The sequence below is a fragment of the Typopeltis vanoorti genome, chromosome 3 (assembly GCF_054136105.1).
Source record: "Typopeltis vanoorti isolate ZY-2024b chromosome 3, IOZ_Tvanoo_1.0, whole genome shotgun sequence".
Classification (NCBI taxonomy): Eukaryota; Metazoa; Arthropoda; class Arachnida; order Uropygi; family Thelyphonidae; genus Typopeltis; species Typopeltis vanoorti.
In genome coordinates, this window is record NC_143551.1 from 68,778,212 (window position 1) to 69,931,644 (window position 1,153,433).

General features: G+C 36.1%; 4 protein-coding genes and 1 pseudogene across 8 annotated transcripts in view; 3 read left to right on the forward strand and 2 right to left on the reverse strand.

Annotated features, from left to right (window-relative positions):
* Positions 1-51,711: 51,711 nt before the first annotated feature.
* On the forward strand, positions 51,712-111,259 carry LOC150108243 (tubulin alpha-3 chain-like; annotated as a pseudogene). Its single transcript, XR_016550651.1, has 3 exons — positions 51,712-52,282; positions 68,150-68,677; positions 110,782-111,259. The product of XR_016550651.1 is annotated as a tubulin alpha-3 chain-like (transcript).
* Positions 111,260-147,523: 36,264 nt separating this feature from the next.
* On the forward strand, positions 147,524-255,312 carry LOC150108244 (centrosomal AT-AC splicing factor-like). The gene is made up of 9 exons (XM_090415697.1): positions 147,524-147,776; positions 167,723-167,886; positions 172,093-172,191; positions 185,059-185,131; positions 198,539-198,601; positions 214,085-214,186; positions 235,329-235,488; positions 243,353-243,485; positions 255,216-255,312. The coding sequence occupies exons 1-9, from the start codon at positions 147,651-147,653 to the stop codon at positions 255,277-255,279; spliced, it is 984 nt and encodes a 327-aa protein (XP_090271823.1). The 5' UTR covers positions 147,524-147,650; the 3' UTR covers positions 255,280-255,312.
* Positions 255,313-270,199: 14,887 nt separating this feature from the next.
* On the reverse strand, positions 270,200-638,253 carry LOC150108245 (clotting factor C-like). The gene is made up of 18 exons (XM_090415698.1): positions 637,972-638,253; positions 618,765-618,897; positions 589,516-589,676; positions 576,196-576,291; positions 562,818-562,982; positions 549,618-549,794; positions 534,852-535,058; positions 495,127-495,202; positions 486,223-486,420; positions 445,683-445,747; positions 417,498-417,665; positions 355,340-355,573; positions 347,787-347,975; positions 331,400-331,502; positions 318,437-318,669; positions 301,310-301,599; positions 297,342-297,509; positions 270,200-271,018 (listed from the first exon to the last, which is right to left on the reverse strand). The coding sequence occupies exons 1-18, from the start codon at positions 637,991-637,993 to the stop codon at positions 270,668-270,670; spliced, it is 3,036 nt and encodes a 1,011-aa protein (XP_090271824.1). The 5' UTR covers positions 637,994-638,253; the 3' UTR covers positions 270,200-270,667.
* Positions 638,254-706,568: 68,315 nt separating this feature from the next.
* Positions 706,569-764,368, forward strand: loj (p24 family member logjam). Its single transcript, XM_090415699.1, has 4 exons — positions 706,569-706,797; positions 722,888-723,008; positions 742,308-742,453; positions 763,767-764,368. Exons 1-4 carry the CDS (start codon positions 706,600-706,602, stop codon positions 763,998-764,000), a joined length of 699 nt encoding a protein of 232 aa, XP_090271825.1. The 5' UTR covers positions 706,569-706,599; the 3' UTR covers positions 764,001-764,368.
* Positions 764,369-811,570: 47,202 nt separating this feature from the next.
* The window catches only part of Mi-2 (chromodomain-helicase-DNA-binding protein Mi-2 homolog), a 692,327-nt gene continuing 350,464 nt past the window's right edge, over positions 811,571-1,153,433 (reverse strand). For all 4 annotated transcript variants that reach the window (XM_090390662.1, XM_090390660.1, XM_090390659.1 and 1 more), the window contains 22 exons: positions 1,120,263-1,120,380; positions 1,102,377-1,102,432; positions 1,085,287-1,085,428; positions 1,066,021-1,066,152; positions 1,065,805-1,065,922; positions 1,053,123-1,053,247; positions 1,031,623-1,031,715; positions 1,026,366-1,026,507; positions 1,002,216-1,002,358; positions 996,259-996,490; positions 990,657-990,698; positions 990,338-990,432; positions 972,002-972,093; positions 963,769-963,955; positions 940,193-940,390; positions 939,336-939,453; positions 910,708-910,770; positions 888,147-888,399; positions 862,995-863,127; positions 851,894-851,994; positions 835,260-835,354; positions 811,571-812,138 (listed from right to left, as the gene is read on the reverse strand). In XM_090390662.1, the coding sequence (XP_090246788.1) occupies positions 811,873-812,138; positions 835,260-835,354; positions 851,894-851,994; positions 862,995-863,127; positions 888,147-888,399; positions 910,708-910,770; positions 939,336-939,453; positions 940,193-940,390; positions 963,769-963,955; positions 972,002-972,093; positions 990,338-990,432; positions 990,657-990,698; positions 996,259-996,490; positions 1,002,216-1,002,358; positions 1,026,366-1,026,507; positions 1,031,623-1,031,715; positions 1,053,123-1,053,247; positions 1,065,805-1,065,922; positions 1,066,021-1,066,152; positions 1,085,287-1,085,428; positions 1,102,377-1,102,432; positions 1,120,263-1,120,380 (2,944 nt within the window). In that variant the 3' untranslated portion in view covers positions 811,571-811,872. The remainder of the gene's footprint in view (positions 812,139-835,259; positions 835,355-851,893; positions 851,995-862,994; positions 863,128-888,146; positions 888,400-910,707; positions 910,771-939,335; positions 939,454-940,192; positions 940,391-963,768; positions 963,956-972,001; positions 972,094-990,337; positions 990,433-990,656; positions 990,699-996,258; positions 996,491-1,002,215; positions 1,002,359-1,026,365; positions 1,026,508-1,031,622; positions 1,031,716-1,053,122; positions 1,053,248-1,065,804; positions 1,065,923-1,066,020; positions 1,066,153-1,085,286; positions 1,085,429-1,102,376; positions 1,102,433-1,120,262; positions 1,120,381-1,153,433) is intronic.

Genomic DNA, 1,153,433 nt, shown 5'->3' on the forward strand with positions numbered 1-1,153,433 from the left:
CTAAACTGGCTGCCTACCATCTCTTTGTTTTCCGCTAATCATATACGAACACGAATAACTGCTGGTCAACATCGAACATTAGATCATTCACATTTAACTCTTATTTCTTTCATCTATCTTAGACAATGCTTTTGATTTTACTTGTATATTAACTGTTTTGATGATTTTAAAGCGATAGCATCTCACATAAAGATGTGAGATTTAATTTATTCTTCTCCTTATACTTATGACTTTCATAATCCAAAAAATGTCTATGTTATAACGTAATCCAATTTTATGCGACTTTGTCTCTCATAAAAGTCTTATAAAAACCATTGTAATGTTGTTTGTTATGTAGTAACGTAGCTTTAACTTTCTTTATACATTATTTTATTATTCTCAAATATTCATCAAGAATTCTATACCTTCTAATAATGTCTGGTTATTAGTAATGTCAAAAGTTTTGGAAAAATCGATAAAAGTTAGATAAGAAGTTTAAATTCAACACTTTGTTCAATGATGTTCTTTAGAGTAAAAAAAAAAAAAAAATGCGGTATTGTACTTCAGTCTATTCTATACTCAATTTCTCGTGCCTTAATATCTTTTCTATTTCTCTTTTAATCCTATTTATCAAAATTTTACCACAAAAAAAAAAAAAAAAAACCTGCGGTACTGACCAAAACTAATTTCCCTCAATTTTTACATGTTGTGGGATCGCTTTTCTTTGGGATTAAGGTTACTATTATTTCTTCCCATTGTCTGGGTACCTTTTCCCTCTCTAGCACATCCATGTCCACAACCACGCCGTTACAGCACCAACAGCGCCTTATGACATGGTGCTTTGTATTGCTGAAATAGACAATGGTCAATTCAGTAGGATGTAGGAAAAACAAACGCCACGAAGTAGGAAGCATTGCTTTGCGTTGTCCACAATGTTCACAGATACCGCTGGGCGTTCAATGTTCGTGGAACCACAAACAGAGGTCCGAGGCCAAACCAGGAAAAACAGGACCATATCATCGCACTGCCACTCCCAAATTTCATAGTTGGGGTTACGCACACTGGTTAGAGACGTTCACTGGGCATTCTCCTCACCCACACCCGTCCATCTTCTCAGTAGAGGGTGTACCATGATTGATCTCTCCACAACATAGCTTTCCAAGCTTCTACGTCCCACTGTACACGCTCTTTACACCACTGAAGACGACGCTGCATGTTGGTTCGGGTACTCTGTGAGCTTGCATATTGTGGTCCTACTATGGAAACCTATGTTGTGAGTGTCGGTTTTGAATGTCTTTGTGCAGATTCGAGTCCCAGTCGATGCAGGGAACTCCGCATTCAAAGTGACGGCCGATGAATGGCGGTTTTACATATTATCCTTTCTTAGCACCTTACAGTTAAGTTCGGTGAGTGTGTTGCGTCGTCCACTGCGAGTAGCACTTGCAGTTGACTCCCTGCGCTTCCATCTCAGTATGGTGTTACTGATTGTTGACCTGGAATGAACTAATTTGTCAATAATTTGCCGAATAGATAGGCCGGCAACATGCCATCCTATCACCACGCCTCTTTCAAACTCTACCCAAGTTCCCTTCTCGCAGACATTTCAGCCAGACACAGTTCCACTGACTTGGGAGCATCATCTTCCTCCAAAATATACCGGCTACAAACACGTGACTCGTTACATGGTGTGATGCATCTTGTCCATGGGGATATCCGTTGACTTCGTTCCAAGCAGTATACTTTTCCACTCTTCTTCTTCACAGTTACGATCGTCATTTCTTTGTTAGATATTGTTTCTAGTGTAATATTTAAATTCATAGTTATTGGCGGTTCTTCTATCCTGCGCTACTGAGGCGCAGGTTCTTTTTTCTTTCTCTTTTGTTTTACGTTTACTCACAGCTCCACATCGCATCATGCAGGCTTTCGAAACCGTATCCGACTGAATTGGGTGGTTAATCCTTATTCCCCTAATCTCTTATGTCTATATTGCGTATACTCCCTACCAGAAACGCGTGTTTTTCACCTCGCCAAACAGACATAACACATTCTAGTGATAGAGCCTTAGTTGCTTCTTCAGAAAAAAAAAAAAAAAAAAAAATTCCGAATGGAGTAAATTTGTATATTAATTTTTTTATTAGCTAAACGTCCCGCTTTGGGAAGATAGTTTAGTTTTTTTGACAATTTATATCATTGTCCTCAGTTTGTAAAACGTGTGTCCTACTTTTTACTCTTATTAGCAGCAGAGGTGGTAAAAGCAGCTCACGTTTTTCCCCCCTCTAATTTTTTTTTCTTTATGCATACTTTTATGTTTAATTTGGCTAAAAAACAAACTCAATCTGAAAAGAAAAAAAAAACAATCGATTTAGTTTGGATGAGGTAGCATGTTTCAACATGTGATGAGAAAATGTTTGGAGACCGAGCCCATCAGAAAGAGGAAATTCTAGGTTTGGCATTCTCTAACAAGAAATATTATATCTGACGAATGCACATGTACTACTCTTAACTGAAGGAATCATGTTAAATATAGTTTCGATAGTTGAAGTAACATTTCTATTTACGTCACTTTAGGAAAAAAAAATTCGGTTGGTTGTCAACAGGAAAAATTTAAATAATAACAAAAATAAAAATAAAGGAATTTATATTCTTGTGGCTTGTAGTATTCATAATTATGATCTGGAAAAACAATACGTAAAAATTGTTTTTAATGTTTTACATGTTTTGTTTTTTTTTGCCAATATCATCATCATGCATATCAAGGATTTAGGCCTAGCGTGGCCTGCTCCGGCCTTAGAAGTCATCGTTGAATCTTTTAAGAGAACGTCCTGGTTTTCTTTTTCCTAATGGCTTGTACTTTAAGGCTTGTTTTGGTATCTTTCAATTTTCATTCTTTGAACGTGTTCCATTCAGTTATGTTTATATTTTTTAATTTTTTCTATTACTGGTTCTTCGTTTAGTTCTTTCAAAATTTCTTCGTTTCTTTTGTGATCAAATAAGGTATACTTTGCAGTTTTTCTCATAAACTACATTTCTGCTGTTATTAATCTTCGTTTGTCTTTTTGTTTTAATGTCCAGATTTCACTTCAATACAATAAGACTGGTAGGGCTAATGTATTGTATACTTTTAGTCTGGTTTATTTTTGAACTAGGTTTGGTTTAAATATAGAGTTAATTACACCTGTTATTTTTAAATATTTTGCAATTTTTACGTTTATATCTTTTTCATTTTCATATGCGATCATACATCCTGGGTAGTTAAATGAATTCACCTGTTCTAAGATCTTGTTATCTATTACTATTTTAGTTCTTGCTGGATCTTGTCCTTTAAATGCCATAGGTTTTGATTTTTCCGTTGATATTATCATACCATGATCTTTGGCTATCTCCTTTAAATTTAAAATATCTTTCTGTAAGTTATCTTCAGAATTTGTAATTATTATTTGGTCGTCGGCAAAAAAGGAGAGTGCTTAAGTTCACAGTAGGAGAAAGTTTAATTCCTTGATGTAAATTTTTATTCCATTTTATTATTATTTCGTTTAAGTAGATATTAAAAAGAGTTTCGGAGAGGGGACATCTCTGTCGGACCTCTTGGTTTATCTCTCTCGTATATGATTGCTCGTGATTTAATCTTATTTGTATTTGATTATTTTCATATAAACTTATGATAGCTTTTAGGATATTATTTGGTATTTGTCTTTCTTTTAATATGTTAAATAATATGTTTCTTTTAACTTTGTCAAATGCTTTTTCAAAATCAATAAATGCAATATGTGTTTCTAAATTGTATTCTCTTCTTTTCTCTATTATTAGTTTTAGGCAAAGGCCCGGTCTATACATGATCGACCTTTTCTAAATCCATTCTGTACTTCTAAAATAAAGTTTTCGGAATATTTCATTAGTTTGTTATTTAAGATTCTGCTATATATTTTGTAACAGGAATTTAGTATACTGATACCTCTATAGTTTTTAGGGTAATCTCTATTACCTTTTTTTAAAGATAGGAATCACAATTGCTTTTTTCCATTCTATTGAGGGGGAATTACCAGTTGTATAGATTTTATTTAAAAATAATAGGAGTCTTTCTTTGAATCTTGTTCCCTGCATATTTATATAGTTCTGAACAGTGGCGCACTCAGGATTTAATCTTGGAGGGGGGGAGGGATTGAGTAGACGATTTGAGAATACGCATTGCATACAAGCTATGACTGAGCATCTGCAGTGATCGCCAATACATGATACCCGTGATCTCCTCTGGCACGGCTCGGGCAAACGAAGTAGCGCCCAAGCATAATTTGTTCTCCTTGCGTTCACAGTGGCCGTGATTCCCGAGAGCTATAAGGCATTCCCACCTTATGTGACCGCTAATTCATAAGTAGAAATAAAAGACACAACACAACATAAATTTTTAAAAAAATGAATTTTAATTAGAAAAATATTTTTGGAAATTTTTCTAGTGTTTTTTTTCCTTTTTCTTTTTTTTTTTTTTTCAACATCATACGTCGATCCAGAAATTGATAATAAACGATATGCTGCATTTTTTAAATGGCTGTACTTTATGGTAGGTGCAAATTTCCAAAATTCATTGACTGAATTTACAAATTTATGTAACATTTTAAGACCTTCGTCTTCTTGCATTTCTATTAACTCCATTTCTCCTAATGCCGGTCCAGGAAGTAAGCTTTTTTTTTAAAAGCGGGAAACCATTGTTAATTACATAAATTTCAAATGGATTTAATAGAAAGGCGATAGATGGTTTTAATTCTTGTAAGTCTACAAATCGTTCTTCAAAATCGTCCAACAGGTTGTTTAATATAGTTACTGATAGCTGTAGGAAGAATATTATATCCTGAAGTCGCTTTTTTCAAACGTGGAAAGTGATTGAATGTCTTTTCACTTATATTTTTTTGAAAAAGTTGTATTTTTTTTTTAAAACTAAAAATGCTCTGACTCAATTCTGAAATATTCTTGTCCTTGCCTTGCAGCGACACATTGAAATTTTGTAGATGTTCCATTATATCGGTAAAAAACATTAAGTCCTGGATCCATTCATTGTTTTTTAATTGCGGATATGATTGCTTTTTTATATCTAGGAATTCGATAATAGGTTCCAATAAAGCTACAAATTTGTTCAATACATCGTATACGTAGATAACCATCTCACTATGCAGTACAACGATAAATCATTTATTTGTTCATTCAAATCAAGTTCATCAATACAATTTCGAAACTGACGGTGGTTTTTTGCATTGGTCTGAATGAAATTTACGATTTTTATGAGTGGTGTAAACACATGTTCAAAATTAAAGTGTTTTGCAACAAGATGTTCTCGATACAAAATACAACCAATTTCTGGAATGAAATCGGGAATGCTTTCATCTATTTTTAAAGGTCCAATTAATCCACCATTGCTGCTGCTCCATCAGTAGCCACACTTATTAATTTACTTTTTTGGAACATTTTTAAGGGCAACATCAAAAGCTTCCTTAATATCAACGCCACAAGTACTATCTTTTAATGCTATTAAATCGAATAATTCTTCTCGTGTCACTCCGTACTCAAGAACGAAACGAATAAAAATTGCTAATTGTGGTTTTTCTGTAATGTCAGTTGATTCGTCAAGCGTCAAACTATCTTTTATACACAATCTTTTATACCGTTTTCTAATTTTGATAATAAATCCACGTTTATTTCTGAAATTCGACGTTCAATTGTACGTCGTGGGATAGGAATGTCGGTAATTAACTTTCAAAGTTTTGAATTATTAGGATCCAGTGACTCATTTGTATCAAGAATGTTTTGCTTAATAAATTCCCCTTCGGTATAAGGAAGTTTTCACTTGCGATGTTCCATGATTTTTAAAACTAGCCTCTATTACTAGTTTTAGATTCTTCAGTAAATTTTGTCATGAAGTTAATTTGGTAATTAACTGAAGATTTCAACGATTTAATCTTTTTAATTCGTATTTCAGATGATTTTTCTGGATATTGAGACGAAAACTGACGATGCAATTTTTCATAATGACGTTTCAAATTCCTTACTTTGAAATTGCTCACTGTTGAACTAAAGATGAGGCAAAAAGCTTTACCATTTTTCTCAATAAAGGCATAGTCTTCTTCCCATTCTTCCTTAAAAATTCTATGTTCGTCGATATACTTCCGCTTCTGTTCATTTTCAAGAGTCATGCTGCAAAATATTCTATAATAAAATTTTAAAAATAAAATATTAATATTTAAATGATTTGGAATTTAAATTATTACCTTCTTATTAATATAAGAAGTACGAAATTCAGTAATGTATCTTTTTAAATTTTCTGACAAGGTGATATAGATATAACTACATTGCCGAACAGCATATGAACAGCAAATTTCATCAAGCCACTCAAAAACATTGACCAATCGAGCAGCAAAATACAGCTTAGTAGGGATGGCAAACAAACATCGATGATTTTTAGAGGCAAATATCGATTTTTTTTTCCTTTTTTTTTGACTTTGCCTCGAGTTTTTTTCATTTATTATCATCATTCAGAAAAACTTAAATAGGTGATTGCCCCATGTCTGCTAGAAAATTAAGAAATATTATAAATATTTTTTATTTGTTAGTTGAGCCAATATAACTTAACAAGAGCCACATGCGGCTCGCGAGTCGCAGTTTGGCGACTGTGGGCATATTATTATTATTATTATTATTGAAAATGAAGAGGGCGCTTTAGCAGCAAGCGGTCGCAAGCACGCTGTTTCAATGCTCCCATATTTTAAGTTGCAAAGTAGATCTTTTCTTGTGAATTAAAATTTAAAGTACATCAGTGAACTCCGCTCTTCAAGACGAACATATAGATGTAAAAACTGTAAGTATCTGTTAAGTAATAAGTAAAATATAAATATTCAAAGTTCGAAGTATACGTTGGTCAACTACGCGAGAAGAGAACAAAGGAAGACGCCATATTAGAAAATAAACCAAATCGTCAAACAAGAAATATGAAGTGCTACAAATGCCAAGAAGACCTAACGGGGGAAGAAACCACGTAACATGTAGGAACTGCCAAAGAAACATGCATGTTCTATGTTCAGGATTGTCTGAGGCTACTTGGCAGCGAAAATCAAACAAGAATCGTGACGAGTGGAAGTGTCCCCATTGCAGAGACAACAAAGGAATGTCGCCTTCGACCGCAGGCGGGAAACAGCCAATGCAGAAAACAACCGCAGGCAGTAAACAGCTATCAACAACAGAGGGAATTAAAAACAAAGAAAACAACAATGGAAACCCAGGTGAGCCAACTTTAAATGCATTACTTGACAATAGATTACAAAACCTAAAAAACTGTTTAATCGATTTTGTTGGAGAACTATTTCAAAAACATACCGCACAAATTACAGAAAAATTCAACCAATATGAGGAATTTATTAAATTTAATAATAACTCGGTAGAAGGTATGTTACAGACCGTTAGAGAAATTAAAAACTGCGTCAAAGAGCTAACTGAAAGACAGCATAATTTAATTAAAGAGACAATGGACCTACGGCAAGAACTAAACTCTTTAAAGCAACAGTACGAGCTCTCAAACCAACAGCACAAAAATAACCTCCTCATAAATGGTCTCCCAGAAATAGCTACGGAACATCTAAGAGACACTGTAATACAACTAAACCAAAAAATCGGCTCTCCCATTGAATCAAGAGACATCCAATCAGTGCATCGGTTACCACAAAAAAGGAAAAGAGAAAATAATACCCGTCCTTCTCCCGTCGTAGTGCGACTCACCAACAGCCTAACAAAAACTACACTCATAAAAGCTAGCAGGATTAAAAATCCAGTAGTCAAGGATCTGAAAGGAGACCACGACAACACCCCAATATACTTGTCCGAATACCTTACGCCATATTATCAGAAAATATTCTACCAAGCAAGGAAAGTAAAAACAGAAAACAATTACCAGTTTATATGGATAAACTGGTAATTGTTTATCAAAGACGCAAAACCAATCGAAATAAAATCCGTAGATGACCTCAACAGGCTGTCACATTGAAAGGAACATTGACAACTCGTAAAGAAGGAACAGCACACCAACCAACATGAATGCAGACCATCAAGCAGACGTAATCACCCCGGAACATGATAATTGCCACATTCTGAAATCAATAACAGAATGGAAACAACTGACAATCCCCAAAAAAGGACTATCTATTCTCCACATTAACATCAGAAGCATTCAAAAATACTGGCTGATCCTGCAAGCTTATCTGAAGGAAGATATAGCGAAATAGACATTTTAATGTCTATTTCGCTATATCTTATGAAGAGGCATCTCTTCATAAGAAGAGGCATCTTCCTACCAAATGCCACACTTCCAACAACACAAACACTGCAGACAAACAAAACGAGGCGGTGGTATAATAATATTTACCAAACATAAACTAGAAGTAACAGAAATAAACTATAAATTAGAATACGCAGAAAACATATGCATCGAAATTAAAAACATCAAACAAGAAAACTCCCTGATATTAAACGCAATATACAGACCACCCAACTTAAGCACCACAAAATTCCTAGAAGAACTAAACAGATGGCTTTCAGCCACGAAAGTAGGCAACTCAAAATACTTGATAATAATAGGAGACATTAATATAAACATTAGGAACATAAATAACAACACAGAACAATACCTAGACCTATTATCGGCATATAACATAACCCCATCCATACAGTCGTATACACGAGAAGAGATAGTCGGAAACACAACCTCAACCTGCATTGATCATATAAATATAAGGGCCCCTCCAAACAGCCACACAGCAGCCGTCATAACATGCAAACTGGCAGACCATTATTTCACAGCATTGCAGTTACACACTGAACTAGAACCCATAAAAATCACTGAGACTACAAAACAGTACCATAGCATTGTAAACGAAGCAATAGTGAACGATAAAATCAGAAAAACAGACTGGATGCAAATAGCATCTTTAGACTCTGCTGAAGCTGTATATAATAATATTAAACTTGCATTTAACAAAATATATAACAAAGCATTAACAAAAATAAAAATACGCCCCCAAACGAAACAAATTCCATGGATAACAGACAACATACTAACAGACATACAAAGAAAAGATGCCCTATGGAAACAACCTTAAGAAGTCGCCGAACAATATCGCTTTAAAAGCTGAATACAAAATAGAACGGAATCTCCTGACAACCCAGATTAGAACGGCAAAAAGAAACTATTACAGCAACAAATTAACAACAGCTCAGAATGACATAAAGGAAACCTGGCACCTGATTAATGAAATGCTGGACAATATACACAGAACCACTGCCTCAGAAACAATAAAACAGAGCTTTGCCTGCGATCCCAAATCCCTCAAACAGTTGGCAAACAACTTTAATCAGCACTTCGTGAACTCTGTCCAAAAGCTACAAGAAACAACCTTTCCTCACACAAACGAACATTCTCCACTAGGTCCACGAGCAACTCAGTCGATGTGGTTCCCCACAGTAACAAAAGAAGACATATCACTGGCAATTCAACAAATTAATCCTAACAAAGGACCGGGGATAGACGGAATCAGACCAAAAGACATCAAGAAACACTCAACCGACCTACTTCTAGTTATACAAAAACTGTTAAATAAAATCTTCGAAACGGGACACATACCTGAAACACTGAAGACTGCATTAATCACACCCATACACAAACAGAGAAAAAGAAACATAATAAGTAATTACAGACCTGTCGCCACGCTGTCTGTAATCAACCAAATCATGGAGCGCATTGTACATCAGAAACTCTCCACATACGTTGAAAAATTTCAAATCATTCCCAAAACACAATATGGCTTTCAAAAAAATAAAGGAATAGCAACACTCCTGGAAGATTTCACAGATCTAATAAACGCTGCATTGGATAAAAACAGAATAACATTAGTGGTATTCATTGACCTAACGAAAGCATTTGACACACTAACACATAAAACCTTGTTAACGAAACTTACCCATATCGGAATTGGAGGTCGTCTACTCCAGTGGTTTAAAGCATACATGAAAAACAGAAAGCACATCACACGTATAGGATCAGCATACAGCAAAGAGGTACATGTAACCTGTGGAGTACCGCAAGGAACTGTCCTATCTCCCATTCTATTTAACATACACACACACACGATATAAGCCAACTCCCCCTAAAAAGTAAAATCTTCCAGTATGCAGACGACACGGCCATAGTATTCATTCACAACAATGCAAATATCGCTTACAAAAATATGCAACACGACATCAATCAAATCACTAACTGGTTAACCGAAAACAGCATATATATAAATCCTGGAAAAACAAAGCTAATGATATTCAAAAACTCCCAAACCCTGCCCATAGAAACTAAATATCTCACTATCAAACATTCATCCTCCTATACACAAAGTGCAGAACCTAAAATCACAACTATCACACAGGTGAAAACAACACGCTACCTTGGACTTCACTTCGATGCTGATCAAAGTTGGAATAGCCATACAAACTACCTACATACCAAGCTTAGGATAATAGCAAGCAAACTATACAGATTAAAAGACATTGCCCCAACCCACATAAAAATACTAATCTATAAAGCATTATGTGAAAACATTTTAAGATATGCAATCACATGATATGCATTCTGCGCAGACTACAGACTTAACAGGCTAAAATGGTTGCAAGATAAAATGATAAAACTGATATTCTGGGAACAACCCACTCTTCTGCAGGAAGCACAGACAAAACACAAAATATTTAAGGTGAAACACTTATGCCACTACACAGTCATGTTAAAACACTATTACAGCCCAACATATGGAGTAACCAGAACAATATATCAAATAACAAGACCACAGTCAACAAACTACATAACATATAAGTACAACAATCACCACGGCAAAGCCACCCGAAACGTCTACGTACCTGACATGATAAACAAACTGCCGTTCGACAACAGAAACCTAGGAACATACAGAGAGCTGAAACAGGCACTATATAAATATTATAGCGAGAATGAAAATTGAGCAATTCCTGTTTCTCTCTCCCCCACCATACATTCACACACACAAACCTATTACAACCCCCCCCCCTTCTCAAAAACTATCACTACAAGAACACAAAGAAACAAACACACCATGTCTAAATCCAACCCTATTTGCACAAAAAAAAAGAAAAAAAGTTAAACTGTAATAGCAGTTGAAGTCTTCCAAGCATGTACCAACAAACAGTAAAATCAACACCTGGCTTGTGACCAGTATAGGAACATAACCATGAAACCACAACCACCCTCTATCATCTATTATCTTCCTCAGATAAGCTCTGCTAAGCTTCGAGGAAGAAAATTATTAACTTGCAAGTATCTATTATACACAATTGTAATGCGTTATAAATATTATATATATATATAATTACTACAGCAACTATGTATGCAATTCATCTGAGACATAAAAAAAAATAATAATAAATAAATAAATAAAATAAATAAATTATTATTATTATTATTATTATTATTATTATTATTATTATTATTATTATGTATATTCTAAATTCAAAAATTCTGTATAATCCTTATTGTAAATATTATTATTGTATGTAAATTATACTGAGACATAATAAAATGTTTAAAAAAAAGTATTATTATTATTATTATTACGGGCAGCTCCAGGGAGTCCTTAGATTCATTGACGGAGGCCTTAACACCATGTCAAGGACAACTATTCAACATTCATACAGTATCCATCATACTTCGCCTTGAACTCATTCACAGTCATGGCACCCACAACAGACTCTGGCAGCTTATTCCACTCATTCACCTCTCTCCAAGTAAAAAACCTAACTCTAACAGCCTTGCTAACCACACTCTTGCCTAGTTTCCATGGATGGCCCCAGTTCTGTTCTCAAAAATATCTTCTGAATTAATCCTATAGAAACCCTTCAGTAATTAGAATGTCTCAATTATATCACCCCCTCTTCCACCTATCAACCAATTTCTGCAACCTACAAATCTTCAACCTGTTCTCATAAGGTTCATTCCATAGACCTGCTATCATCTTGGTCACTCGTCTCTGGATCTTCTCCACTTCCTCTCCATCAAGAAGAAACCCTGGCACCCAAATTTGGGCACAGTAGTCTAGATGGGGTCTTATCAAGGCTCGATACAGAGGAATAATAACTTGCTTATCTCTGCTCGTCAAAGTATTCTTCAGTAACCAAGTGATTTGATGAGCTGATTTAGCCACTTTTGCAATGTGCCCCATAAACTTCAACTTCCTACCCACCAACACTCCCAAATCCCTGGCCTCGTTAATCTCCTGGAGTACAGTTCCACAATGTAGTATACTGCTGCTAATCTTTTCACCCCAAAATACATAATCATACATTTTGCCACATTAAATTGACATCCATTTTATCCAAATCATCCTACAAAATTTTGACATCCTGTGCATTCACTATTTCTCTACCCAACATTGCACCATCAGCAAACAAATAAACAGTTCCTCTCAGATCCTTTCCTATATCGTTAATAAACAAATTAAACAGTAGTGGTCCAAGAACAGAACCCTGCAGCACACCACTAGTCACAGGCCGTCATTTGAACTCTACTCCATAATAAACTACTCTCTGATATCTCTCCATCAACCACTCTCTTATCCATCTCACCAACCCTATGTCCATCCCCATATGCTGCAGTTTACTGATTAGAATTCCGTGTGGTATCCTGTAAAAGGTCTTAGCAAGGTCCAGTAGAATCCGTGTAAACCCATTACCCTTATCCAGTTCAGCCGCAACTGCGTTATAAAACGTGAGCAAGTTACTGAGGCATGATCTACCCCTCAGAAAACCATGCTGTACCCCATACAGTATCCCATTTTCATCTATCCATTCCTGTATTATTCTCTTGACTACTGTCTCCAAGACCTTGACAACGATTCCTGATCGGTCGGTAGTTTTCAACAGAAGTCTTGGAACCTCCTTTATGCAGTGGAACTATTTTCCCCTCTTTCCACCCCTTCGGGACTAACCCAGACCCGAGACTCAAATTAAACAAAATGGTCAAGGGCACTGACAATTCTTTAGCCGCTTCACGTAAGATCCGAGCTGGTATACTATCCCATCCCACAGATGTATTCACATTGAGGTTTTGTGATAGACTATTCACCTCCACTTCATTCACCACAATTTCCGTATAAGCTGTTGGTTCCTTCATTCCTGCAATATCACCACCTGGATGATATACTCTTGCAAAGTGCTCACTCAGTAATTCCACTATATCAACTGATTCGGTTACCTCCCTACCATCGGCATTCTTTAAAATCATTCTGCTGTATACATTTTTTCTTTCACTTGCAACATATCGAAAAAACTGTTTGGGATTCTCTTTAGCCTGCGCGGCTAATTTTCTTTCATAATCCGCTTTTGCTTTTCTTATCACACTCGTTACTCTTCTGGCCTGCGCTTTATACTGTTCATGTGCCTGCTGGTCACCTTTCTCCTTAAATTCCATCCACAGTTGTTTCTTTTTTTTTTTTTTTTGCAGCTCATGCTTAATGGTGTTATTCATCCATTTCATCCCTACTTGATTTACTATCCGGACTCTAGGTATACAGTCAGCCATTGCCTCCTGCAAACACTCCTTAACCACCTCCCATGCACTATCAACGTCCAGCCTTTGCAGTTTTACATGCCATGGTACAACATTATTTACACTATTTACATATATGATACAACATTACTTACTACATACATATATATATATATAATGTAGAAATTTTTTTACGTAAGGAAAGTGACCAGAACTTACTCCACCTTTGCAACGAGTTGCCTAGTGTTGCACTACGTGTAGCCGCAAACTTGACTTACTTGTCTGTTTGCTTATTTGGGAAAAAGGATTAAAAACCTAGCTTATAAAATTGCTTGGTATCTTTAACATATATATATATAATATATATATATATTTACTTTTTTACTTTTTTTTTTGTTTATCTTGGATGTGATGTAATTTCTCAGCTTTCATCCTTGAAGCTTATTTGTAAGCTTATCTGACAATAATAATAATAATAATAATAATAATAATAATAATAATAATAATAATAATAATCCCCCCCCCCCTAAGGAACACGGCCTTGTCGTGGCGGTGGGGCTTGCGTGCTTCAGTGATGTTCAGAGCTATTCAGGTGGTAGCATAGCTGCCAGCAGGATCACCCTTGTGAGACAGGTCTCAACTGAGGATCCAGACTAACAGTGTTCCATCCCCATCTTAATGGTGAAAAGTAAGAGGAGATCCATACCGGATCAGTCGACGCCCGGGTTATCAAGGACTGCTTGAGATGTTGGGGATCCTGGACATCAGGCGACAAGCGGGCTACAAGATCCAACTCTCCTTACTGGGCAATCGGGTCAGAAAGCTGAAAAGCGACTGGAAGAAATCAAACGTAAAAAAAAAAAAATGGACTGTAGAAGAAAACCGAGAAGTGACGAAATGTTTTTATAGATCAACACCAGAAAAACAAGGTTTCAGAAAGCGTATGCATTTAATTTGGATACAAAAATTCCCAGAATCTGCAATAACCGAACAAAGACTTATGGACCAAAATAATTTCATTTTCCGTAACAAAATATTTATTGAACTTGCCCTGCAAGAGTTACATAATAAACCAACAACTCCAGTAACAGCAAATCATCAGGAGGTAGCTAAATCAAACTTTGGAATTCAACTCAGTAAACATCAAGCTCAGGGCATACCTCAGAATGTTTTGACAGAAGTGAGTGTAAAGTGAAGTCAGGAATAGTGGAACATATGAACTCCATAAATGACCGTGTAAGACTACCACCATTAAAAGCTTTACATAAATCCAAGCTAAAACAGCTCCGCTTAGACGCAAATGCTGTGATTAAAACCATCACAACCAACAACATAAAGGAAACAAATCACCTCCTATACAGCACAGCTTATATCATTTCAGTGAAGCTTGGTTGCAAGCAAGAGCAAAAGTCGAGAATGAAACAATCTGCACCATGGAAAATCCGGTTGGAAAAAGGTCAACAAACTTCGAGCTAATCTGAGCAACTTAAAGAGTTTTAAAGAAGGACGGCTGAAAAATAATAACATCAAAAACAAACTGATTAACACATATAATTTGGCCAATAAAACAATTGTGGAAGTTACTGAAGAGCTAAAACAAAGAATTATTGCGACTGCACAGAAAATTAAAAGATATGAAACAAGAATAAACCAACATGTACAAAATATTCAATTTCGATAGAACCAACGTCAGTTCTTTCGGCCTCTCCAGAGAAATACAAATGCAAACAATCATTCAAATAATCATTTTGGAAGTCAATCTGGGATAATCCTATTGAACACAATAAAGATGCCTCATGGATTAAGGAAATAGAATCAGAAATGAAACAAAATCAAATGCAAAATGTCATTATCACCAAAGAAATGGTCAGTGCACAAGCTAGAAAATTAAAAAACTGGAGTGGCAAAGACGAACTACATGAATTTTGGTTAAAGCATCTAATCAGTCTACATGAATTTTCTCTTCATGAAAGATAAGGGTGCAGACCCAAGTAACTATCGTCCAATAGCATGCCTACCTACTATGCTTAAGCTGTTCACTGCAATCATAGCAAATTCCATATACCACTACTTATCAGATAATCAGATTTATCATTTATCCTATTGAACAAAAAGGCAATTTTCAAAAATCTGGAACAGCAAAAGACCAGATCCTTATTAATAAAATGATTCTCAGAAATTCAAAAAGACGAAAAACTAACTTAAACATGGCATGAATAGACTACAAGAAAGCATTCGATTCCCTCCCACACTCCTGGATCCTAAAATCACATTAAATATTTGGAATTAGCAAAAACATATGTTCGTTTCTGGCTGCTGCTATGAAATCATGGAAAACAACTTTAATAGTGAATAATGAACGATTCGGAGATATTAGCATTTTCCATGTGATTCCTTGTCACCATTGCTCTTCAACATTTCTTTGATACCTTTGTCTATGATTCTGCAGAAAATGAAACTTGGATATGAAATTGTTGAATGTAATATTAAAATTTCCTGTCTGTTGTATATGGATGACTTGAAGTTATGTGGAAAATCTACCCAGCAAATAGACTCTTTATTGACCGCAGTTCGTATTTTCAATCAGGACATCAAAATGGAATTTGGTTTAGATAAATGAGCAATTTTATCTATTAATTTTAATTTTTTAAAATTAATTTTTCGAGGAAAAATTAATGACGCTAGCAATTTTAATTTTAATCCAGAGAAATATGTATAAGCAATTTCAGCTAACGAACAGTATAAATACCTAAGAATATTAGAAGCTAATGATATTCTCCACTTGAAAGTTAAACAGCAGGCAGCATCAGAATACATCAAAAGAGTTAGAAATGTTCTGAAAACAAAACTAAATGGATTAAAGACAATTAGAGCAATTAATTCTTGGGCTATACCAGTGATCCGATACACAGCTGGCATAATAGATTGGACAAAAGAAGACCTGGACAAACTGAACCGCAAAACGAGAAAATTAATGACTATGCATCATGCATTACATCCACGAAGTGATGTTGACCGGTTGTACCTACCAAGGAGAATAGGTGGACGGGATCTGCTGCAAGTGAGACAGATTGTCAGTGGCGGATTAAGGATAGTTGGGGCCCTTATGTAAATTATATTTGGGAGCCTCCCAAAAATAACAATAATGAAAAAGAATAAAAAAAAATAAAAGTTAGGTGGCAAATATTATAAATTAAATTTTGTACTTTTGAATTTTTTGAACTTCTGGATTTTGCTGCCTGTTAAAGGGTTAAAGGACAATAAATAATAAAACTTTTTAATTTTTTAAAAAAATTGTATCAGTTTTTTTACAATTTTACAAAGTTTTTTTTTTACTTGGACTACACTCAAATAATGAAAACACGAAAAGTCACACTAAAAAGTTATTTTTGAAATAAACACCTCACTCTTACACGATTCAATAACAAATGAAGTTAAGGAGCAACCAGGCGAAACTCCTATCTTGGCAATGCAATCAATTTTCGTGACCTCGAAGATGTCAACAGCGCCGTGCGCCGACATTGGTAATGCGGTTTAATATAAAGCGTAGATAGCGCGCGCTGTTCAAAATACAAAATACGAAGCTTGTCAACTAGCGCCGATATTGGAATTGCGGCATTATTTAAACCGTAGATAGTGTGCGCTGTTCAAAATACGTATTAAAACGTAATAATTGTTTTGAAAAAATTTTCGCTTAAATTAATCAAGATTTTTATGATATTTACTGAATACGTTAATCTATTTTAAAACACTATAGGAAAATGTCTTGGCTTGGGAGCACCCTAAATCTTGAGGCCTCCTAGGCACGTGCCTTATTGCCTTAATGGGTAATCCGCCACTGCAGATGGTGGAAGAAGAAGAAGAAATTTGCTTAAGAAGTTACATCGACAATAGCTCTGAGCCAATGCCTCAAGCAATTACATAAGATGGCCTTCTAAAAGCAACAAAAAACAAATCCGATTACAAAAAAAGGAACAAAAAAAATATAACCGATATGTGCTCTGTAAAAATAAACCCTTGCATGGCCAATTTCTTCGAGATACTGAGGACAAAATTGACGTGAACAAGACGTGGCAATCGCTACAATATGGATACATTAAAAAAGAAACAGAAGGATTTATTCTGGCAGCTCAAGAACAGGAATTACAAACTAATGCAATGAAAGCAAAAATTTTGAACATCAATAATAACAGCAAATGCAGATTATTTGATCAGAAAGATGATACTGTAGAACATCTAATCAGTGCCTGCAGCAAAATAGCTCAAACTGACTATAAATACTGCAATGATCAAGTGGCCAAAATAATTCATTGGCATGTATGCAAAAAATATGGCTTTCCTGCTTCTGATAACTGATAGTAGCATAACATAGAAATAGTATTGGAAAACGAAACAGCAAAAATTCTTTGGGACTTTTGAATTCAAAGTGATCGACATTTGGAACACAATAGATCTGACATCACAATTATCGAACATCGACAGGCTTGAATTATCGATATCCAGTTCCTTGAGATCTGGCAATTGAAATTGGCCGGCTGTGGCTTAAACACACCAAAGTCATCCGAATAGTTATCGGTGCACTTGGTGCAACTTCAAAGAAGCTATCCAACCATTTACAGCAATTAAACATCAACGAAGTAACCCCATATGACCTACAAAAATAACATTACTTGGAACAGTCCATATTTTACGACGCTACCTGACGGACTATTCTTAGATTCTTGGGACTACCTGACGGACTATTCTTAGAATCGGAATTGTTCTGTATCACCAGTCAAATTTTGTTTATATGATATCTTATATAAACAAAATATGTTTTGACTGTGCATCAATTATGTGAATAATAATAATAATAATAATAATAATAATAACGGAGCCTTCGTAGCTCACTTATATATATAATAACTATGTCATCTACAAAGCCATTTACACTTTGCAGATGACATAGTCATCTTAACTTCAACTGCAGTATGAATTGCAGACTCGTATCCACGAACTCCAAATTGCTAGCAGAACAGCAGGCCTAAAGATAATCCTAAACAAGACCCAAGTTATGTTCAATAGCTATGTCCAACCAGAAATAATAGAAATCAATAATGAGGAAATTAAACAAGTAGATCATTACATATACTTAGGACAACAGATATCGATGGAACAAAATATCATGGATGAAATTAAAAGGCGCACGATGCTTGGGTGGAAAGCATTTGGAAAATTACATTCGATATTCAAAAGCGAACTACTATTATGCCTGAAGAGAAACGTTTTTAACCAGTGTATTCTTCCTATACTGACATATGGCTGTGAAACATGAACACTGAATGCAAAGGAAATTCAAAAATTAAGAATAACACAATTTAGTATGAAAAGAAGTATGCTTGGTAACACAAAATTGGATCACAAAAGGAATACATGGATAACAAATCAAAACAAAGTCTCTGACATTATAGGAAGAGTGAAACATCTGAAGTGGCAATGGGCTGGGCACATTGCTCGAAGACAAGATCAGGATGGATAAAAGAAGTAATGGATTGGATTCCACTAGAGGAAAATCGACCACGACGGCGACCTAAATCGCGGTGGATTGATGATATCATCAGATTTGCAGGAGTGACATGGAAAAGGAGAGCCATGGACAGAGAGTTTTCGAGTAATCTTGGAAAGGCCTTCATCCAGCAGTGGATCGACAATGGCTGATGATGATGATGATGATGATATCAGTGGCGTAGCTAGAGCTGTTGCAGCACGGAGCAGTTCCTGAGTTTGCCGTTCCTCTCAATACAGACCAAAAATACTACAAAAAGTCAAAGCGACGTATAGGGAAATAATTAAAACACTGTGTTTATTTTGAAGTAAAACTTTAATTTCAGCATTCTGAAATGTTAGTTTTCTTGCTTTTCTGTTAGCAAAATCGTCGATGACATTGGCGAAGTCTGGTCTGTTTCCTAGTAATGTAGGTAATATTTAATCAAATTTTATTTAGAAAAACTCCTTTCACAACTAGCAACACTTACAGCAATTGTGCAGAAAATTCGCAGTAGTATTACAGTATTTGGAATTGAGTTCTCGAGACTGTATTTTAGAATTAACTGCAAAAGTTCAAAAAGGTTGAAAGTGCCGCCCGGGGCGGACCTCCCTCTCCGCACCCCCCCCCTAGCTACGCCACTGATAAATAAATAAATATATATATATATATATCAGAAAAAAAAATCAGCTAACGCCTTTTTATTCCCGTATATACGGGAGTAGGCGAGGCCATTTAGCCCTATCTAACTTTTGGAGACTGAGTGGGCAATTCAATCTCCACTGGTACCCAATCAGAGACAGATGGCCCAAGGCTATCACTAATTAAGCGGTACGCAGTGAAGAGAGACGGCTCAAATGTGCCGCCATCTCGTGGTCTCTAACCCTAACACAATATATTTAATGTCTGAAATAATGTGGGTTCTACGGTCGATTTTCTTGAGTTTACAGGACGAAAAACCCGAGTTTCCGGGAGGAAAAACCTGCTTGCCCGTGCCAGAGATCGACTAACTCGGGAACCGGTCGAAAAAAGGCTTAGAAAAATTTCCTCTAGTCGCCGACTAGACTCGAAACCAAGACTTCCTTCGTGCGGCTTAGCGCGGTGGTGTGCAAACGCCACATCCACTGAGCTACACAGGCTCCGGGAAAGAAAGATTTTCCTTTCGGATATACAACAGAAAATGCAATAAATGAATCAACATTACAGTTCAGTTTCACTCTTAGTAATCTTTCAGATGAAGTGTATTGTCATCGGCAATCCAGAACACGGTACCAGTTGGATTCCACTCCTCTATGAATTTCGGACGGAGACTATACATGAGGGTTTGTGCCGATTCGGTGATGGATTGGAGCTGGTTATTTCTTGTGTGTTTTAGGTAGAAGCTGTAGATGACGGCCTTAGCACAGATGAAGAGGAAATTGCATATTCTGTATCTGTTTTTTTCTGTATGGACTAAATTCCAGTAGTCTTCTTGGCTGTGTGCATAGTTGCAGGTACTAGAGGCAGTATTGAGGACATAGGTGGTCATCGCTTTGTTTGCGGGACAGGTTAGATATGTGTTCCAAGGTATCTGAGACTTCGCAGAATAGACACAGATCCGTTTCTATGAGATGAAATTTGTACAGCTTAGGAGTTGGCAAGATGTTATGCCATAGTTATTTCTATATGTCGGAATCTGGAAGATCCCACTGAAAACTGAGTGGCATGTGCAGACTTACAGATGAGAGGGTTAAGGATGAATATATACGAAGGCCAAAGTTGGAGGCACTGACATGAGGAAGTGGTATATTTTCTTGTAGTTGGAGGAAAGAATTGGAAGTGAGGCTTCAGATTGTACAAGATGAAATATCGGCTCTGAGCAGTTTCTAGAAGGAATACGGATTCCCTGAGGTGTAGCGATATCTAGATAAGCTTTTATAATAGTAGCTTGCATCTGTTGTTACTTTTCAGTTTATGGGCTCTTCATTGGTAGGCTTGTGAATGTTTTTCACTTTAAGGTCTGGGTCAGGAGGTCCCCTATGATTCTTATTCCTGCCCAGTTCCATGTAGGGAAAAGAAAAGGCTGGCTAGTTGTGAGACTTGTTATGTTTCTGTTCGAAAATAGTGGTTCTGTAAGTACAACTGACTCTGTTGATCCTGTCAGTGTGTGATGAAGTTCTGTGTTTTTCCACTGCTGTACAACATCTCTGTAAAAAATGAGGTAGTTTAAGATGAGATGGTGCAGAACTGGCCATTCGGAGGATTATGGAAAGTGTAAGTCCTCTGATGGATGATTTCGTGATGTAATCGAAGGTGGTTACATAAGTATGATTGCACTGAATTGTCTTTAGGAGGAAGATTATCCTGAAGGATCTAATCTTGTTTTCAAGGGAAATGAGGCCTTGACCTCCCTTACTGAGTGGCTTGCAGAGTTCAAGGTATGTTGTCCAGTTAGTATTGTTCCAGAGGAAACGTTTGATTGCCTTTTGAATGTGGTGGAGAAATTATTCAGGGGTTGTGAGTACTTTGAGTGTATGCCGTAACACACTGGTATGCTATGGACTGCAAAGCAAACCAATAAATCAGTGAAAGATAGAATAAAGCCAGATTGCTCCCTGGAAACCATGATCATCAAGAAAAAATTGTCATACTCCGGACATATTATGCGAGCAAATGACAGTCTGGAGAAGATGATGATGCTTGCTAAAGTTGATGGAAGCAGAAGAACAGGAAGACCAAGAATTAGATGGGTGCATGGAGTTAAAGCAACTGGAGTGCGCTTGGAGGTTCTGAAAGACATGGTCAGGGACAGATCGGAATGGAGAGTGTATGTTTCTGGAGTCGCCAGGAGTCGGAAACGACTCGAGGGAACATAACACACATAGCACAGTCGCAGCCATCTGTTTAACTATTAGTACTCTGCCTTTAAGTGAAGTTCAGTGTGTTATATATTTTGGTGTCCCCAACGTGCACACTTAAGTATATTTGTCCTTCACTTGACCAGGTACATTCGATCAGAGAATCATTTCTAGCCTTCCATCTGCTTGACCACAAACCAGTGGTTTTTGCAGAATTTAATTTGGCCCCTGAGGCTTGTGCATACAGTCTGTGTGCTTTCTGGGTTACTGCCATTTTTTTCTTCATTTCGGACTATTACCGTGACGTCATCGGCATATGCTGATAAGGTTATTTTTTGATGCGGCTCTATTATGCTGGTTCGTTTGGAGATGATGGTGTCGTGTACTCTTTTTAAGAATGGTTCTATGGCCAGTGTGTATAATTGTCCATAGAACATCCTTGCTTGATCCCTCCAGAGTGGGACAAAGTGCGAGTGAGCCTGTTGTTGATTTTTAAACAGAAGTGCGCATCTCTGTATAGCAATTGCACTGTTTCAATGATGAGAGGACCATAGCCAAATGCCTTTAGGACCTCATAAAAGTACTCATGCTCCACCCTTTCGAAAGCCTGATGAAGGCTGACGAGTGCTAGGTTTTCTTGTTGGCTGTTTGCGATGTGGATGAGATCTGTTATTAAATGGAGGTTATCATGCATTGATCTTCCTGGGAAAGAGTACGTTTGATGTTGGCCAATAACTTCAGGCAGTGTTGGCTTTATTCGGTTTGCTATAACTTTGGAAATGATTTTGCAATCGGTATTAATTAGGGAGATTGGACGCCAATTTCGGATATCCGTGTGGTCTCCTTTCTTTGGTATCAACCGTGCTACTGAGGTCGTGACGGATTGTGGGAGCCCATTGAGGTAGGATTCTTGCACTGTTTCGAGGAGAAGTGGTCCGAGTTGATTCCAGAAGCCTTGGAAAAACTCTGACGTGAGACCATCATCCTTGCCAAAGAAGTTTGTTTTTTTGGCAAGGATGTGCATATAGTTTTCAGTTCATCTAGCGTGATTTTGTTTTATAAGTGGTTCCGATCTGTTGCAGAGATTTTTTTTTTGTTTCTTTCAGTATTTCGTGAATGGTATGATGGGATGTTCTTGTAGAGCTGTATGCATTCTTGTAGTATTGTAGGATTTCAGAAGTGATTTTACTTGATCTCTCTGATGCTACCATCTTGAAGTCTGATAGCAGAGATGGAGTTTGCTGTCTGGCATTTTTTACCAAAGAGAAAAAATATTTTGTGGGGGCATCTGAAAGATTTATTTGTGTATGCCGCGATCTAAGTAGGGCACCTTTTTCCGATAATTCTGTGTGTCTTTGCATGGCTTGGAAGGCTGAATGATATTCAGGGCTTTCTTCTGGGAGATACTTGAGCTGTTTTTTAAGTTGTCGGATTCTAATGTTCATGTGTTGATTTTTCTGGTGACCGTAGATCTGCGTAAAGGATTTTATTTGTGATTTTAAGTGGGGCCACCATGTTTTTATTGGTTCTGTATCCACTTTTAAGTGATTGAGGTTGGTTATTAAAGCCTGAGTGTTCATTATGTAATCTGGATCTTTCAGGAGAGTATTATTGAAGATCCAATAGTCACTTCTTGATTTGGATGCTTCCAAAGATAATGAAAGTTGCAGCTTGACGAAGCAATGATCTCAGATGTAGGAAGGAATGTGTGAAATGTTTCTAACTAGAAGAAAGGTGTGTTTTGAAATGTAGTATCTGTCCAGTCGTGCTTGGTAGAGTGGCTATTAGTCGTTGTGATTGCTGACCTCCATGTGTAGGACTTCTTATTTCGATGTTGATGCCGAAAGATATCGATGAGTTCATTATCATTTACCAGTGTTTGAAGTTTGTTTATTAATTGGCTACGATTGAAGTCTGTCTTTTTCTTGGTCAAGAGTGCAATTAAAGTCTCCAGCTATTATGATATGTTCTTGGTCAATACTAGAAAGATGGTTTTGGACGAAATCCAGGATTTGTGATGCCAGAGCATCCTGCTGTGGTATGTAGATGTTGAATACATGCAGGGTATTTTGGTTGGGTGCTTTTATGTGAGCATACTAGGCATATCCTGGTATATCAGCAATCACTTTCGATGATTGATGATGTACACCTAAGCTAACTCCTACTCCATGATATTGTTAGGTTGCAGAGTACTGTAGGTCATAAGGCCACTCTGCCCATCTTCTGGATAAATTGGATGAGGAGTTGATGTTTGTTTCTTGCAGAAGTATTAGGTCTATATGATATTTTTGTACCTGGTCAAGGACTATTCTGTTGCGTAAAGTAGAGGCGCATCCTCTTGCATTGAGAGAGAAAAGGCTTATAGACATTATGTTTATAAAAGTTAAATTGTAGCTTTATTCTAATATTGGTCCTGGTATTGTGCTTGTAGCCTATTAATTAGGTAATAGATTTGCTTACTCCTGTTAACTTCTACTCTGCTCTTTTTACATTTCAGTTTTGAGTGTAGGTCCTGAAGTTGAGCAGTAGTGTATTTATAGTTAATTTGTGAGGAGAGCCTTGCACTCTGTATGAAGGATGAAGCTGCTTCATGGTTAGAGGACTCCCAGTGTGGGGAAGTTCTTCCCCCTCAGCTTCCTCCTCTTCTAAGTCGTCATGTGGAAGTACAGTTTCCTCATTGTCTGGGAACTCTGTTTCTCCTTGGCTGGCTGCAGGTGATGAAGTTTCTTCTATCAGACAAGGTTTTGAATTTGTGGGAGGCTGGGTTGGTTATTCTGGTTATTGTGTCCGGGGATTGCTTTTAATTAGTTCATCCTGGTCATCTCTGTTGGGGTATCCGTGTTTTCGTGCTGTGAGACTTCGTTATCAAAGCCTTGGATCTCATTACTCGGCAGGCGTTCAAGAACAACTTAAACTTTGTCTTTTCCACTTCGGGATTTTCTTTGCTCTGAAATTCGTGACAGGGAGAGGATTTTTGGTTATTTTTCCTATGCTTTGATTTTCTTCATGTACGATGTTGTTCTGTTCAACCGGTTTGATATTCTGAGCTGGGATGTTTGTTGATGAATTGTTGGTAATATAGGGACATTGTTTCCTAATGTGACCTTCTTCATGAAAAAAGAAGCACTGTGATGAGAAAGATAAGTAGAAAGTGTAGGTGATTCCATTTATGTTCGTGTTGATTAATTTTGGAAGGTTATGTTGTGTATTGTTGTTTGGAAAATACATTGATGCCTATCTTCGGCAGCTTTTGACATGGGCAAATTCAGGCTTCTTCGTGGCTGCTGACAATGTTTGTATTTTTCCTGTGACAGAACCGTAGCTTGATAACATGGATCTGATAAGTTGATGAGGAATTTCATAGGGTACGTTTGATACCCTTACTTTTGTTGGGGCCAGTGCTATTAGGGCTGCTTCGAAGTGATAATCGCCGATATCGACGACTTTCTGCAGTACCGTTTGTGCCCAGGAGATGTCGCTGAAATACACCTGCATAGTACAAGCTACACGGGAAGTGTCAGTAATATTTTTTGCAGGTACAATTTTGGCGATCGCCGTCAGATATTCTTCTAATGGGATGTTTTCTTTGGTGGCGAAAATAACAATTCCATTTTTTCGAGAAATGACGTTATTAACAGTGGTAGTTATTCTTGCGTTAATCGGTTTACTGCTCGCTGATGTGGCATTAGTGTGTGAGATCATTGTTTTGGGAGATGATAGGATATTTCCGTTTGATACGACATTAGTATAAGATTTGAAATTTACTGACCTGTTTTCCATGTCCACAGCTCCAGTGAACTTTGCTCTTCCTTCCGGGTGCGAAGTCGTAGGGGGTCTTTGCTTTGCTGAGTCCGTGGTAGTACAGGAATGTGCGGTTTCCATGGTAGGTAATCCTTCGCCGGCTATAGCCGCAGGTGAGGAGTGCAGGTGGCGAAGAAGGAATTATAGCGTCGAAATTGAAGATATATTGGAACTCATACACCAGGAGAAAAAACTGCCATAAATCACTTATCACTACACTTACACGTACACGACTAGTATGAGTAGATAGCTCTCAGATCGGAGAAATAGTCCTTCCTTGCAGATAAACGTATAAAAGGTGGAAGAAGGCAGGAGCGGTATGAACACGTGCAATAGATAGATAGATAGATATACCGTAGTTCCCTCTTATCCGCGGTCAATCCCAGTGTGAAAATATTAAATGGAAAATTCCAGAAATAAACAATTTATAAATACGTCAACAAAGTGGATATTAGATCCAACATTATTTGAAAGCCGAATGTTTGTAGAAACTACGAAAATTTCATAAGATGAGTTGACCTGACAGGACAGCTTACGAGAATACGATCCTCGGCATCCCATTCCCGAGTTGCATTAGTTACTTGAGTCAAGTAGTCAAGCTAAGACAACTCGGGGATGCCGAGGATTCTATTCTCGTAAACTTTCGCGTCAACTTCCATAATTTCTATAAACATTCGCTTTGAAATATTGTTGGATCTAATATCCACTTTGCCCGATATAATTTTACATTGCCGAAATGAAGCCGTATGGCTCTTTCTTTTAGTAAAAGGCAATTCATAAGTTTTAAATTGCGCGCTGTTCTGAGTAGTTCTCGGTTATCAGATCGACTGCGCGGTATAGCGGTGCTTGTGTGCATGTAACCCTTATTGTACTTAATAATGGCCCCAAAGCGCAAGAGTAGTGATGCTGGCAATTCGGATATGCCAAAGAGGGACTAAAGTGTTTCCTTTTAAGTGAAAAAGGTGAAAGTACTCGACTTCATAAAATAATAAATAAATAAATTAATAAATAAATAAATTAATAATAATAATAATAATAATAATAATAATAATAATAATAATAATAATAATTCTACTTTCAAAGTACCACTTACAAATGTGACTAATGATACACCTATGCACAATATATCAAAATAAAGTAATTTGTTGAAGTTATTACAAAATGTTTCTTTGATTGTTTGGGATGAATGTACAATGTCCCATAAAACATCTCTTGAAGGCGGTTGACAGAACGCTGAGAGATAGCAGATCAGATGATCGAAGAATGGGTGGAATAACTGCTTTATTTGCCGTCGATTTTCGAGTCGTATTTCGCGGAACCATTGAGGACGAAGTCAATGCCTGCCTCAAGAAATCATCTACTATGGCATGATGGAGAGACGTTTTCTCTCCGAACCAATATACGTGTTCATCTACATGGAGACTCTAATGTACATTCCTTCTTCTCAAAAATGCTAAAAATTGGCAATGGTGAAAAACAGCAAAGTGAGAAAGGGGAAAAATTATATTAATACACTTAAATATTGGGAAAATTGTCCGAACTGTTGTCTGCCCATCTATTGAGAACATAACAGAAAATTCACTTTCTTTGTTCAGGGAGAGAACTATCCTTCCACCTCGAAATGACGCCGTGTCCATAATGAACGAATTGGTTCTCAATAGGGCTAATGAATCTGTTAGTGTTTACAAATCAGTAGATAAGGCAAAGTATGATAGATAGTGTGTGAATGTCGAATAGTTGTGATGAGTCTAAGGACTCCTTGGAGTCGCCCGTAATAATAATAATAATAATAATAATAATAATAATAATAATCCCTGTAGATGTAGATGATGCAGTTCATTTTCCCATGGAGTTTCTAAATTCGTTTAGTCCACCTGGATTGCCAGGTCATGAAATTAAATTGAAAAGAGGTGTTCCTATTATGCTGTTCTGAAATCTGCCTCCCCCCACCAACAAATCTTTGTAATGGAACTAGGCTTCAATAAAGCCCAAGGATAGATCCTTCCCATTTAAGAACGTCCTATCATTAGATTTTAAACAAATCAAGTGACTTGGCCGTGACAGGAGCCTAACATATAAATAAAAGTAACAGGCTTTCTATTTATCTGTGTCACATTTTAATGAAAGAAACAAACACAAGCAACCTATTTTCATATTGTGCTAGAAGTGGTCCTTACCAGAACTCCTCACACTCTTAGGCTTTCTAAGAAGTTCAGACTGCTTCGATAAGTATCGCCTTATACAAAAAGTGTCATCTCTCTCTTCCTCACACACACACACACACACACACACACACACACACACACACACACACACACACACACACACACACACACACACACACACACACACACACACACACACACACACACACACACACACACACACACACACACACACACACACACACACACACACACACACACACACACACACACACACACACTTTAGCATACCGCGCCTTACATATATTCACCGTCACTCTCGCATACGCCACACTCTCGGGCAATGCATTCCAATCACTCATCACTCTTCATGGAAAAAAATCTTTCTCCTCACCCCCAGCTCACCCCTCCTCCTCCAGATTAATCTGGTAATAACCGTCTAATAACGTATATATTTCAATCATATCCCCCCCCCTATCCATCAGTTTCTGCAAAATACATTTTGTCAATCTGTCTTCATATTCAACATTCCAGAGACCAGAAATATCTTAGTCATCCGTCCCTGTATCCTTTCTAATAAATCTTTTGAAAACTAGGTGTCCAAATCTGTACACAGTAGTCCATATTTGGCCTGATCAAAGTCTAATACAATCGAACTATAACATCCTTACTTCTACAAGTCAATACCATTCGCTGTGCTGTCCTCACGATTTTAGCAATATGTCCACAAAATTGAGGTCCGTGTCTGCAATCATTTCCAGATATTTCACCTCCCCCTACCTTCACTAAGATATTTCCACCAATTGTGTACTCTACACTTTCATCTTTGTTTCCCAAATTTCAATACCTTACATTTTGCAACATTGAACTGACAACTGCACTTGCCCATTCAGCCAATGTATTCGCGTCTTCTTGCAAAGACACGGCATCCGCTCTACTCCTGATAGTTCACCCAACTTTACATCATTTGTATACAACTGCATATCATCATTCATGCCTTTCCTAATGTCATTAACATACCAGTTGAATAGCAACGGTCGAAAAACAGACCCTTGGGGTATACCATTGGTGACTTTCTCTTCTGGGATATCGCTCCTCCATAGACAACTCGCTGATACCTATCAGACAGCCAATCTCCAGTCTAGTATACTAATCTTCTATCTAGTTCCATCCGTTCCAATTTAATTACCACCTTGTCCTATGGCAATTTATCAAAGGTCTTTGCATAATCTAAATATACTAACATATACTAAATATAATATACATTTGCATCACCCTCATTCAATGCATTTGTCACCCTGTTATAATAAGTAAGTAGAATGCTAAAACACGATCTTCCTTTAACAAATCCATGCCGTCCTTCAAAGAGTATTATGCTATATATATTTTGTCAAAGTGCATTTGCTGAATATTTTGCTGTTGTCTTCTTGCAAAGACACGGCATCCGCTCTACTCTTGATAGTTCACCCAACTTTACATCATTTGTATACAACTGCATATCATCATTCATGCCTTTCCTAATGTCATTAACATACCAGTTGAATAGCAACGGTCGAAAAACAGACCCTTGGGGTATACCATTGGTGACTTTCTCTTCTGGGATATCGCTCCTCCATAGACAACTCGCTGATACCTATCAGACAGCCAATCTCCAGTCTAGTATACTAATCTTCTATCTAGTTCCATCCGTTCCAATTTAATTACCACCTTGTCCTATGGCAATTTATCAAAGGTCTTTGCATAATCTAAATATACTAACATATACTAAATATAATATACATTTGCATCACCCTCATTCAATGCATTTGTCACCCTGTTATAATAAGTAAGTAGAATGCTAAAACACGATCTTCCTTTAACAAATCCATGCCGTCCTTCAAAGAGTATTATGCTATATATATTTTGTCAAAGTGCATTTGCTGAATATTTTGCTGTTGTCTTCTTGCAAAGACACGGCATCCGCTCTACTCTTGATAGTTCACCCAACTTTACATCATTTGTATACAACTGCATATCATCATTCATGCCTTTCCTAATGTCATTAACATACCAGTTGAATAGCAACGGTCGAAAAACAGACCCTTGGGGTATACCATTGGTGACTTTCTCTTCTGGGATATCGCTCCTCCATAGACAACTCGCTGATACCTATCAGACAGCCAATCTCCAGTCTAGTATACTAATCTTCTATCTAGTTCCATCCGTTCCAATTTAATTACCACCTTGTCCTATGGCAATTTATCAAAGGTCTTTGCATAATCTAAATATACTAACATATACTAAATATAATATACATTTGCATCACCCTCATTCAATGCATTTGTCACCCTGTTATAATAAGTAAGTAGAATGCTAAAACACGATCTTCCTTTAACAAATCCATGCCGTCCTTCAAAGAGTATTATGCTATATATATTTTGTCAAAGTGCATTTGCTGAATATTTTGCTGTTGTCTTCTTGCAAAGACACGGCATCCGCTCTACTCTTGATAGTTCACCCAACTTTACATCATTTGTATACAACTGCATATCATCATTCATGCCTTTCCTAATGTCATTAACATACCAGTTGAATAGCAACGGTCGAAAAACAGACCCTTGGGGTATACCATTGGTGACTTTCTCTTCTGGGATATCGCTCCTCCATAGACAACTCGCTGATACCTATCAGACAGCCAATCTTCAGTCTAGTATACTAATCTTCTATCTAGTTCCATCCGTTCCAATTTAATTACCACCTTGTCCTATGGCAATTTATCAAAGGTCTTTGCATAATCTAAATATACTAACATATACTAAATATAATATACATTTGCATCACCCTCATTCAATGCATTTGTCACCCTGTTATAATAAGTAAGTAGAACGCTAAAACACGATCTTCCTTTAACAAATCCATGCCGTCCTTCAAAGAGTATTATGCTATATATATTTTGTCAAAGTGCATTTGCTGAATATTTTGCTGTTGTCAACTCAATTCTGAATCCTGTTCTTAACTAACATCTCTAGCGCATTAACCACAACTCCAGACACACAGACGCCTGTGATCCTCCCTTATTCCTTTGGAATTTGACCCAGTGCAACTCATGTTAAAATGATATGTCAAAGCTGTTGTTAACTTCCAGGAACATTTCATCGAATCATGTTGAAATATCAAGTCATATAACCTTATTAATAACATTTATTCAATTCCTCATTCTCGTATACCTCCTGATCACTTGCTAACAGCTTCTCCTCCTTTTCTTCTGCATTCAAGTTCTGCATGATGTCATCCTCATAAGAATGACAAGAATGAAATACCTTTATGAATTGCTCATTAAAATACCTCAACTATATCAACTGCAGCGATTATTATTCTGCCAATTTAAACAATCAGTATCATCCTTCCATAATCACTCTTTCTTCTACTGGCGACACATCAAAAAAAAAAAAAACCTCCTTAAGACTTTTTTAGCCTCATTGGCTAACTGCTGCTCGTACTGCACTTTTGCTACCCTTATCAAGCGAGTCACATCCCTCACATGTTCTTTGCACTTCTCGTGCACCTAAGTTGTTACCACTCATCTTGTGCTTCTTACATAATACCATCTTCTTCCATATTGCATGCTTCACCTATTGATTCATCAATTTCATACCTGCTTACCTGCTCTATTTTACCTGTTGACCTTTGGAATATAGTCTGATATTGCCTCCACAGATAATTCTTGCATGCAATTGCTGCAAGCTCTCTCCTAAGCCTCTCATAATTACCAGCCTTATAGTTCCACATAATCCCTTCCTAACAGAAGTCCTCGTATAGTTGGCCATCCTCCAAATGATCACCTCATGGTCACTCTCAAAAACTGGTGGAAGATTTGAGAACCCATTTATTAATACCATAATACCATATGATGAGATGATAAAATCCAATAACCTTGATGTTCGTTACCTTCTGTTATGTACTGCCTAAGATAATTATCTCTTATAAACTCCAGAAATTCATTGCCTTTTACCCAGATGCAGTCCCATTTCAGTCTATATTACCATAATTAAAATCACCCATAATGATCACTCGTTTCTTACTAACCAGGCAAATTTGTCTATACATTTCCTTCTCGCTACGTTTCACATCACCAGGTCAATAGCAACATCCAAATAGATATTTCACCCCTTTCTCCTTTTCTTTTTATATTTTCTCATATCAAGGATATTTTTTTATTTAAGAGATATCGACATTTCGTTTAGGAACTATTGGATTCGCTGTTTGTATTACTTTTCAAAAAAGCTTGTAGAAGACTGGTGACTGCGTAGAACCACTTTCACTGAACGAAAAAAACGTTTTATGGATTTAAATAAAAATAAACAAATAAAGTCGATTTAAATAATGAAACCGATGTAAAGTTTTATACTTGAAGTAAATTTGCTGCCCTTACTTTAATTTAAAATGGATTTGATTTTAATTTTCCGAAATTGAGACCAATATACTGTATATCGTGTCTTGATAAAAAATGAATAAAAACCCTTGACGTAAACTGATAACTGCGCCAACATGATTTTTTTTTTTATTTTGCAAGAATTCTTAAATGTGATATTATTTTATAATTTGCTATATATATATATATATATATATATGACGTTTCATTGACTCGGTTAATATATATATATATATATATATATATATATATATATATATATATATATATATATATATATATATATATATATATATATATATATATATATATATATATATATATATATATATATATATATATATATATATATATAATTATATATATATAATTTTCATAATATATATATATTCCTGCTATCTTCTGTTTGAATTGTGTCATGCATGCTTTTAGCATAGTATTTAGTTATCACACCTATTGTAAGTTGTTTTTTATGATGTACTGGGAGCCAGGCTAATGGAAATTTCGAGTAATAATCATGTGAAGTATTATTGTCCAATTAAATTCATCTTTCAACAACGGTAATTGAAGAATTTGTGTTTGATGTAGTATCTTCATTAACTGATCTTTAGTTTATTGTTATTTCATTTATTGTGCCGCTTTTTTCGATTTGGGTGAGAGAAATTGATTTTATATTGGTGTTATTATTATTATTATTATATGCTTTATTTCTGTCATAGATTGTATGCAATTAACTGTTTCTGAACACAAATCCCGGAAAGATCTTACGCTAAGTAAACTTTCAGCGTATGCAATGCGTAATGATTGTGCATGCTAAAAGTTTATCGTAATCATATTACGCTGTACCAAATTTCACACTAACATTTGCAAAAGTTGTAAAGTGAAGATTACGATTAATCTTAACTGAAGATTAAAAAAAAAAAAAAAGACATGTTTTGGAGCAAAACAGAATAAGGAATGATGGGCGGTAGATGGCGTTGATGATAGTAGTGTGGTAGTAGGAAAATTAAATAGTAGTGGGGAGGGTGAGATATATTTAGTGAAGTAGAGTGTCCTCCCGTGATGACTCTTTGGACTCCATGGAGGTGTTACGTAATAATAATAAGGAATTTCGAGATTTTATAAATAATAATTATTGAATGTGGTTATTTCTAAAGCGTAGTATGTGCTTTTTTTAAATGTACTTTTATGACTAATTACAAAAGCAATAAATGTATTGTTAATAGACAATAACTAAGCATGTAGTTTTAAACCGGAGTAGTATGCATACTTATATATTGACCTCTGGCTGCTATGAAGGATGAAAGCACCAGAGATAATCCAGTATTGGATCCAGTTCTTATACTTGATAAAATACTTATACTTTTGTGTTCATCTACATTTTACCGTAGCGTAAGTAGTTAAGTTTTATCTCTTCTCAAATAATGACATTCCATTTCGTTATTGGCATAGTATATTTATTCACTTTTCATAATAATAATAATAATAATAATAATAATAATAATAATAATAATAATAATAATTATTATTATTATTATGGGCTACTTCAAGAGTCCTTACAGTCATCGAGGGAGGCCCTATCAAAAGAACTGTCCAACTTTTGCGCAGTATCTATCATCCTTTACTTCGAACTCATTCATAGTCATGGCACCCACAACAGACTCTGTCAACCTATTCTACTAATTCAGTACTTTCCAAGAAAAAAAACCTGGTTCTAGCACCCTTGCTAACTACACTTACTCACTTTTCATGGATGGTCCCTAGTTCTCCCATCACCAGATCTGTTCTGAAAAATTTCATTTGAATTAATTTTGTAAAAATCCCTCAGTAATTTGTATTTCTCAACCACATCACCCCTTTTCCTCCTATCAACCAGTTTCTGTAACCCACAAATCTTCAACTTGTTCTTGTAAGGTTCATTCTATAGACCTGCTACCATCTTGGTAACTTGCCTGTGGAAGCTCTCCACCTCCTCCTCCTCATCAGCGAGAAACGAAGAAACTCAGATCTGTGCGCAGTAGTCAAGATGGGGGTCTTATCAAGGGTCGATGAAAAGGAACAATAACCTGCTTGTTTCTGCGCGTCAAAGTATTCTTCAGTGATCAAGTAATATGATGAGATGCTTTAACCACTTTTTGCTATGTGTTCCTTAAAGTTTAACTCCCTATCCACTAATACTCCCAAGGCTCTGGCTACGTCAATTTCCTGGAGTCAGTTCCACCAATGTGGTATACAGCTGGTAATCTTTTCACCCCAAAATACATAATCTCACACTTTGCCACATTAAACTGACATCCATTCTCCTTTTCCCAGTCTGCCAATCAACCCAAATCATCCTGCAAAATTTTGACAGCATCTTTATTAATTATTGCTCTATCCAACTTTGTCATCGGCAAATAACTGAACAGTTCCTCTCAGATCCTTAACAATATCGTCAATATACAAATTAAACAGTAGACCGATATATTTCGCTGTTTAAAAGAAACCGGTAGCAGAGGTATGCTAATAATTACTAATTTAAAATGTCTTATAACAAGAAGCTAATTCTGTCTGCATTGCTCTACTAATAGGTAGAAATTTGGTAACTCGAGGTATTTTATATAAAAGCTAATTACAGGAAAGTGTGGACGAGAAGAGAAGAGAAGTTTGAAGCATAACTATCCGCTACACATACCTCTGCTGCCAGCGTCTTTTAAACAGCGCAAGGCGGACGGTTAGCGATATTCTCCTTCCACAGTGACCCCACCCCCCCGCGCAAGGATGGACTAGCTAAACCATGCCAACCAAGAAAAATACAAACACGCATGCAAACTGGATCCCCTTCTCCAATTAATATTTGAAAGTACGAGTATTGATCTGTAAAAAATGTCGTGGCTCAGTTTCCCCACTCCAGTCAGTATTTTTAAAGCTTTTTACTATAGTTATAGATACTAAACAAATTCTTTTCCAGTTTTCTGACCCATATTAAACTCTACAGTATTTGCTCATTGTTGATTAATAAAGATTGGGAAATATATATATATATATATATATATATACTCTAAAATATGTGCTTCAAGTGTGTACTTTTTTGTCCAGCTTTTGGTAAGTTTCCACAGGATATTTTGGAAATAAATTTGGTAATTACAGACTGACCATATTCTCTCAGTTTGGGTTTTGAAAGCCTCTGTATAAAAGTAGCCTAGTCGTGAAAATACTCATTTGTAAATTTTCTAAATGCTAAGGCTCAGGCAAGAAAGGTGATCAGCGTGGCAAGGAAGGTAAAATCAGATTATGAGAAGAATCTAGCCAATATTAAATTGATGACCTGGTTGGCCGAGTGGTTAGCGTATCTGCTCTCCAGCTAAAAGGCTTCGAGTTCGAATCCTACCATGGACACGGATGTTTGTGACTGTCTGCGAAAATACTAGTCATAGAGATGGGCAGTGGATGCTGCTGGTGTAGATTACGCAGTTCGCTGTAGTTGGTGAATTGAGTGGTGGAGACGGAGAGTTGTAGAGTAGGTGTCCTCCCTCGATGAGTCTTTGGACCTATCACGTAATAATAATAATAATAATAATAGTAATATTTGTACTACTAACATCCTTACCTGCAGGGTAAGGATGTAAATAAAGTTATGTACTTTTGTGTGATGAACTTACCGATGGCATATGATATAGCAAGATTATGCTACAGATAATGATGAGCCTAGGGTTCTTGGAGTTATGGTGGATAGGAATTTAAAGTTCAGAGGCCATATAGCAAAAATTACAAATACAACTAAGAGGATAATTGTAATATTGAAATGAACATTGTCATATAAGATAGGAAGTCGTTTTGCCTCTTTACGGGACCTTGATACAACCTTACTTGAACTATGGTGCTCCGAATTGGTATCCTGGATTCGGAGATGATAAAGAAGTTGTTAAAGGATGTAAAGAAGAGTTACAAAGATTATATTGGTATTATGGAATGTATATTATGAGGAGAGATTGAGAATATGTGAACAGCAGACACTGGTAAACAGTAAAAAGAGGGATGGCATGATAGTGGGCTATAAACTTCTGAATGGGTGTTATTAGATGAAATTTTTCATTATATGGAAGGTGGTTAAAGAACATAGGGCAATCATGAAAGGGGTGAAGGCTAGATTTTTCTCTCTCAGAAGTGGGTGAGCGGAACAGTTTGCCTATTGAAGTGATTTGCTAATCTAGTGTGAATGATAGCTGTGTGAGTGAAAACAGCGATAATGTTGTTGCGATAAGAACAGAGGTGAGTTAGATTTATGTGGTCAATTTTTAAAATGGGGAGATGGACAATGAAACTTATTTGTGCCTATGGTTCCACACTACGTTCTCCTGAAGAAGAGGAGAAATTTCTGAAATCATTACAGCAGGCAGCTGCTAAAGAAAATGGAGTAAGTGGTCCTTCTTGGAGATCTAAACAACAGAGTAGGAAATGAATCAATCCAGCAATAATTACTACACTAATTATTGCTGGATTTCTGCTGAGGATATGGACTAGTTATTTCTTACACCATGTTCCAACATAAAAAGATGTGCACAAATTCACTTGGAAGGAAGACACAAGAAATAAGAAAATTCGCATTTACTAATATCATTGTTGATATCATGATATCTTCATGCTTGTTCAGGATACAATAGTGTACAGAGATTTGAAATCAGAAGTTATATCACTTAGTTTTAAATAGAATAAATATGAATATCACATTGAAAAGAGTAGATGCAAAAAAGACTCAATTACACAAATATTATTCAAAAAAAAAAAAAAAAAAGAAAAGAAAAAGGAAACAAATTGAAAACAAGAACCAAACGTTGCAGTCTCATTGGCAAGCTCTGGGGAAAAAAAAAACATTGATTTAATCAACTAGGCAGTCACATGGTGAAGTTACCTGCAATGCTAGAAAAATAGAACATTATGGTGGACACAAGAAATTAAAGAGGTAGTCCTGGAAAAGAAGCAAGTATACTGAAAGTTCCTAGCAAATAAGCTGGCAGTTGCCCTAAAACAGTGGTTCCCAACCTTTTTCTACTTGTGTACCCCTTTTAAACCCATTTCTATAAATTGTACCCCTCGTTTTTAAAATAGCTGTTTTTAAATACTGACACTTTTGTTCAGTGCCTATCTTAATGTAAAATAGGGGAAATGAGGTGATGAGTTGGGAAAGGAAAATTACTACACTAAAAGTGCAAACCACAGATTTAATTTTGCAATATTCGTAAAATTCGTAAAAGCGGTGATTCAAACTTAACATTTATTGTTCCATAACTAACGTTTTGCATTTTGTTTACTTTACTTGTTTCCAGAGCCTATGTAGCTCAGTGGATGTGGCGTTTGCACACCACGGCGCTTGGCCGCACGAAGGAAGACTCGGTTTCGAGTCTAGTTGGCGACTAGAGGAAATTTTTCTAAGCCTTTTTTCGACCGGTTCCCGAGTTAGTCGATCTCTGGCACGGGCAAGCGGGTTTTTCCTCCCAGAAACTCGGGTTTTTCGTCCCGTAAACGCAAGAAAATCGACCGTAGAACCCACATTATTTTTCAGACATTAAATATATTGTGTTAGGGTTAGGGACCACGAGATGGCGGCACATTTGAGCTATCTCTCTTCACTGTGTACCGCTTAATTAGTGATAGCCTTGGGCCATCTATCTCTGATTGGTACCAGTGGAGATTGAACTGCCCACGCAGTCTCCAAAAGTTAGATAGGGCTAAATGGCCTCGCCTACTCCCCGTATACGGGAATAAAAAGGCGTTAGCTGATTTTTTTTTACTTGTTTTTCCGCAATTTCTGATTATTTTTCGTGTACCTCTGAACGGCCCAGCACGTATCCACAGGGGTACGCGTACCGCCGGTTGGGAACCGATGCCCTAAAAGAATACAGAGAAAAACGAACTACAATAAGCTGTGCTGAAAAAGAAAATGCTATGGAGGAGGTACAAGATTGGTAATCAGATCCATGAAGAGTATAAAGTGCAGGCTAGAAAGGTGACGAGCAGGGTAAAAAAGAAAAGGTGCAGTATGAGAGGAGATTGGTTGGTGAGGAAGGTTAACTCAAGGGATTTATTATTACGTGACACCTCCAAGGCGTCCAAAGACTCCTAGAGGGAGGGCACCTACTCTACAACTCTGTCTCCACCAACTACAGTGAACCACATCATCTACACCAACGCCATCTACTGCCCACCACTAGTATTTTCACAAGCATCCTTAACCATGGCGGGATTCGAACCCGCAGCCTTTTGGCTGGAGAGCGGATATGCTAACCACTCTGTCAACTAGGCCGGCAAAAATTCCCATGCCCAGAATCAAACCTGGGCCTCCTGGGTGAAAGCCAGGTATCCTAGCCACTAGACTACATGTGATAACTGGAATTTTTCCTCTGTATGGCAAGCAAGAGGAAAAAATAATTGTGGCAGGTTGACACTGGTGTATAATCATGGCAGTAGAATAACAGCTGCAAAGAATATAATGGAATTATTGAAAGAGCACTTCATCAGCGTATATCATACTGGTGTAAATGATGTGGTACAATATATAGAAAGGAGGCAAGTATTAGGAGATTTGGAAGTGAAAGAATCAGAGGTGTATCAGGAGTTAGTTGATATCACTATGTCATGCACCACAGTTGGCTGTGCCCTTGATCTGGTTATTTAATGAAAATCTTGCAGTGGTTAGGTTCCTAAGGAATGGAAAGAAGGCAAAATAGTACCACTCCACAAGCATGGTTCTAAGACAAAAGTCTCCAACTATAGGCCAGTCTGTATAACTGCGGTTGTGGTCAGGGTGTTGGAGAAATTGGTAAGGAATAGAATGCAGGTTTGGGTTGATGGACATAGCATTCTTTATGGTCAGCATGGATTTGTAAAGGGTAGGTCCTGTTTTAGTAATTTACTTGCATTTTATGATAAGGTGACAAGTGTGTTAGATAAGGAAGAATCATATACAGTGATATTCTTAGACTTTGAATAGACATAGTCATAGATTACCATATACAGTAATAAGTTGGTGTACAAGCTGCAGAGGATGGGAATATATAGGATATTAGTTGGATGGATCGAAGATTGGCTCTCTGAATGATAATTTATCAATGTCTCTATTATCTTGATGCGTTAGAATACTTTCTAAATTTTTACATTTGTTTAAAAACCCATTTGTCACCCTCAGATTTCAATACAGGGATATTATATAAAAATGTGAACTGTGGTATTCCAAATGTCCACATCTTTTGTGAATAGAACTCATTACTACATCAATAATAAGAAACAAAAACTCAATTTTTCAATTGAGTTTTAGTTTTGGGATCAGAAATAGGCTCATATGCTTCTTCATAATAATGTTTTTTTCTGCCGACATTTTTATTATTATTATTTTGACACCTCCAGGGAGTCCAAAGACTCATCGAGGGAGAGTGTGCCGACAGCATCGAACGATTGGTTCCCCTTCCAACTACTAACCGCGCTCAAACTTACTTAACTGAGCCATTAGTAGCAGAGGCTCTACCAATCGACCAACCTTCGCCGGCTAATGCGTTGGAATAATTTACTAGCAACATTAATTTCATCTGAGCTTAAGGACAGCAGTTTCAGCTTCGTGCCTCACTATTTTGTCAACTGACTCGTCATTAGCAATTTCTATCACAGCATCATAAAATTCGTCAATGTAATATCTTAAAGGACGAACACCTTCGATTCTAGATTCCCAGCGGGTGGTACTTTGTGGCTTGGGAGTTAGAGTTGTAATATGTTTTTAAGGATTCCCCAATGCAATGTTGATGGCGAGAAAACACATACAATTTCTGAACGGTTTTAACACTTTCATTGCCAAGCTGAAAATTGGAATTTCGTGTGGTGGCCAATTTTTTTTTATTTTATTATTTTTTTTATTTAGTTAGCGACGTCAACGCGATAATGCGTGATCGGCCGTTTGGTGAGAACTCATATCGCGCGATATCACGTGTTTGGCAATGAACGTGTTAATATAATTTTTAATGAAGATGGCGGTGCCACCGCCTCTGTAGAGTAATCTATCATTTCTGTATAGGCGATAACCCTTTATTTTAGGATTGTCTGAAGGTCTTAAATGAGTTTCACTGATTAATAAAACATCTGGTTGATACCTATATGTGAAATCTCGGAGTTCCAGAATTTTTGTTTTTGAGGACATTTGCATTCCAAGCAACGATCTGAAGAGATGCTGGAATGAGTTTGTTATTATTCATTTATGAGATCTGTGAGGATGACTTGCGTTTCACGAAGAAATCTTTTAGTGGAGGTTTCAGTAGGGTTTGATAGGCTAAATTTTGTAGCATGTGTGCTAGTGAGGCCGTAATAACAGCTGTTAGATTTTTAGATGCTGTTGGTTGATTTTGTTCTGGTATTGGTCTATTTGCGTGGGTCACATCGGAATAACTTCTTGTTTGCTTTTGGGTGTCTCTATTTTTGGAGGTCTCTGATTGCGGCCGCTGAGTCTCTGGATTTGATGCCTGGGCCTCTGGTGTTCTTATACTGTAGGAGGAAGGCTGATTGACTGCCTCCATCCGTCTGTTCTTTGGGTGCTGAGTACATCCTTTGTGGTTTGCAGGATGAGGGCCACTGCAGTTGGCACATTTGTCCGAGGTGGTCCTTGGCTTAGTGCAGGTATTGGTTGGGTGGCTGTCCCCACATTTCAAACATCTATATTCAGCTCTACATAGATTCTGGGCATGGCCAAACTTCTGGCACCTGTTGCACTGCTCAGAAGATGATCTTTTCCAGAGTGGTTCTGGTGTGACGATGAGACCACAGACCGTTTTTAAGTTGTAGATATCCTTGTAAATTTTGTGAATCTCTACTAGGACTAATGGCATGGGAGTCTTGTCTGCTTTGTACATTCTGCTGACCTTGACTGGAGGCAGATCCTGAGAGTTCAAGTCAGCAGCTATTTCTGCTGTGTCAATGTCTTCACAGACACCACGAAGGACCAATTTTAAGTTTTTTTCGGAGCTGAGCGCAAAGGTATGATACTGGATGCCTCTGTCGTCCAGTTCTTTGGTCAACCTTCTATAGTCTGTCACTGTTGCTGGCTGGATCTTTATGCCTTCATCCATGTTTTTGGCCTTAATGAAGCCAATGTGCAGATTGGACATTGTGGATCTTAAAGCTGCCCACTTCTGGTTTTCTCTAAGGATGATCGGAGGCACCTTTTCTCTGGGAGAAATAGAGGCTTCCGAACCCTGAGAATCCTGTTCCATTTCATTATTGTCATTGTGCAGGTTCTGCTGTTGTTCTTCGCTTTTTGCATGCGCGCACTTCTACAAAGTCTGAAGGAGTAGAAGGCACCGATTCTAATTGATCTTCTGCGACAACGTCTGTGACACTTTCCGGGGGAAACGTGTCGTAAAGTTTCACTTTTCCCGGCCAATTCTTGTTAAGTAGTTCACCTAGTCTTATAAATTCTTTATATACCTCCTAGAATATTGTTTCATTTAGCTGTTTTTCCATGATTATCAATGTGAAGTATCTTAAAAAAAAAGATAAAAAAAAAAAACGATTAAAAAAAAACGCTTACCGTACAGATGTAGTCTTACCGGCAATGCCACAAGACTCTGTACTGTTCTGGCAAGAGCACTGAATCAAAAATTGCATCTTCAAGACGCATAATATAATAAACGCACCACAATTCCAAAACTGACTGAGAACATCCTATCATCACCAATTCTCAAAAGTCTTTTCATAATCTCCTATTATTAATAATTACTGCACAACTGTATTTATGTATTTTGATTCTATTTGTTTAATTGGTTTACTCTTAACCAATTATCTCATTATGATCGTTTAGTCTCATTGGTTAAATTAGATTTTCCTCAGGTCAAGGTCAACTCACGGCCAACAATGGAATCGGAAATAAATGCAAGATAGAAGGTGTTCTGCTATTGTCATATCGTCTGATGTTAGCACTGACAGTGCAATATTAAACACAACATAATGCTACATTATTTTAAATGATTATGATTTTTAAAAAATATACAGAACAATGCAGTTTTATTATGTAAAAATTTAGCTAATGCATCCTGAAGTCTGGTTTCAAAAGAGAAGGAATAAATGACTTTTTTTATTATTTACTTTTCGTATAGTTTATGCCAATTTTGCTACCCCCCCATGTAAAAGCACGTGTTGCACCGTTGGTAGAGCCTCCCTGCGGCCAATTGCCAATCCTTACTAGCTGATGATCTAATTTAGAGCAGTTTAAATATTAACTTGTTCCATGCAACAGCCTGTGAAGTGTTTTTGCAAAATCCAGACATATCATAGATTCATTCCCTTCATCAGCTACCTTTTGCTTCTGTATAATACAGTGTGACCATTAATTATTGCACTTATCTGATTCAATACAGTAATAGAGAAAGAATAGAGAATGTTGGTGCTGGTAGAATGGCCTCAAAGACACAGGCATTGTTATGTTTATACACAAATGTAAGGAGTATTTGAAACAAGAGAGCTGAGTTTGTTGAATTGATTGAGACAGTATACCCAAAGATAATTGGAATAAGAGAAACTTGATTGTCTGAGGAGGATGTGATGTCAGGAATAGAATTAGAGGGATATATATAATTTCCCAAAAGGATAGAAACGTGAAAAGAGGAGAGGGGGAGTGCTGTTGATGATTGAAGAGGAATTGTGTTCACAAAGTGTGTAAGTTGATAATAATAAATTTAATTTTATCCTTTATCCAAGTGTGAGCAAACAAAGTTTGCACCTGAAAGTATCTTCAGGACTGGGGTAAGGTAGTACAACACCAGGTAACTCGTTGCAAAGGTGGAGCAAGCTAACATCACTCCTATCTCAGTATCTCCCATAATGCAAAACACATCTCCTTGTGGATATGTATAATGTTATGCATTAAGGGAAGGGCCACTACCCAGACTAGTTTCGACCTTTATTGAGGTCTCTTCAGTGGGAGCTAGGCCCAAGTGGAGATACCAGGCAGAAGCATTAGCAAGGTCATCTCCACCTATAGGAGTTGCCAAACGGTGTGCCACCTTTTTATTAAATTACTCTGGATTTAGAGAAAGATGTTGAAAGTTTATTTTGTCTAACTTGGTTAGACTATAATAAAATTCAATAAAGGTTGAAACTGGTCTGGTTAGTGGCCCTTCCCTTAATGCATTAGCATTACACATGTCTGCAAGGAGATGTGTTTTGCATTATGGGAGATACTGAGTCAAGGAGTGATGAGAACTTGGTCCACCTTTACCACGAGTTGCCTCAGTCCTGAACATACTTCAGTCGCAAACTTTGCTTGCTTACACTTGGATAAAGGATTAAACTAAATTTATTATAGTCTAACCAAGTGAAAATAAACTTTCAACATCTTTCTCTAAATGCAGAGTAACTTAATAAAAAGGTGGCATACCGTTTGGCAACTCCTATAGGTGGAGATGACCTTGCTAATGCTTCTGCCTGATATCTCCACTTGGGCCTGGCTCCCAATGAAGAGACCTCAATAAATTTCGAAACTAGTCTGGGTAGTGGCCCTTCCCTTAATGCATAACATTATACATATCCGCAAGGAGATGTGTTTTGCATTATGGAAGATACTGAGATAGGAGTGATGTTAGCTTGCTCCACCTTTGCAATGAGTTGTCCGGTGTTGTACTATCTTACCTCAGTCCTGAAGATACTTTCAGGCACGAACGTTGTTTGCTCACACTTGGATAAAGGATTAAACTAAATTTATTATAGTCTAACCAAGTGAAAAATAAATTTTCAACATCTTTCTCTAAATCCTGTGTAAGTTGATAGTACATGCACAGATTTTGAATCTGTGTGGTGTGAAGTTCTAATAAACAGGTCAGTATATCTGATAGGATGCTGTTATATCCAGGGAATGCAGAGAATTCTGATTGTGAAATGTTTAGGCAAATTAGTTGGGCATGTAAAAAGAAGGTGATCCTGGTGGAGACTTTAATTACAGGAATGTAGAGTGAAAAGAAGAGATGGTGTGTAGGAATAGGGAGAGCAAGTTTGTGGAGTTTCTGAGAGATAAGTATCTTAATCAACATGTTATTGAAGCAACTACAGGCTTTAATGTTTGGATTTGGTGATAACTTCACAAGATGTAATTGTTAATGAAGTGTTAACACTGCCGCCAGTTGGTGAGAGTGATCATGAGGTACTTTTTTGTGAAGCGATGAAACAAGAAAAGGTTACTGCCGAAAATGGATACATGTGGAAGTATAAAGCAGGTGACCACAGGAAGCTCTGTAGTCAATTAGGATCAGTACATTTGGCGGATGAGCTGAGCAGGAAATATGTTGATAATGCATGGAAACTAACAAGGCAGTATGTATCTGATAAAAGCAATGTATGACTGCATACCAAGGGTTAAGAGAGTAAATAGAGTAGAGGTGAAAGAGATGAACAGTGAATTCAAGGAAGCTGTCCTGGAAAGGAAAAGAAAATGTTTTTCACCACCAACTCTTATCAGATCCATGAAGAGCTATGAAGGTGATGAGCATGGTAAAGAAAGAAAAGATGCAGCGTGAGAGGAGATTGGCTGGTCAGTCCAAGGGAATTTTTCCACTACATGGCAAGCAAGGAAGAATAATTATGGCAGATTAACATTGGTGGGCAGTCCTGGTAACAGACTAACAGCTGCAAAGAATATAGTAGAATTATTGAACGAACACTTTATTATCGTATATCATACTGCTGTAAATGATGCAGTGCAATACATAGAAAGGAGGCATGTATTAGGAAAATTGGAAGTGAAAGAATAGAAATGTATCAGGAGTTGGTTGGGTTAGATGTTAATAAGGTGGTGAGAATGGATAACATATCACCATGTCATGCACCATAGTTGGCTATACCCTTGACCTGGTTATTTAATGAAAGTGTTGCAGTGGGTAGAGTTCCTAAACAGTGGAAAGAAGGCAAAATAGTACCACTCCACAAGAATGGGTCTAAGATAGAAAGTCTCCAACTATAGGCCAGTCTGTATAACTGCAGTTGTGGTCAGGGTGTTGAAAAAATTGGTAAGGAATAGAATACAGGATTGGATTGATGGACATAGCATTCTTTATGGTCAGCATGGTTTGTACAGGGTAGGTCCTGTTTTAGTAATTTACTTGCATTTTATAATAAGGTGATAAGTATGTTAGATAAGGGAGAATCATATACCAGTGATATTCTTAGACTTTGCAAAAGTCTAAGACAAAGTTTGATAGATTACCACATGATAAGTTGGTGTACAAGCTGCAGAGGATGGGAAGATAGTATATGTTAGATGGATCAGAGATTGGCTCTCTGAACAATACCAGCATGTTGTATGATGGAGCAGTGTCTCAAAAAAGGAGGGTAACCAGTGGTATGCCTCATGATTCTGTTCTTGGGCCCCTGCTGTTTAACTTGTTTGTAAATGATATATCATGTGGACTGACTGGGACTTTTCACTTGTTTGCTGATGATGCAAAGTTAGGAAGAATTATAAGTAGCACTGCTGATGTTAATTCTCTTCAGGAAGATTTGAAAAGACTTTTTACTTTAACAAAAGAGTGGGGTTGTTGTTTAATATCAATAAGTACAAGGTGTTGCATTTTGAGTGCAGAAATATATGACTGTGTACTATATTGATGGTGCTGTACTCCAAGAAATAGATGAAATTAGAGATTTGGAGTTATGGTTGACAGTAGACTGAAGTTCAGAGGGCATATTGCTAGTATTGCAAAGGCTGCACATCATAGTGCTGCTTTCATAAGAAGTACTGTAACAAGTAGGGATAAGGAGGTGGTTAAGGCACTGGTCAGGCTGCACTTGAACTATTGTGTTCAGATCTGGTCATCCGATTTTAAATGAGATGTGATATGGAGATACTGGAGAGGGTCCAGAGGTGAGTGAGTATGACAATGTCAGGACTTTGGAATGGATTTCAGAGTTTGGTGCATAGGAGGAAGAGAGGTGATATGATAGAGACATTTAAGTTAGTGAGAGGATTTTATCAGATTAATCCAGAGGGGATTATAAAAAGAGTAGAAGGGGAGAGGGGGAAAAAACCAGAGGTCATCCCTGGAAGTTATGTAAAAGTTTGGTGAAGAGGGGGGAGTGTGAGGAGAAGATTTCTCACATGGAGAATTGTGTGAATGGAACACATTACCAGAATGTGTTCTTAATGCAAGGAGTGTTAAGGATTTTAAGATTCTATATGATAAATATGTTGTCAGTTGAATGAACCTGCCACGAGGAGTCTGCCAACTCCATGGAGGGTGTAATAATAATAATAATAATAATAATAATAATATAAAATGAAAAATAAAAATTTAAAGAAACCTACCTTGTACTCCTCTAAAGACATTTTGTGTACCCCCTGGGGTTACGCATACCACACTTTCAGTAGCACTGCTCTAGGTAATTCATACCACAATCTTCATACTTCAATGTTTCATTTCCTTTGGATTATCTTTTCAGTCTTCTGATCCCAACAACTGCACTAAAGGTATTTCTTACTGGTATGAAAATGCTCATTTTCAATTTTCCTTTAAATTCCCATCCTTTATTTAAGCCTTTATTCTCTGGTGGTGTGGTGGTGGGGGGGGGAACTATACAAGTGAAGAATATCACAAACGACTTTCATTAAAATATCCATATAACTTTTCCGTTTATGATGTAACCATCAAAACAACCAAAAGTGATTTTGAAAAAGTCAAAAACAAGACACCTATGTTCCCAAATGGCAATTATGTTTTCTGTCTGTCCTCTTACTAAAGCTATAAACCATAACTTTTGCCCAACTTTGTTTCCACCTCTTAGTACTCTAATGGCTCTATTGCTATAATTAATTTTTCAATAACTAAAAAATCTAAAGGAAGTTTTATACAAAATATGTCTCTTGGGAGGTTTTGACTGACCTCCCTTAGCGCAGTTTCTAGTTGACTGTTGCATTCCAACAATATGGTTTGAACTGTTCACATTAGAAGTTGAAATTCAAATAGTTCGAACTACGCAATCAGAACTTGCTAATTTTCATTTCTCTCGTTTTCATTTTCATTTCAACAATAAATATTTTTATTGTTGAAAATTGAAATGTCAAAACTGCAGAAGCAGCTAGAGTTAAGCAGGGCTGAAAAAAGGAAGAAGCAGGTGATCCGAAAGAATAATAAAGACTGACTGAACAAAAACAAGAAAAACAAGTAAAGGAGAAAATTATGTATTGAGGCTCAGTAATCAGGGGAGTACTCAATGAAAGTATGACAAAATCGTGTTTCCCAGGTGCAGAAATTCACAATATTAGCCACACCATCTGGATGCAGAAAAGGTAAGTTGAACGAAATAATTGTCTTGGTTTGTACCAATGATTTGAGAATTGAGGAGTATTAGATCTATGAGGGAGGATGTAAAGGAGTTGTCAGAAGAGGCAAAACTGAAGATCAAGAAGGAGAAGATTGTAAGTCTTCTATCATGCTAGGATAGAGGAACTGAGGAGAAGGACATTGAAATTCAATGCATCTATACTTAGATTGTGCAAAACAAATGGGGTAGAATTTGTGGATCTGTGGTCTCTGTTTGATGGAAATAAGGACTGTAATCCTTCTTTCCATCTGTTTGATAGAAAAAAGGATTATAGTCCATCTGCATTGTGCATATGAATTGAATTCTTTTGTTATATAGGTGGTATATGTTTGGAGAGAGCTTTGTTCACCAAGCATGTTGATGTGAAAATTGAGGGGAAACTTAAGCAATTAGAGTGGAAGCAAGTGAGTTTGATGAAGGCAACCATGAAGCGAGACAGTGTGAGAATGACCAAGTGAGGAATCTAGTCTCAAGCAAAAATATTGAATAGGGTGGTCAATTCAAAAAATAAAGGTGGGTAGGGGAATAAAGGGATGTTGCCATTTTTATATACTAATGCCAGAAGTATCAGGAACAAGAGGGACGAGCTTTTGTCATTGATTAGTGCAACCTCGCCAAACGTTATAAGCATTAGTGAAACTTGGGTAACAGCAGATGGGTTTAGTATTTTCAGGGAAGATAGAGAAGATAGGATGTGGGGGGGGAGTACTGTTGTGATTATATTATTATTACCCAAGACCCCATGGAGTCAAAGATAGCAGATGAATTGCAACCAAAAAGAATAGGAGAGAGGCAGGAGGGTGGCTGTTCATTTGAAGAAATCTGTTATAAGATTAAGGCCAGTAAGATCAAATATACAGATGGTTGTTGCTATAGACCAGGGAGTTCCACAGATAATCTGGAAGACATGCATTGGCAAATTAGTACGAGTACAGGTTGAGTGATTATTATGGGGGACTTCAACTATGGAGATATAGACTGGCAGAGAGGAAATAGAATTTATACACCTGCTGAAAGATAATTACTTCAGGCAGCATGTGAAGAAGGGGGATTAGGGGTGTGAGAGTATTGGACCTGGTCACAGGATCAGAAGATCTATCCATAACTAAGTTGATAACATTGCCTCCAATTGATGAAAGTGACCATGTGGTCTTGACTTGGGAAATTATAAAACATGAAGAATATTCTATCAAGAAGGGATATTGGAACTACAAGGCAGGTGATTATGACATGCATAGGAAGAAGCTTAAATTTGTACCATGGCATAAAACACTGCATGGTAAGGATTTTAGTAGTGCATGGGATATAGTTAAAGGTCATCTAGAGGAAGCAGTATTAAATTGTATAATTGTATACCTCGAGTAAGAAAGGTTAATTGGGTAGGAGTTAAATAGATGAATAATATCATTAAGCACAAGCTGCAGAAGAAGAAAATGCTGTGGAAGGTATATAAAGAGAAGGTATATAAATGACCAGCAAACTCATGAACAGTACAAGGCTAAGGCAAGAAAGGCAAAATCAGATTATGAGAAAAATTTAGTCGAGAAGGCCAAAGAAAATCCCAAAGAGTTCTTTCATTATGTGGCAACTAAGAGGAAGAATGACTATGGATGATTAACCTTAATGAGTGATGATGGTCACAAGGAGACAGAAGCAGATAAAATAGTTGAGTTACTGAGTGACTATTTTGCAAACATATATCTTCCTAGTGAGATTACTGCTTTAACCTATGTGACAGACACTAATGTGTCTGTTTATCACATTGATGGCACTGTACTCCAGGAAATAGATGAAGCTAGAGATTTAGGGGTAGTGTTAGACAGAGAGTTAACATTTAGAGGACATATTGCTTAGATTGCTAAGGTAGCACATAAGATTACTTGGCTAGTGAAGAACACATTAACAAGCAGAGAGAAGGAAGTTGTAATTCCTCTTTATAAGGCCTTGATATGCCCACATCTGGATTACTGTGCAAAAGTTTGGTGCCATGGATTTTTTGGGGGATGTGGAAGCAGTGGAGAGGATTCAGAGGTGACTAAGATGGTGAGTGGCCTGTGGAATGTGCTCTATGAGGATAGATTGAAAGTGTGTGTGGATTGCAGAATTTGGTTGATAAGAGAAAAGAAAAGGGGATATGATAGTAACATTTAAGTTGCTTAAAGGATTTTATAAGATAGATGCAGAGGAAATGTTTCAGCCTTTGGCTAGAGGGACCAGAACAAGGGGTCATCCCTGGAAGTTAAATAAAGGTGTTGTCAGTAGGGGTTTGAGGACTATATTTTTGCTTGGAGAGAGAGAGTGGTGAATGAGTGGAATGGGTTGCCAGAGTCAGTTGTGGGTGCTTTTTCTGTTAATGGGTTCAAGGAGAGATATGATAGGTTGTGTGGACAGATTGGGTCTCCTGCGATAAGTCTTCAGACTCTATGAAAGTGCCTGTATAATAATAATAATAATAATAATAATAATTTTTGTTTCTGCTGTATGTATACTAGATTTGTATAACTAAAATATATTTAATAATTATATGAAATTGCTTCACAGCTTTGTAATTTGTTGTAATGCAAATGTTATAAAATAAATACCTATATAATTATTCTCATTTGAATGAAATATTATAATTTCCTCCAAATTACCTTTTTCTCAGATGGGATTCTCTGGTATTGCTAAAATTTTAAAAGGAGCACAAGTACTGAAAGTTTGGGAAATAGTCACCTAAAGGATAAACAATGCCCACTGTATACTTAGACAGATCACTAGTGAGGATGAGATCAAGGGTGGCTAGAATTATCTGGTATTCTGGTAGGGATGTAAACAGTTTTGTAAAATCGATAGTGATAGAAGATGCCAAATGTCACAGTCTTTAGCTGCTATTATGTGCTATATCATTACAGTTGTACAAGGAAGCCAGTTGGAGCTGTAAATTTTAAAATCTCTAAGGAAGATGACTTCACTATTAGGAAAATTGGATTGAGAAAAACATCTGAAGAAAGGACATTAAAAAGTCTGGAGTGATTGGTTGAATATACTGTGTATTAGAAAAGCAATAGTGACTGCAAAAAATTTCATGCAAGTGGGCCTAGAAATTTTAGACAAAGAAGATCAAAAAAAGAGGATTGTAAGTTAAAAACTCGGACATAGTACATAAAATTAAAGAGCTATTTAAAGAAGGTAAGATTTGAGTTTCTACTAGGAAAAGTAGAACTGGTTTTATAGATTGTAGACAAAAATGTACATCACTGAGGTAGGACCTAAGGCCACTTAACCACCTTCGTCAAATGAGTCAATGAAGTTTGCCTTTTTCCACATGTAATCTGTTTCATTGTTACTGTTTGAATCTAGTAGAAATTGGGTAAGAGATAAAATATACATAGTTGATTCAACTGGAGAATATATCCAACTCATCTGCAAATGAAGGCATCAGCAGTGCCCCTACATACCACTGTAGAGATCCCTCCAGGCACGCTGACAGAATAGGGGCAGCAAGATTCTCAGGCTGACTCGAAGCCTCCTATCGTGTTGCCATTAGGTTCAGTCCAGTCAAGAATAACTGTTTTAAAACTGTACTCTTGAAATGATGTTAGAGCACTTTGTGATGGCTGATGTAACTGAAAACCTCACTCATATGGAAGAAATAAGGGGAAATAAACTGAGTCTTTGCTCAGTGTTTGAAACATGGTTTTTGGTTTATTATTACAAATATGGAAAGAAGTATTATTACATTGTGGATTCCACACCTTGATTCTTGCCTATGTTAATTGACTTCTAGGCAGTTCCACCAGTTTAATGCTAGACTGGTGGGGCTTTGAGACTTGATTTCAAACAGAAATTCTTCTGATGTGTGTATAGGATAGTCATGAGTAATTTTTTTCAAAATAAATTAAAACTCATGTCCATTTATAAAGTTTTTTATTATTTTTATTCCATATAAAAATAATAAAAGACAAAAAAAACAATTATACAGATATTTGAATAAATATTCATTTTGGTCCATGTTGATTATTCCATATGGTATCTACATGTGTAATATATATTTTCTTTTTTTAATTTTAAGGATATATGGTAAGAAAATGGTAGATCTGGCTCTGGACTGTACAAGAAAGTTGGTTAAATTGTAAAGCTTTAATATTTAATATGCATGAATGTATAAGTATCCATGTTGGTCAAGCTGGAGTTCAAATTGGTAATGCTTGCTGGGAGTTATATTGTTTAGAGCATGGTATCCAGCCTGATGGGCAGATGCCCAGTGATAAAATGTTCGGTGATGATTCCTTTAATACATTCTTTAGTGAAACTAGTGGTGGAAAACATGTTCCTCGAGCTATATACGTTGATCTAGAGCCAACTGTTGTAGATGAGGTGCGTACAGGAATCTACCGACAACTCTTCCATCCTGAACAGTTGATTACAGGCAAAGAAGATGCTGCCAACAATTATGCTCGTGGTTTTTATACTATCGGTAAGCAAATAATAGATCTGGTTCTGGACCGTACAAGAAAGTTGGCTGATATGTGCACTGGTCGCCAGGAATTCTTGATTTTTCATAGTTCTGGTGGAGGTACAGGATCTGGATTTGCTTCCCTGCTTATGGAAAAACTATCTGCAGAATATGGAAAGAAATGGAAATTAGACTTTGCCATATACCCATCTCCACAGGCAAGTATTATTTATTTACTTTAGTATTTTAATGGATAGTGATTAATTTTATGTTGAATTGAATCTAGTATGAAAGGTTAAGTGCAATAGTAATTTTTTTTTTTATTACTTGATACCTCAAGGGAGTCCAAAGACTCATCAAGGGAGGGCACATACACTATAACTTTCTATCTCCACCACCCCCAATCCACCAACTACACCAACACAATCTGCCGCCCAACACTACCACTAGTATTTTCACAGACAATCACAAACATCCAAGCCCACGGCGGGATTCGAACCCACAGCCTTTTGGCTGGAGCGTGGATACGCTAACCACTTGGCCAACCAGACCCGCAATAATAATAATAAGTGTTGTTTGGTGGCCTAGTTAGCCAATTGGTTAATGTACTTGTTCTAAAACTAATCGGCTGTAAGTTTGACTCCCACAATGGGCATGGATATTTGTGAGAGGCCATGTTTCTAATATAACACTCCAACATAAACATTATTATTATTATTATTATTCAGGCCTCCATGGAGTCAAAAGACTCATCGTGGGAGGTCCTTCCTAAGAAACACAAAGTCTATCAAGACTCATTGAGGGGAGGCCCCCCCCCCCTGAGAAGCACAAAGTCTATCATACCACTCCTTAAACTCATTGACCGTTCTCGCTCTCACCACTCCATCAGGTGTGGTGAGAGCGAGAATAATGGAATGCATCAGGCAATACATTCCATGGTTCAACCACCCTCCATGCAAAGAAACCACTCCTCACCCTCTTGCTCATAGATTCCTTTCGTAACTTCCAGGGATGGCCTCTTGTCATTACTCCTTCCCGCTGTTCAACCAAGTGAAACAACTCCCCAGTGTCAACCCTGTAACCACCTCAACAGTTAAAAGTCTCAATCATATCATCTCTCCTTCTTCTATCCACCAAACTCTGCAGTCTACATTCCCTCAGCCGATCCTCATAACTATCATTATACAGTCCTGAAACCATCTTTGTTATCTGCCTTTGTACCCTTTCCACAGTTAAATTATCCCCTTTAAATCCTGGGGACCAAATCTGAGAACAATAATCTAAGTGTGGTCTGATCAGGGTCTTATACAATGGAATGATAACTGTTTTATCTCTACAGGTCAGCGTCCTTCTCATTATTGCAGCAATCCTCTGTGTTACCTTCCCTGCCTTTGCAATATGTCCCCCTAAATTTCAGATTTCTATCAATCATCAACCCCAGATCTCTTGTCTCCCCTACTTCCTCCAATATAACTCCTCCCATAGAGTATGCAGTGTCCCATCAATGTTTCCAAAACCTCAAGACCTTACATTTTGCTGCATTAAACTGAAACCCCCATTCATTTGCCCATCTATCTAGCTTATTCAAATCCTCTTGTAGAGCTGCCGTATCTGCACTATTACTAATAATCCTTCCCAGCTTTGTATCATCCACAAAAAACTGAATATCCCCCTTACAATCCACTGACAATGTCATTGATATAAAGGTTAAACAATATAGGTCCCAGTACTGAGCCCTGTGGGACCTCCACTTGTAACTCTCTGCTTCCTTGAAATTGCCCCACCATACACAACTCTCTGATACCTATCGGACAGCCAATCCTGAATAGTTGACCAAACTGACATCCAGACCCATGTGCTGCAACTTGAATATCAGCTTATCATGTGGCAGCCTGTCAAATGCCTTCGCTAAGTCTAAGAGCATGCATACAGTATTGTTATAGAAAAGTTTTTTTGCCTTGTCAGAAAGTAAATTATACTAGACAAGAGATTATTATTATTATTACCCAATCAGAGTAGAGACCCAGGAGAGAGAGAGAGAGAGAGAGATGGCAGTGGCTGTGAGTGTATGGTATGAAGTGAAGGTGGGCAACACAATATTTTAGTAGCATGTCCTAAGATGTTTAGACAAATTACAAGTTCAAAGCAGACAAAGAGAAATTGACATATTCTAATAAACTGACATATTCTTTGTTTGTACAGCCTCAGCATATGTTGAAAGTTTATTTTTCACTTGGTTAGACTATAATAAATTTAATTTAATCCTTTATCCAAGTGTGAGCAAACAAAGTTTGCGCCTGAAAATATCTTCAGGACTGGGGTAAGGTGATACAACACCGAGCAACTTGTTGCAAAGGTGGAGCAAGCTAACATCACTCCTATCTCAGTATCTCCCATAATGCAAAACACATCTCCTTGTGGATATATATAATGTTATGCATTGAGAGAAGGGCCACTACCCAGACTAGTTTCGACCTTTATTGAGGTCTCTTCAGTGGGAGCCAGGCCCAAGTGGAGATACCAGGCAGAAGCATTAGCAAGGTCATCTCTATGTATGGGAGTTGCCAAACGGTGTGCCACCTTTTTATTAAATTACTCTGGATTTAGAGAAAGATGTTGAAAGTTTATTTTTCACTTGGTTAAACTATAATAAAATTCAATAAAGGTTGAAACTGGTCTGGTTAGTGCTCACACTTGGATAAAGGATTAAACTAAATTTATTTCAGCATATGTTGCCGGCCTGGTTGGTCGAGTGGGTTGCGTATCTGCTCTTCAGCCAAAAGGCTGTGGGGTTTGAATCCCGCCGTGGGCATGGATGTTTGTGATTGTCTGTGGCAATACTAGGGGTGATCGGCGGTAGATGGCAATAGCATAGTTACGGTCCGTTGATGATTGAGTGTTGGAGACGGAACTGTAGAGCTGGTGCCTTCCCCGGATGAGTTTTTTGACTTTCTGGAGGTGTTAAATAATAATAATAATAATAATATAATTTTAAAGCATACAACTTTTATTCCATTTTAACTGCAATTTTGAGGATTTTTAGAAAATTTCAAAGGTTTTAGTTGCAGAATTATTGCAGTAAATTTGAATAGTTTTGCAACTAAAACTTTATAAATTTTCACCTATAAAGGTATTTCAAGCAGCCTCCATAGTCTGAGCTATTTAATGCATATTATTATTATTATTAGTAACACCTGATCTCCATGGAGTCAGAGACTTATTGTGGAAGGTACACACTATTGCATACAAAGCTCATCCAACTGTGACTGTGCCTTAAACTGATTCAATGTGTCTACAGTTGCAACACGCTCAGGCAATGCATTCCACTTACCAACTACTCTCCATGTAAAAAAACCTTCTTCTCACTCCTCTGTCTATATTCTCCTTATACAGTTTCCCAGTGATGTCCTCTTGTACTACTTCCTCTCCCATTATATGAAGAATCTCTTCTGTCAACCTGATACCTGATAATAATCCTGATAACAACTATCTCGATCATATCACCCCCCCTTCCGCCTCCTCCTCTTATTCACAAGGATTTGCAGCAGTGGCGGCGGCCTGTGAAGTTTTAAGTGGGGATACTGCCTATACAAAATAATTTTTAAAAAATTATTTTTTTCCTAATTAGTAACAAAATTATTTTGTATATACAAAATAATTTTAAAAAAATTATTTTTTTCCTAATTAGTAACAAAATTATTTTGTATAGGCAGCACCCCCCCCACTTAAAACATCACAGGCCATCACTACTTTGCAGTTTACATTTTCTCTCAACCTGTCCTCGTATTCCACATTCCAAAGACTACTGACCACCTTTGTGAATGTTCTCTGGACCCTTTCTAACATATCCTCATCACCACGAAAACCCAGTGACCAAATCTCTGCACAATAATCACATGAGGCATGATCAAGGCCTTATACAATGGCATCATAACCTCTTTATTTCTGCATGTCAGAATCCTCTGCATCATTGTGACGTCTTCACAACTTGTGCAATGTGGCCCCTGAATTTCAGTTCCTTGTCCACCACCACCACCACTCCCAGATCTCTCATTTCTCTACCTCCTTTACCTCCTTGAAAGTTTTCCCAACAAGTGTATGCTTTGCATTGCATCATTGCTTACCAAATTTCAAAATCTTAAACTTTGCAACATCGAACTGATTGCTCCACTTGCCTGCCCATTCATGCAATCTATCCAAAACCATAACATCTGCTTGACTCTGCCAGTGATACATATCACAAGTTAAACCCATCCCAATGACATTAATATACAGATTTAACAATGGTTTCAAAACTGACCCCTGCCACACACCACCATTGACCTTTCTCTTTTGGGATGCTGCACCCACCCACATGCAGTTTTCTGATACCTATCTGACAGCCAGTCTCTGATCTAACTCACAAGACTTTTATCCATTCCCATCTGTTTCAATTTATTTAACAGCTTGTCATGTGGTAACAAGCTTTTGCAAACACTAAGTGTACCACTGTATATGCATCTTACTTGTCCAAGACATTTGTCACCTTGTTATAGTACATAAGTAAGTTAGTAAAACATGATCTCCCTTTAACAAACCCATGCTGATAATCACTGCTGTTATCAGCCCATTTCTGTATCCTACTTCTCACCAATCTCTCTCTCTAGTACCTTCACCTCAACTTCAGATATACAGATTGAATGTATCGACATCTTTATGCATTGGAACAATTTTAACTTCTTTCCACTCTCCTGGAACCTGTGCTGTTGTAAGACTCTTATTAAACAGGCATGCCAATGCTATTGCCAATTTCTTGGAACATTCCCATAAGACATGTGGTGATATGTCATCCAATCCTATCGCCTTATTTACATGAAGGTTATTTATTTCCTCAAATATTTCCTGCTCACACAAAATTAAGCCATCCTCTCCTACGTCTTCTACACTTCAGTTTCTCACCTTGATAAGGATGAAACACCCTTAATTGATCACTGAATATTTCTACAATGTCTTCTGCAGCAGTTAGCATTCGACCATTTTTATCCATTAACATCTTATCACAATCATTCTTCCTTCTACTTATCACATATCAGAAAACTCTCTAGGCTTTTCTTTGGCCTGATTTGCTAATTTCTGCTCATACTGTACTTTTGTTGTCTTTACGGAGTCACTCTCTTGACTTGTTCTTTATATTTTTCATGTAACTAATTTTACCATAATTATCTTGTACTGCCTCCAAAGTGCCTTCTTTTTCCAGATTTCATGCTTAAGCTCCATATACATCCATTTTACACCTACCTTATTTAGCCTTTTGGCCTTCGGAATACATTCACACATTGATGAAGTTATGTATTTCTTTGTCAGTTCCCAAGCAGCATTTATTTCCTTAGTGCTCAACTCATTCCATTCTATAGCTTCAAGCTGTTGCCAAAGCTTGTCATAACCATTAGCCTTGTACTTCCACATATATCCTTCCCTGACTTCTGTCAGGGAAGGATATATGTGGAAGGATATATATGAAGGATGTATCATAAAGTTCTCCAGATGAGAACTTTATGATCACTCACCAGATCTAACACTCTCAATCCTCGCATGCCTTCCTTTACATGCTGCCTCAGATAGTTCTCTCTCAACAACTCAAGAAATTCATTTTTCTTATTCCCAAATGCTATATGTGGGGTGCTTAAGGGTCAAAGCTGTATAACTGAGAGGAGACCTCCACATAGCCTTTAAAGAAATGCAGAGAACCGACCAGGGCTTCTGACCTAATGTCCAATCCTCACCTTCTTGTGGTGCACCATGTTGGGTATCTACCTGGATACTGAACGAATGAGGATGGGCTGGCAATTTGGGATTTAGCCAACCAAATTGTATTCCTATTGGTTAAACCAAAATACAAAATGATGGCACAACATGACAAAATTTCATGTCGGCTGGGGCGTCACCCGGTTAAACAAGGCCCCGTTGTTTTCGCCAGGGAACCAGGGTGAACAGCGAAAAGTCAGCTACTGGAACAAATCTGAAAACACATTCCAGTTCAACATCACCAGAGTTAAAGATCGGTACTATCAACATAAGAAGCCTGAATGGCAAAGAAATGGAGCTAGCGGGGGAATTAGATAAGTACCAGATCGACATAATAGGGGTGACTGAAACAAAAAAGACAAAAACTGGTGAGATCTTTCTGAGCAATAAATACAAAATGTTATATTCAGGCAATGACAATCAAGGAAAAGAACAAAATACGAGGCTCATCTTCTTGAATGGCAGGCAGTGTCAAGTAGAGTGATTTGGGCAAATATCAGAATGGGGAACTGGACAATGAGACTTATTTGTGCCTATGGTCCCACAGAAGGTTCTATTAAGGTAGAAGTGGAGGAATTTTTTGAGGCTCTAGAGCAGGGGTCGCCAAAGTTATTTGCCCGTTGACCCCTTCAAGCGTTTCTTGACTTTTTATCGACACCCTATATTTTACTATTACGTAATTATAATAGGACAAACAAAAAAAGACGATTATGTGAGTTTTTAGATTGTTTATTTTATAGTTACAGTGCTTATTGTATGTATAATATAGTATATATTATTATATTACTATTACTACCACTATTACTATCACTAGTAATATCATTGGTATTACTAGTGATATTAATAAACTACTGGTATTAATATCACTGGTATTACTACCGGCGCTGCTCAACTCTTCAACATAGAGAAGTTTAGTTCGTGAATGAATAACGATTGAATTCTAATATGAATGTTGATGAATTTTAGAACATTAACGCTTGTTTGTATGTCAATGCGCAAAAATGAGACTGGGATCGAATACTTGTAAGCATCAGTAAATAAGAACCACGCACATGTTGCAATCTCGCTCCCACTGCGCCGGCTTTCAGGAACCACCAACATCCGTTTATTGGTAAATACGTCATTTTGGGCTACTTGATTGGCCTCAGTAACTTTTTTTCATGACCTTACTCCATCTTAGAGGTCCTATTCATGGACCTGTAAGATGGAGGTACTGATCCCACGATTCACTCCTAATTGCATTGTCATTACCTCCATGTCTTTTGTCATGGAGGTAATCCAAGTTAACCGAATTAAATATTACCCATACAATGATGTCTTATATTTTTCTGTCGACCCCTGAGCCCGAATCGACACCCCTAACAATGTTATATCGACTCCAGGAGGTCGATATCGACCCCTTTGGCGAACCACTGCTCTAGAGAAAGCTACTGACACAATGAAAAAGGAAAAGTTGGTCCTTGTTGGGGATCTAAATAGCAGAGTAGGAAGTGATTGTCAGACATACAAAAATGTTTTGGGAAAATTTGGAGAAATGAGCAAAGCTAATAATAATGGCAAATACCTGTTGGATTTCTGCTCAGGACATGGACTGGTTATTACTAACACCATGTTCCAACATCAAAATGTGCACAAATTCACATGGAGAGAAGAGGCAAGGAATAAGAAAAGTCTCATTGACTATGTTATTGTTGATAGTTATGTTTTCTCCCTGGTGCATCACACCAGAGTGTACAGAGGATTTGAAATTGGAAGTGATCACTATTTAGCCTTGAGCAGGATAAAATTAAATTTCATATTGAAAAGGATGACATGTAAGAAAGTTTTAAAGCGAATAAAAGTTGAGCAACTCTCAGATGTGAACTGTAGACTAAAATACACAAAGATTATTGAAGAAAAAATGAAAGAGTCTGAGAACAGGAACCAAACCTTGGAGATTCAGTGGCAAGCCTTGAAGAAACATTGATTGATTCAGCCAGAGAGGCATGTGGTTAGTTTATCTGCAAGGATAGAAAAATCAGAACTCCATGGTGGACACAGGAAGTTAAAGAGGCAGTGAAGGAAAAGAAGAAAGCATATCAAAAGTTCCTGGCAAATAAGTCAGCTTGTGCTCTTAGAGAATACAGAGACAAATGTAAGAAAGCTAAACACTGTGTAAAACTAGCTAAACAAAAGTCATGGGAGGACTTTGGCAAGAACATAGAAAATAAATATCAAGAAGGTGGCAAAATATTCTGGAGGTTATTGAAGAAGCTTAGGAATGGAGGAAAGAGTCCTGTAAAAGGAGTTAGAGATGATAAAAGTGAAATGAAAATGGGAGAAAAAGATATCCTTGAAGTATGGAGTAATTACTTTGAAATTTTGCTAAATGAAACAAGTAGTGATGACAGCACAGTGATAAAAAACACTGACCAGGCATGCAGTCACGAATACATATCGATACTTGAAGTAGAAAAAGCTATCAAGGGCTTGAAATATGGAAAGGCAGCAGGAGTAGATGATATTTGACCAGAAATGCTGAAGTATGGTGGTATAAAAGTCTTACAGTGGCTGCACTGCATTGTTCAGAATGCCTGGAAAGAGGGACGAATTCCCAATGATTGCAGTAGAGCTCTCATAGTACCTATATATAAAAAGGGAAATAAAACTGAATGTGAGAATTACAGAGGTATATCCTATTGAGTGTTCCTGGTAAGATATATGCAAGTATACTTGAGAAACGGTTGAGAAGAATTGTGGAAGAAAAACTTGGTGAAGAACAAGCTTGATTCAGGTCAAATAGAGGCTGTCAGGATCAGATCTTCACTTTACAACAAATAATGGAGAAATCATGGGAATATAACAAAGATCTGTATTTAAGTTTTGTCGATTTGGAAAAGGCATATGACGAGGTGCCAAGAGAGAAGCTATTCAATACGATACAGTTATATGGTGTCGATGGGGCATTATATCAAGCAATACTTAGTTTTTATTTGAGTTGTAAGTCAGCAGTTAGAATTGAAGGACGTAGAGGAAGATGGTTTAATGTTAAATCTGGTGTGAGAAAAGGATGTACATTATCCTCTCTGTCATTCATTATCTATATGGATCACATTATAAAGGAAAGTGGTATTAAATATGATATCAAAATTGGACATGTTAATGTCAGCTCTTTGCCTTATGCAGACAATGTTATACTTCTAAATAAATCCGCTACAAGTCTGCAAGATTCTTTGACTAACTGGAATAACTGTTGTAATAGATATGGTATGAAGGTCAGCAATAAAAAGACAAAGACAATGAAAATAGGCAGAAACATTGAAAATATCAACTGTGTTGTGAATGAAGAACCTGTGGAACAAGTAAAACATTTCAGCTACTTAGGCACGATTTTTAAGATGGTAAATTAAATATGGAAATAGGCATCAGAATCAACAAAGCTGGTATGGTAGGAAGTCAACTGAATAAATTCATATGGAATAAGAGAGAAATTAGTCAGAACACTAAATTAGCTGTATACAAGACAGTGTTCAAACCAGTTTTAACTTATGGATCTGAGAGCTGGGTCAGAAGTAAAACACTTGACCAAAGACTAGAGACCACAGATATGAGAGTCCTGAGAAAAATTATACGCGTGAACAGATGGCATCAATGGCAATATCATATTAAAAATGAGGATATGAGGAAAGAACTTGACATTGTCAGCATCCAGGAATGCGTTAGCAGAGCTAATCTCAGGTAGTATGGTCACTTAAACAGAATAGGCGAGGAAAGTTTAGCAAAACAAGTGTTCTCTGCCATGTTGGCAGGAAAACGACCCAGAGGAAGACCAAGATATAGGCAGATTAATACGGTACAAAGTGCCTTAGACGATAGAAATATAAGATCTAGTAATGTTGGAGTGTTGACAAGTAACAGACTGATTTGGAGGAAAATTGTAGATAGGAAGTTAGTAATGATGTAAATCTTTCATGTAGTACTATTATATCCTGTACACCCCCTTGAGGGTACATGACAGGACTTTGATGAGGAAATGCCATATGTTCTTTAATCTATACTGCCATAATTTAAATCCTCCATAATAATTACACTTTCTTTGTTTATTAACTAAGAGGGCTGTGTAGCTCAGTGGAAGTGGTGCTTGCATCCTCTGCGCTTGGTCCCTTGAAGTTTGATTTAAGTTCAAGTCTGGTCACCGACTGGAGGAACTTTTTCTAAGCCTTTCTTCGACCGGTTCCCGAGTTAGTCAATGTCTGGCACAGGCAAGCAGGTTTTTCCTCTCGGAAACTCGGGTTTTTCACCCGGTAAACTCAAGAAAATCGATCGTAGTATCCACAGTATTTCAGACAGTGACATATCTTGTTAGGGTTAGGTACCAAGAGATTGCAGCACTTGTTTCCAGCCTCTTCATCGGTGGCTGCTATGATTAGTGATAGACATGTTCCAGCTATCTCTGATTGGCTACTGGAGGAGATTGAACCGCCACTCAGTCTCCAGAAGCTAGGTAGTGTATAAAGGCCTCGCTTACTACCTCCCTATAAGGGAATAAAAGGCGTTAGTTAGCGGATTTATTTTTATTTATTTTATTTTTTGTTTATTAACCCAAGTTGGTTTATACAGTTCTTCATCACCACCCTCCACATTCCCTGGCCTATAGCAACATCCAACTAAATATGTCTTCTTGTTAACCTCCTCCTCACACCACACCACGCTGTCTCCCAAACATTGACATTATTTCCTTTTTTCATGTCTACCTTATGTGGACATAATTTCCCTACTGTTATCAGCATTACTCCCCCCCCTCCCTTCTTGTTCTTTCTATCCTCTTTAAAAATACCGTATCCTTCCATTTCTATTTCTGTTAGGATATCATATTAATTCAACCATGCTTCACTTATTCCAATGATTTCAGGGCAAATAAACTCATTCAGTGTAACTATTTCATTTCCCTTATTAAAGGAAGAGTAATTATTATGGGAACATAGACTTCAACTATGACAGCGTTTCCTAAAGTGTCGTATGCATACCCCTATCGGGAACTTTTGCTTGTGTATGCAAAAGGTCTTGAGAGAGCATGTAACATTTTAAAAATTTTCATTACTTTTTTTTTTTTACTTTTATATTTTTGTTGCAGATGAGATTTTTAATGGAAGATGGAGGCCTCTCTGGCAAGGATTATTTCATTTCTTCAGTCAGAATGGTATTTGGATCAGAAGGGAAAAACAATAATCATCTAAAGTATGGATTAGAAATCACAGAGATTTATTCCTATTTGGGCACTGTTATAGTGCCAAAACATATGACGATGAAGTACATTCTGTGGATAATGTGACTTAAGTGAGATGGTGGTCTGAGTTACCACGAGATATACATGCAGGGCCGGTCCAAGAGTATCTGATGCCCTAAGGCAAAGAAAATTTTGGTGCCCCTATACATTGTCTCTCTATATATATATTTTGTCATACTCACACAATTGTATCTGAAATTGTTTACTTATAAAGTTTATTTCAAAAAGTATATTATACCACATCACTAAGGACGCGATAAATTTGAACTTCTTTAAAGTTTTAAGAAGACTACTTGCTTCTAATTTCATGGTATTTCCACTTAATCCACATAAACTATCTGGCACCACAAAAAAAAAATAATCTGGTGCCCCTAGGCCATAGATGGCGAACATATGGCACGCATGCCAGAGGTGGCACGTCCGAGAAATTTACTGGCACGTCAAGGATTTACAGGTGATATCCTTTTATACGCTTATAAATTACTCAACCTTTTTATTTCATTGTTACAAATACGTACAAGTTAAATTTTATTTTACACGAAAGAAACTAACCAACAAACACCAAGCCTACTGTAGGAACAAGGCCCAACAGCTGAAAATTACAGCTGATGTAAAGAACCTCTAGCCATTGGCTGATAGAAAAGAACTGCGTTTAGTTGCCAAAACGTTTCATTATTTAAAAGCTTATTAATTAACTGAAGTTTATTATCTTTAATATTTTTAGCATATGAGAAGTCACCAGTTGCAAGTTTGTCAAAACACGTGTCTTCTAAACATATGATATTAATTTAAGAGTAACATGGCGGTCGTATCTGTCGGGCATCTTCCTACAGTGGGCTGTGAAGAAATACAATTTTTCTTTGCCTCAGTCGACTCATTGTAGATCCAGGTTTCTCAATCGCCGAGCCGCGAGCGGTTCTTCTGAAATTTGTCATTTTTCATGAATAAATATTTTATAGTGGAAATATACTGAGGAGAATGTAATAAAAAGCTCAGACCCAGAACACCTAAATAACATCTATGTAGGAAATGTCAGTGACGAAGCAGCGTATTTTTAAACATGGAAGTATTCATGAATGATCGGGAATTTTCAGACGTCGAAATCTTTCAACATTCGGAAGTTCGTTGGTTGTCCTGCGGTGAAGTTCACGAGAGGTTATTTGAACTCCGAAAGGATGCTGAGCTATTTCTAATTAATAAGAAAAAGTGAGACCTGTCCCATTATTTCCAGGATAAGAAATGGGTAGCCAGGCTGGCATATCTCAGCGAAATATATTCTTACATAAACGAGTTGAATTTAAAGCTTCAAGGTCCAGATAAACAATATTTAATGCTTGGAATAAGGCGAATCATTCAAAAAGAAACTCAAACTCTGGCTTAATATGATTGCAGAAAGAAATAATGAGATGTTTCAGTCGTACTCAGATTATATCATGGAAGCAGATGATTTCTATGCACACAATTCAGTATCAGATGTTGTTGCAGCCCACTTGAAGATGTTGTCGTGTGAAAAGTTTTATCCTGAGCATGAGGATCCCAGGAGGCAAAATACGTGGATTGTGAACCCTTTTGTTGAACACCCTTTCCCATGAAGAAACTTTTCAAGTTATCGAATTATCATCGGACAAAGGACTGGAAAGTACTTTTAATTCTATGAGTAATTCGAAATTCTGATAAGAATGAAAAATGAATATCCAAATTTATATGAAATATCAATGCGATTTCTTCTTTGTTTTTCCACCACATATATTTGTGAAACTGCATTTTCTGTCATGACTGTGCTTATAACGAAAGAGACGAATCGCTTGTAACTTTCTGTCTCCGTTTGGCTATCACTTCAATTCATCTCAGAATTAATAAGCTAACGGACAGAAAACAGCAACAAAATTCTCACTACCATAACTAAAACTTTCAAAAACTCAGTTGTAGTAAAAGAAACAAAGTTTAACTTTTTCAGTAAATTTTAATTGCTGCGTTAAACTGATGTGTTTTTAAATCCAAAATATTAATTATTGTTGGAACTAGTGTTTAAAATGAGAGATTCATACATTTTTATTTATTAAATTACACACTCTGCATATAAAAATATTGGGCGTATGTATGTGATAATGTCGTATTTATTCGAATATAATTCTCACTTTTTTTCCCCATAATTCAAGCTAAACATTTGTAGCGCGAAATATATGTGGAGATTTTCAAAAACCCAAACAGTGAAATCTTCCTTCCCAGCAAAAATTAACATTAATTTTCAAGACTTCAGATACATAAAGAACAATCCTTAACGAATGACTAATGAGAAGTGAAAGCATACCGCGAAACAGAGAGCAATGGTAGGCCATTATAGATAGAGCAGCTATGAAGACGTGCATATGATTGGTGCAGTATTAACAAAAGATTGCGCGACTCAAAGATGAAAGCAAACCGACGATTTTTGAATTGAAATGCTAATTCTCTTCAAAGGAATCCCATAATATCTGCAACTGTCATAACAACACACACTATATATTTCTTAGTTTTAACACATTCACGACTGGATGTCGTTTATCGTTCCGACGGAACTTCTCATTACCGTGTGGGGGCTCAACTCACACAAAGTTTCAACCCTTGGTTGATTTTTATTGGCTGCTTGTTTGCCTTTGAGCTAACAAGGGAACTCACACAATCATTATATGGCATGTTTCAATTCGTGGTAGAATTTTATTTTAACTTAGCCTTTATGATCTGTCATGATATCGAGAATTTCAAATGCAATCAAACAAACACTTATTTCATATAAGTGGAAAATTAGACAATAGTTTTTAGTTACTGTGTTTCCAGTGCAACATATGGTTTTGTTGGAGTTTATACAGCATAGTTTCTATGAGAGGGGACATGTGATTCATTAGTTAGCGCTGTTATTATTCCAGCTGTCTCTAATTGCACTATTTGTTGAGAAATATATTACAGAGACTGCATAAGCATCTGTACCTTATTCTGGGACACAATAAAACTACTTGTTTTTCTTGCATCTGCAGTATAATGGCTGTTGGGGAGGGCGTATTGTTACTGTGGGGAGCAAGTTACTATCGCCTCGATGTGAACATGTTTAAACATTTTTCGTGTGCGAATTATATGCAAAACTTTTTAATGTCCTTTTTCGTAAAGTAAAATCAGGGGTGCCAGTTATATGTGAGGGCAAGTTATATTCCAGTAAATACGGTAAGCGTTTTGCAGACAAATTTACATCCTTCTGCTGTTTCCCCTGTTCAGCTGACGTCTATGGCGAGTTAAAATGCATAAATATATTTTTGTCACTACCGTTTTTTTTTCAAACCAATATCAATAAAATCAATTTAATTATACAATAATCAATTTTACACTGAATAATACTATAAATAAAATAAAATATTATTTATAAAATTATAAACAATTAAATTATTTATAAAATATTATATATATATATATATATATATATATATATATATATATTAAAGATACCAAGTAATTTTATAAGCTAGGTGTTAATCCTTTTTTCCAAGTAAGCAAACAGACAAGTAAGTCAAGTTTGCGCCTGCATGTAGTGCAAGTCTGAAGCAACTCGTGGTAAAGGTGGAGTAAGATCCGATCACTTTCCTTAGTATTTTCTCCTAATGCAAAGCACATCTCTTTGCAGAGATGTATGATTCTATGCATTAAAGGCAAGGGCCACTACCCAGACCGGTTTCGACCTTTATTGAGGTCTCGTCAGTGGGAGCCAGACCTAAAAATGCCAAGGTTGAAGTAATGCAGAGCTCATAAATTTTACCTAAACAAGTTACCACAAGGTGCTTTGATCTTATTAAATAAAAATCATAGGATGAGAGTAAGATGTAGAAATCTTTTTACCTTGAGTATATATTATGTTAAAGATACCAAGCAATTTTATAAGCTAGGTTTTAATCCTTTTTCCCAAATAAGCAAACAGACAAGTAAGTCAAGTTTGCGCCTGCATGTAGTGCAAGTCTGAAGCAACTCGTGGTAAAGGTGGAGTAAGATCCGATCACTTTCCTTAGTATTTTCTCCTAATGCAAAGCACATCCCCTTGCAGAGATGTTTGATGCTATACATTAAAGGCAAGGGCCACTACCCAGTGATCGGAACTTACTCCACCTTTACCACGAGTTGCATCAGACCTGCACTACGTGCAGGCGCAAACTTGACTGACTTGTCTGTTTGCTTACTTGGGAAAAAGGATTAAAACCTAGCTTATAAAATTGGTTGGTATCTTTAATATACTATATACCCAAGGTAAAAAACTTTCTCTCTCTATATATATATATATTCTAAATTAATAAATTAATTAATTTTATATTAATTTTTCCTCTACTAAAAACTGCCCGGCATGTCAGCAACTTGATTTGCAAATTTTTGGCATGCGCACATAAAAAGGTTCGCCATCAATGCCCTAAGCGATTGTCTAGGTTTACCTAATGGTAAAACTGACCCTGTATATATGTCATTGATTAAGAAAAGATTGAGAATGTTAGATAAGTGGAGAGGATTAATTGATATTACAGCAGCTAGATGGAAAATTTGTGTAAGATGTTTGTTGGTAGTGTCAATAACCTTGAAATCTGTTCTAACTTTATCAATGGAATTATATAATGGAAGCTAGTTTGATTATAATGACAAGGAAGATGACTTCACTGTTTTAGTATTTTAGATAAAAAAAGATCCGATTAGTTAACAGAATTGCAGATGAATGGGGAAAGGAAATTGAGTCAGAGCAGCTTGTAATGGGGGGTATTCAAAGTTTGTCATTCTTGAATATGGAATGTAATATCGTACATATCCCACCTTTTGTAAATTTCTAACAGAACCTCAACTAATAGCTAGAGCAACCATTATCCTCCTCAACTTCCAAACCCCTTCCCACAATATATATATATATATATATATATATATATATGGAATGTAGTGTATACATACACACCACAAATAAACTGTGATATCCTTAATCTTCCTCACTTCCTTCATTACCTAGAAGATGTAAGACTTTTTTTATCATATATTCTAGCTATCAACTGCAGTGGTGGAGCCCTACAATTCCATTTTGACAACGAATACAACTATAGGTCATCCAGATTGTACATTCATTTTTGATAATGAAGCAATTTTTGATATTTGCGGAAGAAACCTGAATATTGAGCGACCAATGTATACAAATTTGAATCGCTTAATTGGACAAGTAGTGTCATCCATTACTGCTTCTTTGCGTTTTGGTGGAGCTTTGAATGTAGATCTCGCAGATTTTCAGACCAACTTGGTTCCATATCAAAGAATTCATTTCCCATTGGTTACGTATGCTCCTGTCATTTCTGCTGAAAAGGCTTATCATGAAGAGCTATCTGTAGCTGAAATAACTAATGCATGTTTTGAACCAGCAAATCAGATGGTGAAATGTGATCCTCGTCATGGAAAATATATGGCTTGTTGTTTATTGTATCGTGGAGATGTAGTGCCGAAAGACGTCAATGCAGCTATTGCATCTATAAAAACGAAAAGAACTATTCAGTTTGTTGACTGGTGTCCTACTGGATTCAAAGTAAGAATCAGTATTAAGTTTTTTACTATTATATGTTTTTTAAATGTTAACTATTTTTCAAATGTTAATTATTTTTCAAATATGTGATTTTATGTTTAGTCTGCTGATTTTTTCGTATTGTTGATGCTAATATAAATGTACATAAATCAATAGAAACCTGTATTGATTTATGTACATTGAATTTGCATTCAGAATTTAACATACAATATCATCGTGTATTTCATTTTTTTTTTTAATTTTGAGTTTTATTGAGTATCAGTAAAATTGTTTACCTTTAACATGTCCTAGATCTACTCATCTGAAATTGATTAATGCCTCTGTAATTAGGAGTGAAGCAAGATGCTTTCCATATTCCTTCCCATATTCCTTCTGCTATCTGTTACGACTACAGTGAGGGTAATTTTATGAACAGTTTGCTCACCCTGAATGGGCATGGAAATTATGCATTGCTCAGGAAATTAAATTGGCATTTGGTCTCTTATGTTTGAATATATCCGTTGCCTCGTAGGCCACAGCTTGCTGAACTAGATCATTAGGGTGTCTAGACGTTTGTAGGAAAAACTTTGTTGCTAAAGATTGCAGGAAAGAGAAGAGATAAGGAATATTTGTATCTCGATGAAGTTGATTGTTTCTGATGAACCATGGGGCATTTAGAATCATTCGCAGGCACTTGTTTTGTACACATTGCAGTTTGAGAATATTAGTATTGGAGGTATGGCTCTAGGCTGGAGAAGCATAAGTGACTATGGGACGAATCGTCAGCTGGTATAAAAGCAATTTGATTCTGATGTTTAGCTTGCTGTTCTTGTTAATTAGGGGGGGGGGTAGTTCTGGGTGATCGCTTATAGATGCCTTTGCACACGTAGTCTTGATGTGTTGGTTAAAAGTTAATTTTTTTTTGTCGAGCATGACACCAAGGTATTTTGTTTCTGTCTGTCAGGGAATTTTAGTATTGAATGGTAAGATGTCTCCTCTGGGCTGACGCCGCATTATATAGTGCCCTGAGGCAAACAATTAAATATCGCCCCTACTGGATTATAAGACAAAATATAAGAATATCCCCAATTGCTATTTTGTTTTTATTACAAAAGAAATATTAATGCAAAACGATTACATGATAATCAGCTGACGCCTTTTTTGTTCCCGTATATGTAGGGAGTAGGCGAAGCCATTTTTATCCCTATCTAACTTTTTGGAGACTGAGTGGGCAGTTCAATCTCCACTGGTACCCAATCAGAACAATCAGACCACACGAAGTCTTCCTTCGTGTGGCCAAGTGCTGTGGTGTACAAACGCCACACCACTGAGCTACACAGGCTCTTTTACATGATAATATATTAATTAAATGTTTGCTCTACAGGAATACCGCACAATAAAATGTTTATAAGGTCTTCTAAATTTAAATTATAAACTATGTCCACCTCTATCGATATTGTTGCTCAATGCGGTAACGAGGGCGTAGTGAAAGAGGCACCCGCCACGGGCGCCACTAGATTTGGGCCGCAAAACCAAAAAAAAAAAATAAATAATAATAAATAAATAGATATAAACGTCCGCTATTTTATATTGTATTTTTAAATTTCGGCAGTACGCCGCTTTAGACACGCAAATTCTGTAACACACTGCAACTCATTTCGATGGGGTTAATAGTATTTAACATATTGCATTTAGTAAAATTTAACTTGTTACATTTAAATTTTTCAAAATTTCTGTAATTTTTGTGTTAAGGGGGGCACAAGTTAGATACTTGCCACAGGCACTTCATACCCTCGTTACTGTACTGTTGTTGCTATACCAACCAATGTTTCTTTGGTCATTGCTATTCGCAAATAATATTTAATCAGTTTAAGCTTGGAAAAACGTCTTTCTGCACTTCCTACGCTAAGAGGAATTGTTAGAGTAGCGACGGCATCTAACACAACATGGCTGAACGAGCGCCCTTATTAAGCTGCGCCATGAGGCAAACTGCCTCTATGCTACACCCTGTCGACGGTACTGCATCTCCAGCAGAAGATATCGATCTTTTCGTGAAGAGAATTGCTGAGCATTTTTGGGGGATTCACTCGTAGTCTCCATTTGGAGAACCATTTCTTTAACTTTAGAAGGTTTTCTTGAAGCTTTCTAGTAATGAGGTGTGGCCATAGAGATCTTATTAATAATACTGTATCATCCGCATATAGGGCCATGATGGATGACATTGGATTGGCGGAATGTCTGACATATATATAGAAAATAGCAATGGAGCCAACAGGGATCCCTTTGCTGCTCCTGCCAAGATATGGGATGAGGTAGTACCATTGATCATGACATGCATGCTTCTGTTCTGTAGATAATAATCTAACTAGATTACCATTTTCAGTGAGATACCGGCTGAGATAAGTTTATGTAGCACTCTAAAGTGCCATATTTTTTCAAATGCTTTGGACAGATCAAGAAAAATAGCTACTGTGTATTGATGCCAGTTGTAACTGATGGTAATATATTCAACTATTCCGAGGATTTGCTGGATCATACTATGGTGTCGGAAAACCGAATTGCTCTTTAGGAAGGATGTTTATTTCATTTACTGAAGCTTGAAGTCGTGAACCTTCTCTGCAGTCTTACCCAAGTTGGAGATGAGGTTGATGGGCCGATAATTGCAGTACAGTAACGAGGGTATGAAGTGCCTGTGGCAAGTTTCTAACTTGTACCCACCTAACCCAAAAATGACAAAAAGTTTGAAAAATTTAAATGTAGCAAGTTAAAATTTACTAAATGCAATATGTTAAATACGTACTATTAATCCCATCAAAATGAATTGCAGTGTATTGCAGAATTGTGTGTCTAAAGCAGCGTATTGCCTAAATTTAAAAATACAATATTAAATTGCGGACTTTTATATCTATTTATTTATATTTATTTTTACATTTTTTACACTTTGCGCCCCAAACCTAGTTGCATCCGTGGCGAGCGATTCTTTCGCCACGCCCTCGTTACGGCACTGGATAATTGAGAGGGCGGTGTGGGTTCTTGCTTGGCCTATGAATTCGGATTACATCAGCCTGATTCCAGGTGGGAGAAAAATAGTGAAATCTTAAGATTGCATTTATTATTATGGTTAGGTGCACTATAGCTTTTCGGGGAAGTAGCCGATAACTATGTCTAGTACGTCAGGACTTCCTGATGGGCTGTAGTGGGTGGGCTCAGTACGTCCAACTACTATTGATGAGTTGAGTGACATGTAGTTGAATAAGGTACGGCCTTTGGAGTTGATTGACGAACTGAACCAAGCTGTATGTTTGGAGTTCAGGTCTCCTGCTATAATTATGGAATCCGTGGAGCCAAGGATGTAGTCTAAGTCTGCTGTCAGTAGTGGAATGCGGGAGGATTGTACGCTGCGTACATTTTGAGTTTGCCTTCTTATTTTTGTGCACCTCTACACCTGTCACTTTAAGGTTTAAACTTTGGGGGGTTGGTTAATGCATTGTGGCTTAAATAATTTTTAATAAAAATAGCTGTGCCGCCACAACTACAGTTAAGTCTGTCTGTCCTATATAGAATATAACCTCTTAGTTTTGGGTTGTTTGATGATCTGAGGTGGGATTCGCTGATCAAGATTATGTCTGGATTGTATCTCTACGAATTCTTGCAGCTGAAGAATTTTATTTGTCAAGCCATTGGCATTCCATGCTGTTATCAAGAGGGAATTCGGTTTGAATTTTTTAAACATTATAGAAAGCTGTTAATATGGACTGGGTTTCTAAATAAAATCTCTTTCTGGAAGATGGTGAGGTACTTACTTTGCTGAATTCGGGCAGCATTGTTGCAAGTGAAGAGGCTAGAGCTGATGTGAGTTTGGAGCTTGTTTGCTCTTGTAATGAAGGAGTCTGATGCGGAGGCAGAACGATTTGGACATGGATGAAGGTCGAGCGCCTTCCTGTGCTGCTGAATGTGGGGTATTATGATCAGGAGGACGACCTGCTTGGTTGTTTATGGTGTCATTGCTTGGAGGAGCATGATTCGTTCTTGTTGATCCACGGTTTTTTGGATGGAAAAGGCATCCCTTGTAATTTGCGGGATGTGGTCCTCTACAGTTGGCACAGCGGGCAGGTGTGGATCTGGGCTTGGTGCAGAAGTTGGTTTGGTGACCCTCACTACATTTCAGACATCTGTAGGCAGCTCTGCACAGCTTTTGGGCGTGCCCGAAGCTTTGGCATCTGTGACACTGCCTTGCTGATGCCTTCTTCCTTAGACGTTCGGTTGTAATTTTGTGCTTACAAATGCCAGTTACTCCATAAATTCTTTTTTGTGTATTGCTGATTTCGACCAACACCAGCGGCACTGGTATTTTATCTGATTTCAGCATCCTGCTGACTATGATTGGGGTCAGCTGTGAACTCATCAGTTGTTATTCCCTCAGCAACCCTCTCTGAAAACCACTTTTAGATTTTTCTCGCTTGCTAGCGCGAAGGTGTGGAAGGGCAATTTGGAATTGTCCAGTATTTTCGTCATCTTGCGATAATCTGTAACAGTGGTTGAATCTCCACCCTCGTCAGTATTTCGTGCCCAGGAGAAATTGATATTTTGTTCCCCTAGTGACCTTGAGACTGAGGTCCATTTTTCTTTATCTTGAAGGATAACTGGAGGGACATTTTTTTTTCTATCTTGGGTGACTTGAGTATCGTGTGTTGTTACATTCTCTTCCATATCATCTTCAGATGTTTTATGTCTTTTATTAGATTGTTCTTCCTGAATCAATCGAACTTTCGGGGAGTCTTTGTAGGTGGAACAGGTGTAAAGTCCCCTTCAGTGTCCACATAATCTTCTTCCGTGTCATTAACTTGAGTGAAGAGATTCAGACAACCAGGATATTCCGTTTCAAATTTCTTTAAGATGAATTTAAGAATGTCAAGTGACATATCTTTGTTTAAATTTTGAATGGCTTCCTTAATGTCTTTCACGTTCTCCATCCTTGCACACCGTTCATAATCCAGGAATATTCCAATGTTTTTAAATGTTCCTGTCGACATTGGAGGGTCTACTGATAAATCCCGTAGATTCACGCAAGAGTCTTCCAGCTAAACAATATATATCGCAAATATAGTTACAAAACGAAGAAAGCTTACCTCTAAATATCATTCAGAAATCCCAAAATATCACACTTAATCAAAACGCAAGACTAATAATAAATACATGTAAACGCTAAAACCATCTTATTCCATCATTCTATACCATATCCAGAATTCTTTTTTATTCAATTCGTCCATCTTCTCCCGATTCGAAAAATGCCTAGTACTAAGGAATTTGTTGACAAATGATATTAATGACTTTAGGGGGTTAAGCGAAAAGCTTTTCATATTCCCCACTATCTGTTATGGCTACAGTGAGGGTAAAATTTTGTGAGCTGTTTGCTCGCCCTGAATGGGCATGGAGATTATGCATCAGTACAGGAAGTTAAAATGGCTTTAGGTCTTTTATGTTTGAATATATCCGTTGGCTCGTAGGCCACAGCTTGTTGAACCAGATCATTGGGATGATGAATTGACGCCTTTAGGAAGAACTTTGCTGCTAAAGACTGCAGGAAAGAGAAGATATAAGGAATATTTGTATCACGATGAAGTTGCTTGGTTCTGACGAACCATGGGGCGTTCAGGATCATTCGCATTTGTTTTGCACACATTGCAGCTTGATAATATTTGCGTTGGAGGTGTGGCTCCAGGCTTGAGAAGCATAAGTGACTGTAGGACGAATCATCAGTTGGTATAAAAGCAATTTGATTCTGATGTTTAGCTTGCTGTTTCTGTTGATTAGGGGTTAGATCTGGGCGATGGCTTTAGATGCTTTTGTACACGAAGCCTTGATATGTTGGTTAAAAGTTAATTTTTTGTCGAGGACGACACCTAAGTATTTTGTTTCCGTCTGCCAGGAAATTTTGGTATTGAATAGTAAGATGTCTCCTGCAGGAGATATCGACCTTTGCGTGAAGAGAATGGCTGAATATTTTTGCGGATTTACTTGCAGTCGCCATTTGGAGAACCATCTCCCTAACTTTAGAAGGTTTTCTTGAAGCTTTCTGGTAACGAAGTGTGGTCGGAGAGATCGGGATAATAATGCTGTGTCATCTGCATACAGGGCTGTGATGGATGACATTGGGTGTGCGGGATATCTGACATGTATGTAGAGAACAGCAATGGAGCCAGTAGGAATCCCTGCGGCACTGAGATGAGGTGGTACCATTTATCTTGACTTGCATGCTTCTGTTCTGGAGGTATGATCTGACCAGGTGTACCATTTTCGGTGAGATTCCAGCTAAGATAAGTTTATGTAGCAATCCGAAGTGCCATATTTTGTCGAATGCTTTGATAGGTCAAAGAAAACAGTTCCTGTGTATTGACGCCAGTTGTAGCTGGTGGTAATGTATTCCACAATTCTGTGGATTTGATGGGTGGTACTATGATGTTTTTCCGAAAAACGAACTGCTCTTTAAGAAGAATGTCTAGTTCATTTACTGCCGCTTGAAGTGGTGAGAGGATGACCTTCTCTGCAATCTTACCCAGATTGGAGATGAGACTGATTGGACGATAATTTTGAGGCAGGCGAGGGTCCTTGTCTAGCTTATGTATAGGAATTACATCAGCCAGTTTCCAGTTGGAAGGAAAATAGTGAAGTGTTAAGATTGCATTTATTATTATGGTCAGGTGCACTACAGCTTTTTGGGGCAGCAGTTTGATCACCCTATTTGTAATGCCGTCTGGCCCAGAAGCTTTTTTGTTCTTTAATTTTTTAATTATGTCATATATTTGAGCAGGTGATGTAGGTGCCAGATGGTCAGTACTGGTATCAGGAAGTTCGAGTGAGTGTCTGACCTGTCTGTGAATTTTGTATAAGTGATCAAAGTCTATTCATATGAATGTTTGCATTGCTCATCTAAATTGTTTGCTATGACTTCTGCCTTGTCTACGTCTGTGTGAGCAAGGCCCTGATCAGAGAATATTGGGGGAAGTGATCTGTCATTGCTTCTGATGTTTCTCAATAGTCCCCAGATAGAGTGATCAGTAGGTAGGTGAGATAGAGGATAACTCTTCTTCCCATACTTGGTCTCTATGAGCTTTGAGTGCATCTCTCACTTCCCCATTTAGTCTATTAAGAGCTGTTTTATCTTGGGGTGCACAAGTGTTACGAAATCTTTCCCCAGCTCTGTTTTTTCCCTGATCAAGTTCATAATGTCTTCGGGCAAACGACCTGGCTTGCGAACAGATTTGTAGGAGGTGGCTACCTTGATAGAGGAATTAATTTGTTGGGTGAGGTTTTTAACTGCAGATTCTACTTCTTTATGTAGAATCATATGTGAGGATCAAGTCCAATATAATCCTTGAGTGCTGTTGACAGTCTTTCCCATGCTATATAGGAATGAGAAGGGGGAGACAGATATTCTTGTTTTCCCAGCTGTAGTAGAATTGGGTTGTGATCAGATGACAATTCATTTATTGATTTTAGACTGTATTGAAGTTTAATATCTTGCAGGATAGCTATATCCAGGATATCAGCAGTGCCAAACGTACTAAGATGAGTTGGTTCGGTGGGGCCTGCCACAACAGCATTGTTTGATCCTAAGTAGTTGGAAAGGATGGAAACATTCTTGTTGGTGGTTCTACAATTCCACGCAGGGTACTTGGAGTTCAGATCCCCGGCTATGATGGTGGGTTCTCTGACGCATAAGATGGCATTTAGGTCAGAGTGTAGTAGCGTTTATAGGGGTGGGTTTTAAGCTGAGTAGATTTTCAGCCTGCCAGCCGAGCTGGTGAATACTTCCTGCCTGTGATCTCAAGGTTAGTAGTTGAAGTGTCATTCACAGAATGGTACTCTATGTAATTCTTAATGAAGATGGCGGTGCCGCCGCCTCTGTAGGTCAATCTGTCGTTTCTGTATATGCGATAACCCCTTATTTTAGGATTATCTGAGGGTCTTAGGTATGTCTTACTAATGAATATAACATCTGGTTGGTATCTATAGTTGAAGTCGCGGAGTTCCAGAATTTTGTTCTTGAGACCATTTGCATTTCATGCAACGATCTGAAGGGAAGCTGGAATAAGTCTGTTTCTATTAATTTATGAGTGCTGTGAGGATGATCTGTGTTTCACGTAGAAATCTTTTTGTGGAAGTTGCTGAAGGGTTTGGCAGCCTGAAGTCTTGTAGCATGTTCGCTATACAGGCTGTAATAACAGCTGTCAGGTTTGTAGGCGCTGTTGCCTGATTCTGTTCTGGTGTTGATTTATTTGAACGGGCCACATCAGCATAACTTCTTGTTTGCATTTAGCTCCTTTTATCTTTGAAGGTCTCCGACTGTGGCCGCTGAGCCACCGGTTGTGGTGCACGGGCCTCTGGTGCTCTTGTACTCTAGGAGGAGGGCTGTTTATCTGTCTCCATCCGTCTGTTCTTTGGGTGCTGAATGCATCCCTTATAGTTCGCGGGATGAGGGCCACCGTCGCAGTTGGCACATTTGGCCGGGGTAGTTTTTGGTTTTGTGCAGATGTTGGTTGGGTGGCTATCCCCGCATTTTAGACATTTAAATTCAGCTCTACATAGTTTCTGGGCATGGCCAAACTTTTGGTATCTGTGGCATTGCCCAGAAGATGCCCTTTTCCGGAGTGGTTCTGGTGTGACGATGAGCCCACCGACTGTTTTTAAGTTGTAGATATTTTTGTAGATGTTATGAATCTCTCTACCAGGACTAACGGCATAGGCGTCTTGTCGGATCTAAACATTCTGCTGACCTTGACTGGAGACAGATCCTGTAAATTAAGATCAGCAGCTATTTCTGCGTGTTAATGTCTTCACAGACGCCACGGACGACTACTTTCAAATTTTATTCGAAGCTGAGCATGAAGATGTGATACTAGACTCCTCTGTCATCCATTTCTTTAGTCAACCTTCTATAGTCTGTCTGTCAGTGTTGCTGGTCGTATCTTTATGCGTTCATCCATGTTTTGGCCTTTATAAAGCCAATGGCATATTGACCATTGTAGATCTTAGAGCTGTCCATCTATGTTTTTCTCTTAGGATAATCGGAGGCACCTTTTCTTTAAGAGAAACAGTGGCGTCCGAATCTTGACCATCTTGATCCATTTCATTGTCTTTGGGTGGTTCTCTTCTTCGCATTTTGCGTGCGCGCACCTGTACATAGTCTGAAGGAGTGGAAGTCACCGATTCTAACTGATCTTCTATTTTCTCGGCGACAGCGTCTGTGACACTTGCGGGGGAAAACGTATTATAAAGTTTCACTTTTCCCGGCCAATTATTGTTGAGTAGCTCGCCTAATCAAATGAATTCTCGATATACTTCTTCAAATATCGTCTCGTTCAAACGCTTTTCCATATCTGTCAAGGTGAAATGATTGAAGGAAAAAAAAAAAAAAAAAAAACGCTTACCGTGCAGTTGTAGCCTGGCCGGCACTTCTGCAAAACTTGAAATCTTTTGGGGAAGAGCACTGATATAAAATGGCAAGATCTTCAGAACACATTATAGCTTAAAATAACACGTCCCGGCAATCACAATCTCATGATCAAAGCTCCAGAATTCATCAAAACTCGACTCGTACTAAGGAACTATCAATTTTACTGACATAAGGGGTGAAGCAAAAGCTTTTCGTATTCCCGGCTATCTTGAGAGAAACTGTGAGTAGAGAAAGTTTATGAGCTAATTGCTCGCCCTGAGTAGGCTAGGAGATTAGTCCTCAGTGTTGAAGTTTAGGATGGCTGTAGGTCTTTTATGTTTGAAATAATCCATTGCGTCATAATCTGCAGCCAGTTGGATCAGTTTGTTAGGGTGCACAGATGCTTTTGAGAAGGATTTGATTGCTATAGTCTGCATGAAAGTGTAAACATAGGAGACATTTATGTCCCAATGTAGATGGACAGTTCGGATGAACCATGGGGCGCCCAGGATCATTCTGAGACATTTATTCTGGATACGTTGTAATTTGAGAATATTAGAATTTGAAGCATGACTCCAGGCCAGTGAAGCATAGGTGAGTATTGGACGAACCATCAGTTTGTATATGAGAAGTTTGATTCTGGTGCTGTGCTCAGCTTACTGTTTCTGTTAATTAGCGGATAGAGCTGGGCTATGGATTTTGATATGTTTGCACAGAGAGTCTTGATATGGGACCTGAAAGTCAGTTTTCTGTCCAGTATTACACCAAGATATTTGATCTCATTTTTCCACGGAATTTTAGTGTTGAAAAGGAGAATATCTTCTTTAGGAAGCAACGATCTTCTGGAGAATAGGACGGCTACGCTCTTCAGGGGATTCACTTGGAGTCGCCATTTGAAAAAATATTGTTCGATTAGCAGTAGGTTTTCTTGCAGTTTCTTGATGGCTAGGTGAGGCTTTAAAGATCGCTAATATCGCTGTATCATTAGTGTATAGGGCTTTAATTGAAGATAATGAGTCGTGTGGTATATCATACAAGTATAAGGAGAATAGGATTAGTGCTAGTAAAGATCCTTGCGGAACTTCAGCCAAGATGCCTTTTTGTGTCGAGACTAGCCCACACATCCTGACTTGCATGCGCCTATTGTAAAGGTATGCCTTTATAAGATGAATGATTCCGATTGGTACACCAGATGATATCAATTTGTATAGCAAACCATAATGCCAAACCTTGTCAAATGCACTGGCTATGTCAAGGAAAACAGCCCTAGTGCATTGACACCAGTTAAAACCCGTGATGATGTGTTCCACCAATCTGTGTATTTGCTGCGTGGTGCCATGCGACTGTCGGAAGCCAAACTGCTCCTTAGGCAGGATATTTAATCGGAGTACCGAATCTTGAAGTCTGGTAAGAATTACCTTCTCGGCAATTTTGCCGAGTTTAGAGATGAGGCTGATTGGTCTGTAATTTTGAAGCAATCTGGGATCTTTTCCAGGTTTATGGATCGGTATTATGTCCGCCAGTTTCCAGTAGGAAGGGAAATGTTTGTAGTGAAGGATGGAGTTAATTATATTTGTTAGATGAACAATAGCTTTAAGTGGTAGATGCTTTATTACTTTGTTAGAGATACCATCGGGTCCAGGAGCCTTTTTGTTCTTGAACTTCTTAATAATAGCATATATTTCAGCAGGTGAGGTGGGTGCAATTTGAGTGGAATATGTGAGAGCAGAATTGAGTGAATATCTGACGTTACGGTGGATCTTGTATTTATGGTTAAAATCGAGGTGATCGTATGCAGGTTTACATTGTTTTTCAAGATGATTTGCTATTGCTTCAGCTTTATCAGCATCCGTGTGGATGAGACCTGAATCTGTTTGGAGGGGAGGAAGAGGTTTATTTCAGTTTTTAATCTTTCGGATGAGATTCCATATGGAGTGGTTATCAGTAGAGATGGAGGTTAGTTTTTCTTCCCAGAGTTGAGTTCTATGGGCTGCAAGGGCATCTCTCACTGCAGAGTTAAACCTGTTCAAGATCCGTTTGTCTTGCAGCGCCCTGGTGTTGTGATATCTTTTTCTTGCCTTATTTTTTTCTCTAATCAGATTCGTAATATCTTCTGGCGAGTGGTTGGACTTGCGGGTAGTTGCAGGGGCAGTAACTGCTGCACAGGCTGCTTTAATCTGTTCTGTTAAATTTTTAACAGCTGTTTCAATTTCCTCTTTTGATTTAACGATGGGAACAGGACCAATATATTTTGGAAGTACCTTGGAGAGCCTTTCCCAAGGAATGAATGAGTGGGGGGGGGGATAATTTTTCAAGGTTTCCCAATTTTAATCGTATTGGGTTATGGTCTGATAACAGATCGTTAATCGTCATTAAATTGTATTGGAGTCTGATGTGCTGCAATATGGCTATGTCCAACACATCAGCCCGACCATAAGTGTTGTGATGGGTGGGATCAGCAGGACCTATTACAAGAAGGTTGTTGAAACCAGCATAGTTTTGTAGTATCTGACTATTTTTGTTGGTGGAACGGCTATTCCAGGTTGAATACTTGGCATTTAAATCACCTGCCACAATGATAGGCTCTCCGGTATCGAATAAGGCGTTCAAATCCGAGAACAGTAATGTCTTTTTGTGGAGGATGATATGCTGCGAAGATTTTTAATTTGTCTACAGAACTCGTGAGAATCTCAATGCCGGTGACCTCGAGGTTGGTAGTAGGAAGGATGTTTATGGAGTGATGAGAGATGAAATTTTTAATGAAAATTGCCGTGCCTCCGCCTCTGTGGGATAGTCTATCAGCTCTGTACAGTTGGTATCCACAAATTTTGGGGTTGTCTGGAGGTCTTAGGTGTGTCTCATTTAGTAAAAGGACATCTGGCTGATGTCTTTGGACGAAATTTTGAATTTCTAAAATCTTACTCCTCAGGCCGTTCGCGTTCCACGCAATGATCTCTAGAGATTCTGGTTTTACTTTGTTACTGTTCATTAGTGAGCGCTGAAATAATGGCTTGTGTGTGTCCTTTAGAAATCTGTTAGTAGAACTTTCTGAAGGGTTAGATCTACTAAAATCCAACAGCATATTTGCAAGAGAAGAGGTAATGATAGCTGCCAGATTTGTATGTGGTGTTGTCTGTTCACGGGATGACTGTTTAGGACGAGTTACATCTGCATATGTCCTAGATTGTTGTTGCGAAATTACTCTTTTGGGAACCTCTGACTTCTTCTGAAGGGCCTCTGACCTTTTATATTGAACTTCAGGAAACTGTGAAGTAGTCTCTGTCATAGGTGTGCTGAGTGAGGAAGAAAATGTTTCTGCTTCTGATTTTTTATTTCTTGGATTGTGAGTGCATCCTTTTTAATTGGCAGTGTGAGGACCGCCACAATTGGCACATTTAGCTGGGGTAGATTTTGGTTTAGTGCATGTATTTGTTGTGTGGGCGATCCCACATTTTAGACATCTGAATTCAGCCCTGCACATCTTCTGGGTATGGCCAAATGTTCGACATCTGTGGCACTGCCCTGTTGAAGCTCTTTTTCTTAGTGGTTCTATAGTAATTTTAGACCACAGATGGATGTCAGATCATATATGTGCTTATAAGCTTGACTGATCTCAATTAGAACCAGTGGCATTGGAGTCTTGTCTTTTTTGGTCATTCGAATGACCTTAACCGGTGGTTGGTCTTTGTGGTGGAGATCCGCAACCACTTCTTCTATGGATATGTCTTCCGAGACACCTCTGATTACTACCTTGAGGTTTCTTTCTGATCCTAGTGAAAAGGTGTGATACTGTACACCTTTAGCATCCAATTCATCAGTCAACTTTCGATAATCCATCACTGAACAGGGCTTTATTTTAATGCCTTCTGAGACATTCTTTGCTTGACTGTATGAAATCTTTAAATTGGACATCATAGTCCTTAGGGACATCCATTTTTTCTTTTCTCGCAGAATAATCTGAGGTATCTTTTCTCTTGAGGAGGTAGGAGAGTTCGGGTCAGGACCGTCTTCTTCCATTCGATCCGCTTTGGGTGGTTCAGAGGCTGCAGTTTTGCGTTTATTGCGAGCACGAACCTCTTGATAATCGCTGTGATCTGCAATGGAATTGTCATCAGCAGTTGTTTCTATTACGCTAGTGCTATCTTGATGGATACTGGGAATAAATTCAGAGAGTTGAGGGTCATCTGAATCAACCTCTTCTATTTGATGAATTACGACTTTACCTGGCCATTTAGTGTGCAGTAGATTGCCTACATGCTTGAAGATAGCCAGGGGTTTTTTGAAATTTAGTTCTTCATATGGTGTCTCCATGATAGCCCCCAAAGTCTGTTCTGTGGGGCAGGACATGCCTTTCCCTTGTCAGTATAGCAAATAGACAGTTGCTTATGATTACAAGATATGAAACAATGGCGATACTACGGCAGTAGGCCTAGCGTATCGTCCTTGTAATTTTAATTGACTTTCATGGATAAATCACCATGGAAAAATAAAGTGTTTGTTTATGGCAGCAAGCAATTAACTACTCTTACTAATGAATAAGCATAAAACGCCAAAAAACATATCAATCAAATTCACAATTCACCATCAATAATACACGAACCACTAACACGCGAGCCGCCATCTTCTCCGAAAACCAAAAAATCCTCTCTTACTAAAGAAAATTGACATTTACAGTATGTCTTTAGGGGTGAAGCAAAATGCTTTTCATATTCCCCGCTATCTGTTGTGGTTACAGTGAGTGTAAAATTTACGAGCAGTTTGCTCGCCCTGAATGGGCGTGGAGATTATGCATCGTTATAGGAGGCTAATATGACTTTTGGTCTTCTATATTTGAATATGTCCGTTGCCTCGTATGCTGCAGCTTGTTGAACCAAATAGTTGGGATGTGTGGACGTCTTTAGGAAAAACTTGGATGCTAAGGATTGTAGAAAAGAGAAAATATAGGAAATATTTGTGTCTCTATGGAGTTGATTGTTTCTAACATACCACGGGATGTTCAGAATCATTCTCAAGCACTTGTTCTGCACTCGCTGTATTTTGATAATGTTAGCACTAGAGGTGTGGCTCCAGGCCGGAGAGGCATAGGTGATTATAGGACGAATCGTCATCTGGTATAGTTGCAATTTGTTTCTGTTGCTGAGCTTGCTATTTCTATTGATTAGCGGATAGATCTGAGCTATGGCTTTAGATGCTTTTGCGCACGCAGACTTGATGTGTTGGTTGAAAGACATTTTTTTGTGGAGAATCACACCCAGGTAATTTGTTTCCGTCTGCCAGGGAATTTTAGTATTGAATAGTAATACATCTCCTGCAGGAGACATTGGCCTTTTTGAGAAAAGAACGGCTGAAAGCTTTTCAGGGAGTTGACTTCCAATCTCCACTTGGAGAACCAACCCTCCAGCTTTAGAAGGTTTTCTTGAAGCTTTCTGCTAATGAAATGGGGTCTGAGAGATCTGGTTAGTATTGCCGTATCGTCCGCATACAGGGCCAAAATGGAAGTCATCGGATTGTGTGGGATGTCTGACATGTATAAAGAAAACAGCAATAAAGCCAGTAGAGATCCCTGCGGCACTCCAGCAAAGATATGGCGCTGGGACGATGTAGAACCGTTGATTTTAACTCGCATTGATCTATTCTGACGATATGAATGGATTAGATGAACCATTTTTAGTGAGGTACCGGCTGAGATAAGTTTGTGCAGGAGTCCAAAATGCCAGATTTTGTCAAATGCTTTCGCTAGGTCTAGGTAAACTGTGCACTGGCGCCAGTTGTAACTGGTGGTGATATATTCGACAATTCTGTGGATTTGCTGGGTAGTACTATGATGTTGCCGAAAACCAAACTGTTCTTTAGGGAGGATGTTTAGGTCATTTACTGAGGTTTGGAGTCGTGAGAGGATGACCTTCTCTGCAACCTTACCAAGATTGGAGATAAGACTGATTGGACGATAATTCTGCGGTAAGTGTGGGTCCTTGCCTGGCTTATGTATAGGAATGACATCAGCCAGTTTCCAGGTGGAAGGAAAATAGTGAAGTGTTAAGATTGCATTTATTATACTGGTCAGGTGCACTACAGCTTTTCGAGGCAGCAGCTTGATCACCCTGTTGAGATGCTGTCTGGTCCAGGAGCTTTACTGTTCTTAAGTTTTTTAATAATATCATATAATTCAACAGGTGATGCAGGTGCAATATGGTCAGCACTGGTATCTGGAATATTTAATGCATGCCTGACCTGTCTGTGGATTTTGTACAAATGATTAAAATCTAAGTTGTTATAAGAAGGTTTGCACTGATCTTCAAGATTTTTTAGTACGGCTTCTGCCTTATCTGCATCTGTGTGGACTATGCCCTAGTTTGAGATTATGTGGGGGGGATCTGATTTTATTTTTGATGTTTCTCAGTATCCCCAAGATAGAGTGATCAATAGGTGAGATAAAGGCTAACTTTTTATCCCAAACTTGGTTTCTATGAGTTTTAAGTGCATCTCTTACTGCTCCAGTCAATCTATTAAGCACTGTCTTGTCTTGAGGAACGCGATTGTTACGAAATCTCTTCCTAGCTCTGCTCTTCTCTCTGATCAGGTCCATAATATCCTCAGGCAAACGATCAGGCTTGGAAACAGGTTTCTGGAAGGTTGCAACCGTTATAGCGGACTTAATCTGTTGGGTGAGGCTAGTCACTGCAGATTCCACATCTTCTGGTGTGCATATCTGAGGGACGGGTCCAATTTGATCCCTAAGTGCTTTAGACAATCTCTCCAATGATATGCCTGAATGAGAGGGAGGAGATCGTATTAAGGATGTTGAAACATCGGAAGGTGTATTTATCGTAAGCGAACTCTCGATCGGTGCGTAAAAGTATTTACTAAAATAAAGGCCAAAGAGCTTCACTTCGCCATGCAAAATTTATAAAAATCAAGTGGATATTAAATCCAGCATTATTTCAAAGCCGAATACAGAAACTTTAAAAGTTTCATACGAAATTTGACCAGAAGTTGTTTCAAGTTCTGGTCAAATTTCATATGCTCCAAGTTCCTTAGTACTAAGATTTTTTGCTCTATTGGTTGGTTAGTTTTTGTCAGAGACCAGGCAGAAACAAAAACCAACCAACCAATTTGAAACAACTGTCAGGCCAGTGAAACCTTATCAAAATGGACCAATAGGAGGCGAATATGTGAACGATGTCATAGCGGGCATGTCTCCTATAAGGTTAGGTTAGGGCATCTCGTAAATACCGGCGAGTGTATTCCTGTAAGCTCTTTGGTTAAATTTCATTCGAAACTTTTATAGTTTCTGTATTCATCTTTGAAATATGCTGGATTTAATATCCACTTGATTTTTTTTAAATGGTTATTTTTTCATCAGCTGATTTTTATTTTACGCGTAATTTTACATGTAAAGTTTTCAGCAACTATCCATTTTATTTTGGAATATTTCTTCACATTTATCCTATTTCCCATCAAATGACAGAGGCAGAAAAAATTAATTGTTTTTGAGTGAATTAATTGAGAATTTTGTCGGAACTGATACTTTTTGCAGATGAGTTTTGAAGATCTCGCCATTTTATGCTAGTACTTTTATCCAAAAAATTCAGAGTGTTGCAAACGTGCTGGCTAGGCTACAACTTCCCCGTAAGCGTTTATTTTTTTTCCAGGTTCTGATGCATCACATTGATAGACATGGAAAAATAAATAGATGAGACGATATTTGAGGAAGTATATCGTGAATTCATCAGACTGGGCGAGCTGCTTATTAACAACTAGCCAGGAAAGGTGAAACTTTATGATAAGTTTCCCCCCGCAAGCGTCACAGGCGATGACGCCGCTACCATGGAGGAACAGTTGGAATCGGTGATCTCTCCCTCAGACTTTGAAGAGGTCCGCGCACGCAAAGATAAAGATAAAGAAATGGAACAAGACGGTCCAGTTTCGGACTTCACTGCTTCTTCCAAAGAAAAGGTGCCTCCGATCATGCGAAAAGAATAACACAGATGGTCAGCTCCAAGATCTACAATGTCCAGTTTACAAATTGATTACACAAAGGCCAAAAATGTAGATGAGGGTCTCAAGATACAACCTGCCACGATGACGGATTATAGAAAATTAACAAAGGAAATGGACGTCAGAGATATTCAGTACCATACCTTCTCACTCAGTTCAGAAAAAAATGTAAAAGTAGTCCTCCGTGGCGTTGTGAAGACATTGATCCAGAAGAGATAGCAGATGAACTTAACTTACAGGATCTGCCTCCTATTAAGATCAGCAGAATGTATAGATCTGACAAGACTCCCATGCCGTTAGTCCTTGTAGTGATCAATAACATTTACAAAAATATTTATAACTTAAAAAATCAATCTGCAGGCTCATCATCATCACACCAGAGCCACTCCAGAAAAGGGCATCTTCTGGGCAATGCCACAGGTGCCAAAAGTTTGACCATTCCCAGAAACCGTGTAAAGATGAGTTTAAATCTCTGAAATGTATAGCCACCCAACCAATATCTGTACAAAGACGAAAATCTCCTCGGCAAATATGCAAACTGCGGTGCCCCTAATCCTTCCAACTATAAGAGATATATTCAGCACCCGAAGAACAGACGGTTGGAGACAGCTAAACAGTCCTCCTCTTCTAGTAGAAGAATACTAGAGGCCCCTGCACCACACCCGAAGTTCGGCGGCATTCAAAGATACAGTGTCCCAAAGGCAAACAAGAAGTTATGCAGGTGTGGCCCGTACTACAAACAAGTCAACACCAGAAAAGAATCAGCCAACAGCACTTACAAACCTAATAGCTATTATTACGGCCTCTCTAGCAAACATATTACAAGTCTTCAGCCTGTGAAACCCTTCACCAACCCCCACTAAAAGATTCCTTCTCGAAACGCAGGCCATCCTCACAGCACTTATAGACGAATAGAAACAAACTAATTCCTGGCCTCTCTTCGGTTCGTTGCACGGAATGCAAATGGCTTCAGAAACAAAATTTTGGAGCTACAAGTTTTACCCATAGATATCAACCAGATGTTATTCTAATAAGCGAGACACATCTAAGACCCTCGGACAACCCTAAAATAAAGGGTTATTTCCTATACAGAACCGACAGGTTAAACTATAGAGGCGGTGGCACTGCCATCTTCATAAAAAATTACATAGAGTACCATTCTGTGAACAACCCTCCAACCAATAACCTTGAGGTCACAGGCATGGAGGTATTCACTAGCTCATCTGGAAGACTGAAAATTTACTGAGTTTACAACCCACCCTTAAAAATTCTACTGCACTCTGATCTAAATGCCATCTTAGGCTTCAGTGCGTCCATTATTATTAAACTTCAAGTACCATGCCTGGAATTGTCGAACCACCAACAAGAATAGCTGCATTCTTTCCAACTACATAGGATCAAACTATGCTGTTGTGGCAGGACCCACCGAACCAACTCATCTTAGTACGTTTGGCACTGCTGACACCCTGGATATAGCTATCCTGGGAGATATTAAACTTCAGTACAGCCTAAAATCATTGAACGAGTTGTCATCTGATCATAAACCAATTCTACTATATCTGGGAAAACAAGAATACCTGTCTCCTCCCCCTCACTCATTTATATCGCGGGAAAGATTGTCAAAAGTACTCCGGGATTACATTGGACCTGATCCTCATATAAGTGCAAAAGAAGATGTCGAAACCGCAGTCACAAGCCTCACCCAACAAATTAACTCCGCTATAATGGCAGCCACCTCCTACAAATCTGTCCTCAAGCATGGTCGTCTGCGCGAAGACATGAACTTGATCAGAGAAAAAACAGAGCAAGGGAAAGATTTCACAACACTCATGCACCACAAGGCAAAAACAGTGCTTAATAGACTAAATGGGGCAGGGAGAGATGCACTCAAAGCTCACAGATACCAATTATGGGAGGATAAGTTAGCCGCTATCTCACCTACTGATCACTCAATCTGGGGACTACTGAGAAATGTCAGAAACAAAGACAGATTCCTTTCCCCCTATATTTACTGGCGAGGGCTTTGTTCACACAGATGTAGAAAAGGCAGAAGCATAGAAAAAATTTAGAAGAACTGTGAAAACCTTTATATGAAAACTTAGACTTCGATCACTTGTATAAAATTCGCAGACAGATCAGACACTCATTAAAACTTCCTGATACCGGTACTGACCATATTGCACCCATCACCTGCTGAAATATATGATATTATAAAATATTTAAAGAACAAAAAAAGCTCCTGGTCCGGATGGCATAACGAATAGGGTGATCAAGCTACTGTCCCGAAAAGCTGTAGTGTACCTGACCATAATAATAAATGCAATCTTAAGGTTTCACTATTTCCACCCATCTGGAAACAGGCTGATGTAATCCCAATTCATAAGCCTGACAAGCAGTGGCGCACCCAGGGTGGGGGCCAAGGGGCTCTGGCCCCCTCCAAAAGAAAAAGGAAAAAAACACTAGAAAAATTTCCAAAAATCTTTTCCTAATTAAAATTAATTTTTTTTAATTTATGTTGTGCCGTGAATTCTATTTCTATACTACTTATGAATTAGCGATCATTGCAGATGCTCAGTCATAGGTCTTATGCGATGCGTACTGTGTATTCTCAAATCGTCTACTCAACTCAGCGCCCCCCCACCCCAAAGATTAAATCTTGAGTGCTCGGCCCCCTCCAAGATTAAATCCTGAGTGCGCCACTGCTGGCAAGAACCCTCACCTGCCTCTCAGTTATCGTCCTATCAGCGTCATCTCCAACTTGCGTAAGATTGCAGAGAAAGTCATCCTCTCAGGACTTCAGGCTTCAGTAAATGAACTAAACATCCTTCCTAAAGAGCAATTCGGTTTTCGGCAACACCATAGTACTACCCAGCAAATCTTCAGCATAGTTAAATATATTACCACCAACTACAATTGGCATCAATACACTGGAGCTATTTTTCTTGATCTAAATATGGCACTTCGGATTGCTACATAAACTTATTCCAGCTGGTATCTAACTGAAAATGGTACATCTAGTTTGATCATGTCTACAGAACAGAAGTATGTAAGTCAAGATCAATGGGGCTACCTCATCCCACTGCCGTAGCTTGAAAGGAGTACTGCAGGGATCCTGCTGGCTCCATTGCTATTCTCTATAATACATGTCCAACATTCCTCAAAACCCAAGGTTACAGCATTATTAGCCAGATCTCTACGGCTACACCTCATTTACTAAGAAGCTGTAAGAAAACCTTCTAAAGTTAGAAAAATGGTTCTCCAAATGGAGCCTACAAGTGAATCCCCAAAAAAGCTCAGCGATTTTCTTCACGAAAAGATCGATATCTCCTGCAGGAGACGTCTTGCCATTTAATACTAAAATTCCCTGGCAGATAGAAACCTTGGTGTTGTGCACGACAAAATATTAAATTTTAACCAACCATGGAAACTACATGTGCAAAGGCATCTAATGCCATCGCCCAGATCTTCCACCCGAATTAACAGGAACAGCAAGATAAACATCAGAATCAAAGTGCTTTTATATACCAGTTGACGATTCGTCCCATAGTCACTTATGCTTCTACAGCCTGGAGCTATACCTCCAATACTAACATTTTCAAACTGCAGCGTGTACAAAACAAGTGTGCGAATGATTCTCAACGCCCCATGGTTCATCAGAAACAATCAACTTCATCGAGATACAAATATTCCTTATCTCTTCTCTTTCCTGCAATCTTTAGCAACAAAGTTTTTCCTAAAAACGTCCATACATCCCAACGATCTAGTTCAACATAGGTCTAGTTCAAAGTAGCCTACAAGGCAACGGATATATTCAAACATAAAAGACCAAAAGCCATTTTAACTTCATTTAGCGATGCATAATCTCCATGCCCATTCAGTGCAAGCTGACTGATCATAAAATTTTACCCTCACTGTAGCCATAACAGATAGCAGAGAACATGAAAAGCATCTTGCTTCACCCCTAAAGCCATTAATGTCAATTGTCAGTTACTTCCTTAGTACTGAGAGTTTTTGTTCTCTTAGGTTTCTTCCGACATTTCGCTTCCACTTAGTGCGGGGAGGGTTGGATTTCGGGGGAGTTTTGACTTGAAAGAGCATTTTGAATCTCCGCCGGAAGTGTCTTCTGGTGTGGTCCGTGTGGTGGGGCCGTGCCGGTGCGTGCTTTTCTCTGGAATATGAGTGGTTCTGCTCAGCAGTGGAGTGAGCCTGTCACTGGGTGAAACTAATGCTGAGTTGGACGATCCTTTAATCACTCGCAGGTCTTGGGGATCGCCGTAATTTTTAGAGAGGGGCTTTACTTAAACATTCGCTCCCACTGATGGGGTTTTGATTTTGGGTGGGTTTGCCTGAGAGAGCATTTTGAGTCTCTGGGGATGGTGCTTTCTGGTGTGGTCCACGTAGAGCAGCGTTGTTTGGTGCATTTCCCTGGAATATAAGCGGTTATGCCCAGTGGTGGGATGAATCTGTCACTGAGTGGAGCCAAGTGAGTTGGAGGATCTTTCGGTCACTCTCGTTTTGAGTGGTCTGGGGGATTGCCTAATTTTTAGAGAGACCTTTACTTATATAGGATCTAGTACCCGGTGATGGGATCTGAGATTTCGGGGGATTTGTCCTGAGAGAGCATTTTTAAGTCTCCAGAGAGAGTGTTATAGCGTGGCCCGTGAGAGGCTTTGTCGTTTCCTTGGAAAACGAGCGGTTCTGCTCAGTGGCGAGTTGAGCCTGTCACTGAGTGGAACCAACGCTGAGTTGGACGATCTTTCGGTCACTCGTAGGGAGTAGTCTGGGGGGGGGGGGAACACCCTAATTTTTAGAGAGGGGCTTTAGTTAAAATTTCTCTTCCAGTGAGGGGTGGGTGTCTTATATTTCAGGGAGTTTTGCTTTAAGAGAGTAATTTGAGTCTCTGGGGAAAGTGTTTTCCGGCATTTCCCACGAGGGACCTTGTTGATGGATGGCTTTCCTTCGAATATGAGCGGTTCTGCTCCGTGGTAAGATGAGCCTCTCACTGAGCAGACTCACTGTTGAGTTAAATGATCCTTGAGTTCACTCACTGTTGAGCGATCTGAGAGACTGCACGAGTTTTTGGAGAGGTAGCCCCAAACTTAAACAGGGAGTCTGGCTCCAGGTGAGGAGGACTTAGATTTCAAGGGGTTTACCTTGAGAGAGTATTTTGAGTCTCCAGGGAAAATGTGTGAGGTGATGGGTCGGGGGAGGGTTGTTAGTATATGCTTTTCCTCGGAATATGAGCGTTCTGCTTAGTGGCAGGGTGAGCCTGTCACTGGAACTAACTCTGAGTTGCATGATCTTTCTGCTACTCATAGGGAGTGAACTGAGGGGCCTAATTTTTAGAGAGGCCTTTACTTAAACACTGGTCTCACGAAAACCAACCAGTTTGAATTAATTAAAATTATAATAAAGGAATTTGCTCACGTCAAATATTATTTATTAGTAGAATTTTCGCCTGAGTATCACATGCATCTTAAGTAAATGTATAAAGCTAATTAAACGATAACTGACAATTCCAAAAGGCGCCACCTAACTAGCTAATGTAAGATAACTAAAAAAGATCAATAAATTTCCTAAGTTATTTAAAAAATAATAATAAATAAATTATATATATAAATATATATATATATATATATATATATATATATATATATATTTTTTTTTTTTTTTTTTAACATAGATTTAATGACTTAAAAAACCGAGATAACTTATAAAGATTTTAATGAAAATAATACTAGTTTCGTCTTATAACAGCCTTCCTCAGATATTCATAAAGGAAAAGAATAGTAATAAACATTGAAGTATCTAAAACAACTGGAAATTACAGGTAAAAATTGCCACACATAATTGATACATAAAAAACGTTGCATTTTTTCAAGTTGTTCTAACAGGCGTGCCATTGTTTATTGTAAGTGTGCGTGCAGGCTCACGTGAACGCCAATATTGAATAACTGCAGCATGGCTATCTGGGATGTTTTAACTCAAATCGTTGTTTAAGTGGACAGGGTTCAGCAGGATTTCCCTTGATTCTACAATTTTTCTCTCAAACTCATCATCACAGCGAAAAATATTTTCTGATCTATCCCAGCAAACGGAGTGGCTTTGTTGATCAACATTAGGATTATTTGAAAAAAGAACATGACTGGATAACGCAGTTGCATGAGATCTTTTGTAAGAGATGTCTCTCTTATGCTCTTCTATACGTTGTTCAATAGATTTGTTAGTTTGTCCAAAATAAGGGATATTGCAATCGCACCATAATTTATATATACCTGGATTAAAATTTAGGTAGTGATGAGTAGGCTTTGGATGGCTGATTAGAGAACGGATTTTAGGAAGTGTGGTGAAGAACGTCCTGATATTATATTTTTAAGGACGTTAGCTAATTTTTTAGAGACTGTGCTAATGTATGGAATGGAGATGCTACCTTTAAAATTAATCGTTTCTGTTGTGCACTTCTTAGGAGGATCCAGAAGAAATTTCGTAATCGTTTTTTAAGCGTATCCATTTTGTTTAAAGATAAGAGTCAGGTGATTTATTTCTTTTTGTAGTTCATCTGGTTCATTCAAGAGAGAGAGCGTGCTCTGTGTCCTAAGGTAGATATAGTTTCAAGTTTTTGTGGTGGAAAATGATGAGAAAGATTATGCAGATATTTATTGGTATGAGTAGGTTTCCTGTATATAGAGATTTTTAATCTTTCAGAGCATCGTGTAAGCATGACATCCAGGAAAGGTAAGGAGTTATTATTTTCTAGATCAGCAGTAAATTTTATATTAAGATGTTGGATGTTTAGATGATGAAGAAAATCTATGAGAGATGTGTGCCGGTGATTCCAAATAATAAAAATATCATCAACATATCGTTTCCAAATGTTTTGTTTTATCTAAAACGCAGTATTTGAGAGCAATAGGACATTTCAGGGAGGAGAAAAGACCGATTGTGTATCTAGATGAAACTTGGAAAAAAAAAAAAAAATCAGCTAACGCATATTTGTTCTCATATAGGGAGTAGGCGAGGCATTGATAGTAATTTAACTTATGGAAAATGTTGGCAGTCTAAAGAAGAATGTGGAGTGCTACAAACCGGAAATGCCTCGCGGCGCATAATAATTTTGTGTGCGGGTGGAGAAATGGGTTTTTTACCGAATTCAAACTTACTATACAAAGTCAATTCAACTACTGGAGATTACCATGGGCAAATGAATTCTACGATCTTCGAAAAGTGGGCAGAAGAAAAACTGATTCCAAACCTTCCTAAATATGCTGTTGTTATAATTGATAACACTTCATATCACTCTATTCGATTAAACAAAGTTACAAATTGGTCTAATAAGAAGCAGGTTCTTATGAATTGGCTCTCTGCAAATAACATTTCTCATTCCCCAGATATGCGAAAAATTGAATTGCTTAATTTGGTCAAAAGAAACTCGCCCACAACTAAACTATTTAAATTCGACACGATGCTCAAAGAGCATGGATTTCTAGCTTTGAGGCTACCACCATATCATTGCGATATTAATGCTATTGAGTATGTTTGGGCAGAAGTGAAAAGTTTCATTCGCCATCGCAACGTAACTGGAGATATTGACATGTCGAAACTTTTTAAGCTTTCAGAACAGGCGATTGGAAGTATTACAGTTCAAAACTGGGGAAAATATTGCTCTCATGTCACCTCATTGGAAAATATGTATTAGGACAGAGACAGAATTATCGAAGAATTATGCGAATCTTTGATGATCAGTTTAAGTGAAAGTGATGGCGATTCGGACACAGATTCAGATGACTCTGAGGATTAAAAGAATTTGATAATGGTATTTTTTTTCAACATTTTTTTTTTGCTTGGGTTTGTTAAAAGAGTCACAACAAGTCATAAATAATTAATCAGTTTAGGATAATTAAAGTGTCTCAGTTTTCTCAACTGTAAGTTTAGGATATCTAAGTTCATTTGAAAAAAATTCTGTTTTTCTGTATAATCATTTTTATTTTATAAAAAACTTTCTTAAAAATAAACTTACTTAAATTTTTGTTTTATACTATACCTTTTTTAATTTTGTTAATACTCTAAAAAATTTTACTAATTTTTTATACAGCTCGCAATATCCAGAGATACAATTCTTCAGCTCACGTGGGAATTTAAAGGCTTGTTCAGAATTTGTGTCATTAACAAGAAAATGATTTTCCAATTATTGCACAGTTCAAGACCTCGAATTATATTTGCAGTGAGGGGGACAGGTATTTCTTCCACTTCACTATCGTTTTCTGAAACTTCGACGATATCTAAAGTTAAGCGATATCCAATAATATCATCGTCACTTAAGGCATTATCCACAAGTAATTCGTCTACATCGTTCTGGCTAAATGTATCAAAACCTTCCCCAACAATTTCATGTACCAAAGTAATGATTTCAGCTGATAATGTAGATAGATGGTTGCACTGTTTGCAACACATCCAGGCCAAGCTGCTTTCCAGCAGGCATTTAAAGTTTGTGGTCTTATTTCAGCGATAGTAGATGCAACATGATTTAAGCAGTCCAAAATAGAAATTTTTTTTCCAAACGCCTGTTACTGTTAATGATTCATTTTCTGGTTTATCCAATATAAATTGAAAAGTGTAATATTTTTTAAAAGTAGCAATTATGCCTTGATCTAATCGCTGAATAATGCTTGTTGTATTGGGTGGAGAAAAAAAAAAACACTATCTGCACATTTGGATGTTCTAAATGCGTATGACTTGGTGCATTGTCAACATTTAATAAAACTTTAAGATCGAGAGCGTTTTGCTTCATATATGTTTCCACTTCTGGTACAAAGCAATTATTGAACCATTTAGTAAATACAGCAGTTGTTACCCAGGTCTGTGTATTAGCCATTCAAAGTACCGGCAGCTGTTTTAGATCTTTGCCTTTTAGAGCACGTGGTCTTAGAAATTGATTTACTAGGAGGGGGGTTTCAACATTCGATCTCCTAATGCATTGCTACAAAGTTACAACGTTACTCGATCTTTGCTTGCTTTAAAACCACTTACTTTTTTTCTCAGACTTTGCGATGTAAGTTCGACTAGGCATTTTCTTCCAAAACAATCCTATTTCGTCAGCGTTAAACTCTTGATCGGGACAATATCCACCATCTTCAATAATTTTGGCTAACTTCTCTTGAAAATGTTTGGCTGCTTCTTCATCTGCTGCTGGAACCTTGCCTGTAATCTTCGCGTAATGAAGTGCATTCGTTTTTAAAAGGTTTACCATCCTTTGCTAGCCGAAAATTCTTTATCAGCCTGGGAAGCGGAAGTAGGCGGCTCCAATTGCTTCATCTGTTCATAAAACTGAAGAGCTTTTTGTTTAATTGAATAACTACTTATAGGAATTCTTCTTTGAGTTAATTCTTCAATCCAAATTACGAGCGCTCGTTCCGTGTTTTCTAAGAAAGCATCTCTTCAGTACGATGATAATTGGACACTTAGTTTTGTGTCAGAAATGACAGATTTTCTTATTCTGACTTCATTCTTTTTAATTGCTCTTATAGTAGATTCGTCTAAATTTTTATCAATCTCCGTAGATCCCTCTCCTTTTGCTAAGCGATCTAAAATTGCAATTTTCGTTTCCAATGAAATTGCTTTTCTTTGGTGCTTTTTTTTTCTCCATTGGGCAAATTTAATTAATTATTAATGAATAATTAATGATCAATTATTAATTAATAATAAAAATCAGCGAAATTAACAATTGATTATTGATTAATCCATTACAAAATAACCAAGATGTTCCATGAAAATTTCAGGATTTGTGAAGTGTTCCGTCGTAGGAAAAGTTTGGGAAACGCTGGATTACCCTATTATTGGAATGGATTCTCCTTCTGTTGACATGCGCAGAAGTGTCGAAAGGTCACGTATCTGTGGGCGTACTACACATAAATTTTGAAGTTATGCACCGCATAACTTCAAATCCGCATAAAAAGAGACCGGAGTGTATATATATATATATATTATTTAACTTGATAAAATATACATTAGAATATAAATAACAAAAGAACTATTTACATATTATAAGTATATAAATATATATATTACAGATAAAGAAAAATTTTCCTTTCGGATATACAATGGAAAATGCAGTAAATGAATCAACATTACAGTTCAGTTTCACTCTTGGTTATCTTTCAGATGAAGTGTATTGTCGTCCGCAATCCAGAACAGGTGCCAGTTGGATTCCACCCCGCTATGAATTTCGCGACAGTTCTTGTTTCTTTGTAGTAATCAAGTTCCAGTGAAAGCCTGCTTTGTAATTTCCGACGGAGGTTGTACATGAGGGTTTGTGCCGATTCGATGATGGATGGGTGCTGGTTATTTCTTGTGTGTTTTAGGTAGAAGCTGTAGATGATGGCCTTAGCGCAGATGAAGAGGAAATTGCATATTCATGTCTGTCTTCTTCTGTATGGACTAAATTCTCTTGGCTGTGTGCGTAGTTACAGGTGGTAGAGGCAGTATTCACGACATAGGTGATCATCGCTTTGTTTGTGGGACAGGTTAGATATGTGTGTGTGTTCCAAGGTACCAGAAACTTCTCAGAATAGACGCAGATCCGTTTCTCTGAGCTGAAATTTGTAGAGCTTAGCAGGAGTTGGCAACATATGCCATAGTCTCCACTGTATGTCGTAATCTGGTTTGGCACACTTCGATTTATATGGAAGATCCCACTAAAACAGAATGGCATGTACAGTCTTGTCGCTGAGAGGGTTAAGGATGAACACAAGAAGCGCGAAGTTGGAGGCACTGACGTGAGGAAGTGGTATATTTTCTTGTAGTTGAAGGGAAGAATTGAAAGTGAGGCGTCAGATTGTCCAAGATGAAATATCGGCTCCGAGTAGTTTCTAGAAGGAATACGGATTCCCTGAGGTGTAGCGATATCTGAATAGGCTTTTATAATAACAGCTTGCATCTGTTGATATTACTTTTCAGTTTTTGGATTCTTCATTGGTAGGCTTATGAATGTTTTTCACTTTAGGGTGTGGGTCAGGAGGTCCCATATGATTCTTATTCCTGCCCAGTTCCATGTGGGGAAAAGAAAGGGCTGGCCAGTTATGAGACTTGTTATGTTTCTGTTCGAAAATGGTGGTTCTGTAACTACAGCTGACTCTGTTGATCCTGTCAGTGTGTGATGAAGTTCTCTGTTTTTCCACCGCTGTAGAGCATCTCTTTAAAAATGAGGTTGTTTAGGAAGAGATGGTGCAGAATTGGCCATTCGGATGATTAATTGGGGAAAATGTAAGTGGTGGATGATTTCGTGATGTAATTGGAGGTGGTTACATATGTATGATTGCACTGAAGTGTCTTTAGGAGGAAGATTATTCTGAAGGATCTAATCTTGTTTTTCAAGGGAAATCAGGCCTTGAGCTCTCTTACTGAGTGGCTAGCAGAGTTCAGTGTATGTTGTCCATTTAGTATTGTTCCAGAGGAAATGTTTGATTGCCTTTTGAATGTGGTGGAGAAATTCCTCATGGGATGTGAGTACTTTGAGGGTATGCCATAACATAGTCGCAGCCATCTGGTGAACTATTAGTACCCTTCCTCTAAGTGAAGTCATGGAACTCCATTTAACCTAGCCCCTGTTTAAAACGGTTGTGCAGCTGTGTCCAGTTCAGTGTGTTATATATTTTGGTGTCCCCAACGTGCACACCTAAGTATCTTTGTCCTTCACTTGACCAGGTACATTTGATCATGGAATCATTTCTATCCTTCCATCTGCCTGACCACAAACCAGTAGTTTTTGCAGAATTTAATTTGGCCCCTGAGGCTTGTGCATATAGTTTGTGTGCTTCTTCTGTTACTGTCATTTCTTCTTCATTTCGAACTATTACTGTGACGTCATCGGCATATGCTGATAAGGTTATTTTTTGATGCGGCTCTATTATGCTGGTTCGTTTGGAGATGATGGTGTCGTGTATTGTTTTTAAGAAAGTTTCTATGGCCAGCATGTATAATTGTCCAGTGAGAGAGGACATCCTTGCTTGATTCCTCGAGAGTATGACAAAGTGCGAGTGAGCCTGTTGTTGATTTTTAAACAGAAGTGTGCATCGCTGTATAGCAATTGCACTGTTTCAATGATGAGAGGACAATAGCTAAATGCCTTTAGAACTTCATAAAGATACTCGTGCTCTACCCTGTCGATAGCCTTCTCCTAATCAAGACTGACGAGTGCTAAGTTTTCATGTTGGCTGTTTGCGATGTGGATGAGATCTCTTATTAAATGGAGGTTTTCATCTATTGATCTTCCTGGGACAGAGTATTTGATGTTGACCAATAATTTCAGACCAGATAGATAATAATTTCAATAATCACGTATCGTATAAGAATTGAACTCTAAGTCTATCGCTGGCAAACCTATTGATGACGTTTTCAATAAATTTCTTCCTTACCGCTTACTCTTCTAGTTTCTTCCTATGTACACTAATCATACATAAACCTGATAAGTACGTTTCTGAGATTGTTAACTGTAACCATGTGTTCACATGTCTCAAGATACTGAAACTTCTTTCAATGGTAGGTCGTAACAGCTAATGCCATACCAATAGTTGAATTAATAGAAGTCGCAATTTTTCAAAACTTCTGGTAAAGTTTGGGGAATATCAGTAAGGAAAATTTGTCCTTTTTTTCCTCCCATGTTGTTGCTTCTATTTCTAAATATTGAAAATTATATTTTTAGCTACTCTTTGGACGTTGTTTTGGAACTTTATTTTATTTATTTTTATAATATTCTTGGGATGAAACTGAAATACTAAAATGCCTATTTCGTTATCCAAGGAAAATCTTGATTTTAAGGATGAAATTAAAGAATCTAAGTATGGGATAAATATTGATTGCCTATAATAGTCGTCAGGTGTGATTTCAGGATAATTGCATCTATATTTCTCTATGGAACATCGTCTAGGTATTTCTATTTTTATTGTTAACTTTTCATCCATATCAAGTGAACGTTTCTAAATCTCTTCAAAATTTCCCCTATGAAAGGCAAATACGTATTTTAAGTAAGTCCTCAATATGTTCGTGAGTGGCTAGTAAATCTACATCTTTGGCTTGTAATGTTTGTGTTATTGGTTCGAGATAGCACAATATTTTGATATTATATTTAAGCAAATAATAAATATTGAAGTACTACATGATGTAACTAAGCGATGCGCTTCTTAATGTGTTTATCCTGTCCAGTTCATAGACATTTATTCTAATTTATTAAAAATGAGTTGCAAACCCCGCGCGGTTAGCCTAGTGGCTTTGCGCTTCGCAACCATATGCTTGGGGAAGGAGTGTCCCAGGTTCGATTCCCGTTGTAGACGTGAGGAATTTGAGGATCTTCCTCAGGCATAGCCATAGCCGGTCTTGGGCGCGGTCAATAGGGTTTTTCATCCCGCAAACAGGCAAACCGGCCCGTGAACATACGCCTCTACAGTCAAAAATATATCCCCCCAGCAGCAGACCAGGCGACGGGTCGGTTGGGAGTAGTACTAACAAAGAAGTCGCATCTAAAGTAACACGCGGACCCTGCATGGGAAGCAGGAATAACGCGTAGAAGAAGAAGAAGATTAAAAATGAGTTGCAAATTCTTTGAAAAAAGCAATATACTTTGATATTTTGAAGTCCATCTGGTTTCTGAAAGTAAAGGAATTGTTAACATGGTGGCTCTTCGTTTTGGACTTTCTCTAAAAAATTTTACTATAGATTTTATAATTCCTATTGTCTGGCGAACCTCTGGTACAATGTTTAAGTCATTCACAACTAAGTTTAATCTATGAGAAGCACAATGTACGTAAGTGGCTTTTGGATATATATTTTTTATCTGGGCTTGAACACCAGCTTCATTTCCTGCCATACTTGCACAGCCATCGTATCCTTGTCCAATTAATTTGTTCACGTCCAAACTATATTCACTACATTTATTTAAAATAGCAGAACTAATACTTTTTGCATCCATATCATAGAGTTTTGTAAATCCTAAAAATTCTTCCCTTTTATTTTTATTTTCGTCAACAAACCTAATGTCAAGTGAAAGGCTCCTCTATTCCAGCAATGTCTGCGGTTTCGTCAGCTAGGATCGAAAATCCAATAGATTTATTTGCAGCGGATACAATGCTTTCTCGTATTTCCATTTCACAAAATTCTATTAGTTGATGTTAATTTCTTAAAGAAGTGTACCGGTCATTTGCAGGAGCTTTCATCAAATGATCTTTTAAAATTAAGTCTCTCTTCGATCCGAAATTGAAATAAATCATGTAAATTTCCAGAATCACTCCTTTTCTCCCGTAACGGTAAATCATAAAAAAAAAAAAAATCAGCTAACGCCTTTTTATTCCCGTATATACGGGAGTAGGCGAGGCCATTTAGCCCTATCTAACTTTTGGAGACTGAGTGGGCAGTTCAATCTCCACTGGTACCCAATCAGAGACAGATGGCCCAAGGCTCTCACTAATTAAACGGTACACAGTGAAGAGAGACGGCTCAAATGTGCCGCCATCTCGTGGTCTCTAATCCTAACACAATATATTCAATGTCTGAAATAATGTGGGTTCTACGGTCGATTTTCTTGAATTTACAGGACGAAAAACCCGAGTTTCCGGGAGGAAAAACCTGCTTGCCCGTGCCAGAGATCGACTAACTCGGGAACCGGTCGAAAAAAGGCTCAGAAAAATTTCCTCTAGTCACCGACTAGACTCGAAACCAAGACTTCCTTCGTGCGGCCTAGCGCGGTGGTGTGCAAACGCCACATCCACTGAGCTACACAGGCTCCTCATGTGTGGTAAATCATGTGTGGCACAAAATACAAAACGAAATATACATACACACTGTAAGTACAGTGTATATGCGTTTGGATAAATTATCAAAATTATGGTAAAAATTAAAAAAAAAAAATTAAACATGAAAAAACATTGATGAAAAGCCAAACAGCTATTTTTTTTTTTTTTTATCCGGCTATTTGTATCCCCTTAACTAAATGAAAAAAACATTGTATATTATCGATAAAATTATATAGTTTGGTATAATTCAAAATTACTTTAAAATAAAATATATTCTTCTTGTTTTGTTTTATGAAAAAATATCGTTTATTATCGATAAAATTATACAATTTAGTATAATTCAAAATTACTATAACAAATGTTATGTCTTTAATTGTAATGTCCAAATGTTTAAAGAGACGGAGGAAACACGATAAGCACTACGAACACTCTACTACTGGCGCAAACTGCAGATAAACAACAGTGGAACTACGCGACGTACAGTGCCGCATTACGCTAATAGTTCGCCATCTCACTATGACGTGCATATATGATTTCAGTGCCGTAACGAGGGCGTGGCGAAAGAGGCGCTAAGCACGGGCGAATATTAGGTTTGGGACACAAAACGTAAAAAATAAAAATAAATAAATAGATATAAAAGTCCGCTATTTTATATTGTATTTTTAAATTTCGGCAATACGCCGCTTTAGACACAAATTCTGCAACACACACACTGCAACTCATTTTGATGGGGTTAGTATTTAACATATTGCATTTAGTAAAATTTAACTAGTTACATTTAAATTTTTCAAAATTTTTGTCATTTTTGGATTGGGGGGGGATGCAAGTTAGACACTTGCAACAGGCGCTTCATACCCTCGTTACTTAGGGATACCAGGTACATTGGAAAAAAATACTCCACTTTATCTGTCTCGCCCAATTTAGTAGATTTTTTTTTTAAAAAACGGAAATTGAGTTTTTGAAGCGTCTGTATAATCACACTTCCTTTTCGGCATTTTCAACGTTCAACAGGGAACTTATCATTGCTGCAGTGTTGCCATCACTCGTCTTGAGAAAATAACAACTCGTCTACAGTTCCCCGTAATGACGGAAAGCGATGTTTTTAATAGAACAGAAATTCACTGTAATATATTGATTTTGTTATTCAGTCTTGAACTCTAAAATACAGGACAAAAACCTGTCCCGAAGAGTTTTCTCGGGATAACGGAACGCATTAGCCAAAAATGGGACGATTCCGTATTTTACAGGACTTCTGGGATCCTTATCATTACTGTACTGTATGCTTGCGCGCGTAGCAATATGACACTGTAGAAAACACAGTGCCGCGTCCTTCGCCCTCATAAGTGCTACAAGATGGATTTTTATTGTTTTACAAAATAAGAGAAATGTATAGGATTGTTGATGATAAAATTAAGTATTACAAGCAAATATAAATAAATTAATAAATATATTTATATATCGCGAAAAATTAAGGGTGCTGCAGTTCCACAGTGCCTGTGCACGAGCTTCCCCCCTGGGAGCGAGTTACTATCGTCCTGATGTGAATGTGTTTAAAATTTTTTTCGCGTACAAGGTATTATTATTATTATTCAGGCCTCCATGGAATCAAAAGACTCATCGCGGGAAGTTCTTCCTAAGAAACACAAAGTCTATCAAGACTCATAGTGAGAGGTTCCTCCTAGGAAACATAAAGTCTATCATACCACTCCTTAAACTTAAACTTCAGTAGTTTAAAAGTCTCAATCATATCACCTCTCCTTCTTCTATTCACCAAACTCTGCAATCCACATTCCCTCAGGTATATGCGAAACTTTTTAATTTCTTTTTTTCGTAAAGTAAAATCAGGGGTGCCAGTTATTATACGCGAGGGCTAGTTATATTTGAGTAAATATGGTATAATTTATGGAATTTTTTACTCACTCTCAGGGGAGGAAAAGTGCCCCTGTTTGCTCTCCCCATAAGTTTTAATTTGTACGCCATTCACAGTGCTTGTGTTCAAGCAACCCTTATTTTACTTAATAATGGCCCCAAAGCGCAAGAGTAGTGATGCTGGCAATTTGGATATGCCAAAAAAAAAAAAGAAACCTTAAAATGCTTCCTTTAAGGGAAAATGGTGAGAGTTTTCAACTTCATAAAATAATAAATAAATAATATATATATATATATGTTTATATATATATATATATATATATAAACATGTATATTTATCATACTGAATATATATACATATTCAGTATGTGTGTGTGTATATATATATATATATATATATATGTGTGTGTTAAGAATACCAAGCAATTTTTTAAACCTGGTTTTACTCCATTTCCCAAGTAAGCAAACAGACAAATAAGTCAAGTTTGCGCCTGCAAGTGATGCAAGTCTAGCTGATCCTGCAGGTAGTGCAGGACCAAGGCAACTCGTGGTAAAGGTGGCATGAGCTCCGATCACTAATCTTTATATTTACCCTTAATGCCAAAACAATATATATTTTCTACACACACACATATATATATATATATATATATATATATATATATATATTCAGTTTGATAAATATAAACATATTTATCATACTGAAGCTTATTCACAAAACAGGCAAAATTCATTGCACTTACTCACCACTCTTTGTGTAAAAAATGTATCTTTCGCTGTGAGGTATATTTTTTACATGAAGTGGTGAATAATTCACTACTCCCTTGTGCAATTTCCAAGGATAATCTCTAGTTCTTGCTCCTTCCTTATTTTCCACTCTCTGAAATCTCTCTCCTATCCATTCAGTAAATACCTCTTAGGAGCTTAAACATCTTGATCATATTACCCCTTCACCTTCCATCAGCTAAACTCTGCATACGTTCATTGAGTTCACTGCTACCTCTTCACTGTATGAAGAAACTCACGTGTATGAAGGGGAGGTATTAGGGCTGTTGCAAAAAAATGAATAAGATATAATAAATTTAGTTTAATCCTTTATCCCAGTGTAAGCAAACAAAGTTTGCACCTGAAGTATCTTCAGGACTGAGGCAACTCATGGTAAAGGTGGACAAAGCTCACATCACTACTTGTCTTAGTATCTCCATAATGCAAAGCATCTCCTTGCATACATGTATAATGCTATGCATTAAGCAAAGGATCACTACCCAGACCGGTTTCTACTTTTATTGAATATTCAAGTACAGGTCAAACTCCAAAATCTCAGCATTGTTCCCCTCAGTAACAGGCTCACCCTGCCACTGAGAAGAACTCTCAGCGTTGGATCTACCCCGTGGCAGGTTCACCCCACCACCGAGCAGAACCGCTCATTTGCTCATATGTCATCTGAGGGGTAACAGCAACAGCCGTGCCTCAGTTAAAACTTTATGGGTTACAACATTACCATTCATAACCTAAGCTTCCAACCAGTTTTGATCTTTATCGCCAGCCTGACTGACTGAGTGGTTAGTGTGTCCACTCTCCAGTCAAGAGGCTGCCGTGGACATGGATGTTTGTGATTGTCTGTGGAAATACTAGTGTTGGAAATACTAGTAGTAGTGGTGGTTGGCGATAGATGGCGTTGGTATAGTTGCAGTCAGTTGGTGGATTGTGAGTGATGGAAGCAGAGTTGTAGAGTAGATGCCCTCCCTCGATGAGTCTGGACTCTCTGGAGCTGACAAATAATAATAATCGAATGCCCAAGTACAGGTCAAACTCCAAAAACTCAGTGTTGTTCCCCTCAGTAACAGGCTCACCCTGCCACTGAGAAGAACTCTCAGCATTGGCCCTACCCCATGGCAAACTCACGCCCACCCGAGCAGAGCCACTCATTTGATGATTTGCTCATATGTCATCTGAGGGGTAACAGCAACTGCCGTGTCTCGGTTAACTTCATGGGCTACAGCATTGTCATTCATTACCCCCCCCCTCCCCCAATATGACTTCTCCATTGCTTTGCTTCCACCTTAGTATCACCTCCTCTGGGTCTGCTCCCACTACTGATGAGACCTCAATGAAGGTCTAAACCTGTCTGGGTAGTGACCTTTCCCTTAATTCATAGCATTATACATGTCTGCAAGGAGATGTGCTTTACCTTATGGGAGATACTAAGGCAAGTAGTGATGAGTGCTTTGTTCTTTATCACGAGTTGCCTCAGTCCTGAAGATACTTAAGGGCCAAGTTTGCCTACACTTAGATAAAGGATTAAACTAAATTTATTATAGTCTAACCAAGTGGGGGAAAAAGCTTCCATTATCTTTCTCTAAATCCAGAATAATTTAATAATAAGGTGAGACACGTTTTGTCATCTCGTATAGGTAAATATGACTTCCATTGCTTCCACCATAGTATCACAACCTCTGAGTCTGGGCCGCCACTGACGAGACCTCAATAAAGGTCGAAACTGTTGGAAACTTGGGTGATGAATGGCAATGCTGTAGCCTGTGGATGCATGGCTGTTACCCCTCAGATGACATATGAGCAAATGAGTGGCTCTGTTCGGTGGTGGGGTGAGCCTGCCATAGGGTAGAGACAATGCTGAGAGTTCTCAGTGGTAGGGTGAGCGTGTTACTGAGATGAACAACGCTGAGTTTTTGGAGTTTGACCTGTACTTGAACATTCAATAAAGGTCAAAACCGGTCTTGGTAGTGATCTTTTCTTTAATGCATAGCATTATACATGTCTGCAAGGGGATGTGCTTTGCATTATGGGAGATACTATGACAAGTAGTGATGAGAGCTTTGTCCACCTTTACTATGAGTTGCCTCAGTCCTGAAGATACTTCAGGTGCAAACTTTGTTTACTTACACTTGGATAAAGGATTAAACTTAAATTTATTATAGTCTCACCAAGTGGGAAAAAAAACTTCCAAAAACTGAATAAGAATTCAGCAATAGTGGCTGATGGGATATCAGCACAGGTGCTAAAAGAGTGTTCAGCTGAATTGATTGTTCCTTTGATCAGGCTATATAATTTGAATCTCAGAACTGGGAAGATTCTGCATCAGTGGAAAGAATGTATGGTAATCATTGCACAAGGGTAATGATTACCATAGTAATGATAATGATAATCATTACCAAGGGTAATGATTATCATTAACATAGGATTGTTAATGATGAAATTAAAATGATTTAATTTTATAAAATATATAAAATATTACAAGTAAATATAAATAAATTAATAAATATATTTATATATCAAGAAAAATTGGGGGTGCTGCAGTTCCGCAGTGCCTATGCATGAGCTGCCCCTGCTCAGTTGGTAAAGACAGCAAAAATGCAGTATGAGAAGAAATTAGCCAATCAAGCCTAAGAAAAATCTTTGTGAGCTCTTTTGATATGTGGCAAATGACTATGGGAGGATGATGTTAGTTGATGACACTGGCAAGATTGGTAACCAATGCAGAGGATATAGTTGAAGAATTGATCATTGAATTATATACATACAGTGAATGGAGTGTCTAATCTTCTTGTGAAGTTTGCATCATGAGAACCTAGAGTGTAAGAAGATATGGTAGAAGAGGGACCGATGGTGAATGAACAGGAAGTATATGAAGAATTAAGTAAACTTGATGTTAATAAGGCAATAGTACTTGGCAAATATATCACCATGTGTCTTGAGGAAATACGCTTTTAAATGAATGGTACCTTTGGCTATTTAACATGAGTCGTGCAACAGGATGAGTCCCAAAGGAATGGAAGGTGGGAAGAAATTTTTCTGCTTCACAAAACGGGGGAATAAGACTGAGGCTACAAGTTATAGGCCAATCTTTCTACCCGGGATTGTTGTGGTGTTAGAAAAAGTTGATCACGACTAGGATTCAGAAGTAGGTCGATAATAGCCAGTATTCTTTATATGATAGTTTGTTGGGGGGGAGTCGTGTTAAAGCAGTCTGTTATGTATTACAAGGTGACAGATTCACTGGATAAAGGAGATGCATATACAGTGGTGCACAAGGATTTTTCAAGGGCCTTTGATAGACTGGCACATGACGAGCTAGTTGCTAAACTGAAACAGATGGGATTAGATAGTTGATTGGCTGTTCAAACAGGTATCAGCAAGTTGTGTATGGAATAGGTATCCCAAAAGAGGAAGATCACTAGTAGACACAGGGATCTGTGTCTACTACTGACCATTGTTTTGGAACCATTATTGTTTAACTTGTATGTTAATGACATTTGGACTGGGTTACTAGAGATGTACAGCTGTTTACTGGTCATGCAAATTTGGGAAGAGCTATGAGAAGTAGAGCAAATGTTGTGACCTTGCAGAAGGATCTGAATAGACTATGTGAGTGGGAAAATGAGTTGAGCTATCACTTTAATGTTGCAAAGTGCATGACACAGCTTTGAAAGTTGGTAAGCAAGGTTGGGATGCAGAGTACACAGTTAATAGAGAAATTTTGAAGGAGATGGAAGAGATGAGCGATTTGGGAGTGATGGAGGACATACTTGAAGTTTATGGGTCACATTGCTAAAATTGTAAGAACATCCTAACAGATTATGGCAATAATGAAGAGTACATTGACATGCAGAAGCAGAGACGTTATGGTTCCCATGTTTAAGGCTTTTATCAGGCGACATATGAACTACTGTGCACAGATTTGATCACTGGGTTTTTTGGGGGGGATGGGGAGATGAGAATGTATTGGAGAGGGTACAGAACCTAGATGAGTCTTTGACTTCATGGGGGGTCTTGGGGTAATAATAGTAATGGGGTAATGCTAGAAGTGTAAGAAACAAGGCAGATGAAATGGTTACACTAATTCAGTCTGTTCACTCAAAAATTGTTGGAATAAGTGAGACATGGTTAGATGAGGACGACATCCTGACAGGAATAGAAATGGAAGGGTATGACGTGTTTCGTGATGATAGAAGAGGGTAAAAAGGGAGGGGAGTGCTATTGATGATAGAGAAAGAGTATGTCCATACAAAGTAGAGGTGCAAGAGGGAAATAGTGCCAGTGGTTTTGAGGCAGTATGGTGTGAGATAGAGGTGAATGGAATCAAATACTTAGTTGGATGTTGTTATAGACCAGGAAATGTGGATGGTAGTGACTATGAAATGTATAATCATATTAGTCAAGCAAATAAGAAAAGAGTGATCGTTATGTGATTTTAATTATGGCAATATAGACTGGAATGATGAGATAGCAACTGGAAGTAAAGAAAATGAGTTTCTTCAGTTTTTGAGGGATAACTACCTCAGACAGTATGTAACAGAGGGCACACGAGGATTGAGGATCTTGGATTTGGTCATCTCATCCAAGGATCTAATTATAAATGAAGTATCAAATCACCCACTGATTGGTGAGAGTGACCACGAGGTGATTACCTGGGTGGTTGCCAGCAGTGTGAGGACCTCTGTGGGAAAAGGGTATATGTGGAACTACAGGGGGGGGGGGGATTTGTGAGGAGCTTAGGAGACAGCTTGCGGATGTAGCATGGAATGAGGAGTTAGCTGGAAAAGAGATCAATGCAGCTTGGGGGATTTTCAAAAACTATCTAGTAGATGCAATGTCTAAATGTATTTGAAGGCTGAGAAGGTTAAATAAGGTAGGTGTGAAATGGATAATTAAAGAGATTAAGCATGTGATACAGAGGAAAAGCATTATGGAGAAAGTGTAAGAGAAGTGGAAATAACCGATTCCATGAGGACTATAAAGACCAGGCAAAGTGACTTGGTTGGTGAGGGTAGCTAAAGAGAGGTATGAACAGCAGTTAGCTAATGAAGCCAAAAAGAATCCTAAGGAGTTCTTTTGATATGTAACCAAGCAAGGAAAGAATGATTATGAAGGATGACATTGATTGGAGAAAATGGTATAAAGACAGCTGTTGCAAAAGGTGTGGTGAAGATATTTAATGAGATTTTCATTCATAAAGATCTTTCAATCTTGTGAATGTGACTTCGTGGAGAAATTGAGAGCAGTTGATGATGGGGAAGAGAGACTGACTGTAAGTGAGCAAGAGGTGTATGGGGAGTTGAGCAAACTAGATGTAAATAAGGCTGTGGGACTTGATGATATATCATCACGTATTCTGAAGGAATGTGCCAGGGAGTCGACGCTGGCCTTGACATATATTTTTAATACGAGTCTTGCACTGGATCAAGTTCCTAAGGAGTGGAAGGAGGGCAAGATTGTGCCACTTCATAAAGGAGGTGATCGAACTCAAGCATCAAATTATAGGCCTATCTGTGTGTCAGGTGTTGTAGTTAAGTTGTTGGAGAAGCTTGGGAGAATTAGGATCCAAAATTGGGTTTATAACAATGGTATTATCTTTCATGGACAGCATGGATTTACTAAAAGAGGTCATGTTTTAGTAATCTACTTACTTATTAAGGTGACTGCTTCTATGGACAGAGGAGAAGGATACACAGTAATATACTTAGATTATGTAAAGGCTTTTGATAGATTACTATCTGATAAGTTGATAGTCAAACTAGAGTGGATGGGGTTGGATATTAGATTGGTGCATTGGATTGGAGACTGGCTATTTGATAGGTATGAACAAGTTTTGTATGGGGGAGCGATATCCAGGAAAAGGAAAGTTATTAGTAGTGTGCCTCAGGTGGTCTGTTTTAGGGCCATTGCTGTTTAACTTGTATATTAATGATATTGGTGAAGATTTGGATGGAGATATTCAGTTGGTTGTTTGCAGATGATGCAAAGTTGGGATGAGCCATGAAGAGTAGTGAAGATGTTGTGGCCTTACAAGGAAACTTGAATAAATTGAGTGATTGGGCATGGGAATGGGGATGCGAATTCAATGTTGCAAAAATGTAAGGTTTTAAATTTTCGAAAACAAAAATGGGATGCAGAATTTATGCTTGGTGAGGATATATTATTGGAAGTGGAAGAAATAAGAGATCTGGGGGTGATAGTTGATAAGGATCTGAAATTTATGGGACACAGCCAAAATTGTGAAGACAATACAAAGGCTTCTGGGAATGATGCAGATGACACTGACTTGTAGAAGTAGGGAGATTCTTGTTCCATTGTATAAGGCTTTGATTAGGTCACACATGGACTATTGTGTCTAGATTTGGTCATCTGGTTTTGAGAAGGATGAAGAGATGTTGGAGAGGGTCCAAAGGCCACTGACTAAGGTAATTTCTGACCTCTGGAATGTCGAGGAAAGATTGAGAAGATGCAACTTGCAGAGTCTGGTGGACAGGAGGAAGATGGGAGATATAATAGATACCTTCAAGTTATTAAGGGGTTGTTATAGGATCAATGCTTTAGAGGTTCTACAGAAAATAGTGGGAGATCAGGGGAGAACCAGAGGTCATCCCTGGAAACTGTATAAAGAGAGTGTGAGTAGTGTAGTGAGAAGCAAGTTATTTTCATGCAGCGTTGTGACTGATTGAAATTCCTTGCCTGAGAGTGTGGTGTCTGTAGAGAATTTGAGCATGTTTAAAGCATGGTACAATGAGCTGTGTGTATGATAAACTCCACAGGGTCTTGGGTAATAATAATAATAAAACAATAGGTGCCAGTATGCAGCATTCTTTGCTAGCAGGAAAAATTGAATGAAGCGATGCCACATCCATATGTCATGTGTCACTGTTAGTGCCAGTATGCTATACCATTGAATATTATTATTATTATTATTACATGACACCTCCGGAGAGTCCAAAGACTCATTGAGGGAGGGCACCTACAACTCTGTCTGCGCCACCCAATCCATCAACTACAATGAACTGCCATCACATCTACGCTAATGCCATCTATCGCCCACCACGCTACCACTAGCATTTTCATTGACAATCGCAAATATCCATGCCTGCGGTGTGATTCGAACCTGCAGTCTTTTGGCAGGAGAGCAGATATGCTGTTATGCTGAAAAACAGTGGCAATATTCTTTCTTTAGTTTTTCTTTATTTTTTTTTTTATAAATATAGACATTCAAAATGTCATTCTAATTCGTGCATTTTTTATTTTATTATAAGATTGGAATAAACTACCAACCTCCGACTGTAGTTCCTGGAGGTGACTTAGCTAAAGTTCAACGGGCTGTTTGTATGCTGTCAAACACAACTGCAATTGCTGAGGTATGGGCACGTCTTGACCACAAATTTGATCTGATGTATGCCAAAAGAGCTTTTGTGCACTGGTATATTAGAGAAGGTATGGAAGAAGAAGAATTTTCAGATGCACGTGAAAATTTATGTGTTTTAGAAAAAGATTATGAGGAAGTTGGTTCATGAAGTAGAAGCTGAAGGTGAAGAAGAAATTTAGTGGTTTAAAAATTGGTAAACACTGTAAAAGCCATGTTGCTGTGAGCTGTGTTGTTATGTATTTTTGCATTTCTTTCCATTTGTGTAACTTCTTTTTGTCTTAAAATTGCACATGATCATGTTTCTTGATTGCTTTTATATAAATCTTTTCTGCTGTATGCTATATAAGTTGATTAAAATAACTGCCATGGTGTTATCACTTTTTCATTTAATGATAATATAGCTTTTTTATGTACATTAAAAAACTGTTTTTTTTTAAATAAAAGCATTTTTATTTAAAAATGAAATAAAAACTTAAATAAAACTGGTAACAAATTCTCTTCTTTAGAATTTTCATGGTCTATTGGTAATGCTTCCTTTACTGCTATTTGAATATCTGCACCACTGCCATTGGTTTGTGTCTCTGCCAGTGGCTCTATTATTGGTAATGCTTTTTTGTTTATGCTTTTTGTGCATCTTAAAGTGGAGATTCACTGACAGGGCTTGGCTCTAATTCAAATACAGTTGAACTCTCACTTTGCTATAACAAATATCCTAACCGAAACTTCACAGGTATAATGCTATGCTAAAATAAATTCACTATAACAAACTATTCCTGGAGTCTGTGCCATCTTGAGAGTAGACTGTAAAGCACATTAGACCTATGTATTAAGTTGATTATTTGGATCTGAAGTCAAACCAAAAAAGGAGCAAATTAATAATGATAAACATATTATTATTATTATCATCCTTTTTTGATTCAACATTCATTGAGGGAAGTCCTCTCTGATACATGAAGCTCATCAAACTCTGCTATAAAATTCATTCACTGTTTTCTCATTCACCTCTCCAAGTAAAAAACCTTCTTCTTACTTCACTGCTCACATTCCTCTTACTCAGCTTTCAGGCAGGGAAGGCTTCTTCCCCCATTTATGAAACTCCTCTACATTAATCTGGTTGTAGTTTGTAACCAACCAACTACTACCATGCTATACTCTCTACCAAGCAGATGGATGGGTGCAGGTATGGAAGATGCCCGTGAATATCTCTTACCACAGTGCATAATCCCAACTATGAAATTTGGAGGTGGCAGAGTGATGGTATAGTCCTGTTTTTCCTGGTTTGTCCTCCAACTTCTGTGGTATCTCGACATTATGGACAATACAATACATTCCTACTTTGTGGTGTTTCTACGGAACTGACCATTATCTCTTTCCATAAAACAATGGACTGTGTCGTAAGGCTGCTGTTGTAGCTGCGTAGTTTGTGGAAATGAATATCACCTTCACAAAACCCTGATGTCAACCGTATTGAACATCTGTAGGATAAACTGGAGCATTCGATTATGTTAAGGGACATCCATGCAACAACAGTGCAAGACCTCATTACATGCCTACAGGAAGAATGGTCAAAAATTCCCACTGATTGCTATCATATGCTTGTGGAAAGTGTGCCCATAGGATTGGTGCTGTCATTGCAGAGAAAAGAGGTTCATTCCTCACAATATGGTGTCCCTTGACTTCTTTCCGAGCACAGTATATATATATATATATATATATATATATACACACACACACACACAGATTTTTTTTTTTGATAGTTGAAACTATGTATATACTGTATATGTTAAAGATAGCAAGAAATTTTATACTTGTTTTAATACTTTTTCAAGTAAAACAGTGTTTTGCATGTGAATATATTTCATGCACAAAACAATGTTTTGCTAACTTGGAAAAAAGATTGAAACCAAGTATAAAATTTTCTTTGTATCTTTAATGTTGTGTGTGTGTGTGTGTGTGTGTGTGTGTGTGTGTGTGCAACAACAGTGCAAGACCTCATTACATGCCTACAGGAAGAATGGTCAAAAATTCCTACTGATTGCTATCATATGCTTGCGGAAAGTATGCCCATAGGATTGGTGCTGTCATTGCAGAGAAAAGAGGTTCATTCCTCACAATATAGTGTCCCTTGACTTCTTTCCGAGCACAGTATATATATATATATATATATACACACACACACAGATTTTTTTTTTGATAGTTGAAACTATGTATATACTGTATATGTTAAAGATAGCAAGAAATTTTATACACACACACACAGATTTTTTTTTTGATAGTTGAAACTATGTATATACTGTATATGTTAAAGATAGCAAGAAATTTTATACTTGTTTTAATACTTTTTCAAGTAAAACAGTGTTTTGCATGTGAATATATTTCATGCACAAAACAATGTTTTGCTAACTTGGAAAAAAGATTGAAACCAAGTATAAAATTTTCTTCGTATCTTTAATGTTGTGTGTGCGTGTGCATGTGCATGCGTGTGTGTTGGGGGGCACAGTTTTGATGAGCTTTGTGCATGATAGTATGTACCTTTCACTTTGAATCTGACTCCATGGAGGGTCTGATATTAATACTAATAATAACCTAAATCATTAATTTTTTTAATGTATTAAAAAAAAGTCCAAATAATGAGCCTTGCTTAAAGTAGGTTTGGGTACTCTTATCAACTAGTTTCCTACCTATATATATGTTTAAGTAATCATTAGTGCTTATTTATTGCATCTTAATCAAAGGTTCACTGGTAAAATACTATCAAAGGATTAGAATACAACATACAAATACAAATATATTTGTATTTTGAAATACAAATGAACCACATTATTTTAGAGGTGTGCTGGAAGAATGCATGATTGATACCCTACATTCTAGAAAAAATTTCTTCTACATTAAACTTGTAACATTCCAGGTAATATATATCTAATTTATAACACTCCTCCCATCCATCAGGTTCTGCAAATACATTCCCTCAGTCTATCAGTACTATATATCTGGAGAACTGAAACTAGTTTTGTTGCTCTGCTGTGGACCTTTTCATTGAATCTGTATCATCTGGAAAACCATCTCTACACATAGTAATCCATATGTGGCCTGATCATAGAATTATACAATATAATTGTAATATCTTGATATTCTCACATTCATTCTCTGCCACTATTCTAAAAATATATTAATTATAACACCTCTCAAATGGAAGCTCCATTTACAGCATATCACACACTGAAGCAAAATAATACAAAGCTGAGAAATACATATAAGAGAACATCTTAAACCTTTCCTTTAGTGTTACACGGTAATCAACATTCATTTGTCACAAATTATTACATGACCCCTCCAGGGAGTCCAAAGACTCATTGAGGGAGGACACCTACTCTACATCTCTCTCTCTCTCTCTGTATGCACCACTCAAATTACCACTACAACTAATCGCAACTACATCAACACTGTCTACCACTTGCCACCAGTAGTATTTCCACAGACTCACAAGCATCCATGCCTACTGCAGGATTCAAACCCACAGCGTTTTGGCTGGAGAGCTGACACGCTAACTGCTCGGCCAACCAGGCCAGCAAAATTATGGACTCTACAGCCTGGGGTGCTTAAGGGTAAAAGCTGTATAACTGAGAGGAGTCCTCCACATAGCCTTTAAAGGAATGCGGAGAACCGACCAGGACTTCTGACCTAATGTCCAATCCTCACCTTCTTGTGGTGCACCCTGTTGGGTATCTACCTGGATACTGAATGAACGAGGATGGGCTGGCAATTTGGGATTTAGCCGACCAAATTGTATTCTAATTGGCTTAAACCAATATACAAAATGATGGTACAACATGACAAAATTTCATGCCGGCTAGGGGCTTCGCCTGATTAAACAAGGCCCCCGTTGTTTTCTCCAGGGAACCAGGGCGAACAACGAAAAGTCAGCTACTGGAACAAATCTGAAAACACACCCCAACTCAACATCACCAGAGTTAAAGATCGGTACTATCAACATAAGAAGCCTGAATGGCAAAGAAATGGAGCTAGCTGAGGAATTAGATAAGTACCAGATCAACACGATAGGGGTGACTGAAACAAAAAAGACAAAAACTGGTGAGATTTTTCTGAGCAATAAATACAAAATGTTATGTTAAGGAAATGACAATCAAGGAAAAGAAGGAGTAGCCATAGTAGTCAACACAAAATACGAGGCTAATCTTCTTGAATGGCAGGCAGTCTCAAGTAAAGTGATGTGGGCTAATATCAGAATCGGGAACTGGACAATGAGATTTATTTGTGCCTATAGTCCCACAGAAGGTTCTACTAATGTAGAAATGGAGGAATTTTTTGATGCTTTAGAAAAAGCAACGGACACAATCAAAAAGGAAAAGTTGTTCCTTGTTGGCGATCTAAATAGTAGAGTAGGAAATGACTGTCAGACATACAAAAATATTTTGGAAAAATTTGGAGAAATGAGCAAAGCTAATAATAATGGCAAATACCTGTTGGATTTCTGCTCAGGACATGGACTGGTTATTATTAACACCATGTTCCAACATAAAAATGTGCACAAATTCACATGGAGAGAAGAGGCAAGGAATAAGAAAAGTCTCAATGTTATTGTTGATAGTGATGTTTTCTCCCTGGTGCAGGACACCAGAGTGTACAGAGGATTTGAAATTGGAAGTGATCACTATTTAGTTATGAGTAGGATAAAATTGAATGTCATATTGAAAGAATAACATGTAAGAAAGTTTTAAAGCAAATAAAAGTTGAGCAGCTCTCAGATGTGAACTGTAGACTAAAATACACAAAGATTATTGAAGAAAAAATGAAAGAGTTTGAGAACAGGAACCAAACCTTTAGATTCAGTGGCAAGCCTTGAAGAAAACCCTGATTGATTCATCCAGAGAGGCATTTGGTGAGGTAATCTGCAATGATAGAAAAATCAGAACTCCATGGTGGACACAGGAAGTTAAAGAAATAGTTAAGGAAAAGAAGAAAGCATATCAAAAGTTCATGCCAAATAAGTCAGCTTTTGATCTTAGAGAATACAGAGACAAATGTAAGAAAGCTAAACACTGTGTAAAACTAGCTAAACAAAAGTCATGGGAGGACTTTGGCAAGAACATAGAAAATAAATATCAAGAAGGTGGTAAGATATTCTGGAGGTTGTTGAAGAAGCTTACAAATGGACGAAAGAGTGTTGTAAAAGGAGTTAGAGATGATAAAGGTGACATCAAAATAGGAGAAAAAAATATCCTTGAAGTATGGAGTAATTACTTCGAAAAATTGCTAGATGAAACAAGCAGTGTTAGCACAGTGGTAAAAAACACTGACCAGGCATACAGTGAGAAATACATATCCATACTTGAAGTAGAAAAAGCCATCAAAGGCTTGAAATGTGGAAAGGCAGTAGGAGTAGATGATATTTGACCAGAAATGCTGAAGTATGGTGGTATAAAAGTCTTACAGTGGCTGCACTGCATAGTTCAGAAAGCCTGGAGGGACGAATTACCGATGATTGGAATAGAGGTCTAATAGTACTTATATATAAAAAGGGAAATAAAACTGAATGTGAGAATTACAGAGGTATTTCCCTACTGAGTGTTCCTGGCAAGACCTATGCAAGTATACTTGAGAAACGATTGAGAAGAATTGTGGAAGAAAAGCTTGGTGAAGAACAAGCTGGATTCAGGCCAAATAGCGGCTGTCAGAATCAGACTTCACTTTACGACAAATAGTCGAGAAAGCATGGGAATATAACAAAGATCTGTATTTAAGTTTTGTCAATCTGGAAAAGGCATATGACAAGGTGCCAAGAGAGAAGCTATTCAATACGCTACAGTTATATGGTGTCAATGGGGCATTTTGTTAAGCAATACTTAGTCTTTATTTATGTTGTTAGTCAGCAGGGTTGAATTTCCCTCTGTTATTCGTTATTTATATGGATCAAATTATGAAGGAAAGTGGTATTAAACATGATATCAGAATTGGAGATGTTAATGTCAGCTCTTTACTTTATGCGGACGATGTTAGACTTCTAAATAAATCCGCTACAAGTTTGCAAGATTCCCTGACTAAATTGAATAACTGTTGTAATAGATATGGTATGAAGGTCAGTATTAAAATACAAAGATAATGAAAAAAGGTAGAATTTTTGAAAATGTCAACTGTGTTGTGAACGGGGAACCTGTGGAACAAGTAAAATATTTGAACTACTTAGGCACGATTTTTACTGAAGATGGTAAATTAAATATAGAAATAGACAACAGAATCAGCAATGCTGGTATGGTGGTAAGTCAATTGAATAAATTCATATGGAATGAGAGAAATTAGTTGGAACAGTAAATTAGCTGTATACAAGATAGTGTTCAAACCAGTTTTAACTTATGGATCTGGGAGCTTGGTCAGAACTAAAACACTTGACCAAAGACTAGAGACCACAGATATGAGAATCTTGAGAAAGATTATAGATGTGAAACAGATGGCATCAATGGCAATATCATATTAAAAACGAGGATATTAAGAAAGAACTTGACATTGTCAGCATCCAGGAATGCATTAGCAGAGCTAATCTCATGTGGTGTGGTCACTTAAACAGAATGGTCAGAGAAAGATTAGCAAAACAAGTGTTCTCTGCCAGGTTGGCAGCAAAACGACCCAGAAGAAGACCAAGATATAGGTGGATTGATATGGTACAAGTGCCTTAGACGATTGAAATATAAGATCTGATAATGTTGGAGTCTTGACAAGTAACAGACTGATTTAGAGGAAAATTGTAGATAGGAAGTTAGTAATGATGGAAATTTTTCATGTTGTACTATCATATCCTGTACACTCCTTGAGGGTACATAGGAAGTTAGTAACGATGTAAATTTTTCATGTGGTACTATCCTTAATGCATAACGTTATACATATCCGCAAGGAGATGTGTTTTGCATTATGAGAGATACTGAGATAGGAGTGATGTTAGCTTGCTCCACCTTTGCTACGAGTCACCCGGTATTGTACTATCTTACTCCAGTCCTGAAGATATTTTCAGGTGCAAACTTTGTTTGCTCATACTTGGATAAAGGATTAAACTAAATTTATTATAGTCTAACCAAGTGAAAAATAAACTTTCACCATCATTCTCTAAATCCAGAGTAATTTAATAAAAAGGTGGCACATTGTTTGGCAACTCCTATAGGTAAAGTTGACCTGGCCATTGCTTCTGCCTGGTAAATCCACTTCTGGGCCTGGCTCCCAATGAAGAGACTTCAATAAAGCTTCAAAACTGGTCTGCGTAGTGGCCCTTCTCTTAATGCATAACGTTATACATATCTGCAAGGAGATGTGTTTTGCATTATGGGAGAGACTGAGATAGGAATGATGTTAGCTTGCTCCACCTTTGGAATGAGTCACCCGGTGTTGTACTACCTTTCCCCAGTCCTGAAGATATTTTCAGGTGCAAACTTTGTTTGCTCACACTTGGATAAAGGATTAAACTAAATTTATTGTAGTACTATCATATCTTGTACACCCCTTGAGGGTACATGTCAGGAATTTGATGATGATGATGATGATGATGACAGCCCTGTTATAAAAACTTATTTTAATTATCCAACATTTTGGCCTTCATATCAAGGTCATCATCTGGAATATACATACATACATATGTATGTATATATATATATATATATATATATATATATATATATATATATATATATATATACACAAAGACAAGCTAAATTACATTTCACATAGTCTGCTGAAGAGACAATGATTTGATAAATGCTTATTCTATTGGCCTGACCTCTAGTGAAAATAAAAAATTACAATAAATAAATGAAATAAAATAAATTAACTACATCAAAGCTATATTCTATTTAAGACAACATCAGAGAAACATTCTTTCATATAGATAGTTTTCTTAAGTAAAATGATGTGCTTATTTAACATGACAATTGTTGTATTAGATTTAGGATCCTGATTACCTATGGTCCTATTTATGATTAACTCTTAGGAAGAAAGGTTTTTTAAGGTCTTGTTTATTTTTGTTTTTATGTGTCCTGTTCAGAATTTTGTTAATAGTATTTTGGCTGTAACTATTTTTTTTAGGAAGGTATTGTATTGCTGATCACTTTTAATTCATCTTTAAGTGCTTATTCAAACGACAAAAATTAGTATAATATGTGCCTTCCATATGCTTGGGATTTTTAGATCATCATTATTGTTAAGATTAGGGTGATTGATAAGAATCTCACAGGCTTCCTTAAATTTACGTTCATACCATGTTTAGGTGTGATGTAAACAACAGGTGCTTTTCCAGTCAATTCCACATAAGGTATTCAGGGAATGATCGGAAAGACCAGCTTGACCAAAGTTATTATATTTAATGTGTCATTTATATTCCTTTTTTCTGATAGGAATTGTGCTTCCTGTTTTCACTATATAGAGCAAATTATAGGTGCAATGAATACAGTGTATTCCAGGGTGGGCCAGTGGAGGAAAGTGGATTCTTGGATGAATTGTGTAAGTTCTTTAATTTTGCCAGAGGTTTAAAAGTGGCTTTAAAGTTGTATTTTTGTAGTATTCTGTTTGGTCTTGTTGTGGTGTTGTTTATTTTTGTTTTTAAGTGTCCTGTTCAGAATTTTGTTAATAGTATTTTGGCTGTAACCATTTTTTAGGAAGGTTTTGCTGATCACTTTTAATTCATCTTTAAGTGCTTGTTCATTGGAGCAAATTTTCAAAGCCCTGGTTTTTAGTGTGTTAATGATTCTTAGTTTTTGTGTTGGGTGGTGGTAGAAGTTTTTGTGTGTATATATATATTAGCCAGTATGTGTCAGTTTCCAGTAAACAGTGAAGGAAAGACTGCCAGAAGCAGAAGAAAGATATGTGACAGGTGTGTCACACATGACCAGTGGGACCTGTACATAAGTTCCACGATGAGTCTTTGACTCCATGGAGGTTTTTATAATAATTTATAATAATAACAATAAGCACTGCAACACTGTAGCACTCCCCTCCCCCCACAAGGAAAAATTTTAAAAAATTTATTTTGTTTGTGTTTATAAATAATAACAATGCCTACAACATTACATAAATGCAATACAACATGTTAAAGCTGTAACCAATGTTTAATGCTCTGGAGCATTCAGCATTGATGGAAGCTTATCTTGTGAAACATCAACTTCACCATGCATACATGACTAGCATTTACTTCAAGTCCATAAATTTCATACCACAGAATATATGAAATATTATAATGCATATAATATAAAAAATTGATTACATTCAGTATAATAAAAATTATACTAAGTTGTATAATTAAATAGAAAAGGTTAGAAACAGCTCCAGGTACAACTGAAAAAAAAAATGTTTATAGACAATTGAAACTAATCAGCTTTATATATATATATAAAGTATGTATGAATGAAAAAATATATATGTATGAAGCAACAATAAAGAGAGTGTGTCAACAGCATATATATATATGATGCTGTTGGCACACTCTTCATATAGAGTTTTGACATGTGCCTAGTTGAATTTTATATAACGTTTTTCAGGAATCTTGCATTGCACTGGAGCTAACACAGTTTGAAACCTTTTGTCCCCCCCCCCGCATGAAACATGCACAAAATCTGATGGCCATGTAGGCCACACCCGCTAAGAGGACCAATGGTGGATGAATGGTATTTTAGGGAGGTAGGTTTCTGCACTGTGTCCAAGTAAGTTCCCGAAACTCCTTTTCCCTGTTTTAGGGCAACTACCTATAATAAATTATTATTATTTATTTTTTTTTTTTGTTGGTAGACACCTATGTGTGTCTACGGGATTTGCCAGTGGACCCCTCAAAAGTCCACAGGACTACCTGCAATCTGCTCGGGACACCTGAGCAATCTCTATTTCTCTCTGTAATCACAAACTAGGCCAAATCATGAACACTCTGTATGATGAGCTTGACTTTAAGCAACTGTTGGCAGTTTTGAAACATGTAGGAAACCTACTGCATATGAAATGGCCAGGAAGGGTAGAAATCCACCAGATATCAGAGGTCGAATCTGAGGCCTACCAATCCCCCTGAATTAGTGAGACCTGGCTATCAGGTCTCACTAATTCCTACGATATGAGGTCGCAACACATTGACTAAGGCAACAAACTCTACCCTTTGTTTCTGATACTCCTAGCATTCGTGTACATACATAATAACCTACCTGCCTATAATGAGTGTGCATTTTTCTTGATCACAGAACTAATAAATGAAACTATTTGGTTACATTGATCAAGTGAAAAAAACGGATAAGTATTTAATACCAAATAGTTTCACCAAATGTAAGCTGTTGGCATCGTCATGGTACAAGTACTGAGGTTAAAAAACATATCTCAAATGGATCTTAACTGTAAATTCTAAAAATTATGGTTACAAACTAAAATAGCATTGAACGTGAATAATACACGTATCACGTGTGTACATGATTTTCTAGTTGTTGCTATGGAACGTTCTATAATTAGCATTAAAGTTCATTTCTTGTGTGTTCAGAGATCTAATTAGGGTTTTCTATATCTCTGGAAGTATTAAACCTTGGTTCCTGTTAAGGTTATCTGTAGAGCGTGCGACTGTAGCTGCTTCTTTAAGCATTTGAGAATGGTAGTCTTTTTCTACGTAAGGGGTACAACTTTTGTCCCACTCAATGATGTTGTTTGTTGTGGAGAAATGCGATGACAGTTGATATGTCTTGTCTGTTGTTTTTAACATAACCAATGTGATCTTTTTGTCTAATCTCGAGGCTTCTCGAAGTCTGGCCGATGTAACTTGAACCACACGAGCATGGGATATTGTAGACTTCAGCATACTTATAGAAAGGATAGTTATCTTTTGGAAATCATAGTAGTTTATAAATGGTTTCTATAGGTTTGAATGCCACTCTTATTTTGTGTGGTTTGAGGAATTTACTCTAGAACTTGAAAAAGACAAACAACTACCATTCTTAGACAACTTAATTAAAAAGCAAGTTAATGGCATTTTAAACCTATCTGTCTACAGGAAACCTACAAATACAGGACGTTATCTAAATTTCAGCTCCTCACACCACATTTCTCACAAACTCAGCATAGTACACATACTAAAGAAAAGAGCTGTCTGCATTACAACAGATGAAAAGGACCTGCAAGTTGAATTAACATTGATATCTAATAACCTTGCCATGAATGGCTACCCACGAAGACTCGTCAACAAAATCCTTTTCTCTGAACCACCACAAAGAGAATGAGAAGACACTCAATATATTACAACAATCGTCATTCCATATGTTAGCAGTATCTCCAACAAGCTCGCCAATCTCCTCAAACCACACAAAATAAGAGTGACATTCAAACCTATACAAACAATTCGTAAACTACTACGATCTCCAAAAGATAATCATCCTTTCTATAAGTATGCTTGAGTCTACAATATCCCATGCTCATGTGGTTCAAGTTACATCGGCCAGACTTCGAGAAGCCTCGAGATTAGACAGAAAGAACACATTCGTTATGTTAAAAACAACAGACAAGATATAACAGGCCTGTCATCACATTTCTCCACAACAAACCACATCATTAAGTGGGACAAAAGTTGTACCCCTTACATAGAAGAAGACTACCATTCTCGAATGTTTAAAGAAGCAGCTACAGTCACAAGCTTTACATATAACCTTAACAGGAACTAAGGTTTAATACTTCCAGTGATATGAAAAACCCTAATTAGATCTCTGAACACACAAGAAATGAACTTTAATGCTAATTATAGACCCTTAGCAACAACTAGAAAATCATGTACACGCGATACATCTATTATTCACATTCAATGCTGTTTTAGTTTGCAACTATAATTTTTAGAATTTACAGTTAAGATCCATTGGTGATATGTTTTTTAACCTCAGTGCTTGTACCCTGACGATGCCAACAGCTTACATTTGGTGAAACTATTTGGTATTAAATACTTATCCTTTTTTCACTTGATCAATGTAACCAAATAGTTTCATTTATTATTCTACCTGCCTGTTTTTTTGTATACTCTTGTTTGCAGTCTGCTTGACCAGGGTGACCACTCAACACTGATAACTGATAACTTCTGTGGCTTGATGGATATCAGTCCTGTGGACTTCGATCCCTTCATCGGTTTGAATAATTTCCAGTTATTGGAAGATATTTTTGAGCGCTTGGCTCACCCTAATTAGGGCTGTGTTGAGAGATTTCAATTTGCGATCAGGGCTGCCTTTGGGCGTTTATGCTTCCATCTGTCTTTTTCATCATAATCTGATGACTCACGAATGAGTAGGTTGGGATGGAGTGATGCCTGAGCAAAGTATTTGGGTGCTATCTGGAGGAAAATGTAGGTATGTCTTGCAGGTTTCCGTCTTGGTGAAGAATAGTGTTTCTTACAAACCACGGGGCATCAAAGATCATTCGGAGGCACTTGGTTTGGATTAATTGTAGTCGTTTGATGTTGCTTGGAGAGGTGTGGCTCCACACTGGCGAACCATAAGTCAGAATAGGTCTGATGATTGCTTTGTATATTCTTAATTTGTTTTCTGGACTGACTTTGCTTCTACGGTTGAGTAGAGGGTAGAGAGCTGAGCTATTGCAGAGTTTGCTTTGTTGCAAGCATGAGCGATGTGGGAGTTGAAGCTGAGATGATTATCTAGTTTGATTTCCAGGTATTTTACTTCTTTTTGCCATGGAATGACAGTATTGAACATCGTGATTGCTCAATGATGGTCTGCTTTCTTCCTTGTAAATAGAATGGCCGTACTTTTATCTGCATTAACATCAATCCTCCATAACCGAAACCATTTTTCAAGATTCTTTGTTGCATTTTGTAATCTTTGTGTGGCCAGGTATGGTCTGAGTGATCTGGTCAGTATCGCCATGTCGTCCGCATAAAATGCCATGGTGGTTGATGTCGTGTTTGGGACATCAGAGATAAATATGTTAAAGAGCAACGGCGATAATAGGGAGCCTTGTGGGACACCTGCTGCGATGCTTCTTGTGGTTGATCTGAGCCCACGAAGTTTCACTTGAAATTTTCGGTCTTTTAGGTAAGAATCTATGATTTGGATGAGGTTTAGCGAGTATTTTGCAGTAATTAGTTTGTGGATGAGGCCTTTGTGCCACACTTTATCGAAGGCCTTTGCCACATCTAAGAAAATTGCACCTATATGTTGTCTCCAGTTAAATCCAATAGTTATGTACTCTATAAGTCTGTGGATTTGTTGAGTTGTGCAGTGTCCAGTTCGAAAACCAAATTGTTCTTTTGGGATTAGACCTAGATTGTCCGTTTCACTTTGTAGGCGTTTTAGAATTACTTTTTCTGCTATTTTCCCCAGGCCTGACAAGAGGCTGATAGGTCTGTAATTCTGGGGGAACTGAGGCGCCTTTCCCGGCTTGTGGATAAGGATTACATCTGCCTGCTTCCAGCAAGTGGGGAAGTAGTTAAGTCTTAGCATCGCGTTAATGATAGCCACTAGATGCATTATTGTTTTGTGAGGGAGTGCTTTTATAATTTTGTTTGAAATCTGGTCGGGACCTGGTGCTTTCCTGTTATTGAGGTTCTTGATGATTTGGTATATTTCATTTGGTGTGATATAGTTTGTGTTATCATGGGTGGTGAGACGATGATGTGTATAGCGTACTTGCTTGTGGATTTTTTCAATGAAGCTCAAGTCCGCATGAGTGTAGTTTGGTTGAAATTGCAGCTCCAGAGGTCTGCAAAAGCTTCTGCTTTTTCATCATCTCGGTAGACTATACCTTTTTCTCCATGTATTGGTTTTATGTTGGGGTGATCGCTGCGGAGGGTTTTAGTCATTTTCCATAGTGAGTTATCTTCGGCTTTTAAGGAGCTTAGTTTTCTCTCCCATTGCTGATTCTTATGGTCTTTTATTGTATATCGGACTAGGTTTATTGCTCTGTTAAGCTCTTGCTTATCCTGAGGTGATAGTGTTGTATGGTACCAACGCCGAATTCTGTTTTTGCTGTGGATAAGCTTTAGAATCTCTTCTGGGAGCAGATTAGTTTGGGCTGGAACAGTAACTGTGGAGGCTGTTGCAAGGCCAATTTGGATTGTGCTTTCCAGTTTGTTGATCGCTCTGTCTACTTCTTTGGGTGAGGAGATTGATGGGATGGGGCCTGTGATGTTCTTGAGAGATGAATTGAGCTTCTTCAGATTTGTGTAGGATTGCTCATGGATGGTTTCTGCTTCTCCACCTAGGCTAAGCAGAACTGGATTGTAGTCGGAGCTAAGATCATTAATAACCTGCAACTGGAATTGATGTGAGGTGTTCCAGAAAATGGCGATATCCAGCATGTCAGGTTTGCCTAGTGGTCCGTAGTGCGTTGGTTCAACAGGACCTGCTATGGTGATGTTTCTTGTCATAGCGAATTTGTGTAGGCTCTTCCCATTATTATTGGTGTTTCTACTGTTCCATGCAGGATGTTTTGCATTTAGGTCTCCCGCCATTATTGTTGCTTCGTTTGTGTCAAGGAGCAGGGAGAGGTCAGAGGCCAGAAGTGGTTTGCCTGGAGGGTTGTAGACTGAATATAGTTTTAGACTGCCTGTGTTTTTTTGCATGTATTTCAATTCCAGTTTCTTCCAGGTTTGTGGTTGCTAATTTCTTGATCTCGTTGTATCTAATGCTTTTTTTGACAAATATAGCAGTTCCGCCCCCTCTGGCATTGAGTCTATCTGATCTTAGCAACGTGTAGTGCCTTATTTTGGGGTTGTCGCAAGGCCGAAGATGCGTCCCGTTGATTAAAAGAATATCTATCTTATAACTTTCAGCAAATTCTTTTACTTCCAGGAGATTGTTGTTTAGCCCGTTGGCATTCCAATAAGCAATCTGTAATGAGTTAAGTTGATTGTATTATCCATTAATCATAGAGAAGATGACTTGTGTATTTTTGAGGAATTTGTTGGTGTCAGCCTGATTGGGATTTGTTTTGCTAAAGGCTGTTAACATCTCTCCTAAAGAAGTTTGCTGCTGTGGTTTGGTTGCAAGATGCTAGTTTGCTATAGAGACCACAGATGCATATGACTTTTCAGGAGTAACGACCCGTGTTTTGGTTTCAGGTGTAATTCGCTTCTGATTGGGCAGGGGATGTTCCTCTCTAGCCTTCTGCAGGTTGAGTGGGTGGAGTGGGCATCCCATGTAATTTTCCGGGTGAGGGCCGCCACAGTTCGCACACTTAGCAGGAGTGGTTCGTGGTTTGGTGCAGGTGTGTGAGGGATGGTTGTTACCGCATTTCACATATTTGTATTCTGCTTTGCATAGCTTTTGCGCATGCCCATACTTTTGACAGCAATGGCATTGACCAACTGAAGCCTTTCTTCTGAGAGGCTCAGTCTTGATGACCAAACTGCATACTATTTTAAGTTCGTAAATTTCTCTATGCTCTTTACTTATCTCGACCAAGACCAGAGGCATAGGACGCTTGTCAGCACGATACATTCGTGAAATTTTGATCGGCTCTAGGCCCTGTGATTTGAGGTCAGTAGCTATTTCTTCTACTGGAATGGTCTCAGCCAGCCCTCTAATCACGACTTTTAAGTTTTTTTCGCTTTTGAGCTGAAAGTATGATATGGGACTTTTAGTTCATCCATAAGTCTGGTGAGCTGGCGGTAGTCCGAAATTCCTTCAGGTTGGATTCGGATTCCTTCATCTGTGCTTTTGGCTGATGTAAATTTGATGTTTGAGCTCCTCATCGTTGTTGTGATAGCAAACCATTTATCCTTTGTTCTTAAGATTACAGGTGGAATCCTCTCTTTGGGTTGTGCCTTGGAGACAGTCTTTGTCCTCTCATCAGGTTGTGCTGTTAATTCCATTGGAGTTGTTTTTTCCAAGGGTTGACATACTATTTCAAGCTCTGCTGCTGGTGAACTCTTCTTACGCTTTTTTCTGCTGACAATCTGATAATCTGTAGAGTCATTTGAGTCTACCAGGGGCTGGTCGTTAACCGGTGACATAATCTCTCTGGTGTTATCTTGAGAAGTGCTGGGGAGAGGGTCAGGGGATTGACAGTCCTCTGTATCCACCTCTTCTACTTGGTGGATTGCCACCTTACCTGACCATTTCCTTTGTAGAAGGCCTCCAATATGCTTAAAGACAGCCGAAAGCTGTTTGAAATCAAGCTCGTCGTATGGAGAGTCCATAGTTTGGCTTGAGAGAAACTAACAGTTTCCCAGATAATCCTGTAGACTGAGAGTCTACTAGCAAATCCCGTAGACAGCTTAGAATAAGCGTCTACCAGCATAAAGTTAGTCTGTTATAGGAGATTATCCTAAAAAAACGAGGGAAAAGGAGTTTCAGGAGCTTACTTGGACACAGTGCAGCGATCTACCGCCCTAAAAAAATCATTCAACCACCACTGGCCTTCATTGCGGGTGGGGCCTGCCGGCCATTAGACCTCTGCATATTTCATACAGAGGGGGAGATAGTAGATCACGAACTGTGTTAGTTCCAGTGCAATGCGAGCTTCCCGAAAAACCCTATATAAAAATCAACTAGGCAGAGTCTAAAGGAATACGTCCGATCACAGCGACAGCAAAAACCCGACTCCCAGAATTAATTGACCACTCAACAAAAATATTTAGTACTAACTTATGCAAGAAAAAGGTACTAAATCTGATAAAAAAAGATTTTTATTTGCTTTCGTTTCACTCTATTTTGGGCATTTTACGATATTACTACTTAGTATCATAGATGAACTCAATGTAAAACCTCTAAATTAACACATGTACAACAAAAACGAAAAGAAAAAAGTCAAAACTCATCTCACTGTACTCATCTATGAGTCCAACAGCTATAGTTGTCATTCATCATAACAGAAGTCCCAGTTGTATCTCTAGCACTTAATATGTGCATTAATTTAATATATAACTTTTAGTGTTTAAAATAATGTAACGCATATTTCTTAGTGTTTAAAATAATATAACATTGAATTTTCAGTTATTTAATATGCTATATATATATTTATACATATACAGGGGTGACCATTCACAAGAAAAACACTCTGGAAGTATTTATTCATCATTTTTAGCAGATTTTGCTAAATTAATTAACTCTTCAGAAATAGTAAAATCTGTAGCTGAAGAATATTTCAGTTTTCTTTTGTCAAAAGAAGTCCATTCATCATGGGAGTTTGTAGTTGATTTCTTATTTTATTCTTATGTATTGTCACTGCTGAAAATATTCTTTCAGTTGCTGCTGATGAATGAGAGAGGCACAGTACAGCTTTAACTATAATCAATTCAGTTTAATCCTTTATCCAAGTGTGAGCAAACAAAGTTTGCGCCTGAAAGTATCTTCAGGACTGGGGTAAGGTGGTACAACACCGGGGCAACTCGTTGCAAAGGTGGAGCAGGCTAACATCACTCCTATCTCAGTATCTCCCATAATGCAAAACACATCTCCTTGCAGATATGTATAATGTTATGCATTAAGGGAAAGACCACTACCCAGAGTAGTTTTGACCTTATGAATAAGTAAAGCCGTCTCTAAAAAATTCGGACGATCCCTAGGCCACTCACTAGCGGGCGAAAGACCATCCATCTCAGCGTTGGCTCCACTCAGTGATGGCCTTCCACCCATCACCACCACCGAGCAGAACCACTCATATTCGAGAGAAAAGCATTCACCGACAAAGCTCCTCACCGGGCCATACCGGAAAACACTGCCCCCGGAGACTCGAAATGCTCCCTCGAGGCAAAAACCTTAAGAGAGCGAACTCATATTGGCAATAGCCGAGCCTCAGTTAAACTTCATTGGCTACAGCACTATCCAGACTAGTTTCGACCTTTATTGAGGTCTCTTCAGTGGGATCCAGGCCCAAGTGTAAATATCAGGCAGAAGTATTAGCAAGGTCATCTCTACCTATAGGAGTTGCCAAACGGTGTGCCACCTTTTTATTAAATTACTCAGGATTTAGAGAAAGATGTTGAAAGTGTATTTTTCACTTGGTTAGACTATAATAAATTTAGTTTAATCCTTTATCCAAGTGTGAGAAAACAAAGTTTGCTCCTGAAAGTATCTTCAGGACTGGGATAAGGTGGTACAACACCAGAGCAACTCATTGCAAAGGTGGGGGAAGATAACATCACTTCTATCTCAGTATCTCCCATAATGCAAAACACATCTCCTTGCAGATATGTATAATGTTATGCATTAAGGGAAGGGACACTACCCAGACTAGTTTCGACCTGTATTGAGGTCTCTTCAGTGGATTTGCTCCACCTTTGCAACAAGTTGCCCCAGTGTTATACCACCTTACCCCAGTCCTGAAGATACTTTCAGGTGCAAACTTTGTTTGCTCACACTTGGATAAAGGATTAAACTAAATTTATTATAGTCTAACCAAGTGAAAAATAAACTTTCAACAGCTTTAACTAATGTTATTAAATTAGGAAACATTTGTTCTCCTACAGCATTTTTCATTTCAAAAACTTTATTCCAAAAAAACCCTGAATTCTTGACCTTTTTTCAAATGCTTCTACAGTCTTCAATAGTTGCCATTCTCTACCAAGCTCTTTAACGCCCCTAGATATACATTTTCAATATCTAAAACCTGACCATTGTCGGCTGGATTTATCTTTTCAATGGGGTCCAATTTACGCTGTGCATAAATAAAAGTTGGTTACTTATTAAAATATTTAATTTTTCCGCTTGTTTTCATTGCTGTAGTGATCTGATAACGCGCGAGAGATGTTTGAATAGCGAAGATGGAGGCCTGAATAATAATAATAATAATAATAATAATAATAATAATAATAATAATAATAATAATTAGTTAATATCAGTCGGAATGCGTGAGTATGGGTTCGGGTGAGGGGGGAAGAGAAGGTTGTGAATGTGACATATGGGGAAGTGGGAGAAGAGAAAAATATTAAACTCATATGTCTAACTCTCATGTTATTATTATTATTCGGAAGAAAGAAAGTACTAGATATGTTGGTACTAGAACATTAAAAATTTATAAAAAGTACTAGATGTAGTCACCCTGTGCTTGACACAGTTGGACAACTTTTATATAAACAGGTATATACCAGGTGATTATAAAATAACGTCAAGTGTTCAGAGCCCTCTAGCGAGTAATGTATTGGACGAAACACACCAATATTCGGTATACGCACACGGGATTCACACGGTAGACGCACACGGGAACATGGGGATTCGATTTAACGGAAAAAAAGAAAGAAAAAGTACCAAATGTCGCCAACAGGGGAAATTTTGGCGCTGTTTACCGAGTAAAATGCATTAATTTGCATTATCATGTTTCTTGTGAGCGATCATGCAATAAAAGGAAAGCCTGTGAGATTTCTTATCATTCGTAGGCGAACTGCTTTTCGATGCCTCTTACCTTACGTGAGCGTGCTTTGTTAGTCAAACTCTATTATCAGTGGAACAATAATGCCAGTGCTTGTCTTCGTGATTTTCGGCGTATGAAAAATTTACGAAAAGGACCGATTAGCGTAACAAACTTACGAAAACTGATTCGGCGATTTGAAACTACTGGAACTCTAGCAGTGCAGGTAGGCAAGGGACGCAAACTAATCAATCACCAACAAGTTGAACAAGTTGCAACTGCTATTGTGGAACAGGAGATGGCGAATGTGCAGGGTACCAGCAGTGCACGAGCAATATCCCAGCAAACGGATATCGCATACACAACGGTGTGGAAAATCCTACATCAGATGTTGAAGTTTTACCCCTATAAAATCAGTCATGTTCAAGAATTGCTCCCTGGTGATGCGACCACACGAATCGACTATCTTTGAGATTCTTAGTGCGCATGGAAGTGGATGACGCATGACCATGGCAGATTTTATGGAGTGACGAAGCGCACTTTTATTGGAACGGCGATATTAACACACGCAACTGTCGCATTTGGGCTGCAACTAATCCGCATCGTGTGTCTGCAGATGCCTTTCCACTCGCCCAAAGTCACAGTGTGGTGCGGATTTATGGCATCTTTTATCATCAGTCCATATTTTTTACGAGGAAAATGGCCAAAATGGACCAGTGACCTGTTCCATTAATGCTAACAGGTATGCCAATATGCTACAGAACTTTGTGGTTCCGCAACTGCAGCAAAGAGGATGTCTCGATTCTACCATCTTCATGCAAGACGGTGCACCACCCGACATCGGACTTCAGGTATAACGTGTTTTACGACAACATTTCTCTGACAGAAGAATCATTAGTCGTGCATTTCCCATGCCATGGCCATCGAGATCGCCTGATTTCAATCCTTGTGACTTTTGGCTGTGGGGATTTCTTAAAAGTATTGTGTATCAAGGACATGTGCCCAATATTCCACCTTTGAAAGATCGAATAACGTTACATGAGACAAATCAATTCCGATATGTTGCGAGCCACTGTGGAAAATGTCGTGCACCGTATGCAGTTAATGGAACATCAGAATGGTGGTCATATTGAGGATCATTTGTAATTAACAATAAACGTCATGAAATTGATGTGTGCTGGCTCTCATTTGCCATTTAGCCATTCATTAGTAACACCTACTAAAATTAATTTGGAAGCGCCAAAATTCTCCCTGTTAGCGTCTTTTGGTACTATGTTTTTGTTAAATCGAATCCCCATGTTCCACTGTGTACGTCTACCGAATATTGGTGTGTTTCGTCCAATACATTACTTGTTAGAGGGCTCTGAACACTCACTTGACCTTATTTTGTAATCACCCGGTATATAAAGTTACAGGATGTTTAGAAAAAATGTATTTTTTTTTGCAGGTAAACGAGTTATTTTTATTTAAGGAAACTAATAAAAGTAAAACTATATAAGCAATAGAAGCAAATAAAATGAAAGATGATCAGTAATTGGTTCAGTTTTGAAGCTGAACTGTTTATGGATGTTGATGGCGCCCAGCAGCTTTCTTTTAAGAAGAGAATTTGTCGATTGGAAAAGCCTGCTACTAAAGACTCACGCAAAAAGTTAAGCAAGTTTGAGCGCGGTTAGTAGTTGGAAGGGGTCAAACGTTCGATGCTGTTAGCGCACTCTCCCTCGATGAGTCTTTGGACTCCCTGGAGGTGTCACATAATAATAGTAATAAAAATCTTCATAGTTCGGTGGAGTAGTGCCCATCTATATCTATAGAAATGGTATAATTCAGAAATGGCAACTTTGAGAACAAGACCAGAAGGAATCTCTGAGAAAAGCTATTCAAGAGAGATCAATCTACTGCAAGAATGCAATAACTGTATTCTGCTATTATTACTATCTCACGGCATGTCAATCGAGTCCGGAAACTCATCGCTTGAGACCAAATCAACCATCATAAATTTAGATTAATCCTTTATCCAAGTGTAAGCAATCAAAGTTTGCGCCTGAAGTATCTTCAGGATTGAGGAAACTCGTGGTAAAGGTAGACCAAACTTTCATCACTACTTATCTTAGTATCTCCCATAATGCAAAGCACATCTCCTTGCGAACATGTATAATGCTATGCATTAAGGGAATGTTCACTACCCATACCGGTTTCGACCTTTATTGAGGTCTTCTCAGTGGGAGCTAGACCCAGAGGTGGATATACTAAGGAATAACGAATAACATTTCTTGCTAGATGGGTGAAGTAAAATTGCATTTCGTATTCCCCTTTGTCTGAAATAAAAAAACTTTGAATGGAATGTTTATGAGCCATATGTTCGCCCAGTGAGGGCAGTGAAATTAGCTGTGTTCAGCTGTACTAAGATATATTTTGGCCTTTTATATTTATAGCTTTCTGCTTCATTATATTCTGAAGCTTCCTTGATCAACGGGTTTGGGTGGTTGCTAGTCTTGGTAAAGAACTTCACTGCTAGATCTAGAAGGGAAGAGATGTAAGGAATGTTGACTTCTCTATGGATCTGGGTGTTTCTGATAAACCAAGGGGCATCCAAAATCATTCTCAGGCACTTATTCTGCAAACTCTGTAGTTTCAGAATATTTGTATTTGTGGTGTGGCTCCATGCGGGGGACGCGTAAGTGATGACCGGCCGAATTACCATCTTGTAAATTGTTAATTTTGTTTGTGTATCGAATTTGCTTTGTCTGTTGATCACACGGTAGAGCTGGGCTATGACCTTGGATGTCTTTGAGGTAATGTGTTTTATATGATTACTGAATAGAAGTTTTCCATCCAGGATAACTCCGAGATATTTGACTTCGCTCTGCCATGGAATCTTAACTCCCAAAAGATGAATGCCCTCCATATTGTGGATTTTCTTCCTTGTAAACAGTATGGCTGAACTCTTCTGTGGGTTAACTTGGATCCTCCAGTCTGCCAGCCATCTCTCTAATATATGTATACTCGATTGCATTCTTCTAGTTGCCAGTTTTGGGCTCAGAGATCTTGCCATTAATTCAGTACCATCTGCATATAATGCAGCGGGTGTTGTTCTCGGGTTCAGAGGGATATCTGTTATGTAGATTGAGAACAGGAGCGGGGTCAGAAGAGAGCCCTGGGGTATGCCTGCGAAGACCCTGCATCTGGACGAAATCGATTCTCCGACCCTGACCTACATATATCTGTCTTTCAGGTATGAGCGGGGTCTTTTTATTAACTTGATTGGAAAGTTGAATTTTATGAGTTTGTAGAGAAGGCCTTGATGCCACAGTTTGTCAAACGCCTTCTCTGCATCGATGAAGATAGCAGCAGTACTGATTTTCCAATTGAAACCTTTCGTAATGATTTCTACTAGCCTATATATTTGTTGAACTGTACTATGTGTCTTGCGGAAACCAAACTGTTCAGTTTCTCTGTTACCTTTCTGAGGCTGGACAACGGGCTGATTGATCTATAGCTCTCTGGAAGGTGAGGGTTTTTTTCTTGGCTTCTTCAGTGGCACGAAGATGGCCGTTTTCCATGCTGTGGGAAAATGCTGGAATCTGAATATTGCACTAGTAATGTTAACGAGATGAACTATGGCCTTTCTTGGAAGTAGTTTTACTGTTCAGTTAGTTATGCCATCAGGTCCTGGAGCCTTTTTATTATTTAGGTGTGTGAACGATATTTATTATTTCTGCCGGAGTAGTCGGAGTGATATGTTCAGAATTGACAGTGTGCTGTCGTAAAGTTGATCTAACATGCCGGTGAATTTTGTTCATAAGGTTAATATTAAGATTTACATAAGATGGATTGCACTGAGATTCAAGGTTATCTATTAGGGCTTCTTCTTTCTCTTCATCTTTGTGAACTGTCCCTTTCTTGGTTTGTATAGGGGGTATGAGTTGCTTTTTGGTGCGGATGGCTCTTAGGAATTTCCAGACTAGGTGATCTTCAATCTTTATGTTAGCCAATTTGGATTCCCATTGGTGGTTTCTGTGATTTTGAAGAGCTTCACGTAGTTGTCTATTTAGGTTATTCAGTATTATTTTCTTGTGGGACCCGGGTGTTGTGGTATCTCTTTCTGGCTCTATTTTTTGCTCTGATTAGATCCATGATTTCCTCTGGGATACGGTTGGGTGGGTGGGTGGATGATAGTGGATTGTTTGGCTGATTCTATTGCTTAACGAATTTGTATGGTTAAGTTATTTACTGCTGTGTCAATCTCTTCCTTTTTACTGATATTGGATACTGGACCAATATAATCTGGAAGAACCTTGGCTAACCTATACCAAATTATGAATGTGTGTGGAGGAGAGAATTGATCTGATGAACCTAGATTAAGTACTATGGGACTGTAGTCAGAAGATAATTCGTTAACTGTTTCCAATTTATATTAGTATCTTATATTTTTGAAAATAACGATGTCTAGCACATCCGAGCTACCTGATGGACTGAAGTGAGTGGGCTCGGTGGGACCTGCCACCACTGCAGAGTTCAGTATTGCGTAGTTGAATAGTGTGTAGCCTTCAGAGTTATTTGAAGAGCTGTGCCAAGCTGTGTTTTGAATTGAGGTCTCCTGCTATTATTATGGAATCATTTTGTCCAAGTATGGAGTGCAGATCAGTTGTTAGCAGAGGAATGCTTGGGGGTATATAAGCAGCATAAATCTTGAGAATGCCAGCATTGCTGGTATGCACCTCCATGCCGGACACTCCAGGTTTACGATTTGAGGGTTGGCTATTGTCTTCTCTCTCCCCCTCTCGCACCAGTTCTGTCATTTCTGTACATAGTGTATCCATGGTTTTTTAGGTTTATTGGCTGATCTTAGGTGTGTTTCACCAATCAGGATGATATCAGCGCTGAGACGAATCGCAAATTCTTGAAGCTTTAAGACTTTGTTCATCAATCCATTAGCATTCCATGCGACTATCATAAGCGACTTGGGTTTAAATTTTTTACTCATGACACATGGATGTTATAATGTTTGAGTGCCTTGGAGGAATCTCTTTCTGGAAGATGGTGAAGGGCTTACCACCATGCTGAATTCCTATAGCATGGTGGCAAGCGAGGCAGTTAAGTTGGAACTTTCTAGTTCGAGAGATTATTATTATTATTATTTCGGGCAACTCCAAGGAGTCGACAGACTCATCGAGGGAGGCCCTAACATTATGTCAAGAACAACTATTCGACATTCACACAGTATCTATCATACCTTGCCTTGAACTCATTCACGGTCATAGCACCCACAACATACTCTGTAACTTATTCCACTCATTCACCACTCTCCAAGTAAAAAACCTAGCTCTAACACCCCCTGCTAACCACATTCTTGCCCAGCTTCCATGAATGGCTGTAGTCCTCCCACCACCAGTCCTATTCTCAAAAATATCTTCTGGATTAATCTTATACAAACCCTTCAGTAATTTGAATGTCTCAATCATATCACCCCTTTTGCGCCTATCAACCAATTTTTGCAACCCCAAAATCTTCAACCGGTTCTCATAAGGTTCATTCCACAGACCTGCTATCATCTTGGTCATTCATCTCTGGATCCTCTCCACCTCCTTCCCATCAAGAAGAAACCCTGGCACTCATATCTGGGCACAGTAGTCTAGATGGGGTCTTATCAAGGCTTGATTTAAAAAAAAAAAAAAAAAATCAGCTAACGCCTTTTTATTCCCGTATATACGGGAGTAGGCGAGGCCATTTAGCCCTATCTAACTTTTGGAGACTGAGTGGGCAGTTCAATCTCCACTGGTACCCAATCAGAGACAGATGGCCCAAGGCTATCACTAATTAAGCGGTACGCAGTGAAGAGAGACGGCTCAAATGTGCCGCCATCTCGTGGTCTCTAACCCTAACACAATATATTTAATGTCTGAAATAATGTGGGTTCTACGGTCGATTTTCTTGAGTTTACAGGACGAAAAACCTGCTTGCCCGTGCCAGAGATCGACTAACTCGGGAACCGGTCGAAAAAAGGCTTAGAAAAATTTCCTCTAGTCGCCGACTAGACTCGAAACCAAGACTTCCTTCGTGCGGCCTAGCGCGGTGGTGTGCAAACGCCACATCCACTGAGCTACACAGGCTTGATATAGAGGAACAATAACTTGTTTGTTTCTGCTTGTTAAAGTATTTTTCAGCAACCAAGTGATTTGATGAGCTGATTTAGCCACTTTTGCAATGTGCCCCCTAAACTTCAACTCCCTATCCACCAACACTCCCAAATCTCTGGCCTCATCAATCTCCTGGAGTACAGTTCCACTAATGTGATATACTGCTGCTAATCTTTTCACTCCAAAATGCATAACCTTAAACTTTGCCACATTAAATTGACACCCATTTTCCCTAGCAGAGTCCTCCAAACTATCCAAATCATCCTGCAAAATTTTGACATCCTGTGCACACACAATTCCTCTACCCAACTATGCATCATCAGCAAACAAGTGAATACTTCTTCTCAGATCCTTTCCTATATCGTTAATGAACAAATTCAAAAGTAGTGGTCCAAGAACAGAACCCCGAGACACACCAATAGTCACAAGCCGTCTTTTGGACTCCACTCCTGAATAAACCACTCTCTGGTATCTTTCTATCAACCACACTCCTATCCATCTCACCAACCCTATATCCATCCCCATCTGCTCCAGTTTACTGATTAGAGTTCCATGTGGTATCCTGTCAAAGGCCTTGGCAAGGTCCAGTAGGATCACTGTAAACCCATTACCCTTATCCAGTTCAGCCGTCACTGTGTTATAAAACGTGAGCAAGTTACTGAGGCATGATCTACCCATAACAAAACCATGTTGTCCCTCATACGGTATCCTATTTTCATCTATCCAATCCTGTATTCTTCTCTTGACTAATGTCTCCAAGACCTTGACAACGATTCCTGATATGCTAATCGGTCGGTAATTTACAACAACAATCTTGGAACCTGCTTTATGCAGTGGAACTATTTTCCCGTCTTTCCACCCCCTCGGGACTAACCTAGATCCGAGACTTATATTAAACAAAATGGTCAAGGGCACTGACAGTTCTTTAGCCGCTTCACTTACGACACGAGCTGGTATACCTTCGAATTCCACAGATGTATTGACATTTAGGTTTTGGAATAGACTACTCACCTCCACTTTATTCACCATAATTACCATATAATCTATTGGTTCATTCATTTCTGCAATGTCACCAACTGGAAGATATATTCTTGCAAAGTGCTCGCTCAGCAATTCCACTATATCCACTGATTCGGTTACCTCCCTACCATCGGCATTCTTTAAAATCATTCTGCCATATACATTTTTTCTTTTACTTGCAACATATCGAAAAAACTGTTTAGGATTCTCTTTAGCCTGCATGGCCAATGTTCTTTCATAATCCTTTTTTGCGTTTCTTACCACAGTCGTTACCCTTCTGGCCTGCGCTTTATACCGTTCATGTGCGTGCAGGTCACCTTTCTCCTTAAATTCCTTCCACAGTTGTTTCTTTTTTTTTTTGCAGCTCAAGCTTAATGGTATTATTCATCCATTTAACTCCTACTTGATTTGTTATTCGGACTCTAGGTATACAGAACACTTAACATCAAACTATAACTGAACGCTGCCATAAGAATACCTGTCTACTTACCTCCTGCTCACCTAACCACAATGTTGATATGCATCTCTCTCTAACATCACCAACTGTAAAATCAATACCTGGATGATACACCTTTGCAAAATGATCATTCATTCTGATCCCAATTATTTATTTGGATTCAGTCAGCTGCCTACCATGAGAATTGTTTAAAGGCATTCTACATAGCCATTTTCCCTCTTACTTGCCACATAATGAAAAATTTGAGTTTACTTTCTTTGGCCAATTCTCTCCCATAATCTGATTTGGCCTTCCTTACTATACTATGGAAGGTCACCCCCTTCTTGCTTGCACTTTGTACTGCTTATGAGATATGCTGATAACTTTTTTCTTTATATTTCCTCCACAATGTTTTTTTGTAGCTCTTCTTTTATATAACTACTCATCAACCTAATTCCAACTTCGTTTATCATCCTAACCTTGGGCATGTAGTATGATACTAATACTCTGAAGCGATCTCTGACCACTTGCTAGGTACTACTGACATGCTTTCCTTGTAGCGCCTCAAGCCATGGCACTGTTTCAAGATGATCCCTGAGTCTTTCATAATCACCAGCATTATATATCCCCTCTTAACATTTTCTCCACGTGTTTGGCAACTTTCCAGAAAAAGTCTGGATGGTTACTCTCCCCCAATTGGAGGCAGAGTGTATACGTTGATTATGGATATATATTCTGATTCTATTATCAGATTCACACCCCCCTCAAATCTCTTGTTCCCTTAATAGCATGTTATTTCATGTAATTATCCCTTGACAACTTTATAAATCCTGCTTCCATCTTGTCATGCTTCTTCCAGTTGATATCCCCCATAGTTAAAGTCTCCCATAATAATTGTTCGTCATACACTCGTGTTGATTTATCCATACGTGGCATGTAAATCTTTCTGTAGACTGCCTGGTCTCTATCAGCACCCAACAACTTTTTTTGTCTTATTTCCCTCTATTTCACACCAGACAGCCTCAAATCAACCATCTAATTAACTAAAACAACTTTAACATCTCTTTAACTAATTTTGTTGGTTGTAATTATGCTTCTACCATCAGCAATTCCCCACCTCTTGTCCTGTTCCTTCTATTCTCCCTGAAAATATAGTATCATTTACATTCCATTCTTGTAACTATATCATTATCAGTAAACCAAGTTTCACTCATTCCTATAATTTTTGGCCAAGCCGAGTTTACAAATTCCAAAAAAACTCCACACCCTTATTCCAGATACTTGCATTTGTGTAAATGCATTTCAACATCCCTTTGTATCCATAGTTACCCTTGTGTGATGTCATTACCAGCCTATTCAAATTGGAAACCTGAAATCCCATGTGGTATTGCGTAATCATTACAGTACACATGCTCATTTATCACAGGGGCGGCCAGACACATGCTTGACTTCATCCTCCCTAATATCTCCAGTTTCCCTGGTCTTGTCTTGCACTACCATACTCTCCCTAAACAACACTTTTCTCCAAAACATCTAACTCTCAAATTATTTAAATATAGTCCGCTGGCATATATAAGTCGTTTGCATCAAATTCGCTCCAAACAATAAATTGAACACCATTCTTCCTGCACAATCATCTCATTGATAATCAATGCCCTTCTTAGTTCTGTCCTGTCATACCGAGCCAGCAGACTAACAATTTTTACCTTCACTTTCCATGTTTGTTTCCACTAACAACTCTCTTATTGGATATTTCTCACTTTTCTAATCGTTTCTGTCTGTCAGCCAAAACAATTAACTCGTGCGCTTTGTTCTTTTTCATACTTACAGCGTCACTAACATCATTTATCTTCGCACCTGGAAAACAGGCTTTCATTATTTTCTCATTAAGTATAACTCTTCCCCATACAGCACTATCTCTTTTTTTTCCTAGTGTCTCGCACTTTATGTTTTCAATTTACTTTCTTTCATTCTCTGTTCATCTGTGCCATACGCCAATTGTTTCCCCAGTCGCTCGAGTCACATTTCGTCCTGTGAAGCAGTCTGCGTAAGAGTGCAATTTCTTTCCGTATTAGCATCTCATCATCCGCATTATTACTATCAACTACTTCCTTCAAACTGTCATTCGTATTTTGTGCACTATCATTCACTGTTTCTGCTACATTGTCCACAACACTCATAATCCTGCCTTATATCATTATCACTCACTTCATTCTTTCGTGACTCGCATTTCTTATACTCGCTTAGGAAACATTTCCGACAAATATTTTCTCCATTCTCGCTCTCATACCACAAACTATTCACTGTCGGCAACGAATACATTAAACACACGTTACTTTGCACAAATCCGGCACGTTGATATCAGTAAATATCGATATCTTGTTCGCTATTTTTCTTGTACACATCGGTGCCATAACGAAAAACAATTTTAAAATGTATATGTATATGAATATTATTAGCAGCATTCTATAATAGTCATAGCTTTCATTCTCTGACTTAGCTTTCCGTACAACAGCTATAATAGTCATAGCTGTTGTACAGAAAGCTAAGTCAGAGAATGAAAAGAAACTGGTTTAGCAAGCTAAAGACAATTCATAAGAATTGTATCCATATTCTGTAAGTAAAAGAAATAATGAATATGAAAGAATAACTCTTCTGAATGCTCTGATGGTGTGAGGGTGACAAATGCAGAAGAGGTTGTGCAACCATTTTGCTAAAAGTTATCAACCTGGTATATGCAACATTGAGTTAACTGCTACTTCTTCACCGAATGAAGAAACTCAGGTGTATGAAGAGGAGTTATTAGAGCTGCTGCACAAAGTGAATAAGAATTCAGCCATAGAAACTGATGGAAGATCAGTACGAGTGCTAAACGAGTGTTCAGCTGAACTGGCTATTCCTTTGACTAGGCTATATAACTGGAGTCGCAGAATAGGGAAGATTCCACGTGAATAGAAAGAATGTATGGTAATCCCATTGCACAAGGGTGGTGCAAAGACGGATGTGTCCAACTACCAACTAATCAGTATCTCAGGAGTGCTGGTGTTAAAGATATTAGAAAAATTAGTTAGGGCTCACATTCAGAAATTGGTTGATAGTAATCTCTACTTTGTAATACTTTTGGATTTTGCTAAGGCTTTTGACAGAGTACAGCATGGAAGACTGTTGCATAAGTTGGATTGAATAGAGGTTTGGGTTATGGAATATTAGCATGGATAAGAGGACGTCTGACTGACAGACATCAAAAAGTGGTATACAGCAGATGTAAGTGTTCAAGATTCCATATAGGCTACTCTCTATATAGGTGCTTCTTTCTTTAATGCTATGACTTTTGCACACGATCTTATTCTCTTATCCTCTACTAAGGTAGGTTTGCAGGAACTCCTTGACCGGGCAGTTGACTTTTTCTCTATTCGAGACCTTTCTATTAATGTACAGAAGTCCTTCTCTTTAGCTCTTGTCCCCTCTGATCGTGACAAGAAGTTTAATCGAGACTAGAGTTTTTCATGCACAGGAGGCCATTGCATTCTTTGACCATCCTGGAAAAGTGGATATTCCACTCCTGGAAGAGTGGGGTAAACATGATACCGAGGTATCATGTTTATCCCAAAGGGAAGATCTTCTGTCCTAGAAGCTGGGATCGCTTCTTTGAGGAAAGCTCTTCTCAAGCCCCAGCAAAGACTGTTTATCCTTTCCCACTATCTCCCACCTTGCTTTTACCACAAGTTGGTGTTTGATAGGACATATATATCGGTACTGTCCCGAATGGACAGGGCTATCCATTCAGCTGTGAGATCATGGCTCCAACCGAAGGCAGGCTCCGAGCCTGCCGTCGGTCGGATTAGCCTTAGATGGCTAATCCCGCAGCTGTCCAGACTCGCGAAGTTAAAACTATCTTCTTCCCCTATCTGCAGAGAGGCTTTCTATAGCCCATTAATGCAAGAAGACTTTGGGCAGTCTAAAGGCTGGTCCCATTATCAAGGTACCTTAATTGAGTCAGCACCTGCAGAATGCAAGAGATGGGCATCTCTGCTGCACTGTTCTGTAGATGGCGCTTCTTTAGTAGAGTCATATCTGGTGCCTCCTCAGTATGATTGGGCAAGGGATGACACCAGACTACATGGGTTCAGTATATTGACCTTATCAGGATGAGGATCAATGCCCTGCCCACTCGAGCCCGCACAGCTCGATGGGGGTAGTGACAACTCAAAACTGTAGGGCTGGCTGCTACTACAGTGAGACATTGTCTCATATAGCACAGTGTTGCTTCCGCACCCATGGGGGGGGTCATGCGGAGGTATGACGCCGTGGTCTCCATTCTGAACAACAGCTTTAAGAACAAATGTTGGGAGACCGCAGTGGAACCACATTATAGGACCTCCCTGGGTTTGAGCAAGCCAGCCTTAGTGATTAAAAGAGATGGTAACATTTGGGTAGTTCAAGCCCAGGTGGCGGGAACAGCATGCCAGTAGTATACCAGCCACTAGTGACCAGCTCAAGATCAAAATAAGTTAAGAAATCGTGACGTGATTGGTTGTTCATTTGATGACGTCATTGTGTGTGACGTCAAGAGTTTGTAATGTTTGGAATTTCCCTGGGGGTATATGCATCACTGACGTCAGTTCTTGTGTTTTGGTTCGCGTATGGAATTATGGGTGATGTTAGAGAGAAAAAAATACTGTCTTTTTCACTTTATTTAATTTCTGTATGTTAGATTCAGTAAATAAATTTGTTAATAATATTACAGTCAAATAAAAGGTAACATAGAAATTAACAAAGTATATATTACAGAGCTAATATTAATTTGAAATAATAAGAAATAACTATTTATTTGTTGTGCTGGCAAAAGAAGTTTCTAAACGAAAACGCTGCGGAGAGTTCAAAACCATGTTTGTCTCTTATCCGTTACTTAAAATTACTAATGCTAAAGAAAAAAATAAATAAAAACAAAATTCCAGTTACAGAAATAGGTTATGAGTACAAGGAATTAAAGGTAAAATCAATAGTCATATTGGTTTAAAAAAATAAATGTAAGCATTAATTTACTACAGCAATAATTGCCCACGGGAACCAATTCCAACCTAAACATACGATTTAAAAAAAAAAAAACGTGTTTTTTCCCCCCTCCAAAGTTATCAGTATCAGTTGGAGGTGACATCACTAAAAGATATCTGCAAATGATGAGCTCGCTCATCTCACTAGCCTGAGCAGACATCTTCTGGAGGAGAGGGGGAGAAGAGGGTGGGGTGAGGGGAGCATTGTAGGGAAGACCCCTGTCAACCTCTTGACTACCCTTTCACTTCCACCACCTAATGCTATTTTTTGCCCCTCCAGAGTTATCAGTATCAGTTGGAGGTGACATCACTAAAAGATATCCGCAAATGATGAGCTCGCTCATCTCCACTAGCCTGAGCAGACATCTTCTGGAGGAGAGGGGGAGAATAGGGGATGATGAGGTTAGGGGTGGGGGGAGAGCATTGAAGGAAGTTTTACAGAGAGACAGCATTTAATTAACCCAAAAACGTGACTTAAACTCTTAAAGTTTGGTATAGAAAAAATATTTGTACTCTCCAGATAACACATATACAAATTTTACCTTTCCCCACACAAAGCAAGATTAAAAACACACCAACAGCATGCGAAAACATGTCGTTGAGTCATCTGCAGAAAAGGTTCATTTTTGAAGGAATGGTCAGCGTAGGGCATAGTAAGAGTAAACAGTACTATAAGAAAAACCATAGAGTCGAGTGACTTTGCACTTAAGGTGATCGTTCATCCACTGCAGCTGCTGTTTTGTATTGTGGTGTTTTGTGTTTGGTAATGTAAAAATAATGAGTGAGCCACAAAATTCTTTGAAATTTTAATTGAAAGGGAGATGGTAAATCCCGTTTTTTTTTATAGCCGGGTCTGAAACTCGGATTGAAATCCATCGAGTTTCATGCCGAAAAGACTATCGGCAGGCCCAAGTGTAAATGATCACTTGGGTAGTAGAACACCAGAGCAACTCCATGCAAAGGTGGAGCAAGATCCGTCACTAGCTTTAATATTTTCTCATAATGTAAAACCCAGCTCCTAAGATATATATATATATATATATATATATTGTTCTACATTATGAGAAGAGGTCACTACTCAGACCGGTTTCAACCTTTTTTTTTATGAGGTTTCATCAGTGAGTAGGTAGACCTGGAATATCAAGGTTTTTAAGTGAACGCGAACATACATACCTCTACTATCGAATTGCCGAAATGGTGCACTCCTATATTGTTAATTACTAAGATAATAAGCCAAAATGCTATTTTACCGGCGAATTTGATAATTGAAAGGGAGATGGTAAATTCCGTTTTATTTTATAGCCGGGTCCGAAACTCGGATTGAAATCCATCGAAATCCATAGAGTTTTATGCCGAAAAAAACTATCGGCATGAAATTGATGGATTTTGATCCGAGTTTCAGACCCGGCTATAAAATAAAACGGGATTTACCATCTCCCTTTCAATTAACAAATTCGCCGGTAAAATAGCCTTTTGGCTTATTATCTTAGTAATTAACAATAATTAACAATATAGAAGTGCACCACTTCAGCAATTCGATAGTAGAGGTATGCAAGTTCGTGTTCACTTAAACACTTAAAAACCTTGATATTCCAGGTCTACCTACTCACTGATGAGACCTCAAAAAAGGTTGAAACCGGTCTGGGTAGTGACCTCTTCTCATAATATAAAACAATGTATATATATATATATATATATATATATATATATATATATATATATATATATATATATATATATATATATATATATATATATATATATATATATATATATATATATATATCGGACCCGGCTATAAAATAAAACGGAATTTACCATCTCCCTTTCAATTATCAAATTCGCCGGTAAAATAGCATTTTGGCTTATTATCTTAGTAATTAACAATATAGGAGTGCACCATTTCGGCAATTCGATAGTAGAGGTATGTATGTTCGTGTTCACTTAAAAACCTTGATATTCCAGGTCTACCTATATATATATATATATATATATATATATATATACAGTATATATATTTGATAATTGAAAGGGAGATGGTAAATTCGTGACAGAGCTTGCTCCACCTTTGTATGGAGTTGCCCTGGTGTTGTACTACCCAAGTGATCATTTATACTTGGGCCTCGCCTGTTATTCTTGTATAACGCCTGTTATACAAGAATAACAGGCGTTAGCTGATTTTTTAAACTATAGTTATATATTTAATATATTGGAAAAGTTGTTGGAAGGTAAAATGCAACAGTGGATGGATAGGGATGCAATACTCTATGGTGGACAGCATGGCTTTGTAAAGAGTTAAAGAGTTGGTCCTGTGCTAGTAACATTTTCAAATTTTATAACAAAGTGACCTTAGAAGTGATAATGCTCGACTTTGCCCAGGCATCTGACAGAATACTACAATGGAAAACTTGCAAAAACGAAAAAATGAGAATGGATATGAGGCCAGTAGCATAGATTGGTGGGTGACTGATGGACAGATAGAGATGGTGGAATGGAGTCTAGGAGGATGATGGTGAAAATTGGAGTACATCGGGGTTCGGTTCTAGGGCCACTACTCTTTGATTTGTATATCAGTGACAGAGAAAGGTTTACGAGTGGTTATTCAGTTGTTTGCAGATTATGCAAAACTGAGGGAGAGCAATAGTCACTAAAGGTGATGTAGATATCCTGCAGGAAGATTTAAATAAATTGGCATCGTAGGTAAAGGATAATGATTATCAATTTAATGTTGCCAAATGTAAGGCTAATGCACTTCAGGTTGAAAATGTGACATGTGTTGCACATATTGATTGTATTGGTTTGAAGGAAATTAATGAGTTTAGCGACTGGGGAATAATGGTGGACAAAGAGTTGAAGTTCAGATGTCATATTGCAAAAGTTGGTAAAATAGCTGAAAGAATTACTTTGATATTGAAAAACACGCTAAAAAGTAAAGATGAGGTATCATCTCTCTCTCTCTTTATAAGGCTATGATTCGGCCACATCTTGACTACTGCACACAGATTTGGTCACATGAGTTTCTTCGGGAGGGGGGAGAAGGAGGTGATCGATAAGTTCAAAGACTAGTAGCCAAGATATTGACAGGTCTGTGGAATACTTCCGACGAGGACAGGTTGATGGATCCAGGTTACAAAATTTAGTTGAGAGGCGGAAAAGAGGGGGAGATAATAGAAACTTTTAAGATATTAAATGGGTTTTATAAAATTGATGCAAATGAAACTTTTCAATACATCACCAATAGTCAGAGAACTAGGGACCATCCGTGGACGATATATAAGAGTGTAGTTAATAAGAGTGTGCAGACCAGATTTTTTTGCTTGAAGAGTGGTGAGTAAATGGAATGGATTTCCAGACTTGGTTGTGAGTTCCTTGACGGTGATTGGATTCAAGGAGCTGTATGATAAGATTTTTTTGTGTGGTGGTTGATTTGGGTCTTCCATGATGAGTCTCCTTACTCTGTGGAGATGCTGTAAAATAATAATAATAATAATTATTATTATTAATTATTACAGTGACACAAAACTCACTTAATTTGAGTAATTAATCCGTCAATTAATGCGCGCTAAGCGAAATTACGTTAAGCGAATGCAGTGAACAACAGGAATAACTATAATTCATCCATCAGTTAGCTTATGTTTGGAAAAAAATTACAGTATATTATTATTATTATTCCTGACATCTCCAAGGAGTTTGAAGACTCATCGCGGGAGGACACCTACAACTGATACAACTGCCTCAACCACTACACCGAACCCCTACTACGAATCATCTCCATCAACGCCATCTACCGCCACTACCACTACAATTGGTGTTCTATGTCTGTAAATTGTGCGTGTTCCGAAGGGCTGATTTGTCTGTATGAGGGATGAAAAACCCGAGTTTCCGGGAGAAAAAACCCAACTACCTCCGCATGAGATCGGCTAACTCACCTTCGATTAAAAATCGTCCAGATAAAGATTCCTCCCGTCGCGACGAGAATCGAACTTGAGCCTATTCCAATCGAAGAGAGCAATGTATCGTCGTTCTTCCAATTGCGCTACGGAGGCGCTTAAGCGGGGAAAGTTCTGCTGAAGATTCTGATTGATGAATCTGTTGAAGAATTCAGTTTAAAGAAATTACCACAAGGATTGAACTTGGCAAGAAAGTTATTTAATCGGTAATGATCTCTCAATGGAGCGCTCCGGAAAATTCACAAGACAATTGGATATTTGTTTAGCTCCGTATTATGAACTTATAAAGAACATCTATGAAATGTTAGTTTTGAAGAGAGTGATGACGATTAAAATATACACTTTATTTTATTTTGCCTAAAACATTTATGTATTATGTGCAATGAAGTTTATGTGCAATTTATAATTTTATACTATGTATTTGTTTCATAGTTTATATGTTTTCTTAACTTACATGAATTACCTGAATTAAATAAAATTTTTTTTTTTTTGTTGGATATGTCATTGTTTATCTTTAAAAAAAAAACGATTGCGGAACCTAACCCTACCTTTTCTATGTGATCTGATTTTATACGGACGCGTCATTTCTATGGAACCTAATATCCGCGTTATACGATGGTTACCATATAGAATTGGCGTTAAGTGAGGTTTCATATACCTATATTTTTTTCTTTCGAGTCAGTAGAGGTCGCCTATGATGGATTATTAGTTTTCTTGTGCGTCATGTGCGGTTGTGTTTGCTGGATTGTGATAGGACGTTGTGTTGCTGTATTATAAATCAGGGAAAAAAATAAATACGAAATGTATTATGTGTAACTCTGTATTGATAAGTTTGTGTTACTGGCTCTATTAAGAAAAGTATGTCCTTCAATCAGTATGTTTTGTGCGATGTTTGCAAGTTTAATTATATTTCAAACAAAAAGCATGTATATAGCAAACGCCACCAAGAAAAGTTAAAAGATATTCTTACGAAATTCGGAAAAAAGGTGAGCTTGTGTCTTTTTATTATTATTATTCAGGCCTCCATGGAGTCAAAAGACTCATCGTGGTAGGTCCTTTCTAAGAAACACAAGTCTATCAAGACTCATCGTAGGAGGACCCTCCTAGGAAGGAAACAAAGTCTATCATACCACTCCTTAAATGCATTGATCATTCTCGCTCTCACCGCTCTATCAGGCAATGCATTCCATGGTTCAACCACCCTCCATGCAAAGAAACCACTCCTCACCCTCTTTCTCACAGTTTCCTTTCGTAACTTCCAGGGATAGCCCCTTGTCATGACTCCTTCCTGCTGTCCACCCAAGCGAAAGAGCTCCCCAGTGTCAACCCTGTAACCACCTCTCAACAGTTTAAAAGTCTCAGTCATATCATCCCTCCTTCTATCCACCAAACTGCAGACCACACTTCCTCAGCTAATCCTCATAACTAACATTGTACAGTCCCGACACCATTTTTGTTATCCGCCTTTGTACCCTTTCCACAGTTAATTTATCCCCTTCAAATCCTGGGGACCAGATCTGAAAACAGTAGTCTAAGTGTAGTCTTGAGCATTTACTCTTGTAATTATGTACCAATGCAATTTATGATGTACTTAAGATAATGCAGGTAAGGCGCTTATTGTTATAATAAGATACACTTAGATATTTTAAATTAGGTATCTATGCAGCATTATGGGATATTGAAACATTTGATGTAACCTTCTCTATTTCAGTAATGGAATAATGTGTGTTGGTGTAATCGAAATACCATATTCTAAAATGCCAAAATGCTGACACTCCATCACTTGACCAACTCTTTTCGGACACAAACATCTAACACAAAAATAAATACATATGTTTGAAATCTTTACCTTTGTAAGCTTTTCATTAATTAGATGTGATGAGTATGCTTATTAGAACAGACAAAAATATGAGATTTAAGTGTCATCATAAGTCTTATGAAACAAGAGTAGGCCTACATGAAAAAGAATTAGACTTATCACACTACATACATTACTTTGCAGCTCGTGCATATTTTTCACTAGACCTAATTTTCTTTAGCAGTTCTTTGTTTTGACACAAACAGTCGAACATATTTTTGCATGTAAAATGTCTGTAATTAAATTTAACTGTAGCAAGTCCTTTCACAGATTCTATGGTAAGTCTATTTCTTTCTCCTTGGTCCACTGAGCTTGTATTAATGAAAAGAGCCTTTCAACACTGGCATTGTGACCTGAAATTGCAAACAGAAACTGAGCCATCTTTACAATTTCATTGTACTGTTCTTCACTCTTGCAGAATTCAATGTAGTCGCACCATTTTTTTCTGACTTGACACTTCTTTTCCATCATATGAAGCAACAAATCTCTTCAAGTTGGAAAATTGGTAAAAACATTTGCTGTCATCAACTTTCACACCTGGTTCCATCAAGAAGTGTATACATTCTTCTACACTTTCCCAGGAGAATTTTTTTAAGACTTAGCCACTTAAAACAGGAAAATTCATTAAACTGTTGCATCCACATGTTCAAATAGTCTAAACATCCTACATAGAGTGTTTCCACATTACACCAAAACTTTTTTACCCCAGATTTGAAGCCATCGCTTTCCATTTTCTTCAAAATGTCCTTTGCTTTCAATGGTACGAAATGTTCATTTTTCCTTCCCTGAAGAAGATCGTGTAATGAAGATAGTATTTCCATTACATTAATAAGGGAATTGTCTTCTTTCTCTAGCCTGTAGGTGATTGTCAAGCAGGTCTGTACCATGTTGGATGCAATTATTAAGGATGTGTGCAGGGCATCCCACTCCGACCATTGATTGGTTAACCATCCTTTTCAAGTTGGCAAATATATTATTGCCTTGACCTCCAAACATGGTATTGCAAATATCACCCCCAAAAGTAACACACATTTATTTTGAAGTCCCAAATTGTTTAGTGTTTCATTGACATAAGTTGAAATAGTTTCTGCAGTTTCATTTGGTTTGCTCTCAACATTCACTACTTTAATCTGTAAACCTCCATTCTTGTAGTCAAAATATTGAATAAGGATAGGAAATACTTTCACATTACCATAGTTACTAGCATCTATTGAAACACCTGTAAAGGGAATATCTGCCATGGATTTGATTATAGTTTCTATTGAATGGGGAGCAAGAACAGAATTCACAATGGTTTGTGTTTTTGTGTGACCACTCGACACTTTGGCTGCAATATTTGAATCACTGAAAATTTGTTTCAACAATCCAGGAGCACAGTCCATGGAATTGTTGTGATGAACAACAGTATGATATGCAAGGGCTCCTTCAGCAGCACTTACATGGTCTTCCAATTCTGAATTTGGCTTGATAAAATAATCACTTAATTTTCCTGTTGAACTCTGTGTCCTAACACACTTTAAATGCTTTTCTTTTTGCTTGTAGTTCGAAGACTCTTATCCCATGCTGTGCAACAGAAACGTATGTATCAGGACTGCATACAATACATTCAGCCTCCCATGGCTCACATCCAGGGTGAAAACATGGAAATTTTTCTCTGAGTATCATTGAAGGAGCACTTTCTTTTAGCTTTAGACATCCTCCACATAATCTGAAATAAATATAAGTAAAATGATATATAATTATATCGTAATGTTTAGGTAGGCCTACATAACAGTTATGTCATAACCTAAAACGTGGTATATATTTTAATTCTAATATAATTTGATAATTTAATATCTTACTTACTTGGTAAGGTCATTAATTTAATTAAGAACAAACAAAACTAAGGATGCGTCTTGATTTCCACTTCAAACACCACCACTACCATAGCACTAAGCATGCAGTAACGGCATTAACGTGAGGCCAGCGAGAAAGAGCAAAACGTTGAAAAAAAAAAAAAATGAGTGCCGTTATCTAAAAGTGCAATTTGATTCAATTATTGATTCATTTGTTCTATAATATAACTAACCTCCTGCATTCTTGTTTCAGCAATGTTACCAACACGGGAGAAACACCTGGGGAAAAAATCCAAAATGCTCCTACAGAAATGCGGACATAACAGGGGTTTTTCAAAAATATATGTGGACAGATATTTTCATTATCAAAATGTGGACATGTCTGCATAAATGCTGACGTATGGTAACCCTAGAAATATATATATTTTGAAGGTTGAAGGTGTCACGTAACATTGTTGTCGCATGAGGCTTATAACTGTTATTCACAGTATACTACCTTTGCAGTATACCTCTACAATGTGTCAAAAGGCTTGCGCAGGAGGACTCAAACTGCCATTATTCACAATTCTGGGCATACCTCTTTCTAAACTGATCCACTAACCCGAACACTACCTTAGATAAACCCCATTCCTCTCGTTCACCACCCTTCTAGCAAAAAACCTAAACCTTATATCCCCATCTACTATACATTTACTCAACTACCAGTGATGTTTTCATTTCACTCCTGCTATATATTGAGAAATTACTCCTACATCCATTCCACAAAATGTTTTTAGCAGTTTATATATTCATCATATCTATTCTATCATTTAGTTTCCCCTCCCCCCACAATCTGCGAATCTTGTTTTTTATCATACAAAGTATTCTATAGACCTGAATAGTATAATAAATTTAGTTTAATCCTTTATCCAAGTGTAAGCAAACAAAGTTTGCACTTTAAAATATCTTCAGGATTGAGGTAAGGTAGTGCAACACTAGGCAACCTTGAGCAAAGGTGGACCGAGCTCACATCACTCCTTGTCGCAGCATCTCCTATAATGCAAAGCACATCTCCTTGCAGACATGTATACTGCTATGCATTAAGGGAAGGGCCACTACCCAGATTGGTTTCAACCTTTATTGAGGTCTCGTCACTGGGAGGCAGACCCAACCGTGGAGATACTGACCTATATTATCTATAATAATAGATAATATAGGTCATATTTACCTATAGGAGTTGCCAACAGGTGTACCACCTTATTATTGAATTACTCTGGATTTAGAGAAAGATGTTGGAAGTTTATTTTTATTTTATTTTATTTTTTTATTTTTCACTTGGTTAGACTATAATAAATTTAGTTTAATCCTTTATCCAAGTGGATCAAGGATTAAACTAAATTTATTATAGTCTAACCAAGTGAAAAATAAACTTCCAAAGACCTGAATTGTGTTGGTCACCTGCCTCCGAATCCTTTGAACCGTTTCCATATCTCAGACAAGTAAAGCTAATCACAGTATTCCAGATGCAGATATATGAAAGCCTTATAAAGAAGGATAATCAGAATTCTACTTGTCATTATTATCTTCGTAGGCATCTGACTAATCCTTTATGCTATTTTGCCAATTTTTGGAATGTTCTCTGAACTTCACTTCCCTGTCAATCATGACCTTGAATCCTTGACCTCATCAGTTTCCAGAAGTGAAACCTCCTGAGTGTAATATCATCATGGTTTATTTATAACTTACAATTTGTAAATAGGGAAACAAAGTAAATAAATAGGAATAAGAAAAAGTTAGTTAATATAAGGAAAGCTTCTCAAATCAGAGAAGCTTTCCAGGCTTCTCTGATTTGAGCCAGTTGAATTATTTCTCATGAAGAGAGAGAGTATCTGTGCTGATAATATACTGTGGTTAATATACTGCTAGAATTGCTTAGGTGGTCTTCCTCTCTGTCTTTGTCTATTTGAGGGGCATATAAAAGTAAGATGTCAAAGTATGGAGGAGAGTGTCTCAGTTGGTGTTCAAGCCAACAAGTTGACGTCTGTGTTGAGTTTCATTCAAGGATTTTTGATTTGCCTCTTCTAAAATAGTGGAATTATGAATATGATCCTTCCAAGAGTAACAGTCTTATTCTTAGCCAAGTAACAGTATTAAGCAGGTTGTATTAAAGCTATTAATGGTTTTTATTGCTTTTTGGATGGAAATGTTCCGTGTTTCTCCACTATATAAAAAGATAGCCTAAGAGGTTGCTTTGTAATTTTTTTCCAAGTTAGTGAGGGGGGGGGATTTCCATATATTTCCTAGATTCATGTGTTGATTGACAGCTTTATATTTTCTAAATATTATGTCATTTACAGTATTATTTATATTTGAGCCTAAGTATTGGAAGTCGTCTACTTTTTCTGAAGGTTGGTTGTGTTCTGTAATGATGGAACTATGTGATATATTTGTGAATATTTTAGTTTTCAGTTAACTGTCAATCCAAATATTTTTGCAACTTGGCATAGTTTATCAAAGTGTTATTGCACCTTGCATAAAGATAAATCTATTAAAAATAAAAAATAAATCTGCTAATGCCTTTTATTCCCTTATAGGGAGTAGGCAAGGCCTTTATACCCGATCTAGCTTTTGGAGACTGAATGGGCAGTTCAGTCTCCACTGGTAGCCAATCAGAGATAGCTGGCACATGTCTGCTGTCACAAATTATAGCAGCCACCAATGAAGAGGCTGGCAAACAAGTGCTGCCATCTCTTGGTACCTAACCCTAATAAGATATGTTACTGTCTGAAATAATGTGGATACTACGGTTGATTTTTTTTTGAGTTTACAGGATGAAAAACCAGAGTTTCCAGGAGGAAAAACCCGCTTGCCCGTGCCAGAGATCGCCTGATGCAGGAACCGGTCGAAGAAAAATTTAGAAAAAGTTCCTCCAGTCAGCGACTAGATTTGAACTTAAGTCTAACTTCGAGTGACCAAATGCAGAGGATGCAAGCTCCACTTCCACTGAACTACTATTAATACTATATCATCTGCATAGCTGAGGTCACTGAGACAGAGTTATATATCGTTGGTTGTTAGCGCTGCACCGAATTTGTCCTCAACCCTCCTGAAAATGTAGTCTAGGGTTATTATAAAGAGTAAAGAAGCGAAGATGTCTCCTTGTAGAACTCCTGTTATAGGAAATTTTTCTGTCAATTCCCATTTACACGAACTCGGGCATGAAAATCTTGATAAGATGCTGCAATTACTATTATTATTATTATTATTCAGGCCACCACGTAGTCAAGAGACTCATCATGGGAGGTCCTTCCTAGGAAACACAGTCTATCATACCACTCCTTGAACTCATTGACTGTTCTTGCTCTCACCACTCAGACAGTGCATTCCACGACTCAAACACTCTCCACGCAAAGAAACCACTCCACACCCTCTTGCTCACAGCCTCCTTTCGTAACTTCTAGGGATGGTCCCTTGTCACTGCTTCCTGCTGTTCCACCCAGTGAAAGAACTCCACAGTGTCCACTCTGTAACTCAACAGTTTAAAAGTCTCAATCATATCACCTCACCTTCTTCTATCAACCAAACTCTGCAGTCCACAGTCCTGAAACCATCTTTGTTATCTCTCCCCCCCCCCCCCCCCCCCGTACCCTTTCCTCGGTTAATTTATCCCCTTCAAATCCTGGGGACCAAATTTGAGGACAATTGTCTAAGTGTGGTCTGATCAGGGTCTTATACAATGGAATGATAACCCTTTTATCTCTGCAGGTCAGCATCCTCAGTATTGTTGCAGCAATCCTCTGGGTTACCTTCACTTTTGCAATATGCTCACTGAATTTCAGTTTTCTTTCAGTCATCACCCTCAGATCTCTTGTCTCCCCTACTTCCTCCAGTACAGCTCCTCCAATTTACTTGCAATTTTGTTGGGAATACCATAATGATAAAGAATGCTAAATATGTTAATTCTATTAATGGAATCAAATGCCTTTATGAAGTCTATGGGAGTGGGATAAAAAGAATATTCTCATCTTTAGAACCTTCCAATTATCTTCTTACACTGTAAATGTAATGTAATGTAAATGTAATATGTTATGACTCCAAAGTGGATAATTACATTTTTTCCAAATTGAAAGAAAAGCCATTATACTTTGTCCACAATATCAGCTTATTAATGTCATCCCAAAGAATTTCTTATTTGTTGTTGCTCTTATTAATTTAGCTTGATCAGCACCCAACTGGTTGGCCAAGTGGATTGTATATCCACTCTTGAATCCGTCCAGGGACATGAATGTTATGTGATTGTACTAACTCTTTGTGGAAAGGGCATCTGCGATCCTACTACTGCTTGCAGAAGACTTCACTCCCAAAACCCAGTAATATACGAGGTGACTATATGGTGTCAAAATGATGTCACGTGTGAATATCTAATACACAACTGAATATCACTCATTGAATTACCTCTAATGCCATTAATAGCAATGGTCCAACAACAGAACTTTTCAGCATACAAACACGCCCCCCCACACACACCACTGGTCACCTGTTTAATCTTTGATTGCATCCACCATATACTATTCTTATGTCCATCTGACAAAAACTCTCCTATCCATCTCGCCAACTCCATATCTATTCCAAATTTGTCCCAGTTTACTTAACAGATTATCTTGTGATTAGGTATCCTGTCAAATGCTTTTGTACAGTTCGGCAACATTACCGTGTAAACATTGTGTTTATCCAACTTTGCCATTACAGAGGACTTTGTTTCTATGATAGAAAGACATCCTTATGGTGTAGAAACAGAGTAAATTGCTAAGGCAATACTTTCCCTAAAAACTATGCTTCTCATTATAAAGTATCATATTCTTATCCACCAATTCTTGAATTCTAGCTTTAAACAACTTTTCGAAAACCTTAATGACCACTCATGAGATAAGGCCTTTTCCCTTTCACATTCATGCACCATACATGTGTACACATATGCAAACATCTTAAGTAATCCCATGGCTGAATTCACATCAAGATTTTGCAATATTCCAAGCACTTCCATTTGTCCTCCGTAAAGCTCACCTCAGTGCCTGTCACATTAGCCAGTGATTTATGCACCACGATAAACCTTTGCAAAATATACACTCATCATCATCATCAAATTCTTGCCATATATCCTCAAAGGGTGTACAGGATATGATAGTACTACATGAAAAATTTACATCATTATTAACTTCCTATCTACAATTTTCCTCCAAATCAGTCTGTTGCTTGTCAAGACTCCAACATTATCAGATCTTATATTTCTATTTTCTAAGGCACTTTGTACTGTATCAATCCGCCTATATCTTGGTCTTCCTCTGGGTCGTTTTCCTGGCAGAGAACACTTGCTTTGCTTAGGGGTGCTTAAGGGTCAAAGCTGTATAACTGATGCCTGTCCTGAGCATACACTGCTGCTTTGTGTCATTGTATGCCAATTATATTAAGGTCTTGTTTTAGCTTGTTAACAACTGAATGTCCTGTATTCTTACAATATGGTTGAACCATTATGGCCTTTATTTACACAGGATAATGCTAAGTAGCCGACCACTCCTCTGACATATCATTATTCACAAAGTCAAAAGTATCTTATTCCCAAAATGCTCCTTAAACACTGATCAAAGCATTCAAGTGTCCTATTATCAATGTTACACAATATCCACATTTAGCTCCATAACACAAAATAGAGAACCAGTTTTGTTTTGCTTTTTATTGAAGTTCTTACTTTCGAAAATTTCCATAAGCTTTTGAATATTCTTGAAGTCATTCTTCACCTTACCTCACCAATATCAGTTATGTAGCTACTAAGAGGATTGAAGTGAGATGTTCTATAGCACATCCTTTAAGAAAGACACTTTATTACCTGTTTTCGTTATCTTTGTTTTCTCAATATTGATAATCAAACCTAGTTGGCTCCCAGTATCATCAATTAGCAATAAAGGAATTAATTTTTCCCACATGATTTGTGAATAAAGCCAAATCTCAGCATAATCCAGATCAGATACTTTAAGATTCTTAGACCACTTTAATCCCCAGTTCTTCTCCTGAAAGAGATTTGTTCATCACAAAATCATTTACATGACTAATTAGAAAAAGTTAAAGCACACATTCCTGTCTTACTCCAGTTGTTATTTTAAACCATCAGGTTTAACCCAAATTAAAATAATTACTAATTTAAAAAAAAAAAAGATATGAATAATTAATAGCGATCACATCACTTCCAAAACTTAGGGATTAGCATGCACTCTGAGCAGTCGAGGTTCAGACAATTTTGTTGTGTTTCACACGTTTCAAGGAAGAGATGATCAGTTTTGAACTTGTCGGAATGAAGTTTTGTCTGGTTTGAAAGAACTCTGTGCCTAGTATCAATAGCATGAGAAGCAAGGCCAGACTTGTCAGATTCTGAAAATGTAATATAGTCTTGATGTTCTTCTGTTCTGATCAAGGCATAACAGCCACTCTGTCCAAAATACCTTGGACAGAGTATCAGGTACCTTGACATGAGCGAGGTACCTGATAGACACCTGCTAAGGAAAGAGGTGGTAATGTATTCTTTGTAGATGGTAAGAAGGAAGACAGTTTCTGAGCTGGTTTAAAGGAAGTGTATGGATTGAATTTGTGAAGAATCCATGCTATTTGTTTGGAGGTTCCTTTAAGGTAGGGTGTTGAAATTCTTTTCATATCAGATTATAATCTGGTAGAATTATTATTGTACAGGTACCTCCAGGGAAACCAAAGACTGATTGCTGGAGACCCAAACTATTCACACAATCTGTTATACCTCTCCTTGAACCCATTAACAGACACAGTGCCAACAGCTGACTCTAGCAACCCATTCCATTCATTCACAATTCTTCCAAGTGAAATATCTAGCCCTCATGTGCCTACTAACCACATTTTTTACTCAACTTCCACGGATGACTTCCTGTTCTGCCCCCTCTAGCCAAGTGCTAAAACATTTCCCCTGCATTAATCTTATAAAACTATTTAAGTAACTTAAATGCTGCTATCATATCACCTCTTTTTTACCTATCAGTTAACTTCTGCAGCTCACACACCCTCAGTCTATCCTCATATGGAATGTTCCACAGACCACTCACCATCTTGGCCACTTGCTTCTATATCCTCTCTGCTACTTCCTCATCCCCAAGAAATTCAGGAGACCAGGCCTGAGCACAGTAATCCAGATGTTGGCTAATCTATTCTTCAATAGCCAAGTAATCTTATGAATTACCTAAGCAATATGTCCTCTGAACTTCACCTGTCTGTCTGCTACCAACTTTAAACTCTGGCTTCATCTATTTCCTGGTGTACAGTTACATCATTGTGGTACAAATCTTATAATCTGTTTATCCCAAAATGTATAACTTTATCTTTCACCACATGTAAACTGACACCCATTATCTTTTGCCCATACTGACAGTCTATTTAAATCGTCCTGCAAGCTCTCAACGTTGTGAGTGCTATGATGGTGAATGAAGTCAAGGCAAATTATGATAGATTTTGTGTAAATGTCAAATTGTGATGGACACGATGTTTAGGGCCTCCCTCGATGAGTCTAAGGACTCCTTGGAGTCACCTGTAAAATAATAATTGCCTTGATTTACTGTTACTCTACCTAATTTTGCAGAAAACAACTGAATATTTCCTTTCAGTTAATTGTATTAATACAATTAATACAATTGTATTAATTGTAGTTAATTGTATTAAGTATTCTAAGTATTGATTCACCAGAGTGGGCAACTCAAATAGAGGGACATAGTAGTTCCCTCTTTCGCAGAAGTCAATCAGTACAATAGTGTTTATTCTATTTCCAAATTCACTCACTCACTCTCTCTCTCTCTCACACACACACACACACACACACACACACACACACACACACACATGCTATTATTATTATTAAGAGAGACTTCCAGGAAGTCAGGGACTCATCAAGGGAGGCCACATACTGCACATGTCATGGTTGTCCTTGAATTCATTTACATTACTTGCACACACACAACATCCAGTGGCAATCCATTCCAGTCATGCACAATCTATGAGAAAAATATCTAGATCTCATCCCTTTCTTGGCAGCATTCATTCTTAGTTTAAGAGGGTGCCCTATCATCCTTTCCCCACTCTTCATCCCTTTCTTCTATTTGCTAGTGCCTGCAGTCTACAAATTCTCAATCTGTCTTCATAATCAGTATTTCACAATCCTGATATCATTTTAACACATCTTCCTTTGCACTCACCCTCTCTACCCCCACCCCTGCCCTCACTATATCAGAATCATCATGGAAATAAGGAGACCAGACCTGTGCACAATAGTCCATGTGAGGTCTGATTAAGGCCTTGTAAAGAGGCAAAATTAGTTCCTTATCTCTATATGACTTTATCATATAAAGTGTTGAAGTATTTCCCCTGCATCCCTCCTATGAAATCTTTTAAGTAACTGGAACATCTATATATCATATCCTCCCCTTTTTTTTCACCTGTCAACCAACATTTTAAATCCGCAACCCCTCAACCTATCCTCATTGGAAGCATTCCACAGACCACTCACTCTCAAAGTTTGTTTCAGCATTGCAATTATCCTCTGAGTTTTATTTGCAATCTTTACTATATGGTCTTTTAACTTTGCTTCCTATATGCTAAAACTCCAAGAACTCAGCCTGATCAGTTTCTTCTAGCACAATCCTGCTGATATTATATGACATTGGCTATTTAATCACACCGAAGTGTATAACTTTACATTTACCAACATTGAACTGATAACCATTTTCCCATGCCCATGATTATGAATCCCCAAGGTTTGGTTCCTGTTCACAAACTCTTTCATTTTGACTTGAATAATGTTTGTGTATTTTAGTCTACAGTTCACATCTGAGAGCTGCTCAACTTTTATTCACTTTAAAACTTTCTTACATGTTCTTCTTTTCAATATATGAAATTCAGTTTTATCCTGCTCAAGACTAAATGGTGATCACTTCCAATTTCAAATCCTCTGGACACTAGTGTCCTGCACCAGAGAGAAAACATCACTATCAACATAGTCTCATTGACTTTTCTTATTCCTTGCCTCTTTTCTCCATGTGAATTTGTGCAAATTGTTATGTTGGAAAATGGTGTTAGTAATAACCAGTCCATGATTCAACGATGACTTCTAAGGCCGGAACAGGCCATGCTAGGCCTAAATCCTTGATATGCATGATGATGATGTTCTGAGTAGAAACCCAACAGGTATTCGCCATTGTTATTAGCTTTGCTGTTTTCTCCGAATTTTCTCAAAACATTTTTATATGTCTGACAATCATTCCCTACTCTGCTATTTAGATCCCCAACAAGGACCAACTTTTCCTTTTTCATTGTGTCAGTTGCTTTCTCTGAAGTCTCAAAAAATTCCTCCAGTTCTACCTTAGCAGAGCCAGTTCTACCTTAGCAGAGCCTTCTGTGGGACCAGAGGCACAGATAAGTCTCATTGTCCAATTCCCCATTCTGATATTTGTCCACATCATTCTATTTGAAATTGCCTGCCATTCAAGATTATCCTTGTATTTAGTGTTGAATACTATGGCTACTTCTTGTTTTCCTTGATTGTCTTTGCCTGAATATAACATTTTGTATTTATTGTTCAGAAAGATCTCACCACTTTTTGTCTTTTTTTGTTTCAGTCACCCCTATTATGTTGATCTGGTACTTAACTAATTCCTCAGCTAGCTCCATTTCTTTGCCATTCAGGCTTCCTATGTTGATAGTACTGATCTTGAACTATGGTGACATTGAATTGGGATGTGTTTTAGGATTTGTTCCAGTAGCTGACTTTTTGCTGCATGCCCCGGTTCTCTGGTGAAAACAACAGGAGGCCCTTGTTTAACTGGGTGATGTCCCAGCCTTCATAAAATTCTGTCGTGTTGTACCATCATTTTTTTATGGTTTAAGCCAATAAGAATACAATTTGGCTGGCTAAATCCCATATTGCCAGCCCATCCTCGTTCGTTCAGTATCCAGGTAGATACCTAACAGGGTGCACCATGAGAAGATGAGGATTGGACATCAGATCAAAAGTGCTGTTCGGTTCTTCGCCTTCCTTTTAAAGGTTATGTGGAGGTTTCCTCTCAGTTATACAGCTTTGACCCTTAAGCACCCCCCCCCCCCCACCACCATTATTCATGTAATACCTATTATACCTCTCCTTAAACTCATTCACTGTCAAAGCACTCAGAGCTACCTCTGGCAATCCATCCTAGTCATTCACCACTTTCCAAGGAAAAAATCTAACATCTTTTACTAATTGCACTCTTATTCAACTAATAGGGAAAATTCCTAGTTCTATTTTTCACTTGTCAAGTTATTGCAAAATTTCTCTTGTATCAGTCTTATAGAGTTCCTTTATTAACTTGTAAGTTTCTATCATGCCACTCTTTTCTGCTTTTTCAATGGAACTTCACTTTGTTCTTATAGGAGACATTTTTCAGACTTGTTATAATCTTAGCCACTTTTCTCTGGATCCTCTCCACCCTGCTAAATCCCCAAGAAACCCTGTATCTTGGGGATTGAGCAGGGTTGAGAGGTGGCCATTACATAGCCTTATAAGGAGGGATAATAACCTTCTGTCTCTTAGATGTTATTCAGTATTTAAGTATTATTATTATTATTATTATTATTATTATTATTGCACAACCATCTCCATGGAGTCCTAAGACTCATCACGCAAGAACCAAACTTGAAACCATTAACAGACAAAGCACTTACATCGAGTCCTCACAGCTTGCCCAACTTCCATTGTGACCTCTTGTTTTGCTCTCTCTAATCAAGTGTTGAAGTATTTCCCCTGCATCCCTCCTATGAAATCTTTTAAGTAACTGGAACATCTATATATCATATCCTCCCCTTTTTTTTCACCTGTCAACCAACATTTTAAATCCGCAACCCCTCAACCTATCCTCATTGGAAGCATTCCACAGACCACTCTCTCTCTCTCTCTCTCTCTACATCACCCCTTGATTAGCTTTACCATACCCAACTTTGCATTACCAAGATGAATATCTCCCTTCAAATTATTTTCTATCATTTATGTACAAATTAAACAGCAGTGGTCCAAGCACAGAGCCCTCTGTTACACCACTAGTCATCTGCGTTCTACTGGATTCTGATCCTCCATATAATACTTTTTGGTATAAATTATGTGGATATTAAATCCAACATCATTTCAAAGCCGAATACAGAAACTATAAAAGTTTCGTGCGAAAATTGACCAGAGTCGATTAATGTCTAAGCTATTCATAATCCTTCTGATTTCTTTCTGATGAAAAATTAATGGAGGCACGAAGTGAGCTTTTCTTGGTATTGCTGTTATCATTTATACACCATAGATAACCATAGAAAATCACCTCATACATTACCAAGAAGGATTCCTGTCATTCTTTTCCTACATTTGGCCCTTATTGACATTTTTGCTGTGTTGTGGTCTCAAACCACTTGTAATATTTTTTTTTTTCTTGGACTGCCAAGAAATTAATTCTAAAAGCACAAAAATATTGCTAATCTGATCAAGTCTTGATTTTATTGAAGCTTATGTGTTGATTCTTTGTTATATAGGTTAAAACTTGCAGAAATGACTATTAAGAAATTGAATTGCATTACTTCTACCTTTATGTTGACTTCATAGGCAGCACCATTAGGGAATATAATCACAAAGTTGATAACAAAGCATTAAGCAAAGTGATAAAATAGGTTAAATGCATGTTGTTGATTTATGCTCACATGTAGACCCACACTTTGCCGTGCAGGCATTCGAAACCAAGAATCCTACAGAATAGATTGGTTACTCCATATTCCAGATGTGTCTTATGTCTGTAGATGCATGTGTTTATGGGGCTAGTTTGCCTGTTCTAGGGGATGAAAAACATGAGTTTCTGGGTGGAAAAAAAACAACAACAAAAACCTATCTCCATATCAGACCAGCTAACTTGCCTTTAGTGAAAAGAGACCAGATAAAGTTTCCTCACATTGTGGATGGGAATCGAACCCAGGTCTTTCCGAACAAGGGGCTTCGTCTACACTGACTGAGCTTCAGAGGCTCAGGTTAACAGTTTACATATTTTATATCTGCACATTGGTCTTAGAAATGGATATTATTTCTGGGAAAACTCCCATGTTATTCCTCATAAGAAACTATTATATTTACAGCTATTTTGCCTGCTTCTGTGTAGGAGTGCCCCTGTTTAAATGTCATTGGCTTTTTACTCACGGATTCTTAGGGCATTATAGATGTATATTTACCAATAAATATATGTAGCCTAAAGGAAGAGAAATTTACACATACCTTTTTTTTCTGGGTGTTGTGGCTTTTCTTCTTTCTGCGATGTGCAAACTACTGTGTGTGTGTGTGTGTGTTGGGGGGGGGGTTGCCAATGTGGCAGAATTAAAATAGAAATGGAAAAAACCCGGGTTTTTTGAATAATATATATACACATATATATTATATTATTAGGGATGGGCGGAGCATTTTTTATATTTATATAGGGTGGGAAAGGGTGAAAGGAGTTGAAAACAGCAACTGATTTTAAGGTGGGGATTGTGGGAAAGGGGGTTGACGGGATGCAATCCATTTCGACTATGCTTGGTCGTCGCCTGAACACATGGAGGAAGTGGATGCTATGTCAGGTCGGTTAGGTGCTTCTGCTTTTGAAGTGTTTATGTTATTGCCTATTGGTCAGGGTTGTGACCTCAATTTTATATTGTGGAACTTCCAAACCTCGGAGATTATGTAGAGTCTGTGGACATTGATAGAGTTCGCGTCACATTTTATGGCTATTGTTTCATTGTCTTGTCTTGTCTGTTTACTATGATTGCCTTGTCGATCTGCAGGGTATGTTTTTGGTCAAGGGCGTGAACAGCTATTTCCGTTTTTCCTGTGCTTTGTATTTGATTTTTCTTTTTGATGTTGCGTTTTTTATTGTTTAAATGTTCTGGAACAGGGATGTTACAATTGCAGAAGTGTTCTTGTAGTCTTGCCCATAAAGACCTGATGGTGGAACCTGTGTAGGTGATATCACAGTCTTTTTGGCAGGGAAATTTATAGACTACGTTGTGGTGTTCAAATATTTCTTTTTGTGTGTGAGATTTAGTGGGTTTTAGGAGATTTGCCAATTTTTGGTTTGTGGTGAATACCAGTTTGTAGTCAGTATGTTTGAAATGCATTTATAGGCTTTGTGTGTGTTTTGGGTGTATGTCTCTTTTGTAAAGTTTATGCACTCACTGAATGTGTGATGTGCAACAATGACATATGCTTGTGTTGGTATGTGTGTTAAGTGAATGCTATTTTTAAGGTGTTTTTGTGATCGAGGGGGGTGGTGGTAGGGAGGTTATGAGTAGAGAGCCAATGATATGGGTTTTGTATAAGATACAAGTAAATTATGGATATTATTTCTGGGAAAACTCCAATGTTACTCCTCTTAACAAACTATTCTATTTATGGCTATTTTGCCTGCTTCTGTTTAGGAGTGCCCCTGTTTAAACGTCATTCACTTTTTACTCGCAGATTAACGCACACCTGTATATTCGGACAAATAAAAACACACAAAGACGGGTACCCCAACGAGGCCAATAGTCTCCTACAAAAACACCACCACAGCACCTTTATCAAAATTCATAGCAAAACTTCTCAAACCATTAATTACAATGCCTAACTTCATGATAAAAAACATGGACAACGTTTTCAAAAAAATAAAAAACCTAACCCTATCCCAGGAAGATATCCTCACTTCATTGGATGCGGCCTCTTTATACACCAACGTGGACGTCCCCAGAACTTTAGACATCGTACACACACACACACTACTCACAGAAGACCACACCCTGCACTCTCATACTAAACTAACGCCCAATAACATTATTAACTTAATAAAACTAATAATCTCGGCAAACTTCCTCAAGTTCAACAACAACGTGTATATTCAAATCTTTGGACTCCCCATAGGCCAAAACATCAGCGGACAACTAGAATTATTCCTAGCACACATAGAATCACTCCTACTCCATCTGGCATCACCTTTTATGGCAGATACGTGGACACTATTCTGTGCATTGGAAATCCTACACACATCACCACCTTAAAAGCATCCCTAAACAGTTACAGCAACAGACTAAAATTCACCATAGAAACCGAACAGAACAAATCCATCAATTTCTTAAACTTGACATTAATCAATTGCCATGAAAGTATACCACAAACCCTCGCATATCGGAAACTACCGCCATTTCCACTCATACCATCCATATTCCGTTAAAAAATCGGTCATCTTATCACAATTCATAAATGCTTACAAATTTTCAACCAATCATAGTTATCTAAATGAAGAAAGGAAAAAACTAACACAGATCTTCAAAAATCTCAACTATCTTACACAACTAATAAATTATGTAAACAGAACGCTGCCAAAACAACCCAAGTACCAAAACAAACTTCCCAGCAAAAAAAAATTATCAAACTACCATACATCTAAAACACATACAAAGCCTATAAATACATTATCATTATTATTGTTCCGGGCAACTCCAAGGAGTTGACAGACTCATCGAGGGAGGCCCTAACATCATGTCAAGAACGACTATTCGACATTGACACAGTATCTATCATACCTTGCCTTGAACTCATTCACGGTCGTAGCGCCCACAACAGACTCTGGAAGCTTATTCCACTCATTCACCACTCTCCAAGTAAAAAACCTAGCTCTAACACCCTTGTCAACCATGCTCTTGCCAAGCTTCCATGCATGGCCTCTAGTCCTCCCACCACCAGTCATATTTTCAAAAATATCTTCTGGATCAATCTTATAGAAACCCTTCAGTAATTTGAATGTCTCAATCATATCACCCCTCCTCCTATCGTCCAATCTCTGCAACCCACAAATCTTCAACCTATTCTCATAAGGTTCATTCCACAGACCTTCTATCATCTTGGTCACTTGTCTCTGGATCCTCTCCACTTCCTCCCCATACATGTTGTTTATTTTTTAACGGTATATATTAGAACACAGAAAAATAAGTAAATAATTAATTTACTAACTTATTCAGATAGAGGGTGCCAAAATCAGGACTCTAGTCTTTGTGGTGCTGCTACAATTTTGTTTAATTAGTCCTTGATTACACCATGTTGTTACAGTCTTGCGTATTGTGACAAACTGTTTTTTGTGCTCTGAAGATGCTGGTTATAACACCAGCGAAATATCAGTAATAAGTTAAATTAATTATTTACTTTTCTGTGTTCTAATATATACTGTTAAAAAATAAACAACATGTACTACGAACACATAAGTCTGTCCACACGCCTATAAATACATCTTCAAAACATACTGGTATTCACGCCCTTGAACAAAAACATATCCCGCAGATCGACAAGGCCATCATAGTAGACAGACAAGACAATGAAACAATGCCTAGAATATTACTATTATTACTATTATTACGGGCAACTCCAGGGAGTCATTAGACTCATCGAGGGAGGCCCCAAATCACATTCATCACAACTATCCGACATTCATACAGTATCTATCATATCTCGCCTTAAACTCATTCACTGTTACAGCATCCACACAGACTCGGGGAGCGCATTCCACTCATTCACTACTCTAAAAGTAAAGAACCCAGCTCTGACACGTTTACTAACCACACTTTTGCCCAGTTTCCATGGATGTCCCCTAGTCCTCCCACAACCAGCCCTGTTCTCAAAAATATCCTCTGAATTAATTTTATAGAAACCCTTCAGTAATTTGAATGTCTCAATCATATCTCCCCTCCTCCGCCTATCAACCAATTTTTGCAACCCATAAATCCTCAACCTGTTCTCATAAGGTTCATTCCACAGACCTGCTATCATTTTGGTCACTCACCTCTGGATCCTCTCCACCTCCTCCCAATCAAGAAGAAACCTAGGTGACCAAATCTGAGCACAGTAGTCGAGATTGGGTCTTATCAAGTCTCGATACAGAGGAACAATAACCTGCTTGTCTCTGCATGTCAACGTATTCTTCAGCAACCAAGTGATTTGATGAGCTGATTTGGCCACTTTTGCAATGTGTCCCCAAAATTTCAATTCCTTATCCACTAACACTCCTAAATCTCGTGCCTTATCAATTTCCTGGAGCTCGGTTCCACCAATGCAGTAAACTGCAGCCAATCTTTTCACCCCAAAATGCATAACCTTACATTTTGCCACATTAAATTGACATCCATTCTCCTTAGCCCAGACCTCCAATCTATCCAAATCATCCTGCAAAATTTTGACGTCATCTGCATTCACTATTTATGGAAATCACGGAAACAATAGTTGGAAACAAAAGTAATATCGGAAACAATAGCCATAAAATGTGACGCGAACTCTATCAATGTCCACAGGTCCTATATAATCTCCAAGGTTTGGAAGCTCCACAACATAAAATTGAGGTCACAACCCCGACCAATAGGCGATAACACAAACACTTCAAAAGCAGAAGCACCTAACTGACCTGACATAGCATCCACTTCCTCCATGTGTTGAGATGACGACCAAGCATAGTCGAAACGGACTGCACCCTGTCAACCCCCCCTTTCCCACAACCTCCCCTTTTAAAAATCAGTTGCTGTTTTCAACCCCTTTCACCCTTTCCCACCCTATATAAATATAAAAAACACTCCGCCATCCCGAATAATATAATATACATGTATATATATGTTATTCAAAAAACCTGTTTTTTTTTCCATTTCTATTTTAATTCTCCCACATTGGCACCCCCCCCCCCACACACACACACAGTAGTTTGCACATCGCAGAAAGAAGAAAAGCCACAACACCCAGAAAAAGGTATGTGTAAATTTCTCTTCCTTTATGCTACATATATTTATTGGTAAATATACATCTACAATGCCCTAAGAATCTGTGAGTAAAAAGCCACTCCTAAACAGAAGCAGGTCTTAGAAATGCTTATCTGGACCTTTTAGCAGTTCAGATGAGCTGTCATATCACATGGAATTTGAAACATGACTGGAGAAGGAAAGAGAATAAGTAATAGTATGCCACACACAAAAGATAGGATTTGCTTAAAATTTACATCTCTTATAGTTATCACTTGATATAGGTATAGAGTAAATAAAATAACATATGGATTTTTATTATTGAAATATATCAGAAAATTTTAATTGTTTTTGTGGGTATTTGTTGAAAGGATTTTATGAGTGCTATCATTTTCTAGAAATAAAACTTATTTTGCAGGTCAAAGATGGACGTAAATATATTGCTGATCCAGAAATACATCACTTGAATTGGGAAAAAGGTGTTAACTTCTGGTGTTATTTTTGTTGTTGTGAAGTAGACAAACATATGATAGATGAAACTATGACAATTTGTTGCCAAGGATTGATTGAGCATTTAAGTTGGTATGCAATTTTTATGATTTAAAAATTTGCTTTTATTGTTTGTTATTTGTTTAATAAATTAAGTATCTTTCACACATTAGATAAAATAATTTATTATATGCAGCAAAATACAATCATTTTGATCAAAAATGTTTTCTCTCCTCCCTTTTCCCATTTCAAATGCATTATCTGTAATGTACTTAGGAATGTACTCTAAATGCATAATCTGTGGAAAAAAAAAAAAAAATTGCAAGGTATGTATTATATGGAATTGAGTCATGAAAAAGCAATTTCTTTTTCTTTTTTTTTTTTGCAATGACCCCACTTCATATGAATTTACAAAATAATGTTTTAAATTTCATAGATAACACTTAATATTTCAGCTTTATTGAAACAAGAAAACTATTTCAAGATGTTTGTCAAAACTTTTTTTTTTATATGCATAAAAGAAAGGGTTTTATTGCTTTCTATGAAGTTAATTGTTAATTATGGCTGACCTGTTGGGGGATTCAAATCCCACTGTTGATTTATTGGATATTTGTGATTGTATTTAGGTGGAAGTTGAATATCATTGCATGGTTTGAGACCACCATCCTGCTTATTGGAGGACTCAAGTGGTTTAAAAAAGTTCCATGTTTAATCTGTAGAGTAAGGTTTCTGGACCAGGTAAATAATGGATTAAAAAAAATAAATAAAATGAAATTAAAAAATAGAAAAAAAAGCCTTAAACCACTCACAGCACTAATGTACTTTAGATTTACATAAAAACATTTTTGTGGAATTGAGCATGGGAAAATGGATGTCATTTCAATGTCAGTAAATGTAAAGTCATTCACTTCGGCATGATTAGATATCCAGTGTCGTATTATATTGGTGGGATTATGTTAGAAGAAACTGATGAGGCCAGGGATCTTGGAGTGTTAGTTGATAGGAAGTTGAAGTTCAGGGGCCAGGTAGCAAAGATTGCAAATACAACTCAAAAGATAATTGCAATGATGAAATGAACTTCACATGTAAAGATAGGGATGTTATTTTGCCTCTTTTCAAGGCATTGATAAGACCTCACTTGGATTATTGTGTGCAGGTCTGGTCTCCTGATTTCCATTGTGATTCTGATATACTGGAGAGAGCGCAAAGGAGAGTGTTAAAAATGGTATCAGGATTGTAGAATACTGATTATGACAGATTGAGAATTTGTAGACTGCAGACTAGCAAACAGGAGAAAGAGGGGTGATATGATTCAGACTTACAAACTTCTGAAAGAGTTATACAGGATTTCAATTAATGGAATTTTTCAATTTATGGAGGGTGGGGAAAGGACAAGAGGGCATCCTTGGAAGCTAGGAATGAATGCCGCCAATCAGGGGATGATGTGTGATTGGAATGGATTGCCATTGGATGTTGTGAATGAATGCAAGAATAAGCATGATAACTGGTGCGTGTAGTATGTGGCCTCTCTTAATAATAATAATAATAATAATAATAATAAATTTAGTTTAATCCTTTATCCAAGTATAAGCAAACAAAGTTTGCACCTGAAGTATCTTCAGGACTGAGGCAACTCTTGGCAAAGGTGGACCAAGCTCTCATCACTCCTTGTCTCCCATAATGCAAAGCACATCTTCTTGCAGGCATGTATAATGCTATGCATTAAAGGAAGGGCCACTACCCAGACCGGTTTTGACCTTTATTGAGGTCTTGTCAGTGGGAGCCAGACCCAGAAGTGGTGATACTAAGGCAGAAACAATGGAGAAGTCATATTTACCTCTACGAGTTGCCAAAAGGTGTACCACCTTATTATTAAATTACTCTGGATTTAGTGAAAGATGTTGGAAGTTTTTTCCCACTTGTTAGACTAAAATAAATTTAGTTTAAATCTTTATCCAAGTGTAAGCAAACAAAGTTTTCACCACGAGTTGCCTCAGTACTGAAGATACATAAGGTGCAAAGTTTGTTTGTATACACTTGAATAAAGGATTAAACTAAATATATTATAGTCTAACCAAGAGGGAAAAAACTTCCAATATCTTTCTTTAAATCCAGAGTAATTTAATAATAAGTTGAGACATCTTTTTGCAACTCGTATAGGTAAATATGAATTCTCCATTGTTTCTACCTTAGTATCACCACTTCTGTGTCTGGCCCCCACTGAGGAGACCTCAATAAAGGTCGAAACCGGTCTGGGTAGTGGCTCTTCCCTTAATGCATAGTATTATACATGTCCACAAGGAGATGTGCTTTGCATTATGAGAGATACTGAGACAAGGAGTGATGAGAGCTTGGTTCACCTTTACCATGAGTTGCCTCAGCCCTGAAGATACTTCAGGTGCAAACGTTGTTTGCTTACACTTGGATAAAGGATTAAACTAAATTTATTATAGTCTAACCAAGAGGGGAAAAAACTTCCAATATCTTTCTCTAAATTCAGAGTAATTTAATAATAAGGTGGTACAGCTTTTTATTTGGCAATTCGTATAGGTAAATATGACTTCTGCATTGCTTCTGCCCTAGTATCACCACTCCTGGATCTGGCTCCCACTGACAAGACCTCAGTGAAGGTGGAAACCGGTTGGAAGCTTGGGTGATGAATGGTAATGCTGTAGCCCATGAAGTTTTAACTGAGTCGGCTGTTGCTGTCACCCAGGTCCTGAGTGGTGGTGGTGGTGGTGGAGGGTAATGAATGGCAGTGCTGTAGCCCATGAAGTTAACTTAGGCACGGCTGTTGCTGTTACCCCTCAGATGAGATATGACCAGATGAGCAGCTCTGCTCGGTTGTGGGATGAGCCTGCCACAGTGTAGAACCAACCGGTTCTGAGAGTTCTCAGTGGCAGGATGAGCCTGTTACTGAGGGGAACAGTGCTGAGTTTTTGGAATTTGACCTGTACTTGAACATTCAATAAAGGTTGAAATTGGTCTGGTTAGTGGCCCTTCCCTTAATACATTAGCATTACACATGTCTGCAAGGAGATGTGCTTTGCATTATGAGAGATACTGAGTCAAGGAGAGCTTGGTCCACCTTTACCTCGAGTTGCCTCAGTCCTGAAGATACTTCACTCGCAAACTTTGCTTACTTACACTTGGATAAAGGATTAAACTAAATTTATTATAGTCTAACCAAGTGAAAAAAATCTTCCAACATATTTCTCTAAATCCAGAGTAATTTAATAATAAGGTGGTACACCTTTTGGCAACTCCTATAGGTGGAAATGACTTCTCATTGCTTCTGCCATCGTATCACCACTTTTGGGTCTGGCGCCCAGTGACGAGACCTAAATAAAGGTCAAAACCGGTCTGGGTAGTGGCCCTTCCCTTAATGCATAGCATTATACATGTCCGCAAGGAGATGTGCTTTGCATTATGGGAGATACTGAGACAAGGAGTGATGAGAGCTTGGTCCACCTTTACCACGAGTTGCCTCAGTCCTGAAGATACTTCAGGTGCAAACTTTGCTTGCTTACACTTGGATAAAGGAGTAAACTAAATTTATTATAGTCTAACCAAGTGGGAAAAAACTTCCAATAATAGTAATAATAATATCATGAATTTCCTGATTTCTACCCCAAAGGAGTGTTCAGCTTACTATGGCAGCACTATATGGTTAAGTTTACATTATTAATCTCCTATCAACAATTTTCTTTCAAATCAATCCGTTACTTGTGAGTAATCCAATATTGTCATATCTAACATTTTGTGCTTCTAAGGCACTAATTGCGTTGTAAAGTATAATGGTAGAAAATGAATCTTTTTTTTTGTAAAGTTGCTATTCCTTATATAAATAAGAGACTATCAGAAAAATATTTTCCTACTCTAGATCACTGGTCATCAGTCTTTAGGTCACATGTAGCCTTCACCCTGGAATGTTTTGCTTACACATTAACTGCTAGCCATCTGAAGCTAGTGACTTTGTATCAAAATTAATTTATCTGTTAGTTTAACTACTCATCTGGCCTTGACATGTATACATATCAAGTTTGTATAGATGCAGAATGCCCATTAAAATTATAATACCTTTCACATATTTAATGTATTGACATTTGTGCAGTTAATTGCAAAATAAAATTGTAGAACAGCAATTATTTCCAATATTAAGATTTAAGAAACTTAAAAAGAGCCGAATAAATATATAATTCTTTGAAATACTGATTTAAGCTTTATACTTTTATTAATTTGATTTTATTAATATTGTTGTGTGCCTGTTTACTTATTGCATTTTTTGTTTGTTCATAGTGAGAGTCATCATACTGCTACTAAAGCATTTTGGTGGAATAATCATCTGAACAAAACTCTTCTTGCTGATTATGTAATAACTGAAGCTGAGTTGCAATGGTTTGTATTTTAAAAATCTTTAATAGAAATATTTTTTATATCATATGTATGCATAATAGATACTAACCTTAATAAACCCCTAAGGGACAAGAGAAATAATTTTGTTATAGCTCAGCGTTCACTATATTGAATTTAAAAAAAAAAAAAAAAAAAAAAAAAAGAAGCAACCCCAGTCCAAAGAAACAAGGGTGGCAGGATGATATTCATCATCGATTTCCTAATTTATATCCCAAAAGGATGTTATGTCAGCACTAAATGATTTGTTTACATTATTATTAATCTCCTATCAACAATTTTTCTCCAAATCAGTCTATTACTTGTGAGCACTCCAATATTGTCATATCTAACATTTTATGCTTCTAATCCACTTCTGACTGAATCAATCCATCTAGACCTTGGTCTTCCTCTGATTCTCTTTCTTACCATCTTGGCATCAAGCACCTGTTTTGCTAACCTTTCTTCACCCATTCTATTTAAGTGGCCATACCACCTTAGATTAGCTATGCTGACACATTCTTGAATGCTAATAATATCAAGTTCTTTTCTAATACCTTCATTTTGAATATGATTCTGCCATTGATGCCATTGGTTCACTCTCCTTTTCTAAGAATCCTCGTATGTAGTCTTTGATCAAGTTCTTTATTTCTAACCCAACTCTCAGATCCATAACTTAAAACTGGTTTAAATGCCATCTTGTATACTGCTAGTTTAGTGTTTGGCTAAACTAGCAGTATATATATATATATATATATACAGGGTGTTCGGGATAAATTTGACAGTTTCGTAAGGAAAAAGAAAATCTTCTTTGTATCTATTAAATTTAATGAATTGACAAAAAAACATTACAGGCAGAGTTAATTACAATACTATCAACAAGATTTACTCAAAATAACCACCATTAGCATCGATCACAGCTTCAATTCTGCTTCGGAACCTCGAACAAGCTGATGCTACAGTCTCCCTGGGAAGGGCCGCAAAAACTGTTTTAATTTTATCCATTAACTGGGCTTTTGTATTACTGGAAGTGCGATTGGTGTCTTTTTCAACTGCGCCCCATACAAAATAATCCATGGGGTTAAGGTCTGGGGAGTTTGGAGGCCAAACATTTGGACTGGTGAAGTCGTAGAAATTTTCAGACAACCATTTTTGACTTTTCCCAGAGGTGTGGCAAGGGGCCGAATCCTGCTGCCATACATACGGCCTACCATTGGCTACCCTTGTTATCCAGGGCTTGACTACAGTTAGCAACTCCACGAACAAAGCCCGAATTCCAATGCCAGGGTTCTTCAACACCTGTTCCTGCAGATTTGCGAGGAATTCTGCTGTACGAACGCAATCAGATCGTCTGCTAGGGATCTTTCTTCTTGCTACATCCTCGTAGTCACCATTGCAAGTCTCTAGTTCATGCCTGATTGTTTTTACTGTATTCAGGGAGCATTGGGCAGCAGTCGTAATATCCTTATTTTGATGGCGGGCACGAATCATCATGATACAAGTTATTCTCTTCCATGATTCAGGTGGGTTCCAGCTATCCATCCTTTCTGACATCTTGTATATGAATGAAGAAGGGTCCAAACTTTTAAATGAAGAGAAGTGTGTGTTAATACATGTAACTTACGGAAAAATATAATTAATTATAAATATGTCAAATTTATCCCGAACACCCTGTATATATATATTATGTATAAATCTAACATTTCAATTAAATGTTAGAACCATACATAAAACATACAAAATGACAACTGCAAAAGGTACATGTGCCAGTTATAATAATTATTATTATTATTACAGGCAACTCCAATGAGTCCTTAGACACCGAAGGGGGCCCTAAACGTCATGCCGAGAAACCTATTCAGGATTTGTGCAGTATCTATCATATTTTACTTTGAACTCATTCACACTCATGGCACCCACAACAGACTGGCAGCTTATTACACTCATTCACCGCTCTCCAAGTAAAAAAATCTAGTTCTAACACCTTGCTAACTACACTCTTGCTCAGTTTCCATGGATGATCTCTATTTCTCCCACCACCACACCTGTTCTGAAAAATTTCCTCTGCACTAATCTTGTAAAAACTCCTCAGTAATTTGAATGTCTCGATCATGTTGGAAGTCTCAATCATATCACCCCTTTTTCCGTCTATCAACCAGTTTCTGTAACCCACAAATCTTCAACCTATTCTCGTAAGGTTCATTCCGTAGACCAGCTACCATCTTGGTTACTCTCCTCTGGAACCTCTCTACCTCCTCATCACCAAGAAACCATAGCGCCCAGATCTACGTGCTGTAGTCAAGATGACGTCTTATCAAGGCTCGATAAAGAGGAAAATAACCTAAAATGCATTACTAAATGCAAACACATACAGTACATACTTTATATATATATATATATATATAGATAGATAGATAGATTACTTTATCACATAACAAAAACATATTCCTCATTAAATAAAATTTTCACTAAACATGTTGTATGTGCCATCCAGTCATTTTTGACTCTTGGTGATCCTGTGAACAAAGGCTCTCCATCCCACTCGGCCTCTTGACCTTTCTTTCAGTAATTGTAAGTTCAAGTTGGTAAGTTCTTTTATGTTGTCCATTCAACTCTTCTGTGGTCTTCATCTTCTTCTCATTCCCCAACATTGCCTTTTCCAGTGATTCATCAGCTCACATAACAGCACAAGTGCCAAAGCATTCAACAAAATATGGCACAATAGACTTCTTTTTAAATTCATGCAAGCCAAGTTCCCATTAAGATAGTCAGATAGTACTCAACAATCGCAAACTCCAGATGAAGCTACAGGGTACGCTCTCCAAGTAAAAAAATCTAGTTCTAACACCTTGCTAACTACACTCTTGCTCAGTTTCCATGGATGATCTCTATTTCTCCCACCACCACACCTGTTCTGAAAAATTTCCTCTGCACTAATCTTGTAAAAACTCCTCAGTAATTTGAATGTCTCGATCATGTTGGAAGTCTCAATCATATCACCCCTTTTTCCGTCTATCAACCAGTTTCTGTAACCCACAAATCTTCAACCTATTCTCGTAAGGTTCATTCCGTAGACCAGCTACCATCTTGGTCACTCTCCTCTGGAACCTCTCTACCTCCTCATCACCAAGAAACCATAGCGCCCAGATCTACGTGCTGTAGTCAAGATGACGTCTTATCAAGGCTCGATAAAGAGGAAAATAACCTAAAATGCATTACTAAATGCAAACACATACAGTACATACTTTATATATATATATATATATAGATAGATAGATAGATTACTTTATCACATAACAAAAACATATTCCTCATTAAATAAAATTTTCACTAAACATGTTGTATGTGCCATCCAGTCATTTTTGACTCTTGGTGATCCTGTGAACAAAGGCTCTCCATCCCACTCGGCCTCTTGACCTTTCTTTCAGTAATTGTAAGTTCAAGTTGGTAAGTTCTTTTATGTTGTCCATTCAACTCTTCTGTGGTCTTCATCTTCTTCTCATTCCCCAACATTGCCTTTTCCAGTGATTCATCAGCTCACATAACAGCACAAGTGCCAAAGCATTCAACAAAATATGGCACAATAGACTTCTTTTTAAATTCATGCAAGCCAAGTTCCCATTAAGATAGTCAGATAGTACTCAACAATCGCAAACTCCAGATGAAGCTACAGGGAATTAGATTGCTGGAATATAACATCATGGCAAGCATCCTCCAGGGCTCCATACTATCACTTCTGCTCTCTGGTATCTATGTGACTGACATCTCATATACAGTTGTCACTACAATAACCCTATATGTAGATGATACTGCAATAATGGTCTGTTCCTTGTAACCTAGACTGGCAACCAAAAAACTGCAAACTGTAGTCTCAGTATTAGAACAATGGTTCAAAAAATGGTGAATTGAAGTTAATGAAGACAAGTGTCCCTGGAGGGTGAATGTCAACTTCTGTTTAGCAATCACCACCTCCAAGGAGCATTCTGTCTTTATATTCTCTAAAATTTTCTTATTGGTCACTCTTGCAGTTCATTAAATTCTTGATAGTCTTCTCCACACCCATAATTCAAATGAATCAATTCACTTTCTGTCTTTCTTCTTAATAATCCAGCTAATTTTTGTCAGGTTTAACATCGCTTTTTTTTTTATCCATAACTATTCTTCCTTTTAATTCCATCTTCACATTTACCATCATTTCTGATTCTGGATCCCAGTAAATCATAACTTTCAGCAATTTCTATTTTTATCTCTCTCTAAAATAAATTCATTTAAATGCCAGAAGCCATCACTTTTGTTTTGCTGATGTTTAAGCCCAGCTTTGTTACGTTCCATCTTAACCAATAGAATCAATTGCCCCAGTTCTTCCTTAGTATCTGCTATGAGGGTTGTCTCATCTGCATATCCTAAATTATTTTATTTTTCTGCTACCAATCCTAATTCCAACTGGATCTTTGTCTAAATCGGCTATTATCATAATATATTCACTATAAATATTACAAAGGTCGGGTAAGAGTATACAACCCTGCCGCTCCCTTTTTCCAGTCGGGCACTGTATGTTTCTCCAAAGTCTGTTTTTTACTTGATACGAGAGCTGTATGACAGCTCTCGTATCAAGAGAATTAGATGTTCATGTATTCCCATTGATTTCATTACAATCCACAGTGTTGTGATTCATGCAATCAAAAACTTTCTTATAATCAATAAAACAAATGAATACTCATCATCATCATCATCAGATTCCTGCCATGTACCCTCAAGGGGTGTACAGGATATGACAGTACTACATGAAAAAATTACATCATTACTAACTTCCTATCTACAATTTTCCTCCAAATCAGTCTGTTACTTGTCAAGACTCCAACATTATCAGATCTTATATTTCTATCGTCTAAGGCACTTTGTACCGTATCAATCCACCTATATCTTGGTCTTCCTCTGGGTCGTTTTCCTGCCAACCTGGCAGAGAACACTTGTTTTGCTAATCTTTCCTCTCCCATTCTATTTAAGTGACCATACCATCTGAGATGAGCTCTGCTAACGCATTCCTGGATGCTGACAATGTCGAGTTCTTTCCTAATATCCTCATTTTTAATATGATATTGCCATTGATGCCATCTGTTCATGGCTCTAATCTTTCTCAGGACTCTCATATCTGCGGTCTCTAGTCTTTGGTCAAGTGTTTTACTTCTGACCCAGCTCTCAGATCCATAAGTTAAAATTGGTTTGAACACAGTCTTGTATACAGCTAATTTAGTGTTCCGACTAATTTCTTTCTTATTCCATATGAATTTATTCAATTGACTTCCCACCATACCAGCTTTGCTGATTCTGTTGTCTATTTCTATATTTAGTTTACCATCTTCAGTAAAAATTGTGCCTAAGTAGCTGAAATGTTTTACTTGTTCCACAGGTTCTCCATTCACAACACAGTTGACATTTTCAATGATTCTGCCTATTTTCATTGTCTTTGTCTTTTTATTGCTGACCCTCATACCATATCTATTACAACAGCTATTCAATTTAGTCAGAGAATCTTGCAGACTTGTAGCGGATTTATTTAGAAGTATAACATCATCCGCATAAAGCAAAGAGCTGACATTAACATCTCCAATTTTGATATCAGGTTTAATACCACATTCCTTCATAATGTGATCCATATAGATAATGAAAAACAGAGGGGATAATGTACATCCTTGTCTCACACCAGATTTAACATTAAACCATCTTCCTGTACTTCCTTCAATTCTAACTGCTGACTCACAACTCAAATAAAGACTAAGTATTGCTTGATATAATGCCCCATTGACACCATATAACTGCAGCGTATTGAATAGATTCTCTCTTGGCACCTTGTCATATGCCTTTTCCAAATCGACAAAACTTAAATACAGATCTTTGTTATATTCCCATGCTTTCTCGACTATTTGTCGTCAAGTGAAGATCTGATCCTGACAGCCTCTATTTGGCCTGAATCCAGCTTGTTCTTCACCAAGCTTTTCTTCCACAATTCTTCTCAACCGTTTCTCAAGTATACTTGCATAGATCTTGCCAGGAACACTCAGTAGGGAAATACCTCTGTAATTCTCACATTCAGTTTTATTTCCCTTTTTATATATGGGTACTATGAGAGCTCTACTCCAATCATCGGGAATTCGTCCCTCTGTCCAGGCTTTCTGAACTATGCAGTGCAACCACTGTAAGACTTATACCACCATACTTCAGCATTTCTGGTCGAATATCATCTACTCCTGCTGCCTTTCCACATTTCAAGCCTTTGATGGCTTTTTCTACTTCAAGTATAGATATGTATTCCTGACTGCATGCCTGGTCAGTGTTTTTTATCACTGTGCTGTCATCACTGCTTGTTTCATTTAGCAGTTTTTCAAAGTAATTACTCCATACTTCAAGGATATCTTTTTCTCCTGTTTTTATTTCACCTTTATCATCTCTAATTCCTTTTACAGCACTCTTTCCTCCATTCCTAAGCTTCTTCAACAACCTCCAGAATATTTTGCCACCTTCTTGATATTTATTTTCTATATTCTTGCCAAAGTCCTCCCATGACTTTTGTTTAGCTAGTTTTACACACTGTTTAGCTTTCTTACATTTGTCTCTGTATTCTGTAAGAGTAAAAGCTGACTTATTTGCCAGGAACTTTTGATATGCTTTCTTCTTTTCCTTCACTGCCTCTTTAACTTCCTGTGTCCACCAGGGAGTTCTGATTTTTTTATCTTTGCACACAACCTCACCACATGCCTCTCTGGCAGAATCAATCAATGTTTCCTTCAGAGTTTGCCACTGAATCTCCAAGGTTTGATTTCTGTTCTCAAACTCTTTCATTTTCTTTTCAATAATATTTCTGTATTTTAGTCTACAGTTTACATCTGAGAGCTGCTCAATTTTTATTCGCTTTAAAACTTTCTTACATGTTATTCTTTTCAATATGAAATTCAATTTTATCCTGCTCAAGACTAAATAGTGATCACTTCCAATTTCAAATCCTCTGTACACTCTGGTGTCCTGCACCAGGGAGAAAACATCACTATCAACAATAACATAGTCAATGAGACTTTTCTTATTCCTAGCCTCTTCTCTCCATGTGAATTTGTGCACATTTTTATGTTGGAACATGGTGTTAGTAATAACCAGTCCATGTCCTGAGCAGAAATCCAACAGATATTTGCCATTATTATTAGCTTTGCTCTTTTCTCCAAATTTTCCCAAAATATTTTTGTATGTCTCACAATCATTTCCTACTCTACTATTTAGATCCCCAACAAGGACCAACTTTTCCTTTTTCATTGTGTCAGTTGCTTTTTATAAAGCCTCAAAAAATTCCTCCACTTCTACCTTAGTAGAACCTTCTGTGGGACCATAGGCACAAATAAGTCTCATTGTCCAGTTCCCCATTCTCATATTTGCCCACATTACTCTACTTGAGACTGACTGCCATTCAAGAAGATTAGCCTCGTATTTTGTGTTGAATACTATGGCTACTCCTTCTTTTCCTTGATTGTTATTGCCTGAATATAACATTTTGTATTTATTGCTCAGAAAGATCTCACCAGTTTTGGTCTTTTTTGTTTCAGTCACCCCTATTATGTCGATCTGGTACTTATCTAATTCCTCAGCTAGCTCCATTTCTTTGCCATTCAGGCTTCTTACGTTGATAGTACCGATCTTTAACTCTGGTGATGTTGAGTTGGGGTTTGTTTTCAGATTTGTTCCAGTAGCTGACTTTTCGCTGTTCGCCCTGGTTCCCTGGCGAAAACAACGGGGGCCTTGTTTAACCGGGCAACGCCCCAGCCGGCATGAAATTTTGTCATGTTGTACCATCATTTTTTATTTTGGTTTAACCAATAAGAATACGATTTGGTCGGCTAAATCCCAAATTGCCAGCCCATCCTCGTTCGTTCAGTATCAAAGTAGATACCCAACAGGGTGCACCACGAGAAGGTGAGGATTGGACATTAGGTCAGAAGCCCTGGTCGGTTCTCCGCATTCCTTTAAAGGCTATGTGGAGGTCTCCTCTCCGTTATACAGCTTTGACCCTTAAGCACCCCACAAATGAATACTTCCTTCTGAAATTCTCTTATTCTATCCATAACCCATCTCATGTTTGCTATTTAGTCTCTGGTTCCTTTGCCTCTCCTAGCACCTGCCTGTTCTTGTGACATTTCTTTATTCACTACTCCAACCTTTGTTGGATCACTTTCAGCATAACTTTCCTTGCAGGATGAGAAAAATATTGTAAAAGAAAATAGGCATGCGCATCAAATATAGTTGTGATCTACTATTCTCGGAACTCTTGAGGACTATGATATCAGTCTCGAGTGATACCAATTCCCATTCCTAGTAATTAATACTTATAAATAGTAAAATTGCGACATAACGCACGTTATATAAATAGTAAAATTGTGACATAATGCACATTATGTGCTCAGGTATTACTGTCAGTGCACAATTCAGCGATTTGTTCTGATTAATTTAATAACAGTGATATTTTGTATTTATTAAATTACCCCATAATTAGTAAAAAGTCAAGTCAGAAAACCCCCACTTAAGTTATTTTAAGAAAGATGAAACCAATAAGCATAGTAGTGAAGACACCAAACAACAGAATCGTCGATTTCTGCAGAGTCTATTATGTAAAACGTGCGTCTAAACACTGCTTATCGAGTATTAACAATGATTGGTTTAAAAAATTCCATTGGGTTGTGGTGAAAGATAATGGAATGATGTGTTCCACATGTATGAAATATGGAAAGAGACGACACACAAACAAGGAAGTGACTTGGGTAACTATGCCATGCACAAGACTTCGAAAAGAAAGCTTGGTTGACTGAACAAAGCAAGTTACATACTGATTCTTGTTCAGATATAATTGAAAAACGTATACTAGAAGAAATTGGAATAGGGCAAATTGAAAAATCAATTTCAATTTTGAATGACTTGTGGAGAGATGCTTTTCTGGGAGCATTAAGATCTATGTTAGCGAAAAATGCGTTACCACATATTACATTATTTGAAAAATTGCTTGAGCATTGCAAGGCTATGGGCTGTTCCTACTTAGAACATCTTAATGTTGGTAAAAATGCACATTTTACCTCAGAAAGAATAATGCAAAAGTTGATTGATATTTTAGCATCAGAAATTAGATCTGAAATACTGAAAATTATACATTCTGCAGATTATTTCAATGTTTTATGTGATGAAACTACAGGCATCTCAGTTTTAAAACAACTGATTGTGTACATTAAATATGTTTGTCAACTTAGAAAAGAGGTCAGGGTTAGTTTTGTATCAACTTGCAATATCAAATACATCAACTTCATTGATGGCAAAGCTAGCTTTGCCATCAACTACTAACTAACACCAATTACTAACTAACAAAGTAATTGAAACCCTTGACATTCTAGGCTTAAAAACTTGTAATCTGGTGGACATAGGATCTGATGGAGCAGCTGTCGTGATTGAAAAGCAAAAGGGAGTTGAAAACTGCTCAATGATAAAACAGATGGACTCATGGTCAACTGTCATTGTGTAAACCAATGACTGGCTCTTGCTAGTGCCCAAGCAACTGCTGAAGTGCCTTATTTAGTCATGTTTAATGATATCTTAATGCAATTGTTTTTCTTCTTTCAAAATTCCTCAGTCAGGATGGCTGGTTTAACCCAGATCCAAAATATACTGAACAGTCCTCAGATTAAACTTAAAATGGCTAGTGACACTAGATGGCTGTCTCATGATTCTGCAATACAGTCTCTAAGAGAATGCATGGTGAGTGTTATAGCTGCATTGGAAAGAGAGGCCACCGAATGAAATGATATCGCAGCTGAAGGTTTAAGTAAATATATCAGAACATACAATTTAGTAGCTTCACTAATGATGCTTTCAGATGTGTTACCACATTTATCTAACTTGTCTAGATCATGGCAAAGGCAAGATATTGACTTAACTGAAATAGTGCCAGTGTTAGAAGCCCAGAAAACTATTCATCATGCAATTGAAAGACACTCTTGGCAGTCATTTTCAAAATCTTCATCAGCATCTTTCAGGTGAATAGTCAGACCTTCACATTGATTATTCAGATTCTAATGTTATTACTTTTAAGACTACAGTATATGATAAATATATAGACCCAGTTATTAAACACCTAGAAGCAAGATTTCCAGATATGCCAATCATTTCCTGCTTTTCAAGACTTTTCAGTGCAGAAAGTCATGATCAGCATGAGGCTTCCGAGATTCTTTTTGATTATTATTCTAGAAATGGAAGTCCTGCAGTTTTAAACTATGAAAGTACTAAACTAGAATGGTCAGTTGCATCAAAAATGATTAATGGACAGTCATACAAAAATCTAGATCCAAGACAAATACTGCTGAAATTAGTAACAACATCTGAGCTCAAAGAGTCTTTCAAATTTAGCAAAACTAGCTGCTGTAGGACTGGCTATACCTGTGAGCACAGCTGAATGTAAAAGAGGGTTTCTCTGCATTAAAAAGGATAAAAACCTGTATGAGGAATCGTATCAGTCAGAACACTCTAAATAATCTGATGCTGATTTCACTGGAGGGACTAGATCCAACAGATTTTAATTACAAAAAAGCTGCTGACAATTAGGTTTCTAAGAAGAAGAGAAGAATTAATGTATAGAATTTTAAGCTGTGAACATTACAAGGTTTTTCATTACTTAATGAGAAAATAAGAAAAATCCTAGTCTTGTTTGTTATAATTACTATATAAAATATTATCCTTGTTTGAAGTAATTTCTAATAAAATTACTATTTTAATTTCTTATGAAAAAGGATCTTTCTTAACTCATTCAAAATTTTTGTATGCCCAGCTAATGCTTCATTCCACCCAGCTGGTAAAAATTTCTGGGGAGAACACTGAATGTTATTATTTTTCTTTACATATACTCTACATACGCTTTCCATCTTTTTTCATTGCTTCGTCTTCCATCAGACATTTTTCTGAATTACTTTTTACAACTCCTAATCTAGGGATAAGCTCCCCTGTAACATCAGTTATTTCTCTAAAACAATCAGGGAAAAGGATTTAATATTCAACACGAAATACTGATGTTTTCTGGTTGGCCAAGTGGTTAGCATATCTGCTCACCAGCCAAGAGGTTGCGGGTTCGAATCTCATCATGGACATGGATGTTTGTGATTGTCTGTGAAAATACTAGTGGTGGTGGTGGGTGGTAGATAGCGTTAGTGTAGTTGCGGTTCATTGTGGTTGGTGGAGTGAGTGGTGGAGACAGAGAGTTGTAGAGTAGGTGCCCTTCCTCGATGAGTCTTTGGACTCCTTGGAGGTATCATGTAATAATAATAATAAATACGAGGTTAATGGCAGGCAATATCAAGTAGAGTGATATGGGCAAATAATAGAATGGGGAAACTGGTGAACAGATGGTATCAATGGCAATATCATATTGAAAATGAGGATATTAGGAAAGAATTTGACATTGTTAGCATCCAGGAATGTGTTAGTAGAGCTAATTTCAGGTAGTATGGTCACTTAAACAGAATGGGAGAGGAAAGATTAGCAAAACAAGTGTTCTCTGCCAGGTTGTCAGGAAAAAGACCCAAGGGAGACCAAGATATATTTGGATTGATGTGGTAAAAAATGCCTTAGAAGACAGAAATATAAAACCTGATAATGTTGGAGTCTTGACAGGTTACAAATTGATTTGGAGGAAAATTGTTGATAGTAAGGATGTATGTTCTTCATGTAGTATCATAATATCCTATGCACCTCTTGAGAGTACGTGTCAGGAATTTGATGATGGTGATAATGATCGTTGTTCTACCCCATAATATTACTTTCTTCAATTTCTTGGCAGCTTTTGTTTAGATGTTTTTCCTTCTTTCCTAGCCTGTCATTGGAAATCTGCACTCACTTGTCTAATCCTTTCTTTGTTTCTCTGATGTTTCATTTTTCTTCTTTCTTCTGCTATTTGAATAGCTTCTTCTGACAACCATTTCTTTCTTCACCAGTTCCAATTTTCCTTGATAAATGCATCTTATATTCCATGTTCCTGTTTTATGTAAATCAGTAAAGTGGAGGCATCCATCTTCTTCTAAGATTAACTCTATGAGAAGTTGAACTTCCAGAAGGCTTTGTTCCAGCTTCATCATTCTTGTTAATTTCATTGGAAGTTCCTTTCTGGAGAAGAACCCAGTAGGCCATTTTAATACCTTTTTAACTTGGATGTACCATCTTCCTGCACTATATTACAATAACTTAAGCATCTGTTCATAAGATTTTCTTGGCAGAATATATACAGAAGTGGTTTGCCATTGCTTTCTTCTGTGTTTGTTTAGCCTACTAGTAAGGCTAAACAAACTGCAAGAGATGAAGAAAAATAAAATAGGAAACATTTGGGTGGGGGGCAGGAGCAAGAAGGAAAGAAGAGTAGCGACCCGAGTACAGATAATATGTATATATTTTACATGAAATAAGGCATGGGGTTCGCCACTCCTGTACTCACTAAAGTGAGGGATGTTAGTTTCATTGAATATGAATCCCAAGGATTTTGATGCTGTAGGGATTATCATTGGTATTTTTAAAATAATTCACACATCCAGAATATCCTTCTCCTCAGTTTTTATCATCTTTATCACTGCTTTTGTACTTTTGTGAGACTCTTTTCTCTGGTGGGTATTAAATATTCAAGTAAATTTGACAGAACTCTCATGGAACTAAGCATATATGAAACTGTAAAATGCAAACATGCAAGTGACATATTTATTTAAGATTTTTACAGGCATTATTTTCATTATAAACTTCTCCATCTAGAATTATAGAAAACATTTAACTTCTTTATCTTTGCTGTTACCTGCTTTTTTTTTTTTTTTCTTCTAGTTTCAAGAAAAATATACAACATTCTAAAGAAGAGTATTTAAAGAAAATTATTGCAGATATTCCCAAAAAGCAAGTAAGTTTTTATATTAAATATAGTTCTTTTAAGATATAATGAATCGTCCAAGATGATAATTTGCTGTATGATTGTAAATCTAAGTAGATAATATTTGCACTCCGATCAATAGACTGTTAATTTAGATTTGATGTTTGTGAATGTTTGAGTGATAGAATTCACTGCACACTGAAATCACCTTCCTGTATATTGGATGCCTGAAAAAGTATTGTGTCTTTGATCTCTAGAGCAGGATTCTCAGATTAGCCCTTGGACATAAAAGAATTATAAATAAAACATGTAAAGTAAAATCAGTAATTATAAGGTTAAAAAAAAAAATTGTATGCTGTGCAGTTTCTCTTTAATTTGGATTAAAAATCATGTTTAATATATGGAGATCATTCTCATAAACTATTTTTAGAAAGAGGATTAATATATTTAAGAGATGGATATTTTTATGTATACAAAAGTTTTTAAGATATTACTGAAGTGCTCATTCAGATGTACTTCATTATTAACATAACCTAGCATGCCCTTCTCACTCATGATGTTCTTTTCACCTATTCAGCTGCTAACTTGGTACTACCCACCCCTAGAATACTGCTCTCATATTTGGAATAGTGCACTAAAAACTTCTCAAAAAAATCTTGATGCCATTCAAAAAAGGAGTAGTTCAGCTGATCAGTGATCTCTCTGACTCACTAGCCACTGTCTCACAGACAGTGTGTTGCTGTACTATGACTTTCCTACACATACCTTCATGACACTTTCACAGAACTGTCATCTGTCATTCTCCTAATTTCTGTTAACAACAATAACACAAGCAGCAACTGGCTAATATCCGTTTACAGTTCAACTGCTAATCCACAGGACCTTCCACTCTCACTCATCTTTCATTTCATTCATCTCTGAGATCTGGAACAGCCCTCCCCATGAATTATTTTCCTAAGACTGCAACCTCCAGCTCTACAAAAAAACATTAACAAAGTTCTTCTCTCTTAACCCCTGTCCTCACACAGCATCAGTTTGTTGTGGGTTCTGTTGTTGTTTGTTGTCGTGTGGGGGTTCTCCCTAATTTTCTTCATCCGTCTCTTAGGATTGGTTGAGGTTGTGCCCTCCAATGAGAGACTTCTAAGTGTGTATTTTTTGACTGTAGATCCGTGTGTGTTCACAGACCAGTTTGCCTGTTCTAAAGGACAAAAACTCCCAGTTTCTAGAAGAAAAAACTCTATACCTCTGTATGAGACCAGCTAACTCGCCTTTAGTCAAAAGAGACCAGATAAAGGTTCCTCACATCATAGACGGGATTCGAACCTAGGTCTTTCCGATCAAAGGATTAGTCTATACTGACTGAGCTATGGAGGCTCTTGTTGGTTCTGAGACCCTTGTATAGGAGCAATATAAAATATGCATATATGCCCCCACACACAGTCATTTCAAGAATAAAAATGATTCAATATTGGCACTAGAAAACAACATTTGAAACAAACAAAAACAAAAAAAAAATATTTTGATGTGACAGTTTTATATGTTAAGTTTTTGTATGGAAAGCTGTATAACTGAGAGGAGACATCCACATAGCCTTTAAAGGAATGCAGAGAACTTCTGACTTAACGTCCAATTCTCACCTTCTCGTGGTGCACCCTGTTGGATATCTACTTGGATACTGAACGAGCGAGGATGGACTGGCAATTTGGGTTTTAGCCGACCAAATTGTATTCTTATTGGTTAAACCAAAATATAAAATGATGGTACAACATGACAAAATGTCAAGCCGGCTGGGGCGTCGCCTGGTTAAACAAGGCCCCGTTGTTTTCGCCAGGGAACCAGGGCGAACAGCGAAAAGTCAGCTACTAGGACAAATCTGAAAACACATCCCAACTCAACATCACCAGAGTTAAAGATCGGTACTATCAACATAAGAAGCCTGAATGGCAAAGAAATGGAGCTAGCTGAGGAATTAGATAAGTACCAGATCGACATAATAGGGGTGACTGAAACAAAAAAGACAAAAACTGGTGAGATCTTTCTGAGCAATAAAAACAAAATGTTATATTCAGGCAATGACAATCAAGGAAAAGAAGAAGTAGCCATGGTATTCAACACAAAATACGAGGCTTATCTTCTTCAATGGCAGTCAGTCTCAAGTAGAGTAATATGGGCAAATATGAGAATGGGGAACTGGACAATGAGACTTATTTGTGCCTATGGTCCCACAGAAGTTTCTACTAAGGTAGAAGTGAAGGAATTTTTTGAGGCTTTTAGAAAAAGCAACTGACACAATGAAAAAGGAAAAGTTGGTCCTTGTTGGAGATCTAAATAGCAGAGTAGGAAATTATTGTGAGACATACAAAAATATTTTGGGAAAATTTGGAGAAAAGAGCAAAGCTAATAATAATGGCAAATATCTGTTGGATTTCTGCTCAGGACATGGACTGGTTATTACTAACACCAGGTTCCAACATAAAAATGTGCACAAATTCACATGGAGAGAAAAGGCAAGGAATAAGAAAAGTCTCATTGACTATGTTATTGTTGATAGTAATGTTTTCTCCCTGGTACAGGACACCAGAGTGTACAGAGGATTTGAAATTGGAAGTGATCACTATTTAGTCTTGAGCAGGATAAAATTGAATTTCACATTGAAAAGAATAACATGTAAGAAAGTTTTAAAGCGAATAAAAGTTGAGCAGCTCTCAGATGTGAACAGTAGACTAAAATACACAAAGATTATTGAAGAAAAAATGAAAGAGTTTGAGAACAGGAACCAAAGCGAATAAAAGTTGAGCAGCTCTCAGATGTGAACAGTAGACTAAAATACACAAAGATTATTGAAGAAAAAATGAGAAAGTTTGAGAACAGGAACCAAACCTTGGAGATTCAATGGCAAGCCTTGAAGAAAGGCTTGCCACTGAATAGAAACAAGAATCAAAAAATTAGAACTCCATGGTAGACACAGGAAGTTAAAGAGGCAGTGAAGGAAAAGAAGAAAGCACATCAAAAGTTCCTAGCAAATAAGTCAGCTTGTGCTCTTAGAGAATACAGAGACAAATGCAAGAATGCTAAACACTGTGTAAAACTAGCTAAACAAAAGTCATGGGAAGACTTTGGCAAGAATATAGAAAATAAATATCAAGAAGGTGGCAAAATGTTCTGGAGATTGTTGAAGAAGCTTAGGAATGGAGGAAAGAGTGCTGTAAAAGGAGTTAGAGATGATAAAGGTGACATGAAAAATGCGAGAAAAAGATATCCTTGAAGTATGGAGTAATTATTTTGAAAAACTGCTAAATGAAACAAGCAGTGATGACAGCACAGTGGTAAAAAACACTGACCAGGCATGCAGTCAGGAATACATATCCATACTTGAAGTAGAAAAAGCCATCAAAGGCTTGAAATGTGGAAAGGCAGCAGGAGTAGATGATATTCGACCAGAAATGCTGAAGTATGGTGGTATAAGAGTCTTACAGTGGCTGCACTGCATAGTTCAGAAAGCCTAGATGGAGGGACAAATTCCCGATGATTGGAGTAGAGCTCTCATAGTTCCCATATATAGAAATAAAACTGAATGTGAAAATTACAGAGGTATTTCCACTACTGAGTGTTCCTGGCAAGATCTATGCAAGTATACTTGAGAAACGGTTGAGAAGAATTGTGGAAGAAAAGCTTGGTGAAGAACAAGCTGGATTCAGGCCAAATAGAGGATGTCAGGATCAGATATTCACTTTACGACAAATAGTCGCGAAAGAATGGGAATATAACAAAGATCTGTATTTAAGTTTTGTTAATTTGGAAAAAGCATATGACAAGGTGCTAAGAGAGAAGCTATTCAATACGCTACATTTATATGGTATCAATGGGGCATTATATCAAGCAATACTTAGTCTTTATTTGAGTTGTAAGTCAACAGTTAGAATTGAAGGAAGTACAGGAAGATGGTTTAATGTTAAATCTGGTTTGAGACAAGGATGTACATTATCCCTTCTGTTATTCATTATCTATATGGATCACTTTTTGATGGAAAGTGGTACGATTTTTAGTGAAGATGGTAAATTAAATATAGAAATAGACAACAGAATCAGCATAGCTGGTATGGTGGGAAGTCAATTGAATAAATTCATATGGAATAAGAGAGAAGTTAGTCGGAACACTAAATTAGATAGAAGACAGTGTTCAAACCAGTTTTAACTTATGGATCTGGGAGCTGGGTCAGAAGTAAAACACTTGACCAAAGACTAGAGACCATGGATATGGGAGTCCTGAGAAAGATTTGAGGCATGACCAGATGGCATCAATGGCAATATCATATTTAAAACAAGGATATTAGGAAAGAACTTGATATTGTCAGCATCAAGGAATGCATCAGCAGAGCTAATCTCAGGTAGTATGGTCACTTAAACAGAATGGGCGAGGAAAGATTAGCAAAACAAGTGTTTTCTGCCAGGTTGGCAGGAAAATGGCCCAGAGGAAGACCAAGATATAACGGATTGATATGGTACCAAGTGCCTTAGACGATAGAAATATAAAATCTGATAATGTTGGAGTCTTGATAAGTAACAGACTGATTTGGAGGAAAATTGTAGATAGGAAGTTAGTGATGATGTAATTTTTTTTTTCATGTAGTACTATCATATCCTGTACACCCCTTGAGGGTACATGGCAGGAATTTGATGATGATGATGATGAGTTTTGTATGTAACAGTGGTTACAAAATTGTAACTTTGTAAAAAAAATTGTTACATACAAAGTTGACTGAATCAATTTATAAACAGACATAACATCATTGTCAGTTTTTAAAAAGATCAATTGAAATCGTGTTTATTATTAATTAGTATGGTTTTTAATTATGGAGAAATAAATTGTGTTTCGTATTGTGTATGGTTTTAAAATTATGGACAAATAAATTGCATTTAATATTAAGTGTATTGTAGTTTATACAAGCATATTTATACAAATGATATCTAGGTATGTAATTATATTAATTTTCCCTCTAGTACTTTTGTTTTTTTTTGAATCTATTTTTTATCCAATTATTTAGAATGAATAAAAAATAGGAGGTAGATTTAAGTCATCATGGATATAGTGAGTAATGGTTATAACAAGCAAATTTTGTCAGGCCTCTGGTGTTTGTTATATAACGTTCAACTGTATATGTAAAAGTAACTTTTAGCAAAGCTCAGAATATAGAAGATAAATATAAAGTGGCAAAATGACTTAGTAACAGGAAAGAGTGCCACAAAAGTACAAAACAGTGATGAAGATGATATAAAAATGTTTCTAGCAGTAGAACATTGTCAGAAAATGTCCAGGAGGCATGCAATCATGACTCGTTTTGTCATTGGAAGAAAAAAAAGTTTATTAGTAGTCTGAAATTTGGAAAAGCATTTGAGATAGTAACATTCAGCCAGAAAATTGAGCATTTAGGAGATTTGATAATTAAGAAAGGCTAGTCATTAAGTTGAATTCTAGATAATTGCTTTAGATCCCTCATAGTACTTGTCTGTAAAAAAGCAGAATAAAATTAATGAGAGAATTGCAGAAGAAATTTCCATACTGAGTGTTCTCTATGCAAGCGTACTATATAAGAAGCTAACTGGGGAAGAAAAACTTGAGATAAAACACGTGTCAGAGACCAGTAGTCACAATAGGCTTATAATAGGAATCTATAGATAAACATTTTAGAGAGGAAACTAAAACAAAAAGACAGACAAAGAATAATAACATCTGAAATGAAGTTTATGAGAAAAAACTGCAAAGTATACTCTATTCGATCACAAAAGAAATTAAAAAATTATGAAAGAATTAAACCAGGAATCAGTAATAGAAAAAAATTAAAAAAATATAAACATAAATGGATGGAACATGTTGAAAGAATGAAAACAGAAAATTACCAAAACAAGACAAGCCTTAACCCCCCAACCGGCCTGATGTCTTTAGACGTCGAGATAAATCTGGATACGAAGCTCTAAAACCCATTGAATAACATGGATAAGAAGTGCAATTTGGTGTCACTATTTCATCCACATTGGCCAGTAGAGAGGTTAAATTACCAACCATTAGGAAAAAGAAAACCAAGACATCCTCTTAAGAGATTCAATGATGACTTCTAAGGCCGGAACAGGCCACTCTAGGCCTAAATCCTTGACACACATGATGAGGACGATGAGAAGAAACAAAAAAAAAAGTTGGAGAGATGTAAATTTTTTTGTAAAAAACAAATTAATGAAATTGTATATGCCTGTTTCATGAGTTTTTGTATTACTTTTAAGCCTAATTTAACAGGAGGTAAAGTGGTCTTGATTGTCTACTTTGAAAAATTTGTCTGATTTGCTTTAAATTAAATCCAGGAAGAACTCATACTGATAAAACTTAACTGTGAAGAAAATTAAGGATACAAATTGAAAGCCTTCTGCAATAGTCCTGATTGGTGATTTGTTTAGAAAAAAATTCTAGATACACTTTGTTCTCAGGTTTTGCTTGCTGACTACTTTAAAAGATTATTTATTTGAGAAATTTGCACTGAATGACGTTAGATTTGTACTAAACATTGTGATAATAAACCATTTTCTTTAAAAAAAGAATGCTAGCTTGCTTGTGAATAGCTAGTATTCTTCTTTCCAACTAACAGACTCCAGATTCAAAAACCGCCACAAGCATGGATGTTTGTGATTGTCTTTAGTTGGGAGATGGATTTCATTGCCTGGTGTGATGCCACCACCTCACTTATGAGAGGCCTGACTTGGCTTGAAAAAGTTTCATGTATGGTCTTCAGAGCAGAGCTTCTGAAATATAAACTACACTTGTAAAAAAAAAAGTCAATGGACACTCCTGTGGGCAAGGTGCATTGTGCCATGTAACGAGTCACACGTTTGTAGCTGGTATAAATTGGAGGAAAGTGATGCTTCCAAGTCAGTGCAACTGTGTCTGGGTGAAATGGCTGTGAAAAGGGAACTGGCAGAGTTCGAAAGAGGCATTGTGATAGGATGCCACATTGCAGGCCTATCTGTTTGGCAAACTGTTGACAACTTGGGCTATCCTAGGTCAACAATCAGTGATGTCATACTGAGATGGAAGCACTAGTCAACTGCAAGTGCTATTCACAGTGGACGACCCATCACACTCACTGAATGTGAGTGTAGGGTGCTACAAAGCATATGTAAAACTGCCATTCATTGGCTGACAATATTCAGAACAGAGGCTCACAACCTAGGTTTCCATGGTAGGACTGCATTATGCAAACACCACATTATCTGAATCAACATGCAGCATTGTCTTCGGTGGTGCAAAGAGCATGTACAGTGGGACATGGAAAGATTTTAAAAGAGGTATATCGTGAGTAGACATATCGATACAAAATTAATAACGGAAAAAATTCACGTTTTCCGTTATTAATTTTGTATGGAAAGATTGCAATGCTCTGTTATAGAGCATTGAATCGCATTACACTCGCTACTGAGCAGATGGACAGGTGTGGTGATGCCTGGTGAACATCTCTTACCGGAGTGCGTAAATCTAAGTATGAAATTCAGGGGGTGTTGGTGTGATGGTATGTTCCTGTTTTACCTGGTTTGGCCTTGGACCTCTGTGTTTCCACAAATATTGAACTACGAGAGGTATCCGAACAGTGTCATAAGGTTGCTGCTGTAATTGTGTAGTTTGTGATCATGAACGTCATCACACTTGACTGGCTTCCACAGAGCCCTGATCTCAACCCTATTGAACATCTGTGGAATGAATTGGAGCACTGGGTGAGGTCAAGGGGCATCCACTCCACAATAGTCCAGGACCTCATTACATGCCTACAGGAAGAATAGTCCAAAATTCCTATCGATTGCTATCATACACTCATGGAAAGTATGCCCCTGTAGGATTGCTTCGGTCATCACAGTGAAAGGAGTTCCTACATCTTGTTAAGATGGGCACTGTGGCTGTTTGTTCTTCACACTATGGTGTCTGTTGACTTCTTTCCAAGCAGTGTATATTTTATGCATTAAGGGAACAGTTGCTACTCAGACAACTTTCATTGTTTATTAAGGGCTTATTACTTGTATATTGAAAACTATTTATGCATCAGTTTAGTTCTCATCTCCATTAGCATAGCCCCTGCTGATGAGACTTCAGTAGTGTTGATACCAGTCTGCTTAGTTACTGGTTTTGACTACATAATACATGGTAATATGTGTATATGTTTAAATTAAATGATAGAATACTAGGGTAATTTGATGTAAGTTCAGCAACCTCTATAGATATACAGCTAGCCTAGTTGTGATACTTTATTGCAAACTTTTGTGTGCTCATGCTTGGTAATGGACTGCAACAAGAATATGATCTTCTGTCAAGTATAATTTATTATACAGTATTTATTACACTGTATAGTTCAGAAGGTGTGGACAGAGGGATGAATTCCAGATGATTGGAGTAGAGCTCTCATAGTACCCATATATTAAAAAAGGGAAATAAAACAATGTGAGAATTACAGAGGTATTTCTCTACTGAGTGTTCCTGATATATGCAAGTATACTTGAGAAACGGTTGAAAAGAATTGTGGAAGAAAAGTTGGTGAAGAACAAGCTGGATTCAGGCCAAATAGAGACTGTCAGGATCAGATCTTCACTTTACGACAAATAGTTGAGAAAGCATGGGAATATAACAAAGATCTGTATTTAAGTTTTGTCAATCTGGAAAAGGCATATGACAAGGTGCCAAGAGAGAAGCTATTCAATATGCTACAGTTATATGGTGTCAATAGGCCATTATATCAAGCAATACTCAGCCTTTATTTGAGTAGTTGTAAGCCAGCAGTTAGAATTTAAGGAAGTACAGGAAGATGATTTAATGTTCAATCTGGTGTCAGACACGGATGCACGTTATTCACTCTGTTATTCATTATCTATATGGATGTCACATTATGAAGGAAAGTGGTATTAAGCCTGATATCAAAATTGGGGATGTTAATCTCAGCTGTTTGCTTTATATGGATGATGTTATACTTCTAAATAAATCTGCAAGATTCCCTGACTAAATTGAATAACTGTTGTAATAGATTTGGTATGAGGTCAGCAATAACAAGACAATGAAAATGGGTAGAAGCATTGAAAATATCAACTGCATTATGAATGACTAAAATTAACACATGTGAACCACAGTAGTAGGTTTTTTTTTATTAATACGTGAATATTTCGTCCTAGGTATCTCAGGACATCATCAGTACAGTAGAACAATACTAGGAATGACACAAAGGATGGGGTGCATACATACAATGGAATCCAAATTGTGTGCAGTGGCGTGTTGCTGCCTGAACTTAAATTAGATTAAATTGAATTAAATTAAATTAAAATTAAATTACAGGTAAGTTATTTTTACACAATTTTGTATGACAATTTCCCACACTTTAGGGATGGCAAGAACATCATTGCAGTTTAGATTTGGTCTTTGAAGTAGGGCTTCAGCACGTTCTTTATATAAGTGTTCATATTTATATGAAGATCTGTGTAGGTGTTTTGTCTTTTCGCAGTGGATCTTGTGGTTTGGGTTTTCAACTCTGTGTTAAGCGAGGCCTGATTTTTGCATTTTGATGAGGCAGATATGGTCTTGATGTTTCAGAATGCATTTAAAAACTGATCTGCCTGTCTGTCCATAATAAGAGAGTTTATGGGAGCATGGAACCTCGTATACACCAGGTAGTAGCATAGGTGAAAGTTTGTCTTTGGGCGAAGGTAACAGATTGTGGATCTTGTTGATGGGTTTGTAGGTGGCAGTAAGATTGTATTTCTTCATAATTTTCGAGAGCCGTTCGGAGATGCCTTTGATATAAGGTATGGGGAATCCTATGTGCTTGTTCTTGTCTAGATTGATGTGTAGAGAAGTTGCTGATGATTTTTTGAGTTGGTTTGGGATTGTATCCATTTAGAGTGTTTATTATTTTTTGGCTGTGTTTTTGATTATTTCCAATTCTTGTTTTAGAGAATCCTCGGAGGAGCAAAATCTGTGCGCTCTGGTTATCAATGATTTAATGATGCCAGATTTTTGAGAGGGATGGTGAGCAGAAGTATGGTGAATGTAGCGACTTGAAAATGTCGGCTTGCAATAGACAGAGGTGGAGATGGAACCGTTTTCTTTTCTTTGGATGTGTAAATACAGAAAGGAAATGCCCTGTGGGGATTCTTTTTCTAATGTAAATTTGATGTGTGGATGAAGAAGGTTGATTTTTTCTAAAAACTGAAGTAGCTCTTGTTTGGAATGACTCCAGACTGTGAATATATCATTGACATATCAAAGCCAGAGTTTTGGTTTGGGTTTAAATGCAAGAATTTTTTCTTCAAGTTGTTCTATAAACAGGTCTACCAGGTTGTGTAACAAGGGGGACCCCATTGCTGTTCCCTCCTCTTGCTTGTAGATTTTTCCTTTCCAAGTGAAGTAACCGGAAGTGATAACAAATTTGAAAAGTTCAACAATATCCGATGGAAATTTTTGATTTAACAGGTCTAGTTTCTTTATGGGGGATATTGGTGAAGAGAGAGAGAGACGATATCGAAGCTAATTAGCATGTCAGTTTTCAGCAGTTGAAAGTCTTTTATTTTGGCATGAAATTCTGTGGAATTTTTTATTGAAGAGGTTGAATGGCCTATGTGAGGACGGAGAAGGTTGGATAAGAATTTTGATAACTTGTAAGTCGTGCTGCTAATTGAATCGACGATAAGTCTGAGTGGGACGTTGTTCTTGTGAAGCTTGGGTAAACCGTATATTCTCAGAGGTCTAGCATGATATGTCTCGAGTTTTTTTTTTGAAGTTTCTTCATCTAAAGACTTTTATTTCATCAAGTAACTTGTTCAGTTTGTTCAGCTGTCTTTTTTTTGTGGGATCATAGTCAAGTTTTTGCATAAGTATTTTGGTCTCAGAGTAATAGATTCATTTTTTGGTCATATGAAACAGTATCAAGAACCACTGTGGTATTTCTTTTGTCGGCTCTGGCGATGCTTATGTTTTTTATTATTTTTTAAGGAAGTAAGAGCCTTCAATTCTGAAGGTGGAATGTTTAAGACTGAAGGTTTGACATTGAAAATTATTTTTGCTCTTTCGAAATGAAGTTTGTTGGCTTCAATACTGGGAAGGTGGCTGATGTTTCTTTCAATATTGTGTATGAAATCTAGATATGAGAGACGTTTAGGGGGAATGGCAAACTTATGGCAAAATGGGTGGGTAACTTATCTAACCGCCCGCTAGAACATTTAATTCATCTTGTGTTAGTGGGCGGTTAGATAAGTTACCCACCCATTTTTCGGTCGGTAATTTATTGATATTTTTCTTAGATCGATTTAACAGGTTAAGGTATTTTTTCTGTAGGTTAATATTGCTTTTATCGAAAGCTTTGATCCCGAGTTTTTTGAGACACTAATAATCAATTGTAGCAACTCTTGATTTAGCATGTTTGACAAATCTGCTTCTAGTTCTATAATTTTTTAATTATTTGTTGCCAATTTATGTTTGGAATCTCGTAGCTGATTCAGCAGTAGTGAATGGCTTGCTTTTTGATAGATTTTATGGGCACTTGGTGATTTAATCACTTCCTTTAGCTTGGCGAACATTGGAATAAGTTTATTGCATCTGCACTTTTTTTAAAAAGAGATACGGGCACATAGTTTACCCCCTGTTTCAGTTGTAGTTTACCTAGTAAGTCCGTCTTCTGTGCTGTCATTTCCCCATCAACCAGATCCACAACCTGTTACCTTCGCCCAAAGATAAACTTTCACCTATGCTACGACCTGGTGTATACGAGGTTCCATGCTCCTGTAAACTCTCTTATTATGGACAAACAGGCAGATCAGTTTTTAAACGCATTCAGATTATCAAGACCATATCCGGCTTATCAAACCGCAAAAATCAGGCCTCGCTCAACACAGATTTGAAAATCCAAACCACAAGATCCACTGGGAAAAGACAAAACTCCTACACAGATCTTTATATAAATATGAACGCTTATATAAAGAAAGTGCTGAAGCCCTAAAGTATGGGAAATTGTCATACAAAATTGTGTAAAAATAAGTTAACTGTAATTTAATTAATTTAATTCAATTTAATCTAATTTAAGTTCAAGCCGCAACATGCCACTGCATGCAATTTGGATTCCATTGTACTGTTGATGTCCTAAGATACCTAGGACGAAATATTTACGTATTAATAAAAAAAATAAAAAAAAGCCTACTACTGTGGTTCTTCACCTGTGTTAATTTTAGTCATGAATTCTCCACAGGTTTCTCTATATAATCGTGCATTATGAATGGAGAACCTATAGAACAAGTAAAACATTTCAGCTACTTAGGCACAATTTGTAGTGAAGATGATAAATTAATATGGAAATAGACAACAGAATCAACAGAGCTGGTATAGTAGGAAGTGAACTGAATAAATTTATATGTAATAAGAGAGAAATTAGTCAAAACATTAAATTAGCTGTATACAAGACAGTGTTCAAACCAATTTTAACCTATAGATCTGAGAGCTGGGTTAGAAGTAAAACACTTGACCAAAGACTAGAGACCGCAGATATAAGAGAGTCCTGAGAAAGATTAAGGGCATATACAGATAGCATCAATGGCAATATCATATTAAAAATGAGGATATTAGGAAAGAACTTGAAATTGTCAGCATCCAGGAATGTTAGCAGAGCTAATCTCAGGTGGTATGGTCGCATAAACAGAATGGGAGAGGAAAGATTAGCAAAAGAAGTGTTCTCTGCCAGGTTTGCAGGAAAATGACCCAGAGGAAGACCAAGATGGATTATTACAGTAAAACGTGCCTTTGAAGATAGAAATAGAAGATCTGATGATGTTGGAGTCTTGATAGGTAACAGATTGATTTGGAGGAAAATTGTAGATAGGAAATTAGCAATGATGTAAATTTTTCATGTAGTACTATCATATCCTTTACACCCCTTGAGGGTACATGCCAGGAATTTGATGATGATGGTGATAATTTATTATCATTTACAAGTCCCGTTGCCTATGTTTCAATTCCTGCATAACAACACCACTTTAAATGTGATTTATAAGGAAGCTCTCTCTGATGAGTCAGTTACAAGAGTCTTCTTTCCCTTGTCAGCTGTAATTAAGTTTTTCCTTCTCTCGAGAGATCCATGTTATTGAAACAGATGCTATTTTGACATTCAAAATTTACTACTTTGGGAACAGAATGGTATAGTTTCTAAAGCACATATTAAACATAGATTAAATGTTTCAAATGCATATTTTTGTAGACATTTCTTTAATGATTCTTGTGTTTTTGAAGCTTTTACGGTTTCAAATAGTTAGTATTTTTAATTTTCACAGTCTCTGTTAAAACATTAGATCAAAATATCATTGCATTTAAAAGTATACAAGATGTAACATACGGTAAAATTTTTTTTTTCAAACCACCTTATTTTTACTTTTCTAGGAGGTGCCTTTTTCATGCGAAGAAAATAAACTATCAGAAGTTGTTCAAATCATGAAAATTGAGGTCTGTGAATGGTGGAAAATTGGCTGTTCAGCAGTCAGTTATGCAGTGTATCCATTTTATTAATGATATCAAAATTTTGAATTGCTATTTATCACTAGTAGAATTTACTGTATTTGAATTTCTTTAGTTTATTATATAAAATTGCTTTGACTTTTTAAATTATGTTTGCACACCATTAATTTTTAGTATTGGCTTTGTAAATGTACTGAGATTTCATTAATGCAGTATTAATTTACATATTATTGTAAGTATTGATATTAAAATATTAAATGATGACTTCTAAGGCTGGAACAGGCCAATCTAGGCCTAAATCCGTTATATGCATGATGATGATGATGATTCATATTACTCATAATTTATCTTGATTAAGAAATTATCCATATGCTATAGTCAAGTAACAAGTAACAAATGTTTGTACTAGGAAACTTCAGAGGGAATTCTAAAAGTGATTTGGCATAGCACTCTTTCCAGCCAACTATTACACTTACCAATGTTGTGTCCAGAAGGGGTGATATTATATGTTGCGGCACTATCAAGGCCATATTATGATCAGGAGACTGGATTCTCTCTCACTCACGTCTTCAAGCCTTTCAGCCCTTAATTGATGCCCCCCTATTTTGCAGTTCTACTCCTCCAGTGGAATGAAAGGCAGTATAAAAATTATAACAGACTGCAGATTGAAGAAAAGGCTCCAACACAAAAATCATAAACAAAAAAAATCTGTACAAAACACATGCTTCCATATTTACTTCATCAATATTTGCCTTTAATACAAACATAAATTATATGCACCACTATATACAGACTGAACTTGACCCATGGTCTTTAATAGAACTTTACTTTGTAGCTACAACAATTGTCTTCCACCTATGCAAACTATATGCTACATGACCCTTCACATGATTAATATACTGGTGCATTTGTTGTGATCAAAAGGAGAGGATTTCAAATCTGGGATCCCATCTTTTTGATAATCTGTAGCTCAAAATTTCCTCATCCGATTTGCTGAATTTTGTTTTCTGTGGTCATTATTTTCTGGTACGTAGCCTCAATGGGAATGTAATACTACACAATGAAGTTTGCATTATTACTATCTTATCAGTGGTGTGTTTTTTTAGATTAATCTATTTGTCAGATCTTGAATACTTATAAGACTTGCATTTTAGTCTTCTGACTACTTACAGCATTAATCCATGTATATCTGATCTTCCTCAGGGTCTTTTATGCTGTCATCTTGGCATCATGCACATAATTTGCTAACCTTTCCTCTCCCATTAGGTTTAAGTGACTATGCCATTTTAGATTACCTCTGTTCATATGAAAGAAAATGTTCTTGAATACTAATAATCTCAAATTCTAATATCTTAATTTTTTTCATATAATTGATGCCATTCATTCACTCTCCTAATTTTTCTTAGAATCTCTCACATCTGTGGTCTGATCATCTGTTTTCTTTCTAATCCAGCATACAAATCTCTAATAAGAGAAATCACAGGAACATATAGGAACAAAAATAGTAATTAAGATTACTATTTTTTTTTGGAATGATCATTAATATGAATGACTGTTTATCTAACTTCCATTGTGTGTGTGTGTATGTGTGTGTGTTGATTTTCTGTAAATAGGAAGATAATGAACCATTTGAAAGATTGGCTAATGTTTTTAGACAGGGAAGGACAATTGATTCTTTATTTTTTTTTTCTATTAGTGTGTTTTAAGAGTTAGCTGTTAGGAAACACATCATTTGCATAACATAACCATATCATTTGCATGATAATGCATCCAAGTTTGAAAATAATATAAGTGCGTGTGCTGTCTTTACCCTTCTCCCTTCCGGTAGCCACTTAAAAAATAGTATAAAAGATTTCATTCTTATTATATTTTGATAGTTAAAAAATGCTTTTCTTATGTAAGATAAATTAACACAGTTGATTGTGTGCAAATATTTCATGTTTAGATCATGAAATATTTGTCTAAAAATTATAACCTTTAGAGGTTGATTGTCCTCTCATACTTTTTGATTGGAATTTGTACACAAGCTGTGTTAATAAAAGTTTTAATGTGAAATATGTTTTTTAATTCGTAAGTCACCACTGGTTATGATCCTTAGTCAGTTCTCTTGTAGGCTATGGAGGTAGGCCTCCCAGTTATCTAGTTTCATTTCTTAAGCAATTCTGTTTGCAGTTCACACACACACATGCTCAGACATACTTTCTTTAATGCTTTATATATCTGTACATAAGTTGTCTTTATGTTAATATAAGCAGTCCAACTGTAATCCAAGTTCTGATATCTTTTAAGAATGTTATGAAAATTTATAAGTAAATCATAAAAACATTTACATATTTTATGGTCTAATTATTATGAAATTTGTATATGTATTCAAAGGGATTTTAAACACTTGCTTATTCCATATGCAAGTGTCAATTTTGTATGTAGCTGAGTTCAGGATTTCTAAATGGTTACTAATTAAGGGTCAAAGCTGTATAACTGAGAGGAGACCTCCACATAGCCTTTAAAGGAATGCGGAGAACCGACCAGGGCTTCTGACCTAATGTCCAATCCTCACCTTCTCGTGGTGCACCCTGTTGGGTATCTACTTTGATACTGAACGAACGAGGATGGGCTGGCAATTTGGGATTTAGCCGACCAAATTGTATTCTTATTGGTTAAACCAAAATAAAAAATGATGGTACAACATGACAAAATTTCATGCCGGCTGGGGCGTCGCCCGGTTAAACAAGGCCCCCGTTGTTTTCGCCAGGGAACCAGGGCGAACAGCGAAAAGTCAGCTACTGGAACAAATCTGAAAACAAACCCCAACTCAACATCACCAGAGTTAAAGATCGGTACTATCAACGTAAGAAGCCTGAATGGCAAAGAAATGGAGCTAGCTGAGGAATTAGATAAGTACCAGATCGACATAATAGGGGTGACTGAAACAAAAAAGACCAAAACTGGTGAGATCTTTCTGAGCAATAAATACAAAATGTTATATTCAGGCAATAACAATCAAGGAAAAGAAGGAGTAGCCATAGTATTCAACACAAAATACGAGGCTAATCTTCTTGAATGGCAGTCAGTCTCAAGTAGAGTAATGTGGGCAAATATGAGAATGGGGAACTGGACAATGAGACTTATTTGTGCCTATGGTCCCACAGAAGGTTCTACTAAGGTAGAAGTGGAGGAATTTTTTGAGGCTTTATAAAAAGCAACTGACACAATGAAAAAGGAAAAGTTGGTCCTTGTTGGGGATCTAAATAGTAGAGTAGGAAATGATTGTGAGACATACAAAAATATTTTGGGAAAATTTGGAGAAAAGAGCAAAGCTAATAATAATGGCAAATATCTGTTGGATTTCTGCTCAGGACATGGACTGGTTATTACTAACACCATGTTCCAACATAAAAATGTGCACAAATTCACATGGAGAGAAGAGGCTAGGAATAAGAAAAGTCTCATTGACTATGTTATTGTTGATAGTGATGTTTTCTCCCTGGTGCAGGACACCAGAGTGTACAGAGGATTTGAAATTGGAAGTGATCACTATTTAGTCTTGAGCAGGATAAAATTGAATTTCATATTGGAAAGAAGAACATGTAAGAAAGTTTAAAAGCGAATAAAAGTTGAGCAGCTCTCAGATGTAAACTGTAGACTAAAATACAGAAATATTATTGAAAAGAAAATGAAAGAGTTTGAGAACAGGAATCAAACCTTGGAGATTCAGTGGCAAACTCTGAAGGAAACATTGATTGATTCTGCCAGAGAGGCATGTGGTGAGGTTGTGTGCAAAGATAAAAAAATCAGAACTCCCTGGTGGACACAGGAAGTTAAAGAGGCAGTGAAGGAAAAGAAGAAAGCATATCAAAAGTTCCTGGCAAATAAGTCAGCTTTTACTCTTACAGAATACAGAGACAAATGTAAGAAAGCTAAACAGTGTGTAAAACTAGCTAAACAAAAGTCATGGGAGGACTTTGGCAAGAATATAGAAAATAAATATCAAGAAGGTGGCAAAATATTCTGGAGGTTGTTGAAGAAGCTTAGGAATGGAGGAAAGAGTGCTGTAAAAGGAATTAGAGATGATAAAGGTGAAATGAAAACAGGAGAAAAAGATATCCTTGAAGTATGGAGTAATTACTTTGAAAAACTGCTAAATGAAACGAGCAGTGATGACAGCACAGTGATAAAAAACACTGACCAGGCATGCAGTCAGGAATACATATCCATACTTGAAGTAGAAAAAGCCATCAAAGGCTTGAAATGTGGAAAGGCAGCAGGAGTAGATGATATTCGACCGGAAATGCTGAAGTATGGTGGTATAAGAGTCTTACAGTGGCTGCACTGCATAGTTCAGAAAGCCTGGACAGAGGGACGAATTCCCGATGATTGGAGTAGAGCTCTCATAGTACCCATATATAAAAAGGGAAATAAAACTGAATGTGAGAATTACAGAGGTATTTCCCTACTGAGTGTTCCTGGCAAGATCTATGCAAGTATACTTGAGAAACGGTTGAGAAGAATTGTGGAAGAAAAGTTTGGTGAAGAACAAGCTGGATTCAGGCCAAATAGAAGCTGTCAGGATCAGATCTTCACTTTACGACAAATAGTCGAGAAAGCATGGGAATATAACAAAGATCTGTATTTAAGTTTTGTCGATTTGGAAAAGGCATATGACAAGGTGCCAAGAGAGAAGCTATTCAATACGCTGCAGTTATATGGTGTCAATGGGGCATTATATCAAGCAATACTTAGTCTTTATTTGAGTTGTGAGTCAGCAGTTAGAATTGAAGGAAGTACAGGAAGATGGTTTAATGTTAAATCTGGTGTGAGACAAGGATGTACATTATCCCCTCTGTTATTCGTTATCTATATGGATCACATTATGAAGGAATGTGGTATTAAACCTGATATCAAAATTGGAGATGTTAATGTCAGCTCTTTGCTTTATGCGGATGATGTTATACTTCTAAATAAATCCGCTACAAGTCTGCAAGATTCTCTGACTAAATTGAATAGCTGTTGTAATAGATATGGTATGAAGGTCAGCAATAAAAAGACAAAGACAATGAAAATAGGCAGAATCATTGAAAATGTCAACTGTGTTGTGAATGGAGAACCTGTGGAACAAGTAAAACATTTCAGCTACTTAGGCACAATTTTTACTGAAGATGGTAAACTAAATATAGAAATAGACAACAGAATCAGCAAAGCTGGTATCGTGGGAAGTCAATTGAATAAATTCATATGGAATAAGAAAGAAATTAGTCGGAACACTAAATTAGCTGTATACAAGACTGTGTTCAAACCAATTTTAACTTATGGATCTGAGAGCTGGTTCAGAAGTAAAACACTTGACCAAAGACTAGAGACCGCAGATATGAGAGTCCTGAGAAAGATTAGAGGCGTGAACAGATGGCATCAATGGCAATATCATATTAAAAATGAGGATATTAGGAAAGAACTTGACATTGTCAGCATCCAGGAATGTGTTAGCAGAGCTAATCTCAGATGGTGTGGTCACTTAAATAGAATGGGAGAGGAAAGATTAGCAAAACAAGTGTTCTCTGCCAGGTTGGCAGGAAAACGACCCAGAGGAAGACCAAGATATAGGTGGATTGATACGGTACAAAGTGCCTTAGACGATAGAAATATAAGATCTGAAAGAAAGTCGCTTGGAGAAGTCAAAAGTATAGACAATGCTGATTTGTTTCCACAATTCCAAGGGCATTATCCACAAAGAATTCGTTCCACCTGGCCAAACAGTCAATGGCGAGTTTTGTCTTGAAGCGATTGATAGCGAGAATTCGTCACGTATGGCATGAATATCGTGATGCAGGTAGCTGGTCCCTTTTGCACAATAATGCACCATCTCATCATACAAACATTGTGAGACAGTTTTTGAGCAAAAATCAAGTTTGTGTGTTGGATCACTCGCTGTACTGATTTAGCATCCTGTGACTTCTTTCTGTTCCCCCGACTTCATTTGCTGATGAAAGGAAAGCGATACGACACCATTGAAAACGTTCAAGTGACAATAACCATGACCTTATTAAATTACTTAAGGAATTGAACAATGTAGATACGAATATAAATTAAATTACACTTTAATAAATATTTCCAATATTTCGGCAACGTCACGTTGCCATTTTCAAAAGGAACTTACAAAAAAAGGCACGTGCAAGTAGGCACTACAACACAGTAACTGAGAATGAAGAGATGAAGCTATTATTCTCCTAAAAGTCCTGATGGTGCCCCCTAGCAGGCTAAGTAGGTGTTCTTGGTCGTTGGGCTGAAGGTCTGCTGATGTAAGCCTCCCAAATTTGGGGCAGACTCATACAACCAAATTTGTTGAGGTTTGGAGAGTTTCTTAGGGCTGAGTCTGATTCCATAAATAGTCTTTCGAATTTGTATTTGCTGATTTGTTCCACCGTATTCTGTGGCATGTATCCAGAGCATGATCTGCAAGACCAGAATAGCTGTACTTGTGAAAACGGATGTAGTCCTTGTGTTCAGAAATTCTGATATTCGCTGTCCTGCCTGTTTGGCCAAAGTAAGACAGTTTACAACTGCAAGGGCTAGGGGAAGTGGTTAGTCTTTGGTGGAGCAGATAAGGGATGCCAATTTTCTGTAAGGCCTGTAACAGGAGGTCAGGTCATGTTTTTTTAAAATTTTTGTAATTTTTTCTGAGGTGCCTCGGATGTAGGGAATGGTGATGGATTTAGAGTAGTCCTTGTTGTGGAGGGGGAGGGGGGGTTTGTAGGTTTAATATTTTTTGGATTTTTTTTGGGGGGGGGGTAGCCATTGGCTGAAAAAGTGTTGAGGATGTGATTTAGTTCAGTGTTTAGGGCCATGTTGTTAGAACAGATTAGTTTAGCCCTGTTGTATAGTGTTTTCACCACTCCATATTGTTGTGAGGAGGGTGGGATTGTTGGTGAATGTATCTGCCTGTATGGGTGGGTTTTCTATAAACACTGAGAAAACCAAGGTTCCATCAGGTTGGTGGGTGACTAGTGTGTCTAGGAAAGGGAGGCTGTTGTTCTCCTCTTTTTCCAGGGTGAACTTGATTCTGGGGTGTTGGTTGTTTAAGTGTGTTAAGAAGGAGAGGAGTGTTTCAGAGCCATGTGGCCAAATAGTGAACACATCATGAACATAGCGAAGCCATATGATTGGTTTTTGTGGGGCAGAGGCTAAGGCTTTTTCTTCAAAGGTCTCCATAATGAAATTGGCCAAGGGTGTGGAGAGTGGTGAACCTCTGTTTGTTTGTAGAATTTTCCCTGCCAAACGAAATAACCTGAGTTCATTGTGAACTGAAATAGGACTGAGATATTGCGAGAATATTTAGCTTGGATTAGCTCAAAAGTTTCCTCGAGTGGGACATTTGTGAATAAGGAGGAAACATCAAAGCTGACCATTATGACAGTATTTTGAAGTGTAAGGTTTTCTATGCTGGCTTTGAAGTGGGCTGAGTTTTTTATGTGTGATGGTGTGTTGCCAGTATAGTGTGTGAGCTCTTTAGCCAAATGTTTAACTAAATTGTATGTGGCGGAATCAATGCCATCCACTATGGGACATAATGGCACATTTTCTTTATGTATTTTTGGGAGTCCGTAAATGCGGGGGGATATAGAGTTAAATGGCTTTTAACTTCTAATTTTTAAAGTCTGGTAACTTCTACAGGCCAAGAAGTGACTTTCTTAAGGAGCCTGTGAAGTTTTCTAATTTGTGAGTTGGTGGAATTGTATTCGATAGGGAGGTAAGTAGCCCGATCTAATAGAAGAGCATTAAGCTTACTTGTGTAGTCCTTTTGGTTAAGTACTACAGTGGCATTTCTCTTATCCGCTTTGGTCATAACTAATTCTTTATTATTCCTCATTTCCTGTAAAGCTTTATATTCCTTGTTGGATATGTTGGTTTTTGGTGGTCTTGCTTTGGAGAGGACACAAGCAACATCCAGTCTTACACTGTTGGCACGTAATAACCATAACCCTTAACTGTATCCCAAAAAACTGATATAAAAAACTCATTTAATGAATTAATTGACCGTGCCAAACTCTATATCGAAGCTGAGGGAGAGCATGTTGATTGAAATAAATTATTTGAATAATTATAATTGGCCTGTGTTTTATTTTCTATCAAAAGTTCGGTTTCTTTTTGGACAGAGGGTGTAAGTTTTGTAGACTTGCAAAAGGCATATGACAAGGTGCCAAGAGAAAAGCTATTCAAAATGTTATAGTTATATGGTGTCAATACAGCATTATATCAAGCAATACTTGGTCTTATTTGAGTTGTAATTCAAAATTGTAAGTTAGAATTGAAGGAAGTACAGGAAGATGGTTTAATGTTAAATCTGGTGTAAGACAAGAATGTACATTTCCCCTCTGTTATTCATTATCTATATGGATCATATTATGAAGGAAAGTGATATTAAACCTGATATCAAAATTGGAGATGTTAATGTCAGCTCTTTGCTTTATGCAGATGATGTTATACTTCTAAATAAATCCACTACAAGTCTGGAAGATTCCCTGACTAAATTGAATAATCGAATTAAATTCAGTTCCGTACAATTCAGTACAATTGAATTAAATTGTAATATATGGTATGAAGATCAGCAATAACAAGACAAAGACGATGAAAATAAGTAGAAGCATTGAAAATATCAACTGCATTGTGAATGGAGAACCTATAGAAGAAGTAAAACATTTCAGCTACTTAGGCATGATTTATAGTGAAGATGGTAAATTAAATATGGAAATAGACAACAGAATCAACAAAGCTGGTAGGAAGAAAGGAAAATCAACAAAATATGGTATTAAGTCAACTGAATAAATTTATATGGAATAAGAGAGAAATTAGTGAAAACATTAAATTAGCTGTATACAAGACAGTGTTCAAACCAATTTTAACCTATGGCATAAATGGTAATATCATATTAAAAATGATATTAGAAAAGAACTTGACATTGTCAGCATCCAGGAATGCATTAGCAGAGCTAATCTGAGATGGTATGGTCACTTAAACAGAATGGGAGAGGAAAGATTAACAAAATAAGTGTTCCCTGCCCAGTTGGCAGGAAAAAGACCCCAGAGGAAGACCAAGATATAGGTGGATTGATATAATAAAAAGTGCCTTAGAAGACAGAAATATAAGATCTGGTAATGTTGGAGTTTTGACAGGTAACAGGATTGATTTGGAGGAAAATTGTAGATGAGAAGTTATTAATGATGTAAATTTTTCATGCAATACTATCATATCCTGTACACCCCTTGAGGGTATATGTCAGGAATTTGATGGTGATGATGATGGAAAACATTTTATACTAATGTATCAAAGAATTTGGTCTCTGTTGGTGATGTTGGCTCTGCAAATCCCGATTGCTCTGGTTCATGGAACTTAATCACCAGGTGGTCTAAAGGCAGATCTTTATCTTTAGCTGAGCCTAGAAAGTTGATATCTTGATTGATAGGAATGGAGGGACAGTTGTAGGCTTACAGATCTAAGTAATTTGGCTATATATTGAGATACCTTATCGCATCAAGTGAGTCATATATTGACAAGATAATAATTGTAGTTTCATTGTCATCTGCCTTTCATCGAAATAGTGATACAGAGGTCTTCCATTGTGTCTCCAGTCCCTATGTTAAAGGTGTCTCAGAATATATAGCCAAATTACTTAGATCCATTGGCCTACAAGTATCCTTCCATCCTATCAACAAGATATCCACTTTTCTAGGCTCAGCCAAAGATAAACATCTGCCTTTAGACCACCCTGGAGTGTATCAAATTCCTTGCCAGTGTGGTTTTATCGTATTTTTGCCAGACAGGTATATCTACAGAAATGTATTGTGATGAACATTTAGATTACATTAAGTTCCAGTAGCCAGAGCAGTCGGGACTGGAAGAGCATGCTCCCACCACCAGACACTGAGTTCTTTAGAAGAAAATTAAGGTTCTCCATAAAATAATCTCTTGGAATGTTTATACAAAGAGAATTGTTGAGACCTTGCTGCATCATCCGAATCTGAGTAGAAACAATGGACTTAAATTTATTTAATCTATCTATCTATCTATGCACATATATATTTATTATTTCATTTTTAATCTTGTTAAAGTTATTTTTACTAGAACTTTAATATAATTAGACTAAGATGCTCTACATCATGTACGTGCAGATTGTGCATGTTGTTGTTTAATATACTGATTTCTGTTCTTGTTGTTTAATTTGAAAATCATACTGAAGATGCCCTTGATACTAGGTCAAAAATTTTATACAAATAAAAATATATACATAAGGTAAATCTGTTTTATGTTATTTATTAATTATCATGTCTTACATCCCTTTGTCACATTATTCCATGATTAGAGAGTGTGCTTGATGTGTGTGTGTATTTGAAGAAATTGTGTATTTCTTTAGAATGTAAAGAAGTAAAGTGAAAGAGTTAATTTTAACTGGAACAAAAGAATTAAAATGTGAAAGTATAAAAAATTCAAAGCAATATGAGAATTACTGGAAGAACCATGAGAGAGAACATGAATGTAATTTTTACTAAATAGCTTAAGGAAATTACAATGTATACTAGGATATACATTAAACATTTATACATTTACATATAAACTACATACAAATTATATGTAATATATTATTATATGTTATTTACATATTTACATATATATATTATTACATATATTATATGTAATATACATATAAACTACTTAAAAACTAAATACAAATACATATACATTTGACGTTGCTGAAATATTGGAAGTGTATTAAAATTTATTTTAATGTATATCCTAGTATATGTTGTAATTTCCTTAAGCTATTTAGTAAAAATGCATAACCAACGTCTAAGCCTTTCCATGAGAAACATGAATGTAAATGAGCCAGTGTGCAGGTGATGAACAAGAATTGTGTACAGTTTTTAGATGTTTAGAGTAAATCTGATGAATAAAAGGACTTGTATATGACTGTTGGATTGCACTTTGATTTGGAGTTAATTGTCTGGAAAAAAATTTTTTTTTTTTATTGAGAGAATGAAATTATACAGAATCAAGGATACTAAGGCTTCGGGAGGGAGAGGGTATAAGCACTCTAGTTCTGAGACCTGAGAAACTGCATTCAACATTCTTTGATCTTTCTCATTCTTTCACTCATCTCCCTTGTATCTCTTAATGAGTGCCTCACGAATAGATGCAAGGGTACTTGTTAACCCCAAGATATATCGCAGTGGGTAAGTACTAATGCCAGAAACATCAGAAGGGCAAAAAGCTTGTAGTATCATTTGGCTTGAACTTGGTCAAATTATAGACGATAAGACATGTTTGATGGAGGAAGATTTATTACAGAGAGAGAGAGGATGTGAGGGATACTATATTTTCAGGAAAGATAGAGAAGATAGGAATGGGACGGGGGTGATATTGCTAGTAATAGAACTTCATCAGGAAATAGGGTTGAGGAGGGTAGTGCATATGAAGTGCTGCCTTCCTGAACAATTTCTCCTGTGACAGAACTATCAGTATAAAATACAGGCAGTCCCCAGGTTATGGACAAGATACGTTCCTGAGAATGTGTTTAGGTTGGATTTGTATGCAACTCTGATCCCTGATGAACAGTGCATATATGGTAGTAATAATAATAATACTATAATAGCTCATAAGTGGCAATAATAATACAGTGTAATACTGTAATAATAAGTTACAGAAACTATTGTGCTCTTTCTTTTAATTCAAACAAATTCATACAAAAAGTTTAGATAGGAGATAAGAGAAATTTCAGAAATGAATATTAAAGGTTAACACTCACCTAATGTTGCATCAGTGTCTTGCTTACTGGAAGGGGGTATTTTTGAGGCAAGAAGGTAGGCTAACATTAATTGGAAGATGATGGTGGAGAGAATGAAGTGGATTCTGGAGAATCAGGATCAGATTCTGGTGCTAGAGAGGATGGACCTTGATGGTGGAGAGAATGAAGTGGATTCTGGAGAATCAGGATCAGATTCTGGTGCTAGAGAGGATGGACCTTGATGCTGGAGAATCAGGATTTGATCCTGGAGGAGAGGGAGTTTACCACTAAAGTCAGTTTCTTGAAAAAGGTATCTAGGGTTGTTTGCACAGCATTTTTCTTTTTTTCATCATAAATGGTCTTGTAGCAGCTGATGTTCTCACTAACTGCATAGTAAACAAACAACACAAAGACTAAAGTTCTAATTAGGCACCATCTACATTTAAAAAAAAATACAGAGCGAAAGCAGGTACTAGTTATGTCTTAGGATAACTGTCTCCCAAATCTTAGGCAAATTTATACAGCCATATTTGTTGAGATTCGGAGTATGTTTCAAGGCTTCTGTTGCTTCTAAGAACAATCTCTCCGACTTGTAAAAGCTTCTGTAAAAGTTTTCTTCCATTTGATCCTGTTTGCAGGGGTATCTGAAGCATGGTGTGCTAGGCCTGACTTGCCATAGCGATAGTGCCGGATATATTTTTTATGTTCACTGATGCAGATGTCCACAGGTCTTCCTGTTTGACCGTAGTAAGTTTGATCACACGAGCAGGGTACTTTGAGCATGTGTGTAGACTTCTGGATGAGATAAAGGAGTGATGCCGTCCTTGGGTGAACAGATGAGAGTTTCTAATTTGACACACGGTCTGAATAAGTTGATGTTTATTGAGAATGCTTGATATCTTTTCCAATGTGATTTTAATGTATGGGATGGTGACTTTTGTTGTAATTCTCCATGGTGAATAGTGGGATGGGTTTCTTGAGATCATTTAGTATTTTGTCTGTCTTATGGGGATTATAGCCATTGGCTAAGAAGGTGTGGCATAAGTGACCCTGTCAGTAGCAAGAGCATTGTCATTGGAACAGATTGCTCTCTCTCTGTGGTTAGCATTTTTATGATACCATACTGTTGAGAAGGGTGATGGTGTGATTGTTTGTGTAAATATCTCCCTGTATTTGTGGGTTTTCTAAAAACTGAGAATGATAAGGAACCATCAACTATGCACTGTATTCAGACCATGTGTCAAATTAGCAACTCTCGTCTGTTCACCCAAGGACAGCATCTCTCCTATATCTCATCCAGGAGCTGCGAAGTACCCTGCTCGTGTGATCAAGTTTACTATGGTCAAACAGGAAAGTGTCCACAGGAAAAACTGTGGACATTTGCATCAGTGAACATAAAAAAATACATTCGGCACTATTGAAACATATTCCGAATCTTAACAAATATGGCTGTATAAATTTGCCTAAGATTTGGAAGACAGTCATCCTAAGACATAGCTAGTACCTGCTTTCTCTGTATTTTTTTTTTTTTTTAAACATAGAGGGCACCTAATTAGGACTTTGTTCTTTGTGTTGTTGCTACAATTGTTCAAACTAGTCCCATTGTTACACCATATTGTTGTTTTAGTCTCGCATACTGTGACAAACTGTGTTTTGTGCTCTGAAGATGCTGGTTACAACACCAGCGAAATATCAGCAATAAGTCAATAAATAATTATTTACTTATCATTCTGTGTTCTAATTTTGACGGTATATATATATATATATATGTATATATATATATATACCGCCAAAATTAATCAACACATATGACGAACACATAAGCCTTTCTACACGTCCAGGAGCATTGTCCAACACAAGCAGAATTTTAAAGGGAATTTTCTTTTCTGAACACTAATTCCATAGCAGGAATAAAACAGTTCAAGAACTAATCTTTAAACATGGTTCCTGAACCATGGACTTGAAGCAAACTTTCACTCTGGAGGCATGGTCATAAAGGTAATCACAGATTCTCAAAATCAAATAAAAAAGTTAGACAAAAGTGATGCTGTGCATAAGCGACTGTATAAACAATGAGACTAGCCGTTAATATAAAGATACTGTGCCAATGAACTGCTTACGGCATGTGAATTTGTTTACATGCATGGAAGAAACTAGTTCTAAAATTTAATTATTAATTATCTTTATGGAGAGCTTTGAGAGCTCATTCGTAAGTACAGAACAGCATAAGTCGGGTCGATAATCCATAACCCAAGGACCACCTGTATAGTTGGATTTTTGCTGTAGATTAGTTGATTGCAATAGGAGATGTGAATGACATGCATTGGTAAATTAACTCAATGAACTCAAGAGTATTATTTTAATGGGAATTTGCTTCAAATAATCAGTGAAGCCAGAGCCCTAGGAGTGAAGGCCTTATCAAAACCTTGTAAAGTACTTTACAGGACTTTGCTGATGCCGCATCTGGACTGAGGTCAGATTATAATTTACATTGGTACCATTGAGATAGAGAGACAGTTGAAAAGAAAGGTTCATTGGGGGTAACCAAGATCTTATCTGGCCTATGTAGTTGTGAAGATAAAGACAGATTGAAGAAATATGGTCTTCAAAGTTTGAGAAATAGATGGTTGATAGAAGATATCATAGGGATATACGAGCTGGTAAGGGGATCTTATAACACTGATATATAGATAAAGTAAGATTTTGCAGTTCATCTCAAGTGGGAGAGAGAATGTGTGGGCATCGCCAGAAGCTAAGTGTGTGGTTAGGAAGCATGTGAGGTCTAGGTTCTTCTCACAGCATGTGTGTGGAATGGGCCACTATTTTATGTTGCGAGTGCATCTTCAGTGAATTGTTCAAGGAAAAATATGATGAGTATGTAAGCATTGGCGAATAGAAGAGGCCTTCCCTTGAATCCTTATCCTCCCTATATATTTATGTGGAAGATCCCACATAATAATACTAAAATAAGATAATAAGAGATAATTGGAGATAATAATAAAAATGGGCAAACTAGCTCAAAGGATTGGCTGGATGTTAAACACTGCATTCAGGGATAAAGAGGTTATTATTTCTCTTTGTAAGACTTTCATATAACCACATTTATTACTGCTGTGTGCAAATTTAGTCACTTGGTTTTCTTGGGGATTTGGAATTGGTAGTAATGACATCAGAGGTGAGTCATCAGAATAGTAGCTGGTGTTTGGAGTTTTCCATATAAGGATAAAATGAAGCTTTGAGTGTAAGCTGATATCTGCAAAAGAGGAGATATGATAGAAGCATAAATTAATAAAAAGGATTTTATTAGAGTAGATACCATTGAATTTTTCAATATATTTTGAACAGGAGAGAAAACTTAAATTCATATTGGAGATTGTGTTAGGATAAGATTAGCATGGATGTGAGGACTAGATATTTTGCATGGAGAATAGTGAATGAGTGGAATGTGTTCCCATATGGGTGATCATTGAGTGCTTCATCATTGAACTTTTTAAGGAAAGGTATGATAAACATTGTCATTAATGAAAGGCCTCTTGTGATGTCTTTGAACTCCATAGAGGTGTCCAAGTGATGATTATTATTGTGATTATTAAGAGTTAGCATGTTTTTATTTAACACTATCCAGTGATTGATTGTGTGTTGTGCTAAAAAGTAAAAAAAAAAAAAGCATAAATTTACAATTTTCCTGAATGTTATTTTAGTCAGCAGTAAACCAGTCTTCTGAAATGTTTAATACAAACTGTACTCAAGGAAGCAATCAAGAAATTAGTTATCTGGCAAAAGCACAGGATAGTGGTAAGCAGGTAGGTAGTATAGTATACAATATTGATTTATGTAAATGAATATTTCTTCAAAATGTGAAACTCACATTATTTTGTTTTTATGAATATCTTTAATAGTTATTTTACATATTTTTAAAGAAATGAATATGTTTGTTCTATCCCATTCAAGCATTGACTTTATACAAACCTAATTTATGCTGCAATGGTTAATCCTGTCTGCTTAGTTTGCTATGTCTGTCCATTGCGTGTCTTCTCTGGTTGTTTTGCTTGTTTTAAGGGATGAAAAATGTGAGTTTCCAATAGGAAAAGCCCTGTCACCTGAATATGAGATGAGCTAACTAACTTTTGGTTGAAAAGCCTCACAGAAGTTCTTTGTGTCCATGACACAGTAAATTCGAACCTAGATTTTTCCAAGCAGAGGATATTGTTATTACACATTCAGCTATGGTGGCTCTTAATAAATGGTGTAGTGTATATTTGTTCAGTTACACTTCTCTAGTGAGCGATATATTCATTTTATATGCATATATTTAATATGCAAATTTATAAATACAATTTATTAATTTTATAAATACAATTTACAAATTTATAAATAACAATTTATAAATACACAAGTAGAATTGTGTATTTATAAATTGTATTTACTTGTGTATTTATAAATTGTATTTAGTTTACAAGAATGGGATAAAAAAAAGTAATTATGAAATTGTAAACGGCTTTGAACATGACAACATAAATATCAAAGATGGTACTGTAGAAAACTTCTTGTGAATCCAAACCAGCCTTTCTTCCGTGCCTGTTCTTTTGAAACATTTTGCTTCCCTTCAGTGAAACAGTTCCTGAAAATGCATTGAAAGCATAGACCAGTGCCTTAGATGAAACTTGCTCTTTCAATTGAAACCAAGCTTGGACAATCCACAATCAGTGCCTTGATGAAATATCACATGCCATTGATACCAGCCAGCTCTGTAGCCTCATCGTGTCGACTGCACACAACTCAGTTGAGGCTGAAAACAAAAAATACAATATCAATATCTTAAACTTCACACCAAAAGTGAAGAAATGCTGAAAGATGACATCAAACTAACCAAAAAAAATCTGGTTTTGATCCCAAGAAAATTATTCATCAGATACTAATGCTCTGGACCCATGAAAAAAGAAGGAATGGGATGCATTTCTTGTGACTGGTGAAAGTAACTTGTGATAAAGTGGTGAGCACATCTAAATTAATGGAGGCTATGAACAGAGAGACTTCTATTCAATCGCATATATGAGTTCAGACTCAGCTTACCTTCAGCAATCATGAAGATTTTGTCAACAACAACAAGAAAAACAACAGATTTACATTTATTAGTGTGGAAATCGAGCACTACTAATAGCCATTTTTAAAACAAAAGTTCTGCATAGGGAATGTGCATGAACCACTTGGTCTACAACAAATGTCACAGAGAAGACTTCCAGATTCCTTCACCAATATATGTGGTCTTGGTGAAGTGTCTACCTCCATCTGCTGTCTGCAGATGTCACTTGTTTTTCCTCACAGAGACCCAAATTTCAGCTTCTCCAAGTACTACCTGTCTCAACTTTCCTCACTCTGTTAAATTCATATGCTGTCTCTATCACTCTCCTAATGCCACCCAACCACTGTGAACTTTTCGACTTCCTCTCTTTATATGTTGTGAATCCCTTCAGTCCAACTTTCCTAACAGTGAGATTATTCTTTCTCAGAATTTTAACATTCACACTACCAACTGACTTTCCTTTTCAATTACACAGACCAATCAGGTAGAGATTCTGAAGCATTTGCCATCACAAATGACTTTATGCAGATTGTGTTTGCATAATCACCAGAGAGTACCAAAATAACCTGAACCACTTTCCAATCACTTTGGGCCTCTTCCTCACTAGTGATCCCTCCAAGTATACTGTGAAGCTTGATCTTGCTTAGGTAATCAAGACCACAACATTGTACTTATCTCTTCTCTTAGTAAGCAACACCCATATAGCTATTCCCAACCAAAAGTCACTTGATATTATAAGAATGCCAAGCAGAATGACCTCCAAGACTTTTATGCATCATTCATTCCCTTGGTTGGATTACTGCTTTTGGCCTTACAACTTTTTCATGCACTGAAGTAATCCTCTCTGGTATATATAAGCATATATTCTCCATTACACACTAAATTCCCATCCTGTTAAGTAAACTTTGGTTCTTAACTTGGAGGGATCACAATGAAGAAACAAGCATACCATAACTGGCTATCATCAAGAAGAACTTTCCTTTCCCTCACTGCTTACACACCAAAGCATAAAACATCTGCAAGAAACTGATTTCCAAAGAGTCAAAGCAAGAAACTTGCATTTTGCCCAAATTGCACTCATGGCTTTAGATCTCTTGCCAAACCAGTTGGCCATAACTTTTGCCCAACACTGCTTCCTTTGCTACTGCACCCATATGGGTCTGTTGTGTTGTCACCCACAGAAAAAACAATCTCTTAGCATCATACTTTAACACTTTTTCATTTCATTTTCATTCTTTCTTCTATGCAGCAAAGCTTGAGAAAGGATGTTTACTATGTCAAGCCTGACATCATTCGCAATGATAGGAGGCAAGTTGCAAATACCATTTGATATGTAGCATAAAGTCTAAAAATGGAACTTGATATGGCTCCACTGCAAAGATGTAGCCAAGGCTAAGAATGCTAATGGCTGTTTTGTTGAGCCTTTTAGATGAAAGGTTTGACAACTTGAAACATCTGACTCTGTGGCTAAGAAAAAAGAAATATGCAGATTGTTATATTCCTTAATGTGTTTCTCCTTTATTTTTTAGAAATTCTTTATGGGCTGATTTATCTGATATATTAGAGAATAGTCTAAGGTCCAGGATTAAGAATTGACAGTCTAAACAATCAATTATATTTGAATTTTTGAATATGTGAAACCATCAGTAGGCTGAACTGTAAAACTCCATCTGACATCTACCAGTTAGCTCAAGATAGAGAGACTTGGAAGACCATAATTTGCAATATTTAATTTTTAATATAAATCTCTTTTCCCTTTTCACATTGTATCATATTGTGAATAAACTGATGATTTTAATTTTATCCAGCACTCTGAATGGAAAGTGCAATTAAGGGAAGGTATTGCTGCATCGGACCTTACCTTTGTTCGCGCTCTTATTATTCTTAGACTATATTAATTTTTCTAGACTAGCACAGTCTTTAATAAAAAAATAAATTTGTCTGGAAGAAGGGTCTGAGAGAATAAGTACACTGCAATCGTTTAGAACAGAGAAAGAAAGGAAGGTTAAGGATTAAAGAGAATAGGTGCAACTTTGTGAGTAGTATAAATTTTACACGAGACACAGCCCGACAAGGTTTGAAATTAAAGTATATAATAAACTTAGTAAAACTATATATTTTCACACCATTATGCATGTTATGTGGAGTCTCTACATTATTGTGTAAACTCTGTATGTGATTGCTAGCATTTTTTCTTCTCTTTTGTTTTCAACATCGCTTACATGTTCTTTTTTACAAATTTACAAAATTCTCCCAGGTTGACCTATGTACATCTTTCCATAAGAATATGAAATATTGTATACTCAGGATGATTATATAATGGAACTTTGTCTTTAGGGGAATGTAGGAAACTTTGTAAAGTGTTAAGTGGTTTGACGGCTATTCTGATGTCGACTGATTTTAATATTTGGGCTATTTTTCTTGTTGCAATGTCAACATATGGTGTAGTGCCTTTGTAATTAATTTAAGGATTATCACAGGATGGTTCAGAAGAAAAAAGTTTCTTCAGTACCTTTTTTTTTTGAGTAGCTTTTTGTAAGAACTGATTAAATAGCCTTAAGTTTTTTCTTTTAATTTCATCATTTTGAGTACATTTAAAGCTCTATTTTTTAAGGTTTTGATTATACTCAATTTTTGTTGAGGGCGAAGGAATGAGCTTGCCTGTAGGTACCTGTTTATGCAGATTTCTTTCCTGTAGACTTCTAATGATAATCCTCCAGTGATATTTTTGTTGATAAGAATGTCTAGGAAGGAATGGTAATTTTCCATCCTTTTCTACTTATAATGTTAATTTGATATTCAGATGGTGATTATTCAGGAAATATACAAAATCTTCAAGGTATCTGTCAGTAAGTTTCCAAATGATAAGGATGCCAATGACATATCGCCATCATGCACGTGGTTTTAATGTCACCTAAGCTATTGCTACTTCCTCAAATTTTTCCATGTATATGTTGGCAACAGAGCCAATAAAGGTGAACACATAGCCAGACATATATCTGGTAGCAAAATTTTTCTTTCCAAGTAAAGAATGAAGATCCGAGGCAATAATTGGAAGAAACGTGATATCAGGAGATTTTTTCTAATGTCAATACTTTTTCACTTTCTGTTTTTGCCAATCCTAATCATAATTTTTAATTAAATTGAAATGCAACTTATGCAATATAGAAAATGCAGATTATCTAATCCTTGACCCACCATATTAAAATTAAAGAGGTTTACAACTTTTTGTTGGTGGAATGCATTATAAACAAATGAAATGTTTTTGAACCTTACTGCATGTTCATGAAAAGGAAACAACTGACATGTTGAAACAAAAAATAACACAAACAAGATTCAAATTTACTTTCTTACAATGTGTCTCTCCTAAAGGTAACACATTTCCACCACAAATGGAAAATTTTTCAAAATTTTTTCAGTTAGATTTGCATTCTGCAATCTAACTAAAAAGTAAATGCTATTAGTACAGTACTCTCTGTATTCACTAATCTCCATATGCCTTTTTTCTTTCCAAGGTCCAAAAAGTTTTGAAAGGCATCAGATTTGATGAATTTGAGGCTATTATAATATTTGTTAAAAAAATTTTGAAAAATTTTTCAGTTGTGGTGGAAATGTATTACCTTTTTTTAATCTTTTAAGTCTCTTTAATCTTTTTAAGTCTGTTTAATCAGTTCTTACAAAATGGCTACTCAAAAAGAAAGGTACTAAAGAAACTTGTTTCTTCTGAACCATCCTGTGATAATCCATAAATTAATTTCAAAGGCACTGCACCATATGTTGACATTGCAACAAGAAAAATAGCCCAAATATTAAAATCAGTCGACATCAGAATAGCCGCCAAACCACTTAACACTTTACAAAGTTTCCTACATTTCCCCTAAAGACAAAGTTCCATTTTATAATCATCCTGGAGTATACAATATTTCATATTCTTATGGAAAGATGTACATAGGTCAAACTGGGAGAATTTTGTAAATCCGTAAAAAAGAACATGTAAGCGATGTTGAAAACAAAAGAGAAGAAAAAAGTGGATTCAGCCCACATCCTCAAAGATTATCCCACGGTAAATTGGCAAGTATCCTCTATGTCCTTCTTAGAAGAGAATTACTTCTACAGATTGTCAGTCTTCCTAGATCATTTGCTCAAAAGGCACACTAAATAGAAACCAAGGAATGATCTTGCATGACATTTGAAAATCATTAATTAATGTGTAGCATTCAAGACCTTTCATATGCTAGCAATCACATACAGAGTTTACACAATAATGTAGAGACTCCACATAACATGCATAATGGTGTGAAAATATATAGTTTTACTAAGTTTATTATATACTTTAATTTCAATCCTTGTCGTGCTGCGCCTCGTGTAAAATTTATACCACTCACAAAGTTGCGCCTATTCTCATTAATCCTTAACCTTCCTTTCTTTCTTTCTCTGTTCTAAACGATTGCAGTGTATTTATTCTCTCAGACCCTTCTTCCAGACAAATTAATTTTTTTATTAAAGACTGTGCTAGTCTAGAAAAATTAATATAGTCTAAGAATAATAAGAGTGTGAACAAAGGTAAGGTCCGAGTTAAAATCCTCTTAACTATAAAGCAAGTCATGGGCTATTCTAAATCAACATTACACAGGTACAAATTTTATTTGAGATAGTGCATTGGCAAATGATCAGATCCATTGTTGCTAAAACAAAACATTTTATTTTAACTAGACAGTTGAGAATACAATTTAGAGGGGAATAACTAACTTTCCCATCATATCTAACTTCAGCAAAACTACTAAATCATTGAAATATATACATTATACATACACCTAACATTTACTCTTTACTTAGCATGATAAGACACATGCCCTTCTGCAAGTATAGAGTAACTTTTCTTCATATATAACAACCATCAAGAATTCTCCCTGCACCATTATAATGCATATATACAATTGCTCTACCCATTACTCTACAACACTTGACAAAATTTTACCATCGACCCTCCTTTTGTAACACTTACATACAATTCTTACTTAACTAAGTTACAAGGAAAATAATAACGATATCACTTGTCTACTCGCTGTTCTTTTAGTAAGTGCACAGTCCTCTTTCATGAAACCTTTGTTGGGACATGTTCTTGTCTCGGACACTTCAGTACTTTACTTCTCTTGTTCCATTGGTGGCTTATTCATTGACCAGACATCAAACCTTTCATGGGAGTCATTGTCAGCTATGCATGGGACAACTGTTGTCAGACATTCCTTGGAATTTCCTGAAAAATTCTAGAGGAATCGTTGGCGATTTCCTCTAGAATTCTCAGACAAAAGGAATCTTACATTATTTAGGTCTAAAACCTCTGTAAAATCAAGTTCGATAAATTAATTATTTTAATTTATCACACGAAATTTTACAATGGTACGCATGATTAAACTATCATTCCCATCTTTTCAGTTTATAGAAATAGCAGCTGCTGGGAAACATTTTGTTTTTTGCTGGTTTTTTAGTAATGTTAAATTATCAAGACACTCCTGAAGATGTTGTCTGCCATATAGACAGCAAAACATGTCTAGGAAATATCTAGTGTTAATAAAACATCTATGAGTTAAAACTTGGTTATTTATTAATAATTAAAGACTTATTTTGTAAGTTAGCCAAGTAAATAATAGTTTTACTTGGCTAGCTTACAAAATAAGTCTTTAATTATTAATACTGGTGGTCAAGTAAAAGGTCATCATTGGTTATTTGTTATTCGATTTTAGTCCTTTTTTAATAATTATTTAAAGCAATAATGCACAATATATAAGTAACACATTTTTATCACAAATTTGTTTAAAATCATTTGTTTGTTACACACATGCATGTGCTCTTGCTAGTGATTGAGTGACCAATTGATAGATAAACTGGAAGTTTTTATTTTTATTATTTTTTTTTTACCCTCCCAGAAACTTTATTTTCTTTTCATGCAAAATAGGCAAATTGGCTGAAGAACATATAATTAACAGGCATAATACATGGACTGGTCTCATAGCCTTAGTTATTTCTACCATAATTTCAAATTAACCAAACCAATCTGACATTAAAATATTTACCCACTTCCTGTGTGGTTAAGAAGTTGAAATGAAGCTAGCTTTCAGTGCAACCCAAGAGGAAAATTTCAAAATCCTGAAATACCTCTTTACACTATTTCCATTATCTTTTGTAGTTTTTGAGAAAATTTAATTTCCAAAGAAACATTTGATGTGCTGTTTTTTTGAAAATTTTATGGAATCTTCTGATAGTACTTTCACCTTTCTGTTATTATGCTAGGCTAAATGGCCAGGTAACTTGACTTCATGTCAACCTAACAAAGTTGTTTGACTTGGATTGTTTTCAGAACTGTCTGTGATGTATATTGTTTTTTATGTGATATTAATTTTTATCTTACTCAAAATAGTTGGTGGTCACTTTCTATTTCAAATCTTCCACTAAACTCATATCCTTGATGAATCTAAATATATCACTATCAACAATAATGCAACCATTAAGACTTTCTTGTCTGTTGTGCTCTCTGTGAATTTATGCACATTTTTATGTTGGAACTCATTCATAATGATTAGCTAATGTATAAGTAGAAATCTAGTAAATGCTTACAATTGTTATTATTCCTCTCATTTTCTTCAAATTTTCCCAAACTATTTCTATAATTTCCAACTCTACTGTAAGATATATAGCAAATAGCAGTTTTTCCTTTATCTTTATTTCAGTTTGCTCTTCCTAATGACTTGAAATCTTCTTCTCTGCTGGTAACTTCAGTGGAATAATAGGTGTAAATGAGATTCATTGTCCAATTTGACATTTGTTCACGTCATTCTGCTCTTCTTGAAACTGCATCCATTTCAAGAAGTTTGCATTAATGTTTAATAATATTAATTCCAAATATTACAACTACTTTATCCTATCTCTGTTGCCTGAATAAATCATCTTACTATTTTGAGGAATCTCACCTAGTAGTCTTCTTTTAATCTTCGACAGCAATTGCTGGCCTGGTTGACTGAGGTTTTAGTATAATCAGCTCTCCAGCCAACAGGCTGTGGGTGTGAATTCTGCCATGGGAATGGATGTTTTTGATTGCCTTTAGGCAGGAGATGAATTTCTCACTTTGTTTGAGATCACTATCTTACTTGTTGGAGGCCTGAAATGACTTGAAAAAGTTCCATATTTGGAAATTGAAAATACTATGTCAACAAGAATATTTTGACCTGATATTTCAGAAAAAATAGTTTCAATCATTGCTGAATAAAATTTGAGCTGGCTAAGCCTCAGACTGCAAGCCCTTTCTCATTTATTCAGCATTCGTTTAAGTGGATACCTACTAAAGGGTTAAGGGAATATTGGGTTAGAAATCCCAGTCAGTTTTCCACATTCGTTATTTTATTTGGAGGTCCCCTCCCAGTTATCTTTGACTCTGAAGTGACAGCAGAAGGAATTATGGTTAAAAGGAATTAAAACGGTTGTTTAAGCATTTTGTTTTCACATGTTTGTGTTGTTACAGTAGTATATGTAAGAGTTTCATCAAAAGGAGGTTCACATCTAGGAGTCTGATATTTCAAAGAAAGGGAAGGGGATGATGTTTTTAAGGAACTGTGCTTTTATTTCCTGGCATGCTGTCAGTGGGTAAAAAATTAAAATTTGCCACAAACATGTTAGGGCTTTGCAACTTTCTTTGAAAAGATATTATATTTAAAACTTCTATGGAGAAGACGAGCTTCATCCCACTGGAAACAGTGTTTAGTGTCAATACTATGCTGTGCCAGACCAGACTTTTGAGGTTTCATGTATTCAATATAATATTGATATTCATTAATTCTTTTTTCCCACAGAATGGCCTGCTTGCCCAGAGTATATCAAATTACATTCTCAAGATATCTGGTAAACACCAGCTAATGATAGAGGTAACAGTTTGTCTTTTATAGATGGTAACAGATGAGAAATTGTGTTGGTATGAAAATATGTGGAAATAAGGCGATACTCATTCATAATTTTACCAATAGGTTCAGGGTTACCAAAGGGAAAGCATTGCTTTTCTTTGCAAAACTGACTGGAGATGAAAGTTGGATCTATCATTATGACCCCAAAATAAATTCAATCTGTGGATTTTTACCATTCTATCTCACCGAGAGTCAACAAGTTCAAAATCCAGCCTTTGGCTGGAAAGTAGTTTTTTTGGAACAGCCAAGGTGTCATTTATCAGGACTATTGTGAAGGGGATAAATGTGAGTTTGCAAATTATGTGAAAACCACAAGAAAGTTGAAACAACAATTTTATATTGTTCTTTCTAAAGAACAGTTGTTGCTTTTGCATGTTACATTGTGAAACATAAACAAGTACATTCAGAACACAGAAATGCTCCGTTTAGAGTTTATTCTTTGCCATCATTCCTTCATTCCTATCCTAATATGATACGAACTTTCCTCACTAATAAAGACACGGAAATCCTGCGTATATACTTTATTCGTTCTAGTCGTTCCTTTATTCCTATCCGAATGTGACTTGAACTTTCCACAGACATCAGGACATGGAAATGCTGCAAATGTACGGAATTTTCTGCAGTCATTCCCTTATTCTTATCATAATTCGACATGAACCTTCCACACTCATCAGGACACGGAAATGCTGCAAATGTATGGTATTTTTTCCATTCGTTCCTTTATTCCTATCCTAATGCTACGTTAACTTCCCACATTCATCAGGAGATGGAATTCACTTCAATAGCTACCAACTAGGGAGATTATATTTGAAGAATGTCCTCCCTACAGTTTAGACTTCAGGTTATTTCCTAAATCGAAATCGCATCTCAAGGGTCATTATTATCATTAACCATTGTCAGTCCACTGCTGGATGAAGGCTGTTCCAAGATGCTTTCCTTTCCCATGCCATGCCTGCAAATCTGATATCATCAATCCACTGTGATTTGGTTCTGCATGATGATCATTTTTCCTCTTGTAGAATTCAGTGCTTCTTTTGTCTGCTTTAATATGCCCAGCCCATTGCCATTTCAGATATTTCACTCTTCTTATGATATCAGACTTTGGTTTGATTCTTTTTGTGATCCAGTCATGTGATACCAAGCTGACTTCTTTCCATACTAAATTGTGTTGTTCTTAATTTTTGAATTTCCTCAGCATTTAGTGTCCATGTTTAACAGCCGTATGTCAATATAGGAAAAATACATTGATTAAAACTTTCCTTTTCAGGCATAATGGTAGTTGGCTTTTGAATATTAACTGCAATTTTCCAAATGCTTTCCACCCAAGCATTGTGTGTGTGTCTTAATGTCATTCATGGTATTTTGTTCCACTGCAAAACTGACATTGTCCTAATTATTTCATCATTATTGATTTTTTTAAATTTTTTATTACTTCTGGCTGGACATGGCTATTGAACATAATTTGGGGATCTTCTTTAGGTTTATCTTTGTTTTGCTAGCAATTTGGAGTTCATGGATATGAGTCTAATTCATCCAGTTGTAAAGATAACTATGTCATCTGCAAAGTGTAAATGGCTTAAATATTTTCTATTTATCTTCAGACCTTTTTCTTCTCGATCAAGAAGGTTGAATATTTCTTCTAGGGATGCTGTGAATAGTTTTGGATATTGTGTTACCTTGTCTTGTACCCTCTGTATTTCTGCAGTAGAGATGTTTCCATTGAAATGAATTGTTGCTGTTGCATTGGAGTGTGCTGATTTGATGGTCCTGGCATATGGCTCCTCCACATCACAAGGGTATCCATTTTTAAAATGCCAAGGAATCAGAGTAAGAGTAAGGAAATGGTTCCAAAAATAACATGAATTTTATTCTATGACAGCTTTGAAAAACTTTGTTATATGGTTGAGAAAATTGTATTGAAAGGGAGGGAAAAAATTATGTTGAGAAATAGTGTGTAAAAATAAAGTAGAAACATCAGACTTTTATTTCGCTGACGTAGCTTTTGGGTGGAGAGCTATCACAATGGAACCATCATCATCATCATCATCAAATTCTGGCCATGTACCCTCAAGGGGTGTACAGGATATGATAGTACTACATGAAAAAAATTACATCATTATTAATTTCCTATCTACAATTTTCCTCCAAATCAGTCTGTTACTTGTCAAGACTCCAACCTTATCAGATCTTATATTTCTATCGTCTAAGGCACTTTGTACCGTATCAATCCACCTATATCTTGGTCTTCCTCTGGGTCGTTTTGCTGCCAACTTGGCAGAGAACACTTGTTTTGCTAATCTTTCCTCGCCCATTCTGTTTAAATGACCATACCACCTAAGATTAGCTCTGCTAATGCATTCCTGGATGCTGACAATGTCAAGTTCTTTCCTAATATCCTCGTTTTTAATATGATATTGCCATTGATGCCATCTGTTCACGCCTATAATCTTTCTCAGGACTCTCATATCTGTGGTCTCTAGTCTTTGGTCAAGTGTTTTACTTCTGACCCAGCTCTCAGATCCATAAGTTAAAACTGGTTTGAACACTGTCTTGTATACAGCTAATTTAGTGTTCCGACTAATTTCTCTTATTCCATATGAATTTATGCAATTGACTTCCCACCATACCAGCTCTGCTGATTCTGTTCTCTATTTCTATATTTAATTTACCATCATCAGCAAAAATTGTGCCTAAATAGCTGAAATGTTTTACTTGTTCCACAGGTTCTCCATTCACAACACAGTTGACATTTTCAATGATTCTGCCTATTTTCATTGTCTTCGTCTTTTTATTGCTGAACTTCATATCATATCTATTACAACAGCTATTCAATTTAGTCAGAGAATCTTGCAGACTTGTAGCGGATTTATTTAGAAGTATAACATCATCTGCATAAAGCAAAGAGCTGACATTAACATCTCCAATTTTGATATCATGTTTAATACCACTTTCCTTCATAATGTGATCCATATAGATAATGAATAACAGAGAGGATAATGTACATCCTTGTCTCACACCAGATTTAACATTAAACCATCTTCCTGTACTTCCTTCAATTCTAACTGCTGACTTACAACTCAAATAAAGACTAAGTATTGCTTGATATAATGTCCCATTGACACCATATAACTGCAGCATATTGAATAGCTTCTCTCTTGGCACCTTGTCATATGCGTTTTCCAGATCGACAAAACTTAAATACAGATCTTTGTTATATTCCCATGCTTTCTCGACTATTTGTCGTAAAGTGAAGATCTGATCCTGACAGCCTCTATTTGGGCTGAATCCAGCTTGTTCTTCACCAAACTTTTCTTCCACAATTCTTCTCAACCGTTTCTCAAGTATACTTGCATAGATCTTGCCAGGAACACTCAGTAGGGAAATACCTCTGTAATTCTCACATTCAGTTTTATTTCCCTTTTTATATATGGGTACTATGAGAGCTCTACTCCAATCATCGGGAATTCGTCCCTCTGTCCAGGCTTTCTGAACTATGCAGTGCAGCCACTGTAAGACTCTTATACCACCATACTTCAGCATTTCTGGTCGAATATCATCTACTCCTGCTGCCTTTCCACATTTCAAGCATTTGATGGCTTTTTCTACTTCAAGTATGGATATGTATTCCTGACTGCATGCCTGGTCAGTGTTTTTTACCACTGTGCTGTCATCACTGCTTGTTTCATTTAGCAGTTTTTCAAAGTAATTACTCCATACTTCAAGGATATCTTTTTCTCCCGTTTTCATGTCACCTATATCATCTCTAATTCCTTTTACAGCACTCTTTCCTCCATTCTTAAGCTTCTTCAACAACCTCCAGAATATTTTGCCACCTTCTTGATATTTATTTTCTATATTCTTGCCAAAGTCCTCCCATGACTTTTGTTTAGCTAGTTTTACACAGTGTTTAGCATTCTTGCATTTGTCTCTATATTCTCTAAGAGCACAAGCTGACTTATTTGACAGGAACTTTTGGTATGCTTTCTTCTTTTCCTTCACTGCCTCTTTAACCTCCTGTGTCCACCAGGGAGTTCTGATTTTTTTATCCTTACAGACAACCTCACCACATGCCTCTCTGGTAGAATCAATCAATGTTTTCTTCAGAGTTTGCCACTGAATGTCCAAGGTTTGATTCCTGTTCTCAAACTCTTTCATTTTTTCTTCAATAATCTTTGTGTATTTTAGTCTACAGTCCACATCTGAGAGCTGCTCAACTTTTATTTGCTTTAAAACTTTCTTACATGTTATTCTTTTCAATGTGAAATTCAATTTTATCCTGCTCAAGACTAAATAGTGATCACTTCCAATTTCAAATCCTCTGTACACTCTGGTGTCCTGCACCAGGGAGAAAACATCACTATCAACAATAACATAGTGAATGAGACTTTTCTTATTCCTAGCCTCTTCTCTCCATGTGAATTTGTGCACATATTTGATGTTGGAACATGGTGTTAGTAATAACCAGTCCATGTCCTGAGCAGAAATCCAACAGATATTTGCCATTATCATTAGCTTTGCTCTTTTCTCCAAATTCTCACAATCATTTCCTACTCTGCTATTTAGATCCCCAACAAGGACCAACTTTTCATTTTTTTTTTTGTGTCAGTTGCTTTTTCTAAAGCATTAAAAAATTCCTCCACTTCTACTTTAGTAGAACCTTCTGTGGGACCATAGGCACAAATAAGTCTCATTGTCCAGTTCCCTATTCTCATATTTGCCCACATTACTCTACTGGAGACTGCCTGCCATTCAAGAAGATTAGCCTCGAATTTTGTGTTGAATACTATGGCTACTCCTTCTTTTCCTTGATTGTCATTGCCTGAATATAACATTTTGTATTTATTGCTCAGAACGATCTCACCAGTTTTGGTCTTTTTTGTTTCAGTCACCCCTATTATGTCGATCTGGTACTTATCTAATTCCTCAGCTAGCTCCATTTCTTTGCCATTCAGGCTTCTTACGTTGATAGTACCGATCTTTAACTCTGGTGATGTTGAGTTGGGGTTTATTTTCAGATTTGTTCCAGTAGCTGACTTTTCGCTGTTCGCCCTGGTTCCCTGGCGAAAACAACGGGGGGCCTTGTTTAACCGGGCAACGCCCCAGCCGGCATGAAATTTTGTCATGTTGTACCATCATTCTATATTTTGGTTTAACCAATAAGAATATAATTTGGTCGGCTAAATCCCAAATTGCCAGCCCATCCTCATCCGTTCAGTATCCAACTAGATACCCAACAGGGTGCACCACGAGAAGGTGAGGATTGGACATTAGGTCAGAAGCCCTGGTCGGTTCTCCGCATTCCTTTAAAGGCCATGTGGAGGTCTCCTCTCAGTTATACAGCTTTGACCCTTAAGCACCCCACACACATGGAACCATTACTTACAAAATGCTCCTTTTATTTAAAATAATTTTGTATTTTATGCAACATTTTAAAGCTTCTCCCCAGGAGGAGTGGGGGAAGACAGTGATACAGAAAACTGACAATTGGAAGTAATGAGATGTCAAAGGATGGTAACTGAAAAACATTTTGTTCCCTTTCAGCTGAAGAAAATATTATATAAATGTAAAGGGGGGGGGGGTAGAGCAAGTAGTTGATGGAAAGAAATTGGATTAGCCAGTTTTATGGAAAAGCTGCAAATTAACCTGAACATGAGATATTTGTGTTTTAAAAAATGGTTTAATATATGGTCTGTTACTAGAAGAAAAAATAAAATAAAAAGAATTCTGCTACTTGTAGCAAAGTATCCTCAAAGAGAAAGAAATCTGAAAGAAATCTACAGCTACATTTAAATTAGTGGTTTTGGTCATGTTTATGTAAATATAAGTTTTGGCCACCTTACATGATATGAATGTAGTTATATTGATGTCCTTGTAACAAAGCATTAAATAATCTTTACAATTCTTCATAATTTAGAAATGTGTCTAATCCACATGTTCCATTAAAACTGCAAATAGTAAAGAAGGAGCTATACAGATTGGATAGCAGATCATTGACTTTTTATGAGAGAGTAGTAGCATTGGCAGTTTCTCTTGCATAATACCACACATTTATAGGACGAGTGAAAATGCACAACCTAAGCATGCCAGTCCAGTCTGGTGCAAGACCACCATCACCATCTTGCTTATTTGAGATGTGAAAAAGTACCACTTGGTCTTTAAAACAGGATTTCCAGATTATCTAACAGCTTAACATACCTGCTATGCTCATATGTTATAGATTTACAGCTTTTTTTGGGGGGGGGGATGAGGGATACCTTCTTTGCTATCTTGCTCTGAAAAAGAAGTAAGATGGCATAGAAGATGCAACGGAATAAAGGGGGGGTGGGAAGACTTATCTTTCACAAATTATGATCAATGGAAGATGTCTCCTTTAAGTTTGGCTAGATTGCATATGAAGATTCCAGAACCTTTGGGTTTACATGAACAAAAAGTAAACAATAAAAGTACAAAACCAAGCTTAAAAAAAAAAGCCACAGTATAATGGTAGTGGCTATTAGAAATCCACTATATTGTTTAGCTTTTTTTTTTTTTCTGATTGCATAAAGTATCATTGAGGAACTTAATCACTTTACTAAAGGAATTTATTGTTCACATTCATCTTAATGGATCAGATAGATGAAACTATAAAACTGCAGCTGGAGAAGATAGTCAGATCATCATGTAGCCTATAAAAATCAGCTTCATTTGTATGGAATCAGTTCCAATTTCCAGGAACTAAAACTACCTAAAAAGGGTCATAGAAGTTAAATAACTTGGCTTTCTGTGATTCCTGATGGTTTGCCTTGACAACTACAAATCCCTTGGGCATATCTAGTAAATAGGCTGTTTACAGAATGCACAAGTACTCTCAGCATAACACTTACAGAAAGGAGTTAACGATCCATGTTTGGCATGGGTTAAAATATAGGCAAAAGTTTTGTGGCACACAATAAAAAAAAACATATACATAATTATTTATGAAGAAGTCAGGTGTGTGTAGTATTGATGACTCCTTAGATGAAAGCAACGATAAAAATCAATTTGCACTAACAAATCCATCAGCAATGACAGTTCACTTAATAGTTGAAAGTTGATCGAATGGGATGCTGCTCCTGATATGGTAGGTTTTTTGCATATTTTTTTTTTAGGAGAAAATGCTTTATGCTATAGTTGTGATTCATGTAGTCCTATTTTGTAAAATAATGGATCCTTATTAGTTGTAATAATAAATAAATTTTCTTTATATTCATAAAGATTAAAGGGAGGTGCTATGTGTTCACAGTGTTAGAAAAAACAAAATTGGCTGCTAATGTGAGAAATCAAAAGATCATAGTGAGTGTTACTTTCTCAATAGATGGTACCACTATCCACTAAATAGTAAATAATTATGCACAGTACTGTATCTGTGCCATATATGGTACATGTAAATTTTGGTTCTAGATTTCATTTAATTTTATGTGCATAAAATAAGTAAAATTAAATGAAATCTAAAACCAAAATATGAATAAATTCAAATTCATTATGAATAAATAAAATAAACTGTTACATCAGGGATTATTTATGTATTATGGAATGCATAACCCCATATTTTAATGTACTTCTGTGGGAATAATTTGCACAAATTCTTCTTTGTGTACATTCCAGGAACAGAACTCCAACTTATGTAAGTTTTGACTACCTTATATACTTAAAAGTAAAAAATGAATATTAGTATTTATTTCTAATACTGCGAATTACTGTGTACTAGTATTAACCAAATATTTTTTTGCCTTTCTTTGTATGCTTTACTGATGTTGATTGTCAACTCTCACTACAGCTAAATCATAGGGACCAAAGGCATTTTATCCCTATGATTTAAAAAAAAAAATTAGGTGTTGTGAATTTCCATTAGAAAAACTTTGATGGTATGAAATTTTAGTAGTTTGTTTATATAGGGGTGCTTAAGGGTCAAAGCTGTATAACTGAGAGGAGACCTCCACATAGCCTTTAAAGGAATGCGGAGAACCGACCAGGGCTTCTGACCTAATGTCCAATCCTCACCTTCTCGTGGTGCACCCTGTTGGGTATCTACCTGGATACTGAATGAACGAGGATGGGCTGGCAATTTGGGATTTAGCCAACCAAATTGTATTCTTATTGGTTAAACCAAAATATAGAATGATGGTACAACATGACAAAATTTCATGCCGGCTGGGGCGTCGCCCGGTTAAACAAGGCCCCCCCGTTGTTTTTGCCAGGGAACCAGGGCGAACAGCAAAAAGTCAGCTACTGGAACAAACCTGAAAATAAACCCCAACTCAACATCACCAGAGTTAAAGATCGGTACTATCAACGTAAGAAGCCTGAATGACAAAGAAATGGAGCTAGCTGAGGAATTAGATAAGTACCAGATCGACATAATAGGGGTGACTGAAACAAAAAAGACCAAAACTGGTGAGATCTTTCTGAGCAATAAATACAAAATGTTATATTCAGGCAATGACAATCAAGGAAAAGAAGGAGTAGCCATAGTATTCAACACAAAACTCGAGGCTAATCTTCTTGAATGGCAGTCAGTCTCCAGTAGAGTAATGTGGGCAAATATGAGAATGGGGAACTGGACAATGAGACTTATTTGTGCCTATGGTCCCACAGAAGGTTCTACTAAGGTAGAAGTGGAGGAATTTTTTAATGCTTTAGAAAAAGCAACTGACACAAAAAAAAAATGAAAAGTTGGTCCTTGTTGGGGATCTAAATAGCAGAGTAGGAAATGATTGTGAGAATTTGGAGAAAAGAGCAAAGCTAATGATAATGGCAAATATCTGTTGGATTTCTGCTCAGGACATGGACTGGTTATTACTAACACCGTGTTCCAACATTAAATATGTGCACAAATTCACATGGAGAGAAGAGGCTAGGAATAAGAAAAGTCTCATTGACTATGTTATTGTTGATAGCGATGTTTTCTCCCTGGTGCAGAACACCAGAGTGTACAGAGGATTTCAAATTGGAAGTGATCGCTATTTAGTCTTGAGCAGGATAAAATTGAATTTCATATTGAAAAGAATAACATGTAAGAAAGCTTTAAAGCGAATAAAAGTTGAGCAGCTCTCAGATGTGAGCTGTAGACTAAAATACACAAAGATTATTGAAGGAAAAATGAAAGAGTTTGAGAACAGGAATCAAACCTTGGAGATTCTTTGGCAAACTCTGAAGAAAACATTGATTGATTCTGCCAGAGAGGCATGTGGTGAGGTTGTTTGTAAGGATAAAAAAATCAGAACTCCCTGGTGGACACAGGAGGTAGGTTAAAGAGGCAGTGAAGGAAAAGAAGAAAGCATACCAAAAGTTCCTGTCAAATAAGTCAGCTTGTGCTCTTAGAGAATATAGAGACAAATGCAAGAATGCTAAACACTGTAAAACTAGCTAAACAAAAGTCATGGGAGGACTTTGGCAAGAATATAGAAAATAAATATCAAGAAGGTGGCAAAATATTCTTGAGGTTGTTGAAGAAGCTTAAGAATGGAGGAAAGAGTGCTATAAAAGGAATTAGAGATGATAAAGGTGACATGAAAACGGGAGAAAAAGATATCTTTGAAGTATGGAGTAATTACTTTGAAAAACTGCTAAATGAAACAAGCATTGATGACAGCACAGTGGTAAAAAACACTGACCAGGCATGCAGTCAGAAATACATATCCATACTAGAAGTAGAACAAGCCATCAAAGGCTTGAAATGTGGAAAGGCAGCAGGAGTAGATGATATTCGACCAGAAATGCTGAAGTATGGTGGTATAAGAGTCTTACAGTGGCTGCACTGCATAGTTCAGAAAGCCTGGACAGAGGGACGAATTCCCGATGATTGGAGTAGAGCTCTCATAGTACCCATATATAAAAAGGGAAATAAAACTGAATGTGAGAATTACAGAGGTATTTCCCTACTGAGTGTTCCTGGCAAGATCTATGCAAGTATACTTGAGAAACGGTTGAGAAGAATTGTGGAAGAAAAGTTTGGTGAAGAACAAGCTGGATTCAGCCCAAATAGAGGCTGTCAGGATCAGATCTTCACTTTACGACAAATAGTCGAGAAAGCATGGGAATATAACAAAGATCTGTATTTAAGTTTTGTCTATCTGGAAAAGGCATATGACAAGGCGCCAAGAGAGAAGCTATTCAAAACGCTGCAGTTATATGGTGTCAATGGGACATTATATCAAGCAATACTTAGTCTTTATTTGAGTTGTAAGTCAGCAGTTAGAATTGAAGGAAGTACTGGAAGATGGTTTAATGTTAAATCTGGTGTGAGACAAGGATGTACATTATCCCCTCTGTTATTCATTATCTATATGGATCGCATTATGAAGGAAAGTGGTATTAAACATGATATCGAAATTGGAGATGTTAATGTCAGCTCTTTGCTTTATGCGGATGATGTTATACTTCTAAATAAATCCGCTACAAGTCTGCAAGATTCTCTGACTAAATTGAATAGCTCTTGTAATAGATATGGTATGAAGGTCAGCAATAAAAAGACAAAGACAATGAAAATAGGCAGAATCATTGAAAATGTCAACTGTGTTGTGAATGGAGAACCTGTGGAACAAGTAAAACATTTCAGCTATTTAGGCACGATTTTTACTGAAGATGGTAAATTAAATATAGAAATATACAACAGAATCAGCAAAGCTGGTATGGTGGGAAGTCAATTGAATAAATTCATATGGAATAAGAGAGAAATTAGTCGCAACACTAAATTAGCTGTATACAAGACAGTGTTCAAACCAGTTTTAACTTATGGATCTGAGAGCTGGGTCAGAAGTAAAACATTTGACCAAAGACTAGAGACTTCAGATATGAGAGTCCTGAGAAAGATTATAGGCGTGAACAGGTGGCATCAATGGCAGTATCATATTAAAAACGAGGATATTAGGAAAGAACTTGACATTGTCAGCATCCAGGAATGCGTTAGCAGAGCTAATCTCAGGTGGCGTGGGCACTTAAACAGAATGGGCGAGGAAAGATTAGCAAAACAAGTGTTTTCTCTGCCAGGTTGGCAGGAAAACGACCGAGAGGAAGACCAAGATATAGGTGGATTGATACGGTACAATGTGCTTTAGACGATAGAAATATAAGAGCTGATAATATTGGAGTGTTGACAAGTAACAGACTGATTTGGAGGAAAATTGTAGATAGGAAATTAATAATGATGTAATTTTTTTCATGTAGTACTATCATATCCTGTACACCCCTTGAGGGTACATGGCAGGAATTTGATGATGATGATGATGGTTTATATAGGGAGTGAATTTTCACAGCAAGTGTATTTGTTATAGTGAAAGTTGATTGTATTTTCATTGTAATAAGTATTAAATCTATATATTTAACAAAAGATTCCTTTATAAAGTCCCTCCCTGCAGAAATCATATTCTTGTGTAGAGGCTTAAGTGCTGTGAGGACATTATGTTGGAGGTTTAATGGGTTTTTATAACACTCAAAAAGAATTAAATTAGAATTTAATACTTCCTGTATTTCGTCCTAGTCACTAGGACATCTATGTGGATTACAATAACAATTAATGTAACATGCACACAAAAACTTACAATACTAAGCCCAACCACGTGGGTGACACTGAAGTCCTATCTAGATGGAGCACCCTCCACCTAGATAGGACTTTAGTGTCACCCACGTGGTTGGGCTTAGTATTGTAAGTTTTTGTGTGCATGTTACATTAATTGTTTTTGTAATCCCCGTAGATGTCCTAGTGACTAGGACGAAATATAGGAAGTATTAAATTCTAATTTAATTCTTTTTGAGCGTTGTAAAAATCCATTAAACCTCCAACATAATGCAGAAATCATAGTTGTCTTATATACACACACACACACACACACACACACACACACATATATATATAAAGATGGTGGTATAATGATACTTTAATTTTATTTATAGACAAAGCAGACTCAAGGAAATGTACATACTGATGCACTTCCTCCTTGGTTACAAGATGATGCTGATACTAATGGATTTTCACTCACAGCTTCTAGTTCTGGAATTGGTTATACATCTGTATCTGTTGTTGGTCCAACAGAAGTTGAATTTACAAAACATAGTAAATATTAATTTCTTTTTTCATTATTAACTAATTATTTTTAGATATCCTTTACTAACAGCTTATAGTAACAGATTCCTTGTGGACATGCTGTAGTTGTTCTATTTTGTATCATGTGACATTTACTGTTTGTGAACGTCACATGATACAAAAGATTGATGAAAGTGATGAAAGTTATAAGGGTTCCTAGCTAAAATCTCTCAAATCCAGTTTTGTTTCAGATTGAACCAGGTTGATCCATCATTTTACGTATGCTTCATTATGAAATGACTTATTTAATAGTGTTCTCTGTGAGCTTTTTTTTTTTTATTTGCTGACATAATGCCAAGATTGAAATCTTTTAGGACCAGAGCATGTTCCATATGAATTAATAACCACTCATATGCTTTAAAATACTCATTTTCTGTATTCAATTTAAGATTTATATGGTACATCATTCATATGTTGTGGACACCATAACCCAACATTTAAATGATATGTAGGAAGTTTTTTCACATGGTTATAAAGTATATTATATTGGACAAGGAATATATTCTTGTTTTAATCCTTACTCAGTTGTAAACAAAGTTTGCATGTGAAGTAACTTCTTGACTAGTCTGTTGTGTATATAGAGGCTGTTAACTTCTCATCAATTAGCTTAGTATCCCATAGTGTCAAGTATATTGTGTATATACTTGATGTACATATTGTTTCAGATGTGTATATTGTGCAATGCATTATGGGAGAATCACTACCCAGACTGATTTCAACCTTTATTTGAGGTTTCATCAATCTGGCCACCAGCCAGATCCTGGAAGATATCAAGGTTGAATCAATGTTGAAGTCATATTTCCATACACAAGTGGTAAAATGGTGTATTGCCATGTTATTGAAATACTCCAGATCAGAGATTCATACTTGGGTATGAATTAAAACAACAAAGTATGAATGATATGTACCTTTTAGTTAGTAACACTTTGTTTCTAATCTCAGACACATTTTAAAAATTAAAATATTAAAATTAGAATATTTTAATTTTTTTTTAATATTTATCCTACACATGAGAGGTACAAGAACCTTCAGTACATCAATGTCATGTGAGAGGGTTGAGAAATAAGAAACAAACCTATTGACATAATTCTTAACAAGCTGTAGGTTGAAATTGTTGGGAAACATGAGGAATTCTTGTAGATAGATTAACTTGTACGTCGTTGGTTATACATGGCTTTAAATTTTTCAGGAAATGACAATGTATACTAAAATATTAATGAAAAAACTTTAATTGATACCTTCCTATATCTCGGCAATGTTACACTGCCATCTTCTGGGATCACAAAACTAGGATATGTTCATGCAGGTGCTAACAACGAGCAAATGAGGCTGAAGAAGGTAACCGAAGTTGGTCCTAGAGTCCCAAAGGTGCTCCCTAGTAGGCTAAATTAGGTTGTCTTGGCTGTTGGGCTGATGTTCTTAGGATGCAAGCTTCCCAAATTTGGGGCAGTCTCATGCACCCAATTTTGTTGAGGTTTGGGAATTTTTTTTAGAGCTGAGGCTGATTCCAGGAATAATCTTTCATGCATATATTTGCTGCAGTGTAGTAACATGGCTTTCTTCTAGCATATGTGGTGGGTATCTAGTGTATGGTCAGCAAGTCTTGAGTGGTTGTATTTTTTTTGGGGGGGGGGTATCAGAATAGGAAACTGGACAATGAGACTTATTTGTGCCTATGGTCCCACAGAAGGTTCTACTAAGGTAGAAGTGGAGGAATTTTTTGAGACTTTAGAAAAACCAGCTGACACAATGAAAAAGGAAAAGTTGGTCCTTGTTGGGGATCTAAATAGCAGAGTAGGAAATGATTGTGAGACATACAAAAATATTTTGGGAAAATTTGGAGAAAAGAGCAAAGCTAATAATAATGGCAAATATTTGTTGGATTTCTGCTCAGGACATGGACTGGTTATTACTAACACCATGTTCCAACATAAAAATGTGCACAAATTCACATGGAGAGAAGAGGCAAGGAATAAGAAAAGTCTCATTGACTATGTTTTCTCCCTGGTGCAGGACACCAGAGTGTACAGAGGATTTGAAATTGGAAGTGATCACTATTTAGTCTTGAGCAGGATAAAATTGAATTTCATATTGAAAAGAATAACATGTACAAAAAGTTTTAAAGTGAATAAAAGTTGAGAAGCTCTCAGATGTGAACTGTAGACTAAAATACACAAAGATTATTGAAGAAAAAATGAAAGAGTTTGAGAACAGGAACCAAACCTTGGAGATTCAGTGCCAAGCCTTGAAGAAAGCCCTGATTGATCAGTTAGAGAAGCATGTGGTGAAGTCTGCAAGGATAGAAAAATTAGAACTCCGTGGTGGACACAGGAAGTTAAAGAGGCAGTGAAGGAAAAGAAGAAAGCATATCAAAAGTTCCTGGCAAATAAGTCAGCTTGTGCTCTTAGAGAATACAGAGACAAATGCAAGAATACTAAACACTGTGTAAAACTAGCTAAACAAAAGTTATGTTATTTTCTATATTCTTGCCAAAAGACTTTGGCAAGAATATAGAAAATAAATATCAAGAAGGTGGCAAACTATTCTGGAGGTTGATGAAGAAGCTTAGGAATGGAGGAAAGAGTGCTGTAAAAGAAATTAGAGATGATAAAGGTGACATAAAAACGAGAGAAATAGATATCCTTGAAGTAATTACTTTGAAAAACTGCTAAATGAAACAAGTAGTGATGACAGCACAGTGGTGAAAAACACTCACCAGGCATACAGTCAGGAATACATATCCATACTTGAAGTTAGAAAAGCCATCAAATGCTTGAAATGTGGAAAGGCAGCAGGAGTAGATGATATTTGACCAGAAATGCTGAAGTATGGTGGTATAAAAGTCTTACAGTGGCTGCACTGCATAGTTCAGAAAGCCTGGACAGAGGGACAAATTTCCGATGATTGGAGTAGAGCTCTCATAGTACCCATATATAAAAAGGGAAATAAAACTGAATGTGAGAATTACAGAGGTATTTCCCCTACTGAGTGTTCCTGGTAAGATCTATGCAAGTATACTTGAGAAACGGTTGAGAAGAATTGTGGAAGAAAAGTTTGTTGAAGAACAAGCTGGATTCAGGCCAAATAGAGGCTGTCAGGATCAGATCTTCACTTTACGACAAATAGTCGAGGAAGCATTGGAATATAACAGAGATTTGTATTTAATTTTTGTCGATTTGGAAAAGGCATATGACAAGGTACCAAGAGAGGAGCTATTCAATATGCTACAGTTATATGGCATCAATGGGGCATATCAAGCAATACTTAGTCTGTATTTGAGTTGTAAGTCAGCAGTTAGAATTGAAGGAAGTACAGAAAGATGGTTTAATGTTAAATTTGGAGTGAGACAAGGATGTACATTATCTTCTCTGTTATTCATTATCTATATGGATCACATTATGAAGGAAAGTGGTATTAAACATGATATCAAAATTGGAGATGTTAATGTCAGCTCTTTGCTTTATGCGGATGATGTTATACTTCTAAATAAATCCACTACAAGTCTGCAAGATTCTCTGACTAAATTGAATAACTGTTGTAATAGATATGATATGAAGGTCAGCAATAAAAAGACAAAGACAATGAAATTGGCAGAATCATTGAAAATGTCAACTTGGTTGTGAACAGAGAACCTGTGGAACAAGTAAAACATTTCAGCTACTTAGGCACGATTTTTACTGAAGATGGTAAATTAAATATAGAAATAGACAACAGAATCAGCAATGCTGGTATGGTGGGAAGTCAATTGAATAAATTCATATGGAATGAGAGAAATTAGTTGGAACAGTAAATTAGCTGTATACAAGATAGTGTTCAAACCAGTTTTAACTTATGGATCTGGGAGCTTGGTCAGAACTAAAACACTTGACCAAAGACTAGAGACCACAGATATGAGAGTCTTGAGAAAGATTATAGATGTGAAACAGATGGCATCAATGGCAATATCATATTAAAAACGAGGATATTAAGAAAGAACTTGACATTGTCAGCATCCAGGAATGCATTAGCAGAGCTAATCTCATGTGGTGTGGTCACTTAAACAGAATGGTCAGAGAAAGATTAGCAAAACAAGTGTTCTCTGCCAGGTTGGCAGCAAAACGACCCAGAAGAAGACCAAGATATAGGTGGATTGATATGGTACAAGTGCCTTAGACGATTGAAATATAAGATCTGATAATGTTGGAGTCTTGACAAGTAACAGACTGATTTAGGGAAAAATTGTTGATAGGAAGTTAGTAATGATGTAATTTTTTCCATGTAGTACTATCATATCCTGTACACCCCTTGAGGGTACATGGCAGGAATTTGATGATGACAATAGAATGTGACCTATTATAACTGTAGTGAAATTCCACTATGGTAAGATGTGTGTGTGATTCTTGTCTGATGTGAGGAACATATTTGTATAAAATTGTACAAATCCCCAATCTTTGGGGATTTGTACAATTACTTCTTATCTTGTCTAGTGATCTGGATTTTTTCATTGTCTTATCGGTGGTAAAAGGGAAATAATTCAAATCCTAATGTGGACTTTCTTTTTGTAAACTCTCCAGGTTTGAAAATTTATATAGATGACTTTAAAACAAACAAATAAACAAACAAAAAAGTAACGATTTTCATGGCCTGCAGTGACTTTCATGCCATTGCTTTAAAATCATGTTTCTTACAGCAGTATTTTAGCTTATCTAACCCCTGAAATTAGTTTGCCCAGCAGTTCTTTCTAGTACAGGTTTTCAGTAACCTTTTATGAATGACAGTGACATAACAAATGCCACTCTTGTGATACCTTCAATGCTGAACATATAGTCTCGTGTGAAATCCTTCTCTCCAAGGTAATGAACTATGAAAATTAATTTTGACTTACTGTATATGTCGGCGTATAAGACGACTCTCAAATACTACAGAAAAACCCTCGAAATCGTGGGTCGTCTTATACGATGAGTATAAAAAGGGAAACTTAATTTCTTGGATGAACATTTAGGTAGTTACAATACATTGTTATATAAGAAAATAGGCAGTGTTTATAAACAAATCAGATTAATTTTTTGTTACATAAATTTATTTAAAATATTATAATAGATGTAGGTCTTAAAAAACATAATAATTATTAACCTTGATTTTCATGTTAATTTTCATCAAAATTGGAGATGTTAATGTCAGCTCTTTGCTTTATGCAGACGATGTTATACTTCTAAATAAATCCGCAAGAAGTCTGCATGATTCCGTGACAAAGATAATGAAAATAAGCAGAAGCATTAAAAATGTCAACTGTGTTGTGAATGGAGAACCTGTGGAACAAGTAAAACATTCAGCTACTTAGGCACAATTTTTAGTTTTAGATGGTAAATTAAATATGGAAATAGAATCAACAAAGCTGGTATGGTAGAAAGTCAATTGAATAAATTCATATGGAATGAGAGAAATTAGTTGGAACACTAAATTAGCTGTATACAAGATAGTGTTCAAACCAGTTTTAACTTATGGATCTGAGAGCTGGGTCAGAAGTAAAACACTTGACCAAAGACTAGAGACCGCAGATATGAGAGTCCTGAGAAAGATTATAGGTGTGAACAGATGGCATCAGTGGCAATATCATATTAAAAATGAGGATATTAGGAAAGAACTTGACATTGTCAGCATCCAGGAATGCATTAGCAGAGCTAATCTCAGTTGGTTTGGTCACTTAAACAGAATGAGTGAGGAAAGATTAGCAAAACAAGTGGTCTCTGCCAGGTTGGCAGGAAAATGACCAAGATATAGGTGGATTGATATGGTAAAAAGGGCCTTAGATGATACAAATATAAGATCTGATAATGTTGGAGTCTTGACTAGTAACAGACTGATTTTTTAGGAAGTTAGTAATGTAAATTTTTCATGTAGTACTATCATATCCTGTATACCCCTTGAGGGTACATGCAGGAATTTGATGATGATAATTTTCTTCATCTGTTGAAAATAGTTCCTCAAATTCATTGTTTAAATGATAGTCATATGGATCCCAGTTCGAATCCAGTGAATTGATTTTGGTTTCATTGTCATCAGTGCCCCACAACAGTTCATCTTTTGTACCATCCATAAGATTAGAGATACCACACTTTTTGAATGATTTTTGTACAGTCTCTACTTTATTCCATGGTTTGATCACAAAATTGCACAACATATCAAGTGATGCAGCACACATAGATCCACCGTTTGTAAATGATTTTTCACCAGTCAATTATTCCAATCTTCTCGCATGTGATCTTTAAATGGTTTGTTCAAGCAGACATCTAGTGGTTGCAGTATAGAAGTTAAGCCACCTGGTATAACAGCAATTTTTGTGTTATTTTTTACTAGAAGACTTAATATTCTCATTCAAATGACTACAAAACATATCCCATATTAATAAACTGCATTTCTTCATTATACTTCCTGGTCGTGTGTTCCACACATTATTTATCCATAATTTCACACCATTTTTGTCCATCCATCCTTTTTCGTGAAAATGTACAAAAACACCTGAAGGAAATTTTATCTTAGGTTTTGTTTTATGTTTGAAGATGATCATTGGTCTTAACTTGGTTCCATCAGCCAAACATGACAACACAACCGTAAACCTTGTTTTTTCATTACCTCTACTTTGAACTAGCATACTCTTACTACCTTAAGGCTCCACTGTTTTATTGCTTATTGTATCAAAGCTCATTGGAGTTTCATCCATATTTCCAATATTTGACAATAGAAATTTATGTTCTTGTCTCAACTGAATAATAAATTTATGGAAACTGGTAAGTTTGTGATCAAGATCTGCTGGTAGTTTTTGAGCAATTTTCATTTTTTGTCGTATCACCAGATTTTGTCTGTTCATAAAATGATTACACCATCCTGAAGTAGCTTGAAATTCTATACTTTCATCTGGATTCAATCTTGACCTTTATTGCATATTCTCTAATCATATTTCTTGTAACAAGATAACCATTCTACCTTTGTTCGAATACCATTCTGCAACGTGATTTTCCAGTTGCGGCCATCTGGTGATCCCTGTTCTCATCGCACATTTTTTCTTTGACAATTTTTTTTTAAAATATCTTCTTTCTTTCTCCATTCTCTTACCATCTTCTCGGTTATGTCAAACTTTCTTGCAGCAGCAGAGTTATTAGTTTGCTTTGCCATTTCAATTACCCTTATTTTAAATCAAGTTTCATACTTTCTTCGTTTTGTTGCTGGTTCCATGATTTTAAATGATAATTGTTTTTTAATTTTTTTAAAAAAAATTAAATTTAAAAAAATGCAAAATTAATAATTCAAATTGGGACTAATCACTTTTAATTAGGGTAATTCGCATAAATACTAAGTCTATGCTATGCAAAAAAATAACGGATATAACAACAATACCTAACATTGCATTAATACAAGAAAGAAGAAATTGGGGAGGTCGTCTTATACAACTGACATAAGCTTAAAACCTAAAATTTAGGCCTCGTCTTATACGCCGATATACGGTAATTTTCATTTACAATAATCACACGTGAATGATTGATGACATATAGCATGTTAGTTCTGTTGGTGGACCAGAGATTAGATAAAGAGGGAACCCTGCTCTGGAAACAAACATGATCTTCTCTTGCCGCTTGAGGCCTCCATGAGATAAGACAGCTTTTGTCATTTCTGATTTCTCACTATTTTTCTGTTTTGAGAAAAAGGAAGAAACAAATAGTTCTTATTTCTGGAACAGTCTAGCTAAGGAAACCTTAGGTTTCAGAAAGAATGATTTAAATTGCAAATAAACATTTACAGAAGTTAATTCCCATTTTATTATGCAATATGGCTCAGTTTTTTATTTATTTATTTTTAGAGGAAATGCAGAAGCTTAAAAAACTGAATCCTAAACGAGTTGGTGCTAACTATGACTATAAAGTCTCTCCTTCTGATGACTGGCTGCCTTCATTTGGACGTGTCTGGAATTTCAAGAGGAGAAAGAATTCCAAGTATTTTTTTTATTTTTCCTATTAAAAATAATGAATTAATTATTCACTTAACTAATATAGTTGTTTTGGTCCATTTGAGTGATGTATTTATTTAGTCTAGTTTTTAACTTTTTTTTTTTTCGAGTCCTGAATTTTAAATCTTGAGATTTAAAATCTTGTATGAAATAAGAATTTGTTGATTATATATAGTAATTTAATGATAGTAAATAAAAATGAGATTTTTCCATCATCATTTATAAATGTAACATTAGGTGTTGATAATTATTCATAATAGTAGTTTACAGCATAAATGACACTAGAAGAACAAAATAATTTATTTGGTTGTTACAACTTTAATAAGATATACACCTCAATTAGATTGTTGCAGAAACAATTGAAATTGTAACTGAAAGGAACAAATGTCCTGCCGAACATCCTATAGGAGACTGAAAAGAATGACATTAATTCAAAAAAGTCAGGCCAGATATGGTCTTAGAAATGACTGTTTCCACATCTTAGGAAGATAAGGCAGCCATATATATATATATATATATATATATATATTGTGTAATTGATGTGTCTAAGAACAGAAATCAGTTGTTTGTCTATTTTCTGTAGTGAAAAGTATTTTTTGGCTGTTTAAATATGCTAAAAATGTATCTGATGTGTCTAGGCCATGAAACCCATAAGCAACACATTTATATAACATAGCCAGCTTGTCATACATGCTGGGTGTGCTATACAAATCTTAAACACTTGGTTTTTCAGAAATTCCATATAGAAAATAGTTGGGGCTGATAATAGTTACTTTGAAAGAATAAAAACAAAACAACGAGTGACTGAACGGTAGTACAAAAATATAAAAATGCAAATAGGAGCATATCAATAATTGAGGTAGAAAAAGTTATCAAAAGCCTGAAATGCAAGGTAGCTGGATTAGGTGATTTGATCAGAAATGCTCAGTTATGGAGATATAAAATTATGTAGTAGCTAAAATTCCAAAAGCCTGGCCAGAGGTTTGAATTCCAGATGATTGGATTAGAGCTTTCATAGTTATTATCTGTATACAGATGAATGAAGCTGAATGCAAGAATTACAGAGTAATGTCTCTAAGTGTTCCAGGTAAGTTTATGCAAGCATACTTGAAAAGAGGTTAAGAAAAATCATGGAAGAGAAACTTGAGAGCAAGCTGGATTCTGGTCAAATACACATTATCGAGATAAGATTTTCACTTTGTGACAAATAGTTGAGAAATCATGGGATTATAATAAGGATGTGTACTATCTGATCTATAGTATTATCTGGAAAAGGCATACCACAGGGTTCCCCAGAGAACAGGTTTTCAGAATGCTATGGTTATATGGGATAAAGAGAACATTATACAGAACAATTAGAACTGAAGGAAATATGGCAAGATAGTTTGATGTAAAATCAGATGTCTGAGAAGGATGCACACTATCTCTACTCTTTTCCATCATCTGTAAAAATTGCATTACGAAAGAAGATGGTATTATAAAACCTGATATTAGAATCAGAGATTTGTATGCGATTCAATATGAGTAGATTTTCTTCAATAATAGATAACCAGGTTTTAATTCGTATGTTTTTTATTTATACTAGATGTATTTCCTCAATATGTTTTGCTGTCTATATGGCTAACAACATCTTCAAGAGGTTGCTTAACATAAGTAAAAAAATAAATATTTTCCAGTGGCTGTTAATATCTATAAATTGAAAAGACCGGAATGATAGTTCAATCACGAGTATAATTATTATTATTACTACTACTACTTGACACCTCTTATTATTACGTGATACCTCCAGGGAGTCCAAAGACTCATCAAGAGAGGGCACCTACCCTACAACTCTCTGTCTCCACCACTCAATCCACCAACTGCAACTACACCAATGCCATCTACCACCATCACTAGTATTTCACAGACAATCACAAACATCCATGCCCATGGCGGGATTTGAACCCGTAGCCTTTTGACTCTAGATAGGATACGCTAACCACTCGGCCAACCAGGCCAGCATGCAGACTCTATATTGTGTAAACTCTGTATGTGGTTGCCGGCATAGAACAGGTCTTTAGCATTAAGCATAGTAATTAATGACTTCTAAATGTCATGAAGAATCATTCCTTGGCTTCTATTTAGTGAGCTTTTTTGAGTGAATCACCTTGGAGGACTCCTTGAACAACCTGTTGAAGTAATTCTCTTCTAAGCAGGACATACAGGATGCTTGAAAATTTACTGTGATGTTCTTTGAGGATGTGTGCTATGAGTCCACTTTTTTCTTCCTTTTGTTTTCAACGTCGCCTATATGTTCTTTCTGATGGATTTCGAAACTTCTCCCAGTTTGACCTACGTACGTTTTTCCACAAGCTGTTGACCAGTTTGACGGCTTTTCTGATTTTGACTGCTTTAAATATTTTGGCTATTTTTCTTGATGCATTGCCAATGTATGATACAGATACTGTGCCTTTGTAATTAATCTTTGAGTTATCATGAGAAAATAAAGGTTTCTCTAGTATCTTTAACTGCATTGTGAATGGAGAACCTGTTGAACAAGTAAAACATTTCAGCTACTTAGGCATGATATTTAGTGAAGATGGTAAATTAAATATGGAAATAGACAACAGAATCAACAAAGCTGGCATGTTAGGAAGTCAATCGAATACATTCATATGGAATAAGAGAGAAATTTGTTGGTACACTAAATTAGCTGTATACAAGACAGTGTTCAAACCATTCAAATTAAGTGGATATTGAATCCAACATTATTTCAAAGCCAAATAGAGAAACTACAAGAGTTTCATGCCGAATATAGAAACTATAAAAGTTTCGGTGGATCCAAGCATAAGCAAACCTTTCATGACATGGGCAACTCGTAGTAAAGGTGGAGTAAGAACTGATCACTATCCTTAGTATTTCCCATAATGTAAAACACATCTCCTAGTGGACATGTATGATGTTGTACATTATGGGGGGAGGGGGGGGAGTCACTACCCAGACTGGTTTCGACCTTTGTTGAAGTCTCATCAGTGAGAGCCAGACTCAGATGTAAATACTCAGGTTGAAGTGATGCAGAACTTCAACCTGAAAAAGTTGGTACATCTGTCATAAGCATCCATGTGAAATTGCAAGTCATTCTGTCAAGTAGTTTGTTTTATACAGCTGTCTGAAGCAAAAGTATTGCCTGTATCCCTTGAAATGGATAAAATTGAGTATTGTGCTGTTATAAAATTCTTTTTAAAGGAAGGTTTAACACCAAAAGAAATTCATTCAAAGTTCTTAAAAGTTTATGGGCACTCTTCTCCTTCATTTTCAACAATTAAAAAATTGGCTGCCGAGTTTAAACGTGGCTGTACCAGCCTTGAAGATGATCCATGTGAAGGACATCCAAAAAGTGTAACAAGACCAGAAATCATTGATCAAGATATGGTATTGGATGACTGGCGAGTCAAAGTGTGTGAAATTGCTTAGACTGTAGGCATTTCAAAAGAAAGTGTAGGATATATTTTGCATGAAGAATTGCAAATGAAAAAGCTTTGTGCAAGATGGGTGCCGTGCTTGCTCACAGCAGATCAAAAACGCACTCACATGAAAATCTCTGAACAGTGCTTGGAGTGTTTTTAACAAGAATGAAACTGATTTTGTGAGTCGATTTATTACTATGGGTGAAACTTGGATTCATCATAACATACCAGAATCCAAACAGCAGTAAAAAAACAGTGGACAGAAGCTGGTTGTTCAGTGCCAAAGAAGACAAATTCAGTTCCATCATCAAGAAAGGTCATGGCATTGGTGTTTTTGGATGCTAAAAGCATTTTGTTTATTAATTATCTTGAAAACGATAAAACAATCGGGGAATATTATTCCGATCTTTTAACCAGACTAGATGAAAAAAACGTGAGAAAATACCCAGTTTGCAGAAGAAAAAAAATCATCTTTCATCAGGACAATGCACCTGCCCACAAAAGTGTTTTGGCAATGGGAAAATTAAGGGATCTGCACTATGAATTGTTGGAACATTCACCCTGTTCCCCAGATTTGGCTCCCTCTGACTTCTGTCTCTTCCCAAAACTAAAACTCTTCCTCACTGGTCAGCATTTTTCTTCGAATCAAGAGGTGATTACAGCTGTAGAGGGGTATTTTGCAGATCTTACTGAGAACCACTACAGGGACGGGATAATGGCGATGTAACATCGCTGGAATAAATGTATTAGTCTTAAGGGAGATTATGTTGAAAAATCAAAATAATTTTGAAATTATAAATTCATTTTTTCATTGTTAGGCTGAGAACTTTTCAGACCACCGTCATATGTGTAACAATGATGACCTGTCCTATGCCATCAACCACATAGTTTACACAACAGTGCAGAGACTGCATGTAACGTGCCTAATAATACTCGTGATTGAACTGTCATTCCAGTCTTTTCAATTTATAGATATTAGCATCTATTGGAAAACAATTATTTTATTTTATTTTTTTTTTTTCACTTATGTTAAGCAACCTTCTGAAGATGTTGTTGACCATATAGACAGCGAAATATATGCAAATTAAAACCTGGTATCGATTATTGAAGAAAATTTACTCTTATTGAATCGCGTACAAATCTCCGCTTCTGATATCAGGTTTTATAATACCATCCTCTTTCATAATGCAATTTTCACAGATCTTGTCATATTTCCTTCAGTTCTAATTGTTCTGTATAATGTTCTCTTTATCCCATATAACCATAGCATTCTGAAAACCTGTTCTCTGGGAATCCTGTGGTATGCCTTTTCCAGATAATACTATAGATCAGATAGTACACATCCTTGTTATATTCCCATGATTTCTCAACTATTTGTCAGAGGAAATACATCTATTAAAAAGAAAAAAAAACATTCACAAATTAAAACCTGTTTATCTATGATTAGAATCAGAGATATCAAACTTAGCACTTTGCTTTATGCAAATTATTTACTCCTAAACAAATCCAGTGCAAGTCTCTAGGGATCTCTTACTAAATTGAATAACAGCCATGACAAATTTGGAATGAAAATCAGTGATAAAAGATCAAAACTATGAAAATAGGGGAGAATAGAAAACTTCAGTGGCATTCTCAATAGAGAACTTATAGAACAAGTAAAATATTTCAGTTACTTAGGCACAACTTTTAGCAAAGATGGCAAATTAAATATGGAAACACCAGAGTAAGCTTAGCTAATATGGTGGGAAGTCAGTTGAATACATTTAGATGGAATAAGACAGAGAGGTTAGCCAAAACACTATGGCAGTATATAAGGCAGTGTTCAAACCAGTTTTAAATTATGAATCTGAGAATTGGGTTAGAAATAAATTTAATCAAAGACTGGATATTGTATATGGGAGTTCTGAGAAACATTAGGAGAATAAATGAATGGAATCAATGACAGAATCATATTAAAAATGAGAACATTAGGAAAGAAGTTGTTGTTAGCATTCAGGAATATGTAAGCAGATCTAATCTCAGGTGGTATGTTCACTTAACAGAATGAGAGAAGAAAGGTTAGCAAAAACAAGTGTTTTTTGCAAGAATGATAGTAAAAAGACTGAGAGGAAGATCAAGATTTAGTTGGATTGACAAGGCAAGAAATGCTTTAGAAGACAGAAGTATCATCATCACATTCCTCACATGTACCCTCAAAGAGTGTACAGGATATTATGATAGTACTACATGAGGAACTGACATCATTGCCAACATCCTATCAAGGGTGTTAGCAATGATGTCAATTTTCCTCCAAGTCAATCTGTTATCTGTCAAGACTCCAACATTATCAGATCTTATATTTGTCTTCTAATACACTTTTTTACTCTATTGATCCATCTATATCATGGTCTAATTCTGGATCTTTTTCATGCCAATCTGGTAGAGAACACTAGTTGTTATTTTTCCTCTCCCATTCTGTTTAAGTGACCATACCACCTGAGATTAGCTCTGTTAATGCATTCCTGGATGGATACTGACAATGTCAAGTTCTTTCCTAATATCCTCATTTTATTTTTCTGGATATTTCCTAATATCCAGAATGCCATCTGTTCGTGCCCCTAATCTTTCTGAGGACTCTCATATCTGCAGTCTCTAGTCTTTGGTCAAGCGTTTTACTTCTGACCCAGCTCTCAGATCCATAAGTTAAAACTGGTTTGAACACTGTCTTGTATACAGCTAATTTAGTGTTTTGATTTCACTCTTATTCCATATTAATTTATTCAGTTGACTTCCTACCATACCAGCTTTGTTGATTCTGTTGTCTATTTCCATATTTAATTTACCATCTTAACTAAAAATTATGCCTAAGTGTATGCTGAAATGTTTCATTTGTTCTATAGGTTCTCCATTCACAATGCAGTTGATATTTTCAATGCTTCTGCCTATTTTCATTATCTTTGTCTGTTATTGCTGACCTTCATACCATATCTATTACAACAGTTATTCAATTCAGTCAGGGAATCTTGCAAACTTCTTGGGATTTATTTTGAAGTATAAATCATCCACATAAAGCAAAGAGCCAAGATTAACATATCCAATTTTGATATCAGACTTAATACCACTTTCCTTCATAATGTGACATCCATATAGATGATGAATAACAGAGAGGATAATGTGCATCCTTGTCTGACACCAGATTGAACATTAAACCATCTTCCTGTACTTCTGTTGGATCGTCCATCCTGTCTTTTGATCCGCCATCTTGTTTTAGCATTGTTCTTATTAAGGTTAATTAATTGTATGTTGATTACTAATCCAAATATAGGAGAATTTCTATTATACTGCGCCACCCTATATTCAGATTAGTCTATGCAAAATAGTGGAATCAAATATTAATTAACTTTAGCAGTCTAATTTTTATATATAGGCCGAATTTGACATCATTATTTAAGGTTCCCACTAGGTCCGATAATTTTATGAATGGTGCAGTGGAAAAGAATCAGGCTAACAACAAATTGAAATCAATAAAACAAAACATTTAATGCAGGGTTATATAATATATACCTAAGTTTCCTTTGGATACAAGATAATGCAAAATTAACTCTGTTCAACTACACATAACATTCACTTAACTTTTGGTATTAAACACTGAGCTTTTAAATCTAATTTCTCAATAATAAACAAAGATAGTTCTAAAGTTCAATATCACTGAAATTCACAGCAAATATTTTAACAGTTGTATTCTCTATCTATCCCTTAGTCAGAAATCACATGGTTCAATCAAGAGGTAGTTATCACTTTAAGGGGGAGAAGACTATTAATCTTCTAGCTTCGGCTAATTTCAGCATAAACACCACAGTTAATGTTAGGATTTAACAGGAGTTAATTCTTATAACTTCACTCTAAAATGCTATAAAGTACAACTGTTCTTACCGGAATAAATCCTTGCACATATTATTCACTGTGGCACACTTAAAACTTTAGTTAACTATCACACTGGAGCTACACATTTCAAAAGTAATCTTTTTTAAATTAACTTAATCTTTAATCTCAGCACATCACAAATGCAGACACACTTGCACTAGAAAATTCACTTATTCCTCATATACTGCTTTGCAATAGAATCAGCTTTCCACTAATCTTCCTTGAAAGCTCTGGAATTCAACATTAACTTCAGAATTCCATATCAGTATTCTGAGTTGTCAATTTACATCTCGATCCTTCGTAATCTGATTACAGCACTTAATTCTTTGTACTACAGATTATTTAATGTAAATCTCTTGTTATAAACTATTATTCATATAATTACCTTTGAGTTTTTTTTTTTTTTATTTAATCTAGGATATGTATTAATAATGAAAGGACTCTATAAAAATAACGTTCAGATTATTTTATTTATTCCTATATTAATAGTAGAAGAATTTGTGTTCATCATATTTAATTGTATATTATTTGAATTGAAAAATATCCTTTTATTTTATTTCTGTATGTAAAGGTATAATGTTATGTAATGCTTATGCTTATGTACTGCTCTAATTGTTGTCATGGAGATGGAGTTAAAAGTAGAAAGTGTGAGCGTGGTAGCGCGTGAGTTATGGACATGAGATGGAATTGATATGAGCTAGACGGTGAGAACAAGTTTTGGCGGGAAAAAGGAGTGAAGGTATATAAACAGAAAGCAAGAGTAAACAGGAGAGTGAGCACTAGAACTGGGGAACTAGGGACTGAGTACAGTTGGAGCACTCAGCACCTAGTTCCTCAGAAAAACTTGTTCTCACCGTCTAGCTCATATCAATTCCATCTCACGTCCATAACTCACGCGCTACCACGCGCTCACACTTTCTACTTTTAACTCCGTCTCCATGACAACAATTAGAGCAGTACATAAGCATTACCAGATTACATTATTGGTGGTTAAATAATTTAGCAATTCATTCTAATATTCTAACAGATTACATAAAACACTTATGAAAAATTGTTAATTTAACTACAAGTATTTTGCATTGACTTTCTTTCTCAAGTAAAATCGGTATATAAGAATTTTATACAAAATTCTTTCCATACAAGATTTTACACTTTTCTTATTCCTTGCCTCTTCTCTTCCATGTGAATTTATGCACATTTTTATGTTGGAACATTGTGTTAGTAATAACCAGTCCATGTCCTGAACAGAAATCCAACAGGTATTTGCCATTATTATTAGCTTTGCTCTTTTCTCCAGATTTTCCCAAAACATTTCTATATGTTTGATAATCATTTCCTACTCTGCTATTTAGATCCCCAACAAGGACCAGTTTTCATTTTCCATTGTGTCATTTGCTTTCTCTAAAGCCTCAAAAAAATTCCTCCACAGAAGGTTCTACCTTAGTAGAACCTTTTGTGGGGTCATAGGGACAGATAAGTCTCATTGTCCAGTTTCCCATTCTGATATTTGCCCACATCACTCTACTCGATATTGGTTGCCATTCAAGAAGATTAGCCTCGTATTTAGTGTTGAATACTATAGCTACTCCTTCTTTTCCTTGATTGTTATTGCCTGAATACAATATTTTATATTTATTGCTTAGAAAGATCTCACCAGTTTTTGCCTTTTTTGTTTCAGTCACCTGTATTATTGCTGATCTAGTACTTATTGAATTCCTTAGCTAGCTCCATTTCTTTGCCATTCAGGCTTGTTTTGTTGATAGTACCGATCTTGAACTCTGGCGATATTGAGTTGGGGTGTGTTTTAGGATTTGTTCCACTAGCTGACTTTTTGCTGTATGCCCTGGTTCCCTGGCAAAAACAATGGGGGCCTTGTATAACCCAGCGACCCCTCCCCAGCTGGCATGAAATTCTGTCATGTTGTACCATCATTTTATATTATAGTTTTAGCAAATAAGAGTAGAATTTTGTTGACTAAATCCCAGATTGTCAGCCCATCCTCATTTGTGTATCCAGGTAGATACCTAACAAGGTGCAACATGAGAAGGTGAGAATTAGTTCAGATGTCCTGGTCAGTTCTCTGCATTCCTTTAAAGGCTATGTGGAGGTCTCTTCTCAGTTATACAGCTTTGACCCTTAAGCTCCCCCAAGACAGAAATAAGGACTGATAATATAAATTATCAGCTTTAGAGGATATATTGCAAAGATGGCCAAAACAGCACATCAAATTACATGGTTGTTGAAAAACACATTTAAAGCAGGATTAGGGAAGTTACTTTAATAGGTATTAATAAATCTACATCTGGATTATTTCACACAAATCTGGTCACCTGGATTCCTTGGTGATGAAGAAGTGGTGGAGAGGATCCAGAGGTGAGTGACAAAAATTGTTGCTGGTCTGTGGAATGTTTCCTGTGAGGATAGATTGAAAGTCTGTGGGCTCCAAAAACTTGCAGATAGGCATAAGAGAAGAGATATACGATAGAAGCATATAAGTTATTACAAGGATTTTATGAGATTGATACTGATGATTTTTATCTGTACAGTGCAGAAAGGGAGAGAATGATGGATCATCCCTTGAAATTGTGTTGTTATTAGGACTAGATGTTTTGCTTGGAGGGTGGTGAATGTGTGGAATGCATTGCCAGAGGTGGTTGCAAGTGCTTTGTCCATGATTGATTTGAAGGAAAAGTATGATAGGTATTGTGTGAATAATGGTTAGTGTTATTGTAGGGTCTCCTGCAGTGAGTCTTCTAACTCCATGGAGACACTATTATAATAATAATGTTGAAGTGCTGACAAGTAATGGACCAATTTGGAGGAAAATTGTTGATAGGAGATTATTAGTAATGTAAACTTAGTTATGTAGTACTGTCATAGTAACCTGTACACTCATTGAGGGTACATATCAGGAAGTTGATGATGACAATCACTATTCTAGTTATTTCTCTTTAAAATGTTTTATAGATTTGTGTGTATATGAATTTAATAGATTCTTCATCCTTTCTGCATAGAGGCAGAAAGGATGGAAAGTTTTACCTTGTATATATTGCCATAATCTGTATGATAGCACAATATAATCTTAGTTGTCCTTGCACTAATGAATCCCAAACCTAGCCTACTTACCCATCACTGCACATATCAAATCTGCTCTGGTTAGATGAACCTTAATGAATTTCAAGATTTGTGATCTTGAGAAAAATTTATCTCAATTTTGATTTAAATGGGTATATATTACACACAGACTGATAAGTAAATAATTATTTATTGACATTTTGCTGGTATTATAACCAGCATCTTCAGAGCACAAAAAATAGTTGTCACAGTGCCTAAGACTACAACTTTCATTTGCAAATTTAGTCTAGGTTTGATTTAATATCACTTATGAAAGATTGTATACCAGTAGTAATGAAAAAAGTAAATGTTAAGTATTGTGGTCAGAACCTTTTCATGTATCCAATAAGAATGATAGTAGTAGTCTCTCATTGTGTACTAAACATACTATACCATTTAAATGCTTAATAACAATTGACATCAGTCTATTGGAATACTGTGCATTGTTTGTCGATTGAAGTGAATCAATTTAATCAGATTGATCAACAGTAATATGATTATTATAACAATTTTAGCATATATAATATGGTGATGGTGTTAGCTTCATTGTTTCCTGTGCAATATCTGAGGTCTTTTAACAAGATGTGGTGATATGAACCATTTGTATAAGCACTGTTTCAATAAAATACAACTGCATGTCTTAGTATTAATATATAAGAATGCTGATTTAGTCAGTTTGGGTTGTTTAAAATTACTTCAAGGGTAGCTAAGACAAAATTGCATGCAGCTTCTTAGACTCAAGTATTTATTTTTTAATAAAATTCGCTTGATCATTTTTTGAGCAATTATTTCAGTTTTTATTGGCCACCATTCATATTGTTTTGTTTTTATTTATGTGTATACTTATATGAACATGTTGCTCTCTAGCCTAATTTATTTTTGTAACCAAATAAATAATAATAGAACTCCAAGTGTTGATGTACGTTTTTTTATCATCAGAGTCCAGGCCAGTAGTTTTAACAGTTGACCAAATCAGTGTAGCATGCCATGTAGATTGTAGTGCAGCTCATTTCTTTGTATATATGTGTATACTCCATATGATGGCCTTAATGTGAAGGTCAGAATGTCAATTGATTATTTTGGTTTGATTATTTGATCAACTGATTATTTTGGTTTGTATTAAACTGAAGTTTTATTCTAATATGGTAGTTGCTTCCATAATTTTTATAATTAAATCTCATTAGTTATTTTAACCTTAATATGTTATAAATACGCTATGGCTTTTTTTTAACATATATTATGTTCATTTTCAGACACCAGTTCAGAAGGGAGCTGTGGAGATCAAAGAAAAAGAAATATGATAAATCTAACGTGTAAATAAATTAAACATGTAAATAAATATTGTAAGTGTATGAATAAATTATATTTATTATCTATCATATTGGTGTGATTCTTTTCCATAATGGAATCAGGATGTTTTTTAACATTGAAAGATGTAATTCATTTTGAACTTTTATTTATTTATTTTTTTAAAAAAGTCTCAACATTTATCTTATTCATGATTGTAGCATGCTAAAATAATTGTTCAGATTTATATGCATCATTAATAATAGAGTATATAGTAATAATAACAAATTCGCAAAATTTGTTCTTGACATGAGCATTTTCAGAAGCTTGGAACTGAAAAGTGATCGCTTCCTATTTTGATTTCTTTTGCAAATTTTCATTTGTGAATAATGAAAGCATTAAAAAAAAAAAGGATCATTTCAAAGTGAGTCTCAAACTTGTAGAAAGGCTTATGTGTTCATCATACATGTTGATTAATTTTTATAGTATATATTAGAACATAGACTGATAAGTAAATAATTATTTATTGACTTATCCATACAGTACCACAGGAAATACCATTGCTTTCACAATTCTGATTTTTGTTGCGAGGCTAATATCTTTATCTTTAAAGATCTTGCTTAAATTTGTCAATGCTTTCTTTCCGAGTAATAATCTTCTTCTAACTTCTTCAATACAATAACCATCTTGATCAATTCGGGATCCTAGGAGCACAAAATTGTTAACTGCTTCCATTTTCTCCCCATCATTAAGTTCACATGTTGCCATAGCTTTTGTCTTTTTGAGGCTAAGTTTAAGGCCATATTTAGCACTTTCTTCTTTAACTTTCATAATAAGTTCCTCCAAATCTTCTTTCCATTCTGCTAGCAAGGTGGCATCATCTGCATACCTCAAATTATTAATATTTCTTCCACTAATTTTAATTCCAACTGAAGACTCCTCCAGCCCTGCCATTCTTAAAATATATTCGCTGTACTAGTTAAACAGGCACGAAGATAAAATATGTCTTTGTCGCACCCCTTTATCTATTGTGAAATACTCAGTTTCTCCAAGATCTGTTCGGACAGTAGCTTCTTGTTCACAATAAAGATTCGTTAGAAGGATAATGAAATGCTCTGGTACTCCCATTGTTCTAAACACATTCCACAGTTTCACATGATCTACAAGTCAAAAGCCTTACCATAGTCAAGGAAACAAAGGTAGACATTTTTTTGATATTCTGTGCTCTTTTTATTATCCATCTCGCATTGGCGATCTGATCTCTTGTTCCTCTGCCTTTTTGAAATCCTGCCTGTTCATTTGGCATTTCTCTCTTCATGAATGGTTCCAGTCTTTTCTGAATGATCTTAAGTAAGACTTTAATTGCATGAGAAATCAGTGCTATAGTTCTGTAAATTTCGCACACTCTCTCTCTCTCTTGCATCGCCTTTCTTCAATAAAGTTATATAAACTGATTTTTTTCCATTCTATAGGCCATGTAGTTGTGATCCAAATTTGGTGACATAGAGCTGTTGAAATTTTAACTGCCTCTTCTTCCAGGGCTTTGAGCAGCTCAATAGGTGTTCCATCTCCTCTTGGTGCTTTCTTACTGGATAGCTGTTGCAGTGCCCACCTCACTTCACTCTCCAGTGGTACTGGCTCCTGTGTATAATCCTGCTCTTCAAATTCCTCAGTCATTTTGAAGTCCTTTCTGTAAAGGGCTTCTGTATACTCTTTCCATCTTTCTTTGATGTACCTTTACCCATATAAAAAGCTAATCTCCTAGCTTCATACTTTTTCTCCAATTATTGTATATTACAATCTTGGTAAATGTCCTATTATTCCAAAAACCCAGCATTTAATGCTTCTATTGATTTTTTTTACCAAAAAAAAAATTGTCTTGTCCCAGCTGAATACCAAAAATAGTTTCATTCCTGATTACATTTTTTCCCCCAATTGTACTATTTTTCTTTTTCTCCAAGTGTGTGCTCCAGAATTGACTCTTGTTCTTTCTTTTTTATTCCAGTGATATTTATCCTGCAGCCTTGAAATTAGTCCACATTCAATCCATTCCTAAGATGGATGAACAAATATTTGCCATCTAATTACTGTCTAGTTTCACTCGCATCAGTTCTTTCTAAAGTAATGAAAACATTAAACTATCTGTTGGTTGGAAAATGTGTATGCTATCCACTCAGATAACCAGGCCTCTTAATACATATGTATTATAATAATGCAACATAACAAGATATCGTGGCACCTGTTGTATTATCCTGTTATATACTTCCCTCCCTCCCACACACACACACACACACACACTTTTCTTTAGGGCAAGCAGTCAATTATTTTCCAATAACCATTTGCCTGTTTATTGGAAAAATCTTGAATGGGAGCCAATTTAAGTAGAATGATCTGCTTAATCTAATTTCCCATTTCAAAATTTGAAATGGGAAATTAGATGAGGCCTAGTTGCATCTATGATGCAATAGATTTGCAGACACAGTCTGTTGGTTAGAGCATATATGCTAATCATATGGATAACTAAGTTTTTCAATAATGATACTATTGAAATTATTTATTTCAATATATTTCCCAGCCTGGTTGGCTGAGTGGTTAGCATATCTGCTCTCCAGCCAAAAGGCAGGGGGTTAGAATCCCGCCATGGGCATGGATGTTTGCTTGTCTGTGAAAATCTAGTGGTGATGGGTGGTAGATGGTGTTGGTGTAGATGATGATGGCAGTTCCGGTTGGTGGAGACAGAGTTGTAGAGTAGGTGCCCTCCCTTGATGAGTCTTTGGACTCCCTGGAGGTGTCATATAATAATAATATAATAGTACAGCATAATGAGCTATCATAGTAATTGTTACATTTGCCAGCTTAGTTGGCTGATTGGCTAGTGTATTTACTTTATACCAAAGTTGCAGGTTAGAATCCTGCCATAGGCATGGATGCTTGCGATTGTTTTTAGGTGGGAGATGAACATCATTGCCTAGTTTGATACTGCCACCTTGCTTATTGGAGGCTGAAGTGGCATGAAAAAAGGTCCATGTTTGGTTTCTGGACTGGGTATAAAAATAAATTAAAGTAATAAAAATGGAAAAAAAAATTGCCTACCTATGGTACAAATGTACTGTACGTTTGAAAAAAGGTTTTGTGGATGGGTGCCACATTAAAGGGTGGAAAAAATGACCCTATCCACTTATAAAAAGTCATTCCTGCTTCTCACCCACACATTTTTTTCAGGAAACGTAACTATCATGAGACCTCAACAAGTCTCCAACAAGAATTTACCACTAGTTTAGTCCTTTTCTTGAAAGCTAATGGGAAGTACCTGCTTTAATTTTGCTCAGGAGAGTCTAGTCAGTTCCCAACACCATTTTTCACATAAAAAATGTTCATAAATTCACATAGAAAAATGCAAAATAAGAAAAGTCTTACTGTGATTATATTGTTGATATTGAGGTTTTCAGATTGCTCCAAGATTTCACCGAGTATTTGAAAGGAAAATTGTAGATGGGAAGTTAGTAATGATGTAAATTTTTCATGTACTACTATCATATCCTGTACACTCCTTGAGGGTACATGGCAGGAATTTGATGATGATGAAGTAATCACCAGCTTATGTTAAATGAGAATGAGTATTCTATTGAAAACAAAAATGAGTTTTGAAAAGGATGTTTTATTTAAGTGTAAACTGAAGACAAATTATTCGGAAGAAAGTGAAGGAATTTTACAACAGACCTTAGATACCACCAAAATCTTAACCCACTCACCCAGGAAAACTGAGTTGTCTGCAATTATGGAAAGATGTCATCTTCCATGATGTACACAAGAAGTGAACAAAGTTTCACACACACAAAAAAAACCCGTCTATTAAGTTGGCATGCACTCCAAGGTAATACAAAGAAAAATGTAGAAAAACTACACATACCAGACACAGAATTAGAAACACTTATTTAATACCATGTTGAATTGTATCTACCTCTACAACATAACAGGTGTTCATCAGACCATCCTTTAACTGGCTCAGATTCACTGGAAGAGGATTTGCTCCTGGATGTGTTTTTCTGATATGTCTCATCTTTCCTGGCCACCACAAAGCCTGGAAAATATCAGATGATTTAAAAAAAAAAGTTAACATTTTGGGATGGACTTAAGCAGCAGTGTTCAGATATTCTTTGGAGGATACCTGACCATCCAGGAATATCAGGGGACCTGTTCCATACCAACAGAACATGAAACCGTCTCCAAAACCTTGTGTTTACAAGGCAAGCTGTCTGGGTTCATTGCTTCATGATACTCCCACCAAACTCTGTTTACTGCCGGTACAGAACAAGGTGTACCATGACTTGTCAGACCACATGACTTTTTTCCCCCAATGTCTAGTCATGGTGTTCCTAATACCACTGTAGACAAATTTTCCAGTTCTTGCAGAAATCAGTGGTTTCCATATAGATATGTGGCTGTCAATACTGATCCTCTTCAATTCCCTGCATATAGTTCAGTTGAGATATGGGTCAAGAACAGCCTTCATTAAATGCTTTGGTCAATTGCTGCACAGAGAAAATTTTGTTTGTCTGCACAAGCCTTCTCAGAAGATGGCACTCACATTCTTGACAGACTGGCATAGCAAGCACCACAGTTATGCCTCTTAGAGAAGTTTGGGTTATTTTTCCACTGATTAAACACCCAGGATATGATCATTTGAGAAATCAGTCAGCTATGCTTTTTCAAAATCATTGCTCCAGTCAGATGGGCACCCACAATAAGCCCTTTAATCAAACTCCAAAAAATTATTTTTCTCCCCATTGTGGTCAACACTATTAATGATTACTGACCAGAAGCATTCTTAACTAATTGCCTAGAACACGTGATGCATGCGACAAAGTATTTTGCATATATGCTGCATAAGTATATTTGCATACATCTATATAAAGGTTTCTAATTCAGTAGCTGGTATGTGTAAGTTACAGTAGCTAAACAAGCTAAACTAGAAGCCAATGACTGCCTGCCCTTCCTGGACACACTGATCACACGTCTTCCAGAAGGTTCCTTATAATTTTCGGTTTATAGAAAACTCACACATACAGGGAGATATTTACACAAACAATCACCCTTCTCAACAATATAGTATCTTAAAAACACTAACCCATAGAGCTAGAGCAATCTGTTCCAATGACATTGCTCTCACTGCTGAACTTTCTCACCTACATCACACCTTCTTAACCAATGGTTATAATCCTCATAAGATAGATAACATACTAAATGTTACCCAGAAATCCCCTCTATCTACCACAGAAGACTACAACAAACTATCACCATCCTATACATTAAAGGCACACCTGAAAAGATATCTAGGGTGCTTAACAAACACCAACTGTGCACCGTATTTAAACCTTATGTGAAATTAGCAACTCTCATCCGTTCACCTAAGGACCAATGCACTCCTTTATCACATACAGGAGTCTATGAAAGTGCCCTGTTCTTACCATCAAGCCTACTATGGACAGACAGGAAGAACTGTGGACATCCGCCTCAGTGAACACAAAAAATATATCTGACACTTTCGTTATGGCAAGTCAGGTCTGGCAGACCATGCTTTGGATACCCCAGCACACAGGATCAATTGGAAAAAAACAAAAGTAATGCACAGAAGCTTCTACAAGTCAGAGAGGTTGTTCCTGGAATCAACAGAAGCCTTAAAACATACTCCAAGCCTTAACAAGTATGGCTGTATAAATCTACCAAAGATTTGGGAGACAGTCATCCTAAGACCAAATTAATATTTATTACTTTTATTTTATTTTTTTCAAACTTTCTAAGACTATTATTTGGACTACTATTTCAAAACTATGAATTTTTTTTTTCTTTTTTTTTTTTTTACCTAGATGGCACCCTATTAGGACTTTAGTCTTGTGTTGCACGCTGCAATTACTTATATACTAGCCCCACTGTTACACCGGATTGTGGTTGTCTTGCATTGTAACAAACTTTGTGTTGTGTGCTCTGAAGATGCTAGATATAATACCAGTGAAATATTAGCTTCTAAGTTAATAAATAGTTATTTTCTTATCCATCTGTGTTCATATCAATACCATCAAATCTATTACAACATAGCTAAACAAGAGTTTATGGGAATATTCTGGTAGAATAATGAAGGTTAGAAAATGTTTTGAAAGCTTAGAATTGAGTAAATTGGAACACTAAAGGAATCAGATTATCAAGTTGATATTAAAACTGAAAATGAAGATATTCTAGATGTCTAATGTACTTTGAAATATTATGAATTAAGTAACAAATTATAGAACAGGTATAAAATATCAAGAGAATGTAATCAAGAATACATATCAATATTTGATGCAGACAGAAAATGTGAAGGCAGATGGAGTAGACGATAATCAATATTAAATGCATAGGTGGGTGGCATGAGAAGAGTTTGCCAAACGGGCTAGAGAATATGTGAAACTTACAGACAATACGTTTTAAGTAATAGCAATATATTGGTTTAATAAGATACTGCCAGACCAGTCTGTATTGGTCTTGTCTGTCTGTGTTCACTGGGCATCTACAGATGCTGTATGGTCACTCCAATGCTCGATGATGTTCCACACTAGGCCTCGCCATGTAGTCCTGTTGTTTGCCCTTCTGGCAGCCTCAATTCTCTGAAGATCAGTCACTCCACACACGCCATCCATCCATCTCATTGATGGTCTACCCCTGCCTCTTTTTTTTCCAGGAACTTTACCTTCTATTACTGTTCTGAGAAGTCATCCTTTCTATGTGTCCAAATTATTTTAACTTTCTTCTGTCAATATCCTTAAGGAGCCTTAAAGTTCTTCTAATCTTTTCTAACACCCAATCATTTGTATGCCTTTCAGTGTATGATATCCTCAACAGCCTTCTGTAACACCACATCTCAAAAGCAGATATCCGTTTCTTATCTGACTTCTTTAGGTTCCAAGTCTCACATCCATAAGTTGCTGTCGGAAAAACAACTGCATCCAAAATCCTCAACTTTGAAATATTATTGGTCTCAATGGCTGTTAAATTAACATATACTAATTAATTATTAATGCTTATTAATGTTACTACATCTGTATAATCCAGAAAGCTTTATCATTTCAGTTAGAGAATCTTCATTGTAGTTTTTTTTAAAAAAACGTGTGTGTGTGGGGGGGGGGGGGTGAGAATTATAGAATTTCTTTATCAGGTTTCCAAACATGAATTATGCATACATATTTGAGAAAAAGCTAAAAGAAATTGTTGAAGGAGAAATAGATGAAAAAACAAGCTGATTCTAAATAGTTTACCAATACAGTTTACCAGTTTACTTTACAAATAATAACAAAATTATGGGCATATAATGACTGTGTAAACTTGTTCTCAAAGAAGCATATAATACGGGTTCGCACACAGACATACAAAAAAAAATTCAGGTATGTAATTGTATGCTATTTTCCACTTATAGGTTATGTGGTGCTCATTATTATGAATCTCATCTAGGACATGAAGAAACTTCATGAGGTTTTTTTGACTGAAGGTGAGTTAGCCTATCTCATACAAAGGTAGCAGGGTTCCTCCTTCAGGAAACTGGGGTTTTTCATCCTGCAAAAAACAAACAAGCTGGCCAGAAGAAAACATGCAATTTACAGACATCATACGTTGGCCTCATAGTTGCTTTGGCTATAAATCTAAAACAACCAGCCTTATTATTAAGAGAAGTGTCATTATACCTGATATTCACATAGGAGATTTTAAACTTAATTGTTTACTTAGTTCTTTGTTGACTAGTATTAACCCAATAGTCATGAAATATCTTTTCATTCAGATTAGTGGGTCAATAATGGACATGCAGAGCACAACATATAGCCCCTGCCACTTCTGAGAGAGGAGCTGGAGAAGCTATATATTGTGAGAGAAGGCCTACTTTCTCTCAGTATCTGTTTCCAGAAGAGAAAAAAAATTCTCACTACGAAAGAACGTATTCTTAATCAGAGGAAATGTCAACCAGACCCACTAGGTAATAGATGGTGATGATCATTTCCTGGTGAAACACTACCATCTTGCTTATTGGAGGCTTGATGCCAAATTTAATCCTAGAGGGGATTCTGATTTGTATTATTACATTCTTTTTTTATGCATTTATCTAGCAGCTGGCTTGCAAATAAGAAGAGGTTCTGGATCTGTACAGTACGTTCACAGGACTGAAGCTGATAGAAATGCACCAGCAGGTACTTCCTGGTCTGCTGATGATCACCTACCTGTGATCATCAGCAGATTATTTGGGAGTAGAGTCCACTAGAACAGTGCTTCCCAAATTTATGGATGTAAAGGCTCCTTTGGAAAAATTAAAATATTTCACAGCCCCATCGGAAAAAAAATTGTAATACAGACATATTATTATAATATTTATTGTATTTATATTCAATACAAAACATACACATTTGATATGGCACACAGTCTTGGAACATTATAAATTAGTTTTCATTAATTCACAGCCCCCCAAGGGGGCTGTGGCCCACAGTTGGGAAGCACTGCACTAGAAGACCTGTGACTAGTGGCATGCCACAGGGTTGCTACTGTTTAATTTGTATGTTAATGATATAGGAAAGAATCTGAGAGGAATTGTTCAGTTGTTTGCCAATGATGCAAAATTGGGTGGAGCATTAGTTAATACGGATGATAAAATTTTGAAGGATGATTTGGATGGACTGGCAGTCTGGAAAAAAGGAGAATGGATGTCATCTAATGTGGCAAAGTGTAAGGTTATACATTTTGGGGTGAAAATATTGCCAACTGTATACCACATTGATGGAACTGTACTCCAGGAAATTGATGAAGCCAGAGATTTGGGAACAATGGTGGATAGAGAGTTGAAGTTTAGGGCACATAGCGAAAGTGGCTAAAGCAGCTCATCAGATTACTTGGTTACTGAAGAATTCTTTGATGAGCAGAGAAAAGCAGGTTGTTATTCCTCTTTATTGAGTGTGATAAGACTTCATCTTGACTACTGCATGCAGATCTGTCACCTGGGTGGTTTGCTCGCAATGGGAGAAGAGGATCCAGAGGCAAATGACCAAGATTGATGCAGGTCTATGGAATGAACTTTACAAGAACAGGTTAAATATTTGTGGGTTACAGAATTGGTTGATAGGCAGAAAAGGGGTGATATGATTGAGACAGACATTACTGAAGAGTTTTTATAAAATTAATACAGAGGAAATTTTTCAGGCAGGTCTTGTGTTGGGAGAACTAGGGGCCATCCTTGGAAACTGATCAAGGGGTGTAGTTAGCCAGGATGTTAGAACCAGATTTTTTGCTTAGAGTCTGTTGTGGGTATCATAACTGTGAATGAGTTCAAAGCAAAGTATGATATATACTGCTCAAATGTTGGATAATGCTTGGCATGATGATTAGGGCCTCTCTCGATGGATGAGTCTTAAGGACTCCATGGAGTAGCCCATAATAATAATAATTACTGATTTATTTATCTTTTTTTTATTCTTGAAAGCCATTATTTTTGTTTTTGCTTTAGATATTCTCATATTATTCTGTTTTGAGATTTCAGCTAATGATTTTACTGATCTTTGTAAGTCATCATCTGTTGTAGCTAATACAATTTGATCATTCACAAGTAGTAATGTGCTTATCTTTGTGTGCATGTGGGTTTATATATATATATATATATATATATTAAAAAATAGGGCTGATAAGGCAAGTCTATGCTGTCCATATCTTTCTATTCTGATATACTGTATGTTCTAATTTGACTGCTATTGTTTTTTTTTTTTTCTTCCTGTGTATATTTGTTGAATAGACTGTAAGAGTTGGTTTGGTATATTAAATCAGCTAGTATTTTAAACAATTTTTGTCTGTTAATTTTATACATTTTTCAGATCAGTGAATAATAATAATGGCCACATGTATTTCTTTTTGAAATTCTCTTCTCTTTTCAACAATTAATTTTAAAGTAACAATTTGAGTCTATGCAAGACTGGAAGATTGACCTTTTCAGAATTCATTTTGTTCTAGTATGTTATCCTTTACAATATTGTTTAGCTCTTTTAATATCCCCACATATCTTATAACCTATTGGAAAAAAACTATTGGGGAATTACTCTACTTGCATTTAGTAGAGTAATTCCCCAATAGTTTTGGTAGTCATTTTTATTTCCTTCTTAATAACCAGTGTTTCTTTTCCGAGAGTTTGGACTTTTTCCAGAAATCCAACCCTTATTAAAGAATTTCAGGAGTTTCTTTAAAGTTTTCACCCTTTAGTAAATCCATACTGTTTCTTGCAGGTATAGCTTGTCTTTCTACCTATTTCTGTATGCGAGTTCTTACTAATTTCTCTAAAATCTTTGCCACCACACCAGAGATACTAATAGGTCTGTAGATGATACACACATCAGTTTTTGCATCATCCTTGTACATTGGAACTAGCATACATTATTTCTATTCCTGTGGTACCTTGCCTGAGCTGAGGCTCAAATTATGCAAACATGTCAAAGACCTAGCCAGTTCAGCTGAACATGCCTTTAGTATATGTGTCCTGCTATTCTATCTGCTCCTCTTGCCGAAATGCCTCTCACACTTATTATCATGATATTCCTTCCACATGATCTTCTTATGGATCTCTTGTTTAATAACTTCAAGTTTTAACTTACAGTTATTGAGCTGTTGCACAAATTGAATAAGAATTCAGCAATAAGGACTGATGGATTCTAAAAAAGTGTTCAACCAAAGTGACTATTCCTTTGACCAGGCTATATAATAATTTGAGTCTCAGAACAAGGAAAATTTCACAGGAGTGGAAAGAATGTATTGTAATCCCATTGCACAAGGGTGGTGCAAAGACTGAAGTATCCATCTATCGACTTATTAGTGTCTTGGGAGTGGCGGAGTTGGTTAGAGTTCACATTTAGAAATAGGTTGGCAGAAAATTTCTACTTTTCAATGAACAGCATGGGATTAATAAGGGAAGGTCATGTTTTAGCAACTTAGTTCTTGAATTATATGTCATTACTTGATGACTTACAAATGTTTCCAAAGCAGCGATAACTACAACTTCAATTTGGTGACCAATCAAAGGGGAAGCTGAGCAGGAGAGGAAGAGAGAGATTAATCAGCTGTTTTGATTGTCATGTTGTTGATTTTTTTTAATTTTATTTTTATGAGGAGCAGGTGAATTTATCAATATAGATAAATTTAAGTCATTTTTCATGAGGAATTTGTGAAATAGTTTCCTCAAGGAGTTATCCCACTTGGAAAGCCTATTCATATTTAATTTTCCTTTTGAAGAAAACTGGAGACTAGTTTGACTAATGAAAGTTGACTGAAGGCTAAATCAGTCTTATTACTTCTTACAAAAGGTTTGCATTCAAAATGCTTCCTCTGGTTTACTGTGATGTTATTTATCTGATATTTCAAAGACTTATATAGCTAGCTAAGTTTTAATTGCAAGAAATCAATTCTGTGCAAGCAGGAATACCTTTAGTTTATTGTTTGAAGTTTTAAAAGGTGAGATATCACTGATTGAAAGTGTTTTACATGTTTTAATCTAGTAATTCTGAATGTATGTAGCCCATGCATTTATATTAAATTCATGCATGCTTATAGCAAGGAGTTGTAAGACTTTTCTCTCCTTGAACTGTCTTTAGCCTAAAGGTACAATGTGTTTCAATTAGAAGGACGGTTTGTAACTGGTTTCTCCTTCGCTTTTTAAAGAAGCTTACCTAGTAAGAGATTTTGAATGCATTATTTTTCCTAGTAAGTGCACTGGGATCACTAAAAAGATTCCTTGCTTGTGCATTATTTTAGTACAATTGCAATGTATGAAACTAATGAAGCTAGGATTTTGAGCTTGTTGATGTTTGCTGCTGATGGAAAACTAAAGAGAGCACTAGTTAATAAAGATGATATAGAGATCAAGTAGGGTGATTTAAATATTATTGTTACAGGTATCTCCCTGGAATGACGGCTCTCATCGTGGAAGACCCACAAAAGCCATTATTCACACGATACCCATCATATATCTCCTTAAACTTATTCACTGTTGGGGTACTCACAATCACCTCTGGCAATCCTTTCCACCACTTTCCATGCAAATAATCTAAATCAACACATCCTGACTAACCACACTCTTACACAACTTCCATGAGTGACCTTTAGTTCTCTCTGTATTTGCTATGCATTTAAAACTTTTTCCTTTGTATCGATCGTATAGAATCCCCTTTCATAACTTATAAGTTTCTATCATGTCCCCTCTTTTCCACCATCAACCAAACTTTGAATCTGCACACTTTCAATCTATCCTCATAAGCAACATTCCAAAGCCCCATCATCAGCTCAGTCACTCATTGCTGAATTCTCTCCACCATTCATGATTCCCCCCCCCCCCCCAAGAAACCGAAGTGACCAAAATCTGAGCACAGTAGTCAAGATTGAATTATAAGCTTATAAAGAGGGATAATAACCTCTTCATCTTTACTTGTTAGCAAGATTTTTAACATCCAACTAATCCTTTGAGCTATTTTATCAGCTGTTGCAGTATGCCCTCTGAACTTCAACTCTCTGTTCACTATTACTCCCTAAGTCTACTTATCAACTTCCTGCAATCTAGTACTGTCCATGTGATACACAGCATGTAACTTTTTCAACCCAAAATGCATAACCTTACATTTTGCAACATTAAATTGACAATCATTATCCTTCACCCACAATACCTATTTATTTAAATCATCCTGTAGGATATTTACATTGCCTTTATCAACTATTTGCCTCCCCAGTTTTGCATCATCAGCAGGCAACAGAATATCCTCCACTCCCTTAAATCTTTTTCCCCTATATCATTAATATACAAATTCAATATTTGCCCTAGTACAGAACCCTGAGGCACTCCACTAGTCACCCCTCATTCTCCTAGATTCCACTCCACTATATACTGCTCTCTCTGGAGTCTGCCTGTCAGTCAAACCTCCCACCATTCATGCTATCAGCTTCATACGCATTTCCATTTGCTCCAACTTTTGTAGTAGTTTTCCATGCAGTATCTCAAATGCCTTTGCAAAGTCCAGCAGTATCATGGCATGGCTATTTCTCTTACTTATTCTGCTGTTACTCTATGATAAAATGTGAGTAAATTATTACTAAGGCAGAACCTAGTTTTACAAAGCCATGTTGCTCACCATAGAGTATCATATTCCTGTCCACCCACTGTGAGATTTTACCTTTAATCAACTTTTCCATTATTTTAATCACCACTCCTGAGACATTAATTGGTCTGTAATTTGCTACTTCTTTCTTGAAGTTACTTTTATGTAATGGAACTATCTGTACCCTCTTTCCACTCCCTTGGAACCATGCCAGAGCTGAGATTTAGATTGAACAACTTCATCAGAGGGTTATGCTAATTCTCTTGCTTCACGCAGTACACAGGCTGACATGCTGTCTGGTTCCCCTGCTGTATTCACATTGATATTTTTCAATACGCTATCTCCTGTTCATCTACCTCAATTTCGACATGAGTCTGTTTAATTAGGCAATTGTAAAATCTTTACCTGGATGCTACACTTTGGCTCAGTAACTCAATTATTTCTTTTGTCAAGTTATCCTTCCAGTCATTTTTCCTCTTACTTGCTGCATAACAAAAAAAATATTTTGGATTTACTTTTGCCTGCTTAGCTACTTTTCTCTCATAATATCTGATTTGACTTTCCTTACCATACTAGACACCTTTCTTGCTTGCACTTTGTACTCTTATCAGTATGCTGATCATTTTCCCTTTATATTTCCTCTACAATGTTTTTGTGTGGTTCTTGCTTGATATCTCTACTCATCCACTTACCCACCACTTGGTTTATCCTCAAGATCAGGAGCATGCGGTCTTATGGTACTGCTTCTATCAAACAGTCCTTGATCACTTTCCATGCACTACTGACATTCTTACCTTGTAGCTTTTTAAACCATGGCAGTGCTTCAAGATGATGCTTAAGTCCATCATAATTACTAACTTTATAGTTCAACTAAACTCTCTCTTGACAGAGAATTCCACGTGTTTAGCAACTTCCCAGAACAAGATTGCATGCTTACTCTCCCCACTTGGAGGCATAGTATCTACTAATGCTATGACTAAATAGAAATTTAGGAAAAGGAGTTTGCACTTTAATATGGCTGCACTTTGAGATGAAAAGATTATAAGTTGTTGCTACTTTTGATGAAACTGGACTGTAGGAAATAGATGGCACTAGGATTTTAGGCTATGGTAGACAGGGATTTGAAAAGTACACTAACAAGTATAGATAGGGTTATTATCCCTCTTTATTAGGTTTTTCTAGATTTCTTGGGCACGAGGGAATTGGTAGAGAGGATACATCTTAGTCACTAAGATAGTTAACTGTCTATGGAATGAGTACAGATGCTTAAATGTACAGGAGTACAGATATCCTCCTATATAGGACAGATTGAAATTTGTGTTACAAATTTTGGATATGAAAGAAACATCTGAGTTACTAAAGAAGCTTTATAGGATTGATATAGAAGAAATTTTAATATCCAATGAAAAGGGAGAGAACAAGTATTGCACCTGGAAGCTGCATAAGAGTGGCTAGTAGGATATGAGGACTAAATTTTTGCTTGAAGAGTGGTGATTGAGTGGAATGGGCTTCCTGTGTGCTTTGCCAGTAAATAAATTTAAGGATGCATGATAGATTGGGAGTAGTTGTGAGTTTATGCCTCCTATGATAAGTTTTTGGAATCATGGGAATGTGTATATACTATAAATAAGAAGAATTTCACCCAAATCATCACATTTTAAGACCAAGTAAACTATCTTTTCTGTGTCATTCATTATTGCATAGTACAAAACTGAAAATTACATTATATCCCATGCAACCTGTTGTTTTATCTTTGTTTAGCATTTTTAAGGCTTTGCAAACAGTGAATACATGATAAAAAGAAAAGGACAACAATGTAGTATATAAGATTGTTTTTTATCTTAATGGAAGAAATAACTAGCAGCACATCATACCCTCCAGTGGTATGCAGGATATCATGATGATATTACATAATTAAGTTTACATTATTATTATTTTCTTATTAACAATTTTCTTCAAAATTAATATGTTAGTTCTATCAATTGAAAAATTCAGCATTTGTATGAGATTTTTCTTCATGCTGTATACACCATCATACTTCAAGTACATGTTTCTCTTAAGTTTACCATTGTATATATGTAGCTTTCAGTCAAGTACTAGACAGAAATTTAACTTTATTTTAAATTACTGTTCAGCACAAACAAGATGTAAGTACTGAACAAAGGTACAGTATATTATATATTTATTAAAAAATGTATATACATCAGTAGAGAAATAATTGACCTTAATTTTCATCCTGTACATGAATAGGAAAGAAGTTTCTTCTAGATTGATATAAAAATATGCTAAATGAACATATTAATCCAGTCCAGATATGAATGCACTCTTGTGAATCCACCATACTGATTTTGATTTCCACATCCTGCAGGACTTCCCCAGCTTACAATTCCTTCAAGTATCCACCGTCTCTCTTTGACAGACTCATCAAGAAACACAATCGGTCCACCACTGTCACCACTACATGCATCTGCTCTACCTTCTTGAAAACCTGCACAAAACATATTATCTGTGACTGTGAGAGGAAGGTCTTCTTTTTCATAACCCTCTTCACATACTTTACGGGGAACAACAGGTAAAACAGCTTGTTGAATCGTCTCAGAATAGGAGTTGTTCTCATTCATACCCCAGCCAGTAACCTAAATATAAGAATATACTGCATTATACTCCTGCGATGAGTCTCTAACTCCATGGAGATCAGATGTTAATAATACAAGTAATACAGAAGTTTAATATAAATGCAAATATACTAATTTTATTACTATGTTTCATATCAACTCAAAATTTTTCCATATGGTACAGTTTTTCTATGAAAATATAGTTTTTTCAGTAACTAATCTTTTAAACTGGCTTTTCTAATATTAACTATTAAAAAAATGCAATACCATTAAGAAAATCACAAAAATTATAATGAATAGTAATTCACTTTAGTGGACTGATCTTCTTCTGGCAGTAAAGTATACATCCTTAAAGAGACAGGTGGCAAATTTCACCCCTACACACACACACATTCAAAACTTTTTCTGTATGTCATTGCTACATACTAATGATATCAATTAGTATTGATATCATTAGTATGTAGGGGTGTTAAATGTTTATTCCTGTATTCTGGGAAGTTTTTGAAATATCTCAACATTACTCTATGCAAGATCTAATCCTTTTTTAAGACAGCTATATTCTGTTGTGTAACCTACATTTTTTTAAATACATGAACATTAAAAATGGCTTCAGTTTGAATTGCTTATATTTTTCAATAATATGCAGGAATAATTTTTATGTTAATTAGTACAGCAGATTTGGGAGCAAAAAAAATCTATCAGTGTTTCTGTTTATTATGTCATGAATAAGTATTCAGCACTACTTGCAGTGGTGTAAACTTGGCAGCTGTGTTATCTAGTATATCAGAAATGATTCTGATAGCAATAGATTATCTTTTTATCAACTGCATGTGAATTGTTTCCATACACATTATCTTCTGGATACTGCCTTAGAAAATAAATTCAGTTGCAATACCTCAACAGCAAAAAACATCCAAGGAAGCAATTTGAGGAAACAACTATCAAAATGTGTATGAAGGATATTGAACTGTATATGTGCTGAATGTAGTTCAACTCCACAATCCTGTTGGAAGAATTCAATTCTTAAGGGATGAAAGTGTATCACACAGTGCATTGTTGAAGATGTAATCATCATGTGTCATCTCCATCCAGGAGGTTGACTACTATGATGTGACTCATAGTTGACTATGAGAATAAGGATAATGTGATGAGGATCCTATCTCTTCGACATTGTAAGTATTCATGGTTGTAGATCTGTGTTCATGGGGCCACTTTGCCTGTTCTGAGGGACAAAAAAAATCCCAGTTTCTGGGTGAAAAGCCCTCTACCTCTGTATGAGACTGGATAACTCACCTTTAGTAGAACAAGACCAGATAAAAGTTCCTCGCGTCATGGATGGGAATTGAACCCAGGGCTTTGTCTATACTGACTGAGCTACAGAGGCTCAAAGCAGATGTAATGCACCTCCAGTAATATGTTGGAGTTTTGGCAGCCAATGTTCATTTATTCTGCTTGTTAACATAGCCATAGAGTATAAATGCATCTGCATCTCATCAGTAATCAGGTTTTAAAGAACTGCAGGATTTATTTGCAAAAATTACAGAAATGGACCAGGAAAAAATTTTTTTTTTTTATGCATTTAGGATTATGTTAAATATTGGCAATTCTAGTTAATTGTTGTAAAACAGATTTTACAGATTTAAAAGGATACTTAACCTCATTGAAAAGCCTATTCATTGCTAATAGTTAAGACCATCCATACAATTGAATATTCATTAATATCTTGTTCTAGCACGTAATGCCATCTTGTCAAACAATAAGAGAAGTTACCACTGGTGTCAATAACTTCAATTGTGTGTTAATTCACCAGTTTCACCTATACAAGTTGCAGGTGCATTGAATTCAGTATACTCCAGGGTAGGCTGATGAAGGAAGGGGATTCTTTTAAGTGTTGAATAAGTTCCTTAATTTTCCAGGAGGTTTAAAGGTTGCATTAATATTGTATTTAGGTAGTATTCTTTATTTTATCTGATATCCCTTTAATGTAGTTTTATTATAATCTAGTTTAATTTAATTATTAGATACAGTCTTGTGAAAAATTTTGACAGTATTTTTATATACCAATTTAAATAATAATAATATACAGTCAAAAGGCTCAGCTGGAGACCCACACAATCCCATTCATATATCTCCTTAAACGTATTCATTGTTGGGGCCCCTCACAACAACAACAACAACCTGGTAATCCATTCCACTCATTTCTATGTCGATCTTATAGTTTCTATTATATCCCATCTATTCTGCCTGTCAGCTAAACTCTGAAATTCACACACCAATCTATCCTCATAGGGAACATTCCACCTATCACCAACTTGGTCCCTTATCTCTGAAGCCACCTCCAATACTTGCTGATCCCCAAGAAATGCAGCCAACCAAATCTGCACAGTAGTCAACATGTGGTTGAATCATAGCCTTATAAAGAAGGATAATAACTTCTCTATCTTTACTTGTCAGTGTGTTCTTCAACATCCAAGTAATCCTCTAAGCTAGTTTTCCAACCCCTGCCTCTGAATTTCAAATCTCTATCCACCATCACCCCTAGATCCCTAGCCTAATCAATTTCCTGTAATTTAGTACCATCAATCAATGTAATAACATTTAATGAGAAACCATAAATATAACATTCTCCATGTAATACTAGAAGGTAAAAATCAATGGAAAGGGAAAACCTGGTAGAAGAAAATATCATGGCTAGACAATATAGAAAACTGGACTAAACTGTACACAGAGGTCTTAATCAATGCTAGTAAAGACAGAAGTAAATTTGCAAAAGTTGTCACTGAACTCCATTAGTAAATAGCCCTTGAAGAAGTGCCATCAACATGACACAAAATACAGGAATACCTCAATTATCGCGGTTATTGTTGCCACGAAAAATACCGCAATAATCAGGATAAATAATGCGTGTAAAATGGGTGATCAATGCCAAGGATTTTTCAAATCTATTAATTAAATTTTATATATCAAGTAAAAAAGAAATGTGTTAAGTAAAAAATGAAGGTTCATTTAGAAAAACAAGATTATTCTTTAATCTTTATATATAAGAAGTACATGCAGTATATACAATTATTCTTTCTTTGATAAAAATTGGTGTAGAGTTGTCTGGTGGAATTTTTTCTTCGTATAAAACTTGGTAGCATTTTCAATTTCCTGACGAACTTTCAGTGATCGCTCGAGATTAGGATCGCCATTCAAGATTTTTTTCTTTAAAATTTTCAGCAATTCTAAACATTTCATCCATTTCTTTGAGGGTAAATTCCTTCGGCGCCAAGTCAATTTGTTCGTCATTATCATCGATTTGAGCATCGTAAGCACGTTCTCTCTCTCGAGGTCTTCATCATCCAGCTCCTTATCATGTGACTGAAGCAGGTCCTGAACATCACCTTTTTCAATTTCTTTTAGTCCTAGATCGAAGCCGTAGAGTTTGCAGCGTGGTCTAAAATATGGCGAACAGTTGATTCATTTAGACCGTACTCTCTTGCAATTTTGGCTTTGGTTATGCCTGCTTCATACTTGTTTATCATATGCAACTTATCTTCTAAGCTGATCACTCTATATTTCTTCTTGATAGCTGTAGACTTGAAATCATCCTTGTTTCTTTTAGCATTCATTGTAGGGGTAAATAACAAGAGAAATAAATATCCACATGTACTTCAGGCAAAGGCAGATAGTTACTGGTAAGTGGTGAGAAGGCGCTGTCATATAAAAACGAAGCGCTACAAGAGAGCGATAACTGGAGAGTGGCGACTCGAACTGGTTGCATATGTAGTTGGCTACATCTCGCGGCCGTGATAATTCGAATTTGGAGTGCAATAATTGGAATTTTGGTATCAAATTATAAACCGCGATAAATCAAGAATCGCGATAATCGAGGTATTCCTGTATATAACGTGTTCATCTTGAAGTGCATTACCTTACATTTTGTAACATTAAACTGACAACCAATATCCTTTTCTGACACTGCCAATATACACCCTCTGTCCAAAAAGAAACCGAACTTTTTGAAAATAGAATAAACTAGTGGCACCACCTGTAAAGAAAATGAGTTTCAAACAGAGAGTTGCGATTGACTTTTGTGTTAAACTTGGTAAAAGTTTTACCGAAGCACATCAAAAAGCATACAGTGATGAATGCTTATTCCATAATCAAGTTTACGAGTGGTTTAAGCGATTTCAAAGTGGTCGTGAGACGCTTGAGGACGACAAAAAGCAGGGCCGTCCAAAAACTGGACTGAGCAAAGTTAACATCCAAAAAGTGCATGATTTCATCAAAGAAAACTCGAAATCATCCATGAGATTGATTGAAGATGAATTTCCAAAATCAACTGTGCACAACATTTTGACTGAGAGGTTGGGCCTTCATAAATTGAATTCACGATTTGTTCCCCACAAGTTGGCTGATGACCAAAAAATGTATCGGAACACTGCAAGGACCTCGTTAAAACTGCTTGTAACGACTCAAACTTCCTTTAAACAATCGTTACTGGTGACAAAACATGTTTTGAGTATGAGCCCGAAACAAAGTACCAGAGTGCTGAGTGGAGACCACCAGAAGAGGGGCATCCAAAAAAAGTCAAAAGTAAAGATAATGCTGATTTGTTTCTATGATTCCAAAGGCATTATCCACAAAGAATTTATTCTGCCTTGCCAAACGGTCAATGGTGAATTTTATCTCGAAGTGTGAAGCAATTGATAGCGAGAATTTGTTGCATATGGCATGAATATCATGATACAAGCAGCTGGTCACTTTTGCATGATAATGCACTATCTCATCGTTCGAACATGAGACAGTTTTTGAGCAAAAACCAAGTTTGTATGTTGGATCACTCGCCGTATTCACCTGATTTAGCACCCTGTGACTTCTTTCTCTCCCCTCCGACTTCATTTGCTGATGAAAGGAAAGTGATACGGCACCATTGAAAACGTTCAAGCAGCAGTAACCACGACCCTCAACAGTATCCCAAAAACCGATATAAAAAACTCATTTAACGAATTAATTGACCGTGCCAAACGCTGTGTTGAAGCTGAGGGAGTGTATATTGATTGAAATAAATGATTTGAATAATTATAATTGGCCTGTGTTTTATTTTCTATCAAAAGTTCGGTTTCTTTTTGGACAGAGGGTGTATTTAAATCATCCTGCAGAATATCTACATTGCCTTTATCAACTATTGTCCTTCCCAGTTTTGCATTATCAACAAACAAACAACTTTTCCAATATACCACTCCAGAGATCTAGTCTGTAATTTGCTGCTTCTGTCTTGGGGGCCATCTTTATGTAATGGAACTATCTTACCCTCTTTCTGCTCCCTTGGAACCTTGCCAGAGCTGAGACTTAGATTAAACAACTTTGTCAGAAGCATTGCTGGTTCTCTTGAACATTGTCATAGAACATGAGCTGACATATCATCCAGGCCCACTGCTATATTCATACTGATATTTTTCAGTATATTGAGTGTACCTCAATTCTCACATCAGTCTGCAAAATCAGCATCTGAATGATATATCTCTGCAAAGTGATTGTCTAGTAATTGAACTATTTCTTCTACTACTGTCACTTTCCTACCCATCAGTACTGAGTAAAGTTATCTTTCGTAATCATTCTTTCTCTACTTGCTATGTAATGGAAAAAACTCTTTTTGGATTTACTTTAATCTGCTTTATCCTTTCTTACTATACTGTTACTCTTCTTATTTGTGCTTTATACTGCTTTTGGGGATGCTGATAATCTTTTTGTTTATATTCTCTCCACAATGCTTCCTTTTTTTTTGCAGCTCCTACTTTATATTGCTACTACCCATCCAATTAATTCCCTACTCAGTTTATTCTCCTGACCTTGGATATGCAGTCTGATACTTCCTCACGCAAATAATTCTTTACTGCTTCCCGTGCACTAATAACATTAATTTCATGTATTTTCTTATGTTTATCATAATCACCAGCTTTGTAGTTCCACAATAAACCCTTTCTTGACTGAGATTTCCAAATTTTGAGCAACCTTCCAGAATAAGACTGCGTGGTCACTTTCCTAATTAGAGGTAGGATTGCTACTGTAGTTATAGATAGATCTTCTGATGCTATTACCAAATTCAACATGCTCAAATCCCTGGTCCCTCCATAACTTGCTGTTTCAGGTAATTATCCCTTATACAGCAACTGTATAAATTTCGTTTCCATTTTGCCGTGTGCCCTTTCCTGCTTCCAATCTATATCCTCATAGCTGATGTCTCCCATGATAATTGCTCAGTCTGCACTTATTGTACTAATCTGTCTGCACGTCATCCACATCTCTACTTCTGGACACCCAGGTCTATAGCAGCAACCAATAATACATTTTGTCCTGTTGGCATCTATCTCACACAAGACAGCCTCAGATGTACAATCTTCCTTAACTTCTATTTTTGTTGGTGGAATTTTTCAGCTGTCATTAATAATACCTCTCCTCCTGCCCTATTTCCTTTATCTTCTCTGAAAATACAATATCTGTCATCTACCAGATCGTGCTGATACCAATAATTTTTGGCCAAGTTGAGCTGACCAATGCCAAAAATTCCTCTTCCTTATTTCTGATACTTCAGACATTCATGTACATGCATTTCAACATCCCCCCCCCCCCTTGGGCCCAAAGTTACCCTTATGTAATTTAATTTCCAGCCTGTTTAGATTTGAAACCTGCAGAAACTACATCCAGCTATTCACAATCAATCCTACACTCAAACCCATCTATCCCAGTGATGGCTATTTCTGCACTCACACTCATTTGTTCCAAGACACATGATTGATTACTTTCCCCTAATGTGTCTAGTTTCTCTGATTTTGCACTTCCAAACTTTCACTGAACAACGCTTTCTCCAAGGATCTAACTCCAAAACTATTCAAGTGCAGTCCATCAGGCATATACAAGTCCTTTCATCCATCACATTCACCCCACACATTTATAAACTGCATTCCATTCCTCCTGCACAATCTTGTCATTGATTCATTGGTAATCAAGGCTCTTCTCAATTCTGTCCTATCACACCAAGGCAAGCATACTCACAATCTTTACTTTCTCACTCTTAATTTTTCTTTCTTTAATATCTTCTCTCATTGCATATTTCTCATCTTTCAAATCATTTGTGCCTGCTAAAACAATTACTCTGTTCACTTCTTTCGTTTGAAAACTTATAGCTTCACTAAAATCCTTTATCACTTGGGAAACATATTTTCTTCACTTTCTTATTATGCATATTATCATCGCTCCCACATGCAACATTTTCTATTTTCTCCCAGTTTATCGCACTTTTATGCTTTTTCCATTCACTCTTTCTTTCTTTCTCCCTCCTGCTGTACCACAAGCCAATTGTTTCTCTGTTTGCTCAGGCTTGCATTTTGTCCTGTGGAGTCCATGTACGCATGCTATTTCTTTCTGCACTGGCATCTCATCATCCACATTATGCCTAATTTTTATGTTAGTAGTGGTAAGAGTTTACTTGTATATATTGGCCAGTAGGTGTAGCTTATGCTAAACAATGAAGGAAAGACTGTTGAAAGGAAGATGTGTGACAAATGTACCTAGATATGGAAGTGTGTTCTGCTTTAATAAATAACATAAAATGGATTTAATTTACATATATATTTTTATTAGTAAAATTTTTTGTCCTATCCTATATCAAGGGAATCTTCAGTATGACTTTCAAATTAAACAAAAAGAACAGAAATCGGTATATTCAATGATGAAATGTGCATATACATGATGTAGCATATCATGGCCTAATTATATTACAGTTCTAGTAAAAATAACTTTAACAAGATTAAAACAACAACAAAAAAAGTTAATTCTGGAATTTGTGAAATACTATTTCCCATAAGTAATTTAAGTCCATTTCTATTAAAATATGGTTGATGTAGCAAAGTCTCACACGACTCTCTTTGTATAAATGTTCCAAAAGATTATTACTTTTATGAAGAATCTTAATTTTCTTCCCAAGAACTTGCTGTTTTGTGGTGATAGCGTGCTCTGAGTCCTGATTGCTCTGGCTCATGGAACTAAATATTGTCTAAATGTTCATCATGATAAATTAAAGATACCAAGAAATTATATACTGTACTTGGTTTAATCCTTTATCCAAGTGTAAGCAACAAGTTTATGTCTGAATTATTTTCAGGACTGGGGCAACTCGTATAAAGAAGCTAATGACTTGACATCACTTGCTTTAGTATCCCATAATGCAAAGCACATGGGATACTAAGGCAAGTGATGTGAAGTCATTAGCTTCTTTATACGAGTTGCCCTGAAAATAATTCAGGCACAAACAGGTTTGCTTACACTTGGATAAAGGATTAAACCAAGTATATAATTTCTTGGTATCTTTAATTTATAGTAAAACCAAGTGGAAAAACTTCCAACAACTGTTCATCATGATGCATTTCTACTTGTTTGGCTGAAATATGATAATCTACACTGGCAAGGAATTTGATATACTCCAGAGTAGGCTAAAGGCAGACTTATTATCTTTAGCTGAATCTAGCAAAGCAGATCTCTTGTTGATAGGACGGAAGGACACTTGTAGCCCAACAGGTCTAAGCAATTTGGCACTATATTTTCTGAGATATCTTAACACAGGGAATGGTGACATGATGGACCACCTCTATATCACAATTATGATGAGCGGCAGATGACAAGGAAACTCTACAAGTCATAATTAACTTGTTTACATACGATTCAGTAAAACCATTAGTTTTACTGAATCGTAAAAGGAAGGCAGACTTGATGTGATTCATTTCTTGTGACAGCAGTAATTCAGTGGAGCAAAGAAAGTGTATCTGATGTACTAAAGTCTTAATGGTGCCAGATTTTTGATCTTTAGGCTCAGCTAAAGATAGCTATGTGGAAATTTGTTCCGTAAAAGAAGAATTATGTCATCATTGATTGGGATAAAATGAAGGATATGTGCTTCCAGCCTTATGTTTGACACCTACATCTCTAGGCAAGAGGAGATTTCTTTCCCTGGAATTACTCTGACATCAAACATTTCTTGGCATAAACACACTACAACTATTGCCTCCTCCTTGGTATCCAAATCAAAAATCCATTGCCACCTCTTCTAATCTTTCACTTCATATCTTACTTCTGATCTCTTGCTTGTATCACACACACACACACACTGCACTTCCATCTAGAAAAAGTTTCTCCAGTTCACTAACTCCAAAGCCATTCAAATGCAATCCATCATGTCTGTATAATTCCATTCTTTCTCTCAAATACATGCTATACATCCACAAACTGCACTTCCCTTCTCCTCAAACAGCTCTGCTAGCATATCACAATTCTGGTTCTCCATATAAACCCATCATTACCATACCTCAGCAACACATTGACAACTTTTCCCACTATACTTTTATCTTTCTGGCAGAAACTCAAATCTTACTACTCTAATCACTATTCATCTCAACCTTTCAAACTACACACTCTTTAACTCCTTTCAACTCAAGGGTGGCATCTGCACATACATCTGCTCTGACATGCCTTGCTAGAGAGAGCACTCAAACTAGAATTGCCCAACTTTGATTGAAAATATTCCTTTCCCACTCAGTCAAATTCATTTGCTGTCTCTATCGCTCCCTAATGCAACCAACCACTTTGAGCTCTATAATTTTTCACCTTAAAAATTGATTTTCTCCAGTCCCACTTTACCAACAGTGGAATCATCCTCCTAGGAGATTTTAATGTCCACAACACCAACTGGCTTTCCTCCTCCAGTTGTACAGATCTTGCAGGCAGAGATGCTGAAATATTTGCCATCACTAATGATCTCACACAACTTGCTCAGATGCCAACTAGAATACCAGATAACCCGAACCACTCCCCTAACACCCTAGATCTCTTCCTGACCAATGACCCTTCCAAATAAACAGTTAATGTAGTGGGTCCCCGAGGTAATTCTGACCACAATCCAGTGCTCATCTCCTCTCCCATGCAACAACACTTACACAGCCACTTCCATACAAGAATAGTTTGGAATTATAACAGTGCCAAGTGGGATGGCCTCTGTGACTTCTATGCCATGGTTGGACTATTACTTCTTGCCTTCCAACTCAAACACATGCACTGAACTTATCACCAAAGTAATCCTCACTGGCATGGAAACATACATTCTCCATGCTACTCTGAACTGCCTTCCCTAACTAAACCCTGGTTCTCCAAAAGATCTGCCAAAGGTTGAACAAATAAAAAACCAAACATACCATAACTGGCTCAAAACAAGAACTCCATCCTCCTTATACTGAAGCCTGAAATAGATGCAAAAAATAAATAAATAAAAAATCAATGCTTCCAAAACAGAGTTCGAAAGAGCAAAAAGCAGAAAACTAGCAGCCTGTCCAAACGGCAGCCAAGCCCTTTGATCTCTCGTCAAAGAAATTGGCCATAACTTCTGCCCAACACTATTCCCACTCAATCGTACCTAGATGGCTCCATTGCATCATTACCCAAAGAAAAAGCCAATCTTCTGACTTCACACTTTACACTTTGCTTCCAATGAATGCATGCATAACTGACAATGGTAAAAAACTATTACAGGAAGCCAAAATAATTGTTGTGCCCAAACCAGGGAAAGATCCAATAATGTCAAGAATCTATAACCTATCTCCTTGCTTTGCTCCACCTTTAAGCTCTTTGAAAGAATTCTCCTTAAAAGAATTTTCACCACTCATTGTAAGAGTACTCCTGATTGAACAAGCCAACTTCTGGTCAGGAAGAAGTTGCTGTGACCAGGTCTTGGCCCTGACAACACAGATTGAAGCAGGCTTCCAGAATAAACTTAAATCCAGAGTCATTTTTATTGACCTACATCAGCTTATGGAAAAAAGAGCAGGCCCAGATTCCTCTACAACTGTCTCCCACAGGGCTCTGTGTTAGCCCTCTTTACTCTTCAACATCTACATGTCTGACATACCAGCTCAAGCAAATACATGTATGCTGATGACCTAGCGATCCTACACCAGTCTACCTCCTTTACCAACCTGGAAACAACCAGGTTGGTTGTTTCCAGGTTGGCAAAGGAGGTAGACTGGTGTAGTATTATTATTATTACTAACACCTCCAGGGAGTCCAAAAAAGACTTATCGAAGGAGGATACCTACTCCATCTCCACCAATCCATCCACTGCAACTACCTTCATCTTCTACACCAACGCCATCTACTATGACACTATTTTCACAGATAATCACAAACATCCATGCCCACGACGGGATTCGAACCCACAGCCTTTTGGCTGGAGGGCAGATACGCTAACCACTCTGCTAACCAGGCTGGCAATCAATATTCTGGAAAAGAACTTGAAGCAGTGGTACCTGAAGCCAAATCCAACAAAAACTGTGTCTACAGCATTCCACCTAAACAATGCACAGGTAAATCGACACCTCAACCTCTCTTTCTTGGCAAGATGGTAGAACATAAGCCTCACCCAAAATATCTTGGAGTGAGCCTGGACAGAAGCCTAACCTATAAAAGGCAAATCACCAACCTGTCCAACAAAATTAAAATGAGAAATAATATCATTTCAAGGCTTGCGGGGCAGAAGTCCTAAGGTCATCTGCACTAGCCCTCACATTCTTTGCAGCAGAATATTGTGCCCTGTCTGGGAAAGAAGTGCACACTCTAACATCATAGACACCCAGCTAAACTCTACCATGAACATGAGAAGCAGTCCTCTCCTCTGGCCACCTGTCCTATCCAACATTGCTCCACCAAATATATGGAGAAGACAAGCCTCAATTAAAGAATTTAATAAAGTAATGAGCAATCTGCTCTTGCCCCAGACTCTCCAAAATCCACCTAAAATCAAGAAACCCTTTCTAATTCATGGACAAACTCTCTTCAGCTGCCTTATCGTTAACATCTGACATATGGAGAGAACACTGGACCAACAATCTCACAACAAATGGCTTCCTGGTTGAAGATCCCTGTGCTCCACAGCCTGGTTTTGCTCTTCCTAGGAAGATTTCTTCATCTGTCAATAGAATCAGAACTAACCAGGGCAGATATGGCCACCTACTATGCAAATGGAAACTGTCAGAGCACCCTTATTGTGACTGTTCTTCCATAGCCCAGATGATCACTAATGTTGTGAACAACTGTCCAAGGCACCAATTTCATGGTAACCTCCAAGACATTCACGAGGTGACGGATGAGGCCCTGGATTGGCTTTTTGGACTAGACATTGACCTATAGCTACTGTGTATTCTTTTTGCCATAAGAATAAATAAAATGGTAATGCTCCCAACCATTCCAGATGCCCAGCATAAATGCCCCCTATGCCATTGGTAGCTCAGTTGGCAAAGCAGTAGACTGTATAGTGTGTACTGATATCCATAAGTCATTGGTTCAATTCCATTTCCACTCATTTCTTGCTGCCCTGGTTGGCCGAGTGGTTAGGTTATCTGCTCTCCATCCAAAAGGCTGCAGGTTCGAATCCTGCCGTGGTCATGGATGTTTGTGAAAATACTAGTGGTGGTGGGCAGTAAATGGCGCCGGTGTAGATGATGATGGTAGTTGTGGTAGTCGGTGAATTGAGTGGTGGAAACGGAGAGTTGTAGAGTAGGTGCCCGCCCTTGATGAGTTTTTGAATTCTCTGGAGGTGTCATGCAATAATAATAATAATAATAATATCCTTTTGCCAGAAAGAGATCAGAAAAATACTGTCCAAATTAGACACAAAAAAAGTCTCCTGGTCCTGATGGCATTCCTCCAATTGTCCTGAAAGTTTGTGCATCAGAACTGACTCCACGGCCTGGAAATTGGCCTATATTCAACCCATTCCCAAGAAGGATGACAAGTCACTGCCATCCAATTATACCCTATCTTGCTCACATCAGTCCTATCTAAAATAATGGAAAAAATCATCAATTCCTAACTCGTGCACTACTTCAAAGGCACCCACCAAATACAAAAACCACCAGTATGGATTCTGTCACTGCCAATCAACAGATGATCTGCTCGCATATGTCATCCATCTCTGGACAAATGCCATGGAGAAGTTAGGTGAATCTCAAGTGGTTGCATTTAATATCTCCAAAGCTTTTGACTGGGTCTGGCACAAAGGCTTACTAAGCAAACTATCATCATTGGTCTGTCTCAGGATGTCTGTAGTTGGATTGCTAGCTTTCTGTCTGGTTGCACACTATGCACGATGGTGGATGGTTCCTTATCCTTTCACCATTCAACTAATGATGGGGTTTCACAAGGTTCTGTCCTCTCACCAACCCTCTTCCTACTATAATCAATGACCCACTTCGGTTGGCCTCCAACCCAATCCACAGTTTTGCAGATGACAGCACATTGCACTCCTCCCTTACATTTGATAAACCTTACTCTACACAACTCACCTCGACCTACAGATCATCAACCACCACTATCCTCAATTCTGATCTCCAAGCCATCCTCCAGTGGGGTTCAGATACCCTCATCAGTTTCAATGCTAATAATACCCAGTTCTGTCTTATTTCTCATAAAAAAGAACCTTTTCCAAGTATTATTTTTGACAATACCCAAATTTTCAGACAATTTGAATTCTTCTTGGAATTACCCTGACATCAAGCCTCTCCTGGCAAAACACATCACATGAAACTGAGGATGCTCAGTTTCTTTGAAGCTGAGCATCCTCAGCTTCCAAGAAACTAGGATTTCTCTTTCACTCAATGTTACTTCACCCCTGAATAATCGTTAACCTTATACAAACCACAAATCCTCCCAGCTATTGAATACTGCTCTCACATATGGGGTGGGGCCCCCTAAAAGCTCCCTCAAAATGCTTGACTCAATACAGAGGAGAGCAATTAGACTTATTAATGACCCATCTCTGCTTATCCCCCCCCCCCACTTTCTCACAGACATTTGGTTTCTGCAATATGTATATTCTACAAATATATCCATGGGACATGTTCATCTGAAATAGCATCAATAATTTTTCCCACTTAGTACTAAGCTCATTGGAACATGTGCAGCTGCTGCTCAACATCCCTTCACAGTGCACCTTGAAACCCACAGAACAAATTTCTTTTCCTCTTCCTTCATCCCTGCTACTGCTGTATCGTGGAATAGTCTTCCCCCCTGTTGTGTTTCCCAAGGAATACAATATACAGTCTTTTAAATTAAGTGTAAACAAGTTCCTCCTTTCCCACTACCCATATACGGTACTAATGTACTATAGGTTGATCAACCAAACTCTAATGTATGGCTCAACAAAAAAAAAAATATAATAATAATAAATAAATCTTTCACTTTCCTCAATAACCTCCTGATATTTGCCCTTACATTCTCCTTATGTCCACTTAAATCATTTATCCCCATAACCACAACTAATTCTCTTGCTTGTTTCCTCCTCATGTCCAAAGCATAAATTATCTTGCTCAATCTCAGTCTCTCATTAACCAATCCTCTAACAATGGAATCTCCACATGTTGGTATTCCCGAATCACTTGTCACCTATTTTATCCTTTTCCTTACATTCTATTCTTTTGCATACTTTAATTTGTTTCCACTAAACGCAAATATCATTCTGTATATTTCTCATTTCATTTTGAATAACTGATTAATCAAATCTTGCATTCCAACAATTTCTCCTATAGTCTTGCTACATCTTGTTCTGCTGCACCTTATTTCCATTTCCTCATTTATACTTCCTTTGGCTCCCTTATCACTTACCTTTGTTTCTACATTCTTGCATTCTTTCAATCCCTCAGTCTTACTAGCTTTTGTTTCATATCCATTTATGCTATCTTTCATTTCGTTAGGCTGCTTTTCATAACAAAATATTGCACTTCTTACAAATCCATACTTTCTCTTGTCTCCTGTTCAGTCTTTCCACAAACACATCTCTCACATTTTCCCAAGAAATGTCTACAACATTAATGGCATTTGATTTTTGTGGTGATGGCCTAGTCACGCTGGTTGATCCCCGTGTGGTTGACCTTGTGGGGTACCACCACTGTGTTCCGTTCAAAGAAGGTAAGATTCAAAATTTTGATTCATAAAGTTAGTAACAATTCTCCAAGGCCAAAATCACACTAAGTTATCAAAAATAAACAATACTATACTAAAATGTCCTTATGTCTTCTTATGTTCTTTGCCAATTATTATGCAAAATAGCACTTATCTTTTGGAAGTGTCATGTAATAATAATAATAAATCTTTTCCGGAACTCTTTTCTCCACAACTGACTATAATTAAAAGGTTGGATATATATATAGAGTAAGGTGGGAAATAACATACTTAATGCAAAACTGCATGCCTAGATATGCTACAGTATTTAAGTCAACTGTGCCAGTTTTAACTTTTGCAATTACAGGTTTAATTTTGTTAAAGAAATTATATAGTGAGAAAAGCTTTTTTTTTTTTTTTTTTTTTATAGCAGATTATCCATAACATATCTTGTTTTTGTTTTGTTTTTTAATTTTTTTTTTATTTTGCTCCCACCCACAAAAGGATATTTGTAAACTTATAGTACATTTTATACTGTGGGCAGGCTAGGGATATATTTTTTTTCTACTTATTATTTTCCTGATCCCCATGGAGTCACAGGAATCATCATGGGAGGTCAACACTAGTGAACACAAAGTTTATCATACCACTCCTTAAAATCACCCATAGTTTGCATATTCACCACCCTCTTAGGCAATGCATTCTGTGCTTCTACCACTCTACATGCAAAATATTTACTTCTTACCCCTTCTACTCACCACCTCCTTTTGCAACTTCCAGGGATGGCCTCTTGTCCTTGTTCTACCAGATGAAAAATTTCATTGTTGTTAATATGATAATAACCTTTCAACAGCTTAAATGTCTCGATCATATCCACACTTTGCCTTCTATCCGCCGAACTCTGCATGCCCTCAGTCAATCCTCAAAATCAACGTTATATAGTCCTGACATAATTTTTGTTATTCATCTCTGCACCCTCTCCGAATTCCTGTGACCAGATCTGAGCACAGAATTCTAGATGTGGTCTGATCAAAGCTTTATACAATGGGGACAGCACCCTTTTATCTCTCGTGGTCAGTGTTCTCCTCAGCATTGCTGCAATTCGCTCAGATATCTTCATAACCTTTGCAATATGTCCCTGAACCTTAAATTTCTATCCACAATCACCCAGAGATCCCTTGCTTCCTCCACTTCTTCAAGTATAACTCCACCAAATGAGTATGAAGAATCCCTTCTGTGGAGCCCAGATGTTAAAACCTTACATTTAGTTGCATTAAACTGATATCCCCCATGCCTTTGCTCACTATTCCAGATTATTCAAATCCTCTTGAAGAGCCAAAACATCAACTGCTATTACTAATAACTCTCCCAAGCTTCACATCATCTGCAAACAACTGAACATCTCTCTGTAGTCCTGTGACAATATCATTGACATAAAGATTGAACAGCAATGGTGCCAGGACTGAACCCTGTGGAACTCCACTTGTAACCTTCCTACACCCTGATGCTTCACCGCCATATACAACTATCTAATATCTACCAGAGAGCCAATCACCAATCAAATCCACTAACCTGATATCCAAACCAAATCCATATGATGCAACTTAAAAATCAACTTGTCATGTGACACCCTGTCAAATGCCTTGGAACAATGGGACTAGCACACTTTTATCTGTTATGGTCAATGTTCTCCTACTTTTATCAATTTTATATATTGTTTTGCATTTTTCATTTCTTTTTTATATAGTCCAGAAACCCTGCTCTAGAGACCAGACATGGAACTCTCAAGCCATTTCAGGCCTCCAGTAAGCAGCGTTGTGATTTAACATTGGGCAATGACATTCATATTAATACTACCGATATTTAATATCAATAGCATTAATATGAGATAGTTCATATTGCAAACAGTATAAAACTACTTAGAATACATCTGATAGACATAACTTTTATTAACCAGAATACTTGCAACTTTAAAGCCAGTAGGTTTTAAATTTGCAAATAAAATGGTTTGTTCAAGACAGTTCTTACAGAAGAGTTAACTATGTAAATTTAGCTTTATTTTATACAAGAAAATTGTCACTAAAGCCTATAAATTTAAAGCCTTTAGACAAAATTATTTGCATGCTACATTTAAACAAAGAGCAGCATGCTTTGGTAATTGCTGAACAATTATAAAATTGCCAGTAGTTAGAAAAAGGGAAATCTGAATACTCTTGCCTAGACTGTAAATTATTTGACATTTGGGTACTCATCACTACTAGACTTTAGGTGTAAGACTCTTAAACACAGAAACAAATATCACATGAAGTCAATCTTCAAGAAAATTCACAGGAATATTCAGCTTGCAACTTTAAAGCTTGGGTATATATAGGAGAGTAAGTAAAACTCTGTTTAGGAAGTGAATGAATTGTTTTCCTTTTAGCATATGTGAAAAAAAAAAAAAAAGTTTCATCCAACTTGAACACCTCAATGGCATAATTTTGCAATGTGCTTCATAACAAATTATTTTTTTAATGTTATCACCAATATTAAGGCTATATAGTTCAAAATTAATATTATCATTGTGATAATTATATAAATGGACATTTTAGCTCCATCCAATAAAGGTTTAACACAATTTGCAACAACCACAGTAAACTGAAAGGCAATTTTCTCTTTTGGTGTATTAAACTACCTTTAAAAATATTAAAACATTAGATGACGGTATTATTTATGATTACTCTACCACCACCGCCAACAACGACAAAAAAGCTGGTCTGTTCTGTGAGAGTAAAAATGGGTTTCTGAGAAAGGAAAAAAAAACTAATTCTGTATGAGGTTAGCTAGCCGACTTTTACTCGAAAATCTCACAAATGCATTCTAGATGGTGTTGTGTCCCAATTTATGATTATTATTCTAACAATTATCCTTACAAGTGAAATTATACTTATCTTTATCCAACTTTCATCTATGTACGAGATATTACCCAAAATACAAATATTTAAGCTATTTCTCCCCTTAGTGTCCCTAATATTTATATTATACTGCACCTTTTAGGACATTTAGTTTGAGATATTAAATACAAAAACAAGGAGCAATTACCAAAATATGTCCGAATGTGAAACAATATTGCAGTCGTGACACTTTATCTCGTTACTCATCTAAATATTCTCCCCTCCCGCATGATTAGGTTCGTACATTTTCAAGTGGTGCATTGGGCAGCAATTTCAGACAGCTGTATTATCACTGAACAAAGGTTTATTAAACTCATTAGCATGGTACAATTCAATTTCTAATATATATAACTCAATTCAATACTGAGAAAACATTTACAAAATAACATTAGCTAATCACAAGTATTTGGCTAAGATCCGATATGGGTATTGCGATCTACCTTTTTTCCGATTGTACTTTCCTGAAATGAACTAATCTATAATCTGTCACTCCTAAGTTCTTTTGGCATTAAACTGGGCTTTCGCAATCTTTACCTATCGTACTTGAATTAAGGACACACTTAGAATCATCTATAGAATGGCTGCGAAACTCACCACGTGGGCACTGACTTCTTTACAGATTTCTATCTCTCGTTATTGTCACAGAATGATGAAACACATAGACAATACTTTTTTTCTTTCCTTTAGCTAAATGGCAGTCCTCGTTTCTTACCATAGGAATACGGAATCGAAATCCCGCTCACTTTTGTTCCCTTGTTGTGTCGGACAGAGATTAACTCCAACCCCGCCACTCAGGAAAACCGCATGAAAAACCTATACGAAAAAGCTTGTGAAGAAACTATCCGGGAAAAAGCCTTCCGGGGGGAGGTTCCTAACCCTTTTATACCTTGACCCTTACTACCTTCTTTAATTTATTTTCTCCGCCCCTTACTGGAGTTGACTTCACCGACCAATTAGGGTGGCGTTTTTCTGCCAAACATCATGCGGTCAGCGAGCACGCGGCGACGTCTCAATTCGGGACTTGACCCTGAGCGATAGTCTATTGTTTTTTGCTAGCCTCTAAATTAACCCCCCTTCCAAATTTTCTAAGAATTTACTTAATATTTTAATCTTTAATTTCAAGTGTTAAACTAGCCTCTCTCAACAAACACTTTCTGTTATATATTTCACTTGGATGCAAGAATATTTTTCTTTCTTTAAATAGTTTATATATTAGTTCTTATACACCATGTTACACCATGATAACTGGAAATTCTACATTCTTAAGGTATCAGGTTGTAACAATGGAACCCAAGTCTTTCCAACCAAAGAACATAGTACTGTGTTCTTTGGCCAGAAAGAACACAGTACTGTACTGCAAGAGCAGTACAGTACTGTGTTCCTGTGTACTTGTGACTTGGAGATGTGACTTATTTCATATTATTAATTAAATAATGAACACTAAAACACTGTCAATGAAAAGGTAATTTTATAAATTGCTATATACACTAGTGACCAAAATTGTGGAAACCTTTTGGAAAAGTGTATTTTTGAGATTTGATGGCTCATAACACCTCGTTTTTTGGTGTAATACCATAAAATTTTATATCAATGGAAAGATAATTTAATCAAGAATGTAATGCAACAAAGTTTGTTCAATTATCTGTATTCTATGAAAAGTTATAGCAAATAACCAGAAAAAAGAAGCACAGCTTGCCTAGGTTGATATGAAGTAGCTTTCCTTCATTTGAATGTAGCCAATGAGCATGAGTGTTTAGAGAGCCAATCAGGTGTCATCTTGTTTTGGCAACGAGCCAATAAGGTCACAGTAGGATTCAGCTATTGATATCATGTATTGGAACTGAGAGGAGGAGGACATTTGTCAGTGTGTTATGTGATTGCTATTGAGTTGGTTTTTTTGTGTTCTTTCATTTAGTGAGCTTGTCAAATGTAATAAAATTAAAGAAATGGTGCAAAGAGTTGACTGGTCACCCAGAAAGCGAGTAAAATAGTACTATTAAGTGGACAAGGCTACAGTTATGAAGAAAAATTGGTGGAAACTTAACCAAAGGTGACATTTCTAAATTTTTGAAGAGGTATAAGGAGACTCAGTGACTACAAAACCAGACTGGTAAAGGCAGGAAAAGGTGCACAACAGCAAGTGATGATAGAAGAATTGAGAGACTGTGCCTACGTGACAGAAGAAAATCATCTGGGTGTATACAAGATGAAATGGTGCAATACAATGTGAAGTTGAGTGCAAGGACTGTTCGGCACAGACTGCAGGAATTTGGTCTAAATGCTAGAATTCCATGAAAAAAAGCCATTTTTATCTCTCAAATAAAGGTTGAAAAGATTAAACTGGGCTAAAACCCATGTTAACTGGACAGCGGAACAATGGGACAGTGTTATTTGGAGTGATGAGACCAAAATCTCCTGTTTGGTAGTGATGGCATAAAATACGTAAGGAGAAGAATCGGAGAAGATTTGCATCCTGATTGCATTACACCTACCATGAAACACCCACTTAGTGTTATGATCTGAGGTTGTATGACATCAAAAGGTGTGGGCAGAATTTGCATGATTAATGGGAATATAAATGCCCAAAAATACATAAATGAAATACTTGAGCCCAAACTGAAGCCTTCTGCACGTGATCTTTTCCAAGATAATGAAGCATTTATATTTCAATAGGATTCAGCTCCATGTCATGTTGCTGCTGTGTGCAAAAAGTGGTTTCAAGATAATCATATTCCACTGCTGGATGGCCTGAGAATAGTCCAGACCTTAACCCAATTGAAAATCTATGGAGCCGACTAAAGAAACTTGTTAGTCAGAAGCAATAATTCAATCTTGGTTTCACATTATAACAGCTGCAGAACTATAAAACTTGGTTCACTCCATGGGAAGGCATTGTAAGGCCGTAATTAACGCTAAAAGTTACCCAATTAAGTATTACTATTATTACTATTACTATTATTACGGGCAACTCCAGGGAGTCATTAGACTCATCGAGGGAGGCCCCAAATCATATTCATCACAACTATTTGACATTCATACAGTATCTATCATACCTCGCCTTAAACTCATTCACTGTCACAGCATCCACTACAGACTCAGGGAGCGCATTCCACTCATTCACTACTCTAAAAGTAAAGAACCCAGCTCTAACACCTTTACTAACCACACTTTTGCCCAGTTTCCATGGACTGCTGTTCTAATAAAAATATCCTTCATAAAAGTTATTGCATTACATTCTTGATTAAATTATCTTTGCATTGATATATAATTTTTTGGTATTACTCCAAAAAAAAGTGGTGTTATGAGCCATCAAACCTCAGAAATACACTTTTTCCAAAAGGTTTCCACAATTTTGGCCATTAGTATACTAGTATTATGGAGATGAGGAAAGCATTAAAGTTAAAATATAAAATTCTTGAACTGCAAAGACACATAATGAAGCTCAGCTTTGTGTGAAGTAGGATATGGACCAGATGTTATTTTTTACCACATAAGTCTTTCATAAAAAAGACATTTTTATGAACTAGAGGCACTTAGGATATTACAGAATCTTGATGTGAATCTAAGTGACTGGATTATTATGCACAGATTTTATTATCTGGTTTCCATGATGGGGGAGGAACAGAAGACAGTGTGTCCTTATCATTATAGAATTTTCTTTTCAGAAACAAGAAATTAACACAACATATATCAGAACTCTGGAATGCAAATTATGAAGAAAGAATGAGGAAATGTAGAATGGTAGAACTTGATAAATGAGAAGAGATGTGCTGTGACAGAGATACTTTAGTTGGCAAAAAATTTTTATCGGCTACATATGGGAAAGAGTCTGAGGTGCCAATTATACTCGAGTGAGATCTCTCATAATAAGTCTACTGACTACATTGAGGTTTGTTAATAATAGCATGAATAATTCTTGTAGATAGGCTTATATGTTGGTAACAACATGACTAGTAAATTATTTAAGGAATTTACAACGTATACTGGAATATTATTAAAAGAAACTTTAATGAATACTTCCTATATTTCGGCAATGTCACATTGCCATCTTCATGGGAACATAACTATGACACGTGCATGCAGGCACTACATGAGGCAGAAGAGAGAAAACTAATGTTGTTCCTAGAGTCCTAAAGCCCCCCCCCCAGTGGGCTATACATCTCATTTCACTAGTACAGCCACGCTGGTCTGGCAGACCATGCTCTGGATACCTGCCACAGAATACGTTGGAAAAAGCCACGTTAAGACACTGCAGCAAATTTAAATATGAAAGACTGTTCATGGAATCAGCCTCAGCTCTAAAAAAACTTTCCAAACCTCAACAAATTTGGGTGCATGAGACTGCCCCAAATTTGGGAAGCCTGTATCGTGAGAACTTCAGCCCAACAGCCAAGACAATCCATTATAGCTTGCTAGGGGACACCTTTAGGACTCTAGGAGCAACATTAGTTTTCTCTCTTCTGCCTCATTTACTTTTTGTAGTGCCTGCATGCACGTGTCATAGTTATGTTCCCATGAAGATGGCAATGTGACATTGGCAAAATAATAGTATTCATTAAAGTTTCTTTTAATAATATTCCAGTATACGTTGTAAATTCCTTAAATAATTTACTAGTCAAAAGCATGAATAATAATAATTTTCATGCTGAAGTTGAGCCACATCTTTTCTACTTAAAATTTCCTCTCATTCATTCAGTTTAATTCATGTTTATTATTACACACTACAACTGTCCCCTTCTTCCCTACACCTGATCATGGGTAAAAATCTGGGTGCCTTCTTGCAGTTATCTTGAGATTGTTCCAATATTTTGATGAAAATGCTGGAAGTAATCTTCCAGGGAACTTTCAGGAAATAGCATGAATTACTGCATTCTTCAGTATTTAATCTGTTCGTTTACTGTAATGCATTCAGTAAGGATCTTATCTTATGCTTTGATTTCTTGTGAAAATGCAGCTAAGCTATACTGTAATGTATACATACGTATCATGATTGACTTATTATACTAAAATGAATTCAGTAAGGAACTTATCTTAGTGCTTATCTTATGCTGTGATTTCTTGTGAAAATGGTAAGCTGTTATTATAATTCAATATGACTTATGATTCATAGAAAACTTTTAAAATACACTGAGTGGCCACTTTATTAGGAACACCTTCCCATTTTCTGAATGGGGAGGTATTCCTAATCAAGGGGCCACTCAGTGTATAACGATTTCATTTATATAATAAAAACATTTTGTTGTTGATTTTTTTTTTCCAGTTTTCTTATCAGAATTCTGCTTTATAAAAGCTTTTTCTCTTTCCCCAAAAAATTACTTTGAAATTTATGACTGAATTAGTTTCCATTAGATTTTCATTTTAAAAAACAGAAACTTTGAGCTGTTTGTATATTTCAAAAATGTGAACTTTATAATGGATGAATACAGCAAAATTACATTCATGCAGCATAAAAATTTACCAGAAAACAATTGCTTTAGGATAGAAGTGACTGTGAGCCTCCATAGTTCAGTCATTATAGATGAAGCCCTTTGGTCGAAAAGACCTGAGTTCGATTCCCATCAGTGATGTGAGGAACCTTTATCTCTTTTGACTAAAGGTGAGATAGCTGGTCTTATATGGAGTAGAGGTTTTTTTTCACCTGGAAACTCGATTTTTTCGTCCCCCAGAACAGGCAAACTGGCCCCATGAACACACATGGATTACAGTCATGAATAAGTCCCAGCCATATGCCAGTCCCCCTGGTAGTTTCCCCCCCTAATAAAATTAGGGAGGGGGAGAACTACCCTGTAAAAAAATCTCACCAGGAATACTTCGTGGACAATGCCTACAAAGTCACCTATGGTCAGAAATGACTTTCTGAAAGGGAAAAACCAGGTTAGAAGTGACTAAAAATTTTTGTAATAAATGGTTGAGATGATAATAAACAATTACCAACTTGGAAAGGAAGCTAACAAGCTCCCCTTCAGTGTATACTGTAAATGTCAGTTCTCCTCTTGGTAACTAAGATCACAACCTGATACAAGTCTATTTTGCCTCAGAACAACCTTCACCCACCAATTCTTGTCTTGTGTCCTTTGGCACTACAAGGGTGCCAAATGGAATGATCTCCATGACTTCTATTATTTCTTCCCATGGTTTGAATATTACTTCAATTCTCCTGATCCAAACTCAGGCCAAATAACAGCAATCATCCTCATAGGAATAAAGGCCTTTATCCCTTATTCCACCACAAATTCAAAGCTGCCACCATCCAATGCAGTAAAATAAAAATACTCTGCATACCATGAATGGCTCAAAACCAAAACTCCAGCTGCTTATTCTGCTTATGTTGTAGCTCATAACACCTGTAAAAGAATCATCACCGAATCCACATCAGATTTTGAAATGGCCAAATGCTACAAACTCGTCTCTTATCCAAATGGCAGTCACTCCTTCTGGTTCCTTTCAAGGCCATTGGGCACAACTTTTATCCACCTAGATGGTACTGTAGTCACCTCACCTAAAACCAAAACTAAACTGGCATCACTCTTCTCTTCTAATTCCTGCATTGATGGTGCGAGCAAATGCTCCCTCCACTCTACAAAGAAATTCTCTCTCCATGTCACCCATAGTCTTCGTCTTCTGCCAGAAAGAAATCCAAAGAATCCTTAATAACTCGAATACAAACAAGGCATCTGGTCCTGATGGCATCCCACCATTTGTGTTAAAAACTTGCACACCAAAAGCTAACACACACACACACACACACACACACACACACACACACACACACACACACACACACACACACACACTTATCCTGTGTCCCCTCTTCAATCTATCCTATTCCACTGGCATCTACTCTACAGCATGGAAACAAGCCCACATCCAGCTCATCCCAAAGAAAGGTGATAAAATCCAATTAACAAACTACTGTACAATTGCTTTCATTTCTGTTCTCTCTAAAATTATGGAAAAGGTCATCAACAACTAACTCCTGCACGACCTAGAGACCTACCAACTAATCAGTGACCAGAAATACACATTCCACCATTATTGATTCACAGCTGATCTCACTTTCACCACCCACCTCTGGACTCAAGCCATGGAAAAATTTGGAGAAACTCTTGTAATTGCCCTCGACATTTCAAAAGCATTTAACTTCTCTACCAGCAAAGGCGGATGAAATAGTAACACCAAATTGCACTTTTATCCATGTTATTCAACGGGTGTTACAGAATCGTATCCAGATTTAGCTGGATGTCTATAGACGTCATGGCCGTTGGGGGGGGGGGGTAATCAGGTTTGGTACAGGAGGACTACTTAGCAAACTGCCATCCCATAGTCTGCCTTACACACTCTACAACTGGATTGCCAACTTTCTAACTGGCTGCTCACTATGTTTGATAGTTTCCTTCCCTCAAGGTTCTGTACTTCACCTGCTCTCTTCTTGTATGTAAATAACCTGCTCTGACAAACTTCAAATAATATACATAACTTTGCTGATGACAGTACACTTCATTCCTCCTTTTTGTTTGACAAATCTTGTAGTAATCAACAGTTATCCTCAAGACCTACTATCTACCAATGTCCTGAACTCTGATCTCCTAGCTATATTTGAATGAGGCATGGGCAACCTTCTAACTTTCAATAATATCCATATATCAAAACACAGTCAAATTTCTCTTCTTGGACTGACCTATATCTGCAATGTTTCCTGGCACAAACACATTTCAACAACAGCTTCTGCAGATGCCAACAAACTTGGTATACTTTGTCACATAAGACACTACACATCTTCACAGCTGCTAACTCTATACAAATCTCAAATCTGCCCAACCATGGAACATTACTGACATATTTGGGCTGGTGCACCAAAATCCTCTATAAGTTTGCTCAATTCTCTCCAGAACAGGGCAATCTGGTTAATTAATGATTCCTCTCTCACATATTCACTTCAATCCCTCTTTCATAAACATTCAGTGTCTGCCTTATGCCTCTTCTCCAGATACTTTCATGGCCAGTGCTCTGCTGAGTTGACCATTATCATTCCCCCACTTTCCTCCAAAATCATAAGAATAAGAACTACTGCCAACCACCTTTTTACGGTGCATCTTGAAACTCACTGAAACAACTTTGCTACCATCCTGTTTCATCCTATAAACTTTTGAACTTTAGTACAGCCTCCCTCAGTCTGCCTTCCCTAAAGAATACAACCTTCAGTTGTTCAAAAAAAATAAAAAAATAAAAATGTAAAAAAAATTGTAAACAGATTCTGCATCTCTTATCTTCTTATCTAAATACGATGCTGATCTGCCATAGGTCTTATGACCTTTCATCAGTGGGTTAAATATATATATAAATGTTAATATTTTCTTATAGTTACATATTCTAAATTACTTTATTATTTTTACTATCACTATTCTACTAAATAATATTAAAACATGCTAAAATGATAATGAAAGGCATACCACTCCCAGTTTTCCTTGCACTAAATTTTCTCTACTACTGCGATCTGTAGGAAGGCATACTGGCTGAACCCTTGTTGTAAGTTCCAAAGGAGAGTCTAAATGAATTAATGCAATGTCTGAATCGAACTGAGCAGGATCATAGTCTGGATGAACTAAGATTTCGCGTACCTATAAAAATAAAATTTGAAATTTGATACTTAATCTAACAAATTATGTTATGTGCATATTATATTCAATAATCTAGTACAATTGGAGCTGAGGAGAGGAGGGCACTGTCCCATCCTCAGCTAATTTCAAAATTCCTTTAAGTTCTGTATTGTACACTGTAGCATTTAAACTTTGAAGCATTAAACTGAGAGGAAAACTGTAATAATATGACTGATCAAAGGACACAATGTCAAAGAAAAATATCTATGGCTATACAGGTTGTGTTAGTAGTCATTACAAATTAATTAACTACTGTATTCTGTTTAGACTTGTTTTTGCCATGAATGAAGATTACAAAAATGAGAAATTTAATCCATTTCATGTATACTCTATTATCTAGTGCAGTGCTTCCCAAACTTCTGGATGCCGGGGCCCCCTTTGGAAAAATTAAAATATTGCACGACCCCCCTCGAAAAAAATCGTAATATAGACATATATTATTATAATGTTTATCTTCAATACAAAACATACACAGCGAATATTGCAAAAATCAAACGAAAATATTACATTTATAGCATCTTACATACGCATTTGAAATAGCACATTATCTCATATTTGTATATATTTTGTTATTGTACATTTGCAAAACAAGCACATGAAATGTAAAACGATTAATATAAAGAAAGAATTAAAAACATAAGAAGTTTAATAAAAATTTAATGTGATGGATGTGTTTCACAAAAAGTCAATATCAGGCGAAATATTTGAAACTGCAATTCTTAGATTTCTCCTTTGAAATGAAACTTATATGAATAAACATATATTTACTAATATTCATTAAGCGCCGAAATACGCAGGAAGCAAAATTTATGAACCCACACCAATGTGCAATTTTTTTCCATTAAAATATAAAAAATAACAAAAAATAAATAATAAATAATAAAAATTAAATGCATTTCTTTTAAGATTAAAAACAATTATTTAATCTTAAAACATTTTAAATTTGTTTTCATTATTTCACGGCCCTCCTCAACAAAACCTATGGCCCCCAAGGGGGCCGTGGCCCACAGTTTGGGAAGCGCTGATCTAGTGCTTGTATTCTATTATCTCTATTATCTATGCTGACTTATAATTCTAAAAATACATCTTTAATAATGGTAATACAAGATCATAAAATATTCATTCAGTGGAAGTATATGCTAAAAATGGAATAATTATTCAAATGCTGGTTTAGATTTTAGAAAAACCACCATGTGTTATTATTATTATTAAATCACATTATTACTTACTACATATTACTTACCTGCATGTTAATGAGATAGCAGTGATACCTTATCACTGCAAACAGTTAAAAGGGCAGTAGAACTCTTGAAGAAAGACAAACCTCTTTGAGGGTTCTACTGCTTTCTCTCTCTCTTTCTCAAGTATCGTTGATCTTCATAATGCAATATATTTAAGCATTTGTAGAGTTAAATTCACATAAAATATGATATTTTTATTTCAGTAAGTGCAACTTTTTCTGTTTTATTTTTAGTACAGCAATCCCACCTATGAGAGGCTGATGACCTGTACAATGCTGACACTGTGAGTGGATTAGGATAACAGGATAAATACATTATGTTTTGAATGCTTTTGGTGGGAAGCACTAATTATAATAGTCTAGTCCCTTTCAGTAGAGGACTAAGCATAAATGATGTGTGGTTTAAAGTTGTATTGTAAATTGATGGTGACTGGATACAGCATGGGTGACTGGAACTTCTAAACTGAGTAGATATGGGACTAGTAGAGTGTAAACAGTTGTGTGTGTGGGGGTGAGGAGATGGCAGTAAAAATATCACCTGAAGTGGAAGATTTTAAAACGAGGTTAAGGCAACTATGTTTATATCTGGATAAATTTGATCTCTTCATGACAGAACCTAGCCTTTAGCTTGTGTAAAAGGTATAGAAGTTATAAGCCTGAGTCTGACTTAGAATTATATTTTAGCAAATAAATACATTAACACCAGCAGAGGTCCCTAGTAAGTATAGAAGAACAGCAGACCCAAGATATTCACATAATATATATGCCAGTATTCAATTACAAAACCACTCACAATACTGCTGAGCTGTTCACAGTTTATCAATGTCATATGTCATATCCTGGAAACTGCAAACTTGACTCTTTTGTTCTTTTTCAACTCATTCAACAACTCTTTAATTTCTATAATAAAAGAAATAATTCATTTCAAGTCATTCATTACAATACAATCATATCTCCTGCTTGCATATCGGCTTTGTCAAGCATAAATCTTTTCACCTGGAAAATAGTTTTCCATTGTCATTCATCTTACATGTCCCCAGTCATGGAATGACCATACATCACCATATCCTTTTGCACTCATTTCTGCTTTTTCATATCTTCCTTTATTTCTTCTTGTATTTACTTTTCTTTCTTGCTTTTCCTACTACTTATCAAGGGCTTTTCCAGTCTCTCCAACCTCATTTTTAAAGGCTAAAGTTATGCATTTTGGAATGAGAACATTGCATGCAGAGTAAATTTCCATTAATATAATTTCTAAATTATATTAATGGCTGTGGTAATTCAGAACAGACAGATGAAGTTTAATGGACACTGCTACAATTATTAAGTTATCGCATTGTATAATTGCAATGCTGAAGAGAACAGTAACTTACAGGAATAAAAAAGTTATTCTTATACTTTACAAAGCTTTGATAAGGTCATATGTGGACTAATGTGCTCTGATATGATCACCTGGATTTCATGGTGATGAAGAGACAATCAAAAAGATCCAGCTAAATGTAACTAAGATGATATATATCTCTATGGAATTGGGAGTCATGTTGTCTAGAAATGGAGAATGTTAAAGAGCTGAGGAGAGAAAAGAAACTACTGTCCGACCACAGATCTGAGATCCTAGTCTGCCAGCATGCTAAGAAGAGTCAATTCATGTTGAAGGGGAAAAAGATAATGTACGAATTGGTCACCAACATGCAAAATCACGTGCTTTATACGTAAAATTTTCCAACTGTTATACAAGCAAAATAGTTACCACTTTAAAAACTACAATGTTCATAAAAGAAAAGTTAATTTTCCCGATGTGTAATAATAAACAACTCATCCCACAAGATGGATTGATTACTCTATTATTGGAATGGATTCTCCTTCTTCTGACATGCGCAGAAGTGTCAAAGGATCTCGTATCTGTGGGCATACAGTAGCAGAGAAAACTTGAATTCCGTGATCCAAGATGTTACATTATTATTACATGACACCTCCAAGGAGTCCAAGGACTCATCAGGGGAGGGCACCTACTCCACAACTCTCCTTCTTCACCACTCAATCCACCAACTACCACCACCATCATCTACACCAATGCCATCTACTGCCCACCATCACTAGTATTTTCACAGACAATGACAAACATCCACGCCCACGATGGAATTCGAACCCACAGAGAGCGGATATGCTAACCACTTGGCCAATCAGGTTGGCAATTCATATAATACAAAGTTGTTATATGTATATCATTATTTGCTCTCCAAGGATAGCAGATAACAAAATTAATACAGTGAACAGAAAACAGTGAAATTAATATCGATATCAAGCCTTCATAGTTGCTATATGCTCAGAGCGAATATCCAAGATATTTAAATTTTGTCACTCTTCCCCATTTATAGAAAGTGCTGAATTGAGAAATGGTTTCTTGCTTATGACCATGAATTTAGTTTTGGTGATATTTTTTCTTACTTTATAAGCATAATATAAACATAAATTGGACACAATTTATAAACAACATTGTAGGTCATTCAAAGTAACTTACCCCTCTGATCTGTACATAATCATCATCTTTTTCATCTTTTCGATAATACTTTCCAAGATAGATCCTAAACTCACTTGGTTGAATAATTACGGCAGTAGCAGTATAGGTGACACAATGTGCTGCAGTTATAATCCAGTTTTCATTCAAAACACTGCCTCCACATAAGAGAAACCATAATTTGAAGTCTGGGATCCATCGTGAAATGCCTGCTTGCCAGGGCCACTGGCCAATATCTGTTGCATTGCCATTAACGATAAATGGAGCTCTTGGCGAATCGGACTGACCACAAACTATATATATATTAGAAAAAAGATATTAGAAACTTTATCACATCATCGAAATATAATATGAATTAAATTTTAGACTTTTTAAAAAAGTGTCGTAAGTAAAATATTTATATGAAAATGTCTATTTTTTTTTTTTTTTTTTTTAGATTTAAGATTTTTAAGATACAGAGGTGGTGCTTAAAATGTAAGAAATACATAAGATGTATACAGTGTCCCCCACCATTCTTTTCTGGGAATTTATTTTTTATTTTTGGAGGGATGCATTTATTTGCCATTTTTATCTTTGTAACAAGTTTTTCAGATTTTAATTCCAACCAGAAGTGTTCAAAATCATGAGAAATCAAACATAACTGTCAAAAAGATAGTAACCAACCTTGCCCTGCCTTTTTATATTAGGATATCATTAGAACACGAGTTCATGAATGTGAAACAGAATGAAAAAATAAAAGATGGCATAAATGAAAGAAACTGAAACTAGTGAATAAATTGAATAATCTAATCCACTTCAATAAATTGAAGTGGATTAGATAGGATAGCAGATGTCTAAGTTGGATTAGTGACTGGCTGTCAGATGTGTATCAGAAATTTGTATATGGGGATGCAGTATACTGAAAGAGTAAGGTCACTGTAGTGTGCCACAGGGGGGCCAATTTGGGATTATTATTGTTCAATTTGTATGTTAATGATATTGGGATGGGTTTAACTGGTGATGATGTGCAACTGTCTACAGATGATACAGATGATGATGCAAAATTAGGGAGAGTAATGCAGAAGCTCTCTTATAGGAAACTTGAATAGATTGCATGAATGACAGTAAGTGGATCTGTCAGTTTAAAGTGCAAAGTCTAAGGATTTAAAATTTAGTAAGTAATGATGGGATTCAAAGTATACAGTAAGGGAGAGGAGAAGAGAGATCTGGGAGTAGTGGTAGAGGACCTGAAATTCAAGGGCAGCATTGCAGAAGTTGTAAAGACGTCACATCGGATAATGGCAATGATGCAGAGGACCCCGACATGCAGAAATAAAGAGGTTATGATTCCACTATATAAGCCTTTCATCAAGCCTTATACGGATCACTGTGCACAGATTTGGTCACTAGGTTTTCATGGTGATGAGGATATGTTAGAAAGGTCCAGAGAAGATTCACAAAGATGATGAGTGGTCTTTGGAATGTGGAGTATGATTGATAGAATGTTATTGTTATAGTTATTATTCGTGACACCTCCAAGGAGTCCGAAGACTCATCATGGGAGGACACCTATTGTACAACTCTCCGTCTCCACCACTACACCGAACCTCTACTACTAATCATCAACATCATCGCAATCTACTGGCCACTACCACCACCACAGGTAGTATTTTTTGTCTGTAAATTGCGTGTGTTCTGAAGGGCAGATTTGTCTATATGTGGGATGAAAGACCTGAGTTTCCAGGAGAAAAAAACCCTGCTACCTCAGTATGAGATCGGCTAACTCACCTTTGATTGAAAACGTCCATATAAAGTTCCTCCTTTCATAACAAGAATCGAACTTAGGCCTGTTCCAATCGAAGGGCACACCATCATTCTTCCAATTGCGCTAAGGAGGTGCTTATATGTAAATTCTCTTCTATGTAAATTGAAATGCTTTGTAAATAGGAAGGGGGGGGATATGATTGAGACATTTAATCTAGTCAGAGGTTGTTATCAGGTTGATATAGAGGAGATTTTTCATAGAATGGGAAAGTGGTGTAAAACAAGAGGCCATTGCTGGAAACTGAAGGCGGGTGTGAACAGAGGAGTGAAAAGACGTTCTTTGCTTGGAGAGTGGTTAGTGAGTGAAATGCACTGCCTGAGTGTGTTGTGAATGTAGACACATTACATTGAATCAGTTCAAAGCAAGTTATTTTGAGGCACACATGTTAACAATAATGCTTATAACACTCCCACCTACAAAAAAAGATTGAATTAGATATGCTGTGATACCTTGCTCTGGAGAAAAAACATCGCACTTCAAGTCACTCTTTACATCACTGTAAGCGAGGTGATGTCATCATAATGAAAGGCAATGAAAATCAACTATCAATTAAAAACTTCATAAACATTTATGCTACAGTGGATTCAAACTCAGAGCAATTTCACATGGATGCTTATGACAAATGTAGCAACTTAGAAAAAGAAAAATCGTGCCAATAGTGTTGCCATCTATGGTTGAGGCCATGAACTTTTCAGACTACCCACTTACATCATAGCCAGAACTGGCACTAGGGTCTTTGCCGCCTGCATGCAATTTCTATCTAAGCGCCCCTGTAACGATCCGGGTGTGTGTGGTTCTTTTACGATAATAAAAATTTAAATTATTTGAAATTTGTTAAATAAATTTTGCTAGAATAGCCACACGTTGGTTCGCTAAATGTAACGAACCAGGGTGTTGATAGGCAGGATAATCGTTAAAAACCTGAATATTCAATAAATTCTCAAAAGTTAAAGCAAATTTTGATAAAGCCACTTCACTTTAATCGTTGAATGTAATGATACGGGGATTATAGCCTTCTCACTGACCGGAATCATTAACAAAATTAAAATGAATTTTAATTAAAGTTAAAATTTATTTGAACTAAAGTTTAAAAAATTCTTGTGTTTTACAAGTTACTAAATTCTTAGTAACTTGTAAACATTTTTTAATCATTTTTATTATAAGTGGAACTATCTTTTAGGAAAATAAAAGAAACTCAAGATAGATGAGAAAATAAGAAAAGAATTCAGAAATAATTAGAACATTTAATATAAGTATTCAAAAAATAACATCTTTACAGAATAACAGAAAATTAATTAAATTACATAAATATACTTAAAATTTTAGGGTTTTTGATTTCATCTTCACAAAATTAAAAATAAGGGTCTTAACATCTAATTCCGCACATATATCATTTTCAATAGCTATTAACGCCAAACTAACAAGCGTTTTTTGTGACATACTTGTTCTTAAGTAGGTTTTAATCAATTTCAACTTGGAAAAGGAACGTTCACCGCTCGCTACACTAACAGGTAAGGTTAATAGTATTCTTAAAGCAATTGAAAAGTTAGAGAAAGATAAATTATTCGACAATAAAATTAAGAATATCGAAAGGGTTTTGAATATTTAAATTATCCTTCCGAAAAATATCCTGGAAAGCACATAACTCGTCATATAGTTCTATTGCATTTACGTCTTTATTGTCGCTGTCCTTCAAGATATTCTCTAAATCGTCACAATTTTTTCATAAATCTTCATTATTAATTTGTAGTAATCTATACAAGAAATTGAAATGATCATAATATGTTTTTAGTTGTTCAAAACGTTTTATTACCGAACACATTGCAACGTCTAGAAGTGTATACTATAAAACACATTCACTCTAAATTTATCTTCTGGTGATTGTGGCGTTTCGTCATGATGCTCGTAGTCAAATTGTCGTGTCTTTTTTTTTTGTCGTCAAACTTCTGTTACACCTGATATCTTAAGAATGTAGAATTCTCAGCTATCATGGTGTAACATGAAGAATAAATAAATTAAAAACCCTGCATAAATGATAATAGATGAATTATTTAAAAGAAAAATTCTTGCATCCAATAAAATATAAAAAAAATAAAGGTGTTTGTTGAACTAACTAACAAAAAAGAAAGAATATATTAATGTTGTGATATGATATAAGAGAGAGAATTTAACTAAATAAGACAGAAAAGGATTAGTCATAAGAGATGGTATGTGAGAGGCTAGAGATTAAAATATTAAGTAAATTCATAGAGAAATTTTGAAAGGGGATTAAGTTAGAGGCTAGCACAAGAAAAACAACAGAAAATCGCTTAGGGTCAATTCCCAGACTGAGAAATCATTACAGGCTCGCCAATCAAATGACGTTTGGCAGAAAAACGCCACCCTAATTGGTCGGTAAAGTCAAGTCAAAAAAGGGGGAGCGGAGAAAAGAAGTTAGAGAAGGTGCCGTTAGGAGAAAGGGTATAAAAGGGTTACCCCCCCCCCCCAAAAAAAAGGGGACTCTTTTTCGCTTTTGGTTCTGTTCCAGGAGAGTTCTTCGCGAGCTCTTTCGTATGGATTTCACGGTGTTTTCCTGAGTGGCGAGATAGGGGTTATATCTCCGTCGTCACAACACGGAAACAAAAGTGAGCGGGATTTCGATTCCGTACTTCCTATGTAAGAAGTGAGGAATGCCATATAGTCAAAGAAAAGAAAGCATATTCTTTGTGTTTCAACTCCGGTGTCAACTATGAGAAAGGGAAAGAAGTAAAGTAATCATGTCCACGTCGCGAGTTGTACAGCCCTTATATAGATGATTCAAAGTGTGTCCTAAGTTACGAGAGGTTAAGACCGCGTAAGCATAGTTCAATTCCAAAAGGAACTTAGGAGAAACAGATTATCGGAGAGGTTATACCAAGATAGCTCGATCAGGAAAAAGGTAGAGGCCCATATGGAAAATTCAAGAAAGAAAGGTACTGTAAAATATATCTCGTGTTAACTAAGATTCGTCTGTATTAGTTATCATTATTCTAATACTGAACTGTTGAAGTGACCAAGAAAACAATACTAGGACTTTAGTATATGACAGAATATAATGAAAGTAAGCTTACTAATGTTAATATTATATGAGTAATTAAGTGTCCTGAGAATTTTGCATGTCTAATATATTGTATAAGAAAGTTTAAATGTCATAGTTATGTGTCAGTGTAGTAAATGGTTTAGTTAATCTACTTAAGTTTGGATAGTTAAATAGTGTGAATTAATCTTATATGTCCGTGTCAAATGAATTTATGTGTTGAATGTGTATGGCGGCATGATCGTAATACCCATTATAGGATCATAGCTTAATTATTTATAATAAGCTAATGTCAGTTTGTAAATATTTAGTATAGCATTGAATTGAGTAATAACTAATATTTGAATTGTACCATGTTAAGGAATTTAATAAACCTTTTGTCCAATGATAAAAGTTGCCTGAAATTGCTGTCCAATGCACCACTTGAAAAATTACGAACCTAATCACGTGGGAAATTAATGTGTTAAGAAACGAGATAAAGTGTTAAGAAACGAGATAAATGCAACTTAGTTACACTTTCTGACATATTTTAGTTCTTTCTCCTTGTTTTTGCATATAATATTTTAAACTAAATGTCCCAAAAGGCGCAGCATAATACAAATATTAGGGATACTAAGGGGAGAAATAACTTATATTAATATTATAATAATTAGATATTAGTAAAAATTTTGGTGATATTTCGAGCACAGATAATAGCAGAACATAGATAAGCGGAAATTATTAGATAGAATAAAAATCATTAAATGGGACACAACACTTCTGTACCAGTTTTAAATTCTTGTTCTCCATCCACCTCTTCACTCAGTTCTTTTGCCATTTTTAGAACTTCTTTAAAATTTGTATCTGATCGATACTCTTGTAAGAACATTTTTTAAGTTTTCGATAGATTCTAAAGCAAGTATAATGTTAATATTTTTGTCTTGAAGCATCTTACTCACAGGGATTATTCTGTTAAGTAAATCATGCCAAGTTATAAGAGAGCAAATAAATTTGTAGTCCTTTATTTTAGCTCATAATGTTTGTGCTTCATGCTGAGTTTCTTTATTAAAATTTTCGTTATTTAAAATTTCAAAAAGTGCATTGTAAATTTCTCCTAACTGATATCGTAGAGGGGGAGTGCATTAATTTTACTTTCCCATCGTGTTTCTGATGGTTGTTTTCAATGTTAAATTTTTTATGAACTTTAAAATGATTGCCCAACGTTTCTAAGAGAATGAAAAGAAATTGTATATTTCTTGAATAATTGCAAAGAAACTAATTGCATTTACATTCACTTTGGCTGCATCGTTAATGATTAAATGTAGAGTATGAGCAGCACATGGCACGTAAAAAGCTAGAGGATTTTTGCTCAAAAGCAAATTTTGGAGCCCATATTTTTTCCTTTCATATTTGCCCTGTTGTCATAAACTTGACCTCGCATGTCTTCAATGGGAATGTTCCGTTTTTCCAGTTGTTCCATTATTGTTGCACATAAACCACATCCTGTGGAATCTTGTATATCTGCAAAACCTAAAAAGTTGTTTCTGATCTTGACAATTCCATTGTCACAGGAAACAAAGCGAATAATAATGGTCATTCATTCTGTTTTACTTGCATCAGGTGTGCAGTCTAAAATTATGGAATAATATTTAGATTTTCGAATTGATAATAAAATTGTATCCCTGATTGCATTATTTAAAGTTTCCAATATTTCATTTTGACTATCTTTACTCAAATAGTGTACTCTATTGTTTCTCTGTAGAGCCCTTTCAACATGATTTTCCATAATGGGATCAAACTTCGCAAACAGTTCGACTAATTTTAAAAAAATTTTCCATTATTCCTTTCATATAATTTATCAGATGATCTGGAAAAAGCTAAATTTTGGCTAAGGAATTTTATAATTTCAATCAAGCGTTTTAAAACACTCGCCCAATGTTTCTTTTCCATTTCATGCATATCTTTGAGTCTGGCAATCAATAGTAGTTTTGTTTTTTAAATTTTTATCAAGTTCCTTCCATTTTAAGAAATTTTTCATGTGAGTTAAACTAGGCTCATAATGTCTATGCAAAGTTGTACTTACATTTTTCCAATCGTTATAAACTTCTACAAGACTACTTGATTCAGTAGGTGCGAAAAGTTTGCAACAAAAGCAAAAAACAGAATTTAAAATTTCGGAATAAATGAGCCATGTTCTTGGCACAAGCTCCCTGTTTTCCATTTTTCTATTATAATATGTGTCGCCAATTTACGACCATGTGTATCTCTGGGATATATTATATTTTTCTTTTGAACAGGCCCCATTTCAATTAAAACAACTCGTAATTTTTCATCAATATTTCCCCATTCACCTGGATCTTCTACATTTACAGAGACTAACAATGTGTTAGTTTAGTGGTCAACTACAACTAAATCTTCTCCTAACTGTTTTTCACTTAAATCATGCATTTTGTTCAATAGTTGCAATAGTACCTTCATGCAAACTGGATGATGTGCACGGTTCTTCAACTCTGATTTCTGATGTATCGAGTTGGTTACAATCTGCATCAGAATATTTTAATATATTAACAAATTTATTAAGAGCCCCAGTTTGTTTCTTAATATCTGCTTCTTTTGCAGCATGATGCTTACCATTTTGTGCACCGGATAACTTTTTTTAAAAAAATTTTTGATTCCTTTATACCCACAAGAAATTATTACACAACACGACACAGAGACGAAATAATAGTCCGCACTGCGCTATTGTCAGTAGCCTACTGAGATGTGTACCATATGACTGGTTAACTAGCAACAAATGTTTTGTATGAAAATTCGTTTCTGCGCATAAAAAACGTTCACCGTTTCACTTTAGATAGACTGCAGTAGACACAACATTCTGCAGGCAAGCATGTTCTCACTGTAAAATTGCAAAGAGGCGGCAATATACAATTTTTTTAAAATTTTTATTTGGTGTATCCGGCCTTATTTATTTTAATATTGATCATTCTAAGAATTTTTTGTTTTTATGATAAAAATTTTGTTTCTTAAAAATGAAATTATGAACCGTGCCCCGGTGGCGGCGCCCACTTCGTAGCGGCGCCTGCATGCCTGCTTCTGCCGGCCCTGATCATAGCAGCTGGAAACTGGAATTGTATTGAAAATCCCACATTAGACAAAATAGGAGGATGCCCCAGGAGTGGAAAAGTGGGATATGCACAGTTAAAAACATGTCTTGACAATGCTCACCTAGTAGACATATGAATTATTCGCAATCTTAATTTCCAGGCTTACACATACATGAATCAAGGTATTGGTACTGTTTTGATTGAATTTATATCTCTTCTTCCCTTATAATATAAGAGGATAATTCATTTTTGATCTTTTCAGCTAAATTTCAGACCCTCTGTTCAACTTGGAATAATGCTACCTTAAATTGGAATATGTGGTTAAAATCCAAACAAATAGTAAAACAGAATATGACGAAATGGGGAAAGGAACAGGTCTTCCTCAAAAGAAAAAAGTTGAAAGACCTGTATAAAGAGAGAAGCTGGTTCGTAACAAACCAATGCAATGGTATAAAATGTATCGACATCATTTGAAACATTAACATAGAGAGAGAGAAACAAGTAGAAGAAAGAAATTTTAAAATAAGAAAGACATCCTTAACTCGTTTCATAAATACTACAAAAATCTGTTTGAAGACAACAGTACTATTGGAAATTATAACTCTTGGAGCATTAATAGCTTTCCTGTTCATATCCAAGATTGGTTTGACAGACACATTGCAGCATCTGAAGTTACTACAACCTCAGCCTATAAAGAATGCCAGACATGAAAATCCCCAGGATCAGATGATCTAGGGATAGAACTTTATCACAAGGCCTGAGATTTTATTCTTCCAATTCTAGTTATACTATTTAATTTCTTTCTCTCATTAGGATACATGCCAAGTGAATTTGTAGCAGGCCATACCATCCTCATTCCAAAACTTAATAAAGATCACACCTTGATCAGCAGCTAGAGACCTATTTCTCTATCTAACTGACTACAAGATATTTTTCTGCATTATCAATAACAGGTTCAAAGTGGGAATGAGATACATAATTAAAAGCATACAGGTGTATGGAGTTTCAGGCGAAGCAGTAGAATTTAATCCATTTCTGCTTTGTGATCTAATCCGCTTAGTTAATATGAAAAAGTAGTCGATGGCAGTACTATCAGTATACTTACTCAAGCATTTGATAATGTCCAGCATCCCTTTATGTTCCACATCCTCCAGCAAATTGGTGTAGGTAAAAAGCTGCTATTTGTTATTAAAGAACCTATGCCAATTCAACTATCTCCCCCCCCCCCCTAGTTAATGGGTTCCTGTCAGACTTGGTTAAAATTCGAAAAGGAGTCAAGAAAGGCTACTACCCTCTTAGTCCATTGCTCTTTGCACTGATTCTTGAACCTTTCTTACAGGAAGTTGACAATACATATGCTGTGCGAGAAAAAAAAACAGTTCCTTCAACTAAAAAGGAAAATAAGGTATTAGCATATGATGATGCGGTCGGAACATTGAAGGATAATGATTCCATATATATATATTTTTGTATTTTGGAAAAATTTAGCAAAAGCAGCGGATTAATTATTAATGCAGACAAGACAAAATTAAAAGTTTTTGGAAAGTGGGATCTTAGAATCATTCCCTCGAAGAGAGAACCCATCATTATACCTGGAATTTCCTCCTCCACTTACACAATATTAACAGTTCAAGAGCTTATGACTGGAAAATAGAGCCACTTTCCTTTTATTCTAAAGTCATGTACTCAAAACCATAATATTTCCTGCTCAGTTGTACATAATAAATATTATACACATCACAGAAGCTGAAGAAAAGCAATTATATAGTAAGCCTGTGCAATTTTTTTGGTCTAGCCGATACCAAGAAGTTAAAAAGGAATTTCTACAACTATTAAAGAAGCATGGAGGATTTGGGCTATCAGTCTTAAAATTCTGCTATTTAAACAATACAGTTTCAAAAATCCATAAAATATTGCAGACCAATCACACATGTGCAGACTTTCTCCGGTACTACCTGGGGTTTCATCCTCCCCTATTTGGAGTAAATGATTATAAAGGTCCAAAAGGTGAAATTGTTCCTGAATACTACAACAATCTGTGCTTAACTCTAAGACTGCTATAACACACTGGCATTGACACTCTTTCCATTAAAAAAAGTAAAAAATTTTGTAAAGAAATCTTTAATCTCTTTTGCCATGAACTTCCACAGTTGGGTACTGACAACAGCACTGTTTCATAACTTATTGAAGTTCCAAGGATACCCTAACAGGCAGAATCTTGCTTGGAAAATTGCATATGGCTGCCTTCCAGTCAATACAATCAAATGGAGATATTAACGGGAAGAAAAAAAAACCTGTTCTGTTGTAAGTAAATGGAATGCCCAACATGCATCATCTGTTCCAAATATGCAAGGCAAGAGGGCAGCTGTTGAATGCATGTTCTACTGTTTCTAATCGGTAACATTGGAGATCCAATCTGTGACCACTGTTACTGATTGGAAACAGTAGAACATGCATTCTACAGCTGCCTTCTTGCCCTGCATATTTGGAACAGATTATGTAATGTGTTGAGCATTCCATTACTCACAACAGAGCAGGTTATTTTTTTTTTACAGTACGCATTCACTGTAAGCATTTGATCTTTATAATTAATGAATGAAAATACCATTTATGGAAGGTTAAAAAGAAACATGGATTTGAAAACCAGCAATATGACATCCAAATGCTTTATAACATTATATTGTGGAAATTTTATTGTTCAGTCAGACGATTTTTGTACTTACAATTTCCTGGAAGCATTCTAGGAGATATTAAATTTTTGACTAGGTGGTGTAGACCTGCACATTATGTAATATTCACCAGGGGGAGATACAAATTTTGCTATGAGAGGTTTTTAAATAGTTTGATCATCTTAATTCAATGTAGTTTTATAGTCTTTTACAGGGATGACTGGAAAACAATCCCAGGCAGAGGAGGCCAAATCAAGGCGGTTAACTCAGATAAGGTTCACCACCTGGGTATCAGTCATCTTTGTGCTTTAGTTTCAATTGGTCTTTTGGTCATTCATCTACATGAGATTGGTGAAAAAGTAAAACTGATAGCCTTTGGCTATATAATGACATAATTGTGGTGAAATGAGGCGGAGAGCAAGGATTATGAATGATATTCTGGCTGAAATGTGTGAGGAGATGGGAGTACAGTTTGTTAATGTGTGGAATGAGTTTGAGGGACGAAGTGAGCTGTATGGGAGCGATGGACTGCATTTGAGTGGTTATGGTGTGAGTCGCTTGGAGAGACTGCTGCTGGAAAGTGGAGAAGTGAATAGAGAGAATGAATCAGATCGAGAGGGGAGTGATGTGGAAGAGCAGGAGAGTAAGACAAGAGAGATTGAAGGAGTGGAAATGAATGGGGAAGTGAGTGGTATGAGTATAGAAAATGAGAGAATGGGTGTGAAAGAGGAGTAGGGAAACGGGGAGGCTCAGGGTGGACAGGGATACACAGCGTGAGAAAGGTGGATGCTCCAAGAGGAGGGGAGAGCATGTGTAGGCAGGAAAGTAATGGGATGATCAGAGATCAAAAGGAAACAGATGGAATTGCAAAGGGTTCTAAAATGAAGAAGCAGAAAGGGAAATGGCCCCAGTCCAGCATGGAGAGATCACATCGAGTGAGTGGTATCAGTGGAACTAGCTGTAGATCCAGAAATGAGTTGTTGTGTTTGTATACGAATGCTAGAAGTATAAGAAACAAGGCGGATGAAATGGTTGCACTAATTGCGTCTGTGCATCCAGAGATTGTCGGAATAAGTGAGACTTGGTTAGATGAGGATGACATCTTGACAGGAATAGAGATGGAAAGGTATGATGTCTTTCGTGAGGATAGAAGGGGTAAAAAGGGAGGGGGGAGTGCTATTGATGATAGAGAAAGAGTTATGTCCATACAAGGTAGAGATGCAAGAGGGAAATGGGGCCAGTGGTTTTGAGGCAGTATGGTGTGAGATAGAGGTGAATAGAATCAAATACTTGGTGGGATGTTGTTATAGACCTGGTAATGTGGATGGTGGTGATAGTGAAATGTATAGTCAAATAAGCCAAGCAAATAAGAAAAGGGTGATCATTATGGGTGATTTTAATTATGGCAATATAGACTGGAATGAAGAGATAGCAACTGGAAGTAAAGAAAATGAGTTTCTTGAGTTTTTGAGGGATAACTACCTCAGACAGTATGTAACAGAGGGAACAAGAGGATTAAGGGTCTTGGATTTGGTCATCTCATCGGAGGATGTAATTATCAATGAGGTATCAAATCATCCACCAATTGGCGAAAGTGACCATGAGGTGATTACTTGGGTGGTTGCCAGCAGTGCAAGAACCCCTCTGAAAAAAGGGTATATGTGGAACTACAAGGGGGGGTGATTATGAAGAGCTCAGGAGACAGCTTGCAGGTGTAGCATGGAATGAGGAGTTAGCTGGAAAAGAGATCGCTGCAGCTTGGGGGATTTTCAAAAAATATTTAGTAGATGCAATGTCTAAATGTATACCATGGTTGAAAAGGTTAAATAAGGTAGGTGTGAGATGGATGAATAAAGAGATTAAACATGCAATACAGAGAAAAAGGGCATTGTGGAGGCAGCATAAGAGAAGTGGAAGTAACCAATTTCATGAGGTCTACAAAGACCAGGCAAGGAGGGTGACTTGGTTGGTGAGAGTAGCTAAAGAGAGGTATGAACAGCAGTCAGCAAATGAAGCTAAAAAGAATCCTAGAGAGTTCTTTCGATATGTAGCCAGCAAAAGAAAGAAAGATTATGGAAGGATGACATTGATTGGAGGAAATGGTATAAAGACAGCTGTTGCAGAATGTGTGGTGGAGATACTTAATGAGCAGTTCATAAAGATCTTTCAATCTTGTGAATGTGACTTCATGGAGAGTTTAAGAGCAGTTGATGATGGGGAGGAGAGACTGACTGTAAGTGAGCAAGAGGTGTTTGGGGAGTTGAGTAAACTAGATGTAAATAAGGCTGTGGGACTTGATAATATATCACCGTGTATTCTGAAGGAATGTGCCAGAGAGTTGACACCTGCCTTGACATATTTTTTTAATACGAGTCTTGCACTTGGTCAAGTCCCTAAAGAGCGGAAGGAGGACAAGATTGTGCCACTTCATAAAGGAGGTGATCGAACTCAAGCATCAAACTACAGGCCTATCTGTGTGTCAGGTGTTGTGGTTAAGTTGTTGGAGAAGCTTGTGAGAACTAGGATCCAGAGTTGGGTTGACAACAATGGTATAATCTTTGATGGACAGCATGGATTTGCTAAAGGGAGGTCATGTTTTAGTAATATACTTACTTATTACAATAAAGTGACTGCTTCCTTGGACAGAGGAGAAGGATACACAGTAATATACTTGGATTTTGCAAAAGCTTTTGATAGAGTACCTCATGATAAGTTGACAGTCAAACTAGAGCAGATGGGGTTGGATATTAGATTAGTGAATTGGATTGGAGACTGGCTATCTGATAGGTATCAACAAGTTGTGTATGGGGGTGCAATATCCAGGAAAAGGAAAGTCACTAGTGGAGTGCCTCAGGGATCTGTTTTAGGGCCATTACTATTTAACTTGTATATTAATGATATTAGCGAAGATTTGGATGGAGATATTCAGTTGTTTGCAGATGATGCAAAGTTGGGAAGAACCATAAAGAGTAGTGAAGATGTTGTGGCCTTGCAAGAAGACTTGAATAAATTGAGAGATTGGGCAAGCAAATGGGGATGTGAGTTCAATGTTGCAAAATGTAAGGTTTTAAAATTTGGAAAACAAAGATGGGATGCAGAATTTATGCTTGGTGAGAATATATTGTTGGAAGTAGAGGAAATAAGAGATCTGGGGGTGATAGTGGATAAGGATCTAAAATTTAGGGGACACATCGCCAAAATTGTGAAGACAACACAAAGACTTCTAGGAATGATGCAGAGGACACTGATGTGTAGAAGTAGGGAGATTCTTGTTCCATTGTATAAGGCTTTGATTAGGCCACACATGGACTATTGTGCCCAGATTTGGTCAACTGGTTTTCAGAAGGATGAAGAGATGTTGGAAAGGGTCCAAAGGCGACTGACTAAGGTAGTTTCTGACCTCTGGAATGTCGAGTATGAGGAAAGATTGAAAAGATGTAATTTGCAGAGTCTAGTGGAGAGAAGGAAGAGGGGAGATATGATAGAGACCTACAAGTTGGTAAGGGGTTGTTATAGGATCAATATTGGAGAAGTTCTACAGAGAATAGTGGGAGATCAGGGGAGAACCAGAGGTCATCCCTGGAAACTGTATAAAGAGGGTGTGAGTAATGGAGTGAGAGGCAGGTTTTTTTCGTGCAGAGTTGTGAATGATTGGAATGCCTTGCCTGAGAGTGTGGTGTCTGCAAGGAGTTTGAATGTGTTTAAGATGAGAGATAAAAGGACCTTCTAGATGAGTCTTTGACTCCATGAGGTCTTGTTTAATAATAATAATAATAATAAAAGAAGCTGAGACTTTTCTCTCTCATACTATCTACCTGTCTTTTCTTTCTCCTAATACAAACAGGCTCTCTTGCACCCCTATACTAACTACTCTAGACTTATGATGAGCACCCCTTTTTCACCTCAATAAAGGTTGAAACCAGTCTTGGTAGTGGCCCTTTCCATAATGCATAGCATTACATGTCTGTAAGGATATATGCTTTGCATTGTGGGATACTAAGGCAAGTGATGTGAAGTCATTAGCTTTTATATACGAGTTTCCCAATCTTGAAGTTACTTCAGGTCCAAACTTTGTTTGCTTACACTTGGATAAAGGATTAAACCAAGGATATAATTTCTTGGCATCTTTAATGTATATTATAACTGAGTGGAAAAACTTCCACCTTTTGGAGATGATTTCTTCAAAGTATATTATTATTATTCCTGACACCTCCAAGGAGTCTGAAGACTCATCGCGGGAGGAACCTACAACTGTCTCAACCACTAACATATTAACAATCTAACATATTATGATAGATGTATCACAACTGATAATATCTCTTAAGATTAAGGACAGTTAGAAGCAGTTATAGAAATTTTTTTTTCACTTGATTATAAATTAAATTAAAAATGCCAATGAATTATATTCTTGTTCCTTTATCCGATAAGTGTAAGCAAACAAAGTTTGCATGTAACTTTAGAGACTAATGAAGAAACGTTAGTTTCTAAAGTTTCTTCACAACTAGGCTACTTGTATAGAAGCTAATGACTTCGCATTAATTGTTTTAGTATTCCATAATGCTATGCATTATGGGAAGGGCCACTATCCAGACTGGTTTCAACTTTTGTTTGAGGTCTCATCAGGGGGATTCAGATCCAAAAGAGATACCAAGGTTGATGTAATGCAAAAGTTATATATATTCCCAATATTATGCACACCCAAAAGGACATGAGCTTTGCATTATGGGATATTAAGGCAATTAATGTGAAGTCATTAGTTTCTATATACAAGTAGCCAAGTTATGAAGAAACATCATACAAAACTTTGTTTTCTTACATTGGATAAGGGATTAAATAAGAATATAATTTATTGGCATTTTTAATTTAATTAAGTTAGAAGCAATAATGAGATGAATGTTTTTTTTAGATACTCAGTATTTAAAAGTATAAAAAAAAGTCTATATTGTGGGTATTGTGTTTAACTAATACCTACTACCATAATTTTTCTCAAATCTTGGTATAATAATAAGGTTCTACAATGGATAGTTGTACATTCAGTGTATATACACTCAGTCTTTCACCCCCCCCCCACATTGTTGTTATTATTACAGACCTCCATGGAGTCAAAAGACTCATTGTGGAATCATGATAAGTCTTTTGAAACTGCTTCTCATTCCCTTGTTTACATCTTCCTTATATAACTTGCCTGGTATGGTAGCCTGGTTGGCCGAGTGGTTAGCGTATCCACTCTCCAGCCAAAAGGCTGCGGATTCGAATCCTGTCATGAGCATGGGTGTTTATGATGGTCTGTAGAAATGGTTGGCGGTAGAGGATGTTGGTGTGGTTAGCTGTACTTGGTGGATTGAGTGGTGTTGACGGAGCTGGCCCTTCCTCGATGAGTCTTTGGACTCCCTGGAGGTGTCACGTAATAATAATAATAACTTTCAGAGATGCCCCCCCCCCTTGTTCTACCATTATCTACCTCTATTCTACAATAAACTCCCTTCATGTTAATCTAACAACTCCTCGGTAACTTACTTGTCTCAAGTATATTCCCTCCCCTTCTGTCCACAAAGCAGTGTAAATTGTATTCCTTCATTCTGTCTACATATTCCACATTCCCATTCTTGAAAGCCAAGTAATAACCAGATCTGTGCATAGTATTTCCATATGGAATGACCAAGGCCTTATAAAAGGGAACCATAACTCTCACCTTCAAGTCTTTGTCTGCCACCATTAACTGTGCATACCCTGCATTCCATCCTTGCCCACCAAATTTCAAGATCTTATGATTTTCAATATTAAACTGCCAGCTATGCTCATTTCTCCACTCACACAGTCTATTCAGATTTCGATGGTCTAGTGGGCTGAGTGGTTAGCATATATCATCCATCACCCTACTTATTAGAGGTTGAAATGGCTTCAAAAATTACCACGTTTTGTCTATACAGTAATGGAACTGCATTATCTAACATTAGCCCATCTAAAGCCACTGGCATATATAGTAATAATTTGACTTTTGCGCATGATTACAGGCAGATAATCAATGGGCCACACAGGAAAATATTATAAACATAGTGACAATCAGATCTTACCTTGCACAATGAATCGTCAGAGTCTACAGAGATTCAATAATGATCATAAACTTTAGCCAGCCTGGCTGGCTGAGTGGTTAGCGTATCCACTCTCCAGCCAAAAGGCTGCGAGTTCGAATCCTGCCGTGGGCATGGATGTTTGTGATTGTGTGCGGAAAAACTAGTGGTGGTGGTGGTCAGTGGTAGATGGCATTGGTGGAGTTGCAGACAGTTGTAGAGCAGGTGTCCTCCCTTGATGAGTCTTTGGACTCCCTGGAGGTGTCAAATAATGATAATAATAAAATCAATCAATACTATAATATTTTGTTTTCAACTTCTTGATATACATTCACTATTGTTTCAGATGATTATTGTAGGAAAAGCATGGTTATGCAATCAAATGTGTGTGTGTGTGTGTGTGTCTATCTGACAGAATTTGAAATTTATACTCAAAATAGATACATACTTGGGATACATGTTGGGGAATGACCACTCCAATTTCCATCTGACTGACATCGACGTGAAGAAGAACCAATAAGACGGTAATAATGAGAAGGGCAGTTATAACCAGCTCTTGTTCCAACTTGGTAATATCCTTCAGGAAGAGTAATATTCTGTGCCTGTTCCTTTGAAGCAGATGCACCATTACTCATATGTGGTGGTAAAGTAACAGTTAATCCAACTGGCAGGCGTGCCGTTCTAATCAAGAGAAATATTATTATTACTAATAATATTATAGCATAACTACTGGCATTTGACAATGTATAATGGAATTACATAATTTTTATAGTAAATAATATTTTCTCTTATTGATATTAATAATACTGATATCAGTAGTAGTACCTGAAACACTAAAGATTGCATTAATCACTCCCATACATTAGGGGTCAGAGAGTGCTTGACCTAGTAATTACATCTGAGGATTTGGCTGTAACAAATATGACCACATTGCCACCAATCGGTGAGAGTGATCATAGGGTCTTAACTTGGGAGGTGGCTAAAGGTGTAGAATTTTCAATTAAGACAGGGTACATGTGGAATTATCGGGCTGGAAAGTATGACAAGCTTAGGAGTTTGATTGGTTCAGTGCCATGGCATGTACAACTGCAAGGACTAGAAGTTGATAGTGCATGGGAGGTAGTTAAGAAGTGCTTGCATGAAGCAATGGCTGACTGTATACCTAGAGTCCGAATAATAAATCAAGTAGGGGTTAAATGGATGAATAACACCATTAAGCTTGAGTTGCAAAAAAAAAACAACTATGGAGGGAATTTAAGGAGAAGGGTGACCGGCAGGCACATGAACGGTATAAAGCACAGGCCAGAAGGGTGACGAGTGTGGTAAGAAAAGCAAAAAAGGATTACGAAAGAACATTGGCCATGCAGGCTAAAGAGAATCCTAAACAGTTTTTTAGATATGTAGCAAGTAAAAGGAAAAATGTACATGGCAGATTGATTTTAAAGAATGCCGATGGTAGGGAGGTAACTGAATCAGTTGAGATAGTTGAGTTACTGAGTGAGCACTTTGCAAAAGTATATCATCCAGGTGGTGACATTGCAGAAACGAATAAACCAGTAGATTATACGGGAATTGTGGTTAATGAAGTGGAGGTGAGTAGTCTATTGCATAACCTCAATGTCAATACATCTGTGGGATTGGATGGTATACCAGCTCGTGTTGTACGAGAAGCAGCTAAAGAATTGTCAGTACCCTTGACCATTTTGTTTAATTTGAGTCTTGGGTCTGGGTTAGTCCCGAGCGGGTGGAAAGAGGGGAAAATAGTTCCACTGCATAAAGGTGGTTCCAAGACTGCTGTAGTAAATTACCGACCGATTAGCATATCAGGAATCATTGTCAAGGTCTTAGAGAAAATAGTCAAGAGGAAAATACAAGATTGGATAGAAGAAAATGGGATACTGTATCGGGGACAGCATGGTTTTGTGAAGGGTAGGTCATGCCTCAGTAACTTGCTCACGTATTATAACACAGTGACGGCTGAACTGGATAAGGGTAATGGGTTTACGGTGATTCTACTCGACCTTGCCAAGGCCTTTGACAGGATTCCACATGGAATTCTAATCAGTAAATTGCAGCATATGGGAATGGACATAGGGTTGGTGAGATGGATAGGAGGGTGGTTGACGGAGAGATATCAGAGAGTGGTTTACTCGGGAGTAGAGTCCACAAGACGGCCTGTGACTAGTGGTGTGCCACAAGGATCTGTTCTTGGACCACTGCTGTTTAATTTGTTCATAAATGATATAGGAAATGATCTGAGAGGAACAGTTCATTTGTTTGCGGATGATGCGAAGTTGGGTAGGGCAATAGTGAATGCAGATGACGTCAAAATTTTGCAGGATGATTTGGATAGATTGGAGGTCTGGGCTAAGGAGAATGGATGTCAGTTTAATGTGGCAAAATGTAAGGTTATGCATTTTGGGGTGAAAAGATTGGTGGCAGTTTACTGCATTGGTGGAACCATGCTCCAGGAAATTGATGAGGCACGAGATTTAGGAGTGTTGGTAGATAAGGAATTGAAATTTAGGGGACACATTGCAAAAGTGACCAAAACAGCTCATCAAATCACTTGGTTGCTGAAGAATACGATGACAAGCAGAGACAAACAGGTTATTGTTCCTCTGTATCGAGCCTTGATAAGACCCCATCTAGACTACTGTGCTCAGATTTGGTCACCTAGGTTTCTTCTTGATGGGGAGGAGGTGGAGAGGATCCAGAGGCGAGTGACCAAGATGATAGCAGGTCTGTGGAATGAACCGTATGAGAACAGGTTGAGGATTTGTGGGTTGCAAAAATTGGTTGATAGGCAGAGGAGGGGAGATATGATTGAGACATTCAAATTACTGAAGGGTTTCTATAAAATTAATTCAGAAGATATTTTTGAGAACAGGGCTGGTTGTGGGAGGACTAGGGGACATCCATGGAAACTGGGCAAAAGTGTGGTTAGTAAAGGTGTTAGAGCTGGGTTCTTTACTTTTAGAGTAGTGAATGAGTGGAATGCGCTCCCTGAGTCTGTGGTGGATGCTGTGACAGTGAATGAGTTTAAGGCGAGGTATGATAGATACTGTATGAATGTCAAATAGTTGTGATGAATATGATTTGGGGCCTCCCTCGATGAGTCCAATGACTCCCTGGAGTTGCCCGTAATAATAGTAATAATAGTAATACATAAACACGGAAAAAGAGACATAAGTAACTACAGATCCATCACTACATTATTGGTGATCAATCATATCATGCAGCACATTGTCTATTGGAAACTCTTCATGTGCTCATGTGCGTGCACATGTGCGTGCACACACACGCACACAGAAAAATTCTACATCATCCCAAAAAAAACACAACATGGTTTTCAAATGTTGTTGTTCCTTTATTCTTTTGAAAACCATGTTGTGTTTTTTTGGGGTGATGTAGAATTTTTCTGTGTGTGTGTGTGTGCGCGCACGCGTACATGAAGAGTTTCCAATAGACAATGTACTGCATGATATGATTGATCACCAATAATGTAGTGATGGATCTGTAGTTACTTATGTCTCTTTTTCCGTGTTTATGTATGGGAGTGATTAATGCAATCTTTAGTGTTTCAGGTACTACTCCTGGAAGAATTCACAGACCTAATAAATGCTGCATTAGATAAAAAAGACTAACATTAGTTGTTTTTATTGACCTAACAAAAGCATTTGATAAACTAACACACAAAATCTTGTTGAACAAACTAACAATATTGGAATCAGAGTACATCTACTCCTGTAGTTCAAAGCATACATGGAAAACAAAGCACAATGCACATATAGGATAGATGCACAGCAGAGAGCAACTGGAGTACCACAAGGAGCTGTTCTTTCTCTGATTCTGTTTAACATATATGTACATGACATTAACCAACTTCCCTTAAAAAGTAATATCTTCACTAAATATATGAAGAGCCAAAGGCTTCAATTGGGCGACGTAAAATTATTTAAATTAAGGGATATTACATCCCATATTGTTTCACAGCTGAAAAAGAAACTCAAAGAGTTTCATGCCAAATATAGAAACTCTATAAAGTTCAGCGAGTCCAAGTGTTAGCAAATACCTGGATAGTGCAACACATAACTGATTTGGTAGTGCAACACTGAGGCAACTCATAGTAAGGGTGGAGTAAACTCCGATCACTATTCTTGGTATTTACCCATAATGTGAAACCCAGCTCCTAGGAGCTGTGTTACTGTTCTACATTATGAGAGAAGGTCACTACCCAGACCGGTAGTCACTACCCACACCTTCTTGCCAATTCTTATAGTAGGGTATGTAAGCTTTGTTCGCTACAAACTTGGTATTATCTAGGTCTAGCTACTCACTGATGAGACCTCAATAAAGGTTGAAACCGGTCTGGGTAGTGACTTTCTCACATAATGTAGAACAGTAACTTAGCTCCTAGGAGCTGGGTTTCACATTATGGGTAAATACCAAGAATAGTGATCAGAGCTTGCTCCACCCTTACTATGAGTTGCCTCAGTGTTGCACTACCAAATGGGTTATGTGTTGCACTATCCAGGTATTTGCTAACGCTTGGACTTGCCGAACTTTATATAGTTTCTATATTCGGCATGAAACTCTTTGAGTTTCTTTTTCGGCTGTGAAACAATATGGGATGTAATATCCCTTAATTTAAGTAATATCTTCAAATATGCAAACAACATGACCATAGTGTCCATTCACGATGATTCAAACACAGCTTGCACAAATATGCAACACAACATCAATCTGATCACTAGCTGGCTAACTGAAAAAGGCATAATACATAAACCTTAAAAAAACGAACCTAATGATTCAAAAACCCATAGAAACTAAGCATCTCACTATCCAACATCCATGCTCCTACATGCAAAGCATTGATCCTAAAACCCACAACTATCACACAGGTGAAAACAATACGTTACTTGGACTTCATATTGATGTTGATCTAAGTTGGAATAGCCATGCAAATTATTTACACAACAAACTCAGGATAATAGCAAGCAAACTATACTGATTAAAAGAGATTGCTGTCACATACATAAAAATAGTAATTTATAAGGCATTATGTGAAAACATTTTAAGATATGCAGTTACTTCACACATATTCTGTACAGACTACAAACTTAACAGATTATAAATTTTGCAATATAAAATGGCAAAACTCATATTCTAGGAACAAAGAGAAGATCCCACACTTATACGGGGCACCATGACAGAACAAAATATTTAAGGTAAAACACTTATGCCACTACACAGCCATGCTAAAACACTACTTGAAGTTCAACTATAGAATAACCAGAACAGCCTATCAGATAGCAAGACCACAGTCAAATTAAATTACATAACATACAAGTACGAGGTAGTCCAGAAAGTAAGTTTCGTTTTTAAATATTTTTACTGCGGTGCTGCAATTGTAATGGTGTGCATGCATGCTGAGTTTGTTGATTTGTTAGCAAGGTGTTGGTACCATTTTCAGACATTCTCGCAGTGCGTGCACTTCGTGGAGTGTGTTTATGATGTCTAAGAAAATTGAATCGCCTGCTGCATATAAAATCGAATCATCCACTGCATGTGAAATTAGGTAAGTTATCCATTTCTTGAATGCAAGGAATGTTAAAGCAGCTGAAATTCATCGGCAAATTATTGAGGTTTATGGAGAACACGCAATGAGTGATTCAATGGTATGAAGATGGGACAGGTGTGCACGATGATGAATGGAGCGGGCAACCATCTTTAATGACTGACGATTTGGTGCGTTCAGTTGAAGAGAAGATTCAACAGAATAGGGAGATTCACTATGACATCACTCTTGCTGAAATTTCCAGAAGTTTCACGTTCATGTCTTCATGAAATTGTGTTGGAGAAACTGAATTATTGGAAATTGTGTGCACGCTGGGTACCGAAGTTGCTTACAGAACAACACAAAGTGAATCGGCTGCCAGTATATTGGAATTCTTGACACGCTACTATGAGGATGGCGATGCTTTCCTGAGCGGACTTGTCACCAGGGACAAGACTTGGGTGCCGCATGCAAACCCTGAATCCAAACAACAGTCCATGGAGTGGAGGCACACCTCATCACCAGTCAAGACGAAATTGAAGACAATGGTTTCTACTCGGAAAACCATGTGCACCTGTGTTTTAGGAGAGACAAGGAATTTTGCTGGTAGACTTCTTGAGTCAAGGCTCCACAACCAGCATGAGTATGTACCAGTGGTGCACCCAAGGAGGGAGCCAAGGGGCCCTGGTCCCCCCAAAAGAAAAAGGAAAAAAAAACACTAGAAAATTTTCCAAAAATCTTTTCCTAATTAAAATTCTTATATATGTGTCTTATATTTCTATACTACTTATGAATTAGCAGTCACATAAAGTGGGAATACCAGCCGCTGTGAATGCAAGACGAACGAAGTAGTGCTCTTGCGGATGGAGCACTAGTTTGCCCGAGTCGAGCCAGAGGAGATCACGGGTATCATGTATTGGCAATCACTGCAGATGCTCAGTCATAGGTCATATGTAATGTAGTGTGCATTCTCAAATCGTCTACTCAACTCAGCCCCCCCCCGATTAAATCTTGAGTGCTCAGCCCCCCCTCTAAGATTAAATCCTGAGTGCGCTACTGGTATGTACTGCCAAACCCTTAAGAAACTGCATTGTGCAATTCAGAATAAATGACGTGGCATGCTTACCAGGGGTGTTGTTTTGATTCGTGATGCCTGCCCACACACGGCAAGCATAACACAACAACTTCTCGCCACCTTCAGCTGGGAACAATTCCATCATCCCCCATATAGTCCTGACCTTGCAGCAAGTGACTTTCACTTGTTCAAACATCTGAAATCTTTCGTTGGTGGCTGGCAGTTTCACGATGATGAGGTCAAAGAAGCAGTCAATACTTGGTTTGCGTCACAAGTGGCAACCTTCTATGACGAAGGTAACTAACTCTTGGTACCCCGTTATGATAAAGTGCCTGAACAATGGCGGAAATTATGTAGAAAAGTAGTGAAAGATGTCTACTTTAATTTCTAATAAAGTTTGTTTTGTAAGTATATTTTTGTTTCTCTGACAGCCCATCGGAACTTACTTTCTGGACGTCCCTCGTATAATAATCATTACAAAAAGCCACCTGGAGCTTCTACATACCTGATATGATCCAACAAACTGCAATTCAATAAGAGAAACCTTAGAAACCCTACAGAGAGCTGAAACTAGCACTACATAGATATTATAGCGAGATGAAAAATTACACCAACTCACACAATGAAGTTTTCTCAAATACCAATATAGGGACAGAATCACCCTATTCATCCCACCTTCAAAAAGGTTAAAACATGCATTTAATGCAGGAGTTGTTTTTCGGGACATGTACTTGCTTCCACATGCTAACCAAAAAAAAAAAAAGCATTTCTATATATATATATGTTTATATATGTGTATATATGCATACATATAAACAGTTAAGTCAATGCCTAGCTTGTCATGGAAGAAAACCATGTGTATATATGCATACATATAAACAGTTTAGTCAATGCCTGGCTTGTCATGGAAGAAAACCATGAAACCATTGCCATCTAATAATATCTTCCTCAGATAAGCTCAGCACAAGCTTTGAGGAAGACAGCAGAAATGCTGCCAGAACAAACAGAAAAAAAAAAGAAAAAAGTTCAGTGCAGCAGATAAAACAGTCATGAACATTTATCAAAATTGCATGTTCTCAGTATTTTTCATTGAACAGAAAATGTAATAATACAGTTTTAACTGTTATGTTAAAAAAACTTCAGAATATTTAAAATTCAGAATTATTCGGAATTATTCAGAATTAAAATGAACATTTATCAAAATTGCATGTTCTCAGTATTTTTCATTGAACAGAAAATGTAATAATACAGTTTTAACTGTTATGTTAAAAAAACTTCAGAATATTTAAAATTCAGAATTATTCGCATATTTTTTAAAAAATAGTAGTACATGTAAAGTACCTGTATGCACATTAGTGTGCATGTGTATATTGTAAATATTAATAAAGTCTGACAATTAACTGAAAATAAAAAAAGTAGTAGTAGTAGATCTCTATGAAGTCAAAAGACATTCAACATTTCGACACTCAATACACTCTCCGGTAATGCATTCCACTTGCCATCCATTCTCCATGCAAAGAACTCACTCCCATGCTCACACCCTCCTTATGAAATTTCCAGGGATGGCCTGTATCCTTGTCTATCAACATTTTATGAATAATCTCTTCCTCACATTAACCTAGCAATAGTCCCTTACCAACTTATATGTCTTAATCATATCCACACACCCCCCCTCCTCCTATTCACAAGGCTCTGAATATGGCATTCCCTCAATTTTTCCCCATACTCACATTCTACAAACTGAAAACCACCTTAGTCATTTTTCTCTTGACCTTTTCCAGTATATCCTCATCCTCATGAAACCAGGAGCCAAATCGGCATACAATAATCCATATAAGGCAAGTGGAATGCATTGCCTGAGAGTGTATTGAGTGTCGAAATGATGATTAAATGGAATGGAACCATAACTTTTTGTTGCTTCTGCATGTCAAGCACCTCCTCATCATTGTATAATTCAATGTGATAATATCATAACTCGATACTGCATATTTTGAAGGAATGTGCGAGGGAATTAACATGTGCCTTGACATATTTGTTTAATATCAGACTTACACTAGGTCAAGTTCCAAAGAAGTGGAAGGAAGGCAAGAATTGTACTGATTCATAAAGGAATTGACAGAATTCAAGCATCAAATTATAGGCCAATGTGGGGGACTTTCTTTTAGTACCTTTCTAGCACTTTAACTACTATTGTAGTTAAAGTATTGGAAAGGCTGGTGAGAATCAGGATCCAGAATTGGGTTGACAATAATGGTATTATTTTTGATGGACAGCATGGATTTGCAAAAGGGAGGTCATGTTTTAGTCATCTACTTACTTATTACAATAACATGACATCAGCATTGGTTATGGGAGATGGATAGATACACAGTGGTATACTTACACTTGGCAAAGGCTTTTGATAGATTACCACATAATAAGTCAATAGTGAAATTAGAGCAGATAGATTTGGATATTAGATTAGTGCATTGGATTGGAAAAATATTAGTCGATAACTGATAGTTATTGACAATAAATTAAAGATGCCAGGAAATTATATTCTTGGTTTAATCCAAATGTAAGGAAACATAGTCTGGAAATAGTATAAACAAGTGGAAAGTTATTCCATCTGATTAAACTATAAATTAAAGATGCCAAGAAATCATATTCTTGGTTTAATCCTCTATCCAAGTGGAAAAACTTTCAACATCTTTCTCTAATCCAGAGTATTTTATCAATAAGGTGTGACACCTTTTGGCTACTTGTATATTGAAATATGATTTCTATATTACTTCAACCATTTAGGTAGTAACCCTTCCCATAATGTATAGCATTATACATGTCTGTAAGGATATATGCTTTGCATTATGGGATGCTAAAGCAAGTGATGTGAAGTCATTAGCCTATATATATATATATATATATATATATATACGAGTTACCCAGACGTGAAGTTACTTCACTTGGATAAAGGATGAAACCAAGAATATAATTTCTTGGCATCTTTAATTTATAGTATAAACAAATGGAAAACTTTCAACTAGTTGTTGATAAGTTGTGTATGGGGGAGCAATAACCAGAAGAGGAAAGTCACTAGTGGTGTGCCTCAGGTGCCTGTTTTAGGGCCATTGATGTTTAACCTATATATTAATGATACTGGGAAAGATTTGAATGGGAATGTACAGTGTTTGCAGATGATGCAAAGTTGGGACAAACTATGAGGAGTAGAGCAGATGTTGTGGCCTTACAAGAAGACTTGAATAGACTAAGTGAATGGGCATGGGAGTGGAAATACCAGGAAGTGCAAATAGATCTTGGGGTGATGGTGGGTAAGGATCTAAAATTTAGAGGATATATTACCAATTGTGATGACAACATAACGAATTTTGGTAATGATGCATTGGACAACACTGACTTGTATAAATAAGAAGATTCTTATTCCATCGTATAAGGCCCTGATTAAGCCACATACGGACTATTGTGCACAGATTTGGTCACCTGTTTTTCAAAAGGATGAAGAGATGCTGGAAAGGATCCAGAGGCAATTGACTAAGGTAGTTTCTGATTTCTGGAATGTTGAATATGAGGAAAGGTTGCGAAGATGCAATTTACAGAGTCTAGTGGATAGGAGGAAGAGGGGGTGATATGATAGAGATGTACAAGTGGTAAGGGGTTGTTATAGTATTAACATTGAAGAGGTTTTTCATAAAATGGTGGGATATTGGGGGAGAACAATCAGTCATCCCTGGCAGATTTATAAGGAGGATGTGAACAAGGAAAGTGAGAAGTAGGTTTTTTTGCATGGAGAGTTGTGAATGATTGGAATGCATTGCCCGAGAGTGTGGGGTCAGCAGAGAATTTAAATCAATTAAGGCACGATAGTGACTATTAGGATAATAATAACAACAACAACAAAATTAAAACTAACTATCATCACCCTGATGGAGTAATTTCAAAAGAAAGTGAGATATCTTCAATACTAATATACAGAGAGTTGAATGCTTAAAACCACATTATGGAAAAAAAAAACATTCTCTTGCTCTCTGTAATAGCTAAAATAAACTGAAAAAAGCAGAAGAGATGATTTCTTTGTATAGGAAAAACTGCTCACATCCTGGTTTCAGGAAATAATAAAAAATGATTAAGAAATGGCACAGAGGAACTTCAGGGATTTCAATATGTATTTAAAACCTTACTATCATTTTCATACATCCTATATAAGATAAATATTTGCATAAGAGTGTAACACAAAGTTTGATTTAAAGGTAGGAATGCGGGGAAATTCGGATGAGGCATAAAAGTGAGAGGAAGGAAATTTTTTTTTTCTCAAGGCACATGATTTTTTGGAACCTCGGAGAAGAATTGATAAGAATTGACAAGGTCAGTTGGCCATAAAGGTAATACAATAAATATCAACTGAATCTATAAAAACAATTCAAATACCTGATATCACTATTATTCCTAAGCATCTTGCAAAAAATGTAATCAAAAATAAAACATTTTATCTTGTTATAAGCAGACAGATCAAGTAAAGTTATTTTATAAAATGAATTTTATTTTATTTTATAAAAATTAAGTTTCCTGAATAATATACCTACAAATTTATTATTATTATTATGTGACACCTCCAAGGAGTCAAAGAACTCATCACAGGCAGGCACTCTACCACACACATCTAACACTTTCTCCTACTACAAAAATCACAAATCTCTTTTTTTTTTTGTTTAACATGTCTGTTAAAATGTAATTTTTAACGAAAATGTGTTTAACAAACAACATGCAACTCTTAACAAACTGGTTATAGACCAAGAAATGAATTGTTATGCTTATTTTTGAATGCCAGGAGTATCAAAAATAAGGGAGAAGAAATTGTTGCATTGACTGAGTTTGTATGCTTGAAAATAGTTGGAATAAGTCCAACATGGTTGGATAAGAATAACATTTTGATGGGAATAGACATGGAGAAATATGATGTTTTGCATGAAGACAGGAAAGGCAAGAAGGGAGGGGGGAGAATTGCTGCTGGTGATAGCAGGGGAATATGTCCGCACAAGGTTGAGATACAAGGGGAAAAAGCTGCAGTGGTTCTGAAGCAGTATAATGTGAAGTGGAAGTTGATTAAATGAGATATTTGGTGGGGGAAGGGGGTTGCTGCTACAGCCCAGTGAATGTGAAAGGTGGAGACAAAGAAATTTATAGGTAACTTGGCTTAGTGAGCAAGCAAAGAATGATCATTATGAATGATTCCAATTATGCAATATTGATTAGAATGGAGAGATAGCATCAAGAAATAAGGAGAATGAATTTCTCAAGTTCTTAAGGGACAACAATCTTAGGCAATATGTAACAGGGGGCACACAAGGGTTAAGAGTCTTAGATCTGGTTATATCATCAGAGAATGTGATTGTGAATGGAGTGTCTAATCTTCCCCCAGTTGGTGAGTATGACCATGAAATTATCACCTGGGTTACAGCCCAGTCTTATAAGAACTTCTATAAAAAAAGGAATATATGTGGAACTACAAGGCTGTGATTATGAAAATCTTAGGAGACAACTGGGAGCTATAGCATGGAAAGAGGAGTTGAGCGGGAAGGAGATAGATGCTGTGTGGGTGATCAAAAGCTGTTTAACAGCAGCACTGTCTGAGTGTATTCCAAAGGTGAAAAGGCTAAATAAGGTAGGAGTAAAATGGATGAATCCTACCTTGTTTAGCCTTTTCATCTTTGGCTGTCAGATAAGAGATTAAGCATGAAATCTGGAAGAAAGCACTGTGGAGGCAACACAACTCATCAATGCCCAGAGTAGTAGAGCATATTGTGGCCTTGCAGAAGGGTCTGAATAGACTATGTGGGTATGCAAATGAGTGGAGAAATCAGTTTAATGTTGCAAAGTATGCAAAGATTGGATGTAGAGTATACAATTAATGGAGAAATTTTGAAGGAGGTGGAGGAGATGAGAGATCTAGTAGTGATGTGGACAGAGACTTGAATTTAGGTGTCACATTGCTAAAATTGTAAAAACATCCTAACAGATTATGGCAATAATAAGGAAGACACTGACATTCAGAAGCAAAGAAGTTATGGTTCCCTTGTATCAGTCTTTGATTAGATAACATATGGACTACAGTGCACAGAAAATCTAATGGTTTTCTTCATGATGAGGTTGCTGGAGAGGTTCAGAGAAGATTTATTAAGTTAGTGTCAGGTCTATGAAATGTCAGATATGAGGAGAGGAGGAAATGCAACTTACAGAGCCTTGCGAATAGTAGAAGAAGAAGAGGAGGAGGATATGATTGAGACATATAAGTTGGTGTGTGTGTGTGTGGGGGGGTTGTTACAAGATTAATGTGGAAGAGATTTTTCATAGAGTAGAGAGAGGGGCAAGAGCAGAATTATAGGTCATCCCTGGAAGCTGTATTAGGAGGGTGTGAGCTGGGGAGAAAGAAGCATGTTCTTTGTTTGGAGAGTGATTGGTGAGTGGAATGCATTGCTTGAAAATGTCGTGAGTGTGGAAACTGTGAATGGGTTTAAGACATGATTTGATGATTTTTTTTTTTTGCATGAGAGAATATGGACCTACAATAATGAGTCCTTTGAATCCATGGAGGTCATATGTTAATAGTAATAATAATAATAATAATAATATACATGTTCTTCACTAAACTCTGATAAATTTTGTTCTCAGAACTTATCAGAGTTTAATTCAGTAAGCTTATACAATATACCATTACATTTATTATTTAATTATTATTTCATAAAAAGAAGCAATTAGGTCATAGATGAGAAAAGAAAAAATACCTTCTACCATAAACACCAGAGCGACGAGCAGCATCAAACTTTGCAGGCGGCACAAATTCAATATCTCCAAAAGCTGGTGTGGGAAGTTTCTTACAGGCTGTTACTATAAAAGTTCATTTAACACAATAAATGAAAGACGTTTTCAGTAAACATTTCTATTATGTGAAAACAAGTTCCTTACAGTGCAAAATTAGAAATTTTAATTTCCTTGTTTTAATAATTCAGAACAACTGAAGCTATGCTCTTGTATTTTTCCATGTGAAAGGATAAACAACATAAACCTTATATCAATGGAAAACAAATTAAAACTTTTTTTTCCCCATTTCCAACTAAAATTACTTTAGATTATTGTAACGTATATTAAGACAGTGAATCCAAATCTACAAGCCAAAAAAATGCTCTCATGCAAGCATTTTTTCATTTTTAACAGACAAATGTGTTTTTCTAAATTGAATATAAAAACTGAATTTAAATTAAGTTAAGGGGATAATACATCCCTCATTATTTTACAGCCGGATACGAAACTCGGAGATCGAAATCTAAGAGTTTCACTGAAGAACCATCGGCAAGTCTAAGCATAAGTCAGCATTTGGGTAGTACAACACTATGGCAACTCGTGTTTTTTTTTTCTCATAATGTAGAAAAGTGTTGTACTACCCAAGTAATGACTTACGCTTGGACTCGCCGATAGTTCTTCGGCATGAAACTCTTAGATTTCGATCTCTGAGTTTCATATCCGGCTGTAAAATAATGAGGAATATATTATCCCTTTAACTTAATTTATGCCGCTGGAAAAAATAGCCTCTTGGCTCTTTATCGTAGTAATAATAATATATGGGTACACCTGTCTGGCAATTCGTTAGCGGGGGTATATTTAAGCTTGGTTCAATTAAACCTTGGTATTCTAGGTCTACCTACTCACTGATGAGACCTCAATAAAGGTCGAAACCGGTCTGGGTAGTGACCTCTCCTCATAATGTAAAACAGTAATACATCTCCAAGGAGCTGTGTTTTACATTATGAGAAAATATTAAGGATAGTGACGAAGCTTGCGCCACCTTTGACATGAGTTACCATAGTGTTGTACTACCCAAGTGATGACTTATGCTTGGACTCGCCGATAGTTCTTCGGCATGAAACTCTTAGATTTCGATCTCTGAGTTTTGTATCCGGCTGTAAAATAATGAAGGATGTATTATCCCCTTAACTTAATTTATGCTGCCGGAAAAAATACCCTCTTGGCTCTTTATCGTAACTGAATTTAAACTCAGTCCTTTACTTTATGAGATGATACTATTTTTTTAAATAAATCTAATACAAGTCTTGAAGTGCTCTTTAAATAAACTGAATAAATGCTGTAGCAAATTTGGTATGAAAATTAGCAACAAAAAGACAAACACTTTAAAAATAGATAGGAACATGGGAAACATCAATGTCCTCAATGGAGAATCTATAGAAAAGTAAGCAATCAGCTCTACCGCTCTACTGACAAGAAAGGAGATACAACACATAATTAAGAATCTTCCTAATAATAAATCCCCTGGGTGCGATAATATCCTGGCTGAGCTGTTGAAAGCTGCGACTGGCTATAATAACTATTTAGTGGAATCCATTCAGGACATCTATAAAATTCAATCAAAAATCAATAAAATTACCTGAAGTTTTTACAACATCTATCTGCATACCAATTTCAAAGAAAAACGATGCACAAAATTGTGAGGATTACAGAACTTTGAGCCTAATACCTATGCATCTAAAATTATTTTAACCATTGTTAACAAAGAAATTGAAAAAGCCTTAATTGGTGAATTGAGTGAACAACAAAAAGGCTTCAGAAGAGGAATAGGAACCATTAATGCTATCCTGGAACTAAAAATACTAATAGAAAGATCACTTGAAAGAAATAGGAATATATACATATGCTTCATATACTTTCAGAAGGCCTTCGACCAGATAAACATAATAAAATGTTCAATATATTAGATAAATTAGACATAGAAGATCATGTACTTAAAATTATAAAAATGATTTACACCAAACAGAAAATGCAGCTGTTTAACTCTGAGACTTCTGAAGTGAAAATAAAAAGAGGAGTTAGACAAGGTTGTATCATTTCACCAAATTTATTTAATATCTATAGTGAGACAGTGATGAAAAAGATTGAAAAATAAAAAATACAGATTAGTATCAATGGTATAAAATACAATAATCTTAAATATGCTGATGATACCATTCTAATAGCATAAAACAGAAACAAATTAATCAAATTACTGCAGCTACTAATCAAAGAAGATAAAGAGTTTGGATTAGATATAAATGCAAAAAAGACGAAAATTAAGAAAATCTCAAAACAAAACAGATCCGAGGCAGAAATATTCATAAACAATATGAAAACTGAACATACCACAGAATACAAATATTTAAGCACCTACTTTACTGCAGATGGAAAGCAAGATAAAGAAATAAAAATAAGAACAGTCATAGCTAAAGATGCCTTCTGGAAAAATAAAGATCTGCTCAGAAGTTCTGTGGGTATCGAGAAAAAGAAAAGAATGAAAAGAACATTAGTGTGGCCAGTTTTCACATATGGAAGTGAAAATTTGGATATTTTCACTTCCATATGTGAATATCTTCCTGGATATTCAAGAAGAGAGTAAGACAACAGATAATGGCCTTTGAAATGTGGTGCTATAGGAGAGCTCTGAAAATCTCATGGACAGAACATATGACAAATACAGATGCCCTACAGAGAATGAGAACACAGAGATCTTTATTACAGGAAATGATCCAAAAAACGATGAGATTGGCAGGATACTGAGAGGTTCAGTAGGACAGAGGGAGGATACTAACAGTTTTAGAAGGAAAAATTATGGGAAAAGGATCAAGAGATAAAAAACTAAGGACATGGTTTGAAGATATAAGATCATGGACAGGATCACATGGCTATGCAGAAACAAAAAGGAAAGCCACCAACAGACAGAACTGGAAGGACATGGTGCTGCACCCTCTCACTGAGGAAGCTACATGAAGAAGAAGAAAAAGCAATCAGCTAATCATCTTTTATTTTCTTCTTATTTCTTTTTTTTTGAAACATGGCCTGTTATGTTCATTTAGTTAAGTGAGTGACCAACAGGATAAATGGTTTCATTAGGAAATTATGGTGACTGAGCAATGATACAGACGGAATGTTAGGAATGATGTAAGACTATTGTTAGCTTACTCAAAGTGAAAATATAAAAGTGCTCACAAGTGGGAATTAATTACTGTGTGTGGGGGGGAGTGTATATTAGCCTCATTCATCAATCAAGAAATCACAAAATCAGTAACACAACAGTGCCATATATATATATATAGACAAGTGATTAGGAAGAAAGAAAGAAGGAAAGAAAGAATCTTTTCTTTTAAGCTTGCACGGTGATCCAAGTACATTTTTGAAAATTATGGAGACAACTACCATGTTTGAGTAAAACTTTAGTTTAATATAACTAAACTCTACATTCGACCTTTATACCAAGGTCATCTTCTGGAGCATATGCACTATATACAGAGAACAAGCTACACTATAATCTATCTGGTTTGTTAAAGTTACTGACCAACCGTTACAACAATTGTTGGCCTGACCTCTAGTGAAAAATAAATAAAAAAATAAATAAATAAAAAATAAAATAAAATAGAATATACATCAATGCTAGAGTCCTATTATTAATATTGTCTGTTGGTTGTATTATTACATTGGACATAACAAGTCTATGTATACACACACACACACACACACACACACACACACACACACACACACACACACACACACACACACACACACACACACACACACACATGTATGTATATATACTATTAAAAAGTTTTAATGACTGATATCAAGAGATAAAGAGATGACATGGTATACTTGAAAAGATACTACTAGTTTACTAGTTTCGTTGAATTGATCAACATCTTCAGGTATCACAATCCAAGAAATATATAAAAAAATTACAGAGACTTAAAATTTCATTAACAGAACAAGTACAAAAGACAGTAGCGTGTTTGAAAACAAAATGCGAGCTTGAGTTCCAAATAAACGTAGACTACGTGCTGTCGTGAGTGCGCCAATACTGAACAGAGGAAACGTGTGCATCAGAGAGAGATTGAAACTTAGGCTGTTGTTGATATGGGAAGAATCTAGAGAAATTTCTCTAGATTCGACAATCTTTCTCTCGAGCTCATCATAGCACACATGGATGTTAGAAGTTTGAGTCCAGTTTACAGTGTTGGCGGCCTTCGTCTGAGTTAACTGAAAAGAGAACGTGGCTAGAGAGAGCGCTAGCTCTAGTCCTGTTGTAGGAGATATCTCCACGGTGTTCTTCCAAATGTAGAAGGATGGATTTAGCAGTCTGGCCATAGTATGGCTTTCCACAATCACATAAAATCTTGTACAATCCTGGAAACTGAGTTGGAAGATGTTTCTCTTTAGGTTTACTAAGTATTGAACGAAGTTTTGGGAGCATAGTAAAGCAAGTTCTGAAGTTAAACTTCTTGAGAATTTTTGCCAGTTTTGGTGAAAGAGAGCTGATGTAAGGCAAAGAGATGAATGCTCTGGGGGAAGAGGGATCTTCAGAAGTAGTTGAGTGACTGGGGGAAAGAAATTTGTCAATTTTATTAGGAGAGAAACCATTATTAATAAAAGTTTTTTTAAGAAAAAGGAGTTCATTTTCAATTTCTGCTTCTTTTGTAAGTAAGGATTTGGCTAGGTGAGCTAAGGTGGAAATAATACCAAATTTTTGTGGGGGGTAGTGATGGGAGGAAGCATGAAGGTATCTATCAGTATGAGTAGGTTTTCTAAAAATTGAGATTTATACTCTCAGCACATCTGGTGAGTTTTAGGTCAAGAAAGGAAAGGCAGTCATCGGATTCCAGTTCGAAGGTAAAAGAGATTTTTTCATGACACTTGTTTAGGTGGCCTAAAAATAAATTGCGGTTGTTGATACCATCTTCCCAGATGAGTAAAATATCATCAATATAATGATACCAAAATTTAGGTTTAAGGGGGAAGGAGTTAATAGCTTTTTCTTCAAAATCGTTGAGAAATATATCTGCGAGAATCGGAGAGAGTGGGCTGCCCATGGCCAGACCTGAGTTTTGTAAGTAGATCTTATTGTCATATTTGAAGTATCCTTACTTTATGCAATGGGAGAGTAAAGTAAAGAGTTTTATAGATAATTTGTTCTTGAGAAGATCAAGGACTTCTTGAGCAGGCACATTTGTAAAGATAGAAACAATATTGAAACTGGCCATTAAATCTGTTTTTTTAAGTTTGATGTCCTTGATTTTTGAAACAAAATCTGCAGAGTTTTTAATATGAGAAGAGGAAATTCCAGAAAGATTTCTTAAAAAACTCGCAAAAAGATGTTTGGAAATGAATTATGATAATAAATATATATATATATATACATATATATGTAAATATATATACATATATTCACAATATGATTATACATGTACATTCCAACCAGTTGGTATGGAAAGGTTTTCTAATATTAGCTAGAAGTTGGCTAGAGTGCTGACTTATGCTGGATCTTATATATTAGGTAGGCTGAATGTGTGCCATCCAGATTCTTGGAATGTTCATGCCACCATTGTTGTTGATATTTGGGTGGTTTATCAGAATTTCGCAGGCTTCGTTAAATTTCCTGCAAAATTCTGATAAACCACCCAAATATCAACAACAATGGTGGCATGAACATTCCAAGAATCTGGATGGCACACATTCAGCCTACCTAATACATAAGATCCAGCATAAGTCAGGACTCTAGCCAACTTCTAGCTAGTATTAGAAACCCTTTCCATACCAACTGGTTGGATGTACATGTATAATCATGTTGTATATATATGTGTATATATATATATATATTAGGGTTACCAAGTAATTTTATAAGCTTGGTTATTTAACTCCTAATCCCAAGTATGCAAACAATTAAGTTTGCGCTTGAAACATAGTTCAAGTCTAAAGATGGTACAACACCAGGGCAACTCATTGTAAAGGTGGGTAAAGCTCTGATCACTAGTCTTAGTATTTTCCCATAATGTAAAGGACATCTCACTAAAAGATGTATATTGCAATACATTATAGGTGAGGTCACTAGACCCTAGTTGATAAGGCTCTGTATTGCTAAAAGCTTGGTATTTAGGGTCTAGCTACTCACTGAGGAGACCTCAAAAAAAGGTTGAAACCGGTCTGGGTAGTGACCCCACCCCACCTATAATGTATTGCAGTATACATCTTTTAGTGAGATGTGCTTTACATTACAGGAAAATATTAAGACTAGTGATCAGAGCTTTACTCACCTTTACAATGAGTTGCCCTGGTGTTGTACCATCTTTAGACTTGAACTATGTTTTAAGCGCAAACTTAATTGTTTGCATATTTGGGATTAGGAGTTAAATAACTAAGCTTATAAAATTACTTGGTAACCCTAATATACAATATCCCCAAGTTAAAAAATAAATTACATCTATATCTCCTCCAGAGATATAGATGTAATTTATATAGATATAGATGTAATAAAAACACCTTGCATTCTATAGGTAAAGTTGATAAGGCTCTGTATTGCTAAAAGCTTGGTATTTAGGGTCTAGCTACTCACTGAGGAGACCTCAAAAAAAGGTTGAACCCGGTCTGGGTAGTGACCCCACCTATAATGTATTGCAGTATACATCTTTTAGTAAGATGTGCTTTACATTACGGGAAAATATTAAGACTAGTGATCAGAGCTTTACCCACCTTTACAATGAGTTGCCCTGCTGTTGTACCATCTTTAGACTTGAACTATGTTTCAAGCACAAACTTAATTGTTTGCATACTTGGGATTAGGAGTTAAATAACTAAGCTTATAAAATTACTTGGTAACCCTAATATACAATATCCCCAAGTTAAAAAATAAATTACATCTATATCTCCTCCAGAGATATAGATGTAATTTATATAGATATAGATGTAATAAAAACACCTTGCAGCAACTTCTATAGGTAAAGTTGATAAGGCTCTGTATTGCTAAAAGCTTGGTATTTAGGGTCTAGCTACTCACTGAGGGGACCTCAAAAAAAGGTTGAAACCGGTCTGGGTAGTGACCCCACCCCACCTATAATGTATTGCAGTATACATCTTTTAGTGAGATGTGCTTTACATTATGAGAAAATACTAAGACTAGTGATCAGAGCTTTACCCACCTTTACAATGAGTTGCCCTGGTGTTGTACCATCTTTAGACTTGAACTATGTTTCAAGCACAAACTTAATTGTTTGCATACTTGGGATTAGGAGTTAAATAACCACGCTTATAAAATTACTTGGTAACTCTAATATACAATATCCCCAAGTTAAAAAATAAATTACATACATACATACATATATACATACATACATACATACATATATATATATATATATATATATGTGTGGTGATCAGCTTTTACTCGGTTGTTGTACATTTGAATAAAATATAGATTTAATGACTATAAAACCGAGATAACATATAAAGATTTTAATGACAAATACTACTAGTTTCGGCATATGGCAGCCTTCTTCAGGTATTTATAAAGGAATACTAATAAACGTTGAATTATTTAAACAAACTGGAAATTACAGGTACAAATTGCCTCACATAATCGATACATAAAAACGTTGTATTTTTTCAAGTTGTTCCAACTGGCGTGCCATTGTTTATTGCAATTGTGCGTGCCAGTTCACGTGAACGCCAATATTGAACAACTGCAGCATGGCTATCTGGGATGTTATAACTTAAATTGTTGTTTAAGTGGACCAGGTTCAGCAGGATTTCTCTTGATTCTACAATTTTCCTCTCAAACTCATCATCACAGCGAAAGATATTTTCTGATCTATTCCAGCAAACAGAGTGGCTTTGTTGGTTATCATTAGGATTATTTGAAAAAAGAATATGACTGGATAACGCCGTTGCATGAGATCTTTTGTAAGAGATGTCTCTCTTATGCTCTTCTATTCTTTGTTCAATAGATTTGTTTGTTTGTCCAAAGTATGGGATATTGCAATCGCACCACAATTTATATACTCCCGGGTACCTAAGGTTGTGATGGGTAGGTTTTGGATGGCTGATTAGAGAATGGATTTTAGGAAGTGTGGTGAAGAAGGTCCTGATATTATATTTTTTAAGGACTTTAGCTATTTTTTAACAAGATGAACTACAAAAAGAAATGAATCACCTCACTCTTATTTTTAAACAAAATGGATACTCTGAAAAAACAATTAAGAAATTTCTTCTGGATCCTCCTAGGCAGTGCACAACAGAGACTATTAATTTTAAAGGAAGCATCTCCATTCCATACATTAGCACAGTCTCCAAAAAAATAGCTAAAGTCCTTAAAAAATATAATATCAGGACCTTCTTCACCACACTTCCTAAAATCCGTTCTCTAATCAGCCATCCAAAACCTACCCATCACAACCTTAAGTGCCCTGGAGTATATAAATTGTGGTGCGATTGCAATATCCCATACTTTGGACAAACAAACAAATCTATTGAACAAAGAATAGAAGAGCATAAGAGAGACATCTCTTACAAAAGATCTCATGCAACAGCGTTATCCAGTCATATTCTTTTTTCAAATAATCCTAATGATAACCAACAAAGCCACTCTGTTTGCTGGAATAGATCAGAAAATATCTTTCGCTGTGATGATGAGTTTGAGAGGAAAATTGTAGAATCAAGAGAAATCCTGCTGAACCCGGTCCACTTAAACAACAATTTAAGTTATAACATCCCAGATAGCCATGCTGCAGTTGTTCAATATTGGCGTTCACGTGAACCTGCACGCACAATTGCAATAAACAATGGCACGCCAGTTGGAACAACTTGAAAAAATACAACGTTTTTATGTATCGATTATGTGAGGCAATTTGTACCTGTAATTTCCAGTTTGTTTAAATAATTCAATGTTTATTAGTATTCCTTTATAAATACCTGAAGAAGGCTGCCATATGCCGAAACTAGTAGTATTTGTCATTAAAATCTTTATATGTTATCTCGGTTTTATAGTCATTAAATCTATATTTTATTCATATATATATATATATATATATACATACATAGACTTGTTGTTGTGTCCAATGTAATTCTGCAATATTAATAATAGGACTCTAGTGTTGATGTATATTCTATTCTATTTTTTTTATATTTTTATTTTTTATTATTTTTTTTTTGCTAGAGGTCAGGCCAACAATTGTTTTAACGGTTGGTCAGTAACTTTAACAAACCAGATAGATTGTAGTGTAGCTTGTTCTCTGTATATAGTGCATATGCTCCAGAAGATGACCTTGATATAAAGGTCGAAACATCGAATGTAAAGTTTAGTTATATTAAACTAAAGTTTTACTCAAACATGGTAGTTGTCTCCATAATTTTCAAAAATGTAAAAGAAAGAATCTCTTGATGTGCTTAGCTTTGAGTGAATGAACAGCTGGAAATTATTCCTGAGAGAAAATGATGTGAGGAGGAAGCTTGTTCCAAAGAACAGAAATGGAAACAAAAATACATGAGAAAACAGAAAATGTTTTCTCATGCATTCACATGCTTAGGAAAAAGCAGAGAAATGATGTTGGTCAGTTTTAGGTTGGAGTAGCATCCATGAATACAAGTACGGTAAAGGAATATGGAAGAAGCAGAATGCCTATGAAAAGTATTTGGAGTGAGTCAGTCAGGGAAGGTAGGAATGGATAATCTCATCTATTAAGCAGACTCCTTTTTCTTCATCAAGCAACTTTAGTGTGATTTCTTGTGCACTGTCCCAAATGTAAGGTTGAGTTAATTTAGGATTTATACAGTGTTAGAAGTCATATAGGTGAGAATTAGTATCCTGAATGGAAGAGGATACCAAATTTTTTGAGACCAAGGAGGATGATAAATGTGATGTGTTTGCATCAGAAAAGGTAAGGGAGAAGTAAAGAAAAATCTGATTTTGGCCAGAGATCTGAATATTATCAAAGGTAAGGGAGAAGTAAAGTGAGACCTCGCTTTAAGAAATAATGTAGGACTCAAATTTCACTAGGTTGTTCTCCCCCTCCCCCTTCCCATTGGAGAATAGTAAGGAGATTGGTTGTGTAAGGCTTTGGTTATGGAATATCTTGACACATCTCTAGGTTTATTAAAGAGGAGAAATGAGGTATACTGTCATCAGGAAAACTATGGATAGGATTTGAGGTTAGTGAGAGAGAAAGTGTGGGCAAAGTATAGTGTCCTAGACTACTCCATATAGACTCCACCCACAGGGGTTTGCATGTAGAATCAATATCTTGATTTTTACTGGTAGATAAATTTCTTCACCTTTTATGAAACCATAATCCTACAAATTCAGAGATCTGAAGTGGCTTGAAAAAAGGTTTACAATTTGCCTCAAGAGTTGAGGTTCCTGGATTATTTACTCCTTAGCATACCTATTATGAGAAGTATGGTAAATGAGGAGGTATACAATGTTTGTTTTTCAGAGGGGGTGGGGAGGATGAACAGGTTGACTGGTGCTTTTGATGTGAGGAATAGAACCAAAACATTTGGCTGGACAGAAGGAGAATGCAAAATGAATATCTGGAGATTACTGAGGAGAGTGAAAGATAACAGCATGATAAGAAAACTGTTTAGCATGTTGCTCAAATATGACAATCAGGAACTGAGGTGATAAGCCAAGATCTCAAAGCTGTGTGAGAAGTAAGAAGTGAATTTGAATGAATTTGGTGTTGTCAACTGGAGAAGTTGCTTGAGTGGAAAGTAATTACAGAAGTGAACAAGAGATATGAGGAAGTAAGAGAATGTGGAAGAGTTGGAAAGATTGGAGAATTGCTTGCAAATAGAGAGATGAGCAGTAGGAGAGAAACAAGAATGAGAGAACAGGTATGCAAGATAGACAGAAAGCAGGTTGAATTAGATGGAGAGTGACACATGGTGTAAGAAAGGTGGTGCTAAAAACTGTAGTGAATCTGTGAAAGGGGGTAGTCAACATAGGAATAGAATGGCCTGAGATGCAAGGTAATAGGTATGGAGAAAATATGGGATGGGTGTTGATAGTACATGGGAACAGCAAAGGGCAGATGTTGAGTAGTCACAATGAAGAGACACTATGGCAGGATTGGTTATAGATACAAAAATGAATTGATGTATTTGTTTATGAATCCTAGAAATACCAGAAATAAGGGAGATGAAATCATTGTCTTAGTTTATTTGCCAGAAAATTGTTGAAATAAGTAAAACACAGTTAGATGAAAATGACAACCTGACTAAAACATAGATGGACAGTATGATGTTTTTCATGTTGGCAGGAAGAGAAAAAAAAAAAGAAAGGGGGAGTGCTATTGATAACAGCCAGGAAGTTATGCCTATACAAGAGGAAAATGCAAGGAGAAAATAATGGCAGTACTTTGAGGCACCATTGTCACTACTTCTCTTATGATGTGAGGTAGAGGCAGAAAGGATGAAAAATTTAATTAGATGTTGATTGTGGACCCGGATATGTGATGTTTATGGAATTCTTGACATACTTGTTTAACATAAATCTTGCAATGGAAGAGAGTCCCAAAGGAGCGGAGAAAAAATAAAATAAAATTGTGACACTTCACAAAGCAAGTGATAAGACTGAGGCTTTAAATTACAAGGCAAAATTATTATTATTATCCTAAGACCCTATGGAATCAAAGATTCATCTAGGTGATCCCTTTGTCATACACACAGCTCGTCATACCTTGCCTTCTCTTCTCTTCTTAAGTATTCTGCAAATGAGCAGGTTCTTCTCTTTAGTAGCAAAAACTTTCCTTCCACTCTCTTCTGTTCTGAGCCTTCTCTTTCAAAGGTGTGTACCTGTATCCATTCAGCATGTCATCTAGCATTGTTTTCCTTACTCTTCCTCTGGGTCTTTTTCCATCTATTTTTCCTTCGATGGCATCACTGATGATTCCATTTCCTCTCAGAATATGTTCGATCCAGTTTCCCTTTCTTCTTTTTATCCTCTTTAATAGACTTCTTTCTTCTTCTACTCTTTTTAAGACCTCTTCATTAGTTATTTTATTTGTCCATTTGATTTGTTTCATCATTCTCCAAATCCACATCTCAAAGCTTTCCAAAATCTTAATTTCTTCTTTCTTCAATGTCCAAGTTTCAGCTGCATAGAGGGCAACACTCCACACATAACATTTTATTAGTCTTTTCTTTAGGTTTCTATCCATTTTACTTCTGAATAAATTCCATTTTCTATTCAAGGCATCTCTTCCCATCGCTATTCTTGCTTTTATGTCACTTTTACATCTTCCATCACTGCTAATCACACTTCCTAGATATTTAAATGTCTTTACTTGATTCAATTTTTCCCCATTTAGTCTGATATCCATATTTGCCTCTTTCCTTGCTACTTTCATTACCTTTGTTTTTTTTTTCATTACCTTTGAATTTCATTCCATAATTTGAGACCAAGGAGGATGATAAATGGACTACAACATCTGTTCAACAGATGTTGTAGTCCTGTTTCAGTATTTGATAATAATGCCTTGTCATCTGCATATCGTATTGCAAATATCTGTCTACCTCCAATCTTTATTCCTTCTCTTGTCTCTGCAGACACCACATTCTAACGCAATGCATTCCAATCATTCACAACTCTGCATGCAAAAAACCTACTTCCTTGTTCACAACCTCATTATACAGCTTCCAGGGATGAACCACTTGTTCACCACTGATCTCCCACCATTTTATGAAAAACTACTTCAACATTGATCCTATAACAACCACTTATAAACTATATATCTTTATCATATCACCCCCCCACCTCTTCCTCCTATCCACAAGACTCTGTAAATTGCATCTTCACAACTTTTCCTCATATTCAACATTCCAGAGATCATAAACTACATTAGTTAATTGCCTCTAGACCCCTTTTCAATACCTCTTCATCCTTTTGAAAACTGGGTGACCAAATCTGTGCAGAGTGGTCCATGTGTGGCTTTCCATTGTATAAGGCCCTTAATCAGAGCTTTATACAATGGAAAAAGAATCTCCTTATTTATATAAATTGGCAATGTGTCCTCTAAATTTTAGATCCTTATCCACCATCACCCCAAGATCTCTTATTTCCTCCACTTCCAAAATATATTTCCACCAAGCATAAATTCTACATCCCATCTTTGTTTCCGAAATTTTAAAACCTCACATTTTGCTACCTTGAACTGGCATCCCCACTCCTGTGACCATTCACTCAGTTTATTCAAATCTTCTTGTAAAGCCACAATAACTGCTATAGTCATCATAGTTCATCCCAACTTTGCATCATTTGCAAACAACTGAATATCCCCATCCAAATCTTCTCCAATATCATTAACATACAGGTTAAACACCAATAGCCAAAAAACAGACCCCTGGGGTACACCACTAGTGAGTTTCCTCTTCTGAGATATTGCTTCCCTATACACAACTTCCTGATACCTATCAGATAGCCAATCTCTAATCCAATGCACTAGTCCGATATCCAATCCCATCCTCTAGTTTGACTACCAGCTTATCATGTGGTAATCTATCAAAAGCCTTTGCAAAATCGAAGTATACTGCTGTGTATCTTTGTGCACTTGAACCACAACAACTGATGCTTGAGTTCTGTCACTTCCCTTATGAAGCAGCACAATCTTGTCTTCCTTCCTTCCTTCTTCTCCTTTGGAACTTGACCCAGGAATGACCCTGGCACATTGTGGTGATATATTATAAAGTTCCACAGCCTTATTAAAATCAAGTTTGCTCAATTTCCCATATGCCTCTTGCTCACTAAATGTCAGTCTCTCTGCATCATCATCAACTGCTCTCAAACTCTCCATGATGTCACATTCACAAGAATGAAAGACTTTTATGAACTGCTTATTAAATATCTCAACTATATCCTCTGCAGCAGTTGTCTTTATACCATTTTCTCCATCCTTTCATAATCATTCTTTTTTTTTTGATGGCTACATATTGAAAGAGCTCTCTAGGATTCTTTTGGCTTCATTAGTTAACTGCTGCTGATACTTCATTTTTGCAACCCTTACCAACCAAGTCTCCATTCTTGCCTGTTTTTGGTAATCCTCTTATGTTGTTTCCATAATGCTTTTTTCCTCTGTATCACATGCTTAATCACACCTACCTTATTTAACTTTCTGATCGTTGGAATACATTTAGACATTGATCTACTAGATAGTTCTTCAATATCACCCAAGCAGCATTGATCTCCTTTCTACCAAACTCCTCATTCCATGCTACACCTGCAAGCTGTCTCCTTAGCTTCTCACAATCACCAGCCTTGTAGCTCCATATATACCTTTTCTTCACAGAGGTCCTCACACTGCTGGCAACTATCCAAGTAATCACTTCATGGTCACTCTCACCAACTGATTTGACATCTCATTTATAATAACATCCTCTGATGAGATTATCAAATCCAAAACTTGAGAAACTTATTTTCTTTACTTGCAGCTGCCATCTCATCATCCCAGTCTATATTGCAATAATTAAAATTGCCCATAATGATCACCATTTTCTCATTTGCTTGTCTAATTTGATTATCCATTTCATGGTCACTGCCATTCACATTACTAGGTCTATGACAACATCTGATTAGGTATTTCATTCTGTTCACCTCTATCTCACACCATACTGCATCAAAACCACAGCTGTTATTTCCCTCTTGCATCTCTACTTTGTATGGCTATAACTCTTTCTCTATCAGCAATATCCCCCCCCCCCTGCCTTTTTACCCTTTCTATCTTCATAAAACACATCAAGCCCTTCCATTTTTATTCCTGTCAGGATGTAAGGTTTTAAAACAAGGATGGGATCAGAAAATTGGTGGAATATTTTGCAAGAGTTTAAGGAAATAAGAGATTGGAGGGAGGGTTGGAACAAAATGTCATTCCTTTAAATTCTATAAAGAGTGGTGAGTGAGGGAATGAGGAACAGATATTTTACATGAAGAGTAGAGATGGTGGATTAGTAGAATGCATTACCAATGGTGAGTAATTCTAATCGTTAAAGGTACCTATGGCATGACTATAAATAATAAATTATACGATAACCACAGTAATTAACTTTAATGAAATGAAAGTGCAGATATTTCATACTGAAAATAACAGTATATCATTATCACCGTGTAAAAACAAGCAAATCAAAGGAACAGGAATACAAACTATATACAGAGTCGAAAGTTTATTTTTCACTTGGTTAGACTATAATAAATTTAGTTTAATACTTTATCCAAGTGTGAGCAAACAAAGTTTGTGCCTGAAAATATCTTCAGGACTGGGGTAAGGTAGTACAACACCGGGCAACTCGTAGCAAAGGTGGACCAAGCTAACATCACTCCTATCTCAGTATCTCCCATAATGCAAAACACATCTCCTTGCAGATATGTATAATGTTATACCTTAAGGGAAGGGCCACTACTCAGACTAGTTTCGACTTTTATTGAGGTCTCTTCAGTGAGAGCCAGGCCCAGAAGTGGAGATACAAGGCAGAAGCAATGGCGAGGTAATAAAAAGGTGGCACACCTTTTGGCAACTCCTATAGGTAAAGATGACCTTGCCATTGCTTCTGCCTAGTATCTCCACTTCTGGGCCTGGCTCCCACTGAAGAGACCTCAATAAAGGTCGAAACTAGTCTGGATAGTGGCCCTTCCCTTAATGCATAACATTATACATATCTGCAGGGAGATGTGTTTTGCATTATGGGAGATACTGAGATAGAAGGGATATTAGCTTGGTCCACCTTTGCTCGGAGTTGCCTGGTGTTGCACTACCTTACCCCAGTCCTGAAGATATTTTCAGGTGCAAACTTTGTTTGCTCACATTTGGATAAAGGATTAAACTAAATTTGTTATACATACAGAGTCGGTGGTTTACCAATTAAAAACTGTTGCCACGTGCTAGAAATTAATATTAATAAATAATATTATTAAAAAACTATTTCTGATGGTTACATAAGATAAGAATCACCCAAACTTTTGGAAAAGAGAGAGACAATCGTTCCGATTCAGATGGTAATGGTGAGTAATTTTCAGAATTTAAGGTGTAGTATGATAGACACTGTAACAGTTCAGATTTTAGTCAAAAGTCTCATCATGAGATGGATTTCTGGTAGTAATAATAAAACAATTTAAAAAAAATACAGGCAAGTACAGTAATAGTACTATGACCATTGTGCTATTTTTAGGCCTTTCCTATATAAAAATAACAGGATGGCCTAATAGTTAAGAAAGGATTAAGTACCTTCTTAGTGAAATTAGTGATTAAGCACTTTATTATTTTTAAATAACTAGTTTTTAAAACATCACTTTTGAAATAGAAGATACTGTAATAAACAAACCTCGTAAGCAACTGGGTTTTGGTGCACTCCAAACTCCACCATCAGTGCAGCTAATTGTGGCAGAACCATTGAGAATATAGAGTGAATCGCACTGATATGTGATTATTGAGCCCTGATATAACCTTCCAGAAATAGCACCACTGATTGCTACATCACCATCTTCAAGTGGTCCAGGATCTTCACATCTACCTGCAAAATAGTACAACAGTAATCTGATTTAAAATTCTAGTAAAGTATTAAAAAGTATTTAAAATATCACATGATTTATGACTTATCTTCTACAGTTGGATGGTTACTACTAATGACATTCATGCTAATAATTATAGTAATCATGAATAAAAACAAATTATGTAAAAAGAGTATCTATTTGCAAAACTCTAGTAATAAATTTAGTTTAATCCTTTATCCAAGTGTAAGCAAACAAAGTTTGCACCTGAAGTATCTTCAGGACTGAGGAAACTCGTGGTAAAGGTGGACCAAGCTCTCATCACTCTTTGTCTCAGTATCTCCCATAATGCAAAGCACATCTCCTTACAGACATGTATAATGCTATGCATTAAGGGAAGGGCCACTACCCAGACCGGAAGTGGTCTGGGTAGTGGCTTTCTCTAAATGCAGAGTAATTTAATAATAAGGTATACCACCTTATTATTAAATTACTCTGCATTTAGAGAAAGATGTTGGAAGTTTTTTTGGCTCCCACTGATGAGACCTCAATAAAGGTTGAAACCAGTCTGGGTAGTGGCCCTTTCCTTAATGCATACCATTATACATATCTGCAAGGAGATGTGCTTTGCATTATGGGAGATACTGAGACAAGGAGTAATGAGAGCTTGGTCCACCTTTACCACGAGTTTCCTCAGTCCTGAAGATACTTCAGGCGCAAACTTTGTTTGCTTACACTTGGATAAAGAACTGAACTAAATTTATTATAGTCAAACCAAGTGGAAAAAAACTTCCAGCAAAACTAGTATTTTGTCCTTGTCAGCAAGGAGTGAGAGTATCAGAGGAGTGAGCAAATGAGGAATGAGCAAATCAGTAAGAGGTGTGATGTATGGTCAGTGATTTGTGGAGTGCAAAACTGAATGTTAGAGGAGTGTATGCCTAGGGGAATGACAGACAGTGTGACCATGGCAATTAAGTGAGATGAGAATGTGGATGAGATGATAGTGATGGTAAGTACAAATGACCTGAGAGATAGTGTGAATCAAGTGGCAACACTTTTGATGTTAATATCTGAGAGTATACAACAGAGGAGGTGTGAGAGAGAAAATAATGAGTATGTTACACAGATATGATAATGAAGAATTGAGGAGAAGGGCAGTAATAATGAATTGTATTATAGCGAAAATGTGTCAAAAGAGAGGCTTAGATTATGTTATTTCTGGAGTGCATTTGAGGATAAAAGAGAGTTACATGAGAGATAGACTGCATTTGAACAAGGAAGAACATAGACATCTGGAAAGAAAGATTATTGTTCTCTGAACAAGGGAGACTGTTGGGCCAGGAAACTAGAGTTGCCAAGGTGAATGGCAGCAGGGATGGGCACCTATGGGTATAGTTGCTTGGGAGATGGGAGAATGTATGGTAGAATTCTCACTGTAGAATCAAGTGGAGAGTGGAGAGAATAATGATAGGTGTAGAAATACTGATAATGCACTGATGTTTCTCCATACAAATGCCAGGAGTATTGGGAATAAAGGAAATGAATTGGTGACACTGATAGCCTCAACTTATGCAAAGATTATAGTAATCAATGAAACATGGTTGGCAGAAGATGTCCTAACAGGAATAGAAATATAAGGGTATAGTGATTACTAACCCAACCACATTCAAAATCTGTGAACTGCTCTCAGCACTGCATGGCTATTTCTGTACATATAATCATTTATTCCTTGGGATGGCTAACACATGCTTGACTTCATATGATCCTTTGAACTTTTTTTTTGATTCTGCACTTCCAATCTCTCACTAACACTTTCTCCAAACAGCTGATTCTAAAACCATTCAGATGCAATCTATTAGGCAAAAAGAAATCCTTTCATCCATAAAATTCACTCTAAACATCACCATCTGGTGTTCCATTCTTTCATTTCTGAGAGTGACGTTAATGATGAGCATAAAAATTTTAGACTTCAGGCTTAGCCTTGGAATATACTGTGTCAAATGAAATTAATGGATTAAACACAGTAAAATTAATTATTATTAGTGTTTTTATTTATTATTATTATTAAACTTTGAAGTTTATTATTAAAATTTTATTAATAAGCTAATATTTCTCTAGTGTCACACATCGTCAGACTATATTGGAGAAGGTAAACAGTTAAAGCATTATATCCTTCCTACATAAAAAATACTTCTGGCTTTGTCTCAAAATTAAAGACATTAAATTGGTTAAGGAAGATCTAATGATGAGTTTAGATGTCAAATCATTGTTTACCACTATACCATTAAAGGATATTCTTCAACTCTCCCATCTTCCTTTTTTGTGTTAGGCCCAAAGGCCTCATAGTCTTCTTTGAAACCTGATCATTGCTTATGATTGAGTGATCAATCCTAACTATTTTGTCTTTTTTCTATGACTATATATTGTATGTGTTCTTCCAGACAGTTAGCTCATTCTTCAGGATGAGAAATTCAAGTTTCCATAAGAGGAAATCCTACCACCTCCATATGAGACTGGTTAACTCACCTTCAGTTGAAAGGTCCTTATAAAGGATTTTTGCATCCTAGATGGGATTCAAAGCCAGGTCTTTCCAACCAGAGAACATCATTAATACTGCTTGAGCTATGGAAGCTCATACAACAACTGAAAATAAATTTTCTTCTGAAGCCTCTGTAGCTCAGTCGGTATAGACGAAGCCCTTTGGTAAGAAAGACCTGAGTTCGATTCCTGTCCATGATGTAAGGAAGATCTAATGATGAGTTTTGATGTCAATTCACTTTTGACTAAAGGTGAGTTAGTTAGCTCTCATACAGAGGTAGATGGGTTTTTTTGTTCCTCAGAGCTCGGGTTTTTTTGTCCCTCAGAGCAGGCAAACCAGCTCCGTGAATACACATGGATTTACAGCCATGAATACTTTATAGGTAAGAACACTTGCCTACAAAGTTCCCAAGAGTTGGACAAGACTGAAGGGTTAAAGCATCATCATCATCATTTGAGAAAGAGGAGTCTCAGAACTGAATAAGTTGTAGAACGTATTTTAGAGCCTCCATAGTGCAATTGGAAGAATCATGGTATGTTGCACCCTTCAATTCGAAAAGGCTGAGTTCGATTCTTGTCATGACGAGGAGAATCTTTATATGGTTTTTTCAATTGAAGGTGAGTTAGCTGATCTCATTTTATTTTGTACTGAGATGGAAAACAAGGCTTAATTTTCAAAAAAGTACAAAACTGCAAATGTTCAAAAAGGATGAACAAAGCACAACTTTGTAACGCAAGAGTATCAGCTGTAAACATACAGACAGACATAAACCTGCGATGCACCACTGTTGCTAACACTTTGCACCTCAGAATCCAACCAGTGAATGTGCAAAAGATGTGCACATAACAATAAAATCTCTAAAAACAATGACTAAGTTTTAGCCTTTTTTTTTTCTATAAATCGGCTTTTGGTTAATACTTTTTGCATAAATAGGTTGTACTTTTTTATTATCATCATTGGGATCCAATGTGCCACTTTTGGTTAATGAATGGATGTGCCATAGGTTGGCCATCCATGCACTAACCCATTCAAGGTTGGGTTCTTGAATAATTACAATATTTACAGATAACTGGAGATAAGAAGGTAAAAATTACTGCAACAGCAAAAACAAAATTGTAAGGCTCTCTTCTTAGAATAACAACATATAACAAATATGAATGGGGGTGCTTAAGGGTAAAAGCTGCATAACTGAGAGGAGACCCCCACATAGCCTTTAAAGGAATGCAGAGAACCAACCAGAACTTCTGACCTAATGTCCAATCCTCACCTTCTCGTGGTGCACCCTGTTGGGTACCTGGATACTGAACAAACGAGGATGGGCTGGCAATTTGGGATTTAGCCGACCAAAATACAAAATGATGGTACAACATGACCAAATTTCATGGAGGCTGGGGCGTCGCCCGACTAAACAAGGCCCCGTTGTTTTCACCAGGGAACCACGGTGAACAGCAAAAAGTCAGCTACTGGAACAAATCTGAAATCACACTCCAACTCAACTTCACCAGAGTTCAAGATCAGTACTATCAACATAAGTAGCCTGAATGGCAAAGAAATGGAGCTAGCTTTGGAATAAGATAAGTACCAGATCGACATAATAGGGGTGACTGAAACAAAAAAGACAAAAACTGGTGAGATTATTTTGAGCAATAAATACAAAATGTTATATTCAGGCAATGACAATCAAGGAAATGAAGGAGTAGCCATAGTATTCAACACTAAATACGAGGCTAATCTTCTTGAATGGCAGGCAGTCTCAGGTAGAGTAATGTGGGCAAATATGAGAATGGAGAACTGGACAATGTGACTTATTTGTGCCAATGTCCCATAGAAGGCTCTATTAAGGTAGAAGTGGAAGAATTTTTTGAGGCTTTAGAGAAAGCTACTGACACAATGAAAAAGGGAGAGTTGGTCCTTGTTGGAGATCTAAATAGCAGAGTAGGAAGTGATTGTCAGACATACAAAAATATTTTGGGAAAATTTGGAGAAAAGAGCAAAGCTAATAATAATGGCAAATACCTGTTGGATTTCTGCTCAGGACATGGACTGGTTATTACTAACACCATGTTCCAACATAAAAATGTGCACAAATTCACATGGAGAGAAGAGGCAAGAAATAACAAAAGTCTCATTGACTATGTTATTGTTGATACTGATGTTTTCTCCCTGGTGCAGGACACTAGAGTGTACAGAGGATTTGAAATTGGAAGTGATCACTATTTAGTCCTGAGCAGGATAAAACTGAATTTCATATTGAAAAGAATAACATGTAAGAAAGGTTTAAAGCGAATAAAAGTTGAGCAGCTCTCAGATGTGAACTGTAGACGAAAATACACAAAGATTATTGAAGAAAAAATGAAAGAGTTTGAGAACAGGAACCAAACCTTGGAGATTCAGTGGCAAGCCTTGAAGAAAACCCTGATTAATTCAGCCAGAGAGACATGTGGTGAGGTTGTCTGCAAGGATAGAAAAATCAGAACTCCATGGTGGACACAGGAAGTTAAAGAGGCAGTGAAGGAAAAGAAGAAAGCATATCAAAAGTTCCTGGCAAATAAATCAGCTTGTGCTCTTAGAGAATACAGAGACAAATGTAAGAAAGCTAAACACTTTGTAAAATTTGCTAAACAAGTCATGTTTAGTCATGTCTACCCATGGGAGGACTTTGGCAAGAACATAGAAAATAAATATCAAGAAGGTGGCAAAATATTCTGGAGATTGTTGAAGAAGCTTTGAAATGGAGGAAAGAGTGCTGTTAAAAGAGATGATAAAGGTGACATGAAAACAGTAGAAAAAGATATCCTTGAAGTATGGAGTAATTACTTCGAAAAATTGCTAAATGAAACAAGCAGTGGTAGTACAGTGGTAAAAAACACTCAACAGGCATACAGTCAGGAATATATATACATACTTGAAGTAGAAAAAAAAGCCATCAAAGGCTTGAAATGTGGAAAGGCAGCAGGAGTAGATGATATTCTACTCCTGCTGCTTTTTATACCACCATACTTCACCAGAAATGCTGAAGTATGGTGGTATAAAAGTCTTACAGTGGCTGCACTGCATAGTTGGCAAATTCCTGATGATTGGAGTAGAGCTCTCATAGTACCCATATATAAAAAGGGAAATAAAACTGAATGTGAGAATTACAGAGGTATTTCCCTACTGAGTGTTCCTGGTAAGATTGATGCCAGTATACTTGAGAAACGGTTGAGAAGAATTGTGGAAGAAAAGCTTGGTGAAGAACAAGCTGGATTCAGGCCAAATAGAGGCTGTCAGGATCAGATCTTCACTTTACGACAAATAGTGGAGAAATCATGGTAATATATTCAGAACGCACACAATTTACAGACAAAAAATACTAGTCGTGGTTTTGGTGGAGGTGGGCGGTAGATGGCTTTGATGGAGATGATTCGTAGTAGAGGTTCGGTGTAGTGGTTGAGACAGTTGTAATAGTAGGTGTCCTCCCACGATGAGTCTTCGGACTCCTTGGAGGTGTCAGGAATAATAATAATAATAACAAAGATCTGTATTTAAGTTTTGTCGATCTGGAAAAGGCATATGACAAGGTGCCAAGAGAGAAGCTATTCAATATGCTACAGTTATATGGCATCAATTGGACATTATATCAACCAATACTTAGTCTGTATTTTAGTTGTAAGTCAGCAGTTAGAATTGAAGGAAGTATAGAAAGATGGTTTAATGTTAAATCTGGAGTGAGACAAGGATGTACATTATCTTCTCTGTTATTCATTATCTATATGGATCACGTTATGAAGAAAAGTGGTATTAAACATGATATCGAAATTGGAGATGTTAATGTCAACTCTTTGCTTTATGCAGATGATGTTATACTTCTAAATAAATCCGCTACGAGTCTGCAAGATTCCCTGACTAAATTTGAATAACTGTTGTAATAAATATGGTATGAAGGTCAGCAATAAAAAGACAAAGACAATGAAAATAGGCAGAATAATTGAAAATGTCAACTGTGTTGTGAACGGAGAACCTGTGAAACAAGTAAAACATTTCAGCTACTTAGGCACAATTTTTAGTAAAGATGGTAAATTAAATATGGAAATAGACAACAGAATCGACAAAGCTGGTATGGTAGGAAGTCAACTGAAGAAATTCATATGGAATGAGAGAAATTAGTTGGAACAGTAAATTAGCTGTATACAAGACAGTATTCAAGCCAATTTTAACTTATGGATCTGAGAGCTGGGTCAAAAGTAAAACACTTCACCAAAGACTAGAGACCACAAATATGAGAGTCCTAAGAAAGATTATAGGTGTGAACAGATGGCATCAGTGGCAATATCATATTAAAAACAAGGATATTAGGAAAGAACTTGATATTGTCAGCATTCAGGAATGCGTTAGCAGAGCTAATCTCAGGTGGTATGGTCACTTAAACAGAATGGGAGAGAAAAGATTAGCAAAACAAGTGTTCTCTGCCAGGTTGACAGGAAAAAGACCCAGAGGAAGAACAAGATATAGGTGGATTGATATGGTACAATGTGCCTTAGATGATAGAAATATAAGATCTGATAATGATAATATTGGAGTCTTGACAAGTAACAGACTGATTTATAGGAAAATTGTAGATAGGAAGTTAGTAATGATGTAAATTTTTCATGTAGTACTATCATATCCTGTACATCCATTGAGGGTACATGGCAGGAATTGATGATGATGAATGATACTCTCTATCAGAATGGTAATAAATGACATAATGAGTATGAATTTTATCAATGATTAGAAATGTGACCAAATATGAAATCCTCAGTATAATAAACTCAGAAATACAAAACTTTTTGCATATGATATTTTTAAAATCATTAATAATAATCAAACCTGCTTCTCTAGAAGTAATATCCAATATGCAGCTAAAAGCTACTGGGGTGTTACAGTCCTCAGCTCTCCAAACTGCTGCAGGTGGAGCATTAAGAACAAGGCACTGATTAGATATTTCTTCATTTTCTGCAAAATTCTCAACATCAAGGAAAATTTCATTTGTTTTCTCATTTTCAAAAAAGTGAGTCATATTATGGCTGATTACATGAGCACCTACCCATACAGAAGAAATACCTGAAATGGCAGAAAATATAAAAACAAATAATTCCATTTTAGTTTACAAATGAATTCACAATAAATTTCATAAATAATTAATAAATAAATTCTCATCACATTATGAGAACTAATCATAAATTCAGATTAATCAGAAAATTAAGTGAAAAAAAAAACTTCTATGAAAAACTCCATAAATGGTTATTTCTTCTATTGTGTTTTATGTTATTCTTCCAAATGGGAGAATTGACATGATTATACATGGATCTTCATGGAGTCAAAAGATTCATTGCAGGAGACCTATGCTAACCATTCATACAATATTTATCATACCTCTCGTTAAACTGATTCACCATTGGAGCAATCCCTATCCTCTGGCTATCCATTCCACTTATTCACCACTATATAAGCGAAACATTTAGTCCACACACACTTACTAACTATACTTTTTAAACAACTTCCAGAGTTTACCACTTGTTTTTACCGAACTTGTCATGTATTGAAAAATTCTTTTGTGTTAATCTTATAGAATCAATTTAGTAATTCCACGAGTGAAGAAGAAGAAGAGGACAAATTTGGTGTAAAGTGGATGACAAACAAGATCAAACTGGAACTTCAGATGAAAAAGAAGTTATGGAAGAGATATAAGGAGAGGAGCAGATGCATGAAGAATATAAGACTCAGGCAAGGAGAGTGACCAGTATGGTAAGGAACGTGAAACTGGAATATGAGAAGAGATTGGCCCAAAGACCCAAAGAAAATCCTAGGGAATTTTTTAGCGCTATGTGGCCACTAGGAAGAGCAATGACTGTGGAAGAATGATTGTGGGATAAAAATGGAAATAGAGTGACTGAAGCAGAGGACATAGTGGAATTATTCAATGAACACTTTATTGGAGTATTTCATCCTGGAGAAGTAGATTTTAATACTAGAGGGATAGGGCAGGTTCAAGGTTTAGAGGTGCAAGAGGAGAGTGGGTTCCAAATACTGAGTACTCTGGATGTCAGTAAAGCTGTGGGACTGGATGGTATTTTGCCATGGGTTTTGAGAGAATGTGCTAAAGAACTGACAGCTCCATTGACCTGGTTTTTCAATGAAAGTCTGCCTATAGGAGGTACCCAAGGAATGGAAGAAAGGTAAGATAGCACCATTGCATAAGGGTGGTAGCAGACTGGAAGTGTCTAATTATAGGCTAGTTTGTATTTCATCAGTAGATGTTAAGATCTTGGAGAAATTAGTGAGGGGACCATATACAGCATTGGGCAGATGAGGGTAAGGGGTGCTCTTGCTTTAGTAATAGGATTGCCTTTTATAATAAAGTGACAAGACCAGTTGATGAGGGAAAGGCATATACTACCATTTTTTTGGATTTTGCAAAGGTATTTGACAGGTGTCACATTATAAGTTGATATTTAAGTTGCAGCACATAGGTTTAGATGTCAGATTAGTCAATTGGATTCAGGATTGGTTGTTTGATAGGTATCAGAGAGTTGTGTATGGTGGGGCAATATCAAAGATGCAGAAAGTTACAAGTGGGGGTCCCACAGGGCTCAGTACTGTGAGCTGTATTATTTAAACTTTATATCAATGACATAGTCAGTGGATTGTAGGAGGATATTCAGTTGTTTGCAGATGATGTGAAACTGGGAAGGGTTATTAGTAATAGTGCAGATGTGGCAGCCCTGCAAGAGAATCTGAATAAACTAGACAGATGGGCAAATGAATGGGGGAGTTTTCGGTTTAATGCTGCAAAATGTAAAGTCTTGAAGTTTGGGATACATCAATAGGAGGCTGCATACTCAATTGGAGGAGTATACTGGAGGAAGTATGGGAGACAAGAGATCTGAGGGTGATGATTGATAGAAAACTGAAATTCAGGGAAGATATTGTAAAGGTAGCGAAGGTAACTCAGAGGATTTCTACAATACTGAGAAGGGTGCTGACTTTAGGAAATAAAAGAGTTATCGTTCCATTGTATAAGATCCTGATCAGCTCACACTTAGACTACTGTTCTCAAATTTGGTACCCAGGATTTGAAGGGGATACATTAACTATGGAAAGGATACAGAGGCATATAACAAAGATGGTTTCAGGACTGTACAACATTAGTTATGAGGATCGGCTGAAGGAATGTGGACTACAGAATTCAGTAGATAGAAGAAGGAGAGGTGATATGATTGAGATTTTTAAACTGTGGAGAAGTAGTTACATGGTTGACACTGGGTAGTTCTTTTGCTTCATGGAACAGAGGGAAGGAGTGATTACAAGGGGCCATCCCTGGAAGTTACGAAAGGAAGCTGTGAGAAATAGGGATGAGGAGTGGTTTCTTTGCATGGAGGGTGGGTGAACCATGGAATGCATTGCCTGATAGAGTGGTGAGAGCAAGAATTGGTCAATGAGTTCAAGGAGTCCACATTTCTTCTGTCAATCCTCATAACTAACATTGTACAGTCCTGAAACCATCTTGTTATCTGCCTCTGTATCCTTTCCACAGTTAATTATAGAAATTATAGATATATAAAATTATAGAAATTACAAAATTTAAAAATTATAAAAATTACATACATATAATAATATCTTGGACTGTGTGAAGTTAAACATAATGGTGAAGAAATTCGAAATTCTTCAATTAAAAAATTGAGACATACTATATTATAGAGGCCAAGATAAGGAAAGATTCAGTGGAGTTGGATTTTTGATCAACAAAAAACTGAAGAACAACATAATAGACTTTGACAGTGTATCCGATCAAATAGCAAGTATTGTTGTTCAAATCTCAAAAAAATTCACTCTTAAGATCATCCAAGTGTTTGCACCAACAATAAGTCATACTGACGAAGAAATTGAAGCCTTCTATCATGATGTATCCCAACTCTACAATAAAGGAAAACATCATTTCAGAATTGTAATGGGAGACTTTAATGCTAGAATTGGTATACAACATTCAGATGAAAGCTCAATGGGAAATTTTGGATATGGCATTAGAGATGACAGAGGAGCAAGGTTAACAGAATTTGCAGAAAACCTGTATATCATGAATTCCTTTTTCAAGAAAAAAACACATAGAAAGTGGACAAAAGTCCAAATGGAAAAACTGAAAAAGTGAAATTGACTTTATCCTTAGCAATAAGAAAAACATCTTTCAAGACTGCTCTGTTATAAACACCTTCAATATTGGAAGTGACCATCGTATGGTATGCAGTAAAATACAAATAAACTGCCAAAAAGAAAGAAGAAAAATGTTTCAGCGATCAAAGCAAAACATAGATGTATACAAACTCAACATTAAAAAAGATATATTCCAACATGAACTAAACAACTGATTTAAACATCTTATTATAGATGACAATGCTGATCTATCAGAAAGTAATGACATTATTCTTTCTTTTAGGCTTGCACGGTGATCCGAATGCATTTTTGGAAATTATGGAGACAACTACCGTGTTTGAATAAAAACTTTAGTTTAATATTACTAAAATTTTACAATTCGACGTTTCGACCTTTATGTCAAGGTCATCTTCTGGAGCGTACAAATATACACAAGAAACAAGCTATACTCCAATCATACTGGTTCGTTAAAGACACTGACTAACCGCTACCACAATTGTTGGCCTGACCTCTGGTGAGAAAAAAAAAAAAAATTATACATCAACGCTAGAGTCCTATTATTTGTGTTGTCTACTATATACATATATTAACATCATTCATTTTTTTTTTTTTCTCACCAGAGGTCAGGCCAACAATTGTGGTAGCGGTAAGTCAGTGTCTTTAATGAACCAGTATGATTGTAGTATAGCTTGTTTCTTGTGTATATTTGTACGCTCCAGAAGATGACCTTGACATAAAGGTCGAAACGTCGAATTGTAAAATTTTAGTAATATTAAACTAAAGTTTTTATTCAAACACGGTAGTTGTCTCCATAATTTCCAAAAATGCATAATGACATTATTACCCAAAACCTTTTACAAAGCTCACTTGAAATAGCTGGTACCACAGAACAAAAACAAGACAAAATCTCTATAGCAACAAAACAGCTTATGAAGAAACGATGAGAAATGAAACAATTAATTAACCTACAGAATAAAATTGAATACACTGAATTGTGCAAAATGATCAGAAAACGTATCACAGAAGAAATAAGAAAATTCAATTGTAAATTCATACAACAAATAATTGAAAACAATTGTAGTTTCAAAAAAGCCAAACAGCAACAAACAGATGGTTGCAGTCAAACTACAGGACGGGACCATCATCTGAGATAGATATGCTATAGCAAAAAGAGTTGAAGAATTTTACTCAATGTTATATCAGAATGATGAATTAAATGAAGAAGAAGACAACTACGGCACAGCTGAACTATCACGGATTCTACCAGAAGAAGTTATGTGGAGCATTCAAAGCTTGCAAAATAGGAAAGCTTCAGGTGAGGATGGAGTTATAGCTGAACTACTAAAAGCAGGTGGAGAAATAATCTACAAACTCTTAGCAAAACTATTTACTTTATGCCTGAAGAAAAATTATGTACCAACAACATGGAAGAAGGCTATCTTAATTCTGATACATAAAACAGGTGAGATAGAAGATTTGACAAACTACCGACCTATCAGTGGTTTACAAAGTGTTTACAAAAGTCTTAGCTCATAAGCTTTGTGTGACTCTAGATCTAGCACAACCAAAAGAACAGGCAGGCTTTCGAATGAGCTTTATTGTTATTATTATCCAGGCCTGCATGGAGTCAAAAGACTCATTGTGGGAGGTCGTTTTTAGGAAACACAAAGTTTATTATACTGGCACTCCTTGAACTCAATGACTGTTCCCACTCCAACCACTCTCTCAGGCAATGCATTCCAAGGGTCAACCACCCTCCACGCAAAGAAACCACTCCTCACCCTCTTGTGCATTTGCGCATAGCCTCCTTTCATAACTTCCAGGGATGGCCCTTGTCATCGCTCCTTCCCGCTGTTCCAACAAGTGAAAGAACTTGCCAATGTCTACCTGTAACTGCCTCTTATTATTATTCCTGATACCTCCAAGGAGTCCTAAGACTCATCACGGGAGGACACCTACAACTGTCTCAACCACTACACCGAACCTCTACTACGAATCATCTCCATCAACGCCATCTACTGCCCACCTCCACTACAACTGGTATTTTTTGTCTGTAAATTGCATGTATTCTGAAGGGCCAATTTGTCTGTATGCGGGATGAAAAACTCAAGTTTCCAGGAGAAAAACCCTGCTATCCACATATGAGATCGGCTAACTCACCTTCGATTGAAATCGTCCAGATAAAGATTCCTCCCGTCACAACGAGAATCAAGCTTAGGCCTATTCCAATTGGAGGGTGCAATGTACCGTCATTCTTCCAGTTGTGCTACGGAGGTGCTATTAACAGTTTAAAAAGTCTCGATCATATCACCTCTCCTTCTTCAATCCACCAAACTCTGCAGTCCACATTCCCTCAGACGATCCTCATAACTCATATTGCACAGTCCTGAAACCATTTTTGTTATCTGCCTCTGTACTTTTTCCACAGTCAATTTATCCCCTTCAAATCCTGGGGACCAAATCTGAGAACAATAGTCTAAGCGTGGTCTGATCAGGGTCTTATACAACGGAATGATAACTCATTTATCTCTGCAGGTCAGCATCCTTCTCAGTATTATCGCAATCCCCTGAGTCACCCTCACTAACTCTGCAACATGGTCCCTGAATTTCAGTTTTCTATCAATCATCACCCACAGATCTCTCGTCTCCCCCTACCTCCTTTTGATCATTTTGCTGTATTAAACCGACACCCCCCCCCCCATTTATTTGCCCATCTATCTAGTTTATTCAAATCCTCTTGCCGGGCTGCCACATCTGCACTATTACTAATAACCCTTCCCAGCTTCACATCATCCACAAACAACTGAATGTCCCCTTGAAATCCATTGACATAAAGGTTGAACAATACAGGTCCCAGTACTGAGCCCTGTGGAACCCCACTAAAAATCTTCTGCTTCCTTGATATTGTCCCACCATACACAACTCTCCAATACCTATCAGCCAGCCATTCCTGAATCCATTTGACTAACCCGACATTTAAACCTATGTGCAGTAACTTAAATATCCGCTTATCATGTGGCACCCTGTCAAAAGCCTTTGCAAAATCCAAAAAAAATGGCAATATATACCTTTCCCTCATCAACTGTTCTTGTCACTTTATTATAAAAGGCAATCATATTACTAAGTTGATTCTTACAGATAACATTATCCTCATCTGTCCAATGCTGTATATAGTCCCCCACTCAATTTCTCCAAGACCTTAACAACTACTGATGACACACAAACAGGCCTATAATTAGACACTTCCAGTCTGCTACCGCCCTTATGCAGAGGCACAATTTTACCTTCCTTCCATTCCCTAGGTACCTTTCCCGCAGCCAGAGTTTTATTGAAAAGCCAGGTCAATGGAGCTGTCAGTTCTTTAGCACATTCTCTCAAAACCCGTGGTGAAATACCAACCAGTCGAACAGCTTTACTGGTATCCGGAGTACACAGTATTTGAAACACACTCTCCTCTTGCACCTCTAAACCCTGAACCAGTCCTCTCCCTCTAGTATTAAAACCTCCTCCAGGATGAAAGACTCCAATAAAGTGCTCATTGAACAACTCCACTATGTCCTCTGCATCAGTCACTCTATTCCCAATTTTATCCAGCAATGTCATTCTTCTACAGTCGTTTCTCTGCCTACTGGCCACATAACTAAAAAATTCCCTAGGATTTTCTTTGGATCTTAGTGCCAATCTCTTCTAATATTCCAGTTTTGCCTTCCTCACCATTCTGGTCACTCTCCTGGCCTGTGTCTTATATTTTTCGTGTATCTATCCTCCACCCCTCTCCTTATATCACTTCCATAATCTTTTTTCAACTGCAGTTCCTGTTTGATATCGTTTGTCATTCACTCTACACCAAACTGTGTCCGCTTCTTCACCCGTGGAATACAGCTTACTAATGCTGCTAACAAATATTCTTTCACAATTTCCCAAGCACTAATGATATTCTGGCCTTCCAATTCTGCCCTCCATGGAACTGCCCCTAGTTGATACTTAAGACTACTATAATCACCTGCCTTATAATTCCACATACGTTCCCTTTTCTTTGATACCTAAGACTATTATAATCACCTGCCCTTATAATTCCACATACGTTCCCTTTTCTTTGATACACCTGCATGTCTGTTCATCTTCTAAGTCAAAACCACATGGTCACTCTCTCTCTAACTGGTGGGAGAGATGTCATCTCACTTATCAGCTCTTCTGATGCTATGACCAAACCCAAAACACTTGAACCTCTTGTTCCCTCTATCACATGCTGCCGAAGACATTTGTCCCTCAAGAATTCCAGAAATTCTATCCCCTTCTTACTACTTGCATTTTCCTCTTCCCAGCTTATACTGCTGTAGTTAAAATTTCCCATAACAATCATTCTTCTTGCACTTGCCAAGCTCAACTGCCTAAACATCTCCTGGTCGCCACCCTCTGTGCTGCCTGGTTTGTAGCAACACCCCACTTAATATCCCGTCTTGCATATCTCTACCTCACACCATATGCTTTCAAAACCATTTGTGTCACTGCCTTCCAAATCCTCCACTCTTAGAGGACATAAGTCATCACTTATCATAAGCAGTACTCCACCATCACGTTTTCCTTTCCTATCCTGCTGAAAAATGCTGTACCCTGCCACTTCAATTCTGGTTATTATATCATTCTCCATCAACCACATCTCAGAGATCCCAATAATCTTTGGCCAGGTTGATGCTATCAGCACCACCAATTCATCTCCTTTATTTCAGATACTCCTGGCATTAGTATATAGCAGTGGTTCTTAACCTGGGGTGTGTGTGTGCACCCCTGGGGGTGCGAGAAAGCATTCCCAGTGGTGCAAGAGAAGTTTCTAAATTTTGACCCAGATTCGATGGATGACAGCTATTTAATAAAAGACGATCTTATTGAAATATGAGCCAATGCATGTATTCAAATGGAATTTGAAAAACTGGACTTAGAACAATTCTGGTGTACACAGTTAGAACCTATCCACAGCTGGCAAAAGTGCATTGCAGACACTTTTGCCATTTGCCACCACCTACCTGTGTGAAATGGGATTTTCATCACTTTTGCACATAAAAACAAAAGCCAGAAATCGCTTAAATGCAAGTGATGACTTACGCGTAGCTCTTTCAAAAAAAGGAGCCTCGCTTCAAAAGTATTATTATGAATAAACAACATAGCCATTAAAAATTGAGATATTGTTTGTATATATATATGTAAATGTATGTGTTTATTTTTCAATAAATAAATTATCTTGCAATAGATGCAATTTCCTAAATAAAGAAATAGAAACACATTTTTCAAGGGGGTGCCGATCACTAAAAAGGTTAAGACCCACTGGTATAGAGCATAAAAATGTCACTGCTTCTATACCTATCATTGCCCCCTCTTGACCCCCCCCCCTCTGGGCTCAATGTTACCTGATGTCGCTCCCTTTCCCCCAAGCACCCATTCCCACAAGAGGCCACCCCCTGCTACCAACCACCCTGGGAATTCTAGTTTCCCTGCATTGACAACTAACGCATTCAGAAAACAGCAATCTTTTCAGATGCCTTCATCCTTCCTCATTCAAATGCAAGCAGTCTCTAGCATACAGTTCCCTTCTGTCCTCAAACGCCCTACAAGCATCCACGTAGTCCAATCCTCTCTTCTGACACATTCTGGCTATTATGCGATTCAATATTGCTGCTCTTCTGCTCAGCTCATCACTATCATACCTGGACAACACACACACAATCTTCCCTCTCTGCATTTTCTTTTGCACAACTTCAAGCAAGAATCTCAGATCTCTCGCTGCCCGATTTTCACTGCCTCTCAAGTCATTCGTGCCCACCATCACAATCGTTTCATCCATCTTTTCACCCCTCTTAATTGCCATAGCCACATTTTCTATCATCCCTCCAGGCAAACACACCTCTGGCATCCTATCTTGCACACCAGAGATCATCGAGTCTCCATACATCACACCTCTAACCACTCTGTTCCTCGATTGCTCACCTGCATCTCTCTCTCTCTCTCCCCGCTAGCCCTTTCTCTCTGTGTTTCCCTACTTACTTACCTGCTATCCTCGCATCACTCTGTCCCTGGTTCCAGCACTCCCTCGCATTCTTCTCATTTCCTCTCTCTGACTGTTTTCATTCTCCCCTCCTCTATCATTCCCATAACTCTCTCTCTCTTCTACTGTTTCCATTCTCTCCTCTTCTATCATTCCCATACGTCTCTCTCTCATTCCCTCTCCTCTACTGCTCCTAGCATTCCCATACCTATAGTATGGGAATGCTAGGGCTCTTAGCATTCCCATACTAGAGCTCCTAGCTAATAAATAATGCTAGAGCTAGCATTCCCATACCTCTCTCTCATTCCCTTTCTTCTACTGTTTCTATTCTCTCTTCTAGCTTTCCCATACCTCTCTCTCTCTCTCCTTCCCTCTCTTCTACTGTTTCCATTCTCTCCTCTTCTAGTATTCCCTCTCTCTTACTGTTTCCATTCTCTTCTTCTATCATTCCCAAAACTCTTTCTCTTCCCCTACTCTGATTCACAAGACATTCCACCTCCTCTTTTAGCTCATCTATCTCTCTCTACAAGTCAGTCACTCTTAATCGAAATTCATTCTCCGAAACAAAACCATCTCTGAAATTTCCAGAGATGGTTTTTCCAGGAAATTTTCACAGTCACTCATGCCTTGCACACTATCAATTATTATTTTCTCATTCATATTTCTTTCTTCATTCTCTCCTATCACACTGCTCGTCTTCCGATATTGATTTCCTGTTCCTGGAGGAACTAATTCAGTTATCGATATATGTTTATTTCCTCCCACTGCCTGCATTTTACGCATATATGCACTCCCCCCCCCCCTCTCACCAGCCACATATCCAACTCCCGAGATGCATGCATGCCACAACTTTAGTAGAATGGACCATATTCAAATTGTATACAGCAGATTATTGAACAGTGTAATGAATATCAATTAGCACTATGTCTTGGTTTTATTGACTATGAGAAAGCCTTTGATTCACTTAAAACTTGTGCAATACTTAAAGCATTACGAAACAAACAAGTGCAGAAGCAATATATCAGGAATCAAATTAGCATACACCAATACCACAGCAGCAATTCATTTCATTGGAAACATCACTACTGTGGGAATACAGAGAGGTATAAGACAGGGTGACACAATATCTCCAAAAGTATTCACGGCGTGCCTAGAAGAAATATTCAAACTTCTTGATTGGAAAGGGAAAGGCCTAAAGATAAATGGAAGATATTTAAGCCATTTACGCTTTGCAGATGACATAGTTATCTTTACTTCAACTGTGCATGAATTACAGACTCATATCCATGAACTGCAAATTGCTAGCAAAACAGCTGGCCTAAAGATAAACCTAAAGAAGACCCAAGTTATGTTCAGTAGCTATGTCCAATCAGAAATAACAAAATTCAATAATGAGGAAATTAAACAAGTAGATCATCACATATACTTAGGACAACAGATATCAATGAAACAAAATATCATGGACAAAATTAAAAGGCACACGATGCTTGGATGGAAAGAATTTGGAAAATTATATATAATATGGTGTCCTCCCGCGATGAGTCTTCGGACTCCTTGGAGGTATCAGGAATAATAATAATAATAATATTCAAAAACCAACTACCATTATGCCTTAAGAGAAAAGTTTTTAACCAATGTATTCTTCCTATACTGACATATGGCTGTGAAACATGGACACTGAATTCAAATATGGGCAATGGAAATTTAAAAATTAAGAACAACACAATTTAGTATGGAAAGAAGTATGCTTGGTATCATAAGGTATGCATTGGATCACAAAAGGAATACATGGATAAGAAATCAAACCAAAGTCTCTAACATCATAGGAGGAGTGAAACATCTGAAGTGGCAATGAGCTGGGCATAATTTCTCAAAGAGAAGATCAACGATGGACAAAAGAAGTACTGGATTGGATTCCAGGAGAGGAAAAATAACCACGACATTGACCTAAATCACGGTGGATTGATAATATCAACAGATTTGCAGGAGTGACATGTAAAAGGAGAGCCATGGACAGACAATTTTGGAGTAATCTTGGAAAGGCCTTCATCCAGCAGTGGATCGACAATGGCTGATAATGATGACAACGACATATAATAATAATAGTAGTATTTTTTTTTTAATTCAATGATTTTTATTATTAAAATTATGATTATACATTATGCATTTACAAGACATGTTGTTCTGTTTTTTTGTTTAATTTTCCTTTTTTTGTATAATGTATTATAGTATGCCCTTGTTTTAGAGATCTTCGCTTGGAGCTTTGCCAAGAATAGTCGATTCATGCTGAAGGGGAGAAAGAAATGAATGACATACGAATTGGTCGCCAACATGCAAAATCACGTGCTTTATAGGTAAAATTTTCCAACTGTTATACAAGCAACATAGTTAACTACAATGATCATAAAAGAGAAGTTAATTTTCCGACATGTAATTATTACTATTACTATTATTACTATTTTTACGGGCAACTCCAGGGAGTCATTAGCCTCATCGAGGGAGGCCCCAAATCATATTCATCACAACTATTTGACATTCATACAGTATCTATCATACCTCGCCTTAAACTCATTCACTGTCACAGCATCCACCACAGACTCAGGGAGCGTATTCCACTCATTCACTACTCTAAAAGTAAAGAACCCAGCTCTAACACCTTTACTAACCACACTTTTGCCCAGTTTCCATGGATGTCCCCTAGTCCTCCCACAACCAGCCCTGTTCTCAAAAATATCTTCTGAATTAATTTTATAGAAACCCTTCAGTAATTTGAATGTCTCAATCATATCTCCCCTCCTCCGCCTATCAACCAATTTTTGCAACCCACAAATCCTCAACCTGTTCTCATACGGTTCATTCCACAGACCTGCTATCATCTTGGTCACTCGCCTCTGGATCCTCTCCACCTCCTCCCCATCAAGAAGAAACCTAAGTGACCAAATCTGAGCACAGTAGTCTAGATGGGGTCTTATCAAGGCTCGATACAGAGGAACAATAACCTGTTTGTCTCTGCTTGTCATCGTATTCTTCAGCAACCAAGTGATTTGATGAGCTGTTTTGGTCACTTTTGCAATGTGTCCCCTAAATTTCAATTCCTTATCTACCAACACTCCTAAATCCGATGCCTCATCAATTTCCTGGAGCAAGGTTCCACCAATGCAGTAAACTGCCGTCAATCTTTTCACCCCAAAATGCATAACCTTACATTTTGCCACATTAAACTGACATCCATTCTCCTTAGCCCAGACCTCCAATCTATCCAAATCATCCTGCAAAATTTTGACGTCATCTGCATTCACTATTGCCCTACCCAACTTCGCATCATCCGCAAACAAATGAACTGTTCCTCTCAGATCATTTCCTATATCATTTATGAACAAATTAAACAGCAGTGGTCCAAGAACAGATCCTTGTGGCACACCACTAGTCACAGGCCGTCTTGTGGACTCTACTCCCGAGTAAACCACTCTCTGATATCTCTCCGTCAACCACCCTCCTATCCATCTCACCAACCCTATGTCCATTCCCATATGCTGCAATTTACTGATTAGAATTCCATGTGGAATCCTGTCAAAGGCCTTGGCAAGGTCAAGTAGAATCACCGTAAACCCATTACCCTTATCCAGTTCAGCCGTCACTGTGTTATAATACGTGAGCAAGTTACTGAGGCATGACCTACCCTTCACAAAACCATGCTGTCCCCGATTCAGTATCCCATTTTCTTCTATCCAATCTTGTATTTTCCTCTTGACTATTTTCTCTAAGACCTTGACAATGATTCCTGATATGCTAATCGGTCGGTAATTTTCAACAGCAGCCTTGGAACCACCTTTGTGCAGTGGAACTATTTTCCCCTCTTTCCACCCCCTTGGGACTGACCCAGTCCTGAGGCTCAAATTAAACAAAATGGTCAAGGACACTGACAATTCTTTGGCCGCTTCACTTACGACACGAGCTGGTATACCATCCAATCCCACAGATGTATTGACACTGAGGTTCTGTAATAGACTAGTTACCTCTACTTCATTCATCACAATTCCAGTATAAGCTGTTGGTTCTTTCATTCCTGCAAAGTCACTACCTGGATGATACACTCTTGCAAAGTGCTCGCTCAGTAATTCCACAATATCGACTGATTCGGTTACCTCCCTACCCTCAGCATTTTTTAAGATCATTCTACCATGAGATATTTTTTTAAGATCATTCTACCAATAATAAACAACTCATCCCACAATACGGATTGATTACCCTATTATCGGAATGGATTCTCCTTCTGTTGACATGCGCAGAAGTGTTGAAGGGTCTAGAATCTGTGGGCGTACTATAATAATAGTTACTGTAGATGGTAATTTATAGTTGCAGTTGAATAAGACTACATTTTTTAACATTATTTATAGTATAAAAATAAGTTATATATATATATTTTACAATTTTTGCTTTTAATGTATTTAAGTGCTGTAACTATAGCACTTAAATACATTAAAAGCAAAAATTGTAAAATATAATAAATGGATTTTTTTTTCTTTCTTATATAATAAGAAAAGTCTCAGCTTTTCTTATTATATAAGAAAGCATTATAATAAATGTCTCAGCTTGCATCCCTGAAGCTTTTTAGTAAGCTTATCTGTGAAGTTTTGATTGACCAACCTAATCTTAACCATAATAGTAGCATAAAATTCCCAAAAATTTGGATGGCACACATTCAACACACTTAGTTTCCAGCAAAACCTGACTTTAGGACTCTAAGCAAATGTTTTGCTTTTATTGGGCACAATCCATACCAGTTGGTTATAACTTATATGTATACTTATATAAGTAATGTTTTTTTTTTGTTTTTATCTTTTATTTATTTTTTTATTTATTAATTTTTTCCTTTTTTGTAAACAGGTTGCTCTCCAGCTTAATTTAATTTTGTAACCCACTTGATGATGATAATAATAATAATCGAACTCTAGCTTTCATGTAAGCTTTTTTTTTTCCACCAGAGGTCAGACCAATAGTTGTAATGGTTGGTCAGTAACTTTAGCATGCTATGTAGATTGTAGTGCAGCTTGTTTCTTTGTATATATGTGTATACTCCAGATGATGACTTTAATGTGAATTTTGAAACGTCAAGTGTTTATTTTCGTTTATATTAAAGTTTTACTCAAACATGGTAGTTGTTTCCATAATTTTCATAATGTATTCTGATCACCATGTAAGCATGAAGGAAAAGCAATACTGATGAAACACAAACCGGTCTATAATTTGACACTTCCAGTGTGCGATACATGTACAGAGGGATTCAAATTTAAAACTTGCACTGTACTGTCTCCTATACCTCCTTCAAAGTTTCCTCAACCAAGTGCATACTTTACATACCATTGTTACTTACCAAACTCCAGAAACTTACACTTTGCAACACTGAACTGTTACACTTACCTGCTCATTCATACAATCTATTCAAGTTCTCTTGTATGGGCATAACACCTGCTTAGCTACTCACTGTTCTTCCTAATTTTGCATGTGCTAACAGTTGCACATCATTAGTTAAATGTGCCCCAATATCATTAATATATAAGTTGAACAACAATATTCCCAAAGCACACCCTTGCAGCACACCACTAGTGGCTTTCCTATTTTGGGATACTGTGTCCCCCATATACAACTTTCTGATATCTATCTGACACCCAATTGCTGATCTAGTTCACTAGTCTGTTATCCAATCCCATCCATTTCAGTTTATTTAACAGCTTGTTATGTGGTAGTCTATCAAAAGCTTTTACAAAACCCAAGTATACTGCTGCATACACCTTTCCCTTGTCCATTATGTTTGTCACTTTGTTATACTTCATAAGTAAGTTGGTAAAACATGATCTCCCTTTAACAAATCCATGCTGGTAATCACAGCAAATACTACTATTATCAACATACACTGCTTGGAAGAAGTCAATACACACCCACGGGCAAGGTGCATCATGCCATGTAATGAGTAACATGTTTGTAGCTGGTTTAAATTGAAGGAATATGATGCTTCCAAGTCAGTGCAACTGTGTCCGAGTGTGGCTGCGAGAAGAGAACTGACTGAGTTTGAAAGAGGTGTTGTGATAGGATACCATGTTACAGGTTTATCTGTTTGGAAAATTGTTGACAAATTGAATGTGACTGTAGGGTGCAACGAAGGATAACATGTAAAACCACCATTCGTCAGATGATACGTTGAATGCAGCCAGTGACTAGAACATGAATCTGAACAAAAACATTCAGAAATGAGGTTCACAACCTACATTATCCTACAATCCCTATATTACCTCAACCAACATGCAAAGTCATCTTCAGTGGTGCAAAGAGCGTGTAACAGTGGGATGTGGAAGCTTCAAAAGCTGTGCTATGAAATGACAATTCACACTACACCCTCTACCAAGCAGATGAGTGGGTGTGGCAGATGCCCGGTGAATGTCTCTTACCAAAGTGCGTAACACCAACTATGAAATTCGGAGGTTGTGAGGGTGTGATGGTATGGTCCTGTTTTAGCTTGTTTGGCCTCGGACTTCAGTTTGTGGTACCATGAGCATTGAACTCTGAGAGGTATCTGAACCTTCTGGACAATGCCATGCTTTCTACTTCGAGGCATTTCAACATAACTGACCATTGTCTCTTTCAGCAAGAATGCACCATGTCATAAGGTCACTGCTATAACTGCATGGCTTGTGAATATGAATATCACCATACTTGACTGTCCTCCACAAAGTTCTGATCACCTATTGAATGTGGGATGACTGGTTGGATGTGGGAGTGTCAGGTGAGGTCAAGGGACATCCACTCCATAAACAATTCAGGAGCTGATCACATGCCTACAGGAAGAATGGTCCAAAATTCCCATTGATTGCTATTGTACACTTATGGAAAATATGCCTTATAGGATTGCTGCAGTCATCGCAGCAAAAGGAAGTTCTACATCTTATTAAGGTTGGTGGCATGGCTGTTTGTTCCTCACACTATGGTGTCCATTCACTTCTTTTCGTGCAGTGTATTTCTGTATCCTAGTTCTCACTAATCTCTCCAATACCTTAACCACAACTCAAATATACAGATTGCCCTATAATTTTCCACTCACAGCCTTATTTGTACCCATAGGAATTAGCATTGCTATGAGTGTGACATGTCAATTTTGCACAATTTTTCTATTTTCTCCTATTTCATCTACACTTGAGCTTCTCTTCTCATGATTTTACCCTTCTAAGGATAAAACACCCTTATAAACTATTACCTGAACATCTCAACTATGTCCTGTGTAGCAGTTACTATTTTACCATCTTCATCCATTAACGTCATCTTGCCATAATAATCTTTCATTCTTCTACTTGCAACATCTGAAACACTCAAGGATTTTTCTTGGCCTGATTTGCTTATTTCGGCTCACAAGTCAATTAGTAAAGATAGCAAAAGTGACTAACTGAATCACCTTCCTGGTCTGCTCTTTATACTCTTGATGCAATTGACTGTTACCATTATTCATCTCATGCCTCCATGGTAACAGTGGGATGTGGAAGCTTCCTCTTCTTCCAGATTTCATGCATTTAACCCTATCTTAGTCAGCCTTTTGAACTTCAGAATACATTTTCATATGACATTGTTAAATATCTCTTCCCATGTCAGTTCCCATGCAGAATTTATCTCCTCCTCTCCTAACCTCATTCCATGCTATAGCTCCAATCAGTCTCCTAAGTTTTCATAATCATGAGCCTTGTAATTCCATATATATCCTTTCCTCACAAAAGTCTTCTTATGGCTGGCCACCACCCAGATGATCTCCTCACTCCCACCAACTGGGAGAAATGTGACACCCCACTGTGAAATTATTAGATCGAAGATTCTCAATCCTTGTATGACCTCTCTTACATGCTGCCTAAGATAGTTGTCTCAAGAACTCAATAAATTAATTTTCATTATTGCTGAGGACTGGCCATTCTCACAGGGTTAACCTCGGTCTGTAAACTGACGTAGGTTAGACCTCTGTACCCTTGAGGGCACGTGGGGATATGACAATACAATGACAATTCTCATTATACCTCAATGCTGTCTCTTCATTCCAATCTACCTTCTTGCTCGGTCTCCTCATGTCTGAGAACTCGTGACCCTAGTCACAATTTCTTTCTGTCCTTTATTGCAGCAGTGGCCAACTCCAAAGTAAGTCTGGTGATCTTTTTAATCTGGTCCAACCATCTTGGTCTTGGGCAGCCTCTTTTCTTTGTCCTTCCACTTTGCCCTGGATGAAAACTTTTTACAAGTTGTCATTTTCATGTCTTGAAATGTGATCAATATATTTGAAAATTCTTTCATTTACAAGTCTTTCATTTATTTGCCTCTTGATTTTTAGTTGACGTATTATACTTTCATTAAACCTTTTGTCCATCCAGGAGACTCTCAACATCTTTCTCCAGCACTACATCTTGAAGTTCTTTATCTTGTCATATCGTTCTTGTTAAGTGTCCAAGATTCAACACCATAAATGAAAATCGAAAGCACCAAGCTATTGACCAGTCTTGATTTAGTGGTGATAGAAATGTTTCTTTCTTTCCATATTTTCTGCAATCGCACCATTGCTGATCTCTTCCAATCTACCTACCATAATTAAAATTACCCATACTTCCTTTGTTTGCTAACCAAGTTGCTTATACATTTCTTCATCACCACCCTTCACATTCGCTGGCATATAGCAGCATCTGACTAAATATCTCTTCCTGTCAACATCCATATCACACCATACTGACTCAAAACCATTGCCACTGTTTCCCTCTCAGATCTCCTTTTTTGTGCAGACAATTTGCCTGCTATCATCAACAGCACCTCCTCTCCCTCCTTTCTTTTATCCTTTCTGTCCTCATAAAAAACGTCATACTCTTTCATTTCTCCTAAAAAATTACAGGGCCCCTAAAAAGAAAAGATGATGACATTTCTCTTGCAGCCTAGTACTAGTACTTGTGTAGCAGTATTGAATTTGTCTTTAACTTCTTTTAATAATAGTAGTTCTAGTTCATCATCAAAATGTGTAATATCCACTTGTTGGTTGTGATTTCCTCACACCTAACCATTGCCCATCACGTTATCACTATTTGCCCTTTCTACTGTCTCAGATTCAAACTACACATCTTACATCCCAGTCTCCTATACTAATCATCCTTGTACATATATTCACTACTACTTCCAACATTCACTTTCCTAATACTCTGTCTGCTCTGACTTCCTCCCGTTTCCCTATCCATATTGTATCCTTGTTCTTATCATTATCTCTCATGCTACTATCTATTCTCATTTAACCACTTAGGTCTCGCCAGTTCCTCTCTCCTGATACATCATTCATTGCTCCTTCTTGCAGCAACACTCTCTCACTGACTCACACCAAATCCATTAAAATGCAACCTGCACACTTTGTACAAATACTCCTTCCCTCAATTGCATCCCATACATTTACAAGCTGCACTCTCTTCTCTTCATATAGCTCTGCTAACAACATATTATGCATAATCTCTGCTCTCTGTCTCAACAAATCACTATCATATCTTGGCAACACAATGACTAACTTTCCAACTACACTCCCCTCAGCAACCTACTGATATTCATCTTCGCATTCTCCTCATATCCCACAAAGTCATTTGTTCCGGCAACCACTAACTCACTGGCTCGTCTGCTTCTCATATCTAATGTAAAAGTTATCCTGCTAATTCTCCCTCCTGAAACACGCACCTTATGGAATCTCTCATTTATCATATCTCTAATAATGAAATATCCATACATTGCTATTCTTGAGTCATTAATCACCTTTTTTTTTTCTACTTTCCTTCATCCTAATCTTTTGCACTCTTTCATTCTACCTAACTTCTCATCTTACTACACATATTTTTTATATCACTTTTCATTCTGATCAACTTATTTTTCAAGACTTGAATCCTGGCAATTACACGATCTGTTTTTCTGTCATTTGTTTATTTCACCTTATGACAAACTAGCAGTTAAGTTGGAACAGATGGAATTGGACAGTATGTTAGTGTGTTAGATATGAGATTGACTGTCTAATAGGTATCAACAGTTTGTGTATGGGGGGGAAGGTAATATACCAGAAGAGGAAAGTCATTAATGGCATGCCCAAAGGGTCTCTTTTGGGGCCATTACTGTTTAATTTGTATGTAAATGACATTGGAAATGGCTTAAATGGTGATATTTGCAAGAGGAACTAAATAGACTGTCTGAATGGACAAATGTGTGTTTAGGGGGGGGGGATGTCAGTTTAATGTTACGAAGTGACAGTATGTTAATGTGTTAGATATGAGATTGACTGTCTAATAGGTATCAACAGGTTGTGTATGGGGGGGGGGGTATTATACCAGAAGAGGAAAGTCATTAGTGGCATGCCCAAAGGGTCTGTTTTGGGGCCATTACTGTTTAATTTGTATGTAAATGACATTGGAAATGGCTTAAATGGTGATATTTGCAAGAGGACCTAAATAGACTGTCTGAATGGACAAGTGTGTGTGTGGGGGGGGGGGAAGAATGTCAGTTAAATGTTACAGGTTTTAAAATTTGGGAAGCAAAGATGGGATGCAGAATATAGGATTGTTGAAGATATTTTACAGGGATGGAAGAGATGAAAGATCTGGGGTGATGGCGGATTTGGATTTGGAATTTTGTGGATATTTTGTTAAAATTATGAGGACAACACAGAAGATTATGGGGATGATTCTGAGAATACAGACATGTAGAAGTATGGATGTTTTGAATTCCATTGTACAAGACTTTGATCAGGCCACATATGGATTACCGCACACAGATTTGGTTGTCAGGTTTTCAAAAGGATGATGAGATGTTGGAGAGGGTTCCAAGATGATTGACTAATTTGGTTTCTGGTCTCTGAAATGTGGAATATAAGGACACATTGAGAGAATCAAATTACAGAGCCTAGTAGATAGAAGGAAGAAGAGCTACATGATCGAGACATATAAGTTGGTAAGAGATAATTACCAGATCAGAGTGGATGGGATTTTTCATAGAATATCTGAAGACAGGGGGAACAAGAGAGGCCATCCCTGGAAGCTGTATAAGGTGAGTGTGAACAAGGGGGTGAGGAATAGATTTTTTTCATGGAAAGTGGTGGGTGATTTGAAATGCATTGCCTGACAGTGTAGTGAGTGCAGGGACTGCGAATGCATTTAAGTTGAGGTATGATGAGCTGTACATGTGCGGGTGGGACCTCCCACGATGAGTCTCTTGACTCCATGGAGGTCTGTTGATAATAATAATAATAAGAAGAAGAAGCACTGACAAACAGGACCGGCTCCACCGACGGTGCAAGACGTGCATTTGCACGGGGCGGCAAAGTTGGCATAAACTATACGAAAAATAAGGGAGAAGGGGTGGCAAAATATGCTACTGCACGGGGCAGCAAAATTCCTAGGGGCGGCCCTGCTGACAAATAGAGTGCTATGTTAGTTGATAAACACAAGGTTGTTGCAGTTTTGAGTGCAAAGTTATAGGGGGTGGATAAGATTCAGGATCAATGAGTGAATGTCAACAGAGGTTTGAAGTTTAAAGACCATTGCAAGTGATGCAAAGACTACATCACATTCGTGCTATGATAAGAAGAGCACTGACAAGTAGAGATGAAGCATTGAGACCCCCCCCCCAAGTGGAGTCTCAATGCTTTATATACTGGTACACAATTCAGATTCTGTGGTTAGTTTTGTGCCACTATACAAGGCATTATTCAGATTACACATGGTCACATCACTGGAATTCTAGTTATGGAGAGAGGTTCAGGGAATGTACAGGTTTTAAAGAGCTGACAGACAGACATTTAAGTTAGACAACAACATGGGAAGAAATTTATTTTTAAACAATGTTAGTTACATTTTCATATAATAATTCAAGATAATTATCAATAATTTTTCAGATTAATGATCGAACCCATGGTTTTAAATTTAGTGGAGTGAATTGAGATATACTTTTTATATAGCTAAGAAGTCTGGTCCTAGAGAATAGTGGCTGAAGAGTTTAACACAAGACATCTGGAAAGAAGGCTAGTCATCTACAATCTGGTGTGAAAGCTTGTCTGCAAATTTAATGAAACTGGATCCATAGTAGAAAATCTTGGTCAGACTGCCCTTGCATGGTTGATGAGATGGTGAATGATGTTACTGCTAAAACCATCATAACCACCAAAAAGAAGTCTATCCAGTATGTGAGCTTTGAACTCACATACTGGAATATACCAAGTACCAAAAAGCACTGTGCATGACATTTTCAGGCAGCAAATGTTTCATATTTACAAACTGCATTTACTACATCATATGACAAAAGATGATCTAGACTGGAGAGTGGAAGTGTTCTAATGGTTTCTGACTAGAATTGGAGAGAAACAACACTTTTTTATGTGGAGTTTTATTTTTAGATGATGCAAACTTTCATGTGAATGGAGTGGGTAAATATCAGCAAAACTACTGGTACTGATCCATTGAAAGTCCTCACTGGATTTTCCCAACCAAAATGCAGGAGGCCAGAAATGTGACAGTCCGATGCAGATTATGTACCATGTACATGATTGGTCCCTTTTTTTTTCCTGGAATAGTAACTTGTGAGACTTAACACAAAATATGTTAAAGAAGATGATAAGAAGACTGCATTCTATTTGCAGCCAACCAAAATAGTTTATATAGGTTGGTGCACCCCCCCCCATTTTTTTCAAAGCCAGTTATCAGCTGTTAACCAACATGTTTTTTTAACCAATGGAGAGGAATGAGAGAATCAATTGAATTATCCTCAAGATCTGCTAACCTAAATCCTCTTGACATTTTTCCTGGGGCTTTAATAAGGTCAAAGTTTATTTTGCCAAAATTCAGGGTACTTGGACTGCAAAGGTTTCTGGAGGTTTAAGGGAAACTTCCCATCAGATCATCCATTTTTGGTAGGCATATATGGCTTGTCAAGGCCAAGTAACTTTGCTTCTTTGAATCCTGATTACTTCTTCTGACTGGGCAATTAATCTATCATGTGTTCTTATGGGCAGTATGCTTGTAGCAGGGTTTCCCCATTCCCACTACAGAGGTGGCAGGGACTGACTAACCCACCTTCAGCTGAAAACACCATTATAAACACCATCAGAGTACTAGTGAGAGAACGTTTTGGGAATGATAGAAGAGGAGAGAATAGAAGCAGTAGGAGAGAGGGAATGAGAGAGAGGTTTGGGAATGATAGAAGAGGAGAGTATAGAAGCAGTAGGAGAGAGAGGTTTGGGAATGAGAGAAAGGTATGGGAATGATAGAAGAGAAGAGAATGGGAACAGTAAAAGAGAGGGAATGAGAGAGAATTATGGGAATGATAGAAGAGGAGAGAATGGAAACAGTAGGAGAGAGAGAGGGAATGAGAAGAATGTAAGGGAGCACTGGAACCAGGGATATAGTGATATCAGGAAGGTAGGTAAGTAGGGGAACACAGAGAGAAAGTGTTAGAGGAGAGAGAGTGAGGGATGCATGGGAGCAATCGAGGAACAAGGTGGTAAGAGGTGTAATGTATGGGGGGATTCAATGATCTATGGTGTGTAAGATAGGATGTGTGAGGAGTGTTTGCCTACAATTGGGATGAAAGGGAAGATGAGATGATTGTGATGGTAGGAACAAACGACTTGAGAGTTAATGTAAATTGGGCAGTGAGAGATATGAGTTCTTGCTTGAGGTAGTACGAAAGAAGACACAGAGAGGAAAGATAGTGTGCATGTTTCCTAAGTATGATAGTGATGAGCTGAGCAAAAGAGCAGTAATATTGAATAATGTAATAGCTAGAATGTGTCAGAAGAGAGGATTGGAATATGTGGATGCTTGGAGTGCGTTTGACGACAGAGAGGAATTGTACGCGAGAGACCGCTTGCATTTGAATGAGGAAGAATGTAGGTATCTGGAGAGATTGCTGTTCTGAATGAGTCAGTGTGTCAATGCAGGGAAACTAGAATGCCCAAGGTGGATGGTAGCAGGGATGGGCCTCTTGTGGGAAAGGGTACTTGGGGGATGGGGATGACATCAGGCAACGTTGAGCCCAGTGGAGTTTAGAGTGGATAATGCTGGGTATAGAAATAGTGGCATTTTTATGCTTTATACTAATGCCAGGATTATCCAGAATAAAGGAGAGGAATTGGCGGCACTGATAGCATCAGCCTGGCCAAAGATTATTAGGATCACTGAGACGTGGTTGACAGAAGAGGATATAATAACAGGAATAGAAGTAGCAGGGTACAGCCTTTTTCGACAGGATAGGAAGGGAAAGCATGGTGGTGGAGTGCTGCTTATGATAAGTGATGACTTATGCCCTCTAAGAGTAGAGGCTTTGGAAGGCAGTGACACTAATGATTTCGAAAGCATATGGTGTGAGGTAGAGATATGCAAGACGGGATATTAAGTGGGGTGTTGCTACAAACCATGGAGCACAGAGAGTGGGAACCAGGAGATGTTTAGACAGTTGAACTTGGCAAGTGCAAGAAGAATGATTGTTATGGGAGATTTTAACTACAGCAGTATAAATTGGGAAGAGGAAAATGCATGTAGCAATAAGGGAATGGAATTTCTAGAATTCTTGAGGGACAAATGTCTTAGGCAGCATGTAATAGAGGGAACAAGAGGTTCAAGAGTTTTGGATTTGGTCATAGCATCGGAAGAATTGATAATAACTGAGATGACATCTCTCTCTCACTAGTTGGAGAGAGTGACCATGTGCTTTTGACTTGGAAGATGAATAGACATGCAGGATTATCAAAGAGACGGGAACACATGTGGAATTATAAAGCAGGTGATTATAATAGTCTTAGACATCAACTTGGGGAAGTTTCATGGAGGGAGGAATTGGAAGGCAGGGATATCATTGATGCTTGGGAAATTTTGAAGGAATATTTGTTAGCAGCAAATATTCCTTCAATAGTAAGCTATATTCCTTCAATATTCCTTCAATAGTACGCTATATTCCACAAGTGAAGAAGAGGACACAATTTGGTGTAAAGTGGATGAAAAACAGTATTAAACAGGAACTGCATGTGAAAAAGAGGCTATGGAAGAGATATAAGGAGACAGGTGAAGAGCAGATGCAGGAAGAATATAAGACACAGGCCAGAAGAGTGACTAGTATGGTAAGGAAGGCAAAACTGGAATATGAGAAGAGATCGATCCTAAGATCCAAATAAAATCCTAGGGAATTTTTTAGCTATGTGGCCACTAGGAGGAGAAATGATTGTGGTAGAATGACACTGTGGGATAAAAATGGGAACAGAGTGACTGATGCAGAGGACATAGTGGAATTGTTCAATGAACATTTTATTGGTGTATTTCAATCTGGAGGAGTAAATTTTAATACTAGAGGGATAGGGCAGGTTCAAGGTTAAGTGGTGCAGGAGGAGAGCGTGTTCCAAATACTGAGTACTCTGTATGCCAGTAAAGCTGTGAGACTGGATGGTATTTCACAAGTTTTGAGAGAATGTGCTAAAGAACTGACAGCTCCTTTGACCTGGCTTTTCAATGAAAGTCTGGCTATGGGAAAGGTGCCCAGAGAATGGAAGGAAGGTAAAACAGTGACATTACATAAGGGCAGTAGCAGACTGGAAGTGTCTGATTATAGGTCAGTTTGTGTGTCATCAGTAGTTCAGATCTTGGAGAAATTAGTTAGGGACTGTATACAGGCATTTGACAGGGTTCCACATGATAAGCTGCTATTTAAGTTGCAGCACATGAGTTTGGATGTCAGGTAGGTCAACTGGATTCAGGATTGGCTGTCCGATAGGTATATCAGAGAGTTGTGTATGGTGGGGCAGTTTCAAGGAGGCAGAGGGTTACAGGTGGAGTCCCACAGGGCTCAATACTGGGACCTATATTGTTTAACCTTTATATCAATGACATTGTCAGTGGATTGCAGGGGAGAATGGCCAGTTGTTTGCAGATGATGTGAAACTGGGAAGGGTTATAAGTAATAATGCAGATGTGGTAGTCCTGCAGGAGGATTTAAATAAGCTAGACCGATGAACAAACGAATGGGAGTGTCAGTTTAATGCAGCAAAATGTAAGGTCTTGAGGTTTGGGACACATTGATGGGATGCTGCATACTCTATTGGAGGAGCTATACTGGAGGAAGTAAGAGAGACAAGAGATCTAGGGTTGATGATTGATAGAAACCTGAAACTCAGGGGACATATAATGCAAAGGTGGTGAAGGTAAAACAGAGGATTGCTGCAATAATGAGAAAGATGCTGACCTGCAGAGATAAAAGAGTTATCATTCCATTGTATAAGACCTGATCAGACCACACTTAGACTATTGTTCTCAAATTTGGTCCCCAGAATTTGAAGTGGATAAATTAATTGTGGAAAGTGTACAACAAAGTCAGTTTCAGGACTGTACAATGTTAGTTATGAGGATTGGCTGAAGGAATGTGGACTGCAGAGTTTGGTGGATAGAAGAAGGAGAGGTGATATGATTGAGGTTTTTAAAAACTGTTGAGAGGTGGTTACAGGGTTGACACTGGGGAGTTCTTTTGCTTGGTTGAACAGCGGGAAGGAGTGATGACAAGGGGCCATCCCTAGAAGATACAAAAGGAAACAGTGAGCAATAGGGTCAGGAGTGGTTTCTTTGCATGTAGGGAGGTTGAACCATGGAATGCATTGCCTGATAGAGTGGTGAGAGCGAGAATGGTCAATTAGTTTAAAAAGTTGTATCATAAACTTTGTGTTTCCTAGGTGGGACCTCCCATGATAAGTCTTGATAGACTTGTGTTTCCTAGGAAGAACCTCCCGTGATGAGTCTTTTAACTCCTTGGAGGCCTAAATAATAATAATAATAATAAAGGTTTATTTTGCATCTTAGATGAGATTTGAACCTAGTAAGAGTTCAAACCTACAAAATGTAGGTTTGAAACAGCACCATCTAATGAGATGGAATCCCAATAGAGATTCAACAAAGATCAAGGCAACCATAATATTATTTTACTTACGTACTTCACAAAAGTTATATTAATTTTATACACTATCATTTATTTGTCAAAGCTTCTTTTAAATTGATTATTATTCATTTTTTTTAAATCTTCTTTGGAACTTTCATAGTACAAATATTCTATTATTATTTTTGTTGTTATAATAACCATAAGAGTCAAGAACTCATGGTGGAAAATTCATTTGGAATTAAAACTTGTTTAGGTGCTCAATACAGTCAATAAATTATATATTTAGTTTAATCCTTTATCCAAGTATAAGCAAACGAAGTTTGCGCCTGAAGTATCTTCAAGACTGGGGAAACTCGTGGTAAAGGTGGTATAAGTTCTCATCACGTGCCTTAGTATCTCCTATAATACAAAGCACATTTCCTTGTGGACATGTATAATGCTATGCATTAAGGGAAGGGCCACTATTCAGACCGGTTTTGACCTTTATTGAGGTCTCATCATTGGGAGCCAGACCCAGTGGTGGTGATATCAAGGTGGAAGTAATGGAGAAGCCATATTTACCTATACGAGTTGCCAAAAGGTGTCATACCTTTTTATTCAATTACTCTGGATTAGAGAAGGATGTTGGAAGTTTTTCCACTTAGTTAGGCTATAAATTATATATTTAGTTTAATATTTTATACAAGTGTAAGCAAACTTGGATAGTAAAGCAAAAGGTAAGCAAAAGTTAATAATAAGGTGTGACACCTTTTGGTAACTCGTATATGTAAATATAACTTCTCCATTACTTCTACTTTGGTATCACCACCACAGGATCTGGCTCTCACTGATGAGACCTCAATGAAGGTCGAAACCAGTCTGGGTAGTGGTCCTTCCCTTAATGCATAGCATTATACATGTCTGCAAGGAGATGTGCTTTGCATTATGGGAGATACTAAGGCAAGTGATGAGAACTTATACCACCTTTGCAAGTTGCCTCACTCCTGAAGATACTTCAGGTGCAAACTTTGTTTGCTTACATTTGGATAAAGGATTAAACTAAATATATAATTTAAAGTCTAACCAAGTGAAAAAAAACTTCCAACATCTTTCTCTAATCCAGAGTCATTTAATAATAAGGTGTGAAACCTCTTGGCAACTCATATAGGTAAATACGACTTCTCCATTACTTCCACCACTGGGTCTGGCTCCCACTGATGAGACCTTAATAAAAGTCAAAAGGCAGAAACAAGTAGAAGAAAGAAATTTTAAGGTAAGAATACAACAGCACTTAGCATATAGCACTTCAACTACATTCTTCAATAGACAATTTACAAAATTTCGGAAAGAAAGGATTATCACTCAAATCTGTGTTGATGGAGAAAACATGTCCACCATTAATGACATCCTTGACTCCTTTCAAAAACACTACAAAAATCTGTTTGAAGACTATAGTACTGTTGGAAACAGTACTATTTTTATATATTAGATGGGTTTGACAGCCCTATTACAGCATCTGAAGTTACCACAGCCTATAGAGAATGCCAGACAAGAAAATCCCCAAGGCCTGATGGTCTAGGGATAGAACTTTATTGTGAGGCCTGGGATTTTATTCTTCCCATTCTAGTTGCAATTTTTAATTCCTTTCTTTCATCAGGACACATACCAAGTGAATTTGTAGCAAGCCATACTATCCTCATTCCTAAACCTAACAGAGATCATGCCTTTATCAGCAGCTGGAGACCTATTTCTCTATATAATACTGACTACAAGATATTTTTCTGCATTATTGATAACAGGCTCAAAGTGGGAATGAAATATATAATTAAAAGCGCACAGGTGTATGGAGTACCAGGTTGAGTAGTAGAATTTAATCTATTTCTGCTACATGATCTAATCCACTTAATTAACACAAAAAAGCAGTCGATGGCAGTGCCATCAGTAGACCATACTAAAAAGGAATTCTTCAACTATCAATGAAGCATATACTTCCAGTCTTAAAATTCTGCTATTTAAGCAATACAGCTTCAAAAATCCATAAACTATTGCAAACTAATCACACATATGCAGACCTTCTCTGGTACTACTTGGGTTTTCATCTTCCCCTGTTCGGAGTTAATGATTATAAAGGTTCAAAAGCTGAGGTTGTTCCTGAATACTACAACACTCTATTCATATTTGCAAATTTAGGGACACAAAACACACGGGTTGAAATGATTATTTTACTAATTATTAATAAAATAACACTTGACGTTTCGACTCCTGTATTGAGGTCATCATCAGAAGGATACATGTGTATAGGGAACCAAGTTACATGCTCTTGCACTCTATAAAGGTAAATTAAATCTACACTGTTAATTAATCTATTTCTTAGCCTGACCTCTAGTGATAATTAAATAAGATAAAATAAAAAAAAAATAAATACATAATAAAAATTAAAAAAAATTAAATAAAAAAAATGTAAATAATTAATAAATGAAATAAATAAAAAACTACAATAAACTCTGCTAAAGTCCTCATGTACTAAGATTCTTCTGGATTTGTACAGTTCAGATTGTTATACTACGATCTTCTTCAGGACTTGTAGAGTTCAGTTGCTATTGAATGTTAAGGGAAAAAAAAAACACTTCACAAAGTCTTCTTGTTAGAAGAAACACACGTATAAACCACAGTGAAAATTATTTAATTGTAAATATTTCATCCTAAGTATCTTAGGACATCATCAGTACAGTATTTAAACAAATATAGGAATAACATACAGTCAGGGCGAATGATTACAATAGAATCTCATGAAACATGCATAGCGTGCTAAAGTAATACAAGGAAAAAAAAAAAAAAAAAAAAGTTAATTATTTAATACAATTTTGTATGATAATTTCCCATACTTTAGGAATAGTAAGAATCATTGCGGTTTAGGTTTGGTCTGTGTAGTAGGGCTTCAGAACTTTCTTTGTATAAACGTTCATGTTTAAATGAAGATCTATGTAAAAGTTTAGCCTTTTCCCAATGGATCCTATGGTTTGGATTTTCAATTCCGTGTTGAGAGAGGCCAGATTTCTGCGGTTTAAAAAGACGAATGTGGTCTTGATGTTCCGAGATGCGTTTCTGAACAGACCTACCTGTCTGTCCAAAGTAAGATAATTTGCATGAGCATGGAATCTCATAAACACCAGGTAACATCAAGGGTGAGAATTTGTCCTTAGGAGAAGGTAATAACTGTATGTTATTCCTATATTTGTTTAAATACTGTACTGATGATGTCCTAAGATACTTAGGATGAAATATTTACAATTAAATAATTTTCACTGTGGTTTATACGTGTGTTTCTTCTAATTATGAACGCCCCCACAGGTTTCGTTATTTAAAAAAGTCTTCTTGTAGTGGGATTTTTTCTTTGGCTTGTTCTGGTTGCAATAAAGGTTGCAAATGGGTCTTCCACATTCTTGTAATGGTTAGACCATCATTTTTGTTCAGATTTGGATTATGCTTGAGCATTTCACATGCTTCTTTAAATTTCCTCTTGATCCAGGTTTTGGTGCGGTGTGGGGACTTGGTATTTTCCCAATCAATTCTGTGGTATGTTTGGAAAAATACAAAGTCCCTAAACCTCACCAAAACCTGGTTCGAGAGGAAATTTAAAGAAGCATGTGAAATGCTAAAACATAATCTAAATCTGAACAAAAATGATGGTCTAACCATTCCAAGAATGTGGAGGACCCATTTGCAACCTTTATAGCAGGGGTGTTCAACCCATTGATCGCGAAGCGATTTTTGGTCGATCTTTTGTGTATTCCTCCTTACTTACAAATTTAATTAAAACTGAAAACATAATATTTTATTTATCATTATTTTGTATTATTTTTAATTCGCTTTAAGTTTATTGCTATTGTTTGTTTATTTTTCGTTAAAATTGTCAAATCAGTAATTTTCTTATAAGTCCGGGTAAATGAATTAATTTGGATCAGTGGAAGTTCAAACAGTGAGCCGAGTGAATACGATTATAAGCAAAGCGTAAAAACTCGATTGTAGCTTAAATATTAAATATTCCAAAGCACATTACATCAATTTTTTACTTAGGTTAAGTCCCATGTGAATACTGTAAAAAAAATAAACTTTGTTTATCTCAGTATAGTTTGTATTAGATGTTTTTGTAAATAACTCTTTTGAAGCTAACTGTATATACTGCTTTAATAAGAATATGTTAGAGTGTTTTTGTTTTTGTTGCCGAAGCTGTACATGGCAGCATTAGAAAGATTGTTATTGAAACTTGTATGTATGAGAAAGGCTTGCAGGCTCTAAGTGTAAACATCTCTGAAGTCAGTTAGAAAAAGTTCATACAACTTTCCGATGGCCGGAAACTTACAATCAAAAGAAAAGAGAACAAACGGCATGCCAAACTTGAAACTTAAGATGAAAGACTCATACCGATTTTTTGGGGGTTGTCAAACTTCATGCAAGGTCTCAGAGGAGGCCTAATAAAAAGATACTGAATTAAGCAGAAGGGGTCCCTGTGTTTTCATTACAATTTGATGAATCAAACGACTTCACTGATATTGCTCAGTTAATGGTATTTATTCGCATGGTATTTCTAGATTATTCATAATAAAATTAGTTTAATCTTTTATCCAAGTGTGAGCAAACAAAGTTTGTGCCTGAAAGTATCTTCAGGACTGGGGTAAGGTGGTACAACACCAGGGCAACTCATTGCAAAGGTGGAGCAAGCTACCAACCCTCCTATCTCAGTATCTCCTATAATGCAAAACACATCTCCTTGCGGATATGTCTAATGTTATGCATTAAGGGAAGGGCCACCACCCAGACTAGTTTCGACCTTTATTGAGGTCTCTCTTCAGTGGAAGCCAGGCCCAAGTGGAGATACCAGACAAAAGCATTAGCAGGTTATCTCTACCCATAGGAGTTGCCAAATGGTGTGCCACCCTTTTTTAATAAATTACTCTGGATTTAGAGAAAGATGTTGAAAGTTTATTTTTCACTTGGTTAGAGTATAATAAAATTAGTTTAATCCTTTATCCAAGTGTGAGCAAACAAAGTTTGCACCTGAAAGTATCTTCAGGACTGGGGTAAGGTGGTACAACACCAGGGCAACTCATTGCAAAGGTGGAGCAAGCTACCAACCCTCCTATCTCAGTATCTCCTATAATGCAAAACATATCTCCTTGCGGATATGTCTAATGTTATGCATTAAGGGACACCATTTGGCAACTCCTATGGGTAGAGATGACCTGCTAATGCTTCTGCCTGGTATCTCCACTTGGGCCTGGCTCCCACTGAAGAGACCTCAATAAAGGTCGAAACTAGTCTGGATAGTGGCCCTTCCCTTAATGCATAACATTAGATATATCCACAAGGAGATGTGTTTTGCATTATAGGAGATACTGAGATAGGAGTGTTGGTAGCTTGCTCCACCTTTGCAATGAGTTGCCCTGGTATTGTACCACCTTACCCCATTCCTGAAGATACTTTCAGGCGCAAACTTTGTTTGCTTGGATAAAGGATTAAACTAATTTTATTATACTCTAACCAAGTGAAAAATAAACTTTCAACAAGATTATTCAAAGTAATGAAGAACTTTTGAAAATTATACCATTATTGGGAAGGACTAGGGGAGAAGACATTTTTTCGGCATTTGATGAATTTGTGAAACAACACAAACTTCCGCTTTTTAAACTCGTGTCTATTACTACTGATGGTGCTCCTGCAATGATAGGTAATAAATCAGGCTTCATTTCATTATGTAAAAACGATGACAAATATCCAGATTTTTTAACGTACCACTGTATTATTCACCAACAAGTACTGAGTAGTAAAAGATTAAACACAAAAGATGTTTTGGATATTACATTTATAATTGTAAATTCTGTTCGAGGAAAAACCCTGCAACAGCGGTTATTTAAATTACAGGCAGATGATGATAGGGAACTTCTGTTGTACAATAATGTTCGCTATTTCAGCAGAAGTCAAAATTTAGAAAGATTTCTTCTATTAAATAACGATATAAAAAATTTTCTTGATGAAAAAGGAAATATTTATCCACAATTGAGTGATAAAATATGGTTGTTACACTTATCATTTTTAGTAGATTTCTGTACGAAATTAAGCAATTAAAATTTAGAGTTACAAGGCAGAGATAAAAATTTAATTGACATATTAAGTTCAATAAAAACTTTCCAACAATAACAATACTTACTTTTATTAAAGAAAAATATAAATGACCACGAATTTAGACATCTCCCATATTTATTAAAAGTTTTTGAACAAAATCAAGAAATGCTTCGCTATGATTTGAAAGAATTTATTCGTGAAACAAAATTAGTTGAGGAAGAAATAAATTAAAGATTTTAATAAAACAGAAATGATTTTATCAATTTTATCAACATCTTTTATCAATGATCCATTTCAAGAAAACTCGAACATCACAGAAATTTCAAATAAAATTAGTGGGCTGTTTGATATAAACCAAGCTGAAGAAGAACTGAGATAATAAACATTCAGAATAATTTACATTTCAAATCAATAAACAATGAAGTCATTTGGAAGTATGCACATGAAAAATTCCTAATATTAAATGATATCGCATGAAAAATTCTGTCATGTTCCGGATCGACATACCTGTCAAAATCTGCTTTTTCAAATATGACCGTCATAAAAAAAAAATCAATTAAGAAACCAAATTACAAATGATCATTTGGTTGATCAAATGATTGATTGTCTGTGATTGGTTACTTCTTCATATCAACTTGACTATGAAAATATTGCGAGGTCCAAACAATGCCAAATTTCACATTAATTTTTTTTTTTTTTTAATCAACCAGCATTTCCTGTAACTAGTGAGTTTGTAATCAATCTGTTGTTTTTTTTCTAACTTTGGTTTTTCCAAAATAGAGAAATAAATATTTTATTCCAATATATATATATTTTTTTTGTTGTATTAAAATAATTAAAAGTGATAAATAAATTTTTAAATACACAAATAAAGTTTTTAGTTGCATATTTTTTTTAGTTGTTTATTTGTGCGTAATCAGATATCAGGTTGGGGGAACGTGATCTATATAAGAGAGTAGATTGTCAAATAACTTATATATAAGAGAGTAGATTGTCGAATAACTTATATATAAGAGAGTAGATCACTGAATAACTTTTTATAGAAAAGCAGCTCGTGTAGTAAAAAAGGTTGAACACCACTGCTTTATACAACCAGAACAAGTCAAAGAAAAATCCCACTACAAGAAGACTTGGTGAAGTGCTTTTTTTTTTCCCTTAACATTCAATAGCAACCTGAACTGTACAAGTCCTGAAGAAGATATGTTATGATGTGTTATGAGAATCGACTGAGGGAATGTCGACTCAGAGTTTGGTGGATAGAAGGAGAGGTGATATGATTGAGACTTTTAAACTGTTGAGAAGCAGTTACAGGGTAGATTGGAGAGTTCTTTCACTTGATGAACGGCAGGAAGGAGCAATGACAAGGAGTCATCCCTGGAAGTTACGAAAGGAGGCTGTGCGCAAGAGGGTGAGGAGTGGTTTCTTTGCTTGGAGGGTGGTTGAACCTTGGAATGCATTGCCTGTGAGAGTAGTTGGAGTGGGGATGGTTAATGGGTTCAAGGAGTAGTATGATAGACTTTGTATTTCCTAAAAACGACCTCCTACGACGAGTCTTTTGACTCCATGGAGGCCTGGATAATAATTATAATAATAATAATAATAAAAGATCGTAGTATAACAATCTGAACTGTACAAATCCAGAAGAATCTTAGTACGTGAGGACTTAGCAGAGTTTATTGTAGTTTTTTATTTATTTTATTTATTAATTATTTAAATTTTTTTACTTAATTTTTTTTTAATTTTTAATTTTTATTATTTATTTATTTTTTTTATTTTATTTTATCTAATTATCACTGGAGGTCAGGCTAAGAAACAGATTAATTAACAGTGTAGATTTAATTTACCTTTATAGAGTGCAAGAGCATGTAACTTGGTTCCCTATACACATGTATCCTTCTGATGATGACCGCAATACAGGAGGCAAAACGTCGTGTTATTTTATTAATAATTGGTAAAATAATAATTTCAACACGTGTTTTTTGTGTTCCTAAATTCGTAAATATGAATGCTGATCATTGTGAAACCTTAAAAGAAAGAGTCATTACAACACTCTATGCTTAACTCTAAGATTTCTAAAACACTCTGGAATTGACATTCTTTCCATTAAAAAAGTAAAATTTGGTATAAAGAAATCTTTAATCTCTTTCACTGCAAAGTTCCACAGTTGGGTACTGACAACAATATTTTATTTCATAACTTGATGAATTTCCAAGGATACCCTAACAGTAAGGATCTTGCTTGGAGAATTGCATATGGTTGCCTTCCAGTTAATGCCATCAAATGGAGTTACTTTAACATCGGAGATCCAATCTGTGACTGATTGAAAACAGCAGAACATGCATTCTACAGCTGCCCTCTTGCCCTGTGTATTTGGAACAGATTATGTAATTATGTGTTGGGCATTCCATTACTTACAACAGAACAGGTTATTTTTTTACAATACCCACCACCTGTCGGCAATGGGAAGAGGACAGACAGGAAGATCTGGAGAAATACGCATGGCTGAACACCAAAAAGACGTACAATACAAAAGAGAACAAAAAACGGGTCTTGTTTTCCATACCACTTCCACTGGACACGATGTACTCTGGCAAAAAATGACGATGTCATACATAGAAAACAACAGTTATATAAGAAAATTTAAAGAAGCTGCTAATATGCTAAAAAACCCAACCCAATGCAATAAAATCAAGGTTTAATTCTCCATCAAGTGTGGTCAGCTCTAATAAAAAATCTACCTCAATCTGAGCTCGGACTGTATGAATGAGAACAAGCACACGTGACATCATCCAGTATTGTTCAACGTGAATAACGTTAGATATCTGCATTCTGTTATTTGAGTTTTATGAATAGCCAGACAGTTATGATTTGTATTTATTAATTCTCTTGTTTAAACTTTAAGTTATACTATTTACCCCCTGAAGATGTAAATCCTACGATTTACGAAACTTGTTGGGAACTATTATTTCAGTGTTTTATAGAACTGAATAATAAAAAAATGTGGTGTAATCACCGAAATATGTCTTTTGAACCAATTAGCCACAGAAGTTTACACCTGCAATGGGAAGAGAATTTTGATTTTTATAATTAATGAATTAAAATACCATTTATGGAAAGTTAGAAAAAAACATGGATTTGAAAACCAGCAATATGACATCCAAATGCATTATAATATTGTATTGTGAAAATTTTATTCTTCAGTCATATGTTTTTTGTATTTAGAAAGAAGCATTCTAGGAGATATCAAATTTATCACTAGATGGCGTAGACAACCACATTATGCAACATTCACCAGAGGGAGATAAAATTCTGTCTATTCTTGCATGAGAGATTTTTTAAATAGTTCCATCCAGGGCCGGTGTTAGGCTGGACGTCGCCTGCCTGCAAAGCTGAAATGGGCACCCCAAAAACAAATGGCAATTTATTTATTTAATTTTATTTTTATCATAATCATGTGGAAAGAATTTACAAGAATTTTTTGTAAATTTGTAACTTTTTCTAACTGTAAATTTGCAGCAATTATATTTACTTGCCTAATTATTATTACTTAATTTGTTTACAAAAATTTAACGAAAGAATGAAACTTCATACTAACACTTCGAAACGGCACCCGCTTTGTAGTGACGCCCGCCTGCAATGCAGGCCTGCTTCCGCCGGCCCTGGTTCCATCCTCTTAATTCAATGTAGTCTTATAGTCAATTGCAGGGATGACTGGAGAGCAATCACAGGCAGAGAAGGCTAACTCAAGGCAGTTAACCCAGATGGGGCTAACCATCTGGGTATCAGTCATCTTTGCACTTTAGTTTCAATTGGTTTTTTGGTTGTTCATCTATATGAGATTGGTGAAAAAAGAAAACTGATAGCCTTTGGCTATATGATGATGTAAAAGAGCTGAGGCCTTTTCTCTCTCTCTCATGCTATCTATCTGTCTTTTTTTCTCCTAATACTATCAGGCTCTCTTGAACCCTATACTCACTACTCTAGGCCTATGATGAGCAACCCTTTACTTTTTCACCTCAATAAAAGTCAAAACTGGTCTGGGTAGTGGCCCTTCCCTTAATGCATAGCATTATACATGTCCACAAGGAGACGTGCTTCGCATTATGGGAGATACTAAGGCAAGTGATGAGAACTAATACCACCTTTACCACGAGTTGCCCCAGTCCTGAAGATACTTGAGGCGCAAACTTTGTTTGCTTACACTTGGATAAAGGATTAAACTAAATATATAATTTATAGTCTAACCAAGTGAAAAAAAAATTTCCAACATCAATACAGTCAGTCCTCAATTTACAATGTGTGAGACTTGCAACAACTCATTCTTATAATGATCATTGCATTAATACATGCACTAAATTTTACCTTATTCTTGCAACCCACGGATCAGGGTGTTATTGTGGCTTTCAAGACATATTTTTAAGAAATTCTTTTTCTTAAACTATTGCTGCTACTGAGGGTGAGAAAGCTCTTGACTTTGAAAGTAATATAATATCTTGCATTGTACAAAGATATGTTCATACATTCACAGGATTCCATGAAGACCAATCTTACAAAAAGTTAATGACAAGATTGGGCTGATAGCTAAAGAGTTTGAGTTTGAGAATGACAATGAGGATGTAGAGCAGTTGGTGAAAGCTGAGGAAAAAAAAACAAATGAAGACATTATAGAGTAGGACTGTTGTCTGGATATATTCCATCCCTTGTATTCCAGTGTGTTATATTATAATATCATATAACACACACACACTCTTATATGTTAAAGGTATGACAAAAATTTAAGTGCATAATACAAACCTATCTTGTGTTAATTATAATGACAAAGTCTTCTATTTTAATGACTCACTCCAAATACATAAAGAAACCAGAACATTTTTATGAAGAAATTTTTGTGGATCATTTGACAGCATCATTACAGTTTTTGAAATATGATATCATTGGAACAGGAATGGGATGGCAAGGGATTTTAATGGCATAGTTAAGTCTAAAGAGATATATGAAGTAAATTATGGTAAAGTTATGTGGGCATGGAAATGTGAAGAAATCCCAACACAGAGAAGTTATGTAAGTAGGACAGGTTATAGACAAAAAATGAATTGCTGTGTTTATTTACAAATGCCCTGAGTATTGGAAATAAGAAAGAAATCATTGCATGGATCGAGTTTATTTACACAAAAATTGTTGGAATAAGTTATTATTATTATCTTCAGACTTCCACAGAGTCAAAGAAAGACTCATCATGGGAGGTCCCACTAACACACACAGCTCATTATACCATACCATAAATACATACACATTCTCTGCAGTGACTACACTCTCAGGTAATGCATTCCAATTATTCACCATTCTCCATTCAAAAAACCTGCTTCTCACACCCCTGGTCCCACCTCCCTTATACAGCTTTGAGGAATAGCCTATTTTCCCCCATCTTGCACCATTCTATATAAAAAAAAAACCTATTACCAACTTTGAGTTTCTACTATATCCTCCTCCTATATGCTATACTCTGCAAATAGTATTTTCTCAACCTTTCTTCATACACAACATTCCAAAGTCCAGAAACCACCTAAGTTAATAGCCTCTGTGCCCTTTCCAATATCTCTTCATTCTTTCAGAAAACAGGTGACCAAATCTGTGCACAACAGTCCATATGTAGCCTAATCAAGGCCTTATTACAATGGAACTATGACTGCTTTACTTCTTCAAGTCAGTGTCCTCCACATCATTGCCAGAATTCGTTGCCGGTCTTCACAGTTTTAGCAATGCACCTCCAAATTTAGGTCCCTGTCCACTATCACACCCAAATTGCATATTTATTCCACCTCCTCCAATATACCCCCACTAGTGCTTCGCAACATTGAATAGTACTCCCACTCCTGTGTCCATTCACTCAATCTATTTAAGGTCCACTTATAAAGTCATAACTATCTGCTCTGTTTCTCATAGTTCTTCCCAATTTTGCATCATCTGCAAAGATGCATCATCTGTATCACCATTCAAACCTTTCCCAATATCATTAACATACAAGTTAAATAGCAACAGACCCATTAGTGATTGTCCTCGTCTTGAATATTGCTTCCCCATACATAACTTACCTATAAAGTAGCCAATCTTTAATCCAATGCACTAAAATATCCAACACCATTCATCCTAGTTAACAATCAGCTTATCATGTGACATCTAAGTACACCGCTGTATATAAACATCTCTCTTGTCCAATGTGGTCATCACCTTGTTGCAGTACATAAGTAAATTGGTAAAACATTTGTCACATTTTTGTCCTTCATAAGAAATTTTGTAACACATGACCCCTTTTTAGCAATCCCGTGTTGATCATCAGAAAGAGAACACTGCTAGTTCAGCATCCTAACTCTTACCAATCTCTTCAACACCTTAACTACACTCCCAAACACACAGAAAAACTTCAACATTAATCTGATCAAGTCCCATTACCAACTTATGAATTATTACTACTGTATCCCCCTTGTCCTCCTCCTTCTGCCATGCAGTGATGTCATCAGGATTTTTTGTTGCCTTACGGACATCAAGTTTGGTTAATTCCTCATATACCTCCTGCTTCCTTACTATCAATCCATCTTCTCATGTTCTCTCTCTAGATTCAAGCTTCTTGTGATATCATCCTTATAAGGATGAAGGAGCTGCCCTATATAAGGCATTACTAGGACTATACATGGATTACTGTTTTCAAATTTGGTAGCTTAGTTTTCATTGCAATGCAGAAACACTAGAGAGGGTCAAAGACAAATGACCAAAGTGCCTCTGGAGTGTTTGTTATGCAGAGCAGTTGAAGGAATGTGGATTACAGTTTCACAGATAGGAGAAAAGAGGGAATATGAGAGACTTCAAGTTATTTAAGGGATTCCACCAGATTAATACAGAAGGAATTATAAAAAAAGAGTGGATGTTAAATGGGAAAAAGAGAGGCATCTGTGGAAGTTGTATAAAAATGTGGAAAAGAAGGGTGAGAGAAGTAGATTTTTAATGTGGATAGCTGTTGCTGAATGGAATTTCTATTGTATTGTGAATGTAGGGAGTGTAAATAATTTCAAAGTTCATCACGATAGACATTTTGCTGGTTGAGTGAGTCTCTCACGATGGTCTGCTGACTCCATGGAGGTTACTGCAATAATAATAATAATATCCTTTGTAGCAGTTAGCAATCTACCATTTCATCCATTAACATCACCTTACTATAATCGTTCTTTTATTTGCACATACCAAAAGAACTCCCTAGAAATTTTTTTTGGCCTGATTAGCTAATTTTTGTCTATATCACATTTTGCTGTGCTTACTGAGTCACCTTCCTGGCCTCTTTGTACTCCTCATGCAATTGATTATTACCATTATTCCTTGTGCAGTCTCTACGGTACCTTCTTCATCCAGATTGTATGCTTAATCTTTTCATTCATCCATTTTACACTGATTTCTTTAGCTTTGACCTTAGGAATACATTTAGAAATGCTGCTACTGTAAAACAGATCTTGATCACTGTCCAAGCAAAATTTATCTCCTTTCCACTTAATTCCTTATTCCATGCTATAGCCTAAACTACTGCCAATCACCTGGACTATACTAAACCTTATTCAGACTACGTCTATCATACCTCTCCTTAAAACTTATTTGCTGACCAAACATTCATGACATTTCCAGCAACCAATTTAACTCATTCACTACTCTTCATGAAAAAACTACTAGTCCATATGCTCATGCTAATCAAATTATTCTTCTTACAAAACTTCCCGTGGTAACCAGCTTGTTTTCTTCCATCATCATACACTGAAAAATTTCTTTTATGTCTCTCTTATAAAATTCATTTAACTTATACGTTTCTTCAATTCCTTTCTTTTTCAACTACCATATTAGTCAAATTTTGTAAGTCCTAAATTTTCAATCTGACCTCACAGGAAGATTTTACAGATCAGTTAGTATCTTAATCATTTATCTCTACATCCTCTACACTAGTTCCTTCCCCTGCTCACAAGAAACAGGTGGCCAAATCTATGTACAGCAGTCCAATTCACCATCAGAAAGCCTTAAATAATAACTTCCTTAACCCACCTTTATTAATTATTGTCTTCCATCATTCCCAAAGGCTGTGAGGTCAGCCTAGTGGCATTGCGCTTCACAACCATATGCCTGGGGAAGGAGTGTCCTGGGTTCGATTCCCGTCACCAACATGAGGAGCTTAAGGATCTTCCTCAGCCATAGCCAAGTTAGCCAGTCTTGGGCATGGACAGCAGGGTTCCCCCCCCCCCCCCCAGTTTATCTGGGGTTTTTCATCTAACCGGCCCCGTGAACACACGGATCTACAGCCATAAATACTTAATCCCCCATGAGGGGGGCTCAACTCACCCCAATAGGGACAGGAGAGAAAAGGGAGGAAACTCCATATGAATAAATAAATAAAATCATTCCCAAATCCACAGTCTCTTCAGTTTCTTGTAGTACAGTTCCATCAATATAATAACTAGCTGTTTTACCCCTCAAAACAAGTGTGACCATGTACAGAGCATATTGGCCACTTGCTCTAATTTAACTCTATCATACATTATTTTCTTATGTCTGTTCAACACCCACTGTCTTGTCCACATCACTAGATTCATATAATCAGACTTTATTTCAATTTATGTAGTAAGCACACATGCATTATCCTTTCAAGTGCTTTGCAAAGTGCAGCAATATCATGATTTGCTAGTTTCTTTATCTAACTCAACTGTGACTTTATAACAGAAAGTGAGTACATTACTTATTGTTCACAATGATGTGCTGCTGCCATAGAGCTATCATATTCCTATCCATCAATTCCTGAATTAGGGCCTTAACTAACTTCTCTAGTACCACCACTCCTGAGATACAGATTATCTTTATTATTTATTATCTTTATTTTTATATTTATTATATATATATATATATATATATATATATATATATATATATATATATATATATATATATATATATATATATATATATATATATATATATATCTCGGGGGGACCCTGTAAACCCCTAGAGAGCGCATCCCCTGGGTGGCAGATAGGGGGAGCCCATCATGTGTGTGTGTGTGTGTGTGTGTGTGTATGGTGGGGTGGTCCGAATATACTGAATAAGGACTCGTGGACCAACAGGGCCATAAGGGGCAATCATCTTGATTGTAAGGGAAGCGGCACTCCCATGGACCCCTAGCTGGATCTATCCTCTCCTTCTACTACTTTGAGGAAGATCCACTTACTTTAATCTTTCCTATAAGGCCTTATCAGCCAACTCTTCTTATTTTATGACCCTTATGCTATTAGAGTACTCGAGGGCCATGGGGTCTTTTCATTTCTGGCCTTACAACTATGCCCTCTCTATAAACCTTACTATAATTCTTCTATAATCTACTCTTTCCCCCTTCAATATACCCTATTCCTCCTATGGGTTTAAATTCGGAAGAAGGCTACTTCTGAAGCCTTAAGGTAGCAGCCCTACCACTGAACTATTCCATCGTCAGGCTAGTCCCCTGACATGGAGAACATAATTCTACTAGTAAGCTGACAGAACAAGATAATCGGATTAAATCTATGGGAAACGACCCTGGAATGGAAAAGGTAAAACAAAAATGGAAATGACAAAATATAATATACATAGCAAACTGGAATGTAAGAGGAATAGCATATAAAGAAATAGAATTAGACCAATTATTAAATGAAAGAAATTTTAAAATAGCAGTAATCACTGAAGCAAAAAAGAAATTAAAAGGAACCATGAGAACTGAAAATTTTAATGTGATATACAGTGGAGTCGACAGAGACCAAAGAGCACAAGTAAGAGTCATGATTTGGATTCATAACTCCCTTTCAAAACAGTTAAAACATTATAAATTATGGATTGAAAGAATAATAGAAGCTAGAATAAAAATAGATAGAGGCTAATTAAAATGAAAAGCCAAACGGCTAATTTTCTGGCAACTTAATAGTTATTAAAGGGATAAAAATCCTATGTTTTTATATAGCCAGTAAGTGAAACTCAAGATCGAGAACTACGATCTATGAGTTTCAATGTCGAAAAACTATCGGCAAAGGCAATTCGTTCGATAGTTTTTCGGCATTGAAACTCATAGATCGTAGTTCTCGATCTTGAGTTTCACTTACTGGCTATATAAAAACATAGGATTTTTATCCCTTTAATAGATAGAGGCTATTTAACAATAATTGGTTTATATGCCCCAGAAGAGGGAAGAGAACAGGATAAGATTGATTTTTATAATCAGCTACAAAACATATATAATAAAATAAATAAAAATGATTACGTAATTTTAACAGGAGACTTAAATGCAAGAATTGGAAACACAAAAATTAATAATAATATATGAATACCTGGAGAATATAATCTAAACAGGAATGGTAAAAAATTGATTGACTTTGTAGTTTATAATAACCTAAAAATAATGAATTCCTTCTATAAACATAAAGACATACATAAATATACAAGGGCAGCAAGAGGATGGAAATCAATATTAGATTACTTTATATTAAATGAAAAGACAATAAAATTTTCACTAGATGTTAGAATTCACAGAGGATATGAAATAAACAGTGACCACTTCCTTGTTAAAATAAAATTAAGATTACCACCTAAATGGCTACAAGTAACAAGAACAGAAAGAAAAATTGAAACATTTGTTTATAAAACTAGACTATTGAATGACAAATGTACAATGGCTATATGAACAAAGAATTAACCAGTATCTAGATAAAATAAAACAAAATGAAGAAATAGAAATAGAATGGCTTAATATAAAAACGATACTAAATGCAGCAGCAAATGAAAGCTTAGGAAAGACCAAAAAATTCAATAAAAGAAAAAAACTGAAGATCTGGGATGATACAATCAAAGAAATAATCAAAAAGAAAAAAGAAGCCTATCACAAATGGTTAAGTAGTAAAAGATTAGAAGATGAAATAGAATATAAAAGAATAAATAAAATATATATATTTATAAAGGATATAAAAGACATAGAGAATCATGGAACAAATTTGTTTCTAATTTAGAACATGATTTATATAAAATAAGACTCAATGTATATACAATTTTGAAACACTTAAATGCAGATACCAAAGAAAACATAAAATTAAACACTGAATTGAAATTAGAAGAATTTCTAAATTACTACACAGAATTGTGGACAGACAAATATTTTAAAAAACAACTGGCAAACAATTAACAAAAATGAAAAGGAAATAACTAAAGAAGAATTAGAAATCAGCCTGAAAGAAACAAGAAACAGAAAATCACCTGAAGAAGATAAACTAGGTTCAGAACTATATAAATATGCAGGAACAAGATTCAAAGAAAGACTCTTATTATTTTTAAATAAAATTTATTCAACTGATATCCCGCCCCCCAATAGAATGGAAAAAAGCAATTGTGATTCCTATCTTTTAAAAAGGTAATAGAGAGGACCCTGAAAACTATAGAGGTATCAATATACTAAATTCCTGTTACAAAATACATAGGAGAATCTTAAATAGCATACTAATGAAATATTCCGAAAATTTTATTTTTGAAGTACAGAATGGATTTAGAAAAGAATGATCATGGATAGACCCGGCCTTTTACCAAAAATTAATAACAGAGAAAATAAGAGAATACAATTTAGAAACACATATTGCATTTATTGACTTTGAAAAAGCATTTGACAAAGTTAAAAGAAACATATTATTTAACATATTAAAAGAAAGACAAATACCAAATAATATCCTAAAAGCTATCACAAGTATATATGAAAATAATCAAATACAAATAAGATTAAATCACGAGCTATCATATACGAGAGAGATAAACCAAGGGGGTCCGACAGGGATGTCCCCTCTCAGAAACTCTTTTTAATATCTACTTAAATGAAATAATAATAAAATGGAATAAAAAATTTACATCAAGGAATTAAACTTTCTCCTACAGTAAACTTAAACACTCTCCTCTTTGCCGACCAAATAATAATTACAAATTCTGAAGATAAACTACAGAAAGCTATTTTAGATCTAAATGAGATATCCAAAGATTATGGTATGATAATATCAACAGAAAAAATCAAAAACTATGGCTTTTAAAGGACAAGATCCAGCAAGAACAAAAATAGCATAGATAACAAGATCTTAGAACAGGTGAATTCATTTAACTACCTAGGATGTACGATCACATATGAAAATGAAAAAGATATAAACGCAAAAATTGCAAAATATTTAAAAATAAACAGGTGTAATTAACTCTATATTTAAACCAAACCTAGTTCAAAAACAAACCAGACTAAAAGTATACAATACATTAGTCCTACCAGTCTTAATGTATGGAAGCGAAATCTGGACAATAAAACAAAAAGAGAAACAAAGATTAATTAACAATTAACAACAGCAGAAATGAGGTTTATGAGAAAAACTGCAAAGTATACCCTATTTGATCACAAAAGAAATGAAGAAATTATGAAAGAATTAAACCAAGAATCCAGTAATGGAAAAAATTAAAAAATATAAACATAAATGGATGGAACACATTCAAAGAATGAAAACAGAAAGATTACCAAAACAAGCTTTAAAGTACAAGCCATTAGGAAAAAGAAAACCAGAACATCCTCTTAAACGATGACTTCTAAGGCTGGAACGGGCCATGCTAGGCCTAAATCCTTGATACGCATGATGATGATGATGATGATATATATATATATATATTGTGATTGTTCATTTTTACTTAGTAGAAAATATTATAAATTAGTTTAAATGACTGATACCGAGAGATAAAGAGGTGACATGGTTTATTTAAAAAGATACTACTAGTTTACTAGTTTCGTTGAATGGATCAACTTCTTCACGTATCACAATCAAAGAAATATACAAAAAATAACAGAGACTTAAAAATTGCATTAACAGTACTAGTACAAAAAGACAGTAGTACATTTTGAAAACAGTAATGCAAGCTTGAGTTCCAAATACTTCAAATATGACAATAAGATCTACTTGCAAAACTCAGGTCTGGCCATGGGCAGCCCACTCTCTCTGATTCTCGCAGATATATTTCTTAATGATTTTGAAGAAAAAGCTATTAACTCCTCCCTTAAACCAAAATTATATAGATGACATATTCCTCATCTGGGAAGACGATGTCAACAACCTCAATTTATTTTTGGACCACCTAAACAAGTTTCATGAAAAAATAACTTTTTTTTTTGAACTGGAATCTGATGACTGCCTTCCCTTTCTAGATCTGAAGCTTACCAGATGTTCTGAAAGTATTAAAATCTCAATTTTTAGAAAACCTACTCATACTGACAGATACCTTCATGCTTCTTCCCATCACTACCCTCAGTAAAAATTTGGTATTATTTCCACCTTAGCACACCAAATCTTTACTAATAGAAGAAACAGAACTCCTTTTTCTTAAAAAGACTTTTATTAATAATGTTTCTCTCCTAATAAGATTGACAAATTTCTTTATCTCCATCACTCAACTGCTTCTGAAGATCCCTCTCCCCCCAGAGCCTTCATTTCTTGCCTTACAATCAGCTCTCTTTCACCAAAACTGGCTAAAATTCTCAAGAAATTTAACTTCAGAACTTGCTTCACTACACTCCCAAAACTTTGCTACATACTTAGTAAACCTAAAGAGAAACATCTTCCTACTCAGTTTCCAGGAGTCTACAAGATTTTATGTGATTGTGGAAAGCCATACTACGGCCAGACTGCTAAATCCATCCTTTTACGTATGGAAGAACACCGTAGAGATATTTCCTACAACAGGACTAGAGCCAGCACTCTCTCTCTCTCTCTCTAGCCACGTTCTTTTTTCTGTTAACTCAGATGAAGGCTGCCAACACATTGTGGACTGGACAGAAACTTCTAATATTCATGTGTGCTATGATGAACTTGAAAAAAAGATTGTCGAATCTAGAGAAATTATCTTAGATTCTTCCCATATGAACAACAGCCTAAGTTTCAATCTCTCTGATGCACACATTGCCTCTGTTCAATACTGGCGAACTCGTGACAGCACGTAGTGCTGTCACGAGTCTCTCATCTGATTTATCCTGAAAACTTTGAGTATATCTGATACTGCTTCCCTGAAGCATGCCCCTTAACCATTTCTCATAAATCTTTCTTTTAAGGTTACACAGTGATCAGCACTCATATTTGTAAATTTAGGGACACAAAAACACACATGTTGAACAGATTATTTTATTAATTAATAAAATAATCTGTTCAACATGTGTGTTTTCACTAATAAAATAAAACTTGACGTTTCAACCCCTATATCGAGGTCATCATCGGGAGAATACAACTGTATAAGGAACCAAGCTACATGCTCATGCCCTGTATACCGGTAAACTAAATCTACGTAGTTAATAAATCCTTTTTCCTAGCCTGACCTCTAGTGATAAAAAAAAAAAATTAAAATAAATAAATAAATAAATAAAATAAAATAAATTAATTAAAAAAATATATATATATTATATATTATAAATAAATAAATACAACTACAATAAACTGCTAAAGTCCTCATGTATTAATATTCTTCTGGATAGTTCTGATTGTTATAAAATGATTTCTTTCAGTTGCTGTTGAATGTTCCAAACACTTCACCAGGTTGTCTTCTTGTAGTGGGATTTTTCTAAGGCTAGTTTAGGTTGTTATACAGGTTGTAGATGGGTCCTCCACATTCTTGAAATGGTTAGGCCATCATTTTTGTTGAGATTTGGGTTGTGTTTGAGCATTTCACATGACTCTTTGGTGCGGTGTAGGGACTTTATTTTTCCAGTCAATTCTGTGGTATGTTTGGAGTGCATGGTCAGAAAGGCCAGTTTTACCAAAATAGAGGTATTTAATGTGTCGTTTGTGTTCGTCTTGTCTGATTGGGATAGTTCTCCCCGTTTCCCCTATGTATGGTATGTTACATGTGCATTGTATTTTGTATACCCCTGGGTGTGCTAGGGTGTGGAAGAGGATCTTTAGAAGAACTGAGTAGGTGTCTTAACTTATTTGGGAGTTTAAAGGTGGTTTTAATGTTGTATTTGCGAAGTGTTCTGTCTATTTTTTCAGAAATACCTCTAACATAAGGAATGGCAATAGCATTCTTGAAATCTTTTTTGTTCTTACTGGTATCTTTATGGAGGATCTTGTGAATAGTTTTTTTACTGTATCCATTTTTGATAAATGTTTGTGAAATGCTCAAACACAACCCAAATCTCAACAAAAATGATGGCCTAACCATTTCAAGAATGTGGAGGACCCATCTACAACCTGTATAACAACCTAAACTAGCCTTAGAAAAATCCCACTACAAGAAGACAACCTGGTGAAGTGTTTGGAACATTCAACAGCAACTGAAAGAAATCATTTTATAACAATCAGAACTATCCAGAAGAATATTAATACATGAGGACTTTAGCAGTTTATTGTAGTTGTATTTATTTATTTATAATATATATATATATATTTTTTAATTAATTTATTTTATTTTATTTATTTATTTATTTTATTTTATTTTATTTTTTTATCACTAGAGGTCAGGCTAGGAAAAAGGATTTATTAACTACGTAGATTTAGTTTACCAGTATACAGGGCATGAGCATGTAGCTTGGTTCCTTATACAGTTGTATTCTTCCGATGATGACCTCAATATAGGGGTCGAAACGTCAAGTTTTATTTTATTAGTAATTAATAAAATAATCTGTTCAACACATGTGTTTTTGTGTCCCTAAATTTACAAATATGATTTCTCATAAATGGTAACATCTTTGGACATGGCAATGCTCTAAGTTGCATATTGATCTTTCATAATCACTAGCTGTGTGTGTGTGTGTGTGTGTGTGTGTGTTCCATATCACTCTGTAGTTTTATAATCAGTGGCTTTCTAATTCCATACCTGTTTCTTAAACCAATCAATGAACAAGTTAAGAAACAGCCACTTCTCAGGTCAAGACTTCATAATCACTCTCTCAACTGGAGGCAAAACAACAGCAACATAGTTAATGAACTAATCCTCTGACAATATTACCAGATCAGACATTCAAAAACCACAAATTACCTACATCACATGTTTTAGATAATTATTTCTCAGTAGTCATATAAATGGTACCTCCCCCTTCTCTGAGCTTTCCGTCCTCCTGTTTATATCTAATAGTTTAAACTTTCCATAATTGCGAGCTTTAAAATTTCATGATGTGTGTTCATCTGTATTTCTTTTGCAAGAACTGACTACAATTTTTCTTCCATCATAAGCAACATTTCTTCCCCATTGTGTTTTCTCTATACTCCCTGAAAATAAAATATCCTTTATATTCTCTCAAGCTAACTAATGCCAATAACACATCCCACATTCCTTGATCTTTCCTATTCTCACACTCAACTGCCTCAAGATTTACATTCCAGAGACCTGCCATCACCTTAATCAATCTTTTTTTAGATCCCCTCCAATATGTCTTCATCCCCTTAAGGCAGGGCTGTCCAACCTTAGGTAATGTGAGGGCCGCATTACAAAAAAATATTTGAGGGCAAACGAACGACACTAATCACATGCTCACGTTCCTCATGAGCGCCTAAAAGCATGTGTGTTGGAACAAAACAGTATAAGAACGCTTCTTTGACACACCTAATATTTGAAAAACACGTGAGTATATAGTGATGTAAAAATACCAAATAAAATTACCAACATCAAGATTATCAATTAGTGATAGAATTAAAATACCTAATACGCATTTGATTCAAATTATTTTATTTTTTCGCTTGTGAAAATCAAAACCCACAGGCATGCCGCACAAAATTACACCGCAGGCTGGATCTGGCCTGCCGGCAGCGTATTGGACAGCTCTGCCTTAAGTATGATCAGGCCTTATACAATAGAATCATAACCTCCTTACTTCCACATTTGTCAAGATCCTCTTAATTTGTTTTGATGTCCTCATAGTTGCTAGTTTCAACAATGTGACCTCTTAACTTTGGGTCATTGTCCACCACCAATTTCAGATCCCTCATCTCCCTCCCCTTTAAAATTTCCCCACCAACTGTCTACTCTGCATCCCATCCTTGCCTACCAAATTTCAAAAATTCTTATTTCAAACAATGGCCAAGCAGCTCCACTCACTGGCTCACTCACACAGTCTGTTCAGATCCTCCTGCAAGACCACAACATTCCTCATAGTTCCCCAACTATGAATCATTTGCAAACTGCATATCTTCATAAACTCTGCCATGGGATCCTTAGGGGTCTTTACCCAAGCCTGGATAAAGGAGGAGGGTCGGTCAGATAAGTGTTGATACTCTGACTGTAAAGAAAAGGCACGATTGTTATCTGATGCCTGTGCATACACGATCAACAGTTAAAACATGCCGGCTCAGATGAACAAGATACGTGAGACCAATCAAGTGATTGGGATTGGATTGAAAAGTGAGATATTCAAAGGAAACAGAAACTGAAACTGAAGGAACTATTATCAGTAGGGACATGAAATGTACAGACTCTTTGGATGTCAAGAAAACTAGAATTACTCTTCAAGGAAATGAAGAGACATCAACATGATATACGAAGACTGGGGGGAGATGCGATGGCCATCATCAGGAGATATAAATGGATACGAAGTCATATGGTCAGGGCATGACACCAAGCATGAAGCAGGAGTTAGCTGCCTTCTTAACAAAAAAGCTAGCGAGGCACTGCAGGTTACAAACAGTCAATGAACAAATCATGGTAGCAAGATTTCAAACAAAGCCATTTAACATATCAATAGTCCAGATATATGTACCCACATCTGACAGCACAGATGAGGATACTGATTCATTTTACAAAGATCTGACAGAGACAATAGAAACAATACCAAAAAAAGATATACTAATTATTGAAGGAGACTGGAATGCCAAAGTTGGAATAGAAAATGATTGGGAAAGTGTCATGGGAAAATATGGTTTTGAAGAAAGAAACAAACGAGGTAAAAAAATGTTAGAATTTGCTGTGGACCAAGAGATAATGATCTGTAACACAAGATTCCAGAAAAAGAAGTGTAGAAAATGGATGTGGCGATCAAATGATGGGAAAACCAAGAACATGATCAATATGATTGCGATTAAAAGAAGATGGATAACATCAGTACAGCAGTGTAACCTTTCAAGGAATGGACAGAGCAGAAAACTAGGTAGGTATACAAAATGATTAGCACCATTAATATAAGATGGCAACCAAAACAGATCACAATTTAAGATGAAAAAGGCAAAGTACTGAAGAATAAAGATAAAATTGTACAGTGGTGGACAAGATACTACAGTGAGCTATATATAGAAAAACGAGATTAAGATGGAGTTGGGAAACTGATTGAAGAATTGAAGCAGACATCACCACCAGGTAATGGGTATAACATATACATTTTAAGAGGAGAGATAGAAAAAGCAATAAGACAGTTAAAACACTGGTAATGATAACATCACTGGAAAAATGATTAAATATGATGGCAAAAGTATGTACAGAAATGCACCAACTATGTAATGTGGTATGGAAGGAAGGGAAAATGCCAGAGGAGTGGATGAAATTGATATTAGTAACATTATACAAGAAAGGAAATAAGCTAGAATGTAAAAATTATAGAACAATTGCTTTGACAAGATGATGATATTGACAGAAAGATTGAGAACACAATTGTAAGCATAACTCACAGACGAGCAAACCGGATTTAGAAAAGATAGAAGTATAGTTCAACAGATTTTGACAATGCAGTTAATAGCAGAGAAAGCTAGGAGAAAAAACAAAAACATATATACTTCCTTTGTTGATTGTCAGAAGGCATTTGACAACATCGAACAGAAAGTGGCATTAGCAATGATAGAATTCTATGGAACTGACAGAAAACTAATAGCCATATTAGTTTTCAAACAAAAGATACAAGTGGATGAAATTGATATAGAAAATGTAGAACAATTCACATATTTGGGAAGTAAAATGACATATGACTTGGACTGTAAAAAAGAAATAAAGATCAGAATTGTAAAGGGAAGAACGAATCTGAGTGTCATAGACAACATATGTGGATGCTTGGAGTGCATTTGAGGACAGAGAGGAATTGTATACGAGAGACCACTTACATTTGAATGAGGAAGGATGTAGGCATCTGGAGAGATTGCTGTTCTGAACAAGTCAGTGGGTCCCAGGAAGGATGGTAGCAGGGGTAGCCTTTTGTGGGAATCAGTATGACATCAGCTAACACTGAGTCCAGTGGAATCTAGAGGGGATAATGCTGGGTATAGAAACAATGGCATTTATATACTTTATACTATTGCCAGGAGTATCTGGAATAAGGGACAGGAATTGGTGGCACAGATAGCATCAGCCTGGCCAAAAATTATTGGGATCACTGAGACGTGGTTGACAGAAGAGGATATAATAAAAGGAATAGAAGTCGCTGGGTACAGCATTTTTCGGCAGGATAGGAAGGGAAAGCATGGTGGTGGAGTACTGCTTATGATAAGTGACAACCTATGTCCTCTAAGAGTGGAGACTTTGGAAGGCAGTAGCACTAATGATTTTGAAAGCATATGGTGTGAGGTAGAGGTGGGCAAGACAGGATATTTAGTGGGGTTTTGCTACAGACCCAGCAGCACAGAGGGTGGGGACAAGGAAATGTTTAGACAGTTGAGTTTGGCAAGTGCAAGAAGAATGATTGTTATGGGAAATTTTAACTATTATAGCATAAATTGGGGAGAGGAAGATGCATGTAGCAATAAGGGAATTGAATTTCTAGAATTCTTGAGGGACAAATGTCTTTGGCAGCATGTAATAGAGGGAACAAGAGGTTCAAGAGTTTTGGATTTGGTTATAGCATCAGAAGAGTTGATAATAACTGAGATGACACCTCTTCCACCAGTTGGAGAGGGTGACCATATGGTTTTGAATTGGAAAATGAATAGACATGCAGGAGTATCAAAGAGACAGGAACATATGTGGAATTATAAGGCAGGTGATTATAAGAGTCTAAGACATCAACTAAAGGTGAAGTTTCATGGAGGGAGGAATTGGAAGGCCGAGATATCATTAATGCATGGGAAATTATGAAAGAATATTTGTTAGCAGCAATGGTAAGTTGTATACCACGAGTGAACAAGAGGACACAATTTGGAGCAAAGTGGATGACAAACAATATTAAACAGGAATTGCATGCAAAAAAAGAGGCTATGGAAGAGATATAAGGAGACAGGTGAAGAGAAGATGCATAAAGAGTATAAGACACATGCCAGAAGAGTGACTAGTATGGTAAGGAAGACAAAACTGGAATATGAGAGGAGATTGGCCCTAAGATCCAAAGAAAATCCTAAAGAATTTTTTAGATATGTGGCCAGTAGGAGGAGAAATGACTGTGGAAGAATGATATTGTGGGATAAAAATGGGAATAGAGTGACTGATGCAGAGGACATAGTGGAATTGTTCAATGAACACTTTATTGGAGTATTTCATCCTGGAGGAATCATTTTAATGCTAGAGGGATTGGGCAGGTTCGAGGTTTAGAGGTACAGGAGGAGAGTGTGTTTCAAATACTGAGTACTCTGAATGTCAGTAAAGCTGTGGGACTGGATGGTATTTCACCATGACTTTTGAGAGAATGTGCTAGGGAACTGACATTACCTTTCACCTGGCTTTTTAATGAAAGTCTGGCTGCGGGAAAGGTGCCCATGGAACGGAAGGAAGGTAAGATAGTGCCATTACATAAGGGCGGTAGAAGACTGGAAGTGTCTAATTATAGACCAGTTTGTGTGTCATCAGTAGTTAGTAAGATCTTTGAGAAAGTAGTGAAGGACTGTATACAGCATTGGGCAGATGAGGGTAATGTTATCTGTGAGAGTCAACGTGGATTTGTGAAGTGGCACTCTTGTTTTAGCAATATGCTAGCCTTTTATGATAAAGTTACAAGAGCATTAGATGAGGGAAAGGCATATACTGCCATTTTCTTAGACTTAGTGAAGGCATTTGACTGGGTGCCACATGATAAGCTGATATTTAAGTTGCAGCACATGGGTCTGGATGTCAAATTGGTCAACTGGATTCAGGATTGGCTGTCCGATAGGTATCAGAGAGTTGTGTATAGTGGGGCAGTTTCAAGGAAGCAGAGGGTTACAAGTGGGGTCCCACAGGGCTCAGTACTGGGACCTATATTGTTTAACCTTTATATCAATGGCATTGTCAGTGGATTGCAAGGGGATATTCAGTTGTTTGCGGATGATGCAAAGCTAGGAAGGATTATTAGTAATAGTGCAGATGCGGCAGCTCTGCAAGAGGATTTGAATAAGCTAGATAGATGAGCAAATTAATGGGGATGTTGGTTTAATACAGCAAAATGTAAGGTCTTGAGGTTTGGGAAACATCGATGGGACACTGCATACTCTATGGGAGGAGTTATACTAAAAGAAGTAGGGGAGACAAGAGATCTGGGGTTGATGATCGATAGAAACCTGAAATTTAGGGGACATATTGCAAAGGTGGTGAAGGTAACACAGAGGATTGCTGCAATAATGAGAAGGATACTGATCTGCAGAGATAAAACAGTTATCATTCCATTGTATAAGACCCTGATCAGACCACACTTGGACTACTGTTCTCAGATTTGGTCCCCAGGATTTGAAGGGGATAAATTAACTGTAGAAAGGGTACAAAGACATAACAAAGATGGTTTCAGGACTGCACAATGATAGTTATGAGGATCGGCTGAGGGAGTGTGGACTGCAGAGTTTGGTGGATAGAAGAAGGAGAGGTTATATGATTGAGACTTTTAAACTGTTGAGAGGTGGTACAGGGTTGACACCGGGTAGTTCTTTCGCTTTGTTGAACAGCAGGAAGGAGTGATGACAAGAGGCCATCCCTGGAAATTATGAAAGGAAACTGTGAGCAAGAGGGCGAGACAACATAAAGGCTGGTGTGGAATGGGGGTTACAGAAATTGCAACACTGGGCACTGTACAAAGAAAGGTGGAAGAAGATAGTGGAGGCATCGGACACCAATGGAAGTGCACCCATGGTTTGTGATGATGATGATATCTTCATATAAATCTATCGCTTATAATAGATTTATATCTCCATATAAATCTATCATTTGTAATTTTCTGTACCAATCCTATTCTTAAAATCTTCCTGTAACAAGTTTTTTCGATTGTCAAAATTCTTTGACAATTCCTTATTGATTACGCACGTTTCAGGTCCATACAGTACACTGCTAACGATGCATATTTCGAGTACTCTTAATTTCGTTTGCAGGCTGATCGCTTTACTTTTCCAGATGTTATCCATGGACTTCAGATTTGTTCTTCCCTTTACAATCCTGACTTTTATTTCTTTTTTACAGCCCAAGTCATATGTCATTTTACTTCCCAAATATGTGAATTGTTCTACATTTTCTATATCAATTTCATCCACTTGCATCTTTTGTTTCATGTTCTTCTCACCAAATATGAAGAAAAACTCTCCTCTTAAAATGTCTTCCATTGTCTTTGTTTTTTCCAAGTTCATAACAAGTCCAAATCTCTTCCCTTCTTCATTTAAGTTTCAGTGTTTTTTGTAGTTCTCTTTCGTCTTCTTCAATAATAACAATGTCAGCTGCGAATCTTAGATTGTTAATTCTCATCCTGTGTACTGATTCCTTTTACATCTTCCTTCGTTTTGTCCATTGCTCTCTTTCTAAATGTGCAATGAAAATGCTTGGTGATATTGGGTCTTCCTGTCTTGTATCTCTGCTTGTTGAAAACCATTTTCCAAAATCCTCATCTATTCTATTTGCTGCCATTGCATTCTCTTAAACATCTTTTAATATGGCTATTAGTTTTCTGTCAGTTCCATACGATTCTATCACTGCTAATGTCACTTTCTGGTCGATGTTGTCAAATGGCTTCTGACAATCAACAAAGCAAGTACATATGTTTTTTTTTTCCCAGCTTTCTCTACTGTTAACCTCATTGTCAAAATCTGTTGAATTGTACTTCTATTGTTCCTAAATCCGGTTTGCTCATCTGTTAGTTATGCTTACAATTGTGTTCTCAATCTTTCTGTCAATATCATCATCTTGTCAAAGCAATTGTTCTACAATTTTTACTTTCTAGCTTATTTCCTTTCTTGTATAATGTCACTAACATCAATTTCACCCACTCCTCTGGTATTTTCTCTTTCTTCCATACCATATTACATAGTTGGGGCATTTCTGTAACTATACTTTCACCACCATATTTAATTATTTTTCCAGTGATGTTATCGTTACCAGGATTATTGTTGTGTTTTAGTAGTCCTATTGCTTTTTCTACCTCTCCTCTTAAAATGTTCATGTCATACTCATTACTTGGTGGTGATGTCTGCTTCAATTCTTCAATCAGTTTCCCAACTCCATCAAAATCTAGTTTTTCTTCATATAGCTCACTGCAATATCTTGTCTGCTGCTGTACAATTTTATCTTTATTCATCAATACTTTGCTTTTCCATCTTAAATTGTGATCTGTTTTAGTTGCCACCTTCTATTAATGGTTCTAATCATTTTGTACACCTCCCTAGTTTTCTGCTCGCCATAGTGCTGTTCTATATTATTGCATTGAGCTTCTAACCATTTCATCTTATCCATTCTGACTGCCTTTTCCACTTCATTACATTTTCCTCTATTTGTTCTGATGTATCCCTTCTTATCCTCAACATTCTTTCTCCTATACTAACTTACCTGTTTAATCATCTTCTTCTTGATCTTGTTTTCTTCTGGTACTGTTTCTTCAACTGCGTCTTCAATATCACCTTCATTTCTCCTTTCACTCTTAAATTTGAATTTTTTTTTCTTGTTCCACAATTTTTAGTTTTTCCTCTAACACTGTTCTGTACCTTTTTCCTATTTCTACTCACTTATTCTTGCTGTATCTCTTTGTTTCTGATGATTGGATTTATATTTTAAATCTGTATCCATTCCTTGAAAAGTTTGACATTACTGTCCCATCATTTGATCACCATGTCCATTTTCTACACTTCTTTTGCTGGAATCTTGTGTTACAGATAATCATATCATGGTTCACAGCAAATTCTAACATTTTTTCACCTTGTTCGTTTCTTTCTGCAATACTATATTTTCCCATAATGCTTTCCCAACTATCATTTTCTATTCCAATTTTGGAATTCCAGTCTCCTTCAATAATTAGAATATCTTTTTTTTTTGGTATTGTTTCTACTGCATGACTCATGTTAAACATTTATGCAAAGGGATGCTATTAAATAAATTCATTGGAACATTTCCTTAATACCCATGGTGATATGTGATTGAGTACTACAGCCTTGTTAACATCAAGTTTACTTAATTCCTGATATCTCTCACTCACTCTGTACAGTCCCTTCTTCACCATATCCATAATGGGAGATTACTATTGGTTTTTTCAGAGAGAGAGAGAGAGAGAGAGATAGAAAGAAACAAAGTTGCTTGGATGAGGAAATTAATTGCCAATAAGGTTCATCTCTGTGAATTTTTAACAATTTTTCATTTTCTTTACTTATTGTAAATATAGTTGGTGTTGTCATCATGTGGGGGTTCCCCTCAATTTTCCTCATCAGTCCCTTAGGACTGGTTGAGATTGTGCCCTCCAAATGAGGGACTTCTAAGGATGTAGTTTTGACTGTAGATCTGTATGTATGTTCGCAGGGCTGGTTTACCTGTTCTGAGGGAAAAAAAAAAAAAAACCAGTTTTGAGGAGGAAAAAACCTCCTACCTCCGGATGAGACTGGCTAACTCACCTTTAGTCGAAAGAGACCTCTAAATATCTTGGGCTGATTAACTTGGAATTACTTGAATTTGGGCTGATTATGTTAATTTTACATAATAAATATCTTTTGGTCTAAACTGACGTTTCAGCTAACTTATAACAAATAACTGACATGCTAAAAAAATCTACATTCAAAAAACAGAATAATTTTGGATACAAGTACAAAATCTTTGTCAATCAATGTAATATTAAATTAATTAAATAGTAAAACAAAAATAACAAGAAATAAAATGAAATTAACTTAAATGGCAATACAAAATAATACACAATTAATGAAAAGCATGGAAAAATAGAAATACCTGATACTAAATTAAGATAATATCAATAATACAAATGTAATTAAGCTATTATAGTACAAAGATAATAAAAACACTGTAAAATGACTAGAAAATCAACTGAAACTTGAAGAACTTTTTTTTTCATTTCATCAATGCAAGTTTTGAATTCCTTGTTCATTTTCTGATAGAATTTTAATATTCTTCATCTCGAGTCAAAATGCATGTGTTCTTTAAACTCGTTCAGTAACCTTATTTCTATACTTCCCATAATTTCAGGCAATGTATTCTGCTTACCAAACCACTCTTCATGCAGAAACAACTTTCTCCTCACTCCCTTGCTCATATTCTCCTTACACAACTTCAAGGAATGGCTTCTTATTTTATCTCTGTCTCGTTCTATTCTATAAAAGCTGTTCTACGTTCATCTTCTAAAAAACCTTTTGCCAAGTATTTCAGTCATATCTCATCATCATTATATCACCAGGCTCTATGCAGGCATTCCCTTAATCAACCTGCATATCATTTCAGAGACCTGACACCACTTTAATTATTCTTTGTGAAAGCATACAATTTAATCTTTCACTCCTTTGGGACTCTACATGGCAAGGCATGTTAAATATGTATGTCAATGTTGGTACATCCCTGGAAACATCTCTTAAAACATGTGGTGATATGTCACTGAGTCCTGTTGCTTTATTAACATCAGGTTTATTTTATTCCAATTATACCTCATTTCTCAATTGCTCTGCATGATATCACACTTATGAGGATGAAATGCTATGATGAACTGTTCATTAAATACTTAAATATATTTTCTACAGTTGTCATAATCTCTTCCATATTACATGCTTAATGCACCATTTATCCATTTTAGATTCACCTTATTTAACCTCATGACTTTTGGAATACTTTCAATCATTGCTCCCATTAAATATTTCTTGACCAGTGTCCAAGCAGCACTGATATCCTTTCCACCTAATGGCTCATTCCATGCTATCGATCTTGATCCTGTCTCCTGATCTTTCTATAATCACCAGTCTTTTGTACATATAACCTTTCTCCACAAAAGCTCTCATATAGCTGGGCATCACCCAGGTATATGAGAGCCATACTGGGTGATGCCCAGTATGGCTCTCATATACCTGGGTGATGCCATACTGGATAACATGTACTGATGTTATCCAGTATGTAACAGAAGATACATACATAAGAACTAAAGTCAAAGTTCTGTTCACTGCATCAAGATTGCCTTGTGGTCATTTTTTTCCAAGTGGATGCAGATGGGTCTATAACCAGTCTGATCCATGGCACCTTTCAACTGCTACTTCTCCACACCTAATCTTGATGCAGTGATCAGATCTTTGACTTTTGTTCTTATGTATCTTCTGTTACATACTGGATAACATCAGTACATGTTATGACTGTTTTTATTGCTCAAAAACAGTCATTTTCTTTGCTCCTAGATTTTTATTTTTATACTGATCCCTTTATATTGATTTTATATAATCATCTGCACCCCACACATGGCACCATCAATGCCACGTGCAGGGTGCAGAAGAGGACTGAGATAGAAGTTTGTTGATGTTTTTTTTTTTTTTTTTTTTTTGAAGATTGCAGGTAGTTTGGGAATACTTCATGATGAAGGCTGTTCCAGAAGAAAGAGGTTGAGGGAATAAAAGAGGAAGAGGAGAAACAGGTTTGGTGTGTGTTCACAGTTGCACAATAAAGGAATAGTGCTCTTGTATTAACTAGTGCAACAGAAAGTGGAGGAATGATAGTTGTGAATTCAGTGGAGCAGTGACCACGGAAGTACCCATAGAATAGACACAGTGCTGAAATACTGCATCTGTGAGTAAGAGAGCAAAAACTCTCAGAGAACCAACCAGTTCGAATGACAAAAGTAAAGAAAAAATTCTGTAATTCTCGCATTCAGTTTTATTTCCCTTTTTATATATGAGTACTATGAGAGCTCTACTCCAATCATCTGGAATTCGTCCATCTGTCCAGGTCTTCTGAACTATGCAGTGCAGCCACTGTAAGATTTTTTATACCTCCATACTTGAGCATTTCTGGTCAAATATCATCTACTCCTGTTGCCTTTCCACATTTCAGGCTTTTTATGGTTTTTTTCTACTTCAAATATGGATATGTATTCCTGACTGCATGCCTAGTCAGTGTTTTTTACCACTGTGTTGTCATCACTGCTTGTTTCATTTAGCAATTTTTCAAAGTAATTACCCCATACTTCAAGGATATCTTTTTCTCCTGTTTTCATGTCACCTTTATCATCTCTAATTCCTCTTACAGCACTCTTTCCTTCATTTCTGAGCTTCTTCAACAACAACAATCTCATCCAGTCACATTGCCTTGTTGATAACCAGAGTACTTAGTATTTGAAACACATTCTACTCATTCATTTCTAAACTTTGAACCATTCCCCCAATAAAATGATAATTAAACAACTCCAGTATGTCCTCTGCATCACTCACCCTACTCCTATTTTTGTCTAACAATGTCATTCTTCCACAATCATTTCTTCTCCTACTGGCCCCATAACAAAAACAATTCCTTTAGATTTTCCTTTGATCTGAGGGCTAAAGACAAAACTAGCACAGCAAGTTTTGTCTTACTGTGCTAGTCACTTTTACTGGCAATTCTTATATTGTTCGTGCATCTGCTCTCTATTCTCTCTCCTAATATACTTATTCCATTACTTCTTTTTCATCTACAGTTCCCATTTGATATTGTTTCTCATCCACTTTACACCAAATCATATTCCCTTTTTCATTGGAGGTATGCAACTTGTCATTGCTGCTAATAAATATTTCTTCACTAGTTCCAATGCACTGATGATATCTGGCCCTTTCCATTCTTCCATAAGTGGAACAAACTTTGGTTGCTTGGGAAAAAATCCTTTTACCCCCACTCACATAAAGCTGGGATTGATGAAGCAATTTATCAAGGAACAATATCAAATGGGAACTGCAGATGAAAAACAAGTAATGGAATAAGTAAATATACTATATCCTCTACTTCTACTGCTGTCATTATATCATCTTCTGTCAACCATGTTTTAATGATCCCAATAATCTTTGGACAGGCTGAGACTATCAATACTACCAATTCATCTCCTTTGTTCCTGATATTTTTGTCATTTGTATAATGAAACATCAATGCATTGTCAGTGTTTCTATACCTACTATTATTATTTCCTCCAGACTCTATTAGACTTTGCATTCCCAATTCTCCCAAGTGACTAAATTTCTCCAGATGCCTAAATTCTTTCTCGTTCAAATGCAGTTCATTTCTTGCATACAGTTCTCTTCTATCCTCAAATGTATTTCAAGCATCTGCATTATCCAAGCCTCTGTTTCAACTCATTCTTGTCATGGCATTCATTACTGATGCTGTTCTCTTCAACTCTACATTATCACATCTAGGTAACATTCTCACTATCTGCCTTCTCACACTCTTCTGCTTACAACCTCAAGCATTAGCCTCAGATTTTTGACCACTCAATTCACACTACCTCTTAGGTCATTATATCCATCATCACATTCCTCCAGACAATTCCTCCTCTGCCATTCTATTTTGCACTCCATGAATTATTGAGTCTCCATACATCACACCTCTCACTGCTCTGTTCCTTCCTTACTCCTGCATCCGTTATTTTTGTTCTCTCTCTCTCTCTGACACTTTCTTCTTGCATTCCTGCTTATCTGTTTTCACTTCATTTTTCCATCCCTAGCTCCTGCTATCTTGCCTTTCTCTTGTTCCCTAACTTCCCCCTGGTTCTCCTATTCTCTCTCTCTTCTTGTATCATTTCCATACTTGCTCTCAATCCCACTCCTGTTTGATTCACATTAGCCTTCCTAGTCTCCTAATCTTTTCTTTCATGCTACTGAACTCATTATTTTTATGTTCTCTCAGTACATCTCTCTCTCTCTCTCTCTCTGCAAGTAACGTACTCTCACTTAAATTCACCCACCCTACTCATTACCATCCTCTAAATCTACTACACTCCCTAATGTTATATCCCTTTCCACATGATGCTCATCTTTCTCACTCTCAATCATACTAATCCTCTGTCTCACTCAGTCAGCATCCATTTCTGACACACTACTACTGAAGTCAGTTATGCTAATATCCATGTTGCTGAGCTCTTCCTATTTCCTACATTTTACACAGAGATGCATTCCTCAATCTCTTACCGGCCACATTCCTTATAACTTAATAACTCCTAGACTACTGGTAAAAATGTATAATTTTGTTATTTATGTTAGGCATATTTCATGAAAAAAGAAAATAAGTATAAATAAATAAATAGTTCTAGTTGCAAGTGTCCAGCTGAAAAATCAAAGCAAGAGCAGCCACCATTGGTTTCTTTGCCAATTCCTTCAAAATACATGGAGCAATTTCATTCAGTTTTTAATAAGCCCCAGATCTAGAACTTGGTAAAAATAAAAAAATTCCCTTATTTATGTTACATATATTCAACAAAATATGAAAGTGAGTTTAAATAAACAAACAATATTTGTCTGATTGCTTTTTTTTTTTATTTCCTCATTAAAGAGAATTACAAATGTTACTTTTGGCGAATGGCCTTAGATCTACTTGGCAAGGTGATAGCACTGGCCACATTATATGGTGGGTCTGTCTCTGAAAATTCATCAGTATTAATACCTTTCTGTTGTAATAGAGGTAATAACGTCTTCTCAAGAACTTCAGGATTTAATGATGCAAGGGGAGCACCAAGATTGTTACACGTATTTTTAGCTTTTTCCCAAGCTTTCTGCTTAGTAGCAATATATACACACAAGTCATTAACTTTCAGCCAGCCATTTGGACACTCTAAAGAAATAAAATGAAATAATGATGATATAGTTAAGAAATTGTCAAGTTAAAAGCTATCTTAAAAAACTGCATAATTATATTGAAAAAATAAATAAATAAACCAAAAATAAACTATCAAATGATAGTGATTGCAAAATCTGCAATTCAGAGATATTCAAATAAAATGTTAAAAAGTATTTAGATGGCTGAGTGTCACAAATCTCAACTTAATTACAAATTATTAGTAAACACCACCTTCATGGAGTCCTAGGACACATCATAAGAGGTCACTTTATCTACTACGTCTATTAACTTTCATGTGTTTTCAAGGAAACTTACTTGGCTTCTTCAGGATGAAAAATCTGAGTTTTTCAGAAGGAAAAACTCTATCACCCATGGAAAAAACCTTTAAATAAGGACCAAGAGGGGATGCCATTTTCATTCCTATAATAAAGTGGGATGTTGGTTTTGCCCTATTAATATTACCCTTTCCATTGGTCTTATAGTGTTTTAAGACAAATGGAAAGGGTATAGAATGGGATATAAAGGAATTTACATCCCATTCTGGAGAGATTGAGGGGAGAAATTGCAACTGTTATGTGGTAAGAGCAGAACTGATTACAGATACAAAAATAGCTTACTGCTTTTTTATAAATGCCAGGAGTATTAGACAGAAGGAGAAACAAAACTGTTTCATTGATTGAGTTAATTTGCCTGCAGATTTTTGGTATAAATGAAACATGATTGGATGAGAATGATATCTTGACAGGAACAGAGATGGAGGAGAGGAAGGGAAGAAATCATGCACAACACAAATCATGACAAACTCAAGAATATCAACCTTTATTACCCAAATGCTGATCTATAAACTGTAATACTTCAACAGATTAGGAATACTTTGTTGATTTCAATGTTAGTAAAATGCAATCCTGCCTTATTTCTCACAAAAAAGAACTCTTTTCTGTTAGTTTTACTTTGACAACACCTAAATCTACAGACATGATAAGATCTCTCGCTCTCTCTTGGGATTATGCTAACAACAAATGTCACCTAAACATACTATAGATATTGCTGTCTGAACATCCCAAAGAATTAGATTTTCTCTTTTGCTCAAGGCATTACTTTACATCTAATCCAGGGTGTTGCAATCCACTAAGCAATGCCTTGTGATGTAAGATTAGTGATCAGAGCTTGCTCCACCTTTACCACGAGTTGCCTCGGTCTTGCACTACCTGTGGGATCAGCTAGTCTTGCATCAATTGCAGGCGCAAACTTGGCATTTTGTCTGTTTGCTCACTTGGGAAATGGAGTAAAACCAGGTTTAAAATTGCTTGGTATCTTTAACATAATTATACCCAAGCTAAAAATACTTTCTACATTTATATCTCCTCCTGAGATTTTTATTTAATAAGGTTAAAACACCTTATGGTAACTTGTTTTGGTAAAATACTTATAAGCTCTGCATTACGAAATCTTGGTATTTCTAGCCTGGCTCCCACTGATGAGACCTCAATAAAGGTCGAAACCAGTGAGGGCTATTATGAGTTCACTCTCTTAAGGTTTTTGCCTTAAGGGAGCAATTTGAGTCTCCGGAGAAAGTGTTCTCCGGCACGGCCCGGTGAGGGGCTTTGTTGGTGAATGCTTTTCTTCAGAATTTGAGCGGTTCTGCTCGGTGGTGGTGGAGGGTGGAAGGCCATCACTGAGTGGAGCCAACGCTGAGATGGACGGTCCTTCGCCCACAATTGAATGGCCTAGGGATCGTCCGAATTTTTAGAGACGGCTTTACTTATTCATAAGGTCGAAAACGGTCTGGGTAGTGGCCCCTTGCCTTTAATACAAAACATCATACATCCCCTTCTTGGAGATGTGTTGTGGCATTAAGGGTAAATATTAAAATTAGTGATCAGAGCTTGCTCCACCTTTACCACGAGTTGTCTCGGTCTTGCACTACCTGTGGGATCAGCTAGTCTTGCATCAATTGCAGGTGCAAACTTGACATTTTGTCTGTTTGCTCACTGGGAAATGGAGTAAAACCAGGTTTAAAATTGCTTGGTATCTTTAACATAATTATACCCAAGTTAAAAATACTTTCTACAATGCCTTGGAGTAACAAGTTGGGAAGGTGGCAAAAACTGGCAAAATTTTATCCCAACTCATAAAAATACCATCTTTAAAAACATTTTACACATTTTCTTGAATTTATGGATGGAAAAATAGTACTTGCATAGGGGCGACATATATCCTAATAATAGTCCTGCTTTGATCAGCTATTAACTTTATGCAAATCACAAATCTGGCTAGATATCTAAAACTCTTCTCACATTTGGAGTGGTTTCCATAAGACCTCCCTAAAAATACTTGATTCAATAAAGAAAAGAGGATTTAATGGATATATTTTATAAAAAGAGCTATATTTAATGGATCACATTCATAGGAATTCAAGTTTCTGGGCCATGACAGCCTCTTAAGACTAACATGAAAAGGGAAGGTGGGATGGGATATTCAATGGATGTAATAAATGGAATGCATTGCTTGAGAATGTAGTGGGTACAGAATTAAAGTTGCGCAACTTTTAAAGATTACTATTATTATTATCCTAAGATCCTATGGAATTACAGACTCATGTAGGAGATCCCTTTGGTCATACACACAGCTCATCATATGATGCCTAAAACAAATTCAAATTCTATAGAGGCACCACAATCTCAGGCAATGGATTTCAATCACTGACAACTCTCCATGCAAATAAACCTGCTTCTCACTCCCTAGCTCACACTCTCTTAGTAGGCAGCTTGTTTTGTGTGTTAAGGCTTAAGTGCTGGTAGGATATGTTAGAGGTTTAATGGAGTATTGACAGTACTAGGAAAAGATTAAAAACTAATTTTAATGCTTCCAATATTTTGTCTCAGTCAGTGAGACATCTTCAGGGAGTACAACTAAGACTTGTAACACACACACACACACACAAAATAAAACTTAATGAAACACGTGGGTGACTCTAAAGTCCTATCTAGGTGGTGCGTCCTCTATGAGCATTTGTAGGCAGCTTAGGATGTAAACTGGGACCTCTGATGATTACTGCTTCCCAAATTTTGGGAAGTTTTACGCATCCGTGTTTGTTTAGATTAGGATGATTTCTGAGTGCCACTGCAGATTCTAAAAATAGCCTTTCCTTTTTAAATTTACTATGATGGGTGGTTTTCTTCCAGAAGATACTGTGGGCTGTATCCAATACATGGTCAGCAAAGCCAGATTGATCATAGTCATGATTGCAGATTGTGTTCATCTAAACAAACAGTGGCTGAGCTACCTGTCTGTCTGAAATAAGCCGACTTACAGGAACAGGGGTACTTTATATATTCCGGATGCAGAGAAAGGAAGGAGCTGATCTTTAGTAGAACAGATAAGGATAGGAAGTTTCTTGATGAGGCTTAAAAACTATAGAGGTTGTATTTTTTTAAATTTTTTTAGCATCCTGGCTATTTTTTCTAATGTGCCAGGGACATAGGGGATGGTGACGGCATTTCTGAAATCCTTCTGAAGAGATGGTCCAGGAATGAGGGAGGAAATGATTATATTTTAATTCTATAATCATTGTAGCCATAGGAAGATGTTGCATATATGGTTGATTTCAGTTGAAAGAGAGGTTCCACTGGAACAAAGATTATAGGCTCTATTGGTTAGAGTTATAATGATGCTGCATCATTGAGAGGGGTTGATAGTGAGAAAGTTTGTGAATGTATCTGCCTAAGTGAGTGGATTTTCTATATACAATGAAGGAAAGGCTACCATTTGGAAGGCGTGTTTACCAAGGTGTCTAGGTTCCTAGACACCTTAGTAACAAGCCTTCTAAATGACTAGCCAGTCATCACATTCTTCTTACAAAAATCAGAGATACTATTAAATCAAAATAATTAATTTAACAAGATCAATTTTCATTTGTTTTACCGCTAACAAAATAACATGAATTTATTATTATTATCAATAGATCTCCATGAAGTCATGAGACTCACAGCTTCCAGGGATGGCCTCTCATTCTCCTCCTGTCTCCAGATATTCTATGAAAAATCTCATCCACATTAATCAGGTAATTACCCCTTACCAACTTACACATCTTGATCATGTCTCCCCCTCTTCCTTCCATCCACTAGGCTCTGTAATTTGCGTTCCCTCAATCTGTCCTCATATTCCACATTTCAGAGACCAGAAAACAATTTAGTCAATCATCTCTGAACCCTCTCCAACATCTCATCATCCTTTTCAAAACCTGGCAACCAAATCTGTGCACAGTAATCCATATGTGGTCTCTGATCAACGCCTTGTACAATGGAATCAAAGCACCCTTACTTCTACATGTCAGTGTTCTGTACATCCTTCCCATAATCTGCTGTGATGTTCTCATAATTTTAGCAAAATATCCATGAAATTTCAAGTTCCTATCCACCATCACTCCCAGATCTTTCATTTCTTCCACCTCTTCTAAAATATCCCCATGAATTCTATACTCTGCATTCCATCTTTGCTTACCAAATTTTAAAACCTTATGCTTTGCCACATTAAACTGACATCCCCATACACTCACCTATTGACAGTCATAGGTTCTCTTGCAAAGCTACAACATTTGCTCTACTTCTCATAACTCTTCCCAACTTTGCATCATCTGCAAACAACTGCATAGCACCATTTCCGATGTCATTTATATACAAATTAAACAACAATGGCCCCAAAACAGACCCCTGAGCCACTAGCAACTGTCCTCTTCTAGGGTATCACTCCCCCATACACAACCTGCTGATACCTATGAGATAGCCAATCTCCAATCCAATGCACTAACCTACTAACCAGTTCCATCTGTTCCAATTTAAATACTAGTTTGTCGTGTGGCAGTCTATCAAAAGTTTACAAAATCTAAATATACTACTCTGCATCCCCTTGTCCAATGTATTCATCACCTTGTTATTATAAGTAAGCAGATTATTAAACACAATCTTCCTTTAGCAAACCCATGAAGTCGATTAAAGAGAATTCTACTGCTGTCAACCCAGTTCTGAATCCTTGTCCTCACTAGCTTCTCCAACACCTTGACTACAACTCCAGATAAGCAGATTAGTCTATTGAAATTTCTCTGTTAACTGTTCTAGGTGACATTTATGCAGGCATACTTGAAAAGAGGCTGAAAATATTGAAAGAGAAACTTACAGAAGAACAAGCTGGGCTCAAGCCAAACAGAGGTTGTCAAGATCAGATTTTCACTTTATGACAAATAGTTGAAAAATCATGCAAATATGACAAGGATTTGTACTTTAGTTTTATGGATCTGGAAAATGCATATGATAAGGTGCCCAAAGTGTTGTTGGGAAAGTCGTAGGCATGTGGCCCAAATATGATAACAGGCAGGGCAAATGAGAATAAGGAAAGTGGTAACGTATGTGAAAAGTGTCAGGATAGATTAGAGCGATTAGAAATGGGAGAACAAATGTCGGGACCGTAGTAAAAGAGCTTCCGCAGGAGTTTATGAAAATCGAAAGTGAAATGAAACATCTAGAAGAGGATATTAAACAGCTAAAGGAGAGATTGGCTGATGATAAGGAGAAGGAGGAAGTTAATGTTATAAATAAAGAATCAAAGGATAGTTGTATATCAGTGTGTGGGAACTCGATCATTAGAGGTGTGACTACTAATAAAGTGCACAAAACGTGCTTTCCTGGTGGAACAATAAAGCAAATAAATGATGCGTTGCAGAAAAGGAAATACCGGGCGTCAAAATTAGTGGTAGTCGTGGGCACAAATGACTTAGTTGGGGGGGGGGGAAGAAGAATGTGATAGAAACTTGAGTTATTGCAGCAGGTAAAGAAGAATAGTATTCTTGGGAAAGTCATAGGCATGGTGCCCAGATATGATAATAGTGAATTGAGAAGGAGAGCAGAGATAATGAATAGTAAGATGGCTGAGTTGTGTGAGGCAAAGGGTGTTCAATTTGTAAATCTGTGGAGTGAATTTGAAGGGAAGTTCAAATGGTATAAACCTGATGGATTACATTTGAATGGGTTTGGTGTTGGGCATTTAGAAAGACTATTGTTTTCTGAGAAGGTAAAGAGTCAAGAAGTTAATGTAGCAAATGATCAGAGTTTACCTGTGGAACAGGATAGCACAAATCAACAGATTGCACAGCAGAAGGAAGATGGATATGAGGTTGAAGATGTGGTTGCAGCAGAAGCACAAGGTGATGGAATGCATAAAGGTGAGGATGAGATAGGTAAGAATGGAAATCACAATCAGGATCAAAGAAAAGGAAGTGGTCAAACCAAAGAGAGAGGATGTTAGTGCTGGTAGGATGGCCTTAAGCACACAGCAATTGTTATGTTTATCCACAAATGCAAGGAGTATTTGAAACAAGAGAGCTGAGTTCGTGGCATTGATTGAGACGGTAAGTCCAAAAATAAGTGGAATAAGTGAAACTTGGTTGTCTGAGGAGGATGTGATGTCGGGAATAGAATTAGAAGGATATATAATTTTTCCAGAAAGGATAGACATGTGAAAAGAGGAGGGGGGGGGACAATGCTGTTAATGATTGCAGAGGAATTGTGTCCACAAAGTGTGGAAGTTGATGGTGCATGCACAGATTTTGAATCTGTGTGATACAAAGTTGAAATAAACAGGTTAGTATATCTGATAGGATGCTGTTATATGGCAGAGAATGCAGAGAATACTGATTGTGAAATGTTTAGGCAAATTAGTTGGGCACATAAAAAGAAGATGATCCTGATGGGGGACTTTAATCACAGGAATATAGACTGGAGGAGGAGGAGGAGGAGGAAGAGATAGTGTATAGGAACAAGGAGAGCAAGTTTATGGAATTTCTGAGAGATAAGTATCTTAAGCAGCATGTGATTGAAGCAACTAGAGGCTTTAATGTTTTGGATTTGGTGATAACTTTACAAGATGTAGTTGTTAATGAAGTGTTGACACTGCCACCGGTTAATACTGCTGCCAGTTGGTGAGAGTGATCATGAGGTACTTGTTTAGGAAGTGATAAAACAAGAAAAGGTCGCTACCAAAAATGGATACATGTGGAAGTATAAAGAAGGTGATTATAGGAAGTTCTGTAGTCAGTTAGCATCAGTACATTGGGTAGATGAGCTGAGTGGAAAAGATGTTGAAATGCATGAAAACTCATAAGGCAGTATCTGACAAAAGCAATGTATGACTGCATACTGAGGGTTAAGCGAGTAAATAGAGTGGGAGTGAAATGGATGAACAGTGAAATCAAGCAAGCTGTGCTGGAAAAAAAATGTTATGGAGGAGGTACAAGACAGTTGGTGCTGATCAGATCCATGAAGAGTATAAGGTGCAGGCTAGAAAGGTAATGAGCATGGTAAAGAAAGAAAAGGTGCAATATGAGAGAAGATTGGCTGGTCAGGCCAATCTTCTCTCATACTGAGGAAATTTGAGGAAATTTTTCTGCTACCTGGCAAGCAAGAGGAAGAATAATTATGGCAGACTAACATTGGTGGATAGTCATGACAGCAGACTAACAAATGCAAAGGATATAGTGGAATTACTGAACGAGCACTATATCAGCATATATCATACTGGTATAAATTATCTGGTACAATATATAGAAGAGAGGCAAGTATTAGGAGAATTGGAAGTGAAAGAAACAGAGGTATATCAAATGTTTGTTGGGTTAGATGTGAATAAGGCTGTAGGAATGGATGATATATCACCATGTATGTTTAAGAAATGTGTACCACAGTTGGTTATGCCTTTGACCTGGTTATTTAATGAAAGTCTTGCAGTGGGTAAGGTTCATAACGAGTGGAAAGATGGCAAATAGTACCACTCCACAAGCATGGTTCTAAGACAGAAGTCTCCAACTATAGGCCAGTCTGTATAACTGCAGTTGTGGTCAAGATGTTGAGAGATTGATAAGGAATAGAATACAGAATTGGGTTGATGGACATGGCATTCTTTATGAAGGTCAGCATGGATTTGTAACAGGTAGGTCCTGTTTCAGTAATTTACTTGCATTTTATGATAACGTAACGAGTGTGTTAGATAAGGGAGAATCATATACAGTGATATTCTCAGACTTTGTAAAAGTGTTTGATAGATTACCACCTGATAAGTTGGTGTACAAGCTGCAAGGATAGGAATGGACAGTATATTTATTAGATGGATCAGAGATTGGCTCTCTCCGAACGATACCAGCAGGTTGTGTATGATGAGGCAGTGTCTCAAAAAAGAAGGGTGACTGGTGGCATGCCCCAGGGTTCTGTTTTTGGGTCCCTCCTGTTTAATTTGTTTGTAAATGATATATCATGGGGACTGACTGAGGATCTTCAGTTATTTGCTGATGATGCAAAGTTAGGAAGAATTATAAGTAGCACTGCTGATGCTGAATCCATTCAGGAAGATTTAAATAGACTTTTTACTTGGACAGAAGAGTGGGGTTGTAGTTTTAATATCAATAAGTGCATGGTGTTGCATTTTGGAGTGCAGAAATATAAGGCTATGTACTATACTGATGGTGCCGTACTGCAGGAAGTGGATGAAATTAGAGATTTGGGAGTGATGGTTCACAGTAGACTGAAGTTTAGCGGGCATATTGCTAGGGTTGCAAAGGTTGCACATCATAGTGCTGCTATGATAAGAAGTATTCTAACATGCAAGGATAAGGAAGTGGCTGTGCCACTGTATAAGGCACTGATCAGACCACTCTTGGACTATTGTGCTCAGATCTGGTCACCTGGTTTTCAATGTAATGTGGAGACATTGGAGACTGTCCAGAGACAAGTGACTAAGACAATATCAGGAGTTTGGAATGCTGACTATGGAGAGAGTGAAGCAATGTGGATTGCAGAGTTTGGTGGATAGGAGTAAGAGAGGTGATATGATAGAGACGTTTAAGTTAGTGAGAGGATTTTATCAGATTAATCCAGAGGGGATTATAAAAAAGAGTAGAAGGTGAGAAGGGAAGAACCAGAAGTCATTCCTGGAAGTTATGAAAAAGTATGGTGAAGAAGGGTGTGAGGAGTAAATTTTTTACATGGAGAATTGTCAGTGAATGTATTGCATTACCAGAATGTGTTATTAATGCAAGGAGTGTTAAGGACTTTTGGATTCTATATGATAAATATGTTGTCAGTTGAATGAACCTCCCACGATGAGCCTGTTGACTCCATGGAGGATGTAATAATAATAATGAAAGAAAAACTTTTCAAAACACTACAATTACATGGTTTAAATGGAATATTATACTGAAACAATACATAGTCTGCATTTAAATTGTAAGTCAGCAGTTAGAATTGAAGGAAATACAGGAAGATGGTTTGATGCAAAATCATGGGTATGATAAGGGTGCACATTATCTTTGCTCTTATTCATCATCTATATGGATTACATTATGAAAGAAAGTGGCATTAAACCTGATATTAAAATCAGGGATATCAAACTTAGCTCTTTGCTTTATGCAGATGATGTACTCCTAACATACCCAATTCAATTTTCCAGTTTTCTATAAATAAATAAATAAATAACATAATAGCTGTAACAAACCTGGCATGAAAATGGATAAAAAGACCAAAACTATGAAAATAGGCAGAAACATAGAAAGTATTAGTTGCATTCTGAATGGAGAACCTATAGATCAAGTAAAATATTTCATCAATTTAGGCATGATTTTAGTGAAGATGGCAAATTAAATATTGAAATAGATAGAATAAGCAAAACTGGCATGGTGAGGAGCAAATTGAATAAATTTATGTGGAATAAGAGAAAAATTAACTAAAACCACCAAACTAGCAGTATACAAGGCAGTGTTCAAACCGGTTTTAAGTTATGGACCTGAGAGTTTGGTTAGAAGTAAAGCATGAGATCCAAGATTAGAACCACAAATATGAGAATTCTCAGAAAAATTAAGAGCCTTAACAGATGACATCAATGGCAGAATCATAATAAAAATGAAGACATTACAAAGGAACTTGATGTTGTTTGCATTCAGGAATGTGTGATCAGGGCTGAAACAAGATGTTATGGTTGCTTGATGACAAGTGGTGGATTAATTCAGTCAGAAGTGCCTTAGAAGAATCAAATGTTAGATATTACAGTATTGGAGTACTGACAAGTAATAGAATAAATTTGGAGGGAAAATGGTTAATTGAAGATTAATAATAATGTAAACTTGATCATGTAGTGCTGTCATAGTAGCCTGAATACCCCTTTAAGGGTACATATCAGGAAATTGATGATAATGATGTATTATTATTCTCCATGAAGAGATGCACAACCCTTTTCAGTAATTGCACGTCCTTTTCTGCCAATTTATGCAACTTGCCTAATCGTTTTTTGGATTTATTTTTGTTATAATTTTTCTTACTTCTAATAGCATCAGCCAGCTGATCTCAAATGCTGTATTTGTGGTACAGTCATGCTAACTGATTAACTCATAACTGGTTGATGACCAGTATAATAGTTTATGATAAACTCCTGCTGAAAGTTGGTAAACTTTAAACTTCTCTTCCCTTCATCTCATATCTTAAGGTATAGAGAAAAAGGGAAGAGAAGTTTAAAATGTTTGTTTAAAGTGTGTGGTTTGCTAATAGCAGTGCACAGTATTGAAAAAAATAGACGGATCAGATCTATCTTGGTGACTCATTCATTGTGACTTATCAAGACTTTGATTCTGTGATTATGATATTCACTGACTTTGTGTTTGGGACTTCTCTGGAGGTAAGTACCTGTTAGTCTAAATTTATTCTCTTTCTCTTTTCTTTGCATTACTGGTGACCAACAGGTGATTCCCAGTGGGAAAGCTCAGAGTTCAAGCATTCACAAAATTCAAAATTTCTATGATTTCTTGCAGAAGAAATGGCCCAACTGACTGCATGTTGAGCTTGAGAGGCCAATAGTCACTCCACACATTGAGAACAGACCAGAGTCTCAGGCTTTGTATTCACAAACTATCTCGGTTTAACTTAGAAAACAAATGAGGAACACAATGGGTTCCTCAATTGGTTCATGAAGTCAGCAGGAAAACATAATACAAGGAACGGAAGTAACATTTATTGAAACTGCATTCTCAAGGAAAGCAGAACCATAATAAGGAAAGAGTACTTCTAGTTATCCTGCAAGCGCTGTGGAACAATGGACAGCAGTGGCCCATAGGCCTCAAAAACTATAAAATAAATTTTATTAAACCAGGAACACAGATGGGATCCAAATACAGTAGCAGACTGACTACAGCACGCTTACTAAGTTTTTAGATGATAAAAACGTCCAATCCCACACATTCCCTTTAAAAAGTAGAAAAAAATTTCATGGTGAATCTGTGCAGTATAATCTGGTATAAATAGAATCTGTGGAGGGAGTTACTCAGGAAGTCACAAGAAATCTCCAACTGTAGACTCAGCCCTGTTAAAGTAAACCATATGCTCCGAGCAGATAAATGGGCAATGCCTCTCATCCTGGTGGAAATCGGTAAACAATAATCAAGAGATCTATGACCTAAAAACTATCTGTGATCTGACTATAAAATCAGAACCATTATTATTATTACACCCTACATGGGGTTAACAGACTCATTGTGGGAGGTTCATTCAACTGACAACATATTTATCATATAGAATTTTAAAATCCTTAACACTTCTTGCATTAACAACACATTCTGATAATGCATTCCATTCACTGACAATTCTTCACGTAAAAAATCTACTCCTCATACCCCTCTTCACCACACTTTTACATAACTTCCAGGAATGACCTCTGGTTCTTCTCCTCTCACTTCTACTCTTTTTTATAATCCCCTCTGGATTAATCTGATAAAATCCTCTCACTAACTTAAACGTCTCTATCATATCACTTCTCTTACTCCTATCCACCAAACTCTGCAATCCACATCGCTTCACTCTCTCCATAGCCAGCATTCCAAACTCCTGATATTGTCTTAGTCACTTGTCTCTGGACAGTCTCCAATGTCTCCATATCACACTGAAAACCAGGTGACCAGATCTGAGCACAATAGTCCAAGAGTGGTCTGACCAATACGTTATATCATCAGTGGCACAACCACTGATGATGGAAGGCATCAGCTGGACAATGCCACTGTTGTTCAAAAAATTTGGCCACTAGCAATGCTGCTGCAAGGCTGATTTTTGCTGTGCTAAATGCAGAGAAATAACAACAGCTTCCTGCAAAAAATCAAAAACAGAGTCAGCTAAATGCGCAAACTATGGTGGATGACATCCTGTAATTTACAAAGGGTGCAAACTATACTTGGTATGGTATAGTTTGCACCAAAGTTTGGAAAAACCAAAGTTTGGTTTTTCCAAACCAAAGGCCCTTGGAAAACCAAAGGGCCTTTGGTTTGATGGAAAACCAAAGGGCCCCAGCAACAACTGCATGGGCACCTACAGTAAATACTGATATCTCCCACCAAACCACAGAGGCACATGCCCATCAAAACAAAAAAAAAAAAAAAAAAAATCTCAAGTGCCCACCCAAATCCAGCAAAATTGCAACTAGCAGCCACTTCAATTGAAAGGTTAACTGAGTTCTGCAAAGCAAACTGCTCTTGATTTCAAGAGAAACTCTGTGAGACATATACAAACAACCCTTACTGCAATAATCAATGGTTAACAAATGTAAAAGGGCCAAATTCTCTACAGAGAATTTGTTTTTATTTTATTTACTTACTGTTTTATTTACTGCAGGTGCCCATGCAGTTGTTGCTGGGGCCCTTTGGTTTCCTTTTGATGGATTTTGGACAGCCTAGTATAGTTTGCACCCTTTGTATATTACAGGATGTCATCCACCGTAGTTTGCGCATTTAGCTGGCTCTGGTTTTTATTTTTTTCAGGAAGCTGTTATTTCTCTGCATTTAACACAGCAAAAATCAGCCTTGCAGCAGCATTGTAAGCGGCCAAATTTTTTAAACAACAGCCAGCTGTCCATTGTCCAGCCTTCCATCATCATCAGTGGTTGTGCCACTATATAAGGCACTGGTCAGACCACTCTTGGACTATTGTGCTCTGGATGGTCAACAGTTTAGGAAATAAAATGCATGAACTACAAGAATTTATGGCAAGTTACAGTGCTGATGTAATCTTTGTAAGTGAAACACACCTCTGACTGGCTAACAATCCAGGACTCAGGAATTATGATCTATACTGCAGTAACAGGACCAATGGCAGTGTGTGTGTGTGGGAGGGGGGAGAAGCACAACCATCTTTGTTAAGCACAATACAGAACACGATAAAATTGTAAATCCAGCCACCCAACACAGAAATCATGGGGCAGGGAGTTCCACAGCACAAATTCAGGTACCCTGAAAATATACTCCATATATCACTCTCCAAACATACAATTACTGGAAGCAGCAGCCTTAACTGAAATTTTGGACACGAACCAAGCAGTGCTAGTAGCAGAAGATCTGAACACCGAACACAGAGCCTGGAACAGCAGAACTACAAGCTGAAACTGTAGAACCCTCAATGACTTTGCTGCTGCCAGGAATGTCATGATTCTAGGGCCTTCAGACCCCATGTACTACAGTGAGGCAGGACTTCCTGAAGTCCTCCATATAGTAATACTACAAAATATTGTGCAACACTACCAAATAAGTGCGACGGAGAATTTCAGCTCTGACCACAACCAATCTTTATTCATACTGGGCTCACAGCACTAAAATATCCCGGATCAGCTCTCAACCACTGAAGGAAAAAAAAAAAACACTGATGACTCATTTTCAAGCTTCGAAAAGGAGATAACAATAGTAATAACAGCTGCCACTGTGAATGTGCCACACACACACACACACAAAAACACACAAACAAACTTCTTGTGCACGGAAACTGGCAATGTCTCTCACCAGGCTCTTTAATTTAAGCCTCAGCTGTGGTAGAGTTCCAAGAAACGCTAACAGAGCTGAGAAAAAGAGGAAAGAGGGCAAAATAATTTCTATGCATAAGGGATACCCTAAGATTGAGGTATCAAATTGTAGACCAATCAGTATCTCAGAAGTGGTGGTGGAAAAAAAGGGAATTCAGAAATGAGTGGATAAGAATATGGCTTTGTGACTATAGTCGGTCATGTCTTACTAATTTACTAACTTTTTATCAACTGATTTGGATAGAAGAAACAGCTACATGATGATTTTGCAAAGGCATTTGACAGAATACCACATGGAACTCTGTTATGCAAATTAGAACAAATGGGGGTTAGATATGACACTGGTTATATGGATATGAGGGTGGGTAATTGGTAGCTTCTGCTCCTCTACATACCAAAAAGTGGTATGTAGAGGAGCAGAATCAAGGAGCATGCAGTGAATAGGGATGTACTGAAGGTTCTTTGCTGGGGACATTTACAGTTTAATTTGACTATGAATGATATAGGAAGTAATCTAAAGGTAAATATTCAGGTGTTTCCTGATGATGCAAAATTGGGCAAAGTAATAGTTAATTAAAGTAATGCAGAGAACTTGCAGAATGATTTAAAGAGGCTGTCAGTATGGGCAAAAGATAATGGGTATCAGTTTAATGTGGAGAAATGTATAGTTATGCATTTTGGAATAAATAGATTACAAGCTGCATACAACATTAATGGAACTGTACTCCAGGATATAGATGAAACTAGGGATTTGAAGATAGTAGTAGTAGTAGTTTAGAGGGCATATTGCTAAGATTACCAAGGTAGCTCATTAGGATAACTTGGCTATTGAAGTACAGACAAAAATGCTGTTATTCCTCTTTATAAAGCCTTAATATTTCCATATCTGGATTACTGTGCTCAGGTCTGGTCACCTGAGTTTCTTGGGGATGAGGAAGTGGTGGATAGGATCCAGAGGCGAGTGGTCAAGATTGTGTGGTGTGTGTGGAATGCCTCCTACGAGGATAGATTGAGGGTTTGTGGATTGCAGAAGTTAGTAGACAGGTGAAAAAGAGGGAATATGATAGAAATATTTAAGTTACTTAAAGGGTTTTACAGGACTGATACAGAGGGAATGTTTTATCACCTGGCTACAGGGGAAGAACGAGAGGTCATTCCTGGAAGTTGAGTAAGAGTATAGTTAGTAGGTTGTGTGAGGAACTAGATTTTATTTTAGGAGAGTGGTGAATGAACTGCCAGAGACAGTTGTGAGTGCTTTGTATGTTAATAGGTTCAAGGAAAGGAGATATGATAGATATTGTGTGGATAGTTTGGGTCGCCTGTGATGTCTCAGTCTCCATCAAGGTGGCTGTACAATAATAATAATAATAACACATTCAGATGTGATAATTTCACCATTAATGTATTTTACACTTAAATTAACTAATGTAACTGTAAAATTTATGAATGGTGATATTAATCACATACACTTTGGAAAAGGAGCCATTATGTAGGAGACAATAACCATTTATATAAAGAATATAAAGGGAAGGCTAGGAAGATGACTCAGTTTGTAAGGAAAGCAAAAGTGCAGTTTGAGCAATGCTTAGGTGCTCATGACAACATGAAAAACCCTAGGAATTTTTTTTTTATATGTATACTTTCAGAGGTATCTATGATATAATTATTTAATCAAGCAGTTAAAATCTCTTTTAGATAAAGTCATTAACTTGGTTAATAATACGTTAAAAACCATGCACATATTTTGGAAGGACCGATTTTTGGCTTAGCAAAGATCCATAAAGATTTTCCCTTAAGGTCATATTGTGAAGTGCACTGATTTTATTCTCCTATCCTTCATGTTAAAATATATCTTTCTTATTTTATTAAGTGTCCACTAAATTAAATATGCCAATAAATTATATTATTATTTAATCCTTTATCCAAGTGAAAGCATGCTAACACTTGGATAAAGCTGTGACGTATTGTCATGACTACTTGTATAAGGAGGTTAAGACTTCACATTAATTGCCTTAGTATCCCATAATACAAAACAAAAAACTTTCAGGTGTGTATGATGCTATGCATTATGGGAAGGGGTCAAACGTTACTGGGGTACTGTGAAGGTGCAGAGGTACCTCTCCAAAGACTGAGTGATATACAAATTTTAGGATCACTGTTAAACTCATCAAAATCTCATGAGTAGCTCTACTCAGAAACAGGCAAAAACCTACTGCAAGGCAGAACCAATCTGCTCCATGGAATCAAACCCACTATATAAATAAAGGGAATTCTCCAAAAACTAAGGCAATATCTCAAATCACTTTAATTTCAATGAGTGACCATAAGGATCATTTAACTCATAACTCAGCAATGGTTTCATGCTGTGACAGGCCCACTCCACCATTGAGCGGAGTCCTCAGCAATGGCTGTGGCCAATGTCAGGCTCAGCCCACACTGAGAAGAGCTGCTCATATTCCAGAGAAAAGTATCCACTTCAGTGGCCCAATCTCTGTGGAAAAGACTTCAGCGAATTTCCTACTTCATATTCATATGCTGCATAGGCCTCCAAACTTGGGTGGTCCCTCAGATTGCTCAACAATCGTGAAGTGATTCACATTAAAATTTTGTTTGCTTACATTTGGATAAAGGATGAAACCAAGAATATAATTTCTTGGCATCTTTAATTTATAGTATAATCAAACATTTATCTCTAATGTAGAGTATTTTAGTACCAATGTAACACCTTTTGGCTACTTGTATATGGACATATGACTTCTGCATTACTTGAACCCTGGAATCATTTCTAGGTCTAGCTCCCACTAATGAGACCTCAATAAAGTTCAAAACCAGTTTAGGTAGTGGCCTCTCTCATAATGCATAGCATTATACAGGCTACACATTATGTCTGTAAGGATATGTGCATTGCATTATGGGATACTAAGGCAATTGATGAGTCATCAGCCTCTATATACAAGTAGCCCAATCGTGAAGTGATTCATGTGCAAACTTTGTTTGCTTACACTTGTATAAAGGATGAAACCAAGAATATAATTTCTTGGGATTTTAATTTAATGAGTGACCCAAATGATCATTTAACTCCATGGTGGCTCTGCTCAGTGACAGGCTCATCCTACCCAGTTCTGCTCATATTCCTATTGTGGAATATGAGCGGTTCTGCTTGTATTACAGGGGGTACAGTGAAGAATTATCTGCAGAGGCAACCTTGATAGAGGCTACCCCCCCAATGAACCCAAATTCCCAGATACTCAGCGGCACTCTCAAGGCAGAAACCTCATCATCATCAAATTCCTGCCATGTACCCTCAAGGGATGTACAGGATATGATAGCACTACATGAAAAATTTGCATCACTAACTTCCTATCTACAATTTTCCTCCAAATCAGTATCAGTCTGTTACCTGTCAAGACTCCAACGTTATCAGATCTTATATTTCTATCTTCTATGGCACTTACGTATATCTTGGTCTTCCTCTGGGTCTTTTTCCTGCCACCTTAGCAGAGAACACTTGTTTTGTTAATCTTTCCTTGCCCATTCTGTTTAAGTGACCATACTACCTGAGATTAGCTCTGCTAACACATTCCTGGATGCTGACAAGTTCTTTCCTAATATCCTCGTTTCTAATACAATATTGCCATTGATAGCATCTGTTCATGCCCCTAATCTCTCTCAAAACTCCCATATCTGTGGTCTCTAGTCTTTGGTCAAGTGTTTTATTTCTGACCTAGTTCTGAGATCCATAAGTTAAAACTGGTTTGAACACTGTCTTGTATACAACTGTTGGATCGTAACTTCTTCTAAATCACGTTTTATCGTCTTACGATTCTCTCTCTTTTGGTATTTAACTAGTTGTAGGCTGATATATCAATCGAATATGAAGAAAATTTATCTTATACTGTGCCACTCCATATTCTGAATTGCAAGAGCAATTTAGATAAATCAACCTTCAACTGCATTAGTTATCATAAGCTGATTTTAGGCCGAGGTTTTTATTCTTAATACACAGGGTTCCCGTTAAGATTCGTATTATTTTAATGAACGGTGCAATGAAACAATCAGGCAAATACAAGATTTAATTCAAACAAACTTATTTAATGCAGTGAGACATAAATTACATCATAACACAATATTCCAACAGGGACATTATGATTGAACGAATATAAAGCTCTCAGTAAGATTCTAGTATACTACTCAGCTGAGCTTAAACTTTATAATTAAAGATTATATTTAACAGATCTTATCCTTGTTATTACAAAGAACTTATATCATAACCTTACTCTGATCAAGGTTACATCTCAAAACATTTAAATATCAAATCAGTTCAAGATATTCAGAAGAATACAACTCATGAACATTCAGACATTCATTTGTAATTCTCTAGGCTCAGTTAATCAATTTTAGTTCATATAAGTTTGAGATTCCTAAATTACAACAAATAGGCTTCACAGTATTCTCATTCAGTTAATGAACACTTAATTCAATAACATAACATTTATCATTTGAAGAGGGGAAAAGTCTTAGCACATCACATATTAAATCTTGACTCGCTGAATACTGCAACTAGGAACAATTTACTTTCGGAGGAATTAATTTTCGTTACTTCTCACTAAATATAGTAAAGGTAATCTTACCAGAATATAGCTTCAACACATAAGTAGATCGAACAACAATTTTTTAAGTCCTTGCTGACTTTTATTTTGTAATAACACAGACTTAAAAGAATCTTCCATTTCCATGACTGATTTATAGACTCGGGAGAATATAACCTTTATGCACTTAGTTTAAATTATCTACCTATTTCCTCTTTTTTTTATACGTATTATCCTATTTCCTGCACTATTCCACTGTTAGGCAATAGGAAGCTTTGGTATAAATCCAACTCAGAAAAAGGTAAGCTAAAATACCAAGCGATTCCTGCTCCTTTAAATTCCGTTTTCGGCACGTCAAAATTCCCTTCCAGTCTCCAGCTACCGTTCTCTATACTTCCCTACCCGATTCTGTCTTTACTTTCATTTTCGTATCTACTCCTTCCTTTTTCCCGTCAATAACTGGTTCTCACCAGTTAAGCTCACATCAAACTTGTTTTTCCCTTCGTATATAGTAGTTCACGCTCCAACACGCGCTAGGAGAAATTTGCAGGTTTTCTCACAACAACCAATCAAATGATATCACAAAGAATCTTCTGGATATACTAAAATTACATACATTACAGTTTCTAATATTATTATTAAAAAAATAAAGCAAATAAAATAAATGACACTTTAATATAGAGGCTTTTGATGTCTATAATATATTTATTTAGAAGTATAACATTGTCCCCATAAAGCAAAGAGTTGACATTAACATCTCCAATTTTGATATCAGGTATAATACCACTTTCCTTCATAATGTGATCAATATAGATAATGAATAACAGATGAGATAATGTACATCTTTGTCTTACACCAGAATTACATGAAACCATGTTCCTGTACTTCCTTCAATTCTAACTGCTGACTTACAACTCAAATAAAGACTAAGTATATTGCTTAATATCATGCCTGATTGATACCTTTGGCATATGCAAAAGGCATATGCCTTTTGCAGGTCTACAAAACTTAAATACAGAAATTTCTTATATTCCCATGATATCTCAGCTATTTGTCGTAAAGTGAAGATCTAATATCCTGACAGCCTCTGTTTGGCATGAATCCAGCTTGTTCTTCACCAAGCTTCCACAATCTTTCTCAACCGTTTCTCAAGTATACTTGCATAAATCTTACCAGGAACACTCAGTAGAGAAATACCTCTGTAATTCTCACACTCAGTTTTATTTTTCTTTTTATATAAAGGTACTATGAGAGCTCTACTCCAATCAAGCCTTCTGAACTATGCAGTGCAGCCACTGTAAGACTTCTATACCTCCATACTTAAGCATTTTTGGTCTAATATCATCTACTCCTGCTGCCTTTCCACATTTCAGGCCTTTGATTGATTTTTCTACTTCAAGTATAGATATGTATTCCTGATTGCATGCCTATTTGAGTGTTTTTTTACCACTGTTCTATCACTGCTTGTTTCATTTAGCAATTTTTCGAATTAATTACTCCATACTTCAAGGATATCTTTTTTCTCCAATTATCATGTCACCTTTATCATCTCTAATTCCTTTTATAGCACTCTTTCCTCCATTTCTGAGCTTCAACAACCTCCAGAATATCTTGCCACCTTCTTGATATTTATTCTATGTTCTTACCAAAGTCTCCCCATGACTTTTCTTTAGCTAGTTTTACATAGTGTTTAGCTTTCTTATGTTTATCTTTGTATTCTCTAAGAGCACCAGGTGACTTATTTGCCAGGAACTTTTGATATACTTTCTTCTTTTCCTTCACTGCCTCTTTAACTTCCTGTGTCCAACATGGAGTTCTGATTTTTCTATCGTTGCAGACAGCCTCACCACATACCTCTCTGGCTGAATCAATCAGGGGTTTTCTTCATGGCTTGCCAATGAATCTCCAAGGTTTGGTTCCTATTCTCAAACTCTGTCATTTTTTCTTCAATCATGTTTTTTTGATTTTAATCTACAGTTCACATCTGACAGCTGCTCAACTTTTATTTGCTTTAAAACTTTCTTACATGTTCTTCTTTTCAATATGAAATTCAATTTTATCCTGCCCAATTTCAAATTCTCTGTACACTCTGGTGTCCTGCACCAGGGAGAAAACACTATCAACAATAGCATTGTGAATGAGACTTTTTTTATTCCTTGCCTCTTCTCCCCATGTGAATTTGTGCACATTTTTATATTGGAACATTATGTTAGTAATAACCAGTCCATGTCCTGAGCAGAAATACAACAGGTATTTGCCATTATTATTAGCTTTGCTCCTTTCTCCAAATTTTCCCAAAACATTTTTGTATGTCTGACAATTATTTCCTACTCTGCTATTTAGATCCCCAACAAGGACCAACAGCAGACTTCCTGTTTCAGCAGAAAACTACATCAGTGGGAACCATATCCAGAAGGGATACCAGGGTTGAAGTAATTCAGAAATCATATATTTTCCATATACAAGTAATAAAAACGATGCAACACCTTATTATTAAAATACTCTGGATTATAACTAGATTATAACTGGATTATAACTTGGTTATAAATTAAATTAAAGATGCCAAGAAATTATACAATGAAACATATAAAACTGGGTTTTAATTGGTCAGAGATTTTTTTACAGAGTTATAGCCTACTAGTTTCGCTGATTTGACTGTTGGCTTCGTCTGAGAATACAAAAAGCAACAAAACATTTTAAAAGAGAACAGAAACAAGCTAAAGTATCAGGTTAAAACATAACCGAATATTACATATTATTTACCAATATGTCACCAAGTATGATCCTTGGTGACATATAGAAAACACTCAATGGATCACTCAACACATCAGAGTTCAACTTTGCAGCCAATTATAGAACACACCTGAATAACAATGACTGCTAACATACACACGTCATGCATTTGGTGTAACATTTCTTTTGAATTTTGATAATATTTAGCATTTGGTTATGCTTTGACCTGATACTTTAGCACATTTCTGTTCTCTTTTAAAATGTTTTGTTGCTTTTTGTATGCTCAGACGAAGCTAACAGTCTGCAAAACTAGTAGGCTATCTCTCTATAAAAAATTTCCGACCAATTAAAACCCAGTTTTATATGTTTCATTGTATAATATTAGTGGTCTAAAATAACATTATCATGCCAAGAAATTATATTCTTGATTAATCGTTGATCCAAATGTAGGCAAACAAAGCTTGTGTGTGAAGTATCTTCACAACTGGGCTACTTGCATAAGGAGGCTAATGACTTCAATAATGAACTCTATAGTTCTCCACTTCTGTTTGACAGCTGGTCTCATATGAAGGTGGCAGAACTCCTCCCAGAAATTTGGGTTTTTCATTCCACAAAGCAGACAAATCAGCCATTAGAACACCCATAAATCTAAACAAACCAAACCAAAACAAATCAAATTTCTATCTGATGAAATCAGAGCTTGTAGACTGAGATGGCTTGGAGATGTGGAAAGAATGGCTGAAGAGATAATGGCTAAACATGCATTCAAGATGTGGTCTGATGAAAAGCAACCTAGAGGAAAACTGTGGCAGCTTTGGGAGGATAGCATCCAAAAAGACAGCTAAGAGATGGGAAACCTAAACGGGAATGAAAGAGTTCAAGACATAAAGGAATAAAAGCAGTTGGTATCTTAGAGGTTCAGCAAGCCAAGGAAGAAGAAGAAGAAGAAGAGAAATAATCCAGTTCTGGGTTATAGGATGAATGGGATAAAAAAGATTATATGCTGTGCATATAAAATTTTTATTGCAACATAATATAACACTTTGCCGCAATAAACTGATAGTTTATTTATATCATCGTGCAGGAACTCTACAATACCTACTTTACCTAATGTCCTCCCTAGTTTTGCATCATCAGCAAACAACTGAATACGCCCTTTCAAATCATTTGCTATATCATTAATATAAAAATTAAACAGTAGCTAGCCCTAGTACAGAGCACTGAAGCTAATCACCCTCATTCTTCTAGATTCTACTCCACTGTATACCACTCTCTTGCATCCGTCAGTCAGCTATTCTCTTATCGATGCTACCAGCTTCACATTTATTCCTATTTGCACCAACTCATTAATAGTTTTCCATGTGGTACTTACTCAAAAGCCTTCGCAAATTGAGCAGTATCGTGGTGTAGCTGTTTCTCTTAGCAAATACAGTACTCCCCCACTTTTCGCTATGCTTCGCTGACCTTCCATGTACCTCAAATTCTCGATCAACTAACATTCATGTATTTATAGAAGAAGTGCATGGTGCATCTCTTATATCTGTACTTCTGATATGGTATTCATACTATTAGTGATTATTATTATTATTAATGACACCTCCAAGGAGTCTGTAGACTCATCGCAGGAGGACACCTACTGTGTAGCTCTCCGTCTTCACCACTACACACTGAACCTCTGCTACCAATCATCTATATCAATGCCATCTACTGCCCACCACCACAACTAGTATTTTTTTGTCTGTAAATTACGTGTGTTCTGAAGGGCTGATAAGTCAGTATGAGGGATGAAAAACCCGAGTTTCTGGGAGAAGGGAGAAAAAACCCTGCTACCTCTGTATGAGATCGGCTAACTCACCTTCGATTGAAAAAGTCCATATAAAGATTCCTCCTGTCACAACGAGAATCGAACTCAGTCCTTTTCTAATCGAAGGACGCAATGTACCGTTGTTCTTCCAATTGCGTTACAGAGGCGCTTAAAAAATCAGCTAACGCCTTTTTATTCCCGTACAAGGAGTAGGCAAGGCCATTTTAGCCCTATCTAACTTTTGGAGACTGAGTGGGCAATTAAATATCCACTGGTAGTACCCAATCAGAGACAGCTGGCCCAAGGCTATCACTAATTAAGTGGCACACAGTGAAGAGAGATGGCTCAACGGGTGCCACCATCTCGTGGTCCCTAACACAATCTATTTAATGGCTGAGATAATGTGGGTTCTATGGTTGATTTTACTGAGTTTATGAGATGAAAAACCTGAGTTTCCGGGAGAAAAAACCCGCTTGCCTGTGCCAAAGATCGACTAACTCGGGAAATGGTCGAAAAAAAGGCTTAGAAAAATTTCTAGTCATCGACTAGATTAGAAAGCGAGTCTTCCTTCATGTGGTCAAGCACTGTGTGCGTGCAAACACCACGTCCCCTGATGTGGATGTAGTGATTATAATGCCACCTAAGTGTAGTGATAAAGCTAAAAGAAGCCATAAGCTTCTCAGTTTGCAAGAAAAGCTAGAACTAATCAAACTTAGTGAGGAAGGCATATGCATATGCCTTCCTCACTAACCTTGCAGAACAGTTGGTATAATTGTTAAGAATAAAGCCAAAGTGTAAGAGGAAATTAAAAATTCTATGGCAGCGCATACTAAATTCATTTTATTGTACATTTGTATATCCTAGTGTGTTATTTGGCTTTTGCACACATTCACAAATGATATATAGTGCATTATTTAATTTTTTTAGTGGCCAAAATGCTTTGCAAGCTAAGTAAAGGCTAGGTTCCATTTTTTTGCTGATTTCCAGTGCTCTGATCACTAACCTGGCAAATAAGTGGAGGCACTTGTACAGTTATCACTCTATTATAAAATGTGAGTAAATTACTAAGTCAGGTCCTACCTTTCACCATGCTGCCTACCATAACATATCATATTCCTGTCCACTAATTTGTAAATTCTAACTTTAACCAAATTTTCCAATATCCTGACTGCTACTCCTGATGTACTAATTGGTTGTGATTTGCTTTCAGCTTCCTTTATGTCATGAAACTATCTTGTCCTTTCTTTCCCTGAAAAAATCTTGCTAGAGCTGAGATTTTAATTAAACTGCTTGGTCAGAGGCACTGCCAGTTCTCTTGCATATTCTTGTAATACATGAGCTGATATTCCTTCCAATCTAATCCAACTGCTGTATTCACATTGAGGAGACATCCTTGCAAAGTGATCACTTAGAAACTCAACTATTTCTTCTAGTTCTATTGCTTTTCTACCATCAGTATTGATTAAAATTATTCTTCCACTTACTTGCTACATAGTGAAAAAAAACCAACACTTCAGGATTTTCTTTGGCTTGATTAGCTAATTTGTTTTCATAATCTGATTATCGCCTTCCTTATTGTGCTGTCACCTTTCTTACCCATGCTTTTCATTGCACATAGGCATACTGATCACTTTTTTCTTTATATTCCCTCCACGGTGTTTTCTGTTTTTGCAACTTCTGCTTTATGTTGCTATTCATCCATTTAACTTACACATGACTTGGCCTGTGTAGCTCAGTGGATGTGGCGTTTGCACACCACCGCGCTAGGCCGCACGAAGGAAGTCTTGGTTTCGAGTCTAGTCGGCGACTAGAGGAAATTTTTCTAAGCCTTTTTTCGACCGGTTCCCGAGTTAGTCGATCTCTGGCACGGGCAAGCAGGTTTTTCCTCCCGGAAACTCGGGTTTTTCGTCCTGTAAACTCAAGAAAATCGACCGTAGAACCCACATTATTTCAGACATTAAATATATTGTGTTAGGGTTAGAGACCACGAAATGGCGGCACATTTGAGCCGTCTCTCTTCACTGCGTACCGCTTAATTAGTGATAGCCTTGGGCCATCTGTCTCTGATTGAGTACCAGTGGAGATTGAACTGCCCACTCAGTCTCCAAAAGTTAGATAGGGCTAAGTGGCCTCGCCTACTCCCGTATATACGGGAATAAAAAGGCGTTAGCTGATTTTTTTTTTTTTTTTTTTTATGATTTGTTCTTAAGACTCTGAGTATAGAGTTTGATAATGCTTCCTTCAAACAATTTCAGACCATTTTGCACTACTGACATTCTTTCCTTTATATCTTCTTATGTCATGGCACTGTTTCCAAGCTGCCTATTAAGATTGTCATAATCATTGATTCTATAGTTCACATACATCTCTTCTTTATAGAAAATTGCATTATGCTGTTTTAATTAATTATCCCTTAGTAAATGTATAAATTCCATTTCCAACTCCATATGCCCTTTCCTTCCTCTAATCTTAGTTCCCTATAATAATTGTCTGGTCTGCATTCTTTGTGCTAATCTCTCAATGCACAGCATCTGCATCTTTCTTCCCCTCAATATATTTTGTGCTGTTTGCTTTTATCTTGCACCAGACAGCCTCAAATGAACCATCTCTCTCTCTCTCTCTCTCTCCGTGTCCTTAAAATACTTAACTTTTGTTGGCTGCAGTTTTTCCAGCTATCATTAGTAATACTCCCTCCTTCTGTCCTATGTTCTCTATCCTCTTGAAAATACAATACTCCTTATATGCTTACATTCTCTCCCTATAACAAATCATCTTCTGTCAACCAGATCTCACTAATGCTGATAATTTTTGGTCAATTTGAGCTGACTGATGCTAAAAATTTTTCCTCCAAGTACCTGTATTTTAACATCCCAGTGACAACAATTATCACTGCATAATGGAATTACTGATCCACTCATATTTGAAACTTGTGAACTGTATGCTTATTTCTGCACTCACACTCATTTGTCCTAAGGATAGCTAGATGCATGCTTGACTGTACCTCCCCCTCCCCCTTAATGCCTCTAGTTTCCATGATTCTGCATTTCTAAAGTCTCACTGTAAAAGACTTTCTCCAAGCATCTTATTCCAAATGCGATCCAGACATCTTAATTCTAAATCCATTCAAATTGCATTGAGATGCAATTCAGATGTGTACTCTTAGGCATATACATCCCTTTTCTCTATCAAATTCATTCTGTACACCAATTAACTACACACCATTCTTCGTGCACATTCATTGACTCATCTTCAATCATGGTCATCTTCTTCTCAATTCAGTCCTATCATAATTGCAGCAGACTCATAGGCTTTACCATCTAAGACCGAATAGATCACCTTAAAGCTCTAAGGTGATCCATCTTAGAACTTTAAGAGAGAGATAGAGAGAGAGAGAGAGAGAGAGAGAGAGAGGGAGCAATCTTCCATGACATGCAGTTGAATAATGAGAGAGAAAGCTGACTACTGAGTTAGAAAGGATGAAAAGTAGATAAAAGAATAACAATGTACTGAGAATAACTCAATGATGGACACCGTTAATTGTCTGGAAATGTTAAGAACCACAGTACGTTTTTCCAAATCTTTCCATGGCATGTGCCCAGTGGTGAGTAATGTAGACTAAGAGGAGCCATGCATCTAGAGCAGTAGAATCCATACTGATACTCATTGATTAAATGGTAGGCCTCTGGTAGTAGAGAAGTTGGCTGTTGATGATATTCCCTATTATTTTGGAGAGGACTAAGGTGAAGGTGTTAAAAAAAAAGAGCAGCAGATTTTCATCTCCCTTTTATTCCACACATTGGAATAAGTGTCAACAAGCTGAGTATATGAGATTGTAGAGATGATACAGAACAGGTGTTAGTTCTGAAGCAGAGTATTTGAGGATAGTTGGAGAGATGCCATCAGGATTGGAAAAAGTTTTGGTATATAAATTATTTAGTATTCTTCTGATGTATTTTTGCCTAGATCACACAAGGCATATGGTACTCTGTTTCTAGTATGGTAGGAGGTCATTTACCTTTGTTATCTATAAAGGAGTTGAAGGAGGAAAAACAATGGCAGGAGGTCAGCTTTATCTTTAGGCTGCAACATTGGTGCCATCTGTTTTGATGTGTGTGTGTGTGTGTGTGTGTGAGAGAGGATGAGACAGAAATGAAGGTGAGCAGAAGTTGTGTCTGATGGTCTTTGCAAAGGTCAGAAAGTACAATTTCCATTTAGACAGCAGGTGGGGTTATAGTATTAGTTCTCTCATCCCCATGGGGAGGAGAGAACAAGAGGTCATCTCTGAAATCTGTTAATGAGGGTGCTAGCATGGGGAAGGAATAGTTTTCTTGCATTGTGAGTGGTGGATGATTGGAATACAGTGCAGCAATGTACACTGAATGAGTTTAAGGTAAAAGTTTATTTTTCATTTGGTTAGACTATAATAAATTTAGTTTAATCCTTTATCCAAGTGTGAGCCTACAAAGTTTGCACCTGAACATATCTTCAGGACTGGGGTAAGGTAATACAACACTGGGCAACTCATAGCAAAGATGGACCAAGCTAACATCACTCCTATCTCAGTATCTCCCATAATGCAAAACACATTTCCTTGCGGATATTATTTTGCGGATATAACATTATACATATTCGCAAGGAGATGTGTTTTGCATTATGGGAGATGCTGAGATAGGAGTGATGTTAGCTTGGTCCACCTTCGCTATGAGTTGCCCGGTGTTGTACAACCTTACCCCAGTCCTTAAGATATTTTCAGCCGCAAACTTTGTTTGCTCACACTTGGATAAATAATTAAACTAAATTTATTATAGTTTAAGGTAAAGTATGATGAGCTATGTATATGTGTGTGAGAAAGTAGGACCTTCAAAGAGTAGTCTTTTGATTCCATGAAGATGAGATAATGATGATGATGATGATAATAATAATAATTCATGAAGTTTGATGGTTATCAGTGGGTGAAATCATAAGTAAACTATTTAGAAAATAAAAAACATAAAATACTGCATAACTAACACACATACATACCAGTTGTCCATGTCATCTCACTAGGTACTTGATCAAATCGAAAACTTTCAGCAACAGTTGGAAATCTGAAATTAAACAATTTGCAACATGTAATTTAACTTGGACCAAATGAGAACTTCATAAAAAAAAAAAATGTTTTTGGAAATGTTTAAAAAATATGCAGTAGGTTGGGGGAGTTCTTATTGTTATTTATTATTATTGTAACCACCATGAAGCTATTCACACACTGTCCATCATAAGCTTCTCTTAAATTTATTCACCAATGATAAATTCCATTGTCCTTACTGATAACATATTCCAATTACCATTCACTTTGAAACTATTTCTACTGTTTCTCAATTCCTAAAATCATGTCAATCCAACCTGTGCACATTAATCCAAATGCAAACAGATGCAAATGCCATAAAAGAACAATGACTTTCTTACTCCTACTCACTGGTATCCTTTACTCATCGCTAATTCTTCATGTTGCTATGATCACTAATGCAATGTATACATTACATTTTTCAACTATCTCCATCCCTTGACTCAACTTCCTACAGGCTCACTGATATATGTCTTATTCATTCTCTGCTCACACCACCAATCTATTCAGGTCTTCCCAAAAGAAGGCAGATGTTGTATCATAGTCATTTCTTGTTGGTATCATCTTGTTTGTGTCCCAACTTGGACTCTACAAAGGAATTTGATAATTACCACATTGATGTATAAGCCATAGAGGATCAGATAATAGATTGGTTAGATGGACTGAATATTGGCTTTCTAAAAGATACCAACAAGTTGTGTATGATGGAGCAGTGTCTCAGAAAAGGAAGGTGACCAGTGGCATGCTCATGGCTCTGTTCTTAGGCCTCTATTGTTTAACTTATTTGTTAATGATATTTACAGTGTTAATAGATAGTGGATAAAAGATGGTAGATAGTGGATTCACAAGAATCTTCAAATGTTTGCTGATGATGCGAAGTTGGGTAGAATCATCAGGAGTATTGTTGATGTTAATTCTCTATGAGAAGATCTGAATAGACTTTTAGGTTGGACAGATGAGTGGGGTTTTAGTTTTAATATTAATAACTGCAAGGTGTTATACTTTGGGATGCAGAAATATAACACTACGTACTGTATTGGTGGACATGTCTTTCAGGAAGTGGATAAGATTCTTCGGATCTTTGGGTGATAGTAGATAGTGGACTAAAGCCAAGAGCACATTGCAAAGATTGTACATCATATTGCTGCTATAATAAAAAGTACACTGACATACAGGGATAAGGAGGTTGTGATGCTTCTATATATGGCATTGGTCTGACCACACATGGACTATTGAGCTCAAATTTGTTGCCAAGTTTTCATTGTGATGTAAAAAACAATGGAGAGGGTTCAAAGATGAATGACCAAAGTGATATCAGGACTCTGGAGTGTTGAGTATGAAGTGTTTGAAGGAATGTGGATTAACAAAGTTTGGTGGATAGGAGGAAAAGAGGAGATATGATAGAGACCTTCACATTAGTTAAAGAATTCCACCAGATTAATACAGAAGGAATTATAAAAGGAGTGGATGTTAAGATGGGAAGAATGAGAGGCCATCTGGAAGTTGTATAAAGATGTGGTGAAGAAGGGTGTGAGGAGTAGATTTTCTATGTGGAGAGTTATTGGTGAATGGAATGCATTGCCAGAGTGCATTGTAAATGCAGGTAGTGTAAATAACTCCAAAGCTCATTATGATAGATTACGTTGATTTTAGAAGTTATGGACTTTACAACCGTGTTATAAATAACTATTTTAATTTCCCGATGTTTCGGCTTTCATATTAAGGTCATCATCTGGAGTATATACAAGGACAAGCTCAGTTACATTTCACACAGTAAGCTAAAGAAAGAATGAACTGATCATCGGTTATTCTACTGGCATAACCTCTAGTGAAAAAAAATACAAATAAAATAAAATAAAATAAATTAAATAAAAATACAGATAAAATTACAAATTAATTAATTATTTAGAACCTACATCAAAGCTAAATTCTATTTAGGATAACATGAGAGAAACATTCTTTCTTATAGATAGTTTTCTTACAGTAACAATGATGTCCTATTTTTAACATTACAATTGTTGTAATGTTAAAAATAGGATATATGTTACTTAAATATAAGAGCTAATAAGCTTCATTTCGGCGATATAAACATTATTTAAATTAAGGGGATATTAAATCCCACATTGTTTTAAAACCGAATAAGAAACTCAAAGATTGGAATCAGAGAGTTTCATGCCGAATATAGTAAACTATAAAGTATCGGCAATCACTAGCGTGAGCTAATGCAAGTGACCCTAGTACGTAGTACAATACCGGACAACTCATAGCAAAGGTGGTAAAGTTCTGATCGCTATTCTTAGGTATTTTCCATAATGTAAAAACACATTTCCTAGGAAATGTATGCTGTTATTACATTATGGTGGGAGGTCACTACCCAGACCGGTTTCAGCCTTTTTTGAGGCTTCATCAGTGAGTAGCTAGACCAAATTAATACCAAAGTGTATAACGAAAAGAACGTTATACTCTGCTATACGAGTTTCCAAATAGGTGCACCATTAAGTTACTTAAATATAAGAGCCAATAAGCTTCATTTCGGCGATATAAACATTATATTAAATTAAATCCCACATTGTTTTAAAACCGAATAAGAAACTCAAAGATTGGAATCAGAGAGTTTCATGCCAAATATAGTAAACTATAAAGTATCGGCAATCACTAGCATGAGCTAATGCAAGTGATTCTAGTACATAGTACAATACCGGACAACTCGTAGCAACTCGTTGCTACGAGTTGTCCGGTACTAATGCAAGTACTAATGTCCTACTAATGCAAGTGACCCTAGTACTACGTACTAGGGTCACTTGCATTAGTTCACGCTAGTGATCGCCGATACTTTATAGTTTACTATATTCGGCATGAAACTCTCTGATTCCAATCTTTGAGTTTCTTATTCGGTTTTAAAACAATGTGGGATTTAATATCCCCTTAATTTAAATAATGTTTATATCGCCGAAATGAAGCTTATTAGTTCTTATATTTAAGTAACTTAACGGTTGCACCTATTTGGAAACTCGTACAGCAGAGTATAAAGTTCTTTTCGCTATACACTTTGGTATTAATTTGGTCTAGCTACTCACTGATGAAGCCTCAAAAAAGGCTGAAACCGGTCTGGGTAGTGACCTCCCACCATAATGTAATAACAGCATACATTTCCTAGGAAATGTGTTTACATTATGGAAAATACCTAAGAATAGCAATCAGAACTTTACCACCTTTGCTACGAGTTGTCCGGTATTGTACTACGTACTAGGGTCACTTGCATTAGCTCACGCTAGTGATCACCAATACTTTATAGTTTACTATATTCGGCATGAAACTCTCTGATTCCAATCTTTGAGTTTCTTATTTGGTTTTAAAACAATGTGGGATTTAATATCCCCTTAATTTAAATAAAGGATATATGTTAAAAATAAGATATTAAAAATAGGATACTGTGGGTAGAATATGTTCCTTCCATATGTTTGGGATTTTTAGACCATCATTATTGTTCAGATTGCGGTGGTTGATAAGAATCTTATAGGCCTCCTTAAATTTGCATTCATACCCATGGTTTGGTGTGATGTAAACAACTGGTGCTTTTCCAGTCAATTCTATGTAAAGTGTTCAGGGCATGATCAAAAAGGCCAGCTTCACCATAGTTATTATATTTAATGTGTCGTTTATGTTCCTTTTGTCTGATAGGAATTGTGCATCCTGTTTCCCCTATATATGGTAGATTACAAGTGCAATAAATATGGCATAATCCAGGGTGGGCCAGTGGAGGGAGTGGGTCTTTGGATAAGTTGGGTAAGCTTTTTAATTTTGCAGGAGGTTTAAAGGTGGCTTTGAGGTTGTATTTCTGTAGTATTCTTTAATTTTATCTGATATCCCTTTAATGTAAGGAATGGTTATAGTTTTATTGTAGTCTGGTTTATCTTTGTTTTTTATTGAGGTCTGGTAGAGAATTTTGTTAACAGTGTTTTGGCTGTAACCATTTTTTTAGAAAAGTATTGCTATCAGCGATACATTTCTCAACAACAGAAGCAATCAATCGCCTGCAGGTAACAGTAATGTAGTTAACCTATTCAACCATGCCTTAAACAAAAATGAACTCCTGCTGCTCAAATATCGGAAAAGTTTGCCGTAGTACCCAGATCGATGAACAAACTGGATTTTATTTGTAATACTGAAAGAGGATTAAGATTCATCCCAAATAACATAGCAGATAAAAAACGTTTAGAAACCACCAACATTTTAAATATAAATCATAAGAAAACAATAGCATGCAATCTAACGAAACATGAATTAAGAGCGGTGAAATCATTAAAATCAAATCCGAACATCGTAATAACTAGAGCCGATAAAGGAAATGCCACCATTATTCTAAACCAAACCACTTATTTAGAAAAATTGAGCCTGCTAGTCTCGGACAATAGTACATGCCAACTTGTTAACTATGACCCAACCAATAGAATAAAAAAGAAAACAGAAAAACTGCTTAAATCAATTATTACATGGCCTGAAGATACAGTCAAAAAATTACTTCCGCACTATGCTCATTCTCCGAGAATATGGCCTACCAAAGACACACAAACAAAACTCACCACACCAGCCGATAGTCGAAGGTATACAAAGCCCAAATTATCACCTAGCCAAGAAATTGGCGGCAACCCTCAAGGAGTTGGTAGATCATTCCCCTTCCTATATCAGAAACACACAACACTTCGATATTTTAAGGATACTTGTGACATAAAGATTGTATAATATAAGCACGTAAACACAAGAAATATATATTTAATTAGAATATTTCAGTCTGAAAATTGTAGACCATCTTCAGTGGCGTTACAAGAACAGTTTTAAAAAAATACAAGGTGGAATACTAACAATAGATCATTTAAAAATAGAACAAGCCGCGTGATGTTATATCACTAAGTATTAAAGGGAATATTTTTAAGCAGAGACATGATTGAAATAAAGATATTAATTAATAATTTCAATAATTTTAAATAACATAAAATTAATATGAATTAATGAGTTATCCTGATGCTCTCTAGAAAAAAGAATCCAAGAACATCAATCCTCCATTCATCACAACAAACCCGAAAAAATCTGGATTGGCTCAGCACGGGATAGAAACTAACCACAATATCCTTTGGTCAAAAACTTGCCTCTTACATAGATCCCGCTATAAATTTGAATGTTTATTCAAAGAAAGCGCAGAGGCCTTACTCTATCATCCTAACCTGAATCAGAATGACTGTATATCTGTATCAAAAATCTGGGAAAGTCTAATCAGGATAACTCATTAATTCATATTAATTTTATGTTATTTAAAATTATTGAAATTATTAATTAATATCTTTATTTCAATCATGTCTCTGCTTAAAAATATTCTCTTTAATACTTAGTGATAAAAAATCACGTGGCTTGTTCTATTTTTAAATGATCTATTGTTAGTATTCCGCCTTGTTTTTAAAGCTGTTCTTGTAATGCCACTGAAGATCGTCTGCAATTTTTAGACCGAAATATTTGGCTAATTAAATATCTTTCGTGTGTTTACATGCTTATATTATACACAACACTTCATAAAAATAATCAAAGACATTACATTACATTAGAAAAAGATAATTTATTAGTCAGTTTTGACGTCTCTGCCCTCTTTACAAATGTCCAATCAATAACACAATCCTTCTTTTACAGAACAAATTCCCCACAGATTATCACGGCGCGCTTTGTGAATGTATTATTGTTCTGGTTATTTTGTATGGCAAAATGCTTTCTACCTACAAAAAGAAAGCACAGCTATGGGCTCACCATTATTCCCCCCCCCCTCCCCAATGCTAACTTTAACATGAAACAGTTTGAGCAACGTGCCCTAGATTCCTCTCCTTTAAAACCCAAAGTCTGGCTTAGATACGTTGCCGATATTTTTGCTATCTGGCTGCATGGCTGCCAGACACTAGACACTTTCCTCAGCCACCTAAACAAACAACACAAACACATACAGTTCACAAATGAGATTGAAAAACAGAACATACACTTCCGTTTCTAGATACACTTGTCACATGCCTTCCTTCACTGTTTACTGGAAACCTACACATACTGGCCAATATATACATAAACTCCTACTACCACCCAACACAAAAATTAACACAAATTTGTATTAATGACACAAAAACTAGGTGTCATTAATACTCTTAAAAACAGGGCTTTGAAGATCTGCTCCAATGAATAAGCTCTGAAAGACGAATTTAAAGTTATCAGCAATACGTTTCTAAGAAATGGTTACAGCCAAAACACAATTAACAAAATTCTCTATAAGATCTCAATAAAAAACAAAGATAAACCAGACTACAATAAAACTATAACCATTCCTTACATTAAAGGGACATCAGATAAAATCAACAGAATACTACAAAAATGCAACCTCAAAGCCACCTTTAAGGCTTAAAAGCCTCCAGCAAATTAAAAAGCTTACTCAACTCATCCAAAGACCCACTCCCTCTGCTGGCCCACCCTGGAGTACTGTATTTGTTGCACCTGTAATCTACCATATATAGGGGAAACAGGACACACAATTCCTATCAGACAAAAGGAACATAAACGACACATTAAATATAACAACTATAGTGAAGCAGGCCTTTCTGATCATGCCCTGAACACTTTACACAGAATTGACTGGAAAAGCACCAGTTTACATCACACCAAAACATGGTATGAATGCAAATTTAAGGAAGCCTGTGAGATTCTTATCAACCACCCCAATCTGAATAATAACGATGGTCTAAAAATCCCAAGCATATGGAAGGTGCATATTCTACCCACGGAACCTTTCTCCCTAAGAGTTAACTATAAACAGGACTGTAGATAATCCAGAATCCTAAATCTAATATAACAATTGTAATGTTAAAAATAGGACATCGTTTTTACTCTAAGAAAACTATCTATAAGAAAGAATGGTTCTCTCATGTTATTATAAAGAGAATTTAGCTTTCATGTAGTTTCTAAATAATTAATTAATTTGTAATTTTATCTGTATTTCTATTTTATATATTTATTTTTATTTATTTTTTTTTCACTAACAGTCGAATAACAGTAGAATAACCGGTGATATGATCAAATCATTGTTTTCTTTAGCTTACTGTGTAAAATGTAACTCAGCTTGTCCTTGTATATACTTCAGATGATGACCTTAATATGAAGGTCAAAATGTTGGGAAATTAAAATAGTTATTTAGAACACGGTTGTAAATTCCATAACTTCTAAAATGAATGCTGATCACCACGCAACACTAAAGAAAGGAAAAATTATGTTGCTGGCTGAGTGAGCCTCCTATAATGTGTCTGTTGATTCCATGGAGATTACTAAAATAATAATAATAACAAAACAAGAGAGACATGTTGCTAGTTGAGTGTGACTATCACAATGAATCTGTTGACTCCATGGAGGTTACCAAAATAATAATAATAATAATAACAAATAATAACAAGTGTTGCTTTTCCTTTCCTTTAGTGTTACATGGTGATCATCATTCATTTTACATAAATTATGGACTCTACAACTGTGTTATAAATACTTAATTTAATTTCCCAATGTTTTGACCTTTATATTAAGGTCATCATCTGGAGTATATACACATATATATACAGAGACAAGCTAAATTACATTCACATAGTATGCTGAAGAGACAATGATTTGATCAATGGTTATTCTACTGGCCTGACCTCTAGTGAAATTAAAATAAAATTACAATAAATAAATGAAATAAAATAAAATAAATTGACTACATCAAAACTATATTCTATTTAAGACAACATCAGAGAAACATTCTTTCATATAGATAGTTTTGTTACAGTGAAAATGATATCCTAATTTAACATGACAATTGTTAGATTCAGGATCCTGGATTACCTATGGTTCTATTTACAATTAACTCTTAGGGAGAAAGGTTAAATGGGTAGAATATGTGGCTTCCATATGTTTGGAATTTTTAGACCATCATTATTGTTAAGATAGGGTGATTGATAAGAATCTCACAGGCCTCCTTAAATTTACGTACATACCATGTTTTGGTGTATTGTAAACAACAGGTGCTTTTCCAGTCAATTCTATGCAAAATGTTCAGGGATCAGAAAAACCAGCTTGACCATAGGTATTGTATTTAATTATTATTATTATTATTATTTGAAACCTCCAGGGAGTCCAAAGACTCATCGAGGGAGAGTGTGCCAACAGCATTGAACGATTGATCACCTTCCAACTACTAACTGCACTCAAACTTGCTTAATTTTTGCGAGACATTAGTAGCAATGTGTCATTTATGTTCCTTTTTTTTTTTCTGATAGGAATTGTGCATCCTGTTTCCCCTATATAGGGAAAATTACAGGTGCAATGAATATGGTATACCCCAGGGTGGGCCAGTGGAGGGAGTGAATCCTTGGATGTGTTGAGTAACTTCTTTAATTTTGCAGGAGGTTTAAAGGTGGCTAAGGTTGTATTTTTGTAGTATTCTGTTCATTTTGTCTGATATGCCTTTAATGTATGGAATGGTTACAGTTTTATTATAGTCTTGTTTATTTTTGTTTTTAAATGAGGTCTTGTACAGAATTTTGTTGATAGTATTTTAGGAAGGTATTACTGATAACTTTTTAATTCATCTTTAAGTGCTTGTTCATTGGAGAAAATCTTCAAAGCCCTGTTTTTAAATGTATTAATGACTCCCTAGCTTTTGTGTTGGGTACTGGTAGGAGTTTTTGTGTATATATTGGCCAGTATGTGTCGGTTTCCAGTAAAAAGTGATTAGGATGGAAGTTTCTTTTCAATCTCGATTGTGAATTGTATGTGTTTGTGTGTTTGTTTAGGTAGCTGAGGAAAGTGTCTAGCAGCCATGAAGCCAGATAGCGAAAATATCGTCAACGTATCTAAACCAGACTTTGGGTTTTAAAGGAGAGGAATCTAGAGCATGTTGCTTGAAACATTCCATGTTAGCAATGGGGGGGATAATGGCGAGCCCATGTCTGTGCCTTCTTTTTGTCAGTAGGAAGTGTTTTGCCACACAAAATAACTAGAACGTGGTACATGCGCAAAGAGCGCTGTGATATCGGAGGGAATTTGTCCCGAATGTTATAGTTGTGTCATTGATTGGGACATTTGTGAAGAGGGCAGAGACGTCAAAACTGACTAATAAATCATATTTTTTTCTGTGATGTATTTGATTTTGTTTACAAAGTGTCGTGTTTTTAATATAGGAGAGGGAATGACCTACCAATTTATGGTTTACCGAAGATTCACAAAAAAAAAAAAAAAAAATACTATGGTCAATAGTTGAAGGTATAGACAGCCCCAATTATCACCTAGCCAAGAAACTAGTGTCAATACTGAAGGAGTTGGTAGGTCATTCCCCCCATTGTCTTTTGCCCATACTATCAGCCTATTTAAATCATTCTGCAGGCTGTCTACAGGGCCTTGATTAACTATTACATTATGCAATTTTGCATAATCAGCAAACCACTGAATGTTTTCCCTTCAGATCATTTCCTATATTATTTATGAAAAAGGTGAAAAGCAGTGCTCCAAATACAAAGCTTTGCAGCACACTGCTAGTTACCTTCTTTCTCCTGGATTCTGTTCTTTCATATACTACTTTTTTAGTATCTCTCCATCTGTCATGCTCCTATCTGTATCACTAGCTTCATATTTATCTCCACTTTTTTTTTTTTTTTTTTTTGTATAACAGGATTCCATGTGGTATCCTGTCACATGCCTCTGCAAAATCCAGTAGTATCTTCATGTGGAATCATTCTCTTTATCCAAGTCAGATGCCACCCTACTATAAAAAAGTTAGCAAATTACTAAGGCTTGGCTTATCCCTTACAAAACCATCTTATTCCCATAGCGCATCATATTCTTATCTATCCATTCCTGAATTATTTTTTATCTGTGACCAACTTTTCTAATACTTTTACTACCATTTCTAAGATACTGGATGATCTATAATTTGCTACCATAGTCTTAGAGCCTCCTTTATGCAATGGAACTATTTTGCCCTCCTTCTGGTCATAGACCTTACCAGAGAAAAGAGTAAAGTTAAACAGCCAAGACAAAAACAATGTCATTTCCTTTATGAATTCTTGTAATGCATAGGCTGATAGCCCATCTAATCCTATGACCTTATTGGCATTGAGATTCTGTAATATCCTAATTTCTTACAATTCATCAACTTCTATTCTCACATTAGTGTTTGTCATATATTTCACAGCAGTATCCTTACTTGGATGATACTCTCACATAGTCACTCAGTAACTCAAAAATTGTTTTCTTAATGATACTACTCAACCATCTAACTCTGGTTTATCCTCCTGACCTGGTATACAGTCTGATATTGCTTCCTTCTGATACTCCCCTTGATCATCTCCCATGCACTGCTAATATCCTTCTCATAGATTCTTATGCCATAGCATAACTTCTTCAAGTCACCTCCAAAGCTTGTCATAATCACCTGCCCTGTGATTCCAAATATACCACATGTTTCCACAAGTTTGGGAGCATCATAAGTCAAGAATTCATGATCATTCTCCCCTATTTGGTCATAGGTCAGAAGATCTGATCATATCATAACTTTCATTTCCTTTCAGGCATTAGTTCTTTCCTCCTTCAAATCTCTGTCTGCACAGCTGAAGATCCCTCGTGGATAATGTTGGCAGAGCTGCATGAAGAAAAGAATGATGAATTTGAGAGACAGTTGAAGCTACATAAAATTATTATTATTATTATTATTCAGACCTCCATGGAGTCAAGACTCATCATGGGAGGTCCTTCTTAAGAAACACAAAGTCTATCATACCACTTCTTGAACTCATTGACCATTCCTACTCTCACCACTCTATGAGGCAATGCATTCCAGGATTCAACTACCCTCCATGTAAAGAAATCATTCCTCACCCTCTTGCTCACAGCTTCCTTCAGTAACTTCCCTTGTCATCTCTCCTTCCTGCTGTTCCACCAAGTGAAAGAACTCCCCAGTGTCAACCCTGTAACTTCCGCTCAATAGATTAAAAGTATCAATCATATCACCTCTCCTTCTATCCACTAAACTTTGCAGTCCACATTCCTTTAGCCGATCCCCATAACTAACATTGTACAGTCCTGACACTATCTTTGTCATCCACCTCTGTACCATTTCCACGGTTAATTCATCCCCTTCAAATCCTGGGGACCAAATTTGAGAACAATAGTCTAAGTGTGGTCTGATCAGGGTCTCATGCAACAGAATGATTACTTTTTTATCTCTGCAGGTTAGCGTCCTTCTCAGTATTGCAGCAATCCTCTGGGTTACCTTAGCCACCTTTGCAATATGATCCCTAAATTTCAATTTTCTATCAATCATTACCTCCAGATCTCTTGTCTCCCCTACTTCCTCCAGTACAGCTTCTCCAATTCAGCATGCAGCCAGCGATGTATCCCAAACTTCAAGACTTTACATTTTGCTGCATTAAACCGACATCGACACTCCGTTTGTCTAGTTTATTCAAATCCACTTGCAGGGCTGCTACATCTGAACTATTACTGATAACCCTTCCCAGCTTCACATAATCTGCAAGTAACTGAATATCCCCCTTGCAATCCATTGACAATGTCATTGATATAAAGGTTGAACAATACAGGTCCCAGTATTAAAGCCCTGTAGAATCTCACTTGTAGCCTTCTGCTTCCTTGATATTGTCCCACCACACACAACTCTCTAATACCTATCAGACAGCCAATCCTGAATCCAATTGACTAACACAACATCTAAACCCATGTGCCGCAACTTAAATATCAGCTTATCATGTGGCACTCTGTCAAATGCCTTTGCAAAATCCAAAAAAATGGCAGTATATGCCTTTCCCTCATCAACTGCTCGTGTCACTTTATTCTAAAAGGTAATCATATTACTAAAGCAAGAGCGCCCCTTAACAAATCCATGTTGATTCTCACAGATAACATTACCCTCATCTGCTCAACACTGTATATAGTCCTCACTAATTTCTCCAAGACCTTAATAACTGATGACACACAAACTGGTCTATAATTAGACACTTCCAGTCTTCTACCGCCCTTATGTAATGGCACTATCTTACCTTCCTTCCGTTCCATGGGCACCTTTCCCGCAGCCAGACTTTCATTGAAGAGCCAGGTTAATGGAGCTGTCAGTTCTTTAGAACATTCTCTCAGACCCTGTGGTGAAATACCATCCTATCCTACAGCTTTACTGACATCCAGAGTACTCAGTATTTGGAACCCACTCTCCTCTTGCAACTCTAAATCTTGAACCTGTCCTATCCCTCTAGTATTAAAACCTTTTTCTCCAGGATGAAATACTCCAATAAAGTGCTCATTGAACAACTCCACTATATCCTCTGCATCAGTCGCTCTATTGCCATTTTTATCCTGCAATATGACATTCTTCCACAATCATTTCTCCTCCTATTCGCCACATAACTAAAAAATTCTCTAGGATTTTATTTGGATCTGGTGCCAATCTCATATTCCAGTTTTGCCTTCCTCACCATACTAGTCACTCTCCTGGCCTGAGTCTTATATATCCTTCATGCATCTGCTCTCCATTCTTCTCCTTATATCTCTTCCATAATCTTTTTTTCACCTGCAATTCCTGTTTGATATTGTTTGTGATCCACTTTACACCAAATTGTGTCTGCTTTTTCACTGGTGGAATGCAGCTTACTATTGCTGCTAACAAATATTCCTTCACAATTTCCTAAGCACTAATGATATCCTGGCCTTCCAATTCCACCCTCAATAAAAGTTATGCAGTTGTGGATTAAAGTTATGAATTATATTATATTTTTATTATTATTATTACGGGCGACTCCAGGGAGTCCTTAGACTCATCGAGGGAGGCCCTAAACATCATGTCCACATAACTATACGACATTCTCACAGTATCTATCATATCTTGCCTTGAACTCACTCACCATCATAGCACCCACAACAGACTCTGGCAGCTTATTCCACTCATTTACCACTCTAAAAGTAAAGAACCCAGCTCTAACACCCTTGCTAACCACACTCTTGCCCAACTTCCATAGGTGTCCCCTAGTTCTCCCACCACCAGTCCTGATCTCAAAAATATCCTCTGAATTAATCCTATAGAAACTCTTTAGTAATTTGAATGTCTCAATCATATCTCCCCTTTTCTGCCTATCAACTAACTCAAATATATTCCAATAGATTTAGTGTGAGTCAGCTGGAGAGGATGTTTGGGAAAGAAATCAATAAGTATTGTTTAGAGGAAGTAACATGAAAGGGCAGGACAGTGAGATAAGTGAAATTGAAGAAGTGATTATGAATGAAGAGAAAGGTAATTTGAGAAATGGGAATGAGAGAACTGGAATGCAAGATATTCTGGGAGACAGAATGAGAAGTGGAAGCATTAGTGAATGTATATATATGGAGGGGGGGGGGGTAAAACATAAGAATGGGATGGCTTAAAATGCAGGGTGGATAGTTGATTTTGGAAAACATGTGATAGGTAGTGTAAAGGTGAGCAGCTAGAAACAGTTGTGTATGGAGAAGTCCCAACTGATAGATAGCATGTAGCAAATAGTAACAATGGCTATAAACCCAAAAAAGAACTGCTGTGTAGTATTAGAAATAAGGAGAATAAAACTGTTATTCATTGAGTTCACTAGCCAAGAAATTATGGACATAAGTGAAGTATTGTTAGATAAGGATGACATCCTTTAGGAATAGAAATGGAAGCTATGATGATTTTCATGAAGAGAGTAATGCTATTTGATAGCAGGGGATTTATCTGCAGCAAGTAGAGATGCAAGGGGCAAACGGGAATGGTTTGAGGCACTATGGTGTGCATCAGAAGTAGACATGATGAGATATTTAGTTGGATGTTCCTCTAGGCTGAGAAAGGTGGAAGATGATGATGATGATTACAGAAGGATGATCATTATAAGTGGTTATAATTTTGCTAATACAGACTGAAATGAAGAGATACCATCTGGGAATAAGTAAAAATGTTCAAGTTTTTGAGGAACAAGTACCCTAGGCATTATGTAGAAATCAAGAATTTTGGATTTGATAATTTCCTCAAAAGATGCTATTGTAAATGGAGTGTTGAATCTCCTACTAAAAAAAAAAAATAAAAAATAAAATAAATAATAATAAGGAAATTCTGTGAGGAAAGTTTTTTTATGTCATTTCTGCCCACAAGAGGTTGTTCATGTATAGTACATTGGTGCTGTAGTTGGGCTAAGGATTTTTTTCTCATTTGTTAAATTTTATATTTTTTATTTTTGTAAATAGTTCAGAAACTTTATTCTAAAGACCAAACATGGAACTTTTCCAAGCCAAGTGTGAGAAGATCATGGATGTTTGTGATTGCCTAAAGACAGTCACAAACATCTATGTCCATTGCATATCACAAGCTGTGTTGCATGTGTCCCACAGATAAGTTTACCTTGTTTACCAAGTTTAGAATGAGGGATTTTGTATGATGTAGTGTATGTTCTATGTATTCAATACCAAGAGTGAATAGGTTATGTTATGAAAGTGAGAATGGAGAGAGAGAGAGAGAGAGGGTTCCTCATAAATGTTTTGTGTGTGAGAGAGAGTTCCTCATAAATGTTTCATGTGTGAGTGGAAGAAATGCGAGTCATGTGAAAAGCAGGAAAATGAAGTAATAAATATTAATAACATAAGGAAAGATATCAAAAATGTCTACTTCTGATGCACTATGGTGTGCATCAGAAGTAGACATGATGAGATATTTAGTTGGATGTTCCTCTAGGCTGAGAAAGGTGGAAGATGATGATGATGATTACAGAAGGATGATCATTATAAGTGGTTATAATTTTGCTAATACAGACTGAAATGAAGAGATACCATCTGGGAATAAGTAAAAATGTTCAAGTTTTTGAGGAACAAGTACCCTAGGCATTATGTAGAAATCAAGAATTTTGGATTTGATAATTTCCTCAAAAGATGCTATTGTAAATGGAGTGTTGAATCTCCTACTAAAAAAAAAATAAAAAATAAAATAAATAATAATAAGGAAATTCTGTGAGGAAAGTTTTTTTATGTCATTTCTGCCCACAAGAGGTTGTTCATGTATAGTACATTGGTGCTGTAGTTGGGCTAAGGATTTTTTTCTCATTTGTTAAATTTTATATTTTTTATTTTTGTAAATAGTTCAGAAACTTTATTCTAAAGACCAAACATGGAACTTTTCCAAGCCAAGTGTGAGAAGATCATGGATGTTTGTGATTGCCTAAAGACAGTCACAAACATCCATGTCCATTGCATATCACAAGCTGTGTTGCATGTGTCCCACAGATAAGGCTTTTATTTTAGTGAATATTAGTAATTTTAGTAATATTTTTGCAGACAATTATTTTTAGTTATATCTTACTTATTACAGACAATTATTTTTAGTTATATCTCACTTGTTATAGATTATAATGTTGAATATGTGTACTAATGTGTAAAGGAAAATGGCAGCCAAGGTTTCCTTGTTTACCAAGTTTAGAATGAGGGATTTTGTATGATGTAGTGTATGTTCTATGTATTCAATACCAAGAGTGAATAGGTTATGTTATGAAAGTGAGAATGGAGAGAGAGAGAGAGGGTTCCTCATAAATGTTTTGTGTGTGAGAGAGAGTTCCTCATAAATGTTTCATGTGTGAGTGGAAGAAATGCGAGTCATGTGAAAAGCAGGAAAATGAAGTAATAAATATTAATAACATAAGGAAAGATATCAAAAATGTTCTGGCGAATATGGAAATAGTGAATGCTAGTGCGTGGAATGAGAGCATGAAAGAAGTGGTAGAAAGTAATGTGGGTGATGAAGTGACAGTAAGGAGTGAAATAGCATGCCTATGTAGTATGAAATGATTGTCATGTCATACAGCAGGTGAGAGAAAATGAAAAAAAAAAAAAGTGAATGGGAAGAGTATGAAAGTAGCAGAAACTGGAAATAAGGAGAATGTAATACATGAAGATTTGATGATAAGATGTATATGTACTGAGAAAATGACGAAAGGATGTTTTTCCCAGGTACAAAGATCAAGTATGTTAGTGAATCTGTTAGTTTGCAGAAGGGAGAAGTGAAAGAGATGATTGTTATGCAGGAATAAATGATTTGAAAAGAGATAAATATACAATGAGAGAATATATGAAAGAGTTGTTGAAAGAAGCGAAAATGAAGAGTAAGAAAATAAAGATTATGAGTCTGCTGCCTTTCTATGATAGGACACAGTCGAAAAGAAGGGTCATGATTGCTAACGAGTCAAAAGAAGATTGTTCAGGAGGAATGGCGTGCAGATAATAGATGTATGGAATAAATTTAATGGATGAAAGGGCTTATATATGCCTGACAGAATATATTTAAATTGTTTTGGAGAAAGTGTTGTTTAATGAGAATTTGGAAGTGCAGCAGAAAAACTAGAGATTGTTGGGGGGGGGGGTCAAGTATGTGTCTGGCCACCTCTGGGATAAATAAGCATGTGTACAGAAATGATTATTCAATGCTGAATGCAAATTTCACAGGTTTCTGATTTGAATGGGTTGGTAATGATATCACACAAGGGTAACTGTTATAGTTACAAGGATAAATATGAAGGGTATTGTATTTTCAGGGAGGATAAAGGGAACAGGACAGGAGGTGGAGTATTTCTGATTATAGCTAAAGAATTACAACCAAGAAAATTAGAAGTTAAAGAAGATTTTAGGTCTGGGGAGATGGTTCATTTGAGGCTGTCTGGTGTAAGATAGAGGCCAATATGAGAAAATATATTGTTAGTTGCAGCCATCAACCAGGAAATCCACAGGAAGAGGTAGATGTCATGCAAGAAGATTAGCACAATGAGTGTAAGCTGGACCATTATCATGGGAGATTTCAACTATGAGGACATAGATTGGGGAAGGAAAGGGGACATATCAAGGAAAGTGGAATTTATGCAGTTATCAGTTATTAAGGGATAATTACCTAAAACAACATGTTATAGAGGGGGATCAGGGATTTGAGAGCATTGGATCTGGTAATAGAATCAGAAGATATTATCCATAACTAAGGTATACATTCTACCTCCAACTGGGGAGAGTAACCATATAGTCTTGTTCTGGGAAGTTGCCAAACATGTTAAATTCTCTGTCAAGAAAGGGTTTAGGTTGAACTATTAAAGCTGGTAATTATGGCAGACATAGGAGTCATCTTGGAGCAGTGCCACAGCTTAAGAAGCTACAAGGAACAAGTAGTGCATGGGAAGTGGTCAGAGATTGTTTGAGAGAAGCAATATCAGACTGCATATCCAAGGGCAGGAGGATAAACCAGGTGGGGATTAAGTGGATGAGTAGAGATATAAAGGAAGGGCTGCAGACTGCAAAAAAAGAGAACACTATGGAGGGAATATAAAGAAAAATGTGATCAGCATGCTCATGAGCAGTAAAAGTGCAAGTAAGAAAGGTGATTAGTATGTAAGAAAGGCCAAATCAAATTATGAGAGGAACTTAGCTAAGCAGGCCAAAGTAAATAAGTAAATTCAAATGAGTTTTTTCATTTTATGTAGCAATTTAAAGGAAAAATGACTATAGTAGGATGACTTTAAATAATGCTGATGGTAACAAGGTGACAGAGGCAAAAGAAATAGATGAATTGCTGAGTGATCATGTTGCAAAGGTGTATCCAAGTGGTGACTTTATAGTTGCTGATGAGACAGAGACTAGTATCAAAATTGAGGTAAACGAACAGGAGGTTCAGCATATTGAAAAATAACAATACGAATACAGCAATGAGTCCCTGACCAGGGAGTCAGGGACTCATCGAGGGAGATCACATACTACCAAACCAGCTATCATACTTGTTCTTGAATTCATTCACACTGCTTGTAACACATCACGTGGTAATCCATTCCAATCATGCACCACTCTATGAGAGGAAAATCTAGATCTCACCCCTTCATAGCATTTTTCATTCTCAGTTTCCATGTCTTACTGTCCTTTCTCCACCTTCCATGAAATGAAAAATTCCATCTTATAAAGTCCTGTATGACCCCTTTCAGAAGTTTGTAAGTCTCAAACATATTATCCTTTTTTTTTCCTGTTTGCTATTGTCTGAAGTCTACAAATTCTCAGTCTGTCATACAAATAGTTAGAGAACTAGGGGGTCATTGATGGAAGTTATATAAGGATATGATTAGTAAGAGTGTGCAAACTAGATTTTATCCATGGATTGCCAGAATTAGTTGCAAATTTCCAGACAGTGAATGAATTTAAAGGTTTTATGTATATAAATGTTAATGTGGGTCTCCCATGATCTCCAGACTCCATGGAGATATCATATAATAACTGACATTCAAACCAGCAGTCTGTTGGTTAGAGGCAAGGTATATTAACTACTTTTCAGTCAACCAGGCAGGCAATATTATGGAAAGATAAGGAGACAACCTGGAATTATTGCATGAAATAGCAAGTTGGCAGACAGTAGATTACTGCTGCTTGAGTGCTAGTCAAGAGTTATTTAACTTCAGTAATGCCTGATTTTATTCTAAGGGCTAAAAAGGTTAATAATGCAGATATAAAATAAATAAATGAAGGTATTAAGCATATAATCCAAAAGAAGAAATCATTATGGGAACAGTATAAGGTGAATGGCAATAAGTTGCATGATTGAAAGGGGGGGGGAGTAGGAGGGGACAGTGGAATTGAGGTATATGAGTTGCTGTTAGATTAATATGGAGATGTTTTATATAATTGAAGGAGACAAGGGTAGAACAAAAGGCCATCTCTGCAAGATGTATATGGAAGTAGTGAGTAATGGAATGAGCAAGGTCTGTTCATGGAGAGCAGTTGGTGAGTGGAATGCAGTGGCTAAATGTGGTGAGTGCAGAAATGGTGAATGAGTTTAATGCATGGTTGGATGATCTTGTGCTTGATTCCATGGAAGTCTGATAATAATAATAATAATTACAATGATTATAAAGAGCATGCTAAGAAGATGATTCAGTGTGGATAGAAAAATGTGCAGAATGGGTGGCTATTGGCCAAGCATGCCGAGAAAAGAGTTATTTTGACTTTCTTTCTCTTGAAGCAAGTAGATGAAATAATGGTTAAGGGAGGAATGGTCAGTGAATGAAAATGGCAGGTTGTTAACCTTTTAGAGGATATAATTGAGGTTTTTAGTGAAAAACTCACCAAGATGTTAGGTATTTTCATTGTTATAAGTGTGATATCACATGGAGCTTGAATGTAGAGGAGGGAATAGTGGAGAACAGAATGATGATGAGTGAGTAGGAGTCATTTCTGGAATTCATAAAACTGATGTTACATAATGAGGAATCAAGTAAACTTGGAGATTTATTACCATGTGTATTAAGGGAATGCTTCAGCAAGTTAATGGCAGCCTTGACATATCTGTTTAACAAAAGTCTTATAATAGGGTGAGGGTTTTACCCTCTTTCTGCTCCAAAAGAGCAGAAACTGTTCTACTTCACAGATGGGTGATAAGACTAAAGCTCTGAATTATAACAGTAGGATTTTCTGTGATGGCCAGCGTTTTGTAAAAGGAATATTGTATTTTAGCAGTCTGCATACATATTACAACAAGGTGACAAATGCATTCAGCCAAAGAGATGCATATATAGTTGATTGTCACTGTAGAAAACATAAAAGGCTGTAGGAAAAGATTTCGTTATAATGAAGTTCACTATAGTGAATTTCGTTTATAATTGGATTGTGTCACGGTTGGAACTTTTTGACAGTTTTTGGCAAATCAAACTTGGAGAGAACTTTGAGGAGAAGAACAGATTTTTTGATCTTACAGATGGATATGAATTGACTGCGTGAGTGAGCAAGTGAGTGGGGTAAACAGCTCAATGTTGCACAGTATAAGGATTGAAATTTCCTGGGCAAGGATGGGATGCAGAGTATGCAATTAGTGGTGGCAATTTTAAAAGAGTTAAGGAGCTAGGGGTGGTAGTGGGCAAGGACTGGACATTCAGAGGTCACATTACTAAACCAAAGAGATCAAAATGGATTATGCTAATGACAAGGAGAAATTTGGCATGTAGAACTAAAGAGATTATAGTCTCATTATATAAGGTCTTGTTTGGACCACATATGGATTAATGTGTATGCCAGTTTTGTTTACTTTCGGTACAGTAAGAATATATTGGAGATGGTCCCAAGAAAATTAACTTAAGAGTGTTGAGACACTGGAATGAGTATGAAGACAGATTAAGGGGATGCAATTTGCAGAGCCTTGTGAACAGAGAGTGAGGGGGGGGATATGACGAACACACATAAGTTGGCAAGAAGTTGTTACCAGATTAATGTGGAAGAGGTTATCATACCGTAGAGATAGAACAAAAGGACATCCCCGGAAGCTGAATAAGGAGGGCATGAGTGAGGTGTGTGTGGGGGGGGGGGGGGGGAGTAGATTCTTTGTATGGAGAGAGAGAGAGAGATTATTATTATTATTATTATTATTAAACAAGACCTCATGGAGTCAAAGACTCATCTAGGAGGTCCTTTTATCTCACACACATCTCATCATACCGGGTCTTAAACACATTCAAACTCCTTGCAGACACCACACTCTCAGGCAAGGCATTCCAATCATTCACAACTCTGCACGAAAAAAACCTGCCTCTCACTCCCCTACTCACACCCTCTTTATACAGTTTCCAGGGATGACCTCTGGTTCTCCCCTGATCTCCCACTATTCGCTGTAGAACTTCTCCACCATTGATCCTATAGCAACCCCTTACCAACTTGTAGGTCTCTATCATATCTCCCCTCTTCCTTCTCTCCACTAGTCTCTGCAAATTACATCTTTTCAATCTTTCCTCATACTCGACATTCCAGAGGTCAGAAACTACCTTAGTCAGTCGCCTTTGGACCCTTTCCAACATCTCCTCATCCTTCTGAAAACCAGGTGACCAAATCTGGGCACAATAGTCCATGTGTGGCCTAATCAAAGCCTTATACAATGGAACAAGAATCTCCCTACTTCTACACGTCAGTGTCCTCCTCATCATTCCCAGAAGTCTTTGTGTTGTCTTCACAATTTTGGCGATGTGACCCCTAAATTTTAGATCCTTATCCACTATCACTCCCAGATCTCTTATTTCCTCTACTTCCAACAATATATTCTTACCAAGCATAAATTCTGCATCCCATCTTTGTTTTCCAAATTTTAAAACCTTACATTTTGCAACATTGAACTCACACCCCCATTTGCTTGCCCAATCACTCAATTTATTCAAGTCTTCTTGCAAGGCCACAACATCTTCACTACTCTTTATGGTTCTTCTTAAATTTGCATCATCTGCAAACAACTGAATATCTCCATCCAAATCTTCGCCAATATCATTAATATACAAGTTAAATAGTAATGGCCCTAAAACAGATCCCTGAGGCACTCCACTAGTGACTTTCCTTTTCCTGGATATTGCACCCCCATACACAACTTGTTGATACCTATCAGATAGCCAGTCTCCAATCCAATGCACTAATCTAATATCTAACCCCATCTGCTCTAGTTTGACTGTCAACTTATCATGAGGCACTCTATCAAAAGCTTTTGCGAAATCCAAGTATATTACTGTGTATCCTTCTCCTCTGTCCAAGGAAGCAGTCACTTTATTGTAATAAGTAAGTAGATTACTAAAACACGACCTCCCTTTAGCAAATCCATGCTGTCCATCAAAGATTATACCATTGTTGTCAACCCAACTCTGGATTCTAGCTCTCACAAGCTTCTCCAACAACTTAACCACAACACCCGACACACAGATAGGCCTATAGTTTGATGCTTGAGTTCGATCACCTCCTTTATGAAGTGGCACAATCTTGCCCTCCTTCCACTCTTTAGGGACTTGACCAAGTGCAAGACTCGTATTAAAAAAATATGTCAAGGCAGGTGTCAACTCTCTGGCACATTCCTTCAGAATACGTGGTGATATATTATCAAGTCCCACAGCCTTATTTACATCTAGTTTACTCAACTCCCCAAACACCTCTTGCTCACTTACAGTCAGTCTCTCCTCCCCATCATCAACTGCTCTTAATCTCTCCATGAAGTCACATTCACAAGATTGAAAGATCTTTATGAACTGCTCATTAAGTATCTCCACCACACATTCTGCAACAGCTGTCTTTATACCATTTCCTCCAATCAATGTCATCCTTCCATAATCATTCTTTCTTTTGCTGGCTACATATCGAAAGAACTCCCTAGGATTCTTTTTAGCTTCATTAGCTAACTGCTGTTCATACCTCTCTTTAGCTACTCTCACCAACCAAGTCACTCTCCTTGCCTGGTCTTTGTAGAACTCATGAAATTGGTTACTTCCACTTCTCTTATGCTGCCTCCACAATGCCCTTTTTCTCTGTATTGCATGCTTAATCTCTTTATTCATCCATCTCACACCTAACTTATTTAACCTTCTCACCCGTGGTATACATTTAGACATTGCATCCACTAAATATTTTTTGAAAATCCCCCAAGCTGCATTGATCTCTTTTCCAGCTAACTCCTCATTCCATGCTACACCTGCAAGCTGTCTCCTGAGCTCTTCATAATCACCCCCCTTGTAGTTCCACATATACCCTTTTTTCACAGGGGTCCTTGCACTGCTGGCAACCACCCAAGTAATCACCTCATGGTCACTTTCACCAATTGGTGGATGATTTGATACCTCATTGATAATTACATCCTCCGATGAGATGACCAAATCCAAGACCCTTAATCCTCTTGTGCCCTCTGTTACATACTGTCTGAGGTAGTTATCCCTCAAAAACTCAAGAAACTCATTTTCTTTACTTCCAGTTGCTATCTCTTCATTCCAGTCTATATTGCCATAATTAAAATCACCCATAATGATCACCCTTTTCTTATTTGCTTGGCTTATTTGACTATACATTTCACTATCACCACCATCCACATTACCAGGTCTATAACAACATCCCACCAAGTATTTGATTCTATTCACCTCTATCTCACACCATACTGCCTCAAAACCACTGGCCCCATTTCCCCCTTGCATCTCTACCTTGTATGGACATAACTCTTTCTCTATCATCAATAGCACTCCCCCTCCCTTTTTACCCCTTCTATCCTCACGAAACACATCATACCTTTCCATGGTCACTTTCACCAATTGGTGGATGATTTGATACCTCATTGATAATTACATCCTCCGATGAGATGACCAAATCCAAGACCCTTAATCCTCTTGTGCCCTCTGTTACATACTGTCTGAGGTAGTTATCCCTCAAAAACTCAAGAAACTCATTTTCTTTACTTCCAGTTGGGTTGGGTTGACAACAATGGTATTATCTTTGATGGACAGCATGGATTTGCTAAAGGGAGGTCATGTTTTAGTAATCTACTTACTTATTACAATAAAGTGACTGCTTCCTTGGACAGAGGAGAAGGATACACAGTAATATACTTGGATTTCGCAAAGACTTTTGATAGAGTACCTCATGATAAGTTGACAGTCAAACTAGAGCAAATGGGGTTGGATATTAGATTAGTGCATTGAATTGGAGAGATTGGAGATTGCTGAGTAAAATGTATTGTTTAAGAGTATGCGAGTGTATAAAATGTGATGTATAATTTAATGGATGGCACAGTTTGATGATCTTTTTTGCATGAGAATATGAACCTCCTGTGATGAATATTTTGACTCCATGCAGGTCTGATGATAATAATAATAATAATAATAATAATAATAATAATAATAATAATAATAACAACAACAGTCTAACAACAAGAGTCTTAAGCAATAAAAAATATCATGATTTGTTTTTATTCTTCTGGCTGATTAGAGGACATTCTAAGCAGAATTGCTGATTTTATTTTTTTATATGGACAACACAGTATTTTTGTAAAAATAAATTCGACCTAATCATCCCATGATCAAATAATTTCATAATTTATAACCTAAACTTTATTTTTATTACTGAAAAATTATAAACCTTTTTGTATATGGAAAAGAATTTTTTGAAAAAAAGTGCAGCCATGTTACATAGGCATTAAAATATTTTTAAGGTTGGGGGAGGGGGAGTTAGCCAACTATTCAGACTACATGTCTATCATCATAAAGGAGGTGATCGAACTCAAGCATCAAACTATAGGCCTATCTGTGTATCAGGTGTTCTGGTTAAGTTGTTGGAGAAGCTTGTGAGAACTAGGATCCAGAGTTGGGTTGACAACAATGGTATTATCTTTGATGGACAGCATGGATTTGCTAAAGGGAGGTCATGTTTTAGTAATCTACTTACTTATTACAATAAAGTGACTGCTTCCTTGGACAGAGGAGAAGGATACACAGTAATATACTTGGATTTCGCAAAGACTTTTGATAGAGTACCTCATGATAAGTTGACAGTCAAACTAGAGCAAATGGGGTTGGATATTAGATTAGTGCATTGGATTGGAGACTGGCTATCTGATAGGTATCAACAAGTTGTGTATGGGGGAGCGATATCCAGGAAAAGGAAAGTCACTAGTGGAGTGCCTCAGGGGTCAGTTTTGGGGCCATTACTGTTTAACTTGTTGTCTGCGCTGTTAGCCTAGTGGCTTTGAACCGCAAGCAGGCAAACCAGTCCCATGAACATACGCTTCTACAGTCAAAAATATATCCCCCCAAGTGGCAGACTAGGCAACAGGTCGTTTGGGAGTGGTACTAACAAGAAGTCGCATCTAAGTAACACGCGGACCCTGCATAGGAAGCGGGAATAATGCGTAGTGAAAGAAGAAGACTCTTTAACTTGTATATTAATGATATTGGTGAAGATTTGGATGGAGATATTCAGTTGTTTGCAGATGATACAAAGTTGGGATGAACCATGAGTAGTGAAGATGTTGTGGCCTTACAAGAAGACTTGAATAAATTGAGTGATGGGGTACAGAAATGGGGATGTGAGTTCAATGTTGCAAAATGTAAGGTTTTAAAATTTGAAAAACAAAAATGGCATGCAGAATTTATGCTTGGTGAGAATATATTGTCGGAGGTAGAGGAAATAAGAGATCTGAAGGTGATAGTGGATAAGGATCTGAAGTTCAGGGGGACACAGCCAAAATTGTGAAGACAACACAAAGGCTTCTGGGAATGATGTGGAAGACACTGACGTGTAGAAGTAGGGAGATTCTTGTTCCATTGTATAAGGCTTTGATTAGGCCATACATGGACTATTGTGCCCAGATTTGGTCACCTGGTTTTCAGAAGGATGAAGAGATGTTGGAAAGGGTCCAAAGACGACTGACTAAGGTAGCTTCTGACCTCTGGACTGTCGAGTATGAGGAAAGATTGAGGAGATGTAATTTGCAGAGTCTGTGGTGGCTAGGAGGAAGAGGGGAGATATGACAGAGACCTATGAGTTGGTAAGGGGTTGTTACAGATCAGTGCTGGAGAAGTTCTACAGAAAATAGTGGGAGATCTGGGAAGAACCAGAGGTCATCTCTGGAAACTGTATAAAGAGGGTGTGAGAAGGGGAGTGAGAGGCAGGTTTTTTTCGTGCAGAGTTGTAAATGATTGGAATGCATTATCTGAGAGTGTGATGTCTGCAAGGAGTTTGAGTGTGTTTAAGACATGGTATGATGAGCTGTGTGTGTGATAAAAGGACCTCCCAGATGAGTCTTGACTCCTCCATGAGGTCTTGGGGTAATAATGGTAATAACAATAATATATTTTCAAGCTGTTCATAAGAGAATTAAAAATTTATTTCACTTCGGATTTTGAGAGCAACTATACATTTTTGTTAGTGTAAAACAAGATTGAATGTAGCTACTTCAAAAATGTCACATAATATCAAAACTAGGAATAAATATATTTCTTGTCCAATATGCATTCTTTTCTTTTTCATACTGTAAGACAATACTTCATGTTCAGTCAATCAGTCAAATTTTATTATTTATATACATTGATAACATATACATGTGTATGTATACATTTTAAATGATGAATGGTTTAATGCACATATACAAGTACATAGATTATATGCATAATACTACATAATAATTATTATCCTCATTACATATCAGAGGACCAGAAAGTTAAATAAGGTGGGTGTGAAATGGACGAATGTAGAGATTAAGCATGCAATACAGAGAAGGAAGACATTATGAAGAAAACATAAGAATAGTGATAATAATCAGTTCCATGAGGAGCACAAACAGGTAAGAAGGGTGACTTGGGTGGTAAAGGTAGCAAAAGTGCAGTGTGAGCAGTGGTTAGCTAATGAAGTCAAAAAAAAAAAAAAAACCCTAGGTAGTTCTTTTGATATGTAGCTAGCTGAAAATGAATAATTATGAAAGGATGACAATGGTTAAAGAAAATGGTAAAATGATATAACTGCTGCAGAAGATATAGCTGAGATATTAAACTGGCAGCTCATAAAGGCATGAAATCATTGTGAATGTGACATCATGGGGAGTTTGAGAGCAATGGAAGAGGGGGGGGGGGCATTAGGAGAGACTGACTGTGAGTGAATAAAGAGAATATGGAGAATTAAACAAAGTTGATGTCAATAAGGTTATGGGTGTCGATGATATATTACCACATGTTTTGAGAAAATGTACCAGGGAGATGACAACTGCATCACCATAATTATATATGAGTCTTACCTGAGTCAAGTTTCAAAGGAGTGGAAGGAAGGGAAGACTGTACCCACTTTATAAGGGTGGTGATGAAAGAACTCAAGCTTCCAATCTGTGTGTCAGATGTTGTGGTTAAAGTGTTATAGAAAGTTGATGAGAACCAGGATTCAGAGCTGGGTTGATACTAGTGGTATTCTCTTTGATGGACAACATGGAATTGCTAAAAGAAGGTATGTTTTAGTAATCTGTTAACTTATTACAATAATGTTACAGGTGCATCGAACAATGGAGATGGATACACATTGGTATACTTAGATTTTATAAAAGATTTTGATAGATTGTCACATGATAAGTTGAGAGTGCATTGGATTGGAGACTGACTGTCTGATAAGTATCAGTAAGTTGAGTATGGGGAAGCAATATCCCAGAAGAGGAAAGTCACTAGTGGTGTGCCTCTAGGATTTTTCAGGGCTGTTACTGTTTAACCTGTATGCTAATGATATTTGGGATATTCAGTTGTTTGCAGATGATGCAAATTTGGGAAGAACTAGATGTAGAGCAGATGTGACTTTACAAGAGGCCCTGAATAGACTGAGTGAATGGGCACAGAGTGGGGTTACCATACAATTGGAGCACAGGTAAGGTTTTAAAATTTGGAAAACAAAGAATGGGATGTAGAGTATACACATGATGGGGATATACTGTAGGAGGTGGAAGATATATATATGTGTATGTGATGGTGAATTGGGATCTAAAATTTAGATGCCACATTTTTAAAATTGTGAGGACAACAGAACGTATTCTGGCAATGATGTAAAGAACACTGACTTGTAGAAGTAAGAAGATTCTAGTTCCATTGTATAAGGCCCTGATTAAGTCACATATTGGTCATCTGGTTTTCAAATGGATAAAGAGGTATTGGAATGGCTCTAGAGACGATTGACTGAGATGGTTTCTGGAATGTTGAGTATATGAAGAAAGATTGAAAAGATACAATTTACCTAGTGGATAGGATAAGTTGGTAAAGGGTTCTTATCAAATTAATATTGAAGAGTTTTTCATAGAATGTTGCGAGAAGGGGAGAAGAACAAGATTTCATCCCTGGAAGCCATATGAGGAGGGTATGGGCAAAGGAGTAAGAAGTAGGTTTTTTGCATGGATAGTGGTGAATGATTGGAATGCATTATCTGAGAGTGTGGAGTCTGTAGAGAATATGAATGTATTTAAAGCACTCTGATGAGCTGCGTGAATGACAGAAGGACCTTCCATGATGAGTCGGATTCTATGGAGTTCTGGGGATAATAATCATAATGTACAGAGTATTTATATATATAATGTATTCATGAGCATTGACTCGGTTACTGTGATACATTTAAAAAGATATTTAATGACTAACAAACCGAGAATAAGTTAGAAAACGTTAATGATACAACTAGTTTCGGCTTATTATGGCCTTCATCAGGTATCTTTGTAGGTAGAAGAAACAATAATAAAAGACTGAAGATATTAAGAAAACTGAGAAGCACAGGTTAATTGTATTAGATAATTAAAAATAAAAAACGTTGTATTAAAATTCCAGTTGTTTTATTTACGTGCCATTGTTTATTGTATGCGTGATAGTAGACTCTCGAGAATGCCAGTATTGAACAACGGCAGTATGGCTCTCAGGGATGTTATAGCTCAAATTACTGTTCAAATGCTTAGGATTAAGGACGATCTCCCTGGATTCCATTATCTTTCTTTGAAATTTATCCTTGCAACAGAAAATGTTTTCAGATCTATCTCAGGAAACTGAGTGACCTTGAAAATTATCATGAGGATTGTTTGAGAAGAGAACATGGCTGGATAAGGCACTAGCATTTGATCTTTTATAGGCGATGTTTCTTTTATGCACCTCCATGCGAAGTTCAACAGATTTATTAGTTTGACCGTAATAAGGAACATTACAGTCACACCATAGTTTATATATGCCAGGATATTTTACATTATGATGCTTAGGTTTAGGATGGCTTATAAGAGATCTGATTTTTGGAAAAGTGGTGAATAACGTCCTGATGTTGTACTTTTGAAGCACTTTTCCCAATTTTTGGGAGACCGAACTGATGTATGGGATTGAGATGTTACCTTTAAAATTGGTAGTTTCTGTATTGTGGTGCCTAGGAGGATCTATAAGAAATTTCTTAATTGTTCTTTTATGATATCCATTTTGTTCAAAAATATGTCAGAGGTGATTAATTTCTTTTTGAAGCTCATCTGGATCGTTTAAAATAGAGCGAGCTCAGTGTCCCAAAGTGGAAATAGTTCTGAGTTTCTGTAGTGGAAAATGATGAGAAAGACTGTGAAGATATCTATTAGTATGCGTTGATTTTCTGTACATCGAGATTCTAAATTTTCCAGAACAGCATGAGAGTTTTATATCCAGGAAAGGAAGGGAGTTATCATGTTCTAGTTCTGCTGTGAATTTTATATTTGGATGCTGATTATTTAGATGATGAAGAAAATTCATGAGAGAGTTTTCACCATGACTCCATATAATAAAAATGTCATCTACATAACGTTTCCAAACTTTTGGTTTAAATGAAGAGGAAGATATAGCTCTTGTTTCAAAGTCTTCTATTAAAATATTCGCCAGAATGGAGGATAAAGGGTTCCCCAACGCCAAGCCCTGGTTCTGTTTATAGATTGTATCTTGATATCAGAAGTAGCCAGATTGAACACAATGCTTTAATAAAGCAAACATTTTTTTGGATAATTTATCCTTTAATAATATTAATACTTCTTCAGTTGGTACATTTGTGAATAATGAAATAATATCTAAACTGATTATAATATCATCCTTGTTGATGAATAAATCTTTAATACTAGATACAAAATCTAAGGTGTTGTTGATGAACGATGAAGACTTATTAGAAAAAGACTTGAGATATTTTGATAGTTTGTAGGTTGGAGAGTCAACACCCTCAACAATAGGGTGGAGAGGAGTGTTTTCCTTATGTATTTTTGGAACCCCATAGATACGTGGTATAAGTGGATGAAGGGAGCGTAGAGAGAGACGTAAATCACGAGGAAGTTCACTAGTATTTTGTAGTAAGTTGTTAGTACGGTTTTGTAGTTCCCGTGTTGGATCATCCTGTAATATGGAATATGTGTCACTTTCAAGTAGTAGAAGCATCTTATTATGATATTCTTCAGTTATTATAACTAAATCATACTTATTCAAGATCATGAAAGATATATTTGAAACTAGAATCATTCCAAATCCAAATACGGTAACTTCCTCTATTTTTTTTGGGAGTCTCATCACAAAAGATGAAAGAAGCCAATCGAATATAAAACCAAAAATAAGCTTCGCCAAAAAAGATATAAAAAGATATTTTAGATTTAGTTATAATTTAGCTATATATATATATATATATATATATATATATATATCAGGGGTGAATATTCCAGGTGTGCTAGGTGTGCAGTGCACACCCATGGAATAGCAATATCATCGATATATTTTTGCATTTATTCCTGTTAAAGACTCCTCTAATAGTCTCCTGGCTTCATGTGATTCCTAAAATTAAACATAAACACCATATATTAATGCTTCATGAAGAGGACACTTTTCGGTGCATTATATCACATTTGTGTAAATAGTTGGGTGTGTGTGTGGTCACAAATACTGACACCCTTGAGTCCTTTAAACAGTCATGCAGATGATGCAGTATGTCAAATTCTTAATATTTCAATAGTTTTAAATGGCCCAGAAGGCGAGCTGGGGGGGGGGGGGGTGCACTGAGACAATAACACCCAGAAGTCATTAGTGGCTGTGACTGGTTACTGTGTGAAGCAATTCAATTGAACATTGTCATTTGTCATGAGTTGCTGTTTTTATTTTCTGAGTTTCATCTGTTTTAAGTGTTTGAAATGTCAACTGACATATTTAGGACACTGATATAGACAAGTAATTTTCTATAAATAATTTATAACTTTTTCGTTCATATTTACAATGGGAAACAGTGTTGACGATGTATTGAATGTCCCGTTTTCTACCAGAGCTTTTATACATTTTATGATTATAGTCGAATCAGGTTGTACTTGTGCATAATAAGTTTGTAAAACAAGTTATTTCAGCCTTTCTTTGGTTCAATGCATAATTTCCCAAGTGATTACTTTTTCCGATTTCTGTGCGTATTATATGGCTGTATTTAAGTCGTATCAAAATTCATGTTATCTGTGTCTCACTCTAGTTTTCCCAATGATAATCTAATCTCACCATGAAGAGTAAACCTTTTGTACTTCTCACATAAACGGCATGCATGAAGCATAGCTATTTTTCATTTGACTGTTATGCTTTCCATATTTAAAATTATTGATTATCCATATTGATAAAGTTTCTCAAGTTATCCTACAATTAATGGCATCGAACCAACTATTATTATAGACTTTCATACATCAATAAAAAATGCAATCTTATGTCAAATTGATGTGAATTTTGTAGTGCAGGTTTCATAAGCCATACAACAGTACACCCAACTTAAATGGGCATGTGATGCCACTGATATATATATATATAAGATATTATAATTACATTGTTTTCACTACAAACACTCAGTACAAAATGCAAAGTATGGTCATTTTTTTTCTTTACTTTTATACAATAATAATAACAAGCACAATAATATTAACAGCAGTTGCTATTCATTATATCCATATCCTTTGAAGCAAGTGTTTGGTTTAAATCAGGATTTTTTTTAAGTGTCATTAAAGTATATAATTAGGTTAATGAGAAGTTTTAAATAATAATAGGTAATTTTAGCAGTAGAATAATATGTTTTTTTTTTTGACATGTGGCTCTCATTTATTATTGTTATTTCAAGGGTATCTTCATGATGAGTAAGACTCATCATGGGAGACCCATGCTAGTCATTGTTCAAACAATAGCCATCATAACTCTTCTTAAACTCATTCACTGTAGGGGCGTTCCATTCATTCATCCATCCATCCAATGGTGAATGAGTGGAATGGAAAAATCTAGTCCACACAACCTTACTAATCACACTCTTACAGAATTTCTAGGGGTGATTCCTTGTTCTCCTCCCTCCATTTGTCCTGAATTGTCACATATTGAAAAATTTCTTTTCTGTCAATGTTAAAGAATCTCCTCAGTAATTTGCAAGTTTCTATCATATCTGTCTCCACTGCCTGTGAACCCATAGTTCACAGGCAGTTCACCTTTAATCTAGTCTTCGATGGAGAAGTTCACAGACCTGTGACCAACAAATCTTTCCCATCTCCTGCCATACTCTCCTGCTTTTTCACATCTCCTCTCACTTCCTCAGATCTTTTATTCACCATAATCATTACTCGTACATGTAGTAAAAGCTGCTTTATCATATTCTTGGAAACAAAACTTTTGGCATCTACATGGAGTCAAAAGATTTTTTTCAGGAGGAGTACACTAATCATAATTCATACAATACCTATCATACATTTCCATAAACTCATTCACTGTCACGGAACTCACAGCCAATTCTGGAAATTCATCCACCACTCTCAAAGCAAGAAGTCTAGTGCACACTTTTACACAATTTCCAGGCATGACTCCTTGTTCTCTCCCTATCATCATGTATAGAAACAATTTCTTTTGTATCAATCTTGTAGAATCCCATTAGTAACTTATAAGTTTCAATCATATTGGCTCTCTCTGCCTGTTTACTAAGTTAATCCGTATATCTTTAATCTATCCTCTACAGAAGCATTTCACAGACTTGTCACCAGCTTGGCCACTCATGTCTGAACCCTCTCCACTATTTCCTGATCCCCACAAATCCAAATAACCAAATCTATGCATAGAAGTCAAGATGGGGACAAATCATACATAGCATTATAAAGAGGAATAATAACCTCCCAATCTTTACTTGTCAATGTATTCTTCAACATCCAAGTAATCCTTTCAAGCTATTTTGCAAATTTTTACAATATGCTCTCTGAACTTTAAATCTCTTTCCATGGTAATCCACCAAATCCCTAACTTCATCAATTTCATGAAATCCAGTACCATCAATATGATAAAAAGTATGTAATCTTTTCATTCCAATGTGCATAACATTACATTTTGCAAAATTAACTTGATAACTCTTATTTTTCCATAATGTGAGTTTATTTAAATCATGCTGCAGGGCCACCATTGCGCAATTAGAAGAACGACATTACGTTGCATCATTCGATTGTAAAAGACCTAAGTTCGATTCTTGTCATGACGAGAAGAATCTTTATATGGTTTTTTTCAATTGAAGATGAGTTAGCCAATCTCATATGGAGATAGCAGGGTTTTTTCCTTCCAGAAACTCGGGTTTTTCATCCCGCATATAGACAAAAAAATATTGGTGGTGGTAGTGGGCAGTAGATGATGATGGTAGTAGCGGTTGGTGTAGTTGGTGAATTAAGTGGTGGAAACAGAGATTTGTAGAGTAGGTGTCCCCTCGATGAGTCATGAAATAATAATAATATTATTATTTATTATATATATATATATATTTGTAATTAATTTTTTAACTTGGGGATACTGTATATTAGGGTTACCAAGTGATGTGTTTAAATAACCAAGCTTATAAAATCACTTGGTAACCCTAATATATATATATATATATATGTAGAAGGTATTTTACCTTGGGTAAAATATACCCAAGGTAAAATATCTCAGCTAACGCCTTTTTTTTTTTTTTTTTTTTTTTTTTTTTTTTCCCGTATACGGGAGTAGGCGAGGCCATTTAGCCCTATCTAACTTTTTGGAGACTGAGTGGGCAGTTCAATCTCCACTGGTACCCAATCAGAGACAGATGGCCCAAGGCTATCACTAATTAAGCGGTACGTAGTGAAGAGAGACGGCTCAAATGTGCCGCCATCTCGTGGTCCCTAATCCTACCACAATATATTTAATGTCTGAAATAATGTGGGTTCTACGATCGATTTTCTTGAGTTTACAGGACGAAAAACCCGAGTTTCCGGGAGGAAAAACCTGCTTGCCTGTGCCAGAGATCGACTAACTCGGGAACCGGTCGAAAAAAGGCTTAGAAAAATTTCCTCTAGTCGCCGACTAGACTCGAAACCAAGCCTTCCTTCGTGCGGCCAAGCGCAGTGGTATGCAAACGCCACATCCACTGAGCTACACAGGCTCATGGTAAAATATCTTCTACATTTATATCTCCTCCAGAGATTTTTATTTAATAAGGTTAAAACACCTTATGGCAACTTGTTCTGGTAAAATACTTATAAGCTCTGTATTACTAAATCGTGGTATTTCTAGCCTAGCTCCCACTGACGAGACCTCAATAAAGGTCGAAACCGGTCTGGGTAGTGGCCTCTTGCCTTTAATACAAAACATCATGCATCCCCTTCTTGGAGATGTGTTTTGGCATTAAGGGTAAATATTAAGATTAGTGATCAGAGCTTATGCCACCTTTACCACGAGTTGCCTTGGTCTTGCACTACCTGTAGAATCAGCTAGACTTGCATCACTTGCAGGCGCAAACTTGACTTGTTTGTCTGTTTGCTTACTTGGGAAATGGAGTAAAACCAGGTTTAAAAAAAAAAAATATATATATATATATATATTCACACAAAAGGTTACAAGACCTAGAGCAAATCAGTGCTATGCATGGGCAAGAGGATAAAAAGAAAGGAGAAATATGTTTACATTTTTTTCAGACAACTGAAGGTTGTATTCTTTGGTGGGGAAGGAACAGAAATGGATGGAATGAAAGAGGAGGATGAGAAATTTTTTTGGTGAGTTTCAAGCTGTACAGTAAAAGGGGTGATGGTTAACAATAGTCCCTGTTCTTATGATTTTGGAGGAAATTATAGGAATAACAATTCAGCAGAGTCCATGAAAGTATCTTTACAGGAACTGCCAAGAATAAACTGACTGTCTGTGAGAGAAGGAATGAAGTCAATATGTGAGAGAGGAATCATTGATTAACTGGTTTGTTCTCTTCTGGGCAGAATCGAACAACTTTAGAAAGGATTATGAAGCACTATCCCAAATATGTGAGCAATATTCCATGGATATTCCTAGGAGCAATATTCCAGGGATTTAGAGTTTGTACAGAGCAGCTAAGGTGTGAAGTAATGTTTTGTGTGAAAAAGTACAAGTTTTTTGGTGGCTGCAGAAGCTGTGGTCAAAATGTGTTTGTACTAGGAAAGGTTGGAGGTATAGGTCAGTCCAAGAAGGAAAATCTGATTTTTTTTTTGATATATTGGTATTACTGAAAGTTAGGGAGAAGGGATGTGAGCTCCTTTTTGTCAGATATCAGACAGGACCGAGTTTTGATAGTAATGAAGTTTACAAGGGTGTCCTTTCCACATTGAAATATAGCTAGAAGATCAGAGTTTGGGACACTGGTCATGGTGAATCTTTAAGATTTTAACAATTGAGCACTACAGGGCTTGTCAAAAGGATGAATGGAATGTATTTCATTGACAAAACTATGGATAGGATTTGAAGTCTGTCAGAGCAGGTCATTTAATATACAAGAGGACAAAGCAAGTGAAAGTACAGAATACTTTAGGTACTCCTGCATAGGTAGAGAAATCTGAGGAGAGGAAACTATCCATGATGACACCAGTGAGAAAGTTGGTGATGCACTTGCAGAGTGTAGAAGGCAGATCATAGGATGGCAGTTTGATAAGTAGGCTCTTGTGCCAAACCCGATCAAATGCCTTTGAAATGGCAAGAGCAACTGCATGAGTCTCTCCAAAATTTTTCCATGGCTTGAGTCCAGAGATGGGTGGTAAAAGCTAGAGGGCAGTGGAGTGTGAGTGGCAGAATCCATATTGCTTGTCACTGACTCTAGGTTGTCACAACCTAGAGTCAGTGACCAGAGTTGTGACTAACTCTGGTCACAACCTCTAGATTGTGCAGGAGTTGGTTGTTAATGATCTTCTTCAGAAATGAGAGTAATTGGACAGTAGTTGTTGAATGACTTTTATCACCTTGCATTGGAATCAGCTGGATGTGGGCCTGTTTCCCTGCTGTAGGGTAGATGCCAGTTGAATAGGATAAATTGAGGCAATAAAAGATAGGTGTTAGTTCTAGGACCCAGCTTTATAATACAATAAGTGGGATACCGTCAGGACTGGATGCCTTATTTGTGTTCAAGTTATTAAGGATTCATCACATTTCTTTCTTGGTGAAAGCTATGGATTATATGAAAAGTGCAGTTCTTGGTAGAGTGGAATGAACTTTGTCCAGGTTACCCATGCTGGAATTGGAAGAGAAAAATGATACCTGTAAGTATCTACAGCACGATGAAGATGTATGCAGTCCAATACTGCTTTTCTCAAACAATAATATGTGGTATCATTAATGCTGTATGCTGAGTACAAGGACCCCGTACAAACAGCCCTGAGTACAAACAGCCCTAAAAAGAGCTGCAAATGAGGTTAGGTTCTTTATACATAAGTTTGTTTAATAGGACTGTTATGCATGTATCTTAGTAGTGTTTCACATAGGACTGGGATATCCAGATAATACATAAATTAATGAAGGGATTAATTAACTACTGCACTGGCCTTGATGTGTACATATGTCTACAATTACATGGATGCGAAGCATCCATTGAAGTCAATATAACCTTTGGATATTACAGAAATAATATGGATATAAAGTGTATGATGATGATGAACAGCCTATTTTTCTACCCACTGTAGGGTGAAAGCCTCTTCCATTGTTGGAGGTTTGGGTCTATTACTCCCATGGTGAACCAGTCCATATTGGGAGAGTATATCCATACTTGGGTGAAGGAATGTATGAAGGTGGAAGACAACCACAAACATCCATGCCTATGCAGGATTCGAACCCGCAGCCTATTGGCTAGAGAGCGGATACGCTAACCACTCGGCCAACCAGGCCGGCATAAAGTGTATAGATATATATATTTTATCCATGTGGCTGTTTGGGTGATTAATATAGAGATTAATAAAGAATAAATAACCTGATAACAGTCTCCCTTCCTCCTCCTCCTATTCATGAGGCTTTGCAATTTACATTCTCTCAATCTGTCCTTGTACTCCACATTCCAAAAACCACTGACTACCTTTGTGAATCAGAAAAGATTCATAAAAGTGTATAGTGAAATGTTTAGGGCTTTCATCAGTGAGTCTGTAGACCCCATGGGGATGTCCATGTAATAATAAACACAATAATTGCGGTGGTAGTGGTGGTGGTAGTAATAGTAGATGATATAGATCATATTCTATAGGTGATATGGGTTAAGATAATGTGATCTGGATGTTAATTGTGGAAATATGATTATGGTGTGCCATTATAACTCCAACATCTTCAAATCTAGATTTAGATTTTTGTGAAGACAGTGGGATTATCATGTACTGTTTTTGTTTTGATGTATACGCACATATGTTTCCCCTGTAATCTTCTCAATAAGTGATCATGTGTAGCTTTTCAGTTCTACAGATGTGTTGTGCTAATTGTGTTGGTACCACTTCCATAGTTCTTTTTTTTAGTGTTCGATAATTGGTTAGATGTTTTAAGTTGTGTGGATGACTGCTGATTAGAGTAGCTATCAGATGTTCTCTCATGGTTGCTCCATATATATATTATTGAAATGCATGGTAGAGAGTAGTAGTAGGCCACATTGTGCACTATATGTCTCTATTTTTGCCATAATCATTACTGAAGTAGTTGTTTACAATTACGTAGTGTCTCAGATGTGATATGCTTAAAATATTATGTGAGGCCATTGAAGAATTTGTCAGCATTCTATGTGTATTGGCTCTCCAAAGAGCAGCAGAAATAATTCTTTTGTGCAATGATTCTAATCTGGACAGGCTGTTCAGAATGTTCCCATAGGTTGTTGTGCTGTATCTTAGTAGTGTTTCACATATGCTATGGTAGATAATTTTCTTAGTGTTGATCGGTATCATGTCCTTTACTTGGAACAATTTAGCTGCAATAATGTGAAGTTTCTTATGAAGATTTTTGGCATGTTTGTTCCATTTAAGGTGACAGGAACAGAAACACGGGGGATTCAAACCCAAGTGAATTCGCTTTTTATTCTTCTTTGTAGCACCCTCTTTTCGTATTGGAGGATCTCTCATTGTGCTCTCCTATTCACCCTTACGCGATTGCATCACACTTCTGCTCCTTGAAGAGCGCTCATTTCGCCAAATGCGAGTTCAGCTCGCCTTCCACGAACGATTCCGTTGCAGGCATTACGTCATCGTGGGCAGCAAGCTAGTAATCTTTGAACCTTTGTTTGCACTTAGATTTACATTCTTACACAGAGTATAATTTTGATATCAATAACTTTGACAATATAATTCTACTTAGGCATACAATTTTCTCCTCAACTTTACTTCTTTCTAAGGTAATTGTAACAGGTTTTCTTTTATATTTTGCTTTCTTAACTAATAGTACAAGTATTTCTAGCTCAGAATTGTGTTTCTTGTTAAATCTTGAATGAATGATTTTTTTGTTGAAAGAGTCCCCATTCAAGATCTAACAAATCCCACTGCAGGTGGATGTTTGTGAATGTCTTTAGGTGGAAGATGAGGCTTCCTGCCTTGTATGAGACCCTTCCCACCACTGCCTACTTGCTAGAGGAATAAAGCAGATTGAAAATTTCATGCTTAATCTTTGAGCAGGGTTTCCACTGCATCTAATTTTTAGCCTTCCCGGAGTATTAATGTATTACAGGTTTACCACTTTTCAATGAGTCTCACATTTAAAAAAATATTATAATGAGTGCTAATTTGTTGTTATTGTCAAGTTTAATTTCACATATTTTGTTCTGAGGATACCTGCAGATACAGTATTAATGAAAATATTATATTAATGATATTACAGTGGATAGAGCATGTTGGTCAGCAAGCATATATGCTAACCATGTGGTCAACTAGTTAGGTTAATGGAGAGACAATTGAAAAGATCCAACAGTTGGTAACAGAGATGATATCTGGCCTTTGGAATTGTGCCTAAAAGGAAAAAATTCAGAGAATATGGTCGATTTTGCAGCTTTAGGGAGTTGTGTGTGTGTGTGTGTGTGTGGAGAAAGAGAATTTGTAGTCATCCTTGGAAGATATGTAAAAATGTGGTTAGGAAGTATGTGAGGAGATTCTCATGATGTGGAGAATGGAGTATGAGATGCTATTTGTTGATGAGCTCTTGGACTTCCTGAAGGAGCCTGAATAATAATAATTGTTTTAACATTTGACAGCCTGGGTTGTCAAGTAAATAGCATCTACACTGTGATACCAACAGGCTTTGAGGCATGGGCACTGATCACTATGGCACAGATGGTTGGTGGTAGATGATCTTCATTGCCTGATGCATGTGTGTGTGTGAGAGAGAGAGAGAGAATACTGTTTTGCTTATTGCTTATAACAATAAAATTCTTTTAGATTGCCTTTAGCCTGCATAAACAATTTCTTTACATACTCTGATTTAACTTTCTGCACAATATTCATTACTTTCCTGGCCTGCACTTTATATATTTCATGACTAATCTCATTCTTATTCTCACGATATTCTTTCCACATCATCATCTTCTTGTGGATCTCTTGCTTAATAAGGTATTTTTATTAGTATTCTTTCCTCTATTTTGATCTCTTTCAATAGCCTCTAGAATATTATTATTATTAATAAGATCCAGGTCTCCATGGAATCAAAAGACTAATCGTGGGAGTCCTTCCTAGAAAACATACAAGTCTATCATACCACTCCTTGAACTCACTGACCATGCATGCTCTATCAGGCAATGCATTCCACAGTTCAACCACACTCTATGCAAAGAAATCACTTCTCATTCTCCTGCTCACAACTTCCTTTCATAACTTTCAGGGATCTAAACCTTCCTGATATTTATTTTTTATGTTCTTAGGCAAGATTGTAATAAAAATAATAACAAATCACACTTGCCAATTATTTTCAACTAGAAATGAACTACGTACCACACAAATCTAAATATGAAAAATTTTGCAAAGAAACAACTGAAATCATCCCCAAAAGCTTGACCTTAAACATTGGGCAGCTTTTCTGCTTGCATCAGTTAACAACAGCAGCCAGGATTATGAAAATTTGCAAGAGCAAGTGAGCGTAGTTTTGTAACACTTGAGCTGTAACTCATGGTACTTCCCATGCAGTGTGTTCTCAGAAAGTTATCTCAATGATGCCAATAACAGAGAGATAAAACATTAAATATCAGAGATATAAATATTATCATGTTCACTTCATAAATACATTTAATTAATTCATAACTGCTAATAAACATTGGAATTGCACTACTTAGGATTGAAAGAAAGACTCACTTACTTTTCTTTAATTTAATTTAATATAAATCTGAGGTTGTATAGGGTTTAAATAAAGCACAGTCCAGTAACGTTTTGACATTCTTCAAATATACCAGATATTTTCTTACATATCTTCCTATTACTAAAAAATTTGTGATAATATAGACCATTTAATATTAGCTGCATCTTGACCATGTAAGTGGTAAGCCTACTGCCAGTAGTCCAATCTTTGATAGAATATTGGGTAATATTCATTTAGTAGTAATAAGCTTTGGGTTCAAACCAGATCATGGTATCCAGTTTTTGTGAAACTCTTTGCAGGTAATGTCACAGTTTGAAAATTTATATGGAACTGGCCTTTAACTTATATATATATATAAACCTTAGTAGATATATTTCATTACCAGCATGCAACACTATCATTTTAACTGCTTGTTTAATCGGTAGTCTGAACTTCAGAACTATATGTAGTTTATGAAATTCTGAATTTGTACCACAGACTTTTTCAACCTTTTCTAGATAAGACTGCTATAAAAGTGAAAGTAAAATAAAAAAATAGGACTTACTCTTGTGATGTGACTCCATTCATATGACTACCAAGAAAATTGGTATAGGGTCCATTTTCAATAATATAGACAGAACCACCCGCACTGTTAATTTTTCCAGCATGGATTGCTGCCCGGCAAATTGATGAAGATTCATGATATAGAACAGTTCCCCACACTTTACCATCAGAAGAACCACAATTCTGGGGACAGGTCACCCTGAGAGGGGGGGGGAAAAAGTCAAGTTTTTCTTTAGTCAAATTATATTCCATTATTATTATTATTATTATGGAGTCAAAATACTCATAAAGGGAGGGCTGTTCTAAACCCTACAAAACCACTGATAACACACCTTAAATTAATTTACCATCCATGTTGCCAACCTTTTTTTTTAATACATTTCATGAACATGCTGCTCTCCACATACAAAAGGCCTGCTCTCATTGCCTTGCTCATCATTCCTTCATACAAATGCAGAAGAGGTCTCAATTAAATAGATATTCAATATATCATACATAAATATACAATATTAAAATATTATTTTGAGACAAGAAGAGTCTCAAAAAGCATTCCTAAATGAAAAAAATTTCATTAGGAATGGAATATATCTAAATCTACTAACCAATATTATAATGCTGTACTGCTTATACAGCAATTATAAAATGAATCGCATTACTAAATATAAAACTGCATAAAATTTCAAACAATTTCCAATTAATATTAGCCACTAAGAGATAATATGAGACAACTTGTAATGGAGGAGACTCAAGACTCGAGAATGCTGGATCAGGTTACAGCATCAAAGAACTTAACAGTAACCAATACAGTCAGACTGCCTCTGCTTGTGGAAAACAATTATGTAGTCATGACATGGAAAATGCCAGATGTGCAGAATTTTCAGTTTAGAAGGGGTATATGTGGAACTGCAAGGCAGGCAATTATGACAAACTGAGGATGTCTAGAGAAGTGCCATGGCATAAGAATTTGGAGGGGAAAGATGTTAGTGCATGGGAGATGGTCTAGCAGTGTTTGAAGAAATCAGTATCAAACTATATATCCAGAGTCTGTAGAATAAATAAGGCAGGAGTTAGATGAATGAGCAGCAGCATCAAGCAAAAGTTGCGAGAAAAAAAAAAGTTGTGGAGGGTATATAAAGAAAAAAGGTGATCAGCAAACTTGTGAGCAGCACAAGCAAGAATGCTGATCTACATGCAAAGCCAATTAAGAAAAGAAGCTAGCTGATGACACCAAAAGAAATCCCACAGAGTTCTTTCGCCATGTGGTAAGTAAAAAGAAGAATAACTAATGAGTGCTGATGGTGGAGAGATAACAGAAGCAGATGAAATAGTTGAGTTGCTGAGTGATCATTTTGCAAAGATGTTCCATCCAAGGTGATATACTGCAGTGCCAGATGTGGCACTAACTGATATCAGAATATAGGTAGGTGAATTGGAGGTGCTTTTGATACTGCAGAACCTTAATGCAAATATGGCCATGGGATTAGATAGCACAACAGATAATATGCAAGTTCCTCTGACCAAGCTGTTTAACTCATGTTTCAGTTCTAGGAAGGTGCCTAGCGAGTGGAAAAAAGGCAAAATAGTTCCACTGCATAAAGGAGGCACCAAAACAGAAGTAGCAAATTATAGGCCAATCATTATCTCGGAAGTAATGGCTAGGTACCGGAGTAGCTGGTAAAAGAAGAATTCAGGATTGGGCAGACAGAAATATGATACATTACAGGGGCAACATGGTTTTGGGAAGTGATTAGTAATTTGCTTCCTTTTTATAATAAAGTGACAACTGAGTTAGATAAAGGAAGTGGCTACTCAGTGATACTGCTGGACTTGACCAAGGTATTTGATAGGATATCATTTGGAAGCTCTTATTAAAATAACTTTCACAGCTTATGCATGTAACAAAAATTATATAGAATTTTATTTGAAAACTCTGTTGCATAAATTGGGCAAATGGGTATAGATATAAACTTGGTGATTTGAATAAGAGTATGGCTGATGGAACAAATATCAAAGAGTAGTGTAAAGGGGAGATAAGGGCTGGGCAAAGGCAAGTGACTAGTGGTGTACTGTAGGACTCAGTAATTGCCCTCTTCTGTTTAATTTGTACATTAGTGGTATTGGAAATGATTTAAGGTGAAATATTCCTAGTTTGCTGATGATGCAAAGCTAGGAAGAGCAATAGTCAATGATGATGATGATGCAGAGATCCAACAGGATGGCTTAAACAGACTGTCAGTATGGACAAAGGATAACGGCTGCCAGTAATGTAGCCGAGTGCTAGGTCATGCACTTTGGAATGAAGAGATTATGAGCTCTGTACAATATTGATAAAACTGAACTGCAGGAAAGTAATGAGCCCAAGGATTTAAGGGTGATTTTGAACAGAGAGTTGAAGTTTAGAGAATATATATTGCAAAGGTGGCCAAAACAGCACATCAGATTATGTGGTTGTTAAAAAAACACAATGAGAAGCAAGAAGAGAGAAGTTATTATTTCCCTTAATAAGGGCTTTACTTAAAATACTGCATGCAGATCTACACTTCTGGATAATGTGATTCAAGATTTGAAGATGATGCAAGGGATGAAGCATATGCAGAGTGAAATTAAGAGAACTCTAGATATGCATGGAAGAGTGAAGAAGAATAGAATGAAAGATAACCGTATGAAAGATGTAATGAATGATTTGCAAGCAGGCACTGCGTGGAGATTCAATTATTATAGGTGTGGTGAATGAGAGGATGCATAAAGTTGGTTTTCCTGGAAGTAGAATGAACAGTGCAATTGAGTTATTGGATATGAAGAGAAGGTGAATGAAAGAGTTGGTAGTAGGAACAAATGATTTGGATGCAAACAAGGAGAATGTGAGAATGGATATATACAAAGGAAATTAAAAGATAATACTGTGGTAGGAAAGGTAGTCAATGTGATGCCCAGGTAAGGGCAGTGATGAGTTGAGAAGATGAGCAAAGATCATGAATAGTATGATAGCAGAGATGTGCGAGATAAAAGAAGTATTTGTAAATGTGTTAGATGAATGGGGTTCTGAGAGTGATGGACATTTAAATGTTTTGGCATGCTATTTGGATAGGCTGTTGCTGGAAGGGAGAGTAATGACTGCAGAGAAATGATGAAACTGGAAGAATAAGGTAGGAGAGAGAGAGGGGGGGTGCTTATGAATGAGGAGATGAGTAGAATAGATGGGGAGAATGAGAGAACAGGAGTGCAAGACAGACAGGGAAATTGGAGTCAGGATAGACACTAGAAGACACACTATTCTTTTGAATGTGGAGTAAGAAAACAGATTGAGGGAATGCAATTTGCAGAGTCTTGTGAAAAAGAGGAGGAAAGGGAATATGAATGATATGCATAAGTTGGTATGGGAATGTTTCCAGGTGTTAATGTGGAAAAAATAAATAGGAGGTAGGATTATACAGTTTCCAGGAGATGGAAACTGTGAACAAGAAGGAAAGAAGTAGATTCTTTACATCAAGAGCCTGCGTTAGTGAATGAAATACACTGCATGACAGTGTAGTGAATGTAGACACATTTAATGAGTTTAAAGAATGATGTGACCAGATTTATGTGTGCGGCAGTGTGTATCTCTTACAATGAGTCTTTTAACTCTATGGTGTGGTGTTAATAATAATAATCACGCTTCCATGAAGCCAAAGGATTGTGTTATTGATTGGGACATTTGTGAATAAAGCACAATCATCAAAACTGACTAATGACTTTTGTATCAGGAAATGTATCCTTAATTTTGTTAATAAAATACTGGACATTCTTAAAATAGAGAAGAAGTACCATAAACTCTTTCATGATTCTGCTAATTTGGACCATTGATGCTATCCATGATTTTCACAGAGGTGTATTTTCTTTCTGGGTAAAGATTTGTGGGATTAACTATTTTATTGTTTTTTTTGTCATGTAGTAACTAATTCTAGTAATTCTTTAGTTTTATTCTTTATTTGTCAGTGTGGTCACAGATTACAATTATATAGCTCCTCATCATAATGCACATGTCCATTTTTTCAAAATGATCCTTTCTGTCCTTCAGCCTCCTTCTGTATATTATGGTCTTTATCAAGTTATCATAGTGATAATTTTGAGGTCGCTTGAAAGGACTTATCTTCCATATTAAACAATATTTGCAATGCTGAGGTACTGTGTAATTCAGTCATTTTTGACAGTTTGCAATAAAAACATATCTCCTGTTTTATGACATAGGCCAACAGATTAATTACATGATTCTGGTAACTTCTTGGTAATTAGTAGATTTGTATTTTCTCTGGAAGCAGCCTACTGATCATGACCCAGAGATCATCTTGAAATACAAGGGTGGTCTGAAAGGTTCTTGGCCTAATAATGAAAACACGAATTTATAATTTCAAAATTATTTTTATTTTTTAACATAATCTCCCTTAAGACTAATACATTTATTCCAGAGATGCTCCAGAGCCATTATCCCGTCCCTGTAGTGGTTCTCAGTAAGATCTGAAATACCACTCTACAGCTGCAATCACCTCTTGATTCAAAGAAAAACGCTGACCAGCGAGGAGGAGTTTTAGTTTTGGGAAGATATAGAAGTCAGAGGGAGCCGAATCTGGTGAACAGAATGTATGTTTCAACAATTCATAGTGGAGATCCCTTAATTTTCCCATTGCCAAAACACCTTTGTGGGCAGGTGCATTGTCCTGATGAAAGATGATTTTTTTCTTCTGCAAACCGAGTCTTTTCTCACGAATTTTTTTTGTCTAGTCTGGTTAAAAGATTGGAATAATATTCTCTGGTTATTGTTTTACCCTTTTCAAGATAATTAATAAACAAAATACCTTTAGCATCCCAAAACATCGATGCCATGACCCTTCCTGCTGATGGAACCGACTTTTTCTTCTTTGGCACTGAAAAACCGGCTTCTGTCCACTGTTTTGACTGCTGTTTAGATTCTGGTGTGTAATGTGAATCCAAGTCTCATCCATAGTAATGAATCGATGCACAAAATCTGTTTTATTCTTGTTAAAACGCTCCAAGCACTGTTCAGAGATTTTCATGTGAGTGCATTTTTGATCTGCTGTGAGCAAGCACGGCACCCATCTTATGCAAAACTTTTTTCATTTGCTATTCTTCGTGCAAAACATATCCTGCACGTTCTTTTGAAATGCCTATAGTTTCAGCAATTTCATGCACTTTGACCTGCTGATCATCCAATACCTATCGTGCACTTGATCAATGATTTCTGGTGTTGTTACACTTTATCGATGTCCTTCATGTGGATCATGTTCAAGGCTGGTATGGCCACATTTAAAGGAATATGCAGCCCATTTCTTAATTATTGAAAATGAAGGGGAAGAGTGCCCATAAACTTTTATGACCTTCGAATGAATTTCCTTTGGTGTTAAACCTTCTTTTACGAAGAATTTTATAACTGCACAATATTCAATTTTATCCATTTCAAGGGATACAGACATCTGTATAAAACATAGTACTTGATAGAATGACTTGCAATTTCACATGCATGCTTATGACAGATGTACCAACTTAGAAAAAAAAAATCTTGCTGATAGTGTTGCCATCTATGGCCGAGGCTGAGAAATTTTCAGGCCACCCTCGTAGTATTAGATGAAAGAACTGCTCCCAGTGAGCCTACTGACTCCATGGAGTTTAAAAAAATAATATTGATACTAATTCTAAGTACATATGTGTATATATACATACATATGCACACACACATATGTCATGTTCATATATGTGCGAAGGATGAATGACGGGCAAAGGGCAAAAGTGCAAAGGAAGCTAAATCTAAGTTGAGATCTTAACATAATATCCTATGGCAGATTCCTGAAATTAGAAAAATGTTTCTGCACTGAAATTAAGAAGTCACGTGGTCATAGAGCAAACTATTGTTAGCAATGTCTGCAGGAAGCATGTAACGAATGATCATCCATGTCATCCATATATATGAAGAAGGTTTGACGTGAGCCCAGTGTCAAATAGATGCTAATTGTGGCTTATATAACTTCCAGAGATGTCTTCTTGTTCTCTCCCTGTCTCTCTTCATTCTATGAGAAATCTTTTCCACATTAATAAGTTGGTAATACTCCTTACAATGACTGATATTTGAAGGAAATGAGGATAAGGAAATCCTCATTTCCTTCAAAATCACATGATCAAATCTGCACGCAGCTAATCCATATGCCTGGCAAAAAAACTTACTATTACAGAACTATAACCTTTTTATTTCCATTGTGTCTTACTCAAATTCTAACAGTATAGTCCTAAATTTCAGATCTTTTTCAACCATCATCTCATATCTCTTCAAGATATTTCCACCAACTGTATTTCAGGGTATTTCAGGAGGAGTAGTAAATATTTTGATAGGTGGTAGTATCAATTATGCCAAGTAAAAAAGTTCATATAAACATGTGTGCAATTGTCAATGGATGCAGAAATACAGCTGTTTGAAACTGACAAGTACAATGTATGTGCTGCTCTCTAAATCAGATGCAACCAAGAAGCAGTTATAACTTGATGCAATTTCATATTAGAAGTGTTGTTAAGAATGCTGCACATCTTTAAACATATTAAATATGCTGATATGATGTTCATTTACAGTTTTTGTAATGGAAGTGCTGTTGTTACTTGTAGAGAATGCCATCGACAGTTTCCTAACTGCAGAGTACCAGATTCAAGAGGGTTTACTAGTGTTAACAACAAACTGCATAAGACTGGTACTGTTCCCAGACATTGCTTTTGTTAGGCAGTTCTTGATCAGCACCCAAGCAGCACTTAACTCTTTTCAAGCTAACCATTCATTTCATGATACTGCTCTAAGCTGTTTCAGATTACCAGGCTTTTAGTTCCACATGCATCTCCTTTCTTCACAGGAATTTTCATATGGATAAATGGATTGATATTTAAAATAAATAAATAAATAAATAAATAAATAAATATATAAATAAATAAATAAATATATATATATATATATATATATATATATATAGGTCTTAGGACAGGTTGAGTCCACTCCTAATGAGGGGCTACTGGCATATTAATGCAGCCAGTCGCCACTCCTCTGCTGCATCCGCTAAGGGCGATATTCATGACTGTAATCAGTATGTGTTCATGGGGCCGGTTTGCCTGCTTGCAGGATGATAAACCCCAGATAAACTGGGGAGAGGGGGGGGGGACCCTACTGTCGATGCCTAAGATTGGCTAACTTGACTTGACTATGGCTGAGGAAGATCCTTGAGCTCATCATGTCGTTGGTGTGAATCGAACCTAGGACACTCCTTCCCCAGCCATATAGTTGCGAAGTGCATAACCACTAGGCTAACCACATGTGTGTGTGTGTGCGTGTGTATGAGGGGGTGGAAAGAGGGGGAAATATTTCCACTGCATAAAGGAGATTCCAAGATTGCTGTTGTAAATTACTGACCGATCAGCATATCAGGAATCGTTGTCAAGGCCTTGGAGAAATTAGTCAAGAGAAAAATACAGGATTGGATAGATGAAAATGGGATACTGTATGGGGGACAGCATGGTTTTGTGAAGGGTAGATCATGCCTCAATAACTTGCTCACGTTTTATAACACAGTGACGGCTGAACTGGATAAGGGTAATGGGTTTACAGTGATTCTACTGGACCTTGCTAAGGCCTTTGGATACCACATGGAATTCTAATCAGTAAACTGTAGCATATGGGGATGGATATAGGGTTGGTGAGATAGATAGGAGGGTGGTTTATTCAGGAGTAGAGTCCAAAAGATGGCCTGTGACTAGTGGTAGGCCACAGGGTTCTGTTCTTGAACCACTACTTTTCAATTTTATCATTAATGATACAGGAAAGGATCTGAGAGGAAGTGTTCATTTGTTTGCTGATGATGCAAAGTTGGGTAGAGCAATAGTGAGTGCACAGGATGTCAAAATTTTGCAAGATGATTTGGATAGTTTGGAGGACTGGGCTAGGGAGAATGGATGTCAATTTAATGTGGCAAAGTGTAAGATTATGCATTTTGGGTGAAAAGATTAGCAGCAGTATATCACATTGGTGGAACCATACTCCAGGAGATTGACGAGGCCAGGGATTTGGGAGTGTTGGTGGATAGGGAGTTGAAGTTTAGGGGGCACATCGCAAAAGTGACTAAATCAGCTCACCAAATCACTTGGTTGCTGAAAAATACTTTAACAAGCAGAGACAAACAGGTTATTGTTCCTCTGTATCAAGCCTTGATAAGACCCCATCTAGACTACTGTGCCCAGATATGGGCACCAGGGTTTCTTCTTGATGGGGAGGAGGTAGAGAGGATCCAGAGACGAGTGACCAAGACGAGTGTGGTTAGCAAGAATGTTAGAGCTAGGTTTTTTACTTGGAGAATGCTGAATGAGTGGAATAAGCTGCCAGAGTCTGTTGTGGGTGCCATGACTGTGAATGAGTTCAAGGCGAGGTATGATAGATACTGTGTGAATGTTGAATAGTTGTTCTTGACATGATGTTAGGGCCTCCCTCAATGAGTCTGTCGCCTCCTTGGAGTTGTCCATAATAATAATAATATATATATATATACATATATATATATATATATATATATTTAAATAACACAATAAACAACCACATTTAGATCGAACCTAGGACACTCCTTCCCCAGGCATGTGGTTGCGAAGTGCATAGCCACTAGGCTAACTGTGTGTGTGTATATATATATATATATATATTTAAATAACACAATAAACAACCATATTTAGGTCATTAAGAAACATCAAAAATTTTTAACTAAATTCAATGTGCTTTAAATATAATTACATTCTGTTACTTTCTCTTTGTAGTCTTTCATTATTCAGATATTTCAGTTGCTTTAAATTTTGTCTCGAAGCAAAATATGAATACTATCAAAATAACTATAATTACCTTATAGGAACACCATCACCATCTTTATTAATAACTTCAATGCCTCTTGTGACGCAATCAACGGCAATATCTGCAACTAAATATAGCGCATATTAAGTAAATCATCCAATTTATTGCATAAATAAAAAAATGTATATTGTATGCCCATACTTCAGAAAACCTAGTCTGGCAGACTAGGCAGATTGCCAAGAATAGTCAATTCATGCTAAAGGGGAGAAAGAAATAAAGGATGTATGAATTGGTCATGAACACGCCAAATCACATGCTTTATATGTAAATTTTCCAACTGTTGTACAAGAAAAATAGTTACCCCTTTAAGAACTATAATTTTCATAAAAGGAATGCTAATTTTTCAATGTATAATTATAAACACTCATCCTACGAAACGCATTTATTACCCTAATATCGGAATTGATTTTCCTTTTGACATGCGCTTAAGTGTTGAAGGGTCTCGCATCTGTGGGCATACAGTACTTATTCAAAAATATAGGCTATTGATTATTCATTCTCACACATACTGTTTGGGTGGATATAAATGAAATGGTGAAAGACAACATAATGAAAGAAAGTAGGGAAAAAGAGATGATGAATGAGAGTGGAAATTTATGGAAATTGTATTATGAAAAATGTGTTAAACAAATGGATGTACAAGTTCTATTTTCCAGAAAGGAGGATAAAGAGGATAATTGATGATTTGGATATTAAAAGTTAATGAGCAAGAGAGAGAGAGTTAGTGGTGATTTTGGGAATAAATGATTTTAGTCAAACAGAAGGAGGACGTGAGAATGGACAGAGAAAGTTATTGAAAAGAATGAAAGACAACAGCATGGTAGGACAGGTTGTCAGAGTTACCAAAGTTATAACAATGATGAGTTGAGATGTTGAGCAAGAATCATGAATGGTATGTTGTTTATCGAGCTGTGTGAGAAGAAACAGGTACAGTCTGTTAATGAGTGAGATGAATTTGATGAAAGAAAGAAATTGATAAAAGTCTGGACTGTGTTTAAATGGATTTGATGTGAGTCAAAAGGAGAGACTGTTGTTAAAAGGGTATCTGATGAGTCCTCAATCACATTCAATTGTCTCTGGACCATTTCCATCTCTTCATCCTTCTGAAAATCAGATGATCAAATATGTGCACAGTAATCCATATGTAGCCTGATCAAGGCCTCATACAATGGAATAATAATATTCTTACTTCTACACATCAGTGTCTTTCTGCATCATTGTCTTAAACCATTGCATAAATGTGCCCATTAAATTTTAGATCCTTATCCACTTTCACTTCCAGATTCTTTATCTCCTCTAAAATATCTCTGCTAAATATATATACTCTGCATCCCTTTTACTTCCCAAATTTTAAAATCTTACACTGCAACACTGAACTGGCTAAACCTACTTTGCCTGTTCACCCAGTTAATTCAAGTCCTCTTGCAAAGTCACAATATCTGCTCTACTCCACTAGTTCTTCACATCATTTGCAAACAACTGCATAATCACCACAAATAAGCAATCTGCCTAATGAGTTAATGTGTTAACTTATTAGGCAGATGATGGCTAATCAAATAAAATTAATGTGCCTAATGAGTTCTTTAAAAGGGTGTGTTAATTGAAAACGCACTAATCAGATATAATAACCTATGGGAAAAAAGTATAATTCATTCCTCAAATTTCTTTTTTGACCCTTAATTTTTTTTTTTAATAAAAGAATTAGGGTATGTCTCAGGGCCTAGTTATAGGAAAACTATGAAGCTGAAAGACAATAAAACATATTCAGACTATAAATTTATTATTCTACTTCTTAACAAAGAATTGAGCTAACATAGTTTGGCAGACATTCTGTTTCTTTTTTTTCATACAACAAACTGCATGGCCCTATTGACTCTTTTACTGTTCTGTAAATTTTAATGCTTCTCTCTTCATCAGGGACAGCCTCTAAGCATTGCTAATTAAAAACTTCTTCGATTGTACAAAAAATATTTTCAAATTGTTTCTATGAAATCTCTTTTGGCTGACTGTCAGTAGTTAAATTTTCTTCATATTCTTTAGGATCTTCCCATTGTGCATCTAAATTTAGCAGGTCGGAATCACTCAATTCCTCAGAATGAGATTTAATACCCTTGGACATTATCATTGTCAATCTCATCAAAACCCAGTTCACACCCGATGTTGATAATTTCCTCAACAACATTATCCATTTCATTCGAAAAGCTTCTAAAATCATTTGCACAATATGGAAGAATGCACTTCCAAATAGACTGCATATTGCTAGCAGTAATTTCATTAGACTTTGCAACTTTATAAACCAGGCTGAGATTTCTCTGATTTGGGCAGAAAAGTCTTGGAAGGCATTCACTCTCTTCCAAAAAAAGGCCAGTTTCATGGACATTAAATATTTGTTGATCACAATAGCCCCTTCTTCCACAATCTTTTTCAAAATCTCAGGATAATTTGTAGCCACCTCCTTATCTGCATTTGCAGCTTCGCCTGTGATTTGAACATTATGTAGACTATTTTTCTTTTTAATATATAAATTTTTATATATTATATAGATAGAAAATCTTTCCCATGTGGGGACACCTGTAACCCCCATCGGGCATGTCCCCTGGTGGTGGATCGGGGAATGCTTGTCATAATTTACTATGAAGGGTAGGAGGGAAACAAAATACCTCCCACGGACCAACAGGATAGCACTTCTCTCATAGGCCAGTCTGGGGGCCTCGAAGGTGGCAGCCCCACCACCAGACTCGGGTGCTGAAGGCTAATCTCCCACACACCTTAAAATTTCACCCATTAAAAGAAATAACAAAGAGATAGCCAAACTGCCTAAATGGTTAACGACAGAGCGAGGAAAAAGGTACATGAGATATGGAACATGGAACATTAAAAGTCTACATGGAAAAGAAAACGAATTAATAGAGTAATTTAAAAAATCAAGATTGGATCTGCTAGCAGTCACAGAAACTAAAAAGAAAGTTCAAGGTTGCCAGAAAATGAAAGATGGATATATACTTTTCTATTCAGGGGAACCCAAGAGAATGGGGAAAACAAGGGTAGCTTGCATAATAAAACCAGATCTCAAAGAATATATTACTAAATGGCAACTAATAAATGAAAGGTTGTTGACAATCACTATAGATTTTAAATCAGATAACAAAGTATTCACTGCAATTGTTGCATATGGCCCAAATGATAATGCTAATAAAGAAATTAAAGATGAATTCTTCAAACTCTTACAAAAAAAACAATTGAAGAAGTTCAAAGGCATATCATACTACTAGGAAACCTTAATGGCTGGGTAGGGAATTAAGTAGATGAGGAAACGAAACAAGTGTTGGGATCACACAAGGAGAAATAACCAGGAATAATAATGGAGAAAGAATAATAAATCTTTGCCTTACAAATAATTTAGTAATAGCGAATACTATGTTCAAGCATAAAGAAATCCATAAGTTTACAGGGATGAGCCCAGTAGAAATAAAAAATCTATAATTGACTATGCCATCATAAGCAGATCGTACTGGAAGTATACAAAAAATGCAAGAGTCTATAGAGGTCCTGAAATAGGCAGTGACCACTACTTATTAGTATTGGAAACAATCCATAAAATAAAAGTTGAAAAATGTAGAAAAAGTAGCAAGGAAATAAATGTTAAGATAAAGAACTACAAACTAAAGAAAGAAGAAACAGCCATTGAGTATAAAAGTAAAATAGAAGAGATGAAAGAAGTAGAAAAAGAGATATATGAAGACCAAGATGTAGAAAGCCTATGGTACAGGTTCAAAACACTTCTTCTAGAAACAAGCAAAGAAATTTGTGGTGTATCATTAAATAATAAAAAGAAGAAACATAAAACACCCTGGTGGACTGAGGAACTAAAAGAAGAAATTAAAAAGAAAAAGCAATTGTGGAAGAGATAAATAACATCAAAGCTGCAGGTTGATAGAGAACTATACAACCAAAGAAATAAAGTTAAAACCTTAGTGAAAGAAGAGAAGAGAAAATGCTGGGAAGACTTTGGACATACTTTAGAACAAAATTTTAAAGGAAACCAAAAACTCTTCTATAATGTTTTAAGAAGAATGAGGTCAGAGAAAGAATGCCCCATAAATTTATTTAAATTAAGGGGGTATTAAATCCCACGTTGTTCCAAAACCAAATAAGAAACTCAAAAATCGGAATCAAAGAGTTTCATGCCAAACATAGTAAACTATAAAAGTATCGGTGAATACTAGCGTAAGCTAAAGCACGTAGTACAAACTAGGGTAACTCGTAGAAAAGGTGGGTAAAGTTCTGATCACTATTCTTAGTATTTCCCATAATGTAAAACACATCTCCTAAGAGATGTATGATGTTATACATTATGGTGGGAGGTTAGTCTACCTACTCACTGGTTTCGACCTTTATTGAGGTCTCATCAGTGAGTAGGTAGACCAAATTAATACTAAGGGTATAGTGAAAAGAACTTATATACTTTTCTATACGAGTTGTCAATAAAGGTGCACCCATTAAATTACTTAAATATAAAGAGCCAATAGGCTTCACTTCGGCGATGTAACATTATTTAGATTAAGGGGATATTAAATCCCACATTGTTTCAAAACCGAATAAGAAACTCAAAGATCGAAAGAACCTAGTTTGTACTACGTGCTTTAACTTACGCTAGTATTCGCTGATACTTTTATAGTTTACTATATTCGGCATGAAACTCTTTATTCCAATCTTTGAGTTTCTTATTCGGTTTTGAAACAATGTGAGATTTAATATCCCCTTAATTTAAATAATGTTACATTGCCAAAGTGAAGCCTATTGGCTCTTCATATTTAAGTAATTTAATGGGTGCACCTTTTTGACAACTCATATAGCAAAGTATATAAGTTCTTTTCGCTATACCCTTAGTATTAATTTGGTCTGCCTACTCACTGATGAGACCTCAATAAAGATCGAAACCAGTGAGTAGGTAGACTAACCTCCCACCATAATGTATAACATCATACATCTCCTAGGAGATGTGTTTTACATTATGGGAAATACTAAGAATAATGATCAGATCCTTACCCACCTTTGCTACGAGTTGCCCTAGTTTGTACTATGTGCTTTAGCTTACGCTAGTATTCGCCGATACTTTTATAGTTTACTATATTCGGCACGAAACTATTTGATTCCGAACTTTGAGTTTCTTATTCGGTTTTAAAACAATGTGGGATTTAATATCCCCTTAATATAAATAATGTTACATTGCCGAAGTGAAGCCTATTAGCTCTTTATATTTAAGTAATGCCCCATAAATTTACCAAAAATAAGGATGGAAAGTTACTCACAAATTCCGAAGACATCATGGAAAGATGGAAACAGTACTTCCAAGAATTATTAGCAGATACAGAACATGGAAAAAATAGAATCCTAAGAGCAAGACACTCAAGCAAAATAGAAGATCAAAGTGAGGAAATTCCTGTAAATGAACTGTTAGCAGCAATAAATAAGATAAAACTGGACAAATCAGCAGGCCATGACCAAATACTAGAAATGGTAAAGAATTTAGGAAAGAAAGTCATAAAATTTCTTTTACACCTATTCAATGTTGTATGGAAAAAGAAAATTATTCCCAAAGACCGGGAAGTAGCCCCAGTCCTCATACTATATTTAAGAAAGGAGACAACTGTAAATGTGAAAACCATAGAGGAATTTCACTTTTAAGTGTTCCAGGAAAATTGTATGCCAGTATTTTAGAAGAGAGGCTTAGGAACCAAATAGAGGATACACTGGACAAAATGCAATATGGCTTTCGAAAAAATAGAAGCACGCAGGATCTTATCTCCAGTCTTAGACAAATATCAGAAAAAACATTGGAATATGGAAAAGAACTACATGCATGTTTTATAGATTTTGAAAAGGCCTTTGACTGAGAGTTCCAGACACTTAATATGGTAAACATTAAAGAAAGAAAGTTGATACCAGTACTGTTGATGATAGCTGATGTGTTGCAGCCAAAGAAAGTAGTATATCATGATGATAGACATGTGAATGAGAGTTCATTTGAGGCAGTCTGGTGCGAAATAGTGACCAACGCAACCAAATATACAGTTGGATGCTGCTATAGGCCAGGGAGTACAGGGGGAGATATTGAATTCATGCATCAGCAACTTAGTGCAATGAGTGAAGGCTTAGTGATTATTATGGGGGATTTTAATTATGGTGATATCAATTGGAAGGAGGAAATATCACGTAGCAAAAAGGAAATGGAGTTCATACATCTGCTACGAGATAATTACTTGAAACAGCACGTAACTGAAGGGACACGTGGTGTGAGAGTGTTGGACCTGGTTATTGGTTCAGAGGTTATATGCATAAGTAAGGTGACCTCGTTACCTCCAGTTGGTGAAAGCGATCATGTGGTATTGACTTGGGAGGTTGCAAAATCTGTGGATTTTTCTATTAAGAAGGGGTATGTACGAAACTACAGGTTAGGCAATTATAACAAGCTTCGGAGTGAGCTTGCAGCCATCCCATGGCAGAACATAATGCAAGGGAAAGATGTTAGCAGTGCTTGGGATAAAATCAGTGGGTATCTGAGGAAAGCAATATCAGATTGTGTCCCCATGGTCAGGAGGTCAAACAAGGCAGGCATTAGATGGATGAGCAGTAGTATCAAGCTTGAACTACAAAAAAAAGAAAATGTTATGGAGAATTTACAAGGAGAAGGGCGATCAGGACACCCATGAGCAGTACAAGGCTCAAGCTAGGAAGGTTACCAGCATAGTAAGAAAAGCTAAATCAGATTATGAGAAGACCTTAGCCAAAGAGATCAAGGGTAATCCCAAAGAGTTCTTCCGCTATGTGGCAAGTAAGAGGAAGAATGACTTCGGAAGGATAACCTTAGTGGGTGCTGATGGTATTGAGGTGACAAAATCAGATGTAATAGTCGAGTTACTGAGTGATCACTTCTCAAAAGTCTATCACCCAAGTGAGGATATCTCTATACCTACAGCAATACCTAATGTGAGAATTGAAGCTAAAGAATCAGAGGTATTAAATATATTGCGAAACTTAAATGCAAACACTGCGGTAGGCTTAGATGGAATATCAGCTCGGGTGTTGCGTGAATGTGCAAATGAATTGTCAACCCCTCTTACCTGGATATTTAATTTAAGTTTGAACTCTGGTATGGTCCCTAGGGAGTGGAAGTTAGGCAAAGTGGTTCCTTTGCATAAGGGTGGCTCTAAAACTGCAGTATTGAATTACAGACCAATCACCATCTCAGGAGTAGTGGTAAAAGTATTGGAAAAGTTGGTTAAAGACAAAATTCAAGAATGGGTGGATCAGGATATGATACTCTATAGAGGCCAACATGGTTTTGTTAAAGGTAGATCCTGCCTTAGCAATCTATTAACTATCCATAATAGAATAACATCAGAGTGGGACAAAGGAACTGGCTACACAGTGGTACTTCTGGATTTTGCTAAGGCTTTTGACAGGATACCCCATAGAACACTGTTACGCAAATTGGAGCAGATGGGAATGGATATTAAATTGGTGATATGGATAGGAGAATGGCTCAGGGAGAGATACCATAAGGTGGTGTATGGAGGAGCCGAGTCCAGAATGAGGCAGGTGACCAGTGGTGTGCCTCAGGGCTCTGTGCTTGGGCCAATGTTGTTTAATTTGTATATAAATGATATAGGAAACGGCTTAAAGGGAGATATTCAGTTGTTTGCTGATGATGCAAAGTTGTGTAGTGCAATAAAAAATCAAGCTGATGTTGAAAGTTTGCAGGAGGATTTAAATAAGCTGGTAAAATGGGCAAAAGAAAATGGATGTCAGTTCAATGTGGAAAAGTGTAAAGTCTTGCATTTTGGGATTAAAAGATTACCAGCTGTGTACTACATAGATGGAAAGGTACTCCAAGAGATTGATGAGGCTAGGGACTTAGGGGTATTGGTAGATAAGGAGATGAAGTTCAGAGGACACATTGCTAAGGTGTCCAAGATTGCACATAGGATTACTTGGTTGTTGAGGAACACACTGACATTCAGAGATAAAGAGGTTATTATTCCCCTTTATAAAGCATTGATACTTCCACATTTGGATTACTGTGCTCAGGTCTGGTCACCTGGATTCCTTGGAGATGAGGAGGCTGTGGAGAGGGTTCAGAGAAGAGTGACCAAGTTGGTGAGTGATATAAAAAATGCTCCCTACATTGATAGATTGAGAGCTTGTGGATTGCAGAGATTGGTTGATAGGCGAAGAAGAGGGGATATGATAGAAACATTCAAATTACTAAAAGGTTTTTATAGGATTGATGCAGGGGAAATGTTTCAGCTGTGTGATAGTGATGGAAGAACAAGAGGTCATCTCTGGAAATTAAAGAAGAGTGTGGTTAACAAAGGTGTCAGAACAAGGTTTTTTGCCTGGAGGGTGGTGAATGAGTGGAATTCATTGCCTGACTTTGTTGTGAGCTCTTCATCTGTAAATGAATTCAAGAAGAGATATGACAGATATTGTTTTGCTAGTTTGGGTCTCCCGCGATGAGTCTACTGACTCCATGGAGATACCCGTAATAATAATAATAATAATAATAATAAAAAAAAAAAATAAGATACAAGATAACTTAATAGCAGCCATACAAAGCCTCTACAAAAGTAACAGAAATTATGTAAGAACCTGTAATAATAGATCAAAAGAATTTGAAACAAATGTAGGAGTGAGGCAAGGCTGTATCCTTAGCCCTCTTCTCTTCATTATAGTAATGGATGAAATTTTAAAGGCATACCAAACAAAAACAAAAAAGTTCCATCTAGGATACAGGAAGCTGAAAGAAACCAGGATTTCACACAAGGCTTTTGCAGATGATATAGTGATTCTAGCAAATACAGCTGAAGATCTGCAGTACAACAAGGGGCACACTAGCCATATGTGCAATGTGTGCGACACACACAGGCACCAGGATAGTAAAGACGCCAAAGTGGAGGAAATACTTTAAAAAAACGTTTTTTAAAGTGGTTTTTTTATCGAGGGGGGGGGGATAGGGGCACCAACTAAAGTTTTGCACACAGGCGTCGGACACTACTGGTGTGCTACTGGGTATAGGGGCGCCAACTAAAGTTTTGCCCACAGGCATCGGACACTACTGGAGCACACCTGAGTACAACATCAACATTTGGTATGAAGAAACAAAGAAAAGGAATATGACCATAAATATAAATAAAACTAAAACAATGATCATATTTAGAAACCAACCAAAACACATAATAAAAATAGAGAACCATCAACTGGAACAAGTCCTTTAAATACTTCTTTAAATACTTGGGATCATATATACAAGAAGATGGTAGACTAGACACAGAAATTAACAACAGAATAACCAGGGGAACAAAGCTATTCTATGCATGAAAGGCCCACTCCTAGATAAGAAAGAAGCCGCAGAATACCAAAATGGCAGTGTACTGTTCAGTGTTTCTATCAACATTAACATACAGTTGCGAGTCTTGGTGCTTAACAGCAGGAAACACAAATAAACTACAAACAATTAAAATGAAATATCTTAGGAAAGTGGCACAAAAAACAAGACTAGACCGAATAAGAAATCAAACTATAAGAGACAGCCTTCAAGTTGCATCTCTGAACCAATTCATAACACAAGCCCAAATGAAGTGGTTTGGACATCTTAATCGAATGGAAGAAGAAAGAATAGCAAAAACTGTATACGAAAGCCAGAAAATAGGAAAAAGAAACATAGGCAGACCCAGGAAAGGTTGGCAAAAGGAAATTAAAGAAAAATTGGAAAAGAAGGGTATTAACTGGAAAGAAGCAAAACAACGAGTCTTGGACAGGACGCATGGAAATCTCTTTGGCAAAATCTCGAAGCTTAAAAGAGATGGAAGAAGAAGAAGAAAATCTTTAAAATCTGTAACATTTATTGTTAAGATATATGAAGGCACACTAATTGAATTTTAGAGCCACATTAATTGCATTTGGGTTAGAAACAAAAATGATGCACTAATTGAAAACGCCCTAATCTGAGACACATTAATCGAGGGATTGCTGTATTTCCCAATATCATAAATTGTATGTTAACTGCTGTTAACATACAAGTTACCTCAATGCAGACCCTTGGGATACATCACTAGTGACTTTCCTGTTCTGAGAAATTACTTCACATACACAACTTTCTGATACCTATTAGTCCGTCAGTCTCCAATCCAGAGTACTAATCTATTATCTGATCCCACTGTTCCAATTTAATTACAAACTTGTCATGTGGTAACAGTGGCAGCCAGTGAAAATTTTAAGTGGTGGTGCTGCATATACAAAATAAAAAAAAAATTCTTTTTTTCCTAATCAGTAACCAATTTATTAATAAATAAATTTACATATTAAAAAATTGCTTTATTAAAAATATTTCACCCTCACCATGAACAAACACCAACAATAATAAAAGTTTCGTATCTCACAGAAATAACACGCACAAGCATATGATACACTGCCCAAATGAGCAGTGTTGGAATGACTTGTAACGTGCAATCACAAGCGCAAATGAAGATCAACGAGTCTGGCTGCATTTGGCCAAATGCGATAATTCTGACACTGCGTTAGATCGCAGTGTATTTGTTTCGTGTAACGATGATAGAAAAAATATAATTCTTTTCACATTTTCAACAGTGACACTCATCATAATTCCTTGTATCTATAATAAATAAATAATTATATGTTATTTTAACAGAATAAAATAAGATTTGCATAAAATAGTTCACCCTCACCACGAACACGCACCAATAATAAAAGTTTCGTATCTCGCAGAAATAACAAGCACAAGCATACAATACGAGCAGTGTCGGAATGACTTGTAATATGCAATCACAAGTGTAAAAGAATATCAGTGAGTCTGGCTGTGATTGGTCGAACGTGATAATTCCGACACTGCATTAGATTGCAGTGTATTTGTTTCGTAATCTAAAGTGTTAATCGAACAATTTCAATTATTAACTATTCAATCACTACCAAAACATAAGCTGTAACCTTTAACATGTTGTATTGCATTTATATAATGTTGTAAGCATTGTTATTATTTATAAACACAAACAAAATTTAATTTTTTCAGTTTTTCCTTGGAGGGGGGGTGCTGCAGTGTCGCAGTGCTTCTGTAGGCTGCCACTGCGTGGAAATCTATCCAATGCCTTTATGACATCTAAATACACCACTCTGCATCTTCCTTCTCTAATGCATTTATTATTCTTTGTTACAACAAGAAAGCAGAAAAGAGAATGTTGCTGTTGACAACCAAATTCTGAATCTTAACCATAATTTTATACGCACACAGTTTAGCCTATAAATTGAAGTCTTAGTCTTCTCACCTACTTTATGAAGTGGAAAAATTTTGCCCTCATTCCATTCCTTTGGAAACTGGTCCCAATATAAAACTCATGTTAAAGAAAAAGTATATTAAAGCTATTGTGTATTCACTCAAACATTTCTCGAAAACATGTAGTGATATATCTTTAGGCCTTTATTCAATTCTCATATACCTCCAACTCACTCTTCATCAGTCCCTCCTCTACCCTTCTTACTGCATCAAATTTGGCATGATGGTTCATAGAGGTATTTCACAAGGATGAAATACTTTTTTTTTTGAACTGCTCATCAACTATATCTTCAATAGCAGTTGTCATTCTACCATTTTCACCAGCCAAAATATTATCCTTTCATTTCATCATTCTTTATTCTATTGGCCACATATTATTATTATTATTATTATTTCCCAAGACCTCATGGAGTCAAAGACTCATCTGGGAGGTCCTTTTATCACACACACACACACACACACACACACACACACACACACACACACACACACACACACACACACACACACACCTCATCATACCGTGTCTTAAACACACTCAAACTCCTTGCAGACATAACACTCTCAGGCAAGGCATTTAAATCATTCACAACTCTGCACGAAAAAAACCTGCCTCTCACTCCCCTACTCATACCCTCTTTATACAGTTTCCAGGGATGACCTCTGGTTCTCCCCTGATCTCCCACTATTCTCTGTAGAACTTCTCCACCATTGATCTTATAACAACCCCTTACCGACTTGTAGGTCTCTATCATATCTCCCCTCTTCCTTCTCTCCACCAGACTCTGCAAATTACATCTTCTCAATCTTTCCTCATACTCAACATTCCAGAGGTCAGAAACTACCTTAGTCAGTCACCTTTGGACACTTTCCAACATCTCTTCATCCTTCTGAAAACCCAGTGACAAAATCTGGGCACAATAGTCCATGTGTGGCCTAATCAAAGCCTTATACAATGGAACAAGAATCTCCCTACTTCTACACATCCTCTGCATCATTCCCAGAAGTCTTTGTGTTGTCTTCACAATTTTGGCAATGTTTCCTCTAAATTTTAGACCCTTATCCACTATCACCCTCAGAGCTCTTATTTCCTCTACCTCCAACAATATATTCTCACCAAGCATAAATTCTGCATCCCATCTTTGTTTTCCAAATTTTAAAGCCTTACATTTTGCAACATTGAACTCACATCCCCATTTCCGTGCTCAATCACTCAATTTATTCAAGTCTTCTTGCAAGGCCACAACACCTTCACTACTCTTTATGGTTCATCCCAATTTTGCATCATCTGCAAACAACTGAATATCTCCATCCAAATCTTTGCCAATATCATTAATATACAAGTTAAATAGTAATGGCCCTAAAATAGATCCCTGAGGCACTCCACTAGTGACTTTCATTTTCCTGGATATCGCACCCCCCATACACAACTTGTTGATACCTATCAGATAGCCAGTCTCCAATCCAATGCACTAATCTAATATCCAACCCCATCTGCTCTAGTTTGACTGTCAACTTATCATGAGGTACTCTATCAAAAGCCTTTGCGAAATCCAAGTATATTACTGTGTATCCTTCTCCTCTGTCCAAGGAAGCAGTCACTTTATTGTAATAAGTAAGTAGATTACTAAAACATGACCTCCCTTTAGCAAATCCATGCTGTCCATCAAAGATAATACCATTGTTGTCAACCCAACTCTGGATCCTAGTTCTCACAAGCTTCTCCAACAACTTAACCAGAACACCTGACACACAGATAGGCCTATAGTTTGATGCTTGAGTTCGATCACCTCCTTTATGAAGTGGCACAATCTTGCCCTCCTACCACTCTTTAGGAACTTGACGAAGCGCAAGACTCATATTAAAAAAATATGTCAAGGTAGGTGTCAACTCTCTGGCGCATTCCTTCAGAATACGCAGTGATATATTATCAAGTCCCACAGCCTTATTTACATCTAGTTTACTCAACTCCCCAAACACCTCTTGCTCACTTACAGTCAGTCTCTCCTCCCCATCATCAACTGCTCTCAATCTCTCCATGAAGTCACATTCACAAGATTGAAAGATCTTTATGAACTGCTCATTAAGTATCTCCACCACACATTCTGCAACAGCTGTCTTTATACCATTTCCTCCAATCAATGTCATCCTTCCATAATCATTCTTTCTTTCTTTTGCTGGCTACATATCGAAAGAACTCCCTAGGATTCTTTTTCGCTTCATTAGCTAACTGCTGTTCATACCTCTCTTTAGCTACTCTCACCAACCAAGTCACTCTCCTTGCCTGGTCTTTGTAGACCTCATGAAATTGGTTACTTCCACTTCTCTTATGCTGCCTCCACAATGCCCTTTTTCTCTGTATCGCATGCTTAATCTCTTTATTCATCCATTTCACACCTACCTTATTTAACCTTCTCACCCTTGGAATACATTTAGACATTGCATCTACTAAATAGTTTTTGAAAATCCCCCAAGCTGCATTTATCTCTTTTCCAGCTAACTCCTCATTCCATGCTACACCCGCAAGCTGTCTCCTGAGCTCTTCATAATCACCCCCCCCCCCCTTGTAGTTCCACATATACCCTTTTTTCACAGTTGCCCTTGCAGTGCTGGCAACCACCCAGGTAATCACCTCATGGTCACTTTTACCAATTAGTGGATGATTTGACACCTCATTTATAATTACATCCTCTGATGAGATGACCAAATCCAAGACCCTTAATCCTCGTGTGCCCTCTGTTACATACTGTCTGAGGTAATTATCCCTCAAAAACTCAAGAAACTCATTTTGTTTACTTCCAGTTGCTATCTCTTCATTCCAGTCTATATTGTCATAATTAAAATCACCCATAATGATCACCCTTTTCTTATTTGACTAGACATCTTAATATCACCACCATCCACATTACCCGGTCTATAACAACATCCCACCAAGTATTTGATTCTATTCACCTCTATCTCACACCATACTGCCTCAAAACCACTGGCCCTATTTCCTTCTTGCATCTCTACCTTGTATGGACATAACTCTTTCTCTATCATCAATAGCATCCCCCTCCCTTTTTACCCCTTCTATCCTCACGAAACATATCATACTCTTCCATCTCTATTCCTGTCAGGATGTCGTCCTCATCTAACCATGTCTCACTTATTCTGACAATCTTTGGGTGAACAGACACAATTAGTGCAACCATTTCATCCGCCTTGTTTCTTATACTTCTAGCATTGGTATACAAACACAACAGCTCATTTCTGGATATACAGCTAGTTCCACTGATACCACTCACTCGATGTGATCTCTCCATGCTGGACTGGGGCCATTTCCCTTTCTGCTTCTTCATTTTAGAACCCTTTTCAATTTCATCTGTTTCCTCTTGATCCCCGGTCATCCCATTTCTTTCCTGCCTACACATGCTCTCACCTCCTCTTGGAGCATCCACCTTTCTCACGCTGTGTACCCCTGTCCACCCTGAGCCTCCCCGTTTCCCTGCTCCTCTTGCACACCCATTCTCTCATTTTCTATACTCATACCACTCACTTCCCCATTCATTTCCACTTCTTCAATCTCTCCTGCTCTTCCACATCACTCCCCTCTCGATCTGATTCATTCTCTCTAATCACTTCTCTACCTTCCAGCAGCAGTCTCTCCAAGCGACTCACACCATAACCACTCAAATGCAGTCCATCGCTCCCATACAGCTGACTTCGTCCCTCAAACTCATTCCACACATTAACAAACTGTACTCCCATCTCCTCACACATTTCAGCCAGAATATCATTCATCATCCTTGCTCTCCACCTCATTTCACCACAATCATACCTAGGCAACACACTGACTACCCTTCCTGTCACACTATTCTCTTTTATCTTTCCAAGCGGCCTTCTGACATTCATTCTGACATGCTCTTTGTTCTCTCTCAAATCATTTGTACCAATTAATACAATTAACTCTTTTGCTCGCTCCCGCCTCATATCCAATGCCTCAATCACTCTACTCATTTTACCGCCTGGAAAAACATACCTTGTGCATTTTATCCTCTAGCACACCTTTAATAATGGAGTCGCCATACAACGCCACTCGCTCATTTTTCGTTAACTCTTTCATGCCAACATGATTTATTTTAATAGTTTTGACCTGAATTCTCTTAATTTCATTCTGCATCCATTTCATTTCTTGCCTTATCCAATCCAATTCAGAATCATGCGACATATTCTCTCTATCATTAAATCTTTCTAACTTCTAACTCTCGACCCCCTCTTCTCACTTTCCCTCTCATTCATCCTTCTTTGTTTCCTTACTTTGAATAAACTCCCTGAGATTTTTTTTAAGTCTCATCAACTAACTATTACTCATACTACATTTTTGTTATCTTACCAAGCGAGTCACCTTCCTTGCTGTTCTTTGTATTTTACATGCAATGATTATTACCACTCATCTTGTGCTACATCCATAATGCCTTCTTCTTTCAGATTGCATGCCTAACCTCTTTGTCCTTCCATTGCATTGAACATCTACCACATTTAACCTATTGACCTTTGGAATATATTCAGACATTGTCCCTGCTAGATAGTTCTTGAGTAGGGTTCAAGCATATTGATCTCCTTTCCATCCAATTCCATGATATGGCTGCAATCTATTTTATGGGCTTTTCATAATGATCTCTCAGGATCCTGTCAAGATTTTGGAATGTCCCCCTATAAGATCAGATCGAGAGAAATATAATTTTCAGAGTTTTTTAGATAGAAGATTTTAAAAAAAAAATAGAAAAGGGAAGAGAAACAACAAGTCACCATTCTTGAGAACTGCCCAAGGGAATGAGTAGATATTTTGCACAGAGAGTAGTGTGTTCATGAAAGACACTGACTGAGAGGATGAATGATTCAAAAGTGTGGTGTGATAGCTTTTGTAGCACCAACAGCAGACCTCATATGATGAGTCTCCTGATTAAATGGAAATCTTGTAATGATGATGATGATAAAAATACATAATAATAATGCCTAAATAATACAATGTTCATGCTTGTTTACCTTACCATATATTTTAGAAATTATGGACTTTACAACTGTGTTAAAAGTAGCTCTTTTAATTTACCGACGTTTCGATCTTTATATTAAGGTCATAATCTGGAGTATATACAAATATACAAGAACAAGCTGAGTTACATTACACAGTAAGCTAAAGAAACAATGATTTGATCACCAGTTATTCTACTGGCATGACCTCTATAAAAAAAAAAATTACAAATTAATTAATTAGAAACTACATCAAAGCTGAATTCTATTTAAGATAACATGAGAAAAACATCTTTCTTATAGCAATGATGTCCTATTTTTAACATTACAACTGTTATTTTTGATTTAGGATTCTGGATTATCTACAATCCTGTTTATAGTTAACTATTAGAGAGAAAGGTTCCGTGGGTAGAATATGTGCCTTCCATATACTTGGGATTTTTAGACCATCATTATTGTTCTGATTGGGGTGGTTGAGATAAGAATCTCATAGGCTTCCTTAAATTTGAGTTCATACCATGTTTTGGGGTGATGTAAACAACTGGTGCTTTTCAAGTCAATTCTATGTAAAGTGTTCAGGGCATGATCAGAAAGGCCAGCTTCACCATAGTTATTATATTTAATGTGTCGTTTATGTTCCTTTTTTCTGATAGGAATTGTGCATCCTGTTTCCCCTATATATGTTATATCACAGGTGCAATAAATACAGTATACTCCAGGGTGGGCCAGCAGAGAGAGTGGGTCTTTGGATGAGTTGAGTAAGCTTTTTAATTTTGCAGGAGGTTTAATGGTGGCTTTGAGGTTGTAGTATTCTGTTTATTTTATCTGATGTCCCTTTAATGTAAGGAATGGTTATAGTTTTATTGTAGTCTGGTTTATCTTTGTTTTTTATTGAGTTCTTGTAGAGAAATTTGTTAATAGTGTTTTGGCTGTAACCACTTTTTAGAAAAGTATTGCTGATAACTTTAAATTCATCTTTCAGTGCATGTTCATTGGAGCAGATCTTCAAAGCCCTGTTTTTTAGAGTATTAATGACACCTAGTTTTTGTGTTGGGTAGTAGTGGTGGTAAGAGTTTATGTGTATATATTGGCCACTATGTGTCGGTTTCCGGTAAACAGTGAAGGAAAGACTGCCAGAAGGAAGACGTGTATCTAGAAACGGAAGTGTGTTCTGTTTTTCAATCTCAATTGTGAACTGGATGCGTTTGTGTTATTTGTTTAGGTGGCTGAGGAAAGTGTCTAGTGTCTGGCAGCCATGGGATCAGGTCGGGAAAACATCATCAACATATCTATGCCAGATTTTGGGTTTTAAAGAAGAGGAATCTAGAGCATGTTGCTCAAAATGTTCCATATAAAAGTTAGCAATGGGATGGGGAGGAATAATGGTGAGTCCATGGCTGCGCCTTCTTTTTGTAGGTAGAAAGCGTTTTGCCAAACAAAATAACCAGAACGTAATACATGTGCAAAGAGCACCATGATATCTGGAGGGAATTTGTTCTGTAAAAGAAGGATTGCATCATTGATTGGGACATTCATAAAGAGGGCAGAGATGTCAAAACTGGCTAATAAATCATTCTTTTTCTAATGTAATGTCTTTGGGGGAATAGGAGGGGAATGACCTACCAACTCCTTGAGTGTTGCTGCTAATTTCTTGGCTAGGTGCTAATTCGGGCTATCTATACCTTCGACTATCGGCTGGAGTGGTGTGTTTTGTTTGTGTATCTTTGGTAGACTGTAAATTCTCTGGGAACAAGCGTAGTGCGGAAGTAGTTTTTTGACTGTATATTTAGGCTGTATCTTCTTGTTTACCATACATTTGTATGCTGTGTGATCAAATATTATTATTATTATTACATCCTCCATAGAGTCGACAAACTCATCGCGGGGGGGGGTTCATTCAACTGACGACATATTTATCATATAGAATCTTAAACTGCTTAACACTCCTTGCATTAACAACACATTTTATTGCATTTCATTGGTAATTGGTAATGCATTTCATTCACTGACAATTGTCCATGTAAAAAATCTACTCCTCGCCCTTCTTCACCACACTTTTACATAATTTCCAGGAATGACCTCTGGTTCTTCCCCTCCCACCTTCTACTCTTTTATAATCCCCTCTAGATTAATCTGATAAAATCCTCTCACTGACTTAAACATCTCTATCATATCACCTCTCTTCCTCTTATCCCAAAAACTTTGCAATCCACATTTCTTCACCCCTCTCCATAGCCAGCATTCCAAACTTCTGACATTGTCTTATTCACTCATTTCTGGACCCCTCTCCAATGTCTCCATATCACATTGAAAATCAGGTGACCAGATACGAACACAATAGTCCAAGTGTAGTCTGACCAGTGCCTTACACATTGCAATATGTCCTCTAAACTTCAGTCTACTGTCAATCATCACTCCCAAATCTCTAATCTTGTCCACTTCCTGCAGTACGGCACCTATCGATATAGTACACAGCCTTATATTTCTGCGCTACAAAATGCAACACTTGCACTTATTGCTATTAAAACTACAACCCCATCTTTTGTCCAAGTAAAAAGTCTATTCAAATCTTCCTGAAGGGAGTCAGCATCAGTAGTGCTACTTATAATTATTCCCAACTGTACATCATCAGCAAATAACTGAAGATCCTCAGTCAGTCCACATGATATATCATTTACAAACAAGTTAAACAGCAGGGGCTCAAGAACAGAACCCTGGAGCACACCACTGGTTACCTTTCTTTTTTTTTGAGACACTGCTCCATCATACACAACCTGCTGGTATCATTCAGAGAGCCAATCTCTGATCCATCTAACCAATATACTATCTATTCCCATCCTCTGTAGCTTGTACATCAACTTATTCATGGTCACCTATCAAATGCTTTTACAAAGTCTAAGAATATCACTGTGTATGATTCTCCCTTATCTAACACACTCGTCACCTTATCATAAAATGCAAGAAAATTACTAAAAGAGGACTTGCCCTTTACATTTCCATGCTGACCATCATAAAGATTGGTATGTCCATCAACCCAATTCTGTATTCTATTCTTTACCAATCTCTCCAACACTTTGACTACAACTGCAGTTATACAGACTGGCCTATAATTGGAGACTTCTGTCTTGGAACCTTGCTTGTGGAGTGGTACTATTTTGCTTTCTTTCCACTCCTTAGGAACCCTACCCACTGCAAGACTTTCATTAAAAACCAGGTCAAGGGCATAACAAACTGTGGTGCACATTCCTTAAGAATATGTGGAGATATGTCATCCATGTCGACTTCCAATTCTCCTAATATCCTAATACTTGCCTCTCTTCTATATATTGTACTGGATGATTTATACCAATACGATATACGCTGATAAAGTGCTCATTCAATAAATCCACTATATCCTTTGCAGCTGTTAGTCTGCTGCCATGATTATCCACCACTGTTAATCTGCCATAATTATTCTTCCTCTTGCTTGCCATGTAGTGGAAAAATTCCCTTGAACTGAGCAGCCAATCTCCTCTCATACTGCATCTTTTCTTTATTTACCATGTTCATCACCTTTCTAGCCTGTACTTTATACTCTTCATGGATCTAATTACCACCAACTGTCTTGCACCTTCTCCATAACATTTTCTTTTCCAGCACAGCTTGCTTAATTTTGCTGTTCATCCATTTCACTTACACTCTATTTACTTGCTTAACCCTCGGCATGCAGTCATACATTGCTTTTGTCAGATACTGCCTTGTGAGTTTCCATGCATTGTCAACATCTTTTCTGCTCAGCTCATCTACCCAATGCACTGATGCTATCTGACTACAGAGCTTCCTATAATCACCTGCTTTATATTCCACATGTATCCATTTTTGGCAGTCACCTTTTCTTGTTTAAAATTGGAGTACCTCATGTTCACTCTTACCAACCGGTGGCAGCGTCAACACTTCATTAACAACTAGATCTTGTGAAGTTATCTTAAGAATCTATATTATTGTTATTATTATTATTATTATTTGGATCAAAGAATTGGATGATCGTTTATGGAGAGAGAGAGAGGATAGGTGTTGTGTGGGCATTCCACACAACACCTATCAGCTCTTCGTAAACTCATTTATTGATAGATAATCAACTTATCACATCAACAATTCACTCCATTCAACTGACATGAGAAAAGCTCATATCTCATACACTTGCTAATCACATTTTTTTCCCAACTTAGAAGGATAAATACCATCAGAAATGCTGACACTAATTAAAATATTCTTCTAGAACTATTAAAGTAGTCACTTAAAGTTTCTTTCATGAAATCAGCTTTTAACAAATTGAGTAAATGGGTTATATGCAATTTAAGGAATGTGTGCGCTGTGTGTAGGGAGAAGTCATGAAATGCATTGGCAAAGAATATAGTGACTGATACTGAATGAATTTAGAAAGGAAGAAGAATGCGATATGATAATCACAAAGACATCTAAAGTAATTCCTCTGCAATGAGTCTGATTAATAATATTAATAATAATGTTCATTGTTATTTTTATCATCTGTATATTCCTTCACAGAGGTACTCACTAAAGGAAGTGTTATCTAGGTCCCAAAAAGTCAATCATATCCAATCTTAATAATGTGGACACATTGCAGCATCTAGACTTCATCATCCTCTCATCAAATGCATTCCACAAACCCACCTTTCCATAAAAAAAACATTCCATTGTGCAACTTCCAAAAGGGGACCTTCTCTTTGTTCTATAGAAAAATTTCTGCAGTGTCTGTTCAATATGTACTTCTCAACAATTTGTATGTCTCAATAATATTACTCCTCTTTCTCCAATATAACAAACTTTCTAGATTACTATGTCAATCTGTATCCACAGATGATTTTCTAATGTCCTGATATAATCTTTATTATCTTTCTAAAGGTTTCTCATCTCCTTCATGTGCATGTGATAGGATCATCACTTATACAATAAAAGACAGTACATTCTTATTTTTGCTAATGATCAGTATCCTTAACACCAATTGTAGCAAGCTTCTGAGTTTTGAAATGTATCCCATCCCCCCCCCCCACACTGTTTCAATTCCCTATCAACCATAACTCCAAGATCTCTTACCTATTTGCTTTCGACATATAATGCATGCTTTCTCTGGTCAGTCTGTAAACAGGACTGACCAGAGAATGCATGCATTATGCTAACCACAAGTATTATCTAGCTAGTTTTATCTGTCCTGTGGAAAATGATAACCTGAGTTTCAGGAAGTAAAGCCCCGTGACCTTTGTATAAGACTGACTAACTCTTAACTCACTGTCAGTTGGAAAGCTATAACAAAGGGTCTTCACATCCTAAACAACATTTGAGGATTTGAATCCAAATCTTTCTCATTGTGAACTTCAAAATTTAAAATCTTACATTTACTCATATTAAAAGTGTGATATCTTTTAGTTACTTGTATATGGAAATATGACTTCTGCATTACTTCCTCATTACTTCAACCTTGGTAACACTTCAGGGTCTGGCTCCCACTGATGAGATGAATAAAGATCAAAACCGGTTTGGGTAGTGGCACTTTCCATAATGCATAGCATTATACATGTCTGCAAGGTATGTTCATTACATTATAGGATACAAAAGCAATTGATGTGAAGTCATTAGCCTCTATACAAAAGTAGCCTAGTCATGAGGCGACTTTGCATGCAAACTTTGTTTGCTTACACTTGGATAAAGGATGAAATGAAGAATATAATTTCTTGGCATTTTTAATTTATAGTATAATCGAGTGAAAAACTTTCAACATAAGGTTTGACATCTTTTGGCTACTTGTATATGGAAATATGACTTCTGCATTACTTCAACCTCAGTATCAGTTCTGGGTCTAGCTCCCACCAAAGTGGTTTTCTGCTTTTGTGGGAAGTCTGCTGAATGAGAGTTTTGTTCTCGTAAGGGTTCTGCCTTGAGTAAACCATTGAGTATCTGTGGATTTGGGCCTGTTGGGATGGCCTGTATTACAGATGCCTTGGCAGATACTTTCCCCTGGAATATGAGCGGTTCTGCTCAGTGGTAGGGTGAACTTGTCAATGATCAGAGCCACTAACGAGTTAAATGATCATTCAGGTTGCTCATTGTTGGGTGATCTGAAGGATCACCTGAGTTTTTGGAAACATCCCCACATATAAATAAAATGTTGAAAGTCTGCTGAAGTGGTCTTGTGGCTGCTTTGGTGAATGCTTTTCCCTGGGTAATAAGCAGCTCTTCTCGGTGGTGGAGTGAGCCTGCCACTGCTGTGGCAGAGTGGGCATGTCACAGAGTGGAACCACTGCTGAGTTAATGATCGTTTGGGTCACTCAGTGTTGGGTGATCTGAAGGATTGCCTGAGCTTTTGCAGCCCCCCCCCCTTTACCTTTACAAAGGTCAAAACTGGTCTGGGTAGTGGCCCTTCCATAATGCATAGCATTATACATACCACAAGGATATGTGCATTGCATTATGGGATACTAATGCAATTGATGCAAAGTCATTAGCCTCCATATACAAGTAGCTCAGTTGTGAAATGACTTCATGCACAAACTTTGTTTGCTTACACCTGGATAAAGGATGAAACCAAGAATATAATTTCTTGCCATTTTTAATTTATAACATTGTACAGTACTGATACCATTTCTGTTATCCAAATTTGCACCTTGTCCAAGGTTAGCTTATCCCCTTAAACACAATAATCCAGATGTAATCTGATCAGGGCTTCATAATGGAATCACCACTCTTCTATCAATGCTAGCATCCTTCTCAGTATTGCAGCAATCCTGGGTTAAATTCACCATCTTTGCAATATATCCCCCTAAACTTGAAGTTATTGTCAATCACTCTCCTCTTGCACTTCCATCACTGCAAAGTCCGTTACCTACTTCACCTAATCTAGTACAGTTCCATCAACAGTTTGAAGCCTCCCATCAATAGATTCCAAATTTCAAGATCCTACATTTAGTTGAATTAAACTTAGATCCACGCTCATATTCCATCTATCCAGTTTTTTAAAAATCTTCATGAAGGACAATCACATCTAACTATTATGAATAATCCTTCCCAACTTCACATCTGCATACAACTTAATATCTTCCTGCAGTACATTGACAATGCAATTAATATACAGTTTAAACAATACAGGTCTGAGTATTGAGCCACATGTTACCCAACTTGTAACTTTCTGCTTCTTTGATAAAATCTCCCTCGTACACAACTCTGATATAACTGACAGCCAATTCCCAATCCAATTCACTAACCTGCCATCTAAACCGCTGCTATAATTTAAATATTATTAGCCTATCATGTGTCACCCTGTCATATGTCTTGTAAAATTCAAGAAAATGGCAGCATATGCCTTTCCTTCATCAAATGCTCATTACATTTGGTCACCTGGGGGGGGGGGGGTGATTATGAAGACTTCAGGATACAGCTTGCAGGTGTATCATGGAATGAGGAGATAGCTGGACAAGAGATCAATGCAGCTTCGGGAATTTTCAAGAACTATCTAGTAGATGCAATGTCTAAATGTATTCCAAGGGTGAGAAGGTTAAATAAGGTAGGTGTGAAATGGATGAATAAAGAGAATAAGCATGCGATACAGAGAAAAAGAGCATTATGGAGACAGCATAAGAGAAGTGGAAATAACCAATTCAATGAAGACTACAAAGACCAGGCAAGACGAAGTGAGGGTAGCTAAAGAGAGGTATGAACAGCAGTTAGCTAATGAAGCCAAAAAGAATCCTAGGGAGTTCTTTCGATATGTAGCCAGCAAAAGAAAGAAAGAATGATTATGGAAGGATGACATTGACTGAAGAAAATGGTATAAAGACAGCTGTTGCAGAAGGTGTGGTGGAGATACTTAATGAATAGTTCATAAGGATCTTTCAATATTGTGAAGTGACTTCATGGAGAGATTGAGAGCAGTTGATGATGGGGAAGAGAGACTAATTGTAAGTGAGCAACAGGTGTATGGGGAGTTGAGAAAACTAGATGTAAATAGCTGTGGAACTTGATAATATATCACCGCGTATTCTGAAGGAATGTGCCAGAAAGTTGACACCTGCCTTGACATATTTTTTTAATATAAGTCTTGCACTGGGTCAAGTTGTTAAGGAGTGGAAGGATGACAAGATTTTGCAGCTTCATAAGGGAGGCGATAGACCTCAAGAATCATATTATAGGCCTATCTCTGTGTGTCAGGTGTTGTGGTTAAGTTGTTGGAGAAGCTTGCGAGAACTAGGATCCAGAGTTGGGTTGACAACAACGGTATTATCTTTGATGTACAGCATGGATTTCCTAAAGGGAAGTCATGTTTTAGTAATCTACTTACTTATTACAATAAAGTGACTGCTTCCTTGGACAGAGGAGAAGGATACACAGTAATATACTTGGATTTCGCAAAGGCTTGTGATAGATTACCTCATGATAAGTTGACAGTCAAACTAGAGCAGATGGGGTTGGATATTAGATTGGTGCATTGGATTGGAGACTGGCTATCTGATAGGTATCAACAAGTTGTGTATGGGGGGACGATATCCATGAAAAGGAAAGTTACTAGTGGTGTGCAGGGGTCTGTTTTAGGGCCATTGCTGTTTAACTTGTATATTCATGATATTGGAGAAGATTTGGATGGAAGTATTCAGTTGTTTGCAGATGATGCAATCATCTGCAAACAACTGAAAGTTGGGATGAACCATGAAGAGTAGAGAAGATGTTGTGGCCTTACAAGAAGACTTGAATAAATTGAGTGATTGGGCACGGGAATGGGGATGTGAGTTCAATGTTGCAAAATCAAAGGTTTTAAAATTTGGAAAACAAAAATGGGATGCAGAATTTATGCTTGGTGAGGATATATTGTCGGAGGTGGAGGAAATAAGAGATCTGAAGGTGATAGTGGATAAGGATCTGAAATTCAGAGGACACATAGCCAAAATTGTGAAGACAACACAAAGACTTCTGGGAATGATGGGGAGGACACTGACTTGTAGAAGTAGGGAGATTCTTGTTCCATTGTATAAGGCTTTGATTGTGCCACACATGGACCATTGTGCCCAGATTTGGTCACCTGGTTTTCAGAAGGACAAAGAGATGTTGGACAAGCTCCAGAGGTAACTGACTAAGGTAGTTTCTAACCTCTAGAATGTCGAGTATGAGGAAAGATTGAAGAGATGCAACTTGCAGAGTCTGGTGGACAGGAGGAAGAGAGGAGATATGATAGAGACCTACAAGTTAGTAAGGAGTTGTTATAGGATTAATGCTGGTTCTACAAAAAATAGTGGGAAATTAGGGGAGAACCAGAGGTCATCCCTGGAAACTGTATAAAGAGGGTGTGAGTAGCAGGTTTTTTCGTGCAGAGTTGGGAATGATTGGAATGCCTTGCCTGAGAGTGTGCTGTCTGCAGAAAATCTGAGTGTGTTTAAAACACAGTATGATGAGCTGCGTGTGTATGATAAAAGGACCTCCTAGAGTCTTTGACTCCATGGGGGTCTTGGGTGGTAATAATAATAATAATACACTATTATAAAAGGTAATCAGATTGCTAAAACAAGAGCTTCCCTTCACAAATTCAAGCTGATCTTAACAGATAACATTATCGTCATCTGTCCAATGCTGTATACTGTCTCTCACTAATTTCTCCAAAGCCTTAATAATTACGGAAGAAATACAAAGTGGTCTAAGTATAACACTTCAATTCTGCCACCACTTCTATGCAAGGGCATATTTTACCCCCACCCCCCATTCCACTCCTTAGGCAGTTTTCCCATAAACAGACTCTAAGATGGTTCCAAGCTCATTCTCTTAAAACACATGGTGAAATCCCATCCAGTCCCCATTGTCTTATTAACATCCGGAGTACTTAGTATTTGAAATGCACTCTCCTCTTGCACTTTCAAACCTTGAACCCTTTCCATCCTTCTAGTAATAGTGCTTCTTTTCCAGGATGAAATACTCCAATAAAGTGATCATTAAACAGCTTGACTATGTCTTCTGCCTCAGTCACTCTACTTCCATTTTCATCTAATAATGTCATTCTTCCACAATCATTTCTTCTCTACTGTTCAGATAATGAATGAAAGAATTCCTTCAGATTTTCCATGGATCTCAGGTTTAATTTCTTCTCATATTCAAGTTTGCCTTCCTTAACATGATAGTCACTTTCCTAGCCTGAGTTTTATATTCATCATACAACTGCTCTCCACTTTTCTGCTTATACTTTTTCCCATAACCTATTTTCATTTGCAATTCCTGTTTAATATCATCAGGCATTCACTTTACATCAAATCATGTTCTCTTTTTCATTTGAGATATACAACTTGTCATTACCTAATAAATATTTCTTCACTAATTGCCAGGCACTGGCAATAGCCTTTCCCATTCTTCATCAATGGAACTGTCCTAAACTGATTTCAAAGATTATTATAATCATCTGCCTTATAATTCCACATAATTCCCTTTCTTCTCGACACTTCTGCATATCTACTTGTCCTACAAGTCAAGATCACATAATCACTCTCTCTCCAACTTGCAATCAGATCCTCTGATGCTAGGACCCAATCAAACATTCTTGAACTGCTTGTGCTTTCTACTGTATGCTGTCTGAAGCATTTGTCTCTCAAGAATTTCAGAAATTCCATTCCTTTATTGCTATATGCATTATCCTCTTCCAAGTTTATACTGCTTTAGTGAAAATCTTCAATAATAATCACTCATTTTGCACTTGTCAAACTCAACTGCCTAAATATTTCCTATGTTTCACTCTCTGTGTTCCCTGACCGGTATCACCATCCCAGTAAATATCCTGTCCTGGATGCTTACCCCATATGAGTTGAAGAAAATGGCCTAGTACTTCCATTTTGACACCATGAAGAATACTTTTTAAGCAAGATATTGTAACAAAACTTACAGTTAAGCATACCTACTCAACTACTCTGCCTAAATTAAAGAAAACACCACCAATAATGATTAATAATATCACAAATATTTACTGCAAATAAACACTCATCTGATCACATGCAATGGTGCTGCTGCTTTAAAGTATTATTATTATTATTATAGCAGTGTCTCCATGGAGTCAAAAGACTCGTTGCAGGAAACCCTACATTGATACATTAACCATTATTTACAGAATACTTATCATACTTCTCTTTAAATTCATTCACAGATGAAGCAGTCACAACCACCTTTGGAACTGTGCAACGCATTCCACCCATTCACAACCCTCCAAGCAAAAAATTTAATCCTAACACCCTTGTTAACCACACTCTTACATAATCTCCAGGGATGGTCCCTCATTCTCTCCCTTCCTGTACTGGTCTTAAAAATGTCATCAGTATTAATCCTATAAAATCCCTTTAATAATTTATATGCCTCTATCATATCTCCTCTCCTATGTCTATCAGCTAGTTTTTGGAGCCTGCAGATCTTCAATCTATCCTCGTAGGGAACATCCCACAGACCTGCAACAATCTTTGTAACTCGCCTCTGAATCCTCTCCACCATTTCTTCATCACCAAGAAATGCAGGTGACCAGATCTGTGTGCAATAGTCCAAATGCAGTCTTATTAATGCCTTATAAAGTGGAATGATAACTTCCTTATCTCTGCTTGATAGTGTGTTCTTCAACAATCATGTAATTTGATGTGATTTTTGGCAATCTTTGCAATATGTCCTTTAAACTGAAGTTCTCTGTCCCCAATAACTCCCAAGTCCCTTGTCTCATCAACTTCTTGCAATTCAGTTCCATCAATATAGTAAACAGCATGTGATCTCACCCTCCCAAAGTGCATCACCTTACACTTAGCCACGTTAAACTGGCAGCCATTTACCTTAGTCCATACCGTCAGCCTATTTAAGACATCCTACAGGATATCTACATCATCTGAATTGACTATCACTCTTCCTAATTTTGCATCATCAGCAAACAAGTTGATATTTCCTTTCAAAGTATTCCCAATAATTGATGTACAAATTAATTATCTTCTCCTAGACACAGCTCCTCCATAAACCACTCTTTGATATCTATCCACCAGCCACCCTCTAATCCAAATCACTAGCTTCGGATCCATACCCATTTGCTCTAATTTATGCAACAGAGTTCCATGTGGAATCCTGTCAGATGCCTTTGCAAAGTCCAGCAGTATCACTGAGTAAGATTTCCTTCATCCAACTCCACTGTTACCTTATTATAGAAAGTAAGAAAGTTACTGAGGCAAGATCTACCCCTTCACAAAACCATGTTGTCCCTTATAAAGTATCATATTGCTGTCCACCCAGTCCTGAATTCTAATTTTACCAATTTCTCCAAAACCTTAACCACCACTCCAGATATATTGATTGGTCTATAATTTGTAACCTCTGTCTTGGAGCCTCCCTTATGCAGTGGAATTATTTTCCCCTCTTTCCACTCTGTTGGTGCTTGACCAGAACTGAGGCTTAAATTAAATAGCCTGGATAGAGGAGGTGCTAATTCTCTTGCACATTCTCTTAACACATGGGCCGATATGACATCTAACCCAATGGCAGTGTTAACATTAAGGTTCTGTAATATATTAAGCATCTCTATTTCATCTATCTCTAGACTCATCAGTCAATGACACATTCACTGCAATATCACAACCCAGATGTACACTTTTGCAAAATGATCACTAAGCAACTCAACTATTTGATTTGCTTCTATAATTTCTCTACCATCAATACTTTTGAAAGTAATCTTTCCATGGTTATTCATCCTTTTACTTGCCACATAGCGAAAGAACTCCTTAGGGTTTCTTTTGGATTCATCAGCTAGCTTCCTCTCATAATTAGCTTTCGCTTTCATTACCATACAGGTTACTCTCGTTGCCTGTACCTTGTACTGCTCATGGGAACGCTCATCTCCATTTTCTTTATACTTCCTCCACAATCTTTTTTTTATCAGCAACTCCTGCTTAATAATATTAGTCATCCATCTTACTCCTACTTGATTTTTCCTTCTGACTATGGGAATACAGTCTGATACAGCTTTCTGTAAATACTCCTTGACAATCTCCCACGTACCATCAACATCTCTTCTCTTCAAATTCTCATGCCATAGCACTGCTGAAAGCTGACTTCTCAGCTTGTCCTAATCACCAGCCTTGTAATTCCACATATACACCTTCTTAACAGAATATTCAGCACCTCTTACAATCTCCCTGGTCAACACCACATGATCGCTTTCCCCAAGTGGAGACAGTGTAACTAAATTACTTATTGATATGTTTTCTGATGTTATAACCAGATCTAACGCTCTTGAATCTCTTGTCCCTTCCATTACATGCTGTCTCAGGTAGTTATCTCTTAACAACTGTATAAACTCCATTTTCTTTGTTCCTTGTGATCAGGGTCTTATACAATGGAATGATAACTGTTTTATCTCTGCAGGTCAGTGTCCTTCTCATTATTGCAGCAATCCTCTGTGTTAACTTCACCACCTTTGCAATATGTTCCCTTCTCCTAATCTATGTCCCCAAAGTTAAAATCCCCCATAATGATTACTCGACCTTAATTCATCATGCTAATTTGTCAATACATACTATCTACATTCTCCCTTATACCCCTTGGATTATAACAACAACTGATTACATATTTCGCCCTGTTGATCTCTGTCTCACACCAAACAGCCTCAAATGAATTGTTCTCCACATGCCCATCACCTTGAGGCACTTCTACCTTTTTTGGTTTTAACGCTTCATCTATCATTAGTAGAACTCCTACTCCATTCTGCCATCTCTGTCCTGCCTGAAAATACTGTACCCCTTACATTCAATCCCTATAACTATATCATTCTTAGTTAACAAAGTCTCACTAATTCCTATCATTTTTGGCCAAGTTGTACTAAGTAATGACAAAAATTCTTCGCACTTATTCCGAATACTTCAAGGTTTAGTATACATAAACTGCAGTACTCCCTTCCTCCCATAATCTCCTTGTGTGTGAGTCAACCCACTCTGTATACTGTTAATTTTCTGTGAACAATTAATCCCAAATTCACAGTGATTCAAATCCTCAGCTGACTCTATCACCTGCCTCCCTAGCAAATCCCATTTCCCTGTTTTTGACCATTTACTCTATCCTTTATCAATAAATATTCTAAATGCCAAGCACCCAATCCATTTAAGTGCAAACCATCTCTCTTAAAATACTCCTTCCTTTTATCAAACTCGTCCCAGACATTCATAAAATGAATATTCAGTTTCATTTCTTTGCAAAAGCTTTTGCACAATCTTTCCATTCTCGCTCTTTGCATTCATTCATTAAATCTTTCAAATTCTGTCTCATAGAAAATCTTTTGCTACTAGATCATTTGTCCCTATAACTGCAATAATCTCACTCGCTCTATCTTTCTGCAATTTCACAGCCTCAGTTACATCCTTAATCTTTGACCGATAACACACTTTAATTACTCTACCATTCTTCACACAATTAATTATTGAATCACCATACAGCACAATATCTTTTTTTGCTCCTTTTTAATTTGACATTCTGATGCTTGTTTTTGTCCCTGATCTTCTCTCACAATCTTTTGTATATCGCTTAGCAATCTCTGTGTATGTATTTCTGCACTATTTATTCCATGCACACACTCACTTAATCCATTACTAAATAATCTGTCATTCTCATTCCTTGTCATTCTTAATCCTCCCCCCCATACTTTCTATTCTATATAAAACACTAGAACATATTGGAATGCTATAAGATAGACTATACAATTTGGTCAGATCAAAATTATAAAATATATTACAGTCATTTAAAAATGTCAGTTCCTTTGTCTCAGGAGAACTTGCACAATGCATTTACTCCACATGCTTCTATCAGTTACATTGGGATATGGCTGTATAAAAAAGGCATGTTTCCTATGAGATTGATGGCAACTAACTGTGAAATTTTAATGATCACTTACACTTGGGACATTAGACAAACCAGATGTATCATCATATACTATACTAAAACTTTGGTGTTTATACGAGTCAATTAATACAGGCAAAACAGTTGATACATTAGAAGATGTGAAATAGACTGCATAATCTTTCTTTTCTACCTTGACATCAGATTCAAGAGGTGATACCATAGACACACAAGATTATAAAGATGTTAAGTAATCTGGATTGACATCCCTAGTAACTACAGAAGAAATGGTTGACTCAGATGACATATCAAAACTAGAAAATAAAGGATCGATGTCATCACTACCCAAGATTTTGATTGGCAGGCGAGAATTAACTGCAGCATCAGAAACTGAATGGGACAATACACTGGTATGCACACATTCACCTGAATTGATGAAAGGATTGTTGACATCACTACCCAAGATTTTGATTGGCAGCTGAGAATTAATTGAAGAATCAGAAACTGAAAGGGATAATACGCTGATATGTACACATTCACTTGACAGTTGGCCTTCAGCAACCAGGTCAATGCTACCTAGAAAGTTGATTTAGATGACCATACTCATTTGGCAAGTCTGTCTCCTTATCCTTTAATGATACCAAGTCATTTAAAACACTGTTAACTTGAGTTGTCAAATGTTGTTTACAAATATTTATCCAGTTTAATTTTACTAAGTGGGATAGAAACCAGCATTTCAAGATGCTTAACCTCTGACAACGACTGCCTTACATTATTTATATCAGACTTATTGGCCATTTGAGTCTAAGTCCATCATAGGTCTTTTTGACGATTCCCCTTGTTGACACATACTTATCTGGATTTCCTTCTTTGAATTCCGTTTTCTTTGGCTAAACACAATATTATTATTAATAATATTATTATGGCCTCCATGGAGTCAAAAGACTCATCATGAGAGGTCCTTCCTAAGAAACACAAAGTCTATCAAGACTCATCGAGGGGAAGTCCCCCCCCCCTCCCAAGAAACACAAAGTCTATCATACTACTCCCTGAACTCATTGACCGTTCTCGCTATCACTACTCCACCAGGCAATGCATTCCACGGTTCAACCACCCTCCATGTAAATAAACCACTCCTCACCCTCTTGCTCACAGTTTCCTTTCATAATTTCCAGGAATGGCTTCTTGTCATCACTCCTTCCTGCTGTTCAACCAAGCGAAAGAACTCCCCAATGTCAACCCTGTAACCACCTCTCAACAGTTTAAAAGTCTCAATCATATCACCTCTCCCTCTTCTATCCACCTAACTCTGCAGTCCACATTCCCTCAGCCGATCCTCATAACTATCATTGTACAGTCCTGAAACCATCTTTGTTATTCGCATTTGTACCTTTCCACAGTTAATTTATCCCCTTCAAATCCTGGGGACCAAATCTGAGAACAATAGTCCAAGTGGTCTGATCAGGGTCTTATACAATGGAATGATAACTGTTTTATCTCTGCAGGTCAGTGTCCTTCTCATTATTGCAGCAATCCTCTGTGTTAACTTCATCACCTTTGCAATATGTTCCCTAAATTTCAGGCTTCTATCAATCATCAACCCCAGATCTCTTGTCTCCCCTACTTCCTCCAGTATAACTCCTCCCATAGAGTATGCAGTGTTCCATCGATGTTTCCCAAAAACCTCAAGACCTTACATTTTTCTCCATTAAACCAACAAACCCATTCATTTGCCCATCTATCTAGCTTATTCGAATCCTCTTGCAGGGCTGCCGCATCTGCACTATTACTAATAATCCTTCCCAGCTTCGCATCATCTGCAAACAACTAAATATCCCCTTGCAATCCACTGACAATATCATTGATATAAAGGTTAAACAATATAGGTCACAGTACTGAGCCCTGTGGGACCCCACTTGTAACCCTCTGCTCCCTTGAAACTGCCCCACCATACACAACATTCTGATACCTATCGGACAGCCAATTATGAATCCAGTTGACCAATGTGACATCCAGACCCATGTGTTGCAACTTAAATATCAGCTTATCATGTGGCACCCTGTCAAATGCCTTCGCTAAATCTAAGAAAATGGCAGTTATATGCCTTTCTCTCATCTAATGCTCTTGTAACTTTATCATAAAAGGCTAGCATATTGCTAAAACAAGAGAGAGCGCCCCTTCACAAATCCATGTTGACTCTCACAGATAACATTACCCTCATCTGCCCAACGTTGTATATGGTCCCTCACTACTTTCTCCAAGATCTTACTAACTACTGATGACACACAAACTGGTCTTTAATTAGACACTTCCAGTCTGCTACCACCCTTATGCAATGGCACTATCTTACTTTCCAACAGCCAGACTTTCATTGAAAAGCCAGGTCAAAGGCACTGTCAGTTCCCTAGCACATTCTCTCAAACCACGTTGTGAAATACCATCCAGTCCCACAGCTTTACTGACATCCAGAGTACTCGGTATTCGAAACACACTCTCCTCCTATACCTCTAAACCTCGAACCTGCCCTATCCCTCTAGCATTAAAACTGACTCCTCCAGGATGAAATACTCCAATAAAGTGGTAATTGAACAATTCTACTATGTCCTCTGCATCAGTCACTCTATTCCCATTTTTATCCACAGTCATTTCTCCTCTTACTGGCCACATAGCTAAAAAATTCCCTAGGATTTTCTTTGGATCTTAGGACTAATCTCCTCTCATATTCATGTTTCGTCTTCCTTACCATACTAGTCACTCTTCTGGCCTGTGTCTTATATTCTTCATGCATCTTCTCTTCACCTGTCTCCTTATATCTCTTTCGCAGCCTCTTTTTTGCATGCAATACCTGTTTAATATTGTTTGTCATCCACTTTACTCCAAATTGTGTCCTGTTCTTCACTTGTGGTATACAACTTACCATTGCTGCTAACAAATATTCTTTCATAATTTCCCACACACTAATGATATCTCTTCCTTCCAATTCCTCCCTCCATGAAACCTCCCCAAGTTGACATCTTAGACTATTATAATCACCTGCCTTATAATTCCACATACGTTCCTGTCTCTTTGATACTCCTGCATGTCTATTCATTTTTCCAAGTCAAAACCATATGGTCACTCTCTCCAACTGGTGGGAGAGATGTCATCTCAGTTATTATAAACTTTTCTGATGCTATTCGCAATGGATGCGGTGCAGAAACTGCTACATGTATGCACCGAAAAATGTGAAGGATCTGTGGTCGGTCTGGCAAAATGAGAAGAAAGAAAATGGCGACGTATGTGAGAAGTGTCGGGATAGGCTGGAGCGTTTAGGAATGGAAGCAGACATCGGGACCGTAGCGGAAGAACTTCGGCGGGAGTTTATGAAAATGAAAAATGACCTTCATCTTCTTCATGAGGAAGTGGAAGTGATCGGTAAGGAGATTCTGGAAGTTAAAGCTGAGTTTAATGTGTTAAACAGAGAAATTAGGACTATAGAGATTACTTTAGCTGAAGTAACTAGAACAGGATTACATATGGGTGAGTCTTTGAATGATTCAGTAATAAATAGTATGGGAGTGATTGGGAGTCAACATAATAAAACCACAAGTGGCCTAGAAGAAATGAGATGTAGTGAGAGTGGGGGGGTAAGTAATAGAGAGTTGAGTAATGAAGCTGGGAGAGTCATGCTGAATAGTGTAGAGAATGAGTCCATGAGTGTGGACTTGAATGAAGTTAAGAGTGGTAAAATATATGGTGATTCTATGATTAAGGATATGGAGAGTGGTATGCATGAGGAGTGCTGGGCTGATGGGACAATAGAAAGAGTGGCTTTAGCGATAAAGAGAGGGCATGAAACAGACAAGATGATAGTTATGGTGGGTACGAATGACCTGAGAGGTAGTATAAATCGGGTAGGAAAAGATTTAAGAACATTATTAGATATTGTGAAGAGGAAAAGTGTCAATGGGAGAATAGTGTGCGTGCTGCCTCGTTTTGACAATTACGAGTTAAGTAGACGAGCAATGATAATGAATGATATGATTGCAAGAATGTGCAGAAAAAGAGGTCTGGAGTTTGTTGATGTTTGGAGTGTGTTTGAAGGAAAAAGGCAGTTGTATGCTAGAGATGGACTGCATCTTAACATGGAAGGACATAAGCGATTGAAGGAGTTATTGTTTTCTGAACAGGTTGAAGTTATTGGGCAGGGAAACTAATATTGAAAAGGTTGAGTGTAAGAGAGAGAAACTTTAGCACTGATTGTGTATTTATTGATCCTTATAGGCAGAATAAATTGCAGAAGAGAGGGGATAAAAATCGGCATAGGACTACGGTAGTCAGTGACTTATATATCAGTTCTAAAGCCGGTACAAGATTTAGAGGGAATCTGCAATTTTTGTATACCAATGCTAGAAGCATTCGAAATAAGAGAGAAGAATTTTTGGCATTAGTCAGTGAAATCTCACCAAAAGTTGTAGGCATTAGTGAAACTTGGCTGTCAGCAGAAGATGTGGTCACTGGAATTGAATGTGAAGGGTACAGTATTTTCAGGGAGGATAGAGAAGATAGAACAGGAGGAGGAGTACTGTTGATGATAGCCGATGTGTTGCAGCCAAAGAAAGTAGTATATCATGATGATAGACATGTGAATGAGAGTTCATTTGAGGCAGTCTGGTGCGAAATAGTGACCAACGCAACCAAATATAGAGTTGGATGCTGCTATAGGCCAGGGAGTACGGGGGAAGATATTGAATTCATGCATCAGCAACTTAGTGCAATGAGTGAAGGCTTAGTGATTATTATGGGGGATTTTAATTATGGTGATATCAATTGGAAGGAGGAAATATCACGTAGCAAAAAGGAAATGGAGTTCATACATCTTCTACGAGATAATTACTTGAAACAGCACGTAACTGAAGGGACACGTGGTGTGAGAGTGTTGGACCTGGTTATTGGTTCAGAGGTTATATGCATAAGTAAGGTGTCCTCGTTACCTCCAGTTGGTGAAAGCGATCATGTGGTATTGACTTGGGAGGTTGCAAAATCTGTGGATTTTTCTATTAAGAAGGGGTATGTACGGAACTACAGGTTAGGCAATTATAACAAGCTTCGGAGTGAGCTTGCAGCCATCCCATGGCAAAACATATTGCAAGGGAAAGATGTTAGCAGTGCTTGGGATAAAATCAGCGGGTATCTGAGGAAAGCAATATCAGATTGTGTCCCTATGATCAGGAGGTCAAACAAGGCAGGCATTAGATGGATGAGCAGTAGTATCAAGCTTGAACTGCAAAAAAAGAAAATGTTATGGAGAATTTACAAGGAGAAGGGCGATCAGGACACCCATGAGCAGTACAAGGCTCAAGCTAGGAAGGTTACCAGCATAGTAAGAAAAGCTAAATCAGATTATGAGAAGACCTTAGCCAAAGAGATCAAGGGTAATCCCAAAGAGTTCTTCCGCTATGTGGCAAGTAAGAGGAAGAATGACTTCGGAAGGATAACCTTAGTGGGTGCTGATGGTATTGAGGTGACAAAATCAGATGTAATAGTCGAGTTACTGAGTGATCACTTCTCAAAAGTCTATCACCCAAGTGAGGATATCTCTATACCTACAGCAATACCTAATGTGAGAATTGAAGCTAAAGAATCAGAGGTATTAAATATATTGCGAAACTTAAATGCAAACACTGCGGTAGGCTTAGATGGAATATCAGCTCGGGTGTTGCGTGAATGTGCAAATGAATTGTCAACCCCTCTTACCTGGATATTTAATTTAAGTTTGAACTCTGGTATGGTCCCTAGGGAGTGGAAGTTAGGCAAAGTGGTTCCTTTGCATAAGGGTGGCTCTAAAACTGCGGTATAGAATTACAGACCAATCACCATCTCAGGAGTAGTGGTAAAAGTATTGGAAAAGTTGGTTAAAGACAAAATTCAAGAATGGGTGGATCAGGATATGATACTCTATAGAGGCCAACATGGTTTTGTTAAAGGTAGATCCTGCCTTAGCAATCTATTAACTATCCATAATAGAATAACATCAGAGTGGGACAAAGGAACTGGCTACACAGTGGTACTTCTGGATTTTGCTAAGGCTTTTGACAGGATACCCCATAGAACACTGTTACGCAAATTGGAGCAGATGGGAATGGATATTAAATTGGTGATATGGATAGGAGAATGGCTCAGGGAGAGATACCATAAGGTGGTGTATGGAGGAGCCGAGTCCAGAATGAGGCAGGTGACCAGTGGTGTGCCTCAGGTCTCTGTGCTTGGGCCAATGTTGTTTAATTTGTATATAAATGATATAGGAAACGGCTTAAAGGGAGATATTCAGTTGTTTGCTGATGATGCAAAGTTGTGTAGTGCAATAAAAAATCAAGCTGATGTTGAAAGTTTGCAGGCGGATTTAAATAAGCTGGTAAAATGGGCAAAAGAAAATGGATGTCAGTTCAATGTGGAAAAGTGTAAAGTCATGCATTTTGGGATTAAAAGATTACCAGCTGTGTACTACATCAATGGAAAGGTACTCCAAGAGATTGATGAGGCTAGGGACTTAGGGGTATTGGTAGATAGGGAGATGAAGTTCAGAGGACACATTGCTAAGGTGTCCAAGATTGCACATAGGATTACTTGGTTGTTGAGGAACACACTGACATCCAGAGATAAAGAGGTTATTATTCCCCTTTATAAAGCATTGATACTTCCACATTTGGATTACTGTGCTCAGGTCTGGTCACCTGGATTCCTTGGAGATCAGGAGGCTGTGGAGAGGGTTCAGAGAAGAGTGACCAAGTTGGTGAGTGATATAAAAAATACTCCCTACATTGATAGATTGAGAGCTTGTGGATTGCAGAGATTGGTTGATAGGCGAAGAAGAGGTGATATGATAGAAACATTCAAATTACTAAAAGGTTTTTATAGGATTGATGCAGGGGAAATGTTTCAGCTGTGTGATAGTGATGGAAGAACAAGAGGTCATCTCTGGAAATTAAAGAAGAGTGTGGTTAACAAAGGTGTCAGAACAAGGTTTTTTGCCTGGAGGGTGGTGAATGAGTGGAATTCATTGCCTGACTTAGTTGTGAGCTCTTCGTCTGTAAATGAATTCAAGAAGAGATATGACAGATATTGTTTTGCTAGTTTGGGTCTCCCGCGATGAGTCTACTGACTCCATGGAGATACCCGTAATAATAATAATAATAATAATAAACCAAATCCAAAACTCTTGAACCTCGTGTTCCCTCTATTACATGTTGCCTAAGACATTTGTCCCTCAAGAATTCCAGAAATTCCATTCCCTTATTGCTGCATGCATCTTCCTCTCCCCAGTTTATACTACTGTAGATAAAATCTACCATAACAATCATTCTTCTTGCACTTGCCAAACTCAACTATCTAAACATTTCCTGGTCCCCACCCTCTGTACTCCTAGGTCTGTAGCAACACCCCACTAAATATCCTGTCTTACCCACCTCTACCTCACACCATATGCTTTCAAAATCATTAGTGTCACTGCCTTCCAAAGTCTCCACTCTTAGAGGACATAGGTCGTCACTTATCATAAGCAGTACTCCACCACCACCACACTTTCCCTTCCTATCCTGCCGAAAAATGCTGTACCCAGCGACTTCTATTCCTGTTATTATGTTATCTTCTGTCAACCATGTCTCAGTGATCCCAATAATTTTTAGCCAGGCTGATACTATCTGTGCCACCAATTCCTCTCCATATGACTCTGCATGTTCGGTTTCCCTGCTTCCTAAAGATCATACCTGAAGCTCCCTGCTGTGTGCCTTCCACAGAATCATAGCACTTAATAGCAACTTCCAAAAAATCTTTAATTTTTAGCAACTCTGCAGCTTTTAACAATGATGGACGCATATCCCGTGAAATATTAATTTCTCCATGGTACATATATTGCACCATCAACCTTAAGTCATTAAACTTGATATCACTTAATGTCACAATAGGATGATTACTTGAGTTCTCTAAAAATAAGCTGTATAGAAGAGAGCTGCTTGCAGATAGAACCATTTTGTGAGCTTTGAGGGTTATTCCCTCACAAGATAATGTTGCATCCACTAAACTTTCACTAGCAAGTAATTTATCAAAAGAAGTTAATATATTAGATTTGTGATTATGCCCTTTCAAGCAAATTTTCTGTGATCTTGTTATCATATTGAGTTCTGAACTAGGATTAAAATAAAATACTCATATTAGGATTCTTTAACCAGAAAATTAGGAGTTTAACATAACTTTCGTTCTAGTTCAATTTGTATCTTTGATGAACCACTTACATGGAGTATTATCTAATAAAGTAACTTAGTATACAAATAATTTAAGTTTAAATAATTTATATACCAAGTTCTTTTTTTTGTCAGTATACCAAAATCATTTAATCAGTGTGCAATACATATACAAATGGAATCTTCTGTTATTTCATGTTGTCAAAAATATTCAATTTCTTTAAAAAATAAAAATCTTAGAATCTTAAGTAATTAATGATGTAATTTACCTTTAACACATGTGGGTAAAGCAGATGACCAGGAACCATCTGAGAGGCATACAATTTTTCCTTCCCCCATTAAGAGATAGTCTTTAATGCACGAATACAATATATGACTGCCTTCTGTAACCTGTCCACCAATTTCTTTAATAGACACTCTCACACTTCGCTCAGAATATCTCACAGATCCAGGATCTGAGCAAAAAACTAATTTATCTGCAACATAAACAAATGCAAGAAATATAACCTAAATATAGTTGTGGTAATGTAAAAGTAAATTTTTACATAAAATCTTTACAAAAGTAAAATTAATAGACATCTGTTATATTGTTAAGATTATAGGTATTTTACTTTTCTTCATCTATTGCAATGGGAGTCTGCCTTTTCTCTCAGGTATTTGCCTTAAGTAGGCTAAACAAATACAGAAGAAGGCAGTGACAAACAAATCACTTATGTATATATTTTGCCAAGAAAATCTAATGAACAGAGACTTAAGTTATTATGATATAGTGTCGGAAGATGGGACACCCAGGTCAAAAGGCATTGAAATAACTACTGGGGAAGAGCAGAGAGGAACTTCTAATGAAGTTAACGAATGATGAAGCTGGATCAAAGCTTCTGGAAGTTCATCTTCTGATAGAGTTAATCTCAGAAGAAGATGCCTCTGCTTTATTGATTTACACAAAATAGGAACATGGAATGTAAGAAGCTTGTATCAAGGAAAACTGGAACTGGTAAAGAAAGAAATGAGAAGAACTCGAGTTAAGATTATAGGTATCAGTGAATTGAGATGAACAGGAATGGGTCACTTTGATACTGATGATTTCTTGATGTATTACTCTGGACACAAACCTTTGAAGAAATGGAGTAGCATTCATGGTTTGAAGAAAATACATTTTAGGTTACAACCCAGTGTTCAATGCAATAATTCTAATCAGAATAAAGCAAAACAGTGAATGTCACATTCATACAGGTGTATGTGCCCAATACAGATTTAAGTGAAGATAAGATCAAAGAATTTTACAGCAGCATGCAGCAAGTAGTATACAGTATTGATATACACTTGGTCATCGACTTACGACCGACTTCCGTTCTGGCTGACAGGTCGTAAGTCGATCTAGTCGTATGGTGGCCATATATTTATTAACAGTATTCTTTAACCTTTCTAATCTTTTTATCATCTTTATAATTTATTTTTATAATCTTTTAAATTTATAATTATATATATTGTACATAATGTTAAAAATAATACTGTACATACTGTACCGTAAACACAAAAATACAATCTAAAATTAATGTAAAATTAATACAAATGAAATTTACAAAATCAATTTTTAATCTATGCTTGTGCTGGGTTGTGGATCATCAGGGTCATGTTCTTGGGTTGAGGTAGGAGAGGTAGGAGATGTTCTCTTGATGAAGAACATGCTGAGCTTTGTTTGAACAGTTTGTTTCTTTTTTCTTCATATATCTCACGATAACAACGCACAGCATCTTGAATGATATGTTCAACCTTTGTGAATCGTTCGACAGTAGGGTCCATTGCTTCGAAACTGGCAATAGCTTTATTCAGTTGCGAAAAAGAATCTGATAAACTCTTTGCAGTGAATTTCTTTTCTGGCTCCTCTTCTTCTTTCTCTTCTTCCTCTCTCACTTTTTCTTTAGACACTCTCTCTCTGTGCTTCCAATTCAATCAACTCTTCATCCGAAAGTTCTTTTATTTCACAATCTAGCAACTCCTCTATCTCTTCTATTTCACAATCTAATTTAAGATTTTTTGCAAGTTTAACTATTTTTTCTGTAATCACTTCCAGTTCCTCTCCTTTTTCAAATCCTTCAAATGTATTTGCATAACATTTTAGAACACTTTTTCCAAATTCCCGACATATAATTCTTTGTTACACATTCCCATGCGGTCGAAATATTCTTGATACACTAAAGAATGTTGTACTGCTTCCAAAAGTCTCACAAAGATAAATTAGCATCAGAATCTATCGCTTTCAAGGCTTGTGCGAATGTCGTTCTGAGGTAGTGAGCCATGAATGCTGAAATAGTACCCTGGGTTGAATGAGAATGGTTGTGTTAGGTGGCATAAAAACCACTCTAACATCATGTTGAAGGTTGTCCGGATGAGGAGGATGGCCAGGGGTACTGTCCATAATCAATAAAATCTTGAAAGGGATACCTCTCTCAGCACAATATTCACGAGCCTAGGGAATAAAGCAGTTCATGGACCAGTCTTCGAACAGTGCTTGAGTCATCCAAGCTTTAGGGTTTGACCGGTAGTAAATAAGCAATGTGTGCTTGTTGATGTGCTTAAATGCACGAGGGTTTTCTGAATGATAAATAAGAAAAGGCTTCAGCTTAAAACCTGCGGCATTCCCACCAAGCAACAAAGTCAACCAATCCTTAAAAGCTTTGAATCCTGGCATCCTTTTTGCTTCTTGATGTATGTACGTACAATTAGGCATGTGTTTCCATTGCAAGCTGGTTTCATCTACGTTAAATATTTGTTCCGGTAGATAACCTTCTTCTTTGATTAAAGAGTCAAAACTATCAACAAATTTTTGGGCTTCATCTTCATCTGCACTTCTTGCTTCTCCTGTGACACATACATTATGCAAAGCAAATCTTTTTTTAAAACGCTTAAACCATCCAGTACTAGCCTGAAAATCTTCTGCATAATCATCTCCGGTGCGTGATTTTAAACTCTGAAACAGACTTCTAGCCTTCGCTTGCACTGTGCAAAGGCTCATGGGTGAATTTTTCTGTATTAAATCTTCCATCCACATAAACAACAATTTCTCCATTTCATGGATGGGTCCTTGTCATTGTCTGATTAAAATTGTAGACTTCATAGGTGCAGAACCTTTCACAGCTTCCCGAATTCTTTCTTTGTCCTTAAGTATCGTCGATACCGTGGAATGTGATAACTTCAAGTCACGTGCTATCGTATTCACTTTCTTTTCGCCTTCATACTTTTGGATAACTTTCGTTTTACACTCTAAATCAATAGTTTTCCTTGACTTCTTAGCTGGCACATCTGTAGATGAAGGCATTTTCCTTTTTACTAGACATTTTATGGGTAATATTTCAGTAGAATTTTAATTAATACACCATACGCAACAGATGCTTGAAAGCGACTGAGTGTATGTGAGAGATAGTTATCGTACGCGGGTTATTGTACGATAACTATCGTATCCCATAGTTATCATACGTGCAGCTGTCTGATTTATTATTAATTTATTCATTAATTTTTTTTTTGTGTGGTCGTAAGTGCGGACAGTCGTAAGTCAACGACGGGTGTAGCAGATTTTCTCTTAATTTATATTATGTGATCAGAATGCAAACGTGGGAAAAAAAGAACAAGGCATCAATGGAAAATTTGGTTTAGGACTGAGGAATGAAGTAGGAGAAAGAATATTGGTATTTTGTGTCAAGAACAGTTGCTCTATTGCAAACACTTGCTTTCAACAACATAAAAGTTGTACACATGGACTTCACCTAATGGTGAATACAGAAATCAGATAGATTATATTGTTGCCAGCAGAAGGTGGAGAAGTGCTATTCAAGCAGCAAAAACACTACCTGGTGCAGATTGTGAGACAGATCATGAATTATTGACAGCTGAAATTAAATTGTTTCTTCTTAGCCTTTAATTTTCATTTCAATTTGGTTTATATCAAATCTGATTTAAACCATATAAATGAAGCATTTAAAGAAGTCAGAAAGAAATAAAAAAAAAGTCTGGAGAAGACAGGAAGAGAATTAGAATTATGGGGAAGAAATGAAATGTACAGTCACAGAAGCAGCAAAGAAGACTCTAAGTAAAGCAACAAGAAAGAAAGATTGTCAACGGCTGTCAGAAGACGCTTCTTCTATTCAAATCATAGAGGAAAGAAGACAAATAAATCTTCAGAGAAACAAAGAAAGAGTTAGATAACAAAGTGCAGATTTCCAGAGACAGGCTAGGAAAGATAAGGAAAAACATCTAAACAAAAGGTGCAAGGAAATTGAAGAAATCAATATTACGGGAAGAACAAGAGATCTGTTTAGAAAAATAAATGATATTACAGGGAAGTTTATCCCTAGATTAGGAATTGTAAAATGTAACTTGGGAAAATGTCTGATGGAAGAAGCAGTGAAAAAAAGATGGAAAGGATCTGTACAAGAAAGATAATAATATTGAAGGAGAATCTGAAAGGAGAGAATTCGTTGAAGAATCAATGATAATAAAAAGTGAAGTGATATCAGCAATGGAACAGATGAAAAGGAAAAGCTCCTGGAGCTGATGGAGTGTCAGTGGAATTATTGAGAACAGCTGTGGATGAAATAGTGAATATATTGACTGAAATTTATCAACAGGTTTGGAAGAAAATATACTGGCTAAGATGAAAAACATCAGTATTCATCCCAATTCCAAAAAAAATCAAATCCCAGAGATTGTGAGAATTATAGAACCATTGCTTTAATTTCACATGCAAGTAAAGTTATACTGAAAGTGATCCAACAAAGGCTGGAGCCATATGTGAATAGATAAATGCCACAAGAACAGGCAGGTTTTAGGAGAGGTAGAGGAACTAGAGACCAAATAGCAAACATGAGATGGATTATGGAAAGAACAAGAGAATTTCAGAAGGAAGTAATCATCTGTTTTATTGATCATAAGAAAGCTTTTGACTGTATGAATCGCAACAGACTGTGGATTATAATGAGATCAATGGGAATACCTGAGCATCTAATTCTCTTGATAAGAGAGCTATATGGCAACCAAGAGGCTTCAGTAAAAACAGTCTTTGGAGAAACAGACAGAGTATGGGCATGAAAAAAGGGGTGCAGCAGGATTGTATACTGTTGCCCTATCTTTTTAATATTTATATTGAATATATTATGAAAATAGCTAACTTAGACAAAGATCCAGCTAGAATTAAGATTGATTGCAGAAAAATAAATAATATTAGATATGCAGATGCTACAACCCTCATAGCAGAAACTAAGGAAGATCTGGAGTGGTTGATTCTATCGGTTATGAAGGAAAGTAACAAAGCCAGGCTTAATTTAAAAATCAGCAAAACAAAAGTCATGGCTTCTGGCAATTTAAATGAATTTATAATAGAGGGAGATAAAATAGAAATTGCTGAATGTTATGATTTACTAGAGTTCAGTATCAGAAATGATTGTAAATGTGAAGATGAAATTAAAAGGATAATCGTGGGAAAAAAGATATGTTAAACCTGGCAAAAATTATGAAAGACAGAGGTGTGAAACAAAGGCCACGAAAGTTAGAACTGTCAAAGCAATGGTATTTCCAGTAGTGATGTATGGATGTGAAAGCTGGATTATTAAGAAGAAAGACGGAAAGCAAATTGATTCATTCGAATTATGAGTGTGGATGAGACTATCAAGAATCTAATGGACTGCAAGAGTGACCACTGAGAGTATAAAGACAGAATGCTCCTTAGAAGTGATGATCGCTAAACAGAAGTTGATGTACTTCTGACATATTATGCAAACTGATGAATCATTGGAAAAGGCAGTTATGTTGGGAAAGACTGATGGAATGAGAAGAAAAAGAAAAGACCACAAAAGACTGGATGGACAACATAAAAGAACTTACCAACTTGAACTTATAATTGCCGAAAGAAAGGACAAGAGGCTGAGTGGGATGGAGAGCCTTTGCTCACAATATTACCAAGAGTCAGAAATGACTGGATGGCAAATAACAACAATGCAAAAGTAAATTTTTAAGCTGCTTTGATATTTCTTGGGATGAATGTTTCACATTCAAAATGATATTTATATTTAAAAAAAACACAGAAAACTAATAATTGTTTAATAAGTAATATATATAAGTAATAATAAGTAATATTACAACTAAAATAAATAACAATGAAATGACAGTTCCACTTACCTGCCCATTCATGCAATCTATTCAAGTCGTCCTGTAAGGCCATAATATCTGTTGACTCTGCATTGCTTTCCCCAATTTTGCATAATCTGTAAACAGCTGTATACATTTAACTGGTATGCATGCATACCAGTTAAACCCATCCCAATATCATTAATATACAAATTGAACAACAATAGTCCCAAAACTGACCCCTGTGGCACACCTTCCTCTTTCAGGATATTGCACCCCATATACAACTTTCTGATATCTGTCTAACAGCTAGATAACAGACTTCTGAATTGGATCAGTAACTGGCTGTCAGATAGGTATTGAAACACTTACAATACTTTCTTGAGACTCCAAATCCCTTTAAGTGCAATCCATCAGCATTATACAGGATAGCCCACAAGTCACAAAGTGGTTTAAACATATAACTTTTTTATTTATTAATTTGATTCTTTTTTTGTTATAATGAAATACAGAACCTGGAGATGTTTTTATTAGTCATGCAAAACCACATCATGTAAATGACTTTCATTTTTGGCTTCACAAAGATAGTTCCTTTCTACAACAAGTTCCATGATAGCTGTTAAAGTTTCTGAGGGTTGTTCACATACCATTTGTGAACAAGTCCCAGACAATCCAACAGCTGAAGGAGAACATTCATGCAGAAATTAGGGCACTGCAGCCAGCAATATTAACAGCTGTCATGAAACTTGCTGTAACAAGGACCCATCTTTGTGAAGCCAAAAACGAGTCATTTACGTGATGTGGTTTTTCATGACTAATAAAAATAAACCTCCAGGTTCCATATTTCATTATTTCATTTCATTTTCCATTATTTATTTCATTTTCATTTCTGTATTGCATATAATAATAATAATAATAATAACAACAAAAAAAAAACAGAATAAAAATAATAAATAAAAAAGCTATTATATGTTTAAATCCCTTTATGATTTATAGGTCACCCTGTATAAGTTTTTACAGCCATCACGTTTAGTCTGTCAGTCCACAAACTGCATGCTATTCCTTCTGCACAGCCTATGGCCTGAAAAATGGCTAAACATGTGGAATTACAACTTAAGGGACAACTTGTTACAGTACCATTGTATAACAAACTGCAAGTGAAGAATGTTAGCAGTGATGGAAAATGATCAAGGGATGTTATATCCTACTGCATTTCTATGCTCAGAATAAATCAGGAGAGAATTAAATGGATGTGTGGCATCGTTAAGCAGGAGCTGGCAGGGGGGGGGGGAGTATTTCGGAGGGAAAATAAAGAAAAAGGTTATTAGTTGGCTCAGTACAGTGTAGAAAAAAAGATGTGGATTAGCATCGTAATTAAGACAAAATCAATGAGAGGAAACAAGTGAAACACGCTAAAGAAAAGCGATCGTTCTTTTTCTACAGAAAAAGTAAAAGGAAGAATAATTATAATAGGATAACTTTAATGCAATGCTGATGGTAAAGTGATAGACACAGGAGGAACAGTTGAATTAAGGAGTGGTTAATCAGTTTACAAAGGTGTCTTCACCTGGATGACATGCCCTCATGAAGTGATACACCCTGTCACATACGTCACTGTGCATGGAAAATTGCAGTGACACATGTAACAGAATTTGATGTGAGAACAGAAGTAAATAAACTGCAGCTACATAGGATATTATACTGAGTATTTTTGAATGTGAAATATTCCATGAGATTGAAGACAAATCAGCCTTCATTTAATGAAGGCTGATTTGTCAATCCCATGGAGCATTTCACAAACAGTGCCAAATCTCTTGCACATTCATTGGAGAAGGCTTGTATGGACAAACAGAACTTCCTGAGTGAAGAAACTGAATGAAGGAAGTTCTGTTTGTCCATACAAGCCTTCTCAGATGACAGTGATCTCACTCCTTCCAGAATGTCAGTTAGGCCTCTTCGACAAGCAATGTGGGTTATTTTTCCACTGATTAATTATTATTATTATTATTCAGACCTCCATGGAGTCAAAAGACTCATCGTGGAAGGTTCTTCCTAAGAACATAACGTCTATCAAGACTCATCGAAAGGAGGTCCCCCCGCCCCTAAGAAACACAAAGTCTATCATACCACTCCTTAAACTCATTGACCATTCTTGCTCTCACCACTCCATCAGGCAATGCATTCCATGGTTCAACCACCCTCCATGCAAAGAAACCACTCCTAGCCCTCTTGCTCACAGTTTCCTTTTGTAACTTCCAGGGATGGCCTCTTGTCATCACTCCTTCCCGCTGTTCAACCAAGCGAAAGAACTCCCCAGTGTCAACCCTGTAACCACCTCTCAACAGTTTAAAAGTCTCAGTCATATCAGCTCACCTTCTATCCACCAAACTCTGCAGTCCACATTCCCTCAGCCGATCCTCATAACCAAAATTGTACAGTCCTGAAACCATCTTTGTCATCTGTTTTTGTACCCTTTCCACAGTTAATTTATCCCCTTCAAATCCTGGGGACCAAATCTGAGAACAATAGTCTGGTCTGAAGTGTGGTCTGATCAGAGACTTATACAACGGAATGATAACTGTTTTATCTCTGCAGGTCAGTGTCCTTCTCATAATTGCAGCAATCCTCTGTGTTACCTTCACCACCTTTGCAATATGTCCCCTAAATTTCAGGTTTCTATCAATCATCAACCCCAGATCTCTTGTCTCCCCTACTTCCTCCAGTATAACTCCTCCCATCAAATGCCTTCGCTAAGTCTAAGAAAATTGCAGTATATGCCTTTCCCTCATCTAACGTTCTTGTAACTTTATTATAAAAGGCTAGCATTTGCTAAAACAAGAGTGCCCTTTCACAAATCCATGTTGATTCTCACAGATAAAATTACCCTCATCTGCCCAATGCTGTATACGGTCCCTCACTACTTTCTCCAAGATCTTAACAACTACTGATGACACACAAACTGGGCTATAATTAGACACTTCCAGTCTGTTATCACCCTTATGCAATGGCACTATCTTACCTTCCTTCCATTCCCTAGGCACCTTTCCTGCAGACAGGCTTTCATTGAAAAGCCAGGTTAAAGGCACTGTCAGTTCCCTAGCACATTCTCTCAAACAACGTTGTGAAATACCATCTAGTCCCACAGCTTTACTGACATCCAGAGTACTCATTATTTAAAACACACTCTCCTCCTGTACCTCTAAACCTTGAACCTCCCCTATCCCGCTAGCATTAAAATTTACTCCTCTAGGATGAAATACTCCAATAAAGTGTTTATTGAAGAATTCCACTATGTCCTCTGCATCAGTCACTCTATTCCCATTTTTATCCACAGTCATTTCTCCTCTTACTGGCCACATAGCTAAAAAATTCCCTAGGATTTTCTTTGGATCTTACAGCTAATCTCCTCTCATATTCCAGTTTCACTTTCCTTACCACACTAGTCACTCTTCTGGCCTGTGTCTTATATTCTTCATGCATCTTCTCTTCACCTGTCTCCTTATATCTCTTCCATAGCCTCTTTTTCGCATGCAATTCCTGTTTAATATTGTTTGTCATCCACTTTACTCCAAATTGTGTCCTGTTCTTCACTCGTGGTATACAACTTACCATTGCTGCTAACAAATATTCTTTCACAATTTCCCATGCACTAATGATATCCTGGCCTTCCAATTCCTCCTTCCATGAAACTTCTCCAAGTTGACGTCTAAGACTATTATAATCACCTGCTTTATAATTCCACATAAGTTCCCGTCTCTTTGATACTCCTGCATGTCTATTCATTTTCCAAGTCAAAACCATATGGTCACTCTCTCCAACTGGTGGGAGAGATGTCATCTCTGTTATTATCAACTCTTCTGATGCTATAACCAAATCCAAAACTCTTGAACCTCTTGTTCCCTCTATTACATGTTGCCTAAGACATTTGTCCCTCAAGAATTCTAGAAATTCCATTCCCCTATTGCTACATGCATCTTCCTCTCCCCAATTTATACTACTGTAGTTAAAATCTCCATAACAATCATTCTTCTTGCACTTGCCAAACTTAACTGCCTAAACATCTCCTGGTCCCCATCCTCTGTGCTCCTGGGTCTGTAGCAACACCCCACTAAATATCCTTTCTTGCCAACCTCTACCTCACACCATATGCTCTCAAAATCATTTGTCTCACTGCCTTCCAAAGCCTCCACTCTTAGGTGGACATAGGTCGTCACTTATCATAAGCAGTACCCCACCACCACGCCTTCCCCTCCTATCCTGCCGAAAAATGCAGTACCCAGCGACTTCTATTCCTGTTATTATAACCTCTTCTGTCAACCAGGTCTCAGTGATCCCAATAATTTTTGGCCAGGCTGATGCTATCTGTGCCACCAATTCCTCTCCCTTATTCCGGATACGCCTGGCATTAGTATAAAGCATATAAATGCCATTGTTTCTCTACCCACATTATCCCCTCTAGAGTCCACTGGGCTCAGTGTTACCTGATGTCGTCTCCCTTCTCCCAAGTATCCATTCTCACAAGAGGCCACCCCTGCTATCATCCTCCCTGGGACACACTGACTCGTTCAGAACAGCAATCTCTCCAAATGCCTACATCCTTCCTCATTCAAATGTAAGCGGTCTCTCGCATACAATTCCTCTCTTTCCCTCAAACGCACTCCAAGCATCCACATATACCAGTCCTCTCTTGTCGCACATTCTAGCTATTATATCATTCAATATTACTGCTCTTCTGCTCAGCTCGTCATTATCATACCTAGGCAACACGCACACTATTTTTCCTCTCTCTGCCTTCTTCTGTACAGCCTCAAGCAAATATCTCATATCTCTCGCTGCCCAACTTACATTGCCACTCAAGTCATTTGTTCCTACCATCACAATCATCTCATCCACCCTTTCACCATTCTTAATTGCCATAGCCATCTTTTCTATTGTTCCTCCTGGCAAACACTCTTCACCAATCGTATCTTGAACACCATGGATAATTGAGTTGCCATACCTCTTACCATTCCCTCTCTCCTATTGTTTCCATTCTCTCCTCTTCTTTCATTCCCATAGGTCTCTCTCATTCCCTCTCCTCTACTGCTATTCTCTCTTCTAGCATTCCCATACCTCTCTCTCCTACTACTGTTTCCATTCTCTCCTCTTCTAGCACTCCCATACATCTCTCTCATTCCCTCTCTCCTATTGTCTCCATTTTCTCCACTCCTAGCACTTCCATATCCCTCTCTCATTCCATCTTTCCTACTGTTTCCATCCTCTCGTCTTCTAGCATTCCCATACCTCTCTCTCATTCCATTCTCTCCTCTTCTAGCGCTTCCATATCTTTCTCTCTCTCTCTCATTCCGTCTCTCCTACTGTTTCCATCCTCTCGTCTGCTAGCATTCCCATACCTCTCTCTCATTCCCTCTCTTCTACTGTTTCCATTCTCTCCTCTTCTAGCACCCTCATACCGCTCACTCATTCCCTCTCTTCTACTGTTTCCTTTCTCTCCTCTTCTAACACTCCCAAAATTCTCTCTCTCTCCCCTACTCTGATTCGCCTTGCATTTATCTCTTTCATTCTCCAAATCTTATCTTTCATACTTCTGCTCTCATTCACAAGACATTCCACCTCCTCTTTCAGCTCATCTATTTCCCTCTGCAGGTCAGTCAATCTTAATCTAAATTCACTCTCCCAAACAAAACCATCTCCTAAACTTTCACAGTCACTCACACCTTTCACACTATCAACTATTATTTTCTCATTCATATATATATTTTTTTCATTCTCTCCTCTTACACTACTTGTCTTCCTACATTCATTCCCCATTCCTGCAGCAACAAGGTCGGATATTGATATTTCTAATGCACTTATTTCCTCCAACTGCCTGCATTTTGCGCCCATATGCTCTCTTTCACAAGCCACATATCCAATTCCCGAGACACATACATGCCACAAGTACTGCATGCCACAAAGTCCCTTATGATATTGCTTATAATAGAGTTCTAAAATGGCGGAGGACTTGGCGATACGCCACTTGCGACTGCAGCTGAATTCGCCATCATTCCTTACTGCCAAGTAGCGTAATCTTTAATAATTATTCAATTAATAAATTCCGTTAAATAAATAAGAAAAAAAAAGTACAAACAATTACAAGCAAAACAAAACATTTAAGTACACTAAATATAATTAAATAAAATGAAATACAGTGGTATCTCGCTAATCCGAACCTCTTTAGTCCGAACCCTTCAGTAATCCGAACTGCTTTTAAATGTAATTTCCCATAATTATGACTTTACCACATCAATAAAAAATATAAGTCTGAAGAATGTAGCATTCTCACTTGCTACTGCTTGGGAAGCCATCGAACCTGAAGCAATTCAAGTGTCAAGGAAAAAACTGTGGCCTTCTAGAATTTACTAAGATAACTACGGTGATACACAAAAAGAGGAAATTCAAAACTTGCATAATTTGGTTAAAAATATAAATCCAGATGTTGAAAATAAACAAACAGATGTCACTGAATGGATTACAGGTAGAACCGAAAGTGAATTCGAAGTCAAATCAGATGCTGAAATTATAAATATGACGCTACAGAATGAATTAGAAGACGACGACGACGATAAAGAACTCGAAGAAAAAAAAGTAAAACACGAAGAGGCAGTTGACAGTTTTAATACATGTATAGAATGGGCTAAGTAGAATGATATGCCATTCCACAAAATTTTATTGTTAATGCAGCTCCGAGAAGAAACATTCGAAAAAAAAATTTAGCTTCCAAGAAGCAAAAGAAAATCAGTGACTTTTTTACAAAGAAATAAAAAAACTTTTTTTGTGTGTTGTGTACAAGAAAGTGATTTTTTTACGCAAATTAGGTTATGTACTGAACTATGCAATTTTATTAAATCAGAATCCTCAACAACACAAGTACATACAAACTAAATATTTTACTAAAATAAACTTGTGTATTGTATTATTTTTTAAGTTTCACATTACAATACAGTAGCTTTTTTTTTTCTATCAGTTACTTTACTTCATTTATTTACAGAATTAAACTGATGTACCATTAGAATCTGATTATTTTTGTCTAGTTTTTGTTGCCTCTTGGGGGGGAGGAATTCGATAATCCAAACGAGCATGGTTTTTATTAGTTCGGATTAGCGAGATACTACTGTATAACTAAATACAGTAATGAAAACTTAGCTTCATTTTGTCTTCCACCGTTATGCTTTGATAACCAAAATATATTATATCGCGACAGCAACTAACTTCCAAAAAACAACCACTGAAGTACACTCGTATTCAGAGAAACAATTTAGCACTCAAAAACGTAGAAAAACGGGGAAAAAAACGGACTATTCACTGATTAAAAATCACTTTCTTCTGCACAGCTCAAATTCACCACCATGTGCCTACACCCAGGATATCTTATCTTTTGAGAAACCATTCATCTCTGCTGGTTTCAAAACTAAAGCTCCAGTCAGACAGGCACCCACAATAAGCTATTCACTTAACTCTGAAAGATCCTTTGTTTTTCTTATTACTGACCAGCAGCATTCGTAAATAGTTGTCTAGAGCACATGGTGATGCATGTGACCAAGTATTTTGTATATTATTATTGTTATTTCATGACACCTCCAAGGAGGGCACCTACTCTACAACTCTCTGTCTCCACCACTTCATCCAACTACACTGAACTACCTACCATCATCATCTACACCTATGTCATCTATTGCCCACCATTACCAGCATTTTTTTTGTCTGTAATGTGGGTTATTTTTGAAGGCCAAATTGTCTGTATGCAGGATGAAAATCTTGAGTTTCTGGGAGAAAAAATCCTGCTATCCCCATATGAGATTGGCTACCTCGTCTTCAATTGAAAAAAACCCATATAAAGATTCCTCCTGTGACAATGAGAATCAAACTTAGGCCTTTTCCAATTGAAGGGTCCAATGTACCATCGTTCTTCCAATTGCACTACAGAGCTCAGTATCATATCATATGCTGCATAAGTGATATTTACATAGATCTGCATAAAGGTTTCTAATTCAGTACGTGGCATGTGTAGAAAAAGACCTGAGGAAAAATATTCAGTTGTTTGCTGATGATGCAAAACTGAGAAGGGCAACAGTTAATAAAGATGACATGGAGATCTTACAGGATGATTTAAATGAGCTTGCAGTATGAGCCAAGGAGAATGGCTATCAATTTAATGTGGCAAAGTGTAAGGTTATTATGCATTTTGGGATGAAAATATTACAAGCTATGTATCACACTAATGGAACTGTATTCCAGGAAATTGACAAAGTTAGGGATTGGAGTTGTTGGTGGATGGAGTTGAAGTTCAGAGGACATACTGCAAAAGTGGCTAAAATAGCTCATAGGATTATCTGGTTATTTTGAACAACACCAAGCAGATAAGGAGGTTATTATGCCTCTTTATAAGCCTTGATAAGGCCTCATCACTACTACACAGACAGATCTGGTCATCTGAATTTCTTGGGTATGAAGAAGAGGTGGAAAGGATCTAGAAGCTAGTGACCAAGATGGCGGCAGGTCTATGGAATGCTCCTGAGGATAGGTTGAAGATTTATGGATTATAGAAATTGGTCAATAGGTGAAAAGGAGGAAAAGAGATAGATATACACAAGTTATTCAAAGGTTTTTATAGGAATGATATAATGAAATTTTTTCATTCATGACTGCTGAGAGAGGAGAAGAACTAGGAATCATCCCTGTGGTCAGCAAGGGAGTGAGGAACAGATTTTTTTCTTTGAGAGAGTTGTAAATGAAATGAACATGTTATCAGAATCTGTTGTGTGCCTTGTGTATGGTTGTTAGACTTTTATTTATATTTATATTGAAATTCAACGAAAAATATTAAATTCAATTAAGAGTTATACAATAAAACATAGAAATAATATTCAACTTACGACAAGATGGGACATCTCTGCTCCACGTGCCATCTGACTGACAAGTTAACAACTTCTCTCCAATGAGATCATATGCATCATCACAATAGAAAAGAGCAGAAACACCTTCTATAGGTGGATCATTAGTGTATGTCATCCCACCATTTGCTGGAGCAACTAATGGTGTACAGCGCTTCACTGAAAATATGGAAACTAAAATTGCAGTTTTGTTAATATGCAATAAGAAATAATAATGGTCACTTGGATATCACATTAAAGTCTCAGTTATAATGCGCATGCATAATGCAAAGAAAGGGAATAATATCTCACTCCCCTTTTTTGCAGGTGATTAGTAGTTTGTTGCAAGGCACTGTAGTTGAGCCACTGCTGTTTAACTTGTACAACAGCAATCATTTCCTTGATCAGCAGTGATCAAGGAAATTATTAAAATAAATAAATAAACATTTGTTTACTTATGATGAAGAAATACTGGGTAGTGCAATTATTAATAAAAGTAATGAAGAGATCCTGTAGGATGATTTAAACAAACTGATAGGATCAGCAAAGGATAATATGTTGCCAGTTTAGTGTGGCAAAGGATAAGGTTATTTACTTTGAGAACAAAAGATTACAAGCTGTATACTGCAATGACAGAAATGGGCTACAGAAAGATGGTGAGAATTCAGTAGTGATTATGGGCAGGTAGATGTACCTAAAGATCAAAGTACAGAGATGGTAGTCACTCCTGCAAGATAGGATATCACATTCACAGTGATATCTTTCTTCTATTACTGCATAAATTTCATACTTTCAGGGTAACGTGGAAGTTTCTGGAGATTTAATACAATAAAATTTATTACCATTTTTCAGAATTTAGATACATAAAATGGTACAATTTAAATCAATATTGAAATGCCATGATAATTTTTTGTGAAGATCACAAATTCTGAATTTCATAAAAATTCATCCACCAAAGCATCACCTTAAAAACGGTTCACATGCTTTGTTGACAGGAAATAATCTATGATGAATATTTTAAACAAGCAGATGGCTAAAATTATTTCTTGATAAAGAAGTAGTTGTTAAACTGCTCATTATTTAACAAAATGTATACTATTTAAAATCCAAAAGTCCTGTATGAGAATATCTAACTTCATCATCATCAAATTCCTGCCATGTACCCTCAAGGGGGTGTACAGGATATGATAGTACTACATGAAAAATTTACATTATTACTAACTTCCTATCCACAATTTTCCTCCAAATCAGTCTGTAACTTGTCAAGACTCCAACATTATCAGATCTTATATTTCTATTGTCTAAGGCACTTTGTACCATATCACTCCATCTATATCTTGGTCTTCCTCTGCGTCGTTTTGCTGCCAACCTGGTGGAGAATACTTGTTTTGTTAATCTTTCCTTGCCAATTCTGTTTAAGTGACCATACCACATGAGATTAGCTTTGCTAATGGATTCCTGGATGCTGACAATGTCAATTTCTTTACTAATATCCTCGTTTTTAATATGATATTGCCATTGATGCCACTAATCTACTCAGGACTCTCATATCTGCAGTCTCTAGTCTTTGGTTAAGTGCTTTACTTCTGACCCAGCTCTCAGATCCTTAAGTTAAAACTGGTTAACACTGTCTTGTATACAGCAAATTTAGTGTTCTGACTAATTTCTCTCTTATTCAACATGAATTTATTCAATTGACTTCCTACCATACCAGCTTTGTTGATTCTGTTGTCTATTTCCATATTTAATTTACCATCTTAACTAAAAATCGTGCCCAAGTAGCTGAAATGTTTTACTTGTTCCACAGGTTCTCCATTCACAACACAGTTGACATTTTCAATGATTCTGCCTACTTTCATTGTCTTTGTCTTATTATTGCTGACCTTCATACCATATCTATTACAACAGTTATTCAATTAACTCAGGGAATCTTGCAGACTTGTAGCAGATTTACTCAGAAGTATAAATTTGTCTGCATAAAACAAAGAGCTGACATTAATATCTCCAATTTTGATATCAGGTTTAATGCCCCTTTCCTTCATAATATGATCCATCTAGATAATGTTGTTTAATGTTAAGTCTCAAACCAGACTTAACATTAAACCATCTTTCTGTACTTCCTTCAATCCTAATTGCTGATTTACAACTCAAATAAAGACTAAATATTGCTTGATATAATGCCCCATTCACACCATATAACTGTAGCATATTGAATAGCCTCTCTCTTGGCACCTTATCATATGCCTTTTCCAGATTGACAAAACTTAAATACAGATCTTTGTTATATTCCCATGATTTCTCGACTATTTGTCGTAAAGTGAAGATCTGATCCTGACAGCCTCTATTTGGCCTGAATCCAACTTGTTCTTCACCAAGCTTTTCTTCCAGAATTCTTCTCAACCGTTTCTCAAGTATGCTAGCACAAATCTTACCAGGAACACTCAGTAAGGAAATTCCTCTGTAATTCTCATATTCAGTTTTATTTTCCTTTTTATATATGGGTACTATGAGAGCTCTACTCCAATCATTGGGAATTCGTCCCTCTGTCCACACCTTCTGAACTATGCAGTGCAGCCACTGTAAGACTTTTATACCGCCTTACTTAAGCATTTCTGGTTGAATATCATCTACTCCTGCGCCATTCCACATTTCAAGCCTTTGATGGCTTTTTCTACTTCAAGTATGGATATGTATTCCTGACTCTATGCCTGTTGAGTGTTTTTTTACCACTGTGCTATCACTGCTTGTTTCATTTAGCAATTTTTTGAAGTAATTACTCCATACTTCAAGGATATCTTTTTCTCCTGTTTTCATGTCACCTCGAATTCCTTTTACAGCACTCTTTCCTCCATTTCTGAGCTTCTTCAACAACCTCCAGAATATTTTGCCACCTTCTTGATATTTATTTTCTATGTTCTTGCCAAAGTCCACCCATGACTTTTGTTTAGCTAGTTTTACACAGTGTTTAGCTTTCTTGCATTTGTCTCTCTATGAGCACAAACTGATTTATTTGCCAGGAATTTTTGATATGCTTTCTTCTTTTCCTTCCTGTGTCCACCATCTAACTGGTGGACACAGGAAGATCAATCAGGGTTTTCTTCAAGATTTGTCACTGAATCTCCAAGGTTTGGTTCCTGCTCTCAAACTCTTTCATTTTTTCATCAATAATCTTTGTGTATTTTAGTCTACAGTTCACATCTGAGAGCTGGTCAACTTTTATTCGCTTTAAAACTTTCTTACATGTTATTCTTTTCAATATGACTTTCAATTTTATCCTGCTCAAGACTAAATAGTGATCACTTCCAATTTCAAATCCTCTGTACATGCTGGTGTCCTGCACCAGGGAGAAAACATCACTATAAACAATAACATAGTCAATGAGACTTTTCTTATTCCTTGCCTCTTCTCTCCATGTGAATCTGTGCACAGCTTTATGTTGGAACATGGTGTTAGTAATTACCAGTCCATGTCCTGAGCAGAAATCCAACAGGTATTTGCCATTATTATTAGCTTTGCTCTTTTCTCCAAATTTTCCCAAAATATTTCTATATGTCTGACAATCACTTCCTACTCTGCTATTTAGATCTCCAACAAGGACCAACATTGTGTTGGTCCTTGTTGGAGATCTAAATAGCAGAGCAACTGACCCTTTTTCATTGTGTCAGTTGCTTTTTCTAAGGTAGAAGTGCTTTAGAAAAAGCAACCTATAGTCCCACAGACAACCTATGGGACCATAGACACAAATAAGTCTCATTGTCCAGTTTCCCATTCTGATATTTGCCCATATCACTCTACTTGAGACTGCCTGCCATTCAAGAAGATTAGCCTCGTATCTAGTGTTGAATACTATGGCTACTACTCCTTCGTTTCCTTGATTGTCATTGCCTGAATATAACATTTTGTATTTATTGCTCAGAAAGATCTCACCGGTTTTTGTCTTTTTTGTTTCAGTCACCCCCATTATGTCGATCTGGTACTTATCTAATTCCTCAGTTAGCTCCATTTCTTTGCCATTCAGGCTTCTTATGTTGATAGTACCGATCTTGAACTCTGGTGATATTGAGTTGGGGTGTGCTTTAGGGTTTGTTCCAGTAGCTGACTTTTCGCTGTTCGCCCTGGTTCCCTGGTGGAAACAATGGGGGCCTTGTTTAACCGGGCGACGCCCCAGCCGGCATGAAATTTTGTCATGTTGTGCCATCATATCTAACTTGATATCTAACTTTTTCACATTAAATGCAGTTAAAAAAATTATATTAGCTCTGCAACCATGGTTGTAAAAATAGTCATAATTTACAATTATGAATCTTTTTACAATTGGCTTTTTTATATAAGAATTTTATTAGTTTTGGTTTTGTAACTACACATGATTGGCACTTGATGTGCCTAATATTGATATTTATGTTAAAATAAAATGTAAAGTCTTTGAGGTTAATGTACTTACCAGATTCTAATAGTTATGATAATTTTAATAGCTCTTTATATAATTCATGACTATTAAGTGCTGTGATATCTGTCATTCATTGTAAAGATATTCTCTTTTTACCAATGACAACAATGTGTAAGCCATTATTAACTTCTCTCTTGCTACTTAGTTGAACAAGTGCAGGTGCTCACCATGGAGGTTGATGGGTTATTGAGAACTGACAGAGAGCGAATTCAGCATCTGGGTGACAGAGGAAACAAGAAGAAAGAGAGAGAGAGAGAGAGAGAGAGAGAGAGAGAGAGAGAGAGAGAGAGAGAGAGAGAGAGAGAGAGAGAGAGAGAGAGAGAGAGAATAGAAGTTTGAGAATGCAGACCAGAGAATTTTGTTTTAGGAAGTTCTCAAAACTTGACATTGACAGTTGGAACAGATTAAGAGAGGATTTCTAAAAAGGAATCTTAGCAAAGTGAATCCTTTGAATGGAAAGGTGAGCTGTCAACAAGTGAATAGTAAATAAAAGGATATATTAAGTAGATGTTCTATTTCAACGTTTGAAGAAACAGTAATGTGAATTATTTCCTTGGATGGAATGAGCAAAATCTGAAACTGTAAAGCGACTTTAATGTAGAGGCTTAACTTTGATAGAGTGTTTATGGAATAGTAAAAGAAACTTTTTTTTTTCCTGGTAAAGAATTTATAATCTGTGCTCCTTGTAATAAAATTACCTGCGGCAAGAATATTTATACTCCAGTGAAACAGAGAGGATGAATGGAACAATACATGCTAAATAAGGAAATGCTGCATAGTCCCATGAAAGTTAAGAAGCTTTATATTTTGAGAAAAGTCTGATAAAGAATTGGCTCTAATGAACATTTATTGTTTGTAGTAATAAGACAATTAATGTGAAGTCATTAGCGTATATTTACAAGTAGCCCAGTCATTATGTTACTTCATGCACAAATTTTTATTTGCTTACATGGATAAAGGTAAGTTATATTCTTGATTAAACCAACAATATAATTTCTTGGCATCTTTCATTTATAGTATAACCAAGGGAAAAAAACTTTCAAACATCTTTCTCTAATCCAGGGTATTTTATTAATAAGATGTAACACCTTTTGACTCGTACAGTGGTGCCTCACAATTCGACACTAATCCGTCGCCGAACTAACGTCAAATTGCAGGACAATATTTCCCATATAAATCTATGGAAAATAGATTAATTCAAATAATATGGTTTATTATTTGAATTAATAATAAACCATATTATTTACTTTACTTTACGTATTTTACTATCGTATAACACACTAAATTACAAAATACACTATTATATACACAATACATACAATTTATTGAGCCTTAGATGTTGGAAGGGAATCTTCTTTATCCTGTTCTACCTTTTCTCGTCCCCTCTTTGCTTGAACAGGGATGAGGAATTGATCAAGGGCAGACTGTCTCTCCCTCTTTTTCAAGATGGTTTTGAAGTGATGCATGATGGTGTTGAACAAGTCTTCATTCTACTCACATCAGCAGTGTTGGTGTGCTATTCCAAACAAACAGACTGCACCTTTTCCCAATGGAATAAAACTTCTTTAAAATGGTAGCTGTAGGCATCGGCCATTTTCCCCTGCCATCCTCTTCTTCAGGTGAACCTCCTGATTGTCTGAGTTTTTTGTAGTAAGCACTTTACTTATATAGTGCACTGAGATATGAGCAGCTCTCCTCAGTGCCAGGTCTCTGAGTGGAGCCACAGCTGAGTTTATGGCTCTGCTCGGTTGAGGTGAGCCTGCTGAGTGGAACCACCTCTGAGTAAAATGATCCTTCAGGTTACTAGTACTTGCTGAGTTTAGAGTGATCTGGGGATCACATGAGTTTTTGGAGATTTCCCTTCACTTATATAGTGAAACTGGTCTGGGTAATGGCTTCCCATAATACATAGCATTATACATGTCTGTAAGGATATGTGCATTGCATTATGGGATACTAAGGCAATTAATGTGAAGCCATTAGCCAAAGATGCCAAGAATATAATTTCTTGGCATCTTTAATTTATTGTTTGTAATAATTTGCTGTGAAAAATAAAATGTTTAGTCTGATAGACTGATTAAGCTCATAAAAGAAACTATTAGTCCGCACGGTTAGCCGAATGGCTATGCGCTTCGCAACCATATGCATGGGAAAGGAGTGTCCTGGGTTTGATTCCCATCATTGACAAGAGAAGCTAATGGATCTTTCTCAGACAAAGCCAAGTTAGCCGGTGTTGGGCATGGACTGCAGGGTTTTTCTCTCCAGTTTATCTGGGGGGGGGAGGGGGTTTTCCTCCTGCAAGCAGGCAAACTGGCCACATGAACACACGCAACTACAGACATAGGACACACCAGGAGGCATAGTACCTGAAGGGAAGAAGAAGAAACTATTAATAGAATGAGTCAGCAAGAGAATGACTTTATTCTATAAGGATAAAGAGATCTTAAAAGTATAATTTATTTTAGAAGGCCTTGGATCAAAATAGTTTTGTAGTTATAAATTCAGTTATGTTTACCATGTACACAGTTTTATTTAGTTTTATATAATTTTTCAGTATATATATACAGTATATATATATATATACAGTATATATATATATATATATATATATATATATATATACACGGAGGCTGTTCAATAAGTTATAAGACTATATTTATGCAGAAAACAGATTATCTTTAATCGTCATGATTTACATGGTCTTTTTCAAAGTAACTACCATGAGACGCGATGCATTTGTCCCAACGTTGCGTCCACTTCTTAAACACATGTGAAAGTCCGTTTTTTGAGAGTTCTTTCAAAACCGCCTCCGCAGCTTTTACACATGCTTTGTTGCTTTCGAAATGGCTGCCTCTTAGTGGTTTCTTGAGCTGAGGAAACAGCCAAAAATCTTACGGTGCAAGATCAGGACTGTATGGAGGATGTGGTAGGATATCTATGTTGTTGTTCTGCAAAACGTCCACTACACAAGCAGCAATATGTGGCCTTGCATTATCGTGGTGCAATAAGAAGCCATTCTTCAGCAATGGACGCTTCCTTTTGACGTACTGTACCATTGTCTGTAAAACATCTGCATAGTACGAGCCATTTACAGTATTCCCCAGTTCTACAGCATGTTGGTAAACAATGCCTTCATAGTCAAAAAACATTATCGTCATAACTTTACCAGCCGATTTTACAGTTTTTGCTTTCTTGGGGGTAGGCGAAGACGGATACTTCCATTCACTGCTTTGTTGTTTCATTGTAGGGTCATAGTGATACAACCAAGCTTCATCTGCTGTAATGATGCGTTTTAAGAAGTTGTTGCCTTCTTGTTCCAGTCTTTCTTTCCATTCTGTGCACACATACACTCGATGCTGCATTTGCTCCGGTGTCAAGAGTTTGGGAATCCATTGGGCGCAAACACGTTTCAGTCCCAAATGTTCAGCCATGATTGAGTGAACGCTTCCCACAGAAATATTCAGGACAACATGCAGCTGGCGTACTGTAATTCTGCAATCCTCCTTGATGATAATCGCTGCTGTGTTGATCATTGTCTCTGTGATGGACGTTGAAGGTCTTCCCTCACGTTCAAGATCTTCCACGTTTTGCCTTCCTTCCTTAAAAGTTTTATGCCAGTAAAAAACACTTTCCCTTGACATTACTTCATCATGGAAAGCTTCACTTATCATGTTAAAAGTGTCCGATACCGATTTTTGCAAACACACACACAAAATTTAATCGCATAATGCTGTTCCAAGGACGCTTCCATTTCAACAACTGGTCGCGGTCGTAGGCGCGCCGAAACAAGCTTGCGTTTAGTCACGTGACACTCTTGCACATCAGCCTGTATACGCCATCTATCAACCTCTTTTGTTAATACAGACAGCAACATTTCTTTATTCCACAGAAATTAATATTGTGATGAGTGGTTTCGTGACAGTAAAATTAGTCTTATTACTTATTGAATAGCTTTCACATATGTGGTTTTTTTTTTTTTTGAGCATTTGAGATTGACTCAAGTCAATAATTTCCTGGATTCATTGCACTAATTAAATTGAACTCTTATAAAATTTACTTAACACTTGGTGTTAAGCTCTGAAACCATGCTGTGTTACACATTTTGAATACTTCAAATAATCTAAAGTATAAGTTACCTTTGTTTTTGGGATTAAAATATTTATAACACTGATGTAATGTAGTGGGACACCACATCAATAAGTAACGAGGGTAAGTTGATCCACAAGTTCATGAGCAGTACAAAGCACATAAGAAATGTGACCGACATGGTAAGGAAGGCAAACTTTGTCAGAGACTAATTTTGCCTTCCTTACCATATCAGCCCATGTGTTATGAGAAGGTGCAAGAGAATTAGCATAGGTACTGAGCAGGCTGTTTAAGTCTCAGCTCTAGTAAGGTCTCAGTGGAGAGGAACAAGGGAAAAATAGTTCCATTAGAAATAAAGGGGGTTTGCTTTAACATGGAAGCGGTAAATTATAGACCAATTAATATGTCAGTGTTGGAAAAGTGGTTAAGAACAAAGTGTAAGAATGGGTAGATAAGAGCACTCTATGAGGACAATATGGCTCTGTGAAGGGTAGGTCTTGCTTTAGCAATTTATTCACTTTCTATAATAATTAAACATTTCAGCTGGATAAAGGAAATGGCTACAAATTGAAACTGCAGAATTTTGGAAATGTATTAGACGAAATGTTGAGAAGTCCAAGAATAAGTGGAAGGTTGTAGGTGCTTAAGTGCCTGTTAGAACTGCTGATACGGTATTATTTATTTATTTAGCGTATGGCTTACACATGAAAAGTTACATTACATTAATTCTTAATATATATGGACATAGTAATAGACATATGTACAATAATAAGACATAATACAGTCATAAAAGAGAATAGGTTACAACTGTATATCTAGGTTGATTATCCAGTCAACTGCACTTGGTGTAGCATGGATGAAGTCTGACATGTTATCACTGTATGCACGTTGGACACATTCTGCTATAATATGATTAATTGTCTGGCGGGGTGATCCACAGTAGCACCTGGGTGAGGCAATCATGCCCCATTTGTAAAGGTGGTCTGCACATCTGCCATGATCGGTGCAGATTCAGTTAAAGGTAGACTAAGTTTTCCGAGATAGGTCAAAACCCGAAGGCATCTGTGTTGGGTCCACTAATTCATGGAAGACCCCTGTTGAAGTGTTACACCAGGACTCTTTCCACTTCTCCTTCATGTTGAAACTTGTCTCTGCAAGATTTTTTGCTGTTAAGATTGGAGGGTGCCTTGACTTTAGCCTGTTTATTTCTAGGGGTGGGATGTCCTTGTGGATTGGAAGATTTTGGATTTCCATGATTTTGGTGTATTCATGTAGAAGAAGGTTGGATCTGCAGATGTGTGGAGGTGGGATGTTGCTTAGCACTGGCAGCTAGTAGGTTGAAGTTGATTTTACAGTTCCAGAAATAAGGCGCATAGTGGTGTTAAGCTGAGCATCAACCAAATACATATGGGCACTGTTAGCCATATGGGTGAGCAGTATTCAGCTGCGGAGTAAACGAGGTCAAGAGCAGTGCAGGGAAGCATTGTTGCTGAGGCACCCCAAGTTGTTCCACATAGTTTTTGCAGTATATTGTTTCTTGTTTTTAGCTTGGATGCTGTGTTAATGAGATGTGGTTTAAAAGATTGAGTTCTATCCAGATATTCATTCATGATGCTCAGATATTCCGGGAATCTTGTAGTGTAGCAGTTTGTGGTTGAGTAGACCACGAGTTCTTTGTTAGCCTTGTTATTGTTCAGGTGGAAGCATGACACTTCTGTTTTGCTAGGATTTCAGTAATCTCCATTTGCTGAAGTATTCATCTAGGACTGCAAGGTTGTTCGTTAGTGTATCTTCCATTGTAGTAAAATTGGTTTGTCTGGTGGCTAGAGCAATGTCATCAGCATAGCAAAACTTCTTGGAGACTGTATTAGGCAAATCAGTAATGTATAAATTAAAAAGGAGGAGAGCCAGAACTGACCCTTGTGGTAATACAGCCTCCAAGAAGTTAGTTTTGCTATGCTGATGACATTGCTCTAGCCACCAGACACACAAATTTTACTACAATGGAACCCACCCCAAGTTGTCACACATAGTTTTTGCAGTGTATTATTTGTTGTTTTTAGCTTGAATGCTGTGTTAATGAGATGTGGTTTAAAAGATACAGTTCTATCCAGAGTGATGCCCAGATATTCCAGGAATCTGTTGTAGCGTAGCAGTTTGTGGTTGAGTAGATCATGAGTTCTTTGTTAGCCTGGTTATTGTTCAGGTGGAAGCATGAAACTTCTGTTTTGCTAGGATTTGGGCATAATCTTCATTTGCTGAAGTATTCATCTAGGACTGCAAGGTCATTTGTTAGTGTATCTTCCAATGTAGTAAAATTTGTGTGTCTAGTGGCTAGAGCAATGTCATCAGCGTAGCAAAACTTCTTGGAGGCTGTATTAGGCAAATTTGCAATGTATAAATTAAAAAGGAGGGGAGCCAGAACTGACCCCTGTGGTAACCCATTATCCAGTGTTCTTTGTTTACTTTTCTTCTCGTCCATATGTTATGATACGATATGTTACGATTAGATGAAATACTGCACAAAAAATCTATTATATAAACTGGAATAAATAGGCAAGCGCGCGCGCACACACACACACACACACACACACACATGGGTGGTCTGAAAAGTTCTCAGCCTCGACCATAGATGGCAACACTATTGGCAAGATTTTTTTTCTAAGTTGGTTTATAAACATCGATGTGAAATTGCAAAAGAAATTTTGAAGTTCATAAAAGTTTATGGGCACTCTTCTGCTTTGTTTTCAACAATTAAGAAATGGGCTGCCGAGTTTAAACATGGCCGTACTAGTCTTGAAGATGATCCATGTGAAGGACATCCAAAAAGGGTAACACCACCAGAAATCATTGATCAGTGCATGATATGGTATTGGATGACCAGCGAGTCAAAGTGCATGAAATTGCTGAGACAATAGGCATTTCAAAAGAACGTGTAGGATATATTTTGCATGAAGAATTGCAAATGAAAAAGCTTTGCGCAAGATGTGCCACCATGCAGATCAAAAACACACTCCCATGAAAAGCTCTAAACAGTGCTTGGTGCATTTTAACAAAAATAAAACTGATTTTGTGCATTGATTTATTACTATAGATGAGACTTGGATTCACCGGTACACATCATAATCCAAACAGCAGTCAAAACAGTAGACAGAAGCTGGTTGTTCAGTGCCAAAGAAGACAAGGTCATGGCATTGGTGTTTTGGGATGTTAAAGGCATTTTGTTTATTAATTATCTTGAAAAGGGTAAAACAATAACCAGAGAATACCATTCTGATCTTTTAACAAGAGTAGACAAAAAAATTCGTGAGAAAAGACCCAGTTTGTAGAAGAAAAAAATCATCTTTCATGAGGACAAATGCACCTGCCCACAAAGGTGTTTTGCCAATGGGAAAATTAAGGGATCTGCACTAAGAATTGTTGGAACATAATCCCCCCCCCCCCATTCCCCAGATTTGGCTCCCTCTGACTTCTATCTCTTCCCAAAACTAAAAATTATATCTTAATTTTCCTCACCAGTCAGCGTTTTTCTTCGAATCAAGAGGTGATTGCAGATGTAGAAGGATATTTTGCACATCTTACTGAGAACCACTACACGGACAGGATAATGGTGCTAGCACATTGCTGGAATAAATGTATAAGTCTTAAGGGAGATTATGTTGAAAAATAAAAATAATTTTGAAATTATAAATTCGTTTTTTCATTGTTAGGCTGAGAACTTTTCAGACCACTCACATATATATATATATATATATGGATGTGAAGCAGATAACATAGATACCATGGTGACTGATTAAAAGACATCAAACAGTAGTATAGGAGAGCAGAAGTCAGGAAAAGGAAGATGATTAGTGGTGTGCCACAGAGCTCTGTATTTGGTCTGTTACAATATAATATGTACATTAATAACATAGGAAATAATCTAGGGGGAAGGATTGGAATATCCAGGTTTTTGCAGATGATGCAAACTAAAACTGGGAAGGGCAATACTTAATAAAGGTTATATAAAAATGCTGCAAGATGTTTTAAATAGACTGACAGTAAGGGCAAAGGATAATGATTGCATGCTTAATGTGTAAAAGTGTAAGATTATGCCCTTTGGGATCAAAAGATTGCATGCTGTGTGTTACACGAGAGAACTGCATTTCAGGAAATTCATGAGGCTAAGAATTTGGGGAGGCTGGGAATTGAAGTTCAGATGGTATATTGCAAAAGCAAGCAAAATAACTAAAAGTATCACTTGAATATTGAAGAACACACATACTAATAAACAGAAATATGGAGGTTTTTATTATTCTATATAAGGCTTTGGAGGCAGCTACATATGAACTACTGTGCAATGATTTGGTTGTCTGGATTTCTTGTGGATATGGAAATTGGAGTATTTCCTGAGATAAGTGACCAAAATGATGACTAGTCTGAGGAGTGCTGCCTTTGAGGATAGATCGAATATTTGTGAGTTACAAAATTTAGTTAATAGGTAGAAAAGAGAGGATGTGATAGAAACTATAAGTTACTAAATGGTTCTATAAGAGTGACACAAAAGAATGATGAAAATAATATATTGTAAACATATTAATTTTTAATGCCCATGTAAATAATAAAGAAAGCCAAATCGGTATCTTCATTATCAGTTACTATTCATCTCTATTAGAGGTAAATGCACTTACCACATTGTGGTGGTGGACTGCTCCACTGACCATTCTGCGAACACAGAGCCTGAGCAGCTCCTTTCATGTAATAGCCTTCTGGACAGCTATAATATACAACAGTAGAAAAAACTGGTGGTTCATTTTCCGCTATTAGTGGAGCCCGGGGAATAACAGCAGAGCACCCTGCAAAATATAATATGAAATTTTATATCATTCATTTACTACATAAAATATATGAAATTAATCTGGATAAGTGATGTGTGATATTACTAATTATGATTATTATTACAGTAAATTCATTTATCTAGCATTATGTAATTTAGCACTTTCAGCAATAATACATGCCTAGAAGACATTTCATTATCTTGAAGTATAAAAAAAATTAATCTCTAGCACTATCTACAGCATTGCTCAAATTTGTGTTCTTCTCAGGAACTTATGTCCTATATCAAATATTCATCATCATCATGCGTATCAAGGATTTAGGCCTAGCATGGCCTGTTCCAGCCTTAGAAGTCATCGTCGAATCGTTTAAGAGGACGTCCTGGTTTTCTTTTTCCTAATGGCTTGTTTTGGTAATCTTTCTGTTTTCATTCTTTGAACGTGTTCCATCCATTTATGTTTATATTTTTTAATTTTTTCTATTACTGGTTCTTGGTTTAATTTTTTCATAATGTCTTCATTTCTTTTGTGATTTCTATATCAAATACTAAATATATTAACTTAAATGGTGGCTTGCTTGCAATTTTTTTCTCCCTTCCAAGAGCTTTAGATAGGATCTCCGCTTAAGAAATATTCAATCTTTATATTATAAAGATATTTCTTGGATAGAACACTTCACACGATCTATGGAGTAATTTTAATAGGCAAAAGGAGTTATATGTAAATGATAGCTTGTGCTTGAATGCATTTGGAGTTAGTTATCTGGAGAAAGTGTTGATCAATAAGAGAAAGGATGTGCAGACTAAGAGAAACCAAAGTTATTAGAGTATAAATAAAGACATGAATGTGCATATAGGCATTCACAGGCAAGTGAATGTTAAAAGGCTAAAGAGCAGCCAAGAATAGTGAATGTTATATCTTATATTATATCTTGATAACTGAATTATTTCAGTATCCTTGAATCCTTTAATGTTCATCCCCTTACTTGAAAGGATGCAAGAATGCTTGTAGTCCTCAGTGGATATTTCAATTCATATTTACTAATGTCACATCAACATTGATTGGAAAGGAGCCTTTAGCAATCATTGGTTTATTATTATTATTATTATTATTAAACAAGACCTCATGGAGTCAAAGACTCATCTAGGAGGTCCTTTTATCTCACACAGATCTCATCATACCGGGTCTTAAACACATTCAAACTCCTTGCAGACACCACACTCTCAGGCAAGGCATTCCAATCATTCACAACTCTGCACGAAAAAAACCTGCCTCTCACTCCCCTACTCACACCCTCTTTATACAGTTTCCAGGTATGACCTCTGGTTCTCCCCTGATCTCCCACTATTCTCTGTAGAACTTCTCCACCATTGATCCTATAACAACCCCTTACCAACTTGTAGGTCTCTATCATATCTCCCCTCTTCCTTCTCTCCACTAGACTCTGCAAATTACATCTTTTCAATCTTTCCTCATACTCGACATTCCAGAGGTCAGAAACTACCTTAGTCAGTCGCCTTTGGACCCTTTCCAACATCTCTTCATCCTTCTGAAAACCAGGTGACCAAATCTGGGCACAATAGTCCATGTGTGGCCTAATCAAAGCCTTATACAATGGAACAAGAATCTCCCTACTTCTACACGTCAGTGTCCTCCTCATCATTCCCAGAAGTCTTTGTGTTGTCTTCACAATTTTGGCGATGTGTCCCCTAAATTTTAGATCCTTATCCACTATCACTCCCAGATCTCTTATTTCCTCTACTTCCAACAATATATTCTCACCAAGCATAAATTCTGCATCCCATCTTTGTTTTCCAAATTTTAAAACCTTACATTTTGCAACATTGAACTCACATCCCCATTTGCTTGTCCAATCACTCAATTTATTCAAGTCTTCTTGCAAGGCCACAACATCTTCACTACTCTTTATGGTTCGTCCCAACTTTGCATCATCTGCAAACAACTGAATATCTCCATCTAAATCTTCGCCAATATCATTAATATACAAGTTAAATAGTAATGGCCCTAAAACAGATCCCTGAGGCACTCCACTAGTGACTTTCCTTTTCCTGGATATTGCACCCCCATACACAACTTGTTGATACCTATCAGATAGCCAGTCTCCAATCCAATGCACTAATCTAATATCCAACCCCATCTGCTCTAGTTTGACTGTCAACTTATCATGAGGTACTCTATCAAAAGCTTTTGCAAAATCCAAGTATATTACTGTGTATCCTTCTCCTCTGTCCAAGAAAGCAGTCACTTTATTGTAATAAGTAAGTAGATTACTAAAACACGACCTCCCTTTAACAAATCCATGCTGTCCATCAAAAATTATACCATTGTTGTCAACCCAACTCTGGATCCTAGTTCTCACAAGCTTCTCCAACAACTTAACCACAACACCTGACACACAGATAGGCCTATAGTTTGATGCTTGAGTTCGATCACCTCCTTTATGAAGTGGCACAATCTTGCCCTCCTTCCACTCTTTAGGGACTTGACCAAGTGCAAGACTCGTATTAAAAAAATATGTCAAGGCAGGTGTCAACTCTCTGGCACATTCCTTCAGAATACGCGGTGATATATTATCAAGTCCCACAGCCTTATTTACATCTAGTTTACTCAACTCCCCAAACACCTCTTGCTCACTTACAGTCAGTCTCTCCTCCCCATCATCAACTACTCTTAATCTCTCCATGAAGTCACATTCACAAGATTGAAAGATCTTTATGAACTGCTCATTAAGTATCTCCACCACACATTCTGCAACAGCTGTCTTTATACCATTTCCTCCAATCAATGTCATCCTTCCATAATCATTCTTTCTTTTGCTGGCTACATATCGAAAGAACTCCCTAGGATTCTTTTTAGCTTCATTAGCTAACTGCTGTTCATACCTCTCTTTAGCTACTCTCACCAACCAAGTCACTCTCCTTGCCTGGTCTTTGTAGAACTCATGAAATTGGTTACTTCCACTTCTCTTATGCTGCCTCCACAATGCCCTTTTTCTCTGTATTGCATGCTTAATCTCTTTATTCATCCATCTCACACCTAACTTATTTAACCTTCTCACCCGTGGTATACATTTAGACATTGCATCCACTAAATATTTTTTGAAAATCCCCCAAGCTGCATTGATCTCTTTTCCAGCTAACTCCTCATTCCAACTTAGTTTAACTTAGTAAAGTAGGATACGTTAAGAGATGGCAGGAAAAAAAAAAGATAACTTTTTATTTATTGCAGTTTTTTACTTTTAATTACAGGGAATCTAAACTAAATACAACATATAGTTTGTGGATAATTTGCAGTTGGGGAATTTGTACTTAAAACATAATATTTCAATATAGTTTGTAGTAGTTCTTAATGCGTCAGTATTTTGTGCAATGTTTAAATAATGGCAGCAACCACAGCTCAGTTTGCCAATGGCTTATCACCAAGTCCCCCCCCCCCTCATGTAAGGACTACATTTTACACAGTATACTATAGGATTTTGTGATATGCAGTGCTTGTAGCATGTATGCATCCTAGCAGTTAGATATGTGGCAGGTGAGAGATTAGAGAGTGCATGTATGTGGAAAATTTAAAGATGGGAAGAACTTTGTGATTTGGACATTAGTATAATGGACTTCAGCAATGTTACATCAGAAATGGGTGATTACTGACTGAGTAGCATGAGTGAGGGAGACGATGACGATCAGAATGAGAATGAAAAAGTGAAACGTGAAGTTTTCGAAGATGGTGTTAATTGGGAGGATGAAGTCAAGCAAGTGTAGTTTGCAGAGAGAGATAGATGTACTGAAAGAGGAAGTGGAATGTCTTGGGAATGAGCTGAAAAGCGTGAAGGACAAGATTAGGCAACTGGAAACAATGAATGCAAACGAATCAGAGTAAGAGTGAGAGAGACTTATGAGAATGATAGAAGGGGAGAGAATAAGAGAATCAGTAAAAGAAAGGAAATGAGAAAAATGCGAGAGTGCTAGAACCAGGGATAGAGAGATGATAGGAGAACAGGCAAGTAGGGGGATCACAGAAAGAAAGTGTTAGAGGAGAAAGAGAGAGAGTGAGGAAAGCAGGTGAGCAAGGAAGAAACAGAGTGATAAGAGTATAACAGTATGGCAATTAAGCAAGGTGAAAGGATGGATGAGATAATTGTGATGGTGGGCATGAATGACTTGAGAGGCAGTGTGAATTGGGTGGCAAGAGATCTGAGATTCATGCTTGAGTTTGTATGGAATAAAACTTACAGAGGGAAGATAGTGAGTGTGTTGCCCAGGTATGATAATGACTGTGGAAGAATGACATTGTTGTATAAAAATGGGAATAGAGTGACTGATGCAAAGGATAGTGGAGTTGTTCAATGAACACTTTATTGGGGTATTTCATCCTGGAGAAGTAAGTTTTAACACTAAAGGGATAGGGCTGGTTTGAGGTTTAGAAGTGCAAGAAGAGAGCGTGTTTCAAATACTGAGTACTCTGCATATCAATAAAGCAATGGGACTGAATGGGATTTCGCATTGGGTTTTGAAAGAATGTGTTAAAGAACTGTCAGCTCCTTTGACCTGACTTTTCAATGAAGTCTGGCCATGGGAAAAGTACTCAAGGAGTGGAAGGAGGGTAAGATAGTGCCATTGCATAAGGTTGGTAGCAGACTGGAAGTGTCAAACTGCAGACTAGTTTGTATTTTATCAGCAGTTGATAAGATCTTGGAGAAATTACTGAGGGATCATTTACAATGTTTGCCAGATGAGGGTAATGTTATCATTTTATTTATCAACCATGCTACATGCAAAACACCTGCTTTTTACTTCCATGATGAAATGCTCTTTATACAACATCCTGAGAATGACCTCTTGTTCTATCCCTATCTCAGTGATATGACAAACCTCTTCTACATTAACACTTATTTCTCAATCATATGCTTTCACATGTCATTTGATGGACATAGCATTCTTTATGATGGTCAGCATGGCTTTATAAAGGGTAGGTCCTGTTCTAGCAATTTGCTTCCATTTTATTATTATTATTTGACACCTCCAGTGAGTCCATAGACACATTGAGGTAGGGCACCTGCTCTACAACTGTCTCCAACAACTGATCTCCATCAGTTGGTGGAGACAGTTTATACATTAGTAATCATATACAGTGACATTCTTGGACTTTGTAAAAGTGTTTGATAGATTACCACATGATAAGTTGATGTACAAGCTGCTGAGGATGGGAATAGATAGTATATTGGTTAGATGGATCAGAGAACTCTCTGAACAATACCAGCAGGTTGTGTATGATAAAGTAATGTCTCAAAAAAAAAAAAAAAAGTAACCAGTGGCATACCTCAGGGTTCTGATCTTGGGGCCCTGCTGTTTAACTTGTTTGTAAACGATATATCATGCAGAATGACTGGGGATCTTCAGCTGTTTGCTGATGATGCAAAGTTGGGAAGAATTATAAGTAGAACTGCTAATGTTAATTTCCTTCAGGAAGATTTGAATAGACTTTTTACTTGAACAAAAGAATGGGATTGTAGTTTTAATATCAATAAGTACAAAGTGTTGCATTTTGGAGTGTGGAAATATAAGGTTGTGTACTATATTGATGGTGCAATACTGCAGAAAGTGGATGACATTAGAGATTTGGGAGTGATGGTTGACAGTACACTGAAGTTTAGAGGACATATTGCAAGTGTTGAAAAGGCAGCACATCGTAGTACTGCTATGATAAGAAGTACTCTAACATGTAGAGATAAAGAAGTGGTTGTGCCACTGTATAAAGCACTGGTCAGACCACACTTGGACAATTGTGCTAAAATCTGGTCACCTGGTTTTCAGTGTAATGTGGAAACATTAGAGAGGGTTCAAAGGTGCGTAACTAAGACAATATGAGGACTTTGGACTGCTGGCTATGGAGAGAGGTTGAAAAAATGTTGATTGCAGAGTTTGGTGGATAGGAGAAAAAGAGATGATATGATTAGAGGATTTTATCAGGTTAATTTCAGATGAGCTTATGAAAAGAGTAGCAGGCATGGGGGGGGGGACGAGGTCATCCCTGGAAGTTATGTAAGAGTGTGGTGAAGAGGGATGTGAGGAGTAGATTTTTTTTACATGGAGAATTGTCAGTGAATGTAACACATTACCACAGTGTGTTGTTAATGCAAGGAGTGTTAAGGATTTTAAGATTCGATATGATAAGTATATTGTCAGTTGAATGAACCTTCCATGACAAGTCTGCCAACTTCATGGAGGATGCAATAATAATAATAATAAATTGTGAATGAAGACATTTATAAGTAATAATACTTCATTCATAATTAACATCATCTACTATGTCATAAGCAGGACTTATTTAAATTTATTCTGTTAGTTTCTTTCTTATAAAATGTTATTCATGTAATTCCTTTTGCGTTTTGTTAGTTAATGTTATTTATGTGATTTTAAAATATATTATAGACATGAAAAGGCACTATATTAAATTATTTATTTTATTTACTTTATTCCTTTGATAATAATATAAGAAACTGTAATGTATGTAATTTTAATATATCCATAAGATTCTTTGTGATATTATTTGATTGGTTGTTGTGAGAAAACATGCAAATTTCTCCTAGGGCGCGTGTTGGAGTGTGAACTACTATATACAAAGGAGAAAAACAAGTTCGATGTGAACCTAACCGGTAAGAACCAGTTTCTGGCGGGAAAAAGGAAGGAGTAAATACAAAAGCGAAAGTAAAGAAGAGAATCGAGTAGGGAAGTATAGAGAATGGTGGCTGGAGACTGGAGGGGAATTTTTATGTGATGAAAACGGAATTTAACTTACCTTGGCAATTTAACTTACCTTTTTCTGAGTTGGATTTTTACCAAAACTTCCTAATGCCTAAGAGTGAAATAGTGCTAGAAATAGGTTAATATGTATAATAAGAAAAAGAAGAAATAGGTGGATAATTTAAACCAAGTGCATAAAGGTTATATTCTCCCAAGTCTATAAATCAGTCACAGAAATGGAAGATTCTTTTAAGTTTGTATTACTACAAAGTAAAAGTCAGCAAGGACTTTAAAAATTGTTGCTCGATCTCCTTAAGATGTGATGAAGCTATATTCTGGTAAGATTACCTATACTATACTTAGTGAGAAGTAACGAAAATTAATTCCACCAAAAGTAAATTGTTCCTAGTTGTTGCATTCAGCGAGTCAAGATTTAATGTGTGATGTGCTAAGACTTTTCCCTCTTCGAGTGACAAGTGCTATTTTATTGAATTAAGTGTTCATTGACTGAATGAGAATATTGAGAAGCATATTTGTTGTAATTCAGGAATCTCGAACTTACAAGAACTAATTTTAATTAACTGAGCCTAGAGAATTACAAATAAATGTTTGATGGTTCACGAGTTGTATTCTTTCTGAATATCTTGAACTGATTTGATATTTAAATGTTTTGAGATGTAACCTTGATCAGAGTAAGGTTATGATAGAAGTTCTCTGTTAATAAGAAGAATAAGATCTGTTAAATATAATCTTTAATTATAAAGTTTAAGCTCAGCTGAGTAGTATACTAGAATCTTAATGTTAGCTTTATATTCGTTTAATTATAATGTCCCTGTTGGAATACTGTGTTATGATGTAATTTATGTGACACTGCATTAAATAATTTTATTTGAATTGAATCTTGTATTTGTCTGATTGTTTCAGTGCACCGCTCATTAAAATAATACAAATCTTAGCGGGAATCCTATGTAGTAAGAATAAAAACCTCGGCCTAAAATCAGCTTATGATAACCTAATACAGTTGAAGTTTGATTTATCTAAATTGCTCTTGCAATTCAGAATATGGAGTGGTGCAGTATAATATAAATTTTCTTCATATTCGATTGATAAATCAGCCTACAACTAGTTAAATACTAAAGAGAGAGAATTGTAAGACGATAAAACGTGATTGAGAAGAAGTTATGATCCAACAATTACAAGTCTACCAACTTCATGGAGGATGCAATAATAATAATAATAATAATAATGTCAACATCTTCTTCTTTGTAATAATCTGTTGTCATCCAATAAATTCTAAAAATGTGGCATCGAAATTTTAGATCTACACCCATAATCACCCCAAGTGTCATATCTTCTTCATTTCCAAATTTCCAAGCCTTGTACTTCACTACATGGAATTGGTATCTCCCAGTCTTGTGCTCACAGAGCCAGTTTATTCAAATCCTACTGCAGAGCTGCAACTTTTGCTTCACTCCTGATAGCTTTCCTGAACTTTGCATCATCTAACACAACTGCATATTTTCATTTAAACCCTCTAAATATCATTAAGATATATCAAACAATAATCATCCTAAAACAGACCTCTGTAGCACATCGCTACTAAGCGATAATACCCTTCCAGATACTACTTTCCGTACACAACTTGCTGTACCCTGTCATATAACAAATGTTCTATCCAGCTCATTAAACTATTATCTAACACCCATCTGTTCTAGTTTAAATATCAATTTGTCATTTGTCAATCCATGAAAGACTTTTGTGAAATTATTATTATTATCCCAAGATCCCATGGAGTCAAAGACTCATCTAGGAGGTCCTTTTGTTATACACACAACTCATCATACCTTGCCTTAAACACACTCAGATTCTCTGCAGACACCACACTCTCAGGCAAAGCATTCCAATCATTCACAACTCTGCATGCACAAAACCTGCTTCTCACTCCCCCTGCTCACACCCTCCTTATACAGCTTCCAGGGATGACCTTTGGTTCTCTTCTGATCTCCCACCATTTTCTGTAAAACCTCTCTAACATTGATTCTCTAACAACCCCTTACTAACTTGTAGGTCTCTACCATATCACCCCTCTTCCTCCTATCCACTAGATGCTGTAAATTGCATCTTCTCAATCTTTCCTCATATTCGACATTCCAGAGATCAGAAACCACCTTAATCAGTTGCCTCTGGACCCTTTCCAACATCTCTTTGTCCTTTTGAAAACCAGGTGACAAATCGGTGCCAGTAGTCCATGTGTGGCCTAATGAAAGCTTTATACAATGAAACAAGAATCTCCTTACTTCTACAAGTCAGTGTCCTCGTAATTATGGCAACATGTTCCCTAAATTTCAGATCCGTATCCACTATCACTCCAAGATCTCTTATTTCCTCCACCTCCAACAATATATCCCCACCACTACTATATATTTACCTCCAATACATCTTTTACCCTGTTGTAATACATAAATAGATTGCTAAAATACCTTGCCTTCACAAACCTCATGCTGATCCATTATAAAGAATTCAGCTAGCATGAACCCAATTTGGGTGCATATCTTTTACTAATCTAACCACAGCTCCAGATGGCCTATAATATGAAGCATCAATGTTATACCCTTTTTTTCTTTTTGTGAAGTGGACAAAGTTTACCCTCCTCCTGCTCCTCCCCCACCCTCATGCAAGGCTTTAGTTAAACAATTCTGTCAAGGCTGCTGTAAACTCTGGAATATTCCTTTAAACCATGCAACAGTACATCATTGGCTTATTAAGATCACTTTCTTCATATGTGCCACCTACTCACCATTAGTCCCTCTTCCACCATTTCTTCCTTGCTTAAGCTCTGCATGACAGTAGACTTACAACAATGAAATAATCCTGATGAATTACTCATTAAATACTTCAACTATATCCTATCTTCATCAACTAATCATTGTTTCTTCCATTGGCCACATACTGGAAAATTTCTCTGATTTTTTTTGACTGATTGCTGCTCACACTGCATATTTGCTTTCCCTTATATGAAGTCATCAAGCAGTGTGAATAGGTGACTACCATGAAAATCAAGCATTAACTACATAGACTTTTCAAAAATGGTTCTATGTCGTGAGTTAATATGTATGCAATGCAGATTGTAAGAAATGTGTTTGTGGAGAGACTGAACGAGAGAAAGTATGGATTGTAGGAAGTGCAATATATTATTAGACCAAGTTAATGAATGAGAAAAAGACTGAAAAAATAAAAGATGCCGTAAATGAAAGAAACAGAAATGTAACGAAAGCTAGTGAAACTGAGGGAGTGAAAGAATGCAAGAATGTAGAAGCAAAAGTTAGTGATAAGGGAGCAAAAGAAAGTATGAATGAGGAAACAGAAGCAGTAATGCACAGCATAACAAGAGGTAGTGAGACTACAGGAGTGACAGAGAGTGAAACTGTTGGAATGCAAGATTTGATGAAATGGCTATTGAAAATGAAAAATGAAATGAGAAATGTGGAGTGATATTAGGCATTTAGTGGAAACTAATGAAAGTGTGCAAACGAATAGAACGAAAGAAAAAAGGGTAAAAGACATGAAGAGTGATCTCAGGATAGCAGTGTATGGAGATTCCATTGTTAGAGGATTAATGAGAGAGTTCATAAGGTCTGCTATCCAGGAGGGAGAATGAGCAAGACAATTCAGGCACTGGACATGAGGAGAAAATTAGCAAGAGAATTAGTGATGATTGTGAGGATAAATGATTTAAGTAGATATAAGGAACATATAAGAGCAAATATCAGGAGGTTATTGAGAAGAGTGAAAGATAACAGTATAGTGGGAAAGGTTGTCAGTATGTTGCCAAGGTATGACGATGATGAATTCAGACGAAGAGTCAGAATCATGAATGTTATGCTAGTAGAGCTGTGTGAGAAGAAGGGAGTACAGTTTGTGGATGTATGATGCGTTTGAGGGAAGAATGGAATTAAACAGGCGTGATGGGTTGTGTTTGAATGGCTTTGGAGTGAGTGAACTGATTTCTTTGAGTAGCATTTTTTTGAAGGCTTCTTTAACATCATCAGCTGTGATGGGTCTATTGAATCCTTTCACATGTTGGAAGGATTCAATGAAGAAGGGTCTATCTTCCACAAATTGTAGCTAGCAGGTAATGTTTGGGTCATTATTATCAATGCAGTGATTCTGGAAAAAATTCAATATCATTTCTGTCAGTAATCGATCTTCCCCATTGACATGAATTCTGGTGACGGTTTTTTCTTTATGGCTTTTTGTTAACTCTCTGTTATGAAATGCAGCTGATGGAACTTTGCTAGTCTCTGATAGATCCTTATTTTGTGTTCTTTTTCTTTCATTTGTTTTAACATTTGCCTTTCAGTATATAGGTTGATGCTCCTGATGATGTTAGTGCTATTTATGCTATTGCACTGGTTAGCTGTGAACCAGCTCTTTCCTTGTACAAGCCTCTTAGCGTTACGCTTTTCTGATATGCATGTTCTTTTAACACCATTCAATCATTTTCCTTTATGGTTGTTTTGAACATGCCCATTTGTAAAGGGCTTGAATTTTGTCTGTAAAGGTTAATGGGAGGTTAGGCAAAAGTCTCCGGGGTCTGGAGCCTATTTCAATACTCATTATTGGCTGGAGTTTCAGCAAGACTGGCTTGTGGTCTACCACACTCATGCCATGATGCTTGCTTTGTAGTATTTTATTAAGCAGTGATGAGGAGATGTACCTGTCTATTCATGGAGCAGCACCTATGCAAATATAAAGGCAGATGTTGGGATAATTAATGCATCAAATGTCAGCTTACTGGACTCTCTCTCTCTCTCTTTAGACACTGTTCAAGATAACAGCACCCTTGATCTAGAGTTTCCTCCAACGTTGTCTAACTGTATAAACAACAACAAAAAAAAAGACACTAGTTAAGGATTGTGTTTGTACATTATACCAGTTAGTAATGTAAGATTAAGTAAGCAAGTAATATAGTAATCCAGAGGTTCCCAAATTTGGTCAATTTTCTGTATTCTTTTGTAGTTATCTTAATTTTCATATACTCTACTTTGAATAATATAATAAATTTGTAAATTTTGTTGACCTGGTTAGTCGAATACTACTTGCTAACCAACAGGCAGTGGGTTTGAATCCCCACTATGGACATGGATGTTTGTGAATGTCTTTAAGGGGGTATATAAATTTCACTGTCCAATGTGAGACTATCAATCAATCAGCACTTTTGGAAACCTGATGTGGCTTGAAAAAAAAATTCCATGTTTGCTATAAAGTAGGGTTTAAGCAGTGGCGCATCCGTGTATGTGGGGGGGGGGGGGGGGGGCAAGGAGTCCTGGTCCCCAAAAGGGAAAAAACACTGGAACATTTTCCAACAACCGTTTCCTAATTAAAATTCATTTTTTTTATTTATGTTGTGTCATTTTATTTCTATACTACTTATGAATTTTATTTATGTCTTTTATTCCTATACTACTTATGAATTAGCGGTCACATACGGTGGGAATACCCTATAGCTCTCGGGAATCACAGCTACTGTGAACGCAAGCCGAACAAAGTAGTGCTCGGGCAGATCAAGCGCTACTTCATTTGCCCAAGCAGGGTCAGAGGAGATCATGGATATCGTGTATTGGTGATCACTGCAGATGCTAAGTCATAGGTTGTATGCAATGTGTAGTGTGTATTCTCAAATCATCTACTCAACTTGGCCCTTCCAAGATTAAATCTTGAGTGCCCCCCCCCCCCCCAAAGATTAAATCCTGAGTGCACCACTGGGTTTAAGATTATCTAATTCTTAACCTACTCATGTTATTAACACTAATTTTTACATTAATGTAGTATAGGTCTATAACCTTTCATGGGTGATTTCACATAAAAATTTATAATTAAAAAATGAAAAAGCTATTAAAAATTTATAATTTAATAATTAAAGTTAAACTAAAAATTAATACTATATATATGTGTAATTATAAAATAGTTAAAGTACTTATTATAAGTTCATTATTTACATGACTTTTTAATCTCGTGGAAAGTTGCATACTTGGTATCACAAGACTAGATTGAAAAAGGAATACTTGAATAAGAAATCAAACCAGTCTCTGACAGAAAGAGTGAAACATCTGAAGTGGCAATGGGCTGGGCATACTGCTTAAAGACAAGACCAACGATGGATAAAAGAAATACTGAACTGGATTTCATTTGAGAAAAATGACCTCAACACTAGCCAAAATCATAATGGATTGATGACATCATCAGATTTTCAGAAGTGACATGGAGAAAGAGAGCCATTGATAGACAATCTTAGAATCATCTTAGAAATGCCTTCATCCAACAGTGGATTGAAAATGGCTAACAATGATGATGATATAATTTATGTAAAAATAAAACTTGAAATATGCCTTGTTTTCTGAAAAATTTTTCAATAACAGTTGTGCAAAGGATCCATTTTAGGAGAAACATATATATCTTATTCACACCCTTACCTTTTCTGGTTTCACAATGTACTCCTTGAAATCCATCCACACATGTACAGCTTCCATCATTTTTATTGCAGATACCTCCATTTTGACAGAGACAGTCTAAAAAGATAAAATATTATTTTGGTATTGATATCTATAAAAATATCCAAATACAAACAAATTTAACCCAAACAATATTTATCCTGCTTTAGAGACATCTGTAAATGGCAATATATTGAACATATGTTTGGTTTAAATGCCATATGAAGAGTGTTTGAAGAATTTGAGTTTAATCGGTACGAGTTTTATGTGCATTTCAGTATACTTGTTAAGAAGGGTAAAATAAAAATCTAAACTGATATTATAACGTCTGGATTTTTGCAAACAAGCAAGCTAAGACACCTCCAAATCAAAATATTAAAATGATTTGCAATTCTAATTCATTGCATAGAAAATAATTATTACAAATATTAGCATCATCTAGGGTGCAAAGTCCAACTCTACCTCCCCGTGATGCACCCTGGGGTGTTGGGAATCAAAACCGTTATCGGACCTGGACCCAACACCACTAACAGAGCTCTGGCACACTTCAGAACCCTGGGCAGGAGAAGTATATATGCGAACACAGTAAAGATGCCACTACAACAACAGAAACGGCCCACACTCACTTTTCTACTGCGGTGGTAAGGCACCGAGTGAGGCTAGGGATGCTAAGAATCTCGCAGATGAAAACAGACCACCTCTTAAATCTATGAAAATGAATCGGTACCCTCAATACTCTAACTTTGGCAAGAGACTACAGAATAGATTTATTAATCAAAGAACTAACCAATATCAACGAATATCCTGCTAGTGAAAGAAACAAAGAGATTGAAAGAACTGACAGCAAGATGGTACAATGGCTTACAGATACTCCTCGGAGCATCCTCAAACAGTGGCAAACAAGGCAGAGTGGGCTTTAGTGGCGAATTCTCCATGCTTGCTGCGCAAGCTCATTAATTGAGAAAGAAGTACTATTTATTTGTTAATAAATGCATGCATTTATAAGCATTCCATTTAAGCTTTTATTTTTATAGACAGAAGAAGACATCTTAAACTTGCGTGGCAATAATTGAGCTCATGTCATCTCACTCTGTTGCTTAAACACAGACCATACGCTGTCAATGTAGCTCTAGCCAGTGAGCTTCAGCCAGCCTTTACAAGTGTGCATGTTGCTTGGTAAAATTAAGTTACAACCAACTTTTTATGACAGTGTTATTGACCAGTTCATAAAGAAGAACCGTAGGGTAGAATTTGAATTCAAGTAGCTAAATTGAAAAAGATAGAATATCATTTGTAAAATAAATGTTGTATTTGTATGATTAAATGTACATAAATTTCTAAATACATAGTTTTAAATGGTCAGTACAGGCAACCCTTGTATAACACGATACTTATACAACGCGGTTTTGACAAAAACAGTCTAGAAATTGTAGTAACCTAACCCTTTATTTTTTCATATATTTTTCACCATGCGACTTAAAAATCAAATTTTATTTTCGTTAAATTTGTGTCTGCCCGTATCGCGCAGACACAAATTTATATTAAGGGAAACACCCTTTAGCACGCATGTACGTCAATTGTATACCGTATAAAGTGTTTATTGTTGAAAATTGTCTTCGTTTTCTGCCAGGAAAGCACATTAAAAATCATAAGTGTGTTATCTCAAGCTGAGCACTTTATTTTCTGGTGAGTTACATACATAATTAATATGTAATGCTTTTTTTATGTAAAAAAATTATTTTTATAGTAATGGCCACAAATTGCATTGAAAGGGAAAAAATGAATATTGAAACGAAAATTCGTCTCGAAGAAAAAAAATTAAAATCATGGATCTGTTGAAAAATGGAGAAAAACCAGTTGTTGTAAGGACTTTGAATTTAAATGAATCAACAATTCAAACAATCAAACACAATGAACATAAAATCCGAGAAAGTGTTTATTGCTGGGTCAATAGTAAGTGCAAAGCTCGTTGCTCGTGTATGCAATTTTCTAAGAGAAAAATCAAGAAGTCTCTAATGATCTGGAAAGAAGATGCACTCAAAAGAAAATTTCTTTGGCTGGAAATCTTATTAAACAAAGTTTATAAACATTTGTAATGCAGACCAGGTGTTCAATGCTGATGAATCCGGGTTATATTGGTGAGCTTAGATTTAAATATGCCAAAACGCACCTATATTTCGAAAAATAAAAGATCAGCTCCTGGATTCAAAGTTTCCAAAGACAGAATTACTCTACTGTTTTGTAGTAATGCATCAGGTGATTACATGACAAAACTAATGTTTATTAACTGATCCTCAAATCCTTGTGCTATGAAAGATTAAAATATGCACTTATTTTTATTTTGCCTAAAACATTTATGCATTATGTGTAATGAAGCTTAATTAAATTTGTAATTTTTATAATTTTATACTATGCATTTGTGTCATAGTTTATATGTTTTATTGACTTACATGAATTACCTGAATTAAATAAAAATATATTTTTGTTGGATATGTCATTGATGTTTATATAATTTTTTTTTTAAAAAAACCGATTTCGGAACATAACCCTACTTTTTGTTTGTGATCTTAGTCTCGCATAACGCGATTCATACACCACAGCATTTCTATGGAACTTAGCATCCGTGCTATATGAGAGTTACTTGTAATTCATTATTCCAATAATCAGATTTCAATCACACCTCTTACTCCCTGAATGATAACAAGAGCAAGAATGAATTTCAAGACCAGCATTTGCCCCTGGTGAGCTTCATTGTTAAATCTAAGCTCACCAAGTCGATCCTTTCTTGTAACATCATATCTGAAAGAATAGGTGTACTCGTAATTAGAATAGAGAACAATATAACAATAAAATTAATATCCTGCTGTGCTCCAACATCTGTAGCTGATAATCAAGAAATAGAAAATTTTGACATGAATCTTGACAGGGCCACCCCCCTAGGAATTTTGCTGCCCCATGCAGTAGCATATTTTGCTGCCCCTTCTCCCTTATTTTTCATATAGTTTATGCCAACTTTGCCTCCCCAAAAAAACTTGCTGCCCGTGCAAATGCATGTCTTGCACCGTTGGTAGAGCCAGCCCTGAATCTTGAACAGGCATTAAATTACAAGAAGTCAACATACACATTCGTTGGTGGTGACTTTAATGTCAAAATAGGATGTGAAAAAGAAAACAAAAAGTTTATAGGCTCACATGGCCTGGGAGAAAGAAATAGAACAGGAGAGAGAAGCTGAATTTGCTGCAGCTGAACAACTGTTTATCATGAACACTTTTTTTTCAACAAATATCCAGGAAGAAGATGGACTTGGAAATTACCGAATGGAGAGACAAAAAATGAAATTGATTACATTTTAACAGACTGTAAAAGACTGGTACAGAATGTTGGTAAAAGAGGCGAAACATACTTCAACATAGATTTTGACCACAGACTCCTCAGAGCCATTGTAAGAATAGACTACAAAAAAGAACAACATATCAGGGCAACATCAAACCACAAAAGACAACCCAAACAAATAGACTACCACAAGTTCAGGAAGTACATAGAAGAGACTGAATGGACTATTCAGAACTGTTACATAAATGATGACTATATTGACTTTATTAATAAATTCAATGAGTGCAAGAAAAATCAGAAATTCCTGTGAAACAAAAGAAAAGAGAACAACTCTCTCGTCTCAAACTATAGAACTACTGAAAAAGAGAAAAGAACTGAAGAAATCTGAAGAAAATTTTCTAGAATACAAAATTATCTGTAAGTTACTAAGGAAAAGAATTCCAGAAGACTACAAAGCTTTCAGGATACAAAAACTAAGAGAAGCAGTGCAGGCAAAAACCAGTATGAAAGAAATAGAGAAAGACTTAAATTTTAAACAGTCAATCCATCTACTTTACAGGATGAAAATGGAGAAAAACATACTAATAGAAAAAGGATAGAAAAAATTGTGCAAAATTTTTATAATGATCTCTATGCAATTAAGTGCCAAGTTTCAGAACCTATCATTCCAAAACCAAGCAATATACCAGATGTACTTCCAGAAGAAATAGAACATGCCCTTAAGAAAATGAGTAAAGGTAAAGCCTCAGGACTTGATCATGTTAAGGCTAAAGAAATCCAACAAGGTGGACCAATTATTTTCAAAGCATTGGCTGCCAGATTAACGTGGTACTTCAAAGAAAGAAAGATTCCAGAGGAATGGAAGACCTCAAAAACTATACTTCTATTCAAAAAAGGGAACAAGGAAGACAAAAAAAACCATCATCCAATCTGTCTACTCTCTCACATATATAAAATCATGAACAGAGTAATATTGAACAGAATCCAAAACACTCTTGAAGACAACTTCAGTAGAGAGCAGGCAGGATTCAGAAGAGGCTTCTCCACAATAGATCATATCCAGGTCATTTCACAACTAACAGAAAAATGCAGAGAATACCGAATCCCTCTATGTTTCCTCTTTATTGATTTTAAAAAAGTATTTGATACCATAGAACTCAATGCAGTCATCAGTGCCTTACTGGAAATAAATGTGGAACCCTACTTACATCCACATGATAAAAGAAATTAACAAAAATCAGACCACACAAATAACCCTATTTGATCAACCTATAAATATAGATATAAAGAGAGGGGTCCGTCAAGGCAATGTGATCTCCCCAAATCTATTTACCAGCACTTTAGGGATACATTCTGAAAAAAATAGACCTAAATGGAGGAATAAGCATAGATGGTGGAAAACTACAAATCCTTGTGTTTGCTGATGATCTAGTACTGATATCCCACAACCCAAAAGACAGAAGAAATGGGTGAAAAAATATACACAAACAGCAGTAAGATAGGCTTAGAAATGAATCTAGAAAAAACAAAATGGATCAAAAACATCTACACAAGTGACAGTCACCTATGTATTGATAACATCTCTCTAGAACAAGTTGACTCCTACAATTACTTAGGACAAACAATAAAAATGAATAACGATTTATCTGAAAAACTAGCAAAAAGAAAGAAAGCTGTATGGCTATCATTCAACAGACTAACAGAAACACTTACTGATCCAAATCTTGACATCTCTGTGAAGGCAAAACTATTTAATAGTGACATTCTTCCATCACTCACATATGGATCAGAAACATGGAACACGACAAGAAAAGAAGAAGAGATTCTCAGAATAACTCAGCATGCAATAGAATGCAGGATTTGTAACATCAGCAAAATGGAACATGTTAGAAACACAGAACTAAGAAAGAGATCAGGCATAAAAGATGTGGTAACTGCAGTATATGAAAGCAAGATGAGATGGGCAAGTCACATAGACAGACTCAGGGATAACAGATGGACATATAGAACACTCAACTGGCAACCAAGAATAAAGAGAAAACTAGGAAGACCACCTACAAGATGGGAAGATCCACTAGTGAAATCTATGGGTATAACATAGAAGAGAGAGGCTCAAGATCAAGATCGTTGGAGGCATCTTTGTGACCTGCACTCATGGAGAAATCCATGAGTGAAACACAGGTCCATCAAGGTAATCACGGTAATTAGCATCATCTAAATCTATGTACTTTGTAGATTATATAACCATGTAAACACATAAAAATGTAATATAAATTATAAGAAAACTGTTATTTGAAAACATCAACAAAATTAAAATAATTTTAACGTGGTTCAAAATATTAGAATAATGTGAAAAGAAATGCACAAAAATTGCAGTCAAAGGGAAACACTGTAATAATTAGTACCGTTCATAAATGGTTGGGCATATTATTTACTAGTGGTTCACAGTCTTTTTTTTTTTTTTTTTAATCAAAACATGCCCATATGGTCTGCAGACTAGAAACAAGTTCATTTTTTGTCTCTTGGGGCAACTTCTTGAAGACATTTCATCATAATTCCCCACAAATTCTCAATGGGGTTTAAATCTGGTAAGTTTGCCAGCCAAAGAATTACATTGATTTGCCTTTCTTTGAGCCATCTAGTAGTGGCCTTGGAAGTGTGAGAAGACGCTGAATCTTGCTGAAAAAGGAAATCACTATCACATAAATCTTCTGATGTCAGTAACATAAAGTACTCAAGAATTTCCACACTTTGGAATTGACTCTTTCATACACAACACACAGCCCACCTGGGCATTCTGCAGTCATACAAGTCCATACCGTGACAGAGATAGCAAATTTCACCAAACATTTCATGTATTCTTTATCAAATACTTCTTGCTTAAGATGTCAAACACATATCCTTGATGACCTTGGAATACACAAAACATACTTTCATCATTAAAAAAAGCATCTTTTTCCAGTCCTCTTGACCCACAACAGTCTTTGCTTACATTATCGCACTCTAGCTACCTTTTGCTTGGAATTCATAAGTGGCTTTGTCTTAGGCACAATGTGATTTGAAACCCAATTTGCGAAGTCGTCTCAATGTCATAGATTTAGACACATTCACACATAGTTCTTTCCATCTCCTGTAAAAGTACCTTACACTTTGGAAGTGGATTTTCTTCACAACATTCTTCAATCGCCTCTCATCTCTTGATATAGTTATCACCTTTTGACCACTATTGAAGCAATCATTTTGAAAACTCCAGTTATTAGAATAATATCGCAATACTCTGCTCACACTTGCTTGAGAACATTTCAATTTTTAGCTATAAACTGTTGAGCTTGGCCTTCTTTGTGTAGAGATACCACATAAGACTTCTTAGCTTCTGATATGTCACTCGTTCGACCCATGTTTAGAAAATGATTAACTGAAGTCCATGTGCAAACGATTCCTCACATACTAATCAGTCCTGCACATACTGAAATATATGCTATTTCTTTACTTTCTTCAAAATCCATTGGAAAATTTTGAAATATTCCAATATTTTGAACCACGTTAAAAATTATTCTAAATCTGTGAATGTTTCCAAAATTCTGTGTTCTTAGAATTTATATTGCATTTTCATGTGTTTACATTTATATAATCAAAGTAAGTAGATTTATATGATGCTAATTTATATTTGGTAATAATTATTTTCTATGCAATAAATTAGAATTGCAAATCATTCAACACATTTTCTTTGATTATTCTAATTTTTTGATTCAGAGGTGCAGTAACAATGCTACAGAATATTTGAAATAGACCAACACTGTTATGCATGCACAATTCAAGTAACTAACAATGCAATACACAGAATGTCTGAGATCTACTATGTTTTTGATGAAATATGACCAAAACTGATGTATTATCATACCTTGTTTCTTTTTACACTAATCATTGTAAGATTAAATAAGAAAAACTGATTTGTATAACATCAACTGAGTTGTATATCACCAGTTTTAACATTTTCAATGATTCTTTGAGAGACAGTTTCAAAGAATATGATTTACATATGATCTGCCTCAAACAAGATCTCAGAGGTCTTGCAATAAATATAATAAATTTAAATTGTAATCAATGTAACCATTTCTGTATGTTGCAATGATACTTGCTTGTTTTTCTCTGTTATATGCATCTCTATTTTTTCTCTACATTCTTGATGTGTTTTCTCTGCTTTTCTGTTGTGTTCTGACATGCATATTTCTCCTGACATGTCTGTTCCCCCCCCCACCACCACCACCAAATCAATTGAACTGATCTCAGATATTCCCAGCATTTATGAGTGTTGAATGGGGTGGCAGAGGCAAAGTAGATTTGCAATCTTGTTTACCTGGGAGAAAGTCTCTTTTATGCCTTGATCTCGATACCTCTGGGATCTTTTGTGGCAGATCAGATGTAAAGAAATCCTTGTCTGTTATCCCCTTTTGATGATAACAGACAAAATCTCAAAGATGTTGAAGGTCTAAAACTTAATTATTCACCACTCAAAAAAAAAAACAGACAGTAATACAAGCTCACTTGTTCATGTGGGATTTGTTATATGAAACAAACATGTGAAAAATTACTGAGAGAGGACTTATGTGGATAAGTATTTAATAGATGTAAAATTTGCACCATAGTATCAAAAGGATCTTCATACTTTCATGATCTCTAAACTTCAGTCTACTGTCAACCATCACTCCCAAATCTTGAATCTCATTCACTTCCTGAAGTACAGCACCATCAATATAGTACACAACCTTATATTTCTGCACTCCAAAATGCAACACCTTGCACTTATTAATATTAAAACTACAACCCCACTCCTCTGTCCAAGTCAAAATTATTTGAATAGACTTCTATTCAAATTAACATCATCACCACACAACTGAAGATCCCCAGTCAGTCCACATGATTTATCGTTTAGAAACAAGTTAAACAGCAGGGGGCATAAGAACAGAATCCTTGGGCAAGCCACTACTTACTGTTCTTTTTTGAGACTGCTCTCTGATACACAACTTGCCGGAATAGTTCAGAGAGCCGATATCTGATCCATCTAACCATTATACTATCTATTGCCATCCTGTGTGCAGCTTGTACATCAACTTATCATGTGGTAAACTATCATATGCTTTTGCAAAGTCCAAGAATATCACTGTATCCAGGGAGGTAGAGACTCATCGAGGAAGGCCACATACTACACACACACATACACACACACAAGCTATCATACTTATTCTTGAATTCATTCACACTGCTTGCACTCACAACATCCAAAAGCAATCCATTCCAATCACGCACTACCCTCTGAGAGAAAAATCTAGCCCTCACACCCTTCATTCTCAGCTTCGAAGGATGCCTTCTCATCCTTTCCCCACCCTCCATAAATTGAAAAATTCCATCAACTGAAATCCTGTATGACCCTTTCAGAAGTTTGTAAGTCTCAATCATTTGGGTAGTTCATGCCCAGGTGGTTCCCACTACCTGGGCACGAACTACCCAAACGTCACCATCTCTTTTAATCACTAAGTCTGGCTTACGAAAACCCGCAGAGGTCCTATGATGTTGTTCCACCGCAGTCTCCCAACCTTTGTTCGTAAAGCAATTGTTCAGAATGGAGACCACAGCATCATGCCTCCGCATGTGGACCCCATGGGTGCGGAAGCAACACTGGGCTATATGAGACAATGTCTCATTGCAGTGGCAGCCAGCCCTACAGTTTGAGTCGTCATACCCCATCGAGTTGTGCGGGCTCGAGTGGGCAGGGCATTGATCCTCATCCTGATAAGGTTAATATACTCGAAACCAGGGAGGAGTCTGGTGCCATCCCTTACCCAATCATGCTGCGGAGGCAGCAGATATGACTCTTTTAAAGGAGCCATCTACAGAACAGTGCAGCAGAGGTCCATTTCTTGTGTTCTGCAGGTGCTGACTCAATTAAGGTACCTTGATAATGGGACCAGCCTTCATCCCACCTAAAGTCTTCTTGTATTAATAGTAAGACGATAATTCTAGCTCCGCAATTCTGGACAGCCACAGGTGTGGGATCAGTCAGTCACCCATCATCTTATCCATGCTAATATTGTATAACCCAAACCTATTTTCTCCAATTTATGCAACAGTCTACCATGCTGTATTCTGCCAAAAGCCTTAGCAAAATCCGAAAGTTTCATGGTGTATCCATTCCCCTTGTCTAGTTGCATGGTAACATTGTTATAGAGTGTGAGCAAGTCGCTAAAACATGACTTTCCCTTAGTAAACCCATGTTGCTCATTGCAAAGTATAGATTCACTGTCATCCATTTCTGAATGCAGGCCCTAACCAATTTTTCCAAAATCTTCACCACCACTCCCGAGATACTAATTGGTCAATAGTTGGATATATCGATCTTTGCACCACCCTTGTGCAATGGGATTACCATACATGCCTTCCATTCCTGCAGAATATTCTGAGACTCATATTAAATATCTTGGACAAAAGGAATGGCCAGTTCAGCTGAACACACTTTTAGCACATGTGCTGGTATCCCATCAGTCCCTATTGTTGAATTCTTATTCAATTTGTGCAACAGCAGTAATACCTCGGTCTCACAGGCCTGCATTTCTTCATCTAGTGAAAAGGTAACAGTGAGCTCAATGTTGCATTCACCAGGCTGATAGTGATAAATGGGCACTCATTTTGTTAAAATGAGTGCCCATTTTAACAAAATGGGCACTCATTAACTGAACAACTTCTTCTGTATCTGAAATGTCATACCATTTGGAATGAGATTTCAGATGAGTTTTCTTTCATATTCATGAAAGAATATTGATTGAATTCTTGTGGATTGTCTTTAGCACGCAGAGACAGTTTCTTCTCACACTCAGACTTTGCTTTCCGTACAACAGTTGTGATTATTCTGGCCTGCTGCTTATAATGTTCATAACAGATGTCATCCTTATACAAATGGTATTCCTTCCACATTGTCCTTTTCTTAGGAATCTCTTGTTTAATAAGATTACACATCCATTTGACTCCTACTCTATTTACTCTTTGAACTCTCAGAACACACTCTGATATTGCATCATTTAAGTATTGTTTAAATGCTTCCCATGCACTGTCGATATTCTTTCCATCTAGCAACCAATCGAATTCCACTGAACTCAGTATACTCTTCAGTTGGTCATAATTTCCTGCTTTGTAGTTCAGCATGTAACCTTTTCTGAATGGAGCATTCATAAACTTAGTCGCTTCCCAAGTGAGTACCGCATGATCACTGTCACCAACTAGAGGCAGAATAGTTACGTCTTTAACTGAAACACCCTCTGACACTATAATCAAATCTAACACTCTTTACCCTCGAGTTCCTTCTGTCACATGCTGCTTGAGGAAGTTGGCCCGCAACAGCTCAATAAATGCATTTTCATTCTTCTCATGAGATTCTATATTTGGATAATTAAATACCCAATCAATATTTGGATAATTAAAGTCTCCCATTATGATTACTCTTTTCGTGCACATCTTTTCTATTTGGTGATGCATTTCTTCATCACTAGCAACCGATCCACCAGGTTTGTAACAACACCCCACTATGTAATTGATCTTGTTAGATTCCACCTCACACCAGATGGCTTCAAACTCATTGCCACACGAAATACTGTTAGCAGTAGTACTACAATCATAGGTCTCAACTCTAACTGGATTCAAGTCATCTGATATCATTAGCAGCACACTCCCTCCTCTCCTATCCTCTGTATCCTTCCTAAAAATACTGTACCCTTGACACTTGATACCAGTTAGTAGGTCTGATTCTGATAGCCAGGTCTCACTAATACCTACATGAGGTCACAACATATTGACTAAGGCAACAAACTCTATCCCTTTGTTTCTGATAAATTTCTATTCTTGTCAGGCAGACTGCAGACAAGACAATACAAAAGAACAAACAGGCTAGGAGTCTGCCTGACACAGTTGGACAACTTACAGATTTCTATTCTGTAATGCTTTACACACAAAAAAAAAGTTCGGACTCATCAAATGTGTGCAAAAGATGTCTACACACATTTGATGAGTCCAAACTGGACGAACGCAAACCCGAAATCATTCTCTCCTCAACATTTCCATGACAAAGACCATTCGTGTCATTAACACAGTTATATAACATTGTCGCTCTTACATTCACACCATTCTTCCCCTTTATAATTTAGTTTACTGACTCTCTGTGTTAGGTCTCATACCAGTTATTAGTTTTTCTAGACTCCTGATACCAAACACATTCAGGTGTAGGCCGTCCCTCTTATACAAATCCAGTCTTCCCTCAAACTCACTCCACAGATCCAAAAACTTGCATCCATTGCTTCGACACAGCCTACACATCGAATAGTTTGCCATTATAGCCCTTCTTCTTAATTCATTTTTATAATAGCGAGGTAAAATACTGATGATTTTCACTTTCTCACTCTTTACTCTTGCTTCTTCCAACAACCCTTTCGTGTCCTCTCTCATACTGAACTTATCACCAGTTAAGTCGTTTGTACCAACTACAACTACAATTTCATTTACTTTTTTCTCTTCTGTTTTTGAATTGCTTGCATTAGATTTTTAATTTTCGCTCCAGGAAAACTCGATATTATAACTCGCTCATTTATAGCATGTTTTATTATAGAATCACCATACCAAATAACTTCTTTCTTTTTACTAACAACATCATTTACCTGATTTCTGTTATTTCCTGACTTACCTGTTAAAACTGTTCAGAGATTTTCATGTGAGTGTGTTTTTGATCTGCTGTGAGCAAGTGCGGCACCCATCTTGCACAAAGCTTTTTCATTTGCAATTCTTCGTGCAAAATATATCCTACACGTTCTTTTTAAATCCCTATAGTCTCAGCAATTTCACGCACTTTGACTTGATGGTCATCCATAATACCATATCATGCACTGATCAATGATCATGTGAAGGACATCTTCACATGATCCATGTGAAGATGTCCTTCACATGGATCATCTTCAAGGCTAGGTTTATGGCCATAAACTTTTATAGAACTTCTGACCACCCTTGTATTTTAACAACTAAATAACTGAATATCTATCCACAATTCACTGGAAGTATCAATAACAATAGTGCACTAAATTATATTCTTGTGTGTGGCAGCTTATCTTGTGGAGAGGTATTTTGCCTTCTTTCCACAGCAGTGAAAACACACACACACACACGCACGCACGTACACACACACACACACGCACACACACACACACACACACACAGCAGGTCCCAACCTATAATCTAGTCATTTCTTCAGAGCTTTATTTAAAGGATCAGAGAGAGAGAGAGAGAGAGAGAGAGAGAGAGAGATGAAAGTTTTTCCACTTAGTTAGACTACCAGACTGGTTTCAAACTTTATTGAGGTATCATCAGTGGGAGTCAGACCCAGAATAGATATCAAGGTTGAAATAATGCAGAAGTTATATATTTCCCATATACAAGTAGTGAAAAGGTGTATCATCTTATTATTAAAATACCCTTGATCAGAGATAGCAAGTGACATGAAGTCATTAGCCTCTATATACAAGTAGCCCAGTCGTGAAGATATTTCATGTGCAAACTTTGTTTACTTACACCTGGATAAAGGATTAAACCAAGAATATAATTTCTCGTCATCTTTAATATATAATATATCATTCAGGCATATACAACATATATAAATTATCAATATATCACACCCATCTGATAAAAAAATTTGGGAATTCATCAGCAGATTTCTGACTTTCTTTCTTCCCTCCACTAAAGCTGAGAATTTAAGTGAAAGGGATATGTTGAAAAGAATATATGACTAAATATACTATAAGAACAATCCAAATGGATGAAAAATAAATAAAATTACAAAAATACTTTTTATCTATTCGGTTTTGTCCATTCAAGGATTTCCATATCATCTTGAATTAATAAAACTGAAATTATGATGCAATACAAAAATGATCTTACCACCACTGCACCAAAGCCCATATTTGTTAGGAGGGCAAGTTATACATTGTTCAACACCAATTTTGCATTCCTGGCATCGAGCATAATTTGGACAGACAATTTCAGGTTTCTTGTCATTACATGGCTTACAGCTATTTCTCCATCTATAGAAGTAAGTACATCTGCAAAGAAAAAAATTAAGAATAATAGAGTGATGTGTAAGTTCTATATGATTAACTATGTACTGTTGGCACTAACAACCTACTGCTCAGAAGGCACTGGTTAGGCCAACTGATTGCTAAGCAGGATTGTCTGAAATATGTCAAGTGGGACTTATTTTATAAAAGCCTATAATAATATAGCATCCCAAGGCTGCTCCTGATCCTTAATACATTGCAAAAATCATAAGATCTGTCTTGATATATTGGTTACTTGTCTGTTATCTTTCATTTGTAGGAATAGCAACCAGTGTTATATAAATAGTGCTGTATAGACCACCAACCTGGGAATAGTCCAAGATGCAGTGGAACAACAACATATAGCTTTAGCTGGAAAGACCTATATTCAAATTCCATTAAGGATACAAGAAACTTTCTCCACTTCTTTTCAAATGAAACTAACACAGTTCGTTACTTATATATATATATATATATATATATATATATATATTTATATATTTTATATATATATATTATTATATATATATATATATATATATAATATATATATTTTTTTTTCACATTTGACGTCCGTAGATGTCGTATGGTCACTGCCGTACCTCACATGGTTTTGGCAATGATGTCTTCTGTTAGAATAAGTGGTAGGGTCACAGATTCCCTTTCCACACCAAGTTTGTAGGACAATTGCAAACATCCATGTCAAGGCGGGATTCGAGCCCGCAGCCTCTTGGTTGGAGAGCGGACACACTATATATATATATATATATATATATATATATATGTATATGCGTGTGTGTGTGTGTAATGAACCTATATATAATAGACTCTGCCTTAGTTTCAGTCCATTGTGCACACACACACATACAAAGAAACAAATATTAAGGAGAAGGAAAGCTCTGAAAGTTACGAATTCCATATATACACTGACAGAAGCAAAACTGGAGGGAATTATTATTATTATTATTATTATTCAGGCCTCCATAAAGTCAAAAGACTCATCGTGGGAGGTCCTTCCTAAGAAGCACAAAGTCTATCAAGACTCATTGAGGGGAGGTCCCCCCCCCCCCCCCAAGAAACACAGAGTCTATCATACCACTCCTTAAACTCATTGACCAAATCGCTCTCACCACTCCATCAGGCAATGCATTCCATGGTTCAACCACCCTCCATACAAAGAAACCACTCCTCACCCTCTTGCTCACAATTTCCTTTCATAACTTCCAGGGATGGCCTCTTGTCATCACTCCTTCCTGCTGTTCAACCAAGCGAAAGAACTCCCCAGTGTCAACATTGTAACCACCTCTCAACAGTTTAAAAGTCTCAATCATATCACCTCTTCTTCTTCTATCCAACAAACTCTGCAGTTGACATTCCCTCAGCCGATCCTCATAACTATCATTGTATAGTTCTGAAACCATCTTTGTTATCTGCCTTTGTACCCTATCCACAGTTAAATTATCCCCTTCAAATCCTGGGGACCAAATCTGAGAACAATAGGCTGTTCTTTCATTGCATATAACAGGCAATCCATTATACAAGAACGCTGCTCTAGATTGCATCCTCTCTGTTCCAACAACCAAGCAGAACAACTTGCTATAGTTCATTCACTTATATATCTCCAGGAATTAAAAGTCAACACCTCTCATTAAAAGACAGCAACAATTTACAGTGACAGTAGAGGCACTATAGACGGCATAAAAAACCAGAACAACCATATAGCGTTAATAGAACAGACAAGAAAGCTAGTTTGGAATATCACTCTATTAGGATGGGAAATCAAGCTCTGCTGGGTGAACGCACATACAGGGGTTGCAGGAAACGAGAAAGCGGATCAATTGGCTAAAGAAGCAGCTAGAAACGAGTTACCAAAAGTACTCGAAATCTGCTATAAAAACACTTGTAGAAGAAAGAAGCCTAGACTTGTAGGAAGAAGAATGGAAAAAATCAATAAATGGATCATCAACACAAGAATTCTTTTCTAGCATCAGAAGCAGACTCCAGCTGAAAAAACACGCCATTTCTTCAAGTTTAACCACACTACTAACGGGACATGGAAAACTAAGACACTACTCACACAGATTCCGTATCCTGGAATCACCATCATGTATTTGTAGTTCACAACTCCAACAGACTGTTGACCATATACTTTACAACTGCCAGCTACTGGACTACATACAGATGCCCCTAATGCAACAAGTCATTACTTCTGGAGACAAGTGGCCAGTGTCAAAACAGAGACTAATCGAACAGTATTAACCTCAGAACTAATTAAATTTGCCAATAAGATTAACTATCAGTCATTGTAAAGTAACATAAATTACTGATATTCTATGAATTATAGTGTAAATATATGTATATATAAAAATATAAATATAAATATGGATACAAAAGTCAAAAGTCGGAATATGTACATATAGATGGAAAAATATAAATGTAAATATGATTATTAATACAAAATTAGAAATGTAAATGTTAATCAGTACTTGGAAGCTACATGTAATATATGCATTGTATGCAATGGAGCATGCAGGAATAAATTACCTCCTGGTAGCGTTACTATTGGGAGGAAAATGCAAAAAAAAAAAAAAAAAAAAAAAACAGCAACTCCCATACCTATAATCTAGTCGTTTCTTCAGAACTTTATTTAAATGAGAGAAATGAAGAAAGTTGTTTATGCTAAAACATAAATTGTTAGAAGAGAAACAATCCAATACAAATTAAATGAGACTACAGTAACACATAGCATGAGTCAGCTGCCTCTTTGTAGGGTCTGTAGGTAATTGTTAATTGTTAAAGCTAAACTGTGATGCACTAAGGGATTTAAGTTGTGATTTCCAGACATCATTTTGGATTTAAACAATGGTTCCTCAACAGAAACCATGGCTTCTGTTGAGGAAGTCACTTGTGGATTCTTTAATGTTGAGAAAAAAAAGTTTTCTTCTGAAGAGGGTATGGTGGCTGGCTTTATCCCAGTTAATTGTGGGATTAGTAGTAGTATACATATTGATAACATTAGGTGTTGATTATTTATAATAGTGCTTTATGGTATAAATAACAATAAAAGGAAAAAAACATAATTAATTTATTGAAATTATTAATAGAGTGCTGATTTTCTACCTAACTTCTTTAGATCACAAATTGCAATGGTGAGAAGCATGACATGCAACTCCCTCTCTCTCTCTCTCTCCAAAACATCCCCTTGAAAACCAGGCAATGAAATCTGTGCACAGTAATCCAAATGTAGCCTGATCAAAGCCTTATACAAGGGAACCATAACCTCTTTGCTTCTGCATGTCAATGTCCTTCTCATTATTGCCATAATCCAATGTAATGTTCTTACAATTTTAGCAGTGCGATCCCTAAATTTCAAGTCTCTATCAATGATCCCTCCTAGAACTCTTATCTCTTCCATCCTCAAAATTTCTCTATTAACTGAATACTCTGCATCCCAACCTCACCTGCCAAATTTTGCAACAGTAAACTGATAGCACTACTCACTTGTCCACTTACATAGTGTTTTGAGATTCTTCTGCAAGGTCACATCTGCTCTAATTTTCATAGTTCTTTCCAACTTTGAATCATTGGCAAACAGCTGCATATATATCCAATTAAGCAAGTCCCAATGTCAATAACATAAAAGTTAAACAATAATGGTCCCAAAACAGATCCCTGTGGCACTCCACTAGTGACCTTCCTCTTTTGAGATACCACTCCTCCATACACAACCTGATGATACATAACTGACAGCCAAATAGCTATCCAATTCACTAGTCTGTGTCAATTTAGCTGCTAGCTTGTCATGTGGTAGGCCATCAAAGGTGCTTGAAAAATTCAAGTGCACCACTGTATATGCATCTCCTTTATCTAATGAATTTTCACCTTGTTGTAATCAGCTAAAGCATGAAATCCACCTAACAAACCCATGCTGACAATCATAAAGAATACTGTATTATCAACCCATTTCTTAATCCTAATCCTCATCAACTTCTCTAAGTGTGTTGTTACAAAAGTTATTTGTAATCCCTGAAGATGTCTCGGTGACTGAGACGAAATATTGGAAACATTAAAAGTAGTTTTAATCCTTTCTCAGTGCTGAAAATATTCCATTAACCCTCCAAATGATGACCTTAACAACTCCAGACATACAGATTGGCCTATAATTTATGGTCTTAGTCTTATCCCACTAACCCTTTGTGAAGTAGAACCAATTTTTCTCTGTTTCTATCCCTTTGAGACATGTGCTGTTGCAAGAGACATGTTAAACAGGTTGCCAAAAGTGCTATTAATTCCAGAGAGCAAGACACGTGGTGATATATTGTCATGTCCTACTCCCTTATTAACATCAAGTTTACTTAATTCCTTATATATGCTCATTCACCATCAGTCCCTCATGCACTATTCCCTCTACACACCAGCTTCTCATGATGTTGCCTTGATGAAGATAAAATACACTGATAAAATGATCATTGAATACTTCAACTATATCCTCTGCATTAGTTATCAATCTGCCAGTTACCAACTAGCATCATCTTCCCATAGTCATTTTTATTTCTACCACCCACATATCAAAAGAACTCACTAGGATTTTTCTTAGCTTGATTAGCTAATTTCTTTTCATACTCACTTCTGCAGTCTTTACCAATCAAGATAAAAATCACCTTTCTGGCCTTCTGTTTTTTTATTCTTCATGGAACTTATTACCAACATTCATTTAGTGTTGCCTTCACAGTGCCTTCTTCCAGATTTCACACTTAATCTTTTCATTAATCCATCTATTTTATTCCTATCTTATTTAGTCTTTTGACCTTTGAAATACACTCAAACACTGCTGCTGTTAAATAGCTCTTTATCAATGTCTGAGCAGCATCTGTCTCCTTTCCAGTCAACTCTTTTTTCTATGCTATAGCTCTCAACTGTCTCCTAAGCTTTTCATAATCACTGGTCTTATAGTTCCACATATATCTATTCTTCAGAGATGTTCTCATATAACTGGCAACAACCTAGGTGCTCACTTCATGGTCACTCTCACCAGTCAGGGGAAGATTTGATACTTCATTAACAATCGCATCCTCTGATGATATGACCAGATTCTAAGACTCTTAACCCTCGTGTGCCCTCCATTACATATTGCCTAAGATTATTGTCTCTTAAGAACTCAAGAAATTCATTCTCCTTATTCCTTAATACTATCTTTGCATTCCAATCAATACTGCCATAATTGAAATCACCCTTCACTTACTCACTAAGCCAAGTTGCCTATACATTATTGGTTTCTGCCTTCCACATTTCTCAACATATAGCAACACCAAACCAAATATGTTATTCTGTCAACCTCTACTCACACCATACTGCTTCAAAACCACTTCCACTTTTTCCCCTTAAATCTCAACTCTGTGTAGACATACTTCCATAGCTATCATTAGCAGCAGCACTCCTCCTCCTCCTTCTCCCTTCTTGCCCTTCCTAACTTGATGAAATATCATATCCTTCCATTTCTATTCCCATCAAAATATTCTCATCTAAACCCTGTTTCACTTATACCAACTACAATATTTTCAGGCAAATAAACTCAATCAACACAGCAATTTCATCTCTCTTATTTCTGATGGTTCTGTCATTCATAAATAAGCATAACAATTAATTTCTTGGTCTATAACCAGTTCTATCCATGCTTCCCCTCATCTGTTAATTCACCACACTAGCTTCTGTCAGCTCACCTTTTGTCCTTTGTACCCCCAAGTATTCCAGGCCATTCCATTCCAATGCTGACCATATCCCATACATACATTCATTACTGCTTTCTTACAATCAGAATCTACTCTCCTTACATTGCATCTCCCTTATCTTTCTTCCTTTTTTACAATCAGAATTTACTCTCCTTACACTGCATCTCCCTTATCTTCCAGGTTCACCCTATATCCCTGTCCAACTTGAATTCTTGTTCTCGCATTCTCATCTCCATTCACAATCACATTAATATTGCCTCATCCACTCTCCTACTTATTTACATCACACTTATGCTGATATCATGCATGCATCACTCATTACATCTCCTCATAGCAGTGGCTTTTCCAGATGACTCACTCCAAAACCATTCAGATGCAGTCCATCACTCTTATAGTTACATTCATCCCTCAAACTCATCCCACACATTCACAAACTGCACTCATCAGATGGTGTGGAATACCCACAACAACTATCTTTAACACAATACCTATCATACGAACACAGCCATGGGATTAGATGGAATATTGGCCAGTGTATAACAAGGATTGTAATACATGTAATACAATCCAACAACAACAACAATTACAAGAATGTGCAAGGGAATCATCAGCTCCTCTGTCCGAGCTGTTTAAGCCACAGTACTGGGAAGCTGGCAATTGAGTGGAAAAAAGGCAAAATAGTCCTGCATAAAAGAATCCAAGACATAGGCCAATCAGCATCTCAGAAGTGATGGTTAAGGTATTGGAGAAATTGTTGTTGTCCAACCATGTTGTCACTTATAAGAGCATCCCATTCCTAATACACCCAGTCCTGAATTCCGTCTTTCAGAATTCAGAACTGGGTGTATAGGAATGGGATGCTCTTATAAGGGACAACATGGTTTTGTGAAGGGTAGGTCTTGCCTTATTAATTTGCTTACTTATTATAATAAAGTGACAGTGGAGTTGGATAAGGGAAATGGTTACTTGGTGATACTGCTAGCTGCAAAGGTATTTGATAGGATTCAACAAGAAACTCTATTCCATAAATTGGAACAAATGGGGATGGATATGAATCTGGTGATTTGGATTAGAAGATGGATGATAGACAGATATCAAAGAATGGTTTATGGAGGAGTTGAGTTCAGGAGAAGGCAGGACACCAGTGATGTGCAATGAGGCTCAGTACTTGGTCCTCTGTGGTTAATGTGTACATCAGTGATATAGAAAATGATTTGATAGGAAATATTCAGCTGATGATGCAAAAGTGGGAAGGTAAATGAAGTGGTAAATGAAGGTGATGCAGAGATTCTGCAGAAAGACTTAAATAGACTAGCAGAACGATTTAAAGTATACATATTTGGTCGTTTTATAATAGAAATACAATTTTATTAATACAGACCATTTTAAAATAAAACTTATATTAAAGCCCACCAGTTTTTCCAGCAGAAATTGTATTTCTATTATACTGCTGGCAAAACTGGTAGGCTTTAATATAAGTTTTATTTTAAAATGGTCTGTATTAATAAAATTGTATTTCTAAGAAGAAGAGATCTCAAGCTGTGTACTATATTGATGGAAATGAACTGCAGGAAATTGATGAGGGCAGGGACTTGGGGATGATTATGGACAGAGGAGTTGAAGCTTAGCCAGCACATCAGATTACGTGGTTGTTGAAGAACACAAAGCAGGAATAGAGAAGTTATTATATCCCTATATGAGGCTTGAATAAGGTCACATCTGGACTACTGCGAGCTGATCTGGATACTGGGATTTCATGGGGATGAAGAAGTTGTGGATTGTGGAAAGGATCCAGAGGCAAGTGACAAAGATGTAGCAGGTCTATGGAATGTTCCATGTAACAGTCTGAGGGCTTTAAAAACAAGCTAATAGACAAAATAGAGGAGACATGATAAAAGCATATAAGTTATTAAAGGGATTTTATAGGATTGATACTGAAGACTTTTCAGTACATGGCAGGAAGGAAGAAGAAGAAGAATGAGGGAGTCTCCCATAGAAATTATGCAAGAGCATGGTTAGCAAGTGTATTAGGACTAGAATTTTTGCTTGGAGTGTGGGAGTGAGTGAAATGGGTTGCAGAGGTGGTTGTGAGTGCTTCATCAGTGAATGAGTTTAAGGAGAGGTATGACAGGTATTGTGTGAATAATTGATCTCCCGTAATGAGACTTTTGACTCCATGGAGATACTTTTATAATAATATGGCGGGGGGGGGGGGGGATCTGGAAAGTTCTAATAAAAACCTAGAACAAAATGATATTAAAGCAATTGATATAACCAAAAGAAAGAACTTACTAGTGGCAGAGTTACAAAGGTAACTTTTATTTTTAATGTTGCCCAAACACGAGAGGGTGGTTGATCAACTTATAATACATTAGTACTGTATATGGGTAGTGGGTTGGAAAAGGAGGTACTTATTCACATTTGATTTAAAGGACTGTATATTGTATTCCTTGGGGAACACAACAGGGAGAAGACTGTTCCACAGTATAGCAGTTGCAGGGATGAAAGGGGAGGAAAAGAGAAACTTGTTCTGTGGGTTTCAAGGTGCACTGTGAAGAGAAGTTGAACAGCAGCTGCATGTGTTCCAACGAGCTTAGCACTGAGTGGAGGAATTATTTATGTTATTTCAGATGAGCATTTCCCATGGAAATATTTGTAGAATATACATACTGCAGAAACCATACGTCTGTGTGAAAGTGTAGGGGAAGAGAGTTGGTAAGAGATGGGTCATTAATAACTCTAATTGCTCTCCTCTGTATTGAATCAAGTATTCTGAGGGAGCTTTTGGGGGGGGCATCCATTATGTGAGAGCAGTATTCAATAGCTGGGCAGATTTCTAATTTGTATAAGGTTAACAGATGTTCAGGGGTGAAGTAGCATCTTGAGCGGAAAAAATCCTAGTTTTTTTGAAGCTGAGGATGCAATGGTTCTGATGTGTTTATGCCAGGAGAGGCTTGATATCAGGGTAATTCCAAGAAGAGAAATCTCAAATTGTCTGGAAATTTGGGTGTTGTTAAAATAATACTGGGCAAAATGGTTCTTTTTTTATGAGAAATAAGACAGTGCTGAGTTTTATTAGCATTTAAATTGACAAGGTTATCGGAAACCCAATGGAGGATGGCTTGGAGATCAGAACTCAGGGCGGCGGTGGTGGTGGATGTTCTGTAGGTTGAGGGGCACTCGAGACAGACCAAATGATGGCAGCTTGCTTAGTAGCTCCTTGTGCCAGACCTGGTCAAATGACTTAGAGATATCAACTGCAAACACTTGAGATTTGCCAAACCTCTCCATGGCATTTGTCTAGAGATGGCTGACATATGTGAGTAGATCTCTTGTTGATCAGCAGTAAAGGAATCCATACTGGTGGTCATTTATTAGGTGGGTACCTTCAAGGTAGTGTAGGAGTTGGAAATTGGTGATTTTTTCCATTATTTTAGACAGGACTGAAGTGAGTGAGATAGGGCAGTGACTTTTCACCTTTCTTGGGAATTTGTTTAATATAGGCCAATTTCCAGGCTGTAGGACAGATACAGTGGAGTAAGACAGTATATACAGGTGACATAGGATAGGAGTCAGTTCTGATGCATAAACTTTCAAGACAATTGCAGGAATGCCATCAGGGCCAGAAGACTTTCTTAGTGTGTCTAATTTGGACAGTATTTTTCGGTTCTCTTTCTGGCAAAGGGATATACTGTGCATTCTATGTTGGGCATCTGGAATGGTTGGGGGACATTTACCACTGTCAATTATGTATACATTGGAAGCAAAGTGTGAGATTAGAGTGGCTTTTTGTGTAGGTTATGATGTAATCGAGCTATCTGTAGGTGATGATGCAATAGAGCTATTTATAGGTGATGATGCAATAGAGCTATTACATCATCACCTACAGAAAAAGATAGGGTGGGAATATTGTTGGACAGAAGTTACAACTGATTGCTTTTGGCGAGGGAACAAAAGACTCGGCTGCCATTTAGACAGGCTGCCAACTTATTGCTTTTTGCTCTTCGAACTCTGTTTTGGAAGCATTGATTGTTTTTTTGCATCTATTTCGGGCTTGGGTATAAGCTCTAAAGGAGGATGTAGTTCTTGAATTGACAGTGATGGCATGTTTTGCTTTTCATTTGTGTGCAGGTCCATCTTTTCAAAAACCAGGGTTTAGTTGGGGAATGGCAGGTCAGAGTACTGTGAGAAATGTATGTTTCCATGCCGGTAAGGATTACTTTGGTTATAAGTTCAGTGCATATGTTTGGGTTGGAAGGCTGGAAGCAGTAGTCCAGCCATGGGAATGAGACATAGAAGTTGCAGAGGTTGTCTCACTTGGCACTCTTATGATGCCAAACTACTCCTGTATGGGATTGGCTGTGTAAGCACTGTTGCATCGGGGGAGGAGGGTGAACCTAGGGGGGGGGGGACTCACAACATTCACTGTGTATTTGGAAGATTTGTAACTTACAAAAATTGGTTGATAAGCAAAACGAATGGAATATGATAGAGACAAATTACTTCTATTTGGAAGGGTCATTGATGAGGAAGAGATCTTGGGTGTTTGGGAGTTGTTCGGGTTATCAAGTACTCTGGTTGGCATCTGAACAAGTAATATAAGGTCATTATTGTAAGGTAACTTATGTTCATATACCCTCGTATGGTCTTTCTTGTGATTATATCGGTTGCTTTAATATCATTTTTGTTCTAGGCATTTATCAGAAGTTTCCAGACTCCCTTTCCCGTAATAATAATACTTCTCTTTAAGCTCATTCACTGACAAAGGACTAACAACTCAACTGAGTCCACTCATTCACTATTCTCCAAGCTTTAAAAGATCTAGTCATCACACTCCAGATAATCACATTCATACACAATTTCCAGGGATTACCTCTTGTTCTCTACCATTTTATCATGTATTAAAAATATTTTTTCAGCATCATTCCTATAAAACCATTTTAGTAACTTATTTGTCTCAATCAAGATTTGTCTCTATCATATTACATCCGTTTTGCTTATCAACCAATTTTTGTAACTTACAAATCTTCAATGTCTCCTCATAGATAGGAATCCTTCATTTTTTTTTTTTTTTTGTGGAATGATCCTATGATGCATCATTTCACAGACTTGTTCAGAATGCTCATAGGGAACATTCACCATCTTGATCACTTGCCTTTAAATGCTCTCTACTACTTTCCCATTCAGTAAGAAATGCAAGAGCAATCAAATTTGTGCACTAGTGCAGATGTAAATATGTGGCAGTAGTAAATACTGTCTCATGTACTAGAGGCCTGAAGTGGGTTGAAAAAAGTTTTATGTTTGGTCTCTAGAGCAGGATTTACAGGCTATGTAAAAAAATAAATTAAAAAATACAAAACATGTAAAAAAAAACAGTAAAAATAGAAGAAAATCTTTAGCCCACCCATGGTATGAATGTACTATAGGTTTACAAATAAACCTTTCTTGGGTGGGAGCCACATTTATAAAAAAGATATGTTCATACTATGGTCCTGTAAAAAAAAGGGATGATGAAACTTCTTCATTCCTGCTAGTGATCTTGGATGTTAAAGAACATCACAGGATCACTTGGATGTTCTTTAACATCCAAGTGATCCTGTGAGCTGAGCCAATTTGTTAACTTTGGCAATATGCCATCTGGCCATCTATTCACATTCACCATCAATGCCAAATCCATAATCTCATCAATCACATCAGGTTCATATCCTCTTCAACCTCCAAAAGAGCTTAGCATTCTTTTCTGTTTCAAACTATACTTCTTTCCTGCTCAACTCCTGACGCTTTATAAAGCTCAAATCTGCCAACCTTAGAATACTGATCCTACATTTGGAGTGTACCTAAGACCTCCTTCAGAATGACTGACTGCATTCAGAAATGAGGAATTTGCCTGATGACCCCCCCCTCACCCACTAGAGGAAGTGAGTGAGGTGGGGGGGTCATGTGTATGTGTGTTGCTTCACTGAACAAACCCACTACTTTCCTTTAATGATAAATAAACACAAGCAGCTACTGCTTGTCAGCATCATATAGAATCATTCAATCATGTCAACACTATTCCCTACACCTCAGCTATTTGGAACAGCTTTCCCTCTCCCATTGTTTTTCCAAATGATTACAGTTTGCATGTCTTCAAAAAACACATCAAGAAATTCCTTTCTCTTTTTATCTACTTGCCCACACATGGTACTGTTGTCATAGGTCTTGAGACCTCTTTTTTGTGTGTGTGTGGGGGGGGGGGCTGATATATATAACAAAAAATATTTTGTTTGATTTGTCATCTTTGTAGAACTTAGTTTTTGAGGGAAGTTTATTTTAACTGAAGTGACACCATTTTGATTACATAACAGATAAAAAGATAGAAAAGACATGTAGTCAAAGTAGACATACTTTTGGAGATGATTCCCATACAGAGTGCAACTACTCACTTTGCCATAATACAAGCTTGACAATACTTCCCACATACCACTACTCAGATGGCATCCTTCATGCATGACTTGGAAGAATATGTGGTAACAGGATTATGTGCAGGCTGACCAAGATGCCTCCTGACAGAGTGGGCCCATATGCTAGCCAGCAGTTCACCTGCAGTACTGTTTTACTGCTGCACCTTTGAACTGGAGGAAGTGTGGGGTCTAAGTATGTTTGGCATACTCTTGAAGGCTATTATTCACACTGCATGGAGAAGAGAGGGGGGGGGGGGGATCTGGAGCTGCCAACCTGGCATTTGCTACTTCAGGCTTCCAAGGAGGACAGTGTTGGTGTTTCACTTGGTGATGATGGTCATCTACCACATAGTGGGATCTAGCTGGTTTCCTCCAAATAGGAAGATATCCTTCTGCAGCAGAATGCTTACTGAGTTGTCTGAGTCCCTTTTTTGAAACCATTCCACATCACAAAAAACAAAAAAAAAAGGTGGGATGACAACTGACATGTAAAGGCTGTATACTGTTTGGCCTGACCATTAATAAATATACTGATTCTTATATAATTAGTCTCTAAGTATGTTTGGTATGCCCTTGAAAGGTATCAGTCACACTGCATAGAACAGACGGGGGGGGGGGGGGGACTGGAATCACTAAACATGGCAATTGCTACACTAGGGGCTCCAATAAGCAGAGGTGGTGTTACACAGGCTGATGATGGTCATCCACCACATAGTGGTGGGCTAATTGGTTTCCACCGAACAGAAGATATCCTTTTAGAGATGATTGTGGATAAAGATTTAAAATTTAGAGAACACATTGCCAAAATTACGGCAGAATGAATTGCCTGAGCCCCTTTTGTGGAAACATGTCACTCCACAAGAAGGTGGGATGACAACTGACAGGTACAGGCTGTATACTGTCTGGCCTATCCATTAGTTCCTTAGTAGATATAATGATCCCTATATAAAACACACCTCACAGCTACTTCAAAAATACTCAACAACAGAAATCTCTCCTCTGATATCCTATTTAGTGTAGATGTGATATCTTTATTTACAGTGTTTTTTTATTTTATGCAAATCTCACCAAAAATTATTGTAAACAAATTTACATTAGTACTATTGCTAGACTAGTAATATCTTGCTCCAGAGAATATGGAACTTTAAAGCCATTTCAGGCCTTCCATGAATAGGATGGTGGTCTAACACCAAGTGATGACACTCATCTCCCATTTAAAGACATTTGCAAACATTCATGCCTGTACTAGAATTTGAACCCATGGCTTACTCATTGGATAGTAGAAATATCATCCACTTGATCAAGTTGGCAACCAGTTTACCAATATTTCATCAGAAGAATCAGCCACATAGAAAATCTGATTTAGCTAGAAATGAACTTCAAGGTCATTACATCTTCATTCATCCTTCAACTGGAAAGAATAGATATACAATCAACTAACTTGTTCATGAGATTATTTGAAGAATCATCTTAGGACACTCTTAAATCCTCTGTTTAGCAGATACTGGTACTCCACCAATTTCTCATCACTGTTGGTTAGTCTTGCCAGATTAGCCATTTTGCCAGACCAATGGAAGTCACATAATTATTATCATCATGATTTTCCTAAGACCCCATGGAGTCAAAGACTCATCTAAGAGGTCGTTTTGTCATATATACATATATACAGCTCATCATACCTTGCCTTAAACACATTCAAATTCTCTGCAGACATCACATTTCTCAGGTAATGCATTCCATTCATTCACAACTCTCCATGCAAAAAAAAAAACACTCCTTTGCTCACATCCTCCTTATGCAGCTTCCAGGGATGACCGCTTTGTCTCCCACTATTTTATGAAAATCCTCTTCAATATTAATCTCCCTACAAGGTGGAAAATAGTGAGACCAAATTGCACTTCTTATTCATGTTATTCTATGGGTGTTACAGAATCGTATCCAGATTTAGCTGGACGTCTATAGAAAATTATGGCTGGTCGAGAGGTTAATCCTATAGCAAACCTCTTACTAACTTGTACATCTCTATCATATCACTGCCTCTTCCCCCTATCTATTAGACTCTATAAATTGCAACTTCTCAATCTTTTCATATTCAACATTCCAGAGATCAGAAACTACCTTAGTCAATCATTTCTCGACCCATTCCAACATCTCTTTATCCTTTTGAAAATCACATGACCAAATCCGTGCGTAGCAAGGAGATGTGTTTTGCATTATGGGAGATACTGAGATAGAAGTAATGTAAGCTTGCTCCACCTTTGCAATGAGTTGCCTAGTGTTGTAGTACCTTACCCCAGTCCTGAAGATACTTTCAGGTGCAAACTTTGTTTGCTCACACTTGGATAAAGGATTAAACTAAATTTATCATAGTCTAACCAAGTGAAAAATAAACTTTCAACATCTTTCTCTAAATCCAGAGTAATTTAATAAAAAAAAAAAAAAAAAGGTGGCACACCTTTTGGCAACTCCTATAGGCAGAGATGACCTTGCTATTGCTTCTGCCTGGTATCTCCACATCTGGGCATGGCTCCCACTGAAGAGACCTCAATAAAGGTCGAAACTAATCTGGGTAGTGGCCCTTCCCTTAATGCATAACATTATACATATCTGCAAGGAGATGTGTTTTGCATTATGAGAGATACTGGGATAGGAGTAAGCTTGCTCCACTTTTGCAACGAGTTGCCTGATGTTGTACTACCTTACTCCAGTCCTGAAGATCCTTTCAGGTCCAAACTTTGTTTGCTCACACTTGGATAAAGGATTAAACTAAATTTATTATACTGTGTGCACAGCAGCCCATGTGTGGCCTAATCAAGGCCTTATACAACAGAACCAGAATCTTCTTACTTCTACAAGTCAGTGTCCTCTGCATCATCTCCAGAATTTGTTTTGTCCTTATAATTTTGGCAATGTGTTCTCTAAATTTTAAATCTTTATCCACCATCATCCTAAGGTTTCTTATTTCCTCTGCCTCCAACAATATATTCCTACCAAACGAAAATTTTACATCCCATCTTTTTTTTCCAAAGTTTTAAAACCTTGTATTTTGCAACATTGAATTGGAATCTACTACTCCCATGCCCATTCACTCAATCTATTCAAGTCTTGTAAGGCCAGAACATCTGCTCTACACCTCATACTTCATCCCGTTTGCATCATCTGCAAACAACTGAATAAAAAGGATTCAACTAAATTTATTATAGTCTAACCAAGTGCAAAAAAAAAAACACTTCCAACATCTTTCTCTAAATCCAGAGTAATTTAATATCAAGATGAGACACCTTTTGGCAACTCGTATATTATTATTATTATTATCCCAAGACCTCATGGAGTCAAAGACTCATCTGGACCCTTTTATGACACACACACACAAATCATCATACCGTGCCTTAAACACATTCAAACTCCTTGCAGACACCACACTCTCAGGCAAGGCATTCCAATCATTCACAACTCTGCACGAAAAGAAACTGCCTCTCATTCCCCTACTCACACCCTCTTTATACAGTTTCCAGGGATGACCTCTAGTTTTCCCCGGATCTCCCACTATTTTCTGTAGAACTTCTCCAGCATTGATCCTATAACAATCCCTTACCAACTTGTAGGATTCTATCATATTTTCCCTCTTCCTCCTGTCCACCAGACTCTGAAAATTACATCTCAATCTTTCCTCATACTCGACATTCCAGAGGTCAGAAACTATCTTAGTCAATCACCTTTGGACCCTTTCCAACATCTCTTCATCCTTCTGAAAACCAGGTGACCAAATCTGGGCACAATAGTCCATGCATATAGGTAAATATGACCTCTCCATTACTTCCACCTTAGTATCACCACCTCTGGGTCTGGTTCCCATTGACGAGACCTCAATAAAGGTCGAAACCAATCTGGGTAGTGGCCCTTCCCTTAATGCATAGCATTATACATGTCTGCAAGGAGATGTGCTTTGCATTATGGGAGAGACTAAGACAAGTAGTGATGAGAGCTTGGTCCATCTTTACCACGAGTTGCCTCAGTCCTGAAGATACTTCAGGCGCAAACTTTGTTTGCTTACACTTGGATAAAGGATTAAACTAAATTTATTATGATCCCCTATCCAATAGAGCTTTCTGTGGTTAAGAATTTCAATATAATTATTCCAGTTTTGTGACCACATGTTTATTAAAGAAAACTGTTTACAAAACTAAATAAGAACTAAAAACAACCCCCGACAAGATTCATTAGTTGTCAGACTAACATCTTCAGGAGTAAAGAGAACTAAAAGTTTAAAGCACAAACTACTAGAAATTATGAAAATTAGTTCATTTGTTGGTATTGTGAACATCAAAACCAAAACCAAACCCCTGAAGATGTTAGTCTGACGACTAACGAAACTTGTCGAATGTTGTTTTTAGTACTTGTTTAGTTTTAAAAACAGTTATCTTTAATAAACATGTGGTCATAAAACCAGAATAATTATACTGATCCCCATCCAAATTTTTGCCAATATCATTAACGCACAGGTTAAACAGCAATGTACCTGAAATAGCACTAGTGACTTTCCTCTTCTGGGATATTGCTACCTCATACTATCAACTTTATCAACTTTACTGACATAACGGGTGAAACAAAAGCTTTTCATATTCCCGGCTATCTTGAGAGAAACTGTGAGTGGAGAAAGTTTATGAGCTAATTGCTCGCCCTGAGTAGGCTAGGGGATTAGTCCTCAGTGTTGAAGTTTAGGATGGCTTTAGGTCTTTTATGTTTGAAATAATCCATTGCGTCATAATCTGCAGCCAGTTGGATCAGTTTGTTAGGGGATGCACAGATGTTTTTGAGAAGAATTTGATTGCTATAGTCTGCATGAAAGTGTAAATATAGGGGACATTTGTGTCCCGATGTAGCTGGACAGTTTGGATGAACCATGGGGCACCCAGGATCATTCTGAGACATTTATTCTGGATACGTTGTAATTTGAGAATATTAGTATTTGAAGTATGACTCCAGGCCGGTGAAGCGTAGCTGAGTATTGGACGAACCATCAGTTTGTATATGAGAAGTTTGATTCTGGTGCTCAACTTACTGTTTCTGTTAATTAGCGAGTAGAGCTGGGCTATGGTTTTTGATGTGTTTGTACAGAGAGTCTTGATATGGGAGCTGAAAGTCAGTTTTCTGTCCAATGTCACACCAAGATATTTAATCTCAGTTTTCCACGGAATTTTAGTGTTGAAAAGGAGAATATCTTCTTTAGGAAGTACCGATCTTCTAGAGAATAGAATGGCTCCACTCTTCAGGGGATTCACTTGGAGTTGCCATTTGGAGAAATATTGTTCGATTAGCAGTAGGTTTTCTTGCAGTTTCTTGATGGCTAGGTGAGGCTTTAAAGATCTGGCCAATATCACTGTATCATTAGCGTATATAGCTTTAATTGAAGATAATGGATTGTGCGGTATATCATACAAGTATAAGGAGAATAGCACTGGTGCTAGTAAGGATCCTTGTGGAACTCCTGCCAAGATGCGTTTTTGTGTCGAGACTACCCCACACATCCTGACTTGCATGCGCCTATCGTAGAGGTATGCCTTTATAAGATGAATGATTCCGATTGGTACACCAGATGATATCAGTTTGAATAGCAAACCATAATGCCAAACCTTGTCAAATGCACTGGCTATGTCAAGGAAAACAGCCCCAGTGCATTGACACCAGTTAAAACCCGTGATAATGTGTTCCACTAATCTGTGTATTTGTTGTGTGGTGCTATGCGATTGTCGGAAGCCAAACTGCTCCTCAAGCAGGATATTTAATCGGAGTACTGAATCCTGGAGTCTGGTAAGAATTACCTTCTCGGCAATTTTGCCGAGATTTGAGATGAGGCTGATTGGTCTGTAATTTTGAGGCAATTTGGGATCTTTTCCAGGTTTATGGATTGCTATTATGTCCACCAGTTTCCAGTAGGAAGAGAAATGTTTGTAGTGAAGGATGGAGTTAATTATATTTGTCAGATGGACAATAGCTCTATGTGGTAGAAGCTTTATTACTTTGTTAGAGATACCACTGGGTCCAGGAGCCTTTTTTGTTCTTGAACTTCTTAATAATAGCATATATTTCAGCAGGTGAGGTGGGTGCAATTTGAGTGGAATATGTGAGAGCAGAATTGAGTGAATATCTGACGTTATGGTGGATCTTGTATACAGGGTGTTCGGGATAAATTTGACAGTTTCGTAAGGAAAAAGAAAATCTTCTTTGTATCTATTAAATTTAATGAATTGACAAAAAAACATTACAGGCAGAGTTAATTACAATACTATCAACAAGATTTACTCAAAATAACCATCATTAGCATCGATCACAGCTTCAATTCTGCTTCGGAACCTCGAACAAGCTGATGCTACAGTCTCCCTGGGAAGGGCCGCAAAAACTGTTTTAATTTTATCCATTAACTGGGCTTTTGTATTACTGGAAGTGCGATTGGTGTCTTTTTCAACTGCGCCCCATACAAAATAATCCATGGGGTTAAGGTCTGGGGAGTTTGGAGGCCAAACATTTGGACTGGTGAAGTCGTAGAAATTTTCAGACAACCATTTTTGACTTTTCCCAGAGGTGTGGCAAGGGGCCGAATCCTGCTGCCATACATACGGCCTACCATTGGCTACCCTTGTTATCCAGGGCTTGACTACAGTTAGCAACTCCACGAACAAAGCCCGAATTCCAATGCCAGGGTTCTTCAACACCTGTTCCTGCAGATTTGCGAGGAATTCTGCTGTACGAACGCAATCAGATCGTCTGCTAGGGATCTTTCTTCTTGCTACATCCTCGTAGTCACCATTGCAAGTCTCTAGTTCATGCCTGATTGTTTTTACTGTATTCAGGGAGCATTGGGCAGCAGTCGTAATATCCTTATTTTGATGGCGGGCACGAATCATCATGATACAAGTTATTCTCTTCCATGATTCAGGTGGGTTCCAGCTATCCATCCTTTCTGACATCTTGTATATGAATGAAGAAGGGTCCAAACTTTTAAATGAAGAGAAGTGTGTGTTAATACATGTAACTTACGGAAAAATATAATTAATTATAAATATGTCAAATTTATCCCAAACACCCTGTATATGGTTAAAATCGAGGTCATCGTATGGAGGTTTACATTGTTTTTCAAGATGATTTGCTATTGCTTCAGCTTTATTGGCATCATGGTGGATGAGACCTGAATCTGTTTGGGTGGGGGGGGGGGGAGAGGTTTATTTCTGTTTTTAATCTTTCGGATGAGATTCCATATAGAGTGGTTATCAGTAGAGATGGAGGTCAGTTTTAGTTCTATGGGCTGCGAGGGCATCTCTCATTGCAGAGATGAACCTGTTCAAGATCTGTTTGTCTTGCGGCGCCCTGGTGTTGTGGTATCATTTTCTTGCCTTGTTTTTTTCTCTAATCAGATTCATAATATCTTCTAGCAAGTGGTTGGATTTGCAGTTAGTTGCAGGGGTAGTAACTGCTGCACAGGCTGCTTTAATCTGTTCTGTTAGATTTTTAATAGCTGTTTCAATTTCCTCTTTTGATTTAATGATGGGAATAGGACCAATATATTTTGGAAGTACCTTGGAGAGTCTTTCCCAAGGAATGAATGAGTGAAGGGGGGAGATAATTTTTCAAGGTTTCCCAATTTTAATCGTATTGGGTTATGGTCTGATGACAGATCGTTAATCATCATTAAATTGTATTGGAGTCTGATGTGCTGCAATATGGCTATGTTCAACACATCAGCCCAACCATAAGTGTTGTGATGGGTGGGGTCAGCAGGACCTATTACATGAAGGTTGTTGAAACCAGCATAGTTTTTGTAGTATCTGTCCATTTTTGTTGGTGGAACAGCTATTCCAAGTTGAATGCTTGGCATTTAAATCACCTGCCACAATGATAGGCTCTCCGGTATCGAATAAGGCGTTGAAATCCGAGAACAGTAATGATTTTTGTGGAGGATGATATGCTGTGAAAATTTTTAATTTGCCGACAGAACTCGTGAGAATCTCAATGCCGGTGACCTCGGAGTTGGTGGTAGGAGGGATGTTTAATGGAGTGATGAGAGATGAAATTTTTAATGAAAATTGCCGTGCCTCGTCCTCTGTGGGATAGTCTATCAGCTCTGTACAGTTGGTATCCACAAATTTTGGGGTTGTCAGAAGGTCTTAGGTGCATCTCATTTAGTAAAAGGACATCTGGCTGATGTCTTTGGACGAAATTTTGAAGTTCTAAAATCATACTCCTCAGGTCGTTTGCATTCCATGCAATGATCTCTAGAGATTCTGGTTTTAATTTGTTACTGTTCATTAGTGAGCGCTGAAATAATGGCTTGTGTGTCCTTTAGAAATCAGTTAGTAGAACTCTGTGAAGGGTTGGATCTGCTAAAATTCAACAGCATATTTGCGAGAGAAGAGGTAATGATAGCTGTCAGATGTGTAGGTGTGTGTGTGGTGTTGTCTGTTCACGGGATGACTGTTTAGGACGAGTTACATCCGCATATGACCTAGATTGTTGTTGCAGAGTTACTCTTTTGGGAACCTCTGGCTTCTTTTGAAGGGCGTCTGACCTTTTATATTGAACTTCAGGAAACTGTGAAGTAGTCTCTGATATAGGTGTGCTGAGTGAGGAAGAAAATGTTTCTGCTTCTAATTTTCTATTTCTTGGATTGTGAGCGCATCCTTTGTAATTGGCACATTTTGTCGGGCTAGATTTTGGTTTAGTGCATGTATTTGTTGGGTGGGCGACCCCACATTTTAGACATCTGAATTCAGCCCTGCATCTTCTGGGCATGGCCAAATCTTTGACATCTGCAGCACTGCCCTGTTGAAGCTCTTTTTCTCAGTGGCTCTATAGTAATTTTTAATCCACAGATTGATGTCAGATCATATATGTAAGCTTGACTGATCTCAATTAGAACCAGTGGCATTGGAGTCTTGTCTTTTTTGGTCATTCTACTGACCATAACGGGTGGTAGGTCTTGGCGGTGTAGATCCGCAACCACTTCTTCTATGGATAGATCTTCCGAGACACCTCTGATTACTACCTTGAGGTTTCTTTCTGATCCTAGTGAAAAGATGAGATACTGTATACCTTTGGCATCCAATTCACCAGTCAACCTTCAATAATCCATCACTGAGCAGGGCTGTATTTTAATACCTTCTGTGACATTCTTTGTTTGACTATATGAAATCTTTAAATTAGACATCATAGTCCTTAGGGACATCCATTTTTTCTTTTCTCGCAGAATAATCGGAGGTATCTTTTCCCTTGAGGAGGTAGGAGAGTCCGGGTCAGGACCGTCTTCTTCCATTCGATCTGCTTTGGGTGGTTCAGAGGCTGCAGTTTTTTTACGAACGCGAACCTCCTAATAACCGCTGTGATCTGCAATGGAATTGTCATCAGCAGTTGTTTCTATTATGCTGGTGCTATCTTGATGGATACAGGGAAGAAATTCAGAGAGTTGAGGGTCATCTGAATCAACCTCTTCTATTTGATGAATTACGACTTTACCTGGCCATTTAGTGTGCAGTAGATTGCCTACATGCTTGAAGATAGCCAGGAGTTCTTTGAAATTTAGTTCTTCATATGGTGCCTCCATGATTGGCCCCAAAGTCTGTCCAGGACATGCCTTGCCCTTGTCACGATAGCAAATAGACAGTTGCTTATGATTACAAGATATGAAACAATGGCGATACAAGCGGCAGTAGGCCTAGCGTATCGCCCTTGTAATTTCAATTGACTTACCTGGATAAACCACTATGGAAAAATAACGTGTTTGTTTATGGTAGCAAGCAATTAACTACTATTACTAATGAATAAGCATAAATCGCTAAAAAACATATCAATCAAATTCACAATTCACCATCAATAATACACGAAACACTAACACGCGAGCCGCCATCACGAAAAATTCAAATCCATTTCAGAATTCTGCTACCTCATACACAACTTGCTGATACTTATCAGATAGCCAATCTCCAATCCAATGTACTAGTCATATCCAACCCCCATCCACATGCCGTAATCTTAGCAACGATCATGAATACGTTAATATCAAACAAGATGTTTTCTTCTCTAAAACTAAATCTACTTAGGCTCTATTTAGATAGAGCCTAAGTAGATTTAGATAAATAGAGCCTTAGTTTTCTTTAGTAGACACAAGGTCATAAAATATATAGTTCCTAAATCAAATAAAGAAGCAATACATAAACATTACGTTCATTTAGCGCCAAAAATATTCAATACTCTATCTTTAAAAACGAGAAGTAAAACCAAGACAAACAAATATAAAACTCTAATTAAATAAATAAATAAATAAATAAAATAAAATAAACATATATATGTATTTTTCTGCAGAAATGAGGACTCTCTGTTCAAAATAATTGTATAAATTATTGACTGTGGATAATGGTTTCTAGCATATCTATATTCAAAAATCTAGTCTCATGTAAAAAAAAAAAAAAAAAAATCAGCTAACGCCTTTTTATTCCAGTATACGGGAAGTAGGCGAGGCCATTTAGCCCTATCTAACTTATTGGAGACTGAGTGGGCAGTTCAATCTCCACTGGTACCCAATCAGAGATAGATGGCCCAAGGCTATCACTAATTAAGCGGTTCACAGTGAAGAGAGACGGCTCAAATGTGCCGCCATCTCGTAGTCCCTAACCATAACACAATATATTTAATGTCTGAAATAAATGCTCTTTGTTTTATTTTGTTCCAAAACTAATTAACGTTGTATGCAACTTTTTCTGAATATATTAGCATTTGATCTTAAATTATTATTATTATTATTCCTGATACCTCCAAGGAATCCGAAAACTCATCGCGAGAGGACACTTACAACTGTCTCAACCACTACACCAAACCTCTCTACTACGAATCATCTCCATCAACGCCATCTACCGCCCACCTCTACCACCACAACTGGTATTTTTTGTCTGTAAATTGCGTGTGTTCTGAAGGGCCGATTTGTCTGTATGCGGGATGATAAACCCGAGTTTCCAGGAGAAAAAAACCTACTACCTCCGTATGAGATCGGCTAACTCACCTTCAATTGGAATCGTCCAGATAAAGATTTCTCCCGTCGCGAATCGAACTTAGACCTATTCCAATCGAAGGGCGCAATGTACCGTCGTTCTTCCAATTGCGCTACGGAGGCGCAATTATGCATATGATTATTCAAAAATTTGTACTACACCCTCTGTCCAAAAAGAAACAGAAATTTTCGAAAATAGAAGAAACTAGTGGCGTCGCCTGTTGTATCTTTTTGTTGTTGAAAGCGGCAACCTTTATTAGTGTTGTGTCAACTGCTTATGACATTTGTTTCACTAGAAGCGGAGTTATAGTGACAGTGTGTTTAGACGAACGGTCGGTCGTCACGATATTCATGCCGTACGCGACGAATTCTCGCTATCAATCGCTTCAAAACTTCGAGATAAAACTCACCATTGACCGTTTGGCCAGATGGAACGAATTCTTTGTGGATAATGCCCTTGGAATCGTAGAAACAAATCAGCATTGTCTTTACTTTTGACTTCTCCAAGCGACTTTTTTTCGGATGCCCCTCTTCTGATGCTCGGACGCTTTGTTTTGAAACGTTTCGTCACCAGCAACGATCGTTTCAAGGAAGTTTGAGTCCTTACGAGCGGTTTTAATGAGGTCCTTGCAATGTTCAATTCGATACATTTTGTGGTCGTCGGTCAACTTGTGGGGAACAAATCGCGAATTCAATTTACGAAGGCTGAAACTCTCGGTCAAAATGTTGTGTACAGTTGATTTTGTAATCCCCAATTCATCTTCAATCAATCTGGAAGACGACTTCGAGTTTTATTTGATGAAATCATGCACTTTTTGGATGTTAACTTCGCTAAGTCCAGTGTTTGGATGGCCTGGCTTTTTGTCGTCCTCAAGCGTCACAACCACTTTGAAATCGCTTAAACAACTCGTAAACATGAGTACTGGATAAGCATTCATCACCGTATGCTTTTTGAAGCATTTGATGCATTTCGGTAAAACTTTTACCAAGTTTAGCACAAAAGTCAATCGCAGCTCTCTGTTTGAAACTCATTTTCCGACCGTGCGACAAACACACTATAACTTCTTCTAAAGAAGCAAATGTCATAAACAGTTGACACAACACTAATGAAGGTTGCCGCTTTCGACAACAAAAAGGTATAACAGGTGGCGCCACTTGTTTCTTCTATTTTCGAAAAGTTCGGTTTGTTTTTGGACAGGTGTATAATATGAAATTTAGAATGAAGAATTAGAAAAAAGACAACGTCACTCGACGGTCGCAAGAAGATCAAGTGCAGTTTCGTAATTTTGTTCAGTTTAAAGCAGGTGCCAGAACTATCTGTTGCCGGAAAATCAGATGTGGACTCTGTATTACTGTATTACCAGTTTTGCGACAAGAATGGTATTTTAAATGAGCCATATTCTTCATTGTTTTATTAAATTTAAAAAGATTTTGTTTAGAAATTTATTTTTCATTATATAAAAAATATTCTGATGTGATGCGTGAAAGGTATGTTGAGGACAGTTCATTCGAGGCTGTTTGGTGTGAGATAGAGATCAACAAGGCGAAGTATGTAATCGTTGTTGTTAAAATCCAAGGGGTATAAGGAAGAATGTAGATAGTATGTATTGGCAAATTAGCATGATGAGTTAAGGTCGAGTAATCATTATGTGGGATTTTAACTTTGGTGACATAGATTGGGAGACAGAATGGTCACAAGGAACAAAGGAAATGGAGTTTATACAGTTGTTAAGAGATAACTATCTGAGACGGCATGTAATAGAAAGGACAAGTGATTCAAGAGCGTTAGATCTGGTTATAACATCAGAAAACATATCAATAAGTAATTTAGTTACACTGTCTCCACTTGGGGAAAGCGATCATGTGGTGTTGACCTGGGAGATTGTAAGATGTGCTGAATATTCTGTTAAGAAGGTGTATATGTGGAATTACAAGGCTGGTGATTAGGACAAGCTGAGAAGTCAGCTTTCAGCAGTGCTATGGCATGAGAATTTGAAGAGAAGAGATGTTGATGGTACGTGGGAGATTGTCAAGGAGTATTTACAGAAAGCTGTATCAGACTGTATTCCCATAGTCAGAAGGAAAAATCAAGTAGGAGTAAGATGGATGAATAATATTATTAAGCAGGAGTTGCTGATAAAAAAAAGATTGTGGAGGAAGTATAAAGAAAAAGGAGATGAGCGTTCCCATGAGCAGTACAAGGTACAGGCAACGAGAGTAACCTGTATGGTAATGAAAGCGAAAGCTAATTATGAGAGGAAGCTAGCTGATGAATCCAAAAGAAACCCTAAGGAGTTCTTTCGCTATGTGGCAAGTAAAAGGATGAATAACCATGGAGAGATTACTTTCAAAAGTGTTGATGGTAGAGAAATTATAGAAGCAAATCAAATAGTTGAGTTGCTTAGTGATCATTTTGCAAAAGTGTGCCATCTTTGTTGTGATATTGCAGTGTCGAATGTGTCATTGACTGATGCACCTCTATTTCGTCTAGAGATAGACGAAATAGAGGGCTTAATATATTACAGAACATTAATGCTAACACTGCCATTGGGTTAGATGACATATCAACCTATGTGTTACGAGGATGTGCAAGAGAATTAGCGCCTCCACTGACCAGGCTGTTTAAGTCTTAGTTCTGATAAAGTACCAATAGAGTGGAAAGAGGGTAAAATAATTCCACTGCATAAGGAAGGCTACAAGACAGAGGTTGCAAATTATAGACCAACCAATATATCTGGAGTGGTGGTTAAGGTTTTGGAGAAATTGATAAAAATTAGAATTCAGGACTGGGTGAATAGCAATATGAAACTTTATAAGGGGCAACATGGTTTTCTGAAGGGTAGGTCTTGCCTCAGTAACTTGCTTACTTTCTATAATAAAGTAACAGTGGAGTTGGATAAAGGAAATCCTCATTCAATGACACTGCTGGACTTTACAAATGCATTTGACAGGATTCAACACAGAACCCTATTGCATAAATTAGAGCAAATGGATATGGATCTATTTGGTCCATTATCTGGTGGTGATTTGGATTAGAGGGTGGCTGGTGAATAGATATCAAAGAGTGGTTTATGGAGTGCTGAGTCCGGGAGAGGGCAGGTGACTAGTGGTGTACCTCAGGGCTTGGTCCTCGATTGTTTAATTTGTACATCAATTATTGGGAATAGTTTGAAAGGAACTGTCCACTTGTTTACTGATGATGCAAAATTAGGAATAGTGATAGGCAATTCAGATGATGTACATAACCTACAGGATGACTTAAATAGGCTGAGGGTATGGACTAAGGTAAATGGCTACCAGTGTAACATGGTTAAGTGTAAGGTGATGCACTTTGGGAGAGTGAGATCACATGCTGTTTACTATATTGATTGAACTGAACTGAAAGAAGTTGACCAGGCAAGAGACTTGGGAGATATTGTGTGACAGAGAACTTGAGTTTAAAGGGCATATGGCAAAGATTGCCAAAACATCACATTAAATTATCACACAACCAGAGGTGGTTGCGAATGCTTCTTCTGTGAATGAATTTAAAAAGTATGACAGGTATTGTGTAAATAATGGTTAGTGTTTCAATGTAGGGTCTGCCGCGATGAGTCTTTTGACTCCATGGAGACACCGTTATAATAATAATAATAATAATAATTCTATTTTATCCAGTCTGCAGTTACTCGCTCGCAGCTGGATTAGACATTTCAAATGTACTCGTTGCGGATGAGCATACAGCTCGAATAAACACTCGCCCTGCTCGACAAATATCGATTTTAGCTTGCAGTTCCCTTTTCTGGCAAGAGATAGTTCCAGCATATTATCTTAAAAATGCCAACTTCTGAGAGAGAGAAAAAAATCATACTAACCTGCCAGAAATTGCTGACCTTTCCCTCAAGAGGTGCTTGAAGCGCACGCGTGAGTGTGAATGCGTGTGTGTGCGCGTGTGTGTGTTGAGGACCGACTGGGACAGCTTAATCACCACCAGTAGCCAATTAGAGCTGGCTGGCCAAAGACTATCACTAATTATAAACGACCTCCAATGAAGAGGGGCAGAGAAATGCCACCATCTCGGGGTCCCTAACACAAGTATATATTAGTCTTAAATGGTGTGGGTTCTACGATCGATTTTCTTGTGTTGACCGGACAAAAACCAGATTCCATTAGTAAAAATCCGCTTGCCTGTGACAGAGGTCGAAAAACCTCGAATATCTGGGAGTGGGGGAATTTACATTCTTATCCACCAAGGATCGACTAACTCTGGAACCCTAAAAGAAGGACTACAAACAGTTACTCTACAGTAGTTGACAGCTAAAATCAAATTTATAACAGTCTTTCTTCTGTTTTTAGTTCTGGAACTAGAAACATTACCACAAGTCTACAGAGGTAGAAATTTTCGGTTTGCAAGTGTCAAATTCCTATATTGTGCAATGAGTAACTTTCTTTAATTTGAAGTTTATGCTTCTCAGTCTCTTACTACTTAAAACTTGTTATCAAGAGTGGTCCATTTATCTTCTCCAAGCAGAGAAAATATAATGACATACAGTATAGACCTTGAATGAAATAATTTTGGGTATACTGATACCTATTTCAAGTTTATCTGATAGATAAAATTACTATTTTTTTTTTTTTTTTGCTTTGCTTTTGTGATATTTGTATTCCGTTAAATGAATGAATTCCTTCCATCCATCACACTCCCTATTTAAATTTTGAGCGATCTAGTTCTCAGTACTCTGAATTTAGTGTGAACTCTGGGATCATAAGCACTCCTAAGGATGGATATATTTTAATCGAATTTGGTTTTAAGATCATTATAACTTTTATGAAAATAAATCAGTATTTGTGGGAAGTATTTTTTTACAAAACTAGTTAAATGATATTTATCAAAACACTGGGATTTATAATTCATTTAAATTTTTACAAAAACAGTGGTAGAAAACGGTACACTAACGGTCAATTTTTACTTAAATGACTCGTAGGTCTAAAAAAAAATTAAAATTTCAATAAGCAAGACATGCATAGTTAAATATGATAGTAGTTAACCTTTAATGTAAAACTTAACGATGTGTGTGTGTGTGTGTGTGTGTGTGTGTGTGTGTGTGTGTGTGTGTGTGTGTGTGTGTGTGTGTGTGTGTGTGTGTGTGTGTGTCACTATTCTCGTGTAGATTTTAATTTATTGTTGGCAAATTGAAGTCTAGTGCTTAAAAATGGTATCACAGACTTCCAAACATCATATCAGTCGTTTATCTCTCTCTCTCTCTCTCTCTGTTTATTTCTTTTCTTTTTTAAGAGAACCATACGAGAGTATCGATTCGCAACTTTTCATAAATTTTCGCGCTTATCTTTATTTGATTCTGACATGAAAACAACACATTCCCCAAAGGATGTAGAAAGCCATGTAGCTCTAACTTTTGAAGACTAGTGGATAGCTAGCCTCCAATCTCATCCAATAAAAGAATAGCGAGCCCGACATTACTAGTGGTTTTAATTGGCACCCAGGAATGGGGTTACGGCACACAGCTGATGCCATCTCTGAAATAGTGTGAAGTCTGTTATCAACATTCTTGAATTTCTGGGATGAAAAAAGTATGGATGCAAACATCATCTCCACAGGAATACACAGGCTTTCCTGATGGGAATAATGTCTTATGAAGTGTTTGTGGATTTGGTCCTTTTCTAAAGAATGTGTTTTTCACGAAATTATTCTCCACAAAATGTTCGAATATGTCAATATAAATACAAATATTAAATTAGGATCACAAAGATTTACATTGCATTGTAGCGATTCAGAACTTGGTTTACCTTAAATGAAAAGGCACAAGATATTAATTTAAACCTATTATTTGATTTATATAACTCAAAAGAAAATAATCATATGCAACGTGCAATCATCGTGACTTACTGTTTCACAGGAACATGGATGGTGTAACCATTTACTCCACATTTACATTCAAAAGTTGTATCATCACACAGTCCAACATCTACTCCTCTAGGTTCGCAAACATGAATGATGGCCAAACATACTAATAAAAATCCTAAAATTGAATAACAAAATTGGAAATTAATGAAACAGCTTGATGCAACGTACATTGATTTACTTATGCAATGCTATTTTATGAAAGTTGAAAAAAATTTGTGAAGAAGCACACTCATGTCGAACATTTAATGTAGTGAGAGAGCACTGAGCCTGTGTAGCTCAATGAAGTGGCGCTTGCGTCCTCTGCGCTTGGTCGCTCGAAGATGGACTTAAGTTCAAGTCTAGTCGCCGACTGCAGGAACTTTTTCTAAGCCTTTCTTCGACCGGTTTCCGAGTTATTCCAACTCTGGCATGGGCAAGCGGGTTTTTACTCCGGAAACTCAAGAAAATCGACCGTAGTACTCAAATTATTTCAGACATTAACATATCTTGTTAGAATTAGGTACCAAGAAGATGGCAGCATTTGTTTGCCAGCCTCTTCATCGGTGGCTGCTATAATTAGTGATAGACATGGGCCAGCTATCTCTGGCTACCGGTTGAGATTGAACTGCCCACTCAGTCTCCAAAAGCTAGATAGGGTTAAAAGGCCTCGCCTACTCCCTATAAGGGAATGAAAGGTGATAGCTGATTTTTTTTTTTTAACAGCACTGAGAAAGAATAAAAAATACTATTTAATTCTTCCAATATCTTGGTACAATAAGACGTAACACACACACACACACACACACACACACACACCACCAAACAAAGTGCAACACGTCGACAAAAGATTAGAGTCCTAACAAGGTGGGGCACCAAAAAAAAAAAAAATCAAAACTTGGAGACAAAAAAAATGCTCTTAAAAATTTTTTAAGAGCAGCGGGTGATTATAAAAACAATCTTTTTCTTCTAAATTTGCTGAGATTTTGAGTGGTGATCTATTCCAAATGATTCTATGAGCTGTATCTACAGCATGGCCTGCAGGATCCCATTGACCATAGCAATGACTGTAGATGCGATTTTGACACACGGATGATCAGGAAACCCATAAATTATCAATGCATGCAGTCAGGTTTATCAGTAATGAAAATGTTCCGATTAATTTTTTAGTCTAAGATGCAGGTGAAAACATGTTTATAAAACCAAACCACCAAAAGTAGGTCACAAATGAGATTATGATCAGACATTATAAGCATCACGACTGCTTCAGTCATGATGAGGACTTTATTCTAAGAACAGAAACTGAAACGTCAAAAACAATGGGAATGCCACTGGAGGGGAAAAGCAAGAAGAAAGATCAAATAACATGAGGGTGAATGATATTGATCCTAGCTTCGATTTCTTTTTTTGTCCCATCATACTATTCTGCACGTTGTAACCATCAATACAGCAATGTTGATTCTTCCTTGAACTTTATCTTCTATCAAAATCCTGAAAAGTTATGTTTAGAGCAGTTCATAAAGGCAAAACAACACCTGTTAAACTGGCTTCTTAAGTAATGGAAATAGAAAAGATTGAAACTAGGAAAGACTCAAGCACATGCATTCTTCCCTCCATAGGAAAGATATTTTCAATAGAAACAGAGTCATTTATTCATAGTTAGAAACTAGATTACTGCTGATTATATATATATATATATGTTAAAGATACCAAGCTATTTTAAACCTGGTTTAACTCCATTTCCCAAGTAAGCAAACAGACAAATAAGTCAAGTTCGCGCCTGCACGTAATGCAAGTCTAGCTGACCCTGCAGGAAGTGCAAGACCAAGATAACTGATGGTAAAAGTAGAATAAGCTCTGATCACTAATCTTAATATTTACCCATAATGCAAAACACATCTCCTGGAGGAGATGTATGATGCTTTGCATTAAAGGCAAGGGGCCACTACCCAGACCGGTTTCGACCTTTATTGAGGTCTCATCAGTGGGAGCCAGGCTAGAAATATCAAGATTTTAGTAATACAGAGCTTATAAGTATTTTACCAGAACAAGTTACCATAAGGTGTTTTAACCTTATTAAATAAAAATCTCAGGAGGAGATATAAATGTAGAAAGTATTTTACCTTGGATATATAAATGTTAAAGATACCAAGCTATTTTAAACCTGGTTTTACTCCATTACCTTTCTACATTTATATCTCCTCCTGAGATTTTTATTTAATAAGGTTAAAACACCTTATGGTAACTTGTTCTGGTAAAATACTTATAAGCTCTGTATTACTAAAATCTTGATATTTCTAGCCTGGCTCCCACTGATGAGACCTCAATAAAGATCGAAACCGGTCTGGGTAGTGGCCCCTTGCCTTTAATGCAGAGCATCATACATCTCCTCCAGGAGATGTGCTTTGCATTATGGGTAAATATTAAGATTAGTGATCAGAGCTTATTCTACTTTTACCATGAGTTATCTTGGTCTTGCACTACCAGCAGGGTCAGCTAGACTTGCATTACGTGCAGGCGCGAACTTGACTTATTTGTCTGTTTGCTTACTTGGGAAATGGAGTAAAACCAGGTTTAAAATAGCTTGGTATCTTTAACATTTATTATACCCAAGGTAAAAATACTTTCTATATATATATATATATATATATTCATATATATATATATATATATATATATTCATTTTTAATATTAACTGACTTAAAACCCGAGAATTATAACAAAATGAGATTTATTTGAAAACGCAACATATTTCGTCGAGATTGACTTCGTCAGGCGTTAAGAACATAGAAAGATATTAAAAGACACTGAAAATAACATTGAGACACTCTAAAGCTATACAATTATAAAGTTATAATATTCGACTGTGAATTAACAGTTATTATGAACTTGAGCTATAGTCCGTGTTAAAGTTCTATTGTTATACACTTGTGCGTGTGTGGAACCACGCGATCTCCAGTATCTGATAGTAGAGCTGAAAGAGTCAGGCAAATTATAGCTGAGATTATTGTTCATATGAAGCGGGTCCAAGGTGATTTCTTTTGACTCCACAATGCGGCGTTCCACCTCATCATGGCAAATGTGTAGGTTTGAAGTTGATGTCCAATTTATCTCATGTTGGCGGCTTTCGTTGTTCGTGTTTATTGAAAACAGGACATGGCCCGACAGAGCAGTTGCTCTGGTTCTCTTATAAGCAATGTCTCTCTGGTGCTCCTCGAGACGCAGTAGGATAGATTTCTCCGTTTTCCCATAGTAAGGCTTTCCGCACTCACATGTGACCTTGTATACACCTGGGAATTGTAGAAGGTTGTGAGATTGTTTATAGTTGTTGAAACGTGATCTTATTTTTGGCAGAGTCGAGAAGCACGTTTGTATGTTAAACTTCTTTAGGATTCTACTCATTTGGATAGTGTGCTGATATATGGCAAGACGATATGACCTTTGGAGTCGTCCTGTGTCTCTACGTTGCTACGTTGACAGTGGGATAATTGGTTGTTAATACCTTTTAAAGAGTTGCCATTGTTTTTAAAGGTCCATTTAAGATGTTGTAGTTCTTTTTTCAGTTCTTCTTCATCTGACAGTACAGATCTTGCACGATTCGCAAGAGTTGATATAATACCCAACTTTTGCGCTGGATGGTGATGTGAGGACGTTTATATATATATATATATATATATATATATATATATATATATATATATAAACAGCTAAGGCCTTTATTCCCATATAGGGATTAGGTGAGACCATTTTAGCCCTATTTAACTTTTGGAGACTGGGTGAGCAGTTCAATCTCCACTGGTAGCCAATCAAAGATAGCTGGCCCAAGGCTATCATTTAATCAGCACACAGTGAAGAGATTGCTAAGGTTACTAAACACCACCATCTCGTAGTCCCTAACTCTAACACAATATTTTTAATGTCTCGAAATAGTGTGGGTTCGACGGTCGATTTTTTTCAGTTTTCTTTACGAAAACCTGTGTTTCTGGAAGAAAAAATCTGCTTACCCGTGACCGAGAACAACTAACTCTGGAACCTGGCAAAAAAACTCTTAGATTGAGACCTTTGTAGCACAATGGGAATGGCATTTGTATCCATAGTGCTAGGCTGCTTTTTATCCAAGAAATCTGATTTTTAATTCTATTACTAAATCTATTACTCATTCTTCCCAGATGTATATGAAAATATTTAGTAGCTTTGGCGATTAAATGGTAGGCCAGATCAGTGATTGGCTACCTCTAAGTCTTAAAAAAGTAATTAGGACTAAACAGGCTCATGCACTCTATATGTGGTATAAAAGGCATTATTGAATTTATTTATTATTTATTTAATAAATAAATCCTCTAGCACCTTTATTTTCAAAGGGAATAGGAAACGCTATTAAGCCATAACTTCTTCTTCTGCAGCTTCTCCCACTTAAGTGGGGTCACCGTTTGTTATGAGTCTCCTCCACACCTCCCTGTCTTGGGCTGTCACCACATCAAAGTTCTTCATCTTCAAGTCCTCTTCTACCAGCTCCCTCCATCTTTTCTTTGGCCGCCCATGCTTCCGCCTTCCTTGCACATCCATCTGCATGACCCATCTTCCCACATATTCGTCCTCCCTCCTCATCACATGACCAAACCATCTCAACCTTTCCTCCTGTATTTTCGCTCCTAAGTTCGTAACTTTCACTGTTCCCCTGACATAGTCATTTCTCAGATGATCCTTTCTGGTCACACTGCACATCCACCTAAGCATTCTCATCTCTGCTACTTCCATCCTGCTAATGTTATTTTTCCTCAGGGCCACAGTTTCTATAGCATATATTATTAAGCATATATTATTATTAAGAATGATTTTGTACGCAGTTGCGTGTTCTACACTGCTGTATATTAAGAATATTTTAAAATAAATGTGTTACATTTGTAAATGATTTAATATTAATAATATTAAGCCATAACTATCTTTTGCAAACCAGGGCAGCCAACCCTTAGACTCACTGACAGCTGGCCCAAAATTCTCCTTGATTTTGATAAGTATCCATGGACGACAGAAAAACTGGCATCATTTCATGTTATTCAACAATATATTATTGTCTGTAACAGTGTGATTCTAAAATTGATTTTCTTCAGATTTTTAGTGTTTCCAAGAAGGGGGTAAATACTTGTCTGAGATCATTTACTGAGATCAATTGTGAGAGCAATTTCGAGCTGTTGAAGCAATTGTGGTGGCACCAGTCGAGCAAAAACGCACCTACCTAAACCATCCCAGGCATGTTCAATTGGATTACAATACGGTGAACAGACAGGCCAGTCCATTCGTTCAATACCTTCTTCCTCAAACACTCTTGTACCAAATTTGCACGGTGTGGACGAGCATTGTCATCCATAAAAATGAATTTTTGACCAATTGCAGCAGCATATGGAACTATAGGTTCTAAAATCTCATCGTAATATCTTTGGGCTGTTAAGGAACCGTTTCTGATAAAACAGAGATCAGTATGGACACCTATACTTATTCCAGTCCATATCAAACTCCCACCTTGATGTTGGGGGTCCTTTCATGAACAAACTGTGGATTATTTATTTTCCACTTTCGTGCCATATCAAGATACATCAGTTATCTGGTTGCAGACTGAACCTGGACTAATCACTAAAAAGTACACGAGCCCAATTCTCATTTGTCCAATTGCAGTGTTCCAAATTCTTCGGGCTCTTTTGTGATTTGCAGTAAGTGGGATGCAAACCATTGGTCTTCGAGCATATAAACATATGACATGAAGACGATTTCGAACATTTCTCGTCTCCAGAAAGCGATTCCAAAGTCGCGAAATTATGCTTTGAGATATACGATACGCTTGACAACTTGCTGCGTTAGTTCAGCTTAATCGACCAATGGCTCTCCAAACCATGGATTCCTGGATATTACATTGCTATGCCATTTTTAACAAAATAATGGGTGGTAGGTGACACAAGTTTACAATTGAAGTGATAATTATGCACTGTGAAAGTGAGCGCAACAAACCACTTTTATACCCCCACATGCTAATACGGCTAAGATACGTTTTGACAAGTCTTAACATGATTTTGTACGCAGTTGCGTGTTCTACACTGCTGTATATTAAGAATATTTTAAAATAAATGTGTTACGTTTGTAAATGATTTTTATAACTTTATAATTTACAAGAAAACCAAAATATCTCCTATTTGTTTTGAGCAGTATATTAACAGTCAAAAGAGACATCCCCGAATGTCTTTTATGAATCCAACAGTAGTCTCCCTTGATACCAGTATTCATTTGCTATGATGTTCAATCATCATTCAATGCACTAAGGTTTTCAGGAAAGAAATGTAGGAATGAATGAAGAGAGTGAATCTCCATTGGCATGGCCATCATCGTATTGTGGAACTTGGTTATAAGTTGGTCAACTAGTATATAATTTTTAACTTCATTTCCGAGCTTTTATTTTTATGAGACTCTTTTCAAATTCTTCATTCTTGGTACCTAATCTGAGGGTCAACAAACATAATTCCTTAAAATTTCCATTGTGAAATCATATACTTAGGTACCATAATGGGCGTCCTTTTTTGTTCCTTGCGTTAAGTACGTTTTTCATGAGATGAGATTGTCAGGCAATCATGGTTGCATTGTATTCTTTGAGAGCCAAAAGAAGCTTGCTTTATATTCTTCTGGCATATATTTTTGGCATAATATTTCATCGTTGCTATGCTTTGTCACAAGCATAAAATAAAACATCAATAATGTGTAAATTCACTATACATACCCAATAGAATTCAATTACTTTTTATACAAAAAACCACAAATATTCTCATGACAATCCACGTATCTTATTATATAGTGCTTTTAAGTTTAATTTGGAAGAATCTACAAATCAGCTTCAGTCGTTCGGCTCAAGAATCACATTCTTTGCTCTACAATGATCGTCTACTTACGGTAGTAACAAATCCCATGCTTTGCTTAAAACGCTAATTAAGATTTTATTTCTGAAACTTTCGATCCTGGAACTGGGAAGTTTCACTATTAGATACAAGATTAAAGTAGTTCAGATTATTGTTTACATAAATTCAAATTTTTAACAAAATCGATTACTTCCTTCCGATCATTTAATTGAAGTTAGTAGATAATTTCATAAATGCGTTCTTCTAATCACTTTCAATCCACACTGAAAACAAAAGGCTCATCATCTTGCAGTGATGGTGGAGCAGGTGCTGGACGATCTGCGGCACAATTGGAAGAATAATAGTACATTGCGCCCTTTGATTGGAAAAGCCTAAGTTAGATTCTCATCGTGACGAGAGGAACTTTTATATGGGCTTTTTGAATTTGAAGGTGAGTTAGCCCATTTCATACGGATGTAGCAGGTTTTTCTTCCCAGAAACTCAGGTTTTTCATCCCGCGTGTAGCAAATCGGCCTTAAGAACACACCCAATTTACAGACAAAAAATAACGTTGTTGGTGGTGGGAGGTATATGGCGTTGATAGTAGTGTCGTTGTGTGTATTTGGAGAATTAAGTAGTAGTAGATATGGTGAGATGTGTGTGTAGCGGAGTAGAGTAGAGTAGAGTGACCTCTAGCAATGAGTCCTTGGACACCTTGGAGATGTCACATATAACTGATTTGCTGATTAACCTAGTGCTTCGCAATTACACATGAAAAAAACAAATCATTCTCCATGCGCTTACATTGTATTAAATTAAAGTACAGCATAATATTTTTTTCATATTACCATATTTTTAAATTTAAAAAAAGGATTTCAAAAGTGTTAATATTTTGTTTGTTTCTGATGTGAAAATTCAAAATATTCTAAGGAAATGCGCTTAATTTATATTTTTCTTTTCTACTGCAAAAATGGGCACCATGGTTTTATGAGTAATTAAGCCATCGAAAGTTGTGGATTCGAATTCTATGGTAACATGGATGTTTCTGAAACTATTTAGGAAGGCCCGTGTTGGGCCGGGAAAGGCTGTTTTATTTATTTAATAGCTTGATGCGAGAGCACCATCGGCTTATTGGAGGCTGAAGGCTTGAAAAAGAAAAAAGGGGGGAAAAAAGTTGATCTATAAAAACTTAAAATGAATTTGCAAATGTCAGAGAAACAAATGAAGATGAATAATGCTAATAATGCATTAATGAATAAATTATTTGTTTAGTTGTTGTTTTATTATTGAATATTATCTAGAAATTTACAAAAACGAAGTGATGAGAAAACCCACACTTGTTTTTCTGACATTTTTCACACAGAAATTCAACCACTTTCCTGTTTACCATTGATCGGTCTTATCAATCGACCTATTTTCAGATAGGTCAGTCAGACGATAGGCTACGTCTTGAACCCGCCGTCCCCTACTTGTGATTCTTTCGTGGAAATGATTAGGATAAGTAGTTTTTGGGAAAGCCAATAGTAATTGACATACATTCCAGATCCTTGAGTTTTGGGTTAAACCATTAATATGATATCTTTAAAGTTTATATAATGAATAAATATAAATAACTTTTCAATAAATGATTTTTGAAATAATTTTAAATAATTAAATTAATTAAATAATTCACGTATCGGGTTAAATAATTTCTGAAACCTTTAGGGAGCTCGGCCTATTCCCTTTGGGAAATAAAAGGCGTTAGAAAGTTTTTTATTTATTTTTTCGAATCCTTTATAAAACTCTTTTTCGGTATTAATTTTTTTTCCCCGTTTTTATTCCGAAAATCTCAGTGATAATAAAGAAAAGCAGGATAAAGAATAAAAGAAAGCAAAGCAAAAAAGAAAAGCAAAAACAATTAGTTATTGGAATGAAATTAGTTATTGCAATGCATTAATTAGGAATGATTATTTGATTGGAAAAAATCAAATTGTAATGTACCGGAATATTCGTATAAATTCCTTTGCTCTTATAAATAGGATGACCAAGATTTTCAAATCTCAAAATTAGGTCAGTGTGCATAATTGCAGATGTATGATGCCACTTTGATGTAAATGAGATTAGAAGCATGCAACTTACATCTGCAATTATGATATTATGAATCATACAATAATTATGAATCATTATTTATAGTGAAGTTAATAAGAATGGAATGAAATGAAGGCAGTATGCAATAAAAATAATAATAATGTAGAATTTCTAATCTATGGGGTTAACTAGGTATACATACTCTCAAACGAAAAGGCAGCTTTGATAATATCAAAGAAAGAAAGTAATGTTTTTGTTTTTTTCTCACTGAGCATAGATATTGGATGCACTCTGTATTTATTTATTTCACAATCAGATAAACCTTATTAACTCCGAAATGCAGTCGCAAACAAATCATGACATTTATTCGTTGGTTTAGACCTAGGATTAGAAACCCAATCCTATTTAGAACTCCCCCCCCCATACACACAATAAATAAATAAACAAATAAATTCTGCAACAACTTTATTTTTCAAAGGGGGGGGGGTAGACGGAGCACATTTATCTCAAATCATCTTTTGGAAATCATGGAGAATTGGTCTCCGCCTTAGTAATCTATTCCCTGGATAACGGCGACTTTTAAAGGCAATGGAGAAAGAATACGCAAATAACTCACAATTTCTCGTGGTCCTAACTCTAACATCCTATTATTGCTTGAAATAGTGTGAAACTCTATTGCACCAAAAGATATTCTAACACTACTACTCACTTTATAGAACTCCTCTTGACTTGGCGTTCTTTGGCAAACGCATTTTTTGAGTGGCGAGTAGGGTTTTTGCATAATTTATCGAGCCCTGTGTGTGTGTGTGTGTGTGTGTGTGTGTGTGTGTGTGTGTGTGTGTGTGAAACTTATACCCAGTTCTGTCTGGATAAAAATACAAATAAGATCGTGTGGAACCAGAGAGAGAGAGAGAGAGAGAGAAGTTGAATTCACAGATTACCCAACTCAACATAACCGGAATGGACAAATGTCTTCAACCCATTTTTGGTCCCAGATAGTTTTAAGTATTTGAATTCAGTAAGCTCCCGCCACATAGTGTGAATCTTCTGCTTTTTACAAATGTGTTGATAGTTTCTTCAAATTCCTAAGCAATGCGTGTATAATATTAACGGTTTGTCTTTTCATGCATTCTTTCTTAATGCATGTCATACCATTACATTTATTACAAAACCAAACTAATGTCATTGCAAATGACAGCACGCTATAACTTTCTTTTTTATTCGAAGTTTATTTATTTATTTTTTTATCTCACTTAACAAGTTAGTTTGCAAGGCTGTCCACATATATCATAAGCATTTCAGCATGAGCCTGTTTTAAATACGTTACGAGTATAATTCTCTTCACTGTCCTCCGTAGCGTAAGCGAGATGACGTTAAGATATTTGCATTTCGATTGGAAACACATGGGTTCGAATACTATCTGGGAACCTTTAGAAGTGCTTTTCAACCGATAATGAGTTAGCCAATCTCATACGAAGATAGTACGAATTTCTAGCAAACCAGCATGTTTCATTCAGCAAAACAGGTTAACTGGCAGGAGAAAGTGGTAATTATTGTAGAATGATTTTCACAACTTTAGTTGCTCTTGCTGTAATTACAGCCAACCAAATAATAAATTCGATGGGATCATGTTTGAAAATATCCAGACTTCTATAATATCAGATTTTTCTAGGAATTTTTTTTCTTTGCATAAGCATACGTATCTCAGGTTTCATCACAAATGTCTGCACTTTCGTTACAATGTTATTTTTTTTTTATTCTTAGCAATTTTCTCTATAAACATCCAGCTAGATTCACATTAGAATGCTATCACAAATGGATAGACAAATGCTATCCATTTGTCCAAACAGGTCCTCTGAAACATGGAATTTTTGATGGAGTCATGCATTCTTAAGAGAGTAATTTGACCTGTTTGGACAAATGGATAGCACTGTAACAAAAGTCGATTGCTGCGCCATTGTAATATATTCGTAATGTATTGGTGGACGTTGTTTATGAATGTAATATTTGTAACAATTTGTTTGTAATGGCTGTAATACTTTGTAAATCTTTATGAATCACTTTTATCACTAAGCTTATATCAATCTCTAATTCTATCTTTGTTCTACTTTAAGTATTCCTCCCCGTGTCCGGGATCTCTAGATATTTATTTGAATTATTTTAGCTGCGCCTCAGAAATTCCCCTTATGGCACAAGAAAGCATTAATACCCTCGCTGAACAAAGAATTTACTCGTATCATAACTTAGCCACAGTTTGCAGTCATGGCCAAAAATTTTCTATTAAACTTCTTAAATCATTAATAACTTCTGGGTTCCCACCTTACAGCACTCCTACCCTTGAACCCACCTACAGGACTTTGGTTCGAATCCTACAGTGGCATGGATATTTGTGAATATCTTTAGATTGTACATGAATTTTATCGCTCAGTGTTAGACCACCACCTTACTTGAGACCTGAAAGGGCTTTAAAAAAAAAAAAAAAAAAGAAGGACAATATTTGGTTCGCTAGAGATTCGGGATTATCTTATTTTCTGTTCATCTCGTACTAATACGTTATAGGTTTGCAACCGTTTTATGCGTAGTATTTATTATTATCATCATCATCAACATTTGACCTCCATGGAATCAGAGACTCATCGTGGGAGGTACTCACTATTGCATACAATGCTCATGCATTTATACATAAAAAATTATATATAAAAGTAGATAAAAATTAATACAATTACTTCTAATTTCCCCTCCCATCTATTTCTTATTCTCTTCCTTTCCATTACTCAGAAATTCTGCTCTGCTTACCCTTTCTATAGATGCATCTTTCGTTACTGGATTTATTCATACAAATTGATATCTACAGGGTGGTCCCGAAGTCGCACAGATCAAACTTAAAGCTGAGCTGCAAGTGTTTCAGTTGTAATTATTCGTTTCGCCTATAGATGATTATTTGCCATTATCGTGTAATCTATCTGTTACGTGTCGGGTACTGGACCTCCTTTGCGTAGTTTTGTTTATGAGGAAAGCGAAATGGAACTTTCCCAGGAGTAACGAATTGCTCCAAGGAAATGTTGTGGAAAAGTTTCGGCAGAAGTATTTCGACTCTGTTGTCCCACAAAATTCGACAAGCAGCGGCATGAAAGACCTTTCATTTTGACTGAGGCTGAAGTGATTGCGGTACACGACCTTGTTGCAACGTTCATCTTCAAAGATTCTTAGAAAACGTGTTGTGTACATTAGGTAGTTTCGATCATTTGTTGAAAAAAAAAATAAATAAAGTTTACGAGCTGGGCAATGTTTTCTTTAGTGATAAAGCGTGGTTACACCTAAGTGGATAGGTCAATAACCAAAATAACAGAATTTGGTCATCGGAAAATCCTCATGTTTCCCATGTACCGCCCTTGCATTCTCTGAAAATCGAAATGTAGGGTGTGTGCAATATCACGCCGTCGCATTGTAGGATCGATTTTCTTTGAGGCGACACTAACCAGTGCACTGTACTAAGACATCATCACCCGGTTCGTAGTTCTCCTTGAGACTGAAGAACTGTTTGTTGTTTCCAGCAAGACGGTGCCACTTGACATACATAAAATGAAACAATGAAATTTTTGCAAGTGTTTTCAGTAATAACAGGCTGATTTCTAAAGGATTTTGGCCCCCACGGTCGTTAGATTTTTCATCTCCAGATTTCTTCTTATGGGACTACCTGAAAGGTAAGGTGTATAAAAGTAATCATCACATAATTGATGAAGTGAAAACATCACTGAAGCAATCAGAGCAGTCAGTAATCCCATGATTCGAAGAGTTGCCTCCAATTTGGTAAAAAGATCACGTGTCTGCGTTCAAGAACGAGGCCGCCATTTTGAACATTTGCTTTAGTAATGTTATTTATTTTTGTCTTTGTAAAGATATGATTGTAAGCTTTGTTTGTAGCAACTTAATTCTATAAAGTTTATCATTAATACTGAAAAATCCAAGTTTTTTTTATGATGTGCGCAACTGTTGGATGACCCTGTATAATTCGGCTGCCTTAAAATGAGTTTGCGAAGCTTATATCTTATTGTCTAATTTACAGTCATAAACCTGTCACAGTATATCATTGAACTATCAATTCACGGTAAAAGTCTAAACTATTTTTTTCTTCTTCTTCATTCATCCCATCTGTTCTGAAAAAAACTACATGTATTTAAATCCCATAGGCGTTACAGTATGTTTCTATTTTGTTTCTTCGTAACTTTCCATGGTGTGTATAGTAGGACTAACAACCCCTCGCATTTTGGAAAACCATTAATATTGAAACAAACAAAAAACTAATTCTGTTTTAGTTTAGCGTTTAGTTTAAATGATGGCCGAAGCATTGAGGCTGTGAGGCCCGTGTATTATGTCTATTAAATAATGAGTGTGTCCTCAATGTTGCCTGTTTCGTAGGAATTAAAAAAAAAGAGAAAAAAAAAGAAAAAAAAACGAGTTCTCGAAGAGAAAGCCTTGCCAACTTTGGGATAGTAAGTTTGCTTAATAACTTTCAGATGAAAAAAAAAGCTATTCAAACAAAATATCAGTTAATATTGAAAACATACCCCTTTTTGTATTTCTATTTCAAAGAAAGATAGAGAAATATACGCTATACACCGTCCAGGTTTCAAGGTAAGTTGATAATTTGATATTCCCTCAAAGCACCTTTATTCAAAAACCATTCTTTACCGGGAATCTAAATACAAACTATAATATTACTAAATACAGTAGTTCTAAGTTGGTAATTGTTAGGATATGTTCCTTCACCAGAAGCTTAAGCTTAGGAGAAAAGAGTGAAGGAATTTTATGAATCCATTATTGCAAATATTTTAGTTAATAGTCATCAAAAGAAAAATAAAACTGTTATGGTGATGGTGGTGTATTTTCTTTTCGTGTTTTGTAAAGCGTCATTTTGATGCCAAGTTTTAAAATTTAAGTCTTCGGTTATATACTTCAGTAACTTGTTAAGTTTTTTCATAATGAAAAATGCGGCTGATCTAGGAGTCTCTCTCTCAAAAAAAAAAAAAAAAAAGAAAAATAATAAAAATCATAACAAAAATGACATCTATTATATTTTTTAAAATATATCATAATGAAAAACTGTAAATGTTATTAACGATACATTAAAGTAGTTTACAGTTACAAACAGTGGCGGCTTGTACGTAAGCACTGCAACACTGCAGTAGCCCCAAGGAAAAACGACAAAATTAAATTTTGTTTGTGTTTATAAATAATAACAATGCTTACAACATTATATAAATGCAAGACAACATGTTAAAGGTTACAGCTTATGTTCCGACATTGAGTGAATAGTTAATAATTGGAATTGTTCGATTAAAGCTTTAGATTACGAAACAAATGCACTGCGATCTAAGGCAGTGTGGGAATTATCACATTCGGTCAGCTGCGGCTAGAATCGCCGATATTCGTTTTTGCTTCTCATTGCATGTAACAAGTGATCCGACACTGCTCGTTGAGCAGTGTCGCTACAGATAAATTGTATGCTTGCGCGCAAAATATTATTAAAAATTTTGTTAATATTAAATTTAATATACAATATTAAAATATTATTTTCAAATAATATTTTTAATAAAGCAAAAATTTTTTAAATGTAAATTTACTTATTAATAAATTGGTTACGAGCCTGTGTAGCTCAGTGGATGTGGCGTTTGCACACCACGGCGCTTGGCCGCACGAAGGAAGACTTGGTTTCGAGTCTAGTCGGCGACTAGAGGAAATTTTTCTAAGCCTTTTTTCGACAGGTTCCCGAGTTAGTCGATCACGGGCAAGCGAGTTTTTCCTCCCGGAAACTCGGGTTTTTCGTCCTGTAAACTCAAGAAAATCGACCGTAGAACCCACATTATTTCAGACATTAAATATATTGTGTTAGGGACCACGAGATGGCGGCACATTTGAGCCGTCTCTCTTCACTGGGTACCGCTTAATTAGTGATAGCCTTGGGCCATCTATCTCTGATTGGGTACCAGTGGAGATTGAACTGCCCACTCAGTCTCCAAAGTTAGATAGGGCTAAATGGCCTCGCCTACTCCCATATACGGGAATAAAAAGGCGTTAGCTGATTTTTTTTTTTTTATATATTGGTTACTGATTAGGAAAAAATATATGATATACATCATCTTATTTTTTTTATTTTGTATATGCAGCACCCACACTTAAAATTTTCACTGGCCGCCACTGGTTGCAAATTAAGAAATGTTAAAATCCTTCTTTTTTTTTCTCTCAATTGCTTCCCTTCAAAAATTTCCATCGCTCTCACTCAAACTACATTCTAAATCAGTCCCTACAGCAGTGTTTCCCAACGTGGGGCATACGCCGCACAGGGGGGGGGGGTTTGAATATTTTGGGGGGCAATTAGAAAATGACGTTGCATTCGTCACTTCATCACCGATATACTAAAAAAAATCACCATTGTCGGCGATAAATTGTCGATGTTGCAACCCTGACTTTCCGAGAAAAAAAGCTGACATCACTAGTACAGCAGTCAACATAAATACAGTATCAAGAAGAACTCTCAGAAAAGCAAAATGATGAGTCTATTAGAAATTTATTTAACATAAAATGAACAATGGCATGGCTTTCTGACGAGACAGAAACGAAATACCGAAATTCAACTAGTTTTGCAAAAAAAAAATACTGTTGCCCTTCCCGCCGTCATATTTAGTTGAATGTGGCTTTAGTGCTGTAAATGACTTGCTACTAAATAAATAAATAAATTCTGTGTGATGATACAGCGTTGCCCCTCTTTACGGAAGTTCACGGTACCATCTAGTCCCCCCAACTTTTATCCGGCTCCGTAACCGGCATAGGCTGACGAATCAGACCTATGGCTGGGTCAGTATTCCTGACTGTAATCGTGTGTGTCCTCGGAATGGTTAGCCACTAGGCTAACCGTGCGGAGACTTGCTACTGAAAAAATAAATCATCTGGATATCACAAACCATGGGGATTTGAGATTGAAAATGACTAACTTATTACCTCAAATAAAAACTCTTTGCAGCAGACATCAAGCTCAAGGATCGCATTAACTTGAATTTTATTTTCCCGAGTTCAGTTCGATTTATGTTTTATACAAAGTGTAATATAAAATTTAGATTCATTGAAGAAAGTCAAATTTAAAACAGTTTTACGTATGTTCCTTTTTTATTTAAAGTACATATTTATATTATACTTTTTCAGAACTTGGCTGACTATTATGCTGGGGGGGGGGGGATCAAAATCTTTGAGGCGTTGAGGTGGAGCATGATCCAAAAAACGTTGGGAAACACTGATATTTGTGTAATGATATTTTGAGGCTGTTCACTAAAACCATGTTTTTGTTTCTTAGCTTTTCTAGAAACTCCACCTCAAGAAAAGTCCTAAAATATTTATATTCTTTAAATATTCAAATAAAACATCAAAATTGTTTAATATTTAAATAAACGCGGAAAGAATTTTCGTCTATAGAAGCATTTTTTGTATGAAGGTTTTACAATGTCATGTCAATGGCCCATTTTTCTATCATAAATCGCTCATTCCTTCTTTCAAGACTAATATCTAGAATAACTAATACAGAATTTTAGTCAATAATAGTTTATTATATATTTGTCTGGTGTTAAATATCTGTTTTATCTGTTTTTTTTTGTCCCCCCCTAAATATCTGGCTTTGTAGATACCGGCTGATTTTGTAAATATCTGTCCATAAATTCACCCCGTTACTAAAACTTCGACTCGAAATAATAGCTATCTATCTGGATTTTGCAAGCTATTTCCTCCAAATAGAACTCACAGGATAAGCAAACTTGCTTCACACAATTCAGAGAATTACATTTTGTCACAGACATCCCATTGAAACGAGAGGTTACTTTTCATAAATATCCTTTTAAAATATATGTTTGATGACATAGCTTAATAAGCAAAATAATTCATCTTATATAAATACACTCAAGTATCCCCATTTCGTTTTATCATATCATTGTGGTACGAGTTTTATCTGTCGGTTGGAAACAGTACTCTAAACCAGTACTGTTTAGTACTGTGCACATTTACAGTCACTGCGTGCAAAACGGAGTTTCTCCACAAAATCCCATTCTTCTGTACCGAAATCAGCTATTCTTAGTTGAAAATATCTGGAAATTAACTTGAACCCCTTGAGAAGAACTTTTTTAAAATATTTCTTAATCGTAGCATCACCATAGCGAAGTCGAAAGAGTGCTATATGTCCGCGCGTTAGAAAGATCCGGATTCGAATTCTGATTCTCATTCCCCTTTTCTTCCAGAACAGACAAACTGGTTGGGAAAGGTTTGTGCTATGCATTATCCCATCTGGAGGTGCGGTATTTTTCCTCCCAGAAATTCGAGCTTTTCAGACAAGCCAGCCTGAATATAGGCAATTATAGACATAATTATACTAATCTCATAGACTTTAATTTCCTGTGCCGTAATCTCAAATAACAGTAACAACGTGGCAGTTCACCCAACAAGTTTCCGGTGGCAGTTCACCCAACAAGTTTTTATATTGACTACCAAATGTGCCAACGAGTGCTGTTTATATACACTTGCTATCAATGAATACAAACGATAGTTATTATGAAACGCTACCATTTGTTATATAATATCTTGCTGACACACACACACACACACACACACACACACACACACAAACACACCAATAATAATAATAATAAAATATAGCAACAGATGGATTTATCGAGTATCTCGGAAAGAAGGAAGAGCCTTTTTTAAGTCCTTTAAAATAGCGAATTTACATCTTTAAATTTCAAGTTAAGTATTTAAAAAATAATATAATAAAATAACAGAAAGAGATGTAATAAAATTTAATAAACGTGTTTCTAAATGCTAGCTTGTTGGCTTGAGTGGTAGCATCTCAGCTCTCCCTCCAACAGGCTGCGGGTTCGAATCCTAGTGTAGCATAAATGTTTGTGAATATCTTTAGGTGATTATATGACTTTTGTTAGCGGTATAATTACAGTATTACCACTCTGCTTACTGGAAAGGGGGAAAAATTAAAGGGCTTTAAAAAAGTACTATGGTTCTCAGAGCAGGATTTCTTCCCAGATTACCTAATCTTTAAGCACCCCTTCCCCCCGTATTAACATACATAGTAATAATGCGTTATAGTGATACCACCTTTCGTTGATAAAATTCGCATTAAAATCACCAATAAAAACGAATTTAAATAACTATTTCAACTGAAGTTGGGTGGTTAGGCGATCTCATAAGAGATTGCAAGAGGAAATGGGGGGAAAAACTGGTTAGGCAAAGTATCACACAAACTGGTGGGAGAAACAAGCGCAATTAGCGGACATGATACATGGGGTCAAAGGCCTTAAAAGTCACTTTGACGTAATCTTAAACAGTACACAACGACAACCTAACACTGCCGAAAAGATTTTAAAGAGATTAAAATTCTTGATGAACGTTTAATGCAAAGCCGCTGAGCAATGAACAAACAAACACATTTTTGATTATTAATGATTTCATAATGATAAGAAACTCGATTAAGTTACAAAAAATTAAGGTAACTGTATTCTAAGGTATTTAAAGCATTATAAGGTCATGATACTGTAAAATGCACACACACATAAATGCAAAAGACTGTTTTGTTTTGTAATCTTTATTTTTATTTATTTATTTTTTTTTTTTTAAAGGTTATACCGGAATTAACACGAAATGTAATGAGCAGTGGAGAGTGCTCATTGGCGTTTTTATGTTCCGATACACCGACATGTTTTACTTCCAGTTCCGGCCGGAAGGCAATTAAGACTTACCACTTGTATTTGTTATATATATATATATATAAGAACACACAATATATATTAAGTGTATTCGTGTATGTCAAAAATCACTAGAAACTCGTGGATTTTTTAATAGAATCTTCATTGTGTAATTCTTTTTAGATGAGCCCCAAAATAAAATGACACTGCCAGAAATAAGAAATGTCTAATATCTATAGAATCTTGTAGAAAAATAAAAATAATAAAACATTAAATTTCAGACTGATTATGTTTTAATTGTATGGATTTGTATAAAGATATAATTTATCGTATACCAAAATGAATATATTAAAAATGATTCAGTCTAATAATTAATAAATAAATTCACAAATACATTTTATTCCTAAAATAAGCGGAACTCTTTACAGTGTATATAATACACAAATACAGTTAAACGACAATAAACATTTCTGTTTTTCAGTCAAAAGTATATCAGCTTTTGACTGAAAGAAAGAAAAAAATATTCATTACCTTTGCAAAAAAATTCAGTCATCCTTCTCTGAGTATTTCCAGTAGTACAGTTGTTGCTAGCTACCGCAAGTGCGAGCTTTAAGACAGAAGCAGACGAGATTTCACAACTTGGGTTTATCAGCAGAACATATTTCCTGGCAGGGAACACTAAATACACGCAAATCCGCTTCTAAGAACTTGTAACACGCTAGAGCAACTTAAAACGATTTCTGTTCTAGTGTCAGCGGAAGGGACAAAGAGCGGAGACGTACAGGAAAATCAAGTTCCGTGTTGCATTTTGCTAACAACAATTCGAAATGAATATAAACTGACCTTTGAAGATAAACTTTATGGAGAATTTTCCTGTAGAGCAGCAACACTTAAAAAAAAGAAAGTCAAAGGTTATAGAGTGCGGATGGACAGATGATTATACTGCGTATTGCACAAAATAGGGTTTTACAATTTCAATGGAATTTCTACACAATTAGAATTTTTACAGAATTTCAACTAAATTTTGTAATATAGCTTTACATTTTTTTTTCTATGAATTGATTACGTGGGACCAGAGTCCATTGCAGATATTACCACATAAGTCTAACAGCTTTTGTACAATTTTTCTATGAATTGATTTAGTGGAATCAGAATCCTTTGCAGATATTACCACAAGAAGTCTAGCATTTTAATATTTAAGATAAGAAAATACATATGCTTCTTTCTTCTTTTTATTATGAACAAATAATAGGAGCTTAATATCAAAAAAATACATATATTTTAAAATAATTTTTATTGGTTACGATATGTTTATTATCGTTGTAGAACCCCCACTTATGTTAATAACATGAAGTTGCTTGAAAAAGTTTCATTCAACCTCGAGGGTAATCATGGAACTTGTTTTAAGCCGGACTTCCTCATTATGTAATCCATAGCCCGCTTAGGATATTAATGCCCATTTGCAACCTATCATGGACAGGATTTTTTTTTTCGGGGGGTGGGTGAATTCGATTTGCATTTCCTTACAATTGACTATTACCGTTCATTGTATTTATTATTCTTAATCGCTCTTCTGCAAAAGTTAAGAGGGAAGCGCCAGCAGCAATATATACAGGATTCGACAAATTATGAAAATTCTACTCCCCCACGAAACAAATGTAATCGCCCCAAATCCCAATTTTTTAAATTTATCCCAATAACTCAGTAGAAGTTCCATAGACTGATCAGTAGTGCTGCACTTGTATTTTTTAAAGTTTAAAAAGTTATTTTTTTTTAAATAAAAAAATATTAGATTTTGTTCAATTTACAGTTACTCACCAGCTGGCAAAATCTACTCGCCACGGGCTAGCGTACTTGTCGAGTCCTGCATATACTGAATGGGCTGTTTATTAATTTAAAAAAATTTATAGACATTGCTCTTAAACTGTCAAACATTGCTCTTCTTGTACCTATTGCACTTATCCATGTTTGCTTTTAGTTGGAGAGTAACAATCGGTGAGTTCGTTGGGTTGTTGTATAGACCGCTGTGGAATGAAGTGCCATATGTCTGATCTGTTGGACTACAGAAATAGCACTCCATCAGCCTTTCAAATTACTAAGCTCTCCCCGACTGAAGAGCTTCTGTTTGCTCAGATTTATTTTATTTATTTATTTTTAATTATTTGCACCGACGAACTGGTGGTTCGACAGAGCAGATATATCTAAACTGGCAGTCCAGTGCATATACATTTGTTCATATACAGGGTGTTCGGGATAAATTTGACAGTTTCGTAAGGAAAAAGAAAATCTTCTTTGTATCTATTAAATTTAATGAATTGACAAAAAAACATTACAGGCAGAGTTAATTACAATACTATCAACAAGATTTACTCAAAATAACCACCATTAGCATCGATCACAGCTTCAATTCTGCTTCGGAACCTCGAACAAGCTGATGCTACAGTCTCCCTGGGAAGGGCCGCAAAAACTGTTTTAATTTTATCCATTAACTGGGCTTTTGTATTACTGGAAGTGCGATTGGTGTCTTTTTCAACTGCGCCCCATACAAAATAATCCATGGGGTTAAGGTCTGGGGAGTTTGGAGGCCAAACATTTGGACTGGTGAAGTCGTAGAAATTTTCAGACAACCATTTTTGACTTTTCCCAGAGGTGTGGCAAGGGGCCGAATCCTGCTGCCATACATACGGCCTACCATTGGCTACCCTTGTTATCCAGGGCTTGACTACAGTTAGCAACTCCACGAACAAAGCCCGAATTCCAATGCCAGGGTTCTTCAACACCTGTTCCTGCAGATTTGCGAGGAATTCTGCTGTACGAACGCAATCAGATCGTCTGCTAGGGATCTTTCTTCTTGCTACATCCTCGTAGTCACCATTGCAAGTCTCTAGTTCATGCCTGATTGTTTTTACTGTATTCAGGGAGCATTGGGCAGCAGTCGTAATATCCTTATTTTGATGGCGGGCACGAATCATCATGATACAAGTTATTCTCTTCCAAGATTCAGGTGGGTTCCAGCTATCCATCCTTTCTGACATCTTGTATATGAATGAAGAAGGGTCCAAACTTTTAAATGAAGAGAAGTGTGTGTTAATACATGTAACTTACGGAAAAATATAATTAATTATAAATATGTCAAATTTATCCCGAACACCCTGTATATATATATATATATATATATATATATATATATATATATATATATATATATATATATATATATATATATATATATATATATATATATATATATATATATATATATATATTATATTTTTTACATTTGTTCACTACAATTGCCAGCCATCTACATAACTTTTATACACACGCACGATGTAGCCGGAAAATTCCGTTTGTAAATCAAGGATTATTTTATTATTATGAAGGATCTATGACGTAAAGATACACACTGAATATGCTGTAAGCATTTGGTGAAGAGGTCAAAGGCAAGAAGAAATTACGAATAGGGTGAGTGCTGTAATATTTTTCAGTTGCATCAGTTCAGAAGTGGCTTTACAAATTCGGCAACATGACTGTTATCCAGCACAGCGAACAGAATGTCACATAAATCCTGCAAATATTCAGAAGATTATGATCTTACGCGATCGCTGTGATAATCGACGAGAGTTTGTGAGCATATTTTAGATCACTGACCACACTGTACTGTCTCAGCTCGTGGACACTGGTGATTTTAGGGGTAACTCTTCATGCGTTTCTTCAACTAGTGAACGATTTGTATTGGTTTTTCCTACTTTCCTAAGCCACAGGTCTACATAACAAGCTTATGTAGACCTGTGGCTCGCTGAACAAATATGTTAATTTAAGCTTAATAGCTATTTAGCAATATAAACCAAATAAAATGATACGCTACTATACCTTGCTTGTCGTATATTGTAAATAAACCAACTCAAATTCCATACCACACCTTGAAATTGTATTAATTATTGTATTAAATAATAAATAAATAAAAAATAAAATAAAACTGACTGAGGAGATGCAGTAGACTTGTGAACATATTTTAGACCACTGACCATATCGAACTGTCTCAGCTCGTCGACACGGATACATGAAGAGTACATAGGTAGGCACTCTTCATGCTTTTCTTCAACTGTATGTTCGTTTTTTTTATTTATTTTATTTTTTTTATTACATTTCCAAGTTAACAGGTTGCACAGAATGAAAAATAGTCTGGGCTGTATATGAATTCTGAAAACAAACTATTTTTTTTTTAAAACTCTTGCTTTAATGTTAGAATTTCAAATGTCAAACATTGATTGAAAATAATATCATAAACAAAAAGTTTGTTTCATATAATAAAAAAGAACAGAATTTGTACAGTCTTTTGTACGAATTAATCAATGAAAATTAGACAGTTAAATTTATGCTAATTTATAATAAAGTATTATCCTGCAAATATTTCTGAGCAGAAATATTTTTGGAATAGAGAGCACATTCCTTCAAAGAGAAATTAATATTTCCTTCTTCGTTGGGGTATCTTAGGTGGTTTCAGTTCAATCAAGAGCTTTCTGAAGTATACAACTGTATGTTCGTATTTTGGATCATGGCCAAATTCAGATATTGCTTTTTCACAGAAATAAATTTCCTGGAAAATTAAAATCAAAATTAAGAGTTACATCAATAACGATATTCCAGAGTAAATTTTTTGATTCTTTACCTTTGTCTTTGCTGTAAATAATGCCTAATAGATGGTTAAGTTTCTAGTGTTAATGTACGTAATGTTTTTTCAATGTTATGTTCAGTCTTTTGCATAACTTTCTGTTTATTTGTTCAACCTTAATAAGAATTAAAAATGCTCTAATACCCCCCCATTCTCCCCGAAAAAATATAGTTTACTTCTGACTCAATTTAAAGGAACGATTTAAATGAAAATCAGAATGTACACTTTATTTTAATTTAAAAAAAAATCAAATAGCAGAGTGCGATAGCCTCGTTGAAATGGAGTTCATAAACCAGGCCGCATAAAGAAAGATCGTTTTAAGTCAAATTTCAGTCGCAACTGGAGGAATTTTTTCTATTCCTTTCTTCAGCGGATCTCGAGTTAGTTGCTCTACTTGCATGTGCAAAGTAGATTTTTCTACTTTGCACATGCAAGTAGATTTTTCCTCCTTGAAAAATGCAAGTAGATTTTTCCTCCTTGAAAAATGCAAGTAGATTTTTCCTCCTTGAAAAATGCAAGTAGATTTTTCCTCCTTGAAACTCATGTTTCTAACCTTGCAGTTCAAAAAATCAACCGAAACTCACGCTATTGCAAACATTATATATACCGGTTAGAGTTTAGGGCTACGAGATGTTGCATTGGTCTGTTTTAATCTTTCCCTCGAAAGCCTCGATTCATTGAAAAATTCGAGTTCACTATCAGGGAATGGCTGAAAGGTGGAGAGTGGCTGCTCATTGATCTTCTAAAAGTTAGTTAAGGATAAAAGAGCTTCCGTATACACCTTTTGGGAATAAAAGGTGTAAGGGAGATGTATTTTTTTAAAATCTCAAATACCAAATTTCAGTAAAATTACGCCCGCCCGACATACTGACAAAGCAACTTCACCGAGAAACGTAGGTGAAGTTGCTTTGACAAGGATATTAAGTCCATAAGCATTTTCAATATAAAGTTAATAATGCCATCCCCTCCCCCCAGCTATCTGCAGTATACTAATTTGCAGTGATCAAATAAGAATTCCTTACGGTTAGTATTCATTTTATATTGAGAACACGACGTCATTATATGAAGTAAGCGATTTTAGTTTAAAGGATACGTTGATTAATTTTTAATGAATTACTTACTCGTATATGCATTAGAAAAAATAATCATAAGGAAAGAAAACATGAAATAAGATTTAGTAGGATAATCATGTTTATACAGGTATCCCCTTGATATATACGGTTAATTAATCCTCGATGGACCGCATATATCAAAACCCCGTTATTCAATGCTAAGAATTAATGGGAATAATTATAATGAATCCTGCAAAATATAAAAATGTAAACATAATTTATTTTTTAAGGTGACATATATTTATATATTTTATTTATACATATTTGTTACATTAAAATTTACCTAAATATTTATTTTTATAAAAAAGTGTAGAAAAATGCTTAAAGCCTTGGACCTAAGATTATTGCTGTCGATGAGAATACGCTTCTGATTACAATTTTCTAGCCAAAGAAATAGTAAATCTTCCATTTTGATCATTAATGGGCTTCTATTTCCTAGTACACTGCATACTCAAAAATGCAGATGCCACTTTGCCTTTTCGCGGTACTCAGTCGATTTATTTAAAATGGCTCGTATAGTTGATTCATCAAAGCCTAGAGCTCTTCCGATGTTTGCATTGCTTTCTCCGTTATCAAACCTTTTAACAATGTCAATTTTAGAATCCAAAGTAATACGTTTTCATGTATTACTCTTTTTCGAGGCCATGGTTACGAAGGGTAATGCTTTACATAATTTGAAAATTACGTGATATGCGGATAGGCCGTAAGGCGTACACTGTAATACATACACATATACGTCTGTACGCGCCACCCTCTGCTGATAAATTGAAGCACTGAGGCTGAGGCCGAGAGTGAGTTACTAACGTTGGAGCACGACTCGTACCACGTGATCTGATCGGTTTCATCGACCAAGTCTAACACTTTGCTTATTTTCAAACTTTTTGTGCAAACTGCTTATTTTCAAACTTTTTATTATATATATATATATATTAATATTAATATATTAATATTTACCCTTAATGCAAAGCACATCTCCTGGAGGAGATGTATGATGCTATGTATTAAAGGCAAGGGGCCACTACCCAGACCGGTTTCGGCATTTATTGAGGTCTCATCAGTGGGAGCCAGGCTAAGAAATTTTTAAAAAAGAAAATTTTCACAAGTTTTAAGTAATACAGAGCTTATAAATATTTTACTAAAAAAAAAAGTTACCATAAGGTACTTTGACCTTATTAAATAAAAATCTCAGGATGAGAGATAGATGTAGAAAGTTTTTTACCTTGGGTATAATAATAAAAAAAAAAAAAGGTTTATATTTAAAATGACTTGGTATCTTTAACATATATTATACCCAAGGTAAAAAACGTTCTACATTATACTCTCATCCATTTTCTCTTTTGCTCTCTGTTATAATACTCTCGTTCCTCTTCGCTTGTGCAGTCTTTCGTATTTCCCAAAAATTTAATTTCATTGTTTATATCTTTTCTCGTTGTCCAGGTTGTTATTTCTTTGTAACATTGAATCTGTTTCTTTTCTTGGCTTATTTGTTATAGCACTCTTCATACTGTTCCAAACATTCTTTGGAATTCGCTTTATTTATTGTTATTAAATCATCTCAGGTGAATCGAAAGAAAATGCAACATAAAAGGATAACTTGAATGGGAGATAACATTACTATACAAATAAATGAAGTTCGAAAAAAATAAGTTTCTGTGATCAAATTATTCGCACCGCATGAAGCTCTAATAGCTTCATACGGTACGAGTTTCTGAAACTTGGCTTAAAAGGTGAAATTATTCCTGAAGTACAGGAGATGAAGTATAATGTTGCAAGGGAAAAAAAAAAAAAAAAAAAGAGACTGGCTAGGAATACTATTATTTATAAGGAAGAGTCCAAACTATGAAGTTCACTAAAGTTATATATAGGGAAGAAGTTTGAGGGACTATTAAATCCACTAACTATTAGTATCAAATATTTTTCCTTTTTACAGAAAAGCACGCTAATCATATATATACTTACTTTGTCTTTTTCACCAAGAGTTTCATGTAAAAATGCAACTACATAGTAGAGCTTTAAAACTAGCGGTTTAACAAGACGACGTCTTCTCTGAGCAAGCCAGTCTTGTAGTGGCTTTATCAGTCTCCGAGTTTCCGTGAGATAAAACTGAGAAACTTCTATATATGCAGAAATAAAAATCATTGTTAAGAATAATTATATTTGTAATAAAATATTGTCAAAATATGCAATTTTATTTTTTTTATTATATGTATTGTAATGCATTTATCGTATAATAGTATAATATACTATTATTAATAATATATTAATAATAGTATATTATTAATAATAATATATTAATAATATACTGTAGGTTTGCAACATTTTCAAGTTCCTTCTTAATGTCTTCCTTTTTCATTTGATTCTGTAATGAAAGTCATCTGTTCACTTCTCTGATTTTTCTCAGAATATTCATATCTGTGACTAGTCTTTGATCAACTTTTACTTCTCCCTCAATTCTCGGATCAGTAAGGGTAAAACTGGTATGAACACTTTCTTAATATACAGTTAGTTTAGTATTTTTGATTAGTTTCCTCTTCTATTTCATATGAAATCATTCAGATGATTCTCCGCAATACGAGCTTTGTAATTCTGTCATCCACATCCACATTTAATTTTCTGTCTTCGCTAAAAATTGTGTCTAAATAGATTAAATGTTTTACTTGTTCTATAGGCTCTGTTCAATATGTAGCTTATATTTCCGTCCCTGCTTGTTTTCTACCAAATTAAGGCGGTTCTTCAATTTAGTTAACAAGTCTGGAGACCTGCACTGATTTGTTGAAGAGTAATTAAACAAACGCTAACTAACAAAAGGAATTTTGATATCAGATTTAATGCCATTAGGGTATTTTCTTTCATGATGCGATTCATACAGATCGAATAAGAGCGAAACCATTGCAATGAGAATAAGAGTGCACCGTTTTCTTAAACCTGATTTTACATCAAATCATCTTCCTGCAACCAACAACTCAAATATAGACTATGGATTACTATCCTGTTTACACCATACTCGTATGTAATCGTAGCGTTTTGAAAAGATTTTCTCTTGTCCTAGTTGTCTTTTACAGATCTACAAAACCTAAATACAAATACCTTTATACTTTCATGATTTCTCGACTATCTGTTTTAAAGTGAAAACGTAATCCCGACAAACTTCTATTTGGCCTGAATCCAGCTTGCTCTTCTTCAAGGTTGCCTTTCACAGACAATTTTTCTTAGCTTCTTCTCAAACATGCTTGGAACACTCAGCATTCTCACATTCAGTTTTATTTATTATTATTATTTCATGACACCTCCAAGGAGTCCGAGGACTCATCGAGAGAGGACACCTACTTTATAACTCTCCATCTCCACCACTCCATCCACAAACTACACTGAGCCTCATACAGAAACTATAAAAGTTTTGTATGAAATTTGATCAAAGAGCTTAAGGGAATACATTCGCCGGCGTTTACGAGTTGATAGCGGTTGTTGTCACCTATGAGGTCCGACTAGGGCAACTCGTAAACGCTGGCGAATGTATTCCAATAAGCTCTCTGGTCAAATTTCATACGAAACTTTTATAGTTTCTGTATTTGGCTTTGAAATAATGCTGGATTTAATTTCCGCTTAATTTTTATACATTTTGCATGGCTGAACTGAAGCCTTTTGGCTCTTTATTTTAGTATATACACTTAGCCTCTACTATTATCATTTACATCAACGTCATCTGCTGCCCACCACTACCACCATCACTGGTATTTTTGTCTGTAAGTTGCGTGTGTTCAGAAGGGCCAATTTGTCTGCATGCGGGATGAAAAACCCTAGTTTCCGGGAAACGAATTTAGATCGCTTTCCAATTGCGCTACGGAGGCATGCCAAAATAAGTCTGTATATACTCTATTTATATATAAATCTCCCAATGGGTTTAAGCCTATAAAAGATATCCTTTGGGAACTTCTACCGCCAGCGGTCATTTCGCGTTAAATGCACAAACTTTTTGCTTGGACTCTGACCAGAACAGACGTGTTTTATTGTGCTCCGCGTCCATAGTGTTTAGTGCTTTGTTGAAGGATTAAGAGCGTCGTAAGGCGATTAGCAGTGCCCTCGCCTACGATTGCTAAATGCTTTCCGTGAAAATGGCTACTGTCTCGGGAACATCGTCAAGTAATCCGACCGTCCCTAGTCTGGCCGTTCGTCAAGAGAACTCCACCAAAGTAAACGGATCAAAAAATAATTTATCGGGAAACGCTACAGTTTCTTCCATGGATACCAACGTAGACATCATATCTTCAATAAACCTGCCAGAGGAATTGGACTGGAGTAAGGCCTGCATCTTACAGTGCGACCCAGCTGGAGCTCCGTACACCGAGGAAGACATCATCGAAAGCCTCAAATCCAAGGTAAGAGGTTCAGATGTCTGGCACCTCGGTGTCCTCAAATATAATTATATTTTCCTTATTTCCTTTAAGTCCATTGCTGTGAAAGAAACGTTTGTAAATCTTAAAGAATTGGATGTATGTAAACGTAAATGCAAAATCCTGCCAATATCTAAAAATCGTAAGGTAGATATTATTATACACTGGTTACCCCCCCAAATCCCAAACAGACTGGTGTCAATGCACTTCGAAAAATTTGGAAAAATCGAATGCATTGAACAAGTCACCAGTAACACCAGGGACAAAGAGTGGGCACATGTCCTTTCTAACAAAAGAAAAGTAACCATCACCTTGAACGAAGGCGCCAAAACTGAAGAAATACCGTATGTCATTAAAGTTCAAAAAATGACGGGAATAGTAATCATCCCAGGACGTCCCCCTGCATGCTTTCGCTGCAGGAAAATTGGTCACTTAAGGAAAGAATGCAGTGCTCCGAAATGCGAGCAGTGTAACCGAATAGGCCATAACATGAAAGAATGTCCTGGGCAGACATACGCATCGATGTTAGCCAAACGAACGGCTGCAGACCAGCCAAGCACACAAAATGAGCTGGAAAAAGCAGACGATGTTCAAGAGAACAACTTAGAAGACATGCAACTGAAGAAAGTAAACGAAAAAAATACATCCGAAGATACTAGCAAAAAAATACTCCCAAATAAGCAGCAAGAAGAGGGAACACCATGTGTAACCTCTGAAGAAAATATATGTAGAGAGGACATTACAGAAGAAAAAAAAAATGCCGGAAAAGATGAACTGCAAGAAGCCGAAACATCTTGCATAACCTCTCAGGAACAAAACTGCAGAGAAGACATGGCAGGAAAAAAAAGAATTTGTCAAGAAGAATGATAAAGAGGAGCTTACTATAAGTCCAGAAAATCTGGGTGGAAATGGAAAAAGTCCAAGTGCTTTCACCCCACATAGAAGGAACAAAATGAAATTTACACCTAATGTAAAAGCAAAAAGAGAAAAAGATAAAGTAAAAACTCAGAGAGGAAAGAACTGCTGATTTCAAAAATTATGAAGAAACCAATTAATATAGTGAGCATTAATTGCAATGGTCTAAACAGTCAGCAGTCACAGAAATTATTAAGAAACATGATACATCAGAACCACACAGACATTGTAATGCTACAAGACACGAGACTAAACACAGACTCAGAAACAGAAAAAAAATTTCACAGAAGCCTGCAATGTCATTACTACATCGTTGGCGAGCCAGCACAAGGTAATGGCATTGCAGGATTATCAACCCTCATAAGAAAAAAAAGCAACATACAAATCATATCCCACAGCACCATAATAGAACACAGAGCCCTCGAGGTTGAAGTGGTCTGGGGAGATCAAATAGTGTCGTTAATAAACATCTACGGCCCTACTAATCATAACAACAAAAAACACTTCTGGGAAACACTTGGAAATAAAATGCTAAACATAAAAAACATCATAGCAGCCGGGGACATGAACTTTACCGAAAACAACAATATAGACAAGGAAATTAAAAACACTTCAACAAAGAACAACTTCACACACATAATACAACGATGTAATATAAAGGACACATTTCGCATACTATATCCTACACGGAGGGAGTACACACATTTTTCCCCCACCAATGCCTCACGGCTAGACAGAATATACATAAGCCAGCATCTAAAGTCCACTGTTAAGGAAGTTTGCCATGCACCACTAACTTTTAGTGACCACCACTTGGTCAAGGCTAAACTGTCCCTTGAGACCTTAGACAGCAACATATACTCTAACAGAAATTACCCACTATGGAAACTAAATAACAGCATTATTAACACAGATCAATTTACATTGGAAATTAAACAAATACTAGACAATATAATAAAAATAACAAATGTAACGGAGGCATGGAACAAATTTAAAATACAAGTAAAAAAAGCCGCCATAAAGATAGGGAAACAAAAAAAATACAACACAAACAAAGAAAAAATAAACATAATTAAAGAACTAATGCAGAAATACAACACAGACAGAACCCTTCCAGAAAATAAAATAGCCATTAATGCACTCAGAGCAAAACTAAAACAAATTGAAATAAAAGAGGCTGAAGGGGCCTGGGTTCGCGCTAAAATAAAAACAATGGAACAAGATGAAGGAAGGACCAAAGCTGCGTGGCTCTTTGAAGAGCAAAAAAAGCAGAAAGCTCAATTTAATAAAATAAAACACGAGGGGGTAGAAATCGAGGGAGATGCAAATCTCCTCCGATTCTTCCACTCACAATACACGAATACATTCTCTGAAAAAGAAAATGACGAAACAGAAACACAAAACTTCTTGACACAACTACCAAGACTCACAGACAAGGAAGCAGAACACATAGACTCACCAATCACGCCAACAGAATGCAAAAAAATCATAAAATCCCTATCATTACACAAATCCCCAGGACCCGACGGCCTCACTGCGGAGTTTTACAAAGCGTACTACCCCATGTTTGAGACACTATTTGTGAAAATGCTATCCGAAATACACAATTCGGAGAGCATCCCAGAACAATTCAACCTCGGCTACATAGCATTAATTCCCAAAAAGAAAGACACAGCAAACAACGAAGAGACACAATGGAGAGGAATTACACTTCTAAATACAGACCAAAAAATTTTAACTAAAATTATTTCCGAAAGAGTGCAGAGACACATAAACCAGATCATATCCAAATCCCAAACCTGCGGAATAAAAGGCCGAAAAATAGAGGACAATATCCTTCAAATTCGATGTATATACGAGCACTACCAGGCAACACAACAACCATGTCTACTGGTAGGTCTCGACATTGAAAAGGCCTTTGACTCAGTGAGTCATCATTACCTACATGAAGTCATCAAAGCTGCAGGTTTTGGGAAAAAATTTCAGAATCTGATTTCAAATATTTACACCACAGCAGAGTCTCGCCTAATCATAAACAAGAAACTGTCTGCACCGGTCAAAATTAAATGCTCGGTCAGACAAGGAGACAGTCTTTCTATGATCCTCTTTGGTCTCGCCTTAGAGCCGGTGATACGAGAAATATCTAAGCATCCCGGCATAGCGGGCACTCACATAGGAGGTGAAGGAAAAACAAAAGTGCTCGCCTATGCCGACGATGTAATACTAACCGTAACAACAGCCGAGTCCTTCACACTCGCATACAACATACTCAAAAAATTTGAAAAAGCGTCAGCACTCAAAGTAAACCTTCACAAGTGCCAAGCGATGTTCGTCGGCAGGTGGGTAAAAAGGCCTACCATGCCGAACGACATAAAAATAGACAAACACCTACCACTACTGGGGATCGTCATAGGAGAACAAATCCAACACAACACACAATGGGAGCTTGCACATACAAAAATAACCAAGAAAATTACACAGATGAGACACAGACAACTATCACTAACAAGTAAAGCTAAAATATGCAATCAATACCTACTGTCTAAGATATGGTACCTCATGAACAATACCAACTACAACGGTCAAGCAGTAGACAGAATACACAGAGAATGCGCAAAGTTCATCTGGGGTTCCAAATACGAACCCATCAGAAGATCCACAATATTCCATGACATCGAGGCGGGAGGACTCGGCTTAATAAACGTACACCTAAAAACTCTAAGTGCGAGAGCAAAAATCATAGAGAGAGCTTACACAGAGGAAAAAGCGTGGAGCGCATATATAATATATTATATGCAGAAGATAATGCCCGACAAAGTAATATGTTCCCTTCCGCGCTCGAGTGGCAAAACACCCAGAATGTTCCACGAGATTGCGGAAGGTTACAACTTCATTAACAAATACGTAGGAATAAACGAATTCTTGAAGATGAGACCTAAAGCAGCACATATCAAACTCACGCGCACAGTCATACCACCACCACAACACCGGGAGATTGAAAGAGGGACACTAAGACTATCAAAGGCACTTAAAAAAGCCTTCAATCTGCCCATAAACCCCAAATTAAAAACCTTCTACTACAAAATACACCACGCTTGTTTGCCCACCAAAATGTGGTGCACAGCGAAAGGAATCCCTCTTCAAGGCCCCGCCAGATGTCATTTTTGCCCCCAACCAGAAACACTTTACCACTTAATGATGTACTGCCCTCACACCTCCCGAATATGGAACACGGTTCAAACATTCATAAAACACAAACAACCCTTTACAGAACACACATTATACTGGTTACACGAAGGGAAAATTAGCACAACTAAAGCAATCATTATTATAACAACCATGTACTCGATTTGGACATACAGATGCGACAAAATTTACGGAAGGGAAACAGGACCAGACATACTCAGAAAAATAAACAACATACTAAAAGAAACAATCACAGATACCATAAACAGAAACAAAATAACAAAACACCAATGGCGACAAATAGGTCTCATCTCAGAATTCGAAGAACAACTGCAAATCATAGAAATAAAGGACCCACCATAAATTTAAAAAAAAAAAAAAAAAAAAAAAAAAAAAAAAAAAAAAAACATATACACGATAAAATATACATAACCGAAAGAAAAGCATATTGTAAACTTCTTTATTAAGCTGTATAACCACTTGTACATTAATTGCTTTATGCTATAATTAGTTGTAATTCTGTGCATAATATTTGAACAATTATAGAGGTAGTAGTTTAGTTTTATGTATCAAAAAATGTCAATGACGGTTTATATAGTGGAAGAAGTCGATGACATTTTGCTGATCCGGTGGGTAACTCAAATATCTGCCAAAATGTAACCCTCTCCTTCTATATTAAAACAAATACTACATATGTATATAGACATTTGCAATCTGAAAGTGATAAGGTATATGTAAACAGCGCTTAACACTTCATGATAAATTAATAATGTATAATCCCAACTATATCTGTATAATCCAAACTATATCTGTATAATCCAAACTATAATCTGTATAATCCAAACTGTATAATCCAAACTATAATCTGTATAATCCAAACTGTATAATCCAAATGTATAATGTACAATCCAAAATGTTCACAGCCAAATGTAAAAGTGTCAAGTCAAACATAACAAAGGGCTAAGTTATGTTACATTAAAAGAAAAATACTGCTCAACTCATGTAAAAAGGACTGTAGGAAGAAGCAGACACTGAGCAGATTACTGATGTTAAAAATAAGGAAAAATAAATTGTACATAATATATTATTAAGACCAAGAATGTAAATCAAAATAAGCATTCTATGTACAAATGTATATATATTTATTTGGAATGTATGTAGATGCTTTATGGTTAATAAAATATTTCGCGTTAAATGCACCGGTTCTCGTCTGATCACCGAAGTTAAGTAGCGTTGAGTTCGGTTAGTACTTGGGAGGGTGACCACCTGGGAATACCGAGTACCGCTGGCGTGCGTTAATTTTTTTTTTCGCTTCCTTTACATTTTTATTATATAATTTTATTTTTCGCACTTTATACATGGCTACTATAAGAGCTCTACTCCAATCATCTGGAATTCGTCATTCTGACTATGACTTTTGAAATAGTCAGTGTAGCCACTGTAAAATTTTAATTCCTTAATATTTAAACATTTCTGTTTAGATGTCATATATTCCTGCTGCAAAACATTCCGTTTTGGTGGCTTTTTCTACCTCAAGTACTGATAAGTACTCCTGATGGTATTTCTCTTGAATATATTATTTACCGCCGTCCTGTCACTTCTTGTTTCATATGGCAATATTTTAAAGTAATGACTCTAAACAGCTAGGATATTTTTATCGTCGGTTTATTCTCATGTCCCCTTCATCATCTCGTATTTCTTTTACAATGCACTTTCTTCCATATAAAAAAAAAATCTTCTAATGCTTTTTTTTCCTTAAAGGGAAAAAAAAGTTTTTTCCCCTCCGTTTTACCAATTAAAGCGTTGAAGATTTATTTAAAGTGTCCATGCTCGTATAGCCACTATATGGAAGTATCTCCCCCCCCCTCCCTCCCTCCTATTATGAAATAGAGTTCATCGGATGTTTATGTTTAGGTAACGAGCACGTTTTATGCTGTGTGAACTATTAACGATCTAGGACTTTAGCCGCGTCTCAGAAACTCTATAGCTACTGTAGGAGTATGCGATTGTCTAATGCTGAAACCAAGCTATTAATTTAAGTATATTTACGCACGTAATGCATATGTGTTTCTGTTAAATGGAAGGATACCGTTACTAGATGTATGAGTAAAATCTTACTCATTGTAGCAGAAAGTTAGCCATATGTTGCGTTGAAATTATCATAATTAAAGTATTTTAGTCGTGTGTCATTCCTGAATTCTAAACGGCCACACCAAGGATCGTTGTTAGGGTATATAATACCCCTTATAGGCACGCACTATTTTACCACTCCTAAATTCAAGAAAATATGTAAAATAATAATAATAAACGGTATTCTTATGATTGGGATACAATTATGCCGGTTTTTGCCACCCTCCAAACTTACTCCTGGGCATTGCTTTAGTCGGTTACGAACGAGGGCCGTGTTCACACCTGAACATTTGTTGTTTAACAAAAGAGACGGATCTCTTTCCCAGCCGCTCAGCTTATACACTTGTGCGTGCCAGAGATTGACTAACTCGGGAAGAGATCGAAGAAAGGGTTCGAAAAAGTTCCTCTAGTCGGCGTCAATATTCGAATGAATGTTTTTCTATTTTCTCGTCGGCGTAGCACTATGGATGCTTGATACAATTCCACAGGGCTATACATGTACATCCTTTCCTCATCCCCAAGTTTTCAATAATTTCTGGAACATTCTGACATTTACCTGAAATTTATCTTCTTATCCTTGCCAAGGTCTTCCCCGTAACTTTTGTTACTTTTATACACACTGTTTTTCGCTTTCTTATATTTTTATTCGTATTCTCAGAGAACACATTTACCTGTTAGGAACTTTAGACGAGTTTTCTTCTTTTTCTTAAAGCTCCTGAATCCACCACGGAGTTCTGATTTTTCTATCCTTGCAAACAACTTCACTACATGCCTCCTTGGCATAATCAATGAATGTTTTCTTCAGATTTTGCCAATGAGTCTCCAAGGGTTGGTTCTTGCTTTCAAACTCATTTCTTGAATAATATTTTATATTTGCCCTTTTCAATATGAAATTCATTTTTATCCCGCTAAAAACTAAATGGTAATTTTATTGCTTTCAATTGCCTATATACTTTTGTGTCCTGAAGTTATTGCTATCAACAGTAACATAGTCAATTAGACTTTTCTTATTGATTTTGTCTTAGCTCTATCTGAATCAATACACACTATTAGGTGACAACATGGCGTTAGTGATCAGTGGCTCAGCGTCCGAACAGAAATCCAGTAGATTCTTAAAATGAATATTAACTTTTCTCTTTTCTCCAAATTTTCCCAACATATTTCTGTATGAGTGGTATTCATTTCTTACTGTATTTAGATCTCCAACAAGGACGAACTTTTCCTATTTGCCCTGTGACTCGAAAAATGCCCCCTCCCCCGCCCCAAGAGTAGAATCTTCTGTGGAACAAAGAAGTCTCATTGTTACTTCCCATTTTCATGTTTCCTTACATCACTCCACTTGAAATGCCTGTCATTCAAGATTATATTTGTGTTTAGTGTCAAATATTAGACCTACTTCTTCCTTTCTGTAATCATTATTGCCTGAATATAACATCTATAATATAGAAGGATCTTACCTGTTTTTTTGTTTGTTTTCTATATTTCAATGTGAACTGTTCTAATTCTTTCTGTTAATACTTCTTATGTTGATGGTTCTTGTTTGGCATTTTACTACGCCGAACTTGAGTTAATTCTATAGTAGCTAACTTTCACTGTTTGCTCTGAGTTCGTGACCAAAACAGCAAACGCGACATCTTAACTAAGCGACATCCCAGCCTGCATGACATTTCATGATGTTGTAGCATAATTCTCTTTCGATATAAGTCAATACATCAGATTAGATTGACATTAGGTCAGAGGCCCCGGCAAGTTTTGGCATTCATGGAAGGGTTATGTAGAGATCTCCTCCCATTTATCTAGCTTTGACCCTTAAGAACTTGAAACATTTGTTAAAAATAAATAAATAAATAAATAAATATGAGCTGAGTATCGCGAAAACTATAATCTATAGGTGTAAAAATGGCCATATGGCATACAGAATGCGACAACTGCAACGATGGCATTGGCAACTGCAATTCAGCGCATCAAAAAATATTTCATAATTTTAACGTTGGTTTAGGGGAAGATATAACTTGATAAGGGTAATTCTGCAATGAATTACCGAAACGAAGAAACAAATAATAGTTGAATTTGTTTTAAATTCGGCAGTTTAGAGAAAAAAATAATAATAAAACACTATAAATTAAAGATGCCAAGATATTATATTCTTAGTTTAATCCTTTATCCAAGTGTAAGCAAACAATGTTTGCGTGTGACGTATTTTCACAACTGGGCAATTTGTATATAGGGAGGCAAATGATTTCGCATCAGTTGCCTTAGTATCATTATTGCAAAGCATATATGCTTTCAGATGCGGGTTACTACCCGGCTTCGGCCTTTACTGAGGTGCGTTAAAGTGCGGCGGTTAGCCTAGTGGCTTTGCGCTTCGCAACCATATGCCTGGGGAAGGAGTGTCCTAGGTTCGATTCCCGTCGGAGACGTGAGGAGCTGAAGGATCTTCCTCAGCCATAGCCAAGTTAGCCGGTCTTGGGCGCGGGCAGTAGGGTTTTTTCCGCCAGTTTATCTGGTGTTTTTCATCCCGCAAGCAGGCAAACCGGCCCCTTGAACACACAGCGATACAGCCAAGAATACCTTGAGGCATAGGAGTGACCATTCTATCCTCGTATTTCGGTTACGAAATCCAAGCATGCTTGGAAGGTTGTGGGCCTTAAAGGCCTGTTAAAGCCATTGGGATAGATAGTTGAAGTGCGGCGATACGATACCTATACAAAAATCTGAGTGATCTATAAGATCACTGTGAATCTCGCTGAGGGGACCCTAGGGGATATATCACTCCTAGACAGGAAACTCAGCAGTCGGTCGCACTCAATGACAAGCAAAGGCCCACCAAAAATACCCTACATTAGAAATAGATTTTGAAATTTTTTTTTCACTTAGTAATACTATATATTAAAGACACCAAAAAATTATATTCTTGGTTTAATCCTTTATCCAATATTTGCGCGTGAAGTATTTCCACGATACAGAGGCTAATAACTTAACATCAATTGCTTTAGTATTCCATAATGCAGAGCTCACACACCCTTTCAAATGTGTATAATGCAAAAGCGTAAACATTGTTTGTTTACACTTGGATAAAGGATTAAACTAAGAATATAATTTTTAATTTGTCTTTAATTTGCAGTATAACCAAGTGAAAAAACTTTCAACAACAACAACAAAAAAGCTGCCGGATGCCAAATTCGGGGAGGGGGGGGGGATTGAGAACAATGGTCATACCGTTTTAGGACAGAAATTGCCAAGAATTTGATTGCATATCCAAAAGTTTCTTCTTCATGAGCAAGCCTGAATATACAAGGTATAATAATAATAATCGTATGATGATACACGGCCGTGAGTCCCCTTTACGGGGGAGGTACGGCACCATCTCAGTCCCCCCAAATTTTATCCGGGCTCCGGAATACTGTAATCCGTGTGTGTTTAGTATCTCTGTGGTTTGACTGCTTGCGGGATGAAAACCCCCAGATAAACTGGTGGGAAAAACCCTGCTGTCCACGCCCGGCTAACTTGGCTATGGCTGAGGAAGATCCTTAAGCTCCTCGCGTCGTCGACGGGAATCGAACCTAGTTATCGAATATGGTTGCGAAGCGCATAGCCACTAGTGAGCTAACCGTGCGGACTATACAAGGTATGTCGAAGGTTTATGTAATAGCTTTTCCCAGTTTGAAGCAGAACATGACTAGTGCATTGTTCTCTGATCTCCTATTTTTATGGAAAAGAAATTGCAATGGGCACAATACAAACTAATAGTTTAGTACTTATCGATAAAGCTACAACTTTGAAATATATGATTTCAAATTTTACTCTACTTGCATCTAAAGCATAGGGCTTTTGTATTCACTGCAATGACGAATGGTCTAACAGATTCTGCTTTACCTGTCAGAGGACAGTTGTATACTGACTATAACGATGAACGATCAGTAAATTCTGCTTTAGCAAAATTCTGCTTTACTAAAGAAAGGCCTATTGTACTAAGTGCAACAGTATCATCCGAGTTCACTCCATAAAATTTCTGTTTACAAATTTCGTCTATTTGAACTTTTTATGCTATCGACTTATCCATAAACATTGCAGTAGCATACCAGTCCCATTCAATATTTGTACTATTTAAAACGGTGTAATCAAGCTGCTATTCGGAATCCATATTGAATGCCGCAGTTCGCTTCGAAGAAAAATAACCGTTCTGGAAGCCGGTTTATTAATCAGTTTTATTAATCTTCGTAGTTTAATTTTTATTATTTATTTTTTCTTATTTTATTGATTTATTTAATTTTAATGTTTATTTATTTTATTTGTCTTTATTTACTTGTTATATTTATGTAAATTACCAGCAATTATTATCGCTGGTAATTTACATAATATTTACATATTATGTAAATATTATGTAAATAACGATGAACTATAACGATGAACGATCAGTAAATTCTGCTTTAGCAAAATTCTGCTTTACTAAAGAAAGGCCTATTGTACTAAGTGCAACAGTATCATCCGAGTTCACTCCATAAAATTTCTGTTTACAAATTTCGTCTATTTGAACTTTTTATGCTATCGACTTATCCATAAACATTGCAGTAGCATACCAGTCCCATTCAATATTTGTACTATTTAAAACGGTGTAATCAAGCTGCTATTCGGAATCCATATTGAATGCCGCAGTTCGCTTCGAAGAAAAATAACCGTTCTGGAAGCCGGTTTATTAATCAGTTTTATTAATCTTCGTAGTTTAATTTTTATTATTTATTTTTTCTTATTTTATTGATTTATTTAATTTTAATGTTTATTTATTTTATTTGTCTTTATTTACTTGTTATATTTATGTAAATTACCAGCAATTATTATCGCTGGTAATTTACATAATATTTACATATTATTTTTTATTTATCTCTAATAAACTTCAAAAATCATTATTTAACTACGAATAACTTAATTTGAAGGCTAAAAACATAAAAATAATTTCGCTCAGTGAGATACAAGGACTAAATTTCTTACCTTGGTTTCCAAATCGAGTAAGAAAGAGTCTTTCTCCTGGTTGAGCATGAGAAATATGCAGGTGTCCTAGTGCATAAAACATCCAAAGGGTCACCATCTGAAAATATAAGAAACTAATACATATACAAGAAAATGCGTATTTTGTTATTCAAAACATGCTATTGCAGTAAACTCGATAAGGATCGATAAAAAAAAAAATAAAATAAAAAAAATCCTAAAAAGCACGTCCTATGATCGCGTCGTTGTGCTGTCAAAAGACATGCAGTTGAATCCATTAGCTGCGATATTTTTTTAATTATTTTTAGAGAGTAATCAATTAAAAAAATATATTTTCTCCAGGAAAACAGATCTTCTTCCACTCATCCAAACAGACTAGAACGAAAACAGTAACCAACATACCAGAGAAACCCGTTAATCTTAGTTGTCCCTAAACTAATTCAACCAGCAAACTACAACTAGAACAAACACTAGTTTTTTGAGATACGGGATTCCATGCGCAACTTGGAATTGTATGGCTAACTACCACTAAAGGTAGGGAAGTGTTCTAAATGAATGATTAACAATATAGATAAGTCTATAGCTGGCATCCAGTTTAAAGTATTCTTTTATTTTCTATTATTATATTCTTTTATTTTATATTAGTAACTGAATAAAAGACCTAGTTACTGCTCTGGTTAAAACTGCTGATAGACAGATAATTTAAATCATTTAGAGATTCAAAAGATAACTGCTAAAGTAATAACAGAAATGCGTTCAAAGAGACAAGAGTTATTTCCTAGATTTTGAAGTTATTGATTTTATTTGCTTATGAATTATGGCTGCTGCGGATACACTTTTATTATATTTGAAAATTAACGGAAAAAATCTTTACAACGGCATCGATTAATACATCGATGGAAAGAAAGGGGGTACTCCTCTCTCCCTCTCTCTTTTCCCCTTGCTCAATCGCAAGATGAAAAAACGTGAACCTTGATAAGATGAAAAAAAAAAGTATAGAATCACTCTGAATGCAAAATGTCATTTATGCTTATATGCAAGAAACAACCCTGAGAGATCTGCTAGGCAAACTGATTGGATTTTTTTTTTTTTTTTTTACTTCAGTGAACATTCAGAAGTAGTTGTCAAGTGGAAGTAGCCTTGAAATACTCAGAGCTAGATGTAAATTTTACTTTCTTACCAACTTTATATCATTCAGTAGCTTTCTATGTCTATAACCAATATGCAAAACACATTTTTGAAATTAACACGAGACACTCCTTATATGATATGGCACTTAATGTTATACGGGGAAAAAAACGATCTCCTCAGGATGGCAAATATAATCAAATTGGATTATCCTGAAGCAGCAGTTAAATCTTGACACTCTTACCTTTATTTTCGGATGAGGCGTGTATGCAGTGTCGGTGCCAGGTTATTTTGCGCCCTAGGCAAAGTTCACACGTGCGTCCCTTATTTCATAAACTAAAATGTTTCTAATTGACATTAAACAAAATAAAATTGTCTTTCAGGTTAAATTAATAGGGCTTTTTTATTTTCTTTTTTAATTAATTTGAAAATTCTCTGTTATAATTCATTTACAAAAAAAAGTTATAAAATACCGAAATTTAATATTTTAAAATGTTAACGCTTTAAAATATTTATCTTAACTGGATTTTAAATAGCGGTAAGTTCAAATCATTTAAGTAAGGAACAAAAAAGAACCAAGAGTTAAATAGTAAAACAGTGTGATGTGTGAGAGATAAAGAAAAAGAATCGATATCTAAATCATATATCACTATTTAATTTTGATATTTTAGTAAAGTATGAATAAAGCAAAGCTTGAAGTTTTGCGCCCCTTCATGGCTTGCGGTTGCCTAGTTTGCCTAAATGGTAGCATCGGCCCTGCGTGTATGCCACATTCGGATACATTATTGAATCATTATAAATAACAAAAATAGACATTTTTATCAGAACAAGATGAACCCAGAAACTTCCTTTTTACCTAGAGCTAGTTTAAATCGCAAAGATGATACTTTTGTTTTGATACATATATTGATGTTATTCGGCGTAGCTTGAAAAACTGATTCAACCTTTAGTTGAAGAGAACCTGCGTTCGAATCCATCCGGGATACGAAGAACTGTAAGGATACGAACCCGGATGGATACGAAGAACTTCGTATCCATCTTCTCTAATCCAAATGAGAGTTATGAGGTGTCATTCACTGCGATAGGGAATATTTTCATTCAATATAATATATGTAAACCAGAAAACACAAGTATCTGACAGACGATGATCAGCGTTAATTCAAAACTCGGACCTCTTTAGTGTATCAATTTATCAAAAATTGATACACTAAAGAGGTCCGAGAAAAAAAAAAAAAAAAGAATGAATCAAGTCATTAGGTATTTGAACTGCAAAAAATCATCTACATTTCAAATATCCAAAGTGAGACTATTTTTTGTTGAGACTCAATGCAAAACTTACTGGTTTCTCTTCTCTTATTCCACGGATTAAGGTGGAAGGAATTCCGAGGTATTTACTATTAGCAATAACTTACTACAAATTTTCAGTAAGTGATCAAATCTTTATTCACGTTTCCTTTTACTATGGAATGTCTTTCTGCCAGCCATTCTTCCATTGGTTCACTTCCTTTACCAGGTACTTTATTTCTTCTCTAATCCGATAATTAACATAATTCTTGTTGGAACGAAGCCTTTCATTCCCCATTCCACCGAAAAGTCTTCAAAAAAAGTATGCTAGGCAGTTCCCCCCTCCCCACACACAAAACGGATTATTACAAGTGACCCGATATAACGATTCTCCAGTTTCGTACGTACGCTACACTGCAGCCCGTAGCAAGTGCTCATAAAAAATAAAAAAATAAACTAACACTATTCCGATTTTCAAAGTTCGAAATACTGAAAGTTGCTTCTATTCAAACATCAGTCGAGTATTTTGTTCGATAACCAAGCCACTGGATGGATCTTCTTCTCTTCTCTTCCATGTTATCGTTTTTCTCAAATCAAGATGGTACCGGTATGACGATATCCAAAGTGAAAACTTACCTCCTGGAATTATATTTTTCTTTCTAACGTTTGTAAAGAGGGCTAAGGCAAATTACCTTCCCACGTATATTAGTGAGGAGGTAATTTGCAAAAGACCAAAAGAAGTACTGCATGCTTTCTCTGATAGTTTGCTAGAACTATTAGGACACCCCCAAGTTTTCCAAAGTTGTGCTCAAGTATTAACAACATTTTCATTTTGTCTTTCATACACATCTGGAATCTACAGCATGAAAGAAATCCTATAGTCAAAAAAGTCAACCATCAAACCACCAGAATTTTATTTACTAGAAGTATATCACTTTGTTGTAATTTTGCCTTACTATGATTTAGCAAAAGTCTTTATAACGTACAGATTTATCAAAATTAGCTACTTATATTATGATGAACTCACCATGTTATAAGAAGCCAATGCCCCTTCTATGTTCCTTGTACCCATTGCACTGCCTAAATAATAGTAACAGTTAGCATTGTTGATGTGCAAACAACCATATTCTTTAGTCATATGATACACCTGAAAGAGAAAGACATATATGTGCTGTGGAGGCATTCTCTGTTCTATTAGAGAACATGTATTCTTTGCATTTTACATGTATCATTTTTCCTACTGCATAGAATGAGACCATCAGTAGAAGATAATTAATTAATTATTTTTTTAAGAATTAATTGCCACCAGTATGTTCCTTTCCAAGCTCTAACTAGCCTAATGACTGCACTGATAACTTAACAGCCAGTCTATCCTGAAGACTAGCGCTTGTTTCCTAATTACAATCCTCTAATGCCTTCTATTGTCCAAAGGGAGTAGATAGAGCTTTTAGCCCTAACTACTTTACGGCAATCGAAGGAGTGACAGATCGTTAATCTTAGCGGTCATCGAAAGCCGAGACCATGGCTATTGATAGTTGAGGAATCGAGGCGAGAGTGCAGCAGACATGGGAACCCTCAGAGGTGGGGGGGAAACGGGACACTTCTCTTCCCCGGGATCTATTTGTGAAAAAAAAACCAAAATAATTAAATAAAAAAAATTATTGATGTAATTATTTGTCTCCAAGCTTTGACCTGGAAAATTTTGCTTTGCCCCCCCCCCCCGGAAAATTTTCTGCGGATACCCATGGCAGCAGACAATGCCCACTATATCGTGATCTTAAACCTAACACTCGTATTACTGTCTGTAGCAGTATGAGGTGTATGGTTGATTTTTCTGAGACATGGAAAAAGTTTCAAGTTGCTAGGAGAAAAAAAATTTCTACTTGCCTGCGCCAAAGACCGACCAACTCGGAAAGGGAAGGCCAGAAAAAGGCATAAAAGAAGTTTCTCTAAACGTCGACTAGAACTGAACATGTAACAGTCTACCATCATGGTGCAAAAACCTGGCACCTGATGGTAGGCAGGACAAGGCTATACACAGGCACCTCTAAGGATTATTGTTTTGTTTATTGTTATGACACACTTGAGGGTTTCAGGTGACACACCTTGGATGTTGAAAAATATTGCTATTCTGATGAAAAAACTAATTTCAATAATTTCAGTTTATTAAATTAATTGTATAATATGAATTCATAGATTGTATATCAATGTCCTATTAAATAAATAGCCTAATATGATATGTATAAGTCACCGTCTATGATTAAGTAGCTAAATTTATAATGCATGTATGCAAATGAACATCAACAACGTCAATATTTAAAAAAAAAAAGATGTTTGACACACCTGGGTAAAAAGGTTCGCCATCACTGGCCTAGATCAACTTAATTAGTTCTAGGTCTACTATCCACACTATAGATAAATAATCAAAGTTTAGAACTAAATGAACTACTTATGCACACGACTTGAATACGCTATGAAAACATCTGATTTATAAAAGAAATTTTATCGATCAATGTTAGGTTCTGTAATTTATATCCAGAGTTTTATTGGTGAATAGGAGAATGGTTAAATACACCCCCCCCACACACACACACCAATTTTGAACTGGTCTATATTACTAAAATTTAGAGTCGATAAAACTTCCTTTATAAATCATATGTTTTCATAGTGTTCAAATCTTATTAATTCCAAATGGAATGTAGGTTATTTCTACTGCAAAACATAGCAATTGACAAGCAGATCACTGACGCTTCAGGATCCCAATTGGTCGCCTAAATATAAACGCAAATTCTACTCATCGTCCGCGGTTAGCCTAGTGGCTGTGAGCTTCGCAACCAGCAACCATATGCCTGGGAAGGAGTGTCCTTGGTTCGATTCCCGTCGGTGACGTGTGGAGTTGAAAGATCTGCCATAGCAAGTTAGCCAGTCTCGGGCGTGGACAGTAGGGTTTTTTTCCCCCAGTTGATCCTGGGGAAAAAACCTCAAAGCAGGCAAACCGGCCTTGAAAACTCAACAGCACGGACATAGGATACATCGGGGCGTAGGACTAAAGACCTTATCCTGTGAACGGTTTGAGGTCCGATGATTAACTAACCTTCGACACCGCAAGGGAAGAGGAAGATGAGATGAGATTCTACTCATTCTAATTGGAATTACAGGAATTGGAAAATATTGGAAATCCAATATCAGACAAAATGTCTGGATTTCAATTTTTTTTCCCATTCTGAAAAAAGAAAAAAAAAAAAAAAAAAATATATATATATATATATATATATAAAACCAATAATCGTCGATTAGTTTATATTCCTTAAAACTCTTTTCATAAAATGAAATTTTTCATATAGAATAATGATCCCAATCGACCGCTTTTATGTAATTAGAGATGGTTCTATTGTTATGGAGAAAAATCAACTTAATACCTACATATAACCATAGCAACTGATAAGTTATAAAAATGACCACATGCGGGTGTTGAAACCTAAGGCAATAAGAGTGATTAAGTAAAATTTGTACAGTATATACAATTTGTCAATTTCGAGATCCGACAGTAGGCATAGATAAATCAGGTTTGCAAACTGTAAATAAATCAGATGAAGCTGTAGGTTTCTCAGTAGTCAAGTTATTTACAACCCCAAAGCAGGGAAGATGCCTTTCGGTTACCTAGAACTTACAAAATATACTATAATTGTAATCGGGGAAATTACAGTTAGATTTACATAATTTGATTATTGTTGGATCAGTTCATAGTCAGTTTTATTAAATTCGATATAAATATTAAAAGTGACAGTATATCTCTTCATTTCCCCTTCCCACCACAACCACCAGGAACGAAGAGAAAAAACAAATTTACAGAATACTTACACATTCAGAGAAAACAAAAAGTGCATTAGCGAAGTCTTCACAGGCAACATAGTACTTTCCCCAGACCTTGTAAAGATAAGCTTTCCTACGTGGTTCTATTGATGGGTACTTAATCATGAATCTCTCTGCCTGGCTCAAAAATTCTTTGCAAAGCGGTAAATTTCGGAATCCTAAAATTAAAACGGAAAAAACCAGTCCATGAACATTGCTTTATAGATGTTTTTCAGTGAATATTAGCTAATTTATGATTTCACTGAACATATGAACAGCATCCTAGCCCACTATCATAATTCTTATTTCTAATAATAATTCAAGTAGCTCATGATAATTCAAACTAGAGGAGTTTTATAAAATTCGTGTTATAATATTTAAACTTCATTGTGAACTTTTATACATATATCTATTGCCTCTTGGTACCACGAGTGAATTAGATAATCCCAAAACTGCTCTAAAAACTAAATGTGGAGCCCCCCCTTCCCTGCGCCACTTCAGGCATTCAGTAAGCTTGATTTGGTTTGTTTGGAATTATGGCCAAAACAACATAGTATAGTTCAGGGTGTTTCAAAAAGAATGTCCCGATTTGAACAATTTTCAAATCGGGACATTTTTGGGACAAATCGGATCATTTTTCAGCAAGACGGAGCACCGCCACAGTGGAACCTCCAAGTTCGTCGGTTTCTAAACGAAACATTGCTCCAGCGTTGGACTGGACGCACGGGACTCACGACTGACACTACACTCTTAGCCTCCAAGATGTCCAGACATCACACCTTGTGACTTCTTTTTATGGGGATACGTAAAAGACTGTGTTTATGTTCCTCCATTACCCGCTGACTTGGATGAGCTCAGAACCAGAATCACGGCTGCAGTAAATTCTGTGACAGAAGACACTCTCAGATGCGTTTGGGATGAATTCAGCTATCGGCTTGATGTTGTCCGTGCAGCAGGTGGAGGACACATTGAGCATTTGTAATTGTGCTGAGTGAAACTTTAGGCCTTACTTCATACATTGTGGAACTGGTAATTTATTTTGTAACTGTACCACATTTTCATTATTAAATATAATTATTTGAAATCGGGTCATTCTTTTTGAAACACCCTGTATATCACTTCTCTTATTTGAGTGTGTCCACTACTACTTATTTCTCCAACTACGACTACGACACTACTACCATCAACGCCATCTATCGCCCATTATTATTATTATTAAGAGACACCTCCAGGGAGTCAGAGATTCATCGAGGGAGCCACATACTACACACGCACGCACGCACACACGCACGCACGCACACACACACACACGCACGCACACACACACACACACACACACACACACACACACACACACACACACACACACACACACACACACACACACACACACACACACACACCAGCTATCACACTTATTCTTGAATTCATTCACACTGCTTGCACTCACAACATCCAAAGGCAATCCATTCCAATCACGCACCACCCTCTGAGAGAAAAATCTAGCCCTCACACCCTTCTTTATATATTACGATATTATATTATATTATATTATATTATAGTTATTCAAAGATTAATGGCAATCGTTACAACAGAAGTAAACTGAAATTAACAAAATTTCATTACCAAGATTAGTTTCCGCCATCAGCAAATATGGGGTTATCAGGCGTGCAGATTCTTTACCATATATTTCCGTTATTAGCCGTATTGCCTGCATAGCAGCAGGTTCGGCTAAAAAAGGCTGCTCATTCAATAACATCTCTGTGGCTATATGTTCGGCCCGATCCACTATTGCCAGCTAAAAATAATAAAATATTACAGGTTAAACGTGCATCACATATAATAAATAAAAATGAAGGTGCTTTTATCTTTTCTGTATAATACATGCAGCACAAAATATATAAAGGTATGAAAGGTATCAATCAAAGGTAACAAAGGGAATGGTATCAGTCTGACTCAGGTGTGCAATGTACAATAATAATGAAAATATCTGTATATGGAAACTATAACTAACACGAACATAAAAAAAAGAGCTTTAACATTTGGTAGCGGTTTGCTTCAGGTTAGCCTGAAGTATTGCCAAGTATAATCAAAACTGGATCTCTTCAGGACCGTTATAGCTAGAGGGATTTTTTTTAAAATCGTAAATGATGAATAGTTTTAATCCACGTTTCATGTGAATTTCAAAAATGTTTCCTGGTTGTGTTGTGTCCATAGAACGCTATTGAGTAACCATCAAACATGAAATAGGCGACACATGCATAATGAAGGGGGGTGTATTTATGTGAAGCCATAACCCATCAGAAAATAAAGGCAGAGACTTGAAAATTCGGCTGTAGCTTTAGGATGACCATGAGCTGTGCCAAATATCACAATCCAATTACCAAAGATACCATAGATAAATTAAAAGATATCATCTCTAGAATTTCTTCCTGTTGTTGCTTTAGATTCTTTTTAAAATAATATAGAACAAGTAATTTTAATCCTGTCAATGCCGATTCTTCATTCAGCTAGTTAACGATATGCGATTATATTTATAAATGTTTGTTGGTTTTTTTCAGTAATAACAGCGGACAGCAATGATCAAGTGTACAAATAAAACGAAGCGTACAAATTCAGAATTTAGTATCACACGTTTCAGCTTGCAAAAGTGTTTCTCAAATTAGGTTCTACTTTCGGCAGATGTAAATGATATAAAAATTATTCATCAAACTTCTTCTCTCTCTCTTTCTCTTTTTCTCTCTTCTTTCTATTCCCACTGCGGCTCTTCCTTTCAAATTTTTATTTTACTTTTTGAGGTAATTCTATACATGAGAAATCGTTCAACACTGGTGACGCGGACAGACAGAAAGTTGTAGAGAAAGGAGATTTCTCTACAACTTTTTTCTCTCTTCTCCCTATTCCCACTGAGAGTATACAAGACTCTGACAGGCACACTCTGCGGCTTTTCCTTTCAAATTTTTATTTTACTTTTTTTGAGGTAATTCTATACATGAGAAGTTGTTCAACACTGGTGACGCGGACAGACAGAAAGTTGTAGAGAAAGGATATTTCTCTAGGCAACTTTCTGTATTGTTAACATTGTATTTGAAAACTGGCAGGTTATACACTTTAAGCAATGCATAAGAGAAGGTTATTCTGAAAGTCAGCAGTAGAGTAGAGTAGAGTTGAGAAGAGTGTTGAACAGCCGTTTCAAGTTTAAAGGAATTTACAGAGAGTAGAAGAATTAATGATACAGTCCGCACGGTTTGGTTTTGCGCTTCGCAACCATATGACTGGGGAAGGAGTGTCCCAGGTTCAATTCCCGTCGAAGACGTGAGGAATTTGACGATTTTCCTCAGCCATAGCCAAGTTAGCCGGTCTTGGGCAGTAGGGTTTTCCCCGCCAGTTTATCTGGCGTTTTTCATCCCGCAAGCAGGCAAACTGGCCCCATGAACATATGCTGCTACAGTCAAAAGATACCCCCCTCCCCACATACACACAAAGGCAGGCTAGGCGAAAGGTCGGTTGGGAGTGATACTAACAAGAAGTCGTATCTAAGTAACACGCGGACCCTGCATAGGAAGCGGGAATAACGCGTAGTGAAAGAAGAAGAATTAATGATACAAAATCTGGTGAACAATGGAAATATTTGTAGAAAAAGCAAGCAAAAGAACCTAAAAATCTGTGTCATAGTGAGAAATGAGTTATTAATATCTTTTCTGAACTGAGTCAAGAAGTGTTAGGGACCCTTTGAATCATTGCCTCCCAATAACGTAGGAATGTTATGGCATCGGAGAAGTTGCGAAGGGCGCCTGTGACAGGATATTTTACCAACTATCGACGTTATCACACTCAAAATGGACAAAGGCACCAAAAAAACTAGCTATGCATGAACTCATCCCAAATGTGAAAACAGTGTTTAATGATTGGTTGGATTTTGTGATTTATTCAGAGGTAAAGATATATCAATTCTGATGAATAGTGACCATGGGAATATCTGTAGAAAATGCATGCGAAAGCAGCTGAAAGTCTCACAGTCATTGAGCACTGTTCTCACATTTTGGACTATTAGGATCATCAATGTTCAATGATTGGACGGATTCTGTGATTTGTTCAAAGAGAAACATCATTCAATGTGAGAAACAAAACCTAATTTCTTGGATGTTGAAGCGGTAGTACCTGGAATATGGTTATGTTAAGATGAGCTGAGGTCACTTTTAACAACATTCAGATCTCTGAACAAGATGAAATTTCTCTTCCTGGAATAATCAGCCAGGATTGAATTTTGTTAGCATTGAAATAGCAAGTTATTAGAATCCTGATGAAGAATGGTTTGGAGATTTATGCTCGCAGACGTTGTTGTGGAACTTTTCATTTATGTAATGCAAGATTTCTCAAATACAAAATAGAAGTATACTATTCTGTCATGAGCAAATCTGTGGACTGTATACTCTAGTACATAAGCCCAAAAAAGGCTTTAGGTTCAAGTGGTGTAATCATAAATGAATCACTAAACGATGCTACTGCAAAACCATCTTATTGTGGTGTTGTTGATATTTTCAAACGAAGTGCATTTTCAGTAAATCAACTAATAATAAAATATCCTTGGTTAACACGTTAAACTTGGGCAGTCATCAGTATCTCCATAATTTTTTACGTAAATTATATTTAAATATACGAGGAAAGGAAACATAAGGAAAATTGAAATTTCTAAATAATGTTTTATTCATATTTTTATAACATCAAAATTAGAAAAAATATATCAAGTACCAATAAGCAGCATCATTTTTATTTTATTTTTTAAAAAGAAACCGTCACAAGATGTATAACATATGCACTGCCACCCAGGCTGACAACAGATGCCAGCCTGGTTGATAGTGGACAGCATCTCCATAATCTAATCAACAGGCGTGAGTTCAAATCCTACTGTAACAGGGAAGTTTGTGAATGTTCTTAGACTTAGGAAGAGGAATTTCAACAACTGGTGTGAAACCGCCATGTTTTTGCACAATGGAAGCCTGAATTAGCTCGAAAAAGTTCTGAGTTATTTATTAATTGACGTCATTATTATGGAAAGGATTTCAGTTGTTGATAGTTTTAAATACATCACTTTCGGTTTCTGTATTTACTTTAGCACAAATCTGTAGAGAGAAAGCTTTCCACATTAGTATGTAGCAAAAAATATTTTTTTAAACATTTCAGTGTACCGAACGTTTTAGCGTGAAATATTTGATTTTACATGCACTTCCCAAAATGCGTGCTGCTCAGTAGATCCGTTTGCCCGTCCGTTCTCGCGCATATATTAACTGATCTCTGTGTAGACTTTTCTTTTTAAAGTCATTCCAGTTCACGAAATGCATGAAATCCATAGCCTATTTTATAACAGTTAGTGTAAGGTTAAATGATTGGGAACTTCTACAGATATAAAATATACAATTTATTCAGGCCACTTCAAAATCATTTACCACTTAAAGGCATTAGCAGTAGGGGTACCCCACTAGTGACAAAATCAAGATCAAGATAAGATAAGGAATCGTGACGTGATTGGTTGTTCATTTGATGACGTCTTTGTGGGAATGACGTCATGAGATTGTAATGTTTGGAATTTCCCTGTGGGCATATGTGTCAGTGAGATGAGTTCTTGTGTTTTGGTTCGCGTATGGAATTATGGGTGATGATAGAGATAAGGATTCGTGTTGTGATTGGTGGGGCACTAGTGACAAGATCAAGATCAAGATAAGATAAGGAATCGTGTCGTGAGACATATGTTCCCCAGAAATTTCCAAACACATAACGTCACGATTCTTATCTCTAAATATCACCTACTCGCTTATTTACAAATAACAAATGACGTCCCTTAGCTTCATCTGATAACAAAAAACATTCACGACACGATTTCTTATCTTATCTTGATCTGGTCAGAAGTGTCCCACCAATCACGACACAATTCCTTATGCACTAATATATCTCCCTTTTCCATTCAAAACAACAACGTCACTTATTTAGAACTAACAAATGACGTCATTTATCTTCATTTGATAACAACAAACATTAAAGTCACGATTCCTTATCTTATCTTGATTTTGTCAGAAGTGTCCCACCAATCACGACACGATTCCTAATCCACTAATATATCTCCCTTTTCCATTCAAAATAAAAACGTCACTTATTTACAACTAATAAATGACATCACTTATCTACATCTGAAAACAACACACACCCACGACACGATTCCTTATGTTATCTTGATGTTGATCTTGTCACTAGTGGGACCCCTACTACTGGCATTCAGAAACATCTCTGCCACAACAGGATTTGAAGTCATAGCCTGTTGTGGCAGAGATGTTGATTATATATAGCCTGTTGATTAGAGAATGGGGACACTATTCGCTCAAAGCCGGCAAAATTTGGTATTTAGGACCGTTAATCTAAATTTTTCCAAGTGATTTCAATTCATTTCAAAAAGAAGCCAAAAACGTACTGGGATTCTCATGTCGTGATAATGATGTCATTATACAATTGTAAAACACATCTTTTATGATTGTTTCAGATCACTTCTTAACTTTTTCACATCTCCTCCGCTAAATGCTACTGTACTTGTTTACTGTCGTGTTTGACTTTATTATTATTTATTTATTTAATTAATAAGGGATTAGTTTAGTTGTTTCCTATGAGAGAAAACTTGCCCAAAAGACAGAGTGTACCTTCTGTTTTGTTAGGTTATCCTGAATGCGTTGTCTTTCCTCCTGAAGAAGCGGAAAAGGCTGAATACCCCGAAATAATTTCAGATCCGAACAGATTAAGTGATGAATACTTTTCCAGTCATTGTTCATATGTTCTTGCGAACTAAAAATAAATATAAATAAATAATAATAAAAGACATTCGTAAACCCACTGTGCACTTTGGATTAAGGGAAAATTAATTAACATTTTCTGGAATAAAGAAATTGAATATTTAAAACACTATTTATTCATTCATTCAATTTTGATAACATTCCATACAAAAGAATAAAACAGAATACTTATAAAAATGCTGTAGAGAAGAGTACCTTTTATCGACTTGTTTTGGCTAACTATAAATTAATTGGTTGGACATCGAACTCCTGGTATATTAATGATTTATTGGAAATTAACGCAAAATCACTAATAAAATGAAAAGAAAAATTTCACGATTTTCGGCTACCCATCTTTTATCAAACGTCTAAGACCATGATTAACATCGACAAAGCAGTCAAGATTACTTAAGGAAAGTTGATAGGCAGCAACTTTCCTTAAGTAAAGTTGTTGATAGGCAGCAACTTTACTTAAGAAAAGTTGCTGCCTATCTCGGAAGCATATCATGGAGAATCTAAACATAACATCACGAGTTACCAAAGCAAATGTAATCCTTCAAATAAAGAAAACTGTAAAAGCATAATAAAATATTAATGAGAACAAGGCTGCCCTCATTGATGCCGTTGTAAACTCGAGAAACAAAAAATGACTACTTGCTTCCGAAACGGGATGCTATATACTACTCTTACGAATATCTTCTATCGAGCATGTAATCAATGAAGAAGTACGGAGAAGAACTAAAGTGTCACCAAAAAAAAAAAAAAAAAAGGAGGGAGAGAGAGAGAGAGAGAGAGAAAGAAACAGCTGAAGTAGATGTAGATTGAATACACTATGAGATCACAGAGAATGCTGAGCAAGATACAGGTTTAACACCTGGAACAAGATCGGGATGTAAACAATGAACAAAATTAATTTTTGTGGGCTTAACTAGGAGTACCATAGAGAGAGAGAGAGGGGGGGGGGGAATATACAAGTTTCTTAAGAAACGATCCCGAGGTCCTTTAAGGAAGTAGAAGAAGAGAGAAAATTGGTTATTTAATTGAATATCTGAATATTTTATCACACATTGAGTTAAGTCTTTAATGAAACACTGACCATAAAGAGAAAATGTAGCCAGCATCATTTACTGCCTATCAAAAAAATGAGCTCGTTGAAGAGTTGAAAATTTTAAATACTGTAACTGTTTTCTTTTCTTAGATGATGAAATATCATTTGAGTTGTCAATAAGTAATATTCTTACAAGTATCTTGTGACCTGTGTCGCCATACTATTTTGAGTTGATCGCCGAATTCTTCCTTAACAGGAATTTCCTAATCAAGCGGCTCTTCTGATACGCCACATCCAGTTTCGTTTTGACGTCAGCGACCTTGTTTGAATCGCGAAGCTAAAACTACAAACTTAATCTCGGCTACAACCTTAACTAGCCACCAGCGTGAAAGAGCGAGGTAACGTATAGAACCTTGTCATTTAGAACTCGCATTGCTCACTAACGTGGGCAATGCAAGTTCTAAATGACAAGGTTCTATACGTTACCCAAGAGGCCAACACGGGCACGCTTTTCAGAGGGGCTGTTTTGTCAGACATTTTTTACTATCAATAACAAATCAGCGCCATCAGGGCTGACCTGAAAAAAAAAAAAAAATAAATAAATAAATAAAACGATCGTCATGAATATTATGTATATATTTTCATGTTTCGCCCATACTGCTGGAGGGTGCTATCTTTACGATTTTTGGAGCCGGTGGTCCAAGGTTAGTTGGGCTCCTCTGCTACACTAAAGATGTCCAAAATAATAGCAAAGTCTAGTGATATCACGATTTAATCGATCATATGATATCTTTCTGTTTTTTTTTTTTTTTTTGCAAGAAATGAATATCATTTCTTGCAGAAATGATATTCATTAATCGATAATTTGAATGTCGAAGCACGCTAAAAAGAAAATGAAAGAGTAGAATGGCAAGTTTTTGGAGAGAGTAAAAAATGGAATATTAATTTGCAGATATAGACAACAACTTTCTGTAATATCATCCAGAGGTTACTATTTCCCTTTCATGACATGAGTAATAGTTTTCATTTAATCACTACAAGACTCGAAGAGTTTGATAATATTATCAGTAAATTTACTGACTTTATTATAATTGCACTTACCATGTATCAACTCTACTAGAATTTCTGTTTAAAATACAGCTGTGTGTGTGTGTGTGTGTGTGTGTGTGTGTGTGTGTGTGTGTGTGTGTGTGTGTGTGTGTGTGTGTGTGTCTAAGTAAATACACCGTATGTACATTCACCTCTCCATTTCCTCCCTAATCATTGCTTAAATTTTCATTTCTTACAGTTGTCAATAACCGGTTTACCTGAGGCTAACTAATACAGTGCTCAATTCACATTGAACGGGTGTCTGCATCTGTGAGGCGAGTATGGAATGACCCTACGTCTTGATTTGACCGATGTCGTTCCGTAATATCTTGAATATAATTTTAACATTTTCTTGAATCTACTGTAGGCAGGTTCATAGCACTTCCTCTTCATAATGACATGGATCTTCCAAATATTTCTTTTCCACACAGTAAAACCACGCAGTCTGTGTTTTCTTATTTAATAATGCTAAACAGCTTACACGTCCATACTAACGAATTGAATGCCGGAGTTATAGAGGAGGAATTCTATTAAGTGTCTCAGCAAAGCAGTTGCGATAAATGGACGAAAAAAAAAAAAAACTGCGTATAAAGAACAAGCTTATTTTCGACTCATTCTACGATGCGTTTATTTCTCGCGCCTAGTTGGCAGAGCGGATAACGAATTCGCTCTTCAACCAGCAGACTGCGAGTTCGAATTCCGCTATGGACACGGATGCTTGTAATTGTCCATGGGTGGGAAATAAATTTCATCACCCAGTAATGAAACCAACGATACGCTTATTGGAGAAGTGAAGTGGCGTTTCCGCAGTACGTATAAAATAAATAGAAATACAATATGCATGTATATATTAAATCCTCAGCCTACCCAACGCTACTGATGTACTATCGGTTTACAACCTTTCTTGGATGTGAGTCACATTAAAAATTTCCATTTTTTGTATAGCAAGTGATTCAATCTAAACAAACAAACAAAAAAAAGTCACATACTACTTACTTATCCTCTTCGTGCATAATGGTAGATAAGGCTGAGATCCGTTTCTTCCAGATACCTGTCCTGAGCCACCAGTTTTACTTCTCTCCAGCTCTTCCAGACAGCCATTCTTCTTTCCTTTTCATCATTAATTTAAGCCTTCCCCTTTTTTGTTTTCCTTCTGGGATCCATGTCAAAAATATTCTAGGAATCTCTCTGCTGACCATTCTCGGTATGTGTCCAATCTATTTCCATGTGCGTTTTTTTTTCTTTCTTTTTTTTTTAATTTTTATTTCATCGGTAATGCTTTTCTGCGCGGTCAGCTTATATAAGTCATTGTTTGTTATACGTTGGGAAGCCAAAATACTTTTAATATTTTAAGCAGACATTTTGTTTAAAAGTATTAATTTAGCTTCCTGTTTTTGGTGAGCTTCCATGTCTCTTTTAAAGCTTCCATTTAAAATGAATTATTTTCTTCAGTTTTAGTACACCCATATTATTATTATTATTATTATTATTATTATTATTATTATTATTATTATTATTATTATTATTATTATTATTATTATTATTATTATTATTATTATTATTATTATTATTATTATTATTATTATTATTATTATTATTATTATTATTATTATTATTATTATTATTATTATTATTATTATTATTATTATTATTATTATTATTATTATTATTATTATTATTATTATTATTATTATTATTATTATTATTATTATTATTATTATTATTATTATTATTATTATTATTATTATTATTATTATTATTATTATTATTATTATTATTATTATTATTATTATTATTATTATTATTATTATTATTATTATTATTATTATTATTATTATTATTATTATTATTATTATTATTATTATTATTATTATTATTATTATTATTATTATTATTATTATTATTATTATTATTATTATTATTATTATTATTATTATTATTATTATTATTATTATTATTATTATTATTATTATTATTATTATTATTATTATTATTATTATTATTATTATTATTATTATTATTATTATTATTATTATTATTATTATTATTATTATTATTATTATTATTATTATTATTATTATTATTATTATTATTATTATTATTATTATTATTATTATTATTATTATTATTATTATTATTATTATTATTATTATTATTATTATTATTATTATTATTATTATTATTATTATTATTATTATTATTATTATTATTATTATTATTATTATTATTATTATTATTATTATTATTATTATTATTATTATTATTATTATTATTATTATTATTATTATTATTATTATTATTATTATTATTATTATTATTATTATTATTATTATTATTATTATTATTATTATTATTATTATTATTATTATTATTATTATTATTATTATTATTATTATTATTATTATTATTATTATTATTATTATTATTATTATTATTATTATTATTATTATTATTATTATTATTATTATTATTATTATTATTATTATTATTATTATTATTATTATTATTATTATTATTATTATTATTATTATTATTATTATTATTATTATTATTATTATTATTATTATTATTATTATTATTATTATTATTATTATTATTATTATTATTATTATTATTATTATTATTATTATTATTATTATTATTATTATTATTATTATTATTATTATTATTATTATTATTATTATTATTATTATTATTATTATTATTATTATTATTATTATTATTATTATTATTATTATTATTATTATTATTATTATTATTATTATTATTATTATTATTATTATTATTATTATTATTATTATTATTATTATTATTATTATTATTATTATTATTATTATTATTATTATTATTATTATTATTATTATTATTATTATTATTATTATTATTATTATTATTATTATTATTATTATTATTATTATTATTATTATTATTATTATTATTATTATTATTATTATTATTATTATTATTATTATTATTATTATTATTATTATTATTATTATTATTATTGTGATATCTACAAGGACTCATTATGAGAGGGCACTCATCTATTCCGCTGTATCTCACCATCTCTCCTACTACTATTACGTAATTTTCCAGCGCAAAACTCATCGCGAGAGGGCATTCATCTATTCCGCTGCATCTCACCATCTCTCCTACTACTATTAGGTAATTTTCCAGCTCTAAACGCCAAAACCATCAACACCACCAACAACAGTATTTTTGTTTATAAATTGCATGTGTTCTCATGGCCGATTTGCCTGTATATGGGATGAAAAATCCAAGTTTCCGGGAGGGAAAAACCTTGCCATCCCCCACCCTCCCGTATGAAATTAGCTAACTCACCTTCAATTGAAAAAAGCCCATACAAAGATTCCTCTCGTCAATACGAGAATAGAACTGAGGTCTGTTCCAACCGAAGGGCGCAATGTTTCGCTGTTATTCTAATTGCATTATAGAGTGATGAGGACTTATAAACTGCAGGAAAAAATATCAGTTCGTAGAAAACAGATTTGTGGATCAGGTGTAATTATCAATGTTTCTTTGGGATAAACATGAATAAATATTAATAATAATTAATAACTTGTATAGTTTTATTTATTTATATTTTTAGGTAAATGTTGCAACTAATGAGAGTCTAAAGACTAAAAATACACAAAAATGATAACTCCATATTCACACACACTTACAACCACACATATATCTTTAGAAACACAGCCAAAAATAACTTGGGAACCGAGGCGGGGGGGATCCCCCAGCTTTACATAAAAATGAGAAACAGTGTAACTAATTAGCAATATCATAGTTTTTGGTAATTTTGCTCATTTTATCCGGGTTTGGCGACCAAGTAATAACATAATAGTAGATGATGCATGATGAAGATTCAGACCTGGAAGGTCGCCATGGACATCTTGCATACGCAATGAATATATTTCTAAGTTTTATAAATATTTATACCACACAATGTAATTCACTCCGCCCTGTAAGTAATAAATGAGGACCTTACTATACGCAACTATTTACTTTTGTTCTGCAACAGTGGCGGCAGGTGAAAATTTTAAGTGGGGGTGCTTATAAAAAAAAAATAATAAAAAAATAAAAATAAAAAAAAAACTTTTTTTTTCCTAATTAGTAATGAATTTATTAATAAATAAATTTAGATATTAAAAATATTTCATCCTCACCACGAACAAACACCAATAATAAAAGTTTCGTATCAATGGCAATGACAAACCCAAACGAATATCGGCGTTAGATCGCAGTGCATTTGTTTCATGTAACGATAATTGAAAAAATATAATTCTTTTCATATTTTCAACAATGACACTGGTCATAATTCAGCCTTGTATCTATAATAAATAAATAATTATATGTTATTTTAACAAAATAAAATAAGATTTACAAAAAATAGTTCACCACGAACATGCACTTATGAATAAACGTTTCATATCTTTCATATCTCACAGAAATAACGTGCGTAAGCATACTAAAGTTACACTGCCGTTTGAGCAGTGTGGGAATGACGTAACGTGTAATGACAAGTGGAAACGAATATCGATGTTAGATCGCAGTGCATTTGTTTCGTAATCTAAAGCGTTAATCGAACAATTCCGATTATTAACTATTCGATCAATGTCGGAACATAAGCTGTAACCTTTAACATGTTGTATTGCATTTATATAATGTTGTAATCATTGTTATTATTTATAAACACAAACAAATTTTGATTTTTTCATTTTTTCCTTGGGAGTGCTGCAGTGTCGCAGTGCTTATGTACGGGCCGCTACTGTTCTGCAATATGCCACAACGAAAGCGATTAAAATATAAATTAGTTTGTATTTTAATATTAAATTGGTACCCAAGCGGGGGAATAAAGATCGCCAAAACCAGTCAAAAAAGCTAGCATATACCAAAGAGATTCACATGTAGAAAATTAATAATGCTCCTTAACCCCCCCCCCCCCCCCGCTCTCCTCTGTCAACTGCAGAAGTAAGATTTTTTCCAAAACTATACAATAATGAGCATTAAATATAAAATTTAAAAACTGTTATTATTATTAATGGATAAATGCTGCATCTTTTATTTTGATGCGCCTAGTGAATCGCTTAGGCTTGGCCTGGTTGGGATTTACAAGTTTTTTTTTTTTCTTTTGTTGTTATTTTTTGATGAACTCTAGAAAAAATATCAAAACCAAAAAACGACTAAAGAATGTCTGTTTTTGACCGTTGGCTAGTCTCGTACGGAGATACAAGAGTTTTCATCTTGAAAACTTAAGTGAAAGCATTTTTTGCGAAATACATTTTCTTAACTGAGTTTTTGATATTTTTAAATGACTTCCGGTTAGATTTTTGTTATCTTTTTATGGATTTTTGGTATTTCTTGTGAGAGATTTATTTTATGATCACCAGAATTAACGTATTTAATTCTAAAGCTTTCATGGCTGGTGGAGAGAACATACACATAGCGGCCACTGAATTAGAAACTTTTTATTTTACGTATAGCCATGCGACTACCAATACTGATCCTCTTCAATTCCTCCGCACAAATAGGTGAGATATTGATCGGAAACAGCCTTGATTAAATGCTTCAGTTAATTGCTGAAGGTCTTTTTGTCCTTACAAGCCTTCTTGGACGAAGGGGGATCTCGTTCCAGACAGACTGTTTTAGGACCACAGTTACGCCTCTTAGACAAGCAATGGCGGTTATTTTTTCACTGATTAAACACCTGGAATATCTCACCAATCGAGAAACCAGTCAGCTCTGATATTTTCAAAATCGTGACTCCAACCAGACGGGCACCCACAATAAGCCCTTTATCGAATTCCGAAAGATCTTTTGTTTATCCCATTGTGATCAACACTGTTGACGATTATGCAGAACGCAGAGCGTTACTGGTTTGATGGGTGAAGCATATGCTTTTCATATTCCCCTTTGTTTGAGAGGGAAGTTCTTTGAGTAGAGAGTTATTGAGCTTTAAGCTCGCCCTGGAAGGGCAGTAAAATTAGTTGTGTTCAGCTGAGCATGGAATTGACTTAGGTCTTTTGTATTTGTAGAATTCTGCTTCATTGTAGTCTGAAGCTTGCTTGTCTTGGTGAAGAACTTTTCTGCTAGATCATGAAGGAGGGAAGTGATGTAGGAAATATTGACTTCTCTGTGAATCTGGGAGTTTCTAATGAGCCATGGGGCGTCCAGAATCATTCTCAGGCATTTATTCTGTATTCTCTGCAGTTCTTGAATGTTTGTATCCGAGGTGGCTCCATGCAGGAGATGAGTAAGTGATCACTGGACGTATTACCATCCTGTATATGAGTAGTTTGTTCCGAGTATCCAGTTTGCTTCTTCTGTTCATCATGGGGTAGAGTTGCGCGATTACTTTGGATCTTCGAGCTTATGTGTTTTGTATGACTGGTGAATTGGAGTTTTTTGTCTAGCATCACACCGATATATTTGACTTCAGTCTGCAATGGAATCTTGACTCCTAGGAGGTGTATGTCCTCCTTGGTCTGGACCTTCTTTTTGGAGAACAGTATGGCTGAACTCTTCTGGGGGGGGGGTTGTTTGGATCCTCCAGTCCATCAGCCTCTTCTCCAGTATATGAATACTGCTTTGGAGTCTTCTGATAGCCAGTTTGGGGCGGAGAGATCTTGCTAATAAAGCAGTATCATCTATGTATAATGCAGTGATTGTTGAACTTGGGTTTTGAGGGATATCGGCTATGTAGATAGAAAATATTGGGGGGGGGGGCAGAATCCTAGACGCAAAATCCTAGGAGGTTTGCCGCAGTCACACCTGCTAGGATCTTGCGTCTGGTTGATATAGTTTCATTTAGTGTGACCTGCATGCATCTGTCTTTGAGGTGTGCGGCAATTATTTTTACTAGATTAATTGGTATATTGAATTTATTGAGTTTGTAGAGAAGACCCTGATGTCACACCTTATCAAAAGCCTCCTCAGCATCTATAAAGACCGCAGCTGTGTGGATATTCCAGTTGTGACCTTTTGTGATATATTCGACCAGTCGGTGTATTTGTTGTACAGTGCTATGGCTTTTTTTCTGAATCCGAACTGCTCGTTTGGAATAATACCTAATTTATCCGTTGCTGTTTGAAGCCTTGTAAGGATGACTTTTTTCGCAACCTTCCCAAGGCTGGATAGAAGACTGATAGGTCTGTAGCTTTCGGGGAGTTGAGAGTTCCTTCCAATCTTTTTTGATTGGCCTGATATCCGCGGTCTTCCAAGTTATGGGAAAATGTTTGAATCTGAGGATGGCATTGATTATGTTGACTAGATGCGCAATGCCTTTTATGGGGAGTAGTTTGATTATTGTGTTTGTGATTCCATCTGGACCTGGAGCCCTGTTGTTGTTCAAATAGGTTATGATATTTGTAACTTCTGCTGGCGAAGTGGGTGTGATAGGTTCTGAGTTATCCTTTTGTTGTGTTAAGACCTGCTTGACTTGGCAGTGAATCTTGCAGATAAGATTGATGTTCAGATTTCCATAAGAGGGGTTACATTGAGTTTCCAAGCTGTCGATTACCGCTTCTGCTTTTTCTTAATTACTTAATTAAGAAATTTATCTTAATTACTCCCTTCTTGGTCTGAATTGGGGTATGAGTTGCTTTTTAGTGCGGTGGGTTCTCAAGAATTTCCAGATGGAGTTGTCCTCTGGGTTTAGGTTAGTCAGTTTGGTTTCCCAATCTTGGTTTCGATGTTTTTGCAAAGCTTCACGGACTTGTCTATTTAAATTATTCAGAGTTGTTTTATCTTGTGGGGGCTCTTGTATTATGGTACCTCTTTCTGTCTTTGTTTTTTTAATCTGATTAGGTCCATGATTTCCTCGGGGATCCGACTGATCGGGCGAAAGACTGTAGTTTGGGTGACTGACTTTACTGCTTTTTTGATTTGACTGGTTAGGTTGTTTACAGCAAAGTCTATCTCCTCTTTATTATGAATGACAGGGGCTGTGCCGATGTGCTCTGGGAGAATTCTAGAGAGTTTGTCCCAAAGTATAAATGAGTGCAGTGGAGTGAGTTGCTCGTTGTACCGAGCTTAAGCAGGATGGGGTTGTGGTCGGAAGGCAGTTCATTTAGTGTTTCCAGCTGATACTGGTATCTAATGTTTCTGAGGATGACTATGTCAAGTACATCTAAGCTTCCAGCTGGCCTGTGATAGTGGGCTCTGTAGGTCCGGCTATAGAGTTTGGGGTTGAGTAATAGTATAGAATACGACCTTTGTAATTGATTGTGGAGCTGAACCAAGTTGTATGCTTGGTATTAAAGTCTCCAGCCATAATAATGGAGTCAGTAGAGCCGAGAATGGAATCCAAATCAGCTGCCATAAGTGGGATGCCGGATGGGTTGTATGCAACGTAGATTTTGATACCATAGGTATTGTTAGTATGAACTTCAATTCCTGTTATCTCAAGGTTCTTGGTTTGTGAGTTAGTCAGGACGTTGTGGGTTAAATAATTTTTGAAGTATACGGCTGTGCTTCCTCCACTGGGCGGTAAGTCTGTCTATTTTATGCATCGTAAAGCCCAGTAATTTAGGGCTATCAGCTGGCCTAAGGTGGGTTTCGTTAACTGATACTATATCATGATTGTATCTGTGAGTGAACTCTTGCAGTTCAAGGATTTTGTTTATCAGTCCATTAGAACTCCATGCTGTTATCATGAGTGAATTTGGTTTGAGTTTTTTATACATTGTATAGTGCTATCAGTATGGATTGGGTTTCTAGATAGAATCTCTTTCTGGAAGATGGCGAGGAGCTTGCTTTGCTGAATTCCTGGAGCATGGTGGCAAGAGACACAATTAGAACTGATGTTAAGTTGGAGCTTGCTTGCTCATGTGATGAAGGAATCTGAGTTCGAGCCGCCTCTGCATATGTTTTGCTCATGGATGAAGATTGTGTGCCTTCCTGTGCTGCTGAAGGTGAGGTATTTCGAACAGGAAGGCAATCTGCTTGGTTGCTTATGGTGTCATTATGTGGAGGAGCAGCGCCCACTCTTGCTGACCCACTAGTTTTTGATTGGAAAAGGCACCCCATGTACTTTGCAGGGTGAGATCCTCTACAATTGGCGCAACAGGCAGGTGTAATCCTTGGCTTGGTGCAGGAGCTGGTCTGGTGTCCTTCACCACATTTTAGACATCTGTAGGCTGCTCTGCACAAATTTTGGGCATGCCCAAATTTTTGGCGTCTATGGCATTGGCCTGCCAATGCCCTTTTCCTTAGAGGCTCAGTAGTAATTTTGAGTCTGCAGATATCTGTCACTTCGTATATCCTTTTCTGGGTGTTGCCGATTTCTACTAGTATACTAAAGGCATTGGCCTTTTGTCAGATCTCAGCATTCTGCTAACTTTGATTGGGGTAAGTCCTTGACTGATGAGATCGGTAGCGACCTCATCTGTTGGTGATGCCCTCGGAAATCTCTCTTAGGACCACTTATTGACGATTACTGACCAACAATAGCCTTAAGTAGATGCCTAGAACACGTGGTAATGCACGTGATCAAGTATTTTGCATATGCATGCGTAAGTGACGTTTACTATCATCTTGCATAAATGTTTCTAATTTAGTGGCCAGTATCTGCATAATTAAAAAAGTGACATGCAGTCTGGAGGTGAAAGGCTTGCGATATGTTTCCCACAGAACTCAGTCTCCTATCCACAAGAACCTCAGTCTCCTATCCTCGACAGTTCCCCTTTATAACGGTCTACGTGAGTTTCCAAGCACGATCTGTCAGAGCAAGTGGCAGCAGTCAGCTTGCAGAATGCTTCACTGCTGTACCCTAGAATGGGAAAAGGTCTGGGTCCGTATAGTATGTTTAGTATGTTATGCCCTTGAAGGGTGTCACTCGCGCTGCATACAGGTTAAACGGAGGTGCGAAATCAGAAACCCTGCTCGAGATGGCTAAACATGGTAACAGTCATTTCAGGTAGGCAGCAATCAGGTCGGTGTTGTTTCATCGGGCGATGTAGTCATCTACCATTCTAGAGATGTATAGTGGCATTTTCTCCAAATAGGGAAGTCAACATTTACTGCGCCAAAACGGCGGAAGCAATACACCAAGTTAAGCTACTATATATATATATATTCTACCTTCTAATTGTCGCTTCTAAAGGTCCTAAGTTTTCTCCTTCATGTCTGATTTCACCATACTTTTAATATCAATTATAATTTGATTCTGACTCTATACTTGGAAAATGATTTTTATATTTAAACATTATTTTGTGCTGTGTTCATCAAAAAGGAAATGGACTCCGAACTGTAAATAGCATTCACATCATCATCGTGTTCATAACAATATGTATCAAATGAATATATTTCTAAACATTTTCGTTTAACAAATGTTTAACAGCTAGTTATTAATTAATCATCTTAGAAATTATTGTAATTTGTTATTCTAGATCACCTTATGTGATAATTGATACCTTTAATATCTTTTTAATTAACGTTACAAAGAAAATGGAGGATTTATTTTGGCGTAAATAATCATGGAGGTAATACGGAACAGTAAGCTCATAACGGAACAAATTAACTGAATGTATTCGAACATTGCGTTCTAAATGAAAATAATAAATAACGTTGACACTAGCATTAGTTTTTAATTTGTTTCTTTTCTGTTGCAATAAAAGGAATATTAAATAATTAAGTCACTTAGTTTCATTAAAAGAATAAATAAAAATAGACATCTCTGACTTATATTCGACTTACGTCTTTTTCAAAAGGTATTACTGATTTAATGTGATTACTCAATATTGCCTTATAAATAATTTACCTAATTGAAATTCATTAAATAACTTAAAACTAACAAACAATATATATATATATATATATATCCATACCAGTAGTATGTCACACAACATTTTAAACATCTCGTTGCAGCTATTTTCCCACATACTTCACAAGAAAGCGTCTGTCCTTTAGGAAAGGCTAGAAGATCTATACGTTTAGCCATTTTGCAAAATCTTTATAACCATAATTATAAATATATTATCATAGTTAAAGGATGATAATTATGATTATTATTTTATCATCAAACCGTCTTCCAACATCACGCGGCATTGTACAAACAAAAACTCGATATTCACATACGACAGTATATGCAGTGCCACCAGCAAGAATACATCCAAAAATAGATATTGTGCATAATCATAGGGAGATTTTAATTGCTGAGTGATTAAACTATTTGAAAAATTCGTAAATATTCATATAATATAGTCATATCAATAGGAATAAATATTAAAGATAAAAATTTTCACAAACACATTCATACAAATATTCATGCAATAAATGATATAACACAGTCATAAACAGGGATAAATATTATTTTCATAATAGAATACAGAATTAATTACCAGAATTCCTTCATAGACCCCCCCCCGAACGAAAAAAAAAGTCATAACAATAATATACGAGTTATTTTAATTAAGAGTTCACCGACGGCGTGTGAAATGAAATTTCACATTGAAATCTCTATAACAATATATAAAGTATATTGTATTTCGAAGGAAATACTTCATGACAAAAGGTTTTGATTAGATTATATCTTGACTACTATGCACAGATTTGTTCGCCTAGATTTCTAGCAGAGAAGAAAGCTCTGGAAAAGGTATAGGTGTGGATAGCAGAAGATGTATCAGGTTTTTGGATTACTTACTAGGATGACAGGGCGAAGGAATGAAATTTGCAGAGTTTGGTACGTATGCGAGGAGGAGGAGGAGGAGGATGGGTAATTTGATTGGGACATAAATCGTTACTAGGAGCTTACCAGATAGGTATCCAGGATGTTTTTGAAAGTTGAAGGAAGGAAGGGAGATAGAGACAAGAGGTCATTCTTGAAAACTGTATAAAGGTAGGATGCATAAAAGAGTGAGGAGTGACTTGGAGAGTGGTTGTTGAGTGGAATGATTTGTCGAATGAAGTGATGAATGCCCAAACATTGAATCAATTTGAAGATAATATATATATATATATATATATATATATATATATATATATATTATCTCTGTTAGATTGAATCTTACTGATGCGATATGTTGGATTGCATCAATACAGTTCGAATCTTCAGTGAAGATGTTTGTATGGATTTATTTATTTATTTAGCGTATGGCTCACACATGAAAAGTTACATTACACTAATCCTTAATATATATGGACATAGTAATAGACATATGTACAATAAGAAGACATAATACAGTTCATAAAAGAGACACCCAAGAATCAAGAATAGGCTGCAACTGAATGTCTAGGTTGATTATCCAGTCAACTGCACTTGGTGTAGCATGGATGAAGTCTGACAGGTTTCCACTGTATGCATGTGGGACACATTCTGCTATAATATGATTAATTGTCTTACGGAGTGATCCACAGTTGCACCTGGGTGAGGCAATCATGCCCCATTTGTAAAGGTGGTCTGCACATCTGCCGTGGTTGGTGCGGATTCGGTTAAGGGCAGACCAAGTTTTCCGAGATAGGTCAAAACCCGAAGGTATATGTGTTGGGTCCACTAATTCACACTAATTTGTATGGAATTTGGACTTGAGAAATGCGCAACACTCTCCATAGTTCGATGGGAAATAACAAGCAACAAAGGAATGAAATGATGGAAGGAAAATTAAAAACTTGTCACAGCATGAATCCTATAAATACCTAGGAATTTTTCAGTTAGACAACATTTTAAATTCAGAAGTCAAACATAAAACAGTGTCTGGATATCTGAAAATAGTTAGAAAAGCTCTAAAGTCCAAACTGAATGGAGGTAACACTGTAACAGTAATCAACACATGGGCCAGATATCCCTGTAATCAGATGCACAACAGGGAAAACTGATTAAACACAAGCCGATTTGGATGCACTTGATCGTAAAACACGATTCACAATGACAGTGAATTCACGCCTTGCAGTAACGCACTGACATGGATCGGTTATACGTAGTCAGGAAAAGTGGAGGACCTGGTCTTTTATAAGTCAAGAGAAGGGCAGAAGAAGAAAACTGAAAGTTGAATGATTACACCAAGGAAAGCACAGAAAAGATGATAATCCAAGATTACAAAGAAAAAGCAGTGAATGTAGCAAATTCAAAAAAGCAGTACAAGAAAAAAGAAATGACAAAAATATCAGACGATTGGGAAAATAAACACTTAATGGTCTATATGATGATGATGATGATGATGATGATGATGATGATGATGATGATGATGATGATGATGATGATGATGATGATGATAATAATAATAATAATAATAATAATAATAATTCACACAATACCTATCATGCTTCTCCTTAAACTCATTCAGAGACGAAGCACTCACAACACCTCTAGCAACGCATTTCACACATTCACCACAGTCCAAGCAAAAAATCTAGTGCTAACATCCTTAATCATACTCTTACACAATTTCCAGAGTTCCTTCACTGTACAGGAGTCAGACCAAGATAGATATCAATCCTATAACACTTCTTTAATAACTTATATACATCTATCATATCTCCTCTCTCATGCCTATCAGCTAGTTTTTGGAGCCCACAGACCTTCAATCTTTCCTCCTAGGAAACATTCCACAAACCTACAACAATCTTTTTCACTCACCTCTGAATCTTTTCCACCACTTCTTCATCGCGAAGGAATCCAAGTGACCAAATCTGTGCGCAGCAGTCCAGATGTGACCTTATTAATGCCTTATAAAGTGGAACAATAACTTTCCTATCCCCACTTGTCAGTGTGTTCTTCAACAACCATGTAATTTGATTTACTGTTTTGGCCACCTTTACAATGCCCTTTAAACATCAGTTCTCTCTTCACAATCACCCTTATCTCCCCAAATCCCTTGCTTCATCAACTTCTTGCAGTTCAGTTCCATTAATATAGTACACAGCATGCGATCTCATTCTCCCGAAGTGCATCACCTGACACTTACCACGATAAACTGACAACCATTTACTATTTACATATTTAAATCATCCTGCAAAATATTTATATTACCTTCATTTACTATCGCTATTCACAATTTTGCATCATCAGCAACAAGTGGATATTTCCAGTCAAATTATTTCAAATATCATTAATATACAATTAAAAATAGAGAACCAAGTGATGAGCTTTGAGGTACACCACTAGCCGCCACTACCTTCTCCTGGACTCAGCTCCTCCATAAGCCACTCTTTGATATCTGTCCATCACCAGCTTTGGATCCATTCCCATTTGCTCCAATTTATTCAACAGAGTTCCATGTAAATCCTCTCAAATGCCTTTGCAAAATCCAGCAGTATCACCGAGTAAGAATAAGAATTTCCTTTTTCCAACTTTACTGTTACTTTATTATATAAAGTATGTTACTAAGAAAGACTTACCCTTCAAAATGTGAAAGAAGCAACTCGAGACCAAAAAGAGTGTTCGATTTCAGCATTGCATGAGAGGGTCCAGTAAACGATGGGAATATTTGCCCCACCAGTTGGAAACGGTGATTATGTTGTACTTATCTGGGAAATAGTTAAGTGCATGGATGTTCCAATTAAGACAGGTTACATGCTGAGCTACAAAGCCAGAAATTATGAAAATCTCACAAGAATATTATCTTTAGTCATATTGCATCGGTTTCTGAATGTAAACGATATCCTCAATGCATGAGAAGCATTGAAAATCTGCTTAAATAAGGCAGTAACTAAATGTGTCAATAAAGTTTGAAAAGTAAATGGAGTGGAAATGAAATGGATATGCAACCTAATCAAGCAAGAAATCCTTAAGTAGAGATGTTGAAGGCATATCATGAGAATAATTGTAAGAGAAGATGTGAAATATATAAAGCACAGGCCATTGAGTGTTGTAAGTTTAATTGTGAAAAAGAATTTGCTCTACAGGCTAAAGACAACCCAAAAGAATTTTATTCTTATGTTGGAAGTAAAAAATGGATGAATTTTAACTTTACTGAATGTAGAAAGCACCCTTGTGTCCGAAGCAAACGCGATTGTTCTAATAATGAGTGTTCACTTCGCTATCAAATTGGTGTACGTGTGTAACATAGTGCACAGTGCTACCACTACATTGGATAAATAGATACAAATGCAAGGATAAGGAGACTCTAGAGCTGCTGTATAACCTGGATAAGATTTTGAAACTAAAGACAAATGGAAAAATAGTGCAATTGTTTAATGAATGTTCGGCCGAGCTAGCTAGCTAGCTAGGACCTTGACATATTTATGTAATTTGAGTCAGATCAGGAAGATTCTACAAGAATGTATAATAATAATCCGATTTCAAAAGGATGGTACGAAGACAGCTGGTCTATCAATTGACGTATCAGTATCTCGAAAGCGATTGTGAAGATTTTAGAGAAGTTTGTAAGATCTCTCATACAGGAATGGGTTGAAAAGTAAGTTATAGGCTGCAATGAACAGCATGGGTTTACTAATGGTAAGTGAAGTTTGAGCAATTTGCTCGTATTTTATAATAATGTTATGGCTGAGTTGGATAAAGGGTATGGATACACTATGATCTACTCTAAGACTTCGCTAAGGTATTTAATGGGATATCACATGAAAGGCTTTTGCATAAACTGGAGAATATGCAATTACAATATAAAGGGGTGTGTGTGTTCAGAAATGCCCTAAGCGAGGAGAGGAGTTGGGGTGGGGGAAGAACTAGTAATGGTAGAAGATGACTTAAGTACCAGAAATGCAACTTGGATAATTGGATGGCTGACAGACAGGTTTCAGGCAGTGATATATGGGAGGGAGTGTGAATCTGCTGTCAGTTTTTAATATGATCAGTGTATGTCATAGAGATCAGTCCTTTGACCGTATTGTTTAATCTATATATTAATCATATTTATAATGAGCATTAACAGAGTGATTTAAATAGAATGGAAAATGCGGGTATATGATAATGGCTATCATTTCGCTGCTGGTAAGTGTAAAGTTATGAACTTGGGTGTTATTATATATCCAACAGCATTTTATATTGGTGTGGTTATGCTCGAAGTAATTGGATTGAGAGTTGAAGTTCAAATATCACATAGAAAAAAAATACAAATTCAACTCAGAGGAAAAGTGCGATGCTGAAACAAGCATCGATAATGCAGTCATTTTGGCTCCTTAGAAATCATTACAAGACTGTACCCGGACTGCTGTTCGCAGATTTGGTCTCCTAGGTTCCAAAGGGAAAAAGACATGTGCAAAGTGTTACAAAGATTATATCGGGATTGTAGAATGTAGATTATGAAGACAGGTCGCCGACTACTAACTGTGAAAAGGAGAAAGTTGGGCGATATGATATAATTGATATTAGTTGATAAACTTCTAAATATATATTATAGGACATCGTTCATAAAAGTTCCCATCATATGGACGGTGGAGGAGAAAACACGGGGATATCTATGGATGTTAAGTTTGTTCGCGGCTAATAAAGGGATAAGGGCTAGATTTTTCATACAGTTTGCCTGTTGACGTACTGAACGTATCTAGTGAGAATGAGCATAACATGTTATGACAGCTGATGTGGATGATGTGTATTCTCCCTATCGTTATTATTGATGAGTCATTGACTCATGAGTGACACACACACACACACACACACACACACACACACACACACACACACACACACACACACACATACATACACACACACACACATTTATATATATATATATATATATATATATATATATATATATATAATTATAAATGTGTGTGTGTGTGTGTGTGTGTGTGTGTGTGTGTAGAAAGTATTTTACCTTGGGTATAATAAATGTTAAAAATACCAAGTAATTTTAATTACTTGGTATTACTTGGTATTTTAAAATTACTTGGTATTTTTAACATATATATATATATATATCCAAAACAGGGGCGGCTCCTGCACAGGCACTACAGAACTGCAGTACCCCCAATTTTTCTCGATATATAAATTTATTAATTTGTTTATATTTGCTTGTAATGTTTAATTTTATCATCAACAATCCTATACAATTCTCTTATTTTGTATAAAAAACAATAAAAATCCATCTTGTAGCACTTAGGGGGGCGAAGGACGCTAGCAGCAGTGTGTTTACCACAGTGTCATATTGCTACGTGCGCAAGCATATGCACTTCATTGTGAGATACGAGCTATTAGCGTAATGCCGCACTCTCCGTCGCGCAGTTCACTGTTGTTTATATGCAGTTTGTGCCAGTAGTAGAGTGTTCGTAGTGCTTATCGCGTTTTTAATCCGTCTCTTTAAATATTTGGATATTACAATTAATGGATTTAATTATAATGTCCAAAAATTATAAATCCATCCCTTTATTACAATTAAAGGAATGGATTTTATTTTTAAGTACTTTTGAATTATATTAAACTGTATAATTTTACCGATAATAAACAATATTTTTTCATGTTTAATTTTTACCATAATGTTGATATTTTATCCAAACACGTATACACTGTACTTACAGTGTGCATGTATATTTCGAAAGTTGCAGCAAACCCCCCCCCCCCCCCCCATAATTTCAAGCCACGAGCTAGAAATCTTGAAATCCATTGATCCAAGCTATCAGCACAGTATCTATTATAACCCTCTCCTTGAAACCATTTACTGACAAAGCACTCATAACTAACTCATGCAACCCCTTTCGCTCTCAAGTGAAATATTTAGTTCTCATGCCCTTGCTGACCACAATTTTATCCAACTTCCGGGAATGATCTCTGGTTTTGTACATTCTAGCCTAGTTCTGAAATATTTCCTTTGTATTAATCCTATAAAATTCTTTAAGTAACTTAAATGTTTTATCATATCCCCCCCCCCCCTTTCGCCTATCAGCCAACTTTTGTAACTCACAGACCCTCAATCTATCCTTTATTCCTGAAATTTTGCATTTTCGTTATTCGTATCAGGTGTTTCCATTTTTAAATGCTAGCAGAAAAATGATTATATACTGCATTTTGTCATCCACAAATATCGACAGCAGTTTCACATCATTCATTTAGCGCTCAACGCCAAAATTTTCGGAGAAATATTCTAAACCGGAGTACAAGAAATTAATTCTCTCAGATCATGTTACAACATAATTTGAATATCACTACGTTTCCGTTTGTTTTCCATACGAAAATATATCGTTCGGTGTTTTTTTACATATATATTTATATATTTTTATCACGGATACTCTAATCAACGTGCGGAATATGTGCAGCCAGTGTCGTAACTAGCTTTTCATGGGCCCTGTTCAAGGTTTAATTTAGCTCCCCCTTTTTTATTGAAAAAAAAAAAAAAAAGAAAAATCATGATAGAAATAGATAAGTTAATTTTTAAGTTTAACCAAAAACGTTACGGAATCGGCCCCCACCGCGGCAAAATTTGAAAATGAAAATATAATACTGATTATTTTTTGAACCTCATTTCCGGATCTCTTCGTCGAAGGCGCTGTCCCTGTGCACCCGTTGCACCTGCTTAGTTATGGCACTGGGTACAGCAACTAAAAAATATTTAATGTGGCATAGAAAGACGAGGAAGTAACGCAGTACATATTCAAATTCAACTATGCATGTGAAATAGATTAATCATGTTGTTTCCAGAAATTTTGTTCTTATGTTTTTGAATTTAACCTGTGCCTCTTTTTTTCAGTTGTGGCCATTGGTTATAGATTCTGATGCACCATACACAAAGAAAAGGTTGCATTTTTAATGACCAACTTCTCTAGAAGTTGACAAAGAAATTAGTCCAGTTCGGCACTTTAAGAAGTGCCGAACACGTGCAACAACAAACCTTTTTTTTTTTGTGATGCCAATGGTTTCTCTTAACCCGCAAATTCATCCAAAAGCATGCAATATATGATATTTTTTTGTTTGTTTTTTGAAAATTTGAGAGTGCTGAATCTGATAATAGCATCAGATCTATCGGCCACTCTGAATCAGATCATAGAAGTAACCAAGAAGTCTTGTTCTGGATGGTTGTTAAACAAGTGGAATTCTCAGTCAGGTGAGTGTTTATGCGGAATTGCAGAGAAGGTAATTATGACAGTCTTAGGATGGAACTAACGCCTGAGTAGCCTGTGGTAGTGTCGTTTGCACCAATAGCGCTAGGCCACCCATAGAAAACTGTTTTCATTTCAAATCTAATCGCCACTTACAGGAACTCTTCTAACCGTCTCTTTGACTAGTTCCTGAGTTAGTGGATCTCGAACATGGACAAGAGGATTTTTCTCCCAGAAACTCGGGTTTACACTCCGGTAAACTCAATAAAATTGAAGGTAGAACTCTTACTATTTCAGATAAATAATATACTGCGTTAGAGACCACGAGATGGCGACACTTATTCCCGTCTTTTCGCTGGATGCCGTTTATAATTAGTGATAACCTTGGGCTAGCTATCTCTGATTGGCTACCGATGGAGAGTGATTCCTATGTCTCCAAAAAGTTAGGTAGTGATCAGCCTTGCCTATTCTTTATAGTGAATAAAAGGCATTAACGGATTTATTTCATTTTTATAGGAAACAGTTTGGAGCAGTGCCATGGAATAAGAAGCTAATAGAATGAATAGCAGTACTGAATGGAAAGTGGGAAATGGTTGTTTGTGGAAGTTAGTATCAAGCTGCATAATTAGAGTCAGGAGGATAAACCAATTAGGTGTTAAATGAATGAGCAACAATATAAAGTAGAGATAAAGGAAAAGGAGATTAACATGCCCATTGGAAACACAAAGCGCAGGCAAGAAGGGTCTCTGAATAGCAAGGTTAGCGAAATCAGATTATGAAAAAAATCAGCTGCCAAAGGAAAGTAAATTCTAAGGAGTTTTTTCTATATGTGGCGAGTAAGAGGAAGAATAATTTGGTAGGACAGCTTTAAACATTGTCGATGGTTGGAAAGTGACAGTAACAGAAGAAATAGTTGAGTTGCTAAGTGATCACATCGCAAGGGTTTATCATCCTGATGGAGATTTTAAACTTGCCAATGTGAAAGACACTGATGGAAAAATTTAAGTGGATGAACTGCAGGTGTTTAACATATTGAAAAATATGGATGTGAATACAGCAGTGGGATGGGATGGGATGGCATGTTGACACTTGTGCTATGAGATTGTTCAAAAGAACTGATAGTGCGTCTGACGAAGTTGTTTAATCCGCGTCTCTGCTATGGTAAAGTTCCAAGGGAGTGGAAAGAGGCTAAGAAAATTTCTTTACATAGAAGCGGATCTAAGATAGAAGTATTACAGACCATTTGGCATTTCATTAGTGGTTTGAAGATATTTGAAAAGTTGGTTCAAGGTAGAATTCAGGAATGGGTAGATAGGAATTTGACACTCTATGCTGGCCATCACAGCTTTATAAAAGTAAATTACTCACATTTTATAATAATGACAGCAGAATTACCTATGGCAATGGCTACATCATGGCATTGCTGTACTTTGTAAGAGCATTTGCAGAATGCTCTACAGAAAACTATAGCATTAGTTGGAGCAAATAGAAATGGATACGAGACTGGTGGCATCGATGGTGGAGTGGGGATAGGTGACTGGCAGATGCTAGAGAGTAATACATAATGGAATAGAGTCAAAGAGAATGAGGTTAACTAGTGGAATGCATCAAGTTTTTTAATTGATCCACCATGTTCAGTTTGTATATTAATGATATATAGAATGATTTATGGGGACATATTCAGTTCTTTGCTAAGGATGCAAAACTGGGATGAGCAATAGTTGATAGCGATGGTATACATATTTTACAGAATGAATCAGTTCGAGATGAAAAGATTTACATGAAAAATGATGGTAGACTGAGTTGAAGTTCTGAGGGGAACCAGCAAAAGTTTTCAAAACAGCTCAAAAGATTACTTGGATGTTGAAGTTCACCTTGACAAGTACAGATAGATTTTTATCCTTCTTTATAAGGCATTGATTCTGCCGCATTTTACTACTGTGCATCTGAATAATTTGGAAATAGTGGAGAGAATCCAGAGACCAGTGACCAAGCCGACGACAGGCTTGTGGGATTCCCCCTTGAGAATAGGTTGAAGGTTTATGAGTTGTGAATTACAAGGTCTAGTTGACAGGCTACAAAGATAATACATGATAAAAACAGAAAAGATTAAAATAAATGAATATGTTTCAATATATGATGAGTAGTGAGAGAAAGAACTAGGGGGGTTACCCCTCGAAGTTGTGTATGTGTGTGGTTCGTAAAGGTGTTCGAACTGGAATTTTTTTATTTGGAGAATGATTAATGACTGGATTGGTCTGTAAGAGGTAGTTGTGTGTCCTGACAGTGAATGCATTTAAGAGGCATGATAGGTATTGTGTGAATAATGATTAGTGTGAGTCTCCCGCAATGAGTCTTCTGACTCCATTGAAGGCCTGTACAATAATTACTTATTTATTATTATTATTAAATCGCCTTACAACGCATTTTTTATTTATTTTTATTTAAAAAAAAAATAAAATAAAATAAAAAAATAATAATAATAATGGCACTTGCGTCCTCTGCTCGTTGGCCGCTCGAAGTTTGACTTAAGCTCAAGTCTAGTCACCGACTGAAGGAACGTTTTCTAATCCTTTCTTCGACCGGTTCCAGAGTTAGTCAATCTCTTGCACTGGCAAGCGGGTTTTTCCTCCCGGAAACTCGAGTTTTTTATCCCGTAAACTCAAGAAAATCGACCGTAGTACTCACATTGTTTCAGACAGTGACATATCTTGTTAGGGTTAGGTACCAAAAGATGGCAGCATTTGTTTGCCAGCCTCTTCATCAGTGGCTACTATAATTAGTGATAGACATAGGCCAGTCTTTCTGATTGGTTACCGGTGGAGAATTAACTGCCCACTCAGTCTCTCTGAAAGCTAGATAGGGTATAAAGGCCTCGCCTACTTCCTATAAGGGAATAAAAGGCGTTAACTGATTTATTAATTTATAATAATAATAATAATAATAATAATAATAACGAGCTTGTGTAGCTCAGTGGATGTGGCGTTTGCATACCACGGCGCTTGGCCGCACAGGCCGCAAGAGGATGACTTGATTTCGAGTATTTTTCTACGCCTTTTTTCGACCGGTTCCCGATATAGTCGATCTCTGGCACGGGCAAGCGGGTTTTTTCTCCCGGAGACTCGGGTTTTTCGTCCCGTACACTCAAGAAAATCGACCATAGAATCCACATTATTTCAGACATTAAAAAAAACGAGTGTTGGGGTTAGGGACCACGAGATGGCGGCACCTGTAGAGTCGTCTCTCTTCACTGCGTGCCGCTTAATTAGTGATAGCCTTGGGCTAGCTATCTCCGATTGGGTACCAGTGGAGATTGAATTGCCCACTCAGTCTCCAAAAGTTAGATAGGGCTAAATGGCCTCGCTTACTTCCTGTACATATGGGAATAAAAAGGCGTTAGCTGATTTTTGCTGATAATAATAATAATAATCTTCTTCTTCTTCTGCAGCTTCTCCCACTTAAGTGAGGGTCACTGTTTGTAATGAGTCTCCTCCACACCCCTGTCTTGGGCTGTCACCACATCCAAGTTCTTCATCTTCAAGTCCTCTTCTACCAGCTCCCTCCATCTCTTCTTTGGCCGCCCACGCTTCCGCCTTCCTTGCACATCCATCTGCATGACCCTTCTTCCCACATATTCGTCATCCATCCTCATCACATGACCAAACCATCTCAACCTTGCCTCCTATATTTTCGCTCCTAAGTTCGTAACTTTCACTGTTTCCCCTAACATAGTCATTTCTCAGACGATCCTTTCTGGTCACACCACACATCCACCTAAGCATTCTCATCTCTGCTACTTCCATCCTGCTGATGTTATTTTTCCTCAGGGCTACAGTTTCTATAGCATATATCATAGGTGGCCTCACTACTGTCCTATAAATTTTGCCTTTCAGATTGATCGGCACCCTCTTATTGCATAACACTCCAGCCATCTCCCTCCAGTTCCTCCAACCCGCTTGTATCCTGCATCCCACTTCCTTCTCAGCTCTTCCATCTTCTTCCACTGTTGAACCTAAGTATCTAAAGTCTCTCACCTTCCTGATGACATTTCCTTCCAGCTCCAGATCTGTCTCCTGGCCGCCGCTGCCCATTGCGCAACACATATACTCTGTCTTACTTCAGCTCAGTCTCATACCTCTCTCTCTTCCAGTACTTTTCTCCATCTTTCCAGTTTAGTTCCCGCTTCTTCTCTTGAATCTACACACAGCAAGATGTCATCTGCATACAACATTGTCCAAGGCGCATCTTCTCTCATCTCCTCTGTTACCACCTCCATCACAATATTAAACAGAAACGGACTTAATGCTGACCCTTGATGCAAGCCAACTGTTTCTTGAAAACACTCTGTCTGTCCCAAACAGGTTCGAACACTTCTCTTCACATTTCTGTACATTTCCCGCACCAACCTGATATATTTCTCCGGAAACTTCTTCTCCCTCAGACACCTCCAGACTTCTTGCCTTGGCACTCTATCGTATGCTATCTCCAGATCAATAAATACTAGATGTAGCTCCCTTTGTTTCTCTCGATATTTTTCCATCATCTGTCGTAACCCAAAGATAACATCTGTTGTTGATCTACCAGGCATGAAGCCAAATTGTTCCTTTGCAATCTCCACCTCCTTCCTCAATCTACCATCAAGAACCCTTTCTAGGATCTTCATTGTGTGGGACATCAACTTTATTCCTCTGTAATTTTTACAGTCTTGTGCATCCCCTTTACCCTTGTAGATGGGAACAAGAGTACTCTCCCTCCATTCCTCGGGTATATTTTCCTGTTGGCAAACTTTCATGAACAGGTCCCACAGCAGGTCAATTCCCTCTTCCCCCAGTGCCTTCCATGCCTCCACTGGAATTCTGTCGGGGCCCACCGCTTTTCCATTCCTCATCCTCTTGCGCCCGTTTTTTATAGTTTTAAAGCGGTTCTAACTTCTTCTTCTCCGTAGTCCGAAATGAACAATTGGGTCATTCATGGCTGGTAGGTCATACTCTTTGCTAGCCTCCTCCACTCATCTCGGTATCTTGTTCTTGATGTCAGTTGAGAAAGGGAAGAATTTGTCCATTTTTTGATGTTATCAGTCCATTTTAATGGAGGTCGGCCCCTCACCCTAGATCTCGGAATGATTCCTTCTAGTGTTTGCTTTGGAATGCCATTATCCCTCTCCACATGTCCGAATCACTTCATCCGTCTTCTTCTTCTGATGACTGTCAGAATATTTTCCCATTTTCTCCCATCTATTGAATCAATCAGTTTTCGGGCATTTTCATTAGTTTCGTGAGCAGTATAGGGAATTCTCAAAAGTCTTCTGTAAGTTTTCATTTCGAAAGACAGGAGTCTACTCTCATCTTCTTTCAATAAAGTCCAGGCCTCACAACCATACAAGAGGACAGAATTCACCAAGGTGTCAATTAGTCTTAGTCTGGTTGTGATTGCTATTCTGTTATCTCCCCACAATGGTTTTAACTTCTGTAGGGCCATGGTTGCCTTAGCAATTCGGTATTTAATGTCGGATTTTGAACGACCATCTTGACTCAACGTGCTTCCTAGATAAGTGAACTTCTTTGCATTTTCAATTTGCTTATTGCCAATTTGTATCTTTAAGAATTCAATGCCTGGTTTTGAGGTTATCATTGTTTTTGTTTTTTGTAGTTTTATGTATAATCGATATTTTTTTAATGTTCCGAAAACATGGCTGGTTATCTCTTGTAATTCTTCTTCACTTTCTGCCAGAAGATCGATATCGTCAGCAAAATGTAAGTTATTTATTCTCAGTCCGCCAACTACTACTATTCCAGTGTAATATTCATAAAGAGCTTCATCTATGACATATTCCAGAAAACAATTAAAAAGAAGAGGGGATAAGATGCATCCCTGTGTTACCCTCCGTTCTGCCTGGAACGGTTCGCTGCTGTAATTTTTAATTTCAATTCTCATATCAGATGAGAAATACAGAGATTTAATAATCCTAATGATTTTGTTGTCAATACCATAATGTTCTAAAATTTTCCATAATGCCTCGTGCCATATTGAGTCAAAAGCTTTTTGAAGGTCTAAAAAGTTGTGACAGATTATTTTGTTATGTTCTATGTATTTTTTGCCTGGTATGTGTATTGTAAAAATATGGTTAATTGTACTTCTGGACTTCCGGAAACCTGCTTGTTCATCTGATAGTCTGCTTTCTATTTTCTTTTCAATTCTTGCCAGTAGTATTTTTAACAGGATTTTTCTTGGATGACTAATAAGGCTTATTGTTCTATAGTTGCTACATTTATTGCTGTTTCCGTTTTTAGGAATAGGTACAAGGACAGAAGTCCGCCAATCAGAGGGCCAAGTCTCTGTGTTCCATACGTCCTGGAATAAATTTAGCAAAGTGTCTATGATGATATCACCTCCTTTGCGTATCAGTTCCGCAGTGACACCATCACTTTCCTGTGATTTTCCTATTTTTGAGACGCTAACTGCTGCAATAACTTCATTTAATATTGGGTAATCTCCTTCCTCCTAACCTCCTGGCAAAATTCCTTCCAAAATATCATCAGTCAGTTCAGGGTCCTTTTGAAAAAGCTTGGTTGTGTAACATTTCCATCTATCAACTATTTTCTGGTTATCTGTGATAGGAGTTCCATCTTCTTCTATGCTCCAAGTAATTGCGGTAAAAGATTTGGTTAACTTATCGATAATTTGAAAAGCACTTTTAGAATTATTTTTTATTTAAGTCCTCTTCTATATTTTTGCATTCATCACACCCATAAGTTTCTAGCATGTTTGATTTCTTTTTTAATAATTAGTAATATTTTTATATTGTTCTCTATTATCAGCGCTATTAATGTGAGATGTCAAATATCTTCTTTCGTCGCATAGGTCCAAAATATATTTGGTTATCCATGGTTTATTTATTTTCCTTTTGTATCCAAGGATTTCTTCAGCTATCTCCGTTAAATTTTGTGAGAAGTATTTGTTTTTAGATTCAATACTATTATATTTCTTGAAGCTTGTGTCAAAAATGTGTTTTAATTTGTATTTATATAGTATATTTATTTGGGGATCTTTTAATTTTTCTATATTATATCTTTTACGAGTAGATTTTGTAGGTAGGTCTTTCCCTCATTTTCATATTCACAGTTGTGATGACCATGATGGTAAAACACACAACCAACAATTTGGTTGTGTGTTTTACCATCAGGGGTAGTCCATGCCCAGCTTCTGGAAGGTTTATGGGGAAATAGAGTGTTAGTAATGGTAAGTTCATTTTGTGAGGCAAAATTGATCAATTCAAAACCTCTTTTTTCTCTCCCCATAGCCATACGGTCCGACAAATGGGAGATAATTCTTGCCGATGTCTTCCAATTTTGTCATTCCAATCGCCTTGTACAATCAAAAGGTCTTTTCTATTCGCTCTGGTAATTGTTGCATTAAGTTGACCATAAAACTCCTCTACTTCGGAGTCCTCGTGATCTGTGGTAGGGGCATACACCTACATGATGGTGATATTGATGGTTTTTCTCTCAAGTGGACTAGAGCAATTCTGCTATTGATAGGGTTGAATTCCATGACAGAATTTCGTGATGATTTGTGTATCAAAAACCCGACACCTTCTTTTCCACTGCAATCACATCCAGAGTAAAAAAGCAAATGTCCTTCATCTATTGTTAGCTCTCTTGTTTTGGGCCATCGAATTTCACAAAGTCCCATAACAGTCCATTCATATCTTTTTAGTTCGTGCTGTAGTGATTTGAGTTGACCTGATTGTAGCAGAGTCCTAATATTCCAAGTTCCGGTCATTAAATGGTTGCGGAGTCGGAATCTGGATCCAGTTTTTCCATTATTTATGTCAGTGTTAGTGGTAGCGCCAGTCGCTAACTTCTCATTGCCACCCCTGGAGTTGCTACCGAATGGCAACGCAGACCTTGTTGAACCGGGCGACGTCCGAGCCGGCATGGTGTGCTGTGTTAAATCCTTTGCCATGAAGGTCTAATGGGCAGTAAATTAAGACAGTTCTAACTACCGTATTTAATTTGAAAGTATTCCCAAGTAACTCTACTTGTCATGCCTAAAACAGAGATATAAAATTCACCGAAATCGGCTAGAAGAAACCAAATTTTGAAGTGCAGAAAAGTGTACAGAGAGGACTGTGGTTAACAACGAACGAAGAACAAGGACGCAGCTATCTTTACAATCACACTACAGTTGCTCAAGGGAAGAAAGGTGAGTCATGAAGTGCATCAAATGCCTGAAGGATTTATTGCCCGACGGAAATCATATAAGTGTTGCAAACGGTAAAAGACATTAAAATCAGCATTAACGCACTAATTGACAGTCAATACAATTTGATGAAAGAGACATCCGAACTCCATTAAGAACTTAATTCCCTAAAACTACAATACGAACGAATGTTTAAATCAGCAACAACATAAAGATGATCTTGTCATAAATGGTCTTCCTGAAACTGCACCTACAGAAAACCTCAGAGATGTAGTTTTAAAATTAGGCTGCAATTTTAAAATTAGATATCAATTGATTAGGCTACAATTGATATCTCTCTCTACATCTTAACGACATTCAGACCATAAATTGGATTCCTAGGAAGAGCAAAAACAAGGCTTGCCATGACCTGTACGTCATAGTTTGTCTTACAAGCAAGTCCACAAGAGACAATCTCATAAAAGCTAGCAGACAGAAAAAAAACAGTTGCCAAGGACTTGAACTCATTTAAAGGCCATACACCAATCTTCCTATCTGAATATTTAACACCAAACCAGAATCTGTTGTACCAAGAAAGAAAAGCAAAAAGAGAAAAAAATTACAAATTTTTATGGATCAGAGATACAAAGATATTCTTGAGGAAATCACAAACTTCAAAGCCAATACAAATCAAAAGCTCAGAAGATATAGAAAGCCTGCAACGGTGAAAAAAAAGCTCCTAATTAGTTCAAAAAGAAGACCACAACAAAAACGAATTTGAACCATCAAGACAGATGTAATAACACCAGAATATATTGGCAATTCCACTTTGATCAGACCTTTCAGATCATTCATTTGACCTCTCAAATCAGCCTACTTCCAACACAGCAATCAAATCATTAAAAAAATCTAACCAGTGTCATCCTCAGATAAGCTTATTAAAAAGCTTCGAGGATGCAAGCTGTGACATTACATCTCAACCGAGATCAACAGAAAGGGAAAAAAATATCATTGAGTGCTCTAGTTACAGCGCTTAAATACATTAAACTAAAAATTATAAAATATATATAACTTATTGTTATGCTCTAAACGCTATTAAAAATGTAATCTTATTCAATTGCAAACTATAAATTATCTATTATTAACCCATTATACCAAAAAAGAGGAAAATTTGCATGAAATTCAATCTCAAAAAAAAAAAAAAACGGGAATAACATGTTTTTGCAAATGCATAATATGCAATCATAATTTTAATCAGAGGCTGCTCATGCATAGGCACTGCGGAACTGCAACACCCCCAATTTTTCTCGATATATAAATATATTAATTAATTAATTTATATTTGCTTGTAATATTTAATTTTATCATCAACAATCCTATACAATTCTCTTATTTTGTATAAAAAATAATAAAAATCCATCTTGTAGCACCTAGGAGTGCGAAGGACGCTAACAGCAGTGTGCATTTTTGATAATAATGGAGACAACTACTGTGTTTGAATAAAAACTTTAGTTTAATATAACTAAAATCTACATTCGACGTTTCGACCTTTATGTCAAGGTCATCTTCTGGAGCATACAACAATACACAGGATACAAGCTATATTACAATCAAACTGTTTTGTTAAAGACACTGACCAACCGCTACAACAATTGTTGGCCTGACCTCTGGTGAGAAAAAAAAAATTATACATCAACGCTAGAGTCCTATTATTAGTGTTGTCTACTATATACATATATTAACATCATTCCAGCCAGTTGGTATGGAATGGTTTCTAATACTAGCTAAGGATTGCCTAGAGTCCTGACTTATGCTGGATCTTTCATATTAGGTAGGCTGAATGTGTGCCATCCAGATCCTTGGAATTTTCATGCCATCTTTGTTGTTGATATTTGGGTGATTTATCAGGATTTCGCAGGATTCCTTAAATTTCCTTTCGTACCAGGTTTTTGTGCGGTGTAAGGAGCAGGTGCTTTTCCAGTTGATTTGGTGTAAGGTGTTGAGTGCGTGGTCTGTGAGGCCTGCTTCACCATAATGGTTATATTTAATGTGTCTAATGTGTTCTTTCTTGCATATAGGGATTGCCCGTTCTGTTTCACCAATGTATGGTAAGTTACAGGTGCAGCGGATGCAATAGACTCCAAGATGTGCTAATGGGAGGAGAGGATCCTTAGAGGAGTTGAATATGGTTTTAAGTTTAGTGGGTGGTTTAAAGGTGGCATTGAGGTTATAATGTTGTAGGATTCTGTTGATTTTTTCTGATAACCCTTTAATGTATGGGATGTCTATGGTTTTACTGTAATCTAGATTCGTTTTTGTTGTAGTTTTATAGAGTATTTTATTAACAGTATTTTTGTTATAGCCATTATTTATGAATGTGTCACTAATGATTTTTAGTTCTTGTTTCAGGGTGTTAATGACTCCATATTTTTGTGATGGGTGGTGGTATGAATTAGCATGTATGTATTGGCCAGTGTGTGTCGGTTTTCGGTAGACCCTGAAGGATAGACTGCCTGAAGGAAGATGTGTGACTAGTGTGTCTAGGAACGGAAGCGAATTTTGGTTTTCGATTTCGATGGTAAATTGTATGCGTTCATGTTGTTTGTTCAGGTGGCTCAGGAATGTGTTTAGCGTTTGTCGCCCGTGCGGCCAGATCGCGAACACGTCGTCAACGTATCTAAGCCATACTGTCGGTCTTAACGTGGTGGAATCAAGAGCCCTTTGCTCAAAGGTTTCCATGTAGAAGTTAGCAATTTGGGGGGGAGGGGAATAGTGGTGAGCCCATGTCTGTACCTTCTTTTTTTTGTAGGTAGAATTTGTTTTGCCACACAAAGTAACCGGACTTTAGTACGTGGGCAAAGAGGGCCATAATGTTGGGGGAAATTTGTTCTGTAGTAGGAGAATTGTGTCATTGATGGGGACATTAGTGAAAAGGGCAGAAACGTCGAAACTGACTAACAAGTCGTCTTTGTCGAGTGTTATGTTTTTAATTTTGTTTATAAAGTGTGGTGTGTTTTTTATGTAGGAGGGGGAATGACCTACCAACTCCTTGAGTGTTGCCGCTAATTTCTTGGCTAGGTGGTAATTGGGACTGTCTATTCCTTCCACGATTGGTCGAAGGGGCACATTTTGTTTGTGTATTTTCGGAACCCCATATAATCTGGGGGGGGGAAAGGCGGGCGTAGTGGGGTTTGAGTTTATTAACCGTGTCTGGTGGCCAGCTGGCATGCTAGCAGCAGTGTTTACCACAGTGTCATATTGCTACGCGCGCAAGCATATGCACGTCATAGTGAGATGCTAGCTATTAGCGGAATGCGGCGCTGTCCGTCGCTCAGTTCCACTGTTGTTTATATGGAGTTTGCGCCAGTAGAAGAGTGTTCGTAGTGCTTATCGTGTTTACTTCGTCTCTTTAAATATTTGGACATTTCAATTAAAGGATTTAATTGAAATTTAATTAATATACTATTATTATTATCATATGTATGTAATTTTCAGAATTATTAAATTTTGTAATTTCTATAATTTTATAATGTAATTATTATATGTATACAAGGCATAATAAAGTGTTTAAAGTAAAAGAAAAAAACAAATTATTATTATTATATGTATGTATGTATGTATGTAATTTATCTGAGATATAATAAAATGTGAAAAAAAATATTATTGTTATTTTGCATGGCCTATCGCTCTTTCACTAATTTCACTACAAAAAATCACACACGTATCAAAGTATTTCTATACTATTCACATAGGCTATTGAGTAACTGAAAATTAAATACAGTTGGAAAAAGCCCATGCTTTCAAAAAAGAAATCATAACTCAAAATACTTCAGCAATGTTTCTCCTTCCACTGATATACTCTAGCCATCTATTGTTTTAACTTCACATATCCACAGTCCTGTACAGTTTTTGCCCACTCGGAATTGCAATCTCTCGTACAGTTGATATAGCTATTCTATATATATAAAAATATAAGCCGAAATTTGAAACGTTTTAATGTCACGTTTGTTGTCTTACCAGCCCGGAACTCGGGGGGGGGGGGAACGTAGGCGCCAAGGAGGGGGAGGAGCCCCCCCTAGTATGAATATATATTTGTAAGTATGTCACGCACAAATATTTTCATATGAGAAAGTAGCTTCTCTGATGCATTTCATTTCGCTCTTTCTTCATCGCTTGATGCCATTTGATCGAGAGACGGAAAGAGTTTAAGATCCAGTAATATACAGTACATTGTTGAGATCCAAACAGGGGCGCCTGTGCGCAAAAACTTTAGTTGGCTCCCCTATCTCCCCCCCACCCCTCCAATAAAAAAATCACTTTAAAAAAATGTTTTTTAAAAGTATTTCCTCCTCTTTGGCGCCTTTACTATCCTGGCGCCTGTGTGCGTCGCACATATGGCCGGCGCGCCCCTGGATCTAAAGAAAGATTTTTTTTAAATTATAAAGATTATAAAATTATAATCTTTATAATTTTATAATCTTTAATATTAATCTTAATAAATTATAATCTTTATAAGATTATAATTTAAAATTATAAAATTTTAAATTATAATCTTATGCACAGACCATCATTAATTTATATGGATTTCTCGGTATTCAGGTGAAAGTTTGAATACATTGATTGTTAAGTATAATAATTACAAGTATGAATATATATTTGTAGTTAGATAGGGCTAAATGGCCTCGCCTACTCCCCGTATACGGGAATAAATAACAGCGTTAGCTGATTTTTTTTTTTTTTTGATTGAAGTATGTCACGCACAAATATTTTCATATGAGAAAGTAGCCTCTCTGATGCACTTCGTTTCGCTCTTTCTTCATCGCTTGATGCCATTTGATCGAGAGACGGAAAGAGTTTAAGATCCAGTAATATGAAGTACATTGTTGAGATCCAAAGAAAGACATTTTTAAAAAAAAAATTAAAATAACAATCTTATGCACAGCAAGATCAACCATCATTAATTTATAGGGATTTCTCGGTATTCAGGTGAAAGTTTGAATACATTGATTGTTAAGTATAATAATTTCAAAGATGGAAGAAATACAGTGAGAGAGAGCAGTAACATAATACAAATAGCAAAACTAAAATAATAATTAAAAAAAATAACTTGCAGTTCATATTATTTCTGCTGCTCTTATATTGTCCTGAAACTTTTATCTAGAGAAGAAACGAACGCCGCTTTTTTTTTTTTTTTTTTAAATAAAAGGCTCCAAACAGGTTTTGTTCGATCAGTTTGTATCGCTTGTGTAAATGGATTACCTGAAAAGTCTAATAAAACGAACAGAAAGAAGAAATATTTTTTTCTGAATGGAATTCTGATACAAAGCTACCTGTAAGTTTAGGTTTCATTGATTATCCTATCGGGATGCAGAGGAAAGGATGACGTGTGTATAGGTCTCGTGTCATATTGTGAGGTGTAACAATGGCGGTGTCCACGTTGCTCCTAGGAGCAAAAATATTATTAATTTTTAGGTACTGTTTGTACTGCGCTGCAGAAACGTATACCTTTGATAAAGACCTGGGTGTTGCATTTGAATTTAAAGTACATGTAGATGCAGGCAGAGAGGAGTGCTTTTACCAGTTTATCCAACCCGGCTCAACACTGTATGTTGCGTTCCAGGTAGGTGACGTAGAGTGAGCAGGTTGAATAACAGGTGTTTTATTTCTAGAAAATAAGTCGTTCCCTTGTAGACGTTAACGGCATTAGTACCTATATTAAGAATACTTGATAACTGGAGCAGTTCACTTCTAAATTTTGTTTCTATATGTGTCATGTAATGTAGACAAATATTGCAGCAAATTTGCGATGATATCGAACCTTGGTTAGTTGATTTAAAACATTTTAAAAATTGAGAAAACCACAACTTGTTTTCTCGTTAAGCAACATTAGAATTTTTAGTTTAAAACATATTTTGATGTATTTTTTATTTTTCATATCTCAATTTAAAAAATCTTCAGTAGGCTCTTGTATTTGAATACACACACACAATTATTCTTAAAGAATCACTTTAGTGATGTCTGTGAAAATACTGTTCATTATTTTATCCAGTTAAATATGACATTGCAGTACAGAAAACATTAGTGATGTTCATAAATTAATATGAATTTGAATGAAGTAGAACCATTATAACATATTGCTGACTTTTGAAGACAAGTAGCCATAGCACTGAAATAAATAATCATACCCAAAATGTACTCATAAATAAATCTGCCAATGCCTTTTTTTTTTTTTTTCAAAGAGAGAGAGGCTGTTTTTGGCCCCTTTTTTTATCATTTCTTATTTAAAAATAATTTCAAGGAAAGTTTGACTATAAAGCATGAATTAGTTTTTTTAAATTATAATTTTTTTTAAGTGGGATATGGAGAGAACATAGTATATCCAAAAAGGTAGTAGTTTCTGTAGGGTTTTTTTTTTTGTTTACAGATCTGCACAGATGGGCTTATTACATATTTCAATTATGACAAAAAAAGCACAGAAAGCAGGAAATTGGTGTTGAATTTTAGAAAATGATATGGCTATTCAAATTCAAAATTATAAAATTCAAATAATTAAAAAATATTTAATTATTTGAATTTTATGGCTCAAAGACATCAAGGGTCAAACTGCACCAGGAATTCTATAAAGTCAGGCAATCAATACAATATTACATATAGTCATTAGCCTCTATATACAAGTAATCCATTTGTGAAGTTATTTCACATGCAAACTTTGTTTGCTTCCTTTTGACAGACATAACTGACAGATCTAATATATGACTGGGGAAAATATTGGACTTGCTGGTTTGCTGGAAAGAGATAAAATCAAATCTCAAATGTTATTACATTGTACACCAACAAGCATCATATGGATCTAGCCTTTGCTGGAACTATGTAATACAATGGACAAGGTAGTGAAAATAACAAGTTTGATTAAAGGTTGAAATAGGGTGGAAATCATGCCCTTACTCATGAAAAATTCAAAATATTTTTAGATGAATTTTTTGATATGGTGACTTGCTTCTGCACTGTTAAATCTGTTGGTTGAGTGCTGGAAAATGTGTACTGATATTTTTTAAACTTCTGAAAGAACTTTATCTCTTTTTTATTGGAAGAAATAAAATATTGTACTGATCTAACTAAAAGTAATTGATGTCGCTGAGTTTGACTCACTCTGAATCCTGCAAAGAGCTTTTTGATAAAAAAATAATGCTTGCCCAAATTATACATTTTAAAGTATTTGTTTCTCAGCTTGACACTCTTATTAAGAATTTTGATGACAGGTATAAACAGTTTAATGAACTCAAACCAAGCATGTCAATTTCAATATCATTGGATATTGAAAGCCCAAACCTCATTTATCAAATGAGGTTATGTAAACTTCAGTCAGATGAATTTATTGGAGCTGAATTGTTTAAACTTTTTTAACTGAGAAATACCCAGATAAAAGATTTGAGATTAAAAATTATTTTAATTTTTGAAAATACTTATATATGCAAGAGGGCATTTTTTGACATGAAATAAATAATCAAACAGAGAAACAGTATTGAATGTCTCCACTCTTGAACAGTCACTTTGACTTATAGCAACAAGCATCAACATGGACACGCAACAAGCAACAACGGAGTTTTATCATCCACAGTGATTTCAGTAATTTTTTTTTTCAAACTTGAAGTTTCAGGTGTTCTAATATTAATAGTTTTCAGGTGTTCTAATATTAGAAGTTACAAATTAATTAATTAACTAATTTGTATATAGAATGAAAAACCCAAGTTTCAGGGAGAAAAACAAGCTTTACTGTGGAGGTAACAGAGATTTTCTCCACGAAACTGGCCTTCAAAAAAAAAAAAAAAAAAAAAAAAAGTAACAAAGATTCCTGTCATCATGACGAGAATCAAACTTGAATCTTTGGATGGGATGCATCATCTTGTTAATTTTTGAGTTACACTACAGAAGTGCCTATCTTTTTTCTACATATATCTCGTGTATGATTTTTTTTCTTAGTATGATGGATGTTCTTTCTAAGTCATGCTGTTCAAAATGCTCTAAGTTTACATTGACAAATTGGGATGAAAGTGAATAGTACTTATTTGCATACTCTTCCCTTTATTTTCTTTTTATAATGGTGATATCATATAATTACAATCATTACTACCTCTTGTTAGCAGAGGACAAATGAATGACTCCCATTAGCAGAATAAATTGAGGAAAAATTGAGGGAGTGTAAATTGCAGAACAAGGTAACTAGGAAAAGAGTGATATGATTATGACAACAATTTAGAGGAGTTTACTAGATCAGTATCAGAGGGTTTTTTTTGCAAAGGTAGTAGTAGTAATTAGAATAAGAGACATCTCTGGATTGTATCTCATTCTTACTCTTCACAGCCTTACCTACTACACCAGGGGTGTTCAACCCGTCGATAGGAGTGATTTTTGGTCGATCTCTCCTTACTTACAAATTTAATTAAAACTAAAAACATAATATTTTATTTATCATTATTTTTAATTCGCTTTAAGTGTATATTGCTATTGTTTATTTATTTTTCATTAAAATTGTCAAATCAGTAATTTTCTTATAAGTCCGGGTAAATGAATTAATTTGGATCAGTGGAAGTCAAACAGCGAGCTGAGTAAATACGATTATAAGCAAAGTGTGAAAACTCGATTGTTGCTTAAATATTAATTATTCCAAAGCACATTACATCGATTTTTTACTTAGGTTAAGTCCCATGTGAATATTGTAGAAAAATAAACTTTGTTTGTCTCTGTATAGTTTATTAGATGTTTTTGTAAATAACTCTTTTGCAGCTAACTGTGTATACTGCTTTAATAAAATATGTTAGAGTGTTAAAAACAAAGGCAATGTTTTTGTCGCTGAAGCTGTACATGGTGGCATTAGAAAGATTATTATTGAAATCATTTTTGGAAATTATGGAGACAACTACCATGTTTGAATAAAAACTTTAGTTTACTATTACTAAAATTTTACAATTCGACGTTTCGACCTTTATGTCAAGGTCATCTTCTGGAGCGTACAAATATACACAGGAAACAAGCTATACTACAATCATACTGGTTCGTTAAAGACACTGACTAACCGCTACCACAATTGTTGGCCTGACCTCTGGTGGGAAAAAAAAAAATTTTTTTTTTTTTTTTCAGTGAGAAAAAACTCTTTCTCACCGAAGTCAGTGAGAAAGAGTTCAAACAACTTTCCGATGGCCGGCAACTTACAATCAAAAGAAAGCGGAGGAGAACAAAAGGCGTGCCGAACTTGAAACTTAAGATGAAAGACTCATACCAATTCTTTGGGGGGTTGCCAAACTTCATGCGAGGTCTCAGAGGAGGCCTAATAAAAAGGGACTGAAGCAAGCAGAAGGGGTCCCGGTTCCATAATTGCTGTCAGAGAGGAGGCTGCCCGGTCCAGAGTTGTCGTCAGAGAGACTGCTCGGATCCATGTTGCTTGAGAGAGGAGTTTCCCGCTTCCCAGAAAGGAGCTTCTCGGTTCGAGACGTTGCTAGAGAGGTTTCAAATTGCCGAAAGGAAGCGTTCCCAATTGCCGGAGAAAAGTTTCCAGGCCAGGTTAATGTCAGACATTCACCAGTGTGTTGTGTTTTCATTACAATTTGATGAATCAAACGACTTCATTGATATTGCTCAGTTAATGGTATTTATTTTGCATGGTATTTCAAAATTATTCAAGTAAAGAAGAACTTTTGAAAATTATACCATTATTGGGAAGGACTAGGGGAGAAGACATTTTTTTTGGCATTTGATGAATTTGTGAAACAACACAAACTTCCGCTTTTTAAAGTTGTGTCTATTACTACTGATGGTGCTCCTGCAATGATAGGTAATAAATCAGGCTTCATTTCATTATGTAAAAACGATGACAAATATCCAGATTTTTTAACGCACCACTGTATTATTCACCAACAAGTACTGTGTAGTAAAAGATTAAACACAAAAGATGTTTTGGATATTACATTTAAAATTGTAAATTCCGTTCGAGGAAAAGCCCTGTAACGGCGGTTTTTTAAATTACAGGCAGATGATGATAGGGAACTTCTGCTGTACAATAATGTTCGCTGGCTCAACAGGAGTCAGTTTTTTAGAAAGATTTCTTGTATTAATTAAAGATATAAAAATTTTCTTGATGAAAAAGGAGATATTTATTCACAATTGAGTGATAAAAGATGGTTGTTACACTTATCATTTTTAGTAGATTTCTGTATGAAATTAAGCAACTTAAATTTAGAGTTACAAGGCAGAGATAAAAATTTAATTGACGTGTTAAAAACTTTCCAACAATACTTAATTTTATTAAAGAAAAATATAAATGACCACGAATTTAGACATCTCCCATATTTATTAAAATTTTTTGAACAAAATCAAGAAATGCTTCGCTATGGTTTAAAAGAATTTATTAGTGAAATAGAATTAGTTGAGGAAGAAATAAATTCAAGATTTAAAGATTTTAATAAAACTGAAACGATTGTATCTTTTATCAGTAATCCATTTCAAGAAAACTTGAACATCACAGAAATTTCAAATAAAATTAGTGGGCTGTTTGATATAAACCAAGCTGAAGTAGAACTTGAGATAATAAACATTCAGAATAGTTTTAAATAAACAGTGAAGTCATTTGGAAGTATGCACATGAAAAATTCCCAATATTAACTGATATTATGCGAAAAATTCTGTCGTGTTTCGGATCGACATACTTGTCAGAATCCACTTTTTCAAATACGACCGTCATAAAAATTCAATTAAGAAACCAAATTACAAATGATCATTTTGATGATTGTCTGCAATGGGCCACCTCTTCATATCAACTTGACTATGAAAATATTGCGAGGTCCAAACAATGCCAAATTTCACATTCACTTTTTTTTTTTAATCAACCAGCATTTCCTGTAACTTGTGAGTTTGTAATCAATCTGTTGTTTTTTCTAACTTTGGTTTTCCAAAATAGAGAAATAAATGTTTTATTCCTATATATTGGATGTTTTTTTTGTTGTATTAAAATATTTGTTGTATTAAAATAATTAAAAGTGATAAATAAATTTTTCAATACACAAATAAAATTTTTTGTTGTGTATTTTATTTTTAGTTGTTTATTTATGCGTAATCAGATATCAGGTTGGGGATACGTGATCTATATAAGAGAGTAGATTGCCGAATAACTTATTATAGAAAAGTAGCTCGCATATTAAAAAAGGTTGAACACCACTGTACTACACTATAAAGAAATTGTAAGTAGAGACATGAAAGTTGTTCCTTTTTGCATGGAAGTTGGATGATTGGAAGTTGCTACAGCATGTGTCATGAGTACAGGGACGGAGAATAAATTTTAAAATGTGGTTTTGAAAAGTATTGTGGGAAAGTGAATCTATTGCAAACGAGTCTTGACTGCATGGAGTTTTATAATAATAATTGATATATGTAAAAATTGTAGGATTCCTACCCAGTTATGACAGTACAGGTAACCATCGTATAACACGGTACTTATACAACGCTGTTTCAATATAACACGGTCTACAAATTGTAGTAACCCTTGTTAAATGCTATACATATACAACACAGTTTTGATATAAGACGGTCTACAAACTGTAGTAATCCTTTATCTTTTCATATATTTTCAACGCGTGACTTAAAAATCTAATTTTATCTTTGTTAAATTTGCGTATGCCCATATCGCGTATGTAGTTATAAGTAGCAAATTTATATTAGGGGAAATACCTCTTAGCATGCATGTACGTCAGTTGTTTACCGTATAAGGTGTTTATTGTTGAAAATTGTCTTTGTTTTCTGCCAGGAAAGCGCATTAAAAATTATAAGTGTGTTAATCTCAAGCTGAGCACTTTATTTTTTGGTGAGTAGCATACAACGTGTAATGCTTTTTTTTACCTAAAAAAAATATTTTTATAGTAATGGTCATTTAGAGCGCTTTTGCGATATGGTTGAAAATGAAATTAGTGAATTAATTGATGGAGAAATAGATTTAAATGAGGAGAAACAGGTACAATTAATAGATGACATCGAATCAAAGGGTGGGGAATGTTCTGCTGAAGATTCTAATTGTGATGAATCCGTTAAAGAATTCAGTTTAAAGAAATTAGCTGAATTTAAAGAAGATTGGACTTGGCAAGAAAATTATTTTATGGGTAATGATCTTCCAATGGAGCGTTCTGGAAAATTCATTAGACAATTGAATATTTGTTTAGCTCCGTATTATGAACTTAATAAAAAATTGCAGTATCGTGGTAAGCAAGGTCTTATTACTGACTTTTTGATAACTAAGCCAACCGAAGTATGCAATGAGAATTATACAAATGATGTCCAAGAGATTTCAAGTGATGACAGCATCCGGCCATTCATAAATAAAGAACATCTACGAAATGTTAGTTTTGAAGAGAGTGATGACGATTAAAATATACACTTTATTTTATTTTGCCAAACATTTATGTATTATGTGCAATGAAGTTTACATACAATTTATAATTTTTTATAATTTTATACTATGTATTTGTTTCATAGTTTATTTGTTTTTTTAACTTACATGAATTACCTGAATTAAATAAAAATATTTTTTGTTGGATATGTCATTGTTTATATAATCTTAAAAAAAAAAAAGATTTCGGAACCTAACCCTACTTTTTCTATGATCTGAGTCTCGTATAACGCGATTTATATAACGCTTCATTTTTGTTGAACCTAACGTCCACGTTATACGAGGGTTAACTGTACTGAGTTAAGAAGGAGGGTGATGATAGCAAATGATTTCATGCGCAGGCTGTGTAGAAGAAATGGTTGTGAATTTTTAGATGTGTGCAGTGTGTTTGATGGCATATAAGAAGGATAGCCTGCACTTGAATTCATTTGGCATCAGATCAGGAGCCTGGAGAAATTATTTCTTGGTATGAGACCTAATGCAGAGAATCAGGGAAACTAGATTATCAAGGGAGGAATGGAAACAGTGTGTGTGAAAGTTCAGCTATAGTATGCAAACGTGATAAATATATGAATGTCTTTGAACATGGTTATGTATGTGACAAAGGGGTGGAAAAATATGCTTTGGGTTCAGACTTTTTAAGTATGTCTGGGGATGAAAAAGAGAAAATTCTAGAACAAGACCAAACAGTTCTGTGATATCTGGAGGGAATTTGTTCTGTAAAAGAAGAATTGTTTCATTGATTGTGACATTCATAAAGAGGGCAGAGACAAAACTGACTAATAAATCATTGAGATTGAAAAACAGAACACAATTCCGATAAAAAGCCAAACGGCTATTTTTTCTGGCAAAGTTAATTAAATTAAGGGGATAAAATTCCCTTATTATTTTACAGCCAGTATGCGAAACTCTGAGATGGAAAACTACAATTTAAGAGTTTCATGCCGAAGAACTATCGGTGAATCCAAGCGTAAGTGAACACCTGGTAGTACAACACCAAGACAACTCAAAGCAAAGGTGGAGCAAGATCCCTCACTATCCTTGATATTTTCTCATAATGTAAAACACAGCTCCTAGGAGATGTAATACTGCCTTACATTATGAGGAGAGGTCACTACCCAGATCAGTTTCAACCTTTTTTGAGGTCTCATCAGTGAGTAGGTAGACCTGGATGATATCAAAAGTTTCCGTTTCTAGATACACTTGTCAAATGTCTTCCTTCTGGCAGTCTTTCCTTCACTGTTTACTTGCCACCACCTAACACAAAAACTAGGTGTCATTAATACTCCAAAAAGCAGGGCTTTGAAGATCTGCTCCAATGAACATGCGCTGAAAGACGAATTTAAAGTTATCAGCAACACTTTTCTAAAAAATGGTTACAGCCAAAACTATTAACAAAATTATCTACAAGACCTCAATAAAAAAACAAAGATAAACCAGACTACAATAAAATTATAACCATTCCCTAGATTAAAGGGACATTAGATAAAATAAACAGAATGCTACAAAATACAACCTCAAAGCCACCTTTAAACCTCCTGCAAAATTAAAAAAGCTTGCTCAACTCATCCAAAGGCCCACTCCCTCTGCTGTCCCACCCTGGAGTATACCATATTTTTTACACCTGTAATATACCATATATAGGGGAAACAGGACACACAATTCCTATCAGACAAAAGCAATATAAACAACACATTAAATATAATAACTATGGTGAAGCTGGCCTTTCTGATCATGCCCTGAACACTTTACATAGAATTGACAGGAAAAGCACCAACTGTTTACATCACACCAAAACATGGTATGAACGCAAATTTAAGGAAGCCTGTGAGATTCTTATCAACCACCCCAATCTGAACAATAATGATGGTCTAAAAATCCCAAGCATATGGAAGGCACATATTCTGCCCATGGAACCTTTCTCTCTAAGAGTTAACTATAAACAGGACTGTAGATAATCTAAAATAACAATTGTAACGTTAAAAATAGGACATCATTGTTACTGAAAAAAGACTATCTTTAAGAAAGAATGTTTTTCTCATGTTATCTTAAATAGAATTTAGTTTTGATGTAGTTTCTAAATAATTAATTTGTAATTTTTATCTTTTTAATTTTTTTTATTTTAATTTAATTTAATTTTTATTTATTTTTTTTTCACTAGAGGTCACGCCAGTAGAATAACCGGTGATCAAATCATTGTTTCTTTAGCTTACCGTGTGTAATGTAACTCAGCTTTTCCTTGTATATTTGTATATACTCCAGTTGATGATCTTAATGTGAAGTTCGAAACGTCGGGAAATTAAAAGAGTTATTTATAACATGGTTGTAAAGTCCATAATTTCTAAAACGAAGGCTGATCATCATGCAACACTAAAAGAAAGGAAGAAAAAAGAAAAGACTATATGATTATATTGGGAGACTGGAATGGAGTTGTGGGAGAAGAAGAGAATGGGAGTGTAGTAGGAAGATACGGACTAGGTAATAGAAATGAGAGAGGTGAAAGGTTAGTGGAATTCTGTAAAGAAAATAAGCTAATAATTATGAATACTTGGTTTAAAAAATCCAAGAGAAGACTATACACTTGGAAAAAAACCAGGAAATATGGAAAGGTATGAAATTAATTACATTATAATAAAGCAATGATACAAAGAATAGTGTAAAAAATGCATGCACATATCCTGGAGCTGATATTTTCTCTGACCACAACCTACTATTCATAGAAATAAATGTGAACTAAAGAAAATAAAAGAAGCTATGAAAAGGAAAAAATTGAACTTAGAGAAATTAAAAAACACCAAGGAATTTGGAAATAGATTGGAGAAAGAATTAGAGGAAACAAGTTTTGTCAGAACTGGAGATCCAGAAAAGAAATGGGAACAAGTTAAAGAGAAAATAAAGAAGATTGCAGAAGAAGAAATTGGATATGTAAGAGCTAAAAGAATAAAAAAAACCTTGGATAACTAATGAGATGATTTCTCTAATGGATGAAAGAAGAAAATGGAAAAATAAAGACACCCCGGAATGGAAAATACGATATAGAACCCTGAATGACAAATTGAGAAGGGAAGTAGAGAAGATTGGCTTAAAAAACAATGTGAAGAAATGGGAAATTATGAGAGAGTGGAAAGGTATGATCTTTTGTATGAAAAAGCAAGAAGCATGAATCACAAGAGAAATGGAATTCGAGCTAGAGGCATAGACGATAAGAATGGAGAAATCATAACTGAAGAAGATAAAATCCTAATGAGATGGAAGGAATACATTGAAGATCTATATGACAAGGAAAATAGACCAAATGAGTTGCCATTAGAAGATATAAAGAAGGTAAATGAAGATGATCTAAGCCCAGACATTTTGAAGACAGAAGTAGAAATGCCATTAATGAACTAAAATGTGGAAAGGCAGAAGGAATAGATGAAATACCTGCAGAATTCCTGAAACAACTTCAGAAGAAAGGAACTGAAGAAATAACCAAAATAATAAATTTAATTTATAACAAAGGAGAATTACCAAAAGATTTTATGACCTTAATATTTATACCTATACCAAAGAAAAGCAATGCAGTGAACTGTAAGGAATTTAGATCAATAAGCCTCATTTCCCATGCATCAAAAATATTTACGAGAATCTTAATACGAAGAATTGCATCTAAAGTGGAAAAATTTCTCGGAGAAGATCAGCTTGGTTTCAGGAAGGGTGAGAGAACAAGAGATGCAATTGGATTGTTAAGAATAGTAAGTGAAATAAGTCTGGAAGTGAATAAAGAAGTTAATATCTGTTATGTAGATTTTGAAAAAGCTTTTGACTTTGTAAAATGGGATAAGATGGTGGAAGTAATGGAAGAGATTGGTATAGATTGGAAAGACAGGAGGCTAATTATTTCACTATATATGGGACAAACTGCCATGGTGAGAGACATATTTGGTAAAACAGAAACAGGTATCATTGGACGAGGCTGTTCTCTGTCACCAATTTTGTTTAACATGTATTTCAAAGCAATGTTAAAAGAAGCATTGGAGAATTCGGAAGAAGGAATAAAGATTGGAGGTAGACAAATATTTGCAATAAGATATGCAGATGAGAAGGCATTATTATCAAATACTGAAACAGGATTACAACATCTGTTGAACAGATTACTGGAATCCTGTATCAATTATGGAATGAAAATTAACTTAAGAAAAACAAAGGTAATGAAAATAGCAAGAAAAGAGGCAAATATGGATATCAGAATAAATGGGGAAAAATTGAATTAAGTAAAGACACTTAAATATTTAGGACGTGTGATTAGCAGTGATGGAAGATGTAAAAGTGACATAAAAGCAAGGATAGCGATGGGAAGAGATGCCTTTAATAGAAAATGGAATTTATTCAGAAGTAAAATGGATAGAAACCTAAAGAAAAGACTAATAAAATGTTGTGTGGAGTGTTGCCCTCTATGCAGCTGAAACTTGGACATTGAAGAAAGAAGAAATTAAGATTTTGGAAAGCTTTGAGATGTGGATTTGGAGAAGGATGAAAAAAATCAAATGGACAAATAAAATAACTAATGAAGAGGTCTTAAAAAGAGTACAAGAAGAAGAAGTGTCTGTTAAGGAGGATAAAAAGAAGAAAGGGAAACTGGATTGGACATATTCTGAGAGGGAATGGAATCATCAGAGATGACATCGAAGAAAAAATAGACGGAAAAATACTCAGAGGAAGAGTAAGGAAAACTAGATGAGATGCTGAATGGATACAAGTACACAACCTTGAAAGAGAAGGCTCAGAAGAGAAGGGGAGCAAAGTTTTTGCTACTAAGAGAAGAACCTGCTCAATTGCAGAATACTCAAGAAGAAGTGAAATGGATGTGCAACCTTATTAAGCAAGAGATCCACAAGAACAAGACAATGTGGAAAGAATATCATGAGAATGAGAGAGAGAGAGAGAGAGAGAGAGAGAGGGGAGTTATGAAATATATAAAGCTCAGGCCAGAAAAGTAATAAGTATTGTGTGGAAAGCTAAATCGAAGTATGAAAAGAAATTGGCCATGAAACTTAACAATCTAAAAGAATTTTATCGTTATGCTGCAAGCAAAAGAATGAATGAATGTGAAAGAATAACTTTATTGAATGCAGTTGGTACTTGAGTGTCAGAAGCTATAGTCTGACCACATAAGCGAGAGCTGTCGTTGGCAGACTGCCAAGAAGAGTCAATTCATGTTGAAGGAGAGAAAGAAATAAGGCGATGTACGAATTGTTCACCAACACACGAAATCACTTGCTTTATACGTAACATTTTCCAACTGTTATACAAGCAAAATAGTTACCACTTTAAAAACTACAATGATCATAAAGGAGAAGTTAATTTTCTGACGTGTATTAATAAACATTCATCCTACAATACCAATTGATTACCCTGTTATCGGAATGGATTCTCCTTCTTTTGACGTGCACAGAAGTGTCGAAAGGTCTCGTATCTGTCGGCATACTATAATGAGATTGTTCAGTTAATGAGTGCTCACTTTGCTAAGATATATCAACCAGGTGTATGTAACATGGTGCACAGTGCTACTGCTACAATGGATGAAGAGTTAGAGGTTAAAGAACTGTTGTATAACTTGGATAAGAATTTGTCTATAGGGACAGATGGAATATCAGCCCATCTGCTAAAGGAATGTTCAGCCAGATTAACTAGGCCTTTCACAAGTTTGTTTAAATTGAGTCTCAGCTCAGAAATAATATCACAGGAATGGAAGGATTGTATGATAGTTCCATTGTACAAGAGTGGTGCAAAAACTGGTGTGTCTAAATATCGATATATCATTATATCATTAACTATATTAGTATCTGTGGTGTGGTAGTGAAGATTTTAGAGAAGTTGGTAAGAACCCGCATACAGAAATGGGTAGACAAACATGCTATACTCTGCAAGGAATAACATGTGTTTACTAAAGGAAGGTCATGTTTTAGCAATTTGCTCATATTTTATAACAATGTTACAGCTGAGTAGGATAAAGGGAATGGATACACTATGATAATGTTAGATTTTTCTAAGGCATTTGATAGGATACCACATGAAAGGATGTTGCATAAACTGGAGAATATGGGATTAGAATATAAACTCTTGACTTGGATCAGGAGATGGTTCACAGACAGATATCAAAAATTGGTATACAGTGGGTGTGAATCTGCCAGATTTAAGGTGACCAGTGGTGTACCTCAGGGTTCGGTCCTTGGGCCATTATTGTTCAATCTATACATTAATGACATCAGGCAGGGTCTGACTTCAGATGTGCAATTGTTTGTTGATGATGCAAAGATGGCCAGAGCAATCAGAGATGTTACTGATATTCAGCACTTACAAAATGATTTGAATAGGCTGGAAATTTGGGCAAATGAAAATGGCTGTTAGTTTAATGTTAGTAAGTGTAAAGTTATGCACTTTGGCATGATTAGAGGTCCATTGGCATATTATATTAGTGGAGTTATGCTACAAGAAACTGAGGAGGCAAGGAATCTTGGCATATTGGTGGATTGGAATTTGAAGTTCAAAGGTCACATAGCAAAAGTTGCAAATACAACTCAGAGAATAATTGCGATGTTGAAGCGAACTTTTATATAAGGACAAGGAAGTCATTTTATCTCTTTATAAGGCTTTGATAAGACCACACCTGGATCATTGTGCGCAGATTTGGTCTCCTGGATTCGAAGAGGATAAGAAGATATGCAAAGGGTGCAAAGAAGAGTTACAAAGATTATATTTATTTATAAAGAGTTAAATGATTTAGATTATGAGGTCAGATTGTGAGTATGTGGATTGCAGATTTTGGTTAACAGGAGAAAGAGGGGTGATATGATAGAGGTCAATAAACTTTTGAATGGGCACTATAGGATATCATCTGATGAAAATTTTCATTATATGGAATGTGGGGAGAGAACACAGGCATCAGTGAAAGTTAAGTTTGTTCACAGTCAAGAAAGGGGTAAGAGCTAAGTTTTTCTCCCAGAGAGTAGTGAGAGTGGAATTGTTTGCCTTTAGGGGTAGTGATGCATCTAGTGTGAATGAATTTAAGGGAAGGTATTACAGCTGGTTTGGGTGATTTATAGCCTCTTTTGATGAGTCTTTGACTCCATGGAGATCTCAGATAATAATAATAATAATGTTCATTGTACTTTGATCCTGGAACTAAATAGCTAACCTACTATGCTTGTAATATAATGGTGGCACCCTCACACTTTCTTGTGTGGTGATTCTGACTTGCATGATGCCATGGGTGTACCAGTTTAATTCTTTGATGTATAATCATCTTGTCATTAATTTTCAGGATTTCACTTTTCTTTCATAGCCAGTAAAAGAACTGTAATCATACTTTTATAAATTAATGGTATGACATTTTGAACAAGCACCATGGTCTGTTGATAAATTTGTGTTTGTGGGTTTTAAATATTTTATTTCATTCTTGTCTCTTTGATTTCCATGATTTATGATAATAATAAATAATATTATTACTTGGCCACCTCCATGTAGTCCAGAGACTTTTCACAAGAGGTCAACATTAGTCATTATTTCACTGATATTCTCTTCCAACTCTGGAAAGAATTGTTGTGAGCAACTTTTTTCAGTGGGTGAGTTGGAGGAGAATATCACTGAAAATTTTAGCATTCTCCAAACAAACAAAAAAAAATCTATCTAGTCTTCGGATCCTTGCCAACTATACTCTTTACACAATTTTCAGGGGCAACCCCTTGTTTTCTACCTTCTTGCGATGTATTGAAAAATATTTTCTGTATTAATCTTTTAAAACTTCTTCAGTAACTTATGTTTCTATCGTATCCTTTCTTATATCTCTGCAAACCTTCAACCTGTCCTCATAGGGAGGATTTCATGCCTTCACTATCATGGTCACTTGCCTCTTGTCTGCACCACTTCCTCCTTTCCAAGGAATCTAGGTGACAGATGTGTGTGCATAATCTGGATATAGCCATATCATTGTCTTATAAAGAGGGGTAATAATCTCTCCATCTCTGCTTGTTGGTGTGGACTTTTATCCAGGTAGAGCCAACAAATTGTTTTGGCCAATTTTGCAGTATGCCCTCTAAACTTTTAATCCCGTCCACAATCATTCCTAGTTCTGTCGCTCAAGTCACACAGCTTGTAATCTTTTCATTCCCAAACTGCACAACCTATGCTTTACTTTGATATGGAAACCATTATCCTTTGTCCCATACTGTCATTCTGTTTAAATCATCCTCCATCTCTCCATCATGTTTAATAACTATTTCTCTACTTACGTTTGCATTAACAGGAAAAACTGGATACTTCCCATCAAATCATTTCCTATATAATTGATTAGAAATTAAATAGCATCAGCAAAGATACAGGGCTCTTGTGGCACAGCACTGGTCAACTGGCTTCTCTTGGATTCTTTGCTGCCATGTACTACTCAGTGTCTCTCAGCCATATTCTTATCCATGTCACCAGTTTCATCCATCTCTATTTGATTCAGTTTATGTCATAGAGTTCCATGTGGTATCCATTTGTATTCCTTTTGTCAAAATCCCACAGTATCGGCATGTCTTTATCAAATTCAGATGCCACTTAAGGCAAGGTCTACCTTTCACAAAACTATGTTCCTCCCTCATAGACTGTAACTTCTGTACCTTAACTACCAACCTCTTTTGCGATTGTTATAATTTGGTCCTGTCTCAGAGCATCCTTCATGCAGTGGAACCATTTTGGCTTCTTTCTGCTACCTTGGGACCTCACCAGAGCTGAAACTTAAACAGCTCTTCTACTTCTGTTCATACATCAGTCCTTGTTATGTCTGACATTGCACTATCTCCACCTGCATGGTACACATGTTCTCCAAGTCATAATTATGACTATTTTGTGGCATATTTCCCCTCAGTATCCTTGAATGTTTACTGGGGAGAAGAGAGGGAGTTTACTACTTTTGGATTGTTTGAAAGTTTGTGCTCTGTGCAAACCTACAAGCTTCCTTATAATTTTGATAAATAGGATAGGTAATCCATCTCCATAGTCTGTTATGTCTTCACTTGATGTGTTCTCTTGCCATTTAATTGTTTTGCAGTGGTGTGTGTAGGGGATGAGGTGGAAATTAAACTTTCTTACTTCTGAGACTGTCTAACTACCTTTCAGTTGAAATTCTTTTCCAAAAAAATGTCATCACAACAGACTCTACCCAAGCACTTCAAATGTTTGATGTTATTCTCAAAGTAATTATTTTAAATTTCTAAAATTTTCAAATGTATATTATAACTGTAATTTATCATTCTTTAAGGTAATGCGAGGTGGAGATGGCCAAGCAGGTTTTGCAGTACGACATCCAAATGGATTATTTGTATTGCCATATCAGTGGAGGCCGAGTGCTGAATATGAGGAGCAGGTAGCACAGCCAGGTGGTAAGTTGCTTTTAGTACTCAATATCTATTTAGTAATTTCTGAATAAACAAAGTGTAATGTTCTGATTACTCAGCAACAAATATGATAATGTCAAACTGCTAATGTAAAGTTTTCAGAATATAAAAAATATCTTCACTCTGCCTCTTAAGTATTTTATGACATTAAATACTAGAAAATTAAGTGCAGAGGAGGAACCTATTGATGTTCAGCTGTAGGTTTAAATCTTGAGGAATTAAATGACAATGGATGTTACAGAGAACAGAAATAGTAGAGATGAAAAGAGGAATAGTTGGTGAGGTAGATTTGGGGAGGAAGGGGAAATTGCAAGAGTTTTGAAGACTATATAGTGTATTGATGCTGTTATAGGATAAATATAAGTAAGGAAGTAGTTTTACCACTGTTAGGCTTGATCAAACTACACTTAAAATGCTGTGAAATTTTAGTTTCTTTTGAGGAAACTGGGTCCAGAAATAAACGACTAAAACAATATTGGAAACTGCAAAATATTCGGATGTGAGAGGAGATTGGGAAAATAAATTGAGAGCTTAGTGAATACACTGCTTGGAAAGAAGTCAATGGACATCCCCACAAGCAAAGTGCATCATGCCATGTAACAAATCGTGTGTGTAGCCAACATAAATTGGACGAATATGATGCCCCAAAGTCAGTGCAACTGTATCTGTGTGAAATAGCTGTGAGTAGGGAACTGACAGAGTTTGAATGAGGTATTGTGATAGGATGCCATGTTGCAGACCTATCTGTTTGGCAAATTGTTGACAAATCGGACCATCCCAGGTTAACGATCAGTGATACCATACTTGAGATGAAGGTGCAGGGAATCAACTGCAGGTGCCACCAGCAATACTCACCGAGCATGACACAGGGTTTGATGAATGATAAGATGTAAAAACTACTGGTTGTCGACTGACATGTTGAAAGTAGAATTCCAGACATTGATTGAATAATGAATCTGCACAAAAATATTCAGGCTCACAACTTGGGTTTCCATGGTAGAACTGCAATATGCAAGTCTCACATTATCCAAACCAACATTCAGCATCATCTTCAGTGGCGCAAAGACATGTACAGTGGGACATGGAAACTTGGAAAGCTGTATTATAGAGTGACGAATCATGCTACATCCTCTACCGAGCAGATGGACAGGTATGGGTGTGGTGCATGCCTGGTGAATATCTTGCCAGAATGTGTAATACCAACTATAAAATTCGGAGGTGGTGGTGTGATTGTGTGGTCCTGTTTTTCCTGGTTTGGTCTCAGACCTATGTTTGTGATGTCACAAACATTGAACTTTGAGAGGTATCTGAACGTTTTGGGCAATGCAATGCTTCTACTTTGTGGCATTTCTATGGTACTGGCCATTGTCTCATTCAGCAAGATAGTGCACCTTGTCATAAGGCTGCTGCTGTTACTGCAGGGTTTGTGAACACGAACATCACCACACTTGACTGGCCTCCACAGAGTCCTGAACTCAACCCTAGTGAACATCTGTGTGATGAACTGGAGCATTGGGTGAGGTCAAAGGACATCAATCCCACAACAGTCCAGGATCTCATTACATGCCTACAAATGGTCTAAAACTCTCATTGATTGCTATTGTACATAACACTTGTGGAAAGTATGCCCCTTGGGATTGCTGCAGTCATCACAATGAAATGAGGTCCTACATCTTATTAAGGTTGACACCATGGTTGTTTCTTCCTCATGCTGTGCTTTTGTTGACTTCTTTCCAAGCAGTTTATACATAAAGGAGAAAAGATGTATGATTAAGATTTAAGTTAGTGAGGAGATTTCCTAATTATTACAGAGGAAATTATTCCTAGAGTGTATGGGAGAGTAAGAAAGAGAGAGAGGCCATCCTTGGAGATTGTATGAAGTGTATAGTGAGCAAGAAAGTGTGGAGTAGATTCTTAACGGAAAAAGAGAAGTGAATAGGTAGAATTTCTTGCCAGAGGGGTATTGTATTGTGAATTTGAATGAGTATAAGGTACATTACAATAAATTTACTGCTAGTTAAATTAGATCTACAATGAGAAACTACTTCTAAAAAAACAGTATTAATGATATGGATTTTTTTTATTTTAGATTTATCACTACACTATGGAAATCTGGTCATTTTACCTGTCCAAAATCATGACTTGCCTTATCACTTAGCACTAGTTTAAAAAACAAATTAAAAAAATTCCTTGTTAAGCTAAACTATCTAAAAATTTGTGATATTCACCATGAAGGAATTGAGGTAGAACCATGTAACTTCACATTATTCTACATATTCCCCACAGTGTTGTACACTTGTTACAATGTTGCTGCATCATTTGCAATTCTCTGAGAAAAAAAAATCTTTCCCTTGATGCACAAACCAGTCCTCGGGTGCAGATATGACTATCATCTGTGGTGAATTTTGTTACTTTCAAGTGTTTCTTGAAATTTGGAAATAGGAAATAGTCAGATGGAGCTAGATCTGGCAATTAGGGTGGGCAAGGCAGACATTGAAAGCCCAAGTTGCGTATTGTCTGTTGGGTTTCATGAGCAGTATAGCAGTGCTTTCTCCTGCAAAAGCAACAAGCCTCTCCTCAGTTTCCCCCGTGGTGTTTTTCTTTCAATTTCTTCAGAGCTGTTGATTCAATTGCTGTTGTAACAGTTTCACCTTTTTTGAGATACTTGGTAAGGATTACACCATTCACATCCCAAAAGACAATGACAAGAACCTTCCCTGCTGACTTTTGGGTTCATAACTTATTTGGCCATGAACAACCTTTATGTCTCCACTCCATTGACTGCTGTTTGGTCTCTGGGGTCATGTTTCATCAACAGTCACAATATGAGCCAAAAAATTTGCATCTAATTTCTCAAAATGATCCAAAATCCCTTGAGATGACTGCACACCCTCTCTCTCTCTCTCTCTCTCTTCAGGTTGACATTTAAACATTTGGGAACCCAATTCGCTAAGAGCTTCTGCATGTTCAGATGTAGGTGGATAATGACTCCAATTCATTTACCGGATATTCCCTGAGTCTTTATGATGTTTTTGCCTAGTATTCATTTATCATCAAGGATAATGGCATGCACTGCATCGATGTTTTCAGGTGTGATCTTTTTTTTCAGGTGTGATGGAAGGTCTTTCTGACCCGGGGGCATCTGTTGTCTCAGAATGCTCAGTTTTAAACTTGGCCACCCATCTGGCAATTGTTGGGTATGCTGGGGCACAGTCCCCTAAAGTATCACACAAAGTTTGGTTAATCTCATTTGCAGACAGCATGAAAAACTTCATGATGACCTGCACCTCTGTGTCTTTGAATTTCTTCAAAACCTCTGGCATAACTTCAGAGGTTTATATATCTTAAAAGAAAAAGAACAACTTATTACAATTTGATGAAACATGTGGGTTAAAGTGTTTTAAGATATGTTCTTTCTTGTGGTTATATCAGTTGCTTTAATATCATTTTTGTTCTAGGTGTTTATCATTGTAGTTCCTTTAGATGTTTTACAGCATGATTGTTTCTTTCCACTCAACCTCAATACTTTAAACTAATGAGGTTTTAGATTCTTTCAGATGCATTCAGTGTTATAAAATACATGTACACGTAAAAAAAAATTTGAACTCTTTTTATAAGCAATACCAGATAGAAAAGCTTTTGCTTTTCCCTTTGCTAAAGACCTTTTTTTGTATTTTTACTTGCACATTTCTTTTATTCCTTGAATATCAACACAGTTTCCCCCTGTTATTTCATAGATAGTGCTGGTCATTAAAAGTAATGACACATGTTGCATCTTGGTACTATATTTCACAGGATGTGAGAGTAAGTGTATAATATTAAAAAAACAAAAAGTATAGTTCAGTCATATATCTTGACTATATTTAGAAATATCACAAGTACATATTTCTGACTTACTTGGATAAATTCCGTGAGTGAAGTGAAGTTGATAACACAATATTAGCCAACACTATAATGTGAACATCAATAAATACGTTGGTGGGCTAAAAAGTTCTCAGCCTCGAACATAGATGGCAACACTTTCAGCATGATTTTTTTTTCTATCTGTCATAAGCATCCATGTGAAATTGCAAGTCATTCTATCAAGTAGTTTGTTTTATACAGATGTCTGAAACAAAAGTGTTGTCTGTATCCCTTGAAATGGATAAAATTGAATATCGTGCAGTTATAAAATTCCTCGTAAAAGAAGGTTTAACACCCAAGGAAATTCATTCGAAGGTCATAAAAGTTTATGGGCACTCTTCCCCTTCATTTTCAATAATTAAGAAATGGGCTATATATTTCTTTAAATGTGGCCATACCAGCCTTGAACACGATCCACGAGAAGGACATCCAAAAAGTGTAACAACACCAGAAATCATTGATCAAATGCATGATATGGTATTGGATGACCGGCGAGTCAAAATGTGTGAAATTGCTGAGACTACAGGCATTTCAAAAGAACGTGTAGGATATATTTTGCACGAAGAACTGCAAATGAAAAAGTTTTGTGTGAGATGGGTGCCACGATTGCTCACAGCAGATCAAAAATGCATTCGCATGAAAATCTCTGAGCAGTGCTTGGAGCATTTTAACAAGAATAAAACTCATTTTGTGCGTTGATTTATTACTATGGATAAGACTTGGATTCACCACTACACACCAGAATCCAAACAGTGGACAGAAGCTGGTTGTTCAGTGCCAAAGAAGACAAAGTCGGCTCCATCAGCAGGAAAGGTCATGGCATCAGTGTTTTGGGATGCTAAAAGCATTTTATATATTAATTATTTTGAAAAGGATAAAACAATAACTGGGGAATATTATTCCGATCTTTTAACCAGACTAGACGAAAAAATTCATGAGAAAAGACCCAGTTTGTAGAAGAAAAAAAATCATCTTTCATCAGGACAATGCACCTACCCGGAAAGATGTTTTGGCAATGGGAAAATTAAGGGATCTGCACTATGAATTGTTGGAATATCCACTCTATTCCCCAGATTTGGCTCCCTCTGATTTCTATCTCTTCCCAAAACTAAAACTCATCCTCTCTGGTCAACATTTTCCTTCGAATCAAGAGGTGATTGCAGCTGTATAGAAGTAGTTTTTGAAATCTTACTGAGAACCACTACAGGAATGGGATAATGGTACTGGAGCATTGCTAGAATGTATTAGTCTTAAGGATGATTATGTTGAAAATAAAAATAATTTTGAAATTATAAATTCGTTTTTTCATTGTTAGGCTGAGAACTTTTCAGAGTTCTCATATATCAGGTAGTTATATTAGATACAGATGTGCATATATTTGCATGATGATGATAAAAGAAATAAAAAAAAAAGTCAACAAGACTATCTTATTGTTGATAGTCTTGCTGGTTTAGAACATAAGTATACATGGGATCTGGGTTAAACAAGATCCCTGTTGTTTTTTCCAGGGAACCAGGACAAACAGATAAAGTCAGCTATGGGAACAAATCCTAAAACCCACCGCACCTCAATATCACCAGAGTTCAAGATCGGTAGTATCAACATAAGAAGCCTGAATGGCAAAGAAATGGAGCTAGCTGAGGAATTGGATAAGTACCAGATCGACATAATAGGGGTGACTGAAACAAAAACTGATGAGATCTTTCTGAGCAATAAATACAAAATGTTATATTCAGGCAATGACAATCAAGGAAAAGAAGGAGTAGCTATAGTATTCAACACTAAATACTAGGCTAATCTTCTTGAATGGTAGGCAGTCTCAAGTAGAGTGATGTGGGCAAATATGAGAATGGGGAACTGGACAATGAGACTTATTTGTGCCTATGTCCCACAGAAGGTTCTACTAAGGTAGAAGTGGAGGATTTTTGAGGCTTTAGAGAAAGCAACTGGCACAATGAAACAGGAAAAGTTGGTCCTTGTTGGGGATCTAAATAGCAGAGTAGGAAATGATTGTCAGACATACAAAAATATTTTGGAAAAATTTGGACAAAAAAGCAAAGCTAATAATAATGGCAAATACCTGTTGGATTTCTGCTCAGGACATGGACTGGTTATTGCTAACACAATGTTCCAACATAAAAATGTGCACAAATTCACATGGAGAGAAGAGTCAAGGAATAAGAAAAGTCTCATTGACTATGTTATTGTTGATAGTGATGTTTTTCCCCTGGTGCAGGACACCCGAGTGTACAGTGGATTTGAAATTGGAAGTGATCACCATTTAGTCTTGAGCAGGATAAAATTGAATTTATATTGAAAAGAATAACACGTAAGAAAGTTTTAAAGCGAATAAAAGTTGAGCAGCTCTCAGATGTGAACTGTAGACTAAAATACACAAACATAATTGAAGAAAAAATGAAAAAGTTTGAGAATAGGAACTAAACTTTGGAGTGTCAGTGGCAAGTCCTGAAAGGCATTCAGCTCTCTGGCTGAATCAATCAGTGTTGATTGATTCAGCCAGAGAGATATATGGTGAAATTGTCTGTAAGGATAGAAAAATAAGAACTCCATGTGGACACAGGAAGTTAAAGAAGCGGTGAAAGAAAAGAAGAAAGTATATCAAAAGTTCGTGGCAAATAAGTCAGCTTGTGGTCTCAGAGAATACAGAGACAAATGTAAGAAAGCTAAACACTGTGTAAAACTAGCTAAACACTGTGTAAAACTAGCTAAACAAAAGTCATGGGAGGACTTTGGTAAGAACATAGAAAATAAATATCAAGAAGGTGGCAAGATATTCTGAAATATCTTGCCACCTTCTGAAAGTTGACATGAAAACAGAAGAAAAAGATATCCTTGAAGTATGACATAATTACTTCGAAAAATTGCTAAATGAAACGAGCAGTGATGGCAGCACAGTGGTAAAATACGCTGACCAGGCATACAGTCAGGAATATAGATCTATACATGAAGTAGAAAAAGCCATCAAAAGCCTGAAATGTGGAAAGGCAGCAGGAGTAGATGATATTTGACTAGAAATGCTCAAGTATGGAGGTATAAAAGTCTTACAGTGGCTGCACTGCATTGTTCAGAAGGCCTGGACAGAGGGATGAATAAAAGAGAAATAAAACTGAATGTGAGAAATACAGAGGTATTTCATTACTGAGTGTTCGTGGTAAGATATATGCACGTATACTTGAGAAACAGTTGAGAAGGATTGTGGAAGAGAAACTTGGTTAAGAACAAGCTGGATTCAGGTCAAATAGAGACTGTCAGGATCAGATTTTCACTTTACGACAGATAGTTGTGAAATCATGGGAATATAACAGAGATCTGTATTTAAGTTTTGTAGATCTGGAAAAGGCACATGACTAGGTGCCAAGAGAGAAGCTATTCAAAGCACTACAGTTATATGCTGTCAATGGGGCATTATATCAAGCAATACTTAGTCTTTATTTGAGTTGTAAGTCAGCAGTTAGAATTGAAGGGAGTACAGGAAGGTGGTTTAATGTTAAATCTTGTGTCAGATAAGGATGTATGCTATCCACTCTGTTATTCATTATCTATATGGATCACGTTATGAAGGAAAGTGGTATTAAACCTGATATCAAAATTGGAGATGTTAATGTCAGCTCTTTGCTTTATGCAGATGATGTTATACTTCTAAATAAATCTGCTACAAGTCTGCACGATTCCCTGACTAAATTGAATAACTGTTGTAATAGATATGGTATGATTGTCAGCATTAAAAAGATAAAGACAATGAAAATAGGCATTAACATTGAAAATATCAACTGCATTGTGAATGGAGATCCTATAGAATAGGTAAAACATTTCAGCTACTTAGGTACGATTTTTAGTGAAGATGGTAAATTAAATATAGAAATAGATAACAGAATCAACAAAGCTGGTATGGTGGGAAGTCAATTGAATAAATTCATATAGAATAAAGGAAATATTAGTCAGAACACTAAATTAGCTGTATACAAGACAGTGTTCAAGCCAATTTTAACTTATGGATCTGAGAACTGGGTGAGAAGTAAAACACTTTACCAAAGACTAGAGACCACAGATATGAGAGTCCTGAGAAAGATTACGGGCATGAAAAGATGGCATCAATGGCAATATATATTAAAAACAAGTATATTAGGAAAGAACTTGCCACTGTCATTTATCCAGAAATGTGTTAGCAGAGCTAATCTCAGGTGGTATGGTCACTTATACAGAATGGGAGAGGAAAATTTAGCAAAAAAGTATTCTCTTCCAGGTTGTCAGGAAAAAGACCCAGTGGAAGACTAAGATATAGGTGAATTTGATACAGAAAAAAGTTTCTTAGAAGATAGAAATATAAGATCTGATAATGCTGGAGTCTTGACAGGTAACAGACTGATTTGGAGGAAAATTGTAGATAGGAAGTTAATAATAATGTAATTTTATATGTAGTACTATCATATCCTGTACACCCCTTGAGGATATATGGCAGGAATTTGATGATGATGAAGAATTTACTGTTTCTATAGTATTATAGCAGTTATTTATTTATTGGTTGATTATTTATATATATTCTTACTAAATAGCTTAAGGAAATTACAACGTCCAATAGAATATACATTAAAATAAATTTTAATACACTTCCAATATTTCGGCAAAGTCATGTTGGCATTATCACAGGAACTTAAATACAAGACAACGTGCACGCAAGCACAGCACACATTAATGAGGAACGAAGCAAGAAGCTATTCTTTCTCCTAAAAGTCCTGATGGTGCCCCCTTGCGGGCAATGCTGGTATTCTTGGCACTACCCCAAATTTGGGAAACTTGCATCAGAAGACCTTCAGCCCAATCGGCCAAGAATACCAACCTGGCCCGCTAGGGGGGCACCATCAGGACTTTTAGGAGAAAGAATAGCTTCCTACTTCATTCCTCATTTACTGTGTGTTGTGCTTGCTTGCACGTGTCTTGTATTTAAGTTCCTGTGATAATGGCAATGTGACATTGGCGAAATATTGGAAGTGTATTAAAATTTATTTTAATATATATTCTATTGTACGTCGTAATTTCCTTAAGCTATTTAGTAAGAATGTATAACCAACGTCTAAGCCTTTCCACGAGAATTATTTATATATATATATAAAAAATGAGTATAGATATCATATTCAACACTAAATATGAGGATAATCTTCTTGAATGACTGACAACATGCCCCTTACCAAGCAAGTTAACTCTTGCTTGCTCTCGGTGCCTCATGCAACCGAACTCTTGCCACCACTCATCTTATACTACCTCCATAATACCTGATTTTTCCATATTGCATGCTCCACCTCTTCATTCTTTCATTTCACACTTGCCTTATTTGACCTCTTGACCTTTGGAATGCATTCAGACATTGTCAGATAGTTCCTGAACAGGTTCCAGGCAGCATCAATATCCTTTCCTTCTAATTCTGCATTCCATGATATAGCTGCAAACTGTCTCTTGATCTTGTCATGATCAGCCTTATAGTTCTATATATATATCCATTTATCGCAGAAGTCCTTATATGGCTATCTACTACCCAAGTAATCACATCACAGTCACCCTCATAAACTGGATGGAGCTTCATTTACAATAACGTTCTCTGATGAGATAGTCAGATCCAAGACTCCCTGAGGTGGTTGTCCCTCAAAAACTCAAGGAATTCATTCTCTTTGCCCCCAGATACTGTCTCTTCATTCCAATCTATATTACCATAATTTAAATCATCAATAACGATAACTTTTCTTATTAATCTTTAAAGATACCTGTGGCATGACTATAAACAACAAATTACATGATAACCACAGTAATTAACTTTAATGAAATGAAAGTACGGATATTTCGTACTGAAAATAACAGTACATCATCAGTGCATAGAAACAAGCAAATCAAAGAAACGGGAATACAAGGTACATAAAAATATGTACCTTGTAATACATGACTATAAACAACAAATTACATGATAACCACAGTAATTAACTTTAATGAAATGAAAGTACGGATATTTCGTACTGAAAATAACAGTACATCATCAGTGCATAGAAACAAGCCAATCAAAGAAACGGGAATACAAGGTACATAAAAATTAATTACTGTGTTATCGTGTAATTTGTTGTTCCTTTTCTTATTGGCTAGACCAATTTCCTTATACACATTTCTCTAACTGTTCCCCACATTACCAGGTCTATAGCAACACCCAACTTGATATTTCATTCTGTTCATTTCACTTCACACATACTGCTTCAAAACTATTCCTCGCTTTTTTCTTCTCCACCTTAGATGGAGATAACTTCTCTGCTACCATTAACAGCACTCCCTCCCCCTTTTTATCTTGCCTCTCCTCATGAAAAACATCATGTCCATCCATCCCTATTCCTGTCAGAATGTCATCATCGTATAACCATGTCTCACTTATTCCAGCAATTTTGGGGAAAGCAATATTTTTATTTTATTTTATTATTTTTTTTTACATTTTTATGTTGGGCCCATACACGAGAAGTTTGTTGGTCATCTTATAGTAAGTTAGTACCATATATGGGAAGAGAATTGGGAAATGAGAAACTTGTTCACATTGGATTTGAAGGCCTGTGCTTTGTGTTCTTTGGGAAACACATGGGAGGGAAGGATGTTCCAAAATACAGCAAGAGTAGGAATGAAAGAGGAGGAAGAGAAACTTGTTCTATGAATATGGAGCTTGACAGTGAAGGGATGTTGTGTGGGGTAGCTTCACATGTTTCGATGAATTTATTAGAGAGAGAGAGAGAAGGGGTTCTGATGAACTTATTATGGAAATATTTATAGAAGATGCATGCAGTAGATACTTAGACACCTGTATGAAAGTGGTTGGAGTGAGTTGGTAGGAGATGAATCATTAATCAGTCTGAGTGCTCTCTTCTGCACTAATTGAGTATTTTTAGGGAGCTCTTAGGGGTACATATCCAGATGTGTAAGCATTACTCAGTGGATGGGCAGATCTGTACAGTGTTAATAACTGTTTGGGGATAAAGTAATGTCTTGAATAAAAGAGTAATTTTAAATTTTTTGGATGCTGAGGAGGCAGTGATTGTAATGTGTATATGCCAAGAGAATCTTTGACAATACTCAGTTGTAGGGGACGAAGAAATGCATTGCCAATTTAGTCATATGGTCATACAATAAGCAAATGATCATTATGGGTGACTTTAATTTTCCAAATATTGATTGGGTAGAAGAGAAATCTCATGATCAGAAAGAACAGGAATTTATTGAATTGTTGCTGGATAACTTTCTCAAGCAGCATGTGAAAGAAGGAACTCGAGGTCAAAGAGTGTTGGATTTTCTCATAGTGTCAGAAGGGATCTTTGTCAAGAATATCGCTATTTTACCACCAATTGGTGACAGTGATCATGCTGTTCTTTCATGGGAAGTATCTACTTGTATTGAAACTCCGATTAAATCAGGGTACATGCTGAATTACAAAGCTGGAAATTATGATCAACTTAGAAGAATATTATCTTTGGTCCCATGGTATCAGTTAGTGAAAGGAAAAAATGTCAGCAATGCATGGGAATCTTTGAAAATGTGCTTGAATGAGGTGGTATCTGAATGTATCCCTAGTGTTCGAAGAGTAAATAGGTTGGGTGTGAAATGGATGTGCAGCCTTATTAAGCTAGAAATTCACAAGAAGAAGATAATGTGGAAAAAGTATCGTGAATATAATATAAAATATAAATATAATATATAAAACTCGATCCAAAAAAGTAATGAGTATTGTGAGAAAAGCTAAAACGGAGTATGAAAAGAAATTGGCCATGCAAGCTAAAGGCAATCCAAAAGAATTTTATCGTTATGCTGCAAGCAAAAGAAAGAATGAATCTGGAAGAATAACTTTATTGAATGCAGATGATACACGAGTATCGGAAGCTAAGGAGATTGTTCAGTTAATGAGTGCTCACTTTGCTAAGATATATCAACCACAGTGGTTCACTCAGGATTTAATCTTGGAGGGGGCCGAGCACTCATGATTTAATTTTGGTGTGTGTGTGGGGGGGGAACCCGAATCGAGTAGACGATTTGAGAATACACACTATGCATTGCATACGACCTATGACTGAGTATCTGCAGTGATTGTCAATATATGATAACCATGATCACCTCTGGCACAGCTCAGACAAACGAAGTAGCGCTCGGTCCGCCTGAGCACTGCTTTGTTCACCTTGCGTTCACAGCAGCAGTGATTTCCGAGAGCTATTCCCACTTTATGTGACCGCTAATTCATAAGTAGAAATAGAAGACACGATACAACACAACATAAATATAAAAAAATGAATTTTAGTTAGGAAAAGATTTTTAAAAATGTTTCTGGTGTTTTATTTCTTTTTTCTTTTTTTTGGGGGGGGGGGAAGGGCCCCTCAGCCCCCTCCCTGGGTGTGCCACTGATCAGCCAAGTGTATGTAGTATGGTGCACAGTGCTACTGCTACGTTGGATGAAGAGTTAGAGGTTCATGAAAATGAGGTTGAAGAGGTTTTGCATTACCTGGATAAGCATTTGTCAATAGGGACAGATGGAATATCTAGATGCCTGTTTGTTAAAGGAATGTTCAGCTGAATTGGCTAGGCCTTTCACACATTTGTATAACTTGAGTCTCAGCTCAGGAACGATACCACAGGAATGTAATATAGTTCCATTGCATAAGGGTGTTGCAAAAACTGATGTGTCTAACTACCGACCTATTAGTATTTCTGGTGTAGTAGTGAAGATTTTAGGGAAGTTAGTAAGAACTCGCATACAGAAATGGGTAGACAATCATTCTATACTCTGCAGGGAACAGTATGGGTTTACTAAAGGAAGATCATGTTTTAGCAATTTGCTCATATTTTATAACAATGTTACGGCTGAGTTGGATAAAGGAAATGGATACACTATGATAATGTTGGATTTTTCTAAGGCAATGATAGGCTGTTGCGTAAACTGGATAATATGGGATTGGAACATAATCTATTGACTTGGATCAGGGGATGGTTAACAGACAGATATCAAGAAGTGGTATACAGTGGGTGTGAATCTGCCAGATTTAAGGTAACCAGTGGTGTACCTCAGGGTTCAGTCCTTGGGCCATTATTGTTCAATCTATACATAAATGACTTCAAGCAGGGTCTATCATCAGATTTGCAATTGTTTGCTGATGATGCAAAGATAGGTAGGGCAATCAAGGATGCTACTGATATTCAGCAATTACAAAATGATTTGAATAGACTGGAAATCTGGGCAAACGAAAATGGCTGTCAGTTTAATGTTAGTAAGTGTAAAGTTATGCACTTTGGCATGATTAGAGATTCAGCGGCATATTATATTGGCAGGGTTAGGCTACAAGAAACTGAAGAGGCAAGGGATCCTGGTGTATTGGTGGATAAGAATTTAGAGTTCAAAGGTCACATAGCAAAAGTTGCAAATACAACTCAGAGGATAATTTCTATGCTGAAGCGAACCTTGACATGTAAGGATAAGGAAGTAATTTTGCCTCTTTATAAGGCTTTAATAAGACCACACTTGGATTACTGTGCACAGATTTGGTCTCCAGGGTTTCAAGGAGATAAAGAAGCTGTGGAAAAGGTGCAAAGAAGAGTTACAAAGGTCATATCTGGATTATGGGATTTAGATTATGAGGACAGATTGCGAGCATGTGGATTACAGACTCTGGTTAACAGGAGAAAGAGGGGTGATATGATAGAGGTCTATAAACTTTTGAATGGGTGTTATAGCATTTCAAATGATGAAATTTTTTGTAATATGGAGACGGGGGTAGAGAACATGGGGGGTATCCATGGAAGTTAAGGTTCTCAGTCAAGAAAGGGTTAAGAACTAGGTTTTTCCTCTCAGAGAGCAGTGAGTGAGTGGAATAGTTTGCCCTTAGGGGGTAGTGAGTGCATCTAGTGTAAATGAATTTAAGGGAAGATATGATAGCCGAGTTGGGTAATTTATAGCCTCCCTTGATGAGTTCTTGACTCCCTGGAGGTCTCAGATAATAATAATAATACCCAAATTAGAGATTTAGATATTGTCACAGGATATGAGGTCATTGTCATTTTCAATGCCTGTGTTTTGCAGGCATTGAAATTGGCAAAGTTATCCAAGCCCCATTGAAGAATGGTTTAGAGATCAGAATTTAGGCTTGCAGAAGTTGTTGCTATATGAGTTGTGGTGGTTTGTTTGGTGCAAGATTTGTCAAGTGAGGAGGAGGAATGTAGTATATTGTTGTTGGCAAAACTGTGTACTGGATTGGTGGTCAACTGGAGCAGGTCATTGATGTATAGAAGAAACAGGGTGGGACCCAGCGTTAGTTGCATCATTAGAAGATAGGGAACAATCAACCATCACATGCAATGTGAGTCCAGTGAGAAAACTGGCAGCCCAGTCACACAGTTGCACTACTAGATATCTCCAAAGCTTTTGACCATGTCTGGCACAAGGTCAAAAGCTTTGGAGATATCTAGTGCAACTACTTGGGATTTGTCAAATTTTTTCGTGGTGTTTATTCAGAGGTGTGTAAAATAGGTGACCAGCTATCCTATTGAATGGCATTGGCAGAATCCATACTGGTTGTCATTTATTAGTTGAGTACTTTTAAGATAGCATAGGAGTTGGCTGTTGATGGTTCTCTCCATTTCTTTAGAGAGGACTGAGAGATTGGGTCATAGTTTGGTGGTAAGGATTTGTCACTCTACTTGAGAATAGGTTGGGCATGGTCTAATTTCCAGGGTAGGGTAGAGTAGATTACACTGGAGTAAGAGAGCACAAACAGGCAACATAGAATAGGATTCAATTCTGGAGCACAAATGTTCAGCACAATTGGAGAAATGCCGTCAGGACTAGGAGACTTTTTGGTATCTAATTTGGATAGGATTTTTCTGATCAATTCCTGGTGTAAGGTCAGAGGAGCCATTGAATGTTAGGTGTTTGGAATGGTTGGGGAACATTTACCAAAAACAAATGCCTGGAGATTATCTTTCCATGTGGGTGATTATGCAACAGACCCAGCTGAGTGAGTGGTGAGAGCAGTGTTGGACAAAAGTTGTGGTCAAATGTGCTTTTGCCAGGGACCAAAATGCACAACAGCCATTTTGGCATGATGCAAGTTTCTGGCTTCTGGCTCTTTGGAAATTGGTTTTTTATGCATTGATAATTTTCTTGCAGCTGTTTGGGGCTTTGGTGTAAGCTGTGAGAGAAGGTGGAGTTTTCAATGATAGTTGTATTATGCTTGGTTTTTCATTTTAACAGCCATGGCACATCTACTGGAGAACCAAGGCTTCCTTTCCAGTTGATGGGAATTTAGAATGGAATGGGGAAATATGTGCTTCCATTCTGGAAAGGATTATTTTAGTGATGAGTTCAGTGCATAAACTTGGGTTGGAAGGCAGAAAGCAATGAAACTGTTCCATGGGAATGAGGCATAGAAATCTTGGAGGTCATCCTACTTGGTGTTTTTATAATGCCAGATGACTCTTGGTTGAGAATGTGAGAGAGTGGGCAAAAGTAGATTGTGATTGGGGAATTCTAAGTTGATTGCTCTGTAGCAAGGTATATACATCAGTGAACACATGCAGAAACTATGCCCTTGGGCTGAAAGGAGTAGAGAGTATTTGGGAAAGTTCAGATGAGTAGTGATTAAAGAGTGTGTGAAATTTAGGTTTCTGTCAGAAAAAGCAAGTTGGGTTTTGCAGATTGGAGTTGGTAGTATACATTGTTGAGCATACTCTTTTAATCCTACAATTTGATTTCCTTTCTTTCTAATGCTTTTGGCATTTGTAAACACATACTAGTTTATTTCTGGTTCTATAACAAGACTCCCCAACCCCACTCCTCAAATGTGACTCCTCCATGCTCCCCCACCCTTGGCCATTTATCTCTATCATCGCTGATTTTACACCTCTCCTCAGACCTGTGTGTGTTCTCCTCCACATCTGTGGTCATCCTAATCCTTTTTTGTACTCACACACATCTGCTCCTTTATCCATCATCCACTCTTCTCATGTCTCCCTGTCCATTCCAACCTTCCCTGTTTGTCTTGTATTCCTTTTCCTTCATTCTCTTCACTTGTGTCACTCATTCGTTCACAAGCTCTCCTACCCTACTCACTTGCTGTTCCATGTCACCTCTACCACACCTCTTTCTTCAGATCTTCCATTTACTCCAGTCTTCACTCTCTTGCAGCAGTAGTTTCTCCAGCTGACTCACATCAAATCCATTTAAAATGTAGCCCCTCTCTTTTAGACAACTTTGTCCATCCCTCAAATTCATCCCACACATTCACAAAATGAATTCCTTTCTCTTTACCTACATCTCTGCTAGCACCCTATTCATAATCCTCGCTCTTCTTCTCAGCTTATCAGTATCATTTCTGAATAACATACCGACTACCTTTCTTACCACACTGTTATCTTTAGAAACTTTAGAAACCTCTTGATATCCATCAACTACTGGATTCCATAATGGAGATAGATACAAAACATTTGATTGAAAACTAGAAAGCAGAGATATGGCACAATTGGAAGAGCGAGGCATGTTGCAAAGCACGCCTCATTTTGGAAAAGGCCTAAGTTTGATTCTCCTTGTGATGAGGAACCTTTATATGGTTTTTTTTTTCAATTGAAGATGAGTTAGCTGATCTCATACAGAGGTAGTTGGATTTTTTCATCCCACATAACAGACAAAAAAAAAATCCTAGTGGTGGTGGGCAGTAGATGGCGTTGGTGTAGATGATGATGGTAGTAGTGGTTCAGTGTAATAGTTGGTGGAGACAGTGAGCTGTAGAGTAGGTGCCCTTCCTCCCTCTCTCGATGAGGCTTTGGACTCCTTGGCGGTATCACACAATTATAATAATAATATTAGAGCAAAGGTTGGTCGATTGGTAGAGCCTCTGCTTCTAATGTCTCGCAAAAAGTTAAGCTAGTTTGAGCGTGGTTAGTAGTTGGAAGAAGACCAATCGTTCGATGCTGTTGGCACACTCTCCCTCGATGAGTCTTTGGAATCCCTGGAGGTGTCACATAATATTAATAATAATAATTTGACAATGGAATTAATCTGATAGAATTAATGGCAGAATTATGGTAAAAAATGAAAATATTTGGAACTTAGCATTGTTAATCATTGAAAAAAATATGTGCAAGCAGAACTAAGGTCACTTAAACGAATGGGAGAGGAAAGGTGTTTGATTCTAGGATGTTCGGAAAAGACCAAGATCCTGAATAGATTGATGCCATTAGAAGTTTCTTAGATGACTGAAATATAACATCTGAAAATATTGGATCCTGATACGAAACTAATTTAGAGGGAAATTGTTAAGTTTACATTATTACTAAATTTCCTGTCATGTACTGTCATAGTATCCTGTATAACCCCCCCCCCCAAAGGTATCTAACAGGCATTTCAATTATATATATATATATATATATATATACACTAGGGGCTTTGCCCCCTGAAGCCCCCCCTCCCCCCGAGTTCCAGACTGGTAGGCCGGTTCTCGAATTCTGATGACTCGAATTTTGAAGACTTGAAAGGGGGGGGGTTCTGCCTTCACTGGCACCTACGGTGCCCAACCCCTTGAGTTCTGGACTGGCAGGCCAGTTCTCCTTGAATTCTGATTACTCGAATTTTGAAGGGCTGGTCCCCCCTTTAGTTCTTTTTAGGCCAGTTTAGTTCTTTTATTTCTATATCTTCAAACCTGGAACTAGTTCCCTTGCTTTGTAAGCAGTGTGTTATTGTGCTGATATAGGAAGAGGCCTATTCTAAACTGTTGCTAAAGTGTGGGAATAACAGAATTGTCCAAAATGGCATCAGCATTTAAAGATCTGGATACAGAAACCAATGGACCCAGTCCAAACTAGGAAAAACAGCCAAAGACCATTATGCTACTGCCTCCAAATTTCATGGTTATTTCAAGACAATTCCTGTAAGTATTGTTCACCAGGCATCTGCCAGGTCCGGGCATATCCATTGGATTGCCAGATCGTGTACTGTGATTCATTGCTCCACAGGACCCTTTTCATTGATCCACATTCCAATGATGGTGTTTCCACCATTCCAGATGATTCTGGACATGTGTAATCAAGAGCTTGTGAGCTGCACCTTGACCATGAAACCCAAAGGGCAAATGCCTCCTCAGAGCTCATGCAGAAGACGTTTGTGATTGTTGCCAAGGCTAACTGACGATTTACTGTGACAACACGTTTGAGAGTTTCAGTTTTTTTGAGCCTGCCAGTTTGGGAAAGGGGCTTGGTGGTTCCATCTCGTTTCCACTTTGAGATAACCTCACTGACAGTAGATCGGGACACATGCAATGTGGCAGAAATCTCTCAGACTGAATGACCAAACTTATGGGCACCAACTGTCATATCACCCCACTCATCCTGATAGCAAAGAATGTCTATACTGCTAATGCCCACGTTCCTATGCATATATAGCATGGCAGACATGTATCTGCATCGTACAGGTGAGGAAATGTATAAGAAAACAATTGCATTTTGCAACAAATTATATAACTAATCACAGATACACGGAGTGCATTCATATGCACTCCTTGCACTCTGTGATTGGTTGTGCAGAGATTTGAATCTCTTGGTGCACACCTATGGAGCTATATTTATTATTATCCAAAGAGTCATCGAGAGAGGGCACCCACTTCACAACTCGGCATCTTCACCACTCACTCAATCCGCCAACGACAGCGAACCGCAACTACCATCGTCATCTACACCAATGCCATCTAATGGCCATCACTAGTAATTTCACAGACAATCACAAACACCATGCCCATGGCAGGATTCGAACCCGCAGCCATTTGGCTGGAGAGCAGATATGCTAACCACTCAGCCAACCAGGCCAGTAAGTTATATAATTATATATCTAATTAATGATCTTCCAATGATCAGAGACAATGATCTCCCTGATGCTCTTACTACCCTCTCTGCAGATACTGTCTCATGTTGGCATTCGAGTACCTGTTTGTGGTCTGTGCCTATTATATATTACAAGTAGCCTTTGTTTAATATGAAGATGTCTAATATTTGGCTACTAATCGTATATATAGGAGATCTATGTGTGTCAGTTTTGAGGTAAATATAAGACAATTGCATTTTGTAACAAAACCAAATGCTCATGCCTTCCACTTGCGATAAAAAAAAATTCTGTTCGACTTTTTCCTTTCCGATGTTGCATGTGCACAACTTGACATTTACTGCAATGCAGCACCCACTCTTTTTGCAAATCAGTTTTCAAAGTCATGTGAGAATCTAGGAAAGGAAAGAGTTAAGTCATTATTTTGCAAAAGATTAGAATTTTATCCCATGTGTTATATGTATATGAACCTTATATATTGCATTTTTCTTCTCTAGGATATTATCAGCTATGCATTGATAACTCAGTTTCACGATTTTCATCAAAGCTAGTAAGTCTGTATGTGAATTCATTCAAAAGAGATCAGTGGGAAAGTTTTGTAAAGGAGCTTGAAGAATTGGATGTGACAGTAACAAACTTTACGGTAAGTAGTTTGAATTCAGTGATATCAGCTTATGATATAGCTGATGTATGAACTTTTCCTGTGGAACTATTTTTTCTCAGGATCAATATCAGTACTTGTATTCAGTATAAAAATAATCAATTTTAGGCATATTTTGCAAAATATTGGATTTGCTTTGTCTATTCATCTGTATGCAAGTTAGTCCTGAACTTTGATTGGATATTATTTAAATTCAGAATTTGTGAAATGCTTATTTAAAAAAAAAAAAAAATCACACCATCTCAATTTTTATCTTATTTGGGTCATTTGCAGGAGTAGTTCATCTGAAATTGAAAATGTTTCAAAATTATACATAATGCTTTTCTAATGCCATCTGGATCTTGATATAATTTGATATGTAGAGTATACACTAGTGGTTCTTAACTTTTTTTTTTTTTTTTTTTTGCTTGGTGTGCCCCCTTTCAACTATTTGTATGGCCTTTGCTCAATTTTACACTAATTTAATGACTTAATAAGATAATTATAATATATTATTAGGCAAACCTAAATTACCATCAACATATTTGAATTGATAATTAAAAATTAATGACTTTGATACAAATTAATTTTTACTCAAAAAGATGTAATCTTACTATATTTAATAAGTCACTCATTAATGGTTACCCTGAGCCTGATGAGTTCCTGCTAACTTTTTAACATCAGGTTCGATGTTTGATAAATGAAGTCTCAAGTCTCCTCTTTCACTTATTTGCAGTCTGTTTCGTTGCTTAGCTAACAATTCCAACACGAAGCCAAATCGTTTCTCGACAAAATATGAGGAAGGAAAAGCAGCGAGCAGTAATTTTATTTCTTTCCAAAACTAGGATACTTGCATTGCATGTTTGGCCAGAATTTTCATACCCACGCTGTTGAAATCATACTTGAGCTTCAAAATAATTTTTTAAGTCAATAAATTCTTCACATAAATTTGGATGAACGGAAGTGGCATCAGAAAGAAATGAATTGAATAAATTGAAGAAATGAATAAAAGCATTTATAATTTCCTTTGCTTTAATAAGATTCATGTTGCTTCCCTGCAATTTGGTGTTAAGCTCATTTAATTTGGTGAAAATATCTGAAAGATATGCAATGTCAACCTTTTCCTTTTTTAGAACATTACACATGTTCGCATCATGTGAATTAAGAAATTCCAAAATACAGTATCATAGAGATCATTAAAGAGTCGCAGACAGTTTCCATTTTAGAGCCATTTAACTTTTAATGTGAAGCTAAAAGATGCTCAAATTCTTCTTCATTTTCATTGCAAAGTTTCTGAAAAATATGGGTATTCAATGACTGGGTATTCTTGTTGATACTGATACTATTGCTGAGAGGAATTGACAACGTCATATTACTTTTACCTGAGCAAATCATCGTATCTAAAACTTCATTTATAGCCGGTAAGATGAGAGTTTTGGCAATAGTATGTGGCTTTCCACATTTGGCAATTTTATTCACTGCTTTAATAACACCATCCAAAGTCTTGTGTAGTCTACTGCTAAGATGTTTTGCAGCTAAGTGCTGTCTATGAAGAATGCAGTGAATTGTAAAGATATTTGGAACTGCTTCTTTTAAATGTGCTATAAATCTACGATGACGACCAATCATAGCTGGTGCTCCATCACACGCAATCGCATGCAATAATATTTGTGAGAGGAATGTTTTTAGCATTAAAAAAAGTCTTTAACAACCTTAAAAATTGTAGAACTGTTTGTGTCAATTTTCAGTTGTTTAGCAAATAGAAACTCTTCAATAATTTCTTCATTAGTATTTATATAATGCACGTAGGCCATTAACAAAGCTTCGTTGTCACATAAAGTTGTCTCATTGAGTTGCAAAGAAAATTCTATGTTTTTTAAATCATTACAAAGTTTTTTTTCAATGTCCTTTGCCATTTTGTCAGTTTTTGTTGATACTGAACTACTGCTGAGAGGAACTGATGACATCAATATTACCTTTACCTTGGCCAATCATCATATCTAAAACTTCATTTATAGCTGGTAAGATGACAGTTCCCCCAATAGTATGTGGCTTTCCACATTTGGCAATTAATTTTGAAAGTTTGTAAGACAACAAATCCCTTCTCTTGTTGGTTACTTTGTTTTGCATCCAATCCTTTAAGTCCAGGATGATTTTTTAAATTTAGTCTTTAATTCACGAAAGTACTCCACATTCTCTTTTGCTTTATTTGGATACTTTGTTCTTAAATGCTCAATCATTCTTCAAGGCTTCGTTTGAGAAAGTTTTTTCAGATATTACACACATTGGTAACTGCTCATTATTTAAAGATGGAATAACTCCATATTTTAAATATTCACTTGAATATTGACACACTTTCTTTTTTCACTCATTTTAATGGGCTACAGTGCTACACAATATCAACGAAATGCACCACACGATACCACGGGCTAGATGTAAACTGCAAACCAGGGTTGTCAGATAGGCGTTAGGAAAAGTAGCAGATAAAGCTTATAAAAGTGGTGGATTCTGCTGAAATTAGCCGAAATAATTATTTTCAATGTAGAAAATTCAAATCAAAAAGTAACCCAGTTGCTTAACTTTCAATGTAAAAATTCTAAAAACTAAGTAGCAAATAAATTTGAACAGTATAATTGCCCAGACATACAATATTCTGAACAGTGTTGCCAAACATACAATATAAATAGGATGCTAGATTAAATATGAAATTTTTTGCTTTTATTATATTAGTAGTATTATAATACTTACCCCCCCCTCAGCGCCCCCAATGCTTACCGTCCAGGTTAAGAACCACTGGTATAGACTAAAATATGCCCATACAGGTCAGTTTCATTACAATCAAATCATTTTTATTTGTAAAATAATTTGAATTGATGATTATTATTCTGTGGTAGCTGGATGGAATTGGATGAAATTCTAGTCATTCAGAATTTGATTCACAATTAGGTTTAGTGGAAAGAAAATAGCACAAAGAAATAATTAAACAGGGGTTTAATAGTTCCAATATATTGTCTGTCTCAGAAACATCTTCTGAGATATAGTACAAAAATTATAACCACATGCACACATACATACACACAAAGTAGGTGGAAGATGTTAGACTAGAAGCCTGAAATCTTGTGGGGGGAGGCACCTCTATGAGTGCTAGAAGTTAGCTTGGTTGTTTGAGTGGGAAATATAAGAATTAATGTTTCCCAAATCTTGGGAAGTTAAATGCAACCATATTTATTTGGATTGAGTTGGTTTTTTTAAATCTGCTGATTCCAAAAAAGTCTTTCAAGTTATGTAGAAATAGTGCATATTAAAGATACAACATTATTTCAAAGCTGAATATATATAGAAACTATTTCAGAAGGCTCATAAGTTTATATTTGCTATAGTGAAGCATATAGTTTTTGATTTTATGCAAGTTATCCAAGTCATGGTCAGTGTAACTTAAACCTGATTGATCATAGTTATGGTGGTGGATGTATTTCTCATGTTCTTCAAGGCAGGTGTTGGCAGATCTCCCAGTTTGTTCATATTATGACTGATTGCAAGAATAAGGAACCCTGAACATCTGGAACACAGAGGGGGAGCAAGTGAATCCTTAGGATAGAAGATAAAGGCAGCTGGCTTCAGATGAGGTTTGAAAGCAGTGCATCATCATCAAATTCCTGACATGTACCCTTAAGGGGGCGGGGAGTGTACAGGTTATGAAAAACTTGCATCACCACTAACTTCTTGTCTACAATTTTCCTCCAAATCAATCTGTTACCTGTAAAGACTCCAATATTATCAAATTTTATATTTCTCTTCTAAGGTACTTTTTACTGTATCAATCCACCTAGGTCTTCCTCTGGATCTTTTTCCTGCCAACCTGGCAGAGAACACTTGTTTTGCCTTTCCTCTCCCATTCTGTTTAAGTCACCATACTACCTGAGATTAGCTCTGCTAACTCATTCCTGGATGCTAACAATGTCTGAAAGCAGTGCAGCATTTTTTAGTCTTTTTGAGGTGCCATAGATATAAGGAATAGTAATGGCATTCTATAATCTGTATGTTGAGAGAGCAATGTGTGGTGATGGTAGGAACAACTATTTTATTAAATCTTTTTTGGCATTATAATTGTTGGACAGGTATGTATGACAAATACAGGAGAGTTCAGTTCTGAGGTGGAACAAAGATTGGAAGCTCTGTTGGGAGCTTGACAGATTTTCATTTAAACACTTATTAATAAGGGTTTTAATGATAACCTATTGGGAAGATGTGTGATTAAAGTGTTTAGAAAAGACACTATTGTTATTTGCCTTTTTCTATAGCGAATTAGACTCTGTGTGCTGGCTGTTGAGTTGGAGGAAGAAAGTGTCTAATATGTCTGAGCCATGCAGCCAAATGAAGAATATATTATCAATGTCTTCTTCTGCTAACACATAAAGAATCAAAAATGACAGTATCAAGAGCATCTTTTTTTCATTTTTTTTTTTTCAAAATGTTGTATATTTGTTAGAAGAGGGGAGAATTTATGGCTGTGCCCTTTATCTGTTGATAAATATGGTGTCCTTCCAAGTGGAGTAACCAATATGGGTGGTAAAATTAGATAAGTAATGTTGGGGGGAGGGGGTTAAGTAAAGTTAGTGTTAAAAAGGGAGATATTGGTGAATAAAAAAAGTGTTGTCAAAACTAACCATTATATCTTTGTTATTTAAAACTAAATTTTGAATAAAAAATTTGAAGTAGGGAGAATTTTTTATAACTCTTAATGAACATTTACACAAAATTCAATATTTAGGATCACTATTAAAATGTATCCAGCCATTTCAATGTTAGTTACAGTCAGATCATGTGTGCAGTAAAATCAGGTGAATTTAGATTGTGTTCAAAGGGTAAATCAAAATGAGAGTTGAAGATTTATAAACTGCACAAGATTTAGATCACTCATCCAAAGAAGATTGTAAAAAAATAAGTGTTAATTGGATCCTTTTGAATACTGTAAATTTGCTTCTGATAATACAGTAGTTTTTGTAAAAGTAATGAAAATATTAAAAATTGAAAATTCAACTGAAAAATTTCAAACTGTACTATACAAAAGCACAAAAACCAAGAAATTATATTCTCAGTTTCATCCTTTATCCAAGTGTAAGCAAACAGTGAAGTCTTTAATTTGAAGTATTTATAGTATTTGCATCTTTAATTTAGAGTATAACCAAATGTAAAAACGTTCATCATCTATCTTTAATCCAGAGTATTTTAGTAATAAGGTGTGACACCATTGTGGCTTCTTGTAGATGGAAATATGACTTCTGCATTACTTCAACCTTGGCATCACTTCTGGGTCTGGCTCTGGCTCTAGTTCTCACCGATGAGACTCAATATTTTGATACTAAATTTTGAATAAAAAATTTGAAGTAGGGAGAATTTTTTATAACTCTTAATGAACATTTACACAAAATTCAATATTTAGGATCACTATTAAAATGTATCCAGCCATTTCAATGTTAGTTACAGTCAGATCATGTGTGCAGTAAAATCAGGTGAATTTAGATTGTGTTCAAAGGGTAAATCAAAATGAGAGTTGAAGATTTATAAACTGCACAAGATTTAGATCACTCATCCAAAGAAGATTGTAAAAAAATAAGTGTTAATTGGATCCTTTTGAATACTGTAAATTTGCTTCTGATAATACAGTAGTTTTTGTAAAAGTAATGAAAATATTAAAAATTGAAAATTCAACTGAAAAATTTCAAACTGTACTATACAAAAGCACAAAAACCAAGAAATTATATTCTCAGTTTCATCCTTTATCCAAGTGTAAGCAAACAGTGAAGTCTTTAATTTGAAGTATTTATAGTATTTGCATCTTTAATTTAGAGTATAACCAAATGTAAAAACGTTCATCATCTATCTTTAATCCAGAGTATTTTAGTAATAAGGTGTGACACCATTGTGGCTTCTTGTAGATGGAAATATGACTTCTGCATTACTTCAACCTTGGCATCACTTCTGGGTCTGGCTCTGGCTCTAGTTCTCACCGATGAGACTCAATAAAGGTCGAAACCAGTTTGGGTAGTGGCCCTTCCCATAATGCATAGCATTATATATGTCTGTAAGGATATGTGCATTGCATTATGGGATACTAAGGCAATTGATGCAAAGTTATTACCCTCTATATATAACCCAGTCATGAAGTGACTTCATGTGCAAACTTTGTTTGCTTACACTTGGATAAAGGATGAAACTGAGAATATAATTTCTTGGCATCTTTAACTTATAGTATAATCAAGTGAAAAAATGTTCAACAACAATAAAATGACTCAAATTAAACCAAAATTCAAATTACTCTAAATTTTAATATGGATCCTAAATACCAAATTTCATTCAATTCCATCCAGTCAAGGAAGAATCATTATTATAGTCTGAACAGTTCTGCTATTATAAATAGTCCATTATAACAAGAGAGCCAGGGTGGGCAGTCATTAGCCTCTATATTATTATTATTATTAAGAGGAGTCAGAGACTCATCGGAGGGAGGCCACATATTACACACATCAGCTGTCATGCTTATTCTTGAATTCACTCACGCTGCTTGCACTCACAACATCCAATGGCAATCCATTCCAATCAGGTACCACCCTCTGAGAGAAAAATCTAGCCCTCACACCTTTCTTGGTGGCCTTCATTCTCAGCTTCCAAGGATGCCCTCTCGTCCTTTCCCCACTCTCCATAAATTGAAAAATTCCATCAATTGAAATCCTGTATGACCCTTTCAGAAGTTTGTAAGTCTGAATTATATCACCCCTCTTTCTCCTGTTTGCTAGTGTCTGCAGCCTACAAATTCTCAGTCTGTCTTCATAATCAGTATTCCACAATCCTGATATCATTTTTAACACTCTCCTTTGTACTCTCTCCATATATCAGAATCACAACGGAAACCAGGAGACCAGATCTGCGCACAATAGTCCAAGTGAGGTCTTATCAAGGCCTTGTAAAGAGGCAAAATAACATCCTTATCTTTACATGCGAACGTTCGTTTCAGCATTGCAATTATCTTTTGAGTTGTATTTGCAATCTTTGCCACATGGTCCCTAAACTTCAACTGCCTATCTATTAACACTCCAAGATTCCTAGCCTCATCAGTTTCTTCTAGCCTAATCCCACCAATATAATATGGCATTGGATATCTAATCATGTCGAAGTGAATAACTTTACGTTTACTGACATTGAACTGACACCCATTTTCCCATGCCCACAATTCTAGCCTATTCAAATCATTCTGCAAAGACTGCATATGAGCAGCATTCCTGATTACCCTACCTATCTTTGCATCATCAGCAAATAACTGTATTTCACTTGTCAAATCCTTCCCAATATCATTAATGTGTAGATTGAATAACAGTGGACCAAGCACTGATCCTTGTGGTACACACTTGTTACCTTAAACCTTGCAGACTCAGATCCACTGTATACCACTTTTTGATATCTGTCAGTCAGCCATCCTCTTATCCATGCTAAGATTGTATAACCCAAACCCATTTTCTCCAATTTATGCAGCAGTCTGCCATGCTGTATTCTGTCAAAAGCCTTAGCAAAATCCAAAAGTGTCATGGTGTATCCATTCCCCTAGTCTAGTTCACTGGTAACATTGTTATAGAATGTGAGCAAAACATGACCTTCCCTTAGTAAACCCACGTTGTTCATTGCAAAGTAGATATTCACTGTCAACCCATTTCTGAATGTGGGCCCTATCCAATTTTTCCAAAATCTTCATCACCACTCCTGATATACTAATTGGTCGATAGTTGGATACATCGGTCTTTGCAGCACCCTTGTGCAATGGAATTACCATACATTCCTTCCATTACTGCAGAATCTTCCCTGTTCCGAGACTCATATTAAACATTCTGGTCAAAGGAATGGCCAGTTCAGCTGAACACTCTTTTAGCACACATGCTGATATTCCATCAGTCCCTATTGATGAATTCTTATTCAGTTTGTGCAACTGCTCTAATACCTCGGCCTCACACACACCTATGTTTCTTCATCTAGTGAAGAGGTAACAGTGAGCTCAATGTTGCGTTCACCAGGTTGATATCTTTTAATGAAATGGACACTCATCAACTGAACAACCTCTTCTGCATCTGTAACCCTCAATGGCATGTGGATTTAGAAGAGTTATTCTTTCATATTCATTCTTTATTTTTACTTGCAGCATATCGATAGAATTCTTGTAGGTTGTCTTTAGCATGCAGAGCCGGTTTCTTTTCATAATCAGACTTTGTTTTCTGCACAACAGTTGTGACTTTTCTAGCCTGCTACTTATAACGTTCATAATGACGTCATCCTTATGCAAACGGTATTTCTTCCACATTGTCCTTTTCTTATGAATCTCTTGCTTAATAAGATTACACATCCATTCGACTCCTACTCTATTTATTCTTCAAACTCTCTGAACACATTCTGATATCGCATCATTTAAGTATTGTTTAAATGTTTACTGTCGATATTCTTTTCATCCAGCATCTGTTCCCATTCCACCGAACTCAGTATACTCCTCAGTTGGTCATAATTTCCTGCCTTGTAGTTCAGCATGTAACCTTTTCTGAATGGAACATTCATAAACTTAGTCACTTTCCAAGTGAGTACCGCATGATCACTGTCACCAACTGGAGGCAGAATAATTACATCTGTAACTGAAATGCCCACTGATACTATAATCATCTAACAGCTCAATAAATGCATTTTCATTCTTCTCATGAGATTCTACTGCTACCCAATCAATATTTGGATAATTAGTCTCCCATTATGATTACTCTTTTTTTTGTGTTCATCTTTTCTATTTGGTGATGCATTTCTTCATCACCAGCAACCGATCCACCAAGTTTGTAACAACACCCCACTATGTAATTGATCTTGTTAGATTCCACCTCACACCATATGTCTTCAAACTCACTGCCACGTGAAATATTGTTAATAGTATTACTACATTCATAGGTCTCAACTGTAACTGGATTTAAGTCATCCAATATCATTAGCAGCAAGCTCTCTCCTCTCCTATCTATGCTATTCCTTCCTAAAAATACTCTACCCATGACACTTAATACCAGCTAGTAGGTCTGATTCTGATAGCCAGGCATCACTAATTCCTACAATCTGAGGTCGCAAAATATTGACTAAGGCAACAAACTCTACTCCTTTGTTTCTGATACTCCTAGCATTCGTGTACAGACATAATAATCTACCTGCGTGTTCTTTTGTATACTCTTGTTTGCAGTCTGCCTGACACGGTTGGACATCTTGCAGATCTTGATTCCTCTCTAATGTAAGGCATTAGAGAGGAATAGAGATCTGCAATGTGTGCATCTTTGCACACACGATTGGTCCGAAATGGACGAACATAAACCCGAAATCATTCTCACCTTGTCAACATTTCCATGACAAAGCCCATTCCCGTCATTAACACAGTTATATACCATTGTTGCTCTTACACTCACATTCACACCATTCCTCCCTTTATAATTTAGTTTTCCTGACTTTGTGTTAGGTCTCATACCATTTATTAGTTTTTCCAGATTCCTGATACCAAATGCATTCAGGTGTGGGTCATCCCTCTTATACAAATCCAATCTTCCCTCAAATTCACTCCACACATCCAAAAACTCACATCCATTCCTTCTACATAGTCTATGCATCAAGTCATTTGCCATCATAGCCCTTCTTTTTAATTCATTTTTATCATAGTGAGGTAAATACTAACGATTTTCACTTTCTCACTCTTCACTTTTCCCTCTTCCAGCAACCCTTTCATGTCCTCTCTCATACTGAAATTATCGGCAGTTAAATCGTTAGTACGTTAAACTACGATTTTGTTTACTTTTCTTTTCTGTTTTTGAATTACTTGCGTTATATTTTTAATTTTCACTCCAGAAAGCTCGATGTTATAAACTCTCATCTATAGTTGATTATCGTAAGTGTGGCCAAACAGGCAGGACACCGAATATCAGAATTTCTGAACACAAGGACTACATCTGGTTTCACAAGTACAGCCATTCTGGTCTTGCAGACCATGCTCTGAATACACGCCACAGAATACGGTGGAAGAAAGCTACAATAATACACCGTAGCAAATACAAATTCGAAAGACTATTTATGGAATCAGCCTCAGCCCTAAGAAACTCCCCAAACCTCAACAAATTTGATTGTATGCGACTGCCCCAAATTTGGGAGGCATACATCAGCAGACCTTCAGCCCAACAGCCAAGAACACCTACTTAGCCCGTTAGAGGGCACCATCAAGACTTCTAGGAGAACGATAGCTTCATATCTTCATTCTCAGTTACTGTGTTGTAGTGCCTGCATGCACATGCTTTTTTGTAAGTTCCTTTTGAAAATGGCAATGTGACGTTGTCGAAATATTGGAAATATTTATTAAAGTATAATTTAATTTATATTCGGATCTACGTTGTTCAATTCCCTAAGTGATTTAGAAATCTCATCTATGGTATGTCTTATTATAGAGTCGCCATACCAAATAACTTCTTTCTTTTTTTACTAACGTCACTTACCTCCGTTACAGATAAGTAACGAAGTAAACAGATAAGTCAGGAAATAACGAAGTTATTTCCTGACTTATCTGTTTCTGCTTTGTTGTTTCTTATTTTCCTATTCGTTTTTCTTTTTCTCCCTATGCTCATTTAAACGTCTCTCAACTTTTTGCAATTTCCGCATTGTCTCTCTGATGATCTGCTTCAACTTCGCTATTTTGGCGGTTAATTGATTTTCATTATAAAATTATAAAATTGGAGGAAAACTCACATGAAAAGATTTATTAACATAGAATTTTCTGACTAAATATCATAGGCATCATCAGTATGTTATCACAATAGTAATTAAACATTAATAGAAAACTCTGAAAAGCACCACCTAAGTACCCAATGTGAGATAACTAAAAGAAAACATCAATAATTTCCTAACATTTAAAAAAAAAATTCACGAAAGAAGTCCAGGTGAGGTTGATCAGTTCTTTATAAGAACAAGTTGATAAGTTTACCTCCATATGAGACCAGCTAACTCATCTTTAGTTGAGAAGATGATAAAGGTGCTTTGCATTAAGACAGGATTCAAACCCAGGTCTTTCCAGGCAAAGCACATTGTTGATATCAGCTGAATTACTTAAGCTTATAAGTGCACAAAAAGAAAAGAGAAAGAAAAAAAAAAACAGCATTTTATAAATTCTTGCATACCCAGCAGTAATTCAGTTACTTTTGCATCACCATAGATATTTCATTGGTAGGCCTCGTACATCAAACGTGGGCATATTTTCAAAAGTTTCTTCATATTTATTGCACCTGCATGAGTTATGGATGGCTTTTCATTATTGTTATGCACAAAAAAATTCTTAATCTTAATTTGTAAGAGTTTGCATAAAAAAAAAAAAAAACTCTAATCTTTTGGCAACCAATTTCATTCATTTCTCTAAATATGCTGTCTGTGTCACAGCAGTAACCATTTCTATTACTTGTCACAAAATATTAGGCTAGGATTTTTTCTATTTTCAAGAATGAAAAAAAAAAAGTTCCTGAAGCTAGTAAGTTTTGAAGATGAAATCCATGCATTTGGATTGTTTGGATAAATTCAGATCTCTAACAAGATTCCCTTTGTTCAATTTTTTTTTTGTCTTCCTCATCGAGATAAATTTTTGATTGGAAACAGAAAATTCATCGTCCATGAGTACTGCTATATCTTGTAGCAGTAGTGGAGTAGGTGCTGGAAGATCTCCAGAGTAACACATGCCTTGTTATGGAAGATTCTAAAATTGGCTATGAGGGTTGTTTGAAAAGTTTGGTAAATTTCCAATAGATGGCAACACAATTCATTCATTCATACCTGTGTCGGCATGTATCATCTTTTTCATGACCTCCAGAAAAATTTTACTGTTAAAATTTTTTAATGTTAAAAAATTTCACGTGTTACTCAGGAAGATCACCAGAGTAACATGTGCCTTGTTATGGAAGATTCTAAAATTGGCTATGAGGGTTGTTTGAAAAGTTTGGTAAATTTCCAATAGATGGCGACACAATTCATTCATTCATACCTGTGTCGGCACGTATCATCTTTTTCATGACCCCCCCGGCAAAATTTTAGCCATGTGCAACGCCTAGTTCTCGTTTGGCAAACATTTAAAATGATTGTGTTCACATTTTTCATAAAAATGGAGAAAAACGAGTTTTGTGCAGTAATAAAACACTTTTATTTGAAGAAGTGGATGGCTGTGCAGATCAAAGCTGAGTTAATTGCAGTTCATGGGGACTCTGCACCAGCATTAAAGACTATTTATTTTTGGATAAATGTGTTTTAACGTGGTTGTAAGTCCATCGAAGATGAAGTGCGCTCTGGATGCCTGACTGAGGTCGCTATGAAGGAAATGATTGACAAAATCCATGCTATCATTATGGAAGACTGCCGAGTGAAAGTGCATGAGATTGCTGAGATTGTAGGCATCTCAGCTGAGTGGGTGTATAATTCCTGCATGAAAAATTACACATGAAACAGCTGTGTGCCTGATGGGTGCTTGATTGTTGACTGTCCATCAAAAATGCATGCAAAAAAACATTTCAGTACAGTGTTTGGTGATGTTTAATTGCAATTCACAGGATTTTTTTTTTTGTAGGATTTTTTGCGTCGATTTATGACTGTAGACGAAACTTGGATCCATCATTACACACCTGAGTCCAAGCAACAGTCAAAACAACGGACAGTGCCTGGTGAAAGAGCACCAAAAAGATGGCGATGACCACTGTTTTTTTTTTTTTTTTTTTGGGATTCCCAAGGAATTATCATGATAGACTATTTGGAAAAGGGTAAGACAATAACAGGAGGCTATTATGCGTCATTGTTGGACCGTTTAAAAGAAGAACTGAATAAAAAACAGCTAAGATTGACACACAAAAAAGCACTCTTTCATCAAGCCAATGCACTGTCCCATACATCAGCCGTTGCAATGTCAAAATTGCACAAATTGAGGTTTGAATTGGTTCCACATCCACTGTATTCTCTGGATTTAGTTCTGTGTGGCTTCTTGTTTCCAAACTTAAAAATTTGGCTCAGTGGGAAAAAATTTTCTTTGAACGAGGATGTCATCACTGCTGTCAAGGACTATATTGCACAATTTGACAATTCCTAACCTGACAAATCTTTTTAGATGGGATGAAAAAATTGGAACCTTATTGAACCAAAGGTGTAGACCTCAATGAAGACTGTGTTGAGAAATAAAGGTGATTTTTTTCCAAAAAAAAAGAAAAAAGTGTTTAACTTATTTTTTTACCAAACTTTTCAAACAGCTCACATATGGAATCAGATGCTTGTTTTTCATACCAAATCCAGAGACAGTAAAATAGCAATTACTTACATGATCTTTCAGTTCTCTCCAAATCATTGGCATCCTAGAAATCATAGACCAACCTTTTCCTTGAACCATTGAGTCAAATTAGACAGATTTGCAGCAATAATGAGGAACTGAACATTTTATCTGTTTCATCCAAAGTAATAAAAGTAAAGGTCCTTTGAGTGATGTGTGGCTGCCTAAACTTGTGAATGAACATCTATAATACAAGCATTCTGTACTTGTTTTGACTTATTCTTTTAATTGTAACATAATAATAAAAAATAAGAGATTCAAAGACAATCTGAGTCTAAAAATCTACTAGACCAGTGGTTCTTAACCTTTTAGTAGTCATGGTCCCCTAAGTATCCTAAAATATTTTCGCAGTCTCCTAGTTTGTAGTAACATAATAAAATTTTTTTTTTAAATAGTGGTTTTACTTACTGATTATAATGACAAAAAAAAATCAGAAAACAGAAATCAACTTTATTTAAATGTATTGTAATGACCTCTGTTTTTGAACATTCTCTACTAATTTATCTATTCTTACTTCAATTGTGTTACTCAGTGCTATTTGTATGCAGGAGTCTATTTGGATTGTTGTTTCATTTTAATATTTACCATTGTGGAAAATTCCTTTTCACACAAATATATAGAAACGAAAGGCAACAAATTTTGAATGGCAATGGTGAACAGGTGCAAATATTCCCTCTGGATATGTATCCAAAATTGGACCAAACTTTTCTTCTTGGAAAAGTACAAAAAACGTAGATCAGACTTAAATCTTTTGTCAATTCCAGTAGCATGTCATTGTTCATTGGTGATAAATTTGTATTTTTGCAGTTATATGGATCATGAATACACAATTTTCTACAATCAAGTTCATTATTTGGAAGATATTTATCGAAGTTTTCAATTAATCTCTGGAGATGATATATAATTAAAGAATTTACATGTAGTTTATCAAAGTTAAAATTGTAGTCTGAAATCATTTGTGAATAGTTCGGAAACATTTCAAAAATGTCTGAATATACTCTTTGAATCCATCTATGTAGTTTTATTTTCATTGCCTCTATTTTACCTAGCATAGTAAAAAAATGTTACTGGTTTCCTCGTAAAGATAATTTATCTGATTTAGAATAGAGAAAATATTTGCAAAATATGAAAGTTTTGCAATCCAATTTTTGTCATAGAAATAAATTGCCAAGCTGGATTTTTTTTTATCATTTAAAAATATTTTGACTTCCGTTTTTAATTCTAATAAATGAGCAAGAATTTTCTCCTCTCTACAGCCATCTAGTTTCTATGTGAAGTAGAAGTGACGTATGGTCTTCACCAACTTCTTCACAAAACAGAAAACAGCCTTGAATTAAGAGCATTGCATTTATAAAATGTATAATTTACAGCAACCATCATTACTTCATGTAAATCCACTCATTTCTTTTTGAAGCTGGTTGTTCTCTGTATGAAACAATGAGCAACCATTATATTAGAATATGCAATTTGTTTTATTCGAGAGACAACATTGATATGATGACCTGTTATAGCGGCTGCACCATCTGTACAGATTCTGACACAGTTTTGCCACTGTAAGTCATTGGATGTGAAAAATGAATTTATTTTGTTAAATATACTTTCACTTGTTGTATCAATTTCTAATACTAAACATTTCTTCAAATATATCTTCGTTATTATGATCAGTATATCGCACGTATCCCAAAGAGATACTCTTGTGGGAAATGTCAGTTGATTCATCTATTTGTAATGAAAACCAAGGAGAATTTTTAATATTTTGAATTAACTGCTCTTGGAGATCGTCCACAATCAGTGTAGTTCTATGACAAATAATATCTTTCAACATAGGTATTTCTTTGATTTTATTAGCCTCTGATATCCCAAACAGTTCCTCACAAATATTAATCATGCATGGCTTTAATAAACTTTTGCCTATCGTAAATGGTTTCTTTGATTTTGCAATATGCAAAGCTGTTATAAATGAAGCTTTAACTAATGATTTATTTCTAACAGTTATTGCATTCATGAAGGTCTTCTTGATTTACCTCCTAATAAAATGATAGATGCTAGGTAGATGCCAGTCATGACATCTACCTAGCGGATGTCATGACTGGCAGTGTTGCCAGCAGTGAAAAGTCGACTTGTGGTGTCATCACGAAAAAAACTACTGTATTAAACTGCATCATTCAGATTACTAATACAAAATGATACAAGTTTGAAATAAAGTAAAATAAAGAGCAAAAAATAATTATTTTAAGAGATTCAAAATTTTAAAAACTATAAACGTTCTATAAATTTTCCACGGCCTCCCAGTTAAAAATAACTGTGCTAGAGACTGATTTTGTTATAGTATTCCTTGATATAAAATATGTCCAAACCATGGCTGTAATCATTTTTCATACATCCACTATATGCCTTGGCAGTTACAACAACGAAAAAAGAGGGACAATGAATTGACAATTTAAAATTTTAGCATTATTTATTGATTCATGAAAACCCTGTATTATTTGTTAAAATCAAACTTAACAAAACATGTCTGTTAAAAACAAACAATCGTCATATGATGAAATTTCTGAAAAATAGCATATTTGAAATACATTAGAATCAATGGAATTGCATAATGTTATTTTAGAGAATCAGCAGATATAATCATAAAACACAGGACTTAAAACAAGAGAATGGTCATTGCACATTGTCGAATTTTGGCAGTATTTTATCTTCATTTAAGCCATTTTTGTAACAATTTTTGGTTATAGACCTTCCTGGTTTGTCTCCATCTTTCCCAATGCCACCATTCTCTAGCCGTCTCCACTAGGTCATCCTTCTATCTAACCTCTGGTTATGTAGGCATTCGTCTTACTTCATGTTGATGGTATTTGTCCATCTATTGTTTTTTATCTAAGCAAATATGTCCTGCCTATCTCCATTTTGTTTTTAAAATCTCTTTCTCCATATTCAACACTTTTTTTTGTTTCTTTTATATCTTCATTCCTTATTTTGTCTTGTAGTCTGTTTAGCACGGCTCTCTCCATCCTGCACTCAGTTTTTCTCATTCTGTCCAGTATTTGTTTAGTTATTGACCATGTCTGATCCATATGTCATAACCAGGACGATGCACAGGTTGAAAAGTTTGGCTCTATTTTCTGGTTATATTGTACTGCATATGAATTTTTTCCATTTACCAAAAGCCATCCATCCTAGCTGAATTCTTTTTATTTCTTCATGAATACTTCTTTTTTCTAACGTGAAAATTCTTCCAAGGTATATGTATTCTTGTATACGTGCTCTATTTTTTTTATTGTCTTATTATTTGTTCTGTTATCTGGTTTCCTGTGATATTCTGTCATTATTTTAGTGTTTTCATAGTTTATATGTAATCCTACTTTATTTGATACTGTATTTAATTCATTCATCGTTTCTTCTAGACCTCCAAATAAAAAAAAATTAGAATAATCAAAATGTGTTGAATGATTTTCAATTCTAATTTATTTCATAGAAAATAATTATTACCAAATATGAATTGTCATCATCTAAATCTACTTGCTTTGTAGATTATATAACCATGCAAATGCATAAAAATGTAATATAAATTATAAGAAAACTTATTTGAAAACATTCACAAAATTAGAATAATTTTTAACATGTTAGACATGCGAAAATAAATGCCCAAAAATTACATTCAAAGGGAAACAACATGATAATTAGTACTTTGTTGCTTTTATGACTTTAACTTTTATGACTGTTTTGTAAACGGTTGGGCATATTATTTATTAGCGGTTCACCATCTTTTTTTATCAAAACATGCCATAAGGTCTGCAGACCAGAATCAAGTTAATTTTTGTCTCTTGGGGCAACTTCTTGATGGGGTTTAAATGCAGTGAGTTTGCCCATCAAGGAATTGCATTGATTTGCCTTTCTTTGAGCCATCTAGTAGTGGTCTTGGAAGTGTGACAAGACGCTGAATCTTGCTGAAAAAGTAAATCACCATCACATAAATCTTCCGATGCTGTAGCATAAAGTGCTCAAGAATTTCTTTGTACACTTTTGAATTGACTTTCGTACGCAATACACAACTTACATGGACCCCTCTGCAGTTATATAAGCCCATGCCAAGACAGACATTTCAAATTTCACCAAACGTTTCATGCATTCTTTATCACATCACATGCTTCTTGCTTAAGACACCAAAACAGGTATCCCTTGATGACCATGGGACACACAAAACATACTTTCATCACTAAAAGGTAACTTTTTTCAGTTCTCTTGATCCCACAACAATCTTTGCTTACACCATCGTGCCTTAGCTGCCTTTTGCTTGGAAGTCATAAACGGCTTCGTCTTAGGCACATGTGACTTAAAACTCAATTTGTGAAGTCGTCTCAACATTGTAGATTTGGACACATTCACACCTAGTTTTTTCCATCACCTGTGAAAATGCCTTGCACTTTGGAAGCAGTTTTTCTTCACGATATTCTTCGACTCCTCTATCTCTTGATGTAGTTATTTTTTTTTTTGATAAATTTGATTAATTTTTGACTGCTATTACAGTGATTTATTTTGATTATTAGAATACTGTCTCAATATTCTACTCATGTTTGCTTGAGAGAATTTCAATAACTTAGCTATAAAACTGTTGAGTTTGGCCTTCTTTGTGTAGAGACACCATACGAAACTTCTTAGCTTCTGATATGTCACTCGTTTGACCCATGTTTAGCAAATGATTAACTGAAGTCCACATGCAAATGATTCCTCACACACGAGTTAGTCCTGCAGCTACTGAAATATATGCTAATTCTATACTGTCCTCAAACCAGTCTGAAAAATTTGGAATATTCTAATATTTTGATATGCTAAAAATTATTCTAATTTTGTGAATGTTTTCAAATAACAGTGTTCTTAGAATTTATATTACATTTTTATATGTTTACATGGTTATATAATATACAAAGCAAGTAGATTTAGATAATGATAATTCATATTTGGTAATAATTATTTTCTATGCAATAAATTAGAATTGCAATTCGTTCAACACATTTTCCTTGATTATTCTAATTTTTTTATTTGGAGCTGTATTATTATCATCATATTGTAAATTATTTAGTTTTTTACCATTGATATTAATCCCTTTGTCACTAAAATCTAGTTCAATCTGAGCATGTTCTGAGCAACTTGCATTGAATAGTTTGGGTGAAATGGTATTTCCTTGGCATACCAATTGTGAGATTGTTTCATAGTATTTTCATATTTTTGTTATCTGTTTTTTTTTTGTATCATTTTATCTTCTCTTTTCTTTTTCTTCTCTTATTTTTTCTGATTGCTTTATTTATATCTCTAAGTCCTACTATATTTCTTTTTCCTTCTCCAATCAGTTGTCTTCTTTTGTCCAATAGATTTTTTGTTTTCTCTGAGGTTTTTATTTTTATTCTTTTGCAATGTTATGCGTACCTTTTTATAATGATTAGATTTTACTCTGTATATTATTAGATATTATCCATTTGTAGATTTCAGTTTTTATTCATTTTATTTCTTTGATTGTATAATTTCCTTGCAATTTTTTCTTTTTTTATTTCCTTGCAATTTTTATAAGTTTTTGTTGGCTACTAATGTATATCTTTACATACTTTGTTTTATTCTGTTGCATCCTGTAATTTTTTTCTTATATTTTTATTTTCCCTCTAACTAATCTCTGATCACCTCCTGATTTGATTGATGACTGAAATATCTTTAAATATTCTTATACAAGATAAAATATAGTCTATTTTACTTTTTCTTTGTTCATTTGGACACTAGTCAATGTCAATTTTTTATTTATTTTTTGGTTTGGTCTTGTAAAATGTGTTTGTATGGTTCCTCATAAAGTTTAACATAATATTTTGTCATTCATTTTGTTCTTGTATGCTATTCTTTCCTATATACACTTTTCTAGCTCATTTTTATTTTCCCCCAGTCACATTAGTCTCCCAATACCATTGTGTAGACTGGTAGAATCTTGCTGCATTGTATTGGACACCATGTCATAGAATTCTTCCACTTCTTCATCTTCATAAATGCTGGTTGGTGCATATATTTGTATTATTTTAATGGTTTTTTGTTCTGATGTTTACACTATGATATGTATGCTATCCATTCTGATATTCCTGCATATTTAAGTTAACCTTGTTTGCTATACTTTCATATCTAAGGAAACCTATCCCTCTCTGTTTGACATTATTTGGTTCTTTCCAGTAAAGTACATTTCCCAAATTTAGTGTTGTACACATTTCTGATTTTCTTTTCATTTCACTTAGTCCTATTATATCCCATTTTATTTCGTTTATTTCACGTTCTAGTTTTTCCTTTTCGTCATTTGCTGATGTCCTTACATTGTATGTGGCGACAATGAAATTAGTTTTCTTTAACTTGCTGTTATTATTTTGTTTCAGAGAGTATGTCTGGTTTGATAGCTCCATTTCTCAACATATTTATGGTTTTAATTGGGGGGGGAAATTTTTCTCCCACAATGACAAATCATCTTGGGAGAAGATTGATAGTAGCCTATCTGACTTGAGCTATGGAATATTAATATCAGTATGATCATTTTGCTGTCCAAAAGAAGATTTAACCTGCTTCTGTTCCTATCCAGCCTACACTTCCCTGCTTCAGTGTCCAAGTAAGTACTGTAGTCAGCTGTCAACCCCCAAAGAGGTGGCAGATGCTGTTGAAAAGCTGCTTCTCTGAAGTACCATTGCACGTAGTAGTCTATTTGACTTTTTGTTTGTTCATTTGGACTCCTCCATGTCTCCAATTTTTGGTTTGGTCTTTTCTTGTAAAATGTGTTCATAGCATTCAACTAATTCCTCATCATAAAGTTTTAACATCATATTAATATCTTATAATTTTGAATAACATTACCGAAGCAAGATCTATAGAAATTGCCATGGTGTGGTAACATGCTTGCACAATCACAGTTGTCCATGTTATATTAGTAGTTTTCTGCAGTGTGTTCAAAAAGAAATGTGACCCGTGTAAGAGAATGGAGGAGAATGAATTTCACAGCCTTGTGAGACCTCCCCCCCCTCACTCATCTTATTGGGAGAGGCTTGAAGTTCCATTGATCTGTAGAGTAGGGTTTCTGGATTATCTGACCTTAAGCTCACCAACGGCATTTATGTATTGTAGGCCAAAAGCCTTTTGTGGATGGATTCACATGGGGGGGGGTGAACATGATATAAGTCTGTATGTTACAGATACTTTATCCATGAAAGTGATTTGTTATGGAAAAGGGGGGGGGATATGTTTGATATTGATTATTCGGGATTTTATTGTAAACGTACCTAGGTGAATCTAGCCTTAGTTGTAATGCAGTGTAGAAAGTGTGTTTCGAAGTTTTTGGGACTTGGGTTTTTTTTTTTCCCCTGATTTTCTCTGGATCTTATACTGTTTCTTTATTTCATTTATGATGGCTGCCATACTGCCTCCATTAACCAACATGTAACCCAACCACCACCATTTAAAGATTACATTTTGCATAGTGTTACACAAGATTTTGTAGCATGCTATGCTTGTGACCTGTATGCTCCCTGTCAGTTAAAAATTTGCAGGTGAAAGACAAGGGGAGTGCATGTCTCTGCTCTTTCTACTGTCTACAATAGAAAGAGCAGAGTGATTTTGATATCAATAACCATAGTCTGCAGGCTCTTCAGTTATATAGAAATTGAACAACAAAGGTTTTCATTATGTTTTAATGAAAAAAAAATTATATTAATAGTTGTATTCAATTAGAACTTAAATTTAATTTGAATTGTTTGCAAATCTTTATTACTATTTTAGTTTTTCATTTTTCAAGAATGGTTACAGATTGCACTTTAGAAATTTAGGAGTAGGGGTCACATGTCTGCCCACTTCTGTTTTAATTGATTGCATTGTGTATCACAGTTTTAAATTATTATGAATATACTTTTTTAGGGAACATTAAAGAATGTGGATGGAAGAATTGGGGAAATGTTAAAGTATCAAGATCACTCTAGAAGACAAATGTCACGTGATTGGTATGTTGTGAGCAGTAATAATGATTATGTGCAGTACTGGTCTTTGGCTCAATGTTTGGTGATCTTTCTTGCATCCACTTTGCAGGTGTATTTTGTGCGCAAACTGTTTGACATAAAAGAAGTCACTCCAACATCCAAGCCCAGAGCATAAAAACAGACTACTTATTATATGGTGACAAATTGTTTTATAGGGAATATATTTTAAGTGATATCCTACTTACATAAATTTGTACATTTTCATAGGAAAATAATGTGCATAAATGTATAATTATCTTAATGTTATTGCCAATGGTTGTGGGTATAAGGCTGTTTTAAGCCCTATTTTGTGGGATTATTTATAATCCAGAGTGTATTATTAAAAAAAAAAAAAAAGATATTTTTAAATTAAACTTTATATAATGTACAATGATGAAACAGTTTCATGTTGTTTCTGTAGAAAAAAATTCCCCTCCCATTTTCTTGTGTGTAAAAAAATGTTGAAAGTATATTTATAAACCAGTCTGTTTTTAAAACTTTTCACTTGTTTAATGGATTTAATGTAGTCTCTTTTGTTATACAAGGAGTAATAAATTATTTTATTCCTGTGTGTGTGTGTGTGTGTGTGTGTGTTCAAAATTCCATGTACAAACTTTGAGGGGAGGTAGAGAACATCAAAATCAACCATATTCACATAGAAAAGCATGACCAGAAACACCACCGGAAGGTACTAACAGGGACACAAATATACAGAAATAACACAAGTCAGTAAGTAGTGTAAAAAACTTTATTAGGCATAACTGAACAGTTACGCCTAATAAAGTTCAATAGTAGTTGGATACATAATGCGGTTTCACATCAGGTGCTCAAAAGTTATGACCATTAGCAGTGATGCATGCCTGACACTGATGACGCATTGATTGCTGTACATTTTCAAAAATACCTGGAGTTTCCCAGATATTAACAGCGCCGATAGTGATTCTTGCCATGAGGTCCATGTTGGAGGCAACAGGCATTTCGTACACCATGACTTTAAGGGCATTTCGTACACCATGACAGAAAGAAATCAATGCCTGATAAATCAGGTGAGTATGAGGGGCCATGCGATGGGCCCCCATACTCCACCATGCCCAATCCATCAAGTCCCCAAAGAACCTATCCAAATACTGATGCACAGAAATGCCAAAATGGGCTGGAGCCTTGTCGTGTTGGAAACCACATCTGCCGACGCACAGTCATTGGAACATTGTTCAGTAAATCCGGCAGAACTTCTTCCAGAAAGGTCCGATACTTCCGATACAGGTATGGGCTGACTAAACAGTCAGCAATGATACCTGTCCATACATTAATGGCGCGTGTGGGTTCTCATGAGCCCACACATGAGCATTGTGGTGATTGAAGATCCCTTCGCGGTTAAATGAAGTTTCATCTGTGAACAAAATGCAAGTTGGAAAATCTGGATCCACAGCACTTTTCTGCAGAAATCACTGTGCAAATTCCATACGTCGAGGATAATCTTCGGCCATCAGTAACTGGACCCGTTGCAGATGAAATGGATGTAAGGACTCAGTGCAAAATTTATAATACACTGGATCGAGATACTCCTATAGCAGAGGCAACGGCACGTGTGCTTGTCTCTGGATTATTGTCCATCGCATGCAACACCTCTTCCATGGTGGGATTTCGCGTTGATCGTGGCTGCCCACTATCATGCCTGCAAACCCTGAATGATCCATAGTCACAAAAATTCTGATGCAAATGTGCAAACATTTGGTGATGCGGTACACGTCTGTTTGGGTACCTTTCATGATACATTTGTACAGTGGCTCATCCATTACTGTCAGCTAACCTGTAAACGAGGTGCATGTCTGCCATCTCAGCGTTCGTAAAACGACGCATGTTCTTCATACGATGTCAAAAGTTTGAATGAGGGAGCCCCAATTGCTCACCTGGAGCGCTGATGAACAGCACCACCTATCACTTTTGGGTGGCATTTCTAGTCATGTGAATATGGTTAATTTTGATGTTCTCTACCTTCCCTCAAAGTTTGTACTTGGAATTTTGAACCATCCTGTATATATATATATTCTTATATTTAGTATAAGAATATTTCTTGAAGTAGCCACACTTTGAAAAGAAATATTACAGTGAACATAATGTGTGTGTGTGTGTGTGTGTGTGTGTGTGTGTGTGTGTGTGGTCCATGCGGTTAGCCTAGTGGCTGTGTGCTTCACAACCATATGCCTGGGGAAGGAGTGTCCTAGGTTCGATTCACATGAGGAGCTGAAGGATCTTCCTCGGCCATAGCCAAGTTAGCTGGTCTTGGGCATGGACAGTAGGGTTTTTTCCCCAGTTTATCCTGGGGTTTTTCATCCCACAAAGCAGGCAGACCTGCCTTGAGAACTCAACACTACAGGACATACGATACACTGGGGTGTGGGCTGACCACCTTATCCTGTGAACGGCTTGAGGTTCAATGATTAAAAAAATCCTCAACACCGCAAGGTAAAAGTGGGTAAAAAGAAGATGAGATGTGTGTGTGTGTGTGTGTACACCCCCCCCCCATTTTTACGTTCCTGCAATTGACATTTTCCTGCCATTTATGTCATTTTCCATTAAGGCCTATTCTTACGATATATTGTTTTCCTCCCATTAACAACTTGATGTGGATGTTATTTTCCATGATTTGCAGTTTTTTCTCGGGTGGCAACACTGATTTTCGAATAGATTTCTGTGGAAATCTGCGCATTTCTGTTCCCAGATGGCGTTGCTTTCGGCTGTAGTTTCGTTTCCGCCATCACGGTGACTTGCACGCTTGCAGCAGTGATGTAGTGATGAGCGATACTGTGATTTTTCAATCACAGTATGAATTGATACTGTGAAGTTTTCATATCAGTAATTTTAACTGTCAGTAGCTTGTTTCACCCGTAACATGTTGTGATGTGATTTCACATTTACAGTGCTGTACTGAAATCATGAACAAAGATCATACACAAATTGTGAAATCACATTCACACTTCTACCAAGTAACACTTGTTACTCGTGAATATTAGATATCAGTGAATAAACCACAGTTCATGAAATATCACTTCACTAGCTTGCAGTGTTGATGTTCATAGCCGCAAATCAGAAGCACGTGGTATATTGCAGAATTTCTGCTACGTAATTTAGTGTGTGATAGTTGCTTTCAAGTTGTGGTGGTGGATGATCCATGTTAGTAACATTTAGAAAAAAGACAGAAAATGTATTTTGGTAGAAGAAAAGATGGCAATTCTGCTACGTGTAGATTGCCATGCTGGAACACGTGTGCAATTAGCAAAAGATCTAGGACTCTTCATGTCCACTTTGAACACGATAGTAAAAAACAGGTCAAGCATTGAGCTCAATGCAAAGCAATCTGGCGCTATGTCAAAAATGCGAAAATATATCTGGACAGCGACATATGATGAATCGGATAAACTTGTGGCATTGGGTATTCCAGTCGATGGTACTATACTCCAAGCAAAAGCCCTTGAATTTGCTGCGAGGTTGGGGATTATTGGTTTTACTGTGTCAAATGGATGCATTGATCATTTTAAGACTCGTCACAATATTATGTATAATCAAGTGTGTGATGAAAGTAATAGTGTTCAAGGGAAACTGTAAACCAGTGGAAACATGAACTAAAGACTATTATTTAGGACTATGAACCGAAAAATATTTTCAATGTTGATGAAACTGGGCTCTTTTATAACATTCTGCCAAGCAAAACATTGTGTTTTAAAGGAGAGAAGTGTCATGGTGTAAAACTCAGCAAGTAACTGTTTTGCTCATGGTCAATGCTGATGGATCAGAAAAATTACCTCCACCGGTAATTGTTAAATTTAAAAAGCCAAGGTGTTTTAAGAACGTGAAAAATCTGCCTACTAAGTATGATGCCAACAGCACAGCATGGATGACCAGCAGCATCTTCACATCCACCATGCATGCTCTGGATGCTAAAATGGGGCAAATCATCGCAAAATACTACTACTGCTAGACAAATGTCCTGCACACCCTGAAGATCTGCAGCCTAGAAACATTAGATTAGTGTTCTTTTCCCCCTAATTGTATAAGTGAGCTTCAGCCATTAGATCTGGGCATCATGCATGCATTTAAATGGAAATATAGAAAAATGCTTGTTGAAAAAGCTGTGTTTATGCATGATAATGGTATGGACCCAAAACAAATGACCATATCAATCTTTGATGCTATGCATTATGTGGCCAAAGCATGGTTGCATGTTACTCCTGAAACCATATCCAGTTGTTTCCGGAAGGCAGGAGTTACGTTTGTGGAAGAGGAGGAACAACTACAGGAGGAAGAAGATATGTCAGAGCCCAACAACTGGTATGTGATGGATGAGTCTTCCTCATTTCAAGACTATGTTGATGTGATCACATCAATGGTACCAAGTGTAGAAGACATCCTTTCCAACCACCTTGGTGAAGAAGAAGAAGTGGTTGAAGAAGACTGTGATTAAGAATCTACTGTCTCTACTAATGAAAAAGCAATGTAAGCCATCTCTGTTTTGAGGCAGTATATTGCAAGGGCATCAGGAGATGATGGGGGCATTTAATGCTTTATACACTGTGGAGAGGTGGAACTTATAAGAGTGCAGAAAAAGAAAAAACAATCAACAATTAAAGATTTTTTTAAATAGATAAATGTAAGTAATTGTAAATTCATTTATTTTCAGTTATTAAATTTTATAATCTAGTATGTAAATACACAGTAAATACACTTTTTACTGTATCAATCCACCTATAATCTTGGTCTTCCTCTGGGTCTTTTTCCTGCCAACCTGACAGAGAACACTTGTTTTGCTAATCTTGCCTCTCTCATTCTGTTTAAGTGACCATACCAACTGAGATTAGCTCTGTTAATGCATTCCTGGATGCTGACAATATCAAGTTATTTCCAAATATCCTAGTTTTTAATATGATATTGCCATTGATGCCATCTATTCATGCCCCTAATCTTTCTTAGGACTCTCATAACCTGCTGTCTTTGGTCAAGTGTTTTACTTCTAACCCAGCTCTTAGATCCATAAGTTAAAATTGGCTTGAACACTGTCTTGTATACAGCTAATTTAGTGTTTTGGCTAATTTCTCTCTTATTCCATATAAATTTATTCAGATGACTGCATACCATACCAGCTTTGTTGATTCTGTTGTCTATTTCCATATTTAATTTACCATCTTCACTAAAAATTATACCTAAGTAGCTGAAATGTTTTACCTGTTCTATAGGTTCTACATTCACAATGCAGTTGATATTTTCAATGTTTCTGCCTATTTTCATTGTCTTTGTCTTTTTAATGCTGACGTTCATACCATATCTATTACAACAGTTATTCAATTTAGTCATGGAATCTTGCAGACTTGTAGTGGATTTATTTAGAAGTATAACGTCATCTGCATAAATCAAAGAGCTGAGATTAACACCTCTAATTTTGATATCAGGTTTAATACCACTTTCCTTCATAATGTGATCTATATAGATAATGAATAAGAGAGGGGATAATGTACATCCTTGTCTGACATCAGATTTAACATTAAACCACCTTTCCTGTAATTCCTTCAATTCTGACTGACTTACAACTCAAATAAAGACTAAGTATTGCTTGATGTAATGCCCCTTTGACACCATATAACTATAGCATTTTGAATAGATTCTCTCTTGCAACCTTGTCATATGCCTTTTCCAGATCTACAAAACTTAAATACAGATCTTTGTTATATTCCCATGATTTCTTAGCTATCTGTTGTAAAGTGAAAATCTGATCCTGACAGCCTCTATTTGGCCTGAATCCAGCTTGTTCTTCACCAAGCTTCTCTTCCACAATCCTTCTCAACCGTTTTTCTCAAGTATAGTTGCACATATCTTACCAGGAACATTCAGTAATGAAATTCCTCTGTAATTCTCACATTTAGTTTTATTTCCTTTTTTTATATAAGGGTACTATAAGAGCTCTACTCCAATCATCTGGAATTCATCCCTCTGTCCAGGCCTTCTGAACTATGCAGGGTAGCCACTGTAAGACTTTTTGATACCTCCATACTTGAGCATTTCTGGTTGAATATCATCTACTCCTGCTGCCTTTCCATATTTCAAGCTTTTGATGGCTTTTTCTACTTTAAGTATAGATATGTATTGCTGACTGTATGCCTGTTGAGTGTTTTTTACCACTGTGCTATCACTGCTTGTTTCATTTAGCAATTTTTCGAAGTAATTACTCCATACTCAAGGATATCTTTTTTCTCCCATTTTCATGTAACCTTTATCATCTCTAACTCTAACTCCTTTTACAGCACTCTTTCCTCCATTCCTAAACTTCTTCAACAACCTTCAGAATATCTTACCACAAGCTGACTTTTTTGCCAGGAACTTTTGATATGCTTTCTTCTTTTCTTTCACTGCCTCTAACTTCCTGTGTCCACCAACGAGTTCTAATTTTTCTATCCTTGCAGACAACTTCACCACATGCCTGTCTAGCTGAATTAATCAGGGTTTTCTTCAAGGTTTGAAACTGAATCTCCAAGGTTTGGTTCCTGTTCTCAAACTCTTTCATTTTTTCTTCAATAACCTTTGTGTATTTTAGTCTACAGCTCACATCTGTGAGATGCTCAACTTTTATTCGCTTTAAAACTTTCTTACATGTTATTCTTTTCAATATGAAATTCAATTTTATTTTGCTCAAGACTAAATAGTGATCACTTCCAATTTCAAATCCTCTGTACACTCTGGTGTCATGCATGGGGAGAAAGCATCACTATCAACAATAACATAGTCATTGAGACTTTTCTTATTCCTTGTTTCTTCTCTTCATGTGAATTTGTGCACATTTTTATGTTGGAACATTGTGTTAGTAATAACCAGTCCATGTCCTGAGCAGAATTCCAACAGGTATTTGCTATTATTATTAGCTTTGTGCTTTTCTCCAAATTTTCCCAAAATATTTTTGTATGTCTAACAATCATTTCCTACTCTGCTATTTAAATCCCCAACAAGGACCAACTTTTCCTTTTTCATTGTGTCAGTTGCTTTCTCTAAAGCCTCAAAAAAATTCCTCCACTTCTACCTTAATACCTTCTGTGAGACCATAGGCACAAATAAGTCTCATTATCCAGTTCCGCATTCTCATATTTGCCCACATCACTATACTTGAGACTGCCTGCCATTCAAGAAGATTAGCCTTGTATTTAGTGTTGAATACTATGGCTACTCATTCTTTTCCTTGATTGTCATTGCCTGAATATAACATTTTGTATTTATTGCTCAGAAAGATCTCACCAGTTTTTGTGTTTTTAGTTTCAGTCACCCCTATTATGTCGATCTGGTACTTATCCAGTTCCTCAGCTAGCTCCATTTCTTTGCCATTCAGGCTTATGTTGATAGTACCGATCTTGAACTCTGGTGATGTTGAGTTGGGGTGTGTTTTCAGATTTGTTCCAGTAGCTGACTTTTCGCTGTTTGCCCTGGTTCCATGGCGAAAACAACGGGGGCCTTGTTTAACTGGGCAGTGCCCCAGCCGGCATGAAATTCTGCCATATTGTATCATCATTTGAAGTATTGGTTTATGCCAATAAGAATACAATTTGGTTGTCTCAATCTCAAATTGCTAGCCCATCCGTTCAGTATCCAGGTATATACCTGGTGCACCACTAGAAGATGAGGATTGGACATTAGGTCAGAAGCCCTGGTCGGTTTTCTGCATTCCTTTGAAGTCTATGTGGGGGGTCTCCTCTCAGTTATATAGCTTTGACCCTTAAGCACCCCGAATTATTTTAATGTATAATTTATATAAACTTACCTTTCATTGTGGACAATAAATGAAAGGAAATGCAAACTAACTTTTTTAGTTTTGTGAAGTGAAAAACATAAGAGACCAGAAAATATTAAAAACACTGGAGAAAAGAGTTCTGTTGTCTGACAACTAAAAACTATCAAGATGTGCTTTCAAGACAGATGGTTCAAGGAATTTAAGAAGTTGTTCTATGAAGATGAAGTTGCATTCTGTAATGTAAAACAAATATCCTTGGAATGCTAAGAGAAACTCAAGATTACTAGAAGATTTTCAAGGCTTTTTTAAAACAGAAACATTAAGTTTTCACAGGACTTCAAATTTCACAATAAAATGCTGTTACATAGACTTGACCAGAAATTGCATGGGGAAAAAAACACTTCTCTTCTCTGCTTTTCAAAGATAAATGGATTCTAAAATGTTTGAACACTGGCAGTGCCTTTCAACCTGTTATAAACCTAGATCCAATAAACCATTTACTCACTTCAAGAACTTATATGCCCAGTAGCAGAACAGTATCAGAATGAGATGAAATGTAGTAAGAATTTGTTGGTTACTGCTGATGACGTTAAACAAAAAGTAGTTAAAGAAATCAAAAACTCCATTAATGAGTCTTCTTATTATGGAAAATTAGTAATTGGCTAGCGGGTAAGTGGAACAGAAGTAGTAGCATGTAACATGGTGTGTGTGGGGGGGAAATGGACTAGTGGCAAAATTAAAGAATGATATGCCAGATTTTACAAAATATTATTATTATTACGTAACACCTCCAGGGAGTCCAAAGACTCATTGAGGGAGGATACCTACTCTACAACTCTGTCTCCACCAGCTACTACAAACCACAACTACACCAATGCCATCTACCACCACTAGTATTTTCAGACAATTGCAAACACCCATACCCACCATAGGATTCGAACCCACAGCCTTTTGGCTGGAGAGCAGATAGCTAACCACTCAGACAACCTTATTGTATATATAATTTAAATTTGGCTGTTTTAAATTCTCTTATTAATGATCTCTTTGTTGCTGAAATTGAAATAGTGGTTTGGTTTATTGGCACAAAAACTACAATGGTCATACTGCACCAGAACAAAAGTTTGTAGCAATACGCAAGGTCTGTGTGTACACACACACAAATTAGATGTATATGTGTATTTCATACTATGGATGAGTAAAATTTTTTGTGACCAGTGAGATTTAAGTTGCATTTCTGGAGCATTGCTGTGACCTGTCATAAAATCAACTTGTTCATGCTTTAATATATTTTCTACTTGATATAAATCCTATTTATCAATATTTCATAGAAAAATTTTGCTGATATTGATAATAGATTAATTTCCCATCCAATGTTCACATCTAATGAGATATTCTTTCTTTTGGAACTGTAGTTATCATTGCTTCTTTTCACTGCTTTGGTATCTTTTCAGTCTCTAGCACATTGTTAACGATCAGTTAGAATTTAACAGCAGCAATTTCTTTAGTTATTGTAAGCATTTCTGTTAATATAGTATCTTTGCCACATGCCTTTCTACTTTTTATTTTCTCAATTATATGCATTATGTCATATGCTTATGCAGTTTTTATTTGGATTTAGAAAAGCCAAAATATGAATATTTTGGCTTTTTGGAGTACTCATGCATGACACATCAGAAAATTAAATATAGTGACCAGTGCAAGAGTGACCATCAAATAAAGTGACCAGTGGAGAGGATTATTCCTGATCTCATTTTTTTCCATCTGCTGTAGGTTTCCAGCTTTTTTGTAGGTGAATGGGTTTACACTAAACACAAAGCTGAAATTGAATATCCTGTGTGTTTACAGGCCATAAAATATAATAGATTGAGCCAATTAATATTTCTACAGTTGTACTAATAGCAAGTATTGTTACTACCATCTTCAGCCATAAAGGCCCATTAAGCCTAACATGTAAGAATAAGATGAAAAAATATTTGGCATATGACATTGCACTTATGTATGACACTGAAATGACTAGAATTGATATTTGGTAGCACACATATTATTACATGCATTAGTCAAAAGTCATTATGGTGTGTATGTGTATATATATATATATATATATATATATATATACATACATGTGTGTGTGTGTGTGCATAAATATTATTATTATCACATCATTCATGGAGTTGGCAGACTCATCATGAGAGGTTCATTCAACTGACAGTAGATTTATTATAATGAATCTTAAAATCCTTAACATCCTCCATTAACAACATATTCTGATAATGTGATCCACCTGCACGTAAAATATTTATTCCTCACACCACCCCTCTTCACTACATTCTTACGTAACTTCCTGGAAAGGTCTCTGGTTCTTGCCTTCTATTTTTATAATCCCATCTGAATTAATCTGATAAAATCTCCTCAGTAACTTAAACATCTCTATCATATAACCTCTTTCCCTCTTATAAACCAAACTCTGCAATCAACATTCCTTCAACCTCTCTCTCCATAGCTAATATAAATATGTAATAATAAATAATATATGAATTTGTGTAATTCAGAGAGTTCATGCTGTTGCCATCCAAGATAGATGTAAGGATTAAACCAAGAAATTGTATTCTTGGTTTAATCCTTGCAGTTAAGCCAATAAAAAAAGAGAGTAATACATGGTGAAGTAGAATCTAGGAGAATGAGAAGTGATTAGTGGAGTGTCCCAGAACTGCTTGCTGTTTAATTTGTATTAATGATATAGCAAATGATTTGTTAACAGAAACAGAAATATTAATTGATATAATATTGAAAAATGTGAGGATGTAAACATATGAAAACAGTATGCATAAACGATAAAGCAGGAATTACAATATTTAAAACCTCCTATACTCGAGAGAAACATAGAAAATAAATGGATTCAAATCAAAAATGTTACTCTTTGTGCAGAAGAAATCTTTCAGTTCACAAACAACAGAAAAAAAAAAGTTGAGATTAAATATACTACAGAACCCATCACCAGAAAATACAGAGAATTATAGGACCTACAGAAATTTAAAATACTGCATTGAGAGAAAAAGGCTGCAGAGAAAAAATTGATTGAAGAAATTGAAATTGGAATCTCTGAGTCAATACAAATGACTCAGAGGTTCTTCGATGTGCTGGAATATTTAAAAGAGGATATAAACCACAAACTTTAATGCTAATAGTCAAGGAGAGTTAATTACCCAAGAAAAAGAAATTGTTGAGGAATTTAGACAATATTTTGAGAGACTACTAAACAAGTCATCACCACCATGAAAACCTTACACCAGAGGTACAATGTTTAGAAGAAAATGTTGAAGAACCCACGATTGAGGAGCTATCATTGACTGAAATTGAGAATGTTATTGAAGTACTAAAAAATAATAAGGCAGCCATTGAATAATGGAACAACCTTAACAACTGAGATTTACAAACTCATCAAATTGATATGGCAAAAAAGAAGAAATTCCAATTAATTCAAATGCAGTCATACTGTGCCCTGTTTTTAAAAAAAGAAGATCCTATGATAACCAATAACTACAGCGCTCTCTCTCGGACACTTGCTACACAATACTGTCTACATCAGTCTGGAAAAGAATTAATATGTATGCTTCAGACATTATAGGAGAGGTTCACTGTGGCTTTTGTGAGGAAAAGTCAATGAATTATCATAATTTTACTCTCTGACAATTGTTAGAAAAACATGGATTTGATTAAGAATTACATCTAGTATTTGTAGACCATAAACAAGCATATGTAATTCCATTATATGGAATACCATAAAATCATATAAATATAATACTTTGTAATTACCACACTCTCTGCAAGGTATGCTTCCTGGAGGAACATTAGTCAAGTTTTGAATTAAAATCTGGAACTTTTCTAGGGGAGGCTCTCTCACTAACCCTGTTCAATCAAGCATTGGAAAAAGTCATTAGAAACTTAATGAACAAAGGAGGTTGGGAACAACATCTTATTGGTAATGACCTTGTTATCCTTGACTTTTGAAGATGTTATATGCAGTATGTCTAATTTAACCAAAGCAAGTAAGCCTATGGGTCTTGTCAGTAAACCAGGAAAAGATTAAATATTATGTATGTACATTTCAAGGACCCATCAAGACCAATTTGACTTGGTTGTTGATTTTATCTTTGAGCAAGTGGATAATTTTAACTAGCTAAAAGTCAATTAACAGCTACAGTGATATGCATTAAAGGATGGAGGAAAGAATTGAAGAAGTCCAGTCATGGATATTTTGCTATTTTACAGCTCCTGAAATCTAGAATTTATCAAAGAAATCCCAATAAAAGCTATTCTGTGGTTGCGAAACATGGTCAACTACAAAAGGAAATAATAGAAAACTTATCATATTTAAAAGAGAGCTACTGAGAAAAACTTTTGTACCATCTTGCAGTCAAAACACTGGATTGTATGGATGAAGTTTCCAACATCCTATCATTTATAAGAAGCAAAAGAGAATTGAATGGTTTGGTCACATTTGGAGAGCAGAGGACCAGTTAATTAAATAAATACAAATAAAATTGATATTCAGGATCTCTCCACTGGAAGATCCTGAACACGATGGATGGGTGTGGTAATGAGCTGGATGAAACTTTACACTAGATGCAGCTTATGACAGAGACCGAGGAGAAACTTAGTTATGGCAGCAACAGGCCTAAATGGTTCATTAAGCTGTTGAAGAAGATTATTATTATTATTCAGGTCTCCATGGAGTCAAAAGACTCATCGTGGGGGGGTTCTTTCTAAGAAACACAAGTCTATCAAGACTCATCGAGGGAGGTCCCTCCTAGGAAACACAAAGTCTATCATACCACTCCTTAAATGCATTGACTGTTCTCGCTCTCACCACTCCATCAGGCAATGCATTCCATGGTTCAACCACCCTCCATGCAAAGAAACCCTCCTTACCCTCTTTCTCACAGTTTCCTTTCCTAACTTCCAGGGATGGCCCCCCTTGTCATGACTCCTTCCTGCTTTCAACCAAGCGAAAGAACTCCCCCAGTGTCAACCCTGTAACCACTCCTCAACAGTTTAAAAGTATCAATCATATCACCCCTCATCCTTCTATCCACCAAACTCTGCAGTCCACACTCCCTCAGCCGATCCTCATAACTAACATTGTATAGTCTCAACACCATCTTTGTTATCCACCTTTGTACCCTTTCCACAGTTAAATTATCCCCTTCAAATCCTGGGGACCAGATCTGAGAACAATAGTGTAAGTGTGGTCTGATCAGAGTCTTATACAACGGAATGATAACCATTTTATCTCTGCAGGTCAGTGTCCTTCTCATTCTCATTATTGCAGCAATCCTCTGCGTTACCTTCACTACCTTTACAATATGTCCCCTAAATTTCAGGTTTCTATCAATCATCAAACCCAGATCTCTTGTCTCTCCTACTTCCTCCAGTTTAACTCCTCCCATAGAGTATGCAGCATCTCATTGATGTGTCCCAAACCTTGACCAAATAGAAAGTGATTTGAAAGGGAGCATCCAGTTGTTTGCTGATATGCAAAATTTGGGGAGCAAAAGCTAGTAAAGATGATGTAGACATTCTGCAGGATGATTTTAATAATTTGGCAGTATGGGAAAATGATAATGGTTGTCACTTTAAAGTGGAAAAGTGCAAGGTTATGCACTTTGGGATTACATATTAGGCATGACCGATGACACTAGACTATGAAATTGGTGAGTCTAGGGATTTGGGGAGATGACACAGAGTTGAAGTTCAGAGGATATATTGCAAAAGTGGACAAACTAGCTCAAAAGGATTACTTGGATGTTGAAGAATACACTGACAGCTAGAGATAGGAGTTTCTTAGGGATGAGTGGTGGAGAGAATACAGAGAGAAGTGACCAAAATGGTGACAGGTTTGTGGAATGCTCCCCAAGGATACGTTGAAGGTGTGTGGATTGCAAAGTTTAGTAGACAGGCAGAAAAGAAGGGATGTAATAGAAACTGGTTACTAAAGGTTTTTTTTATAATAGTGATACAAGAGAAATTTTTCAGTACATGATCAATAGGGAAAGAACAAGGTGTTTGACCTTGGAAGTTGTGTTATTGTGATCAGTAAGGGTGGGAGCAGATTTTTTATTTTTATTTTTGCATTGAGTATGGTGAATGACAGGTATGGATTGCCAGAGGTGGTTGTGAGTGCTCTGACAGTGAATGAGTCACCCATATAATAATTTCAGTGGATGAAAATAGTAAGTTGGTAACTGCTGCAGAGGATATGGTTGGGATATTCAGCAAGCAATTTATCAGTATTTCATTCTCACGAATGTGACATCATGAGATAGCTTGAGTGTAGAGGGTGAGCCTATCACTGTGAGTCTCTCCTGAGCAGGAGGTGTATATATACAGGGTGTTCGGGATAAATTTGACATATTTATAATTAATTATATTTTTCCGTAAGTTACATGTATTAACACACACTTCTCTTCATTTAAAAGTTTGGACCCTTCTTCATTCATATACAAGATGTCAGAAAGGATGGATAGCTGGAACCCACCTGAATCATGGAAGAGAATAACTTGTATCATGATGATTCGTGCCCGCCATCAAAATAAGGATATTACGACTGCTGCCCAATGCTCCCTGAATACAGTAAAAACAATCAGGCATGAACTAGAGACTTGCAATGGTGACTACGAGGATGTAGCAAGAAGAAAGATCCCTAGCAGACGATCTGATTGCGTTCGTACAGCAGAATTCCTCGCAAATCTGCAGGAACAGGTGTTGAAGAACCCTGGCATTGGAATTCGGGCTTTGTTCGTGGAGTTGCTAACTGTAGTCAAGCCCTGGATAACAAGGGTAGCCAATGGTAGGCTGTATGTATGGCAGCAGGATTCGGCCCCTTGCCACACCTCTGGGAAAAGTCAAAAATGGTTGTCTGAAAATTTCTACGACTTCACCAGTCCAAATGTTTGGCCTCCAAACTCCCCAGACCTTAACCCCATGGATTATTTTGTATGGGGCGCAGTTGAAAAAGACACCAATCGCACTTCCAGTAATACAAAAGCCCAGTTAATGGATAAAATTAAAACAGTTTTTGCGGCCCTTCCCAGGGAGACTGTAGCATCAGCTTGTTCGAGGTTCCGAAGCAGAATTGAAGCTGTGATCGATGCTAATGGTGGTTATTTTGAGTAAATCTTGTTGATAGTATTGTAATTAACTCTGCCTGTAATGTTTTTTTGTCAATTCATTAAATTTAATAGATACAAAGAAGATTTTCTTTTTCCTTACGAAACTGTCAAATTTATCCCGAACACCCTGTATATATAAGGAATTAAGTAAACTTGATGTTAATAAGGCAGTAGGATTTGATGACACATCACTACATGTATTAAAGGACGTTATGGTTGAGTTATTAGTCTTGTAACAGGACAGTTCCTAAAGGAGTGGAAAGAGGATAAAATTGTTGAACTTCAGCAAGGAAGGAGATAAGACCGAGGCTGCAAATTCTGTACTAGTCTGCATTCTGGGATTGTAGTTAAAGGTGCTGTAGGTTGGTGAGGACTAGAAATCAGAGTTGGTATGTTAAGAGAATGCACTGTTTTAGCCATATGCTTCAGGTACTTCAAGTGACAAATTCACTGGATAAAAGAGATGCATCTGCAATAGTATATTGGATTTTTTTACAAGCCTTCGATATATTGCCACACAACAAACTGGTAACTAAATTGAAATGATGGGGTTGGATAGGTGATTGGCTGTCAGGTATGTGATGTGTATAGGAGAGTGGTATCCCAAAAGGGGAAGATCACTAGTGGTGTGCTGTAGGAATCTATTTTGACCATTATTGTTTAACTTGTATGTTACTAATACTGGGACAGGCTTAACTGGATATCTGTAGATGACACAAAGTTGGGAAGAACTATATAGGAATATCTGAATTGACAGAGTGGGCAAGTGAGCAGAGCTGCTATAGAAACGCTAGTAGGATTCAGATTCAAGTGACCACACTTGCCTTTTTGGTCACTTGACTTCACTCTATTGGTCATTTTAGTCACTTCACTCTGTCCTTCCTATGAGGATAGAGTGAAGGTTTGCACATTACCAAGCTTAATTAATAGAAAAGAAGTTACTAATGGAAGTTTGAGAGAGGTAGAAGCATGGATGAGCAGAGGTTTGTTTAATGACCCCTGCAAGGAAGGCATGACTGCCATTTTTATAAGTAGTCAGTTTTCTGCATTCAGCCCCTTCAAAGTCCGATAGTTTTTTGATATTGTTTTGCATTTGTTTCATGCTTCAGTGTAGGCCAAGAATGAAATGTCTTGTCTCAAGCCACATATATATATGCTTTTTTTTTTTAATGTTTACTAAAGCATGCCAATAGCAAGTGGGAATTTTGAATGAGTGATGAATGAAGGCATTCATTCTAGTGAGAATAATTTCCATAACTTAGTTGGATCAGGGATTTAAATGAGGAAGTGTAGATGAGTAAATGATTTATTTTTCACTAAGGCTTTTTTTTTGTTTTTTATAATTTTTTTGAGACTTTTTTTTTAACCACAGTGATACTCTGATTATTTTTCTTTCCATGATTCATTTAGTGAATAATTGAGCAGAGAGAGTAGAGTAGTGACATGCTGTGAGAAGAGATGAGAAGCATTGTCAAGGCCATGTTATGCAAGCATAGGATTATGCCAATTGGGAAGATTCCTGTTGCATTATTATCAGTTTCTCCTGTGTACTATTTGGTAGCCAGTCTGTGGAATTATTTTAACCTCGAATGGAGGATATAGCAGTAAAGGGTCCTTCAGTATGTTTGGCATAATCTTGAAAGGTATGATGCACAGTGTAAGTCAAAAAGAGGGGAGGGATAGAAGCTGGAATTCCTGTTATGGAGACCAAACATTGCATCAGACACTTCAGGCTTCCACTAAGTAAATGGGAGAAGCTATTTATTGCACACCTCATCTTTTTATTAATATATATAATCAAGTTGTCTTCAGAGGGCTTGTGTGTGTGTGACTGAGGGGTAATTTTAGCAAACTCAATTAGTGATAAATACAATGCAATATTCAGATTTTTAAATATATGTAATATATACCAGAATTTTAGTATATTTTTGGGAGGATGGTGTATATAGCTGGGTGGACTGTGTGAATGCATAGTATTTTTGCTATAGCACACGTTTGCTGCCACGCTACTTCGGCATAGTTTGTTCCCATACGCCAAGCAATTTCACTTCTTCAAGGTCAGTACGGGTAATCTCATTGCCGGCGGTAAGTGTCATACGAGTATACTCGTAGCTGGCTTGTGGGGCTCATATATATATATGAACTACGAGTATACAGTTTTGCTGCTAGCTCCACACGCCAAGCAATTTCACTTCTTCAAGGTCAGTACGGGTAATCTCATTGCCGGCGGTAAGTGTCATACGAGTATACTCGTAGCTGGCTTGTGGGGCTCATATATATATGAACTACGAGTATACACAGTTTTGCTGCTAGCTCCACACGCCAAGCATTTTCACTTCTTCAAGGTCAGTATGGGTAATCTTGTTGCCGGCGGTAAGCATCATACGAGTATACTCGTAGCGGGCTTGTGGGGGCTCATATACCAACTATGAGTATGCTCGTAGTTGGCAGCGAACGTGTTAAAAATGTATTGCTAATAATTTGTAATTCTTGTGGTAGAGAAGGATAGACTACCTGAGAGAAGATGTGTGATGGGTGTATGTAGGAAAGGAAGTGAGTTTTGATTTTCAGTAGTAAATTGTATGTGCTCATGTTGTTTGTTCAGGTGACTGAGGAAGGTGTCTAAAGGATGGTGGCGTCAACATATCTAAGCCAAACTGCAGTTTTAAAGTAAAGGAATCTAGAATCTTGCTCAAAAGTTTCCATATAACAGCATTTGGGGTTGGGGGTAGTGGTGAGTCCATGGCTGTACCTTCTTTTTGTAGGTAAAAATTATTTTGCCGCACAAAGTAACTGAAATGTAGTATATGGGAAAAGAGAGCTGTAATATCAGGCAAAAATTTGTTCTGTAAGCAAAGAATTGTGTCACTGATTGGGACATTTGTGAAAAGGGCGGAAACATCAAAACTGAATAATAAATCATCTTTTCCAAGCGTTATGTTTTTCATTTTGTTCATGGAATGTTGTGTGCTCTTTAAAGGAAGAGGGAATATTAACAGCAGCTAACTAATGCAAACATCTGCAGAGAATAGTTAAAAAACATAATAACATAACTAATAAAGGGATTTCACTACTTTTTTTATTACTTCACTTGTTAATTAATTGAAAGAAAACTTCTAGTATTATTACAGGTTTAACTATTACTTATTTATTAAGGACCCAAATACATTACTCCTTATGGCATGATGCTTTAACAGCAGGAGTAGGTATTATACTTACTGACTACTAAGATTGTGATAGGCTTATTCTTAATTTTGTTTCTTCGAGGAAGCCATGTGCATAGGATGAGAGAGAGAGAGAAAGGGAGTGGAATAGACTAGCAATAACAGCCATTTAGTGGAAAAACCATGAATTGTTGCATAAACATTTAATAGAATTTCCCTGCTGAATATTTACAGATTTATGCAAGCATAATTTGAATAAAGACCAAGAAAAATTGTCAAACAGAAAATAAACTGCTGATAATGCCAAATTTAGGCCAATTAAGGGCTAAGACTAGATTTTTACTTTATGATAAATAAGTTAGCTTTATGATAAAAAAACAGTAAATATATATGGTGGAAATGGAACCCTTATACAATACAATACAATACACAGCTTATACTTAAGTATGGAAGGATGGGGTGATGCAAAATCAGGAGGAAGGCTGGATTGTATGCTCTCTCTCCCTCCATTACTATTTATAATGATCATCTTATAAATGAAAGCACAATGAAATCAGATATTCAAATGTTAAGATTAGTTTACTTTATGTCAAACATGTTATCCTCTTAAATCAATCTACATGTCTTCAGCTAAATTAATTATTATTATGACTAAAGTTGGCATGAAAATCAATAAAGAGAAACTAGAATAAGAGGAAAGACAAAATGAATTCTCAATAGTGAACCCATATAATTTTACTATTTAAGTGAAATATTTCGTGAAGATGAAAAATTAAATATAGAAATAAATAATAGAATGATGAAGGTTAGTATGGCACCTAGAATAATTTTAAATGGAACAAGAAGAGAGAGAGAGAGAGAGAGAGATAGATATCAGTTAAAAGACTAAGCTAGCAGTATGTATAACACTACAAATCAAAGATTAGAACAAGAGTTGTAAATAAAATTAGAAGATGAATATGAGGGTGGTCTGAAAAGTTCTTGGCCTCGACCATAAATCGCAACACTATCGGCACAATTTTTTTTCCCTAAGTTTGCACATCTGTCATAAGCATCCATGTGAAATTGCAAGTCATTCTATCAAGTAGTTTGTTTTATACAGCTGTCTGATGCAAAAGTGTTGTCTGTATCCCTTGAAATGGATAAAATTGAGTATTGTGCAGTTACAAAAATCTCTGTAAAAGAAGGTTTAATGCCAAAAGAAATTCGTTTGAATTTCATGGGCACTCTTCACCTTCGTTTTCGACTATTAAGAAATGGGTGCCAAGTTTAAATGTGGCCGTACCGGCCTTGAAGATGATCCATGTGAAGGATATCCAAAAAGTGTAAAAACACCAGAAATCGTTGATCAAGTGCACGATATAGTATTGGATGACTGGCAAGTCAAAGGGCATGAAATTGCTTTGTGTAAGATTGGTGCTGCGCTTGCTCAGAGCAGATCAAAAATGCACTCGCATGAAAATCTTCGAACAGTGCTTAGAGCGTTTTAACAAGAATAAAACTGAATTTGTCCATCGATTTATTACTATGGATGAGACTGGGATTCACCATTGCACGCCAGAATCCAAACAGCAGTCAAAACAATGGACAGAAGCCGGTTGTTCAGCGTCAAAGAAGACAAAGTCGGTTCCATCGGCAAGAAAGGTCATGCCACTGGTGTTTTGTTATAAATTTAGTTTAATCCTTTATCCAAGTGTGAGCAAACAAAGTTTGTGCCTGAAAGTATCTTCAGGATGGGTAAGGTGGTACAACACCGGGCAACTCATTGCAAAGGCAGAGCAAGCTAACATTACTCCTATCTCAGTATCTCCCATAATGCAAAACACATCTCCTTGAGGATATGTATAATGTTATGCATTAAGGGAAGGGCCACTATCCAATGCATAACATTATACATATCCGCAAGGAGATGTGTTTTGCATTATGGAAGATACTGAGATAGGAGTGACTTCAGGACTGGGGTAAGTACCACCTTACCCCAGTCCTGAAGATACTTTCAGGCGCAAACTTTGTTTGCTCACACTTAGATAAAGGATTAAACTAAATTTATTATAGTCTAACCAAGTGAAAAATAAACTTTTAACATTGGTGTTTTGGGATGCTAAAGGCATTTTGTTTATTAATTATCTTAAAAAGGGTAAAACGATAACCTTAAGGGAATATTATTCCGATCTTTTAACCAGACTAGACAAAAAATTCGTGAGAAAAGACCCAGTTTGCAGAAGAAAAAAATCATCTTTCATCAGGACAATACACCTGCCGACAAAGGTGTTTGGGCAATGGGAAAATTAAGGGATCTGCACTATGAATTGTTGGAACATCCAGTCTATTTCCCAGATTTGGCTCTCTCTGACTTCTATCTCTTACCGAAATTAAAATTCTTCCCTCGCTGGTCAGCGTTTTTCTTCAAATCAAGAGGTGATTGCAGCTGTAGAGGAGTATTTTGCAGATCTTACTGAGAACCACTACAGGGACGGCATAATGGTCCTGGAGCATCGCTGAAACAAGTGTATTAGTCTTAAAAAGGGTAAAAATAATTTTGAAATTATAAATTCGTTTTTTCATTGTTAGGTTGAGAACTTTTCAGACCACCCTCGTATATCAGTGCTGGAGCCATGTTAAAAATAAAGTTATCAGAAAGAACCCAATATCATAAACATTGAAGCATACATCGAAGAGCCAAAACATTATGATCAGTGTGTCTTCATGCAAATCGAAACAATTGCAGGAAAACGGATGCCATGTGTGCAGATCATGAAATGGTATAAATAACACATTATATACTACACTCTGTTAACCAGTGTTAATCTTGTTCTTCAGATGGGAAAAGCAGTGGACTTAAGCGAGTTTGACAAAGGCCAAAGTGTGATGGCCAGACAACTTTGTCAGAGCATTTTTGAGACAGCAAGGTTTCTGGGATGCTCAGTCAGCAGTGGTTGAGTACCCTCAAAAAGTGGTCTAAGAAGGGAAAAACCATGAACCGTAGGCAAGGTATGGCCCACCCACGGCTTATTGATGCTTGAGGTGAGCGAAGGCTATCCAGGATGGTATGAGCCAACAGAAGGGGGTTACTGTGATGCAACATGCCTCGTAAATTGAATGCTAGTGATGTGTGTAATGTGTCACAACACATAGTACATCGAACCCTGCTGAAAATAGTGCTGTATATACTGCAGGCCACTCTGAGTACCTATGCTAATCTCGATTCGTCGTCGAAAGCACCTCAGATGGGCATGCAAGCATCAAAACTGGACTTTGCATAAGTGGAAGGAGGTCATCTGGCCGATGAATCTTGTTTCCTGTTACGCTGTGTGGATGGCTGGATACACGTGCATCGTTTACCTGGAGAAGTGTTGGCATCAGGATGCATCATGGGACGAAAACTAGCAAGTGAGGGTATTGTAATGTTTTTGGCAATGTGCTGTTGGGAAATCTTGGGTCCAGTAATTCATGTGCATGAAACTATGGACACCTACCTAAACATCAGTGCAGACAGGTATATTCGTTCATGGCAACTGTATTCCTCTCTGGTTGTGCCATGCCATACTGCATGGAACACAAAGAAGACTTCCAAGTATTGTGTTGGCCTCCAAATTCCCCATACATAAATCCAATTGAGCATTTATGAAACACATGTGTTGGAACAGCACATCTGCTGTGCAGCAGCTCAGCCATGTAACTTACAAGAGTCAAAGGATTTGCTGGTTACCTGTTGGTACCAGATACCACGAGTAACCTTTAGCAATCTTGTAGTGTCGATACCTCACCAGAAAAGAGCTGTTTTGGCAGCATGTGGAGGAACAACATCATATTAGGTAGGTAGTCATAATGTTTTGGCTCTTCAATGTATGTAGCAGAGCTAATCTAAAATGGTATGGTCTTTTCAATAATGGGAGAGGAAAGATTAGCAAAACAGGTGTTTATTGCAAAGATGGCAGTATAATAAAAAAAAGCCCCAGAGAAGCAAACAAAGTTATCAGTGGATTGAATATAATTAGCAGTGCTTTAGGGATCAAAAAGCAATACCATATCCAATAATAGTCCAATCCAGAAGAAAACAAACTATTGATAGAAAATCAGTTACAATACACCTATGAAGGCATACATTAGAAAAGATGACATCAAACAGATTTGGAAGTACGTGTCAGAGTATTAAGCAATTAAGTGTCTTCACAAATGGGCTTCTTGCTTATGCTTGGGTAATGGATTAAAACAAGAATGTAGTTTGTCGGTTACATAATTCACTTCATAACTAAGTGGGTAAAAAGTTTTTCTACAACTATTTTTGATTGAGTATTTTAATAAACTGGTGACATGCTATTTTACTACTTGTATATGGAAAAGATATGACTACTGCATTGATTTTCCTGGGTGTACCTTGCAATGATGAGACTTCAGTAAAGATCAAAACTAGTCTGGGTAGCGAGTGACTGTTTTCATGTGTACATTACTATGCAGTAGCAATATACACACATTAAAAAGAAAGTATTCTGTGCATTATGGGATACTGAGGAAATTGGCATGACATTACCAGCCTCTGAGTACAAGTAACCCAGTTGTGGGAATACTTCAATATGTAAACATTGTTTGGGTAAAAGATTAAAACATGAATATAGTTTCTGTTACAATTTATTTTGTAATCAAGTGGATAAAATTTCTGCAGACTTGTATGCAGTTTGGAGATGTACAGGTATCCCTTGCTTAATGCGGATTTGATTATTGCGGCAATCCCTTGATATACGCGGTAAGAGTTTTGATTAACACGCCTTTAACCCTGAGGAGCTCGCAGGTGATCTGACAGATACAAGCAAAATGTTTAATATAAATATTCTCACACAATTCAGTGTATAGCTTGGAGGTCATGAGTTGTTGTGCATTTATATGTTACGAGTGATATTCCGCACTGTTTTTTGCTGTCAGTTTGGTTTAACACATGTTATCTAAAGGTTTCTGATATTTGACAGTAAACTGTATCTGAGAGATACCGCGACCTCCGATGCCAGTATAGTATGGTTTAATTTTTTTTTTTTTATTCTTTGTTCAATAGTTTTTAGATTGTAACTGAAAATAAATAAACCATCATGTATTACAATAGAGAGCCAAAGACTGATTTATCATACATGACGATGTGCTTTACATTTATGGAAATTACTAAGCAAAAGTGATCTGGAACTTACTCCACCTTTACTACGGTTGCCCATAAGGTTGGTTATGCTTGCATCCGCCGAAACTTTTAGTTTCTATATATTCGGCACGAAACTCTTGTAGTTTCTATATTCGACTATGAAATAATGTTGGATTCAATATCCACTTAATTTGTACCATCATGTATTATATTTGCAGTGTTTTTTCTTTGTTTTATTGCTTTTTTGCCGAGATCTGGAGAGTCATTTTACTTGTTATCATAGAATTTATGCCAATAAGAAAAAACACTAAAACTGTTCAAACCACTCTTGATAACTTCTTTTGATAAAAAAATGCAGTAAATAATGTAGGTACAAGTATTTATTGAACATTTACTTTGCATTCATTTTTTATCTTTCCTAAAAGAGTACCACATAAAACGAATTATTAATACAGTAATCGATCATGGACGAATTGTAATTTTTACCATTGATTATTAGATGATTATTAATCCTCAGTAACATTGAGGGATTAATTAACCACGTTAATCGAGGGATACCTGTATTGCTGTTCCTCGATAACATGTGAATGTCAAAATTCAAAATCATGAATGGAAAGAATTGAAAATATTGCAGCAGTGAAAGTTTTGTGAAGAAGTCAGTGAAATGATAATTGGAACTAGTTTATCAGCTTCATTTCTTTACTTAACCGTAGGTCATGCTAATATTTCAGTAGCAGGATATCTGTGCAGAGCCATATTAAATTAAAAATAAAGTTATCAGAGAGAGCCCAATATCATAAACATTTAAACGTCAAAGTGGAATAGTAATATTCCACTTTATCAAGTGATAAGAAATGGAAGGGAGGGGAGTGAAACAGAAGATCCCAAAGCAGATGTATACGTGTTGTATGAGTGTACTTGTGTACCCAAATGCATGATGGTTGTTATTCTGTACAGTGTCAGTTAATCTTGATTCTGTAATATACAATTCCCCAAATATTTCTGTTGTAAAAGTGATAAGATGTACTTGAAGTATGACTTTGGGGGATTTTAATACAATTTCTTTTGGAATTGGAGGCCCAGGTAGTTGAGGTACTAGTGAGCTTATACATTCTTGAGTGCAGTTTGTGCTAGTGTAGCATGCTAAGGTAAGAAGCTGATCTGATTGTACAGGTGAATAAATTTTTTATTGGGTTAATCAGTTTGAGTTCACTGAAGTTAAATCTACTGCTACAAGAGGTGTTTATTGTAAAAATTACTAGTTTTTCTAGCTTAGGTTTTGGTTTGTTCTGTTTTGCATTATGTATTTTGGCATTGCAGTTTAATGCTCTTAAACTAACAGATTAAATTGTTATATTTTTATTATTTTCATGCATTCTATACAGATATTTCAAGCATAATTAAATGAGCATTGATATATTATTAATTTTTATTATTTTACTGTAGCTCAATATCTATGTGATAGAATAAAAATTGGCTTAAGCAACTGTCACCATTATTTTATTGCTGCATGCAAAGTAATTTCTCATCTTTCTATGAGAAAGATCATAGAAAGCAGAACACAGTTTCTCATGTCTCAAATCTGAATGAGACACTAATTAAGATTCAGGGGTATTTGTGACACTAAGAGGATTTTGTAATGCATCTTTCCTAATGCCAGAAGTTATAGAAGAAGGGTGAGGAATATTTTAGTGAGTTTGTTTTACTATCGTGGATTGGCCAAAAATTATAGACATTAGTGAGACTTAGTTGGTAGAGGAAGAATATTGTCGCAGGGAAAGAATGTAAGGGATATTGTATTTTCAAGAAGAGATCATGACTGGGAGGGGTATTGCTAATAATAGCAGAAGAATTGTAATCAGAAAAGCAGAAGTTCAGAGGGAAGGCAGAGATGAGGAAAGCAGGACATTTGAATTAGTATGGCATGAGATAAAAGCCAACATAGACAAATATCTATTTATATGAAGAAAAAGGGGATGTGGATGACATGCATCTGCAAATTAGTTCAGTGAGCACAGGGCAAGTAATCATTATGGGAAACTTCAACTATGAGGACATAGATCAAAAGGGAGAAAGAAAATAAAATTTATGTAGCTTCTGACATATAATCACCTAAAACAGGATGAGATGGAAGATACAAGGGGTATTGGATCTGGTGGGCATGGATGATATTGTGTGTAGTTGGAAGGTTAAATAGTGGAGTAGAGGACCCTCTCACAATGAGTTCTTGGAGGTGTCCCATAATAAATTTTGTCCATAATCAAGGTTCTGCCTTTCATTAAGAACAGTGTTCATGCAGTCTTGAACTGGGAAGTGGCTAAGCATGTGAATTTTCAATTACGAAGCATTATATGTGAAACCACACATTATTACACAAATTGTTATGCCATGAAATAAGACATCTCAGGAGAGGGGTAGCTCCAGTGCATAAGGAAACAAGTATTTAGTCAAGAGGTATTTAGGGAAATTAGTATTAGATAGCATGTGCAGGATTAGGAGGATAAAGCAAGTAGGTATTAAATGGATGAATACCATCATTTGTTTAATGATGCAAAGAATAGGATCTGCGAAAGGAAAAGCGAATGCCAGAACTCAAGGTACAGGCAAGAAGAATGATCAGCATTACAAGGAGGGCAAAATCATATTAGAGGCCATTAGTTGAGCAGGTCAAAGAAATCTCCAAATTCTTCTGCTGTGTGGCAAGTAAAAGGATAGCTTTAATGAACACTAATGGAGATAATGCAGTGACTTACATGATAGTGGGGACTAATATATGTGAATATATGTGAATAAAGTAGATGAACTGAATATGTTTAGGATACAGAAATCTCAGTGTGAATAAAGACAAATATGGATAAGAGATCAGTTTATTTTTCAGAAAGTGCAAAAAATGGCAATGTTTAATCTAATTAATGGCAAAGTCTGTCTCAGCAATAGACTCCCAAAGGAATGGAAAGAGGGCAAGATAGTTCTGTGAAAAGAGTGATAGTTAAAAAAAACACACACAAAAAAAAAACTGCAGGATCTAAAGAGACTTTAGTTTGGATAAAGGCTTTTGGCTGCTAATTCAGTATATCAGAGTGTAAAGTTATATATTTTGGGAATTAAAAACTAAACCTGATATGTGGGGGACTGCTGCAAGAAACTGATGAAGCTAGAGATTTAGGAGTAATGGTGGACATATCACAAAAGTGGACAGAATAGTTCCAGACTTTGATATGACCATCATTCCTTTGGGAATCTGAAAAAGGATCAGAGATGAGTGACTAAATGGTGACTGGTTTGGAATGCTCCCTGTAGTTGGAATATGATAGAAACATGAGTTACTGAAGAAGTTTTATTATTAAATAGCATTTCCATAGAATCTGAAGCCTCATCATAGGAAGCTCATGTTAACCATTATTGATGCCAATGCCTATCATACCTTTCCTTAATGTCATTCAACCACTTCTGCAAACCAATCTACTCATTTACCACTCTAGAAGAAACATCTAGTCCTTACACACTTGCAAAGCACAAAGTATTATAAAATTTCCTAAGGTGATTCCTAGTATTTTCCTATGCAGTAATGTAATGTATCACAACCCCCTCCCCCATAGTAACTTATATGTTTCTATCATATCCTCTCCATCCCTGCCTTTTCCACCTATCAGCTGACCCACAGACTTTTAGTTTATCCTTGTGGGGAGCACTCCAGAAACAAGTCATTTTGGTAATTTGCCTCTGAATTCTCTTTTTCCAATACCACAAAGTAACCTAGACAACTAAATCTGTGCACAGTAGTCTATATATGGTCATATCCAAGCTTTATGAAGAGAAATAACTTCCTTATCCTTGCTTAGCATATTTTTAACATCCAAGTGATCCTCTAGGAGGATAATGTCCCACTTTTGCAACATGCTTTTTGAAGTTCAAATTTCTGTAAATCCTTACTCCTAAATCCCTATCCTCATCAATTTCCTGCATTCCAGTTCCATGTATGTGATATATACAACCTGTAGTGTTTTAATCTTAGAGTGCATAATTACACTTTGACACACAAAATTGGTAGATGTTATCCTTTACCCAAACTACAAGTTTGTTTAGATCATTCTGTAGGATGATTTCTACATTTCCTTTATTAAATATTGCTGTTTCCAGTTTAGGATCATCCGCAAACAATTGGATATTTCTCCTCAAATAATTCCCAATAACACTGACACAGAAATTGCTTTTGCTTACTATGTAGGTATAGAACTCTTCTTGGTTTCTTTTGACTTGTTTGGGTAATTTGCTCTCTTGATCTGATTTTGCCTTCCTCACCATGTACTAGTCACTACTTGCTTGTGTTTTGTATTACTCATGAGTTTGCTGACTGTCTTTCTTCTTATATGTCCTCTATAACATTTTCTTCGTGCTGCTGCTACTAATCTGTTTAGCTTCCACGTGATTTATTTTCCTATGTAATAGGTATTCAATGATATTTTCCTAAATATCCCTTGACCATTTCTCACGTTCTTGCTTTGCAGTTTCTTAAGCAATGGCATAGCTGCAAGCTACTCTCCTGTCTCCATAATCGCCAATTTTGTAATTTCACATATACTATACTACTACTTCTTAATTAACAATTCTGTATGCTTTAAGCTACCTCCCAAGTCAAGACTGCATGATCTCTTTCCTAAACAAGAGGTAAATGGTTACCTTACTATCACCAATTCCAATAATTTCAAACCAAAAATATTTTCCATCATATACTGTTTCAGATAATTATCTATCAATTGCTGAATAAGTTCCATTTCTTTCCCTTCCTCCTTCCAGTCAATCTGTGTTCCTATAGTTAAAAATCCCCCATAATGATTATTTATCCTACTCATTAAGCTACTTTGGCAATGCATGCTCTCATCTCCTTTTGCTTTTCCTGGCCTAAAGTAGCAAACTTTTATTTTGTCCTATAGTTTTTTTTTTATCTCACACCAATAGCTCCAGATGCACTGCCTTTCTCAACTCCATCTTCCTGCTGAAATTTAGCTTCTCCTAGGTCTCACTCATGCATATCATTTTTGGCCAATTCAAGCTAATCAGTGCCAAAATTTTTAATCTTGTTAGTGATACCTCAGCATAAGAATACATGCATTGCAGCATTCTTGAGTGTTCAGCTACGTGAATTTTTTAATGAGTGCTTCATTTTCAGATTTGATACCTGAGAACCTGCATTCTGGTTATTCTCTTGCTACAATCATATGCCTCCAGCACACATGTGCACCTGCATCCTTTCTAATATTTAGTTTCTCTGATTTTTCGCATCTATTTTCTCACTGAATAAAACTTTCTCTCTACATTTCAGTTCAAATTTAACCAAGTGTGCAATCTATTGGGCATATACATGTTTCTGTTTTTGCTATGAAGTTCAGACATCTAAAAACTTTACATCATTCTTCCTATATAATGACTTATTTGCAACCATGGGCCTTCTCAGTTCACTCCTATTATATCTTGGCAAGAGACCACTTTACTTTCTTACACTATTTCCTTTTTTTCAGTAATACTTTTCCTTTCCCTTGCATTCCATACTTTTCTGTTTTAAATCATTCAGTCGTGTCAAAATGGTTAATTTTTATTTTCCCTTTTTTGAAATCTGATCTCACCAAGATTTTTAATCTTTATATACAGAAGCATGGTTTCAACATACAATCATGGAATTACCATATAATATTATCTCCTCACCATTCCCTCTCATTTTATTTCTCCTTTCTGCTAAACTGTTTGCTAGATTCTTTTATTCAAGTGCTTTAGCTCATGTTTTTTTTTGTAAAAGACTGCATAAGCATGCTATTTCACCAATTAAAGCTTCTTTGCTATTCTCCTTATCTTTCTTTACTGCTTTTGTGTTTCTTCCATCTTACACTTTTGTCATCCATACTTCATTCAGCTTCACTTATTTCTGTATTCCTTTCTTCATTCTCTACAATACTTGCATTCTTTTTTTTTTCCCACAACAATACAGTGCACCACTGTCTCTAATTACACTAGCCAATTTCACTTATCCACAAATTACTCTTTCATATATCATGCATACCACAAACTCTTACAGAGTTCTCATATTGAGTTCCCTGAACTTTGGCATCTTACCTGCCAGTGTCCTGGTTGGTGCTATTAGCAGCACTCTAATAATATACATAAGCTTATAGACACACACCAAGTTGGACAAACACTGCACACTGAATCAAAACTATATAATTTTCTAAAAAAATACACAATATTGCTAATTAATAATTAGCAATATTGTGTATTTTTTCATAGACACACCATTCCAGCCTCTTCCATGCACTACTTTGCAGCTGAATTTTATATAAATAAGCTTATAGACACACCAGGTTGGACAAAAACTGCATACTGAATTAAAACTATAATTTAAAAAAAAAAATTACACAATATTGCTAATTAAAAAACAAATCTTTTTCACAGACATGCCATTCTATTCCATGCACTATATTGCAGCTGAATTTTATAATTGTTGCTAAAGAAATCTTTCAATATATATATGAATGGGCAAGAGAGAGAGAGAGAGTGTCACCCCTGGAAATCTGCTGAATAAATTTAAAAAGACATGACAAGCATTGTGTGAATAATCATTAGTGTAATCCTCCCAAAACAAGTCTTTGTATTCCATGGAGATGCTTGTATAATAATAATAATAATATAATAATTAATGAAATACAGTGATCTTCAGTTATCTGACTTTCAAATAATCAAACCTTGAATGGCTGTATCAACTGACTTCTGGAGCACACAGTAACTAACTGTATCTTTGGTTAACTGAACATTCAATTATCTGACTAGAAAATGAAGTTAGTTAGGTAAGTGAGGAATTACTGTAATTTTAATATATAGTTTCTATAATAATCTCCAGAGTAACGGTAATAATTCACAAGGTATTTTCTTTCACAGTATAATCTAGTTTTCTATAAGCTGATCACTTAATAAAAAAGGCTGGTTGGGTTGAGCAATAAAGTGAATGATCAGCAGTATGAATTGCTAGCAATGATAAATGTACATTTGTAATATGCAGGAGAGAGAGAGAGAGATGTAACAAGGGTATTAAGCAGCAGTGCTAGCAGGTTGCACAAATGAGTTTTGCTGCTGTAATTTTGCCTTACTGTAATCTACCCTCTCATTTTGCATGTTGTCAATTCCTTCTGACAATGTGTGTGTTTGCAGAAATCCAAACAAAAGCTAGGGATTAAATTATTCTATTAAATCATTCTAAATACAGTAGTTTTATTATTTTATGTGTGTTGAGGCTTAAGTGCTGTGAAGAATTCATGTTAGAGGTTTAATGGAATATTAACAGCACTGAGAAAGAATTAAAACTGATTTTAATACTTCCAATATTTTGTCTCGTCACAGAGACATCTTCGGGGATTACAAAAACATTTTGTAACAACACACACACACACACAAATACAATACAAAGTGAAACTAAAGTCCTATCTAGGTCCCTCTATGGGCATTTGCAGGTGGCCTGGGATGTAAAGGGGATCTCTGATAATTAGTTACCCAAATTTTGGGAAGTTTAATGCAACTGTATTTGTTTAAATTAGGTTGATTCCTGAGTGCAGATGCAGATTCAAAGAATAGTCTTTCTTTTTTGAATTTACTATGGTGAGCATGGTAGGTTTTTTCCAGGAGATCCTGTGGGATGTATCCAAAACATGGTCTGCAAGGCCAGATTGACCATAATCATGTTTGCAGATGTAAGAACTGTGTTCTTCTAACCAGATGGATGCTGACCTGGAAGTATTAAAATTAGTTTTAATCCTTTCTCAGTGCTGTTAATATTCCATTAAACCTCTAACATGAATTTTATTACTTTAAATGTACTTTGTTGTGTTCTTAATTGCAAGGGATACACTTCCATGCAATTAAGATCTGTCATGAATAGGCATATTTAAATGCATCCACGGATGTAACATTGATTGAGTTAGCTCAATCAAAATTTTACTTTTAGGTGAAAATGCACCAGGTATTCAGCCCCAATTCTGTTCTTGTGTGTGTTGAAAATATATTGCAATTACTTTTATCAGAAATTTGTAAATTCATATGTTTTCAGAAAGTAGACAGGAATTTATCACTTTACCAATGATAAATTCTGCTCTAGAGATCAGGCCATATGAAAGACTTCCATATGACTTGACTACTTCAGCCAGAAACGCAACATTGTCCTTACCCTCCTTGGTGTCACCAAGGGGAGGGGAATGATGTTCAAGTTTTTAGTCTTAAGTAGTTTAACAAATAGGGTACCAAATAAAAATGTATTTTTCCTAAAAATATTTGTCTAAATGCAGCTATCTTCAATTTTAAAAGTAAAATAATAAATTGGCATATATTTGATTCAAGTCAATGAAAAATAATGTCGCTTTATATATGTGTACACACGAGTGCACTGTACACTTACACATAACACAAAAGATAGAAATTGGATTACTGACTGAAAAGAAAAAGTCATCTGCTTTGCTGTTTAATGTATGTAATGATCAACAAAAAGTATTTAAGGATGGCACTATATTGGGGAAATCACTGTCATCATTCTGTCTGTCCCATATCTTGATTAAATTTAATTGATAATGTCATATTCCAGTTCAAATATGAAATATACATCATATAACAGAACTGTATTTAGACATTATTATTATTATTATTTGAGATCTCTCTCCAGAGAGTCAAGGGCTCATTAAGGATAGCTGGTATATGAGTGATATAACCCATACCAGCTGTCATACCTTCTCTTCAATTCACTCACTACTTCACTAGGCAGCTGTTCCACTAACTCACTACTGCTCTGTGAAGGAAAATTTAGCTCTTACCTCTTTTTTAATTGTGCACAAACCCAACTTCCATGGATGCTCCTGTGTTATCTCATCTTCCATATATTGAAAAATTTCATCAGATGATAGTGTCTCTGTAGCACAATCAGAAGAACAACTGGATGTTACACCCTTTGATTTTTTCCAATCACCTGAGTTCAATTCTCATGGTGATGAGAGGAATCATTATATGGGCTTTTTCAGTTGAAGGTGAGTTAGCCAATCTCATAAGGAGGTAGCAGGGTTTTTTTTCCTCCAAGAAACTTGGGTTTTTCATCTTGCATACAGGAAAATCAGCCAACAGGACATACACAATTTAAAAAATAAAATGCTATTGGTGGGTGATAAATGGCATTATGTGTTGATGGTATTATATTATTACATGACACCTTGGAGGTGTCACATAATAATATATCCTATGACACCCATTCAGCATATTATATTATAGACCTCTATCATATCACTCCCCCCCTCTTTCTCTTGTTTACCAGTGTCTGCAGTCATATTCTCGATCTGTATTCCATAATCCTGATATTGTAATTCTTAATCTCCTCTGAAACAGAAGAGAAAATCTGTGCACAGTAATCCAGCTGGGATCCTTGTAAAGAGACATGTCAGTTTTTGTTTCAACATCTGATTTTTTTTTTTTTTTACAAGTTGTATTTACAGTTTTTACTGTAACTATTGAACTTCAAATTCCTTTTAACAATAATTCCAAGATTCCTAGTCCCATCAATATTGCTCCAAGAACATAATTGCACTAATATATGCTGTTGGATATCTTATCATGCTGAGGTACATAACTACACTTACTAACATTGAATAAACAGCCACTATCATTTGCCGATTGTTCCAGCTTATCATTAGCAAACAATTGAATATCTCCTGTCAGATACTTCCCATTAACGAATAAAATCAATGACAATGGTCTAGGACTGATCCCTGGGGTATACCACTGGTCACCTTAGCAAAATCCAACAGTATTAGTGTATCTATTGGCTTTATTGAGCTCGACCATAACATTGTTATAAAATATCAGCAAATTGCTAAAACACAGCCTCTCTTTAGAAAACGCATGCTGTTCCTTGCAGAGTATAGCTTGTGTCACCCTATTTCTGTATGTGATTTCATACCAACTTCTCAAAAAATCTTCTCCACCACTCCAGAGATGCTGATCAGTTGGGGATTAGATATATCAGTTTTTGTACCACTCTTGTACAATGAAACTATCATATACATTCTGTTCCTGCAGTATCTTTCCTGAGCTGAGCTGAGTCTGAAGTTATCCAAACATGTCAAGGGCCTAGCCAATTTCACTGAACATTACTTTAGCATCTGTGCTGATATCCCATCTGCCCCTATTGTTGAATTCTTATCCAGGTTATGTAACCTGGATTTATTCAACCTCATTCACTTCTGTCTCTTCATCCAGTGTGGTAACCATTCACCATGTTACATACACCTGGTTGACAGTTCTTAGAAAAGTGGATTCATTATTTGAACAATCTCATCAGTTTCTGATAAGGGTATCATCTGCATTCTTCCACATTCATTCATTTTTTTTATTTGTGGTATAATGATAACATTATTTTGGATGCCTTTAGTGTGCATGCCTAATTTCTTTTTGTATTCCAATTTAGCTTTCTGCATATTACCAGTAACTGTTTTGGCCTGCACTTCATTATATTTCATGACACCTTTCACCCCCTCTTTTTTTTTCACAATATTCCTTCCACATAATCTTCTTCCTATGGACCTCTTGCATAATAAAGTTGCACATCAGTTTCACTCCCATTCTATTTCTTTGAACTCTATGGACACATTTCACATACTACTACATGTAAGCATCTTTTCAAAGCTTTCCATGCAATGCTGATATCTTTCCTATTCAGTAATTGATACCATGGGACTAAAGATAGTATTTGCCTGAATTGGTCATAATTTCCTGTTTTATAATTCAGCATGTAGCCTATCCTAATTTAATTAGAACATACATATTGTTAGTGACTTTCTGGGATAGTATGGCATGATCAGTGTCAACCACCTGTGGTAAAATATAGTGACATTCTTAACTGAGACCCCCTTCTGACACTGATCAAATCCGATGCTCTTTGATCTCAACTTCCTTCTGTCACATGTTTATTATTAATAGTATGCGACACCTCCAAGGAGTCCAAAGACTTATCGAGGAAGGGCACCTACTCTACACCTCTCCATATCTACCAACTACAGCAAACTACCACTACTGTCATCACCTACATTAACTTCCCTACTGGCCAAGGTGGATGAAAGAGTGAGACCAAACTGCACTTCTTATCCATGTTATTCAACAAGCGTTACAGAATTGTATCCAGATTTAGCTGGACATCTATAGACATCATGGCTAGTTGAGAGGTTAATGCCATCTACTGTCCACATCCATCACTAGTATTTTTTGTCTGTAAATTGCGTGTGTTCTTCAAGGCTGATTTGTCTGTTTGCAGGATTAAAAATCCTGAGTTTCCGGGAGAAAAAACCCTCCATATGAGATCGACTAACTCACCTTCAATTGAAAAAGCCCACATAATGTTGCTTGAGGAAGTTGTCTTACAGTAGCTCAATAAATTCTCTTTCATTCTTATTGGGAGATTTCTTTTACCCACTCATATCAGGCTTAATGTTTGTGCAGGACGAACAAGTTAACTCTTGGGAGCCAAACTGCAGTGTAGTTATATGTCGATGAATAAATCCATTTTACTTTAAGGATTTTTAATTCTTGGAGTTTGTAGGAAAATTGGAATCTCTTAACAAAAAATTATGACTGAGAAGTTTCTAGTTTCTTGGAGTAATAATGTCACTTGAATGTGTATGTTTCATGAATAACTGCAGAAACTTTTAAATTAGCATAAACAATGCAAATGAATATCAATACCATGTGGAGTAATGCATTTTGAAATTGTGATATATATATTTATTTTGTCACTCTCACGAATGAAAGGCCATAAAGCAATACTGTATATGGGCAATTTACTATAAACTCCTTGGAAAGAGATTTAATTGTTAACTTACACTGTTAATCCATACCCCAAGAAAAACTGTTTGTTTGCTGAAAAAGTTATGTTTTTTTTTTTTATAACTCCCACTAATTCACATCATAAGAACCCACAATATTTATTCAAAAAATAAAATAAAAATTAATAAAAATAATAGGACAGTTATCAGTTCTGTTTGTGTAATGTAAATAGGATATATTGCAGATGAAGTATTAATGGCCATATTCTCACTCTTGGAGGAACACATGCAAAAATAAGTTTTGAGATTTTGTTAGGTAGAGGTGCACCTACATTCTAACTTATACCAAACAACATAAATTGCGATTGTTACACATTAAACTGATGCTTAGCAAAAGATTAATGTTGCAGATTAATAATTGTTACATGGAGAAGAGGAAAATGTGATTTTATCCTTTTCTGGTTTTAGTCAATGCATTACTAGTCAGATTTTATTTCCCCTGGGAAAAAAATAAGTTTGAGTCGAGAAATATTTTTCCTTAGTATATAAAATAAGGTGTTAGATTAGAGGATTATAAAGAAACAAAGATTTACTATCAAAGAAAGATAAATTAGGATGACATCTTTCAAATTTGATTACCTTGTCGCATAGGTTATTCACTCTACTCATAATGCCTATCATGCTTCTTTATATTCATTTCCTATCCAATGAAGCTGGCATTTCCTATAGAAATGCTTTGCACTTACAGTAAGTGAACATTTTGTCTTCACCTCTGCTAACTACAATTCTACTCAACTTCTATGAATGACACCTTCCTCATTCTAATTTCATCCTACTATGCATCATCAATGGAGGTCATATAATATATGACCTTCAGGGAGTCCAAAGACTCACTGAGGGATGGCACCTACTCTACGATTCTCTGTCTCCACCAACTAGAACTACTATCATCATCAATGCCACCCACTGCCCATCACTACCACTAGATTTTCACCGACAATCGCAAACATCCATGCTACTACGTCAGTGCAACTGTGTTCAGGTGAAATGGTTGCATTTGAAAGAGGCATTGTGAAAGGATGGCCTATCTGTTTGGCAAACTGTTGACAAATTGGGCCATCCCAGGTCAACAATAAATGATACCATATGAGATGGAAGTGTACCCACAGTGAATGACCCACCACACTCATGGAACATGACTGTAGGGTGCTACGAAAGATAATACCATTTGTTGGTTGACATTGAATGCGGAGTCCAGTCCCAGGTATCAACCGGAACACGAATCTGCACAAAAACATTCAGAACCAAGGCTCACAACATAGGTTTCCATGGTAGGACTGCAATATGCAAGCCTCCCCCCCCCACACACATTATACAAACCAACATGCAGCATCTTCAGTGGGATGCAGAAGCTTGGAAAGCTGTGTTATGGAGTGCAATACCTTCACCTACACAAATGGATGGTTGTAGCAGATGCTCAGTGAACATTTCTTACCAGAGTGCATAATCCCAACTATGAAATTTAAATATGGTTGTGATGGTGTATGGTCCTGTTTTGGCCTCGGACCTTCGTTTGTGGTGCCACTAACACTGAACTATGAGAGGTATCTCAGAACATTCTACACAATGCAATGCTTCCTACTTTGTGGCATTTCTATGGAACTGACCGTTGCTGTTTTCAGCAAGACAATGCACCATGTTACAAGGCTGATTCTATAACTGACTGTGGACACAATCACCACCACTTGACTTGCCTTTACAGAGCCATGATCTGAACCCTATTGGACATCTGTGGGATGAATGAACTAGAGCACTCACTGAGGTCAAAGAATGTCCATTCCACAACAGTCCAAGATTTCATTATATGCCTACAGGAAGAATGGTCCAAAATTCCTGCTTAGAGGAATGCTGCAGTCATTGCAGTGAAAGGAGGTCCTATGTCTTATTAAGATGTGTGTGGGGGTGGCATGGCTGTTTGTTCCTTACACTATGTTGTCCCTTGACTTCTTTCCAAGCAGTATATATATAGCATACACACAGTAGAATCTGGTAAATTGGGGCAGCCATTTATTTCAGAGAAATCCTAAAGAACCAAACCAAGAAAATTGCAAGTTTTTTTTTTGCTTGCTTATTTGGGACAACAGATGCAGCACTCAAGATCATTCGAACTGTGCGATCCTGCTTGTAAATGGTAAGTTTTTTTTTGTCTTATTGGCAGAAGAGTTCATAGGTTATACTGCACCAAACCACAGCTTATAAATGACTCATCCGCTTTGTTATTCCATGTGTTTTAGGTGACAAATAACTCATTACTCCTCTCACTGACATAACTTACGCGGTGTATTACCTTCCAATGGGGACAGTTTCTAACTAGCATTAGTTGAGTGCACTTGTCATCTTTCATGCAGAGCCAGCATACACAGAAAGGTGTCAAGATTTTTCAGTGCTCTGTTTTTTGATGATTTTCATTTTATAAAATTTTGGACTCTTCTCAAGATGTCAGGTAAAGATTTTTCACTAACTGAGACAAAATCAAAAGCCATTTGCCCAATACCAGTCAACTGGCAGAGATAACTGTGAGAAGAATAGACATGGGATAGAAAAGAGGGAACATCTCAAAAACAGAAGCATGAAGGTAAGTGGGACCATCCTAAGTCAGAGGAGCTAGTTAAGAATCTATATCATGATGATTTTAAAGCAACAGAGTTGTTCCAATAGAAATGTAGGCATAATATTAAATGAAATGTTTAAAAGAGGCTCGGCTGTTGTATCATCATACGAAATAAAAATTACAATAGCAAAATATGCACATATTTAAATTTTCCTCATCAGTATCAACAGAGACCCATTGTCCTTCGATGTAATCCTATTTTCTAATGTGTTGTGCATTTTGTTTAAACAGGATTACATCGAAGGACAATAGGTCATTGTTGATACTGATGAGGAAAATTTAAATGTGCATATTTTGATATTGTAATTTTTATTTCATATGATGATACAACGGCAGTAAGCCCCTTTCACGGGGAGATATGGCACCATCTCAATCCCCCCCATTTTATTCAGGCTCGGGACTGGCATAGCTGATGAATCAAGTCTATGGCTGGGAGAGACTGTTTCTTAAGTATTCCTGACTTTAATTTCTTAAGTATTCCAGAATACTTAAGAAATTACAGGTGAAAAAAAAAAACCCTACCTCCATAACAGCAGCTAACTCACCTTTTGTTGAAAGAGACCAGAATAAAGTTTCTTCATGTCACGGACGGGAATTGAACCCAGGTCTTTCTGAACAAAGGGCTTCTATACTGACCGCGTTATGGAGGCGCTGTTGTAATTAATTTGAATAAACAATTTGTTATGCAGTGAAATGTTACGCTGTCTTTTTATATCTTTTTAACTGTTAACATGAAAAGGTCACGTAATTGGTGCAGTCACATGATTGGGACAAAATATTCTAGCCCCAAGTGTCCCAATTTGTCAGAATCTACTGAACAGTCATGGACTCTCTCTCTCTCTCTAGCCAATTTCTTTATAGAATGTTTTGAAAAACATGCCCTTAATATTGCCATTCTCAAAACTTCTATCTGGCTACCATATTTCTCTATTTGGCCAAATGACTCAAACATGTTATACTCCTTCCTCCAACAGCCATCATCCCAGAAAAAGAAAATAATAGCTTGCCTTTTCTAGATGCTCTAATCACATCTTGCTTGATGATACCTTTCATTTCTCATTTTACAGAAAACCTGCCCATGCAGGTAAATACATAAACTTTCCCATTTCCTCAACAATATTGTATAACAACTATTATTTTTCAGAAAATTACAACGCATACTGAATATTAATCATAATAACTTTAATGATGTTATAATGAATTTAATGATGTCTGCAAGATTCCCTAACTAAATTGAATAACTGTTGTAATAGAAATGGATTGAAGGTCAGCAATAAAAAGACAAACACGAAGAAAACAGGCAGAATCGTTGAAAATGTCAACTGTGTTGTGAACGGAGAACCCGAGGAACAAGCAAAACATTTCAGCTACTTAGGCACGATTTTTACTGAAGATGGTAAATTAAATATGGAAATAGACAACAGAATCAACAAAGCTGGTATGGTAGGAAGTCGATTGAATAAATTCATATGGAATAAGAGAGAAATTAGTCGGAACACTAAATTAGCTGTATACAAGACAGTGTTGAAACCAGTTTTAACTTATGGATCTGAGAGCTGGGTCAGAAGTAAAACACTTGACCAAAGACTAGAGACCGCAGATATGAGAGTCCTGAGAAAGATTAGAGGTGTGAACAGATGGCATCAATGGCAATATCATATTAAAAAGGAGGATATTAGGAAAATACTTGATATTGTCAGCATCCAGGAATGCGTTAGCAGAGCTAATCTCAGGTGGTGTGGTCACTTAAACAGAATGTGCGAGGAAAGATTAGCAAAACAGGTGTTCTCTTTCAGGTTGGCAGAAAAACGACCCAGAGGAAGACCAAGATATAGGTGGATTGATACGGTACAAAGTTCCCTAGACGATAGAAATATAGGATTTGATAATGTTAGTCTTGACAAGTAACAGACTGATTTGGAGGAAAATTGTAGATAGGAAGTTAATAATGATGTAAATTTTTCATGTAGTACTATCATATCCTGTACACCCCCCCCCCCCCCCCCTTGAGAGTACATGGCAGGAATTTGATGATGATAACTTTAACTGAGTGCTTCCCAGTATATTTTGGCAACATTATATTGCTATCATCAGGAATCACAGAATGACACTATGTGCAAGCAGGCAGTAACACTGGATGAATGAGGCTGAAGAAAGGCAACCAAAGTCGTGCCTGGAGGCTAAATGGGCTATCTTGGCTGTTCGGCTGAAAATGAGTGCTTCCCAAATTTGATGCAGTCTCATGCACCCAAATTTGTTGAGGTTTGGAAAGTTTCTCAGGACTGAGGCAGATTCCAAGAATCCTCCCATATTTGTATTTGTTGCAGTGCAACAGAGTGGCCTTCTTCTAGCATATCCTGTAGTGGTTGTAATGGTGAAACCAGATATAGTCCATGTGTTCATAAATTCTGATATTGGCTGTTCTGCCTGTTTGGCCAGAATAGGACAGTTTGCAACTGCAGGGGACCTGGTAAGTTTCGGGAATGTGGCTGGTCTTTGGTGAAGCAGATAAGGGATATCAATATTTTATGTGATTTGTAAGTGGTTGTATTTCTTTAGTGTTTTTGTTAATTTTTTGGATATGCCCCACGTGAATTGGATTTTATGGGACCACATTTTCAATACATTGGCTAAGAAAGTGTTGGTAGTTAGAGTACTGCTATTAGAAGTGATTAATTTCTATATGCTCTAAAAATTCTTTTGTCCTGTTATATTATGGTTTTTATGGGAGGAGGTGGGGGGGGGGGTGATTGCTAATGAATGTATATACCTGTATGTGTAGGTTTTCTGTAAATGGAGAGTGCCAGGGATCTATCAGGCTGGTGTGTAATCAGATTGTCTTGGAATGGGAGACTGTTGTTTTTTCCCTTTTCTAAGGTAAACTGGATCCTGGAGTATTGATTGTTTAGATGTGTTAAGAAAATGTGGAACATATCTAGGCCATGTGGACCAGTGGAGAACACATCATTTATGTAGTAGCCAGACACTGGTTTTATGTGGGGCAGAGTTTAAAGATTTCCCTTCAAAGGTCTCTGTGAAGTAGTTGGACAGGGTTGAGAAAGTGATGAACCTATGGCTGTACCCTCTCTATGTTTGTAGAATTTTCCTTGTCAAACGAACTCAGCCAGAGTTCATGGTGAACTGAAACAGGATTGAGATATCATAAGAAAATATGGCTTGAAATAAGATCTAAGGCATCTTTAAAGTGGGATATTAGTAAATATAGAAAGGAAACATGAAAACTGACTATTATGTCAGTGTTGGAGTGTGGGTTTAAAGCGGATTGAGTTTTTTTAAAGTGTGAAGTAGTGTTTCCAGTATAGTATGAAAGCACTATGGCTAAGTTGATTCTACCAGAATCAGCAGTATGGTGTTATCAAAACCCTTGCAAATAGCGCCTCTAACTTCTGTTCCCCCCACCTCCAGGCTTCCCTTTCAGTTGAACTCTATTCACGAGACATTCCTATCCAATGTTTAAAATACTAGAAAGATTATGAAATTGGTTTTTCTTCCCACATCCTTCTCTACAAACAAACTGCAGTAACGCTATTACTATTCTCTATGTTCAGGGCACCTCAGAAAAATTAGAACTCTTTAAGAAAAAAAATTCTCTGTACTACTTTCCTAAGGATCCATGCCCCCCCCCCCCCCCTCTTCGTTCCAGGTTTGCAAATTATCTTATGGTGAAAGTGGGAGATCTGCCCTGCCAAAATCCATCTAAGAAATACATCTGTACAGGTATCCCATGGTTAATTAATCCCTCGATGTTACTGCGTATATCAAAATCACGTTAATCAAATCTAATAATCAATGGTAAAAATTAGAATTTGTCCATGATCGATTCCTGTATTAATAATTTGTTTTATAAGGTACTCTTTTAGGAAAGATAAAAAATGAATGCAAAGTAGATGTTTAATAAATACTTGTACCTACATTATTTACTGCAATTTTTTTATCAAAAGAAGTTATCAAGAGTGGTTTGAACAGTTTTAGTTTTTTCCTTATCGGCATAAATTCTACGGACTCTCCAGACCTCGAAAAAAGCAATAAAACATAGAGAAAAAATGCTGCAAATATAATACATGATGGTACAAATTAAGTGGATATTGAATCCAACATTATTTCATAGCCGAATATAGAAACTACAAGAGTTTCGTGCCGAATAAAAGTTTTGGGTGCCAGCATAAGCAACTTTATGGGCAACTCGTAGTAAAGGTGGGGTAAGCTCCAGATCACTTTCCATAATGTAAAGCACATCTCCTAGAGGATATGTATAATAAATAAGCCTTTGGCTCTCTATTTCAGTAATACATGATGGTTTATTTATTTGCAGTTACAATCTAGAAATTATTGAACAAAGAATAAAAAAAAAAAAAACTAAACCATACTATACTGACATCAGAGGTCGCAGTATCTCTCAGATACAATTTACTGTCAAATATCACAAACCTTTACACCATATGTGTTAAACCAAACTTACAGCAAAAAACAGTGTGGAATATCACTCATAGCATATGAATACACAGCTACTCATGACCTCCAAGCTATACACTGAATTGTGTAAGAATATTTATATTAAACATTTTGCATGTATTTGTCAATCAGCTGCGAGCTCTGCAGGGTTAAAGGTGTGTTAATCAAAACTCTTGCCGCGTGTATCAAGGGATTGCCGCAATTAATTTTGGCGTGTTAAGCAAGGGATACCTGTATTTCTTGTGCTGTATTCATTCCATTAAATCTAATAATGAGTTTATTAAATAAATACTTGTATTTATTTAATAAACTACTTTAAACCAGCACATAAGCCTAAATACTTGGTCATTATAATCCATAAATCTCAATACAAACTGAATCGTATTAAGAAACAATAGAAAGTCTAAATCATGACACCATAAATAATGATAATCACCTTTATAAAGTAAATTTACATGGCCATTCTTTTGGGACTCATTACAAATTCATGACTTGTCCAACTACTATGCTTGCATCATTCCTGGAACATTGGTATGTCAAATTACTGTACCCCAGTCCTGAAGATACTTTCAGGTGCAAACTTTGTTTGCTCACACTTGGATAAAGGATTAAACTAAATTTATTATAGTCTAACCAAGTGAAAAATAAACTTTCAACATCTTTCTCTAAATCCAGAGTAATTTAATAAAAAGGTGACACGCCGTTTGGCAACTCCTATAGGCAGCGATGACCTTGCTAATGCTTCCGCCTGGTATCTCCACTTGGGCATGGCTCCCACTGAAGAGACCTCAATAAAGGTTGAAACTAGTCTGAGTAGTGGCCCTTCCCTTAATGCATAACATTATACATGTCTGCAAGGAGATGTGTTTTGCATTATGGGAGATACTGAGATAGGAGTGACGTTATCTTGCTCTACCTTTGCAACAAGTCGCCTGGTGTTGTACTACCTTACCCCAGTCCTGATGATACTTTCAGGCACAAACTTTGTTTGCTCACACTTGGATAAAGGATTAAACTAAATTTATTATAGTCTAACCAAGTGAAAAATAAACTTTAATGACTTATGTGTATTAGGACAGAAATCTTAAGTGCGAAACTTGTCTCTGTCTTAAATAACAGTTGTACCATATGGTTCCTTCCTAAAGCCTTCAGGACAACTTCTGTCTATCATGTTTTTGCCTCTCCAAATCCTGATAGTACTATTGTAACATCATCTGCAGACTCCTACATTGATGATCAAGACAAAATACCACTCCCCCTACTAAGGAATAATTGCATGTCTCTCATCAAAAAGACATAAGATTCCTGGACAGTTTAGATACTAGCAAGTCTAGTCTTGAGAGTATTCCCCTAACCCAAATGCATTTGCTTGAGACATGCATTACCTGAATTAGTACTCAGGGAGCACATTCAGGGACTCGTAAGAGTCCCTGAATGTGCTCCCTGAGGAAAACCTTAGCACTTCTGTATATGAGGTCAACTAGCTTACCTTTAGTTGAAAAACCTCTCATGGATTCTTTCTATCCTTCAAAGAGCATAATCACTGCTGGGTGCTGCTGTGCAGAGGTGTTACATATGTTTTAATTTTCTTTTAATATTTTCGATATGAAGGTCAATTCTGTACTGATAATTTATTATTCCCATTCATCCAACATATACTATGCAGCTTTTCTGGCTCAGTTATACAAAAAAATAAACATGTCAATAAAATATCATTTTTTTTTTTTATTTTTTACTGAAACCAAAAACTTCTTGATCAAGAAATGCAATGCCTTTGAAATTTTAATCTAATCAACAACAAGTAAACGTGTACAAATAATTTTTAATTCTTTAAACATGTAATTTTCCGGTAGTTACATCAGTCATGTTGTGTGATAAAAACATGAAAAATGCAAACACATTTCCAAATCAATCTAATTAAAAACTTTACATACATTTGATATTGCATATGATTTAGGTTTTTAACTGAACTTTTCACACAGGATATTTTAAGCTTTTAATACACAAAATAATACTATGAAATAATTTAATAATAAAATGTGTAAAAAATATAAAAATAAAACAAATATGAAATACATAAAGAATAATAAATAAATGATACACCACAGCACTTAAATTTCACCAGAATTGATTTCCCTTCTATTTGTCATTGCAGTGGTGTAGTGTGCAGAAGCACTGCTTGATAATCTGATTTTTACATGTTTGAAAAGATAAGCTCTATAAAAAAATACATGGCTGTGCAATGGTTTTTTTTTTCTTTAAAAAAATTACAAACTTCTACAGAAGTTAAGAAGAAACAACAGCCATCTAAAAATTAATGTTCAAATAATGAATAATTATTTACAACATTATTTCAAGCCTCGTGAACTGGTTTCAGTTTAACTATATGGATGCAGTTCACACATGTATACAAATAATTACAGAGTGACTTTAATTATTTTATACTATGAAATAAGTAGCACCAATTCTGTTCAAACTTAATGTTCTAGAGTAATCCAAAATAATGTGAAACTTGGGTGTTACCTTCTGTGCTGTCTCAGTGTACATGGAAATTACCCATTTATTAGTATATTTTTAAAGAAGGATTATCAAATAGAACAACAATGAAAGCATGCTACTTTAAATGAACATTACCTAAAATATAATTTGTTCATTTTGAAACCATAGAAAATGAGGCATGAGAATCTTGGAGGATCAATTCATTATAGCATAATTTCTAACTACCGTGTTTAATAAATGTTTAACTAGTGCTTCATCTGCATTATTATTATTATTATTTTTTTTTTGGTAATGGTTCATCCAACTATTTCATATTTATGCTTCTTCCAGATCTGTGCTAGTGGGTCAGCTGCTACCAGTCTTTTTATGTATCAATAACCATCATCTTTGGTTCCATTTTTAAGTTATATTCTTATAATTCAATTCAGCTTCATTATTTTTAGAGCAGCTTGCAATAGCTACTTCATAATGAGTTTTAATTAATGATCTGCACCAATATATTCTAAATCACTGGCTTGGACTTTTAGCACTTGTTAATTCCTGGGTCTAGAGATAAAAACCATCTGAAACATCCAATTTATCTAAAGTATACTACTACTGCCCAGTCTGTATTACAGTCCATAAAATTTGGCAGTGTGTAAGATTCCTCCTGCTTAGTTGCTATGGTAACTAAAAATACAACATCGATTGGAATAAGATTTAACCTGAAACCATATTAGAAAGAGCTGTGATAATCATAAAGACATAATAATAGTTAACAATAGTAATTATGCATAAATAATAATTCCATTATTATTAAACATAATGTGCTAATGAAATTGTGCTGTAATGGGTTATTCTCTTCATTCTAAGTAGTACTATTTTCTTTGATCTAAGAGATGTTTTAACATCCATCCTAGAGATTTTTCATCAACTTCCAAGGCAATTAAATTATCATAGTCATGGTACAAGTAACATACACATTTTTTTCGTATTCAGCCATAATGTAATAGTTAAATCCTCAGGAATACCATGTAAGATTTTTCATTTTAGATTTCCACCTACAGAGACAGCAGTATAATACCGCACTGGTTAGTCTGTAAAGGGTTAAAGTATGCAACATCGTTGCATTTAACATTTTAAGCTTGATACTATGTATGTATATATGTATATATATATATATATGAGTGTATTAATGAATGTACAATGTCCTAATCTACTTCTAAATAGTAAATTAATTTTACTGTAATAGAAGCCATTTTTGAGAAATAAAATGTAAATACAAAATATATATATTCTTTTCTTGTGTATGATGTCAATTAATTCTTCAACAATAAATATATATGAGTGTATTAATGAATGTACAATGTCCTAATCTACTTCTAAATAGTAAATTAATTTTACTGTAATAGAAGCCATTTTTGAGAAATAAAATGTAAATGCAAAATATATATTCTTTTCTTGTGTATGATGTCAATTAATTCTTCAACAATAAAAAGAAATGCTGTAAATTATTATTTATATAATCCTTTATTCACTTTCATTCTTCAAAACTATGTTATTTTATAGTGAACAGTTTTTTTTTTTAAGATTTTTAAAATAGCACATTCCTTTCTAGAAAGAGGAACAAAAATAAATACAGATCAAATGAAAGGAAATGATTCAGCTGTTTTCATATTTGTCACTTTTTAATAAATAAACAAACAAATCACTTGTTACCAATTAAAGCAATCAACAGTACCAGTTAACAGCATTACTTACTTATTTAAACTATGTTTTCATGAATAATTATCTCATCAAAAACAAGATATTGCTAAGGAACCATTCTTTTCACCTGTAGAGTAATAAAAGTCTATGCCAGGTTGTTGGCAGTGATATAATTTTATTTTATATTCCTCCTCCTGATACAGCCTACAAGCATGATTTCATATGCAGCCTCTATGTTCCTTGGATATCATGCTGAAATTTAGATTAGCAGTCGTTGATTGTCACTCATTATGTAGGGATATGAGGTTAGGATGAGTCACATAACAGTACATATTGAAACCAATTAGAAGACCATTAGCTAAGTTAATGAGCTTGGCTTTTATTAGTTTTGTGACCCATTTTAATATCACATCCAGAGCCACTAAATGGCAGTCACACTGCAATTGAACAATAGAATAGAAACTGCAGATGAAACAAACTGTTTCCTAAGTAATGTATTTTTACTAATTTTCATATTTTGTTCAAGCATGTAAACAGAAAATGCCTGAGGGAAAAAAAAAAAAAAAAAAAAAAAAACTGTACAACAACAAGAAAAAAAAATTCTCTTATATAAATTTTATTGGTGCAAGTGAAGAGAAACTCATTAATAATACACTTTAGCTGAAACTATTCATTTAAAATAACTGCTTTTTTTTTTTTTTATCATTCTTAATAGGGAATAAAACTCATGATTATTGGACTGAACAAATAGGAACTTGTGTTAATCTTCTACCTGCGAAGATCTGGTACAATAAATCACTTCCAAGTTCATTAAAGTACAAAGTGCAACAAAGCTTTAATACTAGAAATAGCAGGCACTACACCTACAGGCAATGTCAAAGAGGTTCTTAACAAGTGTATGATGCAATGAAGACATTGTGCTTGTATACGTTTGCTCTGATGTTTGTAGAAAATGAAGTCTTAAAACTAGTATTTTTTTTATTTTTGAAATGGTTTCACATTTTTCACAGAAAAATTAAAATTTTATTGGTGTTCCAACTAGTAGACAGAACAGAGAAACTTCTTTTTTTTTTTTTTTTTTTTTTTTTTCGCCTTAGCCATATATTAAATACAATGGGCGAAATTTGTAAAAAGGGACAGAATAGCACGCGGTAACAGGAATAAAATAGCGGACACATTAATACATTTAAGACAAATACAGGACAGACACATTGTATTCAACTTCAGCACATCTTTCTGATATAAACCAATAAATAGAATATGGAGGTTTCTTTGTGCACATGAATCGAATTATGCTCCAAGGCAATGAAAGACTGTCACTAAAGATATGCAAACTACATTTAATATTTCACAACATGACCAAGCCAGTTCAGTATCACAAGATTACAAGGGAACATACATACTGTAGTAACAGTATGGCAATGGGGAGGCATCTAAAGATACTAGTGTCATGTCACATGATTTTGCTGCCCCAAGTTACCATAATATACAGCTAGCACAATCTGAAGACTACCTCCCCCGTGTCGTTGATTCACTTCAGTTTCACACTGATCAACAGACTTCTTTGGTCCTGCAACAGTCTGTGACCTTCACAGAATTCCAAAATGCAAAGAGGGAACGAGCTATTTGGGTAAACTTGGCTGTGGTTGGACTGAATTGGGCTGCTGAGGAGTAGCAAAAGCTTGACTCTGGCCCTGTGGAGGACATCCACTTTGACTCATGGAATTCACGGAAGGCTGCGGATGCGGTTGGCCTGTCAACCTTGAAAGGATCCCTCGTTCTGACATTTGAATTCGCTGGGCTACTGGAGGAATGCGTGCTAATGTAGCAGGCAAACGACTAACATCGGATTTCATATCACTGAGCAATTCTTCTAACTGGTTGAGCACTGTAAACAAAAAGGATAAGTATTTTTATTTGCATAAAAATTATTATAAATTACTTATAAAATTTTTTTCTGAATCCCATCCATGAAAGTTTGTAAATTAATGTTACATTAGTATAGTGGGTGGGCTAAGAGTTGGATAATCTAAATTACAAAATTCACACAGTATTAAGTTCAATGCAAGGAAATAAAGCTTATACATTATTGACATCAAAACACAAACAGAATTCCCAATAGTAAAACATCCCTGATTATCTCAAAAGCCATTCACAAGTAAAAGTATCATGCCTAAATACAAACCATAAGAGACAGACACCAGCCATATTAAACATGGTCAACTCTCACTATAGCAAACTACAGGACCATAACAAACTATTCCTGTGGTCGTTCTAAGAGAGCAGTAAGAGTCATTAAGAAAGATTATGTTGTTAAGCACTGCACATAAATATTGCAAATAATTATAACATTTATTTCATTTTTATTAAATAAACATTAAGTTTTTATTAAAGTTACACTGATTACTTTCAGTGTAATTGTTAAATAAGAAGCATTAGTTTAACATTAATTAGGTTAATACTGGTTAAACTAATAATTTAATAAATATTTAATTAGATTTTAAAGGACAGTTGGCAGATAGTTTGCTATACTGAATTTCTTTTCTAGCATAACATTGCCTACAGGAATAAATTTAATAGTAATAAGACTTTTTTTAGTCGTATGCAAGTATGTTTCTTAGTGGCAATGTTAAACTAATGCTTCTTATTTATTGATTAGATTGGGAGCAATCAGTGTAACATATTAATAAAAACTTAATGTTTATTACAAAATTAAATAATATACCTTATAACCACTTTGCAACATTTATATACAATGCTTAACAACATATAATCTGCTTTCTTAATGACTTGACTCATGCTTTCTTACAACTATAAAAGATTGTGGCATGCAATCCTATAGCTTCAAGCATCTCTCTCTCTCACTCACACACACACACACACACACACACACACACACACACACACACACACACACACACACACACACACACACACAAAGATAACTGCTAAGCGATGTTATCCTTATAATGACCAGTATTCAGATAATACTGGTCAGTATGGGAATACAACTATGTTTAACATTTTTAGTGACAGACTGTGATCCCAATTTAAACCAAACCCCATCTATTAAGATATTGCAGAAAATGGAGTTGATCTAGTGTAACCTGAAGACATCACAATGCAAATAGCAAAATAGCATTTGCTGACAAGAATGATAGCCAGTATCTTCATGCTGACAGATCTTGCAAATGTATTGAGAGAAAAGAATATGGCTTATTTTGATTGTTAGTTTTTATGACAATCCAGTTCACAAAAGGTTGTAAACCAATAGCTTATTAACCCCTTAACGCACTCAACCGAGTTAACTCGGGTCCAAGAAACTGAATTTTTTCTCGAGTTAACGTGTGACCTGCACACTCGAGTTAATACATGTGACCGTGAATTTTGGTTTCACATATAAATACAACTGAATATACACGCTAGACAATTTTGTGCCTATTTCCTTTCAGCCGAGAAAAGTTGCCAACGGCATGTATCATCTATTTCATTTTGGTTTGCACATTTTTTGTCTATGATTATTTCTTTGAGCTTTTTTTTTTTGATGATCAATTGATTCAACGTGTTTTGGATGAAACAAATAGATATGCGAGGAGTCGTAACCATGGTAAAGAAAAGACTTCTTGGTATGACACAAATCCAAATGAAATCAGAGTATTTTTGGCTGTTGTACTTTTGCAAAGCAAAATAAGAAAACCGGAATACCGTCATTATTGGACAAAAAATTCATTATCATATACACCATTTTTTCCGGATTGTATGAGCGGGAAACGCTTCGAGGCCATAAAACAATTTCTATATTTTTCAAATAATGATGAATTTGATCCAGCAAATCACCCTCGACCAAAACTCAACAAAATCTGGCCAATTTATGAAGATTTGAATAGAAAATTTGGCAATTCGATTACGCCAGAGAAATTGGTGACTATTGATGAAAGTTTATTGCTTTATAAAGGTCGGATGGATGTGATGGATGCAATACATTCCTTTCAAAAGAGCCAGATTCTGCATAAAAACATACTTATTATATGAATCGCAAAGTGGATAAGTCTATAATTTTATAATCTATACTGGCAAGAATACCATTCTGGACAGAGATTTTAGCAATCTTCCAGTGTCTTTGCAAGTAGTAATGACTTTGATGAAACCTTTATTGAATAAAGGTTATTGTTTGACTATGGACAATTTCTATAATTCACCTGGATTAGCGGATCTATTGATAATAAATAAGACTGATGTTTATGGAACATTACGCGTGTCACGAAAAGAAGCACCCAGCGAATTGAAGAATAAAAAATTGAAAACTGGAGAAGTAATTGGTTTTCAGAGAGGGAAAGTGTGTGTAATGAAATGGAAGGACATGAAGGATATCTCCCTTATCTCTACCATTCACACTACTTCAACGGTAGATATAGAGACGCGCAAAGGAAGAATGAAAAAATCGAAACTTGTGTTGGATTACAACAATACCATGGGTGGTGTGATCGCGTTGATCAACACCTGTCTTCATATGTTGTACCCAGAAAGAGAGGCAAGTATTATAAAAAGATTTTCTTTCATCTCTTAGACCTGGCACTGTGGAACGCTTTCATGCTTTACCAAAAATCTAGCAGTAAGATGGATTCACTTGATTTTTGCCTCAAAGTAATCGAACTCTCCATTGAAAAATATAAAACTACAAGAAATGGACGTCCATGAAATGTCCCAACACCACTGAGATTATCTGCACGACATCCATCTTTCATACCACCAACAGAAAAGAAAGAAAATCCAACTCGCCAGTGTTTCCTCTGCTCAAGAAAACAGAATGAACACAATAAAAGGGTTTGCAAAGTAACAAGATACAGTCAACCCTCCTATAATGCAGTACTCTTATAACACGGTTTCCATATAATGCGGAGCCAAAATTGCGACAGCCCTCCTATAACGCGGTACTCTTATAATGCAGTTTCCGTTCAACAACATTCCATCAACTTAATTGGTTTAAGAAGATTCTCTATAGCATGAATTTATCTATGTGTTAAATTTTTACAGTTGAAATTAACGGGGAAGTCCCTTCTTTTTGGTGAAGGTACATCACCATTTTCCAATTTCAGTTATCAGGGAATTCCCCTATAAGCGAAGAAACGATGCGAGATTGTTCACAGTGCTCTGTTTTAATGCTTAAAATAGACCGTATGATTGGCTGTTGTGTATTTGCATGAATTTTTTTATCCAATAGCGCTGCCGAACTTTTGCTGTTGCAACCACCCACTTTGTCATCAATTTTAAGCGCAACTTAGTAGGAAACTGTCTGTAAATCCATGCAGACGTACATATCACGATTAGTGTTCAATAAAGTGCCGTTTGCTCGCTTAATTTGTGTTATCGTAATTGGACAACATTACACAATACTGTAGGTAATATTTTTTATTTGTTGTAATATAATAATAATTAAATAATTATTAACCCCAGGTTTGCATAATGTCAGACACAAAAGAAACAAGAAAACAGTTAAAAAGAAAGTTTATATCTCTTGAGGACAAAATCCAAATTTTAAATCGTTTAAAGGGTGGTTCCCATATAACGCGGTACGAATCAATCTGATTCATACTAATTCTGAGTTTCTTATAGCGCGGTTTCCATATAACGCGGTATACAGTTTCCATATAACACGGCACGAATTAACCTGGTTTGCACGTTAAATCTGAGTTTCTTATAACGCGGTTTCCATATAACGCGGTACGAATTAATCGCGTTATAGGAGGGTTGACTGTATATGTGTACTGACTGTTTACTAACTCGGTTTAGCGAAGTAGATGCAGTTTAGTTACCTTTTTTTTGCAAAAAGAGACATTTTTTGTTTTTTTCCAAGATTTGTTAATGTTCCAAAATTTGTTTTGTGTATAAAGAAAATAAAGAATAAAAAAACTGGCGGAAAAACGACTGCTTTCTGATTTTTAATTGGTGCGTTAAGGGGTTAATACACTGGGTGGACTTAAGAGTTAAGATAATCTGGGAATCCAGGTCTAGAGACCAAGCATGTTTTTAAACCCACTTCATGCCTTCAATATTAGCAGAGTAGGAGTTTCACACCTGGCAGTGAAAATCATCTATCCCTAAAGAATTCACAAGCATCCATGCCCCAGCAGGATTTCAGCTGATGCTGGAGGTTAGAAAATGGAGATGTTGTCCACTTGGCAAACCAGCCTGGCAAGAAGGCATCACTGTGATCTATGAATAGAAATCATCTGCTTTGATCCAGTGACAACTATTCAGTTTAATGGCACTTTGATTAACATGTTAGCATAGGCATAACTCATATGCATTTACACTGGTTTCCATAAATTAAGGAACAAAGAGAAAAATCACAATAATTCAAAAATTCTATGATGAATTTTAATGAATTAATGAAAAGCAGTATGATATTAGATGCAAAAGAAACACCCACAAAAATTGTAAATAAATAGTTTAATTCAATAACAAATGGGTACATGAAAACAATGGTCAAAACCAAGAGGTCAAAATGCCTCAATAAGGGATGTGGTTACCTGTTACAGCAATACAGTGCTCATGATGCTTCATACTGTTTATAATGGCATCCAGGAGCACAGTTTGAAATAGTAACCATTGCTCCTGCTAAAGCTCTCCTAACCCCTCAAGGTTTTGGGGATACAGTTACTTGAAAAAAAAAAGCAATTCATCAAAAGGTAGCTCCTTGAAACTATACTGAATTTCCTTTCTAGAGGAATTCATCAAAAAATGAATTATAAGGCATGTGGAGTTTGTTTATCAAAAACAACTTTAGTTTTTATTGGATTCATTGTGATACTGTTGAAGCTTACCTACATATTATTCTCCTTCTATATTTTCTGTGGATGTGTGCATCAAGCTCATTGTTTTTTTTTTTAATATTTGTTTTAGTCTGGATGTGTATACATCTTTTTCATAAATATGTAAAATATTTATGGAAAAGATGATGCAAAAAATAATTTACCTGAGAACAAAAATGAAATTTTTTCCAACCACTTAACTTGAGACCTCCATATTTATATAAACTTTAAAACCAGTAGAAAATAAGACAAAGAGTAGAAATATGTAACATATAGAGGCCTCAAGGGAATAATTAAAATCTTTCCATTTTGAAAAGTATGTACAAATTTTTCCTCCTCCTGCTTTTTTTCAGTGCTTAGAATGTAGTCCATCATACAGTAACAGAGTTCAAAAGTTCTTACAATTAAAAAAGAGTTGGGATCACTGATTAAATCACAGGAATAAGTTGTGAATATCCACATTTCTGTTTGTGAGAATTATTTTAAAGAGGCTTTGCTTTATAGTGATATTCAAGCACTGTCCCCAGGACCTTATTCCAAGGTAAAATCCTACAGGCATTACTTTCAAATGATGACATCCCTAGAGGTACTAATAAAAATATATGAAACATATCCTATATATACAGTAGAGATTGATTCAAAACCGATGCTAATTTTGAAGATTCCCAACTGCACCCCCACCCTCCCTGTTCCAGGAACTAAATTATAAATAACTACTCTTTGTCTTATTTCTACTGGTCTGAAAGTTTTCAGAGTTAATTTGAAATCTATCACTTCATTTTACTGCTGTTTTGAAAAAAATTAAATAAAAAAAAAATTGTTGGGCATTGAAGCAAGTGCTTCTAAAACAAGACCATTTTTTTACAATCTATTTCAAATACTACCTTCTTTTTCATGAGTTGTTCAGACTCATGAAAAAGAATATATGTTCACTATATAAAAATCATTTATACTACACAAAAAAGGAAAGTTTAGTTTGGAGTTAGTTTTTTTTTTAGTTATTTATAATTCAGTTCCTGAAGCAGGCATGGTGGAGAATGTAATTGGATGTATCTTAAAAATGAGCATAAATTCGGAATCAATCTATAATAATAATTATTATTATTAAGAGAGACTTCCAAGGAGTCATGGACTTGTCAAGGGAGGCCACATACTACATGCACTAGCTTATTCTACTTATTCTTGAATTCATTCACATACAACATCCAATGGCAATCCAATCCAATCACGCACCACCCTATAGAGAGAAAAATCTAGCCCTTACCTCCTTCTTAGAGGTATTCATTCTCAGTTTCCAAGGATGTCTTCTTGTCCTTTCCCCCACTCTTCATAAAATGAAAAATTCCATCAACTGAAATCCTGTATGATGATCCTTTCAGAAGTTTGTAAGTCTCAATCATATCACTCCTCTTTCTCCTGTTTGCTAGTGTCTGCAGTCTACAAATTCTTAGTCTGTCTACATAATCAGTATTCCACAATCCTGATATCATTTGCAATCTCTCCACTGTATCAGAATCCCAGCAGAAACCAGACCTGTGCACAATAATCCAAGGCCTTAAAGAGGCAAAATGACATCCTTATCTTTCAATGTGAATGTTAATTTCAGCATTGTAATTATCTTTTAAGTTGTATTTGCAATCTTTGCTACATGGCCTCTGAACTTGCTATCCAGTAATACTACATTAGTTTCTACATAATCCCACCAATATAATACCACACTGGATATATAATCATGCCAAAGTGCATGACTTTACATTTACTGACAATGAACTAACTGATATCCATTTTCCCATGCCCACAATTCCAGCCTATTCAAATCATTCTGCAAGTACTGAATATATCAACCACATTCCTGGTAGAGCCTCTGCTACTAATGGCTCGCAAAAAGTTAAGCAAGTTTGAGTGCAATTAGTAGCTGGAAGGGAATCAATCATTCGATGCTGTTGGCACATTCTCCCTTGATGAGTCTTTGGACTCCCTGGAGGTGTCACATAATAATAATATCTTTGTATCATCAGCAAACAGCTGTATGTTGCTTGTCAAATCCTTCCCAATATCATTAATGTACAAATTGAATAACAGTGGACAATGACTGATCCTCATGGAACACCACTAGTTACCTTAAATCTTGCAGACTCACATCCCTATACCAAAATTTGATATCTGTCAGAGCCATCCTCTTATCTATGCTAATATTTTATAATCAAAACCCATATTCTCCAATTTATACAACAGTCTTCCATGCTGTATTCTGTCAAAAGCCTTAGCAAAATCCAAAAGTAATGTATAGGATATGTTTCATACATTTTCACCACATCCCAGTCTATAATAGCTAAACAATGGATATTATTTAGCATCCTATAAATAGTACAAATCATCTGTTGCAGTTTTAAGCTAAAGGTGAAAGCACCTTAGACTCTATTATTAAAAAAAATAAAATAAAATAAAAAATCAGAAAGTGAGTAATCATGAAGTGAGTAATCCTTATAATGGTAACTTTCAAGAAAGAAAGAAAAATTAAATCATATTTATTTCAATAAATTTTATTTTAAAACATTGTTTTCTATAAATATTTTGGTATGACTCCAATGAATAGAAATCTCTTCAGCTTCCTTACCATGACGCTCAACGAAATTACTTTATTTTAAGCAATACATATAATTGCATATAATTGCAAGTGGGGAATAAACAAGAAATAACTGACTGAGATCACAAAAAAAAAAAAAAAAAAGCGTAAAATTCTAACATAATGCAAGAGGGAAAATAATTTCTGCAATACTGGCAGTAAAATGAAATAAATATAAATTATCTTGTATTATCAAAAGGTTCAAAAAAATTATTAAAGATCAAAGAAACAAAAGAAATCTGGATGAATGAAAAATATAAAGAAATAGAATTTCTACAGGAAAAAAACAGGACAATTTTAATCTACACAAAAAGCTGAAAGAGACCTTGGGTATATTTAAGAAAAACAACAACAACTATGTATTCTTCAAAACAAAAAAGGAGAAATAATATCCAAAAAGGATGATAAAATACAAGAATGGATGAAATATGTAGAACTCTTTACTGATAACAGACAAAATCCAGAAAATACTAATGATGGAAGGTCCATGCATTCTAAGATCAGAGGCAGACTATGTGCTGAACTCAGCTAAAAATGGTGAAGCCTTAGGTCCTGATAGAATACCAGCAGAAATAGTAAAGTTATTAGAAAGCGACAATATTACTATATCCGTAAAGCTGTTTAACAAGATCAACAATACAGGCATAATCCCTCATGACTAGTTAGTCGACCTTCATCATGATACCTGAAAAAAGCAAATGCAAAAACTTGTGATGACTATAGAATGATCAGTCTAATGAGTCGTGTTCTCAAAATGTTTCTGAAAATAATTCAAAAAAGAATATACAGAACATGTGAAGACACCATCAGTGATACCCAATTCAGCTTTAGAAGACATTTGGGAACGAGAGAGGCTCTTTTCTGTTTTCAAATCTTATTCCAAAAATGTAGTGACCAAAACAAGGAAGTATTCATTTGCTTCATCAACTTCAAGAAAATAATTGACAAAATCCAAAATACTAAAATGACTGAATTATTAAAAAAAATAATTGAATTAGATGGTAAAACAACAGGATCATCAAAAACTTATATTGGAACCAAAAGGCATTTGTTCAAGTTGATGATATTATTAAAGACTCCATTAATATCAAACGAGGAGTAAGGCAAGGATGTGTACTATCACCTCTCGTTTTTAACATATACTCAGAAGCCATATTTCAAAAAATCTTAAAAGGAAGAGAGGAAGGGACGAATGTAAATGGTGAAATCATCAATTAACATCTGATATGCTGATGACACAGCTCTCCTGGCTGACAATATTCAGGATCTTCAAAATTTTCCCAAACTAGTGAACGAAGAGAGTGAAAAATGTGATTAAGAATAAATATCACTAAAACTAAATTCATCGTCATAGCAAGAAACCAACTTTTAATTCAGCACTTTCTTTAAATGGGAAACAAACAGAAAGAGTGACAAAATTTAAATATCTGGGATGATGCTGGTTCAATGAAGAATGCAATCCAGAAATAGAAATAAAAGTTAGAATTGAAATGGCAAGAGAATATTTTTTCCTGATGAAATAACACTGTGTAACTGCAATTTAAATTCAGAGCTTAGAGTATGCATAGTTAAATGCTATGTATGGTGCAGAAACTTGAGCCTTGAAGGCAACATCGATAAAAAAAACATGAAGCCTTCGAGATGTAGTTATACAGATGATTGTTAAAAATCCCATGGACAGCAAAAATGTTCAATCAGGAAGTACTGGAAAACAAATGAGGAAATCACATAAACTTTTAGATACCATAAAAAGAAGAAAAACTGCATATCTTGTTCACCTACTTCGTAATGAAAAAAATAAGATACTTCAATTGATTATAAAAGGGAAGATAAATAGAAGAGGACAAGGAAGACAAAGAAAATCTTGGCTGCAGACATCAGACAGAGTGGCATGAGCTCTGAGAGACTGTTCAGAGTGGCTGAGGATCGCTCAAAATTTGCCAAGGTGGTCACCGGCTTCTGATAGAAGATGGCACTCAAAGAAGAAGAAGATGATCACATTCAATCCCTGTAACTACATCATCTGCTGTTAGCCATGTCTCACTAATGCCTATAACGTTTGGCGAGGTTATAGGCATTAGTGCTAACCAATGCCAAAACTCCCCTTCCTTATTGCTAGCATTAGTATACAGAACTGATATATCCTCTTAGGCTCCCAATCACCTTTACATCCTGAACTGACTACCTGAATTCACCAATTCAGTTTTAGTTAGAACTGGCTCACTTTTATTAGAAAAATTTCACAAAGAAGTTTTGAAATATTATGCATGATGAATTGCATTTGAATGGTTTTGGAGTTAGATGTTGGAAAAAAGTTTCAGTGAGACTTTGGAAATGCATAAACAGAGAAACTAGAGATATTTGAGGGGGAGAGGCAATCACACAAGTGTCTGACCACCCATGAGAACAAATGAGTGTGAATAGATGGGTACAGTTTCCCAGGTTTCAAATTTGAGTGAAACTGGTAATGACATTAGGCTCAAGGAGGATGTTGAAATGTATGTACATGAATGATTTAAGTATCAAAAATAAAGGAGATGGGTTTTTGGCATTGGTCAGCTCAATTAGCCAAAAATTATCATAATCAGCAAGACTGGGTTGACAGAGAATGAGTTACAGGGATAAAATGTAAAGGGATATTATATTTTCAGAGAAAAACAGGTCAGGAAAAGGAGGGGGGGATATCATTAATGATAGCTGAAGAACTTAAACCAACAAAAAGAGAAGATAAGGAAGATTGTAGATTTGAGGGAGATAGTTCATTTCAGGCTGTCCAGTGTGAGACGAGGCAAATAGGAAAAAATATATTATTGGGTGCTGCTATAGACCTTGAATATTGTCTATATATCAGAGGAAGATGTGGATGTCATGCACTGGCAGATTAACATGAGTGAAGTACAAGCAATTATCACAGGAGACTTCCACTGTAGGGATATAGATTGGAGGAAGGGGCACATAGCAAGATGTAAATGGAATTTATGCAGTTACTTAGGGATAAGTACAGTTGACCCTTGAACAATGCAGGAGTTAGGGGGTGCTGACCCCCACACAGTTGAAAATCCGCATAAAACTTTTGAGTCCCCAAAACTTAACTACTAATAGCTTACTGTTGACTGGAAGCCTTATTGATAACATAAACAGTCGATTAACACATATTTTGTATGTTATATGTATTATACACTGTATTCTTACAATAAAGTAAGCTAGAGAAAAGACATTTACAGTACTGTAGTGTATTTATTGATACCGTAAGTTTACATCATCTGTTTACAAGATTAATCATCTCTCTGTCTGTCTGTCAGTACCTACATCAATATTGTCTTATATGATACAAAACGCTGCAGATGTTATATGTATTACTAACACTAGACCTCAAAAATGAAAAAAAAATTGTGTAAAATAAATTGACATTTATTTACAAGCATAACGATTCATGCATTGATAATAAAGAAGAAGCAATATGATTGCTTTGTGGTAGCCTAGCATATACACTAGTTTTTTATTTTTATTTTTTATGCTAATTAATTAATTAACAGTTAATTTTACAAAATTATGATTTAATACTGCATCATTACATTTGTTTACATTTCTCTTGACTGCAAATGGTGCCATGTACAGTCTGCAAGTTTTGATAAATTTTAACTTTTTATAATAGATTTGTGTATATTTTATGGTAATGATAAAATAGACTACTATCTACATGTATGTTATGCATTCATGACATACCTAACTTTTTCTTAAATTTTTCTAGGCTATGCAGTTTGTCTGCAAATTTTTTCAAATTGTCACAAATTTCCAAAAAATTTTCCAATATATTTATTGGAAAAAAATTTGCATATAAGTGGACACGCAGTTCAAACCTGTGTTCAAGGGTCAACTGTACTTGAAACAGCATGTGATGGAGGGGACCAGGAATGTGTGAGTGTTGGAAATGGTAATAGCATTAGAAGACCTACTTATAGCTATAGTAGCAACTCTACCTCCAATTTAGGAAAGTGACTAAGCTAATGCATCATTAACACAGAATTCTCAGTTAAGAAAGGGTTTATGTGGCTACAAAGTTAGTGATTATGACAAACTTCAGTGGCAGCTTTGAGCAGTGCCATGGAATAAGAAGATACAAGGAATGTCAGTAGTGCATGAGAAGTGGTCAGGAATTGTTGAAAGAGGAAGATCAGGAGGATAAACTGAGTATGGATTAAGTGGATGAATAGTAACATAAAGCAGGAGCTGAAAAAGAAGAAAGCATTGTGGAAAGAATATAAAGAAAAAGGTTATCAAGCATGCTCATCAGCAATACAAAGTGCAGGCAAGAAGGATAACTAATATGGTGAAGAAGGCTAAATCAGATTATACGAGAAAATTAGCTAGGTAGGCCAAAGTAAATCCAAAAGAGTTTTTTTGCTGCATAGCAAGTAAGAGAAAAAATGATAACTTTACTCAGGGCTGATGGAAGGAAAGTGACAGAAGCAGAAGAAATAGTTGCATTACTAAGTGATCACTTCACAAGGGTATATCATTCAGGTGGAGACTTTGCAGTTACTGATGTGAAAAATGAAGTGGATGAAATGGAGTTACTCAACATATTGAAAAATATCAATGTGGATACAGAAGTGGGACTGGATGGTATGTCAGCTTGTGCACTACAACAATGTGCAAGAGAACTGTTAGTGCCACTGATGAAGTTGTTTAATGTAAGTCTCAGCTCTGTCATGGTTCCAAGGGAATGGAAAGAGGGTAAAAGCTGCAGCTACCATTCCATAAAGGTAGCCGCAAGACTTCTAGAAGTAGCAAATTACAGACCAATTAGCTTCTCTGGAGTGGTGATTAAAGTATTGGAAAAGTTGGTTAAATGTAAAGTTCAGGAATGGGTCGATATGAATATGACACTTTATGGGGGGGGGGGAGTACAGCTTTGTAAAAGCTAAGTACTGTCTTAGTAATTTATTCACATTTTATAAAGTGAGAGCAGTACTGGATAAATGAAATATGATAGAATACCTCATGGAAAACTATTACATAAATTGGAGCAAAGCTGGTGACTGACAGACAGACAGACATCAGAGGATAGTGTATGGTGGAGTGGAATCAAGGTGAATGAGAGTAAAGTGTCACAGGGCTCACTACTCTTTAATTTGCACGTTAATGATATAGTGAAACATTTAAGGGGAGATATTCGACTGTTTGCTGACAATGCAAAACTTGATAGGTCAATAGTCGATAACAGATATCCTACGGGATGATTTAAGTAAATTGCAGTGTGGGAAAAGAATAATGGTTGTCAATTTAATGTTGCAAAATGTAAGATAATGCACTGTGGGATGAAAAGATTACATACTTTATATTGTACTGATGGTGCTAGATTACAAGAAATCGATGAGGCTAGAGATCTGGGAGTGCTGGTGGATAGTTTGAAGTTCAGAGGACATATTACAAAAGTTCGCAAAATAGCTCAAATGATTATTTTGAATGAAGAAGAACACACTGACAAGTAAAGAAAGCAGAGGTTGTTATCTCTCTTTAAAAGTTATGATTTGGCCACATCTTGACTATTGTGCATGGGTTTCATCTGGGTTTCTTGGAGATCAGGAGGTGGCAGGGCAGATTCAGCTGGTGATAGATCTGTGGAAAGCTTCTTATGAAGATAGACTGAAGGTGTGTGGTTGAAGAGTTTGACATGCAGATGAGAAAGGACATGATAGAAACTTATAAGTTACGAAAAGGATTCTATAAGATTGATACAAAAGAAATTATTCAACACATGGGGAGTAGAGGAAGTTGTGTAGGAGTGTATGGACTATGTTCTTTGCCTGGAGAGAGTGGTGAATGAGCAGAATGGATTGCCAGAGGTAGTTGTGAGTGCCCCAATACAAGAGATCTGACAGGTATTGTGTGAATAATGGTTAGTGTGAGTCTCACATGACGAGTCTTTTGACTCCATGGAGATATTCATATAATAATAAAAATAATAAATTTAATAAGTGTCCTTTTCATGGATATTAGAGGAATAATAACGTGTCTGGTTCTCTCCATATCAGAGCATACCTGATACCACTGTAGAGAAAATCAGGACTCATCTGTAAACAATACTGATCCCCATTGGTCTGGGGTCCAGATGATGTTTCCACTGGAAATGGGCAAGCAGACTACTAGTCGCCTAGCATTCAGATCACCTTCATGAAGTCTTCTCCACACAGTGGAAGCAGATACCAATTCTTGTAGTTGGTGTGAGGTTATATTGTAGATAATTTGGGGTTAACACTCCTGTTATGGTGTGCAGATAATCAGATATTTTTCAATTACTGTGGTTGTAGTAGGTGACCAATGTCTTCTTTCACTTTATCTTCAGGATGTGTTAAATTGACTGTTGGAATTGGTTCTACAGTCTGTGAAACATGGAATGACTCACATGCAACCATCTGGCTACCTCCAACTGAATTGATCAGTTAAATGATGTCTTGCAGCCATACCTAAGAATTTTGCTGTAACAAAATGCTTTGTTCTCACTCCAGAGATGAAATGGAAAACATTCCAAAATGCCCACTTTTATGCCATGGCTCATTGGCATATGCCATTAATTGAGTGACTTTCACATGTCCCCCCCCCCCCCAAATTATTGCTCTTTTTCTCTTCGTTCCTTAATTTATGGAAAGCAGTGTATAATGGATATACAGAAGTATTTTTTCCCAGGGGGGGAATCTCCAAATAAACTCCAGATTAAGAATTCTAACTTCCAAGAGTATTATTTAACAGAAAATGCATCATCCCACACTATTATCTGCTGTCTTTCCTTTTCTATTCTGCTCACTCTCTATGCCAGATGACCATTACAGTCACAATTTTTGATCTAACTTTTTAATATAGAAAAGAAAATCTATCTTAAAAACTTTTAAGATCTTTAATATTTTAAAATCAAATATCGTGTTGTGGATAGAAATACAAAGATTATTAGACCTGCAATCTATTACAAAACCATAAGGCTAAAGAAAGAGACAAAAGTGAGAAGGATTTATTATTCCAAGACTCCCATGTAACCAAAGACTCATTGTAGAAGATCCCACACAGCTCATCATACCATGCCTTAAATACATTCAAATTCTCTGCAGACACCCTGTTCTCAGGCAATGCATTTCGATCATTCACAACTCTCCATGCAAAAAACCTGCTTCTCACTCCCTCCTTATACAGTTTCCAGATATGACCTCTTGTTCTTTCTCACATCTTATGAAAAACCTTCTCTATCATATAATCCCGCTTCCTCTTATCCACTATTTTTTGGGTTGTATTTTTTTTTTTTTTGATTCACATAAAACTCTTAAGTTATCCCTCATTATATGTTAAGCCAGAAGAGATAAATAAGGAACAGAAGCATGCAATGGGAGATGAAAGACTTGGACTCCTTCCAGAACAAATTAACAGAGTAAGTGGTAACAGGATTTATCACCAGTTAATTAGGACATATCTGAATTCATTATTATAAGGTTTGGTCCTATATAAGTGCTGGCTTGCAGAACTTTTTTATTACTGTACCTTCAAATACAGGAGTAGGATCTACATATGAAAAGAAAGGAGGGAGTGATACAAGACATCTACCACCTAGGTCTATTTCGTATTTCCTCCAACTAGAGAAGGTAAGCTTTTGCAGTGGCAATACCTGCTGGAAACTCCAGAGCTCGGTTTGTGGAGGCTATAGCATGAGAAAATGGATTGACTTGACTATGACAAACTATATGTTGTGAACTAACAGCTCTTTATATATATTTAGTATTATTTATTTATTTATTATTTTTATTTTTTTTGAGATAAGTTGCTTCATATTTTCAGAATAACTGTTTAGTCATTATATAGATACATATGCACTTTAATAATGTTAGATTTCCACTTCATTCATCGTTAAATTTGTAAAATTTAATATGGAATTTAATAATTGGGCTAAGTATATGGATGTACAATTTAAAAAATGTATTAACATGCAGAACTACAAATGATCACCAACTGAGGAGAATAATAGGTTTGGTTCCATGGATTTAGGCAGGGCACGGAAAGCATCCCTAGAATTCAAAAAATAAATAATGCTGTACTAAAATGGATATGCAATCTTGTTAAGAGATTCTCAAGAAAAAGATGATGTGGAAGATATAGAGTGTGTGTGTGTAAGGATGGTGTCAAGTATGAAAATTATAACATGCAGGTCAGAAGAGTTACAAGCATTATATGGAAAGCTGTCCGAATATGAAAAGAAACTGACTTTACAAGCTAAAGAAGACAACCCAAAATAATTCTATTGATATACTGCAAGCAAAAGAGAATGAATGTGAGAGAATAACTCTAATGAATGAAGATGGTATGCAAGTATCAGGTGCAGAAGAGATTGTTCAACTAATACGTATCTGTTAAAAATATCAATATGGTTGATGTGGGGAAACATGGAGTCTAATGCTACCTCTATACTGAATGAAGAAACTATGTGTATGAGAAGGATGTACTAGAGCAGAGCTGAGCTGTTGTATAAACTGAATAAGAATTTGATGCTGATATCCCATCATAAGAATGATGGGATATCAGCAATACTGCTCCCACCCACGAAAGGTTTTTTGCAAACCTATAGTACATTTGGTACCATGGATAGGCTAAGGATTTTTTTTTCTCCTATTTTTCATCAATTTTATATATTTTTTACATAATTTGGAAACCTTGCTCTAGAGCCCAAACATGGAAGTTTTTCAAGCCACATCAAGCCTCCAAATGAGTGAAGCAGTGGTCATCCACTGGGCAATGAAATTCATCTCCAACCTAAAGACAATCACAACCATACATACCCATAGTGGGAATCCCAAAGCCTGATGCTTGGAAACTGGGTACGTTAACCACTTGGCCAAACCAGGTTGGCATGTTATTAAGGTCAGGTTTGAGCAACTTACATTCTATATTAATGTCACTGTTGAGTTAGACAAGGGGAATGGGTACACCAGACTTTTGATAGGATATAGCATGGAAAGCTGTATAAGTCATTGGAAGATTATAAACTATTAGTCTGGATAAGAGGATGGCTGACTGGCATATCAAAAAGGGGTGTATCAGGGGTGTGAGTTTGAAAAGTTTAAGGTGATCAGTAATTTACCACAGCGATCAGTCTTTGGTCCATTATTATTCAATTATTACATTAATGACATTGGAAAGGTTTTTGACAAGTGACATATCGCTGTTTGCTGATGGTGAGCAGGCGGGGTTATCAGGAATGTGACTAGGGATATTTGGAAATGGTTGTCAATTAGTAAATGTCAAATTATGTCCTTTGGTGTGATGACATATTATATTGAAAGGGCCATATACGATTACTAGTAGATAGAATTTTTCATTTTATGGAGAGTGTGGAGAGGTTGAAACAGCATCCATGGAAGTTTCGAATGAATGCAATCAAAAAAAGGGAAGAGAGCTAGATTTTTTCTTTCTAAGTTACATGGTACTCAGCATTCACTGTGTACAATTTATGGAGACAAAAAATGTTAGAGCAATTACTTTATTTATAATTAAGAAATAACACTCAATGCTTCTATATCAAGGTCATCAACAAGAAAACATACACATGAACACAACACTACACAAAAGTAAGCTAAATCTAACTGCTTTGTTAACTGTTTATGCTAGCCTGCCCTCTGGTGAAAAAATAATAATAAAAATAAAATACAGGATCCAGAATATTATGGCAGAACTCCAACAAAAAGACTGTAAAAATGCATTTGGATGTAGTTCCACTGTAATTCTTTTTAATCATCTGTATGTTACTTATTATGTATACAAAAGTATTTACTGATCTTATTTATATCATCATCATCAAATTCCTGACAGGTACCCTCAAGGGGTGTACAGGATATGATAGTACTATATGAAAAATTTACATCTTTACTAACTTCCTATCTACAATTTTCCTCCAAATCAGTCTGTTACGTCTCAGGACTCCAACATTATCAGATCTTATATTTCTATCATCTAAGGCACTTTGTACCATATCAATCCAACTATATCTTGGTCTTCCTCTGGGTCATTTTCCTGCCAACCTGGCAGAGAGCACTTGTTTTGCTAATCTTTCCTCACCCATTCTGTTTAAGTGACCATACCATCTGACATTAGCTCTGCTAACGCATTCCTGGAAGCTGACAATGTGAAATTCTTTCCTAATATTCTCGTTTTTAATATAATATTGCCATTGATGCCATCTGTTCACACATCTGTTCTTTCTCAGGACTCTCATATTTGTGGTCTCTAGTCTTTGGTCAAGTGTTTTACTTCTGACTCAGCTCTGAGATCCACAAGTTATAACTGGTTTGAACACAGCTAATTTAGTGTTCTGACTAATTTCTCTCTTATTATATATGAATTTATACAATTGACTTCCTATCTTTGATGATTCTGTTGTCTATTTTCATATTTAATTTACCATCTTCACTAAAAATCATGTACAAGTAGCTGAAATGTTTTACCTGTTCTATAGGTTCTCCATTCACAACGCAGTTGACATTTTCAACGATTCTACCTATTTTCATTATCTTTGTCTTTTTATTGCTGACCTTCATACCATATCTATTACAACAGTTATTCAATTTAGTCAAAGAATCTTGCAAACTTGTAGCGGATTTATTTAGAAGTATAACATTGTCCGCATAAAGCAAAGAGCTGATATTAACATCTCCAATTCTGATATCATTTTTAATACCACTTTCGTTCATAATGTGATCCACATAGATAATGAATAACAGAGGGGATAATGTACATCCTTCTCTCACACCAGATTTAACATTAAACCATTTTCCTGTAATTCCTTCAATTCTAACTGCTGACTTACAACTCAAATATAGACTAAGTATTGCTTGATATAATGCCCCATTGACACCATATAACTGTAGAGTATTGAATAGCTTCTCTCTTGGCACCTTCTCATATGCCTTTTCCAGATTGACAAAACTTAAAAACTATTTGTCATAAAGTGAAGATCTGATCCTGACAGCCTCTATTTGGCCTGAAACCAGCTTGTTCTTCACCAAGCTTTTCTTCCACAATTCTTCTCAACCGTTTCTCAAGTATACTGGCATAAATCTTGCCTGGAACACTCAGTAGAGAAATACCTCTGTAATTCTCATATTCAGTTTTATTTCCCTTTTTTTATATAAGGGTGCTATAAGAGCTCTACTCCAATCATCGGGAATTTGCATCTCTGTCCAGGCCTTTTGAACTGTGCAGTGCAGCCACTGTAAGACTTTTATACCACCATACTTCAGCATTTCTGGTCGAATATCATCTACTCCTACTGCCTTTCCACATTTCAAGCCTTTGATGGCTTTTTCTACTTCGAGTATGGATATGTATTCCTGACTGTGTGCCTGTTGAGTGTTTTTTACCACTATGCTATCACTGCTTGTTTCATTTAGCAATTTTTCGAAGTAATTACTCCATACTTCAAGGATATCTTTTTCTCCCATTTTCATGCCACCTTTATCATTTCTAACTCCTTTTACAGCACTCTTTCCTCCATTTCTAAGCTTCTTCAACAACCTCCAGAATATTTTGCCACCTGCTTGATATTTATTTTCTTAGTTTGTACCAAAGTCCTCCCATGACTTTTGTTTAGCTAGTTTTACACAGTATTTAGCTTTCTTACATTTGTCTCTGTATTCTCTAAGAGCACAAGGTGACTTATTTGCCAGGAACTTTTGATATGCTTTCTTCTTTTCCTTCACTGCCTCTTTAACTTCCTGTGTCCACCATGGAGTTCTGATTTTTCTATCCTTGCAGACAACCTCACCACATGCCTCTCTGGCTGAATCAATCAGGGTTTTCTTCAAGGCTTACCACTGAATCTCCAAGGTTTGATTCCTGTTCTCAAACTCTTTCATTTTTTTATTCAATTAAGTATGTGTATTTTATTCTACAGTTCACATCTAAGAGTTGTTCAACTTTTATTCGCTTTAAAACTTTCTTACATGTTATTCTTTACAATATGAAATTCAGTTTTATCCTGCTCAAGACTAAATAGTGATCACTTCCAATTTCAAATCCTCTGTACACTCTGGTGTCCTGCACCAGGGAGAAAACATCACTATCAACAAGAACATAGTCAATGAGACTTTTCTTATTCCTTGCCTCTTCTCTCCATGTGAATTTGTGCACATTTTTATGTTGGAACATGGTGTTAGTAATAACCAGTCCATGTCCTGAGCAGAAATCCATCAGGTATTTGCCATTATTGTTAGCTTTGTTCTTTTCTCCAAATTTTCCAAAAATATTTTTGTATGTCTGACAATCATTTCCTATTCTGCTATTCAGATCCCCAACATGGACCAACTTTTCCTTTTTCATTGTGTCAGGCTTTTTCTAAAGCATCAAAAAATTCCTCCACTTCTACCTTAGGAGAACCTGCTGTGGGACCTTAGGCACAAATAAGTCTCATTGTCCAATTCCCCATTCTGATATTTGCCCACATCACTCTACTTGAGATCGCCTGCCATTCAAGAAGATTAGCCTATTTTGTGTTGAATACTATGGCTACTCCTTTTCCTTGATTGTCATTGCCTGAATATAACATTTTGTATTTATTGCTCAGAAAGACCTCACCAGTTTTTGTCTTTTTTGTTTCTGTCATCCCTATTATGTCGATCTGTTACTTATCTAATTCCTCAGCTAGCTCCATTTCTTTGCCATTCAGGTTTCTTATGTTGATAGTACCGATCATTAACTCTGGTGATGTTGAGTTTGGTTTTCCTTCAGATTTGTTCCAGTAACTGACTTTTCGCTGTTCACTCTGGTTCCCCTGGCGAAAACACGGGGGCCTTGTGTAACTGGGCGATGGCCCAGCCGGCATGAAATTTTGTCATGTTGTACCATCATTTTCTATATTGGTTTAAGCCAATTAGAATATAATTTGGTCGACTAAATCCCAAATTGCCAGCCCATCCTTGTTCGTTCAATATCCAGATACCCAACAGGGTGCACCACGAGAAGGTGAGGATCGAACATTAGGTCAGAAGCCCTGGTCGGTTCTCCGCATTCCTTTAAAGGCTATGTGGAGGGCTCCTCTCAGTTATACAGCTTTGACCCTTAAGCACCTCTATTATTTTTATTAGTTTATTAAATTTTTTAATTTATTATTTTTATGGGAAGATGATGCACTGTCAAAACGGTTCCTACCCATGATCTTATCTCATCATATCCTTCTCCTTCCCCCGAAATTTCTATCTTTCACCTCCCTCCCAAAGAATTCTCTGCCCACCCTTAAAAACCCAGGGTTTTTTAAAATTTACATACCTCTTGCCTCACTGATAATTCTCCACCATCTCTCTATCCCCCCCCCATTCCTTTCAGTCATACTTCAACAGTAGATAAATATATATTGCCATACATCAGATGCTGCTGAATAAGAAGACAACCAGCAACATCTTACAAAGGTAATGTCCGAATTATACTACCTATATATTCTTCATATATCTGTCTTTAAAACCTTAGTAATGCCATAAAAATTGAGTAAAAAGCCAATGACATTCATTATAAAAAGGGGTACTCCTAAACAAAAATAGGCTAAATAGCCATAAAATAATATTTACTTGCAGGAGTAGCATGGTAATCTGTCCAGAAATAATATACTTTTTAATTTATTTTATTATTACTTTCTTTTTCATTAGAGGCCAGGCTACCATAAACGATTAACAAAGCAGTTAGATTTAGCTTACTTTTGTGTACTGTCATGTAGTTTGGTTCATACATATGTTTTGCTGATGATGATGACTTTGATATAGAGGCCGAAACGTCAAGTGTTATTTCTCAATTATAAGTAAAGTAATTACTATAACACATGTTTTTGTCTCCATAAATTGTACACATAGAATATATATGTATGAATAGAGAAGCACATGATTGGAATGGCTTCCCTTTGGAAGTCATGAGTGTAGGTAATGTGAATAAATTTAAGAAAAGGTAGACAAGCTGGTGTTGGTTATATGTAGCCTCCACAATAAGTCCCTGGAGGCCCATGGTAATAATAATAATATGACTATGCACAAGCTTACAATGTAAAACAGATCATGTAAATCATCTAAAATAATTGTTGAGGAACTTATTGTAGCTACCTTCACAGCTTATATCTCTATAGGGTTATAATACAGTACTATGGTACTGAGAAGCACATAAGGATTATCGAGTTCTATAATTCATGCTAAATATTCATAGATAGGAGTCTGGTGATTATGGAACTAGTATATCTCTTTTGGAATTCTATCAGACTCCTTCTTAGAAAATTATCACCTGACTGTCAGATCCTTTCTTTCTAACCTTGTAATGAGAAAAATCCATGTCACTATATGTTCATATGGTGACATTTTTGTGTAATAGGAACCAACTACCACTAAATTCACTATAATCAACTCACAGGAACTGCAGGAAAAAGTTGTTAGAGTGGAATGTGTGATATGAATTTCTTTTAGTCTATACAGCAGGGGTCAGCAACATGGGGTTCGCAAAGCATTTTTAAAGTGCTTGCCACTGGGCCAAATATTAAAGAGTCAAAGAATTCTGGAATTTAGCTGATAAAAATAGCTATCCCTTATTAAGAAAATGTGCTCTTAAAATATATTCTTACTGTGCTTCGATATATTCAACTTGACTCTCTTTTTTTCAAATATGAAGTATTTGAAATCCAAGTATCAATCATGGCTCGACGATTCTCATTTAGACCACTGCCTAAGAACCGGAAATTCCAGTTATGTGTCAGATTATAATAAGTTAGCTGAATATCTGCAATGCGAAGTATCACATTAATGATTTTTTTTTTTTTGAAGTGCATACTTAAGTTTGTAAGCAGAATTTTGCATTAATAAATTCATTTAAAATAAATATGTATTGAATGTACTTTAAGCTTACATCTTCCCCTCCAGCAAAATTAAGGTAAAGTGCCCTTTGTCATAAGCCAGCCATTCGGGGTGCCCTTTTTAGTGAAAAGGTTGCCAACCTCTGCTATATAGCATTGCACTTATGGAGCTTTGGTTGGGACATTTCAGTAGTTGGTTATAATGATATTCAACTATATGCTGATTACCAAAGGACAATGTCACTTGGAGAAAAATAGTTTGAGATACCTCAAAAACAGATCTATGATAAACACCAGACTCTTTCAATACTTACTGGGAACTGCAGTTAACCTACTTATTCCACTATTAACATGACTGAAAGCTTTTTTTTTTAAAATTATATGTCACTTAATCATTTATCTAAATTTTGTTATTTTTATTGTACTTTAAAGTTAAGTATTTTTTTTTGTTTAACTTTAATTGCAATCTCATTCTATTTTGTAACCACCTGTATGGTCACACTCTGGCATGGCTCAGCTATGTAAAAAAAAGTATTAACATACTTTGTTTACCTTCACCTTCTGATTATGCTTATCCACTGATGATACCCTGTTTTCAGTCCAAAATATTTGCAATAACAAAATTATGACTAAAGACTGTAACAGTAACAAAATTAAAAAAATATATCAATTTATATAAACATGACCCAGCATTATTAAATAACTCTGTATATTTACCTTTATGAAGAACTGCATTTGCTGGTTTGTTACCAGCTAATGATTCTTTTGATAAGTGTTGATGAGATTCTGCTAGGCATTCTAATTCAGCAAACCTATATAGAAATATTATTTATAAAATATTAACAAAATATTAAATTATACATTGAGATTTAGTATAATTAATAATGTATAGGACCAATGTAAATAGTGTTTTCAGACAGATAGCTAGCCAAGCAATTATAACATCAAAGTGTGTGTGTGTGGGGGGGGGAGTAAATCTTATTGCTGCAAAATACACTAACACAAAAATAAGGGTAAATGTAGGGTAAGGACTTCACTCTATGAGAGATCTGCCAACTACATTTAGAGTGATCATAGTGACAACTTACTTCTTCCCCACCCACCATAAATAGTATGTTGAATACTGTTTTATCATATAATTAATTTATTGTCCTAGTGGCTATATATATGTATTTGGTGGCAATAAAATTATACATGTTGTTGTTTCAAATTTAATGGTGCATTAATGTAAGAGGTGATAATGATCTGAATCGAAGGCTAATAAAATGCAGTAATCTAGTTGACAGGTATAGGTGCTAGATGTATTCATTAATTATTTTAATGGCATTACGACACATGCACTAATTATTTTAATGGTATTACGACACACACACACACACAAAACCTAAATTATAAAAAATGTTTATTAACTGGCTAATATTTCACTGGATTTCAAATCAGCATCTTCAGAGCAAAACATGTTACAGTTTACAGTTTGAATCCCTCAAAGGGGTTCAAGGTTATATTGTGAGTGGTTGGTGTAATTTAGCACTCATGTAAAATTGGTGATTTTTATCTGTTTTATGGTGTTTTTTCCCTTAGAAAATTTGAATTTTATAGTATATTAGTCATTCATGTTTTTAAAGTATTTAGTGTCTTTATAACATTTTAATTGTAATAGTTTAATATTAAAGACAGGTGTATGGCTCCAAAAATGCAGAAGAAAACAGAACAGTGAAGTAGTGAACAAGAAGGTTTTCTTCACTAAAGATGATATTAAAGAGGATAATTGAAAATAATTTAACCTCCGAGATAGCTAGACTAAGGCAGATTATTAGACAGACAGCAAGAGAACTAGAGAAAGTTGAGCAGCATTTAGAGGAAGGCAGGGAGAATAAAAAAGTTCAGCAGCAAAATGGAAAACAAAGCACAGAATCAGGAAAGATAGTGCATAATAACAAAAATATGGTAAGTAAAGTTGATTTTAAAAAGAAGGATGTTATTTGGAATGGTTCCTTTATCATAAAACATGCCCCTGATGAGTGGGTTATAATGTCAAGTTTTCCTGTTTAAAAAAAAAAAAATATATATATATATATAACCCAAGGAATTCAAAAACAGAAAAGAAAAGTAAACACGGTCATAATTGTAGTAGGCACTGACTTAACTAGCGATAAGTTCAGTATCAGAGAGGACATGAAAGAGTTGATGGAAGAGGCAAGCATGAAGAGTGGGAAAGTGAAAATAGTAACAATATTACTTCGATATGATAAAAATTAATTAAGAAGAAGGGCTATGATGACAAAAGAATAATTCCATGCATAGGCTGTGGATGCAACTTTTTGGATGTGTAGAGTGGGTTTGAAGGAAGATTGGATTTGTATAAGAGGGAGATGCCTACACTTGAATGTGTTTAGCATTAGAAGTCTTGAAATATTATTAACTGATATAAGAACTAACAGAGAGGGTCAATGAAGCTGAATTCTGATGGAAGGAATCGTGAGAATCTATGTGTGAGAGTGACAATGTTAGGTAACTCTGTTAATGATGGGAATGGTTATTATTATGGAAATGATTATGAAGAGAGAATGATTCTGAATTCGTCCAGTTTGGACCTATCAAGTATGTGTAACGATGTATACATAAGTAAGGAACTAGATAAGAACAGAGATCTGCAAGTTATGGAACTGTGTCATGCAGACCACAGACGAATGTATGCAAAAGAGCATGCAGGTAATTTATTTTGTCTGTACACAAATGTTAGGAGTATCAGAAACAAAGGAGTAGGATTGGTTGCCTTGATTAATACAGTGGGACCTCATGCTGTAGGCAGTAGTGAGACTTGGCTATCAGAAGCAGATGTATTAACTGGTATCGTGTGCAAAGAGCATAGTATTTTTAGGAAGGATAGACAGTATAGGAGAGGAAGGAGCATGCTGCTAATGATATGGGAAGAATGAAATTGAATTTATTGAACTGTTGCGAGACACCTTTTTCAAGCAGCATATTACAGAAGGAACTTTAGGTCAGAGAGTGTTAGATCTGATTATAATGTCAGAGGGGGATTTCAGTTAAATACATACCTATTCTGCCTCCGGTTGGTGACAGTGATCATGCATTACTCTCTTGGGAAGTATAAATTAAAGATACGAAGAAATTATATACTTGGTTTAATCCTTTATCCAAGTGTAGGCAAACAAGTTTGCACCTGAACTATTTTCAGGACTGGGGAAACTCGTATATAGAAGATTATAACTTCACATCACTTGCCTTAGTATCCCATAATGCAATGCACATATCCATACGGGTATGTATAATGCTAAGCATTATGGGAAGGGCCACTACCCAGACCAGTTTCGACCTTTATTGAGGTCTTGTCAATGGGAGCCAGACCCAGAGGTTGATACCAAGGTTGAAGTAATGCAGAAGTCATATTCATATATGAGTTGCCAAAAGGTCACACCTTATTATTAAAATATTCTGGATTAGAGATAGCTGTTGGAAGTTTTTCTTGGTTATACTAAAGATACCAAGAAATTATATACTTGCCTTTATCCAAGTGTAGACAAACATAGATGAGACCTCAATAAAGGTTGAAATCCTCCAGGGTAATAACCCTTCTCATAATGCTAAGCATTATACATACCTGTAAGGATATGTGCTTTGCATTATGAAGTTATAAGCTTCTATATATACAAGATGCCCCAGTCCTGAAAATAATTCAGGCGCAAACTTGTTTGCCTACACTTGGATAAAGGATTAAACCAAGTATATAATTTCTTAAGAGTATTAAGTAGAGTATTCAAAGAAACTCTACAATCATAAAAAAATAAAATAAATAAAAAAAATTGCAGCTCAACCTTTTAATATTTTTATTGTCCAAATATATGTAACTACTTCTGATTACCCAGATGAAGATGTAGAATATTTCTATGAAGGCATTCAAAATGCACTTAACAATGCTAAATCAGATGACATAACTATCGTTATGGGAGATCTAAATGCTAAAGTAGGCTCAGAAAAGATCTCTTCCTGCATGGGAAACCAGGGCCTGGGACATAGAAATCCAAGAGGAGAAAGATTAATACAGTTCTGTGAAGAAAACAATCTGGTAATAACAAATACTTTATTTAGCCACCCTCCTAGAAGACTTTACTCATGGAAAGTCCTGGAGACAGCTGTAGCAACCAGATTGACTATATAATGATTAAAAAAAGATTCTGGAATAACATCTTACAAGCCAAAACATACCCAGGGACTGATATTGTATCAGACCACAACCCTGTGGTCATTAAAGCAGCAATAAAATTAAATAAAACAATGAAACCTATAAACATATAAAAATATGATCTTGGCTCCCTTAAAAATCAAGAAATACAAGATAAATTTTTAAAGGAACTGGCACAATCCACTGCTGTTAATGTTCATGATTCTACCAAGTGTCCTTACCATAAAGATGAAATTGAGGATAGATGGTAGAAATTTAAAGAGGGCATAAAAAAGGCAATAAAACAAACAATTCCCAAATTTGAGAAGAAAATGAGTAAACTCTGGATGAATGACAAGATACTGAAAATGATGGAGGAAAGAAAGAAACACAAAAATCATCCTGAATACAAGAACTTAAACAAGGAAATCAGGAAAGAATGTAGGATTGCAAAAGAACTATGGCTCAACAACAAATGCAAGGAAATTGAACTTCTGGACAAAAAGCACAAAACCAGAGAACTTCATGAAAAAGTTAGGGAGCTAACTAGCAAATCTTGCAAAAGGGTAGACTCTCATTGAAGATACCAATGAAAACATCCTAATGGAGAAAGACAAAATAAGGGATAGATGGGTAGAGTATTCAAAGGAACTCTACAATCATGATAGAACAGACAAGCCAATGCAAGAAGATTTGGAGGGGCCTACTATTGTTACCTGAGAAGTAACAAATGCCATTAGGAAACTGAGACCAGGAAAAAGCTCCAGGAATAGATGGAATTATGGCAGAATATCTAAAGGCTTTAGATGATAAGACTATAAGATCACTGACTGACACATGTAACAAAATATACGAAACTGGACACCTGCCAAAAGATTTTAAGCACTAACGTTCTTACCAATACCTAAAAAATCGAAGACAATCAAATGTGAAGAGTACAGAACAATCAGTCTGATCAGTCAGATAGCAAAAGTTATGTTATATATCATCCTAGAAAGAAATAAACATAAAATCAAAATGGAAATTAATGAAACACGATCTGGTTTTCAGGAAAATAAAGGAACTAGAGAAGGACTCTTCAACATCAGAAAGAAGTCTACTTATGTTTTATTGACTACACAAAGGCCTTTGACAATATACAACATGAACAACTAATCAAATGCATCAGAAATTTAGGAGTAGATCATAAAGATACCAGATTACTGATAAATCTATATTGGGAGCAAACTGCCTCAATATAAATATCAGGAGAAATCTCGGAGGAATTCCCAGTAAAGAAGGGTGTCAGACAAGGCTGTGTTCTTTCTCCTATATTGTTTAACCTCTATACTGAAAATATCTTCCAGCAATTAGAAGAATTTAAAGGAGTCAGCAGAGGAAGCAAGAATATAAACAACTTAAGATATGCAGATGATACAGTACTGCTAGCTGAAAATAAAAAAGATCTTCAAAACCTACTAGAAGAGACGCTGAAGCTAAGTGAAAAATATGGACTTAATTTCAACTTCAAAAAAACTAAAGAGAAAAAGGGAAAGTACCCAATATAAATATTAAGATCAGAGGAAATACTTTAGATCAAGTAGAGAATTATATATATTTGGGTCAACTAATTACAGAGAATGGAAAGTGTGACAAGGAAATATTAAGAAGAATAGAAATTGCTAGATCAACCTTCATTAGCATGAAAAACATTCTGACCTCAAGGGAAATTCACACCAAAACAAGAATTAGGCTCTCCAAATGCTACATATGGTCCACACTGCTATATGTGAGCAGAAACCTGGACAATATCAAAATATTGCGAAATACACTAAAAGCCTTTGAGATGTGGATCCTCAGAAGAATTCTTAGAGTCCCATGGACTGCCAAAAAAACTAATTTAGAAATATTAGAGAAGATAGGAATCTGTTGAATTGAACCGTTAAGAAAAGGAAAACCACCTACTTTGGTCACATACTAAGGCATGAATCCTTAAAAAACACTTCTAGAAGTAATGATACAAGGAAAAAGAAGAGGAAGACAAAGAACAGATTGGATGAGACATATTAAGGACTGGACCTTTTTTGTCCTATGAAGAATGCAAAAGAGAAGTGCAAAACCATACATGGTGGAAGCTCATGGTAGTCAACCTCCTGGAAGGAGATGACATCTGACAAGAAGATAATTTCTTGGTATCCTTAATTTATAGTATAAAGCAGGAGATTATGACTGCCTGAGGGGAAAATGCTGGGTTCTGTGCCATGGTATCAGTTATTGGATGGGAAGGATATCAGCAATGCATGGGAAATGTTTAAAAAATACTTAAATGATGCGATATCAGAATGTGTCCTAGAGTTCTAAGAATACAGAGTAGGAGTGAAATGGATATGTAATCTAATTAAGCAAGAGATTCACAAGAAAGGATTATGTGGAAGGAATATCACGTAAATAGGGATGATGTCAGTTACAATAATTATAAGCAGCAGGACAGAAGAGTCACACATGTATGGAAATCTAAGCTCAAGTATGAAAGGAAACTCCACAAGTTAAAGACAACTCAAAAGAATTCTATCGTTATGCTGCAAATAAAAGAAAGAATGAATTTGAAAGAATAACACTACTGAATGCAGATGGTATGAGGGTGACTGATGCAGAAGTGACTGTTCAACTAATGACCAGCCATTTTGCTAAAAGCTATCAACCTGGTATATGAAACATTGAACTCACCACTACTTCTTCACCATATGAGGAACTCATGTGGATGAGGAGGAAATACTAGAGCTGTTACACAAACTGAATAAGAATTCTGCAACAGGAACTGATGGGATATCAGCACGGATGCTGTAACTCTCCATAACCATCTTTCATAGCATGTGAAAGAAGGGACTTAAAGACAAAGAGTGGTAGATTTGATCATGGAGTCAGAAGGAGTCTCAGTTAAGAATATGACTATTTTACCTGCAGTTAGTGAAAGCGACCATGCCGTACTTTGCTGGGAAGTAGTTAACTATATGGATGTCCCAATTAAGAAAGGTTACATGCTGAATTACAAAGCTGGAAATTATGACCAACTCAGGAAAAAATGATGTTTGGTTCCAGTTATGAATGGGAAAATTATCAGCAATGCATAGGAATCTTTGAAAAAGTGCTTAAATGAGGCAGTATCTGAATATGTCCCTAGAGTTTGAAGAGCAAATAAGGTCGGAGTGAAATGGATGTGCAACCTGATTAAACAAGAGATCCATAAGAAGTAGATGATGTGGTAAGAATATTGTGAGAGTAAGAGTGACAGGAGTTACGAAATGTATAAAGTGAAGGCAAGAAAAGTTATGAGTATTGTACGGAAAGCTAATTCACAGTATGAAAAGAAATTGGCTGTACATGATAAAGGCAACCCAAAAGAATTTTATTGCTTTGCTGGAAGTAAAACAAAAAATGTACGTGGAAGAATAACTTTAGTGAATGCAGACTTAAGTTTGCCGTGACAACTCATAGTTGATATTTTTTATTAAGCTCATATTTTTGCTATGCTCATTCTTTAACTATTTTGAAAAGCATCATTGAATGAGGTGTAAAAATCCAAGTCACACCTCCTTGTGGGGCCCCTCGGGAAACACTGGGTAAATTCCCAGTAGGCTAACGTGACTGGTAAAACATATTAGGGCCAATCACTCAATATGTGGATATTAAATTATTATGAAAGGAAATGAGATAATATCAGCTACTTCCCATGCAGACTTGTGCCCCAACTGCTGATACAGTTACTATGCATACCAAGGATCAAAGCACTCCAGGAAATTCTTGGTTGAATAAAGGTACATGTGAACAAATTAAATTATGGAAATCTAATCTCATCTTCTCAACATACAACGTACGGAACACTCAAGAAAAACTGGAAAATTTTTTGAGCTACTTAGAGGAGCAGAAAAAGTCCACAGAGACATTATATGTATAGAAGAACAGAGATGGAAAACTGACAATCATGAAGTGAATGAAACATCATCAGCTGACAAAAAAAATGGAGATTTCTTTATAACTCAGACAATGATGGCACTGGAAGGGTTGGAACAATGCTCAAGAAGATCTAGCAGAAAAAGTAACATCAATTGAAAAAATTGTCAGAAAGAACTCTCCTCATAACCATAAATACCAATCCCAAACTGACTGTAATATCCATATATGCTCCTACAGAATCTGCTCCACTAGAAGACAAAGACACCTATTATAAAGATCTTTCTGACACTGTCATGAACATCCCAGTTCGCAACGTCACACTCATTGGTGGTGATTTTAATGCCTAAATTCGTAACGACATTGCCAATACTACTAAAAACGTGGATAAATATACTCATGAAACCACAAATAACAATGGACATTCTTTTATGAACCTCTGCAGTAGCCATAACATGGCTATTGCAGAGGTTCTATTTGGGAATGTTCTCATTCCCAAATAGACCACATCCTAATCAATGGAAAGTGGATCAGATCAATCAAGAACTGTCGAGCATATAATACAATTGAACTAAACTCTGACCACAGAATAATCAGTGCCCACATAAAACTTTCACTAAAACCCTCAAAAAATGACAGGCCTAAAAAGAAACAATACAACTGGGACAAACTAAATAACCCACAAATTGCATCATCTTTCCACAGCACATTAGAAGACAATATGGAAAACATTCTTAAAGATCCAGTTAATGAAAAGTATAAGGGTATCATTGAAGCAATAAACATACCATCCAACAAACTTCTTGGAAATAACAACAAAAAAGACTCGGAAAAATGGATTACCCCTGACACTGAAAAAATATATAGATGAAAGAAATAAAGCAAGAAAACTCTACTGCTTAAACAGGAATGAAATAAACAAAGATAAATTAGACATTTTAAATAACAAGGTCAATGAACTAATGATCAGAGACAAAGAAAATCAAATAAATAAATACTGCGAGGAACTTGAAAATTATAATAAAACTGGGGATACTAGAAACACTTTTCAAATGATAAATTACATGTCACCACCAAACAAAAGAAGTGGAAATATTGTCACACATGACAAAAATGGTAGACAGCTATCAGTAAATTCGAACTTGATGAAAGAATGGAGAAACCAGTTTCGAGAATTACTGAATGCTGATAATCCCCAACATTCAAGTGAGCTAGCGAACCTGCATCTAACCACCGCTGTACCAATAAATTGTGAAGACTTCACTGAAAAGGAATTAAAAATAGCAATAGATAAAACCAAAACAGGAAAGTACCCAGGGACTGATGGAATCAGAGCAGAAGCTTTCAAAAATGCTGGGTATAATATGTATTCCAATCTCCTTGCTATAGTGAATCAAGCTTTAACCACACTACCGGCCAAGACGTATATACAGGGTGTCCCTGAATTCATGGCCCAAACGTGAGGGGATGGCAGTATACACCGAAACTAGCAATATTTGTCATAGAATATGCAGCCGCAAACACAGTGAGGAGTCGGAAACGAAGGACAGACACAGGTTTCCAGAGTGACATTTATTGAAGATCATTACAACAAATGCTCAAACGTCCACTCACCAACGTTGATATATGCGGCACAACGGCAGAATAGTGGTTGGAGTAAACACCGAACTTGTCGCACACGTTGCCGACTGTGATGGACAGTCGGGCTACCAGATCCTCCGTGGACTACACGGGCGTCTCGTACACGACACTCTTCAAATGTCCCCACAGAAAGAAATCGAGACAAGAAAGATCGGCAATCTGGGGGGGGGGGGGGGGGGATGGGATGGGACCAACACGCCCAATCCATCGGTTCAAAAATGTGGCATTAAGATGCTGACTCATGTCCATGCTGAAATGGGAGGTTGCCCTATCGTGTTGGAGCCACATACGGGAGCAGATGGCGACTTCAACATCCTGAAGCAATTCCAGAAAAACCTGACTGCAGAAAAATATGGTACGCTCGCCTATCGAGGTGGTCCGGCAGTAGGTAGGGTCCAATTAAGTAGTCATGCACAATCCCTGCCCAGACATTGATGGTGAACCATTGCTGGTTCGACTGCGGACATGTTCCATGGGGGTTTTCTGGGACGACCATAAATGTGCATTATGGACATTGACTATGCCTTCACGTGAGAAAGTTGATTCATCCATAAAGAGCACATGAGCAGAGAAATCGGGCTGTACAACACTTTGCTGCAGGAACCACTGAACGAAATCCATGCTCAGGGGATAATCAACAGCTGTCAATGCCTGCACTCGCTGCTAGTGATAGGGGTGTAGCCCTTCTTCATACAGTACTTGTCAGACACTGTTCCAATGCACACCCAGGCTCCGGGCAGCAAATCGCGTGCTTGTACCTGGGTTATCTGTCACCATACACAAGATGTCCTCGTTCATAGCTGGCGTTCTGACCATCTGTGCTCGGTTGGCATCATATCGACTGATGTGGAAGATGCTTGCCTCATACAGCTGACTGTGCAGTCGTGCAAACATTTTATGATCAAGCACATGGCGCATAGGATATCGCTCACGGTACAGTCTTTGCACCTCTCTACCATTGCCCTCAGCTATGCCATACATCAGGTGCATACCGGCTTTCTCTGCATTCGTAAACTGCTCCATCTCGTGTCCGGTCAATGCTGAGAATGCTGGGGTTTGGCCGAACCAGCGCTTTTAAGCCATGCTGCGTCGTCTGTGCCCCTGCTGGCACTGGGCTGCGTTTGCAGCCGCATATTCTATGACGAATATTGGTGGTTTCGTTGTGTACTACCATTCCCTCACGTTTGGGCCATGAATTCAGGGACACCCTGTATACATCCACATTACTATGGATGCGAAGTGCATATTAAAATTGTAATACCATTGATATTACATCGAAATTGATGTTGGATACGAAGCTTTTGTGGATGCGTATTTGATCTTTAATGGCCAGTAAGATGGTTAAACACTGGAATAATTCCTTAACAATGGATACAGAGCCTTATTGTCCCTATACCCCAAAAGGGCAGTCTTAATAGAATGGATAACTACAGAGGTATTACTTTGCTATCAACCACAGTTAAAATCTACAATAGGATGATACTCAATAGAATAGAACTTTACTTAACACCACTTTTAAGAAAAAACCAACTGGATTTCTAAAAAAACGATGTACAGTAGAACACATACATTGTATCAGAAGAATCATAGAAGGTTCACATGATAAAAACTTACCACTCATTTTAACCTTCTCCGTTAAAGAGACGCAATGTTTAAAAATACTCAATTTCTACAGTCTGAACGACTTCTACAACTCATGCAGCAATCTCACTGCCTTATAAAGATTACAATGCTACAGTAATCTTTAAAACAGAAACATCTGAATCCTTTCTGGTGACAATAGGAGTCCTGCAAGGTGATGTTCTAGCACCTTATTTGTTTTTAGTATGCTTGGACTACATCTTCTGGACCATCAACACAGCAGATCTTGGTTTTAACATTAGAACACCCACCCACACCATGCAAATAACTAATCTTAGCTTTGCTGATGATGTTGTACTTATCGATACAGAACCAACAAATGCACAAAAACATTTCAGTCTACTAGAGGCACAGGCTAAACTTATTGGTTTGCAGATCAATACCCAAAAGTCCAAAGTATTCTCAATAGGTTGTGAAAACTTTATACTTCATATCAACAATAAACCCTTAGAAAGAGTAAAGGACTTTCAATTTCTTGGATCGTACAGCAGCAATACATAAAATAATATTAGAAAACAAACAGTTGGCTCTAGTCTTCCATAACAAACTCTGCCGCATCTGGAAATCATCATTAATATCATTAAAGACAAAATTAAGACTATACCATGCAACCAGTAGATCAATCTTGTATGGTTCTCAAACCTGGACAATAAGTGCAAAACTACAGATCTAATTAACTCCTTTGGAACCACATGTCTAAGACTGATCCTTGGATGGACTGTATCACTAACTCTGCTGTGCTAAATCTGGCTAAGCAAGAACCACTTGTCAATATAGTAAAAAAAACTACAACTCAGATGGCTTGGGCATCAACTCAGATATCCTGAAGTCTCACCTTTTTGGAATCCCTCATCCTGTACAAACCAGAAGATGGCAACTGCAGTAGAGGAAGACCATGCAAACAATTTTGGCAATACATATGTGAAACCATCAGTAGGCTGAACTGTAAAACTCCATCTGACATCTACCAGTTAGCTCAAGATGGAGAGACTTGGAAGACCATAATTTGAAATATTTAATTTTTAATATAAATCTCTTTTCCCTTTCCACATTGTATCATATTCTGAATAAACTATGATGATCATTGAATACCATGTTTCTGGTGTGAGGACATAATAATTTAAATGCATTTTTATAAACTGCAGAATGTGAAGAGAATATACTACATAACATTAATCAAAGTTAATATAAAATGGAACTAGATTTATATAATTGGAAACAACATATTTTGCACTGTACACCTAAACCTCTTTTTACGCGATATACGTTCCTAAAAATTACGCGTAAATAGAATTTGCGTAAAAAGAACCACTGACTCCATAGAAAAAGTGAAGATTGGTTTCAAACCTGAAATATAAGTAAAATAATGAAAAAAAAAAACATTAAATTCGTTAGGATCATAAGATTTTTATTTACATTTCATGGAGAACACACATACATATAATGAATTTTAATAACTTTAATCATTTCAGTTGTTTGCTAAGGATTCTATAAAAAAATTATGTTATTCCCTATCAGTTTCTGACAATAAACGCGAAAGCTTTCGTTTTTGTGAGACTGTAATATCACTAGAACTGCTAGATATGGTATTATCATCATCGACTTCTGCCTCAACTTGTGGAATTCTTCTTGTCATGTCTTGAACAAAAGTACCACTGGTTGTGTCAGTAGTTTTAGGCATGAACTCGGTTATTAATCGCTGTGTTAATGCTTTAAATAAGTCGCAATATAATTCTCTATATGAAGACATTAACAACTTAAACTCATGTGAAAACTTCCCAGCATGTTCTTCATTTGGATCATGTGGGGAAAAATAATTGCCTAAATTACTGGCCAGTTTAAGACCTTTAATTATATCAGCAGTAAAAGTAGGACTATATTGATCATTATCATTAACTTCTTCGCTTTCAGGAGTCTCAGAAACAATCTCCACTATTTCGTCTTTGCTCCTACTCCGCCAATTTCACATGCCAAACTTATTATATTGGGGAATTCTGCAGTATGATTGAAGGGAACAGGAGCATTCTCTTTAACACATGCGGGCCAAATAGCTTTCCAGCATGCATTCATAGTTTCTGGTCTCAATTCAGATAACGATAATCGAACCTGATCAATACAATCCATAACTGAAAATTTTTTCCACACATCCATAACTGACAGTGTTTCATCATCATTTAGCTTCTTCAAAACATACTGAAATGTTTGTCTGACATAACATGTATTAAAAGTTGCAATTATATCCTGATTTAGAGGTTGTAGCAATGATGTGGTATTGGGCAGCAGAAAAAAAAATTGCACATTTGGGTGGTCTATGGCAGGATGACCGGGTGCATTAAATTCAAGACTCTTGTCATTCAAATAGCATCTAACTTCTGGCACAAAATGTTTGTGGAACCACTCAGTGAAAATATCAATGGTCACCCAAGCTTTTTTGTTGGCCATCCAATGAACTGGCAATTTTTGAAAATCTACGCCTTTCATTGGCCATGGTCTTAATGATCGATTTATGAGTGGTTTTAACATCCGATCTCCTAAAGCGTTCGAACAAAAAAGTGTTATGTGATCCTTTGCTGCTTTGAACCCACCAACAGTTTTTTTGCATTTTTGATATGTATGTTCTGTTTGGCATTTTTTTCCAAAAAAGGCCGGTTTCATCCATATTCCAAACTTGTTCACGAGTGTAACCTCCATCTTCAATTATTTTAGCAAGTTTTTGTGGAAATGCTGTTTCATCAGCAAAAGCCATTTTACCTTTAATCTTTATATTATGAAGAGCATGTCTTTTAATAAACTTAGCCAGCCAACCATTGCTTGCATGAAATTCATATTTTTTCCTCGATTGAGATGAAGTATCTGGCTGCAGTTTTTTAATCTGTTCATAAAATCTCAATGCTGATTGGTTGATGGAATTTCCGTCAACTGGCATTCTTTTTTGTACATTATTTTCTATCCACATCACTAAAGCTTTTCGGCCTTTTCTAGAATAACATTTCTCATGTACGATGATAATTTCACACTCGATTTTCTACCAGAACATACCGCTTTTCTAATACCCTCTTCATTTTTCTTTATAGATCTGACAGTTGATTCACGGACTCCAAAATGCTTACCCACAGCCATTGCACCTTTCCCAGTTTGAAGACGATCTAAAATTTTAATTTTTATATCCAAGGAAATGGCTTTCCTTTTTTTTTTTTTGGTTATCAGCAACATCATGTGAGGGCTAATGAAGTGAAAGTTTGAAAATTACATATAGCTCACCATTTATTATTTCTTGGCAAAATTATTAATTTTATAACGCGATTTTTATTTTGATTTCACTCAAAAAATGGAAATGCAAAAAATGCGGTAACTGAGTTGTCTACTCAAACACCAAATTCAAACTGCTAAGAAATGTTTTTTTATGCACAGCCAGTTATTAATTCAGGTAATTCCCAATAAATGAAATTCGTAAGAATTTGGAATTTTCTAGAATTTAGAATTTTTTAAATTGAAACAAAAATGCAATTCTACAAAATTCTCAGAATTTTCTTGAATTACGGATTTTTTCCTAACTCAGACTTTAGGTTGGTTGCGTAAAAGTGAATAAAAATCACATAACAAAAAAAATTATTTTTGATATCCCAATTCGCGTAAAAAAAAGTTGCATAAAAAAGGTTTAGGATATTCATAAAAACAAAACTGTAAATAGCAGAAAAAGGGCATTGATGTGTGTGTGTGTGTGTGTGTGTGTGTGTGGGCAGGGGATAATTTTCAATAATGTGATATTTAAAAATTTGCTACTGTTTGTAATCCTGGCTAACCAAGAGGATAGAAAACTTATGTGGACAAGTGAATTTCATTGCTCAGAATGAAATTGCTATCCTGCTTATTGGAGGCAGGAAGCAACTTTGAAAAATTAATGCTTGAGCTTTACAAGAGAGTTTCTGGATTATGCAAAAATAAATAAAACAATATATAATGAAATAAATAATAAAAAAAATTTCCCCGCCTACAGCACTAATGTACTATACAGTAAACCCTAGATTTTATGGACTTTGGATTTAACGGACAAAATTTTAAGGGTCCGGTCCGTATGTCATGTGAAAATTAATATCCTGTTAATTTTAAAATGCTTTTAACCAAGATTTGCTTATAATTAAATTACAGGTTATTTTTTGTTATTAATTTCCTGTTATTAAAGCTTATTTTTGGAAAAATGTTTGTTTATTTCGATATAGATCGCAGACTTGTTTTTTAGTCTCAAAATCATGGTGAAATTATAAGCAATAATACACATAGAAATCTTTTCTGTGAAATTAAACTTTCAAATACAGTACTTAATTTTAATTACATAAAAGTTTCTACATAAGTAAAAACATGTAAATTAGCTAATTTCTCAATTTTTTAACATACGTATTCGGATTTAACAGACAATCCCACCCCCAACCGAATTAGTCCATTATATCGACATTTTACTGTATTTACAATCTTTTATGCTTATTGCATAAAGCTAAAATAGCACAAGATGGCTTGACTTCTGGTAAAAAACACCAGGGGTGACCTAGAATCACCTGGATAGATAATATTAGAAAGGCTAATTTTTCATTCTCCACTTAGTTAAGGAGATCCCAGAACAGAAACACCTGGAGAGTATGTTAGGACTGTCACCTTTATAGTGCTCCAACGGTCTATATAGACCATTGATGGGGTGAAGAAGATAGGTCTAAATTTATTACTTATAATTAGCTTTAACTGTAAATGCGTACGTTTTATTATATATTCAGTCCACAATCAACATATTTATATCTTGAAAAATAAGAATTGTGTAGATCTTGTGGAAATGGCATTTCCATCCACAGGAAGACTATTCTATGTTCAATTTTAGTCACCAACTAGAGGAGCTTTTTTCTAAGCCTTTCTTTGATCAGTTCCTGAGCTCGTCGATCTTTGGCACAGGCAAATGGATTTATCCTCTCTGAAACTCTTCAGTTTCTAACCCCAAAACTCAAGAAAATTGACTATAGAGCTCATACTATTTCAGATAAGAATGTATATAATGTTAGGAACCATGAGATAGTTGCAATTGTCTGCTGTGCTCTCTTTACAGGATGCTAGTTAAAATCATTGATAGTCTTGGGCAATCTATCATGACTGGATAAGGGCAAAGATGGGCTGAACCTCTGTTTCCAGCTGTTAGAGCTGAAAATATCCACAATATCACTGAATTCAACTTGGTCAAGATACTAGATATTTTAATAGTTTTGGATTCCTTTGGACATATTCAAGAAGTATTCATGAGCAGATCTGGAGACGTTTATATTTTGAAACATTTGTATTTTTGTGATGCTGCAACCATTATTTATTTATTTTTATAGAGAGTATTATATTTAAAGAGAGTAGGTCTCACCTACTCTCTTTCAAGAATAAAATGTCTTAGCAGATTATTATTATTTTATCCTGAAAAATGATTGAATGTATTCTTGAACTAAAATTCTATTCGGCTATACAATAAGTATAGGATATATATATATATGAATCTATAACATTTCTTGGTTCCAGGAACATTAGCCCTGGTTGTTTTAAGCAGGTCATAAACTGCATGCTCTCTATGTGAATGCACATCAATCACAAATGCACGCTGTTTTTTTTTCCAGGTGAACAGGTAAAGTACATGCTTGTGATTACTTAAGGAATTGGTAGTGTCGATGAGAGCATACAATTAAGGAGGAAGTCATTTTAAACTGATTTCCTGCTATGTGAATTTTACATAAATATGAGTCCAAGCAATTATGTACTGCAATGACTGGTTCAAAAATACTACATAAATACTTTTCTTATGCAATGGGGTGGGGAAGAAGGCACAAACAATATTGATAGCACTAGTTCCTAATAAAATTTCTAGCTTTCAGTAGTTTATGCATACAAAGTGCATTCACATGCATAAACTACTGAAAGCTAGAAATTTCCTTACCTTGCATTCAAAGCCATAGCTGGATGGTTAGGATCTTGTGCGAGATTCAGATATGCTGCCCTCCGAAGCTGTTCTTCGATTACAAGAGCTTGTTCTAGAAGCTAAAACATTAAAAATATTTTACTCTCATTAAGAAAATTATCTAAAAATTCAAAATCATATCTGAAGTATTAAACAATGTTGTCCACAGAATATGGTGGGCAAAAATTAAGAAAATAACTTTTAATCAGTACTGTTAATCTAAATAGGTTCATGCAAGATGTACAGAAGAGTATGATGGTATCACATAATTAAGTTTATGTTATTGCTAGCTTCCTATAAACAATTTTCTTCATAACTGATTTGTTCTTTGTTCGATGCACAGATATCATATTTTGGTCTTTTAAGACACTAATAACTGCCAACCTGGAATCAAACAAATGTTTTGTTAACCTTTTCTTTCACATTCTGGAGTACCAACAGTGTTGTCAAGTTCCTTTTTATTCAAGTAATATCTTCATTTTTAATGTATTCAGCTAATGATGCTTTATTTCTCACTCAGTTCTGAGACCCATAGGACAAAACTTCTTTGAATAATGTGTTATAGTAGACTGCCAGTTTACAGGTATGTCCCCCCCCCTCCCCCCAATTATTATGCATTATTGGTCTCCCCTATTCCAATTGATAAGGTTTTGAAAGAAGACAGCTATTTGCTGATTATGAAAAGATAGGCAGGATAATCAGGAATGTGGCTAATATTATGCAGTACTAGCAGAATGATTTGAATAGGCTGGAATTATGGGCACATTAAAATGGCAGTCAGTTCAACATTAGTAAGTGTAAAGTCATGCAATTTGATGTAATGAGTGGGATTATGCTAGAAGAAACCGATCAAGTTTCTTGGAGTTTTATTAGATAGGAAGTTGAAGTTCAAGGGACATATAGCAAAGATTGCAAATACAACTCACAGAATAACTGCAATGGTTGAATCTTGACATGTAAAGATAAGTCGTTTGGCCTCTTTACAAGGTCTTGTAAAGTCTTGTCAAATTACATGGTTGCTGAAGAATACACTGACAAGTGGGGATAGGAAAGTCATTGTTCCACTTTATAAGGCATTAATAAGGTCACATCTGGACTACTGAGTATGGATCTCATCACATGATGAAGGACCTGGATGAAGAAGTGGTGAAGAGGATCCAGAAGCAAGCGACAAAGATTGCTGCAGGTCTATGGAATGATTTCTACTGGATAGATCGAAGGTCTATGGACTCCAAAATCTAGATGATAGGCATAAGAGAGGAAATACGATAGAACCAAATTAAAGTTATTAAAGTTTCATAGTACTGACACTGAAGACTTTTTTTTTGGTATAGTGCAGGAGGTGTCACACCTGGAAATTGGTTAACAAGGGTATTAGGACTAGATTTTGTGTTTGAAGCATGGTGAATTGGTGGAACATATTGCCAGAGGTGGTTATGAGTGCTTCGTCTATGAATGAGTTTGAGGAGAGGTAAGACAGGCATTGTGCAAATAATGGCTAGTGTGTCGATATAGGTTTCCCTCGATGACTCTTCTGACACCATGGAGACACCCAGTGTAATAATAAGTTTCAAGGTTGATATACCTCATGACATCTGCAGTAAATGCAAATCATTTATCACTCTAGTGTTGCTCATGGGAAAAGCCATGCATACAGCAAGATAAAACAATATAAGTACTCATATGAGAGTACAGGGAAGAAGATTAGGAAAGAGAGACGGAAAGGAGGCAGTTGTAGACCAGAGATGGGCATTATGGTTGGAAAGATGAAGTGTAAAGATTATTTAAATTAAGGGGGATATTAAATCCCACATTGTTTAAAAATCGAATAAGAAACTCAAAGATTGGAATCAGAGAGTTTCATGCCGAATATAGTAAACTATAAAAGTATTGGCGATTACTTTTATAGTTTACTATATTTGGCATGAAAATCTCTGATTCCAATCTTTGAGTTTCTTATTCGGTTTTAAAACAATGTGGGATTTAATATCCCCTCAATTTAAATAATGTTTATATTGGCAAAATGAAGCCTATTGGCTCTTTATATTGAAGTGTAAAGATTTAGCAAATCCTCAGCAGAAGGCTGAGATACTAGAAATCTCTAATGCTCTCATAGTAAGGAATGATTCATCAGTTGGAACTTAAGTAATTGACACACTTGCTGAAATAAGAGTATTCCTTTGGACATGGTTTTCAAGGTTAATAGATAATCATTTTATCAAGAACAGAATGTATTGCCATCTTCCTGATACTTATTTATTATTAACTTGCCAAAGCTTTCCCTGACTTTTCTTTAGCTAGTTTTACAGAGTGGTTTGGTTTTTTGCATTTTTCTCAGTATTCTCTCAGGGCATAAGCTAACTTACTTGCACAAAACTTTCAATACCTATTCTAATTTTCTCTGAGCCTTTTTAACTTTCATCATGGTGTTCTGATTTCTCCATCCTTGCAGACAACTTCACCACATGCATCTCTGGCTAAATCGATCAATGTTTTCTTCAGGGGTCTCCCAATGAATTTCCAAGGTTTGGTTCTTGTTTGCAAACTCCACAAAACACTAAATTATAAAAATATGTTTACCAACTAGCTTATATTTTCCGATATCAAATAAACATCCTTTGAGCAAAACAACTGACATTATAATGGACAAAAGTTCTAAAGTGGACCCCCCCCACCTCCAGTTTTAAATCCCATACTTTTATACATATAAAAAAAAAAAATCTGTCCATTTCAAATCACTAGTAAAAAAATCACATTAAATATTCAGACATAATGGTTAGTTTTTTTTATCACTTCTTCATTTGCTAATGCACCACTAACAGACACTGTTGATTTAATGAACTTTAACTTTCCATCCCTAATATCTCTGAGTTATTCTTGCATACATATACAATACTATGTATATAATCACTCACCATCTGAAAGGTGAGTGACTAACCCATTAGTCACTCACTTTTCAGATGGTTCACTATCTTTTTCCATCTGTAGAAATCAAACACACTGGAAGATATCTACATAAACAATCACATCATCATCATCCAACCTGACAGCATGGAATTTTCAAAAACTAACTCACATAGAGTGAGGGCTATTTGTTTTAATGATACAGCTCTTTCCACAGAACTCAACTACCTTTCTTGTATAACGAGACCTGTGGAGTCTCCATAATTAAACAATTACACATGCTACAGTAGAAAATTATATTTATTTTACAAATACTTCATTTTACATATATCGTAAGACATAAGTGTGAAAAAAAACAGTAAGGAATTTGAACAATAGAACAGTAGATTGGTTAAGTTAAAAATTATTGGGATGAAAATGATAATTAAGTTAATTATATATAATACAATCTATTTAACACAAATGAGTATAATTTTTCAAGCTTTTGGGATCATAATGCGGTCGTTATAATTAAAGTTTGGTCGATGAAGTACAGCTTGAGTACTTTCTTTGAAAAGCTCTTCATATCTATACATAGATCTGAGCAATAGTCTTGTGTTTCCCCACTGGATCCCATGGTTTGCATTTCAATTCCATATTGTGCCAGTGACTAGAGCACACAAGATTTGTTCCTCTAAGGGCTGCTCAAATAAGAATTGGAAGCCATCAAACAAACAAACAGCTCTACTAAATGGATATAACCCAAGAACAACATGTAAAACAGTTAACACCACTCCAAGACAAGTAGAACTCCAATTAATTTAAAACCACTGAAAACCATTGGAAAATCTACACCTTTTTCACTTCTTCTAAGGACAAGCTTCCACTTCTCAAATTATCTAGGTATCTACCAGATTCCATGTTCTCATGGGTTATATTTTGGACAAACAGGAAGATCTGCTTTTATTCAGCTAGAAATACACCAGTCATTAAATAACATGATCCTGAACAGTAGATTTGCAGAGCATGCTATCAACACTAAGAGTTCTTCACAGAAGTCAGTTCCTCATAGAACAGCTTTATAAAAAAACTTTATAAATGTGCAAAACTTTACTTCACTCTTCTAACTTAAACAGATCCGATGGTCTACGACTATCCCCCTTTGTGGGAGATAGTACTTTTCAAATCAGCTACTCTTTCTTAACTTTATAATTGTCTAAATATACATTAAAAAAAAAAGTTATGAAATTTACTGACCTTTTTAGTTATCTTACATTAGCTACTAAGATGGGGCTGCTCAAACAAGAATTGGAAGCCATCAAACACAGCTCTACTAAATGGATATAACCCAAGAACAACATGAAAAACAGTTAATATCACTCCAAGACAAGAAGTAGAACTCCATTTAATTTAAAACCACTAAATATTTTTGTTACTTCTTGCCCCATCAGAAAAATCTACACCTTTTTCACTTCTTCACTGTTAATGTTTGCCATTTTGTGATCTTGTACTGACGATGCCTATGACACGTAGGAATAATTCTATGTTAATAAAGTATTTTACGTGAGTTTTTCTCTGGTGTTATAATTATTTTCACGTATAACTCCATAGGACTCTCATACTTTAAATCAAAGGCATCTCTGAATAAGTAGCAAGATTATAAAAAATAGCAGCTCATCGCCACCTTCAAACCCATTAACCAAATTCAAAATCTGTTATCCTCTCCAAAAGACAAACTCTCGATGATGATGCTACCTGGAGAATACTAACTGCTCTATTCATGTAATTTGTCATACTATAGCCAAAAAGATCAGTCACTAAACTTATTTCTGACCATCAAGACCATTCTGGTTCATCAAACTGCATAAATCTACCTGAAACACATGGAATTTAAAAAACATAGGATCTAACAGAAAAACACAAAGCTATTGCACAGATCTATATACAGATATGAATGGCTATTCGAAGAAAGTCCAAAAGCTCTGGGAAATATTGTTATACTCAATTGTGTTTAAAGATTAACTTAATTATCATTTTCAGCCCAATTGTTTTTAACTTAACCAACATGCAACTACATGTACAGAGATTCAAATGAGGTTCAAATTTGGCACATGTTCTTTACTGTTCTATTGTTCAAATTTCACTGTTGTTCTTTGCTTGCACTGATGATGTCGTATGATATGCCAGACAAAATATTTGTAAAATAAATATAATTTTCTATTGAGGCACATGTGCTACTGTTTAAGTATTCAACTGTCTCTGCCATACCATACTTTCTTGGCCAATGGATACATCTTCCATGATCCTCCTAATTCTCCCTCTCCTCAAACACACAAGAACGAAACACCACTATTCCTATAAATATAATTAACAAATTATTAATTGTAATAATTTGTTAATTATATTTTGCGTGTCATCTGTTGTTGATTTATTTTATTTATTCTTTGTCTGTTTTCTGCACCTTTGTGTTATTTTATCTCTTATGATTAAATACAAATAATTCTATTCTAATAAAGTATTTTACGTGAGTTTTTCTCTGGTGTTATAATTATTTTCACGTATAACTCCATAGGACTCTCATACTTTAAATCAAAGGCATCTCTGAACAAGTAGCAAGATTATAAAAAATAGCAGCTCATCGCCACCTTCAAACCCATTAACCAAATTCAAAATCTGTTATCCTCTCCAAAGAAATTTTTTGAAGTATGTTTACTTCAAAATTTTCCCTTCTATTATATCTATACTATAGCTTGTGCACCTTACAGTTACGATCTGTTTAAAACATTTTACCTTATTCTAATCTGATTAACTTAGTCCCCACTTGTAATCCTTTGTACTTCCTACAGGTGTTTTCACGCTGTTAGTGAAAAGTACTTTCTTCGAATAGCCATTCATATCTGTATATAGATCTGTGCAATATCTTTGTGTTTCTCCCTTGGATCCTATGGTGTTTTTTTTTTCTTTTTTTTCAATTCAATGTGTTCCAGGTCATATTTAAGCAGTGTGATGAACCAGAATGATCATGATGATCAGAAATACATTGAGTGACTGATCTTCCTGTTTGGTGGCCATGGTATAACAAATTACATGAACAGAGCAGTTGGTATTCTCCTGATAGCATCATCATTGAGAATTTGTCTTTTGGAGAGGATAACAGATTTTGAATTTGGTTAATGGGTTTGAAGGTGGCGATGAGCTGCTATTTTTTATAATCTTGCTACTTATTCAGAGATGCCTTTGATTTAAAGTATGAGAGTCCTATGGAGTTATACGTGAAAATAATTATAACACCAGAGAAAAACTCACGTAAAATACTTTATTAGTATAGAATTATTCCTACGTGTCATAGGCATCGTCAGTACAAGATCACAAAATGGCAAACAATAACAGACAATTCTGAAAAGCCCCACCTTAGTAGCTAATGTAAGATAACTAAAAAGGTCAGTAAATTTCCTAACTTTTTTTTTATTTTAAATGTATATTTAGACAATTATAAAGTTAAGAAAGAGTAGCTGATTTGGAAAGTACTATCTCCCACAAAGGGAGATAGTCGTAGACCATTTGATCTGTTTAAGTTAGAAGAGTGAAGTAAAGTTTTCACATTTATAAAGTTTTTTTTATAAAGCTGTTCTACGAGGAACTGACTTTTATGAAGAACTCTTGTCTTGTTCCAGTGTTTTTTCATGTTGTTCTGGTTATATTCATTTAGTAGAGCTGTTTGTTTGATGGCTTCCAATTCTTGTTTGAGCAGTCCCTTAGAGGAACAAATCTTGTGTGCTCTAGTCACTGGCACAGTATGGAATTGAAATGCAAACCATGAGATCCAGTGGGGAAACACAAGACTATTGCTCAGATCTATATATAGATATGAAGAGGTTTTCAAAGAAAGTACTGAAGCTGTACTTCATCGACCAAACTTTAATTATAACGACTGCTTTATGATCCCAAAAGCTTGAAAAATTATACTCATTTGTGTTAAATAGATTGTATTATATATAATTAACTTAATTATCATTTTCATCCCAATAATTTTTAACTTAACCAATCTACTGTTCTATTGTTCAAATTCCTTACAGTTTTTTTTTTTCACACTTATGTCTTACGATATATGTAAAATGAAGTATTTGTAAAATAAATATAATTTTCTACTGTAGCATGTGTAATTGTTTAATTATGGAGACTCCACAGGTCTCGTTATACAAGAAAGGTAGTTGAGTTCTGTGGAAAGAGCTGTATCATTAAAACAAATAGCCCTCACTCTATGTGAGTTAGTTTTTGAAAATTCCATGTTGTTGGGCTGGATGATGATGATGTGATTGTTTATGTAGATATCTTCCAGTGTGTTTGATTTCTACAAATGGAAAAGATAGTGAACCATCTGAAAGGTGAGTGACTAATGTGTTAAGAAAAGTCAAACAGTTGTTTGCTTCTTTTCGCTAATGTGAAGTGAATATTAGGGTTTACACTGTTAAGGTAAATTACAATCCAAAATGTCTTACCCATAGAGGCAAATGTAAATGCATCATCAATAAAGTGCTACCAAACTAAGGGTTTGAAAGAAACTGCGGTAAGGGCTTTGTTTTCAAAGTGTTCCATGTGAAAGTTTGCTGGGGGTGGGGTATGGGGAAGATACATTGCAGTACAATTCATTTGTTTGATTTTTCCTTGCCAAGTAAGTAACTTGCATACAATATACATAGTATCGTATATGTATGCAAGAATAATTCAGAGATACCAGGGATGGAAAGTTAAACGTCATTAAATCAACAGTGTCTGTTAGTGGTGCATTAGCAAATGAAGAAGTGATAAAAAACTAACCATTATGTCTGAATTTTTAATGTGATTTTTTTTACTAGTGATTTGAAATGGACAGTTTTCTTTAATTTTTTTTATATATAAAAGTAAAGGATTTACTACTGGAGGGGTGTGTGTGTGGGGGGGGGATCCACTTTAGATCTTTTGTCCATTACAATGTCAGTTGTTTCACTTGAAGGATGTTTATTTGATATCGCAAAATATAAGCTAGTTGGTAAACATATTTTTATAATTTAGTGTTTTGTGGAGTTTGCAAACAAGAACCAAACCTTGGAAATTCATTGGGAGACCCCTGAAGGAAACAATGATCAATTCAGCCAGAGATGTATGTGGTGAAGTTGTCTGCAAGGATAGAGAAATCAGAACATAATGATGAAAGTTAAAAAGGCTCAGAGAAAATTAGAATAGGTATTGAAAGTTTTGTGCAAGTAAGTTAGCTTATACTCTGAGAGAATACTTAGAAAAATGCTAGCTAAACAAAGTCATGGGAAGGCGTTGGCAAGTTCATAGTAAATAAGTATCAGGAAGGTGGCAATGCATTCTGTTCTTGATAAAATGATTATCTATTAACCTTGTAAACCATGCCCAAAAGAATACTCTTATTTCAGCAAGTGTGCCAACTACTTAAGTTCCAACTGACGAATCAGTGCTTACTATGAGATCATTAGAGATTTGTAGTATTTCATAGCCTTCTGCTGAGGATTTGCTAAATCTTTACACATCTTCTTTCCAACCATAATGCCCATCTCTGGTCTACAACTGCCTCCTTTCCATCTCTCTTTCCTACTCTTCTTCCCTGTACTCTCATATGAGTACTTATGTTGTTTTATCTTGCTGTATGCATGGCTTTTCCCATGAGCAACACTACAATGATAGTTGATTTGCATTTATTGCAGGTGTCGTGAGGTATATCAACCTTGAGACTTATTATTACAGTGGGTGTCTCCATGGAGTCAGACAAGTCATCGAGGGAGACCTATATTGACACACTAGCCATTATACGCACAATACCTGTCTTACCTCTCCTTAAACCCATTCACAGACGAAGCATTCATAACCATCTCTGGCAATGCATTCCACCCATTCACCATGCTTCAAGCAAAAAATCTAGTCCTAATACCCTTGCTAACCAATTTCCAAGTGTGAGCCCCTCCTGCACCATACCAAAAATTTCTTCAGTGTCAGTGCTGTGAAACTTTAATAACTTTAATTTGGTTCTATCGTATTTCCTCTCTTATGCCTATCATCTAGTTTTTGGAACCCATAGACCTTCAAGCTATCCCAATAGGAATCACTCCACAGACCTGCAGTAATCTTTGTCACTTGCCTCAGGATCCTCTTCACCACTTCTTTATCACCAAGGGATCCAGGTGATGAGATCCATGCTCAGTAGTCCAGATGTGATCTTATTAATGCCTTATCAATAACTTTCTGATCCTCTCTTGTCAGTGTGTTCTTCAACAACCATGTAATTTGATGTGCTATTTTGGCTACCTTTACAATATGCCCTTTAAACACCAGTTCTCTGTCCACAATCACCCTTTCCACCCAAGTCCTTTGCTTCGTCAACTTCATGCAGTTCAATTCCATTAATATAGTTCACAGCATGTGATTTCATCCTCCCAAAGCACATCACCTTACACTTAACCATGTTAAATTGGCAGCCATTTAACTTTGGCTATACTGCCATAATACTTAAGTCATCCTGCTCTACATCACTTTCATTGAGTATGGCTATTCCTAGTTTTGCTTCATCAGAATTTTAACAAAATTTCACTGCATCGGATTTTACAGTACATCTGAAAAATATAACCTTCACGACACATTCAAACCATATGTCAAATTAGCAATCCTGATCCACTCTCCTGAGATAAACTCCATCTTCTAGAACATCTTGGAATGTATGACATTCTTTCTGATTTGGCTTGTCCTACTAGGACAAACAGGAGGATCTGTTAACATCCCTTGGAGAACATAAGAAATACATTCAGTACCATTATTACAGTCAAGTCATGACTGGCAGACCAAGCTTTGGATACCCCTTCACAAAGGACTTGATGGCAGAAAAACCAATGTGTTATACAGAAATCATTAAAGGTCAGAAAGACTATTTTAGGATCATCAATATCTGTAAAGTATTCTGTTAAAATTAACAAACATAGCTGCATGAATATGTCAAAAAGTTGTGAAATAGTCATCTTGAGATTAACTCCTACAGAACTGAAATAACTTCTTTTATACAAATTTTGTCAAATTAGGACTTCAGATCTTTTGTCTGTTACAATTTGAATTGCTTCACTTACTCAGTGTCACATGTGAACTGTAACATATTCTTTTTATCCAACTCAGCCATAACATTATTATAAAATAAGAGCACATTTTTCAAACATGATCTCTCATTAGTAAATCCATGCTGTTCATAGCAAATTATCTTCACCACTACTCTAGACATACCGGTAGGTAGTGGTACATACTGGCTTTTGCCTCACCCTTGTACAAAGGACTATCATATATTCTTTCCATTCCTGTGAAATCTTTCCTGAGCTGAGACTCAAATTACACATATGTCAAGGGCCTAACCAGTTTGGCTGAACATTCCTTTAGCATACATGCTGATATCACATCACATCTGCCTTTATTGCTGAATTCTCAGCCAGGTTATGTAATAGCTCTGGAATCTCCTTATAGACATTTATTTCTTCAAACAATGTAGGGATAGCAGTGTGCTTCATGTTGGATACAGGCCAGGTCAATAGATCTTAGCAAAGTGAGCACTCATTATTTGATCAATCATATCTAGTTCTAACACAAGTGTACTGCCTGCATTCAGTATATTATTATTATTATTCCAGATTCATTCTTTCTTTTACTTGAAGCATAACAATAATATTCTTTTCGATTGTGTTTGGCCTGCACAGCCACATTCTTTTCATACTGCAGGTTTCCATACAATACTTGTACTTATCTATGTACGTATGTATTAGGGCCAATAGCCTATAACAACCTAGTAACTTAGCTTCTCATAAACTCACTGGACAGAGACCACAAGCAGTGGTATACTCATGTCACTGCATGTGTTCTCTGTCCAGTTCATCTGCTTTCATGAGGAAAAACCCTACCAACCCCATGTGAAAACACCTAATTTACTGATCCAATCATTTGAAAACTGCAATGAAATTTAAAAGTATTCAAATATTCCTTGCATGCTAGATTTGATCCAAATCCAGATTTTTTTTACAAAGGGAATTGTTGCTACTGACTGTGCTACAGCGGTATGATCTATTTTTGTTTCAATAACAAAAAGATAGTTATGTGAATTTGTCAGCTAATTTACAGTTATTACAGATAAATGAAGCTAATTTAATTTCAACTGACTACTTACTTTGAACCTTCTTGCTAGGAACTTGTTTTTTATTTCTAAGAAATTGCCTTTACCTACGTCCATTTTGAATGGCTCGTTGATAATTGCAAATGATGTGTCATTTTGGATGTCTTGCCACCTTCCATATCCATGTCTATTTTCAGAGTTAAGGAATATTTTTGAAAACTCAATAACCACATATATATTAAAAATATACTGATAACCATACATTAAAACTATTAATTAACTTTTGTTATTCTAATAAACTGATCAAGCTAAATGATGTACACAGACCAACATGGATATCCAATCAGCACATGAATTACACAAGCTACCATTTACAGTCATCCAAACCTAATCTATTCTAAATAACCTATTCATAATGCAGTGCATTTCAGGGATGGTGGATGAGAGTAGGGAGGCAGGTTGCTTAAGAATAAGTTGTTTAGCCTTTCAGCCAAAAAAAAGGGCCTTCAGCTATTCTCCCTTTTATAGTGAATATTCAAGATTTTTGCAGATCCTTCTCAAATTAAAAGCTTAAACATACAGGTAAGTTGATGTTTTCATTACTTTTAAAAACAGTGCGCTGATACCAAATTTTTTTATATGGCATAAATTGGATTTTTCTTCAAATACCTTTGGTAAGAGGGAAGGAAGAGAAAAAGAAAAATAATATATACAAGAAGGCTCATTTTGTTAACTCTATTTACAAAGATTCAAATGAATAAACTTTTACATTTCAAAATCGACAGCAAAAAAAATAAAAAACATAAAACAAAGAGAAAATCACAAATGCAGCATGTCGATAGCATCTGCAATTCTTTTGTTTTATACTCTAAGGCATTGTGGGTAGACATTACAAAACTGTTTTCATTTTGGTTCCCCCTGAACTATATTCTAAGGACTGCAAGAAAAAAAAAAATAATAAAAAAATAAAATAAAAATAAAGAGCTAAAAGGCTTCACTTCGGCGATGCAAAATTATTCAAATTAAGTGGATATTGAATCCAACACTACTTTAGAGCCAAGTAGAGAAACTACAAGTTTCAGCAGGTACAAGGGTAAGCAAAATTTTCATGAGGGACAACTTGCAGTAAAGGTGGAGTAAGTTCCGATCACTATCTTTAGTATTTCCCATAATGTAAACCACATCTCCTAGGACAGGGGTGTTCAACCCATCGATCGCAGAGCGATTTTTGGTTGATCTCTTGTGTATTCCTCCTTACTCACAAATTTAATTAAAACTGAAAACATAATATTTATTTTATTTATCATTATTTTGTATTATTTTTAAGGTATTGCTATTCTTTATTTATTTTTCGTTAAAATTGTCAAATCAGTAATTTTCTTATAAGTCCAGGTAAATGAATTAATTTGGATCAGCGGAAGTCAAAGAAAGAGCTGAGTGAATATGATTATAAGCAAAGTGTAAAAGCTCGATTGTAGCTTAAATATTAAATATTCCAAAGACCATTGCATCGATTTTTTACTTAGGTTAAGTCCCATGTGAATATTGTAAAAAAATAAACTTTGTTTGTCTCGGTATAGTTTGTATTAGATGTTTTTGTAAATAACTCTTTTGAAGCTAACTGTATATACTGCTTTAATAAGAATATGTTAGAGTGTTAAAAACAAAGGCAATGTTTTTGTCGCCGAAGCTGTACATGGTGGCATTAGAAAGATTGTTATTGAAACTTGTATGTATGAGAAAGGCTTGCAGGCTCTAAGTGTAAACATCTCCGAAATCAGTCGGAAAGAGTTCAAACAACTTTCTGATGGCCGGCAACTTACAATCAAAAGAAAGCGGAGGAGAACAAAAGGCGTGCCGAACTTGAAACTTAAGATGAAAGACTCATACCAATTCTTTGGGGGTTGCCAAACTTCATGCGAGGTCTCAGAGGAGGCCTAATAAAAAGGGACTGAAGCAAGCAGAAGGGGTCCCGGTTCCATAATTGCTGTCAGAGAAAAGGCCGCCCGGTCGAGGGTTGTCATCAGAGAGACTGCCCAGATTCATGTTGCTTGAGAGAGGAGTTTCCCACTTCCAGAAAGGAGCTTCTCGGTTCGAGACGTCGCTAGTGAGAGACTACTTCTAGGACTCAAACAAGGTTTCAAATTGCCGAAAGGAAGAGTTCCAATTGCCGGAGAAAAGTTTCCAGGCCAGGTTAATGTCAGACATTCACCAGTGTGTTGCGTTTTCATTACAATTTGATGAATCAAACGACTTCACTGATATTGCTAAGTTAATGGTATTTATTCGCATGGTATTTCAAGATTATTCAAGTAAAGAAGAACTTTTGAAAATTATATCATTATTGGGAAGGACTAGGGGAGAAGACATTTTTTCGGCATTTAATGAATTTGTGAAACAACACAAACTTCCGCTTTTTTTTAGTTGTGTCTATTACGACTGATGGTGCTCCTGCAATGATAGGTAATAAATCAGGCTTCATTTCATTATGTAAAAACGATGACAAATATCCAGATTTTTTAACGTACCACTGTACTATTCACCAACAAGTACTGTGTAGTAAAAGATTAAACACAAAAGATGTTTTGGATATTACATTTAAAATTATAAATTCTGAGGAAAAGCCCTGCAACGGCGGTTATTTAAATTACAGGCAGATGATGATAGGGAACTTCTGTTGTACAATAATGTTCGCTGGCTCAGCAGAAGTCAATTTTTAGAAAGATTTCTTGTATTAATTAAAGATATAAAAAATTTTCTTGATGAAAAAGGAAATATTTATCCACAATTGAGTAATAAAAGATGGTTGTTACACTTATCATTTTAGTAGATTTCTGTACGAAATTAAGCAATTTAAATTTAGAGTTACAAGGCAGAGATAAAAATTTAATTGACATGTTAAGTTCAATAAAAACTTTCCAACAATACTTACTTTTATTAAAGAAAAATAAAAATGACCACGAATTTAGACATCTCCCATATTTATTAAAATTTTTTGAACAAAACAAAGAAATGCTTTGCTATGATTTAAAATAATTTATTCGTGAAATAGAATTAGTTGAGGAAGAAATAAATTTAAGATTTTAATAAAACTGAAATGATTTCATCTTTTATCAATAATCCTTTTTCAAACTTGAACATTACAGAAATTTCAAATAAAATTAGTGGGCTGTTTGATATAAACCAAGCTGAAGTAGAACTTGAGATAATAAACATTCAGAATAGTTAATTATGTTGGAGGTTTAATGGACTTTTTACAGCACTCACAAAGAATTAAACTAGAATTTAATACTTCCTATATTTCGTCCTAGTCACTAGGACATCTACGGGGATTACAAAGACAATTAATGTAACATGCACACAAAAACTTACAATACTAAGCCCAACCACGTGGGTGACAATAAAGTCCTATCTAGGTGGAGCGCCCTCTAAGGGCAGTTGTAGGTGGCCTGGAATGTAAGGTGGGACCTCTGGCGATGACTGTTTCCCAAATCTTCGGAAGCTTAATGCAACCGTATTTGTTAAGATTTGGTTGGTTTTTGAGAGCTGCTGCTGCTTCTAAGAAAAGTCTCTCTTTCTTGAATTTGCTGTGGTGGAGCATGGTGGTTTTTTTCCATGATACTCTGTGGGTGGTGTCCAAAACATGGTCAGCCAAGCCTGAATGGCCATAGTTGTGTTTAACGATGTACGACTTGTGTTCCTCTAGGCGGATGGATGCTGATCTGCCTGTCTGTCCAAAGTACGCAAGCTTACAGGAACAGGGTACTTTGTAAACTCCAGGCAGAGAGAGAGGAGGGAGCTGATCTTTCGTAGAACGGATAAGGGTAGCCAGTTTGCGGTAGGGCTTATATGCTGTGTGTAGGTTATACTTTTTTAGTATCTTAGCTATTTTTTCCGAAGTGCCACGGATGTAGGGTATGGTGATGGCATTTTTAAATTCTTGTTGATGAGAGGGACGGGGAATGGGGGAGGAATTGATTATTTTTTTGATACTGTGTTCGCTGTAGCCATTGGAGAGGAAAGTTCTGTGTAAGTGGTTAAGCTCAGTAGTGAGGGCGGTTCCACTGGAACAAAGATTGTGGGCTCTCTTGGTAAGGGTTTTAATGATGCCATATTGTTGTGAGGGGTGGTGGTGGGAGAGTTTGTGAATGTATCTGCCTGTGTGTGTGGGTTTTCTGTATACAGTGAAGGCAAGTGTCTCATTAGGCAGGCGCGTGACTAAGGTGTCTAGGAAGGGTAAACAATTGTTCTTTTCCTTTTCCATAGTAAACTGGATTCTTGGATGTAGGCTATTGAGATGACCAAGGAAGGAATCTAACGTGTCTGGGCCATGAGGCCAAATAGAGAACACATCATCTACATATCTTAGCCAGATAGAAGGTTTGAGTGGGGCTGAGTCTATGGCTCGTTTTTCGAACGTTTTTTAGGACGAAATATAGGGCGAAATATCTGGCTAAGATATGTAGATGATGTGTTCTCTATTTGGCCTCATGGCCCAGACACGTTAGATTCCTTCCTTGGTCATCTCAATAGCCTACATCCAAGAATCCAGTTTACTATGGAAAAGGAAAAGAACAATTGTTTACCCTTCCTAGACACCTTAGTCACGCGCCTGCCTAATGATACACTTGCCTTCACTGTATACAGAAAACCCACACACACAGGCAGATACATTCACAAACTCTCCCACCACCACCCCTCACAACAATATGGCATCATTAAAACCCTTACCAAGAGAGCCCACAATCTTTGTTCCAGTGGAACCGCCCTCACTACTGAGCTTAACCACTTACACAGAACTTTCCTCTCCAATGGCTACAGCGAACACAGTATCAAAAAAATAATCAATTCCTCCCCCATTCCCCGTCCCTCTCATCAACAAGAATTTAAAAATGCCATCACCATACCCTACATCCGTGGCACTTCGGAAAAAATAGCTAAGATACTAAAAAAGTATAACCTACACACAGCATATAAGCCCTACCGCAAACTGGCTACCCTTATCCGTTCTACGAAAGATCAGCTCCCTCCTCTCTCTCTGCCTGGAGTTTACAAAGTACCCTGTTCCTGTAAGCTTGCGTACTTTGGACAGACAGGCAGATCAGCATCCATCCGCCTAGAGGAACACAAGTCGTACATCGTTAAACACAACTATGGCCATTCAGGCTTGGCTGACCATGTTTTGGACACCACCCACAGAGTATCATGAAAAAAAACCACCATGCTCCACCACAGCAAATTCAAGAAAGAGAGACTTTTCTTAGAAGCAGCAGCAGCTCTCAAAAACCAACCAAATCTTAACAAATACGGTTGCATTAAGCTTCCGAAGATTTGGGAAACAGTCATCGCCAGAGGTCCCACCTTACATTCCAGGCCACCTACAACTGCCCTTAGAGGGCGCTCCACCTAGATAGGACTTTATTGTCACCCACGTGGTTGGGCTTAGTATTGTAAGTTTTTGTGTGCATGTTACATTAATTGTCTTTGTAATCCCCGTAGATGTCCTAGTGACTAGGACGAAATATAGGAAGTATTAAATTCTATTTTAATTCTTTGTGAGTGCTGTAAAAAGTCCATTAAACCTCCAACATAATGTCCTCACAGCACTTAAGCCTCTACACAAGAATCAGAATAGTTAAATCAATAAAAATGAAGTCATTTGGAAGTATGCACATGAAAAATTCCCAATATTAGCTGATATTGTGCGAAAATTTCTGTTGTGTTTCGGATTGACATACTTGTCAGAATCCGCTTTTTCAAATATGACCGTCATAAAAAATCAATTAAGAAACCAAATTACAAATGATCACTTGGATGATGGCCACTTCTTCATATCAACTTGACTATGAAAATACTGCGTGGTCCAAACAATGCCAAATTTCACATTAACTTTTTTTTTTTTTTTTTTTTTTAATCAACCAGCATTTCCAGTAACTTGTGAGTTTGTAATCAATCTGCTGTTTTATCTAACTTTGGTTTTCCAAAATAGAGAAATAAATATTTTATTCCAATATATTTTTTTTTTTTTTTTTTGTTGTATTAAAATAATTAAAAGTGATAAATAAATTTTTAAATACACAAATAAAGTTTTTAGTTGTGTATTTTTTTTAGTTGTTTATTTGTGCGTAATCAGATACCAGGTTGGGGGAACATGATCTATATAAAAGAGTAGATCGCCGAATAACTTTTTATAGAAAAGTAGCTCACGTAGTAAAAAAGGTTGAACACCATTGGCACCAAAAGATTTTGATGCCTTTCATATGAAGGCAAAAGAGCCAAAGACTACGAAGCCTTTTGGCTCTTTATTTTCAGTAATTCTTGGTGCCTTTCATTATGTGACACCTTTTTTGGCAACTCGTACAGTAAAGTATAAGTTCTGCATCACTCCACCTGAGTATTTACATTCTGGGTCTGGCTCCTACTGACGAGACCTCAAATAAAGTCTAAACTGGTATGGGTAGTGATCCTCCCCATAATGTATAACATCATACATCTTCTAGGAGATGTGTTTTACATTATGGGAAATACTAAAGATAGTGATTGGATCTTACTCCACCTTTACTATGAATTGGGCCTGTCATGAAAGTTTTGCTTATGCTCGTACCCACTGAAACTTTTATAGTTTCTATATATTCGGCACAAAACTCTTGTAGTTTCTCTACTCAGCTCTGAAGTAATGTTGGATTCAATATCCACTTAAGTTGAATAAAAATAAATTAATTAAAAAAAGAGTGAAAGTTTTACTAATATTAGTATTTAAACAATAAGCTGAAAGTGTCACCTAAATGTAGAGGCCATTTGATGTCTTCCTTGGTTTAAAAAAAAAACAAATTCACATACCATTAATGAGAAAATGAAAGTGATTCACCAGATCAGGTGAGTATTATTCTGATATATGTGAAGCATTCAAGTTCTACAGTCTCAACAATAATAACAAATTCATATGACATGAAGCATGCAGGAATTGTTAATGCAAAAATGTCAAGAACATTATATTCAAGGAATGAAGTTAGGGAAAAAAATGGAAAAAATTATTAGTACTGTGGATGAAAATATGAATCAAAATCCTGCAACTCAAGCGGTAATCATGGACAAGGTAAAGTCCTTGTGTAATGAAATAAATGAAGAAGCTGGTGGAAAGAGTCATTTGTACTGGAGGAACAATCTCATTTAAATACATAAAATTTTACCTCAATTTACAAACAGTGGACTGGGAGCTTAATCCCTTAGTGAAATGTTATGCTTAGTAAAATGTCATTTCCTGTGTATGTATATATCTACAATAAACAATAAAGCAAATCAATATATACCTGCATATAATTAATACTGTTATATTTACATCCGTAATTCTTACAACAAGCCCGGGGGCTCACTTTAGTGAGTACGGGCGTGGCAAACCCGAGGTACCTGATGCTGGACCATGCCTTACTTCATGTAATATACATCTGTTATATTATCTGAAGACTGGTCCCTCCTCTTCCTCCCTTGCTTCTTTCTTTCTTCTCTTCTTGCTCCTTCTCCCAAATGCTATTAGAGTATTTGAGGGAATCTTTCCTATTTTGCTGTGTCATTTCGTCTTGTGCTGACAGGACATATTATCAAACACTGTAACATGATCAGGCCATCAAAAAATGTTCATACCGCATCATCCGTCGCGCAGGTTACCAAGGGACGCATTCAGGTTTTGAGCAGAGGGACCCGTTCAAAAAATATGTTACAGTCTCCCTTAGATACCACTCCTCAGTACTCTGCTAGAGTACTGAGGAGTGGTATGAGCAGACATAGTCAGGCTCATACCAGGTCGACAGTTCCAGAGCCTCTCCTCTTGGTCGAAGAAAGCCCCGACTAAGTCTAGCCGGTAGTGCTTGGCTTCCTCGACCAAGAGGAGAGGCTCTGGAACTGTCGACCTGGTATGAGCCTGACTATGTCTGCTCAGGCGGGTGTAGGGATACTCACTGGCCAACTATTAGCTGCCATCAAGTCCCTGTATGAATGCCCAGAGTTTTGTGTCAGGATAAACAGCACAAAGTCTGAACCTTTCACAGTCTCCGTTGGCCTCCGCCAAGGGGTGTGTTCTGTCACCCCTCCTTTTCATAATATTTATGGACTGGATTGACAGACACAGCCGAGGCAGTGAGTATGTCAGAATTGGAAGATGTAGCATTGGATGTCTGCTTTTTGCAGATGACCTAGTTCTGCTTAGCTCTTCCACAGATGACCTCCAGCAGACCCTGGATAGGTTTGTAGCTGTTTGTGCAGATGCCGGAATGAAGATCAGTGTGGCCAAAACTGAAACATTTGTGGTCTCAAGACAACCATCCCAGTGCACTCTACATGTAAGTGGAGTCCCAATGAGGCAGCTTGAGAAGTTTAAATACCTTGGGTCCATATTCACGAATGATGGAAAATGGGATGTAGAGCTAGATACTCGAGTTGGCTTAGCAAGCTCAATATTGCAGGAGCTTGGCTGTTCGGTAGTATTGAAGCGGGAGTTAAGCCAGAAGGCAAAGCTGGCTCTCTTCAATACAGTCTATGTCCCCATCCTCACCTATGGTCATGAGAGTTGGGTAATGACCGAAAGAATGCGGACACGAATCCAAGCGGCTGAAATTAGGTTCCTTCGAGGAGTTGCAGGGCTGACAAGACTCGACAGTCAGAAGCTCTGCAATTCGGGAAACCCTGAATACTCAACTGCTGCTTCTCCATGTTGAGAGAGCACAGTTACGTTGGTACGGCCACCTGGTCAGAATGCCACAAGAAAGGCTCCCTCAGCAGGCCCTCTTTGCCAAGCCAGAGGGTGGGAGGCCACGTGGAAGGCCAAGGACTCGCTGGATAGATTATATCCAAAACCTTGGGTGGACACGTTTGGGAATCCCACCAGAACACCTGAGCTTGGTGGCAGAGGATCATGACCATTGGAAGTTCCTCTTGCAGCTGTTACCCCCATAACCCAATTAGGAAAGGTGGGCCTTGAAGACGTATGTATGTATTCTTACAACCCTGCTTTGTCCTTAATTTCTTTTTTACTTAATTATTCGTGAATGGTAGGCTGCCTTAACTATTGACTGCTGCCACATATCTATTTCTACTATATCTTATTTCTAATGCTCTATTTACTTAACTTTTACAGTGAAGTGTAGTGTATGGAGAGGTATCGCCTTAGTATCGATGTCAGGCTCTGGTCCTCACATACATTCAACTCTCACTTATGGCTCCAAGAAGTTGGTAGTGCACACCCTGGTAAACCGCCTCAGCTGGCGAACTAAACTAAGTGAGGGGTATCAGCAATATAGAATGCTGTAAATAGGGAATGTCAACCTTTATGTGCACAAAGTCTGGAATGGCCAAGATGGCAGAAGAATCAACATTGACTGATCAATGGCATGACAGCAAGATGAGTGGCACATCGAGTGCACACTCCTGACATCTGAGGGGCCTGTGGCCAGCCAGTATCTTTCGTAAGGTGGAATAGTAAGGAAGCATTTGATCAGAAAGATCGGTGCCTGACATACCCAAATTATAATCCCTAATGATGTTTGGTTTTAATTGAAATTTACCATTCCAATTTTTGCTTAAACCATTTCAAATTTGTGCATATTTGACATGGAAAGAACATCCCTCTTATCCTTTCATTTGCTCACTACAACAGGACCTCTTCTTCGCCAGACAAATTCCCCTTTCTTTAGTTTCTTCTGAATAACATGTGGTGGATTGTTTTTTCTATTATTTCTCAGCGTTCTACACATGTACATTTTTCTGTCAGTAAGCGATTCCATCAGTGCTACAGAATTATAAAAACTGTCCATATGCAATACATAACCCCTGTCTAAATATTCTTCCATCAAGTGGAATACAATATCACATACGTGACCCATTTCAGATTTTCCTGTATAAATTTTTATTTTTATCACCAATCCATTTGATTTGCATAGTTCATAGAATTTCATGCCATATTTATGTTTTTTATGTATTGCCGAAATACCAGTCTACCATGCCGCAACACCATTGACTCATCAATACATAAGTTTCTGTCTGGTGTGTAGCTATTTCGCATTACACTATTAAAATAATCTAGAACTGGTCTTAATTTGTACAATTTATCATTAGCTGGTTGGGAATTATCTGCGAAATGCAAATGATGCAATAAAATTTGAAATCGATTTCGGCTCATTTTAGAGCGGCAAAATGGCAAATTGTAAATTTGATTTGTACTCTAATAATGCTCAATAGACAGTAAATTCCAAGGGCCCATATGAAGCAAAAGTGCCAAAGTGGAGATAGAGGCAGAAGCATTAGCAAGGTCATCTCTACCTATAGGAGTTGCCAAACGGTGTGCCACCTTTTTATTAAATTACTCTGGATTTAGAGAAAGATGTTGAAAGTTTATTTTTCACTTGGTTAGACTATAATAAATTTAGTTTAATCCTTTATCCAAATGTGAGCAAACAAAGTTTGCACCTGAAAGTATCTTCAGGACTGGGTAAGGTGGTACAACACCTGGCAACTTGTTGCAAAGGTGGAGCAAGCTAATATCACTCCTATCTCAGTATCTCCCATAATACAAAACACATCTCCTTGCAGCTATGTATAATGTTATGCATTAAGGGAAGGGATACTACCCAGACTAGTTTCGACCTTTACTGAGGTCTCTTCAGTGGAAGCCAGGCGCAAGTGGAGATACAGGCAGAAGCATTAGCAAAGTCATCTCTACCTATAGTAGTTGCCAAACAGTGTGCCACCTTTTAGAGATGATAGGCAAATGATAGATAGGTAGAGATGACCTTGCTAATGCTTCTGCCTGGCTCCCACTGAAGAGACCTCAATAAAGGTCGAAACTAGTCTGGGTAGTGACCCTTCCCTTAATGCATAACATTATACATATCCGCAAGGAGATGTGTTTTGTGTTATGGGAGATACTGAGATAGGAATGATGTTAGCTTGCTCCATCTTTGCAACAAGTTGCCGGTGTTGTACCACCTTAACCCAGTCCTGAAGATACTTTCAGGTGCAAACTTTGTTTGCTCACACTTGGATAAAGGATTAAACTAAATTTATTATAGTCTAACGAAGTGAAAAATAAACTTTCAACTTCATCATCTGAGTCACTGCTAGAGTCGTCTGTAGGATCATCTTTGGAATCGGAACCAAATATTTCTTGAAATTCATCATCACTCATATTAGCATAAGCTTCTACTATATCAGTAAGTTTTCTTTTACTGGCCATGGCGAATTTGAAGGTTCTTAGAGACTAGAAACTAAAACTAGACTAGACTCAATAAACACTGTCGTCAGCGCATGTAATATATAGGTGGAAGTGATACGAGATTACTTGTAGTGACCTTGAAGATGCGAAAGCGCTTGGCGTGCAGGAACAAACTATGCCTGAGGAGCGTGACAGCGAACGTGTTAATAACTGCCTGTATTGGTGGGTTTTCTATAAACTGAGAAAACCAAGGTTCCATCAGGCTGACAGATAAACTAGTGTGTCTAGGAAAGGGAGCCTGTTGTTTTCCTTTTTTTCCAGGGTGAACTTGATTCTGGGTGTTGGTTGTTTAAGTGCATTAAGAATGAGAGGAGTGTAGCAGAGTCATGTGGCCAAATAGCGAACACATCATCAACGTAGCGAAGCCATATCATAGGTTTTTGTGGGGCAGAGTTTAAGGCTTTCTCTTCAAAAGTCTCCATAAAGAAGTTGGCCAAGGGTGGGGGGAGAGAGAGAGAGAGAGTGGAGAAACCATGGCCGTCCAATCTATCTGTTTGTAGAATTTTCCCTGCCAAAAGAAATAGCTTGAGTTCATTGTGAGCTGAAATAGGGCTGAGATATCAGGAGGAAATTTGGCTTGGATGAGCTCTAAGGTTTCCTTGACATAATGATCAGTTTTGACGTCTCCTCCTTATTCACAAATGTCCCACTCAAGGAAACCTTAAATCCAAGCCAAATTTCCTCCCGATATCTCAGCCCTATTTCACTTCACAATGAACTCTGCTATTTCGTTTGGCAGGGAAAATTCTACAAACAGATAGAGGGGACAGCCATGGGTTCACCACTCTCCCCACTCTTGGCCAACTTCTTTATGGAGACTTTTGAAGAGAAAGCCTTAAACTCTGCCCCACAAAAACCTACCATATGGCTTCGCTACGTTGATGATGTATTCGCTATTTGGCCACATGACTCTGCTACACTCCTCTCATTCTTAATGCACTTAAACAACCAACACCCAGAATCAAGTTCACCCTGGAAAAAAAGGAAAACAACAGGCTCCCTTTCCTAGACACACTAGTTTATCCGTCAGCCTGATGGAACCTTGGTTTTCTCAGTTTATAGAAAACCCACCCATACAGGCGATACATTCACCAACAATTCTCCCCCCCCACACACACACAATAATATGGAGTTATCAAGACACTATACAACAGGGCTAAACTAATCTGTTCAAACGACAATGCCCTAACCACTCAACTAAATCACATCCTTAACTTTCTCAGCAATGGCTACAACCCCTCAAAAATCCAAAAAATACTAAAATTAGTAAACCACAACCCCCCCTCCCCCTTTCACAAAAAAGATTACTCTAAATCCATCACCATTCCCTACATCCAGGGCACCTTCGAAAAAATTACCAAAATCCTGAAAAAACATGACCTGACCTCTTGTTACAGACCATATAGGAAATTGGCATCCCTTATCCGCTCCACTAAAGAACAACCACTTCACCTAGACTTACTTGGTGTATACCAGGTCCCTTGCAGCTGTAAGCAATCCTATTTTGGCCAAACAGGCAGGACAGTGAATATCAGAATTTTGGAAAACAAAGACTATATCCGGTTTCACCAATACAGCCACTCTGGGCTTGCAGACCATGCTCTGGATACATGCCACAGAATACGGTGGAAGAAAGCCTCAGTAATACACCGCAACAAGTATAAATTTGAAAGACTATTCATAGAATCAGCCTCGCCCTAAGAAACATGCCAAACCTCAACCAATTTGGATGCACGAGACTCCCCCAAATTTGGGAAACATACATCATGAGAACTTCAGTCCCAACGGCCAAGAATACCTAATATAACCTGCTAGGAGGCATCATCAGGACTTTAGGAAAAACAGTAGTTTTCCTTGCTTCGACCTCATTTGCTGTTTTTAGTGCCTGCGTGCACATGTGTTAATCTTATGCTCCCATGAAGATGGCAATGTGACGTTGCCGAAATATAGGAAGAATGTATATTATTTCTGGGAAAACTCCCATATAGGAAGTATATATTAAAGATTATTTTAATTTAAATATTCCAGTATACGTTGTGAATTTCTTAAGTTATTTAGTAATCATGGGCAACTATAGTCACGTGTTGACCTTTGGACATGATGAGATCATGCTTCGCGGGTCTTTGGAAATTTTCATCTATAGCAATTCTCAGAGTTCTTCACTAATATTAGCATTAGACTTATTGATCAAACATTATAATATGTTTTACATGATGACATCATTCGCCACATTATTTTTACAAAGGTTCAATACAATATAATTACAGAAAAGATTATTTTAACCAAAAAATTACCATTACTCTGAGTACATTCTCGTAAACAAAAAACATGTAAAACCAAACACGATAAGTTTTGAAGTTACATATCATGAAAGATTTTACAATACTTTTTTGAATTTCAGAAAACAAAGGAATATTAAATATCCTCTAACACTTTTTATCCCCAAAAGGGAGCAGGCAAAACTCTTTTAGCCCTAACTTCTAGGGCTAGAAATAGCAACCAGCCAGCCAGTATCCACTCTTAGTCATAACTGATAGTTAAATACAAATACTTGCAATACTCTTATAATACTGTAATACTTGTAATTCTTTATAAAACTAGACTATTGAATGACACAAATGTACAATGGCTATATGAACAAAGAATTAACCAATATCTAGATAAAATAAAATGAAGAAACAGAAATAGAATAGTTTAATATAAAAACGATACTAAATGCAGCAGCAAATGAAAGCTTAGGAAAGACCAAAAAATTCAATAAAAGGAAAAAACTGAAGATCTGGGATGATACAATCAAGGAAATAATCAAAAAGAAAAAAGAAGCCTATCACAAATGGTTAAGCAGTAAAAGATTATAAGATGAAATAGAATATAAAAGAATAATAGTCATAGCTAAAAGAGAAATCAGAAAAAGACATAGAGAATCATGGAACAAATTTGTTTCTAATTTAGAACATGATTTATATAAAATAAGACCCAATGTATATAAGATTTTGAAACACTTAAATGCAAATACCAAAGAAAACATAAAATTAAACACAGAATTGAAATTAGAAGAATTTCTAAATTACTACACAGAATTGTGGACAGACAAATATTTTAAAAAGACAACTGGCAAACATTTAATGAAAATGAAAAGGAAACAACTAAAGAAAAATTAGAAATCAGCCTGAAAGAAACAAGAAACAGAAAATCACTTGGAGAAGATAAACTAGGTTCAAAACTATATAAATACGCAGGAACAAGATTCAAAGAAAGACTCTTATTATTTTTAAATAAAATTTATTCAACTGGTATACCCCTAATAGAATGGAAAAAAGCAATTGTGACTCCTATCTTTAAAAAAGGTAATAGAGATGACCCTAAAAACTATAGAGGTATCAGTATACTAAATTCCTGTTACAAATATATAGCAGAATCTTAAATAGCAAACTAATGAAATATTCTGAAAACTTTATTTTAGAAGTACAGAATGGATTTAGAAAAGGACGATCATGTAGCCATTAGCTGATATAATTTTTTTTTCTTCATTTCTTTATTTTTTTTTGTAAAAATTAGTAATAACTATAGTTTGGTACTCTAGGCAATCTGAGGATGTGCATTGTGTTGCTTAAGACCTACTTATGCCATAATGGGAACTGTCTGCACATACCATATTTACTCGAATATAACTTGCCCTCACGTATATCTCGCACCTCTGATTTTACTCTGTGAAAAACGAAATTAAAAAGTTTCGCATATACCTCGCACATGAAAAAAAAAAGTTTCATCATCATCATCATCAAATTCCTGCCATGTCCCCTCAATGGGTGTACAGGATATGATAGTACTACATGAAAAATTTACGCCATTACTAACTTCCTATCTACAATTTTCCTCCAGATCAGTCTGTTACTTGTCAAGACACGAATATTATCAGATCTTATATTTCTGTCGTCTATGGCACGTTGTACTACCCTATCAAACCACCCATATCTTGGTCTTCCTCTGGGTCGTTTACCTGCCAACATGGCAGAGAACACTTGTTTTGCTAATCTTTCCTCGCCCATTCTGTTTAAATGACCATACCACCTGAGATTAGCTCTGCTAACACATTCCTGGATGCTGACAATGTCAAGTTCTTTCCTAATATCCTCATTTTTAATATGATATTGCCATTGATGACATCTGTTCACGCCTCTAATCTTTCTCAGGACTCTCATATCTGCGGTCTCTAGTCTTTGGTCAAGTGTTTTACTTCTGACCTTTTACTCAGATCCATAAGTTAAAACTAGTTTGAAAACACTGTCTTGTATATAGCTAGTTTAGTGTTCTGACTAATTTCTCTCTTATTCCATATGAATTTATTCAATTGACTTCCTACCATACCAGCTTTGATGATTCTGTTGTCTATTTCCATATTTAATTTACCATATTCACTAAAAATCGTGCCAAAGTAGCTGAAATGTTTTACCTGTTCTATAGGTTCTCCATTCATAATGCAGTTGATATTTTCAATGCTTCTGCTTAATTTCATTGTCTTGTTATTGCTGATAACAAGTCTTGTTAATCCTTTTATTCCCTTATTGGGAGTAGGTGAGGCCTTTAAACCCTATCTAGCTTTCTTTTGGAGATTGAGTGGGCAGTTCAATCTCCACCAATCAGAGATAGCTGGCCCATTTCTATCACTAATTATATGCAGCCACAGATGAAGAGACTGGCAAACAAGTGCCTCTATCTGTTGGTACCTAACCCTAACAGAATATGTTACTGTCTGAAAAATGTGAGTTCTATGGTCGATTTTCTTGAGTTTACAGGACAAAAAACCCAGTTTCTGGGAGATCAACTAACTTGAGAAGCGCTCAAACAATAGCTTAGAAAAAAGTTCCACTGGTCGGCGACTAGACTTGAACTATAAGTCTATCTTCGGACGGCCTAGTACAGAGGACACAAGTGCCACTTCCACTGAGCTACACAGGCTTTTCTCAAAGCTCTTATGATTCTGAAATTATAAAAGGACAAGCAATAATGAAACTGTTTGTTTTAATTACAGAAGCATCGTCGCTAAAGATTTAAATGTATCACATGATGAAAGTGAGTGGCCGATTGCATAAATAAAGTTGAAAATTAAAATTTAAATGCATTAATTTTATAAATAATGTGAGCAATTATAAATTATAATGAATAATGAGGATTTAATTATAATATTAGCCACATGACATTATAAGAATCAAAATGATGCAATTGATATACATTTTTTTTTTTTTTAAAACCTTACCATTAATAATTCGTGTTGCTGAGCTGTAGAAAATGATTCCAAACATTCTTTCCAGCATTTATTTAACAAGCACAAATAATGCTTAGATCACAAATTTAACACCCTCTTCACTAAGCAGAGACCATCTCATTTCTTACCTGACAAAAATGTGTAACGAACATTTCTGGACAGTCTGAAACACTCAGAGTGAAATTCTTGTTCTATCCAAAGGACATGATTCTGCTATAGTTTCTCCAAAAAATATCATATTTGGAGATTTCCTCCAGAAAACTGAATGTTTTTTCTAGCCTCTGCAGTGATGATGCAAACAAACTTCATCTGGAACTCTCTTCTTTGCTAATTAAAGACAAATCTCCATACCCCCCCCCCCCCCCCAAAAAAAAAAAAACATCTCTCTCTCTCTCTAGCAGAAATCAAAGCTTTAAGGCTTTGCAGCATTACCAAAGCCACCAAGGGAAAAGCTACTGTCATCATGGATATCTCTGATTATAACTGAAAAATAGTCCTCCTGCTTGATAATTTTCCATATCAAGAAATTGACCACAACAAATAGCTAGCTTAAAAAACTAAATTCATTACTTGATGAAGTCACCAGTTTCAATAGAGACACCATAGACAAACTAAAGATCCACTTTGCTTGCACCACCACTTTTATGGTCTTCCTAAAATTCACAATGAAGGTAAGTCTCCAAACCCCATCACAGATTGCATTGATTTGTCAATTTACTACATAGCTAAATTTTTAACTGGACTGTTACTCATGGACTTAATGGTAAGATTTGATGTTGAATGTTTATTCACCAATGTCTCTATTGAAGATTCCCCTTAGTTGCTTTCTCAAGCCTTCACTCTCTAGCATTATCAGAATTGAAACCATCAACTTTAAATGCATGCTGGAAAGCTTCTTGGCTAGAATGTGTGAAAAAGAAAAACCCTGTACCTTTGCATATGACTGAATATTCAGATACTGAAGAATTGATGGTGAATGAAAGTGATGATGAAATAATAGAAGCTGTCCTTGAGAATCTCGATGAAAAAGAAAAAAAGTAATGATGATGAAGAGATTCCACTCACTGCAGAATTAATTAAAGAAGGGCTTCAAATGGCTAGTAAATTGCAAAGTCATTTTCTTACACGATCCAAATACTGAGCCGAACAGTTTAAACGCAAACTGAAGTCATGTATGGTGTGACATGAAGAATTATACAAAGATGTAGTCAAAACAGGATCTTCAGATCCTGCTTTGACTAATGATTTTCTTAAAAAAAAAAAAAAAATCAACCTTCAGAATTATTAGAAATTAGTGTTAACTCGGTTCCTTTTACTGAAGAAAATGTTTTGCTCTTGCAATATGAACAGGATGGTCAAAGTGTTAAATCATGGAAGTGATTTAATTCCAGTCTCATATAGTGACACACTATTTTCTTTAAGAACAATACATATGTATATACTTTAAATAAGTATTTTTAAATACGTATTAAAAAATATTCCATTAAAATTAAATAGTCTTATTCAATGATTTTCATATGTTTTGTTTGAAAATAACTTATTGTTCGTATCAGATTTTCACATCTGGAACCATTCTTCTATTTTTTCATATTCACTGTATTCTTTTTTACACAGTTTCTTCTGGAACCAATCTACCATGTAAATGGAGAATTGGGTGTAATTCACGACAGAAATAAAAAATATTCTTATTCTTCTTGGATCCCCACTTGTCTTCTGTTGGGCTTTCTCTCATTTAGCATATATCACAAACCTACACATACTGATTAGTTTGAACACACAGACTCCTATTACTATCCAATGCAAAAGCAAGGGAGGATATCCATTATAAATATTCTCAAAAAGAGAGTGGCAACAATTTGCTCTAATGAAAATGATCTAAAAAAAAAAAAAAAACTACACTAGATTAGGATCACCTTCATGAGAAACAGATATAATAAAAAAAAAATGACAATATACTGAACAAAAAGATAACACACCAAAGCTATATCTTTCCCCTATATTAAAAAAAAAATAAAATAAAATAAAAATAAAAAAAAACAAAAACCTCCCCATCCCGTATGTTCACGGAGATATCAAATTAAATATAATGTAACTTTCTGTATATTGGTAAAAAAGAGAAAAAAAAATCATATCTGCCCCTAACCCACAACAGGCCTTTCTGATCATGCTCTGGAGACTTTCCATAGCACTGACTGGAAAGTACACAACTCTTGCATCATCCAAGAATCTGGTATGAAAGAAAAATTTAAGAGAGAGAGACTTATGAAACTTCCATAAAAACAATCAAATTTAAACAAGAATGATGGTCTCAAAATTTCCAAGTTTTGGTTAACATATATAATCCTCACAAGAATGGACATCCTCAAACTGCATAGACTGCCAAACTACAGCTAACACCAATCTCTACACACAGAATAATGAAAATCACATCAGCTAATAGTTACTTGAAAGTAAAAGTAACTCCAACAAAGAAAAGTCAACAGTGCTTTACTTATTTTATTTTTTTAAAGGACCCCAGGCTAAATACAATATCACCATAGGTCAACTAACGACTGAATGCAGAAATATAGAGCATAAAGTTTAAATGAAAGGTCTAATAACTGGATGTTAGGAATTTTCTCACTGGCTGATGTAATTATCACTAATTATCACTTAGCCAAGAAATTAGCAGCCACACTCAAGGAGTTCGTTGGTCACTCCCCCCCTCCTACATAAAAAATACACAGCACTTCATAAACAAAATTAGAAACATCACAATCTACAACGAAGATTTATTAGTCAGCTTTGATATAACTGCCCTTTTCACTAATGTCCTGATCAATGATACTATTTTTCTTTTACAGAACATATTTCCACCAAACATCATGGCCCTCTTTGCCCACATACTCTGCTCCAGGTATTTCATGTGACAAAATAATTTATACAAAAAAGAAGATACAGCCATGGGCTCACCCCCCACCACCACCACCCAATAGCTAACTTTTACATGGAAGACCTCGAGCAACGAGCTCTAGATTTGGCCAGCCTAACAAAGTCTGGCTCAGATACACTGATGATATTTCTGCCATTTGGCCCCATGGCTGTGAAACATTAAATACATTCCTAAGCCACCTGAACAAATGTATCCAATTCACCATCGAAATCGAAAACAACTCTCTCCTTTTATAAAAACATCTATTTATAAAACAACATTTATAAAAACGTCTTCCCTCAGGCTGTCTCTCCTTCATAGTCTACTGCAAACTTACCACATACATAACAATTTATACCACCATCCAACACAAAAACTAGGAGTCACCAACCCCCTCAAGCACAGAGCTCTAACAATTTGCTCCAATAAACAAGCTAACCAAGAAAATCATTAATCAAATTTTATTGTAGCCATTTTTTACAAATGTAAAAATTGGCTACAATAAAAAAAACAGTTCACAAAATCCTCCATAAAAATGCCACTAAAAACAAAAAAGATTACAAGAATGCCATAGCCATACCCTACATTAGGGGCATTTCAGAAAAAACAGATAGAACACTACTTAAATACAAAATTAAGACTATCTTCAAACCCCAAGAAATTTACTTAGCTCTTCCATACCTGGCCCACCCAGGAGTTTACAAAATTCGATGTATCTGTAACCTACCTTACGTAGAGAAAACAGGACGCACCATCCCAATCAGAAAAGATGAACACAAGTGCAACATTAAATACCTCCACTATGGTAAAACAGGCCTATCAGACCACACACACACACACTCGAAACATGTCGACTGGAAAGGCACCAAGTCCTTATACTGCACCAAAACCTGGTTTGAAAGAAAATTCCAAGAAGCTTGTGAAATGCTGAAACATTATCCAAACCTGAACAAAAATGATGGATTAATCATTCCAAGAATGTGGAGGACCCATCTGCAATCAATATAGCAACACGAACAAGCTCAAACAAAGGAAATCTAAATATAAGTACTTCAGAAATGGTTATTGTAGTTTCGTTTATATTTTGATTTTATTAAAAAAAATTTTTTTCCACACAAGAGGATAGGCTAGGTTAAATAATTAACAAGCAGTTAGATTCATTTTACTTTTGTATAGTGCAGCGTCATAGCTTGTATCTTATACATATGTATTTTTCCTAAATACAGTGGTCAAAACGTCGGATGTTACTTTCCTAACGTTAGGTAAAGTAATTATTCTAACATGTGTGTTGTGTCTACATAAATTCTTCACTACGAATTAATGATATAGGAAAGGATCTGAGAGGAACTGTTTAGGTGTTTGCTGATGATGCAAAGTTGGGTTGAGCAATAGTTAATAGAGAAGATGTCAAAATTTTGCATGATTTGGATAGACTGGCAGACTGGGCAAAGAAGAATGGATGTCAGTTTAATGTGGCAAAGTATAAGGTTATGCATTTTGGGGTGAAAAGATTACCAGCTGTATACCACATTGATGGAACTGCACTCCAGGAAATTGATGAAGCCAAAGACATGGGAGTATTAGTGGATAGGGAGTTAAAGTTTGGGGGTGGGGGCACATAGCAAGAGTGGTGAAAGCAGCTCATCCAATTACTTGGCTACTGAAGAATACTTTGACGAGCAGAGACAAGCAGGTTATTGTTCCTTTTTATTGAGCCTTGATAAGATCCCATCTTGACTACTGCATAGAGATCTGGGCACCAGGGTTTCTTGGTGATGAGAAGAAGGCAGAGAGGATCCAGAGGCGAGTGACCAAGATGGTAGCAGGTCTATGGAATGAACCTTACAAAACTGGTTGAAGATTTGTGGTGAATGAGTGGAATAGATTGCCAGAGTCTGTTGTGGGTACCATGACTATGAATGAGTTCAAAACAAAGTATGAGAGATACTGAGCAAAAGTTGGATAGTTCTTGACATAATGTTTAGGGCCTCCTTTGATGAATCTAAGGACTCCTTAGGGTAGCCTGTAATAATAATAATAATAATAATTTTTTTTTTTTTTTTTTTTTTTTTTTTGATGTTGAAAAAAATTGTGTGTGTACTCCCTGCCCATATCAGCATTTTTGTTTGGAATATCTGCTAATCATAGATGGATGTAAATGAAATAATAATTTCTAATATAGGTACTGGGCTATGTCTGGACCTGTGCTCTTTTTTATATTTTCTGAGATGTGTTCTTTCTCTCCCCCCATCTGCCACCTCCAACTGTGGTGGGTATCCTCAGCTTTTAGCCTGGCACTTGCTAGTGAAAAGAAGATAATTAGCTAGCATTTCTAATACATAGGTTATTTCATAAATGACAACCACTGCAATAACAGTAACACTCAGGACTATTAAAAAAAAAAAAAAAAAAAAAAAAAAAAATCATGGATTGGAATTTTAGGCTAATTTCATTGATGAGAGTTTATTTCAAGCTCTTGTAAGATAAGTGATTTAAAAAAAAAAATTTTTTTTATACATAGTTATATATTTGAACCAGATAAAAACAGAGAAATTAAGTAACAAATTTACTTAATTATGAACAGTATTTATGATTGTATGGGAAACATCTTCAAGAATATTACAAGATATCTGCCAGAACTAGATAATGCCAATTGCATCTCATTTAATTATATGCAATATTTTAAATATTAATTAAATATCTAAATCTAAATAAATCTAATCTAAACACTTTATAAACAAAATATTTTCTAATAAACAAATATTTAGTAATGGTAAATAGCTGTTTTTAGAAATAAATAGCTATTTACCATTACAGAATATGTAAAAATGTAAAATTTGACTTGCATGTGCTAAAAAAAAAGCATTATATGCAATTAACCACAAAAAATTTAGAACAGAAACATAACAGTTTGCAATTTTTTGCAATTATATGACACTTATTTGCAACATGCAAATAAGTGTCATATAATTAAATGTTACCATATGTAATTTACAATGATAAATTGAAACTTTTTATAGGTATTATTTCTGGAAAACTTCATGGAAAAATTCCATGAAGCTTTTTAGGTTCTTCTGTTATTAGCAATACACACTTTGACAAAAGTATTTGGATATTTTGTTGTGATAAAAAAGAAAAAAAAAAAAAGCATTTTAATTGCATTTCTATTTCTAGTACCAAATGGGACCATTTTTAGCCTGAAATGGCAATTACCTTTGGAACATGCTTTCAACCAATTTCTGATGTCGCAACAGGAATCTTTTTCCATTTCTCACACAAAGCTACCCCTGTTGCTGATGAGGCCACTGTGGTCTGGAATGAATTCAGCATTATAATTTGTCCCATGTTTGATGGGGTTGAGGCCCAGACCCTGATTTGGCGAGTCCAACACTTCAATGTTATTTTTTGGAAACCAGTCTCAGACATGCAGTGCAGTATGGCATGAAGCATTGGTGTGCTGAAACATGTGGTCACTGCTGGAGTCCTTCCACAGTGTCAGAAGCATGAAGATGTTCAGGTACCAATCAGATATTGTGGTTTTGGGAACATCAATGAATGGACCAGGCCCCAACTGAAACACCCTCATACCATTACCAAGCCTCCACCAAACTTGACAGCTGTAATGCTGAAATCCTGTTAGAACTGCTTCTTGGGTAATCTCCAGATCCAAACACAACCATCTCAGTAAAACATTTCGAAGCATGATTCATCACTCCACAGAACTCTTTTCCAATCATCTATGGTCCAGGAATGATGTGAAAGACACCAGTCCAAAAATCATTTGACATTCAGGTGAGTGATGCATAGCTTGTTTGCAGAAGCTCTGCTGTAATTGCTGTAAGATATGCAATTCTCTGCAAACAGTTCTAGTGCTGACAGATGTCCTTGTAGCATTTTCCAGGTGGACTGTGAAGTCTGCCACTGGTGATGTGTGGCGGACCTCACAAATGCTCAAACATTCTGAGAGAGAGCTCGGTGATCTTAGTCAGTGAGCATCAGTGGCCTCTCAGTGCATTTTTCTGATGTGGTGGTACCATCAACTTTCCATCTATGAATGACATAAGCAATGGTGGATTTTGGTATACTGTAATGGCTAGCAATGTCATGGACAGAAAGACCAATGATGTGATACCCATACCCAAACAAGTGGGGAAGTCTGTCAGTTCAACCGAACACGACAACTTAACGTCATGTACATGCAAAACATGCAGCACATCCCACTTTTTATTACCAGACTTACACAGACACTCCTTAAATATCTGTATGTGGTAGAATCTGAAATTTGCATGGCATGTAAGGTGTCCAAATACTTAACACATAACACATGTCAACATAATGTGTGTGTGTGTCATGTACTCAGTTATTACAAGATATTTGCCAGATCAACATGCTGTAGATTCAAATCCTGTTGCATGGATGTTTGTAAACGTGTGATAGACTTGGCATGAGACCTCTACACTGCTTATTGGAATGAATGAAATATATTTTTATGGAGCAACCAAAATGCTAAAGTAGTAGTATACAAAACAGAATTAAACAATTTTTTAAAAACACCTGGGAATCAGATTCTGTTGATCAAAAATTAGACTGCTATATTATATTTTTTTATCTAATCTGAGAGAAACATTAAAATGAACATATGGTTTTAATAGCATAACTGCAATGTTATGCTGCCTCAGACTAATCCACTGTTGTTGTTCTGAGTGGTCAGCATATTTGCTCTCAAGCCAAGAGGATCCGGTTTGAATCCTGCCAAGAGCATGAATGTTTGTGATTATCCTCCTCACCGTTTACCATATGTACTGCTGTAATCCTGCATTAGCATGATCTTTAATGTCTTTGTGCCATAAAAAATCAAAACTTGTTGTTGTTATAAGCATAATGGGAGTATCCAGGACACCAGTACTAGCATTTGGATTGGTTAGAAGTTACCAGTTCCTAGCTGGGGCTATTGCTACCATCATTCCCTGAAGTGTTCAATGTCTGTAGATCTGTGTGTTCATAGAGTCGTTTTGCTGTTTTGAGGGATGAAAAACCAAGTTTCTGAGAAGAAAAAACCTCTACTGCCATATAAGATGGGAATTGAACCCAGTTCTTTCTAATCCAAGGGCTTCATCTATACTGCTGGCCTGGTTGGCCACGTGGTTAGCATATTTGTTCTCCAGCCAAGAGGCTGTGGGTTCGAATCCTGCCAAGGACATGGATGTTTGTGATTATCCTACTAACCGATTACCATATGTACTACTGTCACCTGTGTCCTGGCACAGTATGACCTTTGATGTCTTTGCACCATAAAAATCAAATAAAAAAAATCAATCATTCATCTATACCAGTGTTTCTCAACATGGGGCGTACGCCCCACAGGGAGCAATTAGAAAATGTACATGTACATATTTATACTATAATTTTTCAGAACTTGGCTGACTATTATGCTAGAGGGGGCATCAAAATCTTTGAGACGTTGAAGTGGGGGCATGATCCAAAAAATGTTCAGAAACAATGATCTATACTGACTGAGCTACGGATGCTCAACTTTTCCACTAATCTGATACGACTTTCAGGAAAAGATAATTCCATGTGTGTGTGTGTGTGTGTGTGTGGGTGCATGAACACACACACATTAAGTTAGTTCCATCTGAGTTTATAGAGAAAGACCAAAAAGCAACCCTATGAAATTTAATTCTATGAAATGCATCTGAAAATAATAATATATTCAGTATTAGCATAATTTAATGGTTTTTAAATAAGTTTTTCTTTTAAGGATACTTTACGATTCCAGCCAGTAACCAGTAATCATGCCGCCTATGCCAGATTTCATATTCCCTTCCTGGGACAGCAGCTCTTTCTTCATTTTGCCATAACGTATGCAATTCTGTGAAGCCACCATCAGCTATATTAAACATAAATTTTCTTTTTTCTTTATTCTGATCTAGATGGTCTTCACTTCGGTCTTTGGTATCAACTTCTTTGGTAGAAATTTTTTCGTCTTCCTTTGATTCTATTTGTTCTTTTCTTATTTCTATAAAGATATTAAAATTTAAATACAATGAAATATAGAAACTTAAAAATATATTCAATACAAAATTAATTAAAAAATCTTAACACAAATACTAACAATAATTTCATGTTTATTTCCTCATAATATAACAGTATTTCTTGGCTGCAGCTTTTAATAGAACAGCCGCATAGCTGTTCTATTAAAGAAAAAAAATATTGCTTTAGAGGACTGGAGGAATTAGATAAAATCTGCCTGAGCATATTAGGGCTAAAATAATCAGTGCACTCAATTATGAAATGAGAGCAATCCATTATTAGATATTTATTATTAATGCAGAGCCACGGTACTTACACACAGGCATGTCATCATTCCTCAGTAGGAAGGAACAGTTAAGATGACTATTGCCTAACTTGACTAAAGCCTATGCAGAGCTGAGAAAGAACAACTTCCTCTCTGTGCACCCTGTACAAACTAGATAACCACAGTTTAATTTCAAGCTTAATCTGGTACAGTGCATAGTTATTTTCTATATTCCATGATGTTTGCCACTAGGATATTAATTTTTGCCCATCTGGCTGTCATCTGTTCCCTTAATCCCAACATGACTCGTGACTCAACATACACAAAAGTCCAGAGCCTTCTTATCTAAAAGAACAAATGTTGGGTCTAGGAGAGCACTGAATATTATTGGTACATTAGACTTTTAAGAGCCTGAAGAGAGAAACCTAAATCGGTATAAATAATGCATCTTTGGGTAGCATTTTGATTTTATGTAATTTAATGAAAACTCTGCTGCATATAACTCAATAGTATAGCTGGTACGTCATGGTGAGATCTGACTGGACAAGCCAATGTTTTAACAAAACTCTTCCTGAGTACATGCACAATTGCCACTGGGTAAGCAAATATGCATCCCCTTCTGTTCCAAGTTTAACATGTTCATTGCCAAGCTGAAAATTGGAATTTCGTGTGGTGGCCAAATTATCACGCGATATTGCGTGATATGTAATTCGGTCAAATAAGTTATATATTTTACAAATAAAAAACATTTAAACATAATAATTATAACTTTATTATCAGTCTTTTATAATCACATAGAATTTTTAAAAATAACGTACAAATAGAAAAAATAATTATCAAAAATCAACATTTATAGGGAACTTACTAAAAAAAAAACAAAAACAATACTCAAAATAAATAAAAACCAAACTTCAAGCACGCTAAATCAACGAATAACTAAACAAAATCGTCGCATCGTCGCCTTGTCCGAACGGCGCCACTGTGCGCACTGGTTAACATAAACAATAGACAATGGCTGGCGGCCATCCCCACTCCACGAAAGTCGATCCCTTCCCTAGTGGCCAATATAAATATTACGCACCGTTTCGCTGTGGCCGCTATACTATTCCACTTAGAAACTTGATAGCGACGTCCATGAGATAACGCGTGATTGGCAATGAACGTGTTAAAGAGTGGTGAGTGAAATATCTGCCCTTCATTATCCTGATTTTGTCCCAGATCTCCTTGGTGTTTAACGATCAGGTTATAGAAAGTGTGAACTGGATCCATGAGTACTTTCGGCTCTGAGAATGAATGTATTATGTCATTGTGCAAGTACATTTGAAAGCAATTAAAGTTCATATAATAACTTTGATAAAGTTGTTAGACATGTAATGAAAATTAAAATTTATTAGCAACTTCTACATATTTCGTTTACTGTAACATGAACATCATTCAGAAAGAGAGCAAAATAATTGGTCACAAAATTCAAAATATGAATGCAAGAATGAGTCATACAGTACGAGTATATTTCCATGCATCTTAGTTGCAGCTGAATGGACAAGTGGACAACACTATTAAAATTCCAGGGAACCAAGTATAGTTGTGTAATTAAAAAAAAAAAAAATTAATAGTTTATGGTGATTACTTCCCAAAACTAAGAGAGGCATGCAGTCTATTAGATCAGGGTGATGATTATTTATTATTATTATTATTATTGTACAGACACCTACACGAAATCTGAAGACTCATCGTGGGAGACAAACTATTCATACAATTTATCATACTTCTCCTTGAATCCATTAACAGACAATGCCCTCACAACTGATTTCTGTCAAACCATTCACAACTCTAAGCAAAAACTAGTCCTCACACACCTTTATTCGACCTCTTGTTCTGGCCCCCTCTAGCCAAATGCTGAAACTCCCCTGCATCAATTCTATAAAACCCCTTAAGCAACTTAAATGTTTCTATCATATACCCAATTTTTTTGCCTATCAACCAACTTCTGCAATCCACACATCCTCAATCTATCCTCATAGGGAATATTCCACAGACCACTCAACATCTTAGTTGCTCGTCTCTGAATCTTTCACTGCTTCCTCATTCCAAAGAAACTCAGGAGACCAGATCTGAACACAGTAATCCCACTTTATAAAGCATTGAACATATCAAAGCCTTACAAAGTGGGATAACAGGTGCAGTGTTTCACATTTTTTAAGGAATAGATGATTGAATTTAAATTAACCATAGTGCACAATCTTGGTCTGATCCCAATGTATTCTATCTCGATGGCATGAGATGCAAGGGCTGAACCCCATGAATAAATACAGAAATCTTATGCAATCATGGCATTCATAGAATCTAATCTTAGCTGAAACCATCAATCTTAGGAGAATGGCCAGTCTGTCCAAAATAGCAAATTTGACAGGAAAGAAGATATCATGCTAGTCTGGAAGCAGTGCACAGATTACATTTGCAAGAATCCTTGCTATTTGTTCAGAAGTCCCTTTAAAGTAGAGTAAGGAAAACCTCTTAACATCAGATTGTAGTCTGGCTGAAGGATGATAATTATTGATTTCTGGTTGCAGAACTGACCACAACAAAACAGTTCCATAGGTGGCAGATAGTGGATCATTCTCCAGATATGGAGAGCAGCTTCGCAAGACAGCCCTTGGCAAGGCCTCTTAAACCAAAAGGCCACAGAACCCTAAGAATGATGTGACATGGCAACCTATACTGCAATTAAATAAGCATGTCCTTGAGGAGGTTCCCAAAGATCAACAGCAGTGACTATCCACCAGGTAAGGTGTAGCTGTACAGGCGTCTGCTCCATGTCAGGAATTGTCTCTGTTTTGTGGACTGATGGTAGGATACACCAGCCCCAGGCTATAAAGTAGCAACTTTTTACAAATACCTCACCTCGGGATCCAAATGACAACACTGTCACATCATCAAATGAGGAGCTGACAAAGAATTTTATTTTGACAAAGGTCTTATGACATTTAAAGTTTAACACATTATTTAGTGAAGTGCTTAAGGGTCAAAGCTGTATAACTGAGAGGAGACCTCCATACCTTTAAAGGAATGAGGAGAACTGACCAGGGGTTCTAACCTAATGTCCAATATTCACCTTCTCGTGGTGCACCCTGTTAGGTATCTACCTGAATACTGAATGAATGAGGATAAGCTGGCAATTTGGGATTTAGCCGATCAAATTGTATTCTTATTGGCTTAAACCAAAATACAAAATAATGGTGCAACATAACAGAATTTCATCCCAGCTGGGCGTCAACCGGTTAAATAGGGCCTCCATTGTTTTCGCCAGGGAACCAGCGAAAGGGCAGCTACTGGAACAAATCTGAAAACACCGGCCAACTCAACATCACCAGAGTTAAATATTGGTACTATCAACTAAAGTAGCCTGAATGGCAAAGAAATGGAGCTAGTTGAGGAATTGGATAAGTACCAAATCGACATAACAGGAGTGACTGAAACAAAAAAAAAAAAGACAAAATCTATTGAGATTTTTCCGAGCAATAAATAAAAATGTTATATTCAGGCAATGACAATCAGGGAAAAGAAGGTGTTGCTATATTATTGAACACAAAATACGAAGCTAATCTTCTTGAATGGCAGGCAATATTAAGTAGAGTGATGTGGGCAAATATGAGAATGGGGAACTGGACAATGAGACTTATTTGTGCCTATGGTCCCACAGAAGGATCTAATAAGGTAGAAGTGGAGGAATTTTTTGCCACTTTAGAGAAAGCAATCGACACAATGAAAAAGAAAAATTGGTCGTTGTTGAGGATCTAAATAGTAGAGTAAGAAATGACTGTCAGACATGCAAAAATATTTTGGGAAAATTTGGAGAAAAGAGCAAAGCTAATAATAATGGCAAATACCTGTTGGATTTCTGCTCAGGACATAGACTGGTTATTACTAACATCATGTTCCAACATAAAAATGTGCACAAATTCACATGGAGAGAAGAGGCAAGGAATAAGAAAAGTCTCATTGATGATGTTATTGTCGAAAGTGATGTTTTCTCCCTGGTGCAGGACACCAGAGTGTTAGAGAGGATTTGAAGTTGGAAGTGATCACTATTTAGTCTTGAGCAGGATAAAATTGATTATGAAAAGAAGAACATGTAAGAAAGTTTTAAAGGGAATAAAAGTTGAGCAGCTCTCAGATGAGAACTATAGACTAAAATACACAAAGATTATTGAAGAAAAAACAAAAGAGTTTGAGAACAGGAACCAAACCTTGGAGATTCAGAGGCAAGTCTTGAAGAAAACCCTGATTGATTCAGCCAGAGAGGCATGTGCTGAGGTTGTCTGCAAATACAGAAAAATCAGAACTCAATGGTGGACACAAGCAGTTAAAGAGGCAGTAAAGGAAAAAAAGAAAGCATATCAAAAGTTCCTGGCAAATAAGTCAGCTAGTGCTCTTAGAGAATACAGAGACAAATTTAAGAAAGCTAAACACTGTGTAAAACTTGCTAAACAAAAGTCATGGGAAGACTTCGGTAAGAACATTGAAAATAAATATCAAGAAGGAGGCAAGATATTTTGGAGGTTGTTGAAGAATGTCAGAAATGGAGGAAAGTATCGTAAAGGGAATTAGAGATGATAAAGGTTACATGAAAACTGGAGAAAAAGATATCCTTGAAGTATGGAGTAATTTTTTATGTTGTTTTTTTTCTATATTTTATCTTGTTCTACCTCTAAATAGCACGCTTTCTAATCTACTGTTGCGCCTTTAAAATATTAATTCAGTACTATTTCCTTTTCGGATATTGGCAAAATTTATTTTATGCTGCGCCAGCCAATATCTTATAACAGAAGAGACTCTTGTTCAGGGAAACAATTCTAAATTCAAAAGGGGATACACACAATAATTAATCTTACGCTAGCGCTGTGCAGATTCAGTTAGCAGTCGTGACCTGAATCTCACTTAAGCAAATAATATCTAATTTCTTCCCGCCAAAAGGTTTTCTGTTTCATAAGTGGTGATTTGAATTCGTAATCAGGCATAAACTCAGGTACAAAACATGTTTATTGGAAAAGCACAAAACATTTACAGTTAAGAAAATTCAAATACTCGATAGAACAAAACTCATTCTAGGTTAATCAACAATTCTTTGTTCCATGGGGTCTTAACTAATTCAATCAAATTCTCACTTAAAAGTTCTCTATTAGTGTCCTTAGTTTACAGTATACACAAAATTCTTATTCTTCTAAGCGATTTTTTAACATAGAATGAAATTCGTTACATTACCGAATCCTTTCTGATTTCATGTAGATCTGGATTGTCTTACTGTATAGTTATCGGCTGTCTCTGCACCTGGGGATGCACTATGCTTTTCTTTGAGTCACTTCCGGACCATGGCATATTTTCTACTGCTCCGCAGGAAATTTCCTCCGTTCTCTTCAATGGGACTTTATTCGAAGGCTCGTTTCTGCATAGGCCGCTGTAACACGATCAACTTCGCTTGGAAATCCTCAAGCATTATCAGGAATAGGCCTCGTCGTCCGACATCACTGTAGTCGACCCACCGCTCTCTCACGAATCACCCGACAAAACTTCCTAAAATTGGAATCCAGGAACCAAGAAAAAGAAGAACCAAGAAGAAAAAGCCCTTTGATATCGCGTGCATCGTATTTTATTCACCCTTTTGTGCTCCCTCTATTCGATCTCCTTTGCCACACGAAACTCACAGTTTGTGCCCCTTGGGTGATCCCACACTCTCTCCCCAATCTGTTAGCTCACCGTATTCCAGTTAGCCGTTCTGACATCATTTTCCACGTAGGTACAGCCTCCGGTGCAACGTTCGACTCATACAGATTATATACGATTATTTTGGATTACTACTTATTATCTGTTTGGAAATTTTGTAATGTACTAGACAGCTTAATGGGATTTACAAATAATTTAACAATTCCTTTACACAATTCTCACTATTCTAACACAAAATTCTCTGCTGCTGAATTCAATTACACAGGAATAAACTTCAGCATATAGCACATATAGAACATATAATATCACATAACACAAGGAAATCTTCGCAATTATATGCTGATGTGGAGGTATATCCTTAATTAGTAATATTTATTATGCTAAATCCTGAATAAAGAATTTCTTTGCAAGATTCCTTCATTCAGGATAAGAAAGCTAAACACTGTGTAAAACTTGCTAAACAAAAGTCATGGGAAGACTTTAGTAAGAACATTGAAAATAATTATCAAGAAGGTGGCAAGATATTCTGAAGGTTGTTGAAGAAGCTCAGAAATGGAGGAAAGAGTGTCGTAATGGGAATTAAAGATGATAAAGGTTACATGAAAACTGGAGAAAAAGATATCCTTGAAGTATGGAGTAATTACTTCGAAAAATTGCTAAAGGAAACAAGCAGTAATGACAGCACAGTGGTATAAAGCCATCAAAGGCTAGAAATGTGGAAAGGCAGTAGGAGTAGATGATATTCGACCAGAAATGCTGAAGTATGGAGGCATAAAAGTCTTACCGTGGCTGCACTGCATAGTTCAAAAGACCTGGACAGAGGGAGAAATTCAGATGATTGCAGTATAGCTCTCATAGTAAACATATATAAAAACAGAAATAAAACTGAATGTGAAAATTACAGAGGTATTTCCCTACTGAGTGTTTCTGATAAGATTTATGCAAGTATACTTGAAAAACGATTGAGAAAGATTGTGGAAGAAAAGAGGCTGTCAGGGTCAGATCTTCACTTTATGATAAATAGTTGAGAAATCCTGGGAATATAACAAAGATCTGCATTTGAGTTTTGTAGCACCGGAAAAGGCATATGACATGGTGCCAAGAGAGAGGCTATGCAAAACGCAAGTTATATGGTGTCAATGGGGCATCATATCAAGCAATACTTAGTCTTTATTTGAGTTGTGAGTTATCAGCTAGAATTGAAGGAAGTACAGGAAGATGGTTTGATGTTAAATCTGGTGTGTCAGACAAGGATTTACATTCAAATTATTCCAGTTTTGTGACATTTTTATTAAAAAAGACTGTTTGTTAAAACTAAACAAGTACTAAAAAAAAACCCAACAAGTTTCTTTGTCATCAGACTAACATCTTCAGGGGTAACAAGAGCTAACAGTTTAAAGCACAAACTATAAGAAATTATGAAAAAACAAGTTCATTCGTTGGTATTATGAACATCAAAACAGTTCGTTAAAAAAAAACGAATAACAGATCTATACCACTGTTAATGCGTGTTAGCTGGAAACAATGATATTTGATGTCATGTTCTGTGGTTCACTTTCACTGTCCGAGGTCTGAATTGGGTAAATTTTTAATAAACGCTGACCAAACTTGATTTAACATCAAACCTTGATGTTTGTTGCATTGCGTAGGAATTTTATTCATATCTGCTGCCTCTCTGAATTTTCTTGTGAAACAGTTTTTATCAATGTAGGACATGTTTGTTCTGCCCCAGAGTACATCATGACCAGTAGAAGCTGTGTGAAATGCCAAGCCAGACAGACCTATGTTCTCTCTTTTTTTTTGTATGTCCTTTTGATGTTCACTCATGTGGATTCCTCCTGATCTCCCCGTCTGTTTATAACATTCACTGTTCAATGTAGCAGATGCCACAGGAACAGTGAATGTTATAAACTACTGTTTTTTTCATTGGGTGATGTGGAGAGGTTTCGGAGGATGAAGAAATTTTGATATTTTTTCAAGTGGCGGGAAAGTCACTTTTATGTTATACTTGTAGAGAAGTTTGGCTAATTTATGTTACATTCTTGATATAAGGAAGGGTGACTGCGTTCTTGAAGTCTTGTTTATTTAAGTTTCTTGTAGGTGCTGTATTGAGAATTTTCTTAACTGTCTTAGTTTTGAAACCATTTAGTTGTAGTATCTGTATTAAATATTGTATTTCTTCTTTCTGCTTTTCGTCTGTACTGGGGATGCTGTATTCTTTATCCCTTAAGGTTTTTATAAGGTAGCATGAAGGAATCTTCTGTGTTTGTTGGCTTTCTATAAATGGAAAACAATAATCTTTTTTTCTTTCATTTATTTCTATAAGGATGTCTAGGAAAGGAAGTTTTATATTTTCTTCTAGTTCCAGAGTAAATTTTATGTTAGGATGTAAGTTATTAAGACAGTCTTTAAATGCAGTCAAGAACTTACCAATGAACTTATCAAGAATATACCAAATTGGTCGGAGGAACTAAAAAGAAATTTACAATCAAAACACCCACTAGTTCCTAGAATATATGGAGTTCCCAAAATTCATAAACGAGATATACCACTAAGACCGATAGTAGACGGAAGGTAAATTCTTGACTGCATTTAAAGACTATCTTAATAACTTGCATCCTAACATAAAATTTACTCTGGAACTCGAAGAAAATAAAAAACTTATTTTCCTAAACATCTTTATAAAAATAAATGAAAGAAAAAACAGATTATCATTCTCCATTTATAGAAAGCCAACAAACATAGGAAGATTCCTTCATGCTACCTCACACCACCATCCCCAAGAAAAAAATAGGTCTCATAAAAATCTTAAGGGATAAAGCATACAGCATCCCCAGTACAGACAAAAAGCGGAAAGAAGAAATACAATACTTAACACAGATCCTACAAATAAATGGTTTCAAAACTAAGACAATTAAGATAATTCTTAATACAGCACCTAAAAGAAACTTAAATAAACAAGACTTCAAGAATGCAATCACTCTTTCTTATATCAAGAATGTAACAGATAAATTAGCCAAACTTGTCTACAAGTATAACATAAAAGTGACTTACCTGCCACTTGAAATAATATCAAAATCTCTTCATCCTCTGAAACCTCCACATCACCCAATTAAAAAAACCAGGAGTTTATAATATTCACTATTCCTGTGGCATCTGCTACGTAGGCCAGATGGGGAGATCGGGAGAAATCTGCATGAGCAAACATCAAAATGACGTACAAAAAAAGAGAGAAAGCCATGTGAAATGTCAAGCCAGACATTTCACACGGCTTCTACGGGTCATGATGTACTCTGGGACAGAACAAACATGTCCAACATTGATAAAAACTGTTTCACAAGAAAATTCAAAGAGGCAGCAAATATATTCAAATTCTCACTCAATGCAACAAAAATCAAGTTTGGTCAGCGTTTATTAAAAATTTACTCAGTTCAGACCTCGGACAGAGTGAAAGTGAACCACAGAACACGACATCAAATAGCATTGTTTCCAGCTAACACGCATTAACGGTTATATAGATCTGTTATTCAATTATTTTTAACGATCTTTTTTGATGTTCATAATACCAAGAAATGAACTTGTTTTTTCGTAATTTCTTATAGTTTGTACTTTAAACTATTAGTTCTCTTTACAATTGAAGATGTTAGTCTGACGACTAACGAAACTTGTCGGGTTTATTTTTTAGTACTTGTTTAGTTTTAACAAACAGTCTTTTTTAATAAAAATGTGGTCACAAAACTGGAATAATTCGATTAAACTTCTTAACTACAGAAACCGCCACAGGATTAAGGATGTACATTATCCCCCTCTGTTATTCATTATCTATATGGATCACATTATGAAGGAAGGTGGTATTAAACAGGATATCAAAATTGGAGATGTTAATGTCAGCTCTTTGCTTTATGCAGACGATGTTATACTTCTAAATAAATCCACTACAAGATTCCCTTACTAAATTGAATAACTGTTGTAATAGATATGATATGAAGGTCAGCATTAAAAAGACAAAGACGATGAAAATAGGCAGAAGCACTGAAAATGTCAACTCATTGTGAATGGAGAACCTGTGGAACAAGTAAAACATTTCAGCTACTTAGGCACGATTTTTAGTGAAGGTGGTAAATTAAATTAAATATGGAAATAGACAATGGAATCAACAAAGCTGGCATGGTAGGAAATCAACTGAATAAATTCATATGGAATAAGAGAGAAATTAGTTGGAACACTAAACTAGCTGTATATACAAGACAGTGTTCAAACCAGTTTTAACTTATGGATCTGAGAGCTTGGTTAGAAGTAAAACACTTGATCAAAGACTAGAGACAGCAGATATGAGAGTCCTGAGAAAGATTAGGGGCATGAACAGATGGCATCAATGGCAATATCATATTAAAAAATGAGGATATTAGGAAATAACTTGAACTTGTCAGCATCCAGGAATGCGTTAGCAGAGCTAATCTCAGGTGGTATGGTCACCTAAACAGAATGGGCAAGGAAAGATTACCAAAACAAGTGTTCTCTGCCAGGTTGGCAGGAAAACGACCCAGAGGAAGACAATAATATAGGTGGATTGATATAGTAAAAAGTGCCTTAGAAGATAGAAATATAAGATCTGACAGTGCTGGAGTCTTGACAGGTAACAGACATATTTGGAGGAAAATTGTAGATAGGAAGTTAGTAATGATGTAAATTTTTCAAGTAGTACTATCATATCCTGTACACCCCTTGAGGGTACATCGCAGGAATTTGATGATGAACATTATCTAGTTGATGATGTCTTTAAACATTCCAAACATGCAAAGAGCTTTTTTTCATAATTTTATTTTGACAAAGGTCTTATTAGTTCAAGGAGTCTTTGGACTCCTTGGAGGTGTCACGTAATAATAATAAAAGTTTAAAACACCATTCAGTTGATGATGATTTATATTCCAAACATGCAAAGAGATTTTTTTTCTCAGACCCTATAAGTTTGCTATAATAGGAGATGACTGTAAACAGAGACTAAATTCCTAGCCTAAGTGATAAAACACTATAATAATGAACTGTACATTTTAGTCTACAGAGGAAAAAAAAATTATATTAGTACAGCATATTGATTGATAGGTGACCTCATACATCTGTTTTAAAACAATGAGTTTCAGATTAACCTAAAAGATATTGTAAGTGTACATACTAATGCCAGAGAAAAAATTGATACCAACATTTACTGTTAAAATAGTTTAAAAACACATAGCCTTAACTGCTTGGTCAGAAAATTTGGATCTTTGTTTAGCTAAAAATAAATCTGAAGAAGAAAAATTTCTTCCATTTTGTGTTGACATAGGTCTAATTTGGTAGTGCATTTAACAGAATTTTTAGGTTTGATGCCAGTTTACATCTTGCTTCATATAAATTCATTTCACTTTTTAATAATGAAAATAATTTGTTTGATTGAACTAGGTTTAATTTTGCCATCAAAATGAACATATCTCTCACTATCTCTGTCTTTAAATCTGCCTCTAATTCTCCAAGATAAGAATTATTCATTTCTTTGTTTGTATTATTTTCTGGTTCAAAAACTTCTACTGAAGAACTACACTTTTCTTTAAAAAATTCATTCCATTACTGATTCCACAGATTGTATATAATTTCAATTTTATTTGCCAAAACACAAAAATCATCATTAACCTCATTTAAACAACAAGTGATAAAAAGACTATCTCCACTTTTAAGAAGTTTAGTTTCTTTCAAATGTTTCTAACTCAAAACAGAATTTTGTTTTTCCAAATGATGAAAGAGGAATCTAAAGATTCCTTCATTTGTTAGTAGATTTGCTTCATGAATGCCTGGCACTTTAACTGCAAGTCTGAAAGTTTTAAACAATTTAATATATTTTTGGAATTTTTTTACTTGTTCTTCCATAAATAAGACTACTTTCCTTAAAAATCTGTTGATCATTCTTTTGAATGCATTTCATTGTGATTTGCAGTCAAAAATATTTTGCAACTCTATTTTTACACTTTTTACTATTTCTTTTTTTGCAAAATAGAATTTCTTGTTGGAAAATATTCAAACACTTTGACAATTTTTATTACACTAGATATTGAAGAGGAAACATCATTCAGTGAAGGACATTCTACACTATCAGAATGTAATTAACTGTGTTTCTTCATCACTGTATTTATAGCAACATTGTCATAACTTCAACTTTGCTACCATCTTTGCTATTGCTATCTTCGATTTTTTTTAGATAAAACACTTTTATCACAGCAAAATGAAGTGTGTGGTTTTAACATGAATGTTAAAAGACTAGCAATAATCTTTTAACTGCAGCATCATCATTAGTAGCTACAATAAAATCTTGAAGGACACAATCCTCCTTTAACTAAGAATAGACCTTTGCTGAAGAACAAGTACTATGCAGGCCTTTTTTAGAGAAACTTTCTCTAATACGTTTGCTTGTTACAATATTGATAAAATCGATATTATCAATTACTAATATTACAGTATTAACAGAAATGCCATCTAAGGTTTGCAACTAATTCAGCTACTTCCAGCACATGTAGTGTGACAAATGGAAACACTGGTCTGTTTGTTTGTTTTTTGAAGCAGGCAACATTTGCACATCATCTTTACTGTTTGTTTTTTTTATGCCATTAATATTTTATTTTAGATGAAGTCCACTTTTTGATGATAATGCATTGTATTGCAATGCTTTAAAATATGTTTGATAACGAGCTGTCTAACTTTTGCCTTTGCAGGTCCAAAGATTATTAGGATATCCAAGATGTGGTTGACGGAAGTTAATATACTAACAGAAATAGAAGTAGCAAGGTACAGCATTTTTTGACAGGACAGAAAGGGAAAATGGTGGTGGAGTACTGCTTATGATTTTTTATTTTATTTATTTTTTTTTTTAAATACCCATTCATTGTTCATCTCCTTCATTGTTAGGGATAACTACAATCAAGTAAGTGAAATTAGTGTTTGTTCAAAAATAATTATATTAATAATTAAATTATAAAATATTTATAATAATTTTACTAACTTTGTTCATGCTACATATGTACAGCATGCACGAAGGGATAGGGATTACAGTGAACTCAGGAAACATGCCAATCATCTTACATGGAGAGAATGAGGAATTCTCGAGAAATAAATTTTGGGAAGAAACACTATTCAGGAATGATTAATGCTACTTATGCAGCTTATAACTTTAGAAAGATGCAAGAACGAAGAGGTAGGATATATTTCTACAGAAATTTTCACTTAATGATAATTCCGATTCCATTATTGAATCTATTTAGTATGATATTAAACTTAATTCAAACTGAACAGTAGAGCTTAAAGTTAGGCATTAATTTGAATTATGATAATGGGAGACTTCAATTAACCTTATACTGATTAGGCATTGCAGGTTGAATAATCAGCTAGTAATAGGCCTTTTTCTCAATTTGTTTTGATGATTCCCCCTCCTCCCTATACTGATATGTAAGATATGTCACAAAAAGGAGGGAATATATTGGATTATTTGCTGAGGAATCAAAATTAATGTGGCTAACTTTTAAGTAGTGATCATGATGAACTATTGTTGGATATATCTTCCGAAATTATAAAAGTGAAAAGAAAAGGTACAGAGTTAATTTTTTCCAAGAGAAAGTTACAGGGATTAAGGAAATACTTAAGAGGAATTAACTGGGTAAAAATATTTCTTGAATTAAATGCACACCATAAATAGGAAGTATTCTAGGAAATTATTTTTTTATTTGATATCTTTATATTAGTTAAAACTTATCACAAAAACTTCAAACCAAAATGGATGAAGAAAGTCACTTTGGACAACTACAGACATTAAGAAAATTCACTTAGCAATGATAATTATAAAGAAATTTGTAATGAGACTAGCAGATGTACAAGATTTCATATTCCTTATATAGTAGAGTATCAGTTATGACTAGCAGTGCCAAGCAAAGAAATAAAAATTACATGCCTGTTTGACTAAAAGAAAAGTATAAATTATACATTGCAGAAGTCCTTTAGAGAACAGTGTACAGCACTTGAATGACAAACCAGTGAAACTGCTAATGAATTAAATCAATTTTCTGAATTGATGTTCATGATCTAGCATGCTAGTTGTTAAAGCTAGCAATCTATGTTACACAGGTGATGAACTTAAATATATATTAATAATTGAGAATGGACTTGACAAATGTCCTAAGTTATGGCTAATTCGCTTATCTTGAAGGATGACAATCTCAAGGATCCAAGAGGCAAAACCACGCTACCTCTGTATGAGACTAACTAGCTCAACTAGGTGTATGAAAAGACATTAAATTTCTTTGGTTTTTATATGGGATTTTTACCCAGGTATTGGATAAGGTACATACAGCATCAACATATTTTGGTATTGAAAGTTTATTTTTCACTTGGTTAGACTATAATAAATTTAGTTTAATCCTTTATCCAAGTGTGAGCAAACAAAGTTTGCACCTGAAAATATCTTCAGGACTGAGGTAAGGTAGTACAACACCGGGCAACTCGTTGCAAAGGTGGAGCAAGCTAACATCACTCCTATCTCAGTATCTCCCATAATGCAAAACACATCTCCTTGCAGACATGTATACTGCTGTGCATTAAGGGTGGGGGGGGAGCACTACCCACACCGGTTTCGATCATTATTGAGGTCTCATCAGTTGGAGCAAAGCCTAGAGTGGAGATACTAAGGCAGAAGCAATAGGAGAAGTCATCCTTACCTATAGGAGTTGCCAAAAGGTGTGCCACCTTATTGTTAAATTACTCTGGATTTAGAGAAAGATGTTGAAAGTTTATTTATTTTTTTTTTTTCTTCACTTGGTTAGACTATAATAAATTTAGTTTAATCCTTTATCCAAGTGTGAGCAAACAAAGTTTGTGCCTGAAAATATCTTCAGGACTGAGGTAAGGTTGTATCTCCCATAATGCTCCCACATTATGGGAGATACTGAGACAAAGCATTGAGAGCTTGATCCACCTTTGCTGCGAGTTTCCTGGTGTTGTACTACCTTACCTCAGTCCTGAAGATATTTTCAGGTGCAAACTTTGTTTGCTCACACTTGGATAAAGGATTAAACTAAATTTCATATTTTGGTATTTCACCACCTGCATTCAGAATGAGCGCTCTTTTTTTTTAGAAATGTGATGTCCACTTGTGAAAGGTTGTAAACTTTAAACTTACATCACATTAGTCCTGTGGATGGACTAAGAAATTTCTACCTATTAGACTGAATGATTCCAAGCACATGATTCACCAAGTTACAACTATCTGATTTGCATATTATCAGCATTTGTGCTGCAATATCAAGGACTATATCTCAGAAATGCAAGTTTCCATATCAATGTCTTTGGTACACTGCGTTAGTTTGAATTGAAATACACCTTTAGCATTTATGACCGGGAGTGTGAAATTACCCTGTATGAAGAAATTACATCACCAAATACAGACAATGGGTGAGAAAAGAGTAATCATAATGGGGGACTTTGATTATCCAAACATTAATTGGGTAGCAGTGAAATCTCATGAGAAGAATGAAACTGAATTTACAGAGTGAAACAATTTCCTCAAACAGCACGTGACAGAAGGAACTCGAGGTCAAAGAATGTTAGATTTGATTATAGTGTCAGAGGGCGTTTCATTTAAGGACTTAACTATTTTGCCTCTTGGTGACAGTGATCATGCGGTACTCACTTGGGAAGTGGCTAAGTTTATGAATGTTCCATTCAAAACAGGTTACATGCTGGACTACAGAGCAGGAAATTATGATCAACTGAGGAGCATACTGAGTTCAATGTAATGGTATCAGTTGCTGAATGGGAAGAATATTGACAGTGCATGGGAAGCATTTAAAATATACTTAAATGATGCAATATCAGAATGTGTCCAGAGAGTTCAAAGAATAAATAGGGTAGGAGTCAAATGGATGTGTAATCAAGCAAGAGATTCATAAGAAAAGGATGATGTGGAAGGAATACCATGTGCATAAGGCTGATGTCTTATGAAAATGATAAGCAGAAGGCCAGAACTGTTGTTAAACTAAAAAAACTGAACTGTTAAACTGAAAGCTAAGTCTGAGAATGAAAAAAAAACTGGCTCTGCAAGCTGAAGATAACCCCAAAGAATTCTATTGATATGCTGCAAATAAAAGAAAGAATAACACTAGTAAATGCAGATAGTGTGAGGGTGACAGATGCAGAAGAGGTTGTTCGACTAATGAGTGCTCATTTTACTAAAAGCTATGAACCTGGTGTATGCAACATTGAGTTAGGTGCTACCTCTTCACTGGATGAAGAAACTCAGGTATATGAGGAGGAGGAGGTATTAAAGCTGGTGCACAAACTGAAAAAGAATTCAGCAATAGAAACTGATGGGATATCAGCACAGGTGCTAAGTGTTCAGCTGTGCTGGCTATTTCTTTAAACATGCTGTATAATTTGACATCTCAGAACAGGGAAGATTCTGCAGGGGTGGAAAGAAATGTATCATAATCCCATTGCACAAGGGTGGTGCAAAGACCAATGCATCTAATTATCAACCAATCAGTATCTCAGGAGTGGTAGTGAAGATTTTGGACAGGTTGGTTAGGGCTCGCATTCAGAAATGGGTTGACAGAGAATCTCTACTTTGAATGAATAACATGGTTTTACTAAGGGAAGGGCATGTTTTTTGCAACTTACTCACATTCTATAGTAATATCAAATGGAATGGATATACCATGATACTTTTGGATTTTGCTAAGACTTTTAACAAAATACAGCATGGAAGACTGTTGCCCAAAAAGGGAGAATATGGATTTGCATTAAAAAAATTAGAGAGGATAAGAGGATGGCTGACTGATAGATATCAAAGAGTGGTATATGAATGATGTGACTCTGCAAAATTTAAGGTGACCAGTTGTGTACCACAAGGATTAGTTCTTGATCTACTGTTATTCAATCAGTACATTAATGACGCTGGGAAGGATTTGATAGGCAACATACAGCTATTTGCCGATGATGCAAAGATAGGTAGGATAATCAGGAATCATCATCTTAGTGTTCTGTCTCTTGACAGGTCTAATGGTATAACTCAGTAGATTCTCTTCCTCCAATTTCCTCTGTCTCTTGCTTCCTCCTTCATTTCCTGATATCCTCTTGTTCCCATTATATCATCAAGCATCATTAGTCGTCTTCTTCCTCTTGGTTGCTTTCCTTCAATTTTCACTTCTATCATTCTTTTCAGTAGGCTGTCTCCCATGTCCTATCCAGTTATGCTTTCTTCTTCTTATGGTCTTTAGTAAATTCCTTTCTTCTTCAACTCTTTGTAATACTTCTTCATTGGTGATTTTTTCAGTCCACTTTATTTTCTCCATTCTTCTCCATAACCACATTTCAAATGCCTCCAACATTTTAGCTTCTTTCTTCCCATATAAGGTCATACTCCAAATATAGCACTTAATAAATCTTTTCTTTAGATTTTTATTCATTTTATTAATAAATAAATTTTTCTTGCTATAAAAGGCATATTTTCGTTTTTTAATTCTTTCTTTTATTTCCATGTCACATTCTCCATTTTCTTGTATTATACCACCAAGGGATTTGTATTGTCTCACTTGCTCTACACTTTCTCCATTCATCATCACATTGATACTTCCTGGTTTCCTGGAGACTCTCATCACTTTTGTTTTCTTTGTGTTAATTTTCATACCATATTTCTTGAATATATTTTCAAATTTTTGCATTAGGTGCTGTAGTTCATCTTCGGTATTAGCTAATATTGCTTGATCATCTGCAAATCTAATATTTTGTATTGTTCTTCCTCCAATAGTGATTCCTCTTTTCTCTTCATCAAATGCTTCTTTTATCATTTCTTCTGCAAATATATTGAAGAGCGTCGGTTACAGGCAGCATCCCTATCTTACACCTCTGCCAATCACACATTTCTAGTTTTTCCTACTTTTGTCTTTATTATGGCCATCTGGTTCATATATAATTCAGCTATTAACCTTCAGTCTCTCCAATCTAAACCTATTTTGCATAATATTTCTCAGATTTTCCCATTTCAGCATATCAAATGCTTTTTCAAGGTTCGATGAAACATATATAAACTTCTTTATTTACTTCTATATTCCTTTTGCATATGGTCCTCATTACTCCAATTGCATTTCTGGTTCCTCTGTCTTTTCTAAATCCAAATTGATCATCCCTCAGAAAATACTCCATTCTATTATACAATCGTTGATTTAATATTCTTAGGAGTACTTTGGAGGCATGCGAGAGTATGCTTATAGTTCTGTAGTCACTGCACTTAGCAAGATTGCTTTTCTTTTCAAATGGTATAAGAATGCTCTCTGTGAAATCTTTAGGCCATACTCCTGTTTTGTAAATGAGGTTGCAGAGTTTCCATGTTTCTGTTATACTTTTATTCTCCAGTTGTTTTAGGATTTCACTAGGTATTCCATCCATCTTTCCACTTTTTAATTCCTGTTTCTACTTCTCTCTTTAGTATTTCAGGACCTCTTTCTTTCTGTTGAGATTTCATTTTGCTCTTCCAATTCAATTTTTGTTGGTCTTTCATTTTTTGCACAAAGTTCTTCGATGTATTCCTTCCATCTTTCACCATGTATTTCAATATCATAAATCAGTTTTCCTTGCTTATCTTTTAATGACAGATTTCTTATGCTTTTTTTAATATTTGTAATTTCTTTTCCTTTTTCAAACATTTTATCACATTGCCCCCTTTTTTTCCATTTCTTCAATTTCTTTACATTCTGTTTTTAACCATTCCCCCTCTTGCTTTATCAGTTTCTCTTCTCAGTTCATTATTCAATACTTTGTATTTTCTTCTTCCCTCTTCAGTGTTTACATTTTTCCATCTTCTTCTTTCCTCCATTTTTTTTTACATTTCATTTGTAATCCATGGCGTTTTAATTCTTTTCCCTTCCACAAAACCTATCTCTTCAGCAGCTGTTTCATACATCAAGTTTTTCAGTTGATTCCATTTTGCATTAACATCCATAGTTTCTTCAGATATATTCTCTTTGTTCCTTATTTTATTTTCCAGTTCTTCTCTGAATTTCCTACCTGCATCTCCTTTGAGTTTTTCTAGGTTCCACCTTTGTTTATTTTCTTATATCGTATTCTTAATTCCATAACAAGCAAATTATGGTCTGAGTCAATATCAGCTCCTGGATATGTTGATATCCTTTTTACACTGTTTCTGTACCTGTTTTGTATTAACATATAATACATCTGGTATCTTGCGATATCACCTAGCATTTTCCATGTATATCTTCTTCTCTTTGGAAGTTTAAACCATGTATTACCAATGATTAGTTTGTGTCTTTTACAAACCTCTATAAGTCTTTCACCTCTCTCATTCCTTTTTTACAAGGTCATATCTTCCTGTTATTCCCTTCTCTACTGCATTCCAGTCTCTCATCCAGATGGTATACCTTTTAGTTCTGTCTTCTTCCATTATCTCTTCTATTTGATTATATATCTCTTCTACTTCATTTTCATCATGGTCACTTGTGGGCATATATATCTGAATAATCATTATGTCCACAGGCTTTGCTTTCAGTTTAATCATAATCACCCTGTCACTTTTATATATTATTTTTTCTACTGAATTTTTAACCTTTTCATTCAACACAAATGCTTCACCCCTAGCCCTCAAATTACTCTAATAGCATTGGGGGGAAGGAGCAAGAAGAAGAGAGGAAGTATAAAGAAAGAAGATAGGGACCAGTCTACAGATAATATAACAGACGTACATTACATGAAGTAAGGCATGGTCCAGTATCAGGTACCCCAGGTTTGCCATTCCCATACTCACTAGAGTGAGGAGCCTTTGAGAGAATATATATATATATATATATCATTTTTATATAAATATATTCTGCAGTACTTTAATTTTATATAAACAAGCACAATATAGCACTATACAATTATAAAACTAAAGGTGTCATTCTGCATGAGGAGTATTACACCAAGTTCGCACAGTTAATATTTTGAAATCTCTTTTGAAGTTTCAGACACATGTATCTCATAAAAAAAAACTATGTTATAAAAACTTGAATGGTAAATCATCTCATAATTTCTTAAATTCATTCAAAGTTTTTGAATAATTTATTGATCCAACTGGATCAATCAGCACATTATTTTAAATATTACTTAACAAGAATGAGTCTCATAATAAGATAATATATACAGATATTTCAAAAACAGGTTTCTATAAAACAATTTTCAGGAATGTGGCCGATATATTCAGTATTTGCAGAATGATTTGAATAGGCTGGAATTGCGGGCATGGAAAAATGGATGTCAATTAGTTCAATGTCAGTAAATATAAAGTCATGCACTTCGGCATGATTAGATATCCAATGTCATATTATATTGGTGGGATTATGCTAGAATAAACTGATTAAGTTAGAGATCTTGCAGTGTTAGTTGATAGTAAGTTGAAGTTCAGGGATCATGTAGCAAATATTGCAAATAGAACTCAAAAGATAATTGCAATGCTGAAATGAACTTTGACATGTAAAGATAAGGACTGGAAGTTTTTTTCCACTTGTTTATTTTTTAATGGTATATATTAGAACACAGAAAAATAAGTAAATAATTAATTTATTAACTTATTGCTGATATTTCGCTGGTGTTATAACCAGCATCTTCAGAGCACAAAAACACAGTTTGTCACAATATGCGAGACTATAACAACAAGGTGTAATCAATGGACTAGTTAAACAAAATTTAACTAGTCCATTGATTACACAATGGACGCAGCAACCAACACAAAGACTAGAGTCCTGATTTTGGCGCCCTCTATCTGAAAAAAAAAATTGCAGCTATCACATAAGACTAGAGTCCTAAACAGAGAAAAAAACCGGTACTAGTTTTTTTCTTAAGATGACTGTCTCCCAGATTTTAGGCAAATTTATACAGCCATATTTGTTGAGATTTGGTGTGTGTTTCAGGGCTTCTGTTGCCTCTAAGAACAATCTCTCTGACTTGTAAGAGCTTCTGTGCAGTACTTTTGTGTTCTTCCAGTTGATCCTGTGTGCAGGGGTATCCATTTTGTGTTCTTCCAGGATCAAGTGGAAGAACACAAAAGTACTGCACAGAAGCTCTTACAAGTCGGAGAGATTGTTCTTAGAGGTAACAGAAGCCCTGAGACACACTCCAAATCTCAACAAATATGCTGTATAAATTTGCCTAAAATCTGGGAGACAGTCATCTTAAGAAAAAACTAATACCGTTTTTTTTCTCTGTTTAGGACTCTAGTCTTATGTGATAGCTGCAATTTATTTATTTATTATTTTTTTTTCCTTTCAGATAGAGGGTGCCAAAATCAGGACTCTAGTCTTTGTGTTGGTTGCTGCTACAATTTTGTTTAACTAGTCCGCTGATTACACCATGTCGTTATAGTCTTGCGTATTGTGACAAACTGTGTTTTTGTGCTCTGAGATGCTGGTTATAACACCAGCAAAATATCAGCAATAAGGTAATAAATTAATTATTTACTTATTTATCTGTATTCTAATATATACCGTTAAAAAATAAACAACATTACGATGAACACATAAGTCTGTCCCCACGTTTTTTTTCACTTGGTTATACTATAAATTAAAGATGCCAAGAAATTATATTCTTGGTTTAATCCTTTGCCCAAGTGTAAGTACTTCAGGTGCAAACTTTATTTGTTTATACTTGGGTAAAGGATTAAACCAAGAATATAATTTCTTGGCATCTTTAATTTATGTAAAGATAAGGATGTCATTTTGCCTCTTTACAAGGTCTTGATAAGACCTCACTTGGACTATTGTGCACAGTTCTGGTCTCCTAGTTTCTGTTGTGATTCTGACAAAGAAGAGTGTTAAAAATGATATCAAGATTATAGGATACTGATTATGAAGACAGATAGAATTTGTAAATACAGACAAGAGAAAGAGGGGTGATTTGATTGAGACTTACAAACTCCTGAAAGGGTCATACAGGATTTAAGCTGATGGAATTTTTTAATTTTATGGAGGGTGGAGAAAGGATAAGAGGGCATTCTTGGAAGTTGAGAATGAATGTCACTAAGATGAGGATGAGATCAAGATTTTTCTCTCATAGAGTGGTATGCGATTGGAATGGACTGTTATTTGAATGTTGCGTGTGTGTGTGTGTGCAAGCAGTGTGAATGAATTCAAGAACAAGTACGACAGCTGGTGCATGTAGTATGTGGCCTCCCTCGATGAGTCCTTGACTCCCTGGAGGTCTCTCTTAATAATAATAATAATAATTGTGTGTGTGTGTATATACATATATTACCTGTCGCATCTTTGTTTTCTTTATCGGCATCTTTTTCTTCTTCGGAAAGTTCATGTTTAATCTCTGTGAAATGTAAAATTAAATGCATGTTAATTTATAAGATATCAACTGATATACATAGAAAGCATAGCATAATGTAAATAATATAACACGACATGATAAGCACATATCGACTATTCACGCTACAAGGCCTGTCCATTTACAAATACCTGAAAAAGAAGATGTATCTGTGTTTATAGTGACACACACACACACACACACACACAATGTTTATTTTATGATAAATATGTATGTGTATATATCACTGTAAATATCATATTGCCAGTAAATGTTTCTTTCTTTTTTTTTTTTTTTTTTTTAGAATAAATAATTTTCATTATCTAGTGTGAGATCACCACCCCAATTATTGAGGTTCTGAAATTGCTTAAAAATGCTTAGTCTCTAAACAGGATTACTGATTATCTAATCCAAGGTAATAGATTAGTGGTTGTCAAGATATATGCATAATTTAATCTTCTTCCTAACATAGATTTTAGGCCAGGTGGCCTATTCCAGTTTCATCCCATCTCTTTCTTCATCTTCCGATTCTTCTTTTTCCACTTATATTTGTATAATATTTTCGGTAATTTGCCGTTGTCCATTCGATTTAAATGTTCTATCATTTTTGTTTATACTGTCTTAATTAGTTTTATATTCAGGAATTGTAAAATTTCTTCATTTGTTTTATGGTCCTACTTGGTATATTCAGCTGTTTTTCTGAGAAATTTAATTTCTGCTGTTTGAATTCGTTTTTCATCTTTCCTTTTATGGTCCATGTTTCGCTTCTATATAGTAGAGTCAGTTTTGACAAGACATCATATAGTCTGATTCTAGTGTGTTTTGTACTAGGCATGGCTTAAATATATTATTTATTATGTCATTTACTTTGACAAAGTTTAATATTTTAGTGTCTATGTCTTTTTCTTCTTCATATGATAAATCACATCCAAAGTATCTGAAAGAATTTACTTGTTCTAATATTTTTATTATCTATCACTATTTTACTTCTTATTGGGTTTTCTCCTTTGAATGCCATTATTTTTGTTTTTTCTTTAGATGTTGTTACATTATATTGTTTTAAGATATTTAATGATCTTTGTAAATCATCTTCTGATCTATTTGATCTTTACAAAGATCTGATACTATTTGATTATCTGCAAATAGTAGTGTATGTATCTTCATTTGTGAGGTTATTTGTATACCAAATGGGTTCTACTGTTCCCAGGTGAGAGGGTACATCCCTGTCGTACTCCTCTTGATATATCTTTCCATTCTGAGATGTGTTCTAATTTAACTGCTATTTTATTTCCTGTATATATTTCTTGAATAGATTATAAAAGTTGGTTTGGTAAATTTAAATCTGTTAATATTTTAAACAATTTTTGTCTACTAATTTTGTGAAAGGCTTTTTCATAATCAATAAAGGCCATGTATGTTTCTTTTCGAAATTCTCTTCTCTTTTCTATTAATAATTTTAGAGTAAAAATTGGATCTATGCAGGATCGGCCTTTTTGGAATCCGTTTTGTTCTTCTAGTAGTTTGTCTCCTCTGCAATACTGTTTAGATTCTCTTTTAATATTCTTGCATATATTTTATATCCTGTATTTAGCAGATTAATTCCTCTATAGTTATTACAATTGTCTTTATTTCCATTTTTTATAAATTGGGATAACCAGTGCTTTTTTCCAAGAGTTAGGAATTTTTCCAGACATCCAAACCATATTAAAAAATTTCAAAAGTCTTTCATTAAATTTTTCACCAGCATTTTTGTATAGTTCTATATTTTTATTGTCTTCTCCTGGTGTTTTCCTATTTTTCATCTTATTTATTGTATTGTTCAGTTCTAACAATGTGATATTTTCTGTTAGGCCGTTCTTTGTTTTATAAAATTTTATTTTATTGTTCTCATCTGTCCAGAGATTTTGGAAATAGGTCACCCATTTTTCTAAATCTATTGTTTGTATTTTTATCTTTTCTTTTATTTCTTTATTCATGTATTTTATTACTTTATAGGTTGGGTTGTGGCTTAAACATATCCTTTTCTAGTTCTGTTATGAAATTGTTCCATCTCTCTCTCTCTCTGTTTTTCCTTACTTCTCATTTTGCAATGCACTGTTTCTTTTATACTCTATTTCTGCTTCTGTTTTGGAATTTAGCCATTTCTATCCTTTTTTGTTTTTATTATATTTTCTATTTCTTTGTTCCAGTCTTGTAGTCCTCTTTTTTCTAATCCATTTGCACTTTATTCCTAAGCTTTCTGTGTGAGATTTTGTTTCAAATTTTCCCATTCCTCTTTTATGTCACTTAATTCATTTGTGGTTTCTGTTAAGTTTGTGCATTTTTGATATTGTTGTCTAGCATTGGGATCCTGTAATGAAGAAATTTTGTAACTCAGTTGGAATTTTATGGATTTTTAGCCACTTTGGTTTAAATCGAATTTTTGCTGATACCACATAATGATCAGAGTTTAATTCAAAGCCTTAATATGCTCTTATGCCTAAAATTAACTCTGCTAATTTAAAATATGCAATAACATAGTCAATTACTGATTAGCATTCTCTGGCTGAACAAGTATATTTATGTATTTCTTTGTGTTTAAACAGTGAATTCGTGATTCTCATATTATTATAAATGACAAAATTTTGCAGTCTTTGACCATTTTGATTACACGTATCTTTGCCAAATTTACTTATGTTTGTTTTGTATTTTTTGGTTTCTATTCTGACATTTAAATCTCCTGCTAGTAGTAAATAGTCAGCTTGTTTGTTTTATTCATGGCATTCTGTAATTCTTTATAAAATATATTACTGTCATCTTCTTTTCCTTCTTCTGGTGCATATACACCAATTATTGTTATGTGGCTTCTTAATGTCTTGAGTCTAATTTCTATTAGTCTTTCGTTAAAATAGTTATAATATACAATATTGTTCTTTAGAGATTTATGTACCAAAATCATTATTAACTGCTTTTGCTCTTTCTTCTTTTTTTTTTATCCCACTGTAGATTTGGATATAGTTGTTTGTTTCTTTTGTACCTTTTATAATTTAATGAAAGCAACAAATATTTCAAAATGAGTAGGAACTCATTCAATCTGCAATGTATTGATAAAATTAAATTGCTGTACAACTTGTACAACAATTGATTAATAATTTCAGGACAAGTGCTATATAACTTTTATAATGAATCTCTAGAGCTCAGTTTGTTTCAACGATGTTCTTTGGTTGGAAAGACCTGAGTTTGAGTCTCATCTAGGACATGAACAACCTTTATCAGGTCTTTTCAAGTGAAGGTAAGTTAGCCAGTTTCATGCAAAGTTTGCAGGATTTTTTTTTGCCAGACTTTTTGTTTTTCATTCCACAAAACAGGTAAACTGGACAGAAATTCAAATCTCTATTCAAGATAAGATTTACTTTCTTGTGATAACACTAATCTCAAATCTCTCATGCCACAAACATATCACAAATATTGCCTTGTTCTGCATCCAAAATATTAGGTTCTCTCTTTCACTCAAGGTGAATTAAAATCCAAACAGCTCCTAACTCTATACAAATCACAAATCCATCTGACTACTGAATATTGCTCTCACATTTGGCATGGTGCCCTTAAGAGCTCCCTAAAAATACTGGATTCTATACAGAAAAGGGGAGTTAGATTAATTAACGACCATTCTCTCAATATACACAAGCAATCAGTTCATACTTAAATTTAATGGAATAAATATAGTACAGAGTAGGGATTGAAATGGTTTTGAAACAAAACAAAATCTTCCTCTCAGAACAGCTCAGAAGGAACTCCCCCTGCCCCCAAACACATGAATTAATAATTCCAGATAGAAATTTCTTTGTTGTTGCACATTTTTTTAATTGATCCATATTGGAATAATTTATTTGTTACTCTGATTATATATTTCTGGGTCAGAGCAAAAAATTTCATTCTCAGAAAATAAGATTCATCTGAAAAACACATGCAGAGACATGTATATACTGTATGTGTGTGTGTGTGTGTGTGTGTGTGTGTGTGTGCATGCGAGCATGTGTTTCAGATGGAGCATTATTTTTTAATAGTGAAATTTTTTGCTCCAAACCAGAATGATTTACTAGAGTGAAAAAAAATTTTAGCTCCAATTTCTATACTACTGAAATACTGATTAAATCTGGATAGTATAGAAATATATTGTTCCACTCAGGAATAACTGGTTGAGGATCAAAAAGGATTCATTCTTCAGATATTTATTTCAACCCCTGGTACAGAGAAATGATTAAACAATAGGTTTAACTGTACAATATTTTGTCTGTCACAAAGATATCTTCAAGAACTACTTATAATAGTAAGATTGTAATAACACATACAAGACAATGAGTGGAAGAAATTAGTTTAAAGTCCTATAAAGCATTCTTTATGAGTGTTGTTGGCTACCCTTAGGCCTAAAAAATAAAGTTTTCCAAATCTTGGGAAGTATTCAGTTTGTGTTACTATACACCCACAGATGCAAGACCCTTCAGCACTTCTGCACATGTCAAAAGAAGGAGAATCCATTCCAATATTAGGGTAATCCATGCATTTCATGGGATGAGTGTTTATTATTATATGTCAGAAATTAGCTTTTCTTTTATGAAAATTCTAGTTCTTAATGTGGTAACTATTTTGCTTGTACAACAGTTGGAAAATTTGCGTATAAAGCACATGATTTTGCATGTTGGTGACCAATTCGTACATCCTTTATTTCTTTCTCCCCTTCAGCATGAATTGACTATTCTTGGCACATTGCCAGACTATGTTCTAAAAGGAACCACTATAATTCTCTTTAGTCTTTTCTCTTTAATTCTAGCATTCAATATGTTAGGTTTATTCCCATAACCTAACATATGTATGGGCATACAATACCTGCATTTTTTATAAATACCTCTACAGCAGCTGTTCACCAAAATTGGTATCAATAATTTCTTCACTCTCAATAAATAATAAATTACACGATAACCACAGTAATTAACTTTAATGAAATAAAGGTACAAATATTTCGTACTGAAATTAACAGTACATCATCAGTGTAGACAACAAACAGTTCAAAGGAATGGAATACAAAGTACATAAAAGTCGGTGGATTACCAATTAAAAATTGTTGATGCGTGCTAGAAATTAATATTAATAAAATATTATTAAATAATTCTTAAAAACTATTCCTTTGATGGTTACATAAGATAAGAATCTCCCAAACTTTTGGGAGAGAGAGAGAGAGAGAGAGACAATCATTTTGATTCAGATTTGGCCAATTTAAAAGGCTTCACAATTTTCTTTGAAAAGGCATTTGTATTTAAACTTGCATCTATGGAGAAGATGAGCTTTATCCCACTGGATATTGTGTTTAGTGTCAATACTATGTTGTGCAAGAACAGACTTTTGAGGTTTCATGTATTCGATATAATATTGATGTTCATTCATTCTTTTTTCCACAGAACAACCTGTTTTTCCAATGTATCTTAAATCATATTCACATGGTATCTGGTAAATGCCAGATAATGATAGAGGTGTCAGTTTGTCTTTTGTAGATGGCAACAGGTGAGAAATTTTGTTGAAAGGAAAATATGTGGGAATGAGATGATATTTCGTCAAAATTCTGCCAATTGGTTCTGAGATGCTAGAAATATAATGGATTGGAACCCTGCGGTCTGTTGTAAAATCTCGTATAGAATAAAAATAGAAGTTTTTTTTTTCTATGTTGATTTTACATGAGCAATTAAATTACATAAAATAATTGTAATTAAAATAATGTATAACTCACTTTACTGAATTAAATCTGGTAACAAATTGATAGAATATTTAAATAAGAATGACTAGAATTGTAACTATATTAAGCTCAGGATTAGGCAAATAGACCTAAGGCTAGCGACAATCGCGAAGGTCACCGGATTATGAGTTTTCATGCCAAAACCCAACGCTAGTGTGGTGACGGAGAAAACCCTCCAATAAATCCAGGGGACTTAATTTGAAGGGCCAAGGTCGTGAGAATAATATAAAAGGCAGAGATTGAGGGGCCAAAAGGCTCTTGCTTCGAAGTTTTTGTTCCTGTGCTGGGGGGGGGGGGGGTCGCATTCCCGCGAGCAGCAGTTACGATGAAGATGGGAAGTTTGCTAATAGCAGAGACGGCTTTTTCAAGATATCCCACCGTGAGATTCCTCGATGATCTACTTGTGTGCTGAATTATCACAGCCGTAACCTAGTATGCCTGATTGAAAGTTTAGAAGGGAAGAAGCAGAACGTGCCTGTAAGCCTTTAGGATCTAGGACCGTGTAACAAACTGGCAAGATTGTAAGTAAAATGTTTTATGCAATATCCTAGACTGTGAAGTTCAAACGACAAATGTTGGTTCTGTTATCTATTAGCATAGAAAGTACTCGAAAAGTCGGAAAGTCATACTTCTGTTTGAATATGAATAGTAGTACATAGAGTTCTAAAGATTTGCTAATGTTGGGTAATGCTAAAATTGAATGTGGTTTAAGTTTGGCCTTTTTCTGTTTATAACGTGAGTGAAGTTTAAGTGTGTTAAGTTCTATCTAAGTGTCTGAAAAGTTATGTATACTGATAATTTCATTGTCTTAAAGCTTGAGCGAAATGCTTAAATGATCGTATGGAGAATTAGACACGTGATTTGTATTGTCTCCATTATGCTCTTGTGTTAGAACCAGACGTGATATGCGCTGTTTGAATTTTGTATAAAATTTGTCTTAGAATGAATAAACATGTTTGTTTTGTTAATAGCTTGCCTGATCTTGTTTTACCAATACACTGGCTCATAAAAATATTGAACCTGTGTGACCTAAGAATAGTGATAGCCACGACTGACTGATTAATTAAGGAGTTTCTTAGCTGAATGTTCATCTTGTATGTAAGGGAAAGAAAAACAATTCTTTTACGCGATCCTTAATGGCGCAGTCTAAAAAAAAAAATTTTTTTTTTTTTTTTTTTTAAGGATCAATACAAGTGAAATACAGCAAGGTAGATTAAGGAATTGTTCCAGTCAGAAGCTTTTCCTAAGTCGACACTTCGAGCACGTGAAATAGCATACTTACAGCCTTGAGAGAGGGGGGGGGTAAAACAAAGGTTATAGACTAAAGGATTAAGAATAATTGCAAGTTTTGTGCATGAATTAGAAAGTGAAGTCTATAGACAGTTTGAACTGGCTCAAGCAACTGCAATATTGCAACGTAAGAAAAATTTTACACTGTTGAAGAATCCAGAGGTGTTGGAACATAGGAGTCAATTATCTGCTGGATTTAATTAGGGTTGTAACCATTAAATTCCATTAACATTTTGATACTAAAAAGTTCTTGTTGTAAGCTTGAGGGAGAGGAGCACACTTTATGTGCTCTATTAATTAAAGACTTGATAACACCAATTTTTTGAGAGATGTGATGAGCACTCTTTCGATGAATATATCTGCCAGTAAAGGTAGGTTTTTGATAAACAGTGGTTGATAAATTACCAGAGGCTGTGCATGTAAGAAGGATGTCCAAGAATGATAAACTACAAGCTTTTTCTTTTTTTCATGGCGAACTGAATGTGTGGGTGAAGGCTATTGATCTGTTGCAGGAATGTAGTAAGTTCCTCTTCAGAATGCGGTCAAATAGCAAAGAGATCATCAACATAACGAAACCAAAGAGAGGGTTGGGGATGAATGGATGAGAACAAGGTGTCTTCCAGATGGTTCAAAAAATAGTTTGCCAAAGGTGGAGACAGAGAGCTACCCATAGCAATACCTTCAACTTGTTTATAGATCCTGTTTTTCCAGCTGAAACATCCTGAATGTATAACAAATTCAAAAATCTTTGCAATATCAGGAGGGTAATCATCATATAGTAAATTAACAGTGTCAGATAATGGAATATTGATAAAGAGGGAAGCAATATCAAAGCTGACTTGTTAGTCAGCTTTGATATTGTTTTATTCCTTTGAACTGCTTGTTGTCTACACCGATGATGTACTATTAATTTCAGTACAAAATATTTGTACCTTCATTTCATTAAAGTCAATTACTGTGGTTATTGTGTAATTTATTATTTATAGTTATGTCACAGGTACCTTTAAAAATTATTCTCCACTCTCTGTCAAACCTATCCAAATGGATGCACCAGCCAATCGACACACACACACTAGCAGTTCAACTCCAAACCCACAGAACAAATGTCTTCTCTTCATTCATCCCTTCTACTGTTGTCCTCTAGAATAACCCGACCCCACGTTTCCCAAATAATACAATCCACTGCTCTTCAAGTCAAATGTGAACAAGTTTCCTTCCTTTCCATTCATAGTACTAATATACTATAGGTTTAGATGAGTTCTCCATCATAAAAGTAACTTGGCTGTGGCAAACTGCAAAGCCTAAATTTATTACATATATATATATATATATTTTTTAGAGAATAAATTTTAAATGACTTTAAACCGAGATAAAATATTAAATTTTAATGATACAACTAGTTTCAGCCTTTTACAGCTTTCTTCAGGTATCCACTAAAGGTAGAACACAGCAATAAAAATTGAAGATACAAAAAACTGAGAATTACAGGCAAAAAATGCAATATATAATTGACACAAAAACGTTGTATTTTTCTAGTCATTCTATCTAACGTGCTATTGTTTGTTGTATGCGTGCTTGCAGGTTCTTGTGAGCGCCAGTATTGAACAACTGTAGTATGGCTATCAGGGATGTTATAACTCAAATTACTGTTCAAACGTTCAGGATTAAGGAGGATTTCTCTGGACTCCACGATTTTTCTTTCAAACTCATCACTACAGCGAAAAATGTTTTTGGATTTATCCAAGCAAACCGAGTGACTCTGTAGATCGTCATGAGGTTATTAGAGAAAAGAACATGACTGGATAGCGCAGATGCATGTGATCTTTTATAGGAGATGTCTCTCTTATGCTCCTCAATACGCAGTTCAACAGATTTGTTAGTCTGTCCAAAATAAGGAATATTACAGTCGCACCATAACTTGTAAACACCTGGATATTTCAGGTTATGATGAATAGGCTTTGGATGGCTTATAAGAGAATGGACTTCAGGGAGTGTAGTGAAAAACGTCCTGATGTTGCATTTTTTAAGGAATTTAGCCAATTTATTGGAGACTGAACTAATGTAAGGTATTGAGATGCTACCTTTAAAATCAATAGTTTCCGTAGCACACTGCCTAGGAAGATCCAGAAGAAATTTCTTAATTGTTTTTTTTTCAGAATATCCATTTTGTTTAAAGATAAGAGAAAGTTGTTCAATTTCTTTTTGGAGTTCATCTGGTTCATTTAAAAGAGATTGTGCTCTGTGTCCTAAGGTAGAAATAGTTCCGAGCTTTTGTGGTGGAAAGTGATGAGACTGACAGTGCAGATATCTGTTAGTATGAGTTGGTTTTCAGTATATAGAGATTTTAAATCTATCAGAGCATCGTGTAAGAATTACATCCAGGAAAGGAAGGCAGTTATTTTGTTCTAGTTCGGCAGTGAATTTTATATTAGGATGCTGGTTGTAAAGATGTTGAAGAAAATCCATGAGAGATGTGTGTCCATGACTCCATATAATGAAAATGTCGTCAACATAACGCCTCCAAAGTTTCGGCTTAAACGAGAAGGACGATATGGTTTTTGTTTCAAAATCTTCCAGGAAAATGTTTGCTAGAACTGGGGATAAAGGGTTACCCATTGCTAGGCCTTGGTTTTGTTTGTAAATGGAGTTCCTATATCTGAAGTAGCCAAATTGAATACAATGCTTTAGTAAAGCAAATATCTTTTTAAACAATTTGTAGGGACATTATTTACTAATGTCCCTACTAATGTTAATACCTCCTCAGTAGGGACATTAGTAAATAATGAGATAATGTCAAAACTTGCTATGATATCATTTTCACTGATTGAAATATTTTTGATATGAGAAACGAAGTCTGTGGTGTTTTTGATGAACGATGAAGATTTATTGGAGGTTCACTTGAGGTATTCTGCAAGATGTTTCGAAAGCTTATAAGTAGGACCATCAATTCCTTCCAAAATTTGGCGAAGAGGGGTGTTTTCTTTGTGTATCTTCGGAACTCCATAAATGCGTAGAATAAGAGGGTGAAGAGAACATAAAGAAAGGCACATATTGTGAGGAAGTTCAAATGTAGTCTTTAACAGATTGTTTGTGTGGTTTTGTGGTTGCCTTGTTGGATCATCCTGAAGAATTGAATATGTAATGTTGTCTTCAAGACCTGTCTTTTGGCAGGAGAAAGATTATCTCTTGGAGGTTTAGCATTATTGATAATAAAGATGGATTCTATACGGAGAAGTTTTGCCAAGTGATTAGGAGTAAGTGAACTGGCTTTTTCTATTTTAGTAAGTAGAGATTCTTTTGGAATAAACTTAGGTGAGGGAATGAAATTTAGACCTTTGCTTAGAATATCTTTTTCAGCAACTCTTAAAACATGTGACGAATTGTTTACTACAACTTTGTCAGGATTAATATAGGCTTTAGTAGGAAAATATGTGTTTTGTACTCTCTTAAGAGCATCAAACTTCTTGATAAGATTAAGCTTATTCTTATTTTGTATCTGTGTAGCTTGCACTTCACTGTTAAAGATAAAATCATGAAAATTATCATTATTCATAACTCTACAAGTTTTTGAGTTAAAGACCTTTTTACGTTGAACAAATGGGTAAGACAACGTTTTGTATCTGAGATTCTTTCGCTGAGAAGATCTAACTTTGTTTTGCGATAAATTCTTTTAGCGCGTTCTGTTGTAATTGTTTCTTGAAATGAAATGAAATTAGGAAAAACTTGATTGAATTTACAGCGTTTTAGGAAAACCAACCCATTGATTCTCAATCCTATTTTCTTCAATGTTTTTTTATAACTTCTTTTGATGTCAGTAAGAGATGCCTCGTCATTTAGGCTATAGATGTATTTTTGATCTTCTACTTGGTTTTAATGATACATTTTAGAGAATAAATTTTAAATGACTTTAAACCGAGATAAAATATTAAATTTTAATGATACAACTAGTTTCAACCTTTTACAGCCTTCTTCAAGTATCCACTAAAGGTAGAACAAACAAACACAGTAATAAAAATTGAAGTTACAAAAAACTGAGAATTACAGGCAAAAAATGCAATACGAGCAGATCTTAGGATGACTCCCAAATCTTTGGTAGATTTATACAGCCATACTTGTTGAGGTATGGAGTATGTTTCAAGGCTTCTGTTGATTCCAGGAACAACCTCTCTGACTTGTAAAAGCTTCTGTGCAGCACTTTTGTTTTTTTTCAACCGATCCTGTGTGTGGGGGTATCCAAAGAATGGTCTGCTAGACTTGACATAGCGAAAGTGCCATATATATTTTTTGTGTTCACTGAGGCAGATGTCCACAGTTCTTCCTGTCTGTCCATAGTAGGCTTGATGACATGAACAGGGCACTTCATGGACTCCTGGATGTGATAAAGGAGAGAATCTGTCCTTAGGTGAATGGATGAGAGTTGCCAATTTCACATAAGGTTTAAATATGGTGAGTAGTTGGTGTTCGTTAAGCACTCTAGATATCTTTTCAGATGTGCCTTTAATCTAGAGGATGGTGACAGTTTTGTTGTAGTCATCTGTGGTAGACAGTGGGGGATTTCTGGGGAGCATTTAGTATTTTATCTATCTCATGGGGGATTATAGCCATTGGTCAGGAAGTGACAAAGTTCAGCAGTGAGAGCAATGTCATTGGAACAAATTGCTCTAGCTCTATGGGTTAGTGTTTTTAGAATACCATATTGTTGAGATGGGTGATGGCGTGATTGTTTGTGTAAATATCTCCCTGTATGTGTGGGTTAAACTGAGAATGATAAGGAACCTTCTGGAAGACGTGTGGTTAGTGTATCCAGGAAGGGCAGACAGTCATTGGTTCCATTGTAAAGTGGATTTTTGGGTGCTGGCTATTTAAATGCACAAAAAAGGTATTTAATGTGTCTGAGGCATGTGGCCAAATAGCAAACACATCATCAACATAGTGTAGCCAGAGGCTAGGTTTGAGAGTGCTTTTGATATTTTTTTAGCTGCCATCTTCTCAGCATATTTTCAGGACAGGCATAGTAGTGACTAGCTTCCTCTTTGCACCCTGATATGATATATTTTGTTCTGTTTTTATCTGTTGTAATTTTTTTTCATCCTGCCACTTTTGGCATGCACATCTGGATGTTCTTCTTCTTCCTGATAGTGGACACATTTAGGCTTCTTTGCCAAGCAAGATTTATTATAATACCATTTAGTATCACATCAGGCAAAGCATTAGTGCTACAACATCATTCAGGATTACTATTTGAAGAATAACTATTTTTTTTGGAGATAGCTGTTCTTCCTTTTTATGTTTATTTTTGTTGGATTTTAAGCTTTCTGTTTCACAGTATTACTGAAATATGAGGCTTTGCATGGCTGAGTGTGTCAGTGAAGAACTGATCAAGAATAACCAAGTATCTACCATCACTATTAACCATGATCCACTCCACTCAAATTATCTTAAAATGTTTCTTTTGGGTTTGCGATTATTGTCTCACCTGCTATTTAGATCTCCAACATGAACTTACCAATTTCTCTCTCTCTTCTCTCTTTTTAAATATTCATAATACTCTCTAATAGTATCTGAAGAATTTCTCTACTTCTTTGCTACTGTTTTTCAATTAAAATTACCGTAGCGCAATTAAATTTTTTTTTTCACGTCTCTCACTCTTTTCCTATATGAAATTAATTTTCTTAGTGTTTACTAATGATCAGGTTAGTGTACCTCAGAGATAATGGAAAATAATTTTCTTGATCTCCATATCAGTAATCTAAAATCATCATCCATTTCTTGATATATATCATCAAGGAGTGTACAGGCCACAATGGCAGTACTACATGATTAAGTTTACACTATTATTAATATCCTATGAATAATTTCCCTCCACATTAGTCTACTACTTGTCAGCATGCCAATATTGCTACATCTAACATTTTGGTCTTCCTCTGGATCTATTTCATTTCCTGCCATCTTGGCATCAAACACCTGTTTAGCCAACCTTTCCTCTCTATTCTGTTCAGTGACCATACCACTAAATTATATTAGCCTTGATCACACATTCTTGAATGAAAATAATGTCAAGTTCCTTCCTAATATCTTCATTTTAAAATTATCCTGCCACTGATGCCATCTGTTCACACCTCTAATTTTTCTCAGAACTGTAATATCTACGGTCTCTAATCTTTGATCTTGTACTTTATTTCCAGCCCAATTCTCAGAATTCAAAACTGATTTGAATACCGATAATTTAGTGTTTTGGCCAATTTCTTCTTATTCCACATAAATTTATTCAACTGGCTCCCCACCACACCAGCTTTTGTTTATTCTGTTTTGTATTTCCATGTTTAATTTGTCATCTTCGCTAAAAACTGTGCCTAAATAGCTGAAATATTTTAGTTGCTCTATAGGTTCTCCAATGAGAATGCAACTGAAGTTGTCTGTTCTTGCCTATTTTCATGGTTTTGATCTTTTCTTTGCTGATTTTCAGTTTGTTAGAGCTGTTATACAATTTAGTTAGAAAATCTTGGATATTTAGAGTGGACATGTTTAGGAGTACGACAGCATCTGCCTAAAACAAAGGGTGAACATTGATATTCCTGACTCTAATATCAGGTTTAATGCCACTTTCTTTCATAATGTGATAATGTAAATGATGAACAAGAGTGGAGATATAGTGTGTATCCTTGTCACCTGATTTTACATTAAACCATCTTCCTGCATTTCCTTCCATTCTAACTGCTGACTTAAAACTTAAATATAATTAAAAGAAACATGCATATTAACCACAGTGAAAATTATTTAATTGTAAATATTTCATCCTAAGTATCTTAGGACATCATCAGTACAGTAGTTTAAACAATAATAGGAATGCCATTCCTTACTACTCAATCAGTTACGAGTTTCGAAGCATGAATTAGCAACAAACAATTTAAAAATTATGGAACTAGAAACAGATTTGTCAAATACGTTAAATCAAGAATTGCTACAATTAATTATAACTGTCTCAAAGAATTCAGGAAAAAAGCTTTTGATAAAAGCAATAGTGCTCTACATAATAAATACCTTAATCTACTAAATCGATCAAAAAAGATCACTAACAAATTACCAACGGAAAAATGGGTAGTCAATTTATCTAACCATCCACTAACAACAGACGAATTAAATGTTTTAGCAAGAGGCCATAAATTTGCGATTTCACCAAAATGTTTTCCATATTTAGACTTCATACACAACATAGAAAGAAACGTCAACCATCTCTCCAGTATTGAAGCCAACAGACTTTGTTTTGAGGTAGCTAAAGGGATCTACAATGCCAAACCTTTGGAATTAAATATCCCACCATCAGAATTGAAAGCTATTATATCCTTAAAACGCAATAAAAACATAATCATTACCAGAGCTGATAAAGGAAATACCACTGTGGTTCTTGATACCAATTCATATGACAGAAAAATGAATTTACTTCTTCGAGATTGTAATACTTAACACCAAATTGGATCATGATTCTACAAAACGGCAACTCAAAAAATTAAATAAGCTACTTAATGAAAATTCCTCCTTAGATGAAGAAACAATCAAAAAAACTTAAGACATACCATGCCAGACCTCCTAGAATTTATGGTTTATCTAAGCTAAACAAAACTAATGTTCCACTCAGACCCATCGTAGACTGTATTAGCAGTCCAACTTACAAGTTATCAAGATTCTTATCTAACTTCTCAGTCTTCACATAGACTACTCAGTCTCTTCAATCAAAAATTCTACAGAGTTTCACACATAAATGAAAGACATTGAACTGTCAAAAACTGACTTGTTAATAAGCTTCGACATTGTCTCCCTCTTCACGAACATTCCCCATAAAGAAACAATATAATTACTAACTCAAAAATTTCTGTCTGACATAATTGAATTGTTCAAGTTTGTTATTGCATCAGGTTACTTCACCTGGAAAGGTCAAATTCACAAGCAAGAAGAAGGAACAGCAATGGGATCTCCTTTATCACCAAACCTAGCAAACTTGTTTCTAGAACACCTTGAGGAAAAAAAAAAAAAATTCACTTTTGAACCGAAAACCAAAAATTTGGTTAAGATATGTCGACGATGTATTTGCAGTTTGGGATCATCCCGAACATGAATTACAACTGTTTCTAGATAAAATTAACCTTCTTCATCATCGCATCAACTTGACATTAGAAAAAGAATCTCCACAGGGTATCTCCTTTTTGGATTTACACATTCAAAGAAAAGAAGACGGTTCCACCGCCATGACTGTCTTTCGCAAGCCTACGTTCACAATTCTTCCGCTCATCATCCATCTCAGAAATCTGGCATTATTAAATCACTAGTTACCAGAGCACACAAATTCTGCTTCTCTGAAAAATCTCTAAACCAAGAATTAGAAGTAATCAAAAATACAGTCATCCTAAATGGATATAATCCTAAAACAACTCAAAAAATCATCAGTCACTTTCCCACACATAAAACCAGACAAGAAGAAGTACATAGGATTCCCATACCTTACGTCAAAGGCATCTCCGAACGCCTTTCTAAATTTATGAAGAAATACAATTTTGCCACTACTTACAAACCTATCAACCAAATTTACAACTTGTTACCTTCTCCTAAGGACAAACTCTCACCTTTGATGTTGCCTGGTGTTTATGAGATACCATTCACATTAAAATTGTTTTACTTTGGACAGACAGGTAGGTCTGTTCATAAACGCATCTCGGAACGTCCAGACCACATCTGTCTTTTTAAACCGCAGAAATCTGGCTTCTCTCAACACGGAATTGAAAATCAAAGCCATAGGATCCATTGGGAAAAGTCTAAACTTTTACATAGATCTTTATATAAACATGAATGTTTATATAAAGTCCGCCCGGTTAGCCTAGTGGCTATGCGCTTCGCAACCATATGCCTGTGGAAGGAGTGTCCTAGGTTCGATTCCCGCCGGTGACGTGAGGAGCTGAAGGATCTTCCTCAGCCATAGCCAAGTTAGCCAGTCTTGGGCGTGGACAGCAGGGTTTTTTCCCCAGTTCATTCTGGGGTTTTTCATCCCGCAAGCAGGCAAACTGGCCTTGAGAACTCAACGCTACAGGCCATAGGCTAAACAGGGGCATAAGGCTGACCACCTTATCCAGTAAACGGAGTGAGGTCCGATGATCAATGGACCTTCGACACCGCAAGGTAAAAGAGGGTATAAGGAAGATGAATATGAGATGTTTATATAAAGAAAGTTCTGAAGTCCTACTACACTGACCAAATTTAAACCGCAAGGACGTTCATACTATTCCTAAAGTATGGGAAATTGTCATACCAAATTGTGTAAAATAATAATTATTTTTTTTTTATCATCATCATAATCATCAAATTCCTGCCATGTACCCTCAAGGGGTGTACAGGATATGACAGTATTACATGAAAAAAAATTACATCATTACTAACTTCCTATCTACAATTTTTCTCCAAACCAGTCTGTTACTTGTCAAGACTCCAATATTTTCGGATCTTATATTTCTATCGTCTAAGGCACTTTGTACCGTATCAATCCACCTACATCTTGGTCTTCCTCTGGGTAGTTTTGCTGCCAACCAGGCAGAGAACACTTGTTTTGCTAATCTTTCTTCACCCATTCTGTTTAAATGACCATACCACCTGAGATTAGCTCTGCTAACGCATTCCTGGATGTTGACAACGTCAAGTTCTTTCCTAATATCCTCGTTTTTAATATGATATTGCCATTGATGCCATCTGTTCATGCCTATAATCTTTCTCAGGACTCTCATATCTGCGGTCTCTAGTCTTTGGTCAAATGTTTACTTCTGACCCAGCTCTCAGATCCATAGGTTAAAACTGGTTTGAACACTGTCTTGTATACAGCTAATTTAGTGTTCTGACTAATTTCTCTCTTATTCCATATGAATTTATTCAATTGACTTCCTACCATACCAGCTTTGCTGATTCTGTTGTCTATTTCTATATTTAATTTACCATCTTCAGTAAAAATCGTGCCTAAGTAGCTGAAATGTTTCACTTGTTCCCCAGGTTCTCCATTCACAACACAGTTGACATTTTCAATGATTCTGCCTATTTTCATTGTTTTTGTCTTTTTATTGCTGACTTTCATACCATATCTATTACAACAGATATTCAATTTAGTCAGAGAATCTTGCAGACCTGTAGCAGATTTATTTAGAAGTATAACATCATCCGCATAAAGCAAAGAGCTGACATTAACATCTCCAATTTTTATATCATGTTTAATACCACTTTCCTTCATAATGTGATCTACATCCCTGTCTCACACCAGATTTAACATTAAACCATCTTCCAGTACTTCCTTCAATTCTAACTGCTGACTTACAACTCAAATAAAGACTAAGTATTGCTTGATATAATGCCCAATTGACACCATATAATTGTAGCGTATTGAATAGCTTCTCTCTTGGCACCTTGTCATATGCCTTTTCCAAATCGACAAAACTTAAATACAGATCTCTGTTATATTCCCATGCTTTCTCGACTATTTGTCGTAAAGTGAAGATCTGATCATGACAGCCTCTATTTGACCTGAATCCAGCTTGTTCTTCACCAAGCTTTTCTTCCACAATTCTTCTCAACCTTTTGTCAAGTATACTTGCATAGATCTTCCCAGGAACACTCAGTAGGGAAATACCTCTGTAATTCTCACATTCAGTTTTATTTCCCTTTTTATATATGGGTACTATGAGAGTTCTACTAAAATCATTGGGATTTCGTCCCTCTGTCCAGACTTTCTGAACTATGCAGTGCAGCCACTGTAAGACTCTTATATCACCATACTTTAGCATTTCTGGTCGTATATCATCTACTCCTGCTGCCTTTCCACATTTCAAGCCTTTGATGGCTTTTTCTACTTCAAGTATGGATATGTATTCCTGACTGCATGCCTGGTCAGTGTTTTTTTATCATTGTGCTGTCATCACTGCTTGTTTCATTTAGGTGTTTTTCAAAGTAATTACTCCATACTTCAAGGATATTTTTTTCTCCCGTTTTCACGTTACCTTTATCATCTCTAACTCCTTTTACAGAACTCTTTCCTCCATTCCTAAGCTTCTTCAACAACCTCCAGAATATTTTCCCACCTTCTTGATATTTATTTTCTATATTCTTGCCAAACTCCTCCCATGACTCTTGTTTAGCTAGTTTTACACAGCGTTTAGCATTCTTGCATTTGTCTCTGTATTCTCTAAGAGCACAAGCTGACTTATTAGCCAGGAACTTTTGATACGCTTTCTTCTTTTCCTTCACTGCCTCTTTAACTTCCTGTGTCCACCAGGGAGTTCTGATTTTTTTATGCTTGCAGATAACCTCACCACATGCCTCTCTGGCAGAATCAATCATTGTTTTCTTCAGAGTTTGCCACTGAATCTCCAAGGTTTGATTCCTGTTCTCAAACTCTTTCATTTTTTCTTCAATAATCTTTGTGCATTTTAGTCTACAGTTCACATCTGAGAGCTGCTCAACTTTCATTCGCTTTAAAACTTTCTTACATGTTATTCTTTTCAATATGAAATTCAATTTTATCCTGCTCAAGACTAAATGGTGATCACTTCCAATTTCAAATCCTCTGTACACTCTGGTGTCCTGCACCAGGGAGAAAACATCACTATCAACAATAACATAGTCAATGAGACTTTTCTTATTCCTAGCCTCTTCTCTCCATGTGAATTTGTGCACATTTTTATGTTGGAACATGGCGTTAGTAATAGCCAGTCCATGTCCTGAGCAGAAATCCAACAGATATTTGCCATTATTATTAGCTTTGCTCTTTTCTCCAAATTTTCCCAAAATATTTTTGTATGTCTCACAATCATTTCCTACTCTGCTATTTAGATCCTCAACAAGGACCAACTTTTCCTTTTTCATTGTGTCAGTTGCTTTTTCTAAAGCCTCAAAAAATTCCTCCACTTCTACCTTAGTAGAACCTTCTGTGGGACCATAGGCACAAATAAGTCTCATTGTCCAGTTTCCCATTCTCATATTTGCCCACATTACTCTACTTGAGACTGGGTGCCATTCAAGAAGATTAGCCTCGTATTTTGTGTTGAATACTATGGCTACTCCTTCTTTTCCTTGATTGTCATTGCTTAAATATAACATTTTGTATTTATTGCTCATAAAGATCTCACCGGTTTTTGTCTTCTTTTGTTTCAGTCACCCTATTATGTCGATCTGGTACTTTTTAATTCCTCAGCTAGCTCCATTTCTTTGCCATTCAGGCTTCTTACGTTGATAGTACCGATCTTTAACTCTGGTGATGTTGAGTTGGGGTTTGTTTTCAGATTTGTTCCAGTAGCTGACTTTTCGCTGTTCGCCCTGGTTCCCTGGCGAAAACAACGGGGGCCTTGTTTAATCGGGCGACGCCTCAGCCGGCATGAAATTTTGTCATGTTGTACCATCATTTTTTATTTATTGTTATATTATTATTTTTTTACTTCTGTAACACGTTACAAACGTTTAATGAGATTCTATTGTAATCATGCGCCCTAACTGTATGTTATTCCTATTATTGTTTAAACTACTGTACTGATGATGTCCTAAGATACCTAGGATGAAATATTTACAATTAAATAATTTTCACTGTGGTTAATACATGTGTTTCTTTTAATTATGATCTCACCACAGGTTTCATTATTTAAAAAACTTAAATATAGACTATGCATTGCTCTGTATAATATTCCATTTAACCCACATAATTGTAGCATTTTGAAAAGGCTTTTCTCTGGGCATCTAGCCACATAACTTTTCCCAGATGTACAAAACTTAGTAATATTTGTTATATCCCTATGATTTCTCAACTATTCATTATAAGGTGAAAATAATGTGGTGTTGAAAAATCACTATTTGGCCTGAATCTGGCTTGTTCTCCTCCATGTTTCTCTTCTACAATTTTTTTCAGCTTCTTCTCAAGTCTGTTTACACAAATGTTAACTAAAACATTTAATTGATAAATTCTTCTGTAATTCTCACAGTCAGGCTCCCCCCCTTTTTTTATAGATGGGAACTATGAGAGCTCTACTGCAATTTTGGAATTCGACCTTCTGAATATGTAGAGTAACCACAACAAAACTTTTATGCTTCATATTTGTGTATTTCTGTCCAATTGGAGGCTTTGATGGCTTTCTCAACCTCAAGCATCAATATAAATATTTTCTACTTTCTGTCACTTGCTTCATTTAACAGTTTTTCAAAGTAATTATCCCAGATATCTAGAATATCTTTATCTTCAGTTTTTATATCAACTTTATCATCTTTGATTCATTTTACAGTAGTCTTCCTCCATTTCTAAGCTTTTTCAACAGTGTCTAGAAAATTTTGCCAACTTTCTGATATTTATCTTCTATATCATTACCAAAGTTTTCTCATGACTTTTGTTTAGCTGTTTTTACAGATAGCTTAGCTCTCATATACCTTATTTTCCTCTATGTCCTTTTAAGACAAATGCTAACTTATTTGCTAGGAACTTTCAGTATGCTTTATTTTTTACCACTACTACTTTAACTTCTAGTGTTCACCATGGTGTTCTTATTTTTCTAGCCTTGCACTTCATCACACGCCTTCCTAATTGAATTAATCAAATTTTTGTTCAACCCAATGAGACTCCAAGTTTGGTTGATGTTTTATAATTGTTTTATTTTCTCCTGAACAATGTATTTGTATAGTTGGTCTATAGTTTTATAAGTTACTCAACTTTAATTCTTTTAAAAACTTTCTTACTTATTGTTCTTTTCAATGATATTCATTTTTATCCTACTTAAAACTAAGAAATAATCACTCCTGGTGTACAGGATATGATAGTACTACATGAAGAACTTACCACATTACTAACTTACTATCAACAATTTTCCTCCAAATCAATCTCTCATCTGTAAAAACTCCAACATTATCAGATCTTATATTTCTGTTTTCTAATGCACTTTTTATTGTATAAATCCACCTATATCTTGGTCTTCCTCTGGGTCATTTTCCCAGAGAACACTTGTTTTGATAACTTTTCCTTTTATATTCTGTTGAAGTGACCATACCACCTGAGATTAGCTCTACTAACACATTCCTGGACACTAACAATGTTGAGTTCTTTCGTCATATATCCTAGATTTTAATATGATACTGCCATTGATGCCATCAGTTCACGCTTCTGATCTTTCTCAGGACTCTCATGTCTGTGATTTCTAGTCTTTGGTCAAGTGTTATATTTCTAACCCAGCTCTCACATTCCATAAGTTAAAATTGGTTTGTATATAGCTAATTTAGTGTTTTGACTAATTTCTCTCTTATTCCATAAACGTTTGTTTGATTGACTTCCTACCATGCCAGCTTTATTGATTCTGTTGTCTAATTCAATATTTAATTTACAATCTTCATTAAAAATCGTGCCTAAGTAGCTGAAATGTTTTACTTGTTCTATAGGTTCTCCATTCACAATGCAGTTGATATTTTCAATGCTTCTGCCTAATTTCATTGTCTTTGTCTTGTTACTGCTGACTAACATACCAAATCTATTACAACAGTTATTCAATTTAGTCAGGGAATCTTACAGACTTGTACTGGATTTATTTATAAGTATAATATCATCTACATAAAGTAAAGGGCTGAGATTAACATCTCAAACTTTGATATCAGGATTAATACCACTTTCCTTCATAACGTGATCCATATAGATAATAAATAACAGAGAAAATAATGTACAAACTGGTCTGACACCAGATTTAACATTAAACCATCTCATGTACTTCCTTCAATTCTAACTGCTGACTTACAACTCAAATAAAGACTAAGTATTGCTTGATATAATGCCCCATTGACACCATAAAACCGTAGCATTTTAAATAGCTTCTGTCTTGGCATCTTGTCATATGCCTTTTGCAGATCTACAAAACTTAAATGCAGATTTTTGTTATATTGGCATGATATCTTAACTATTTGTCATAAAGTGAAAATATGATCCTGACAGCCTCTATTTGGCCTGAATCCAGCTTGTTCTTCACCAAGCTTTTCTTTCACAATCCTTCTCAACCATTTCTCAAGTATACTTGCATAAATTTTACCAGGAACATTCATTAGAGAAACATCTCTGTAATTCTCACATCCAGTTTTATTTCCCTTTTTGTATATGGTACTATGACAGCTCTACTCCAATCATCTGAAATTCGTCCCTCTGTCCAGGCCTTCTGAAATATGCAGTGCAGCCACTGTAAGACTTTTATATCTCCATACTGAAGCATTTCTGGTTGAATATCATCTACTCCTGCTACCTTTCCACATTTCAGGCTTTTTCTAATTCAAGTATGGATATATATTCCTGATTGCATGCCTGTTGAGTGTTGTTTACACTGTGCTGTAAATGATTGTTTCCTTTAACAATTTTTCAAAGTAATTACTCCATACTTCAAGATATCTTTTTCTCCTGTTTTCATGTCACCTTTATCATCTCTAATTCTTTTTACAGCACTCTTTACTCCATTTCTGAGCTTTTTCAACAGCCCAGAATATTTTACCACCTTCTTGATATTTATTTTCTATGTACTTACGAAGTCTTCTAATGACTTTTTGTTTATCTAGTTTTATGCAGTGTTTAGCCTTCATACATTTGTCTTTGTATTCTCTATGAGCACAAGATGACTTAATAACTTCCCATGTCCACCATCGAGTTCTGATTTTTCAATCCCTACAGAACAACCTCACCACATGCTTCTCTGACTGAATCAAATCAATATTTTATTCAGGATTTGCAACTGAATCTCCACGGTTTCATTCCTGTTCTCAAACTCTTTCATTTTTTCTTGAATAATGGTTGTGTATTTTAATATACAGTTCACATTTGAGAGCTGCTCAACTTTTATTTGTTTCAAAACTTTCTTATATGTACTTCTTTTCAAATTCAATTTTATCCTGCTCAAGACTAAATGGTGATCACTTCCAATTTCAAATCCTCTGTACACTCTGGTGTCCTGCACCAGGGAGAAAACATCACTATCAACAATAACATAGTCAATGAGACTTTTCTTATTCCTTGCCTCTTCTCTGCATGTGAATTTGTGCACATTTTTATGTTGGAGACATGGTGTTAGTAATAACCAGTCCTTGTCCTGAGCAGAAATCCAACAGATATTTGCCATTATTATTAGCTTTGCTCTTTTCTCCAAATTTTCCCAAAATATTTTTGTATGTCTCACAATCATTCCCTACTCTGCTATTTAGATCCCCAACAAGGACCAACTTTTCCTTCTTCATCGTGTCAGTTGCTTTTTCTACAGCCTCAAAATATTCCTCCACTTCTACCTTAGTAGAACCTTCTGTGGGATCATAGGCACAAATAAGTCTAATTGTTCAGTTCCCCATTCTCATATTTGCCCACATTACTCTACTTGAGACTGACTGCCATTCAAGAAGATTAGCCTCGTATTTTGTGTTGAATACTATGGCTACTCCTTCTTTTCCTTGATTGTCATTGCCAGAATATAACATTTTGTATTTATTGCTCAGAAAGATCTCACCAGTTTTTATCTTTTTTGTTTCAGTCACCCCTATTATGTAGATCTGGTACTTATCTAATTCCTCAGCTAGCTCCATTTCTTTGTCATTCAGGCTTCTTATGTTGATAGTACCGATCTTTAACTCTGGTGATGTTGAGTTGGGGTGTGTTTTCAGATTTGTTCCAGTAGCTGACTTTTCGCTGTTCGCCCTGGTTCCCTGGCGAAAACAACGGGAGCCTTGTTTAACCGGACGACACCCCAGCCGGCATGAAATTTTGTAATGTCATACCATCATTTTTTATTTTGGTTTAACCAATAAGAATAGAATTTGGTCGGCTAAATCCCAAATTGCCAGCCCATCCTCGTTCGTTCAGTATCCAAGTAGATACCCAACAGGGTGCACCACGAGAAGGTGAGGATTGGACATCAGTCGGTTCTCCGCATTCCTTGAAAGGCTATGTGGAGGTCTCCTCTCAGTTATACAGCTTTGACCCATTATTATTTTTTACTTTTCTGATGTTGAAAATGGTGTTGGATTATGTTAAAATTATTGATAAAACTACAATCATCATGCAATAAGGTGAATCAATTTTTGATTCTACTTTTACATGCTTAACTTTGTAATGATTCTCTATTCATAAAGGATTTTGATAATAATGCGGCCAGTTTGCCACTCTTTTCCATGTTGGGTATTCATATGATGTTCAAATAATTATAAATGAAGGAAATTGGAAAGACTGGTTTTTGGATTTTTCTAATGTTGAGTTGGAGATTGATGTTATGCAGAAAACCGATTAGTGATTCTAACCTAATGTCCAAATTTCACCTTCTAGTGGTGCACCCTGTTAGGTATCTATCTGGATACTGAACGAATGAGGATGGGCTGGCAATTTGAGATTTAGCTGACCAAATTGCATTCTTATTGGCTTAAACCAAAATAAAAAATCATGGTACAACATGACAGAACTTCATGCTGGCTGGGGCACCGCCTGGCGAAACAAAGTCCCCGTTGTTTTCACCAGGAAACCAGGGCTAACAGCGAAAAGTCAGCTAATGGAACAAATCCAAAACACACCCCAACTCAACATAAGTGTTCAAGATTGATACTATCAACATACAAAGCCTGAATGGCAAAAAAATGGAGCTAGCTGAGGAATTGGATAAGTACCAGATCAATATAATAGGGGTGACCGAAACAAAAAAGGCAAAAACTGGTGAGATTTTTCTGAGCAATAAATACAAAATGTTATATTCAGGTAATGACAATCAAGAAAAACAAGGAGTAGCCATACTATTCAAAACAAAATACGAAGCTAATCTTCTTGAATGACAGTCAGTCTCAAGTAGAGTAATGTGGGCAAATATGAGAATGGGGAAGTGGACAATGAGTCAGCTAATGGAACAAATCCAAAACACACCCCAACTCAACATAAGTGTTCAAGATTGATACTATCAACATACAAAGCCTGAATGGCAAAAAAATGGAGCTAGCTGAGGAATTGGATAAGTACCAGATCAATATAATAGGGGTGACCGAAACAAAAAAGGCAAAAACTGGTGAGATTTTTCTGAGCAATAAATACAAAATGTTATATTCAGGTAATGACAATCAAGAAAAACAAGGAGTAGCCATACTATTCAAAACAAAATACGAAGCTAATCTTCTTGAATGACAGTCAGTCTCAAGTAGAGTAATGTGGGCAAATATGAGAATGGGGAAGTGGACAATGAGACTTATTTGTGCCTATGGTCCCACAGAAGGTTCTGCTAAGATAAAAGTGGAGGAATTTTTGAGGTTTTTAGAGAAAGCAACTGACACAATGAAAAATTGGTCCTTGTTCGGGATCTAAATAGCAGAGAAGGAAATGATTGTCAGATAAACAAAAATATTTTGGGAAAATTTGGAGAAAAGAGCAAAGCCAATAATAATGGCAAATACCTGTTGAATTTCTGGTCAGCACATGGACTGGTTATTACTAACACAATGTTCCAACATAAAAATGTACACAAATTCACATGGAGAAAAGAGGCAAGGAAAAAGAAGTCTCGTTGACTATGTTATTGTTCATAGTGATGTTTCCTCTCTGGTGCAGAACACCAGTGTGTACAAAGGATTTGAAATTGGAAGATATCACTATTTAGTCTTGAGCAGAATAAAACCGAATTTCATATTGAAAAGAATAACATGTAAGAAAGTTTTAAAGCGAATAAAAGTTGAGCAGCTCTCAGATGTGAACTGTAGACTAAAATACACAAAGATTATTGAAGAAAAAACGAAAGAGTTTGAGAACAGGAATGAAACGTTGGAGATTCAGTTGCAAATCCTGAATAAAACACTGATATGATTCAGTCAGAGAGGAATGTGGTGAGGTTCTTCTGTAAGGATAGAAAAATCCGAACTCCATGGTGGACACAGGAAATTATAAAGTCAATGAAAGAAAAGAAGAAAGACATCAAAAGTTCCTGGCACATAAATTAGCTTGTGCTCTTAGAGAATACAGAAACAAATGCAAGAAAGCTAAACACTGTGTAAAACTAGCTAAACAAAAGTCATGGAAGGACTTTGGTACGAACTAAGAAAATAAATATCAAGAAGGTGGCAAGATATTCTGGAGGTTATTGAAGAAGCTCAGAAATGAAGGAAAGAGTGCTGTAAAAGAAATTAGAGATGATAGAGATTAGTAATTGCCAACCTGATTGCCCGAGTGATTAGCGTAACTGCCCTCCAGCCAAAAGACTGCGGGTTCGAATCCTGCTGTGGGCACGAATGTTTGAAACTGTCTGTAAAAATACTAGTGGTGGTGGTGGTTAGTGGTAGATGGCATTGGTATAGTTGCAGTTCATTGTAATGAATTGAGACAGAGAGTTGTAGAGTAGATGCCTTCCCTTGAGGTGTCGAGTAATAATAATAAAGGTGACATGAAAACAGGACAAAAAGATATCCTTGAAGTATGGGGTAACTACTTCAAAAAATTGCTAAAGAAAACAAGCAGTGATGACAGCACAGAGAAATGTAATGAATTGAGACAGAGAGTTGTAGAGTAGATGCCTTCCCTTGAGGTGTCGAGTAATAATAATAAAGGTGACATGAAAACAGGACAAAAAGATATCCTTGAAGTATGGGGTAACTACTTCAAAAAATTGCTAAAGAAAACAAGCAGTGATGACAGCACAGAGAAAAAACACTGACCAGGCATGCAGTCAGGAATGCATATCCATACATGAAACAGGAAAAGCCTGAAATGTGGAAAGGTAGCAGGAACAGATGATATTCAACCAGAAATGCTTAAGTATGGAGGTATAAAAGTCAAACAGTGGCTGCACTGCATAGTTCAGAAGGCCTGGACAGAGGGACGAATTCCCTCTTGATGATTGGAGTAGAGCTCTCATAGTACCCACATATAAAAAGGGAAATAAAACTGAATGTGAGAATTACAGAGGTATTTCTCTACTGAGTGTTCCTGGTAAGATATATGCAAGTATACTTGAGAAACAGTTGAGAAGGATTGTGGAAGAGAAGCTTGGTGAAAGACAAAGCTGGATTCAGGCCAAATAGAGACTGTTTGGATCAGATTTTCACTTTATGACAAATAGTTGGGAAATCATGGAAATATAACAAAGATCTGTATTTAAGTTTTGTAGATCTAAAAAATGCATATGACAAGGTGCCAAGAGAGAGAGAAGCTATTCAAAACGCTACAGTTATATGGTGTCAATGAGGCACTATATCAAGTAATACTTAGTCTTTATTTGAGTTGTAAGTTAGAATTGAAGGAAGTACAGTTAATACCACTTTCCTTCACATTATGAAAGAAAGTGGTATTAAACCTGATATCAAAATTGGAGATGTTAATCTCAGCTCTTTGCTATATGCAGATGATGCATAAATAACTTCTAAATAAATCTGCTACAAGTCTGCAAAATTCTCTGACTAAAGTGAATAATTGTTGTAATAGTATGGTATGAAGGCCAGCATTAAAAAGACAAAGATAATGAAAATAGGCAGAAACATTGAAAATATCAACTGCATTGTGAATGGAGAACCTATAGAACAAGAAAAACATTTCAGCTACTTAGGCACGATTTTTAGTGAAGATTGTTAATTAAATATGGAAATAGACAACAGAATCAACAAAGCTGAAATGGTGGGAAGTCAACTGAATAAATTTATATGGGATAAGAGAGAAATTAGCCAAAACACTAAATTAGCTGTATACAAGACAGTGTTCAAGCCAATTTTAACTTATGGATCTGAGAGCTAGGTCAGAAGTAAAACACTTGACCAAAGACTAGAGATCACAGACATGAGAGTCTTGAGAAAGATCAGAGGCATGAACAGATGGCATCAGTGGCAGTATCATATTAAAAATGAGGATATTAGGAAAGAACTTGACATTGTCAGCATCCAGGAATGCGTTAGCAGAGCTAATCTCAGGTGGTATGGTCACTTAAACAGAATGGGAGAGGAAAGATTAGCAAAACAAGTGTTCTCTGCCCGGTTGGCAGGAAAAAGACCCAGAGGAAGTCCAAGATACAGGTGGATTAACACAGTAAAAAGTGCCTTAGAAGATAGAAATATAAGATCTGACTGAGTTGGAGTCTTGACAGGTAACAGACTGATTTGGAGGAAAATTGTAGATAGGAAGTTAGTAATGATGTAATTTTTCATGTAGTACTATCATATCCTGTACACCCCTTGAGGGTATATATCAGGAATTTGATGATGATGATGATGATGATAATAGACACTGGAATGACTGATTTTTCAATTGTGGGTTGAAAAGATCAGATAATCAGAAGGTTGAATATTTACATTGGAAATCTGAAGAATTTCATAATTTCCACACAAGAACAATGTTGTTGAATAACTAATGATAAAAAAAAAATAATAATATAAAAAAGGGATTTTAATTAAGCTAATGCAACTGGCATAAATATATTTATTCTAAATTGCTGTGAATAAATAGCATAAAAACTACAGACTCTTTAAGAAAAATATCTAAAATGAAGTCTACCTGGTTTGTCTGGCAAGTCAACTTCCATTGGTTCTTCTTTGTCTTTAGCAGAAGTAACTTCAGTTTTTATTTCTTTCCTAACCTCTTCTAATTTCTGTGGTGATGACAGCCTGCTTTCCTGCAAACATTTAAGAAAAAATGATTAAAAATGTCATAATTAATAATCTAGATTGTTATAAAAAAAAAGGATCAGTCAGGCTTTATCTCCAGAATGGGTTTTTACCTCAGAGGTATTTAAATATAGCTATTTAAAAAAAAATGAAAAGGACAACAGTGTTATAAATCCATTATCTGACATTATTATACAAGAGGATGCCAAGCTCGTATATAGGATAAATGTGAAATTTAAATATTATTAAAATTTTGGAAACTGGCATATAGACCAATGTAACAGAATGGCAATATTCTCTCAGGATCTTACAGAACTCTTGAAGTCCACCTCATCAACATACAAAGATAACACAAAGCAGGACTTTTATGAAGGTTTAATAGATTCAAGTATACAGATACCTGCAAAAGAGTATCTGTACGCTTGAAAGAGCAGGAAAATGATCCAAAGTAACACTACACACTTCTAAGACACTTTAACACGCAAGATAATCCCTTCATTTAGCTAGACTATTACATAGCATATTATTAAATGCCTTGTTGGTAACATTAACGAAATATCGAAGAGAACACTTTTCTGATATCAAATTCTAATTTCTCTTTTCATGCAAGCTAATCAATCAAGATGAAAATTTATAACGTGCTACTGTTGACCCATAGCCATAATCAAACAGTATCAGTTCATTACTGAAATAACAAAAATTAACTCTTTTTATACGTTTCTTTTTTCATTTCACTGAATATATTACCTCAGTGCTTTCATCAGGACGAACATCTTCTTTACCATTATCTTCAGATGGTGCTGGAGTAGGAGCAGGGGTTGAAGCTTTGCTGTCATTTGGTGTAGTACCAGTAGTCACTGCTAAATTTGATGCACTATCAGAATGTGGTGGTAATTCTTCTGGTAACATACTCCAAAGTCCATTAATGTGCTCAAATTCTTGCACCTAGATAGAAAAAGAAAGTTTAAGGAAGAACATGCTGTGAAAGGAATAGTTTGTTACAGAATGCTTGGCGGTGTTATATAGATTCTGTTTCCTTGCCTATTTCTGTAGCCTTGTCTTTTTGTTGCTGGTTTTGATACAGAATTTGCCATAGCAATATGACTTTAATTTGATTAAAGACTATTGAAGAGCATAGCGGGATTTATTTAAAATGACAGCATAATCCAAATTGGGCAAAGAATTAAAATCCCCATTTGAATATCAAGTTCATACTATAGTTCTTATAGAGCATAAACAAAAGAGGAGAGAGTTTACAATATTGTCTTACATAAATCAACATCAAACTATTTTCTTATACATAATTATAATTATAACTTAATTTATAATTCTTAAAATTCTAACATTTCAACTTAAGTATAATCCTAAGATTGTAAGACTGTAAATTACGTGTTCTTCTGGCAAGTTTATTTACCTGTTTTGGGGATGTTAAATTTGAGTTTCAGGAGGAAAAACCCTGCCACCTTTGTATGAGATCAGGAGGAGTGTAATGAGAGAGCTCAATGTAAACAAGAGATCTGAGAACGTAAGAAGAGACATGAAAGATGAGAGCTGCTGACGACAGTAGGATATAACAGAGAGGGAGATAGGTGAGTGAATATGAATGGACAGCAGGAAAAAAGGTATGAGAATAGAGGGTTAAAAGATGAGAATGAGTGAACTGTATGCAAGAGGAAATAGATGGAGGATTTGGGAAGGGCAGGGAAATACCAAATAGGAAAAGTGCACAAAGGAAATAGTAGTGAATGTATAATCAATTTAAGGAGGGTGACCTGGGAGCAGATTGTGGCATATAAAATAGGTACACTATGATAAAGACAAGGGATAAGGCATTGCCTTGATCAATTGCCTTTATCACTCACTTCTGTTACAGAAACAGAGATGAAGATATAAGGTGTTTTCTGACAGGATAGAAAGGGCAAGAGGGGAGAGGTGAAGTGCAAATGATGATAACAAAAGAACTGTGAGTAGACAAAGTGTAGATGCAGGCAGAAAATAACTGGTAGTGGTTTTTGAGGCAGTATGGTATAAGGCAAATGACCACATTATTTCTTTAGTGGGATGATCATTATCTAGGAGCATGGAAAATGCATTTCTTCAGAAACCACTTTAGACAACATGTAGAGGAGAAAACAAGGATCAAGAGTCTCTCTGATTTTGATCACTGCATCAAAGGATGTTATTGTGAATGAGATATCAAGCCTGCTTCCAGATGATGAAATGACCATGAGATTATCACCTGGCTAGATGGCTGCCAACCACATGAGGGTGTTCTAATAAATGAAGGGTCAGATAATTGAAATATAATTACATGTCATTGTTCCAGAAGTTGGCTGACATACAACAGTCAGTTAATTGGAGAGCTGTTTTGAAAGTTGGATAAATGGTAGATTACTGTATTATTATGATCTGATATTTTGGGGGATGTAACTATATTATTATTATTATTGTATAGGTGCCTCCATGGAGTACAAAAACTCATTGTGGGAGATCCCAAACTATCTACACACTATCATACCTCTCCTTGAACCCATTAACAGACAAAGCACTCACAACTGACTCTGGCAAATGATCCCACTCATTCACAACCCTCCAAGCAAAAAAATCTAGTCCTCACATTCCTACTAACCATATCTTTATTCAACTTGCAGGGATGACCCATTGTTCTAATCTCTCCAGCAAAGTGTCGAAACATTTCCCTTGCATCAATCCTATAAAATCCTTTAAGCAATTTAAATGTTTCTATCATACCCACTCTTTTTCTCTTATCAACCAACTTGTGCAATCCATATACCCTCAATCTATCTTCATAGGGAACATTCCACAGACCACTCACCATCTTGGTCACTCGCCTCTGAATCTTCTCCACTGCTTACACATCCCAAAAAAACCAGGGGACCAGACATGAGCACAGTAATCCAGATGTGCACATATCAAGTTCATATTAAGAGAATTTTTTTTGATAGCCAAGCAATCTGATGGGCTACCTTAGTAATAAGTCCTCTAAGCTTTAACTCTTTGTCTACCGCCACCCTTAAATCTCTAGCTCCCTGTATTTCGTGGAGTACAGTGCCATCAATGTGATACACAGCTTGTAATCTGTTTATCCCAAAATGCATAATTTTACATTTCTCCACATTAAACTGATACTCATTATCTTTGGCCCATACTGATAGCCTATTTAAATCTTCCTGAAAGCTCTCCACATTGACCGATTAACTATTACTGTACCTAATTTTGAATCATCAGCAAACAACTGAATATTTCCTTTCAAGTTATTTCCTATATGTTTATGTACAAATTAAACAACAATGGTCCAAGCACTGAACCTTGTGGCACACCACTACTCACCTGTTTTCACCTTTATTCTGCCTTTCCATATACCACTTTTTTATTATCTGTCCAGCAGCCACCTTTTTTATCCATTTAACCAGCGTCATATCCATCCACATCTGTTCTAATTTGTTAACAGAGCTCCATGTGGTATTCTGTCAAATGTCTTTGCAAAATCCAACAGAATCACTGTATAGCCATTTCCTTTATTTAACTATGCTGTTACTCTATTGTTAAGAAATTTGCTAAGGCATGACCGACTCTTCACAAAGCTATGTTGACCCTCATACAGTATCATATTTTTATCTACCATTCTTGGATTTTCTTTCTTATCAATTTTTTCAGTACTTTTATCACCACACCTGAGATACTGATTGGTCTATAATTTTCTACTGCAGTCTTAGAACCTCTCAAGTCAAGAACGAATGGTCACTTTCACCAATTGGAGGCAATACTGTTACCTTGGTTATGGATAGCAATTCCTGATTTTATGATTAGGTCCAATGTTCTTCCACTCCTAGTCCCTTTCATCACATGCTGACTTAAGTAATTACAGCAATCCCTCGATTAATGCATCTCCAACTAGTGAGTCATTTTTTTTCAATACCAAAATGCAATTAATACACCTCTAAAATTTAATTAGTGTGCAAATATACATCTTAAAAATAAATGTTACAGATTTTAAAAATTTCCAATCTATACATTTTTTTATGGTTATTTTAAAAAATCACTCACCAGGATGACATAACTTAGTTACTGATTTAAAACATTTTAGAAAGTAATTTTTAATAGGATTCTATACTATTTTAATGTACACTATGTTCCAAATTTACTGCCAAAATTTATGTCGTCTGCTAATTACACAGCATTTTGCTGATCGTATCTGTTGCCCCCTTTGCAACTGTTTTCCTTAATTTTTTATTTTAAAGTATTTTCCCAGAGGTGCTTAAGGGTCAAAGCTGTATAACTGAGAGGAGACCTCCACATAGCCTTTAAAGGAATGCGGAGAACCGACCAGAGCTTCTGACCTAATGTCCAATCCTCACCTTCTCGTGTTGCACACTGTTGGGTACTTACTTTGATACTGAATGAACGAGGATGGGCTGGCAATTTGGGATCTAGCCGAACAAATTGTATTCTTATTGGTTAAACCAAAATAAAAAAATGATGGTACAACATGACAAAATTTCATGCCGGCTGGGGCGTCGCCCGGTTAAACAAGGCCCCCGTTGTTTTCGCCAGGGAACCAGGGCGAACAGCGAAAATTCAGCTACTGGAACAAATCTGAAAACAAACCCGAAATCAACAACACCAGAGTTAAAGATCGGTACTATCAACGTAAGAAGCCTGAATGGCAAAGAAATGGAGCTAGCTGAGGAACTAGATAAGTACCAGATCGACATAATAGGAGTGACTGAAACAAAAAAGACCAAAACTGTTAAGATTTTTCTGAGCAATAAATACAAAATGTTATATTCAGGCAATGATAATCAAGGAAAAGAAGGAGTAGCCATAGTATTCAACACAAAATACGAGGCTAATCTTCTTGAATGGCACCCAGTCTCAAGTAGAGTAATGTGGGCAAATATGAGAATGGGGAACTGGACAATGAGACTTATTTGTGCCTATGGTCCCACAGAAGGTTCTACTAAAGTAGAAGTGGAGGAATTTTTTGATGCTTTAGAAAAAGCAACTGACACAATGAAAAAGGAAAAGGTGGTCCTTGTTGGGGATCTAAATAGCAGAGTAGGAAATGATTGTGAGACATAAAAATTTTTTGGGAAAATTTGGAGAAAAGAGCAAAGCTAATAATAATGGCAAATATCTGTTGGATTTCTGCTCTGGACATGGACTGGTTATTACTAACACCATGTTCCAACATAAAAATGTGCACAAATTCACATGGAGAGAAGAGGCTAGGAATAAGAAAAGTCTCATTGACTTTGTTATTGTTGATAGTGATGTTTTCTCCCTGGTGCAGGACACCAGAGTGTACAGAGGATTTGAAATTGGAGGTGATCACTATTTAGTCTTGAGCAGGATAAAATTGAATTTCATATTGAAAAGAATAACATGTAAGAAAGTTTTAAAGCGAATAAAAGTTGAGCAGCTCTCAGATGTGAACTGTACACTAAAATACAGAAAGATTATTGAAAAGAAAATGAAAGAGTTTGAGAACAGGAATCAAACCTTGGAGATTCAGTGGCAAACTCTGAAGAAAACATTGATTCTGCCAGAGAGGCATGTGGTGAGGTTGTGTGCAAGGATAAAAAAATCTGAACTCCCTGGTGGACACAGGAAGTTAAAGAGGCAGTGAAGAAAAAGAAGAAAGCATATCAAAAGTTCCTGACAAATAAGTCAGCTTTCACTCTTACAGAATACAGAGACAAATGTAAGAAAGTTAAACAGTGTAAAACAAGCTAAACAAAAGTCATGGGAGGACTTTGGCAAGAATATAGAAAGTAAATATCAAGAAGGTGGCAAAATATTCTGGAGGTGGTTGAAGAAGCTTAGGAATGGAGGAAAGAGTTCTGTAAAAGGAGTTAGAGATGATAAAGGTGACATGAAAACAGGAGAAAAAGATATCCTTGAAGTATGGAGTAATTACTTTGAAAAACTGCTAAATGAAACAAGCAGTGATGACAGCACAATGATAAAAAACACTGACCAGGCATGCAGTCAGGAATACATATCTATACTTGAAGTAAAAAAAAGCCATCAAAGGCTTGAAATGTGGAAAGGCAGCAGGAGTAGATGATATTCGACCAGAAATGCTGAAGTATGGTGGTATAAAAGTCTTACAGTGGCTGCACTGAATAGTTCAGAAAGCCTGAACAGCGGGACGAATTCCCGATGATTGGAGTATGGCTCTCATAGTACCATATATAAAAAGGGAAATAAAACTGAATGTGAGAATTACAGAGGTATTTCACTACTGAGTGTTCCTGGCAAGATCTATGTAAGTATACTTGAGAAATGGTTGAGAAGAATTGTGGAAGAAAAGCTTGGTGAAGAACAAGCTGAATTCAGGCCAAATAGAGGCTGTCAGGATCAGATCTTCACTTTACGACAAATAGTCGAGAAAGCATGGGAATATAACAAAGATCTGTATTTAAGTTTTGTCGATTTGGAAAAGGCATATGACAAGGTGCCAAGAGAGAAGCTATTCAATACGCTACAGTTATATGGTGTGAATGGGGCATTATATCAAGCAATACTTAGTCTTTATTTGAGTTGTAAGTCAGCATTATCCCCTCTGTTATTCATTATCTATATGGATCACATTATGAAGGAAAGTGGTATTAAACCTGATATCAAAATTGGAGATGTTAATGTCAGCTCTTTGCTTGCGGATGATGTTATACTTCTAAATAAATCCGCTACAAGTCTGCAAGATTCTCTGACTAAATTGAATAGCTGTTGTAATAGATATGGTATGAAGGTCAGCAATAAAAAGACAAAGACAATGAAAATAGGCAGAATCATTGAAAATGTCAACTGTGTTGTGAATGGAGAACCTGTGGAACAAGTAAAACATTTCAGCTACTTAGACACAATTTTTACTGAAGATGGTAAATTAAATATAGAAATAGACAACAGAATCAGCAAAGCTGGTATGGTGGGAAGTCAATTAAATAAATTCATATGGAATAAGAAAGAAATTAGTCGGAACACTAAATTAGCTCTATACAAGACAGTGTTCAAACCAGTTTTAACGTATGGATCTGAGATCTGGGTCAGAAGTAAAACACTTGACCAAAGACCGCAGATATGAGAGTCCTGAGAAAGATTAGAGGCATGAACAGATGGCATCAATGGCAATATCATATTAAAAATGAGGATATTAGGAAAGAACTTGACATTGTCAGCATCCAGGAATGCGTTAGCAGAGCTAATCTCAGGTGGTATGGTCACTAAAATAGAATGGGAGAGGAAAGATTAGCAAAACAAGTGTTCTCTGCCAGGTTGGCAGGAAAACGACCCAGAGGAAGACCAAGATATAGGTCGATTGATACGGTACAAAGTGCCTTAGACGATAGAAATATAAGATCTGATAATGTTGGAGTCTTGACAAGTAACAGACTGATTTGGAGGAAAATTGTAGATACGAAGTTAGTAATGATGTAGTTTTTGCATGTAGTACTGTCATATCCTGTACACCCCTTGAGGGTACATGGCAGGAATTTGATGATGATGATGAAGTATTTTCCCAACCTTTCATTATGAGTAAAAGAATTAGTGAGCAAAAAAGTGGAAGTGTGAAAAAAAATTCGAAAAATAATCTCATTGGAAGAAATCTTGAAATAATAAAGAAAATGAACAAGGTGAGTCCAGAGCAAATATAAGAACAAGAATACAAAATGGGTGAATCAACTATAAGAGCAATTTTAAGCAAAGCTACTGAATACAAAAAAAAAAAAAGTAAGGCTGCTTCAAGTTCATCATGCATGCATGCATGCAAACCACTCAAAATCAAAGTATTATAATGATTGAATTAGAGAGACTCCTTTCTATATGGATTGAAAATTGTAACCAAAAATGGATCCTGCTAAGCACTGACCTTATTAAATCAAGCATCAATTAGTGTCTTTACAACCTTGAAAGAAAGGACTATTAATGATGGAAAATAGAATTGCATGCTAGTGCTGGGCGGTTGGAGCGTTTCAAAAAGAGAAATAGCCTACATAATGTTCGAATTACAAGTGAAGCTTCAAGTACAGATAAGGAGGTGGCCACAAATTATCCAGAGATTTTGAAGAAAATTGTGGAAAGGGGAAGGGGGGGGGGGGGCTATTGTGACTGACAAATATTTAATGTCGATGAAACTGTCCTTTTTTGGAAACAAATGCCTTCCAAAATATTTCTGACCCAAATCAGAGAAATCTCAGCCTGGTTATAAAGTTGCAAAGTTGAATGATATTATTGCTAGCAATATGCGAGCTGTTTGGAAGAACATTCTTCCACATTATGCAAATGATTTTAGAGACTTTTCAAATGAAATGGATAATGTTGTTGAGGAAATTGCCAATATCAGGTGTTTTAATGAGATTGACAATGATAATGTCTAAGAGTTAATTAAAACTCATTCTGAAGAACTGAGTGATTCTGACCTGCTAAATTTAGATGCACAGTGGGAAGAATATGAATAAAATTTAAATCACTGATAGCAGCCAAAAGAGATTTTACATAAAAATTTGGAAAATATTTTTCATACAATCGAAGTTTTTAAGCAGCAATGCTTAGAGGCTGACCCTGATGAAGAGAGAAGCAGTAAAATTTGCAGAAGAGTAGAAGAGGAAATAGGGCCATACCGTCAGTTGTATGGGAAAAAAAAAAGAAACAGAATGCTCAATTCTTTGTTAAGAAGTAGAATAATAAATTTATATTCAGAATATACTTTATTGCCATTCAGCTTCATGGTTTTCCTTTAACTATGCCCTGAGATATATCCTGATTCTTTTATAAAAAAATTAAGGGTCAAAAAAGAAATTTGAAAGAACGAATTATACTTTTCCGCATAGGTTATTATATTTGATTAGTGCATTTTTAATTAATATGCCTGTTTTAAAGAATGCATTAATTGAGGGATTGCTGTATCTCTCAGCAGGTATATAAATTCTATTTTCTTCCTTCCAGTCTATATCTCCATAGTTGAAGTCCCCCATAATAATTACCCGACCTGTGCTCATTGTACTAATTTGGCGATGCACGTCTTCCAGATCATCTGTGTAATTCCCTGGCCGATAGCAACAACCAATTGTATATTTTGCCTTATTGCCCTTAATCCCACACTAGACTGCTTCAATTGAACAACCACCTCTATTACTAAACCCTTTACATTCTATCCCTGTAACTATATCATCTGCTATTATCTAAGTCTCACTGATGCGTATAACTTTTGGTGAGGTTGCACCAATCAATGCCAAAAACTCCTCCCTCTTGTTCTTGATACTTCTGGCATTAGTATATAGAAACTGCAACATCCCTTTTATGACCCCACCCAGCTTTACTTCCTGAATTTACTACCCTATTCAATATTTTTGCTTGAGAGACTAAATTCTGCACTTGGTCATTCTCACACTCATTGCCTCGTGGATGCCTTCACACAAACTTACCTGCTTCCATTCTAATGCTAATTGCTTATGTTTTCCTGAATTTGTGCTTCAGCATGCTCAATAAATTTGGGGGTTAGGTTTCTCTCTAGAAACCTAATCCCCAAAACCATTTAGATGCAGTCCATCAGCACTGTACAATCTTTCCATCAAATACAGACCACAGATCCACAAATCCCACATCATTGTTTCTACACAACCTACATATCGATTCATTAGTTAGCAACATCCTCTTCCTTAGCTTGCCTCTATCATAGCATTGGCAGGAGACTTACAATCTTCACCTTCTTGATCTTCAGTTTTGCTTTTTCTAACAACTCCTTTACATCCTCCCTTATAGAATACTTTTCGCCCCTGAAATCAATTGTGACAACCAAGATAATCATTTCTTTCGAATTACCTTTTTGCATCTGGATGGTGGGACTAATATCATGAATTTTTGCCGCAGGGAAAACGCGACTTTGTAACACTTTCGTTAAGTACTCTGATCACTGAGTCTCCGTAAATAATTTTTTCCTTAACTTGTTTTTCTTTTTTGTTCACTTGGTCTTTATTACTACTTTGGGCTGCCTGCTTCTTTCTCTTCTCAGTCCTGCCCAGCTCTTGCTGCTTCTACAATTTTTCAGTTTCACACTTTGTCCTGTGAAGTTTAACATTCAAGCATGCTCTTTCTTTATTAATGTCCATATCATTCTCCTCTAATTTCTCGGCTGCACGTTTGACACTAATATCATTTTCCACCCTACTGTTGATACTGTCTACTCTATTAACATTTGCTGTTCTCGTCACCTAATAGGCACTCACTTTTGAAACATTTAATACAAACTCTCTCTCCAGTTACAATTTCCTTCCACATATCCTTTAATTTTCTCAAAGAATACATTTCACCTACACTGCACAAAATTCCAGAAATTCAAATCACCTGACAATGTGGTCTTTGCTGCCATATTTCTACCATGAATTAGCGACATATCAACAAATTGTATTAAAAAAATTACAAGTTTTTCCTACAAACTAACAGCTCAGTCAGTCAAACATTCATTTAAAAGAAAAACCACACTAAGTTAACCCTAATACTATCAATTAAAATATGAAACAGCTACTTTTCTTTCAGGAGCACTACAATCAACTCCACACATACACATAATGTGCCACCTAATTGTAAATATTAAAAAATAAACAAATAATAAAAAAAAAAAAAAAACAACTAAGAAATGCAAATATTTGATGATTTCCAAAATTTTGAGCATAGACAGTTCATTATTCAGGCTAAGGTTTGGATAGTGGAAGGATCTCAGCACTTTCTTCAAAAAGATGTGTAAATTTAAGAATATTTGTAGAATAATTTAGTATTATTTCAGAGGTTCCTGCCAGTATTGATAATCCCATGGCCAGATATGTAATGACTTTTAGATTCAACATAGGACTGATGTTCAAAAATATGTTGTGATAGACTGGCCTGTTTCATTACAGTAAGATAACTTGCAACTACATGGAAGTGAAGACTAGTAAAATAAGGATTGTCAGTAAAGGTTGCACTTTATCCTTTAGAGAGGGGAAGAAAACTTATTTGATTAATACTTCAAATGTGGTTGAAAGAAAGATACAATTTCCTAAGGATAAGAGCAACATGTTCAGAAGTGCATTTAATATAAGGGATGAATATTCTGAGGTGACTCTTCTTGTTGAATTAAGAGAAAAATATCCCCTCCTCCCCAATCATTTTTGGAGTATAACCATTGCTAGAGGAGGTTTGTTTGATGGTAGAACTATCTTGTTGAAGAGATCTGGATGAAGACCAGACAAAATGAATTCTTGACAGAAGACATTTAATAATATTAAATTTCTGTAAGGAATGATGTGCTGATATTTGATGAACATAGCAACTGCTTGTGCCAGACTGAAGTGGACAGTGAGCACATTAGGATATATGAAAGGATAGAGTTCTATGTGATGCTATTTCTAGAGTAAATTTGATTCTGGCATGCAGATTATTTATTTTTTGTAAGAAGGCATCTAATCCTTGATGTGACTTTATCCACATTGCAAAAATGTTGTCAATGTAGTGAATCCAAAAGGAAAGTTTTGGGATCAATGGTAGAGATTTTTCTTCCATATGTTCTAAGTAAAATTTGGCCTAGATATAAAAATAACGGATATAACAATAATACCTAACGTTGCATTAATACAAGAAAGAAGAAATTTGGGGGGTCGTCTTATACAACCGACATAAGCTTAAAACCTAAAAATAGCCTAAAATTTAGGCCTCGCCTTATATGCCGACATATACAGTAATTACAGTTTATTAAACATTTCTTTCCTGTGTTAATGTGTAATTTATGATACTTTTATAGACTCAACACAGTTAAATCTTCATTTGATTAAGATTAAAAAAACGTTTGTTTCAATTTTTTAATACTTCTTAATCTACCATCCTGAAGAGGACCACTGGTTCTTAGTGCATGAAACTAATTGGTGCATAATCTGCTTGTACATAAACAATAATAATTATTAAAAACAAATTTTCTTGCTAAACCTGTAGATGTCAAGTTAATTCTGCTTCGTTAGGGAATTTCTTCTGTAATTCCACATGGAGTTTTATTTCCTCTTTTTATAGATGGGTACTACAGACAGCTCTACTCAAATCTAGAATTTGTCCTTCTGATCGTGCAAGTTCTAGACTGGAGTAGAAGGACAAATTCTAGATTGGAGTAGAGCTAGAATCTCGAATTTGTCCTTCTGATCATGCTTTCCAAACCATGAGGTTTTAGGATGGGTGCACTAAATTTTTACAGTACAAGCTAACATAACTGAAGATTAAACAATGTGAATGAGAAGGTAAAAATGTGATCAATGTAGTGTAGCATTGTCTAATTTGTGCTAAAGTTCAAATGATGTTTATAGACTTTTTTTTTTTTATTTTTAATTTAGGTCAGTTATTAAGAACTATTTTCCACAGAGAGGATAACTGTAGCCTATCAGATCTACTGAGAATGATATAGGAAGATTTCATAGCTGTCTTTGTACAAAATGTATATTCTATAAATACTTTCACGGGAAAGGTTCATCTGAAACAACATCAACAATTCTCCCACCCTGTACTAAGCCCATTGGAACATGTACAGCTGCCGCATAACATCCTTTTACAGTACACCTCGAAACCCACAAAACAAGTTTCTTCTCCTTCTCATTCAAACCTGCCACTACAGCACTGTGGAACAGTCTTCCCCTGATGTATTTACCAAGGAATACAATATACAGGTGTTCAAATCAAATGTAAACAAGTTTCTCCTTTCACAACACCAGATTTAACATTAAACCATCTTCCTGTACTTCCTTCAATTCAATTGATATAATGCCCCATTGACACCATATAACTGTAGCGTATTGAATAGCTTCTCTCTTGGCACCTTGTCATATGCCTTTTACAGATCTACAAAACTAAAATACAGATCTTGTTATATTCCTATGATTTCTTAACTATTTGACATAAAGTGAAAACATGATCCTGACAGCCTCTATTTGGCCTGAATCCAGCTTGTTCTTCACTAAGCTTTTCTTCTACAATCCTTCTCAACCATTTCTCAAGTATACTTGCATATAATCTCACATTCAGTTTTATTTCCCTTTTTACATATGGGTACTATAAGAGCTCTACTCCAATCATCTGGAATTTGTCCCTCTGTCCAGGTCTTTCGAACTATGCAGTACAGCCACGGTAAGACTTTTATACCACCATACTTCAGCATTTCTGGTCGAATATCATCTACAATTGCTGCCTTTCCACATTTCAAGCCTTTGATGGCTTCAAGTATGGATATGTATTCCTGACTGTATACCCGTTGAGTGTTTTTTACCATTGTGCTATCACTGCTTGATTCATTTAGCAATTTTTCGAAGTAATTACTCCATACTTCAAGGATATCTTTTTTCTCCCATTTTCATATCACCTTTATCATCTCTAACTCCTTTTACAGCACTCGTTCCTCAATTTCTAAGCTTCTTCAAGAATCTTCAGAATATTTTGCCACCTTCTTGATATTTATTTACATGGTTCTTACCAAAGTCCTCCCATGACTTTTTTTAGCTAGTTTTACACAGTGTTTAGCTTTCTTACATTTGTCTCTGTATTCTCTAAGAGCACAAGCTGACTTATTTGCCAGGAATTTTTGATATGCACCCTCTTTTTTCCTTCACTGCATCTTTAACTTCCTGTGTCCACCATGGAGTTCTAATTTTTCTATCCTTTCAGACAACCTCACCACATGCCTCTCTGGCTGAATCAATTAGGGTTTTCTTCAAGGCTTGCCACTCTATCTCCAAGATTTGGTTACTTTTCTCAAACTCTTTCATTTTTTCTTCAATAAGCTTTGTATACTTTAGTCTACAGTTCACATCTGAGAGTTGCTCAACTTTTATTTGCTTTAAAACTTTCTTTCATGTTATTCTTTTCAATATAAAATTCAATTTTATCCTGCTCAAGACTAAATAGTGATCACTTCTACTTTCATCTCCTCTGTACACTCTGGTGTCCTGCACCAGGGAGAAAACATCACTATCAACAATAACATAGTCAATGAGACTTTTCTTATTCCTAGCCTCTTCTCTCCATGTGAATTTGTGCACATTTTTATGTTGGAACATGGTGTTAGTAATAACCAGTCCATGTCCTGAGCAGAAATCCAACAGGTATTTTCCATTATTATTAGCTTTGCTCTTTTCTCCAAATTTTCCCAAGATATTTTTCTATGTCTGACAATCATTTCCTACTCTGCTATTTAGATCCCCAACAAGCACCAACTTTTCCTTTTTCATTGTGTCAGTTGCTTTTTCTAAAGCCTCAAAACATTCCTCCACTTCTACCTTAGTAGAACCTTCTGTGGGACCATAGGCACAAATAAGTCTCATTGTCCAGTTCCCCATTCTCATATTTGCCCACATTACTTGAGATTGCCTGCCATTCAAGAAGATTAGCCTCGGATTTTGTGTTGAATACTATGGCTACTCCTTCTTTTCCTTGATTATCATTGCCTGAATATAACATTTTATATTTATTGCTTAGAAAGATCTCACCAGTTTTTGTCTTTTTTATTTCAGTCACCCCTATCATGTAGATCTGGTACTTATCTAATTCCTCAGCTAGCTCCATTTCTTTACCATTCAGGCTTCATATATTGATAGTACCAATTTTTAACTCTGGTGATGTTGAGTTGGGGTGCATTTTCAGATTTGTTTTGGTAGCTGAATTTTTGTTGTTCGTCCTGGTTCCCTGCCGAAAACAACGGGGGCTTTGTTTAACCGGGTGACACCCCAGCTGGCATGAAATTTTTTCATGTTGTACCATCATTTTCTATATTGGTTTAAGCCAATAAGAATACAATTTGTCGGCTAAATCCCAAATTGCCAGCCCATCCTCGTTTGTTCCGTATCCAGGTAGATATCCAACAGGGTGCACCATGAGAAGGTGGGTGAGGATTGGACATTAGTTCAGAAGCCCTGGTCTGTTCTCTGCATTCCTTTAAAGGCTGTGTGTAGGTCTTCTCTCAGCTATACAGCTTTGACCATTAAGCATACCAAGTTTTAACTATTTGTTAAAAACCTGGTTATTTATTATTTGTACAAATGTACTCATAGTGAACTACCTACATATGTTATAGCTATTGCATACATTAAAGTGTATCTGGATGCATCTTAAAAAAGTATAGTTGGCTTTATTTTTATGCAAGTGGCTTTTCTGCACCGTTCCCTGAGCTGCTTCCTTTCTTGGCTCTGAAAAGGACAGAAATCACCCACAGTCCTACTCTAATATTTATCAAATTTGTTGCATCTCAGTTTATCCTATTTCAGCCCACACTAGTGGACTTGCAACAATTAGTCATGAGGAACATCTAAAACATAAGAGTTGGAAAAAACTAGACTTGCTGATCATGCTAACCTCTAAAAGGGGTTTTTGGAGGAAAAAAAAAACTGAAGCCCTTAAAAGCAGTTTAAATATGGAATATTTATAAAGAGAGAGAGAGCTGTGAAACTTTGCTACATCACCCTAATCTCAAAAGATCTGTGCAGTGTTTCCTTAACACTGCTCACCTAAGTCAGTAAAAAATCTTTAAACATTATCAAGACTTGAGCACAGATTAAATGTTGTGCTACATTAAACATATTCTTACCTTCATGTTTACATTATTTAATCTTCAGTTTTGCTTGCTTATGCCTTATTCTAATTTTAAAATTATACTGACAATGCCCAATATGAAGTAAAGCATTTTATGTAATCCATTGTTATTTCTTCATTATGAGCATGCTAAATTTCAACGTAGCAAATTATAAGGTTTTGAAATTTGAAAAAAAAAAAAAAGGATGGAATGTAGTGTACACCATTAGTGAGAGATATTTTGAAGATTACAGAGCAGATCTGAGACCTTGGGGAGGGAGGGGGGATGGTAGACAAGAATCTGAAATTTAAGCTGTTGCTAGAAATGTTAAAACAATACAATGGATAATGGCAATGGTGAGTAAAATATCAACATTTAAAAGTAAGGAGGTCACAGTTCTGCTGTAACAGGGCTTGATCAGGCTACTTATAGTATACGTCAAGGGATGAATAGCTTTTGGAAGGATGATCAAGAGACAGCAGCATCAGGTCTATGGAATGTTAGGTGTGAAAACAAATTGAGATACTATTTAAAGAGTTCATCTGAAAATTGAGATGTAAGTGAAAGAATTCATTATAAAATATTAACCAGTAAAAACTTACGTTTAATATTTTTACTGTAAAATTTTCGGCTAAGTTGCATAGCCATTGTCAATATAGTTATAGGGAAAAAAAACTCAAAAAGGAAAGCACATGATATTATGTGCAATATGGGCTGCAGGAGAATAGCTCCATCTGCATTAATAGATATTCAAAATAAATAATTACAATAAATTGATTTAGTTAATTATTTTTAAATTATAAACAAAATTTAATTAAAATTATGGAACACATGAATGGAGTATTCTTTTCTTTCATGCTTACACGGTGATCAGAATACATTATGGAAAATTATAGAGACAACTACTGTGTTGTCTCCATAAGAGCAAAACTTTAGTTTAATATAAACCAAAATGAACACTCGACATTTTGACCTTTATATCAAGGTCATCATCTGGAGCATACACATATATACAGAGAAACAAGCTACACTACAATCTACATGGTTTGTTAATGTTACTGACCAACCATTACAACTATTATTGGCCTCTGGTGAAAAAAATCGGACAAAGGTAATGCCACTGTCATCCTTGACAGATCAATTTACACCCATCAGATGAATCAACTAGTCTCCGATAACAGCACCCATCAGCTTGTAAACTATAATCCAACTAAGAGAATAAAGAAAAAAACTGAGAAATTACTTAAGTCCGTCACTTCTTGGCCTCCAGATACTGTTAAAAAACTTATACCCTATTAAGCCCATTTTCCCAGAATATTTGGTGTTCCTAAAATACACAAACAAAATGTTCCGCTTCGGCCGATACAGCCTTAATTATCACCTAGCCAAGAAATTAGTGTCAACACTCAAGGAATTGGTAGGTCATACCCCCTCCTATATAAAGAACACACAACACTTTATAAACAAAATTAAAAACATAACACTCGGCAAAGATAATTTATTAGTCAGTTTTGACGTTTCTGCCCTTTTCACAAATGTCCCAATCAGCGACACAATTCTTCTCCTATAGAACAAATTTCTGCCCGACATTACAGCCCTCTTTGTCCACATATTACGTTCTGGTTACTTCATAGCAAAATAAATTTTACCTACAAAAAGAAGGTATGGCCATGCTTTCTTTCTTTTAGGCTTGCACGGTGATCCGAATGCATTTTGAAAATTATGGAGACAACTACCGTGTTTGAATAAAAACTTTAGTTTAATATAACTAAAATCTACAATTCGACGTTTCCACCATGCCATGACCAACAGTCTGGCTCAGATACGTTGACGACGTATTCGCGATCTGGCCGCACGGGTGACAAACGCTAAACACATTCCTCAGCCACCTAAACAAACAACATGAATGCATACAATTTACCATCGAAATCGAAATTGAAAACCAAAATTCGCTCCCATTCCTAGACACACTAGTTACACGTCTTCCTTCAGGCAGTCTATCCTTCACGGTCTACCGAAAACCGACACACACTAGCCAATACATACATGCGAATTCATACCACCACCCATCACAAAAATATGGAGTCATTAACACCCTTAAAAACAGAGCCACAACTATTTGCTCTAACCAGCAAGCCCTGAAACAAGAACTAAAAATCATTGACACATTCATAAATAATGACTATAACAAAAATACTCAATAAAATGCTCTATAAATTACAGTAAAACCATAGCCATCCCATACATTAAAGGGTTATCAGAAAAAATCAACAGAATCCTACAACATTATAACCTCAATACCACCTTTAAACCACCCACTAAACTTAAAACCATATTCAGCTCCTCTAAGGATCCTCTCCTCCCATTAGCACATCCTGGAGTCTATTGCATCCGCTGCACCTGTAACTTACCGTACATTGGTGAAACAGGACGGACAATCCCTATACGCAAGAAAGAACACATTAGACACATTAAATATAACCATTATGGGGAAGCAGGCCTCTCAGACCATGCACTTAACACCTTACACCAAATCAACTGGAAAAGCACCTGCTCCTTACACCACACAAAAACCTGGTACGAAAGAAAATTTAAGAAACCCTGATAAACCACCCAAATATCAATAACAAAGATGGCATGAAAATTCCAAGGATCTGGATGGCACACATTCAGCCTACCTAATATGAAAGATTCAACATAAGTCAGGACTCTAGCCAATCCGCTAGTATTAGAAACCATTCCACTCCAACTGGCTGGAATGATGTTAATATATGTATATAGTAGACAACACAAATAATAGGACTCTAGCGTTGATGTACAATTTTTTATGTTTAATTTTTCACCAGAGGTCAGGCCAACAATTGTTGTCGCGGTTGGTCAATGTCTTTAACGAACCGGTTTGATTGTAGTATAGCTTGTTCCTGTGTATATTTGTATGCTCCAGAAGATGACCTTGACATAAAGGTCGAATTGTAGATTTTAGTTATATTAAACTAAAGTTTTTATTCAAACAGTAGTTGTCTCCATAATTTTCAAGGTATGGCCATGGGCTCACCACTATCCCCCAATAGCTAACTTTTATATGGAAGCTTTTGAGCAAATTGCTCTTGATTCCTATACTCTAAAACCTACAGTGTGGCTTAGATACGTTGACGATGTTTTCGTTATCTGGCCACACAGTCGACAAACTTTAAACACATTCCTCAGCCACCTGAACAAACAAACAACATGAACGCATACAATTTACTATTGAAATTGAAAAATCAGAACTTGCTCCTATTCCTGGACACACGTCTTTCCTCAGGCAGTCTATCCTTCACGGTTTACCGCAAACCGACACATACTGCCCAATATATACATGTTAACTCATATCACCACCCATTGCAAAAATTTGGAGTCACTAACATCCTTAAAAAATAGAGCTATCACAATCTGCTCTAATCAACAAGCTCTTAAACAAGAATTAAAGATTATTAGCAACACATAATGGCTATAACAAAAATACTATTAATAAAAGTTCTTCATAAAATTTTATCGAAAAAGAATATATATTATAAATATTATAGATAGTAAAACCATCGCCATCTCATACATTAAAGGGTTATCAGAAAAAAATCAATAGAATTCTACACCATTATAATCTCAATGCCACTTTTAAACCACCTATAAAATTAAAAAACATATTCAACTCCTCTAAGGATCCTCTCCTCCCATTGGCACATCCTGGAGTTTATTGCATCTACTGCACCTGTAACTTACCTTATATTGGTGAAACTGGACGTACAATCCCTATATGTAAAAAAGAACACAAAAGACACATTAAATATAACAATTTTGGTGAAGAAGGCCTGTCAGATCACCCCATATATATATATATATATGTATGTATGTATGCTCCAGATGATGACCTTGATATGAAGGTTGAAATGTCGAGTGTTCATTTTGGTTTATATTAAACTAAAGTTTTGCTCTAACACGGTAGTTGTCTCCATAATTTTTCATAATGAATGGTGAGTGAGTATTGGTTAATATAGCTTCACAAAATTGAGAAAGTCTTAGGCAATTGTTTTTGTTCAGGTTCGGGTTGTGAATGTGTGCTTCAGAGCTTTCTAGAAGAAAGTAACTTTTGTGTAACACTTTGATTTTGTCCCACTGAATTCTGTGTTTTGTACATAAAGTATGGTTTGCTAAAGTGGATTTGCTGGGTTCATTAAGAGAAATATATTCCTGATGTTCTTGCCAGACAAATTTGTGCAAATCGACCAGTTTATCCATAATAACAGCCACAAGAGCAGCGAATTCTAAAAACTCCAGGATAAGATAGAGGAGGATATTTGTCTTTTGGTGAGATATGGAATGTATTAAGTTTGCAAATTGGACAGAAAGCAACTTGCACATTAATCTGTCGAAGTGATCTTGCTATTTTTTCAGAAAGTACCTTTACATATGGAATCCAAATTCTGGTAGTTTCTTCTTGAGGACAATGGCCATAATTATTGATTCTTTTTGATAGTTTTTGTATTATAACCATTTACACTAAAGGTAGTTCTGATACGATATAGAGCCAAGAGGCTATTTTTCCAGCAGCGTAAATTAAGTTAAGGGGATAATAAATCCTTCATTATTTTAAAGCCGGATACGAAACTCAGAGATGGAAATCTATCGAAACCTAAGAGTTTCATGCCGAAAAACTATCGGCAAGTCCAAGCGTAAGTCATCACCTGGGTAGTACAACACTAGGGCAACTCGTTGCAAAGGTTCAATAAAGGTCGAAACGGGTCTGGGCAGTGACCTTCCTCATAATGTAAAACAGTAATACATCTTCTAGAAGCTGCATTTTACATTATGAGAAAATATTAAGGATAGTGATGGATCTTGCTCCACCTTTGCAACGAGTTGCCCTAGTGTTGTACTACCCAGGTGATGACTTACGCTTGGACTCGCCGATAGTTCTTCGGCATGAAACTCTTAGATTTCGATCTCCGAGTTTTGTATCCAGCTTTAAAATAATGGGGGATTTATTATCCCCTTAACTTGGTAGTTCTGATAATAAACAGTTCTTTGTTTAAAAGATAATCTGTAGAACAAATATTATGAGTTCTATCAATTAAGGATTTGATTACACCATATTTCTCACATGGGTGATGATGAGAGTTAGAATCAATGTATTTATCGGTATGAGTTGGTTTTCTATATACTGAGAACTATCATTTCATTGATGTAGAATAAGAACATCCAGAAAAGGAAGACAATTGTTGTCTTCTACTCTTCTAGGGTAAATTTGATTCTTGGGTTAATTAAATTAATTTTTCTAATTCATGAAGATCAGACAGAGGAGTTCCATACAGCAATTAACATATTGACTATGCAACTTAGCAGAAAAATATACAATAAAAATATTAAACATATTAAGCAAATTATAAGGTTTTGAAATTTGAAAAAATTTCAAATCCTTAGTATTAAACTTTGTAAATTGGTATTAATATTTTATAATGAATTTTTCCGCTTACATCTCGATTTTCAGATGACACTTTAAATAGTATCTCTCAATTTGTCTTCAAACCTAACATTCCATAGACCTGATACTGCCATCTCTTGATCCTTCCAAAAGCTATTCTTTCCCTGAAGTATACTATAAGCAGTCTGTTACAGTAGAACTGTGACCTCCTTACTTTTAAATGTCGACTCACCATTACCATTATCCATTGTGTTGTTCTAACATCTCTAGCAATGGCCTAAATTTCAGATTCTTGTCTACCCCCCCCCCCAAGGTCTCAGATCTGCTCTGTAACCTTCAAAATATCTCTCACTAATGGTGTACATTGCATTCCATCCTTTTTTTTCAAATTTCAAAACCTTATAATTTGCTACATTGAAATTTAGCATGCTCATAATGAAGAAATAACAATGGATTACATAAAATGCTTAGCTTCATATAGGGCATTGTCAGTATAATTTAAAAATTAGAATAAGGCATAAGCAAGCAAAACTGAAGATTAAATAATGTAAATTATTTAATCTTCAAGTTTTGCAGAAGGTAAGAATGTGTTTAATGTAGCACAGAATTTAATCTGTGCTCAAGTCCTGATAATGCTAAAGATTTTTTTTAGTAACTTAGGTGAGTAGAGTTCCCACACAATCAAGATGTCTGCCTGTCAGATCTTTCAGGATTAGGGTAATATTTTATAATGAACTATTTAAAGAGTTTGAATGATAAGAGGAGAGATGATCTTAAGACATAAACTGGGGAAGGATTTTTACTAGAATAGTGCCAAAGACATTTTTCACAGAGTGAAGGGATACAAGAAGAAAACCAGAAGCCATTTGTTGAAATTGTACGAGGTAGGTGTGAGTAGTTTGTCTTTTGCTTTGAGAGTGATTGGTGAGTGGAATGAATATGATATGATATAATTAATATATACTGTGTGTGTGTGTGTGTGTGTCAGATGGTAAAAAAAAAAAGCTTCCAGGCCATCCTTTAAGTTATGTGGGTGTGAGCAGGGGAGGAAGTGAGTTTTTTTGTGTGTGTGTGGGGGGGGGGGGAGAGTGATTAGTGAGTGGAATGAATTGCCTGAGAGTGATTTTAATTTATTTTATTATCATGGGGAGCCCATCCATCCAAGAGAGGTTGGTCAACAGTAGCATATTAGTACTGTGGATAGACAAAAAGGAATTTGTTGACATTTACCTTGGAGAGCTGTGGATTGCATTCCTTGGGAAATGCATAAGATGGCAGACTATTTCAGATAGCAGAAGTGGAAGGGATGAATCAAGAGGAGAAATTTGTTCTGTGACTTTAGAGATGCATTGTGAGGGGAATAGTGATTAGTGGTACACACATTTGAACTGATATGAAAGAGAGTGGGGGGGGGGGTATTACTGATGCTAATTCTGAACAGTAGAAATATCTGTAGAAGATGCAAGCAGTGAAAAACTGAGTAATTGCATGAAAGTGAGTGAATTGTATTAGTGAAAGAGAGGCCATTAATCCATCTGACTCCCTTTTATTGAAGCCAGTATCTTTAGGGAGATCTTAGGGGGAAACCACCCCAGATGTAAGAGCATTGGTTGGAAGGATTTCTGATGGATATGGTGCGTGGAAATAATGAATGGGTAAACAGCATAGTTTGATATGCTCTGTGTGTGTGTGACACTGTGGACATCCTTTGATAGGACATTGACTCAACGGAGATCGGATGATTATGCAGATCAGAATAACAACAGTGAGCAAATCATCCAAAATGGTGTTTGCTGTAATCTGAGCAACTACATGACACACAAAATGTAGTTCATTTTTCAATTTTTTTCCTCTCATAATGTTTCAAATAAATAAAAAAGTGATGTGTTTTAGAAACCCAATTGAAATGGGTTGGTGGAAAATATGAAAAAATATTACAATAACTGAAATGTTAAGCATATAAAACTTAATGCGAGTAAATCATTTCTCATTTATGCTATATGATTTATAATCATCATTATCATCATCAAATTCCTGACATATATTTCAGTGGGGAGTACAGAATATTATGATAGTACTAATGAAAAAGTCACATCATTGCTAACTTCCTATTGACAATTTTTCTTCAAATTAACCTGTTATCTGTCAACATTCCAATATCATCAGATCTTATATTTTACAGTTCACCCTTGAAGAAAGCAGGTTTGAACTGTGTGGGTCCACTTATATGCAGATTTTTAATAAATATATTGGAAAATTTTTTGGAGATTTGTGACAATTTGAAAAAACTCGCAGACAAACCGTTTAACTAGAAATATCGAAAACATTATGAAAAAGTTAGGTATGTCATAAATGCATAAAATATATGTAGATACTAGTCTATTTCATCATTTAATACCATAAAATATGCACAAATCTATTATAAAAAGTTACAATTTCGAAACTTGTGCACACAAACGCTTATAGACTGTACATGCCGCCATTTGCAGTCGAGAGAAATGTAAACAAATGTAAAGATGCAGTATTAAATCATAACTGCATAAAATTAACAGTTATTAATTAATTAGTTAAATTAATGCATAAATAATGCATCGATGGCACTAGGCTATCAGAAAGCAATCATGTTGCTGCTTCATTACTAATGCATGAATCGTTATACCTGTAAATAAATATGAATAATTTCTTTTTCATGTTACTTTTCATTTTTGATATCTAGTGTTAGTAACACTGTAGATGTATAACATCTACAGTGTTTTGTATCATATAAGACAATATTGATGTAGATACTGACAAATATATGATTCATCTTGTAAACAGGCGAAGTAAGCTTACAGTATTGATAAATACAGTACATTTCAGGAAATGTATTTTCACTTCCATATGATTTTCTTTTCTCTAGCAGCTTAATTTATTGTAAGAATACAGTATATAATGCATATAACATACAAAATATGTGCGAATCGGTTGTTTATGTTATTGGTAAGGCTTTCGAGTAATAGCAGACTATTAATAGTTAAGTTTCTGGGGAGTCAAAAGTAATATACGGATTTTTGAACAATGTAGGGGTTGGCAACCCTATCCCCTGCATTGTTCAAGGATCAACTGAATATTTCTTTTATTTATAAATATAAATTATAAAACAAGCAACAGAGAATAACTCAGTTACTTGGCTACAAGTGGCCACTAAATCAGATTGTGATAATAGAAGATGAAACGAGTAGATGATTTCTAAATAAAGAATTTATGTGATACAAACTAAAGAAATACCTTTTTCCTGATTAAAGACATAACACCAATCCTTGTTAAAACATGTTGTCGAGAAAGACCCTCACGTGGTACACCATCTGCAAATGTTTCTGAGTTGTCTGCTCCAGGTTCACAAAGATGCCTCATAAACAGTGACACATATGCTTTAAAGTTCTTTTCAGACTTTCCTCTTAAGTCTCTTACTAACCTACAAAACAAAACAAAAATTACTCAATATTATGTAATACAAATTTGTATTATCTTTAATATATTCAAAGCAAAATTATATTAGGGCATATAATATTGTTGGGTGGTTTATATATCAACCACACACACACACACACACACACAAGGTTGCAAGACCATCCACAACACAACAGTGCCATATGAATGCAAGTGACAAGAGAAAAATAGTAATCTGTTTGTGAAGAACTGGGAGTCATATTCATTGGGGGGGGGGGGGGGGGGAAGCCTTTTTGAATAAATTTCTCATTTTTTCATTCATGCCATCTTCCTCTTTTCCAAATGTGAGTACAAAATCTCTAAGGTCGGAGAGATTTAGGATTTATAAACAAGTTCTAGGACTTATGAGTGAGTGAGTGAAAGAGAGAGAGAGAGCTAGCTCTTTTTGAGGCTGAAAATATGGATGCAATATGTTTGTGTCTGGATAAGCTAGATGTGAAAGTCAATCCAAGAACGGATCTTGAATGAAGATCAGAACATTATTAAAATTCTGAAATTGGGCTGTCAACCCAAGAACTGATCTTGAATGAAGATCAGAACATTATCAAAATTCTGAAATGGGACTGTGTTTTGACAGCATTTAAATTCACCAGATTATCTTCCCACACTTGAGAATAGTGAGGAGAGAGAGCAAGAGAGGTAGAGTTGAATGAAAAATAATAGTAGGCTTTTTCTTTATGAGGCTGAAAAGGCTATGGATGCAATATGATTGTGTCTGGATAAGCTAGATGTGAAAGTCAACCCAAGAACTGATCTTGAATGAAGATCAGAACATTATCAAAATTCTGAAACGAGACTGTGTTTTGACAGCATTTAAATTCACCAGATTATCTTCCCATACTTGAGAATAGTGAGAAGATCAGTGATTAAGACATGACGACATAGTTATAGAAGATCTCGAAGCTTCAATAATTTGATTACTGGAATACAGTGCACTAGCAAAAGCAAAGCTATAAAATAGGACTGGATGTTAGTAAGAGAAGATCAATGATAAAAATGAGAAAGTATACATGAAAGCACAGATTTCTAGGACACTATTGATGGAAAAAGCTGATGATTATATGCAATGAATGACCAGAGAGGAAGTTGAACAATCCACTCAGACAGGAGACCACAAGATAATAGTTTGGTAAGGTGGTTGTGATGCCAGACTCAGTGAAATACCTTGGAAATATCAAGAGCAACCAAGTCTTTCCCAAATGTTTCCACGGCTTATGTTCAAAGTTGATGTGGAGCACAAGTGGCAGAATCCATATTGGCGATTACTAATTAGTGGGTTTCCAAATAGTGACATAGCTGGCAATTAATGATCTTTACTGTTATTTTTGAAAGTACTGATGTCAGAGCAATAGAGTTTGATGGCTGACTTTAATCTCCATTTTTTTAAAAGGAACAGACTGGATAAAAGCTTGTTTCCATGCTGTTGGATAGATGCAAAATGAGTATGACAGCTTAGAAATGCAATAAAACATAGGTGTTAATTCTAGAGGAAAAGAAGAAAGCATATCAAAAGTTCCTGGCAAATAAGTCAGCTTTTACTCTTACAGAATACAGAGACAAATGTAAGAAAGCTAAACAGTGTGTAAAACTAGCTAAACAAAAGTCATGGGAGGACTTTGGCAAGAATATAGAAAATAAATATCAAGAAGGTGGCAAAATATTCTGGAGGTTGTTGAAGAAGCTTAGGAATGGAGGAAAGAGTGCTGTAAAAGGAATTAGAGATGATAAAGGTGAAATGAAAACAGGAGAAAAAGATATCCTTGAAGTATGGAGTAATTACTTTGAAAAACTGCTAAATGAAACAAGCAGTGATGACAGCACAGCGATAAAAAACACTGACCAGGCATGCAGTCAGGAATACATATCCATACTTGAAGTAGAAAAAGCCATCAAAGGCTTGAAATGTGGAAAGGCAGCAGGAGTAGATGATATTCGACCAGAAATGCTGAAGTATGGTGGTATAAGAGTCTTACAGTGGCTGCACTGCATAGTTCAGAAAGCCTGGACAGAGGGACGAATTCCCGATGATTAGAGTAGAGCTCTAATAGTACCCATTTATAAAAAGGGAAATAAAACTGAATGTGAGAATTACAGAGGTATTTCCCTACTGAGTGTCCCTGGCAAGATCTATGCAAGTATACTTGAGAAACGGTTGAGAAGAATTGTGGAAGAAAAGCTTGGTGAAGAACAAGCTGGATTCAGGCCAAATAGAGGCTGTCAGGATCAGATCTTCACTTTACGACAAATAGTCGAGAAAGCATGGGAATATAACAAAGATCTGTATTTAAGTTTTGTCGATTTGGAAAAGGCATATGACAAGGTGCCAAGAGAGAAGCTATTCAATACGCTGCAGTTATATGGTGTCAATGGGGCATTATATCAAGCAATACTTAGTCTTTATTTGAGTTGTGAGTCTGCAGTTAGAATTGAAGGAAGTACAGGAAGATGGTTTAATGTTAAATCTGGTGTGAGACAAGGATGTACGTTATCCCCTCTGTTATTCATTATCTATATGGATCACATTATGAAGGAATGTGGTATTAAACCTGATATCAAAATTGGAGATGTTAATGTCAGCTCTTTGCTTTATGCGGATGATGTTATACTTCTAAATAAATCCGCTACAAGTCTTCAAGATTCTCTGACTAAATTGAATAGCTGTTGTAATAGATATGGTATGAAGGTCAGCAATAAAAAGACAAAGACAATGAAAATAGGCAGAATCATTGAAAATGTCAACTGTGTTGTGAATGGAAAACCTGTGGAACAAGTAAAACATTTCAGCTACTTAGGCACAATTTTTACTGAAGATGGTAAACTAAATATAGAAATAGACAACAGAATCAGCAAAGCTGGTATCGTGGGAAGTCAATTGAATAAATTCATATGGAATAAGAAAGAAATTAGTCGGAACACTAAATTAGCTGTATACAAGACTGTGTTCAAACCAATTTTAACTTATGGATCTGAGAGCTGGGTCAGAAGTAAAACACTTGACCAAAGACTAGAGACCGCAGATATGAGAGTCCTGAGAAAGATTAGAGGCGTGAACAGATGGCATCAATGGCAATATCATATTAAAAATGAGGATATTAGGAAAGAACTTGACATTGTCAGCATCCAGGAATGCGTTAGCAGAGCTAATCTCAGATGGTATGGTCACTTAAATAGAATGGGAGAGGAAAGATTAGCAAAACAAGTGTTCTCTGCCAGGTTGGCAGGAAAACGACCCAGAGGAAGACCAAGATATAGGTGGATTGATACGGTACAAAGTGCCTTAGACGATAGAAATATAAGATCTGATAATGTTGGAGTCTTGACAAGTAACAGACTGATTTGGAGGAAAATTGTAGATAGGAAGTTAGTAATGATGTAATTTTTTCATGTAGTACTGTCATATCCTGTACACCCCTTGAGGGTACATGGCAGGAATTTGATGATGATGATGATGATGATGATGTTAATTCTAGAATACCAGGTTAAGTACAAGTGGAGGAATACTATATGGGCTTATTAGTATAAAGGCTACTGAGTATTTTCCTGATAACCTTCTGGAAAAAGATCAGAAGAGGCATATTTATGAGCAGGTAATGTAACAGTGAGATGAGATTTGCCTTGTCATCTAAACAAGAGCTGAAAAAAAAAAATAAATAAATAAAATAATACAATGAGAATATTATTACCATTGCATCATCAAGACGAGAAAAAAAGAAGGGGGAGGTAGAAACACGGAAGGCAGAAGTTGAACAGGAGGAAAGCTGCATAGTGTATTTAGTCCTTATTAAGTCTGCTCTGGATTAGATGAATTTCATTACAGCTGTCATGGATTGTAATATAAGCCAAGTCTCTAGGACTGCTTTGTTACATTTTTGGAGAATCAGGATTTGGGTAGGGTGTTTTGATGGAAGTTGGGAATAAAGATTTTCATTACAGGTTCCATCAGATAAAATTTAAAAATGTAATACTGTCCATTCTTTCATTGTGAATTCTTGAAGACAAAAACCACGTGTTAAGCAATTACTTTACTTACAATTAAGAATATAACACTTGACGTTTCAACATCTATATCATGTCCTCACAAGGAAAATATGTTCTTATAATTTACGGCATCTCCATGATGTTCAGAGACTCTTTCCAGGAGACCCAAATCAACCATCACACAGGCAATCCTATCATACCTCTCCTTGAATCCATTCACCGACAGGGAACCAACAACCTATTCTGCCAATCCATTCCACTCACCCCCTACTAACCACACTCTTACACAATTTCCACTGATAGCCCCACCTAGTTCTCTGATTATGTCATATATTGAAAAATTTCACTTGCATCAATTTTATAAAACACCTTTAATATCTTAAAAGTTTCTATTGTGTCCCCTCTTTTCCATGTAGCAACTAAACTTTGTAACACACAAACCATCAACCTATCCTTGTAGGGAGTATTCCACAGACTGTCACCATCTTAGTCACTTGTCTCTGAATCTTTTCAACCACCTCCTGGTCCTCAAGAAACCCAGCTGACCAAATGTGTGACAATAGTCGATATGCCAAATCATAGTCTTATAAAGAGGAATAACAACTTTCCTATCTTTATTTGTTAGAGTGTTTTTTCACCACCCAAGTAATTAAATGACAATCATTATCCTTTGCCTACAATGCTAGTTTATTTAAATCATCCTGCAGGATACCTACATCACCTTTATCAACTATTGCTCTTCCCAGTTTTGCATCATCAGCAAACAACTGAATTTCCCTTCTCAAATCTTTCCCAATGTTATTGATATACAAATTAAATAGTGGCTCTAGTACCGAACCCTGAGGTACTCCACTAGTCACCATCATTCTCCTAGACTCCATTCCATCATATACTACTTTCTGGTGTCTATCTGTCAACCATTCCCATCCTCTCCAGTTTTTGTAATAGTTTTCCATGTGGTATTCTGTCAAATGCCTTCGAGCAGCATAATGGTGTAGCCATTACCTTTATCCTGCCCACTATAGAGTATCATATCCCTATCCACCCACGGTTGTATTTTACTTTTCACTAAACAACCACTCTCACAATATTAATTGGTCTGTAGTTTGCTACCTCTATCTTGGAGCCACCTTTATGCAATGGTACTATCTAATCCTCTTTCCACTCCCGTGGAACATTGAACAACTTTGTCAGAGGCAATGCCAATTCTCTTGCACACTCAGGCTTATATGCTATCGTCCAACTGCTATATTCAGAGTCATATTTTTTAATATGCTGAACACCTCCTGTTCATCTACTTCAATGCTGATATGCATATCTGTAACATCGGCAACTGTAAAATCACCACCTGGATGTTCGCAAAATGATTACTCAGCAACTCAACTATTTCTTTTGGTTCAGTTACCTTCCTACCATAAGTATTATTTAACATCATTCTACCATAGTCATTTTTCGTCTTACTTGCTGCATAAAGAAAAAACTCTTTTGGGTTTACTTTGGCTTGTTTGGCTAATTCTCTCTCATAGTCTGATTTGCCCTTCCTTATCATACTAGTCACCCTTCTTGCTTGCACTCTGTATTGCTCATGAGTATGATGATCACTTTTTTTTTATATTTTCTCCACAATGATTTCTTTTTTTTTTTTCTTTTGCAGCTCTTGCTTTTTATCCCTATTCATCCACTTAATTCCGACTCCTGACCTTGGCTATGCACTACTGACATTCTTTCCTTGTAGCTTCTCAAGCCATGGCATTGTTTCAAGATGACTTTCTGAGTCTCTCATAATCACCAGCCTTGTAGTTGAACATAAATCCCCTTCTTGAGAGAGAACTTCCCAGAAAAACACTACACAGTCACTCTTCCCAAATTGAGGCAGAGTGTCTATCTTGGTTATGGATATATCTTCTGATGCTATTATCAGATCCAACACCCTGAAACTCCTTGTCCCCTCTGTAACATGTTGTTTCACATAATCATCCCTTAGCAACTGTATAAATCCTACTTCCATCTTGCCATTCTCCATTTTCTCTCTCCAATCAATGTCCCCATAGTTAAATCCTCACATAATAATTGTTTGGCCTATGCGCATTGTGATAATCTACCAATATATGACATCTCCATCTTCCTGTGGACCCCCCCCCCCCACCGGTCTATAGCAGCACCCATCAACATATTTTGTCCTATTTGCCTCAATCTCACACCAGACAGCCTCAAATGAGCCATCTCCCTCAGACCTAATAACCTCTTTAACTTCTAATTTTCTTGGATGTAATTCTGATACTATCATCAGCAATCAGCAGGTTATCTTTAGGATGGTATGATTAGATATCCAATGTCGTATTATATTGGTGGCATTATGCTAAATGAAACTGATGAGGCTAGGGATCTTGGAGTGCTAGTAAATAGGAAGTTGAAGTTCAGGGCCATGTAGCAAAGATTGCAAATACAACTCAAAAGATAATTGCAATGCTGAAATGAATTCACATGTAAAGATAAGGATGTCATTTTGCCTCTTTACAAGGCCGTGATAAGACCTCACTTGGACTATTGTGTGCAGGTCTGGTCTCCTGGTTTCCGTTGTGATTCTGATGTATTGGAGAGAGGGCAAAGATGTTTAAAAATGATATCAGGATTGTGGAATACTGGTTATGAAGACAGATTGAGAATTTGTAGACTGCAAGCACTAGCAAACAGGAGAAAGAAGGGTGATATGATTGAGACTTACAAACTTCTGAAAGGGTCATACAGGATTTCAATTGATGGAGGGTGGGGAAAGGACAAGAGGATATCCTTGGAAGCCGAGAATGAATGCTGCTAAGAAGGGAGTGAGGGCCAGATTTTTCTCTCACAGAGTGGTGCATGATTGGAATGGATTACTATTGATGTTGTGAATGCAAGTAGTGTGAATGAATTCAAGAATAAGTATGATAGCTGGTGCACGTAGTATGTGGCCTCCCTCGATGAGTCCCTGACTCCCTGGAGGTCTCTCTTAATAATAATAATACCTCACCTCCTGTTCTGTTCCTTCTATCCTCCTCAAAAATGCAATACTGTTTACATTCTATCTCTATAACTATCATTACCGACCCATTTAAATTGGAGACACGTGAAATCCAATTTGACATTGCATAATCATTATTGTACCTATGATCATTTATTTTATCCTCCTTGATATTGATAGTTTCCTTGGTTTGGCACTACCACACTCTCACTAAACAACACTTTCTCCAAACATCTAACTCCAAAACCATTTTCAGTCAACCAAGTCTCTGATGCCTATAACTTTTGGTCAAGTTGAGCTTAACAATGCCAAAAACTCCTCCTATTCCTGATACTTCCTTCATTTGTGTACATGCATTTCAACATCCCTTTGCACCCATAGTTACCCTTGTGTTATGTCATTACCAACCCATTTAAACTAGAGACTTTAAAATCCCATTTGGCATTGCATAATCATTATTATACCTAAACTCGTTTATTTTATCCTCCCTGATTTTGCACTACCACATTCTAACTAAACAACACTTTCTCCAATCATCTAACTCCAAAACCATTTAAATGTAGTCTGTCAGACATATATAAGTCCATTCGTCCATCAAATTCACTTCATACATCAATAAACTGCACACCATTCCTCTTGTACAATCTTCTTATTGACAGTCATGGCCCTTCTTCTCAGTTCTGTCCTATCATACCTAGGTAGCAGACTCACAATCTGTACTTTTTTGCTCTTCATTTTTGCTTCCACTAACAACTCTTTCATATCTTCTCTCACATACATATGAACAAGACATAAGCTACATGACACTAGACAAAAGTAATCTAAATCTAACTGCTTTGTTAATCATTTACACTAGCCTGATTTCTGATGAAAAAAAAGTAATTAAAAAATTAAATAAATAAATAAAATGAAATATTCCTTACAGTAATACTGTCCATGATGATGATGTTCAAGATTGCTAAATTATTAAAATTATGAAAAAATTCTATAAATTTTAGTAAAAGTAAATTATAAATATAGTAAGACACTTACCACTGGGAATTGAAAGCATCTTGCGGTGGCATACCATATCGCATAATAGCATTAAGAAATGCTTTTCGTTGCCGGGCATTAAATCCTAGAACCTATATAAAATCAGAAACAAATGAAATTAATTCTAAAGCCAAATGCTTCTGCAGTTTAAGTAATGTAAATATAAGCACATGATATACAATTCCACTTCTAATCATATTGTTTACATTTTGCAATAAATTAATATCTCATTTTCCTTTGTCAAGTTTTATTATTAACTAGGTTTTTTTTTTTTTTTTTTTTTGAGCCTCTGTAGCTCAGTGGTATTTACACACATGCATTCACGCACACACACAGAGAGTGAGAGAGAGAGAGAGAGAGCTATGCTGCCTGAAAAAAGACCAAGGTTCAATTCTAGTTGCCGACTAGAAGAACTTTTTTCTAAGCTTTTCTTTGACCGATTCCCAAGTTAGACGATCTCTAGCACGGGAAAATTACTCCCCCACTTCCTGAAAACTTGAGTTTTTTCTCCCGTAAACTCAAGAAAATCAATCATAGAACCTACACATTTCAAACAATAAATATAGTGTTAAGATTAGGGACCACAAGATGGCGATGTTTGTCAGTTTCTCTTCATTGGATGACATTTATAATTAGTGATAGTCTTGGGCCAGATATCTCTGATTAGCCACAGGTGAAAATTGAAGTATCCATTTAGTCTCCAAAACAGCCTACTTAAAAAGTTTAAAACTAATTTTAAAATATTTGAAATAACAGTAATAATAATAAAAGGTGTTAGAAGATTAGTTTATTCTTATTACTATTATTTCAATTTTTTTAAAATTCTCCAGAGTTTGTTTATTTTTTGCAAATTTTTAAAGTAAAGGTTAAGATTAAAATTATTTTTGCAGAGTTGAATTGAAATAATTTTGTTAGTCATGTGAACTGAAACACGCAGTTTCAGTTCACATGACTAACTCTACCCCCCCCCCCCCCCCCCCCCCACTCCTGCAATTGGTACAGCATAAAATGAATATAGACTATATTCAGTAACATGATAAAATGTATCTAATTGCAACAAATATGAAAATTATGGCCAGTGTATAGCAATCATTTCAACTTGTACAAGATAAAAATTGAGAGCAACATGTTACACTGTAAATGTGGAGTAGTTTGGAGCAGTGAAATCCACTGCATTCATAGAAGTGTCTTTAACTGAAGTGTGATTTTCTACATGTTGTAATTTTAGTCGTATTTTTGAATATGTAAGAATTAGTGCCTTAAGGATCATTATCATTTGTAAGTTGAAGCCTGAATGGCAAAGAAATAGAGCTAGCTGAGGAATTAGATAAGTACCAGATCGACATAATAGGGGTGACTGAAACAAAAAAGACCAAAACTGGTGAGATCTTTCTGAGCAATAAATAAAAAATGTTATATTCAGGCAATGACAATCAAGGAAAAGAAGAAGTAGCCATAATATTCAACACAAAATACAAGGCTAATCTTCTTGAATGGCAGTCAGTCTCAAGTAGAGTAATGTGGTCAAATATGAGAATGGGGAACTGGACAATGAGACTTATTTGTGCCTATGGTACTATAGAAGGTTCAACTAAGGTAGAAGTGGAGGAAATTTTTGATACATTAGAGAAAACAACTGACACAATGAAAAAGGAAAAGTTGGTCCTTGTTGGGGATCTAAATAGCAGAGTAGGAAATGATTGTGAGACATCAAAAATATTTTGGGAAAATTTGGAGAAAAGAGCAAAGCTAATAATAATGTCAAATATCTGTTGGATTTCTGCTCAGGACATGGACTGGTTATTACTAACACCATGTTCCAACATAAAAATGTGCACAAATTCACATGGAGAGAAGAGGCAAGGAATAAAAAAAGTCTAATTGACTATGTTATTGTTGATAGTGACGATTTTTGCCTGGTGCAGGACACCAGAGTGTACAGAGGATTTGAAATTGGAAGTGATCACTATTTGGTCTTGAGCAGGATAAAACCGAATTTCATATTGAAAAGAATAACATGTAAGAAACTTTTAAGGCGAATAAAAGATGAGCAGCTCTCAGATGTGAACTGTAGACTAAAATACACAAAGATTATTGAAGAAAAAATTAAAGAGTTTGAGAACAGGAACCATACCTTGGAGATTCAGTGACAAGCCTTGAAGAAAACTCTGATTGATTCAGCTAGAGAAGCATGTGGTGAAGTTGTCTGCAAGGATAGAAAAATTAGAACTCCATAGTTGACACAGGAAGTTAAAGAGGCAGTGAAGGAAAAGAAGAAAGCATATCAAACGTTCCTGGCAAATACGTCAGCGTGTGCTCTTAGAGAATACAGAGACAAATGTAAGAAAGCTAAACACTGTGTAAAACTAGCTAAACAAAAGTCATGGGAGGACTTTGGCAAGAATATAGAAAATAAATATCAAGAAGGTGGCAAAATATTCTGAAGGTTGTTGAAGAAACTTAGGAATGGAGGAAAGAGTGCTGTAAAAGGAGTTAGAGATGATAAAGGTGACATGAAAACAGGAGAAAAAGATATCCTTGAAGTATGGAGTAATTACTTTGAAAAACTGCTAAATGAAACCAGCAGTGATGACAGCACAGTGATAAAAAACACTGACCAGGCATGCAATCAGGAATACATATCCATACTTGAAGAAAAAGCCATCAAAGGCTTGAAATGTGGAAAGGCAGCAGGAGTAGATGATATACGACCAGAATTGCTAAAGTATGGTGATATAAGACTTACAGTGGCTGCACTGCATAGTTCAGAAAGTCTGGACAGAGGGACGAAATCCCAATGATTTTAGTAGAGCTCTCATAGTACCCATATATAAAAAGGGAAATAAAACTGAACGTGAGAATTACAGAGGTATTTCCCTACTGAGTGTTCCTGGTAAGATCTATGCAAGTATACTTGAGAAACGGTTGAGAAGAATTGTGGAAGAAAAGCTTGGTGAAGAACAAGCTGGATTCAGGCCAAATAGAGGCTGTCAGGATCAGATCTTCACTTTACGACAAATAGTCGAGAAAGCATGGGATATAACAAAGATCTGTATTTAAGTTTTGTCGATTTGGAAAAGGCATATGACAAGGTGCCAAGAGAGAAGCTATTCAATACGCTGCAGTTATATGGTGTCAATGGGGCATTATATCAAGCAATACTTAGTCTTTATTTGAGTTGTAAGTCAGCAGTTAGAATTGAAGGAAGTACAGGAAGATGGTTTTAATGTTAAATCTGGTGTGAGCCAAGGATGTACATTATCCCCTCTGTTATTCATTATCTATATGGATCACATTATGAAGGAAAGTGGTATTAAACATGATATCAAAATTGGAGATGTTAATGTCAGCTCTTTGCTTTATGCAGATGATGTTATACTTCTAAATAAATCCGCTACAAGTCTGCAAGATTCTCTGACTAAATTGAATAGCTGTTGTAATAGATATGGTATGAAGGTCAGCAATAAAAAGACAAAGACAATGACAATAGGCAGAATCATTGAAAATGTCAACTGTGTTGTGAATGGAGAACCTGTGGAACAAGTAAACATTTTAGCTACTTAGGCACGATTTTTACTGAAGATGGTAAATTAAATATAGAAATAGACAACAGAATCAGCAAAGCTGGTATGGTGGGAAGTCAATTGAATAAATTCATATGGAATAAGAGAGAAATTAGTCGGAACACTAAATTAGCTGTATACAAGACAGTGTTCAAACCAGTTTTAACTTATGGATCTGAGAGCTGGGTCAGAAGTAAAACACTTGACCAAAGACTAGAGACCGCAGATATGAGAGTCCTGAGAAAGATTAGAGGCGTGAACAGATGGCATCAATGGCAATATCATATTAAAAATGAGGATATTAGGAAAGAACTTGACATTGTCAGCATCCAGGAATGCATTAGCAGAGCTAATCTGAGTGGTATGGTCACTTAAATAGAATGGGAGAGGAAAGATTAGCAAAACAAGTGTTCTCTGCCAGGTTGGCAGAAAAACGACCCAGAGGAAGACCAAGATATAGGTGGATTGATACGGTACAAAGTGCCTTAGACGATAGAAATATAAGATCTGATAATGTTGGAGTCTTGACAAGTAACAGACTGATTTGGAGGAAAATTGTAGATACGAAGTTAGTAATGATGTAATTTTTGCATGTAGTACTGTCATATCCTGTACACCCCTTGATGGTACATGGCAGGAATTTGACGATGATGATGATGATGTTATTGTATTAATCATAACTATTATTTTTCAGGAAAGATTATACAGGTAAGCTTGCCTTCTTACTTTTAGATCGTTCTACCTACCTCCCTATAGACTATGATTCTCCCAGTACACAGATCAGAACACTCTATAGGCTCCTTAAAAAGGGCACCTGTTGGCCCGTGGAAGTCAAAAAAAAAAAAAAAAAACTGTATACTCAGACTCCACCAGATATGTGGACTATAAAAATGTGCCATTACATCCTACATTGTATGGTACTGATTCACTCATATATCTTGATACAATAGAAGATATGTGCCATCAACAATTTACTAACATTGAATTGACAGCCATTTTCACATGTCCACAATTCCAGCTGATTCAAATCATTGTACAAGTACTGCATATCAGCCACATTCCTGATTATCCTGGCATCATCAGCAAGAAACTACTGATGTCATTTATGTAACCGAATAACAATGAACAAGGACTTATCCCTATGGTACAATTATAGAATCCTGTGGTATTGGTGACCTTAAATCTCGCAGACTTACATCCCTCATATACACTTTTCTGATATCTCTGTCAGCCTCATACATGCTAATATTTTATAATACAATTCCATATTCTCTAATTTATGCAACAGTCTTCCATGCTGTATCGTGTCAAAACCTTCGCAAAGTCTAAAAGTACCATAGTGTATCCATTCATCTTGTCTAACTCAATGATAACATTATTATCAAATGCAAACAAGATGCTGAAAATTGACCTTCTCTTAATAGACCCATGCTGTTTGTTAAAAAGTATACATTCTCTGTCAATCCAATTCTGTATATGAGCTCTTATTATTCCAAAATCTTCAACCATACCAGAGATACCGATAAATTGGTAATTGGACACATCAGACTTTGCATCACTCTTGTGCAATGGGATTATCATACATTCTTTTATATTCATCATACAATCTTCCCTGTTCTGAGGTTCAAATTATATAACCTGGTCAAAGAAACAGTCATGTCAGATAAACATGTCTGATATCCTCAGTCCCATTGCCGAATTCTTATTCAGCTTGTGCAACAGCTATAATACTTCTTTTCATCCAATGAAGAGGTAGCAGTAAGTTCCATGTTGCATACACCAAGTTGGTAACTTTTAACAAAACAGGCACTCAATTAGCTGAACAAATCTCTTCTGCATCTGTCACATGTATACCATCTACATTCAACAGTTATTCTTTCATACTCATTCTTTCTTTTACTTGCAGCATAATGACAGAATTCTTTTTGGTTGTCTTTAGCTTGTGGAACCATTTTCCTTTCATACTGAAATTTAGTTTTCCACAGTTGTAACTATTCTGGCCAATATCATCCTTAAGCACACAGTATTCCCTCCACATAATCTTTTTCTTATGAATCTCTTGCTTAATAAGATTACACATCCATTTCACTCCTACCCTATTTATTCTTCAAACTCTGGGGAAACATTCTGATATTGCATTATTTAAGTATTTTTAAAATGTTTCCCATGCTCTGCCGATAACCTTCCAATAAACCAAACAATGCCATGGGGCAGAACCTAGTAAACTACTCAGCTGATCATAATTTCCTGCTTTGCAGTTTAGCATATAACCTTTTCTGAATGGAATATCAATAAACTTAGCTATTTTCCAAGTCAGTATAGCACAATCACTGTTACCAATTGGAGGCAGAATAGTCACATCCTTAACTAACCCCCCCTCCTCTAACATTCTTGATGTTGTGCTCCTTCTGTCACATGCTACTTGAGGAAGTTGTCCAGTAATAGTTCAATAAATTTGGTTTAATTCTACAATTTATTCTACTGATAGCAATAGGTGGTACATAAACAGAAAATGAAATTGAAAAAACCAAAATACAGGCAGCCCTCGGTTTACGACTCGCTTCCATTCCTGAAAAAATGGGCATAAACTGAACCCAATTTTAATGGGAGGTACAAAGTTATGTTCTGCATAGTCAAAAAATATGTACATGAAATATGTGTAACATTATTATATTTAAAGTTTTGATAATACATACATATATATTTGTTAAAATAAAATTATTAATAACAAAAAAAAACAAAATTATATACAAAAAATATGAAACTTCGAAAAGATATTACATATTAAAATGTTGAAGTTCCTGGTTTTGGATCACCTGCATTTTTTTTGAAAAAAGAATACAGTGTCAACTGCCTAGATTTTCTTTTTCTTTCTTTAAGGAGTTCAGTGTAAGGTTGAATAGATGCGATTACACTCCTTTTTACATTCGCACTCTGTTTCCAATCATGGTCCATTTCACAGAGTTCATCAGTGAATGTCTCTATGCTTGCAAGGATATGCTGTAAATCGGCCGTTTTTATATCTCTCCAAGGACCTTCTTCGATTTCTTTCTCCTCCTTCAGATGTTGACTTAATTGTTCAGCTAATTCTTTTAAGTCTTCATTGGAAAGCGTAACAAAAGCGCAAGTCTATCTTTTGAGCTTTAAAACCTGGGGCGGAACATTCTTCACAAGAAATGAAGGTGTGTGATGGCAATTTTTTCCAGTAGAGCCCAGTCTCATCAACATCAAAAATGAGATCAGGAGGATAACTTGTTCCTTGTTCTACACAGTCTTGAAATTCTTTAGGAAAAGCGGCCGCTACCACAACATCTGCACTTGCCGTCTCACCACATAATTTGACACTATGGCACTTACTTCGAGACTTAAATCTCATGAACCAACCTTTACTTCCTAAAAATGTTTCTTTGCCTCCATCTGTCTTTTTAAGATCCTCAAAAATTATTTTTGCTTTCTCAGTTATAACAGCCTGCATCAGAGGAATGTTTTTCATTCAAGTCATTCACCCATAATGATAATAATTTTTCCATTTTTTCATGAAGTTTACCCCTGCTATAAATTACATGTTTTGCATTTAGTGCTGCTGTAGTTGTTGCGCAGACTGTTTTATTCTATCTGCATTTTTCATAATTGTAATAGTGGTCGATGGAGGTGAGTTCATACTTCTACAGACATTAGCACTTGCCTACCCATCTTCCATTCTTCGAATCACCTCCATCTTCTTTTCAAGTGTGATTGATTTCCGCGCCTTCTTAACACCAAGTTCTGCTAACTTTTCTGCACTTCTTTTATCAGACATGGTATGTAATTACGTACTTTATCAATTTAAATACATATGTATGTATGTAAAAAAAATTAAATAGAACAATTAGATAGATTCAACAGCAAAACTAGATTTGATACACATACGTCATAGTAGCTCGGTAAACACTCAAACACTAAAATGCCTTCCAGCATCGTTTCTCAGTCAGACCACACTACAGTAAGAAAGCACATGCAGGCATCCAGCATTATTGTGAATCGCCGTAAACCGAGGGTTGCCTGTATTAGTATCATAACAGGCTATGAACAAAATAATAAATGCTGAGGTGGATATAGTAGAGATGTTAAATGATCAACCCAGAAAGGTATTTCATCCTCATGAAAGTAACAACATGCAGAATTTGAGGGCAGTGGGGGAGGGAGGTGGAGCCACTGATGGCGCACGAGTAGGAGGTATGAGAAACCGAGTAAACTTGGCATTCAATAAAAATATAGGACTTGACAGTGTATATCACCAAGTGAGTTGAGGAAGTTAACAATAGCACTGATGTACTGCTTTCACTTGAGTCTTAGAATGTCCCAAGTTCCAAGGCTATGAAAACAGGGCAAAATTATTCAACTTCATTAAGGGGGTAATAATACTAAGGCTTCGAATCATAGGCCAATCTGTTTGTCTGGAGTTATGGTCAAGGTCTTAGAAAAGATAGATAGGACAAACATTCAAAACCAGGTTGATGACAACAGCAATATTATCTTTGATGGCCAGTCTGGGTTTGCTAAAGGAAGATGGTATTTTTAGCAGTCTACTAATTATAAAAAGGTGAAAGATGCATACACAGACTAAAGCCTTTGATAGATTGCAACATGACAAGCTGGTAAATGAATTGGTAGAAATGGGTGGAGAGCAAATTAGTGCACCAGATTGTAGACTGGCTTAGGTATCAGCAAGTTGTGCACAGGAAAGTGATATTCCAGAAGAGAAAAGTCACTAGTGGTGTGCCACAAGGATATGCATTGGTGCCATTATGTCATTACTGTTTAATTGGTATCATCATCATCAAATTCCTGCCATGTACCCTCAACGGGTGTACAGGATATGATAGTACTACATGAAAAAAATTGCATCATTACTAACTTCCTATCTACAATTTTCCTCCAAATCAGTCTGTTACTTGTCAAGGCTTCAACATTATCAGATCTTATATTTCTATCATCTAAGGCACTTTGTACCGTATCAATCCACCTATATCTTGGTCTTCCTCTGGGTCGTTTTCTTGCCAACCTGGCAGAGAACACTTGTTTTGCTAATCTTTCCTCGCCCATTCTGTTTAAGTGACCATACCACCTGAGATTAGCTCTGCTAACACATTCTTGGATGTTGACAACGTCAAGTTCTTTCCTAATATCCTCGTTTTTAATATGATATTGCCATTGATGCCATCTGTTCACGCCTATAATCTTTCTCAGGACTCTCATATCTGCAGTCTCTAGTCTTTGGTCAAGTGTTTTACTTCTGACCCAGCTCTCAGGTTGCATAAGTTAAATCTGGTTTGAACACCGTCTTGTATATAGCTAATTTAGTGTTCCGACTAATTTCTCTCTTATTCCATATGAATTTATTCAATTGACTTCCTACCATACCAGCTTTGCTGATTCTGTTGTCTATTTCTATATTTAATTTACCATCTATACTATAAATCGTGCCTAAGTAGCTGAAATGTTTTACTTGTTCCACAGGTTCTCCATTCACAACACAGTTGACATTTTCAATGATTCTGCCTATTTTCATTGTCTTTGTCTTTTTATTGCTGACCTTCATGCCATATCTATTACTACAGCTATTCAATTTAGTCAGAGAATCTTGCAGACTTGTAGCGGATTTATTTAGAAGTATAACATCAACCGCATAAAGCAAAGAGCTGACATTAACATCTCCAATTTTGATATCATGTTTAATACACTTTCCTTCATGTTGAAAGTTTATTTTTCACTTGGTTAGAGTATAATAAAATTAGTTTAATCCTTTATCCAAGTGTGAGCAAACAAAGTTTGCGCCTGAAGTATCTTCAGGACTAGGGTAAGGTGATACCACACCAGGGCAACTCGTTGCAAAGGTGGAGAAAGCTACCAACACTCCTATCTCAGTATCTCCTATAATGCAAAACAGGCGCAAACTTTGTTTGCTCACACTTGGATAAAGGATTAAACTAATTTTATTATACTCTAACCAAGTGAAAAATAAACTTTCAACAACCTTCTCTAAATCCAGAGTAATTTATTAAAAAAGGGTGGCACACCATTTGGCAACTCCTATAGGTAGAGATGACCTGCGAATGCTTCTGCCTGGTATTTCCACTAGGGCCTGGCTCCCACTGAAGAGACCTCAATAAAGGTCGAAACTAGTCTGGGTAGTGGCCCTTCCCTTAATGCATAACATTACACATATCCGCAAGGAGATGTGTTTTGCATTATAGGAGATACTGAGATAGGAGTGTTGGTAGCTTTCTCCACCTTTGCAACGAGTTGCCCTGGTGTGGTATCACCTTACCCTAGTCCTGAAGATACTTCAGGCGCAAACTTTGTTTGCTCACACTTGGATAAAGGATTAAACTAATTTTATTATACTTTCCTTCATAATGTGATCCATATAGATAATGAATAACAGAGGGGATAATGTACATCCTTGTCTCACACCAGATTTAACATTAAAACATCTTCCTGTACTTCCTTCAATTCTAACTGCTGACTTACAACTCAAATAAAGACTAAGTATTGCTTGATATAATGCCCCATTGACACCATATAACTGTAGCGTATTGAATAGCTTCTCTCTTGGCTCCTTGTCATATGCCTTTTCCAAATTGACAAAACTTAAATACAGATCTCTGTTATATTCCCATGCTTTCTCGACTATTTGTCGTAAAGTGAAAATCTGATCCTGACAGCCTCTATTTGCCCTGAATCCAGCTTGTTCTTCACCAAGCTTTTCTTCCACAATTCTGCTCAACTGTTTTTCAAGTATACTTGCATATATCTTACCAGGAACCCTCAGTAATGAAATGCCTATGTAATTCTCACTTTCAGTTTTATTTCCCTTTTTATATATGGGTACTATGAGAGCTCTACTCCAATCATCGGGAATTCGTCCCTCTGTCCAGGCTTTCTGAACTATGCACTGCAGCCACTTTAAGACTTTTATACCTCTATACTTCATCATTTCTGGCTGAATATCATCTACTCCTGCTGCCTTTCCACATTTGAGGCCTTTGATGGCTTTTTCTACTTGAAGTATGGATATGTATTCCTGACTGTATGCCTGTTGAGTGTTTTTTTACCACTGTGCTATCACTGCTTGTTTCATTTAGCAATATTTTGAAGCAATTACTCCATACTTCAAGGATATCTTTTTCTCCGGTTTTCATGTCACCTTTATCATCTCTAACTCCTTTTACAGCACTCTTTCCTCCATTCCTAAGCTTCTTCAACAACCTCCAGAATATTTTGCAACCTTCTTGATATTTATTTTCTATATTCTTGTCAAAGTCCTCCCATGACTTTTGTTTAGCTAATTTTACACAGTGTTTAGCATTTTTGCATTTGTCTCTGTATTCTGTAAGAGAACAAGCTGACTTATTTGACAGGAACTTTTGATATGCTTTCTTCTTTTTCTTCACTGCCTCTTTAACTTCCTGTGTCCACCAGGGAGTTCTGATTTTTTTATCCTTGCAGACAAACTCACCACATGCCTCTCTAGCAGAATCAATCAATGTTTCCTTCAGAGTTTGCCACTGAATCTCCAAGGTTTGATTCCTTTTCTCAAACTCTTTCCTTTTTTCTTCAATAATCTTTGTGTATTTTAGTCTACAATTCACATTTGAGAGCTGCTCAACTTTTATTTGTTTCAAAACTTTCTTATACGTACTTCTTTTCAAATTCAATTTTATCCTGCTCAAGACTAAATGGTGATCACTTCCAATTTCAAATCCTCTGTACACTCTGGTGTCCTGCACCAGGGAGAAAACATCACTATCAACAATAACATAGTCAATGAGACTTTTCTTATTCCTTGCCTCTTCTCTCCATGTGAATTTGTGCACATTTTTATGTTGGAGACATGGTGTTAGTAATAACCAGTCCTTGTCCTGAGCAGAAATCCAACAGATATTTGCCATTATTATTAGCTTTGCTCTTTTCTCCAAATTTTCCCAAAATATTTTTGTATGTCTCACAATCATTTCCTACTCTGCTATTTAGATCCCCAACAAAGACCAACTTTTCCTTTTTCATTGTGTCAGTTGCTTTTTCTAAAGCCTCAAAAAATTCCTCCACTTCTACCTTAGTAGAGCCTTCTGTGGGATCATAGGCACAAATAAGTCTCATTGTCCAGTTCCTCATTCTCATATTTGCCCACATTACTCTACTTGAGACTGACTGCCATTCAAGAAGATTAGTCTCGTATTTTGTGTTGAATACTATGGCTACTCCTTCTTTTCCTTGATTGTCATTGCCTGAATATAACATTTTGTATTTATTGGTCAGAAAGATCTCACCAGTTTTGTCTTTTTTGTTTCAGTCACTCCTATTATGTCGATCTGGTACTTATCTAATTCCTCAGCTAGCTCCATTTCTTTGCCATTCAGGCTTCTTATGTACCGATCTTTAACTCTGGTGATGTTGAGTTGGGGTTTGTTTTCAGATTTGTTCCAGTAGGTGACTTTTCGCTGTTCGCCCTAGTTCCCTGGCGAAAACAACGAGGGCCTTGTTTAACTGGGCGACACCCCAGCCGGCATGAAATTTTGTCATGTCGTACCATCATTTTTTATTTTGGTTTAACCAATAAGAATACAATTTGGTCGGCTAAATCCTAAATTGCCAGCCCATCCTCGTTCGTTCAGTATCCAGGTAGATACCCAACAGGGTGCACCACGAGAAGGTGAGGAGATTGGACATTAGGTCAGAAGCCCTAGTTGGTTCTCTGCATTCCTTTAAAGGCTATGTGGAGGTCTCCTCTCAGTTATACAGCTTTGACCTTTAAGCACCTCTGTTTAATTGGCATGTAAATGATATTGGAAATGGCTTGCATGGTGATATAGAATTGTTTGCAGATTATGCAAAGTTGCCAAGAGGAGTAGAACGCAAACACACAGGACAAAAAAAATTATGGAATGCAAGCTTTATTTCTTAATATGGAGTCATATCGCTACCTGGTTTAATTACAGCTTGGATATTTTTTTTACATGCTGTCAATATGACTTATTATCACATGTGTATCAAGTTTATTCTGCTGCATGTTTAAAAGATCCCTTAATTCCACCAATTTTGCAGGTCATTGATGTTTTTTGTTTACAGCCCTTTTTAACACATCCCAGATTTTTACAATAACATTCAGATTGGGTAAATTGGCAGGCCAATTGAGATGTGGAATGTCTTTCTCATGTTTTGCAAACCAATGATAACAATTCACAGTAGATCTTGAAACTCAGGATCTGCTATATGTCCTTCTTGTTCCAAAAACTCGATAAATGGCAATACTTCATTTAAAAATGTCAGGGAATACGTGGATTTCATGTGATTGGACACCTCAATAAATGGGCCAACTCCAGTGTTTAAAATACAGCTCTAAAACATGACACTGCCACCTCCTTTTTGCACAGCTCTTTGGACACATTTGGGGTTAAATGCTTCTCCAGCCTTCTGCATGACCCTGGAGTAGCTATCATTGGAATACAAGCAGAATCTGGATTCGCCAGACTATATTATTCATCTCCACTAGTCAGTGGTCCAGTGATGATGTTATTTTGCTCAAGCTAGGCGATTTTTTTTTCTGGACAGTTACTTTTAGATGTATCTGCGCAACAGGACTAATAATGCCTAACCTTTTTCTAACCCAACCTAACCCAATTCTTTTTTTAGCGTTCATTCCAAAACTGGTTTACTGGGTCCAACATTGTACCGTTGAAGCCGTTTTTGACGAGTCTGGAAATGTTCAGCTGTTGCTAGTCATTCCAAATGGCTGCGATCCCAATTTGTCATCAGAGAGCTTCTACCACAATTGCTCCACCTACAGATAGCTTTCATACTTCTTCCACTGTAAACAGACACAATTGACTGTGGATTCAGACACTCCAACAAACTTTGTCACCGCTTGCAAGGAATGTCCATGTTCTTGGCCAAAAAACAATGGTACCCTTTTGCCGCTTGGTAATGTCATTTTTATGACCCATGGTTGAACCTGTAAAAGGGAATATATATAATGCTATACATGTATTAAACACACACCTCAGACATCCACAATCATGTTTCAACAGTTTTACTCTGCCATTCAGTAATTTTTTGTCTAGTGTGTTTATATTGTAACTTTGCAAGAGGACTTGAATAGACTAGGTAAATGAGTGAGGATAACAGTTCAATGTAGCACAGATGAGATGAAGAGTATAAAATTGGGACCTGAAATTTCAGGGGCAATTTGCTAAAATTGGGAGGACAGTTTAGCATATTATGGCAGTGATGCAGATAACACTGACATGTAGGAGCAAAGATGTTCTGATTTCATTGTATAAGGTTTTGATCATACCTCATATGGGTTATTGTACACATATTTGGTCGCCTGGTTTTCAAAAGGATGAAGAGAAGTTGGAAAGGGTTCAAAGATGATTAACTAAGGTAGTCACTGGTCTTTGGAATGTTGAGTATGAGAACAGCTTGAGGGAATGAAAGGGGGGGGAAGAGGGATGACCGAGACATGTAAGTTGGTAAGGGATTATTATCAGATTAATGTGGATCAGATTTTGCATACAATGGGTGGGAACAAGAGTCCATCCCTGGAAGTAGTATAAGAAGGAGGGTATGAACAAGGGGTTAAGGATAAGTTTTTTGCAAAGAGAGTGGCGAGTCATTGGAATGCATTGCCTGAAAGTGTGGTGGGTGTGGAAACAGAGAATGCATTCAGGTCAAGGTATGATGAGCTGCACGTGTGTGTGTGTGAGAGATAGCATTCTGTGACGAGTCCTTTGATTCAATGGAGGTCTAATAATAATAATACTCATGAGATTTTCCTGCTACCAAATTAATGTTTGGATACAATAAAGAGCCAAGAGGCTATTTTTTTCCATATTCGTATTCGGCTTTGAAATAATGAGGGATTTATTATCCCCTCAACTTAATTTACGTCGCCGAAAAAAATAGCCTCCTGGCTCTTTATTGTAGTAATAATATATGAGTATACCTTTGTGGCAATTCGTATAGTAAAGCATGTAAGTTCGGTTCACTTAAACCTTGGTATTATTCAGGTCTACCTACTCACTGATGAGACCTCAATAAAGGCCGAAACCGGTTTGGGTAGTGACCTTCCCTCATAATGTAAAACAGTAATAATCTCCTAGGAGCTGCGTTTTACATTATGAGAAAATATTAAGGACAGTGATCGAAACTTGCTCCACCTTTGCTCCAAGTTTCCCCAGTACTACCAGGTGTTGACTTGCGCTTGGACTCGCCGGAAGTTCTTCGGCATGAAACTCTTAGATTTCGATCTTCGAGTTTCGTATTCGGCTTTGAAATAATGAGGGATTTATTACCCCCTTAACTTAATGTTTGGATAATTAAAGTCACCAATGATGTTTACTTGTTTTGCACTCATCGTGTTTATTTGCTAATGCAATTCATCATCATTAGCAACTGATCTACTAGATCTATTAACAACACCCCACTATGTATTTGATCTTGTTAACTTCCATCACAAGTCAGATGACCAAAGTCACTGTCACATGAAAACCATTACAAGTACTGCAGGTATAGCTTTCTCCCCTATTGGACTCAAATCACCTAGTACCATTAGCATCCTCCCTCCTCTCCTATCCTGCCCATTCTTCTTAAAAATGCTGTACCAAGATTTGTGCAGAAATTTGTTCACTTGCTTTATATTCAACTCAATACCAGTTAGTAATTCTACTTCTGATTGCCAGTTCTCACTAATGCTTACAATCTGAGAGCTCAACGCATTCATCAAGGCAACAAACTCTACCCATTTCCAATACTCCTGACATTTGCGTTGTACAGACATAAATTACCTACATACCTTTTTTTTTGTATACTTACTTCTACAGTCTGCTTGACACAGTATGTAAACTTGCAGATCTCTATTCTTATCTAATGCTTTGCTTATTCTGACATCCTTGAACTTGCTTAATAAGCCCGAAGCAGACAAACACAATAGTCTTCACAATCATTTCCATTATAATGCACATTGCTTTTATTTATAGTTACATAACATGGTTGCTCTTACACTGAGATTCTCACCATTTTTCCCATCATAATCAAGTTTCCCTAACTCTCTGTGTTAGGTCTCATACCAATTAATAATTTTTCCAGACTCCTGATACCAAATGCATTCAAGCAGAGGCTGTCCCCCCTCTTATAAAAATCCAATCTTCCCTTTACACATCCAAATACTCACAACCATTCTTTCTACACAGCGTATGGAGGTATAAAAGTTTTACAGGCTACACTGCATAATTCAGAAGGCCAGGTCAGAGGGTCAAATTCCAGATGACTGGAGCGAGAGCTCTCATAGAATCCATCTATAAAAAGGGAAATAAAACTGAATGTGAGAATTGCAAAGGAATTTCCTTACTGATTGTTCCAGGTAAGATTCTCAGGCTAAGAAAAACTGTGGAAGGGAAACCTGGAGAAGTGCAAGCTGGTTGGCCAAATAGATCCGATTTTCATGAGAGAGAGAAATCATGAGAACATAGCGAAGAATGACACACTCACAGTCTAGGTGGATTGATACAGTCAGGTGTGATTAGAAGATCAAAATATAAGATCTGCTGTGGTCCTGAGAGGCAACAAGCTAATGTGGAGGATAATTGTTGATATAGTTAGTAATGAAGTAAACTTTTTGTGTAGTGCTATCATAAAATTCTGAACACTCCCTTCCCCCTTAGAGTACATATCAAGAATTTGATAAAGAGGATGAGGATATGCAATTTTCATAAAACCAGGAGGTTGAAATCTAAGAAACATTTAAAGAGGATTATTTCCCATATCAGGAATCCAGCCATCCTTCTCAAAAATGATCAAAGAGATGATCTCGTATTTTTAAGTATTTTTGAGAATAATTCTCAAAATTTATATTCTGAGAATTCAGAATAAATCAATAAATTTTAAGTACATTTCCTAAAGCAAGTAAGAACATACTAGATTCTTACTTGTTTTCTTGTTTTGGAATGATCCTACATAGCTCAATTGGAACTGATGATGCCCTTGAACTGGAAATACACTGAATCCTGTCCAGGATGTAATGAACCTTTATCAGGGATTTTCAACTGAAAGTGGGTTAGCCAGTCTCATCATATAGGCACCCCCCCCCCCCCCAACAAGAAATTCAAGTTTTTCATTCTGTAAAACAAGCAAACTGGTAAGAAGAAGAAGAACATGCACAATTTACAGACATAGCAGATAATGTAGATTGGCCTGACTGCCCTATCATAAGCAGTACGTAGGCTATAAAAAGCCAAGTTATCTGGACTTCACGGGCCACTGAGTCTAACATGAAATGGAAGATGGATGGATTGTGCAGAAGTCTACAAGTTATTCTAGAACTCCAGCTGGACGGATTTTATTTACAAATTTGGTATGTAAAATCCTTACAAAAATTTGTTATCATTCTAATTTATACTTCAAATGAACCATTTCTAAGTGTACATCCTAAATCCCAAAGTTTAATAAAACTTGAGATTTAGGATGTACCAAATAGGATCATCTTTATCAGTAAAATTATTTGAATTTGAAAGAATTTTGGAATTCTATTAAAATTTATCAGTGTTTCAATTTTAGTTTCAACACATTTGCTGTAGCAAAAATGAGCAGAATATAATTATATTTCTAGAGTAGATAAACTAAACATGAGTACACCTGTCATAAATGCATTTTTGGCATACTAATCAATTTTTTTTATACAAAATAATTATTATTACAAAAGACTGCCAGGAACTAATTGAAGGAGGCCACAGATCACCACCTGCACTCATCACCTCCAAAGTCAAACCAGAATATAATTATATTTCTAGAGTACATAAACTAAACGTGAGTACATCTGTCATAAATGCATTTTTGGCATACTAATCAATTTTTTTTTATACAAAAGACTGCCAGGAACTAATTGAAGGAGGCCACTCATCACCTCCAAAGTCAAGCCATTCCAATTGCACACTGCTCAAATTAGAGAAAAATTCAGCTCTCACCCATTTCTTAACTGCATTCATTCTCAACATTCATGGATGTCCTCTTATCCTCCATAAAATGAAAAATTCCACAATCCTTTCAGAAGTCTGTTGTAAGTCTATCATATTACCCCTTTCTCTCTCTTGTTTGCTAGTGTCTGCAGCCCACAAATTCTCAAACTCTCCTCAGTATCATCTTTAACAGTCTCCATTACACACACACTCTCTCTCTCTCTCTCTTTACCATAGCAGAAGATCACCTCAAAAACCTGGAGAACAATCTCACACAACAGTCCAAATAAGGATACATCAAAGCATTGTAAAGAAGCAAAATGACTTTCTTATCCTTATATGACAATGTTTGTTTCATCATTGCAATTATCATCTGAACTTCAACTTTCTAGTTACTAAAGTTACCTAGGTCTGGTTAATTTCTTCTAGCATAATCTCACCAATATAAGCTACTGGATATCTCATCACATCCAAGGTATATAATTTTACATCACTAACATTTTCATATGTCCACAAGTAGTGCATATCAGTTGTATTTCTGAATACCCTATGCATCACACATTTTTTTTTTTTTTTTTTTGCTATAACTGGACATGGTTACTGGCAAATTTTATAATAGACTGCAATCATGTACTCACTTTTTTTTTATACGATGAGTTTTTTTTTTAAGACTTATCCATAAAGAGAGAGAAAAAAAAACATGACATACAAAGATGCAAAAAAACTATACATAGTAAAACAAACAATATAATTCTAACAAGTGAATGGAAATTAAATACCTCAATATTTCCACCAACACGAGCAAGAAGAGGAGGAAGAGGTTTATCTTTGTCATTCTGTGATGACCTATTTTTTCTTCCCCTTGAACTTTTTTCTAACAATAAAAAAAAAATAAAAAATAAAAAAAAAAAAAAAAAAAAAATATATATATATATATATATATATTACAATATGCACTACATCATATTATGTCAGCAATACATATACTGTATTTTTGATTAAGCTGGTAATTTGTTATAAAGGCATTTTTAATAATATTTCAAAACTAAGTTAGATAAAGTAATTAAAATTCACAGTACAATCTAATTATATGCATACCTTCATTCTTTTCTTCAAAATCATCATCATCTTCATTATCATCTATTCATTAAGAAAAAAAAAAGTAAAGCAATTGAAATGTTTTTTTTTTTTTAAATCTAAAACTTTCTTTTATAGTTATGCTAATATATAGATTTGACATAATTTTAACAAACATTGAATACAGAAATATTTTACAACTAACATCTTGATATATGATATAATGGAATGCCCTGATAATTGATATAATGAATGTTTAAATTATGATCTCCTTACTATTCTTGAATGGGAAGGGAACTTAAATGCTACGAAAGCACAGTCCATATATTGTTGTGTAGGCTTCTGCAGACAGACATTCTATTTATTTTATTATTTATTTTTGTACTGGTATTACTCCACAAGTAAGAACCAGATGGGAGACAATACTTTTTTTTAATGACTACTCTACTAGCTTTGTGAAAATCCTTGTTTTTCACATCATAAAGAGAAATATGAGGGTGGTGTGAAAAGTTCTTGGCCTCACAATGAAAAAACGGATTTATAATTTCAAGATTACTTTTATATTTCAACATTAAGATTAATGTTGAATCCCTTAAGATTAATACATTTAGTCCAACAATGCTCCGGCACCATTATCCCAACCCTGTAGCAGACTTTTAGTAAAATCTGCAAAATACCCCTCTACAGCTGCAATCACCTCTTGATTCGAAGAAAAACGCTGACCAGCAAGGAAGAGTTTTAGTTTTGGGAAGAGATAGAAGTCAGAGGGAGCCAAATCTGGGGAATAGGGTGGATGTTCCAACAATTCATAGTGCAGATTCCTTAATTTTCCCATTGCCAAAAAAACTTTGTACGCAGGTGCATTGTCCTGATGAAAGATGATTTTTTCCTTCTGCAAACCGGGTCTTTTCTCACGAATTTTTTCGTCTAGTCTGGTTAAAAGATAGGAATAATATTCTTAAGTATAAGTATAGGAATAATAAAGTGCACGATATGGTATTCTCGAATACCATATCGTGCACTCGATCAATGATTTCTGGTGTTGTTACATTTTTTTGGAAGTCCTTCACATGGATCATCTTCAAGGCTGGTATGGCCACGTTTAAACTCGGCAGCCCATTTCATAATTGGCAAAAATGAAGGAGGAGAGTGTCCATAAACTTTTATGAACTTCGAATGAATTTCTTTTGCCGGTAAACCTTCTTTTACAAAAATTTTATAACTGCATGATACTCAATTTTATCCATTTCAATGGATACAGACAACACTTTTGCTTCAGAAAGCTGTATAAAACAAACTACCCGATAGAATGACTTGAAATTTCACATGGATGCTTACGACAGATGTACTAATAAGTAAGTGAAACAATGCAATTCTAATGGACAAAAGATCTGAAATCCTATTTAGGTCCCCCTCTAATGTTGTTATTATAAAAAGAAAACCTTTAAAGCTATGTGGGAGTTGGGATTAAGATATCTGATGTTAGTGAAGACAATCTGAAAGTTTTTTTTCCTAAAGAATTTTGAGATTTTGTTGCATTTTTGGTGTGTGGGTGCACGCGCACACGCATGCATGTATGGTTGTGTGTGTGTGTGTGTGTGTGTGTGTGTGTGTGTGTGTGTGTGTGTGTGTATGTGTGTGTGTGTGTGTGTGTGTATATATATATATATACTATATATAGTTTTGAATCTGTGTGGTGTGAAGATCCTGATGGGAGACTTTAATTATAGGAATATAGAATGGAAAGAGGAGATAGTGTATAGGAACAAGGAGAGCGAGTTTGTGGACTTTCTGAGCAATAAATATCTTAAGCAACTTGTAACTGAAGCAATTAGAAGCTTTAATGTTTTGGATTTGGTGAAACTTCACAAGATGTAGTTGTTAATGAGGTGTTGACAATGCCGCCAGTTGGTGAGAATGATAATGAGGTACTTATTTGTGAAGTGATCAAACAAGAAAAGGTTACTGCCAAAAATAAATACACGTGAAAGTATAAAGCAGGTAATTATAGGAAGCTCTGTAGTCAGTTAGCATCATTGGTACATTGGGTAGATGAGCTGAGCAGAAAAGATATTGACAATGAATGGAAACTCACAAGGCAGTATCTGACAAAAGCAATGTATAACTGCATACCAAGGGTTAAACGAGTAAATAGAGTAGGAGTGAAATGGATGAACAGTGAAATCAAGCAAGCTGTGCTGAAAAATAAAATGTTCTGGAGGAAGTACAAGAAAGTTAGTGGTGATATGATCCATGAGTGTAAAGCGCAGGCTAGATAAGTGACGAGCATGGTAAAGAAAGAAAGAAAAGGTGCACTATGACAGGAGATTGGCTGGTCAGGCCAAGGTTAACTCAAGGGAATTTTTCTGCTACATGGCAAGCAAGAGGAAGAATAATTATGGCAGATCAACATTCGTGTCACACGAATGTATGTCATGCAGCTTCAGAGGATATACTAGAATTATTGAATGGGCAATTTATTAGCATATATCATACTGGTGTAAAGAATGCCATGCAATATATAGAAGAGAGGAAAGTATTAGGAGAATTGGAAGTGAAAGAAACTGAGGTGTCTCAGGTGTTGGTTGGTTAGATGTGAATAAAGCTGTAGGAATGGATGATATATCACCATGTATATTTAAGAAATGTGTACCACAGTTGGCTATACCCTGACTTGATTATTTAATGAAAGTTTTGTAGTGGGTAGGGTTCCTAAGGAGTGGAAAGAAGGCAAAATGGTACCACTCCACAAGCATGGTTCTAAGACAGAAGTCTCCAACTATAGGCCAGTCTGTATAACTGCATTTGTGGTCAAGGTGTTGGAGAGATTGGTAAGGAATAAAATACAGGATTGGGTTGATGGACATAGAATTCTTTGTGGTGATCAGCATGGATTTGTAAAGGGTAGGTCCTATTTCAGTAATTTACTTGCATTTTATGAGAAGGTGACAAGCGTGTTAGATAAGGAAGAATCATATACAGTGATATTCTTAGAACTTTGCAAAAGCATCTGATAGATTACCAAATGATAATTTGGTAATCTATCAGGGAATGGGAATAGATAGTATATTGGTTAGATGGATCAGAGATTGGCTCTCTGAACGATACCAGAGGTGTCTAAAAAAAGAGGGTAACCGGTGGTGTTCCCCAGGGTTCTGTTCTTGAGCCCCTGCTGTTTAACTTGTTCATAAAAGATATATTATATGGACTGACTGGGGGATCTTCAGTTGTTTGCTGATGATGCAGAGTTGGAAAGAATTATAAGTAGCACTGCTGATCTTGGACAAAAGAGGGGGATTGTAGTTTTAATATCAATGTGTTGATATTAAAACTACAATCCCAAGTAGTTTTAATATTTCTGCAATTGCTATAAATATAAATTCTATGATTTCTGCACTCCAAAAAACTACTTTTTTGGAGTGCAGAAATATAAGGCTGTGTACTATATTGATGATGCCGTACTGCAGGAAGTAGGTGAGATTAGAGATCTGGGAGTGATGGTTGACAGTAGACTGAAGTTTAGAGGACATATTGCTAGTGTTGTAGCACATCATAGTAGCACTATGATGTGCTACTAAGATAAGAAGTACTCTAACATGTAGGGATAAGAAAGGGGTTGTACCACTGTATAAGACACTGGTCAGACCACACTTGAACTATTGTGCAGGTGAAAACCAGGTGACTATCTAGTCACCTGGTTTTCAATGTGATGTAGAGACATGGAGAGAGGTCCAGAGGTGAGTTACTAAGACAATATTGGAACTTTGGAATGGGCTATGGAGAGAGCTTGAAGAAATGTGGATTGCAGGGTTTGGTGGATAGGAGTAAGTGAGGTGATATGATAGAGACATTTATGTTTGTGAGCAGATTTAATCAGATTAATCCAGGCAGGATTATAAAAAGAGTAGAAGATAAGAGGGGAAGAACTAGAAGTCATCCTTTGAAATTATGTAAAAGTATGATGAAGAGGAGTGTGAGAAGTAGATTTTTTGCATGGAGAATTGTCAATGAATAGAATGCCTAGAATGTGTTGTTAATGCAAGAAGTGTTAAGGATTTTAAGATTCTATATGATAAATATGTTGTCAGTTGAATGAACCTTCCATGATGAGTCTGTCGACTCCATAGAGGGTGTATGAAACAAGCTGCACTACAATCTATCTACATGGTATGCTACAGTTACATTGATTGGTCAACCATTAAAACTGTTGTACTGATGTTAAATCCTGACCTCTAATTGGGGGGGGGGGGATACCTTACCATCAACGCTAGAGTCCTGTTATTATTATTATCTATTTGGTTAACAAAATAAATTAAGCTAGAGAGCAACATGTTCACACAGAGTTACTCATCTAAGTATAGATATGAATTAAAACAAAGCAGTATGGATGGTGGCCAATAACTAAAATAATTGCTTAGAGTCCTAAGTCAAGGTTTGCTAGAAAACTAACTTGAAGAGTACTAAATGGGCTGAATGTGCTATCCAAATTCTTGGGATTTTTATGCCAATTGGGGGGGAGGGGAGATCCTTAGAGGAGCTGAATATGCTTTTTAATTTTATAGGTGATTTGATAATGGCATTAAGATTATAATTACGTAGAATTCTGTTTATTTTTTTCTGATAACCCTTTAATGTATGGGATTTAATATAGATATATGTTATCTATATTAAATGTATTTTTTTTTATGAAGTTTTATGAAGAACTTGATTGATAGTATTTTTACTATAGCCATTATTTATAAATGTATTGCTAATCATTTGTAATTATTGTTTAAGAGTTCCAGGCTGGGTGACTTGACATTGTTAGAATTCAGGAATGCATAAGCAGAACTAATCTAACTGATGGAAGACCAAGATCTAGGTGGACTGATGGAGTTAGAAATAAAGTGCATTTTAGAAGACCGAAATATGACATCTGACAATACAGGAGTCCTGACTAATTCCAAGGAGAATAGTCAGTAGGAAGTTGTTAATAATGTAAACTTTCGTGTTGAATTATCATAGTGTTGTGCACCCCTCGAGGGTTCATATCAGGTTGATGATAATGATAAGAATTTAAATGTAGTTAAGACTTATGGATTTTTGGCTTTTAATGTGAGATCAAGAATATCGTTAAATAACGAATACATACATTTCTGTGGTTTAGCATTTCTAGAATTGAGACCACATGTTTCGTAAGTCTGAATTATTTTATTAAACTTGTTGTTGTTATTATTATTATCTGAGACCTCCATGGAGTCTCAAGGGCTCATTGAGGGAAGCTTTAAATCACCCAAATCATGTAGTCTCAATATCAGAAGTTTTCTACAATCTTTGAATATTATTTAGATGTGTAATGAACAGCAGCATATATAGGGAAGGTAGCTTAAAGTGAACATAAACTGCCCATTTGGTTTGTTGAAATAATGTGTATTTAAATATATTTTCGCCAAAACATACATTCCATCCACTTTAAGATCATACACGTGGGTGGTCTGAAATGTTCTCAGCCTAACAATGAAAAAACGAATTTATAATTTCCAAATTATTTTTATTTTTCAACATAATCTCCCTTAAGACTAATACATCTGTATTAGTCTTAAAAAAAGTCATATGCTTCAAAAATAAATAAATAAATAAATACCTGATGGAACTGAGAAATCTGAATTATAGTCTGAAAGATTGTCTTGCCAAGTAGAATCATCTTGCGGTCCCATGGCATCATTATAATTAACCTGTTTACGAACACGTTTTCCCTTTCCTAGGGTTCTTGCCATATCTTCTTGTTGTTGTTCATAATGATGTCTTAGTAACTTTTCCCAATAAGCTGGATCAGCAGATTCTACTTCTTGCTTCAGTATTTCTGTTTCAGGTTCCTTAAATAAAGAATAAATTATAATGTTTTTTGGCAGCCAATACAAAAAAATAAATAAATAAATAAAAAACAAAAATAATAATAATATACTTCTGTATTACCAATCCATCACCATTTCTCAGTTAAAATTGATATTTACTAACAAGGCTGTGCTACCAGGATAGTGATGATTACACATTGAGTTAGAAGCCTTATTTAGGTTTTCTGTTTCTTATAAGATCAAATTTTGAAATTGATAGTCCTTCAATTCAGCTTTAAATTAAGGGATGAAGCTATATAACTGGCAGCAAGAACTCCACACAGCATATAAGAAATACAGAGAACTAACTGAATTCTGACCTAATGCACAATCATCACTCTCCTATTGTATGGAATCACCATACAATATTGTCTTCTCACTCTTTTTTGCTCATCAATGCTCTCCTTACTCTCCCTCCCCCCTCTCCTTTCTTACTCTTCTTTCCTGCCACTTGCCAAATATTCTCCAGCTATTCCAGTTCATACTTTGCCCATATTATCTTTCTTCTAGATCACAGTTTTATCATTTTTACTTTGCTCATCTTTATTTACTTATTCCTCTCTTCGTTATTTTCAACACCTGAATGGATTTCTGTGCCATTTTTCATAAACATTCACCATATCACTGTTTCACTTTAGAAGTGAACACTTCAGGCATTCATTTTTGTAACAATTTTTGCCAGACTCTCACATTTCATTTTCACCCACTAACCACTCATTTTTCATAGCAAATACAATGTATATAAATAATGCATCTCGCAACGTCTCTCTCTCTCATATTGAATTCCCTGAACAAATAACATCTTGAGCACCTTTGTTCTGTAATGCTTTGGTCCCACTGAATTGCAAACATCTGATTAACAGAAGTTACCTTTTGCCCATTTTGACTTATTCAGCTGAGACATGGAGACCAACAAGAACAACAAACAAACAAACAGAGACATAGGTAGAATACAAGAAATAAAAATGAAAGTTTTAAGGTCAGTGTTAGCAAAAACAACGAAAGATTGAATAAGAAATACTTGAGAACTCTTGCTTCAATTGATTTCAACATATAATGAAAACGAATTTAGAAAGAATGCCCAGAAGAATGTATGAAATGAAATAATTTGATGGGAAGAGGCCAAGAGGTAGACGATGGAAAAGGTGGAGAGACCAGATATGAGAAGATCTAGAAAAAATAAAACCTGAGCTTGAATAGTGTACACCAAGGAAGAATTTGGAAGATAAAAAGAAATGGAGACATTTGATCCACCTAACTAACGGTTTCTGTTGAAACTGTTGGGTCAGGTGGATCAAATGAAAACGGCTCAAACACTACACACTGAATTAAAACTATATTATAAACTAAATCTGACACAGATGACACAATAGTTCTAATTAAAATCAAATTTATCTTGTATAACATTTTATAGAAACATGTTATGACAACCATCTTCTATACACCACCTAGCTGATGGAGTTCTTCATAAAACATTATGAACAATCTGTAGATAGTATGGGAGAAGGTTGTCATATGTTTATGTTAACTATATATGCATATAGTTGAGTCAACAGTACACATCTGAGACACGTTCAACTTTGATTAAAAAAAAAAAAAAACTTTTTATCCCATTTCTCTATATCCTACTTAACATTAGGTATTAGTTCAATTATCATAATGACATAAGTGACGAGTCCCTTCTTTTGTTTGTTTCCTCTTTCTCGTGAATTTCATTGAGCACCCCACTCATTGGAGGCCTAAAAGCGACTTGAGAAAAGTTTATCTCTAGAAGCACATTTTCCAGATTACGTAAAAATAAATAAATTAAAAATAGAAATAATTTTTTTTTTTAAATTTAAGAAAATCAAATGAATCAAAGAATTTAAAAAATGATATATATAATATTGTTAATAGCCTTGGTTAACTCTTCTTGGTGAAGAACAAGCTGAATTCAGGCCAAATAGAAGCTGTAAGGATCAGATCTTCACTTTACGACAAATAGTTGAAAAATCATGAGAATATAACAAAGATATGTATTTAAGTTTTGTCGATCTGGAAAAGGCATATGACAAGGTGCCAAGAGAGAAGCTATTCAATATGCTGCAGTTATATGGTGTGAAAGGGGCATTATACCAAGCAATACTTAGTCTTTATTTGAGTTGTAAGTCAGCAGTCAGAATTGAAGGAAGTACAGGAAGATGGTTTAATGTTAAATCTGGTGTGAGACAAGGATGTACATTATCCCCTCTGTTATTCATTATCTATATGGATCACATTATGAAGGAAAGTGGTATTAAACATGATATCAAAATTGGAGATGTTAATGTCAGCTCTTTGCTTTATGCAGATGATGTTATACTTCTAAATAAATCTGCTACAAGTCTGCAAGATTCTCTGACTAAATTGAATAGCTGTTGTAATAGATATGGTATGAAGGTGAGCAATAAAAAGACAAAGACAATGAAAATAGGCAGAATCGTTGAAAATGTCAACTGCGTTGTGAATGGAGAACCCGTGGAACAAGTAAAACATTTCAGCTACTTAGGCACGATTTTTAATGAAGATGGTAAATTAAATATAGAAATAGACAACAGAATCAGCAAAGCTGGTATGGTAGGAAGTCAATTGAATAAATTCATATGGAATAAGAGAGAAATTAGTCGGAACACTAAATTAGCTGTATAGTTATTGTCCCAGAGCAATGGGACAATAACTATTGGCCTGGGTTGGATCCTGACCTGTCTTTGGGATAGCAATGACAACTGACTTATGCTAAGAGTCCAGAAACTCTTCCTCTGTAAATATTCTGTTGTATAATAAGAGAAAGAGATCCATAGAAGATGGTGGGAGGTGTTTATCATCACATCAGGGTCAACTGCACTAGGGTGAGATCTGTCCAAATATGCACAGTTTGCAAACTGTGTTTGCAAATATGATCTCAATACCACTTTCAAACTATTTATTCAACTAGATATTTTTATATGTTCTCATAAAGATCGATGTGGGGAAGCATGTGGGGGAATCAATGCCATCCACAATGGGATGTAATGGCACATTCTGCTTATGGATTTTTGGTAGTCCATATATTTGGGGGGGGGGGTCTAGAGTTTTAGTCTGCTAGTCACTTCCTCAGGCCAAGAAGTAACCTTCTTAAGGAGCCTTTGGAGTGTTCTGATTTGGGAGCTGGTGGGATAATATTCAATGGGGAGGTAGGTAGGTAGAACGATCTAACAGTAAAGTTGAAAGCTTACCTGTGTAGTCTGTTTGATTGAATACCACAATGGCATTTCCCTTATGCGCTTTGGTAATTACTATTTTGCTGTTCTTCATTTCTTGTAGAGCTTTTAGTTCTTCTTTAGATAAGTTGGTTTTTGGTGGTTTAGCTTTGCTACATCCAGTCTGATACTGTTAGCAATATGGATGGGAAGGTTGCATATACCACGTTCTAAGTGTTTCATTATTTCTTCAGACGGTATTTTTTTTCGATGCTATGGCGAAGTTGTGGCCACGTGTGAGTGCGCCGAGTGCTTCAGGGTAAGGGAAGACTTCAGAAGCAAAGTTCTTTTTTTGACTTTCCAACTTTTTAATGTGCTGGTACTGTATTTTTATAAATTCTTTCTCTGCTGAAGCACGAGAGAGGCCTGAGAGGAATGTTCGAAGGTCATTCATTCAGTGTAGCTGCAAGCTCTTCTTCTAATGTACAAATAGCCTCGTTGGCGTCGGCCAAGAGAATGCGAGTAGCAGCAATCTGTTCAGGTAATAGGGTGAAGCTAGTGTGGCTATAAATGTGGAGAGCCTTTGATGATGTGAAACATTGTTTCAATTTTACACAGTTAATTTACAAGAATAAATCAGTTATATAACTGTGTAAAATGCTATCCAGTGTTGTACTTAGAAATTAAACTACCTCATCCTTTTCAACGAATTTGTATAGGATGAAAGTACTCTAGCAATCTATTCATTGTTCCACATGGTGAACAAACTATTTGAAGTTAAAAATGCAAATAAATGTCCACTGACTTGTTTTAGCGAAAAAAATTGGTCTGAATCATTTTTTGGGGAATGAATAGTTTAGAAATGTTATATGTAGCTAAGGCTAACTTGCCTGGTAGCCAAGTGTATAGTGTACCTCTATTTTGTGACTAAAAGACCAGATTTGAATTCCACTGTGAAAAGTGTGTTTGGATTTGCCATTATATGGAAGATGATTTTTCACTGCCTTGTGCAAAATTAGCATTTTGCTTACTACAGTGGTTTGAAAAAGCCCATGTTTGGCTTTTAGAGCTCTAACATTACCCAGTCCTTAACCTACCCATGGTACTTATATGTGATGAAAGTTCCAATTCTTTCACATGGATGAATTTTCATAAAGAACCAAGATAGTGAAAAAAAAAAAAAAAAAGGAAGAAAGAAAGCTGGGTATGGCAAAGCTATTTAGCCATGAAGCTATCAGAAAATATAAATAAATAAATAGCATGAAGATAATATTTATTCAGTATACAAATCATAGCCCAAGTTCTTTTAATTTTGGCCTCTTGTACATCTGCATTTTAAATATAATTTAATATTCTCACATCTAAACAATTTTTTCAAATACCAAGAAATCATATTCTACTCACTAGGCCCAGAGTTCTCTGGAACCAGACAAAACTTCATTCCAGCGAGTTCAAATTTGTCTTTTCATTGAAACATGAACTACAAAATCGTCTGAACCTCAACGGATCAGACTGCATGCCAATCTTCAAGTTTTGGGTAGTGATCACTGTTAATTGTTCTTAAGTTTTTTTTAAATTAATAATTATTTTAAATTAATTTTTATCTACACAACTTTTTATAATTGTTCCTTTGAACTCTAATTATATAATCACATACTTTAGCTGTGACCAAGGCATGAAGTAATATATGCATGATTCATAATTGCGATTTAGGTTTTGAATGTAGTTGACAGTCTCTCTCTCTCTCTCTCTGATGAAGTCTATGTAATAACATTGGATGAAATATACTGGGTGTTTGAATAAAATTCTATATATTTTTTGCCACATGAATAAGCCATGAAAGTTGTTTATATACCATTCTTCTGTTTTCTTCTAATTTCAAATCGTTAAAAAAAATCTGTAGAAAATTTTCTAACAAGCTAGCTGTTGCAAATTCCTAGATTTCTGAATATTAAAAGAGCACAGAAAAGTAAATCAAAATAAGTTTCTATGAAATATTACTTTTTTTTTGACATACTTTCTCATAAGAAAAACTAATTGCAGAACCACAAGAAAGAAGAAAGATATATTAACATCATAAAATAAATTCACTACAAAAACATCTACAAATCTTTGTAAGTCAACATTATTTCTCTTTCTTTTATTATTTAAGTAGTTTGTTCTAGACTATGCTATAATTTTCTACTTGTGGCAGGTGAATCACTATCAGCAAAAACTTATACTATTATTATTTTATTATCATGCAACTATAAGAACTACTAATCTGAAACAAACACTCTTCTGGTATATATTTTGTCATATGACATGTGAAGGATGCAAAAAAAGCATCCTTCACACTTTCATTTTCAGGTTGCTAATAAATAAATAAATGATGAGCAGATGCATGGTGTCAAATATTGTATACAGTCAATTCAAGTGTTTAGTGGTATAATATAGTATTTTTACCATATTACACTAAACAATTTAATCAACTTTGAAGAATGCATAACTATATTTTTGGATTGTCTTACCTCTTCTGCTTCTTTGGTGACATATGCTGCTACTTTGAAAGAACTTAAATATTCATTTGCCCATAATTCTTTCTGTTCAATCCCTTCCTTTGTTCTGTCTAATAATTCATCAATGGCTCTGTCATCGTAATGTATGGTATCTTCTATATTAAAAATGGAATAATAAATATTTTATTAATATAAAACAAATTTTATTTTCACCAAACTAGAAAAGAAACAATTTAACATGACAAGGTATTTCATAATTATATATTACCCAGACTCATACACTTTATATATATATATACAGGGTGTTCGGGATAAATTTGACATATTTATAATTAATTATATTTTTCCGTAAGTTACATGTATTAACACACACTTCTCTTCATTTAAAAGTTTGGACCCTTCTTCATTCATATACAAGATGTCAGAAAGGATGGATAGCTGGAACCCACCTGAATCATGGAAGAGAATAACTTGTATCATGATGATTCGTGCCCGCCATCAAAATAAGGATATTACGACTGCTGCCCAATGCTCCCTGAATACAGTAAAAACAATCAGGCATGAACTAGAGACTTGCAATGGTGACTACGAGGATGTAGCAAGAAGAAAGATCCCTAGCAGACGATCTGATTGCGTTCGTACAGCAGAATTCCTCGCAAATCTGCAGGAACAGGTGTTGAAGAACCCTGGCATTGGAATTCGGGCTTTGTTCGTGGAGTTGCTAACTGTAGTCAAGCCCTGGATTAACAAGGGTAGCCAATGGTAGGCCGTATGTATGGCAGCAGGATTCGGCCATTTGCCACACCTCTGGGAAAAGTCAAAAATGGTTGTCTGAAAATTTCTACGACTTCACCAGTCCAAATGTTTGGCCTCCAAACTCCCCAGACCTTAACCCCATGGATTATTTTGTATGGGGCGCAGTTGAAAAAGACACCAATCGCACTTCCAGTAATACAAAAGCCCAGTTAATGGATAAAATTAAAACAGTTTTTGCGGCCCTTCCCAGGGAGACTGTAGCATCAGCTTGTTCGAGGTTCCGAAGCAGAATTGAAGCTGTGATCGATGCTAATGGTGGTTATTTTGAGTAAATCTTGTTGATAGTATTGTAATTAACTCTGCCTGTAATGTTTTTTTGTCAATTCATTAAATTTAATAGATACAAAGAAGATTTTCTTTTTCCTTACGAAACTGTCAAATTTATCCCAAACACCCTGTATATGCCCAGTGAACAGGGGTGCTTACGGGTCAAAGCTATATAACTGAGAGATGACCTCCACATAGTCATTAAAGGAATGTGGAGAACCAACCACGGCTTCTGACCTAATGTCCAATCCTCACCTTCTCGTGGTGCACCCTGTTGGGTATCTACCTGGATACTGAACGAACGAGGATGGGCTTCCAATTTCAGATTAAGCCGACCAAATTGTATTCTTATTGGCTTAAACCAAAATACAAAATGAGGGTACAACATGACAAAATTTCACGCCAGATGTGGGGTTGCTCGGTTAAACAAGGCCCCCGTTGTTTTCGCCAGGGAACCAGGGCGAACAGCAAAAAGTCAGCTACTGGAACAAATCTGAAAACACACCCCAACTCAACATCACCAGAGTTAAAGATCGGTACTATCAACATAAGAAGCCTGAATGACAAAGAAATGGAGCTAGCTGAGGAATTAGATAAGTACCAGATCGACATAATTGGGGTGATTGATACAAAAAAGAAAAAACAGTTGAGATCTTTCTCACAATAAATACAAAATATTATATTCAGGCAATGACAATCAAGGAAAAGAAGGAGTAGCATCATCAACATCAAATTCCTGACATGTACCCTCAAGGGGGGGTGTACAGGATATGATAGTACTACATGAAAAATTTACATCATTATTAACTTCCTATCTGCAATTTTCCTCCAAATCAGTCTGTTACTTATCAAGACTATAACATTATCAGATCTTATATTTCTATTCGCCCATTCTATTTAAGTGACCATACCACCTGAGAATAGCTCTGCTAACACATTCCTGGATGCCAACAATGTCAAGTTCTTATCTAATATCCTCGTTTTTAATATGATATGGCCATTGATGCCATCTGTTCATGCCTCTAATCCAGGGGTCGCCAAACTTCTTTGACCGTCGAACCCTTCAAGAGTTTCTTGACTTTTTATCGACCTCCTCTATTTTACTATTACGTAATTATAATAGGATAAGCAAAAAAGACGCTTGTTGGTAAATACGTCATTTTGGCCTACTTGATTGGCCTCCGTAACTATTTTAATGACCTTGCTCCATCTTACAGGTCCTATTCATGTCGTTATTCCCCATGATTCACTCTTAATTGCGCTGCTATTCAGGATGGAGATAATTCAAGTTAACCAAATTAAATATTACTCATACAATGATGTCTTATATTTTTCTATCGACCACTGCTCTAATCTTTCCCAGGACTCTCATATCTGCGGTCTCTAGTCTTTGGTCAAGTGTTTTACTTCTGACACAGCTCTCAGATCCAAAAGTTAAAACTGGTTTGAACACTGTCTTGTATACAGTTAATTTAGTGTTCCGACTAATTGTTATCTTATTCCATATGAATTTATTCAATTGACTTCCTACCAGGGGTGCTTAAGGGTCAAAGCTGTATAACTGAGAGGAGACCTCCACATAGCCTTTAAAGGAATGCGGAGAACCGACCAGGGCTTCTGACCTAATGTCCAATCCTCACCTTCTCGTGGTGCACCCTGTTGGGTATCTACTTGGATACTGAACGGACGAGGATGGGCTGGCAATTTGGGATTTAGCCGACCAAATTGTATTCTTATTGGTTAAACCAAAATATAGAATGATGGTACAACATGACAAAATTTCATGCCGGCTGGGGCGTTGCCCGGTTAAACAAGGCCCCCGTTGTTTTCGCCAGGGAACCAGGGCGAACAGCGAAAAGTCAGCTACTGGAACAAATCTGAAAATAAACCCCAACTCAACATCACCAGAGTTAAAGATCGGTACTATCAACGTAAGAAGCATGAATGGCAAAGAAATGGAGCTAGCTGAGGAATTAGATAAGTACCAGATCGACATAATAGGGGTGACTGAAACAAAAAAGACCAAAACTGGTGAGCTCTTTCTACGCAATAAATACAAAATGTTATATTCAGGCAATGACAATCAAGGAAAAGAAGGAGTAGCCATAGTATTCAACACAAAATACGAGGCTAATCTTCTTGAATGGCAGGCAGTCTCAAGTAGAGTAACGTGGGCAAATATGAGAATGGGGAACTGGACAATGAGACTTATTTGTGCCTATGGTCCCACAGAAGGTTCTACTAAGGTAGAAGTGGAGGAATTTTTTGAGGCTTTAGAAAAAGCAACTGACACAATGAAAAATGAAAAGTTGGTCCTTGTTGGGGATCTGAATAGCAGAGTAGGAAATGATTGTCAGACATACAAAAATATTTTGGGAAAATTTCGAGAAAAGAGAAAGCTAATAATAATGGCAAATATCTGTGGGATTTCTGCTCAGGACATGGACTGGTCATTACTAACACCATGTTTCAACATAAAAATGTGCACAAATTCACATGGAGAGAAGAGGCTAGGAATAAGAAAAGTCTCATTGACTATGTTATTGTTGATAGTGATGTTTTCTTCCTGGTGCAGGACACCAGAGTGTACAGAGGATTTGAAATTGGAAGTGATCACTATGTAGTCTTGAGCAGGATAAAATTGAATTTCATATTGAAAAGAATAACATGTAACAAAGTTTTAAAGCGAATAAAAGTTGAGCAGCTCTCAGATGTGAACTGTAGACTAAAATACACAAAGATTATTGAAGAAAAAATGAAAGAGTTTGAGAACAGGAACCAAACCTTGGAGATTCAGTGGCAAACTCTGAAGAAAACCCTGACTGATTCTGCCAGAGAGGCATGTGGTGAAGTTGTCTGCAAAGATAGAAAAATCAGAACTCCATAGTGGACACAGGAAGTTAAAGAGGCAGTGAAGGAAAAGAAGAAAGCATACCAAAAGTTCCTGGCAAATAAGTCAGCTTTTGCTCTTAGAGAATATAGAGACAAATGCAAGAATGCTAAACACTGTGTAAAACTAGCTAAACAAAAGTTATGGGAGGACTTTGACAAGAACATACAATATAAATATCAAGAAGGTGGTAAGATATTCTGGAGATTGTTGAAGAAGCTTAGAAATGGAGGAAAGAGTGCTGTAAAAGAAGTTAGAGATGATAAAGGTTACATGAAAACAGGAGAAAAAGATATCCTTTAAGTATGTAGTAATTACTTCAAAATATTGCTAAATGAAACAAGCAGTGATAGCACAGTGGTAAAAAAACACTCAACAGACATACAGTCAGGAATACATATCCATACTTCAAGTAGAAAAAGCCATCAAAGGCCTGAAATGTGAAAAGGCAGAAGGAGTAGACGATATTCAGCCAGAAATGATGAAGTATGGCGGTATAAAAGTCTTAAAGTGGCTGCAGTGCATAGTTCAGAAAGCCTGGACAGAGGGACGAATTCCCGATGATTGGAGTAGAGCTCTCATAGTACCCATATATAAAAAGGGAAATAAAACTGAATGTGAGAATTACAGAGGTATTTCTCTACTGAGTGTTCCTGGCAAGATCTATGCAAGTATACTTGAGAAACGGTTGAGAAGAATTGTGGAAGAAAAGCTTGGTGAAGAACAAGCTGGATTCAGGCCAAATAGAGGCTGTCAGGATCAGATCTTCACTTTACGACAAATAGTCGAGAAAGCATGGGAATATAACAAAGATCTGTATTTAAGTTTTGTCGATCTGGAAAAGGCATATGACAAGGTGCCAAGAGAGAAGCTATTCAATATGCTGCAGTTATATGGTGTGAAAGGGGCATTATACCAAGCAATACTTAGTCTTTATTTGAGTTGTAAGTCAGCAGTCAGAATTGAAGGAAGTACAGGAAGATGGTTTAATGTTAAATCTGGTGTGAGACAAGGATGTACATTATCCCCTCTGTTATTCATTATCTATATGGATCACATTATGAAGGAAAGTGGTATTAAACATGATATCAAAATTGGAGATGTTAATGTCAGCTCTTTGCTTTATGCAGATGATGTTATACTTCTAAATAAATCTGCTACAAGTCTGCAAGATTCTCTGACTAAATTGAATAGCTGTTGTAATAGATATGGTATGAAGGTCAGCAATAAAAAGACAAAGACAATGAAAATAGGCAGAATCATTGAAAATGTCAACTGTGTTGTGAATGGAGAACCTGTGGAACAAGTAAAACATTTCAGCTATTTAGGCACGATTTTTACTGAAGATGGTAAATTAAATATAGAAATAGACAACAGAATCAGCAAAGCTGGTATGGTGGGAAGTCAATTGAATAAATTCATATGGAATAAGAGAGAAATTAGTCGGAACACTAAATTAGCTGTATACAAGACAGTGTTCAAACCAGTTTTAACTTATGGATCTGAGAGCTGGGTCAGAAGTAAAACACTTGACCAAAGACTAGAGACCACAGATATGAGAGTCCTGAGAAAGATTATAGGCGTGAACAGATGGCAACAATGGCAATATCATATTAAAAACGAGGATATTAGGAAAGAACTTGACATTGTCAGCATCCAGGAATGCGTTAGCAGAGCTAATCTCAGGTGGTATGGTCACTTAAATAGAATGGGCGAGGAAAGATTAGCAAAACAAGTGTTCTCTGCCAGGGTGGCAGCAAAACGACCCAGAGGAAGGCCAAGATATAGGTGGATTGATACGATACAAAGTGCTTTAGACGATAGATATATAAGATCTGATAATGTTGGAGTCTTGACAAGTAACAGACTGATTTGGAGGAAAATTGTAGATAGGAAATTAATAATGATGTAATTTTTTTCATGTAGTACTATCATATCCTGTACACCCCTTGAGGGTACATGGCAGGAATTTGATGATGATGATGACTTCCTACCATACCAGCTTTGTTGATTCTGTTGTCTATTTCCATATTTAATTTACCATTATCATCGTCATCAAATTCCTGACCTGTACCTTCAAGAGGTGTACAGGATATGATAGTACTACATGAAAAGTTTACGTCATTACTAACTTCCTATCTACAATTTTCCTCCAAATCAGTCTGTCACTTGTCAAGACTCCAATATTATCATTATCAGATCTTATATTTCTATTGTCTAAGGCACATTGTACCGTATCAATCCACCTATATCTTGGTCTTCCTCTGGGTCGTTTTGCTGCCAACCTGGCAGAGAACACTAGTTTTGCTAATCTTTCCTCGCCATTCTGTTTAAGTGACCATACCAACTGAGATTAGCTCTGCTAATGCATTCCTGGATGGCGACAATGTCAAGTTATTTCCTAATATCCTCGTTTTTAATATGATAGTACCATTGATGCCATCTGTTCAGGCCTCAATTCTTTCTCAGGACTCTCATATCTGCGGTCTAGTCTTTGGCCAAGTGTTTTACTTCTGACCCAGCTCTCAGATCCATAAGTTAAAACTGGTTTGAACACTTTCTTGTATACAGCTAATTTAGTGTTCTGACTAATTTCTCTCTTATTCCATATGAATTTATTCAATTGATTTCCCACCATACCAGCTTTGCTGATTCTGTTGTCTATTTCTATATTTAATTTAACATCTTCACTATAAATCGTGCCTAAGTAGCTGAAATGTTTTACTTGTTGCACAGGTTCTCCATTCACAATACAGCTGACATTGTCAATGATTCTGCCAATTTTCACTGTCTTTGTCTTTTTATTGCTGACCTTCATATCATATCTATTACAACAGTTATTCAATTTAGTCAGTGCATCTTGCAGACTTGTAGTGGATTTATTTAGAAGTATAACATCGTCTGCATAAAGCAAAGAGCTGACAATAACATCTCCAATTTTGATATCATGTTTAATACCACTTTCTTTCATAATGTGATCCATATAGATAATGAATAACAGAGGGGATAATGTACATCCTTGTCGCACACCAGATTTAACATTAAACCATCTTCCTGTACTTCCTTCAATTCTAACTGCTGACTTACAACTCAAATACAAACTAAGTATTGCATGATATAAAGCCCAATTGACACCATACAACTGTAGCGTATTGAATAGCTTATCTCTTGGCACCTTGTCATATGCCTTTTCCAGATCGACAAAACTTAAATATAGATCTTTGTTAAAATCCCATGATTTCTCTACTATTTGTCGTAAAGTGAAGATCTGATCCTGACAGCCTCTATTTGGCCTGAATCCAGCTTGTTCTTCACCAAGCTTTTCTTCCACAATTCTTCTCAACCGTTTCTCAAGTACGCTTGCTTAGATCTTGCCAGGAACACTCAGTAGGGAAATACCTCTGTATTTGTCACATTCAGTTTTAATTCCCTTTTTATATACGGGTAGTATTAGAGCTCTACTCCAATCATCGGAAATTTGTCCCTCTGTCCAGGCTTTCTGAACTGCAATGCAGCCACTGTAACACTTTTATACCGCCATATTTCAGCATTTCTGGTTGAATATCATCTACTCCTGTTGCCTTTACACATTTCAAGCTTTTGATGGCTTTAGTAGCCATAGAATTCAATACTAAATACGAGGTTAATCTTCTTGAATGGCAGGCAGTATCAAGTACAGTGATGTGGGCAAATATGAGAATGGGGAACTGAACAATGAGACTTATTTGTGCTTATGGTACTATAGAAGGCTCAACTAAGGTAGAAGTGGAGGAAATTTTTTATACATTAGAGAAAACAACTGACACAATGAAAAAGGAAAAGTTGGTCCTTGTTGGGGATCTAAATAGCAGAGTAGGAAATGATTGTCAGACATACAAAAATATTTTTAGAAAATTTGGAGAAAAGAGCATAATAATAATGGCAAATATCTGTTGGATTTCTGCTCAGGACATGGACTGGTTATTGCTAACACCATGTTCCAACATAAAAATGTGCACAAATTTCATAGAGAGAAGAGGCAAGAAATAAGAAAAGTCTCATTTACTATGTTATCGTTGATAGTGATGTTTTCTCCCTGGTACAGGACACCAGAGTGTAGAGAGGATTTGAAATTGGAAGTGATCACTATTTAGTCTTGAGCAGGATAAAATTGAATTTCATATTGAAAAGAATAACACGTAAGAAAGTTTTAAAGCGAATAAAAGTTGAGCAGCTCTCAAATGTGAACTGTAGACTAAAATACACAAAAAATATTGAAAAAAAAAAATGAAAGAGTTTGAGAACAGCAACCAAACCTTGGAGATTCAGTGGCAAGCCTTGAAGAAAACCCTGATTGATTCTGCCAGAGAGGCATGTGGTGAAGTTGTCTGCAAAGATAGAAAAATCAGAACTCCATAGTGGACACAGGAAGTTAAAGAAGCAGTGAAGGAAAAGAAGAAAGCATATCAGAAGTTCCTGGCAAATAAGTCAGCTTTTGCTCTTAGAGAATATAGAGACAAATGCAAGAATGCTAAACACTGTGTAAAACTAGCTAAACAAAAGTTATGGGAGGACTTTGACAAGAACATACAATATAAATATCAAGAAGGTGGTAAGATATTCTGGAGATTGTTGAAGAAGCTTAGAAATGGAGGAAAGAGTGCTGTAAAAGAAGTTAGAGATGATAAAGGTTACATGAAAACAGGAGAAAAAGATATCCTTTAAGTATGTAGTAATTACTTCAAAATATTGCTAAATGAAACAAGCAGTGATAGCACAGTGGTAAAAAAACACTCAACAGACATACAGTCAGGAATACATATCCATACTTCAAGTAGAAAAAGCCATCAAAGGCCTGAAATGTGAAAAGGCAGAAGGAGTAGACGATATTCAGCCAGAAATGATGAAGTATGGCGGTATAAAAGTCTTAAAGTGGCTGCAGTGCATAGTTCAGAAAGCCTGGACAGAGGGACGAATTCCCGATGATTGGAGTAGAGCTCTCATAGTACCCATATATAAAAAGGGAAATAAAACTGAAAGAGAATTACAGAGGCATTTCATTACTGAGTGTTCTTGGTAAGATATATGCAAGTATACTTGAAAAACGGTTGAGCAGAATTGTGGAAGAAAAGCTTGGTGAAGAACAAACTGGATTCAGGCCAAATAGAGGTTGTCAGGATCAGATCTTCACTTTACGACAAATAGTTGAGAAATCATGGGATTTTAACAAAGATCTGTATTTAAGTTTTGTCGATCTGGAAAAGGCATATGACAAGGTGCCAAGAGAGAAACTATTCAATATGCTACAATTATATATTGTGTCAATGGAGTATTATATCCAGCAATACTTCGTCTTTATTTGAGTTGTAAATCAGCAATTAGAATTGAAGGAAGTACAGGAAGATGGTTTAATGTTAAATCTAGTGTCAGAGAAGGATGTATATTATTTCCTCTGTTATTCATTATCTATATGGATCACATTATGAAGGAAAGTGGTATTAAACAGGATATTAAAATTGGAGATGTAATGTCAGCTCTTTGCTTTATGCAGACGATGTTATACTTCTAAATAAATTCACTACAAGTCTGCAAGATTCCCTGACTAAATTGAAAAACTGTTGTAGTAGATATGGTATGAATTTCAGCAATAAAAAGACAAAAACAATGAAAATAGGTAGAATCGGTGAAAATGTCAACTGCGTTTTGAACGGAGAACCTGTGGAACAAATAAAACATTTCAGCTACTTAGGCACGACTTTTAGTGAAGATGGTAAATTAAATATTGAAATAGACAACAGAATCAACAAAGCTGGTATGGTAATAAATCTTTTATTCCATATGAATAAATTCATATGGAATAAAAGAGAAATTAGTCGGAACATTAAAGACAGTGTTCAAACCAATCTTAACTTATGGATCTGAGAGCTGTGTCAGAAGTAAAACAGTTGACCAAAGACTAGAGACCGCAGATATGAGAGTCCTGAGAAAGATTAGAAACGTGAACAGATGGCATCAATGGCAACATCATATTAAAAACGAGGTTATTAGGAAAGAACTTGACATTGTCATCATCCAGGAATGCATTAGCAGAGCTAATCTCAGGTGGTATGGTCACTTAAATAGAATGGGCAAGGAAAGATTAGAAAAACAAGTGCTCTCTGCAAGGTTGGGAGGAAAACATCCCAGAGGAAGACCAAGATATAGGTGGATTGATACTGTACAAAGTGCCTTAGATAATAGAAATATATCTGATAATGTTGGAGTCTTGGCAAGTAACAGACTGATTTGGAGGAAAATTGTATATAGGACGTTAGTAATGATGTAAATCTTTCATGTAGTACTATCATATCCTGAACACTACACCCTTGAGGGTACATGGCAGGAATTTGATGATGATGCCCACTGAAGGTTATTAGGAAAGAACTTGACATTGTCATCATCCAGGAATGCATTAGCAGAGCTAATCTCAGGTGGTATGGTCACTTAAATAGAATGGGCAAGGAAAGATTAGAAAAAGAAGTGCTCTCTGCAAGGTTGGGAGGAAAACATCCCAGAGGAAGACCAAGATATAGGTGGATTGATACTGTACAAAGTGCCTTAGATAATAGAAATATATCTGATAATGTTGGAGTCTTGGCAAGTAACAGACTGATTTGGAGGAAAATTGTATATAGGACGTTAGTAATGATGTAAATCTTTCATGTAGTACTATCATATCCTGAACACTACACCCTTGAGGGTACATGGCAGGAATTTGATGATGCCCACTGAACATATATAAATAACTATTAGTTAAGAAAGGGTTGACAACCTTTAGCTTAAGTTATCTTGGCATCATAACACTCAAATAACTTAGAGTTCATATACTTGACTTCAGTGGTGGGATTAAAATAATTTAACAACTGGTTCGCTGCCCTAATGACCGTTTTATGTATATATAGAAAAAACGATATACCAAAAGGCAGTTTATTATTTCATACAGTTAATACTTAAATAAGAACAATGAAAGAATTACACAAAACTAGATTATGTTATAAGAAAGAGTTTTAAAATGTTAATGAAAAAATATTAAATAATACCTGACAAAAAACAATAAAACTGTTATTTAAGATATTTCCACATTGCTTCTTGATTGGCATCCTCACTTGCAATTTTCTTCACTTTTATCCGAGCATCATCAGCTGTGTGATTTATCGTTAACAATCTTCAATGCAGGAGTAGGATCCCATTCCTTTAGAGGTAGGCCAATTAGATTAATAGTCATTGTGTTTGATATATTAAAAACAGTTAGGCAACTTCTCTTCTCTGAACATATTTATGTTCATCTTTGAAAAACTCATTTCCGCTTCTGCTAAACTTACAGCAATTATTCTGACAATAATTTTAGTTCTTTGAACACTTTCAGGAATTGCATAATTCTGGGAATTTTTTAAAACGTTTTCCATGAATCAGCTATGTGATTTATCCTTAACAATCTTCAATGTAGGAGTAGGATCCCATTCCTTTAGAGGTAGGCCAATTAGACTAATAGTCATTGTGTTTGATATATTAGAAACAGTTAGGCAACTTCTCTTCTCTGAACATATTAGGTTCATCTTTGAAAAACCCCTTTCCACTTCTGCTAAACTTATAGCAATTTTTCTGACAATAATTTTAGCTCTTTGAACACTTTCAGGAATTGCATAATTCTGGGAATTTTTTAAAACGTTTTCCACAAAATCTTGATAATCATTAATATCAATTTGGTAATTAAAAATGTCATTGAATACTAGCAATTGTTCTTCAGCTGCTTTCCATGGAACTAGTACTTCTTCAATATTCCAGTAATCTGGCTCCAAAAAATTGAGAACTTGTAATTCATTCCATCTTGAAATTGGCTACAACTTGCTTTTAAATGTTCATAATCCATTAGTCTTTTTTTCAAATTCGTTACGATGTTTTCTAAAAGTCTTTCCCGAGGAAGCATGAGAAATCAATGATTTTCTACAAATTTTATATTTTTGAAGGTTTCTGAAGTAATTAATTCATCAATCTTTTTTTCATATGGACCCTTTTCCTTTCCAAGCATTTGAAATGCTTTAATAGATCTTATCACGAGTTTTTCAGCCTTTATCGTGTCTATATTTCTTGCTTGCAGTGCATTTGAAAGAAGCGAAATTTCGTTTAAAATAACAATCGTCATTGCCAAATCAGTTATAAAATATATATTTTCAAGATGAGCAGCCATACCTAAGTACTTTTTATTTGAATAAAAACAGTGATGTAGCACTAGATAAGTGCACCACACAGCTAGGGTTGACCTTAAACTACAGGCAGCCCATCTTGGTACCAAAACTCTACCAATCTTTATAATTTCAATTCCAAGTTGTTCGGATATTTTGGAAAGTTCAATTTGGTTCTTATTGGATTGATGAAAAATAGTATATATCTTATCAATAAATATTTTAAAATGATTTATTTGCTTTATTTCCTTTATTGAATCATCTAAAACAAGATGGAGGCGATGATTTAAACAGTGCCATATTATTATGTTTGGAAACTCTTTTGCAATCCTAGTGCTCACTCCAGATTTTTTCCCAAGCATAGCACTGGCACAATCGGAGCAAAAGCCTATTAAAATTTTTTTCTAGGTAGTTCTTAGTAAGCCTAACATTATTTAAACTTTCCATAACTGAAGAACATATTGTCTCTGCATCTTGTTTTTCCAATTCAACTAGTTCAACGAAAATTGTTGGTGATGTAACTGAATCCTCAACTTTTAAGAAAAGTATAACTGGTTTGCAGGATATCGTTGAAGCTTCATCAATAATCAAATATATTTTCAGATTGTTTTCAATAATTTTATTAAATATTTCTTTTGCAATGAAATCAACTACTTTCACAACAGTTTTACGAGAATGTAATCCTATTCTCATATCTAATCCATTTTTAATTTGCATTTCTATCTCACCTTCTATGTCTGAAAACGGTTTACATCTTTTTGCCAGGTATTAAAAACTGTATTAAATACTCTACAAGTAGTACTTAAATATTTTTCATTCATCGTATCTATTACTTTTGTTATTGAATCCTGCTCACATTGTTTTAAGTTCTCTTTACAAATGTTATGAACTTTCGATGAAAAATGTTCTTTCATTTTTTTCCTTAGAGAAGCTTGTTGTATCTCTTTATTTTTCCCTGATGACTCAATCTGAAAACATTTCCATTCTTTTGACACATGAACTCTTTTATAAAGTCATATTTTGCACGATACTCGCAACCTAACTTTTTGTTAGAAATTACCAGTCCAGCATTCAGGAAGATTATTTTCAATTTTAGAGTTGTTATCGTTTTTTTATTTCAATAATTGACGTTCTGCTTTCTTCAAGTTGGAGTGGTTGTGCCTGTAACTGTTCTGTACCATCCAAGGCCAATTCTGATACAACAGATTCCGATTTTGGTTTCTTATTGAAAAAATCTGTCAAACTTTGTTGCCTTTTCATCCTTTTAAGGCTACTGCAAAAAATTAAAAAATGTTTTATTTTAACAGCAGAAGCAGAGATGTGCTTATATATTTGAATATTTTTACTGGTTCTGTCCACGTGTGGTCATATCATAAACTTTTATAAACAAAGCACTGTGCTTATTACTATTGATAAACATCAGTCAGAACATACATTTCTTCATTTTATCGATACTAAAAGAAAATTTCTTGCTGAATTAATAAATGGCATAGGCTTTGCAGATTAAATACGGTACAATAATATGTACGACAAACCTGTTTGTCACGGGAAAGTTGTGATAAAAACGCAGTTTTTATCAAAGTTTTTCCACAGCTTCTGAAATGGGCGATAACATAACCCTTGAAATCTATATTTCTATTGGTTCATTGTGTCCTAGCTTCCTAATGGTTTTACCGATCAGGGAACACCAGAGCACTCATAATATCTTGTGGGAATTTTGGGTGTAACAAAAAGCTGAAACAAATGACAGCGTGTCACCCCCTGGTTGTTTGGCACTTTTTCTCTTTGTTATATGTTTGTTTATTGAAGTAATAAACACGAGGGAATAAAAATGTAGTATTTCATCAAAGGTATAATGAGTTTTATAAAATGAATAAATAAATATTACAAGCATAGTTCCGTCTAATTTTTTTCACTTATGGATGGAATGAACATTACTATGGGCGCATAGAATACGCTGTTGTGCAAATGAATTTTAAAAATGAGTAAAGATGTTGAAAGTTTATTTTTCACTTGGTTAGACTATAATAAATTTAGTTTAATCCTTTATCCAAGATACTTTCATGAGCAAACAAAGTTTGCACATGAAAGTATCTTCAGGACTGGGGTAAGGTGGTACAACACCGGGAAACTCGTTGCAAAGGTGGAGCAAGCTAACATCACTCCTATCTCAGTATCTCCCATAATGCAAAACACATCTCCTTGCAGGTATGTATAATGTTATGCATTAAGGGAAGGGCCACTACCCAGACTAGTTTCTACCCAGACTAATACTTCTGGCTGGTATCTCCACTTGGGCCTGGCTCCAACTGAAGAGATCTCAATAAAGGTCGAAACTAGTCTGGGTAGTGGCCCTTCTCTTAATGCATAACATTATACATATCCGCAAGGAGATGTGTTTTGCATTATGGGAGATACTGAGATAGGAGGGATGTTAGCTTGCTCCACCTTTGCAACGAGTTGCTCAGTGTTGTACCACCTTACCCCAGTCCTGAAGATACTTTCAGGCGCAAACTTTGTTTACTAATACTTGGATAAAGGATTAAACTAAATTTATTATAGTCTAACCAAGTGAAAAATAAACTTTCGACATCTTTCTCTAAATCCAGAATAATTTAATAAAAAGGTGGCACACCGTTTGGCAACTCCTATAGATAGAGATGACCTTGCTAATGCATCTGCCTGGTATCTCCACTTGGGCCTGGCTCCCACTGAAGAGACCTCAATAAAGGTCGAAACTAGTCTGGGTAGTGGCCCTTCCCTTAATGCATAACATTATACATATTCGCAAGGAGATGTGTTTTGCATTATGGGAGATACCGAGATAGGAGTGATGTTAGCTTGCTCCACCTTTGCAACGAGTTGCCCAGTGTTGTACCACCTTACCCCAGTCCTGAAGATACTTTCAGACACAAACTTTGTTTACTAATACTTGGATAAAGGATTAAACTAAATTTATAATAAAAATGAGTAAGGAATGTAAATTTGTGATTTCCACATTGGGCAGCTGCCAAGGCACCCACCTTAAAGACAACCCTGATTACAAGTGCCATTTTAACAACCAGTTCACTGAACTCAACAAAAAATTAGGTATCGGATTTTGCTCCACCTTTGCAAAATCCAATATCTAATTTCGTGTCGGAATTAGGAACCGGCTGAATCCCACCACTGCTTGACTTTTATTAATGCTTCTGATCAAGGCTTTCACACAAATCTTTCCTGGCAGTTAGTTGGGAAGTTTAGCTATAATATTCACATTCCTTTTTATTTCTCTTCTGTAACTAGTATATGATGAAAGCTTTACCCCTAGCACTGATTATGACTTGTAAACCAATGGTAAACATTTATGCTACCATATTTTAGCATTACAAGTTGAAAATCATCTACAATCAGCTCTCTTTCCATGTTCTGATCCCCTCCCCCCAAGAGTACCCTATATTTGGTCAAGATGATTAGCATGTTCAGCAAGGTCAGGCAGCTCAGGTTCATGATACTAGATATAAGATTTATGTTCCTCACAATGGACAGCTACAGATCTACCAGACACTCCAAAGTAAGACAAGCCACAGGAACAAGGGATCTGGCAGACACCTGGAAAGCTGAGTGGGGAAGCTTGTCTTCAGGTGAGGAAAGGAATAGAAATCTTCCTGACAGGACAAAAGGATACCACAATGTTGATAAGTTTCATAACTTTAGCAATAAGTTTGAAAATTTCCTTGAATAAACAGAAGAGGAATCAAAGACACTGTTCTACCAAGAGATAATATTAAATCTGCCTTTTTTTAAATAATGGTTTTAATGAGTCCTTTATCAACAAAGAATTTTACAGCTTTAGGCTTCTAGTTTCTAGATCTCTGGAAATCTCTCTAAATAGCAAGCTAAAGGACAGTTGCCCCAATTGTGTGTACGTGCTCGACCTGATTTAACCTTTGCACAAAGGGAACAAAGATGGCAACTCCAAAGACAGCTAGAAGAAAAACACCAAAATGGAGACAACAGCTGGACCATAGACTACAAATACACCGAACTAGTGCAAAAACCAAGTGATGCCACTAGTAGCCACCAAGGAGACTGAATAATATATGCACGTAAACACAAGAAAGACATTTAATTAACCAAATATTTCGGTCTGGAAACAGTAGACCATCTTCAGTGGCGCTACAAGAACAGTTTAAAAAAAAAAAAAAAAAAATACAAGGTGGAATACCAACAATAGATCATTTAAAAATAGAACAAGCCACGTGATGTTCTATTTTTAAATGATCTATTGTTAGTATTCCACCTTGTATTTTTTTTTTTTTTAAACTGTTTTTGTAGTGCCACTGAAGATGGTCTACTTTTTCCAGACCGAAATATTTGGTTAATTAAATATCTTTCTCGTGTTTACGTGCATATATTATTCAGTCTTTATGTCACAAGTATCCTTAAAACATCAAACCAAGGAGACCATTATGCAGGCACTGCATAGGAAAAGTGCAAGACCCTTGCGGTCAAAGCCATGCCTCACAGAACCTTGCATTTCTACTACACCAACATCCTGGTCTCAACTCCAACATTAATAGTGTCCACTATCATCTGCAGTCAACCAAATCCCACCTACTCTTCTTAACAGAAACTCAAATCTCACCTTCTCCCAGCACCGTCCATTTCAACCATTCAAACTATACACTATTTAACTCCTTTCGACCAAAGGGTGGTGTCTGTGCATATATCTGCTCTGACATACCCTTCCAGAGAGCACCTAACCTAGAATTGCCAAACTTTGATCTTCTTTGGTTAAAAATATTCCTCTCCCACTCAGTCAAATTCATCTGCTGTCTCTATCGCTCTCCTAATACCACCAATCATTTCGAGCTATTTAATTTCCTCTCCTTAAAAGTTGATTTTCTCCAGTCCCACTCTCCTAATAGTTAAATCATCCTCCTAGGTGATTTAAATGTCCATAACACCAGTTGGCTTCCCTCTTCCAGTTGTACAGACCCTGCAGGCAGAGATGCTGAAACATTTGCCATCACCAACAACCTTACACAAATTGTTCACAAGCTGACCAGAATACCAGATAACCCAAATCCTTCATCAAATACCCTAGATCTCTTCCTTACCAATGACCCTTCCAAATATAGAGTGAATGTGGTGAACCCCCTGGGTAATTCTGACCACAACCTAGTGCTCATCTCCTGCCCCATGCAACAACACTGATACAGTCACACCCACACAAGGGTGTGAATGTGCCAAATGGGACAGCCTCCGAGACTACTGTGCTTCATTTTCATAGTTGGACTATTGTTTGCAGTCTTCCAATTCAAATATATGCACCAAACGTATCACCCAAGTAATCCTCACTGGCATGAAAACATACATTTCCCACATTCCTCTGAACTGCCATCTCCTATCCAAACCCTGGTTCTCCAAAAGATGTGCCAAGACTGTACAAATGAAAAATCAGGCATACCACAATCGGCTCAAATTAAAAACCCCATCCTCCTTCAGTGATTCCAAAACAGAATTTGAAGCAAAAAGCAGGAAACTTGCAGTCTGTCTTACCGGCAGCCATGCCTTTTGGTCTCTTGACAAAGCAATTGGTCGCTATTTTTGCCTTACACAACTCCCACCTATCATACCCAGATGGCTCAATTACAACATCACCCACAGAAAAAGCTAATCTCCTGGCTTCATACTTTGCCTCCAATGCATGCATAACTGACAATGGCAAATGTCCCCCAGTCATTCCAACTGCTCAACATACAATGCACCCTGTATCCTTTTGCCAGAAAGAGATAATAAAACCTGTTGTCAAAATTAGACACAAAAAGCTCCTGGCCCTGATGGCATTTCTCCAACTGTCCTGAAGATCTGTGCAGCAGAACTGACTCTATCTTATGCTGTTTGTACATACTCTCTTACTCCACTGGTATATCTCAAAGCCTGGAAATTGGCCTATATTCAACCCATTCCTAAAAAGGGTGACAAATCGCTGCCATCTAACTACCGCCCCTATCTCACTCACCTCAATCCTATCTTAAGTGATGGAGAAAACCATCAATTCTCAACTCCTACTGCACCTTGAAGGTAGCCAGCTATTAAGCGACCATCAGTACGGATTCCGTCAATGCCGATCAACAGGTGACCTGCTTTCATATATCACCCATCGCTGGACATATGTCATGGAAAAATTTGGCGAATCCCAAGAAGTTGCACTTGGTATCTCTAAAGCCTTTGACCGATTCTAGCACAAAGACTTACTAAGCAAACTTCCATCATTTGGAGTGACTCAGGACTTCTACAGATGGATTGCCAGCTTTCTGTCTGGACGCACACTATGTGTGATGGCTCCCTATCCTCCAACTAATGCTGGGGTCCCACACTGACCCTCTTCCTTCTGTATATCAATGACCTACTTCAGTTGACCTCCAACCCAATACACAGTTTTGCAGATGACAGCACATTGCACTCCTCCCGTTCATTTGATAAACCTTACCCTACACAACTCACTTCAACCCACGGAACATCAACCACAACCTCCTTTAATTCAGACCTCAACCTTGTCAACTTCAATGCTAGTAAAACCCAGTTCTGTCTTAGTTTCCACAAAAAAGAACCATTTTCCCCCAGTATTATTTTTGATAACACTCAAATTCCCAGACAAGATGAAATTTCTCTCCTTGACATCAGGCCTCTCCTGGCATAAACACATCACAACCATTGCATCCTCAGCTTCCAAAAAACTAGGCTTTCTCTTTCACTCAAGATGTTACTTCACATCAAAACAGCTGTTAACCTTATAGAAATCACAAATCTACCTAGCTATTGAATACTGTTCTTACATTTGGAGTGGGGTTCTTATAAAATGCTTGACTCAATACAGAGGAGAGCAATTAGATTGATAAATGATCTATCTCTTACCAGCTCACTTCCTCCAGTTTCACATAGACGTTTAGTCTCTACATTTTGTGTATTCTATAAATATTTCCATGGAAAATGTTCATCTGAAATAGCATCAATAATTCCCCTCCTCTGTACTAAGCCCACTGGAACATGTGCAGCTGCTGCCCAACATCCTTTCACAGTACACCTTGAAACCCACAGAACAAGTTTCTTTTCCTCCTCCTTCAATCCCTGCTGCTGTACTGTGGAAACAGTCTTCCCCTTGATGTATTTCCCAAGGAATACAATATACAGGGCTTTTAAATCGAATGTCAACAAGTTTCTCCTTTCCCATCCCACTATCCATATATGGTACTAAAGTACTATAGACTGACCAGCCAATCTCTTCTCATATATGGGCCCAACACACACACACACACACACAAAAAGTGATGGATCTTTTCCTGGTTTAGGGATAACAATAAGAACTGACTTCAGCCATGACTAGAAACTCCTCCCTGGTAAGTATTCTATTGTACAGTAAGAAGGAGATCGAATGAAGATTGTGGAAGATGTCTTATCATCTCACAATGGATGTCATCATCAGGACTACAGCACTGATGTAAACATTAAAAGAGCTCTTTTTAGTTCCTCCTTAACAAATAGCTGATTATAAGGCTCTTGCTCATTTGAAAAAACTTTGGGCTGCTGTTTCTCTTTTTGTTCGTAAATTATCAAAAATTCAGGAGGACAGGAAGCTGTTGCGGAGATTCTAGCAAAGCATTCCCTTAGAATGCCTGGTGGCTTTGGGTTCAGCAAGAACACATATATTATGTTTCACAGCAGATAAATGGTGTGTTCTATAACTATCCTTCATTTTCTGAATCTTCATCTAAACAACTTTTGTGCTGGTTGTATAACTGATAAAAGATGTAAACTCGACTCGTGGCTATTTTCTTTTTTACTTTTTCATCTAATATAACGTGCTTTGGCCCAAGCATGTTTAAAAGCTATGATAACTGATGTGATAGGGTAACTGCAAAATCCATGCTCTCTTGATCTTTTTTTTTTGGCTGTTTGGCACTTTTGTAGAAACTGAGATTATGTTTTTGGAATTGCAAATGTTGCTGCTTGGATAATACAATCTGTAACATATATCACTGCTTTCTTGATGGGTATTACACTGACTGCTTCAATGTTAAATTTTGAATATAGGAAAAAAAGATTAGTCAGCATGGTCAATTTTCCATGTGGGGGATCCATGTAGGAGAACATAATTTCTGTGAGGATATAATGCAAATCATAGGAAAATAATTTGTATATATTCTCTGTATGTGTTCTCTTGGACATCCCACATGAATAGTGGAAGAATGGCAGGTGAGCAGATAGTAAGATCTACTGCAGAATATGAATGGGTAGGCAGATGGAAGAAGGTAGTATTGCATCCATTATCAACAAGGAAGAAGTCATGAATGTCAAGCATATGCAATGATCTCTACCATTTGTTTTGGCACTACCCCACAGAGTTGTTGCATCCATTAAAATCACCATAAGAACTATGGATTGAGGCGGTCAATATAAAATTATCTAGGTCAATCTGATTTAACTTAAAAACCTAGTTGTAAATTCATGGAACATATTGCAAATAAAAATCCTACTGACATGCTGTGAATCACTACTGCTTCCTGATTAGTATTAAGCTGGATACAATGGAAAGGAGTATGGTTGTCTACCAGGATCATGACTATCACGAGCAGGACCATCTCCAGTACTGTCCTTACAAATAATAGTGAAATGCCTTGAGGGTCATTGCTGGGTTTTAAATATGTTTCTGGTAGACAGAAACATAGTGGTTTGTGCAGTACAACCTTCATCGATACGTTCGTACTAATGTTTTAGTGGAATCCATGACAGCTTCTGTACGAAGTTAATTATTCTATTGGAATTGTAGACTGGTCTGATTTCTAAGAGGTCGAGGTCTTATCTTTGTCAATTAATTTTGGGAAGAATAGACAACCAGTATCATTCTCTCCCTCTGAATAAATATTTACTACACCATCTGATGTGTCACGATCAGCTGTTGGGTTTAGTTTATTTTCAGTGGCTAAAGAACTATTCATTTTTATGAGGGTATGTCTTTTAGTGATATGCTTGGCAAGTGGGTTCTTCTTGAACAGGATGAGTCGTTTCAGGAGTGAGCCCATAATAGCTGATTATAAGGCTCTTTAATCTAGGTTGAGTAAAATGATGTAACACACAGAAAAGCACTCACAATCATTAATTTTAGGATGTAAATTTTAGGAAATTAGTGGTGGATGGTGGAACAGGCATAAACCCACCATGATGTGGCTATGACACATCATGCCAGTCTCAAGCACAGATAAATAGGTGAGGGTTGAGCAAAGGGCTAGCAGCCCATCCTCATTAAAAAGTACCTTGCTATGGAAATCAGGACCATAGAAATATTTGACCAAAAATTAGCCCAAAATGAAGACAGACTGTTGAAAATGGCATCCCTCAGCAAAAGCTCGTGTGGAGAAAATAGGAAATTGAGGAATACATCAAAAAATCCAGACAAGACTCAAAAACTAAAAGAGACATACAAAATATTTGGAGTCAAAAACAAACTGGATGTTGAAATGTAAGGATGATGCACAAAACATCAAAAATGGCTAATATAGTCACATAGATGAAAGGATATGAAGTTGAAATATTGGGAATAAGTGAGACAAGATGGAATAGATAAGGATTAATCTAATTCATTTAAAGAGAAAAAATAATATATTCTGAAAACAAAGATGAAGACATAAAAGGTGTGACAATAATGATGTCCAGGAAAGCAAGAACAGCAATGGCATAATGGGAACCCTCATTGAAAGATGATTAAAGCAAGGTTTAATTCAAGATTCTATAAAGTGACAATTATAAAGGTATATGCACCAACTAATAATGCAGATGAAAAATAAAATTTTAGCTTTATAATATCCTAGAGGGGCTTCGCCCCCCCCCCTCTAGGCAAGAAACAACAAGAAGAGTGCTCTATGTATGTAAAGCATGGGCCAAATAAATGAGAGAGGACAATGACTCAACATAGTAATTTTGTACATAGTACTACATACTACTCTCTTTAAAAAACAAAATAACTGAAAGTAAACCTGGAGATAGATCAACAAATAAAAAATTTAATTAAGTTGATTATATTATTATTATTATCTGAGGCATCCAAGGGGAGAGAGAGAGGGGGGTCAACAAACTCATCGAAGGAGGCTATACATCACCCAAACCAGCTGTTATACCTTCCCTTTAACTCATTCACACTAGATGAACTCATCTTCAAGAGGCAAACTATTTCACTCACTCCCTGCTTTGTGAGAAAAATATCTAACTCTTACCCCTTTCTTAACCACAAGCAAACTTAACTTTGATGGATGCCCTCATGTTCTCTCTTCACCTTCCATAATAATGAAAATTTCATATCATGGTGAACAAAATAGAAGTATTAGAAGATGAAAAGTAATCTACCATTTATCTGACCGCAGTGGGAAAGCAAGTGGCCAGTGTGATAACTAAAGGGTTGAATAAGTAAAGGTACAATTTGCACAATGCTCTACTAGAAGTTGGTTGACATACAAGGGACATTAAAATTGACATTAAAGGGTCGTTGTTTTGAAGATCGGAGAAATAGTTACCTGTTATTAACCAAATTAATTATGATAGTGTTCATAGGCTAGTGAAAGCAAGGATAAAAATAAATATCAAGAGAGAGCGAATGAAACTGGTAATGAAAAAACCCACAATAAAAAGATATATTATTATTATTATTATTACTTGACACCTCTAGGGTGTCCAAAGACTCATCAAGGTAGGACACCTACTCTACAACTCTGTCTCCACCACTCAAATCCACCAACTACCATTATCATCTATATCAACATCATCTAACGCCCATCAGCACCACCAGTATTTTCACAGACAATCATAAACATCTATGCCATGGTGGGATTCGAACCTACAGCCTTTTGTCTGGAGAGCAGATACGCTAACCACTTAGCCTAAATCATTAATAATTTAAGCAAATCATTATCAGCAAATATAACTTCTAGAAAAAACTTAGTTTATGGAACACTTGATCTAAGCAAAAAAGAATTAAGAAGTAGCACAGACAATATAGTTTGTAGAAATGAGAAAGAAAATTAGATTAAAAAATATATTTTGAATTGGATTTTAAAGGTAATTGATGCGAACGCAGATTGATAAGAAAATAATTATTTATTAACTTAAAAGCTAATATTTCGTTGGTATTTTATCCAGCATCTTCAGAGCACACAAAGTTTGTTACAAATGTGAGACAACCACTATCCGGTGTAACAGTGAGGCTAGTATAAGTAATTGCAGCATGCAACACTAGACTAAAGTCCCAAAAATGAGCCATCTAAGTTAAAAAAAAAAAAAGAAAAAAAAAAAAAAGGTCCAAATAGCGGTCTTTGAAAGTTTTGAAAAATAGTAGTCCAAAGTTTTGAAAAAAATAAAAAAATAAAAAATAAATATTAATTTATTTTTATTTCATTTATTTTCAAAACTTTCAAAGACAACTATTTCGACTACTGTTTTTTTTTTTTTTAAACTTAGATGGTGCCATATTAGGACTTTAGTCTTGTGGCGCCATTACAGTTGCACGCTGCAATTACTTATACTAGCCCCACTGTTACATCAGATGGTGGTTGTCTCGCATTTGTAACAAACTTTGTTTCTGTGCTCTGAAGATGCTGGATATAATACCAGCGAAATATTAGCTTTTAAGTTAATAAATAGTTATTTCCTTATCAATCTGTGTTTGCATCAATTACTGTTAAAATCTAATTCAACATGTGTGATGAACACATAAGCCTATCCACGTGATTAAAAAATAAAATTTAAGAAGAATTCAAAACATCTCTGATAATGATCAAATGAATAATCTTGTTCAGAAAATCTTAGGAATCAGCAGAGACAAAAATAAGAATTTTACATAAATTTTTTTTTTATAGCAGAGATAAGGTTACTTTCATAAAATATTTCCTGTCAGTTAATTAATTGATGTTTCAGTAAATCATCACTAGAAACTAAATGTATTGTATAGATTACCTTTTCCTTCATCATCTTTAAACAGTTGTTCTGTACCGAACCTTAAGATATCATCTAGCTCTTGTTTTGACATGGTATTTGCTCTACTACCTAATCCTGGTCTTACCACAAGGTGTGTAAGCATCATTTTCTTTTTGGCAACCTAAAGATATAATAAAGAAAGGAAAACTGTATCTTATTCATGATCAAATAGAAAAACACATAACTACACTGCTCAAAACAATTAGAGGATTTTTTGTTTTCTTGTAAATTATAAAGAAAACAGCAGAGCTAATAATAATGGCAAATACCTGTTGGATTTCTGCTCAGGACATGGACTGGTTATTACTAACACCATGTTCCAACATAAAAATGTGCACAAATTCACATGGAGAGAAGAGGTAAGGAATAAACAAAGTCTCACTGACTATCTTATTGTTGATGGTGATGTTTTCTCCATTGTGCAGGACACCAGAGTGTACAGAGGATTTGAAATTGGAAGTGATCACTATTTAGTCTTGAGCAGGATAAAATTGAATTTCATATTGAAAAGAATAAAATGTAAAAAAGTTTTAAAGCGAATAAATGTTCAGCAGCTCTCAGATGTGAACTGTAGACTAAATACACAGATTATTGGAGAAAAAATGGGAGTTTAGTAACATGAACCAAACCTTGGAGATTCAGTGGCAAGCCTTGAAGCAAACCCTGATTGATTCAGCCAGAGAGGCATGGGGTGAGGGTGTCTGCAAGGATAGAAAAATCAGAACTCCATGGTGGACACAGGAAGTTAAAGAGGCAGTGAAGGAAAAGAAGAAAGCATATCAAAAGTTCCTGGCAAATAAGTCACCTTGTGCTCTTAGAGAATATAGAGACAAATGTAAGAAAGCTAAACACTGTATAAAACTAGTTAAACAAAAGTCATGGGAGGACTTTGGCAAGAACATAGAAAATAAATATCAAGAAGGTTGTTGAAGAAGCTTAAAAATGGAGGAAAGAGTGCTATAAAAGGAGTTAAAGATAAATGTGACATGAAAATGGGAGAAAAACATAACCTTGAAGTATGGAGTAATTACTTCGAAAAATTGCTAAATGAAACAAGCAGTGATAGCACAGTGGTAAAAAACACTCAGCAGGCATACAGTCAGGAATTCATATCACTATTTGAAGTAGAAAAAGCCATCAAAGGCTTGAAATGTGGAAAGGTAGTTGAAAGTACAGGAGTAGATGATATTCGACCAGAAACGCTGAAGTATGGTGGTATAAAAGTATTACAGTGGCTGCAGTGCATAGTTTAGAAAGCCTGGATAGAGGGAAGAATTCCCGATGATTGGAGTAGAGCTCTCATAGTACCCATATATAAAAAGGGAAATACAACTGAATGTGAGAATTACAGAAGCATTTCCCTACTCAGTGTTCATGGTAAGATATATGCAAGTATACTTGAAAAACGGTTGAGAAAAATTGTGGAAGAAAAGCTTGGCGAAGAACAAGTTGAATTCAGGCCAAATAGAGGCTGTCAGGATCAGATCTTCACTTTAAGACAAATAGTTGAGAAAGCATGGGAATATAACAAAGATCTATACTTAAGTTTTGTCGATCTGGAAAAGGCATATGACAAGGTGCCAAGAGAGAGGCTATTCAATAAGCTACAGTTATATGGTGTCCATGGGGCATTATATCAAGCAATACTTCGCCTCTATTTGAGCTGTAAGTCAGCAGTTAGAATTGAAGGAAGTACAGGAAGATGGTTTAATGTTAAATCTGGTGTGAGACAAGGATGTACATTATCCCTTCTGTTATTCATTATCTATATGGATCACATTATGAAGGAAAATGGTATTAAACACGATATTAAAATTGGCGGTGTTAATGTCAGCTCTTTGCTTCATGCGGACAATGTTATACTTCTAAATATATCCGCTACAAGTTTGCAATATTTCTGACTAAATTGAATAATTGTTGTAATAGATATGCTATGAAGGTCAGCAATAAAAAGTTAAAGATAATGAAAATGGGCAGAATAATTGAAAATGTCAACTGCGTTGTGAACGGAGAACCTGTGGAACAAGTAAAACATTTCAGCTACTTAGGCACGATTTTTAGTGAAGATGGTAAATTAAATATGGAAATAGACAACAGAATCAACAAAGCTGGTATGGTAGAAAGTCAATTGAATAAATTCATATCAAATAAGAGAGAAATTAGTCAGAACACTAAATTAGCAGTATACAAGACAGTGTTCAAACCAGTTTTAACTTATGGATCTGAGAGCTGGGTCAGAAGTAAAACACTTGACCAAAGACTAGAGACCGCAGATATGAGAGTCCTGAGAAAGATTAGAGACATGAACAGATGGCATCAATGGCAATATCATATTAAAAACGAGAATATTAGGAAATAACTTGATATTGTCAGCATCCAGGAATGTGTTAGCAGAGCTAATCTCAGGTGGTATGGTCACCTAAACAGAATGGGCATGGAAAGATTAGCAAAACAAGTGTTCTCTTCCAGGTTGGCAGCAAAACGACCCAGAGGAAGACCAAGATATAGGTGGATTGATATGGTACAAAGTGCCTTAGACGATAGAAATATAAGATCTGATAATGTTGGAGTCTTGACAAGTAACAGACTGATTTGGAGGAAAATTGTAGATACGAAGTTAGTAATGATATAATTTTTTCATGTAGTACTATCATATCCTGTACACCCCTTGTGGGTACATGGCAGGAATTTGATGATTATGACAGATGGCATTAATGGCAATATCATATTAAAAATGAGGATATTAGTAAAGAACTTGACATTGTCAGCATCGAGGAATGTGTTAGTAGAGCTGATCTCAGGTGGTATGGTCACTTAAATAGAATGGGCAAGGAAAGATTAAGAAAACAAGTGTTCTCGGCCAGGTTGCCTGGAAAACGACCCAGAGGAAGACCAAGATATAGGTGGATTGATATGATACAAAGTGCCTTAAATGACAGAAATATAAGATCTGATAATGTTGGAGTATTGACAAGTAACAGACTGATTTGGAGGAAAATTGTAGATAGGAAGTTAGTAATGATGTAAATTTTTCAAGTAGTACTATCATATCTTGTACACCCCTTGAGGGTACATGGCAGGAATTTGATGATGATGATAAAAATAATTTGCAAATGTAACACATTTATTTTAAAATATTCTTAATATACAACAGCGTAGAATATGCAATTGCATTCAAAATCGTGTTGAGACTTGTCAAAACTTGTCTTAGCCATATTATTATGTGGGAGATATAAAAGTGTGGCTTGTTGCTCTCACTTCCACAATGCATAATTATCACTTCAATTGTAAACTTGTGTCACCTACCACTCAATATTTTGTTAGAAATGGCAGAGCAACATCCCAGAATCCATGGCTTGGAAAGCCATTGGTCGATTAGAAGCTGGACAAATGCAGCAAGTTGTCGCTCAAACGTGTCTTGTATCTGAAAGTTTAATTTTGTGATTTTGGAATCGCTTTCTGGAGAAAGGAAATGTTTAAAATCGTCTGACTTCCATGTTTAGGTCTTTATTGCAGAATAGTGTTCTCATTTTCATGAAGGACTGCCGTGCAACTTCAATCCTTGTCTTTATATCTATTTCTGGATCCCACCGTTCATTAAGCCAGCAACCAAGATATTTATATCCTGACACTTGATCAATATTTTTCCCATTGAGTGTCAGTTTCATTGATGAGGCTGGATGTTTGCTGATGATCATGTATTTTGTCTTGTTGATGTTTATATTTATTCCCATTCTTTGGCTTTCTATGTATACTCTGTCAATGAGTTTTTGGAGATCCATAATGTTATCTGCATATCGAAGGTTGTTAACAATCTTTCCATTTATTGTGATTCCCTCTGAACATTCTTCCAATGCTTTTTTAAAGATTACCTCTGCATATATGTTGAACAGGAGTGGTGAGAGCACACATCCTTGTCTCACTCCTCTTTTGATGTTAATATCACTGGTGGTAATGTTGTCTAATTGAACAGTAGCTGACTGATTCCAATACAGATTTGTTATTAGTCTTATGTCTTGTTCGTCTAGCCTTATTTGTTGAAGGACTTCTATTAAGTTAGTGTGCCTGACTTTGTCGAATGCTTTTTCAAAATCTATGAAACACATAAAGACAGATTTCTGTTTTTCTATGCATTTTTGTATCAATATTTGGGTACAGAAAAGGGCCTCTCTAGTACCAAAACCATTCCGAAAGCTGAATTGTGTTTCACTTAGAGTTTCTTCACTTTTCTATAAATACGATTCTGAATTACTTTCAAAAATATTTTTAATGTTTGGCTCATTAGACTAATAAGTCGGAAGTCACCACAGGAATTCGCTTTGGGTTTCTTTGGAACAGTGATAAATGTAGATTTGAGCCAATCTGATGGAAATTCATCACTTTCATATATTTTATTAAATAGTTTTTCAAGAAGTTTGATGTTATCTGGTTCTATTAACTTTAAAAATTTTGTTTGCACACCATCTGGTCCACTGGCTTTTCCTGTTTTACTTGTTCGTATAGCATTCTCTATTTCGCATTTCATGATTGCTGGTCCTTGAATGTTATCTTTTATATTTATAGGCTTCTGTCTAGTATCATTGAAAAGTTCTGTTACATATTTTATCCAAATCTGTGCTTTATTCTCTTCTTCTAGAACTATTTTTCCATTTTCGTCTCTTAGAGACACTATTTGCTTTTTCCTCAGTTTTCCAGAAATTTCGTTGATTTTCTTATACAGATTGAAATTATCATGTTTCTTCTGAAGCAGTTCAATTTCAGTACATAAATTTTTCATCCAATTTTCCTTGGCTTCTTTTATTTTTTCTTGATGATGTTATGTTTCTGTATACTTGGCAAGGTCTTTGTTTTTGTACATTCTTCTTGTATCAATAAGAGAAAGAATCTCATCTGTCATCCATTCCTGTTGTTTTATATTATTCACATAACGTACTTCTTCAATACTTGTTACGAGGGCATTCTTTAAGCTATTCCAAAGAGATTCCACACTTTTATTTTCTTCTATGTTAATCTGTTGTAATCGCAGGTTAAGCTGTGTCTTGGCACTTTTATTTATGTTCGGGTCTTTCAGTTTTTCTACAACAATTTTCTTTTTCTTCTTTTGTGATTTTTTAGCTGATTTTAATCTATAAATACCCAATAGTTATAATTATTTGCAAATTATCTGACAGAAGCTAAAATGCCCCCTAATTGTTTTGAGCAGTGTACATAGATCTTAAATTAGGTGTGCACTCACCTGAGTGATCCTTTCTTCAACAGATGCTCTTGTTACGAAACGATAAATCATGACTTTATTAGACTGTCCAATCCTATGAGCTCTACTGAAAGCCTTAAAAAAAATATAAATCCATTTAATGTTGAAGCACTATTCAGATAATTCAAAAAAGTTTATAATATATGAGTGAAGTGAAAATACCGGATGTGTGGAGTACAGGCCACACACTTACTCAGTGACTTATGATCTGAACTAATAAAGAGCATTATGGATATGCAGTCTTGCTATGGAGTTAAGGTACCATAGTTATTTATTAATGCCAACATTCATCTGTGATAACTGATTTATCAGATGGTATAGAGTACTTATGCTTGTAAAATACCTGCTATCTAGTGATATCTGATTATCTTACATTAATTTTTTTAGCATGACCGAATTAGATAAAATAATTAAATAAAAAGGAAAAGATAACTTTTATTATTATTATTATTTATCATGTAGCTAAACATTTCCAGAAATATATAGCAGAAAAATGCATTATTTCTTGTAATAATTAGAAATCTATGTTACTTATTAATTATATGAAGAGCCAAAGGCTTCAATTCGGCGACAAACTTATTTAAGTTAAGGGATATTACATCCCATATTGTTTCACAGCCAAATAAGAAATCAAAGAGTTTCATGCCGAATATAGTAAATATATATAAAGTTTGGTGAGTCCAAGCGTAAGCAAATACCTGGACAGTGTTACAAATGACCCCTCAGGGAGTGCAACACTGAGTTGCCTCTGATATCAAGAATAGTGATCGGAGCAAGCTCCGATCATTATTCTTGATATTTCCCCATAATGCGAAACCCAGCTCCTAGGAGCTGTATTACTGTTCTATATTATGAGTGAGAGAAGGTCACTACCCAGACCAGTTTCAACCTTTATTGAGATCTCATCAGTGGGTAGGTAGACCTAGAAATACCAAGTTTGTAGCAAACAGAACTTACATATACCCTACTATGAGAATTGCCAAGAAGAATTGCTTACGCTTGGGCTCACCGAACTTTATATATATTTACTATATTCGGCATGAAACTCTTTGAGTTTCTTATTCAGCTATGAAACAATATGGGATGTAATATTCCTCAACTTAAATAAGTTTATGTCGCTGAATAATTAATAATTTATTAGGACACCTTCTTGGCAATTCTCATAGTAGGGTATATGTAAGTTCTGTTTGCTACAAACTTGGTATTTCTAGGTCTACCTACTCACTGATGAGATCTCAATAAAGGTTGAAACCGGTCTGGGTAGTGACCTACTCTCACTCATAATGTAGAACAGTAATACAGTTCCAAGGAGCTGCGTTTCACATTATGGGGAAATATCAAGAATAGTGATCGGAGCTTGCTCCACCCTTACCATGAGTTTCCTCAGTGTTGCACTCCCCTGAGGGGTCAGTTGTAACACTGTCCAGGTATCTGCTTACGCTTGGACTCGCCGAACTTTATATATATTTACTATATTCGGCATGAAACTCTTTGAGTTTCTTATTCGGCTATGAAACAATATGGGATGTAATATCCCTTAACTTAAATATGTTACTTATGTCCCATCGAAAGCTATTTGATTGTGATATTTTTATTTGTAAAAGGTCTGACCTGTAATGTAGTTTTTAATTTCTGTAACATGGACTTGAGAGAAGAAATTATTGAACTTTCTGATGACGTTTTTATGACACTGAAAAACCGCTGACTTGTTTGATGAAGGGTACAAGCACCCTTCATCAAACTGCCAGGTTGATTACCGTGTCAGACAGCAACATCGAACTTCCATATAATGTTTGCAAGAACATGGTTATATAGATTCTCCTGAAGCAAAGGATAGTTTCTTTTGATACAGTATGCAGAAAGCGTATTCCAGTCAAGTGCTGTAAATCCATAAGAAATTATTTTTTTTTTTGTATTTAAGGATAAATAAAGTTTCCACAAGGACATTGGGAACTTTAAATTTATCTTCATACTCTAAAGAAGTTGAAAAGGAACTGTTAATCTAAAGAAGATATGAAAGTAATACATTCTTTTTTGAGAAAGATCGTACAAATGTTATTTTTATTTTATTTCTTTTTGTTAAAAAACAGGCATAAGTTAAAAAATTTATATTTTATGGCCATTATTGACAGTTGAAGAAACTGTGTTATGAATTTAAGGTTTGTGTATCCTTACAAAGTCTTGTGATTTTCAAGACGAGAAAACTTATGCAATGTTTATGTTCTTTAATTGTGCTAAATATGTGGGCCTTCTCTTTAGGAGATAACTTATTTGAAATGAAAAATTGTGTATAGTGTTTGCGAAACAAACATTTTACACAACACCATTTAAGATAATACAGAAAAATCTACACTAATATTATTTGTGAATAAAAATATTATTTTGAATTTCCTTTGTTCTTTCACTGAATCTGTGGTATTAACTATTTCCCTTTGAAATAGCTGGTTCTTAAAAAGAACTACCCATTAAAAAGAGTAAATTGAATAACTGTTGTAATAAATTTGGCATGAAAATCAGCAATAACAACACAAAGACAACGAAAATAGGCAAAAACATTGAAAATATCAACTGCATCAAAAGAATTAACAAAGCTGGTATGGTAGGAAGTCAGCTGAATAAATTTATATGGAATAAGAGAAAAATTAGTCAAAACACTAAATTAGCTGTAGACTAAATAGAAGACAGTGTTCAAACCAATTTTAACTTATGGATCTGAGACCTGGGTTAGAAATAAAGCACTTGATCAAAGACTAGAGACTGCAGATATGAGAGTCCTGAGAAAGATTAAGGGCATGAAAAGAAGATGGTATCAAGGGCAATATCATATTAAAAACAAGGATATTAGGAAAGAACTTGACATTGTCAGTATCCAGGAATGCATTAGCAGAGCTAATCTCAGGTGGTATGGTCACAACAGAATGGGAGAGGAAAGATTAGCAAAACAAGTGTTCTCTGCCATAGAAATATCAGATCTCATAATGTTGGAGTCTTGACAGGTAACAGACTGATTTGGAGGAAAATTATAGATAGGAAGTTAGTAATGATGTAAGTTTTTCATGTAGTACTATCATAATACCCTGTACACCCCTTGACAGTATATATATATATATATATATATCAGGAATTTTATGATGATGATGATGACAATGAAGGGAAGATCTTCCATAACTGATGATATTAATTGGGAATGAGGGTAAAGAGGAGAATGAAGAAGCATAGGTCAGGCTTAAAACTACCATTTTTATCTATTTTATCTGAATCTATACACGAAAGGTTGGTTGGATCAACCTATATCATGTATGAGTAATGGATATGGAAAGGAAAAACTTGTTTAGATTTGAAGTCCTATATATTATATTCCTTGGGAAACACAGAAGGGGAGAGATTGTTCCACAACACTGCAGTAGCAGGGATGGAGGAGGAGGAAAAGTCTGTGGGTTTCGAGTTTTATAATGAAGGGATGTTGGGTGCCAGTTGTACATGTTTCAATGGATTTAAAGAGTGAAGGAATTATTGATGCTATTTTATGAACATTTACAGAACATACATAATACAGAAACCTGTGTGAAAGTGGGTGGTGGGAGTTAGTAAGAGATGAGTTATTAATCAATCTGACTGTCCTCTTCTGCATTCAGTCCAGTATTTTTAGAGAGCTCTTGGAGGGGGGGGGGGGGATCCCAACTGTGAAAGCAGTATTCAACAGCTGGGTGGATTTGTGATTTATATGAGGTTAAGAGCTGTTTGGAGGAACCTCTTTTTCTGAAAGTAACACTTTCAGAAAAAAAAGAGGAATCCCAGTATACGGAACCTGATGAGGCAACCATTTGTGATGTGTTTATGCCAGGAGAAGTTTGATGTCAGGGCGATTCCAAGAGAGAGATTTCACCTTGTTTATAGATTTGAGTGTTGTTGAGAATAATACTGGAAGAAAATGGATTTTTGTAGGAAATAAGATGAGGAACTAGATGAGGATATCGGAACCCCAAGAGGACTGGTGAGAGAACAGAACCCTGTGGAACCATCAACCATCACAGAGTGTGCACCAGTCAGAAACCTGGCAATTAGACTACAAAAGTCATGGGACAGACAAAAATAATAGGAGTTCGCTTAATAGGCCTTTTCAGCCAGATCTGGTCAAAAGTTCGGAGATATCAAGTGCAACCACTTGAGATTTCAGTAAACTTCATGACATTTGCTGAGAGATGGAGGAATATGTGATTAGATCTGTTGATTCAGTGGCAGAATCCATACTGGTGGTCATTTATCAGCTGAGTGCTTTCAAGGTACTGCAGGAGTCAGGTATTTATCACTCTCTGCATTAATTTAGACACGACTGAGATGAGTGAGATAGGGCAATAGTCTGATGGTAGTGATTTGTCACCCGTCTTGGGAATGGGTTAAACATAGGTTGATTTCTGGGATGTAGGGATACCTGTGGAGCAAGAGCGCATTATTCATATTTTTTTGTCTGTTGGTGTTGTTAATACTGTGAAGTGCTAGCATGAATAACCTACAACACTTAAGTCTTTCAAATACATGTACTGAATATGCATTGCAACAAATCCTTATTGTGTGCTCTCTGTATATAATAACAATGCATGACAGCTACTGAATTCAAGTAATGGATTAAAAATGCAGAACTGCACTAAAAACTCAGAAGTATGACAATGCACCTGGATTAGATAGTATGACAACAAAGGCTATTAAACAGGAAGGAAAAACAAGCACTGGAAACAACTATAAATATCTGTAACACATTCTATCATCATCAAATTCCTGACATGTACCCTCAAGGGGTGTACAGAATATGATAGTACTACATGAAAAATTTACATCATTACTAACTTCCTATCTATAATTTTCCTCCAAATCAGTCTGTTACCTATCAAGACTCCAATATTATGAGATCTTATATTTCTATCGTCTAAGGCACTTTTTACCATATGAATCCACCTATATCTTGGTCTTTTTCCTGAAAACCTGGCAGAGAACACTTGTTTTGCTAATCTTTCCTTGCCCATTCTGTTTAAGTGACCATACCACCTGAGATTAACGCTGCTAATGCATTCCTGGATGATGACAATGTCAAGTTCTTACCTAATATCCTCGTTTTTAATATGATTGTGCCATTGATGCCATCTGTTCACGTCTCTAATCTTTCTCAGGACTCTCATATCTGCGGTCTCTAGTCATTGGTCGAGTGTTTTACTTCTGACCCAGCTCTAGATCCAAAAGTTAAAATTGGTTTGAACACTGTCTTGTATCCAGCTAATTTAGTGTTTTGACTAATTTCTCTCTTATTCCATATAAATTTATTCAGTTGACTTCCTACCATACCAGCTTTGTTGATTCTGTTGTCTATTTCCATATTTAATTTACCATTTTCACTAAAAATCATTGCTAAGTAACTGAAATGTTTCACTTGTTCAATAGGTTCTCCATTCTCAATGCAGTTAATATTATCAATGCTTTTGCCTATTTTCATTGTCTTTGTCTTTTTATTGCTGACCTTCATACCATTTCTATTAAAACAGTTATTCAATTTAGTCAGGGAATCTTGCAGAGTTGTAGCAGATTTACGTGGGTGGTTTGAAAAGTTCTCGGCCTAACAAAAAAAAAAAAAAAAACGAATTTATAATTTCAAAATTATTTTATTTTTCAACATAATCTCCCTTAAGACTTATACATTTATTCCAGCAATGCTCCAGCACCATTATCCAGTCTCTGTAGCAGTTCTCAGCAAGATCTGCAAAATACCCCTCTGCAGCTGCAATCACCCCTTGATTCGAAGAAAAATGCTGACCAATTTGAGGAAGAGTTTTAGTTTTGGGAAGAGATAGAAGTCAGAGGGAGCTAAATCTGGGGAATAGGGTGGATGTTCTAGCAATTAATAGAACAGATCCATTAATTTTCCAATTGCCAAAATACTTTTGTGGGCAGGTGCATTGTCCTGATGAAAGATGTTTTTTCTTCTGCAAACCGGGTCTTTTCTCACGAATTATTTCATCTAATCTGGTTAAAAGATTGGAATAATATTCCCTGGTTATGTTTTACCCTTCTTAAGATAATTAATAATCAAAATGCCTTTAGCATCCCAAAATACCGATGACATGACCTTGTCTTCTTTGGCACTGAACAACCGGTTTCTGTCCACTGTTTTGGAATCTGGTGTGTACTGGTGAATAAAAGTCTCATCCACAGTAATAAATCGACTCACAAAATCAGTTTCATTCTTGATAAAACGCTCCAAGAACTGTTAAGAGATTATGTGAGAGCATATTTGGTCTGTGCAGCACCCATCTGTATATAATAAGTATACACTTATTCCTCCACTTCTACCTTTGGTAGATAAGGTTTTTCATTTGCAATTCTGTGCAAAATGTATCCAACACGTCCTTTTGAAATGCCTATAGTCTCAGCAATTTCACACACTTTGACTCGCCGGTCATCCAATACCATATCGTGCACTGATCAAAGATTTCTAGTTGTGCTACACTTTTTGGACATCCTTAATGGGGATCATCTTCAAGTCTGGTATGGCTCTGTTTAAACATGGCAGCCAATTTCTTAATTGTCAAAAACACAGGAGAAGTGTGCCTATAACCATTTATGAAATTCAATGAATTTCTTTTGGCGTTAAACCTTCTTTTACAAAGAAGTATTGCTTGATATAATGCCTCATTGACAGAATATAACTGTAGCGTTTTGAATAGCTTCTCTCTCTTGGCACCCTGTCATATGCCTTTTCCAGATCTATAAAACTTAAATACAGATCTTTGTTATATTCCCATGATTTCTCAACTATCTGTCGCAAAGTGAAAATCTGACCTGAAAATCTATTTGGCCTGAATCCAGCTTGTTCTTCCACAAGTCTTCTCAACCGTTTCTCACGCATACTTGCGTAAAACTTACCCTCAGCAGAGAAATATTTCTAATTCTCACATTCAGTTCTATTTACCTTTTTATATATGGGTACTATGAGAGCTCTACTACAATAATCCAGAATTCATACCTCTGGTCAGGCCTTCTGAACTATGCAGCCACTGTAAGACTTTTATATCTCCATACTTCAGCATTTCTAGTCAAATATCATCTATGATGTGATGGCTTTTTCTATTTCAAGTCCGGATATGTATTTTCCAGATTGCATGTCCGTTGAATGTTTTTTTACCACTGTGCTATCACTGATTGTTTCATTTCGCAATTTTTCGAAGTAATTACTCCATACTTCAAGGATATCTTTTCCTCCAGTTTTCATGTCAACCTTATCATCTCTAATTCATTTTACAGCATGCATCTTTTCTCCATTTCAGAGCTTTTTCAACAACCTCCAGAATATCTTCCCACCTTCTTGATATTTATTTTGTATGTTCTTACCATGGTTTTTGTTTACTTAGTTTTACACAGTGTTCAACTTTCTTACATTTGTCTCTGTCTTTTCTGAGAGCGCAAGCTGACTTATTTGCCAGGAACTTTCGATATGCTTTCTTCTTTTCCTTCAATGCCTCTTTAACTTACTGTGTCCACCATGGAGTTCTGATTTTTCTATTCTTGCAGACAACTTCACCACATGCCTCTCTAGTTGAATCAATCAGGATTTTCTTCAAGGCTTGCCACTGAATCTCCAAGGTTTGGTTCCTGTTCTCAAACTCTTTAATTTTTTTTTCAATCGTGATTGTGTATTTTAGTCTACAGTTCACATCTGAGAGCTGCTCAACTTTTATTCACTTTAAAACTTTCTTATATATTCTTCTTTTCAACATGAAATTCAATATTATCCTGCTCAAAACAAAATAGTGATTACTTCCAATTTCAAATCCTCTGTACACTCTGGTGTCCTGCACCAGGGAGAAAACATCACTATCAACGATAACATAGTCAATGAGAATTTTTTTTTTATTCCATGCCTCTTCTCCCCATGTGAATTTGTGCACATTTTTATGTTGGAACATGGTGTTAGTAATAACCAGTCCATGTCCTGAGCAGAAATCCAACAGATATTTGCAATTATTATTAGCTTTGCTCTTTTCTCCAAATTTTCTGAAAATATTTTTGTATGTCTGACAATCATTTCCTACTCTGCTATTTAGATTCCCAACAAGAACCAACTTTTCCTTTTTCATTGTGCCAGTTGCTTTCTCTAAAGCCTCAAAAAATTCCTCCACTTCTACCTTAGTAGAACCTTCTGTGAGACCATAGGCATAAATAAGTTTCTTTGTCCAGTTCCTCATTCTGATATTTGCCCACATCACTCTACTTGTGAGTGCCAGCCATTAATTAAAGATTACCTTCATATTTAGTGTTAAATACTATGGCTACTCCTTTTCCTTGATTGTCATTGCCTGAATATAACATGTTGTATTTATTGCTCATAAAGATCTCACCAGTTTTTGTCTTTTTTGTTTCAGATACCCCTATTATGTCGATCTGGTACTTATCTAATTCCTCAGCTAGTCCATTTTTTTGCGATTCAGGCTTCTTATGTTGATAGCACCGATCTTGTACGCTGGTGATGTTGAGTTGGGGCGTGTTTTAAGATTTGTTCCAGTAGATGACATTTCACTGTTTGCCCTGGTTCCCTGGCAAAAACAACAGGGGCCTTGTTTAACCAGGCGATGCCCCAGATGGCATGAAATTGTGTCATGTTGTACCATCATTTTATATTTTGGTTTAAGATAATAAAAATACAATTCGATTGGATAAATCCCAAATTGCCAGCCAATCTTCATTCGTTCAGTATCCAGGTAGATACCTAACAGGGTGCACCAAGAGAAGGTGAGGATTGGACTTTAGGTCAGGAGCCCTGATCAGTTCTCCACATTCCTTTAAAGGCCATGTGGAAGTCTCCTCTCAGTTATATAACTTTGACCCTTAAGCACCCCCTAGCTACATCTATAAAGGCAATCTAAACAACCCCAAAACTTTATAAGACAATTCTAAATTGAATCAAACTGTATGTAACCTCTACTGCTCAAAAACCAAGTAGATTTCTCAAAAAACAAAAGCACTGTTGAACACATCCACTGCCTTAGATGATTACTAGGAGCAGCAAGAGAGATGAAACTTTCCTTTAGTGTTGATGCTGCAAAAGCCTTCAAGTCAATCAACAAAAGATATTCAAAATTCTCAGTTATTGTGCATATCTTTGAAAATAATCTAAGCAGCAGTAAAACTGTAAATAGAATACTATGCAAAAGTAATTTTTTGTGGTTGAGATTTCCTATTTTCCAGTGGAGTTCTTCAAGGAGACTATTTGGCTCCAAATCTTTTACTATTCTTCTTCTTTTCATTCATGCATATATGGGTCGAGTCCTCTACATAAGAATCTTCTCCATCTAGCTTAGTCTCTTGCTAACTCGGTCAGATTTACCATTCTCTAGCTGGGTAATTGTGATCTATCCCTTAGCAACTGGAGCCATGTTCTTCTTCTTATCCTCACTCTTGGTCTGCTTCCTTTTACCTGCGAATGTCAACACAAGACTAGGTATTAGTAGAAGGCATTCTTTGAAGATATCCAAACTATCTGAGATGTTTATTGATCTGATACATGATGTTGTTTCTGTAGTTTGTCATTTCTAATTCAGAATTGTCCAGTTATTGTTATTTATTTTCCTTAGGCATTTCATTTCAAATGCTCGAATTTTTTGCATTTCTTTCTCGTTTAGTTTTCATGCTTCTGCTCCTTGTGTGGGTATGGGAATTATGACAGTTTTGTAGAGCTTTAATGTGAGGCTTGTAGTTATATTGCTGTTGTTCCATATCTTATTCATTTTGTTCATGCCTGACCATCCTATACCGAGTCTGTGCTTTACTGGTTCAAGGTTATTTAGTTTATTTGTAAGGCTGCCAAGATATACACAACTGTTTACTTGTTCTAGTGGTTGTCCTTTCAGATTTACCGTTAGGTTTTCTTCTTCTTTTCCAATTTTCATTACTTTGTTTTGTTCTGGTTAATTCTCATTCTGTACTTTTTTGCATTTACTGTTTAGGCTGTTTATTGTTCTCACTAATTGTATCTTGGTTTCAGCCAGAATGATAATATCATCTGCATATTTAATATGGCTTATATTAGTTCCATTTATTTGTAGTTCTGGTTCTTCATTTATGGCATTGCACATTTCTTCTAGCATTATTATGAATAAGTGAGGTGAGAGAGTGGACATCCTTGCATGACTCCTTTTTCTATTTTAAATATATCAGTCTTTATTCTATCAGTTTTAATGAATGCTTTGGTGTCTTTGTAGTAGTTTTTGATTAATGATAAGATTTCTGAGTCTGTTCTTGTATCTTTGAGGATTTGAATAAGTTTATTTCTGTCTATTGAATCAAAGGCCTGTTTGAAGTATATAGAGCAACAGTATATAGTAAAAATAGTCATAAAACACGTATTGTCAGCACGCGATGTGCACGTCATTGATGTTATTTTGTCAAAATGAAATGTGAAGCATTTAAAAAACTTCATGTATTTACTGGATTTGTACAGTTGTGTTACTTTCAGAAATTTTATTGCAGTTTAAAATATTAAGTGTTGTGTTTTATGAAGACATTCTCTTGTCGCTAACGGAGACAACGTGTCAGCCATTATACTTAGCATCTCGCTTGCCACTTTCATGGAATGTGCATGCTCACTGAGGAGTTTGATGGGTGATTGACAGCTGACAGAGAGAGCGTTCAGTATCTAGGTAACGGAGAAAACGAGAGCGTTCAGGAAGAAAAAGAGAACGCAAGCTGGCAGATATTTGGGTTCTCTCTATAGGGCTATCTATATCCCTAGAATAAATTAGAAGATCATCCTGAAAATAGATGACTCCATTTCCCAACATATCTAATAAGAGACAATTCATTAAAGACTGGAATGACATGGCAGAATTTCTTGCACCTTGTGGTAATCTACATAGTTGATATTTCTGCCATCTAGTAGTAAATGCAAAGTATTTTCTGTCTTCTTTCTTCAAAAGGATCTGAAAGTCTCCAGAATTTAAATCCAGTTTTGTAAAATATTGTGCTCCTTCTAAACAGATCAATAATTCCTCAGTCTTACACAGAGGGAAATCAATAGGCTTTGTAATCTTATTGATAGGTCTCAATTCTAAAACAAACCTCAGGCTTCCATTTGGTTTTTCAATTAAGATGAATGCACTGTTTCCATTGAGAATTTGACTTCTCAATTATTCCTACCCTTTCATATTCCTGCAGTAGTTTCTGACAATGCTCCATATATTTCAGTAGAGTGATATTGACTAATGTAAATAGGAGATTGAGTACAAACCTTCACAGAGTGTTCTACTGCATTAGTGCAAGACATTGAAACAATATCCTCTGTATCCATAGAAAAATTCAAATGCAGATTTAAAAAATTTCAGAATTCTATTCCTGTCTTCACTAGTATTTGCTGATTTCATTGAATTCTGCACCAAGTTCTCTTTTATTTCTTCAATGTTTTCCCTCTAATCTGTCTTTAAAGTCTCAATATTAAACACTTGATCATTATCATCTGTGTGTTTAAAAATTTCACGAGACTGTTTTATTTTTACTTTGTTACCTGATGCCTGTCTAAATGACATTCCAGTCCACACAAGGACACTGTAACATCAACAAAATTACACGCAAAAGCATGACATTTCAGAAATTCCAAATATTGCTTGTACATTTGGAATAGAGGATTCTGGAAGAACTATTAATGGATGACAAACTTTCAAAGGAAAACAAGGAATTGAAATAAAAGGATTTATTTGCTTATCAGCTAAAATTTCTGATTCAAATATACCCTTCAGTTTAATTGGATAACTTAAAATTAAAATATCATTTGAAATTAGTTTTAATTTTATTAAACAAACTATAAGAAATGAGTGAAATATGTGCACCGATGTCAAGTAAGATTTCACAAGGCACATTTTGAATAAAACCTTGTAGAACTGTCAAAGGATTATCTCCATTAGCATAAGGAGCTAATGATACATCAAACTCTCTTTTAGGGTAGGAGCTGTCTTTAGCTTTACCCATGTCTAATGAGTAGTTTGACATTTCTGTCCTAGCCAGTATGATATTGGAATAATAATTATTTCCAGATTTTCCTTTATTCTCTGATTTCTTATGCTGAAAACAAGATTTATCCCTAACATAACAGCAAAATGACCAGGTTTATTGCATCTAAAGCATTTTGAACATATCTCCTTTGAGATGTTTTATTCCTGTCAATACCATTAGATTTACATAAGACAGATTAATTATCTGTGGGATTCTTGGATATTGTTAAATCAGATATCATCTTAAACAGAAGTTCCTGTCCTTTTACTATTGGTCTCTGTTGTCTTTCTATTTCACTAAGAAATGTTTTCAGTTCCTCAAATTTTCCCAAATCATGTGACTGTACTTTGGACTCAGATTCTGGAACATCAGCGAAATTCACAGAAATTTCTTTAGACTGTTTCTTTTTCTTAGCACCTTTTAACAATTTTTGAAACTTTCCCTCTCTCACTTTATCTGTAGCCACAATGTTAGGAGAATGAGTTTCATTGTACTGAAAAAAGTTTACCTGTTTATTATTTGTGAAATGAAATATATCTCTAAGTCTCTCTTCCTTTTCCCTAACAAATTGAAAACACTGTTTAAGATTTTTAACATTTTTCTTGTATGCTGTTTCTTTCAAATTATCTTTAAGGCCAAGCGTAAATTGATTAAACAGCAACCATTCTAAAGAGGATCTATCTTCAGATGAAACATTAAATTTATGAGTAATGCTCCAAAGTCTGTGGTAATTCTCTGAAACAGACTATTACCTTGAATGCACTGATGAATTTTCCAAATGTTAAGTCCTAATTCTCTTACACTTGAAAATTCTGATATTAGCAAACTTTTAAATGTTGCATAACTATCAGTGTCTCTCAGCAAAGGGGGGATGTGTTTAAGAATGTTTTGGCTTTGGTCAATAATTTATTACAAAGTATAATTAAGAAATGAAAATCTGACCATTTTCATAAATCTCTAATTTTTTCTGCATATTTAAAAGATGTTTCTATGCTTTCGCTACTATCTTCTGAGAAAGAAGGTATTACTAAAGTTGGATTAACTAACTTAAAAATTCCTCATCTTTAACTAAAGAAACTTCACAACTAGAATTACTATCTCCTGTAGCCATTTTACTTGAGTCAAGATTTACTTTCTAGAGTCTGAAATAAAATTAAGTCACAACCAATCCTGCCGACTGCACCATTTGTTTATATTAGAGATTATTGATTATACCAGCTGTGCCAATTGTTTTGATAATTAACAATCATGTCGAATGTGCCATTTGTTTAAAGATGCAATTTTTATTATTTCATCTCTGTTAAGAGAAAATCTCTGTTCGACTGCACCATTTTGTTTAGATAGGAAAATATTATTACTTTTTAGTCAATCAATTGGCAAAATCTCATAAAATTGAGATTTTCTCAGTTTTATGAGATTTTCTCTATAATAATCATTTCTATTTCCAAGTGTATTTATATATGCACAAGGGTTCACTCTGATTGGTGCAATGACTTTTTTTACTGTTTTTTTCAGAATTCAAAAAAAATCACTGGCTCAAGACCAAAATACAAAAAGACATTTAATAAAACAAAAACAATATATATACAATCCAAACAAAAATACATAACTACAAAATTAACTGGATCAAAGGCCTTTTAAAAATATCTTACACTTTAGAGATCACCCATTTTCTAACTCATTCTATTACTGATTTGTTTAACATATACTTCATCACATCCACTAGACCAGGGGTTCTCAACCTTTTCCAGTGGCGTACCACTATATTTAATTCAAGATATTAGATGTACCAGTAAGCAAATCTGTTTTCGTACCACCCGGCAGTGGCTCACATACAACCCAGTGGTACACATACCATAGGTTGAGAATCCCTGCACTAGACTCAACACTTTGTTTACACAATAACAAAATGTTCATAGCCAGTTTCTCTGTTAAGGCCCTTTTCTGGAGATATAAGACTCTCTTCTTCTTTTTCATAAGCTCCTTTCTCATCACTCTCATGTAGCACACATTAATTCTTCTTGACTTAATTCTGTCTCCTTTTCCAGTAGAAATAAGTTAGATCCGGCATCCTTAAGACAGATGAAATTTACCAATCAGCGTTTCCTCGAACATTCCTTCAGAACATCAATTACAATATCTTCTTTTATTTACCAATACTTATTGACAGTCTCCCACTTTAAAAACTCACAGTTCTATGATTCCTTTTTTGGAATATACTATTAATTTTCCTCCGACTGTCACAAAAAAAAAAACTTAATTTTTTTCCTCAGAACCCAAATATCTGCCAGCCTGCGTTCTCTTTTCTTCCGGAATGCTCTCTTGTTTTCTCCGTTACCTATTGTAACGGAGAAAACAAGCTGATTGACATCTGTCAGATGTCAATCACCCATCAAATTCCTCGGCAAGCATGTGCATTCCATGAAAGTGGCAAGCGAGAAGCTAAGTATAATGGCTGACATGTTGTCTCCGTTAGCGACAAGAGAATGTCTTCATAAAACACAACACTTAATATTTTAAACTACAATAAAATTTTTGAAAGTAACACAACTATCCAAATCCAGTAAGTACATGAATTTTTTTAAATGCTTCGCATTTTGTTTTGACAAAATAACATCAATAATGTGCACATCGCAAGTGCTGACAATACATGTTATGAAACCAAAACTAATAATATATTAACATAAACAATTTGTAAAAATATTCAGAATTTTAAATTATGACTATTTCTATAGCATATTGTGTTCCCAGTATTTTTCACCTATGTTATTAACAATGAAGATGTGGTCTATTATTGATCTGCTGGCTACAAAACCTGCTTGGTCCTGGTCCTCTCTTATGATTTCTTCCTTTATGTTATGAATTACTATTTTTACTATTACCTTTGACTAACCATGTATTCAGACTCACAAGAAACGAGTACAAAATAACTCTTGAAGATTAAACAAGACAAACCCATGATGTGCTAATCAACTCTAAAATTCAGACTGCTCAAAATTCCCTAGACAAAAACAAAATTTTTGGTTGGCAGTCAACTGTAATAAAATTTAAGTCCTAAAAACAGAACAGAAGGCTAAATGAAATATTTACCTAAATGAACAACTCTTGAAGTAAAGATTTTCTGTATCTAGATTCTTATATTCATACTCTAATTGACAGTCTTATCATCACAAATGCCAAAATTCATTTGTACAAAACAAAACATATATACTTGCTTTGTTGATTTTCAGAAGACATTTGACAGCACTGACCAGAAAGGGACATTAGCAATGCTAGAATCTTATGAAACTGACAGTAAACTAATAGCCATATTAAAAGATGTTTATAAGAATCCACTAGCAGCAGTTAGAATAGATGAGGATTGGGAAAATGGTATAGAACAAGCAGAGGTACTAGACAGCACGACCCAATATCACCAAGCACTTTCATTGCACATTTAGAAAGAGCAATGGAAAATAATGAAGGAAGATCAAAAGGAATATCAGTATATGGGATGAGAATTAACAATCCGAGAATTGCAGATGACATTGTTATTAATGAAGAAGATGAAAGAATACTACAAAAAACACTGAAACTGTTAAATGAGGAAGGGAAGAAATCTGAACTTGGAAAAAACAAAGACAATGGTATTTGGCAAGAAGAACATAAAACAAAAGATACAAGTGGATGGAACTGATATAGAAAATGTAGAACAATTTACATATTTGGGAAGTAAAATGACATATGATTTGGACTATAAAAAAGAAATAAAGATCAGCATTCATTTTAAAAATTATGGAGTTTATTTTGAGTAGCGGCCAAGTTTTTTCTCGTAGCCTGGATCTGTTATCTGAGTAACTCTTTCTCCATGTGGTGGTATATTCGTTGCGCCTTTGTTGAGGTAAATTTTCTCTTTAGTTTGATGCAATTCGGAATGATATTGCTGTCCCTACATCGTTTTAAAAAAGCCAGTCAATTGATGAACCCGAAACATGAATCTTCAGCTTGATTGCATCGCTTGTGGATCAAATCTCCATGGATTATCAGAATCCTTTCTTTTAGTGTTGCACGGTGATCAGCATTCATTTTAGAAATTATGGACTTTACAACCGTGTTATAAATAACTCTTTTGATTTCCCGACGTTTTGATCTTCATATTAAGATCATCATCTGGAGTAACAAGGACAAGCTGAGTTACATTGCACCTGGAGTATATACAAATAAACAAGGACAAGCTGAGTTACAGTGCAATGTAACTTAGCTTGTCCTTGTATAGTTGTATATACTCCAGATGATAATCCTAATATGAAGATCAAAACATCAGGGTATTAAAAGAGTTATTTATAACACGGTTATAAAGTCCATAATTTCTAAAACGAATGCTGATCACCGTGCAACACTAAAAGAAAGGATTCTGATAATCCATGGAGATTTGATCCACAAGCGATGCAATCAAGCTGAAGATTCATGTTTCGGGATTCATCAATCGACTGGCTTTTTTAAAACGATGTAGGGACAGCAATATCATTCCAAATTGCATCAAACTAAAGAGAAAATTTACCTCAACAAAGGCGCAACGAATATACCACCGCATGGAGAAAGAGTTACTCAGATAACAGATCCAGGCTACGAGAAAAAACTTGGCCGCTACTCAAAACCAGGTACAAAATGAAAAATCTCAACTTTCAAGTTACTTGAACACAGATATTTGGATTATCCTCATAAAGATTACGGACAACACAGCGAACTATTTCCATCAAACTAAGAAAGAAAATCTCATATCCAAATTTCATAGACTAAAAGATCGACAAAACCAACAGACATATTCGAATTTCTCCAACAATGAACGTTAACCACCAACCAGAAGCAAGAAGCAACGGTGCCACCAATCGCCAACAGGTAGCAGTAACGTGGTCAACCTATCCAACCATGCCTTAAACAAAGATGAACACTCGTTATTCAGCAAAGGTCTGCCATGGCACCCAGATTGAAGAACAAACTGGATTTTATTTGCAATATTGAAAGAGGCTTAAGGTTCATCCCAAATAACATAGCACACAAAATGTTTAGAAACCACCAACATTTTAAATATAAATCATAAGAAAACAATAACAAGTAACTTAACGAAACACAAATTAACAGCGGTGAAATCATTAAAATCAAATCCGAACATTGTAATAACTAGAGCTGATAAAGGAAGTGCCACCGTTATCCTAAACTGAACCACTTATTTAGAAAAAATGAATCTGCTAGTCTCGGACAATAGCACATAAAAACGTGTTAACTACGACCCAACCAATAGAATAAAAAAGAAAATAGAGAAACTACTTAAATCTATTACTACATGGCCGGAAGACAGTCAAAAAACTACTTCCGCACTACACTCATTCCCCGAGAATTTACGGTCTACTAAAAATACACCAACAAAACACACCGCTCCAGCCGATAGTATAGATAGTCCGAATTATCACCTAGCCAAGAAATTAGCGGTAACACTCAAGGAGTTGGTAGGTCATTCCCCCCCTCCTATATCAGAAACACACAACACTTCACAAACATAATCAAAGACATTACATCAGAAAAATATGATTAATTAGTCAGCTTTGATGTCTCTGCCCTCTTTACGAATGTCCCAATCAATGACACAATACTTCTTTTACAAAACAAATTCCCTCCAGATATCACGGCGCTCTTTGCGCATGTATTATGTTCTGGTTATTTTGTTTGTCAAAACACTTTCTACCTACAAAAAGAAGGCACAGCCATGGGCTCGCCATTATTCCCCCCCCCACTACCATTGCTAACTTTTATATGGAACAACATGCTCTAGATTCTTCTCCTTTAAAAACCAAAGTCTGGCTTAGATACGTTGACGATGTTTTCGCGATCTGGTCCGATGGACGCCAGACACTTTCCTTACCCGCCTAAACAAACAACACAAACGCATACAGTTCACAATTGAGATTGAATAAACAGAACACACTTCCGTTTCTAGATACACTTGTCACACATCTTCCTTTCAGGCAGTCTTTTCTTCACTGTGTACCAGAAGCTGACACACACACTGGCCAATATATACACATAAACTCCTACCACCATCCAACACTAAAACTAGGTGTCATTAATACTCAAAAAAACAGGGCTTTGAAGATGTTCTCCAGTGAACAAGCTCTGAAAGACGAATTTAAGCAATACTTTTCTAAAAAATGGTTACAGCCAAAACACTATTAACAAAATTCTCTACAAGACATCAATAAAAAACAAAGATAAACCAGACTACAATAAAACTATAACCATTCCTTACATTAAAGGGACATATAAAATAAACAGAATACTACAAAAATACAACCTCAAAGCCACCTTTAAACCTCTTGCAAAATTAAAAAGCTTACTCAACTCACCCAAAGATCCACTGGCCCATCCTGGAGTATACCGTATTTATTGCACCTGTAATATACCACATATAGGGGAAACAGGATGCACAATTCCTATCAGACAACAGGAACATAAATGACACATTAAATATAATAACTATGGTGAAGCTGGCCTTTCGGATCATGCCCTGAACACTACATAGAATTGACTGGAAAAGCACCAGTTGTTTATATCGCACCAAACCATGGTATGAATGCAAATTTAAGGAAGCCTGTGAGATTCTTATCAATCACGCCAATCTGAACAATAATGATGGTCTAAAAATCCCAAGCATGTGGAAGGCACATATTCTACCTACAGAACCTTTCTCTCTAAGAGTTAGCTATAAACAGGACTGTAAGTAATCCGGAATCCTAAATCTAAAATAACAATTCTAATGTTAAAAATAGGACATCATTGTTACTGAAAGAAGACTATTTATAAGAAAGAATGTTTTTCTCATGTTATCTTAAATGGAATTTAGCTTTGATGTAGTTTCTAAATAATTAATTTAGAAACTACATCAATAAAACAAAACAAAAAAAAAAATTGTAATTTTTTTTTTGTTTTTTTGTTTTCACTACAGGTCATGCCAGTAGAATAACCGGTGATCAAATCATTGTTTCTTTAGCTTACTCTGTGGAATGTAACTCAGCTTGTCCTTGTATATTTGTATATGCTCCAGATGATGATCTTAATATGAAGATCGAAATGTTGGGAAATTAAAAGAGTTATTTATAACACGATTATAAAGTTAATAATTTCTAAAATGAATGCTGATCACTGTGCAACACTAAAAGAAAGGAAATAAAGATAAGGATTGTAAAGGGAAGAACAAAATCTGAAGGCTATGGATAACATCTGAAAAAGTAAAGCGATCAGCCTGAAAATGAAAATTAAGAGTACTGAAAACATGCATCTTTAGTGGTTTACTATATGGATCTGAAATGTGGGTAATAAATAAGGAATCAAGAAAAATAATTTTGGCACTTGAAAGAACTTGTTAGAGGAAGATTCTAAGAATAGGATGGGTACAGAAAAAAAAAAATCACAAATGAAGAGATCTATCAGAAGATACAACCAAAGGAGAATTGAATGCAGAAAATTATACAACAGAAGCTGCAATTATTTGGACATATCTGAAGAATGAGCAAGGATCAGAAGATAAAGACATTCATGTTTGATATTATGGATGGTGTAAACAGAAAAGTAGTCCCTACAGAGAACGAATAGACGACATAAAGGACTGATGTGGAATGGGGTTACAGAAACTGCAACACTGTGCACTGGTCAAAAAAAGGTGGAAGAAGATAGTGAAGGAGGCATCAGACACCAACCGGCAGTGTGCCCATGGTTCATGATGATGATGATTAGTTAGTTTGTTGTACAAAGGTGGTCTGAAAAGTTCTTGGCCTCGACCATAGATGGCAACACTATCAGCACAATTTTTTTTTTCCTAAGTTGGTACATCTGTCATAAGCATCGATGTGAAATTGCAAGTCATTCAATCAAGTAGTTTGTTTTATACAGCTGTCTGTAGCAAAAGTGTTGTCTGTATTCCTTGAAATGGATAAAATTGAGTATCGTGCAGTTATAAAATTCTTTGTAAAAGAAGGTTTAATGCCAAAAGAAATTCATTCGAAGTTCATAAAGGTTTATGGGCACTCTTCTCCTTCATTTTCGACAATTAAGAAATGGACGGCCGAGTTTAAACTTAGCTGTACCAACCTTGAAGATGATCCATTTGAAGGATGTCCAAAAAGTGTAACAATACCAGAAATCATTGATCAGTGCACAATATGGTATTGGAAGACCAGCCAGTCAAAGTACATGAAATTGCTGAGACTTAGGCATTTCAAAAGAACATGTAAGATATATTTTGCATGAAGAATTACAAATGAAAAAACTTTGCACAAGATGGGTGCTGCACAGATCAAAAATGCACTTGCATGAAAATCTCTGAAACAGTGCTTGGAACGTTTTAACAAGAATAAAACTGATTTTGTGCGTCGATTTATTACTATGGATGAGACTTGGATTCACCAGTACACACACCAGAATTCCAACAGCAGTCAAAACAGTGGAAAGAAACTGGTTGTTCAGCACCAAAGAAGACAAGGTCATGGCATCGGTGTTTTGAGATGCTCAAGACATTTTTTTATTAATTATCTTGAAAAGGGTACCAGACAAGGTGAAAAATTCGTGAGAAAAGACCCAGTTTCAGAAGAAAAAAATCGTCTTTCATCAGGACAATGCACCATTGTCCTGATGAACGACGTTAATTTTCCCATTGCCAAAGGTGTTTTGGCAATGGGAAAATTAAGGGATCTGAATTGATAGAACATCCACCCTATTCCCCAGATTTGACTTTTGTCTCTTTGCAAAACTAAAACTGTTCCTTGCTGGTCAGCGTTTTTCTTCGAATCAAGAGGTGATTGCAGCTGTAAAGGGTATTTTGCAGATCTTACTGAGAACTGCTACAGGGATGGGATAATGGTGCTGGAGCATTGCTGGAATAAATGTTTTAGCTTTAAGGGAGATTATGCTGAAAAATAAAAATAATTTTGAAATTATAAATTTGTTTTTTTCACTGTTGGGCCGAGAACTTTTCAGACCACCCTTGTATATGAATATTTCTGTAGATGTTTCCCAATTTGCACTTGAATTAATGATGACGATGATTCATTTAATACTGCCATAACTTTTCTAACTTGTTTTGTCTGTTTTTTTTTTTGATACCTGTACAAAAATTAAACACTAAATATTTTTGCAGTATATAAATTGAATGTGACCTCTCTCTCTCTCTTTTTTTTTTTTTTTTTGTAAAAAACAAAACAAAACTCATTAGTTTTAGATGCTACAATATGTTAATCCTAAAAGTTTCTAATCCTAAAAATTAGCTGCATAATTTATTACTTATGCAGCTGATTCTGTTATCGCATGCAAAGAATTGTTTACTTTATGGAAATTATTAGATGATATAAAATTTTAGAAGTAATATGAATAAATAGTGCACTTCAATTAATGCTAAAATTCATTCATGACTAATAATGAAAATTTACCTGAATGTCATTATGAGGATTCCAATCTGAATCATAAATAATGACAGTATCTGCTGTAGCAAGATTTATGCCTAGTCCTCCAGCTCTAGTTGATAATAAAAAACAAAACTGTGCAGCACCTGGAGCTGAATGAAAATGAATTAAGTGTATGTTTTAAAGAACAAATTGTTAACTTAAAGGAAATCTTATAAAAAGTAATATATATATAATCCATATGAAAAGAAATATTTAAGATTAAAATACTATTTAAACAAAAAAAAATTCGCACTTTATTAAACGTATCCTTGAAAAGTACATGATACAAGATCATTAAAGTACAAACTTTTATTACTAATAACAAGTTTCATCCAAAAAAATGGCTGATTCATGACAACTCTAATGTAATGAGCTGCTATATTTTTGTCTTCTAAGATGTTTCCCCATGACATTAACCTATCCAGGTTACAGTCTTCCTCTGGGACCTTTTCTGCCAAATTATGCATTAAGTGCATATAACAGTTGTGTATTCTTTGTTTGTCCACAACAAATTATTCCAAGTTGCTAGCTGGAGAGATTACTCAAATCCAGTATTCGGAATCCTTACAAAAAGATGTTGAGATTGTGCTATACCAATTTTTATTTCATTCAGACTACAGGGACACAAAAAGAGACAAAAACCTGATAAAATTATATATTGCAATAAATGGGATATTTGTAATGCACATTTGATGCATTTCTGGAATGATTTAAACTGATATTTTGTATCACCTTTATGAAATTTAAATGCAATCTGGTATTTAGAATGTCTATTAAATCTGTTGATTCATTTCAATTTTGGCTTTATTCAGACAATTTATAGTGGTAAAACACAAAACTGTATCTAAATTACATAAGCCCATTATACATCAAATTTAATGAAGTACATCACAGCTTAAGAGACACACACACACACTTAGTTTTTGAACCAAGTACTACTATTTGGCACTATTTAGCAGATACAATTATTCAAATAATAAGGGTTCACTTTGGTAAGATCTATCAACATCCGTTACAATGGATACAGGGGCAGAACAGAAATGCATTGAGAAGGAAGTTCTAGAACAGTTGTATAACCGTGATGCTAAAGGGATGATGATTATGAGTTCAGCTGAACAAGTTATGCCCCTGATATCTTTGTATAATTTATTTGAGTCTCAGTTCAGGAAAGCTCCCACAGGATTCTCTGGAGTGGTGGTGAAGATTTTAGAAAAGTTGGTAAGAATTTGCATGCAGAAATGAGTGGACAAACAAGCTATATACTGTAAAGAACAGCATGGGTTTACTAAATGGAATGGAGATAGATTATGACATTGTTGGAGTTTTCATAAGGCATTTGATAGGATACTACATGAAAGGCTGTTGCATAAATTGGAGGATATAGGACTGAAATATAAACTACTAACTTGGATAAGCAGGCAGATGACAGACAGGTCATAAAATCGTATATGAGGGATGTGAATCTATCAGATATAAGATGACCAGGGTTGTATCCCTGGAATCTGTCTTTGGCAACTGTTACTCAATCTATAAATTACTAATATTGGGAAGGACCTGACAGGAGATACCCAATTGTTTGTTGATGGTACAAAAATAAAACAATCAGGGATGTTACTAATAAATGGTACTTATGGAATGATTTGAATAGGCTGAAAATGTGGACAAATGATAAAGTGCAAAGTTATGTGCTTTGGCATAATGAGATTTCCAAATCATATTATATTAGTGGGATTATGCTACAAGAAACTGACGAGGTTAAGGAACTTGGCATTATAGTGAATAGGAATATGAAATTCAAAGACACACAGCAAAAATTGCAAACACAACTCAGAGGACAATTTTGTAGAATTTGGTTCCATAAGCCACACAACAGCATGTCCAACCAAAATAGGCAAGCAATATCACTGATATACAGTAAAACCCTGAAGTTACGTGGTGTTGGTCCCAAAACTTTTTGGGACCAACAAAAAGCACGCAAGTCGAATTCGCGTAACTCGGGGTATAATTTTGCATGTAATTTATATATACAAACATACAATTGGGACCAAAGGTTTACAAAAACACCTATATTTTTAAAGAAATATAATCATAATTGTAGTTTATCGTACATAAAAAAAAGAAAGTTATTTCGATGTCGATGGTTTCATAAAATCTAATAGATTCATCTGACGACAATGTCTTTTTCTTGTCATGCAAAATTTCTTCATAGCAAGCTAATGATTTTTTTATTCTCTGACTTTTGCCTTGTGGCTACAGTTCATTCCTGGTTAGAATCTATGTCCTCCAAAATCTGTAAACCTTTCTTTTATGATTGTTCTTACTGTGGATTCCTGCAGATCGAACTTCTTTGCTAGCTCACAAACTTTCATTCCGCCTTCAAAATCCTTAATATGTTGAGTTTTGTTTCCAAAGTCAATGTTTTTCTTTTCTTGCTAGCTGTAGAAGAATCGGGCTTGCTTCTTTTGGATGACATTATTATTTTTTATGTGATAAAATTTTTATCAAGAACATAACATTAAACAATCGCAAGGTTTGTAGACTATAAAAATCGTGCATGAATGGAGACCGCACGAAAACACGTCAGTGCTTGTTCACAGCATGTGCGACACTGGCAAATGCAGCCGGCACCTGAAAGATATGACTAGTGGTGAGGCGTGAAGCGGGACAGGAATACGTACATATAAGAAACTGTGTAACTCTGGATTCGCATAAGTCGGGGTATGACTATATATATTTCCCCCTCCCCCAATGTATAAAGGGGCAGAAAGGAATAAATAAAATTCCTTTCTGCGTCTCAGTCACACTAGAAAGCAGTGAAGGTACTAGATCTAACATGAATAATCTTGGTAACTTATGCAGAGTAAGTATTCGGGCTATGTAACTGTAAACAACAATCCAAATGGTCATTTTAATATTCCAGATCTGTAGCATTCTGCCTGCAAAGATTTCGTAATGACAGGGGACATTTTCATGCCCTATACTGCACTTTATCACTGTTTTTTTTTCCCTTCAAAAGTAAAAATTATTGTGCCAACAATAACCTTGCTTGGATGAATCAGTACTGCTCCTGAACAACTTCATGAATAACTGATAATAACAAATATGCCAATTTTGTCCCCCAGTGCACAACTGTTTCAGCTGATGAACTGGATTTATATTGCTACATTCCACTTCCTATAGCTAAGTCTTTATTATCATAAAGAAAGGGTATATTATTACAACTAACAAACCACTGTCAATATGACATCCTTCTTGTAATGCAGATGCCAGATATCCCACATACACAATTAACCAGTTTGATGGACTATGGTTTACCTCTTTTGTGGACAAGAGTGCCCTTGACTGTTTGTCATTTTATATATTTATTTACATTACACTAATTAGATTTCAATATTAATTGGCCATTATTCCCCTAATTCCTTGTTGTTTCATTGTTGAATTTTTTTGTTATATATACATGTGCTTTTATTCCAATCAATTTATACTGAAAAGTGTATGAAACATGGCCAAAAATTTTATAGTAATAATTTAATTCATTAAAAATATTTTAGAGTGAAACTTTGTGTTTTTAATATTCATCAGTCTTCATTAAGATCTAATCTAAGGTGATATGGACATTTCTAACTCAATGACAATTATAAAAAAATGTGTTTAATAATTGTATTCTTGCATTGTGATGCCACTGGGTTTCACAACATCTTAGAGATGAACCTAGATCAGTGTTTCTCAAGGTATGGTACACATACCCCTGTGGGGTAGGTGAAAGGTCTTCAGGGAGTATGTGACAATTTTTGGCTATGCATCATTAACGCATGGAATCATTATTAAGAAAAAAATAATTATTTTAAATGTATATATTTCTCAATAAATTATATATTATGTATGAATTCTCCTATTCAAATTGCGAGTTATTGCCATGACGTTCATGTCCTGGTAATAGTAACTCGCTCCTTGCGGTAAACAACACACCCTCCCCAAGAGCGTCACTATACTGAAGACTCGAGAAAAACAAGTTTTGTTGTATCAGTGAATAAGGTACAGAGACATTTGCAGTCTCTGTGTAATATATTTCTGAACAAATAGTGCAATTAGAGACAACTGGGATAAAAATGGCACTAACTAATGAATCACATCTCCCTTCCAACAGTAACTGATGTACAGACTCAAGCAAAACCATATGTTGCCAGTGCAACATACGGTTTTGCTTGACACCACCCCGTCGTGAAACGTGTTAAAACTAAGAAATATATAGTGAATGCGTTTCAGATATTATAGAATTCGATTGAAGAGAATTAGCATTTCAACTCAACTGTTGGCTTGTCTTTGGTTCGCGCGATCTTTTGTTAATATTGCATCAATCATATGCACTTCTTCATAGCTGATCTATGAAGAAGTGCATATGATTTTCAAATTCTTTTAGCTTTCAAATTCTTAGGTATAGATCATTGGTTAAAGACTGGATTTATAAAAAGCACAAAAGAGAGCAATATAGCAAATACAAGTAGCTGTAAGCAACAAAAAAATGTTGATATTGTATCTGGATCAAATGAAATTGATAAGGGTGTGTCATCTGGAATCTCTAGAGAAACAACTAGGAAGAGATGAAAAATCTTCGTAAATACAATATGAACTTCAACCAAATTTTAGTTTAAAAAAAAATAAATAAAAGGTCATGAAGCCAACATGAAGGTTGAAATGGTCATTTGTGTAAGTAGGCTGTTTATGTATGATATAGCTTGAAATTGTTCAGAGAATTTTTTTCTACACAGGTATCCCTCAATTAACGTGGTTAATTTACCACGTATATCAAAATCGTGTTAATCAAATCTAATAATCAATGGTAAAAATTACAATTCATCCATGATCAATTACTGTATTAATAATTCGTTTTATACGGTACTCTTTTAGCAAAGATAAAAAAATGAATGCAAAGTAAATGTTTAAGAAATACTTGTACCTACATTATTTACTGCAATTTTTTTTATCAAAAGAAGTTATCAAGAGTCATTTGAACAGTTTTATCAGCATAAATTCTACGATAACAAGCAAAATGACTCTCCTGAACTCAGCAAATAAGCAATAAAACAAAGAAAAAACACTGCAAATATAATACATGATGGTACAAATTAACCCTCCGGAGCTCGCAGTTGATCTGACAGATACATGCAAAATGTTTAATATAAATATTCTTACACAATTCAGAGCATAGCTTAGAGATCATGAGCAGCTGTGCATTCATATGTTATATGAATGCACAGCTGATATTCTGCACTGTTTTTTGCTGTCAGTTTGGTTTAACACATGGTATGTAAAGTTTTATGATATTTAACAGTAAATTGTATCTGAGAGATACTGCGACCTCCGATGTCAGTATAGTATGGTTTAGTTGTTTTTTTTTATTCTTTGTTCAATAATTTCTAGATTGTAACTGAAAATAAATCAACCATCATGTATTACTGAAATAGAGAGCAGGCTTATTTATCATACATGTCCTCTAGGAGATGTGCTTTACATTATGGAAAATACTAAAGAAAGTGATCTGGAGCTTATTCCACCTTTACTACGAGTTGCCCATAAGGTTGCTTATGCTTGCATCCACCGAAACTTTTAGTTTCTATATATTCGGCTATGAAATAATGTTGGATTCAATATCCACTTAATTTTTATCATCATGTATTATATTTACAGTGTTTCTCCATTATGTTTTATTGCATTTTAGCACATACTAGTAATGAATGTATCTCTCAGATATACTGGGACCTACACTGCAATTTTTACCACCGCGAGCTCCAGAGGGTTGAATCCAACATTATTTCATAGCCGAATATAGAAAAACTAAAAGTTTGGGCAGATGCAATCATAAGGAACCTTATGGGCAACTCGTAGTAAAGGTGGAATAAGCTCCAGATCACTTTCTTTAGTATTTTCCATAATGTAAAGCACATCTCCTAGAGGACATGTATGATAAATAAGCCTGCTCTCTATTTCAGTAATACATGATGGTTGATTTATTTTCAGTTACAATCTAGAAATTATTGAACAAAGAATAAAAAAAAACAACTAAACCATACTATACTGACATCGGAGGTCGCAGTATCTCTCAGATACAATTTACTGTCAAATATCACAAACCTTTACATAACATGTGTTAAACCAAACTGACAGCAAAAAACAGTGCAGAATATCACTTGTAATATATGAATGCCCAGCTACTCATGACCTCCAAGCTATACACTGAATTGTGTAAGAATATTTAAATTAAAACATTTTGCATGTATCTATCAAATCAGCTGTGAGCTCTGCAGGGTTAAAGGCACGTTAATCAAAACTCTTGCTGCAATTAATTTTGCTGTGTTAAGCAAGGGATACCTGTATATATTTTCAGTGTTTCCATTTTTATGAGAATTAGTATGATGTGTGGAAGCCATACATCACCCAACACCAACTGTTATACCTTCTCTTAAACTTATTCACACTAGATGGACTTACCACTTCAACAGGCAAATTGTTCCACTACTTGTTCATTACTCTGTAAGGGGAAAATGTAGCTCTTACCCCTTTTTTTTTTAACCTGCAAACAAACTTTTTTAGTCTCCCTCCTTCCATATGATGAAAAATTCCATCAGAGAGCATCCTATAAACACTCATTCAGAAGTTTATAAGCCTCAATTATATGACCCCCCCCCCCCCCCGCCTCTTTCTTCTGTTAAACAGAGTCTACAGTTCACATATTCTCAATCTGTCTTCATAATCTACACTCCACAGTCTCAGCATATTTCTAACACAACTTCTTTATCCTCTCCAAACCCAGAAGACTAAATATGTGCACAGTAGTTCAGGTATGTTCTTATCAGAATGTTCTAAAAAGGCAAAATGACTTCTTTATCCTTACATGTGGATATTTGTTTCAACAAGTATCCTCGGACTTGAGTTTCAATTTTTGCTGCGTGTCCTTTGAATTTCAAATTCCTAACCACTGTAATGCCCAAGTTCTCTAGTCTCATCAGTTTCTTGTAGCAAAATTCATGTCAATTTGACTGTATGATTAGATTTTTATCGATGCATGAAAGTTTTTAAGAGTGCACAGTGCATAAGCATCATCTTAATTGGTCCAATGCAATTAATTGTAGGATAACTTTTGAATACTTTAATTTATCAATTAATTGTAATCAAATCTGCATGAACTGGGGGACAAGGTGTTTGTTTTAAGATATATTAGAAAACAATAACGAAGAAACATGCTATATTTGGTCAATATATTTTAATTACTCAAAGGTGTAAATATAATAGTAAATCTGGAAGAGAAGGATAAGGCTTATCTCCTTCGACTACAATCACACAATCTGCAAACGTTCTGGCAGAAAACAGAACATTCAGTAATTGTCAACACTGTTTCTCATTGTAAATATGGGCAAAAATGTTATAAATTATTTATAGAAAATTATATATTAAAAATTTGTCTATATCGAGGTCCTAAACTCTTCAGTTCAACTTCATGCATACAAAACAGATGAAACTCAGAAAACAAAAACAGCACTTGTGAAACATTCAAATGGATTGGCTGGCACAGTAACCAATCACAGCCACTGATTTCTAGGTGCTATGGTCTCAGCACACACACACACACACACACACCCTCGCCTTCTGGGTAGTTTAAAGTCACTGGAACACTAAGAATTTGACTCACTGCACCATCTGTATGTCTGTTTAAAAGGTTCAAAGCCATCCGTATTTGTGACTGCACACCTGAGTATTAACACGATGCCATGGAATGTTTATACATTCAAAAGTGTTCTCTCCATGAAGCATTAGTATATTGTGTTTATATTTAGGAATCATGTGAAGTCAGTAAACAATTAGGGGAGTCTTTACCAGGAATAAATGCAAATATATATTATCAGTGATACTGCTATACTGTGTACCTAGCACACTCTGAATATATGTCCCTGATATATATATATATATAATTTCTTTTTCTCTAATAAAGCTTATAATACATGTCAACGCTTCCTCTTGATAGGTTTCACTTGAAATGCAAGTGAAACCTATTAAGAACAAGAAAAAAATAGTTTATTATAATCAATCATTTCCTTAATGGTTACCTGTTGTTCAGAGGATGCTTTAAAAGCATTATTTAGATTATATCCAGAAAAAATTGAATTCATGATATAATTTAGAAAAAGAAGAAATCACAAAAAGAGCACCTGGCTAGGTATGTGAATTATATGCTCTAAGAAGGCATTTTTCAAAGTAGGATCACAACCCATTAAGGAGTTGTGAAATCGATTCATTGGGTCACATTTTTTTAAATGAAAGAGAATTAAAAATGTCAGAATGGATCTTGTTAAATCTGGAACGAAAGGCTTAATTTGTCCCTAAGCATTTCATTCGGGATTTAACTGGGATGCAAAGTTTCCCAAAAGAAATACTTGTAAATAGGTAAAAATCGAAGTTGTAAATATAGTAATAATGGTTCTTTTATGTATTTTACTATGTAATATTTTATAAATGGTCCTATAAATAACAGACAAGAAACAAGATATTGTAAAAGTAATATTGTAACAGGAAAGTCAGAGCAAAGTGCAGACTTGTATAATCGGATTATAAACATGACCCCAGACAGTAGCTATACGAGATCCGAGGCACGTGCAAAATGCCCACGTGGGGGACGCAATGGAGAGGAAAAAGTACAGTGTGCAAAAGGCTTTGATGGCGTCTGCAATCGATGACGTAGTAGGGAGAGCAGCCGCGGAAGAATATAAAAGGCTTGGTGGCGCAAGCTCTCTCTCTCGTGGTCCTTTTCTTGTGGCGTCAGAGTCGAGTAAAAGTCGTTCGGGTGAACGAAGAATGGTCAAGCGGTGGCGATACGGTTAAGGTAGTGGCCGAGTCCGAGCATTGTCATCGATGCAACGAGACAATCAGCGAACACCGAAATTTCGTGCAGCTCCAGCCGTACCTTTCCTCAGAGGAATTTCGAGTATAAGGCAAAGAAGTGATTCGTGACCGAATCGCTGGAAGGTCGAGATGGGAAACAACAGATCCCAGAACAAGGTGACCACCCAAAGGAAGCCTACAAGAAGATCTGATGAGAAGTGTGTCTCGAGAAAGATTGAACTGGTCGGTTATGTCCATTGTATTGTATTTTAAGGCCAGGGTGAGTGAAAGTGTTAATTTTCTTGTGATCGGACTTGTTGATAGAACTCTAAATACCTAATCCTCTAGCAAAGAACTTTGTAGCTCTAGAGGTTTTAAGCATTGTCATTAGATTAATTTAATGTGTTATATATCAATATTTGAGGAGAGAACAAGATATTCATAAACGTGACTGTGATAAGTGAGTGGGGTTAAGACAGCTTGGCTCTGCTAATGTCCCTTAATGTGAAATGCCGATTGTATTATAGATCTTGTCTGTTAGTATAGCATTACTTATAGAGACTTTTCATTTAAATTAGTTTTTTTGATTAATATGTACCATTACTTAGAATGATTAAACTTTCATGTTTTCTTTACCCAAAATACGTGTCTGATCTTTCAAGCCAATGCACCACTTGCTATAAATAGAGCCTGTATAAGTTGAAGCGCGGGAACTAGTTACGACTGCAATATAAAAATAATTATTGTAAAGGTTTGTTTGTATTAGATTACTAAATCGTGAAATAGTCTGTGGGCTTACTCTCTGACAATATTAATTCCATTGTATAGTAATTAAGATGGCACAGCTAAACAAATAAATTTTTTTAATTCCAAAGAGGAGTTGACTTCAGATTTTCAGCCAGGGAGAATTTCGCTACCTTGAGGCAATCTCTTTGTCTGAAAGATTTTGCACACGAGTTTGATTAGATGTGAGGCCACAGAAAGGTTGGGAACTCTTAGAGATAGCTGTATCTAAGGGATTGAGAAGTTAGGGAAGAAGCAAAGCTAAAGTAACCCAAGGTGCAAACAAATTTAGAATAGATAAATTAAGAGAAGAACAGAAAGAGGAACACAAAAATAAAGGAAATATTACAATCTCATTAGTTGATTTGATTTTGTACAAATTTTCAAATCAAACTAGCGAACACAAATGGATGCCATGCTTATTTATGATAATGTTATTTACACTCGCTAAAGTGCTAAATAAATCGTAGAAATAACGTGACAAACTGAAACATAAGTCATGATAAGGAATTAAACTTAATATGGATTTTACTTAAGTAATTTTTCATTAGCATAGAATTTTCACCCTATTGTCAAGGCATCTTCAATATAACTCAAACAACTAGAACAGAAACTGGAAAATTCAACAATGAACTACATGTACATGATCTGAATATATTAAAGTAATTAATAAAATAACTTTAACAAGAGATCATTAATTAATTAATTAATTAGATCAGAGCCATGCATCATGATGATCTAGACTACATTAAATTCCATAAGCCTGAACAGTTGGGACTTGTTACCAGAACATGTTATCTCTACCACACATCAAATCCCTTGGAAGAAGATTAAGGTTTGGTTCTCAATAAAAGTAATCATCTCATGGAATGCTTAAATAAAGAAAGTTGTGAAACCTTGGTGAAAAACAAGCTGAATTCAGGCCAGATAGAGGCTGTCAGGATCAAAGTTTCATTTTACGACAGATAGCTGAGAAATCATGAGAATATAACAAAGATCTGTATTTAAGTTTTGTAGATCTGGAAAAGGCATATAACAAGGTGCCAAGAGAAAAGCTATTCAAAATGCTATATACATTAAGTAATATACATTCTTGTCTGACACTAGACTTCTTGTCTGGTGTCAGACAAGTATGTATATTATCCCCACTGTTATTCATTATCTATATGGATCACATTATGAAGGAAAGTGGTATTAAACTTGATATCAAAATTGGAGATGTTAATCTCAGCTATTTACTTTATGCTGATGATGTTATAATTCTAAATAAATCTGCAACAAGTTTGCAAGATTCTCTGAATAAATTGAATAACTGTTGTAATAGATATGGTATGAAGGTCAGCATTAAAAAGACAAAGATGAAAATAGGCAGAATCATTGAAAATGTCAACTGTGTCATGAATGGAGAACCTGTGGAACAAGTAAAACATTTCAGCTACTTAGGCACGATTTTTAGTGAAGATGGTAAATTAAATATAGAAATAGACAACAGAATCAGCAAAGCTGGTATGGTGGGAAGTCAAATGAATAAATTTATATGGAATAAGAGAGAAATTAGTCAAAACACTAAATTAGCTTTATACAAAACCCAGCTCTCAGATCCATAAGTTAAAATTGGTTTGAACACATGAATTTGAGAGCTGGGTTAGAAATAAAACACTTGACCAAAGACTAGAGACCACAGTTATGAGAGCCCTGAGAAAGAATTGAGGCGTGAACAGATGGCATGAATGGTAATATCATATAAAAAACGAGGATATTAGGAAAGAACTTGACATTGTTGCCATCCAGGAATGCATTAGCAGAGCTAATCTCAGATGGTATGGTCACTTAAATAGAATGGGAGAGGAAAGATTAGCAAAACAAGTGTTCTCTGCCAGATTGGCAGAAAAAAGACCCAGAAGAAGACCAAGATATAGGTGGATTAATAATACAATAAAAAGTGCCTTAGAAGATAGAAATATAAGATCTGACAATGTTGGAGCCTTGACAGGTAATAGAGATTGATTTGAAGGAAAATTGTAGATAGGAAGTTAATAATGATGTAAATTTTTCATGTAGCACTATCATATCCAGTACACCCCTAGAGGACATATGTCAGGAATTTGATGATGAAGATGTTATCGTTATTTTAAGGTATTTAGGATGTATCACTTTATATTGTGTACTTTCACCCATCCAATCGTTCGATGCTGTCGGCACACTCTCCCTCGATGAGTCTTTGGACTCCCTGGAGGTGTCAAAATAATAATAATAATAATAATTATCATTATTGAATCTTTCAGTTTATGTTCTAGCTGTTTAATTTGGAAGTTATACTGAAGATGCCCTTGATAATAGGCAAAAACTCTATGCTAATATAAAAAAGTATAGAAAGAAAACCCATATTAAGTTTAATTAAAAGGAGGGAAGTTTGTGATGTTTGCCTTTGCTAGAGACTTCTTGCAGCAAAAATATATCCTCTTTGGCCTCTGGAACAAAGTTTCTAAATTAACTATCCTGCCCACAATACTAAATGCAAGTTTTCATCCTTTCATGTATGGAATTCACATAAAAAAAAAATATATATAAATAAATAAGTAAATAAAAAAACTTGTACAGGAATCTTAATTGCAATGTATTGCTTAATATATTTTTAAGACATAATGATGATATTATACATATTTTCTTTTCTTAATAAAAAAGACAGGCCTTATATACCTCAAGGAGCTATATAAGCTTATCCAGAGCATTTTACAAATATCCATGTCCATAGTGTGATTTGAAGCTCTGACCTATTGACTGAAGAGTGAGTATGTTAACCACTTAGCAAACCAGATTGGATAATTTGAGGTTTGAATTTAAATTATAAAATTAAATAATATTTTTTATTTATCAATAAATCCAAATTCAGAAGACAATTTCAAATTCATATCCAGAATAACTTCAGTTCACAAATAATTCTAATATAGGGATAGCATATAAGTAACTATATTAGATGAAAAATGTACAAAATTTCATGAGAACTTACCATTAAACCTATCAATAGCTTCCTGCCTCTGACTTCCAGTGACACCACCATCAATTCTTTCATATTTATATCCTTCATGTTCTAAAAAATCTTCCAAAATGTCCAACATTTTTGTCATCTTTAAGAAAAACATAGAACACAATAAATATTAAAAATTAAAGTATCCAATAGGAATAAGTAATAATTTTTGTAGGAAATATCAATTTTGAAATTTACCTGTGAAAAAATAAGCACACGATGTCCATCTTCATGTAATTTTTGCAGCATTTTTTGTAACAAAATTAGTTTTCCACATCCCTTTACTAAAGAAATGCCTTCATAAGCTCCGTTTGGAAGTTTTGGTGCCTCCTACAATAAAGAATACAACACCTATACTGGAAAAATACCAATATCAATAACAAAACAAACTAATATCTTTTTGCTTCCAAGTGAAATATACAGAGGTGAAACAACAGGGGGATAAACGTTTTTCTTGATGTTTCACCAATAACTCATTTTCATCATCAAAATACTGGATATATATTATTTTTATACAATAAAAATAAAACACAGTAAACTAATATGCATGTCATAATTAAATTCCTGACATGTACCTAAATGGGTGTATGAGATAAGCATACTTCACACATAAATAGATGGAATGGATTAGTTCACCCCACATACTAAGAAATGGTTTAATTTCACATCTTCTCAAGAGTTTACTAGAATTTGGAAACTGATAGCCAACCATTATTTTTTGTTTATATTAGAATGGTTTATTTTGATTTTAGCAGTATCATTAAAAAAGCCCACTTTCTCATTAGGTATTTAAAAATGTTTCTATGTGGCTGGCTATTTTAACATAATTATGATTTATTATTAATTGTAGTCCTGGATGGATGATAAATGGTATCTCCGCTTTGCAACCAACATGCTGGATTTGGATCCACCATGGCATGAGTGTTTGTGAACATTAGTAGTAGTAGTAGATGCTTTTCATCACCTGATGTGAGACATCTTGTTTAATGTAGATTGGAAGTAACTCAAATAAACTAACCTTTAATGCACACCTGTGGTATCCTAATTATCTTCAAAACTGAGCATGGCATATCAGTCACCTATCCAGTTACAAGATTAATAAGTTGTGCATTGTGTAAGATAACAGCGATAAACTTGCTAAAAATATTTAATATGAAAAAAAAAAGTGTCAACACCAGTTTCACTAATAGTATGTCAGAATAATATGCTAGAACAGGAGAGAGAGAGAGAGAGAGTTTAGAGACTTACAAAAACATTTGCATAACAAAAAACTTGAAAGCACTGCATACAGAAAGCGATTGCATATCGCATATCATTCAAATATTTGACGATATTTGATGTACAGATGGGTCTGTATTACTCAAAATGAGACATGTTTTTGTTTAGACTGATGTACATGCAAATAACTTTACAAGACTCTGTAAGGATGGGACAAGAAATTATCAAGCCAGAAAATTGAAGCTGATGACTGATTCATGTCATGTCATGGTATTCCACGAGGATGTGAAATCTGATTTATTTTTTATCCTAACGATACATCTTTCATATCTTTGATAGTGAAACATGCAGATGAAGTGCCGCACCGTGGGAAGGAGGCGCCCCTGTGCAAAACGTTTTTCACGCCCCCATAAAATAAGTTTCCATGAAAAATTTTACTTTGTTAAAAGTACAAAACAGTTTATATGCATACAAAAAAATAAATGTTATTTAACAGTAGTAGAACATTGTAATCACTGAAATTCATTAATAAGGAATTTTTAATAATAAAAATTTTCAAAAATGTTTATTCCTTGATATATAAATACAACAGAATGTATATATATATATATAAAAACAAAAATTACTTTTATTTTAATATAAAAAAAATTACATAACAAAGATAACTTGAAGATATGCTTTTATCAATATAACAATTAGGATAAATGTAGATTTATTTTACATATTTATCCGTCTTGCTTTAGCCAACACAAAATTTTTAATAATATCATTAATATCTAATGCAGTGCTTTCCGAACTTTTCATGTTGGTGATATGCTTTTTAGACAAACATAATTTCGCAGCACAGTAATTCAGTCTGATGTGCCTCTCATGGGTCACGTGGCCAGATCGGATGTAGTTTAAGTATATGCTTTTACAATTATATTTTGTAAAACTGTGCGAATTTATGGTAAAGCTTTAACAGTAACTAAACATAAAATAAAAGCACCAGCTCTTCATTTATTCACATTGCAGTTAGAATAAACATCAATAATAACATTTGTATGAATAAGTGGTGCACTTTATTTTTATTGGTCGAACGATAATAAAACCGAGCAACTACGTGATAAAACCACAGGGATAATTCAGCTGCATTTATTCTCCATTATTTATCGAAATATATTGATATGAAAGATTCTTAAGAGTTAAAAATAATTAAAAGATAGTTCGTATATATAATTTTGACGGTGCTAAGTAAAAGTCGTACTGGTACTTTGCGAAATGGGTCCGCTGTGGAAATTTTCAGTGATTATTCTGTTTAATGCTTTATGTTCGTACAACACACCTTCACATTGCAGCCAACACACTAACGTGCGACACACACACTTTGGGAAGCTCTGGTCTAATGAATCCATATTATTTTTAATTGATATAATTGATGAATCCGTTAGACGCTCTCCAGACATTGTTCGCTGCAAATAATTTTTTATTAATTTCAGTTTTGAAAAACTTCTTTCCCCTGATGCTACAGATATTGGTAATATTCAATAAATACGCATCACAATCACAGTATTCGGAAACATGCCGGTTAATTTATTTTCGTATATATAATTTAAAACATCCTGAAGAGCCGACCCTTTTTTAATAAAACATTGCAAAGTTTTTAATTCCTCAAATAAAGTCATGCCATCAATATCTCAATTGTCGGAATCTTGATTGTCGCTCAGTTTTAAGTGCAAATCTTTAGAATGTTTCATTAAATCTTCATCGCTCCAATCTTTTAATTTGCTAATGTCTCTTATAACTTTAAAGTCATCACTATGTTGTTTTAAGAGTATGATCTTTCTGGGACTGAAGTTATTGTCGTGCCTAAAATCGTGAAGAAAAATTTATTTTAAAATTTTGTTTAGGATCATGCGTTGTCTCATCTGATGCTTTGTAACCAAACATTTTTGTTTTTGTTCTTTTGAGAATGTCTGGAAAACTAGGATCAATATTAACATTGTTTGCTACTTCTTTTGCAGTTCTAATAATATTTTCAAAATATTGGTCTGTTCAGTGAGTATTTAATTCTTGTATAACATAATCAACATTTTTTTTTTCTGATCAAATGTCGGATTCTGCATTATTTTGCTTGCAACATTTACGAGACTTAAGATTTCGTAACAAATATGAACAGAGCAAATAAATTTAAACTAATAAATTTTTGAAATTAAGTTGTCTGCCTGAACCCAAGAATCGATATCTTTAGTTTCATCTTCCATAACAAGAAGAGCCTGGTAAATTTCCTTGATATTATTTTTAAGTGGCTTCATTCCTTCTACTCTACTTTCCCACCTAGTAGCAGAAAGTAGTTTAAAATTTAAAACACGAATATGTTTTTTTTAACATAGCCCAACGCTTCAGATATTGAAAAATAATTATATAATTCCTGTATTAGCCAAAAAAAATTTAATTTCACAGGATATCTTAGCTGCATCATTAACTACCAAATTTAATGAATGAGCAGCACATGGAATAAAAAAATGCCCTTGAATTAATTTCAAGGATTTTTTTCTGCAATCCATTATGTCTACCTCGCATATTTGAAACAGTTAACATAAGCTTGGTCGCATAAATACAAAATGTTAATATTTAATAATTTTAAATAATTTTTTATAAATTGAAATAGTCCTTGCCCAGTGGTATTTTCTACAGATTGAAAACCAAAAAAATGTTCATGAATTTCTGCTATATTTGTTACTACATTACTAAATCACTTAAGGAATTGAACAACATAGATAACATTATAAATTAAATTACACTTTAATAAATATTTCCGATATTTCGGCAACGTCACGTTGCCATCATCAAAAGGGAACTTACAAAAAAAGGCACGTGTACGTAGGCACTACAACACAGTAACTGAGAATGAAGAAATGAAGCTATTGTTCTCCTAAAAGTCCTGATGGTGCCCTCTAGCAGGCTAAGTAGGTGTTCTTGGCCGTTGGGCTGAAGGTCTGCTGATGTAAGCCTCCCAAATTTGGGGCAGTCGCAAACAACCAAATTTGCTGAGGTTTGGAGAGTTCCTTAGGGCTGAGGCTGTTTCCATAAATAGTCTTTCGAATTTGTATTTGCTACGGTGTATTACTGTAGCTTTCTTCCACCGTATTCTGTGGCGTGTATTCAGAGCATGGTCTGCAAGACCAGAATGGCTGTACTTATGAAAAATGGATGTAGTCCTTATGTTCAGAAATTCTGATATTCGCTGGCCTGCCTGTTGGGCCAAAGTAAGACAGTTTACAGCTGCAAGGGACCTAGTACCGCTGCAGAGAAAAAATTTGAAAAAATACCAGGCCGACAGATGAAAAAATTCAAAAAATTCAAAAAGAACTTTACCGTCAATCCTAAACTTCCTACCAACACCGTAATCAACCTTCCTTCAGTCACCCTGAAGCACTCAACGTGCTTTCACGTGGCCACAACTTCGCCAACTCTCCAAACCTTCCACATCATATCGCCAACAGTGTAAGAGTGGATGCAGCTTGTGTGCTTTCCAAAGCAAGACCACCAAAAACCAACATATCCAACAAGGAATATAAAGCTCTGCAGGAAATGAGGAATAATAAAGAAATACTTATCACCAAAGCGGATAAGGAAAATGCAACTGAAGTACTTAACCAAAAGGACTACACAGGTAAGTTTAATGCTCTTCTATTAGATCAGGCTACTTACCTTCTTATCGAATACAATCCAACTCACAAATCAGAAAACTTCACAGGCTCCTTAAGAAAGTCACTTCTTGGCCTGTAGAAGTTACCAACAGATTAAAGCCGTTTAACTCTATACCCCCCCCCACATACTCCCAAAAATACATAAAGAAAATGTGCCATTACGTCCCATAGTGGATGGCATTGATTCCCCTCACATACAAATTAGCTAAACATTTGGCCAAAGTGCTCACACACTATACTGGCAACACACCATCACACATAAAAAAACTCAGCCCACTTCAAAGCTAGCATAGAAAACCTTACACTCCAACATACTGACATAATGGTCAGCTTTGACGTCTCCTCCTTATTCACAAATGTCCCACTCAAGGAAACTTTAGTTATAATCCAAGCTAAATTTTCTCCCGATATATAAGCCCTATTTCAGTTCACAACGAACTCAGGCTATTTTGTTTGGCAGGGAAAATTCTACAAACAAATAGAGCGGACAGCCATGGGTTCACCACTCTACCCATATTTGGCCACATGGCTCTGATACATTCCTCTCCTTCTTAACACACTTAAACAACCAACACCCTTGAAAAAGAGGAAAACAACAGCCTCCCTTTCCTAGACACACTGGTCACCCGTCAGGCTGATGGAACCTTGGTTTTCTCAGTTTATAGAAAACCCACCCATACAAGCAGGTACATTCACCAACAATATGAAGTGGTGAAAACACTATACAACAGGGCTAAACTAATCTGTTTTAATGACATGGCCCTAAATACTGAACTAAATCACATCCTCAACACTTTCTCAACCAATGGCTACACCCCCCATCAAAAAAATCCAAAAAATATTAAAACTTACAAACCCCCCCCCCCCTCCCCAACAAGGATTACTCTAAATCCATCACCATTCCCTACATCCGAGGCACTTCGAAAGAAATTACCAAAATCTTAAAAAAACATGACCTGACTTCCTGTTACAGGCCATACAGAAAATTGGCATCCCTTATCCGCTCCACTAAAGACCAACCACTCCCCCCTAGACCTACCTGGTGTATACCAGGTCCCTTGCAGCTGTAAGCTGTCCTACTTTGGACAAACAGGCAGGACAGCAAATATCAGAATTTCAGAACACAAGGACTACATCCGTTTTCACCAGTATAGCCACTCTGATCTTGCAGACCATGCTCTGGATACACACCACAGAATATGGTGGAAGAAAGCTACAATAAGACACCGTAGCAAATAAAAATTTGAAAGACTATTTATGGAAACAGCCTCAGCCCTAAGAAACTCTCCAAACCTCAACAAATTTGGTTGTATGCGACTGCCCCAAATTTTCGAGGCTTACATCAGCAGACCTTCAGCCCAACAGCAGCCAAGAACACCTGCTTAGCCCGCTAGAGGGTACCATCAGGACTTTTAGGAGAACAATAGCTTCATCTCTTCACTCTCAGTTACTGTGATGTAGTGCCTACATGCAAGTGCCTTTTATTTTGTAAGTTCCCTTTCGAAGGTGGCAATGTGACGTTACCGAAATATCGGAAATATTTATTAAAGTGTAATTTAATTTATAATCTTATCTACATTGTTCAATTCCTTAAGTGATTTAGTAATGCTATATTTGTATCTTTATTTTGATTCTCATGGAAAGGCTTAGACAGTGGTTATACATTTTTACTAAATAGCTTAAGGAAATTACAACATACAATAGAATATACATCAAAATAAATTTTAATGCACTTCCAATATTTCGGCAACGTCACTTTGCCATTATCACAGGAACTTAAGTGCAAGACATAGTAAATGAGGGATGAAGCAGAAAGCTATTCTTTCTCCTGAAAGTCCTGATGGTGCCCCCTAGCAGGCAATGTTGGTATTCTTGGCCGATTGAGCTGAAGGTCTTCTGATGCAGGTTTCCCAAATTTGGGGCAGTTTCAGGCAACCAAATTTGTTGAGGTTTGGATTGTTTCTTAGGGCTAAGGCTGATTCCATCAATAGCCTTTGCTCAGGGAACAAATCGCCACTACTTGCCGTTCCCTTATCGATGCTAACTTTGCTATCCAGGCACTCGAAGATGAGCTTTCCTGCACCTTAACCCACGAGATTTGGTCTATTTTATACGATATCTCGTGCACTGTTGCGGATAAAGAATTTAAAAAAGTAAAGGAACGACACATAAAAAAATTTGAGAATTTAAAAAAGAACTCTAACTCCGAACCACAACTAATTGACGAAAGGTAGTCAACCTTTTGTGAATTAGTTTGAAACCTGAAGCACTCGATGCTCTCTCACGTGGCCACGACTTTGCTATTGCGCCCAGAAGAATACCCGCTGAAGACATTATGATACAAATTGAATGCGGGATACGACACCTTCCAAACCACGACGCCAACGATATTAGACTGCATGTGGCTTGTGTTCTGACCAAAGCAAACCACCAAAAACCAACATGCCTAATAAGGAAATTAAATCTCTGCAGGAATTAAAGAAAAACAAGGAAATAATAATCACTAAAGCGGATAAAGGGAACACTACTGTATTACTTAACCAGAAGGATTACACAGGTAAGCTCTATTGTTAGATCAGGCTACTTCAAGTACATCCCACCAACCCACAAATTAGAAAACTCCACAGACTCCTTAAGAACGTCACTTCTTGGCCTGTAGAAGTCACTAACAAATTAAAACCATTTAACTACATACCCCCCCACCACCTCCGTATATATGGACTCCCAAAAATACAAAGAAAATGTGCCATTACATTCCATAGTGGATGGCATTGATTCCCCCACATACAAACTAGCTAAACATTTGGCCAAAGACCTCACATACTATACTGGCAACACATCTTCACACAACAACAAAAAAAAAAACTCAGCCCACGTCAAAGCCAGCATAGAAAACCTTACACTCAAACACACTGATGTAATGGTCAGTTTTGATGTCTTCTCCCTATTCACAAATGTCCCACTCAAAGAATCCTTATACCTAATCCAAGCTAAATTTTCTCCCGATATCACAGTCATATTTCAGTTCACAATGAAGTCAGGCTATTTTGATTAGCAAGGAAATTCTATAAACAAATAGATAGGATAGCCATGGGTTCTCCACTCTCTCTCTCCCCACTCTGGGCCACTTTTATATGGAGACTTTTAAAGAGAAAGCCTTAAACTGTGTCCCCAAAAACCAACCATATGGCTTGGTTATTGATGACGTGTTCGCTATTTGGCCACATGGCTCCGATACACTCCTCTCCTTACTAGCACACTTCAACACCCAACACCCCAGAATCAAGTTCACCCTGGAAGAAGAAAAAAAACAACTGCCTTCCTTTCTTAGACACACTAGTCACCTGCCAGCCTGATGGATTGGTTTTCTCAGTTTATAGAAAACCCACCCATACAGGCAGATACATTTACCAACAATCCCCCCCCCCCACAACAATATGGAGTCATTAAGACACTACACAACAAGGCTAAACTTATCTGTTCAAATGACAATGCCCTAACCACAGAACTGAACCACATTCTCAATATTTTCTTAGGCAATTGGCTACCACCCAAAAAAAATCAAAAAAAAAAAAAAAAAAAAAAATATCATTATCATCAAATTCCTGCCATGTACCCTCAAGGGGTGTATAGGATATGATGGTACTACATGAAAAATTCACATCATTACTAACTTCTTATCTACAATTTTCCTCCAAATCAGTCTGTTACTTGTCAAGACTCCAACATTACCAGATTTTATATTTCTATCGTCTAAGACACTTTGTACTGTATCAATCCACCTATACCTTGGTCTTCCTCTGGGTCGTTTTCCTGCCAACTTGGAAGAGAACACTTGTTTTGCTAATCTTTCCAGGCCCATTCTGTTTAAGTGACCATACCACCTGAGATTAGCTCTGCTAACGCATTCCTGGATGCTTACAATGTCAAGTTCTTTCCTAATATTCTCGTTTTTAATATGATATTGCCATTGATGCCATCTGTTCATGCCACTAATCTTTCTCAGGACTCTCATATCTGTGGTATCTAGTCTTTGGTCAAGTGTTTTACTTCTGACCCAGCTCTCAGATCCATAAGTTAAAACTGGTTTGAACACTGTCTTGTATACAGCTAATTTAGTGTTCCTACTAATTTCTCTCTTATTCCATATGAATTTATTCAATTGACTTCCTACCATACCAGCTTTGTTGATTCTGTTCTCAATTTCCATATTTAATTTACCATCTTCACTAAAAATCGTGCCTAAGTAGCTGAAATGTTTCACTTGTTCCACAGGTTCTCCATCCACAACACAGTTGACATTTTCAATGATTCTGCCTATTTTCATTGTCTTTGTCTTTTTACTGCTGACCTTCATACCATATCTATTACAACAGTTATTCAATTTAGTCAGGGAATCTTACAAACTTGTAGCGGATTTATTTAGAAGTATAACATCGTCCTCATAAAGCAAAGAGCTGACATTAACATCAACAATTTTGATATCATGTTTAATATCAATTTCCTTCATAATGTGATCCGTATAGATAATGAATAACAGAGGGGATAATGTACATCCTTGTCTCACACCAGATTTAACATTAAACCATCTTCCTGTACCACCTTCAATTCTAACTGCTGACTTACAACTCAAATAAAGACTAAGTATTGCTTGATATGATGCCCCATTGAACCACATAACTGTAGCGTATTGAATAGCTTCTCTCTTGGCACCTTGTTATATGCCTTTTCCAAATTGACAAAACTTAAATACAGATCTTTGTTATATTCCCATGCTTTCTCGACTATTTGTCGTAAAGTGAAGATCTGATCATGACAGGCTCTATTTGGCCTGAATCCAGCTTGTTCTTCACCAAGCTTATCTTCCACAATTCTTCTCAGCCGTTTCTCAAATATACTTGCATAGATCTTGCCAGGCACACTCAGTAGGGAAATACCTCTGTAATTCTCACATTCAGTTTTATTTCCCTTTTTATATATGGGTACTATGAGAGCTCTACTCCAATCATTGGGAATTTGTCCCTCTGTCTAGGCTTTCTGAACTATGCAGTGCAGCCACTGTAAGACTCTTATAACACCATTCTTCAGCATTTCTGGTCGAATATCATCTACTCCTGCTGCTTTAGACATTCCAAGCCTTTGGTGGCTTTTTCTACTTCAAGTATGGGGTATGTATTCCAGACTGCATGCCTGGTCAGTGTTTTTTTACCAATGTGCTGTCATCACTGCTTGTTTCATTTAGCAGTTTTTCAAAGTAATTACTCCATACTTCAAGGATATCCCTTTGTCCCGTTTTCATGTCACCTTTGTCATCTCTAACTCCTTTTACAGCACTCTTTCCTCCATTCATAAGCTTCTTCAACAACCTCCAGAATATTTTGCCACCTTCTTCATATTTACTTTCTATATTCTTGCCAAAGTCCTCCCATGACTTTTGTTTAGCTAGTTTTACACACTGTTTAGCTTCCTTACATTTGTCTCTGTATTCTCTAAGCGCACAAGCTGACTTATTTGCCAGGAACTTTTGATATGCTTTCTTCTATTCCTTCACTGCCTCTTTAACTTCCTGTGTCCACTCCTGTGGAGTTCTAAATTTTTCTATCCATGCAAACAACTTCACCACATGCCTCTCTATCTGAATCAATCAAGGCTTGCCACTGAATCTCCAAGATTTGGTTCCTGTTCTCAAACTCTTTCATTTTTTCTTCAATAATCTTTGTGTATTTTAGTCTACAGTTCACATCTGAAAGCTGCTCAACTTTTATTTGCTTTAAAACTTTCTTACATGTCATTCTTTTCAATATGAAATTCAATTTTATCCTGCTCAAGACTAAATAGTGATCACTTCGAATTTCAAATTCTCTGTACATTCTGGCGTCCTGCACCAGGGAGAAAACATCACTATCAACAATAAGATAGTCAGTGAGACTTTTTTTTTATTCCTTGCCTCTTCTCTCCATGTGAATTTGTGTTTTTATGTTGGAACATGGTGTTAGTAATAACCAGTCCATGTCGTGAGCAGAAATCCAACAGGTATTTGACATTATTATTAGCTTTGCTCTTTTCTCCAAATTTTCCCAAAACATTTTTGTATGTCTGACAATCAATTCCTACTCTGCTATTTAGATCCCAAACAAGGACCAACTTTTCCTTTTTCATTCTGTCAGTTGCTTTCTCTAGAGCCTCAAAAAATTCCTCCACATCTATCTTAGTAGCGCCTTCTGTGGGACCATAGGCACAAATAAGTCTCATTGTCCAGTTCCCCATTCTGATATTTGCCCAAATTACTCTACATGACACTGCCTGCCATTCAAGAAGATTTGCCTCGTATTTTGTGTTGAATACTATGGCTACTCCTTCTTTTTCTTGATTGTCATTGCATGAATATAACATTTTGTATTTAATGCTCAGAAAGATCTCACAAGTTTTTGTCTTTTTTGTTTCAGTCACCCCTATTATGTTTATCTGGTACTTATCTGATTCCTCCACTAGCTCCATTTCTTTACCATTCAGGCTTCTTATGTTGATAGTACCGATCTTTAACTCTGTTGATGTTGATTTGGGGTTTTGTTTTCAGATTTGTTCCAGTAGCTGACTTTTCGCTGTTTGCCCTGGTTCCCCGGTGAAAACAACGGGGGCCTTGTTTAACCAGGCAACACTCCAGCTGGCTTGAATTTTGTCATGTTGTATTATCATTTTGTATTTTGGTTAAACCAATAGGAATACAATTTGGTCAGCTAAATCCCAAATTGCCAGCTCATCCTCGTTCGCTCAATATCCAGGTAGATACCCAACAGGGTGCACCACGAGAAGGTGAGGATTGGACATTAGGTCAGAAGCCCTGGTCGGTTCTCCGCATTCCTTTAAAGGCTATGTGGAGGTCTCCACTCAGTTATACAGCTTTGACCTTTAAGCACTCCCCGATTGAAACCAATAAACCACACCCCTGATTGAAACCACAACCCCTCTTCCCCCCCTTCACAACAAAGATTATTCTAAATCTATCACCATTTCCTATATTCGACACACCTCGGAAATAGGAAATAAAAAATTGGCATCACTTATCCGCTCCACTAAAGACCAGCCATTCCCCCTAGACCTACTTAGTGTATACCAAGTCCCTTGCAGTTGAAAGCTGTCCTACTTTCGGTAAACAAGCAGGACTGCTAATATCGGAATTTCAGAGCACAAGAACTACATCCGTTTTCACCAATACAGCTAGTCTGGTCTTGTAGACCATGCGCTGGATACCCGCCATAGAATACGGTGGAAGAAAGCCACAATAATACAATGTAGTAAATTCAAATACGGAAGGCTATTCATGGAATCAGCCTCGGCCCTAAGAAACAATCCAAACTTCAACAAATTTGGTTGCATGAGACTGCCCCAAATTTGGGAAACCTACATCAGAAGACTTTCAGCCCAATCGGCCAAGAATACCAACATTGCCTGCTAGGGGGGTACCATCAGGAATTTTAGGAGAAAGAATAGCTTCCTACCTCGTTCCTCATTTACTGTGTGTTGTGCTTGGGTGTCTTGTATTTAAATTCCTGTGATAATGGCAACGTGACATTGCCAAAATATCAGAAATGTATTAAAATTTATTTTAATATATATTCTATTGTACGTTGTAATTTCCTTAAGCTATCTAGTAAGAATAAAAACTTTATTTTGATTAACAAATCTAATAGCAATAAATAATTGTTCTGTGTGGCTTATATCCGGAGTAGTGTCAAGAATTAATGAATAATATTTCGCCTCTTTAACCATTTCTAAATTTTTTTGTTTTATAGCTTCAGAAATTATACGGATGATTTCATTTTGTATTTTATCACCTAAATAATGAGCAATGTTCCTTTTTTGTATTGTTTGGATGGGATGCAAGTGTTCTGCCATTATCGAAAAAAATTGCCATTATCATTTTTAAAACGTTTTTGTGAAGAACCTCTAAAAGCTATACACTGTCTCGACAAATATTGTATTATGTAGATTAACTGTTCTATAACCGATTGCCAATATTTTTTCTCAGTTTCGTATAATCTTTGTTGTGTGCAATCAATAATGCATTTCTTAATCAACGACATTTTAAGTTCGCTTATTTTGAACAGTTCTTAATGTGCGCGTAACTTGTCTCGTGTGTTTTTAGTATATGACTCAAACGTTGCCAATCATTACAACTGTATTCGTTAATAAGTTGGGAATTTTGACTACCAAATATTTTGTGATAATAACAGAAAACCGAATTTCTCGATTCTAGATAAACTAAATAACTTCGTAAAAGTTTTTCTCCGTTTGCTAAAGTTCGATAATAGGATGAATCAGAAAACTCGCGGCCAGATTCATATTTGGGAAATTCTTTATTAACTATTTGATACGGGCAATGCTCAACTAACCAATCTCTAACTTTGGTAGTAATATGATTCGGCCAAGTACCTGGATCATTAACATTAAAATTTTTAAGTAAAATTTGAAGTTTCATGTTTCGCTGAATCGGAATCCAATATTTCTTCTGCTGCAACTTCTGTAGACAGTCCTGTCAGGCCAGTTTCATTTTCGCATATAACATTTGTTTCTTCATAGTTATCTTGTGTCCTCTCTTTTTCTGTAGTAGAGCTACACGGAATACTTGCTTGTCAGAACTTTCTGTTCTTCAATTTTTATGTGGTCCTGAAGTTAAAAATTTATTCAGTGATCTAGCCAATTTATGTTCCAGTTGCACTCGTTGCAATTGTCTTTAACTGTTTTGTGCAGATAACTTCTTTGGCTTTTTTTCCGACATCTGAGGGTTAACATACTTGGCTAGACTTTAAAATAAGAAGAGTGTTAAAAGTTGTCCACCAAAATAAATAATAATTACTGAAATTTTCCCTTAAACTTATTTTTTAACCCATATTATTTTTAAAGTGAATGGTCCAAAACTGACTATTTTTTTTTACTACAGAATTTGATTTTTCAGATGTGTTGAATAATAAATATGCTTACATTTTAGGTATTTTTTTGAAAATTAGCAAGTAGAGATATTAGGCACTGATTGATTTCTCAGTGATATTTATTTAATATTTTTTACATTCTGGTAATTGTTTATTAATTAAGAAATTTCTAGAATATTAAAATTATTTATTAAAGAAATTAGTAAAAGGACCCCAGCCCCAACGTCTTCCAACCAGAACAAGACAAATACATCTCTTATTGAAATTTATTTATTTTCTAGACATCTACTCAACATAAGATAAAAACCTTTTGTTTTCAAAATAAAATAATTAACTAAAATGAAACAATGAAACTGATTTTCAAACTTAGCAAAAATATAATAGACATAGTTATTTTACATGAATAATAATCGAAATTCACAAAAACAAGTCAAAAATTGTCCAAAGTCACTTAAACACAGAATACACAATACACTCAATATGTTTCACATTCAAATTGAAATGACGCTGAAAAAAATGTAAGAAGTGCATATTTGGATAAACGCTATTTCGTCTATCCAAATTCGAAGCTGAATTTAAGAAAATGAACATCGTACTATACACCTATGTTTCAGACTAAATATTTCGATAAATCAATGTTTCTGAAACTTCAGATATCTGTGCACCCCTTCTTTAATTTTCATTATTACCAAGTACCTTTTCAAAATAATAATAATAAATAAAAATATATTTCATTTTAAATGTCTGTTTTATTTGAATTTAGATATACATTTCAACAACAACAACAAAAAAAAAAAAGATTTATTTTTAATAGAACAAAATTTATAAAGATACTATACATTTTTACTTAATATAAATAATTTATCATCAATGAGACAAGTGAAATTGCCTATTTCTATATCTGCTATATTGCTCTCTTTTGTGCATTTTATAAATCCAGTCTTTAACCAATGATCCATACTTAAGAATTTGAAAGCTAAAAAAATTACCATATTTACTCGACTATAACTCGCACTTTTTTTCCCAAAATTAGAGCTAAAAATTCGTGGTCCAATATATATGTAGGGATTTTCGGAAACTAAAGTTTTCAGAAAAAAAACAACAACTGAAAATGGGTATGACTTACCAAGAAGCTTCTATTCTCCATCACTTCTTCTGTCCTCGAGAGCAGTTTCCTTGTGTGCAATCAAAGTTATCTACCCAAATAGAGTCATCTTCTTTCCGATTATATCAAGCAAAAATTAACAGTAATATACGACTTGAGATACATAATGAGCAATCCTTGACAAATTACTAATGAGAAGTGAAAGATGTGTGCGATTGTAGGCCAGTAGAGAAAAAGTAACTATTAAGAAGTGCATATGATTGGTGCGGTATTAACAAAAGATCGCACTACCCAAACAAAACAAGCTGACAATTGAATTGAAATGCTAATTCTCTTAAACCGATTTCCATAATATCTGAAATACATTCACTATATATTTCTTAGTTTTAACACGTTCATGATGGGGTAGTGTCAAGCAAAACCATATGATGCACCTGCAACATGTGGTTTGCTCCAATCTGTACAGCAGAGGAGATGTGATTATTAGTTAATGTTTATATATTCCCAGTTGTCTCTAATTGCAATGTTTGTTGGGAAATATATTACACAGTTTGCAAATGTCTGTGAACCTTATTTAGTGACACGATAAAACAAATTGTTTTTCATGTTTCTGCAGTATAGTTGCTCATGGAGGGTGTATTGTTTACTGCAGGGAGTAAAATGTGAAAGTCGGGAGCAACAGTGATTCACAATTTGAGTAGAAAAATTCATGCATAATATAATTTAATATATATATATATATATATAGATTATAAAAGTTTATGAAATTCACATCGTATGATACTTATGGGTTGTTTCCTTAAGTATCTAATAAGTGGGTTCTAAAATGCTTAGTTTTAGTATGTATGACTGTAATTTTTTTATTAATAAAATATAATAAGCACATATTTAACTGTTAATGGGAAATGGCACCTTTTTTATTTGCTAAACTAAACACAGTATTTTTGTAAAATATCATGTTGCCATAATACAGCTGAACGAGTGCCCTTATTAAGCAGCGCCGTTAGGCAGACTGCCTCTATCCTACACCCTGTCGATGGTATGAATTCACTGTCTGTCTTAAACTAACAATTTCCACTAAAAATATAATAAACAATCGAGAATATTTATACAATTTTCGCTGAGTCGATGCTTACTCTGTGAAATAAAATCTGTGGTAATATTGATAACATTTCACTTCAAACAAATTATAAAAAACTGGTGATGTATTAAGTTAAAAATGTTGTTAGATTATTTAGAATTCATAATAATTTGACTGATATAAAATTTCATTTTTATTGCATTAACTATAATTTGTAATTGTGATATTTATATAGTACGATATATTCAAGAATAAGAAAATTTACATATATATATTTTTTCTTTTTTTATTATTTCCCATTGTGAAATGGCGCCCCTATCTTCAAGCGCCCTTGTGCAGTGCACAATTTGCACAACTGCACAGCCCGGCCCTGTGCAGATGTTTCCTATTTATTTCACATTAAACATTTTTATTGAGTGCAGATCTGTTATCTTATGTTATCATTACTATCTTTCATTCTTATGTTATTTTTTTAATTATACTAAGCTATACTTCAAAGCCATCAAGGTTATTTGTTTATTTGAAGAACAGAAGAACAGCTGACATCAGTTAATTTTCAAGGAACAATGATATGAACTGAAACAATTTTTTAGGACGTAGATGATTTTCATCACCCAGTGTAACTTTCTCTCATGCATAATAAAGACCTAATGTGGTTTAAAAAAAGTACGCTCTTTAGTTACTAGGATAGAAAAAGATTTCAAGGGACATAATATAAAATAAAATGAATTTTCTTCATACTTAGCTTAAATTTCATAAATTATTAGATAACATCACATTGTTAGACACACACACACACACAAAAAAAACCTGAGGGCATATCATACAAGACTATCTAGGATCTACGGCCTACTCAAATCCTCCTGGAAAAGCACAACATCAGTTTTGCTCCTCGTTCTTTTTCCAAACTCTGCATCATTGAAACAAATGCATATCCTCATTTAATTTTAAACCTAACATCATTAACATGGTGTGGTCATTAAAATAAAATCTAATGGTGAAAGGAGTGTCATGTAATATTTGTTATCTAAGGGTGATTAAATTGGTTCAAACACCTTCACATTATTTGTCCATGAACAAATTTCATTAATTTTTTTATTATTATTATTTATTAAAATTAGAATAATAAGATATACATGGATATCATTATGCCAATAAGATATTAACTTGTTTGTCTAAACAATATTCCAATGTCAAAAGAAAGCAACAATGGTACTTTCATTTATTCGTATGAAGTTTCCTCCTTTTCTCTCCCCCATCCCTATTGGGGTGAGTTGAGCCCCCCCCTCGTGGGGGGTTAAGTATTTATAGCTGTAGATCCATGTGTGTGTGTGTGTGTGTGTTCACAGGGCCAGTTTGCCTGCTTGCGGGATGAAAAATGCCAGATAAACTGGCAGAAAAAATCCTACTGTCCACGCCCAAGACCGGCTAACTTGGCTATGGCTGAGGAAGATCCTCAAATTCCTCACATCTTCGACGGAAATCGGAACCTGGGCCATTCCTTCCCCAATCATATGGTGTGAAGCGCACAGCCACTAGGCTAACTGCACAGACAACAATGGTACTAAGAAATGGTTTTTGCTATCACAGAAGACTAGTGAAGGCTAACCAGGTCCCCACATTACTCACCAATGGAAAGCAACATTTCATATTATATTTAACAGAAAAATCAGTGAAAGGTACATAATTAGAATTATGTATTAAAATTAGAATAATAAGATATACATGGATATCATTATGCCAATAAGATATTAACTTGTTTGTCTAAACAATATTCCTTCTTGTGTTATTGGAACTAAAGTATCTGTAGACGTTTTTCTGTCAACTGTATATTAAACAGGCAAGTCTGTAAACTTTTAAATATCAAAAAGATATTCATAACTTCATGCTGACCTTAATATAAAGGACCTTATGAGAGAAAGAACAAATCATTGAAACTGATTCTATCAAGTTTATCAGACTTGCACCTTCCTGTGGCCTTATTTTCCCTCAGATCTGCTATACATGAGAAAAACAGTATCAATCTTGATGTGGGATATCAAGATAATGAGGAATTTTTAAGGAGTATGATACAAAAGTTTAATGGCTCTTCAGTAGTAATCAAATAAGAGAGTGAAGCTTCATTTGAAAGGAATACATTTATTTTAAACAAGTTCGGAAGGGAATGAAACTAAGGAGCGGGAGACTTTGTCATGGTAGCAGAATGTGCAGATAAAAGGAAAAGAGATGGCTTAGGTATTAAAGCCTTGGAACCATACTCAGAACCATGTAGAGAATATCTCACATAACTTACAAATTGAGACACTCTGAGGAATTCATTACTCCACATTCAGATAAATATATATATACACAATACTATATAATATCACACCTGTAATCACCCTTAGGACTTAAAACTCATAGAGAAGAGTAAATTTTTTGCCTTCCAGTAATAAAAAAGTTAAATATAGGATACTACAAATGCTTCAAAAAATAAATTATTAAATATCACCTAATTCGTAAAACTTTACCAATAAAAGTAATTAAGATTTTGATACATTTTATCAAAGAGCTCAATAACTGATATCTGAAATAAGAGTACTTAAATATTCTAGTACTGGTCATACTGAATTGAATAATCCAGTCATCTCATGAGCAACAGTTGGAATTAGTTGATGGGAATGACTAGTTAGAAATTGAGGATCTGTCTTAATCTATGAATCATCCAGTCAAAGTACTTAAGGCAAAAAAATGATGAATGTAATTTACAATAAATAAATAAATATTTTAATTAACCTAATGATTACTATACCTATGTTTACACACACACACACACACACACACACACACACACACACACACACACACACACACACACACACACACACACACACACACACACACACACACACAGACAGATCCCCCCCCCTCTGCTCCTCTTTTTTAGTTAATTCACAGTTTTATATTTGCTTCTGTTCTTTTGGTGTTATATGCTAAGCTTCCCACTATATACTGGAGCCTATGTGAAACTAAACTATTTATCTAAGCTTATATACTTATACAAATTTAAACAACTAAAGACACACTAATAAAAGTAGATGACTTCTGTTGAATATGAAATCCACCATGTGAGATGAGAATGAAAGCCAGTGAATCAAACAACTTCGCAATATTATTGGTGCATATGTAGTGAACCTAATCAAAATTACTTAATGCAGTCAACTCTCACTAAAGTAAGCACAATTATAAATTCATCCACAATACCAAACATCCTGAAAGTTCTAGACAAAATTCCAGAGAATCAACTAAAGGATAAAGGACATGTGCTACAGTAAATAAACCATCCACTATCTATAACAAACTATTCCTTTGGCCACTAGAGTGCATTACAGTGAGAGTTAGATGTTAAACATTTATGCAGAATATATAAGATTCTAGTGTCGTACAATGATACCTTACCTGGCCAGCAGCAGGAAATAAATAAGGATGGTTACAGCACTTCTTTAAATCCATCATAATATTAAGTAGAGAAACTTGATGTCCACCTCCTTTGGCATTTAAAGCTTCAAAGTTTCGTGTCAAAATGAATTTATAATACTTCCTAAAAAAAGAAGTAATTAACGAATAACTATATCATCTGTTAAAAACAAAATTTATACACACTATTCAAAAGAAATGAGAAATATCATATTCAGACATTAAGAATTTAATCTGATTACTTTTATTAAAGTTTAAAAGTTTCTATAAACAAGCCCTACCAGCATATCATACTAATATGATTTCAAATTTGTTAAAAAAATAAATAAATAAATAAAAAAGCAAACAAGAATTCATGGGTTAATGCTTTTTTTTTTAAATATCAAATTAGCAATTTTTGATCTACAAATTACCATTATCTACGTGATTTTCACCATACCAGACTCAGTTTCTTTTTAAAAAGAGAGAGAAAGAAATTTAGAGAAAAAGCATGAAATACAAACAATATTGCAACGTGTGCAACATCTGACCACATCATCATCATCAAATTCCTGCCATGTACCCTCAAGGGGTGTACAGGACAGCATTATATGAAAAATTTACACCATTACTAACTTCCTATCTACAATTTTCCTCCAAATCAGTCTGTTACTTGTCAAGACTCTAACATTATCAGATCTTACATTTCTAGCATCTAAGGCACTTTGCACCGTATCAATCCACCTATATCTTATTCTTCCTCGGGGTCATTTTCCTATCAAACCTGGCAGAGAACACTTGTTTTGCTAATTCTTTCCTCTCCCATTCTGTTGAATGTGACAATACTACCTCAGATTAGCTAAGCTAATGCATTCCTGGATGCCGACAATGTCAAGTTCTTTCCTAATATCCTCATTTTTAATATGATATTGCCATTGATGCCATCTGTTCACATCTCTAATCTTTCTCAGGAGTCTCATAGCTGCAGTCTCTAGTCTTTGGTCAAGTGTTTTACTTCTGACCCAGCTCTCAGATCCATAAGTTAAATCTGGTTTGAACACCGTCTTGTATACAGCTAATTTAGTGTAACGACATATTTCTCTCTTATTCCATATGAATTTCTTCAATTAACTTCCTACCATACCAGCTTTGTTGATTCTGTTGTCTATTTCTATATTTAATTTACCATCTTCACTAAAAATCGTGCCTAAGTAGCTGTAATGTTTTACTTGTTCCACAGTTTCTCTGTTCACAACACAGGTGATATTTTCAAAGATTCGGCCTATTTACATTGTCTTTGTCTTTTTATTTCTGATCTTCATACCATATCTATTACAACAGTTATTCAATTTAGTCAGAAAATCATGCAGACTTGTAGCGGATATATTTAGAAGTATAAAATCATCTGCATAAAGCAAAGAGCTGACATCAACCTCTCCAATTTTGATATCATGTTAAATACCACTTTCCTTCATAATGTGATCCGTATAGATAATGAATAACAAAGGGGATAATGTACATCCTTGTCTCACACCAGCTTTAACATTAAACCATCTTCCAGTACTTCCTTCAATTTTAACTGCTGCTGACTTACAACTCAAATATAAAGACCAAGTATTGCTTGATATAATGCCTCATTAACACAACATAACTTTAGCGTATTCAATAGCTTCTCTCTTGGAACCTTGTCATATGCCTTTTCCAAATCAACAAAACTTAAATACAGATCTTTGTTATATTCCCATAATTTCTTCACTATTGGTCGTAAAGTGAAGATCTGATCCTGACAGCCTCTAATTGACCTCAATCCAGCTTGTTCTTCACCAAGCTTTTCTTCCACAATTCTTCCCAACCATTTCTCAAGTATACTTGCATAGATCTTGCCGGGAACACTCAGTAGAGAAATACCTCTGTAATTCTCACATTCAGTTTTATTTCCCTTTTTATATATGGGTACTATGAGAGCTCTATGGGGTGCGTAAGGGTCAAAGCTGTATAACTGAGAGAAGACCTCCACATAGCCTTTAAAGGAATGCGGAGAAACGACCAGGGCTTCTGACCTAATGTCCAATCCAAACCTCCTCGTGGTGCACCCTGTTGGGTAGCTACCTGGATACTGAACGAACGAGGGTGGGCTGGCAATTTGGGATTTAGCTGGCCAAATTCTATTCTTATTGGCTTAAACCAATATAGACAATGATGGTACAACATGACAAAATTTCATGCCAGCTGGGGTGTCACCTGGTTAAACAAGCCCGCCGTTGTTTTCGCAAGGGAACCAGGGCAAACAGCAAAAAGTCAGCTACTGGAACAAATCTGAAAGCACACCCCAACTCAACATCACCAGAGTTAAAGATCAGAACTATCAACATAAGAAGCCTGAATGGCAAAGAAATGAAGCTAGCTGAGGAATCAGATAAGTACCAGATCGACATAATAGGGGTGACTGAAACAAAAAAGACCAAAACTGGCGAGATCTTTCTGAGCAATAAATACAAAATGTTATATCCAGGCAATGACAATCAAGGAAAAGAAGGAGTAGCCATAGTATTCAACACAAAATACAAGGCTAATCTTTTTGAATGGCAGGCAATCTCGAGAATAGGGAACTGGACAATGAGACTTATTTATGCCTATGGTCCCACAGAAGGTTCTACTACGGTAGATATGCTTCTTCATTCTGTCAGTTGCTTTAGAAAAAGCAACTGACAGAATGAAGAAGGAAAAGTTGATCTTTGTCGGGGATCTAAATAGCAGAGTAGGAAATGATTGTCAGACATGCAAAAATATTTTGGGAAAATTTGGAGAAAAGAGCAAAGCTAATAATAATGGCAAATATCTGTTGGATTTCTGCTCAGGACATGGACTGGTTATTACTAACACCATGTTCCAATATAAAAATGTGCACAAATTCACATGGAGAGAAGAGGCAAGGAATAAAAAAAGTCTAATTGACTATGTTATTGTTGATAGTGATGATTTTTGCCTGGTGCAGGACACCAGAGCATACAGAGGATTTGAAATTGGAAGTGATCACTATTTGGTCTTGAGCAGGATAAAACTGAATTTCATATTGAAAAGAATAACATGTAAGAAACTTTTAAGGCGAATAAAAGATGAGCAGCTCTCAGATGTGAACTGTAGACTAAAATACACAAAGATTATTGAAGAAAAAATTAAAGAGTTTGAGAACAGGAACCATACCTTGGAGATTCAGTGACAAGCCTTGAAGAAAACCCTGATTGATTCAGCTAGAGAGGCATGTGGTGAAGTTGTCTGCAAGGATAGAAAAATTAGAACTCCATAGTTGACACAGGAAGTTAAAGAGGCAGTGAAGGAAAAGAAGAAAGCATATCAAACGTTCCTGGCAAATACGTCAGCGTGTGCTCTTAGAGAATACAGAGACAAATGTAAGAAAGCTAAACACTGTGTAAAACTAGCTAAACAAAAGTCATGGGAGGACTTTGGCAAGAATATAGAAAATAAATATCAAGATGGTGGCAAAATATTCTGGAGGTTGTTGAAGAAGCTTAAGAATGGAGGAAAGATGCTGTAAAAGGAGTTAGAGATGATAAAGGTGACATTAAAACGGGAGAAAAAGATATCCTTGAAGTATGGAGTAATTACATTGAAAAACTGCTAAATGAAACAAGCAGTGATGACAGCACAGTGGCAAAAAAAAAACTGACCAGGCATGCAGTCAGGAATACATATCCATACTTGAAGTAAAAAAAGCCATGAAAGGCTTGAAATGTGGAAAGGCAGCAGGAGTAGATGGTATTCGACCAGAAATGCTAAAGTATGGTGGTATAAAAGTCTTACAGTAGGTGCACTGCATAGTTCAGAATGCGTGGACAGAGGGACGAATTCCCAATGATTGGAGTAGAGCTCTCATAGTACCCATATATAAAAAGGGAAATAAAACTGAATGTGAGAATTACAGAGGTATATCGCTACTGAATGTTCCTGGTAAGATATATGCAAGTATACTTGAAAAACGGTTGAGAAGAATTGTGGAAGAAAAGCTTGGTGAAGAACAAGCTGGATTCAGGTCAAATAGAGGTCGTCAGGATCAGAACTTCACTTTACGACAAATAGTGGAGAAATCATGGGAATATAACAAAGATCTCTTTTAAGTTTTGTCGATTTGGAAAAGACATATTAGAAGGTGTCAAGAGAGAAGCTATTCAATACGCTACAGTTATGTGGTGTCAAATGGGGCATAATATCAAGCAATACTTAGTCTTTATTTGAGTTGTAAGTCCGCAGTTACAATTGAAGGAAGTATACAGGAAGATTATTTAATATTAAATCTGATATCAGACAAGGATGCACATTATCCCCTCTGTTATTCATTATCTATATGGATCACATATGAAGGAAAGTGGTATTAAACCTGATATCAAAATTTGAGATGTTAATGTCAGCTCTTTGCTTTATGCTGATGATGTTATACTTCTAAATAAATCTGCTACAAGTCTGCAAGATTCCCTGACTAAATTGAATAACTGTTGTAATAGATATGGTATGAAGGTCAGCAATACAAAGACAATGCAAATAGGCAGAATCGTTGAAAATGTCAACTGCGTTGTAAATGGAAAACCTGTGGAACAAGTAAAACATTTCAGCTACTTAGGCATGATTTTTAGTGAAGATGGTAAATTAAATATGGAAATAGACAACAAAATCAACAAAGTTAGTATGGTAGGAAGTCAAATGAATAAATTCATATGGAATATGAGAGAAATTAGTCGCGACACTAAATTAGCTCTATGCAAGACAGTGTTCAAACCAGTTTTAATTTATGGATCTGAGAGCTGGATCAGAAGTAAAACACTTGACCAAAGACTAGAGACCGCAGATATGAGAGTCCTGAGAAAGATTATAGGTGTGAACAGATGGCATCAATGGCAATATCACATTAAAAACAAGGATATAAGGAAAGAACTTGACATTCTCGGCATCCAAGAATGCATTAGCAGAGCTAATCTTAGGTGGTATGGTCACTTAAACAGAATGGGCGAGGAAATATTATCAAAACGAGTGTTCTCTGCCAGGCTGGCAGGAAAATGACCCAGAGGAAGACCAAGATAGGTGGATTGATACGTTACAATGTGCCATAGATGATAGAAATATAAGATCTGATAATGATAATATTGGAGTCTTGACAAGTAACAGACTGATTTGGAGGAAATTTGTAGATAGGAAGTTAGTAATGATGTAAATTTTTCATGTAGTACTATTATATCCTGTACACCCCCTTGAGGGTACATGGCAGGAATTTGATGATGATGATAATAATGTGATAAAAGGCAAAGTATTCAAAACAATAAAAATGTGTAAATAGAACAATAACGCACTTCTCTCAGTCACTCACACATACATCCTGGTTTCATATAAAATTCTTGGTCTGTAAGGCAGAGATGTACATTATTTCAATGATTACTTATAATCTGCATGGATCATATTATTAAACCAAATGATATTATGGCTGGTGTCAAATATAGAATGTTTAATAATTAAAAAAAAAAAATTAACATGTACATATAACAAAAAATTATAGGTGGAACAACGTTTACTAGATTGCTAAGATGCACATTCATATAATAGATACTCTGGATAATGATATTTGAACTACTGCAATTGCATATGCAGTCATGCTACAATAAAAAACAGTGATCACAAATTCTCTGGAAAGATCACTGAAAGAAGTAAATCAAGCTTCCCCTTTTATGTGACTTACACCCATGAAAAGTTTTTGTAAATCTATAGTACATTTGCCCCATGGGTGGGCCAATGATTTTTTTTTCTATGTTTGTTTATTTTTACATAGTCCAGAAATCCTGCTTGAGAGACCAAATGCAACTTTTTCAAGCCTTTTTCAAGAGAAGTACTAATGGTAATGGTCTCACACTGGGTAATGACCACCTGGCCAACCAGACTGTAGATATAACCTATTTATCAACTACTGCTTGAATCTGGAAATGAAATACTCATATTAAAGTCAGAATAAGCAAGCATTCTCTGTTGTAATTCCTACAGATAAATGGATGCCCATGCTCAGTAATACACCTCACAGGAGGAGTACTAATGGATATCACTTGTTGGCACCTGACAATGGAAATTGTGATGTCAATTAATTTGTTTGCTCAGCATAATATAGGAAATAATAGTGGAACACTCTCCTGTTAAATAATAATAATAAAAAAAAAAAATAATAATAATAATCTGTAAGCTGTCAGTATGCAAATATCACCTGCTATACTGAGAAATTACAAAAAAAAAAAAAGACCACTGCTTGTTCATATTGTGAGACTCTGGAGCATATATATTCTTATTACTTAAAGTGACTCACAGTTGACTCTCACTTTAGCAAAGCCATAAGGACTACAGGAATAGTTCATAAACAATAGTTAGCTTTTGAATTTTCTTTGGAATAGCACTGTTATATAAGTTCACTTAGAATATTTCTGATACCCTGTTGCTATAGTGAGAGAGTTTGTTATAACAGCATTTGATGTAAGAGTGAAAGTAATGCATTTCCTTCATATGTTTCTTGAAAGGATGGAATGTGATGTCATGTAATTACAACTTCAGTGTAAATGCAAACAAGAAAGAAGAACAGGTTAAATTTGCAGAGTCAATTTTTTACAAGAACATACACTTATTATAGATTACAAGAAGGATGTATAACTTTATTTTTTTTTAATAAAGAAAGCTAATACTTCAGTTCTGAAAAGATAAATGCACAACCTAGCTTTTAATTATTTTAAAACTGACGATTTTACTGTTTTAGCTATATGATATAAGCTGTCCTACCAAATGTCATGGAATGTGGAGATATAGAAACAAAATGTCTTAATTCAAGAAGTTAAAAAAACATTAATATAATTAATTAGCAAGATATACATGCACCAGCTTTCCCACCTCACAATAACATGGGATTCTTAAAACCCTTTTCAACACAGTAAGAGAGACTGCTAATCAAATTCTTATATTACATTTTTAATGGCCCATACTGAATGTTATCTTTCATCTTTCCATTCACGTTTCATTTTGCATGGAGAGTGGTGGTGTGTATTTGTGAGGAATGTGTTGCCTAAGAAGGCAGTGAGTGCAGTGAATGATTTAAGATGTGGTATAATTGCATTGTATGACTTAAAGCAGACCTCCAATGATGAGTTTATCTCCAGAGAGAGAGAGAGAGAGATCTCCTATGATGATAACAATAATTACAGAACAAGCATTAATCACTATGGTCAAAAACAAACTAAATCTTTCAGATAAATTAACACATTAAGTTGGAATTGAAAAAGTCATCTGTCTATCTATAAAACTGGACCTCCAAAAATGTATAAGTACCCTTGTCCCTGCAGTACAGTTGGAAGAACAACATGATATGCACACTTATATATAAAAGCCTTAGGTTAAGTTATCAACATGAAAAGAGGAGTCGTTATATCAACTTTTTCACTTCCAAGTCAGATATTCTCACACAGTATAAGCAGGGTTTGGTTTTTCCTCCCACAGACAAAGAATGCACAGTTAACAGACAAAACACAACACGTGTGTATAGTATAGACAAAGAATTGTGCAGTATAGACAGTGATTTGTGTAGAGTAGAGTGACCTTCTACAATGAATCCTGGAACTCCATTATGGGGGTTCACAAGATTCAGAAATGTGTATCAGTATAGTCAATTCTATTGATAGTATAGTCCTATGTATAAACTAGTTAAGTAGCTAGCAAAAATTCTTTCACTTCACAAAGCAAATATTCCTTCCCACAAGGAATTCTTCTTACTTGCTGTAATTCAAATTCTGAACCTAAATTATGAAATTATGGTCAATTTTGACATGATATTGCTGGATACTAAGGTTTCCCATTAAAGCATAAAAAAACCCCTGAAATGCATCCAAACTCAGTTCTTCAGGACAATTTTAAAACATTTTAAAATAATTTATCTCAATACACTAAAAATGTATAATCATATCACAGACTATCATGGGTTTTCTCTTTGCCAATTTTTATACAGTCATTTCAAAACCACAGTCAAAACATGGTATGGATAATACTACTTAAGGGATATATTTGCCACCTGCCCCAGATACACTGTTAACAGCTTACTCCCATGACATACTTTACCAAAAATAAAACAAGTAATGCTGTCACTTTGATACAATCTTATCACATGACCAATTGTCTTTGTATCCTTCAAAATAACAAAAACCACATTACACAGACTTCAGCAATGATCATACAACCATGTTCAACAACACATGATATCACAAAAGCTGTAGTCAAGAGAGGTATATAGATATCTTCTCAAAAAGCATCATCTAGTAAGCTAAATTATATAAGAGACACTTGTTTAGGTGATGTGTCCCATCTTCTCATTATAAACAAAATTTGAAAACTACAATAATCCTCCCTCAACAGTAATGACCACAAGCAAATTCATTTCTCATATGTCAGGGACACTTCAGAAAAGAATGCAAAAACCACCAAAAATACCACCTCCAGCAAATCATTATAAAGAACCCTAAAAAAATACAATCTTTACTAAAAGCACACAACCTCCAAAAGAAAATCTTTGCTCAAGCATGCATGCATGCACGCACGCACGCACACACACAAAATTAGAATCCCTAATCTGTTCTGCAGTTCCAAGAATCCTCTTTCTCTCTACTTTCATATTTAGTGCCATGTGCATGCAGTTCATTCCACTTCAGCAAAACTGAGAAAACTGTGTGAAGGAAAAGTTATATGCCTACCATAATTTTTTACTTCCATAAAGTAAAAAATTATGGTAGGCCAATACTGAAGTAAGTAAACCAAAGCATTTTTTAATGCTTTGGTTTACTTACTTCAGTCAAAAGATAACGATAAGCTACTGAAACTATCTAATTTAAATTGTTACCACAGCTGACAAGGTTAAATCTGAAAAAACTATGATGAATTTTAGAACACGGCTGATTTGTCTAAAATGAAGTTTTACATAAAAGCATTTTTAAGATGGAAATGATAATTTTATTACTATTATTAATATAGATATGAGCAGTACTGGTTGCAGATAGAGTGAGCAGCTTTAGTGGATAAAAAAAAATGGATAAAGCATATATATGGGTTCTAGAATGCAATGATAAAAATGTTAGAACTATAGTAAAAGAATCACAGCTGAGATGGAACCATGCAGAAAACAATGTGCTCAGAGAAAACTAATAGTATATCAATATTAGTGGTGCACTTTTAGTTTTGTTTTCAAGTATATGGATAAAGACGATTATAGATTTATTTAGAGAGTACTGTAGTTATAAGCAAGTATTGCAGTTGCAGTTGTTGAAAATATGTTATTTAAATATGAATTAGAACCATCAGTTATAACCTATGTTATTTAAAGTTTTTTAATATTTTGATTTTGTAATATCTTGCCTTGTATGAGTATTTTCTTAATTCATAATTTTAACTGTGTGCACAGCTGGGTGCATATTTTTCAAGTTATTAAACACTGATACACAACCCATAAAAGCTATGCTTATTATGTTGTCTATTTTGTCATTTCCAAATTTAATGTCATCTTCATAAAAACCTATTTAGGCACAGTTTTTTGTTTTCAATGCAGCTGATGTTTTCCAATAAACAGACCAAAACTATTTTCACAGTTTTGGTTTCATATCAAATTTGTTAGAGCTATTATGCCATTCAGTAAGAGAATCTTGGAGACTTGAACTAGATGTTTAGGAGTAAAACATCATCTGTATAAAGCAAAGAACTAAGTTTAATATTTCTAATTCTCTGGGATCGCTTCTTTGAGGAAAGTCCTTTCAAGCCCCAGCAAAGACTGTTTCTCCTTTCCCAGTATCTTTTACCACAAGTTGGTGGTTGGTAGGACATATATCTCGGTATTGTCCTGAATGGACACGGCTATCCGTTCAGTCGTGAGATCATGGCTCTGACTGCCACCTGACACCCCTACTGTATATTTCCACGCGAGGGTGAAGGACGACGGGCTCAGGGTTCCATCACTTAGATGGCCAATCCCACGCCTGTCCAGAATTGCGAAGTTAGAACTATCTTCTTCCCCTACCTGCAGAGAGGTGTTCTATAGCCCATTAATACAAGACTTTAGGCAGGTTAAAGGCTGGATCCATTATCAAGGTACCTTAATTGAGTCAGAACCCACAGAACACAAGAGATGGCATCTCTGCTGCATTGTTCTGTAAATGGTGCTCCATTAAAAGTCATATCTGGTGCCTCCCCAGCATGATTGGGTAAGGTATGGCACCAGACTCCTCCCTGGGTTCAAGTATATTGACTTTATCAGGACGAGGATCAATGCCCTGCCCACTCAAGCCTGCACAGCTCTATGGGGTAATGATGACTCAAACTGTAGGCTGGTTGCCACTACAGTGAGACATTGTCTTATATAGCCCATTGTTGCTCCCTCACCCACCCATGGGGGGGGGGTCCGCGTGCGGAGGCATGACGCTGTGGTCTCAATTCTGAACAACTGCTTTAAGAACAAAGGTAGGAGACCACGATGGAACCACATTATAAGACCTCCATGGGTTTGCGTAAGCCAGACTTAGTGATTAAAAGAGATGGTGACATTTGAGTAGTTGATGCCCAGGTGGTGGGAACAGGATGCCCACTAGCCTATAGACATAATAATAAGGTAAACTATTATAAGAATAACCAAGATCTAGTTAGTAATATACGGGAGGAGGAGCATGGAGCAACCAGTGCCACCATCTCTTTACATGGCGTATGGAGTGCAGATAGCTAGGAGGACTTAAAACAGCTTGGGCTTACGCAGAAGGATATAAAAGTTCTTTCCTTGAGTTCTTTCAATTCAGGATAGAGAATGATGTAAAGAGCAATCTTGCCACCTATACTTTTCTATATGATCAGGTACTTTGTGTGAAACATGTGAACTTGCACTGTAATGCAATATCATAGATATAGACATGAACACATCAGGTCTTACACTGTGAATTTTCAAGCACAAAATGTCTTGCAGAAACATTTTATGATATGGTACTGCCTCAGTCAACCCTCCAGATACCCTCTTGCTATCTCATCAATATCAATAATTGAAAGTTAAGTTACTGTTATAAGCCATTACCAGTAACTTAACTTTCAATTATTGATGTTGGTATTTTTTGAGTGAAGAATGGTGGGATGTTTCCACCGTAAGAACTGATTTTTCAGTTATGGTTTAAAATTTTTTATCCATGTTGTGCCCATGGCAACAACCTGTTTAGATAATGTTTGCTTATATTCTCAAAACAATGCAGTAATTCTCTTCTAAGCTGCTTGCTGGTATTCTGCTAGCTAGTGTGGGATCCACTTAGCAGCGATTATTCTCTCTATTAAAAATTTCAAGTTGGAATTCACCTCACTCCTCAATACTGATTTTATCTTGACAGTGCATTCATTTAACTCATAAAATCTCTATGAAATGGGTTCCTTAAAATCTGAAAAACCTGGTAGTGTTAAGATATGCAGTGTTACACAAGAATCAGATATGATTATCAATTCACTTAAGGAATTCAATGTACACTAAAATATACAGGGTGTTCGGGATAAATTTGACATATTTATAATTAATTATATTTTTCCGTAAGTTACATGTATTAACACACACTTCTCTTCATTTAAAAGTTTGGACCCTTCTTCATTCATATACAAGATGTCAGAAAGGATGGATAGCTGGAACCCACCTGAATCATGGAAGAGAATAACTTGTATCATGATGATTCGTGCCCGCCATCAAAATAAGGATATTACGACTGCTGCCCAATGCTCCCTGAATACAGTAAAAACAATCAGGCATGAACTAGAGACTTGCAATGGTGACTACGAGGATGTAGCAAGAAGAAAGATCCCTAGCAGACGATCTGATTGCGTTCGTACAGCAGAATTCCTCGCAAATCTGCAGGAACAGGTGTTGAAGAACCCTGGCATTGGAATTCGGGCTTTGTTCGTGGAGTTGCTAACTGTAGTCAAGCCCTGGATTAACAAGGGTAGCCAATGGTAGGCCGTATGTATGGCAGCAGGATTCGGCCCCTTGCCACACCTCTGGGAAAAGTCAAAAATGGTTGTCTGAAAATTTCTACGACTTCACCAGTCCAAATGTTTGGCCTCCAAACTCCCCAGACCTTAACCCCATGGATTATTTTGTATGGGGCGCAGTTGAAAAAGACACCAATCGCACTTCCAGTAATACAAAAGCCCAGTTAATGGATAAAATTAAAACAGTTTTTGCGGCCCTTCCCAGGGAGACTGTAGCATCAGCTTGTTCGAGGTTCCGAAGCAGAATTGAAGCTGTGATCGATGCTAATGGTGGTTATTTTGAGTAAATCTTGTTGATAGTATTGTAATTAACTCTGCCTGTAATGTTTTTTTGTCAATTCATTAAATTTAATAGATACAAAGAAGATTTTCTTTTTCCTTACGAAACTGTCAAATTTATCCCGAACACCCTGTAAATTAAATTAAACTTTAATATATATATTTCCAATATTTCGGCGACGTCACATTGCCATTTTCAATAAAGACACGTACACACAGGCACTACATACAGTAAATGAGGACGAAGTGAGGAAGCTATCGTTTCTCCTAAAAGTCCTGATGGTGTGCACCCTAGCGGGCAATGTAGGTATTCTTGGCTGTTGGGCTGAAGGTCTCCTGGTGTATGTCTCCCAAATTTGGGGCAGTCTCATGCAACCAAATTTGTTGAGGTTTGGCATGTTTCTTAGGGTTGAGGCTGATTCCATGAAAAGTCTTTCAAATTTGAACTTGCTACGGTGTATTACTGTAGCTTTCTTCCACCATATCCTGTGATGTGTATCCGGAGCATGGTTTGCAAGATCAGAGTGGCTATACTGATGAAAACGGATGTAGTCCTTGTGTTCTGAAATTCTGATATTTGCTGTCCTGCCTGTTTGTCCAAAGTAGGACAGCTAATAGCTGCAAGGGACCTGGTATATACCAGGTTGGTCTAGGGGAATTGGTTGGTCTTTAGTGGAGCGGATAAGGGATGCCAAGTTTCTATATGGTCTGTAACAAGAGGTCAAGTCATGTTTCTTTAAGATTTTGGTAATTTTTTCCGAGGTGCCTCGGATGTAGGGAATGGCGATGAATTTACAGTAATCCTTGTTGTGAAGGGGGGGGGGGGGGAAGGTTGTGGTTTACTGGTTTTAGTATTTTTTGGGGGTTGTAGCCATTGGCTGAGAAAGTGTTGAGGATGTGATTTAGTGGCTAGGGCATTGTCATTTGAACAGATTAGTTTAGCCCTGTTGTACAGTGTCTTAATAACTCCATATTGTTGTGAGGGGAGGGATTGTTGGTGAATGTATCTGCCTATATGGGTGGGTTTTCTATAAACAGAGAAAACCAAGGTTCCATCAGGCTGGTGGGTGACTAGTGTGTCTAGGAAAGGGAGGCTGTTGTTTTCCTCTTTTTCCAGGGTGAACATGATTCTGGGGTGTTAGTTGTTTAAGTGTGTTAAGAAGGAGAGTAGCGTATCAGAGCCATGTGGCCAAATAGCGAACACATCATCAATGTAGCGAAGCCATATGGTTGGTTTTTGTGGGGGCAGAGTTTAAGGCTTTCTCTTCAAAAGTCTCCATATAAAAGTTGGCCAAGGGTGGGGAGAGAGAGAGCGGAGAACCCATGGCTGTCCCCTCTATTTGTTTGTAGAATTTTCCTTGCCAAGCAAAATAGCCTGAGTTCATTGTGAAGTGAAATAGGGCTGAAATATTGGGATGAAATTTAGCTTGGATTAATTCTAAGGTTTCCTTGAGTGGGACATTTGTGAATAAGGAGGAGACGTCATAATTGACCATTATGACAGTATGTTAAAGTGCAAGGGTTTTCTATGCTGGCTTTGAGTTTTTTATGTGTGATGGTGTGTTGCCAGTGTATGAGTGCTTTGGCCAAATGTTTAGCTAATTTGTATGTGGGGGAATCAATGATATCCACTATGGGATGTAACGGCACATTTTCTTTATGTATTTTTGGGAGTCCATATATATTTATTATTATATATATAAATATATTTATATTTTAGTGTACACTGAATTCCTTAAGTGAATTAATAATCATGTATAACCAACATATAAGCCTTTCTATGAGAATTACTATTATCCATGGAGATTCCATCGCATGCAGGGCCTGCCAATACGGTAAAATGAAGCTGAAGTTATCAAGACAAATTAATCATCTGACCTTCCTAAAATGCTGCCGGGATAATCAGGTAATCCCAAATTGTGTGAAATTCAAGCATGTTTCTTTTCACAAAAGGCTCTCCAAATTTATAACCACGCCAGCTACGAGAAAAAATTGCTGCTATGCGAGTTCTCCTAGCTGACGCAAACAAAGCTATTCAGGCTCATCATTTAATGTATTGGAAAGTTCTTGAAGAAAAGCTTTACAATATGTTAAATCATGAGCTTTGGTCTATTTTATATGATGTCTCGTGCACTGCAGCAGATAAAGAATTCGCAAAAATACGGGGCCGACATATCAAAAAATTTGAAAAATTAAAAAAGAGCTCGACCTCCGAACCAAAACTTCCAACCAACACTGTAGTCAACTTTTCTTCAGTTACGTTGAAGCTGCAGCACTCATCGCGCTTTCACATGGTCACAACTTCGGCATTGCTCCCAGAAAAATACTGGCTGAGGATATAATGATCCAAATTGAACGCGGGATCCACCACTTTCCAAACCACATCGGCAACAATATTAGACTGGATGTAGCTTATGTTCTCATCAAAGCAAGACCACCAAAAACCAACATATAATAAATTAATAGTGAAAAACTAATAGTGAATATAAAGCTCTGCAGGAAATGAAGAAAAACAAAGAAATAGTAATCACCAAAGCAGATAAGGGAAACGCCACCGTAGTACTCAACCAAACGGACTACAGAGGTAAGCTTAATGCTCTATTATTAGATCAGGCTACTTACCTCCCTACTGAATACAATCCCACCAACTCACAAATTAGAAAACTCCATAGGCTCCTTAAGAAGGTCACTTATTGGCTGGAAGTTACTAACGAATTAAAACCGTTTAAACTCTATACCTGCCCACTGCCATATTTACGGACTCCCTAAATTACATAAAGAAAATGTGCCATTACATCCCGTAGTGGATGGCACTGATTCCCTCCCCACACAAATTAGCTAAACATTTGGCCAAAGCACTCGCACATTATACTGGCAACACACCATCACATATAAAAAACTCAGCCCACTTCAAAGTGGGCTGAGTTTTTTTAAGGAAACCTTAGAGCTAATCCAAGCTAAATTTCTTCCTGATATCTCAGGCCTATTTCAGTTCACAATGAACTCAGGCTATTTCTTTTGGCAGGGAAAATTCTACAAACAAAGAGAGGGGACAGCCATGGGATTACCACTCCCCACCCTTGGCCAATTTCTTTATGGAGACCTTTGAAGAAAAAAGCCTTAGCCTCTGCCCCACAAAAACCAACCATATGGCTTCGCTATGTTGACGATGTGTTCGCTATTTGGCCACATGGTTCTGATACACTCCTCTACTTCTTAACACACTCAAACAATCAACACCCCAGAATCAAGTTCACTTTGGAAAAAGAGGAAAACAACAGCCTCCCTCTCCTAGAGGCACTAGTCACCCGCCAGCCTGATGGAACTTTGGTTTTCTCTGTTATAGAAAACCCACCCATACAGGCAGATAATACATTCACCAACAATCCCCCTCTCCCACACACACACAACAATATGGAGTTATTAAGACACTATACAACACGGCTAAAATAATCTGTTTAAATGACAATGCCCTAGCCACTGAACTAAATCACATCCTCAACACTTTCTCAGCCAATGGCTACAACCCCCAAAAAATATTGAAACCAATACCCCCCCCCCCCCCCCCATTCACAACAAGGATTACTCTAAATCCATCCTACATCTGAGGCACCTCGGAAAAAATTACCAAAATCTTAAAGAAACATGACTTGACCTCTTGTTACAGACCATACAGAAAATTGGCATCCCTTATCCGCTCCGTTAAACACCAACCAATTCCCCTAGACTGACCTTGTGTATACCAGGTCCCTTGCAGCTGTTAGCTGTCCTACTTTGGACAAAACAGGCAGGACAGAGAATATCAGAATTTTAGAACACAAGGACTACATCCGTTTTCACCAGTATAGCCACTCTGGTGTTGCAGACCATGCTCTGGATACACGCCACAGAATACGGTGGAAGAAAGCCACAATAATACACCGTAGCAAGTTCAAATTTGAAAGACTTTTCATGGACTCAGCCTCAACCCTAAGAAACATGCCAAACCTCAACAAATTTGGTTGCATGAGACTGTCCCAAATTTTTTTGAGACATACATCAGGAGACCTTCAGCCCAACAGCCAAGAATACCTACATAGCCCGCTAGGGGATACCATCAGGACTTTTAGGAGAAACAATGGCTTCCTCTTCATCCTCATTTACTATATGTAGTGCCTGCGTGCATGTGTCTTTATTGTAAGTTCCTTTGAAAATGGCAATGTGACATTGCCGAAATATTGGAAATATATATTAATGTTTAATTTAATTTATATTTTAGTGTACGTTGAATTCCTTAAGTGAATTAATCATGTATAACCAACGTATAAGCCTTTCTATGAGAATTAAGAATCAGATATATATAGGTTTCAATTTGATAAGGAACTATTGATGAGCTTTCTTAGTCTTTCAACTACTCAACATTTAGTAGCACACTTAGGAGATACACAGCGATTTTTATGAGTAACAACAAAAAATTATTGTTTATATCATAAGTTTTCCATCATGAAAATTACACACCATAACAAATGGGTAATAACCATTTAAAATGTTGCACTATGGATATAATGAAGTTGTCTATGTTCTAATAAAATTTCCAGAGAACAACATTGCCTGTTGTATATCAACAATGAATATTTGAGAGGTAGTTTCTGGTCACTAATAAATCAGACTGATATACATGTGCTCAGATAATATAATCACCAAACTTCAAATTAAGCATATTTTATCGTATTACACCAAATGGATTTCATTCCACTCACTTCTGCATTGGCGTTAGGTCCACTCGCACAATAAACTCACTCTTTGCTGGAATGTTCTGAAAGAAACAATGAAGATAATTATATTTCATTTTGAAATAATTCAATCATTTTACTCTCAATTATCAACCAACCAAAATTTCTGTAAGACTGATTGCAATAATAAGAATATAAGTATTCATAAAATAGTTTAAACAATTAGCAGGTTTCAGCAATTTCAACCAATTATGATCAGAAATATTATTATCATCATCATTATTATTTAAGTATCTCTAGGAAGTCAAAAGACTTGTTGTAGGAGACTCACACTAATCATTATTTATACATATCTATCATACCTCCCCTTGAGTTCATTAACCATCTGGGAAACCACAACCACCTCTGGCAATCCACTCATTCATGACTCTCCAAGCAAAGAATCTTGTCCACACACACACCCTTACTCACCACACTCTTATAAAAATCCCTTGTCCACTCCCTATTCATCAAGTATTGAAACATTTCTTTTTGTGTAGAATTCTTATAGAATTCCTTTTGCAAGTTACAAGTTACTATTATATCCTCTCTCCTCTGCCTGTCAGTTAAACTCTGAAACTCACAAACCTTCAATCTATCTTCATAGGATAGATTGAAGGTTTGTGGGTTGCACAACCTGTCACCGGCTTGGGTACTCATCTCTAAAAGCTTCCATTATCTCCTGATCCCCAAGAAACCCAGTGTTAGATCCTGAATGAGAAAATTTTGAGAAGAAATTATTCATTCAGGATTTAACATGCAAAAACTAACAACTAAAGGAGATGGCCTGCACTTCAGCAGAAAATAGAGAAAACTTGTTTACTGTATGATATTTTAAAATATTAAAATTAAATATTAACATTGTTTACTGTATGTGAAAGTATATATTCCTTTGTATGTAAATTACTAAGATCTTATTGTTGTTTAACTAGAAATCAAAGTGAGAATTTGTATTATAATATAGTATTTGTGTAAGGAAATTATTTAGTTCATTAAGATATCCAGTGTATAGTAAGTCTCCAGACAATTTTAAGTAACAGTCCAAAGGTTGCGTGCTAGCCACCCAGATCGGCGTAATGCCGGGGGTCAATAACATACGCAGAAGGTGATGCAGGCACGCTTTCCAAGAACAGCACCCTAACAGCAAAGGATTTACTTGGGGACATAAAATAAAGAGTGTCATGCAGAAAAGATATGGTGAATATAAGGAGATGCATGCCATATTTTGATCTCTTGTTCCTGCTTGGTGGCTCATGAGAGATGTGTGTAGGGTTGCGATGTAAAACAGCGGGCCTTCTTTCCTGAGGATGCCTAAGAAATTCCGTGCAGAGCCGTTCGCGAGTTATCGGCTTTGCAGAATCGTGCCAATCGCTGGATATCCCATCGGAAAGAGTAGAGAAAGTCCCCTAAGACGCGGCAGCAAATATATTCGTATCCAGTAGCAGAATTCATGGACAGCTTGAGCTCATCGCCTGACACAGACAGAATAAGCAGAAGGTAACCAGACCACGTGGAAGCAACATATTGTCTGGAACAGAATCGGTAATGTAGAATATTTCATTATATGTTTCAGAATTGTTAGAGGAAGAAAAAACGTGTGTAAGCATAAAGTATGGACAATTAATAGAGGACTTTAGTAAGAATTCCTTTTCGAAAATAACTAGTAACCTTTATCAGAGATTGTCTGGAAGCAGTTATATTATTGAATAAAATTGAACCTGATAAAATGAAATGGATATTACTGAGAGCTTTTAATTGAAAGCCTTAAGAATGTGTACATGTGTAACTTAAGAATAACTTGAGGAAAGAGATTACAAGTTATGCAATGTGATATAGCATTTTGAACTAACTTAGAGTGAACTGATTTTATTTTGCATGTACTGATTTCTTTAACATTGAATATATGTTGCCTTTTAACTGTAAAATATTTGATTTCCCAATAAACATGTTTTATTAGATATGCCTGATTGTAAGGACAAATTACCATTTATAAAAATAGAACCTTAGCGGGAAGAATTTAGAAGTTATATAACGATAGATTACAGGTCACGACTGCAAAGTACCAGAAATCTATATAATTGTAACGAAGAGTAAAATAATGTGTGTATGCCTTTAAGATCTAGGATTATTTCCCTGAGCAAGAATCTTTTCTGTTATAGGATACTGGCTGGCGCAGCATAATACAAATTTTGCCAGTATCTGAAGAGGAAATAACCCTAGATAGAAATAAGATAGGCTAGACAATAGTGGATATTGAGATAATAAAGAAAGAAAATAGTAGAAAGTAATGACGTAACACCAGGCAGCCAAAACTGTATACAGTAGTCATAGCCTTATGCCTAAATCATAAACTTATAAAGAGGGATGATAACCTTCCTATCTTTACTTGTCAATGGGTTCTTCAACATGCAAGTTATCCTTTGGGCCATTTTGCTGACTTTTTGCGAGATGCCCTCTAAGCATAAAATCTCTGTCCACCATCACCCCCAAATCTTCATCAACTTCCTGAAATCCAGTACCATCCATATAATACAAAGTATGTAATCTTCTTTCTTATATTTTGTAACAATAATCCATTGCCTCATTCCCTATATCTGGATAACTTCAGAAAAAAATCACCAGAACTCTGCATTGCTTTCTTACATTTGTCTCTGTATTTTCTAAGAGCACAAACTGACTTATTTGCCAGGAACTTTTGATATGCTTTCTTCTTTTCCTTCACCGTCTCTTTAACTTCCTGTGTCCACCATGGAGTTCTGATTTTTCTATCCTTACAAACAACCTCAAAACATGCCTCTCTGGCTGAATCAATCAATTTTTTCTTCAGGGATTGCCACTGAATCTCCAAGGTCTGGTTCCTGTTCTCAAACTCTTTCATTTTTTCTTGAATAACGTTTGTGTATTTTAGTCTATGGTTCACATCTGAGAGCTGCAGATGATGTTATACTTCTGAATAAATCCAGTACAAGTGTTCGAGATTCCATGACTGAACTAAATAATGGTTGTAATAAATTTGGTATGAAAATTAGCAATAAAAAGACAAAAGGCAGAAATATTAAAAACATCAACAATATCCTGAATAGTGAACCTATAGAACAAGCAAAACACTTCAGCTATTTAGGCATAATTTTTAGTGAAGATGGCAAATTAAATATGCAAATAAACAACAGAATTAGTACAGCTGGTATAGTAGGCAGTCAGCTGAATAAATTTATATGGAATAAGAAAGAAATTAGTCAAAACATTAAATTAGCTGTATACAATACGGAATTCAAACCAATTTTAACTTCTGAGAGCTGGGTTAGAAATAAAACACTTGATCAAAGACTGAAGAACAAAGATATGAAGGTTCTGAGAATGATTAGCAGAGTGAACAGATGGCATCAATGGCAGTATCGTATTAAAAATGAGGATATTAGGAAAGAACTGGCCATTGTTAGCATTCAAGAATGTGTTAGCAGAGCTAATCTCTGATGGTATCACTTAAACATAATGGAACTGGAAAGATTAGCAAAGCAACTGATCTCTGCCAGGTTGGCAGAAAAAAGACCCATAGGAAGACCAAGCAGAAATAACAGTAGAAAAATATTCAACAGAAATGCAATCAGGAGTTCACATTAACACAATTCAACCAGGGCAGGTCAAACTGGAAGAATGCAAGTCTTACAGTGCATAATTCAGTAGTAAGATGGATTGATACCGTAAAAAAGTGCCAGAGAAGACAGAAATACATGAGAGGAGGGTGAAAAATTCTGAAAGAAAAACAAAATAGGATGTTCAGGTCAAATAGAATACAGGTACATAAGGATCAGAGTTTCACTTTTAAGACAAATAGCTTTAAAATTATGGGAGTATATCAAGGATTTTCATTTAAGTTTTGTAAATCTATCAAAGTGAGCACATGAGAAACGTGCAAAGAGAAAAGTTTGTTCAGGCAGGACATTAGAAGTAAATTTGTAGAAGAAATGGATCCAAATTTTTAGATGTGTAAAGTGCATTTCATGGCAGAAAAGACTTGCATAAGAGGGACAGCCTGCACTCATATGGGTTTGGCATCAGGAGCCTGGAAAATTTACTTATAGAAGGTGCAACCTAATGCAAACCCAGGGAAACTAGATCATCATGGGAGGAATGGTGAGAATGGAAAATTGTGAAAGTTTAGCTATGTTGGGCAAACATGATGCAGATATGAATGGCACTGAACACGATTATGCATCTCGTGAAGGGATGGAAATGTATGCTTTGGGTTCAGACCTTTCGAGAGTGTCTGTGTGTTAAGGCTTAAGTGTTCGGAGGACATCATGATGGATGTTTAATGGAATATTTACAGCACTAGGAAAGGCCAAGCAGATTGCACATTTAAGTATATGAAATGGCCAGGTGTTAATTTGTTTTATGTATACACAAATGCCAGGGCATCGGGAGTTGAGCTCATTGCTTTACTGAATACATTTTGGCCTAAGATTGATGGCATTAATGAAACCTGACTATCAAAATCTGTCATTTCTAAAAATGACAGAAGAGATAGAAGAGTTGGGGGGGGGGGGGGGTAATACTAACGATATCAAATGACTTGAATCCAGTTAGAAGAAATGCATGAAAGCAATAACAGTAATAATATCCCAGGTAGTAGAGTGTTTGCAGCTATCTGCCAAATTACCCTGATGGGAATTAAAAACAGTGATTATTATGGATGACTTATGCTGTACTTTCCTGGGAAGTATGTAATTATATATAGATGTTCCAATTAAAATTGGTTATATGCTCAACCACAAAGATGGAAATTATGACCAACTTCATCATCATCATGAACAGTGGGCTCACTGCCCGTTGGTGTCCGATGCTTCCTTCACTATCCTCCTCCACCTTTTTTTTTGTCCAGTGCACAGTATCGTAGTTTCTGTAAACCCATTCCACATCCTTTACATTGTCTATCTTCTCTGTATAGTTTACCTCTTCTGTTTACACCATCCATAATACCAAACATGAATGTCTTTATCTTCCGGTCCTCACTCATTCTGCAGATATGTCCAAATAATTACAGCTTCTGTTGTATAATCTTCTGCATTAGATTCTCCTTTGGTTGTATCTTCCGATAGAGCTCTTCATTTGTGATTTTCTGTACCATCCTATTCTTAGACTCTTTCTGTAACAAGTTTCTTCAAATGCCAAAGAGAAAACTATCTTTGGTCCCATGATATCAGTTACTGAATGGAAAAGATATCAAGCAATGTGTAGGAATCTTTGGAAAATAGCTTGAATGAGGCAGCATCTGAATGTATCCCTAGAGTTTGAAGAATAAATAGAGTGGGGGTGAAATGAATGTGCAACCTTTTTAAGCAAGAGATACATAAGGAGATCATGTGGAAGGAATAATGTAACAATAAGAATAAGAGTAATAAGACTAAGGAGTTATGAAGTATGTAAAATAACAAATATTGTGTGGAAAGCTAAATCACAGAGTATGAAAAGAATTGGCTATGTGGGCTAAAATAGTGTCAGAAGCTAATGAGATTCAATTAATGAGTGCTCACTTTCCTAAGATATATCAGTCAGGTATATATAACATTGTGCACAGTGCAACTACTACTATATTGGATGAAGGGTTAGAGGTACATGATAATGAGGTTGAAGATCTGTTATATAACCTGGATAAGAATGTGGTGATAGGGACAGATGAAATACCAGCATGTATGTTAAAGGCATGTTCAGTTGAACTGGCTAAGCCTTGACATTTTTGTATTATTTAAGATACAGCTCAGGAAAGAAACTACAGGAATGGAATGAATATATGACAGTTCTGTTGACAAAGGTGGTGCAAAAACTGATGTGTCCAACTAACAACCAATCCGTATATCTCTGGTTAGTGGTGAAGATTTTTGAGAAGTTGGTAAGAACTTGCATACATAAATGGGTAAGGCAGACAAGCTATATTCTGCAAGGAACAGTATGAGTTTACTAAAGGGAGATAATGTTTTAACAATATGTTCTATTTTATAGCAATTTAATACAGCCACATTGGACAAAAAGAGTTGACTGTATATAGAGTTGGCACATGAGTTAGAAACAGAATACATGATCCAGAATTCGAGATCAACAATAGAATTCTCAGGAAAATTAGAGGTATGAACAAATTACTTCAATAACACAATCATCCAATATTGAAAATGAAAATGTTAGAAAGAAACTGGACATTATTAATATTTAAGAGTATGTAAACAGAACTATTCTAAGGAATTTTCACTTAAATAGAAGCTGATGAGTGATTATACAGGTGTTCAAAGCAAAAATGGCAGACAAAAGATCCAACAAATGAAGCCAAGCTCTAGATGCATTTTTAATGACGCACAAATTTAAAAATCTTGAAGTGCTATGATTATGGATACCTGACAAGTAATAAATCAATTTGCAAGAAAATTGCTGCAAGCAATCTAGTGGAGAAATTATAATTGTTGGAATGTCACAGAATCATGTATAGTTACTAAGGATATATACAGGTAGTTCTCGCTTTAACACAATTTAACATTCTGCATTATGAATTTTTTGGATTGGAATTTTTATTTTAAACTGTGCATGGCAAAGGCGATTAGGAGCATGTATGGGGAATTATGCAGCATGTAGTGCCATAATGATCAGTTAGAACGAGCTCCAGTTACTCATGAGCTTTGGCGACGTGAGTGTGTTATTTGTAGTTGTCTTCAATTATACCTGATTTTTTATTTTATTTTATTTTTAACTATAACCCTCTCACTTTTCCAACAATATCAAAAAGAAGCAACAATGCAAAACCAGAAAACGAGCAAAAGAAACAAAGAAAAGCAATTACGTTAGAGAAAAAATTTGAAATTATTAGCAGCCATCAAGCAGGTAGCACTGTTAAAGTTCTTTTCTGAGAAATTTTCTCTTGCCACTTCTACAGTTTACACCATTTTAAAGGATAAAGAAAAATATTTGAAAGAAGTAAAAAATGCACACTCTATGCAATCTACATGGCTGCATAAAAAAAGAAACAAACAGTATAATTCGTCATATTGAGAAACTGCTAATTGCTTAGATAAGTGACCAAACTCAACAATTAAACATGCCTATTTACCTACGCAGTGATTTGTACTAAAGCATGAGCCACTTTTAAAATGCTGAAAGACCAAAAAGGGCATGATTGCAAAGAGACTTTTGCTGCAAGTAGTGGGTGGTTTGACTGCTATAAAAAAGTGAACTGGTTGGCATAAAACTAAAGCACAAGGTAAAGCTGCAAGTGCCAATAATGAAGCTGCAAAAGCTTATCCAGAAAATTAAAGAAGGAAATTACTTGCCATCACAGATTTTTAATGTTGATGATATAGGCCTTTTTTTTTGGAAACGGATGCCTGCAAGAACTTACATTGCAAAAGAAGAATCCTCAATGCCAGGTTTTAAAGCATCAAAAGATCGCATCACTCTACTATGAGGAAGAAATGCTGCTGGAGATTGCAAGTTAAAAACCTTATTTGTGCATCGATCAGAAAATCCAAGAAGCTATTCTCCCAGTTATATGGAAGGCAAATAAGAAGGCTTGGCTCACGGGTTCCCTATTCGAAGATTGGCTTATGCATCACTTTGTTCCCAAAGTGAAACTTTATTATGAGAAAAAACAAATTCCATTTAAAGTGCTTCTGATAACTGACAATGCACCTAGCTATCCCTCACCAGTAGCTTACATTTGCCCTAATGTAAAAAATGTCTTTTTACCTCCAAATACAGCTTCTCTTTACAACCAATGGATCAGGGAGTGATTGCAACATTTAAAGCACATTATCTCAAAGAGCTTTTTGAAATGTTAATAGAAGCAGCTGATAAAGATGGAAACTTTTCTATCAAAGAGTTTTGGAAGAGATTCAAGATTTTAGATGCAATTCGGGAAATGATTATAGGTGGCGCTTGCGAATAAGTAACGTTAAACTTGTGTTCCCACATTTTATGGTAATTGGAAATTTTTTGTGCAAAATAAGAAGTAAACGGAAAAGTAACAGAATACTAAGCAGCTGATTACTTCAGCACAACTCGTAAGTACCCATAGTCCATTAAATTAGCTATTTTTTACAACTAAAAAAACAGCAATGCGAAAGCACTATGCCTACTGTACAAAGTAAAGATGGCAACAACAACAAAGGCCAACAATGGAAGATTACCTCGAGTCCCGTCAGCTTCGCATCACCGATCACCAACAAACTGAACGACATTACGAAGTGCCACAGGTGTGAAACCGAGTCAAAGAAAGGGAAAAAGGTATATTGTAATGTCATTGCTTTCTCTTTAATTTTAATAGTTTTTGTCCCTTTCCTATGTTCTGTTATTTTCTTCTTTCTTACTATACTTTACTTTTATATCTTAAGTTACATGTACCAAAAATCAGTTTCTGACAAATCATTTTCAGATTGACTGCGCCAGCCAGTAACTAGTTCCTGATACTTAGATTTACTCTACTAATTTTCTCGACAATTTAATTGAGCATAGGGATCACGTGGTGTGCAGTCGTGGCTCCCCTTACTATCTTGCACACAGGTCTTACACAGGTCTGAACTTTTCTGAGTGGTAATTCAGTCTCAAACAACAGAACTCGCAAGCTCAGATTTAAAAGAATACATTTAATTGAACTAAAAATCATATACAGAAATCATGTAATAACAATATAAAAACAAACTCATGCATAAATTCTCATGCTTTTGTAATAAAATCACTCAATTATTCTAAGCGTTAATATCACTCTCACGTATTAATTATCGCATAGGCACATATGATTATATTCCAAGAGTATCAGTTAATCGATCCTAATTCTGTACTTTGCATTAGTATTAAATGATACTCTAGTGGTTATGCAAATTTTGGTAATACAACGTTAGCTAGATACACATGATATGTTCACTCAATTTATCAATTACTATCTTAGTTAAAAAAAAAACTCTTTGCTGTAAAATTTATACAAGTTATAGGCTTAATATAAAGAACAGTGCCTTCACACATTTATCACATATAATGAATCATCTCATAACTGTCCTACTATAGTCTCTCTTTTACACAATAGTTTAAACTATCACTGGAAGGTCCTATCACAGACGATTAGTCCAAAAACGGATCACTTAGTTGGGTCGAGCAGAGCTATGCTTAAAGTTCTCCTTCTTTTCGTTTCCTCTGGTTCTACAATACTTGATATATATATATATATATATATAAGGTAAAAGATATGCACCTTACCGGCTATTTTTCTTAGTGAAGTGGTTCCTCAACTTCAGTTCCGGGTTTTCCTCGGATGTGGCAAGATTCCCTTGTCACTCCACTGTCTATCTCCTTCCTTTCTTCTCGAAGGATCCCCTTTGATATCCTCACATTGGCAGCAGATTCACCAATGGCTCTGTCTGCTGGTTCCCGATGTTCTGTCGGACGTCTTGTACACATCGGGTCCCACAGCAACGTGGAAAGTTGCTGGATACCGGGGACAAGCTTCCTCAGCCCTCTGAACAGGAACACAGGAAAAATGCAGGAACAAGAAAGCATTTAACGTGTGCGCCGCTCCTTATATCTCATCCACGAGCGCCCTCTCTGTCTGCCTTCATCACTCACTTAGCTATCTCTGATTAGTCAGATATCGATGATGGCAGGTTCTTTCCTCGATGCCTCTCTTGACGGAACTGTCGCGGCAGTGGTTACTGGATGACTATATGGGTTTTCTGCTGTGTCACTGTGGACTATTACGTAGTGATCTGACCTTCCGTTGATTGGTTACATAATTCTGAATTGTTCAACATAATTTTTCCTATATTGGGCATGATTCTAAAACAGTATTTGGGCTACTTTACAACAATATTATTAATTAAGTTGATATACCTTTTGATTACAATTTATTTATTACTTCTTTACCCCTGCTCTTAAGAGTATAAACATGTTTTTATCGTAAGTCACTATTTTCTCATGTTGGGTCTGAAACAAATGGCTGAGTGATAGTGCGCCAGTTATTTCTGACACAACAAAGGGTCCCCTTTAATTAAAATTTTTCTTTAATGGCGTTATAGAAAATTTTCTTTTACTTTTATCCCCCCCCCCTTTTTTTTTCTAATGCCAGCCTGTCCTAAATTTAAATCCTCCCCTTGGTCAGGATTTTTCCTCTTAGTTCTCATCAGTTACTTGACACACGTAAGTGGCTTTGTTCTTCACATTCTGTCTACCTTGAATTGTGCATTTGCTATTAGTTTGGTCATCATTTGCTGCCCTTTTACAGATACTACCCAGTTCTTCACCTGTGATAAGTTTATCATGCATCTCTAAGAATGTCTCTTGTATTCAGTATTCCATCCTTGTGCGATGAGGCGTCTTTTCTTTTTCTCGTTAGTTCACCATTCTCTATGCACTGAGGATTGTTGTGCAAAGGGTTGTCTCTCCTTTCTTGACCTTCAGTGTTCGGATTAACATTGTTAGAATCTTTTCTTCGAAGGAACTTGATCTCCCTTCTGGGATAGTCGCATGAGAATCCATTCTTCCTCAGAAAATCCTTCCCCAAGATTAGCCCTATGTGGGAGAGCGAGTTCTTAGGTAGAACCAAGAAATTATGCCATGCATATAATCTAAATTCAGGCAGTCTCACTACTTTAGTGGCATGAGTTGGGAAGAGGGATATTCCTAAGTTCCTAATTGATTTCTTCAAATGTTTAATTCTATTCTTCACACAAGGCCTAAGTTCCTTAATATGTCTTTCAGATATTATAGAGGCTTGGGAACCGGTGTCAATAAGTGCTTCAAAATTATTTCTGGAGATTTTTCCTCTCACCACCATTCCGGGGAAACTTACATTGCCCTGTCCCCTCATTTTACTGGATAATCTGGCACAAGTAAGCAATGTTGTCTCTGGTCGATATCTTGTTCTAGTGTCTCTCAGTGCCAGAAAACAGTCACGAGCAATATGTCCAAATTTGCTACAATTGAAGCACCTGAGAATTTCTTGGCGGTGACTTTTCCTACCCTCCATTTGCAAGCTATAGAATTTTCCATTCTATAGCTTGCAGACATTTCTTGCAGCTTCCTCATCATGTGATCCATTCTCTCTAGCATAGGTTGCTGTAGCCTTTCAACTTTGTTGTTGACAATTTTCGTTATTCTATCTTCTTGGATATACAACAATATTATTAATTAAGTTGATATACCTTTTGATTGCTTATTTATTACTTCTTTACCCCTGCTCTTGACAGTATAAGCATGTTTTTATCGTAAGTCACTATTTTCTCATGTTGGGTCTGAAACAAATGGCTGACTGATAGTGGGCCAGTTATTTCCGACACAACAATATTGTGTAATTTCTGTTGCAACTGGCTACATATTTCCTGCACGAAAATAAATGAATCGCCGCACAAGCTTTTTACCGATCTTAACGAGCCCTACTTCTGTATGATGTGCCTCCCTTCCATAAAACAGATACTAAACCTAGGCAAAATAGTTGAAAACCTCGAGCAACAGCTTAATACTATGATCGATACTTTCTCATCCAAAATCGGAAACTAAGCTTGAGATGCTCAATGACCAGTGCCCAATTGCAAGTGCCCATGCCTGCTAACGAACTTCGTGAAATAATCGCATCAATGGTACACGAGTCACTCGAGGCCGACAATAGGAAACTCAATGTCGTTATCCTGAACTTTCCGACGGAAAATGGTAAATCCTTAAAAGATGTCAGCAAACTAGCAGGAGAATGCAATTTCGATCCCAGAAATTCGTCAAATGCCATCGTATCGGACCCATAAACAAAAGAAAGGACAGAACGAACTTTCCTTCCACGTCTCGTGAAAGTGACCTGCAACACACCAACAAACACATCCAAATTTATAACAGCGATAAACAACAAGCTAAAGGACTTGCCCCCAGTCGTGCATATGTGCTCGACCTGATTTAACCTTTGCCCAGAGAGAACAAAGATGCCAACTCTGAAGACAACTAGAAGAAAAACGCCAAAATGGAGACAACCAAACTAGTACAAAAACCAAGTGATGCCACTAGTAGCCACCAAGGACCACACCAGTATGCAGGCACTGCATAGGAAACGTGCAAGACCCTTGGGATCAAATCAATGCCTCACAGAACCTTGCATATCCACTTCACCAACATCCGTGGCTTCAACTTCAACCTTAATAGTGTACACTAACATCTGCAGTCCACCAAACCCCACCTAGTCTTTTTAACAGAAACTCAAATCTCACCTTCTCCCAGCACTATTCATCTCAACCTTCCTAACTATACACTATTTAACTCTTTTCAACCCAAGGGTGGCGTCTGTGCATATATCAGCTCTGACATACCCTGGAAGAGAGCAACTAACTTAGAATTGCCCAACTTCGACCTTCTTTGGCTGAAGATATCCCTCCCCCACTCAGTCAAATTCATCTGCTGTCTCTATTGCTTTCCTAATACCATCAATCACTGTGAGCTCTTTCATTTCCTCTCCTTAAAAGGTGATTTTCTCCAGTTCCACTCTCCTAACAGCGAAATGATCCTCCTGGGTGATTTCAACATCCATAACACCAATTGGCTTTCCTCTTCCAGTTATACAGATCCTGCAGCCAGAGATGCTGAAATTTTCAGTCACTAATAACCTAACACAAATTGTTCGAAAACCAACCAGAATACCAGATAACCCGAACCACTCCCGAATACCCTAGATCTCTTCCTTACTAATGACCCCTCTAAATATGCAGTGAATGTAGTGATCCCCCCCCCCCCTCCCTGGGTAATTCTGACCACACCTTAGTGCTCATATCCTTCCCCATGCAACAACCCTTACATAGTCACTCCCACACAAGAGTAGGTTGGCATTATAACAGTGCCAAATGAGACAGTCTCCGAGTCTACTATGCCTCATTCCCATGGTTGGACTATTGTTTCCGGTCTTCCAGTCCAAACATATGCACCGAACATATCACCAGAGTAATCCTGACTGGCATGAAAACATATATTCCCCACACTACTCAGAACTACCGTCCCCCTAACTAAACCCTGGTTCTCCAAAAATTGTGCCAAGGCTGTACAAATGAAAAATCCAGCATACCACAACTGCCTCAAATCAAGAATTCATCCTCATTCAATGCCTATACTGAAGCCCAAAACAGATGTAAGAATATTATCAATACCTCTAAAACAGAATTTGAACGGGCAAAAAGCAGGAAGCTTGCAGCCTGTCCAAATGGCAGCCATGTCTTTTGGTCTCTTGCCAAGGCAATTGCAAGATGGCACAATTGCAACATCACCCATAGAAAAAGCTAACCTCTTGGCTTCACACTTTGCTTCCAATGCACAAATAACTGACAATGGCAAATGCCCTCCAGTCATTCCAATTGCCCAGCACACAATGCCCCCTGTATACTTTTGCCAAAAAGATATCACAAACCTGCTGTCTAAATTAGACACAAAAAAGTCTCCTGGCATTGACGGCATTCCTCCAATTATCCTAAAGGTCTGTGCACCAGAATTGACTCCTATCCTATGCCATCTGTACACGTTCTCTTACTCCACTGGTATATATCCCAAAGCCTGGAAACTGGCCTATATTCAACCCATTCCTAAAAACGGAGACAAATCACTACCATCTAACTACTGCCCCATCTCACTCACTTTAGTCCTATCTAAAGTAATGGAGAAAACCATCAACTCTCAACTCCTAATCTACCTTCAAGGTACCCAGCTATTAAGCGACCACCTGTACGGATTCCGTCAAAGCCGTTCAACAGGAGATCTACTCTTATACATCACCCATCACTGGACAAATGCCATGGAGAAATTCGGTGAATTCCTAAGTAGTTGCACTTGATATCTCCAAAGCCTTTGACCGCGTCTAGCACAAAGGCTTACTAAGCAAACTCCCTCATGTGGACTGCCTCAGGACTTCTGCAGATGGACTGCCAGTGTCCTATCAGGATGCACACTATGTGTGATGGCAGACAGCTCCCTATCATCTCACCATCCAACTAATGCTGGGGTCCCACAAGGTTCAGTTCTCTCACCAAACCTCTTCCTTCTATATTTCAATGACCTATTTCAGTTAACTTCTAACCCAATACATAGTTTTGTAGATGACAGCACATTACATTCCTCCCTTCATTTGACAAACCCTATTGTACACAACTCACTTCAACCCACAGAACATCAACCACCACTGCCCTTAATTCCGACCTCCATGCCATCCGCCAATGGCGCTCAGATAACCTCGTTAACTTCAACGCTAGTAAAACCCAGTTCTGTCTTATTTCTCACAAAAAAGAACCATTTTCCCCCAGCATTGTTTTCGATAACACTCAAATTCCCAGACAAGATGAAATTTCACTTCTTGGAATTAATCTGACATCAAGTCTCTCCTGGCATAAACACATCACAACCATTGCATCCCCAGCTTCCAAAAAACCGGGTTTTCTTTTTTGCTCAAGATGCTACTTCACCACTAAACAGCTGTTAACATTATACAAATCATAAAGCTACTTCAAAATGCTTGACTCAATACAGAGGAGAGCAATTAGACTAATAAATGAACCATCTCTCACCAAAGGACAAGATCCAGCAAGAACTAAAATAGTAATAGATAACAAGATCTTAGAACAGGTGAATTCATTTAACTACCTACGATGTATGATCACATATGAAAATGAAAAAGATATAAACGTAAAAATTTCAAAATATTTAAAAATAACAGGTGTAATTAACTCTATATTTAAACCAATCCTAGTTCAAAAACAAACCAGGCTAAAAGTATACAATACATTAGCCCTACCAGTCTTAATGTATGGAAGAGAAATCTGGACAATAAAACAAAAGACAAACAAAGATTAACAACAGCAGAAATGAAGTTTATGAGAAAAACTGCAAAGTATACCCTATTTGATCACAAAAGAAATGAAGATATTATTAATGAATTAAACCAAGAACCAGTAATAGAAAAAATTAAAAAATATAAACATAAATGGATGGAACACGTTCAAAGAATGAAAACAGAAAGATTACCAAAACAAGCCCTTAAAGTACAAGCCATTAGGAAAAAGAAAACCAGGACGTCCTCTTAAACGATTCAACGATGACTTCTAAGGCCGGAACAGGCCATGCACAGGACAGGTACTGTGGAACAATCTTCCCCCTCACGTATTTCCTGAGGAATACAACATACAGGGGTTTAAATCAAATGTAAACAAGTTTCTCCTTTCCCAACCCAACACCCATATACGGTACTAATGTACTATAGGTTGAACAGCCAACCTCCAGTATATGAGCCCAACATAAAAAAAAAAAAAAAAAAAACACAGAGCACCTGGCATAGAGTTTCAGAAAAAACTATGAAATTAGTATGGTATAAACTTTGTCCTCAGTTTAATGATAATTTCAAACGCTTTGAAGACCTAACAAAGATTGTGAATTCTGAAACTCAAGCGATCTTAGGTATGGCTAACCAGCTGCAAATGGAAGTTTCGGAAGGTGATATTAATGAGCGCTTCAATCTCACACTACGGAACTCTAATCCAATGATCTCCTTAAATTAGAGGAACAAGAAAGAAACGAAGAAGAAAAAGACAAAGGAGATAACAGATATGAAGCTCCAACTAAGTTTTGCACATTAAAAGGTCTAGAAAACCTTAAATGGTATGGTCACTTAAACAGAATGGGAGAGTAAAGATTAGCAAAACAAGTGTTCTCTGCCAGCTTGATGACAGCATAAAGACCCAGAGGAAGAATAAGATATAGGTGGACTGATATAGTAAAAGTGCTTTAGAAGATAGAAATATAAGATCTGACAATGTTGGATCTTGACAGGCAATAGATTGATTTGGAGGAAAATTGCAGATAGGAAGTTAGTAATGATGTAAATTTTTCATGTAGTACTATCATATCCTGTACACCCCTTGAGGGTAAATGTCAGGAATTTGATGATGATGAAGGTCTAGAAGAAGCATTTAAACTTCTTGAAAAAGCTCAAGCAATATTTGAATCAAAAGATTCAGACTTTGAATGATGTAGTAAATTTTCTCGTGAAATCAATAATGCTTCTGCTTGCTATTGAGCAATTTTAATGAAAAGAAGTCAAGCAGATTACACTTGAAGCCTTCTTTGGGGGGAAGAAAAAAAAAAAAAAAAGCACCGAAGCTTCCTAAAATATCTCCTACTATCTCAATGGCTGTTAATTCATACAGTGATATAGAAATGAGCTATATCACTTTTATTTTAAATCAAAGAATCTTTTTTGATTTAAAATTTTTCTTATGTTATTTTTTAAATATTTAAAAATATGTAAATCTTTGGCCAGTAAAGTCTTTTCTTATAATTTAATATTCATTTTATATTTTATATATTCCTTCTTACAAATGTAACTCTCGCTTATCACATTAGTACTAAGGCAAATAAACTCCCACTTTACAAATGGTTGCCAGGAACCAATTAATTCATAAAGGTGGGAGCTACCTCTATATACATATCTGCTAGAATTCCAAATTAAACAACACCTTTTATAAAGTTCGTCATTATACAAAATTTATGATCAAGTATTTTTAAAAAAATGATATACTTTTCTATAACAAATTCTTACAAATAATTTTTCTTAAATGATCACTTTTATATATATAATAGTATTGTGTACTTTCTATAACCAAGGAACTAAAAACAAATGAAATATTCTGGTTAAAATGCAATGTCGCTAAAGATAAATTAAAAATCAGCTTTTATTAAAGATAAAAATATTCTTGACTGTTGCTGTTATAACCTAACTAGCTACTTATTTTAATAAATTTAGTTTAATCCTTTATCCAAGTGTAAGCAAACAAAGTTTGCACCTGAAAATATCTTCAGGACTGAGGTAAGGTGGTGCAACACCAGGCAACTCCGAGCAAAGGTGGACCAAGCTCTCATCACTCCTTGTCTCAGTATCTCCCATAATGCAAAGCACATCTCCTTGAGGACATGTATAAACTGCTATGCATTAAGGGAAGGGCCACTACCCAGACTGGTTTCCCCTTTGTTTAAGTGCGGGGATACCATTCCAAAAACTTGTAAAATCCCCCAGATCACCCAATAATGACCCGTAGGATCAGAAAATCAGAAACGCTCATTTGGAAGGGTAACAGCAACAGCCGTGCCTCAGTTAACTTCACAGGCTACAGCATTGTCATTCATTACTCCACCACGCAGGCCCAGGGTGACAGCAACAGCTGATCCTCAGTTAAAACTTCACTGGCTACAGTACTGCCTTTCATCACCCAAACTTCCAACCGGTTTCTACCTTTATTGAGGTCTCGTCAGTGGGAGGCAGACCCAAACATGGAGATACTAAGGAAGAAGCAATGGGAGAGGTCATATTTACCTATAGGAGTTGCCAACAGGTGTACAACCTTATTATTGAATTACTCTGGATTTAGAGAAAGATGTTGGAAGTATTCTCTAAATCCACAGTAATTCAATAATAAGGTGGTACACCTGTTGGCAACTCCTATAGGTAAATATGACCTCTCCTATTGCTTCTGCCTTAGTATCTCCACGTTTGGATCTGCCTCCCACTGATGAGACCTCGATAAAAGTTGAAACCGGTCTGGGTAGTGGCCCTACTAATGCATAGCGGTATATACATGTCTGCAAGAGACGTGCTTTGCATTATGGGAGATACTGAGACAAGGAGTGATGCGAGCTTGGCCTACCTTTGCTTGGAGTTGCACTACCTTACCTCAGTCCTGAAGATATATTCAGGCGCAAACTTTGTTTGCTTACACTTGGATAAAGGATCTAAATTTATTATAGTCTAACCAAGTGAAAAATAAACTTCCAATAGCTACTTATTTGAGATGATTAAAATAAAGATAAGATCAAAGCATCTCAGAATCAGACAAACATTACCTTTAATACATCTGCTTTTAACCTTCGAAGCAAGTGAGGTCCAAGAAGATCATGTAACTTTTTAACTTGCTCCTCTTTTGTCAGGTCAGCAAATTCATTTAAAAAGCCCTGAAGATCACTACAGTGCACAGAGATGAAAATTAGTTAGTTAGTAATGTAAAAGATAAGTTTATGCTCCAAAAATAAAAGAACTGACAAGAGTTTGTGATACAGAATGAAATTTGAATAATGACAGGATATAATTTTATTAGGTTATTGACTACATTTTTATGTACAGGAATGGATTGCTAATTAATATCTTTAATTCATGATGAGAATGCTAATTATACCTGTTCAGAATTTCTTAATTGCAATAATGGCATTTCTTGTCACTACATGCAAGCTAAAAAAAAAAGATACGGATATGCTAACCATGCTGGCCTGGTTGGCTGAGTGGTTAGCGTATCCGCTCTCCAGCCAAAAGGCTGCGGGTTCGAATCCCACCATGGGCATGGATGTTTGTGATTGTCTGTGAAAGTACTATTGGTGGTAGTTGGCATTGGTGTTAGATCATGAAGGTTAGACAGGGAGTTGTATGTCCTCCCGCGATGAGCCTTTGGACTCCCTGGAGGGGTGATGTAATAATAATAATAAATCGGTAAACATTCTCTTAAAATCACAAAAGACTGGACTTTAAAAAAAAAAAAAAAAAATCCAATATTAGACAAAATTATCTATCTCCACAACATACAGGACCATCATCAACAATCGTCATCATTAAACTCCTGTTTATTTATTTATTTTTAATATTATTTCCATACACAAGAGGATGGTTACTCAACCTAATACATTAGTACCATGGATGGGTAGGGAGTTGGGAAAGGAGAAATTTCTTCACTTTTCATTTGAAGATATGAACATTGTATTCTACTAAGAGAGAAGACTGTTCCAGAATACAGCAGAAGAAGGAATGAAAGAGGAATAGAAATTTATTTTGTGAGATTGATGTTGAACTGTTAGAAGGGTGCTGGGTGTCAGCTGTACATATCATAATGGATTTAGTAGAGTAGAGGAGTTACTGATGCCAGTACAAATGGACAATTTCCATAGAAACATTTATAAGTGATGCATGCTGCAGAAAGCAAATGTCCATGTGAAAGTAAGTGGAGTGAATTGGTAAGACAGTCATTAATTAACTAATTGCTTTATTCAAAATTGAATCGGTATTTTTAGGGAGCTTTTGGGGGCACCATCCTAAATATGACAGCAATACTGGATACTTGGACTGATTGGTGATTTGTATAAGTTTAATAGCTGTTTAGAGTTAAAATAACATGTAAGCAAAAGAGAAATCCTAGTTTTCTGGATGCCAAAGAGGCAATTATAATGTGATTATGTCAAGAGAGACTTGATGGCAAAGTCATTTTAAAAAGAGAAATCACATGTAATGTATCCTCAAGTGATGTACAGTGCTGCATGGTTAAGTTTGCATTCTTAATAATCTCCAAATTAATCTGCTATTTGTTAGGACTCAAATATTGTAGAAATCTTACATTTCAGACTACTACGGACTTCTAACTGCATCAAACTATTAAGATTTTGGTCATCCTCTATGCCTTTTTCCTGCCAACTTGGCAACAAACATCTGTTTTGCTAACCTTTTTCCTTTCATTTAATTTTTAACATGATCCTGCTGCCACGGATGCAATCTCTTCACTTTTGTAAATTTTTTCAGAACTTTCATATCTACTGGTCTCTAGATATGAGAGTTCTGAAAAACCCAACTTTCAGATACATAAGTTAAAACTGGTGTGAACACTGTCTAACATACAGTTATTGTACTGGTTAAATTCTCTCTTATTCCATATAAATTTATTCAATTAGTTCCCCATCATACTAGCTTTACTAATTCTCTTTCTATTTCCATATTTAATTTACGAAATATGGTGCCTAAATAGCTGAAATATTTTACTTCTTCTATAGATTTTCTATTGAAAATGTGAATGATGTTTCCAATGATCCTGCATTTCTCATAATTTTATCTTTTTATTACTGATTTTCATAACAAATTTTGTACGGCATTTATTCAGTCTAGTCAGAGAACCCCAAAGACTTGCACTAAATTTATTAACTTCATCTGCATAAAGTAAAGAGCAAAGTTAAATATCTCCAGGTATTATGCCACTTACTTTCATAAAATGATATCTATAGATGATGAACAAGAGTGCAAATAATGTGTATCCTTGTTTTATACCTGATCCATCTTCCAGTACTAGACAATCTTAAATAAGACTATACTTGAAGTTTGTTATAGAGAACCCCTAGGGGCCAGACACACAGTTTCTTCAGTAAACCATATCTATAGTGAATTTAGGGGAAAAAAAATAATGACTCCCTTCACTCCATACCCATAAACACAAAGGAAAAAAGAATAAATGAAATCACAGGCAATAACACGAAAGAAACTGTGGTCAGAAATAACAAAGAAAAAAATAAAAGAAATTGGGAGAAACAAAAAGAAGAAAACACAAGAAACAGAACTGAAGAAATTGTGAGAAATAGAACAAAAGAAATTGCAAATACCAAAACAGAAGGGCATGGCAGGATCTCTTACATTAAAGAGTTCTTGTGTAGAGGCTTAAGTGCTGTGAGGACACTATGTTGGAGGTTTAATGAATTTTTTACAACACTCAAAAAGAATTAAAATAGAATTTAATACTTCCTATATTTCGTCCTAGTCACTAGGACATCTACAGGGATTACAAAAACAATTAATGTAACATGCACACAAAAACTTCCAATACTAAACGCCCAACCACGTGGGTGACACTAAAGTCCTGTCTAGGTGGAGCGCCCTCTAAGGGTGGTAGTAGGTGGCCTGGAATGTAAGGTGGGACCTCTGGTGATGAGTGTTTCCCAAATCTTCGGAAGCTTAATGCAACCGTATTTATTAAGATTTGGTTGGTTTCTGAGAGCTGCTGCTGCTTCTAAGAAAAGTCTCTCTTTTTTGAATTTGCTGTGGCGGAGCATGGTGGTTTTCTTCCATGATACTCTGTGGGTGGTGTCCAAAACATGGTCAGCCAAGCCTGAATGGCCATAGTTGTGTTTAACGATGTACGACTTGTGTTCCTCCAGGCGGATGGATGCTGATCTGCCTGTCTGTCCAAAGTACACAAGCTTACAGGAACAGGGTACTTTGTAAACTCCAGGCAGAGAGAGAGAGAGAGAGAGAGAGGAGGGAGCTGATCTTTCGTAGAACGGATAAGGGTAGCGAGTTTGCGGTAGGGCTTATATGCTCTGTGTAGGTTATACTTTTTTAGTATCTTGGCTATTTTTTCCGAAGTGCCACGGATGTAGGGTATGGTGATGGCATTTTTAAAATCTTGTTGACGAGAGGGACGGGGAATGGGGGAGGAATTGATTATTTTTTTGATACTGTGTTCGCTGTAGCCATTGGAGAGGAAAGTTCTGTGTATGTGGTTAAGCTCTGTAGTGAGGGCGGTTCCACTGGAACAAAGATTGTGGGCTCTCTTAGTAAGAGTTTTGATGACACCATATTGTTGCGAGGGGTGGTGGTGGGAGAGTTTGTGAGTGTATCTGCCTGTGTGTGTAGGTTTTCTGTATACAGTGAAGGCAAGTGTATCATTAGGCAGGCGTGTGACTAAGGTGTCTAGGAAGGGTAAACAATTGTTCTTTTCCTTTTCCATAGTAAACTGGATTTTTGGATATAGGCTATTGAGATGACTGAGGAAGGAGTCTAACGTGTCTGGGCCATGAGGCCAAATAGAGAACACATCATCTACATATCTTAGCCAGATAGAACGTTTGAGTGGGGCTGGGTCTATGGCTCATTTTTCAAAATCTTCCATATAGAAATTGGCAGGGGGGGGGGAGTGAGAGGGGGAACCCATGGTGGTTCGTTCTATCTGCTTGTAGATTTTGTTCTTCCAAGAGAAATACCCAGAGTTGATGGCAAAGGAAAAGAGATCTAAGATGTCAGAGGGAAAAACGTTTTCTAAGAGAGATAAAGTGTCAGTTAAGGGAATATTGGTAAACAAAGACGAGATATCAAAGCTTACTAATATGTCTGTATTGTTCAAGGTTAAATTTTCTGTGAGGGCTTTAAAGTGGGTCGAGTTTTTTATATAGGAAGCGGAATTTCTGGTGAGGGGGGGACAGAGAGTTGGCCAGCTGTTTAGACAGTCTGTAACAAGGTGCATTGGTGGCATCTACTATAGGCCTGAGTGGGGAATTGGGTTTGTGGATTTTTGGTAAACCGTATATTCAGGGGGGACGGGAGCAGAAAGGTTCAAGTTTTTTCGTAAAGTCAGGGGGCCAGGAGGTTACTTTTTTAAGTAAGATTTTTAATTTCTTAACGTGTTTTTGTGGGGTCGTGTTCTAGCGGGATGTAGGTAGCGATCGCGGAGGATAATGTTCATTTTATGATTGTATTCACTGGTATTAAGAACAACTATGGCATTACCCTTATCCGCTCTGGTGATGACGATACTTATTTTCTTTGCATAGTTTCAGGACAGCCATGCATTGGGCATACGATAAGTTACTTTTTGGAGGCAAAGAGTGAGCGAGGATGTTGGCTACGTCTAGTCTGATGTTGTTGGCTACCTCCGACGGTAAGCGACCGATTCCCCCCCCCCATCCAACGTTAACCATTACGTCGAGCACTGGCACTTCTTTCGATGCGACGGCAAAATTACGGCCGAGGCAAAGGGCACTGATGGCATCATCGTTGAGCCTTTTGGAAGAGAGGTTTATTACTGTCTGGAGCAGTTGAATTTGTGGTTGTGGTTTGTCTTTAACCAGGTTGCTGTATTTCTTGACGTGTTTGTTTTTTATTTTTTGAAATTCTCTCTCTGTGCGGAAGTTTCTGAAATGTCAGAGAGAATAGACCAAAGTTCAGGGTTAAGAACGGTGGAAAGCTCTAAATGTAAGGAGCCAATGGCGGCGTTCATCACTGCGAGGGCGGCACGAGTAGAGGCGATTTGCTCGCGTAGTAATGCCAGGCTGGCACGTTTATATATACGAAGTGCTTTTTTGGAATGGAAATTGATCTTCATTTTAACGCAGTTCGGTATCACTCTTGTATCCCGACATCTTTTTAAAAAGGCCAGCCTATTTAGTTGTCTAGATAGAATCAGCATCCATCCGCCTGGAGGAACACAAGTCATACATCGTTAAACACAACTATGGCCATTCAGGCTTGGCTGACCATGTTTTGGACACCACCCACAGAGTATCATGGAAGAAAACCACCATGCTCCACCACAGCAAATTCAAGAAAGAGAGACTTTTCTTAGAAGCAGCAGCAGCAGCTCTCAGAAACCAACCAAATCTTAATAAATACGGTTGCATTAAGCTTCCGAAGATTTGGGAAACACTCATCACCAGAGGTCCCACCTTACATTCCAGGCCACCTACTACCACCCTTAGAGGGCGCTCCACCTAGACAGGACTTTAGTGTCACCCACGTGGTTGGGCTTAGTATTGGAAGTTTTTGTGTGCATGTTACATTAATTGTTTTTGTAATCCCTGTAGATGTCCTAGTGACTAGGACGAAATATAGGAAGTATTAAATTCTATTTTAATTCTTTTTGAGTGTTGTAAAAAATCCATTAAACCTCCAACATAATACATTAAAGAGTACAAATATGGGAGATACAAGAAAGAACTAGAAGAGTATGAAATCATAAAAATTAAAAACCTAAATTAACATTTAAAAGGCATATTACTTAAATAATGTCACTCACTCATGTGAAAGCTATAATAAACCAAATGTTATTATTATTATACTAATTATCTTCTTGAACTCAATGGAGTCACAAGACTCATTGTCAGAGGTCAATGCTAGTCAACACAAAGTCTATGGTACCATACCTTGACTTCTTCCACAATTTGTGCCTTCACTATTCTCTCAAGAAATACATTCCATGTTCCTACTACTCTCCATGCAAGAAACTACTTCTTACCCTTTTACTCACTGCTTCCTTTTGCAAATTTCAGGAATGGTCCCTTGCCCTTGTTCTAGTGTTAATCTGATAATATTCGTTCAACAGCTTAAATGTCTCAATCACATATCCCCATCCCATTTGTCTTCCTTCTACCTAACTCTGCATTCTGCATGTCCTCAGTCTAACCACATAATCAACATTGTATAGTCCTAATATCATTTTTGTTATCTATCTCTGTGCCATCTCCAAGGTTACTTCATTCCTTTCAAATCCCAGTGACTGGCTCTGAGCCAAAAATCCAGCTGTGATCGATCAAAGCTTTATACAATGAGATCACCACCGTTTTATCTCTTGTAGTCAATGTTCTCTCAATACTGAAGCAATTCTCAGAGATGTCTTCACAACCTTTACAACAAGTCCTCTGAAATTCAAATTTCTATCCACAATCACCCTTCCCACATGATTCCTTGCTTCCTCCACTTCTTCCAGTATAACTCCACAAAGCGAATATGAAATAACCCATAACCCTGAATGTAAGGTATTGAACTCCCAAAATTTGATACCTTACATTCAGTTGCATTAAATTAATATCTCCATTTCATTTGCTTATCTTTCCAGCTTATTCAAAACCTCTTGAGGAAGATATGAATAAGCATCATCAGCACTATTACTAATAACCCTTCTAAGCTTCAGATCTTTTGCAAAATCACTGAATATCTCCCTGTAATCGCACAACAATATCATTGACATAAAGACTGGACAGTAATGGTCCCAGTACTTAACCCCGTGGAACACTTCACCATAATCTTTCCACCCCATGATAGTGCCCCCCTGTGTACAACTCTCTGATATATATCAGAAAGCAAGTTACCAATCTAATAATCTGATAAGCAAACTCATATACTGCAACTTAAAAACCAATTTGTCAAGTGACAAACTATCAAATGTCTTTTCAAAATAAATAAAAAAAAATGCCAGTGTATGCCTTATTCTCATCTGCTGCTCTTGTTACTCTATTGTAAATGGCAACCAGATAACTAAAACAAGGGCATCCCTTAACAAATCCATGCTGGCCAGTATAAATGCTGTTGCTCAAATCTGTATAAGCTGTCTTACCTTCGTCATCATCATCATCAAATTCCTGCCATGTACCCTCAAGGGGGTGTATAGGATATGATAGTACTACATGAAAAAAATTACATCATTACTAACTTCCTATTTACAATTTTCCTCCAAACCAATCTGTTACTTGTCAAGACTCCAACATTATCAGATATTATATTTCTATCGTCTAAGGCACTTTGTACCGTATCAATCCACCTATATCTTGGTCTTTCTCTGGGTCGTTTTGCTGCCAACCTGGCAGAGAACACTTGTTTTACTAAACTTTCTTCGCCCATTCTGTTTAAGTGACCATACCACCTGAGATTAGCTCTGCTAACGCATTCCTGGAAGCTGACAATGTCAAGTTTTTTCCTAATATTCTCCTTTTTAATATGATATTGCTATTGATGCCATCTATTCACACCTATAATCTTTTTAAGGACTCTCATATCTGCAGTCTCTAGTCGATGGTCAAGTGTTTTACTTCTGACCCAGCTCTCAGATCCATAAGTTAAAACTGGTTTGAACACTGTCTTGTATACAGCTAATTTAGTATTCCTACTAATTTCTCTCTTATTCCATATAAATGTATTCAATTGACTTCCCACCATACCAGTTTTGCTCATTCTGTTGTCTATTTCTATATTTAATTTACCATCTTCACTAAAAATTGTGCTAAGTAGCTGAAATGTTTTACTTGTTCCACAGGTTCTCCATTCACAACACAGTTGACATTTTCAATGATTCTGCCTATTTTCATTGTCTTTGTCTTTTTAATGCTGACCTTCATTACAACAGTTATTCAATTTATTCAGAGAATCCTGCAGACTTGTAGCGGATTTATATAGAAGTATAACATCATCAGCATAAACCAAAGAGCTGACATTAACATCTCCAATTTTGATATCACGTATAATACCACTTTCCTTCATAATGTGATCCATATAGATAATGAATAACAGAGGGGGATAATGTACATCCTTGTCTCACACCAGATTTAACATTAAACCATCTTCCTGTACTTCCTTCAATTCTAACTGCTGACTTACAACTCAAATAAAGACTAAGTATTGCTTGATATAATACCCCATTGACACCATATAACTGTAGCGTATTGAATCACTTCTCTCTTGGCACCTTGTCATATGCCTTTTCCAAATTGAAAAAATTTAAATACAGATTTTTGTTATATTCCTATGCTTTCTCGACTATTTGTCGTAAAGTGAAGATCTGATCCTGACAGCCTCTATTTGGCCTAAATTCAGCTTGTTCTTCACCAAGCATTTCTTCTCAACCATTTCTCAAGTATACTTGCATAGATCATGCCAGGAACTCATCATCATCATCATCATCATCAAATTCCTGCCATGTACCCTCAAGGGGTGTACAGGATATGACATTACTACATGAAAAAATTACATCATTACTAACTTATAATATAAGAATATAAGATCTGCCAGGAACTCTCAATAGGGAAATACCTCTGTAATTCTCACATTCAGTTTTATTTCCCTTTTTATATATGGGTACTATGAGAGCTCTACTCCAGTCATTGGGAATTTGTCACTCTGTCTAGGCTTTCTGAACTATGCAGTGCAGCCACTATAAGACTCTTATACCACCATTCAGCATTTCTGGTCAAATATCATCTACTCCTGCTGCCTTTCCACATTTCAAGCCTTTCATGGCTTTTTTTACTTCAAGTATGGATGTGTATTCCTGACTGCATGCCTGGTCAGTTTTTTTTTGCCACTGTGCTATCATCACTGTTTGTTTCATTTAGCAGTTTTTCAAAGTAATTACTCCATACTTCAAGGATATCTTTTTCTCCCATTTTCATGTTACCTTTATCATCTCTAACTCCTTTTATAGCATATTTCCTCCATTCTTAAGCTTCTTCAACAACCTCCAGAATATTTTGCCACCTTCTTGATATTTATTTTCTATATTCTTGCCAAAGTCCTCCCATGACTTTTGTTTAGCTAGTTTTACACAGTGTTTCGCTTTCTTACATTTGTCTCTGTATTCTCTAAGAGCACAAGCTGACTTATTTAACAGGAACTTTTGATATGCTTTCTTCTTTTCCTTCACTGTCTCTTTAACTTCCTGTGCCCACCTTGGAGTTCACTTCTTGCAGACAACTTCACCGCATGCGTCTCTAGCTGAATCAATCAAGGCTTTCTTCAAGGCTTGTCACTGAATCTCCCAGGTTTGATTCCTGTTCTCAAACTCTTTCATTTTTTCTTCAATAATCTTTGTGTATTTTAGTCTACAGTTCACATCTGAGAGCTGCTCAACTTTTATTCGCTTTAAAACTTTCATACATGTTATTCTTTTCAATATGAAATTCAATTTTATCCTGCTCAAGATTAAATAGTGATCACTTCCAATTTCAAATCCTCTGTACACTCTGGTGTCCTGCACCAGGGAGAAAACATCACTATCAACAATAACATAGTTAATGAGACTTTTCTTATTCCTTGCCTCTTCTCTCCATGTGAATTTGTGCACATTTTTATGTTGGAACATGGTGTTAGTAATAACCAGTTCATGTCCTGAGCAGAAATGCAACAGATATTTGCTATTATTATTAGCTTTGCTCTTTTCTCCAAATTTTCCCAAAATATTTTTGTATGTCTCACAATCATTTCCTACTCTGCTATTTAGATACCAACAAGGATCAACTTTTCCTTTTTCATTGTGTCAGTTGCTTTTTCTAAAGCCTCAAAAAATTTCTCCCCTTAGAACCTTCTGTGGGACCATAGGCACAAATAAGTCTCACTGTCCAGATCCCCATTCTCATATTTGCCCACATTATTCTACTTGAGACTGACTGCTATTCAAGAAGATTAGCCTCGTATTTTGTGTTGAATACTATGGCTACTCCTTCTTTTCCTTGATTGTCATTGCCTGAATATAACATTTTGTATTTATTGCTCAGAAAGATCTCACCAGTTTTTGACTTTTTTGTTTCAGTCACCCCTATTATGTCGATCTGGTACTTATCTAATTCCTCAGCTAGTCCATTTCTTTGCGATTCAGGCTTCCTATGTTGATAGTACCAATCTTTAACTCTGGTGATGTTGAGTTGGGGCATGTTTTCAGATTTGTTCCAGTAGCTGACTTTTCGCTGTTCGCCCTGGTGACCTGGCAAAAACAACGGGGGCCTCGTTTAACTGGGCGACGCCCCAGCTGGCATGAAATTTTGTCATGTTGTACTATCATTATTTTATTTTGGTTTAACCAATAAGAATATAATTTGGTTGGCTAAATTCCAAATTGCCAGCCCATCCTCGTTCGTTCAGTATCCAACTAGATACACAACAGGGTGCACCACGAGAAGGTGAGGATTGGACATTAGGTCAGAAGCCCTGGTCGGTTCTCCGCATTCCTTTAAAGGCTATGTGGAGGTCTCCTCTCAGTTATACAGCTTTGACCCTTAAGCACCCCTCATTATTTCCAAACTCTTAACTAACAACCACAGAAGAAATGCAAACAGCCTACAGTTTGATACCTTTATTCTACTACTACTATTATACAATTGCACTATGTACACTCATTCTACTATCCAGGAACTTGTCATGTTGCAAGACTTTCATTAAATAGTCAAGTAAAGAGCAAAATAAGTTCCACAGCACATTTCCTTAAACATGCAATAAAATTCCATCTATTCCCTATGCCTTACTAACATTTAGGAAATTCAGTAATTGGAATACATCCTCTTCATTCACTTCTCCTGGGAAATTAAACAAAGGAAATCTGTAAACAATAATAGGAAACATAAGAAAGAACTAAAAGAGTATGAAATTATAATCCCTAACTATAATGCAACAAAGATGTATCATCACCTGGATACACCAAGTAGGCATACTTGATGGACTGCATGATTGCGAGCTTGCATCGAAGTCATTGTTATAATATTGATTCAGTGATATTTAGACAAGCAGTGATAGTAGTATTCTTGTGCATGACTGTGGGGTTGAGTGCGTTTCATTTATATTTGATATATTTATATTGTGTCACTGATGGTGCCGTTGTGAATGAGAACAATGGCTGCCAAGACATCATTCTGCAGGAGGGTTTGACATTTTTGAAAGGTAGTGTGTGTGTGTGTGTGTTATGTATTTGCTACCTAGAGAAAGAGGAATGTATCATGAAAGTGGAATGGAGAGAGAGTGCATCATAGATGGTTTATGAATCAGAAATGCAAGACGTGTTGAAAGCAAGAGAACCAAGTAGTGGAAGTTAGTACTGAAAGATGTGAAACAGAAACTACTGGAGTGAATGGAGTTCGGTGTTTAAATGATGGTGAAAGAAATGTGAATGAGAGTACACCAAGTTAGATTTGCATTAGGAACACCCACCTCAATTTACATATTTGGCATGATAACAAACTATCACGTGATATCAATGTCACATGTGGTTACTATAAATGGACACACCTATCCTCTGTACGTAATCAGCAAACATTTGCCAGTAATGGGGAGATGTGGCAACGTAACCCAATTTGACAGTGGGCAGATAGTTGGGGCATGGAGGGCAGGTGTCAGTATTTCGGAAACAGTCACACGTTGGTTGTTCCTGCACTACCGTATCAAGGGTGTACCAGGATTAACCATGACAGACATCCAGCAGAAGGGGTCGCATTGGTCAGCAAGGTGTGGTTGATCCTAGAGATGAGTGTCAAGTGTCACAACTGGTATCTCAGCAACGACATGCAAAAGTCACACAGCTCATCCACTAGCACAACAGCAGGGCAGTTCAAACCCATTTCCACATGCACCATGTGCCGTACCTTGCTTTGCTGGGTTACACAGCCAGAAACTAACAAGAATACCCATGATGATAGTCAGGCATTGCAAAAACAGTGCCTGGCAGGAAGGAAATGGAATTTATACACTTACTGAGAGATAACTGTTTGATGCAGAATGTGGTGGAGGGGACTCAGGGTAAGAAAGTGTTGGATCTTGTTATAGGATCAGAAGACATGTCCATAACTAAGGTGGCTACATTGCCTCCAATTGGAGCAAGTGAGCATGTGTTCTTGACTTAGGAGGTAACAAAAGATGTAAAAATCCCAGTTAAGAAGGGATATATGTCGAATTACAAGGCAGGTAATTATGATACTTTAAGGAGGCAGCTTGAAGCAGTACAACAGCATAAAGATCTACAAGGTAAGGATGTTTACAGTGCATTGAGGGATAGTCAAGGGGTATCTGGATAAAGCAATATCACATTGTATACCCAAAGTCAGGAGGATAAATTGGGTAGGAGTTGGATGGATGAGTAGTATCGTTAAGCATGAGCAGCAAACAAAGAAAATGTTGTGGAGGGTATATAAGGAGAACGGTGAACAGCATGGTAAGGAATGCAAAATCAGATTATGAGAAGAAATCAGACAAACAGGCAAAAGGAAATCCCAAAGACATTTGTTATATGGCAAGTAGGAAGAAGAATGACTGTGGATGGATAACTTTATTGAGTGCAGATAGCAGAGGGGTAATGGAAGCAGGTGAAATTGTTGAGCTACAGAGTGATGATTTTCCAAGAGTATATCATCTAAGAAAAGCTATTGTTATGAAAGAAGTGACAGGGACTGATGTGAAAATAGAAACTGAAGAATTGAAGGTACTTAGTATATTGCTGAATGTAAATACAGCTGTGGGATTCGATTGGATGGGATCGTGTTTTACGAGAATGTGAAGGGAACTGGCAATGTCCTTGACTAGGCCTGTTTGATTTAAGTCTCAGCTATGCAAAGCCCCCAAGAGAGATCGAAGGAGGGCAAAATAATTTCTTTGCATAAAGGAGGAACCAAGTCTGTGGTAACAAATTACATCAATTAGTATCTTAGGAGTGATGGTAAAAGCTAAAAAAAGTTGGTCAAAAAGAGAATTCAGGGATGGGTGGATAAGAATATGACTCTCTATGAGGTTCAGCATGACTTTGTGAAAGGTTGGTGCTGTTTTAGTAATTGACTCACGTTTAATAATAAAGTGACAATCGAGTTGGATACAGGGAATAGTTAGGTACGCCTGGAATTTGCAAAGGCATTTGACAGGATACCACATGGAACTCGGTTACATAATTTACTAAAATAAAGAGCCAAAAGGCTTTAACTGAAGCCTTTTGGCTCTTTTATTTATTTCATTTTATTTCTTTATTTTATTATAGAATCAGTGGCGGCCGATGAAAATTTTAAGTGAGGGTGCTGCATATACAAAATAAAATTTAAAAAAATATATAAAAAAAAATATTTTTTTTCCTAATCAGTAACCAATTTATTAATAAAAAAATTTACATATTAAAAAATTGCTTTATTAAAAATATTTCACCCTCACCACGAACAAACATCAAAAATTAAAAGTTTCATATCTCACAGAAATAACGCGCGCAAGCATACGATACACTGCCCAAACGAGCAGTATTAGAATCACTGGTAATATGCAATGAGAAGTGCAAACGAATATCAGCGAGACCAGCTGCAATTGCCCTAACGTGATAATTCTGACACTGCGTTAGATCGCAGTGCATTTGTTTCGTGCAGCGATAATTGAAAGAATATGATTCTTTTCATATTTTCAACAGTGACACTCATCATAATTCAGTCTTCTATCTATAATAAATAAATAATTATATGTTATTTTAACAAAATAAAATAAGATTTACAAAAAATAGTTCACCCTCACCACAAACATGCACCAATAATAAAAGTTTCGTATCTCGCAGAAATAACGCGTGCAAGCATACGATACACTGCCCAAATGAGCAGTGTCGGAATCACTGGTAACATGCAATGAGAAGTTCAAACGAATATCGGCGAGACCAGCCGCAATTGGCCTAACATGATAATTACGACACTGCGTTAGATCGCAGTGCAATCTAAAGCATTAATCGAACAATTCCAATTATTAACTATTCAATCAATGTCAAAACATAAGCTATAACCTTTAACATGTTGTATTTCATTTATATAATGTTGTAAGCATTGTTATTATTTATAAACACAAACAAAATTTAATTTTTTAATTTTTTCCTTGGGGGTGCTGCAGTGTCGCTGTGCTTATGTATGAGCCACCACTGTATAGAATGAAATACAAGTATAGTTATAGCTATCTTTAAAAATGGGATAAAAGAAAATCTGATAATTATAGAGGTATTAGTTTACTGAATACATGCTACAAAATATATAGTAGAATACTTAATGAAAAATTGAAAATATACAATGAAAAAATATTAGAATGTCAAAATGGATTTAGAAAAGGACACTCTACAATGGATGCAATTTTTTTTTCCTTTAAAATTGTTTATAGAGAAAAGAAGAGATAATTTAGAGACTCACCTTTTGTTTATAGATTAATTATAAAAAAGCATTTGATGAAGAAAAAGATATATTGTTTGATATATTACAAAAAATAAATATACCTACTATTTTACTTCAGCAATATTGAATATATACAAAGATAATGAAATAACAGAAAACTGTCTGACAGTCTATAAACCATAGAGTAAAACAGACGCATTTTGTGGACACACTCCAGTTAGAAGTAAAATATTTATTAATAATAAAATAACAGAACTGATAAATTTTAATTATCTTGGATGTGAAATATCATATGAAGAAGAAAAGAAATAAAATTAAAAACTTCAAAATTTTTACAGATTACAGACCTGATAAATAAAACGGCAATCAAGATATTGCACAAAAAGAAACATGCTTGAAAATATACAATACTTTGCAGTACCTACATTATTATATGGGAGCAAAATCTGGACAATAAACAAAGAATAAAAACAAGTATTACGAAATTCATGAGAATTGCAAAAAACACATTATAAAAAAGAATGAAGATATTTCAAAAGAACTAAAAATAAAATCAATAGAAGAAAAACTAAACAAATACAAATAAAATTATGTAAAATGAATGGTCACCATCATAATCAAATTCCCGCTATGTACCCTCAAGGGGTGTACAGTATATGATAGTACTACATGAAAAATTTACATCATTACTAACTTCTATCTTCTAGCTACCCCCCCCCCCATGAAGCACATGGAGAAATTGCAAGCCTTACTACGAGACTACGAAAAGGCAGGGATGATTGAAAGATCATACTCTCGGTGGAATAGCCCTTTCATACTGGTGAAAAGCCAAATGGAAGTCTGAGATTTGTTTTAGATTTGAGCGAAGTAAACAAAGTTACCAAACCCATATGTAAGATAGAGAAGTTGTTGATAGGATTGGGCAATGCCAAATACTTTTCAAAACTAGACCTGAACTCGGGCTACTTTCAAATCCCATTGAGAAGAGAGGACAGGAAGTATTTTGCCTTTACAACTAGATGGCAAAAGTATCAATAGAATTGCAGAAATAGAAGTAAACAAAAATAAGCCTCCCCACCTTCAAATTTGGGAAAAAAAAACCTCATTACTGAAGCCCAGCTGAGGGATCCTATGTGGAGGCAGGTATATGACAGAATACAGAAAGGAGAGCCCCTTTCTGAAGAGTTTTTGTTTTTAAAAACTCTGCATATGCATGATGATGGGCTCCTGCTTTCCAAACAAGAAGTGATGGGAAGATGGAGAGACAAGATCCTGGTCCCAGCAGTCATGATACCATGGGTGTTCTATACATTCCATGATTCTGACCTCGCAGGGCACCAGGGCTTTGGTCGAACATGGCAACAAATAAGTGATAGATATCTCTGGAAGGGTATGAGAGAGGGGACGTGGCCAAATGTGTCCTTTCATATGTGTCAGAAGAAATTCACCTTTAAAGGGAAGGCATCAGTGCAACCTTTTCCTCTTCCAGTCCCCCCCCCCACCTTTCCAGGCAGTACCCATTGATATAATTGAGCCCCTGCCTACTACTCAAAAGGAAAATAGGTACATTCTTGTTGCCATAGATATGTTTTCGAGATTTCCTGAGGTGACAGCCATGAAGGATCAAACCGCACAAATGGTAGCGAGTAGACTTCTCAAATTAGTGATGTCCAGATATGGGACACCCCAAACCCTTCTGTCTGATCAAGATGCTAACTTCACAGCCGAGATAATGCTGAAATTGTGCAAATTACTAAAAATAAAGAAATTGTTTATTTACTGCCCCATATCACCCCCAAACAAACAGGATGTGTGAGCAATTAAATAAGACTCTGAAGTGCACACTTGCCAAGCTAGCTGAATGCAAAATATCAAGTTGGGACACATACCTGCCGCACACATTATTCGTGTGCAGAACAGCTATTCACTCTACCAACAGAGAGATCCCTGTGGTTGTCCTTTATGGGTTTGAACCAATGTTCCCCTGTGAATTGAAGGACTCTCACATTGATACAGGATACTCAGATATTGATGACTACCTAAACAACCTAATCGAGCAAAACAAGCTAGCTCATGAAATCATTGCACAGTCCAGTAGGCCCAGCTCTCAGAGAACAACAGCTTATGTTAACAAACTCCGAAAATATAAGGACTTAAAGTCAGGAAACCTGGTTCTCCTGAAATCAGAAGAAAAGGAAGAAGTTTGGAAGGAATGCACTAGGCCCATACTAGATCCTGAAAAAGCTTTCCCTGGTAAACTTTAAAATTTGGGATAAGAAGGATCCCGAAAGGATCATCATAGTGCATTCTGACAGACTAAAACTATACAACAGAAAAAATGAGAGACTTGTGTGTTTGGGTAATTCGTTAGAAAAGATTTTGGGGAAAAGGCCTGCCTCTTGCAATGCTATGAGCTCTAGGAATAAAACCCAAGTAGGACAGAGCATCCCAGCACTGACAAGGGAGCTTCAGACCACAGGAAAAGGAAGAATGCGAGTGGATGCACAAATGATCTGGAAAAGGGGGGTAACCCACCGATGGAGGAGGAAGCAGCCAAATACAGATTCATGAACAAGGACTTCCAGGAAGAGGATGTCAATGAGTGCAATGAGAGCCCCAGAGGAGACATTACTAAGATTGTTGATGCCAAGAATAAGCGGCATATTCAGACCTGGTACTGGTTGAGGTCGAGAGAAAACAAAAGTTGTTTGTAGGTGAAATCCGACAATAAAATTACAGAGAGAAGTGGAAAATCGGAAAAATGTAGTCGTCTTCTCCAGAAAACGTGCAGACACTGGGTTAAGAAAAAAACCTTTTTTTATGAAAAATTTTTTTGAGAGGGTAGGCCTTTGTAAAATCTTGGTGAAACAGAAATATTTTTCACCTATATCGATTTTACATGGGCCATAAAATACCTGTAATTAGAAGTATATATAGCCTACTTCAATGTAATATATTTTATAATATAACGTACGAATAACTGAATGTAGAACCACAAGCATTTGTAACAAAAGGGATCAGATAGGATTAAGATAGTAAACTGAAGGTCAACAACAGTTTCAAAGATCACGGAAATATTGAATTTTTCCGCCAAAACCTAACATAAGCGTGGGTGATGTAAAGGCATCTCCAGTAAATCCGGGAAGTTTTGGAAGGAAGGCCAAGCGACGGCGAATGATATAAAAGGCAGAGATCGAGGGGCAAAAGCAACTCTCTTTTTTATTCCTGTGGAAAGCTTTTTGAGGAAGGGAAGAGTCGGGGGTTCCGCAAACAGTAGTTCTGGAGATCATGGGGAATTCGCTGGCAGAAGAGGCCGTATTTCAAGGTAGCATTCCGTGAAATTCTTTGACGAATGTACCGATCCACGTGCTTGCTTATTTGTCGCAGCCGATGCAGTTCCTAACAGTGTCGAAGAAATACATTACTGTTACAAGGAAAGAATTTGCAAGACGACAACCGTCGGATGGTGCCAAATCAGAGCCATCACGCAAGAAGGAAAAAGAAACCAGCGCAATTCACCCTTAATCCTTTAGAATCCAGTAATGTACATGATATAGTGAACTTGTAATTAAACTGCTTTATGTTAATAGCCTAGACTGTGTGTACAGACGATAGATGTTGATTCTGTTTAACTAATGGCATAATGTATTGAAGAGGTCAGAAAGCCGAACGTGAGTTTGAATGTGCTTAAAAGAATACTGAACTTGAATAGTGCTTGTGTTATATAATGCTTAGAACGTGTATAGTATAATTTTGCCTTATATTAATAGGATAGAGAGCAGGGATGATTTGTTAAAAATCCATCCACGTGTCTACTATGTTTAGTGTAAACAGTCTCTTTGTTTAGTACCTTAAGTGAATTGCCTTACTAAATGTGCAGAAAGTCAGGCACGTGATATATCCCATTACTTTTGTATATCAATTGTCTTAGCTATAATAAACATGTTTGATTTTGTTAATAGCTTGCCTGATCTTTGTTAGCTAATGATAGCCAAATCTCACAAAAACAAATTGAACCTGTGTTACCTAAGTGAAGTAATAGCCACTGTTACTTCACGACTGAGTAATTTGGAGTTGCTTGAAATAAAATTGATTAAAGTGTCATTATAAGAGCTTAGCTAAATTATTCTCTTGTATGTAAAGGAAAGATAGAAAAAAATTCTTTTACACAATCTTTAATGGCGCAGTCGTTAACAAAAATAAATTTTTAAGGATTAATGCACTAGAATTACAGCGACAAAGATTAAGGATTTTTGTCCCAGCCAGAGGCTTTTTCTCAGTCTACGTTACTAGCATGTGTAAGAGTATACTTTACGAAATTGAAAAGGGGGGGGGGGGGAGCAAGCTAGGTAGATTACAAACGGACTAAATTAGGATAATAGTGTTATAAGTGAGTTTGAGATAAGAGCATAGAAGCATTTTTATATTAGCTCAAGCAGAGCAGACACGAAATTAACGAAGAAAGAGGGGAAATACATTGAAAGTAAAAAGTAACATCATAAACAATATAATAAACTATAAATTACAAATTATTACAATACCATATCTATTACATCAGTTATTCAATTTAGTCAGGGAATCTTGTAGACTTCTAGCAGATTTATTTAGAAGTATAACATATCAAAAACTATCTAGTAGATGCAATGTCTAAATGTATTCCAAGGGTGAGAAGGTTAAATAAGGTAGGTGTAAAATGGATGAATAGAGAGATTAAGCATGTGATACAGAGAAAAAGGGCATTATGGAGGCAGCATAAGAGAAGTGGAAATAACCAATTCCATGAGGATTACAAAGACCAGGCAAGGCGGATATATAACCAATTCCATTGGGATGCCTTGGTTGGTGAGGGTAGCTAAAGTGAGGTATGAACAGCAGTTAGCTAATGAGGCCAAAAAGAATCCTAAGGAGTTCTTTCAATACGTAGCTAGCAAAAGAAAGAATGATTATGGAAGGATGATATTGATTGGAGAAAATGGTATAAAGACAGCTGTTGCAGAAGGTGTGGTGGAGATACTTAATGAGCAGTTCATAAAGGTCTTTCAATCTTGTGAATTTGACTTCATGGGAGATTGAGAGCAGTTGATGATGGGGGATGGAGAGACTGACTGTAAGTGAGCAAGTGGTGTATAGGGAGTTGAGCAAACTAGATGTTAATAAGGCTGTGGAACTTGATAATATATCACCATGTATGCCAGAGAGTTGATGCTGGCCTTGACAGATTTTTTTAATACGAGTCTTGCACCAAGTCAAGTTCCTAAGGATTGGAAGGAGGGCAAGATTGTGCCACTTCATAAAGAAAGTGATAGAAGTCAAGCATCAAACTATATGTTGTGGTTAGGTTGTTGGAGAAGCTTGTGAGAACTATGATCCAGAATTGGGTTGACAACAATGGTATTATCTTTGATGGACAGCATGGATTTGCTAAACGGTGGTCATGTTTTAGTAATCTACTTACTTACTTATAATAAGGTGACTGCTTCCTTGGACAGAGGAAAAGGATACACAGTAATATACTTAAATTTCACAAAGGCTTTTGATAGATTACCGCATGATAAGTTGATAGTCAAACTAGAGCGGATGGGGTTGGATATTAGATTAGTATATTGGATTGGAGACTGCCTATCTGATATGTATCAACAAGTTGTGTATGTGGTAGTGATATCCAGGAAAAGGAAAGTTACTAGTGGAGTGCGTCAGGGGTTTGTTTTATGGCCATCACTGTTTAGCTTGTATATTAATTATATTGGTGAAGATTTGGATGGAGATATTCAGTTGTTTGCAGATGATGCAGAGTTGGGACGAACCATTGAGAGTGAAGATGTTGTGGCCTTAAAGGAAGACGAATAAATTGAGTGATTGGGCAAGTAAATGGGGATATGAGTTCAATGTTGCAAAATGTAAGGTTTTAAAATTTGGAAAACAAAGATGGGATGCAGAATTTATGCTTGGTGAGGATATATTGTCAGAGGTGGAGGAAATAAGAGATCTGGGGGTGATAGTAGATAAGGATCTGAAATTTAGGGGACACATTGCCAAAATTGTGAAGACAACAGAAAGGATTCTGGGAATGATGCAGAGGACACTGACTTGTAGAAGTAGGGAGATTCTTGTTCCATTGTATAAGGCTTTGATTAGGCCACACATGGACTATTGTGCCCAGATTTGGTCACCTGGTTTTCAGAAGGATGAAGAGCTGTTGGAAAGGGTCCAGAGGCGACTGACTAAGGCAGTTTCTAACTTCAGAATGTTGAGTATGAGGAAAGATTGAGAAGATGCAATTTGCAAAGTCAGTTGGACAGGAGGAAGAGGGGAGATATGATAGAGACCTACAAGTTAGTAAGGGGTTGTTATAGGTTCTACAGTAAATAGTGGGAGATCATGGAAGAACCAGAAGTCATCCCTGAAAACTGTATAAAGAGGGTGTGAGTGGGGGAGTGAGAAGCAGGTTTTTTTCATGCAGAATTGTGAATGATGGAATGCCTTCATTGTGTGTGTTTAAAGCACGATATGATGAGTTGTATGAAAAAAGGACCTCCCAGATGAGTCGTTGACTCCATGGGGTCTTGGGTAATAATAATATCATCCGCATAAAGCAAAGATTAACACCTCCAATTTTGATATCAGGTTTAACACCAATTTTCTTCATAATGTGATCCATATAGATAATGAATAACAGAGTGGGATACTGTATATCCTTGTCTGACTAGGTTTAACATTAAATCATCTTCTTGTATACTTCCTTCAATTCCAACTGCTGACTTACAACTCACATAAAGACTGAGTCTTCCTTGATATAATGCCCTATTGACACCATATAACTGTAGCGTTTTGAATAGCTTCTCTCTTGGCACCTTGTCATATGCCTTTTCCAGATCGACAAAACTTAAATACAGATCAAAATATAAGACTTATTGTTAAACTGACCATAGATTTTTAATCGTATGTATGTTCGTACAATATTGCCTACCGGTTTCACTAGTAACTGACTAGCTTTTTCAAGGCTTGCACAGTACAAAAAAATGTTAGTACCTGTTAGGTAACTAAGGTAACACATTCGCGTGACATTTCTACTCAGTATCATGAACACACGTTACATGCAAATGCATAATATGATTATTCTTGTAGTGTAGTTCTGTTGAACTGAGGGAATTAATTAGATTTTTCCAAGTATCGTTCAATATGGCCCCTTGATTTCTGTTTAGGTTGCTGCCTGTACGTAGCACTACTACTGCTTCTTTAAATAATCGATGATGTCTGTAATCTTCATCTACATAGGGCATAGAGCTGATATTCCAGTCTATAGTGTGGTTCGAAGTTGAAAAGTATAATTTAAATACAGATCTTTGTTATATTCCCATGATCTGATCTTGACAGCCTCTATTCGGCCTGAATCCAGCTTGTTCTTCACCAAGCTTTTCTTCCACAATCCTTAGAACCGTTTTTCAAGTATAGTTGTGTAAATCTCACCAGGAACACTCAGTAGAGAAATATCTCTGTAATTCTCACATTCAGCTTTATTTCCCTTTTTATATATGAGTACTATGAGAGATCTACTCAAATTATCTGGAATTCGTTCCTCTGCCCAGCTTTCTGAACTATGCAGTTGAACATTTCTGGCCAAATATCATCTATTCATACTGCCTTTCCACATTTCAAGCCTTTGATGGCTTTTTCTACTTCAAGTATGGATTGTATTCCTGACTGCATCCCTGTTGAGCTTATTTTTTTTTTAACAATGCCAGTCTATAGTGTGGTTCGACGTTGAAAAGTATAATTTAAATACAGATCTTTGTTATATTCCCATGATCTGATCTTGACAGCCTCTATTCGGCCTGAATCCAGCTTGTTCTTCACCAAGCTTTTCTTCCACAATCCTTAGAACCGTTTTTCAAGTATAGTTGTGTAAATCTCACCAGGAATACTCAGTAGAGAAATATCTCTGTAATTCTCACATTCAGCTTTATTTCCCTTTTTATATATGAGTACTATGAGAGATCTACTCCAATCATCTGGAATTCGTTCTTCTGCCCAGCTTTCTGAACTATGCAGTTGAACATTTCTGGCCAAATATCATCTATTCATACTGCCTTTCCACATTTCAGGACTTTGATGGCTTTTTCTACTTCAAGTATTGACATGTATTCCTGACTGCATGCCTGTTGAGCTTATTATTTTTAACACTGTGCTATCACTGCTTGTTTCGTTTAACAATTTTTCGAAGTAATTATTCCATACTTCAAGGATATCTTTTTCTCCAGTTTTCATGTCACCTTCATCATCTGTAATTCCTTTCACAGCACTCTTTCTTCTATTTCTGAGCTTCAACAACCTCCAGAATATCTTGCCATCTTTCTGATATTTATTTTCTAGGTTCTTACCAAAGTCTTCCCTTGACTTTTGTATAGCTAGTTTTACACAGTGTTTAGCTTTCTTACATTTGTCTCAATATTCTCTAAGAGCACAAGCTGATTTATTTGCCAGGATCTTCTTTTCCTTCACTGCCTCTTTAATTTCCTGTGGCCACCAGGAGTTCTGATTTTTCTATCCTTGCAGACAACCTCACCACATGCCTATCTGGCTGAATCAATCAGTGTTTTCTTTAGGGCTGGCCACTGAATCTCGAAGGTTTGGTTTCTATTCTCAAACTCTTTCATTTTTTCTTGAATAATGGTTGTGTATTTTAGTATACAGTTCGCATTTGAGAGCTGTTCAACTTTTATTTGTTTCAAAACTTTCTTACATGGTCTTCCTTTCAATATGAAATTCAATTTTATCTTGCTCAAGACTAAATGGTGATCACTCCAATTTCAAATCCCCTGTACACTCTAATGTCCTGCACCAATGGGAAAACATCACCATCAACAATAATATAGTCAATATGACTTTTCTTATTCCTTGCCTCTTTTCTTCATTTGAATTTGTGCACATTTTTATGTTGGAACATTGTGTTAGTAATAACCAGTCCATGTCCTGAGCAGAAATCCAACAGGTATTTGCAGTTATTATTAGCCTTGCTCTTTTCTCTAAACATCCAATATTATTAGTATTATTATTACATGACATCTCCAGGCAATCCAAAGACTCATTGAGGAAGGGCATTTACTCTACAACAACCCTCTGTTTCCACCACTCAATTCACCAACCACAACGAATTGCAACTACACCAAAGCCATCTACTGCTACTAGTAATTTTGCAGACAATCACAAACATCCATACCCGTGGTGGGACATCCTAAACAATTAATACAATATAAACTGATTGGTAAGAGAAGATTGGGTAGATCTCAAAAGAAGATATTAGACTGAAAATAAAACCAGTGCAGCAGACCAATGTGGTCTATATTTGTATTTAGCATTATGATGATGAGTAACAATATAAAGAAGGAGCTGCAGGGAAAAAAAAATATTGTGGAGAGAATATAAAGAAAAAGGCAATCGGTGTACACTCAAGCAATACAAAGCACTGGCAAGAAGGATGACTAGTATAGTAAGGAAGAATAAATCACATTATGAGTGAAAATTAACAAAGCAAGCCAAAGTAAATCCTAAACAGTTCTTTCGCTATGTAGCCTGTAAGAGAAAGAAATATTATGGAAGAATAACTGCAATTATCTCCAATGGTAGGAAAGCAAACAGAAGCAGAAGAAATAGTTGAGCTAGTACCTGATCACTCTGCAATGGCATATCATCTAGGTCAAGACTTTGCAGTTGCTGATGTGAGAATTGAGGTAAATAAACTGGATGTGCTTAACATAATAAAAAATATCGGTGTGAATCGATGAGATGTTGGCCAAAGAATGTGCAAGAAAACTATCAGAGGCCTCTGAACAAGTTGTTTAATCTAAGTCTCAGCAATGACAATCTGTAATAGTAGTGAGAAGAGGGTAAGCTGGTTCCATTGCAGATCAAACATTATCTCAGGAGTGGTGGTTAAAGTATTGGGGAAGTTGGTTAAAGATAAAATTCAGGAATGGACAGACGGGAATATGATACTTTATGGTAGGCAGCACAAGCCTGTAAATGGTAAGTTCCACCTTATTAATTCATTCACTATTTATAATAAAGTACAAAGTAGGTTCCAAAAGTTTCCAGCCTCATATACAAAATTGTGCATGTGCATGACAGATAGCATCATCTATGGGGAGCTTAGTATACCAATTTCACCTCTCTACCTGCGTCATTCAGTTGTTGGAGGTACTCGTTTGACTAACACGTGGCATGCTAAGTGGCTGTAATGAAACAGAGTATCGCACTTTGATAGTTTTTTTGTTTTTTTTACCAAAGAAGGGCTTTCTCCAAGTGCTATCAAACAGCGATTGGATGGTGTTTATGGGGAAGCTTCTCCTGTGAAGGAATGGGCTAAACAGTTTCACCTAGGAAGAGAGAGAGAGAGCATCGAAGATGATCATTGTGATGGTCAGCCTGTGGAAGTGATGACTGAAGAGAATGTCTCTCTTGTTGAGGAAGAACTGCTCAATGAGAGATGGCTGAAACTCAAAGAACTTCTCTCTTTCATTCAGAAGGAGCATTGTGTGACCTGTTCCTGCAAGTTTTTAGGGCTTTTGCCAAGGGAATCAGGGAGAGGGGAATGGAATCCATTGTCACTGGGGATGAAACCATAGTCCTTTATTACGATCCTCTTTCCAAAAGGGAATCCATGGATTGGTGCAAACCAGGTGAAGCTCCACCGAGAAGAAGCCAAGGTCACTCAGTCCACCAAGAAGATTATGGTAACAATCTTTTGGAATTTCCAGGGAATTCACTTGATTGACTTCAAGGAAAGGAATACTACCATGAATGCAGAATATTATGCTTCACTCCTGTACAAACTGCATGACGCAATAAAGGATAAGAGAAGAGGAATGCTGAGTGATGATGTTTGCTTGCTTTACAACAATGCTCCAGTCCATACAGCTGTTGTTATAAAGGCTGCAGTGAAGGACTGTGGCTTCCAGGAGATTGATCATAAACCCCTACTGCCCAGATCTAGCACCCAATGATTACTACTACTCGAAACTGAAGAAAGGCCTTCAAGGAAGAAAATTTGCAGATGAGAATGAGGTGAAAGGTGCAGTTTTAGGCCATTTTGCAGACAAAACTATAGACTATTTTTTTTCAAGGACAAAGAAATGTTAATTCAAAGATGTGAAGATTGTGTTCAAGTAAAGAGAAATTTTTGTTGAAAAGTGACACAGTTCTTTTCTTTCTGTCACCTCTGTGATGCACTCTTGACACCTTCTGATGCACCTCTTTCAGATATACAAAACTTAAATGCAGAACTTATTATTTTCCCAACTATCTGTTGTAAAGTGAAAATCTGATCTTGACAACCTCCAGTCTGAGCATAGCTTGTTTTCCTTAGCTTCTTAAATATGACTGCATACATCTTACATAGAACATTCAACAGAGAAATTCCACTGTAATTTTCACAGATTACTGTGAAATATAACGAGGGTGCTATGAGCTGTACGACAATCATCCTTAATTTTCCTTCAGACTGTGTCTTCTGAATTATGTGCAGTCACTGTAAAACTTTCTTAACTCTGTAGTCGAACATTTATTGTTGAATTACAACTACTGCATTTGCTTTTCCACATTTCTGCCACTCAGACCAACAGGCTTTCTGGCCTGACTGGCTGATTCAAACCCATGGGTATGGACATTTGCGATTGTCTTTAGGGTGGGAGATGAATTTCATCATTTAGTATGAGACCATTGCTCTGCTTGTTGGTGGTCTGTAATCACATGAAAAAGTTCTGTGCTTGGTTTCCAGAGAAGGTTCTTAGACTATGTAAAAAATAAAAATAATAAAAAGTGATAAAAAAAGACATAACCTTAAGCCTGCCCACAGTATTGATTTACTATAGGTTTACAGCCTTGGTTGGATGAGAGACACAAAAAATTACTCCGGACATCCAGAATATCTTTCCTTTAAGAACACTCTCCTCTGTTTTAAGTTTTGTTAATAACCTCTAGAATATTTCCACCTTAATATTATTTAATATGTATTAAGGCATAATACTAACCGCCTTATCCTAAAATTATGGCAGCCAAGGATACTTTTGCAGATCATGGGACTCAAAGGCTTTTTAGGACACTAGATTCTTATTATTGTTTGGCATCTTTAATTCATGATGAAAATAAATGATTGCTCTTTTAAGAATTTCTTTTATCAGAATAAAGGCATTTTCTGTAACCATATTCAAGATGCTGATGTTAACATTTTCCTTAAAATCACTTGAGATTAGATTTGAAAAAATATCGTAAATCCATATCCATTTCATAAATTTATGTTTTACATGTTTAAGTAAAATATGCTTAAAAGGATACACAGGGTTTACAAAATATGCATGAAGACAAGCTGCGTCCATTTCCATGCTTTTGAAAAATGGGAAAAAATTAATTTCAGATTGGTGACTGTTAGTGGCTGCTTTACTGAAGAAAAAAATTTCCAGAGCTGAAACAATACAGAATAACGCATTTATGTGTATGCAACAAAGTGATCTCACAATTCTCTGACCTTCAAAACAACAAAAGTTCAATTAACTAAGCCTTGACTGGTTCATACCATGGAAATGTTCTATTTCCATGGTTCTTACTGTTCTATTAAGGAAGAAGTGGAGGAATATTTTGAGTCATTAGAGAAGGCAGCTAATATAAAGGAAAAGCTGGTCATTGTTACAGATCTAAAAAGCCAAGTAATAAATGATTATCAAACATACAGAAACATTTTAGGAAAATTTGGAGAAAAGAGCAAAGCTAATAATAATGCAAGTATTTGCTAGATTTCTATTCAAGACATAAGCTATGCATTAATAATCATCATCTTCTAACATAAAGAGGTGCACAATTATAAATGAAGAAAAGATGCAAGAATAAAAAGAAGTCTAATTCACTAATGTTATTCATGGAGACAGTGTGGAAATATCGTTATTGTAAATTATAATTTCTTCATGATGGTTCAGGACATATGAGTATACAAAGGATTTGAAATTTGATGTGATCACCATTTAGTAATGAGCGGGATAAAACTGAATATCATATTGAAAAGAAAAGTGTATTAAGAAAGTTTTAAAAAGAATCAAAGTTGAGCAGCTTTCATAGATGAACAGTAGACTCAAATACACAAATATTCAAGAAAAAATGAAAGAATATGAAAACCAGAAAAATACCTTGGAGCATCAGTACCAGATCCTGAAGAAAATGCTGATTGATTAATCCAAGAGAGCATGTGGTGAGGTTTTCTGAAAGGATAGAAAAATCAGAAATGATTTTTCTATCCTTTCAGAAAGTAGAATATGGAGACTTTCAACATGTAGTTCTTACTATATCAATCCACCTCAAACTTTCCACCAGAAGTTAGAGGTGGATTGATACAGTTTTTATTTATTCATGTGAGGTTCACCTTTTCCTGAACTGTCTCTTAGGACTGGTTGAGCCCTCATAATAAGGAATTAAGTATGTATTTTTAATGACTGTTCTAATTGATACTTAGAAGACTGAAACATAAGATCTGATAATACTGGAGGTCTTGATAGATAACAGATTAATTTGGAGGAAAATTGTTGATAGGAAGTTATTATACTATCCTTCTGCTGTCTATATGAATCCTACCCAGACTGGTAAGGCATATTTATTTTCTATCACACCATTACTTCTCCCCCCAAAAGTATGGTTATAAAAACATTAGTAATTAACAGCTAAATATATCTTAACAAAATTTTTGTCCCTTTAATGAAATCAATTACATCCATGATAATTCTGAGTTGCTTCTTCCACCCCACCCCCCCGCCACCACCAATTCGAAATAAAAAAAACATTACTATCCCTTACATCCAAGCACCACAGGAAAAAATTTCACACGCCCTCAAAAGATACATTATTCAGACTTCTTTCTTCAAATCTTACCAATAATTAGCTAATCTTATCTGTTCACTAAGAAATCCTCCTCATCACCTCGATTATCCTGGTGTCCATGGTATTCCTTTTTCCTACAAATTGTAATATTTTGCTTGACCTGGAAGAACAGTTAATATTTATCTGAATGACACACAGAAACATCCAATATCTATATTAGCCATACTCAGGGCTCAACAAATACGCTCGTCCACTTGCCACAGGCGAGCAGATTTTGTCAGCTGGCAAGTAGCTGCAGAGTGAATAAAATAGAATATTTTTATCATCATCATCATCATCAAATTCCTGCCATGTACCCTCAAGGGGTGTACAGGATATGATAGTACTACATGAAAAAAATTACATCATTATTAATTTCCTATCTACAATTTTCCTCCAAATCAGTCTGTTACTTGTCAACACTCCAACATTATTAGATCTTATATTTCTATCGTCTAAAGCACTTTGTACCATATCAATCCACCTATATCTTGGTCTTCCAATGAGTTGTTTTGCTGCCAACATGGCAGAGAACACTTGTTTTGCTAATCTTTCCTCACCCATTCTATTTAAGTGACCATACCACCTGAGATTAGCTCTGCTAACGCATTCCTGGATGCTTACAATGTCAAGTTCTAATATCCTCGTTTTTAATATGATACTGCCATTGATGCCATTTGTTCACGCCTATAATCTTTCTCAGGACTCTCATATCTGTGGACTCTAGTCTTTGGTCAAGTGTTTTACTTCTGACCCAGCTCTCAGATCCATAAGTTAAAACTGGTTTGAACACTGTCTTGTATACAGCTAATTTAGTGTTCCGACTAATTTCTCTCTTATTCCATATGAATTTATTCAATTGACTTCCCACCATACCAGCTTTGCTGATTCTGTTGTCTATTTCTATATTTAATTTACCATCTTCAGTAAAAATCGTGCCTAAATAGCTGAAATGTTTTACTTGTTCCACAGGTTCTCCATTCACAACACAGTTGACATTTTCAATGATTCTGCCTATTTTCTTTGTCTTTGTCTTTTTATTGCTGACCTTCATACCATATCTATTACAACAGCTATTCAATTTAGTCAGAGAATCTTGCAGACTTCTACCGGATTTATTTAGAAGTATAACATCATCCGCATAAAGCAAAGATATGACATTAACATCTCCAATTTTGATATCATGTTTAATACCACTTTCCTTCATAATGCGATCCATATAGATAATGAATAACAGAGGGGATAATGTACATCCTTGTCTCACACCAGATTTAACATTAAACCATCTTCCTGTACTTCATTCAATTCTAACTGCTGACTTACAACTCAAATAAAGACTAAGTATTGCTTGATATAATGCCCCATTGACACCATATAACTGCAGCGTATTGAATAGCTTCTCTCTTGGCATCTTGTCATATGCCTTTTCCAGATCGACAAAACTTAAATAGAGATCTTTGTTATATTCCCATGCTTTCTCGACTATTTGTCGTAAAGTGAATATCTGATCCTGACAGCCTCTATTTGGCCTGAATCCAGCTTGTTCTTCACCAAGCTTTTCTTCCATAATTCTTCTCAACCGTTTCTCAAGTATACTTGCATAAATCTTGCCAAGAACACTCAGTAGGGAAATACCTCTGTAATTCTCACATGCAGTTTTATTTCCCTTTTTATATATGGGTACTATGAGAGCTCTACTCCAATCATCGGGAATTCGTCCCTCTGTCCAGGCTTTCTGAACTATGCAGTGCAGCCACTGTAAGACTCTTATACCACCATACTTCAGCATTTCTAGTCAAATATCATCTACTCCTGCTGCTTTTCCACATTTCAAGCCTTTGATGGCTTTTTCTACTTAAAGTATTGATATGTATTCCTGACTACATGCCTGGTCGGTGTTTTTTACCGCTGTGCTGTCATCACTGCTTGTTTCATTTAGCAGTTTTTCAAAGTAATCACTCCATACTTCAAGGATATCTTTTTCTCCCATTTTCATGTCACCTTTATCATCTCTAATTCCTTTTATAGCATTCTTTCCTCCATTCTTAAGCTTCTTCAACAACCTCCAGAATATTTTACCACCCTCTTGATATTTATTTTCTATATTCTTGCCAAAGTCCTCCCATGACTTTTGTTTAGCTAGTTTTACACAGTGTTTAGCATTCTTGCATTTGTCTCTATATTCTCTAAGAGCACAAGCTGACTTATTTGACAGGAACTTTTGGTATGCTTTCTTCTTTTCCTTCACTGCCTCTTTAACTTCCTGTGTCCACCAGGGAGTTCTGATTTTTTTATCCTTACAGACAACCTCACCACATGCCTCTCTGGCAGAATCAATCAATGTTTTCTTCAGAGTTTGCCACTGAATCTCCAAGGTTTGATTCCTGTTCTGAAACTCTTTCATTTTTTCTTCAATAATCTTTGTGTATTTTAGTCTACAGCTCACATCTGAGAGCTGCTCAACTTTTATTCGCTTTAAAACTTTCTTACATGTTATTCTTTTCAATATGAAATTCAATTTTATCCTGCTCAAAACTAAATTGTGATCACTTCCAATTTCAAATCCTCTGTACACTCTGGTGTCCTGCACCAGGGAGAAAACATCACTATCAACAATAACATAGTCAATGAGACTTTTCTTATTCCTTGCCTCTCTCCATGTGAATTTGTGCACATTTTTATGTTGGAACATGGCGTTAGTAATAACCAGTCCATGTCCTGAGCAGAAATCCAACAGATATTTGCCATTATTATTAGCTTTGCTCTTTTCTCCAAATTTTCCCAAAATATTTTTGTATGTCTCACAATCATTTCCTACTCTGCTATTTAGATCCCCAACAAGGACCAACTTTTCATTTTTCATTCTGTCAGTTGCTTTTTCTAAAGCTTCAAAAAATTCCTCCACTTCTACCTTAGTAGAACCTTCTGTAGGACCATAGGCACAAATAAGTCTCATTGTCCAGTTCCCCATTCTCATATTTGCCCACATTACTCTACTTGAGACTGACTGCCATTCAAGAAGATAGCCTCGTATTTTGTGTTGAATACTATGGCTACGCCTTCTTTTCCTTGATTGTCATTGCCTGAATATAACATTTTGTATTTATTGCTCAGAAAGATCTCACGAGTTTTGGTCTTTTTTGTTTCAGTCACCCCTATTATGTCGATCTGGTACTTATCTAATTCCTCAGCTAGCTCCATTTCTTTGCCATTCAGGCTTCTTACGTTGATAGTACCGATCTTTAACTCTGGTGATGTTGAGTTGGGGTTTATTTTCAGATTTGTTCCAGTAGCTGACTTTTCGCTGTTCGCCCTGGTTCCCTGGCGAAAACAACGGCGGGCTTATTTAACCGGGCGACGCCCCAGCCAGCATGAAATTTTGTCATGTTGTACCATCATTCTATATTTTGGTTTAACCAATAAGAATACAATTTGGTCGGCTAAATACCAAATTGCCAGCCCATCCTCGTCCGTTCAGTATCCAAGTAGATACCCAACAGGGTGCACCACGAGAAGGTGAGGATTGGACATTAGGTCAGAAGCCCTGGTCGGTTCTCCGCATTCCTTTAAAGGCTATGTGGAGGTCTCCTCTCAGTTATACAGCTTTGACCCTTAAGCACCCCAGAATATTTTTATTTAATAAAAAAAATTTTTTTTTTATTTTTAAATTTTTTTAAAGAATATTTTTATTTAATAAAAATAAGCACATTTATATAAGGAAATAAGTACAATATATTGGTGAGCACATTTTTTTGTGGCAAATTTGCCGAGCCCTGGCCACACTAAGGTTGAAGACCGTGCCACTCAAAAAAAAAAAAAAAAAAAAAAAAAAAACTATCTACTATTAATAACAGTAAATATTAATCTGAGAGTGTGTTTCTGGATTCTGACACAGCTCCACACCATTCTCCTAACCTCAATAAACATGGCTGTCTCATACCACTAGAAATCTGGTAAACTATCATCGTGAGACCACCAGCTTCATGATCAAGATCTACTCATCATGTTAACAGAGGAATGTCATTTTGAACTGTGAGGTCATACCATTTGGGATTCAATCTGAGTTTGCTTATCTGTTGCGTCTGCACGCACATGCATATCTCATATTCTTGCACCATTAGGTAAAATATCAGCTAATGAGTTAGTTATTAAACTTAGATGTCTGTTACACCATCAAAAAAGAAGCAGCAGTAGAAAAAAAAAAAAAAAAAAAAAGAGAAATTACAGGGATACTACTGACACAACTGTATTACTGAGACTAATAAGAAAAACATATTATTATTGCCACAGACTTCTTGGTGGTCAGACTCATCGAGATAGGCCAGATACCAACCACACTATCATACCTTTTTGTGAATTCATTTGCACTACCTGCACTCACTACTTTCAAAAGTAAGCCATTAAATCATGCACTGCTCTATAAGAGAAAAATCTAGCTCTCATCCCTTTCTTGACTATACTGAATCTTGACTTCCATGGATGCCCTACTACCCTCTCATAACTTTCACAAAATGAAAAATTCTATCCACTGGTGTCCTATTTGTATGGTGACCATATGCTGTGGGTTTTCTGTTGTCTCAGCATCCCACCTGGTTTAGTATTTGTCCTGGTGCAACATAACTAACATGTTTTAGTTTTGTTTTGTTTTAGTTTTAATTGTTATTTTTCAATTAAAAATAACAATAATATTTTAATTGAAAAGGTACATATAGTAGCCAGCAAGGCAGAATCATCAAAAGCATGAAGAACTTGGGTGGTGGGGGAAGCATTCGATGCTGCTGCTGTCTTGCTGACTACTATATGTACCTTTTCAATTAAAAATATTGTCTACAGAGAAGAGCAATTAAAAGTGCAGAAAAGTTCAAATTTATTAACCATAAAATGAAACTTTGAAGAAGA

What these genes read in the sequence shown, in the direction of transcription:
- LOC150108244 (XM_090415697.1), top strand. Translation starts at nt 147,651, where the DNA reads ATGTCCTTCAATCAGTATGTTTTGTGCGATGTTTGCAAGTTTAATTAT. An exon ending in CAGATATTCCCAAAAAGCAA is followed by an intron (nt 185,132 to 198,538) that starts GTAAGTTTTTAT and finishes TTACTTTTCTAG; the next exon opens with GAGGTGCCTTTTTCATGCGA. An exon ending in TTCAAATCATGAAAATTGAG is followed by an intron (nt 198,602 to 214,084) that starts GTCTGTGAATGG and finishes ATGTTATTTTAG; the next exon opens with TCAGCAGTAAACCAGTCTTC.
- LOC150108245 (XM_090415698.1), bottom strand. Translation starts at nt 637,993, where the DNA reads ATGACTGAATTTTTTTGCAAAG. An exon ending in TGAGATGACATGGACAACTG is followed by an intron (nt 417,666 to 445,682) that starts GTATGTATGTGT and finishes TTATTTCTTTAG; the next exon opens with AGTGTCCAAATGGCTGGCTG. An exon ending in TGCAAGGAAAACTGGGAGTG is followed by an intron (nt 271,019 to 297,341) that starts GTATGCCTTTCA and finishes TCTTATATTTAG; the next exon opens with GTTACTGGCTGGGGTATGAA.
- loj (XM_090415699.1), top strand. Translation starts at nt 706,600, where the DNA reads ATGGCGGTGTCCACGTTGCTCCTAGGAGCAAAAATATTATTAATTTTT. An exon ending in CACTGTATGTTGCGTTCCAG is followed by an intron (nt 706,798 to 722,887) that starts GTAGGTGACGTA and finishes TCATTCTTTAAG; the next exon opens with GTAATGCGAGGTGGAGATGG. An exon ending in GCAGGTAGCACAGCCAGGTG is followed by an intron (nt 723,009 to 742,307) that starts GTAAGTTGCTTT and finishes TTTCTTCTCTAG; the next exon opens with GATATTATCAGCTATGCATT.